Source organism: Camelus ferus, chromosome 5, assembly GCF_009834535.1.
Source record: "Camelus ferus isolate YT-003-E chromosome 5, BCGSAC_Cfer_1.0, whole genome shotgun sequence".
Classification (NCBI taxonomy): Eukaryota; Metazoa; Chordata; class Mammalia; order Artiodactyla; family Camelidae; genus Camelus; species Camelus ferus.
In genome coordinates, this window is record NC_045700.1 from 2169806 (window position 1) to 3151288 (window position 981483).

The 981483-nt window shown below is 41.1% G+C and overlaps 1 protein-coding gene and 1 long non-coding RNA gene across 2 annotated transcripts; both read left to right on the forward strand.

Annotated features, from left to right (window-relative positions):
• Positions 1-237052: 237052 nt before the first annotated feature.
• CNTNAP5 (contactin associated protein family member 5) lies at positions 237053-972212 on the forward strand. The gene is given in 25 exon segments (XM_032479187.1): positions 237053-237411; positions 400857-400961; positions 418647-418840; positions 552059-552206; positions 574410-574613; positions 584940-585124; positions 607077-607220; positions 632469-632733; positions 650841-650990; positions 653933-654104; positions 687442-687548; positions 728995-729114; positions 751516-751716; positions 824368-824456; positions 824458-824525; positions 838059-838186; positions 838357-838527; positions 847590-847808; positions 865751-865990; positions 875253-875477; positions 922183-922313; positions 930479-930566; positions 966014-966232; positions 968006-968077; positions 970656-972212. Coding segments are annotated over 25 exon segments (3924 nt in total). The 5' UTR covers positions 237053-237329; the 3' UTR covers positions 970853-972212.
• LOC116663540 lies at positions 448245-466427 on the forward strand. Its single transcript, XR_004319708.1, has 3 exons — positions 448245-448713; positions 463024-463029; positions 466417-466427. It is a non-coding gene; the product is annotated as an uncharacterized LOC116663540 (long non-coding RNA).
• Positions 972213-981483: the final 9271 nt, after the last annotated feature.

The window sequence follows — 981483 nt, forward strand, 5'->3', positions numbered from 1 at the left end:
AGCTAGGTAATCAATCTCTTCTAGTATCTGCATGAGGTACGACATGGGGGCAAACCTACACACATGACTGCTTTCCTCTTCAAATGTCCTGTTGAAAGACCCAGTCCACATGAAGAAGAAACCTTTCAACCACTACTGGAAACAAAGGGGATCCTCAAAGGTATTTATGGGGATGGGATAGAGATGAGGCTAAGAAAGTGGGGTAGAGGCTGACAATCTAACAGCCTCCATTCACCAAACCCAGTGAGGACTGCCTGGGGTTTCTTCCCAGCTCTGTCTCCATCCACACAATCGTCCCTTTCTCCCTTCACACAATCATCCCTTTCTCCCTTCCAGTTAACATTTTCTGAGTGAGATTTGTGTGTCAGAAGAGAGAAATTCCAAAATTTTTGACTCCATGATTTTTTTTTTCTTGTTGCATGTGACTTTATTACAAAATTTTAGATTGGAATACATAATTTAACCATTGGTGGAATAAACTGTAAGGTTCATACCTTTCAGATAAATTAAGGGGTGAGGGGAGATACGATTAACATCTGGGAGGGAAAAATTGCAAGAAAGCATAATAAACATAGAACATAGAAGAAGACAGCAAAGTAACACTAACATGTGAATTTTTCTTTTCATATATATATGATTGTGTAAAAAAATCTAGCTCAATCTCTTTTATGAATGTGGATATAAAATTATGAAATAAAATATGACCTAATCTAGTCCAGGATGTCATAATCAACTACAGTATCATTTTGCAATGCAATTTCCTTCTGAAAAACATGACATTTACTCATTTAACCCATAACGTTAGGACGTTAAAGAAGAAAAAAAGGCTGTATGAGTGTTTCTCAGCAGAGACACATTGAAAATGAGAAAAACATGGTTATGCCAGACAGAACCTTTGGTATTTGTGGTCTCATAGCATCCTCTAGTTACTGGAGCTACCAAAAATTATAACTCTCCCCTTTTACACTTTTATACCATGTTCAAGTGCTCCCCGTGGGAGGCTGTCTCAGATTGAACATCATGTTTAGGTAGAAGCTAAGAAATTTTCTTAAGATTTGAGACCCATTCATTCCATTTTTTCCCCCTCAAGTCTTCATAAAAAAGGAATAGTTAAGACTGTCTTTAGAAATAACAGCAAATATCCTTCTTAAATGCTGAAATGGTGGAATCCGTTGCATTAAAGTCAGAAACGAGAGAAAGAAGCTGGTCTCACTGCTGTTAGTTGTCATTATTGGAGGGTCACGTCGATGTCAGCATCGACAATGAGGAAGAAAAGAGAAATGAGTCTTAATGCTCGTGGGTGGAGTTGTCTCCCTGTCAAATCAAAAAGATGCGTAAGTATTCAAAATAAATGAATAACTGTCTAAGTATGCACGTCTGTGTGTGTGTGTGACAGAGACAGAGATTTAAGGAGACAGGGTAGCCGCATATAACTCTATAAATATATAATGGTTGTGTATATACCAGCAGTGAATAATTTAAAATGAAAGAAAAAGGAAAGTCCCAATTGCAGTAACAAGATGAATTTAATATGGCAAAGCAAACAATGATTTTGAAGGCTTATATGAAGAAAGTATTAAACTCTATACAGGGACATAGAGAAAATCGGAATAACTAGAGAAATCTTCTAGGTTCTTGGATTCTCTCCCAAATAAATCAAACATTTTTAAGCAGAAATCCTGTAATGAGAATTCAGTCTGTGATTTAAATACATGTTATTTCATTTTAATGATGATAGGATATATTATTAAATAAAATTATTTAAGTCAGATTCTCAGTGGAATTTTGATACTTGATTGATATTTTGACAAAATAATTCTAACATTCACCCAGAAGAACAAATGCTGTAAAGCAGATAAGATAATTTTAAAAGAATAATTAGGCAGGATTTACCCTAGAAAATTCTAATTTCTGGAATAAAGCTATATCAATTACAGCAGTGTGGTATTAACACAGAAGAAAGAACAGATTATAAAGTTCAAAAACAGATTCAACTGTGAAAAAGAATTTAGAATAAGAGAAAGATGTCATTTTAAGTTAGCAGGAAAATAATATATTATTTAAAAATATTTAGGTCACTATTTTGGAGAAAACGTTCTATAGTTACTTTATAATTTTCACCCAAACAAGTTGTAGATGAACAATATTAAACAATGTTCCAAATCTACTGGGGTAAAATTTCAGAGCTGAAATAAAACCCCACAAGTTTGTGGTATTAGAGAAGCTTCTTTTCAGTTTGGCAGTCAAGTAAAAGCACAAAAGAGAAAAAAAAAAAGATAGGTAGGTATAGCTACTTATAAAAGTGATAGTTTTAAGATGATAAACGTAGACAACAAACTAAGGACCAAAAAGTAAACTAACAAAAGTAATAGATAACTAATTCACAGTTGAAAGCAAAGGATTAACATCTCTAATTAGAGCATTTCATAAATCAGTAAGAGAAGAAACAGTAGTAAAATGGGCTGAGAGTATTAAAGGACTAATCACGAAGTGAAATATTTTTTAAAGACATATGTATAAAGACATTTATTTTCAACAAGCAAAGAAATGCAAGTAAATGTCACAATGCCATGTTTTGTCTTTCGGAGTAGAAAGATAGACAGGAGACAGATAGAGAGTTGAGAGAGAAATATTTGCAATAAACAATATATATATAAATAATGACAACAAACTTTCATGTGTTTCTGTTTTATGAAAGTTTATACTGCATGCCCTTGTCCAGAAACTTTATCTCTAGTAGAATACTCTAAAGAGATACTAGGAGAAACAGAGAAGTTATCTACATAAAATTGCTTATTGAAATACTTAAAAAAAAAAAAAAGCAAATTCTGCCTCTCTGTTTCTCTCTGTACAAACACGCACACATAAAAACACAATTATTTAATCAATATCTATACCAAAATGTTGTGCTGCCATTAAAATGAAAACTGGATATCTTTCTTTACTGATACTATAAAATACCCATTATATATTGTTACGAGCAAAAAGGGCTTACTAAACACTTTGAATATGATTACATCCAATTTTTATAAAAATGTATGTATAGAAACAATTTTAAAAATAAAACTCATGCCCCGTATGAATAGTTAGTATCTTTGGGTTTTAATGTTATGAGTGTTTTAAGTTTTCCTTTTAATACTATTCTATACTTTGAGATGAAAATATGTTACTTTATAAATATTAATAGTTCTCTATTATTATAATTATTTTTCTAATTAGGGAAAACAATGAAGCTATTTCTGGGTCTACAAGTATATAATATGCTCACCTCCAAGGTTTTTTTTTTCATGCTTTTCTCATTTATATTAAGAGTCATGTTTTCCCTCTTTTGTTCAGGCTGACAAGCATCTCGGAAACAATTGTCATTTTTAATTGAAAAGCTTATTTCAGGGTCATGTTTTGGTTTCTTTTCTTTTTTAAATTTGATATCATTAAATTTTTTTAGTATATCTTTTTGATGCTTAACATTAATCCAATCACCTTGTTTTATATATCTTTTATTATAAGTTACTTCAAATTCTGTTGAAAAAGGGTCAATGTTAGGACATGGATAAGTCATGTAATAGGAAATGGTATACACTTCATATTATTCCACATAAATCGTTTCATGATTGAGTTTCACCTTCTTTGTATCCTTCCCCAACAAAAAAGGGAGAGGGTTATGTTAGCCAGAAAGCTAAGAGAAAAAGTCATTGTTTTGTAGTAAGGAAGAACAAATCTGACTCCATATTGGATATGGTTTTTTTTCTACTTTAACCTTTGTGTTCTTTTGCTTTTGCTAAAAGTTGATTGCTAAAAGAATATTGCTTATAAGCTTAAATTAGACATAATGGCCCATCTCTGGAAATCTTGCCTCCCACGTAATGAGTGTTAAGCTAAAATGCCTTTGTTCAGCTCACAGGAAATATCCTGGCCAGGCCCACCTGTGAATGATGGCGAGAGAGAAGAAATTCACACATCCTCTCTGTGGCTGACCAGAAACAGGAAATGCTTGACTTTACTCCCTCTCCTTTTAGTATAAAAGGAGCCTGAATTCTAATTCAGGGAACATGGCTCTTTGGGACACCAGTCCACCATCTTCTTAGTCTGCTGTCTTTCCAAATATCATTAGTCCTTGCCTCAACAATTTTTCGCTTGATTTATTGGCCTGTTGTGTGGTAAGTAGTATGAGATTGGACTCAGTAACAGTTTGACCACAGGCATGTCTGAGTTTACTAGCAATGCTTTAGTGCTTCAGAGAAGTTCCCCAAAAGTGAAGCAATTGGAGAAAAATAAAGAATAAGATATTTCATGAGAGAAGGTCAATTTTTAGGGTTCTAAACAAGTGGTATTCACTATCTCCAAGATTTCCTCCTAGCCCTTTCTGATAATGAGTATTGCTTTCATCAAAATCATTCTGTATGTCCTTATGACATTTTATAATGTTTAAAGTGTTTTCACTTAGGTTTTCTGTTTTTAATGAATATACTCAAAATCTCTATGAGGTAGTCATTGTTATATCCAGCTTTTCATGTTAATCGGGAGAAACTCAGCCAGGTCAAGTGACTTGCTCAAGATCAAACAGCTAGTAAAATTGGCAGAACTTGGTTTTGATGACAGTTTCCTTAAAATTTTAAACTACAGTCTGGGCACTCTGTATCATGACTCATCAGCATCACTGTCAATGAGCAAGCTTTCAGCATTCTAAAGAGCTCCTAACATGGCATGCTTCTTACTGTATGTTCAGTTCATAAAGGAATTAGGATGCTCACACTCATCTTCGGAGACTCAGCTGACTTAAAATTTTAAAAAACTTGATATGGGCTACTCTCAGAAGAAAAGAAAAATGTGTCTTTCAGTCTGCCTCCTGATTTTTGCCCTTCTGTTGGAACTTTATTTTATCTTTATCCTTTGGGATCTCTTAAGACCATTTAATTCCCCACCAAGCATCTCAATGACATTTGCAATATATTAAGGATCATTTAAGAGATCTACTTATTTTAAATTAAGTACACTGGATGAAGAAATTCTCTCCAAAACTATATTTAAATGGAGGATGGACTTTGAGGTTATAGATATCTGGGTTAATATTCTGTTTCCAACAATAACAAGCTTTGTTACTGTGGACAAAGCTCATGTTCTCTTTAAGCCTCAGTTTCCTCATCTATGAAATGGAGAAAGTTTCCACTCACAGGGCTGTAATGAGACGTAATGAGATAACACATATACAACACTTAATCTAGTATCTGGCACGTAGTTGGTACAAGACAAATTGTAGTTTAAGAAGTCCTCATGAATTTGATGAGCATGGTGGAGATATTTATATGTGCATTAAGCCAAACCTATTCCACTTAATTTTGATAGAGTTTGACCCTGCTATGGAATAATAAGGTGAGAAAGATGAAGATCTTGTAAGTCACAGTCTCAGGGAGAAACAGATGGTTCATGAAAAAGGGACATTCAAAGAGGGGTTAGTGAAGGGAGTATTTACAGAGATGTACATAGAAGTAAGAAAAGGTGAAGTATCTCTTGACTGCAGAAAGTCACTGCTGCCTTTGTCTGAAGGGACAAGAGAGTGCAGGGTTACCAGGAGGAACTGCAGCTGGAAGAGAGGGCTACCCGACAAGAGCTGCGATCTTGGTGGACCACTGAAAAACTGGGTCAAAGAGGAGGAAGATGAGGGTGACCACTTCCTTTTGGTCCTGTGATCTGGGTGAAATCCATTGCGAGTATGATGACAAGACAGCTAGGTGGTATGATCCATAGAGGACCACTTCCTGGACACCTAACAGGGGTGAGAAATGAACCTTGGGAGTCAAATGGAGAATATATAGCACAAAGATCTAATAAATCCTTGCATAAATATAAGGCATAGATGAGAGTTTGCAAGAAGGAAAAAAAGTTGTTCACATGTCCTCTGCACAGTATCCCATGGAAGTTTTGGGTAGAAGTTGTAAGGGGTCATAAGGGAAATATAAAAAATAAGACCATGCATTATGGAACAAGTCTTGAAGATGAGTCGTAAAAGTAAGGAGAATGAAGAAAAATAAAGAGAAAGTAAATGGGTAATTAGAAATGGTCAGAGAAGGGACAACAGAAGGGAGAGACAAGAAAGAAACACGATGGCCGTGGCCTCCAGAACTGAAAACAGAACAGATGTAGGGTGAATTTTTGTAGTGGAAAAAAAAAAAAAAGAGATTACACTAACCCTCAACTTAATTTTCAGTCCGTCTTCCTCTGCTGTTTTCCCTCTCAACCCCTCAGATCTAATTCACCTTGTTCTATTTTTGAACCATGATTTTCCTCTCAGTAGACCCCATCCTGACCATCCTGTTTTATGTTGCACTCCTGATCTTTATTGCCTGTTCATTTTGCCCCATCATCTGCTGACATATATGTAATTTACTTCTTTGTGTATGCATTGTTCACAATCCGTTGAGCCATACAAAAACAAGCTTTAAAGAACCAAAGGTTTTGTTTATTTCATTCATAAATGTATCTTAAAGGCCTCTTACAGTGCCTGGTGAATAGTAGGTGCTTAGTGAATGTTTTAAAGTGAATGAATAAATCAATGAAGGACTCAGAGACTACACAGTGGAAAAACTTAAATTCTGTTTCACCATCTCTTCTAATTTTGCAAATTGTTTGGTTTTGTTTCCCTCTGACAGTCTCCACAAGAAAGAATGATCTCCACTTCCTTGTACAAGCTCTTCTCCTTGTGAACCATGTGGTCAGATAGAACTGGACTCTTATGCAGAATAGACACTTAACAGCTTTGGAGAAGTCATGTAGCATCTGGAAAGTTAAAGTGATAATTCTTTATTTTGGGGGTTGAGAAAGACGCCAGGTACAAAATATGTACCAAATGATTCATTATTATTATTATTTTTGCCTTTTCACTTACCTCCACATTCTTGCTTCAAAAATGAATCACAGCTTGAAAAAAACTGTGAAATAAATCCATTTTGCCTTAAATGGAGAAAGCATTGGAAATATCCCTGAAGGCAACACGTACCTGGGAAATTTTCCCCTCCGTTTTGCAATTCAGATACATGAAAATATTGGCAAAGGATCAGGCATGCAGCCACAGGCTTAGATACTTATCCAAAATTGCCTTCTGAACATTCTGAAATTTCTAATTGCTGATTGCCAATCAAGGGCTGTTTCGTAAGACTTGATTCTTGCCCAACTCGCTCAAATGTTAGTAGTCTTATAATTTAAACACAGAAATGCAAAACAGTCTCATTTTGGGTCTCAGATCCATGTTGAAGAGTTGCCATTTTGTTGCTTTTTTTTCAAAATATGTTTTAAAGGCAAGAAAATGTGGCCAAGGTCAAAGCATCTTATTAATACTCATTCCCTAGCATATGCCAACCATTGACATTCATGTTGGTTTTCTAATCTTCTTCATGTCAAATAAATGCAGTTACTTTATTTTATTTATTAAAGTTTTGAAGTTTTAGGTCAAAAGAAATTGAGTTCTGGGTTCAAAGGAAAAGACTAATAACTGTCTTATATATTACCCAGTGAAACAAGGCAGCATTGACTTGAAAACAAGAGATGAAGAACGTGATCAAATGGCAAGAAACAGTTTCTGGTTTCTACCGGACATGTAATTCAAAAGGTTCCTGGTTTGTGAATGTATTTTATCTTATTTTTGTGAAGGGGAAAACAAAGACATAAAAGCCGAGGTAAGGACTAAGTAGGTTGCATAAATATTAAATCAGTAAGTGCCAGAGACAATCTCTGAAATCAGGCTGTCTAATTCAAGACATCTCACTTTGTGTCTTTATCTATGTTGTTAAATTGCCCTAAAGAAAGTGAAAACCTTATGAATATGGTAAGATATCAGTCTCTTGGTTATTACTATATTATAGAGGTGGAAAGATTTGCCAATGCGTTTAAGATCTCAAATCAGTTAACTCTGAAGTCATCAAAGGAAGAATGCCCTGGGTAGGCTTGACTTCATCATGTAAGTCCTAAACCAAAGGATCTAAAAGCCTAAGAGGGTCTCCAGCTGTCCTGGAAGAAGATAGCCACAATGATTTGCACAGTTATGAGGAAATGAGTCTGCCAATAACCACGGGAACTTGGAAGAAGACTCTAAACTTCAGACGACACCGCAGTCCAGGCTGCTACCTTGATCGTAGCCTTTGTGAGACCCTGAGTGAAGGACTCAGCTGAACTGTACCCAGACTCCCAACCAAAGGAACTAGGAGACAATAAACGAATGTGATTTTTAAGCCACCCATTTTGAGGTTATGTGTTATGCACAAGATGAACCAAATACAGGTAACGTTTCAAGGATCAGAAACACAGATGCAAAGATCTGTAGTTGTTTTTACTACAGCTCTTTGTCCATATACCCTTTCCGTTCTCTGAGCTTCACTCTTCTCATCTGCTAAAATGAGACTTGCACTTAATTTTTACTTTCTCTTCCAAGCAATTTGCTTGCAACTTGATAGAGCTAATCATAGAGGCTGCCAATCTTGAATATGAGAAAGGGATAAAATAGTAAAGAACAACATTATCTTCTCATAGCCTAAGAGTGCAGCTACAGGCCTTTTCTCCACTGCAGCGCTGCCCCGTTGCTACTTTGCTTTGCTTCCGCTGCTTCCATGCCCCTCCCCGACCTGTGACGCAAGCCTGCACAAACTTGGAGTGCGAATGAAGAATGCTGATTTAGGAGGCCCAATCCCGAAGCTTTTCAACTGGGCCACAAATGCAGAACTTCCCTATGGGCAAGGTAACTGTTTCTATTAATAACTTAAAAAAAAAAAACATTTCAGGAGTCAAACTAGAATCAATTAAAATGAATAAAATACTCAAAGCACCTAGGGAGAATGACCCTAATTCCATGCACTGTAAATCTGAGAATAAAACATTATTTGAACACATTTTCAATTAAATTATCTTGAGTGAGTGTTCAAATGCCCAGAAAGTTTTTTTTTTTTAATACTTCCTAATTAAATTACTATTTGTCCTGGATTGGGATTAAGTGTTTTCCCTTCTCCCTCAATGTCCTTCTTTTCCTAGATTCTGGAATATAATAAAGCCCAAAACAGCTAAAGAGGGCATTTGGTAATAAGTCTATGTCACAAGGAGAGAAGTTACTCTCTTGGCACAATTATGTTCTGACAATACAGATACCAGCAGTGCAAAAACACTGATTTACTGGAGACTAGACCAAAAAATAGCACATCTCACCACATTTTAGTGATACTGTCCCCTTTTTACTATCATTACTGAAATATAGTTGACACACAATATTACGTTAGTCCCAGGTGTACTCCCTAGGGACTGGACATTGTCGTACTTTGTGAAGTGATCACCAGGATAAGTTTGATAAGATTGCTTTGGCTATTTGGAATCTTTTGTGTTTCCATACACATTTCAGGATTACTTGTTCCAGTTCTATGAAAAAGAAGTCATTGTATTTTAATAGGAATTGCATGGGATCATAAGATTGCCTTGGGTAGTAAGGTTATTTTAATAATAGTAATTCTTTCAATCTGTGAGAATGGTATATCTGTCCATTTGTTTGTGTTGCCTTCAATTTCTTTCATCAATGCTTTATACTTTTCAGAGTGTATTTTCTTTTACCTCTTTGGTTAGATTTATTCTTTTTGCTGCATTTGTAATTGAGATTACTTTCTCAATTTCCCTTTCTGATAGTTAGTTATTATTATATGAATACAAAACAGATTTCTGTATATTAATTTTTTATTCTACAATGTTACTGAATTTATTTCCTACTTCTAATAGTTGTTTTTTTTTTTTTTTTTTTTTTTTTTTAGGTGGTGGTGTTGGGAACTTGTATATATAGTATCATGTCATCTGCCCACACTGCAAGTTTTACTTCTTATTTTCCAATTTGAATTCCTTTTGTTTGTTTTTCTTGTCTGATTGCTGTGGGTAGGACTTCCAACACTATGTCTAATAAAAATAGTGAGAGTGGGCATCTTTGTCTTGTTTCTGATCTTAGAGGAAGTGCTTTCGGCTTTTCACCAGTGAGCATGGTGTTCGTTGTGGTTTTGTCACATATGGCCTTTATTATGTTAATATATGGTCCCTCAACACCTACTTTTTGAGGGTTTTTATTATACATGGACATTAAATTTTGTCAAAAGCTTTTTCTGCACCCATTGAAATGATCGATTATGTGAATTTTATTCTTTAATTTGTTAATGTATATCAAGCTGGTTGATTTGCACTTGTCAAATCATCCTTGCATCCCGGGAATAAATCATATTTGATCATGGTGTATGATCCTTTTAACACATTGTTGAATTTGGTTTGCTAATTTTTTTTAGGATTTATATACATATAATATATATATTATATAATATGTTAATAGTTCTGAGGATTTATATATATATATTCATTAGTGACCTTGGTTATATATATATTGATAGACAGATAGATGGATAGATCTGTTTATTAGTGATCTTGGCTCATAATTTTCTTTTTTTTGTGATGTCTTTGTTGGGTTTTTGTATCAGGATGATGCTGGCCTCATAGATTGAGTTCAGAGGCATTCCTTCCTCTTCAATTTTTTGGAATAATTTGAGAAGGACAGGTGTTAAATCTCCTTTGAATGTTTGGTAGAATTCTCCTGTGAAGCCATCTGGTCCTGGACTTTTTGTTTGTTGGGATTTTTTTAAAATTTTGGATTCAGTTTCATTATTGGAATCAGTCTGTTTGTATCTCAGATGATCGGGGTCTTCCTAATTCCACCATCTTAGCCACAATCCTTTTAGTGATATTATTCTGACTGTGACACAAAAATTAAAAATAAGAGGTGGATAGTCCAGGGGGAAGGGCAATTAATATCATTGTTCTATAGTCCTTAATAAAGATGATGTTGAATTAAACAGAATTAAACCAACAGCATTAGGAATGGGAAAATGCCTACAACTCAAAGGACTCTAGAGAGGTTAGACTGACAGGGTTGGAGTTTGATTACGTAAGACACGTGACACACAAGAAGGGTAAAGATGGCACTCATTTTTCCATTGTGAGAAAAAAAAAAAAAAGAAGACAAACCATCTCAGAAAAGGAGTCCAGTTAGTGGTGTGGAAAGGAAATAATCTTTATTTCTTCATTTAAAAAAACTGATTGTGGAACGGTTTTGTGTACCAGAGAATTGAAGATACATATCTAAAACTCAGAAACTGTATCTGAGTTGAAAACAATATATTTGAATATTATCAGGAGTATAGGCAAGAACTGAAATTGAAAGAGTTGACTGGGTTGCCAGAGGAGAATGGGTCATATGAAAAACAAATACTGAGGCCAGAATCCAACATCTGATGGATGGGCAAAGGGAGAAGTCTGCCAAGGACCTGATAAGAAGGAAAATGAGGACAGTGTCCTGCCACAGAAGTCGAGAGAAAAGAGTGTTTCAAGGAAAAAAAAAAAGTTGACAGTTTCACACGCTGCTGCAGAAGTGATAAGTTCATAAATATTGTTGCATTTGGCTTATTTGAAGATTTTGCTGTTATGAATATTGCAGTATTAAATAAACATTCTCTTTTAACAACGCCTCTGTATTTTATGTGGCAGGGCTGATTAGCTTCTGACAAGTTGCTTTTCTCTACTTTGTGGACATAAACAACACACTGAAATCTCCCTTCCAGTTGGGTGAGGTCATATGGCTGAGTTTTGACAAAAATAAAGCCAAGTCACCAACCAAATGAGCAAAAGCCAATTATTCATGAGTTTGTGCCACAAGAGAACCCATCTGCCATCACTTTAGTTTTAACAGAGCTTCAAAGATGTTGGAAAGAGTGAGGTTTATGGACGTCTTAGCGCAGGCTATGACAATAAAATATCTTAGATGAGGAGGCTTAAATGACAGATGTCTGTTTTTCATGGTTCTAGAGGATGGAGAGTCCAAAAGCAAGATGCAGGCAGATGTGGTTACCAGTGAGTGCTCACTTCCTGGCTGGTAGACAGGCACCTCCTTGCTTTGTGTTCACATGGCCTCTCCCAGGTGTGTGTTCATGGAGACAGGAAGGGCAAGCAAGCTCTCTGGTGTCTTCTCTTCTAAGGGCACTAATCTCATCATGAAGACGCCACCTTCATGACCTTGTCTAACCCTAATTACTTCCCAAGGGACCCACCTCCTAATACCATCACATTAGGGGTTAGGGCTTCAACCTATGAATTTTGTTGGGGGCTCAAAAACATTCAGTCCATAATATAGATAAAGAGAGGACACACGGAGATGGTTTCTGCTTAGCAAGTATCCTATCAGTGGAATTTGGAAGATTTATTGGTGGCAGTCTCTCTTCTATTTTTCTTTCCATCTCCTTCAATGGCAAGTTTCCTTAAATACATGAGTCCTTTAATATATTTTGTCCAATATATTAAATTGATACATATCTATAATCAGGACCAGTTTTCAATTGTTAATAAATCTGCTTAAATCACCTCATAACCAAATTATCAATTATCCTCCAGTTCAAAGACCAAATTCAGAAATCCCATTTATCTTTTCAAACATTTCAACTGGCATTATCCTGGTCACTAGAATCTAGCGTAATGAATTGTGCAGGTCTATGTAGTGTTAGTGACCATAAAGGAAGTATCTGCTACTTAATCGTTAAAGTTTGCAGAACACCTACCCCATCAAAAACATTGTTATGGAAACTAGGGATATAGCCATGAACAAAAATGACTAAAGTCTTGTTCCACGAGCCACTTAATTGAAATTTACATGGGAGCAATATGTGCCCCTCCCGTGATGATAGAGGTACATCACCGGGACACCTCCCTGTTCTGTGGAGAGACAGCCCCCCAGATAGGACACGTGATGCACCGAGGCTTAGCGAAGTGACAGAGTGTGCTCTGTGCCCCTCTCTCAGTGACAGAGCTGCCATTCCATCTCAGGCACAGCCTAGTTCCAGAGCCAGCTCTCCTTGCATCAGGAGTTTATTGATGGTTAGAAAGAAGACTTGAATCACAACATTATGCGTTAGGCTCCAGACTAGTTGGTGATATTCGCTACTGCTGAATGCTCTCACTACCCTGAAACTATTGCTTCCTTGCACTCCCGGCTACACGTAACTGTCTCCATCACAGTTGTCAGTGTTCTTCTCAATACAGCTTCTTCCACATGGAGTTCATCTACCTGGATGCTGTTAGTTACCTTGTGTGTTAGGATGCGCTCCAACTCTGTTAACCAAAATTTCAGAAACGAAGAACTGATTGAAATTAAAAGGTGTGTATTTGATGTTTCTTTTTTTTTTAGGATGGTATCCCAGGAGACATAGATTCCAGAGGCACCTGAGTTGTGTTCTGCTGGACCACAAAACGGAGGAAGTGTATAAAGGCAAAAACCTCAAGTCCACAGTTTATCGCATGAGTTGTTTATCAAAATTATCATTGGAGCTAGCAGGAAGTCAGGGCACTTGTCAAGAGAGGATTGGTTGGGGTCCGAAATGGTTGCAGAGTTACAAGAGAAACAATCCTGAGGCCATGCGGTTGCTGCTGGCAGATGTTGTTTTAAAAACTGCTGGCATCCTTGGGTTTGGTATGATTCACAGAGAAGTTCAAGTTCTCAGCGGTGCAGGGACACGTCTGAGACCAGATCCTCGATGACCATGCAGCTCCATTTTGCGTGCCTGAACTCTGATTACTCCCTTGTCCAAGCTCAAACCACACTCCTGATTATCGATCAGACACTTGTATTGGAATAACTGCTAGATGTCACTATTTAGATCTTCCCGAGATGTATCAGACACATCTCATAAAAACAGACTTGTCACATACACACATTACTGTATACAAAAGAGATAAACAAAAGGGTCCTACTGTAGAGCACAGGGAACTGTATTCAATTTCTTATAATAACATATAATGGAAAAGAATCTAAGAAGAAAATATACATATGTATGCATACATATAACTGAATCACTTTGTTGCACCCCTGAAACTAACATTGTAAGTCAACTTCACATCAGTAAAAAATTAAAACAAAACAAAACAAAACAAAACAACAGACTTGTCACAACTCCTCCCTGCTCTCACAGCCCCCACCCCTACCCCCACCACACACAAGAGCTACTGTTCCTCCTGTATTCTCTAAGGAAATGCCATCACTCTCCACCCAGTTACTGAAGTCAAGCAAAACTTACAACTTGAGAGTAACTTCTATGCCCTAGAGCCATTCCATAGTCATATCAACATTGTGACTTAAATGTTTCCAAGCACATGCACTGTCTCTTTTCCCAATGCTGCCTCAGACTTACTGTTCTGTGGACCACCGAGCTACGGGCAGAGACCTGAATCCAGGCCACCAGGGGACCTAATTTTTATTTGGAGGATGCTGATTTCATTGTGATTCCTCTGAATGTCTGTGGTGGCTTCTCAGAGCCCGATCTGCAGCTTTGATTGCAGTCAGATTTGATGAGCCTCTCACATGTAAGTGGACTGAGAGACTGAGGCCAACTGGAACGGATAAATGGCCCAAAGACTCTGGTGCCAGAAGGTTCTTAATGAGGTGTGTGGGTCTGGGTGATGCTTGGTTACCAAAAACATCTTAATTAATGATCTGAAAGTGGAAGAAAACAATGCATTTAGCAATTTGCTGATGGTAACAAATGGAGGAATATTGGACATGCTATGATGAGTCTCACATTTAAAAGGGATTTACATGATTAGACAAAATTTTAGGAACTGATTCCACTCTTACATTTGCACTGGAATACAGTTCTGAGGGGCAGTCTCAAGAATCACAATATGTAAAGCAGATCCCCAAGGTGAGACGTTTAAAAGAACAAGTATGAATTCTTTAATTCTGTCTGATTTTCCAACTACTCATCACACTATTTACATTTTTTTTTCCGGATCAAATAGGGATGAAAATAGCCGAGGCTCAGGAAATTGAATTAAAGTCACAGCTATTCGGTGGCAGAGGTGGCATTATAACATTGATTGCATAATTAATAGTCTTGCATTATTTCACATAATAACAAATCTGGAGGAAACAACTTAGAAAGCCGAAGGCTCAATATTTACAATCACTTTTGTCCTGAATTTTTATTGTCTTTTACACAGAACACTGCACTGAGGACTGCACATTTTGTGTTTCAGATGAAGTCCCTTGTCCTGAACTGCTTAAATACAACACGTTTCCTGGTGGTCACAAGAGAACCCTCTGAACCCAGCAGGCAGCTTAATGCCACCCAGGACGGATGCCGACACCCTGGTCCCCAGAACGAGTGAACGTGTTAATTTTCGTGGCAAAAGGGACTTTGAGGATGTGAGGAAAACTACAGACCTTGAGATGGAAGAGTATCCAAGATTATTCAGGAGGGTCCAATCAAATCACATGGGCCCAGAAAAGCTGAGAGGTTTCTCAGGCTGCAGTCAGACAGATGGAGAGGAAGGGGCATGTGAGGGGTGCCCCACCTACCAGGGCTTAGGGCTTAGGGCCAGGGAGATCCCGTAGTGTCTGCAAGATGATTACGATGCCCAGGTGACAGCCAGCTGGGGAAAGGAGACCGACTTCTGTCAACCACCTAAATGAACCAGCAGGTAGATTCTCTCCCAGAGTCTCCAGGCAGGAAAACAACCCAGCCTCCACCTTGATTTTGGTCCATGGGACTCTGTGGGGAAGGCAACACAAGTAGGTTGTACGTGGACTTCTGATCAGTGGGTGCTGTTTTCAGTCACTAAGTGTGTGGTGAAATGTTACAGCAGCGACAGGCAGCTAAGACACTGAGCCAAAGAAATAAGACAGTAAATAGAAATTCATACAAAGAAGAATTACCACCCAGTCACTCAAACATGGGCTAGAGTCCTACATAGCCTCAGAAGAATATTGCCCACTGAGTGTTTCTTTTGGAGTTAGATATTACTCAAAGTTGTTCATGTTCTATTTTTAAGTCTGGTCAGTTTAAGTGTTGAATGGATACATTTTAAAAAGTAGCCATTTTAATGGCAAAAGTACTATGTGCTTTGACAAAGATCCGACTATAAAGAAGTGGGCAAATTTAAAGTCAGTTTTCTAGCATTATATTCCCAGCAGACAGAGTGAGCAAAGCTAATTCATCTCAGATGCTTTTATACGTATTTATATTCTCCTCTTATGTATTCATTTGGATAGTTAATATATTATCATAGTTGAAGATTCAGAAAAAAGTTATGAAAAGAATCTCTCCCACATATATTTTTATGCGAATAGATCTTCCCCACCCCAAATGGGTAATCACACTTTTTAGGTTCATATGTGTCCATCTAGACATTTTATGCATATACAAGTAAGTACTAATATATATTTAGCTTCTTTTTATTCACATTTTCATGTTATGCACATCATTTTGTACTTTTTTTTCATGTAATATATATACCGAGGAGAATTTCCACATCATTACGAAAAGCTTCTAATTCAAGCAATGTGACTGAATAATCACTCTATTCAGAACAAATTTTGAGCACAGAGAAAGTTGCAAATGTACAAAAAAAATGAAACATAGTCTCTTTAATCAATAATCACCTCATCTAGTAAGGAGGTACAGTAACCATGAAGTGATCTGCTGAATAACACAGTTTTTAAGAAGCCCCACAAGATGACCATAGACACAGCACAGGAGACCTTAAGAGCAGAAGGTCACTTCCAAGTAGGAAGTCTTCTTATGAGTTCACAGTTGAAACAAGTAATTTGTGACTTTGAAGAAAACAGAAGTCTTGTAGAGAGGCAGTGAGGGCAGGGGCAATGTCATGGTCAGAAAACCTGGGTTGGTGGGAAAAAATAAAGAACAAAAATGGCCACTAAGAAGATGAGGTGTTGACTGGGTAGTGATTGCCATGTGGAGGAGTCTGAGGTTATAGACCCACTGACAGTTCTGGCTCTACCACCTACTAGCTTATTACTAGAGAGTCTAGGAGAAGAAGGGACTTTATGTTCCAAGGGGACCAGGAAAGCCTCTCTGAGAAGATGGCTTTGGGCAGAGACCCTGTGGACTGTGATGATGTAAGTTATACGAAGTCCTGTGGAGAAGCGTTCCAGGCACAGTGTGGGGAATGTGGTAAGATGGGATTGAAATGCCCGTGGCTGAAACACAGCAGGAAGAATGAAAAGAGGTGAAGCTGGAGAGAAAAAGAGGGACCACCATCTGTGAACTGTGTGCATCAGGAAAAAGAGGGTGTATTTAATAATACATGACATGGAATCCACCGGAATGTTCAAGAGTCAGTGCGATGTATGTAAAGGGATAAGCACTGTCTTGCTCACAGTCAGTGTAAACAATAATGACTATTATTCTTATTTATCCCAGATGATAGTATTGGCCTGAAAGCTTTCTTTGTGGGTTAGTTTCATAGGATCTTGGTAAATAAGCATAGATTATACAAATTATTTTGTGGAGTATGGGACTCAAACCAAGTTTGGAATCTGGTTAGTTCAGCAGCTTGCAGCCCTTTTATATTGCCTCTAACCTCAGCCAATGAGCTGTGAAGTGCATATCAGGTACAAGGAGTGATGGTCTCAGAGTGTAATATCTCACTGGGATTCCTGCCGCTCCCTTGGGAAATGACAGGAAGAGATGCCCATTAACAGTGAGCCTCTACACAGGCAGATGAGACAAGAAGGAGGTGGGTCGTGAGTATCAATGGCTTGGAGATTAGGTCTGAGAAGTGGTGAGGGCTAGATCACACGGGTCCCTGAAGGCCATCGTAAAGAGTTTAGGACCGTGACTTTGGGTGAAATGGGATTTCACTGGAGGGTTTTAATTGAGGAGCGAAATAACATACTTAAAAAAAAAAAAACTCTGGCTTATCTGTGGGGGGAGAAGTGAAAGAAGGGAGAGCAATTAAGAAGCTTCTAAAATCACCCAAGAGGAAAAGGATGATAACATGGACCAGAGTGGTAGCTGTGGAAGGTTATGGCTTGATTAAATTCTGGTGATATGCCCGCGGATAAGCCAATGGGATTTGCTAATGGGTTGGCTGTGCTCTTTGAGACTAAAAAAAAAAAAAAAAAAAAAAAAAAAAAAAAAGATTCAAAGATATAATGGGATGAAAATAGCCCATTACCCTTATGTTTTTTTTCCCCAAAATCCATACACCCAGTCTCATTAGAAGAGAAGCATCAGACAAAATCTAATGATGGGTTGTCCTGCAGAATACCCCACCATGACTCCTCAAACCTGCTCAAGTCATCAAAAACAAGGCACGTCTGAGAACCAGGTGCCCCCAACAAGAAGAAGGCACTGCTACCCTGGACGGCATCCTGGAATAGAAAAAAGGGGGCATTCGGTAAAAGCTAAAGAAAACTGAATGAAGTATGGACTTCAGTTAATTAAAAATTATCAGTATTGATTCATGAATTGCGACCGACCTGCCAGACTACTGTAGGATTTAATAACAGGGAAAACTGAGTGCAGGGTGTACAGGTGCTCTCTGCACTATGTTCACATTTTTTTTGGTCAATGTAAAACACTCTAAAAAGTAAAGCCTATTGAAAAGGAAAGCCAAGGATGACTTCAATTTTTATGTCCTGAACACTCGGAAAAATGCAGTTGCCATGTATGAGGAGGAGATGTGGAGTCCTGTGAACCATTAAATATGAACCACTTCCCCCTCTTCCCTGACCCCCTCTACTGTACCCTTAAGACACCCAGACCCAGGATGTATTGCCAGATGAGTGGAGCTAAGTTAAAGTGAGTTTGAATTTCCTAGGAAGGCTTCCTGGAAGTAGCAGGGCTTGAGAAACTCTTTGAAGATGGGACAAGATCTGCAAATGTAGAGAGGATGATATCCTTATTGCAAGGGACTTAATTCTTTCTTTTGCAATACCCACATTTTAATTCCTTGCCTCTTTAGTTGATGCCTTTTACCATTTGGCAAAGTTGTTTTGATTAACTTTTGCCCTTATTCGCAGTCATTTGCTTTCATTTTTCTCAAATCATGTTTATTATTAAGTAGCAGATAGCCCTTTGGGGACACATCAATTTTCCCAGGAATCCTTCCCCATGCTGCGCTGGGGTCCTTTATCTGCTCGTTCCATTTGGCTGCACTCCGCACTTTTTCCTGTCTCATGAAACATCTCTGATGAATGGCACTGCTCTCGCTGCTATTATTACAAATAGGAGATTCAATTCTCTACTGTCTGCAATCACCGTGCCTCCAAAGACACATTAGCTGCATTTAAAATGATAACTCCTTCATAATATTCTGAACAATTCCTTTGACTCCTAGGAGTGGAAATGAACTCCAAGGTCCTTCATTTCCATTCATTTTTTCCTTCAGGCAGCACCAAAGTAAATATACTGCAGACACAGAGTCATGCACACATGTGCTGTATATCCTGCTCAATTCTTACCCAGTATTAGGGGTTAGCCGGTTTCTCTCTTAGCATCCATTATGGAATGTCTGGAAAAGTAAACAACTGGCAATTAACAGTCAGCAATGAGTCCTTTTATGAGTTCTAATTCTCTCTTCTTTAAATTTCCATATTTTTCTATCAATTGTCAATAAGAATGGAAAAATCCACTCTCTTTCCCGATTGCGTATGCCATTAACAAATCTCTTATCTTCCTTCTGCCAGCTAATTTCACCCAACAGGCGGGGCGAGGCAGTTGGCTAACACACAGGACCGAGAATGGAGCCAGTGACTCAGTGAGTGAGAGTGATCGTTATAAAGTCCAGTTGCTGTTCACTTTTCCCTGTTTTTTCTCTTGTCTAGAGGATTTGACTGTTCATCTAAATACCGACTCTGGCGTTATTTACAACTGATGGCCAGAAGCTGCCCTCAGGTTACAAATCAACTTTGGATTTTACCGTTTGGCTATGTCTAACAATAGAGAACTAGGACTTTTTAAGGAAGCTTTTTTTTTTTTTTTCAATTTCAGCTTTACTTGAAGTATAACTAACATATACAACTCTAAGATATTTAAAGTGTACATTGTGGTGTTTTGATATACATATACGTTGAGCAAGGGTTTCCCATCATTTATATTCTACTCACAGCAAATTTCCATTCTACAATACAGGGTTACCAACTACAGTCACCACGTATACGTAAACAATGTATATGATCAATGTGTAAGATCTACAGACCTTATTCGTCTGACAAAAGTTTGTACCCTTTTACAAATGTCTCCCTATTCCAACCCCTACCACAGCCCCTGGGAACCACTTTTTTACTCTCTATTTTTATGATTTTGACTTTTTTTTTTTTTTTAAGATTCCACTCATCAGTGATACTGTGCAGCATTTGTCTTTCTGCCTGGCTCATTTCACTGAGCATAATGTCCCAGCTTTTATGACTGCCTTCTGACATACCTTGGCTTAAACAGAGAGGAAGAGCCTGGTGTCCAGTTGGAAGGTTTTCCCACAATCTCTTCCAACCTGTTGCTGCGGATGTGTGCTTATGGAAGGAGATAAGATGGAAATACTGCAGCAGCCTGTGGGTACAGGGCACTGGTGGTTCTTGTTCAATCACAGTCAGAGATGACATTTCTGGCTACCGGTCATAAGTGCAGGCAAAGTGGCAAGGCTGCAGAGCTTGGCCTGGTTGCATCTGTCTGCATAAAATAGAAGCTGGAGGGTCACGCAATTATAGAGCTGAATGGGTGTATTTGTAGAGCCCACCAGCTCCAAGCATTATTGCAATACCCAGTTCAATGAAGATATTCAGTTGCAACCTCAAAACTGCATCATCATAACACAATTATCATATTTATATAAAAGGAGCCACGTTGCATAGTGAATTGCTCTAGGAGAGATAGACCCAAGAGGTCTGCAGTGATTTTTTTCCAACTCTAGTCTCTATCAACTTTTCAATAAAAAATAAATGTAACAGGTGACCCTAGAGCCCAGGATCAACTCTTGAGTGAATCACATTAGAAGAGCTCACAGGGAGCAGAGAGTCTGTGTTCTTTAAGAAATCTGAAAGAAGAGATTCTCCCTAAGCAGAAGAGGTGGAGACACATGCCTGTGACACAGATTCAACTTCTAGCTATCTTAGGGAGGGGAATGGTGAAGCGGTCATAACTAGACCCTGCTATAAGCCTTTCAGTGTGTTTTCAAAACCAATCTCCAGGGCTAACATCCAAGTACCTGTAAGATGAGGCTGCAAACCAACTGTCACTAACACGCCAACATGAGAAACCCAGAGCCTTTGTGAATCCATAACCCAAAGGGGCGGAGCGAACATTCCCTTCTTCACTAGAGTGACAGAGCACATCCGAATATGAAAGCATTTCAGAGTCCGTGCCGGGAGCCCAAATTAACCACAGGAAGTTGATACTGAAACATATGCCTAACTTGTGAGAAACTTCAGGGCGGACACCTAAGAGCTATGTCTAAAGGCAGCAGATGAAAATCTTTTGCGGTACTTATGAATACTTGAGACCCAAATGTGGCGTTTCAAGAAATTGGACTCTGAGGACATCTTGTAACTGAGAACTGACCCAGAGTGCTCACAGCTTGTCACCACTCCAGCAGTTTTATTTGATACCACAGGTCGGTAAGATTGGAGGAAACATAGATTATTTAAACAAATGGAGAATCACTCAGTGGTCATTCCTGAGCTGGTGGTTGTTAAGGGGTATGAATGAGGCTGGAGTCTCAGTCCCTTAATTTTTCTTTATACTCTTATTTTAGACAGTTGAATCTTGGCGTGTCTGCTGGTAGTAAATGAACCTGGCTTTGAATTCACTTCATTTATTTATTAGCTCTGTGCCTTTGCTGAGCTTACTTCTCCTTTAAATTTCAGCTTTCTGATCTGTAAAATAAACACAAATGCAATATATATACAGAGGTACAGGTATATCTAGACACATATATAGGTATAATTATCCATTGTTCTGCTTATCTGCATACAGAGAGAAAGCATACACATAGTATATTTACATACAGATATCTATATCTATAAATATGTATATCAGAAAAACTTTAAATTTAAGTGCAATGATTTGTTTATTCAGTCCTTTATGGAATCTGAAGTTCAAGGTTACTGTTTTCCTTAGTGAGGGGAGTATAAGGTAGCAGTGACCTCCAGACACACCTTTAGATAATGACCCCTGACATGCTATACATATATTCAATATGTCATAGACTGAAGAGGAAGAGATTGACAACTCTTTATTCTCATGTGATTCTCCTTTTTTATTCATTTCAGATGTCATTATGTCAGGGTCACTGATAATGATGGACGCTGGTAAAATTGTGGAGGAGGAAAAAAGATCCTGGACATAGAATGAGTGATGCCCCATGTAATTGGAAGAAATTGACATGCCTGACCACCCTGATTAAGATTATTTTGAGGGAGGAGGGTGAGGGAGATCGGCGCTTAATTTAAATGTAGATGAGCAGCAAGGAATCTACAGAGAAGCTAAACCCTCCAACAGTGAATCTGAAAAATTAGAAAATCAAAAAGATCTAAGCTTCCCATCTGAGTACTCATTTCTTCTATGTTTTGTGGAGAAAAACAGGAAACAGAAAGTAGGGAAAGGGGCATTTTATTTAGCTATTTTGTTTCACCTAATAGTCTTCTCTTGTTAAGTTATAGCTTAATTATTTGGTAGCCTGAAGCACCTGTATTTTCTTCTCTCTAAAGGCTACAAAGGTGTGTTAATTTTTTAAGAAGTGCATGTAATTTTATCTCCCTTATTTGACATCATGGATTACTTAATGCCATAAGTATTTTGATGTATACTTCTCCTGGCAAAAGTACACTTACTATCAGATATTTGGGACACATTTGAACAAATACGTTAGGGAGGACATTTGGCTCAGGCTAAGTGTCAGGAAGCTAGTGTGAGTGACAGGTTAGAAGAGGATACCAGTCCATTGGCTCTGACAACATCTGGACACATGGTTCTGGATCTGAAAGGCAGCCTTACCTAAGGCCCTGTTTCTGCTGCTCCTGAGAGCCTTTTTGTAAAATCCATTAACGTCCATCAAATTAAGGTTGTGAAAGAGGAAGGGATATCCAGCTCACTTGTCTAAGTTGTCAGAAGAGTCAGAAGGAGGAAACAAGCCAGAGAAAAACTGGGTGATTCAGGTTAACTCAGACGAAGTTCTGCACAAGCAAACCCAGGACCCAAAACTGTTCTTTCTACAGAAGAAGTTAAGCCCACTCCATAAGCAACTGCTGGGTGCTAATATGCAATTCCTAGTATATATATTTGAGTATTAAAAAGAATATTGCCCTCAAGTGGCTTTCATATGATGTCTAAGTTAAGTGCTCCCTATTAGGCTGAACGAGTTTATAAACACCTCAAATAAAGTGATGAATTATTTAGGGTGAATGATCCACTGTAAAATTTTTTAAAAAGTTGGGGGGGGGTGGAAAAAAGAACAAGTAAGACCTCAGTAAAGCAGTTTAAAAAGGTGTTTGCTTCTCTGATGTGGCAGCCTAGTTCTCCAAAGACAGCTGAGAAGTTTCACCCCACAAGGTTATTCAGGGTCCCAAGTTCCTTCCACATTGTTGCCGCAAAAACCTGTAGATTGTTGTACTAATCTGTGTGGTGGGATGTGGACAATTGTGACATCAGGGCTTCAGACCTTGGGAAGGGAAAATGTCAAAGTCCAAGGATAGAGGCCTTTTTAAATTGTGACGTGGCTTCATTGCTCATGTCTTGTCCACACATGTTTCATCGTCCCAAACCTAATAGCTTCCACCTATCTTAGAGCTGCAAGATAAATAGGGAAAAGACAGCCATGTAACTTAGAAGAAGGGCCGGGCCTTTAGGAGGAACATTAGCCTGCCTCCACGGCACTATATCTGTGTATGACTTCCCTAGCACCAACCTCTTCCTTCCCCCCTCCTCCATTTAAATGTCTATCACCATTCGAGACTCAAACTCAGCACTAATGATTTTGCTTGAATGAACTAATTGACAAGCTATCTGTGGGGTCAAAGATTTCCTGTCTGCCTCTGTGTGTCCCAGTACCCAGAGTCAGAGCTCTGGCTTATCTTCTCTCATCAAAGCCAATGGATCTACAAAATAGCTCACAACATTGTAGCACAGGCTGGGTACAGTCTTACAGAAGAGTGCGTGTTCTACTATTCAAGGGCCTGGGCCATACGGTCAGGACCATGGAGAGCAGTGGGCTTGAAGGCTGATAGATTTTCAGACTTTAGACACTGAGCTGTGTTTCAAAATTCATCGTATAATTGATTTAAAAACAGAATTCTTGAGTAAAATAATAAGCCAAGTGTTTAAAAAGATTAATGGCAAATAAAATCTCTAAAACTACTCAAGCAGCAAGCCAAATAGCTCAATCTGTATTAAATTCTTGTCAGAGACTGTGATGTGATCATTTTTACCAAAAATGTCCCTGTAAATCGCCATGTGATTAGACCAGAATCATTTATTTACAAATTCTAATTTGGAAGACATCTAACATATGTTTTCCAGTCTATTTAATTTCCCTAAGTACTCTCTTGGACGTTTTAGTATTAACAAGACTTTCTTTTCATTATATCTTACAGCCTTGAATAATTGGTTCCTAATAAAAATGATGAATGAGTCCAAGTGGAAATTGTATGCTTATGTCTTATATGAGTATCACCTATACAGGAGCTGTTTTTCACCCGAGATAGAGGCTTCCCCAAAGAATGGAGAGATTTCCTACAGAGGTTACTTGATAAGCCAAAGCAGCATTAGTGACCCTCTCAAGCTCTGTGCAAGGATATACAGTATATTAAACAGCCTGTGAAGACTGTCTGGACCAGTGTCTCTGTCCTCACATATGTCTTCTCAGCTGTCAGAAAAATCTCTTGATTGCTTGCCAGTCTTTTTCTTATGGTCCCTGGGCAACTCAAACAAATAATGATAAAATATCTGTGTCAGACACCTAAGCCAGCTTTATCTTAAAGCCCCTGCAGCCAAGTCAAGCCTGTAAATCCTGCCTCTGTAAACATCCCTGTTGGCACCTCCACCTCCTCAGGACCCGCTGTCTCATCCAGCTGATGAGTCGGTCTACTCTTCCAGGGAAATGATAACCTTAGAAAGGACAGGTGGGTGGCGAAACATTGCAGTTTATCTGCTGGGGAGTCTCCTTTGTCCGTGTGCTTTGGGGTTGCTTCTTTGGTCTGGAGGAAGCAAGGTGGATGTAACTGACCATCACGTGGGATGGAAGAGGTAAGCAGGGTGGAAAAAGAAGCCGGGAACTGCGGACATGACACCCTGGACTTTATTTGATGTCTTTATGTGTGTGAAGGAAAGTCTTGGTTTGTGTTGGGTTAATAATATAACTGCAGAAATTAAGTTGGGAAAGTTAGGTAACTTGACAATAAAAAATTTTCTGTATGAGTCATATTCTGTTATTTATTCTGGTCAATGTTGAAATGCGCACAAGCTGATCTTTAGTGCTGCTACACCAAGGGTTTACACATCTTCCCCTTTAAGGCATGTGATAAGATTGCACGTCTTTACATCCCTTAAAGTTAGGAGGCCGAACGACCTCCTTTGGTCCATGTGATAGGCCAAGGTAGAGAATTTTCTGATACCAAATGCTTAAGAGAGAATCTCTGTTCATGCACACCAAGAGTTTTTTTTTTTTTTTTATCTTTCCCCATTCCATTTCCATAGACACAGGGGCCAGGACCCTAGCTCCCTGTCCCTCATAAATTTCTAGTACACACATGTACCAGCCTGAAAGGTTTCCTTATTGATGCCAGGTTTCAACCCTTCTCGCTGCCCCATCTTTGGGGTATAAGAGAGTCAGTGATTCAGAGAAGAGTTCAGTGGGGTTTTACGTCAAGCTCTGCTGATAGACGTAAAAGGCATTAACCTCAGTCGAAGTTTAAATGGTGCATGTCCCTTGATGCTGATGTCCTGCGACTTCATATGGGATTAACTACAAAGAAGTAGCCATGATTTCAATTTGAGTCTTTATAGCCATTTTGAAAGGGAAGGAATAATAAAGCAGTCAAATGAGATACAGAGAAAAAATGTAGGCACCTGATCCATGAGAGAATCAATTGGAATTCCAAACTTGTCAGAACACAAAATAATTATAAATAGTAGGTGGTGAATGGCTCAGGTAGGATATATAATATGAAGCAAGAAATGAAAGGAATTTAATTGCCCATGGAGGTAGCATGTGAAAAAATAGAGTGTGACTATTTGAACGTGACAGTTACTATGGAGAATTGCAAAGTGGCTTTTGGCATGTCTATAACATGGGAGACACGTTATTTTTTATTTTTTCTGAGAAGGGGATGATAAAATGTTTACTCAGCTTTCTAACTGTGAGATGAAGTGGTGCTGATTGGGCCAGAAAGTTCAGGAATGTCTTCACAAAGCTGAGGAATCAGCTTTCTCCTTGAAGGATGGGAAGGCTGATATAGGCAAAGAATCAAGAAGTGGAATGAGCAAACTTGTAAAAGCACAAAATGTATTTGTGGTAAAATGATAACAGCTAACATCGATTGAGTGCTTCCTGTGTGTGAAACAGCGCCGTGAACATTTTACATGGATTAAACCACGTAAGTTTCTCAACTCAGTGAGGCAGGTGCTTTACCCCCATTTTATGGACGTGAAAACTAAGACAAAATGAAGTTAAGGAACTTATACAAAGGTGGAGTTGTAACTAGAATTCCCAGCTTACCTACTGTGTTATATTTCATTTGACAAATTTAACTGAAAGGGAGTTTCCTATAAAGACAACTTGAAAATAACAACGGCAAATTAGAATGAAGTCGTTGATGGGATAGAGAGTTTGGGTAAATTCAAAAGATGCAAAGTCTGCTTTCAAGATACTTGTATTCTTATTGAGAGAGGTAAGCATTGACAAACATTTTAAAAAGATAGTTTGTAGCAAAAAGAAATTTTTGCATAAAAGTGTAGGTATGTAGATCCAGCACTGACAATACATGTGGAGGTTATTCAACTTGAAGTTGAAATAAAGACATCCTACTCAATCTTTAGAAGTCCTTAAATTTTGAAATAAATTATTCTGTTCTCTGAATCAGTTACAAATACCTGGAGGAATCTTATTTCTGAATGCAAAGAGATTACTTCAAGTTCACTCTAGCAGCATTTTAGACATTACTTTTCCAATATTCAATTTTATCCAATATCCAATTTTAAACCCTGGCTGGTTTAGACAAGCTGTATTAAAATTTGGTTCCCCTCCTCATAACTAGAGTATCCTCTTTCTGATCTTAATTGTTTTCTTCTATTTGTTTGAAGAATCTAGACTTTATCTATGGAAAATAGATAATTGTACGCTGTGACAAAAATGCAATCTATTTTCTGGCTGTTCAATATTTCTGGTCTTAAAATGCAAACAAGCTCTCTGGATTATGGTATAGAATATGGTCCTCAGTGTTTGGGGCTTTTCATGCAAACATACTAAATATACCTTTTATTGCAATTCTCACAAAGAGATTAGAGAGAATGGCACCGTATTGTCTTATCTTGTCTGTCTTTCCACTCTATAATTACACATTGCATCCCTGTGAGATGGAAGAAGGGAGATTCTCCAACCTTGGTTTCCTTTTGGTCATTTTCTTTTAGGGCAATTCCTCTCACATGTGCATGTACCTAACCATGTTTGGTGCTTCTTCCTTGGAAGTTTGTTATGGTAGTTCTTAAAGTGGGCTGAGAGGGGCAAATGATTCATTCCTCTGTGCAGATTGCGCTCAGGTAGCCTTTTTATAGTAAGGAGTGTGTTAGTTTGTGCCTCTGGGATTTTTTTGTTGCTGTTGGCTTTTTTTGCCTCCTGTGGCATTTGGAAAAAAAAAAAAAAGAAACACTCAGCCTCTAACTTGTTGAATTTTAGAAACTCAAAATAGTATGGTGAGAAGATTCGTAATTATACCTATCTCTTAGGGCATAATGACTTAATTAATGTACCCTTCATGAGACTTTGCACGGTGGGAAGCACACAGCTGCACTGGCTGATGGAAATTAAGGTGTCGTGAAGTGCAGAAACATGAGTGCCTTGATTGTGTGTGTGTTTTAAATGTTTGATACGGGTTTTTTTTTTTTTTCCTTCCTTTTGGTATAATTTCTGCACAGAGATTGGCTCCTCCCTTTTATCAGCCTGCAGATGACAAATGACAAAATATATAAAGTTGAAGCTACTCAAATTGCTGAATACAAAAATCAATCATAGCTGGATATTTCTGGCTCAAGGCTCTTTCAAACATGCATTTTATTAGTCTTTTTTTTTTTTCCTATTTTGCTCAATTATCAAACTAAGTGTATTTCAAAATGGTTTAGCGGTAAGGGTTTTATTTTCAGTCTCACCACCTGCATGGATCCTTAGGGGCCATATATTTCACTAGAACCCACGTGCATTTATCCTCTCCCATCTTTAAAAAAAGAAGTTACTATATTACAGGGCACTTCTAAGGCTATTTTGCATATTAGAAGTGAGGACTGCTTCTGTTTGAGCCCTTTGAGTTTCCCACAAGGAAAACTCAAGTGTCACTGAATCTCAGCCAAACTCTTGGAGCATCTCTGATGGAGGAGGTGGAGTTGAGCTGCTCTCCTGAGGATAAGACAGCCTTTGATCATGACCCTGAAGTTCTGGGTCTCTCCCTCCCCACACACCCAGCCACCTTGTGCTCACACCTTCTTTCTCTCTCAGTTTCACGGAAACCTTTGGAAAGAGGAGATCATGTATGTGTGCAAATGATTTTCACTATTCAACTAAATTTATGTGCTGAGAACCTGGGTGACAAGAAACCAAGATAAGCCCAATCTTGAAATTTGGTAAAACTCAAAGAACAGTGATCAAATAAAAGATCAGTTGAAACCAAGTGTTGAGTCAAGAGAAATTGAAAAAAAAAAAAACAAAAAACAGCGAGGAGTAAGTTCAATATAGAACGTTTCTGCCTTGTGGTTAATGGTGGTGGTGGATTTTTATTTGGTTTTGTTTTAAAGTAAAAAAGTTCAGACATCTGTTACTTCACATTCACTTTCTTCCATGACAATCGTTAAGAAAGTATAGAACAAAACAGGGAAGAGCCACTTCCAACCCAGATTCATGACAACAACTGAGGCAACATCTTTAGTGGTTTAAATAATTTCATGTCAAAAATCTGCAGGAATTACATTCAAAAGTCCAAAATAACAGTGTGGATACATCTAACATTTTCTGAAACATGTTGCACCACAAGAGAGGTTTCAAACATCTGAATATGCATAAACTGGGCCATAAATGCTATGAAGAAATAGATGTAAAGTGTTGGAATTAGCAAGTGGTAAGTTTCACATCAGGGTTCGGCATGCACTCAGCAGCCAGGAGGCTGGTGTGGAATCCTGATTTTGTCAATGACTAGTTGTGTGAATGTTGTTCAGTGAACTGTGGATGCCCCCACGGCACAAAGAACTTGCTTGACCACTATGCTAAGATACTTGACCAAATATTACCCTGGTTTCCACCTGCCATTGGTGGTGTCCTTAAAGGCGCCTTCAGCCCCTTGCTGAGTCTTTGCTTAAGAAAATACAATGCCACCAAACTGCACAATGGACTTTGTCCTGCTCCACATCGCCATTCCATTGTCCATTCATCTCCTTTCTATAATTCCCATTTTCTCAATAACCCTTTTTCCGTTCGCCGTTCATTTTAGTTAGAATTGAGCTCAGTTTATACTGGAGTCTCTTCCTCACTGCGGTAGTCTAAATAAAATCTGTCTTGCTGCCCTTAACCAGCATCTGCTGCTCTTTCTCTTTGACAGAATTCTTTATGCTTCAGTTTCCTGCCTCTAAAATTGTAATATTGACAATACCTTCCTCTCAGTGTTATCATGAGGACTAGTGAATAAATATGTGTAAACTGCCATATAAATGTTCATTAAAATAGTAAAAAAAAATCTAGCTAATGTTTAGTAATCCTTTTAATGCAGGGATTTAAACTTTAATATAACTTGTCCATCATCATTCCACATGGATTGTCCTAATCTTCTGGCCCCAGTCTGCTATTCCAGTGTCACAGCTCAGTGTCGGTGTACCAGAGCTTCCGCTCAATTACTCACCTTGTCTTCCACCTGTGGTGCTCACGCCTACATTCTGTCTGATGTGGGCACACCATGACATCTTTGTTGCCTTGCTTAATGTACATTTCTTTACAAAATCTGACACACATCTCTTCTCTCTGTGGTACCAAGCATCGCCATCATGTCTTAATACTTAGCGCAGTATGTGTGTAGATTTCTTTTTGATGTCCTGGTATTTCAAGAACACTTAAAATTTTGCTTTTTTATTTACAATGTGTTTTTAGGTTCATTGTCTTGTTTAATGCTTATAACAATATTCTGAAACATATTTTTTATCCTTTCACAATAAAAGTACATAAAAACCCAAAATCTTAAATAGTAAACAATTGAACAAATTCACTTAGCTTGCCAAGGGTGAAGCCAGGACTTTGTCAGATATCCATCTCTGGGTAGAAATCTGGCCCCACTACTTCTTAGGTGAGCGTTCTTAAGCCAATTAATTATTTAGAACCTTTGTAAAATGGGATCATAATATTCACTTCAGAGACTGTCATGATACCTCAAAACTATAATATATATGAAATACCCTGAAAGTGTCTGGTTTAGAGAAAAGCTTTAACAAATTGCTATAGGCTGAACATTTGTATCTCCAGTGCGACAGTATTGGAGGTGAGGCTTTTGAAAGTTGATTAGTTTCATGATGGCGGCGTCCTCAGGAATGGGACTAGTGCCCTTAAAGAGAGGCTGGAGAAGGTTGCTTTGCCCTGTCCACCTTACACCACGTCAGGACACAGCAAAAAGACAGCTGTCTAACTCTAATCTTTTCTAAAACTTGGGAATCCCAACGCTCAGAGAACTTTTTACCAGATAAGTAAACAAAACAGCTTGATAATTCACATAGTTTGCAAAAAGACTATTGCTTTCCTCCCCTTTCTAACAGCAGTTCTCTGTATTTTTCAGATATCATCTATCTCTGTGGAACTTTTGTTCAAAGATATCTCAAACAATATGAAAACCTAAACAAATAGACTTTTGTTCATTCTAGTACAATAATGATGAGTGTTTGTGCATAATGGAAGGTAAATAATTATTCATAATATTGACCTTATATACACGGGTGAACTCAGTATCTTTATAGCCAACAGGTATAGGAAGAAAGTGAGAATTATGGAAGGAACCCTATGTTGATTTACTAAATTAAAGAGGCTTTAAGCTTAGAATTTAATTTGAAAATTCCTCCACATGCTCTTAGAGTGGATCTCAACTTAGCACTACCATAACCTCAGCATCTTCATCCAAATATTCAAAGTGCTCATGGACACATCATAGGACCTTTTCCAAAAATTAAATTAGATGACACAGTTATTATCTTTAATAATCACTGCATGGTATTAAATTATCATATTCTGGCCATATGCCCATGTGCATAAAGTATAAAATATTCAAATCATAAACACTAATTGATAACTATTAACAGTCCAGCTTATAGTACAAGGAATAGTCTTTCCTAAAGAAGCTCATAATGTATTTGAAAATGTAAGACTATATACCTAAAATACCACTTTTTGTTTTAAGATTCATATAAGCAAAGAAGGTCAATTCACCATGTTTCCATGACTATTGGTCTTGTTATGGTAGAGCATGGGTATGTTGGGGAAGCTGTGATATGTAGGTTTACAAACTTCAGTAATACACTTATTTGCCATCAAAACGGCCTAGTGTGTTTGGAGTCCAAGAAACTCTCAGTGGAGAATTGAGTTAGCTCTACAGATTAAATGAGAGACCAGGATTCTGTTTTCCAGCAGGAGACATGCCCTTGGAATTGGTTTTTGGTAGACAGTGATTGAGTGTCCATATGGTTGGAAGAGAGAAAATGTACAAATTGGAATATGTTCTTTTGGCACGTGGCCTTTCAGAGACATATTGTCCAAAAGAGACTGACTGGTTGGGTACTAAGTTATGCTATGAAGTGGCAGTTGCCATGGTAAAATCTACCATTTGTTGGCTCACAGCCCTGGAATTCAGACTTGTCAGCACTCCTGTTTGATGAGATTTGAAGATACCAGTTCATGCTAACAAAGCTCGTTCAACCAATGTTTAAGACTAGAGTGCCAACTAAATAATTCATAATGAACAGAAATGGAACTGCAGAATATTCTGGAATCTTGCATAGGAAAGACTAAAACATTCTCTTCCTGGTGGCAGATTGTACTGATGGGAAGACAAGAGGTATTTAGTATTTCCATACTCATTTCCTCTACTTCTGTGTATGTTCAGAACCCAAAGTTCCAACTGGACATAAGACCATCCAACTAAAGACTTCCATGCAGCTTGGGTTAGCATTTGAGTCCTTATCAAAGCTCCCATGGATGGACTTGTTGAGAAACTCTCACAGAAGGAGTTATACTATGTAATGCTGGCTGGAATGAACATGTGGCTTCAGGAGCCAGAACAGCACTGTACTCCTGAGGGTGTCAAAGGAATAAACTTGAAGAATCCTGGAATCTTAACATTGCACTCTTTATGTTTGGGCTGCTTTGATGGAGAGAGAAATTTGTGACTGATATTTTGCCCTTGTTACCAACAGTCAAATTGCCAACTAATAATCACATTGACATTCTTTCATATTCTTGAGATGATAACCTCTTGTTCATTCTATGCAGCATTTACACCAATTTTTAGTGTGTTGGAACTTGAGAGAAGTTTGCAGTCGATGAATCTTAGAGGGATCAGAGAGTCATATGAAAGGATTTGGCAAGAGAGGGCCATGCTGAGCAAAGGTCAGAGAAGAAATGAGCCTGATCTATCTGTAGAGAGCAGTGTGAATTCTATAATGCCTGAAGCAACATGGTTAATTCAGAAAATGAAGTCAGATAAATGAAGGAGGAACACACTAATTAGTAGCTCGATGATTTGATTAATTATTGTTTTTCCACAATTCTGAGACATTTCCAGGAAGCATATGTAATGAGGAAATTGAGAAATCCATTACAGATTCTCCATATTTTTATGACCTATTTCATTTACCTGCTGTCCTGTTTAACTGTGTTGATGCTTCTAAGAAAGAAGCTCTGGGACTGCACCTAGAAGCACAAAGAGGAATGACAGAAGTGTACAGTATATCTGCTCAGTTCCTTTTAGCTCCTAGGAGAAACCTATACAAACCCCACAAGAACAAAACAAAAACTTCAAAAAAAAATTTTTTGCGTGTGTGAGTTTTTGTTCAAGTTTGGGTAAGATTCATAATTTCAGATAGCTTCAGCATGCCAATTGTCTAAAATAAAATTCTGTTGCCCTACTCACCATTAATCATAGTCAAAAAATAGCAGAGCTTAAAGTGATGGATAAAAATAGGAAAAGGAAATGAAGAATTAAAAGATACAGATGAAAATGTAATTTCTGTAGAATTAATTACCTTCGCTGTTTTTTTTTTTTTTTTAAGCTATCCTCTAAAGCAAAGCCATCTGGGTTGGAATGCTTCAGTATTTCTCTTTCTCTGCCACTTTGAAGCCAGTACTTTGTGATGTAGTTAGTTTATGCCCACATAAGTCTCTACTTAATCTGCTCGCACCAGACAGAAAACAGTAAACTCAGTCAGAGGGAGTCTGTTCTGTCTCTTCTCTTTCTTTACCTTATCACTTTCAAATTGCTTTAAGACTATTTCCTAATGTAAATAATTTCTCTGTTTTATAAGTGCAGGGTTTTATGCATTTGATAGTTATTAGGAAGTGCTTGATGGGAACCAAGTCTTTATTGGACTATGTGCTAGACTTGTACAATGTACTTGAAATTGTACAGGCAATCTCTTCTAGTCTCATTTAATAATTTGAGATGTTATCTCCATGTTGAGCGGTTGCCTGGTTCTCTCAGCTGGAACGTAAAACTGCGGGACAGCCTGCCCAGTATGTCTGATCTCAGAGCCCATGTTTGCCAAGTCTAAGATGTCTATAACTTAGTAGCCACATATTCCGACTTCCCTCCACCTTGAAGGGGATCACTGAGTACAAGAATCTACAGCCATCTGATTAAGAGTATTTCTAAATGACTCTTCTCCATTCCCTACCTACGAAAATATACACATTCTCTTTGTAGGGGTTAGAGGCTAACAGCTGTGGGTGAAATGGGCAGCTTTGAAGTTGAATGATATTATCTAATTTTTGTTTAAACAGGATCACTCTAGCTGCTGGTTGGAGAAGAGACTCGAGGGAGACTAGGATAGAAACAGAAAGATGTGTGAAAAGCCTACTTCAATGTCTCGTATACAGCAATAGAGACAACGAGCAGAACTAAGACTATGGATATATTTTGTTAATACAAACTGAGTTGACCAAAGAGAGAAATGGAAAATTTTATTTGAGTCAACTTTGAGGAGTATAACCTGAGAAGAGCATCTCAGAAAACTCTGAGAACTGCTCCTCTGGTTAGAAATCAAGGCACAGTTTTATAAGTTTATACATCAAATCACTTATTATTTACAGTTTACATACTCCAGATCTAAGTGTCATTGTGGTGGGTTATGTGACCCCTTACAAGATCAAGGAGAAATGTTATTTTTTAAGGAGTTTTCTTGTTGATACTGGGAAAATGTTACCCTTAATGTTTGAGCAGGTAGTTCTACCAATGGGAGAGGTTTAGTCAATATAGAATTCAGATACACAATGCACAGTGTGGGGAGAGAGGAGGCCAAAGGGCAGAGAATAATTGTTTATGTTTAAATTTTTCTTGTCTTGCCATAAAATATGAATTTTATTTTACAAATTTGAAAATACAATTAATAGGATTTCCCTTAAAAATTAGAAACTTTGATATGAGAGAAAAAGAGGGGTAAAGAATGAATTCAGCTTTTAGTCGGGGTAAGTGGAGGACTGCCATTAATTGAGATGCAAAATGTCCAAGGTGGAACGTGTTGCTGGGTGCATGGGGGCCAGTGTGAATCAAGGAGCCAATTTTGAACACCCTAGATTTGAGAGATGATTTGCACATGCAAATGGAGCTATTGAGTAGAGATAAGACAGGAGGAAAGGGGGCAGGGTACAACCACTGAAAGAATGAAACTGCCATTGAGGATACGACATAAACTGGTCAGAACCAGCTCAGCCCAAGATGGCAGGAGATTGGACTCCAGGAGACCTTGAGCCTCATTACACGCTCATTGTAATACATCAGCTGCTGAATGGAACTCCCACAGACACCATAACACTTCCCAGGGTGACTACAAGAGGCCCAAAAGGGGGCAGTGGCCCAATTCCTGGAAGTCCCTGCCCCCTCCCCCAAACAGTTGGAATAATCCTCCCATGTGTTAGCCCATGAAATTACCCAGCCCATAAAAATGAACAACCTTATGCCCTGGAGCCATCTCTCTTGCCTTTTGAGACGGCCCACACTCTGTCTATGGAATGTGTATCTCCCTGAACAAATCTACTGTCACTTTACTATGAAATGTGTATCTCCTAGGGTCACTCTCACTTTCCTAGATGATCCCATGCCTTGGGGCCACTCTCTTTTCTGAGATGGCCTACATTCTGTCTATGGAGTGTGTCTCTTTCTAAATAAACTCGCTTTCACTGTTCTATGGCTTGTTCTTGAATTTGTCCCTTGTGAGACAAGAACCTACACTCTCTGGTAACAGAATCAACATACACAAACACACTGAGCCATATGGAGTTCCATAGTTAGTCATCAAGACATTTTTATTAGGAAAAAAGAGACAGAGAGAGAGAAGAGACGAGTTTATTACCTGAAAGAGATGAAGAACATATGGCAACTGCCCCCTATAATATCACCATAGCAGAATTCATCAGAAACTTATCTGAACACAGGAGAATTCAAGCTGCATACCTCACCCACCTATACCCCAAGTTCTTCCCTAAAATGTTCTTCCGATGATTGCTGTTGTGAAAATATGATTCCTTCAAAGATGAGTAAGAATCATAAAAATAAATCTGTAAAGCTTATGGCTACAAATTATATGAAAAAAAGTAAGAATCATAACAAGTCATAAAATGGATGTAGATCAAAAGAAGAATCATAACACAAAGTAGATGTCCACCAAACATTTCTATAGGATACCAAATAAATAAATTATGCTCTATAAAACAACTCAATAATGCAACAGAAGAAGATAAATAGCAATCCAAGAATGAATTAAAAAGAAAAATGAATCCATTTGCTATGAATATCCACCTTACAAACAAAAAAATTTAAAGAGCCATTGCTGAAAACAGAATTAGGGATATGGAAAAAAAAAATCTTGTTACTATCAAGCAGAATAAATTAGAAAAAAATTAGAGTGTTAAAAACAGTAAGAGAAAAAAAGATACACATTAAAAACAGAAGCTGTTACTCCAGCATATGTTATACTTGAAATAAAGTATAGAACTATTAAAACATAGTAGAAGAAAACTTCTTGGAAAAAGAACACTACTTGAGTCTGTACACTGAAAACAGATACCTTATCTGGGAAAAACTGGTAAAGAACAATTAACCTAAGATATATTCATCTGAAGCTACAAATATTATGATAAAATAGAATATATTTCATCAATCCAAGCCAAAACTGTATACAGCAAATAACTAAAAAGAGGAAACTGGATTGTTTCCTGAATTGGTTAGTATCGACTTTCCCAGCAACAACAGAAAACAATGGAAGAAAGTCCACGAAATAGCCATGGAAAGAAAGCACCAGCCAAGAATTTGATACTTAGAACTTTGTTGTTCAAACATAAAGGCAAAAATAACATTGTCCATATGTTCAAGAATTGCTCAAAAATGCAAGAATTCAAGAAACACAGCCACGACTTTTTTTTAATTGGCTGCTATTGAAATCTAGACATTCATGGTTTATCTAGAGAAGTGTGTTGTAACCAAATGAATTAAAATATATAATTAAAGCACAATAAAAAGTTGTGAGAATTGTGTTGAAAAAATACAATGCATTTTTTAAATGCTAGTAAAAGCGAGAAGTAGAAGCTACAGAAGATGGACCTAGTGTATGTTTGTTTATTTCCTCATTTTTCATTCCAAAGTCAATAAGCACTACTTAAAAATGAATGAAGAAAAATATGTTTAAGCATATACTTTAGTTATAAAACGCTCAACCAAAACATGAAAAAAGTCTGTAAATCTTTCAAAGTATAAAAATGTGGTAAAGTTTGAAAAGCAAAAGTTAGATAAGCTATAAATAAAAATATTTAAAATGCAGTAGAAAATAAGGCCATATAAGTATGCCAATGACAAACAATTATGCCGTTTTATTCAAGCACAGTGTTGGGAAATGGTTACTGATATCACATGGCCCAAGGAGCTTAAAATATTTCCTGTCTGGCCCTTTACAGAAAATGTCATTGTTCTAATTCTAGTAAAATGTATTCTAGCTATTGAAGATCTAAATGCCACAAATCTTTATTCCCCTATATCATTACATCAAATATATATAAATTAAAAATACTAATAAGCTAAAGGGAAAATGGTCCAAAATACAGCTCTGCGATGAGTAATTAGCCTGCCTATCTAACTCCATGATCAATCAAGTAGGGAAGCACAGATAAGCATATGGCCGACCTGGATAACATAACTAGCAAAGTAACGCAACAGCCCGAACTCTAACAGGTGTGACTGCACGTGTCTCATACGTTGTTTCTGAACATCAACAGCTGCTGTTGCATTTCTATGACTTTGTCCTGAATGTATACATCTGTGTGATGTGAACATTTGCATACAAGAATGTCTTTTGAAGCATTGCTCCTTAATGGTAAATACAACAAACAAAATTCAAACAATCAAACAAACAAAACTAGAAATCATCTAAGGGTTAACCAAGAAAAGAGCAGTTCATGTACAAATTTGATGATAGGTACAATGTGGTCATCAAAAAGAACGGGAGTTTACACACTTCCAAGAAATACTAAGTGAAAAACATACTCAAGTAGAAACATAAAATTATTAGCAAACGCTCATATATATGGAAGCACAGATGTGGATATTTTCTGAGAAATTACATTAAACTATTAAATGAGGTTATCTTTCAGAATTAAACTTATGGATACAGGTTGGTAGAGAGATAGGTTCTTTTAGGTTTTCTGATTATATGTTGACAATATTTTAATAAGAATGAAAGGTTTATTCAGCTTTTAAAAAATACAGGTATCCCAGTTAAGTGGTAGTGGTCCTGGGGTAAGTTTCTCTTATTGGATTAACACGGAATTTGTTAGAACCAAGATAATGGCTGAGGTTTATTTGAGTTTTTCACACTCTGTACCCTGGATGTGGTCTCGCATCCTCCATTTCCTAGGATCCTGGTGAGACTATCTGTTTGCCATCATGAATATTAGCACAAGGGAAATTAATCATCTGCTGCTTCGAGAGAAGCTATGTGGACACAGCTGAGAGCTTCCATTTTCTGCTCTGCTCCTGGGATATTATGATCAAGAACCAGAACAACTTGCTTGTATTATTTTGTCATATCAGAGCCATTCACGTCTGGAGACAGTGGGCTGCAGGCCCTCCTGGCACCTCTGTTCCCTCTAATGAGACACCCAGTTTGGACATCTCATTTCACACTTGTTTTGTCTCCCTGCAGGAGATGGGGTTCTCATCACATGCTCATATCCCTAAATGTAAACACCTCGGCACCTGCTGATGATTTGTCCACAATATTTTCTGGGTACTGATTCAATAAAAGTATTATACATATTGTGAAATTTTTTTCTCCTTTAGTTATTTCCAACTCTGCGATTCAGTCTTTCTTCCCCCCTCTCTTTTCTTTAATCTTAAGGGAACCGATAATTAGGGAAGCAAAACCTATACTTAAAAACCAAGCAAAGAAAGTATTTATTTAGTTCTTAAAAAGCAAAAGCAGTTTGAGTGTTCTGTCTTTCGACATTTACAAAAACCCAACCTTCGGAAACTATGATTTGGATTGGTCTCCTGCATCTCTGCACAACAGACTCCCAGGACTAAAAGACAAGTGGGTGACAGGTGGAGTGACTCCTACTGCATGGAAACAATGAGGACCCCTTGCAGATGAGAGCTGAAGAGACCTTGTGGTGTGACCTCCCTTCCCACCTGACCGATGCAGAGCTGGCGATCAGCCAATGGCCTTTCACAAGTTCCGGGTTTTCCTTCCCACCTACGCTCAAGTTTTGATTGTTGAGATCCTCCAGGTGAATGACCTTTTAAGTCTCCATAACTCCCAAGACCAGGGTGGACTTCTGAGTTTAAGAATACTAATGAGATTTCATATTTAGGACGCCTGGAATCAGAACACTGAGGTTTGGATCAGTTGGTTATTGGTTACAGAACAGCAAGGTTGGTAGCTCTGAACTGGGGTGTCTGTTCCCACATGTACATGAGAGGGTCGATTAGCTGGTCTGCAGAGGGAAAGGGAAGGATGAACTTGTGTATCCCAGCAGGGGCAGAGAAGAGTTCCCGATAATTTTCTAATCTAATCTTGTCTAACTCTGAATTCTTTGTTTGTGACAGAACTAACCTAAATGTCCTCAAAACGGGAAATACTTTTTCAAGAGATGACAGTATCAGGGGGAGCTACAGTTAAAGTGTGATCCAGAGCCCAAATATTTTGCAGCACCAAATGTTTTTCTTTTTCCACTGCTCGATTCCCCACCTTATAATAGACCCTTCTATTCCGAGACAGTCTCATCCCATATGGTGTCAGAATGGCTGCCAGTGTTTCCCGTTGATAAATTCAGGTCAAATTGCAGAAGAGATAAAATCTCTTTTTCCAGAAATCCATTGAAATTCTCATTGTGTTTTACCAGCTCAGATGGAGTCCTTGACCCCGAGTTCTACATCCAGCGTTGTTATGAATTGCATTTTTGTCTCCTTAAATTCATACCTAAAGCCAAGTTTGACTCTATTGGGATATATGGCCTTTAGGGAGGTAATTAAGGTTAAATGAGTTTGTAAGGGTGGGGCCTTAATCTGAGAGAACTGACATCTTTCTAAAAAGAGGAAGAGACAGCAGATTCCTCTGTCTCTCCCTCTATTCTCCTCCCCTCTCCCTCCCTCCTGCCACCCCGCCCCTGGCACAGAGGTAAGGCTGTGCGAGGACACAGAAAGCTGCTGTTCAACAGCAGTCCAAGAGAAGAAGCTTGAAACTAACCCTGAGGACACTTTGATCGTGTGCTTCCAGCCTCTGGAACTGTGAGGAAATGAATTTCTGTTGTGTAAGTCCCCAGCCTGTGATTTTGTTATGGTGGCCAGAGCAGAGCAGAGCAGACGAGGGCACAGTGATTGTGCTGATAGAACTGGGTGTGGTTGGTGTGTTTCCTTAAGTGTCACTGGATGAGTTTCATGAACTGATTACCGAATGTAAAATGTCTATTTCCTGAAGCAGCCTGACCCTGTCCACAGGAAAGTGTATAGTTTCCAGCAAATACTCAGAATATCTATGACCCACAAAAAATTTTTTCTATCAGTAGTCCTCACACTTTAGTGTGTATCCGATCACTTGGAGGACTTACTAAAGCCCAGAACTCTGGACTCTATTCAGAATCTCTGATGCAATTGTTCTGAGCCAGGGCCAATAATTTGCATGTCTAACAAGCTCTCAGGTGTCCAGGCTGCTGGTGGTCCAGGCACCATGGTCTGGGAAGCACAGGTTTATATGTAAATTTCACTCCCCCTGAATGAATAGATCTTTCCTCATAATCTGATTTACCAATGACTCCTGAATACAGCTCTCCCATAAGGACTTTCTCCTTGGTATCAAATCTGACTTCTGAGTAGCTCTGCTTCGAGATCCCAAAGGAACCACAAACACAGTGTATCCACAACTGAAATAATCATTTCCTCTAAATTCTCTTTTCTTACATGCATTCCTCTATGCCCTTTCCACCCATCTCCTGAATCAGGAATCTGGAAAACATCCTTGAGACCCCTCTGAGGTCACATCATTCTATCTCCTTAACATGTCTGGATTCTAATGACACCTGGGTGATCCTCTCTGACACCACGTCATTTCTCTCACCTGTGAGACTGTAGGACTGTGGGGCTGCTCTCAAAGGCAGTCAGCATTAGGATGCACAGACACTTGACAGTGTGACTTCCCTGCTGAGTATTCTGAGGTGGATGATGCATGGCTTACCCAAAGCAGGTCTGTACACCTGCAAGCAAGTCCCTTAATGATATGAGTCCCCAGGCTTTTAGTTTTCTTCTTCTATTGGTTTCCTCTCCTCTCCTCTACCAAACTCAGCCTGCCTTTGGACTCAGGACCTTTCTACAGAACGGATCTCAAGCATGACCTCCTTCTGGAGGCTTCTGTGGCTGTCCTCCCCAATGAGTCCGAAGGAGTCAGGTCTCCTCTGTCCATGAAGCTGTCAGTCACATCACATGCCCATTGCATCACCGTTGTCTTCTGTCTTGCCTCCCTCCCTGATTTTAGAGGACTAGAGCCCGTGGATAGTTGGTTGTTGCTTTTTGTATCCCTGGTACCCAAGCACAGTAATTGGCACACAGTGGAGGCTCTATAAGAAAAGCCTCTTCCCCCGACATCCTCTGTCTGTGGTAGGGAAGTCATAGCCCCGTCTGGGGGAAGCTCTGCTGCCTATTGATGGGTATCCCACAGCATCAGATTGAGGAGGATTACATCCTAGGATGCACATCTACACAGCCTATCAGTCAAGCTCCCAATAGCTTATCTTCGCAGCTCTTAAGGTGAACCATGAGATATTAGATGTCTCAGTCAAGAGACACATTTTGAAGAGAATCCACTTGAATGCTCCTTTTAAGATCTTGTTACTGTAATAATATAGGATGCTTTGCAACATGCAAATTAATGACTTCCAATGTATAAAAAAATAACCTGAATTTATGCATACTTAGTTCAATTATAGCAGCTTATTCTTGAGGCTAGTTTAGGAGGAAAGATAATCATCTGTAGACAAATGCAATTTTGCAGTGAATAAGCCTCTCAAGATTAGAGAATTAAGACTGACATTAATTATACATGAGTCATTATTGTATTTAACTCCTTGGTTAGGGAGAAAAAGACATATATAATGATGATGAAAATTACCCATATTTATTCAGGTTACAGTTAGAAATCTCCTTTCACACATCCTTAAGGAATGCCATCTGGCTTGAAATATTGGAGCACGCTAAATGTTCTCTAATAACAAGAGTACAGTGAATTGATTTGGGGAATTTTTTTTTTTTTCCTGAGAGCAGGAATGAAAGAAATCTCTGTAATCCTAATTATTATATTACATTTTTGTAAAGGGACAGTTTTAATTCTCCAGATTCTCTGAGATTGCATATTCCAGCCAAAATGGGCATCTGAAATTGACTGCCTGAATCATATTTTTACCTGCCAATTTTTGTTTAATATTCCTGACACTTTGACATATTTGATGTTGGCTCCTTGGTATACTGCATTCATTCTAAAACGTCCACGTGATTATACGGGTAAAAGTTCTGTTTCTCTTTCTCTGGAATTGGTTGTGATGATGTGGCAGAGTGGAAAGGGACTGAATTAAGACAGAGAAAGGTTTGACTTCACTTCTGTGGTACCATTGACAAGCCCTGAATCTCCATGGAGCTGAACTTCCCCATTATCCAAAAAGGAGTGAAAATACTTTCTGTTGTTTCCCAAGGCAAATTACAAACTTTGAGAAATATAATACATCACACCAAATATAATCTGTGTTCTCTCCTGAGAAGTTACAATAGTTTTCAGATTTTATATTCATTTTGTGATTGTTTTATAAAGATCAGCCTTACTTTTTGGCTGAGATCTCCATCACCGTAGACACAGATCTTCTTTGTTTGTGTTGTGACCCCTGCATTTAGTGGATAATGGTAGCTTGACAAATATTTGTTGAATAGGTAAAGGAAATTTATAGATTTAACCAACAGACATGGCCCTTTGTTTGGCTTCATCAGTGGACAGAGACAGTATCCTTAAAGTTTTGAGTACAGATAGTGAAGAAAGTATGGTCAAGGGTGTGTTCCACAGTTCAAAATCCATGATGCACAAACATATTAAGAATATTTTATGTATAACATAAATAAGCTACAAAGATATACTGCTCAGCATGGGAAATATAGCCAATATGTCATAATAACTTTAAATGGAGTATAATGTATAAAAAATATTGAATCGCCTTGTTGTACACCTGAAACTAATATAATCTTGTAAATCAACTATACCTCAATAAAAAATGAATATTTAAAAATGAAAAAATAGCCATTATTTACTTGGAGCTCACTGCAGTAGCATTCACATTCTGAGAACTCCTTGAGCTGAAAGCTTTGGGAAATGGTGGAACCATAACTCACATTCAGACACCTGGGTAGGAATATCTCGCTGTGGCTACAGTTTGAAGTGCCCTGGTGGTTACTGATGTCAACCACCTTTTCACTTGTGTATTTGCCATTCTTATATTCTCTTGGTGAGAAGTCTGTTCAAGTATTTTTTTCAAGTTTTTTACTTTGTTTTTTGGTTTGTTTGTTTTCTTATATTTGAGTTTTGAGCATTCTTTATATAATTTAGGTACAAGTTCTTTAGCAGATGTGTGATTTGCAAATAGTTTCTATGGATGACTGTTTCATCCTCTGAACAGTATATTTTATAGACCAAACATTTGTAATTTAATGAAATGTTGATTTTTTTTCTTTCTATATTATGCTTCGGTATTGTGTCCAAAAATTGTTTACTTAAACCCAGATCACAGAGGATTTCTCCTGTTCTCTTTTATGCTTTACTAAATCTATGGTCAATTTTTGAGTTGATATGAACATGAGGTGTGACATGTACCACGGTATTTATTTTTGTATTTGGTTGTCTAATTATCCTAAAACCATTTGTTATAAGATCTCATAGCTTCATTGACTTGTCTCTGCACCTTCATCAAAGCCAAATGAACCGACTTGTGCAGAGCTTTCCTTCAGTTCTTTGCTCAGGTTGATCAGTCTGTCTCCGTGAATACCATGACGTCTTGTTTGCTGTACTTTTACAGTGTCTTCAGATCATGCAGTATGATTGCTCCAGTTAAGTCTGTCTTTCCCAAAATTCTTTGAGCTATTCTATTCTTTTTGCCTTTCTGTATAGGCTTTAGAACCATCTTATCTATATCTGCAATAAACCCTTCAGGGATTTTGATTGGAATTGCATTAAATGTATTGTTAAGCTTGGGCAAAATTGAAATATTTAAAATGTTGGGTCCTCCAAAACACCAATATGCTATGTCCTCTGATTCTTTAGGTCTCCTTTGATTTCTCTTTTTATAGTTTTCAGTATAAAGAATCTAAACATGTTTTCTTGGGTTTATAGCCAAGTATAAATTTAGCTTACATTTGAAAAATTAATATCTCAGAATCTATTAAAAATGAGATTATGCCTTCTTATTTAGTTGTAATTGCTTACTGCTAGTAAACATGAACACAATATATTTTTGTCTATTGGCTTTGAATCCTGTAAGTTTTTTGAAGTTCCATGGGATAGCCTACGTATACAGTCTTATTGTCTGTTTATAGGGACAGTGACTTAACTGTTTCCCAGTCCCTGTGCCACTTACCTCAGCTTCCTGCCTCATTGCTCTGAACAGGACACCTCCAGTACGATGCTGCATGGACGTAGTAAGCGTGAACATCTGTGCCTTGTTCTGTCATGATGTAGACCAGCAGCACTCTTATTCATGTGTGAGTGCCAGACTCAAAATCTTTACATGATTTTCTATTGTGGCAAACTTGACCGAAGAGCTTAGAATCTTCAGTGACCTCCTCTCCCTCCCCACCCTCCTGGAACCAAGCCCTGCCCTGACAACCCTGCAAAGTCAACCTCTTCCCCTTTGGGGTAATTACTATGTCTTCTCTGAGTCACTCTTGGTTGACGGAATAAAGCACCCTGACTCTGCATTAATACAGCAACCAGAAAAGGCAGAAAGATTCATTTCGAGGACGTGCTTTCATCCTTGGCACTTCTAGGAGCTCCTTCTTTAGGGGGTGATGTGAGGAGTGCAGGTGGGGAGGGCAACAATCCAGTGCCTTTGAGATGAGAGACAGGAAAGCAGGTAGCGATGAGAAAATGCAGTGAACTACCATCAACCCTTGTTCGTGCCTCTATTTTCCTCATTTGAACTGTTTCACCCCCTTTTCTTTCTTCAGTTTATTTTAACCTCCTCAGTAGTCACTAAGAGAATTGATTCCTCTCTCCACCCCAGCCCAACGCAACAGAGTTTCCTATAAATCATTCGCCTAATGAATAAATCAATAGGTAATTACTGAAAAGCCACTCAGCCCTGGCTGCACGCTGGAATCACCTAGGGAACCCTGGACCCCGCTGTACAGATGCTGATATTACTGGCCTGGATGGAGCCCAAACATTGGTCTATACTAGGAGCTTTCCAGACAATTTATTCTGTAGACGGGATTGTTCAACACTCATCTGCTTCATGCCTGGATGGCGTAGGCCTGAAGGCATGAGCGTGGGCCCCTCTGCACTGACTCTAACAATCTGACTAGAAGAGACAAGGACAACACACGCCCACTTCAGAGACCCAAATCTTCAGAGACCACAGGAAATGCTTACTAGATGTAAAGCTTCCAGATCACAAATAAAAACCCCTTCAGCTGGTGGACAAGGTTGTATCACTGTAAGGCCATGTTGATTTGATTGCATTCTCTTTTTTTCTAACAAGAACTTGGTCTGTATTTTTTTTTTTTAATAATGAATGGATTTTCTCATATAAAAATAACTCCAGAGCCTGAGTAACCCTCTCAACGAAAACAGCATTTTCCTAGACGAGATACGGAGAGCATCACCTTACACATCAAAGGGCTCATACGTTGGTCACCAGCACTCAGGCCAAAGTTGAGGGAAAATCTGAGTCCAGAGAGACAAGGGGGCTCAGCCTCTTTGCCTCGGGGGCAGTGGCTCACAGACAGGGACTCAGGGGCTTGTGATCCAGGTGGGGGTCTTCCTGGAGTCCCTCCTGTAGGCTGATGTTCCAGAGAGCCCCACGTCTGCCAAGGAGAGTTTAAACCAGAAATAACCTGTCCCTTCCCCAGGATCCTAGAGGGCCTCAGGGGAGGTTGGCTGCTGACCACTGCTGGAAGATGGAGGAAGAAAAGCTGTCCTGGAGGGGCCTTGGCTGCAGCCCCACCCCCGTGACCTTGAGCAGACTTGCGGGCCAAGCTCCCCTCTGGAATCTCAAGCCAGGCATTAGGTTTGAGGTGCCCTTGAATGTAGAGCCCTGGGTACCAGACAGAAGGAAGTGAAAATTGTCTATGGAAGAAACAAACCCCTCTCTCCGGGGACTCTGGGAAGCCTCAGATTCCATTTTTCCCAAGCAATGGCCTCTGCACAAAGGTTAATTCAAGTCAGGACACAAGGCTCCGTGAAAAAGCCAGTAGAAACAAGACACAGAAGTAGACTTACACAAACTCTGGGAAATTGTTGTGAGACACCATGGTGGCAGGACGGTGAGCCAGTGACACACGGGTTGGTAAAAGAACTTACCAGAGATGAAGGAGAAGACTAGAAAAGGAGTTTATTGGGTTCGCTGCCACAGACAGCAGCAGGCAACACAGATGAGAGGTGCCTGAGTCAGCCTCGTCTGTATTTTTATTAAGAGCCAGGAGATTCTTTTGATCTGATCAGTGTCTGGGAACCCCTGCTGACCGGCATGGTAACACATTAGGAAGCATACCCTATAACGGTCAGGATGAGCGAAAGCACCGGGGCCAAGGGTGGTGGAAGAAGACTTGATAGAAGAGAAAAGACTGAAATAAGACTGGGCAGGAGGGACTGGAGTCTGCAAAGTGCTAACCATCCTCCAGAAACAATGAGAAGAAACAACCATCTAGCCTTGGGGTCTGGGAAGCGCCCTCGACACACAGGACAGAAAGGCGCTCTCCTCTGTGTAACGTCATGCTTAACAGAGCAGAGGATCTGCTTTTAATGTTTGGCATTCTCTCTGAAAAGTGGACACAAATCTCAGCTATTCATCATTTTTTCCCCCTAAGGAATATTTTCAAGTATCTCTTTTATGCCATGGTACTAAGTTTGAGGCATGAAAATTTGAGGTGATTTTATTTTTAGCTCAGGTCTATAAAATTGATAGTCTTTTGCTGTTGTTAGTGGAGGTGCTGGGGATTGAACCCAGGACCTCATGCATACTAAGCACGCGCTCTACCACTGAGCTATCCCCTCCCCCTTGAAATGGATAGTCTTATTTCCATTTTACAGGAAAGAAAAGTAAAACCCCAAGATAATGTATAATTTGCCCAATATGACACTGCAAGTAATAAGCTAAGTGAAGATCTGAACCCCGATGTAACTGATTCTGAAGTCAGAGGAACACCAAATATTTCTTTCAGGTGGGGAACAACCAGCAAATCACTTCCTCAGAATGCAAATGGAGTTCTGAGAGCACAGGATCCACTTAGCATTGGAAGAATAGCTTAGATTAATTCAGCAAAATGCAATTATGCTGAACGGTAGCAAAGTACATAAAAGTATAAATGGAGAGATGTGTTAAACCATGAAACGGGGAAGGGCAAGAAATAGATTTCAGTCCATTCTCATTTCACTCCCTTCACAGCCAAACCTTGAGGCTTCACTGACCAAATGTTAGTATGAAGACAATAAAATAAAATGAAAGCAAACCATCACCAACAACGACTAAAGAAAAGATACGCTTGTACATCTGAGGGGAACATCACGAACGGGAGAGAGACTGCACGTGATGGGGCTGCCATGCAAGGTGATTATCCTTAAAGGAAGCGTGTACGACACAGCAGGTGCCCTTTTTGATATCAGTGCGTGAAAATGAGCAGCACACTTTCCACATTTTGTTTAGATTATTTTGCTCCAACTCTGTGTCTTTAAGCTGTCTGGCATGTCCACTGAAGGGTTATGCCCACCACTTATGGGACTGCATTGGTCCTATGGACATAAATGACTAACTGAGGTTTTCCTGGTTTGACCAGCCTCAAAGTCTGCAGGAGGACCTTAGCTCTCAGCCTCCATCTTTCCCCCACTCCAGGTTTCATCAGGAAAGAAACCCCATTTCAAATACAGTACCCAGGACTCAAGCTCCAAAACAGACCCAGCTGAGGAACAGTTACCATAAGAAGAAGAATAATAAAATTATTACATAGGGATCTCATTCTCAATTCACCCCTATGGGTAGGAAGAACCAGTGGATTGGCTCCATATTCTGTGTGAGAAGCTTTGGTATAAAGTAGGACTGATGTGGATGACTCGTAGGTCACTCCTAACACCCAGATCACTGCCATTTCCATGACTCAACACTGCCATTGGGTTAAATTAGGAGTTTGGGATTATCAGATACAAACTCCTATATACAGAATAGATAAACTACCAGGTCCTGCTGGAGAGCACAGGGAACTATGTTCAACAGCTTCTAATAGCCTATAAGAGAAAAATATGAAAAAGAGTGTGTATGTATAACTGAATCACCATGCTGCACACCAGAAAACTAACACAACAGTGTACATCAACTATACTTCAATTAAAAATTAATTAATAAAGGCAAATAGGACACTATGAACTCTTACACAAAACAGAAACAGACTCACAGACATAGAAAACAATCTTATGGTTACCAGGGAAAGGGGGTGAGAAGGGATAAATTTGGGAGTTTGAGATTTACAAATGTTAACCACTATATATAAAAATAGATTTTAAAAAAGTTTCTTCTGCATAGCACAAGGAACTATATTCACTATCTTGTAATAACCTTTAATGAAAAAGAATATGAAAACGAATACATGTGTGTATATGCGTGACTGGGACATTGTGCTGTACACCAGAAACTGACACATTGTAACTGACTGTATTTCAATTAAACAACGAATGAATTAATAAATAAATGAAGGAAGGAAGGAAAGAGTAAAAGGACTGGGGTGTATTTAAGAAAAAGGCTGCCAAATAAGATTAGAACTGCCACTGCCTCCTTCTGGTGGAGTCTGACGCTTCAGTGGGGGAGAAAAAGAAAAATGCCACATGTCATCTGCAACTCATACTCATGAGGAGAGTCAGGCTTGGTGGTGCTGGTGGAGGCTTTGCACAGTGACAATTAGTCGAACATTCAGAGGGAGCTCTTTTCCTCTCCCACAGAACTTGCCATTCAATTACAGTAACACTTTTAAAAAGAATGCAATACTTTATCATGAGATTACTTTGCCAGCATTAATTAATGCACTATCTCAAGGACAAGAATTCTTTTTTTAAGGACATGTATCTTTTTTTTTTTTTCTTATTGACGTATAGTCAGTTTACAATGTTGTGTCAATTTCTGGTGTACGGCACAATGCTTCAGTCATACATGAATATACATATTTTTGTTTTCATTTTTTCTTTCACCGTAAGCTACTACAAGATATCGGATACAGTTCCCTGTGCTATACAGTATAAACTTGTTTATCTATTTTATATTTACCAGGCAGTATCTGCAAATCTCAGACTCCCAATTTATCCCTTCCCACCCGCATCCCCCCTGGTAACCATAAGTTTGTTTTCTATGTCTGTGAGTCTGTCTCTGTTTTATATATAAGTAGAACATGCATCTTTATGCCTCAGATTCCTTCAGTCTAACTGTCTCTTGTGCTTTAAAGAAAATTACTCAGCAGAGCTGCCCTTTTTTGGTCCAAACAGCCTGACTCAAAGCATGGGGTCAGATTAACGTATTTTTGTTAGTGTTTCCCTCAAACTTCACAGTCATTGTCGAACACATGGCTTAAGTTGACACTTATTTTTGGAAACCTAGTTTCCATAGCTTATTTTTAATTGGAGATTAAAAGTCAGTGGGCAGATTAAGTTTAATTCCATTCAGATGTAAAAGTTGCTGGTTCAGTTAGCTCCGTCTGCTGAATTTCTCCATCCCAGGCTAGGTACACATTAGCCAAATCTACTTTATTTTTAGTTCTTGTCTCATGTTCTAAGATATTGTAATGCAGAATCCAGCGGAAAAAAAAAATGCCTGAAAATATGAAAAGCCTCCAAGGTAGTGACTCACCAGGGGTCCACGCTACCCAGCCCTGTGGTGGCTATCACAAATGGAACCACTTCCCAAACCCACTGAGCATTAATATCACACATACCTTTATCTTTTTGTTTGTTTGTTTGTTTGAAAAAAAAGATATTCCAGCTCCTTCCAGCCCTGAAAGATCAGAATCTGAGTTGGAGGGTGGTGGCAGAGATGGAATTTATCACAATAATAATATTCCCAGGTGATTCTAATACAACCCATTCGGTCCTTGGAAACTCCTCCTGTAGGGGACAAAAGAAGTGAGACTTCACAGCTTTCCTCTGTATTCTGATAATGGTAATTGATCATTTGATGTGTTGGGCACCAGAATCCATCCTACAGGAGAGCAAAGTAAGACTTGGGGGCCAAACCTGGTCCTGTTCTGTTTCTTTATATCTTGAGAATTAAGTTGTTGTCTTTTTTTTAACATGGTTGAACAAAATCAAAAGAGCAATATTTCATGACACATACATTATATATGAAGTTCAAATCTTGGGATCTGTAAGTCAAATTTTGTCGGAGCACAGACACACCCACTTCCTTACACATTGTCAGTGGCTGTTTTCACACCACAATGACTATTTGCGAGAGAGACTGTACGTGAACTATGATCTAAAATAATTAATATCTGATCCTTCACGGAAAAAAGTTTACCAGCCCTTTATTTATCCCTCACTCTGAACAAAAGTTGAAAACATGTGCTTTACCAAAGCATTTTAGTAAGAAATAGGAAGTGCAATTACATCCAAAATCCAGTATGGAATGTTATCTGTCAGGAAAGGAAACATGACATTTTATCCTATGTCTCCAGAAACCCACAGCGAGAAAGAAATCCTCTAGGCAGCCACTCTCACAGCATCTCCCTGGAAAGACAGCATCACTTAGGAATGTGCTAGAAGTGCAAATTCTCAGGCCCCAGCCCAGACCTACAAAATCAGATCTTCTGGGGCTGAGGTCCCACAATCTGTGTTTCCACAAGCCTTCCAGAAGATTCTCAAACACATTTCCAGTGTCTGAAGACCACTGCTAAGAAACCTTTAGAAACCAGATTGGAAAGAGTTATCACCAGGTGGACAAAATCCTGTGCAACCAAATGGGAAAGTCCATTGTTCTAATCACTGCTTGATGCTGGCGGAATAAAGGCGTTTCTAAGCACACACACATGAAAATTCTATTCCGCCTGGTGGGACACAAACTTACAAAGGTGCCCAGCTGAGATTTCAGGGTAACAATGGCCCTAAACTTGATGTTGACATAAGGCTCCAACTAGATCAAACACTGAGTGAAACTGAACAGTGTTTCTGACATCTGACAAAAACAGACAATTTATGGGAGGTGAATTACACTCATCCTACATGCCAAAGGCAGGATGTCATCAACCCAACCGTTCCCCTGCCACTATTCTCTCACTTAATCTCACACTCTCAGGAAATGTAAACACAGACCATCTCCAACTTGTCATATCATCATCTTATGATGATTTGACTTTATAATGGGGAAAAATCCATATGCATTCAGAGGAGAGTGCACTTCAGATTTTGAGTTTTGATCTTTTCCTGGGCTCATGATATGTGGTATGACACTCCATCCTGTCTTGTGATGCTGGGCAGTGAGCCCAGCTCCCAGTCAGCCACATGATCGCAAGGATAAACAACCAGTGCATTTAGAACCACTCTGTACCCAGACAACCAGCATGTTCTTCACTGCCAGTACAATATTTAATAAAGCACATGAGTCATTCACCACTTCACTATAAAATAATCTTTGTGTTAGATGATTTTGCCCAACTATATGCTAATAGAAGTTTTCCAAGCACACTGAAGGCAGGCTAAGCTAAACTATGATGTTTGGTAGGTTAGGTGTATTAAATGCATTTTCGACTTATGATATTTTCATTTTATGATGGATTTATTGGGATGTAACCCCATCATAAGTCCAAGAAGATCTGTAATTCACTGAAGATTCTCACTTCTTCAAAGCACATTCTTAACAACTCATGTTACTTGCCTTTCAGAAATGTAATCCTGAAAAGGACTTAAAAGGGAAAACAAAATCTTGAAAGATAAGATCATAAGACTGGAGAGTCTCTCCAGATGCCTTAGGAACATTCCTGGGCAGTGACATACCAACATTTTTCTTCAGGATTCTTGACTATGTTACATTTATCTTTCATTAAAACAAAAACCAAAAAGCAAACAAAAAACCACAAATACGTTTCTTAGTGCCAACAATAATGGTAGTAATGGTGATGTGAACTTACCTCCTATTAATTGAGCCCTCTCTGCATGCCATGCACTGTTACAGAAATTCCTCACGGAGTGCCACATTTTATCCTATCAGAAATCCAGTGAGGTTAGTATGAACCTTTACCTCTCTGAGTTAAGAAGTTGGAATTGGCTTGAACTCTTGGTGAAAGGGGATTGGAGGAGATATTTGAGAGAAGTAGGAAAAACTCTAGGTACAGGGACATTCTTCTGGGAACGAGAGACAAAACGTGCCCAAGTTGCCCCACACCCAACCGCTCCAGTAGGGAAAGCAGCATGACTTGTCCTGAGCCCCATTGCCATCTCTATGTCCCACCGAGACACGGAAGCTTTGAGGGGGTGTAGCTACTCATTCCTGGCACAGACATTGATGGGTCTGTCCTTCAATGGCATTGCCAGCACCCCATGGGGACAAGCAGAAGTTAAGAGCAGGAGCTGAAGAGCAGAGGAGACTCAGCATGGTGAGAGTTTGCTGGTGGGAACACGTGAGCCAACACCGTGGAGCCCCCCTGAGTTCCCTGGGAGCTTGGGCATGGTGGTTCCCCTCCTACAGTTGAGGTCCCTGGTGCCTGTGGATGTGAGGGGTCTGGGATGTCTTTCAGGAGTATATTGATATTCATGAAAATTGAAGGTGGTCCCACCACGTCCTTTTGTGCTAGATCTTCGTAGTTTAAAGTACACTAGGATTGAAACTCATGACAGAAACCATTCTGCAGTCACAAGAACCAAAAGTCTCAAAATCCTTTCTGGGAGTTGAAAGGAAACTTCCAGCCCTGCCCCCTGGGTCAACTCAGCAGGCTGAAGAGTGGAATGAGTATAGAACCGCTGATCGGTGCCATCCCCATCACAGGGCTGGACCTGGAGGGAGCTGACGACGGGTCAGAGGGAGAAACCCAGCTCACATCTCTCTCCTGCTTCACACAGACTGGACTAGACAGCTCGTCCTTCTCCCTCCCAGGAAGTTTCTTGCTCTCACACCCTCCTATTCTCTTTTCGGCTCTCTCTATCACACTTACACTTATACTCAGAGGTAAACGCGCATTTGCTCATACTCAGATCTCCAAAGAGAATGTCCTCCTGAAGTCAGTTCAGATATTTCGTGAACTGCTTTGCACGTACATGCGTGATCAGTGAGGAACCTACTCTGCGCTCTGTATATAAATCATCACATTTCATCAGCAACCTCGCCCTGTAAATATTTGCATCGTGACTTTTCAGAGGAAGAAACCAAGTTCACAAAGTCAACAACTTACTCAAATTCATAACCTTTATTTGACTTTGGGTTTTTGAGTGATGGCTTGCAACACTTACATTCTCACGATGAAAAGTCTCCCGGCTCTAGACGTGCCTCTTAAAATTGCTACTGAAATAAACTTTGCCCTCACGTCTACTTTCCCCTTTGCTGAAGGCACAGGACTAGTCTCGATTTGCCCAAAGGATTCTCACCCTAGTCCTGTCATCTGAAATTCTAAAATAAATTCTTCCTTTGAGGAAACCACAGATCCAAGCTGCAGTGAACAAGCAAACAATTCTGCATTTGAGGCTGTATTGTCACTGGGTTTTTTTGTTTTTTTTTTTTACCGTATTATTGATTCTGATGTTTCAGTGAAAGAAAACACACCAAAATTTGAACTCTGAATGTCTAAAGACCTTCTCCTGCTCTGCGTTCTTTGTAATTATGGAAGATGAGATCACCTTGTCTTAAGCCTCACCATTTTTGCCCCAGGGCACCTTTTGGAAATAGCTACTTCATCAAAGAAACAATTGTCAAGCGCATTATTTAAATAAATACAATAAAATTCTGTCGACCTGTGTCCTGAGGAAGATATTGTAGCAGAGCATCCTTGGACAGGGTTGTGCCTTCGGTGGCAGGTTGCCAGTCTCAGAACAAGGTCTTCCCCATGATTCTAACTTCAAAGTGAAGCTACCATTTTTTGTTATTGTGCATCAATCTCTTAAGTTAATTTTAATGTCCTCAAGACGTAAATCTTTTACCGCTTTGAGATGAACTAATATAAAATATTCATTGGTTCTGAATAGAACTGGACAACTTCAGTTCTGTCCTACAAGGTTTTACAAAGGAAAGATAATCTCCGCGAAGAATTTAGATGCCAGTCTGAGTTATGACTCTTGAAACAAAATGACCTCATGCATATTTAGATCCTGTTTACCCATGACTATTTTTTCGTAGGAACATCCATTATTGGTTACAGTAATTTTCACCTAACAAATCAGCCCTAAATTGTGACTTAGCAGACTCCTTGCTGTCAGTTAAAATGTTAATCTTGCTGAAGATTCTCACTTTGTCAGAGGTTTGAAATAGGCAGGCCCTCTATTTGAATTGTACTGTATACACCGACTCACTGCTGTTTTTGCCAAGAAATAAATCAGAAATCATATTGTTGTTTTTCTTTTTTTCCTAACAGAAGCAAACATATACACTGTTTATGTAACTTTATAGAAAATAAATAATTCAGCTTATTTTCAAAACTTAGGGCCAGGAATATCTCCAGTAGTGAAACTCTTGAGTCATCTTAAGCTTCACTTAAATGGATATTTTGCATATATTATCATAATTATTTCTCCAAATACCTCTGTGGATTGAGTTTTACTGTGCCTGTTTCAAAAAGGGTAATCTATGGCTCCAATCTCCATCAGCCTCGTCCAGCACAGCTATAGTCTGTCTCCCTATCTAAGCAACCCCTAAGTTGATCTTTTTAATCACATCTTATAAAAGAGAATCTGTCTCTCAGGTGTGTATGTCCCAGTACCACAATTCTCCAACAAAATACGTTGACCACAGCCAATTTTCTTTTCTAAAATAAGCCTACTCATTTGCTGGAGATGCTCCTTCATCAAGCATCTCCAAGAAAAGTTATTTTCCCAAATATTTTTAGTTGCAGACTCTTCTTCCTGGTACAACTCATATTAAACTCTTTAATACACAACCTTGTTCTCCGTGGAGCTATGCAGAATTTCTAGTCAGAATTTAAAAAACAAACAAACAAACAAAAAGATTTCCAAAAATTTGTGTTCATTCTAAAACTTTCATATTTCTTTTTTAAAAAAAGCATGATCTTGAAAAATGTTAAGTGAGGACATGGTCTTGATATCCAGCAGGGAAATAATTGTCTAAATTAGTTTTAAGATTTTGTGAGGATTATGCAACCAGTACCAGTGTTTTCCAATAATCATGACCACTCATCCGAATGAGTGATCTGGATGTCTTTAAAAATAGTGTTGGCCCATTTACTTTGTTTATTTATATTTTGTCTTTCTGTGTAACACCAAATAATTTATCAGACTAGACTTGATCACTCATAACCTGTTTTTCTCTTTCTTGTTCATTATGCAGAAATATCTCACCCGACATTAAACGGAGTCTGTGTTTCTTTATATCTCATCAAAATCTGTCTTGGTGCAAGTGACAGACTCCAGCTATTGTTTTTAGACAATAATCTCACCTGTTTTAATGGTCAATATGTTTAAAGAAAGACAATAGGAAAAGAAGGCAGTGATAAAAATAATGAGAGAAGGGCAGACTTCACAGAACACAGAGATAGGACCTCCCATGAGTGCTTCTCCATCCCGTCCCCTGACCGAGCCTTGTAAATCATGCTTTCTGTCTGGTGTTGACACTCTTCCAATGCCATATGTTGCTCTCATTATCCCAACTTGCCTGAAGCTGTTGTGACAAGTACCAGACATGTGCAGAAATGGAATGGAATAAAAATGCTTAAGGAGAGTGCCCCCCCACCAGCTATTCCTGGATCATAATAAATGTGCTAATTCTTTCTGATTTACTTCAAAAACTCAATCCTTCTAGCTTCCGCTCGATCTTTTTTTTTTTTTTTTTTTTTTTTTTTTTGGTAGGAGAGATCATCAATGTCATTATCCTCCAGAAGCACTTACTGGATGTACTCATGTGAATGCCGTTTGTTATTCAAAGCAAATTATTCAGCCTGGATCCGTTCTCCTTGTACTCTAACTCGAAGAGAGAAGCCAAGGGCAGGAATGAACATCTTCCTTCCACCCACTCTGATCTGCAAGAAAGCAGGGCTGTGAGGTGATGGTACCAGTCAAGGTGATGGCTGCGCACCTCATCGTCTGGCCTTCAGAGTCATAGCCGAAATGGGATAAAGTTGCACAGAAAGACCTTCGTAATATTACACAGGAATTGGAGTAGTTCAGTCAATTATCCAGATATCTATTGAGCATTTATTTTTTAACTTAGAACTGCAGTTATGGGGTAAATGACCAAGAAAAAAAAAAAAAGCCTTTTCGTTTCCTCAAAAATGACACATAAGAGAAATGTAAAGCAAACTCATAAACACACAGATGAACGCGATCCTCTCACTCGACATCACCCACACCTAATGCATATCATTTCGCATCGTGCAGATGAAACAATTAAACATGGAGCCACAATGTAGCAGATAGCTCATGGTTTTGAATTGTGTTTGCTCTCCACTGTCTCTCTGCCGATGACAACTGAAGATGGCACAGAAGTCATGAAAGGCATAGAACAGACTCTAAGAGTGATGTCGGAGATTAAAGGAGAAAAAAAAAATCACAGAATAACAGAAGTGATAAAAAAAAAAAAGAGACAGAACCTAGAAAAGAACTGAAGAGAAAAAAAAAAAAAGATGAGAAATCTGGAGAGAGACACACCCCAAAACTCCAGATCGAGGAAACAGCTCACACAGATACATGTGTAGGAAGGAATGGGCCCTACATGACAAAGCGTGTGTGTGTTCTGGTCTATTCCGTTTGAAGAAAAAAGATAATGACAAGGAAACATGATTTTTGGCCAAGTAACAACAAACCCTTGAACATCAGCCCTCTTTACAGGTTGAAACCATACACTGCTGCTGCCAGCAAAGCTTCCTGCACAGAAAGAGGATGCTGGAATTTCACATATCTTCAGTCGCTTTAGGATTGACGCTCGTGGCTTCTGCTCTACTTTTAAGCATCTCCAACACCGGAAAGTTTAATTCAGAGCAACACTCTTCTTACCCCCAGATGTTAGCTCACTTTGTGTGGAGGCAAGTATCTCTCCGTTTACCTAACAGGGAGCAAGTGTGCTGTGTGTTTCTGAGCCTGACTAGAAGCAGAATTGGAAACCCATTGAGATTACTTCAGGGATGAGGATGAGAAAATAAGAATGACGCAGTTTTCAGCCACTGAGACTAAATCCTGGCCTTCCCCTTCCGGCTGCCCATCCTCTGCCTTTCAGCATCACACAACACTTTAAATTGTCACCTGTTCTATTAAATACTAAAGAGATGGCTTGATTGAAATTTGGATGGACTTCATAGTATCTTGGGGAAAAAAAAAGTAAATCTTGGGGCGCTGTTGATAAAATCATACAATTGACATCATTCTCAGTTTGTCTAGTAAATCACTCATGGGCCCAGGACTTAGGACTCATGGTGATGTGGAACCACAGAGAGGCAGTCTCCCTTCTGAAGTCAGGGTCACTGCAGTGTCACCTGGTGACTGGGCATCACCTGGCGCTGCTCACATAGACTCAAGACTCTTTAGATTTTATCTAACAAGTCCTCCTTACTCACCTGCTCCTTTTTATTCTGGTTCACTTCACTGACTTCCAGACGACATAGCCTAATCTCAGGGCATCAGGTAAGATAAGTGGTCTACAGTCTGCCACTGACTAGCTGGGCATCACTCTTATTTCCTTGACCTCACAAGTTCTTGTGGGACAAGAAAGAATTTACCAGAAAAAAAGAAAAGTTTATTCAGTACGCTGCTCCATGCAACAGCAGGCAGACAGATGAGCGGTGTCTATGTGTGAATGACCTGACCATCAATGTGCTTTAAGGAAGAGGGCTGTGGTAAAAGTTTCCAGATGTTAGTTGGTTCATTACCTGAGGGCCTAAGTTCGTTAAGCCTGGGGCAAGGTGTAGTTTATCTTTAAGGAGAGGCAGGTGGTCTGGTGCACTTGAGGAATTTTTGTGGGAAGGGGATTCATTAGGTCATAACTCAGGGGTGTTAGCTGGGCTAAAACAAGTATAAATGTCCTTTGTGTTTTCTGCTCTATGTTCATCATGATATGAGGGACTAGGGCGCAGGCAGACATCTTGCGACTGGACCCCCTTTGGTTCTCTGTGGGGCCTCGTACTTGTCCTGGAACCCCGCTTCTCAGCTTCCTCCCCTGAAGGATTCTGTAGGATCCATTCAGGTTAGAGATCCTATGAAATGAAACTTCAGATCCCAGTCGACTGGATGAAAACTAAACATCTAGAGATAAGACAGCTAATGTTGCAGACGTAAGACATTTGGACATTTTCCATCCAAGATTATGTTAAAATCAGACACTAGTTTCTCCCAAATCAATCGTTTTCTCTATCAAAATGTTAATTAGCAGAAACATTAAATCTAAGTAATGTCTTTTCTCTTCCCAGGTCTAAACTATTTTGAAAGACCACGAGGACACCAAATAGCTGGTTGGAAAGAGAGAGAGAGGGTGACAGACAGAAAGAGAAGAGAAAACAGCTACCCACTCTCAAACTCCTCCCATGGGCCATGTGTTTTACCATATTATCAGCAAATCCCCCGAGGTAGCTAGGATTATCCATAATGTTCTAATAATAAACTATTACAAAACAGAAACCATAACTTTTTAAAATTATTTATTTAGTTATGTATGTTTAGATGGGAGGTTATTGGGTTTACTTATTTATTTATTTTTAGAGGAGGTACTGAGGATTGGACCCAGGACCTTGTGTATGCTGAGCATGTGCTCTACCACTGAGCTATAGCCTCCCCTCACCAGAAACCATATCTTATTTGAATTTGAAATCCTAGTGTCCCAATTCTGGTGTACGTTGGTGCTCAAAAATTCTCTTTGTATAAGAGAAGAGAGGGAGGCAGAGAAGGAGAGAGGGACGGAGGGAAGGAAGGAAGGAAAAAATGAGCCACTAAATAGTTTTCTCAGAGCAGAATAGGGGAACCCAAATACTCACCCTTTAATAATTGCCTTCTAACCACAGGTTGTGTTATAAAATCTTTAGGCAGAGGTAGCCAAGAAGAGTTAAGCATTGATTCTAACCAACAGAAAAATAAACAAAACTATAGTGTTTTTAACCTTGAACACTTGAATATACTCCATAACCAAACATGCCACTCACTAAAAAAAAAAAAAAAAAAAAAGCTCTGGCCACACTCTTTCTGCTGACAGCAGACCAAGTGAAAACATGACAGATGAAGCGTTTACAACCAGTTCCTGTTGTCTGAGCTTGGTGGCGTCATATTGATCTATTTTGCAGAGGACTCCCCTGAAATTAAAGCTCACTTATTTAAAATGCACTGCATTTAAATGATGAGAGTTGTTCTACAGTGTATTTAGGGAGACAAATGATCCCCCGGATGGTGCTGATGGTTTCAGGTAGCAGAATCCGATTAGCACCAGCTGATCATTTATCCGGAAGAAACAGCATTTGTGAGACAGTTACCACCAACATAAGCTACTTTTAAAAACATAACATGCAGACGATTCAGGAACTTGCTGGTGCATAGGTTGGGCACTTGGAGCAGGCAGCATATTGATAACCCATTCCAAAGTTCGGCAATTAACGCTGTCCAAATAACTCAAGGATCCCGAGGCGTGGCAACCATTGATGACACTAGCAAAGCCACTGCTTTCCTCCATTCCACCTCACAACCAAAGGGAGACTCACAGGTTTCCCCACCACGAGAAACCCACTCACTCACTCATGTATTCATTCTTACACGTTGTTGTTTACCCTCAACAATGCACATCTTTCAAGCATCATCACCTATTTTTAAAAACTTTAGGATCCAAAGATGAGACAAGAAGAGTCTTTTTCCCTAAAGACTCAATCTGGATGGAGAAAAATGGATATAAACAAATGCAAGATACAATGTGATGAATGCACTGGTAGAGATTATCAATACGATCACCAAGGATGATAAAATAGGGGCAGGAACACTGAACTCAGAGGGCTCCTGTGTGTACAGAGTGTGAGTGGGGGTGGGGAGGGGGCGGCAGGGGGCAGTGGAGTGAATGGTTGAGCTGATAGGATGTTCTGTCAGGGCAGCCTCACTGGAGGGATTGATTCTGGATGTGCCTTAAAACATGTGCTGGAGTTACACAGGCAAAGGGAAAATAAGAGGTAAGATTGGCCATCCAGATAAAGAAAAGAAGTGACGAAAGTGTAATATTTCTTTGGAAATATAAGACATAAACCCATATAACAGACTATTATGGGTTTCTTATTGCTAGAACATAAACTTCAAGGCAAGAATCGGTCAAGGATAATTCTGGCTCAGTAAGATGGAATCAGAGCATGGAGAATCTTGTATACTATTTCAGGGGTTTTGATATTTATCATGTAGTAATTGGGCATCCACTGAAGTATTAGAAGTGGTGATGTAATAGGACAGAACCAATCTGACTCCATATGAGATCTGTTCCTTTAGCTCTGACCCTGTGCTCTGTCTCCTGCGCTCAGACATGCTGGTTCTGCACTTTTTGTTAAAGAATGTTGCTGATAGCCTGAAATACACAGGAAAGCCCATTCTCAAGGCTCTGACTTTTAAGGGTAGACAATTACCCATTCATACAGAGATAAAAAGTTACAGAATAGAGAAGAACATTTGTCTTGCTGGAGGTTTACAGGAACATCATGACCTGACGTACACGGACGGCTGCAAGAACAAAGGATCCTGGCACCAAGACATTTGCAACAACCAACTGCACCCCTCCCCTTTTTAGTATAAAAGAAGACTGAATTCTGACTTGGGAAAGGTGGTTCTCCAGGACATTAGTGCCCTGTGTTCTCAGTCTGCTGGCTTTCCTAATAAAGTCGCTATTCCTTGCCCCAACAACTGGTCTCTTGTTTCACTGGACTCTTTTATGGTAAGCAGTATGAGCTTAGAATCTGGTAACAGTGGCGTGGCACCATTACATTTATAGAAAAACAGATTTATAACACTTTTCCTATTAATGTTTATAAAATCATAAGCCAATATGTCTTAAAAACCTGAAAAACATTTGCCACAAACTCATTTTATGAGAACACCTGACATGAAATGATGCAACCTATTTTTAGTCCTTATTTGTCTCACATCAAATGCATGCTAATTTGTTTTGCTGGAGAAATATTAACAAGCTCTAATACAAAATGCTGCTCCAGACCTTACTGGCTTGTCAGAAAAATAAATGATCTGATGGCTCCTTTTTAAACCTGAAAATTCTGAATTTGTAAATTATGATGATAACGGAAATATAAGTGGGCCACCCCACTGTGTAGTTAGAGAGTAGCAAAATAATTGGCAGTTAATAATACAGAAGAGGATCTTTCTGTCTCTCTCTCTGTCTCAAAAATATTCAGAAAATTATGAAACAAACCTTATGAAATAGTAAATAAATCCAAAAAGAAGAGAGCTGATCCAAAGAAAACTGGAATATTTTTGCACTGGGCATCTGTCATTAAAAGCCCTTACCATGTGGTCAGGGCATTTGGGGAAGGATGGGACATGGAGATTTTTTTATAATTCTTTTCGTCCCAAGTGAGATAATTGTATCAGAAAATTGCCATTACTTATAAAGACCCTAAGTTCTCTTTGGTTCACAGTTTTAAACCTCTTAGTAATGATTAATTTCTGTCCAGGCAAAGGGTTGAGCTTTCTTTGTTCTGGCCGTACCCTACTGAGAACTGAGCTTGAGCATATGGTAGATGTGAACTCAAGTCATCTACCCACCGATAACTGAACAACAAAGGCAGACAACGGTGATCTGTACCATTGCATCTACTTTTACTGTTGGCATCCTAATTTAGGATGGATCAAGATTATTTAAACTCTCTCCTAACTCGGTTCTTTGTTGTCTTCAGGATGGGGTCTCTCTTAAAACAACTTTTTTTGCTACAGGCAGATTTGGTGAAGCAATGTGTGCATATTGTGCTTTGATTTGATTGAATAATTGATCTTGTTTCTTTCTTGTGGTCCTTTGGCTCAATCTCCTGTTTTTGCAATATCTTTAGGTGGATATCATGCTGATATATGTCTGTGTATTATACATTTTGGGTACCTTTTAAGCCTCACTCATTTGATGACAGAGGGTGAAGGAGAGAAATCAAAGGACTGAGTCAGGCCCAGAGGCCATTGGATTCTGTCTCTATTGTCTCTGAACCCTTGTCAACCAGATTCAACCCCATGAGCTTGGCTCTTTTCCAGGCCAGCTGGAAATTAATTAAGGACAAATAATACCTTATATGTCACAGGTCCTTTATGAGACCATTTGAAATTTATTTCTCTTTAACAAAATTTGATACTCAACTGAAAAAGAAAATGTTTTCTATCCTCCGTCTTGACAACCTTCTTCTTGCTAAAACATAGTGCCCGCCTGCTTCTTTATTCAGTTGCATCTTCCCTGCTACTCTGCAATGTCAGTAGAGAAGTGTGTAACACTCTGGAAATTTTTCCACTCACCCAAAACCTATTGATCTCAGCAGTGGATTCCTAATTAGCGTGTAACTTTTGGAAACATGCATTGTTAATGAACTCTGGGGTATTAATTTGTTTTGTCACTACAGCTGGCAGAATCTTACAGGTTATGGTTTGTAGTTGGTTAGTTTTCCATAGTTCTTATAGATGGCACTTCCTGTTTCCCATTCTTTTTGTTTTCATTTGATTTCAAAGAGAAGAGTACTTACTTAGTCATCTTTTACTTGAAGCCCAGGGTGACCCTTCTGAAACAAAATTCTGACTCCTCTGTTTAAAACCCCTCAGTGACTCTACTCTCTTTGGGGTATATCTGAACTTCTTAAGTTGGCCTTCAGTGCCAACTTTCCAGTATCATTGCTTAAATTCTCCTCTCATATTCTCTGCTCAAGACATCCTGAGTCATAACCATTCACAATTCCCTGCACATACCCAAATCCCGTTCCCTTCTAGGCTTCCTCCTGTCTGTCTGGAATTTCCTTTAAAGTGAGTCAAGACAATTTTAAGTTACCCATGGGTAGAATGCTGACATAATTATTCTAAATAGTAATCTCTATTTAATATGGGATGCATGGTCCAATGCAAGTGATATTTTTGTTCTCCAGGGACTTAGTTTTAGAGATTGACTTTATTTCCATTTCAAAAGAAAAAATATTATAAGAAGAGATAAGGTCCATCTCCTTGTTCATTCTCTCAGGATTGTGTTAATAATAGAATGAACAGTAATGTTTAGAAATCGCTGGTATAGGAATTAGTCCATCTTTATTTGATTTTATATTAATCAGAGTACCAGCAGCTCCTCAATAGTTAAAGCCCCAATTTTCAGAAGTTTATTTCTCCCTTATGTAATAGCCCATTGTAGATGTTTGTGGTGGGGGTGGCTTACCGCCGTACGGTGATTCAGGGACCTAGGTTGCTTCCATTTCATTGCATCTTTTAGTGCCTGAGTTTTCCACATCGAGATGGCAGACTAAGAAAGAGAGAACAACTCTTCCTGAAACCCCTAAGACTCTGTAGTATATGGAACCTGTGCTGTAGGCCACAGGTGAGAACTGGTCACAGGGCGAACCCTACATGCAAGGGACAGTGGGTCTTGTGACCCAGGATCTTCTTTGCAGGGACAACTGAGTACTACAAGAGGATGCAGAAAGGTAAATCATTTTGGCAGAGTTGCAGGCTAAGTCCTGTATTTCCTATGACTTCATCTTTCAACAGAATTCTCTTTGAAAGTCTGTGTCATCAGATTCATATTTTGTTTTATCCATCAATGTCAAAAAAGCCAGCCAAAAAGGAGAAGAAAAATATCTGATTAGAGAGAGCATTTGTTACTTCTTCAACAATTCCTTCTCTCAAGTCAGATTTGGGGTGGGCAACCCTTCTCCAGTCTGCAGGTGGAGGTCCTGCTTGGCCTGAGCCAATTAGCATATCCTTTCTTCCAGGCCATTGCAGTTGACCAAGAATGGTCATATTCCCCATTTTAGTCTAATGGGAGTCAGGCATGGCCACTTTATTTGACTTTTGTGATAAGCTTGCATTTTTGTTGCTGCTATTGATCTTGAAGATGAGAAGCTATAGGTGTGGAATTGTGTTTATTTTTCTGTTAGAAAGGAAGATGTTATCCAAAAGTAAAGGAAACACACAGAAGGTGGGGCTAAGGGAGAGAGAAAGGGACTGAGAAAGGGAGAGAGAGAGAGGGAGAGGGAGAGATTGAATTTTATTGACATATTTCGGGCATCTGAATTAATTGCTCCTGAAGACCACCACCTAGGGCTTTTTTTTTCATTTTGCTTATGTCTATATTTTATTTTTTTAAGTCAAGTGGAATAGAATTCTGAGTGATACACATATGAAGTAAGTATTGTAAAGTTTAAAAGATCTGGCTGAAATCTAATTGGGAAACATAAGTTACTTACAAAAGCCAAGATGAACATCAACAAACTACTAACACCCCTGAAACGATTGCTAATGGACTTTATTCACTGATAAAGATGCTTCCTGGGCACTGAAAACACACTATTGTTACCAAAGGAGAAATGGTGGGGAGGGATAGATTAGGAGTTTGGGATTAACAGATACACATTACTGTGCATAAAATAGATAAACAACAAGGACCTACTGTACAGCACAGGGAACTATATTCAATATCTTGCAGTAACATATAATGGAAAAGAATCTGAACAAAATATATGTGTATGTACATGTACAACCGAATCCCTTTGCTGTACATCTGAAACTAACATCATAATTCAACTGCACTTCAATAAAAAATAAAAATTAAAAAATGCAAACATGGTTCCATCTAAGTACAGTACTGATTAAGTCGTCCAACATCTGATTGAAACAAAAAGGTAGAAAGAAAATAATGAATGGATCCTAAGATATTTGAATTTGAAAGGAGTGAAAAGAGGGTTTTATCATTGTTTTCTGATGACTGAAAAACTGAGTTAGATAATCCCTAGAAATTTCTTTCTTAATCCAAGTTTGGCTGAGACAAAGACTTGAAGGTACAGAATTAATTGGAACAAGATCAAGCAAGGAATTGCCCCATCATTACATAAGATATCAAGATACGAATTCTGTGAGTGTATGTGTGTGTATGAATGTATTTATACACTTATATATATTATATATCATATATGAATAGAAATATTACATACATGTAAATATATATACGTATATATATATAGAAAGAAGGAACAAGTGAGAACCTCCTATATCAGTCAATGATAAACATGCCAACATGCCACAATCTCTGTTGACTCACATCTGGTGTGGATAAAAGAAGTTGGTAAGCAATAGGAAAACATTTTTATATACTACAAAGTGTTAAATATATGCCAAGTATTATTACTGTGGCGATAATCATAAAAGAAAAAAAATGAATGTCTACCAAAATTCAAGTATGGGAATAATCACACGTTAAATAGAAACACTTTAACTAGAAAAAAAGGAGTCATTTATTTAAAAAAAGCATTGAAAACTAATTCTTTAAAAATGGAATTGTTCGCATTACACTCAAATACAAAGCTTTTAAAATGCACTTCAGACCATAAAAGAAATTTGCCCAAAAGCATTATCTTGTAGACATGGAGAATTGTAAATGTGAATAATTACATCCTTAACATTATAATGTTTTTACTTTTTTTTTAAAATCACCAAGCATTTATGTAAAACACTCAAAAGATGACATAAAATCATGCAGACGATATGGCACTGCCTAACCACAGCAGGAATTAGAATCAAAAATTGAAAAAGGAACACTGATTAAGAGAAGTGTAAATTTATTTAAACATACTGTAATGCAGCAGAAAACAGTGTGAAAAATTCCCCTCAGATTGCCACCATCTGATTCACATCATGTGTGAGACATTTCAGTTTTGTGTAGCTCAGGCTTCTGAGTTTCTTTTTTTTCAAACCTTTATGATGTGGGTAAGGCAATCTGGCAACCAGTTTTAGAATTGGTTGCAACATATCCTGCTAAATTGTCTTGTTTTCCCCCACAAAACACTTAAATAGCACAAATACACTGTCAGATCAATAGTAAAATATTCTCTAAATGAAAGATCGAAGATCATTAATCAAACTTAAATCAGAGTAAATGGTTTAACTTTGTTCCATTTGGAGATTAAATCTAACCATTTAAATACACACACATCATAAAAATATATGGTTTATAATATTTTCCACCCATTCACTTTCTATATGACCATAATATTGCCAAATTTGAAGCTTTATTTTATTCAAGAGCTGTCGTACAAATTACTTTACAAGTATCTTATATGCTTTAATAGTAGAGAACCAATGTTAAAAATAATTCTGGATTTATTTCACTTTGGTTTGTCTTCCTTCATCCTGCTCTTCAGCTCCTGAAGGACTGATTGCCCTTCCACTGCCTAGACTTTTCCTTGAGCTCTGACTTTTTGGTTATATTCTCCTCCATATGAACCCATTTAATTGGATTTGATTTCCCAGCCTCATCTGCCAGGGCTTGTTATAGGATTCCGTCCCACATTCCTTTTATTCAAAATCGACAGCCTAGGAAGAGCTTCCCAGAGTAAACCATCCCCGAGAGCATACAGAAACCTTCACCTTCTACTAATGATTAAAGCACATCTGTTATTTCTCGTTTCTTCAAATTGAAAGTCAAACAACAAACCGATCTCTTACTTAAAGATAAAACGAAATGTTAATATGTACTAGCATATAATTCAAATAAGGACCTCTTATCACCAAAAAAAAAACCCAAAAAAAAGCCTCATAGATTTTCCAAGTAGTGCTGCTAATCATGATATAAAGGTGATCAGCCTGAAACTGAGACCTTGTTTTAAATAAAATATATGTCCGTAGACTACATTGGAGGGAAAAATAGTATGTAAGAGCTATAAGCAGTTCTCATCTAGTAAACAATAAAACTAAATTTATACTGACAATTTGCCTTTATCCAGTGTTGAGGCAAACTTGAAATTGATTTTTAAGGGACACAAATGTCAACCAGGCTAAGATTTGCAAATATTAGCCACTATGTATAAAAGTAGATTAAAAATTTTCTTCTGTATAGCCCAGGGAACGATATCTTGTATATTCAATAACTTTAATGAAAACAAATACATGTATGTATATGCATGACTGGGACACAGTGCTGTACACCAGAAATTGACACATTGTAACTGACTGTACTTCAATTATATAAAAAAAAGTGTCAACCAGGTACTTACCTACTCATTGTTACTGAAGACAAACATGAAGGGGAGGCTCACCGTGTGCTGACTGTGGCGTCAGATGTGGATTGACAGAGGACACAATCTGATGTATAGCTCAGTTGTCACAGCCGGGTCTAAGGGCTACTTCGTAGGCTCTTTTTCTCGTCTGACGGAGAGACGTAGTGCACGGTGTGACCTGTACACTATTGCGGGATCATCACACATCTGTGTGCTCTTCTTTGAGCAGTTACTCCCAGGAAACCAGAAGCTAAGTTTAAAATTGCTGGAGAAGGTCCTGAAGGCTGCTGCTTCCTTCCTACGAGAGAAGAGGTTGTGACAAGGAGCTCTAAAGAGTTTGCCACCATTCAACCCGGATTGGTAATTTGAATGTCTGACACGTGGCGTCATTTAGGAAGGTAAAGATGTTGGACTATGTATTTCTGTATTACTGCTGTACTGGGTCAGTGTCAGAAGACATGACTTACAGATGAGGTTTTCCCTCAAGGAAAATTATATTTCCAATATAAATTTTCTGATTTAAGTTGATATAAATCAACTTAACTTTCGATGGCAGATGAGAAACAGGGATGCAAGCTGTAGATTAAATGGAGGGAGAAAATCTACCTCTTTTAGGAACTGGGTGATAGTTGAACTCCTATAGTGCAATCTTAAAAAGATTCACATTGGTGGGCATTAGCTAATTTTCCAAAAATGAAAATAAGTTGTCAAGAACAATTCCAGATATTCCCTGTTCCAAACATCCCCTGGGATCAATGGCCATTAATTATCCACCTGTTTGGACCCAAAATCTTAGCACCATTCTGAATCTCTTTCTTTTGATCACATCACACATTCAGTCTTCAGGAAGACATTTTGGCTTTAATATACCCCAAGCACATCACAGCATTTTTACAGGTACCACTTGGGTTCGATTGCTTGGATCGTTACAATGGATTCCTGGCTGTCCACCTTGCTTGCCTCCAGTCCGTTATACTCACACATCAGTCACTGTATTACTTCTAATCTTCAGTCACTTCTCCTGACTATGCTGCCCCTATACCCATAATGGCTCCTTATTTCTCTCAAAGTAAAAATCCCATCTCTTATAATGGTCTAAAAAGCTCTGTATTACCTGAATCCCCATTACCTGTCTCAACTCAAATCCTGTTTTTCTCTTTTTTTCATTTGGCTTGTCCCACTTTTGCCTACATGCTTTTGTTGAGAAAAATGCCAGGCCAGGAGTGATGCCCACAGGAAGATAGACTGACCAGCGACAGATGACTGGATAAAGAGGTTGTGGTAGATCTATACAATGGAGTACTACTTGGCCATAAAAAAGAATAAAACAATGCCATTTGCAGCAACATGGATGGACCTAGAGATCATCATTCTAAGTGAAGTAAGCCAGAAAGAGAAATAAAAATACCACATGATATCAATCATATGTGGAATCTAAACAAAAAGAAAAAAAGAAGACACTAATGAACTCATTTACAAAACAGAAACAGACTCACAGACATAGTAAACAATCTTATGGTTACTGGGGAAAGGGGGTGGGAAGGGATAAATTTAGGAGTCTGAGATTTGTAAATGTTAGCCTCTATATATAAAAATAGATTCAAAAATACAAGTTTCTTCTGTATAGGACAGGAAACTACATTCAAAATCTTGTAACAACCTTTAATGAAGAAGAATATGAAAACAAACAAAAAAAGATGGACTAAGAAACTCCAGACCCTTCTTCTCCCATGGAAACCTTAAATAAGCAGCTAGACAATGACTAAAATAATGTTATAGGAGTTGTGGAAATCAGCCAAAGAACTACAACAACCATAACAATGCCCAGCCAAAAAAAAAAAAAAAAAAAAAAATCCAAATGGTAGAAAATTTTGTTGTTTTCACTCATCCTCGGTTGACATCTTCCCTGGCATTGCACGGCCCAGTTTATGGGAGGGGTGGATCAGTCCTGAGAGCCAGACAGACAGTCAAGGTGTCAACAATAACTCGCTTTCACTTATGACTATCTCCAGGATGCACCCAGAAATATCTGGTGATGAGGAACCTAGGAGAAAACTGGTTTCCAGCTGTCAAGTACAATGCTATTCCAAAGTCACTGGGTTTTGCACTATTACCAGAAATATGACTTCACAATCTGGTGAAGGATAGAATAGTCCACTTAATCTTATGATGATGCCTTTAAGATAGGTGTTAATACATTTTAACATTATAAATGGGAAACCTTAAGCCTCAAAATGTCCTATAAGCTTATGTTATGTTGAACACCTATCTAGCTGATTTGAACATAAAACTTTCTAAGAAGCCAAGAAACAGTTGTTTTCTTTTTTCACTTGTAAAGAAAGCATTAAATTTAGTTCTAGAATTTGATTTTACTTTCAAGGTAGTTAAGAATTAAAGAGAAAATTATGCCACTAATCAAAACTTTCCTGATGAATCAGTTTATACAATCTTCTGTGTTATAAATGGAAATGTTGTAACAAAATATTCAAGAAAAGAAATATATATGTATACATAAATACATAAAAGATATTAAAAAGGACATAAAAAACAGGCAACATAGTTCATAAGCTATATCTTTCAAGAATTTATTTTAGTGAACATATTTTGAATACAGTCAAGTAATTTTTCTAAAGCATTTTCCTTTTGAGATTTTAATCAACTGTTGGCAATAACATCTCCAAATACCTATTTCATCTGGGTCTAACTTAATGGTTTACATATTAATTTTCTCATCTCACTCTGATGAGCAGAAAATTGCTTTAATATAAATTCAGTTAAGTTTGTCATTTTATATCTACTCAGCAGAACTCCCCAAATTTATTATTGATATCGTCAAATTATTCTTAGCAATTTCTAAGCATTTGGGGAAGAAAAATAGATCAAGTTGAAGAGGAAGTAAAACTTTCCTCAACACAATTAATGTTCATTTTTACTTTTATTGGCTGATCAATTATTTTAAAAGGTTACAAGATAATGCAATAAAATGCTGATTGATACATATAGTCAATATCATAGCACGTCAGGAGGTAAAACACATTTCAATAAAAACAATTATAATAAATTCTAAAAGAAAAGAGAAAAGAACTGGTTCAAATGAGATTTCTCACTGGGCTTAAAAATGTATGAAATTAAGGGCAGTGAAAAAAGCTATTGACAATCCATATTTATAGGATGCCCCTGAACTGACTGCTTTACTGCCATTTCAGGACAGATTTTCAAGCTGACTACTTCACCTTGTGTTACACAAAGCAATTACTTTTATCTGAAGGTTTCTGGAGATTGTCTAAATGGTTATTCATAAACGTGTCTCTTATGGCAAAAGACTGGCTGGGGACTCATGTATAGAAACCAGAGCTAGATATTAGCTGGGTCTTAATTCAAATGTTTGTTTGCTTGCTTGTAGTTCTGCTCTTGTGAACAAGGCTGTCTTGTCTTAACCTGAGGTCTTGAGTATTCCTACCTATAGCCATTTATACAATTCTGAGTTATGTTTTGAACAGTAAGATGAGTGGAATTCATGTATAACTCTTTATATATATATACATACATAAATACCCTAAGTAAATACTTGTTATTGTCCACCAAATAATAGAAAGCTTTTTGTTTTAATTTTTTTTAAACTATGTAACATTAATTACAAACCATAATAAATATTTCTAGGATATTTAGACCCTTTGCTGGGCACTTAAGCACTAGCTCTGGTCTCAAGTTAAAATAATGCAATGTTTTTTTTTATAGAAGACAGTCTTGCATATTAAAGACACATTGGGAGTTAACTAACTGGGGCAGAGGACAGGACTGGAGGGCACTGGATGTGACTCCCAGCAGAGCCATCACACAGAGAAATTGCACAACATACATACATACACAGGGAATGGATAAGATTGTTTTGAGTGGCTGACCAGTAAAATGCAAGGAAGGAGAAAGATATTGCAGGAGAGGTAGGAAGGAACCAGAAAGGCAGAGGCAGGATGAGTTATATCCTGTGGCTGAGACAGAACCTTTGAAACCAGAGCCCTGGTTTTAACCAGGGAAGTTACATCACTGAACATAAAGAATTAATTCTCTTAGGTGAAGCAAAAACAACTCACAACCAAAGCTTCCTAAAATAACCACTAGGAAATATTAGGATGTATTTTACACTGTCCTTTTATAACTCTTAGCATTTTTCCCCTCTTTCATGTGTCTGTTGCTCTGATCATGTGACTACAATTAATAGCTGTCAACCAAAACACCACGGAATTAGGAAAAGTATGAGGGACTGGGTACAATCTGAGCCGTTCCTTAAAAGCTGCATGGGATACACAGGCTCAAAGAAGGGCTGCAGTGCAGTTTAACTGAGAATATTCTCATTCATCTGTTCATGCATCCACACTCCCATCCATCCATTCATCCATCCATCCATCCACGCGTCCATCATTTGTCTTTTGCAGAATTCATTTAGAATGCCAAGACTCTCCTCATCTCCACATCTAGGCATCTAGTAATTCTGCTCCAGGACTGGAACTGGCTATCTATCTGAGAGGTCTTGGTTCCTTTAGATGTTCTATTGCATTATTTGGGCACAGGGGATGTTAATTGTTACTGCCTTGGTCATTAGTGGACAGAGATAATCAATATATATATATTTTGAAAAGAAAATACAGCATTAAGTCCATAGTGCTATTTTAACATGATACATATTATTACATGTTATTTTTACATATTAAAGTATGTAAACACGCATGTAGCGTGATTCCATTTATATAAAACTCAAGACTATGCAAAACTAGGTAGTTGCATTTACAGGTGCACCATAGAGTGGTAATCCTAGAAGACAAAGCAAATATGTGATTTCCATCCCAAGCAGGACATGGTTAGCTCCAGAGAAAGAGAGCTTGTAATTCAGAAGGAGTGTTCAGAGGCCTGGGGAATGCTGACAGTGTCAGTAATTGGGGGTACTTACATAAAGTATCTCTTCAGTTTAGAGTAGTTTGCTGGGTTATACACATGCCCATACAATTTTGTGTATATGTCAGAGTTCACAGCAGAAAATTAATTTTAAAAAGTTGCTGTGGCCTGCTTTTCCCAACTTTTCTGAAGCATCACTGAGTTTTACTCTTTCCAACTCTTTTCCCCAACTATTTCACTGCTATTTTTGAATACTCCGTGCTTTAAAAATTTTATGCACAGCATCTGGAACTGGTTGGAGGAATGGCGCCAAAGACTTCTAATAAATAAATGTGTTTTGGCTTGTTAGGGTAGCTTTAATAGGACTTTTTTTTTTTTTCCTGTCTGGCAATATTGAGCCACACATGAGCAATCACTCCATTTTCTCTCATTAAGAGATTTATCAAAGACCACCATCCTGGCTTCTATATCTTTAATTTGTGTTCTATTTATTTTAAACAAAAAGTATTTGCTGCATGCTTCGTAGATGCCCAGAACCACGCCACACATCTAGTAAGCAGCACTCCCTCTCCCCTGCCTTGAGGGCGTTTTGATTGTGTTTATGAAACGCATTGGTGGGAAATTGGATTACTGCGAATTTCTTTGCACTCAAGCTCCATAGCCAGCTAAAAGGCAAATGCTATCATTATGTATTCAGATTTGAAATGAATCTAGTTTCTGGCATACACCTAACTTACAGTAATTGCAGGTCAGCATAAAGGTAAATATTCATTTTTATTCACATCAAATAGACCCAGGGGAGTAGTTCACTTTTATATTTTTATTTTTTGTTTTGCTTTTGTTGTCTAGAAATAACTGGTAAATGGTGGAGCTGGGATTTGAACTCTGGACATCGTTCTCTTACTTTATTTCTTTTTTGCTTCTTTTTTTTTTTTTTTAATTGAAGTATAGTTGGGTTACAATGTTAAGTTAATTTCTAGTGCACAGCACTCTGATTCAGTTATACATATACATATGGTATTACAAAGTATTGAATATAGTTTCCCGTGCTATACAGTAGGTCCTTATTGTTTATCTATTTTATATAATGTAGTGCATATCTGCTATTTCCAAGATTTCATTCTAAGTTTTTCTGATGCATCAGTCCTCGTAATTACCAAAAATATGACCCAGCCTGTTTGAATGCCAAGCTTTTTCCTGCGTCGATCTGGTATTTCAGAACTTTCTGAATCCCAGAATGCTGGGCAAATTGGGCTCTCAAAAAAAGTGGATAAAACACGGACTAAACCTGAAAATATCACTTTATTTTAAAAAACGGGCAGCTTTGATAGGTGATTCTGTTGCCATTAAACTGGGATAAAAGCTAAATTCAATCATTTTTGATGTGGTGCAGAGCAGTATAAACAATTTTGGTTTGAAAGCTGGGACGTGGATGTGCATGCAGTCTGTGCTTATGTGAGGCCATAAGTAGGCTCACAAACTCTATTTCAATTGATGAATTTTAGTGACAATGATGTGCAATGTGGATTCATTAGTTGCAACCAGGTCACCACACTGGGTGGGGATATTGACCGTAAGGGAGGCTGTGCCTTGTAAGGGCAAGGGGTTTATTGGAACTCTGTATTTTCTGGTCAGTTTTGCTGTGAACCTAAAACTGCCCTAAAATAGTCCACATAAAAGGGAAAATAAAATAGGGAAGAGCAACCATTGGCTTCCTTACTTTAAGGGAGATGTCAGGCCAGGCTGAAGTTCTGACTAGAATCTGGTCTGATCTGACCTAATCAGAGAGCTGTAATCAATTTTGACACTTTAATACTATTTAGTTGTTCCTTTTAGTAGCAGGAATAATAAGAGTAAAGATTAGACTTTTAGGATAAGGGAAAGTGCCCTCAAGGATGATGTCTTGGGCTGGTCTGACTCAGGGACTATCCTGATGGGCAGATTCATCAGAGCACATGACCATTCATTCACCTATTCATTCATTCAAGTGGATTTATTTGGTACCTACGTACCAGACACTGCTTTGGGGGAAAATGAGACACATGGGTTACTACCATCCTCTAGGGCTAAGCTGTTTGATATTAGACAAACTCCTTTAAAAGCTCTTTCTGTCTCTAGGTACTCACACCTGACCTACATGACTTAGATTCAAATTCTGGCTTTGCCTCTTTCTGTTATGTGACTGCATGTGTGTTAATTTGATCTCCCGGAACCTCAGTTTCCTCACCTGCAAAATGAGGATATTATAGCCTGTATCCTTGGGTTGTGTTGAGGATGAAATTAAGTTAGCCAACTCCTGGCACACAGCCCTCAACCAGGGTGGTTGCTACTGACTGGCTGATCTTGTTAACTCTCAGGTCTGGAAGGGGGCGGGCCAGCCCAGGGACCAGTGACAGGTGTTCGTCAGGGCATGGTCCACAGCTCCTTTGCAGAAGTGGAAGTACTTTATGGTTAGGGTTTACCAGGACAGGGTCTGGTGCTGAGGCTTTCCTAGGTCTTGTATGGCACAGTGGAGTGTCATTTCAAGCTTTGGTTCCTCATACCCAGGACCAGAAGCAAGACTTCCCAGCATGGCCAGACAGTGGTCTCCAGTTCCTGACATGCATACCCGAGTCCCAGGTGCAAAGACCATATGGGGTCAAGCAGACCTCAGTCTGCACTGAGGACTATGAGAGCTGGGTTCCAGTGAGGAAGCACTCCCAGTGATGGTGCTGACAGCAGGCTAGATGTTCCAACTTGTGGACACACTGTAGGCATGCCTGGCTGTGAACCCAACCTTAAAAAGATACAGAAATATTTGAATAAATCCTCCACCTTACCTATCACAGTAGCCATTCTTGAAGAGACCGGAGTCATGATGACATGAATACCTTGTGAAAACACAAGCACATTGGAAGATTTGCTAGAGAATTAGTGGTGGCCCAGTGGAAAAAGGTGATTCCTGTTGAAGAAAACACTGAGATTGATGAATGAGACTTGAAAAAAATGCCGATTTCCAGGAAGTGTCCCAGGGATGCCCTTCAGAAGGAGGAGGTCATGGAGGAGGACTACCAAGAGCATAGGGAAGCCTGGAGTAGCCACTCCACGTCCCTGACCATAGACAGAAAAATAAAATACAATAAAATAAAAAACGCCAGAGAAAATACTCAAGAGTTGGAAAGAACTCACAATGTGTCTCACAGTCATGAGAGGAGACATGAGAAAGGATGCCATAGAGTCTTACTAATTTATTCTGATTCTTGTTCCTCAAATTAGGAGTCTTCTGATTACAGCCATGTTCCAACATCACCTTTGTCTACCAGTCCTCATCAGATGCCCGTTGACCATGATGGATTCCCCCGTGGAGGACCACTGGCTCATTGTTCCATGCCAGAAATCCAGCCACACGGATGCCTCTCAGGACAGTCTGGGGATTGGTCAAGAATGACACTGGGTGATCCCCAGAGGAAGAGGTTGTGAGTCAAAGCAAGAACAAATCTTCCCACAAGGAAAAAACTCCTGGTGGATGCCAAGTGTGAAGAGAATTCTTCTGCTTCAGTCGTCAAGCAGTCACACAAGGCAGAATCCAAAGAGGAAAACCAAAGGCAGATCTCAGGAGATAGAAGAAAGGAGAAACAAAGGAGAAAGTTCTGAAAGCACTAGTAAAACAAACAAACAAACAAACAAACAAACAAACACGGGCTCCATTCAGAAATCACTTAACACAAAGAAGAACAAGTCAGGGGAGATACAGCCAACTGGAGCTGGTTCTGCCAAGCTGGAGAAGGTCATCACCAGTGCATTACCAGTGTCGCCAGACCTTGCATCACACGAGGAAGTCAATGACCATCCACTTCCTGCCCTTGAATTGATGTCTTCCTTCCAACACATGTGAAAAACACTCTCCCCATGCCAGGAAGATAAAGAAGGTGGACTTACTGGGCTCAGAATGAACTCTAAGATGCAGGTGTGTTCTGATTCCACATGTGCCTCTTCCCCCACCCCACCCCCCAAAAAAATAAGAGCTGAAAATAGAATAAAGTTGGATTAAATGGATAAATTTTAAAAAGCTATACTCCTTGTATACCTGAGTTTGTGGAACGAGAGTCACACCAGTTACAAATAGTTGCTGGTGACTTGTGTCTTCCCTTGACAGCCAGATAATCAACATTCATGGCGTCCCTGCTTCCAGTGGGCATAGTATTAGCGACGACCAAATGAAATGCCATTTCCTTTAAACCTGGAAATCTATTCAGGAAGACAGTTTACATGCTAATGAAAAAACACAGAAGTGTGAATCTCCAGTCATAACTTTTTCAGGATATTTTAGAAAAAGTGCTTCTTAGGTCCAAATTTACTTTAATTAACAATTTTCGTTGACACTGTAGCTTTAAATGTCATTTCCCACACATCCCTTGTAGGTTCAAGTGCACATACATACACAAAACAACCTGTAAATGTTCTCAAATTATTTTAAGGTCATGTCCCTTGTGTGTTTTCTATTTAGGAATCATAAGTATATTTTAGCTTACTTGTAAAAAAAACAGAGGTTTTGAAATTTCTTAAGTTTCAAAACATTTATTTAAGCAAAAAGTCAAAGTACTTTGATCAAACTGGGCTGGAATAAAAATGTTAAGAATGTCCATATTTATAGCAGATAACCCACCTGTGCTTGGGAGTAGTCTGAAAGTAATATATATTTTAATAAGCCTCAAAAATAGTAGGCATGAAAAATGGCCACTGAATGAGAAAAATGAATACATATTAATAAAAATGAGTTAATATTAGGAAACATGTTTGAGAATTGAAGTGTTGTAGGAGGTTTAAAAAATGGACTTTCCACAGAATCATAGTTAGGCAAATGCAAATAATTTTTCATTTGAAAGAGGTGACACGGAGATCGTCCTCTGCAGCCTGATACACGAATATGTATTGGAATAAAAACTGCAGAGAATTTAACTATGGAAGAAATTACATGAAAAAGTAATAAATGAAGAGTGTTTAGAATAGTTCCTGGCACATAATAAGTGTTATGTGGCCTAACTATTATTATTACTGCTACAGTGCAGGAGTGGTGAGAAAGAATGAATCTGACAAACAGGACCTCAGCCAGGTGTCAGAGTTAACATCAGTCCTAATGAGTCATGCTGATAGTTGGCAACTTTACCACCATGATTTTCCCTCCCCAAACCCAAAACTCTAGTGCAATCATGAAAAACATCGGGCAACTTGTAATAGAGGGGTGTTTTACAAAACACCTATGATTCCTGTAAACTTTCAGTGTCATCAGAGCAAGCTGTGTCTGAGAAACTGAAGAGCGGAGAGGAGTCTCAGGAGACAGGATGGCTAAATGTCACGTGGTCCCTGGATGGGACCCTGACAGAAAAAGGACACTAGGTAAAAGCTAAGTGAATCTAAAAGCAGTATAGACTTTAGTTAATAATAGTGAATCAATGTTAGTTTACTAATTTTGTCAAGTGTACTCTCTGAATGTAGAGGTTAGTAACAGGGGAAACTGGATGTGGGTTATACGGACACTCCATAGTTTTTTTTAAAAATCTAAAGCTATTCTAAACAACAAAAAGAGTTTAATTTTTAAAAATTGAAGTTTGACAGAGTTGCTTTGTAAAAACAAATTAACCAATGGATGCAAATGATAAAAGTGGGAAAGTAAGTGAAGAAAAGAAAGGAATAGGTGTGTGGGGGACACTCAGTATTGTCCAAGATGCTCTGCTAGACACCTGGCATATGCAATGTAATTTATTTTAGGTCTCATGATAGCATATAAGAGAACATTGTTATTTCCAATTTTTAAGTGAATAAACTAAGTAGAAGAGGTTAAGTGACTCATCTAGTATCAAAAATGCAACAAAGAGTAGCAAGAGTTTAAACCTAGGTTGTTTGTTTAAAATGTTTAATGTGTCTATAAGTGTAACATACACATTTTCCATTTTAACCAGTTCTCAGCGACAAATTCAGGGACATTAATTATAATCACAATGCTGTGTAACCATCACTATTAACTCCACAATTTTTCAGCATTCCAAACATAAACTCCGTATCCATTCCTCCCTTCCACCAGCTCTAGGTAACTGTAATCTACTTTCCATTTCTCTGAAATGGAAGAGAAATTTCACTCACATAAAATTTTACTCATATATAGAACAGATATATGTGTACATATCATATCGCTCATCTATAGAGTAGACAAGTGTCTATGCCATGTATTTTATATGAGTGAAATTGTATAATATTTAGTCATTTGTGTAAAGCTTATTTCATTTAGCATAATTTTTTTAAAGTTTTATCTATGTTGTAACATGTATCAAAATGTCATTAATTTGTATAGCTGAATAATATTCCACTGAATGTGTATTTGATCAGTTGATGTACACTTGGTTTCTAATTCCATATGAATTCAAGGAACAGATTTTCCATTTCCGAAAAAAAAATGAAGACAGAACTTTGATAAAGATTGTGTTGAATCTGTAAGCTGACACTTCAGATAGTTTTGACAAATTTACAGAATTAAGTCTCTTTACCCATGAATTGGAGACTGTCTTTCAATTAATTTTAGGTCTTCCTTAACTTCTTTCAGAAATACTTTATAGTTTACAGTGAACAAATATTTCACCTTGTAGTTAAATGTATCCCTAGAGATTTTATTCTATTGTGCATGATTTTCAATGGAATTTCTTTTTAATTTCCTTTTCAGATTGTCTGCTGTGAGAGTACACAGCTGATTTGGGGTTTTGATCTTGTACCATTCCACTTTGCTGAATTCATTCTATAGCTCTAGCAGGTTTTTTTTTTGTTTTGGTTTTTGTTTTTTTGTTTTTTTGGTGGACCTTTTAGGGTTTTCTATATACAGGATAATGCCATCTGTGATTAGAGATCATCTTACTTCTTTCTTCTGAATTTGCATGCTTTTATTTTATCTGTTTTCTAACTACCCTGGCTAGAACCCTCAGTACAATGCTGAATAGCAATAATGAAAGCAAGCTCCTTCCTGACCTTAGTGGGGAAGACTGCAGTCTTTAACCGATAAGCATAATCTTATTTGTAGGTTTTTCATTAATGCCCCTTATCATATTGTGTAAGTTCACTTATATTCTTCTTTTTCTCAGTATTTTAACCATAAAAGAGTATTTTATTTTGTCAAACCCATTTTCTGTGTCAATTAATGATCATGTGTGTGTGTTTCATTAATTCCATTTAATGTGGTGTCTTCCATGGATTGATTTTCTTATTATGAAACACCTTGCTTCCTGGGGTAAATTCCACCTGGTCGTAATATGTAATTCTGTTAATATGTAGTTGTATTCAGTTTGCTGGCATTTGATTAAGATTTGTGTGTCTGCATTCATAAGGGATGCTGGTCTGTTTTACTCTATCTTGCAGTGTCTTTTTCTGGCTTCTGAGTGATGCCGGGCTTACAGAATGAGTTCAGAAGTCTTGCCTCCTAAATGGGGGAAGCATTTGAGAAGTATTGGTGCTAATTCTTCTTTAAATGTGTTTTAAGATATGGTGTATTAATAAAAATTTGATGGTCAGTGAGACCAACAGATCAAGAGACATTTGGCATTGGAAAGATAATTGTTACTCATAGTTCCCAAGAGAAGAGGGCAGGTCACACCACAGAGGAGGAACAAGTGAAACACCAGGTCTGTCTGGAGGCAAAGGGACCGGCAGGACCATGGGCAAGGTAATTTACTGTGGCTTCTTGGAGAAAGAAAGGGAAAGGCAGGATGGGGAGATTTAGGATTGGCTAGTTTGAATCATTCCAGTGGGTTCTGCTGAGCTGGGGCTCCTCCTATGCTTTGGTCCCTGCCTAGGGTGGTGAGGGCAGGTGGCAATGCCCCAGAGTGGGAGAACCTGATGGAGATGATGGTGAGAGTTTGGACTCCGGATTGGTTGGTTTATATGTGAAGAGTATGCTTGCAAGGCAATTGTCTGTTACCCATGGGAATCTGCTAGCTGGTTGGTTGTTTTCTTATTGTTGAATTTTAACAGTTCTCTGTACATTTTTTATAACAGTGCTTTATCAAATGCGTGTTTTGCAAATATTTCCCCACAGCCTGTGGCTTGTCTTCTCATCCTGACAGTGTCTTTCACAAAGCAGATTTTAAAAAAATGTAACCAAGTCCAGTTTATCAGTACTTCTGTCATAGATTATGCCTTTGGTATTGTATCTAAAAATTGTCATAGAGAAGGTCATCTAGATTTTATCCTAGACTATCTTCTAGGAATTTTATAGTTTTGTGTTTTATATTTAGGTCATAATTCAAGTCAATTTTTGTGAGAAGTGAAAGGTGTGTGTATAGATTTTTTTGGATGTCATTGTCTCATTGTTCTAGTATTATGTGTTGACAGACAATTTTTACCCCATCGTATTGCCTTTGATCTTTTACTAAAGGTCAGCTGGCTACATTTATTTGGGCTTGTGTTTGGTCTCTCTATTCTGTTTATCTTTTTGTCTGTTCTTTCATCAGTATCACACTGTCTTGATTTCTGTACCTTTATAACAAGCCTTGAAGTCAGGTGGTGTCAGTGCTCTGACTTCGTTCTTTCAATACTCTGTTGTCTATCATGGGTCTTTTGCGTCTCCAAATCAACTTTAGAATCAGTTCATTGATGCCCACAAAAATAACTTGCTGACATTGTAATTAAAATTGTATTGAATCAATAGATCAATTTGGGATGAACTGACATCTTGACAATAATGTCTTCCTACCTATGAACATGGGATATCACACCATTTATTTAGTTCTTATTTATTTCAGCGGTTTTCCTTGTATAGATTTTGTACATATTTTGTTAGATTTATACCATAGTTCCTTTCAGTGGTTACTCAGTGTAAATAGCATTGTGTTTTCAATTTCAAATTCCACTTGTTAATTGCTAATATACAGGCAAACCTCATTTTAATGTGCCTCACTGTATTGTATTTGTTTACAAATTGAAGGTTTGTGGCAACCTTGCATAAAGCAAGTCTAACAGTGCCACTTTTCAACAGCCCTTGCTCACTTTGTGTCTGTGAGTTACATTTTGATAATCCTTGAAATCTTTCTAAAATATCCCAAACCATCCTCCTTACTCCCTAGCCTGGCCTCTCTCTCTCAGTGGCCAGCGGGATTTCTACTTCTCACCTCTGGCTACCTGGTGTTTCTGGGCTGATGAAGACCAACTGACTTTATTCTGATCCACCCACTGTGCCACCAGCAGGTTCTCCCAGGGAACGTGTGTCTTCAGGTCTTGTTTTACTTCAGAGGATCTGTTTCTGTCTGCACCACCCCACTTGTCTCCAGCTCTGTAGGCATGAGACAGTGTGATTCGCATGTTTAATATATGTGTGTGTGTGTGTGTGTGTACTGATAAGGAGTGAGCATCAACCAACCAGGTTGAATGGGCTATAATGAATGGCTGGTCAGTGGGAGCAGCTGGTACTTTGAGCCTAGTGCACACCCCCCAAGTATCAGCCATTGCGTATATTCAGTGTCTAACCATGTGATCACTCAGATATTTCTCCGATTGTTATAATGCATTTATGACTTAATTATTGATAGAGACTTTGAAAAAATGATTGTGGTAAAAAAACACATAACATAAAATTTACCATCTGAACAATTTCTAAGTGTACAGTTCAATGGTGCTCAGTATATTCATATTGTTGTGCCATCAATCTTGAGAACTTCTCTATCTTACAAAACTGAAACTCTGTGCTCATTAACAACCCCCAACTCCCCTACCTCTCAGCCCCTGACAACTACCAAACACCTTTCTCATTCTATGGGTTTGACTACTCTAGACACCTCATATAAATGGAATCATAATGTTTGTCTTTTTGTGATTGGCTAATTCCAATTAGCATAATGGCCCCAAGTTTCATCCACACTATAGCAAGTATCAGAATTACCTTCTTATTTAATATTGAATAATATTCCATTTTTTGTATATACCATGTTTTGTTTATCCATTCTTTTCCATATAGACTGTTGAATTGCTTCTGCCTGGTGGCTATTGTGAATAATGCAGTTATGAACATAACTGTACAAATCAAGACCCTGCCTGTTCTTTTGGATACATGCTCAGAAATGGAATTGCTGGATTCTATGTTAACTATTTTTAATTTTCTGAGTAACATGCATACTGTTTTCCATAGCAGTTGCACCAATCCACATTCTTACCAACGGTGCATATGGGACCAATTTCTCCACATCCTCACCAACACTAGTTATTTTAAGTTTTGTCTTGTTTTTTGATACCAGCCATCCTAGTGGCTGACATACAAGCTGTAAGTTTCTCAAGGTTTGAGGAGTGTGTGTTTGTATGTTTGTTTTTGCTTAACACAGTCAAGCACAGTATTCTACTTACAACAGTAAGTCATTGATAGAAAGTTATACTGGAGGAAAAAATTTCTCTTTGCTGACAATTTCAACAAAATATTGAAATATATAGCATAAAATTTTAAAGGACAGTCTCTTGCTATTATAAATGTATCAGAAGTTTCCTACAAGACCACAGGTTCACATTATCTACACACGACCAAGTAACTACAGAGCAATTTTCTGATGCATTATTCATCCCTTCTGGATGTATTCCTGCATTTCTATGCTCTTCCATAAATGCATGAGTGCTTAATTTAATCTGATGTCACTCCTCAAAGCTGGTGCAAAGCTCTGCCACTCCTGCTGTCACCGTCAAGGGAGGTCAAATGGCATCAACAAGAAAGGCTTGAACAACAGGATGTATTTACGATGCAGACATAATTACCATGGTTCAGTCCAATTAATATTAAATTTATAAAAGCTCTGTTCTCTAAATAATCTATGTATTATTTAAGGACGTCCCTGGGTTCTCTCAAGCCAGGACTGCTGCTCTGGCAGGGCTGAGGCAAACCAGGAACAGAGAGCAGACAAATTATTCAGGGAGGTTTAATATTTTATGCATGTTTTATACATAAGTAAATTGGAACATGGAGATTAGATCGCACTCCAGCTGTTTCCTTTTAAACAGTGTTGTCCCTATTATGCTAGTCTAAGATAGTAATAAGCACTTCTCTCCTCCCTGGGGTTACAGATGAACACGACACCAAAGGGATGTTAATGGAATCTTATGCAGAACACCTCACGTTCCCTCGTCAGGCAATGGTCACCGCCGATCCTTCCCTTTCCTGGCACCATCAAGTTGTTCTTTATGCTTGCACTGAGTTAGTGTGTCTAGAAATGTGAGAGTCAGCAAGGATAAACAAATCACCAAAGGTCAACTCGTATGTTAGTGACGTGTTACTGGATTACCTGGCAAAGTGGTGTATTCTCCCCTGCTTTTAAGTAAGCCGTACTGAGTGTAGTCAAAACGCTAGTCTCCTGGATAAAACTTTATTTCACTTCACTAACACATAGTCTGTATTTTCCGTGTACTTTCTGTAGATGGAATACTTTCTGAAAGAGAAGGACATAGAAGCATAGCGGTCTCACTGTAATAACTTTTTGGAATTGTGTATGGAGAGTAATTTACATGGGCTGAACAAACTAAATTATGTAACAGGTGCTCATTGATTATTTAGGCAATCTCAGAGATTAAGAAAATATTAAACAAATGTATGGTCTCTATGCAGAAGGAGCATATTTACTGGTTGCTGGGAAGAAGATACAAAACAATTCAAATCCCCCCACAAAACACAAACATCCTGTATGAAGCATTCATCCTTGAAGAAGCTGCTCATTCAGGGCCCCCTGTGTCTGGCTGATTCTAGTACCTAATAGCTTTCCCTTCCTGAATTCACCCTTGAACGCTCTTCCTTCTCAAAAGATCCTTTTCTGATGAGGGGGAGCAGTGCAGGGGAGACAGATTGATAACTGAGTATAGAGGGGCTTAAAAATGAGGCAAAAACTTCGGTCTTTGTCAACTTTAGGGGGCCAGTGAGCTGGGCGGAAACTGAAAAGGAGTGGTGTGAACTGAGCTTCTTGAACGAATGAGGTTCAAGACATGTTGACATGTTATCAAAATCCATTGTCATGACTGTATTCTATCAATAATGCAGAATATTTTCATAATTTTCGAGCCCTTGTTAGGGGAAGGCGAATGATCACACTCCGTAAGTGAGGGAGATAGCAACTTAAATGTGTTTCTTCAATTTCCTTGGCAGTGGAAGTAGTAAGCTGGCATTTATATGACATTTTTTCTCTTGAAATGTTAACATATTTATCTCTCTTACTTATGACTGGTAAGGCACTTGCCACACCTTCAATAAAAATATGCTCTATAAATACAAAAGTCATACTTTTCTCTATTTTTAAATGCTGTTTTTTTCCTCTGTAATCATAACTGGTGTTTTCACTCTGTAATGCCCTTAATTTGTTTTGTGATTCCCTCTTTGAGCATCAGATAATATTTCAAATATCTGTCCTTAGGAATTACCATTATCTTACTGGAATGCACTAGACTAGACATTTATCAAATACATTGGTTCAGAGGTATAAGGAATTCTCTGAAAAATATTAATTTTAACCTTTAAATTGGACTTGAATAGGATGAAAATGCCTTTGAATGATTCCTACCCTCTTTCAGAAATCTTTAAAGAAAGTTGTTTAATTCTTTTATGACTACTGATGTGGGAGAATTTAAGAAAAGTAAAATATTTGCCATTATCTTCAAAATTTTGTTTCTTTAGCTGGAGAATTAAAATATTTGAGGCAATTAAAAAAACAAGATTTGGTACTGCCATTATGGAAAACAGGAGATTCCTTTAAAAAATGAGAATAGACTTATCCTGTGAACCAGCAATCCCACTTCTGGGCATATATCTGGAGGAAACTCTACTTCAAAAAATATACATGCACCCCAAAGTTCATAGAAGCATTACTTACAAGTAGCTAAGTCATGGAAGCAACCTAAACGTCCGTCAGCAGATATCTGGATGAAGAAGATATAGGTATATTTATACAATGGAATACTACTCAGCCATAAAAGATATTAAAATTATGCCATTTGCAGCAACATGACGGATCTGGGGATCATAGATATAAGTGAAGTAAGCCAGAAAGAAAAAGAAAAATATATGATATCACTTATATGTGGAATCCAAAAAAGGACATAAATGAACTTATTTACAAAAGCAGAGACAGTCTCATAAACATAGAAGACAAACTTCCAGTTACCAGGGGGAAAGGAGTTTGGGATTTGCAGATTCTATGATGTACAATATAGATAAGCAATAAGGTCCTACTGTATAGTACATGGAACTATATTCAATAACTTGCAATAGACTATAATGAAAACGAACATAAAAAGGAATATATATGTATAAATAAATCACTATGCTGTACACTAGAAATTAACACTTTGTAAATTGACTATACTTCAATAAAAATAAATTAAAAAGAAAAAGACAAAACTACAAATTACACTAAGCACCACAATAGAAACTGCTGTGAGAAGTTCAGATTGAAGAAAGATTATCATAGGGATAAGAATAAAATAAGTTATATTTATAAATAACAAAATCATGTAAGCAGATGATTTTATACCAAAGATCTAACTATTGTCAGACTTAAACAACGAGGTAGTTAATTTTACCAAAGTTAATTACCAGGAAACTTCCCATGTTCTAGGCACTGCTATGTGATGACAATTAAATGGTGCCAAAGGGAAGCTCCAGCATCACAGGGTTCATTAAAGGTGACTGACAAGAAAAAAATACTGTCAAATTCAGACAGAAAAGAAGTTAAAATAACAAAGACATGACCCAAACATGAGGTGCTCAAAAGGAAGGATTAATTTAAGATTTGCTTGTAATTGGGACATAGAAATGGATGCTAACGGATACATTTGCTAGACCACGTTGGATAGGACGGGGGTATAATTGGGTGTGCATAAACTGCCAAGAATGAGGGTGCATTAGTTTCCTATTTCCAAAAGCCCTTTGGCCACGTAAGGTGACACAGTCACAGATTTCTGAGGTTAGATGTGGACATTTTGGGGGGAATCATTATTATGCCTACTGTAGAGAGTTTTTCACATGCAGAATTTTTGTTATCTTTCTATTTTGCTTTATCAGCTGAAGTTTTCCTAGTGACCATTCTGTGAAAAGGTTTTTGTGATCTACTAATAACCAATAAATCTGTATTTTAAAGGAACATAGACAGAAAGATAGAAAGATATAGAAATAGGTAATTGGTGAAAAAGAATATGAAAACTAATATATGTATGCTCATGGTTGACTGAAGCATTGTGTTGTACACCAGAAATTAATGCAACATTGTAAACTGACTATACTTCAATAAAAATATATACATTAAAAAAAGGAAAAAATTAAAATACAGAAAATCATGAATAAAAAAAGAAATAGATACAGTTGTAGATATAGCTGTGGTACCAGTGTGTGCAGGAAATTATACTGTATATTATATATATGTATATAACATATGTATAATATATATTTTTTTATGTCATATCTCCTTCTTTCACATTTCCTACAGTGTCTAAAACAGGGCTGTGTGCGGAGAAGATATTTGGCAAACACCTACTGATGAGTAAAATGAGTTTCCTCTCTTTTTTGCTGCATGTTTTTGAACTCCTGAAACTTTAGATAGTTGCCCCCATGGGTGTTCAAGCCTGTCAGGAAGTACTGAGAAGGTCCCATTTTGTCGATAAAATCATAAACAAAGCACAAAGCCAACTACTTACTCCATTATATTCATTATTCTCTCTTATCTGAAGCACAGATAGAAAGTACAGGCGCCAGCCTGCTGACCCTAATTCCTCATAGACTTGAACTTGAACAAAGACTACTGTCCCCACTGTGCTCTTCCCTGCAGTGCCAGACACCGTGCAGTGATGCTGTCTCCAGAAATTCCAATCACTGTGTGTGCCGGTAGGGAATTCACGCGGGTCACGTTTATCACAGCCTTGACATCGGAGCCTCAAGAGGTGACAGAGAAGGAGACAGCTCTGCCTGAGATACAGGGCTGAGCCAGAGCTACACGAAAAGCAGCAGACCCTGCAGCTACCGTCATTACCCCAAATAAATACGTGTTGAATAGACGGCCTTTTTAAATATGGTTTGGAGATTCTCAAACATTTTGTTATGTGTAAAGGATTGATAAAGCTTGTATCCCCCAAACCTAATAAAAAGTAAAGTGCTTTGCCTTTAAAAAAAAAAGTAAACCACTGATTTTGGTGCCACTAGCAAAGAGACAGTTCCCCCTTCCAGTCTCTATGCCTGGTCTTATACATGCCCACCTCATGAAAATGAAGATGATGGCTAGGGGATGATGGCATCTGGTGAAGACAGCTCGAGGCGTTCCATTTGTTGGGGGACAGAATTCTAAGACAGTGTCCAAGAGTCTCATGCTGTGGCGATACCCACCCTGCATCCACATGGTTGGCCAGTCATTCCCCAGGGGGAGGTTATGTTATTTGGCACATCTGACTTCAAGAAAGGGAGATTATCCTGGGTTGATGTGACCGGATTAGGTAAGAATTAGATAAGCCCTCAAAAAGGACGGAGCTCTTCCTGAAGAAACAGATTCTCTATTGTGGGCTTTGCAGATGGAAAGACCATCTTTGCTGAGGCTGCTCGTGTTTAAGCAAACCTCTGTAGGCAGCTAATTCAATCCTCATTAATTCCTCTTGGAGCTCATCCTCCTTGGACTCTGACTCCAGTGATTCATAGTAGTTAGTATTTATTTGGAGACCCTACTGTGTGCCAGTGTGGTCTTCAAGTAGCCATGATGGGAGGCCAAGCTCTTAGTGAAAACAGTTCTGCTTTGCTTGAAAGTGTCCTCAAACTCCCTGAATAACTTCAGTCAGCTAAACCCAGGTATACATGGTCTTTTTCTATTTTAGTCAAAACCTCATTTTTGACCCTAAATGATTTGAGTCAGCTGATGAGTGACCACATCTCTCAACCTTGTCCCCCGGAGACAGAGGCTGGGATGAAGAAATTTGCCAGAGGAAAGAATCTATCTGATCTGATGAAAGATAAGGTATCCAGAATAGCTTCGAGCATCTGGATATTTTAAAAACTGGCCACTCTCCTTCATTCGGTGGCTTTCAAATATATGCTTCCTTGGATTAGTGAGAAATATAGATTTCATGTCTTGAGATTGGTTAAAAAGGTATGTGGTTTATTTAGCAGAGTTCCCCTCGAAACTGCTGAAAAGACAAGGGGCCACCTGCCAGAAGACATAACTATAAGTGCTAGCTAACATTTTATCATTTTAAAGCATTTTTAGCTGTCTCTCTGATTCTGAAAAGAGAGTTCATTTAACTTTACTCCTTTCTGCTTTGTTAGTGTCCTAGCAATTTCCACCCACTAAAGCTTGTGTCCTTCTCCTCCAGCCCAAACCCTTCTCTTGGCATGAAGGTCAGTGTCTCTGAAGCCATCATGGAAAGAGAATTTAACCAAAACTGATTATGGATCTACTGTCAGCCAAATGCTGTGACTTTGGCCCTCAAGGCCACATGTCAATACTCTCCAAAATATTTTAAGGAAGACTTGAATGTTGCCATGTCACAGGGGGAGTAAAGGAAGATTAAAGAAGTAAATTCCTTGCTCTAAATTGACTGTCCCCTTCTTCCCTCAATGACAATTATAAGTCACTATATTGCTCTGATTTCAGTAAGTACAAGGACCCCTGGATTCTTACCAGACAGAAGAAATCACCTTGAAGACCCCAAGTTTTCCTCACGTGGACCGAGCATCTGAATTGGGGTCATCACAACAAAACCCTCCAAGGGAAAGGACACCATCATGATCATACCAGTCCACTCCCTTTTTAAATGAATTCATGTCTAAAGCAGCGAAATGTATAAGAAGAAAGCCATGAGTTAATGTAAAGGACTGGGTAACATGGTTAAGAAAGAAAAATCACCAACAATACACACATGAAACTTGAACCTAAGGCTGTCAAGCTGCTCACGAAGGCAGACAAGGTCACTACTCTTTCCTTAATGTGGTAGAAACAGGGCAAGACTTGAGCAATATTTACATGATTTAAGCATTTTTATTTGTGAACCATGAATGGTCCAATATAACACCTTAAAATAACTGAGAGGAATAGAATTTTTCTTTCTCCTCCAAACTTTGCAGGAGTCACCAAGTCTCATTTAAGAATATATTAAGGCAATCATACGTGAATCACTAATTTGGGATTTTTTTTTTTAATTGCAATGATTAGAAAAATGGAATTTTGCATTTGTAAAAAGGTGTCTTCTGACCTTTGGAAACCTTGATTCTTTAGTTAACTAATTGTATGCAAATGAAAAAATCAGTGAGCATATTTAAATGTAAATTTTACATCTCTTTTTCTCATTTTTTAAAGTCGTTTTGGTTCTTTCGTTGGTTTTGTGCCAAGAGCCCAAGAAGGTGATTTACTTCTGTTTCCAATTCTGCTGTGTACCTAAGATGTGAAAACAGTCAGTGTTATCATTTAAAAGCCATTTTAACAAATGCCCACAGAATCCTTGCTGCTACCCTCCTGTCTCCCTCCACAGGAGCCAGAAGCAAGCACTTGGGTTCATACCGCCGCAGAAGCCAAGGTGCCCTGCATCCAAATCTGAGATTCCAACAGCACAGTCTCCACCACGCCATCACCACCAACCAAGATTCATGAGGCCCCCACCCACTGACACCACTGAGCTTGCTTAGCTTCTAGGTCAGTTGAATGGTTCCCAGCAGAGTCGGTCATCTGGCCCATAGCGATGCGATGGACACCAGAAGGCACCAGAAGAGAATGGGGACAAATTCTCACCGAACATGCAGTCTGTGCCCCATGCTCTGCAAGACATTTTACATATTCCACATCATTAAATACCAATAAGCCTGCAAAATGACATCACTGTTCTTATTTCCAAAGGACCAATATTAGTATTGAATTGGAAAAAAAAAAAAAAAGCCCAAATTCAAACAATTACAAAGCAAGAGAATTAGAATTATTTTTTTGGAGTTTTTATTTTGGAGGGAGGTAATTAGGTTTATTTATTTATTTTTAATGGAGGAACTAGGGATTGAACCCAGGACCTCGTGCATGCTAAGCATGTGCTCCACCACTGAGCTATACCCTCCCTTGAAAATTAGAATTTAAATCTACATTCTTCTGAGTCCAAATTCCATAAGGTTATATGATTTACTTTGTTTCGTTTGCTTGTTTGTTTATTTCAACTTCCTTCCAAAACCCTCCTCCCCCTCAAACAAATGCACACAAATAAACCCAGAGGTTGTGCTTGTTCTTGCCTTATATGTAAATTAAACAAATATCATTCATAGGTTAAGAAAGAGGGCTTTTATCCAATGAAAATTCCTCATTGTGTTCCTTTTTCAGTTTCTGAAATTCCCACCATCTGAGATTCTTGAGTGTTAAGGAATTTACCACTCTGCCCACGTGTTAATTTATTCCATAAAAGCTTTTGCCTTACTTCAGTTGTGTCTGTGTCTTGTCTTAACGATAATCCTGAGTTAGACAGATAAAGGATGTTCCATGAGAACCACCCGAACCAAATGCATAATCTTGATTTCCACTTCCGACCTCAGGGCGGTAAGTAGGACCATGAGACAGCACACAGGAACCTGTCTCACCTCTGCTCTGAACAAGAGCTACAAAGCCGGCTGTCAGCAGGCACGTGCCCTTTGTCCACGAGTTCCGCCTTGGTCCTGCCTCTCCCTGCAGAGACCTGAGCCGCCCTGTAATCAGATCACCTGCCCCAGGTCTTACCATTCTGATGGGGAAACAGAGGGACAAAGTCACAAGGAAGACTTGACCTTTTCCCTTCTTCCAGCCAAGATTCCACAAATCCACAAAAGATACCTCGGAGCCTTGTGAAAATTACTTAGAAAACATTTCTGTTAGTTCTCTTTGAGTTTAGGCATTTTATCATTGTTCAAGTGCAAATTCCATGTTAGTATTAAACATTGGTTGTAATCATCTCATAGGATTAGTCAATATTTACCTAGTCCCTCAGATAAGAAAAGACAATTATAAACTAACAGACATACTTATATTCATTTAACTGCTGAGTGTTTAAATAGTGCTTTGCACATGGCAACCATTATATATATACATACTCTAAATAAACTGTCTACTATCTAAATATATAATTATTATCTATAACCTATGCCATAGTCTATCTTCTCTCTATACATGTATTTGTGTAGAGAGATTAAAAAAATAAATCTATTCTATTCATGTAGGTGTGAGTGGCCTATCAAAAAATGAGCATACAGGAATTTACAAACATAAATACAGTAAGCTCTTTGGGAATTTATAGTTAAGAACTATATATGCAAAATTTTCAACAAATATTCAAATATATACATATATGTGTGTGTGTGTGTGCGTATATCTGTAATGCAGTTGGAATATATGCTGCGTGTTCAGAAAAGGGAGAATTTGTAGGCTGGGAAATCCAAGAAGCATCAGGCATAACGAGGTTTATAAGCTGCGTAAGGGCGATCACTGCTGTTTACCGGGCACTGAAGGTGGGTATAGGCACTTTTCGTGACTTAGTTAATTGTCACAGCACTGTAAGGTGGATGTTATTTGCCGTCGTCGTGAGAAATCTAAGACAAAGGTCACACAGCTAGTATAAAGCAGATCAGGTTTTTGGGCTCATAATCCTTTAATCTTCATGAAAGCCTGCCTCTTCAAAGAAGAAAAGAATCCTAGGTTAGCTCAGAGGGGCGGAATGGGAATGGCAGACCCAAAGGTGGGGCACAGGGAGAGAGGGGGAGACAAGACATTTTATTGAAGTAAAAGGATGTGAAGTAATGGTTAGATCTTTTTAGATGTATTTCAAAATAGAGGCAGAAAAAAGAATAAAATCATTCCAGACTGTAACACAATTCAGCATGCTTTGGAAGTGTTTTGTGCAAAAATTATTTGCCAAAATACAAACCTGATCGTTACGAGTTAAACCATCGTGATGTTCATCCTGGTTAAACCATTTCTGTGGCTCACCATCATGAAAAGGTGCGGTCGCAGCTCTTAGGTGGCGTTGCAAGTGGGCCATTCTCCACCACCTCTCTCCACGAAACACACGCGCACCTGTCCATTCCACCCCCCCGCCCCGCTACCGCATCAGTTTCAACTGCAGCTGTGTACCTGACTCTCCAACAACTCTATGAAGCTTGGAGTTGTTTTCAAGTTGGACTTCTCTGTACACACCTTGGTGTTTTCACACCTGTGACTTTGCCCTTTTCCCTGTTTTTCCTCAATAAGTATATATATGTAATATAAATATATAATATATACATATCTATATACATAACAGATATGCATATATTACATATGCAGCATGTTATATTACATATACGTAATTATATATTTCTTAGAGTTGGCAGCTTCTAATATAAATCTGGATGACGCCTGCCTCCTGGTCTTCACCCCCTGTTGATTCATTTCTGTAGCCAATAAATACAAAAAGTGACAGGATGTCACTTTTAAGATTGGTTTATAGAATTTTGTCTAAACTTTCTCTCTGGCCTTCTGAGCTGCCAGATCTAATGAAACTGCCTGCTGTGTGGAGAGGCCCATGTGGCAAGGACTTGAGGGTGGCCCAGCCTTTGGTCTACAGCCAAAGAAACAAGACCCTCAGTCCAACAGCTCACGAGAGTCAATTCCACGTGAGTAAGCATGAAAGTAGATCCTCTTCCCCACCCAGGCTTGAGGTGAGACCACAGTCCCTACTGAGTCTTGACTGCAGCCTTTGAGAGCCCCCGAGGCAGAGTGTCACAGCCACTCTGGACTCTGATCTCTGGAAACTGTGAAATAACAAATGCTGTTGTTTCAAACCACTAAAATGTGGGCAATTATATATATATACACACACACAGCAATGGATGAGTAATACATCATGCTATGAAAGTTCAAGCTTTACTGAGTATGTCTTGCAATATAAACACACACACACATCCCTTAGCAAGTCATTACTTTTTATGATTTGGACAGACCTAGTTCAATCTGGATATATGTTGCTGAAATAATACATATCCTCACTTGTCAAAATGAGTTGACTACTCCTAGGAATTTAAATGAAGCCTAGATATTAAATAACCCTCATGTCTCATGAACAGTAGAAGGTAGATGCTTGTGAAATTCTAATTTTCATTAGAAAGAGAACTTCTGAAAATCAGACAAATAATAATTTTTGTAAAAACATCAATTATTTAACCAGGTACTTATAACTCCATTTAATATCTAGTCTCAAACCTAGACTAGAATTTTTTTCAGGGTTTGGCTGGTCTCAGGCATTGAAAATGAATTATATTCTGAAGATTGTACAATACACAATCATAATACCTTTTAATAACAGCATTGCAGGGCTGATTCAATTTATTCCAGAACAATCTAATGGCATTTATACTTATTGTCATCACCTACCAGTAGAGATAATATATTTTTTTTTCCTCTCAAAATGCCTAGGGACAACAGTCAGTATCTTCAACTAAGGAGATTCAAGAGCCATCAACTTGGCATCTCTGAAAACACATAAAAGTAAAAAGAGAAACAATAGAAAGTAGTCAAATAATACAAAGAGAGGGTAGTGCCAGGAAAAGCTTCTCAACACAATATGTTTTAGACATGTTTGTTTTAACAATCCCATCTGATTTGTATCTCTAATTCAAAATTCTGAGTTGAAGTAGCTGAGAAACGGAACTTGAAGCCACATAAACTATGCTTTTCACGTCAAATATTTCAAAATGGTCAAACCCACTGATTTCTTCTCAGAGCATGAAACAGAGACTGTGACAGGGTATGAAGTGAGATATTTCCAACTGCACAGTAATAGAAGCACAACAAAAGGATTTTTCTTACCAAAAAGCAGAGGAAATGTAATTGCTAAAGTCAGGACAAGAAGCACATTAGAGAAATGAATCAAAAAATAATGCATCTTATTTGCACTCGTTGCACTGCTTAGCTCCGTGGACCAAAGTTCATACTTCATGTAACTCTCACAAAACATGAGAAAAGGCAGTAGTCTTACATATGCAGCAGCATAAATACCACAAAAGAAAATGCCGTAGGGATATAAAATAATGACACTATTGAGGTGTACGCGGGTGTTTGTTTTAATTTTGCAGAACTTACTACCTCAAATGTGTGCTATTGTTTTCCTTTGGAACAAACCATGAACAGTCTAGTGATGCCAAAGTGCTTCAGTAATTCTGAGACTTCCTTCTTGAAATCCCTCCAGAGATAGCTGGTGAGGAATGCACCAAACGCAATTGCTCACAGAGAGGCCGGTCACCCAACTAATTTGAATAAATTTACTGAAGTAAGGTAAATGCAGTGGGGTCAGATGATGGGGAGCTTATGTGTTCCATGTATAAGGGGCAAACTCCACTCAGCTCTGACTGATATTGTCATAAGGGCCCTCCATTACCAGATTCTCTCATTTTTAGAGGGAGCTATAAGTCTGTTATCTAATGTGAATTTCTCTGATTTTTTGTTGGTAATTAATTCAAATGCAAAATTAATTTGCAGACTAAGATGCTCATGCAAAATAAAACTTGACTATTAGCCAGATTCAGCCTAGGATGACTGGTTTGTGTTCAGCCATTTATTCCAATGGCAACTCAACAGGCTTGGTTAGAAAGAGTTGGACAAAGATGGAGTTGGGGAAAGATGCAATGTTGATAACCCTTCAGCAAAAAGCATGTGGAAAATACATGTAGGGACAAGTGAAATAATTCTGAGGGAAATTTCCCAGGCCAACCATCTAATGTTACAGACATATTAAAACAGGTATTTGCATTTAAAGGAAGAGTTACATAATAGAGAAGAAATTAAGGCTAAGGCTAAGGCTAAGATAACAGACTTTGAAATAACCCTTTAATAAGGTAGGGTCACCTTGTAATAGCCTCCTTGGAAAGTGTATTAGACTCAGTAACCTATGTATTTAGTTCTAATTGCACAGAAGTCTCTTGTGAAATTACATTAGGGCTGTTTTGTGAATGACAGCTTCCAATAAAGGATGCATACTTCATGAAATGAAAAAATATTAAAATGATTTTCTTGTTTCTCTTTTACATAAATGCTGTCTATTGGCAGAATAGTAATGAAGCAGAACAAAGAGAAAGATTTTAATCCTCCCAAAACCATCTGCTGCAAATGTCATTGGAATTTTGACAGGGATTGCATGGAATCAATACACACACCCATGAGTAGTACTGTCATCTTAACAGTGTTACATAGTCCAATCCATGAACATGGGATGTCTGACCATTTATTTACATCTTCTTTAATTTCTGTCAGCAAGATTTTGTAGTTTCCAGTGTACAAGTCCTTCACCGGCTTGCTTAAGTTTAAGTCTAAGTGCTTTATGTTTTATTATTCTATCGTAAATTGATTATTTTCTTGATTTCCTTTTTGGTTTGTTCACTGTTAGTGTACAGAAACCCAAATGATTTTTGTGTGTGGATGCTACATTTTCGCAAATTTGCTGAATTCATTTGTTAGTTATAATAGGGTTTTTCGGTTGTTTATTTAGGTGTGAAATCTTATAGGCCTTTCTACATATGAGATTATGTCATCTGTGAACAGGAATGATTTTAACTTCTGCTTTCCCATGTGGGTGACTTCTGTTTCTTTTTATTATCTAATTTCTCCAGCTAGTGCTTCCAGTGCTAGGTAGAAGAGAAGTGAGAAAAGCAAGCATCCTTTTCCTATTCCAGATCATAGGAAAAGCTTTCATGTTAGCTCTAGGGTATTCATATATGAACTTTATCATGTTAAGTTTTCATGAATGAGGGTAGTTTTATGGTCTAAAATTGATAATATGGAACAAATAGTTAATAACTAATTGTAACTAAGGGGGAGGGTATAGCTCAGTGGTAGAGTGCATGCCTAGCATGCACAAGGTCCTGGGTTCAATTCTCAGTATCTCTGTTAAAATAAATAAATAAACCTAATCACCTCCTCCATTAAAAAAATTAAAAAATTTAAAATTAAAAATAACTAATTATAAATTAAGAGAAATTTGTTATCCTGAGAGTCTCTATTTTTAGGCAAAACTTTCAGACTATAATATATAAATTTCAAGTTTTCTTTTTTCCTTCTAGAGACTATTAAAGTTTGCTTTTGTCTCTCTGTTCCTATTTTCTCCATTCTTACACTGAAGAAGTATACAAATCTATTTGTAAAGAATGGGAGCACATTTGCATGTTTATTGTTTTTTTCCCTCTCTATTCATTGCAAATGGATATGGATTGTTTTGTATGAGCAGCAGCGTAGGCTTTTGCCAAGGCTGATAACTTGCCTTGCTCAGTAGAACAGTTCTGGGCAAGATTTGCTGCCTAGCATACTGACCTCCTGATCAGACCCCTCTTTCTGACATCTTGACCTATTGAGTTAGGGTATTATGAAACTGCAACCCCAAACATTTTATTCATTGAGATAATGCCCACATGATCATAAGGTAACATTTCATAGAGCCAATCTCTAGTTGCTATTTGGATAAACAAAGGCAACATTTTGAAGGTCTTAAGAATTTGAAATTATTTTCAATTTCAAAATCTTGAATCAGAGGGTCTTGGAACAAAGGAGGAACACATAATCAGAATGCTTTTGTCAGGTTAGTGTGGGCCAGACCTACTGCCTTTTACACACCAAAGGTTTTGGAGAGTGGGGGGCAAGATAAAATGGAGTAGGGGGAGGATATTGACAATGTGCCTGATCAGGAATAAATGTTCTCAAAGTATTATTCTTATCATTATCTTAATCATATACTCATTTGTTAACTTAATGGCCTAAGATTATTCTGATAATTATACCCACATTTTTAAATAATTTGCAGTTTAACACATTTTGATATACATCATGTTATTTTCATCTTCACGATGCTCTGTGGAATGGATGATGCTACTAATGGTTTCATTATCATTCTCATTTATATGATTAAGATTAATGAATTCAGGTATTTGATCAAGGTTTAGCAGGGAATGCTTTCCAGAGGCAGGTCTCAAACCGTACCTTCTCACTCTACACAGCATAGATGCCTGGCTTTATATGGACAATCTGAGAAAGAAAGTTTGCTCTTGAAATACTGGAAGTCCACTGTGGCTACAACAATCAAAGATGTCCTATAAAAATTCTTATTCTATGTCCCTGCCATTATTTGATGTTTTGAGTTACAAAGTTTTTTGGGGTGGATAAGACAAAGAAAAATAAAGCTCTAATATTTGGATCAAAATTTAAACCTTTCATAACCATGATGTGTGTCGTTTCTGACAAATATGAAAATGAATTTTGGAATGAGATAAATAGCAATGGATAAATGGCATTGGATAAAACTGTAGTGCCCAAGTGGAAGTGGAAGTAGCTTTTGTAACCCAGTTTGGAAAGTCACATATTTCTTCTAATAGCATTTTTTCATGATGAAACTATATAAGCACAGAGTGTTTAAAAGACCGGAGTGAAATATTTGCAGACATAGTCCACTGCAATCAATGAAATATTTATATGCAGAATCTGTCTTTCTCTTTGACCCTTAAATGCATATTTGTAGAGTATACTATTATTAAGCCTCTTATTTCCTTTATTACAAATTAGAACTTGCGATGCAGGTCAAAATGGCAATGTTGTGTTCTTGAATTTTTCTCTTCATTACTATTTCCAAGTAAAATAAAATATGAAGTTTCTGATATGAAATCCCTCAGCCCTTCACTTAGAAATTTCCCCTACAGAGAGAAAAGAGAAAAGCAAAATTTTGCAGATGTGTGTACATATTTTCCCCTGAAAACTAATGGAAAAATACTTGCAATTATGCATCTGATCTCCTAAGATGCAATTATTTACATATTTGCTTACCTTTTAAAATAGATCTGTTATTCTGATTTCTAGTTCCTAAAACTTGCAGACCCTTCAGTTACCTTTAGTACCTTCCAATTTAGATGCTGCTATGTGTTAAGAATATTTATTCATTCTGGATTAAATAAAAACCTGATAAAATGTGATAAATCATGTCAAACCTTCTGCTACCTATCTCCTCAAAATCACATAACCTCATTAGACATGTTTAAAGGTTAATCATTGATATTCCCTCTGCGTTAAAATAAGAATCAACAGTTAAAGATAAAAAGTGATTTTTATCAAAATAAGTATTTCATATGCATAGTTTTATATGCTTTTGAATGCTTTTGTATCTAATTCAACTCTACAAAACACTAGATAGAAACCAGGGAAAAAATGGCCTCAGTTCCCGTTTGGCAAACACAGAAATTGAGGCTGGGAAAGGGAGTTAATTTCATGGCAAAGCTGACAACACACATGCCGATATTAAGCTCATTGCACAGTAATTAGCTTACATGTCACTTATTAGAATGCCAAAGAAGGAGGAGGAGGCGGAGGAAAATATTAATATTACCAGATGCTTGGATGGATGAAACAATAATAAAAGTTAATTGGAACCCTCATAAATGACTGGTGAAGAAGCAAAATGTTACAGCCACTCTATAAAACTGGTGGTAGTTTCTTATAATGTTCGACATACCATGTGACCCAGCAAACCCAGCCCTGGGTATTTACCCAAGAGAAAGGACCACTTACATTTGCACTAAATCTCATACCGAAATGCTTGTAGGAGCTCTATTTTTAATCACACTAATGTGGAAATTACCTAAATGGCATTTGATTGTTGAAAGGATATACACCAAGGAATAACCTAAGAACAAACTAGCGTTATATGCAACTTGGTTGAATCTCAAAGACGTTATACTGAGGAAGAGAAGTCAGTTTCAAAAAGTCATATATCACATGCTTTCATTTTTGTGATCGTCTCAAAAAGACAGTACTCGTGTGATGGAAAACAGAACAGCCGTTTTCAGCGGTTTTGAGTGGGAGGGACAGGGCAACCATTAAGGGATAACATGGGGGTGTTTTATGGGGTTGGAGAAAATGTTTTGTTTCCTGATTATGGTGGTAGCTATAAGGATCTAGAGGTATGCTGATATTTATCAAAGTATATAAAAATTCAGTTTGTCTGTAAGATAATTTTAAAATAAAATTAAAAAACTAAATTTTAGAAGATTTTTAAGTTAAAAAAATACAGCTATGTATAGGGGATGTAGGTCAAGGTGAATTTAATTGATTTTCTAGTATCCTTTGCCAGAGTAAATAACATCTACAGTATAAATAATGAAACATTTACAAACTTTTTAAAAAATCAGATTTGGAATTTAAGAAAAAATAGGAAAAGGAAGATTACCTGAATAACATACTCAGAGAAGTATTGTTTCCGATCGCAGTCAGTGTTTTCCTGTGACATTCAATGTATCTTTTAAAATTTATTTTGTTTTCTGTGGGGGGAGGCAATTAGGTTTACTTATTTACTTTTAGAGGAGGTGCTGGGGATTGAGCCCAGGACCTCGTGCAAGCAAAGCATGTGCTCCACCACTTGAGCTACACCCACCAACCTTCTCTTTTTCATTTAGATGACTGTCCCAGTAGGTGTTATACATTCAAAATGACACGTATTTGGAGGGAATATGTCCTTCACTTTTTGAAAAATCCATAGCTGATGAGTTTTAAGAGAATTTTATATTATCATTGATGCCAGGGGACAAGCTAGAAGTAATATTCTCGAAATTGGCTCAAAATAATGTTAGAAATCCTTTGAAAGATTGTAGGTTGATTAAAGAGGAATAACCTTCATGTTCTCCATTCTAGGATTTGGAAATTCACAGCAGGTGCCTATAAATATTGAAAACAGATTCATGAATTCCTAAGAGGTTTCCATTCACAGTTTTATTTTATCTCTGATTAACATGCTGATGAAGAGTGATCTAATTCGATAGTAATATTTTAACAGTCAGAAAGCAAGCCGACTGTATTTTGTGGAAAAATTTATATGTCATGTAAACTGTTTCTTTTCTATCAGATTAACTTGAGTTAACAAGTTCAGACAGAGGCTGTTTCATTCATGGTTTCTAAGTTCTGGTTTCTAAACACACAATTAATTGGGGTGAGGTAAATCTGCATAATAATATCAGGGATTCAACAAGATTGATTTTGAATGAGTAGATTTACTAATAAATGATAGAAAGTAGTTCCCCCACCAAAAAGAAAACCCTTGTGGATAAAACAGCTTAATTAAGATATAATTTCTATACCGTGCAATTTACCCGTTGCAATTGTACCGTGGGTTTTAGCATATTTGCAGTCTTGTGCCAACATCACTGTCATCTAACTTTAGAACATTTTCAATATCCTGAGATGTGACAACACACCCATTTTCAGTTAGTCCTGTCCCTACTCCAACCCACCCCCACCCTGGGGCAATAGTTAACTTGCTTTCTATCTTTATAAATTTGCCTATTCTGGACACTTCATGAAAATGCAACAATACAATGTGTGGTATTTTACAACTGACTTCTTTCACTTACCCTAATGTTTTTGAAATCCATCTGTGTTGTAGAATATATCAGTACGTCACTCTTGTTTGTGGCTTGGTAACATTCCAAGTACAAATGTACCACGATGTATTTATCCATTTATCAGTTAATGGGCATTTGGCTGGTTTCCAGTTTGGGGCTATTCTGAATACATCTTGTTTTCAATTTGTTTAGCCATACAGCTTTTTCTCATGTGAAGGTCTACCTGGTTTGTGCCACAAATTAAAGTACATTATAGCCTGTCCTAAAAAACCCTTATTTTTAGAGTGTTAGTTATTCAACACATTTCACTTATAAGATTTAGCTAATATCTTAGGTGCCAAAATTTGTGATTTGAATTACGCTTTATTTTCATAGGGTGACCATATATTCTATGGTCACAAACATGACAATCTGATAGTGAAAGCTGATAAGACAGATATTAAGTCAATTAAATGCCTGGACAATAATTGTAAAATGGAATTTTCCTGAACTAAGTAAGATTGGTAGTTCCTCTGTTTATAGAACAGAAACAAGATTGAGGTGGAATCTTAAAAAGAAAAAACAAAACAGTAAATTACCACAACTTTAAATAAGTTTAATTATACCTAACATGAATGAAATATGTAAGAAAAAGAGAGAACATGAATGAGTCACTACCTAGGAGCTAAAGTTATGATTCTGAGATTTGTGAAATTTCCTAGCCAAAATAATTGAAAACATGGACAATTATCACAGAACAATGTTTATGTCAATTACTTAGTAATAAATAGGCAAGCTCTTCCTTCAAAATGTACAAATTAATCCTATATCATGAACTTTTGCAGGTGAATTCTCTGACATCAATATCTGGGGAGCATGCATACATGGTTTGGTGATATCTACTTGTGTTTAACAGATTAACAGAAAACTCATCATAGTCCTTAATTCCTGTCAATTTTCCAATATGCTTATAAAGTGACCAAATTTCTCATTGCATTGGTCAAGTGTTTATAGACATCAATAGCAATGAGAATTTCATATTTTATCAAGTTAAGCTCTTTAGAATGACCCATTCATTTTCACCGTTATTGCACTGAAATTAATGCCAAATAATCATTTTAATCAGATTTTTTTTTGTTTAAATCTGTATACTATTCAATAGAATAATTTCCTGAAAGATTTGCTGCACTAAAAAAAAAGATGAAGAGAGCAATAAAAAGAGAAAGAAAGAGAGAGAGAAAGAGAGAGAGGATGAAAAGAAATAAAAGAAAGAAATAAAGGAAAGAAAGGAAAGAAGAAAGAAAGAAAGAAAGACAGAAAGAAAGAAAGTAAAGAAAGAAGAAAGAAGGAAGAAGAAAAGAAAGGACAGACAGAAAGAAGGAAGACAGGAACGGAAGGAAGGAAGGAAAAAAGGAAGGAAGGAAAGAAAGAGAAAGTTTCTACTGTGATGTTCCCTGGTTCCCTCCAGAACCTGGAAATATTTCTTTTCAGCATCTTATGCTCTTATGTTTTCTGCAAAGATATATATTCTTTATTTGTTAAATGTCTGAGAACATTTGCTTATGCAAAGGGAGCTTTAAAGTATTAGATATTAAATGTTTGCCTGGTTTAGAGAAACATAGATCTTTTGGAATAAGAAGACAGGCCACTAGCAAAAAGCATATTGAATAATAAAATGTTCATGGTGCCTAGTATTTTTTGGTGACTCAATTTATTTATAGATTTTGATTTTCTATTAGTAGTCAGTGTGTCTCTGTTTTACGGTGTACAAGGGCACCCAGAGGGAGAATTTATTCTAATCATATTTAGCATCTCAGAAATAACCTCACAAACAAATCAGCCAGCCTCTCACATTGTAAACATTGGGTAGAGAGATGATTACATCGCTAAGCTATTTACCTTGAAACTAATTCTCCCTGGTTGAAATGTTGATTTCTTTCCTACAAACTACTTTTTTTCAACATAGAATAAATGATACGAATCTACTAAGTTTGTGTCAAAGTTTGAATACCATTTTTACTTTTACATCATTGTTGATTGATTTATAAAGTTTGCTCCAAAAAGGATCATAAATTTACAATAAAATTCTAAGGAAGGCCAAAAATTATTAATGCAAGTAGAAATAAAACAAAGAATAAGAGAGTAAGGAGAAGAAAATTAGATATATTTGTTTATTTATTTATTATTTATTTTTATTTGCATGTATAGATCTTTATTTGTCATGTCAAAAAAGAAACTCAGTGGGTTATATTGCTCTTTATTAAGAAGTACATAGCAGGGAGGGCACAGCCCAGGGGTAAAGTGTGCGCCTAGCATACACAAGGTCCTAGGTTCAATCCCCAGTACCTCCATTAAAGTAAATGAATAAATAAAAACCTAATTACCTACCCCCAGAATAAAATTAAAAAAAAAAAAAAACAGGAAATTAAAAAAAAAAAGAAACACATAAGTTGATCAGGAGCCTGTAAATGAAATCTCCTCACAATCTTCTCTCCCTCAACCTCATTTTTTATTAGTTTGTAACCAATGTTATAACCAAACACTTATGTTATAACCTTATTTATAATTCACAATATTTATTACCCTTTTTTTTTTTAACCTTTGTGCTTATATAGATACCATTTCCTCATCTTCCTGCTTGTACGGAACCTTCCCACCACCTATTTAAAGATAATCAGTGTTCCTCTGGGGTCTTCTGTTCCAGCTACGGTAAGAAACACATGCGTGTATAAACAATTTGTGACAAGTGTAGAATTGAGGAGCACAAAAACAGACAACAAAAAGACAAAATTTACAATAACTGATATTAGGACTACTAGATATAATATGAAAAAAAAATTTGGTTCCTACCTCATACTATTTCCCAAAATCAATTTGACATGGATTGTAGATCTAAATATTAAGGCAAACCAATAATTCTTCTTAACTGAGAATACAAAATGTATGAGTCATAAAGAAAAAAGGTGTATATTAATTAATTCACATACTTATGTCTGCTATGAAATATAAGGTTAAGGTTGTGACTTTTCTTATTTGCTATGGTTGTTGTTATATCTCCAATAAAGTTTCTTGAAAGGGAAAAAGAGAGGAAAATGTTACTGAACCAACCCTAAATAAAGTAGTTATATGACAGAGTTCATTAGAAGCTGAGGCCATTGATAGGGTGAGGTAGCCAAGTCATGAAACCCTAGGAAAAGGAAAACCAAAAGTGGAAGAAAAAGAAAGCTTATTTCACTCATTGCTTAGCCTCTAATTGACTCTGCTTCCCAGTGGTTAAATCTAATTAGAAGTTGTGTGACATGGAGGCTTCTGCTACAGTCGGTGGAAATCAGCCCTCCAGGATACAGAACAGCATGATAAAGGAGTATGGATTAAGTAGAATCTGAAAATGAAAAGTTACAGGCATAGCCAAAACATTCATGAAGAGTATCTTGGTGGAAGAGTTTGTTCTATTGAGTAAAATTACTTCTTACAAAGCTAGAGTGATCAAGAAAGAATGGCATTGGCCTAAGATAGACAATTAGACTAATGTAACAGAATGAAGAGAAAAGAAGCAGATCCATGCATATGTAGACAAATTAAAATAAAGATAGATGGTCAGAGCAATAAAAATTAGGCAATCTTCTCAATAAATGTTTTTGGGACCACTAGACAAAATATGGAAAAGAAACTTAATTCCAACCTCATGCCATTTTCCCATATTGATTTGAAGGGGATTGTGGATCTACCTATAAAAGGAAAAACAATAGAAATTTCTAAAACAAACTACCAAAAGCGTAAAACATAAAGGAGAAGACATAATTTTTATATCAAATTTAAGAATGTCTGTTTATCCAAAGACATCATTTAGTGAAAATCAACACATAGTGCAGGAAGACTGGAAAGGTTGAAAATATATTCATATCCATAATTTATAAAGAACATCTATACATCTATGAAAAGTAGACAAACTAATTTAAAAATGGCAAATGCACTAAAAATATATGTTATGAAACTGAATGTCCAATTTGCCAAGTGATATATGAAAAAAAGCACTTAGTTAAGAATAAAGATGACTCGTCCACAGGAACAGGAGAAAATATAGATTCATGTTGGTGGTTATATGTGTGGGAGAGTCTCAGAGTTATTTTTTGATTACTTCTATTTTATCATTGAAATGAGGCTAAGAATGGCTAAGAATGAGCTTAGTGAGAGGAAGTGTTGGAGGACAGAGGAGAAAGAAAAAAAAAATGACATAGTCATCTACAAGAAAGCAACGTAGCATGGACCAGGATAACATAGTCAGAAGTAAGAAAACATGTGATGTTAGACCATGAGCTTAAGGCAAAGTCAGTTAGAATCACTGTGTGTTTCTCTTTAGCTAGATTCAGACGATCATGTTAGACAATAGAATTTGAACTGTATTTAACCAGTTTTAAAATTTTGCCAGTGGATGAAGACTGGACTTTCATAGGCAAAACACACACACACACACACGCACACACACACACACACACACACCAGCAAAAGACAAACAAAAAACCCACCAAACTTCAACCTAAGTCTCATGCACTGTACAAAATTTAACTCAAAATGGGCCATGAACTTAAATATAAAATGCAAACCTGTAAAAATTTTAGCTTATAACAGAAGAAAATCTTCAGGATCTAGGACTAAGCAAAACATTCTTAGACTTATACCAAATATAAGATTCATAAAAGGAAAATATGATAAGTAAGACTTCATCAAAGTTTAAAATTTTCCTCCATAGAAGAATTTGTTAAGAACATGAAAAGAAAAGCCAGAACGAGAAAATACTTGAAAACTACATAACTAACAAAGGACTAATCTAAAATATAATCTAATTAACTAGTCTAAATAACCCTCAAAACCTAATGGTTTAGAAAAAAATTTAAATTAAAAAGTACAAAAGACATAAACAGAATATTTGACCAAAGAGAATATGCTAATGGCAAGTAAGTATATGAAAAGGGGTTCAATAGCATGACAGAATAAGGACATGCAAATTGAACTACAATCAGATAACACTACACATCTATTAGAATGGCTAAAATAAAATAGTGACAACACTAAATATCAGAAGAGTTATGGAAAAAAAAACTGGATAACTCATACATTGCTGGTTGGAGTGTAAAATGTTGCAGCCACTCTGCAAAACAATCTGCTAGTTTCTTATATGACTACATAATTGGCATTCTTCCCAGAGAAAATAATACAACAGCCTATACATGAATACCTATAAGAGCTTTATTTATAATAACCCCAAACAGGAAACAACCCATTTCTTCAATTTATGAATGCTTAACCAAAATGTAGCACATCTATACCATGCAATATTACTCAGAAATAAAAAGGAATGAATTACTGGTACACACAATAACCTGAATGAATGCACAAATAGTTATGCTGAGTGAAAAAATAAGTCAATACCAAAACGTCATATAATATATTTTATTTGTGTAACATCCTTGAAATAACAAAATTATAGGAAGGGAGAGTAAATTGGTGGTTGCCAAGGCTTAGGGAAGGGTGGTAGCAGATGGAAGTCAGCATGGCTAAATAAGGAAACCTTTTGGGAATGGGAATTTTCTGTATCTTGACTGTATTGAGAGGAATATCCTGATTATAACACAGAACTACAATTTCACAAGATGTTAGCATTGAGTAGAACTAGGTAGAGTATATGTGGGGTTTGTGTTATTTCTTACTGCAGATGAAACTACATTTATCTCTAAACAAAAAGTTTAGTTAAAAAATAAGTGTAGGAAAGCAGAAGGAAGGAATTGAGAAAGAGATATTTTAAAACAGCAGGAAGAATTAGAAACAGTTAATACACTCAAAGCCATTTTTATAAAAAGACAACATACAAGAGAAAAACAGAGACAAAACTGCCACAACAAGAATGTTACAGAGAGGAAAAGGATGATAATTATTTTCAAAATTTTTGGACCTATTTTACATACTTGAAAACAGGGCAACATATAAGTGTTGGTAAGGAAATAGCTATGATATTTTATTCAAAAAGATATGGCAACCCATACAATAAGAATAGAAAAATGGAAAACTTTTCAGGGCTAACAGTTTAGAAAAGAATTCTATAAATAAAGGTGTGGTGGGTAACGTATCATCAACTCAACTGATACAGAAAGCGCATTTGATGTATCCAACAATCTGTCATGCTAAAAGCATTTAGAAAATGATGCACCAAAGGAAACTTCCTCAACATGATAAAGGGCATTATAAAAAACCCACAGCAGACACCATATTCAGTCATGAAATACTGAAACTCTATCGATAAGAGCAAGTATTAGATGAGGATGCCTCCTTTTACCACTGCTACTCAGCATCATATTAGAGTCATAGTCAGAGCAACTAGGCAAGAAAAATAAATGTATAACAATCCAAATTTGGAGAGAAGACTTTATAAACTATCTCTATTCTAAGATGACATAATTCTATACAGAAAATCCCCCCAAAATTCATAAAATAACAACTAGAGTTAATAAATTCAGTGAAGTTACAGGGTACAAGATCAACATGCAAACAATAGCAGTTGTGCTTCTACATAACGACAATGGACAAACCAAAAAGGAAAATAAGAATTCTATTTAAAAGAGCATCCAAAAGAATAAAATATTCAGGACTGAACTATATACAAAGAGATGAAAGACTTGTACAATGAAAATGATAAACATTGCTGATAGAAATTTGAAAGATACAAATAAATCAAAAGATCTCTTGGATTTGAAGGAAATATTGTCAAGGCGCCAATAGTACTGAAAACAATCTATAGATTCAATGTAATATCTATCCAAATTACAATGGCTGTTTTTGGCAGAAATTGAAAAGTTGCTCCTCAAATTTATATGAATTGCAAGGGGCTCTAGGTGGCCAAAATAATTTTGAAAATGAACAAAGTTGAATAACTCACACTTCCCAATTTCAAAAATCACTACAAGAATTTAGAAGTCACAATCATGGGGTGCTAACATAAGGATGGACATGTAGAACAATGGAATATAATTGAGTGCTCAGAAATAAACCCATACATCTATGACCAACTGATTTTTCACAAGGATACCAAGACCATTCAATAAGGAAAGGACGGTCTATTCAACAAATAGTGTTGGGACAACTGAAAAGCCACATGCAAAAGAATGAAGTTGGATCCTTACCTCACACCATATACAAAAAAAAAAAAAAAACTCAAAATGGATCAACAGTGCGAAGATAAGAGCTAAACTAGAAAACTGTGAAAAGAAAACATATGGTAAACCATCATGACTTCAGATTTGGCAATGGAATCTTCAATTTGACACCAAAAGCACGAGCAATACAATTTTAAGAAAAGATAAATTAGACGTCCTAAAAATTAAAAGTTTGTGTGCATCAAAGGACATTATCAAGACAATGAAATGACAACCTGCAAAATGGAAGAAGATATTTGCAAATCATACATTTGATAAGGGTCTTGCTGTGGACTGAATGTTGTGTTCTTAAAAAACTTGTATGTTAGAGCCCTAATCCCCCAATGTTGATAATATCTGCAGGTGAGCATCTTCTGAAGCTAATTAGGTTTAGATGAGGCCATGAGGATGGACACCGCCATGGTGGGATTGGCGCCTTTATCAGAAGAGGGAAAGACCAGAGCCCTTTCTCCTTCATGTGAGGTGACAGAAAGAAAGCAGCCAACTGTCAGTCAGAAAGAGGGACCTCACCTGACACCATATCTGCTGGTGTCTGGATTTTGGACATGTTCACCTTCAGAATTATGAGAAATAAATTTGTTCTCTATCCTTATGTCACCTAATCTATGGTATTTTCCTGTAACAGCCCAAACCAACTAAGATAAGTCTGTTATCTAGAACATACAAAGAACTCATAAAACCCAACAAGAATATTTTTTTAATTGAAAAATGGGCTCAGGAATTAAATAGTCATTTCTCCAAAGAAGATATAAAAATAGCCAACAAGCATCTGAAAAGACGTTCCACATTATTAGTTAGCACAAAAATGCAAATCAAAACTACTCTTTGGTACCAATTTGTGCCCACTAAAGTGATTTTAAAATTAAAGTGTAAAATAACAAATTTTGGTTAGAACCTGGGTAAATTGGGACACTGCATTGCTGGTGATTCAACTGCTATGGAAAACCACTTGGCAGTTCCTCAGAAAGTTAAACATAGACTTGCCATATGGCCTGGAAATTCCATTCCTAGGAAGAGAGTCCAAAACATTTATTCAAACAAAGACACGTACACATATGTTCATAGCAGCACTATTCACAATATCCAGAAAGAGGAAACAGCCCAAATGTCCATAAAATTTATGAATGGGTAAACAAATTATGGTGTCTACATGCCATGTGGTATCATTCAGCCATGAAAGGAAATAAAATTACTGATGCATGCAGCAACATGGAGGAGTCTTGAAAACATGCTAAGGGAATGAAGCCAGACAGAGAACGTCACATATTGTATAATTCCATTGCTATGAAATGTCCAGCGCAGGCAAAGCCAGAGATACAGTGCACATCGGTGGTTGCCAGAGGCTGAGGGTAGGGCAGAAGTAAGAGCAACTGATGAACAGGTGTGGGGGTTCCTTTTCACGAGATGAAGAGTGTTTGGAACCAAATAGAAGCTACGGTCACACAACATTGTAAGTGTGCTAAATGCCACTGAATTGTTCACTCTAAATGGTTCATTTTACATTATGTGTATTTCAACTCACATATTTTTGAAAGATTTATATTGAGTGTACAAGAAAAAAAGGTATTTCTCATGTAATTTAATTTGTTTTTGAGGAGAGGGAGACTCCCTGAACAAATTGTTTTTTAAAAAAGCACAATAGGAAAACTGGGCTAACTTATGAATATGGATTAATACAACAAAACTAAATCCAGCATTAGCTTACAGAGTCCAGCTGTCTATTAAAAACGTATTAGCCCCTGACCCAATGAGATTACCTTGAGAAATCCAGATCTCAGAAAATATTGGAAAAGTCATAGAAATAATTAACCAGTTTAAAAGGCACCAAAATACAACACTAAACTTAATCGGGGGAAGTGAAAAGAATTGCATTAACAATTCAAATTAGTAATGTATTATCTCCATCCATATAATAATAAAATAAAATGGGAGTTTATATACAGAGAAAGAAGCCATATACTAACATATTAGAAAAGTCCAACCAAGTAAAGCAACTAAAAAATAAAGTTTTTGAGAATTTCCCATATTTATTAAACTACAAGTTCTCAGGCACAGAACGACTGAGACAGAAAAGCGATTGTGGTCTCCTTGAGTTATACAATGATCTAAATTCAAAAGCGCTTACCAAATTGAGCAGATGAAGCCAGTACCTGCATATTAGAGTAAGGAAACATACTGTTAATGGAAGCCACAGCTTCTGTCAAAAATAAATACTTTATATCAAGTAGCAAAATAAAAGGAGGATTCTACCCCAAGACCACCACCTCAATAAGGACCCATTACAAGAAATAAGATATATTGCTAGAAGGCCTATTCATAAGGACAGCCAAGTTTTATGTAAGTTTTTTCTTCAAACTAAATATTGAAAGAAGGAAAAAAATTATTGGAGTCCAAGAAAATCTATCTGTCAGCAAGATTTAACCTTCAGTCTGGTGGTTGTTAATTTTTGACAATGTGATAATGAATGTTTTCCCTACACTATAACATACAAAACTGAGATTTTAAAATATTATGCAATACTTACAAATCTGTACTGTATCAAAATCAGTGTTTATATCTTCATCTTTCTGAAACCAAATGATACAATTATTAATCTATGCTCTAGCAAGAAGTGATTAAAGAAGACTGCTTAATGTGGATTTACTCCTGTGAAGTTATGTAATTTTAGGAGGAAATAAGACTTTGGAACCCTACAGAAGAAAAATGTGAAAAGAGGAAAGTTTTAGCTATAATTCATTATATAATATATGTAATTATATAATTTCATTATGTCAGCTGAGTTCATCTAAATGAAATCAATCAAAATAAGAATTTGTGTCATGCCATTTATCTAAACTGAATCCTAAAAGAAGATAACTCAACATTTCTCCAAAGTCTGCCAAACATGTACCCAAAGTATTTATTTTTTTTTTTCAGAATGAAAATAGATATGCTTTTTTGAGGAGGTGGTTTTAAATTTGTGTTTCTACATTTATCAGTTTCGGAAGTACAGCGGTAGTGGTTGCTCTCCCTCATGAAAGATGAAGAAATCTGCATATTTACAGTTCCTTCCACCCCTTCCACCCCCACACCTGCTGGCTTTGTGGGCATCAAGTGATAATTTAAAAATTATCTTTGTGTCATATTGCCATTATTTTGAGAATTATAATATTTATACTACATGTTGTAATGTATCATAATTACATAAACTTGATTCCATTTTTAAATGGACAAAATGTTCTCTGCTAATTATCTTGCAAGCACATTCCTAAGTTTTCACTGAATAGATTTTTTTTATTTTTAATCATAGCTTGAAATGCTTTTTTGGTTGTTGGGTTGGTTTTATTTTTTTTTTCCTCCATGAAAAATCAATGGTGGGGGGAGGGTACAGCTCAGTGGTAGAGCACATGCTTAGCATGCACGAGGTCCTGGGTTCAATCCCCAGTGCATCCATTAAGTAAATAAAAAAACAAACCTAATTAACTCCCCCTTCAAAAAAATTGTAGTGAAATTATTGAATCTTTTCATATTTGGGAATGTCTTTGTGTTGCAGTCACATATGTAAAAAATGACTTAACTTGATGTGAAACGCTCACTGCAACCAAGATATCTCTTCAAAGATGTGGATTATCTTCTATTTTACTCTGAAATAGGAAGATGATATTATCGAGTAGAAATCAGAGAAATCTTTTTTTCCTCTGATATTTTAGTCCATTCTCCATCTTTGTAGAATTTTTTTTTTCATTATGCTCAAAAACACAACGGACACTCTTTACCCCCACTTATCCTGGGGAACGACTAGGCAATGTTTAGAACAAATTCCTGGAGCACAAGAATGTTTCTTCCAGTTTTATGTTGGAAAGTTGCCCTTTTCATTATTATATTCTCTGTTTGAAAAATTCAAACTTTATAAATTTAATCTGTTATTGTCTGTTTTCCTTGAGCTATTTCACTCTTCTGACCCCATGTTAATTCTGTAACTGTATTATATGTACATGTGATTTCCTATTTGCTCATATAGGTAACAATTTTAGTCTACATTCATAACATCTAACTTTTATGGATGGTTTCATTTTTATTATTTTTGTTATTATTGTTTTACTTTTATTATTTTCCTTTTCATATTATTGTTTTCCTCTAGAGTAAACCATTTCTGCCTAAAAATAAATTCTTTTCTAGAGTTGAATTGTCCCAAACTATGTATGTTCTTCTCTGGAAAAAACACATGATTTTTTTTTTCTTTTCTTTTTTAAAACGATTTTTCCAAGTTCTTTGGGACCAAAGGTCATGGGCCAGTGCCATAGACTCCTAAATTAGATGGGGTAACTGTGTCGGCTGTGACAATAAAACACCACATCTCCGTAGTGTAACATAACAGAAGTTTGTTTCCTATGTAACAATCTAGTGTTGGTGTTATGGGTCTGAGATAGTTAAGGGGTCCCTTCCAGCTTGAAATCACACTATCCACTAGGGTCCTGCTTTTTTTTTTTTTTTCCCAGTTAGCAGAAGGAAAAAAAGAAAATATGGAGAAAATGCATCTGCTATTTAAAATGCCCTGGCCCAGAGCAATAATTGTTGCATTTGTTAGCATTGCATTGACAAAATTACTCCCAGGGTTACACCTAGAAATAGGGTGGGGGGCTGGTAAATGTGGTGTCTGCCTGGGAAGCTAGTCTGCAACTCCATACATCTATATAATGTAAGGGAGGGGTCACAGGTTGGTGCTTAGTTACCATATCTGCCGTATTCTGTCCCTCAGATCACTAATTATCACTAAGCATCCTTGTCACATACAGTATATATTCACCCTCTCATGGAAGACGACCCAAAGTCCCATTAGTCACAGCAGCCGGCTCAGAGTCCAGGCTGTCTGGGTGATACACAGTCCTCTCCTTCAGTTCTGGCTGTGGAGATTGGCAGGCTTGTCAACTCAACTTACCCTCCCTTAGCATGGTAGGAAAAAACAAGATAACTGCAATAAACTGTCCCATTCAGGAAAGATAAAAATAAGAGTCATACATATGATGTTTCCATAGGGAAGATAAATGCCTGCTAGACAGATGTTATGAAGACCCCCTACCTTGGCAAGGGGGCACATTCCTTGTGTGGATGCTGGTTTCTGCTCCCGAGGAATAATCACCTTGTCCGAGTTTCCCCAGATGCCCTTGGCCTTTCCTTCTGGGTTATGGTCCCTTGTCTCTCCTCTAGTCTTCTTCGAGGTGGTCAGGAGGGTGTAAGGCTCCTTCCTTGTGCCAGTTACTATGCAATTGCTTCTCTGCTCCCAAACCACCTTCGGTCTTCTGCTTTGTGATACAGACGTGGGAACTCTGCGAACCAGAGTTTTACCAGCTGCCCCCCTGTTAGTCTCTGCCAGGAGGGGCACTAAAGGAAGGTGTTAGGCACAAGTAGGGTGACGAGATCTGCTCTTTCCCATTTGCACTCCCTATTGCTTCTTCACCACAGCCGCAGTGGTTCCTTCCTACACACCAGCTAAATCCAGTGCTTGTTCAACACTTGCAGGTCTAGCTGGGTTGCACATCCCTCGGAGACACAAACACCATCCCAGCAGTTCCTCAGCCTCACAGTTTGAAACTTGCAATACTTTGGAAGTGTATGTGACTTCCTATGAGATCAGACTTTGTAGACCCTTGGGAATTTACAATAGTGTTTTAAGGAAAAAGACGTCTTCTTCGACTTGGTAGGGAAATGTGTTTCTAAGTGCAATGGGAGCTCAGAGTGACTTGGAGTTTCAAAATTCTGAGCTTCATCTAAATTCTGCCAGAAGTCCCTATTCCAAGTTTCAGGAGTCTGGTGTAAATTTTCAGATTGCATTGTAATTAAATTTTGGCTTTGATTTTCGAAAATATAATCTCTGAGGCTACAAGAAAAAAAGAAAGTATTTAAAGTTTCCTTAGAAGAACTTTGATTCTCTCTGACTTGAGTTGAATGATCTGAGAGAGTTAATTTTTCTCTCTGTATTTGCTTCAGAATAATTATAAAAGTCTGGCCCAGGATGCATCTTGTAGTCATCACGACTGCCATGACTTGACAACAGGAGCTCATTTGATCACCCAAGGCTCATTCCTTAATTGTACTTTATCACAAAAAGTCAACCCTGGGTAAAACCTAGTTAATCATGGAGACATGGTCTGTCATGGATTAGAGCGCATCCCATTACCCGGTGGTTAGGAGCCAAGGCTGTGTCCAGACCCAAGGATACAACCCAGTTAATCCCCCAGACCCCCTCATAGTGTTTCTACTTCTCAGCACCCCTTCTGGTACCACTGTCTGTAACAGCTGAAGCCTAGCAGGTGGTGGAAATCGTGGCACTTATTTTAACAGAGAAGCAAAATATGAATAATTACTAATCAGACGTAAAGTTGTTAACTAGATAACTAAAGAATCTAAAAAGAGAACAAGACGAAGATATGTTAGAGATAATCACTTAGGGAAAGAGCTATTAGCCTTAAAGCTGGAGAAACAAAAGGAAGAGGCTGAAATTACTAAATCCTAGAGTTCAGTTTTGGAAGTTCAAGTCACTCTGAGCATCCATTACACATAGAAACACATTTCTCTACTTAGTCTGAGAAGACTAATTTTTCATTTCTGCAAAGTACTACAGTAAATTTATAGTAAGACAACTGCTATGTATAGGATAGAAATTATCTTTGCTTTGGTGACTGTAGCTCTGTAGTATTGTCTGAAGTCTGGGAGGGTTCGTCCTCCAGCTTCGTTCTTTTTCTTCTGTAATGCTTTGGCAATTCTTGGTCTTTTATGATTCCATGTAAATTTTAGGATTGTTTGTTTCAGTTCTGTGAAAAATGTCCTGAAATACTACTCAGCCATAAAAAATAATAAAATAATGCCATTGACAGCAACATGGATGGACCTGGAGATCGTCATTCTAAGTGAAGTAAGCCAGGCAGAGAAAGACGAATACTATATGATATCACTTATATGTAGAACCTAAAAAAAGACTGATGAACTTATTTGCAAAAACAGAAACAGACTCACAGACATAGAAACCAAACTTATGGTTACCAGGAGGGGAAGGGGGTGGGAAGGGAGTGGGAGTTCAAGATTTGCAGATACTGACTACTGTATATAAAATAGATAAATAACAAGTTCATACTGTACAGCACAGGAAACTATATTCAATATCTTGTAGTAACCTATAAGGAAAACAGAATGTGAAAAGGAATACATGTGTGTATAAATATGACTGAATTATTATGCTGTACACCAGAAATTGACACCACATTGTAAACTGACCATACTTCAAAAAAAAAAAAAGAAAACAAAGACAGAAAAAGAAAAATACTTAAAAAAAACCAAAAAAAAAAAAAGAGAAATGGAAAATTTTATTCGAGCCAAATTGAGGATTATAACCTGGGAATACTCAGAAAGCTGGGAGAACTGTTTTGCCAATTAAAAGTCAAAGCACAATTATGTAAGATTTTTGAGACAGAAGGCTGTACATTAAATGATGTATTATCGACAATTTGCAAAATTTATATCTGTAGGTACAAAGTGGTGGATCGTGTGACCCCCTACAAGATCAGAAAGGAAGATCATCTTTAAGGAGCTGTCTTGGTGCTCGGAGAGTGTTGCTCTTTATGGCTGAGCAGGTGTTCCTGCCGGTGGGGGAGGTTTGGTTGACACATAAATGCCGGTGCACAGTGCACAGCGGGGGAGAAGAGGAGGCCAAAGGGTAGAGACAACTTTCAATGTTTAGATGTCTCTTGTCTTGTGAGAAAATGTGCATTTTAGTTCACAGCATCCAGGATTCTCTTCTCTGTACCTGAGGAGAGGGTATGAGGAACTGTGACTTTGGGCCATGGGCTTCGGTTACCTAGGGCTCCTGGCTCTGCTGTCACTACCTGGGTCAAGAGCTGGAAAAAAATGTACAATATCTGAAGTCAGAGAAAGCCATGGCCTGCGGGAAACCAGAGCTGAAGGTGTTATAGAACATGGGCCGAGTGCTTCCTGCTCTTAACATTCATAAGTGAGTGAGGTGATGCTGATAAAAAGAGAAGTTGCTTTTAATCAGAATGCTGGCAATCTGGAGAGACAGTGGACTCAGTGTCCCCTAAAGAGTGCCTCCGAAGATTCTGCTCAGCTGTGAAAGCTTTTAAAGGGAAAGTAGGGAAGTGATCTCAGTTGACCTCTGAGACCGGGGGCCAGAGTCCACACCATCCCTCCCTGCGTGCAGGCTTGTCAGTTCCTTGTGAATTTCCCTTAGGTGCTGTCTCCTTCACACACTTCGCTCCTGAGATCACCGACGGGGAAGCTCAGGAGGCGATCTGCTCATCAGTTTCTTGTTCTTCATTGGATCTGTTCAATTACTTGCTCTTCATTTCTATGCCTTTGATCTACAGAAAAAGACCAACAGCTTAGGCAAGGTACCCTGTGATAAGAGATCTGAAAGCTGTGCGTAGGCCAGAGGTGGGGAGATGGGTGGGGCATGGGGGTTCCTGGTTTAAGGGCAGTCACAGTATAGTTTTGCTAAAGTGACAAGAACAGGGGTTTCCTGCTGGGGCATTTTTCTGCAAAGAGCTGCTTAAAAGGGAGTCTTGCAGTGCAGAACAAATGTGCCCTGCAGCAGTGCGGTGTACAGACTACTCTAGAATCTGTAGTGGAGCAAAGCCTGCCACCGCAAAACGTCTCTTTGGCAAATGCGATTATTTCAAAATCCAAGGCCTGAAAGACTCAGGAAGAACCTCTGACCTTCCCCCAACTGCCTAAAATATTTAGATAGAATCACTGATCCCAGAATAGTAGCGTCATCAGAGGCGTCCACAAAGAACATGGGCTGGGTGTGGTGGGGGCTGGTGGGTCTAGACCCCAGAGTCCACTCTGTGTCCTAGGTCTCTGCCTGGCCCAGCAAACATTCATCCACATTTGCTTTTCCATCTTCCTGTGACTTGCCTTCCCCCACTCTGCAGTCCCAAAACGCGATTCCTCACATCCTCTTTTATCTTTAGCTGAAAATGTTATTCAGAGGGAGGGTTTCAGTCATTTTGGTGAGTTACTCAGTTTTTGGCGGTCTTTCCCATGTATACATGTTATTAAAATTTTGTTCAATTTCCTCTTGTTGACCTGTCTCATGTCAATTTAATTATTAGACCATCCAGAAGAACCTGGAAGGGTAGAGGGAAATTTCTTCCACTCTGACAAACCACAAGAGGAAAATCCTTCCCTCTCCCAGTATTCCTTTTGTGCTTTTTTTTTTGCCTTTTTTTTTTTTTTTTTTTTTTTTTTTTTACAAGGCTTGGCATTAGACTACTGGCAAGGAAAAATATTTGCAGGACCTGGCTATATTATGATAAAGCAGGCAAAGTTACGAATTTATCGTTGAGAGGCAATAAACTGATAATTGGCAGAGTGGGTGGCAGTGCATCAACTCTGTGCAAATCACACTTGGTAAAACTGGTCACGTGGCCATATTCAGACAGGAAGGACCAGGAAAACATAGTTCCTGGATTGCAAGTCTTTTCTCAGTGCTATGCCCTGGGTCTGAGAGATGGAATTTTGCTGGAAGCAATCATTTCTGCTGCAATTCAAGTTATCCATATATTCATCAGCTGGTTTGAGAATGGAGAGGAATCGCTGTGAGCCCATCATGTTGCTGAGGAGCTGAGCAAGGAAAAAATCAGAATCGCTAAGACTTTCTGATTGAGGGTGGCATATATCATCTGGCAGGCAGAAATATTCGCTGCTCTTCATCGACAGTTGTGAAAATAATTATTTCTGGATCTACAAGATTTCTCCATTGACAGTGGATTTCTTCATGTACCACCCTTGACTCCAATGCTGTACTTCCATGCTGTGATATTAATGATTTTTCTTAAATCCTTATACTTATTTCCTGCATAATATATAAGTTGTATTTCTAGTCAAATTTTGGTTTTAGTCTTCCTTATGTTTTGGTATGTATCCAGATTCTCGGGGGTGTGCTGTTCTGAAAGTCACTGTTATCATGGTCATCACTACTAGGAATTATTCACTTATTTTCAATTAAGTTAATTCAATGAAATGCTGATTATGGAAGAGATGTACAGTAACTCTTGTCAAATTTGTGTAAAGATGTAAAGCAACCTTCAATGATCTTGTAAGTCAGAAGATCTATTATTAATTTGGGGGGGTATGTCTTTATAGTTCCTATTTTGTCCAAGTTTAATACTTTTAAATTTATGCTAAAATAAATTTTATCCTTCTTTAAGGTAGGATATAATATTAAGTCCTTGTGAACGTAGTTTTTAGTGTTTGCATAGCATTTATTAATAATGGTATAGCATGTTTGAAGTAGTTATTATAGTATTTTTGGAATTTGTGTTGGATCTGACCTTTTCCTTGTTGTGCCTAACATTATGACAGGCATGTTTACAGATAAGCACAAAATAAAAAGGTTCCCTCAAATTCAATCATCTAATAACAAATTTAGAGGAACACTCTATGAACAAAGTGATAAAAGGCTTAAAAGACCCTTTGTGGGAGAATCTCTGTAACTTGGTGTCTGATTAGATGGCACTGGTTGCAAGGGAAAACAAAACGTTGATGTTTTGAATGTATAAAAGAAGATTTTTGTGTACAACCATGTTTTAGAGGCACAGCCGCTGCATAAAATGAGGTATTCGTGTACATTCATGGATATGAAGGAGTTTTCCAAAAGGTAATACAGGCTTACAACCATTTATACATAATCCTGAAATCCATAAAGCTTGGAAAACAAAAACTTTTTGTTTTTTTTGCAAAAGAAGAAGCTCACTCTATTTGGACTCATCTGTGGCAGAACTGACTGGAATGGATATGAAATATTTTAAGTTTTCCCACTTAGGTCATCTTTTTACTTTTTGGAATTTCTTTTTTAAATATAGGATGGGTAGATTACAAAATATGTCACATACATCCTGTATTACCAATCCAAAACATACGTGTATTTAGAATTCATATATATATGAATTCTAAGATGCTTCTGGTCCCAGGAGTGTCAGATAAAAAGATTATGTCTCAGTGCTACATAATTATAAGAAATGAATTGCATCATTATCCAAATCAGAGCAAAGGAAGTAGTCAAAATATCTAATTAAATGCATTTCAAATGGAGAAAAGGAAATATTTGGACACACTTTACATCACCTAGCACCATCATCTATTGTTAACGTCCATTCTGGGTGATAACACCAAATTCTGCCTAACCTTGTTACACTCAGTAATGACTCTGACGAAGCAGCTTGGATAAACAAGTCTGTTATGACTGTCATATCTTGTTAAAACAAGATAAAAACAGAGAGCTGGGGGAGACCCCTCCATGTGGCCAGGAGATTTTAGAAAAGAGAAGACCAGCTCACAGCGTTGTGCTCGAACCGTCTGCTTAGGAACCGGCACCCCACGGCTGGCAAACTCATTATTTCATTAATCTAGAAAGAGCCCTGTGCATTCCATATCACTTAAAATAGTTAAAATGTAATTCATGTAGGAAAGCATTCGCAGTGACTCCTCCAAAATGTAAAAGGTCTCAGGAGAATAGACTTGAATTCCCTTCAACCTCTTTTATGTTTTCCACAGCACCCAGCACAGTGCTATGTGCAAGGCTGGCATCGGCAAAAACTTATTGGGGGCATTCATCTTAAGGCCCTTTTTAGAGGCCTTCTAGGGATGGTTAAAGTCCCACAGAAGCTGTTAACCATTAAAATATACGATGCTCACTGTATTCATTTCTTATCAGCCGTGACCAGGTGAGTGCACTGTTGTCCAGTTTTTTGAAGTCCACATGAAACACAGACCCCTTTTTTTATAAACCCAGACACTCCCAATGCCCTATCACTGGAGTCCCAGAAAGTACTGTGATTTTATTCAATCACATGAAGTCATTCTTTGTTTGTCTCAAACGGGGTGCATGTATCTTTCACAGAAAGGCAAAAATAGGCGTGGTGGTTGGGTGTTGTATTAACAGAGACCATTCAAATCTGAGAATCTTCTTATGTAACTTTCTCATATGAGTGACAACTTGGCTAGGTAAAGCATTTTTGAGACATGTTTTCATTTCAAAATTTATAAATGGATTTATTCCTTTCCTGGAAGTGATGCTGTAGGAAAATCTAATGTCACTGTGATTTTTTCCCTCTCTAAGCAATTTTTTTTTTTTGCCTGATGCTTAAATAACTCATTATTTAGCCTTGAAGTTCATGGTTTTCACTAGGATATATTCCATTTCCCAGATTATTGGACCCTAAAAACTGTTTCACCATTTGCCAATGTGTATGGTGAAACAATATACCCAAGAGAAGCACTTGAAAAAACAGTTTTAAGGGTCCAATAATTTGGGGAATGGAATATACTGTATCATCCTTCCTGAAGAACCCCTGTGCACACGAGCATGTCAGGGTTCTGAGAAGTCCACCAGTCAAGGAACCTGGTGAATTCTGCTCCATCCAACACTCTCCAAACTCATTTAAATATTTTCAAACACTTGTTTTCTATGACTTCTAGCCACATCCATGGACACACTATTCTTTAAGGAAATATTTTATAAATATCGATACTTTCTAAGTAATCTTTTTCTGATAACTTATGAGTTTTTTCAATATATAAATGTTCATATTATGTTTCAGTAGGAAAGCTTTGTTATGTTGCATTACTGATGATTCTTGATTCTGCGTTGATTTTCTTATGTCTGCTGAAACATTGGATAACCATTTCCTTGCCTTTATTCCCAGCATCATTTCTTCTTTGTACATTTCTCTAGTTTACTGAAGTTTCTTCACCAAATAGTATGCATCAGTCAATTTCTTGGTTTCCAATAACACACATAAATTTTCACAGTATTCAGTCAAAAAGGCATTTGTAGAAAGTATATCCAAATACTCTGATCAATCTCTGAAGGAGTGAGTCTGCAGAACTAGACTCAAAGAGGCGGGAGGGATGGAAGGTGGCCAGGCGCAGAGGAGAGCATCACCGGGAACCAGCTACCTCGGACACAGTGTGGGCACTGTTGCTCCTGGACGTTCAGCAGTGCCCTCTACTTGGCCAGGCTTCGGCCCCATGACCCTATTAATATGGACCCTTCTTCAAGGGAGAGGGGAATAGGGCTTTGCCTCCCTCTCCTTTTGGCGTACCCCAAAATTTAAAGAGTGCTTTTTGACTAGGCAATCAAATACACACACACATCCATTAAATCACTAATTTACTTTTTGAATTATCTTTTTTGCTAACATTTAATGTGTATTCTTTGTAATTATGTTGAAGCGTATTTGACTTTATAGCATTCTTTGTATTATCTAGCTTCTTTGTGTGAAATTTCTGCTTAATTAACTTCTCACCCCACACCGTTCTCCTGTCTTCTCTCTCATTTTATAGAATCCACGCTCCATCAATTTGACTAAGATAACAGCAGATGCTGTTTAAAGTTTACTCCTCTTCCCTATGGTGAATTTGTTGAAAAATATGCATTTCTGCCTTTTATTGTTATGTTTTGCTTCTCTGACATAATAGAAGATGTTCTTGGGTTTGGTATTATTTTTTTCCTCCATCTTTATTCATCCCTTTTAAGGGAGATAACTCTAAGATTTAGTGTCTATTCCTAAAACAACATAAGGGTAATTGTCTTTGATGCTTTTTGTTTACATGTAGGTATCTCTCCTCCTGAATCAATAACTAGAGAGCCGATTCAGGAGCCCCAGATACAGGCAAACGGCCGGGGTCACAGGAAATTGAGCAGGAGGGAATTAATGACCCCTGATGGGCAGTAAGTCTTATGACATCTATATGCTTTTTTGCTATTTTCATCTTCAATGTCAGGGAATAACATGTACCCCTCCTGAAGAAACTCTTGTCATTTCTACATCCCTTCCATCAAATCTGTTTGGTGGCTTCCTCCCTGTGCAAACACATGTCTCAACAGGAAAGGACACTGTCAAGCCTCCAAAGATGCCACAAGGGCACTCCATGGTGTGACTTACTGAATTCTAGGTCTACTGGATTTTGCACATAGTTTTAAGCTCCATTCCTGATACTACCCCTGACATGTAAAGGACAAGGACATCTCACTATTTTTCCCTTAAGAGCCATGGCTGATACCTTGCTTTTAGGTGATCCCCCCCCCCCCGCATTCTTTGGACCTCCAGGGTACAATCCCCCTCAAATCTAACTGACATTGTCCCAAATGCCGTTGCCTGCTCCCCAGGGCAGCCCATTTCTACTGTGGGGAAAACACCCACTTGGTTCCATCGTTCACCACTCCTATGACTCTGTCATTCTCTAAATCTAAGTGGCACATTCTTCAGACATCTCAGTCTCCTCTATATCCTTTCCCATCTCTGGAGAACTCATGGAATCCAAGATGTCTTTTAGTTACTTCACACAAGACACAGCTGTGTGAGGAAAGACATTGATGTTGGTCTTCTTCGGGAGCAGTCGATCTGAGTATCACCCTTCCCGAGTTTTCAGTAGTGAGCAGGGTTATCCATTGTCACTGTTTTGTTGTTGTTTCTGCAGAGATGGGAGGAAGGGGAACCATCTACTTCTACTCAAGTGTTTTCCAACAATAGCTCTATATGAACTTTTCAGCATTCTCATGGGGTCTCATAGAAATGTATTTCCTTACTTGCAAATAAATTGCAATTGTCAGGCCTTTGTTCCCTGATTGACCAGTTTTATATATTGTTTAAAATTTCTATCTGTTTATTTCTACTCGAATTTGTACACCAAGGCAGAGAATTACTTTGTTATTGTTGGTTTTGATTGTAATTCAAAGCAGTTCATACAGTTGACTCAGCTCAGTCTTATAGCTCATTGTGGTGGATTTTTACCCTTGATTTTGACTGTTCTGATAATTGATAGACCACCTTTACCCTAATGTTTTGCTTTTCAGGCTTTCTGTACATCCTCCTAGCTTCTTAGTAAAAGCACTTAATATACAAGTGACAAAGACAAGGTGCAGACCGTGTCGTAAGAGCGCTTCACTCACACACTGCATATCCACTCATCACTATCACCACAACCCTTGATCTTATTTCTGAGCCATTTGTGAGTTTGGGTCAAACAACTTTGGCTAAAGTTTGATAGAATTTTTGCTAAATCTCCTTAACTTAAATCAATGTACCTTATCATAAGGAAAAATATGTAATGACTCTATGATTTTCTGTAGTGGGTATAACTTTTTTTTATTAGTGTGAGTAAAATCTAGTGTTGATATATGTGTCTAGAACTCTTTTGTTTCTAGATTCTAATTTGTGGTATGTTTTCCCATACGTCTCACTTTTATCAGGATTTCTTAAAAGGTCAAGCCAGTAATACATCAGTGCCTTGTGCTGTAACCTTCTTTAAAGTAGCTTGGTTTTTGGGGAAGGATATGGCTCAAGTAGTAGAGTACATATTTAGCACGTACAAGGTCCCAGATTCAATTCCCAGTAACTCCTACATAAATAAACCTAATTACCTCCCCCTCCAAAAAAAGTAAAATTAAAATAAGATAAAATATGTGTAGTTTACTATACAGGAACCATACCTCAATAAAGGTATAAAAAATAAAAATAAAAATCATTAAAAGAATAAAATAAAAGTAGCCTGGTGCCAAAAACAAGTTCATATGTCAACACTGTTGCAATATGATGCCTAAATCATAAATTCTGGGCGTTGGTTGATTTTTGATTGAACAAAATCTTGTCTGAACAAAAATTACTTTACCTAGAAATAAAACATGACAACTGGAGTAAATTCCAATGATTCCGTATTTTGGCCTGATCACTCTGATCACAACTGTACAATGAAAGATCGGCTCAGAATCTTCTGACATTTTGGAAAAGGCACAAGATGTTCTTTTTCTTGTCCCCGAGATCCAAAGCACCATTTCTACTTTGGCAGAAAGTTTCTCCCATGAATATAGGCATTCCTAAGAGTTAAACCTTTGAAAAAAATTCTTAATTTTAAGTCACCTTGGGAAGAAGGTAGAGGTGAATGATGACTGGAGAAGACTGTTTAAGAAAGGTGTCATCTTCTAGGGTGTTAAGGAGAAATCAGTTTATATATTACTACTCATTTGGTTGATTATAAATGTTCATCTTAAGTTGACAAGGTAAATTAATATTAGGTTTATTATAAACTACAAGCAAACTTCACTAAATTCTATGGTGTGTGCTTTTTGGAAGGTTATTTTCCCTTGTACTTTAGTGAAAGAAAGTCTGGAAATAGAACCATCAGCAGCTGCGACAGGCAGGCTATCCACCTCCTGTGCAGTTGAAAGTCCCCCCCCAACACTCATTCTCCTCTCTGCAATGTCCCCAAACTAAGATTGTGGTGTCCTACAGTCCACAAAGGGGTGACCCTCATCATACTTCCTAATACTTGTAGAAAATTGAACATTTTAACATAATTGGGAAAATGTACGTGTTCTCCTAAGTTACTAGAGTCTCCCTTCAGATACTGGATAAATAGGAGTATATGTTCTTAACCTTATAAAGTAAGGAAATTTAGTATATAAGTCATAAACACTTAAGAATCTAAATAAAATACTTAACTATCCAAGGTTAAAAATAATTGTTAAGTTGGGTTGTTTGGTTGTTTCTTATTAAGTCATATGAGCTACTTATATATTTTGGAGATCAATCCAAAGATGGGCAAAAGACCTGAACAAGCAATTCTCTAAGGAAGACATACAAATGATCAATAAGCACATGAAAAAATGCTCAATATCACTAATTATCAGAGAAATGCAAATCAAAACTACAATGAGGTATCACCTCACACCAGTCAGAATGGCCATCATTCAAAAATCCACAAATGACAAATGCTGGAGAGGCTGTGGAGAAAGGGGAACCCTCCTGCACTGCTGGTGGGAATGCAGTTTGGTGCAGCCACTGTGGAAAACAGGATGGAGATTCCTCAAAAGACTAGGAATAGACTTACCATATGACCCAGGAATCCCACTCCAGGGCTTATATTCAGAAGGAACCCTACTTCAAAATGACACCTGCACCCCAAAGTTCATAGCAGCACTATTTACAATAGCCAAGGCATGGAGACAGCCTATGATGACTGGATAAAAAAGAGGTGGTATATTTATACAATGGAATACTACTCAGCCATAAAAACCGACAACATAACGCCATTTGCAGCAACATGGATGCTCCTGGAGAATGTTATTCTAAGTGAAGTAAGCTAGAAAGAGAAAAAAAATACCATATGAGATCGCTCATATGTGGAATCTAAAATACAAAAACAAAAACAAAAACAAAAACTAAGCATAGATACAAAACAGAAATAGACTCACAGTCACAGAATACAAACTTGTGGTTGCCAAAGGGGCGGAGGGTGGGAAGGGGTAGGCGGGATTTCAAAATTGTAGAATAGATAAACAAGATTATACTTTAAAGCACAGGGAAATATGCACAAGATCTTATGGTAGCTCACAGAGAAAAAAATGTGACAATGAATATATATATGTTCATGTATAACTGAAAAATTGTGCTGAACACTGGAATTTGACACAACATTGTAAAATGATTATAAATCAATAAAAAAAGTTAAAAAAATTGTTAAATACTGAAAAACCATCACAACCATTGTTCAAACATTGACCACTGAAAAATTACAGTTGAAAATGCCTCTGGGCCAAGCATAGTCATTAAGATAAATATATCACTGGAAAAATAGCATTAGACATGAAGAAGGGGTGGAAACCCAGGAATTTGTGCATAATCTTCTTGTGTAGCGATGGAGAAGGTAAGGAGAGACTAGCCTGGGCAGCAAGGATGCAGCGGTGAAGGGGACGGAGACGTCTTCAGCATCTTCACTAGTACCAGTCGGAGTCTGTAACCTAACCTAACACATCCCCAGAAAAGTGGGGTTGAATTATATGGTTATTCTCCACAAATACTTATTTAATTTAAAAACTCCCAAGTATTGGCCATATCACTGGTAATAGTACGAAACTAGAAATAGAAGCATCCAACAATAAAAATATATAACAGCCTGTGTACTCAATGAGCTGTTGATTCCAGTGATTGCTCACATCCGGCAGTAATGACATAGGAAAATATTTATGGCATAACTATAAAGTTAAAGCAGTTGTATCTGTATATCAAACTGTGATCCTTTTAAAAATTGGTTGGAGGGTGCGTATCCAATTATTTTAACAAATTTTGAAGAAAATAACAGATTTTGATAAAAAATAATTTGTTGATTTACTCTAACAAGTTTTTAAACAAATTTTATTGCTACTGAGTAGCAATAAAACAGTACGCTGCATGCATATTACTAAGTGAGAAAAGCTAATTGGAAAAGGTTACGTATGTATGATTCCAACTATACAGCTGTTCTGGAAAAAGCAAACCTGTATAGACAGTAGGAAAAAAATCAGTGGTTGCTAGCAGTTGTGGGAGTGAAAAGAGAAGGATAAGTAGGTAAAACATCAGGAATTTTTAAGGCAGTGAAAATCCTCTGGGTGATACCACAATGATGGATACATGTCATTAGACATTTGTCCAAACCCGTGGAACGTACAACAGCAAGACTGAACTGCTGTGTAAATGATGGACTTTGGGTGATCATGATGTACTGATGTAGATTCATCAGTTGTGAACAATGTGGGGAATGTTGATAATCAGGGAGGCTATGTGTGTGTGGAGGCAAAGGGAGTGTGGAAAATCTCTGTCTTGCCTTCAGTTTTTCTGTGAACTTAAAACAGCTCTAAAAAAGAAGTATTAATTAAAAAAACAAAACAAATGTTAACATGGGTTTCATTAAAGCAAATTAGGTAAAATTGTAGCTCCAGGTGGTATTCTAAATAAGCCCCCAAACCCTAAGCTTTTAATATAATAGAATCTTGTCGCAATTTTAGACTCTTTTTAATCAAAAAACATTTAATTTATAAAACTGGTAGCAATCAACACCATGAGTATTTAGAGCCGAATATATTATAAGTGCCTTATATATTCTATCTCCAATTTCAGAAATACATGCCCATATACATTGTCATACATTCTAGGCAAATACGGAAACTAAGCCTTGGAAACCTCAAGTAACTTACCTGAGATCACTCTCCAACTGACGAGCAAAACCTGGATTCAAATCTATAACTGCGTGACTCCAAGTTCACTTCCCTCTCCACCTGGGATCACTGACCCATTGTTCATCCACTTAGAAGCCAGTCTCTTCATGGTGACATCAAGGAAGCTCAAGGCGACATTTTTTAAGGCTTCATTCATGATGCTTTCAGAAAGAACAGTCTCTCTTTACTTTGGCCAGGGTATGGAATTGTTTTCACAGAACTCTAACTCACTGCCGTGGGAAGACCCCCATCTGATTAGCAATCACCATCCCTTGATTTACAGTAGCCATTAGTTGAGGTTGCCCACTTTTACAGGCGTCCGTGTGCCAGTGAAATGATTTGTCCAGGGCCGTATATAATTATAGTCCAATTGGTTCAGGCAGGAACCGTCCAACTGCTCTGACATTCATTTTATTATCAGCCTTGATTTGAGCTTTAATTAAATAATAATTTATTCAGTACCCCCTTCAAAGAAGCCTGCTGCGATTAATACCCATATATCTCTCCAAGTGTCTATACACACTGTGGAAACGCAATAAATGGTGCTGACTAACTTCATGCCTGGCAGAGAAAGAACTACTGTTGAGGCAGATGAGGTGGAAAGAAACCCAGTAGAAGGATATGTAAAACTGAATCCGCTGATCTTCCGTTGGTGAAAACAGGGACCCAGCCAGGCATCGGATGAGGAACAGCAGTTCGGAGCCGTGTAATGTCAGCAACAGCTCATAACCTCAACTTCTGCGCCTGCTGGCTTATCTCCCTTGTCATTAGAAAGATCAGCTCTGACATTTCCACAAACACACCGGCATTCGACATGGCAGGCTTCCCTGGGGGTGAGCTGCATGGTGACCCCGGCTTAAGCCCCACCGGTCACTGCGAGATAGCACCCTCCTTCCTCAGCCCCAGAATTCAGCCAGGAAAAGTGGCAAGTGCATGCTATTGCTGTCAGTAACACCAGGCTGTTTAGTTCTCGGAAGAGAAGTCAAGGTGCATCTGCAGTGGAAGGGGTTCGCTAGCTCTGTGCACACCATCTGCATTCTGCAGATAAGAATATAAATACCCAATTATAAATAAAACAAATGAAGGTAGTCAGATCACATGCACACCATACAGACCCAGGCACGAAGCATTAACCATTATAATTGAGAAGTCTAAATGGCAGTGAATATTTAACAAGGGACTTACCTATATCAATGGGTCAAAGAGATAAACAGCCTGTGACTTATCACCAGAATTATTCTTAGATAAATATAGAACATATAACAGTGGATTCATACACAGGGCCATCTCTTATTTGCACCTTTCGATGCTGTGCTTCCGAGGGATGCAGAGATTACGCTGCTCCTTCCTTTTCCGTTCCAAGACCTCCCTTACGCTCTCTTTCAGCCAAAGATAACTCTGATTCCTCTTCCCATGGAGACACATCTCGTGTTGTTTTTCCTCTCAGTACAGCTGTCAGCTTCATTTAATGATAGAGTCTCAGGAACTCCTGAGAAACGGGGCTAAAGAAAGGGCTAGCGAACGGGGAGCAACAGTGAATTATTTTCTTATGTGAAGGCAGAGATCCTTGGAAAGTCAAGGACTCCAAAGCCTTGTCCTTGTCCTGGGCTGTCTGTTTTCATACCCTTCCTTGTAACAATGCCACACGCCATTCAGAACCTGCCCCAGTTTTGAGTTCTCACCCTAAACCTCTACTTGTTGACTGAGTTCGGGTTACCTGCCGTCAGAATTCCCTGGGTCCTGAAACTGACAGCCCGCCTTGGGCTTCTGTGCCTGACCTGCATACATAGCAACACTGCCATGTTTCAGTTGCATACAGAGCATCTTCAGGACTTAAATTAGCATCCCGTGTGCTATAGAAAGCTTACCTGTCCTGCTCGCTGTTGTCAGTTGCCAGAACTTCCAAGTCATGTGCTCTGCCTTTTGCATGAGACATATCTACATCTATGGCCTTAGCTATATTTATGTTTCCAGAAAAAGAGCCAGGCTTCTGCCTACCTAGACAGCTCGTATAAGCCTCTGAGAAGTTTATCCAGAACTACAAAGCCGTGGAGGTCCCTGTGAACTACAGAGAAGCCAGCCAGGAAGTGTCATATGGCCGAATCCTCCATGTCCTACTCAAGCTTCTCAGCAGAAGGACCTGTGACTAAGACAATTGTTTGGAATCCATCAGTATCAGTAGATAATATTTTATGAGTTATGAAATTCTTGAAAAGTTCTCCTTGACCAGTATTCCCCGTTTTGGTAAAGGACAATTCTATGTCACCAGCTGTTCAAAGCCAAAAACCCTAGAATCATCAATTTCTTTTCCTCTCTCCTATGATTTAGGCATCATATTGCAACATATGAACTTGTTTATGGCACCAAGCTACTTTATTTTATTTTTTTAATGATTTTTATTTTTATTTTTTACACCTTTATTGTGGTATGATTCCTATATAGTAAACTACACATATTTTATTTATTTACTCTTTTTAATTTTACTTTTTTGGAGGGGGGGGTAATTAGGTTTATTTATTTTTAAGAGGAGTTACTGGGAATCGAATCTGGGACCAGCAAATTCTGTCAGCTTTACCTTCAAAGTGTGTCTTCCATCTACTCACTCCTCCCTACTCATCCTGTCACCAGCCCAGTTCAAGCCTCGGCCACCCCTTGGCCGGACCAGTGACAATACATACAGACTTACCTCTCTGGTTCCAACGTGGCCCCCCAACACTATTTTCAACATACGATCAAGCATTATTGTTTTAAAACATGAATTATATTACGTGATCCATTTGCTCAAAACCCTTTAAGAAGCTTGATCTCATTTAAAGTAAACACAAAGACTTCATCATACTCTAAAAGACCCGCAAAGATCTGGTCCCTGCTTACGTTTCTGACCTCACCTCCGTGCCCTCATCCTCTTTGTCATCCTACTCAGACTGACCTCCTGCTCCAGGCACTCCCCTATCTCTGGGTATTTTTGTATTTTATTTTCTATATCTGAAACTCTTCTCCAACTGGTACCTACACATTCAAAAGGTTGTATATTCATCTCTACTATTTCCAGAACATCACACCAAACAGAAACTTCGTACCAAGCAAACATTGTCTCCCCACTCCCTTCCTTCCCACAAGGGACTCACAGTCTCCATTCTACTTCCTGCCTCTATGTTTTGACCTCTTCTAGCCCATACAATTAGAGAAAAAGGAAAGGAGGTTAAATGTTGGTAAGAGAAGGCTACCATTATTAATAACTATCTAAAAATACTCAAGACAATAAACTGTAAGCTATTAGAATTAATGATTATTATAGTAAATTGCCAGGATATAAAATGAATTCTAGGAGAGTAAAAGCTCTTTTATTGAAATAATCAATTAGAACTGTTAACTTTAAAAAGATGCATTTTTTAAACAGTAAATTTAAAATGAGTTTGTCTATGAATAAAGTCAAAAAGAAGATCTAAAGAACTACTAAATATTGGAAAGACAAAAAGTAACTTAATAAAGAGAAAGATAATCATGTTTTTATATGAAAAAATTTCAATGTTAAAATATGTTTAATTTTTCAAAATCTATAAATGTATGGACTTCACATTAGAATCTTTCTAATATTCATTTTTGGAATTTGTGTGATTATTTATATAAGAATATCTAAGTTTTCTTAATAGAAGAATAGTAAAGGTAATTGCTCTTTCAAATATTAACACACAATATGAAGGTATGTTAATTAAAATTGTGGGATATGGTTCAGAAACTGTCAAATGTGTCATTAGACCAGATCAGAGAATTTAAAATGTGTAGAATGAGTTACAATATGATGGTGACATTTCTGATTAGTGGCAAATAGGCTGATTTTTCAATATATGTCATTGGGATATTTGGCTAAATATTTAGAAAAAAATTTAATCCCTACCTTACCTATAGTCAAAATAAATGGTGAATGGATTTAACAATCTAATGTAAAAACCAGAATCATATCATCATCATGAAAATTTAGCAAACTGTATTGAACTTGAGGATATTTAATCAATAAGAAAGACAAAAATTTAGAAACCCAAAAGATTAAGAGATTTGACTATAAAAAACTAAAAGAGCTGAACAGCAAAAGGTACCACAAACAAAACAAGAAGCCATATGAGGGAATAAAATACTTTCTTTTGGTACAGCTAACAGATACGTAAGTTAATATCTAAACTTTGAAAAGAATTCTGTAACTATAAAAGAAGAAATACGAATGACCCAAAAAAGAGATCAACAAAGGATAAAAGCTGACAGTTCACAAAATAAGACATTCATATGGTCCATGAATAGGTAAAAGATGTCTAACTTTACTGGCAACTAAAGAAAAGTAGGTTAAAGCAGCAAACTCTATACAGACTGGTAAAATTGTTCAGAGTTTGCTGATACTGGGGTTGCCATGGGGACGTGGAGATGGATTGGCTGTTTTCATAAACTGTAGACACGGAGCAAAAAATTAGTGCAGCCCTATTGGATTCTAAATATGCATAGCCTTTGAATGAAACTGTCTTTTTCAGGGTTCATCTAGGGAAACGCGTATGCAGGGGAGCATGAATACACGTCTATGTCACAGCTTTGTTTGTAACAGTGACACTGGAAATAATCTAAGTGAGAACAAACTGGGCATAGTAAACTAAATTATAATACGGCCATTGCTAGGAATAATACGGACTCATTGAAAAGAATGCATTAAGTTCACTGATCAATGTTTACTCCTAATTCTGCTTGGCTTTTCAGCATGACTTGAAAAAGCTGAGGGGTTTTTTTTCATTCATATTTAGTGACTTTAAAATTTTTTTTTTAAATGTCTAGCTTTATTGAGATAAAATGCACTTATAACATTGGGGAAATTTAAGGTGTACAACGTGTTTCTTCTTGTTTTTTAAGTTTATTTATCTATTTTTTGGTGGGGAGGTAATTAGGGTTATTTAGTATTTATTTATTCTTAGAGGAGGTAGTGAGGATCAAACCCAGGACCTCATGCATGCTAGGCATGCACTCTGCCACTTGTGCTATACCCTCTCCCCTTACAATGTGTTGATTGAATACACATATATTGCAGAATGATCATCACTATCACATTAACTAACACCTGCATCATGTCACGTAATCACCATTTCTTTTTTGTGGCGAGAACATTTAAGATCTACTCTCTTAGCACCCTTTAAGTATATAGCACAGTATTATTAACTAGGATCACTAAACTGTACATTAGATCCCCAGAATTTATTCATCTTACACCTGGATGTTGCACACCTTGATCAGCATCTCCAGTCCTCACGCCCCACCCCTGGTAACAACCAGGCTAGTTTCTTGAAACAAATGTTTTCTACTAAGAGATTTGCAAATAAGTAAAACAGTGTTACTCTTCTCACTATTTTTTTTTTTCTGTTTTGGGAAATATAAATTGTTTTTATTCAACTATTTATGTTAACATATTAAAAAAAAAACAAAGAATGCATTAAGTCTGTACATATTGACGCAGAAAGTCAGGTAAGCTTTAGTGTTACAGTGAAAAGTAAAGTGTTATGCAAATACTAAGATCCCATGCGTGTCCAGAACAAAAAAGTTTGGGAAAATGTAGTCCTATTAAGAATAAATACCTCTACAACAAGTATTTGAACAGAAAGGGCTTGTGAGAATATTAAAGGAGCCGGAGGGAAATTATTTCTTCATCTCTACATTTTTCTAAATCAGGGTTATCATAAGCATGCATCGCTCCTGTAATTAAAACGAGAGAGCACAATAATTAAACAACAGCTTTAGCGAGTGATAGGCGTGCACTGAGTGTTAGGACCGGGCAGAGGAGATCTCAGAGAAGCAGCAAAGAAGTTCCCAGGAAGGTTGGTTTAAAAGTAAAGAGCAGAGGGGAAAGGCGTTCAGGACGGCTTGTGCCTGGAGTCTGTCAGTCACTTTGGATTACTCTGACTGTTAAACACTCATAAATGTGTATGTCCTAAGTTCCTACCTGCCTGGATCCCTGCATTTGAGAGAAATTCCTACGTGACAGTACAGAATGTGTCTGTGAGTGTGTTTATGTGTGCGTGTGTTCACGAATTTAAGAATTAGAGACTTTAAATGATACATTGCTTACGTAGAGCTTACTGTTTTAAGGCATTGATTAGACAGAACCTCAAAGCATTACCTCTTTAACCTGAGTCTCTCCAACTTACTATTGCTTGAGGCCCGGTGATATTTATTTACAACATAAATTGTGTCTGTAAAACAGCAAAGAAGTGATGTTTGTCCTAGACGTACAGCAGTGGCAAAAGCAGTTTTCCATCATTTTGGAAAACCTGAAATTCCTCTGTCTCCACTAGATGTGTATATTTTTTCCCTCAAAGGCCTTTTACTATGTAGTTGTAAGATTGACTCCCCACTGCTCTCCCTAGGTATATTTATTGAATTTAGTGGTTTCATTTTGTTGCCAGAAATGTCGTGATTGTGAAGAATGGCAAAAGATAATAAAAGACAGACAGAACCAGCCTGATCCTGTCATCCTGGAAATGTTTTTTCATGGGCCTTAAATTTGGACACTGGGTCCATTTCAGTCTCTTTGGTGTTGATGGAACAGCACAATGCAACAATGCAGACCTTACTAGCCAAGGAAAATATTACCTTTAGCACCAGGTAGGCGTGTGCTGGGCGGCCAGACAGAAATTCAAACCCAATAAATCTGAAAAGTCATGCGAACAGCGGGGCAGGAAGACTCGGGGCACTACTGCCTTAGACAGCATCTGTTCATTTTGCCCATCACCATGACAAGATCAAAGCTCTACAGCTCTCAAGATAGCTGAAGGCACGGGGTTTCAGTTTTCTCAAATAGCTCCAGCCTAGAAGTGCTGTCTGTCTCTTACCCAGTTTCTGACCCCAGGCTGCTTCTCAGTGGCTTGAAAAAGTAGTTGGCCACAGTGACTCCATTTTACTGAAATATTTCTCAAAGTGCCAGCACCTCAAATCTACGCAGGATCTGGAAAGATTAATCACTGATCGCCCACATTTTACAGATGGGACACGCCCACAAGTTAGAGGTTGCATGCTTGCCTAGAGTCAAAACAAAAAGTCCTGTCTCACGATTCTGGGGCTTTCTTGGGAACCACACTAGTTTATCATAATAGAATATAAAGCCCCCAAACCATTGACAAACAGGGGAAAAAAGAAGGTGGTTTCATATGAAACAAAGAAATGAACTGGGAGAAAAGGAGTCAGAGGAGGAAGGAAAAGGGAAAATGAGACCAAAAAGAAGAGGGAATTAGAGGGTAAAATTGAAACCAAAATGGAGTAAATCCATCATCAGTGCTGTTACAACAATGGATAGAATATAAAATCTCAGGCACCATTCCTTAATCCTAAGTAACTCCTGAAAACTGTATGGATGACATACTGTACTGAGAAAGCTGGATAAAAGAGGTACCAAAGAACACAAGTGACAAGCCAGAAATAGGCTCGTGGACATAGAAATCAAACTGTGGTTACAGAGGGGAAAGCGGGGAAGGCATAGATTAGGAGTTGGGGATTAACAGATACACATTACTGTATATAAAGCAGATGAACAACAAGGACCTACGGTAGAGCACAGGGAACTATATTCCATTTCTTGTAACAAGCAGTAATGGAAAATAAACTGAAAGTATATGTATATATATTTGTATGTATATGTTTAACTGAATTTGCTGCACATCTGAAACTAACATTGAAAACTGACTACACTTCAATAAAAATAAGAATTTTTGAAAAAAACAAAAAAAGAACACAAAAGTGTAAAAAGGAAAACAGATAGAAATTTTGTTCTCAATGTTATCCAGCCTTTCCAAATCATTCAACTTAGTTTTTGTAACATAAAAAAAGTAAAAAGAAGGGGAGAGAGAGATGTGAAAAGAAAGCCGTCTGTTCTTTACTGCACTCTTTTGAAATCTAGTCATGTAGTATTTAATCAAATTATGTAAGGCACAAAAACATTCTGGAACAAAACGCATCCAGTGTGAGGAGGATGGCTCAGCCATATTGGACAAGAATGTGCTGGCCGGGAGGATTCAGGATTCCATTAGCATCGGTCTCTGAGGTTTATGGAGTGTAGATTAACTCAGTGCGTTATTAAGCTGAAGGCAGTTCACAGAGCTGCTCCTTTAAATGACCAGTCGCAATATGTCGCCCTTTTAGCACTAGCTTTCTGAAATTGTTCAAGAAATGAGCTCAGTTGGGAGGCATTCCTCTAAGTGATTTAAAATAATGGATTTCAAAACCTCAGATATATGCCCACTGTGAATAAACCCTGTTGTAAATCCAGAAAGGATAATTTTCTCCTGTAGGTAAGATTCCTCAGCAAGGGAAATGCCATTTTCCAGCAGCTGGTCGAGATAGCTCAGGAGAGTCAGCACATAACTAGGACTGCCAGCTCCACATGGGGCGTTCTTTCCTACAGAAGCCACGAGATGAGGGTCAAGTGTTTTCATGTTCTTCCCCAACTTTAAGGCAGTGTAGCCTAGTTAGATGCAAGAAAAGTTGTTCAAAATTATTCTTTTGGCTCACAGGGCAATAGAAAACATAGATTTAGTAGAAATTAGCTCAAAATTTCCAAAGCAGCAGGTGAAAATCAATGTTTTTCAGAATCTGATTTCCATGGCCAAGTATGTGTGCATTTGTGTCCACACATATGCATATGTCTCTGTGTGTGTGTGTCTTTCTTTATAAAACCGAGCTGTGTAACATCCAAAGAAGTTAATCAGTAATTGATTAAAATACTTATTTTACAAAAATATTCATTAAATATCCATTGACATTTGATTGAAACATAGCTATCTAGGACCACATCAGTTTAAATAATTTGGGCTTGATGCCTACCATTAATCTCGCCCAGCCATCTACAGGGAATATAATTGAAAGGCTGTAATTTTTAAAGCATTTTTGAGACACATCTCATTTTCTATTTGAGAAAAAAAAAAAAAAGCAACTTGTCTGATGTCACACACAACCATGACTGGAACCAACATCCTCTTAACTCCAAAGTCCATGGATTCTAGATCCATCCTTAGCTCCTCTGCAGATGTGGGGTGTCACTCGCTATTTACTTCCCTTATTTAGATGCATATGAGTAATTCATCTGAAGGCCAGCCTTCTGGAAGAGACAAACCTGGCTCTGTCTCTATATTTCTTGTCTAAAATGTTCCATCTCTGTAGAATTAGGGTAGTAAAATACAGAACACATCTGCAATTTAAAAACATGACGGGGGAGGGTGCAGCTCAGTGGTAGAGCACATGCTTACCATGCACGAGGCCCTGGGTTCAATCTTCAGCACCGCCATTAAATAAAATAAAATAAAATATTTTAAAAAATAAAAAGATGAAATAAAGCACTCTGCATTCTGAAATATTCCTGTGTTTGCTGTATAATAAACATAGCTAAATTACCTGCTGTCAGTGACCCTGAGGTGCATAGGGATGTGGCAGAAAAAGGTCATATCATGATGTTTTTATACAAATATAACATTCCAAAATATTATACTTAGGTTAATGTCCCTAATTCAGTTTTGCCCTATGGAGCTCAAATATGAGAGTTTTGTCTACAACGTCTGCAAAATAATTCATCAGGGATAAAGGGATTAATGGTACGATTTGCTGCTCATTCACTCCTATACTTGACATTCAACAAATATGCATGACTGTCTCCTAATTTCGGGCTAGCACCATGTCCAGGGGCTCAGCATGGCCACATTGCTTACAACGAGGGTCACCCTAAGCCTAAAGCTGTGCTGGCCAAAAGTTAATTTAAAAGATAAGCTTCATGAAAGTACAAGTATCTTTTTCCGTTAGTTCTGGTAGGAGAGCCGCCTTGCCTTGCTTGTGGCCCCCGTATTAGTGCTTAATAGCACATTTTGTGGGTGACTGGCTATTATCCCATCTGCAAGCCAGTTATTTCAGAACTTGGACTTTTCTCTTAATAATAAGTGGAAGGATTTTAAATCTTCAAGCAAGCTTAGGTATACAAATTCTGTAAAATTACAAGACACAAAATCAACTCACAAAATTCAGTTTCCTTTCTATATAACTAATGATAAAAAATCCAAAAGACAAAATTAAGAAAGCATTCCACTTATGACAATATCAACAGAAACAAAATACTTAGGGGTAAACTGAACCGAGGAGGCAGACTTTTATGCTGAAAACTACAGAATATTGTTGAAAGAAATTTTGAAGGACACCAATAAATGGAAAGACAGTCTGCGTTCATGGGTTGGAAGACATAACTTTGTTAAAATGCCAATAGTACAAAAATGATCTACAGATTCAATGCTAAACCCATTGAAATTATGATTTTTTGCAGAAATAGACACATCCATCCCAAAATTCATATAGAACCTCAAGGAACCATGAAGAGCCAAAATGATTTTGAAAAATAACAAAGTTGGAGGCCTCACACCTCCTGGTTTCTAATCTTCTACAGAGCTGTGGTACTCAAAACAGCGTGATGCTGTCATCAAAAGACCTGTAGACCAAAGGAACAGAATAGAGAGCTCAGAGATAATGCCTCACAGTTAAGGACAAATGGTTCTCATCAAGAGTTTCAAGATCATTCAAAAGGGAAAGAACATATTTTTAATAAGTGGTGCTGAAAAAAAGGATATTCACATACAAAATAATTAATTTGGGCCCTTACCTTATGCTATACACAAAAAGTGAAGTGAAATGGATTATGTTTAGATGTGAGAGCTAAAAATAATAAACTTTTAGATCAAAATGAGAGAAAGTCTTCATGACACTGGATTTGATAATGATTTCTTGGTTATGACACCACAGGCACAGAGAAAAAAAGGAAAAAAATAGACAAATTGGTGTTTATTAAAATTTAAAACTCTTTAAAATTTAAAACTTTAATCTGGCTATAACCAGATTAAAAAGGCAATCCCAAGAGTTTGAGGTTACATATCTTTTAGGGATCAATATCCAGAATATATAGAAAACTCCTAAAACTTAACAACAAAATACTTATATAACCCAACTCTAAAGTGTGTGAAGGACTTGAATAACCATTTCTCCAAAGAATGCACACAAATGACTGGTAAACGCATTAACATATGTTCAACATTTCTAATCATTAGGAAAACAGTAAATTGAAACCATAATGGGACATGACTCCGTGCCCCCTGGGATGGGTGGCTATTATAGAAATAAAAAAGCAACAGAAGATGGGTTCGGGTGAGGCTGTGGAGGATTTGGAACCCTGGCACACTGCTAATGGGATTGTAAAATTGGTGTGGCTGCTCTGGAAAACTGTATGGAAGCTCCTCATAAAATTAATCATGGAATTACTATAATATCCAGTCATTTCATTTCCAGTTATAAACCCAAAATAATGAAATGCAGGGAATAGCCAAAAATGTCGAGGCAGCTCCCAAGTGCCATCAACAGATAAATGGATAAGCAAAATGTGGTATATGAAACAATGGAGTTCTATTCAGCCTTAAAAGGTAATAAGATTCTCATGCATCCTACACAATCAGTGAACCTTCAGGATATTACAGTAAGTGAAATATGCCAGTCACCATGGCACAAATATGATACGAGTCGACATATTTGAGGTATCTAGAGCAGTGAAAAATCATGTAGACAGAAAGCAGAACGGTGGTTTCCCAGGTCTGGAGAAAGGAGGAATGAGTTGCTATGTTTAATGGGTGCACAGTATCGGTTTGAGAAGATGCAGAAGTTCTGGGAGTGGACAGTGGTGATGGTTGCACAGCAGTGTAAATGTAGTTAAGGCTCCGGAACAATCCGCTGAAGAACAGTCAAAATGATGAGCTTAAAATCCATCAGAGTAACTCTGCAGGAGTTGGTAAGCTACTGGGAGTTGCAAACTCACACTCCTTCTTCAGGGACCGGGTGATGGAAGACAGTGGAACAACAAGCATGGTGTCATTAATGAAGAAACGGTTTCCCGCGTAACAGCATTCAAACTGAAACAACCAAAACCTGTGTCAGCCAAACAAAATAAGTCGGTGGGCTATATTTAACACAAAATGTAAGCCTCAGAGTCTAGATTTACATGATAAAAATAAGAGGTAAAAATGGGATGTAAAAAATGTGTGTGTGATTATTTGCAGGGAAAAAAGAAATGTAGAGATACAACACTGAATGCATTCAGAAGGGGAAAAAGAGCTCACTCCAGGCTGGGTAGCAAGGTTTTTCTGGCCAGGCTGGGCTCTGCCACTGTATCTAATGGATTGTCCAATCCTCTTCTCCTCCGTATCTGATGCCGTGCCAAGCAGGCTTTTCCTAGATGGTCAGGTGATAGGTATTGGACTGTGTATATTGGATTCCATCTGTACAATCACTGCTTGGCATCCATGCCTGATTCAATTCCTTGACAGCTCATCCTGTTTCTCTGCAGCTAAATACCTAAGCTCTAAATTGACAATTCCCGAAATCATTTTGAAATCCTTTAATGTGAAAAAAAGCTCAATATAAACCCTGCTCTCTCTTGCTTTCTCCTGGGCTCACTCTGCGGAGTTAATAATGTGACATAAAGAGACATTTTTTTCAGTGTTTATCGTTTGAAGGGTCTTTGTGTAAAAGCAATAAAATTAAACTCACAGGGGTAAAATTCAGGCATTAGCGGAGCTGTACCATAACTCATTCAGCTCTACCATCCTTTAAGCAGAGATTTTAGACTTCCTCTGCCTATTTCTTTGTCTATTAATAAAGAAAATTATAGAACTCCCTTCAGAGTTGAAAACTTAACTATAATGACACTTGAAATGTACTGATTAGGCCATTGTGGGAAGGACCTTAGTAATCCTGCTTCTTGTCAGCTTCAGAGAAAAAGTCAAGGTTGTAAATATGGCTGTTTGAATTGATGTCTAAGAGGCGGATATCATAGCTTTCTGCCCATTGCTCTTACTTATTTTTATTTTAGAAAAACCTTTAGAGAAACAGAGTGCCCATTAATCCTTCCAGCCCAACCTTGCCCACCGGTATTAGTATAAATGGATTTCTTGATTAGATCCACATCTCTCTAGGGTCTTTCCATGACTCATTCCTAGCGAAAGTCTCTCTTCCCTCAACACTGTACTTGCCTACCTTGCAAATAAGATGCGGTTTGAGCTCATAGACACTGCTTTGCTCCGCACTGAGTTCCTGGACAGGGTTTACATTATTATCTGCCATCCTTCCTGTGCTCTTGAGGTCGAATTTACTCATTCATTAGAAGCATAGTTCATACCAATATATAGTTCTTGAAAATATATTCAAATTTTAAGAAGAAGGAAAAATACAGGAATTTAATCACTCAGTTTTGGGGATTAGGGTCCACATAAATTTGGGGAGATTTAGGGGCAGAAAAGCCTTCACAGAGCAACATGTGAAAGCCAGCCTCTTTCCCAGAGAAGTCCATGTTGCTTGACTATTAGTCGGGGATTCAGTCTATTTGGGATTAACTCCCTAAGCTCACGTTTCTAGCTGTGTGACCTTGGAAACTTTGCTTGCCTTCTCTGCACATCATTTTCTTCACCTATAAATTAGATTCAGAACGCTAGTGATTAGATCAAATGATTTTTTTACAAGGGACCAAGGAGTAATTCACATAAAATATTTAGAAGAGTATTTGACAGAAAGGAAGTTCTCAGTAAATTTCTGGCTGCAGTAATTACACTTACTTTGGAATCAGGCAGATTTGGTTCAAATCCCAAATTTACTTCCTACTAATTAAACTACATAGATCCTTAGTTGTCTCATCTGAAAAACAGAGACAGAAGGTTATACAAGGACTCAATGACATAAGATTTTTTGAAAAATGATAGACATCCAATATTGAATCACTTTTGATAAACATGATGACAATGTATCTAAAACAAGAGGTCGTTATGAAGTCAGTACTCAATAAATACTAGTTTTCTGTCTCTGATATTCTAACCTCCCACTCAGTCAACGCCTTCAGCCTGTGTAAACAATGTGACAGATAGTAGGAAAAACAAAGTAATTGACCCAGATTCGCTAAGATATTTTGTACTTCAAAATCAACCCATATTTGAAATTAATGACTGTGGTTAGTCACCACTTACTGATCATCCTTTTACTGTCTCACACATCATCCTGGTGCTTTGTAGAGTCTTAGAAACCAAGTGCTAGATAATAATTATTGCTCCTGCTTTTCTTATGGATAAACCAAGACGCAGGCAATGAACTGACTCATTCACAGACTTCACAGCAAATGCACGTCATACGCTGGCTTTGAAAGCAGAGGCGTCCATATTCTTTTTGTGACACCTGCCTCAGATCTGAAGTTAATGGCCTCTTTAAACAACCCCCTTTAAAATAGCACCCAAAATAATAAAATACCTAGGAATAAATCTAACCAAGGAGGTGAAAGAATTATACACAGAAAACTATAAACCATCGATGAAGGAAATTAAAGAAGACTTTAAAAAAAGGAAAGATATCCCATGCTCTTGGAGTGGAAGAATCAATACTGTTAAAATGGTCACACTGCCCAAGGCAATCTACAGGTTTGATGCAATCCCTATCTAATTACCCAGGACATATTTCACAGAACTAGAACAAATCATAATAAAATTTATATGGAACCATCAAAGACCTAGAATTGCCAAAGCATTACTGAGGAGAAAGAAAGAGGCTGGAGGAATAACTCTCCCAGACTTCAGACAATACTATAGAGCTACAGTCATCAAGACAGCATGGTATTGGTACCAAAACAGACATATAGACCAATGGAACAGAATAGAGAGCCTAGAAATGAACCCACAAACTTTTGGTCAACTCATCTTTGACAAAGGAGGCAAGAATATACATTGGAATAAAGACAGTCTCTTCAGCAAATGGTGTTGGGAAAACTGGACAGCAGCATGTAAAACAATGAAGCTAGAACACTCCCTTACACCATATACAAAAATCAACTCAAAATGGATCAAAGACTTAAACATAAGACAAGATACAATAAACCTCCTAGAAGAAAATAAAGGCAAAACATTATCTGACGTACATCTCAAAAATGTTCTCCTAGAAGAAATAAAAGCAAGAATAAACAAATGGGACCTAATGAAACTTACAAGCTTCTACACAGCAAAGGAAACCATAAGTAAAACAAGAAGAGAACCTACGGAATGGGAGAAAATTTTTGCAAATGAAACCAACAAAGGCTTGATCTCCAGAATATATAAGCAGCTCATATGACTTAATATGAAAAAAAAAAACAACCCATTCCAGACTTAGTTTTTAATAAGTTAAATGTTTGCTTTCAGGCCCCACAGCCCTTTTTATACATTTTCCCCAAATATTATAAAAACAGAGATGAATTCCATTCTGAAATACTGGAGGAATATTTAGGAAGCAAATGAGCTATTTAATAAGATGATGAGAGAGAAAGGACCACCTTGGACTGGTAACTAGCCCTGGACTAGCCATCTTTCTTTAAGCAAATGGACTGGCTGGAGTTATAAAATGATGGCCAATCGGGAGAAAATCTCACCTGTTGAACAGTTAAAAGGGACTGGGCCTCTCCACTGTTCAAAATGTCTGTAAGATTGGAGAAAAGAGCAGCATTCATTAGATGTCTTTTTCTTCCTAATACTGAGACCGACTGATGAAGTGGACCGTATGTAAATTACCAGCAGTCCCCTCCGTACACGAAGAAGGGCTAGCTCGTGAAATCTGAAAATTACACTCAGAAACATAATCTTTACACTAACTTAAAAGTTAAACTAAAACACAACATTGTAAACTGACTATATTTCTTCAATAAAACAAATAAATAAAAAATAAATAAAATTTAAAAATTAAAACAAAATTTAAAGTTAAACTAAATTAAATTTAAAACAACAACAGTACCGGCTTTGAGGAATGGAGATTCTGACCTGTCTGAAAAAAGTCAGAATGATCCTTTGACTCAAAGTGCCAGAGAAGAAGATGAAGTTTTGTGTGTTCACACTTAGCTGGACCAGATGGAATTCAGTTCCACATTTGACCACCATCCCCTCCCCACCTTTACATTCAGTCACTTGGTCAAATCTACCCAACCCTGACATAACACACCTAACCCAGTTCAACCACCATTCAGTGCTGGCTTTCCAGCCATTCTGCTCGGGAGTGAGGACTCAGCGATGACTAAGACCGTGCCCTCGTCCTCAGGAGACAGGCAGCCTAGTCTGGAAGAGCCTTCAGCCTGCTAGAAATAAGGGTGAAAATGTTCCTTCCGTCTGCTATGTGCTTGAATGAATGAGGCTGGAAATAGTCACAGACCGTTCTGGGTGGGCTACTGAAGACCTGAAATTCCAGATTGTACTACTGACATTCACCTTCATCTAGTGCTTTGGTCTTGGACAAATTAGGCAAGGGAGAGGGCAACTGAGAACTTAATTCATCTGATAAGCATTTATGGAACATACCGTCAAGGCCATAGTGAAATAGTGAAATTAACGCTGATGTTAATGGCCCCATAGCTGCCGTCTACTGAGCGGTGTTCACACTCATTCCATCTCCTATAGACATGTTCCTGGTTTCTATACATTCCCAGCAACATTCTGTTTCCACATTCTTCCTGGGTCTGAATTCTTGTTTCTGCTGGATCCATAACTTATGGGTCAGCTCAAGCTTAGGTTCCCAGCGGCCCCTTTCCAATCAGCCCTCCTTTTCAGCTTATTCTCCTGACTGCCACCAAACTCTACCGTAGATTTGGGGACGTGGAGAGATTATATTGCAGCAATGCCAACGGCTTCAAATTCTTTTCTATGCCTAAAAATTCCCTCCCGCTTCCCAAATTCAGACTATAGATGTTTGCCTGCTCTCTCTCCTTCCACATTGTAGTCTTCTATCTTAAACCCCCGTGTTCCACAACCTGTTCATTTCCCATGCATATGATTTATTTATATATTAGTCTTTGTTGGTTCCTTGGTCCAGACTAGAGATAATTAGGTGCCTAAGTGGCACCTCCTCCTCCAAACGTGACTTAGTGATATTTCGAAAAGAAAGAGAAATTCTGGGCACTAATTCAAGATGACATATGGCTTTACTCTTCTACAATGTGTGGATAAACAGACGACGTAGCAAGAAAACTCACATATATACCTCGTCTCCCAGATGGACTCTGCATCCTTTGTGAATGGAATTCATATTTTAAACTCCTTCAAATCCTCTGTTTCATCAAATGAAGCACTCTAAACATGCTGTATATGTTGTCTTTCGGTTGCAGCAGCAGAATGTAGGAGGTAGAATGCTCTGGAAAATCGGGCTTTCTTGAGAGATGCAGTAAGCAGCTTACTGTGTGAATTTGGGGTAAATCCTTTAACTCTGCTGAGCTTCCGTGTCTTCATTTGCCAGATCGATTTTATATGTCTTAGTCATGTCATGCGAATTAAATAAGGTAAGACATCAAAATACAATTATGTTTCTTTCTTCTCTTCACAGCATCTAGTTTGGGGAATTTTTTTTTTTTAAAGTATAAAATGAAAAGTTTTAAGTGGTCTTTGTGCCCACCATGCACATGGAAAGGGGAACTTTCAGTTGCTTGAGAGTCTAGGTGTTACACCTCAGTTGTCCTTCTACCAGCTTGGCTTCATTTCTGTTTCTAGTCTGTGGACCTGATGCTTTTACATCTGCCCTAAAGACGTGTGCCAGACACTCTTGTTCTGGGACAACCTGTCCTTATGCCTAAGTCACCTGGCTTGGCCTCCTGCCTCCGTTTCTCCTTAGGAGGAGACTTTCCCTGGAAGGCATGGTTTTCAAATACAAAGCAATCAATCTGGAGTCTATGCCAACTACTTCTTTTATTAGATTCTCAAACTCCAGCCACTGTACACCTGTATGAGTCATGCCAGGGTCAGGTACTAGATGGGGTACAGGCAACTGGAATGCCCCGATGCCCTAGAGTTGGTGGTATTTTTTAAATGAGCAGATCCTGAGCCAGCTGACCCTGCCTGGCATATTTTCTCTCATGAAAAATCACAATAAAGGCTCTGACCCATAATTCTTCCCCTCCCTCTGACTCATGACTGACCCGCGTGATTCTCCAGTTGTCCCTCCCACCCACCACGTCCCCCAACCACGGCAGGATGTTCACTGCCTTTTCTGGGATCTGTAAGCACAGCAAACTGTCTTTTTAATCACAGGCATCTCCTGATCTGTTGTCTTGACTATACCTCAGAATTTCTAGTAATTTACTTTATTTTAAAACAGTGTAATTCAGTGTGATGTCGGTGGGAAAATCTGATTCTTGTGTTATGAAGACAATGGGTCCCAGTTGACTTTTCTCTTAGTGAGGATTCTAGAAATGAATGAAATAGGCTTATAGTGACACAATTTCTTTATAAAGAGCTGTCAGTATTCAGTTTTTCATTGGACTGTAATATCATTATTTTAATTATTTTGAATATATAATGAACACACAGACTCTGATGGAACTCAAAAACCAATAGGGAAAACAGAAAAATTAAATAACCAGATAAATATATGCAAACTGACATTTGTGAAATTTGCTCCAAAGGAGAGTCATGAGATGTATGAGGATTTTTGACCAGTTTGGAACGTCAAGGAAAGGTTCCCTGGAGAAGTGACGCCTGAGCTGAGCTCTGAAGGATGAGTAGGAGTTAACTGAAAAAAAAGGAGGTCTCCCTCCTTTGGGTGGATGACAGACTGGAGAGTGGCCACAGGAGAGCTTGACTGCATCTCCCTTTTCATCCATTGAGTCTTCTGCAAAACAAACAACAGTAAAACTTGGAAAGCAATAAGACATATAATTTTTTTAATCCACAGAACTTTGCTCAGTTGATATAGTTTTGATGTAAAATTTAATAATAAAGACTTTTTTATGCTGATTAAAGTGACCAATGGCCCACGTTAAGTATAGCCTGAAACAAAAAACATAACTGTCTAAACTAACAATAATGCAATATTATGACCCTAAAGTTGAAAAGGGAACTAACTAGAAATGTAACAAAATAGTTCTTATATTGTGCTGGAGAGATATTACAGTATATGTAACATATGTTCAATGTGCACATACCACCATATTCATTCGTTTGTTCACATATAAAATATTTACTGAGCAGCTACTAAGATACAGACATACAGGATGTGATGAAGAGTCAGATTTCCAGTGCTAAGAATTTACAGCAGAGCTGAGGGTGCAAAGAGACACATGCTTTTAACACAAGGACAGCTGTACACAGGTTGTTGAGAGACAGCAAGGAGAGAAATTATATCAGACAGAGAGTCCCAATGGGCTTTCTAAAAGAAAAAAAGTCACTACAGAGGAGCCTTGAAGAATTAAATGGTGTAAAGGATATGAAAACGAATGTATGTATGTGCATGTATGACTGGGACAGTGTGCTGTACACTGGAAATTGACACATTGTAACTGACTATATTTCAGTTAAAAAAAAAGAAAAGAAAAAAGGAAAAGAAAAAAGAATCAGTGTCCCCTTTTTTCTAATGAACTCATCTACAAATGAAACAGATACACAGACATAGTAAATAATCTCATGGTTACTGGCGAAAGGGAATGAGAAGGGATAAACTTGGAAGTCTGAGATTTGTAAAGGTTGACCACTATATATAAAAACAAATAAAAAATAAATTTATTTTGTATAGCACATGGAGCTATGTTCAATATCTTGTTATAACCTTTAATGAAAATGAATATGAAAACGAACATATGTATGCATATGCATGACTGGGACACTGTGCTGTGCACCAGAAACTGACACATTGCAACTGACTGCACTTCAATTTAAAAAGAAAAAGGAAAAAGAAATAATGATGCTATTCACCTAACACCCAAGAAAGGGAGATAGGCTGAGAACACAAGGAAATGAGGAGATTAGGAATATCTTTTAGAGAAATGTTCATTTGATTTCATTATCAGAACCTCAGCACCCACTCTTCATCTTATGGACGAGCACTGGCTGAGACCTGGAGAGGTCAGCTGTCTTGCTAGGAGCTACACATCTCATTAGCTCTTTAGCCAGTACCAGACTGCCTGCCTGTTGACTCCATACCGTGTGGCAGGGCCCGAAGCCGCCCCAGGCAAAGTGAAAGGACTGTCACGTGACGGTGGGATACTTTAGGGGCCCGTTCTCAGCGTGGAGTCTTTGTCAAAGCTTTGTGCTGCCGAGTGTGTCTGGGAATAGATTTGTTTCCTTGTCCCCATGTATCCTCAGAAGTTCACGCTGCAACTGACCCTGCTGGGAAAAACCCACAGGTGATAGCAGAGTGTCACTGCAGAAAAGTCAGCTCACTCATGGGGTTACTAAATAGAGGAAAGAAAGCTTTAAATCAAGGTTAGAAGAATTTGTGAAACAATCAGAAACTTAGAAAACTAATGTTATATTGACTTCTTAGTTTCTTCTGTCGTATGTTAGTTACACAACAGAGGAACGGAAAACACAAGTTCTTGTTATCTGTTTGCTTGTTTCCATTTTTGCCTACAATTCCCATGTGAAGACTGGAAGTACATCTTAATTTGTTAGCTGTATCTTCAGAAGAGCTAAGGTAAGTGTCTTGAATAGGGCATAACCGTACTTACCTAAATAGCATTTTATTAACCAGTCAATAGAGTCACTTAGAAAATAGTAATTGAGTACTTACCATGGAGACTAGTCTTGTGCTATCATTTAAGACAGACCCATGGTTCTTGATCACTGAGAGCTTAATTAAGGTTGGAAAGAAAACCAACAAAGAACTATCTTTCAGCCTTCAAAACCGTCCCATCTTGGCCAACCCTGGTTGAGCTTCCTCTTACTTACTATTCCTCTAAGGTTCAGCTCAGATACCACCTCCTGTTTCTCTCCCTGGCTGCATCTTTCCCCAGTGGACCATGTGCTTTTTCTCTGTGCTCTGACATCACACTGCATTTCAGTAACAGTACTGACCAGATCATATTGTGATCATAAGTCTATGTGCTTTTCTCCTTCATTAGAGTGTGTTCCCTTGAAGGACAAAGACTATTTTTATTTACCTTTACACTCTAAATAAAAGAATATAGAACACTGCAGATGTTCGAGAAATGTTTAAGTGAAGAAAATAAAACACATGTCAAATAGCTGTACTTTTCTTATGAGTGGGCATATGTCACAGTTAAGGTCGCATCCAAGAATTCTGAGCTTGACGTAGGCTAGGAATGCATAAGTTTAATGAATAACTGTGGATGAAGAGAAGGTAGACTGAAGGGGAGAGCATAATATGTAACTGACAGTAAAGAAGGAAGATAGCAGTGTTAACAACAACAACAACAAAAAAAAAAACAACAAAAAAGAAGCTTTATAGATAATATGACGGTGTCACCTACACCTTGCTTAAATTTTGATGGAGATAGAAGAAGGGGCAGGAACTTCAAGGGGGAGATAACTTGTATGAAGACGTCTTACCGAGAATTAACCTAGTATCTTTGAACACATGTCAATTACAATATTGCCATGTGTGTGGGCAAGGCTACTCAGTCAAACCTACAAAAGATTTGCAAGTCATAATTTATAGGCCCTTGATGGTATCTTTTAAGAAATATTAAGTAAATCCATATTAAAACTCCAAATTTAGTCAGTCAAGAACAGCTATCACAAGCGAAGCAGCTACAAGTTTCCACGACAATCTTCGGATGACACTAATGCTTTACTCTCCCAATTAATGCTAAGTGGAGATACAGATTTGTTAATGATAGAGTTTTCACATTCCACAAAATGTGAGAATGTACAAAATTAGCCATTAACAAAATGTCTTTGGTGATACTATCTAAACATGCATAAGGTCTCATGAACATGAATTAACTAGACACTGACAGTTTAGCCCAAACATATACCTTCTGTTGAAGTCAATTAAAGAAATTGATCAAACTGGAAGATTTAGATCTTATCTACCAATGACTATACTATCTAACTATATCCAATATCCCTAAGAATATTAGAGAGAACTTCCTCCAGAAAAGCAAGTAGGAATGAAGGAAGGAGTGAACGAGCAATAGAAAGAAAGAAGAAAGAAAGAAAGAAAGAAAGAAAGAAAGAAAGAAAGAAAGAAAGAAAGAAAGAAAGAAAGAAAGAAAGAAAGAAAGAAAGAAAAGAAGGAAGGAAGGAAGGAAGGAAGGAAGGAAGGAAGGAAGGAAGGAAGATAGGAAGGAAGGAAAAAGAAAGGAAGGAAGAGAAAAGAAGGAACGAGGGAAGGAAGGAAGGAAAGAAGGAAGGAAGGAGGAAAGAAAGAAAGGAAGGACGGAAGAAAACGGCAGATCTTTGACTTTAAACCACCAGAAGAATAAGGCTGGAGTGAAAGGTGTGTGGAAGAGGGTGGAAGGAGAAATCACACCCTTCTGCAGCCCCAGGCTTTCCCAAGACAACAATAGATTCTGCAAAGGCCATGCCAAGTGCATCTTCCTTCATTTGCATTGCTAACAAGCCCAGAAATAAATGTTGGTCTCATGTAGCCAGTGGTCAACAAATACTTGAACGAAAAAGGAGCTCACTTTGTGTTATGGCCCTCTCTATGTTAAAGACTTCACGTACATTATTTCATTTAATATTCGAAGGGTTTTCTGACATTGTTTCATTTATTGAGTAAAACTTGAGACTTGAGCGATCTGTCCACACTGTACAATGAAATTGCCTGTGATCTCTGGCATCTGAAGCTTATGAGGTTATTATTAACTGCACCCCAGATCTATAGAGTCAGAATTCTTTATTTTGAGCCCTAGGAATCTGAATGTTTATCAAGGACATGTACACTTTAATACACACCAAATTTTAGAATCACTGTTCCAAAGTATGATTGGCTGACTGATTGATAATGAAAAGGAATGAGATGGCAGAGTCAATGCAACTTTCATAGTAACTAAAATTACACTCTGTTACTGCTATGGTTCTAGCCCTTTTATTTGTATTTCAAATATTTAAACATCGAATGTCTATAGAACATATCTGCACACAGTTCCTTACTTCACCACTGAAAATTTTTTTCAGTATAGGTAAGTCATAATCTCCCCAGATAAGGAAGAATCATATGCCCTAGATTTTTAAAGAGGGTTATACACCAAGTGTCCAAACCACATCTCTTTTTACAGGTGAGAAAAAATACTTGGCTTACCAGATAGTATATTCTTCTTGTGAAAGAAAAACACTTAAACACACAAGTGACATCTGTTTTTGACATTTTTCTATAATAATTAGTGTTTCATAAAGTAACATTAATGTTTAAAAAAAAAGTTCTGACTAATTTCCATGCAATATTTTCTTTTTTAAAATATCAGAATTAAGCATTAACTTTTGAGAAACAAAAATTCCTCATAAAGAAACAGAAGGTAATTATTACTTAAATAAAATAAAAATAGAGAAACTACATTTAGTTTTGTTATCCAGGCTGCTTTGTTAATCACTCCCACCTACCACCCACGATGCACACTCACTGTTTGAATTGGAAATCCATAGCCCTAATATATCTGAAGGGAACTCTAATTCAAAAAGATACATCACCCCCATGTTCACAGCAGCACTATTTACAATAGTCAAGACATGGAAGCCACCTAAATGTCCATTGACAGATGATTGGATAAAGAAGTCATGGTGTATTTACACAATGAAATATTTCTCAGCCATAAACATAAACAAGAATGGAATCATGCCATGTGCAGCAACACGAATGGACCTGGAGGTCGTCATTCTAAGTGAAGTCAGTCAGACAGAGAAAGACAAATATCATATGACATCACTCATATGTGGAATCTAAAAACATGACATAAATGAACTTATTTACAAAACAGGAACAGACTCGTGGATATAGAAAACAAACTTATAGTTACCAGAGGGTAAAGAAGGTGAGGAGGGATAAATTGGGAGTTCAAAATTTACAGATCTTAACTACTATATGTAAAATAGATAAACAAGTTTCTTCTGTGTAACACAGGGAACTATATTCAATATCTTGTAGTAAATGATAATGAAAAAGAATATAAAAAGGAATATATGTATGTACATGTATGACTGAAACATGATGCTGTACGCCAGAAACTGACATAACATTGTGAACTGACTATACTTCAGTTAAAAAAAAACACTAAAAAAAACCCCATAGCCCTATCCTGGCTGCAGATCCAACTCTGCAAACAACCCAGATAGTTTTGATAAAGTTAGTTCAATGACTGTCCCTCTCCTGTGCTCACCGGTGCAGCCTAGTGCTGGGAGATTGAGCACAGTTCGTGCCTGTAACCTTTTCTAGAGCCAGATCAAGCTTCAAGCAATCTAAACTCTTCCCTGCATGTTATAGTTTCCCCTCAGCTCTACTTTCATTTATTTACTAAAGCAGACTTTTCTAATTTGTGTTCTTAGGGACACTAGTTCCAGATACTGCCCTGAGATCAAGAGAATACAGAAAATAGGTTTTCTCCTAGAGTGTATCATACACGTTAGCAAAATAAAGGATCTGAGATATCTTGTAGCATAAAATAAGTTTGATTTTGTTTACCCCGATGTTACCAAACTCATTGTACCAGGGAACCATTTTCTTGCAATACTGCAGTGAACCTACCACCAGCATTAGAAAAATGAGGCCCCCAGTCAAAGAAATTAGTAAGTGAAAAAAGAAATAATCTTGTAAAAAATGTGGCAATGTTCTATGGGTTTAGGAACCAGGAAAGGTAATCTTCCATTTACCGAAGAGAGAGAAATGATCCGTGTGTGATCCACACAGGCTGACCTGATACAGAGATGCTGGGGACCGAGTCACCACTCCCTAGACGTCTCTTCCTCAGGGGTCAGATCAGCCTCATGTTTGGGACAGACGTAGGGGACCCAAGGGTGCCCAGAAGACTCTAGGTCAATTCCTCCAAGGCCAGTGTGCTGATATTGACTTCCCAGGTGCGTCAGCCATCTCCAGGATCACGCCTGCCCGCCTGTCCACCTGTCAGGGGAAAAGGGACGTCAAACTGAGTCTGGAACGATGGGCTCTAACCTTTTAGACTCTAAGCCTTATGGAGTGTGGGTGGAGAAGGTCATGAAGGGGCAGGGATAAAAGCAGAAGGGTGTAACCCCCTGGGACAGCCTCCTGGGGCTGGTCTCTGCTTTCTTCCTGGGGCTCCTGGGCACACAGGCTCACACATAGACATGCACAAGCAAACACACCCGCCCAGAAACCAAACTGGGAGCCTGCTGCTGCTCCCTTGGCTAGACTCCCGTGGTATCCTGTGAGCAAGCCGCCCCAGTCTGCTCCATAAACGAGCTGCACGGTGACGTAGTCGTGTGAAGAATTCTTTCTAACCAACAGAGTTTTGGCAAATTGTCTTGTTACCACCAAAGTGGGGGACAAGACAGATCTTTCCATGCACCTCCCAATTTTCTTTTCTTCAGGGTATGTAACTGTATCAACCCAAAGCAGCCAACAGAGAACTCCATTTGTCAGGCTGGCAAAAATAAATGTGTTTTGACATATGATCCATTTCTATTATTCTCTCTTCCGGTTGCTGTAGCCCCAGCTCAGGTGGAGGAAGGCGGTGTCTAGCTACCCCCATTTCCTTAATCCCACAGCTTTGGGCGTCTGCTTAGTCATCTTAACTTTACTAGTGTATCTGTTTTTTTTTTTTTCTATTTTTTATATATTTTATTGAAGTATGGTCAGTTTACAGTGTTGTGTCCATTTCTGGTGTACAGCACAATGCTTCAGTCATACATGAACATACATATGTTCATTTTCATATTTTTTCACCATAAATTACTACAAAATATTGAATATACTTCCCTGTGCTATACAGAATAAACTTGTTCTTTATCTATTTTATACATAGTAGTTAGTATCTGCAAATTTCGAGCTGTCAGTTTATCCCTTCCCACCCCCTCCCTCTCTGGTAACCATAAGTTTGTTTTCTGTGTCTGAGAGTCTGTTTCTGTTTTGTAAATAAGTTTATTTGTCCCCTTTTTTCAAATTCCACATATCATTTGGTATTTATCTTTCTCTCTGACTTACTTCGCTTAGAATTACAATCTCCATGTCCATCCATGTTGCTGTAAATGGCATTATTTTATTCTTTTTTATGGATGAGTACTATTCCATTGTATAAATACACCACATCTTCTTTATCTAGTCATCTGTTGATGGACATTTAGGTTGTTTCCATGTCTTGGCTATTGTACATAGTGCTGCTATGAACATTGAGGTGCATGAGTCTTTTTGAAGTAGAGTTCCCTCTGGATATATGCCCAAGAGTGGGATTGCTGAATTATATGGTAAGTCTTTTTTTAGTTTTTTAGGAATCTCCATACTCTTCTCCATAATGGCTGCACCAAACTGCATTCCCACCAGCAGTGTAGGAGGGTTCCCTTTTCTCCACACCCTCTCCAGCGTTTATCATTTGTGGACTTTTTCACAAGAGCCATTCTGACTGGTGTGAGATGATAACCTCATTGTAGTTTTGATTTGCATTTCTCTGATAATTAGCGATATTGAGCATTTTTCATCTAAACTTATAAGCTTTTGCACAGCAATAGTATATCTGTTTTTAAAAGTCTCTTCTTTTTCTGTCTCAAGTGTTCATTTCTTTGATAAGGTGTTACAAAGAAATAGAGTTGATTCGACTAGTTTGTGTTAAGGTGTGAGTGACTCACAACTCATTCAATGCATCACTGAGTAGCACATCTTAATGAACCCTTTTCTTGCAAGGATAATGGAAGTAAGGAAGTTCACATGAGAAGGAGCAGTAAGTACCTGCTGGGAATTTTCTCAAGTGTATTAGTGCTCTACATCATTTGAAGAAGTGTTTGTCTTTAGTCTAGTTGTTCATAGCAAACAGGAAATCTGAGGTAACTTTAAGTGTAAGAAAAGAAAGAGGGGGAGAGAGAGAAAGGAAAGAGGGAAGAAAGGGAGAAAAAAAAAAAGACCCTGGAGGAATTTGGGTCCAGAATGATTTATACAATTTCTTCGATTCTGTTTTATTTGGGATCCTCATAACTGGCTTTACCAAGAAAAACTTCTACAAGAAGCAAGATGAACAATTCCAATAGAGCAGCAAAACTCTAAGAACTATAGCTAATGGAGAAGCCATACAAAAATAATGAGTTCTGAGTTTCCATTGCCGTCAAGCCAAAGTCACATCCTTATGACAGAAGCAGTAGTCACGTTTAGAACATCTGGTTCATTTCCAATTTTTTTCTTAAGTAACCAAATTAGTCACCCATACAATATTAAATCTCCTGTTCATTATCCGTAAAATGTTTTCCTTTATTTGGGGATGGAAGTTGCTGAAGTTAAACAGAAAGTGACACATAAAGTTATAACTAGTTTTCCTGTAAATGAATGTCTTACTACAGCATATATTTTTCCCTTTCTTAAATGTAGTTGGCCTCACACACATAATTCCTGCAGCAGATTCAATTTTGATACTCAAATCAGAAACATTTCTGCAAATTTGATTGCCCCATATTGTCTAGTGCAATTTTTTTTTTCTTTCTGAAGGGTCAGTTGCTTTGCTAAAAAAGGGACCAACTGAATTGGTGATTCTCTTGCTGATTTCAGCGTGAGTGTGCATGTGTGTGTTGCATATTTAATAGAGGATCAGAAGAAGAGCTGGACCAGACTGTGCCTTCACATCACTGAGCGAAGTCAGGATCTAATTCTTCAGGGTATCGCTGAGAGAACTGGAGATTAAGGGAAAGGAGATGAAGTGGATTGCCGTGTAGAAAACTATGTTTTTGTAGTGCAGGATTGAGATAGAGAAGGAAGCTTACAAGTCAACCTGTGCTGCTGGTAGAGGGCAAGAGGCCAACCGGGTTCGTGCAAGGGATGTAGTCAAGAGAGGCTGTCCTTTTGACACTGTTGTTTGCTGGTAAGGTCACCCTGGAAGGAGGAGAGGCTGGGCGGCACTGCATGCCTGATGGTGGGAGAAGATTGCTGCTCTGAATCTATGGCTAGTGCATCTTTGAAGATAACACAAGCGAAAGAAAGATTTAGATTTACATCACATACCATGATGAGTTTCCAAGGTGCTCTATCTCTGAGGCCGAACATCCTGAGAGAGGAAGGAGTGGTTAGTCACAAGGACAACTGCACACAAGCTGTCATCCCAGGGAGCATATTAATTACATAGAGAACACTTACCTGTTAACTAGGTGCATGTATCTGCTGTATTTTGCTTCTTTCTTGCACAGTCTAGACCATTGTGGTGCTCTCGGTCTCTGTTTATTGGCTCTTGATGTCTATGCCCCTTCCCTGATACTCTCTCTTTATTTATGTTAAGATCACTCTTTAAGCTACAGCCAAGTAGCTATTTCTGCTCATCCAGGAAGTGCTTTGACTTCTCCTAGGCATTGGGAATTTACTTTGGAGAACTGGCAACAGTATTTGCTTTATCTCCAAGAGTTTGGAAAGCACCTCCTTTTATCCCCAGATGTCACTTTTGGTGGCCAAAATCCTTTGGTTTCTAAACAACATTATTGATACTTAGATTCCCAGGGCAGTCAGAGCTGCCAAGTCCTTTGACAGACTAGAGGGCCGTTCCAAGGTAGACACAGAGGTTTAATGAACAACATCTGACACTGCCCACTGACCTTATAAAAGTGTCCAGTATCGTTCGGCTTTCATCTGGCAATCCCTAGCCAAGGCTGTTTGCCATGAAAGGTTTATGGAAAACCTCAGGCTATTGGATGACACTGGGAAATGTCACCCATGACTGGTGACACTACGAAATTGCAGTAATGGCAGCTGCCGCCACCCCGTGAGCCTCAGCGTCCCTTTCATCCATCCCCAGTTGGCTTCTCAACGTACCTCACTATACCGGACGCTGAGAACCCCTCCCTCCAGGGAGATGACAGTGTACAAGTGCTTCCCTAATGCTACTACTTAAGCCTTTCTACATAACTTCCTACTTCAAAATAATTTTCTTAACTATTTTATCTTTCCTTCAATCCTTTTCTCTCCCTTCCTCTGTTTTTCTTTTATGCTTCTTTCCATTTTTAATTTAAACTTAATAAGCATCTATTATAACCAGGGAATTTATAATCTGATGCAAATTTCCTTCTTTATCCCCCTCATCTTCCTAAAATGAGACTTAAAGACTCAAATCAGGTGTCATTTCTTCTGAGAACCCTCCAGACTAACTTGGTTCTCCTTTCTGTGCAGTCGGAGACCACAGGCTGACTTGTTCCCTGAGGCGACTCCACTGTAACTGGCATTTACTGTTCTGCCTCTGGTCCCACTCACCTCTGAACTCATGGAAGGAAATGACTGCCTTCAGTCATTCCTATGCTTCTGGTGGCATTAGGCACAAAGCAAGTTCTCAGTAATATTTATTGAATCACTAAAATACACACAAAAACAAAGCATGGAGGGGAGGGTATAGCTCAGTGGTAGAGTGCATGCTTAACATGTGCAAGGTCCTGGGTTCAATCTTTGGTACTTCCATTAAAAAGATGTCAAAAAATCCCACAAAAATTTGGATCCCTCACTATGTTTGTCTATGCTTCACCTTGCTGAGCAGAGTATTCCTTGTCTTTACGTGGATCACACATCATCCTACAGTTACCGAGTCCAAACTCATTCTGCTCATTGCATGACAGGACAATAAATCAAGAAACTAGATGTTGGGGCAAGGAATAGCAACTTTATTTGGAAAATCATCAGACTGAGAAGATGGTAGACTAGTGTCCCAAAGAACCATCCTCCCTGGGTTAGAATTCAGGCTTCTTTTTTTACCAAAAGAGTTGGGTGTGTGACTGGTTGTTACAAGCTTTTTGGTGTCAAAATCTTTTGTCCTTGCAGCTGTTCACATAGGTCAGGTCGTGGTGTCCCTATAAACTTACAACAAGACAAACGTTTTTCTCTGTTCTGCAACTTTTTATCTCTATATGAATGGAAAAGTGTTCTATCCTTAAAGGCCAGAGCCTTGAGAATGGGCTTCCTTGTGTATTTCAGGCTCTAAGCAACATTCTTCTACAAAAGGTGCAGAACCAGCATGACTCAGCACAGGACACAGAGCACAGGGTCAGAGTTAAAGGAACAGATCTCATATGGAGTCAGATTTGTTCTTCTCTGTTACAGACCTTCATCTCTTTTTTAGCTTACACACGTGCTTAAGTTTCCTCTATTAAAAAGTCATTTTCTCCTTGCTCCTAATAACTCAAATTGTCCCTCATTTTGGGGGAGAATAATCTATTTGTTGCCTCTAATTTATAACTTTTAATTCATAGCTCTACTCCCATCATTTCTCAAATTGTGGTTCTAGATGGGCATCACTGACATCCCTGTGAACTTGTTACACATGCAAATGTTTGGTCTTTATCCAAGACCTAGTGGATCAGAAACTCTTGGCTAGGGCCCAACTCCCTATGTTTTGATAAGTCTTTCCAGTGATATCAATGCATGCTAATGCTTGAAGACCATTTCTCTTGCGTTGTTTTTCCCGTGAGATTAAAGACTTTGATTTCGGTTGTCAAATTAAATACTACTCTTTGGTTCCCCTCCTAATGGATATTTAGAAAGCATTCATGTGGCTCAGTAATAAAGCACACAGTACAAACAATGCTTATGACACATAGCTAAAAGGGTACTTAGAAGAACATTTACAGCATTAATTGAAATTATTAAAGTTCTGAAGACTAAGTTTTCTAAGTATTTGAGGGAAGTTTTTGTTGGTTTCTAATTAAGTTTTAGCTTAATGATAGGGTTTCTCAAACCTTCTATGGCCTTACTAGATTGCTGTTATACTGAAATTAATATTATTACCAGTATTAATTGTGGGTTTTAATTTCTACTTCAGATTCTGTGACTTTTTGCTTGGCATATTTTGATGATATATTATTATGCATATAAAGTTCAGAATTTTCATATTTTACTGACACATTTCTTTTTCATTATTTAGCCTTTCTTATATATTTTGCTTTACTATTATTAATATAGCTATACTAATATTACCTTGGTTGTCATTATCTTGCTAAACCTTTTTCATCCTTTATTTTTATATATGTGCTTTAGAAGGAATTGGTAATTGAATTCAGGAAACAAGTGCTTAACATAAAAAAATGCATACTCGGTTTAAAATGTGTAGAGTTTCCTTTTTGGAGGAGATAATAGAAAAACAAACATTCTTATTATAAGAGGAATACAAGCTAAAAACACTAAGGGGAGAAATGGGTGTGTTAAAAATGGAAATGCTGGCATAGAAAAGGGGCTTGAAAGGATGAAGGTTGATGCAGAGAAAAAAGATGAAGAGAGGGATGGAAGCCGGCAGAATACAAGACACGTGGCAGAGGAGAAAGAACAGATGGTCGACTTCATCCCCAGCTCCTGGCGCTCCGCATAAAAATGAGCACCAAGAAGCCAGCCTTGGATGTGATCAGGGCTGGGCCTTTGGAGGGGTGGGAAGGATGCAAGACTGAGCAGCAGTCATGGGAGAATGAGAAACGTGGAGGCAGCAAAGACAGGTGACTTTTACGAGCGGTTGAACTTCCAATGTAATTTCTTAAATGTTTAAATTATTTAGTCATTTAAATCAACTCACCTACAAGGGAAAAATGCAAGTGTAGTCTGCCAGAGGAAAGTGGATTGATGCAGAAGGAAGGAAAATATTTGTGGGCAAATAATACTCCCAAGTCCATCTTTTATTGATGGAAAGAGGACATGAAAGATATAATCTAGTGTGTAAGAACTTGGAAATACAGGCTGTATGTATGCCTCTTTCTTTAATAATAATAATAAAAAAAGGCAAAATCCAAACAACCTACATGGCTGCTGTAAAAGTTCTAACTTAACTACAGAAGTTGTGAAGCCACATCTGTAAGTATCTATGCAATTATAAATGGTCCAAGAAACTTTAATTATTTAGCCAACTTTTCCTTTTATATAAAAACAACATACAGATCATCTAAAATCAAAATACCCCAAATATGACACCTTTTTATAATAGCTATTTTGTGATTAAACTAGGAAACATATAAGCCAAAATAAACGACCGGGGAATGAAAAATCTACAGCAAACAAACCAGCAAAGAATATTTAATCTTCTGAGATGCTGACATAAAATTAAAGCCACCTGGTGATTGCACCTATAGAAAAGGAAGCAAATGTACTGAACTCTAACAGGGTTAATTTTTCTCTTTAACTAACTGAAAAAATACGGAAGTCAGAGGATGGAAGAGGTGAGAAGTCTTGTGAGAGCTATTCCACTTCTGAAGTAGGGAGAAAATTGCTACATGTAAAACTGAAACGCAGTTAATGTGAAATCACTGTGAATGTAAAATATGAATGTTTTCCATAACAGTTATCTTTAATTGAAGGAATATTTTAGAAATCAATATTTTTGCTTTAATTAAATGGCTATCTCACATTTATCAATTTTTTGAATTTCACCTTTGTTTTATTTTCAAGTTAAAGCAGATGTGACAATGTATACAAACTAATGTAAATAAAATTGTATTACCTCTCAAAGTGTTTACTACAAATGCTCTTAAGTCTCATTCAGTCCATACCCATTAAAAAGACTTCTGGAGTGTTAATAATGATCATTCTGTCATTTTTACCTTCCTCTTTTTTCTTTGTACTTTTTAATTCTTTGAGGTTTTTATTGTTGCTGTTGTTAAGAAGAAGCAGAGGTCAAATTTATAAAATGATGGTATCTTAATTTTTATTAAAAATAATTTTTGTTGTAAAATACATTTTGGAAACCTAAAGAGGGGACGAGCCTTCTGGATTCATTTCATCTGGCACCAGATTTACCTTCTCAGCAAACTCTAGCTTCGTTCTGCCACCCTCCGTAGCAAGCTAGGGTGACCCTCCCAGTCAAAGGCAAGATGTCAGGCCCACTTCATCACCCTGGCACTGAAATGCATCAATCTACATTGAGCTGGTAAAATTAGAATGGATTTATTCAAGGGAGTGCATAGCCACAAACCCTCTTCCACTCACTTTCTTAAAACGAAATGGGGAAGCCACTGACATAAGTCAGCCATTCAGGAGATGAGCTCCCACTGGCAGAGAAGAGAGAAGGAAAATGTGAGTTCCTGGTCTGGTGAACTCGAGGCAGTGATTGAAACGTAAATGGGTGTCATGTAGACAATGGAAGAAGCAGGGTAGGGTGGGAAGTCAGGGCTGGCCTCTAGTAAGAGACTGTGAGAGCAGTGAGTTCTCCAAAGGTGCCCAAGTGGTGTGCAGTGTCAGGTCGAGCGGGGAGAGTCCCTAAAGGCCACCAGCATGAAGGGGAGGGGTGGCCGGGATGGACTGACATCCTGGTTCCGATCAGTAAATCTTTCTGACAGAGAGCGGTCCTGCATTCTAGAGGCGATCTCACCAAGACTGTGATCTCAAGTCGTTCGGACAGCGTGGAGTAGTGCATATAATTACCACATCTAAGTAAACACCAGTGGGAAACAATTGTGTTTTTATCAGAAAGTTTAAATATTAGATAGTCTACTTTTTCCTGTGGTGGGGTGTACAGTAGTTTTAACTTTGATATACTTCTTTCAAGCTCTGTAGCTCTGTGTCAGGACAATTAAAGAAAAAGGCATGCATGTATTTTTGATTCCATTAAATGTCATGTATATAGGAGTTTGAGGCATCCCTGGGTGTTGACTGAAAGTCTATATTCATTAGGAAATCAGAATGATAGAATCAGGATTGGTGAAGCAAAAAGCTTCCCAGACGATGCTCTCATGGATAGTAATGTTATTAAATCAATTATTAAAATAGTGGTTTCATTTTTATTTCTTCTTTTATCTCTACCATTTAACATTTTTCTATACTTCCTGGTGTTTACTGGTTTGGGCCCCCCAAATAATGACACCCAATGACAGCACCACTGGGTACAGCCAACATGGACTGCGTCAGGGAAAAAACTGAACTAGATTCAGATACCAGCTCCATCAGTTAATGGCTTTGGGATCTTGGGCACGAAAGTCACTTTTTGTGTGACAGTCTCCTGTATAGCAATGCGGGGGACATGCCTGTAACATGGTCAGCTGTGAGGATGATATGGGACAGTGCGTGCAAAGACCTTGAAGTGCAGCAAAGGAGCTGGGAGTGGCAGGTATGGAGTGTTGCAATCAAGTGCAGGAAAATATATACTTTGAAAGTTTTGCATCTTTAAAGATGCAGCATTTGACATTCCAAAATCCTTCTAGACGTTAACTTTTTTATATTAGCATCCTCATTTCTTTGGCAGATGCCCTGTGACTGGCACATGCTGCTACGTCTTAGGTAGGAACATGTGCTGTCAGCCTATGTGGCTGACATTCTCAGCCATATCCTAACCAACTATGACCTCACATTCTGTCCCCGAAGTGCCGAGCACTCAAAAGCACACAGCTTTTTTCTTTTTTTTTGCATAAAACAGACATGAATATGATTGCACAGTTGCTGATGACATAAAACAGTCATCAGTATGGTTTACTCACCTGATCCAAATAAGTTATGTGTCCTGGGTCAGATCCAACTAGACGCGTCTCCATTTTAAGCCCGAAGCTTTAAAATAATTTGGATAAAGAGTGAAGTGTGGGTTGGACCACGTGTTCTCCTTGCTTGTAATTTCTCCCACTTTAACCCTGCTTATCCCTTGAACGTTTCCATGCAGTATCTTAAAAATCTTTAAAAATACCCATGTGTGAAATAATGTGTAAATGATTTGCATGCATTAATGTATTCCATCCTTACAATAACCTTGAAAGTTTAGTATACGTATGTCTATTTTAAAATGAGAAAACTAAGGCGCAAAGTGTGATATGATTTGTTAGTAACTGCGCAGCCAGAAACTGGCTGAGGTAGACTTGATGTTCAAGTCTTCCTGGCTCCCAGATTGGATGTTCTATAGTACATACAACTGCAAAATGATGGTTACTAAAACACTGTTGTTGTTGTTGTTTATCCCCATATAATTTCCCAGTCAAATACTTTGCAGTGACACCCCATTGCCCTACTGGGTAAAGGTCACATGTTTAGATCATTCATAATCTTAACTCAGACTTGACCTCTGCTCAATTGCCTACTGTATCACAGAGCACAACCTGTGTCTCAGCAAGACTGCCACTCATCCTAGTGAGCACTGATCTCAGGGTCAGAGGAAAAGTGTGTAATTCAAATCCATCGTATACCATAATGACTCAGTTAATGTCAAAAACAGAAGAGAAGAAATACAGAACACGTTACAAAAAAATTACTCAGAAGAACATCTTTAGAACATTCTGTGACTGTATTTTATTCCCTTTTTTCTTCTTTTTTTTAACATTTTTTATCGATTTATCATCATTTTACAATGTTGTGTCAAATTCCAGCGTTCAGCACAATTTTTCAGTCATACATGAACATATACACACTCATTGTCACATTTTTTTCTCTGTGAGCTACCATAACGTTTTGTGTATATTTCCCTGTGCTATACAGTATAATCTTGTTTATCTATTCTACAATTTTGAAATCCCAGTCTATCCCTTTCCACCCTCCGCCCCCGTGGCAACCACAAGTCTGTATTCTCTGTCTATGAGTCTATTTCTGTCCTGTATTTACGCTTTGTTTTTGTCTGTTTGTTTGTTTGTTTTTTAGATTCCCCATATGAGTGATCTCATAATGGCATTTTTCTTTCTCTTTCTGGCTTACTTCACTTAGAATGACATCTCCAGGAGCATCCATGTTGCTGCAAATGGTGTTATGTTGTCGGTTTTTATGGCTGAGTAGTATTCCATTGTATAAATATACCACATCTTCTTTATCCAGTCACCTGTTGATGGACATTTAGGCTGTTTCCATGTCTTGGCTATTGTAAATAGTGCTGCTGTGAACATTGGGGTGCAGGTGTCATCCTGAAGTAGGGTTCCTTCTGGATACAAGCCCAAGAGTGGGATTTCTGGGTCATACAGTAAGTCTATTACTAGTCTTTTGAGGAATCTCCACACTGTTTTCCATAGTAGCTGCACCAAACTGCATTCCCACCAGCAGTGTAGGAGAGTTCCCCTTTCTCCACAGCCTCTCAAAGACCTAGAATTGCCAAAGCATTACTGAAGAGAAAGAAAGAGGCTGGAGGAATAACTCTCCCAGACTTCAGACAATACTATAGAGCTACAGTCATCAAGACAGCATGGTATTGGACATATAGACCAATGGAACAGAATAGAGAGCCCAGAAATGAACCCACAAACTTTTGGTTAACTAATCTTTGACAAAGGAGGCAAGAATATACAATGGAATAAAGATAGTCTCTTCAGCAAATGGTGTTGGGAAAACTGGACAGCAGCATGTAAAACAATGAAGCTAGAACACTCCCTTACACCTTATACAAAAATCAACTCAAAATGGATCAAAGACTTAAACATAGACAAGATACAATGAATCTCCTAGAGGAAAACATAGGCAAAACATTATCTGACATACATTTCAAAATTTTCTCCTAGTAGAAATCCTTTTTTTCTTCTTAAATGGAATACTTTCAATTCTTTTTTCATCTACAATAGGCAGAGAATTTTCTTGATACAGAATACGTTACAACGTAAAAAGCACAATCTCTGTGCCCTGTTTGTTTTGGTTCACTTCAAATTGTATTAAATGTACAGTATAGGTGTATGCAAGTTTCCATAGAGCAATTGGTTAAATTAAATCATTCCTTTGACTTAAAGAATGGAAAGGAAAGGGGATGTTATTACTCATACATATGAGCTATTTTCAACTATGTGCATAAGTTGTCATGCTTAGTGCTGGACACTCCACTGAGGTACAGCGAAAGGAATGAGAAGAGAGAGATGGTATCCAGGGTGACCGTGCAGACACGGACATCTGGTTGGGTACCACATTCCAGGCATGGGCCCCAATTCTACAATTTCAAATTGACTTTATCAGAGCCACTAACAATTGGATTCAAGGGTACACATGTCAACGAAATTGACTGGACTCTGTTGTACAAACTAAACACCTTGGAACCTTTTATCATTGTCTCTTTTCCTTCCTCCATATTTAGGGCTCTTCCATTTTGAAGTCAGGAACTCTGAGAATTGAATTTCCAATCAAAAGTTTGAAGCAAAGGAGAACAGATAGTCTTCAGGTATTATTTATTGACTCAACTTTTAGCTTCGGTTAAAAAAAAGTTTTCCCCATAGGATATACCCAACAGAGATTAGCATCTCCAGGCCAGAAGAACCCCCTTTATTTATTGATTGATTTTTATGGACGTACAGTTGGTTTACAATGTTGTGTTAATTTCTGGTGTACAGTACACTGATTCAGATATATGGATAGATAGATAGATAGATAGATAGATAGATAGATATAGATATATTCCTTTCCTTCATATTTCTTTTCATTATACACTATTACAAGGTTCTGAATACAGTTCCCTGTGCTGTACAGTTGTTTATCTGTCTTATATATGGTAGTTTGTACCCTTTCTTTTCATAAATAACTTCCTCTATAGTGATAGCACTATGTTAGAACCATTTTACTGTTTTGGTTTGTTTTGTTTTGTTTAACATCGTCTCAAACCTTGATTGTGAGAACCAGATCTTGCTGGTTTGGGCCTGTCTTTTCAGTTTGCTTCTGCAAAGGACTGGAACTCACTCCGTGGAGGAATTTGCGGGAGGCCACGGAGCTGTCCTGAGGAGGTGGTGCTGATAGGAGTGTCTACTGTGAGTCTCCCCCTGGCTCTCTCCTCCCAAGGATAAGAAGAAGGAGGATCCAGGCTTGTTCTGTAGCAGGTTCTCTTTTTCCATCCTCCTGCACTTTCGCAACGGAGGGTAGAGATGGAATGTGGAAGGAAGCAGCAGTGCAGTGGTGTGATGGCCAGACTGTAAAGGGGTATCATAGGACAATGAATAAAGCATCCTGCATGAAATCGTATGTTCCCTGTAAGGACCCCTTACATAGCACTTAATATGTATCAACTTTAAAGAGAAAGCAATTGGGTTTTTAAAAGCTTACAAAGGAAGGGTTTTTTTGGTTGTTGTGAAATTTTACATCTTTTGTATGAAGAAATACAAGTAGAACAGGTAATTGTGAAATTGCATCTGATTGCACAGACTGTAACACAATTAAAAGTTAATCCTTTAGTATCTTTTAGACCAACACTAACATTAGAATAGCACTGGCCCACTAAAAGCTACTTTTTCAACGTGCTTACTATGTATTTTTGTTATTCTACATTGTTGCAAAATGTACATGCTCTTTACGCACTTTCAAAATTTGTGTAAATAGCATATTGCTAAATAACATATCTTTCTTTGATATTTGTATTGATCACTTAGGTTTTAGATTCATGCACGTTCCTATGTGTATGTCTAATGTACTGCTTTCATAATGTAATTCTAGTGTAAGGTTGCACGAAACTCCAAAAGTTTACCTGTCCACTGTCCCGACGCTGCCACACAGATTGCCCGCAGTTCTCAGCCACCATACCTAATACTGCAAAAAACATGTTTTGTGTGTCTCTCTCTTTAGACCTGTGCCCCAGCGCCAGTCCCTGCAGCACTAAGAGAAGGTTTCTATAACCTCCATCACAAACCCTGGGCTCTATCCATTTTTCTAATCTTTGTCAGGTTAATAGTGGTAACCTGCTGTTTTAATAGGTGTTTTAATTCTAGACCATATTATTTTAACTGTCTTGATACTTTTAAACTGAATTATGTGGGTTACAGCTAAGTACTACAAACCTATCTTTCCACTTAGCATAAAGCAGATAAAGACCACAGCAGTCAAGAGGAAGGCAGAAATCTGCATTTAACCTGTTTTGTTTTGGAAGAAAAAAGGATAAATGTCAGAGAGCTCGTGTAGGCTAATTGAGAACGCAGCACAATGGCTCTCATCCCCATAATGACCAATACAGCATTTTGTAATAAATGTTTCACAGTGCCCTTTAATATTTTGAAATGGAATTTATAGATAATGTAACTTACCAACACAATTTTTTTTTAAATATTGCTCTAAGACTACTATAAAGGAGAAATAAAAAGAAATGAACTTATACTGAATTAATGTGCTTTTGAATATGCAAATGACCAGGAAATTCCAGTAAAGAAGACATAAAGAAATAAATACTTGCATCTATGCGTAGACTCACAGTGAGAGCAACAGCTACAGAAGCTGCCTGAATCAGGTATTTTATTAGCAATTCAAATATTACAGCACTGTTGCTCATGATGTGTTTTTCCAAAAGAGTGAACAATTCTTGGCAGCATTCAAAAGACTAAAACCTTGCCTCAAGTTACAGGTTAGTTGCACTCCTAGAAAATTCAGTAACAGTAAAACTATGCAATAAACCAAGTTTTTAAATATGTAAAATGAACAAGTTTTTCCTCCTTCACGAAGGTCCATTGAGGCATTTGAAAATGAAGTGGGATGAATACAGGGCGATTCATTTTTGGTGACCCTCCTGTTCTCTGCCATGTGTCTCTGCCCACACAAAACACCAACAGCACCCTTGGCACAACCAAAACATCCCCTGGACATGGAAAATTACTGGCTTAGCTAAATGATCCTTGAAACTAAATCTAAACATACTATTACTGATTCAATGCCGGTTAAACCTAACAAGTCACTAACCAGTTACTGTTCAAGCTGAGCAGATACCAATGTCTAATTGCTCAGTTTAATTAAATTCCATATATAAAGCCATGATAAATATATAGGGAAAAAAAAAAAAAAAACTAAATGTGATGAAGCCAGGGCCGACATTTCTCTCATCATCTAGGGTAGAAGCAATCTTTCCCAAGAGTAGAGAATATAGGTTTTTGATCTAGCCAGGTTTGAATTCTAACCCTGATTCTCTTGCTAGGATATAAATTCAATCAAGTTACATGTCATCCCTAAGCCTTGAGAAGCTGGGTGCTTGATATTTGCTACACAGCATGGTTGTTTAGTACAAATAAAATAATAAATGCACCACCATGCCCCGGAGCAGACAGTCAGTGGATGTCAGTGAATGTACTTTCCATGATGGATAACTGTTTCTGCAAACGAGGCTTGTGCCACTGACGGTACGAGTCATCTGCGTCCCTTCCTCTCTGTAAGTGCACCATAAGTTGTGTGGATTGATCAGCCTCTAACCAGTTACAGACAGAATCATTTAAAGAAAACTCTGTTTTAGGAACTTTAGATCGTATTAACACAAAAGAGAAAAAGAAAGATTAGTCAGAGGAAATACTGAGCAATAAGGAGGGCTAATGAAACTTCTTGGGCTGGGGTTTGGTCCCTGCTCCCAGACTGACGCTGCAACATTTCTCTAATCTCCAGAAGGCAGAGCGACTTAAGATGCACACTGGATGTCTCACACTCCTTGAAATGCTGCACAGGATGGATGACACTTCTAAAGATGTTCTCCAGCCTCCAAAATGTCCAGTGTTGAAGGGGAAGGCGGGTGAGGGGCACAGCCGAAGTGCTGCTCTCTGTTTAACTTTATGATGAGCTTTAGATTATTATGCATTTAGGTCTACTGACTCCCTAATGTGAATTCTGTTATGGTGTGCTATTTTAAAATTGATTTTTTTTTAAACCAATCACTCCATCTGTCATATATCATTTGTCACATATAGTTGGTCCCAAAGTTAATTTTCCAGAATTCATTCCGAGAGACCGCTCTTGCACAGAGTGGTCTCTTCATATTTACCTACAATGCCCTTTAAGCAGTCAGTACATTTTAGAGAAACAAGAGCGGCTCCGGAAAGCACGTGGACTTCTTAAATTAGTCGACAAGCCATTGGAGTGGATGAGATGCAGCCTCGTAAAGAGAGAGGCTTATATTCAATTTCCCCTTGGGGAACTGAGGACAATAGCAAGTTTTGTAAAGCATTTACGTAGTGGTGAAGATCCTTAGATGAAAGGTGTGGTGGAGGAGGAAGGCATTATAAATGGAGTGCGCTGGCTTTTATCTCTGAAAAGTACAGTCTGATCTTTGCCTTCTGTATCCCGTAAGCTGGGCACAAGGGATGAGGAGGGACGTGGGAGGGCAGAGAGCACAAGTGCGGGGAAGGGAGGTGGGCACAGCAGATGAAAAGAACAGTAGAGCTCAGAAGCTTTTCCCAGAGTAAGAAACAAGAGGCTTATTGCCGGCGGACACATTTCCAAATAGATTTGATGCTCTTTTATCTTCCTGTTGCTTTTCAAAAGTTGAAAGTGTTGGGGGGCAGACACAGCTGTCTGCATGGAGACAGTCTGTTTGTTTTAACAGAACGCTGCATTCAAAGACTCTCCAACAGCGAGAGTTCAAATGATCTTCTGCCTTCCCCTGGAGCAGAAAACAATCTGTCTCACGCCTTCACTGCTGCCAAAGTGCGTGACTAATTACGGGAGAGATTCTGAGGAGACGCCACAGGGAGCTGAAAAGGTAGAGAAACGGAGAAGGCATTAAGAGCCTGAAGTCCGGAGAAGGATGCCGTATTAACAAAGAAACGGACTGGGACAGGACCAGATTGGGCGTGAGGGTTAAGAATAAAAATGGAATGGACTTGTGAACCGGTGGATGAGAATGTCAAATTTCGAGAAATCGGGTTGGGCTGACCTTGGAACAAGGACATTTCTGTGCATCTATTCAAATAAGAAAGGCCATGAGGACCAACCAAAATAGAAAGGGAGAGAAGGAAATACATTTTGACTCCCTAGAGATGGCTAGACCCTGTGCTAACCCCTTTGTTTTTAACAGTTAGTGGTTTTTAAAATATGCTCTCCGGACCAGTCACAGCCTCATCTGGGTACCTAGTGTACGTGCAAATGCTCAGGTGCCACCCCACACCTAGACTCGGAACCTCTGGGGATGAGCCTGGAAATCTGTGCCTTCACACATCCTCAGGCGAGTCTGATGTGTCCCTAAGTTGGAGAACCTCCTGTTGCAACAAGCAGACTTCCCAACAGCTCTGCAAGCTGGGTGTGGTTTAGGCTGACTTTGAAGATAATGAAGCAAAGCCAGTGAGATTAGGAAACATGTGGAACAGAAGCGTGAGGGCTGGAATTCCGATTCAGAGCTGCCTGACTTCAGACCTGCGTCTTGCCTGACTTTCCTCACTGTTCCCAACAGGCTCCACAGACACTCGGTGTGAAAGAGGAAGCAGGTATTGTGTAGGTAACCAGCCAAGGTGGGGATGCTCTGTGAATAGGTCACAGGGGTTAGTCAAGGAGTTCTAAAGGTCAAGCCTGAAGGGTTTTAGATTCTGAGAACAGACTCCATCGTAATTGGTTATCTAGAGAAAAGAGCTAGACACTGAGCAGAAAGATTCGAATAGATTACCCACAGTGAGCAGCTGGATACTGAGTCAAAAGCCCTTCTGGGCCGGTATCTCTCTGGAAGGAGCAGTGATTTTCAAAGTACGCCCCCGGCCAGCAGCATCATTTAGAAACTTGTTATAAATGCAAACCATGGGCCTCAAAGCAGAAAATCTAGTGGGGCTGAGCCATCTTTACTTCAGCAAAGTCTCCAGGTGATGACGATGAACACTAAAGTTAAACCACTGGACTGGAGACAACATAGGTCTCAGAAGGAGGACAGAAGTGAGGTCCTAAACGGGGTAACTAGTAATTAGCTGGCTTCAGTGAGTCGGGGAGGCACAGGGCTCAGGGCAGCTAAAGCTCGGAGAGAAAAACGAGGACCATCCGGAAAAGCCAGAGAGACTGAGGGAAGACGTCAGGGGCAAATCAGTCCACAGTGTTCTTTTTGCGTGACCCATGCAAACTATGTGTCAAAGGGTAATTTATTTGCTGTTAGGAAAGCAGTTAATGGAGTTGTAATTTTGTTCTGAATAAGATATTGCACAATTACAGTTTCATGTATTTAACAGAGCTTGAAATTAACAGCATCACCAGACCGGGACTCACGGTTGTTACCTCCAGCCCCGCAGACGTGTCCTGTGGCAGAGCAGGTAGCCCTGTGCTCCTCTCTCCGGGGTGCTGCTGCCGAATCTGCTGTGTGATGGCTCCAGGAACACTTAGGGTCCTCAGTGCACCGTCATTTTTGTTAGAAGTGTCAGTTGTCAAGGTCTGTAATAATCATTTGTCAGTTTATGAATGTATTTGATGGTTATCAGGGTGGGTGAGGTTTAGGAAAGAGAGCAGGGCTGAAGGGCCAAGTCCATTATGGAGCAAAATAAATGTTTAGCTCCACCCTGGAACCCTTTCTGCATATTTACATGGGGCCACTTCCCCGCAGCGCAACCCTGGTCACACTTCCACTGAACGAGTGATGGGAAATGAACAGGCATGGAATTTGGCATCAGTCCACTTATAAACGAGACTATGCTCATTTATATGATTTAAATGATTCTTGATGATATAAATGATACATGATAAATTATATAACATAAAAAAATGAATGATATAGAAATGATATGAAAGATTCCTGATTCGTTGAGCCTCTCTACTCTCCTATGTATATTGGGAATGATAAACCCTAACATAAATTTTATTTTGGGGAGTTAAACATGATAACAAAATATAGGGACCTGAAACATAATAATTGTCCTGATAATAGCTGGCTTTTACTGAGCACCTATTTCACACCGATACGTACTTCCTCAAGTTGTTGGGTGTTTTTTCCCCTACAGCTTCTTACACATTATCCCCATAATAATTTAATGGCAAAGGAGAATGAATGATACCACAACAATCCAGGCACAGAGTCCGATGTGGCCTGCAAATAGCATTGTTTGTATGAATACGTGCATTTTATATTAGTTTCTATGTGAATTATAAACGTAACTCTGGAATGTAACTATATCAGTTTTATACACAATATATTTTTAAATCACTCATTTCAAGTAAATGAGTCATCAGGGTTTCACCCCATGGCATCAGTGATAATAGCCTGGATGATAGCAAAAGCAAACAGGAGAGCAGAGCATGTCTTTCCCACCAGGGGCTAGATTAAGTGTTTCGCTTGCATTATCTTGTGCAACATTCCAAATTACGTCAGGCGGTAGATTCTACTATAGTCTTGCCGTGTAGTTACAGACTGTTCTTTGAGAGGTTAAGTGGACTCAAGATTACAGAGCTTGAAAGGAGTCAGAAATTAAGCTCAGGTTGTCTGGGGGTACGGATAGCTTCATGGTAGAGCACATGCTTAGCATGTGTGAGATCCTGGCTTCAATCCCTGGTACCTCCATTAGAAACAAACAAAAAAACACAGCTAGCCGGGCTGACCTCATGCCCCAGGCTCTATTTTACATCTCAGTGGAGGTTTTATCCTCTCTTGATTTCTTTCTTCACCTACATATGTGTATTCCTAACATGACCTCTAAATAATTTGTCAGTTGGTGTCTAGCTTCCATTTCATTTATTTTTGTTCTATCTTTGCTGTTTTCTTCCTTGTGTTACCTTTAAACTTAGACTGTTCTTTTTCTAGTTTCTTGAGATGTAAAGTTAGGTCGTTTTTAAAGATCTTTCTTTTTTCCTGATACATACGTTTACAGCTATAAATGTTCCCTCTCAGAACTACTTTTCTGCATCTCGTAAATTTTGGTATGTTGCGTTTCCATTTTCAGTTGTCTCAAGATAATTTTTAGGTTTCAAAAAGAATGTGTTGTTTAATTTCCATGTATTTGTGAATTTTCCAATTTTTATAACAGAGTCAACAAACTTTTAGCTAGACTTACTAAGAAAAAAAAAGAGAGAAGAATCAAATAAATAAAATTGTAACTGAAAGAGGAGACATCACAACTAATACCACAGAAATATGGAGTCTAAGAGGCTACCTTAAATAATTATATGCCAACAAATTGGACAATCTAGAAGAAATGGATAAATTCCTATAATCATACAAACTACCAAGATAAAGCATAAAGAAATAGAATATCAAAGCAGACTGATTACTAGTAAGAAAATTTAATCTGTAATCAAAAACCTTCCAAGAAACAAAAGAAACCAGATGGCTCATTGGTGAATTCTATCAAACATTTAAAAAGAATTAGGACCAACCCTTCTCAAATTTTTCCAGAAAACGAAAAACGGGAAATAGTCTCAAACTCATTTTATGAGGTCAGAATTGTCCTCATAACAAGAACACATTAACAAAACTACATGTCAATATCCCTGATAAATATAGGTACAAAAATCCTCAACAAAATACGAGCAAATTTTTATTAACAATCCGTTTAAAAGACTATATACTATGATCAAGTGGGATTTATTCTTGGGATGCGAACATAGTTCAACATGCACAAATCAGTAAGTATTATACACTACATTAATAGAATGAAGAATAAAAATCTCATGATCATCCCAATAGACAGAGAAAAAACATTTGGCAAAACTCAACAACCTTTCATGATAAAAAAATTCTTGACAAGTTAGCTATAGAAGGAATGTATATCAGCATAATAAAGGCCGTATGTGACAAGTCCATAGCTAGCACCTTAGTCAAAAGTGAAAAGCTCAAAGTTTTTCTTCTAAGATCGAGATACAAAATCAACATGCAAAAATCAGTTGCATTGCAACAACAAGGACCTACTGTACAGCACAGGGAACTGTATTCAATTTCTTATAATGACATATAATGGAAAATAATCTAAAAAGAAAAAATATATATACACGCATATGTATAACTGAATTGCTTTGCTGTATACCTGAAACTAACATTGTAAATCAAGTACACTTCAATAAAAAATAAATTTTTTTAAAAAATCAGTTGCATTTTTATACAGTAACAACAAAGTTGCTAGACTAGTAGCAAAGTTTTATCTGAAATAGAAATTTAGAAAATAATTCCATTCACAAAAGCATCGGAAACAATAAAATACTTAGACAGAAATTTAACCAAAGTCATGTTTAAAATTTAACCAAAAATCTGTACGTTTAAAACTATTAAACCTTGAGGAAACAAACTGAAGAAGACACACATAAATGGAAAGATATCTTGTATTCCTAGTTTGGAAGAATTAGTAACGTTTTAATGTCTCTCCTACCCAAAGAAATCTACAGAGTTAATGCAATCCCTATCAAATTTCCAAGGGCATTTTTCATACAAATAAAAAAAAATCAACTCTATAATTTACATTTTTCAGAAGACTGAAAATCCAAAGCAACATTGAGCAAAAAGAACAAAACTGGAGACATCAAGCTACCTGATTTCAAAATATACAAACAGCGTGGTACTGACGTAGAAACAGACATACAGACCAAAGAACAGAACAGGGAACCCAGAAATAAATTTAGGGTCCACTGATCTTCAGTAAAGGTGCCAAGAACACACAAGAAAGAGGAAAGAATCGTCTCTTCAGTAAGTGGTGCTGGGGAAACTGGATATCCACATGCAGAAGAATGAAATGGGGCCCTGATCTCGCGACATACCAATGTCAACTCACAATGGATTAAAGACTGAAATATAAGAGCTGAAACTGTGAAACTAGTAGAAGAAAACTTAAGGAAAATGCTTCTTGACATTGGTCTGTATAATAACTTTATGGCTATAATTCTCAAAGCAGAGAAACCAAAAGCAAAGATAGAAAAAAAAAAAAATGGGATTGCATCAAACTAAAAAGCTTCTGCACAGCGAAGGAACATGGAACAAAGTGAAGAGACACCCTATGGAATGGGAGGGCATACAGCCGAGAAGAGGCTAACGTCCAAAATACTGAAGGAAGCCCTACTGCTCAATAGCGATAAAATAAACAACCTGATTTAAAAATGGGCAAAGGATCTGAATAGGCACTTTGCCAAAGGGCTGACAGGTATGTAAAAAAATCCTCAGCATCACTAATCACTAGGGAAATGCAAATCAAAATGCAAATTAAAACCACAATAAGACAGCACCTCACACCTATTAGACTGTCTATTACCTAAAAGATAAAACGTAAGTATTGGCCAGCACATAGAGCAAAGGTAGATCCTGGTCCCGTATTGGACATGTAATAATATGGGCATGGACCATAATGGATGTGGTCCATCGGGAATGTAAACTGGTGCAGCCATTATGGAAAACCACATGGAGGGTCCTCAAAAACACAAAAAATAGAACCCTTATGATCCAGCAACCCCATCTGGGTATGATGTATTTAAAGGAGATGAAATCAGTATCTTGAAGAGATGTCTGCACCGCCATGTTCATTGTGGCCTTGTTCACAGTAACCAAGACATCAAATCAACCTGTGTCCATCAGTAGGGATGAACCTTGAGGAAATTATGCTAAATAAAATAAGCCAGCAGAGGGGAAAAAAAAACTTGCATAATTTCACTCATATGTGAAACCAAAAACATTTCAGCTCCTAGAAGACAGTGGAAGGTTGTTACCAAGGGCTGTAGGTGAGGGAAAAGGGAGATGTTCTTCAAAGATACAAAGTTTCAGTTATGCAGAAAGAATCAATTCTGGAGATGTAAAGTACAGCATGACTACAGTTTAGTAACACTAGACATTGTTACTTTGTTTCTAATATTCTCAATCTGCAATGAATTACAAGTAAAAATTACTATGATGTGATTATTTCTATAATGGAAGAAGGTAGAATTTGCCCCAGAATTAATAACAAATAACCTGATAAGTAATATGTAGTACACTCCAGCACTAAGATCAACAATTTGCACGTATAAAGCCTTCAACAAATGTTTGCTGAATTTAATAAATGCTTGTAAAAAAAAGTTAATAAATTTAGTCACCTTAGAAGTGCCTACCACGTAGAATTATTATGGTAACAGACTATAACCCAAACCTATCTTTTGAATGAGTTCCCAAAACTCCTTAAATTCCTTTAGTTTAATTCAAGTTGCTCATTCACTTTGCCATTTATCCACTCACTTGTTCAACAAACATTGATCTGGTGCTTACAGTGTTACAAACACCATGCCAAATTCAGAAAATGCAAAGAAGAATCAAACGTCGCATTTGACTTTGAGGAATCACAACTTCGGGAAACCATTGACATAATTTGTTTAACGTTTACATTATCTGAGAGCGATGACATTGCCTGTCTTTCCAATCATTGCACGTAAGGGTGCCACCAATTCAGACTCAAATAATCAACTTAGTTAAATGAGTAGGATTTGAGACAGAGGGGCCAGGTTTAGCAAATCAAAAAAAAAAAAAAAAAAAAAGAGCATGCAATTAAATTTGAATTTCATGTAAATCACGAATTTTTAGTTTAAGTATGTCCCATGTAATACTTGAGATGTACTTATGTAATATGTTAGTTTGTGTTTATCTGGAATGTGAATGTATCCGTGTGTCCTGTATTTTTTCTGGCAACCCTAGTTCGGGGACCCTTGTAACCTCATCCCCCCTCCTAATTTCACTAGAGCTGTGCAAGTGTAGAGAAAAGACCCTTTATCCTTGGTCCTTACACCACAGTATACCTCACCCTAAGCAAAATAAATGAAGCTTTGAGACCCCTGTACAAAAGACATTTTTCTCAAGCAAAATTATGGACCTCATCAGACCAATTTTTCCACGCGGAGAGCAATCATTTTCTCATTCAAGTCTCCTGCCAGGGAGTATTTGGAGTGCGGTGATATTTTTAATATCATTTTTCACTTAAGGATTTCGAGTGCTTTAGAAATAATTACATTATTAATGCCTTTGTGGCCCCCATCAAGGAGCTCAGGGGCACGGATTGTTTATCATCACATTATGGATGGAGAAACTGAGACAGAGAAAGGCTTAGGGTGCGGGCAAGGTCACAGAAGGAATCCCCAGTGCAGCTGGGTACAGTCGGTGAGCAGGAAGGTTCCGGGCACTTAGCATGGAAGGGATTTCATGGGGGATAAAATTGGGCAGAGGCTTTTAAGTAGAGGGAAGCCATAATTATGTACAATGAACTGGAATGATCTTTATGTCCTCCTTTCCCTGCCCCTGCGTGACTCTCCTGCCCCTTTCTGGGCAGTCTCCTGTGGGCGGGACGCTCTCAGGGCCACTGGTGCAGAAGCACTTCACGATCAGGTGTGACAGTCTGTGTTCCGGCCCTCCTTCTGCACAGGTGAGCAGAAATTAGAACCAAGCCAAGTCAGTCTCACAGCCGATCTTGTCAGTGAACCAGGTGTGTAACCCTGAGAAAACCACCGAAGCCTCCCAGCGTGGGGTTTTATCTCTATTATGAAGACAGTAATACCATCGTCGTGCTGTGCTCTTACAAATGCTGTTCATAAAAGACATAGCAAATTGTTAGTATGTATTTCGATCAAATAGGCTACAATCTAATACGCTATATAATTCCTTCTTTTCTCTGATTCTTGGTTTCACCACCAGGAAAAAAAAAATGATGGGATAAAGAATAGGTGACCTTAGAGGTCTTCTCTGGCATCTTAAAACTGGGTATTTCTGTGATTTAACAGATGGGGAACTTTGAAAAAAAATCACTGAAGTTCACCTTAAAACGGTACCCGGGTTTGTAGGCTGTCTCTTAGACTTCGATGCTACACAATTTTCGTGCAATGATGCCATCACTGATAATCCGTGTGCAGAGTATGGGTAATGCTCTTGTACACAGACGTAAGCACCTCTCATAGCTGGAGATTTATTTCTGGCATTAAACTGAACTGTTTCTCTGTCTCAAAAGGCTCTCGTGTTAGCGTATTTGCATTCAAGCTAAGACTGTGAAAAGCAAGATTTCTCTGCCTTTATCCAATTTTTCTGCATACTGAGTAACACGGGAAGGACCTTGGACGTTGGAGTTAGACATCCCTGTGACCTGGGGTAGGACAGTGAACTTCCCTGGGCCTCCCTTAGTTACTTTCTATTTGAAGTAGGAGTAGAAAGATACAGCGTACAAGTTTGTTAGAAGAATGAAATGACATAGTAAAAAGTGTCCTCCCATCTAACTTTCCAGTTTACCTACTTTTCCAACAAGTTGAGACAGGAAAGCATCATTCAGTGGACTTTCTTCTTGTACATGGTGTCTTCTCAAGACACTGCACAATAAAACAAATAGAGAAGTGTCATTTTTAAAGATTTATTCATTTATTCCATCATTCATTCATCCATAATGATCATGATTATTCTGTTTTTCACTCTGAATAACAGAACTACATAGAGTTCTATGAAGATGCCCTAGCTCTGCGCCTGGACTTCGATGCTCCTCTATGACAGACCCACCGTATCCCCAGTTAGTGATTTACTGGTCTGTTCTTTTAAAACTCCACTTGCCACATACATATTGGATGCCCATGACATCCCAAGCACCCTTCCTGGTGTTTGTTGACCCCCTATGTACTAAGATTTTCCTGACCAAATCAACAGAGAATATTCACTATGATTAACAGCCTTTTTTCCCCATCACGTGTACAGGTATTTTAGCTAAACAAAGCTCGAGTCTCTTACAAAGATTCTCTAAGTCTCCCAACAGGCTCCCATTTTCCCAAAGGTGCTAACAGGCCACTGTGATTTTCTGACATCTCCAGGGATTTTATCAAAGAGGAAATCCAGGCTTTGCCTAGGCATGAAATCAAAGATTTAGTCAAAGATTTGTGTGGCATTTCTTGAATATTAATTCACAAACCTGTATTAGTGTCTATGATGTGTCCGGCCATTTCTTAGACACAAGGGATAAAAAGAAAAACAAGAAAGACTCTCAGGCTTTCAGGAGATTAATTATAGAAATCAATCATGAGAAAACATTTTTGAAAATGTCTATCACCCAGAGAAGCATAAGCTAGAAGATCACAGACAAGGTGCACCTGCCAGTAGGGGAAGGAGGAGGTTGGGACACCTTCCTAGAGGAGATGATGGCTAGAATGAAATTTGAAAGCAGAGTCAGTGTTAACGAGACACTAAAGGAGGAGTTTTCAAGGAGAGAGAATAGCTCTTTGAAGGCAAAAGAGATAAAACAGAAAAATGCACTCAGGAGATTATACATACGTTTTCAGACATGTTTAATGTAACAGACAACATTGTGATATACATCTGTCTGTCTGATACAATTAAATTTACAAGAGGCAAAACTTCCAAAGAATATGTGTTGATGTGTAAATTTATTTATTACGAGTCCAAATCTCTTGATGAATCAATTCTATCTTTCATAACTTGTCTCGACTTATTTCTCTAGCTCCCTACTTCTCTTTCTTAACAATCGTCTTTACTTTAGGTGTTGACATACATTTTTTCCATAAAGAGCCAGATAGTAAATATTTGACTGTGTTCCAATAAACTTTTTTTCCAGTAGACACTGATACTTGAGTTACGTGCAGTTTCCATGTGTTATGAAATTTTATTTTGTAAACAATTTAAAAATTATTTAAAATGTAGATAACTTTGTTAGCTTGTGAGCCATACAAAAAGAAAGGGTGGGATGGATTTGGACCTTGGAAGGGAGCTTAAAAACTCATTGCAACTTAGTGGTTGAAAGCTGGAGGTTTACTTCCAACTCAATGTGTTTGTTAACTTTGTAATCTTGAATTAGTTATAATTTAAATAGCTTACTCAAGATCATTTCTCTGCTGGTGATGGGGAGTCATTTAAAGATTTTAAATAGGACAGCAGAGTAATCTGATTTGCATTTTAGAAAAGACTTTATTTTTTTAAATTGAGGTACAGTCAGTTACAATGTGTCAATTTCTGGTGTGCAGCACAATGTCCCACTCACGCATATACATACATATATTTGTTTTCCTATTCTTTAGAAAAGCCTTTCTAACTAAAGTTTTGAACTTGGACCAGAGCAGGCCAGTTGGGTAAAAGGAGGGCAGTTAGGAGGAATTAGAGAAATAATTTCATTCAGTTAGCTTTTTCTCATTGTTAGATCTGAACTCAGAGTACATCATATTTAATTTATCATATAAAATATTTTTCCCTACTGTCATTTACAAATACACTATATTTCCCATTGCAAAGTAATTAAAGGTGGACTGTATAGTATGATCTGTTGAGTATCACATATGTTAGGAATGGATTCAGAAAGAGTAAAACTCAGGTAGGAAAGCTTCTGCAAAGCAATTTTACCAGGGACATGGACCATCTGTTTCCTTTGGTGATACAGTATCTCAGTCCACAAAGTGGTTTCAAATGAATAATGGAGATTGGTTTTTACAAGTCAGCTTTATCTGCTGCGGCAATGATTAATAGCCCCACGGTCAACCTTGCTTACAAAAATAAGGAAAACATGTGAAAACAATTTTCTATCAGAGTGAGATGAATCCAGATTTTTCACAGAAGATTAAAGTCAACAGAGGCAGATGCCACTGAGTTTAGAACTTTTCCTTATTGTGTTGTGTGCGAGTAAGAATATGGGCATTGCATCCCACGCCTCTTGGATTAGGCTCCAAAATACACCTTTTACATGTCCTCCATTGAATGACTTAACATCCTTGAGCCTGAGTTTCATTTCTGTGAAATGAGGATAATAACACACGCCTCATGGTATTTGGGTAAATATCTATCATTTTGCATGCATAAGGTCTAAAACTTTGTAAGCTGCATAGCAGTCAATAGGCGTTTAGAAGAATTACATCTCAGAATGCTGTGGGGGGGGGCACACACCAAAAAGTTCTCATCTTTACAAATTAGCTCATGATTGGAACACAATGATTTTCATGTCCCTGAAACAGACTTAAAAAAAATTTCCCTTCTCAGCACTATCCACTGTTTAAAAACATCATCCTCCCTTAGTTTGAATACCACCTTCTTTTGTTTTTTATTCCTACTTCTCTGATCTCTTTCGTTCTCTCTCTCTCTCTCCTCTTGCTCTCTCTCTCTCTCTCTCTCTCTCTTTTTCTTCCTTCAGTAAGAGACTATTAAATATTTGATCTGTTTAAAGCTTGGTCCAAAGCCATTGTTTAATTTCATTCTATGTTCTAACCCTAGGAGATAACATTTGTGCTCATGATGTTAAATGTCATCTAGACCCCAATGACACAACATGTCTCAAAAGCAGAATTTTCCTTTGTGCTGAGCACCATCCCTACTCAGTAGGTGCCAGCTGCACCTTCCTCCCAAGTTCTAACAGCCCAAATGTACTCCAGACATTGCCAATTGTCTGGAGTGAGAACACAGGGCAAAATAGCTCCTCACTGGGAACCATAATCCATGTGTTCACTTCTGTCCACCTCACTTTGATCACATGGACCACGTTTTCTTCTCCCCTCCTCTGGATGGCTGAATTGGCCTTCTAACTGGGCACCCACACCTACTCTGGAACTCCCTCTTCTTACACTGCGGGGGCAGTTTAGTTTGGGGGTTAAGAGTGTGGGTGCTGGAGTCAGCCGGCTGGGGATGGCTCTGCTACAGATTCACTTTGTGAACTTGGTCGAGATCAATGCTCTGTTCCTTAAGATCCTCACACATTCAGCGTGGATGACAGTACAGACCTCACAGAGCTGTTATGAACATCCGATTGTAATAGGAAAGGACAAACCTGACTCCATATGAGATCCGTTCCTTGAGCTCTGACCCTGTGCTCTGTCTCTGGGAGTTAGTCCTGCTGGTTCTGCACCTTTTGTAAAAGAATGCTGCCTAGAGCCTGAAATATAAAGGAGAGCCCATTCTCAAGGCTCTGACCTTTAAGGGTGGAACACTTTTCCTTTCATACAGAGATAAAATGTTGCAGAACAGAGAATAACATGTGTCTTGTTGGAGGTTTACAGGGTCACCATGACCTGAACCACGTGGACAGCTGCAAGGACAAAGGATTCCGACACCAAGAAGTTTGCAACAACCAACCACACCCCTTCCCCTTTTTGATATAAAAAGAGCTTGAATCCTAGCTTGGGGAAGATGGTTCTCTAGGACATCGGTGCACCATCTTCTCAGTCTGCTGGCTTTTTGAATAAAGTCGCTATTCCTTGCCCTAACACCTGGTCTCCCAATTTATTGGCCTGTTGTGTGGTGAGCAGAATGAGTTTGGACTCAGTAACACAATGTGTGATACAGACATGGTGCTCAGAACAGTTCCTGGCAAGAGTCATCTCTCAGTGAGTATCAGCTGTGGTGGTCAGAACAGTCTCTTGAAAACTCCGATAATACCAATGCTATGCTAAAAGAAATTTGCTTCAATGCATTTCATGGTTCTTAAGATAAAGAAGAAAATACATATTAACATGGCCCACAATGATTGCCTGTCACTGCCTCTATTCATCTTGCTAGTCTTGTGTTGCAGAAAGCTCCCTCCTGATACTTGCTCCAGGGGCTTTGTGTTTTGCTTCCTGTTTGTTCAAGATATGTGTCTCAGAACTCTCTCGGCCCGCAAGTCTTCGCCCCTGTTGTTCTGTCTGGAACGCCCATCCTTGTTCTAATCCAATACTCCTTGTCTAGAAACCTCTACTCTGCTTCAAGTTTCTGTCCAATTACCACTTCTTTGGAGAAACCTTCCCTGGTCTCTACCATGACATCTATTAACCTTATTTTTCCAGCTGTTAGTCCCTTATATTTACCTTTCACATTTAATTCATTTGTTTTGTCTGATTCTCTGTTAAATGGGTGTTTTCTCCACTGGACTGTACATTCTTTGCAAGCAAAGTTTCATTGTTGTTTTTCAGTTTTGATCATCATTAGATCAGTGCCTGGCATAACGCTTGACTTGTCATAGACATTCAATGAATATTTCATGTGGAATGAAGGTATAGAGTTTTGATAGCTGGTTAAATGACTTTGTAGATTTAAAAACATTGTCTGTTTCTTCTTGATAGTATTTCTCTCTTGACCCAACTTACTTTCCCTTCTACTCTCAGAGTTCCTTCTAGCCCTTATAATAAAACTTCTCTAAACAATATTCTGTGTTTATGATATTCAAATGCTTTTCTTCCTGTTTTCCATTGCACCTACATAACCAGGCTTTTGGCCCAAACACTGTACAAATGTTGTTTTTCTCTCTGTCTCTTTCTTTTGTAGGAGCCTTCAATGGTTCCAATAGCACTTCTTAACAAGTCTATGTTCCACCCATTGAATTTCTTTATTATCTTTGTCAAAATCAGTTGAGCATATTTATATGGGTCTATTTCCGGGTTCTCTGCTGTTTCATTGACCTATATATCTCTCCTTCTACCAATACTGGCAGATTTTTAATAGTTATCATATTAAATTTATAGATAGTGTTGGGAGAATTAACATCTTTACTATGTTGAATCTCTCACTCCCCTCTTTGGGTTTCTTGTATATCTCTTGGCATCACCGTGTAATTTTAAGCATATGTAGCCTCTACATGTTTTGTTTAGTGTATACATAGCTACTCCATTTCCCGCATAATGATTGTAAATGATACTGTTTGGTTTCTTTTTCTTTTTTTTTTTTGATTTTGATTTCCACATGTTTCTTTCTCTTATATAGAAATGTGACTGGTTGAATGTGTGCTGGTCTTGGATCCTGTGACCTAGTCAACTTCACTTGTTAATTCCAAGTTTTTTTGTTTTTCTGTTTTATATATTCTTTTGGATTTTCCATGTAGACATTTATGTCATCTGTAAATAGAGAGAATTTCATCTCTTTCTCTCCAATCCACATAGTTTAATTTTTTATTACCTTACTGCAGTGGCTAAAAATTTCAGTACTAATATATATATATAATATATACACACATATATACACACACCCACACACATATATATATTTATATATATTCTTATATATAAATAATTGAATTACTATGCTGTGCACCAGAAACTAACACAACATTAACCAATTATACTTAATTATTTTTTAATTTCAAAAATTCTTCATCAGACTTCCTTAGCTGCGTTACACTAAGTGATGGTCTCAGATGCCTTGGGAGAAGCTCTGCCCATTTTATTTGCTTATCCCTGAGTCTTTCTTGCACTTCTCCCCACAGCAAACAGGCCCAAGAAAAAGAAAGAGCTGATAGATGCTGACTCACTCCATGACTGGGACTCTCATCCTTCAGACCGACTTCACGTGATCATGAAGTTTTCTCTGAAGTTTGGCTTTTTCTCACATATTCTCTTTTATGAGTGATCCTTCTAGCTCTGGATCCAGAGATAAAAGCACCCAGGAATCTTTTGGTTCCTAGGAATGGCCAGTTCCTTTCAGGAATGTAGCTCACTTGTGTTTCTCTGTGTTTTCTGCTCTCTGATTGGGAATCTTTCTGTTGGTACGGAATCAGTGCGCCAGCCTCTTGTAACATCCTACAACCTATTACAAGAAGAAAGGTTCAGCGTGATCTTTTTTTTTTTTTTTTTTTTCCAGTCTTTTTTAAATTGGAGTGCAGTCAGTTACAAAGTGTCAATTTCTGGTGTACAGCACAGTGTCCCAGTCATGCGTATACATATATACATACACATATTTGTTTTCATATAGTATGATCTTTTTAAATAAGGATCTTACCCCATTACTCTTTTCAAAGTCGTCTACTACCTTACTGTCTCTAAACCAAAGCCAGAATCCGTAGAACAATCTTCTGCAGGAGCTGGCCTTTTATTAACCACCTGACCTCCTTTGTTCCTGGTCTCCCCATGACTTAACTCCTTCCATCCCTGCTGGTCTGATCACCTTGCTGCTGGTCTTGTGCGGACGCACATCAGCACGTTCCCACCTTTGCACCAGCGCGGATCCCTCCCTCTCCCCATTCAATCTTAAAACACAAAAAACAAACAAAAAACAACAGCAACAAAAAATAAAGGAAAGGAAGAAGATGGAAAAAAAAAAAAAAAGCAAGAGCCTTCTCACAGTGACTTTTTCTGGCCACATTATTTATAATTGCACCTCCCCCTCTTCAAGATACGTTTGCTTTCCTTCACCCTTGCTTTCATTTTCTCCGTAGCACTTATTACCTTCCTACGTGAGATGGCTGTGGCATGCGTAAGGTACACTGGTGCATGCATGTGCGTGCTTGTAATTTACTATTTTATTATCTTCTCTTCCTCGTTGAAGGCAAGGTGCATAAGGGCGGAGATTTTTGCCCCTTTTGTGCAGGGTTGTATCTGCAAGCCTTCAAACAATGCTGGCACATACTGTGTCTGATAAATATTGTAAAATGAGTAACTAAGTAACACAAAGTTGAAAACATGATAGTCTCTCTCGTGTCCACACCTTATTCATTATCATCTGTTTAGTGATTTGTAACCACTGAGGAGGGCCTACGTTTTAGGTTAGGCATCAGGAACAAAGAAACACTCTTGTCAACTTGACAAATTGAGCCTTTTCCTAATATCATTCCTATTGAATCCATTCTACCTGATTTATATGTATAGCCAGATACTTCCTTAGAAATTCTAGGAGTGCTAAGGAGATTAATGAGGTAAAGTATGAAGTATTTTATTTTCCCTTAAGAAAATGTGCAATGTGTCTGAATGGGCAGCCTCACTTACATAACAAGTAATGTTAGCAAGTAGCAAGCTCTGTATAGTCAGATCCAGACATTCAGTTATTTATGTGGAACACTTAAACAGATTTTTTTCAAAAACCTAATGCATAAAAAATGTAAAAGCTGGAAAATAATCCTTAGTAATTTTCCCCCAAACTTACAGGCAAATGTGAACAATTTGATCCATTAGGATAAATCCCTGTCCCCGTGTGTTGCTGCCTTTAATTTGTTTGTCTCTGCTTCAGCTGCCTCGCCAGCCAGCCTCTCCATCTGAGACGGATCTGATTTCAGAGCCCTCGTGGCTGCAGGGGGAGTACACAGAGAAGGGCTTTGATAGTAGTAAGTCCTGGCTTGTGACCTCAGTTCCGCGTGTTACTTCCGTGGAACGTCCACAAGCCTCAACTTCCCTATCTGAAGTGAGATTACTGGCATCATATGACTATTATGAGAATTAGAAATAGCAGGTGTAAAAACTGTTCACATAAGAAGGACTCAACTGCTGGTCCTGAATGTTGTGCCAAGTGCTTCCTAAGGGCACCTGTGTTTGAAATTAGTCTCAGAGCAGTCCACAGAGTCTGAATACCCCAAGAATCAGGCTGCAAGACTTCTCCAGGTTTCTAATTAATTAGCTTTTTTGGAAGGAGAGATAATTAGATTTATTTATTTAATGGAGGCACTGGGGATTGAACCCAGGACCTTGCGCACGCTAGGCATGCACTCTACCACTGAGCTACACCCTCCCCCTAAGACTTCTCCAGTTTTCGAAAGACCTCTGAGTATGTGGGGCATGCTAGAGAGATTTTACAGGACTGAAGATACTTAATGCATAGTTGTTACAACAATGATAATATGAACTAGTAATTTAGACACATTTTTGAAAAGAACAATTTCAAATAAACTAATCTATTCATGATTGTAGAACTATCTATGTGTGATACATGAGAAAGTATGAAATACCATATGGAAGAAAAGGAAGTTATGAAATTGTGTGCACATTACCTAACGTTTGCTGAGTTAGTTCAGGCTCTTCTGTGTATCCAAATGAATACCAACATCAAAACACAGCTGGCACACTTAAAGAGACCACGGGAATCAGCGGAGGGAGGGAAGCGGCTCTATGCCAGGCTGATGTGCACGCTGGACAAACGTCCACATGAGAAGAGGAAAAATGAATTGGAATGTGAAAAAAATACCCAGCTCTGGCTTCCAAAAACCTTTACCATGGCAAGTTGTCTTTGTACCAAGGCCATGGTAACTTCTGTTATTATCTTTATTTCACATATGAGGAAACCAAAGAACAGAAAAGTTAAAGTTCTCGTCCCAGTTCATGGAGCTAGTGTGTGGCGGGGTCAGTTACAAACCAAACAGCGTGACTCTACAACCTTGTGGACAAAAATATGCACTTAAGACAGTCTACAGACATATTTTTATCCTTGAGACCATGAATGAGTAAAATGGTGTATCTGCTTTCATGTGTCGTCGTATTTCACAATCAGTGATGCGTGGGGCACTATTTCCAGTAAGTTTCACCTTTGGCTGTAGAAGCTGGAGGAAGACTGGCCATCACATCACTCTCTTTGAGATGGATAGCGTTGATTAACATTTCACGATTCTGAGAAATGTTTAGTGAAAAATAAACCAGTGAACTTTAACAGTTAAAGGAACAGATTTATCAACGAATGAAAAAAAAAAAAGTACCTTTTCCTTTGAGCATCTCAGAGCCCTCGATATGAAATCCCTTAATACTGTCTTCTTGGGAAATGTGACTTGAGGTCATTCTCAAATTGGACCCAGGAGTGGTGACAGCAAATTGCCTCTTACAGGGAGATTCTGCACACTAATTAGCTTTGTGACCCCTGGCCATGTCTTGATTAACTTCAGATTTTCCTTGACACATTTTCTGACATATTCCTGGTACAGATGTCAATTTTGGAATTTCTTGACATTAGCCAAAACTGGGGACCCTAACTTGTAGGCTTATGGTATCACAGTAAAATATTTCTCATTAAGTAAACCCAAACTCATGCCCTGATTATTTCTTATCAATAAGAAGTCTTAAGAAAAGCTTTCAAATGAAAGATTTAATATTTGGCAGGTTTTGAGATTCCCCGTTGAAATTTTGAAAAAGAAAAGATGCATTCAAAAATAAGCTTGTTTTATAACTGAGAACAGACTGAGAGTTTGGGGGAACAATCTAAGCTAAGCCAATGGTCTTCTTTACCAACCAGTCTTCGTCACCCTTGGCAGTTTCTTTCCCAGGACTGATGCCCATCCACTGGTGCGTGAGGCCAGGTCTGAGGGGCTAATGCTGGCTCACTGGTAGATGGAGCCATGTCCCAGCTTCTCTTGCTGCAGGGCCTTAGGGCCCCAGAGTTAATGCGTCAACGTGTTGATTGGCAAGTCTAGGGCCCAAGACATCCTGGGGCTGGTGCCTGCCCAGCAGTGGGTGAGGTTGGTCCAGGGGCTACTGTCCACACAATGATCTATGGGAGTCATAACTAAAGGCCATAAGATTTCTTTCTGAGGTGATAAAAATGTTTTAAAATTGACTATGATAATAGTTGAACATCACTGAGTATACTCAAAACCACTGAATTGTCCAGTACAAATGAGTGAGTCATTTGGCATGTAAATTACACCTTGATGAAGCTGTTAATAAAACTGAGCTGTGATGGAATCTAGGCAGACACCTAAGCATATGGAGTTAAGTCACCGCACGCATGGTTAGCTGATGTGGATAGTGTAGCCTTTGAATTCAGATGACTTTTGCAGTTCAGAAGAATCAAAGGGGGACAGGGTTCAGGGTACCTAGGAGTTGTCATTTTGATTCACTTGTGGGGTATCTGATCTTCTCGGTGACTGATGGGAGCAGAGGTTGGGGGCAGGAGTACCTGCTTTTAACCTGTGGCACTTTAAACAGTTCATAGCTTGGACTTCTTGAGTTCCGTCGTGTGATATGAGGAACCTGTGGTCCATTTGCAGGGGCTTCGGAGATCTGCAGGGTCAGATGCTCTCTGCAGAGGACTGATCAGAGGCTCGTTGAACTGCCACAGGGCACGCTGGCTGTTGCCCCTCACCTTTTCCTTTTATTCAGAAAACTACCCCTGCCTTTCTCTGTGGTTACTTGTGAGTTGAGTTCATTTCTCCCTGAGAGTTAGATAAACAAAAAACTGTCCACTTTGTTTTTCTATCCTATTTGTGTCTCCACTCTGCCGGACATTTCCATTAACTTTGACTTATAAGACATCAACTGCTTTGCTCCAGGCTTAAATTTTCCTCCAATTTAATAATATTTGGGCAGTGGCTCCATTCTGGAGACCTAAGCAGTGCATAAAATGCACTCTGCATTGCGTTAACCAAGCTCTGAGTTATAAAACAGTCCACGGGTAGGAGCCAACAGTCCCAAAGGATGGAAATTTTGCCTTAGTGATTGCATCTGCAGTGCTCAGGAGAATTACAGGTTCAGGGCAGATTCTTGATGAATGTGTGATGAACAGAGCCGAGAAAGTACCAAACGCTTGGCACCAAGAGTGAGACAGTTACTTGGGACAAGGGGGACAAGGGTCCACGAGATTCTCCAGAGTCACATGACAGGCTGCATCGTCACATCATAGGCAAACCTGACTGTGGTAGCCAGGACGTGGTAACAAAACAAATCCCAGAATCAACCCCGGCTGTGCCTACTTTTTCTGAAGCGTTGGACTTACCTGCAATAGCAGGAATCATAATATAAGGCGTTTCACTCTGTGTGATTTCTGAACGTTCGTTTCTTTCCCTATTGTGCAGTCTTGGGTTGCACAGCTAAAGGCATTCTGAAAATCAATCCATCAATGAATAAAGATGCTGACGTTTTTTAACCAAAATTGCTTTTATAATTAAAGAGCGTGTGCTTTGTCTCAAATGTTTCTGAACTAAGGAAATCGCTTGCAGGGTAAACTGGGACATGGGTTGCTTGTATCCCACTAAATAAATCAGTGTAAATGAGAAACTGATAAAGTAATTCATTGAGAGTCAACAGTAAGATTCCAAATGTTCCCTGTGACTCTGACTCCAAATACTTACAGCCTGTTTTCTCAGTTCTCATATAGGAAGGGTGACTAAAGTCACCTGTAAGCTCTGGCCTACCAGGTTTCTATGACTGTGGATGGGCAGGCAGTGCTGTTTAATGGTAAAGGGTGCCGTCTCTGGAGTGAGGCACATTTTGAAAAGTGTCCTGGTTCCATCACTTACTTTTGAGTGAACTTCAGAAGTTGTCTAACTTTGGGGATCGCAGTTACTTAATCAACAGTATAGAAGGATGAACGGGACCCTCTGCATAAAGGACTTGTGTGAACTAAAGGGAGAACAAATACACAGCATTCAGCACAATCCCTAGCACATAAAGCATTTGTTAATATCCGCTGTCATTACCGTCATTCCTTGGAAAGTGTCAGAATGGTCTTCTACTTAGTGCATAAAATATTGCTAACACAACCCTCATCAGCTGTGAGAGGTGGTGTCTTGAAAGAGTCCTTCACTTTGAAATATTAATTCAATTATGAAGCATATTCATTTTTCATTCAATAAATTGCTTTATACACAAATGCAGAGCAAATATAATTTTTTTTTAAAAAAGCAGTGTCCAACATCTTGAAGAGTATCGCTGTTAATATTTTGGTGTATAAATCCTTTCAGCCTGTTTCTGTGTGTGTTACAGTTTTACCTTTTTTTTTTTTTTTTAATGTAAGACTATTTTTTAGAGCAGTTTTAGTCTCACAGCAAATTTGAAAGGAAAGTACAGAGATTTCCATGTACCTTCTGCCCCAACACATGCATAGTCGCCCCCATTATCAACAGAACTCACCAGGCAGGTACGTTGGTTATGAACTCACGTCGACACATGATAATCACCCAAGGTCCATAGCTCACAGTGACGTTCACTCCGGTGTTACACAATCGCGGACTTGGACAAATATATGATGGTATATATCCATCATGTCGGTAGCATATAGAGTATTTTCACTGTTTTAAATATCCTCTGTGCTCTGCTGACCCACTTCTCCTCACCCCCAAACCCCTGTAACCACTGGTTCCTTCACTCTCTCCATAGTTTTACTTTTCTTACAATGTCATGCAGTTGGAATTATACAGTGTGTAGCCTTTTCCAACTGTCTTCTTTCAGTTCATAATAGGCATCTCCCTGATGACATGTTTTACATGATGTGCATATTTTACAGTTTTGATCACATTTACCATAAAATTTTTTAACCTGTGGCTTTCACTTAATATCCTGGGTTTTCACAAACCCTTCACAAAAATTCCGCTTTTATTAAGAACTCCTTGTGAATAAAATGAGTGGGAGACCACAAAGTGCGATGATTAAGGATGTTAACTTTACAATCAGGCATTTCTACCTTGAGAATCAAGCATTGGACCTGAGGTCAAATCCTGACCATACAACTTTTCTCTCTCTGAAGTCAGGTCTTCTCAGGCTAAATTGGGATAATGTAGAATTCGACATTTGTAGGATTGATGGGAGATTTAAATAAAATAGCACTTTTAGAGCATTTAGCACTATGCCTAATTCATAGGACTCTTCCAATCAATAGCAACCATTATGATTATTAGTATGATTTAAATAATCATGTCCTATCTCGCTCACTCATCGCCTACACCTCGTCTCCTGGGAATTTTGCATTATTTAATTAGCAGCATAATGGCTATCTTTACACGTGAGGTCTTTTTATAGTTCAGAATTTTTTTTAAAGACACAAGAATTTTGAATTTTTCAAAACTCTTCCCAGTCCCCATCGTGCATGTGCCCAGTTGGTGTTTTACAGTCCAGGAAGCAAAGCCCACAAGTAGGTGGTTTTATTTTCAGTGTCCCGGAGCCACTGCGACACACAGAAGTGGTACGGTGTGGTCTGGAACCCAGGCCTCTTGGCTTCCATTCCTTGGCTTATTCCGCTAAACTCATTTTGTATAACCCTGTGCAGAAAGGCGGTTTTGCAGAAAAGCAGAAAACGGTTTTGCACTCCTTCCTGCATGACTCATAGCAACCAAAGAAAGTCAGTATGGGGGAAATGCATTCACACAGGTACAGAAATTGCTCACACTCGCATCAGTGAATGAATCATGTAAACAGTTGCCAACTTCATTCAGAGTAAAAATACCCCGAGTGTTGAGATTCTAAGGAAAATACACTTACTACTCATGGTGGGCTGCCAGTCCCAGTCCTAGTCAGTAGGATGTGACTTTCCTTGCTTTGTTTCATTATAAGGTCTAGTAAAAGCAGAGGACAAAGCGGGGAGCATGTAGCTCAGTGGTAGAGGGCATGCCTAACGCGCTCAAGGTCCTGGGTTCAATCCCCAGTACTCCAAGTAAAAAATAAATAAAAAACCTTATCACCCACCCCCAAAATAATAAATAAATAATTTGTAGCAGAGGACAGATGTCTCGATCGAGTCATGAGGCAAAGAGAGGATTCGTGGTGAAAGAGGGGCGAGGAGGCAAAGAGAATTAAGTCTAAGAGCCCAGTGCATTCACTTAGTGTCTACATTTTCAGTCAAACCACTGCTCAGCTCAGCAGAAGAGCAAGTCAGTTAATCTGGATTGACAACTAAGATGGTTAATTTGTGTTCGCTTCACAGTCAGAATGGTAGAGTATGTCTAGGATGGTATTTAGAGGAGCTGGTAAGTTTCCCAGGACCAGGGATGTGGACTCAAGAAGGGACTCATTGTAAAGAAGTCAGGTCCTGGACCAGACTCAGCCTCCCCTGCTGGACTGGGCAGTGTTAGGCTTTTATCTAACAATTCTCACCAGTGAAGATCCCCATAAAGCCCCCATGTTGATTGATTGGTTATTTTCCTCTGGAAAACAAGCCACTTTGGAAGACCAAAGGGAAATTCAATGGCTACCGAAGGAAGGTGTCTGAGTGGGAGACGCTGTATATCCACTGATGTCCATTGATCTCAAACTTGATTTTTCCCAACAAGTCGTAATTTTCTACTTACTGTCGTTTGATTGAATTAAGCAATGAATCCAGCTTAAAGTACAATACTTCTTAGAATGGCCATAAAAATCATGTTAACCTCACAGCGTCAGCATTTCTGTTTCTGGACACAGGCATGGACTGGGATGGCCAAGAAAACTGGCCGTGTGCTCTCGTGCTCAATGAATACAACTTTTGTCAGCCAGTAAAAGAAAAAAACACAGTTATCCCCTCAGAGATGGCCACGAAAATTAAATAAAATGTAATATATAAGCATTCCTGATGTATTATAATTATTAAAACATATTGAAGTGCCAAGTCAATTCCTTTGGGAAAAATTCTGTTAAATGTTTTTCCAAAACTTAATAAGAAATCGTTTTTATGCCTTGAAGCCAAATTGATTTTATTTGAAATTCTATTAGTAATAATAATAATAATAAATTATTCAAATACATACTAAGAGGCAGATACAACGCTTACCCTCATTTTCTCATTTTTCAGATGACACAGTATTAGCATGTGGAGGGTAAGTAACTCTCCCAGCATCACACCGTTCTTGCAGGCAGTGACAGAACTAGAACTCAGGCAGTCAGACTTCAGAGCATACCCTCTAACCCACCTGGCCATGTGTCAGTAAGGACAGATTTAATAACAATTAGTCTCCAACCCTTAGTGGGTTAAAGCAAAAAGTATCATTGCTCATGCACACGTGTCCATTTCAGGGCACACCGGGGATCTGCGTCACAATGGCCTCACTCCAGGCCTCCACCAACCTGAACTGGTTGCCATAAAAATGAGGAGGGTATGTAATAAATATTTGAATGTCAACCAGAAGAGACAAATATCATTTCAGCTCACATGTCACTGGCCGCATCAAGCCAGATGGCCATGCCCAGCTTTAAGGCAGTGACAAGCACAGATTCACCATGTCTTAGGAATGAGAGAATCTGGAGGACTGGAGAAGAACCCCATAGATTTCAAAACTAGGCATCAAACACACACATGCATACACATACATTCACGAGCTCACATGTGCGCACACACAAACCCAGTGCAAAGGCTTGTGCATCAAGCCAATATACAGATGCAGGCTGAAATTTCAGTCAGCCATACTTTCTTCTTCCTTCCTTCCTTCCTTCCTTTCCTTTAAGTCAGGAATCGGGGATTCCGGAGGAAGGAGAGTAGGCCGGTGCAGGAGGGAGGGCTAGGCGGGAGTGGAGGAAGAGGCCTGCCAAGGGGAGTAAGTCTGAAGAATCCTTCCTTCCTTCCTTCCTTCTTCTTTCTTTCTTTCTTTCTTTCTTTCTTTCTTTCTTTCTTTCTTTCTTTCTTTCTTCTTTCTTTCTTTCTTTCTTTCTTTCTTTCTTTTTCTTTCCTTCCTTCCTTCCTTTTTCTTTCTTCCTTCCTTCTTTCTTCCCTCCCTCCCTTCCTTCCTTTATCCCTTCCTTCCTATCAATCTCGCTCTCTCTCTTGCTCTCCTTTCAAGAAATTGAACTTAATTGAGAATCATTTTGAGCTACTTCCTCTGAGAATCATATGGTAAACCACTGATGCATAATGTCTTTTGTTTTTAATATAAGAATTTAGATATGCACCAGGTCAAGTCCTTACTGTATGAAGTAAAAGAACTCTGATATTCACATTAGTCTGTGTTCTGTTCAGAAGCATGATAAATTGATTTGCCAATAGTTCGCCTACATACATTCAAAGATATTTGGATCCGTTTGTCCACTTTTCATCCACATAGGAATATTAGTCTCATTTTCTTCTTGGTCATTTACCAAACATGTGTGTTTATACGTAAGTTTCATTATACTTCATCCTTATGTAAACCAGGTGTCAATTGCTTGGTAGCTCTGAGCTTCCAGTCTGTCTCTTAACAACACAAAGGAGTGTCTCATATTAGGCTCTGTGATGAGGTAAAGCCAACATGTCACTTAACATTTATGGGAATTTGGGGAAGGGGTATTTGTAATCTACCAGGAACCATCTGACTTCAATTTTCTACCTTAGTTTTTTTTTCTTTTTTTTAGTCTTTTTAAGTTTCTATTTCACTTCTTGCAGAGAATGCTTGTGATACAAGCACAGTAACCAGTGCCGTTTCTACAACGATACAATGTATTAGCCGGTTTTGGTTGCCATAGCAAAAATATCACAGACTGAATGGCTTAAACACAAAATGCATTTTTCACTGTTCTGAAGCCTGGAAGTCCATGATCAAGGTGTTGGCAGGTTTGGTTTCCCTGAGGCCTCCCCTTCCTTGACAGCTACCTTCTTGCTGTGTGTCCTCGAATGGCCTTTCCTCTGCAAGTATGTTCCTGGTATCTCTTCCTCTTCTTGAAAGAACATGAGACCTGTCAGGTTAGGGCCCCAACCTCATGACCTCACTTAACTTTACTTACCTTTTTAAAGGTTCTATCTCCAAATTTGGTCACACTAGGAGTTAGAGCTTCAAGGTGAAGTTCAAAAGGTACACAATTCCATTTATAATATATCACTGCAAAGGATTGAGGAGTATTTTGTGCTTCTCCTGAAAACATACGGTAAAAATAAAGAGTCAGTCCACTAGGGCAAATCAGAAAACTGTATTGTTTTATTTTCATTAGGTTTTTTTTTTGCTTTTATTAATTTTTGGTTTTAGCACTGAGAACTTATAAACAAACAAACAATACGTAAAACTTAATCTTAAACATCAGTGTTGGAAATCTTTCAGCCATTCTTACTATGGGAATTCCTCACTGCTGAGCTCTGCAGGCAGGGCTCTGACGGGCACTGTGCCACTGGGCTTCAACTTCCGTTCTGCCCTCCCTGTCCAGCTGTCTGTCTTCAGCCTACCTCTGTCCCTTCTCAAACTATTTTTGCAGTGGAAAAATTGAGACTTGTCTTGGCTTCAGTGTCTCTCTGAAGACCACAGGCTAATAAATCTTCACCTTCCATTCAATACCCAGCTTTTAGAGTAGTTTCCTAAACAAAGAGCCAAATACTTGGGAAAGCCATTAGCTCTGCCCTAGTGGAGAGGAGGAGATATAGTCAACTTTGATTTTATACAGATTTTAAATAGTTAAATCATAATTGGAGATAACGCAACTGATGCTTATGGCACCGTTTAAAAAAAAATGAGAAACTCAGAAACACGAAGGAATATATCACGTTATGCAAGATAAAACAAAAGTTTAATCCTGAAAACATATGACCAACTGTGATATTTTCTATTCTGGTTCACATATTTTTGTGAACATGGAATTGATTTTACAACCACCAACAGGTCGTGATCTGCATTTTGAGAAACACTGGCTTGAGAAAGCTAATTAACCAAAATTCAAGAGCTACTCAGCGTTGGAGGCAGAATCCCAGTGCTAGTTTGCCCAAATTGAGAAGTTTTACAGCGCTATTAAAAGCATGAAAAGTTTAAGTCTTCTTCAGGGAATGAACAAGGTATTCATGAGTCTGCAGGAGGGCTCAGTGGAAGCAGTTCACAGAAAATTTAAAAAGACCTTCCACCTTCTACCCAGAGCTGCCCACACCTGCCTGGGAGGATGACTGGCGTCTCCTTGTAATGGGACAGCAGACTCAGTTAGGCAGTTTGCTTTGAAGCTGTTTGGCACAACTGCTGTTTTAAAGCATTTTTATAAAACTCGGCACTGTCATTAGAACTGTGAGTCTTGCACACTGGTGATACTGTAGCTCATTAGACCCGTGTGAGTTATAATAAAAAGGATAACTGCATGGTGTACTTATGCAGCAAGTTTAATGCCACAATCAGTACATGGGGCGGACTGCATTTTTCTCCATTGGAACTGCACCAATCTTGGGTTAAGTACACACACACACACACACACACACAGTTACCTCACAACCACTGTAATATAAAGATATTTTATCCTCAATCTCCAAAAGCCAATTGGGAAAGATGTAACAAAGACACAATGCTAGGAAGAAGGAATTGAGCAGAATGAGAGCAGGGGCAAAGCATTTAGGTGGGAAGTAGGAGACAGAAATGGCTCTGCTAAACTTCCACACTAAGAGCCAGTTGGAGGTCCTGGCTCCCACACCCACAGAGGAAGCACTCATCTATAGTGACAAACAGGGAGCAACACCCCAGCTGCACCCACATGTCTCTGACACATCACCACTGAGATATAAACGGCCACCTTTAGTTAGACATGGAACTTGATATAAGATGGTGCTGGACCCACAATGAGCAGTGGACTCAGGGTAACATGAGCAGCATTTGGCAAGAAGTGGGTAACAATTGAAATAGGTGAGAGGGCATGAAGAAAACCACACACATTCCCTAATATTTCACATATTAAGTGCATATGTTTCTATTCCCTTTTTTTTGTCTCCACAATAAAACAACAACTACCCTGCAGGTCCTGTCATGTGATTCCTCAAGTGATATTTGAATTTATTCTACCACATTATTCCAAGCCAAATATCAAAATATTCATGCTAAAAATTTTTTCAGTTCTTTGTGGGTTGATTTTGTCAAATACAAAACAACCTGGATGGTGTGTTAATTTCAGGTTTTATAAAACTTTCTCAATGCTTCTTAGTTAATCAACTTAGCTCACCTTAGACCAGCAATAAAAAATTTTAGTACTGGTCTAACCTGTTTGAATACCTCCAGCGTTCCTACCATGCTCATTCTAGTTTGAGAAAATTTGATTGCCATTTTTACACACAGAGAGAGTGAAAGCAGTGAGTCAGGTGTTCCACTGGGTGACAGGAATATAGAGATGACTAAGCCAGGAGCTGTGTGTGGAGAGGCTCCCAGCCCAGGAAGTTGGGGGGTGGCGGTTAGCGAAGGCTTCCAGAAGAGAGGGTCTTGCGGAAAGAATAGGAATTAATCAGATCGGAAAAGAAAGACTGCATTGAGTGGGTCAAGCAGCATAATTAAATAAATGAAAGTATGAACGAGTATTCAGAAAAAGCATTTTGGTTACAGGAGGTTAAAGAGTACTCTCTCTCTCTGTCTCTCTCTTCCTCCCCTCTGATTTAGAGCCATATCAGTCCCACTGTAGCTTGTAGTCTTTGGTTTTATTTATATCTGTGGACACCAATATCAGCTAGGGACTTTACCATCACTAATGGCCAAAAGAAATGGGGAGAGAGAGAATGAAGGAGAAGAGGGAGAGAAAGAAGAGGAAGAGGAAGAGGGAGAAGAAGAAGGAGGAGGAGGAGGAGGAGGAAGGAGGAGGAGGAGATGGTGAAAGGAAGAAAGAAAAGAAGGAAGAGAGGAATCTCAAATCAAGTTAACTCTAAATAAAAAAGTAAAGAGAATTGTTTCAAACCTCGCAAGAAGGGCTGTATTTTCCATTCGTAGAACCCCCCGCCTATTTCTCCTTGGTGGACTTGGCTGCATTTTCCTAATCTAAACCCTATGACAGGGCACTGGGATACACACCCTACGGAACTTGTCACGTTTCAGCCCTAGAGCTGTGTCTCCAGTGAAGCCCACTGAAGTCACATGGCTGCTAATCGGGAAAGAGTGGATTCTCTGTCCCTTGACCTCGTCTCCACCTGGCTCATCTGGGAGGTCGGCATTCTTGTCCTTGAAGACAGTGCCTCTCTCTCCTTGGTCTGGGTTAAGTCCTTCTAGTATATGTTCCCATGAATTCTGCTTGTTTGTTTGCTTGCTTCTTTCTTGCACAAAGAAATTGAGGAGAATTGTAGTCATATCACAATTGTGAAATCTCACCTCCCCACTAGAATGAAAGCTCTATGAAAATAGAGAACTTACGTGTCTTGTCTTTCTAGGCATAGTATAGTGCTTCTGCATATTGGGCATTTAGCAAATATTTGCAGATGAGTGTGTAAATTTTTCAAGTAATATTAATAATAGATAAAACTTCCTGAGTACTTACTGTGTGATAGTTTAGAGATAACCATTATGAAAAAGGAATGAGAGAAGAGGTTAAGTGACTTGTTCAAGGTGACACAACTTAACAGGCAGCAGAGCTGAGATCTGAATGTTGACAGCTCGACCGCAGGGGACAAGGTACCCACCAAGCTCCTCTAACTCTCAGTAATTGACTGTAGTATGAACCTCATATCATGTGAAAATGTAAATTGATGCAGCCACTATGGAGGACAGTATGGAGCTTCCTTAATGAACCTAAAAATAGACTTACTGTATGATCTAGCAATCCCAATCCTGGACATATAACTGGAGAAATTGCCAATTCAAAAATATGCATGCACATCAATGTTCATGCCAGCACTATTTACAATAGCCAAGACATGGAAGCAACCTAAATGCCCATCAACAGATGACTGGATAAAGAAGATGTGGTATATTTATACAAAGGAATACTACTCAGACATAAATAAGAATAAAATAATGCTATTTGCAGCAATGTGGATGGACCTAGAGATGATTATAATAAGTGAACTAAGTCAGATAGAGAAAGACCAATATCATATGAGATCACTTATATGTGGAATCCAAAAAGAGATACAAAATTTATTTGCAAACCAGAAACAGAGTCAGGGACATAGAAAACAAACTATGGTTACCAAAGGGGAAATGCAGGGAGGAATAAATTTGGAATTTGGGATTACCAGGTAAACATTACTATATATAAAACAGACAAACCACAAGGGCTTAATGTATATCACAGAGAACTATATTCATTTTCTTATAATAAACTATAATGGAAAAGAATCTGAAAATAAATGTTATATATGCATGTATATGTATAACTGAATCTTTTTGGCTATACATCTGAAACTAACATTGCAAATCAACTACACTTAAATGAAAAATAACATTAAAACAATACCATGAGCAAACTAGAGTCCTGGCTCTCTTTTTCCCAGTCTGGACTTAAGTCTCTGACTCCCCACGCTGCTCCAATTTGCTTAACTCTTTCAGAGTCTTTAATGGGAGGGAAAGGAGGAGTTTGGGGTCACAAAAATTGGAAGCATATGTCCTGGAAAGTCCTGACAATGAATTTGCCTGTAGAAACAGTAGGGTATAGCTACCTGGGAGCCCAGAGCCTTGAATCTGGGGACAAAGTCCATGAGAAAGGGAGCTCTGTAGCACTTCATGAAGGCAAGGGGAGAGCAAGGGAGGTAAGCTTCTGCAGCCTCCGGTTTTGATGGTATAGGACACGAAAGATGTTAAGAGACTTTAGTCCCTCGATATAGCTCACATCATTGTAAGTCTCCACAATGACGATTTTATATCACCTCTTGGGTTACAGGGTAAGAGTGAAGAGACATTCCATGTGATGCCCACTTCACCCTAGTGGGAGAAATGGTCCTTATCCAGCTCTGCTAGTCCCCTGATGCCACGGATCAGACACTAAAGCCAGGCTTGCTTCTTCTTTAAAATTTTTAATTTTTTTTTTAATCAGTGGATTATCATGGAAGTTGGTGACCCATGGTTCTGATGGAGACAGGACAGTGTAAGTATGTGGAGAGGAAAATTTGAAAAGTTCTTGTATCTGGAGGAAATATAACTTATCTTAGGCAAAGAAGTGGTTTTGTTTGGGAAAATACCTTGATACTCTATTTGGGGAGTCAGAGAGAATCCTACAGGGGTGAGGGTTGGCAAGAAGCGAGAAAATGCTCAAGTTCTCTGCTCTGCAGAGTTGGTCTGTGCTCCGTGCGGGAGGGAGGAGGGCCGGAGTTGGGCAACACCTTTTCCCGGGTGCTTCTCCTTCTGGAGTCCCCGGGCTCCAGGTTCCCATCTTTCTCACCACCCCGACAAATGCTAAGAGCATCTGTGAATTCTGGCCCCTCTCCACTCCACCCTACCTCAATTCAAACAAAATCTACAAACACATATGTCGTATTAAAAATTCATTTTTGTTTTTTTAAAAATCTGTTACGAAATGAAGAAAGGGGCAGTTCCCTGCCTGGGAGGAAGAGCAGCACTTACAGGAAACTAGACAGAACGAGCTGCAACGAGGAGGAAGCAGGGCCCGGAGAGCAAGAATTGTGCCAACTGGAACTGTGGGAAATTCCGGACGGGAACTTAGCCTTCTTCAGACCTGAGATCGGTTCGTCTGGTTTTACTCAAAGACTCAAAGCGCTAGGACTCGCAGGATGATTTCCATTTGGCCAGAGAGTGAAAATGATGGTTTGCTGCCTATTCCATTTTTCAGTTCCATCTTGCCCGGTCGTGCTAGAGATCTGATACACGCCGAAAAGGGCTTTCAGGGCTCGGGAGAGACACACTGCATTTATGCATCTTGGCGTTTGTGGGAAACGCTGATGGCATGAAAGCCGGGTGAAAATAAAAGTGCCTGCCTTAGCATTCTCCATCAATAGGCTGATGATCAGTGGACATTTTTAGTCCCATGCACGGAATATTTATCTCTACGCGTTTGCTCTGCTCACCATTTATTAGCTAAAATAAGCCTTAAGTAGAACGCTTTTGTATAAATGAGCCTCAAAATGTGCTGCTTCTTAACAATACCAAGCTAGTGTTTGCAGGGCACCTACTATCTTCCCGACACGATGCTGGCTCCTTCACACCTTATCTGATTTAAGTCTCAGAGAGTGGACGCCTGTGTGCGTTCAGAGCTGGGTACTAGGGGGTCCGTACAGGGAAGCGATGATCAGGGTGGCCCAGCTCTTAGGTGATGCACAAACACTCTGAACTCAAGTGTGTTTGTCCCAAACTCCGTTCACTCTTTACTGACTATATCTTAAGATGCACTGTACTAACCACATCCAAAAATACATTTTAATAAGTATAATCTGTAACAGCACAACTTGAATTGCTTGCCTTGGCTTGCATCATGGGGCTTGGGTACCTTCACCAGCCTAAGAGGACCAGTTTCCAAGGTGTCTCCAGGTATCCAAGGAGGCCAAGGGTTTGTCACCAACATAAAATGTAATGAGAAAGAAAAGCAACATGGACATCTCTTATTTATTCTTTTTAGGAACTAGGAGAATATGTCCAGTTTACCTTTTTTTTTTTTTAACTCACTGCTGCCTTCCATCCTTGTGGACAAAGTTTATCTCTGGCTGTTGGTGTTCCTGAAGATAATGTGTCATATTCTAGTAACATGAGGTTTCAATTACCGTATTTTGGTAGCATGAGAAGGAAGGTAGGAAAGAAAGAAAGAGGGAAGGAAGAGAAGGAGGGAAGGAAGGAAGGAAGGACGGGGGGAGGGAGGGAGGGAGGGAGACAATACCAGAGACAAAAAGATCTTTTAATGTTAGATAGTGGAATTAAGGAAGACTGTGTTGTTCTGTCACCTCTACTCGTTCTAAAACATACAGATTTCTGAAAACATTCAAATCACTGGTAATTATTTTTATCTGATAGAGTTTGAATGTTTTTCTTTATTTCACCAGTGTAAATGTGGAGTACATCTGCTTATACGTGAGTGTGTGCCTATACACACGTAACATATAAAGTAAACTAACAACATATAACATCATCAGAATCGAGCAAGACATTGTTTTAGGATTGCTGTTGGCCCCTGAACAACACGGAGTTAGGGACACTGACCCTCAGCAGAGTGGAAACCCCACATACAATGTTATATCTGGGACTCCATGTCTGGGGTTCTACACCCTCAAATTCAACCAAGCTTGGAGCCTGAAGTGCTGTAATGCATTTTTTTTTTTCAGTTTTTTAAAAAAAAAATTGGGGGGGGGTAGTAGTTAGGACCGCTCATAAGTGGACCTACACAGCTCAAACTTTGTTGTTCAAAGCACAACCACATGTAGTTAACACACCTTTTATGAAGATGATTCAAGGAACTGAAATGGGTTTGCTAGACCAGCGCCACCTAACTTAACAGTCCCAAATCCTCCCTCTGGAATTGGTGAGGAGGGACGTCAGAAAGGCTCGCATAGCCTCCCTCTGGAGGCAGCTCGGGTTGTTCTCAGCCATCTGACCAGGGCCCATCTTCCCTCAGCCTGGAGAATCTGGGGAAGGATGTGCTTTATGTTTCCAGGCAGACCAAGGCATTTTTAGATAGCTCCAACTATTACACAGAATACAGTTGCTCCACACTGTATGTTTCCCTAAAATTTCCATCCACGGGTCTTGGCCCTGGAGAAACAGGGGAGGTCTGTCCTCCTTAAGCTTTTTCTTTTTTGTTTAAAACTATATTAACTCTGTTCCGTATTTATTTCCTGGGGTAATTTTCAGGTACCTTAAGTATTTTTAGTCTTCTAGGTAAATAAACATTCTGGTTTTAATCAGATTCTTTTAAAGCCGCTGAGATGTGAGGCATCAGAGGAACAGCCTGTGTCTGCAACAAAGACTCAGGGGTGGAGGATTATGCCCTCTGTGCACATCTCAGATTTCCTTGTAGACAGTTAATAATAAAGTATTGACCTTTAATTTAACGCACCATCTTCATACTCTTATTTTAAAACATCCTGTTCTCTTAATCTATGAGTAAAACATATTTCCTATAGAAGAATTTGAGAATGTTAATAAGAAACAGAGGGAAAAATAGGACTGCATTAATAAAGAAAGAGTATATAGATATTCCGGGAGCTTTTGAGTTATATCTCTATTTTATGTTTTGTTTTACAAAACTGGATGGCCTGAAACATGTTTCCAAACTTCCTTTGAAAAAATGCATATTTTTCACCCGTGACATGTATTCTGTACCACCAAGCAGGGTCTCTTTATTGGAATTGCTTGTTGGGTTTTCAAGATTCAAGTGGGACAATGTGTAGGCTGGGGTGGGGAAGGACAATATGGAACAGTTTAGTAAATAAATGGATTTTGATGATCTTAACCTCCTGACCCAAAACATGTTTTTATAATCTTTCAATGTAATCTGTTTTGCTCTCCTCTCTCTATGTCTTCCTCTGCCTCTGTCTCTCTTTCTGGCTTTCTCTCTCATTTCATTTACATATCAAACAGCCCAATCATTGAAGTCATCTTCTTCCATGGATTGCTGTATTCATTTGATTTTAAAAAAAAGGTTCTTTTCAGGGAACTTTAAGAGCTCTTACAACTTGAGTGAAAGTTCAGGTGAGAAGTTGTTCAGAACTCTAGATTGTTTTCATTGTGTTCAATCTGGCTCAAATCCATTCCTCTCGAAATAGGTTGTGATTCTGATTGCTTTCTAGTTGTAGGAAAATGATCTATACAGTAAAATTCTCATAATTTTGATGATGGTTTATTCTCACTTTCGCGGGCTTTCCCCCCAGGATCCATCATTCTGAGATGAAGAGGACAGTGGCTGACTGAGGAGGGAGAGCATAAGCCAAATAAATGAATAAAACATACAACATAGCAGAAGGCATGGTGCTAAGGAGAGAAATGGCAAAACAGCCAGAAGACAGGGACTCCCCAAGGTGAGGTAGTTTGCCAGTTTATAAAGGGAGATCAGGAAAAGTATTATTAAGAAGGTGATGTTTGGGCACAGCCTTGAAAATTGAGGAGGTAGTTTTGTGAACACTGGGGGAAGAACATTCCAGACAGAGGAAAGCAGTTACAAGTGCCCTGATACACTAGCAAGTTTGCCCCCACCCCGGCCCTAGGAACAGCAGAGAGGTAAGCAGGGCTGAAGTCAAATAAGCCAGAGGGAGAGTAGCAGGAGGGGTGTCCAGAGGAATTCCAGGACACCAGAGAGTGCAGGACCTCAGAGGCCATTCTCATGGAATTTGGTTTTACTCTGAGTGACATGGGGACCTATTTCAGCATTTTGAGCAGAAGAGTGACACTATCTAACCTCTGTTTTCAAAGGCTCTGGCTGCCGTGGTAAAGGGAAATTAAGATAGAAGAACTGATTCCAAGGAAGAGGATTTTTTTCAGATGAGAGCTGACAGAGGCTTGAAGCTGGGGCATAGAGGGGTACGGCACAAAGCGGTGGGAACCCAGGGTCAACAGGCCATCCCATGGACTGGATGTGGAGTTGAAGGAAGAGGAGAAACACGGACTGAGCCTCTTTGAGCTCAGCCACTCTCTTCCGACACACGTGTAAATCGTGATCCTTTTGTTAGCTGTGGAGCCGAGGTTTAAAATCGAACACAAAGCACAGTCATCGCAGAATATCACAATGTGAGCAGAATGTAGAGGTTACTTGTGCTCCTTTATTTACAGACATGGAAACTGCAGCTCAGAGAGGCAAACCCCATTGCCCTGAATCCCTGATGCTCCATTTGCTCCATTTATATAAACGTAAACTTGGACCGAGTAGAACAAACGCAGTGACACACACAACTCAGTGCACGGCCAGGTGCGTGCTCACGTAGTCAGCAGCCAGACCAAGCGTTTCAGCAACACCTGAGATGCCCCTCATCCTGCCTCCTGGTGACTCTACTCCCTCTGAAGTAATAACCACTCTTCATAGTCCTTGAAAACCACTGATTTTTGCCTGTTTTTGAGCTTAAAAATTAAATCATATGATATAACTTTCCTTCAGCATTATTTTCATGAGATTCATGTGTGCTGTAAAGCGGGATTGTAGTTCACTTATTTTTATTGTACTAGGCTGTTCCTTAAATATAAAATGTGTTAATTCAGTTTACTGTTAACAGACATTTGAGCTGTTCTCCCTCTTTTTTTTTTTTCTTAGCTATTATGAATAGTGCTACTATAAATATTTTTGCATATGTTTGGTGAACTATTTTCTTCCTTACCTGGCATTATATGACATTATCAATTATAGCTTCATATCTCTTCCAAGAGCATAGAGGCTTTGCAAATGCATTATTATTTGATGATTGGCTTTAGCCTGTGATCTCCTACCCCCAAAATTTGTCATCAGCTCCATTTTATGAAGACAAAAATTTGTATCCCTCTGAAAGATGGGATTCTGCCAACTCTCTTGTTCTGAAAGATTCTCTAAAAGGAGGCAAGACTGCTATTCTTATATGAGGATAATTGGCAGCTGCAGAGCACTAAACAAGATACGGGTCCCATGATGAGTGATTTAGCTTCTCAGGCTTGGCTATAAATTAAAGAACACGGAAGAGTGAATTTTGTTATTCCAAAGGGAGAAGTTGATTATAAATAACAGGAATGATACAATAAGAAGAATCTTATAATAATAACAATAATGCAAGTATAATTTACTGAGGTAGGTAGGATACCACGATGGTTCATAGAATGGAATCTGGACCCAGACTCCTTGGTTAGAATCTTCACTCTGTCACCTTGTAACCGTATGAACTTGTTCTGTCCCAGTTTTGTCATCATTCCAATATTTCAGAAGGTGTCGACTGGATGAGGGAATGTGTAAAGTACTGAGAACTATGAATCTAACAAGGAACTGGAATTGTCCCCGGAGCCTCCAGCAGGAGCGCAGCCCTGTTGACACCTTGATTTGAGGCCAGTTATAGCCATTCCAGACTTCCGAATGTCCGAGCTTGTAAAATGATACATGTGTGTTGCTTTTAAGCCACTGTTTGTGGTTGTTTGGGGCAATATCAATAGGAAACCCATAAAAAATATTTAAAGCAATTATTCAAGTTTTTTCTAGTTTTCTTTCAGTTTATAAAACTGCTAGGTCATCGTGTTCTAAATACCCTTTCAAATCGTCTATCATCTTTCTTAGAGACAATAGGCATTGAGAGACCATCCCTCAGTGCATTCTGGGTGGTGATGGAAACTCAGACTTGGAGCTGGCCAGTTCTGGGTTCATGTCCTGACTCCGACACTGACCAGCCCCATGGCTTGGGCTTGTTCCCTAACTCTGTGCACCTGTTTCCTCATGGGAAGGCTTAAATGGTTGCCTACTACAGGGTCCTTGTGAAAAGCAGTGGATATTGTCACCAATCATTTAGCACAGAATCTAGTGCTTCATTGGTGGTCATGAATGAGGATTATTAATCATGCAACACCCTCACTTTCTAGTTGAGAAAACTGAAGACCAAAGAGGGCAAAGGCAGGACCAAATCACACAGCCCAATCCTAGCATGTGCAGGACGGGAACCCACAGCATTTCCTTTAAGACAAGCACAGGCTTCTCACAGAGGGACTGTTTCTGAACATCTTTAGTTTGTTTTATTTCTCCTTTAGGAAACTTTGAGCAGATGAGCAGATGTTTAGACCAGAAGGCTATGTATCCTACGTGTCTACTAGTAGAAACCACTGTTCTGGGTTCTCACTGGAAATTCACGTTTCCCTTTTCCAGTCCCCTTTACTCCACGATGAAGCATTCTTTCCAAAGTATTCTTTCCAAATCTCAGTTAAAACTTAGCTCCAAGTAAAGCTAGCGCCTTCATACTTGCAAAAATCAAGGCCTCCTCTTCACTCCCCCTTCAGGGGTCCTCTTCTGAAGCAAAGAGAGTCAAATGTCAGATGACAACACGGTAGCCCCCCAGGTGTGGCTCTGTGCTTCCCTGGCCCTTTCTCACTGAGGAGGCAGTGGGATGAACAGGGAGCAGGTCCCTTTGGACCAGGATCCACGGCTGTTTGCCACCTGGTGGACATTCACACTCACTGCAGAATAATTTCAAATCCCTGCTTCTGAAAGCATCTCTAATCAATCACCTTAGCGGCTTGGTTGTGTTTTCTGCCAATGAGTAGAGCTCAGCTGGTCGGAGGGCAGCTGTACGTGTCCAGAGCATCCTTACTCTGAAAGAAAAAGTGCTCTGTACTCAGTGAGCAATTCGTTGCCTAGCAGTACAAATGGGTTAGGTGTCTTCAAGGAGAGACCCAAAATACTACCCAAGGGACCGCAATCACTGAAACCTGCACTTCTTATGATTTTAAATAAAAATGATTCCTGTGGATTTTTTTTTTTTTTTGAAAAATGGGCATAGCCTCCAGTAATGCTGTCTTCAGGGACTGTATTTCAGTTCCCTTAAACAGACACAAACCGCCCCCACTCCTCGACCTCGCGCCCCTTTGTGCCTCCGCCCTCACCTCGATCACTCTCCCCGCCTGCCCCGTGCACCCTTCGCCCCGGACGCCGCTCACCGCGCCTCCCGTGGTTCACGCCGCCCGGTCTGCAGCGTCTTGCGGTGGCGGCCCCGGCGACGAAGACGGCGTCCGCTCTCACGCCCCGTCCCCTCTGGGTGTGCGGTTCCGTCTCCCGGGGATGCTCCTCTCCTGTTCGCCTAATGTCCTCTTTTCTTTAGTCCAGTATAACCTTCGACAGATAATCAATAGATAAAAATCAATGAGTTTTTTACATTTGCTTTTTCAAATTAAACTTTCAATCTGTGATCTGTCCTTTACGCTTACTGGACATTTCAGTTCCACGAGAAACGTAGTTTCTCAGTTGTCTCGGCCACGCTTCAAGGGCTGCCTCGCCACACGTGGGCAGAGGCTGCCATGTCGGCCGCCACAGCCCTATGGGATCCTGGACGGATTCACCTTGTCGCAGTCGTCCCTTACACAAAGAGGACAGCCTCGCCACAGAGAAATTGGCGATACTGGTTTCAGTGTGAGAAGAATGACCTTGCTCAACTTAAGCACTCGCTGGGCACCTCCGCAGACTAACAGCCTCCCACACACATACCCTCGAGGCAGCAGCTTTTTCCTTCTTAAATCCCTTACTTTTATTTCTGGCTATTTTCCATGAGTTTTCCCACTAAGCTCCCATCTTGTTCTTTGGGGTGAGGCAGAGAGCAAGACCTGATCTCATCATCTGGTCTAGAAGGCCTCTGATGCCCCCACACCGTGGATTCAGTGGCCCTGTGCTCTAATTGCCTGTGGTTGACGCTCTTTCCCATGGGAGGATGTCATCCTTCGGGCACAGACTAGACTTTTCTTTCTTTGTATCCCCAGTGCCATGACCATTTCTGGCACAGAATTGTGCCAATTACCATTTGTTGAATAAAGGCTGTAAATTAGATGCCAGTCATGAAAAAGCATCCAAATTAAATGTGGTTTAAATTCAAATCACTGGGGCAAAATTTTATTTATGCCTTGCTCCCTCTGAAACTCTGTCTTACACCACGTATCTATCATATCTCTTGAGAGCATTCTTTTGACACCTTATATATTTGAAGCATTTTTGCCAAACCCCATTAAAATCCCAACCTCTTTGCAATGGGAGACTTTTGAGGACACTGTTATTAACAGTGGCATCCAGCTGAAGGTAAGGTTTTTTGGGAGCGAGATAACGTGGAGAGGAGGGACTGCATCATACTGGAGGAAATGGGGTATGCAAAAGACAGCAAAAGTAGAAAAGCAGTAAAAACAGGGATTTCTAATCAATAGATCTCTCTCCTGCTCCAAGGCCTAAAATGGATATTTTGTTAAAATACAAGATCGATTCACTTAGATCTGAATTCAAATTCAACTTCTTTCATTTCTCAGCTCTGTGACTGAGGGAATGCTATTTACACTCTCTGAGTTTCATCTTTCACAACAAAAAAAAAAAAAACGGGTGTACAATGTGTATCTTGGAAGCGTGTTTAGGGATATGGTACCCAAAGCTTGCATCACTCACCCGATGCTGGAGTCACAGTAGGAACTCACTAAGTGGTACCACACATCCTTTCTGCTCTGTGCTCAAGGATGTCCGTGGTGTGTCAGCAGTTTAGCCAGTATTTCGCTCAGCTCCTCGACAAAGGTGGATGCCAGCATCCATTCCCTGTGAACGCTTCATGCATCTGACCACTGTAACTTTCCACACGCCATTTTTATATCAAAAGCATTAAGCAGCTCTCTCTCAAGCCTCCCAGGTAACTCAGGATTGCAGGGAGGTTTCAGAGAAGGCTTGGGGTTTGGGGCCAGGAAACAGGGACATTTTCTATTATTTGGATTTTGGGAACCAATTACTTTACCAATGAAAATGTCTGCCCAAACAGATGCACCGGAAGGTTAGTGTGTTTCACTCCTATTGAGTGTCTTCTATGCACAAGGCTCAGAGATGCTTTATCTTTGTCTCTCATTTCTATTGTTACAAGAAAGGAATGCTAACGTGTTAAAATGATACTTTTTTTTCTACAGAACCTCTCAATCTCACCTGATTTAAGCTCTGATACACTTCAACAGTAATGTGCAGCCTCAACTCAGGGACGTACCTCTTGCCGCAAGGAGGTAGACTATGTTCCAAGAAACTCTGACATCAATTTGCAGATAGAAAATGTCTCAGAGGTTGAATTACAACAGCCGGATGTAAGGCTGAAGCATAGAGATCGTGCAGGGTCTGGCATTTTTATTAAGAAATCTACTGATGAAGTTTGGCTTGGCCTGAGCTTTAAAGCCGAGTTCATAACATCCTGTTCCACCTCAAAATCAAATACAAGTCGATGAAAAATTATTCTAGGGTCTTCACTCTGTGCAGTTTCCTGGAGAGGAATGATGGGTTTGCAGTCAGGTCTAGTATTGTGTCCGCCAAGCTGCCTCCGTTTTCACAACACAATTAAGAAGGCAGCTCCATGCATAACATCAGTTGAGCCCCATGTGGGGTGTCCACCTCCTCGGGTTGTCTGTTACAATCATTGTTCTAAGAGGATAGCCATGGAGTAATGCAGACATGTTCTTTTCCATCATCAGTCATACAAATTAAATCAACAGTCTACTAGCCAACATGGTTCCCAACTTCTGTAGGATTTGGCTGTCAGTGCCATTGGGAAAAATAACATTCTGGGGGTTTACTAAAAGAATCTTTTAGCTTCTGGGTCAATCTTTCGATGAGTTTAGGAATACTTTACAAATAGACAAGACAGCTGAGGAAATCATCAGTTGAAGCTATGTCATCTCTCCCTCCCAGAACTTACTGAGTTCATATGAAAATATAAAGAAATCTATTCCCCAGACTCTACCTTATCAGACACATGCACACTCACATAGACCTTTATTTGACAATTCTGTAAGTGGAGGGACTTGTGGCAATATTGGATTAATCTCCAGAAACCACCCTGACTCCCCCAGGTGAGCTAAGTGTTTCTATTCTGATGCTTCTGTGTTTCCTTCTATGAAAAACAAGACACTATATTTAGATTAATTTTTTATTTCAGTGTAAGTGTGTATAGATTCTTACCTTTGGAAAAGATGGTTGTGTTTTATTCATCTGAAGTTTCCCTCTTCAAATCGCACAGGATTTAGCATAAACATAAGTAAATACATAAGTGAAAAATACACTCAAGGTTGAATAAATGTTAGAGACATTAACTGCTCATGAAATTTTGAGGACAGGGTTATCAGTTTGGGAGGGTGTTAGGAAGGTGATATGAAGGAGGTAAGAACGGGTTGGCTATTAAGGATTTGTGAGAGAAATTTATATTTACCCATTTTAAGCTTAAATGGCACTTTGAGTTCCATTTCCCATTCTGAAAGCATTCATTCACTCAAACATACCTATTAAGTTTATTTTTTGTACCACATTTCAGAGTGAATCCTGGGGCTACAGAAATGAATAGGGAGGCACTTGAGAACAGAACTATGGCTTCAAGGAACATACAATCTGATGATTGTATCTGCCAGACAATGACATGTCAATTTAAACGAATTCCTATTAAAAGTGAAGGCGCAAAAGGATTATCTTCAGTTGATGATGAAGTAATCAGGTGGTTTAAGTCATAAGTCATACATCTTAAAGGGGTCCATCTGGCCCAAGAGTGTCCCACTCTGCAGCTGTTTATTTTTCCTACTGCATCACTGCATTCGATAAGTAGGGAGCTGAGGGGAGCTGTAGGGGGCTGAACCGTGGGGTGGTGAGAAATGCACCTCTCTGTAGCAAGGTACACCCCAGTGAGCACTGCTTTGGCTTCAGGTGTGATGCATTAGGCATCTGCTTATTGAACATTCTGAGCAGCTCCCCCTCTGAGCAGCTGATTTAGGCGCCAAGGCGGTTAAAAATAGGTTCCCTAGACATCTCCTCTGCTCTAGCTGACCACATCACCTCGCCTCACCCCCAATTAGTTCTCGGTACAAAAGCACTTTGGCGACCAGCCACTTCTAGAGTGAGGGAAGCAGACTTCAGACCTAGCTTGAGCATCATTCCAAAAGCACCACCGTACGGGGGATGATGTGGAGGGAAGAGCCCGAGCCGGATGGAGAGAGGTTATCTGATGGCATCGCCGACACTTCATTTGCCATTAACAACGAGGCAGCCTGCTTTCCTGGGTCTGCTCCAGCCTGCTGATGGGTGCTCTCCGGGGAGGCCCTCCTCCTCCTCCCGCCTGGCAGAGCCACCAGAGACGTCTGTGGACTTGAACTACCATTTCTAACAACAGGAGCCTGCAGCGTTGTGAGCCCTGGACCACTCCTTCATGCAAATGGGAGCATTCTGGCCTCCTGGCCCTTCTTGTCTTCTGGGTCCCTCATAAACGAGGGCATCCCATGTCATTGTGGTTCTGTCCCATTTCCCATGTAAACACTCCCTTTTGTTAGAGACATACGCGACTGATCTAATTAAAAGGTTGGCATCAGAGGGAACTAATCTTTACTCCCCACCCTTCTCGTCTGATTTACGGGGGTTGTAGCATACATTAGAAGTCACAGAGACAAAAAGCGGGACCAGGCATTAGGCTAGTATTGCAAATACATAAATCAAAGGACTGCTGAGGAGGACTGCGTGTAGTAAATGAAACACTGCGTTTTGAATTGAGACTCAGATTTGTAACCCAGCAAGACTCTCATCACTAGATTTGGGGTTTGGAGGCAAGTCTCCCTTCCTGTTTCTAGGGCTCATTTTTTTTTTTCAATCTATTAAATGACTGGGGTTTTCAAAACTTACCTAATTATGAGAATCACATGAGATATTATTTGTCAAGTTTACAGATTCCCCAGGACCCACCTCAAATGAACTAAATCTGAATCTTCAGAGGGGAGGAGGTCACCCCAGGTGTTGCTTCCAGCCAGAGAAGTTCACTCTGGGTGGGCACTGTGGGCTCGCCAGCTCTGACATCTTATCTACCTCTGACTGTGACTCTTAAGACACCATTACCTTTGGGTTATAGACAGAGATAAAATCAAGGGTTCAGGATTTTTCCCAAAACTGCTTTGAAGATGCTAAAATAAGATAGTCAGAGTGCTTACCCAGGTCATGGTCAGCCCTAGAAAAATTCAGAAGCAAAACAATTTATTTTATATCTTTCTCAAATTCCCTTTATATGTCCCTGCTCGGTCTCTCTTGCTCTTGTCCGTTCTCCAGATACTATTTGTCGTAACGCTGGTCTCTGCCTTGTGTAGACGGCCCATGATGTCCGCCCAAAGACACCATTCTCCCATCCATGTCTCTTTTCTGTCCCTTACAACACTATTCTCAACTTTGTCTCACTAGGCCGTACCTGAGAACCAATTAATATTAATGTGTTAATCATTAATTTGTATATAAATGTATTTCCTTAGGCACAATATTTGCATTTTAACTAGAGATACCACCTAAACTTGAAAAAAAAAAATGATTCGCTGTTAAAATTTTGACCATCATGCAGTCTGGTGTGGCAATACTTGGGGCCAATGGGTAGTTTGTCAACGACACACATCCCAACATACTATTGTGGAAGGAAGTGCATTAATGGGGCTTTGTTTTTTTTAACACTTTGATATGTATAAAAGATTTACCTACTAGACTAAAAATCTCTCTACCTCATCCACATGCAAAGGAATTTTGAAAATTTAATCAAAAATCCATTCAGCCCTTTCTGATGTCACCAACCAAGTTATTATTTGCCCCCAGTTACAAGTATTCCTACACCTTAGCTTTTACTGACAGTGAAGCCTGATTTTTCCCAATGCAAACCTAAGAATAAATTAAAATTTTATGAAATGTATGCACCTTTGACATGTTTAGAGAGGAAATATGATTGTAAGTGTCAAAACCTCAGGTAACGGCATTTGAAAATAATGTAGTGCATTTTTTTCCTATGAAGCTGAATGGACACACTTGATTTTTTAAGTAATGTTTGCAACATTAAAACCAAATGCCTGAGGATTCTCCTGTGTGCAGGCTAGAAACGAATTGGAGGGTAATGTTTCCAGAGGAGACAAAATGTAAAAAAAAAATTTTTCGCCAGGGTTCCTCTTACTAAGTTCACGTAAAATCTGAATAGGAAGCAAAGCAGGTTTTTTTTCTTTTTTTTTTTTTCTCCTGGTTCTAAAGAATTGCAGAAAAGCTCAGGGCTGAGCTTCTGCACATGCAGTCTTCCTGGACTGGAACGGTGGTCCCATCACCTTTAAACTCTGAGTTCCTAGGCAAGTGGATTAATGCCCTGCTCCTTGGTTTCCTCACTTATAAAGTATTGAAATATTACCTACCCAATAGGATTTCTGTGAAAAAGAGATGAGATCACACATACCACAGGCTTAGAAGAGCGCCCTGGGATCCAGTTATCACATAACATTAATGAAGTGTTTTTATTGTTACCCAATAAACTCCTTACTCAGAGGGGTTATTAACTGGGGATGAACTTTGCAAATCCACTCTTAATTCCTATCTATTGCTTTGGTCCCAATTGTGACCAACTTTCTTACAACATGCTGACTCCAACAGGAAGCCTCAGCAATCTTTTTCCTCCCGGAGAACCAGACCAGATTGAGAATTGTCCTGAGATCCTACTTCAGGCTTTCCCTTCCTTCAGCATCCATCTAGGCTGGCAGGATCCTTCCTTATCTTCCCTCAGAAGCCCCCTTCAAAGACAGAAGACAAGCCCCAAGACAACTCTGTCTCCGTGAGCACCATGGATCCCACCGATGCAAAGAACAGGCAGGTATATTCATTGGTGGCACAATTGTGTGTTTCCTTTCCCATGTGTCCATTCAAATGTATCCCCTATGGATTTTGATGTGAGTGAACCAGTGTGTCTCTCGATAAATCAATAAGTATATATTGAGAGACAACTTGGAGGCAAGCATCATTCTAGGGGCCAAAAATACATTGGTGAAAAGGACAAACTGAGCTCTCCCTTACATGGCTCTTTTAGTCAAGAGATAAAATATATTTTTTCCTAAAAGAAATTCCACAAGTTATTAAATAATTACAAGCATGATAAGTGTGATGAAAGGAAATTAGAGGTGGTTTTTGTAAGCAGCTTTTGGCAGAAAAGTGCACTCTGCAGGAGGCCCCTTTTTGTCTTGTCACTAAGCTTAAACCATGTGTCCCCATGCTCTACACATCTCTGGGCCTAACTCACCTGTCAAACTTTTTGATCACACAGTACCTTGCCTAATATATTGGTATTTTCCTAGATCAAAGAAGTAGAAATGGAGAATAGGGTAAGTAGCAGATGACCAGATCTCTTCCCTAGCTTCCCCTCCAGTGATCTCATGAACAAACTGTGTGAACAAGATGGCACATAAGGGATATTCACAAGAAACTGATAAGCCTGCACACTGTGGGGGATGATGACAAGTCTGATCCCCTACCTCAATGATGAACTGAGATTACTCCCCCTTTCCCCTTTAAAAACTTACAAGGCTGAGCAGAATCTTGGGAGACGGTCTTTGAGGGACATGAGTCTGCCATGTCCCCTGATTGCTGGCATTCTTATTCAAAGCAACTTTTCTTTCTACTAACATTTGTCTCTCTGTATTGATTTTTGATCAGTGAGCAACCAGACCTGAGTTCGGTAACATACTATTGAAGGAGGTTGGTAGGATAAATACATTGGACAAGTAAGAGATAAGTTGCAGATAGACAGATTATAGTAAAGAGACAAGGTATTCTATTCAGAAGAGAAGAGTATAGAAGAAGGATATGAGAAGGAAAGCAACAAGCAAAACCATGGTGCATAAAAGGAATCAAACATGGAGCCAAAATAAAAGAGGAAGAAGCAGGGCCTGGGAGACTATGTTAAAGATTTGAATATTTTATGACAGCAATGGAAAAGCATTGAAAAGTAGAGTAATTAAAAGATCAGAATTGTTTCTAAAAGATCACCCTGGCTGTAGGAGAGAGAAGTGTCTGGCGAGGGGACCGTAGATGCAAGGGAGTCAGTCCATTTAGAAGGCTACTTAAGGAGAACATGTAAGGTGCTATGGTGGGTCAGGCTAAGGGATATATGAGGAGATGGCAAAAAGTTCATAGTTTCTGGAAATATGTGTGGATTAGAATTGATGGGGGCGTGTGTGAGAGGGAGGGGATAAAGGAGATCCTGGATTGAATAACCCAGAAAAGGGTATTGATGTTTGCTGCAGTGGGCAATGCAGGAAGTCAGGTAGTTGGGACCTGCCAAGTTTGAAGGTCTCTTGGACATCAAGTGGAGATGGTGTGAAGGAAGTTGTATTTGTGGATCTGGAGCTCAGAGGAGTGGTCTTGGCTTCGGATAAAATTGTTAGCTTTGAAATCACGGGAATGTAAGAATCTACTTGGGGCAAGTGTATATCATGAAAGAACAATCTAAAATTGAACCTTCAGGAACTTCAAACTTTAGAGACTCAATGGAAGGAAATAAAAGCAGTAAAGGAGCTATCAGAAAAGCAAGAGGCAGTGAATAATCTGTAGAACCCAAGAGGTAAGAATGCTTCAAAACAAGAGAATGGTAGGGTTTGGAATGCTTACTAGAGGCCAAGTGTGCTGGGGAATGGCAGTGTTCATTGAGTCCACCATGGAGCCACTGGTGAGCATGCCTAGAGACATTCTGATGGCTTGACATTGTTGTCATGTGACTTGGAAGTAAAGAAATCTGCGTAGTAAATCTTGGGAATTTTTCCTATTCTTCTGTGAAGGAGAAGAGAAAGAGTGTGATTGATGAAAAATTGAAGTCAAGGCAATGCATGTATGAGACTGTAAATTTTAAAAAGATCTGGTAGAAAGAGGGGGAAAAGAGGTTCATTTATATCTCAGAATTCCTGAGAAAGGGAAATGGAATGAAGGAGTGGTGTTTTAAATCAGGGAGAAACATGTTCCCAAATCCTTCAGTTTCCCAGAAGAGGCTATATGAATACATGAAAATCCTAGTAAATGTTCTTGGATCATTCCTTCCAGATTTTCTATTCCTGCTCTGCTGTTGTAGTTTGAGCACACATGGAACGTATAACTTTTCTGAGTTGCTTCAATTAATGCAAATTAGACTGTACCCCCTTCTGGGAAGGTGCAGCCAGAGAGTTTCTGAAAATAACACGCTCTGTGTCTTAAACTTTGTACCGCATAATGTCTATTCTAATCAGGATAAGCTAGGTGCATGTTACAAAACAAACAATCCCCAAGGTTTATTTCTTGCTTTGTTGTATGTCTCTTTCAGGTCTCAAGGGGAAAAGGCATTCCAGGCTAATGGATAATCCCCTGTGTTGTAGCTACTCCATCTAAAACCACAGCCTCCCGGTCTATGGAAAAAGAAAGTGAAAAGTTGTATGTAGATGTTGGAGTGCTCCAGTCCAGAAGGAAAACCTATCATTGCCACCCAAAGTTCTAGTGGTTAGAACAAGTCACTGGGGCCCTGCCTAACTGGAGAATGACTGGAAAGTAGGAGGTCTTATATAGAATTTGGGGTAAGCACCACTGTCTTTGCCACAATCCACTCTTCTGATCACTGAACATTTCTTTGTTGTTTTTTTTTTTTTCCACCCACGTAACACACTCTATACCCAGCCAGTGAAACAACCCAGCCTCATTCATCCAGGACATTAAGCTCAAAGTCTGGGATCTTGGGTTGATGTTCTACAGTTTTTTCACTAGTTCCAAAAATAACTTGTCTTAGATTAAAGACTTATGAACCCAAAAGACAAATCATCCATACCACCTAGACTCAGACCATAAAAATGGAATGGAGACAAAAAAAAAAACCACAATAGGCATCCTTATCTCATTCAGAAAAAGGAAAAGGAAGAGACTAGCTGGCAGGTGTAGATCCCCATAGGAACCTGAATTCTCATGGGATGGATATTGGGAAGTCCTCCTGCTCTGGGTCAGAAAACCTTCTTTGACTACACCTGAATCTATGTCCAAACACTCAAGGTTCCTCTGGAACCGAACACGCTCTGGAGAATTATTGCTGTTCCTTTATCCTTCTTGGACACATCCTAAATGGGTATTGAGAAATAATATCTCCTCTTTCACAGGAGTTATCTATACAGCTCTGTGAGAGAGTGGAAAGGCTTAAGAGTTGTTTGAATCTCAAAAAAATTAACAATTTAACTCAAGCTCATAGTGTTTTCAGCAATACAATTTTCTCAAAAAGTTTGTAGGTTTCTTGTCTATTTAATATCAAATAGTTTAAAGTCAACATCTGTATTTTCTTCCTTATCTCTCACTCCCTTTCCCATTTGAAAGGGCTATTTTGAGAGTCAAGACAGTGTATGGAAAAGCTATAGCTTTAATGATCCTTGCCTGTGCCGGTTAATTCAATGGAAAGATTTTTTACCACATGTCATGTCCTTAACCTCATTTTTGTCCTGCAGAATGTTTTGCATTTGAGAAGTTTTAGCCAAAGGTGTGAATGCCATATGTAGCTCCTATTTGTCGAGAAGCTATATTTAAATTACCCTCTGTCTCTCAAAGATTCCTCAATTTTGTTTCCTAGTCTTTAGGATTTCAAATGCATCTTCTCTTCCATTATTGTGAGGCTGACTACCAGGAATCAATCTCATCTCTTTCATTTCTGTTGGACACCTGACCAATTTCTTCCCTAGCTTATATCTTTCTTATAATACCTTCCCAAAGGCACTCCATAAATGCTAAGTCACCTCTGGTATTTATTAGCTCATCCATGCATCATGAAAAATGCCCTTTAATTTGTCTCCCAGCAACTGATCCCTCCTATTGTAACACAACTTCTATTTTCCTACCAGATTAAGATTGTGAAGGCACCTTTCTGATCCCATTTAATTTTTTTACATATCTGTACGTGTATAAAAAGAAGTGCATTTATATGTTGGGTACCCATCCAGTGCTAAACATGGTTTCATATGTTATCGCCTGTAATCGTTCCAGAAATGTGATCATCACCCCCATTCAACTCATTAGCAACTTCTTCCAAGTTAGTATTAACGGGCAAAGCCAGTCTTTTGAGTATGGACTATCTTGATTCCAAACCGTTGTATCTCATTTGCTCATATTCTTACCCATGAAGGACTTGAAGTGATAGACGAAATCTGTAAACTCTGAACAGTTAAACCAGCTCGAGTCCTGTGAAGGGTTTTGATTTTGCACACTGTGGCTAAGATTTGTCTGAATTAAAATGTCTAAGTTCCAGGCACCTAGGTGTCCTTAAGAAGTCAGTGCAATTGAACACATCTTCTAGATATATTTAGAATGTCAAATTGTAAGCTTTTTTTTTTCATTTTCTCCTTAGTATAAATCTAGCAAGGATGAGTGTGGGTGCAATGAAGGAAACCACCTTCAAGAGCAAAAATGACAAGGACATCACACCTCAAACGACAATTTGGTGACCACATTATCAAAAGACTTAATTTAAGGATCTGGTAGAAATAGTACTTGTAAATCTTTCTTTAATGCAGCAATTTTGTCTCACTCCTTTTCCCATTTCTTAATTCACACTGTGATACTTTGAGTTTTTTTTTTTTTTAACAGGCAGTGCTGTTGTTCAGAAGATTCCTTTCACACTCTCTCTTTTCCAGTTTGTTCGCACTTCCAGAAAAACATTGATTAAAACTGCCTTTATATGTCTTAGATCTTATGTACTACATCTTATCTTCTGAATTTTAAACTCTCACTAACTACTTTTCTTAAAACAAACCCCGAAATAAAATTTTAAAATAATCAGTCAATCTGTGTTCACCAGTGTCTTAAATATAGTAGGCACATGTGGTGTTTATAAATGGAATAGATAAAATAATATGAGATATAACTTGCTTAATAATCATACCATTCACCATGCATTTTTTTTTTTGCAACTAGTGACACTTGGTCACTTGAGATTTACTGAAAAATATTTTCCAGTTGTAAAATAATGTATAATTATAGATATCACTTGGAAAATTCAATAAATTAGAAAACTCCTATCAGCAAAAGAGAAATGTTGCCAGAGTTAATGTTCATATGTTTTACAGAGCTGTTCACATATACTGCACATATGATGTATCTTGATGTTCTTTTCAACAATACAAAGAGGCAGTCCTAGTATTTTGCCAATATTTTCATGATGATTATATTCTAATCGACCATGCCTTCATTCACGTAACCATTCTGCTATGGTTAAGCATTTATCTGCCTTTTATATTCTTTTGGTGTAAATATCATTCTTCGAATGGATATCCTTCCAGTGTTACTTCCTTAGAATGGATTCCCCAAAACTGGGATTGCTGAGTCAAAGTTTAGTGTCGTTTTCAATGGTTCAAATACACATCATGAGATTGTTTTCCGAAACCATCATACCATTTAAGGATTTCAGCAGTGAGTGAACAGTAGTCATCTCACTCTAGCAAAAATTGAGAGTGATTAGAGCAAATAACATCTTTCATCGATGACTATTTATATTAGGCATCTCTTGTGTATTTAGCATTTAGTTAGCTGCTGGTGTTTTTAAAGTGCTTATGGGGACAATATTTGATTCAGGAAGGCTTGCAAAAAAAAAAAAAAGGTGAAGAACCTATTATTAGACTTGTATCCAGGTGAAGCATTTGAGACCAATGAGAGTCAAGTAAATTGCCTAAGGTCACTCAGTGGGATTGCTGCGACTATCGGCCACATCCTGCAATCCTCAGGCTGGTTCTTTCCCTCTGTCCCATCTGGCTTTGTCTGAGTGATGAGCCCCTCTACAAACTTGTGCAGACAGATTCCCACTCCAAGTGCAGAACTAGGATAGGTCTATGGCGTTTCATTTAGCTGCCATCTTTTATTTTTCTGTCAAATACATCCATTATGGTGGGTCCCAACCACTAAGTCTTCCCAGAATACATCGAAGGCCACACTGCTATAAGATACTGCTCAGAGCTGAGAGAACCCTAATTCCTTCATTTCACAGGAGGAAACTTAGGAAGGGGTCTGTGACAGATGCCTGATCCTCCCATAAAGTGGTTCACGTGCATCACTGCTGGTAAACCCAGGTGTATAGGAAAGACAGCAGCACAAACCCATGCGTGTGCCCAGCCCACAGCAAACAACCAACCGCGTTCACTTTCTCAGCTTTTTCTCTCCAACTCTGTCTTCCTTGACCGCATACTGCCATGGTGAGATTCTTCATCAGAAGCATGCAATAAACTCTCACTGCTACTTTCTACTTCTCACAAGAGGTTATCTAATTTGTAGACTGATCTTATATCATTAAGCAGTGATAATTAGAATGCTAACATTTTAATTAATTTAGCCACCATCAGTGTTTTCTTTGGCTCCATGGCATCCATTGCTACATTTTGAAATTCTCTTGTTGGACCATTAATGGATGTAACAACACTAAAAAGAATTTTCTGAAAGAAAAATCCCACAATGATTTTATTATAGCATAACTATTTAAATGTTTGCTTATTGTATTATATTATTTATGTATATATAGATGTATATATACACACAGAAACACCTATTTTTATTAAATTTTGAATCTGCATTTATACTATTTTTTCTTTAGTATGTCATATAATTTTTAGGTCTACATTTTCTCCATTAAGTCTCCTCTTTTGTATTTATTTAAGTCATTTCTCTTAGTTTTCTCCAGTCTAGCTAAAGATTTGCTAATTTTGTTTATCTTTTCAAAAAGCCAGCTCAATTTTATTGATTTTTCTAATCCCTATTTTGTTTATTTCTGCTCTAATCTGTATTATTTCTTTTATTCTACAATTTTAAAATTCGTATGGAATCCAAAGTATCCCAAATAGCCAAATCACCTTGAGAAAGAACAAAACAGATGGCATCACACTTCCTGACTTCAAAATATATTACAAAGCTACAGTAATTAAAAGAGCATAGTCCTGAAATAATGACAAATATATGGGCCAGTGGGACAGAATGGGGAGCCCAGAGACAAATCCACTCAGATACAGTTGGCTGATATGTGACATGAGCACCAAAACCCCACAATGGGAGAAAGACACTCTCTTCAAAAAATGGTGCTGGGAAAACTGGATATTCACATGCAGAAGAATGAGATGGGACTTCGTTTCACACCATACACAAAAAACAACTCAAAATAGATCAAAACCACAAACATTAAACTGCTAGAAGAAACTGTAAAACTCCTGGAAAAAAACGTAGGCAAAAAGATTCATGACATTGGCCTTGGCAATAATTTCGGAGATATGACACCAAAGGCACAGTCAACAAAAGCAAAAATAGACAAGTGGAATTAAATCAAGCTGAAAAGTTAAAAGGCTACCTATAAAATGGAAGAAAATACTTGTAAACTATATATCTGATAAGGGGTTGGTTTCCAAAATATATAAGATACGCCTACAATTTCAACAGCAAAAAAAAAAAAAATCTAATAACTCAATTTTTTTTAAATGTTCTAAAACTTGAATAGACATTTCTCTGAAGGGACATACAGACATATAAAAAGATGCTCAATGTCACTAATCATCAAAGAAATTCAAATCAAAGCCAAAATGCATATCACTTCATACCTGTTAGGATGACTATTATAAAAAAACAAAACCAAACAAAGACATTAAGCGCTGGTGAGGATGCAAAGAAATTGGAACCCTTATACAACGTTAGTGAAGATATAAAAATGTACAGCTTCTATGGAAAACAATATAAAGATTCTTCACAAAACTAAAAATAGAACCACCCTATGATATAGGAATCCCACTTCTGGGTATTTATACAAAAGACCTGAAATTAGGATCTAGAAAGAATATTAGCATTCCCATATTTATTGTAATTTTTAAGAATAGCCAAGATAGGGAAATGATCTAAATGTTCATCAATGAATAAAGAAAATGAGATATATACATACATACAATAGAATATCATTCAGTCTTTAAAAATGAAGGAAATTTTGCAGTATGTGACAACGTGGACAGACCTTGAAGACATAATGCTAAGTAAAATAAGCCAGTCACAGAAGGACACATCTTGCATGGTTCCACTACTATGAGGTGTCTAAGAGTCAAACTTGTAGACTCCAATGGTGGAGTGGTGGTTACCAAGGGCAAGGGACAGAGGGAATATTTATGTAAAATAAAGAAGCTTTAGAGAGACAGTGTACATTGCATGTACTGTTAACAATTCTGTGTGGTACACTTAAAATTTCATTAAGACAGTGAGTCTCATCTTGAGTGTTCTTACCACAATAAAATAAAAATAAAATTTAATACTTTTTAAAAATATTGTCATATCTTATATTTCTATGGTCCATTAGTAATATCTATAATCTTTTCTACACCTAAACATGAAAATGCCCTTACTTTAGGGGGAGGGCAATAGCTCAGTGGTAGGGCATGTGCTTAGCATGCACAAGGTCCTGGGTTCAATTCCTAGTATCTCCACTTAAAAAACAAAAACAAAAACAAAAACAAGACAAGAACAATAACAAAAAACAGTGAAAATGCCCTTACTTTGGATTAAGGTTTTGCCTTCTGCTCTCAAACCTCCTTCCTGACCAACCTGAAATACAGATGCTATCGATAACTTACTATTTATCCTTCTCGTTGTATCTGTATGCATCCTAGGCATGCAGTGTCCATTCTAGTCCTCTGGAGAGGTTCATTTTTTTTCCCCCAGCACAGACTCACAACTCTGGGCCTTTGCCTTTCCCTGAAATTTCCTCCTTTGCTTCCAGAACAGATAAAATTTTACTTATCAGTTCTGGATTCAAAAAATCATAGCCCTGCTGAGTTCCAGGAAGATAGATTCCATTTCTCCCTGCCCTGACGTCCCTTTGTTCATTCATCACTTAGCATATACTTGGCTAGATTTGGTGTTCTTCTTATCACCCACACGTAGAAACATTTTGAGGAGAGGGGAGCTGTCTTATTCATTGTATAGTTAGGGCGACCACCATGGGACCTGGCATCCGGTATGTGTTCAGAATGTTTGTTGAATGTATTAACTCCAAGTTGTTTGACTCCTCCACAGACTACGCCCCACAGCAAAAGGCTTAATACTACATCCGTAATAGGGCTCTCAGGGCCCTGATACACCAAGAGCATCAAACATGTCTATGGAAATCACCCCGAAAGAAAATATATGTTAATTCCGTTACCAACGCCCCATGATTTGCTGTGCAGAATCAACCCATGTGGGCAGACAAGGGTGTAATTGAGTGCCAAGGGAGGATATAATTAAGGAAAGAGCAGAAATCAGTGAAGATTCCAGGTCTTTGTAATAGTAGCCAAATGACCCACATTGCTAAATTAGTCCAAACAGGAAAACGTGGCATTTTGTCAGTTAAACAAAGTGATGCAATTCTTTAATTTTCTTCTTAGTTACAACACATTTATTAAGTGATGTTCTCATCTTCCCATTTCCCTCTAACACATTTGGTCTGGGCTTGCTTTATTTTCTGTTTAATAGCAGAACAAATATCATTACGTGATAATGCAAATGGTTCAAACATGGTGAGCTGAAACAATTAAAATCCCTCATTTGAAAAGTTGGAGCAATGTTAAATGGTATGCATACTTTATTCATACATACCCTTTCCCCCAAGTCTAATTGAATTCCGTCCAATCCTATAAATCTTTACTTGCACACTGGTAATTCATAGACTCATGCTGAGTCCAGTGTTCACTTCCATCTGATGAAAAATTGCTACAAAACCAAGAAATGGATTTTGAAATCCATTAATCAGGTTTTCTGAATTTTTTTAAAAAATGGAAATACTATTTTATATAGAATTCCAAGGACATTGGGAAGAAACCAGCTGAAGTTTCTCCAATCTCAGTACTAATATAGATGATGTTTCCTGGAGTTACAAGGGTGGAATGATTCTTTCCTAAACTATCGTATCAAAGAAAGAGAGTTCCGTGATGGGCAGTGGGGATCCAGTCAGTAAATTTCCAGCAAAGGAATTTCTACAAGATGTGTTTTTCTAGTAAATTTATCACTCAGTAAATTTCCAGCAATGAAATTTCCACAAGACGTGTTTGTCTCGTAAATTTATCACCAAACTTCTGATTTTCAACATCTACACATCTGCCCTTCCCAATTGGCTAATCATTTTGACAAAAATCACTGACCTACAACTTTTTGCCTTTACTCTAAAATCCTCTCTAAATTAGTTGCTTTCCATCTGTCTTTTTCTCACTATCCAATTTTAAGACAGTCTTTATCGTACCAACTCCTTTTGGCTGTATTTGAAAACACGTTTTCTTTGAGGGTGAAATATCGTCATTTAGATTTTGAAATTTGATGCTAATTCTTCAGAAGATAAGTCATTGTCCATCAGGAACCAATTGCCAGACGGATGTCTGACATTTAGAAAACTTTCGTTGGCCACGTTCTAAAGCCTTGTTTCCCCAAGGCAATGGAGATATGTTTGATGAAGACAATAACTCTGGTCTTGCCACCCCCATAAAGCTGTGCATGTGAGAGACATGAAGTGGTCCCAAACAGGACCTGCTGAAAATTAAAGTGTCATGTCTAATGACACCAAACAATCTGCAATAATAACCATTTAATGAGCGTTTCAGGCACCAAGCATCTCATTTCATTTACCTCACCTCTGATTTTCACAATTATTTTGTTCTTTGGTGCCTTGTCGTTTGACACATAGAAAGAATTTAAACATATTGCCCTCTGTATCATACGCCAAAAGGAAGATGAAAACGTAATACTTGCCCAATACTCTGAACACCAAATCTCAACTCCATAAGCTGTTATTTGAGTAAAGTGTTAGAGATACATAAAGCTGAAACCCGCTGAATGGAAGAGGAACACCTTCTCTCATCATAACTATTAACGCATCTACGAGAAGTGAGCGGAACGGTATTTGGAGCCAAAGAACTATAAAATATGAAACCAGTCGTCTCTCCCCTCCTTAAATTTTTTTTTTAAAAATCCCTACAATAAATACTAATTCTTCACAATTTTTCAAAAAACAGTTTTGACTGTCAGCAAATCTCCTCTCCATGTGGAGGTCACTAATAATTCTGTTTGTCTTCCTTTTGGTCAACCTCTGATCTTTCTCAGCTCACCACAGAAGTTACTTCATCAAGGAACTTTTTCTGCCCTTCAGATAAAGACAAGTTCTCTTCCAGGCTTTAGTTCCCATTGCCTTGGATTTGCCCTCCCTGGTATGGAAGGCAATTGTAGGTAGTCATTGGAAATATATGAGCCTTCACCACCTGACCACTTCTTGGACCTGGACCTGCTCTTGTGTTGATCCAGTTGTTGGGTGAGTCAGAGAACTAGCGGAGCTGTAAGGGGTTAAGGCCATTTTTGCATTCTCTATTCACTTTGAAAGTAAGCCACAATAAAATTTAAACTGCAAGCATGCATGGAAATCTGCACTCAATACTGAGCCACAGGAGGTTATGAAAAGGTAACCAAAATCTCCAAAGATCAGAGAAATGGGAACCACAAAATATTTTATATTTTTAGAGAAAGTGTAGTGGATAAGAATGTGAATATTTAAACTCAATTCATTCAGTAGAAAAGTTTTTTTTTTTTAACTCTTTTATTGTGGTGTGGTTCCTATACACTAAACTACACACATTTCAGATGTACAATTTGATGAATTTTGATAGATGTGTACACCCATGAAGCCACCACCACGGTCAAGATAGCTGACATTTCCATCACTCCCCAAGAGGTGCAAATTTCTAACTCCCAATTTATCCCTTTCCCCTGCTCCTTTACCCACTGGTAACCATAAAGCAGAAATGATTTTAACCCCCTCCAATTAGCACCAATAAACCTACATATCTAGTCTATATTTTCCGAGAGTTGAGAGATTATTTTAATGATTGACTTGACCCATGGTATCTGATACATCACAATGTCTTGATGAAAGAATTCTGAATAGATGAGTGAACCATATTTTGTCCTGTATTTTGTAGTACTTCTGTTCCTTGGGCTCTGTTCTAATGCTGCGCTTAGGAGACCATGTCAGGGCTCAGTAAGGAGTCATCTAGGAAATAATTTCAGCTTTGCAGGCCACCAGTTCACCTGGGAACACCTCAGTTCTGCAATTCTAATGCAAATGCAGCCGTGGATAACATGTAAGCAAGTTAGTGTGGTCTTATTTATTTATCTTCTTTAACTGAAATAGTTTTTTTTTTTTACAATATTACATTATTTTCAGGTGTCCAGCATCGTGATTCGTTATTTTTTCAGATTTATACTCCATTAAAATTTATTACAGGATAGTGGCTATAATTCCCTGTGCTATGCAATATATCCTTTTGCTTATCTATTTCACACATAGTATTTTTATCCCTTAATATCCCTAATTTGGAACTCCCCCTTTCCTTCTCCCTTTTGGTAATCACTAGTTTATTTTCTTATCTGTGAGTGGTTTTTTTTGGGGGGGGGGTTTGCAAATACATTCGCTTGTATTATTTTTTAGATTCCACATGTAAGTGGAATAATCACATAGTATCTGTCTGACTTATTTCCCTAAGCATAATATTCTCTAGGTCACTGCTGCTGCACATGGCATGGTTTCGTTGTTTTTTACAGCTGGTTCTGTCCCCTTTGGATGTGAGTTCTTCCCTCTCCTGGCACTGGGGACTTTGCCCCTGGGAGGTGGGGGCTGAAGTAAGCGGGACCCATGCTCAGAGGTCTGATGCGCTGTCTGTGAAGATGTCCGGGGCTCCAATCAGGCACAGCATCCAGTGCAAGTCCCCTTTGTCTCTCGTAGCCAGTCACTGCCCTCTGCCTCCACCGCACCTGCTATTGGTGTCCACCAGGAGGTCAGCGGTGGTGGACCAGTCACCATCAGAGGTCCCTGAGTAAGCATCAGTGAAGCCTGCTGCTGCCCCAGCCAGGCTCTGCCCCGGGACCAGTTCTCCTCTGTGCTCCATGGCTGAGTTGCTTCCCCAGTTGTGGGTGCCCCAGACCCAGCGCTGCACAGTGGCCTGGATTAGGCAAGACTAGAGTGTCCACTGGGTTCTGCCTGGGGTTCACAGGGAGGTGGGGGCAGAAAACCCAGCTGCCACTAGCACAGAACCCAATCTGTGCCCTGCCTAGGGGCAAATGCCCTTTGTCTCTCACAGCTGATCACTGTCCCTAGTTGTTGCTGCTCTGGCCATGTTGTGGAAACTCTCTGCAGGACAGGAGGGTGCTTGTGGTCTCTGCACGGGAGGAGCTGCGGTGGAGCAGCCAGCATCAGAGATCTGGGTGACTTCTTGGGTGCTGCTTGAGGAAATATCAGCAGTGGCCACCGCTGCCCTCTTGAGCTCCACCCCAGGACCAGATCACCTCTGCCTCCCACAGGTGACTATGTTTCCTGGTCATGGCCACCCCAGGTCCAGTGCCACACTGTGGCATGGAGTGAGTGGAGTCAGAGCATCTGCAAAGCTCAAGCTATGGCATATGGCAAGATAGCTACAGGAAACCCAGCAGCCGCTAGAGCAGACCTCTCTCTGCCCTGCCTCGGGGCTGGCGAGTGAGTGCCTGCTCCACACGGCGGGAGTCCAGGCCTCCCCAAGCCTTCCATTTGTCCTAGCTGCCCCCCTAAACAGCCAAGGAGATTTGTCTCCTCTACATCGAACCCCAGGACTGGGATGCCCACGCTGCAGCTTCATCCATCAATCTCCAGGTTGGGTGCCCACCCACGCCATCAGCCTTTTCCTCTGAGTCCCCTCCCAGGGGACAGGGCCCAATCTGATTGCTTTTCTTCCCATCCCACTCAAGTACAGGTGTGTCCTTCTTACAGCCTTGGCTGTACAGGAGTCTTTCTGCCAGTTTCTGGTGAAAACTTTTCCGCGTGTACGTGTGGTTTTGATGTATTCATGGGGGGAGCTGTGCTCCGTGTACTCTTTGCCATCTTCACTTCTATTTTTCTTTTCTCTTTCTTTATTTTTCAATTTGACTTTTCAAATTTTTTTTCGATTTTTTTTTTATTGAAGTGTAGTCAATTTATAATAGATTAGTTTCAGGTGTACAATATAGTGATTCAATATTTTTATAGATCATACTCCACTTAACATGATTATAAAACAACGGCTGTATGCCCCGTGCTGCACAATATAGCCATGTTGCTTATTCATTTTAGACACAGTAGTTTGTATCTGTTAATCCCCACCCCGTCTTGCCCCACCCCGTTCCCTCTTCCCGCTAGAAGTCACTACTTTGTCCTCTGCATCTGTGAGTCTGCTTCTGTTTTGTCACATACATTCATCTGTTTTACTTGTTAGATTCCACATACAAGTAAGTCATCACACAGAGGATTTGTTTTTCTCAGTCTGACTTATTTAGTGTGACTGTATTTAAAACAAAACAAAGCTTTATTTGTATTTCCCAAAATCTGAGTTTCATGGAATTTGCATGTGTCACGATATAGTATTCTTATGTGGTCCTTTAGTTGTTAAATATTGTAAAGCCATTCATAGCTTGTGTACTGTTCAAAAACAAGCAGAAGGCCAGATTTGACCTATGGGCCAAGGGTTCCCAATCCATTGTCTATATAGGGAGATACATAAATTTATAGATATACTGATTGTTTTTTGCTTGTGTGCCAATCCTTTTTCTGAAACTGAATGAAGCTTCAGAGCAGGCACTGTGTATGTACCCAAGCATCTGTGGATGGATTGGAAGGCTTATAATCGGATCCCAAATCGACCCCTTGTGTGAATGGAATCAGGACACGTTCCATTTAAATACATTCAGGCAACTAACTCTTATTGCAAACTTCCTTCTTCTAATAATTTGGCATGGGCAATTTCTTTAATCGTATGTACCGATTCTTTTGACCAATAGAGTGTCTTTCTTGCTGAAACAAAGGTACAGTGGATTTACCATGTAGCAAGTTTCTCTGCAATTTGAATGTATTTTGTCCTCAGCGCAATGCCACTACCTCCTCAAAACCACAGATTATCCCCAATTAAGCCAGTATCTGCAGTGCCTTGCAACAAAGCTAGCACAGAGAAGGTCCTTAGTAGACAGTGAATGAATTGGCTTACAAAGAAAATGGAAATAAAATTGGTGCTATATAGAAAAAAAGTGGACCTCTATGTATACCTGTATATCTCCATGTTTATATCTGTGTATATATCCCTTTTAAAATTTTCCCTAAATTTTACATCTTTAAGTGATTGAAAAGCCCTAAGTTTTCCGTTGAAAGAGGAGCAGCGTATTTTATTTTTAATAAAAATAACTAAGATAATGTTTTTATTCAGTATGTTGGGTGACAAACACGTATTATTCTTGGGTTTGCATGATTTCTTAATAGACACAGTGTCAGAGTTACAAGGAACATTTAAAAATAAATCATCAACAAATTGGGTTTTCTGTTCTGTTGCCTCCTCTTGCAGGCCCTCTCCACCTTCCCCCAGTAATTGAACAACCTACAAAGTTTCTCATTCTGCTGCTTCAAATCTGCTTCAATTTTTTTTTTCTTCTTCCTACTAGTCAACACACCCCCTGCTGGCTCTAGGCTAACATTCATTCCACCTTATTAAAAGTGCCAATAAAAAACAAATTATGGATGTTTTTCACTGTGTTCTTTATGCTGATTTAAATGCAAAGGGGATAAAAGGACATAAATGCTATGCATTAGGGTTACATCATGAAATAATCCTTTGAAATAAGCTTGTTCTTCCTCCAGATAACTTATTTCCTGAAAAATACACCTTTGGAAATGTTCACATTTTATAGATGAGTTTCCACAGTAGTGATGATTCTAGATCTTATGTTCAGATGTGTGATGAGAAAAAAGCACTTTGTTTTTAGGAGTTTCTGCCTAGACATTTCACAGTATGATAGTCCTACCCACACCCAGAGTCTAGACATTTAGAGAAGGACTTGAGTTTAAATCCCCAATTTGCTTTCCCTGGGGTAACTTTAAAAATAACTACTTAGATTTAAGGCCTTAAACAGTTAATGACCTCTGCCCCAACCATCTCATAAGCACTGGTAGTTGCGTTACTATCCTGTTTTCTATCTCCTGCTCACTCCTGACCTGCGACTGAGGACTGCCCTTGCCCAGGCTAATGGGGGCAGGGGGGGTAGGGAGCATCTATAATAAATCTTGTGACTGTACCTCCTTTGTGTGGTGGGGTTTATGGAAATTGCACCTTCAGTCAAAACAGCCCTATGGGTTTCACTTTCCCAAAGTGGGTGCTTGCATGCTGAGGGAGCTCCCTGCCAACCCCATGTGGGTGTCTTGGACCATCTCATTGAGGATGTCATAGTCCCCATATTCTTAATTCTATACACCAGCTCCAGGTTCTCAGCACAAAATGTCAGCCTGACTTCTTTAAAGACCAGGTGTATGCCTGGAACTGAACAGATTTCTGCTCCTCTTGGTTAATTTTCTTTAACAAACTTAGTAATATCAGGTTAGCTGTGGAGACAGCTATTCCCCGAGAGACAGAAGTAAGACAACAGTAACCCTCCAGAGAAATTTTTAGAGTAGAAATAAAATTGTTAGTTATATCTGAGCTCAAATGAGCAGGTTAAACACACACAGACACAGACACACACACAGAGACAAGATTTAGATTTTATTTCACTTCTGAGCACTGATGGCACTGAGCAAAGGCACAATAGGCTAAGATTCTGGAATCAGAAACTCTGTGCTTCTGCATAACAGCTCTGTGCTTTGGGCAATGTTACTTAAATTTCATGAGTCTCAGTATCCTTATCTGCCAAATGTAGCCGCTAATACACCCCCTTTAGAATTTTGCCATGAATTCTAAAAAAGGAAACAAAGTCAAGATGTCTACCTCATGTTGTTTTTAATAAATGTTCTACATTCTTCTAGAGAACTTAGCTAGCAGTGTGTTAAGTGATACAGACACTTATTATTCCAAAGTGGAAATAGCTCAACATTGTAATGAAGACCTATGAAATGTTTCTCTGCTTTTTGCCATTCAATGTCTTGGCCATCTTCCCACGCTTCCAGGTTGGCTACCATAGTGACAAATCTCACACCTTCATGTCTACTGACCTTGCTGTGGGGAAATCTGCAGGGACAGCAGGATTTGCATTCATACCCCTCTCCCTTCTCCCAAGGAAGAAAATCTCTCCTGACACTTGGGTCTTATTGGTCGGAGCTGGGCCACCAGGCAAGAACCAGTTAATCACTCTCAAAGGGGAATGTAATTGCTGTGGCAGACTTGGTGGCATCAGTTTCTTCAACAGCCTGCTTTACAATCAAGGAAGTTGAAATGGCCAGTGATCAAGAAACCAACAATCTCTGCCATTTTGATGGATTTCAAAGTCAGAAATTTAGTTGTTTCTGTCCTATAAGCATTTGTTACTTATTTTTGTATATGGTATTCATCCCACCTAGAAATTGTGGGTGTATAAGAACCTTGGAACATATAATACATAAATAAATCTCATATATTTAACCAAAGTAAATGCTGTAAATCTAGGCACATGAGTATTGCTCCATAAATTAATGTTCGTTGATTGAATTTTTTGTGATGCCCCATATATATTATATTTATATATAATTTATATTATATATATCTTAATATAGATTATGTCTTAATATATTAGCTTAATGTATAATATGATAGGATAATATCTTTATTATTCCAAAGTGCATTCCCATGATTCTCCATCTAATTGATATCTTGACTTCCAAGGTAAATAAGGCCTCAAAAGAGCCTCTGAATTCTGGTGCAACAGGCAGATGGGGGTGAGGGTGAGACGGTGGATGTAACCTCTAAAAAGCTGACAAGCCTTTTTGCATCAAACTTTATTCATTCATCAAACATCTCTTGAAAGCCAACATGTGTGATAAAGACTCAAAGTTGGTGACTAATTGACAGATTATTCTTGAGAAAACACCGAGTTAGAAAAACATATGCGAACAGTAATATCACATAGTAACTAATAAAGACTCAAAAGAGATATTAGCTGAATTTGGACTTGAATGGCAAGTGAAAACCAACCAGCTGGGAGGAAGTCCACAGAAGAGAGAGAGGTGGGTATGAGAAAACATTGCTGCGTATCACTGAGACAGGAGGGAAGGGGAGCATGACACAGCCATTCAAGGAGTGACACAGTGATTAACACCAACGTGGTGGAAGATTCAACTCCCAGGAGGCCTTGAGTCTTAAGATGGCAGGAGATTTGACTTCTAGTGACCTTGAGCTTCATTATACACTCATTGTAATATTAACATGGTAATTGACACTCCCACAGGCATCATGACAGTTCCAAGGCTGACCATAAAGGGTCAAAGAGTGAGCAAGTGACCCACTTCCTGGGACTCCCAGCCCCTTCCCCAAGGTAGTTGGAATAACCCTCCCACTTGTTAGCATATGAAGCTACCGAGCCCGTGAAAACTGACAGCATGGTGCCTCGCGGCCACCTCTCCCACTCCCTCGTGTTTGGAGTTGGCCCGCCCTCTGTCTATGGAGTGTGTACCTACTTTTACTCTAATCTGACCACCCAACCCCCACACCTCGTGGCCTTTCTCTCGCCTTCTGAAACAGCCTACAGTCTATGCAGTATTTATCTCTCTAAATAAATTTACCTTTACTCAACTGTGGCTCACTCTTGAATTCTTTCCTACCTGAAGCCAAGGACCCTCATTTGGTGGGGCACATCCCAGGGGCTCCACCAAAACCTGGGACAAGGCCCTCCTCACGCCCCACATCCATTTTTCCCACATCATTACCAGCTGAGAAACTTGCAGCTCAGGTAAAGGCATTTAAAGGGTTGTTCTATTTGTAGGAAACAGATGACATAAGATGACTAGCTTTGGTGTCAAAGAGGAGCATTGTGGTCGCAAGACAGAGTCTGAGGTAGAATGATGAGAGAGAAGTAGTAGGGAGAGGCTCAAATGAATTTTTCTCAACATTTGGCTGAAGTCCATTTTCTTCAGTAGAACAGTCCACTCTCCTGCAAAAGTAGAATTTTGCCCTCATTACCTTAGATTTGACTTTCCTGTTAAGGCAAACGCACCTGACCTAATCCGACTTGAATAACAATCTTCATGGCCCAAGATGACTCAAATCCCTTCCCCCCACAAAGAGACAAAGAACCACTTCATTATGCCAACTGTAAGTTTCCCTTCCCAGGGGAAGGAATCTTTGTCAACTTAGAAACTCCGATAGCACATATTATCTGGCACTTAATCACGTGCTAATTTGTATTTTTCTCATTTTTAATGTATTTACATCATATTTTCCCAAGTTGTTTTTCGCTCCATGAGAACAGGCTTTATTTCCTCATTTCCTACACCCTACAGGTACAGCATATTACTGGTTACATACTATAAAGAAGAAAGACCAAAAAAGGGGGGAAATTAAAACATTTAAATGAAAAAAGAATGAAATAAAGCAATTAATTTAACTTTCTGCCTTATCAATTTTTTTTAAGTTTATTTTGAAGGCATGGGGGGGCAACAAAAGTTGTCTTTCAACTTAAGACAAACGGTTTCAGACCTCAAATTTCTGTACCTAACACACAGTGAAGCCAAAGAAACCAAAATATTGGGTTTGGAGAAGAGAGAGATTTATCGCAGGGCAAAGTAAGGAGAGCTCAAAACCCTGAACTCCCTGGGAGTTTCTGGGGACAAGTTTTTAAAGGCAAAACTTGGGGTGAGGGCCGCAGGGCATGTAACTTCCTTCTGATTGGTTGGTGGTGAGCTCCAGGAATCCTGTGCTCTGCCAGAAGTGGCCATCCTCCACTTGGGTGGGTGTCTTATTTCCTGCAAAAGAACTCAAAGACGTAGTTCTGCATGTCCCTTGAAGAGGAACCAGGACCTGCCCCAAGGCTGCACTATTGTTTCCTGACTATTCCTCATTTTTCTCTGCATCCCCTCCCTTCCCTGATTAGCAACTGTTTGAATCTGCCCTTTGGAACTCAGGGAAGATCAAGGAGGCTGAATGAAGCCTATTTTCTAGAAACAAGAAACAGGGACATGGAAAGTATTTGTACCAGGGAGGACCCCACCCACAGGGTCCTGCTCAGTTACAATCCTACCCTTACCTTTGATACTCCTCAATCTTGAGAACAGATGCTGGGCAAGAAAGGGAAAAATATTTTGGTCAGGGTAGGTAATCATAAACTTGGAGGAACTTGGATTTAGGGGGACTCAGCTTCAAAATCATAATATGTGATGGTGAAATAATCCCAAAATACTGATATTCAAAACAGAATAACCTGTTGTGACCAACACAGACTCTTCTCCCACCTGTTGCAGGAGGAGTGGGACACAAGAGGGTGGTCATGTCCCAGGTCTTGGGCAAGTTCCCGGGACGGGCAGCCAAGTGAGGGTCCTTGGCTTCATGAAGGAAAGAATTCAAGAGTGAACCACAGTAGTAAAGTGAAAGTAGATTTACTTACAGAGATATACATTCCACAGGCAGAATGCAGTCATCTCAGAAGGGAGAGAGGCCCCGGGGTGCAGGGGTGGTTAGTTTTTACTGGCTGGGTGATTTCATAGGATAATAAAGGGGAAGATTATTCTAACTATTTGGGGAAGGGGCAGGGATTTCCAGGAATTGGGCCACTGCCCTCTTTTTGGCCTTTAATGGTCAGCCTCAGAACTGTCATGGTGCCTGTGGGTGTGTCATTTAGCAGTTAATGTATTACAATGCGTGCGTAATGAGGCTCAAGGTCTCCTGGAGGTCAAATCTCCCGCCACCTTGGGCCTAGTAGGCTCTAACCAGTTTTTGTCATATCCTGTTTTGTTTTTTTTTCCCCCAGTGGCTGTGTCATTCTCTTAACAATTGTGCCCTGCCCCATTCTCTCCTGTCTCACATCCATACCAGGTAACAATATGTCATAGCGACTTTTACCTATCAACTTTGTAAAGATAAGGGAACTAGAAGGGGAGGTTTAAATTTCCAAGTGTCACATGGGTTGGGGGCATTAATTTTGTGTGTTATTTAACATGTTAATATCTGTCACCTCTTAGGAGCCCATTTATAACATAGAGATGGCCAAACATGTCTTCCATATGTTTCACAGGAAGATTACAAAATCAACGATTAAAAACTTGTTGAATATTTGAAAGCTAAGGTTCCAGTTTGTAAACGATTATTTCTCTTCTGCTCCATTAAGGGGAAAGGAGTGGAAATGCACAAGGAAGAACTGAAGGGACAGGAAAGCCCAGAACTATTCACTTCAGTCCTCTTGAAAGAGCTCAGATATGTTAGGGATCTTGAGAAGATGTTCAGATTTGTCATTTTAAAAATGTAGATTTTGAGGATCTTGATTGTCCATTTTTCCCCATCTCCTGTTAGCAATCGATCTGCTTGCTTTACCTCTGCAGGGCTTTTAACCCTCTTCAAAACAAGGTGTTCTGCCAACATGCCTTATTCTCCTATATCAGGCAACGAGGGAAAAGGGAGATTACCCAGGTGCTGTTTCACTGTTCAAAAGGTGGATTTATCCAACTAAAAGGTTTACAAAAAGCATTTCAATAAATAAGTATCAGTCTGGCAGCAAACAGTTTTAATAGTGATTAATATTCTACAGCTAATAAAAACTTGCTGGCAAAATGCCCCCAGAAGATGGCATTGTTTACACTATCGTGGGAGAGGAACAGCTGTTTACCCCCACTACATTCAGAGCTTCAGTATTCTTACTGAAATGTTCACAAATCTTAAACAAATGTCTGCTGTTTAAGGCTCAAAGTTGCTCTGAGAACAGGTGTGTTTGAGAGAGAGAGGGGAAAAAAGCTACAACTGTAAATAGGATTTTAAATTAGGTGCAATTTATATACTCTATATCAACTCTGCATATGGAGATCTAAATGCAGAGTTCCAATATTTACTAATAACTTAGAGATCATTCACAGTCTGGGGGCCTCATGTAAAAAAGTGCCCCTGATTGCTTTTGAATGTATATTTCAAGCACATTTTACTGACACAGATAGGTTCAAATCATTCTGTCAGAAAATGAAGCCAACATTTTTCATAATATTTGAAACATTTACCTAAACATTTTTTGGAGAGCTGGAGAAAGTAGGATGATGGCATGGAGCATTAAACTCAGTGAACAAAGACCTGTGTTCCCTGGGTATCATTTCCCCATGTGTAAAAAGAGAGGTCTTGAAGTGCTGGGAAGGGTGTGAAGCTGGAGGAAATCACACACTGCTGGGGGTGAGGGATGAATTGCTAACATTATTTTATAGAGCCACTGGCATACCTACTAAAGCTGAAGACACGCATTTCCTACAATACAAAAATTCTACTCCTAATTACATAGTTGAGAAAAACTAAGAGACAGGCACAAGATTATATGGTTTCTATTGAGGAAAAAAAAAAAACAGGAAATAATCTGTAGCTTCATTAGCAGATGAATTACTGAATACATTGTGGTATCTTCATAAAATAAAATATAATACAACAGTTAAAATGAAATAATTATGATCCAAATACATAATTTACGTGTGTGTGTGTGTGTGTGTGTGTGTGTGTGTGTGTACTGAGTAAATTGCAAAGGTACAAAATGAAAAAGTATGATGCTATTTATATGTTGGTTAAAGACAATCAAAGCAATACTACATATTGTTTAGGGATGTAAATCTGCTTAATAAAAGTATAAAAACAGAATGTATAGAAATGAAAAAGAAGAGGTTACTTTTTGATATGGTGGTAGATGAATGGGGTTGGGCAAGAATGCAAAATGGACTTAAATTATATTTTTTAACTTTTTTTATTTTAAAAAATGTTTAAATGTTAAAGAACATACAAATCTGGGTAATTGCTCAGTTTCCCTAGATGTCCTAGTGTGATTAAACTGGCCATATGGGTGCTTTTAACCTGGAATCCTCAAAAGTTGGGGCTGGGATGCAGGCCCTTGGGGCCCTCAGGAGGAGGAGAAGTCAAACCCAGCAGCTGGACGTCGAACCCTAACCCCTTCCTCACTCAGGCAGCTTCTTGGATCACTTCAGTTTTGATCTTTTGTGATTTGCCATCTTCCAGGCATGGCCTTTCTCCCACAGCTAAAGCCTGGGCTGGGGGAGTATTGCAGTTGTCCAAGAATCTGTTAACCAAAGTGATTATTTATTTTTAGTTAGAAGCTTAGAGACAGAAGGATCATTTACTTATAAGGAAGAGAATCTCAGAATTCTTTCATCTCTAATAAAATCAGGGTGTCACTAATCAGCTTCATTCCACTATCTGTTAGTATTCTAACGATGTGGGTCCAGCTCTAACCAAAACCACAAAGTTAACCTCCAGATTCACTGCTTCAATCCCAGCTCAACCTGCTGTAGCTGTGCAGCTGGTACCTGAAGTCCAAGGTTTGTCAGGAACCTACAGTGTGAAATAAATCTGCATGTTTGTTACTGCTGAGGGAAGAGGGGGGCGGGGGGAAAGGAGTCATAAGATTCTTCTGAAGTGACTCTACCCCAACTTGGTTGCAAGCTTCACATAGAAATCATTATGGGCCCCTCATTTTATTAAGTTTTGACAGCTTTCTGACAGCTTCCAATAAAAGCAAAATAGGCTGATTTATGGTTAAGCAGGAGAGTCCCCAGTTGTAAACTAAACACCAAAGACAGAACCAGGGTTTCTAATAGGGACCCTCTAGGAAGAAACCAAAACTACTCTTCTCCTTCTTTTTAAATTGAAATCCTTCCAGAGGTGCTTTCAGATCTTGATTCTTCTGAGCCAACCGGGACCCCCACCCTGACTCTCATCATTACCACACCCGATTTGTCTCTCCCTCTCTCTCTGACGCCGGGAACCTCCCCCAAAGCACCCACACCTTGCAGTACTTGTCCAAAGCTACGTGCCAGCGGCGGGGAGGGAGACGCAGAGGCAGTCCGCGGTGAAAGGATGAACCACTGGAGATGGGAGCTGGGTGCGGGGTCGGGACAACGTTAAACCGCTAGATCAGAAACCCCAATATTACCAATACCTGGCAGTCTTCCATTCTAGAGAACAAGTAGAGGGGAAATTAAATCGTGTTATTTGAAAATTCGTCTTCCCTCTCCTTTTGGGAAAACAAAAAAGCATCTCGTTGCAAAGCTTTCCATTCCCTCTTGCTAATGCGTTCTGTCTTCCAACTCCTTTGAAAAAGCATCCTTTGAGCAGCGTTCTTCGAAAACCTGGTTTCAGTTTCGGTGCCTTGCTGCACCCACCACGTCGGGAGGGTCGGGGAGGGAGGGGAAGCGGAGAGACGGAGGCAGAGATGGAGATGGGCGCTCGCTCACCGGTCGCCTCCAGGTAGCCGGAGTGCTCCGCAGCGCCGGGCGGCCGGGGCGGAAGGCGCCCGCGCGGGGCGGAGACCCGCCCAGGCCGCTCTTATAGGCGAGCGCGGGGCGCGCCTGGCCGGGGGCGGCGCCGCGCGCCCGGCTCGCCTATAAGGAGCTGTCCGCTTCCCGGGTGCTGATTCCAGCTCCAGCGGTCGACCGGGTGGATCGGGCGGTCTTCCTAGCTCGGCGCCTGCGGTCGCCTTGGGTTTGGATTTGCACCTTGAAGGAGGGGGACTCGGAGGAGGAGGAGGCGAGCGAGGAAGGCTTGTGCAGCTGGCGGCAGTGGCGGGGACTGTAGCCACATCTGCAGCTCCGGAGAAGCCCCCGCTACGCTTTCCGTAGAGCGTTTGGGCACGGGATGGAGTGAAGCGGCGAGTGCCTCTCCAGGGGGGGTGGGGGGGTCAGGCGGTGCAGTGGAGAGAGAGGCAGAGAGAGAGCAAGAGAAAGAAGACGCCGCGGCTGGCGCCTGCGAATTTGGGATTCCACTGGGAGGGACCTCTCACTCGGGGGAAATGGATTCTGGACCACGGCTGACCAGCGTTTTCACTTTGCTCTTCTCCGGCCTGTGGCATTTAGGATTAACAGCGGCGAATTGTGAGTACTGGGAGCTGGGGGCGGGTAGACGAGGTGGGAACGCTAGCGTTCGGAAAGACACCCAACTGCCCAAGCGTGTTCAATTGTGTCTGCTCCGAGCAGAGGACAAGGGGGAAATGCCGAGTGGTGTGTTTTATCACTCTAACCATCCCAAAAGTTAGCAGAGCTCGAAGGAGCCAGCCCCGCTGGATTGTCTGCCCTTCTCCTCGGATCGCAAAGTTCGAGGGACAAGGGAAGGTTCTCTTCCCCAGCCTCCCGTCAGCTCCGCGTTCTCTGCCTGCCTGGTCTCAGCCGGGGCTTTTCCCGAGAAGGGCCCCCGGTTCGGATTGCGTGCACTGGGGGCTGAGCTTCCAGAGACAGAGAGGCTCCCAGCCACTGCACTCGGTGACAGCGGCTGCTTTCTGCCTGCAGCTGCCTGACTCGGATTTGAAGTCTGCCCAGTGCCTCACAATCCAGGGCTTCCAGCTCTCCCCTAGGCAGAGGCTCCAGTCGGGGTACCTTGCAACCAATGGGCATCGGTTTAATGGCATTGGGAGTTTTGGCCTAAGAGTCATGGCCCGATGTATTCAAACCACAAGATCAATGGCTGCCCCTGTTACAGGAGGAAGAGCTTTGATGCACACTCCACCCCCGAAATCTGTGTGCCAAAGAACACACATAATGAGTATGCACTAAGTGTACGCTCTGTCGTCCAGCTCTAACCTCGGCAAGTGCAGGGCATTTAATTTAATAGGCAGGGAGGCTGGACACCTGGGGATCTGCCACCTGCACCGTGTATTTAAAGATCCCAGTTCATCAAACTTGAATAAATCGCTAAAGCCATCAGAGGTTCAAGCTCAATTGCTCAGCTGCCTCTGTAGGCAGAGAAAGGGAAGTTTTTCCGGCCCTGGAAACTCCTAAATGAGAAAGAATGCAATTAAGCCATCTGTGTTGTTTCCAAAGATGGTTTGTCAAGATCCCTCAAGTTCCTGGGCTTATTCCCTTAACTTCTAACCTCACTGTGAACCTTGGAAATATGTAACAGTATTGGGACAGTTCTATTACTTTTACTTGTTTGTTTTAGTACTCTAAACCATCACTGTTAGAAAAGTAGGAAGACCACTTTCAACTTTTGAGTTTCTCTACCTCACTCCCCACTCTGAGGGCCAAGAGGACCTTAAGAAAGAGATGCTCAACCCAGTATTACACCTCAAAGGAAGACACCTGGAGAAATGTTGTTTCCTGAAAATGGTCCAGATTGGAGCCTGTGCTTCTACCTGTGATTGGAAGTTTTGGAGATCCAGAATCTGTAGTTAGTGGTAATGTGCCTTAAAGGTTTTATTAAAGTTTGTACTCTAAAGGAGCTCTGAAGAGGTCAGCCTCTCTAAAAGGGAGGAGCCAAAGAGCTATAGCTTAGAAATGATTTCAGAGACTAGGTAGGGACAGGGTAGAATCTGACATTTATCTTCCCCTCCTTCTCCTCCTCTACCCCCATCCTCCTGCTCCTCCTCTTCCTTTTTTCTCTTTTTGAGTAAAATTGTTCCCATGGTGCTTTAGGAAAACATCTAAGTGGCTTAGTAAGAGGGGGTTAGGCATGGGCTGAGTTAGCTTCTCTACGTCTTGCAACACTAGAGGTCAGTATTGTCCTAATGATGCAAAGGTGTGGCAGGGAACTAGCTGCGTTTTTCCTTTAGCACATATACCTATCTGAACATAGTGACTGTTTTGAGGGATGAGGAATAAGGGTGAAATAAATAGAACATACTCCAAAGGAATACAGCTTGGGGTTCCTTATGCAGCGCCTTTTCTCAAGAGCAAGGACAAAAGTGATAGTATGGCAATTTCTGTAAATTAATTGAATTATGGTTAATGTTATAATAATGCTCATAAAACCTAAATGGCACGAGTTTAAGGCTCATGCTTATCATGACTGATGCCGCAGTAAAGCTAATTCTGAACATTTAAAATAAAACTTGGTGATAATGAGCTTTAGTATTTCATCAGTGACAGTTTAATTTTCCTATTTCCAATCAGCATTTCAATTGCATGCGCACTGCTTGCTAAATATTTTGAGGTCAATGTTCTTAAAGAACAATGTTAAATGTTTTTATTTGCTGAATGAAATGTATTAATTCAGTGAACAATAGAATAGCAGCAGAAAATTACTTCTGAACTCAGGCTTGGTCTTTCAAACCTATGATGCAGAACCTCTAAGGGGGGAAAAAAAAAGAGCATTCCACAGTTCTTCCAGACTTCTATTGTCCATGCACTTTATCCATTAGACATAGGGCTTTGATTTACTGTTTAACTCCAATCCATTCATATTTATATGCATATTTTGAGGAAGAGAAATCTTCTTTCAAGTAGTCAATTTCTATAAATTTATAGATCATGTGGAGAATTTTCCCCAGGATTATTATTTCTTTATTTTGAAATAATATTTCAAGTCATTTGCGACAGTCATCTTGGAAATAGATTATTTACCCAAGATGCTCCATGGTACCTAGGTATACTTGTGAACTTCAAGTAAAAACAACTTTTAATTGGTTCCCTTCTTCTAATAATAGTTTGTTGTTGTTATTGCTGTGTATAGGATGTGTGTGTGCATGTGTAATGTGTTTGATTTTCTCATAATCTGACCAAAATTTGGGCAATTATCTGCAAGGGAAAAATGAATGCTTACCCAATTATAGATTTTATAAATTTCTAATTAAACAACATTAAAATAAATTCAGGTTAAGAGGCCAGCTACAGTATAGATAATACGAATCTGTGGGAGAACGTAATTACCAACCAGCAATAAGTCTCTGGAAATTCTCCCATTTCAGATTTTCAGGATGGGAAATAACTACAACACTTCCTTTGGGTTTACCCTGAGGGAATTAGTTAATTTCAGATGTAGCCGTGATAGGCTAGTGTTAAATGAAAAACCATTTTGCATACAATATAGGCTCCTTGGACACAAGGAGAAATAATGTGACTTGATAGTCGGTTCAAGTGAAGCCAGGAGTTTGAAACGCTGGGAGGTCTAGCCTAACAATGCCAAAGCTAAGATACCAAACACCCCTCAGGTTATGCGTCTTTTCTGTGCTCCCAGTTCAGGGGTAAAACAGGATTGAGCTATGTACCTGCTCCCAAATAGATCCTCAAAGTTTGCAGAGGTGATTCTTCAAATAGTAGGTGTGCGGATGGCCGATGGTAATGGGAGAATTTGCCGTCAGAAGGTGAGAGGAATGCCGGGGACCCTGAGAGGGTCACTTCCACTCTACTGTACAATAATTGGATCTTACGTGATTATAAAGAGCTTTAATTCCGATGTCACTTTGAATGATCTCTCAGAGTCTCATCTCTTTGTTGATCTGTACTCAGTTCACGAAGATAACAGTCTTGGGAGAGAAATCAAAAACTCTTAGCCTCTTTCTTCACAGGCAGAACTTTATCTAAAATATACAAAAATGTCAACCATATTGCTAAAGGTCTTCAAACAAAGAGATGCACTATACCTTGAGTTATCTGAAGCTCATGCACAAACCCAATCAAGAGGTACTATCACAAATAAACAAAGATCAGATTTTTTTTCAGCAGGACAGAGTTTGTGGTCAACTTCTCATGGCATTTAGAGTCATCAGAAGTGAAGGAAGCCCTATAATGCTTGTTCACAAGAGTCCTAAAATGTTTCCCGTGGTTGAATAGGTTTATCTTTGACAATCTAAATGAACTTTCTTACTTTTCTCTCCACATAGTCCTCATCTCCAAACCAGATTCATATTTTCACAACTGGAAAATGTGAAAAACAAGAGTAGCAATTTCCACCCTAGGGTATAGAATTATGAGAAAATCCTTTTCTCTAAAAATAACCTTACTACCCTCCTACTCGGCTCTTATTCTCATTCTAAACTCTGAACTACAGTTTTGTTTTTTCCTTGCTCCTCTCGCCTGTTCTTTCTTCAGTGGAACCCAGGTTTCCTCCTCGACATTGCTTTACTTTTCAGTGCCCATTTATTACAAAACGAAGTAATGTGGTAACATTGGAAACATTTCTACAACCTTTCATTGGTGAACCAAATTCCTTTATCTTCTCTACCAGAACGCTGCTGAAACATGACCTCTATAGACAAGGCTAATTATCCTTGTCATATAGGACAGTGGGGAGAGGGTCTAGTTACCTGAAAGGCCAGAATAGAAAAGTCACTCACTCAATTAGACTTCATTTTGAAGCTTCAGGGTACTCATTTGGAGCCATTAATGACATTTTTTTGAATTCGTAAGGGAAGTTGTCTTCATTCATCAAAATTCTGACACTTTCTGGCTGGTGTCCTTGCAAAGGTTATTGACGTATCCTAATGATTTTGGTGTTTTAAGTAAAGACATTGGAGCAAATGATGATTAAGTTCTTATCTAGCCTTAATGCACTTTTATCTTTAACTGCTGATGTTGTGTACTGGCCATTCCATTTGGATACTTCTGGGATGATGGTACTCAAAATTGTCAAGCAATTATATTTAGAATAACAACATAATAGGGTTTTAATTCCCACTAACTGCTGTGCACTTTATAACTCTCGCTTCATGTGCTGTGTCCACATGATTTGGGAAAGCAGCACTGCTATGTAGACGTTATTAAATCCAGTTTACAGATGAGTAAATTTAAGGTTAATAGAAGTTAATCATTTTCCTAGGATCATCAAGCTAAGCAATGAAAAAATCAGGATCTGCACCTATGTCTATCCCTCTCCAAAGATCAGACTCTGCAGGAAATGAAATCAATTCCTGTGCATTCGGATGGGGTCCACGTGTAAGCATCTGCGGAATGTTGCCTTGGGGTCTCTGGGCTTAGTCTCTGTAGCTTTGTCCACAGCAAAGGCCACAGAGGCAGCAAGTTCCACCAGGGCCAGCGCCTGAGTTACACCGTAAAAACGATGCCAAACATCACATGGTCAAAGATACAAAGGCTCATATCTGGATGAGCACCAGATGTTTCATTTCGCTTTTACAAGTTTCAGTTTAAAACTTGATAAGGAAAGGGCAGAGGCTTGATGAAGACTTGTGACCACCCACACACGAACACCCAACCATCCCATGAAAGTTACTTCTGTTGGCATCATGACTTGTAAGTCTATAGGTGTCAGATCAAACATATTAATTAAATAGCAGGTATGACCTTTTCCCAGCACAGGGCTGGTCCTCAATACTCCTCCCATGTTCCCTAATTTCTCTGTTATGGAACCCCACATTCCACAAACAGGCCACATTTTCTCATACCTCCTTGTATTTATTTGCATATGTTGTCTACTTAGTCTAGAATACCCTTTCCCGTCTTTTATGTTCTGTCACTTTCTTCCAATCCCACACACACACACACACTTTCCCCGACTGAGTCCCTGTATGTTATTGCTGTATTTCCATCACACTTATTATAGTCCTTGACTCCCAACTAGATGCAAATTTCCCTGATGATCACACTTCATTTGAATGTGTATGTTCAATACTGAAAATCTTGGATGAATGAATGGATGAGAGACTAAACGAATGGCTTCCAACTAAGATTTTTCATTTCTCAGCTAAAATCCTTCTACGGTCCAATTGCTGGAGTCTTTTAAAATATATCTGCCTTATGGTTTTTTTTTTTTTAATTTTTAACTAGTAAGTACTACTTAGTCTAGTTTTGGAAATGTGAAGATGTTAGCATGCTCAGCTGTTAGGTGAGAGAGCCAAAGCTTAGATCATTTGATTGGATATGAGAACCGGAGGAAGGGCCCCTACCCTTATACAGAGCTGCTCATTTCTGTAACTTTCCTTGCTGAGATGACCTTATTTATGTGTCAAATGGCCATTTGTTCCTAAAAGAGAAAGCCCTTCCACCTGTTTGGCCTCAGTCCTAGGTTTGAGCTAATTTTATTAACTTGTTTTTGCAATTTTAATGAGGGTTTTGTATATAGTCTATTGCTATAAAAATTCTTCCTCGTAGTCCAGTGTTCAGTATAAAGAGGAAAAGTTTCGATTCTATTTAATAGGGCTTTAGTAGTAAATTACTGGAAAGATCCAATTTCATTGCAAACCTATAACACTTCCCTGATAATATTATGTTGAGTCTCTAGTGTCATCTCAAGCTGCGGTTGGGAGATTTAAGTGTTAATAGTTTGTGTGTGTTACTCATTTGAAAAGTTTGTTGAAGAAATGAGTCTCAGTGAAAGGTTCTCTCTCCTAAACTCAAGTTTTTCTATGAGGCTGGAGACATAAAGATGCATAAGAAGATAGAGTCTGTGAGCTCTGGGAACTTTGAACACGAGCAGCCAGAAAAACACATCTTGGATCACGTTGAAGTGATAAATATCATAACAAGGGAAGCACAGGACAGAAGGCACAGGGGAGCATCTCAGACTGGCTGGGGCATCAAGGAAGGTTCTCTGAGGGAAACAAAATGCAAGCCAAGACCTACAGTCAGACTTCACCAGATGGGGCCAGGAGGAGGGGTGATTACAGGCTTCTGGGTGACGGCATGACAGGGAGGCTTGTCGTAGTGACAAATTGTAGGAGTGGCTCATAGGCACAGGGATGGAAGAAGAAACCAGATCAGGTAAGCATAGGAGTCTTTGAGTTCTACTGTTGAGCTATGGATTGTCACTGAAGGATTTTGGACACAAAATTAGATAATACATAATCATATTTTTGTTTTTTAGAAAAGTCACCCTGTGAAGGATGGATTCGAAAGAGCGAAGACTAGTAGCAAGAAAACCCGTGAGGAGATTATTACAAGTAACTCGGGTGGTAATTAATAAGGGCCCGAGGAAGAAACTTTCAGAACCTGCAAAGGTTATAAAGAATCAGAAAGAAAATCCTGGCCAAGTAAATTCAAAACATAGGAATACATGAGCTAGTAAACCCACAGAAGGCACAGATTCGCGGTTAAAACATATTCTATAGCTGTTCCCATTGTTTTTGACAAATGAGAGCAATAGATGCTAGAAAAGGTGCTCTGTTCTCCGAAATGAAGTTCTTCTCTGGGAATACCAAACGCCCATATTCTCAGCGCAGTATATTTCATATTTGCATGACACCACATTGCACGTGCTGTCTGCATCGATCACCCTGATGCGTCTTCTAGTCTGTAAATTACGCTGGTTTTTGTCAGCAGAGTGAGAACTAGTCATGAAGGGATGTGCAATTAAACCTCTGCGTCCCCGTTCTCACCCCCACTCTGGCAGGGGGGTGAACTAGGGATCATTGCTCCTCTCAGGGGTGGCTCCGTGGAAAGAGAAACCGGCGACACAGTGCCATGTTGATTTGTCATCATTGGTAATTGATTTGCTGGCATAAATTCCATGTCTCTACATGTCTAATTGCTTTTGTGCATATTCCTGGGGGTTGATTAATGCCATCTGTTCACTGGATCAGCTGAATTGATTGAGTTTTAAAGGATGACAACAGTAATGTTGAAGATAGAAAGAAAGTGAAGGAAAATGTCAAAACATCACTCATGATGTATATTATTTTTAACTACCCACCTTTGGAAGCAGATATATCCTTCTGAAGACAGTCCAAGGCAAATGACAGTCTAAAGAAATCTGCCTAAGAGACAGATGCTTGTAGATGTTAGTCTAGGCTACTGTTTGCTGAATATATATGTTCAGTTCCCTCCCCCTCCCCTTGCTTTCCCTTCCTCTCTGTCCCATTCCTTCTCTCTATCATGCGGCCATATATTGGGTATTGTCATTGCCTTTTATACTTTGGGTGTTACTGTTGTCTTTTATACGCTGGGTATTACCATTGGCTTTTATACGTTGGGTATCACCATTACCTTTTATACTGTGGGTATCACCATTACCTTTATATGTTGGGTGTTACCATTGCCTTTTATACTTTGGGTATTCCCATTGGCTTTTATGTTTTGAGTATTACCATTGGCTTTTATACCTTGGGTATTGCCATCGACTTTCCCCTGATTGTGTAGAGATGTGAGAGGAGGCAGAGGAACGTCTGTTGGATTCCAGGGCTGCCTGGCTGAACTACATGGGCACAGTCACCAACTGTGAAAATCTCCCATCAAGGCCAATTCTAAGGGCCCTCCTGACAGGGACCTGTCACCCACTGCACTCGGGAAAGCCCACCGCATGCCAACACCCCCCACCCATCTGTCCCCAAACAACTCTTCTGCTAACTCCCCTAGCCCCCAGATCTGTACACTTGAGAAAGGGCCTCTCAATTCACAGAGATAAGCCTTAAGGCACAGAGCCTCCCTGGGAAAGAAAACATAGGAACTTAAATCTAGACTGAACTCTGCTTGTCAGAGAGAAAGAGATCTTTTCTAGAAGAAACGTTTATAGAGGAGACAGGTATCCGAGTGTGCTGGGTGGGGGAAGCGCAAATTAGAGGAATGGTCATGATGTCTGAGTCAAGGGTTATTACCTTGATTTCGTCCAGGCTGATTCTCTGTATTACAAGCCTGAAAGTGGAGTGTGTGGGCAACGGTGGTGGGTGGGGCGGGGAGACAAAAGACAGTGGAAAGGGCACAAGTCGCACAATTCTGGGTTGATTTATTTCTCACTCAGTGAGTATTTCCTATGGATATTAACTTGGACCTTATAAAGTCAGTGTTACTCTGGATACAACACACATAATGGGGGAACTTAATAATTATACTTCTTATTATGGTTACTGATGAACCCCAGCGTGGATTCTCTCAGCATCAGATACAATACCAGTTAGGGCAGAGACGACTGCATTTCGTTCCCAAGCAGAGATGGAAGGGCCTCCGCTCCCATCAGAGAGCTGAGTGATCGCCCAGGCAAATCGAAACTTGTTCTCATTTTAATCTGTGTCAAAGGGACTGTGGGCAGGATCGGTCTCCACCTGACAGAGACATGTGACCAGCTGCGTTCCCCACTCGACTCCTGGGCTCTGTCACAGGATGATCCCTGCTCTCCAGGCAAGTGAGACCATTTGCTGGAAAGCTCACAAAGGGAGTGGAGAAAAGGGCTTCATCTAGAAAAGGAAGGAGGACTCCCCCCCACCCCCCAGAAAGCCCTTGCTGAGGATGTCAGCATTAAGGGGGAAGTATCCTTGAACAGACCATGAGAAAAAGTCAGTAAACCTGAGCCGGAGCATGTGCCTAGTGTCTCCAGGATCCTAAGCTTCCGTTTGCGGGAGACCCAGGGAGATGGAAGTTAAATCCTCAGGTGGAGAGCCGTGCTTTCCTCCTGGGTACCGCCGAAGACTGCTTTTGGTGAATAAATAGTAGGCGTGTCCTTTTATTCTTGTTAATGCCAGGTTTAATATCAGGTGCTGATCCTGCTCGATGAATGATAAATTCTAGTGCATCGTTTCTTCATTCAAACACTGCTTAGGCAAAGCCTGCTGTGCGTGCATTTCTCTGAACATCCATGAAAGCCTACTTTTGAGGAGAGGAAGATCGGGATGGCCCTCAACGTAGCGCAGACGGAACAACAACAAAAGATAACAGTGTCCCTTCAGAGCAAAGCCAAGGCACTGTGGCCCTCCACTCTGGCCTTGCCCAGCTTCCTAAGCACCTCTTTACTTTCCCTGGGTCTTTTCTCTCTGCTTCCTCCCCCTCATCATTTCCTCCACTTCACCCCCATTTGCCTTCTTTCTGATGCTCCTTCTTTTCCTTCCTTCTTCCTTCCCCCCGCCCCTCCCAGGATCCCCCTTTCTCTGTTCTCCACCTCTCTCTCTCCCTTCTATCTTCCTGCCCTCACTCTGGCTGATTCAATTAACATTTACTAAATGACTTTGGCTTTTTTTTTGTTTTATGGCCAAAGCCAACATTGCCGTTGGAGCGTGGCTGACTGGAAAAAAAGAAAAAAAAAAAAAAGGAGAAAGAGAGAGTGGATGTGAACCCAGGGGAATCTGAGAGCTCAACTTCCCGTGGCTGCTGGAGCATGTAATGTCTTGAATTTTGTCTTAAGCACTCAGAGAAATTTGCATCCAGCTCCATATTAAATCCACGTTTATATTACAAGGAAAATAATTTTCCACAATCTCCAATTAAAGATGAATGAGTGAAATAGATCCACTCAACCCCTGGAAAATGACCACGCACGCCCAGGAGCACAAGCTTGAGTTCTGTGGCTCCTCCTCCCTATTTACGCCTTCTGGAATTCCTATGGGACGGGGAACAATTTCCAGCTTCCTTGTCTCTCCTCTCGACCTCGAACCACAGGCAGCTTCCTTTCCCATCGCCAGTGCCTGGTCTGTGAGCTGCAGATGATGCTACACCAAGCATGGGGGATGAGAAGGGCTTATCAGTTCACAGGAGGGATGGAAACCCACACACCTCCTTGGTGAACAGAAGTGGAGCCTTTTGGAGGGAACGTGGGTCAGCGGTCTGCCCAGCCCCGCTCCGGGTCTGTGCTGCCCCCACCGCGTCACCTGACAATGGGCTGCCTCCTCCACAGACTTTACCTTTGAGTAAATGGGCTCTGCCCAGTTACTGGATTGGGGTCAAGGAGGGCAGGACCGTTCTGCTCGGAGGCAGGCTGAGCCACCAGGTTATTAAAAGAGAGATTAATGCTTCTCTTTCTATGACAATCAGGAAACTTTGGTCAGGGTCAAAAGAAATGAAACCAGCAGATAGGAACACTGAATGTTGGAGATTAGAGATAAAGCCACGTGTTTCTTTGTTGGCAGGGTTCCCAAATATACACCTCCCGCCAGAGGTGGCAGCTGTGAGACTCACTCTGCTCCTCGCCACAGTCTTCCTTGATAGTTGTCCTTCTCTCTGTTCCGAAGTGAGGATGTGCTGGCTTGCAGGGTTAGGTAACTTCCCGAGATCAAATAGCTCACCCTGGGATTAGAACCCACGTTTCCCTGACTCCAGGGTCCATGTTCTTTTTCACTCTATCTGCCCTTTCCTTGAACCCAAAGCTAAGGCCGCGCCAGTCTTGAACGTGAGGTGTTCAATCTTGCAGACCCAGTGCATCTCTCTGATCTAGGGTTAAGAAAAGGCTTGTCAGTCTAGACTCCAGTTTCCTCCCCAGTGTTGGGGGTGGGGGTCATCTTATTCAAACCTTGCAGTGCTTCTCCCACCCCTAGAAGTCCCTCTGGCAAACAGTTCTGGTCAGTCTAGCTGTTTGTAAAAGTGGGTTGTCTTGCTCGTTGAAGCCATTAAGGCTCTGTCCCTATCATTGGTGGCCTTGCGGGTTCCATGATCGGTGTCCACTGTTAGTGTGCCTGTTTCTATTTTGTGCTCCCTAGGGACCGTACTCACCAAACTACGCCAGTCCTAGACTTCGCTGGAGGGATGCTCTGTCTTTGTTTAAGTTGGCGCTAATAAGAGAACCCTTATTCGTGATACTTAGATCACAGGTTCTAACAAGGATCAGGTGACATTCAGATCTGTTCTCCATCTTTGGCTGCAAAGTTGGCCCTGTACCCAGCTCCTCACCTATTTTCACCCAGTGGGGACAGATGGAGGGAGCGTTTTGAACCAGCACATGCCCGTACCATTACTCTGCACCCCAGACTAGGCGCCGGGATGAGCATCTGCTCTGCTGGCCTCGCAGCGTCTGCTTAACCGAGGAGGCACCCCCAGTGTCCAGTTTCCTCTCATCGCCAGCCACCTGGAAAGCCAGGCCAGGGAATTCTGGGCCTTCTCCTCCAGCACCCTGCTTTTGTCCCTTCAACAAGGTGGGCTATTGTTTGACTCAGCTGGGAGGTCTTTGCTTCTCCTCCGTCCTCTTTTTTGGCTCTTTTCTCATCTCAGTGGACCTACCTGCTTAGGTTTAGAGAGGCTAAGTGATTGGTTGGATGATCAGCATCCTCTGAATTTTGCCTCTCTTTCCTGCATCCCTGGCTGCTGCTCAGAAAGGACTTGGAGGATCCTGAAGTAGTTTCCACCGAGGCAATTAATAAGCACCATGTTCTAGCTCTCAGAAAGAACTAGTTAGTGTTCTAAGTAATAAGATCTTAAATATTTAAACTTATTTTAGGAGAAGAACATTTTGGTCTCCAAAATGAAATCTTACGTAGAATTGCAGTATGTAAAATAAGTTACACGGACTGGTGCTTTGGGGAAAATGGGGAGAGGTGGGGCGGAACCCGATCCCTCAGCCTTCTTCTCTGTCTGATTCTCCCTGGAGGTACCACGTGAAGACTCCTGCCTTACCCTTAATGGTAGGAATGTCTAAGTCTATCATTGTATGCAACAGTGATTAGGCACATGAGGGTTTTAAGGAGAAGTGGGGGTGATGCCTTCAATGGTGGTCAACATGTTGCTTGTGTACAACAGTGATGCCACCTGGATGCTTTCCACCTGCCTCTGTTTGCATCAGTTCATGACCTGCTGTTGACGTTATTAAATACTACCTCTGCCCCACTGCCTATGTTTAACTCTTTGAAATCTGTTCTATCTTGTTGCTCTTTTACATAAGTCTCAGGGCAAGAGAATCTTATTGGCATTGACTGATTCGAAAATGATACAGGAAAAATTTGGGGTGAGAAGATGGCCGTGCCCCAGGTCTTGGCTGAGTCTCTGGGGCGTGTGCCGCCAAGTGTGGGTCCTTGGCTTCACCCAGGAAAGAATTCAAGAGCGAGCCACAGTTGAGTAAAGGTAGATACATTCAGAGAGATACACACTCCATAGACAAAGTGCGGACCGTCTCACTCAGAAGGGAGAGAGGCCATGAGGCGCAGGGGTTGTTAGTTTTTATGGACTTGGTAATGTCATATGCTGACATGTGGGAGGATTGTTCCAACTGCTTTGGGGAAGGAGCAGGGATTCCCCGGAATTGGGCCATCACTCACTCTTTGACCTTTTAAGGTCAGCCTTGAAACTGCCCTGGAACCTGTAGGAGGACCATTTAGTAGCTCTTGTATATTAATGACCATGTGCTGAAGCTCAAGGTCCACTGGGAGTTGAATCTTTCCCCATCTTGGTGCTAACTGCTGAGTCATTCTTTTAATGATTGTGCCCTGCCCCCTTCCTTCCTGTCTCAAAAAGATAGCAGCTTGTCAAACAAATGTCTCCTCATTTTGATCTTCACGTCCACAGCCATTCTTGTGGTAAACAGAAATTATCTTGTAAAGGTCCTTGAATTGCCCACCTCCACCTCAGATATTCCCTTCGACCTTTTCAGAAGAAGGGATTTCACGTTAGCCATATAGTGAATGGCGAAGTAACCACGTAATAAGCTGAATCAAAGTTAGGCAGGTTAAGTGAAACCCAAACACAGACCTCATGGCTGGGTAAGAGGGTCCAGCTCAGGGCTCCCCCCTCATCTCATGCCTCTAACTCCTAACTTGCGTGAGAAACGGACGTCTGGCTGCCATCTGAAGCCCTCTCAGTGTGCTCTGATGTTAATCAACGTGACCAGAAGTGGTGAAAGGACACGAATGGAATAAAGTTGTAGCACATCCAGGCTCAGTCTTGGTGCCTGACTCTGGTAGGGGTGTTAATTGAAATCACACGCCTGCATGTTTGCTTAGCGTACCATTCATTAGAAAGTCACATTGCTTTCAGATCTACGCTGCACTCTCATATGAGCAAACCCCTAAAGCTCTTGCCCTGAATTCCTAACAGAATTTAATACAATGAATAAAATCATTTATATATACACATACATACCTATACATGTACATGTATATTAAAATTTGAGATATTATTTATTTTCTTTCGTGTTTAATAAACCCGGTAGAATTTTACATGTATATGCACATGTGTATCCACTTATTCTGGAGAATGTCAAAATTCATCATCCCCCAAGGTCAATATTGACTTGGGTGTCACCTTTCTGAATATTTACCTCTCTAGCTAATGAATTGAAATGGGCATTTGGATGGAAATTAATATCAATTTATTTTCTGAAATTGAATGTGTTTTGCCAGGAGGATGGATAAAGGCTCTTGGGAGATGTGCAAACGCGTCCCTCCAAGCGTGCTCTGATTCAGGGCGGCGATCAGTAAGCGTCCTTTGCATTCTGATTTACTGTGGCTTTTTTTTTTTTAATAGTTCACATGATTCTTTTACCTAATGGACAGAATGTAAAACTTCAAATACATTCAGCTTGACATCGGAGTAACATAATCAGGAGATAATGATACTTGAGCATATGGACAATAAGCATACATGGGATTAATGAGCACCTCGGCCTTGGAATTTATTTAGGACAAGATACCATTACCTGAGAAACACAGAGCTCCTTCAACAATGATCTAATTAAATCAAGAATACAGGAAGAGACATAAAATTACAGAGTGGTTCCTCTGGTTTTGAGGTATCGATTTGTTGTTTTGAGAAAACCTTATGATGTGTTATGTGTTTTGGAGACACGATATATATGTCTGTGCGTGTGTGGTGTGTGTGTATTTATTTGTAAATTGCTCACTTCGTAGTAACAGTAGTCAGTACCGCACCCATGTTTAGGTATCTTTTAATATATCAAACCAGTTTGAAATTCTTTCTAAAATTGTGAATCTACAGCAGAAATAGTTCCTATTGTTTCTGATGTCACTGTTTTATCAATTTTGGGTACTAAGTAGCTATATTTTTGTATATACACACATATATGTATACATTATATATATTCGTGTATATATATATATATATACACACACACACACATATATATATAGTAATGTTCTGGCTTAAAAAGAACTGGTAAGACATTTAAATAAAACTATCACTGTAACAGGCTGTGTTCTGTTACATATGCAAAATATATACATTTTTTTTTCTATAGCAAAATCCACACACATTGCGTTCTTGGTTTTGTCCTTTCGGTGTGATGTCAGCAAATCTTTTCTAGCCGTTAATGGTCTGAGAAAAGACTTGGATTTAAGAAAGAACGTCATCATTAAGCACAGGCTGTGGCTTTGTAGTCGAGGGAAGAAACCACTGTGAAAATTCATTAGTAAGGTTAATCCAAGAAACACCTGAGCGAGTGAAACAAAATCAATTCAAGGGGAGAATGTATGACTCTATTGATGTTCTCCCCCTTGTTAACACATTGTGCGGGGTAAAGATTTCTATGTTTTCTGCATAAATATCAATTTTTGTTGGAAAATTCACTTCGACTTACTGGGTTCCTATTGCGAAGTGTTGTGTGGCTTTGTTGAAGAAATGATGTCGTTTCGTGCATGGGGAAATAAAAACACCTCACTTGTCAGCCAATGAAAGTCTCATTTTCACACCACCCTAATCTCATCCAACATTAGAAGCCAAAGCCAAGATGGCACCTCTGCTTTGTTGTGCTGGGACAATACGATTCCCAGAAGAAGCCAAAGACATTGGGAGGTTTTTCTGTCCATTCTCTACGTGTGCATGTGCAAACATGCCTACACACAGCACACGTAAGGGCTCACTGCAATTCATTTTGTTTCTGCTTCTTTTTTAAAACAAATTCACTCCAGTGTTAGGTCCACAGTGTTTAGCTGGAAGTGATTTTTCCCAGGAGACTTTTGACAATGCCTGGAGATGTTTTTGGTTGTCACTCTTGCCACAGAATAAGTTCTTGTCTCTAGCAGGAAAGAATTCAAGAGCAAGCCAGACTGAAAGTAGGTTTATTCAGGGAGATGCACACTCCATAAACAGAGTGTGGGCCGTCTCAGAAGGCAAGGGAGGGGGCCTCAGGGCATGGGGTGGTTAGTTTTCAATGGGCGGGGTAATTTCATATGCTAACAAGTGGGAGGATTATTCCAACTATCTGGGGCAAGGGGATGGGGATTTCCAGGAATTGGGCCCCCATCCACTTTTTGGAGTTTTATGGTCAGCCTGGGAACTGTCCTGGCACCTGTGGAGTGTCATTTAGCAGCTAATGTATCACAGAGATGGAATACTGAAGCTCAAGATCTACTGGGAGTCAAATCTTTTGCCATCTTGGGCTGAGTTGGTTCTAACCAGTTTATGTCCTGTCCTCAATTGCTGTATCATTCTTTTAATGGTTGTGCTCTGCCCCAACCCTTCTGTCTCATTGCAACTGGGGTTTGCTACTGGTGTCTAGTGGGTAGAAGCCAGAGATGTTAGTAAGCACCCGACATTGCACAGGGAATGCATCCCACAGCAGATAATTATGTAGCCCCAAATATCAAGATTGCTGAAGTTTGAGGAACCCGGTTTAGACCTGTCAGTCATTAATGAATCATTCATGTGTTAATTGAATAAAACAAATGTCCAAAACACACACACACATCTAGTCTTTTTTTTTTTTTGAAGTATCGTTAATTTACAACATTGTGTTAGTTTCTGGTGTACAGCATAGTGATTCAGTTATATAGATATATATATTATTTTTCATATTCTTTTTCATGATAGGTTATTACAACATATTGAATCTATTTCTCTGTGCTATACAGTAGGACCCAAACTTCCAATTTATCCCTCTCCCACCTTTTCCCCTTTGGTAACTTTAAGTTTGTTTTCTATGTCTGTAGGATTGTTTCTATTTTGAAAATAAGCATGTTTGTCTTATTTTTTTGGATTCCGCATAGTAAGTGATATCATCAAACATCTAGTCTTGTAGAAGGAGGATTAGAATAGAAGAAGAAATAAATCCTGGTCCTGATTTTGCCACCTGCTGGCTGTGACTTTGTGCTCATCATTCACTCCACATTTTTCCCAGATAAGGGTGATAATATCTTCTCTGACGATCTGCTATCATGAATAACAAACAAGATAAGAGTGTCCTTGGAGAAACTGTACATGTATATTTTTGATGTGTTGCTATTGATTATAATCTTTATGAGGAGCAGGAGTAACGACCTGGCTGTACTGTTCCCAAGACTTTAGACAAACCAAGGATGACAGAGGTGAGGTGGACACAGTGTGAAGAGGGACCAAGGGGATGTGACCTGGACTGGGAAAAGCTGAAGTCGACTTCACATCAGTTTTCAGTTTGTCTAGTGACCTTAGGGTTCCTCTTTCAGGCTTGTCTTGAAAATCATCTGGTCAGGCCACCTTTGGTAGAGTCACATGCTGTCACGCAACAGCTACAGTGACATGGCTGCACAGCTCCGGGAAGGCCATGAACCCAGATGACATTTTCTACCTCACTGAGCATCTCAAGATCTGTTAGGAAGCAGTTCTGGCTTTGATTCCTTACCTGCTCCAACCTAGTCTTCAATTTCTAAAATGAATTAAACAGAATTACAATCTGTAATTTTGTCATTGTAGTGGAAATAAGATGGTTGTGTTTGGCCTCTGCTGGATTTTTGCTTTTGGGAAAAAGGCAGGTTATAACAGGGATCTTGGTAGTTCTACAGTGAACCAGAACCCACATAACCTGTATAGATTTTCACATTCACTAAAAGCATTCTGGATAGTTGGCTGCTTCATTGCTACTTCTTATAAGCCTAGAAATATGACTTCACAGGACAGTTCAGTTTCCTCTGCAAAAATCATATTTAAATCGGTCATCTTTCCTTCCATTGTCTGCCTCCAAGTACCACCAAATCACTCCCTGTAGCTCTGCTCACATCTAGAACATCCCAAACCAAGTCTCCCCACTCTCCATCATGATTTTTCTACAAATATCTAAAGGCAGCAACTCCACGTCTCCTGGTCTTCCTGTCTCTTCTTTTCCTTCAGTTTGTCTGCAACATGGTTTCCCCTCCTTGGACTTCTCACCCATCATCTTTCCCTTGTTTTGTGCGCATTCTACTTGGTCAATGATGTATTTAAAATACAATGTTCAGAATAGAACAACCATTTCTGCAGATTTTTTTCTTGCTGACTGTGGTGGCCACGGTGTGATGACCATCAGGAAAGCTGGGTGGCAAAGGAGATTCAGGAAGGTTTTACAACATAAACCTTCAAGTCTGAAATGAATCAAGCTTGCAGGCATCAAAGAGCTATTTTGTTTAAAGGCCATTATGTCTTCTTTTACCCACTCTCTGTTTTCACTTAATTAGCTCTCAGCTGATACAAATGGTTCTCCTCGCTTTGCTCAAGGATATCTTGCAAAATTTTATCTTGATGGCTTCTCCTCCATTGAGTCAACTATGAACTTTCACCTGACCTCTGTCTACACAGATCGTCCCCTTGGTTCAGTTCCAACCTTCTTGTCTCTCATCTTAATTACTATTGCTTTCCTCGAAACCCTTAACGTCTATACCATACAAGTTACATCTTTAAGCTCTTAATTGCATGCTTCTTTTTATGGGCCTCTATTTTTCTTTTCATGCAGAATTTGTCCAGTTACAATTCAATATGAGGAACTGCAGCTTATGCAGCCTCAGTTTATAGTAACATAATAGTAATAGCATCTACCACAATTGACCGCCTACTGCATCAGACCTTGGCATGCACCTACATTACCTCTCATCTGCTCCACAACTCCACATGGTTAACATTTCTTAGGAAACTGAGGTTTAGAGAGACTAAGTCCTTTGCCCAGGTCCATACATCTCCTAAGCAGTTGACCTGTGATCCGACCCTGGTTTCTAACTCCAAAGCACTATGCTCTTTCTACTGAGGAGAAGACTTTAGACCCTGCCAAGTCTCGGCTTCTCTCAGGTTCTCATTGATTGGAGGAAATCACATCATTTCACAAGGTTTTCTGAGTACCGGTTCTAGACCAGGAAATGATTTTAGCTCTTAGTGAAGAAACACATTCAAGTTCTGAATATAAACTGTGGCTACTTTCATAGTGGAAGACAGAGTCCCTCTAGCCTGAGGTTCCTTGTCCCCAAGGCCTCCTTGGGGAGACGATGGTTTCTGTTAGCCCCTAGTCAGCAGTTACACTCTGTGCTTTTACTCCTGCTTAAATTGTGTTAGAAAGCCCTTGATGCTCATATCTCCTCAACTGTCATGATGACGGATGCTGAGAAGTAATCACTGCATGTTTGAGGACATTTGTCATTCAGGGTGACCCCAACTCAGAACCCAAGCTATTCAAATGCAGCTTTAGAAGAAAACAGTGATGATGGAGAAACACACACACACACACACGTCAATTTTAATAAAGCCCATTTCCCTTGAGCACCAACTGCATTCAAAGGTTAAGAAATGCAAATTATTTCAATATTGAAATACAGATGTATTCTGGAGTAACATATCAAGTCTCATGGAATGTTCAAATGAAACATGAAATTTCAGACACATCTCTGACTTCAGAATGTGTTAATGATCTCACTCTTCTCTGACTTAGGGACTCCTCAGGAGAAAAACAAAACAAACAAACAACAACAAAAAAAAAACTACTTTGTAAAGAGTATCTCTGAATGAAAGTCTAAAGGCCTCTATAAACCTTTCAGCTTGGCAACCAGTTGAAAATGGCTTTCTCCAAGCATTGCGTTTCTTCCTTTCCTTTCCTTTCCTTTCCTTTCCTTTCCTTTCCTTTCCTTTCCTTTCGTTTCCTTTCCTTTTCTTTTCTTTTCTTTTTTCTTTTCTTTTTGCCTTAAGACTAGATCGTGTTACAGCACAGAACGATGTTGAACTTGTGTATGCCTTATCTCTCAGTATCCTCTGATAAAAAAGCACCATATTGACGTTGATAATATTAATACTCACTTTCTTTTTATTCTAGTATCCATTTTTAAGACTTATCTCCACTGCTAATTTTCTGTGTCAGAAAAGAAAGTGGTATTGACAGAGGATCCAACACTCTGCCCACTCTCCCCACCCATCCCAGCCTTTCACAGAAGGTCCTACAGGGACCCTGCACTAGGATGCTTAGGGATTTCCATTTTGTGTTTGAGAAGTGCTGAGAACCCCCCAAAATGCTGCACAACTTGCTGTGTATGTATGTGCATCTCTGCATTTCTCTTGGCAAAAGATTTTATATTTCACCTGATTTCCAAAACACCCAGCAAAGATTTCCAAATGACCCAGAAAAGATGAAGAGGGAAAGACACTGCGAGCCTCATTACCTGCAGACCCTCAGGGAGGGGAGGAGGGGAAGGTCTTATTCTAGACGCCAGTGGTAGTGGCTCTTACCTAAGTGTGCATGCACTGCACCTTCCTCGTCAGCTCCTGACAGGAGGGCTGTGAGCTCTGGGGGCCTGAGGGGAGAGAAAAGGAGCCCCTCAAAGGGGAAAGGCCACCAGAGAGAATATAAAAGGCAAAAATAGGGAAGGGAAACTGGAGATTTCACAGTTTTGCTGGTGGTCAAACATGCACATCGCCAACAATCTGGAATTAATATGGATGAACATTCTTAGTACAAGGAGTAGAGGCTTTTTAAAAGTATTCAGAACCTGTCCCTTTAGCTTTCCTGACCCCTCCCCTTCCATCCCCTCACAAAAGAATAAAAGACAAAGAGAAACAGCTTAAAGTCTAGAATTCGCACGTCTCTGGAAATCCGCCTGAAAACAGCTGCCCCCCACTGAGAAACCACTGAAACTTAACCATTTTCCATCGCATCAGAAGAAGGATGGTGTAGGTGTTCATTTTTCCTTCAAAATGTCAGGTGCCCACAGCAATTAACTAATCACACCCCTACCAGTTCAGGTTACAGGATGAGGCACATTTCATGCAAGAAAAGAAGACAATCGGGTTGTCAGTGCTAAGGGGACTTTCTGTCTACAGAGAGAGATGGGAAAGGGTCTCACAGTAGCCAAAGGCTTCCCTAGGGTGCCTGGATGGCCCCTGAGTTGTCCTGTGCCTTGTGCAGAGGAAGCCGGGAGAGGACGGTGAGGATGGACTGAGGAGCGGATGTAGCCACGGGCAGACATTTTTTTATTGGGTTAATACTGGAACGGCCTTTAAGATCTCCAATATAAGAGATTGCTTTGATACCGAAAATTCAAAAATCCCTAAGATTGAGCTTGAGAGGGCAGCTGGTTCAAATCATCCTTCCTCAGCATCAACTATAGCATAAGAATTGAGTCCTCACTGCATGGGAGCGATCATAAGAACAAGGAGAATGATGGAGAAGACCTAACATTTATGGACAAATCACAGACTGGAAACAATTCTGTAATTTACAGCTGCTAGCACAATTAATCTTCATCATGGTCACACCTGCTGTTATTAACAGCTATTAGCCTACTTAACCTTCATCATAACCCTGCGTGGTCAGTATATGTTGAACCCTGGGTTGTACATAAGGAAACAGAGGCACAGAGAGGTAAAGTCACCTGCCTAGGGTCACAAAGCTAGAAAGTGGACGTGTCCCCTATGGCTGCAGGACCCACGATTGTCATGAGAGGGGTTGACCTTATGTTCCTCATTTGACAAAGGAGAAAATGTGGCTGGGCCAGTGAAGGAACTCAGCTATAGTTTACCAGTGGTGCACAGAGCTCGCCTCTGACCTAGGTCTGTCTGATAACACTTTTCCCATTCGATGTCCCTTTCATATAACCGCATGCTCCGTATCACTTTATTGCAACTCAGCTCTCGTAGAGATACTGGTTCCCAGTGCTGGTGTTTCAAACAAATCCGGTAGGAAGGCTGTAGCTCACCTGGAAGTCAGCCCATCACGCTGGAGCATTCCATGCCTCATGGCACTGCCCTCAGTCTCACTGCTATGCCGTTTTCTCCTGGGTCCCAGGTGTGTTCAAGTACAGTCAATAACTCAAGTACAAAAGGTACAAGATTGTTTCAAACAATGCAGCTGAGTAAATTTTATAGCTCTTATTGGCTTTCTGTAATGATTCATGAATGGGGCAGCACCCCACCCAGCAGAGAGAAAGGCTCTCTGAAGAGCTGTGAAGCACGGAAGACGTTTATAGGCAGAAGGAGGCAGAACAAAGAAGTTACCGGCAAAAAGTGAACTGTTTCAGGCAAGGTCACCTTCCTTTGAAGGGCACGAGGGGTCTATCAGTGAACTACTTTAGTGGGGTTGACCAGAGACCGCTGACCACAGACTGCTGACCAGTGACTGCTTAGCTACATTCCTGGGAGAGACGGAAAATTCAGTTAAGCTAGGAATTAAATTTTGATTTGTTGACGTGGGCTGAGCACAGGTGACTCTATCTTGGGCCTGTGGTCTCTTTTTTAATAAGATCTAGATTCCTACTCAGGAAAGTGCAGTCTCCCACAAGCCAGCCTCTCTCTCCCGTTACACCATCCGCTCCCATGCACTTAAGGGTGCATTTATTGAGTGCTTGTTGTGTACAATTGGTATGCAATAATGGCACTGAGTCAGCCCTCGCCTTATGACACTGTAAGGGAAGGAAAATTTTTCCTCTACTATTTTAGGTTCTTGGCTGAGATCTCCCTGTAATAAAGGACAGGTTAACAGGAGAAAAGCAAACAGAAGCTGAATAACATGTAAGCCCCCTGTATAGGTGGAGGGGACCCAGACAAACTGAGAAACTTCATCAAATGGCCCAAGACTTTATCCAAGTACTTTGTTCAGCTAAAGACAAAGGAAAGATGTTGAGATGGAGACAATCATGGGAGGTTACCAGGAAAGCCACAGTAACCAAGGGTAAGGTTGTTACACAGATTTAAATCGGAATCTTCTCCATTGATAAGAGTTCCAGCCTCCTCTTCCTGATACAGCAAGGAAGACACCCTAATAAGTGGAGATTTCCCTAATAAATGTAGTGTCTCTTACCCGGAGGGTAAGTCTGCTAGGTTCTCAGAGCTTCCCCTGTGTCTGCTGTTCCTTAAAATTAACCAGTTGAAGATAATCCTTCTACTAAAGAGGCAGGTTTTGGGGTGGCGTACTCTGCTCTCCTTATTACAGGTTGGGATCAGAAAGGTCTGGGGAGCCTTGTCCCCGGCGCCCTCGTTGTTTTCATGCTGTTCTCTGTCCATGCCTCCCACACCTGCATGCATGCATGTGCGCGCACACACACACACACACACTGAGGACTTCTCCTTTACTCTGTCCAATCACAGCCATTCCTAAGCCTATGCTGAAACCATCATTGCTCGCTTTCACACAGTGCCGTTTCTCTGTGTCCCTGATGGCTCCTTGCGTCTGTGTGACTGTTTTCTCATGCACAGCTCTAATCTCCCCCCAGCAGATTGCTGCTTGAAGCTACAGCTGCTCCTCACCCACCTTTGTAGCGGCAGTCATTTGTTCCCATTCAATTGGCAGCATGGTGCCGCGAAGGCATTCTTTCAAGAATGGGACAAAACCAGGATTAAATCCTAACTCCACCCCAGAAATGTGACCTTAGGAAGCCTCTCAACTACCCATTCGCCTATCAGCAAAATGAGAATTCTTTCTCTGAATTCACGTTTATTGAGCAAATCCTGTGCACAATGCTCACCTGTCTTTCAATGGTTGCCCTTTCTTCTTTTCTGTTTCAGGCAAGTGCTCAGTAAAGCATTGTATGGGTTCTTCCTAATGTACTATCTGAGAACTGGAGTCATCATACGCCTGTTTGCCTCTAATTTTTATTTAGGATTTGTTAACTGGGTGGGGATAAGAGGGTCCATGGACACCCGGAGGTAAATGTAAATTTCCTTAAGTTATTTGCAGAACTCTTTGTACATTTGGTTGCATTCATCATACTTTCTATTGGGCACAAGTTAAAAAATGGCAAAGGTTAATAAACCTTTATCATTTTGTTTATACATTTTTTTTTCTTTTAGGCAACCTTGTATTTCTCCATTAACCTGATTCACTTAGACTGTAGTGTTGGCCATCTACGCATCCACACAGGCAGACAATGATGAATTGCAAAGCCATTGTTATTTGGGTCTCACGAGAATGTGAACCATTTCTGATGCCCTAATTCGCCCACAGCAGAGATTTATCATAGTGTTCTTAGAGCCGGACGCTAAGGGAAATATTTATGCATTTGATTGTTAGGAACATTATGCAAGATGTTGGGTTATATCGAATAAAAATGTCTTGTATTTTTTTAATGGCAGGATTTCTCCAAGCTTTTGATATGCTAATGTGCCAGGGAGAACTTCTAAAATAGAGATGGTGTCCCCTCAACCTCGTCCCCCACCATCCTGGTTGCTTAGCCAAACATCTCATTTACCAGGACCACTGCTCTGCGGAGGTCACTTTGGGAAACACCGATCTGAGGGCTTTCTAATGTGTCACTGTCCCTGTCCTGTGATGCCACCATCAGCCTCTAGGGTCAGGTCATCTCACTCTCTGTGAAGGTCCTGCAGGGACTCAGGAGGGAAGGTACTAGGAGGAGCCCTTGCCTTGCTCCTTGGTCCGTGGAGGCAAACAATACCGAAGGTCCCAGGGGTCTGGTGCTTTAACTGCAGCTCAGGAGACAAGCAGATGTGGTGGCAGCTCACACAGGCGTCTTCAACCCAACGCTCTCCCCAAGAATGACGCCGGTGTTTATTTGCAACCTGAACCATCACACATTTGGCACATAAATGTCACCTTTCAATGTCCTCACCTGTATTTTTCAAACCAGAATAAAGTCATCAGGCCTGCTGTCCTTCCTGTTAGAGGAAAACACAATACTACAAAATAGGAGGACGGTATGTAGAGCTCAGTGGTAGGGTGCATGCTTAGCACGCAGAAGGTCCTGGGTTCAGTCCCCAGCACCTCCATAAAAACAAACAAACAAACAAACAAACAAATAAACAAGCAAACAAACAAACCTAATTACCCCTCTCCCCCACAAAAACCCCAAAAAATACAAAATAGCAGCATCTGGTTGAGTTTCACATGAGTTTAAATTCAGGTTCTGCCCTGTTCACTAGCCTGGGTCCTTCCTGAGCGTCCGTCTCCTCTTCAGTAAGCTGATGATAACAGCATCTCCCCTTCAGGGTCAGGGAGAGGATTAAAGGAGCTACTACCTTTTCCGTTATCCGTTAAGCAGAGTGCTTTACATCCAGTAGACACTCACTCAAGGAGAGATATTCTCGCTCTGGTTACACTGCCTTGCCTTGAAGATATTTCTCATATAATTGTGATTATTAAGAACAAATAAATAACTAGATTTTTTAAAAAGATCTTGGCAGAGAAAATGTGTTGAGGGTCACAGTGGATTTTCTGGGAGCATCTGGACGTCAGATTCCCTAGTACAGGTGTTCACTTTGCATCTGTCCTGTCTCCACGAGCTGCCCTTTCCCCCGAAGTGGGGAGAACCTTGAGCAGTTTCGGGCACCCGGTTCCCCTTGGATTTCAGGACGTAGCTCTGCACTTTGAGGCTGGATACTTCCGACCGCATTTCAATTTCTCTGAAACATCAGTCTTCCACTCGGTCTGCAGCTTACCCTCGGCACAGCCTGCTCAGGGCCCGGGCAGCTGCTGAGAGAAAAACTGTAATAGGGACCAGCTCAGATACTCCAGCTGTCTTCAATCAACCTTATTTTTCTGAATGAAATCGGCACTAGGAGATCATCCACTTGGGCATGAGGAGCGTCCTCCCAGGCTGCAACGTGTTCAGTGTTCATGGTGAAAACCTAGAGAGAAGTGCACACAATTGTCCAGTTAACCGAACATCGCAGAGAGCGGAGGCGGGGCGGGGACTGGCCGCGGCGCGGGACAATGTTTCCGGGTGATGTTACAGCCTGCGTGTGCACCCGCGAGCATTTGGGGCCTTCACAAGGACTAAACTTGGTTTTCCTTCCAAGTCTTCCCTCTTGCCCTCAAAAGAGACACACAAACCCACACACACACAGGCACACAAGCGCAGTTCTCACAAAATGACGCAATAGACACAAAGAGGTGATCTGATGCCTCATTGTTTCTGCATAAAGATCTGATGCAAAGATGCCCCAAACAGAAGCCCTGGCTGGCTTGTGGGGGGCCTTCACTTGGTCATCCAGAGAACTCGGGTCTGCCTGGCACCTCTGAGGCAACATGTTGATGGCACGGGCCCCTCAGGGGTGGCACCAATGCCCGACTGTCCAGAGCACACTGAAAATCACTGCCCCGTCTAGGGCTGTGCTCTGGATTAAGGATGTTCAAAGTGGTGTGTGAGCTGGACCCTGATCTTAAGGAACTTTCCATCTCTTCAAGAAGCTAAGCGTTTAAGTTTAGCAATAAATTGCATGCTTTGTAGCCGGGCAAAGGGGGTGCTAAATTTAATATCGATTTAAGGATTGCATAGACTTGAGGCTGAATCCCAACCCATATAATCCACATAGTGCATCCAGATCCAGTTTTTCATCTGCAAAAATGACTATTAAAATATTCATGTCACAGAGCTTTGGTAAAGGTCAGGTGAGACATCCAATGTACCTGCCTGACAGGCAGTAGTCACTCAAAAATGCTAATAAGACTGTTTTTCTTTATTTGATTTCCTTAAGGCAATCATTTTGCAATGTAAAGCAGAACAAGTATCTCAAACCACCTGTGATGAGGGGCCAGGGCCTCCCACACCCTTCTCCCTGGCTCCGTCCATCACAGACGTATACTTTTATAAAAGACAACACAGTGAACTACTAGAAAAGTAGAATGAAGAAAACACCAAAAGTACCAAAATAAAAAAAAAAAAATACAAGCCAAATTTTTCCTTTTAGATTCCACATAGATAAAGTCATGCAGCCAGTTGTCTGCAGCTTTCTGAATGATCGCTCTGAAATTCTGCACCTACCTTATTTATCTTGGACTGGTGACAAAGGGTCCCTGGGCCTGAGCTGGTCTGCAGATTTCACTCTGAGGAACAAAAGCTGAAAAACGGATACGGTCCTAACATTTGATTGGATGAAGAGCAGAAATCACTGAGTTACTGGGTTTGAAGACTTCACTTCATGCCTGTATCTACAGAAAGACCAAACTTCATTTGCAAGTAATTAAAAAAAAAAAAAAAAACCTGACCCCAGGAAGTAATTGCGCATGCACAGACATCAAAGACCAGCAGGGGTGTGCTCGGAGGAGACTTAACAAGGCAGAGAATGGGAGAAGAAGGGATTCCAGGCAGCCTGGGCATTTCTCTGAGTCCCTTTCAACCAAGGTCCCCAGTGTTCACAGCAGAGAGAAAGCGGGAGCCAACGTGTGCCTTCTGCAGTGTAGACATGTAGTGCTTTGTAGATTTCCATTCTGAAGTCTCCCTTCAGTAATTCTTAATACTCCCTTTGCTTTCTTTAGAGAACGAGGTCATTGGGCCTGTGGTGTGGCCTTCCACCTGCGACCTCTTTCATCACATCTTCTGCTCTGATTCAGATGACCCACATAAAATGCACTTCCGTCTGGGCAACCCTCACCCCCTCCTGCAGCTACAAGACCCTGGTTGGCCTGGTTCTGTCTGACTTGTCTCAACTCAGCTCTCCCTCCTAGCTGGGCAGTTAGCCTTGCATTGTATGTTCTAATTATCCTGAACTCTTGGCAGAATTCACACCTCGCTATTTCAATTCCTTGGTACCTTCTTCTGTCCGTGCGTTTTCCTCTGCTTAGCCCACCTTCAGCGCCTCCATGCCTGGCTGGTGTCTAGTCATCCTTTAAGGACAACTTCAGGTTGGGAAGAGGGTATAGCTTGGTGGTAGCATGTGCTTAGTTTAGCATGCACGAGGTCCTGGGTTCAATCCCCAGCACCTCCGTTATAAATAAATTAATAAACAAACAAATCTAATTACCTCCTCCTAAAAAAATAAAATTTAAAAAGTCTTTAAAAAGAGAAAAAGAACGACTTCAGGTATCCTCTGAATGTCTCTGACTCTCTCCCCAAGTCTGGGCTAGATTCCCCTGCTCTGGGGACCCACACTTCCTTCTGTATACCTTGACCACTGAACCCACCACATTAGTCTGAAACCATCTGTTCGTCCTCATTTCTTATTCATCAGCAAATGCCCAATAAATGTTTGAGAACTGACCATGACTGAGGTAGCTGTCAGGGCCCTGCTGACAGGCAGTCAAGAAGAGACCTGCATACAAATAAGCAAAAACCCAAAATTTATGGTCCACCTACGGCTGAGGCAAAGCAGAACCCAAGATCATCAGACTGAACCACCATTGGAGCAAGAACTATATAATTAAAGCAATCTCTGCACGCAGCCCATCTTGAGCCTGCTTTATCTTTGATGTAAACTAAATTATTGGACAAACATTTTAAGTACAAACAATGGAGCGCCATCAGCCATGAGGTCAACGGTCTCTATGTTAGGATAGCAAAGAGCATGAGAGGTGTGGGATCTGGTCTAGAATGGTGGCAGAGACCAGTTTTGATTAGAATCTGGCCTTGTTACTGAACAGCTCAACAAGCTGTCAACACTCCTGTGTCTCTGTTTTCCTCAACTATAAAAATCAAGATAATAACCTATGTCATAGAATCTGTTTGAGAGTTCAAGGGCATGACTTGCATAAACACCTAGGGCCGTGTCAGACCCCATAAACGGTAGCTACTATGATTAGAGGCAGTTATTTATATTCTGTTTAAAAGCTTGCTTGATGTTACTTTGCTGGGTAATTTGTCACAAGTTGCATTACCAGGAAATAAAGTTTGTGGTGGTGGAGTACTGAAGGCCCACCCCAATATGCCTCTACTCCTCTTAAAATCTTTCCTACAAACTAAAAATAGACTTACTATATGACCCAGCAATCTCACTCTTGGTCATATATCTGGAGGGAACTCTAATTTGAAAAGATACATGCACCCCAATGTTCATAGCAGCACTATTTACAATAGCCAAGACATGGAAGCAACCTAAATGTCCATCAACAAATGACTGGATAGAGAAGTTGTGGTATATTTATACAATGGAATACTACTCAGCCATAAAAAAGAATAAAATAATGCCATTTGTAGTGACATGGATGGGCCTGGAGATTGTCATTCTAAATGAAGTGAGCCAGAAAGAGAAAGATACCATATGATATCACTTATATGTGGAATCTAAAAAAAAAAAGAAGACAGTAATGAACGCATCTGCAAAACAGAAATAGACTCACAGACATAGTAAACAATCTTATAGTTACCGGGAAAAGGGGGTGGGAAGGGATAAATTTGGGAGTTTGAGATTTGCAGATGTTAGCCACTATATATAAAAATAGATTATAAAAAACAAATTTCTTCTGTACAGCACAGGGAACTATATTCAGTGTCTTGTAATAACCTTTAATGAAAAAGAATATGAAAGTGAATATATGTATGTACATGCATGACAGGGACATTGTGCTGGACACCAGAAATTGACACATTGTAACTGAGTATACTTCAATCAAAAAAAAAAAAGAAGAATTTGGAATGAGTATAAGCAAAAAGCCTGCTAATTCTGAGCTCATCTCTGCCCCCCAGTCAGGCCCACACATTCCCTCACTGCATTACAGCACCAGTTTTCAGGAGTCAGCCCTTGATTCTGTCATTTTCATTGTCCCCAACATCTAATAAATTAAGTCCAGCCTCAATTTTCGTGCATGTATGTCTCACCTGGACTATGAGAATAACTGACTAAGGACTCACTCTGACTCCAGTTTCTGACCTTCCAATCCCATATATAACATACTTTACTGTGGTCAACCTTCAAATGGACAAACACGGCCAACTCTCCTAGTAAAAACCTTCCAGTAGCTTCTGCTAAGTAGTTGTCTTTTAGGATCGTGACCCTAGACGTACCAGAAGTTTCAGAAGCACCTGAAGTAAAACAGCCTGGATAGATTATTTGAAATGCTGATTCTTAGTGGGGAGGATACATGCTTCGCAGTGTACAAGCAGTGGTAAAACACATGCTTAGCATGTGCAAGGTCCTGGATTCAATCCCCGGTACCGCCTCCAAAAATAAATAAACGTAATTACCTTCCTCCCCGCCAAAATAAAAATAAATAAATAAAATGAAATGCTGAATCTTTGACTTGAATTAGACTCCTTGAATGGTCTCCTGGCTGGGTAAAGCTTACGTGTACAAAAATTTGGGAACATCTGACTCCAGAATAAAGATCAAATTCCATAGAATGCTAAATAAAGTTTTGCAAAATCTAGCTTCTGACTGCCCCTCCATCCTTATCCTGCTGTAGGACTTATGCACCTGTCCCATGGTCTGATCCTTCATGCCACTATGTCTTTGCAGAAAGTCAAGGTCTTTCCATTCCTGGCTCACCTACCAGATGTGTTCATCTTTCTAAGACTAGCTTACATCAATCATCTCACTCTTAGAATTCCAGGAGATGCCTTACTCACCAACTCATTTATTCTGAGATAAATGTCCATCTTCTGTGCTTCCATAAATCCCAAGGCATTGGCAGGTCCCAATCCCTTTCCCCCTCAAGCACATTGTACATGGACATTAATCGTTCATGTATTTGCCTGTCTTCCTCACCAACCTAGGAGCTTCCTGGTACTTGGAAACAGTACATGACATGTATGAGGTGCTAACAATTATTTAATTGAAGAAGCATCTGTCTGTAAATTGCTACGTCTGCTGGCTGTCTCCTGCCAGTCCTATGGGTTTAACCTTGTCTATCATTGACCTTCTGAAATTCAAGTGGAAGTTTTCCCTCCGACTACTGACTCCAGTTTGTACTTCTAAGTGAGTGCCTTTGCAAGTTGCTTCCTGCCGATCCAACCTGCCAGAAATATTAAACTGGCCTTGTTCATCTTCCCTTGGCATTCCGTAAGGTAAATTATCATCCCACCTACTCTGGTGATGGAATTATTTCTTACCTTGCAGGTATTTTTAAGTTATGAAAGCAAAATTACCATCAGCAATACTATTGCCAGCAATGTTATTGAAATTTTAGTGACTAAGTATTTATTGTTCCTTATGTTATAAGTCACGGAAATAAAAAGATATTTTCAATAATGCTAGTGCATTTTTAATGTATTATATTTATTCTTTACCTTAAGCTGTTGAAGTTGCCCTTAGCAGTGTTATTAAAATGTTCAACCGTGAACGGACTGATTAGATGTGTTTGTGTTTGAAAACTGTAACTGTAGAATGGATCCATGTATACAAATGATGTATGTACATCACGTTCCTGTGAGCAATAACTAAAACACCTGAAAGCCTCTAAGCATGTGAACGTCTTGAGAAAACTGAGCTTTTGCTTCCCAAAGGGAAACTGCATTCTGCACTGAGATGGTGCAGCCTTTCAGGTCGGACCGAACACCCATGGGTCCTGGGCTGTCAGCTGTTGGCATCATCCCTAACCCTGTGGTTTCCCATCTGTAACATACCAATAGTGATATCCGTTTTACAGGGTGGCGGTGGGAGATTTAAAAAATAACCTGGGGTGCCTGTTGTCACACCCGGCACATATGAGGTCCTCAGTGAATACATTTCCTGTCCTCTCTCATGGTGGGAGGCAGACTTGTTTTTTTCACGGCCATTAAGACATTGTTGAGAAACCACTATTGTGATTCTTTTTTTTTTTTTGATAAGGCCTGAATAGCTTCTGTATGATCTCACTGTAAAATTATTCCATGTATGTGGGACTTTAGACTTCTCAAGAAGATGGCAAGTTCCTCAAGGACAAAAGCCTGTAAATGCCAACTGAGAGTACATGCTCAGTGAATGAAAACTATCTGATGCATACAACACCAAACCACAGGCAGAGCATCACGTAAGGGAAGCGACATAACCCTTACAGAAATAGTTCTCTTTCTCACAAACATGGTGTCCTTAAAAGGATGAAGTTGAAAATGAAAATCCTTCCAGTCTTTTCTGATTCTTTTTTTTAATTCTTATTTTTGATTGAAGTGTAGTCGATTTACAATGTTAGTTTCAGGTGTACAGCAAAGAATTTCGGTTATACATATACATACGTATGTATATTTTCAGTTTCTTTTCCATTATGTCTCATTATAAGAAATTGAATATTTTCCGATTCTAATAGTGAATGACTTATAAGACTTTTTCTGTAGTTGACTGATGTCCATAACCTCAAAGTCTCAGCACGCACAATTTAGCTTAAGGAGAAATTGTCACGTTGTGTAGGGCGGCCCTTTTCCCTCCTCAGACTCAAGTACAAAATGGAATGGAATTAAAGGCTGAGAGATGCCTGTATCCACTTGCTGTATGAGAAATCCGTCCACAAGAAGACATCTGCCATGACTCATCATAGTAAGCAGTTCTCAATGAGGAAAGCATGAGTGAATTTGTTTTGCTGCAAAGACCTGCCCTGATGGCATTCATTTGGGAGACAGCTGGAGGTGGCAACTTACCAGGGGAAAACAGATTGGGGAACCTATGAAATTATTCAGCTGCTTGTGGGAAACTCCTCCTGTGACCCACAGGAAAGCGTACGCTTAACATTTGAGAAGCAGAGTTGCACAAACGTCCTGCCAAAAAACTGCAACCTCAGGTAGCCAAAAGCACGAACCCCAAGCAGCCTATTTACAGCACACCTGTGTGCCTGCCTGCTTTATGGGCCTCCACAGGTGCAGAAGGACTGGTCAGTGGGTCAAAAATGAGTGAGGAATTGTGAAATTTGGCACTGGGCAGGCTTTAGTTTGAATCCTGGCTCCACCGCTTCCTGGCTGTGTGAGCCCCTGCGGGTCACTTGTTTCCAGGATCTACATCTGTCAAATACTAAAGGAGAAGTCATGTGTCACAGTAATTGCTAGGGGTAAATGAGACCAGGTTCTAAACTCATACCCCCTCATCACGTCCTCTTTTTGCTGGTATCTAGATCATACCAACTTAATAAACATTTTTAAATTTTTTGGGGGGAGGAGGTAATTAGGTTTATTTACTTATTTATTTATTAGTTTTTAATGGAGGTACTGGGGATGGAACCCAAAACTTCATGCATGCTAAGCACACACTCTACCACAGAGCTGTATACCATCAACTGCCCCGATTTAATAAACATTTTTAAAAAATGTAGGGGGAGGAGGTAATTAGGTTTATTTAGTTATTTATTATGTAATAAACATTAAAAATATTTTGGTGAGGAAAGTAATTAGATTTATTTATGCATTTATTTATTTATTATTATCTTTTATGATTATTTTAATGGGCATACTGGGGATTGGTCACAGGACCTCATGCATGTTAAGCACATGCTTTACCACTGAGCTATACACCCTCCCCCGCCGCAATTTAAAAAACACTGTATCATTTATAAACAATACGAATGAACTTACTTACAAACCGGAAATCAACTCACAGACATAGACAACAAACTATGTTCACCAAAGGGGAAAGGATGGGTAGGATAAATTAAAAGTTAGGGATTTGCAGATGCACACTACTATATATAAAATAGATAAACAATAAGGACTTACTGTATAGGGCAGGGAACTATATTCAATAGCTTATAATAACTTATGAAATGAAAAAAAATATGTATATGTACAATTGAATCGCTATGCTATACACCTGAAACTAACACAGCATTCTAAACCAACTATACTTCAATTAAAAAAGAAAGTTCTTTAACTTTAAAATGATCTCCTCTGTAATCTTACAAAGGGTCAGAAACGTTCACTGTGGTCATTCTGCTCCTGTGGTTAAGAAGGAAGCTCCTTTAAAACGCAGGAACCCCCTGGGGAAGAGAAGACCTGTTACAGCATCATAAGCACCAAGACATTCAGGTAAACATTTGGGGGTCACCTACTATGTATCAGGTTCTGTGTTCCGTTTCTATGAACAGTCATCCGGGCACCTGGTGAGCCCCTCAAAGGCTTGAGCTCAGAGAAAGGAAAGTGTGAAGGTGGGAGCCCCAAACTGAGGCTCCAGCATCCTTAGATATTACTCCCGAGGTCAGTGGGGGTAAGGAGGTTTCTCTGTACCTCACTGGAAGTCTCGCTGGCGTGTACATTGTGTGTCACTCCTCACACTTTCAGATTGTGAGTTCATCAAGAAAAGGGAAGAATTCCTCTTCATCTCTGAATTGTCAGTGCCTAGAAGGGGGACGGAGTAAGTTCTCCATCACCAATCGTTCAATTGGATCAAAGTGAGATTGTCTAGAAGAAGGTTCCAGCGGAGATCCAAGACCCTTTATTCCCTTGGGAAAGAGAAGATCAGAGCTGAGCATAATATTCCCACGGAGGGCAGAAGCAGGATCACAACTGGAAACTCGCAGCCGTGTTTTTCCAGTCCTTACATAGTCTGGCTTTCTCTGATGCTCCCCAGTGCCGGTGGCTTAAGTCCAACTTGTTTTCCCTTGGAACTCAAGGCCACTGAAATCTTGACTCTCCCCCTGAGCCAACTCTACCCGCCAGGTGTTCTTGCATCCATCCCATGCCCTTCTCGGCTTGCTCTCCTGTTCCCATAGTTCAAGTCTTTGTCCACGTTCTCCTTTTGCCCAGAACCACCCCCTTCACATAGCTCCGTCTTCTCTGTTCTCTCGCCTCAACCAGCCCAGTACCCTTTCCCATTTCCTTCACTGATTGCCTCCTAATTGATTTGTGCCTAGCACTGTACTTCTCCAAAGAGACCTAGTTCCATCTGGGGAACCTTGTTGACGATTAAGTGAAGTAGCAGATGAGACAAAATGAACTCAACACATGTGGATTCTGACCCCCCTCTTTCTTTCCCTTCCTTAACTCTTCACATAGACTCTTAAAAGAATCTGGACTTTGGAGGTCATTTGTTTCCAGGTACATCATGAATTATGCGCTGTACCAATGTTCCACATCCTAGAACACATGGAAAATGAAAGAATAAGCCTGCCCCCCTTGGTAAAGGGTTAGCCGATCTTGGTTTCAAGTGACTGGCAGGAGGCTTGGTTTACCCAGGCCCTGGGTACTCAACAACCAAGAGAATCAGTGTCTTGGTCCCTCTGTAACCCATGGTGGGTCCCTGATTGCTAAAAGCAGGACCTCCCTGATGGAGAACTCTGCTATTTTTTTTTTTCAGTTTTCTGAACTAGTTTTATTGGAACACAGCCATGCTTCTTCATTTAAGTATGGTCAATGTCTGACTTTAAGTTATAACCCCAAAACTGAGTAGATGCAACAGATACTGTATGCCTCTCAGAGCCTAAAAAATTGACTATCTGGTCTTTTACAGAACAAGTTTGTCAACTCCTGTTGGAGAATTCTGCTATTGATAAGACTAGCTTTCACCTTCCATCAAATTAGGGTTTTCCTCTATGATCAATGAATGCTAGCTTTTATAAAACAACTGTGGAAAGTAAGTCTAAACTCTCACTCTTAGGAAGAGGAATTGTTGGGACCCCAAGATTCTTCCAGAATCCCACAGCTACCCCAGCTGCACCTTACGGGATTCAGTTTTCAGACCTCTCACCTCCCTGACTCATTCTCCTCTCAGTGTTTACTCTTCTTCTCCTGCTTCCTCATCTTCTCAACCAGAGAGCAGATTTCTTAAGATAAACAATTAGATTGTCCAAGAGCCTATTTGGCATGACAGTAGCTCCAGATTAGTCACGATTAATGCACACAACACGTATGTTGGCTTTCTTTTGCTGTTGTAACGATGATCACAAACTTGATGCCTTAAAACAATGCAAATTTATTTCCTTTCAGTTCTGTTGTTCAGAATCCTGAAATGAGTCTCCTAGGGCTGAAGTCGAGGTGTCAGCAGGACTGCATCTCTTTTAGAATGCCCTGGGACAGAATCGGTCTCCTTGCCTTTTCTGCCGTCTAGAGGCCACCCACTTTCCTTTGCTCTTGGCTGCTTCCCCCAACTTAAAGGACATTAACACCTGCCTGAGCCCTCCCTACACTGCCATCCCTCTGGTTCTTTCCACGGCCTCCCTCTGCCACTCACGAGGACACTTGTGAATGTACTGGACCCACCCAGATAACCTGGGGTTACCACCCCACCTCAAGTTCACCTGATTAACAACCTTAATTCCATCAGCAACTTAATTCCCTTCCCCTTTGCCATGATTCTGAGGAGCAGGGCATGGGAAATTTGTGAGGTCATCATTCTGACTACCATAGGAACTGCATAATATATTGGATCAATTGATTAAGTGATATAATATATATAAAAGGCTAAATGCAGTGCATTGTAAGTAATAACTACTTAATAAATAAAGTTTTAATATTCTCAGTTTGATTTCATTTCCTTAATGATAGTCAGATTTTGCATTGCAAGCAAAAATGCAGCATGGTCTCTCCTTCAATGTCCAGGGCGTAAGAGGGTAATTGAGAATAAATGGGATGTGATGTGACCAGACTTGCGATGTTAGCAGTAGTCACTGAGATCTGCCAAATGGTGTTCATTTTCCACGCATTGTTTGAAGCACTGTGTATTTATTAATTCCTGTCTTCCTCACAACAATCCCACAATATAGGCAACATCTTTCCTCCCATTTAGAAGAGGGAAAAGAGGAGACACAGTGAGATTAAGTAATTCACCCAAAGTCTCACACCTGATTTCCAACCAATGGCAGGTTGTCTGTTCAATACAACAGGATGGATGGTCCACATACGTAAACGAGCATTTGGACAAAGGAGTGAATGAATGCAGAGAAGGAACTGTGTTTGCTATGTGGCCTACCCCCAAAGAAATATTGTTGTCTTTCCGGGATAAATGATGATCAAGACCAGCCTTGAACACGCCTAAGCGTATTTCCATCACAGACATTTCTTGGAGAAGAAGAACTCCACACTCGGAGATTCCAGAATACACTTGTGATAAAATGGGGTTTTCCAATCAAACGCCCTCAAATGACCCTAAATCTGTCAGTGCCTCAGAGCTCTGATTTGTCACCTAAAGATTCTAATTTCAGTCCAAGTTAACTGAGTTAAACTGCTTATGCTTTTTGCTTTTGCTTTTTGGGTTTGGGTTTGGGTTTGGTTTTTTTTTTTTTTTTTTTTTTGACTGAGAACCCAATGTCAGGAAAAAGATGCAGGTGGAGTTGACTCAGCAGTGGATGGACTCAGCCTCTGTTCACGCCTCATCTGAGGGCCCCTGGGAGAGGTCTAGGGTGGCCAGTGCCATTCTGTTTTGCTGCTTTGACTGGAATCTGGCCACATTTCCTTTTCAATTTTTTTTTAACCAAACATGCACTGTCTCCAGGAGGAATGAGTGCTCTAGAAAGGCTAGGGACATTCGAGGTAGGACAGTCCCCACTGTGACTCACCCTGAAACCCTTCCTGACTGGGCTCCACTGAACAAAACTTCAGCATTTGTTTCATGACTGCATTTTCCCTCCAAAGATGGAAAAATGTTTTCTAACACGGAGAAGCTTCACTGTTGTCTTTAATTCAGCACTTAATATAGCTTTTGCCTACACAAATCATTTGTAACTTGACTTTGTCTTTGACCAAAAGGTTGGTGATCTGTTTAGCTTGTATTTGGTCTCTATCTAGTGATGGTCATTATTTCACCTTTTATGATAAAAGCTACTCTGACCCTAAAGCTACGAGAAAAGGAAAATGAGAAAGATATGGGCTTTGGGGGTGCTTGTTAATCACGGTGTCTGGCAGACACATCGCTAGCCACTCTATAGAAAGAAGGCCCCAGAGGAGGGCATTCTAATGTTCCTCTTCCAGGTTAGGATACCAAACTACAATAAGAAAAGAAAATGTTAAGACATTCCATGGCTATGAGTTTGTAATTAAGTTGTAAATCTAAGACAAGCACACCATTTGACAAGTAAGAACAAAAATCTGGGACAGGTTAATAATTAGCTCAAGGCCACCCAAGTGAATCACATCAGATTTGGGCTTAAAAACTAATCCCTGAATTCCAGTCTCCCTGATGCATCCAGACTTGATACATCCTCTTCAGAACGTACCGTGTCTCTTCCGGAGTTTCTGTCTTAATGGATGGAACTATTATCCTCGATCAAGCAAGCAGAAAAGCGCAGAGCCACCTCCCCCTCCCCCCCACACCACCCTTAGACCTGGTTGACTTGGGTCTTGTTGATTCTACCTCCTTAATGTTTCTCAAATCCACCCCCTGCTCTGCATGCATCTAACTAGTCCAGGGCTTTTTCATCTCTTGGTTGGGTTGTTATCATAGCTTCTTAGGGAGTGTACTGCCTTCAGGATTACCCTCACCCCATCACCTAAATCCAGGCACCAGGTTGCCCAATACTTTTGATTGCAGATTTGACAGTGTCATTTGCTGGCTTAGCAGCTGTAACTCTGTTCAGTTGCTAGAGGTTATAATCTCAAAATTCACTTTCTGGCACACACGATTCCTCATGATTTGCCTCATACCTACCTTTCCTTCTCTTATTATTACCAGCCTTCCCACACGTTCCTACCCTCTACCCCTCCGGTACACTCCTTCCAATAAACTCCCTCCCACCACCCTTATGAGGCCACTTCTTTTGGCCTGTGATTCCATTCTCCATCTTTGCCTGACTAACCCTTGTTCATCTACTTCCTAAAATTAGGCTCAGGAGTTTTGTCCTCCAGAAAGCTGTCTCTGCTCCCGGGATGTGCCATGTCTTCTCCTTGGAGTTTAGCTAGAGCTGTGTACACAGTATATGAAAATGACCTGCCTTGCATGTGACACCCTATTAAACCATCACCTCACTGAAGGCTGGGACCCCATTTTAATCATTTTTTCCCCACTGGAGTACCAATTACAGTCTCCAACACATAATAGATACTCAAAAATGCTTTCCAGAAACAACTGAGAGGCTTCGCATGACACAAGACATGGCTAAGGACAGGGCAGTGACCACAGATTTAGAGCAAGAGGTGGGGAAAATTCTAGATTGCTTATGTGGGGAAATCCTATTGCTTCCTCAGGGCCAAGTCAACTAGAACTCAAAAAGATGGAACCCCATTCTTCTGTGGAAGCTTTTGTTTTTCCTTCCTTCCTCCCTTCCTTCCTTCCTTCCATCTTTTCTTTCTCTCTTTCTCTTTCTTTCTTTTAAGAAAGAAAAATTCGCAGAGGGTTCTTTGTGGAATTTTTCCATGGGGGAGCCAGCCTGCACTTCTATATCTCTGCATTTACCTCAAGGTCTCTGGGGTGGGGGTGGGGGTGGGTAACTATCACATTTATTCATTTATGAGTTAGTCTCATTAATGACTAGAAAGTATTTGCTGGGTTTTTTTAGTTGTTGTTATGTTTTTTATTTGTTTGTTTGTTTTTTTCCTGGATTCCACCGAATTTTTTCTTGATGCTTGTCTTCTTGCAGCAAAAAGATCAGGGAAACTGGGGGTCAGCAATACGCTGTCTTTTTTTCATTTTAATTTCCCATAAGGCTTATGAAACTGATACAGCCAAATTATGAGCTCAGAAGCACTAATTTAGGAACTAGTAAAAATCACAACACGTTGCAAAAGGTCATTTAACACTAGACTTGGAGTTAGAAGATCGCATTTTATTTTCCAGCTCTGTCTCATCTAGTTATGTCATCTTAGGCTAATTAGTACACATCTGCAAGGGTAACTTCCCTCTTTCATAAAATGAGAATATTGGTTTAGACAATTTCTAAGATTCCTTATGACTTTGGTATTCTATGTTTCCAAATTCTACAATTCCAATTTTTTAAAATTTTTTTTTATTGAAGAGCAATTGATTTACAATGTTAGTTTCAGGTGTACAGCAAAGTGATTCAGTTACATATATTTTCAGACTCTTTTCTATTATAGGTTATTACAAGAAGTTACATATAGTTCCCTGTGCTATACAAGAGGCCCTTGTTGTTTATATATCTTATATATAGTAGTGTGTATCTGTTCATCTCAAACTCCTAATTTATCCCTCCCCTCTTCTCTGCAATTCCAATTTAAGTGATTCCAAAGGTGTTTACAAATCCTATGTGTAGCAAAACCAACCAAAATACATGAAGATCTCTGGTCCTCGTTCTTACTGACTTATGATCTGGAAAGAGAAGTTTAATGCAGAAGAAAGATTAAATGAGAATTATGGAAGCGCCTGGACTCTGTTTGACACACAGTACTCAACACACACCTCTTACTTTCAGCAAGCACATTTTGAGTCTCTCTGTATGCCAAGGGCTACAATAAGCGCCAGGAATACAAGAAAAAAGAAAAAAGAGAAAAAAAAGTCAAAGTCTTTGCCTGGACTCCAGAAAGGCTGGTGGTCATTTATTCAAGCACTTGCTAATTTTAATTTAAGCTACTTAAATATGTAACTCTCATAATACGTATAAGACATAACAGGATTACAACGGAGTAAGCTTTTAAGGTTCGCCTGGCTGTATCCTTTGAGATAGGATGGTTTCTCTTCAAGAACATGAACTAAAAATTGCCCCTCCCCAAATCAATTTATGCTTCTACCCCATTGGTTGGAACTTGTGCTCACTTATAGCTGCAAGGAAGCATAGGAGAGGTAGACTTTGGTGATGTAAGCCACGTGTGCTGATGAAACTTAGCAGAAATCTATTAGAAAGAGGAAAGAGGATTTGGGGCTCAGTTATCTGACTCTGACACAGAAAGGTCTTATCAGGGGACCCCATGATTAAAAGTGCAGGTAAATCTGGCAGTTGTGTGCAGGACTCCTTGGCTGAGCATGGTAGGGGGTTGAGGTCAGAGGTGTGCAGAGAAGTGCGTTTGAGGACATCATGCCAGTTAGGGAGCTACAGAAATCATCTGGCCCAGAGATGAAGACCTTTGTTAACACAAAGCATGGACTAGAGAGCAGGGTCAAGACTCAGATTCTACTCCAGGAAAGAATCGTACATACACAGACCCAGAGGGGTCCAGGCTGAGAAGATGTGGAGAATCCATCATCAGGTCTGATAATGGATGTGGATCAGGAGAAAGGTTCAGATCCCAAGACACAGGGGATGCCATCAAAGTAGCAGGATTAATCCAGATTCAGATGAGACACAGGACAGTCCACTTGGGGTGATCGGTTTAAGGCAGCATAATATCTCCAGATGAAATCCTAGAGACTTGTTCAGGCAGGGGCGGCCTTATGCCCCATCTGGGCCAATGAGATGCAAAGTGAAATCCACCATATTTTCTGAGGAAAAGAAGCCAGGCTCTTTCTCGTGCTGGAAATGATACAAACTGTATTGTCGTGGGAAACTATCCCATGAAAACCTACAAAACCTGGACTTAGGATGCAGCTGATGTGTCTAGAAGGAAGAGATGTGTGGAAAGAACCCAATGATGCAATGGAGGGGCTAAATCGAGTGACACTAAGACTGTGCTTAGTATTGGACTTCTGGATATCGAAGATAAAATTCTTCTGCATTGTTTAAGTACATTTGAATTGGGGTTTCTACTACTCACGGCAGAAGGAATATAAATGATACTATGAATGGGCTCCAAGTCAGTATTTAGGCCAAGAATGAAGGGCACTGTGGGATGGGGGTCTAGAGTTGCAGGGTTGCTATAATTTGTATTTCAGGTTTGGTGGGAGGCGTCCAGGCAAGGATCCATTGGCCTCCCCTTCCCTCATCCGGCATGACATCAGTCACAAGTCCTGTCAGACCTGTGAGCTTCATCAGTCTATGGACTTCGCTGCGTTTCTGATGACACCAGCCCAGTCCTGGCTGCCATCTTTGCACTGCTGTGCGTCTTCTGGTCGATGTCCACAACTTTTCACTCCTCTGTTCGATTTTCCACCAGACAATTCTGATAGGACCATTTCTTGGCTTAAAGAATATTTTCAGTGGTGGCTCATTGCTCTTGGATAAAGTCAGAACTCCTTACAATAGCTTATGAAGACATGAGGGATCAGGTTTCTGTTCAACCGTCCCTCCACATTACTCACCTTTTCTCCACCCTTCCTTGACCAGACCCCAAGCTTCAGCCATTCCGAATGTCTTTGAAATCCTACCAATGCAGGCGTGTCCTCACAGGCCATCAGCCCTTCAGACACACTTGTCACACTGCCAGGAACGCCCTCACCTCACTGTGGTCTGGCCCCGATCGCCCTTCAGGCTTTGTCTACAGTGTCACCTCTTGTGAAAGTTCTCCTCTGACCCTAATTTGGATTGCTCCCCTCTGCTAGGTGCTCGCATAATTCTGTGCTCACTTTACCCCATTCTGGAATAATCGTTTGTTTAATTATTTCTCTTCATCCTAGTGCCCACCCATAGTGAGCTGCCACACTTATCAAAGAGATGAATCGCTTGAAGCCGTAAATAATCAGACAGGCAGCCCCTAACAAGGCAGCCAGGTTAGGGCAGGCACAGACCCTGATGGTAAGGAAAAGTGGTGAGAATTCCAGCAAAAGAATAGCAATTAATTACTCAACATTCTGCCCTAAGATTGAACCAGTGGCTAGCATTCAAAAGAAAACACACACAACACTGGTGGGGCCCCTGATTCAGACCTTGAGCTGTGTCACACCTCCTGGACAATTCCACTGCATCCGTCCAGCCTAGTGCCTGGGTGCTACCGAGGTCATTATTCAACCTAATTATGTGGGTACAAACAGCAAGAGATCTGCCCACAGTCAGAGGTGAGCCAGAGTGTCAGTGTGGAAATGAACGAGCCACAAAGAGTTGGGGTCAGCAGCCAGCTTGATTAATTTCAAGCATGGTTACTCTGGTCAGGTTTCTCAATCCCCCTGAGTGTCTGTTTCTACATCTTGAAAGTGGAACTAATATCAATGCTTTTAAGAGTCAGGTAAATGCCAACTTTGTATGCGTAACAGCAACTATAATGCCCAGAAAAACAGCACAGTAACACAAAGGATCCAAATGCAGAACCTGGGCAGGACGGCAGGAGAAACAGGGATGCCGGCACTGAGCAACAGCGACGTCCTCTCATGGCTGGTGTTCTCAGCTCACTGTGGCTGAGCTACGATCCACAAACTAGGTGACTCAGAATCAAAAGTAAAAGATCCGATTTAGTTCACAGGACTGATACTCACGTTAGTCTCCGTCTGGAGGTTTATCAGCTTAAAGTCCATCTGGCTCATAAAGCGAAAACAGCACGATGTGTTCACAGTCTGATTTTGGTTTTAAATTGAGAAATAGTTTCTGGGGCTATTAACAGTAAGTGGATACGCTCTTGGCGAGAAGCATCAAGGGAACAATCAGAGGACTGTCTCCTCACTGCCTCAGTGCTTAAATTAGGACATCTCTACTCCGCTCCCCCGGGTATCATTGTGGCAGTACCTGTGATGGGGTCGGGGGACGCAGGGAGACAGGTGGCTTGCAGAATGACAGACAGCAGCTCCTTTCTCCCCATACATTGAAAAGCGTGATGGACAGCGGACACTCACATGAAACTTCTGAAGTGCTTCCATTTAATCCAAATGATTTCACTTTAGCCTTGGGCAGAGTGTGAGCCTGGGTTACTTTCTGAAAGTCATCACATTTGCTGAAAACTAAGATAGATTTAATTTTATTTCATTGTAATATTTGGGGGTTAGAATATGCGTATTCAGTTTAGTGATGAATCTTTTTCTCTCTGAAACGGTTATGAAATGATGCCCCACTGGACTGATGCCATCTGAGCACTAAATAAAGATGATCTGTATTTTCCAAGGTGGCTGCGCACCTATCGTTAGAATAAGATGTAATTCTGTTACTGTGCTTGGGACTTTTGATGAGGAGATATGCCGTCTGGCAAATGTTCTTAGCTCCCTCTTCTGTGTTCCTTTTCCATCCTAAAAGTTCTCCTAAGTGGCACTAAACTCAAGACAATTTTTAGTAAAAAATACTTATATTGGCTCATTATTAAAAATCAAGACACTGGAAAGCACACACACATACACAAAAAGAAGATGAAAATGAACATTACAAACCTACCACCCAGAGAAAACAATGAATCATGTCTTGGACCATATGCTTCCAGAACAGTTTTTATGCACCATCAAAATTCTTTAATGGTCCAGTCTTTTTAATAGATCAAAGTCTAGGAACATGTTTATATATCAACACATTTGTTTACAACCTCATTTTAAATGGCCAAACAGTATTGCACCGTGCAACTGGGCTACAGTTTGTACCAAATTCCAGAATTGGTGTTAATTTTACTCTATTGGAACTGTTCTGTTCGCTTACTTGTTTAGTCTATGAGCACCAACAATACAGGAGCCCAGGCTTCATTAAACCCGTAGTCTTATCTGCCTTGTACTTGGCAGGTACTGGATAAAGATTTGTGCATTTGAATTAAACCAAAAGACAAAGATATTTGGGATAATATTCAAAATCTAGGAAGAAAACATTTTAATCTCCTGTGGGTGCTGTAACGAATTACCATGAACTTGGTTTCTTAAAATAACAGAAATGTGTTCTCTCAGTTATGGAGTCCAGGAGACTAAAATCGGTATTTCTGGGCCAAAAATGAGGAGTTGGCAGAGAAAGCTCCTGCTGGAGGCCCGGGGGGAGAATCTGTTCCCTGCCTCTTCCAGCATCCTTGGCTGTGGCTGCGTCCCGCCAGGCTTGGCCACTGAAGCCTCCTCCTCTGTGTGTCAAATCTCCCTCTGCCTCCCTTTTGTAAGGATAAATGTGGTTGCTTTCAGGTCTCATCCAGATAACCCAAGATAATCTTCCCATCTCAATATCATCAACGTAATCCCATCTGCCAAAAGTATTTTTTTTTAATTTGTTGCCATATAAAGAAAATGTGCATGTTCCAGAAATTAGAACGTGGCTCTCTCTTCCCTGTGGGAGAGGGGGATGTTCCCAGCTCACACTAATAGGACATAAATTCAGCTAAAGATTTAACATAGATTGTGCTTTTTAGAAACACTTATTAAGGGTGAGAAGAGTGTGTGGGAGGGTTAGACACTGTTGTTCAAACTGTCTTTTCCTTGGAAAGTTTCGGTGTTTGTTGAAATGAGGGCTGTGAGTTTCCTCTAATCAGACTGATTTTAAAAAGCCTCAGGGACTCAATGTTATTCAACTGCATGATTTGAAATAAATACTTTACATTTCCTTTCACTTATGAGTAAACTTCATGGGTATAGCTTGGACCTAGAGCGACAGTCGTACGGTGGTTAAATGGAAAAAGTGAGAGGAAGAAACAACAGAAACAAACAAAAGGATCACCTGAGAGCAGAGAACAGAGCTGCACAGAGAACAGGGCAGACACACAAGGCGGGGCAGGAGGAAGCTCCTGTCCCCTAGCCCCGTCCTTTCAGCCACGCTCCGGGGAAGAGACCCCTGGGATTTACTAGCCTGGGACCTCTATTTCTGAGCAGAGAATGAAGAGGTAGGGGGAAGGGTAAAACAGGTTCTATAAGCCCCAAGATCTTCTGTCTAGTGTCTCCGACAATGACCTCGACATCACAGATAACAATAATAGTCATTCATCACCACCATTATGATGCTTTTACGCAATTCTTAGTATCACTGTCATTTTGATTATTCCTAATCTTCATTCACTACAGGCAAAGCATGGTCTACCCACTTTCTACAGTTCGTCTCATTTAAAGGTGATAAACTTCACAGCAACGCAAGCCGTTCTCCCCTTGTTTGGATAAACTGAAACTGTGCGAAGCTGACTCAAAACTCAGCGGGGCACAAGTGTAATTGTTCTGTGACTTTTAAAAATCGCTTTCAAATGAAAAACACGGTTGGTTTTAAACGCATAGCGTTATGGAAAAATAGCAAAATGACTATATATTTAGAACACTTTGATTGGAAATAGTAGGATCACAGAACTGAATTTTTTTTTTTTTTTTTTTGCAAAAAACTTATCAAAAATGGTGTGAGCAGTGCTTGCTTTGTTCTCATTGTCTGGCTTACGATACGAGGCAAGCATCGTTTCTGAGCCTTGGTGAGTTGACCTGACCCACCGTTTTTTCACTTTGAATCAGATGCTAATATTTTATATTACGCACTTTCAATGTCATGAAATATCTCGGAGGTCTCCACAGTACGGAGATTGTTGGCGTGGTCGCTTTCTCTGGGACATCATCTCATTTGTCACAACCACTTTTCTCCTTTATGTTGATAAGTTTGGCTTCCTAAGTTCACCTGGCTTCATATTTAGTCTCTTGAAGGGCAGCAAGGTCAACATTCCCGGGGTCACCTGTTTGTCCTAAAACTCCATTCACATTCAATTTGAATTTCACTACCAGTGTGATCACTTTTCATTTCTTTACTGCAGTTTCATCCGTGTTGCCCAAATCCCGTATCAACGACCCACTTTTGTAAAATGCCACGTGTGTAGCATTGGGAACAAGGAAACCACACAGCCCCGTACTTTGCTGTCTGTGCAGAACTGAATAACAGATGCGCAGTATCCAATCCCCGGGCGACTCTGAGAGAAGTGACGTGATGGCTGCTAGTCATGCTGTCCACCTCTTAACTTACGCGATGAATTGTGGGCTGAGAGCTAGCAGCCAGATGTGCACTTCCTGCAACTGCTCACACTTAACGTACCACGGTACTGCTTGGAAATTTGAACCGCTGGAGGGCTTTGTCACTGAACTAAACTGTGGTGAGTAGAATGAGTGCACGGCAGGAACGTGCAAGGTGAGGATGCCCATACTATGAGGTAGGGACTATTATTTTGCCCATTTTATGGAAGAGGACATTAAGCCACATTAAATGATTTATTTAAAGTACTAGCTGGTGAGCCTCACCCCAGACACCATCTTCACACACTTTGGCTTCAGATTGGGTCCCCTACCCACAACCCTCTCACCATCAGATAAACTCTGACTGGCGACCTCAGTCAACTCTACTTCTTGGGGAGGATGGTTCATTCTGCAGGAGCTCTAGTCCGGCGAGGATCCTACCTTCTGCTAATTGCACAGCCTCCAGTTTCTCCATTTTCTTGAGACTTTGGAGGAGATTTTGGGTTAACTTTAGAGCAAGTACAAAAAGGCTCACATCTGATGCTTTTTCTTGTATCTTCCATCCCCTAATTATGCCCTTCTGCTTGAGAACTTCAGGCTTACTCCTTGTTTTTCTTCCTTCAATGGGCCATATAGAGCCTCTTTCAATCACCTTTCTGTTCTTGGTTTATTTCACAAACACCTTCTTGGTGAATTTGAAGTTTTCCCTCACTAATTTCTGCTGGGAGAGGAGAACTGTATGCAACCCTCTTTTTTCCCAGATGGCTCCTTTGCATTTTTGCATTTTCAAGAGAATGTGCCAACCCTCTATCTCTAACTAAGCGATGGAATAATCTCAGTACTTGGGGCTGGAAGTCAAGCCTTATTTTTAGGACTTGGAAGAATGAGGCACAGTAGCATGGGTTTTTATATGCAAAGCTTTATTTTTTTCATTCATGTATTTATTAATTCAGAAATCTTTTGCTGTTTTCCCTGATATCTGTACTCCATTTATTATTGTGAGCAGGGTAATTCATTAACTACATGCTGGCTAGCATGCTTCCAAATGAGTCTTAGTACAGTCCCTTACATCTGACAGGTGTAGCCAGAGAACTGTAATCAGAGTTGTAAACTTTGTCCTGGAAGAGGTCCTTGGCAGCAGATTGTCCCCCAAAGCTGAAATGTGTGACGAATCCAGAGATGATGTCTCAAATTCACACCCCAGCTCTAGTTTCCTGACATTATCTTTGTCATAAAGTATTAGGTCTTGCTTGAGAATTCCCTATGTACCTGTGGCCTCATAACAGTGATGAACTTAGTGCAGAGGCAAAGGTACATTGACTTAGGCACTGGTTCTTAGAAACATTCACTACAGGAACCCTGATCTTCTGTCACCCAGCATCACACCTCAGAGCCTTTATTCTTTGAGTTTTGTCTCTATGTTCAGTGGTCTGTCAGTGTCATCTTGCCTTGAGTTTGGACTGGCCCTCCTGTCATTTTGTCTCTGATTATTAATAGGTGAGTAAATGAGATATAAGTCTCAGGTGTCAGCGTTAGCGCAACTAGGTAGAGCCGACCCAGATTCTCGCTGGCTTGTAACACAACTTGACTTGAATCAACTTTTGGGAGTTAGGGGTTTAACATTACCCTAATAGGATTCAAAATGGGAGCTATTCCTTCAGGCTACACTGCTGTAAACATCACAGAACACGGTGAAGGCATTTCTTTACTTCCTTACAAAACCGACTGAAAGATCACGTGGTGAGGTTGAAGGAGCAGGGGCAGTTGGGCCAAATGTACTGTTTGAGTCAGCTCAAATGATATATATTGACTCTAAAAATAAAATATTATAGAGGGGGCGGGTATAGCTCAGTGGTAGAGCACATGCTTAGCATGCACGAGGTCCTGGGTTCAATCCCCAGTGCCTCCATTAAAAAAAAAAAGAAAGCATTTGAAAAAGCTCTTTAAAAAATATTATAAAATACAGAGAAAAATAAATGAAATGTCAAACAAAGCCCAGAGCTCTACCTTTGAAAGGGCAGCTGCTTTTCAAATTGCAGTATATAGTCATTAAATCTTATTTTCTTATCCTTATAAGTGCATGTGTCCCTGTGGATGACATATTTACAAACAGGATTATGATCCATACGCAGAACTGTTGTTCCTATTCCACAATATGTTGTGAACATCTTTCTACATCTGTAAACTTATTTTTTATGGGTTCATAACAGTTGATTGTACATAGGCATGATGGTTTTATTTGTGCGCATCCTTAATTACACCCTTCAGATGAACTCCAAGGAAAAATTCTCTGGGTTAAATTCTACAAAAATATGTTAAGCTGCAGAAAACAATGGATTCATCTGGGTTCAAATGTCTGTCCTCATCACTTACTGGCGTTATTTTACTTCTTAATTGTAAATTATATTTTAGTCTAAGTACATTGGCTTTACCCTCCAAAAGATAGGTTTCACAGTGTGATAGAATTTTCAAGTAGGGACAATTGACAATTTTTGATCATCATTTATGCCCTAGGCATTCCACTATGGGTAGAATGTACTTCTGTCACATAATCCTCAAAAACCACTTTTTTTTTTAAATTGAAGTACAGTCAGTTATAATGTGTCAGTTTCTGGTGTACAGCACAATATCCCAGTCATGCATATATATACATATATTTGTTTTCATATTGTTTTTCATTAAAGATTATTACAAGATATTGAATATACTTCCCTGTGCTCTACAGAAGAAAAGATTTTAGTCTGTTTTTATGTATAGTGGCTAATATTTGCAAATTTCAAGCTCCAAAATTTATCCCTTCCCATCCCCTTTCCCCAGGTAACCATAAGATTGTTTACTATGCCTGTGAGTCTGTTTCTGTTTTGTAGGTGAGTTCATTAGTGTTTGGTTCTTTTCTTTTTTTTGGATTCCACTATATCATATATTAATTTTCTTTCCATTTCTGACTTACTTCACTTAGAATAGTAATTTCTAGGTCCATCCATGTTGCTGCAAATGGCATTATTTTATTATTTTTTTATGGCTGAGTAGTATTACATTGTATAAATATACCACATATTCTTTATCCAGCCATCTGTTGATGGACATTTAGGTTGCTTCCATGTCTCAGCTATTGCAAATAGTATTGCTGTAAACATTGGGGTGCATGTATCTTTTCGAATTATATTTTCCTCCAGATATATATTCAGGAGTGGGATTGCTGGATCATATGATGTCTATCTTTTAGTTTTTTGAGGAATCTCCATACTGTTTTCCATAAAGTCTGCACCAAACTGCATTCCCACCAGCAGTGTAGGAGGGCTCACTTTTCCCCACACCCTCTCTAGAATTTATCATTCATGGACTTTTGAATGATGACCATTCTGACTGGTGTGAGGTAATAGCTTGTTGTAGTTTTGATTTGCATTTCTCTGATAATTAGCAGTGTTGAGTTTCATGTGCCTACTGGCCATTTGTTTGTCTTCATTGCTTGTTTAGGTCTTCTGCCCATTTTTGGATTGGGTTGTCTGTTTCTTTGTTACTAAGTCGTATGAGCTAAAACCACTTATAAATCAGTTTTCTTTCTCTGCCATCATGTGGCTGTGATGATAGAGCCTGAGACAAGGAGCTGGGTGCAGAGTGTTTATTTGTGAGGTGACTGGAGGGAGCAGGAATATGGGAGTGGGGACGGTCATACGGAGAAATGGGGACAGTCTGCAAGAAGGGTCATAGCCTGCAGCTTGCACAGGGGACAGGATTCCCGTGGGATCTCTGGGAAGGGCAGACAACAGTTTCTAATCTATTTCTTCAAGGACAGGAAGTTGAGGATTTACTCACTAGCTGAAGATTGTCTTGCTTGTCACTAATTCTTCTTAATACCCATGGTTAGATCTAGAAGGTCCAAAAGCTATTTGACTTAGAAATGGAACTTCATCCATGTGAGTCTGAGTTAGATGGAAATGTCCACTGCAATCATGGCTGAACTCATGAGGAGCACAAGGGTATGTTGTTCCTGGCAACAAAAATGCCTATGACCTTATTCCAGTGTAATAGGCAAGAAGTTGGACCTCAGAGAGATTAATTATTATTACTGCCTGGGAACGCTCAGTAATCGGCAGATCTAGGATCTGAAGCCTGGTTTCTTGGCTCCAAAACACACATCCTTTTGGAGGCCCCATGCAGCCTCCAAAAGCACACTTCTTTTATGCTTTTCTGGAAGCTCTAGACACTCTACTCCCCTCCCGAGGTGTGCGGGCATTCACCGTGGTGACTTGCCTTTTGTGCACCACTCATCTACTGTGTGTCCTACAACCATGGTACTCAGACACAGGGTCTGCGTCCTTTTTTCTTGTGCCATCCCTAATTTCTAATTACTATTTACTAACACCTAACAAGTGCCCATGTACATTTTGTTTCAAACATTTAATTGTGATATATTGATGGGTTGTGAAACCAGTTTAGTGGGTCTTGAGTAGAATTTCAAAGATTGAATGATGAGAAAAATATATAAAAAAATGCATGGCTTCCATCATTTCCAAAAGCATTCGTTTTCATCATGCATATGTATGTGCATGTGTGTATGTGTGTGTATTTTGAGTTTCTACAGACAGCATATTTCATATGATTGGTCCTGGATGAGAAATTTTGCAAGTGTCTTTCTTGTAGGTGCTAAATCATGTTCAAAACCCCTGGGGTCTAGTCCCAGCTCCATGGCATGTTACTTGGATAGTCTTAGCCTTCTTATCAGTAAATGTTCCTAACCTCAAGTGTTGTTGAGAAGAATAGATGGATTACTGCCGTAGAATGTTGAGAACAATGCCTGACACATTAAGATCACAAGGTAAAAGTTACTTTTTAGAATTGCAAATGTACCATCCATCCAGGAAGGATAAAGTTTATGCACAATATTTGTTCAATATGGAGCGTCAACATTTTCAAGTATTTGGAAAGATTTATTATTGGGGTTGGATTAAACGAAAAATTTCCTGCAATTTTCTCTCTCTTCCTTCCCAACTGCTTCTCATTTGTGAACGTTCTAGCTCTATATATGCAGTATTTATTAATTTAGACCATTAGGACAATTAATATAAATATTTTACATTAGTAAGCTAAAATCCATTCAAAAATAGGTATTTTGTCCAGTATCCTGGAGGATAAATCATCTGTACAGTATGGTCAATGCCGTAAATAATCTTGCCATCTAAACAAGTGAACCTCAAATTGCCATAAACTGAAAGACAGTTGTCACACTTCCTAGTTCAGAAAGAATACTGTGACGTGGCGTCCTGACTGTGGCAGTGACCTGGAAACACTGAATGAGTGTGGATGTGCCCTGCTTTTTTAATCTAGAGCAGTCATTCCTGATTAGAGCACACACCAGACTCATCTGGGAGAATACTGAAAGCAGTTTTCCAATCGCATTGGCCCAGTTCTATAGAAACTTTGAGAAGGCCCCCAAACCCATTCTGCAAAGTTTCTGGAAAGTGACGTGGATCCAGAGACAAGCAACTTTGAGAATACCTGATCTGGAATTTTCTGACTGTTCTGCCTTAGTTTGAAATAATGTCATTATAATTCTTTTCAGTAAGTCTGCACCAATTATGCAATACATTGATTTCCACCACTCCTCCAAAACCAGTGACAGAAAATCATGGACCCTAAGAATGTGAAATGTCTGGAAGGATCTCAGAGATCACTTTTTCCCCAAACATCAACTGTGGTAAGACCTTTCCTTCCAGCATCTTTGATGCATTTTGCTAGGTCTGGCTGAAGACTTCCAGTGCTAAATAAACATTTGCTGAATGAAAACCCACACTGCATTCATAAACAGCCCTCCAAATCATCACAGTGTGACCTATCTATAGTCTTATTTACTCACAGTTTTATTTTAAAGACTGTCTTTAAAAATTAGGTATATTTTTAATAGAGAATGTGTATAGTCCATTTAAGTGAAAATTTTGTATTACTAGAGGTGCTGGTTTTATTTTTCCCCATATACTGTTCCACAAGAACATAACAATTAATATGAAATATGCTAGTTCTTACACCACCCTTTAGAGATCATTTATATGAACCAACCTTTAGAGAACACTCTTTATGAGTCACAGGAAATAAGTCTCATTTGTCTCATCTAACAGCCCTTCAAATCCATGTACCTGCTAACATTTTTTATGACTTGTCTTCGGAAAATGTAAGCATTCCACTATGGCTTCCTCTCCTGAGCTGTGCATGCAAAGGGGCTTTCTTCTGAAAAGTCTAAATGAATCAGGTCTACAAAGGAGAATTTCTTAGGTGCAGTAAAGTTCTCTGTGACAAGGGGTTGTGCAGTGAGAGTTTGCCTTTATAAGAGGCATTGGGCAAAAATAGCAAACATACTTTTTTCCAAAGAGGACTGGCATAGGGCAAATGTCCTGATCATCCCTCATTTTAATGAAACTTTATATTTTTAGATCATTGGAGATTCACATGCAGTTGTAAGAAATAAATAATTCAGGGAGATCCTGTGTACCTTTACCAGGTTCCTTCAGTGGTAACATCTTGCAAAATGATAGTGCAACATCACAACCAGGATAATGACAAGAACACAGTCAAAATATAGAAATTTTCTATCACCGCTGGATCCTCCATGCGACCTTTTTAAGTCAGTTTCCTCCAAACTCAATTCCTCCTTAACTCTAGAAACCACTAAAATGTTCTTCATTCCCATAATTTTTGTCATATCAGCAATGTTACGTAAGTGGAATCATATCGTATGTAACAGTCTGGGATTGATTTTCATCCCTGAGTGTAACTTCTGGAGACTCATCCAGGTTGTTGCATGTGTTGATAATTCTTCCCTTGTTATGACTGAGTAGTTTTCCATTGCATGGATGGGCCGCAGTTTATTTAACCATTTATTCACCAGTTAAAGGAGAATTAGGTTAATTCCAATTTTTGGCCATTATGAATAAAGACAATATAAAGTTCATGCATATCTTCTTCTGTGAACATCATTTTTCATTTCTCTGAGATAATTACCCAGAAGAACAATTGCTGGGCCAATGGTAGTGGCGCGTTTACTTTTTAAAAACTTTGCCAAACTGTATTCCAGGTGTCTGTACCATTTTGCATTCCCACAATATGAGTGGTCCAGTTTCTCCATGTCCTCAGCAGCATGGGTTTATTATTTTTGATATTCTGATGGCTACGAAGTGATGCATCACTGTGGTTTTAATCTGCCCTCCCCTACTCTCTAACGATGTCAAACATCTTTCATTTGCTTGTTTGCTGTCTGAGTATCTTGTTTGGTGAAATTTTTCTTTATGTCTTTTGCTCAATTTTAACTGATTTTTTCACTTACTGTTGAGTTTTGAAAGTTAGTTATATATTCTAAACAGTACTCTTCTTGGTTGGATAGGAGGCTAGAAAATATTTTCTACCACTCAGTAACTTGATTTCCAATCCTATGAGCAGGGTATTTTGTAGTGCAGAGGTTTTTAATTTAAATGATGTCCAAATTATCTTCATGAATTACGCTTCTGATGTCAAGCCTGTGAATTCTTACTCTTAGATCCTAATAGTTTTCTGCTTTTATTTTCTTTTTACAGTTTCATGTCTACTTTAAAATTTATTTATGATCCACTTTGAGGTAAGTTTTGTATAAGGTGTGAAAATTTGGTAAAAACTTCTTTAGATACTCATTAAGTTGAGGAAGACCCCTCCCCTCTGTTTTTATTTTCTGAGAGTTTTTATCATGAATGAGTGTTGAATTTGATCAAATGCTTTTACTTCACTGATTGATATTATCCTCTGTGTGTTTTTAAGCCTGTTTTATGGTAGTTTATTTTGATTTTCAAATACTTAACCAGCTTAACATCCCTGTGTAGGGGAGGGGAGGAGAAACTCCGACCGGTAATGGGAACAATTGTTGTTATAGATTGCTGAATTCTAATTGCAGACATTTTCTTAAAGAGTTTTGCTTCTGCATTCATGAGGAAATTTATGTTTATTTATATTTTTATATTCGGATATGTTATATTACAATTTATATGAAAGGATTGTGAAGAGTTTCTTCCATTTTCCAGAAGAGATTGTTTAGAATTGATAGTGATTCATCTTTAAATCTTTGGCAGAATTCTATCTTGATTTGGAGATTTCGTCTTTGGGGGAAATTTAAAAATTATGAATTGAGGTTCTTTAATAGTTATAGGACCATTCAAAAGACATATTTCATGTTTGTTGGGTTCCGGGAGTTTATGTTCTTAAGAAATTGACCATTTCATAAAAGTTTCAAATTTATGAGATACAGGTTTTTTATTTTTTTTGATTCTCTTGTGACCCTTTTGACGTCCATACAGCTAGCTCCTGTTTCATTCCTGGCATTGTTCTTTTCTCTTTGTCAGTTTTGCTAGAGTTTTGTCAATTTTATTGATCTTTATAGAAAAAACAACTCTTTGCTTCATTGATTTTTCTCTATTTTTTTTCAGTTTCTTTGATTCCTGCTCTTTATTGTCTTTCCTATTTTTTCCCCCTTCATCTGCTCTCTTTGCTCTTCCTTTTCCAAGTGCTTGAGATTGGAGCTCATGTTGCTGGCTTGAATGCTTTTCTGACACATTCTGCTAGTCCTGTAAACTTCCTTCCCAGCACTCGCTACTCTGGCCCTATGCCACAAATTCTGATACGTTGTATTTTCATTTGCATTCAGTTTAATGCATTTTTTATTGCCTTTGAAACTTCTCTTTGACCCAGTGGATTATTTAGGAGTGTGCTGTTTAGTTTCCAAGTGTTTGGTGATTTTCTTATTTCTGTTATTGATGGCTAGTTTTATTCCATTGTGATCAGAGAACACATACTATCTGATTTCAATTATGTTAAATTTGTTGAGCTTTGTTTTATGGCCCAGTATATGATCTATCTTAAAAAGAATGTATAATCAACTATTTTTGTTGGTTGATGGTGTTGTTGAGTTCTAGAACATTGGGGATATTTTGTCTAGCTGTTTTATCAATTATTTAAAGAATGGTATTAAAGTGTCTGCTATAATTATAGATTTGCCTTTTCTCCTCTCACTTCTAATACATTTTCTTCGCATATATTGCAATTCTCTTGTTTGGTGCATGAACTTTTATGATGCTATATCTTCTTGGTGTGCGGACCTTTTTATCATTATATAATACCCCTCTCTGTTTGTGGTGATTTTCTTTGTTCTGAAGTGTACTCTATTTGATACGAACCTGGCCACTCCTGTTTTCCTTTGATTAATGTTTCCATGGTATATCTTTTTATCTCTCTTTACTTTCAACCTATTGTAATAATTCTTTTGTAAACAGCGTACAGTTTGGCTATGTTTACAATCCACTCTGATACTTTGTCTTTTAACTGGTGTCTTTATACCATTTGTATTTGATTTAAATATCAAAATATTAGGGCTTCACATTTAAGATTTTGCTTTCTGGGTGTTATCTCTGTCTTTCATTTCTGCATTTTATTTTTCTTGTCTTCCTGTGGACTACTTGAAACTTTTTAGAATGTTTTGAATTATCTGTAGTGCTTTTGAGTGTGTTTATTTATATAGCTTTATTCGTGGTTCCTCCAGGTATTACTGTATAAATATATATGCAATTTATCAGAATCTACTGGTGCCATTTAAATAAATTATAGAAAGCTTATTTCCTTTTAAGACCTTTTACTCTCCCCCATTTATAATAGAATTGTTTTAAATGTTTTCTCTCCACACATTCAGAACTGCATTAGATAGTGTTAGGTTTTTTGTATCAGCTGTCAATCATAATTTAGAAAACTCAAGAGGAGAAGGAAAGCCAATTGATTTGAGCCATATTTTTGCTTACTGTGTTATTTTTGCTTTCCTGATGTTGCAAGTTTCCTTTGATCATTTTCTTTTTGTTGAGGTAGCATATAGCTTAGCCGTTCTTTCAGAGTAGGTCTGCCGCTGATGAATTTTCTTGATTTCTTGTATTCCTTATCTCCTCTTCATTCTTTAAGGATATTTTTGCTGGGTAAGGATTGTGATTGACAGTTTCCTTCTTCATCAGATGAGAAATATGCCTCTGACGTTCTGGCCTCCATGATGTCTGATGCAAAAACTGCTGCCATTCAAATTGTTTTTTCCTTTATGAGTGAAATGTCATTTTTCTCTGGATGTTTTCAAGAATTTTCTCTGTCTTTAGTTTTCAGAAGTTTAATTATAATACCTCTTGGTATGGATTTCCCTGGGTCTGTTCTATCTAGAATTTAATCAGCTTTTGAATCTATAGATTTTTGCCTCATGTCAAATTTGGGATGCATTTATCCATTATTTCTTTGAGTTCTTTTTCATTCAGCCTCATCAACTTTCTCCTCTTCTTCTGGGACTCTGATGACACTTTTTTTTTTCAATAGAATCTAGGTGACTGAAATTTTATTCTTTTTTTTTTCAGTTTATTTTCTATATTTTTTTTAATTAGGTAATTTGTACTGTTCTATATTTCAGTTTTCTGGTTATTTTTTCTGTCTCTTTCTGTGGTCTTTACCTAGAGCAATGAGGTTATTGGCTGCATGCTTTCTGACTTACTGGTCGCTCTTTTCCAGATCTTTGTCTCTAGATAACAGGCTTCTGTTGGGGTGTGATTTTGTCTACCCGCATTGGCATTTCCAGGTTCTCAGCTTCTCCAGTTCCACCCTCTGAGACATGAGGCAAGAAGAAAAGTTAGGGCACTGACCACTGTGTCGTTCCTCAGGTCCCGAGTTCTTCAGCCAGCCTGCATGTCCTCTCCAATGTTGAGTCTTCTTAAGCTTGTTTTAGTTATAATGTTCAGAATTTTCAGTTGTACCTAGTGGCAGAAATAGGGAAATGTGTGTCTACTCCATTTTCTGGAAAGCTGAAGACCTCAGGATTTTTTTTAAATACAAGAAGAGAGCACTGACATTCTGTTGGATAACTATGCACCAGGCATTGACTTTCATTGTCTCATTCATCTTTTCCCTACTCTCCTAATCTTTTCCCAATGATACATATGAAATATCCAGGTTTCAGAAAGCTTGAGAAACCTGCTCTAGATCACACAAGTGGAACACAAAATAGCTGGAATTTTGGACCCTCCTGGGGCTAACTGACCTGCCCACACTGTTCCCACCAGACCTGTGCCCTCCTTCAGATTTTCAGAGTTGCAAAGGTTTTGCAAATCAGTTTAATGAATATCATTCTCAAGTCTTATAACATGCATAAAGTCAGAGGGAGAAGTATTCACTAACATGAGAGATTTTGAGAATAAATTACCCCAAGGAGTAACAGTTTGGGTTCAAAGTATATTTCCTAGTTCAGCTCTCCTTCCTCCATATTGCCCCCTCTGCTACAATAAAGGGGCAACGAGTTAACCCATTTATTGTTGGATTGAATACAGCTTAGATGAACACAGCTCTAAAGACAGCTCTAAAGACACCCCCGTCATGTTGTCCACATTGAAGAAATAATGAGAAAACAGCACATGACTGTGGAGCTTGGGTGCTGAAGGGTATATTATATAAACACAGTAGCAGCTTGAAAAAAAAGGAAATAAGTGAATAGGCATTGATTGCCTGCTGTGTATTATCTATTACACAAGGCGCGTTCCTGTGCTGTCCCTCAGAAAAACCTTTCCAAATAGATATTATTTACCTACTTTTTAAATATGAGAAATCTGAGACTTTGAGAGGCTGAATAACTTGCATAATGCTACGCATTAACTGAAGTTTGAAACAAAAATCCGTGCTCCATAAAATACAGCAAGCCCGTTTTGCTGAATAAGCAGGAGGAGCTGAATAAATGGTTTGTGTCTCAGGAATTAAGAAGAGAAGAAAGAGTGTGAGAGGAGAGTGAGGAGGTAGAGACGTGTGGGTTTGGATGTGGCAGAGAAAGAGACATGGGGCCAGGCTGGAGGCACAGAGTTTCCTCAAACAGGGTAGAACAGACCCCTCTGATCAGGAGAGAGACTCACAAGGGAAATGAATGAAGCTTCAAATGTAGGGCCAAGTGATGGGGACAGAAGTGTAAGTCGGATGTGATGGGAGCGGAATTAAAAGAACACCGGAGACTTTTGAACAGAACAGTATAGTGTCAGGATGGTTCAGAGATTAACCGTTCAATTGGTGCAAAATGAATCAGAACGCAGGCATGGTTTCAGTGAAGGGGTGAGGGGGTGGGCTGTTTGCACAGGCCTGGATTTAGCCAGGCTTGATGCCAGGAGGGGTGGCTCTCGGATCTGGGTGATGGAGTGACTGTGAGGGAAGGAGAGAAGTGAACTGCATGGCCCACTCCCCCACGGCTGTTAGAGACAGGACACGAGGTGGTGGACAAGCCTGCAACGGTGACCTCGCCATAACTAGGTTGTGATCCGGGAATGTTATTTTACCACTCTGAACCTCAGTCTCTTTATCAGTTCTTCGTCTTTAAAGTGGATATACAAGAGCTATCCACAGAGTTGTTCAGAAAATTAAATAAGATAAAATACTGAATGCACCTGGCCCATGACAGGCTTCCAAGGACTGTGAGTTTATATCCTTGGATGAGTGGCAGTGATTTTCAAAGGGAGAAGAAAGCACAGAGAGGTGGAAAGAAGGTGCGTGTGGCTTGGGAGCCCTGACACGTCTTTGTGTTAAATCCCATGTAACTGGAGGCAAGTCCATAACTGGAGGCAAGTCCACACCGAGTGGCCAAACTGAAATGTCAGAGTTTGGAGCAGAGAAAGGTTTACTGCAGGGCCGAGCAAAGAGGAAGGGGTGACTCATGCCCAAGAGAACCCCGGACTCCCTGAAGGGTTTCAGCAAAGCTATTTAAAGGCAGGTGAGAGAGGGGGTTGCAGCTACCTGATCAGCTTGTGCACGATTCTCTGATAGGTAGATGGTGAGGGAACAGGGTGGTCAACACTATCAACCCCCAGGCGCCAGAAGGTCTGGGGCCACGTGCTCTCCATCATCAAGCAGTTAATTTCTTCCTTTTGGTGGTAGTTTTTAGCATCTGAAAAACTCAGGACATCTGCATGAGATACAATTGTCTGAGTCCTTCAGAGAGGAGTTATAACAGAGGATACAGGGACGGGTCTTTCCCTGGAAGACCCCACAAGGCCCTGCTTGGTTACATCCACACACATTTGGAGGAAGATCTGGACCATAAGGTAGATCAGGAGTCCTCAGTTCATGAAGTCGGATAACAGCCTCTGTGACCTGAGATTCTCAGGCGAGCACAGCACAGAGTGTGCGTGTAATACTGCCGGCGGCTTCTATGGAAAAACCCGAAGGAGGTCAAGTGCACGCTGCCTGAAGTTCCCGTGGACTTTAGCACCTTCTGCTTTGTGTGTGCACCACGCTCGGCTTCTGGCCGCCTTTGAGTTGTGCTGGGGTGGTGTTTTTTTCAACTGAGATGGGCTTAGATGAATAATGTTCCCTATATCACTTCTTCTTCTTTTTTGTTTTTTGTTGTTGTTGTTGTTTCGGATAGATTATTTTAAATTTTTTCTCGTCTTTTTTTAAAACATATATTTATCTTTATTTATTATTATTTAAAAAAAAGTCCCTTTAACAAAGATACTGGGGATTGAACCCAGGACCTGGTGCATGCCAAGAACACACTACCCCTGAGCTCTGCCCACCCCCATCACTTCTGATGCCCTTGTATTTTTATTAAATTTTGCTTTCTGAACACCTGTTCCTTAAAACAAAAACAAAAACACCCAAGATCTCTTTCTGGGCTCCACAACTCTCCTATCACAATGTTAGGTTATCTCATATCCATTGAACGGCGGTGGGGGGTAACTAATTTGCAGAAGGTTTAAGGGATTTATTTGGGTCAACAGCTTACTAGAGTAAAGCTTGTTATAGAACCGGGGAGAAAGCTGGTTGACAGCCATCACCTAGTCCAGGAGTGGGGACCTTGCAAGGGAGCAGAGAGTGCACATCTGAGCTTTTGTAGGCTGCTTGCTGTCTCTGCTGCCTTTTTCTCTCCTCTGCCACCTCATTCCTCCTCTTTAATAATTCTATGAAAACTTAAAAGTCATCGTTAGCTTGAAGGCTATAGAAACCAGCCAGGAGCCAAATTTGTCAACGTCAAACTAGTTCGGTTTTTTTATTTTATAGGTGAGGAGAGAAAGCAGCAGACAGGTTTCGTGAGGTGCCCAGGGATCACCCAGCCAGAGGGTGATGGAGCTGGTTCAGACCTCAGATTTCTTCTCCAGCATTTCCCTCCTGACCGCGGCTCAATGTCTCGGGCACTTGCCAATTGTGGAAACAGTCACGAACCTACTTAAAGCCCAAATAGGACCATGTGAAGGGCCGTGGAGATTGGGGCACTGGGCTCTGTCTGCCCACCCATGTCTGCCCACCCATGTCTGCCCTCATCACTCACATTTTTAAGCGATCTGGCATTGCCTTAGTCCAACAGTGTTTGAGGTCGTGTATAAAATTACACATAACTTACAATAATCGAATAAAGGAGGCAATCATAATCATGCCCAAAATCAAACAGGGAAATAACAATGTTAAGGAAAACATTAGCAGGAGGAGGTAAATGTGGCCTTGGACTCCCACCTGCCAAGTGCAGGGAGAGATTCATGGTCAGTCACAAAAGCCAGTGTTCAAAAGACTAAAAAGAATCAGTTGTTTGCTGCAACACACATGGTCCTAGTTTGAGACCAGAGAAGTATTTCCCCAGGAGCTGCATGTGAACAGGACCCCGCGTGACAAAATAACCCAAGGTGCACAGCTAAGCTGGAGACAATAGCACAAACCTGGGGGCTGCTCGGATTCTGGGGAACCCCAGTCCCTTTGTCTCCAGATCTGGGGGTTCTCTTACAAGCTTGATTTTCTCTGCTCTTATCAAGGTCAGACCTAACTTCTAGCCCTGAGGCTGTCCCCTGACCTCTGGCTTCACTGTGACTCTGATGTTTGAGATGAGGAGGGAGGACCAGGAGCCCACACCCAGCGCTCTGGCAGGGCGACCTCCACCTGCCCCACTCTGTCTGCTCTGACGGCTCAGAGAGCCAGACCCGTCAGGCCAGGTGCCTGAAAGGAGGAGGAAGGAAGGTAAAGCCTGGGCCAAAGCAAGTCTTTCCACACCGAAAATGATTCTTTCTATGGTAGGGGTGTTGTCGGAGAATAGGTTCTTGCCTCGCGCAGGAAAGAATTCAAGAGCGAGGCATGGTAAGGTGAAGGCAAATTTATTTAGAGAGATCCACACTCCATGGACAGCATGGGGTCCGTCTCACTCAGAAAGGAGAGCAGCTTAGGAGATGCACACTCCATAGTCAGCATGCGGGCCATCTCAACAGGTGAGAGGGGGAGGGACCACGAGGTGCAGAGTTGTTAGGTTTTACGGGCTAGGTAATTTCATATGCTAATGAGTAGGAAGATTATTCCAACTATTTTGGAGAAGAGGCAGGGATTTCCAGGAAACACCCCCCTACCCTGCCTATTTTTTGACCTTTTATAATCAGCCTAGGCTCTGTCATGGCGCCTGTAGGTGTGCCATGAGGCTCAAGGTCTACTGGAAGTCGAATCTTCTGCCATCTTGGTTCTAACCAGTGGGTCCTTCCTTCAGTGGTTGTGCCCTAGCTCTCAGGGGAATGGATTTTCATTCAAATTCCCAAAGGCTTTGAACACAGTAAGTACTTAATATGACTGGATTCCTTGTCCACTCTGCCCTGACACCTGCCTCTTCCCAGTGTGGCTAAGTGTTTCCAAAGTTTGAGGATGAAGACTATTGCAGTTAGCATTTGTATTCAATTTGCTGTTCATCACTTTGCAGACAGAAGAGATGATGGTGTCTAAATTCAGTAGGTCCAAGAGCAAACCGGGGAGTGTCCGCTCTCTTCCTCCTCTGGGTCTCCTCCCCGATGCAGGTTTCTCCTCTTCACCTGGCCTGCTTCCTCCTCTGGACACTTGAGCCTGTTCCTTCTTTGTTTTGCTTTCTCAAGCCAGGAGCACGCACAGCCATTTGTTCTAACCCTGGCGCTCAGCACACAGAGCCTTCTGCCTGTTGCCCATGACTAGGTCCTTGCTCCATCACAGAAAGAATTCACAGACGAGACACAGAGGTTAAGAAAGTAAAGCGGCGTGGAGGGTTTGGAGTTGCTATAGCTCAGTGGTACAGTATGTGCTTAGTGTGCACGAGGTCCTGGGTTCAATCCCCCGTGCCTCCACTGGGAAAAAAAAAAGAAAAGGGAAAGTGAAGATTTATTAAGGGATGGATAGTTCACTCTCAAGGGGAGAGCGGGCAGGCTCAGGTGAGCAGCTGCCCTGAGTGTCTTTGACAAGTTGGTTACATAGGGTGTAAAAATGAATGGGCAGAATAGTCAGTGGGGAGGGAAGGGTTTGGGGTCATATTCCCTGATTTTTCACCCCAGCTCCACCTTTCTGAGGGGAGGAGGGATTTTTGTCTTTATTTGGTCTGGATCAGAAGTGTCCTGGCATCAGTGCATGATGGGTACTTCTAACCTGCAAGGCTAATTTTACTGAAATGAGAGCATAATGAGCAAAAGGTTACATTTCAACACTGGAGATTCCTGCCCTTTCCCACCTTTCTTTTGCAGCCTTCAGGCCACTTGTTGCCCCAAAATGTGTGACTGCTTATCAGTCCCGATGTTGCTGCTTTTCCTTCTCTGCCCAGGGACCCCTGGTGTTTACAGATGCAGGGTTTCCTACACTTGGCCCCTGCCCCTCTCCTTTCTGCCCAGTTCCTGCCATTTGGCCCACAGCCCCCTTTCTCTGCTCAGATCCAGCTGTCTGCCTGCTGTAACGTGCCCCCCAAGCCCTCATTCTCCAGCGATTGCTTTTTCATCCCACCTGCTCCTTCTCAGAACCATAGTCCGTTTTTGCCTTCCCCTTCTGGATAGCTTGCAGCTCTCGCCAAGAGCCACACCTCAGGTTATGTGGTGCCAGTCGGCTGGGGATGGTAACGGGGACCGTCATCCTTTGAGTGGATATTTAGTGAGCATATTTGGGGTTCTGGAAACAAAGTGGCCAATGAGAGAAGAACTACTGATACCCGTACATGGCAGAGAGCACAACCCACTGACGTGTTTTTAAGCCTGTGCGTTTAAGTACCCGCTCTGTCATCACAGCGAGGTAATGGGGATTAGCCTTCCGCTTCCCATCTCAGCAGCCTGCGCACACTTCTTTGAGTGGTTGGACCCTTCTGTTCCCAGTAAACAACTGGTCTTCCAACCGTCTTCCGTTATGTTCCAGGGATAATTGCAGTGCACCTTTATTCCCCTTCCCAGAGGGAAAGGCATCCTTTCTCACAGACATAACCTCGATCAGCGAGTGAGAATGGCGTTAGAGAAAGGGCCCTTTCAGCATAGCACAAACCCAGCTTATGTGAAGTGGCTGGATTGTACAAGGCCTTCTTGGTTTCGTTCACATTCTTTATTTCGTAAGTATTATCCCTGAATTGCAATGGGCCAGACCATGGCCCATGGAATTAAGCAAACCCACATTAGGATGCTATTGTGGTGTATTCTCACCGTGTGGTTTTGGCAAGTTCCTTGGCTTTTCTCATCCTCCAGGACCTTATCTGTGAAGTGGCGAATAAGAAAAGCTACCTGAGGGTGTGTGGTGAGGAACAGTAAATATGTGAAGCCTCCAGTCCAGGCTCCCAAGTGAGAAATGTTCAGTCAATGGTAACTGTTACGATTACTCACTGTAGATGTTTGACTTAACATTTTGAAGGAGGGGTGATTGCTTAGGCATCAGGGACTTAGTACTGATCTGGTGCCAGATGAGGGCTTGCTGAGTCTCTGTAAGTGCCTCAGTGTGATCGACTAGACACTAGGTGTTTCAGGGTAGTGTAGGAGATGGCAGAATCTTTTTTTTAAAAAGAGGAGTATGTACCCATAGTCACATTAAAAATTAACGCCCATTTGACATTGAAAAGGCAAAGCACAACAAAACCACAGTTGATAATTCATCTTGCCAATCTCCAGTTTGAACTTCTTGTTTTCATCCTTTCTCTAATCTTCAAACTCTGTTATAAGACAGGGAAAATGGCTCACGGAATATGGGCCACAGCGATAATAGTGTTGCATTCGCATAGCAGCCTGATGGGGGTGGAAATGAAGAAGCTTATTTCAACTTCACGTGATCTTGCATGATTTATATTACTTAGATCACAGCCCCAGAGTTCAAAACCAAGCCTGGAAATTTGCAGGTGCTGCTAAATCACAGGGGCACAGCAAATAGTTGGGCGCAATGCATTCTGATGCAAGAGAAATTTGCACATTCGGGCACCTCAGGCTGATGGAGACCTAATGGATGGCAGGTACAGTTTGGTGTAGATAAATGTTGAATAATGAGTTTCAAAACACAGACTTAAAGGGAAGGAATGCCTAATGGGTTGGAAGTGCTTCCGTACAATGACTCAGAGCAAGGTGGCGAGTTATGAGAGGGGGTGATCGAAACATTAAAAGTCAAACTCTCCTCTTTGCAGGGAGGGGCAGAAGCGTTCACCAGAAGGAACTGCCACTTTTGACTCAGCAGCGTTTCAGAGAGCAGACCAAGCAGGGATTTTAGACTCAGGCTCCCATGAGTTTAATTTCTGCTCTGTCATTTTCCAAAGTCATACAACTATGTTTGTTATCAAAAATTGGCCTCTGCACCCCAAAAGACGAATTCAAACTCAGAGGCAGAGTTTCTTGGGAGCAAAAGAGCAACTTTATTACTTTTCCAGGCTAATGTCTCAAAGACTGTGAACCCCTCTAGGGACTGGGGCTTAGTGATTATGTAGACAAATAGGTGATAACGATCGATAATTGTCCCTGGTGAAACTTACTCCTGTATCTTGACAAGTCTGTCTGGCATCATGGGACCTTCTGATGCTCTGGAAGGTCATCAGCCCCTGACCTTCTCTATCTGGTCAGACTCCTCTGGAGCCATGGAGAAACCCTGGAGGGTCTGGTCATTCTCCTGAGGTTATGGTTCCATGACTCTTTCCCTGAAACATAGCTCCTGAGTTAAGGTACAAGTTATTTAGGGCAAGGTGCAGTCATGGGGTTGGGGTTGCTAAGCACGTAGGCAGTGAAGGAGGTAAAACAGTGATGGGGCCATAGGAGAGCAAGAGGAAAGATAAGTCAGTCAGAGTGAATCATGCAGAGAGAACTATTAAGCATTCTTAGCATTAGGGAAGCCATTTTGTCAGTTGGGTTTTTCACGCTTTCTTGTGCTGGAAGATGGGCCTAAAGTCTTGTGTGCATGTGTGTGTTTAACCAGTATATTACAAAACACTTCCACTCTATGGAGGCAAAGTACTTGAGAAGGGGCACATCTTTCTGAAATTGCCAAGGGTACCATAGGAACTGTTGAGGGCCCTGAAGACCGCATGCTTTGAGGCAAGCAGAGTTCCTGGAATATGGCAGGTGCCCAGGAGGGACCAGCGAGAGGGTGGATGTGGGCGCCATCTCTGATGGCGACTTCCTCAGGAGTGACGCTGCCCATTGATAAGATGGCGGCCTGACCAAGGGTCAGGGGGATGCCACGGAAAAGTATAGGGAAAATTGACCCTTTGAGGGTGAGGGCCATGGGAAGAACCAACCAGGGTGGACCCAGCCCTCCTCCTACAGAATCCTTCCTTGAAAATGCTGCAGTGAAGTCATCAGTTTACTCATCAGGCTCTTTCCTTGAAACTTGAGTGCCTTGCAAGACTGGCAGCAAATTTTAGTGCTCCTACTTCCACAGAAAAGCGCCTGAGCATCTGAGATACCTGACGCATTATTTCCAGCATGAGCCATGAACCAATCTCTCTCTCTTCTGCTGTCTTCCACTGAGGACAATGTCACATTTCTGGAGTTATTTCTTTTAACTTGTCTCTTTTTTCCAAAAAATTTTTCATTAGACACCTTTTTTTTCTTCTCTTCTTTATTTTTAGTTTTTTTTTTTTTTGTCAACCAACAGGTATTGAATGCACACTGAGTGACAGTCATTGTGGTAAATGCTTTTCAGACTTTATTTTACTTAATCTTTAAAACAACCGTGTTGAGATCAGCACCATCCGCTCCATTCTCTGGATAAAGAAACTGAGGTGTCAATAGGGAAAGAGTAACTGCCCAGGGTTGCAGAGTGAGCAGATATCAGAGCATAGATTCAAAGCTGAATCTACCTGTCTCTCAACATCTCTTAAACCTCTTCTTCCAAGAGGAAGTACTGTGAATCCTCCCCAGTTCCGCCCTGAGCATTCTCTCCCATCCAACTCCCAAAGTTATTTTTGATATTTTCCTGTTTTCACTGACATGCCCATATTTGAAGCATTTATAAATCACACTTTCTTCTATTCCATTACATGACTGCCCCCCAAACAAATCCAGTATCCTTGTCCCATGAGTAATTCAACTTTCACTCATTTCCTTTAGTTCCCACTTGCGTTTAGAGGGCCTTAGTTTTGTCTCATTATCTATCTACCCATCAAAACACATTCCTGAGGGCCACAGGGGAGCTTTGCTAAAAGAACTACATGGAAATCTCTTTGGGCAAGAGGGATGCAGGAAACCACTGAATTTGGTTCCGTCATTCTCATTTAAAAATTCCAGTGGCTTCCCCCATTTTGCTGATTTAGTGAATTTCATTCCTTGCACGTTAGCACACATTCCTCTGGGGGTTTGGACACCTATTTCTAAGCATATTTCTTTCATTCTCCCTGACAGAAACTGTCTTGCATAATCCTCACATGTCTGTCTCCCCGATCAGCCCAGCTTCAAGGACAGGAAGCATGTCTTACTCATTCCAATGAAGGAGTTGGAGAACGGTATCCACCGGTCCGGGCAACTTGTTTTTCTCTCTGTGCCCCCAAAGGAGCCATATCTTCTCACGTATCTGTATTATTGCTCTGACTAAACTGTCATTACACTTCTCTGACCTCCGAGCCTGACCCATTTCCAATAAGAACTAGAATTTAGGTGTTCTCTGAGAGCGTATTAAGCATGTTCATATAGGCTAGCTCATCAAATTCTCACGATATCCCTGGGAGAAAGGTACTTGAAGTATTCTTATTTTTCAGAGGAGACCCTGCACTGGCTGAGCGACCTGCCCAGGGAGTGCCAAACAAATGAAGGGTCTTGTTGTTGGGATTCTGACACAGGTCTCCTGATGCTAAAGTCTACTTCTTAAAATTCTGTCATCTCCCCCCGACACTGTAAGTTTTGATAATATCCATGGGTTTACTGCTCCCTGTACACTCTTGAATTTGAGATCTTTACTTACATTCTTCTGCCTGGAATTCCCTTCAGCCTCAATTCAACCATTCTCCACCGCAGGAAGGCTCCTCTCAGTCTAGAGTGTAGATGAGATATCTTTCCTCTGGGGCATCAAGTATTCACCTACTTCTGGATAGTTACTCAGTAGAATGACCACCTCGGTTTTAGTAGATCCATCATTCACCAAATTGAAAGACCCTTGCGGGTAAAGTCTGTCAAACTTGCTTTTGTGTTCTAGGGTCTAGCATAGCTGCTGACACATGCTAAACATCAAAAAGTTAGTTGAATTATGTAGCAAACCTTGGTATGGCACTCTGAATCCAGCTCTAACTTCAATATACCCTCGAGTTGGACACTACCAAGTCTAGATTACAGAAGAAACGTACAGAAAACTTAAGCTCAGAGCAATAAAATACCTTATTCAAAACTGCATCTGGTAAGCAGTAAGTGTAATAAGTAAGCGGCAGATTCAGGAAAGATTCCAGCCTAGCACCCTTTAAAGTCTGACACTGTACCACACCGACTATCTCCCGGAAAAGGAGATGACAGTTGAAGTTTGGGAAATTGAGCGGAAGAGTCAAGAATCATGAGAATCAATGGAGCAGCTTTTGGAATGCCTTAGCATTTCCTTCTTCTCACATATGGTTTAGCTAGAAAGGGGCTGGACCCACAGAACTTGACCAAGCCTACGTCACAGGTGCTCGGGAGGTAACAGAGCCCCGGGATGACTCATAGCAATGATATTGATCAGGATAATGAAACTAAGCATAGTTAACATTTTCCATCACTTACTACAAGACACTGATGGTTTTAACTGCTTTACACATATGATATTACTTTCTCCTTTTAAAAGCACATATCATTTTCATTCATTAAATAATAAAACTAAGAAAAATGAAGGGATTTTCTACAATCGCCACATATTAAGTGAAAGAAAATAGGCACCAAACTCTAACTCAGGCTGATCCTACACTCAAAACAAGAATTCCATACCGCCCCATGAGTGCTGTCCTCCAGTGTGGTGTCATCCTGGAGGAACAGAACTGGAAAAGAGCACAAGAACCCCCCACCAGGCAGGCGAGGGGGGATGTATTTGCGGTGAGCTGAGACTGTGCACTGGGAATCCCAAGCACTTCTTGTAGCCCCTTCTGCAAGAAAGCAAGTCCAGATAAAGCATCATTGATACAGAATAGATCCCGAAGTTGAGCCTGAAAGTTGATTTGGTTCAGGGAGTCACTCAGTCCAGTTTGAATGCCGCCATGGAGCAGCACGCTGGAGATGCTGCCAATATGTGCCTGATGTTCACACTAAGGCGGAAACAGCAAGTCTGCGGTATCAACGTGCGGTGCTTAAATGGCCAATCCACATCGATCCCTTGTTTCGGCCCTTTTCCCAAATAGAATTAGGTTGGTTTTATTAGACATATGCTCGTTTGAACATGGGGCATTCGTTTCTGTCTCAAACCAACCATAGCTTCCTCATCCTTTGTCTCAGGAACTGACGGGGTCCCTGACAGGGTATCACGGGCAAGCCACTGCCTCGTGCAGAAAAGCGTGCTTACAAGTCTCCCAGGACTACTGCAGATATGAAAGACCACCACGACCTCCCCACAGATGAGCTCCTAAACCCTGAAGCTTCCAGATCGCCTCCACCACTCCCTGAAACAATTCAATCTCAAGGAAGCAAAATGCATTGTATTAAAATAAGTGACCTCTGAGTTCTCTTTTGCGAATATTAAAAGCAATGCCACAGGCACTCATCCAAGTCCCTTGGGCCACTTTTCAAAGAAATTTAAAAAAAAAAAATAAGTAAACCTCTGCATGAAACAAATGAAGACACTACTAGGGGAAATTGCAGAGTAATCAAATAGAGAGATTTAGTCCTCCCCAGGGGGTGCTGATACCCTGGGTTTCATCTGATTTTGCTGATGAAGGGGGGCAGGGCAGGAAGTTACTTGAACAGGGTCTTCATCCTAATGCTGGCCGTTCATTGGCCTTGTGGCCACACCTCGGGCAAGCCACCCAGTCCCGTGGGGGTCCAGCTGCTCTTCTGCTGCAGAGGATGGTAACACCGAGAGAATGCACAGAGCTGGACTGGAAAGCAGTGAGGAAGCTCCCCGGACTCTCTGTCTGTCTGTCTCTACTCTCATTACATTAACTCAAATAGGAACCACGCCCCAATCTCCAGGCCTGAGAAAGGCATCTTCTTCTGATGAAATCTGATCTCTCCATCTGTGCTCTAGAACCCAGCCTCCCGTTCCCTTGGGGGAAATGCAGCCTGGTAAAAATAGCTGAGTTTCTCTGAACTTTGGACTAATCATCTCTGAGTCTGGATTAAAAACACTACCTACCTCCCAAGGCTGCTTGTAATGTAACATTTTATAATGTAATATAAAGGAGATAATCTGGCAAAGCACTGAAGACAGTGCCTGGTACATTCAAAGTGCCCAATAAACGTTAGCTTATTACTTGGGGCACTTACATTTTTGCATATAAAATTTTTCCAAAACTCGATTAAAGCATCATTATGGTCAACAAAAAAAAAAAGAAAGAAAAAAATTTTCCAAGAGTATGTTATCTGTAAATATTTATATATGCATATAAATACTTACATAATTAATATCTAATTTATTATACATATTGTATTACTCAAATATAGCTAACCTATGAGTTTAAGGGTTTTTTTTTTTTTTAAAGATTCTTCGTAGAAGTGAAATCATACAGTATTTGTCTTTTCTCTGGGTGACTTAATTCACTTAGCTTAACTTATGGTGGTAATCGTTTTGCAATATATGTATGTCAAGTCATTATGCTGGACATGTTAATTTTGTACAGCAATGTATGTCAGTTATATCTGAACAAAATGAAGGAGAATACAGTTAATTGTAATATAAACAGACAGTATGCGTGTCTTAATCACCTTAGACCCTTATTCGCCTCTGGCTACCAACCACCTTCTTAACTTTCCCGTTTAGCCAAACTTCTTGACCACGTGGTCAACATAAACAATTTTCACTTTTTTGGGGCTATTTTTAAGGAAAAATTTAAAACCTATGCTGAATCCTATATAATTATCACTTAGTTTTATAAACGATCGACTCATCCTTCATTGACCTTATCAACTTTCTGTCTTCTACATTCCTTCGTAACAAATGACTGACATCATACAGTCTTTTTTGTAAACATCAGTGCATGTCGTTGGGATCCTCTTTGTCTCTGTTTTTTGAGTCTCCATTCGCTTCTTCACAAGGAACACTGGTCGGTTCCAGATACAGATGTGATGGACAGATGGGTGGCTCCCTCTCAATACTCTGGGAAGCATCACAAAATACTGGAGAGTCTGCCTGTCCCAGACGAGTGATTTACTCACTTACTCGTTCTGTCTCACTAAACCCAGCTCATTAAAGTTTGTTGTTGTTTTCTTCTTTTTTTGGTTTTTGTTTGTTTTGGTTTTTTGGTCAGGCTGTCAATGACTCCATATTGTCAAATCCAATGGGCATTTTTTGGTCTTGATCATATTTGACTTTCTGAGCCCTTTTGGTACTTTACAGTGTGTAGAAATGAACTAATACTGTGAGATGAGTTATACATTCGCTAATTTTTTCTCTTTTCATTCTTTAACCCTTTGCCCTCCCAACCTTTCTCTCTTACATCATCTCTAGATTATCAGTGTTTGTAACATAATTTGAGCTTCTGATACCTGTTCCTTATGCTTCTGTGTCATTTCTCAGAAAAGAAGGAGAAATGTTACTCTATTGTCCGTACATTAGAATTACTATACAGATAATTTTAATATGTTCAAAATAAAGGATTCCTGAATTTAATCCTTTAGACGACATTAAAAAAGGTGTATTTGTCCCTAGACTGCTGCTGTTAGTCACGCACCAGTTTGTAGAAACGCTGCCTTGGTGAATCACCTTTTCAGCCCAGATATAATAGCAATTTCCTTCATACCTTTCAGAAACTGAAAAGTAATCAGAAAATGCTTTTTCCAAGCAGAGGTCATAAAGCACATGTATGTTTCTTAGAGGAGATACCCTTAGATGCACCCTTAAGCCTGTTTCCTCTTTACATTCCAACAAACCAGATTATTACCCGGCCCCCATCGTGTGAGAAGTACTAAATCAGAAATTCTGAGAGAATTATTGAGTAATAGCTTACGTCCTGGTAGCTAGCCAAGCGATCCCAGAAAACGTAGTCATATAAGGGAATCAGACAAGCAGCCAGTGCGTTCACACAGGGCCCCAGGCCCAGAGGGTCCCTACTTGAGCATCCTGGAAATTATGACTAATGTGGCCTTTGAATTCGTGTCTAGAGGAGACGTCCAGTGGGACAAAGAACCACGTGCAGAGGGGTAGAGCTCAGCTCACAATGGACTTGGGGCCGTCACCTTCCTCCCTGATGCCCCCATCCTGGTACCCACACAAGGATGGCTGTCAGCCTCCCCTCGTGGCAGGGATGTGGCTGGGCGCACCCTCAGGGATGGCTGGGGGAGGACTTCAGGGTTCGTGGCAGAGCGGTCCCTGCTCCAGGTGGGCAGCCCCGTGCCCACAAGGCAGGAGACTTGGTGGAGACAAGCCTCTTGCCCACCCCCAAGTGCGAGTACCAAGCCTGTCCCGGGACAGACGTCACAGTCCCTTAGGACTGCCCATCAGCCGTGGGCTGGGATACAGGGTGACGAGAAAAGGACCCTGACTTTCCCAGGAGCTCTGACCGTGGAGCATCCGAGGGGCGGCCAGAGGCAGGGAACTACCACGCCTGAGCTGCTCTGCCCACTTGTCGGGTCACAGGGAGGACCTGCAGGCACCTGCCGGGGGCCGCACTCACCCGGCGAGCATCACCTTGCCTGACAGAACGTGCCATTGAATAAAAGATCACTCTAACAGATAAAAAATAAAAAGGAAGAAAGAAAAATATATGTATCTGTATTTTAGTAATTACAGCACCCTTTTTTCTGATGTTTTTAAAGAAGGGACCCAGATCTTTATTTTTCTGGGCTTCTCAAATCACACAGTTAGCCCTCCAAGTCACTGAGGTACAAGACAGACAACGTGATTACCCGCTCTGACTTTTAGTGTGTGATGGCATGGTGTACACACTCCCTGAGGAACCACTGCAGGCGATGCTCAGTGAACTGCACACGTGGACGGTGTAGGAACTCACCTTTTGCTGTTTACTTGCTTGGGGAGGGCCAGTCATTTGCAGAACGCCTCTCCGGGTTGTGATGGCTTTGCCATCGGCTCAGTGAAGCATCTGTATTACTATCCATGGCATCCTCACATTAGACGGTCTGTAGGTATGTGTGGACTGACTCCTTTGCACTAAGCATGAGGCTTCCCGTTTACAAGTTGGGGGGACATGGGCTGAATGGGGATTTCACATGTAAAGCCATCTGTGGGCTGCTCTTCCAGTCAATGAAATCACGTACATATCCTGGGCATCATGTCTGGCCCTGGGAGGGCCAGAGGTTAGGACAATAAAAAAACACTGTCATCTTTCAGGAACTTGGAATTGAACTGTCAGCCAAGTACATACACATATTAAAGAAACACAAACAAAAATGAATCATGATATTTGTGGTGCTTCCAAATGAACCACGACATCAAAGAGCCATAGGGAAGAGAAGACTGGTTACCGAGGACCCACCATGGGCGAGGGGGTCCAGCATTCCGTGTGTGTGAGGTCACTGCTTCCTTCCGCCCTCCTGAGAGATGGCGGTCCATCTCCTCATTTGTCAGACAATAAAGCAGAGTCTCAGAGAGTGTGAGCTGGTCCTCAGGGTCACAAAACTGATTGGCTTTCAAAGGCAAGATCTAGGGGACCCAGAGCATCCCCTTAAAGAGCAGAGCTCCCAAGGGCAACCGTGTCTGTTTATTCAGTACATTTACCACTGACAGAACTTTCCCATCCATTGCCTCATCTGACCTCACCACCCGGGCAGCATGCTGGGGACACCCGGGGTCATTACCCATTCCCAGACCTGGCTCCTCTGATCTCCCACGATCTCTGCTCATCTGGGAGATGAATGGACAGAAAGATGCCTGTGTAATCAAAGTGCGATCTGTCCAGGGTGGTAATGTATGAATAATTTATGAGGCAGAAGCATGGCTGGATGGAGCACTTAACTTAACCCTCGAATCAGATGCCTGTGATGATCTGGCTGGCAGACAATTAAAAAAATGAAACGGAGTGAGGGCAAATTCCACTACCCATGGGAGAGGCCATGGAGGGCGAAGGAAAAACCCAGAAAAAGATGGGGGTGCTACTGAGAGTGCAGCCTGAGTGTGGATTTCTGGAGAAGCCGGAAGCCCATTGTGAGAACAGACCAGAGCGAGGCTGCCGGTCTCAAAGTGACGTTGTAGGTGGGGCCATGGTTACAGATGAGCTGGGGTCTCCTTTCGGGCAGTGATGGGGGCCGGGGGCTCCACTCATTTTCAGCCTGTAGTGCCTGAATCTGACATTGTTAAGGAGCTCAATATTGCTTGCAGTCTGATAAGTATGAGTCTGCCGGAGTGTGTACATTATTTGATAATTCACGGAACATAAAATTATTGATCTCTCCCGGGAGTTCAAATCACTGTCCCCTCACCTCGGGGCCCTGTGAGTGATGCAGACAAAGTAACACAGCCCTCCCAAAGAAATGACAAGGTTCCTGAAACAAAACCATTTGGGCAGCCTCAAGAAGAAACGCCAAGCGTCTGAGACATCTGAGGCCCTGCGCAGATGATAAAAATTTCTGCGACACCGTGTTGTTTTCTATCCAGGCTTTCCCCACATTAATTTTGGTGTGGTTCTCCCTGCCAAGTATGGCTTTCATTTCTGACTTCAGAATTTCTCCAGTGTCAGAGCTGAGTCACTAGACCACATCTGTTTAGGGTTTCACATCACCCCTTAGGTCAACATGGCCACTGCTGTGGTGCTGGCAGGTCCTTCCCACCTCTGTCTGGTCCCCCGAGACATGCCACTACACCCACAGTCACGTGTCCCTCACTGGACCTCAGAGTCCCAGCCATGGGAGTTTGTTGGAATCTTCTGCTGTTCCAAATATAATGACGATATTTGATGTGTCTTCCCAAGAAGCATTAAATTTTTTTTTAATTGAAGTATAGTCGATTTACAGTATTGTGTCCATTTCTGGTGTACAGCATTGTGTTTCAGTCATACATAGACATATACATATAATCATTTTCATATTCTTTTTCATTATAAGTTACTACAGAATATTGAATATAGTTCCCTGTTCTATACAGAATAAACTTGTTGTTTATTTTATATGTAGTAGTTAGTGTTTGCAAATTTCATACTTCCAGTTTATCCCTTCCCACCCCCCCTTCCCCGCCCTGGTAACCATAAGTTTGTTTTCTATGTCTGTGAGTCTGTCTCTGTTTTGTAAATAAGTTCATTTGTGTCTTTTTTTTTTTTTGATTCCAGATATGAGTGATATCATATGGTATTTTTCTTTCTCTGTCTGTCTTATTTCACTTAGAATGACGATCTCCAGGTCCATCCATGTTGTTGCAAATGGCATCATTTCCTTCTTTTTTATGGCTGAGTAGTATTCCATTGTATAAATATACCACAGCTTCTTTATCCAGTCATCTGTCAATGGACATTTAGGCTGTTTCCATGTCTTGGCTGTTGTAAACAGTGCCACCATGAACATGGCATTGGGGTGCATCTGTAAATAAACTTCCTCAAGGTTTTAAGGTTTTGTTCACAAACTTGTCTTGGCCAGTTGTCAAACTAAGGGAATGAACCAAAGCCCATCACTGGCTGGCTTCTTTGATATTATAAGGACTACCTTTCAATGCTACGTATTTGGGTTTGTCATTCCTTGATAGAATTTCCTCTAGTTCTCAAAGACATAGCTCTCCTGCTTTAGCCCTCCTCCCTGCCTTAGGGTTTTTTTTTTTTTTTTGGTTTTTTTTTGAGTTGCCTTAGGTTTCCTGCCTTTTTGGTCATGGGTGCCAGCTCAGCCCCAGGACTCCGTCAAAAACATAAAACATTGTTTTTCCTCTTATCAGAAACCTCAAGTTTTATTGAGGGGGTGTTCTGACCACCTGCCTTTCTCGGAGGACCATGTCTCCTGGCCATCTGGTCACAGCCCCTGAGAAGAGGGCTATTAGCTGGTGTGTTCCTGTTGATCATGCAGTGCAGCCAGGGCAGTTAGACATCACCCTCCTTTCATGTCTCAACTGAGCTCACTTGTTGAGGATATTTTTTTTTTCTTTTAAATGTTGATTAAGTTGCATGCTCCTAAATTCACAATACAAAAATTCTTATCTTAATGATATATTACAAAGTGATGACCTGTGTAGGCACCATTCATGTTAAAAAACAAAACAAAAAAGCATTGTCAGAACCCAGAAGCCCTGGACGAGGTCCTCATAACCACCTTCTCCTTCTCTTGAAAATGTGACCATCTCCATACTGTTGTGGATATCATTTGCATACTTCTTTTTATAGTTTTACCTCTGCAGCAAGTATCCTTTTAAACACTGTGTATTTTGACCTCTGTAAATGTATTATTTTGTGTTTGGCTTCTTTTGCTTAATATTATGTTCTTTTGAGATTCTTTCAAGTTCTTATCTGCAATGAGAGTTCTGTTATTGAAGGCAAGTTTGTGTGCCCACTGCATTGTGAGGCCAAAGAAATCAAAACATCAGAGTTTGGAGCAGAGAAAGGTTTACTGCAGTGCACAGCAAGGAGGACCAGGTTGTTCATGCCCCAAAACCCCCAGCTGCCTCAAAGGGTTTCAGCAAAGTGTATTTAAAGGCCAGGTGATGGAGGGGGTTGCAGATATGTGATCAGTTTGTGCACGATTCTCTGATTGGTAGATGTTGAAGTAACGGGCGGTCAACGCTATCAACCCCCAGGCACCAGAAGGTCTGGGGCCACGTGCTCTGAAAAACTTGGGAAATATATATGAGACACGATTATCTGGGTCCTTCAGAGAGGAGCCACAGCAGAGGATACGGGGAGGGGTCTTTCCTGGGAGTGCCCCACGTGGTCCTGCTCAGTTACAGTTCATTAATTTCCATCAATAATTGGAGAAATACTCATTCAAGGACAATATAATTCCATGCACAAGTGACAGAAGGCCTGTAATTTAAAAACTCTTGATAATAGCAAGACTAATAATATCAGGTGTTAGCCAGGAGCTGACGTACATGCTGGTGGGAGTATATATATACGCAGATATTTTGGGGACCACTCTCTTTTATCCACCAACTTTAATGGAGTGCATACTTATGTTCTAAGACTCGGCAACTCTGTTCCTGGATGTATATCCTTCAGAAACTCATGCACAAGCTATATGCCAAGGGACACGTGCAGGAATGATCATAGCAGCCTTGTTCACAGGATTTAAAAACTAGAAACATTCCAAATGAATAACAACGGTAAAAAGATACATTATTAAGTTCATACAATAACTTATAAAGTGTGAGAAATCTTTGGGTTTTAAAGTTTTTATACAGTTTTCTGCGCATGTGTTATATTTCTTGCTCAAAAAAAAGGGGGGGGGGTAAAAAATTGCTTAACAAATTTAAATAGAAGAAATATCTTGTACCTCCATTCTGGGCAAATTAACTACTTGGTCAGTTGAAATGTATTGCCCATTTTTCCTACTGGATTATACACATAAATTTTATTTTGCAGGAATTCTTTTTATATCTAGAATGGCCCCCCCAGGTCTATTATGTGCTGCAAATATCTCCTCCCATCCTATTGTTTGTTTACTCTCCTAATGAAGCTCAAACATGTTCTTCATTTTAAGAATCTAATTGGGCATTATGTTTCTTTATGGCATCTTGTAACTTGTCTAAGGAATCATAAGACATTCTATCAGCCTGAAGCATCAGGGTTCTACCTTCCACATTTATACCTGTAATCCCTCTGAACTTGATTTTTATGGACAATGTGGAGTCAGCCTACATGTTATTTTATTGTTTCCAATCGTCCAAAAAGCATTGCAAAGCTCATCATCTTCCACCTGCTCTCGAGAGTCACCTTTGCTATAAAACATGTGTCCATATCTACGGTTCTATTTCTAGGTTTCTGATTCTATCCCATTTGTCATTTGTCTAACCTTGAGCCCAAAATCGCATGATCCTGATGACTATAGTTACACTAATTCTTAGGTAGATGAGAGAACAAGCCCCTCCACCTTATTCAAGTGCACCACTGGCTCTTGTCGCTTGCTCTAAACTTCCATATGCATGTCAGGATCAGCTTGTCCAGTTCCGAAGCAAAACGTGTTGGGATATTGACCAGGGTTGCATCGAATCAACAGATCAGTTTGGGAATAACTGACATCTTTATGATACTAAGTCATGAGTCAGTGAAACTGGTTTCTCTCTCTCTGTCTCTCTCTCTCTCTCTCTTCATTTATTTAAATCTAATCATATATTTCTGCTAATAATATTTTAGCATTTTCTGCACAGAAGACTGTCCTTCTTTTGTTAGGTTTATTCCTAGGTATTTGATATTTTTGAGGCTACTATGAATTATACTTACTTTTCAAACATAATCTCCTAATTATTTGTTGCCAGTATACAAAAGTAAATTTACTTTAGTAAGTTGACCTTGCATCCACTGGCCTTGCTATTCTCATTAATCATAATAATTTACCTCTGGATTTTTTTTTTCATATTTTCTATGTTTATCATCATTACATCCATGGTGATTAATGGCAATTATACATATTATTTCTTTCTGAGCTTACCATTTAAATCATTATTTTTGCCTTGCTGCACTGGATAGTCCTTTAGTCAAATGTTCAGTAGACATAAGAATAATAGACACATTTGTTCATTCTTGATCACAAAATGTTATCTTTCAAAATTTTATCAATAATATGATTTATTTTAAATACGTAGATTCCTTTTATTCGATAAATAATTCACTTTAGTATATGCAATATTCTCTATAGATAGAAGATAGGCAGATTGATTGATGATTGATTGATTGATTGATTGATTGATTGATAGAGGTATATAATTGTCAAATACTTTTTCTGCATCCATGATGATATCATTTTATATTGTTAATATAACTCATTACATTGATTAATTTTCAAATGTTAAGGCAATCTTGCATTTTAAAATTAACCCAAATCATTCATGTCCATAAGCTATTATATATGTGTATATATATGGAAGAGCATATTAGGATAATAGTATATGATTATCATGTCATGATATATAAAATCAAGGGTTCTAAATATCCTTTTAGTAAAGTTTTAGATTCAGTATTTAATAGATTTCAATGTTTTACTGAATCATGACAAACATGCAAAAAGTGAAAAGTCATGAGTGTACAGCTCGGTTCATCGTAACAGAATGGGCAGCTCCCATGAGACTAAGTTTGCTACTTACTCTGTTTCAGATTTTACCGATGAACATATACCAACCTCTTGAACCACGGACACGCTGAGTTAAATAATTTTCAAAAATCACCCCATTTAAGAATTTGGGACTTAAAGACAGAGAGTTGGGAGTAAGGATCTTTGGCGTAAGGATTATTGACATTCTAACCAAGGAAAAGCCCTCAGCTTTTGAATACGATTGAAAAGGGTGATACGTTTTGAAAACAAAATAGAGTGAGATGCCGGCAGAGCCAGAAGAAACCCTTAAGTGGGAAAAAAGCAAGCACTCTATGAAGTTTGACAGACCTGGGATTAACATAACGCTCCTGTTACTTACTGTACCACCTTGGAGATTTTATTCACCTCCTCTAACACTCTGATTCCACATCTGTAAAACCAAAAAAAGCGTTGCCTTTCTTACAAGAGCCGTAAGCAACTGAACTCTGCTAGTTTGCAAAGCACACACCTTGCACACAGTAGATGCTCAATGAATGTTAATTTCCTTCTCTCTGCATCCGCCCTCCGTTAACACAAACATGGAACAATGAAGGAAAAACATTAAACGCCTGAAGGGTCCAGTTTTTCAGGTGTAAACAAAAAACTACCAGGTAGGAACATGTGACCGTGGTAACCTTCAAAGGGAAGTCCGGATCAGATTGCAGTTCAGTTTGCGGTGTCCCCCTTGTGTTTGGTACAGGGATAAAGTGGGCAGCAGGGGTTCAAGCTAGAAAATGTGAAACAGAGGCATGGCTTGCAGGGGTATGACCTCAGTTCCCGCAGCGTGAGGAGATGACCTGGGACTTTCCTTAGGGTGTGAAGAGGGTTAGTGGGTGAAGCTCTTCTACCCAGTCGTTGACTCAAAGGAATCAGAGAGAAGGGGAGGGGTGACAGGAACAATGCTACTGGCTGGACATCACGGTCTATTTAACTGCATCCGTGCATCCAGCCTCTGCTGTTTTACTCCACTTTAGTCCTTCAGGGCTGACTCCCTGTCTGTGCACAGAGAGTTAGTGAAGGTAAATTCATGTTCCCAATGCACCATGAGGCCAAAGAAAAACTGAAACATCAGAGCTTGGAGCAGAGAAAGGTTTTCTGCAGAGCAAAGCAAGGAGAACAGGGTGGCTCATGCCCAAGAAAACTCAGAACTCCCCACAGGGTTTCAGCAAAGCGTATTTAAATGCCAGGTGAGGGAGGGGTTCACAGGGTATGTGGTCAGCTCGTGCATGGTTCTCTGATGGGTTGATGGTGAGGGAACAGGGTGGTCAACACTACTAACCCCGAGGCGACAGAAGGTCTGGGGGCCACGTGCTCTCCATCATTAAGTAGTTAATTTCTTCTTTTTGGTGGAGGTTTTTAGCATCTGAAACACTCAGGAAATAGACATGAGATGCTATTATCTGGGTACTTCAGAGAGGGGCTGCAGCAGAGGATACGGGGTAGGGGGTTGGGTCTGACCCTGGAGGGCCCTCCGGGGTCCTGCTGGGGTACAGGAGCACTGCAGATACTTTTAAGTTATCTACTAAAAATGAACTTTTGTTTTTACATGAATTTAAATTTGTAGCCCAGGACTCCCAGATATTTGAGGACGTTGCTACTGAGAATTTTGTATTTGTCTATTAATAACTTTCAACTATCAGAGTTTCTATTAAAACCACCTTAAAGAAACGGATATCCCCCACCTCTCATCAATGTCCTTGGTGCCATTTTTCCTCCATCATCTTGCTTAGTCATGGGTGTTTGAAGCTTCGTGCTTTTCACAGTTCAACTTGGTCCTTGATTCCAACAAAGCTACTGCATTGGACTGTGTTCTAGATTGAAGTAAGGCAAGCCAGGACTTTTAGAAAATAAAACAATTACAACTTTAAGCACAGGTCTTTGACATGTTTTGTCAATGTTTCTGTTCTATCACCCTTAAAACGTTAAGAGAGTCCTTGCGTTAACTTTCTCTCCTACCTCCTTCCTCAAAGAGTGCTACAAACTAACAGGTCAACATAATTCTCAAAGTGTTACTTCAGCTCAAGTTTTCCTCATTTTCATTTAATTTTCTGGTTTGGCTTTCAGAGGATGTGATCCAAATCAACGATTTCCATCTTCCTGTGGCAGCTTCACTCCTTCTCAAAACTTCCCCATTCCACTTTCTCACTTGATGCTTTCTACCACGATTTAACACACTATATATTTTATTTAATTAAATTGTCTCTTACTCATCCCCTTTACCAGAATATAAACTCCACAGAAACAGATACTTGACTACACATATCCCCAATGTCTAGAACAGTGCATGGCATATAGCACGTGCCCAGCAAATTTTTGTCAAAATAATTATCCAATTTACAACAAAATGCATTGAATTATGAATTATCCAGTTGATTTTGGGGTAAGGAGCTAGGATGAAGGTTGAAGGAAAGGAATATTCAGTGTATAATGGAGTGTACAATAATCCAATGAGTACTTAACAGTGCATTTTCTAATCAAATGGCACTGCCATACCAAAAAGGACCTGTTCCACAGAGGTGAACTTCCTCCTGCAACACCCATTTCTTCACAAACCCTTACCGACCTACTGTTCTGTTCTACATTCAAGCACAAAACATACTAAATCACTGAGCGGTGGTTCTCAAATGCCAATTCCAAGGCTCCACCCCAGGATGACTTGATCAGAAACTCTGGAAGTGAGATTTAGCAACATGAGTTTTAACAAGGTCTCCAAGTCATGGTCAAATGTGAGACCCATTGGTATATGTCTTCAAAAAAAAAAAAAAAAAAAAAAGAAAGAAAAGAAAAAGAAAAGAAGAGAGAGAGAGAGAGACCACTATTTTATCTTTAAATCATTATTTTTTAGTTCTAAAATAAAATTTAAAAAATAACATGACTATGCAATAAATACTTCAAAATCTCTCTCTCTGCATAAATATATATGTATATATGTAATGTATACATATATATGCACACATATACCTGCACAAGCTTTTAAAAGCTAAATGTGCATCCTTCAGCGTTTTGATAAAGAGCCTTAAAAGCCACAATACTGGCCTCTGACTGTCACGAGTGTAAGCTACACGTCTTGCATTCAACTTAGAAGAGTTGACAAGTCATTCTCAGACCTGTCCTTTGCAGAGGATGCTCAGTCACAGGGCTGATTGAAGGGATAGGAGAAGGTGCACAAATAGTGCGACTTATTTTCCAGGACGGAAGTGGCAGGACGGTAAGCCAGCTCACTTCGTAACCATCGTGACCCAGCCTGCTTGTGGAAACTCAGTGCTTTACAGAGAACGTGGAAAGAGCGTTATAGAGGGGAGTGAGGGTAGCGGAAGGTCAAAGAAAAGCAGCTCTCTGATAGCAGCTCGTGCTCCTCAATCCAAGCTGCCTACTTCCTGACCTGTCGGAACCTGGGGTTGGATACTTAGGGGAGGTGACAAGCAGGGGGCACCAACATTTGCTAAGTGCCCAATACGGACTGGGTTTTTGCACGCATGTCTCACTTAATCCTCGTAACAGCCCACATTCTAAAATTACATTTCAATGTTACAGAAGGGAATTGAAGTTTAGAGAGGCCATGCAATTTGTCCAGGATCACATACCTAGCAAATGGGATGATTCATTAACAAACAGTTATAGGACACTTTAAGTTGGACATTCTAAGGCCACCTGAGGGCTCCAAAAAATACTCATTGTCAGGGTGCACCCCATAGTTCAAGACTTAACTATTCTGTGGGGCGACCTGGGTATCAGGATGTTGAAAGGCTCCCCAGGTCCCTCGACTACGAGCCTGGTTTGAGAAACACCGCTCGGGGATAGCGTGTCATCCTTAGTGGATGTCAGAGTCTGATGAGATTGGCAGATACTGCAGTGATGACGTACAGCAAGACGTGATGTCCAACAACAGGGACTTGAGCCTGATATGGGAGCACATAGTAGGCGTCCCTCAGATGGCCTCCATCACTTCCCAGAACCTACGCAGAGTTACAGGGGATGGAGAAGCAAAGAGGGAGAAAGAACATTTAAGGGAGAAGCAGAGGAAATACCAAATGGAAAGGAATACAGGTGAGCCACGGAGAGCTGGCTTGGCATCTCTGGAGCATGAAGAAGTAACACGTGATGGAGAGGCCAAAAAAAACCAAAAGAAGACCAGGTCTAGACAAGCATCCTTGAAGGACTTGAGATGTAAGCGGTGCCTTGAAAGATAGATAGAATACGAAAAGACTTAGAGACGAAGAAGTCAATCTTGGGGAAAAACTAAAGTTGCAACAAGTTTAGGAATTGTCTGATCAACCAGCTGATTTTCTAGGTGAGGACACTGAGGTGCAGAAGAGTGACTCAACCAGCCCCAAACCAGCAACACATCATGTTGGGGCAAAGCCGAGGCTGCGTTAGAGTCCTGGAGACTTCCAGGCAGGTTCCCACCACTGCAGTGCAGTCAGGAGAAATTACATCAGTAAACACAGAAGAGTCTTGCGTGTTTGAAAGAGTCAGTATACTGGTTTGACGTGAGAGAAAAGCGGACACCGACTGAATAGAGACACATGGGATATTTATCTTGTTCACGACCTCAAAGAAGTCAGTTACCCGTAGTCTTGCCTTGTTTCCAAAGATGCTCCTCATTTTAAGATAGGCATTATGTGGGAGGTCTGTGTGTTGACTTTACTCACTGTGTCTTTGGTGTGTATCAGATTTTGGAATAAGAAATGTATGAGAATTAATCACAATGTTGCAGTGGGTGCGGGTGATCCCCGCAATCCAAAGTGTTCTGAGTCTTGGCTGCCTCCATTGATTGGCTGCTTTTCTTTACTTTGAAAGGATGGAAGCCTCTGGTGTTAATGCCCCCTCCCTCGTACCACAGAGGTGTACACACACATGGGTGCCTTTGCTGCCAATGAAAGGAGCGGAGAACTTTCCCGACCCTGTGATTGTCCCAGCGCAGACTGGCCACATAAAGCACGCTTCATCCCTGCCAACCACGGACGGAGAAGCACCACACTTCCTGCCCCACGCGTTCTCTCTGGCACGTGGTGTTACATCTTCCTTCCCTGCTTTCTGCACTTATTTTCATCTCTGAAGTATTTCAGAGGCTTTCTCCTTCCTCTGTCGTTTGGTTCACTGAGGTCTGCCCTGTCAACACAACTATTGCTTATGCCTGACTTCAGGATTTTTATTCTCGTCAGGGAGAGACGCAAAACTCAACATACATGCTTTTGTGGTCAAGGGCTGCATTGGGCTCTAAAAGAGTCTACAGTTGGAAAACATTGGGTGTGTTATGAATTGTGAGATGTACCCTAGGAAACTGGCTTAAAGAACTCGCTGCCTGTGTCCCTCAAGGTGCCTGAAATCATCCAATGTCCCCAACTTTTAGAACCACAGCAAGACCTAAAGCTTTCCCTGCCACTCACTGCAACCCACACGGAGCTTTCCCTTATAGGAACATCAGCCGAGTTTTATGGTGTGTACCAAACAATTTCGCACTTAGTGCTAATTAAATGAGGTTAAATAAAATCACGGCTGTAGAAGAGCCTGGTGTGAATGGCCCGAGACAGATGCGTGGCACTTTTCCCACCATTAATTAGATTAACTGGCTTTTGTGTTCATTATTTCTCCTTGGCTCCTTTGTGCATCTTGTACTGGAGGTTCCATATCAGCTAGTCCATGGTGGAAGGAGCGGAGATGCTGAATAGCTGTGGATTTATTCAAGGTGGAGTCAGTCGGTGGGCTGGAGTCTCTTGGCTTGTAATATACAGCCGTCTCATTTCTTCCTGCCACCATTTTCTCCTTGAAAATTCTCCCTTATCCTTGGGAAGGGAGCGATGCCAGAGCTCCATCCAGCTGTATTTAGATAGCCAGACGTGAAATAACTGTAACATGATTGATAACCTTAAGTCCAGGGAAATGATATTACTAATTAAATCGTGGCGCATTAGGCAGGCTGTCAAGCACAGATATATTTAAAGCCGTAACAGCTCTTGCTTATTTTTAAAGCGCTTGCATATGGAATGATTCTGGTAAAATTGTTTCTATTTATCAGATCAAGTTTAAAGCGTTCATCTCCTTGATCTCGGCAGCACAACAGGCCATCAAAGATAAACTCAAGCCCAAGAGGGTAATTTCTCCTTCATCTTACTTTCTCCTTCACTCTGTGGTCCTTCTATGGATAATCTGAGCTCCATGCAATTTCAGAATTAGCAAATTTGAAACTTTATAACCTCCAGAAGCAAACATGCCCAGCCACGTAACGTAGAAGGAAGAGGTAGACATAACAAAGAAGTAACAGATACCTGTTTTGTGCCAGTTTCATCCTTGAAACAGTAACCTGGTCTCTCCCACTCCACAGATGGGAAAACCAAAACACAGAGATGCGAAAAGAAAAAGAAAATAAAAATAACCTTCTCAAGTATGGCCCAGCTAATGTGGGGCAGACCACGTCTCAAACCTGAGGCCAATTTCACATCCTGGAAGGTGCCTTTTCCTCCCACCCCCTCCATCTTTACGTCTATTGAAATCTATTGAATTTGATGATAAGAAAGTTTAAGAAAAAAATCTCTCACATTAAGGAGGAGACAAAGGGGTTGGTGTTCTCCAGAGGTGGACACATTCATGAGTTAAATTCTTTGAAGCGATAAATCTCTAAAGTCAATGAGAAGAACTCAGTGGGTTTTGGGGTCAAGCAGATCTTTTATCCCATTAGCAGGTCAGCTGGAGAAATATGTGACCACAAACACAGGACTCCTCACCTGCTTCTTTAAAATGGGACCCTACTTCAATCGTGTTTAAGAAGATTCAGTGGAGATAAGATATCTACAAGAAGATAGCTACAAGGAGACAAAGGGAACGGGAGGGAGGGTGGATGGTAGACGTGTCAACATTTTCAGTTATATTCATGTGAGAGTTTGCTTGTTGTCTGCTTGAAGATGGCCTTAAGTATTGTATATTGTACAAATTTTGGCAAACGTGATAGGTACGTCCTGTTCCAGCACAAGGTATTAAACTGTGGTTTATGGTGAAAGTCATGAAAACTGTGTTAAATAGAATAAGGAAGGCGCCATTGCAGCTCCAAAATGACTGCTCTATGATCTCTTTGTCTTGGATTGTTATTTTACTATCTGGTTTTGGAGGGGAGGATGCCCCCAACTGACCTACCTTATAGTCTAATAGCCTCCTGTCACCTGGGAAATGAGTCGACAGATACTTTCCCTAATTCTGAGAGTGCTACAGAATCCCAGTGAATTACATGCACTGTAGATGAAGAAATGTCTTTGGCATTAAATCCCAGTCTGGGACCTTGTCTTTATCCTTTCTGGATTGTCAACTCGCCAAATTCAAGACTCTAAACTGCTGTCATGATTAGACTTTGAAAACCTATTCTCGATGTCCCTTTATCTGTAAGAAGGATTTGCTTCTTAAAATTGCAAATTGCGGATACACTGCCAAGGTCTGTATCTGACCATCTTTCATTTCTTCTCTAAGCTCCCAAAAAATTGCCTTTTGTTTTCAGTGATGAATTTGGGTGGCTTTTTTTTTTAATTGACGTCTAGTCAGTTTACAATGTTGTGTCAATTTCTGATGTACAGAATAATGTTTCATACATGGACATACATATATTCATTTTCAAATTATTTTTCATTATAGGTGGCTATAAGATATTGACTATAGTTCTCTGTGCCATAGAGTAGGTTTATCTCTTATTTGTAGTAATTGGGGTGGCTTTACAGCACTAACTCTGCTGTGCGTGGACAGGCGAGGGAGCGAGAAGTCCTGGCTCTTCTGTCCTTTGGTGGCCACGGTCCACCCAAGCTCAGCTCTGCATGGCCAGTCGCTGGGCTCCTGATTTAGTCTCAACCCCCACAGCTCTGCGGCTCAGACTCTGCTCAGCCACCTGTCCCCTCTCTTCAGCCAAGCTGATCCTTTCATTTGAGATGACTGCCCTTTGGCCTATTCATGGGATGACCGTAGAACTTTTGAGAGTGAAAGGAACACATTTATTGTTCCTAAAGAAAATGCATAAACTGAGACCCAGCTGGGCCACCCGGGACTTCTGGTCACCCCACCTAAGCCAACCTTCCCCTCTGGTTCCCTCTAAGCTCCTCCAACACTAATTGTGAGTTCCAGAGTCTTTTTGATATTTAATCCTGTTTCTTTTTTGGGGGTGCAATTTTGTTGTTACTTCGAAGATATGCCTTATCTCACCAGTGACGTTTCTCACCTCTGAATAGAGGCCCTCCTCCTTTAGCGCCTACGGATGCCGTGGGATGGTCAGAGCAGACATTGAAACACCGAATGAATAAATATAGAGTATGCATCAATTAAGATTATTTAGGTGGCTTCCTCCATTTTGTAAGTGGGAAAGAAGAAATGTTCTGTCATGATAGGAAGAGAATCCCCAGAAGTGTAAAAATTCCCAGAATGATACTCCCATAAACAGTAGCAGAGCTGTTTTTGAAGTTTGATTTCTTTCGAAAAATCTGAAAAGTAGTGTGCCATAACCTACCTGTTTTCTCTTAATACGAGTGTTTTTGTTTTGGCCTAAGATTATTAGTTGACTGGAGTTATGGTCCTGACCCTGGTGGAATAGGTTCATGATCTTAAATCTGTTTTTTCATGTTGACTGGGCCTCACTTTTCCAATCTGTAAACTGGGCTAATAAAGTAGTTTTTTTTTTTTTTTTTTAACCTAACTCACAGCCATACTGTGAAGATGCATTTGCTGCCACGACCTTCTTAAGATCACACTCTTTCTGAGAGGTGTTTTATTGTTCATCCGAACAGGGATGTCACGAAATGCTTCTCACACAAGATTGCTAAATCCTCTCAACAGTCTTACGTAGGAGGCATTACAAACTCCTCCTGCAGCTGAAGAAGGGCGAAATAAGCTGACCGAGTCAGTAACAGCCACAGCTGGGATTCAACCTCAGGTTCACTCGACTCCATAATCAGGAATTGAATTGTGTTATTGCTCTGGCAAATCTAACGATTTCCTGATGGCCAAGTGATTGGGAGGCAATGGATTGGGATTGATCTTAGGATTCATTTAGCTTCAGTGGCTCCAGGCAGATTCAATACAAACGTGTTTTGGTAGTGCAGCTGCAAGGCATTGATTTTATTTCTCCATTGAGGGAAGCGGGTGGTTTCTATGCATGAACTAAATGAAAGACTTGCACAGGGAAAAAAAAAAAAAAAGCCCCACAGGTAAGTTATAAGCTCTCCTTTGTTTACATATTTTTCCTTCTACTCACACAAGTTTCAGGAAGAAATAGGCTCCTTCTGTTACAAAGCCACCTTTTTGGATTAGCCAGGATGAGGTCAGTGTTTCATCCAGCTTTCTGTCTTGCAAGCCTTCCATGTTTGTGCATAAAGAATGAATGAAAACCAGGGGCCTGGGCTTCTCCAGATAAGACCATCCAAGAGGCACGGGCACGAGTGTATTAGGAAGTATCTACTTGGTCTATTGAGGAAAACGATTACACAGGGATGCTCTACCTCGGCCGGATACAGAAGGATATTTAAATGAGCTATAGAGGCAGGGCCATTGGGTTTAAAAGGAGCCCGTGTTCATATTGCACCTGAGCAGAAAAGATATCCACACACCAAAGGGATATTCAAACCTCTCCCATAGATTGTACTCAGCAGAAATGACGGCACAGGGCTGGGGGCTCAGAGAACACACAACCAGGAAGGTGAAGCCAGAGACACAGAGCATCCACGGCCTCGCCGGGATCAGCCCAACTCTGGAACAATCCGTAACCAGCTAGCAGGACCTGAAGAAAGAGGCAGGTGTCCCAACTTGGAAGAGGCCACAGGCTGAAGCTCAGACTGCAGGACCATTGTCTTGTCCCTTGGTGGGAAGGGCTGGGGATCTGAGCACAGCCCAGTAACCACTGGAACCCAGGACATTGTAGGCGAGATTCACTACAGTGAATGCACATTCTCTGTCTCCAAATCCTTCTGCCGGCTTCAGGAAGTGCAGAGATAATGGTATCAATGCAGTTAGATAATTGAGTGTGATGAACAAGACTCAACCAGTAGGATTCAGATTTTCTTGCACAGATAACCAAATATTCCCTACGGAATATGGTCTTACACCGACCTGCATTTATCTGGCCATATTATGTAATATACTTCCAAACCGGTCACCTGGCTTTACTGTTAGAATAATTCTGTGAGGTAAACAGAATCAGCCTTATTAACCTCATTTTGTAGATCAGAAGCTTGGTTAATTATTTTTGCTCCTGGAGCTGTCAGTCAGAGGCATCTTGAGACCAAACAAGGAGGCAGGCGGCTCCCAGTGATCAATGGGTCAGTTCATTACAGGGTGTATCAGGGTCAGTGGAGAATGTTCTGGAAGCTTTGGCAGCTGTACCCTGCACTGCCCAGGGGCCACTAGGACAATTTTACAGTTAACCTAGGGTGTGGGGGCAGGTGCCTGGAAACAAGACATGCATTCTTAAGTCAAGATTTATGAAAGGGTAACTAGTCTCATGGGAACCAGGAATATGTCAGCAAAGGTCTTCATCATTGTCTGGGGACTCACAGAGGACGGAGGCTACGTGGTCCTAATGATTATCAAACAATGTCTATTTTTTTTAATTTAAGCATAGTTGATTTACAATGTTGTATTATTTCAGGTGTACAGCATAGTGATTCAATTATACATATACATTCATTTTCATATTCTTCTTCAATATAAATTATAATAAGACATTGAATATAGTTCCCTGTGCTGTACAGGAGGGCCTCGTAGTTTATCTATTCTGTATTTAGTAGTTTGTATCTGCTAATCCCAAGCTACTAATTTATCCCTCCCCCTGCCCTCCCCTTCGGTAACTGTAAGTTTCTGTTTTCTATGTCTGTGAGCCTGTTTCTATTTTGTAAATAAGTCCATTTGTGTCATTTTTTTTTAGATCCCACGTATAAGTGATATCATATGGCATTTGTCTTTTTCTGTCTGACTTACTTCACTTAGTATGACGATCTCCATGTCCATCCATGTTGCTGCAAATGACATTACTGTACTCTTTTCATGGCTAAGTAGTATTCCATCATATATGTATATGTATGTGTTTGTGTGTGTATGTATATATATATATACCCCCCACATCTTTATCCAGTCATCTGTCAATGGACATTTAGATTGTTTCCATGTCTTGGCTATTGTATATAGTGCTGCTATGAACATTGGGGTGCATGAAACTTTTTGAATTAGAGTTCTCTCCAGATATATGCCCAGGAGTGGGATTGCTGGATCATATGGGAGTTCTATTTGTAAGGAATCTATTTTTAAGGAATCATCATACTGTTTTCCATAGTGGCTGCACCAATTTACATTCCTACCAACCATGTAGAAGGGTTTCCTTTTCTCCACACCTTCTCCAGTGTTTATTTTTAATGACAGCCATTCTGACAGGGGTGAGGTGATACCTCACTGTAGTTTTGATTTGCATTTCCCTGATAATCAGTGATTTTGAGCATTTTTTCCTGTGCCTATTGGCCATTTTTATGTCCAAAGCATTGTATATATTTGATCTATAATCCCTGTGAAAAAGAGAGAGCAGAAATCATAATTCTTATTTCTCAGGAGCCGTAATTAAGATTCAGACAACTGACTTTTCTAACTCACCCCAGTAGCAAAGTGAGACTCACACCCCAGGTTTTTTTCTTTTGATTCCATAGCTGCTTCTGTTTCAAGTGGAAGTCCTTCTCCTTCCCAAGCCCTTTTTGTCCCTATGCTTTCTCCAAACCTCTCCCATCAACAGCTTCTTCTGTGGTCCTGGCAGCCCCGGGGTTGTCCAAGCTCCCGGATAGTCAGAAGGAGATCCTCCTGCAGTGATCATGTCTCGTCTGTTTCTCCCTGGAGGACCTGGTCCCACAGAGGAGGGCTAAGGACTCACACTGCCGGGCCGCTCTCTGCACAGGAGGGGCTCTTCCTCTGTCTGTCTTGCTGGATTACAAGATTCAGCACAAGGGTCTCCTGGAAAAGTTTTTGCCAAACCCCTTTCACCGAGCACTGGTCCCTTTGGGGTCTGTCCTCAGCACCGACTTTCAGTGCAGCATGAACGGTTCTTTCTTTCCATCACATAGTCACTAATCCATCCCACCCGGAAGACTGTGGGGGCCTTAAGAGCTTGAAGCAGACCTTGGTCATGTCTGTGTGACCGACTGTAGCACAGAGGATGGAAAACCTACAGTCAATGTTTGAATGAATGAATAGAAAAATACACAGGGGAGACGTGTTGCCCATGTTAAAGGGCAGAGTGTCTATTGCTGCTTCTGGAAGGCAGCTGAGCTCTGATGGGGGCTGACGTGGCTGCAGCAGCCTTCTCTTTTTCGTGGGTCCTTAACTGCTGTTCTTTCCCATGACATCACCAGCATAATGTGCTAATTCTTCCAACGTGTCACTCAGACACATTTTTAAATGTACGTGGGGCTGAATTGTCGCTTCACTCATTTGTAAAGGCCAAAGTTGAGATGCTGTGAAAGTCTCAGCTCTGTGCACCAGTGAGTCCCTTTGGAGTTCAATCCATGGGGCCATTAGTTACTGAATCTCACTCTCACTCTCTTCCTGGAGTAAAAGAAAAGCAAGCATTGTGAGGACAATGTGACTGTCTCCATTAAGGTGAGATAATGAAGAAATACTTCCAAACTAATTAGCCCTTGGGAAAAAAAAAAAGAATGGTAAGCTTTGCTTGACATTTACATTAATGAACTTGAGTTCCAGGCAGAAACTATGGGGTCTATTAATAAAAATTAGTTTGGAAACAACATTAGAGAGGGCTGTTTAATACGGCAATCTCTTCTTCAGATAGCTGGCTGTTAGTGAAGTCCCCCCAGCAAGGGGTGTGGAGCAATGCTATTTCTATCTCATAAAATCCATATTGTCTACTTCTAGTCAATAAAACACACTAGCTAATAAAACTCAATTGTGCGTGGTTCTGAGGCCCGGAAATCATGTGGATAATTGAAATGAAAGACACAGAAATACAAATCATTGGCTGTGGTCAATAGCCCTCGTGACCTCTCACTCCCAGCTTTTGAGATATATCTGCATTTATCAGCACCTGTTTTCTCATCCCAGCAGCCACCAGTCCTCAGTCCCCCCCAAGGCCTGGCCCCACCCTAAAACCCCACCCTCCATGAAGAAGGGTCGTTTTGCAGGAACAGCACTGAGCTTTGTGATCAGTTCCACGAGGCTTCAAATTGTGGCTCTCTCTTTTTATGGTTGTCTGACCTGAGCTTTTATGCTAGAATTTCAGTTTCCTCATTTGTATAATTGGGATAAAAATATGTACTATTCAGATTATTGGGAGAAGTAAAATAAATTGAAAGGAACAGTGTCGGTCAACACAATTAGTACAGCTCCATATTAATCCCTTTTTTTCTCCCTAAGAAGCTGTGCAGTCCTTGATAGAAAGCAAAGACGGGTGGGGGGAGATAAATGAGGAGTCTGGGATTTGCAGATACCCACTACTATGTATAAAATAGATAAACAACAAGGCCCTACTGTACAGCACAGGGAACTATATTCAATATCTTGTAATAACTCATATGAAAAAGGATATGAGAAATATATATATATATGTATAACTGAATCACTATGCTGTACACCTGAAACTAACACGATTGTAAATCAACTATATTTCAATTAAAAAATGAGTATCACTTGGCCATCAAAATGATCATGCTGGAAAAAATGTAATAACACTCAAAAAGTAACATTAAATAAAATAAGATATAAAAAATTGAAAAAGAAAAGCAGGGAGAGACAAGAAGTAAGACACTAAGAGAAAAAAAGTATAATTGTTCACTGAATAAGTAACAAATGGCTAGGTTTTGAAGTCTTCTGGAGCCTTATAATTGCAACGTTTCTGAGAATCCGTACTGTTGGTGAGCAGGGCATTTCCCACGTCAGCTCTAACTGAGGGCCGGGTGTGTTTCCTGAGAGCAACAGGAGCATTGGCAGCTGGTAACCCAGCTTCCCCCCAAAGCTCAGCCACAGGGAAGAGGAGGCACCCTGGATGATCTTACACCTCTCTGGGCCTCAGCCTCTCCACAAACATGTGGAGAATGTGAGCTTGGCTGCGTCGTTTCCCCCATGTTTCTATGATACACGTCTACACTGAGTTAGTAAGGATGGGCTTGAAGAGAGGCAAGAGAGGAATGGGCCATCTGCAGAGCTGATATTTACCAAAGTCATGTCCGTTTCCCGCTGCAGCTACACAGACAGTTTCCCCTTGGGGACACTCTGTGTGTCACCACCTGGCTATTCCCACTCCTAATCCTGTCTCTTCACCTCCTGTCACCACCATTTTCACCTAGCTCTACACCTCCACCCACATCTACATCCACGTCGCCATCATCCTCTCCACAAAAGCGAGGTGTGGAGACCTAGGAAGGCTTGTTCCTTTGTTTTGTTTTGTTTCTAGCATGTTCACAGAGGCTGTGATTCTTGTCTGTGCCTCACATACAAGTTGCTCTTTGCCATGAAAACTTCATTTATTCCTAGTCTGTCCTCTAACGCGAGGACATGCGCAACCTCCTCTTCGAAGACTTCTTAATGGTCTTCATTTTTATTCATCATGCGATTCTCCGAACTCCTGCATAATGTATCACTGTGGCAGTAATGGGACCTTAATCTGCAGACGCTGTCTAATTTTAGATGGGGAGCATTGAAGTTGTGTTGTCTGAATAATCGAGGATGTGTGGTCCTCATACTTAAAGACAGTGATGCCCAATTGCCAATTTAATGCAGTTCCCCCTTTTGTTCTAAAGGTATAATCTCCTCTTGCAGTTATCTGAGGCTCTCAAGGACAGGGGCCAGAGCCGTTCTGTTCCATACAGCCCCAGAGCTGTAGCGGAATCCAAGAGCCTGAAAAATGGCCCCTAGCCTTGGTGTTTTAACCTTTTCCACTGCTGCCATCATCGCGGGACTGGAACGGGAGGGGGAAGTAGCAGCAGTGGAAGAGACAGCTAGTGCTGCCCATCGGACTAACGTGCGTGTGCCTCTGTGTGTGTGTGTGTGTGTGTGTGTGTGTGTGTGTGTGTGTGTGTATGAAACATACAAAGCCAAGCTCACACTGGAACTGGCCGGCTGGGAGCCCTGGACCTCTTCCACACACATTGGCTGGATTAATTGTCCCATCTCCGTGGCATTGCCCCTTCAGGAGGGCTCTGGCAATTGTAAACACCATGCTTTTGTTTCAACATGCTCTGTGCACTTTGGGCATCGCATGTGCTGTTTTGTCTTTGGGATGGCCTGTTCCCAACTTCTTTGGGTTCTTAGACATAACATCCTCTAAGCCAGGTGCCCCCTCCCAGTCCAGGCTGGATGAGATGTCCCTCCCCTGAGTTACGCTCTCGTATTTCCCTTGAGCATGACTCATGTTATGGTGTGTTGGGTATGCACCAGTCTTTTCGCCAGGCCATGAATTCCTCAAGAGCTAGGTGGCTCTTCCCAGCCCCACCTTTCACTGCCTAGAGCAGGCTTGGTCGCAGCACTGAGTTCCATCAGTGTTTTCTGAACGTATGAATGTATGTATAAATATATGAATAAAGCCACATATTACAGTTTCACGCCATCTCTTTTTCTTTATTTTATTTCAAATTTGCTCTCCATATTAATTTTAATCAGATTTTATTTGCATATAAATGAGAAAGGAGAGGAAAGAAAGAAAAAGCTCAATTCTGGCTGGATCCACACAGGACTTGGTGCAGAGAAAAGCTCATTGAAGTCTTCTGACCTTGAATGGTGATCTAACAAAAATTCGAAGCCCATTCACTGATAATGTGGATTTAATAGGTTGGAACCAAATTACATAAGTAGAGTCCAATTCTAGAGAATTTTTCATTATCAGTACTCATGTGTTGAATACAAATAAAACATTGCTCTTTCAGATGCTCTAAAAGAAAAACAAAATATTATTAAAACCACATTTGAGGTGCTCACATTCTGGTAAGGAGGGGGGACAGGTATATAAGCGCCGTTGCCAGGTGCAGAAGCAGTGTCATCAGCAGCGGAGATAACGATGGATCGGTACATGCTGTTGAACAGGTGCTAAGACTTGCACGCATGGAGAAGCCGGGGGCCATTCTGGGTGAAGGAAATTATAGGATCATGGTAACATGAGGGTTCTGAACCTGGAGACCAATGTTGTTTTGCTGGAGTAAACAGCCTACAGAGAAGGGCACTGGGTTATAAACCAGGAAGCAAGCTAAGGGGGTGCCCTGCCAAGCTCTCCTCTACTGCATTTAATATTTGGGGGCAATTCAGTCTCCCTGGACTCTTGGAGAACTTCCGCTGTGAGCACAGATAATGAAAAACAAAGAGTTGAAAAATGTTAGATCACAGAGGAAAGTTAGAAATTATTTATTACAGATGAGGAAGCTAAGGGCAGAACTCTTTTTTTTTTTTTTTTTTTTTAAACACTGTATTGCTTTATTGAAGAGGTGGCATTAGGAGGAGAGACACCATGGTGAGGAATGACTCAAATAAAGGAATAGAGGTGTAGGAAGGAATGATCTTAAAGCAGTAATACACAAAATGGGTCATTGCAACCATTTCCTTAAAGAGGACTCGGCTTGTAGAAGGAACTTACATTTCCTATTTCAAAAACATTTGTCAGAAGTAGAAATTGGATCCAAGAACATTGGTGGAGAACATGCTCTGGAAAGTGGAGGTGACTGGGTGTAAAACCCCGGCAGCAACTTAATCTAGAACAGCCCCAGATGGTGAGGCTGAGGCCAAAGGCTCCCCCCTCCCCATGTCAGCACCTCACTGAACTTGTGGTCCAAGTCAGGCAAAACCCAGATCCCGACCAGAGACTCAAGGTCTGCCCTCCTCTCCCTCTGCCTACATGACAGGCCAGAGCAGAGGAGCCAGCACAGGACAGGTCTGTGGTTCTTAAAAATACTCACATCACAATGCATCCAGAGCAGTTACTGATACCTCGTTTTCACGCAGGGAACTAAGACTGACTCAACATCACTGTGCTGGAGGGGCTGGTGTGCTTAGCGGAGCTGAACTGAAAGGAGCTTTACTATGAAGCCTAATTCACGAAGGTTACGGGGCTGTGACTTTTAGGGCTAAGGACACATGCCTTTTCAACTTCGCTTTTCAACCTAAGGGTCTCTTTGAGATTCACCATTTCATCCCTCAGCAGCCCCACATTGAAGTTTCAACTCCCCCGGCATTGTCAGAGCTTCCGAAGCTTCGGGGGAAGCCATGTTCTGCTCTCAAAACCGAATTGAATAATTTGTCCCTGAGATTGAAAGAAAGCTTATTTGATTTGATTATTGACAGAAGAATAAGTGGCTTTGTTATTTCTATCTCATCTCCTTAATGCCGCACATCAGAATCCACATGATCTGAGTCTCTCCAGATGCTACCTCTCCAGTCTCTCTCTCTCTCCATCTCTCTCTCCTGCTCTCACTGTTTCCCCCTCTGTCCCTCTTTCTTTCTCTCTCACACACACACGCACAGAGCTCTGTATCAGCCCTCCAGAATTACTCACAATTCTAGAAGAAGCCGTGATCTGCCCGCCACCATCAGCCTTCGCATGGAGAACGTTCCCTCTGTGGAACCCTGTTTATCTAACTCTTATTAGCCTGTCAGGACTCCCGCTGATTCTGTCTATTGTGCGCTGAGACGGGGCAAGTAGTCTTACACCTTATCCCAAGGGCCATTCAGAATTTCTTTCATCCAAGAAATAAACCTGTGTAGTAGTTATCCACTTAACTTGTTTTATTTTGTTTTTCTCCTATAAGACTGTGAGTGACTCCTAGGCAAAGGCTATGATTTTTATCTTTAGTCAAAAAATTCTGACATATTTATAGCATAATAAATGGTATAAAATACGGTATTGAATATAAAGCTTCCTGTTTCCAAACACCGAGACACGCAACCATGTGTGGGCACATGTGCGTGCGCGCACACACACACACTTCCAAGAGCTGAAAAAAATCCTCTGAACTGCCATCTGGTCACCTTCATGTCACTGAAAAAAGAATTCTTTCCATTTGAAAGACGTTAAAGATAAGAGAAGGATCTCCTTGACACGTGCAGCCCTATGATGTCCCCTTTCTTGGCACAGCCCCCTTCAGACGAAGCTTCCCCTCCTCACCAGAGGGAGGATGGAGTCAGCGCTGACGCTCAGAGATCCTGTCCTTGTCACACGAGAAAAGGTCCCCCAGGGAGTGGCAGAGGAGACGCTGGTCTATCATTAGCTATTCCCTTTGGTTTCCCATTAGTACATACGGTCGCTAAATACAAATAAGTCTATTTTTGAGAATTCCATGCCCAATCATGGTTATTAATTATAGGGAGGACTTGACGTCTTAAAGTCCACTTAATGGGATTTTTGAACTTCGGGTTTCATAGGAAGAATTAAAATTTGATACAAGTTGATAGTGATGGTGAACAGTGTGCAGTGGACAGGAGTGTTCACTGCTGGTGTGTTGAGTTAATAACATGGGGCAGCTGTGCTGTTACTTAAATTCAGGTTCAGCTGCTCGCCACTCAAAAGCCAGTGATTCGAGAGGAGGCAGTGGAAAGAAGAGGTGCTTTCATCAGAAAAGCCAGCAATCTGGGGAGATGCGGGACTCAGTGTCCCCCCAAAACCATTTCCGAAGACTCTGCTCTGCCATGAAAGTTTGGAAGGGAAAAGGGACCGCGATCTCAGTTCATCATTGAGATGGAGGTCCGCTTGTCACCACCCCCCACTGCGTGCAGACCTGTCAGTTTCTCATGAATTTCCCTCCGATGCCATCTTGTTCACACGGTTTGTTCGTGAGATCACTGAAGGGGAAGCTGGGGAGAGAGCTGGTCATCTGTTATTTACTTATTCTCCATTTCTACTTCTTTGATCTTCTGCAGGACACAACAGGTTAGGCAAGGGACTTGTGTGATCAAAAGATCTGAAAGGTGTGCTGGGGCCAGAGACGAGTAGGGCATAGGGCATCTGGTTTAAGGTGCATGATAACGTGGTTTTGCTAAAGTGACAAGAAAAGGAGTTTCCAGCTGGGGCAGTCTCCTGCAAAGAGCCCTTTCCTGCCCAAAGCTGCTTACAGGACAGCAAGTCTTATTATAAAAGGCCTTTCATGAGCAATATTTTGTTTTATCTTCAGAACAGCCCACTTAAAGCAGGTGGGGCCGAGGCCACCATACCCAATAAAAAAAAAGGGAAAATGGAGGCACAGAGAAGAGAAGCCGGTATGTGAAGCCAGGGAGCTGGTTCCAGCTGTCTTGATACCTGGGCATGTGGACTTTCCACTGGAAGCTGCCACTTCAGTTCGATCCTAGTGCTAAATGTCCAAATGCCTAATGTGCCAAAGGTATTCATGTTGCTAAGTGTTGTTCCAAAACAGACACACACACACACACACACACACACACCCCTTCTCTCCTGATATTTTCTGGATGAGAGGCAGGGCACAGGAATATCAGAAATTTCTCAAGTTTTCTTTCAATGCTAAGGACCTTAACACCCTGGCCGTTTCACCTAGGAGTCCCCCTTCTGGAAATTTACTCTAAATAGATAAAGAAACAATGTACAGATTTTAAGCTTCACCTCAGAATTATGGACGCAAATATTTGAAAATAAACTTAAAGGAGTTATGCTGTATCCATAGACTAGAAATCTTGTGAAGCTGTTAAAATTCACACTTAACAACAAATATTTCACAAGATGGGGAATGCTTATAACTTGACCTTGAATAGACAAACTGAGAATAAATAATAAGAAAAAGGCATATCCCAGTTTTATTAGTAAGCATCTTGACTCATATACTTTATGGATGATTTTTGTTTTCTTTGTTTGAGTTATAACATTTTAAAATCAACTTATTTGAATAAAAAGAAAAGAATATTTTAAGGTTCATTTACAAAAATGATAAACTCAACTAATGTAGTTTTTTTTTTTTTTTTTTTTTTTGTCATTCAGTGTGCTTTGTTGAGCATCTCTGGTGACCAGAAGACACCAGCCCCACCCCGTGGAGCTCACATTTGGGTGGGAGGCTGGGGGTGCACAAGACAGATAATCAGCTGTAAATATACCAAATAAATGACATCACATTTCTTCATTTAACAAATACTTTATAATGCTTTCTCTGTGCCAGCTGATATTCTAAGTAATTAGATGGTGACATGGAAAAGAGGAAAAAAATGTACAGGATACAGAGCTTGGAGGAAGAGGGAGATTTGGAATTTTATTTTATTTTATTTTATTTTATTTTATTTTATTTTATTTTATTTTATTTTATTTGTTTGAAAGGAGAATAGAAAAGAACAGCTTTATTGCTTCGCCAGGCAAAGGGAGACACAGCAGACTCATGTCTTAAAGTCTGTGAGCCCTGAAATTTTAAATACAATGAGCAGAGGAGGGCTCACTGTCAACAAGGTAGACCCTGAACAAAATCCCTCAAGAGATGGGAACCTTAGCCAAAACATAACCTTATTTGAAACTTTGGGGCCAGGTTTGTTTTCAGAAGTTTTCAAAATTTAGAGAAAACATTCAGTGGATGTGCTGTATATTAACTAGTACCCACGGGGTCTGAGTCAGCACTCTTACATTTATTTATTTTTAGAGGAAGTACGGGGTATTGAACCCGGGACCCTCAGGCATGTTGAGCATGTGCTCTACCACTGAGCTCTACCATGCCACTGAGTCAGCACTCTTAATCAAACACATTAATATTTTTGCAAGGAAACATATGACTACACACACAAAGTGGAATCAATAAAAAGAACGTTAGTGCATGAGATTTCTCCACCAAACGTGTTGTAAGGAACAGATGTTCAATTTCACCCCTTTCTGGATTTCAGAAAGACAGATCAGGGGCTGTAAAGCTGTAATGCCCAGAGTTTTTTGGTGAAACTGCAAACTGAATAACCATTTGCATTTATTGCCGTAACAGTGTATTCATTCAGACAACACTGCCCCCAGGGGCAGACCTGCAACACTTCAGGTGTTGGCAGAGGGAGTGGGCTACCTCCTGCCTGTGCTAGCGAGCTCCCTGTCACCAAATGGCTGGGTCCAAATGGTCGAGGCTTCAGGAAAGTCCTGCTCTGCAAAGAGGCTTGGGCTAGTTCACCCCTGAGCGTCCCTCCAGTCTATGAAAACACCAGTCCATAAGGCATAAATATGTTGCATCATCGTGCAACGGCCATTGTAAACAGTGACTATTCCAAAGGCGATGTTCTGACACAGGTATGCTTGAGGGATGAATAAAACTAGCCACGTGCAGCATCAACATGATGCTGGTCTATGGGAGGGAGTCAAGAAACAGGAGCTGAGGGAGCATCTGAATAAATGAGACGCCTGGTGTGTGCACGTCCACCCCTGCTGCTCACGCCCGGCCCCACCCGGAGGTCTCCCAGGTCACCTGCCCCGTGTTTCCAAAGATTAGAAGCTACACTGAATGGTTTTAAATGTTCTCATTTAGTTTCGGTTTACATGTCCCAAAAGCTAATTCAAAAAATACTTTACCCTGAAAGTATTGTTTGCTTTTTAACTGAAGTACAGTTGATTTAAAATGTTGGTGGGGGGAGGGTAGAGCTCAGTGGTAGAGTGTGCGCTTAGCATGCACGAGGTCCTGGGTTCAATGCCCAGTACTGCCATTAAAAAATTAATAAATAAATAAAATAAACTTAATTACTATTCCCCCCCAACAATTTTAAAAATAAATAAAATAAAATAAAATAAAATAAAATAAAATAAAATAAAATAAAATACAATGTTGTATTAGTTTCTGGTATACAGCATGGATAGACTTGTGGAATCTAAAAAAATACAACAAACTAGTGAATATAACAGAAAAGAAACAAGCTCACAGATGTAGAGAAGGACCTAGTGGCTACCAGTGGGGAGAGGGAAGGGGTAGGGGCAAGATGGAGGTGGAGGATTAAGGGGTACAAACCATCAGGTACAAAATAAGCTACAAGGACGTATTGTACAGCAGGGGGAATACAGCAAATATATCATAACTATAAACGGAGTATAACCTTTAAAAATTGGCAATCACTATATTGTATACCTGTAGCATATAATATTGTACATCAACTATACTTCAATTTTAAAAAGTTTATTGTAAAATAAATACACAAACACATTTTAAAAAATAAAATAAAATGAAAGTACTTTACCGTGGAAATGCCGGCTGCCACAAGGAAAAGACTGCGTTGTTCTGTTCCCTGCCACAGCCTCAGGTCCTTGATCTGTGTCTATGAGACAGAAGGCATCATATGTGTGTTTGTGTGTACATCGTATATACACATACACATAACATACATGCAACACACAACACTCACATACACACACATATATGGAACTAATGAATATTACCCCAGTTTTCCTTGAACATATTGAATTCCTGTAAAATTTAAGGCAAAGATGCCTTTTTAGTTGCTTTATATTCCAGAGTAATTGTGTCTGTTTCCTGTTTCCCTGAAACCCGTCAGGTTCGTGAGTGTTCCATTAAATCCTTTTTTATTTCTGACCAGACCATCCAGCACCCCTCCAGTCAATCTACCCACATCTCCCACTCCATTCCACCCTTCTTCCAGCCACTGCATTATTTGGAGTCCTTTATATCATATTTAATCTTGATAAATGAGTCAGGAGAGAAGAGGTCTGTTCAGACATTAAATCTTGATGCTTGTCCTTACAAAGAAGAACTGGATGCAGGAAGGGGAGGAAGTAGGAGTTTGTGACCCTGGGATCCAAGGAAGTGCCTGTCACAGAGCAAAGGAGCCTAGAAAAAAATCAACTTTATTCCATGGCAGTGGAAATGGAGGTTAATATCACAAACAAGCTGGCTTCATGGCTGCATTAAATGGATTGAGACCACTTTAAGATGTGTAACTAGGGCAAATAGCATGATTTTCTGCATTATTTCTCTTTAGCTAAAAAAAAATTTTCTTCAAGCAGAAGGGATAAAGACAAAATAAAACAAAAAACCCCAAACTAAACCCTTTTTAAGGGTGGTGGTGAACCCTGAGAGCAGGCATGAAATGATCAGTGAGAGGACAAGGGGCAAATGGTGACGTCCAGACTGCCAGTCCCTCTTCCCCTCCTAGAGCCCTGGCTGTTAAATACGTCCTACCACTTCTATGGAACTGACAAGCCCTGCACAGCTCACAACTGGAAGGCCACCTGTGTGTCTCTTGTTGCTGCTAGAACGGTCCCCTAGACGCTCCTGAGCATCATGGAAGCAGCTTCCTGACCTGCTGGACCAGTCCTGCTGGTGAGGAGGTGCCTGACTCTGACCTCTGAGCAGGTGCCACTGCTGCACAGTTACCTCTGTCCTGGCAGGTTGAAATTCTCAGCTTCTGTTTCTCTCGACATTTCTGCATCACTCCAAGACATCCTGTGACTGGTAGAGCGGGGAAGAAAGTCCTGAAGCCCGTCTATTTGTAAAAGATACCATGGAAATTAAGGACTTGAATCCCAATCAGAATATCTTTTTTTTCCCCTAAGGGCCTGTGAAATGTATTCCTGATTCCTGAAAAGATCAAAACTAGAAAGAACATTGCTATTATATCGAAACATTGAAATGCTTTGACACCTACTATATTTAATTCAGTGGGTTAAACAAATGAGACTTGAAATGCAGTGACATGTTCTCTTAAACGTGCCTGAGATTCACGTCTCAGCCTTCGTTTATGAATTCTATGCCTTCCTTTACTCACGTACCCAATGCAAGTTGCAGCCGTGAGCCAGGTCTCTGCTGGTAGCGCACACAATGGCAACTACAGGATCTAGAGATACTGGGTCACAGATCCAGCTCAGCGTCCCCTCCTCTGGTACGAAGAGTGCTCTGTCCTTCTTTTTGATACATTTGAGTCTATTCAGTCATTTAGAAATAGATACTCATTTCACACCTACTTTGCTGGAAATGCATGTGCAAGTACATGAGAAAGTGGGGTGTCTCCCGAGGACAGCTCATGGGACGTTCTAAGTAGAGGACCCACAGGGTCTAGGATGTGACGCCCCACCTCTGGTCCCATAGCTGGAGCAGAGAAAAGAAGGTTCTATCAAGTAGAAAGAGTGCATGTCCAGGCCCACAGGAGGGGGAACCCGCCATCAAAAGAAACCCAAGGTACCCAGATCGTGGAGGGTAGCGGGAACACAGCCCACAATTGGGAAGCCTTGGGTTGGTGTCAGGAATCTGGGCTGTCTCCTAAAAGCAATGCCAAGCCATGGAAGGCTTCCAAACAGAGAAGTGACAGAAACACAGCCAACCCCCCAACCCCGCATCCTTCAGGCCCGTCCTACTCTGCCTGCCCACCACAGTGTCGGTTCCTTCTCTGACCCTCTTCCTGAGCCTTCTTTCAGGACTTGGTCAGGGCCCAACTTTGCCAGGAGGACTTGGCAGTGTGACGAACCACGTTTAAAATTCTGCTTTGTCACTTACTGGCCGTGTGATTTTAGATGTTGCCTTGCAACGATGTTCTTCCTTAATTGGACCTCCTAATGGGCTACTAATTAAGTCTATGTTTCAACACTTTAAAAATGTCCTCCTCGGTTGTCCTTGTCATAGGAACTTCAATTAAATGTCTTCGCTCACTGGCCTTAGGCCCTTAAGTGGGTTGCCAAGATGAATTCATTTAAGCATACATTTCTAGACTGTTGTGTCTAAAAGATAACACAGGAGTTAGTTATTATGAAGTTGCTTTTGAAGAAGATGCTGCCACCTTGTCTCTTCAGCCTGAATAATCCCTATTTGTCCTTCTACCAAGATGGCCAAAGGACCTCAGGCCCAGGAATCAATGGCAGCTCCATGAATGTAGCTGGACACACACGGCACATGTTTGTATCAAATGCACATGTGTGCTCAGTCATCTAATGGTGCACTGATGATCCAGTGAACATCAGACACTCCTGTGTGATTAAGAAAATGACAACATGTTGACAACCTACAGAATGGGAGAAAATATTTGCGAATGACACAACTGACAAGGGACTAATTTCCAAAATATTCAAACGGCTCATACAGCTTAATATCTAAAACAACAAGCAACCCAAAGAATGAGCAGAAGACCTAAACAGACATTTCTCCGAAGACATCCAGATGGCCAACAGGCACGTGAAAAGACGCTCAGCATCACTAGTTGTTAAAGAAGCGCAAATCAGAAGCACGAGTTACCACCTCACACCGGTCAGAATGGCCATCATTAAGAAGCTCACAAACAGTAAATGCTGGAGAGGGTGTGGAGGAAAGGGGCCCTCCTGCACTGCTGGTGGGAATGCAGGTTGGTGCAGCCCATATATAGGACAGTATGGAGGGTCCTTAAAAAACTAAATAGACTTACCATATGACCCAACAATCCTACTCCTGGGCATGTATCCAGAGGGGAGTCTAATTCAAAAAGATACATGCACCCCTGTGTTCATAGCAGCACTATTTACAATAGCCGAGACATGGAAGCAAACTAAATGTCCATCAAAAGATGACTGGATAATGATGTGTGTGTGTGTGTGTGTGTGTGTGTGTGTGTGTGTGTGTGTGTGTAGGAATACTACTCAGCCATAAAAAATGAAATGCCATTTCCAGCGGCATTGATGGACCTGGAGATTATCATGTTAAATGAAGTCAGACAAAGTCAAATATCATATGAATCACTTATATGTGGAATCTAAAAAAAAGATACAAATTTCATTTACAAACCAAAAATAGACTCATGAACATAGAAAACAAATTTATGGTTACAAGGGGGGAATGGGGAGGGTGGAGGGATAAATGAGGAGTTCAGGATTAGCAGATACACACTACTCTATATAAAATAGATAAACAAGGAACTACTGTATAGCACAGGGAACTGTATTCAGTTTCTTGTAGCAACATGTAATGGAAAAGAATCTGAAAAAAATATATGTATATGTATAACTGAATTGCTTTGCTGTGCACCTGAAACTGAATGTGTAAAGTCAACTACACTTCAATAAAAAATAAAATTAAAAAAAAATTACAACGTCTTACAGGGTGGGTGAGAGGATAAGTGGGACCAAAGAAATGAATGTATTGGGCTCCACTAAAAGCATCGTGGCAAGTGTTTTCCCTGCCGTAATGCATTCACTTGAACTTGACCAAAACCATGAAGCAGATGGTGGCAAATGCATTTTGTAGACAAGGACTTGGAGCCTCAGAGAGGTGCGGTGACTCGCTGAATGAGCCCTAACTTTCATGTACTGATGCACAGGCAGGAAAGTTGTGAAACCAGGGACCCTCTGACTGTCCCTTCCATGCTCCCGATGTGAGCGCCCCCCACGAAGTGTCACAGCGATAGAAGTTGACACTGATCTGGCTGATTTTTCCCAAATACATACTGCATGGTGGGCACTGTGCTAAGCATATTAGATCTATTATTCCACTGAAGCCCTTGCACAAATCTATGGGGTACATTCTATTATTACCCAGATTGTGCAGAGGACCAAAATGAGACGCTAGCAGGTGAAGCCAAGGGACCCAAGTCCTGAGAGTTAACAAGAAGCAGAGCTGGGGTCACAGATCTGCCTTTGGCCAACATCTTTGTTCTTAGCCATCCCGCCTGTGAACAATGAAGTAACTATCCTACAGCAGATGAAACTAAAATTGGTATGGATTCAGGGTCGTTATTGATCAATGAGGATTGGAGGAGGCTTTGTGGAGGCAGAGAGCAGCAGACATGGGACTGGGACCTGGAGAGAATCCAGAAAGAGAGAGAGGAAAACGGAGGGCGATCCAAGCAAGGCAGCACCATGAACAGGCCAGGGTGTTGGAGAGACACGACAGCTCTGAGGGACCTTCAAGAGGACAGACAAGCCAGAATCTAAAATCCAGTTCTAAGGAAAACAGCTGGAAATCCTGTCCTATTCTAGCATATGCTCCTCTGCGTAGGAATCACATTTCTCCTCTAGTTTCCTATTAAAAGGAAGGTTGTAACTCAGAGACAGGCAAATGAAAATCATCTTCATTCATTCCCTTCGGTTGCTATGGAAACTGTCGGTGAGGCTCTGTACAGGATTCTGGAATCAAGGTCATCGGGACTGTCCCTGGGGTTCGTTCTGCTTAGAATATTTTAGGAGTGATTAGTCAACTTAAAACTACCCTTCGGCTAGGGTTGGAAGTTGAGGTTAGGATTACTGACAGTAGAGTTGTAGAAACTTAACCCTTCTATAACATAATGGCATGATTTAAATCGTTCAACTCACTCACTGGATTTTTGGAAAAGGGGAGGAAGGATAATGACATTAGTCAGAAAATAGAAAAAAATAGAAGACTAGAAAAATATCTAGCTGTGATATATGGGATGGCCACACACAAAAAATTCTACTTGATGAATATTTCACAATGGTAGTCATTTTACAATGAGAGCACTTAGAGGGGACATAGAACACTGGTGTAGAGTGTGACCCCGGGCACCAGACCACACTGAATTCAGATTCTGACGGGGATGTGAACTGAATGCAATGGGGCGGATAGGAAAATTCTCTGGTCTTAATCTCATTGGAACTACTGGGGATATGGCTCCACTTAGTTTCAAGTTTTGCTCACTTGTTGGCTTTCCTTTTATGATGTGGTCACCCTGAGCCTGGACGAGCCTAGTTGCCCTCTGGCTGCTTGGTGTGGATTCCCCTGGGACAGAACCTAAGGCAAATATTCAACTGCAAAGAGATCTGTCTGGGGAATAAAGGGAGAAGCACTGAGGCCAGGGAGTGAGTCAGGGAGGAGAGAGAGGGCATCACACAGTGGGTGTTATCAGCTTTATCAGTTAACAGAGGTCGGGAGAGGCGGGATGGGAGTGAAATCCCACTGAAGGAACTCTGAGGGCCAGTAGAGAACACAGTCCAGATTCATGCCTTTGTGCGGTGAGTAGGTTCCCATCAGTGCTGGGCTGGGGGTACCTGAAGGAGAAATAATTCTCTGGCACTTCTGTCCTGCCCCATCATGGGCAAAGAGGGCTCATATTGGAAGAGAGAGTCTTCAGATGAAGCAGGGGCCACAGTGGGAAGTTCAATGTGTGCAAGTGTTAAGGGTGAGGCATACAAGTGATGGGTGGGTACCACTCGCACCTGCTATGCTCCCCCCAGCTCAGAGCAGACAGTGCTTTCTCCATGAACATCTGCCAAACAAATGAGCAACAGGATGAACGAATGCATCCTCTGCCCCGTGGTTCTTTATCTGGTTGCACATTAGCATCAGCTGGGGACCTTGTAAATACTTTGATGTTCAGGCGCTACCGCAGACGAATCAAATCAGAATCTCCTTGGTGAGATTCCAGTACCAGAACATTTAATGGCCAAGATGGAGAGCTTCTGCTCTTGTTCAACTAATGCGTGAGTTCTTTCTACAGAATCTTGACCAATGGCCACACCAGTCTATTTTTGAAACCCTTCTTGGGGAGAGACTTCGCTATTCCCAGAAGCAAAGCTTTCCCTTTTGTGACAGCACTCGCTGTTCCAATTTTTCATCCTTACATTGAGCCAAAACTTGCCTCTGTACTTCTCCCATCAGTCATGCTCGCTCTGCACTTTTGGAACAATGCAAAACGAGTCTATTCCATTTTCTACATGACTGCCCTTTAGATATTCAAAGGCGGGGATAATGCCCCAACCTGACCTTCACTTTTTACACTCTAAACACGCTTAGTTCTTTCAACAACTGCTATTCAAACTCCTCTAATCATGTCTGAGTTTGCCAATTCAGTTGCATCCTGTGGAACTCTCAGTCGAGCCCATGGTCCATGCCTGTATATGGAAATATAAAGAGGACCATGTGTTAAGTGAAGCGTGTTTGTATGTGTGTGGGTGTAAAAGTTATTAGTGATGTGTCCACTTAAAATATATCCGTTTTAATTGGCTTATTAGGAAAAACAGGATTTTCACATTTTTTTCCCATCTCCAGGAGTTTGACTTTCCTAATCATGTTTATTTTTTCTGTCTTGGTTAATTTATTTGAACATCTCAGCCCTTGAATTGCTTTAAAGACAATGCAAATATATTTTTAATTTGCATAACATGAAGGGTTTATATTGAGGTCTGTCACCAGTCCTTTTCCTAGGTACTGAGCCACAGGATTCATGAACTCAAAAGCAAAATAGAATAAAATCAATATATTTGCTTTTGAAAGAAAGGGATTAAAGAGCTGTGGTACTCCAAGGAGAGCAAGTTTTAGCTCGATGGCCGAATCTACTGCACATTTGAGGGGAGAGCAGCTGGACCTCTTCTGGACAAGCTTGATGGGGCAAATCTTTGCTACTCTAGAGACAGTGAGCATGTCTGGCTACCCACCCCAACCCCAACACAAAACAGGACTCCGGCCAGCTTGTAGAGTGCCTCTCAAAGAAGGGCGGTGGGGGAAGGTAGATTTGCACCAATAAACATAACATAATCTCTGAAAACACAAATAGAATTGGCAGATGGCTGCAATCAGTAATCTTGATCTGGAGCTAGGATTAAGACTTTAAGACTGAAGTCTGAAAAAAAAATTGTAAGGAGGTAGTGGGGTCGGGGGTTGCTGAGGGTGGGGTGGTCAGAGAGATAGTAAAGATGACTTGAGGCCCAGAGGAGGGACCTGAACCAGAGAGACAACACTGGAAGCCCAGGTCTACAGCTGATCATCAGAATGACCTCCCGAGAGTGATCCTTGCTTTCCAACCCTTGGTGTACGCAGCTGTGAGATGAAGGGAAGTAATCATCATTGGGTCAATGTCCAACCACAGCCCAACATCTCCTGCAGGAATGGCAGGAACTAGTGTCTGTTCCAGGGCATTTTGCCTCATTCTTAAGAATTCATAGACCTAGAAGTTCTGGGTCAAACCCGAGCTCCCTCACATATCCAGTAACATGATCCTGGAACATTCCTCATTACCTCTGTGCCTTGGCTACCTCTTCTGTAAAATGGACCACAGGAATACCTCCCCTGTGGGCTGATGGTGAGGACGGAATGATCTGATGTATGTGCAAAGCTCACGGGGCAGAGCCTGGTACACCATAAGCAAAAGAGTCAGCTAGTACTTAAGGGTCTGTCCCCAACTGTCTCCTGTTAGTTCCAAAACCTTTGGGGCTCAGTGTTGTCAAGTGTCAAACAAAGTGGGGCATGGGAATCATGGAGGATGCTCGCCCTTGGTTTGGGGGGTTCTCCGTCCACTGCAGCATTTAACAAATTGCACTGGTCATTTGATTGTGTGTCTGCCTCCCACTGATGCCCTCTGCCTGAGAACAGAGCTAGGAGTTTAACTTCCCAGTGACTGGCTCTTAGATCGTATTCAAGACAGGTTTTGGACTGAATGAATGGATAGATGAAGTCCTGCATATAAAAATGTATTAACACCTGTCCCTGTGCCTCTGGGGCTTGGCTTCTCTGCTGCTCTGGATGAGGCTGCTAAGCCAGGTTCTGGGAGTCAGGAGAGCAAGAAGTAAATGCTGACTCCTCTGATTTCTGATGTTCCTAATTTATTTTTCCTTCCCAGTTATGCCATCACTGTGGTCCCTTTACTGAAGTTTCCCTACTGCTGTCTTTTTTTATCTTGTTATACTGCAGGTATAATTCTAATCTTTTACAATTCCTTTTAGAAGAAAGAAGGGTATAAATACCAAAAAAAAAAAAAAAAAAAAAAGAAAGCAAAGAAAAAAAATACCCGTTCTAGGATTTGGAGTAAGTTACGTAACTTCTCTGAGCCTCATTATCCATATGCTAAATGGGACCCATGGCAGGTGCTGTGAGTGGCCTGTCCCCAAATCCCTTTCTGTCCCTTCTTCCTGTCCCTGGTTCAATTTTATTCACTCTGTTCCACCCAGCTGTGTGCCAATGGGGAGACAGACCCCACCCCAACCTCAAACCCCAAAGTCTAAGACAAGACGGAGGTCTGATATCTCAACCAGGAACTGCCTCTGGCAGGGGTATGTGATGAAATTCCATCAAAGCGAAGGATTTCTCTGACCAGAGAGGCAACAGTTCTTGGGAAGAAATAGTTTGTTTTCCTTCACTGTATCTGGTCATAACTGTGTCTGCTTTGGCAACTTTGAAAATGAAAATGACATGCTAAAGTTGGTCAAAGGAAAATACAGCCAAAAAAAAAAAAAAAAGGATTCTTGACAATATTGCTGGACCATGGAATTAATTCTGGAAACACTGTGCCTTTTCTTGGTGCCTGAGATGACACATTTCCCCGTTGGTGTAAACCAGTTAGTTTGGCTTTTTCTGTTACTGACAATCCAAGCGCTTTGTGTAGAGCATTACTCACACTACAGAGTGATTGCCGGACGTGGTAACAGACAATGCTGAGTGTTCGTGTGTCGATGCCAGGCTTGCTAACGTGCTCACAAATGTCGATGCCTCTGTCATGCCTGTTTCCCTGCTCTGAGGGGATATTTCATTTATATCCAGCATACTTCATGTATTTCCTTCAAAGCACTTCCTAGTTTTTTGCCTGTTCTGGACATAGGTTGCTATTTTTGTTAGCCAAATGTAATTCATCTGAACACAGCATCCCACCAAGGGAGATATTTGGTGTTTCTTTCTATTGACAGTGTGAACTTGAATAGCCTTTGCAGGTGTGGAGCAGGTGGAATGGGGGCTCACTGCTTATGGCCAGTTGATTACTTGGTTGACAAACAAAACAGTGAGTGCCTTAAGTGCCCATAGGAATCTTGCAATTAAAACATAACAAGTCTCCTTTGAGTAAGAACTTCCTAATTGTCAGTGCAAACCTGGGTTGTGGGGGGTTATGTGAAGTGGTTTTGAGAGGCACTCATATTTCATGAGTATCACCACTTGCTCTCCACAGTCACACCCCGGACAGGAACAATTCCCCGTAATGTTGATGTTGCATATGTGACATTGTGTGTCTCCTGGGATATAAAAGCCACTTAAGTATAAAAACAACGAACATTGCTCGTTGGTTGTTTTTGTTCACTAGAGTGAAAAAAAAGACTTGGGTGCAAATGACATTATTTCATCCCTTTTTATGGTTAAATAATATTCCATTGTATGGATATACCACATTTTCTTTATCCAATCATCTGTCAATGGATATTTAGGTTGTTTCCATGTCTTGGCTATTGAAAATATTGCTGCTATGAAAGTGGGGATGCATGTATCTTACATATATACAATAAATAACCAACAAGGCCCTACTGTACAGCACAGGAAACTATATTCAATATCTTGCAATAACCTATAATAGAAAAGAATCTGATAAAGAGCATATATAACTGAATCACTTTGTTGTACACCTGATACATTGTAAATACACTTCAATTAAAAAAAGACTTGAGTGATAATTCACTTATGAGTTGGAGTTTGAGAACGTTCTTCTGAGTCAGGGTTCCAGAAACTTCCAACATGCCAACTGGTACCCATATCGAGTGTTTCAGGCCATATGATCTCTTCGGCAGCTTTTCAACTCAGTGGCTGCAGACAGGAGCCATAGACAATATGTCAATGAACAAGAATGAGACTGTCTTCCAATAAAATCCTATTTACAAAAATAGGTGGCAGGCCAGATCTGGCTTGTGGGTCATGGTCTGCAAACCCCTCTGCTTAGTGAAAAGATCAGTTTGAAAAATTTACCCCAGTTTTGTCACTTACCAACCACGAGGCCACAGTGAAGTCATTTAACCTGTCTGGGTCCTGATTTTTCTCATCTGGAAAATGAAGATGCTGGACAAGGTGACCTCTAGGTTTCCATCTACACCTGATGTATGACGTTCTGTGGTTCTAGTGGGACACTTCCAAAGTACAGCTGAAAACTAAGCAAACAGACATAAGAAGGTTATGGTCTTCTTCTGAAAGCAAACCTCCACTTTTGAGCTCACTATCAAATATCAACAAACAGCATGTCCACCTGTATGAAAGAATCAAGGATTCTAGGAATGCACAAGAAAAAAAAAAGAATTTCATCCAGGTTTTGAAGGACCTGAGGGATATCCAGGGACTTGAATGATCAATACATTTGAAGAGGAGGACAAGAGAGTCTGCTCCTTATTTCAAACTTCCCAAATACTGAACAGTATTCCTATTCTTCACAGATATTGTTTATCCTCACAAGTAGCCTAAGAAGTAGATATCAATATTCCCATTTTTTCTCTATTTTAGGTATTTATTTTTTTATTGAATTATAGTCAATTTACAATGTTGTGTCTATTTCTGGTGTACAGCATAATGCTTCAGTCATACATACATATATTCATTTTTATATACTTTTTCATGATAGGTTACTACAAGATATTGAATATAATTCCCTGTACAGAAGAAACTTGTTGTTTATCTATTTTATATATAGTAGTTAATATCTGCAAATCCCAAACTCCCAGTTTATCCCTTCCCACTCCCTTCCCCTTGCCAGTAACCATAAGTTTGTTTTCTATGTCTGTGAGTTCATTTCTGTTTTGTAAATAAGTTCATTTGTGTCATTTTTTTTTGCATTCCACCTATAAATGACGTCATATGGTATTTGTCTTTCTCTGCCTGACATGCTTCACTTAGTATGATGATCTCCAGGTCCATCCATGTTTCTGCAGATAGCATTATTTTATTCTTTTTCATGGCTGAGTAGTATTCCATTGTTTAGATATATACCACATCTTTATCCAGTCTACAATGGAATACTACTTCTATTCATATTTGAAGAAGTGGAGATTGTGAGCAGTTAAGAATTTGTCTCAAGATCACACACCAAATAGATGGCAGCACTTTGGATCCACATCTACTAATTCCCAAAGCCGTTCTGTTTTTACCATGTTAGACTCTCTTAAGCTAATAAAGAAAAAGATGGGTATTCCCACCATGGGAATGAAGAAACACAAAATTACAGTGGGAAGGAGCAGATCAACAGCAGGGTCCTCAAATTAATAGTCCGAGTCCCTTTCTTCCCCCAACAATAAAGTCTTCAAAGTTTGACGCCACGTATCTTACTCCCCGGTGTTTGCTGTCTTGCCTTGGGTTTTTTTTTTTGGTGGGGGGCGGCATTGAGAGCAATTGACCCTAGTACATACGCAACAAACTAGAAAAACTGAGCATGCAGGTGTAGAGAATCGTAGCATAATCAAATCCAACTTACAACAGAGTTAATTTGACACACACCTAATGATATACATAATGCAATTTTGAGGCATGGTAATTAGGTCTAAATGGTAAGCTGTTGACATAAATGACTGCAATTAGGATTGCTTCTGCACAGGCAGGCCCTGTGCTAAATTTTACGTTTCTCACTTTGTTGGTTCTTTGGGATTTATAAATTATCATCATTGTTGACAGATTTTATAACTAGAGAATGCAAGGCCTTGGGAATTTGCGGCCAAAAGGCTATATTTATTTATTTGATTTTATTTGTTTGCTTACACTGTGTGTTTATACCATATCCTGCCAATTTCACAAAGGCTTTAGGAATCTTCTGCAATAACCAGATACCGTGCAACAGGAAAATATACAGATACAGCGATAAACCAAACAGCACGATCAATGAGAAAAGGAGGTTCAGACCAGAAAAGAGGCTCAAAGTTGACAGTGTTTCTCGGAGCAATGTTGAGATTATAATAACTTCTGTGAACCGACTGCTTAGTATATCCATTTATTTCTAATTATCTTCATAACAATCCTGCAAAGCAGAGATTCTAACACCCATTGTACACATAAGGTCAGAGAGACAAAAATATGTTTACAAAGTTCATTCAGCTAGCCAATTAATAAATTAAAGTTCATTCTAACTTCAAACTCATCGTCCACTACGGGGAAGGGGAGAACTGGAGGTGAGACAGAGATGAGGGGTGATGAGGGGCTGGGATTTGGAGAAAACAGACTTTGGTTCCCAGCCTCTAGAAGAGTGATGTAGACAGAGGGGACCAGAGTTAGCAGTCTGTGGTCTTGCATGATCCACGCAAACACAGGCACTCACAGGGCTGGCAGGAAGACAGCTCTGAAGACCATGAGCACTTAGCAAGCACTCAGCACTTACTTAATGATTTATTGACAGGAGTAGACGTCAATAAATTTTAAAAAGGTATTAAGTATGTGAGAGTCCATACACTGGCATTATTAAATCTTCATCTCTGGACGCCTTCCTTACTTTAAAATAGACTTTCATACTTTAAAGGAAAAAAAAATGTGAAAGATTTCTGCACTCAATGCAAATACAGGGAGAAACTAACACAAAAACAGATGCCAACTCCCCTAGGTCACAAACGGCTAATGATGCAATGGCCCATGACACCCTCAGATCAAAATATGGAAAATGTCAGCCACTGATACTTAAGCTTTGGAAATCTTTTCAAAATTCACCCACAGACTCCACAGAGGATGGTGGGTGATGAGAAAATGTCTCGTGGTGAAATGATATTTGAAATATATCTTTAATTATGTCTTAAGATTCAGACTGTAGTCCTGCGCCCTTGACCCGAATGACCTTGAGCAAGTGTTTTATTCTTCTCCCCGTGCATATTCCACTCCGTAAAAATCCCACAAAGTAAAGCTTGAATAATGCAGTGCACTTAGAGTTCATGGCACTGAGCCTGGCACTTAATAAGTGCTCAATAAATGGTGGGTATTTTTATTGAAATTATTGAATGAAGTGACGGATACATTTAAAGGAGTAGTGGAGACTGGAGTTGGGGCATGTGAATATGTCATCAAAACAGTGTTTTTGTAGATAAAATTCTGTTTTTGATCCCCCTCCTCATAAAAGGATTATTTTTGAACAACAATAAAAAAAATTGACTCCTATTGAGAGTTCGCCCATATTGCATATTTAGCTGGTGCCTGGCATTGTCCTAAGAACTTTATCAGCATTAATTCATATACTCTTCATAATCAAATTATGAGGTAGGTCCTTTTATCATCTGCATCTTAAAGACAATAAATCAAGGCACTGGGAGATTAAGTGACTCACCAGACGCATGCCCAGGTAAAGATGGCAAGGCTGGGCTTTCCAACCACACCATCCAATGTACCTAGTTTGACTGCTGGTAAGTTTAACTCAAGTTGTCCACACTGGGCAGATAAAACCCTCATCACTGATTTGGAAATGTCTGCCCTGCTGTTAAAATTAAAGCAACGTGATTCTCTGCCTTTATTAAAAACAATCCTACCTTCACCCATAATTTGAAATAAAGAGAGAAAAGTAGAAATCAAAATAAGGGTAAGATCTTTGGGGGTGGGCGGGGAAAAGATTTCTTCTAAAATTAACAAAGGGGAAAAACACTAACGGTTCCCATTTTGCAGCTAAGCTTGGAATTATTTAGTGACTATATGACCACATGGATTAGAGACAGTGAGAATTACATTAACACCAAATATATCATACAGCGTATTTCAGGGCCAGCCTCTTGGGTATGTCGCCATGACTCTGGGCCTCTCTGCACCTCCTCGCACCCCTAAAGTAACCAGGTACAATCCCCCAAGGTAGGCAGAGCAGCACGTTGAAACCGACGTTTCTCTAAAGTAAACGTTACGCTTCAAAGTTGAAAACAGAAAGTGGGCGGGGCCAAGGTGCGAGTGACAGCGTACCCCCAAATATTCCTTAACCATCCTGTTCCTGAACTACCCCAGCACCATTTCACATTTAGAATGATGGGACTGTAGATGTGGGAACAGTCCATAGAGCGTATTTAGTACCATCCATCCTTTCATTTCACAAGTGGGGAAAAATGAGGGCTCGAGATGGAGCAAGAGGAACTCGTGTTGGAACCAGATGCGAGCATCCCCTGACCCGCACGCCAGCGACCTTGACAACACCACACTGCCCCCCGCAGGTCACAAGGAGAACAGCGACCTGCTCCCTCCAAGCCCGAGAGGCGAGACCACCACGCTGTTACTTTGTTTATACCCTTATCATCACAGGAAACTCTCGGAAGGGAAACTTCTTATCAATCTACCCACAGAGCTTTCAGTTACTACAAATGTCAAGACTGGGATTAGCATGCCTCGAGGAGTCAGGCATGGGGGTCTAAATCTGATCCCCGTGGCGTTGCTCCAAGAAGACCGGACAGAAATGCTAGCTGCTGGGGTCCATCATTCCCCAAGAACTTAAACAAGCAAACTCTGTCCACCTCCCTCCCATAAAGGTCAATGAAAGCAACACTGGATTTGCTTGAAGCTCCCGTTTTGAAAGTAATGTGTTTTTCCTCCCTCATATCTACAACTGAATTAAAACGACTCCATCATAAACAGCCTTCAACATTATGTGTAACCTCCTGGTTTGCCCCGTGATATATCCCCTTTGTCTTTTGCTTCATTTTTCCAACTTAAGGAAAAGAGGGGGGAAAAAAAGAATATTCATTCTTCTACGACGAAGAATAAGTCTCCTCTTTTTTTTTTTTTTTTTTAAAGTTCAAGTTATTGTCTCTGTGTACAGTTTTAGAAGAATGGAGCTCTCCTCTTACAAACAGTCACAGCTTAATCATTTTCCTTCTCTGTTCCAAGGTCTGGGACTCTGTTCTTCGCTTCACTTACGTAGCTGGAATCTAACCAAATATTCCTTTTTTTAAGTCTGTGTTTATGCATCATATTTGTTTTCAGTGGATTTCAAAACATGACTGTTCTCCTTGTGTTTGGGCTCTGAAGACATCAAGAGGCATGCCAAATGGGAGAGCGTGTGCCTGCATTCTGGGAGTCAGTCAGCCATTCATGCAAAGAGACTTTTTCAGTTCAGATATATTCAGACACTTCTCTGTGCTTAGATACAGCTGTGAATGTGGCAAAAACCCTGCCCTCGTGGAACTTACATTCCAGTGAGGGATACAGGCAGCAATCAAATACAGAGGTAATAATATAATTACAGATAGCTTTAAGTGGGAAAAAAAAGAGAAAGAGAGAGAAATAAACTCCACTTAGGGCAGGTACTTTATTTGAGATAATATTTTTCTAATAATGTCTCTTTGATGAATTGATATTAGAACAAATGCTGAAATAAAGTGAGGGAGCAACATTTGGAAGAACATTCTCGGAGGAAGGAGCAGTCCATGAGACTAAGACATCCTTGATTAACAGGAGGCTCTCCAGGAGGGCCAAGGTGGCTGTTCCAGAAGGGACGCATCAGGAGGGGAAAGATGAGTGAGCAAGGACAGGGTATAGGGGGCCGCGTAGATCACATGAAGAGAACTGAATTTGATTCCAAGTGTGATGAGGAGCCATGGGAAGCTTTTGTGCAAGGTTTACATGACACAGTTTCAGTATTCTTAAACCCACCTGGCTGACACTGTGGAAGGAAGACTTTAATGGGAAAGAGAGAGGCTGCAGGATTTGTCCTAAGGTACCTGATGGTGGGGGGAGAGGGGGTGTGGTATGAAAGCATAGAGTAGTGAGATTTTGTGAGGAGAGGCTTGACCTCAACTGTGGGATCTAGATCCTGTTGTATATCCTGCAGGGGATGGTTATAAGCCATCATGAGAAGACATCCAGTATGTCTAGCAGAGCAGCTATTGTAATAAATGTAAAAGTCATATTTTTTGAAGCAACAGACCAGGATTTAATCTCAGTTTAACTAGTCACTGGCATGGTGTATGATCGTGTGCATCAGGTAAGCCCTCTGAGGTTGTGTCCCTCCTCTGTAAAAAGTGTATAATAATGACCATCTCCCGTGGTGGTTTTGAGAATTAAGAGCACATGTGGAAGCACCTGTGTAGAGTGAATGCAGCTTAGCAGCTGCGTGATTTGGGACTAGATCTCTTCATCTCTGTTTGCCACTGTTTTTTCTCTGAAATGGAAATGGCTGATATGTTTGTGATGATCAAATAAGGAAACACATCTGTAGTTTTTGCCAGAATGTCTGGCATGTAGTCCATGCTTCAAAATGCAAGGTGATATAAGGATTGTCACCTTCCCCTCCCCTCCCCTGCCCCAGGCACATGAGACACACATTTTCAGATTAAAGATTGAGAATGGCTTTATATGCTCAGCCTGATAAATGTCTGCAAGCCTCTTTCTCTGCCTTTGCATCACTAAAAGCTGGAGCAGAGGCTGAGCATAAGGCCAAGGACATTAGAAAGAACGTGAAATAGTCTTTATCTGCTCCTGCCACTCGTTACCTGACTGTGGGCAAGTCCCTCCCCGTCTCGTACCATTGCATCCATTTGTGTCTTATTCATTCCACACACATTCAGTGGTCCATTCCATTCCAGGGCACGAGACACTGAAAAACATGCCCCCTTGCCAACTAAATACATAAAAAGCAAAGATAGGTGCTAGCTACCCTGGAAATCCACACAGTTCAGAGCGGAAGTCCCAAACTGATGGCGCAAGGGTGGCTCATGTGTGGTCCATGTGTTTAAAAAAATATATATATATATTATTTCCCATATTTAAAATCAGGAGTGTTTTACATTTAAAGCCCCAGCTTGTTGACTTTTCGTTGTACAAATATGAATATTTTACCACAATTATATGGAGCGGTGTAGCAGTTGGCTCTCTCCATGAGGCATGTGCCCTCAACCCCCAAAACTCCTGGTCCCTTTCACACCCAGCCCACTCATTCATCCACGTTACCTGGTGGGTACACAGAGGATTACGAGGGTGAAACCTTGGCTGATTCCAAGAAAGAGTATGGTTTAGACATGGAGACTCTCCAAATATCCAGATCACAGAATTCATTTTTCTGATTGAAACGTGAATGCTAATGACCCAAACAGCGAGTCTCCAAACAGCGGGTTGTTTGCGCTGTGCTTTGCCTGCTCCATTTCATCACATCTCTCTCCTGTGGCTTAACAGCTGTGAGCTTGTGAGCAGCACATGGATCGGGTTCCACGGACTGCCATTCTGTTTAAAACTGATGCGCTGTAATCCTAATGAAAGCAACATGTGGAAGATTTTAGAAAAATAATGGTACGTCGTTCTCATTAGAGCTGATAAAACAGAACTCCCAGTTAATCATTAAAAGCTTGGAATTAGCTGCACTTACTTGGATTTAAGAACAGGGAGCCCAAGGATGGGGAAGTGGGCGTGGCTGCCCTCCAGATCTGCTCAGATCTCAGAGAGGCAGGTCAGCTCGGATCCGCTGATACGGAAGCATCATTAGCTAACGTTAAGGCTGGGTAACGCCAGGCTCCTGCTTACCTTGCTGTCTTACTGCCTTCCACTTTTGCTTGTTCTAAATTGTGGTGGTAATTCTACTGCTGGGCCAGCAACACAAGCTGGTTAGCAGAAGTCAAAAAGAAAGCAACCATTTCCAATCCCTGAGGTCTCTTTCTGTGCAATCTTGGCCACCACGAGGAAGAAATGGGACAAAGGGGTGCACAATTAGAATATTCACACAGATGAAGACTAAGTTACTGGAGCGATGAGGGGTCTGTAGCATCCAAGGGGTTCCCAAGAGAGACACAGCTCTCCCTCTGTCCTTTGACAAAACTACCTTCATCCCCTCTCTAAACTTTCCCCCGGGATGGCATGGGCAGGACTAGCCCTGCTCCGTTCCCACTTTTCCTCCTTTTCTTGCTTTTCTTACATACTGTCATTTGTATCCGGAGGCAGCGTGTAACACAAGGAAGCACGGTCATGGCCCCGGGAAGTTCAGTTCTCTCCAAGGTCTCTGCTCCACGTGGTGGAAGGCCACCTTGTGTCTCAGGTTTATGAAGACAGATGACTCTTTGCTCTTCTTAATTGATTGTCCTTTTGTCCCATCATCTCCCCTAAATTCTCCAGATTAACATATTCTATTTTGCAAACTATGCCTCACAGTTCTTTTTCAAAATAAAAGATTCCTAATCAATGCTCAGGAAAACCCTCATAATTTCTCCTCCCACCCAAAGAAGAGCTTATGGAAACCACACGCAATTCAGAAAGCAAAACAAAACAAAACAAAACAAAAAAATTCCTTCTGCTTTTCAAAAAAAAGGGAAAAAGTTTGAGAGCTGGTCTTTGTTTAATCTATGTCCAAACGTGATTGCAGAGTTAAGGTCATAAGAGATGGAAGAGGTTCCTGATACATTCCAGGGTCCATTTTTATTTGGCCATTTAAACTGCTCAGCACACATGGAGTCGCCGTTAAAAATAAAATACTTTTTTTTTTTTTTTTTTAAGATTCTTCACTTTTCCCAACATTGTATCAAAATTATTGGGGGAAAAAATATTTTCTTGCTTTTTTTTTTTTTTTAAGTGTAAACACAAGGCAGCACATTTTATGTGGAGAAACCGATTTCCTCCGCGTGTGGTGTCCCTAGGATTCCAGAAACCTTCGTGGGACTCAGAGGACAGACTGTCTCCACCTCTTGTCAGGCAGCAGGCAGAGGCCTGTGTAGACGGGACCTCAGGGACCGATGGGCTGCCTCGGGGAGGGGGAAGGTCAGAGCTGCTCTTCTGGGCAGGAGGGGCCAACCCGCATGATTGCAAGAGTCCAGAGAGGTCACGTTCACGAAGAACCACCTTCCCCTTCTTAGAGCTGATGGTCCACCCCTGAGGTTTGTTGAAGATGGTCCCCAGTGATGCGAGGCCGAAGGAGGCTGTCAAACACATTTACGGCAAAAAAGGAGGAAAGGGAGGCGCAGGGAGGGGGCAGGAAACGAAGGTGGAAGAGAGGGCAGAGCGCCAGGGCGGACGGAAGTACCAGATCCAGCCTTAACCAGGGGCGCACCTGCCGTGGGAGGCAGGGCAGCAACCAGCCCGCGAACGGCCGCGCGGGGGCCCGGCCGGGGAGCGCGTCTCTGCGCTCCGTTCTGCCTGCAGCGTCTGCTCTCCGCGCCCCGCTCAGCCGCCACCCCGGGGCTGGCGGACGGGCCTGGCCTTCACCCGCCGCAGGGCAGCGGCCGCGGGGCGCTGGGCCTTTCCTAAAAGTTTGCACAGATCCCACGTGTAAGTGATTCCGTAGGGTATTTTTCTTCCTCTTTCTGACTTACTTCACTACACTAAAAATTGAAAACATATATATTTATCTTTAAAATTATATCTTTGTGTAATGTATATAATCTTTTAAATATGTTTTTATATAATATATTTAGCTTTAAAGTATACCTTTATATAATATATTTATCTTTAAAAATGTACCTTTATATTTATCTTTAAAAATATACCTTTATATAATATATATTTATCATTGAAAATACATATTTACATAATATATACATGCATATAAAAAAGTTTATTTAGAGGGTGAGAAGGCAAAAGTGTTCACAGGCCTTGGGCTCTTAGAGAGCAGAGGGCTCTCGACTGTTAAAACATAATTCTCCACTGGCAGGATTCCTTTTCTTTTTTTTTTTTTTTTTTACATTTTAATGAGCTTTCTGTCCTTCATTCAAGAGAAGACAGCCCATGGACTGAGGGAGTACAGAGCCTCGCAGGCAGGGACCCCATCCCTGAGGGACCTGGGGCAGGAGCGAGATTTCCCGAGCATCAGAAACAGTGCAGGGCTGGCGAGCCGGCTGGAGATTCCCTGGTGAGGCCCAGGGGACCCCGCGGGATCCTCCGTCCTCTGGGTCCTGTTGTTTGCTGGCAGCTGTGACAACCATAACGCTAGCTCCCAGCGCGCCATGGACTGGGAGAAAGTTTTTTTCCTACTAAACTTTCAGCTGAATGTTGAGAGATCCTGGACTCACCCTGTCCTGCTCTGGTCGGAAGGAAAGGATCCTTTAGGAAACGTTCTTGATTTTTTTCAAGTATGGGCCAGCGTGTCCGGCAGAGGGTTTGGCTGGGCCAGAGGAGAGGGAAGACCCGGGAAGGAAGAGGCGACTCAAATTGTCGAGCATCTTCTGTGAGATGGAAACATCAACACAGACCCCGGGGGGCCTCCAATCCTCCGTAGGGAAAGGTGGGGTGAAAATAAACAGAAAGAGCAAAAGTTATTACCGTTACTATTAGCAATTTTTATTCCACGCCCAAACCAGGCTGAGCATGCGTAGAAATTAACACAGATTGTCAACTGGGGATCCATCGACGGCTTTGAGGCTGACTCAGGTTTAGAAAGATGCCTGCATCAGACCTCCCCGGCCACCCAGGTAGCACACCCCACACCCACCACCTCCCAGGTAGAAGCAAAGGCCAGGGTGATGCGCCAAGCAGGTGTCCACTCCCACAAACGGCCTTTCCTTAGGTACTGTTTTCCTTCCAGTTGAACCTGTTCTATGTGTAAAACTTTGCACCTTCAATCAATCCACGTCGTGGGGTCCAGCAGGCCACTGCCTGGACAGTAAAAGAATTTACCAAAGAGAAAGAATGAAAATAGGAAAAGGAGTGTATTAGGTCACACTGCCTTAGATAGCTGCAGGTCACTCAGAGGAGAGGTGCCTGTGTGAGCACTGAGGGCTGGCTGCTGAGGTTTTTCATCAGGGAGGGTCACGTCAGGTACCGAGGGGTCACAAGGTCTGTGCACAATGTTTTGTTTTAATCAACTTATTTATTTTTAATTGAAGTATAGTCTTTTATGATGTGTCAATTTCTGGTGTACAGCACAATGGGCACACATCTCTGGTTGGCTGCAGGTGAGGTTAGGAAGTTCAGCATCTAAGAAGGGCAGGGAGGTTTGACTGGTGTGGTGAAGACTTGGGCAGAAAGGAACCAGCCTGAGCTATCATGAGATCACGCATGACCTGGGGCTGACAAGTTTGCCAGGGGAAACACGCCCAGTCAAGAATGTACTTTATCTGCTGAGCCATCGCAGGCAGACATCTGAGAGCCCAGGAATGGGGGTCCTTGGACTTTGAAGGACGCCAGTTGGCCCCACAGTCCAGATGATTGCTGGGCTATGGAATTAATTCCTTTACTATTTCTTAGTGTCTAATGTCTTCACCTTTTAAGTAGGCGTGTTGCTTTCCACTAGACCTTATCTGAGTTCTTGATATTATCATTCAGTTGCTAGCTGTCTATAGGCTGACCAGCCTGAACAAAATACAGGGATTAATTGGTGTTTCCTATGTACCGCGATATCCGTTAGTTATTCTGACATCTCAGTTAATGTTGTAGTTTTCACGGGCCCTGGTAGACTGCCATTAAGCTTGGGTTCTACTAAGATGACAGAGTCCACTTCGGCCTCAGTCCTTCAAAGGCGGTACTTCTTGACCATCTGGGGCTTGAAATGTTTTTGTTTCTGTGATGCTGGTGGTGATGGTTCTATTTTGTTTGTTTCAACTCCAGAGATTAAGGCAGACTTTTAAGCTGCCTACATTTTCCCTTAGACCCTTGGTGGTTTGCTTATTGTCATAGGATTGGCATAGTTTATAAACAGATGTTGGAGGCAGTCATTTGAATAAGAAGAGAGTGTATGTGTGTGTGTGTATATATATATATATCTATCTCAGAATTTCAGAGCTCTTCCAAGAAAGACTGTCAAAATTAGTCCCTCACCCACCCACCCACAATCCGCTCTCACCCCGTTCCTGTCTCTGGCTGTGTATACACATGCATGGATGCTCAGTCTGCAACTTTAATCAGATACGGGGAATGTACACATGGAAAGATCAATTTCGCTTAGGAAATGAATGCGTGCTTTTCTTTCTTTCTCTCCTTTTTGAATCACAAAACAATGACATGAAAGTGTCCCTTAGGGTGATCACATGATCATCAGGCACTGCATTCTGCAAAACCGGGAGCGATCAACATTCAGGATGAAGATGCTGCCTTTAATTACATGAAACATCGGTCTGCAAGTCGCATGGGGTGGGAAGGGGAGTTTTATGCTAATTCACCCAAAAGACAAATGCACTTCCAACTTTCAACTATTAAAATCCAAACCCTGTGGCTCTAGCAGAATTAATAGGATTCCGATTCGTTCCTGATAGGTTTGACTTTTAGATTTCAATAGTTGGCCCCACACCTGTGCTTGGGGCTGCTGTCTGCTCACTTCTGCTCCCAAAGGAGAAGTCTATTTCAGAAAACACTTTTTTTGTATTTCCATCAAAACCTGGAGGGCATCTCTGAAAAATAAACCTGCAGTACTTTATTTTTTTTCTTTCCCTACCAATGTGATTTGGATGATTCCACACTAAAGGAAAGAGATGAAAAGCCATGAGTTGAAAAACATTAAGACTGTAAATAAGGGGGAGCAAGGAGCTTGGCTTGAACCACAATTAATTTCATGAAAGTGTATTCTGAGAGTTTACAAACAATGCATGAAAATGCACAATGGTCTTTGACAGGACTTCAAAGAGTCTACAGGGCTGAGATGATTTCCATCACAGAAAATCAATTTCCTGTAAATGGTGAAGAAGCAAAGATTTTAGGCTCACATCAGATATGATTCTCAAGAGTCTATTTTCTGCTTGTTTTCTGGAAGCGCTCAATGGAAATTTGAAATAGATATTTTGTACCATCGTTTAATTTCCCTTCGTTCTTTCCATTGTCATTGGCGATAGCAAAGTTAATGTTTTATGTATATTTTTAGACCCAGTTTTCGTCCACAAAATATTCAGTACAGTTGAGTACATATTGGATGCTCCTTGTTTTCAGCCTGCACATAAATGCTAGTGAAAGATGGAGAAAAGATAAATGTGCCCAGTGGTAAGTCCCAATTGCCATCCCCCATCCTCTGGTGGTCAGGAACCCAAAGTCTGGACCTATATAAATTGAAAAGAAAATGGGAAGTTTAGAAATATTAGATGAGGCCAAAATAGCATATAAATTCAAGATGAGTTTTACTATACTGATGATAGCTAATCCCAACAATTGATAGAAATCATTTAAAGAATTATGATACTCTTTGGTAATTTCTTACCTGAAAACTTAACAGTTAAGAAATGTTTCCATTTTCTGAGCTCTGGATTTCAGGAAGGAAAAATCACCCCCCTGCCAACTCCAGCTCTGCTGTGTAAGTAACAGGAAATGCCTTCCTCTGCTGGTTCATTTCCTCTTATTGTTCACATTCAATGGGCCCCTCAGCTACAGCGTGGTACCTCCTTCTCCCTTCAGATCTATTGAGCCTGGTAAAAGCCGACAGCTTCTACGAAAAAAATAAAATAAAATAAAGCTGGCTCAGAGACACCCAGGAGCACGATGAATTGTCCTTTTGCTAGAGAAGTGCAGGGAGGTTTGAGAAGCCAGAAATGTTCATCCAGCAGAGTCCACTCATTTATACCTGTCAACTGAAATAAAGGCACAACCTGAAAGTTGAGAGTTCTATTTCACTTGGGGGATGTTTCTGAGGATGTGATTCCCTCGAGCCCGGGATGACAGCCTCTCAGATCGTTCTGAGGGACTGCTCCGAAGAGGTAGGGGAGGAGCCAGGATGTACAGGAGTTTTTACAATAAAGACCAGGTCGTCAGAGCATTAAAAATTACTGTTAATTAAAGAAAACCAGGTAGTCTAGTGAAGGAATTTAGCACTTTTCCATGCATGGTGTGAATGAAAAATACTGCAAACCACATCAGTAAACAAAGAATGCTGAAGCCATCAAGTCATCAGTGGCTGCCGCTGCCCCCCAGGGAAGACAAGCCTGCAGCCCAGCTCTGCAGCCACTCACAATGGTGCACCCTGAGGGGACTCAGAACAAGAAAGGACAGGATGCTGGCCCTAGATAGCTAGGTGCTTGTCAAAGGAATGAATTCAGTGAGCCCAAATGTTTGCTCCCTCCCATACAGAGAAAAGCACTAAATTCTTTAACTTGAGATGCCTGGTTTTCTTTAGTTAACAAGTAAGCTTTTAATGTTCCAACTACCTGGCCTTTGTTGTAAAGCTCCTGTATATCCTGGCTCCTCCCCTACCTCTTGGGAGCAGTCCCTCAGAGCCATCTGAGAGGCTGTCATCGTGGCTCGAGTCCTCTAGCCAAATAAAACATAACTCTCAACGTTTAGGCTGCGCATTTATTTCAGTCGACAATGGGGAAGTGCAAAGGTCTGGGCTCATTGAATTCATTCCTTTGACAAGCACCTAGCTGTCTAGGGCCAGTGTCCTGTCCTTTCACGTCCTGAGTCCCCTCAGGGGGCACAGTTAGGGTGGCAGCAGAGGCTGGGCTGCCTGCTTGTCTGATTCTTGAGTTCCCTCCGCTCACTCTCAGGGGTGGCAGTAGACTGATGACCTGATGGCCACAGCATGGTTTGCAATATTTTTCTTTCACACACTGAGACATTAAAAGACAATAAAAACTGATCTCCTTTAAAAGACTTTTAATACCATTTTACATTTAATTTCACTTGAATATGAATTTCCTATTTATATTTATTTTTACATAATACTATGTCTTTTATAAAACCCTTGATGTTTCTTTGAATAGCCTTACTAATTAGTACGGTATCTAGCTTTGGGAGTTCAATGAATAATTGTAGAATGAATTAAAGTGTATAGGAATTTCTGTGCTCCTAAGAGTGATTTTATTGTGTTTCTGAGCCAAAATGCTATCATGTAGAATTCCCTTCCTTGTATGTCATCAAGCTGTGGCCACGTGGGATTTAATTTAGAATATCAGACGTCATGAAGATATTCTAGGAATGCATTACCAATATGCAAATACATAGGTCAGGTGGGGAAGGGATCCCGTGAACCACAGGAAAATTGTGACAAGGTAGGAGTCCTGGTTCCAGTCCCAGCTCTGGGCTCCACTGTCTGTGTGTGGCTGGGCAAGTTACTTCTTTTTGTGTGTTTTATTCCTCCTTTACCTAAGGAAAGCTGCGTTGTTGCCGGTGACTAGGTTCTTGTCTCATAATAGAAAGAATTCAGAGACAAGACATGGAGGTTAAGAAAGTAAAGTGAGGATTTATTAAGGGATGGATGGTACACTCTCAAGGGGAGAGCAGCAGACTCAGGTGAGCAGCTGCCCTGAGTTTTTTTTTTTGGCAAGTTGGTTACATAGAGTATAAAAATGAATGGGTGGAATATTCATTGAGGAGGGAAGGGTTTGGGGTCATATCCCCTGATTTTCATCCCAGCTCCACCTTCACGAGGGGAGGAGGGATTTTTGTCCTTATTTAGTCTGGATCAGAAGTTTCACGGCGTCGGTGCATGATGGGTGCTTCTCATCTGCAAGGCTAGTTTTATTAAAATGAAGGCATAGTGCGCAAAAGGTTACATTTGGGCACTGGAGATTCCTCCCTTTTCCCACCTTTCTTTGTCAGCCTCCAGGCCACTTGTCACCCCAAAATGTGTGACTGCTTATCAGTCCAGAGGTTTCTGCTTTTCTGGGATCCCTGGTGCTTACATGATGTAGGGTTTCCTGCATTTGGCCTCTGCCCCTCCTTTCTGCCCAATTCCTGCCATTTAGCCTGCATCCCCCTTTCTCTGTTCATATCTAGGTGTCCGGCTGCCTGTCCTAACAGTGTGTCTCCTGCCTGCATTACAGGTTTGTGGAGGGAGGCAAACACTATGACCAATGCATGGTATACATGTGGAAGATGGTATTATTTATACAATGATGATAGCAGCGTTAGTTGTACAGTAGACCTTACACACAGCAAGTAGACTAGGGTTTAAAGTTGGCTATAAGACTGAAGGGCATGTCATGATTTTGAATGTGTTAGAAAAAAAAAAGTCATTCCAACAGCTAAGTACAGTTTTGACTTGGCTCATAGACCTTTAATTATCTACAATTTGGGGGGAATAGACTGAAGATTAAGCCTTTCTAAATATGATTCCTTCCCCCAAAGAATCAGACTTGGGAGCACACTCGTAGTCATTATACGAATCTCATTATTCTATAGTGGCAGAAAAACAGTTACGTGTTTGTTCCTTATCTGCCAACTTAGTACCCATCCCTTCCAGGAATATTGTCAATCAGCACTGGAAATCACCCTCACATTCCCTTCGAAGGAAATGTGAAAAGGTAATTATTCTAAACACAGTTATGTATTCCTCGTTAAACGTCGTGGCAAGTGAAATTATAGACAATATCTCATTTAATTCTCAAAGTATTTCTAACAGGGGAATTGATCACCCCAGTCTTACAGATGAAGAAACTGGGATTGAGCAATGGGCGGCAACTTGCTGCAACTCACACAGCTGTTAGGAGACTCAGATCTGACCCCAGGTGTCTGACTGCAGAAGCCTACATCTTTGCTTCCACTACCTCCAGACAACCTGAGGCTCGTATCAGTCAAGTCAAGCATGCTGACCTTGGCACAGCAAAGCTGTGGAACCCACTTCATCAGTGACAAATCCAGGAACACATCCTCTAGCCTCATCTCTCCTGTTCCTTAACCATACATTTCTACTTACGTATTTTTCAGTTACTTGAAAACTTCTCCAATGTTTTTACAAACACCAAGCACCTGCCATGTAATGTCACCTTCTCTTTCTTGCCTTTAAGTCATTCTTCATCTCTAAGATACTACGTTTTCTCTCCACTTACCTTCTGCCTGTGTGTTTAGTACCAAGAAAGCGACCCTGGCTGGGTTGTTTTCTCTTCTTCCAGTCAGAAGCTTTCTTCCATTTTGTTCCTCACTTTTTTCACTTTTATTCTCCCCAGCATTTCACGCTTAAATTTTGCCTTCCTTACCGTGAAACCTCTGCATACTGGATGGAGAATCTCTGTGATTCATTCTCGCAAGTAGCAAAGAAGTGGCAAATCAATCTCTCAATATGGAAGACCCTTCACATGCTGCTTGTTCATTTTTGTGATTTGCACAATCCTTCAGTCTCCAGTTTAGAGGTTATTTCTGCCAGGAAGTAGATCTGATACCTCAGGATGATTAGATTCTTCTTTTCTATGGCCATTTATTTTTGTACCCCGACCACTGAACATAGTGAATTGGCATTTAATAAACATTCACTCATGAAAGAATAGACGAACATTTTAACAAGTGAATGAAATATCTGCCTGTAAGTGATGAGTGGCTTTAAAATTCTTCATTTCTCTGATTCCGTTTATAATAGCTTTCTAAAAGATAGAGTCTCTGCTAATTATTTTATGGCAACCTTGAAACCCTGGTAACTATTTTCAATAAATTGTAAAAATGTCTATTTTCCTTTGAAATACATTCACGTCTTCTGAAAAGTTGAAAATGAAATGTATGTTCAGTGTGTTGCAATCCAGGGAAATCAATTGATATTGAATTTATGTCACTGTGCTTCTGCTGGGTTGAATAGCTTCCTTTCAGAAACCATCATCCATTGCATTAATCAATCTAATCAAATAGTAAATCACAGTCAATCCTTTCTCACTCCACAAATGTATAAAACACAGTTAATGCATTTTATTGCAACCCCCCATGTGGCTGCTTTCTATTCTTTTTTTCTTTTTGATGGAAGGTTATAATGAGATAGACTTAATTTATTCACACATTCATTCAAAACCCATTCTTAGTGTGATGCACAAGGAACATCTCAAAGGCCGAGGAGGGTCGAGAGGTGAAAGATAGCATCCTCCCCTCAGATGTTCATGCTCAAGGCAGGGAGGTGGATAAGGCGATCATGGTAACAGATCATGTTCGTAGGTCGAAGATAGACAGATACCCAGGATTTTAACAAAGAGCAGAAGAGAAAACCGCACAGGTCAGGAAATGCCGGGGGATTCCAGAGGAAGTGATGCACCTGCTAACAGAGGGGAGATTCTGGAGGGGTGGTGCATGGGCTTGGGGCAGGAAGGAGGCGCTCAAGACAGGGTTGGAGGGAGAGAGAGATCTGTGTGCAAAGACAAGTCAACAGAAATGATGGGGACACATTTGGGACTGAAAATATATTGGCTGGATTATAGGAACTTTGGATTTGCATTTCTAAGAGGTTGGAAGGAGATAAAGCTAGAAATAACTGCAGGAAACACTTCTTTTTAATGTTTTTTTCATTTGCATTCTTTTCATTGAAGGATAGTTTACAATGTTGCATCAATTTCTGGTGTACAGGGTAATGTTTCAGTCATACATACACGTACACATATTCTTTGTCATATTTTTTCTTATTACAGGTTAGTACAAGATATTGAATATAGGTCCCCATGCCATACAGTAGGACCTTGTTGTTTATCTATTTTATATATAGTAGTTAATATCTGCAAATCGCAAACTCCCAATTTATTCCTTCCCACCCCCTTTCCCCCCATAACCATAAGTTTGTTTACTATGTCTGTGATTTCATTTGTTTTGTAAATAAGTTCATTTGTGTCATTTTTTAGAGTCCACGTATAAGTAATATATGATATTTGTCTTCCTCCGTATGATTTACTTCACTTAGTATGATGATTTCTAGGTCTATCAATGTTGCTGCAAATGGCATTATTTTATTATTTTTTATGGCTGAATAGTATTCCATTGTATAAATATACCACATCTTCTTTATCCAGTCATCTATCAATGGACATTTAGGCTGTTCCCGTGTCTTGGCTATTTTATATAGTGCTGCTGTGAACTTTGAGGTGCATGTAGGATATATGCCCAGGAGTGGGATTGCTGGATCATAGAGTAAGTCTATTTTTAGTTTTTTAAGGAGACTCCATACTGTTTTCCATAGTGAATGCACTAATTTACATTTGCAAGAACCACTTCTAAAAGGACCACATATTCCCTTCCAGCATTTTACGGGGAGGTGGAGTTAAAATAAAAGAGCTGTATGATCAGATTAATACTTGGAAGCAACACTCTGGTGTAGAGCTGTTGTATAAAATATAGTTAAATTTCAGACAAGTAAGTTTTAGTACAAGCACATTCCAAGTATTGTGTTGGACATACACTAAAAACATTATTCATTTCTGCCCTAAAAATTCAGCTTCCACTGGGTACCCTGTACTTTTATCTGTTAAATCCAATGACCTTATTCTGGTGGCAGTGTGGAGAGTGAGTTGGTGAAGAGAAAGACAAGGCAAAGAGACCAAGCTGGGGAACAAGTTATGAAAATCTAGATTCCCCTTTGAACCGCAGTGCCAGTAGGGAGGCTTTGTGCTAGATTCCAGGATGTGGACCAGCTTATTGTGGGCACTGAGAGTCAAAGAGGCAAAACTTAGAGGGCGGGGGTAGCTCAGTGGTAGAGTGTGTGCTTGGTATGTGTGAGGTCCTGGGTTCAATCCCCAGTACCTCTGTTTAAAAAGGTAAATAAATAAAAATAAATCTAATTACTCCCTACTCCCCCTCTACCTCAAAAGAGAGCCGAAGCTTGAAAAGAAAGACTGTCTTTAGATCTTTAGATCTCACTCAGAAGTCATTGGATATTTTGGAATGGTAGGCAGTTTTACTGACAAAGAGATGCATGGGTTGAACTGAGGAGAGAGAAGCATGTATGCAAGTCTGTCCTGAAGGCTGCGGGCGCTGTAGATGCTGCGGTAATGAAGCCAGGGATGTAGAGACCCCTTGTGTTTGTCTTGGTCTCAGAGCGATGTTCTGAAACACGTAGCATATTCGTGTTTGTGTTATGCTTGGAACGTTTCAAATTCCTCTCAAAGTCATTATCTCGCATTGATACCCAGTGGTCTCACAGCCAGGGGTCACTTATATTCACCCAAATTGACCAATAAAGAAATCTACATGTCTAGAAACATTCGACCTTAGCTCTCCTAGTAAAGCACCCTAATCTGCCAGTCCCAGTTGAAATGCCTTATTTCTCGGCCCATTTTTCAGTCCCACACAAGGCTGCTCTTTGAGACCTTATTCAGTTTCATCTTGTGCATTCATATTACCAGCCACTAGACTGTTTCCAAAAAGCAAAGGTGAATCATCGCATTTTTCTAGAAACTTCCATCGTATGTACAAGGCTCTTCATAGGTGTTTGATGATCAGACTAGCATGGGCAGAGCTAGAAGTGGATACAAGTTTCTTGATATGCAGCCTTCTGCTGTTTTGGGTTTCCCCTCATACCCTTTCTTAATTCCATCCCCTGTGGAACCAGGCAGAAGTATGTTAGCAAACACAGAAAACTGTAGGCTGAAGTTCTGTGCAGAGGATACTTCATTTATCTCCAAACTCAGTGTAGGATTGGTCCCAAACTCCACTAAAGGGACAGTGCCTGTGTAAGCCGCACCAGGGTAAAGTTTAACTGTGAGATGGGGTGAGGCGTGCACACCGGACACACACGTATCCTCCTAAGACACCTCATTCTAAGTCTTGGCTCCTTTCCACCCATACTGGGGGTGTGAGTTTAGACCTCTGGAGTCACTGCCCATGTTCTGGGAGTGCTGTGCGGGGAAGGGAGTGTGAGCGGGGCCCCCTCTGCACACCAAAGGTTTACCCACCAACTGCGGATCAGCCCCTGACTAAGGGGCAGTGGTTCTCCATCGATGCATCAAATCAAGTATTTGTTTTATTTATGGTTTAACATAAGGACACATGTGTATCCTCTTGTAAATAAAATATGTGCAAAGTACATTCACTGTATATTGTATAGAAAAGCCATTCTTCGTCTAAAGTGTAAATTGAAATCCCCTGGAGAACTCGTTAGCACACAGGCTGCTGGGGTCTCAGGGTTTTGGATGCAGTTGGTCTGGGTAAGGGGCTGAGAATTGGAGGTTTTAACAAGCTCCCTGGTGATGCTGATCGTACTAATCCAGGACTACATTCTGAGAGCCATTAATACGAAATAGTGTTATAATTGTTGGTGTACACCTGCACGCATCTGTTCCACAGCTGTGTATGGTGTTTTGAGATATGTTAGTATACATATGCTTATGTGTATATTTAAATACACAAGCTCACATATATAAAACATATGCAAATAATATGCATATTTATGGAAGCTGATTATATAAATGCATATGAAAAGTTATACACTCAAACTTATAATTGTATATATACACGTGTGCATGTTTGTATACAGAAATTTAGCTATAAATGTGTTTGTAGGTGATGCCTATACAGTGTATGTACATGTGTTAATCAGCAGTGTCTTTCACTTTTCCGGCAACACCCTTAGTAAGTCAAACATCAAGCTCTATATTTTCTGTTAAAATCACCCTGAGAAGCAGTGGTTAAGTGTTCCACCCCGAGGGCAGAGCTGTCTTCATGCTGGTCCTGTTAAACTTTATTCACGGGGTGATCTTCTCAGTTCCTCTGGCGTCTCACACGCACCTGCCTGATTTCATGTGTGGAAGTGTCAGATTCAACAAGCAATGTGTTCCTTCAGAATCACCAGTGTCCTCCTATAAGGTCAGATTTCAATCATTTCATTTTTTCTGCCTCCTCTCAAGAGATAGTGCCACCTCGCTGGCATTTAACTGGCAAAATGAACGAAAATGCGGTACAAACTTAGTGCGTTGTGTTTTCCTGTGTCCTCTCCTCCTGTAGCTAGAAGCATCTGTTTTCATCAAAGGCAAACACTGTCTTTGGAGAAGGAGGAAATAAGAACCGTGGGTTTGGGGTCTGATGCTTGGGGGAGTGAGGGAGGCAGAGGGAGAAGAAAAAGAAGTGAAAGGACCACGTTTACCAGATTTCATCGGACGCTCAATATAAAAATAGCACCTCTTTTCCCACCTCCAGTCTCCTCGCTGCTCCAAAGTCCTTCGCACACAGTGGAAGAGAGGGAGGTGTGCCCTGGAAGACGCCAAGGCAAAGTGCAGGGAAGAGACCGCTGCGTGCCACCAGCCGCTGTGCCTCACAGACAAGACCATCCTCTCTTCGCATGTTACGACACCACCTTCCAATAAACATTATTCTTCCTGCATTAACTACATTGGCCGAGGTTCAGAGCCTTTTAATAGAAGTTCAAGGGCTCCCAGCTGAAAATAAAAGCACCAGAATCTGAACAAAGATCAGTCTGATTCCAGAGCTTAGGTTCAGAAATTTAGATCAGTGCTTTCCTTAAGTGATCTGTAAGAGAGGGTTAGAGAATGAATCGAAATCCCTGGGAATTTATCAAAGTACACGTGTGAGAGGGGCAGCAGGAGAGACCTGAGGGGGACTGTGCATTTTGAAGCAGTAAAATAAATCTGGGATATGAGGGATGAGAGGGGAGGTAGATGTATATGTGGTGGGCTGTCCGCTTCAGCATTCACCAAACGCAGAGCGGTGAGTCGCCCAACCAGGCATCTCCCTGGTGTCAAGTCTGAGCTTCCCCCACTTTTACATCAGCAGCTTTTATCAGGGTGTTTGACCTGTAGTACGTTCACAACGAGCAATCACTGAGCTAATTGCCCAGTTCGAGTTGGCAGTGCTTAAAGTTAGTCTTCCCCAACGAGTTCTCTCAATTTCCCGAACTCCATTTTTTAAGGGGTAAGATTTGATTTCATAAAATGAGATCAGGTTAAAGGCAAATAATGCAGAGAGAGAGAGAGAAGACATTGACTCAGCACCTGGAAGTATAAATAATCAAGGGCAGATCATCGTCTGAGATTATGGGCTGTTAGAGGTGACGGAGGTCGCTGGATGTCTGAGCAGGGCGTGGGGCTGGCTGCAGGAGTCAGGACATGGAGTGGTGGGGAGGAAAATGTTCTCATCTCACTAGTTCCCTGGGTTCTGACCTTCTGAGCTGACTTCAACAGAGGCGGGGGAGGGGTGAGCATTTGGATCTGGGGGGACAGACTGTAGACACAGAAGCCTTTCTGGTGCCCTCTTTTTCTAGGAGTATTGCTCTCAGACCCCTCACCTGAGCAGCGAGGATTCCCACTGACCAGTGTGGAGAACAGGAGATACCAAACATCAAAAAACAGTGATAAAGAGGCTGATGAGTCAGCAAAATCAGTTTCCAATGATCCTTGGAAAAGTTCTAATAAAACCCAGAGTGACACTTACAATTAAACACATTCATTGAAAAAAAAATCTGTTCATAAAAGAAAGGAAAGACAGAGAGAGAGAGAGGAAGACAGAGAATTATTTCAACATCAGCCAGCATTAAAGAGTGGCTTCTGTCATGCTTTAGACTGTCTGCTGTCGTGAAGAGGGAGATTCATCATGGCCTGAGGGATTTTACATCTGGATGCCTGGAGTCTGGCCTTGATGATTGAACCCAAGACCATGTCTAAACGGATTTCCATATTTGGAAGATAAAGCCTTTTGTCAGTTCTTCAGTGATTCCTTCCATCCAGCAGTCAAATCGAAATTAACCAAAATGTGTAGGAAACACATATTCTAACCAGGTGCATTGTCCAGAAAATTAGGGATTGTCATTTTAAATTTTAATTCCTGTTGTTTATGCAAAAAATATATATATATATTTATTTGTTGAGCACCTGTGTCAGGCATTTTTTTAGGTGCTGGACTGACTGCAATAAATAAAACAGAAATTTCTGACCAGTGGAGGGGGTTACAATAAACCAATAAAGTGTGCAGTATTCTGAATACTTTATGTTGTTTAAAACCTGCATAAAGTCTTCTCCTGGGCCTTGCTAGTCCGAGTGACTCCAGGAGCCACTGCTGGCCCTGTGAGGGATACAGCTTTGAGAGATGCTCACACATCCGCTCTGAAATTTCCTGGTCCTCTGACCCTGGACAGGTCACTGTACTATCCTGAGCTTCTATTACGATAACTCCAGTATTATAAATACTGGTCACCGTATTTATCGTGAAAGTTATTAAAGATTTTATATAAATTATAATATATATAAATTATATATTAATATATATAATTTTATATTAATATAATCTTATGTGTATTAATATATATGTGTGTGTGTGTATATGTGTGTGTGTATTAGTGTGAATGGAACTGAAAACAAGAATCTTCACTAACTTCCTGGGCCATCTTCACTCACATACTCTCGTCAACATGTTAGCTCAGGTTAATCAAGGGAAAAGAATCCTCTTCCTACAGAGAGACAGTTTTTGTTTCTCTTTGTCTTCTTTTGTTTATATCTTGTTTGTGTTTTTTAAATTTCTTTTTTATTTTATTATTATTTTTTAAATTTATGTATATGTACTGTCCATTGTTTCTAAGAACAGATTAGATCTTTAGCTTTTTAAACTTACATAGTTATCAAAGGAATAAAGCCAACCACAAAGTAACAATCAACAGAATGTGGTAATCCAGTCATAAAGGACAGTGGCGTGTGTTTACACATATTCAAGAAATCATCACCTAAGTTATAAATAATAAGTAGTTCATTTGTGTCCTCTTTTCTTAGATTCCACATATCAGTGAGGTCATATGGCAGTTTTCTTTCTCTGTCTGACTTCACTTAGAATGACAATCTCTAAATCCATCCATGTTGCTGCAAATCCATCCATGTTGTTGCAAATGGCTCTATTTTATTCTTTTTAATGGCCGAGTAGTATTCCAGTGTGTGTGTGTGTGTGTGTGTGTGTGTGTGTGTGTGTGTGTGTATCACATCTCCTTTATCCAATCATCTTGTTCGTATTTTTGTATCTTATTTTGTCTGCATCTTTTGTATCTTGTTCTGTTTGTATCTTCTGTTTTGTCTCATTTTGTTTGTATTCAGTAGACCAGACAGAGGTCTGCATCTTAAGAATCGGCATGACCTTTGTCATTAGATTACTAGTGAATTCCAAAACATCTTGTAGGGTCACAGGATTGCTATTCTAAATCTATAAGTGGTACTGAGTTCCTCTCCAGGACATGGGGATTAAGGTTTGTGAGACAGAACTGCCCTCCGCAACCCCCTATAAAAGTCAGCGACACAGAGCAGAGCAGGTACCAAGCTCACACCAAGCCTTCCATCTGCTTCCTGGGCCATGGTCACGTCTCTTAACCTCACTGAGTTTTTTTTGCATCTGGAAAATTAGAAGATATGCCCTCCTTGCCTGCCTGTTTGTAGAGCCTTAGAACTGAGGCTTCTCTCCAAAGAGAAAACACAAAACGTTCATGCCTGAATTAAGAAATATCAGCTTCCTATGTTTTGCTAGAGGACTTTTCTAAATACCACTTAGGGTGAGCTCTCTCCCTCTCTCTTTGTTCCATAATGTGCATGTTATTTAAAGAATTTCTTGCTGTGGTGCTCTGTGCAGGGATAGAATCTGAGCCAAAAATTGGTAGCAGTGATGTTTTTGAGAGAACATCCAGGGTAGTTGGAGAAGTCGAATGTTAAGCATTTTTATAAGTTAGAAACAATAGTGGGTGGTGACCGACATTAAAGGCTCTATTAAGGAGGAAGGGGTGAGTGTAGTTTTAAATAATGCACGTTCCTCATGTGGATGCTGAGGGCTCCACTGACAGATTTATCCATGCTGGTCCCAAAGGATGCTTACTGGGTCAAGCATCCTGATCTTAAAATCAGACATCCCAGCCTTGCAGGTAACCACCTCCTTATATATCAATTAATCAGAAATGTATGTGAGAAGAGAAAAACTCAATCAAAGTACTTGTGCCCTAGAAAAGGAGGCAAAAATGGAAACTCCCCACACAATATCCACATCTCTGAAGCTGCCTCTTCCTCATTAAAACGGTGTAACAACAGACACCCATTCCACTAATAAGTTCAAATTATACCTAATAATTAATACAGGTGTTAATAACACATATAAATATCTATGTACATGTCTGTGTGTAAATGGATAGAGAAGGAGATGGGTAGATGGATGGATGGACAGAAAGATAGATGGGTGGATAGAAGGACAGATAGATGGATAGACAGATAAATAGAGAGATGGGTAGATGGATAGATTGATGGATGGATAGATGGATAAATAGAGAAGGATGGATGGATGGATGATGGATGAATAGACGGATGGATAGATGGATGGATGGATGGATGGATAAATAGCCAGACAGATAAGTAGTAGGAGAGATAGATGGATAGCCTATTCTACCATTATTTGCACCCTTACAAAGGCAGTAAATCCAACTATTAAGTGGTTATTCTTTCACTGGCAAAAGTTGAGCTCACACCAAATTGATCTTTTAAGTACAAGACCAGAGGGTCCTAGCCCACACGTTCTGTTTAACTAAGAGAAATGCAGTAAAAGAGGCATAAATCCAGCTGCCACCAACAGCTAGTTACAGGCAAAGCCAGGGGACAGTTCAAGTCTCCTTCCTTCTGGCCTTATTACCATTACACAATTTTGGTCATCAAATTTTTTTTCAACTGCATCACTAATAATTTATTCTTTCTTTCCCTTTTCTTAAAAAGAGGCAGAATCCTCTAAAGGAAATTTGTATTAGTGTTACTGTTTATGACAGCCATATTTTTTGGCAAATGTTGATGTTGACAGAAATAGATGTCTTGGGGGAAATCGGGACTTAAGAAGTTAATAATGGGCAAGTGTAATTATTAACGTGAGTGATAATTGTATTCAGCCTGAAGAACAGATGCTCTCCCTTTGGTATAGTGTCTTGATGTTATTAGAATCTGGAGGTTCGTCGTTTTTGAGAAACTAGAATTTCTGGTCTCATTGACCTCTTAAGATTAACCACTGCTCTGAAAGTGGTTGTTTTGCCTGGATTACTTTTCCAAGTTAAAAGTGATAGCGAACATAGATTACACAGCTTATTTAAAGGGGATTAACCAGATTCATAAAGCAAAAAATAGCTTGTATTTTTTTTTAATTTCATCTGATAACACTAACCTCTCTGATTTTTTTTCCTGAAGCAAAATATAAAGGGAAGAGGTGTTAATTTGATTTATAAGTTAATTGCATTACCTCAATCTTTAATTCAGAATAAAAATTCTTTACATATCCAGGTGCATAATATAAGGTCATGTTTACTGTTAAATCAATAAATTTTTATAGAGTTAAAACTAGACAAAGAACTTCTTCTGGCATATTAACCCTCTAACATCTGAATATTCCCAAGAATTAATTTTAGCCATCTGTAAATAAAATTAGCCAATCCATATCTCACATTGAAATGGTGTTAATGTTCCACAAAAGAGACTTTATTTTAGCCAAGAGATGTCTCTCTTGCTTTACCATATTGGGAGAAAAATGACTGTTTTATAATTGACATGAATTATTTAGAAATAAGCAGAAGAAATGAGACATTTTTTGTTAGACAGTGAAATCTCCCAACTGGAGTCAAACCCAATTTATATGGGGAAGTAAAAAAAAAAAAAAAAAAAAAAAAAAGGAAGGAAGGAAAGAAGAAGGAGGGAAGGAGGGAGGGAGGAAGGAAAGAAGGAGGAAGGAAGGAGAGAAAAGAAAGAAAAAGAAGAAAGAGAAAAACTTTTGACACATTGCATAATTTCTTCAGATGTCTCACTATTCAAGGCAATATTATTTGAAAGCACTGCAGATGATGTTACCTGGCAAGGAGAAGCTTGAGACCATCACTGGTTATTTCAAGGAACAGAATACACAAAACAATGGGAAGATGTTCTTTGAAGGGAACTAATGAAAGAACTAGACACAGAGCAAAGGGAAGCCAACTCAACATCTACACATTCATGTGTCAGAGAGGCCCTGGGTGCCTATGACAGAGAACTCCACAGGGAGAGCAAGGTGAGGAAGAGGCGGGAGCTGCCCACAGGAGTGAGCAGGCAAGGTCAAAAGATGGACAAATCCATGTCCCAGTAGGACAGTAGTTGGTTCGATGACACAGACAGTCAGGGAGTAGTAAAGTGTCGCAGAAGAACGACATCCAGAACTGACTAACAGACTGTCCGCCCACAGAGGATGTGAACCTTGAAGCTCTTTAAATTTTTGTATTGAAGTAGAGCTGATTTGCAATGTTGTGTTAGTTTCAGGTGTATAGCATAGTGATTCCGTTATACATATATGTATACATATATATATTCTTTTTTGTATTCTTTTCCACTGTAGGCTATTACAAGCTATTGAATGTAGTTCCCTGTGCTCTACAGTAGGGCCTTGTTATTTATCTGTTCTATATAGTAATGTGCATCTGTTAGTCCCAAACTCCTAAATTGTCCCTACCCGCCTTTCCCCTTTGATAACCACAGTTTGTTTTCTATGTCTGTGAGTTTATTTCTGGCTTGTAAATAAAATTTATGCATTTTTTTAGGTTCCACATATAAGTGATATTATATGATGTTTGTCTTTCTCTGCCTGACTTACTTCCCTTAGTATGATCATCTCTAGGTCCGTCCATGTTGCTGCAAATGGCGTCATTTCATTCTTTTTCAAGGCTGAGTAATATTCCATCACACACACGTATCACTTCTTTATCCAGTCATCTCCTAATGACTTTATCTTGATTAAATTAAGTTAGATCTGCAAAGACCCTATTTCTCAATGTCATGCTCACAGATTTTGAGGGTTAGGACTTCAAAATATCTTTTTCCTTTTGGGGTAAGATTGGGGAGACAAAATTCAACCCATGACATGTGGTTTACTGTACTTATTTATTATGTCCATTATTAGTTGTCTGTCTCTATTGCCCAAGAGTTAAGATTTTCCAGGCTGGGAATCTGTCTCTTTTGTTCACTGCAATATACCAAGCATCCAAGGATGTGTAGGCAACCTAACAGGTGCTCAACTGAAATTTGTTACATGAAGGAAAAGTCTGAATAGCAGGATATTTTGTTTCTGTTTTTAACTTTTTCTTTTTTAAGATTTTTCTTTCTTTTTTTTTTTCCCCCTTAAGGAAGGTACTGGGGATTGAACCCAGGACCTCATGCATGCCAATCATGTGCTCTACCATTGAGCTGTACCCTGTACCCTTAGAAGGGTATTTTTTAAGGATGAATTTGAATGAGATTTCCCTCCTCCAGCCTGGAAAAGGAGACATCTTTGAAGCTCTGGTTTGACATCCTTGGTTTGGTAAAGCAAATACTTTGTTAAGATTTTAAAAGCCACCGAACCACTGATCTTCCCTTGGAAAACAATTCCTGGCTGGCCATGTGGGATCCACATTTGACCCTAATGCTTTCTTTTCCCTGTTCCATAGCCTGTTCCTGAAATCTGAAATACCCATTTTTATTTAATGCAATCCCCAGTCAGTATTTTGAGTTTCAGGCCTGGGATCTGGCTCCCCTGCAGCTGGTTGCTGTGCACCTGGGAAAGGAGAGTAAGGGAGCTGGGAGATGGGGAGGGAAGGGCAGTGGTGGGGGCGGCCACCGTGGCCCTGAGCAGACTTTGGCCATCAAAAGAAGTGAGGCCCAGCAGGCCCGTGTGTGGAGCTGGCCTCACTGCTGCCCACCAACTCCGGGTCATAAATGGCCTCATCAGTCTTGGCACCGTGTCTCTCTGGCTGTGGCTTTGTGCCTGTTCCCTGCATACGGCCCCATCTTTCACTCACCCCCAGCCTGTGGGTGAGTCCAGGCCCCGTTATGGTCTCCAGGACACAGCTGTTGCAACTTCTCCTCACTTCCAATTGCCTCCAGTCCTCCCCCATCCCACGTTTGTTCTCTCTGGGTTGCTGAGTCTTTCCAGCACTTGGCATATCAGGGCACTCTCCTCACGCTGTCCCTGAGCAACCCAGCTGGCTATCATCTATGTTAATGAAACCCACCCCGCACACATTACAGAGATGAGCCAGGCCCGCTGATACAGGGTACCACCCCTTCACATACCTCGATGCAGCCCGGTGTCTCTCCTTCAGAACGTGACGTCACTGGACAAGGATGCATGTGCTGGCCCGGTTCCAAAGACACATCCTTTAGAGGGTGGCGAGTCATTCCAAATATGTGAAAGCAACTTACATCCAATTATTAAATCAGTGACAAATCTATATTATTTGAAAATAAAACCATATTTTAAAAAATTACTTAGAATTATTTAGCTATAATTTTATAATATAATAAAATAGCATATAATATATAAATATATGATGTGCAACATATATCAGTATATATTATATATGACATTATACATAACAAAAGAACATATAAAAGTCATTCTCTATAACTATATATGATGCATATAATATTACAATAATAATGATACAATAATATTATGACAATAATAGCAATCCTTATTTTAAAATAAAAATAATAACATAACTAATATTACACATAACAAAAGAACATATATAAAGCCATTGCATATAGTTATATAATCTATAATATAGTAATATTATAACAGTAATGATAATTATTATTATAACAATGTTATATATAACAAAATAACATAGCAAAGCCATTCTAGATAGTTATACATAACCTATAATTCAAAAATATTATAACACTAATAATGATAATAAAAGAGAAGAGAAGGGAGGAAAATATAGAAGGTGAGCCTGAAATTAGGCATCTCATTAATTCAACACACTGTACCTGAGTCCCACTTTTCTTTTGTCTAAACAAGGGCAAACAAGCTCTGGTTTTGGATACGCAACTTTGATTTACCCTCAGCTTCTCAAGGACAGGTGTGCTGTGTCAAGGACGGCCAACTTGCCCACTGTGAATGAGCAGACAGCGTGGGCTCCTGGTTCCACGATGTCCCTAATTGCAGCAGGAATCTCAGTATTTTGGGCCAAGCCATTGTTAGTGCCCTTTTGAAACATAAATGGCACTCACTAAGAATAGCAGCCTTTTTTTTTTTTTTTCCCTTGAACAGGCAAGTGATTTGAAAAATACTCAAAGGAAGAAGAAAATTGTCAAGTTCCATGTACAATGGCTTCAGTTGTTCAAGACACTGCCTCTGATAAGGAAGAATGGGGCTCTGTCTGTAAGAAAACTGTTCCTCTGTGAGGTGTGGTAAGGGATAAGCAGGCTACAGCGGTTAAAAGCGAGGGATGGGAGTCAATTGGAGATTCATATCTTGAGTCTCCCACTTCACAGCTAAATCACGTACCCTTAACAGCTTCAGTTTCCTCCTGTTAACGAGAAAGATACCTTGAAGGATCTTTTTGAGGGTGAGGAGCTTAGTTTAAAAAATAACATATAAATAAACAACAAGGTCCTACTGTACAGCACAGGGAACTGTATTCAATATCTCGTAATAAACTATAACGAAAAAGAATAAGGAAAGGAATATGTATACATATAACTGAATCACCATGCTGTACACCAGAAATTCACACAACATTGTAAATTAACTCTACTTCAATTAAAAAAAATTGGGTGCATACCCAGGCGTAACACAGTAGCACTCCTATCGTGGACGACTTGGTGAGAGTTTGTATGAGTAGCAACTTCTCATTTCTATTGTTTTCCATATTTCCATGCAAAGATGCTATACAAGTTCACCCATGCTCATTAACAAAAAGATGACTCTTGCCACAAAAGTATAGCACATTTTATGGGCATAATACCAATGGATTGTCTTGAACCCCAAAGCATCTAGAAATTCCAATTTCCACTGTAAAATACTCAGATTAAAAAAAAATTAAAGAGATTAACTACAAGAAAAGGTAATGCTAGTAATCATTAATTACGAAATTAGTAAAATGCAAAGAAAACACACCACGGTGGTCAGAGGTCACCCACGATACCACATGGTGTCTCAGCCTCAAAAATCAGCAACGAGTGTCAGGATCTGTCATCTGCTCTCGTCCTTCCCAAGTCCCAAACCTGGGAGACAGCGTTGGCTCTTCTCAAAGTTTGAGCCTCAGCCCTTTCCCCAAGTTCTTTTCTCAGCGAGAGAGGCAGCCAGCACACACTTTCTCAAAAGCCTGCAGGTTGGAACGGCAGGCGGTCTGGATAAACGGTATTTATACAGTGTCTCAGATTCTGAAATCAGTGCTTAATATTTTATATACTTTCTTATGCCCAGGAAATATTTAGTGTGTCTAAAGTCATTTTTATTAAATTGAGACTCTATAAAACAATATCGATAAATTATGCGAAGGATATGAATAATGGCAATGAATCCGTATCGCCGTGCCCCCATCTCAATTTAGGGAAGACCATGATGTCATCATCGTCTTGTGACAATGTGTGGCCTCCAACCTGTCCCCCTCCACCTTTGCAGATGCCCCAAATCCTGACAAATGTTGTGCTTCCTCTAAGAAGATTCTGTCACCTACAGTTCTCTATTTAGCTTTATGTCATTTTAAACTTCATATAAATAAATTAATTTGCTGTGTTATCTTCTAGGACTTGACTTTTTTACTCTCTCTCCATATATAGTCTTTTGCACTTCACAGATGTCTTTCATGTCGCTTTGGTGTATTTTCAGTGTGGAATGATTTTCCTTTGTAATCGTATACGTCTGTTTATCCATTCAATTGTTACTTGCTCTCTGTGTGGCTTTCAGTTTTCTGCCAAGCCATCATGAATAATTTTGCACTTACCCTAGCGCACTTGGGAAAACATTTGTTTAGAGTAAGCACTGAGCGGTGGGATTCCGTGGTCATAAATTGGGCATTATCTTCAACTTTGTTAATAACATCAAAGTGTTGTCCAAAACGTTTGTACCAATTTACAAGCGATTTGTAGGCATTCCAGTTGCTATTTATTCTCATCAGGACTTCTTATTGTCAGAAATTTTGTTTTGTCTTAAAATGGAGGGTGCCAAATGGTTTTTCATTTCCATTTGAATTTTGATTTGCTTAAATACTAATGAATTTTTTTATTATTAAATTTGTGAGACATTTGAATTTCTCTTTCAAAAAATGAATTCTCAGATATTTAAAATATTTTCTTATTCGGCCATCTGCTTTTTAAAATTTATTTTTAGAATTATTTATGTATTTTGAATTGTAATATTTTTGTCAGTTGTATGGTTACCAAAATGATCTCTCAACCTGTGGCTTGTATTTTTACTCTCTTTTATGTACTTTTTTTTAATGAGCAGAATTTTTTTCATTTTTATGTAGGTCAATATATTTTCTTGGTAATTTGAATTCCCTGTATTTTTTTTTTAATTTCGCTTAATGGAAGCACTGGAGATTGAATCCAGGACCTTGTACACACCAAGCACATAGTCTAACACTGAGCTATACCCTCCACACTTGAATTTTCTCTGTTTTGTTTAAGAACTAGTTTTCGACCTCAAAGTCATAAAGACACTCTCTTATGTTGTTTCCTATTTTTTTGTTTAGCTTTGCCTTTAACACTTAAATCTTATCTCCCTGGTATAAGGCCATATGTATATTTTTGTGTATGGAGTAGATAGACATTTGTCTAATTTCATGTATTTCCAAACGGATATTTTTTCCAACACCATTAGTTATAAAGTTGATTCTTTCCTTACTGATGCACGGCACCAATTCTATAATAAATCAAGTTTCTGTATGTTTCTGGGGCTGTGTCAGGTTGATTGATTAATTGTTGATTGATTGATTTTTGCAGTGGTAATATTTTATCTCAGGCCAATGCTCATACTGTCTTAATTACTACAGATATTTAATAATTCTTTACAAATACCAAGACACTCTTTATTTTTTTCTTCATTGGGGATATTTTACATATTCTTGGGTGTCTATTCTTCTAAATATTAGTATTTAGTATTTAATATTAGTATCAAATATTGGTACATAGGTATTAACTTGTCCTGAATTTAAGAAGTAAGGAAGGAGGAGAGGGACAAAAAGAAAAGGGATTCAGACATGGGGTTTGGATTCAAGTTTCTATAAATGTATAGATGCAAAAAAATAAAAAATAAAATAAAATAAAAAGTATAGATCTATTTAGGGGGAGTTATTATTGCCAATTATACAACCAGACTATATTAAGTCTTCCTATTCAGACGTAATGAGTTTCTCTCCATCTATTTGAGCCTTTGAAAAGGTCTTTTAAGCATATTTTATAATTTTCTCACATACTTTATTTTTTTTCAAGATTCTTGATATTACTATAAAGTTTCTGGTTTTGAAATCATATTTTCAGTAATTTGCAGCTGGTGTGTATAAACATCATCAATTTTTGTACATTGATTCTTGTATGTCTAGCAACCTGACGAATGCTCTTATTAATTCTAATAATTTCTATGTAGATTGTTGAGGGTTTTTGAGGTGTACAGTCGCATCACAGCAGATAATGAGAATTCTGCTCCCTCCTTTCCAATGATGAGAAATTTTCTTTCTTTTTCTTGCCACGCTAGGCTGGCTCCGATCTGCGTGGAATAAGAATTACTCCTGACAGGCATATTTGTCTTACATTTGCTCTGGGTTTGTCATGAATAACCTTCTATTCTGACTTGCTGAAAGTTTTTCTCATGAATAGATGCTGAGATATTTTTATCGGATAAAGAGTTTGGACATTTTGTATCTATTGAGCCAATCACATTCTCTCTCTCCTTTTGTGTCTTAATTTGGTAAATAGTGTTAAACAATTTTCTAACGTGAAACTGTCTGGACATGTTGACAATTGCTGAATTCTCTTTGTGATTTACCAGTCTTGGTCATGCTGATTATCTTAATCCATTGCTAGACCTGGTCAAGATTCTCACCTTCTTGGTGATGACAGTGGTCTGGAAATTTTTTTCACTGTCCTTACTGAGTTTCAGTCATTTCTTTTAGTCTCAGAGCATTAGTTGTAGGGTAACTTCCTCATTTATGCTCTGGGAGGATTTCTGGAAGGCTGGGATGATTGTTCCTTGATATTTTGGTAGAATTCCTCTGTTAGACTCTGGTGTACACACACACACATACACACACACACACATACACACAGGTTTCTTCTAGACAGATCACTGGTTGGTTAAATTTTTTTCCCAAATATTTCTCTTTTATTAAGGTTTTCAAATTTATTGGCATAAAGTTGTTCATAATATCCTCTTAAGAACTTTAAAACCCCTTCTGCATCCTAAATTGCACCCCAGTTTCAATCCCTGATTTTATTCTGAGGCTGTCCCATCTCACTCCCTACCTGGATCCCTAATCCTTTATCCAGGGGCCCCAATTACCCACATTCTGGCTGTTTTCCCATGTGCTTGTCTAATACCTAAATGCTGATGGAAACCCAGATTCCCTGCAGCTTGGCCACCCCCTCACGGGGCTCCCTCCCATCCGTTCCCCACAGCACAGCCATCTTCAGGCTGAATCATCTCCGAGGACCATGAGCGCTCGGGAGCCAGCCCACAAGGTATCAGCACTTTTCCCAGCACCTACCTCATCCACGGGAATAAGCAGTACCCCGCTGTTTTATTTTCTTTCTTCCCCGGGCTTCTGCCATCACAAGTGCTGACAGTAAGCAAACATGGCTTGGAAATAAAAGTCAATCCAGCCACTATTCCTTTCCTGTGATTCTCTCAAACGGCTCATACCAGGGTGTCAGGTACGGAAGCCTCCCCTGCGGGTCACCTCAGCTCCCACTTCCCTCGCAGCCTGGACACCTCTGCTTCCTGATGGTGCCCGCAGTGCTGTCCTGTCTGAAAGTGCCACTGGGCCAATGCCCAGCCTCCCTGCCCATCCCGGCCTGGGAGTCTTGAGGACCCACGCACCCCTGTGGATGCCCGGTGCCTCCTCCCTTCATCCCATGGAATGAGCTTCCTCCCACACAGTTCAGAGCAGTGGCACCATCTTCCAAGGCTGCAGCTGCCTAAGCCCGACCCCTCCCGTTTCTTGCTTACCAGGTAAGTCAGTCCTCCTTGAAAGCTGTATTTCTACCCTCTCTTTGGAGAATCTCTTTTCCACGAATGGCTGAAACCACTCCCTTCCAGGACTCTGCTTCTTCAATGGAGTCCTGCCCCCTTATCTAGGGTCCTTATAACTGCACCAAGATGCCATGCAATTGGGACCTTCTGTCCCCAGTATCCCCCGATTTCTTGTAGTCCTCTATCAGCGTCCTGTCTTCCAGCCAAGCCAGACCTCCCGAGACCCTGGGAGGAGCCAGGGTCACTTTCTTTCTTCTCTAATGTTTATGTTGCGATTGCTCAGGTTCACACTTACTCCAGTCACAGTGTGCCCACCGCTGGTAAGCACTGGAGGTACACGGATAACAAGGAGACCAGAACTTCGGGGAGTTCAGCATGTGGTTGTGGAGCGAACGAGCACTGTCATCTCCCATCCTGGTGGTAGCAGTGTGTGCAAATGGAGGAGAGGACGGGCAGCCTGGGAAGGAGAAGGGTCCACAGGGAGGTTTCCGTGTCAAACGAGGGCAGGGTGAGGCCTGAAATAGAGAAGAGCTGAACGGACAGAAAACAGGATTTTCAGACAGAATCACCACCATGTTTATGGCAAGGAACTTGGGTTAGAGTCAGAGTCAGCCTGAAAGACTGGAAAAAGATGTCTGAACTATACAACATGCAAACAAATCGAGATCCAGAATATATGATTACGCTTCTGAAAACTGATAAGGTAAAACCAGGAGCACAATAAAAATAAAAATTTAAATAAAAAAAATTAAAAATTAAAAAAACCAAAAAAAGTTGGCAAAGAGTAGAAACAATCATTTTGTTCAAGAGGAAATTTAAATGGTCAATAGGATATTAAAAAGACAACCTGTCCACCCCAGTAATCTGAGAAACATTGTTTTATCTGACATATTGGCAAAAATAAAACGTTTACAATAATCAAATGTTGAGAAATGTGTGGAAGAAAGTACAGTTATCTTATATTGTTGGGGGGGATGGGTACAAGTTGATGCAACCACTTTGAAGAATAATATGACAATTTCTGATAAAAATTAAAATGCATATTATTTTATATATGTATTTATAATCCAGAACCTTACTTCTGGATATACTCACACATAAACACAGGGGTGTTTATTGAAATATTATTTGTAGCATACAAAAAGTTAAAAATAACCTAAATTCAACAGAAAAGTGCATAATTTAAATGTAGAATACTCACATGATCAAAAACTAAACAAAGCTTTAAAAAAATTGGGTGAGATTTAGATGTGTAAGTGTGGGCAGATCTGAAGTCAATTTTGAATGGAAAAAAAATCAAGTTGCAAAATTGATTTAATGCCCATTTTCACTTTTATAGAGTTAAGCATCATTTTATTTTATTAAAGTCCAAATGATCCTGGAATTTAGAAATTTCTGAGAAAATTTCAATTTGGGAAACTAGTTTTCTTTTCCTTTATTTGTCCCCTTCTTCCCCCCTTATTTCTTTTCTTCCTTCCTCCTCATAACCTTCCTTCTTTCCTCTCTTTTTTTCTAATATTGTTCCTTCTTTCTTTTGAAGGCAGGAGTGGGGCACAGAAGTGGAGGCTGGTGCGTGATTTGTCATCAAGGAGATGATCAACAAAGAATTAACTTAAATATAGATTCATTTACATTTTAAATGATTCACTCCTTCCCAGAGCAATCATCTCAAAATGAGTCGAAAATGTTGTTGGAATTATTATTTGTTACCTTCTTTTAAAAACCAGCAACCAGCTCAAGAACATAACATTATTTAATGTTCATTGCAGTGCTAGGCAAATCAAGAAACAGCTTTCTGCTACATTTGGGATAACTGATGGAAATAAAAACAAAGATAGGACATCAAATTTTGATAAAAGTCCAATGATATTTTCCCTACTCCATGTGAAATGACTTAACTTGGTCAATTTCTAAGTTTCCTTATCTTCCAATGGGCATCATAGGTCCACATATTTCTTGAGACATCTTTCAGCCATTCCTCATCCAGAAATACCACATTGGATCTTTTCCATCAGTCACGGAGGGAAGAGTCTGGGAATTTGCCTTCCTGGGGAGATGAAGTCTCATGTCTCAGCCTTGTACATGACATCAGAGTGCAAAATAGTGTCTGGCATCAGTATAATTGCCTGTAAAGCTCACTCAGTTGAGGTGACAGATCAAAATCTTCAGGGAGAACCTGCCCAAGACCTCTCTTAAGTCTGTGCACCACTTATACACTCAGCCAAGAAAGGCACAAACAAGATTAAAGTGTAGCAACTTATAATAATTATGGAAATCATATTAATCATTCAGCTAATCAGGAGACATTGGACCATCACTGCTTTTTTGAAAAAGAAAAGGAATGAGCCATTATTAAATCCTTACACTAAGCTAAGTCCCTTCTATGTGATCACATTTAATTTTCTCCAACATAATTATACTCCAAAAGGATAACTGTCTCATTTTATGTCCAAGAAAGGAAAGTTCAGAGAGGTTAGACAGGCAATTCCAGGGTGGGCAGCTGAAATCCTGCTCTTTTTACACAATAGTAATCTCCCCGTGGGGCTCACCATTCTGGAGAACAGAGGACAGTGCCGGGCTCTTCTTGAGATACACCATCTCCTTGGAGAAACAGACTAACTGTCACGTGAAGCAGTAAATGACAGGAGCCACCCACAGCCTGGTTCTAAAGCTGAGTGTTCAGGAATATGTGCAGGAGGGCAGCTACATCCGACATTGACCTTGGTTAGGGCTTTGCATACTTGGATTTGTTCCCAAATGTCTACGACATAGGCTATTTTAAGGGGCATTCCATATTCATAGTATTCCTTCATCTAAGGTGGCAAAATTGGTGAAGAATTATAGATTCTGTCTGTTAGTTTTCTTCGGTATTATTGTTTTGCTTTTTCTTTCTCTTGGCCCCCAAAACAGTGTTTGCATAATTGAGATCCGATCCGTCTATGCAGAGAAGCTTCTGGAAGCATACTTTAAAGGATGTATGTCGTAATGTAAAACAGCCTGATGCTAATTCAAATATTAGCATAAGTCTCTCCCTGTCCTAAGTTTCTGGAGAAGGTTAACGTGAAAAATATTAATATAATCCTTTTAAACTGTTTCTATAAATCAAGAGAGAAAAATGCATTCTATCATTTAGTCGTGGACCCTCTAGTTCTGGACTGAGGCTTCTCCCAATGCTTTATTCTCAGTAGGATGGTTTCAGTGATAATGCAACATTGCCATCAGAGCTGGACTGAAAACGAACGGTGGGAGAGTCACCACGGCCTCACCAAAGTGATTGGACGGTCACTCAGACAGCTGTCAGAAGAAGGCTCTTGATTTTTAAATGCTGATTTCATGTCGGTATCTCTTCAGTCATATAAAGTGAAAGAATAAAAACCATCCTGCTGGTTTGTGAGTGGGGACCAGCTGGTCAGGTGAGGGCTGGACTCGTGAGGACCACAGAAATGTCAGCTTCAGGAGCAGAGTTTACCTACCAGCAATTCTAGATCGTCCAGAAACAGATTCCGAGGGTCCATGGACAAGGGGTCTGGGAGATCCTCAAAAAGACAAAGGAAACTCCTCAGGACATCAGGAAGTTCAATAAGGCACAGGGGACTTGTATCTCCAGTGTTGCAGAAGACAGAATCCCAAATTTCAAGAAGGTAGGACCAAGTAGTTGGAGCCCCAGGATCAGAGGAGGCTGTAGAGTGGAACCAACCTGAAGGCAGAGATCCTTCTCGCTTTCCCTTGTCTGTGTATCGTGTCGGCTCTGGAGACCGTGGGAATGTTGCCATGCACATACTCAGGGTAATTCCAAATTCCAAGCAGTAAAAGCCTCTGAAAGGGGGCTGGATGGGGTCTCCCTTTGGAAGTTTTTATTGTGGACCCTTAGTCTCTACTCGGTGATTTAGTTCAAGTTCGGCTTGGATGTACTCTGATGTTGTAACAGTGTTGAGCAGAGGGTCTGTAGAAATCACTTGTATGTTTTCTAAACAGTCCAAGATTGCAAGCGTGGTCAAGAGATTGTGAGCAAATGAAAGCAATGGACTGAAGTATCCTGGGTTAGTTCGGCCAGATGGTCGTAAGGAGTTCATTAGATGTCAGAGGTCTGAGTTGGGCCAGTGAGTGAGGCAGTTCCATGAAACAGTAAAATAAGAGAAATCCAGAAGAGAGAGGCCACCAGTGTTTGAAGGCTTTGCACACATATGACTCGCGTACCAGCGTCATGGGCTGTTTGGGAACCTGATCCCGAATCTGAATCTATGTTTTACCAGGATCCTCTTGTAGTTCATGCTGTCAATAAGGCTTGAGAAACACTCTTCCGGGAAGTTCCCCAGGAAATCAAAATCCTGGTGCCTGGACCATAATAGGTGGTAAAACTCCTGAGGATGCTGGAACCGAGGTTAAATATGACACAGGAGATGACCAAAGTAGAATTTCCCCAGCATCCACCTTTTCCAAAAGCACAGGCAGCCTCAGCCAGAATGAAAAAAAAATACTATCCAATCCAAGCATCAATTAATATCAAATATGAGCAAATAATCATTTTTTTCAATTTGTCAGTATTCATATAAGTTCAGTTCAAGATTGCATGAAAATACAGTATTTAGTATCAAATGGCCTGCGTTCACATCTTCCTAGTCCACTAAATTTACTTCCCGATTAAAATTTCATTCAAACAGACCGGAATACCTTCCAAACATATTATGCTGACTCCAGGCGACTAGGCTTTGCGACCCAGTTCATCAAAATGCACTTGAAACATTCTGTCTGGACCTCTCGGACCAATGTGAGGCATTAAAGGTTTATTTCCTACATTCTGTCTTCTTTCTTCCAAGGCTTGACTCATCACCACTTGAGATAGAGCTAAAGCTGACAGAGAGAGTGAAAATCCTCTCCTTCTTACCCGGAGGAAATGCTTGGCAGGAGATTTTCAAGCTGTGCTGTCATCAAAGCTAAACTTAACCTTGTTCCGGGAAAGAACCCTTAACTTTCAAACCGGCTCCTTGTCAGGCCCATTCAGCTTGTGAAGTACAATGTTGGGGTGGGGGGAGGGAAGAAAAAAGGAAGAAAAAGTAGCAATGAGTGCATCTCACTTTGAGGTTATTGAGACTTGAAAGAATGACTTCTCGTGTTTGGTAATGACGTTAAAGTTAATTGTCTTGGTTCACGAGCATGGACCACTCCCTCCATCCCTGTTAATCTTGGCTCAGGGATTTGAAACACACCACTTTCTGTCTTCAGCAATGAAATGAAATTTTACCAGGGTTATAATTGCTTTCCAGTGTGTCTTTTCTCATGTTATTTGATTGTTAAAGATTTCCTCCCAAATGGGAGATATTTAGTGAACACAATACAACGTGCTTCCCTGTTCCTTTTCATCTCTTCCTGCATCCTTTGAAGGGTTGGGTGATGGGGGAAAAATGGAACTTGAACTCATCTGATCGTGACAAATTTGCAAACTTGGAACACAACTCAAACTTTATTGATGTTTTTAAATGACAGTGCCTGCTACCTGGACACGTCCATATAACATTTATAGCGTTTTATGTCTTCATAGCTACAGCCAACGTTTGCTTAAGAATCACAATTGTAATTCAGGAGGAGGAGGAGGAGGGCATTTTACAAGGGAAAGTAGAACATTCTGAAGCGTTTTGCCTGGAACAAGCTTTTATTTTTAGCCTGTCCCCAAAAAGTCATTATCTAGAGGCCTGAAATGTCTTCAAAAAATCATTATAGTTGAGTGCCTGGAAGGTCATCTCATAGAGTCCTGCAGGATCATATTTGATACCAGATGAGTAGGCTCTCTGGACAGAAGCAATTGGTGGAATAGATTGTTGGAACCTACCCCTTCCCCTGTCTTCTGAAGAGCAAACATTCTCTAGAGTGCAGAGTTTTAGCAAACAGCACACCGCAATCTGATCCAGTAAATTATATTCAGGATTCGTATTGAATTACATAAAAGGTAGTAATTCCAAAATTGTACTCTGATTATCGGAGGATCTCAGAATAATTAATATTTATCAGCACGTATTAAATTGTCTTCTCTCTAGTGCTTTGGTGTGGATAAATTTTGTTTGAAAAATAGCATACTCGAACAGAAGGACCAGATTTGGAACTTAGCTCTGAACTCCGCTTGGTTCCCTCCCTTCAGTGAGAAAAGTCTTTTGAGAACATTGAGAACAGGTAGGGGGTGAAATTTGGGAGTTTGAAGTTTACAAATGTTAACCACTATATATAAAAATAGATAAAACTATGTTCAGTACCTTGTAATAACCTTTAATGAAAAATAATATGAAAAAAAAAAAAAAACCAGCCCGTCACTGTGACGGTGCCTCCCAGTGGAGTGGCAGAAAAAACATCAAAGACCCCCCAAGGGGGAGGTGGTGCTCTCTGCTTGGAGAGATCAAGGCAGGCTTCTGGGGACATCTGCACCCAGTGCAGTGGATGGGGTTGGACGAGGGGAAGAGAGGAAGGAGGCACTCGGGACAGAGTCAGAGGTGGAGGGGTACAGACAGGTGACACAGCGTGCCCTGGGGGCTGCCAGGAATTTGACAGTTCTGAGCATAGACAGAGAAGCAAGGAATGTCAGCAGAAAAGCACCCAAGAGTCTGACCTTGAAGAGACATATAGGAGCAAGGAACTAGAGTTTTGTTCTGAGGAACTACCTGCCTCGGGCCAATGCCATCCTTCTTTCCCCTTGAGCATGCTCATTGCTCACCTCTCAAGAAAGAATGCATCTCTTGATAACATCCTATGACTTGCCATCTGATGTATAAATATATTTTTTTTGCTCCCCTGATACTACTTCTATTTATCTGACAGAAAGATGAGGAGTTTTATGTATCGTTTGGACATCATTTTACTGTGTGATTCATTCATCATCTCTCTTTTGCTTGATTTAAATTTGCTAATTTTACAAACCGATTTGTGAGCTTTCCAGGTCTCTAGGATAACAAAACCTAGAATCTCTGAAGCCAGAAATCTTGAAGTGGTCCTTCATTCTCACCTCCCTCTCAAATCAGCAGGCAATGACGATTCTTACATAAGTAAATTTCCTTAGCTTCTCCCGGTTCCAATTACCACTGTCTTAGTCCAGGTCTTCGTTACTTCTTCATTACTATTCCTAAAGGCTTTGACTGGGTTCTCCTGTCACCCACCTTTGACCCTCATCCCCCTACCCCATCCTTACCCCGGACACACACACACCTACGCACGCTCCATTTTCTACACCGAAATCGGAACAGACTTTCTAAAATACAGTGGGTGTGACTATCTTGCCCAAAGCAGTGCTTCTCAGCTTTCTAAACTTATAGTCTAAAAACACAAACATGGAAGGCCCTATTTCAATATGGTAAAAGTTTTTAAGTAAATAAAATGTAAGGGCTAGAAAGAAATGCAAACATTGTCCACAGCCTCGTTCTAGTAATGTTAGGGAGGGGCTCTACTTCCTGTTCTTTTTGGTCTCACCAGTCTGTGGACCAGAGAGCATGATGCCTGGCACATGGCGTCTCAGAACTATTAAACGCATGCAAGGAAAAAATGTGGTCAAACTGAGAAAGTGTACTGTGTTCGGCCTTGGAGCACAAGTAATGCATAAACAGAAAAGCTCTTGGTACAGAATGTACCCTGAAGAGCTGATAGAGAAACCATGTTAAAATCACCTGGATGGACAAAGTCTAAAAGACACAGTAGAGGGTACAAGAAATGTCATTTTTCAGGGTGGGGAGAGCATAGCTCAGTGGTAGAGGACATGCATGAGCTCCTGGGTTTAATCCTCAGTACCTCCATCACAATAAATAAATAAATAAACCTAATTACCACCCCTCCCTTAACCCCTCCCCCCCCAAAAAAAAACAAAAATAGAAATGACATTTTTCAAAAACAATGGCTGGAACTAGAGATGACAAGCCTGACTAAGGAGAGAAGGATAAAAAGTAAAGGGAAATAACTTACTTCTCTTTTTGCCTTTTTTAGGTTTATTGACATGCTTTAGATCTCAAACTGTCATAGATCTAAGCAAATCTTTCATAATCACTTAAACAAATTATGTCTTTTGGAGTTGCTTGATAACTCTCCAGTTGACTGACATTTTTGTTCAGGATAACTGTGTTGCTCCTGATTTTATGTTTACTTACTCTGTCAAGTGGAGGGCTGAAATTTCCAGATACAAAAGAGAATTATTCATTTCTCCTTTAAGATTTACTTTTGCCTTATGTGTTTCGAAGTTCTGTTATTAGGCACATGCATGTTAAGAAATTTTATATCATATCTATTGAATTGACATTTTTATTATTATGAGATGACCCTCTTTATTCCTGATAATATTCCTTGACCTGAAATAAACTTTTTATGATTAAAAAAAGAAAAGAAAGGAAACTAATGTTTATCCGGTTTTGTGCCAATCACTGGGTTAAATATTTAACAAGAATTGTCTCTTTTTATTCTTATAACAAGCCTGGATATAGTAATTATCCCCATTATATATACAGAAAACTGATACTAAGTAACTTTCCAAAGGCCATATAATTAGTAAGCTGTAGAGTCAGGATCTGAATTTAGACTGGGCAGGAATCCAATGTCTGCCTCTTTCCAAATACACTGCAGTCTCCATCTGGTCCAGAAATCACACACACTGACACACACACACACACACACACACACACACAGCCAGACTATGATCTTGAAGTACTGCTGCTTCCACCTCTGGGCTGGCATTATTTTCTCATCTACAAAGACCAATAAAAGTCAATATTTGTTCAGATTATCAGTGCATGTTTACCCCATCTACTTGTAAATGGTTGGCATTGACACTCATCTGGCTGTGCTATCAGCCAGCTGGCCAGTCCCCAACTCAAGCCTATCTTTTCAATCAGGCATTTTTCCTAAATTCTGGAGAATAGATTGATGACACACAGAGATGTTAGTGTTTCCTTTAGGAACTCTACGCCTAGACCCATTAAAGATGAAGAGGATTTTTATCCTTGTGTGTGGATTGATCGATCTGCATGTTAAGATCATAGTTTCCTGAGTAACCAGGATTTTCTGTGTAATGTAGAATCACTCAATACAAGATCGTGATTATCTATTGGAAGTTTAGCTCCAGTGTATTCAAAAAAGAATAGATATCTACTGAGAAAGACACAGCTCTAGGAGAGAAACTCTCAACTCTTATGATCTCTGACTTGACGGAAGCACCATCTTCACAATTCTTCAGCTGCCCTTTTTCTTCATTTCAATATCCCATGAATGATCATTTGAACAATGCACTTTCCTAAGTCAAAAGACATTATTTCTACATTCTTTAAAGCTTTTATCTTATTTCCCCCATTTCCTCCCTTTATCATTATATAGATCATTTGTTCATGTATTTAGCTTTGCTTAAAACCCAATAACTTCTGAAGCTGGTCTGACACTATTTTATGATGGTGTGTGGGTGTCTGTGGATATGTGGAGTGTTGAGAGGTAGGACTGGGAAGAGGGAATGAGAATATATAGAAACAAAGTTGGATTTAGGAAGCTTTTAAATTGGTAACATTTTGTTTTCAAAGATTTGCTTTTTTTTTCCCCCTTATCAGTCTCTTCTAAAATCCTCCAAAGCAATCTAGCCACCACTCTCAGCTTCTCTTATTCCAGAAACTTCTAATCCTTTTCATCGATAAATTTTACATTTTCTACCCATCAGAGGTATCATGTATTCTAGCTAATCCAGTTAAACTATGACCATTCAGAGTCCCAAAGATTTAATAGCTTTAGCACATTTGAATTTGGACAATGTCAGAAGGATTCTTCTGGGGGGCATGATCCTCAGCCTCTGAACAAATGTCATCACAATCCCAGCCCCATACTCCTGACCTCGGTCTATTGAATGTCATTTTCTGACTCTCTGATCAGCCTGGGAGCCTCCATTAATGACACTCTGCTCAATTTGGACCTGTTATCTGTTAATAATTTCCTCTTCGTTCTTTCATCTTCATGATGCTACTTGTAGTAACCAGATTAAAGGCTGGCGTGACTCGTATGTCTTGGTGAAGAAAATTCGTTGAAAGCAGGATTTTAGAAAGGATGGTCCAATGAGGGTAGAGCCCAGGGGAGCCTCAGCAGACTTGTAAAATCATAACATGATATATGAAAGCATGAATTAACATCCAGGAGTGGGCAAGGGAGGAAAAAAAGTGAGTATGAATCTGAGAGATCTTTCTAAACAACAACAAAGCATGGTAGGACTTGTACCTTTCATCCTTTCTCTCAACAAAGATTTATTGAACATACACATAGTCCTAGATGTGAAGTATTATGATTAAAAAAGTCCTTGCTTGGGCAGGGAGGGTGTAGCTCAGTGGTAGAGCACATGCTTAGCATGCACAAGGTCCTGGGTTCAATCCCCAGGACCTCCATTAAAAATAAGCAAGTAAGTACCTAATTATCTGTGCCACTCCAAATTAATAATGTCCTTTAAAAAGTTTTTTTTAAGTCCTTGCTCAACATGATGTTTGTATGCCCCAGATGGTCAGTACATCATATGCCTCACACATGAGAGGCTTCAGAGACATTTGTTACATTAGATTGAGTCACTGATAAATTAGACTTAAGGCTAAAAAGGAGAAAATACATGAAACTAAGCAACAGTTGTGAACACGACATTCCTAACCTGCGAATCAAAAAAAAAAAAAAAAATCCATCAGCGGCAGTTTTGGAGAAAGGGAGTCATCTGGGAGGAAAGAAGTTAATCTGGGGAAGTGTATTTTGGGGCCATCATGTTTGGGCTGATGATGGGACAGCCAGTATACGAGTGTTCTTGAAAATCTAAGAAGGAAAGAGCTAAAGTCACACAAGGTGATCAAAGAGGAGGCTGCCCTGGCCAGTGTATGATGCACCCCTGCCATCATTTGAGGGGTGGGAAGCAGGTTTTTTCAGACAGGCGATGTGCCAAGAGCCACACAGACCTTGGTTCAAAGTCCCAGTCTCGACACTGACTAGAGTGTGAAATGAACAGAGACTCGTAGGTTGCTCACCCAGCCCACGTGAATGGTAGCGTCCCCTCGCTGCAGTGAAGTGACGGCTGACCACCGGGCTGGGGAGCTGACCAGAGGCTCGGGAGGAATGAAGGCTGCCGCTGCTGTCTGGCTATTAGCTAGTGAGTGAGTGAGTGAGTTATTACCAGTGGGTTTGATTACCAGTGAGTCCTAGCAAGCACCTATAAGTGAAGCTCAGTATCTGCAAACCTAATCTCTCCTAACATCTTGAATAGAATTATTTTAAAAGCCTCCAAAGAGTCCCAGAGCCCTCTTACTAATCCCTGGACAGGATTACCCCACTCCCCGCCTGACGCCCGCCCACCTGCTGCTCCCCAGTCTGTCCATCGCCAGCCTCTACTGCAGGGCAGTGACGGTGTGGACATCCCTACCATGTTGGAGGAACCTGTTGCAATTGCGTTTACTCTCTTTAAAGCCTGATGGAAACTCTGCTATCTAAAATGTGCCCCCTTAAAGTCTGCTGATTGAACAAACCAACAAGAACCTCCACATTGTGGTTGAGGAATCTGAAACCCAGAAAAGTAAAACCCGGGGAACATTCACCGAGAAGGCAGAAGAGGGCCCAGGGCCAAAGGGTTCCTGCATGTAATTGCTCATAAACATAAGGAGGTTTTGTTTGTTTGTTTGTTTGTTTGTTTTTTAATGGATTATCTTTCAACCCAAAGTAGATGTTTGGCTTTTTTTGACTCAGGGTCTATGTTCTTGACTTTAATTCTGTCTTTCCACAGCGAAGTGCACAACTTTGTGTATCCAGCAGGCAATCAAAAGGCAAGCAGATGTCAGCGTAGAGAAGGTTGAACCTTCTTTTCATGACTCATTTTAGAGAGCCATGTTTCTCGGTCGGCTCAATAGGTAGTAAATTTATCTTTTAGGATTTCATGGTGGAAAACCAGAACAGGGTCAGATTCCAGGGTAATATTAGGGTATTTATTTTTGTTGTTTGCTAAGTGAAATTATAGGTAACAAGGGGAAAAATAAATGAAGCTAAAAGCATGAGTTGTCACCTCTGAGTACCACTGCAGGCACTACACAAAATGCATGCTTTATGCTGTTTAAACAAAGTAGGCCATTAAGTGGGTAACGCTAAGAGGAATTTTATCTCACCTATAAATACAAGCTCCAAATCCCCGTATACAGACAATTTACTCTGGTAATCAAGGCAGTGCTCACAATTTAACTTCAGGACCATCTGTGAATCTAGTCGTATTTTAATAATGATGAATAAAAATATATGTTGACAACAAAGAATGTTTCTTAAAGTAGAGTTCATGACAATTTCTAAGAAGCTGTGTAAATATCATATGTATTCAGAATTCTCTTTTGTGTCTTTAGCTTTTAATTAATGTGACAGAATACCTTTAGTGTTTAACAGTACGTATGCATTGAGGAAAAAATTATCCCCACTTCTTCAGATAGAAAATATCAAATAAAATGCTGGATTTGAGGATCCACACAAATATTAATAAGGAAACAAAGACATTTTTCTTTATTCTTTTGTCCTCCCTTTATTCCTTTTTCTTTTTTCTTTTTTGTGGGTAGGACACAAGAAACATAGAAAAGAAAAATTCAAATTCTTTTGAAAATTATGAACTACCCTTCAGTGATTTTCTGTTATCCAGGAAATGAAACTGTGCCCTTCCTTTTGCAGAAAAAAAGTCATTTGTTACAACTAACGTTCTGAAGAATGATATAACTAATGGTTACCAGACTTACGCACAGGTGGCAGGTAATTTTGACCTAGTGGTCACCATCTGGGAGTGAGGAACTCTGAGTTTTGGTCCAGGCTAGTCCATTAATTAACTAATTCTGAGCAGTTAAACCCTGAGGTCCTCATTTGTAACTTTCACAAGTTCAGGAGTTCCTTCTGGTTTTGACATCGTCTTAGTCCATAAATATAGGGCTAAGTCATGTGCAGATCGGACTAGGGTGATTCAACACCTAGTGAATGGAAAGAGGTCATACCCGCAGGTGTGGATTTTTATCTGCCCCGGTGTGGGGTGAGGTTGGAGGTGGCCTTTACGTCGTAAGGGAAAGCAGTAAAGATGGCAGCAAATTACTCATTGAAGGAAAATAGACAATAACTAATCACATGTGAATAAGGGTCTGCATTTTTTAAACAGCCTTTTCATCTCACCTGATTTTTGCAACACGTCTTTTAGAGAATGAACCTTTTAAGGGAATATTTTGAAAATATTCTACTTCACCAATGCAACGTTCATTTCTGGGAAAATCGTTACAGTCTGTCTCAGGTTGTGAGTTCCACAGGAAACTGGACTTGTAGTCTCGCCTTACTCTTTTCCTCAACTGCAAACATCTCTCCTCCTCCCCGGATTCCTTCACCCTATCCTCTTCCCTCATGTAAATACAGATAAACATCCCCACACTTTGGGAAGAACCGAAGGATGAATTTAGTGTTGTGCAAACATGCTGTCAGAAGGCTGAGCTGTGAGTGGTGCCTAAAATCTGACAACCACACTGGTTTGCTTATTTAAAGCCTGCAGGGATGGAGGAGCAGATGGTGCTATGTGTCTTCCCGCCCCAGCCATGTGTCTGGTGTGATGTCGGCCCAGCTTTAGCCAGGCTACCAATCAGGAGGGAAGGACTGCCCCACACAATGTGGTCCTCACTCCCTCGGTGGCGTCACCCCTCGTCTCCCCTCCACTTCCTATCCTCCTTCTCCCAGGTCGATGGCAGACCTCTAGTACAGAAGAGCTTTTGGTGATGTCCATTCCTGTGCAGCTTTCGTGACACAGAAACGAGATCCCAGGAATAAAAGTGTTGAAATGGCTGCTCTGGAGCGCAGGAGACATTACAGACAAATCATATACTGCAGTTTATCCTTTAAAGGGGGACTTTCTGCCTCTCTTCTCATTTCATCTATAAAAATGATCTTCTGGTTAGATATGGCAGAGATGACCCGGTTTTGCCGATGGAGAAACAGCTGAGTGCATCGAATGTATTATCTGGAGTCACCAAGTGGAAAGAGGAGACCTGATCTAGAGTGAGGATCCTCTGGTTCTGACAATCCTGACACTTTCCACTATCCTAGACTGTCCCAAATCAGAAATAAAAAAAAAAAAAATAATGATAATAATAATAATTACGGTTCACCCTTGAACAACGTGAGTTGAGGGGTGCCCCCCTCTGACACAGTGGAAAATCCGCTCTCGGATCCGGATTCTGCATCCGCGGATCCCACCCACCGTGATTCCCGAGGCGCTGTCCTAGGTATTTATTGAAGCAAAAATCCGGTATAAGTGGACCTGTCCAGTTCAAACCCTCATTGTTTGACGGTATTATTCTCATTTATGCTGGATCATTTCTCTTCTGCTTTAAGAATAGGATGCATGTAAAAATAATACATACTTTTGTATTCAGAATGGTTTTATGGACACACTCTTAGTTCCTGATGACGAGGGGTAGTTTGGCCACCAGTCTGAGTCCTGGTCTAGTCTCCGTTTAGGTGACTTGTCAGGTTTGTTTAGGTGGCGCTGAGAAGACAGAAGGAACTTTCTGTGGGCTGGGGAGGGGAAGGTTTTTCTTCCTTTCTCATTTGAAAACTTTTAGAGACAGGAGAACAAATGTTCAGACACTTCCTCTAAAAGCCACTGCCATGTACACAGTCCATGAAAAAAGGGGTCCTGAGAAACTCCCTTTCTGTGAGCACAGATCGTTTTCAATGGGTTCATCAGTTTCCAAAGTGGAAACGTCGACACCACCGAGGGAGACAGGAGGGAAGGACTTCTCAGAAGAGGAAACGGGCAGAGGGGAAAGCGACCACTGGTATCAGGAGGCCAGCAGGGCTGGAAGCTTACTTCTCCTTGAGGCCAGCGCCTGGGGGAAAGGCACCTGCACAGGGCTGGGGAGACCAGAAAGATCGCTTGCCTGGATGGCTGCACCATTAGACACCCATTTAATTGGCTTGGACATAATGTCGGTGAAACTTTCTTCCATCTTTACTTATTTGTTGACATCTTCATGTTTCTCAATGGTCTCTGAGCTCCTGAGGTCCGAGGCTCAATTTTACTCAACTTTATCCTCATGCCTATTCAAGGGCAAGCATAAAGTAAGACCCTATAATAAATAAATATTTATTGGACTGAATTAAATGGAAATGATTAGGTCATTTCTGTTTCTGCCCAAGGAGGAAAATAAAGTTAGGAACACGATACTCAAAAATGTCATTAGTGATATATTAAAAACAAAAAAAAAGGACCTCATGAAAATGGAAGCATAGTTTTATACATGTTATTTGTTTAATGCATACCATAATGAATATTACTTGACCTTCAAAAGGTCTTTAGTTTGCTTATAGAAGTGGGTCTTAGAAAAGTTTTGAGTTATTGGGAGATTGTGGAAGGGGTTTTATCTGAAATTGGAGGAGCATTGTAAGCATAGATGAGGATAAGTGAGGTTCGTAATTCAGCTGCAAAGAGAAATCCTTTGTGGTGCTGAGTGTGTGTGTACATGTGCATGGTGTATTCATCTGGGGCTCAGTTCGGCTGAGTTCAATCTTCTGCAGTCAAATGTTTCCTGATGATGAAATCAGCAGAAGCAAATGGAAGATTTGCGTTACATTCGAATTGTTTCCTACCATATAAACAGAGTAACAAATTTGTATTTCCAAACAACTGTGTGGGAAGCGTGCAGGGACCCCCACCCCCTTCACCAGCATCTTCTGCCTGTTGTAAAGTGGCCCTGAGTTCTGCTTTCTGTTTGCAGAATGACCAGCACTCCCGAGGTGCCCTTGCTGTGATTTTCATGTTATTCCTCCCCAGGGAGGCTCTGGCTCTATTGTGTGTTCGTCAAATACCTCAAAATATTTTTCAAACATTTGTGTTTGGGAAAAACTCAAAATACACTTTGCCAGTTGATATTTTTTTTTACACATTCAACAAACAAAATTTTAATCCTTATGTTTCTCATTAATTTTCTTGCAAATAGATGAAATACTGCTCTCCAGGAATTTGCTGGGTAAACAAGCCACGTCCTAATCCCATGTACATTTTCCCCTTAAAAATATCAAATCAGCTCTTCCTCAGAGCCTTTGATGTCATGAAGTTTCCTTCGAAACTGAGTAATGCGTTTCAAATTTGTTTTGAACGAGGTGTGTCTAGATTACATGAGCTCATTTTGCCATGTTCTGCAAGATCAATGGTACATAAAATGGGAGAAAAGTAAGAGCATTGTCACTGTTATGTGGATTCCTCCCTTCCTTCCTTCTTCCCTTTCCTCCCTCCTTCCCTCACCATTTCATTCTTTCAATGAACCTTTACTGAAACCTTATTATATGCCAGATTATTTGCTAAGGTCCCACAAAGAGCGTGTCACCTATTGGAGAACACAAACCAACAAATGATTGATCACAAACTGTTCACATGGCCACGATGCTCTGTGAAGAACAGGGTCCAGGACATGAGATGGGATGATCAGGGCAATCTGGGGAACACACCCATGTTGTCAAGACCACACCTCTTCCATGGCTCCACCCTGTTCCACATCTGGGCGGCATCAGGGGAGCCTTACTACATTTAGGGAAGGCTGGAAGGGTAGCTACTGATGGAAATGTCAGATTCAAGGTTGTATGAGATTGGAGACTATTCTCTGTCACTTCATAGAATAGAAATGAATAATTAAACTTAGTAAGTCATTTTCCAAAGACTTTCTCACAACTGCGAGTGAGACATTCTGAATCATTCTGTTTCTCTAGACAGAACTATTCCAAGGGTCCTTAGGGAGGGTCCTTACCCTCCCTGAAGGTGAGAGGGTAGTTAAACAACATTCCCCATTTTTAAACAGTCTTCTCTCTTATAGGCTAAGCTCAGTAGCCCTAACTTGAGGCTTTGCCCAAGTGGTTGATGAAAGGAACGCATCGATGGTTGGACTTCTGAGTTAAACAAATCTGGGCAGGAATTCTGGTCATATTAGGTCCCAGTGTTGTGACCCTGGACAAACTACTTAGGATCTCTGAACTTGAGTTTCCCCAACTGTGAAAGAAAAGTACCACCTGTCTCTCAGGCTGTTGTGAGGAGTATTTGAACTGGCACATGGAAACAGGAGCACTGGCCTCGGACAGAGCAGGTAGTTCATAAGCGGCTGTGGTTAAGGCTTTGATTACACTCCTTATGGAATATTTCTTGCTAACATGACTTTCTCTCTCTCTCTGTCTCCTATTGTTTTAGACAACTGTGATGACCCATTGGCTTCCCTGCTCTCGCCAATGGCTTTTTCCAGTTCCTCAGACTTCGCTGGTACTACCAGCCCAGCTCAACTCCACCGAAGAGTTGGTGAGTAGGTGATTGAAGCCCTAAAGGCGAGTGCTGAGTAAAGCGAGCATCTCCACGCGCTGGGGCCATGCCCAAGGGCAGCGTTCAGGAGAGGAACGGGGAGGGGGTTAAAATGGAATGAAACCAGATTTCCCAGCACGTAACGGACATCCAAAGCATGCTGATCACTGTTCCCCTAAACCCACCTTACTCTTCTTTGATTTATCATGAGGAATTTTTTACAAATTGTTTTTAAAAATTTAATTTCCTTCATTTTTGTATTTCGTGTACTTACCATAAAAACCTACCAAAATATATTCTTATTATAACATGTTATAAGAAGGAAGAATGAATTCTACCAAGATATTTCCTTCAATAACTCATTTTTACAATATAATAAATGTTTCTCATTTTACACATATAAAATACTAATACGAAAAATGAGAAAATACAAAAAAAAAATGTGTAATCCTACCAGCTAGAGATAACTGTGATTAAATATTGGACGTGTGTCTTTACATAATAGAATTAAGAACGGGGCACTTAACGTCTTATGTGAAATGCCTTTAACAAATATGATGTTTGATATCTAGACAGATACATTTTAAATCACATTTAAAGTGTGTATATAGATATATTTGTATTGTTGAATTTCTTAATTTTGAAAGACTATTTTAAATACCTGATGATGTTTACATATCAAATTAACATGCGAAACTTTTTTTCAAGTTGAGAAAAAAATTGTATGCAGTTTCAAGAGGTACACAGATCCAGCAGAGTTCACGTGAATTAGTCTTGACTATATTTCCCCATTGAGATGTGAGGTCAATCACATTAGTAAATTTCCAGTTTTGATTCATCTTTACCTTCTAGAATAAGTCCTAATTAGTAGCTGTGTTATTGATATTGTTTCTAGGAATGTACAGCATGATTTAATTTGTTAATATTCTAATTTATAACTTTGAATCTCCATTAACAGGAAAATTGATTTATAATGTTTATTTATGTATTTATGGTTTGCTTCATACTGCATGTCACAAGTATTCTGGTATAATGGGATCAATGACTTACAACTTAGTAATTTCTACATTTTGTTGAGAAAGGAGTTTAAGAATGCTATTCTAAAGGAAAAAGAAGGGCCAATCAAAGACCCAGCAGGAAAATATTAATAACAATTTTTTATGAATACTGCCTTTTCATGAATTCTCTGTGCCAAAAATTTTATAAAGCATTTCACCCATACTGTGGTATTTAGTCTCTGTAAAGATACTGTAAAGTAGGCATTATGACCTTTTATTTTAGACAGGCTTCTTGAGGCTCAGGGAACTCATAGAACATGCCTAAAATCACATGGTTAAGAAGGAGAAATGCTTGGATTCACATCTAAATCATCTGAATCCAAAGTTTTTCTCCTAATCATGTCAGCAAATTGATTCACTAACATGGGTTAAAGAGGGGTGTATTAGAAAGAAAAGAGACTTGGAAACTAACCAGAGTTCAAATGCTGCCTATAGCGTTTACTTACAAGTTCTGTGAGCATCTGTAAGTTACTTACCTGCTCTCAACCTCGGTTCTTTATCTGTAAAGTGGACCAGTGATGCTGGCTTTGAAGCATTGTGTGCATGCTAAGAGCAGACTTGCATATTCAAAAGCTCCTTCTCACTGCAGGGTAGAGTGTTAGACTGGAGCAAGGAGGACCACTTATCATTCCAGGAGAAGACATGGGTGGGCAGATTTGACTGCAGGGTTTCCCACAGGGCATCCAGAGCCAGGGCTCATCTCAATCCCACCCAGTCGAGTGGTGGCAGAAGGTCATTACTGCCTCTAGCTTCTTCGTGGTTTCTGGGCAAGCAATGAGTCTGATCACAGGCCAGCTCCTCTCCTAAAGGACAGATACTGACAGGACACAGATGTCTCTGCTTCAGTTTATTATAATTACCTGCTCATGGGGAAATCTGGGCACCTGAGCACAAGGCTAGCATGAGTGTATACAGAGAGGAGGCTGACCTCTCCTCCTTCTCCCAGCTGGGGTCTAAATCAGGAAGATCATTCAGGAGATATGGTCAGAGTGTTACCAAGTCCAAACTCATTCTGCTCACCACACAAAAGGCCAATAAATCAGGAGACAAAGTATTGGGACAAGGAATAATGACTTTATTCAGAAAGCCATTAGACCAAGAAGATGGGCGACTCATGTCCTAGAGAACCATCTTCCCCAAGTCAGAATTCAGGCTCCTTTTACACTAAAAAGAGGAAGGGGTGTGGTTAGTTGTTGCAAACTTCTTGTGGTGGAATCCTTTGTTCTTGCAGCTGTCCACATGGGTCAGGTCACAGTGTCCCTGTAAACCTCCAACAAGACAAATGTTATTCTCTGTTCTGCAAGTTTTTAATCTCTATATGAATGAGCAAGTGTTATACCCTTAAAGGTCAGAGCCTTGCGAATGGGTTTCCATATATTTCAGGCTCCAGGCAACATTCTTTTACAAGAGGTGCAGAGCCAGCAAGACTGAGCCCAGGAGACAGAGCGCAGGGTCAGAGCCAAAGGACAGATCTCATATGGAGTCAGATTTGTTTTTCCCTGTAACAAGAGGGTCGGAATGGAGTGGCCCAGAACCCAACATGCAGCACAGCTCCCACGGCTGACAACTTCCCCTCCATTCACCTGGCTGATCCTTGCCCTTAGGGGAACTAAACACAGGCTCAGGAAGATAGTAGGTCACTGGTTCTCTTCCAAGCACTGTACATTCGAATAACCTGGAGAGCTTTGTAAACTGCAATGCCTGAGCCCATCCCCAATGTGTTCTGAACTAATCGTCTGGAATGGGACTCACCACAGTTATCGGGAAAGTAAATAATTACAAGCTTCCCTGGTGATTCTAAAATCCAACAAAGGCTGCAAATGACTAGTTTGGATGAATTCCTGAATAACAATTCTTCTATTAATATTAAATGAGCACTTATTATGTGCCAGGCACTGTGCTGAAACTCTGGCATGTGGTTGGAAAAATAGGTACAAAACTTATTCATATAGAATTTACATGGAGAATACAAATTACCATAAAATCAATAACTAACATTTGTTGTTAGTGATAATTTTGACGTCATATATATACACAATATAAATGATGTGCATATGTGTATATAAATATATACAGTATGATATACAAAGAGTTAAATTTATTCGTATGGTTGGATTTATACAGAGTCAGAGACATATGTAGAGAAAGGTGCATATGCACATGGTCGGATACACATATCCACATGTAATAGAATATGTTTACATATGCATATACTTGTCTATGGATGCATATATGGATGTACATAGTAATATATGATACACACATATAATACATATATAGAAAATAAGCAAATATAGAATATTTATAATAAAACAAATGTTGTTATGTTAATATTATTAAGAACAGATTTTTATCACATTTTCCAAATGTAAAATTTAGAAAGCCGAGAAACCTGTAATTTTTTATTAACATTGAACATATCAGCCTAAAGCAATAATTTATTTGTCACCTTTTAAAAACAGAGTAATGTGCTATCTGTCCACTGAAACGGCTAGTAGTTTTCGCTCTGTCTAATGAACAACTTTTTTTTTCTACATGTCCTCCTTTTAAACTTCCTTTTTATTTTAAAAAGGGTAGACTTCAAACATACCCCAAAGAGCAAACTGTTCCACATGGTTTGAAATCTAGAATAATGTCAGATACGCGTGAAAATTTCAAAAAGCATCTTGGTTTCGATTTGAATTCTGCATATAGTGTTTTATTAAACAGCAAGTTCACAGCCAGATGCCAGATAATTGCTACTAGTTCTATCGTTATCAGGTGAGGCTCCTCCCTGTGAGGTAAGATAAGGTGCCTAGTTTATAATCCTTCTGCAAGCAGCTTATGCCCGCCAGCACAAAGCTAAAATCACGATATACTTAGCACTTCCATGAGCCATCCCGGTCTCAGCCCTTAAGGCACATCAACTCAGTCCTCACAATTGCCCTCCCTGTAGGTATGATTAATATTATCTCACTTTCATAGATAAAAATGCCACAGAACAGAAAGCAAAGAAAAGAATATCAGAATAATACTTCTAGGCAGACACAGAACTAGTTAATGTCTTACAGGATAATAAACATTGAAGGGTTATAGCTTCTCTGTTGGGCAAGCATTTATGAGTTAACATGCCGATTCTTAACATCTAAGGTTGAATCAACCTGTGAATAGCAAAATCAAATGACAGGTACATTCTCCTTGAGAGTTAAACAATCATTGGGTAGACTTGTTAAAAATTGCCTGAGGATGATGTTGAAAGAACAAACTGTATTCTCTTTTGATTTCCAAGTTCTGGATTTTTTTTTTTTATATAGTCCATCCATTCATTTAGTCACGTATCTCGTATTTTACAAATTCCTTCTCTCAATCCCATTCAGCCTTCTATGCACTTGTCAGGGAACTTCCTCGTATCCACCCCAGATGAAATCTACATTGTCAAACTCCTGACATCCATAAGGCTACGTCTTCCTCAGTGAGCTGAATGTGTTCTTGCAGCCCCTCACTGCTGAACTATTTTACAAAGACCAACTCCCTGCAAATCTTCATGTTACCGGATTCAAGTTTGGCTGCTCACTGCTCATAGGCCAATAATCAAGAGTCAAGTGTCAGTAGAAAGGAAAGTTGCTTTAATCAGAAGAGTTGGCAATCTGGAGAGACGGTGGACTCATGTCCTGAGACCAACTCCCAATATTCTGCTCAGCCATGACAGTTTTTAAAGGAAAGAGGAAAGGAAGAATCAGGAGGTTGGGTTCTGCATCATCTCCATTGCATGCCGATGGGCTGACTCTCTCTTCAGCTGTTATCTTGCCCGCATGATCTGCCTACAGAATTGCTAAGGGGGCTGTTGAGGGTGAAGAGCTAGTCATTCTTTAACTGCTCAGTTCTTCATTCTTACTTCTTTTAATCTAGGAAAAGAATCAACAGGTTAGTCAAAGCATGGTGTGCACTCAGGAGTCATAATTCAGGAGTTGCTTTCAATTGCTTGGTGATCTCATTCTTATAAGTAGTTTATTTTAAGGTTAGAGGGGGGACAGAAATGTACAAACAAGAAAGAGGAAAAAGAGCTGCTTTCACTCAGACAACTTTTAATACTGCCACACCCCCTGGGAATCACATACACCTTTGTCATGCATTGAACATATGGCACTAAGGACCACTTTGCTTCCAGTGTGCTCCGGGAACTCAAGCATACCCATTTCTGGCTCATCTTACACCCAGAAAGGAAGGGGGCAGAGAGGGTCCATTTGTCCTGGCAAAAGTTGAGAAGAAAAGTGTAGAAAAGGAGTGCTAATAAGTTCCCTCAAGACTCCAAGGAAAGCAAGTTCTGTCAGAGACAATCCCATCTTTCTGAGAGAAAACACACCCTTAGAAACAGGCTTTGACCTTAGGTCCTGCTGCGGCAGCCAAGGACCAGGCAACCCGCTGACAAGGAGTGGGGTTGGATGCTTAAAGTCCACGGTAATTGTCTTCACAATGCTATCGCCTCTGAGGAAGGGATTTGCCCAATGGAATTCCTCACCTTTCATCCCCACACAAAGAAATAACAAGCAAAGAAGAGAACTAATTACTTTTGAAAAGACTGGCCACACACATTAAACTGGGGTCAGAGTGCCATTAACTGGGCTGTCAAGTCGGTCTACGTAACTGTGGCTTAGCAGGGACCTGATGCTATCGAATGTGATTTGTTTTGTGGCAGGAAAGCCTTTGATCTGGGCTTAAAGTCGGCTGGGCTGTGGGAAGCACTTACCGTCGGTGGGAAGAGGGAGAGGAGGAGCAGGTTGCACAGTAGGAACCCACTGAGCCCTGGTTAGACCGGCTTGAAAGTCAGGGGAAGGTTTTCAGTGACTCGATGTGATTAGACGGCAAATGGGAAGAGGCATCTTTGGCCCCATGAAAGAAGAAGGATCTGGAGTTTTCTTTCCCATCCTTCCCTCCCCCCACCACCAATCAAGTTTTGCAAGCAATCACATTTCCCATCTCTTCCCTGAAACTTTTGTTCTTCTTCCTCACTCAATATATTTCTGAGATGCTTGCCTGTGTGAGCTGAGACTGTGTTTCTAGCATGATGATTATGTTGCCATGGAGAATTTGATTTTGTGTGTGTGTGTCAAGGCATTTTCAGCTTCCTGGGCTCATGGACGAATGAAGAGGCTTAGAGACCTTGCTTCCCTTTGGCACCAAATCAATGCAGCCTTTTTCTTTGCCCCTGGGGCAGCACTGGTTGCAAAATCTAAGGACCCATGAAAGTCTTTGGATGTTGGTTTTTTTCTTGGTCTCACCAGTCCCTCCCGAGGAGATGCACATTGAGAACAGTTCAGGAATCAGGGTTCTCACAATCTGCACGATATCAACTGTCCAGGGATTTGTTCCAGATAGCAAGTGACAATCCTGAGGATCCAATGTCACCGGCAGCATGAAAATGCCTGCATGCAAAAGATAGCACCAGTCTCCCATCTGGATTGGCTGAGCCAGATGCGCTAGGAATATGATCTCACTGGTTCAAAAAGACAGTGGGATATCCACAAGTCTGTCACTGGATTACCCCTCTCCCTGTAAAGGGCTCTTTCCTTCTTTTCAGCAACTGTCCTTTCTTTGGTCCTGTCCTAGCAGCTCCAGGCAAGGCAGATGTGGCGTTCTAAGCTTTCTTTCACTGTCTTATCCTTTCCCTGTTTCCCCAAAGTGTGTACTCTGGATAGTAACATAGACCTCACCTGACAGCTTATTGGAAATGCAGAATCTTATTCTTTGCATCAAACCTTCTGGTGCACCTGTGCGTTCACAGCTGTTGCATTCACATTCAAATCTGAGATGTACAAGTCTAGCACATTCCTGAAAATTCTGTTCCTTCAGTTTCTACCTCTGTGCCTTTTTTTCACTCTGGCTGTCAGGGCTAGGGGAGGATGGAAGGAAATCAAAGTCAGCTAAGTTATTATGAAGAGGAAGTCATGCTAGAAAATAGAAACTTAGAAACATAATCTTTATTTTTTATCAACATGTCAGTGCTCTAAGATAGTTGGTATTGTATTTTTAAAGATTAGGAAATAGACTCAGAAAGGACAAGCCATGCACCTAAGGATATACAGCTAATTTTTGGTAGGACTTGGATTTGAAATGAATTCTGTCTATCCCCTGTTTGCTAATATATTCTTCCGTGTTGATCTGAGGTCTTAATCTGAGTAAAGGTGTTATTGACTAAATAATCACCCTGTTCGGCAATTTTGGCCTTTCAGCTAAGTTTGTCAATATTTTAACCACAAAGATTGGACATTCAGGCATCAAAGAAGAAAGAGAGACCTGGTCTCTATGTTCCCTCCACAGCCCGGATAACGGAACTGGGGTCTAATAAGCCTGTGGGGAAAGCTAACCTGACCTAGATATTTAAACAATGCCCTGGGACATTCTTCTTTTACTGGGACAGCTACAGATCATTTAGAGATTCAGGAAAGGAATCTTCCGCTATTTAATGGGAGCCTTGGGACCATTTCTCAAATGCAGGCAAATCCAGTGTGATGACCCTCTTTCTATTCAGCCAGAATAATTGCAAATCAAAACGATGTTAAGAGGGGAAGGAGGTGTCTTATGAATACGTTTGCTCACTAATAATATAATGTTTCAACAATTCTGAACATCAGTATTTGGCATCACGAAGGCATTAGATAAGCCCATGCAACTCACCCTTTATTTAAAGGCCAAGTTGATCTTATGTCTAAGTAGCACTCTTTAAAATGTTAGCTAAGTGAATCACCAATCTGATGTCACTAATACTTTGTGAAGAGACAAGGTCTTCTTCAATTATCAGTTCACTGCTTTTAACTTAAAACATTATAACTGAAACATACAGTCATGAATTAAGAGCAACATAATCAGTGATACAGATTTCTCCAGTGATTGGCAGTTGGCTACTGTATCTGCCATGAGCATCACACACAGGAAGAAATAAGTTGTATTTGAATAGCGTGTTGTATGGTGGATGCTTTTGCTTTGTCTAACCTGGAATAGTTGGGATCTACTCAATCCACTCAATCTCTCTAGAAGATATCTTTCACTTCAGACATTGTGGAATTGGCATTAAAAAGATAAGCTAAGGGTTATTGAATCTACCATGTGGAGTGAAAATAGTAAGCTGTAACCAACTCTAAAAAAAAAAAAAAGCAGAAAACAGAAGTTGATATGAACAGGAAATTCATCTTTCTTCAGGATACCAGTTTAAATGTCCCTTATTCTATGGTGGTCCCTTCCCTGGGGCCACTTTGAGTGTTTGAAACCACACTTACCTGACTTAGAGTATTTGTTTATGCAATCAGCTGATTATGTCTGGACTTTGTTTTTCTAATCAATGTGTATGCTTGATTAAAATCCTGATTTTATAAAATAATTATTATCATTTGTTCTGCTAAGGACTTCCTTCTAATAAATCTCTTCCACCCAAACATCCAGAGCAGACAGATATCCCTGAGACAGCTTTGTCAGGGTAATTTTGTGGGCAAGTGACAGAAAACTCACCAGCATAAGAAAATTCACTAGCTTGAAAAAATATTAAATTATTGACACTAGACACATGGAAATTGAGAGGACGTATGGTGGTTGCAGGGTTGTTTACCTTGTAATAACTTAAGTTAAATGTGTTTGGTGAGATTTTTCCATATCTGTGTTCTATTTAACATTTTAATAGAATTAAACATAAAATTTATTGCTCTACGTGAAAGGCTTCAGAGCTGGGGAATTCAGTTCAACAACGCCAGCCTCAGTGTCAGCATCCTTCTGGAGCTAAGAAAGCTGCCCAGCCTCTCAGCCAGACACAACAATGTGAGAAACGAAGAGACCATGGCCTCTTATGGCTTGCTTTTAAGCCATTGACTTGTAATTCCTCAGAACGGCAGTATGGTGGGCATCACCTAGGAATTTGTTAGAAAACACAGATTGTCTGGATTCAGTTCCACACCACCTGAACCAGAAACTCTGCCAGTAGGACCTAGACATCCCTCTTTTTCCAAGCTCCCTATGTGATTGTGATGTGCTGAAGGCCAGGAACCACTGTCTGGGACAGTGAAACTCTCCCAGGACCCAAGCCCACTCACCCACTCTTCTGCTGCATCACCAGCAGGTGTTCCTTCATGTCCAATTACCTGTATCTGGTCGTGTGTTCGGTTCTGAATCCAATCACAGTCAAGGGTGATGGAATTATCTTGACTGGCTTTAGACTAATAATGATATGGAGCAAGAGAAGAAATGATTGCATCCCTTCCTTTCCTCTCTCTCTTAGGCTGTACATCTTGCTACCTTGTAGGGTCATATTACACATCTTCCAATCAAAAGGGTAATTTCCTGATGGAAGTTTGAACTAAGGCCAGAGTTCCTTTTTATGATCCCAAGATGACAGGCTTGTGGTAACGATTAAAAACTCTACATTAAAAAAAAAACTCTACATTATGCTGTACATCAGAAATGGACCCAGTGTAACTGACTATACTCCAATAAATAAATGAATAAATAAATAATAAGATTAAATAAAATTAAATTAAAAAAGAAAAAAAAAAAACTCTAGTATTTACCCATTTTGTGCCCAAGGCCTGACATCTGTGAGCTGATGTATATAATCTTGATCTTTGATTCTTCATAAAATAGACACTAACTGTGTTATTTTCATAGAAATCACTTCTCAAAGTCACAGAGTAGAAGGTGACCCTTTCCACTCAGACTCCAGACATAGTCTGGACTACTGTCCTTCAAACAACATGGCCTCAGGAAACCAGAGTAAATGGGCAAAACTTGCCGCTCATGAAAGAGAAGTGCCAAGTGGCAAGGCCAGCACTATGAGAGCTGCAGTTAAACGACTTTCAACTCTGTTACTCCGTTTTCCCTTCAAAGATTTTTGGGAGAGCTGTCTTTTTCTCTATGCGCCTAAGAGCAAGAGGAGTGTCTTATCTGCCTGCTCCGTCTTCTAGACTGCATTATGCATGGGTAGAGCTCAAAAATCTTATATTCATTAAATGAAGAATAAATAATCCACTAAAAATTCTCCAGGCCTCTAGGATGGAGAGAGTTAAATTGTATTGATTTGCCGAATTAAGAGAGAACTCAGCTTCCACCATTTTACAAGAGAAATTCTAGAGCAGTTCTCACCAATAGAAATTTCTCCAAGGATGGAATATTCCATAGCTGTGCTGGGACACCATAGCTGCCAGCTACACATGGCTATTGAAATACGGCTAATGCTACCAAGGAGCTGAAGTTTTCATTTAAGTTAAAGAAAATTAAATTTAAACCACCACATGTGGCTACCATATTGAACAGTGTAGTTCTAGTCTTTTCAAGTTTTATACTCATGACCCTCTCCCCTAAGTTTCTAAAAATGCCTGGGTGTTTTTATGGGTCTGTGCACTGGTCCTTGACCTGCCAAGGGGCACATTTGAAATGTCCTCCTTGGGACTGAACTTCAAATTTTCTACATTCCAAAATGCCCTCTTGCTGACCTTCCTCACTTCTTGTGTAACTTCGGAACTGTGAAATGTGCAGCCAGGTAGATTTTTCTGATCCATGAGGCCCTTAAAGGCTCCAGTCTTCCCGAGGGAAGAGAGTTATAGGAAGACATCACAGAGACACTGTCCGAGGAGTAAGTGTCAGAACCCTTCAGAGTAACAGTCCAGCTCTCTTCCATAAACACGGCAGGCAGACAAGTGTGTGGCCAAGTACACACACTGTCTCAGAGCCCGTGGTACCCCTGATCCTTGGTTTTCCTCACTTCAACACAAGAACAAAATCTTAAAAGTTGAGTTGAGATGGGACGTTCTGTTCAAATTATTGGTGGGGCGTGCATGATCTCCGGAGACAGGTTGTGCCGGTAGGTGGTGGAGTTGAGGGATGGGAAGCTAGCAGGATGTGTGGTCTCCACTGAAGTCTAGCTTCGTTTGGATGCCAAGAGGGCGTTCTGGACCACTGATCGCACCATAAATGTCAGCCCGCCTTGAGGCATGGGGAACCATCATTTGAACCTTGTATCCGTCAGTCACTGGCTGGGATGGAGATGGGAAGTGGTAGCTTCCCAGGCCAAAAGGCTTCTGTGTGGTCAAGGGCAAATCCCTGGAGGAGGAAACAGTTCTGGCTGTCAGCACAGCACTGGGAAATGACTCCACCTGCTCAAGAGGATCAGAGTTGAGCCCTACTGGTCTCCCCAGCAGAACCACTTCCAACCCCAGTAACGAACCACACCTTCCCTTCTCTGTCCCAGGGTTTTCTCTGTGCTTTAAACACTGCCGAGCCCTCCAGCAACCTTCAATCAATGTTTGACCCCATTTTCCTCCTGCTCTAACCCTAAAGTACATCCTACATCAGTGGGACTGACTCACCCGCAGGAATGGAGGGCTTGCCAATGCGCCATGGACTGGTTCCCCTTCCTTCTCTGTCTCATCTCCACGGCCCTCACTGGCTTCCTGGGGGCAGATCCCAGATGAACTACTTACACTCAAGTCCATGTCTCATAATTGGGAAGTGGGAACCCAGACTAAGTCATACACAGCGCGTGCCCTGTCCCCAGCCCCCACCAGACACTGCCTGCCCTTGAAGCTGCCTTAACTACGATTCTTGGGTCTCATTCGGATCCAAACTCCCCTCCTTTACATGAGTCTTTTCTTATGATCTCCTTTATTTTCTCCTGCAGATTGGCCTCAATAGGGCCACTCCAGGTTTTCCTACAGGTTTTTACCCATTTTGAAGCTCACAGGGTAGTTGGTCAAATCCCCACTTACTTTTCTCCTAAGAGGCTCCCTAGTCCCTAAATAATTGTGCAGATACAGGTGTAGGAGCCCTGCCCAGGGCCATCCAACAGCACCTCGGTCCTGCCCCACGTGCCCAGATGCAAAAGCGGGATGCCCAGTGTTCCAGCCAGCAGCCTCCCAGCCTCAGAAGTCCCTGCCCAGATGCGGGTCCTGTTACAAACCGTTCATAACTGATGCTCAGAGTGGAGACACAAGAAGCCCTCCCGGGCACTACGGGCCTGTTTGTGAATGTTGTTTCTGTTCTCACCCTTGCTGTATAAAGTTAAATATTTACAGGTGAGTCCACCTTACTCATCACCATCACTAGGTAGCTTTGTCCCCTCCAAAATCTCAGATCTGTGCTCACAGAAGTCCTGCCTGTTTAATAATTAACAACGCAGCTAATAATTCAATCTAAACTCCCAGTCATTTGTGCGAAGGCGCTTGTGGTTTTTTTAGGGCTGTGTGCAAATCTGGGGAGAAACACGTGCCCAGGAAACCCGCTCTCTTCGGGGTTTATTTTAGGGTTTTTAAAAATGGCCCGGCTGAGTGCTTAAAACAGATGAGGCTTGAAAATGCTATGTATATGTGATTATTTTAGCTCCTGTTGGTCCTGTACTAAATTCGCTCTTTTTTTTTTTTTTTTTGAATGACAGTTGTAAAATATGGCTTAGAAAAGACATGCCTATCTGTTTCGTGCCATTTCCAGTGTATGACATTAATCAATTCTCATTTCTCTTACTGAGTTAGACATGGAAGTAAGGGTAGCAACTGAGGAATTTCTGCGTTACCTTCCAATTTTCCTGTTTTACCAGGAGAGCCTACCCTAGCATGTGAAGTTAGGTGTAAGCACCAGGGTATAGAGGGCTGAGCGGGGAAGTGGACCTCTTGCCTACATTAAACTTTGCTTAGAATTCTCCATAAGCGTGACTTCCTGTTTTCTCTAGTCACTGGTTCAGGTTAAAATCTCAGGCAGGGAGGAGAGATTTGCAGAACTGGGTTGGAGAGCAGTCTCCCCAAGTAACCTGGGTATGCTAAGTGACACTTTAAGCCTGGTTTAGTCTCTAGTAAATAGAAGTTAGAAATACTATCACTGGGGGTTGGGGGCGGAGCTCAGTGGAAGAGCTCACGTCTAGCATGCAGGAGGTCCTGGATTTAATCCCCAGTACCTCCCCGCAAAAATGCTATTGCTGATGGCCATGAGAATCTAGTGAGATTCTGAAAGAGATGTGAAGTGTGAATCATGTTTCTAGGGAGAGTTGCTGTTATGAAGAGGGAGGAGGAGGGTGGGGTGCTCTGTCCCTGCTGCTGCGAGGCTGTGGAGCTGAGCAGTGAAGAAGGTTGGGCTCTGAGCGTCAGTTTTCTGGGTTTGAGTCCTGTATTCTACTACTTACCTATTGCGTGATCTTGGAAACGCTGCCCCATCATTCTGGCCTTGGTCTTCCCTCCTGTCAAATGGGGATAATGACAATAATCCTTATCAGGTAGATCTCCTGTGATGCTGATGAGTGGATGTCTGCCAAGTGTCTGGGGCATTGCCGAACACTAAGCAAGGACAATCCAACTGTCCCTGCTATTGTGAATGAACCAACACCCCGAGGGCGTGTGGAAGCGGGGTGATGGTGAGAAGCAAGAGGGCTAACTGAGCATGAAAATGTCCAAGTAAGAGCAAAGATGGGCACTTCTGAACTCACAAATGTTTAGATGTCCTTGGCAATTCTAAGTCTGACCTTAAGTATCCATCTGTGTTTGGATATGTGGGGAGGCGGGGATCAACTTGGAGACAAGTGTCCATCTTTCGATCCAGAGGTGATTTCTGGCTACTATTTTTTGTTCATAATAATCAAGACTAGCTCGTCGGATGTAAGCTAACTTGGATCACTAAATAAGTACGTAACACAGCGACTATTCATAGAGTAGTGGAGCCAAAACTTTAGAGGTTATCTCATACACTGCTTCCCAGACCACTCAGCATGCTGCGAGCACCTTTCTAAAAATACAGATTCCCAGGTCAGGCGCCTGGGTCAGTTACCCAGGTGTGGGCCAAGGGGCTCGTCACCTTTGCAAGCCTGCCAGGTGTTTCTGATGGTTTGAGGACATTTGAGAATCTCATCTCATCCAACCTCAGGAGTAGAGCTGGGTCTTGGACCAGGTCTCTGGGCTTTAAGCTGCATCTTCTCCCTCAAGTGAAGTCATGTTGGATGTAAGGTGTGATGCTTGGGGTGTGGAAAGTATGAACTAAGTTCCCATCTGCAAGTCATCCAGGGTCCCATGTCTCAGATGCTACAGAAATCTGAGAGGGGATGATTTTTCCCTTAAATTTATTATTTTCCTCTAAAATTCTATTAAATTTCATTCTGCTCAGACTACAGATTTATGGGAATTGCGGTTAATGGTCACTGGTACCGCAGCCACAGTTCCAGAGAGGGCTGCCTGCGTTCACACCAGCAACTTGCCAAACGCAAGTGTCTGCGTGTATGTGACACCCCGATTTAGAGAATAATCCGGAGACAGAAAGCTCGTGTGGGCACAGCGTGTCTTTAGAGCAACTGCAAATAGTGTCTTCAGGCTACTCTCATCATCTGTGAAAACACATTCATTGTTTGGGGGAAGCGATAAAAAAATGTTTGCCGTAGCAACCAAGGCAACCCAGGGCGTCTTGCCTATTAGCTGTAATGTGGGAGCATCTCCCACAGCAGAGGAAGAGTCCTCAGCAATTATCACCCAGAGAGTGTGCCTCCGCTTTACCAGCTTAGGCTGAAGCCCCTGGGTTTGGAAAATTCTTGACTTGATGTGTTAATGAACATCAAAAGCAGCCAGTCCATTCGGGTTTATTTCAGGGGATTCATAAGCTAAGGTCCTTACTGTGGGCAAATGGAAGATGTGATTTTCTTTAGACAGATTTGAAGAAATAGTTTTAGTATTAACGCCGCCTTTTGGTTTTGTTTCCATTTGGTTTCACTTTGGTTTGGGTCAGTCTTTTGTGATTTTATCCTTTGCAAGGCAGCAGCGAGGGTTCCTTGTTGTCTTTTCTTTCTTCCATCATTAGCATACAGTTTTATCATACTGCAAATGTGATCAGAATAATTAGAATAAATGAAGGAAAAGCTCTAAAGCCTGACTGGGAAGTCTAGTTGTGGACAATAAGGGATAAAGAGAAATAGTTAAGGTTTGAGTTTAATAATTTAAACTAATTAAATTAATTTAAGTTTAATAATTTAAAAAAATATTGATGCTCAAAGAATTCCATGTTATATCGCCCAGCTCTCAAACTGCGACATACATTCTTAACGCAATAAACATGTAAAAAATGAGTCTCAGTTTATAAAAGAAACACAACTGATACTAGAAAACACGTTACATGTGAAAGGATCAAAGGATTAAACCACTCCGATTTCCACCCCCCAGAAGAAGTCACCATACACATTTCTCTTTGTGTCAGAGTTTCACGATGTTGAGATCGTATCATTTACACAACTTGGCTTTTTTCCCTTGAGAAGAAAGAGGCCTCATGAAACGGGCAGCAGGAGAGATGAAGGGGAAATAAAGAGTAGGTTCTGAATAATCTTCGATTTCCTGGAAATGTGGTATCTCCTCCTCCTTAAGCCTCCCTGTCGGCTTTGAGAAATTGGGAGAGAGCAGAATGGACTGGGAACTGTGGGCACACAAGTGAAGACAGAATCAGTTGATAAAATTGTACTTGGGAACTCGCATCTCGAAATCCCTGTCCAGATGTCTCCTCCCAGTGCCTCCCCTCCTTATTGGTTTTTAGGCTTTTTAGAAGCTTTTTTCCCCCTTATATAATAGTTTCAAATGGCCGTACCTGACACCTGAGTGCCAGGTGTTCTAAACTTGCAGGGTCTCGGTTTCCCCCACTGTACCATGTGATGGTTCTGTTTACTCCACCAGATCTTGTATTTGCATTAAGCTAGGGTAACTGCAGTATCAGAAAGGTTCCAGGGCACAATAGCTTCACTGGAACAAGAATGAATTCTCCTTCAGAGTGCAGTTGACTCAGGATGATGTAGGCACCCAGCATCCTTCCATGACCGGGTTCAGCATTCAGCTACGTCCTTGTCGGCTGCACCCATCAGTAGTGGACAGGGAAAGCAAGAGGGGAAAAGACTCAACAGCTTGCAGGTGACAGATCACCCTCTACTCACATGTTTACTGGGGAGAAGTGTCCATCTGGCCATAGCTCTAATTGTATTGAATGCTGAAAAGCACAGCCCAGCCATTCTCCCACTACAGGTGTATTACAGCAGAAGGGAGAGAGAATGGGTATTAACCACAACTGGCAGTGTCTGTGACTGTATTTCTGTCTTGCAAAACACTTAATAAAGACGTTCCATGGTTGGTGCTGAGCGTACTGCTTCTCTGCCTTTTCCTGCATCTGAATCTTCTTAGATTTGTTGAACATTTGTCAAACAGAAGCATAATAGCACAGCTGTTGATGAGGGTGAAATTGACCCATAACATGTAGGCTGTGTCCTTTGGCCAGAGTGGGGCCCCACTCATGTCCTCTGTCACCCGTGTCCACGTGTCCACTCCCAGATGATGACAAGCTGTCTCTGCAGTGGGGAGCCAGTCGGGGTTCAGAAATTCCTCAGGACCAAGAAGAGGTCCAACTGACTCCTCCCGAGATAGCAAGAAAGTAGACTGGGACATCACTAGATGTTTTTCAATGGCCTGTGCTGAAACAAAGAGGAATTTATTGATTAATGCCTTTCAGTTGAAAATTCAATGAACCACCCAGCCTGACACCCTGAGCAAAGTTCTCAATCAAGGGATGGGTTTCATGGTCTCACCCCAACCATGGCTGGCAGAGACATCCTGCCATATGTTCCACTCTGGATTCAGGCATTTTGAGAACTCTTGGGTCAGTAAGAATGAATAATGACCTCTTTATTCAAATATGAAATAAAAGCAGAAAACTTAGACCCCAAGTCTTCCAAAGAAGCAGGAGCTGAGATTGATCTATGAAGTTCCATGGTGTCACATAATATAACTCTGGGGCCCCAAAGGCTTCCTTTGCATATTGGAGTGTTCCTGGGTGTCAGATACGTGGACCAACAGGGAGATCCAGGGGTGCTCATGCTCCCTCACATCTCTCTGAGATGCTTCGCCCAGGTTCATCTCACCAACTTTTTCTCCATCGCACCTTGTTGGCTCAGGAAATGGCCATATTCACTTCAACTCCACTGTGACCTTCTTTAGTCCATTCTGGTCACCTACCGAGCCTTTCTGTCCTCTTGTCCCTTCTGTTTACCTCTCTGAAAGCTTTCCTTCAGCATCACATCACACATTTTTGTCTGCCGCTCTCGCTCTCTCTTCAGTCCTCACCCACTCCTGGTACTCAGTGAACATACGCTCAATAAATGAACACCAGCCTCTCAAAGGCATAGTCCATGACTACTCTTCTTTGTGTCCACAGCAAAATGTCAGGTCCCCGGTGTGTGTGCTGCATGTATCTGGAGAGCGATAAGGATCAGTGAAGGGAGAGCAAGGGATGAAAAAGAAAAAAGAAAAGAAGGAAGGAAGGTGAGATCAGTCAGGCAGAAGGTATAGGACATGTTAAAAGAGAAGGTTGTAAAAGAAACAAAGACAAATGAAGCAAATTCTATTAGGAATCCAGAAAATGAAAACTCTGATAGCTGAGACAAGAGAAGAATCACAGAGGAGACAGCATTAGAGATGAATCTTAAACTCTGAAAGGGAATTAGATGGAGGAGAATGGAAATTGGGTCAAGAAGTACCAGGGGTCTAAGAAGAGGGGTGGAGCATGTCTGAGGGGATAAAGACATCTTAGTTGAACAGGGTTTTGTTTCTCTGCGAGGTGAGGCTGTCGCTGTGTGAGATGTTGCTCCAGCTCTCTCTGGTTGATTGTCTTCCAGGAACGGGCGGCTGGTCCCCAGCGGACTCCAACGCTCAGCAGTGGCTCCAGATGGACCTTGGAAGCAGGGTGGAGGTCACGGCCGTGGCCACGCAGGGAAGATATGGCAGCTCTGACTGGGTGACGAGCTACAGCCTGATGTTCAGCGACACGGGGCGCAACTGGAAACAGTACAAACAGGAAGACGGCATCTGGGTAGGACATCTTTTCTCATCAGATGCATGCAACTGAGATGCGCTAATGGTACCCAGTGAACGTCTATGTCGTTTTCCTGTATCCAGATTGTTGGTGGCTTCATAACTGTTGAGTGCCCATTCAGAAATAATTAGACCATGTATGAGCTCCATCTCCAGCGTGACTCCAGTATCGAGGGAAATTAGGGTGTCTGTTGCAAAAACTTTAGCATTTTCCTCCTTTTCTGGTAATGTGGGTAATGCACCGAGTGAGTCTCAGTTCTGTCATCTATAAAAACAGAAACACACCACCGAAGCCTGATTTTTGCTGAGAACGTGTTGATTTACTGAGTATGTATTAATTTACTCACTTCTTTGTTTATTACCTACCGGGCACCTTCCAGACCTTGTCATGGTGGAACCAGCTCAGATATATAACTGGTCCAAAGTTGCCCAGCTTGTGAATCTTGGCCTGAGAATCTGGTCTGACTTTCAAGCCACTTGGCTTGACTGCCTCCATGCAAGTTTTGAAGATAATCAAAAGGGTAAAAAAATGCAAAAAACTAGAAAATTGAGAATTATTCTGCCTTTATAAACAATCTTCAGCTTGGAAGCAAAGGACAGTGTGTGCCAAGTTGTAAAAAAAAAAAACGAAACACAAATCCTTTCCACCTGACAAGGTCCAAGCTCTTGACCCCACAGCGTAAGTGAAAGGCTGTCCCCAAAAGGGGACGGGACAGAGAGAAAAAGGCACCCAGAGTGGACCAGAAACTCATGCACCAAATGACTTGTTAGCTCATGTCTCTTTTGGTATAGGGAAAGATCATTACCAGATTTTTTTTTTCAAAACCTGGTACGATGTGAAGATTTGGCAATTGATAGCATTATCTTTCCCTCTCATGATCTCCTTAGCATTTTCCTGCCTTAATTCAATCCCAGCTATGATTTCAAGTGGCTGTTGTTTGCACAAGCATTTTTCTGTGTTGGTCACACTTTGTTGGAAAAAAAAATTCTATTTTCTATCCCTTGTTATTTGTTAATTGCCTGCACATCACTCTTTCTAATTGGAAGTAACGGCAACCCTAAGTAGGGCTAAGATTCACTGTGGCAGATTGAATGTGGAGAATATTATAATTGTCATCTTTATTCTGAGTTGCCTGTAGCGGTGGCTTGTGACTTATAGAGAGTATGGATTTTCTTCATCTTACGAATAGTCTTTTGGGGCCTCTTCTATGTTTTTCCCAATTTCGAAGCCCCCGGACATTTTCCAGTTGTTTAGTTTGAAAAGAGAAATGAGCACGCCTTCCTTTTTGGGAAACAGTGTTCAGGGTTTCTGTTGACTTGAGAGAGACAAATGGTCGTGGGGTCATTTCTTTTCTTTGGAGTTTCCAATCAGAACTGGTCTTTGTTTTCCAGATTGAATGGCAGTGTTGAGTTATTTCGTCTAAATATTTTTTAAAAACTTGAGTTTTATTTTCTTTAGAACCAAATGACCCGCTTTTAGCCTGGATCAGGGTGTGTTCCAAGGACGGACAGTTTCTCTGGGCTTGTGACCAGCTGGCTTCAGGCCTGTTTCAGTTTCTTGTCCCTCCTGGATTACCTGCGTTTCTGCAAAATTCCAAGCCCCTTAGAGACAGGGGGCCAGTCTTATAGGTCCTGGCAGCCTCCATTCCTGTTATGACTGGACACAGGGCATGAACTACTGTTTGAATGGTTATTACGAGACCTGCAGAAAGAGTAAGACTTCCAGGATTGGAGGGGAGGTGACTGTTCCTGTCCTTGTCCCTCACCTCACCCTCAAAACAGCTTTGATCTTTTAGGGGGGAGGCAAAAGATACTGGGTGGGCCAAGAAGAGGTGGGGAACTGTTGTGCACAAAGATGTCAAATTCCAGCTGAGGCTTCCCTGGAGATACGTTGCCTGCTGGGCACTTGGGAGAAGAGGTTTAGGATCAACCTGTCAAATGCAAACACTGGAAGCAACCTCAGGACTCGGGTGACAGGGGCAGGCACACAGTGATGAGTCACGCACAGGAATAAGGCTCAGATCTGGAAAAGCGCACATCCATTCGAATCCCTACTGAGGAAACGCACACCTACTGGCCACCAATCACATGCTGCATTTGTGAGCAGACGTCATTCTGTAAACGTAGTAAGTGTTCTTCTACAAGCACTGGGGATTCAGCAATCAGTGTCTCCCTAAAGGAGAAGCGGGGGGCTCACAGAGAGCAACCCAAGCTCACGTAACCAGACACCAATGGTGCCTGAATACGAAACCAAGATTTATTCCTAAATTTATACTTGACTACAAAACTGTACTTTCTATTTCTTCCTTACTACACTTGATTTTTTTTTAATTTCCACAAAACTGATTTACTTTTCTCACCTTAATGGTAAACTCTGTCAGACTTACTCCAGAAGAATAGCATTAAACCCTATTGCTTAATTCACCTGTGTTGCTAAAATATAAAAATGAAGAAGCACCAATAAACTCTAACTGTATTTCTGCATGTTATAAGTCACGCTCAACGTCTCTGAAACTGTGTCAGCCTTACAGAACAGCCATCAAACAGAGACTCAGGGTATTTTAGCAAACACTTCATGAACGAATGTAAAATCTGACTTGCGGCTAATATTCATCATTTTTTTTTTCCACCGTAGTATCTAGTTGAATAAACAGATTACCTTGAGAGTTTTCTTTTTAAATTTAACACTTTAAGTAAGACTATAGCTTCACCAGAGTAAATCCTGCTAAACAAGATGAAAGCAATTGTCAAACAAGAGGGTTTTATAAAACTCTAAATGGTTCCGTTTAATTTTTCAGAAAAAAGTCAATACCTCAAACCATCAGTACCAAGTATTGACTTAACTAACGGTGGTGTAGCATGGAAGTAGGGCATCTCTTTTTGTTTGTTTGCTTTTTTTTATATATATATATATTTTTTTTAATTGAAGTATAGTCAGTTTACAGTGTTGTGTCAATTTCTGGTGTACAGCATGCTTCAGTCATACATGAAAATACATGTTCTTGTTTTCATAATATTTTTCACCATAAGTTACTATAAGATATTGAATATAGTTCCCTGTGCTGTACCGTATGAACTTGTTGTTCATCTATTTTATATATAGTGGTTAGAATTTGCAAATTTCGAACTCCCAATTTATCCCTTTCCACCCCCTTTCCCATAGGTAACCATAAATTTGTTTTCTGTCTGTGAGTCTGTTTCTGTTTTGAAAATAAGTTCTTGAATTAGGGTTTCATGTGGTCTTTGGAAAATCTTCCATTTTCAGATGATACAGAGTTTGTAATGTTTTTTAAGTTGATTTACCAAGCAGTACAATTATTGTACATTCCTTGGATGGGATATCAGTTTACCAGTACTCAAGAGATTTATTTTGTTTTTCAAAGTTTATTATGAAACAAGAATCCTGGAAATGTAACTGTCCAACATACAGTCACAAATATTCAAGCTGTAAAAATCCAATTTTTAGAGTTTCAGCTCTGGCACTGGATGGAATGTTCATGAATGAGGCCACCAAGCAGCGGCTGAGTGATGCTTCATGATTTATATATAAGCCAGGGTTCCCCATGTCACTAAATAATCAAATGTGAAGGTGTCTCAGGGACAAACTTAGCAACACTTTTAGAATCTTAGCACATCCAAAAATCTCTTTCTGTCTGGCTTGTCGACATGCCAAATCAATACAAATATCAAGACTCTAACTCTGAGCAGCAGTGCTAGCCAGGGTTCAGTAAAGTGGATAAACTTCTTTGGAACAAAGGAACCTCTAACTCTCCAAATCCAAAGAGATCAAAGTCCTGTTACCAATCATTTTGAAAGATGTTTCAGGGGAATCACTTCCTGTCCCTGTTATACCCACGAATTACCTTTTCAGTCATGGGTCCTTCGTGTGAGAGTTCACATCCTTCCTGAATACACCTGTTTCCTACACACAACTCCTAAGTGTCCCCAAAATGCATTGCCCTCTATGCACATTGCAGTCTCCCTTATGTTCTGCTGTTTATCACTATGAAATTTCAAAGACAGCCACTTGTGCTTGTGCTTTAACATAAGGGGTCTTATTTTTAAATCACTTATCCACGTTGCCCATGACTGATCTTGTACAAGTCAGTCAGGAGCCCTTTCCTCTTCTCCTAACCCTGAAGACCATTATCTGCATACATGGACTCTTATTCATATTCAGTTGACAATTTTCTCTTATAAAAATCATGTTGCCTCTTCTCAGATACATCAGCCACCTAGTCTTTTATCATAGAGTCCTTTGGTCTGTATGATGTGATGGTCTGTGACTTTCTGTAGCTTTCTGGAGTCTGTCTTACATGAAAGGCTTGCATATGCTACCCAGCATTTTCTCTCACAAAGGTCAATTGAAACAATGGATTATACATTTAGGTCATCAGTTCCCTGATTTCACCCTCCAGTGACTTCTAAACGCTCTGGGAGCTGCTCTGATCTTCATGATTTATACATATTTATTCTGCCAATTTGGCCTAAAATACCCTGAGTATTGATCACTGTTTGATGCAGTATTTTAAGCCAACTCATTTCAGAAAACAATTTAAGAGTGAGAATCTCATTACCATCAACATATATCTTTTAAATTCTCATTAAACACCGAACACCATGCTGGGTGTCGTGCATAACAAAGGGCTTGAAGTTATGTTTGTCCCTCCTGTGAACGTGCAGGACCATTAAGAGGCACCACAACACAGCACATCTGTGTAAGGAGCCCTGATGGCAGGGAGCGCATGGCTGGGGCAGACTTTGATGGGTCCAAAGAGCAGGGACCATGTTTAGTTACTTTGGCTTCCTGGAAACTACAAAATGCTGTATGCATAATAAAAATTCAATAATGTAGGAAGGTAGAAGGAGGAAATGGTAGGAAAGGAGGAGAATTCATAGCAGGAGTGTTACTGAAACAAACTTGGGTCCACTCGCCCAACTCACAGGAAAGCCAATCTACTGACACCAGGTTGTAGTGAAGGAAAGTACAGCATTTATCACAGGGTGCCAAGCAAGGAGAATGGGCAGCTCATGCTCAAAGGACTCAAACTCCCCACTGGCTTTTAGGGGAGGGTGTTTAAAGACAGCATGAGGGGGAGGGTCTCAGGGTGTGTGATCAGCTCATGCACAATTCTCTGATTGGTTGATGGTGAGGTAACAGAGTAATGTTTGGGAATCTCAATCATCAACCTTCTGGCTCCAACCCATCCTACGCTGGCAGTCAGCATGCAGTTAACTTCTTCCACCTGGTGGAGGTTTTAATATCTACAAAACAGCTCAAAGATATGGCTCAGGATGTTACTATAGCCCTTCTGGAGGAACATAAGTCCTTGACTTTGTTTTATAGCTAAACTATTATTATTTTGCCTTGCTTGACTACTTTCCATTGTTTCTGCATTTTCTCACTTCTCTGATTAAAGTTGCCCTTTGGAACTGGGGGAAGGCCTAGGACACTAAGGCTTTTCTACAAACAAGAGGTGGTTCTGTCCCCCAGCAGGCCCCACAGGGTGCTGCTCTGTTTTAGGGGAAATGCTATAAGCAAATGCTTAAAGGAAGATATATAATAAGTATTGAAGACACCCAAATGAATACATTTAGATTCAAGTTTTCCCTGGTAACTGTGGAGAGCAAGGCTGGCTGCAGATTGTAAACTTCTAGTACCAGCACATCTTCAGCCACAGACCAAAGCAAGTAAGTCATTGTGTGTTAGTCACTTTGTTTTGACATTTTTTTGTTAAACAACATAGACTATGTATAAGAAAATGCTATTAAATATATTTTTCAAGTTTTTTTTTATTGACACATGGTTAATTTACAATGTATTAGTTTCTGGTGTACAGCATAGTGATTCAGTTACATATATGTGTGTGTGTGTGTGTGTGTGTGTATTCTTTTTCATTATAATACAAGATTCTGAATATAGTTCCCTGTGCTGTACATTAGGACCTTGTTGTTTATCTATTTTATATATTTGGCTGCTAGTTTTCTCATATATATATATGTGTGTGTATATATATATACATACACACACACACACACACACATGCACACACATATACACACACACCTAAGCTTTAGTATAGCTTTTCATTTCCTAGTTGGCCATTGTTAAAAACTCATTTACGGGCTTGGTATGTTCAAGATCTTGCCCTCAATTTAATGGAGACCACCAGCAGGGCAAGTTTTCACCATGTACCAGACCAACAGAAACAGGGATGAAGAGAAATGCAAAGACTTTCAAAGATGGTCAGATTCCAGCTGCACCTTTGGTTGCTTACATGACCTTGAAAATGCTACTAAACCTTGTTGGAGTGACCGTTCTCCCTGTCCATGGCAGGCATTTATCTAGAACCTTCCAGGCCTTTTACCATCATTTATCTAGAACCTCCCCGCTCAGACCCTTCTGTTTATGGGCTGCCTGATGGCTTGAATTGGGAAAGACATGGTAACAAACCCTGAGCTTCCCTGTGGATCCAGTTTAGAACAATTAAAGGCCTTCAAAACTTCAAACCCTCAAACCCTCAAGCCCTCATGGTTCTGTGCTGAGCACTGTTGCCGACCTGAGATCCTCTTATCACTGGGTGAATCTCTGCAGAAAAGGGCCAGGGAACAACTGGCCAATTAGCATCGTGGAAGCAACAGCTGGTCCTCACCCCAGCATCAGCAGTCTTCCCTCCAGCCCTCTGGTTCCACACTTAGCCCTTGAAAGTTCCTCATTGACACCCATCTGTTTGCCCTTCTTAATGGTAGACTTTGCTGACATGTTTCAGAGAACTTCCCCACATGGGGTCTAGCCTCTTGAAGGAGTAGAAATCTTGCCCACAGTTACAGGTGTGGCATTTAAACACATCCCAGGGACAGGGAGTCCACATGGAGCCTTCAGGATTAATAATCACATGGACACTTTCTAGGGGAGAGCAGATGTTTGCAGTCTCCTACAAACCAGCTGCATTTGTAATGGGAAAGGATCCAGCAGCTGACATCAGAGTAAGGAGGGTGATCTGCTTAAAATTAATTCTTCCAAATCCACTGCTATTAAATCAATCTTAGTGTTAAGGTACTTAATGGTTCATGGGAAACTTGACTTACACTTGTATTTCCAATAGGCATAAACCAGTTAGGTTTTGGAGATACTAATTTCAGGAGAAATTAGAGTTGATATCTCAGCTTTCACATGTAGCAAACCATCAAACTTTTTTGTGTAAATATATTGAATTATGTATAACAACCAGAAGGAAGAAATCTTATTCACTAGCCTTTATTCATGTAGCTTTCGACTACCATGATCTTTTTTCTTTTTCTTTTTTTTTTTTTTAGCAGAGATTATCTCTGGCTTTAAAGTCTTAACAGCTAGAGATTCTGTGACTTTGATAAATAACTAAAACCCTAGGAGGCTCAGTTTCTTCCTCTGTTAAGTAAGTATAATAAGTGAACCTACCTCTTGTGGTCTGTAAATGAGAGTCTCAAAAATGAATGGATGTCAGCATGTCCCCTGGGGCTCATTAAGATGCAGATCTCTGGTCCAGAGCTTCTGCACCGGAGCAGAGCTTCTGATCCGGTCGGTCTGGAGTGGGTCTGAGAATTTGCATTTATCACAATAGCTTAGGTGATTCCGGTGCTACTGGCAAGGAGCCTCATTGCAAGAAACACTGTGTAAATTATAACTGGGTGAATTCCTGGGCGCCTTACCCAGTGCTAGAGAAACAAATGGATATCGTCACCACCACTGTGACATGCAGGGGACACACCTGGTGAGGATGCCCAGCGAGAACCCTAGCTCTCGGTTTTCTCTCTTTTGAGTTTTGTGTGCAAAATGGGACACAAGCTTAATAAGTCAGGTGTTCTTTTGTTTTTGTTTTTTTGTTTTTGTTTTTGTTTTTGTTTTTTAAATAAACTGAATACTCAGTGGAAAAGGTAAGATCTCTGTGTGGTTCCAGGCAAAGGCAGCTCCCCACCCAAGCTCATTAAAGACTATTATTGAGGAGTCCTGTTAGCAGACAGAAGCACCTGGGGGAGTTACTGACCTAAAGAAAAGGTCTCTAAGCCAAAGTCTAGAGCCCTGGGTGTCTACTTGGCTCTAGCCAGATGGAAAGACTCCAGGCTGGCAGGGACCTCAAGGAGGCTAACAGTCTCTCAAGTGTGTTGAAGAAAAAAGGTGCAAAGGAAAGTAGGCTTCATCACGCTTATTATTTTAATGATCGTGGTTGATATTAAGGACAAAAATATAATATAGCAACCGCAAATTTCTATTCCTGTGAAGTATGGTTTCCAGGTGTTTTTTTGTTTGTTTGTTTGGTCAGGTTTTTTTTTTTTTTTTTTTTTTTTGCCTCAATGCTAATGAAAGGAGAGAACTCAAGCAAAATAAGAGTGTGGGCAGAAGTTGTTCTTGTGTTTCAAACCTGACCCTGACCAATCACCATCGTTGGTGCGGGAGGGCATCCTCACCTCTGCTTTGTCACCCATGGTACCCCTGCGGCTGTGCACGCTCTCTGAGTTAGAGAGATGAGTTGAAGGATAGTCCTAAATTTGTTTAGACTCTAGCCTGGAAAATAATTCTCTTAATTTAGGGACTCAAGACGTATTTGGAAATTAAATCATGAGTCCATGGAAAGAAGAAACAGTGCTTTATTGTTTTGCATCTTTTTAAGTATTGGAGGTCGGGAGAGCGAGTCATAAAAATCGGGCTGAAATTATTCTGACCTGAACGTCATGGGTGCTTTGTGGTGTAGGAAGGGAGATGTACTTGCAGAGCAAAAACAACAACAACAACAAAAAATCTGTCTCAGAGAATCATGGACCTCTAACATTCTGTCTTATCTGACTGTAATTTAGGGAATCAAGCATCTGTTAGGCACATTCTGCCTGCAATAAATTAAGGACACTTCAAGAGTAGAATGTAGAAATCCTTAGTCAGAGGTAAGATAAAAACATGGAAAGATACACACTGAAAAGATATGCACAGATGGGCGCATAGGTGAGAGCGTGAAGTTTCTGACTTCTCAGTGTAATATGTGCAATGAAGTTTTTTTCCATTAGCTATTTTGATCGTGCAATGGTGCATGCACAATTTTCATTTATTTGTCCCTATTTCCGATGTACTGCAATAATTGAGGGCCAGAGTCCCATTAATGGACTGTGAAAGCAAGTAGAAGGAACTGGTAAGGACCAAGTAGATAAGCCTGATCAAGTTGGTGCCTTGCTCCAAACAACTCAGATGTTACCTGTGTGGGACCGTCTGCGAGTGTGGGCAAGAGGGAAGGGGAGAGGTCCCTGATATACATCCAGTTTTACTCTCATGGGGCAGGACTTTCTGCCCTAAATTTCTACGCCCAGGGATTCTGCCAGCCTTCCCTAGGTCACGCATACTTTTGTGGGTGTCATGTTGTGTCTCAGACACTGTATTTATGTGAGTGCTGTAAGCATGTGAGAACTTAAGAATGATTGGGCAGGTACAGAGGCAGCACTGAGCCCCAGCTTGGGAGGGGCACCCTGAGCCTCCCGAATAAACGGAACCCTTGAGGGCGGGTCCTGTGCTTGCCAGCCACGCTCTGCCTGGAGGTCTGCCCCTCAACTCCACCATCAAGTTGCCTGCCCCATGCCGCTCGGTCCAGAGATGCCACGGCTGCCACAGGTAGCATCTGCAGGTGCATCTCCAGGTGGTTCATGGTGAGGAGCACCGCTCTGCTCGGCTGAGCCCGGGTCACTTAATCTCGGGGACCTCCCTGGGAGAGGCGGCTGCCCAGCATGCCCGGGAGTCCCGTTTCTCCTTCTTCGGTCAGGATTCTCATCTCTGGCTAGTGATGCCTCGATACATCCATCCCTCACCCTTCTCACGTTACGAGTTGAATTCTCTTTTTGCCATGGACTGTCATTTAATGAGTAAGTTCTAAAACAATTAAATGACAGCAGAATAAATGGCTTTGTCAGTTTGGTCAAAGGAAAAGCCAGATGATCGTGTAAGAAAATGAAAGTCTTTCTTCCTGCAACATGGCAGAGAGGTTTTAAAAATGACTGCCCAGTTACAAAAACTTGTGAGGTAATTGCAAAGTCAGTAAAAATACTTTGTAAACGTTCAAATTTTTTTCCGGAAACTTGAAACCTTACAGATGACCTTATTTAAATGTAAGAGATATGAATGAAAAATCTGCTGTTTTTAGAATGTGATCCTGTTATTTAAGCTAGAGTTGCAAATTACATTGATATATACATATGCACATATGTATGTGTATGTCTATATATACACAAATATGTACCCATGCATATGTATACATATTACTAGAGATATATATGTACATATATTTATAGATTTAAATTATATGAATATATATTTATAGATTTAAATATATGTTTGTACATTTACCTTTAAATAAATTGAAATATATATATATATATATTTATTTATTTATAAAAAAGGGGGAGGGTAAGCTTAGTGGTAGAGTGTGTGCTTAGCATGCATGAGGTCCTGGGTTCAATCCCCAGTATCTCCATTAAAAAATAAACTTAATTTACTTCCCTCAACAACAACAACAACAATTTAATTTCAAATAAATAAATAAATAAATAAATAAATAAATAAATAAATAAATAGGGTATATATATGTGTATATACTCATGCACGTATCTTTAAATCTTAGCACACTTCATCTTTTTTCTTAATTATAAATTCTGATCTTTCAAACTATCTTTACCTTTCTGACAGTTACTAGGGGATTCAGAAGATTTTTGCCCCAATTATTTTGTAATATTGTATGACTGAAGCATTGTGCTGTACACCAGAAATTGACACAGCATTGTAAACTGACTATATGCCTCAATAAAAAATTTAAAGAATAGAATTGTAATATTGAGATTAGCTGTCACAACAACAATGATGCATACATTGTGCCAAGTTATTCTCAGGTTCTGTTTCTAGTTGCCAAAGCCGTATTCAAGTGCAGAGAACAGAGACAGCATAGGACTTTCATGACATAATGACCAAGCTGGACGCTAACATTTCACAGCAGAGATTACCTCTGAATGAGAAGGACTAGTTGATGGGATTGCAACTGCATGTATTTTTTTCCCCTGAATCCACCTTTTAGGCATATTAGAAACAACGGTATTTGCAACATATATTGAGTGTTTACTGTGGGTCACGTTTGTGCTGACTGCTTTTATAAACTCTGCAGAGGAGAGATTATTTCCACTTAAAGATGAAACAGGCTCCTGGAGTGAATCATGAACCCAGATCCAGGTGAGAAGCAAGACTGAGTTCTGAAAAGGGGCCATTGGAGTCCAAACTCTCATCTTCCCACTACACGACTCGTCCGCAATCAATCAAGAGCTACCTGCTTGCTAATACAGATGTATCAGCTGCCTTACTTTAAAAACCAGCCATCACAGTTCTTTGAGACAGTCACATTTCTTTGCTCTTCTCCAATCAGGATAATCCCAGATGAAGGAACATATTAAAGATTTGTTAGGTGTGTTGCTCTGTTGTTCCATAACTTGGGTGATTTCCTCATTTAAAACAAGAAAAAGAAGTCAAAGAAAATAAATGCATGCATTTGGGGAATAATTGGGCACCACTTCTCAGAGTCCTGGCAGACCGCATACTAATAAGGGAGCTTGGACCCTGAACTAATCGTTTTCCACTTACAACCACCTTTGTTTATCTAACACTAGTCGGACAGCACTCCATGGATTTAGATAAGAAGATGAGGAAGAAGGAGGATTTTTTATTCAAACTGGATCAGGATTATATCATTTCATTCGAGTCTCTTTTAATTCAACAGTCCTTAATACAATACTCCTTTATGAGCAGATTTCGAGCACGAACTTTGGATTTAGTCAAATCTGAGTTTGATTTTCTGCTGCTTCCTAGCAGGGTCACCCTGAGCAGCACTTTATCTCTCTGAACCTCAAAGCTCACCTCTATAAAAGTTTATAAAACCTACTCAGAGTGATGCAAGAATTCATTGAAGTATTAACCTTACAGACCCCAACGCCCCCGACATATAAGAGGTGGTCAAATTAGCAATCTTTGAATCCTTATATGGAGCAGCTGTGAATGCTGCCAAGACTTTGCCAGAATCCTAAAAGGCACCTTTCTTCCCTCAAGTGCAAGATTATAATTACCTCAAAATAACTATGTTCGATATCTTGGAGTAACCGGTAATGAAAAAGAATATGAAAAGGAATATATGTATGAACATGTATGACTGTGCACCAGGAATCGACACATTGTAACTGACACATTGTAACTGACACATTGTAACTGACTATACTTCAATTAAAAAAAAATACTCTTACCATAAAAAAAATAGCCCTTCTCGTACTCCCAGTGTATTTTCTAGGTCAGTGGCATCTGTGAATTCCAGAGGCCGTGACATGTGAGGTGCCGGCTGGTAAGAGGCAGAGAGCAGGGCCTGAGTGGCTCTGAAGAGTTAAATATCTCCCCTTTTGGGGTAAGGATGGCTCCCAGGAGAGATGAAGTGTCTGCCACTCTTGGGGGCAGAGATGGGTTACTAACTAACACGACATAAAATGTAAATGGGTCTAGAAACGAGACAGACCCCCTGGAGGTCCTGGAATTGAACACTGAGCAGATTTTCAGCCATGGACACTTTGTTTAAATCAGTCCCAGGGAAAATCATTCGAGCATAGCTTCAAAATGAAAACCCGGGGCCTTGGTTTAGGATGGAACCTCATGAGGGACATCTGGCTGGAGGCTCAGAATCTCAAGAATCATGTATCAGCCTCTATTCTTGGCACTGCTGGGTAACAGCAGAGTCTGGCTTATTCATTTCAGAATGGGCTGGCTAGCAGGTCAAAATGAAGCAGTCGAAATGCTGACTTTTGACTGATTTCCAGAAGCACAAACTTGTTTTGTAATTTGTTTTACTACTGACACATTTTCCTTAGCCTCCTTCCACTGTGGAAAAAAAAAAAAAAAACAAATCCCACGTGAGCGAATATTTTGTTACCCAAAGTCTCAATTACCAGCAGGTTTCAGACAAAGAGGTAGGCGATAAGACCTCAAGGAGGGGGTGGTGGGCAAGAAGAATGTAACAGATTCTGGACCTGGAAGAGAACAGGAATCAGGGTTCAAGATTTGTTTAAGGATAGGGAGGGTGAGATTAGGAGCTTGGAATTAACAGATACACACCACTATATGTATAACAAACAACAGGAATTTACTGTATAGCACAGGGAGCTACATTCAATATCTTGCAATAGCATGTAATGGAGAAGAATCTGAAAAAAATTCTATATGTAACTGAATTACTTTGACAAACACATGAAATTAACATTGTAAATGGACTATACTTCCAATAAAAAATAAGAACAAAAAAAATTAATAAAATACTAGAATAAAAAAAAAAAGAGAATTTTTTTTAAAGATCAGAAGGTGCTTAAGTCACCAAATTCAGAATCGTCTCTATCTGGTGTGACTTAACCTTTTGAGAGAGGTACCAGAGTAGAACAAACACAGGATTTGTAATTAGGAAACCTCTGTCCCAGTCCTGGCCCTTGGCCTAATTGACGTGTGCATCTTCAGGGCCGCCTAACCTCTCTGAGCCTCTAAGGATGTCTTATTCAAAGGCAGGATACCCAGTGTGGGCACAAAGGAGGTTTTTAATAAATACTCTCTGTGAAGTAAGTCCATACTGCATCATTTTCAATACATATATTAGCTGAGTATGTATCATGACAGGCCACCAACTTGAGTTTTGGAAAAAATACTTATATGGTCCTTTACTTGCTCAGAAAATAACAGAAATGGCATCCGTTTGGTTGAAACTTGGGACCGATGTTGGGGACATAGGAGATAAGGCTGGACAGGTATAGTGGTGGCTGCAACTTCTGGGCTGTTCAGGTAAATCCCTTGTTTGTACCTGTTTTTCTAGTGTAATTTTTAGTTGGGCCACCTTTCACTCTCAGAAATATTTTGGTTTGGATGGTAAATTATGTGGTCAATTAACTTCCAGGGCCCATTAATTCACAGTGAGCAACGTCCAATTAACTCAGAAGATAACAAAGTGTAGTACCTTTTGAACGTGTTTGACTAGAGGACAAGCCATGCTATTAAGATATTAAGTGATGTTGGATGACCCTCCCCCGAATGTCAATTCAAGGTCGCCTGTGATACTTTATTAAGAGTTTAAAGTTTAAACACAATAGAAGGGCCACCAACGGGTAAAACTGAGGTTGTAAGACTCCAGTGATTTTACAAGGTCAAAGTCTTTAGGAATCTGTATGATCTCGTGCAGTCAGTATAGAAACCCTAGGCTTCGCCATTAAAAATAAATAAATAAATGTAATTCCTCCTCCTCCAAAAATTTAAAATTAAAAAATGGGGGGGAGGGTATAGCTCAGTGGTATAACATGTGCTTAGCATGCACGAGGTCCTGGGTTCAATCCCCAGCTCCGCCACTAAAAGTAAATAAATAAATAAAAGTAAGTAAATAAATAAATAAATAAAAGTAAACAAATAAATAAGTAAAATAATAAATAAATAAAACCTCCCCCCAAAAAACCACGCACAAAAGAACGTCAGAGGAAGCCAAATCACTCCTCCACTGAGTGAAAGTGTGTATAGGGGCTCCAAGTTTAAACTGTCTTTTTGGTCACTTTTTAACTTGCACACAGACTTGTAGAGGGTTGAATAATGACCCCCATAAATTCATGTCCACCTGGGAACCTCAGAATGTGGACTTCTTTTCGAAATTAGGTCTTTGTGAGTGTAAGTAGTTAAGAATCTTGAGATGAGATCATCCTAGAATTAGGGAGAGCTCTAAATGCATTGACTTGCCTCCTTATAAACTGAAGAGAAGACAGCAATTAACACTGGCAAGAATGTAAAAAGATGGAGGCACGGACCAAGTGATGCAGTTACAAGTCAGGGAGCACCAAGGATTGCTAAGGGGTACCAGAAGCCTCTGCTGACACTTTGATTTTGGGCTTCTGGCTTCCAGAACTATGAAAGAATAATTTTGTTTAAGCCTTTACTCATGGTAGCACCGTCACCTGGAATTCTCCTTCAGTCTCTCCAAGTCCTTTCACCATATACATCTCCACATCTGGAAATTTCCTCTTGTCTTTTAATATCCAGTTCAGACATCATCCCAAGCCCACAATGATGCTTCTGAATCAATGACTTCAAGTAGAAGTGATCTCTTGCACATCTGTTGAGTCATCTCTTAGGACTTGTAGCAATTCTTCTCTGTGTTTTGTTGTGATCCCTCCAAACATTGTTCTGTGTGAGCCAGTCTTGTCCAAGAAACTGGACAATGCAGTTTTGGAAGACGGAGCCCAGTCTGACATGCATCTCCATCTCTCTACTTTTGCCTTGCAGACAGTAAATTTTTGATAGTAATACATTGACTATTTGCCCTGGTTGCTTCATTCCACAGTGATAAAACTGAAGTGTTCTCTAAAATTACTTCTCCATCATTATAAATTTGACTTGAAAGCCATGCAATTTATGCATTTGCTAGGGATTACCTTCTGCCCATAGCTCATTAAGGCTGTTCTTATATAGCACACATATTCATAGGAACATCAGCTCGCAAGCAAAAAGGGGCCCGTGCAAATGGCTTGGCATGAGAAAAACACCCACCACCAGCAATGCCGATAATGCATTGACTCTGGATGGCTAGAGACCTGAAGTGTGGGCAATGGATGAACTTGGAGGAAGCAGCTGGAGTTGTCAGGGGAAAGAAGAGGGTGCAATGCCTCATTAATTTGTTCCCAGCAAACTGTTTTCAAGAATTAGCCACATAGTGATGCTCCAAGAATATGATCTTTGCACATGACCAAAGATGATATGACAGGCATTTCAAGACAGTAATTGTTGGATTAATGACATCGCTGAGGAAAGAGGGTTCATTATACCTAATTTGGAAGATGGTGAATATGTTGTTATACATGGGTTCCAAGGTGGCAGTTGGGCAAATGCAAGATGACACTAAAATGCCTCTTTGGATGTCTGAGACATGCAGAACCTTCTCTCACCCTTCATTATTTGAAAAATATGAACAGTACTGTACGTTTAAGGCTACAAGTTCTAATTGAGTCTTGCTGTGTGCTGTGCTTCAGGAAGACATTGGCCCTCTGGTTGTTACACAATAATCCAGGAAAATATGAGGCCACGCTCTCACAGGGTTCACTTAATGGAATTCCACTAAACAAGTAACACAGTGGCAAAGAGAATGGCATGGTAACTGTCTTCTAAGACTCACCTCTAAGACTCCAAAGACTGTCTTCTGACTGACACCTGTGATAATGCAGATCTTCACCTGTGGTCATTTGAAATTAAACAATGTGGAATAATTTTAAATGCATATATCAATAACCAGGAATGCCTCCAGCCATCATAGCTTTATAGGTTTCATAATACAAAATGCTTTAGATGAGACAGATTAATTCTTAGAGTTTGAAAAGAAAGGTTAATTCACCCATTAATAAAGAGCTACATCCTGAAATTAAAACACCAGGCAATGTAAAACAGAATCCCTTGCCTACAGATCTGACTCGTGGTAAATACAATAATATTATAGCTGCACACACACAATACACGCACAGAAATGGAGTACAATTTTCACCTCTTAATTTTGACAAATTATTGTATTTACTAAAGAATTTTTCCCTTTCCTAATCTCATTTGTAAGTATCTTAAGAGATGGAGTTCTATCTTGTATTTACTTTTTCAGTGGGGATGTATCCCTAATTCCATTTCTATTTTATTTTATGCAATTTATATTAAATTATAATTTTATAAAAGCATTAGAGAGGGTTATGGGTTCATTGTATCATGAATTTTTTATGACAATTTAAAAAATAAAATAGTCATTCTGAATAGTGATGTACATTGATCCTAAAATTCTTGGGGTCCACATTTATCGGACAATACAGTTCATCTAGCAACTGAAGAGGTAGTGAGCTCCCTGAGTTGTGTTACTGAGTCCAAACTCATTCTGCTCACTGCACAAAAGGACAGTAAATCAGGAGACAAAGTGCTGAGGACAAGCAATAATGACTTTATTTGGAAAGTAAACAGATTGAGAAGATGGGGGACTCATGTCCCTGAGAACCATGTCTCATCCAACTCAAAATTCAAACTCCTTTTATACTAAAAGGGGAGGAAGTGTGGATGGTTGTTGCAAACTTCTTGGTGTCAGAATCCTTCGTTCTTGCAGCTGTCCTCATAAGTCAAGTCATGATGTTCTTGTAAACCTCCAATAAGTCACATGTTCTTCTCCATCTTGCAACTTTTTATCTCTACATGAATGGAGAAGTGTTATACTTTTAAAGGTCAGAGCCTTGAGAATGGGCTCCACTGTCTATTTCAGGCTGTAGGCAACATTCTTTTACAAAAGGTGCAGAACCCGCACAGAGTTAGAACTAAAGGAATAGATCCAATATGGAGTCAGATTTGTTCTTCCTTTTTACAGTTGGAGCTCATTTAAATATAGACATCTTTAAAACACAAATATCTTCCCAGCAGAATTAATCACCACCACATTTTCCTACAACTGCCTTTTTAAGAGGACATATCACATTTTATTCTATTTTTTTTATTTGCCTCTGTCCTCCAAAAGAGTCAGTTTTGAGAGGAGGCAGGTGCCACCACTTACGTAAGAATGTCAGTAATGACTGATGACAGTGATAGTAGTAATAAGTAGCAGCAGCAAAAGTATTCTCCCCACCCGGGTGGGTGGGGTCACAGATTTTGCCTCTTTCTGAGTTCCCATGTCCAGATCAGTGAGGACAAGCACTCTCTTCCTCAGGAGATGCTCCACCCACCGATGGTCTGCCTGCCGGAGTGTCTGCCTTGTCACCAGACCGCTGTGTACATGGGAGCGTCAGGCAAGATGCTAGCTCTCTTTTTTCTTGATCAAAGTACAGTTGATTTACAATGTTGTGTTAGTTTCAAGTGTACAACATAGTGATTCAGTTATACACAGAGACACACACATATATATATATATTCTTTTTCAATATACATTATTGCAGGATATTTCATATAGTTCCCTGTGCTCTACAGTAGGACTTTGCTGTTTATTTATTTTATACATAGTAGTTAGTATCTCAAATGCCAAACTCCTAATTTCTCCCTCCCTTCCCTGCTTTCCCTTTTGGTAACCATAAGTTTGTTTCCTATGTCTCTGAGTCTGTTTCTGTTTAGTAAATAAGTTCATTTGTATCATTTTTTTTTTTAGATTCCACATATAAGTGATATCACGTGATTTTCATCTTTCTCTGTCTGACTTACTTCACTTTGATGATCTCCAGGTCCATCCATGTTGCTGCAAATGGCATTATTTTATTCTTTTATATGGCTGAGTAGTATTCCATTGTATGTATATGTGTGTGTATGTATGCGCATGTAAATAGTGCTTCTATGAACATTGGGGAGCATGTATCTTTTTGAATTAGAGTTTTCTCTAGATATACGCCCAGGATAGGATTGCTGGATCATATGGTAACTCTATTCTTAGTTTTATAAAGAAGATCAGGTGCTATTTCTGAAGCGACACTTCCTTCCTTCTTGGCTGTCAAAAGCATAGGCTGTTCAGGTACCAGTTCTCGCACTCTTGAATAAGAGAAAAGATGCTATATCTGTAGTTGGAGGGCTGCAGGTTTGACCTCAGCAGGATTTTCTAACTGAAAGGGCCGAGGAGTCCTGGGAAGATTGGACCATGCAGCTCTCAGTGTTCCTGTGATGATTATAGCGGCTTATTGGTTATTTATAGTCCAGCCATTCTGGGCAGGAGATGGCTTTTGAAAAGCATGTAATAGGAGTGTGTGGAATCAATCGATACATTCATCACGGGAAGGAGAAAATAATTGTGCAGACACAAATCAAATCCAGTGTAAGGTGAATACAACACTAACCCTAACCCTAACCCTAATGCTGACCCTGACCCTGACCCTGGCCTTGACCCTAACCCTAATGCTAACCCTGACCCTAACCCTAATGCTAACCCTGATCCTAACCCTAATGCTAACCCTGACCCTAACCCTAAGTGATGGTGGCTTGACTGACCACATGGCAGGTTTCCCTATGAGTAGTATCATCTTTGCCAACATGGCTATTGCATGTGAATACCACATCCCTCTACAAGTTAAAGACATTAAGGTATTAATATTAACAATGTGTTCCCTGGTCCCCTTTTACTTCTAGTAAAGTAGCTAGACATTTTGCTGGTCAGCAAAATGAGGCTAGGGTTATTTTTGTTTGTTTGTTTGTTTGTTGGGTTTTTTGATGGAGGATCGCACAGGATTTTCCCCAAAGTTTTCTAGGCAGCAGCAGGAAGCAGGGAGGTTCCATTCATCAGCATGTGGCCTGGAATGCCCATCCAGGAAGGGGCAGGCAATGGAGGGAACAGGTGCACAGCAGTAAGTCCTGAGAGACGGTGCCGTCGTTCAGGAGAGGTCACGTGGACAGAAGCTGTTGTTTCTAAAACATACAGAACATGAACCAGTGTACTTGTCTTACTATGTGCTCCAGGGTCCCTGTGGTAAAATCCAAAGACCAGCCCTCCCCAACTCCCTGCCAAAAACTAATTCGCTTCCTGACCGACCTGTCTTGGTGATCCTGACCAGTTTTTCAAAGGTCATTCATGATTTGGAGGCTTGCTGCTCTCCGTTGACTCTCCTTTGTGCATGAAGACTGTTCCCAAAGTCCCCCTGCAGGAGATGAAGTGATGCCAGAAAGAGCAAGGGGCACACAGACAGCAAGCCCTGCCTTTGGACTCCGCTCCAGCCAACCGACCTCCCCGTGCCCTTGGAGAAGTCACTGTACTTCCTCCAACTTCATTTTCTGTGAAATGCAAATGACATTGTCTCTCATATCAGATTACTGGGGGATTAGAGCTCATAAATGTGTCCACCGCCCAGTAGGTGCTCAACAGAGGGGTGATGTATTAGGCCATTTTGCCTTATTCTAACTCACTGTGCCATACACAGGAAGACTGTATTCAACCCTCGGTGTCAGAGTAACGGAACCCAGCCCGCCCTTGGGAAATACCCAGATACTCAAACCATGGGCACTGATGAGAGACTTCTGAGCTGATTAACAAAATGGGTTCACTTCACCCACATAAATATTTGAACCTGTTCTTGTAAGTAACTGCATAAATTGGACTGTTGCTAAAAGACGCAGAAACCATCCTTCAGTGGGCTGTCTTTGAGTTAACCAAGTAATGCCCAAACCTTCACGCACACACACACACCAGGCATCATGGCCAGTGATCGACGTCAGGCTTAGAGTCCAAGACACCACAACTAGAACAGCTGACCCTTCCTGAGGCGGCACGGCTGTGGACGGCCAGAGGGTCAGCCCACCGGAGCTCTGCGTGGAAACCCTAGCATCAGACAGCTGAGGGATACAGTACCAGCCATGCCCAAGAGGCCAGACATAGGACTGAATTTCAAATATCAAGCAGAGACACTGGGCTCATGGAGGGTGGGATGGAATGAAACCAGATTTGGTCAACGGCGAGGTCCCAAATGATCACCTCCAACCAGCTCCTGTGGCTTCATGAACTCAAAGGCTGGGGTGGATCCGACAACTGTCACCCCCAAGGCTGCCCTAGACAGTCCTGTATTATTTGCATCCTTCATGATACTGGGATCTGTCTGTAATACGATCGTGTGTGTGTGTGTGTGTGTGTGTGTGAGTGTGTGTGTGTGAGTGTGTTTGTGAATGTGTGTCTGTGTGTTTGAGTCTGTGTGTCTGACAGTGTGTTTGCAACAATTCCTTTCCATGAGGGATTTGACTTTATGATGCAGGCCACGTGGAGTGTTTGTAGCACAGACCTCGTAAGAGACCCAGACTCTTGGTTCCCACTCATAAATGGTGTTACAAAGATGGGGAGGGTGTAGCTCAGTGGGAGAGCATGTGCTCAGCATGCATGAGGTCCTGGGTTCCATCCGCAGTGCCTCCATTAAATAAATAAATAAAAATAAACCTAATTGCCTCCCCCTCCAAATTTTTTTTTTTAAAGATAATAAATGGTGTTGCTAGTGAATCCAGGGGCCTTCTCACTGAAGGTGCTTCAGTTGGAAACACATCCATTCTCTGTTTTGGGAATGTAGGTTTTCAGACAAGGATGAGGATGAACATTTCCAGCCACTCCCACAGTTGCGGGATTGCTCAGCGGTCCTGTCCTCACCTTGGTGTGGAAGGACCACGAATAGAGCTCCCCTGTACACGCTTTGTCACCTGGAATCCAGAACGTGACAACTGTGTCACTCCACTGCTGCTCCCCAGCGCTGGTCTGCCTCATCCCAGTGTCATTTTCAGCATCCAGGATGGTCCAAATGGACTGCGGGGCATCTCTGCACAGTCTGACTCTGGCTGTGCCAGGGGAATCATAATCCTCTTCACGTTCACTGGGGACACATGGCCACTCTAACATCCACTTCTGTCCTGATGCATCACGATGCTTCACTCCAGTTGCTCTTAGAGCCCAAGAAAGGACGCTCTGGGCCTGTGCTTCCTGGAAGCATTCGGAGATGAGAGACTGAGGGGACGGAGGGCAACGTGCCTGGGAGAGATTACAGCATGTGAGGGCAGCGAGAAGGCACTCTGGCAGGGCTTCACGGTGCAGCGAATGGAACTGATGTTCGGGTCAAGGATCCTGATGTGAAATCGGGGCTGGTGCAGGGCGTGTGTCCCGTCTGGCTTACTTCCATGACAGACGGCTGGTTTGGGAGCTGGGGGTCTGTTTCTTGCTCCAGCAGCTCTGGCTGGACTACACAAAGTTAATGAGCCTTCACATTTCTGTTGGCAGCCTGAGAATGGTAAAAAGAATGGGGTCAGTCAGGATTTGGGTCAACGCAAAGTCCAACATCCAAGCGGAGGACGCAATAGCCACCGGGAGACGAACCACGGAGTCTCAGATGTGTCCCATGTTGTCCCCGCTGCCTCTGCTCCTGGCACACTGCCTGTGGTTACAAGTTCAGCCCCTGGGGTCCCACAGCCAGGCTCCAGTCCGTACCAGCTGTATGAGCGAGCAAGTTGCTTTATCTCACCAAACTTTAATTTCCTTCGTCTATAAAAGAAGCGAAGAATGTTACTGACCCCCAAGACTGATGTAATTACCAGGTCTTATCTCTTGAATCTTGTATATGTTAAAGGCTCCACAAATGGCTATTTTTATCTGCAGATACAATGGCTACTTTTTTTTTTTTAGTGGTTTTTAAACTTTTTTTTTTTTTTTAATTTTTGGGAGGAGGTAATTAGGTTTGTATTTTTATGTCTTCAATGGAGGTACTGGGGATTGAACCCAGGACCTCATGCATGCTAGGCATTCACTCTGCCAATGAGCTCTACCCTCTGTCCTACAATATCTGCTTTTATTTATAGATTTGGAAGAAAGTTTGTGGCATCTTACGCTATGCTAGGCCAGCGTCACCATGCCTGCAAACCAGTTAGAATTTTTTAGTCTATGTGACTAGAAATAACCATTTAGAAGAACTGAGTCAACATGTTATTAAACTGGATTCAATCAACCACTGGGCATTTATGAATAAAATTTTATTTTTTCTGCAGACTTCAGACACTGATTTGGTTCCATGTGGCTCCGGGAGAGAGTGAAATTTCACCTTGCAAAAAAAAAAAAAAAAAAAAAAAGTTGGGAAGCCCTCAGAATGATTTATATGTCGGTCTCTGCTGCATAAAATCTCATTTACTTCAGTGCATTTGTCCAAAGGTGGTTCCGATGTGTCTCTTGTGTAGGATTTGGTTGATGTCGTCCCTGCGACCTCCCACGCAGCAGGTGTATTTTTGCTGAAACTTGCTCTTGACAGGTCTTGCGATGATCACACTTGACGGATGGGTTGGGGTTCTTCCTTTAACTCCTGCTCTGTGAACGTTATATCATGTTTTACTTCCCTGCATATTAATGCTCCTGGTCTTCATGTGCAGATGAAGTGAAGCCATAAAACTCAGCCCCGTCAGCCAATTAGGATTCATCCGACAAGAGACACTTTGTCTTTTGTGTGCTAACCCAGGACCGGTGAAAAGACAGCATCTTGTTTGCCTTGCCCAAAATACACCTCCATAGAATAGAAATTACACACAGTTTTTTTGCTGGCTCAAGCATAATGTGGATTTATTATACGGGGAAGATAGATGAGAAATTTTTTTTTACAAACAGGCTGCCAAGGCTTTAAAATTATTTCCTGTCTTCATTATCATTAGGAAGCAGGCGTTATCTGATCTATCGCCCCCATTTTTTTATGGTGAAACTCTATTTTAAGATTCAGAATTTTTAAACCTCACCTGCTCCTGCACAGAATATGTGCACGGCGTGGAGGAGAGCGGTGTCTGACAGGGGACACAATTGCCGTAGCAAAAACACATTTGAAAAGTTTAGAAAGTGTTTTCTAACAGGTTGTGAAAATCATATCCTAAACAAAGTGGGTACTGCTCAGAGGAATATTTGGAAAGAAAGGGCTGTTGAATTTATGTAGCGTGAACATTTCAAGTAAAAATTCAAATCCTCACCTTTGGGGTCATGGTGATTAATTTCCATTCCACATGTAACTTTTCTTATAGGCAAGAGATTCAGTAAATATTCCCCAGGTGGCCAACAACCCCGTGAGCTGTTGGCAAAATTAATAAAGCTGTCAGGATTTCTTTGGGATATTGCACATTTCCATGTATGTCATTTAATTGTGGAGAGTGAGCAGGCATACGGTACATCAGGAAGACTAAATATATTAGTCTTCAGGCCTCAGCTTCTGTTTCTGTACTCATTTATCAACTTTGATGAAATTGGGGGGGAGCATTTTGGTACAAAAATATACAAAGTGTATGTAGTTTTCCAAGAGACTGACTTGCATTGTTTATACAGCCTAATATCTAGGGAGAAATATATATGTTCCTAATACGCAGCTTTGGATAATATAAAATGCTCAGTATATAAGATTATGTTCACAGCTTGGGAGGATCTGGGGAAAGTGCTCCTGGCAAGCGGACTGTTTTTAAGAAGGTAACATAGAAAACCCAGGAGCAGAGCGAAACACAAAGCAACTTAGTTTCTCACAGCTGAAAATATGCTGCTCCTAATGCAGATGCCAACATTATCCAAGGGAGGCCCCGCTCAGGAAGATGATGGCATACGGTGGGGTGGGGTAAACAGACCGAGTGAGACAGCTTCCGGTTACATCCAGACCCAGCTCAGTTCTTCAAAGAGTGCTTTCAGCACAAATGAATCTTCATTTAAAAGGGAGTTGGTTTGTCCTTTTCTGAGTGAACTTGGGGCCCAGCCTCCTCCGTGGTACTCCCCCCGCCTCCCTCCCAGAACTTGCTGAGTCCCTGTCTTTGGGTAGATTAGATATTGGCAAAGCCAAGAATAAATCGGTGCTTTGTGACTGTCAAGACTTTTCTTGGTTTGAGGCAGTCAAGAAGGTGGACTGCCTTTTTTTTAAAGAGTAACAATACATTTGTGAGTCGTTATAATTGAATATTATTAAAATATAAGTATTGTCTAGGGTAAAAGATTAATAAATTTTATTTGATGATTAGTTAATCTATATTCTGTGTTGTTATAAATACTATAAAAGTAACTTCAAGCCAAAGATAATTTTTCTTATCCTGTTTATAGGTGAAAAAAATTGTGGTTCATAGAGGTTATTCAATTTACTGCAGTCCATACAAAGAGACAGTACTTTATCTGACCACGGTGGGGCTTGGGGCAAATCATACTGAATATCATATTGTAACATATGCTTCCAGGGATGGAAGCTATAAATCACGCCGACAAACTTAAATAGCTTGCATGCTAAATAATTTGTGCTTTCTCCTCCATTATTATTAACCAATGTATTTTCACAACAATGTGGAAGCTGTTCAGATCAGAACACGTGACTCCTGACGGCACATCGCAGGGGTCAGAGCTCACGTTTCCAGCCTCTGCCCATATTCCCGCCTCCCCGCCCATTGTTCAGCTGGCCTTTGTCCATGCCTCGGCCCCCTGGGTACCCACGCTAGTCTTGTGGCCTGGCCCACCTCCCCTGAGGAAGCTGTACCTGCGATGCAGGAGGAGGAGCGGTTTCCAGCCAAGTTCATTACCTGCCAGAGTCCTCACTGAGAGGGAGTAACTCCAGAAAAAGAGGATCAGAGCAGGGCGCCTTTAACGTAGGGAGCCCAGGGACAGGGCCCTCCTACCTGGCCTAAGGGAGATACCCCAGCCTAGGAAGTTGTGATTGAAATGAATCGGTACGAAATGGGATCACGGGACTCGAAAGCTGGAATTTTAAACAGGCTACCTTGCTGACTTCCTAGTCCTTTTTTTCCTTTTTTTTTTTTTTTTTTTTGTTTCCTTTCCCCTTCCTTAATTTTTTTAATGGAGGTACTGGGGATTGAACCCAGGACCTCATGCAGGCTAAGCATGCGCTCTACCACTGAGCTGTACCCACCCTCTTCCTAGTGCTTTCAATGCAAAAGTAAGAAATTAAAATGTGAACCTGGCTAACAATTCCAGGCATCCTTCTTGCATAAACCAGAGATTCCAAGAGTCAGGCTTCAGTGCAGAACCCTCCGGTCCCTGTGTGCCCTTGAGAAGTGGCCACCGGCCCCGAATCAGAACCTCCGTTAAACTCGATAGGTCTCCTTCTAGGTCTGCCCGGGACCATGTATCTGCTGGCAGCGCCTGAGGTGAGATGGTCAGGGCTCTGCAGATTTCCCAGGGGGCTTCCAGGGAGCGACTGGGGCTCTGGGGTGCTCTGTGCCTGTGGTCGCTGGGGAAGGGCGGCCACGAAACATGCCAGCCAGAGGGGGATTTTTCTCACCGTAACTGAACACTGACAGTGATGAGAGGGAGGCCTGCACAGACAGACCCCAAAGCCCAATCAGGCTGATCAGAAGAGCCCTGAACGTAAGAGGATGAGGCAGCCCTTCAGCTGGTAACCGGCTGGAGCACATCCATCTATTCAAGCCACAGCCTTACCCTACAGCATACGCTGGAGCCAAAAATATATACATCGTACAAGGACGTCTGAAGGTCTCCACTATTAATATAGGTCAAAACGTCCAATCAGATTGAAAGCAAGCAAGGCAAAGCCTGGCTCAGTTGGAAAACCGGAGGCATCGTTTGGTCAGACGGATAGCCTGCTTGCTTAAACCACATCCGGGGGTGTGTATAAGGGCAGAACTGCGCTGGGGGAGGGAACCATCACAGTTCCTACATTACAGAGTTTACAGATAGAAATAAGGCATCTCTGAGTAATTTTTGAAAGCCAGATGTTAGATCCCGCAGGAGGGAGCACAGTGTTTGCAAGTGCCCAAGGACCACGGGTTGCAGGTCAAGGGCACACCCCCAAATTTGCAAAACTGTGGTGAGGCTGGAACAAACATACAGCTCCAAGGTCAGGGACGGGCAGCAGTGAGTGTGTAGGACGCACCAGTCTTACTCCGTAAACGTTTGATGACAGCTCAGGGTCACCTCTGTCCATGCAGAATACTTGAGTCCTGTAAGTTTGTGAAGAGCTGCATGAGAAAGTCTGTTGAGCGAGTGATGTGGCAATTTTTAACTTTATACATTAAACGACTTTGTGTCTTTTTAGATCAAGGCAAAATTTGTTGCAACAACATTTCTTATCAAAAGAAAGATGCCAAAATATGTATGTTCCAAAAGGTAATTACGAGGCCATATTGAAATGACTGAATGAAAAAACTCAGACCCTGTTTTCCTATGCCCCAGTTTCCCCACCGTTAGACTAAGAACACTGGTCACACTATATACACCCAGTTTAGGGTTTCAAAGTTACAGTCATCAATCCCATGAAGTAGAGCTTCTTAACTGGCAGGCTGTGGCAAGGAATGGGTTACTTTGGCTTAGAGTCATTGATTTGCTCAGTCCTTGGAGCTGCTGGGCAGAGATCCTGTCCCCAAGACTGGACCACCTCCTCCTGCAGCAGACAAATATAATTATTATTGTTTTTCTTGAATGGATTTTTTCTTAATTGACATATAGTCAGTTTACAATGTCCATTTCTGGTGTACAGCATAATGTTTCAGAAATTTTTTTAAGTGGAAGAGGTAATTAGGTTAATTTAGCCATTTATTTGTTTTTTAATGGAGATAGTTGGGGATGGAACCCGGGACCTCATGTATACTAAGCACGTGCTCTACCACTGAGCTATACCCTCCCCTATCAACATAATTATTGAGTATGATTTTTAAAAAGTTGGAAAACATTGCCAGGTGAGTCCAGAAAAAAGGTTAGAGGAATTTGGGTTGAATAAATCAGAGAACATTTATGGAGGAAATTGGATTTGCCTGTATCTACTTGGACAGATCATTGAGTTTAAAATTAAAAAGGAAAGAGCTTAAATTCTAGGAGGCACAATAGCAAGAGACATGATTAGAAGGTGTGAAGGAAATAGTCTGGATGGGGGCTGACTTTCTGAGGGGGCACATTCAGGCCATAAGACAACAGCTGAGGCCAGCACTGTGGTCCAAAAGGACGGTGGGATGTGACTACATGGAGAGAAAGGCAGTCTGGGGCAAAGACATCACATGATGAAAATGGGGTTCGGAAAACTACATCACTTAACTGCACACACGCAGGACTAACTAATGGGAAGAGACAGACATGGAGTCCAGGAAATCTGAGGAGGGTCTCCGAATCTATAAATCAGCTTTCATCTGAAAATTTGGCAGCAAAAATATCCAGCTTTCATCTCCTTCTTCTTCTCAAATGGACTTCATGTATTTTTTAAAAAGTAGTTTTCTGCTTGAGAAATTCATCTCAGTTTTGTTTTTAGGTTTTAATTGCATATGCCCCGGGACATCAACCTATTTTTTTTTTCTTGGCCCTTCACATTTGAGACTTTGCTATAGATAGCTATCATCAAAAATTAAGCAGAGAAGGAACTTATTTCAAAGGTATTTTTAGTTTTCCCAATCCCTGATCTGGACATCCAGTTTTCATGTCTTTTCTTTAGTTCAGTTGAGATGGATCGCTTTGGCTTATGAAGTAGGTACGTTCTCCAGCAATAAACTTTACTTTTAAATATGTTATGAAAGTGGATTGAGATGGTCTTTAATAGGAACTGGCAGGAGTGTATCTCCAGCAGGCGTTTTTATACCGAATGTGCTTACAGAAAGCAAATCTGAAGGCTGAGAACTTTTCGGAAATCATCCTCTCTGCCCTTCACCACTTTAGTGGAGGGTGGAAAAGTAAAGAGAAGCAGTATGTTAAATCATCAAATTTTAGCATCTCAGCCATGCAGAGACGCTAAAATAATTATCATTGTGCAGAAAAGGAAGAAGTTAGTAAATTAAATACATTTTAGTGCCTTTTCCTTGCCCTTCAGTAGCTGTGTGTCAATGATCAAATTGCTTAAGTTCTCTGAGCCTATTTCCTGTGAAATTTGATAAGGGTGTTCACCTTACACAGCAGCTGGAAAGATGAAATGGCATGACCATGTGTAAAACACCAGTTGTGAAGTAAGCCTTGAATAAATCATCTCTATGTGCTATTATTTTATTAATATTATTTTTAGAAAAAATGAATTTGGAACAAGACAGCAAAGAGTCTTTGGTTTTGTTTGGGAAAGTAAAGAATGTAATGCAGGGCTTTGCTGAACGCTACCTTGAAGCATCCGATGAGGAAACAAACGCGTGACCCTGAATGTCATTTCCTGGGGAACCTTAGGTATTGACCTTGTTCTCCGAAGGAAGTGCTAAGACACAAAGAGGGGTGAGACTCTTGATTGTGACACGTATAGCCCTGCAGCCTTAGGAAAGTCATTTAAATGTTCACGCTAAGAGATCGTTGAGCATTAAATACAATACAGTGTGCAACGCACCCAGGATAACGCCTCTCACCTATTAAGTGTTCAGTGAATATTAGTTCCCTCTCCTCAGTGTCTCACCTCTAACATTAGAATGCCACCAGGCTTTTCTGCTTCTCAGGCCTATTTGGGGCTCAGAAAACCTAGCAGATGACATAGCGATGCGTTGTGGGTGACCACCTACGGGAACAAAAAGTAGACACAGTCATCGGTATAACTGAGTCGCCATGCTGTACACCATAAACGAACATGACACTGCAAATCAACTATCCTTCAGTAAAAACAGACAGACAAGCACAGATCAGTTGTGAGAATGGTGTCCGGATATGGAACAGTGGATGAGCAGCAGACGCCCCGATCACTTGAAGAGGAAGACAGACTTCCAGAGTCCCCCACAGTGAGCACACCCTCTGCTTCCTTGTTTAATCCATCCGCGTCCATGCCAGAGACTTAAAGAGCTTGTCTTAACCCTGACCATTAAAACCACTGATCGGAATAACCCACATTTCTATTTCCCACTCAGAGCAGGAATGAAATGTGCTTCCATCTTGGATGCCCTGTTTGTTTACCTGCCCTGGAAAGGAACAAAAAGCAATGGCCCCCCAACTCCTTCCTGCTGGGCTGTGAACCCTGGTTCACCCTCCTGGGACCACAACTGGGTGCTGTAGTCTCAGCAAGGAGCCCCATGGGGAGACAGGTGGGGGTGCCCCTGTAACACCTGTGCCCTCTGTAACTGACCTCTTATCTTCACCTGAGCTCTGAAACAGGCAGACTTCACACCAATAATCCAGATGTTGTCCCTGAAGTAACTTGGATACCAGATAGAAGAGCTGGTGGTGTCAGGTCACGGATCTGTGTGATGCCAAAGACGACAGACCAGGGCTGCTCCGATAAAGCAGAAAGCAAGCTAAATACACAAATTTACATTTTCTGGTAGTTTCATTAAGAAAGCAGAAAGAGGACGTGAGGGCGATCTGGCTGCGACATCTGTCACCCCAGTTGATCTCCAGGGTTGATTCGGCTGATCTGGCTGGCTGGGCGGGGGTCCCCTTCCTCCCTCACTGCTCCACGTGTGTCCCTCCCGAAGCTGCAGGCTTGGTCGACGAGGAAGACCATCCCCAGGTAGAGGAGGACCATTCTTCTCGGTCAAGGGTATATGAGCAGCTGCACTCCCCTGCTAGAACCTCCAGACAAGCTCTCAAGGAAGAGAAAAGAAGCAGTGGACTGTTTGATAATATATTTTATCTAAACCAATACACCCCAAATATTATTATTTCAATATATAATAATGTAACATTATGTATCAGATCTTTTTCTCTTTGGTATTAAGTCTTTAAAAGAGAGCATCTTTTGTAACCCCTTTTTTGAGGTTTGATGGACATACAAAAAGCTGTACATATTTCACATATACAACTTGATGAACTTGGAGATGAACAGACATTGTGAAACCATTACCACAATCTTTACCATAAATACATCCATCACCAGAAGTGTCCTCCCACCCTCTTTATTTGTGATTATTCTGGACTGGTTTATAGGAACACACTTTTCGGAGGGGGAGATAATTAGGTTTATTTATTTACTTTATTTGATGGAAATGCTGGGGATTGAACCCCGGACCTCGTACATGCTGCACACACGCTGTACCACTGAGCCACACCCTCCCTCCTGAGAAGTACATCTTTACCATGATTTTTCTAACCCGGGATCAGAAAGCTTGCACGGCCCTCGGCACTATTTTGCAGCCTCGCCCATCATTTCTAGTGTCCACTGTCGCTGCTGCTTGCTCACTGAGCATGCAGAACTCCACAGCCTGAAGGGCGTGACTCTCACTGAATGCCTGCCCCAACGGCCCCATCAGGGACTCCAGCCTTGCGTGCAGTCACCAAGCTTCCTCCTCACTCGCATTCCTCATGCCACTCTTGGTTGCTTTGCCAAGCTTCTTTGTTGCCAATGAAACTGCCCCATGTTTGCCCAGGGGAAATGTCGTTTTTTGGTTTTTTTTTTTTTCCCCTTAATTTCAAGGGCTATGAGTTTTCTCAGAAATAAGCGTAGCATCCTTATTCAGCAAACTTCACATTGAAATAGTCTGTACTCCTGGGAAACATGTTCAGAGCCACAAAGCCAAAGGTATACGAGGACAACTTCTTAGACAAGAGTTTCCCCATGAATTTCGATTCACCACGTGTGATCGGATGCAGTTCTGAAGCTGATGAGGACAGGGAACTAGGAAATAAAGAAGGAGAGAAAATGAGTACTGCATGCCTCAGGGCGGGTTAGACATGCTTCTGATAGAAAATGAATGAAAAACGAAAGACCTCAAGAGGCAAGATTCTGTCTCTGCTTTTAACTTAGCGAAAGGTTTGATCCAATTAAAAACCCAATTAAGAAAAAAATGTACAGCTATCCCTCAGTTGCCATGTATGCAAATATGACCCCCAATTTATTTAAATTATATCTATGTATAGTAAATACCAAAATAAAAACCCCTCAAAATCTATACATGTTCAGATTATGGGCCCCATCCAGGGAGAGGACATTTCGACCCGAACTTCCAAAGGTTTAAGTTCAATCTGTCAAAAATACCTCTTCCGTTTGGGAAACTTAGGTATTTGAACCAAGTCTAGAGTTGAATCAGTTAAGCATGACTTTCTCTTTCCCCAAAAATGCATTGATGAGAAGGAGCTTAGTACTGGTCTTCTCCAGGCTGGTAAAAAAAAAAAAAAGAAAAGAAAAAAAAAATTACTTGGGGGATTACCTTGGGGTGTTCCGCATTAAAAGAATAATACAGACAAGTTAACATGCAACAAAGGAAAGGCGTTCGGACAGTAAGCAGGTGAAAACCACATCCAGTGGAAACGGGTGAAAAATATTAGAGCGATCTAATCTGAAGGCTGTTACTTAGGCAGGGTTGGAAGTAGGTGATGTGATTCCCATGACTAGGACCCAAAGCCATGAAGAAAAGGGGTCGGGAGGCATCAGCCAGCCGGACCACCTCCAGGGGCAATGATGCCGGCACAAGATGGCAGAGTCGGGCTTCATGACCTTGAGCTGCCCCGGGGGCCTTGAGAGTTCTGTCTCAAAATATCTCTCTCCCATCACCACACGTAAAATATAAATGTCGCTTCCTGGACCACAACCGAGAACAGAGTGCTTATAACCACGGCAGGCATGGGGCTGCCTGCAGGGAGAGACGTCTGTACCGTGACCTGGGGCTTGTTTTCTCCTAAATCATCAGCCGCGCGCACCGTCACGCAAGGCAGGACTGGCCCCGTGCATTTTCCTGGCCTCCCTCCATTAGACGAGAGGTGGAAAAGCCGGGCCCTCTTTGGCCTTGGGTAAGGAGGCTTTTATTGATGGTGCTTGTCGTGAATAATCTGCAGCTCAAGAAGAAAAACTGAGAGGTCTCGAGGGGGAGAGGGCATAGCTCAAGTCATAGAGCAGGTGCTTAGCATGCAAGAGGTCCCGGGGTTCAATCCCCGGTACCTCCTCTAAAAACAAATAAAGTCATTAATTAAATACATCACCCTCCCCCACAAAAAGTCCTATGAATCTCAAGCCTTGGTCTTGAATTTGTCATGTTCTCAAACTGGATGCAAGATACAACAGCTATGCAGAAACCTAAACAGTCTGTCTGCTTATCTGTGTGTCCAGGAAACTTCAATATTTATTTCTTATCTAAGTGATTGGTCAAAACCAATGCTCATTAACTTTCAGCTCCAAAGGATTTACTGTGTACCACTGTGTTACGTTAAAATCCATATTGAGCCAATCACCCTCGTAATTAGCATTATTATTGTTATCATTGCTGTTGCTGCAATAATGACCTTAGCACATCAGTTAGAACTAGGTTTATCTGCTAGCAAAGACAGTTTTAATGGGGGGGGGGTGTGATTATTTGCCCTTTGCAGTTAGAAATCTACCAGGCAACTCAGGGCTGCTAGAGCAAATGTCAGGTGCCTAGTGAGCGCAGGACCTAACGTGTGAATCTGGGTCCCTCTGAGGTCAGGGCTCTGCGCTTGGAATCACTGTGTAGACACGCAGAAGGGACTAGCCCCGGGGAACAGGCTATCCTGTAACCGGCCTCACAACCTTCCTGCCAAGTTCCTACGTCTCAGTGGCTGGGACAGTGATGTCCTCGGTGTGCTAAGCCGTCAGGGCCAGTTCATCCCCCAGTGGGTACTAACAGCATCTTCCCTGAAGGTGATTAACACTAAGAAGGCTGAAGGAAATTTTAGGGCAGACATGGCATGTTTTGTAAACAAAGATGAAGCCCATGACTGAGTTAGACTGAGCAGTAAGATCATCGATTTGCTCAAAATAGCCAAGATCATCAGACCTAACAGGCCCAAGACCATACTGAAGGGGAGATACTGAAACTAACAAGTTCAGTAATCACGTACAGGCAGATTCTACTCATTACATTAATTCCTGCCAAGGAAACACAAATTATCTTCAAAAGAAAGAATACCGAAAGAATGTGGTAATTCAACTTAAAAAAAAAAAAAAAGTGAGGCATTTACTCCTGCAGAGAAGTAATCCAAACAGACTTTAGAAAATATTTACCTTTGCCTAATTATTCATCATAGTCAACTTTATATGGAAATTACCACATCTTAATCCCCCGTGTGGCCAATCATGTGTTTGCTTGTCTGTCCACAATCAAAACAAAGCCCTGCACAGGCAGCGACTTCAACATTTTCTGCAAATTAGAAGAAATTTTGAAGAAACCAGCCTCGAGAGGATGATACAGTGTCTTTCCTGAGTGATCGAAAGTTTAAGATGATGTCTAGTGGTTTCATTAGACCCAATCATGTCACTCCAACAGGTGATTTCTAGCTGAAGGTCAGTGACTTTGACAAAGAGCCCAAACTAAATTAGAGGGAGATACCCCCAAATTGAATGACAGCTGGTTTCCATGCCTTGATTTCACCTGTGCAATAAATGAATCTCTTTCCTCTCTCCTTCCAACCCTTTTATTCTTTTCAAACTCTCCCCCTTTTAATTATGGCCAAAGTTCTGTATTTGGAAGCTTTATACTTCCTTAAAAAGAGCTATAACATAATTTACCATGGGTCTTGTTCATGCCTCAGGTTATAATACACCTACATTTGTTTCTGTTCGTTCCTTCTCTTTTATATTCAATATTTACCGAAGGATCAGTAGGTGTCAAAGTTTGGCATCAAATCTTTCTGGAGAACTGAAAAAGGCAGACTCTGAAAGGGCCCTTTTAGCTGTCCCAAAGCCCAGAGAAAGCAAAGCTAGAATGACCACACGCTGGTCATTTCTGGGACAGTCCTGGTTTACGCTTATGGTCTGACCATAGATATTTATAGTGAGATTTTTCATCTTCAAGTCTTCCAGTTTGGAGAGTTTTATATGTTCATTTTAGTTAGAATCATAGGACATGCGGTTTCTTAAGTTGGCGACCTCATCAGCCTGCAGAGTGTCTAATAGTTAAGAAACCTCAGATCACATGATTTGACAAGGTCAGTGTGACAGTTCTGTACAGAATGAGCCCCCTATGCCTACCAGAAAACAGTCACCACCCAGAGCACGCTCTGTGTGCTAGTCGCTTGTAGGATAAAAGCCATGAAAGTTAACTTTAGTTGACTGTATATTAAGTACCTTAACTGGCCCTCCGCCACCATTCAGCCCTCAGCAACAATCCTATAGGGCAGGCATGTCTATTTCCATTTTCTTATTGAGGACACTGAGGCTCTGACAAGTGAAGCGAGATGCCCTGGGGGACCCAACTGTACCCGCACCAGAATTGAATTTATGGATCTGCTATATTGAAACAATTCTGGGGGAGGGGCAGGGAGAGGTCAGTGGTAGGGCACGTGCTTAGCAGGCACGAGGTTCCGGGTTCCATCCCCGGTACCTCTATTAAAATAAATAAATAAATAACCTAATTATCTCCCTCCCTCAAAAAAAATTTTTTTTAATTAAAAAAAATCATTAAAAATAAATAAATAAAAATAAATAAATAAAACAGTTCTGCCCACAAATTGCACGGAACCTGTTCTCACATGGTTGAGGACGTGGTGAGGACAATGTGGGACAGAAGGAAGAGGCAGGAGTCACGGCCATCATGTGTAATGAGTGTGTGCGGTTGCCCACTCTCTTGTGACACTTGCTAGATTCAGGGACTCAGCCTTATTCTGTCCTCTGTCTTGCCAGCCCCACTGCAACCCCCCTTACCTCCACCCTTCCCAATCCTTCTAAAAACACATTGCTTATTTACCTACAGTTATTAAACAATTCCTCTACATCACAGCAACCGCCTTACTCGAAGAAAATTCCTTTTGCTGTCGTGACACTCTGCCATTTAACTGCCTTTGTCTCCACTTTGCCGTAACCAGTATATTCACGGAGCTGTTTTCCTAAACAGAGGAGTGACCTCTGTTTTATCTCCTAGAACGAGGAAATTCCGACATCGCTTTTCCATTAGTAATTTTCTTCTAGCAATAGAATCAAATATATTAATTAATCACTAAAGTGTGTTTACTGAGCACCTGCACTGCTCCAGGAATGTAGCAAAGACCACGGGGCTATAAGGCAGCATAGCATATGAATCTTCAAGGAGCTTTCCAGTCTGTTGAAGATCGCAGGTTCTCAAAAACCAGACAAAAAGAGAAAGATCACAAAAAGGCTAGGTGTTTCTCCCACACTTGCTTTCTTACCCGGTTAGGTAAAACTGGCTTGAAGATGAAAAGGAAAACACCTGCAGTAAGAAATATGTTTTTTACACTTTAAGTAAATTAACTGAATTTAATTTGATGCTTATTTCTTTTCCAAGCCCCCATCCCTGCAGTAAGTGATGGCACCCAAAGTAAAACACACGTTGCCAAAAAAGTATTTTGAAGCTATTTTGTGAATATGAAAAGGAATATGTATGTATGTATAACTGAATCACTTTACTGTACCCCAGAAGTTAACACAACATTGTAAATCAGCTATACTTCAATTAAAAAAAAAGCTATTTTGTGAAATATTTGGCCGTGCTCAAAGTAGAAAACACAGACTAATGGAAAACACTTTACCATAGAAAATTTAAGGTGAATAATTTTGTCTCGGGAAACGGCAATGTTGTTTTGTTTTTACACATGGAGGAGTTTAAAAGGCTGCCATCTCCATAAAGCTAGTATCATTCTGCAGGTCAGCCCCAAGGAGAAGCCAGCTAATTGAGGAAACTTGGCAAAAGTGGACTCTCCCGGGACCAATTAGAGAAAAAATGGGAGAAATGAGCTTTTGCTGGCGTTCTTCTGTGGTGGTTGCGCAAAGTCGCTGCAGGGGTGTCGCTGACCAAGGATGGAAGCCAAAAGCAGCTTTTAAAACTCTGCTTCCCCAGGCTCAGGCCGAACAGCCAGGTTTCTTTAGTAGCTAACCAAGCCGTCCCGCACACTGACTGCCGTTCCTCCCAGGAGCCCCACTGGCCTTCACCTGCAGGCTTCAATCTCATTCAAAAACCACGTCCTTGTCCTCCCTCTCTTCCGTAGGTCCGAGCAGCCCTGCCGTGTCTGAGACGCAAAGATTCAAGGCAGCGTGGTTTTCAGGCTTTCCAGGCAGAAGTGTTTTAAAGCTTAAACAAGTGACCCAAGTAGAGATTCCAACAAGGATAGACGTTCAATCAGGGCAAGAAGGACGATGGTTGCCTAGACAGTGGGCTTTGAAATCAGGTCAACTTGTGTTTGAATCCAGGCATTTCAAAAGCAAGCCAGCTGAGCAATTTGGGTCCAACGTTCAGCCACTACGAGCCTCAGTCTACTTACTTCTAAAATGGGAATGAGAGTTGGTTCTGAGATTTTGAAGGTGTTGGTTATCAAGAGTCAGGCACTCAATAAGCTAGAGCCATGTGCTTGAAGTGAAAGTCACGTGGCATCTCGGAATGATTCCTCCTTCATTCCTCACTGGAATTGTCTGCGATGGATGGGATATGTGACGCATGCAAGGGAACATTCACAGCCAGCCTTTCCGACTGGTCCAAACCTTTCCAGTATATATATTCTTAGCATCAAGTGCCTCTCCTCAATTTATCACAGCTGAAGTTTTCTATTTATTCCTGTATATAGTTGAAATGTGTCTCCTATCAGATTGTTAGCTTCTTCGGGGCCAGCACCTGTTTTTTGTTTTGTTTTGTTTTGTTGTTTGCATCCGTCAATAGACGCATCCCCAGGGCACGCAAAGATGCCCAGCCCATGACTGGCGCGCACAGATATTGATCAGATGAAATTTTACAACCCAGCAAAATAATGTTTTCCAATTTCACAGGTGAGAAGGCTGAAGCTCGGAAAGAATAAGCTTCCGAGGGGGACGTAGGTAGTAAACCGAGGGCCTGAGATGAGTCCTAAAAGTGATCCCCTAGAGGGAATACAGTTTCTATTAAGATAGACAGTGTCTCATTACCATGATATTTTTTCGCAGATGAATAAACAGAAGCTTAGAGGGTGTTAAATAATTTTCCCAGACAGAGGTTTGCAGAGCCGGAGCTCCGATGAGATGTCCAGAGGTCTTTGCCTCCAACCTGTTTTCTGGTCACCGTGAAAACCATTGCCTGGATGTTCCCAGAGCCTTGACGGTCCTCTCTGCCTCCTGCCTGGGATTTGCTTGGCTCAGGCAGGAACAAATCTTTTTTTTTTTTGCCCTCAGTGACCTGGAGGATTCAGTCCCACCAGCATCTTAGACTGGCCTAGCATCCTTTGGGAGACAGGCTTCAGCTGCTTCCTGTGTGCTTGTTCTGGTGTCCGCTGGACAGCAGTTTTCCTGGAGCATTTCTGACCGGAAGCTGGGTGCTTTTTAATCATGTGAAAGCCTGCCTCAGAATCTCCTGTGTGGGGAGTTTGAGGCTGTCGGGAAGCTAAGCACAAAGAGGCTGCAAGTTTCACCAGCTTAGGACTGCTGGGTGAGCCATCCACCTGGAGAGTCGGCTGGAGCACCCACAGGAGTGCCACGGCTGGAAGGATCTGGACAGAGATGCCTTTGGAAGCCTAGGGGTGGGCTCTGGGAGTTGCTAGCTCTGGTAATCCAGGAAGGATGCAGGCTTCAGTCAAGCACGCAGAGGTGAATTTCCAGCCTGCCGAATGAAGTAAATAAAGACGACAACCGGAAACCCACTCTGTCTTGGCAATACTGATTTTTGCTAGGAAGCTTTGCCTTCGCCCCCTGAGAACAGAAGGGGGGCTTTTCCTGCAAAGCTAGCCCCAGTATCTGTACTTAACCTTTCATGCAAGACAAGGATGCTCTCGGGTAGCTGAACTGGGGGAAGGAGCCAAATACTTCCTCGCCAACTGGTAAAATACTCAAGCTATCCAAATACCACTCTTGTCCCCATAACTTTATGGCCGTCTTGTTCCCTCCATTGGAACACCCTGGATCCACCATCTCAAAGGTACAGCTGGGCGCCTCTGTGCTCCATCAGGAATTGGTTCCCATACGGTGATGCCAAAACCCTGATGGGCAAGAACTCATTAAATATTTTAAACACTACTTTGCTTTTGGTATTGCTTCCCCTTGTCTGGTTTCTCTGATAGACCAGGAACTTTCTGAGAGCGAGAGCCAGGCTTACCTCACCCTTTTAGTCCTAAGCCTTAGCACTGAAGTGGGAACAGCCCCTCTTCTCGAGGAATTGGAAGGCACAGAGCGGCTTTGCAGTATGGTTTGCTACTTTAAAACAAGCTAGTGGTTGAAGCGTGAAGATACATTCATTGGTGTATATGTGTATTTTTTTTCCTCCAGGGACCATGTCTAGCTTTAGTTTATAGGATGCCAGGTAGCATTCTCTACCGGAGTCAGTGCAGTTCCATGGGCATCCCCCAGATCATTAATATCGTGAACTGTGGCCACTGGAGAAGCTCCTCCCTCTCCTGGGACCCCTGGGAATACCTGGGACATAGGACTAGCACTCTTCTCACAGAGTTATCATCAGTGAAATTCACTATGCCCTGCATAATACACATTAAGCAGGGGGGGACTACATTATACTGAGTCTTTTTAAATTGCTGGCCCATTTTTATATGTTGGCTTTCCCCTCGCCCACCGTTTTTGATTTTCCCTCCTTCCGCAGCCTCATAAATGTAATTCTGGGTGCTTGTTAAAGCTGCTTGAAACACTCACACTTTCCTCAGAAAATCATCAAATGCAGGGAGTTTGATCATTTGGATAACTTTTTTTATTTAAATCAGGGGAAGGGGCAGGGGAAGGAGCAGGGCAGAGCAGGATCTGCCTGCTCGCCAGCCTTGAATAACTTTTCATCCAGAATAAGTTTTTAAAATGTTATTAACAATATTTTTAATTTTTTAAATAGTCAATATTTTTAATTTTTTTGATCTGCCACAATTTGGGGCAGGTGCTTTAAACAGGTTGCCTTTTATTTTGATCACATCCTCCAGATTCGATATTCTTATCTTCAGCCTACCTGTGAGAAAAGCAGAAGCCAGAGGGATTAATTAATTTCCCTGAGGCCATCCGGCTACTAATTAGTGGTTCTGGGATTCATCTCAAATCTACCTGGCTCCAGCTCGAAAATCTCCTCTGGGATTTGTTAAAGGAGATACTGATTCTGTAGAACTGGGGTTGAGCCTGGGTTTCTGTGTTTGCAGAACACCCCCAGGGACACCAGTGCAGCTCATCCATAGACCGGTGTCTTTCAAGGAGCACCCCAGAATGTCCAGTGTCTCTCATCCAGTGGAAGCTCCTCCTGGGACATGTCCCCCCATTCTCTTCCAGCAAACCCAGTAAGACAAGGAAGCTTCCAGTAAGTCACCTGGAAGCTCGTTTCCCACTCAAACAAACCCTGAGAACCAAGTGGACTAGAGGGTGCTGCGTGATGAAGTCCAGGGCACAGGCTCACTGCCCGGGTGCACTGCCTGCAGTGGTCAGTTAGCATTCCCCACTCCCGGCCACCACACGGACGGCTGTGATTGGCTGTGATTGTCCCCGAGGGATGCAGGCTCCATCCATCATGCAGGATGCACTTGCCAGAGAAGCAGCCAGTGTCTCGTGCCCACTCACAGAGGTCAACCACATCCTCCTGATGGGAAATAAACAGTCAGCAGTATTAGCTATGACTGGATGCTCACGTGTTCTAGGACCGGGCTAAACACTTCAGACTCTTCAAGGTGTTCTGTGAGGGGTGTAGCCTCCTGATCCCCATTGTGCAGGTGAGGAAACGAGCGCATGGCTCTAATCTGACAGCTTACAGCCTGTAAGCAACCTGGAAGGCAAGAACTTGGGCTCCTATGCTACACACTAGAGCATAAGTTAAGGATAACAGATGACTTGCATCCTGTTAAGGCTGGAACCTTCAAAGTATATTCTTCTAAGCCCTATCTTACCTGCTAATTCGCTGTATGATTCCTTCAATTTACAGTGATGATGACCGCCTCATGATTCATTGTGTTTTTAGAGAAGCATGAATCGGACCATGACTGTATTTTAAAAACTGATAAACTATAATATTGGGAGCACTACAACTACATCTATGATGAGCAGCAAGTGTGTCCACAGATTTAACCATCGTGATGAGAGCCCAGGTCCTGTTGCTTTGACATCAGTTTACAAGGAACCAGCCCTGTGCTAGGAGCCCAGGGACGTCTTCATTCAACTTTAAGTTTGATTCCGATGCATCTGACGAGGGGGGTCTGCTTTGTTTCCGCAGGGAAGGTAACACAAGTTTGAATGCAGATTCTTTCTTTTTAAGCAAGAAGTTCAAGGGGAAGCTACATCTGTTGAAGCACTGGTGTTCAGTAATACACACTTTTGAAATTTATAGTGAATATTGAATACTACAAAAATGGAAAAAAATTGTGATTCCAGTAAGGTCTAAAGACTAGATAATGTAGTACTAAAGCCAAATTGCTAGAAATTAAGCACCAGGTAAGCACAACTTTCTGAAGGCATTCCCTGTGAGCTTTTTGGTTCAGTTCATCACTTATAGTTTCACTCCAAACCAAGCCAGTCACTTAGGCAACAAGCCTCTACTGACAACTCTATACCGGGAAACCGTCCTCAGCCTTGAAAATTGAACCAGTCAGACTTGAGCCCTTCCCACATAGAGATTTCATCCTTCCTCATGAATGGGAATATTTCTTTTTTTTTTAATTGATTTTTTTTTGCTATCCCTGTAGTCTTTTTTCTTGTTTTAATGGAAAACCCATACATTCTGATACATTCTTTGTTTCTGAGTCAGTGATCATCATGGCGTCTCAGATGATGGTAAAAAAAATAAAACTCATGGACCCCTGCTGTCTTAACGAAACACCTCCCCAAACAGCCCTCTCCCAAGTGACTCTCCAACCTCTCCTCCAGCTGCTGTATTTCCTTCCTGGCATATTATCACTCTCTGAAATTACTTATTTATTCCTTTGCACATCCTGATCATCTTTCCTTCACTGGATGTACATATAAGAGGGCTTAAACCTCTATTATTCACTCTATAAAAGTAATTCTTTGATCAAACATATTTCTTATGTTTGTGGAGGGACACTTGCTGTTATGATTGGCAATGCTATGTGTCACAGACATTCCATGGCCACAGAAATGTTTGTTTAGTTTGGTGGTATGTCAGCAAAACCAGAAACAGAGTCTAGAAAATAAGAGGCACTCAAACAATACTCCTTGGATGGATGGATGCATGCATGGATGGATGGATGCACGAATGAATCAATGAATACAGGCCACAGGCTGCAAAGAAGAAAATTCTACACTGGTTGAGAGGTTAAATAAAGATGACTTCGGTTTCTCCATCTAAACATAAGACTTTAGGATTTTACAGTTCAGTTTCCTGATAACCATTAATAATTATCACTGATTGATCCTTCAGGATCCTGCAGTATATGATCAGGGTGATTGAGTGGTTAGTGATCTGAGGACACTGTAGTCACATCAAAACAGCAATCACTGCTGACATTTATCTGTTGTGTCGTGCTGCTTCAGTCTTCAAAGAGTTCTTGCCGTGAAACAATTTTCTTTTTCTTTTGCATCTTTTAAAGACCATTTCGCTAGCTACAGATACCTTCCATTTTTGCTCGGGACCCTTGAATTGCTTTCCTAAAAATTGTTTTCAATGAAGTTGGTGACTAGACTATTGCTGCCAACAAACTAGAAGAATTAATATATTTCGAGTTTTCAACTGTCTTAAGAGTAAGGAATAATAAGTATAAGATTGATCTCACATGGCTTAAATGTATGGCCATTTACAGGCATATGTTTAAAAGGAATAAATAAGTGTGAGTTTGAATAAACGAAGTTGTCCATCGGTCCCCATGATGTTAGAACAAGGGCTTACTGCTTGAGACATAAGCAAATTGGTTTGATTTTAGAAGAAATAAAAGGAAGCAAAACCCATGCTTTTTTTTTTTTTAAAGCAATTTTCATTCTGAATGTCTACTGTTAGCCTCAATAGTGCACCAAATGGACCAGGTACTCAATGCATGTTATTTCCTTTAAACTTTACTAGAGTCCTGTGTGGTAGATATATTGTCACCATTTGACAGATGCAGAAACTGAGGGCCAGAGAGATAAAAGAGCTAATGAGCAACTGAATCTGGAATTTGATCCAGAAATTCTCGCTGTAACCATGTTCTTTGCATGTTTTAACACTGTCTCCTGTGGCCTAGGCTGATATTACACTCAGTATAAAAGCATTAAATACATGTGTATACACTATGGAATACTACTCAACCATAAAAAGAAAAAATAAATAAAATAATGTCATTTGCAGCAACAGAGATAGTTCTAAGTGAACTACACCATAAAGAGAAAGAAAAATATCACATGATATCACTCATATGTGGAATTTAAAAAAAGACAAAAATGAACGTATTTACAAAACAGAAACAGACTCACAGACATAGAAAACAAACTTATAGTTACCAGTAGGGTAAAAGAGGTGGGAAGGGAAAAATTGGGAGTTCGAGATTTGCAGATACTGACTACTATATATAAAATAGATAAACAACAAGCTTCTTCTGTAAAGTATAGGGAACTACATTCAACATCTTGTAGTAACCTACAATGAAAAAGAATATGAAAACAAATGTATGTATGTATATGTACGACTGAAACATTATGCTGTACACCAGAAATTGACACATTGTAAATTCGATAAACTTCAATTTAAAAAAAAGATGTTAGGTATGTATAGCCTTTTACCTAGTGGTGTGATTTTGGGGAAGCTCTACCAAATTGTCTATACATACATATCTTACAGTTAATATTACACATGACATTATATGTAAAAGACTATACATACATATATAGTCTGTGGTATGATTATGAATGCTTAATTATTTTCTAATTTAGTGAGGTCCAATGGATACTTTGAAATACAAATTTAAATTACACATTTTTAAATACAACATTAAATGTAATTAATGGTAATTGTAAAATTCCATGCAATTTTTTACATTGTAAAGTTACCTTTATGACAACTGTAGAATTAGATTTAATTTCACATTTTACATTATAAAATTAAATGTAACTTAATTTTAAATACAAAATTAAATTACACATAAATGAAATAATATGTGTAAAGCACATATCTGATCATAAGCTGTTCATCAAGTCAGCTCCAACGTGTCTGCCACTTTTGTAGCATTTTCTGTAACTAACAGAATGCCGTATTCAAATGGTTTTGAGCTATTTAATGCATTTTTCCTAGTGTGTTGAGTTTGAAAATCACTATATGAGTTATTGCTGCAATTATTTTCCACCTTCATCTGCCAGAGGAAGGGGAAATCAATTCAGGCCACATCTGGACTACAAGGCTGTTATGAAAGATTCACTGTCTGCACCTCCTCTGTTCATGGATCTTTGAAATTGGACCTCATGATGAAACATCAATTTTAGACCCGTGATCTCTAAGTGTCAGGCAGACCGTGGGACTATTTGAAACATGATTTGGGGACCTCCAACTCAATGTCCATTACTCACAGGTATTCACCTTTGTTTAGTCAGATTCTAGACCCAATGGTCTCACTGAATGGCTCGGTCATCTTCAGTAGGTTACGTGGTCTTTCTCTAGCTCAGTGTCTCATTGTGTCACATAGGAACAGTCACACCTGCAATTCGCTCAGCAAGCATTTCATGACCTTCTTTGGTCATGGAGCTGCTAAAGGGACCTGTGGTTATTGCCTGATCCTGGCAGCAAGGTTATCTAAGTTCACAGAACAGCTCCACCTTCTTACTTGCTACAGGCATTGGTCGGTCCCTGGACCTCCCTAAGCCTCAGTTTCTCTAGTCTTCAGGTAGAGACGATCGTAAACGCCCTTCATATTTGTTGTGGATAGGAAACGAAGTCACATGTGTAGAGAACTTGACACAATGGCCTGTCACCATGCGAGTTCTCCACGGACAGGTCCACACATCCATCTGAAGATGGAGATGGAAGTGATTTTCCATGTTGGTTCCTGTGTTTCTGTATTTTTTGGTTTTTGTTGACTGACAGTATAAAAGTTATACATATATATGTGTGTGCGTGTGTGTGTGTGTATTCATTAATGAAAAATAGGCAAAGAGAAAGTAGGACTGGAATCCATAATTCTGTCACTGGTTTCTGCCATCATTTTACACTAATGTTAACATTCTGGTGTTTTCCTGTTTCATTTTTATTAATTCTATAGGTATTTTCATACATGTACATTTTTATACAAGTTTCATTATACCTTCTTTACTCAGTAACAAGACATAAGTACTTATTCTTGCTACTGCAAATACTGGAAATTTTAATTAATAGTTTCATTATATAAATAATTATACATATATATTTTAGTTAGAAACTATAGATAATAAATTAAAGCAATTATAATCATTTGCAATTTCATAGGCCAGGGATAGCCACTACTAACATTTTAAAATATTATGTTCTTGTCTTTTTCTTTAATGTATATTTTTATTTGAAGTATAGTCAATTTACAATGTTGTGTCAGTTTCTGGTGTACAGCACAATACTTCAGTCATATAGGAACATACATATATTTTTTCATGTTCTTTTTAATCATAAATTACTATAAGATATTGAATATAGTTTCCTGTACTATACAGTATAAACTTATCTATTTTATATATAGTTGTTAGTATCTGCCAATTTCGAACTCCTAATTTACTCCTAGTCTTTTTTTATATGCATACATCTATGATTTAATCTAACATACTAGCAATTTTAAGACCTACCATTATTTCCTAGGAAAGAAAAAAATGCTACCAAATCAAAATTCACCATGTCTTTCTAATCACTTAGAATTTTTTTTTTGTATGTCTTGACCCTCTTAAATTATATAGGCAGAGGTTTTTTTTTTTTTTTTATCATGTTATCATTCTTGTGCACAAGAAAATAGATGTCAAACAAAATTAAGATATTTCTAAAACTCTTCTACGTTCATCATTTGTCTGTCCAGACTCACCTTTGACACAGCCATGTGTATGTGTCCAATATAATGTTCCCTGTGCTTTTACTTGTCCACATACACAATGTGTTTGCAACGCTGAATCATTGTACAGTACTTAATACCATTTAAAATGCCCATTAAACTCGACACTTGTAGTCCCAACAATGCACATAGCTAATACAGTGACAATGATATGTCCCAGCTCTGTCCAAGTCCACATAATTTTTATGTGACCAGCACAATTACACAATGGCTAGCTGTGAGCCTTTGATGGGGAGAGGCACCCTGATTTCAGACTTGCTACAAGGTGAAAAACATATACAGCTTAGAACTACCAAAAAAGAACTATTTTACACAGTTTTTCTCTTAGGATGCTTTATTTAGCTTTGTCATTTTGAAAATTTCCATTCAACATTAATTTGGGAACATTTCCCAGTATCTTTAAAATTCATCCAAAAAAAGTATTTCTTTCAAAGTGTTCAACAAATGTAGAGCCAGAAAACCTTAGCTTTTGAGGTCTTTCAAAAATTATCATAACTGGAAACAAAACTTGCAAACAAGAATATATCACAAATTATTCCTACAAAAGCAAGGGAGGAACTGAACAAATTAAATGATGAACGTTCAGATGTGTACGAAATTGAACTTTAAAAATCTGTAATTGCATGTTGGACTGTCTTGACTTCCGGGAAGAATGTTTTGATGGCACTTCTATTTTTAATTAGACATTTTGTATCAGAAGGGGATGAAATTAAGAAAGCCTATGATATCACATAAATCTAAATCTGTAAAACATTCAAGAGAATCATAGAAGCAATTTTTTGAGAATTTTTTAATTTAAAAAGATCTATCAGAAGAAGATACTGTGAAAGGAGGCAAAGACACTACATATAGAAAATATTTTTGGGGGAAGCATATAGCTCAGTGGTAGAGCATGTGCTTAGCATGCATGGGGTCCTGGGTATGATCCCCAGGATCTCCATTAAAATTTTAAAAAAAGCTAATTACCTCCCCCCCTCAAAAAAGAAAATATTTGAGCTGAAATATATAAACACTTCTATAAAAAAAAATACTGGGATTGAGAATACCCTGCATTTAGCAAGAAATCTCAGTATTTATAATGTTCACAATAACAAATATTATGATCTATTGAAGAGTCAAGTGAATGTACCAACAATTTCCAATATACAAACTATAAAGAAAACTGGAAGCAATTGTATTTTCAAAAATAATGTCATATGATCATATTGAAAAAAATGAATTTTTCAGAAAAATGTAATATTGAGGTGTTATAGACAGATTGGGTCAAGGCACTGACTGAAGTATATGAATAAGTAACAGGAATAATTCTCTTGCTTACTTGGTGTTTAATATTGAAATTAAATCATCCGTATCAAGCTTTTAAAAATTATTTAAATGTACCATATCATATTTTTATTTCTTAGAAATACTTTTATTAGCAAAATAGTTTATTTTCTTAATTTTAAAAAGATAATCAATTATTACATATCATGGCTGTAGATTATATTTATATGCTATATTATGTATCATATTTTACTATAAATTATTACCCAGTACATGTTATATTGTAATAATTTATTTTTGATAAATAATAAATTTAAATAGCATTTAAAAATATTTAAAAAATCTTCCTTATGCCTGAAAATAATGTCTTATGATACGTAATAAGATATTCAATCCTTCCCCTACAGAAGGGCATTTAGTTTATTGTAAATTTCCCCTACTGTACTTAATAGCACACATATTAAACGGATGTCTCTCCACCTGCAATGCAAACATTTTGTTTGGATAGATTCCAAGTAGTGGAATTTCTGAATCTTATGACATTTTTAAACTAAATGGCATCAAAGTCTTTTGAATGACTTCATATGTTTTCTGAGTATCAGGAACTAATAGTAATAAAAAATCTAATGCACAATTTAAAGCATAATAAATTATTTAAAATAGGTTTTAAATAACTAAAAGATTATTAACAGTACTTTGTAGAAAGCTAATGTTAAGCAAATAATGGGAAGGGTACTTGTGAAAATTATTTTAAAATAATTACATTTTTGTTCAATCGATTATATTTTTAAAGCCCAGGGAGTTGTTGGGTATTTGCCACCTTCTGGACATTATGCATAACGCCTAAAATAAACGAGGCACAGAGCATGTCCTTAGGGAATTCTGCTGGTGGTGGCCGAGATGCAAACAACAGAGACGATTATCACAGACACGTGTGATTGCTAGCGTAGAGCATCGGAAGGCAGTGGCCACAGAGAGCAGCCGCCCCTTCCGCGGAGGAGTCCGGGTTGCACTGGACAGATTTCTTAAGAAACATGATGGAAGATCCGAGATTGGGAGGCTGAGTAGCTGGTCAGCAGAGAAGAGAGTGTAAATATAGACACTGGTGTGAACAGCGTCCTCAGATTAGGACAAGCATGGCGTGTTGAGGGACAGCGGGACGACCTAACAGGCAGGAGGCTGGAAGAGAGGCTGGGGGCGCGCAGGGGAAGCGCGTTCGGAATTAGACTCGTGTAAGACTCGCTGGTCTCGTTGCGGATGCTCTCGCCCTGTATTAACTCACAGTTGCAGCTACGACGGCCACGGTGCTCCACGCTCCGTGTCCATCCAAGATGTGTTCATGGGCACCTTATTTTCTGCGGGATGGGCCCAATGCTAATTCCCAGAAACACGCATCAGGCACAACAGAGGAGCATGCTATTAATAAACAAGCGAAATAAGATGACAATTTAAAATCGGGGCAAGTGTTATGAAAACAGGGTAGAATTTTAAAGAATGGTTAGGCTGGAGTTAGATACGGAGATATTCTCAATCAAGAGGTCAGGGAAGGCCTCTCTGAAAAGATGATACGTGGACCTGAGCAACATCTCGCTAAGCCGGCTTTAGCCATCTTTGGTCCTGAAGGGAAATGCCTGCAGGCAGTCGGGATGAAAACTTGGAAAGTGGAAATGCCATTTGGGCAGGATCAGGCCTGGCATGCTGTGTGAAGGACTGGAAGAAAGCCAGGCACTGAAGGTCAGGGACAAAATGAGAATGAGGGGCACATGCTTCTCTGGGGATGGAGAGTTAGAGGATAAAATGCCTCTAGAGCGTCTAGACTTTGGTTAGACGTTTGAATTTTATGCTAGGGGTTATGGGCAGCTGCTGGAATTTTCTAGAGTGAGATAATGTGATCTTTAAAGCCTATTTATTTTCCTTTTTTTTTTTTTAAAGCTTGCTCAGCTCACACATACTGGTACTCTTCCATGGAAGAGCGTATGTACCACACGGATGTGTTTCAGAATAATGCGTCCCTTGGTCGTACTTAATGTTTGAAGACAGAGCTTCCCATGAAACTAGAGACCTGAACATGGTTCTCAATTTTGTTTTTCTTTTGAGTAGCTGTGCAGATCATTCTGGATTGCTTTTTATTGAGAAGAAGGCTGTTCTGTCTCAGGTTTCCACCTCAGGGGCTCAACCCTGGGCAGAGGTGGGAGGAGTCTCGGTGGGGTGGATGGTACAGGGGGGCAGAGACAACACAGGTCTCCCTGTGAGGCCTCGGCTTCCGTCTTGTACATTCCAGTGTATAATGGAGACTTTTTGACAATTTCTTCAAGTACGTCATTATTTCAGAAATGAGTTAATTTTCCTTCTGACTCTCCTTATGTCTGTGATCGCTACCATTTTGACTTTGATTTTGCCTCAGCCTCTGGCAGGAGGTAATCACTGGCAAGAAATGAGCAATTAAAGGAATCCTATCGGTGAGCAAAATGTAAGTAAAATTTGTGGATAATCCTCGCCCAAGTAGCACACTGTGTGTGTCTATTCAAATAAGAAAGTCTTAAAAAAGTGTATCCATTTATATCACATCTTTCCATCCTATGAATGTTTTGGACTATTCTCTTTCTGGTTTTGCTCTTTGTATGTTTTATACAGTTTTGTTCACACTGCATAAGCTGCAGCTCACTTGACCGTAACTGCGAGTGCACATTCTTTCCATGCCATTTGTCAAAGTAATTAATGCTAGCTGTCCAGAATAGAAAAACACCCTTGAAATCTCAGTGGTTTAATGCCACAAAGATTTATGTCGAGTCACCTCAGAAGTGATTGGGTGACCATCCACCATCCTGTACGAAGCCATTTAGAACAAGTACCCCGTAAAGTTTCCATGGCAGAGAAAACAAAATGGAGTGTGTGTGAACATTTCTTAATTGGCTGGAAATGGCACAGAACGTGTGTTCTGACGGTCCACTGGGCAGATCTGATTTCATGGCTAAGTACCGTGGAGGACTGAGCACCGTCTCTGTCACCTCCAGTCTTTCTGTCCCCATGTACCTGCCGCCCTCTCCCACAGATTATCCTCTCCTCCCGACTCCCCACACATCGGACCCGCCACACCCCTCCTGAAGGATGGCGCTCCAAGATCGTACCTCATCATTGCACGTACTTCCAAATCCAGGTGTGTGGCAGGGTCTCCATAAAGTCTGGATGTGGCTTTTCTTGGTATAAAGATATTGAATAAAAACAAAAAAGAAAGAAAGAAACAAACAAACAAACAAAAAGGAGGAGGGCTAGATTAAGGGTTTGGGATTAACATACACGCACTACTATACACAAAATAGATAAGGAACAAAGACCTACCACATAGCACAGGGAAGTGTATTCAATTTCTTGTAATGAACTGTAATGGAAAACATCTGAAAAAAATAAGTGTGTGTAAATGTATAACTAAGTCACTGTCCTGTACGCATGAAATTAACATTATAAATTGACTACACTTCAATAAAAAAAGAATTAGAAGAAAAGACAACACAAACAGAAACTAATATCATCTCCTGTCCTCAGCATTCACCCAGCTCCTTACCTCCACACACACGCACACATACACATCCAGTATGCAGAGGTGGGGCAGGAATAAAATCACCACCATAGACACAGAAGCAAGTTGGGGAGGTGACAAATGCCACACAGGGTCACTGGCTTGCTGCCACTCTGCAATCCTGTTCAGCAAATGCTACAGTGTCCTCTTACCCTGAAGGATGGGGCTCATATTTGCTCTCTGGGGGAGGTTCCTTTATAGGTCGTCATCTGGGAGGTTCTTGCTTTCCTATGATTGTTCCTGTTACCAACAAAAATGGACTGCAGAGGAAATGTCTGTTTTGAGGTGGAAAGGGTCATTACAGCTTCCTCATCTTGCTTTCTGCTCCCAGAAGCTCTCCACTTGAAAGTACCCAGTTTGACATTAGTCTAAGTAATTACCATATTAACTGGTCACAAGAGACAAACTTCTGAGACTCGGCGGGAGATGCTGCCTCTTGTTCCTCACACTTAGCTGGATGTGGACAGGCAGACTCCATCTCACAGCCCCGCCATCTGGAACAGTGGCCCCCTCTTGCTCCCTGAGCGGTACCCACTGCTTTCAGAGGCGTCTATTGGTGGGAACCACTGATGGCTCCAATGTATGTTCGAGGGTGGCAGGGAAACTTAGAGGAACAGGTATAATTTATGGTGAGGGTTAACTCCTTGTGCCACCATTGATGCAAACCAGTTTATCCTTTTAAAACTCCTTTCACATCCATGACTGAATATGAATTTCAACTTCCTCTGAGCAGCAAGGCAGCAAGTTCATGACTCATTCTGGTATTAAGGATGAGAACTGTTGAACAATCATTAGTATCAAGGCTACAGAGAACAAAGAGCCTTACTGGGGTCTCAGGAATTGAATTAGGGAGACACAGATTCAGGTAAAATAGAAAGGGTGTTCCAGGAAAGAGAAAGACTCAAGGGTTTATAAAGGCAGAAGCCACAAGTTTGTTAAAGTTGTCTTGCACGACATATAATTGACCCTGATACAAAGAGGAAGTATTTTCTTAAGGGACTGGCTGTCACAGGTTATGTAGACTGAGGGTCTCATAAGTATCTGGAGTTTCTGGAACATTGTGCAGGTGTTTTGGATGCCTGCATTAAGACAATAAGTGGTCAATATGATATTTCACTTATATGTGGAATCTAAAAAAAAGAAGACCCAAATGAGCTTAATTGCAAAACAGAAACAAACTCACAAACATAGAAGACAAACTTACGGTTACCAGAGGGGAAAGAGGGGGAGGTTGGAAGGGATAAATTGTGAGTTCGAGATCTGCGGATACTAACTACTATAAAATAGGTAAACATGTTTCTACTGTACAGCCCAGGGAACTATATTCAGTCTCTTGCAGTAACCTATAATGGAAAATAATATGAAAACGAACATATGTATGTATATGCATGACTGGGACATTGTGCTGTACACCAGAAACTGACACATTGTAACTGACTATACTTCAATTTAAAAAAAAGGCAATAAGTGGTCAAAAGTTCCGATTCCATCCAGGCTGAGATGAGTTAAGTCCCACTTCCCAGTGGCCTCGGGGCTCCATTGTAAAGGTTCCCTTAGCAATACCACCTCCATTTTGATTTTCTTTGTGTAGAGAAGCCTCCTCGGTTTACACCTGCTTCTGATTGCGCTAGCTCTTGTAGGGTTTTATCTTACCTGAGGTTTAGTACCCACAGAGATCTGTCTTCTTATTGTCCAAATCGTATCACTGGGCCCAAATTTTCCTGCAGTGACAAAGGCTCAGAATTACAAGAAAGGTGAATAATTCCAATAAACTGTGGCAAGTGCTAAGAGGACCCTCCCCACCTCCAGCAGGGTCCCTCACCTCGTCTGTGCACTAGGAAGGACCTCCTGGAACAAGAGATGTTTAAGCTGCTCTGTTGGGGGAATGAGCCAGGTGAAGCCAGGAGAGGCAGGTGGTCCTGCCCTAGAGCAGAGAGAGGAGGAGGCGTGCATCCTTGGGCAGCAGGGCTGCAAGCTGAATGCAGAGGAGGGGAGAGAGGGAAGGGAAGTTAGCAGGCAACAGAGAGGAAAGGGCTGGCCGGCCACAGTAAGGACTTTCAAATTGATCCTGAGGACGGGCGATTTAAGTAGTTACTGCCAGGAATTCCTCTGTCTCCCTTCCATGCACTGCGGGCTGCCAGGACTTACAGACACGTTTGCTGTACAGACAGCAGCTTTTCTGGCAGCTGAGTTCTCCAGCTGGTTCTACAGAGGTCATCAGAGGGCCAAAGGGCGTGACTCTCCTAAAGTTTTAACCTCGAAAAACAACAGGAAAATATACTTATTTATCAGATTGAATGAAGGAACCATAGAACGTGGGCATTCTCCCCAGAATGGATTTCTGCTTTCAAGACAGATGTACCTTCCAATACGTTGGTAGAGGGCATAAAGATGAAAAATCAAAACTGTTGCATTCTTTTAAACAAAACGACGCGCCCTGAAGAAGCTGCAGTACCTGAGGACACATTTGTTTCTTCTCCAGTGTGCGATTTTGCAGTTACTGGATTAGGCATTGTGTGTTTTGCAAGGACGTGAGTCAGCAGTTGCTACAACCACAAGCTCTTTGCCCTGATGTTGGACAACGTAACACTTGCTACTGACAGTCTCTGAATCTCTATTTTCTTTGCAGAGTCGGTAGGTAATCTCTCCAAACTGGACAGCTGCACTTGCTACGTACAGTATTGATCATTCTCTAAAACCATCACGCCTTTCACAATTTTTAAACTAACATTACACTATTCACTTTGCCCCTGGAACTGTCACACTTGATTTTAAACTTTATCTTCTCTTCCTTCCCCCAGCCCAAGTTATATGATGGGAAATCACAAGGGAAAGGTTTATGCATAGTGTGGAAGTATTGGCTCTCCTACTATAATTAAATTTTTTTCATATTATTTTGAAAAAAAGACCTTTTTACTCTGGCCCTTTTGTCTCTGATCTCTCTGGGGACTCATTCCTGGGTCTACGTTAAGCACTCCATTTCAGATTATTTGGGAGACGATACCCACCAGAGGTGACTCCTTAAGGGAAAACTTCAGTGAAGTAGACTCTTTTTGCTCTTAAGGAAAATAATAAAAATAAAAACAGTAGTAGTAATGATAATGGTGAAGCACGATTTCTCGAGACCTTTGCTCAGTTCTGCATTTCAGTGTCCATGTCCTCAATCTGTCAATTTAGTCTTTCCCTCCACCAAAGCAGTTCTAGGTAAGCTACACATGGTGTTAAGAAATATTTAGCTTAGAAAGTAGTTGACTCATTGGGGAAGGTATAGCTCAGTGGTAGAGCACGTGCTTAGCATGCACGAGGTCCCGGGTTCAATCCCCAGTACCTCTGCTAAATAAGTAAGTAAATTAACCTAATTACCCCCCCCCAAAAAAAAACCCTCAAAAACAGGAAAGAAAGGTTACTAGAAAGTAGGTGATCCCATGTCAAATTTGTTCTTTGTCCTGGAAACATGCTTCATCTCCAGATCTCTGGCCTGGATCATGTCCTCCAGTTCTGAGAGCTTCTGCTAAGCAAATGAATCTTTCGTTGCTCTTTGTTTTTTTTGTTTTTGTTTTTGTTCCTTTGAGGATTTTTTGTTTATTTATTTATTTATTGCAGACTCTGTATATTTGATCTTTGCCTACATAAAGGTACACATATCCACCTCCATGGTTCCTTCCTCAGCAAATATACCTTCTTGTATTTGACTGCAGTTTGCCATGCATTATGTTTTCCATCAACTTCCGTGCATTACTGAAACACCCTCACTTCCTCTCGTGAAAGTTTGGGAGGTAGATTCTGTCATTCTGTTGGAGGCCTCCAGTATCATTCCCCAACATGAGGGAAACAGAAACCTAATATTCCTTCCCAGAATTGACTCAAACAGGGCAGTGCTTGTGTGGACCCACAGCCAGATGGTCTGGACAATATACACGTAAATCTCTGTACCCAATCATGGCACACATTTTTCTAAATGGGGATTTGCAAAGCTGGGTGGTTCCACATTGCAAACCCTTGTGCAGATGTTTCAGGAAGACAGACGGAGCAGCCGCTCGCCCACAACACAGTCACAGAAATCGCTGGCCCTGCCTTTAGAGGCGAAAAGCAGCTGTTGATGTAGGTCACAACAAGAAAGACAGGTGTTCGATTCAGAAACAAACAACTGCCCAAAATACTGCTTCTGCCAGCTTCTAGAAAACATCAACATATTAAAGTGAATTGTAATTTTTACCAATTCATTGTACTAATATATGGATTATCTGTAAGAAATCAAAAATGCTTACAAGATCATCTTCTTTGGGCTCAGCTGTTTTGACACGATGAGGCATTACCTATCTTACCTCTCCAGGTCACCATCAGTCACCACCATCATCACCACCATCATCAACACCATCACCACCATCACAAATTTTCCTTGTGCCAGAACACTGCTAAGTGCTGAAGATAATGGTCAACAAGACAGACAAAAGCCTAGTTTTATTAAGTCTGTGTTCTTCCGACAGAGATAATTAAGCAAATCATTAGAAACATAAATATTTTGCATTACTGTGCTATGAAAAAGTAGTACTTCGTGTAGAGAGAATTCATAACTAGAATGCTTGACCTCAGCTGATGGGCCAAGAAAGGCCTTATGGAAGCAGTGGCATTTAGGTCAAAATCTGACACTGAAGAAGGAATACCCATGGAAAGAGAAATGGAAGAGTAGACCCAGAGAGGGAAGAGACAATGCATAACCTGAATTAGGAGGAGCACATTAAATCTGCATTAATTAGAGGAGTCAGGTAAGAAAGGACCAGATTGTTCAGGTTCTTGATGGCAGTGATAAGTTCTGAGAGAATCAGACGGCTGTCAAAAGATCTTAAGTGGAGACCTCTCATTTAAAAATAAAACTCTGGCTACAGTATGGAGAAGAAATTAGAGGAAGGCAAGAACAATTATCAGACAATAGGGAGGAAATTATTATCAGTGGAAAAGGGACAGTGGCATTTCTCAGTCCATGTCTCTATATGAGAATGGCCAGAGACTTCTTCATTTGGTTTCTGTGTTTGCAAAAGTATTGATGGGTGCCAGGTGTTTCTTTAAAGATGACCTCAGTCATATATTCACTCATTCAATCTCCCTTGGTTATGCACTGACCCTGTGCAAGGCACTGGGGTTCACGGATGGAAATCACAACCTGGTCCCCAAGGAGCACTCTGGGAGAAGCAGGCACATGAATGAAAGTGTGACAGAAGCAATCACAAGGGTAGGCAGGAGCGAGAGTCACATTGGAAAGGACATTCCCCACGTACAGATCCAGAGACGTACTTCTGCAGATGCACAGAATTAAAGAAGGATTCAAAACTAGCCAGGGTCTCTGATGAGCACTGACTTTTTTTCCATAAGTTGCTAGTTTGGGATTTAGGAGAATTGAGGACAAAACTCCCAAACACTATTAAATATGTGTATATATACATACATATATATATATAATCTTTTGGGGTTTAAAGCATGTAAAATCACGTTTTTGTCTCTGTTCCTTATTGTTCATCATACACATGCCTATATATGTCCTGCTGAGATTCCTAAGTCTTGTTTTAATCTGGTCTCTTTTTTCCTACCCAGACTCTTTTTTCACTCCTTTGAAGCCCCTCCTCCTCTTTCTTATATTTAGCTCTGTCTCCTGAATACTTTTCATTAGTCAGAGAACATGAGATTGCATTTGACAGAACCTCAACTCAAATGGCTTCATAAAAGATGGGGCATGATTGATTGATCTACCTGATCATTTAAAACTACACCAGTTGCAGGCAACCCTGAATCCGGGAATCAAAATCTGTCCCAGAAGCTCTGTCTCCCTCCCCATTCCCAGTCATTCTCCATTTCTCCCACTTTCTCTAGCTTCCATGGCTGCTCCACTCCCAGGCAGACATTATATGAAGGCAAGCTAGCCAAAATTGGTCCCAAGTTCATAACCTGATGGTGGGTCAAACACAAGAGAGAGTCATCTTTTCTTTCCCAGTAGTTGGACCAAAGTCGAGACCCGAGCTCCATATGGTCACATCCTAGTCTGGGAATGAATGATAGCCAGGAGTAGGACCTACCTTGGCCGGCCAATTTACAGGCCTACGTGCGTCTCTGGATGGCCTTGTTCCACACAGATTATGTAGGCTGACGGTGGATCCAGGGAAGGTTCTACAAGACAGTGAAGCAAGGTCAACACCAGGATGGGCAAAGATACAGGACAGCATCTGCTGCACTCCTCCCAGAGCATACCTGCTCACTCGGACCTCCCCTCAGTCCCAGCAGTGGCTGGGATGAAGAGGCATCACCACATCTGTTATGTCTGGAACCCATCTTGCTGGGGCACTGAGTCCACACTTGATGTTTTGCACCAGGGTTTTATCTTGGACCTGATGTCTGTAGACTTAAGGGCTTTTGGTTGGAACCCCAGCCATTATTTTTCTATTGTGTTCTGAACATATTATAGGATGTTCTGGTCATCCCTGGAGAGAACAGCCATTGACCTTTAAGATCATTCTGGAAAAAATAATGCCATGTCCCCAAAGGCAGGGACTCAGAAGGTAAGAAGACAGGGACTTATATTCTTGAGCTGAAATAATAAAAACTGAACAATAGTTAGGGGTCTTCTAGGGGACCATGGATGCTCCACTGGTGTTTTTAGGTCTTGAGCAAGAAAGGAGAGACACTGGAAGGGAAGTAAATGGTGCTTTAGCGACCAGATCACATGGTTTCTTGGGATGTGCTGCTTTATTTCCCCACTGGTCCTCTGTAACTTTAGCAGAGCTTTCTCTAAAGCCATTGCGAAATGATTAGAAATGCAGAATTTCAAACCTCATCCCAGGCTTACTGAATCAGAACTTGCCATCTCTAACAAGGCTGCCAGGTGATTTGTACACACTTTATAGTTAGATAAACACTGCTTTGAAATTTTTAGTCTCAAGTATGCTGCACTCCTGGGTATCAGGAGAGATTTGCGTCTACATTTGGCCATCGTGTTAAGGGAGAATGTGAATTTGGCAAGCTCTCCCCTCAGCAAGGTAAAATTTCAAGGGAGAATCGTGGAGCCTACATGAATGTCCTTTCCCTACGTGAAAACTCTCCCTTCATTGCCAACATTGGAAGACTTAAAAAAAAGGAAGAAAGTCCTATGTTCTGGCATAAAGATGAATGACCTCACAAGCCTGTCAGTCTTGGCCACTTACCCACAGTTCTGACTCTGCCTCCAACCCTTTCGCCAGCCTCTGCCCTGTTTTCTAAAATGATTTTTTATGACCAGTTCAGTTAGTGGGCTGACATATTCTGTTTCCATGTCCTTTGGCAGGGACAGCCAATCCCAATGCCACTAAGGAAAATCAAACCAGATGTGCTAAGCACCGTATTGACTAATGCTTTATGTAACAACTTGAATTACCAGAAGATTCAAATCAAATTCATGAAAAATTAAAGCAGAGGAGATTTAAGGCAGAAACTATTTAAACAGACTTAAAAGGTTACCACGGGAAAAGAACAGGGTTAGTTTGTTTGAGTGTAAAAATAAGAAGTTAAGCTGAATCAGGGAGAGAAAAGCCTGCCTCTTGACTTATAGATTTATCTCTTAAATGAAGTTTCAGCTGTTTTACTCTTTGGGGAATTAAAGATGAACTAATATATAAATATAAAAGCACTGCATTGGCAAACTTCCCACAGAATGTGCTGAAAAGACATTTTTGTGAAATTGTAGAATTTGAAAACAGACTGTGAGATAGAGAAAAAGCCTCTGTCTCTGGATGAGACTGAGTTGGCCTCCAATCCCTGTGAACCATGGACACTGGCCAGTTGCTTCAAGTCTCAGAGCTGGACTCCTTATCCATAAAGTGGACATAGTAATAAAACCCATACAGAGATGAAATGAGATTATTGATTCCTAGAGCTCAGCGTTTTTACAGATATTCATCAGGAAAAAGGAGCTAGTAAATTAAAAAAATTATAAATTGATGAAGTAATGACAGCGGGGAGGGTAGAGAGCTATACCTTCTATGTGCTAGAGCACGTGCTTAGCATGCACGAGGTCTTGGGTTCAATCCCTACTACCTCCACTAAAAATAAATAAATAAAACCTAATTTCCCTCTCCTTCAAAAAAGAAGTCATGGCAAAAATGAAGCACTGTGTAATACTAAGGAACATTTCTCAATCCACTTAAAAATAAAAGTAAAATGAAGTTGTTGTTGTTTTTGTTTTTGTTTTTTAGATTCCACATATGAGCGATCTCATATGGTATTTTTCTTTCTCTTTCTGGCTTACTTCACTTAGAATGACATTCTCCAGGAGCATCCATGTTGCTGCAAATGGCGTTATGTTGTCGGTTTTTATGGCTGAGTAGTATTCCATTGTATAAATATACTACCTCTTCTTTATCCAGTCACCTGTTGATGGACATTTAGGCTGTTTCCATGTCTTGGCTATTGTAAATAGTGCTGCTATGAACATTGGGGTGCAGGTATCATCCTGAAGTAGGGTTCCTTCTGGATACAAGCCCAGGAGTGGGATTCCTGGGTCATATGGTAAGTCTATTCCTAGTCTTTTGAGGACTCTCCACACTGTTTTCCATAGTGGCTGCACCAAACTGCATTCCCACTAGCAGTGAAGGAGGGTTCCCCTTTCTCCACAGCCTCTCCAGCATTTGTCATTTGTGGATTTTTGAATGATGGCCATTCTGACTGGTGTGAGGTGATACCTCATTGTAGTTTTGACAACAACAATAACAAAAAAAAAAAGCGTAAATACAAAACAGAAATAGACTCATAGACATAGAATACAAACTTGTGGTTGCCAAGGGGGTGGAGGGTGGGAAGGGATAGATGGGATTTCAAAATTGTAGAATAGATAAACAAGATTATATGGTATAGCACAGGGAAATATACACAAAATCTTATGGTAGCTCACAAAAAAATGTGACAATGAATATATATATGTTCATGTATAACTGAAAAATTGTGCTGAACAATGGAATTTGACACAACATTGTAGAATGATTATAAATCAATAAAAAATGTTTAAAAAAAGAATTAAGGTAGTATCGCAACAATAAACCTATTAGGTAAAGGTTAAAATAAAAAAATAAATTAATTAATAAAAGTAAAATGAAGAAAATCACTTCTAGTTTTGTGCTTGAGACTCACAGACAAACTTTGGAGTAGGGGAGACAGACATTGTTTCAGGTTAATAGATGCAAGTGGCACACAAGGAGAGAGGAGTTAAGACACAGACTTAAGGCCCCTGGCCGCTCCTGGGCAGAGTCAGGGCTGGATTCCAGCTTCCAGACGTTGACAGCCTGGGGACTTTACCCAGAGCTCTTCCTCCCCCAGCTTGAGCTACTCTGCATCTGTGTCCGTGAGGGCTGTGTCCCATGGCCCCTGCTCCTTGCCAGCCAAGTTTGCCAGGGAGATCCTTGAGAGATGGAAGGGAGAAAGGAGCTCTGTGTGAAATTGACAGAATGCTGACATCACAAGGCAGGTGTTCCTTTCCATTCCACAGATTCCTCCCAAGTTCCGACATGGTGTCTCCCACAGAGCAGGCATCGGAAATATTTTTTTGGATAGTCCTTAGGCACATGTCACAAGATAAAGGTAGGTAACTTACACATTTCAACCTGCTGTAGGTAATTTAGGTCTGCAAAGGACAGGCACCTGCTACTTTTCATGAATAGTTAGTGGAGGTAGACAAGTAGTTTCAAATACTAGTTTAAGCAGGAGAACCCTCAGAGGTGCCTGTCAACAATGTAGACTTGTATTTCTCCATCGCTCTAAGTCAGCTGAGCCAGGTGTGTCCCAGGATTGTGTTGGTATTAATGCAGGCATATGTGGGCTGTATGTGGAGATCCCGGTTAGATTCCAGGTGAAGGTGTGTGTGCGTGTACACACACTTGTCATTGTGTATCTCTGGGTTCTGGTGGGCGGGAAACGAGGGAAGCAGAAGATGCTAAGTGATAAAGAAAACATGCACGCATGTGGGACTTCCTAGTTAGTAGGCTGGTAAACTTTGTCCCTTCTATTAACAATAAACTTTATCTTTACACCCCTTCAGAAGAAAAGGTCAAGATTGGCTGAAATCATAACTTCTTATTATAATTTATTTCCCTTCCTTCCTCCACTGCCCCCTTTCCTGTACCCAACCCCTCCCTTAACGAGCCCTGAGAGAGAGAAAGAAAAGAAAACAGGTCTCATCAATTTCCCTAATGAGTCTTTCAAAAAGCCTTTTTTTAACCTTTTACTTTTAGATCTTTTCCAACAATGTTCTTATTAGAGGCGTGTCAAAGGCCCCATGGGATTTATGGAAACTTTCATTAAGAAAAATAGGCAATGATTTCAAGGACAGTGTCACATGTGATTAAAAGGGCTATTTTTAAACGTATGGATAAGGAGATGAAGTTTCGCTAAGTCATTAACCAGATTCATGGTGGGAGCTTGGGGTTGGCAGGACCACGGCCAACAGAGACAGGTCTGTGTTGGAATCCTGAGAAGTACTCGCCCTCACTCCTTATGTGGGTCCTCTGTTCACTGAGGACGAATCACTTCCCTGACACTTTCTTTACTGTTTTTTTTTTTTTTAAATTTTGGATTAAAATGAGACAGTATTATGGATAAAGAAAACAAGGATCTACTGTAGAGCACAGCAAACTATATTCAATATCTTCTAATAACCTATAATGGAAAAGAATCTGAAAAAGAATATTTATACATGTATATGCATGACTGAACCACTTTGCTATACGCCTGAAACTAACACAACATTGTAAACCAAGTACATGTCATTTTTTTTCTAAAAAATGAGACAGTATCTGCAAATAAAACTCAGTCCCTAGTAGTTAGAACCAATGAGTTCCTTCACTTTGATAATATTTGAAAACTTCAAGTCTTTTTATTTTACTTCTCCTTAGAGCCTCTTTGGATGGTCTTCTTTTCTCTCTCTGTCTCTTTTTTTTTTTTTCTTAGATTATACTTAGAAACCGTCATTCTTATTTTCTACCTGCTCGGTCTGCCATAACAAAATTCCACAGACAGGGTGGTTTAAACAACAGAAATTTATTCCCACACTTCTTCAGGCTGGAAGTCAAAGATCAGGGTGTCAGCCCATTCAGTTCTTGGCAAGGACTCTCTTCCTGGCTTGTAGACAGCTTCCTCTGGATGTGTGGCTTCCTTGGTGGTGCCAGAGAATACGATCTGTCTTTTCCTCTTCTTAGAAGACCCTCAATCCTATCACATCAGGGTTATGTGATGACCCTTACGACCTCAAGTAACCTGAATTACCACCTAAAAGCCCTATCTCTAAACACAGTCACGCTGGGGGCCTGACCATATGAATATGGGGTGGGGGGGAGCACAAGCCAAACCACAGCACTTCTCAGCTCTTACACTCCAGTCCTCAGCTTTTCCAGTTTTTGAATGTGCCCACAGGAAGAAGTCAATCATCTGTACAAGTCGCCTGATGGTCATATGTGTATTAATTCAATAAAACTATATTAATATCCTACTATATGTTGGGCTCTATACTGGGATCTGGTATTAATAAGACCTGATTTCTATCCTTATTAAATTGAATATGGAGTGACAGACACTTAAAAATTAGGGGCAATGTTAGCAAATTGGTCAGGTGCTAGCTGAGGCTGAGACCCCCGGTCCTAGCCTGGGAGAGGTACTTTTTCTGATCAGATTCATGCAACCAATAACAAAACTGATGCTGACATTGAAATAACACAGGCTTTATCCAGTGGCCAAAGAACGGAGAAGTGGCAACCTACTTTGCAAATCAACTTCTTAACCCAATTTGGGTGGAGACACCATATATAGTAGGGTCGAGGTAAACGAGAGGAAACTGGGAAGAGTGGGAGGGATATTCATAAATTATGCAAAACAGGGGTGTGGTGTGGGCTGGAACTGATGCCACTCCCCTTTTCAGTCCTTCTATGGGCTTTTCTGTTTGCTGTCATGGTGAACGCTAACTGTCATGGCGACCGCTAACTGTCATGGCGCTGGTGGGTGTGTCATTTAGCAGCTAATGCATTACAATAAGTGTATGATGAGACTCAGGGTCAGCTGGAAGTCAAATCCTCCCCCATCTTGGGTTGAGTTGGTTCTAACCAGCTCTTGTTTTTTGGGGTTTTTTTTTTATTTGTTTTTTTGCAGCTGCCTCTTGAAACTTAGATAAGAGTAATTGATTTCTATTCAAGGGAGGGGAAAGAGTGTGATTCTAGGACAACAGCCTTGGTAACAGCAAGGGAATATTAGTGATGTGTTCACAGAAGTGGGTTCATGGTTCTGAGTGTACAAAGAAGAGAGCCCTCACTCAGGGCTGTAAATGTGGATTCCAGGGAGTCTTGAGATAGTTAGCAGAAGGAGATGTGGAGAGTAAATGGAAGGCAATAAACAAGCTGCAGGCAATTTGGAGGATCTAGAAGTGGGATTAGAAGTGAGTGGTGGGGGACTCAGGAGCCACAAAGCCAGTGTCTCTGACAGGCACTTTTTTATGCAAGACCTTCCATGTCTTGCTGAAGAGCAACTTCTTTGCCCTTGAAGATATTAAGTGCATTTTAACAAAAAGGTGCAGTGCTTGAAATATGAACGGGGTTGGAGAAATGTGGGACTGGGGCAAGAGTGGGTTTTGCAATTGAGTAAGAATTTAGCATTATAATTGCAAGTGATCAGTCCTTTCATTGGGGAATATTGAACGAGTAGGACTCAGAGCTCTGAATGGTCTGGAAATGACCAGTATCCATATGTAGAACATTCTTCATTGTTACTCAGTTAACCTTGTGCCATCATCAACATTTAAGAGTTGCTCAGGCTCACAAATTCAACTCATACCAAAAACAGTCAATGACGTAACTACTCTCAATTATTATACGATTAATCACCACCAGTCAGGTGTGGTAGGGAATATTCTTTTAACTTACTTTTAGAAAACAAATCATCAAATACATTTGTGACAGAAGCAGCAAAAGTTCTAGAGCCTCCCCTACCAGGATAGGAACTTGTTCACAATGTGGTCCCTAATTTTAATGTCATTGGAACTCCTTAGACATAGTCAACCTCTAGCCCTGACACTGAGCTGGTGCGGCAGGTCCAAAGCACACCCAAGAAAGATGTGAACAGCTGCCAACAGAAAGCCAAGCTTCAAGGACTCTTTCTGTTGATAGAATGGCCTAGAAATCCAATATTCGGCTTCTGCTGTCCACGTCTCTTTCTTTCCCTGTCTTAATATGCTTCTATTTGTCTCTTGGCAGTAAACATGAAGAAAACAACAAACAAGAAATTCTTCCTCTGTTTTCATATCCCTTCAACCTTTCGCATTCATCGAGCACTTGGATTTATGCTAACACCATCTGGCTCATCCTTTCATGACCATGTGACTAATGGGATTCTACATACACCCAGCCAGCCAAACCCAAGAGAATTATCTGGAATCCAGCAAAATTTGGGGGCAGGAGGTGGTGGTGGTTTATGGGGTAGGGGATACCAGAAATCTTAACCCAGATCATTCCTCTTTGTCATTCAATTGTTGATGGTTTTCCTGGGACACCAAAATTATGCTTGCAGATGAATTTAGTAGCTTCCTTTATTTTGCCATCTTTAGTGACAGAGCTAAATCAGACTTCCATTGTGATTCTTAATAACCAAAAATATACCATAAAATATTCCCCATTCTTCAAAGTAGCCTTTGACTGGTTGTCCCAGTGGATCTCTTCAGAAACGAGGTCAATGAGTGACTTGTAGAAAGAAACCAAGATGCTGTATATTTTCTGAGTCCTGGATTCTCAAAGAATAATGCGATGATGATGCCTTGTTTTGTAAAGCTTTCAGTTGTGCATTTCTGGAGCTGCTAACAGGCAATCGCTTGCTACTTCATCTGAATGACTTAAATGGAGAATTTTGTCCGCATTCTATTACTGATTTTCCTGTTTCACAAACGTGGTTTCCTGGTCTTCAGGGGTAAAGGAAGCACAGCTTGACTTAGAAAGTGACTTGATTGGCTGTAACTTGTTAGAATCTCCTTGGTGGCCCCTGAGAGACCCATATTTTGTCTTTGGAAGCAGACACAACCCAGAGTTGATTCACGACCTTAGCTGAGGGGACACTTTGAGGCACCAGCTGACTGAATTATTTTTGTGTGGATAATGTTGGGAGCCTCTGTGTGATCATATCCAACTTTTCTCAATCTGAGCTCAGTATTCCCATTTTGATCTTTTAAATGAATAAATATGAATGGATTTCCATTTCCATTTATACAAGTAATACATGCTCATTTTATATAATACAGTATATATATTTATATTAATACAATTTATATAATACAATATATATATAATACAATTATATTTTATATAATACAATATATATATATATATAAAGAAAACACGAATCTCTCATTATCTCACCATAATTTCGGTAGTTTAAAGACCACCTACATATGTACTTATCTAGCCATCTATTTACCCATCCATCCATCCATCTGTCCACTGGAGTAAATCCTAATTTAAGAGTGTATTTAAGGGGCTGGGTATAGCTCAGTGGTAGAGCACATGCTTAGCATGCACAAGGTCCTGGGTTCAATCCTTAGTACCTGCATCAAAATAAATAAAAACCTAATTATACCTAGTTAGCTTCCTCCAAACAAAAAATGACAGAACAAAAAACAACAAAACAAGAATGTATTTAAGGATGGCTTATTTTATATTATAAAAATTTCCCCATCACATTATTAAAACACACATCAAAAGTGGTTTTTTCATGTCAGTGACAATTTTTACTTTGGAAATATAAAAAGGAAATTAAGGGACACATATTGGAATGTGCTGTTAGTATACACATCTGTGTTAATAGCACGTAGAATGCATGCAACTGGTGTGTCCTCCTTTTGCTGTTTGCTGGAGTCTGTATTCTGCTTTGCCTGCACTCTCCTTCCTCCCACTGGAGAAAAACCTGATTGTGTGGAGTGTCTACTTTTGAGGTTGAAAGTGAGCTCAAGGACCATCTGGCCCTGTGGATTTCCAATCTCAAGGGCTCCAGGGCGCTGCCTCCCAGGTTGCCTTGGGCAACGGGGCTTCACAACTATTGCCAGAGCTCTTCCCCTCCTGTGTTCTATAAATAGTGTTGTTTCACAAGATGATTTATTTAAGTGTGTGTGCGTGTGTGTATCTGTGAGTGTGTGTAAAGGTTTCTACCTCTAAAAAAAATTTGGTTAATGTGTTTTTCTCTTTTTTGTGGGGGGGGAAGGGAGAGTAATTAAGTTTACTTATTTCTTTTTTTAGAGGAGGTACTGGGGATCAAACCCAGGGCCTCATGCATGCTAAGCATGAGCTCTACCACTGAGCTACACCCACCAAAACCTTGGTAACTGTCGATCTTGTTCTCTCTCAAGGTGTTGTCCCTCCAGTAGTGGGCCTGTCAGGTGGCTATGGAGATGCTACGCATTCTCCCAGGTGATTTTCAGCTAAGCAGGCAAGCAAGTATAAAAGCCCCCCTCTCCAAGGGGTGGGCCTGAATGATTCAAGAAAAATCCACCACCTCATGCTGGTGAATACGACTTTGTAAGAATCCAGGTGTCCATTGCTTTTTCGGTCAAAGGTAGAAAGAGCCAGAGAAGAATTTTGCGAGGAGCTTCTTTCTGAGAAAGCAAGCTCCTGATTCTGGAAATAACGCATTTTGTAGCGACATGGATGAACCTAGAGATTGTCATGCTGAGTGAAGTGAGTCAGACAGAGAAAGATGAATATCATAAGATATCACTTATATGTGGAATCTAAAAAAAATGATACAAATTCTATTTACAAACCAAAAACATACTGTGGACATAGAAGAAACTATGATTACCAAAAGGGAAAGGATGGGGAGGGATAAATTAGGGGTTGGGGGTTAACAGATACAAATTACTATATATGAAATAGATGACAAGGACCTACTGTACAGCACAGGGAACTAAATTCAATCTCTTGTAATTACCTATAATGAAAAAAAAAGCTGAAAAAAATATATATGTGTGTGCATGTGTGTAACTGAATCACTTTGCTGTTCACCTGAAACTAACATTGTAAATCAATTACATTTCAATAAAGAATTTTTTGAAAAGAAAGTTCCTCAATCTTGACAAAAAATAGAAAAGACAGACCTTCTTCTTACCTGCTATTGTGAGGTCTGAAACAACCGCCCTGTGTCCCAGTGGGCCAGTTACAGAAGAGGACCAGGCTCAGAGAGCCAGACACAGAGACATGGGAACAGACCCCCAACGGAAGCTCGCCTGCTCCCTGTCCTTCCTCATACCTGCCCGCAGCTCCCAACTGTTTGGTTTGATCGCCATAGTGGGTGAGGCCAGAGAGAACTAACTGGATGTTCTCCTGCACATCCTGCTGATGTGAAATGTGACTCTTACCATGACTGCAGACAGAACATCCCTGGACAAGTGTGGTCACCTGCTGGGGGTTGCAAAAAAGAACTAGGCTGGGGTCGGCGGACTCAAATATGATTCCAAGTGAAATCACCTACCTACTTTTTCTTTGTCTGAATGTTGTCTAATCCTTTGGTATCTCAATTATCACCTTGGTGAATTGGCAGTAAATATCTGTACAATATCTAAGTCACAGAACTGCTACAAGGCTCCCGTTAAAAGATGTAATGTATCAAGCAAAATGCAAGGGTGGCCTTCTCATGTCCAGCAGAGCTAGAGTGCACTGACAAAAGCTATCTAGAGAGCCATACATTCCAGGGTCTACACTCAATAATTCACTTATGACGTAGGCATAGGTCCTCAATTTTCTATCTGAAACTCTTAGGACCAGAGGGGTTTTAGAATCCAAAATGTTCTGGGTTTTAGAAAGGTCACATGAAGCATGTGTTGGGTATAACGCCATCCCCACCAGGACCTGGGCAAGCCACCATAGTCAACTACATTCAGAGGGGAGGGTATATCTCAAGTGGTGGAGCACATGCTTAGCGTGCACAAGGTTCCAGGTTTAATCCCAGTACCTCCTCTGAAAATAAATAAATAAACCTAATTACCTCCCCCACCAACAACGTTTTTTTAAACATTGAAAAAAAACCCCCAAAGAAATAAAAAATAAAGTACACACACAAAGGCATATCATTCAAAATCGTACACAAGTATACATATCTGAATCTTTGTATTTATAGGACATACGTGTGTGGTCCGGATTATGTTCCGGAACCTGTGCTGGAGAGATGAGACCGGCAGTGTGACGGCCGGACGAGCAGAGACATCATTCACACATTTCTTTAAAGTTGCAAAATATGATATAAAGTTCCTGAGTAGAATATGAGCAAAGCTTCGCAGGAGAAACGAAAAGGTGCTTCCCCGAAGTATCAGAGGAAGACTCGGAAGAAGGGCTGAGGTATCTCTGGCGAAAGCAAAGCCGGGGAAAGCAAAGCCGAGGAAAGCAGCAGACAGACTTTTCCTAATCAGTGTCCCTGGACCACAGAGCTGCAGGGCGTGGCCATTGGCAGGGATGTGACGCCAGGGAAGAAAACAGGGGCCAAATTCTAAAGGCTTCCTTTCCTAGGAAGAAAAGCCAGTATTTTTATGTTATAGTGAATACCAAAACCTTAAATGACGTTAGCGAGAAATCATGTTAAAGTCAGTCTTCAGTGTAAACAGAACATGTATTTCCACCACCCATCGTTACAGAGACGTGTGCTAAAGTATGACTTAGAAGATCAGTAATCCCTGTGAGTCTGGATGAACCTTCTTTACATCCCAGGTACAGTGCATAGACTTGTGATGGGGAAATAATGAGATCATTATGTTACTTTCTGCGCCACAGCAAGGCTTCCTCGTTTTCAAAGATTGTCTCAAATTCTATTAATTGTTGCAGCTATTAAAAACCAAGGGAAGGGTTTGGAAGACAGCATGTACAGTTTTATCTTAGTGATTCAGATCACGAGACTAGAATAGAGAAAGAAAAGAGAACAGAATAGAACAAGGATCTTTGAAAATCCTGCAGCAGAATATTTTTTGTCATATTTCAGCTTATCCTGATGTTAATAGCTGACCTCACACCACTCTGTTCCCTAAGCCAGAAAGCTGGACGCTTCCTTCGTCACCCTCCCTCAACCCCGCTTCCAGTCCATTTGTTGTTTCTGTCTCTTACATCTGTCTCCCTCCATTTCTCTCAAACCCGTTGGGACAGTGACAATTACAGAGTCTACTTGGCCTGGCTGTCCATCAAGACGCAGCTCCCTATATAACTTTTCTACACCTTCCCTCCGCCCAGGGGAACTGAGCACTCATTCCTGAACCTCCCAGAACTGTTTTCTGGCTGGTTTTCATTCGATGTGGATCTTCCTTCCTGGACTACGTGATCACTTGCCTTTGGAAAACAAAGATGGCGCTGCGCTCACGTGGGCACCCCTGCTGTTGGCACTGGGCACCCTCCCGACACGATAGATAACCAGCCAGAACTTCTTGAGAGAGCGACCAGACATCTACAAACGTTTTCCTGCCCAGGAGTTCTGTTCCTTCATTTCCATTAGTGGCTTTTCACATGAATTAACATCCCCATTAATACCTAAGGCCAAACAGGTGGCAAGTCTTTGCTCTTGGGATGTGGGGGCTATTGATATGGTAAATGGCAAAAACGTGGACAGACAACTGACTTTCAACATGGCACCAAGAGAACGAAGAGGTCTCATAGGTTGTCTATGAAATGAATCCAACACTAGCTCCTTGTAAGATTCTACCTCCCGGCTACATGAAGGAAAGGTAAACTTTCAAGTGGGACAGTTCGAGATGGGGGCGCAGTCTCCTATGTCAGCTGAGATTTGCGTGTACCTGACAGTCGTCTGCAATTTGGTTATGCGGCATTTGCTTGTTTGTTTGATGTGCGTGTGTATACGTGTGTGTGTTGGCACAGACTTCTTTAACAAACGTAAAGTCACTTTTCTTTGTTCACATTATCCATCCCTCTCTCATGGTTCCCACCCCCTCTTGCTTCTTCATTCTCTGCATCAGCATTTCCTGCCGTCCCCACTGCTGACTTTTGGATCTGGGTCATTCTTTGTGATGGGGGGCTGTCCTGTGCGTTATAGCAGCATCTCTCCCCACTAGAGGCTGGTGACACCCCTCTCCCCAGCTGTCACAACCAAAATAGTCCCCAGATGTGATCAGCTGTCCCCTGAGGGACGGGAGGGGGGCGGTGGAAAGAGGAGGAATTACTCTCAAGTGAAAGCCACTAGTCTAGAGAGCCAATGCTAAGTGTCTTGTGGAGATCCCTTTATAACTAACTGCATAATCATAGATTCATATGTTAAAATCACACACAGGAGTTTTAGTTATTCTGTGTTTCATAAATCAAGACCCTATTATACCCCCCTTCTCGGCTTCCTCCCAGTCCAACGGGTAAGGCACACACTTGCCCCTTGTTAATGTCCACGCGATCTTCCACAGCACAGATACGGTGCAGTGTTTTGAGTCCTCATTGCTTTGTGAACATCCACTCTGATTCTGTTTGGGGCCACACATACGATGCTGCAGTAAACGCCTTTGCATTTATTTCATACACACCGGCGCTATTATTTCTATGGCTTACCTTCCCTGGAGTGAGCTTTCTACACTCAGGATGTTTATGTTTAACGGAAATGGATGTGGATAGATTGATTTCCTAAGAGGCTGAAACGATACACGTTTTCTCCAGTGGTGTTTAAGGACCCCCACATCTGCCTGCCCGCACACCAGTCAGCACTGCTTGGCAAGGCTCTGTTGCTTTTTTTTTCTTTTTCCAATATAATAGGTCTGAAGTGCTGCCCCTTGTCATCATACCTTGCATTTATTTCCTTTACTAGCAGTGATGTTGAGAAGCTGGTTTAATCGAGTCTCTAACTGGAATAGCCTGGTGTCAGGCACTTGCGGGGCCCTGCATCACTTCTGCACGGCTCACCTGTAATCCCCGGAGTGGCTGCCTTGGTCACTTCGAGGCAAGCCCAGAGTCACCTCCCCTCATGTACTGAGAGGTCGTTCCAGGCTGGGAGGTTTCAACCTCTTCATCGAATAAGCTTTCCCTGTACAAACAAAACAAAACAAAACCATAAGGATTTGGGTATTGTGTTCAGCATCATTTCGAGAAAAAAAAAGACTAGACTCACAGTTGGATTTTTTTCCGAGCGTTTCTCGCATTTCACATTTGTGGGCATTTGTGTATTGAGTGTGTGTCCTGGAAATGGAAGAGTGGAGACGAGTCCACTTTGGACAACGCATTTCTGATGCCGCATTAAGTACTGTCAGTTCTGAGGAATGTGCCACAGTGGCAAATGAGATCAATTGTGAAATGAATGCCTGCTGGCTTTAGTTTAAAGGAAAATGGAGTGCCTGGGTTGGGGGGAGACTGAAGTCACTGTATTGTCGGGACCTTGCTGAGCTGTCATTCGGGAACTCGCGTCAAGTCTTTAAAGCGGCTGCTGCAACACAGCTTCCACAGAGGACGGGCTGGAGAAAACAGGTTTGCAGAGCAATGAGAGGATGTAGGAGAAATTGGGTGTTGGGCTAAAAATAAAAAAAGGATTATAACTTTTTCTTTAACCTTGTACTTTGATTATCAAATAAAAGAGAAAAATATTCATTCTAGTTTGAATTTTTTGGAAGAGATTTTTTTCCATTATAAATGAATACATGCTCATTAGAGGTAATTTGAAAAATAAGTTTAATGGCCACCTAGCAGTGATTGTCTGGAGACTGTGTTTTTCAAGCACATTTGATTGGGAGTTAGTGGCAATGTCTCCCGAGATCTGGATTGACTGTCAGTCCCAATTTTCAGCATGAGTTTTGAGATATTCTGGACTTTTTTCAGTATTAAAAAAAAAAAAATTGGGCAGATTCTGTTGGAGTCTCCTGAATTTGAGGCTGTAAATATAAACCTAAAATTATTATGTAGCTTTTATAAGCTATTTTCCTGTTGATTTATTTTTCAAAATGAATCTGGATAGACAACAAATCATTCTTATTTGATAGATGACAACCTTAGAATTTTCCAGAGCCAGCCACACATACACACACAGGTTAATGGTTGCCTTCATTTCTAGCTCTGTCAGAAGTCATTTACTAGCTAGTATTATTCTGTTACAAACTTGAGAACTTACCATGTGTAGCTCCTCAGGTTAACCTGACAAATTTCAGGACAGCCAAATATCAGGTAAGGCAATCAGGCGATGTAAAGGAATAAAGAAGGGGCAGGAGTAATAAAAGGTTTTGACAGTTTGTATTAAAACAAAGTTACTAATAGTAATAATAATAAAAATCAGGATGATCATTATGTGTGTAAATGGTTACCTAGTAGAGCTGGTTAGATCTCGGTTGAGGAATCTCAACTGAGAAACTGACAGATGAAGATGGCAATTTAACCTTTTTTTTTTGTTGAAGTCTAGTCAGTTTACAATGCTGTGTCAGTTTCTGGTGTACAGCATAATGTCTCAGTTATACATATACGTACATATATTCATTTTCATATTCTTTTTCATTATCGGTTACTGCAAGATATTGAATACAGTTCCCTGTGCTGTACAGTATGAACTTGTTGTTTATTTATTCTATATATAGTACTGTGTATCTGCAAATCTTGAACTCCTAATTTATCCCTTCCCACCCCATTTCCCCTGGTAACCATAAGTTTGTTTTCTATGCCTGTGTGTCTGTTTCTGTTTTGCAATTAAGTTCGTTTGTGTCATTATTTCAGATTCCACATACAAGTGCTTATCACATGGTGTTTTTCTTTCTCTTTCTGGCTCACTTCACTTAGAATGAAGATCTCCAGTTCCATCCCTGTTGCTGCAAACGGCATTATTTTATTATTTTTTATAGCTGAGTAGTATTTCATTGTGTGTGTGTGTGTGTGTGTTTACATATCACAATTTCTTTATCCTTTCTAGGTGGCATTTTATCAGCTGCTTTGTGACAACCTCCCTGTGTGGTGGGAATTCTCCATGTAACATGTGTCCATGGAGCAGGTGCTCAGATGATAAGAGTGTTGCTTCCTCTTGGATCACCAAACCTTGCCTTGTAGACTGTGGTCCACCTCGTGCTGCCTGTCTGGCATTCCAGGCACTCAAAATTACTCTTGAGTAAACATTAACTCAGCACCAAATTCGTGACTGGCACTGTGTAGGGGCTACAATATATAGAAACAAAGGTGGTGGGAACATACTTTTTCTGTGGGAGATTATGATCTTTTTTTTTATTATCATTGAAGTACATTCAGTTACAATGTGTCAATTTCTGATGTACAGCACAATGTCCCAGTGATGCATGTACATACATATATTTGCTTTCATATTCTTTTTCATTAAAGAACCATGATGTTGTTAACAAATTATCCCATAAATTTGTGTGATTTTAGAAGTTAGCGCACCAGGCACAAAGAGAGAGAGTTACCATATATGCCTAGAGGGGTCATAAAGCACCTCCCTCGAAGAGACCATTGACCTGGGCACTGAGGTTCTCATGACAGTCAGGGATTTACAAACCAGACATCTCAGGTCCATAATTCTTCGCACTTCTAGCTGCAGAACTTGAACCTAAGGCTACAGAGAAGCCTCCCAGCAGAACCCTACAGACTCAAGTCGACACCCAACATTATAAACAAATGTGAATAAGGTCGTGACACAAGTGTGAGAATCCTTAGGGTCCCATAAGTCACACCGCTCAGCAGCATATCTCTTGCATTAACCAAGTGACCCAAGGGAATCAGGAAAGCAAAGGAGCCAGTGGTGGGAGCATCAGCTACAGAATAACATGGTGCCTGTTGGCCTTGACCCTAGGGAACAGATGCCCCAGCCCTTGGTGGAGACCACAGCATCCTCTGCGTGCAGATGTAACACAGCACCCACAGCACGCTCAGATCACAAGCAGAGGACAAGCTACATCAGGTCTGCCAGCCTGCCTCCTCCTAGGGACGCTTTGAGGATTAACTTGAGGATGATGCCCATCAAGACAATGGTGATCGCTCCCAGCAGGAAAGCGTTACCTCATTCTTGCATTGGCTCATGTGATATTCCACCTTCAATTACTCAAACTGAAAGTTGATATGAAGGGAAAAAATTACGACCTCTATGTGTGTCTCTAGATGCATATGCATGTCCACGTGTCTATGAAAGAGAGAAAACAATGCAAGAGAGATTAGAGGGAGGTTGCAGAAGTAGAGTGAGAGAGGAGGAGAAAATACTCATGCTCAGATCTGGAAGTTCAATTTGGGAGAAATAATGTCTGAAAAAAAAAAAAAAAAAGGACAGAGCCATAAAAGGACACATTCACTGACATTTCTTACCTTGATTGCTTTTTTTTAAAAAAAAATTGATTGTCTGATATTTATCAAGCACTATGATGGAAAGTGAGGATAAAGGGTGTGCAAAACTGATAGGGCTCAGTTCCGTGGAGCTCTTAGTCTCCACCAGTCCACATGGTCCATAACAAGCCCCTGCATTCTGGGTCTACTGGGACAGGAGTTCTATTTCACCCTGAAGAACTGAGCTACCTTCCCGGGCAGTCTGCGAGCCCAGGCCTGTGACAGTGGGAGTTCCCAGAACCGGAGTGGATGTCAGGCTGCATTGGTTATGGGAGGCAGGGCCCTAGACATTGGATTTCTAGGCTTCTCGGTGTATATGTCAGACCCAAATGGTTCTGTGGGAAGTTGATACAAAGTCAGAGAAAATGGGACTGGAACAAAGATAGCAGAAGGGAGTGAGCAGATCTGTGGCAACTGGAAGGCAGGACCCAGAGGGATTCCTGAAGTGCTCAGTCATAACAGAACAGTTCAGCGCATCCCTGAAGGTTGGGGGTCTGGGTGATAGGTAAGCCAGTTGAGATACGTTTTAAGTACTGGGTGTTTGAGACTGAATGTGTTACTTCTTTCAACGTGTTTGTGGTCCAGTGAGTGAGACAGTCTTGTGAACTGGCAACCTTAAAACAATGTACTGCTTGTAATGGAAGAGAGAGACTGTAAGTCACTGAGCTGATGGGAGTGGGCAGCAAAGAGGGCTTCCTGGAGGAGACCTCAACGGGGAGAAGTGGGAAAGGAGCTCTTCACAATGCAAAGGGGCCACTGCATAAAATGAGATTCCGTTTACATTTAAGGTAATTATCAAAATGTAGGTTCTTAATGCCATATTGTTCATTGTTTGGGATTTTTTTTTCTAGGTCTTTAAAAAAATGAGTTTCCATTAACCTCAAGGGTTTTGTTAATTATGACTTTGAAGGCATCTAAGAGATCTTATAGAAATCCTTTGAGTGGGAACAACACAAGCACACAGTTTAAGAAAACTTGTTTTATTACAGCTCTAAGTAAGATAGTTTGAAAATGACTGAAAATAGAAACAAAGCCATCCAATCGGTAACAGAGTTTCCAGGGGCTGGTGGTGAGCAACTGAGTCAGTGTCATGACTGCTAGAAGGGGAGGGAGGAAAGGATTCACAGTCACAAGGTGGAATCCTATAAAATCTTCATCCCATCAATGATGGGCCTGTGATACAGTGTGTCTCTATGAAGTGATTTTTTTTCCTTTTCTCTTTCTTTTCTCTTTCTTTTCTTTTCCTTCTCTCTTTCTCTCTCTCTCCCTTTCTTTCTTTCTTTCCTTCTTTCTTTCCTTCCTTCCTTCCTACCTTTCTTTCTTTCTTTCTTTCTTTCTTCTCTCTTTCTTTCTTTCTTCCTTCCTTCCTTCCTTCCTTCCTTCCTTCCTTCTTTCCTTCCTTCCTTCCTTCTTTCCTTCCTTTCTCTTTCTCTCTCTCTCTCTTTTTTTTTTTTCTTGCCTATAATGCAAATGAGACAGGCTGAGACCTGAAATCTGGGACCTCTTACTGGAGTGCTTGCACCTGGACAAATAGCTCCGGCAACAGAACACAAAGAAACTATAAGGATCTAAATATAACTGCACAGATGTGCAGTTGGGGCCAATTATGAACAAGATACAAACAAGCCAAAACCGAAGTGCCACTTTGGGGCTGTCAGAAGCAAAAGCAGGGTACCCCGCTTGATCCCTGCACACAGCACCACCCAGGGGGCAGGCAGGCCACCCGAGCCACCCCTCAGTAACACAACTGGGTAGAAAGTAATTAATCTTGGGGTCAAAATTTTTTGTGACCTCCACTCTGGTGTTCATTAATATAATAAAGACATTGATCAAGTCACTTCTCCCGCTAGCCTGGGCCTCTGTTTCTCCATCTCTAAAGAGACAAAATGAGTTGAGGTATTTCCAAGCTTCCTGCCCAATTGGGGATTTTATATTCTAACTCTTCACGTATTGAAAACAAAGATACGAACTCATAACTAGGAATCTGGCTGCCATACATTTATTCAGAGAAATGGAAAATATTGTGACTGCAAACCTCCCCAGGGAGGGTGAGCAGCCCTGGCTGGGCCCCGTCATCCTCACACCCTTCCTGGTGGGTGGGACAGTTCAGGGCGTTGCGCAGGGACAAAGAATGTTAGCCACACCAGTTGGAGCCTAGAGATTGAAGCACAGCCATGCTGGCTCCCACAGTGAAAACATGAAGTGAGTAGAAGGAAGATAAATGCAGGTAACAAACAAATAATAAATAGGATTAAGTGTCTGCCGAATGTTCCAGAGTGGAGTCCCATCCTAGGAGAGAGCCAAGAGAACTTGCATTTTGGTCACAAGAGGGTCAGTAAGAGTGATGTTTCTTTGTAGAAGACTCATCATGAATAACTCATCCCCTGGGGGCCTGTTCCTGGAGCTTAAAATTCCTGATAAGTTATGTTCATGATCTGCACAAAATACACTTCCTCTTGGAAGTGATGCTATAATTACGAAGTTTTCAGAATGATTTTTAAAGCATTAAATTTGCTTTTTGGCCAAGGACTAGTCGTGTGCACCAGTGTGTCTGTGTGTGTGTGTGTGTGTGTGTGTGCGCGCACGCATGAGCGCACGCACGGGTGATGGTTGTGGACAGAAACTCCTAAAGTAAAGCACTACGTTTTTCCATTCACGGTCCGAACTATGAGCGTTAAGCTTTTGCTTGACAGGGCAGAAGAAACTGTCAATCAGGAAGAAGAATACTATATTTGAGAGAAAGTGTATTAAAGCAGTGGAAAACACAAGCTAAGTTGGCGGATTCCTCAGGTTAAAATCCCTGCTTTGAAATTTATTGTCAGCTGGGTGATCTAGCACAGTCCTTATTTTTTCTCTGCCTCACTTTTCTCATCCTTAAGACGAACAGTATAAAAACACTACTCTCATAAGACCGTTGTGAGAATTCAGATAGTGTTCCATGTGTAAAAACAACAATATCTTAGAGTAGGGCCTAAGGTTGTGCTTCAAACTGATGAAAGCTAGAATGGAAAAAAACAAGTTCTTAAGACATATAAAAAGCAGAGTTATAGGAAGAACAAGGTAGTGTTTTTTCTTAATTATGCTTAATTTCGGGTCCTACTGTTAGCGAGTCCCAACTCGTTCTGCTCACTGCACAACAGGCCGATAGATTGGGAGACAAGGTGTTGGGGCAAGGGATACTGACATTATTGGGAAAGCCAGCAGGCCAAGAAAGTGGGGGACGAATGTCCTAGAGAACCATCTTACCCAAGTCAGAATTCAAGCTCCTTTTATACTAAAAGGGGAAGGGGTGTGGTTGGTTGTTGCAAACTTCTTGGTGTCAGAATCCTTTGTTCTTGCAGCTGTCCATGTGGGTCAGGTCACAGTGTTCCTGTGAACCTCCCACAAGATAAGTGTTATTTTTCATTCTGCAACTTTTTATCTCTATATGAATGGGAAAGAGTTATACCCTAAAGGGTCAGAGCCTTGAGAATGATCTATCCTGTCTATTTCAGGCTGTAGGCAACATTCTTTTACAAAAGGTGCAGAACCAGCAGGTCTGAGCCCAGGAGACAGAGCACAGGGTTAGAGCCAATGGAAAAGATTCAATATGGAGTCAGATTGGTTTTTTTTCCTACTACACCGCGATGCACACGTTATATTTTGAAGGACAGATAGTTCTCTTGGTTTTCTTATGTCATATAGAAGATTGATGAGATCAAGGGGTTTCTCTCTTTAGCGGAGAAATTTTGTAGGGAAATTCTAGTTTCTAATGCAGATTTTACATTATTCTTTTCTGTTCTTCAAACCAGTACGGTCAGCCCTCCCTACCTGCTGATGTGGAATTAATGGATGCAAAGAGCCAACTACATTATGCATTATTCCATTTTATATAAAATACATTATGCCACTTTATGAAAGGGACTGGAGCAGTCTGCAGATGCAGGCATCTTTTAGTATCCGATCCCCTGCAGATGCCCAGGGATGACTGTCTTACTGTTTTTATTCCCTCTCTCCAGCTAGTTGCTCAGCTTGCTTCACATCATCGATAGTACTTACAGTATCTTGCCTCTTAATCAGAATTCTAGTGACTTTGTTCAGTTCTTGGTCTTATCTCAGAGATCCATCCAACATCTCCCCTTTTCTTCGCTAAATTAGTGCCTTCTCCCTCCTCACACTCTAGAAGGGCGATTAGAGCTCTCTTCTTATCACTCCCTTTAAATGTTTATAAGCCTTATTTTTTGCAAGATTTCTCCTCTAAGAAATGCAAATGGGAAAGAGGCTCTTCCCTCCCTGCAGAGGTAAAAAGAAGAAGAAACGATGCAATATCACTGGGAGAATAAGGTTTCTGTTGAAATGCTCTAATAGGACCAGGCTAAAGCAAGCACCCCTGTAGCAGGAAGTATAATAGAAATGCTGAGAAGAGTCAAAGGAGACAAGTTTAAATCTAGATCAGGTGAGAATCAACATTTTCATAGAGAAGGTACCGTTGGAACTGTGTGTCTTGGTCCTCTGGATGTGGGGAGGACCCTCCTAGTGGGTACAGCATCTGGGGTAAGGTCAGAAAAGGGTGGATGGTTGTAGGTTTCTGTTCACAGAAGAGCCGATGGTCCTGTATGTAGGGGACTTGAGATGCATGTGGAGGGACAGAAGTAGGTGGGACTAGAAGAAAACAAAGAGGACTATCACCTTGTTGAAAGCTTTGTATTTATTAACATTCAAACATGCCATGGCTTTGAGAAGTAAAATTAGCATCCATTTCACATGAAGGAAATCCTCGGTGTGTTGAAAATCATGCCCAAGATGGTCAGCTGGTATGTTGGTCCCTTCCCATCATAACCTGAACAGCCAGACGTGTTCCTGCACCTTATTCCACAACAAGTCATGATAGATGTTTGACAGTGTTTAATCCGGAGCATACTGTGATTAAAGTTGTAGATGAAGATACATCCTGAGAAGTCCATTGACCAGATTGGAGAAGAGAAACGGAAGAGATGGGAAATCAGTGGGAAGAGTGTTACAATTGTACAAGGAAGAGGCAATCTTCCTACCTGTGGGGGGAAGAAAAAAAGAGTAGAGATCTCACAGAATTACAAAAAGCTTTGGCTCCCAGGCAATGAAGTTCTTTGATTTTAAGCCATGAAAGATTTTGTTACGACTGAAACAGATTGAATGCACGCATCTTCCAAAATATTTTAACTATGTCAGAATATGCATTTAGTCCCAATTGCTAGATAGTCAGGCAGGCTTCTAAGAAACAATTTCCTCTTGCTCATATTTCCCTCTGTTACTGTGACCTAAATAAAAACTCGGTGGCAATCAGGACAATGTGATAGCAAGCTCATTATCAGTTGTGTGGATGTGGAGACCTGTTGCCATTGGCATGGGGGAGGACAGATGCCAAAATTCTGACTTTCCCAAGGAGAAACTGTACAGCAAAATTGAACAAGGGTTTCAAATGGAACAGAAATGGAAATAAGTGCTTATGAAAATGTCAGCTTTCATAGTGAAATAATGGAGCGGATGCCTTCACAATACAATTCCTTCCATATGTCCTCACATTTACATGATAGTTGTTATTTTTCAAAGTGGTTTTCATATCCACGGTCTTATTGATTCATCACAACTGTTTGCAGTCGAGCAGAGGAGAGAATGAGGAACACAGAGTTGGAGTGGCTTGGCCAACACACAGCTAATTTTCTTCATATTCTGGTGTGGCCACTTTTTCTTACTCTATTCAGTAAAATCATCCTTCCCTCTTCTGTTTCTAGCCTCTCCCTGGCTCCCACTCAATTACATTTACCCAAAGTTCCAATTCGCTTGAAGTAATTGTTAGAATTGAGAAAAAAACAGCAAAATACCAAACTGTTTGACCTTGTTGTCCCATGAAAACTACTGAACATAAGTTCCAAACATGAGAATCTAAGGGTCGGCTTCAAATGAACAGTTTGCCACACCAGTGGGTTTAAGTCAATTCAAAAGTGTACAGCAAATATTTTTCTCTCATGATCATGTGTTAAAGTGGTGAATGATTTAAGTTTTAAAATTTAACTAAGGTGTGTTCAAGGTGATCCCAGTATTATCCCTAGAATAAATACTACCGTCTCTCATTTGCTCACCCGAATCCCAATGTGTTCTGAGTGGCAGGAAGAAGCATGATATTGCGGTGAGCAGAGCACGTGCTTAAAATTCTGACACTGGATAAGGAACTAAGGAACTGTCACCGATGTCATTGTTTGAGTCTTTTTTTTTTTTTTTCATTGTTTGAGTCTTAAAGTTCAAAATCGTTAGCAGGATTGTGAGCTGTGATTGTTACGGTTTACTTTGGTTTCTTTTTCATTTTGACCATAAATGTTGAATCAGAGAGGAAGTAAGTTGGATGATGAAAGTAAAATAATGCATCCGTATTACCTCTGTGCATGGACACTATGAACACAGTCTGCAGCAACAGAGCACCCATGGCTTCTAAACGAAATGCAGGGTGTGTTGTGGATTTAAAAATTTTTAAGTGCTGATGAATAACACGTTAAAATGTGTGAATTCTACTGATTAGCATTTAAAAAATAAACTACAAGTGATTATTCTTCAATACTTTCCTAACTACTCTTAGACAAAGCGGAAAGGTAGGGGAAGATATCAAGACTTGTTTTAATAACTGAAATTTTATTAATATACTAAGTGACAAAATGTGAAGTTATTTTATCGCTGATTTCACTATTGGGATGATTGGAAATAACTTTGCACATGGCATTACTAAAATCCGGTACTGTTCAATAAAACGTGTGTTGCTTTAAGCCACTAAATTTGCGGTAATTTATTACAGCGGCAGTGGGGAACTACTGTGGTTTTGATTTGCATTTCCTTAATGACAAACGGTCTTGAGCATCTTTACATTTGCTTATTGGACACTTGCATATCTAATTTGGAAAAGTATCTATTCAAATCTTTTGCTGATTTTAAAATGGGGCTGTAAGATTTCTTTATATATTCTGGATACCTGGACCCACATGAAATACATGACTTGCAAGTATTTTCTCCTATTATGTGTGCTGTCTTTTCATTTTCTAATTAGTGCCTTTTAATTTATATTTTAAAAATTTTTAATGAAGCCCGGTCTATTTCTTTTTTTTTTTTTCTTTTGTCACTTGTGCTTTGGTGTCATGTGTGGAAAAAATATTGTCTAAGCCAAGTCATCATGATTTGCACCATGTTTTCTTCTGAGAGCTTTATATTTTTAGCTCTTACATTTAGATCTATGACCCATTGGGAATAAATTTTTGTAAATGGTATAAAATAGGTCTAAAATAGGAGTTCAAACACTTTCTTTTGCACGTGGATAGTCAGTCGTCCCAGCACCATTTGTTGCAAAGACTGCTTTTTTTTCCTCCATTTAATTGTCTTGGCATTTTTGTCAAAGTACGTGTAAGGGTTTATTACGGGACTCTTCATTTGATTTAATTTTGTGGATTTTTATCTTTATTCCAGGATCACCCTATCATGTTTATTATCGCTTGGTAGATGTTTTGAAATTGAGAAATATGAGTTCTCTGCCTTTGTTTTTCTTTTTCATTATTGTTTTGACTATTCTGGGTTCTGCGTCTCTTGCCTTTTCATATGTATTTTAGGATCAGGTTATAAATTTCTGTGAAAAACAAGCAGTTCAGACTTTGATAATGATGAGTCTGTTCATCAGTGTAGGGAGTATCACTATTCTAACAATAGTAAGGCTCGATCCTTAAAAACAGTATGTTTTTCCCTTTACTTAGATTTTTAATTTTTTTCAACCACGTTTTGAAGTTTTCAGTGGATGAATCTTGCACTTCTTTTAACATTTTCCCTAATTATTTTGATTAGTTTTGACTATTTTCTAAATTGTTTTCTTGATTTCATTTTTAGATTATTCATTGCTAATACATGAAAATAAAATTAAATTTTTATACATTGATCTTAGATGCAACAGCTTTGCTGAACTCATCTCTCTCATCCATCTACCCATCCATCTTTCCATCTAGCCATCTATCTATCCATCCATCTTTCTCTCCCTGTCAACTGTCTACCTATTATCAACCTTTATCTATCCATTTCTCTAGCATCTGTCATCTACATAGCTATGCATCTAACTATCTGCATACATGATTCTCTCTCTATGTGTGTAAATACACATAAAAAGTTAAAATTTATTTTCAGGAATTCTCCTTTCAGTCTGTAGTCATTGCAGAAGTACATGTTTTCATTGTTTGTTATCTTGCAAACATTTAGCAGTTTGGTATCATTATGTTTTATTATTACTCAGTATTTGCTAACTTAATGAGTAGAGATTGTACAGACTTGATGTTTCTAGTTTAAGATCTTGCTGTATTTTTTCTTTTTTCTGTTTTTGTTTTGTTTTGTTTTGTTTTACTTTTTTTGTTTTGTTTGGGGGGGTAATTAGGTTTACTTTTACTTTTTTTTTTTAATGGAGGCACTGGGTATTGAACCCAGGACCTTGTGCATGCTAAGCATGCACTCTACCACTGAGCTCTACCCTCCCCCCTAGATCTTACTTTAAACTCTATATTTTCTTCTTTGTGTGAGCCATTTGATTTTTCCCCCTTGTGAATCACTGTTCAAGTCCTACGAGGTTGTTAGTACTTTATCTTAAAGTGTTTAAACCCTCTGTCTAGTATGAAGCCTTTGTCTACCACACCCATGAGAAGTCTGATTCTGTTTAACATATTATAAACTATACTTCCAATTAAGCAGCATTTCCATCAAACTAGTCACATCGGGAAGTCATACTTATTTCAATGATGTTTCCATTTGTTATAACACTGCTGGACACTTTTATTCTGGGATGGTCTCAAGACTTCTAATGCAAACCGTAGAATTACCCACCACCCCCATCATTGTGAACCCAGTTCACTGCAGCCAGGTTGCTCACTCACCTGTTTCCCAGACTTAAAATGACTTCCAGATATCTCTAAACTTAAATTCACTTGGAAAGGCTCGATATTTGCTGCTACTGATAGTACCAAAAGGATGAAAACTTACTTCTAAAATCAGTTTGTTAGAAAGACTTATGAACTCTTTTAAGCAAACTTAGCGTGATCAGGAAAACATAATCTCCTCCCAACTCTGACCACTTAGAATGCTGAAATATCCATTATACTTTTGCTACATTCAAATACATACATAAACATATGTTTATATATATTTAGAAATATAAGTAATGTTTGTTCCTTTTTTTAATCCTTCATTTTTTCAAGGTCACTTCTTACACCTCCACACTCAAAAAATTTGATTATATTTTTTACATTTCTTCAACAAGTGTACACAAAGCTATCAATCTTTTTCACAACTCTTAAAAAGTAAACCTTAATATCTAGAGTTTGTGAGGAGACATGAGTAATATTTTTTAAGTAACAAAATAAGAAGGTTAGACTTTTTTTTGCTACTTTACCATATCAACAATTTCTGAATCAAATGTATAGGACTTTTTTGAGTGTATATTACATGTAGAGTCTGTATAATCCTGCCCAGATACAGATGATTAAGAATACAATTCCTGGGGCCCCTAAACACATGTGGCGAAGCCTTTGTGCATTCTAAGTTAGCAGCTAGGGCTGCTTACCTCATGACCTTCTCTTTCAGTGCTTTGCCTGATACTTTATGGATACAGACAACCCTGGTTTCGGTGTGTCTCCCTGAAAGAAGTTACTGCCCTGAACATCATTCGAAATATTTCCCTTTAAGCTCTCCATTTTTCCAAAGACTTCAACTTACACTAGGTTACAGTCTTCCATCCCATCGCCAGACATCACCTTATCTGTACACGGCAGATGGCATCTTTGATAGTTACATTTCTCTAGAGAAGAAAACAAGTTTTGAACATCAAACCAAGAAGCTCATTCTTTTAGGGGGTTGGGGGAAGTATTTGCAGACATGTCCTAGGAAAGATGCTTCCTGAAACCAAAGATACTCTCTACATTCTTTCCCCAATGCCTTGCTTATCCCCAAAAGTTTCCTGGTATTGAATGTGATCCCTTTCAGGTCAACTTCTTTCTTCCACCTCAATTCCAGGGATAAATTCAAGACAGAGGCCAAGTGCTGGGACAGCTCCTTCCACTCTGTGTTGTATATCTTACTGCTACTGGCCATCCTCTGCCACTTCCCAAGTTCACTCTCTCCAGCAGGCAGCCCAGCCACCGTGGCAGTGCTTTTGCCGGTGTGACAGCATAGTTACAGTCTCATCTCTCACATGAAACACGGACAGAGAGACAATGGAAGGTGCCAACGGGGGGCTAGTGTCGGTATATGGAAGAAGCTCAGCTGAATGGGTTTTCAAAGCAAGAATTTCATGTTGAGAGTAAGCGGTTGGGAGATAATAGAACAAAAAGTTTGAGGAACAGAGAAGATAAGAAAAAGAGCAGAATAGAAAAGACAGAGAGTCATGGAGAATGAAAAAGTGTTTCCCTACATCTGCTGAGTAATCTGGACAGGTCGGAGTTCAAGGATCTGGGGTGAATTATATAATAATCAGTAGTGCCAACGAATATTTCCCTTTGGAATTAAAGGAGATTGACAGTCACTCATTCACCCACTGTCCATGATATTACTTATACTTTAATTTCTGCAATTGTATTACTCAAGTAAAATTATAAATACACAGCTCTGAGGGCTGACATTTATGCAGAGGAGTAAACAGGCAAAGAATTTAACTTAGTAACTGCAATGATAGCGTGAGGGAGGGAAAGACCCTGAGCATAATCTTGGGAGTAGAGGAAGGAGTCCAAGAGGCAACAACTGAGCTGTCGTCGTGGGGGAGGCTATCCTTCCAGAGGAGGTGCCTGAAGAATTTCAGCACACTTCTGCCTTTCGGTGTGTAAGTAGGAGAGTCACACGAGTCACACATTGTCTGCTGCAATGACTTTGCCCCATTTCACCAAATCCATCTGAAATAAGCATCGTTAGGAAGATCTGTTTCTTTATGACACGTGGAGTTGTTGTACCAGCCATCATGTTGCGAAGAGCCTTCTCAAGGGAGAGAGAAAGGAATTAGTATGCAGTGTTTATTACGGGTCCAGCACTGCTTTACCCATTGGGGGCCCCATCATGTGACTGTTCTCTACGTAAACACACGTAACCGTCTCACACATGAGGACCTGAGCCTCACTTTACTTCAGTAGCTCACCAGGGGTCCCTGCAGAAGGCAAGGGCTGGAGATCTATGCTCCCAGTGCCTCGGAAACAGAGACAGGCCTTCTCTGGAGGAAGAGCTCCGGTCCTCTAACCGCTAGTCGGGGCATCTGCCACCAAACCATTGTGCACGTTCAGGAAGTCACTTGATTTCTCTGAGCTTCTGCAGCTGCTTTGGAAAGCAAGGAGATCCACCCAAAGGTGCCATAAACATAGACGTACAGAGAACGTGTTTTTTACTTTTTGTACATCTGTAGTGAAAACTGCGATTGAACAAGCACGTTTCTGGATGGAAGTTTAGATTCCAGGGCCCAAAGATAAGTAAAATTGCTCCGCTTGTGAGACAAGAAAAAATCACTTGGTGTGGCTTCAGAGTCTCAGTGGAGCCGGCAGGGTAATTGAAAGCTGGACATTCATGAATGACCCCTCCTTCCAATTCCAAAACTTTTTGGTAAATTTATTAAACTCATAAAATACTTGGATAATGTGTTCTTCCATTTTAATAAGTAAGAAGAGCAATAAAGTGATCAGGTTTCAGGCCTGGTCCAAGGGGGAGTGGAACTGAAGCAGGATGTCCAGACATGGAACTGAAAGTAGAAAATATGAGAGAGACACAAGATGGACCCTCAGTAGGGCCACAGAGATGGGGACGGGCCACATTGAGACAGGTCTTTAAGCAAAGGGGAGATGAAGCTGACATCTTACAAAATGCTACTGAGACAGGAGGGAAAGGGGCAGGGCACAACCACTGAAGGAAGGACATAGCCATTGAGGACAGGACCAACTGCCTAGAACCAAGACGGTGGGAGATTCAACTTCCAGTAGACCTCAAGCCTCATGGCGCACCCACAGACGCCATGACAGTTCCCAGGCTGACTATAAAAGGTCAACAAGTGGATGGGGGTCCCAATTCCTAGAAATCCTCACTCTTTCCCCAAAACAGTTAGAATAATCCTCCTACTGGTTACCATATGAAATTACTAAGCCAGTTGAAACTAACCACCCCGCACACCTTCTGGTCACTCTCTCTTGCCTTCTCAGACAGCTCACACTCTGTCCATTTATTTATATTTTTATTGAAGTATAGTCAGTTTACAATGTTGTATTAGTTTCTGGTGCACAGCGTAGTGATTCAATTATACATACATATATTCCTTTTCATATTCTTTTTCATTAAAGGTTACTGCAAGACATTGAATATAGTCCCCTGTGCTGTACAGGAGGACCTCGTTGTTTATCTATTTTGTATACAGTAGTGTGTATCTGCTAATCCCAGACTTCCAATTTATTCCTCCGGTAACCATAGCTTGTTTTCTATGTCTGTGAGTCTCTTTCTGTTCTGTAAATAAGTTCATTTGTGTCATTTAGTTTTTAGACTCCACATATAAATGATTAGCTCTTTACTAGTATTTACTGACAACTCCTTCAAAGAGCCGTGAAAACACATTGCTCGAGGAGGGCTAATGTCTCAGACCTACTGCTGATGAGGAAGGAACCACTTGTCAGAGTCTTAGTCGTGTTCAGAAGGGGAAAGGCAGATGATATTTTTAGAAGTCAAGGACCTGGGCTGGAGTGTTTTAAGGACAATCTTGCAAAATCAGGAATTGGTTGGGACAGGGGCAGAGTTTATACCTGATAGATAGAAACATTGGTGACCCAGAGGATCATGAACCCTGAAGTGAGGCCTGATGGACAAGGTGTTATATTGATCAGATAGCCTTTTTTTTTTTAATTGAAATATAGTCAATTTACAACATTGTGGTAGCTTCTGGTGTACAGCATAGTGATTGAGTTATGTATATATTCAACTATATGTTGAATGTAGTTCCCTGTGCTGTGCAGTAGGACCTTGTTGTTTATCTATTTTATATATAGTAGTTTGTATCTGCAAATCCCAAACTCCTAATTTATTCCTCCCCAAATCCTTTCCCCGCCTAGTTACCGTAAGTTTGTTGTCTACATCTGTGAGTCTGTCTCTGGTTTATAAATAAGTTCATTTGTGTCCTTTTTTTTTTTTTTTTTTGATTCCTTATATAAGTGATATTATGTGATATTTTTCTTTCTTTCTGGCTTACTTAGTGTGACAATAGCTGTTTTTGTTGGTTCACAGCTTTATCTCAGGGAACAAATATTTCCAAGGGTCAGAGGTGGGTCGTTTTTGCTTATTCTCCACATTGTTTTATATACAGAAAATTCAGTTGATTCTCATTCTCAGTTAAGCAATCTAGTTTTTGCTTCTGAATAGAGGTTATTTTCCTTTTATTATTCTATTTTACAAACGTGACTGGATTTTGCCATATGTAGAGTTTTTCTCATTAATTCTGCTTGACTGTAGCCCTGCCTTTCATAATCACAATCAGATTGCTCATCAGGTTAAGAAGGTTCAGTTCATTGTGTCTCAGCGATACCTCCAGCCCCACGCAGGACTTCTTTCTTGTTTAGCATCCATTCTTCCTAAATTAGGCCTATGTTCTTCACACTCCATATTTATCATTGTCTTCTTATCACTTTTTTTCTTTTCTGTATAATTTGTCTCCCAAAAGAAGTGAGTGATACTTTAAAAAATTAAAATAGACATTTAATATATGGATTTAAAAATCGATCAGAGGATACATGCTCTAAAGTTTATATGAAGTCTGTTTTTCTGGAAAATCAGTTAAATAGGTGAATTAAAAAAATCTACTCTCATTTTCCATCTCTCTTTAAAGAATAGATACACTTTTTGAATTTACAAAAACATAATACAAAATCTGTGCAAGTTTCCAGACCATCTTTTTGTGCTCCTAAATTTGCCATGTCCAGTTTGGGGGACGTGCTGCTGGAATTGACCAGAGCTGGTCAGTGTGACCGCAAACAGCCCCACAGGGTCCAACACCAGATCCATCTCCCGAATCGACTTTTCCACACCCACACTTTGTGCTGCCTCAGCCATGAGCCACGGTTGGTAGAAAACTTAGGTACACTGAATAAGATTCCTGTAGTTCATTTTCCACAGGTGAACCCAGAAGTTCAGACACTTCCAGAAGCAAGTTCAATGTTGCATCTGGCAAAATGACTGCATTTAATTTATGGCTTTTACAGACAGGGTCTATTTTTATGTTTCCCACTTAAGAAACCTAAAAAAAGAAGTGAAGCTTGGATATTTCTAATCTGAATTTACTGGACGTGATATTGAAGAGGAAGAGGGGCATGTCCATGATTGGAAAGGCTGACTTTGTGAGCTTCCTTTAGCATTTGTCACCTCCATTGTCAACAAGGACAGGTGTAATGCCAGAACAAAGCGTCTGCAAAGGAAACAGAAGTGACCTCATCTTTCCCTCCTGAGCTTGATAATTCCGTGGGTGTTGAGTGGGTGATAAAAATACTCATAGATGAGATATAAACAAAATTCCTTCTAAGCCTTGGCAGTGAGAATAAATATATTTTGACCAAACGAGAGAGTCAAGATTGTCACATGCCTTGAAAATGATCTTTAGTAAATTAGGAAAGTATGATGAAATTGTCACAATTTATTTAGAAGAAGTAAAAGTTAAATATACTGTCTAGTTTTTGTTGAAGTATCTACACACTCAATGATTGTAGCACTTCTCTTTAGAAAGATACTTTGACAGATGTTGCTCTGTAGGATCTCAACACCTTAAATATCATTGACAAGACACAGCTAAATACTGCCTAAAACATTGAGCGTGTCTCACTGTAAATTCAACAAACAGCTGGGCTTATTTTTGTATCGCTCGCCATGATTCCAAAATCTGGGCTCCGTTCTGATTCTTGAATCATTGTTTACCTCAGTAACTTTGGGCACCTCTTTTAGCTTCTCTACCACGGATGATTTTGGTGCCTAAGTCAGACAAAGGAAACTCTTGTCCGCTGGCCTGCAAGGAAGCAGACGTGATAGCAGTTGGCAGCATGACTCTGCCTTTACCTGGCTGTCAACTTCCGTTGCCTTCAGTCTTCCAGGTCCAGCCTTAGATTTGACCTTTCTGGGGGTCCTTTCTGCATCTCTTCATTGTGCTCACTTAGCTCATTCTACACCCTACTGCTTAGCAATGGATTGTATGCCAAATAAGCACATGCCACACTGTCAATGAGTCATTGTCTGTATTTTATTTTTCTGTATATATTCAATCAGTGCTCAATAATTACTGTGACCACAGCTACTGTGGGGCAATCAGTTCCTTCGAGGAGCTCAAGATACAGCAGAAGACACTCAGAGAAGGTGACTATGATATGGTGGAGAAGACAGATACTGAACAAGTAATACACAAATATGCTGTACTTATCACAGCTTTGGTGAGTGGTACAAAGGCACTATGATTGTTCCCAACGTCTCCTTCTAATTGCTCTGTCGGTGGCTATTAATCAGGACCTGTAATTCCACCATGCATCATATTGTATCCCTTCTTTCTTCAATGGCTACCTGGATACTTTGCTCTTTGGGTTTTCATCTTATATCAGTGATAGACCCTTATCAGATCCCATCGTAGGATAGCTCTCTTTCCTCTGACTTAATCTCATCTGTTCTCAAATGTGTATCTGCAAGTACATCCTCATCCTGACCTCTGGACTTGCAGACCCACCTGCCTTCTCAGCAGCTTCCTTGCACCAACTCAACGTGCCTGAAACAAAATGACTTTCTCTCCAATCTTGCTTCACCTTCAGCCTTCGAAATCTTTGTGGACGGCAACTCAGTCTTTCCAACAGCTCCCAAACCTTAGATACATCCCTGTAACTTTTCATTAACAATCCATCAGCTCTACCTTCAAAAAGGTCTACAGAATACCAGCAATTTTCACCGCCCCAGTGCTACCCACTGCTCCAAGCCAGACCAGCATCCCTGAAATCTATGGTCATCACAGAAGTCAGAGGCATCTTTTCAAATCTTAAATCACATTACGTCTCTCCTGTACTCAATCCCAGGCAACGACTCCCTCCTGAACTCAGGATAGTAAATGGAGATGTCTGTAGAGCGCTCTGCAAAGTTGTACCTGGTACTCGCAGCTTCCTGGGACCTCTCTGGCCCCCACTGTTCTTTTACTCTCTCTGGCCACGTTGGCTGCCTTGCTCTGGCTGGCCCACGCCAGGACCTGTGCTCCAGCTGTTCTTTATTTCTGGATCACTCCTCTGATAACATACGGCTCGCTCTCTACTCCTTTCTCTCAGATCTCACCCTTTCAGTAAATACTTCTCTGAAGAACCTCCTTAATGCTACAAATCACCCACCACATTCCTTACCCCACTCATCTTTTTCTTTTGTCTGTAGCATCTACCTTCTTGTCTCATCGCAGAAAGAATTCAGAGATGAGACATGGAGGTAAGAAAATAAAGTGAGGAATTATTAAGGGACAGGACGCTCTCAAGGGGAGAGCAGGCAGGCTCAGGTGAGCAGCTACCCTAAGTGTCTTTGGCAAGTTGGTTACCCAGGGTATAAAATAAATGGGTGGAATATTCACTGGGGTCCTATTCCCTCATCTCCACCCCAGGTCCACCTTCCCAAGGGGAGGAGGGACTTTTGGACTTATTTAGTCTGGGGTGTCATGGCGTTGGTGCATGATGGGTACTTCTAATCTGCAAGGCTAATTTTATTGTAATGAGGGCATAATGAGCAGAAGGTTACATTCAGACACTGGAGATTCCTTCCTTCTCCTACCTTTTTCTGTCAGCCTCCAGGCCACTTGTCACCCCAAATGTGTGATTCCTTCTCAGTCCCGAGGTTCCTGCTTTTCTCTGTCTACCTAAGGACCCCCATTGTTCACATGATGTATAATTTCCTGCCATTTGGCCTGTGTCCCCCTTTCTCTGCTCATATCTAGCTCTCTGTCTGATCTAACACTGCCAGCCCTTTCCTCTTCCAGGGTAGCTAGAACATAATCCAACTATAAGCTCAGAGGGAAATGTATTTACTGTCACCAAAAAAATATTTTAGCCAAAATTACTGATTTAAATAATTACATTTCCAAGTACTCTTAAGACCTCTCTAATCCTCTGTTATAATCTTTTTTTTTAATGAAGATACTGGGGATTAAACCCAACCCCATGCACAATAATGTGCTCTACCACTGAGCTATACTCACCCCTCTGTTTTCAGAAACTTTATGAGGTAGATAACATTGCCCCATTTTCAAAATGCAGAAATTGAGGCTTAAAGAGGACCAGTGAATTTCTCTTTGGTCCCCCAGGTGGTAAGTGGCTGGGCCAGGATTCAGTCCTTCATCAATCTGCCTCTAAAATTTATATTCTGTGAACCCTTAATCAGAGTCCATGACAAACCTGACATGATGTATCTTAAACTTTGTTAGACCCCACGGTGACCCACCAGAACACCAGAACCCGGCTGAAGAGCAGTTCGGATAAAACAAAATATGAGGCTGAACCCTCTGTGCTTGCAGAGACCGGAGGATCCCTGGTGATGTCTCTGGACCAGAAGTCATACGCGGGGCCTTGAAGATGTCTCCCGCATCGCCAAGGCTCCACACAGCTCATCTCGCTGTAGCAATAAGGGAATACGATGTTTCTGGTGTTTGAGTCTCACCACGATCCATTCTGAAACCATAGAAATGCTGGCAGAGGAGAGCAGTGTGATATGCAATGTGATCATTGCTAAACCAGGAAAACATAAGACAGAAAACAGCTCAGGGATTTTTCTGGGATTGCAGAAAATCAGGCGCCGTAACATATTTAAAGGCAGCAACCATGTGCTCGTTAAATTTCCTCTTTACCAGATGAAATTTTTCTAATCTCGAGGCACAAGAGCCTTCACTCTACTGCTTGGGCTTTTGTTAATCCCTTTACTCTCAGCACCTGGTCGGCACGCGGCACGCGACATGTTTTCAACACATGCTTGATGCTGAATGGGTCCATTCATGCAATCAGCCCGTGTCTGCACATTCTAGGGGACTAGTGCCTCTGGCTAGACAGGTATGCTGGGCATGGCTGCTGTTGCCTGGGAAACAGGCTCTGGAACAGAGATTAAGGTGTATGAGGATCATTTGGAGGTGTTCTGGAAGTAATAACAGTGGAAAGGAGGAGAAGGCAGGGTGGCGAGGCTGAGGGAGAAGTCGGGGCAGGGATGAGGTCATAACCAGGACCTCAGCCAATCTCACAGGCAGCTCTGGAGCAAGGAGAGCCCTTCAAAGGTGCTCCTATTGAACATGATTCCAGTCTCCCACAGACACAGATCAGTCTTGGGTTGTAGGTTCTAGGGGAGACACATGGCATTGGGCATAGAATAGCTTCTATTCTATGGAGGGCAATTCCCAGAAAGGGACTCACTTGAGGCCATCAGGTACCATTGTCCCCATCAGCAGAGAGGATGCGAGCCTCGGGCCTGAGACTGGTACCCACCAAGGTGGACATCCATGTAAGTAAGTCAATATCCTGTTAAGGCACATGTGATACAGAGTCAGAAGGAAGAAAAAGGTAATTAGAAGTTCAGGGTGACCCTTCGGGATAACGATTAGTTTAAGTTTGGGGCTGTTGCTTCAAGAACAGAGACGCGCTTTGAGCTGGTGAGTGAAGAGCAGGATAAGGAGAAATCTTGGTGCTGGGGCAGCAGGGCTGGTTTCTGAGTCCAGCCGGCCACACGCAGCGTGATCCTACGCATTCTGCTGACCTCTCCGGGTCTCTGTTTCACATCTGAAAGCTGTACTCTCGCATAAATTGATTTCTGAGGGCCTTGGGTTGTAAACTGTGCTCCATCTGAACCGCAGAAAGGGTTTGGCTCCCTAAGGTGATGGAAAATTATAAATTTCACAAAAACTTTCTAAAATGCTAAGTCTTTCATGACTGCCATTTAATTACCTTCATTCAAAGAGCAAGTTACTCAGGGGGGAAAAATCAATTCTTGGAAGGGGACTAACAGAAAATTTCCGAATGCACTTGCATTTGGCACTGTTCACATTCCTGAGTGTGTTCACTGAACACATTCCTGTTCAGCACGGTGAGTCTAAACACATATTTACTTCCCATCAAAGACGCAGCACAAACAAACTGTGAAGCCAGGGCGTTCCCGTGCTCTACACTGCCCGCTTTTTAATATGTGTTTATCATTCAGAGACATGGAATGCTAATTGATTTTTTTCATATAAAAATGCTGAACTCTTTGGTTAGCCCATGTATTAGCCTTTTAAGTTTATATTGAAAGAAACAGTTCCAGTAATAAAATAGCATGTTTGATGAGAGCAATGCTGAGAATTAATATAAGAAAAAACACAAAAATACAGCTTTAAAAATTGATCATCATAAGAGACACGCCAAATAAAAAATGTGCTGGAAAAGTCATTTTACCTGTCTGATTGACATGCAGGTCATAGTGTTCTATAGCACACTGTGCTGGTGAGGATATGAAGAAAGCCACATTTTCAGGTAGCTGGTCAGAGTGACAACTGGTGCAACCTCTGAAGAAATCAATTTGGCAACATCCTTCAAAGTTACAAATGTGTATACTCTGACCCAGCAATTTCATCTCTAGAAATGTATCATAGAAATACACACCACATGGGCAAACTAATGGAGTAAATTCATTTAGAAACTTTCTTGTAATAACAAAAGGTGAGAAATAAAGCAAGTGTCCATCAGTACAAGAGTGAGATGTAATTGAAATACACAGGGATGTAAAAAAGGCTGAGGGAGCATCTTACGTACTGATACAGGTAAATATCACAAACATAGTACTCAGTGGGGGAAAAAAAGGTAAAATGCAAAGCAGTATAAATAGGGTACTGTATTGGAAACAATTTTTTAAATGCACATATAAAAACTGTGTAATTATAAGATATCTCTAGAAAGATGTGAAAGAAACTAAGATTGTCATTCTGGAGAGAGAGCCTGAATGGCTAGGGTAGAGGATTGGAAGGGAAATCTTTATTGAAAACCCATTCAATGTTTAGCCATGTAGAGTTGTTGTCTGTCTAAGACAAACAAACAAAATTGAGTAGATTGATAGTTGGTAGTTTGAAGATAAGCTGATTTAATCAGAAAAAGGAAAAGAGAGAAAGAAGAAATGTGGTTGTAGACGACCTGGTGGCACCTGCCGGGGTGAGCCCCCAGGTTCCCTCAGGTCTCAGGGAGAGAAGAGGATTCCAGGAGAAAGGAAACAAGAGACCTATGTTCTCCATCTAATCATTTCAGAGGAGTCAGGGACTCAATCTCAGTGTCTCTAAATGGCTTTGTATGTTTGCATAGAAAAAACTCTTGCAGACCACTGAGCCTACAGGAAAAATAACATGAGTAGGAATCTGGAGATTCTAGATCTAATGGAAAACAGTCAAATATGTGGTTTTTGTTGTACCATTTAATCTCAAGGCTCTGTACTTTTCCTACAGATTGGCTGTAACTGTGGAGCTTTAAAAATATGTATACTCATCTTAGGAGCCTCATCTCAGACCAACTGGAACAGAATCTCTAAAGAAGGGATGCAAGGTTGAGGGAGGGTATAGCTCAGTGGTAGAATGTGTGTGCCTGAGGTCCTGGGTTCAATTCCCAGTACCTTCATTAAAAATAAATAAATAAACCTAATTACCTCCCTGTCGCCTGGCCCCCCCCAAAAAACTCCTGAACTAACTAACTAACTACTAACTAACTAACTAACTAACTATCTAAGGGATGCCGGCTTTGGCATTTTAAAAAATTACCCTGGTTGTTAAAATTGTAGATTGGGGCCAGGGTGAAAAAACTTTTCAAATTTTTGCTTCATTTTTATAACTTGTCAAACTGTGGTTCATAAGCATCCAAGGACATAATAAATGGGCAATGACATATTTTTGCCCCAGAAAGTGCTCTAAGAATAAACAGAAGCTTTTAAAGTGCTTCTGGTAGTTTTCAGCACATAGAATTTGTGTAAGAAATGGTATGTGTACATATGTCACATGTACGTTTAAAAAAATCTCCAGTGGGACCAGCGTAAGGAGGTTCGTAATTGCACCGCTAGTGATTTTACTATATGCACATCAACATGGAGGAAAGGCAGTCCCCCTGAGCTTCTCAGGAAGAGCATCAGATTAAGATCAGAGCCATCTGGGTTCAGGCGCACTAGTTACCCACCACGTGGTCACGGGACTGTTCTGTTCAGCCTTTGTTTCCTTTAACACAAAGTGACCAAAACAATACTTACGTTGCAAAGTTGCTGGAAAGAGAGAAAAGGCAGCTACTTTTAGAAGATTTAAAAACAATCAGTACTCACTATAATTAAAGCCAGGCAATGGGTGATGTGTATGTAAATAACTTAAAAAGCTAAAATAATTACCCCGAGGGGGGAAATGTACATAAAGAATGGAGGTGGGAGAAAAAGGATTCAAGCAATTACCAAGTGAGAAAATACTCCACAAGGGGAAAGAGACAGCGAAATTAAAGCCTCCTGTGTGAATGGCATGCCAAATCTAGACCCTCTGTGGCGGGCTTTGTGTTCTGCGGAAAATTAGGGTGATGTAACATTAACAAGGAAATGAGTTGTAGTGGTTAAAAGAAAAAGGAGTGGATCATGGCAGGTTGTGTGACCCCTGAGAAACAGTCATACAGCGTGGGGATTCCAGGTCCTGTCCACTGGGGAGCTTGCCTTTAGGGCTTTTCAGACACCCTGACTGCCAGCCTCTTCTCAGAGTCACAGAAAAAAACAAAAAGAACGAACAGAGGGAATCTGGACCACTCTAGAGAATACAAAAGTCCTTAAGAACAGACTGCATTCTTGGAGATTTGGGACATTTTCATTTTCTACTTCCCACTCCAAATGAAGGGAGAGAGAATTAGGGGAATAAAGCCAGATATGAAGTGCAAATTGCTGGTTATGGCTTTGATATTTGACATCACAATTTGATTTTTCAGGATCATGGTTTCAATGCCCTTGGCTGGAGACTGAGTGTACTTCATGGGGTGCAGGAAAAAGATACTCGCTCTGACATCTGAAATCTTACCAGAATCGTCTTTGTCTACCAAAGTATGAAATGAGAGATAAAATGTCTAATTAAAATAACAATTATGTATGATAGAGGAGCTTGTCCCAAAGTGTCCTCTTTAGAAACATAATTACCATAAGATCAAAGAAACAATGTGCAATGTGAAAGTTCCATGACGGAGTAAGTTTGGAAAATGCTGTGATAAATATATCAGAAGGGACTTTTATTTTTAATCACAGGGCTTCTCATAGACCTTTGGGTGCTCGTACGCGTTATGAACACTCTGACAAATACAAATACGTGGATTTTGTACATGTGTGAGACTCATGTAACTGAAAGACAATTTGAGAAATGTTGCCATAGTTGGTAGGGGTAAAGTTGAACCACAGTGAAGGTGGAATGGTACAGGAAATCATATATCTGATCTTAACTTATAAAAAAAATCCTCAGATGACGATAATAAAGGAATAGACTGAATGGGGTCTACACCATCCCATTTCCAGAGTGGATTCAAAAGTACAGGGTTTCTACTCCATTGGGGAGGATCATATGCCCTAAGGTTTCAAATCAGACAACAAGGGATGATTTATACATTATTGCTGGAAAGGTATAACTTTTTTTCCAGTTGAAGGGATGTAGGAAACAAGTTAGTTGCCTGGTATCCATTGGCAGCCAACTATTGACAAGGAAGTGAAGTAACCCTAGGATGAAGGTAAACCTATGGATGGTTGAAAGACAACTGTGAAGAACTTATGTTTCTGAAGATATCATAGAACTCAGTCAATCAAACCTTAAGCTTTCCCTGCTTTGGGACTTACTAGTGTGTAAAATATTCGGTTCTCTTTCACTTAAACCAGATGGGCTCAGGGTTTCTGTTATTGCAGATAAAACTAATTGTCACCCCTATAAAAAATTAATAATATAACATTAGCACAGAATAGAAGTGTAACTATGTCCAAAGGGAATTAAAAAAAAAAAAAAAGGAAAATGGAGTCGAATATGCTACAATGTAGAATTCCTTAAACCTGATTGTTTAAGCACATTTGAGGAAATTTGCATAAATGCAAAAGACAAAGGCAACAGAAATTATGTCCTTGAGGGAATAGACTACCATCCAAACTAGATGCAAGGATAGGGCAGCCCAAAGGTAGAGAATGGAGCAGTCACATGTGGGAGGCACCACTGTGTTAGAAGAGCATCTTGTTCTTGACATTAGCTTGGAGTCTCAGAGTAGAGGAGCATTTGATAAAATTTTGACTTGCTTTGTAGGCAACCTGTAACTCTTGGAAGGCATAAGGAAGGATAAAGAGAACTACTGCTTATCCACAAGGAGATGTTGCTTTGTAAATCAGAAACAATAGAAGACTCATGAAAGCATTTAGTCTCATCCATATAAAGGAGGCTAGCACATGCATTCAGTGATGACCGTGATAGTCCTTCCCAGAAAGGACAATTAGAAAAGGAATATGTCAAGAAAGTTGGGAGATAGTCCAAAATTAAAATGTGATTTAAAAAAAAAAATCAGCAATAACCATAACAATTGAATTAAAAGGAGGAACTAAAATATTTGAAATGGTTGCATGAAAAACTCATTGATAAACTCAGATGTTAGCAAGATATCTACAAGTTATGTAAAGAAAGCTGTATCATTAAAGATAAATACAAAAGCATGGAACAGGATTATAAAATACTCTCTACAAGCCTAAGGCCCAGAGTAATCGAGGCATTCAAAAAAAGTGTAAAGAAAAAAAATAGTAAACCAGTACTTTCAATTATACTAAGTATATTTCCAGTTACATTGGAAGCAATGTGATTTTACTTCTAAAGATCTTAAAGAGATGATTATAAATACAGATAAAGGCTTATCTACAAAGATGACTTGTTACAGTGTTACTGATAATGATATAATATTAAAAAACTAAAGATATAATAATATAGATTTAGTTAAATTAATTCCAATTAATACCTAAAGTGACCTATCATGCTATTTAGTTATAAATTATAGTTATAAATTACAGTTATAAATAATATAGTTATAGTTATAAATAATATAGTTATCAAGAATTATAATTATAAGTAATTTTCCATGTGAAATTACTACCATGATACCACATTAGATAATAAAATGATATAGTAATATATATTTAGTATAATCTCACTTTTTGCATAATTTTATATGTGTGTGTGTGTGTGTTTGTGTGTGCATGATGGGTACACTATATCTCTCCAATCATGACGTTATGGGATTTTTTTATTCCACAGTGATCTTAAATTATAGGGGCATGGAATTAATTTTAAGTAAAGATAAATTAAACTTTATAAAATGAGATTAAAGTTAGGTATATTAGGAAATAATTATATTAGTGAAAATAAGATTATAGAAGGAGAAATATGTTCTGATAACAATCAAACAGAAAGTAAAAGTTATGTAGTGTTTTATCAACTATAGTTTTATTCAGATGGAAAAGAACTGAACACTCAAGGTCAGCAGGGAATTGAACTTCAACCAGTAGAGAGATCACAAAAGAGATTCGAGTTGCCCTAAATGAGTTCACGTCTCCTGGGTCCTGTTCTCTGACATGTCACATCTCTGGTGACTGAGTGCACTTACAGAGGTCAGTACAATTCCTTTCGGGAATTACGGAGAACAGATGTGATCAAACACTGGGAATGGTCCCAAGTAGTCCTCATTTCCAGGAAAGTAAAAATACAAGTAGAAGCAACAAGAGTCCATAAAATATGTGCTTGGTAAGTGAAAGATTTATCCTAGGCAAAATTATAGAATGCCTTCATTAAAGCATGACATGTGAGTGCCTAGCAAGTAAAATGCTGGCCACTACAAGCTGGCCAGATGTCACCAGGGGTAAGTCAGACCTAGTCTGGTAGGAGTGAGCACACTGTGTGCCAAGACCTTGGTTTCTAAACACTGTTCTTCGGTAAAAAGTGCCAGAGATTCTTGGAGAAGTGCTTGGTATCAGAGCTGGGGCAGAAAGAATAAAAGATGGAGCTGGACCAGTTTGAGAAATAAAATACATCATGGCCATATTAGATCATAACCCTTAGATTTGGCTAAGGACTTTGGAGTCCATCCTGATACAAATTATTGGATACACAAATAAAAAGTGAGAGCGGGGATGGCTCTTCCTTACAGATGAATGATAATTAACAAAGGTAGAGTAAACGGGCAAAACAGAAACTCAGCATGGGAGCGTCACAGTACCAAGCAGACCAGAATCACCCGGGGATGCCGACATCAGTGGGTCAAAGTTGGAGGAGAGACAAGGTATCTGCAAAACCTCGAAGTCTCTCTCCAAAGACATGGATTCATTGCAAAGGGAAAAAGAGTAAGTCCAGAACAAAGGGACCCACGAACTCCAGCACAACTGTGTGATCAAGATTGAGGTCACAGGTAATAAAGCATATGTGTATCACCACCGGCCAGCATGATGCACTGGCCAGAGCACGAGGGGGCACTCTGGCCAGTAATGCAAAACTTCAGTATCATGTGAAACCATCCGTCAAACCCTGAGGGCCATCCTAGAAGATAACTGACCGGTAAATACTCCTTAAGTCAAAGGGCCTTGAAAAGCAAGAGAAGACTTCTCACAGATGACAAGAGACGGAGGAGACGTGACAACTAAATGCCACGTGGGGTCCTGCACTGGATCCTGGAGCAGAAAAGGGGCAACAGTCAAGGAACTGGTAAAATGCAGGCAAGGACTACAGTAGAGGTGACAGAACACCCCAGTATGATTTCCTGGTGTTGATAATTGTACTGTGCTTAACCAAGTTGTTCTCCTTAAGGGGTTCAGGCCGAGCAGTATACAGGGGTTCTGTGAATTGTTTCTGCAATTTTTTATAAGTCTAAAGTTATTTCAAAATAAAAAATTTAGAAAAACATAGAGCCATCCATATTAACATGCTCTTAAACATTCACATAGATTAAATGAAAGCATGTATTAAATAGCGACATTGATGAATTCAAAACTGTTGAACATAAAATATTCCAAATGTTTCGTGAGAGCATCACCTTGAAAAGTGGTGTCCTCAGGAAGGCACCGCAGGCCTTTACAGACCCTGGCTGGCCGCTCTGTATAGTCATCAAGTTGGGACCAGAATCAAGCCTGTAAATTTTTTATCAGATGTGAAACTGAAAAGAAGGAAGAATATAGCAGAAAATAGAAAATCGGTCTCAAATTAATTAACTGGAAACGTGGGGTTGAAAAAAAATTATCTATTTTAAGAAAAATAAGGGGAAATACGGCCCTTAGTTTTGCAATAACCATCCACCCCCATATGGAAATGCAGAGATGCTGCCTGTCACAAATTCAGGTGAAGTGCGAGTGAGTGACGGCTGACATTCGCGGAACAAAGTTGAGCTCTCTTTATTGAAAATCTATAATAAGGCACATAAAGTTGTCTTTTTAATATTGTGCCCGAAGGCAGAAGTAGGAACAGTAATAAAAGTTACTGGGAAGTAAATGCTGACTCAGACTTAAAGAAAAAAAAGAAAAGAAAAGAAACGCTTGCCATTGGTTATTTACAAGGCGTTGTGTCCCAGGTGAGAGGAGGCGATCGGGAACAGAGATGCTCACTTTGGAGCTAAGCGGCTAAGGTGCTCCGGGCAGGGATAAGAGTTGTTCACCCCCGAGAGCCTGTGTTACCTAAATCATCAGGATGCTGTGATGTTGTGGCTTTAGTGCATGTGCTTGGTGCTCCGTGCCACACCAAGCTGAACGGGCACGTGAGAATTTTATTCTAAACTCTGGCGTTTGGGGAGGGGTGGCAGTTTGTGGTTGCACAAATTCCTTTTTGTGTACATGCCATTCCACATTAATACCCGATTTCTCCTATTTTAAAGAAGATGTTGATCTTGGTGTGAGCTTCCACAAGGGGTCCAGATGGCCAACCTCTCTTCTCTTACGCTGAACAAAGTAATGAGAAATGAATTAAAGTTCCTCCCTGAGTCAGGCTTCAGGCCTCCGGAGAGGTGCTGGGGAAGGCACCATGGATTTATTTTCTTTAACTCATTTCCTGTATTTGTTGGGGGCGAGAGGTTCTTGTCTTGTCACAGAAAGAATTCAGAGACAAGACACTGAGGTTAAGAAAGCAAAGCAAGGATTTATTAAGGGGCAGATAGTTCGCTCTCAAGGAAGGAGCGGGCAGACCCAGGTGGGTGGCTGCCCTGAGTTTCCCCGGCAAGCTCTTTATATGGGTGTAAAAATGAACGGGCAGAATATTCATTGGCGGGGAGGGGTTTGGGGTCGTCTTTCTTGATCTTCATCCCAGATCCACCCTCCCAGGTGGGGAAGAGGCATTTTTCATCCTTACTTAGTCTTTTATCGGGAAGTTGGGTGAGGTCATAATGAACAAAAGGTTACACCCAGATGGGGGTATCATAAGCAAAAGGTTACATTTGGATGGAGGTCATAATGATTGAAAGGTTACATTCGGGTGGTGGGGATTCCTGTTCTGCCCACCCTTCTGCCTCCAGGACACTTATCAACAGAAAAGGTATGGTTTTTAATCAGTCCAGAGGATCCTGTTTTTCTTGGTCTTTCCGAGGATCCCTGTTATTCTCAAGATGTACGGTTTTCTGCCATTTGCCCATGTCGCCCTTTCTCTGCTCATATCTAGCTCCCTGCCTGCTCCAACATATTAAAATGGAAATATTGATACCTGTAAACAGGTTTCTCCCAAGGGTTTGGGGGTGTGAGGCTGTGTCCTGTGTTTGAATCTGAGTGAGATTTAGATTTCATGCCTTTCAAGAAAGAAATGTGAGGGACTAAAATAAAAGTCCCTGGGGAGAAAGAAGCTGGGAAAAAATCTTTGCTAACAGTCTTAAAGCCACAGCCTCAGAGGCAGTTATTACCAGCTTTCTATGATCCTGTGCTAGGCAAAACTCAAGCCCACCACTAGGTAACCGAGGAGGTGCTTATTTATATTATAAACCCCCTTTTCCGCTAGAAATAATTTGCTCTAGTAGAAGGATTTATTCTTCAAAAAATTCTCTTCCCATGTATTTTAAAGTCAGTGTGTAATGGAGCAGGACCCTGTGGGGTCTTCCAGGGTCAGACCCTCCCCCGTGTCCTCTGCTGCAGCTCCTCTTGGAAGCATCCGGATCTTAGTATCTCATGTAAATTTCTTGGGTTTTTCAGATGCTAAAAACTACCACCAAAGGGAAGAAATTAACTACTTGATGGTGCACAGCACGTGCCCCCCCCCCCCCCCCCGACCTGGCACCTCGGGGTTGATAGTGTTGACCGCCCTGTCACCTCCACAGCAACCAGTCAAAGGACTGCGCACCAGCTGATTATGCACCTGCCACCCTCCCCCCCCCCGACCACTTGCCTTTAAATATGCTTTGCCGAAACCCTTCGAGGAGTTTGGGGGCATTTTTTGGGTCTTGAGCCACCCTGTCTTCCTTGCTCTGCCCAGCAGGAAGCCTTTCTCTGCCCCACACTCCCATGTTTTGGTTTCTTTGGCCTCACACTGCGGCGGGCACGCACACTTGCCTTAGGTGACAGTTTTGGTGAAGCCAGTCCGCGCCCCTGCCAGTTGGAGCCCGGCAGCTGCCCCAGGTCACTTGGCTCTGAGGATCCTGGACTGGATGCCCTCAGCATGTGCAGCTTCCCTGTCGAGAGGCCCTTTGGAGCCAAGCAACGTCCAAGCTGGGACATTCGGTGTCACCTGGGGGTGAGTCCTGCCAGCCCACACAGGCTGGGGCTTCTCTTCATCTGTCTGGGCTCAGTCCCACCGGGAAGGGAGCCCCTCTGAGCTCATCGTGAGCCACTCTGGGTCCCTTGTCTTTTGGGAGCTGGGCCTGTCTGTTCGGAGTCCCCCGTCTGGGAATGGAAGTGGAATTTGGGGGCTACACCTTGTCTAATGTTTTTGTTTGTGAGATCACGTTTGTGGTTTGCGTGTGTGTGCGTATCAGTGCTTACACTGACGTTGCGGGTCTTGGGTAGCGGGGCTCACGTGTGAGGACACCAGGGCATCTTCCGTATTGTACTCGCCTCACTTGTGGAGCGTTGGTTGGGCTCTTTTCCCTTTCCAGCCTTGGTCTTTCAGCTTCGCCTCTGAGGGGTGCTGTTCAGGGTTCTCCCCTTTTGGACTGATGGGGGGCTGGTTAGGAAGCCCCCTTTTGGGGCTGGGAAACTGTGACCCTGAGAGATCATTTTGAATTATTGTTTGCTAGGCATTTGATAACAATGGCCCTGAATAATTAAGTGTGGATGACCAGAGCTCTGTTCCATCTTATGTACAGTCCTCCCAGAGTGTATTTTGCAAAACTGGGAGATCTTCAACTATGCTCCCATAAATGAAAAAATAAAGTGATATTCTTACTGTAACACTGTGTGACTTCAGTGCTCCCTGAGATCTGGAGAACAGTAGCCCTGATGGCTGTGGTGTTACATGGAAGTGGTCCTTTTGCAATTTGGCTTTTATCTTGAGGGTGTGTGTGTGTGTCTTGGTACCTAGAGTCCAAACCCTGTTCTGTCTTCCTAGTTTTGCTGAAAGTGAGTCATGCGAATGTGAGCGAAATCGATCTGTCTGTCTGTCTGTCTGTCTATGAATCAAATTTTCTATTATTGCTATTTCTTTAAACTGAAGTGGATATTTGGGAACTGGAAAAAAATCCCTGAAAATAGCCAAGGTGGTTAAATTTTGTATAAGCAAGCAGTGGAGAAATTTGCATTTCTCTTCCTGTGCCTTCGAGACATAAATGATCCACCTGGGCTCTCTAGGAAAAACTTTTTTTTTTTTTTAACTCAAGCAGAAAAACCATGAGATCTCTAGTTCTGTCTGTCTTTAAGTAAACATTAACCTGTAAAAGGGCTCTATTTAATTGACTTAAATGTAAGCACTTAGTAAACACTTATAAATTAAATGCTTCTAAGTATAAAAGAAGCTAGAGCACAAATTTCAGTCTCATGTGGTGTAGGGAACATTCCCTGTTAAGTTAATATCTGATTGAATATTGAAGCTAGCTGAAGCTTGTTGGTATAGTCAACACAGACATGCTTTTTATTGTTCCAGGTTTACTGAAGGGCAATGGTTCACATTTCTCTTGGCAGAGTTCCTCAGCAGAAAGAAAAAAAAATTCAGTTAACTTGGTATGATGAAATTCTTATAAATGAATTAAATGCAAATAATGTAAGAGCTTTTAGATGAACTCTTTAGAAATAATTCTGTTTTGAGAACGTCTGCTTAGAAATGATCTCTCCAGATATTTTGGAATTTGAAATTTTAGAGTCGTGCTAATTTAAGTTGAATAATGGAAGTTTGTTGAATAGCTAAGTCATTGCCAAACAAAATAAGATATTGGAACATTATTTACTAAACATTTGCTTCCCTTTAGAGAGGAACTAAAGGTGTTTAGGACTATTATTAAATATATTTCATGCCACACTGAGATAGTTTCAATAAAAATCGTGTTTTTAGAAAATTTTACTGGTATTTTTGTTTGCCAATCTACAGAATGCTCATGTAAAAGGTCATGTTTGCTTTCTTCTTGGTTTTCACTAGAAATTAGGTTTCTAAGAGACAAGGATTCTGATTTAAATATGTTATCAAAGCTACTAAAAATAATAAAGGAAATATTTCAGTATACAGTGGGAAAGTAGGATATATGTTTTGAGTTAAAAAAAAATGTTTTAGTCCTAAAGAAGGTTGTTTCTAGATGAAGGAAAAAAAAAAGCCAAACTAATTATGGACATGGAAAGTTTGTAGAAAGGGAGAGTTGTGCTTGGTCAGGCTGAGATTAGATTACACATAAGTCGGTAAATGGATTTTGTTATTAAAAGTAGACTGGTACATGACTGGATTTGTTCCTTTCTGTTAAGAGAACAAGTGTATTTGCTTGTGATAACAAATGTTTCTGATAACAGACTATGTGAAACTTTGATGTTGTTGATAAATTTCTTATCAAAATTAATCAAAGTTCTTTTGACCTCAGCTAACTTTGGGAGGTTTCAGAGGACCCCTGAGACATTTCAGAGAAAAAATATTAAACTAAGATTGGTTGCTATGTTAAGCTACACGATATTGTCAAATGAGTGATAAGCTTCCTCAGATTATATGGTGCCGATGAAAGTTATTAATATAGATGTTCTGGAAATTATATAAGGTTTCTGAATTTTCAATGTGTCCTGGTACAATGCTGTCAGTCTAGTTGTTATCTTTAAATGTTGTATGCCACAGCACTTTGGTTAAACATCTTGGTCAAAACCATTGTAACCAGATCTTTAACCTTGCCTTTTTAAGTCTTTTGTCGTCCATAGACAGTGAAGCTGATGCTTCACAAAACTGCCTTATCTTCAGTGAGAGTCTTAAAGGGGACTTTTGGACAGGTTTCTTTTAAATCATAACTGCAGAGCTGGATAAGATAGTTAAGAAGCCTGGTGAAAACCCTGATTTCATAAAACTGTTAGTAAAAAAGGATTGATTATACGGGATTGAGTAAATTGATGAAGATGGTTATCATTTTTTGGTTTTGTCTGAAATTTTGCTGGCTTTTAATCTACATTTTCTAACTGAATTGTTTATCAGATGTTTGTCTCCTTATTAATATTAAAAGTTACTATTTTACTTCCAACCACACTGTTGCCCCCAGTGTTTAGGATAGAAAGAGAATTCTCTGACGGAGTTGTCACAGTGTGGCTACTCATGACGTACAGCAATGCTTGCTCTGTGTCCATTGCTAAAAGCACATGTACAACGCTTGTGTAACGTTTGGGTATAAGTGATAAAATGTATGGCCGATAATGTGTCTCCCATTAACATACCTCTGAGCAGGTTCGCAATATCTGATTAGATTTCCCCCCACATGGATAACTGGGCAAATATAAAGGAGGCCCAGCACTGAGGGACGTGATCTGAACCTCGGGCAGGAACCATCATCGCAGAATCAAGGGATGGTCATTTTGATCATTAATGCATTTTATTGAAAACATTTGCAATCAAAAGGGGAAATGAAAAAATCTGCACATGTTGAGGTATGGGGAAGTTATTCTGGCTTATACATAGTTAAACTTTACTGACGGAAACAGCCTGTTTTACAGCCTTTTGGACATGTATTGTACATCTGCTTTGGTCTTGAGGAGGGGAATGCATCTGAAAGTCGAAATGGAGTAGCCGTGGTTCAGACATCCAAGGTAAAACTAAGCGGCCATGGGGTTGTGATTTCAGACACGTCCTTGTGTTGCTGAGAACTTGAATTTTCTGAGCCGTGTCAGACCCGGGAGACTGCAAATCGTTCTCAGAGTAGTGTCTGCTGGCACCTGCATCCTTATGACCTCAAAGTCTCCTCTTGTAACTGAAATTTTTAGACAATAAAATTGTTTTAGATCAGAGGTTGGCAGAAAAAAGGAGATGTGTAGTGACCAACAGCTCCCACTATGTATATGTTAATGCCACATCAGAAGTTAAAACCCACCTAGATAAAGGTAGACAAAAGTGCATTTATACATGTAGTGTTGTTGGAAGTTGTTTGGTGCTGAGGTGTTGCTGCCTTCAGTGATTACTGACATGTGTGGACCTGGCTAGTCTTTGTTTACCTCTTGATGGAGGGAGATGCTGTTCCAGCTGCAGGAGGACCAGGGAACAAGCTCACTTGGCATATGAATTATCTTGCATTTGAGGCTTGCTTTCTCCAATTCCTGGTGGAAAATGGCTACTGCCCATTCGTGAGGTCACTGACTTCCTGGAGAATTCAACACCGGAGACAGTGTCCTGCGTCCAGTCCTGGGATTCAATTCCTGTGGGTGGTGGTAGATCAGTTTCCTAGGTGGAGGCTATCCCCAAAATGAATCTAGGGTTGGGCAGAAATGTAGGTGACACAGTCTGTCAATGGAAGAGCATGGTGATACTCAAGGACAGCAGATGGTCAGGGTGTTCCCATCTGAATACGTTGTTCCTCTTATGTTGCTTGTGGGAATTCCTTTCCTGAAGACTGAACACAAATCAGACTTGGAGTTAAGACCTGGGTTAACATATTTGCTTGCCTTGTGCTTGTTTGATGGTTTTTCTTAAAACGGGTTTTCTGGCATTCTAGGTAGAGTTCGTTTGCTTTGTGTATCCAGAACCCTCATCCTGTTTACTGATTTATCATTGGCTTTAATGTACATTTGGTATACATTTTAGTATTTGGAGATAGTATTCCAGATATTGATAATTGTAGTTTGTTGAGACTAATTATACGGCGAGAACTGCATTTTGTGCATCTTCTCATTTAATCTTAAAACCAATCTTGGAGGCTAAGACAACTGAGGATGCAAAAAATAAGGAAACCTGCCAGGCCTGGTTCGTGGCTGAGTTAAGGTTCAAAGTCGAGTTCTTTTTTTTTCCCTGCAACGCTCACATTTTTTCACTTTGGTGACCAGTTTGTAATGAGTTTGTTCCTGAGGATACAGGGGACTATAATATATGCCCCACAGCATGGCAGACGTAGATAATTGCTGTATTTCTCTGAAAGCACAGGAACCTAGACATCCGTTCATTTCCATTCCATCAAACAAGCATATTCCTTACAGGATCTGAAGCGCATGTGTATTTTACCACTCAGTTATGTATTCTGTCTGCTCAGTGTTTTCCTTTCCATGGGTTTATATCATCTCTTTTCAAATTTATAATAAAGACTGGACCAAATAAATCTTTTTCCCCCTTTCGCCTTTCAATGAACTGACAGCCAGTCAGTAACACAAATATTCTTTGGAAACTGACCAAGTGCAAGGCACTGTTGTAGATCTGGGCGTAGAGCAGCAATGGAAATAGAGTCCGTGACTTCACAAAATTCCTATTCCACTGGAAAGAAAAAAAAATACACCAACAAGAAATGCTCTTTGATAATGATGCACACCAGACAGAAAAGTAAAATATTAATCAGTGTGATGGAAAATGATTTAGAAAATGGAGCGGGTGATGCTTCTCTGGGGAAGGGCGGGCAGGAGTCTCAGAGCTGGTGACCCTTGGGCTGATACTTCCCTGTCTGAAACAGGCAAGAGGTAGACACAAAACACGCGGGGGTTCCTGTAGAACTTGGTAAACAGTCTGGGGTTTGAACTTCATTCACACTGGCAGAGGCTGCCTACACGATGTTTTACAAGGGGGAGTAGCGCGATTTGTTTTAGCTGTTGGAACAATTACGCCGACTTTGGGTAACTGGACAGCAGGCAGAACAAGAGCAGGGACCGTTTAAGAAGTTACTGCTGTAACTCAAGAGAGATGTGATTATGGCTCGGACAAGAATGTAACAGTGATCATGTTTGATAGGGCCAATGGGGAAGGCTTGATAGAGCTTCTCGGATGCGTGAGGGAAAGCTGGGAATAGGGTGGCCCCCAAGACTGAGCATCTTGAGGGCAATCTTCACACGGTGGTGTCATTACTGAGATGAGAAAGTATTGAACAAGAGATGACTTGTCAGGAAGTAGGTGTAGGGGAGGCAGGAAGGTTTTATTTCAGCTCTAAAGTTTAAACCACCTATTAGACAGCCCAGGAGGGTGCAGCAGGACCCAAAAGTAGTTTTGCTAGAGGATCAGGCACCTGGACGTGAGAGTCACCAAGTATATCAGTGGTGGTTATAGCCAAGGGCTCGCATGAGCTCATCTAGGAAAAGATGTTTCTGGGTGATGAAGATAATGGTACACAGCACAGCAGAGCCCTGGAGCCTCCAACAATTAGAAACAAGAATGGCAGAGCCAGGGAGCAAGCTGCTAAGAGAGAGTGAAAGATTAAAGCAAGGAGGGAGTGGTATCAAGGGAGCAGAGAAGGAGAGAAGCAGAGCAACATGGCGGTAGCAGCAACGGGAAGTGGGACCTAGTCAGTTTCGTTCCTTGTTTTGTTATTTGTTTTGTAAGATGAAGGTTCCCATTCTCAAGTGAACAATGCATGAGAAAGAAAACTGAGGAAAAAGGAGTAACTGCAGAAGGGAAGACTGGTCAGGGGGTGAAGATAAGGCATAAAAGTGCAGAAGTGCTTAGGTTGGCTGCGTGACATAAAATGATCTTGGAGACCAGGAGAGTGAATTTATCTAGGGGAGCGTAACAGGGTGGTTTTCAAAATCTGAACATCAGATTTCAGTTTCCACTTATTTCCCTCTCCAGTTTCAAAAGCTTGTAAAAACCACTTAAATCCTTTAACCTAGGTCCACCATCAAGACAACGAAAATGATAATTATAGAGAACTTTTGCATAAAAGCCCCAGGGTGTCAGGCACCTCCAATTTCATCAGTGCAGTGAGGATAATGACACCTACAAGATGAGATTACCTGGAGGACAATTGTATTTATATGAGAAAGAGCATTCCAAGGTGTAAAATCTAAGCACTTAAAACACTTCCCTGCCATTTTTTCTTACCCACTAAGTCAAACTATTCAGTGCTTGACTGAGTCTCAGGATTCCTTCTGGTTTAATTTCTACATCTGATGTTTGAAAATTGAGCCTGCATTTTTTTTTTTAAAGCAAAACAAGATGTTTAACACAGGAAAGACTGTCATCCTCCTCCCCTCTGCCCCCTTTAAAGCGTTCTTAACATTCTTCAGATTCTGGCATTTTCTTGAAATAAAATCAAGTGTGTATTTTGAAATGCCAAGTTTTCAAATATACTCAAATTATAGCAGCTCTAAGTAGTTTTTGCTTTTTGATCCTTTCTGCACACACGCCTTCATTTAAGTCACAGGCATCCCAGAGTCAGTTCCACATCCCTAAACCAGGGGTGACAAGGGTCCTGGGTTTTCCCATGTCACTGTCAGGGGGTTGAAAGCACTTGGCAACAGTCGTCTCTGGGGCAATAGTAACAGTTCTTTAGATTTTCTGAGCTCCAGCCTTCCCTCGCCCCTGCTATTTGAATTCACATTGAAATGGAGTAGGACCTTCACCCCCTGGGGCCTTCCCAGGACGGACACCCCCATCCCCCATGTCCTCCACCTGCCTCTTGTCTGTAGGAAAACTTCAGTCAAAGAATCAGTTTACTCAGAGAAATGAGAAACTACAGAAACAAAGGGAAGTTGTCAAGAGAAACAGAATTAGAACAGTTAAGTCATTAAACAAAGTCAGGGACTTTTAGCCCCTCCCAAGGGCTCCAGATCATATCCTGAGCCATGTCCTTTGAGCTGTCCTGTAGAGACTGAGACCCCCACCTGGTGGAAGAAGTTAGCTACTTGGTGACCAGACTGTAGCCATGACAGAAGCTGCCACAGTTCCTGGAACTGGCCTCCAGGAAATGGGAACAAACAGCCCCTGGAACTGAAGATGGAAGACTGTACTTGAAGTAGTCAAGATGATGCTGATCACACCCTGCACGACTAACTGTCAGAGCTGACTGCTGTTCTGCATGGATCCGCCTCCCTCAGCCTGTGCCCCCGAGACTCCTCTTTAAAAGCTCTTGCCCCTTGATTGGTTTGGGGAGTTGTCCTTAGGACAGGAGTCTGCCCACCTCCCAGTTGCCTGCCTCCAGAATAAAGCAGCCTTTCCGTTCTACCAACATGTGTCTCTCTTTGTGTTGGCTTTTGAGCGGCGAGCAGACAGACCCGCGTTTTGGTAACACCCTGACATCACCGTCTGGACAGCCCATAGGTTTGGGACTGTAGTCCAGTGGGAGGCAGTGTGGGGTGGTAGAATAAAAAAAAAAAAAAAAAGCAGAGCAAAACCTTAACTTCATAAGACCCCCACCATTTGCTAGCTGCTTCTGAAAAATCTCTGAGCCTCCGTTTCCTGATCTGTAAGAATCGCAATACTGTGCTGAAGGTCAAGACTAATTCATGCGAAGTGCTTCATTAGCATATATTCAGCCATGTTTGAACTCACTGAATTCTAACTCATGAGTTTTAATCAACATATATCTTATTCTCTAATTGCTTCATGTAGATACATTTTTTTATTTTCTCTTTGACAATAGCAAGGTCCTGCAGGATATGACTGATAACACATTTGTCGGTTCGACTTAGCTCACTTACCTTCACAATTTCACATTTTCTAATCCGTGCAGCCAAGCTACACATTTCCCTCTGGATAATGCTTTAGCTTTCATGTTTAGCCACTTACTTGTTCGGTTCTAAATCTGTGTCATTTCTCTTATCATTGCCCATTTTATGCCATGATTTATTATATTATTAGTGGATTATTGAGTTTCCAGACTCATAATTTTTAAACTTTACTATGTTATTAGGTCTTGAAAATATTTGTGAACAACACAGTTGTCTCTCTGTGGCTAATTCTTTGGAATTTGTGGTGATCTCTTTTTTTGGCATTGTGTAGGGTAGATTTTTACAGATTTTCCAAGGGTGCCTGAGAAGAATGAGTATTCTTGGACATATGGAGTTTACGCGGTCACAATGTATAAAAGTTTACCAATGTATGCAACGGGATTTCATCTCTCTTCTCTTCGTTATATGGGAATGTATACTTATGAGTTGCTGTAGTGGGGGATTTGGAAGTTTACTTGGGTGGTTTTGGAGAAGCCTGTTTTAACGTCTGGTGCAGGATCAAGAGAGGAGGTTAACTTTGGGTGCTCAGGAAGGGAGATGACATTTATTGGGTAATTATTATTTTTAAGGACCTTTACGTCTGTCACATCTTCATCCCCACGTGGGAAAGGTGCATGATCTTCATGTTAAAAATGAGGGAACTGTGACTTAGAAAAGGTAAATTTCAATCCAAGTTCATCTAAATCCAAAACCTCTATCCTTCCTGTGATTGAGGAGAAAAACACATCGACATGTTCCATAAGCTGTGAATTTGTTTCGTTCTTCCTGTTATTTCATGTCCCCAGTCTTAGAAGCTACAGAAAAGGAACCGGATGCTCTCAGGGGCAAAGGCGCCCCCACTATGCTTTTCTGTTCACCCTGCTTTGCCTGTCTTTCCCAACTGTAGCTCCCATCCTGAGAGGTGAGATTGCAGACAGGCTGAAGGATCCAGGCAGAGATGCCATATGGACTCAAATATGGGGCATGTCTCCCTCACTGGCTTGAGACTTTCCACCAAAGCAGCTGATGCTTAGCAAATGACTAGTGGTCACTTTGCAAATAACAGGAACCCAGCCACTGAACAAAAGTTTCCCACTACACCTCCCTTTAATATATATATATATATTTTACTTCATTATATTTTTGACGGGGAGGTAATTAAGTTTATCTATTTATTTATTTTTAAACAGAAGTGCTGGGGATTGAACCTAGGACCTCGTGCATGCTAGGCATGCCCTCTACCACTGAGCCAGACCCGTACCCCACATCTCCCTTTTTGATGTGAGAGACTTTTCATTTGAACAGGACTTGAAAATATAAATTAGTTTTGTACATGTACAAGGGAACGCCGGCCTGACAATCAGGGTGAAACAAACAAACAAAAAAGAGCTGTTGGTAGGTGAGATGTGTGTGTTTTCTCTGCGGAGACATCGGTGGAGAGAAATAAGCATGATCATCAGTATTGACGTCGTGTAAACAGGGCCAGGATTCCATCACGCGCGCTGCCCGCCGTCAGGCTCAGCGCTTCGCACGCGTCATTTCACCTGACACCAGCACTGGCCCCGAGAGAGAGGCTCTTATTAGCACCGGAACCCGTGGCCAAACTAAGCCCCGTGCCTCCCGCCCAGCGCAGCTGTGCTGCACGACAGTGGAAGCAAATCGGCGTGCAATTAACGATGACCTCCGTCATCACGGGGTCTCCTCCGTGGGGCCGGAGTCCGTGTCTTTCTCTTTCTCTCTCCGTAATTCAATCTTCCGCACATTTTACAATGCTTGCCACGTGAACAGGCACTCAAAGATATTTTCCGGATAAATGAACCTGCTTTTACAGATGCTTCAGTAGTAAGGGGCAGAGGCAGGCTCCAATCCCAGGCTCACCTGAGCATCCTCAGTGTGTCAGGATCTGTGCTTCCTTCTTGAGCAAGAACCGGCAGAGGTATCCCTCGAGGCAAGTCAAGCAGCCCTTTCCCAAGAAGTGAGAAGTGTCCTGCTAGTACTGTAGCCCTGGATGCAGGCACGACAGCCTCCCCAACTGTATTTCGTTCTTGATCATGCTCAGTGGCAATGTTTCCGTCCCTTCCTGTGTTTCCTTCCTTTGGGCTGTGGATTCCCAAGGTGTCCCTTCCCACTAGATCTCCACGGTATCCAGCCTTCATGTTGAGTGAATGAATGAGTGCGTGACCAAGTGAACCACCCACGGGGAAAGGCACCAGGGGATGGGATGTGGTCAGTTGCCCTGGAGTACTGCACTGTCTTCCTTGTGGCTGTGATGAACGCTGCTACACTGCCCTCTCTCACCTGGTCTGCGACCACCAAATGCCTGCACTGGTGTGATAGCTGCTCAGAATCCCTAAGGCTGAAGACTGCTGTTTAAATTTCTTTTTTATGGTGTGAAGGTCATTGGCCAGTAAGGGGTGGAAATCCTGGACCATAAGAGCCTTCCAATACAGACTCCCTCTAAATGAAGCACTAATCGTGTTGAAACCCAGGGTTGGACTCTCCACGTTGTACGTGACCTTGGCAACGGGCCAGCCGGGCCCTCACCCTCTGCAGGAACGGCCTCGCCAGTGACGTCCCTGCAGAGACGGGACAGATGTCAGGGAAGGCGATGTTGCTACCTCATGATGCAGCCTCCTTTGTTCTCCAACAGCATCGCTCCTAATGACGTCTTCCAATTTGTTCCACTTCTGCAGTTTAAAAGTACACAAAAGAAGTTGCCCCTTCCTTCAGTAACTATCTGATGGTGATTTTAATCTCCTTTCCACCACCTGCTTCCCACCCGTTGTGTGTTTATCTCAATATGATGTGCCTCAGTGGCTTCAGCATTCCTCACGTGGTCAAGTCCAAATGTCTTCTGAGTCACCTAACTCTCTGATCACATCCTGTAGAGGCTCCCCTAAAAACATACCAGCCCCTCCTCCACACACTCCAGCCGTGTCCTGATGTGTGCAGAGCCCAGTAGGATGTCATCCTTCCACTGGGGACAGCAGATCCAGCCACTGGCCATTGGGCTACTATGTCCAAATGCTAGTTTTCTTAGAATCCACTCTTTACAGTGAAGGGATTTTTTTTTCTGTTGTTTAAATCTCTGAGTTGTTGGTACTCTGATATTCCAGCAGAATGGAGGACAATTTTGGATTTAGTCCACAGATCTCCTACCTTAACCAGTCTTTCCTAGAAAACAGAGGCTGAGGCCAAAGCTACTTTGAGGAATGCACTTCCAGGGAAGCAGGGGTGAAGGAAAGGGAGGGAGGAGGGGGTGCCACGAAAGGAATGGGATTCCAACTGGCCAGACCTGTTCATAGCAGCCCCAGGAAGCTCCTGCACATTCTAAGGGGATAAATTCATCTATAAACTCTAACCATCGTTGGTCATAAGTCCCTTCCAAGGGTTAACTCCTCACACTTTTTTTTTGTATTTGTAAATGTGATTTTTTTAATAAAGGAAAATTATTTCACAGATTATTTTTGTCTAGTGAAACTAACCTCTAAAGGATTTACTTTTTTTTTTTTTAGTTGAAGTACAGTTGGCTTACAGTGTTGTGTTAGCTTCTGGCTTACAGCATGGTGTTTAAGTTATATATACATATATTCTTTTTACATTCTTTTTCATTATATTTTACTACAAGGCATTGAATATAGTTCCCTGTGCTGTACAGTACAACCTTGTCTATCTATTTTATATATAGTTTTTAGTATCTTCAAATCTCGAACTCCCAATTTATCCCTTCCCACCCCTTTCCCCTGGTAACCATAAGTTTGTTTTCCATGTCTGTATCTGTTTCTGTTTTGTAAATAATTTCATTTATGTCATTTTTTTAGATTCCATATATAAGTGATATATGTTTCTTTTTTCTCTTTCTGAATTACTTCACTTAGTATGAGAATCTCCAGGTCCATCATGTTGCTGCAAATGGCTTTATTTCTTTCTTTTTTGTGGCTGAGTAGTATTCCACCATATATTTATATACACCACAACTTCTTTATCCAGTCATCTGTTGATGGACATTTAGGTTGCTTCCATATCTTGGCTATTGCATATAGTACTGTTCTGAACATTGAGGTGCATGTTGAATTAGTGTTGAATTAGTGTTTTCTCTGGATATATGCCCAGGAGTGGAATTTCTGGGTCATATGGTAACTCTATTTTTAGTTTTTTAAGGAATCTCCATACTGTTTTCCATTGTGGCTGCACCGACGTACATTTCCACCAACAGTGTAGGAGGCTTCCCTTTTATCCACATCCTCTCCAGCATTTATCCTTTGTGGATTTTTTTCTTTTTTTACAGTTTAATAGTTTTATTTTATTTTATTTTTTATTGAAGTATAGTCAGTTTACAATGATATGTCAGTTTCTGGTGTACGACATAATTGTTCAGTCATACACATTCATATATATATTCGTTCTCATATTCTTTTTCATTATAGTTTACTACAAGGTATTGAATATAGTCCCCTGTGCAATATACAATGGAATACTACTCAGCCATAAAAATAACAAAATAATGCCCTTTGCAGCAACATGGAGATTGTCATTCTTAGTGAAGTAAGCCAGAAAGAGAAAGAAAAATACCATATGATATCACTCATATGTGGAATCTTAAAAAAAAAAAAAAAAAGACAAACAAACTTATCTACAAAACAGAAACAGACTCACAAACATAGAAAACAAACTTATGGTTATGGGGGTGGGAGGAGGTAAGGAGGTGGGAAGGGATATATTGGGAATCTGAGATCTGCAGATTCTAACTACTTTATACAAAATAGACAAACAACAAGTTTATACTTCATGGACTTTTTAATGATGGCCATACTGACTGGTGTCACACTTTCAGCTGAGCCTTCGTAAGCAAGGACTGTCTCCCAAAAAAACATGCCTCTAGGGTGGGGCAGTGGTGGGGAGGGCTGGGGGCCCAAGAGAGCACCTGCTGTAGAGGGAATCCTTTCCCACAGGGCAGCAGCACCCCAAAATGCTGCCCATCACCCCTCAGGTTATGTCCTTTTCATGTTTAGCAAAAGCCTTGGTTTTTAAGCAGCCTGGGGAGCCATTGGCAGCCCAGCATCACGCCCTGGGAAGACATTCCCTGAGGTGGGTGCACGATTGTCCACTCCCAGAGCACGTGTCCCCCCACTTCTCACCCTGCACAAGGAGGCACTCATTTGTTTGAGAATTAGACTAATGTGTGTCCTCGCCCTGACTTCCAGCGCCTGGCACAGGGCTCATTTTTGGGCCCATCATTATCCCCAGTGCCTCACGGAACACCCGGCACACAGAAGGGCTCAAGGTTCATTCATTCATTCACAAAGAGGCTGAACTATGTCTGTGACACCTAAGAGACCAAAGGAACCCCGATTTCACACACACACGCACACCCACCCATGCACACTGCACATGTGCCTTTTCCAAAACTTCAGTTCAGTAGAACCAAACTCAACACACTCAGTAGGGATGGGTGAAAGGTAACAGCTAAAAACTAAACAAGCCAACCAAAAAGCCCTTTTCTGTGCTGTAACGTTGAGGTAGAGGTAAGGAATACAAACAGGAAGTTTGAAAAGCTAATAAAATGCTTTGCTTTAAAAAAATACATGTTGCTACAATCTGGGAGACACAACTGTCTGCTGGAAATAGTGAAAGTTCACTGTCCTCCATTCCAAGTCACACTCAAAAATACAATTCTGCAGGTTTTTTCTTTTTCTTTTTTAATGTTGATTGTTTCCCAGTAATAAGGACATGACAGCTAGTGCCTTTTAAATTCATTTGACACTTTTTACATAGACCCTTATATGGTTAAGTAGCCCATAGGTTGTGTCTTTTGCCTTCTAAAATATGTTTTTCACACCAGGATGAGCTTTGCTTTTGACAGACGAAAGGAATGCACATATTTAACAAGTAAATTAATTATTCACCTAATGGAGATTCTTGGAAAAGTTACTCTGGGACAAGAAACAAGGTATTCCTCACTTTCCCAGAGAACAGAGATGAAGACAGGTGCAGAGAAGGACCTGTGTATCCTTGTTTATAATCGAGTCTGAATAACAATCACAACAACAAAACCATGAGTTGGTCGCTGAAGCAGAGATCAGCCCCCAGTCTCTTCCAGCTAAAGAATCAGATAGAAGGGCTTTAAAAACATCACTAAGCATATCAAAGGGAGGCGAGTTTTGTTCAGTCTTCCTATTGACAACCATATGCTAATCCGTCTCCTTGGCTCCCGATGATCCAAGTGCTGACCCAGTCAACTCCCAAATCCTTGCCTGTCTTGTCTGTCTGTCTATCTATCTATCTATCTATCTATCTATCTATCTATCTATCTATCTATCCATCTATCCATCCATCCATCCATCCGTCTTTCCATCCATCCATCCATCATTTTTGCTTCCATCTGCATTCTCTGATTTACCTCTCACCTGCTTACCTAACAGCCTGGTAGCTAACCCCAGTGAGGGAATTTCCACTTCCTAAATTGGCTCACATTTGCTCCCATGATGCAGAAGAGTTTACCTTTCAGCGTTGGGTTCTCTCCTGAAAAGCCAGGGTGGCCCGCTAGTCCCCTTCACTTCCTGGACCACACATGCTGGCCCCAGTCAGCTCATGAGAAAGAAGGCCTCATGAGAGAGAGGACCGGAGCTGAGCATAGGGATAGATGCAAATGCAGAATATAGTTGAAGGCGCTGAACTGAAACACCTGGGAAAGGCTTGTTTTTCTAGCATGTAAGGCAGCTACAGTAACGTGGGATTGTGTACTCATCCCCTCTCTGACTAGAAAATACACATTCAGCTTTGTAGTAAGTGAATGATTTTTCTTATGATCACAGGACTATTGGGTCAAATTCATATATAAGGACACTGAATATCTTCATGGACAATATATTAAATACGTAAACATGAGATGCATTAATGATATGACAGAAATCAGCTTATCATCTTTTTTGCACAAGACAGAAACGCATAAAGGCAGAAGACTAAAACTGAGACAGTTCTATAAAGGTATTTCTGCAAGGAGATACAAGTATTTACGCCAGACATCAGTTCAGAGAACGGTGAACTCTCAGGTGGTTTTGCATTGCCCAGCAGAAACGTTAAATTTTGAAGCCAAACCGGCATGATTTTGAATTCTGAGCCTACAGATTATCAGAGGGGTGCCTCAGTCAGGTTATTTATTTGAGATCTATCTGTGAATCTACGTCTTCTTCTAGAGATGGGTACCAAAAAATCTAGCTCACAGAGACTATTTAATGCATTAACTAAAAACGACAAATTCCTCATGTGTGAAAAAAAACTACGTAATAGATGCATAATATTTGTTAAGAGGAATGGATAAGGAATGAGATAGTTCATCCTTAAGGTATTATAAATTTAAGCTTTGAACAATTTAGGTATGTTAACAGGAATAGAACATACAGGAAAGTTGAAATTGCAAGAAGGCACAATTTGATCATTAAAATGGATGGAATTGATAAAGTCATCTTGTTGAGTTCAACTTATTGACCTGCTCGCATCACTGTATGCCTGGTGTAATTCAGGCAATAAAAACCAAAGAAAGTGGCCTTCTTCACTCATTGCCCTCAGTAAATTGCCACCTGCACTGGGCAGAGGGCATTTTTTGGGAGGAGTCCACTGCAGTGTTTTTGTTTGTAATCTCTGAGTCTTCTGTTTTAGCTCTTGAGTGGAAAATCCACAAAGGAGCAGTGACAGTCTGGTCTGGTTAATCCAGGGCACTGCTGTCCTCATCGAAAAAAAAAAAAAAGGCGTGGTGGGACCAGGCACCAGGAAGGGCAGGTGAGAAAGTCAAAAAAGCAAGCCATCAGAGGTTGTTTAGAGGTGGAAGGATGAGGGGGACATGAATTTGGATAAGGACACGAGGCAAAGTGACTTCTTTCATCTCTGCTTTGTGCCCAGAAACTCTAAAGGAGGCATTAAGATATTTATCATGGGAACCTTTGAAAGGGCTAATTAGCATTTACTATATACACCAGGACTGCTTACTGTGAAGAAATGTTAGCAGGAATGAAGAGCTATAAAAGCTGACAAGGAAAAGGTCAAATAATCTAAACAGATTAAAATGGGGTATCTTCAACAGTGACCCCCAATGATGAAAAAAAAAATGGCTTTGATTGCTTTTAAAAGGAAAACGGTTTTAAAAAATGCTAATCCTTTAAGCCAGTTTGCCTTTACAAGTCTCTAGGAATGGGTAAGTTACATGAGATCTCCGAATAGCTCGGTTAAGGAACTTCATCAAAACCCAAAATCTCTTTGATGGAGGTAAGAGCTCTAATGCATTTTGACAGCTGCCCTGGAAATTAAGTGTGAGATTATGTCATAAAGAAGTAAAGCCATGTTGAAATGGATTCATCCAATATAATATAATATAAATATATGACAGACATTTGAGACTATTCTAGACTGATCCTCAGAGCACGCCTGGAATTTGTTTGGCTCTTTGGTTTCCTTGGTAACCAAGTTCCAAAGATGGGCTCATGTTCTGTTTTGTACTTTCCTTCCTAATCATTTCTTCTGGGTCTAGGATTGAGGGAACTTAGTGAGCGGAGTTTTTCTTAGATTTGAATCCTTGCCTATTTCCCATTGCATACTGTGAAGTGAGGGGTACAGACCGTGTAAGGGGACCACTGGTCTTCATGCATCTTACTTCCTTTAATGCCCAAGTGGCTTTAGCTAAGCCACCACTTCCCACGACTGCTCTGCCCTCTGAGTTTTTCTGAGATGCTAAGGAGGGCTTATTCATTCTTCAAATTCATCTCAGGGTGTTACTCCCTATCTCAGCCAGGAGGACCCCTGGCCTTTTACTGTCTCAGGATCTGCTCCTCCAGATCCTCCAAGTAAGGACACAGGTCCCTCTTGTCATAGAGTCCCGGTAAGACTTAACTGTAGGGTTTGGAGATAAGAAGAAAGATTGAGAATAAGAGGAAAATCACAACATAGACAAGCTTCAAGTGGATGATCACTTGTTGAAGATGCGAGACTTACACAGAGTCCAGCACCTCCTCGCAGGCTGCCCTGCCCGGCATCTCTCTCCTTGACCTCTGGTATGTCACTTTGCAACAGAGACTCACATAGCTGCCCCACAGGATGCCTTGGACCAGATCTCCTGCGCTCATAGCCAGGGGCACATCCTTCCCCAGCTTTCTCTAGGGTCTATGGAAAGAAGGCGGGGGATGTAGGTGCCCCTACGCCAGGCTCGGGCTCGCTCTGGACACAGTCCACATGCCTTCGTTCCAGATTTCGTCTCACTGAACAGGATTGTGGCTTTACTTTGGCAAAATGAATGGCCCCATTGAAATCCCGTGCTTTATTTCTTACAAAATAATCGTGCAGTTTCTCCCCATGTATGAATGAGCAAACGTGATCGGCTTTAACCTAGCAGTCTGTCCTGGCGGCTAGCCTCCAAGGTTTTAAAATGTTGAGAGTAAAATAGAGAACCCTCTAGAAGAGATGTCAGCCGTATTTCATACGTTGCTAATACTCAGTTGTCACAGCCATCATGTGCTTTTCTCCTAGTCATTAATAGAAAGAGAAAAAAGGGCATGGAAACAGGAGAGACAGAAATCGTGCATTCCTGGACCAGCATCACACACACAGCCCCAGATCGCGTGTGGCTTAGACTCCCACGGAGAGTTTGAGCCCACCCTGACCCTGTCCTGACAAGTGACATATTAACAGCAAGAAGGAGAATATTGGGAGTGGGGTGAGGGTATGGCTCAGCGGGAAAGCACATGCTTAGCATGCACAAGGTCTTGAGTTCAATCCTCAGTACCTCCATTAAAAATTAAAATAAATTTATTCTAAAAAGGAGAATATGAATAGTGAGTGTGTGATGAGCATTTGCTGCCTGCAGGGACCGCTCAGTAGTGTGCAGGTACCATCGCCTTTCAGCCTATCAGAGCCCTCTGATATACACCAACTGGTTCTCCCCATTTCACAGAGGAGGAAACCAGGGCACAAGAAGTGAAAAGACTTACCCAGGTCCCAGTGTGATGGAGACAAGATCACAGCCCTTTTGGCTGAATTTTCCTCTTCCTTTTTATGATCCCCCTCCTCTGAGACCCCCGCAGTCTGCCTGCGGGCCACAGGAACCTCGTCACACTCAAATCTATAATCTAGGCTCAGTGGTCTAGGAAAGTGTCAAGGTCTCATGTCATGGCAGTGTTTCATTTATCCATTTTTTTAAAAATCAGTAAAATAGTACTTAAAATACTTTGGGTCTTGTGGGAAGGGCATAGCTCAGTGGTAGAGCACGTGCCTCACATGCATGAGGTCCTGGGTTCAATCCCCAAGTACCTCCGTTAAGTACATAAACCTAATTATCCCCCCAAACAACAAACAAAAGCAAAACAAACAAACAAACAAAAATACTTCAGTTCTTACCCTGTAGTAAATGTGGGGCTAAAGATTCTTCCAAAATTTAAATTCATTCCAAAAATGAAGAATTGTATAGATGAGAAGCAGGCACATTGCTAAAACAAAGGGATGAATAAAGATGTAGATGAGGTGCTGGGTGTGGGATCGGTACGGTTCAGCTTTAAGTCCGTGTTTAATACATAATATTAGACAAGTCTGGAATTTGCAAACTGAAAAGAAAAATATATATATATATATATACATACATATATCCATATGTATAACTGAATCACTTTGCTGTACACCAGAAACTAACATTGTAAATTAACTACAGTTCAATAATTTTTTTTAAAAAAAATAGCCCCTCTCCAGACCCAACAGCTTCACGCAACATTGTGCATCCCAGGGTCCAGTAATGCTTCTCAAGGGGGATCAAGGTTAATGAGTAAAGAGAAGAATTGGTACTTTCCATCTTCTGTGTGCTCTGGCCTGTGCCAGGTGCTAGAGACACAGAATGAATGAGGACTGAGGTCCTCAGGTGACTGTGATCTAGAGGAGGAAATCACCATCATGCAGAAATTCTAGCCTTTTTGCTGATGTGTCGTTATGACAGGAGAGATTATGCCGATAAAGAAGGAGAGTGCCCCCAGTTTAAAGAAAGAGGCTGAAGAGAACACAGTGGAGAAGATGCTTAGAGATGGCATTAGCTTAGTGGTTTGACGTGGAGAAGCAGGGCACGTTGGGGAGAGAAGGGGCAGATGGTTTAGAAAACAGATGGTTTTGCAGGGAGTCTAGGAAATCAGCCCTGGACCTTTAAGGCACTGAACTCTCTTGTCAGATGGGAATAACACTGGAGGAAGAAAAATTGTCTGGAGGTTGTTGCAGTGGTCCAGGGAAGAGAGGGTGAAGGGGGCGGTGGAGATGGAGGAAGGGAACCAGAAGCCAGATAGTGACTTCAGTTTTCATTTGCTTGCAGCAAGAATTCAGGTATTTTGTCTAGTTAATTAGCCAAATTAGTATCCTATTTTTTTATTTGTTTGTTTTTGTGTATACACACACACACACACACACACACACACACACACAATATATATATAAAATTGAAAGTGTAGGCAGTTTACAGTGTTGTGTCAATTTCTGGTGTGCAGCACAATGCTTCAGTCATACATGAACATACATATATTCATTTTCATGTTCTTTTTCATCATAAGTTACTACAAGATACTGAATATGATTTCCCATGCTATACAGTATGAACTTGTTATTTAACTATTTTATATATAGTAGTGTGCATCTGCAAATATCGAACTCCAATTTATCCCTCCCCACCCATGTCCCCCCCTGGTAATTATAAGTTTGTTTTCTATGTCTGTGAGTCTGTTTCTATTTTGTAAATAAGTTTGTTTGGCTTTTTTTGTTTCTTTTTTTCCCCTTCGATTCCACTTATAAGTAATATCATATGGTGTTTTTCTTTCTCTTTCTAGCTTACTTCACTTAGAATGACAGTCTCCAGGTCCATCCATGTGGCTTCAAGTGGCATTATTTTATTAATTTTTATGGCTGAGTAGTATTCCATTATATACATGTACTACAACTTTTTTAACCAGTCATCTGTCTATGGACATTTAGGCTGTTTCCATATCTTGGCTATTGTAAACAGTGCTGCTGTGAACATTGGGGTGCACATATCTTTTTGAATTGAGGTTCTTTCTGGATGTATGCCCAAGAGTGGGATTGCTGGATGATATGGTAAGTCTATTTTTAGTCTTTTGAAGAATCGCTATACTAGTTTCCATAATGGCTGCACCAAACTACATTCCCTCGAACAGTGTAGAAGGGCTCCCTTTTCTCCACAGCCTTTCCAGCATTTATTGTTTGTGAACTTTTGAATGATGGCCATTCTGACTGGTGTGAGGTGATGCCTCATTCTAGTTTTGATTAGTATTTCTCTGATAATCAGTGATACTGAGCATTTTTTCATGTGCCTATTGGCCATTTGTATGTCTTCACTGGTGAATTGCTTATTTAGGTCTTCTGCCCATTTTTGGATTGGGTTGCTTGATTTTTTTCTTACTAAGTTGAATGAGCTGTTTATATATTCTACAAATTAACCCCTTGTCAGTCTCATCTTTGGCAAATATTTTCTTCCATTCCATAGGTTGCCTTTGTTTTGAGTTTATTTTTGTGTATGGTGTGAGGGAGTGTTCTAACTTCATATATTTCCATGCAGCTGTCCAGTTTTCCCAACACAATTTGCTAAAGAGACTTTGTTTACTCCATTTGTATGTTTTTGCCTCCTTTGTCAAAGATTAATTGACCAAAAATGTGTGGGTTTATTTATGGGCTCTCTATTCTGTTTCATTGACTCATATGTCTGTTTCTGTACCAATAGCATGCTGTTTTGATTACTGTAGCTCTGTAGTATCGTCTCAAGTCTGGGAGTGTTATTCCTCCAGCTTCATTCTTTTTCTTCAGTATTACTTTGGTAATTCTGGGTCTTTTGTGATTCCATATAAATTTTAGGATGATTGTTCTAGCTCTGTGAAAAATGTCCTAGGTAATTTGATATTGCATTAAATATGTAGATTGCTTTGGGTAGTATGGCCATTTTAACAATATTAATTCTTCCAATTCAAGAACATGGGCTATCTTTCCATTTCTTTAAGTCACCTTTCATTTTTTAGTCAGTGTTTTATAGTTCTCTTTATAAATCTTTCACTTCCTTGGACAGATATATTCCTAAGTATTTTATTTTTTTGGATGCAATTTTAAAAGGGATTGTTTCTTTACTTTCCTTTTCTGATATTTCATTGTTCGTGTAAAGAAATGCCACTGATTTCTGTAAGTTAATCTTGTATCCTGCTACCTTGCTGAATTCTTTTATCAGCTCTGGTAGTTTTAGAGTGGAACCTTTAGGGTTTTCTGTATATAGTATCATGTCATCTGTATATAATGACAGTTTTACATCTTCTCTTCCAATTTGGATCCCTTTTATTTAGTATCATAATTTAATTCTTTTAACATGTAAAAGCTTCTTTCCTTCCTTCCTCTTTCCCTGCCTCCTTCCTTCCTTCACTTCTTCCTTCCTTTCTCCCTCCTTTCCTTCTTCTTTTGTGCTTCAATTGTCCCTTTATAACTGGAAATGCTTATTTTTCCTGAGGACAGGTCATTGCTTGTGTTACTAACAGTTGACTAGAAAAAAGTTGAAAGTCAGCTAAGAGCACAAATGAGACAAAGAGGTGAGAGAGAAGAGAAACTTGGCCTATTACATGCTTTTGCCAAAGGCTGACACTGAGGTGACATCTCTACAGAGGGTTATCTGGAGATCCAAATCTCAGGAAAATGAATAACAATAATGATGATGATGATGATGATGATGATGATGATGATGATACACAGAATGTCTGCTTTCATGTTTCTGTTGCCAGTGAGCATCTGTTACCTCCTTAAAGATTCCTATTCAAGGAAGTTCAATTATCTTAGGAGAAAATCAACTACATGACTGGTAAATTGTGTCTTATCTGCTGCTGAGGACATTGATTTCAGAAGTGAGCCCAAAAAGCTCTGAGGAAGAAGTAAGGGTGAGAGCATCCTAGGACATTCTTGTCATCACTTGGTCCTTTTAGAAGCTGCCCACTATCTCCCTTTGATGTCTCTGCCTTGGATAGCTCCTGAGAGACTGAGTAGCACAAGATTCCTTAACTACATCCATTGAACCTTGGCTGTCTATTTGCCTGTCTGAAGTTGTCTAGCCCAGGAATTCAGAGCGTGAGAGAGCTATTGCAGCCGAAGGAGTTCTAATACGTAATTGGTTCAGTTCTCCTTTCAACTAGTCATGCATTTCGTTGAGAAGATGTCTTAACACTTCTCGGTTTGGCCACCGAAAGCTGTGAACGTGCAGTTCCCTTATTATGTTATCAGCTTCACATTTCTACGGAGCATGATTCCTTTAAGAGCCCCCATGAAAAAGTAATAGGCTCGGCTCTATAATGAAACAAATTAGGGGCGCAGCCCTTTCCTGAGTCACCCTTTATGGATCTTACTTGTGATTCTCAGAGAAGTCCTCACTCACTCCGAGTACAATTGTAGTACCATGGACAGAGACAGAAACGGAAGTAAATATACAGAGTAGCTTTTTCAGGTGGTGATGCATTTAGGAAAGATAATAAAGCACACTAGGAGGGCAGGTTATGCTGGACAGGGGAAGGGGTCGGCAGGATCACGTGTAAGCCATGGCCATGCACACAGTGGGTGAAGATCTCTGCCGTCTTTCTCTCTTGATTTTCACTCTGCCCGCGGCTCTTCCTTGGACACGGTGGTTAATCTCTTTCTTGCCCTGGGTCCAGCCTTTGCTGCTGTGTCTCCTTAATGCTGGGTCCTGTGATGGGAGGCCAGGCCCCCTGTCAGCTTCTAGGCTCAGTTCCCATTTCAGCCGGGAGGCAGTTGAGAAAGCTTTCTATTCCTTTTTCTGAAATTGAAGAAGGGCAGAGGCATTGTGTTTTTCTTTTTCTCCCCTGCTTTTTGCTTTTTGCTTTAGCGGAGTGTGAAAAGTCTGATGTCGCTAAGCGGGTGTTTCAGTCTTTTCCAGGTGTGCACCATATGGTCGAGCTGCCATACATGTTGGTGTTACAGCTCTCAGCACAGAGCTGGAAACATAAATACGTGACAGTCCCATCAACGGTCGCTTCACCGCCCCTTTGACTTAACACGGTAGAAGTCACACAAAAGTCAGAACTCTGAACAAACACAGTCATGGCAATAAGGAAGCTTGGTGTCGTACGTGGATACTGATTTTTAAACAAATATTCATATACATGCACAGCATTCTCAAGAATGACTGGAGGTCTGGATCCTCCAAGCCAGGGGAAAATAAAAGCCACTTTCTATTCAGCTGTGGGTTCTAATACCCATTACGTCTACAATATTAGTTGATGATATTTTATGTTCTAGTAAAACATGGTCTAGGCACAACAATTATCATAAAGAAGATGACAGCCAATTGTGTACATAACATTTCTATTGGTCTAAGAAGAGTTCTGAGCAACTTAATTCAGAAACTTCCTTCAAATCAATAACGCTGACTTGTGAAAGCTCTTAGTGGGCAGAGGCCAATGGTGATTTGAAAGCCCTTCAACTTCAATTTTTAAAATAGCTTTACCAATGCCCTTTCCTGGTGCTTATGCCTTTTAACACTCAATGAGGTCTATTTGTGCTTGAGTTATTGATGGGATAGTTTTAATACAAATAGATGACGGAGGACCGCACTGATTCATCAAACCAGGAGAATGTTGAGGAAATGGGATGCAGAATTAAGCACTTTGGATGGAGGAAATGGTGGTATGGATCCAAGTGCCACAGCCACGGTGCTCTGCACCTAGAAGAAGCCAGCCTTTTCTGCGTGAGGTTGAGTGCTGGGCGCTGAAGGCGCTGCTGGGAGAGACAGTTAATTGAAGACATTACCTGCCATCTTGGTAGGTCAGGCAGTGACTTCTGCTGCAAGTGTTACCACATCCCGTCAGTGGGAAAAAGCAAGGATGTGATGCATTCGGAGGGGGTTTCAGCAATGTGTTTGGAGACTTTATATCTTAGGAAATTTGCATCACAAATAACTTTACTATGGGTAAAGTAATAATAAAGTGGCCCATATTCGGACTTCACTTAAAATTCCATTGACCAGTTACCGTGTTTCAGGAGGATGACTGACAAGGAGGCTAGGAGAAAAATGACAACTTGGGCATTGATTGCACAAGAGCACGTGCGTGATAAAGGTTGTGTCTGGGCGGAGATGGGTACAAGGAGGCACTCACATCCACTGGAGGATCATCCTACTGCCAGAAACAGAGGAAGAATACATCTCTCTTCAGTGATACAGTCACACAACCTGGAGGGAGTGAGAGGATATAGTTCCTAAGAGAGCAGGACGTGAGTATATGACTGTAGGTAGCACAGCTCACATGGTGGTCACGATCAAGTGGGAGGGTCCGTTTCTCTCCACCATTGCCTTGACTCCTTGAGTTGTTCCTCTACTCTGGAGACCTTGACCCTGCAAAGGAGGCAGGGAGGAAAGTGGCCTGGATCAGTCATCCTCTTTGTTAAAATTTTTAAGAGCCAACTAGACAGGTGGAACCACTCTTTGACATCATTCAAGGGCCAGGAGGCACTAAACTGCTGGAATAACTGCTCCTATGAAATTACACATAAACGTACCACACGTGCACTTGTGGGGATGCAATGGGTACTGCCTTACAAACATGTTAGAAAACAAGGGAACTCAGTACTTCAATTATCCTTTTTATCTCCTTAAAGGCTATCATTTTAGAAGTCTTGTCAGCCAGTAGTGGCCAGTGTCTAACCTCTACCTCTCAGTGCCTGTCTGAAATGCATTGTACACACACCCCTGAACAGCAGCTTGGAACACTGATTGGATAGACTGAGTGAGTCTATCCATTTTTAGTCTTAACTCTGCAGTTGGCCTGTTCATTACCCCCTGACTTATTAAATATGTTTTATTAAATAGCAAAAAAGTATATTTCTAATTGGCTCTGGGCTGCTAGTCCTTTCTTAGTTTTAGTTTTCTCTCTTTTTTAAGGGGAGATCCCTCAATGGCATTCTGAAAATTTCAGTCTGATTGACAAGTGCCTTGCGTGGGGCTGGAGGGTATACATAAATCATTGCTTCCAAAGACATTCTTACACCAGGCATTTGTATGCAAGAATTAGCTTTCGGAATCTCTGTGTCTCTCTTTATAAGAGTATCACTTGTTTTGGTGAAAATCTACTACACACAATGTCATTTGCGTGTAGTAGTTAATGTAAGATTCACAACCACCCTGGAGATTTTATTTTCACGCTTTTCCTGGTGAGAAAACCAAGATTCATAACCATTACGTCCTCTGCGTTCATTCACCCATTCGTTCAGCAACTCACTACTAACAACGCGTCAGGCTGATTGGAATTCACTGACTTTGAAACAACCAGGCAGATTTGGTTTGGGTGACTGAATGCTGTTTCAATGTGCCTTTAAGGAATACTGTGTTCCAGACACTTATGGTTACCTGGAGTTGACTTCAAATTGACATTATACCTTTTTCTATATATAACGGTGGTGGATGGGGAGGGATAAATTAGGAGTTTGGGATTAGCAGATAGGTACTACTGTATATAAAATAAACAACACGTTACTACTGTAGGGCACAGGGAGCTATATCCAAAAGCTTGTAATAGCCTATAATGAAAAAGAATATGAAAAGGAATATATATATATATAACTGAATCACTATGCTGAACACCAGAAACTAACACATTGTAAACTGACTATACTTTGATTTAAATAAAAAAAGTTTAAAAATAAAAACAAAAACAAAAACAAAAACTTCTAAGAAAGTCATGCATGTAATATTCAGAATTAGCCTGTCTGATTCTTGGGGCCTCCTCGTGATATGGGGATGCTGAATTGTCCAGCTGCACAATTGTAAGATGTCTTCCAAATTTAGAAAGGTTAAATATGTGTGTGTGGGGGGGTATGCATGAGGGTGTGTGTGTGTGTGTGTGTGTGTTGTGTGTGTGTGTGTGTCGTGGGGTGTGCCCCTTCAGTGAGGAAGTTGGCTAAAACCTTTCTGATGATAATGGAGGGAAATGAACTAAACATGCAGAAGGCTGAGCAAGACCTTGATGTGGGGGAGACCCATCCCTGGTAGCTATTACTGTGCCCCAGGAATTATTTGGTTTCAGTAACCTGACATGAGGGAGTGAAAATGACAATGAAATTAAAGGGTCGCTTGGCTTTAATCAAAATCTCTATAGTCCAGTTCCAATTTGATCATTTATTGATTTATGACTTACGACCCCACTCAAACTCTCCAAAACAAAGCTTCTTGTTTTAAAAAGAAGCGAATACAGATTTCCTCCCTCACAAAGGTGTTATGATCAAATTAAAGGGATGAACATTCTCTTGCTGTCATTTTCCGCCTCCCACCATCGAGCAAAATTCTGCTTGGATTTCTACCTCCTCCAGAACTTCGCACAGAGAGAGTCACACCGTGTGTGCTGTCTATGGCTGACTGCTTGTGCTCATGTAATGTTTTCTTGCAGACGTCAGTCGTTTGCACTTTTTATTGCTGAGTAGTATTCCAATATACCATTATTCTGAGTGCAGCTTGCCCTTTTTTCCCAAAAATTTTCAAAAATTTTGGAGTGGGAGCTTAGAGTTTTAATTTTATATATTTCTTCTTCTGTTTAAAAAAAAAAAAAGCACTTAAAGCCATGAATTTTCTTCTAAGGACTCCTTAGATTGAGTTCCACAAATCTTGATGTAAGTGTTTTTCTCATTGTTCAAACTAGTTTCTAGTTTCCATTACAGTTTTGTTTTTGAAGGCAGGATTACTTGGAAGGGTGTTTCTTATTAACTTCCTAAACATTGGTGAGTTTTCTAGATAATTTATTATTATCAACCCCTAATTTAATTTGATTGTGGTCAGAAAACAAAATATGGTTTCACTGGGACTTACATTAATTATGTAGAATATAGTGTCTTGATAAATGTTCCATGCGCCCTTGAAAAAAGTGTGCAGTCTGCGGAGTTCAGCGAAGTATTCTACGACCATTAATCAGCCAGTTTCAGCGGTAATGTTGTTTGAATCGTCAATATTCTTGCTGATTATTTTTGAATTTACTGTAGGTGTGTGTGCATGTAGGTGCTTCTGTCTTCATGATGAATCGACCCTTTATGACGCTGAAACTCTCTTGTGCCTTGTAACACAGCCCACTTTGTCTGTTATCAGTAGAGAAGTTCCAGGCTCATTATGTCTGTTATTTGCATGTAATGTCTTTCCCCGTCATTTTACTTTCAACCTGTCAATCTTTATTATTGAAAAAGACTATCGCATGAAAAGTATATAAACAGGCCTTGCTTTTTATTCTGCCCATCAGTTTACGCCTTTTACTTGGAGTTTGACTCGTCTTCTTTTAATGCAATCGTCAGTTGGGAAAGTTTACGTCTACTAGCTTCAAATTCCTTTCTTAATTTTCTCCTCTGTATTTACTCGTTTCTCATTTCCCATTTTATTTTGTATTAAATGAGGATTGGTGCCCCTGTGAATTGTTTTCAGGTAATCTATCCTCTTTTATGGCTCTCCTTCTTTCTTTTATTTTTATTCATTCTTGACTTACTTAAGTTGACTTCAAATTGACAACATACCGTTTTTGTATAATCTTATATAGAAACTCTTAAATAGGAAATCTCATACAAAAATCCTATAATCTTAGGGCCTTACAACAGTATGATTCCACTTCGCCTACATTCCACCCTTTGTGGTTTTACTGACATGTGTTTACATCCACATTTGCTAAAAATATCACAGTATATGATTATATTTCCTTTAGATGTGCATCGGCTTTTAAAATATTTAAGGAAAAAAAAAAGAAAACTAGTCTTGTATTTAGCCACCTGTTTACCACTTTGCTCTCCATCCCTTCTTGGACACTGAACATTCCATCTGGCACCAATTTCTGGAGACGGTAGAATTTATTTAGCAATTCTTCACCGCGGAAGTCTATAGGTCATACATGATCCCAGCTTTTGCTTAAATGATATTGCGTTTATTTTTCCTTCGGATTTGCAAGCTACTTTGGCTGGTTTCAGAATGCAAGGTTGAGCGGTTCCTACTTACAGCGTTGGTTGATCTCCATTGTTTCTTGGGAGAAGTCACCTGCCACTCATCCTGCTGTTCAGCTGTTATCCTCAGCATTTGAGCTGGCTTTGAGTGGGTGGTAGCTTTCCTGCATCTAGCAGGGCTTTGAGATTCAGCACCTGGAGAGGAAATTCTTTCTGGGCTTTTCTGTCCTCTCCTACAGCTGCTTGCATTGCTAAGCGGGGATTGCCTTTGATCTTGTAGGGAGAGGAACTGATGAACTTGGTGAGAGCAGGGCTGCAGCTTCCTTTAGATTCAGTCTGCCTCTGGCTTTCAAGGTTTATGAGTTGATTGGAGTCTACTGGCTCCAGGATGGCCCAGGGATCATGCATTGCACGCTTTGAAATCTCAGAACTTTGAGTCCACTTGGGCAGGCGCCTACGAGACTATGGGACTGCAAATAACATGACTCTGAAATAGTAAGACTTTAAGACTGCAAGATGCTGAGATCACAAGATTGCACGATAGTGAGACAGAACGAGTAAGGTGTCTGTACCATGCATGCAGTTATGCCAGGATACTGGCCCCTTTGAAGAGACCCCAGGATTCCCTCTTCATCGCACACAGCACATAAGAGATCTACAAGGGGTTCCAAGCTCCCAATATAAGCCTTTTATCTGGAATTATACAGCCAGGATTTCAATACCAGCTTAAGATATAGCCAGTCTACAAATCACATAGAACCCAGGCCAGGGCACCTTGTTACTCTTAGTGTGAATCAAGTACTGTTTAAACACAGGGGCCTACATGCTTGCAGAGTGGCTTATAGCGTACAGGATTAGCAGGGAGTCCAGAGAACTAATGGAAATCTCCCCAGTTAGGCTGTAGAAAAATGTGCGATGCCTTCATTCCATCCAAAACAGGGAGAAACTCCTCAAATCTCTCTCCCTCCCCACCCCCACCCAAAAGAAGTAGCAACAAGAGTCAATTTTAAAAGGAATTACACTCTATAGGGGAGAGTCTTTCCCAGGTGAGCAAGCGAGGGAGGCGGTTTTCTACCTGGACCAGTTGCTGAAGTGGGAATCATGACATGGAGAAGATAAGCCTGCTAAATAAAGCCATTCTTTTTTGTTTATTTTTAGAGGGGGAGGTAATTAGGTTTATTTCTTTATTTGCTTAATAGGGGTGATGGGAATTGAACCTAGGACCTCTTGCATGCTAAGCTGGTGCTTTACCACTGAGCCCATGTCCTCCCCTCAAGTCATTCTTTTTTGAATTGAGATAATGGCCAAACCTTTGACAAATCTGTGGACCGGGACACTGGCTTCAAATCTCAAGGAATTTCTCTCCACCAAGTCATTCTCATGCAGCAAGGTTTTGCTGCAAAATGAATGGTGAGCTTCTCCCTTGCTCAAAAGCCCCCATGGGGGATCCAATAGTGATTATATCAATTGCCCAGTGTCAGAGTGATTAGCTGGAGTGATTGGTGTCCAGCAGAAATGTCAGATTGTTCAAGGTACCCTAGATTCACATATATTATGAGGATTCAGTCAAGGTTGAGGTTTGAATAATTGAAATGAATTCCAGTAAATCGATAAAAGCCTTTACCTGCTGTTCACTTGGGCCATTTGAGAAACCAGTGGATCTTCTTTCTATTGGTTGATGCTAAGAGGCTTTATCTATGATACTCCAGTGGGAGAGGAAGGCAGGTAATGACTCATAATGAAGCAGGCAAATCCGTGCTCTAGCTGACATCCTGTCTTAAAGTTTAGGTACCACTGGGATGATGAGAACGTCCTGGGGGTGGCTGGAGAGCAGTGATGGCAGCACAATAACGAGATGCCCTCACTGCCACTGAACTACCTATTTCAAAATGGTTTAAATGGTAAATTTTCTGATGCAGATTTGACTCCAATGGGGGGAAAAAAGATTAGACATGAGACTTTGGATTCCATCTACAGAAAAATTTCTACTCCAGAAATCATTCACCCAAATGAAGGCCAGGAGGCATAATTTTAGTGCACCAGGTACCTCCCATGCTGTGCGTTCCTTTGCTTAAACTTCACAAGGAAATGTGAATATAAATTACATAAAAACCAGAGCCTCCTGTTCTTCCTCGTGCAGTGATTAACAGTGGAATATTTGAAGAGTGTGGGACTGTGGAAAAACCATAAAGTTTGGGATAAGACAACTTCGGAAGCGAATCCCAGACCAATTACTAACCAATCAGATGATTTGCAGGGTTTTTTTTTTCTGCTGCTTTTCTCTCTCTAGATGTCAGTTTTTTGTTTTTCTTTTTTTAACCTGTAAAAAGGTAATAATGATAATGGAAAATGCTTAGCATAGTAACCGGCTTCCATTAATGGTAACAATTACTGCTATAAAAGCCTTTCCTTCTGAGAGGAGATTTTCAGTTGCCCCCCCCACACCACAGTGATTGTGAATGTTTGGAGTATCAGAAATTCATTCTGTTATTTCCTCAGTAAAGCTTTTAGGTGTCAAGTCTTATGACTTGCTAGGCTTGTCTTATTCATAAAATTGTGGGGAGGGAACTTCTTAAAGAATAAGGTATAGTATTTCTGAAAAAAATGTATATAATATGTAATGCTGAATTTTTACCAGAGTCAGATTTCACTGGAAAGATCTGAGAAGTTGAGGATTTTCTCTGAGAGACTTTATGGAGCAATGTAGATGGATTTTAATTGATGTTCCTTGGCAAGGTAGGGTATAGCTCAGTGGTAGAGCGTGTGCTTAGCATGTGTGAGGTCCTGGGTTCAATTCCCAGGACTTCCATTAAAAAAAAAATAATGTTTTTTTTTTTTTCCCTTGGACCTCATTGGGCCTCCTTTTCTCCCTGCAGACCTTTGCAGGAAACATGAATGCTGACAGTGTGGTACACCACAAGTTACTCCACTCAGTGAGAGCCCGCTTCGTCCGCTTCGTGCCCCTGGAGTGGAATCCTACTGGCAAGATTGGCATGAGGGTTGAGGTCTACGGATGCTCCTACAGTAAGTACCCAGCGCTGCGGTGCGTTTGTGTGTGGCCCCGTCCACACTGCACTGGGTTATCTGCCTGGAGAATGAGATTGCCATTGTTTGAAAGTTATCGCTACCCTTTCATTACTTACGTGCATTTGAAAATGTGAAAATCAACCCAGAGGTAGAAAAACTCTTCTTTTATTTAGAGGTGAAGTAGCCTGGAGGTGATCACATGATAAGAGCTTTTAACAGCAACAACAGCAACAACAAAGTTTAAAATTAAGAGCTCTGGGAGTTTGAGCCACCATTTGTCTTTGCAGTAAAAGAATAATTTATGTTCAGGTTTTTCGCAGAAGGAAGGTGAGCTGTTATAAGGCACTCCCCTTCCTTGCTCTAGGATGGGAAGGGAAGAAACATTTCCACCCACTGTGATGGAATACATCTCTCCTGGAATTACGCAAGCCTTCCGCTCTTCTGTGAGTTGCTGGGGCTGAATTTAAACCTAGCATTCCATCTCCCAGATGAGGAAGGTTGTAAACATAGGTAGTGGTGGCGATCACTCTAGAATAAGGTTAAGATTATGCAGGAGAGGTTCCCAACCTTATAATTCTTCCCTGCAGGGTTTATACTGACATCTAAAATTGCATCTTAATATTTTTTTTCTACCTTAGCAGTGACATCTCCTGCTTATAGACTGAAACCCAGTGACCCCTAATGAATGAACAAATGCGATCACTATCACTTTAATATGGACCCGTTCAATAGATTCCCGTGTACGGTTACCGGAGTGCCTTGTGAGTTACATGCTTGAACTGCTTTGCAGAGCGTGATCTGCAGAACGCTCACATCAGGATCATCTGAGTGTTTCTGAAACATGCATTTCCTTAATCTTGTCCCCTACATCCTGGAATATGATTTCAGGGGAGAAGGACTCAGAAAGCTGGGTGTTAGCCAGCTCCCCAGGGAGACTACGGAAGTTGAGTCTCTACTGAAAATAAAGTCCAGCACAGAGGGAAGTTACCTGTGAAATGGTGGTCTTGATTTTGAAAAGGCACTGTCAGAAAGAAATGTGTTTTAGGACAGATGCACCAGCAAACCATTAGACCAGGGGAGAGAATGCCTCGCACGCTAGCCCTTCCATCAAAAACCAGAGATGTCTGCAAAGCAAGGGCTTACATGCTTCCTAACCCAGGATCTCTGGGGTCACCACATTCCCACGCTATCTCTTCTCTTGAGCACAGTTGTCACTAAGAAGTTCCTTTTTAAGGACAACGTGGCTCTTTCATATTGGAAATAAATAGTGCATCTGTATTATTATCTATGTTATTACTTCAGCCATCTATTTTGGTGTCATAATCCTATTAGTCTTGAACAAGCCCTCCTACTTTTGTTTCTTTCTTCTTGGCGGCGTCTTTGTTTCCCCTGTCCCTGGTTCTGCAGGCTGCACAGAAAGACGCACAGCATCATGTTAACTAATTGACCGCGGGGTAGAAAGGGACCTTTGGGCAGCGTGTCTATTTTTTTTTTTTTTTTTCCTGGTGATGGATTCCTTGGGGAATCTGATGACAGCAAGGGACTCTCTCTTAAGAAAAGTGCCCACAGTAACAGAGCAGTTTTTCTCCAATATTAAAAGGTTCGCAGATCTGCAAGAGCCCAGATCTTGACAAGGCAAAGAGTTCCTGACTTTGGGTCCAGCCCTACCTGGACTCCTCTCCGGGAAAGCTCTGCATCTAATATGTGCATCCTCTGAGGAGATAAATGACCTTCAGGTGAAAGTGCGAGTGATGGGAAGTTAACCCCTCTCTGGACACAGAACACCCTCCTCCGTCACAACCCTCAAACTGGTACAAAGTCGTCTTCCATCACTGGTCCTCGTGCTTCGGTGCTTATTCCTTTGAGGAAAAAAGAACACATCTCTTTCTCTCTCTCTGTTTCTAGATAAAACCAACACCTCCGCATATCCTCTGGATCAAAAATTCCCTTTCAACATCATCGTATCTGCTTTTTTACTGGTTCATTCCTATAAACATAAAACTTTGCTGCATAAGCTGTAAAACAAAACAACAACTACAAAAACCCTATGGCTCTATTCATCTGCCTGCCCTTCTCTCCCCCGCCCTCTTCAGAGAATGGCTTCTCGCCAGAACACGTCTTGTTTCTGTCTCCACCTGCTCCCCTCCCTTCCCACTGCAACTCTTCCCAATGGGTCTTCAGACACGTGGTGGTCAGTTTCACGTGTCAATATCAGTGCGGTTGGCGCTGGTCTCCCGCTATTTCATTATCATTCAACCAGACACCAATCCAGGTGTCACTGTGATGTGGCTAACGTCTACAGTCATGGGGATTATGCTTGATAATCTGTGGGCCTGATCCAGTCAGTTGAAAGGTTTCCCAATCGGAACTGAATTTTTCCCTCCCCTGAGGAAGAAGGCATTCTACCTGTGGACTGCAGCGCCTCTCCTGCCAGTTTCCAGCCTGGCCCTCCCGACAGCCTGCCCTTCCGGATGAATTTCAGACTTGCCGAGCCAGCCCCCACAGTCACACAAGCCCATTCCTTGCCATCGGTCTTTCTGTCCGCAGAGCTCATTGGTTCTGTTTCTCTGGGGAACTGACCCCTGTGGGCTGCTCTGTAGAAACCAGCCCCGTTGGGACCACCAGTGACCTCCATGGAGCCAAGTCCAGTGGGCCCTGCACTTCTCTGGCTGCATTCACCTCTCAGAGGGATTAGGGCTCAGTTAGATATTTCCGGTTTTAAAAACCCAGCCTTCCTTTTTATCACACTTGCTGCCTCTGCTCATTCTCAGGGCTCGGGCTCAGGATCTGTACCTTTCATAGCCCCTTCAATGCCCAGTGAGACTTACAGGGTTCCATGAGTGTCAACACCAGCTACACGCTGATCACCCCCTGGCCTGGCCTCTGGAACGGCACGTGCAGTAAGCTTCATGCCTCCACTTGGTAATCTGATAAGTGTGTAAAGTCTGATACAGCAGAAATAGAACCCTTGGGTACCAGTCTCTCAACAGCCAGCTCTTTCGCATCTCCCGTCTCCATAGACGACACTGCTATTCAGTCATTGGCTAGAGCAGAAACCCAGGAGGCAGCTTGGTGTCTCCTCTCCCAGAACCTCTGCTCCTTGCTGCTCATCTGCAGTTTACAGTCGCTCTCCCGCTTCCTTCCGCCAAAACACAGTCTAAATGCACATGCTCGTCCTCCGCCAGGCCTCCCAGAGTATTTAAATAGATTTCCACCTGGAGTTCCTGCTCATACCACTGTCTCCCCAAATTCCTTTTTCATGCACTAGCCAAAGTGGTCTTCATCAATAAGAAATACAGCCATATCATTCCCCTGCCTACTTAAGATACATTTGGATTGCCTTCCTGGCAAGTCAGATTCCTTACAGAGTGTCCCTGGCCTACATCTTCAACATCTTTCTACTTTTTTACTTCTTTCTGTCCACTTAGGCTTTCTTCCTGTTCTTGAAATATGCCAGCCCCCCACCCCCCGACCTCAGGGCCTTTGCACTTTCTGTTCCCTGGGCCCAGATCTATTTTCCCCAGAATTCTCATGGTCATCTCCTTCAGGTAATGTGATTCTCAATTCCAACATCACCTCTTAAAGAAGCTCACTCTGATCACCCCTGCACTACTTCCTGTGCACTAGTCATAAACATATAAACCCATGGTTCTATGACATGTTTTGCTTTGCTTTGCTTTCTAATTTGTCTGCCACAGACCAGAGTCATGTTTGTCTTGGCTTCCTTGTTGGTTGTTTGTCTCTCTGAGTCCGTGCATCTGAAGGTAAGTGTCGGTTAGAGCAGGCCCTGTACCTTACAAGTGTCAGTATGCATTAGACACACATCTGAATTCAGTAAATATTGGTGGAATGGATGAACACATATATCAGTCCAGTCTCATGATCTCAGCATGAAATTACTTGCTATTTACGTGCCCATTGTAGTTTGTAACGAAGCATTTTTTTGTCTTTTGATTTATGAATTTTTTTCTCAAAATTTCCCTTGAATATGTTGCTAAAGACTGGCAGAAATTTCATAGTTCTGTAATTTCCTAAGATTTAAATTTTACCATTTGGGAAAGAAAGAACTCATTAATTCAATCATTTATTCATTCAGTTGACATTTATTTATCACTTAACATATACTAAGAATCATACAAAACTTCAGGGATGTAAAGAAAAAAAAAGACTTTTTCCTGGACCTTTTACAGTTTGTATTTTTTCTTTGGAGAACTTTTTATGATTGCAATTATAAATTAATTGTGTACTTTTTTGTTTCTTTTTGACATCTGCCTCCTCCTACTTGACTCTAAACTTGGAAAAGGCAATAGATGTGCTTGTCAGGCAACCTTCCCTGTTCATCATCCCCCAGATTCTTTCCTTTTCTCTTATTTATTGAGGTGTAATTGACATATGGCATTATATGAACACAGATTCCTTTTCATAAGTAACTTCAGTCCATATGGTTTGCCACCTATTGTAAGTGTCGTGAGAATACTGGGTACTCAGTCAGTATTTGTTAAATGACTGGCATCAGCCAATTGTAAGAGATGGGGGCCACAAAGATGTAAATACAAACATACAATGAGAGATTGCGTGTGCCTGCCAGAAATCTGCAAAGGAGGCCATGGGGACCTGGAGGAGAAAATAAGTGTTACTGTTGGCAACAGAAAGAGTCAGGTGACATTGTCACACCTCGGCTGAGTCTCAAAAGTTGGTAGGCACTTCCCTGGCAGAAATGAGCCCCAGGCAGCAAGAGGGGCTGTCAGCAAAGGAAGCAGGGAACAGCTAGACTTCTGTGTCTTCTTTTTTTTTTAACGGTTAGTGCGTAAGAGGCGAGGAAAGGCACAGTGCGAAACTTTAGACATTCGCCTCTTTCTGCTCTTGCGTTTCCCATGCCGTCTGTGCCGTCTTCCAGAGCCGAAAATAGAATCCATCGGCCTGGCGGAGGAGAGGCACTTAAGTAGGAAGCAGCCCTTCCTCTGTGCTAACCTCCCCGGGGCTGCAAGTCCTTCCTCCTCAAGTCTACCCTTTCCAGTTTGCAAAGCATCCTCCTCACTGGAGGCAGCAAAGCAGACTGAGTTGAATTGCCAACCAACCTCTCTCATCATTATAGGGTCTGCCCCAAACAGAGACTTTTTTGGGGGTTTTGTTTGGCTTTGTTTGTCCTTTCTCTTGCTTCCTCCAAACCTGGCTTACACATCCCAGGATGTCGGTTCCTTGGGCAGATCCCAGGCACGCGATCCCGTGGGATCTTCTTTCCAGGTACCCCCGCCCCCCATCACTAGCCAAGTTGTCCCCCATCTTTCTTCACCCAGCACGTCAGGAGTCACTCTGGTGGTCTCCATCTCCAAGACCGCTCTGAAATGCGCATTGACTGGCCCCCTTCAAGGGCTCCCTGTAGCCTTTGGAAAAGCCCATGCTTCTCAAGCATGTTGAACCCCACCCCGCCTTATTTTGCTGCCTCCTCATTCAATTTCCACTACGTGCGCACATGCGGGTCCCTGTGCGGACTGGGAGCCTCTCTCCTGACTCTACGTTTTTATATTTGCTGATGCTCTTTCCTTAGTTATCCCAAGTCTCCTCCACCAGGATGACTCCTGGTGGTCCTTCACCACCCAGAACAAACACCACTTGCTTTCTGACGCCCAGGCCTTGTCCTGGGACCCCCGTTTATGGTTTGTGCTCCAACGCGGGGTCTTATCTTGGGAAATTGAACTCAGCTGGTGCCTCCCTGTCTCACTGCTCATTAGTCTGTTTATGGACCAGGTGGGGACCATGCCCTAGTGCTGCCTGCGGGGACCTAGATCTGTCTGACAGCTGCTCGTACGCTCCATGGAGTCTTACTGTGTATTTGATGTTTCAGACCAAGAGCCTGGCCATCCTTACTCATTTTGTGTTTTAATTGAAGTGTGGTCAGTTTACAACGTTGTGTCAATTTCTGGTGTACAGCATCGTGTTTCAGTCATATATACACATACATTTATTCATTTTCATGTTCTTTTCATTATAGGTTACTACAAGATATTGAACTGATTTTGGAAAGTTTTTATTGTATTTATTTTTAATGATAGTCCTTTTTAACAGCAGCCTCCTCTCATGTATGAGTATTTGGGGGGGGGTGTAATTAGGTTTATTTCTTTATTTTAATGGAGGTACTGAGGATTGAACTCAGGACCTCATGCATGCTAGGCACATGCTCTACCCCTGAGCTGTACCCTCCCCACTGTATGTGTATGTTTCATGTATGTACTGAAAATTATGAGCTTTTCAGATGCTTCCTTCTACATAAGTTTCTTTACTATCTCACACTTTTTCTCATTGAATAATTGACAATAGCATGGTTGCAATTCCTAAACTGAAAGTGTTTAAAGCCTATTCTGGCTCATTCTGTTTTCAGATCTCTAGAAGTAAGGATGTGTCTCCATTTTCCCTCAGTATTTATCTTTTTAAAATCTTTTCTCTCTGGTTGCTTCCATTCCCTTTTATAAATGCCAGGGTGACTGCTCCACTGACTGGGTTTTCCTGTTACTTTCGTGTCCTCAGGGCCATCTTTTTGCCGTGGTCACAGGGACGTTCAGAGTGACAGATTCCTTTTGTGTATTCAGATATGAGCAGTTGAACAAACAGTCTGCTCTTAAAAAGATAAAACCTTTCAGCAAATACTCTTGACTTCTTTGAGCCTCTGTTTCTCATCTGTAAATGACAGTGGTAATTACTGTAAAGACTACGATGTCATTTTTGAGTTTTGCTGAGTAAAGCACAGAGCAGAGCATCTAGCAAACAGCCTGTGCTTGGGAGGTGATGGCCAGTACTAGTATAGGTGTGTATCCACAGAGAGACATCCCTGTGTTGTCACTACATGTTGCCTTTTGGGGAAAAATGAACCATATTCTCCACCAGGCAAGGACCCCCTCCAATTCAGACCTCTGTCTGCTGTTGCTCTCTCTTCTGTTGTCGCAGGCTCCGGGATCTCAACTTCCTGCCACCTGCACTCTCTCTCTGCTCAGAAGTAGGATCGTTGTGGTCTCCCTCTGCATTCTACAAAGACCAAAACACAAGGTCTTCGCCTATTATGATGACCACTGCTCAGTAATTCCATGGAGTGAATAATTCCATGATAAGTCAAGGAGATAAGATTAACATCCTGATGGGTACTATTTGAAACAAGTTATACCCTCTCCTTGCTGTCTGTCAGATTCATTCTGGCTTCTTCACGCCTTCCGTGCATGGGTATCTGGAAGCCGAGCATGCTACATTGTATCCTCATGAGGATTACTGAATACCTCCCCCATTACAGGTGTCCCCGCTCTGTCACCTCTCTTGTCAAAGAGGGTATGTGGCTTCTAACTTTCGCATGAGTGTTTTCTCTCTCTGATCAATTTTCAGACTGATTCGTCTTTGGCCAAACATGTTCAGGCTGGTCAGCCAAGTAAATAAAGGATGCGGGTCCTGCTACCTTGTTTAGTTGATAATATGAAGAAGCACATTTGAAAAAAGGATGTCCATATAGACTTGTCTAAAATAAATCACCTCTTAGGGAGACTGCAAGGGAAGAAGAGGTGGGAAAATGAGCAGCATTCTTAGTTGTGGTTAATGGTGCCTCTTCCTAGGGGAGAGAGAGAGAAAGCCAGTATCTTCCCTACTGGTGTCCATTTTTGCATCATGAAATTAGCAGTTTCCATTAGAAATGCCACCACCATCTTCCTCAACACTCCTCCCCCCATTCAATATGCACAGTATGGTGCAACTCACACTCCCAACGTCACAACAATCGTTTAAGATAAGAATGACTATCCCAGGGTATACAGAAAAGAAAACTGAATTCTATAAAGGTGGTTTGCAGTTTGCATCCTGAGTCAAATGTTTCTTCTGAGCTCTAAAAAGACTATATTCATTTGCCTGATTGATACCTCAGTTTGGTTATGTCATAAGTAGCTCAAATTTAACACATCCCAAAGGGAATTCTTAATCAATGTGTATCCTGCCCATATTCAGTGTCTTCTCCTCGTGACCTTTCTCACCTCGATAAATACACCTGTTGTCCAAACCAGAGCTGAGATTCTTCCTCGAAATCTCCATACCCCTTGCTTCCTTCAGTAAATTGAACACTGAGCTCCATCAGTCACCACCAACACGTCCACTTCTTTTCCTCTTCACTTCTTCTGTCACCTGAACTTTTAACTCAGCAATCGACTTTCACTCCTCTTTTCTCTTGGTCCATTTTCTCTGCAACAACCAGCAGGATCATCATAAAATACAGAGTTGAGCCACTTCCTGCTGAAAACCTTTCAATGGCTTCTGCCCGCACTGGGAACAAACCACAGTCCTGTGCATAAGGACAAGCCTGCAGAGCCGGGCCTCTGCCTGCTTCACTGGCCTCATCGTCCAGCAAGCTCCCCTCCCTCTCTGGGCTCAGACCCCATCAGTCTTCCATCTTGCCCTCGGCCATGCTCTCTCCCACATTCTCTACCCGGAATGTTCCCCTCCCTCCAACTCCTGCAGCTCATCTCAGCCAGTCTCAGCTTTATCATCATTGTCTCAGGCAGGTTCCAATTGATCCCCAGTTTAAATGAGGTGACTCTTATTTTCCTGTCCTGAAACATAGCAAGCTGTTCTTTCAAAGCATTGATCACTGTCTTGGGTGGTTGGAACACCCACCATAGACTGAGTGTCTTATAAACAACAGAAATCTGTTTCTCATGGTTTGGGAGGTTGGAAAGTCCAAGACCAAGGCACAGCAAATTTCGTGTCTGGTGAGGGCTCACATCTCAGTTCATAGATGGCCATCTTCTCACCAAGTCCTCACCTGGTAGAAGGGCAGGGGAGCTCTCCAGGGTCTTTTTCACAAGGGCACTGACCCCATTCATGAGGGCTCTGCCCTCATGACCTAATTACTCCCCGAAGATTCCTTCTCCAGAGACCATCTCATTGGGGATTAGGTTTCAACATATAGAACTTATGAATTTTTGGGGGGGATACAAACATCCAGTGTACAGAAATCACTGCTGATCAATCCATCCACAGATAGATACATTTATATACATACATGCATAGATATCTAATAGTTATTTCCATGTGTATTTCCTTGTGAATTACCTGTCTCACCTCCCAGTTTATGGACTCCATAACGTTACAGCGCATACCTACTGAGATACTCAGTTCTCAGCACAGAATGAGGCCCATTTCAATTAAAGCAGTTACATTCTTGACTGAACAGCTTCCCCCAGGTGACACAGTCCGTACTGCTTTTACCTCCTTGAGCCCTCCAAGGCGGGTCTGAAAGCATTTAGTCATGTGATACAGGGAACGCTTATGAGAGGGAAAACATCATTTTCAATTTCCCAATACCTGTATTAGGAAGACAAAAGTGAGTGTCCTACGATTTCCGAGCATGTGCAGTCAAGATGTCTAGAGACCGAGGTAACTAGTGCCCAGTCCAGGAGCTCCTTGACCGTTCACCTGTGCTCTCAAACCTAACTCTGGGAGAATCACCCGGGGACATGTATTTGTCAGTACCTGCTCTGGCCACACTATTCCTAAATCATCATCACCGTAGGGACCCCAGCATAAACATTTTTTCCCTCTTCCCAGGTAAGTGTTACGTGGAGCCAGAATTTAAAACTATTCTCTCAAAATCCTCTTCTAACTGTGAGAGTCAGCTCGTTCATAACTGACATTGTCATTTTCACGTCTGTGATTGTTAATCTTAAGGATTTTCAGTAACATGGAAACACGTTTGAAAGTAGTATACTATGGTATAATTAATAGTGTGGCATTATTATTATATAAAATATCAGTTCAATATTATATAATTAAACTGATTATTTAATATTATATACAAAAGATGAGCTCTGCACTCAAATCCACAGAGGTGTAAACCTAGCTCTGTTACCTACTGATTGTGTAATCTTGGACACTCAGGTCCTCTGTGGACACAGTCTCTTTTTCTATGAAGAGAATACTAATAATAGTGCTCATTTCTTATATGCAATTTACTTGAAATAGTGCTTGGCATATGATAAGCATCCGAAAAGTATTAGCATCATTATCTTCGTCTGATATTTAAGTTGGTGGCCAAACTTCTCCCCATCTTACCTTTTCCTCCTTATTCGGGACCACATCCCACCTGGACCTCAAAAGAAGGAAGTCAACTTTTTTATACACCTTTAGGCAGATCCCTAAAGATTCTTTCATGAGGCCTTCTGGAGACTTCAGGCTGTGTAGACTTCCATTTGGGGGCTTCTATTTGAGTTTCTTAAAAAAGGGGGAATACTAATTAATTTTAAAAAGCATTATACATTCTGATAAGGTGCAAGGATCTGTCAGGCTTCCCTCATTAACAATTACAACCGTCACTTGATAGCTGAGCTCACCTTCCATCCACACAAAACAGACTCTCTGCTATTTGGTTAATGATTGCCAAATGGTGTCATCGAAAATTCCTCAGCCTCAGAGCTGAAGTCATGTTCCCTTTCCCCAAATAAATCTCTTTGTCATCCAGCCTCAGCTGCCCTCTCTCTCTCGTTTTTCTCATCATCTGGGCCATCGATCATACGCAGTGGAGGCCACAGGGTTGTAAATTTCATCCTTGGCATGCTAATCCATATGGCCTGATTACAGGAACCTAAAAGGCCAAGTTTATAGCCCCCAAATCCTGGAGAAGAGGGGGAAAGGCAGTAACTGTCAGACCTAGGGGTTCGGAGGCCTCAGTGGAAGCCTTGAATCCCACTTTGGAAATCAGAGCACTTTATCGCTGGAAACACCCCCAAGATCTTTCATTGCAATTCTTTGGTTCTACAGATGAGGAAACTGAGGCCCAGAAATTTCTTAAAAAATAGTTAAAAAGAATGAGATCTGCCTACTCTTTCTCTTAGTTCATAGAAGAGTCTCTTCTATGAAGAGACAGATACATGTATGTACGTGCAATAAAGACACATTCAGTAAAAAACATTGATATGCTACAAAAGTTAAACTTTCTTTTTTTTTAAATCACTGTATTATTTAATTATTTTTATTTTGGCAGGAAGGGAGGTAGTTAGGTTTATTTATTTTTAGAGGAAGTACTGGGGATTGAATCCAGGACCTTGTGCATGCTAAGCATGCGCTCTACCACTGAGCTGTACCCTCCCACCGCAGTCAAACTTTCTGATCTAAAATAACTTTACTGATTGAATTGAGTCTTAAGACTTCCTCAGCAGATAATGCACACACCTCAGTGACCCCTCCTCCACTAAGCTTTGGAGACAGAGAAATTAGGGACACAACCCCTGCCCTTTGGGAACTCAAGAATTCTTTGCAGCTACTAAAAGCAAACCAGTAAATGCTTGCAGTGGAGGTTGAGGAATCAAGCCTGCGGTAAGGCCAGCAAAGGGAGGGAACGCCCACAGCAGACAGTTCCCTGATGGGCTAATGTCTTGCTGCCCCGTGTGTGACTTGACTGACTCCATCTCTCTGATTCCCATGACCTGTGTCCTCATAGTGGCGATTGTACAGGACAACTTGAAAGGGAAAATGACCTAAGACTTAGATCAACCGCTTAATGCAGCAGTGGCTTCCCACACAAATGCCAAGGCCTTGCCTCCTGCAATTTGTTTTCTGTTTACTCCTTGTTGAAATGGTCACTGGACTGATTTACTGTTACTCCCCCCCGCACCCGGTCTCCTGGCACTGAGTTCTGTGGATGGTGCCAGGATAGAATCATTACCAGAGAGTGTTCAGTTTCCCCCAAACAGAAAACCATGAACAGCTTTTTTTTTTTTTTTTTTTTTCCTTTAGGAAAAAAATACCAACCAGTTTGGCGGGGGCTAGCAGCTCTCTTCTCCAATTCTGATGCCATTATGTAACTGCCTCTCATTAGGTGAACACTTTCAGGGAGCAATTTTGTGCTGCGGTTGAGGACTTCTGACGGCTCAGGTCACGGTGGAATGCTGGTTCTTTCTCCATATCCCTGCTCAGTAGCCACCTTCGCCCTGATCCCTCTTTCTGTGAGCTTGTGAGTGACGTTTATGAAACCATACCCCACTTTACTGAAACCCTCTGTTAACCTGTCTGCACCTTGTGGTGACGGCATGTCCCAGCCTGCTCCCTGGGGTCCTCGTTCCTGCCGGTCATCTCTGTTTTATCACCTGCTCCCCTTTTCACTCTCTCCAGTCCCTGTGTGGCTCACAGGTGGTAAAGACTAGGATCACCCTTTCCTTCTTTGCATCCTTTGCCAGGAGAGTGATTCATCTGCCTGCTCAGTTCTGTGTGTCTTGAGTCCCTGAATGGGAGGGCCAGTGTGTGAATCACTTTGCATCTCACCTTTCAGTACAGAGACCAGAAAGAGTACAGAATGTACCCAATATCTACCTATGCATTTAAGTTTAAACTACTGGAAGGATTTCTCCCATGTTGGAAGTCACCTAAAATGAACACATCCTTTGGGTGTAGTCTTTGTAGTCAGAGAAGACTCAAATCGGACGGCAAAACTGGGTGGGCTCAGGAGGTGTCCACAAGTCTAAGATACCCAAATAATCTAGACGTTTTCAGAAGGCAAGGGTGACCAGTGTTCACAGCAGCACTATTTACAACAGCCAAGACATGGAAACAGCCTAAATGTCCATTGACAGATGACTGGATAAAGAAGATGGGGTATATTTATACAATGAAATACTATTCAGCCATGAAAACCGACAACATAACGCCATTTGCAGCAACATGGGTGTCCCTGGAGAATGTCATTCTAAGTGAAGTAAGCCAGAAAGAGAAAGAAAAATACCATATAAGATCGCTCATATGTGGAATCAAAAGAAAAAAAAAAGACAGATGAACTTATTTACAAATCAGAAACAGGCTCACAGACATAGAAAACAAACTTATGGTTACCAGAGGGGAAAGGGAGAAGGAAGGGATAAACTGGGAATTTGAGATTTGCAGATACTGACTACTATATATAAAATAGATAAACAACATGTTTATACTGTGTAGCACAGGGAACTATATTCAATATCTTGTAGTAACCTATAATGAAAACGAATAAGAAAACATATATATGCATGTATATGGATGATTGAACTATTAGGCTGTACACCAGAAATTGACACAACATTGTAAACTGACTAGACTTCAGTGAAAAAATAAAAATAAAGAAGGCAAGCGAGACTGTCAGAGCTAAAAAGTCTATCTGCTAAAGCTAGGATTGGAATTTAGAGCATTGGTTCTGTTTTGTGTTTTTTGTTTGTTTGTTTTTTGGTTTTTTTTTTCGTACCATGACTGTTTTCAATGTTGTCTTCTCAAGACCTCTCCTGTTTTTCCAACTGCTCTCATGCACAGACATGTCAGAAATTCTGCAAGAAAAGCTATTCTGAGGAGTTGGCACAGATAGTTCTGGAAACTTCTGTTGTTATTCACGGTTCATCTGAGGTTATCCTAAGCTTCTGATAAGAGCTGGAAAAGTCACAGAAGTGGTGGAGTTGCTGTGTAAATTTGAGCTGACTGTGGAAACCTCTGTGGTCTGGGGATTGCTAACCAAAACCCTTGAGTCTTCAGTGCAAAAGCATATGGTCTGAATAAGAATTGCTTTTCTTAGATGATGTATCATGAGATAAGCTGCAAACGGTAATTGTACTGAAAATCACGTTGCAGTGGCACTGGTTTTCTCAGGGGAAATCGATGGTTTCTCTTGTCAACTCTGAGCCTCAGCTTCTCCGGCCAGTGAGAAAACAGACTCCCTGTTCCTTCTTAGCTCACTTGGGGATTCGAGCTTGGAATCTTTTATTCAGTGGGGCTCTTTTTTCAGCTGGTTTGTTGACAAGCGACCAACATCTATCAAATAGGCCTGAATATGCCTCCGGAACGCTGTCTTTCTCAGACAACAAGAGATGACAGCTGGGTCACCGATTAAGGGCCCAGTGGGAAGTTGGCCAGCCCTGGTCTTTCTTAGTGCAGCCGGGAAGGAGGCGAGTGTGTGCTGGATTCATCCTGACCTTAAAGAAGGCATTTGTGAGCTGGAGGACCCGTCCATCCTGAAGACTCCTTGGGCCCACAATAGACCTGACCTTAATATTCTCGAGAAATCTGCCAGTGTATCACCGTCTTCACCAACCACACATTGAACTGAAGTGAATTCATAATGAGGAGATTCTAAAAATTGATTTTGAGAAAGAGGGAGAAACTGTTCACTCCAGGAAGCAAATACCTAACAGCTGTGTCCTGGCCAGCCTTGCAGGTAAAATACGGAACTCTGATGAGTTGATCATCATGTAATCGTGGCAGGAAAAAGAAAGAAAAAGAAGGCCAAAAAGGCTACATTGAGGCTTTGCCACCTTGGCAAGGAAATTGGGTAATTCCACCAAGAAGAAAAGACTTTTGGGTGGCCAGGATTGGAATTTGCACTGGCCAATAAGAAACAGGGATGAATTTTCTAAAATTCGAAGAGTTCTATTTAAAAACCCCAACTGGCCCTGCACGTTCCCTACTTTAAATACTTTCACAGTTATTTCTCCATTAATCTCAGGGCCCCATTAAAACTTGTATTGCTGTATTTTTACTAGGATGCTCTGTGGTAAAACCTCTGGCTGTCTCCCCCAGCCTCTGGGCTCCTCACTTCTAAGCTTCTGCACAGAGCTTCTCAAACCTCAGTGAGGACAAGACTACAGGCAGGCGGCTGCGTTCCAAGCCCTGAGTCTCTGATTCCCTGGGTCTGCAGAGAGGTCCTAAATCCTGAGCCTCTACTAAGCTCCCTGGGGAGCCCAAGGCCACTGGTGCAGAGAGCACACTTTTAGATCCACTGGTCCAGCAAGTCTGGATCCCTCTGGTTCTGAGGTCTGACCCTCGGGAGCAGGTGGCCCCTTCCCTGTGCTGGTGAGGCCCCTCATCTGCCTAACTTCCGGCACCCCTCCGAGAAGTGCCATCTCCCCCTGAAGAGCCTGGAGAGGGTTAGACTTCCCTCCTCTGGGATCCTCTCCTTACTGGGGATGTGTGATTGTGAGGTCCTGTCTCCAGCTTAGCCTTTGAGACTCGGGACCTCTGTGGAGTTTATTGCCAGTGACCTGCGCTGAGCACGGACCCTGACACACTGTGGGTTGGGGTGGTGCTCAATAAAGGCTCAGATAGGAGAATGTCTGGGTGAAGCGGGATCCCCCAAGTCAACGAGGATAGGGGGTTCAAGCTTAGTGCAGACGATGAGGGTGAGGAGGGCATTTCCTGTCTAGTCTAAGCAAGCCTCTCAGGTATGCATGTGGCTCCCAGGAGGGGCAGCTGCTCTGATCCAACTTGGTCTGTGAGTAAAGGAGCAAGTTCAGGGGGGCAGGGGCCACGAGGAAATTAGCATCAACCTTGAAGAGAAAGAAAACCTCCTTTCAACCTTCCTGACACGCACACCCATGTTCACGCCCCCTAGAGTGCACCTGATGTCTGCTGGACAATCACACGCAGTCTCACGGGGTACGAGGGGTTCCTCCGTCACCCGCACCCCAACACCCCACTTTCTAATCAGGAAACATCCACGGCTTCGGAGTCAAACACACACCATGTGTGTGCCTTGGGGCAGGGTGCGTAATCTTGCTTTGGCATCTCCTTTTCACAAATGGGGAGAAACGTGGTCCTCACAAGGTTGTTAAGAACATTAAATTAGGCAAAAATGCTAATTACTTTCTCTTTCCTCTAGAGGATGGAGTACTTCCTCCAAAAGAAGATGTGTGCATGTGGCTTAGAGGAGCGGTGAGAGAGAATGTGGGCGGCAGAGTTAGTTTTGTCCATTATCTTTTTGGTGCCCTGAAAACCACACCTTGAGGGGCTCACACAGGTCTTCCTCTTGCCAATACGATCCTGTCTCTATCTGTCCTGCACTTTCCGACACACCATCTTCATTTTTCTCTGGTTTTATTTTTGTATCATTAGAGAGAATCTTGCTTCAGGAGGCTTGTGCAACATGAATGAAGGTGAGAATCACCAGAGCCAGACCCCAGGCTGCAAATTAAGTACCACAGGAGAGAATCAGGACCAAGTGGTTCAAAGTGTCTGATGAGGAAAACCCGGCAGAGAATAGACTTGCTTCCCTTCCGAGCAACACTATAAAAATACAGGCTTTATCGTTAACATTTTAAATCTGCTGTATCCAAAGCGGTTGTGGTATAGCTATACAATGGAATACTACTCAGCCATAAAAAAGAGTGAAATAATGCCATTTGCAGCATCATGGATGGACCTAGAGATCATCATACTAAGTGAAGTAAGTCAGATAGAGAAAGACAAATATCACATGATATCACTTATATGTGGAATCTAAACAAATGACACAAATGACCTTATTTACAAAACAGAGACAGACTCACAGACATAGAAAACAAACTTGTCATCACCAGTGGGGAGGGGATGGGAAGGGATAAATTGGGAGTTTGAGATTTTCAAATACTAACTACTATGGATAAAGTAGATAACAATAAATTTCTTCTGTATAGTAGAAGGGACTATATTCAATACCTTGTAGTAACTTATAACACAAAAGAACATGAAAAAGAATATATATATATATATATATATAACTGAATCATTATGCTGTATACCAGAAATTAACTCAACATTGTAAACCATCTATACCTCAATAAAAAAAAACGGGCTGTATCCAAGTTAGGGATTGGAATACTTCACATAGTTCCTGTGTCTGGAGGAATTATTAAGTATTCAGTGGAGGGAAAACTTTAATCCTCCTTAAACAATTTTTACTGTGTTTCTCCATTTGTGAAACGGCTGATGCATTTTGCGTGTGACTTAATGAATGTTGCCGAGGTCCAGGGTGCTCACCTGAGTTCTCTCCGATGGCCCAGGTGCTTCTCTCATTGGCCTCAGTGGTGTTCAGAGGAAGTTTTACTTTCCAGGCTCCTTAAAGGGGCCTCTCATCCCTGCTTTCATGGGCATCTGTGAGTCATGCAGTAATCAGGTCCCAGGCGGCGGAGTGTGTGCCTCTGGAGAAATGAACCCTGTGAGTGTGGACGGGCAGCCCAGCTCTTGGGGGCAGGGGCCAGTCAGGGGCCAGGAAGTGGGGGGAGAGTTGGCAGCACCGCCCTCAGGCTTCACTGGGTCACTAAACCGTTTCACAGGTAGTCGGGACAGCTGGTGCCGAGCTCGGAGTTAATGAGGCGATGAGTACACATCTGGCTCCTGTCCTCCTGGGACACACTGTCCTGCTGGAGAGCTGGGGTGTAAACACTGGCAAAGAGCCACGTGTCAAAGTCCAGTTGGGAGGTGAACTATCAAGGGGATGGCAGGGTGCTTAGGGGCGGGCTGATGGGACAAAGCTGTTAGGGAAACAGCAGGGCACCAGGCTGATGGGGTGGGTGTCGAGCATTGACCAGAGAGGGACAGCACTTGGGAAGATGCTCAGCACTCAGAGAGGGGCTAAGTCCCATAAGGGAGGTTGGATCCCCAGCTCTGCCCCTTGCTAAATGTGAACTTCTTGTGCTGTGGGGTCATTTGTAAAACAACAACAACAACAACAACAACAACAACAACAACAACAATAATAATAGTGTGTTCTTCATAGGGTGATCGATTGGATTAAATAAGTTCATGCACAGAAAAGTATTTAGAGCATCACGAGGCTCATGGCGTGTGCTCTGTACTTGGTGTCCTACTCCGCCCCCACATGCAGACACACATGCACACGACACATGTGTGCACATGCTGAAAATGCATCCTGCTTGGAGCGGGGTGAGGGTAGGGGGAGAAGCAGAGGAAGGAGGAGGCGGGCAAGGAGGACAGAGGCAGACTGCATGGCATGTGGGGTCTCAGAGACTAAAATTTAATTCCTAGCGTGGAGGGAGTTTACTGAAGGGCTTCGGCAAAGGTGCTGTGGAGAGGAGAGAGGCTGCAAACGTCGAATCGGGTGGTTATGAAGCTATTTTAAGAGCCAGAAGGCGATGATGAAGGCTTGGGTGAACATCTGCTCAGTGTGATGTGAGGGGGGCTGAACCCCAAACTCAAAACAGAGTTTCCTTGTTCTTTATACCATCTTTTTTTCGTCTTTTTTTTTTTTTAATTTAGTTTTATTTTATTTGGGGAGGGAGGTAATTAGGTTGACTTATTTATTTATTTAGAAGAGGTGCTGGGGGTTGAACCCAGGACCTCGTGCATGCTAGGCAGGCACTCTACCACTGAGCTACACCCTCTTCCCCCCTCATATGACGCTTCAGAGCTTTACCAGTGCAGTCATTCCTTTGGATTCATGAGGGAAGGGAGTGTTACTGGGTGACTGTTCGTTTCCAGGTACGATTTATGTAATTCCCTTAATGACTCTTCTGGTAGAGCTGTCTTAGCCCAACTACACAGACAGGACCACTGAAGCTCAGAGAGGTTCTTGTCTCCAATCCCCCAGCCAGTAAGTAGCAAAACCAGAGTGGAAGCCCAGGTCTGTTAAATTTCCACCTCATTTTCTTTTTTTCCTGTCCTACTGGTTGGCTCATTTCCCTTAAGGTCTCATGGCGACCTGGAAGTGCATTTTCTTAAAGGTAACCCATGTTATGGGCACTTACAGTCTCATTTAAGTCACTAGATTAGCTGCACATTTGAGGGAGTGAAATGCAGATCGTGAGGGCTGTGATGGGTTGGGGACAGGGGCGACAGCACTGGAGGGGTGGGCAGAGGTAGCATCTGGGCCCTGCCGACTGAGACAAAGGGAGTGAGGTGGACCCTGTAAGCAGTATCTCCAATCCCACACTTATTTGTGTCATCACTTGACCCAATTCCATTGGCATGTACGGTGTTTGAACTTTTATACTGTTCCTATGGGACCGGGCGTACCCTTCCATTTTAGCTCACAACATGTCGTATTAGTGTCCCGGTCCACAAATTGTCCCACGTCCACTTACTCAGCATTAAACTCCTAGGGACCCAGTTCCTAACCCAGAGACTGGAGCAGAGGCAGAGGGGGAGGGCTCAGAAGACAGCGTGAAGACACAAGGTGCACCTTCTGTGCACAAAGACTTTTACGTAGTTTGAGAAGCTGAAATACGGCAGGACAGGAAGCTTGGGGCCAACTTGCATCCCCTGGGCATAAGCCACTGGACCTAAGAGGGAAATAGCGTCCCTCTGGGCAAGAAGGTGGTCCGATGAGGAAGGCAGCGTTCCCCAGGTGACCTGAACACCCGTCACTTGACGTGGACTGGAGCATTGAATTCTCACAGCAGTCTTCTCTGCAGGATACAATGGCCCCGTTTTATGGGTGAGGAAATCAAGTCTTAGAAAGGTAGAGCTGCCAGTGTGACCCAGTTTACAAGCTGTGGCTGTCACCATTTAAGAGCCACGATATCTTGCTGCATCATGGTCCTCATCATTCCGTGATGGATCACAGCTTGCAGTCTGTAGCCTCCACGAGGCTTGGGCAGAGTCTGCTTGAGAGGACGGAGGCAGGGCGCTGACGAGCAGTATGGGGAAAGTCTGAGAACGGGTAGGGGGAGGGATCTGTGAAAATTCCTTTATGTCTAGACTCTTTCCTTTTAGGCTCTAGGAAGTCATCAGCAATCTCTGGGCTAGGACCACTTTATTCCATAGGACTAAATTATGAAATTGTATTTTAAAATTAATTACCATAAATGCATGATTTCACTTTTATTTTCATTTCAACATTTCAGCTTTCCAAAGGATGTTTCTAGCTCCTTGGTGAAAAAAAACAAAAACAAAACAGAAAAAACACTTAATTTATCACTGCGTATGCTCAAGCTGAGGATTTTAATTGCTTGGTGAATAATACAGATTTGAGTTCTCTCGAGTCCTTGATTTCAAATAAGAATAACCTCACCCCCTCCCTCACACCCATTCACCAACATCCCACCCACATAAGATGGTATATAATGAATCTGTTTCAAGCTATAATTAAATAGCCTTAAATTTTTCTTATTATAAGTAACCAAAGTTTTCTGTAAAAGTTTTTATGATTAAAAAAGTGGGGGAAATAATGTAAAAATAACCTATAATAACACCTTCTAAATAGAGTTGCTATTTGTTACAACTTATTGTTACAGGCTATTTTTTTTTCCGAGCAGTTTAGATTCACAGCAAAATTAAGAGGAAAGTACAGACATTTCCCATAGAACCCCACAAATGTGTATCTCTCTCCCCCGTTATCACATCCCCCACCAGAGTGGTACTTTGTTACAACTGATGACCCTACACTGACACATCGTTTACACTGTGGTTCACTCTTGGTGGTGTCCATTCTGCGAGTTTAGGCAAACGTGTAATTATGTGTATCCATCACTATCATACCATAGAGTGTTTTCACTGCCCTAGAAATCCTCTGTGCCCTGCTAATTCATCTTCCCCACAAACCCCTGGCCATCACTGATATTTTTACTGTCCCTCAGTTTTGTTTTTATAGAATATCATATGGTTGGAATCATATAGTAGTCTTTTCAGACTGGCTTTTTTTCATTAAGTAATATACATGTAAATTGTTTTCCATGTCTTTTCACGGCTTGATTGCCCATTTCTTTTTAGTGCTGTATGACAGTCCCTTGCCTTAACGTGCCACAGTTTATTTATCCATTCACCTACTGAAGGACATCTTGGTTGCTTCTAAGATTTGGCAGTTACGAAAGATGCCATAAACATCCGTGTGCCAGTTTTTGTGTGGACCTAAGTTTTCAAGTCCTTTGAGTAAATAGGAAGGAGCTAGGTTGCTGGACAGTACAGCAAGAGGACGTTTAGTTTTGCAAGGAAACTGTCAAGCTGTCTTCCACAGTGGCTGCACCATTTTGCATTCCCACCAGCAGTGAGTGAGGGTTCCTGTTGCTTCACATCCTCGCCAGCATTTGGTGGTGTCTGTGTGCCAGAGTTAGGCCATTCTAATAGGTGTGCAGTTAATGGTATCTCATTGCTGCTTTAATTCACATTTCCCTGATGACACGTGATATAGAGAATCTTTTCAGATACTTGTTTGTTTGATGAGGTGAGACTTTTCTTATTTGACAGTTGCCAAGAGAAGTAGATCTTAAAAGTTCCCATCACCAGAAAAAAAAAAATCTGTAACTGTGTATGGCGGCCAAGGATACATTTTTGTAGTGATCATTTAATAGTACATACAAATATCTAATCATTATGTTGTACACCTGAAACTAATGAAATGTTTTATCTCAATTTGTATCAAAAAAAAAAAAACCAAAAGAAAGTCCTTCTTAGCTTTCTGGCGTACAATTTTCAGACATGTTTATACACATCTACTCCATACGTTTATCCAAATCATGATTACTGTGAGATAGGCTGGGACCTGGGACCTGGGACCACTTCTGAGATGTTGGGGACAAATCAGGGTACCCTGCATGATCCCTGCACCCGGCATCACCAAGGGGGTGGGCAGACCGCCTGAGCCACCCCTCAGGCCCGACCCACTGGTCTACCCCCCCTTCACCCCATTTAAGGTACCAGCCTACCCCCCTCAGGAAGCAGAAAGGGCATCTGTTACTTCTTTTCCATCCCAGTCCCAACAAAGCCTTACTTGAATTTCTCATCTGGACCCTTACTAATTTCTATTAATTAAAGTGTTCAAGAACCCTAGTGGGAATGAACTGGACCTGCTCTTTTTTTTTCCTTTAACAATAATGAGCAAACACTTTTGTGCATGCAAACTAAAATGATACACATCCCCACACAAGATAAGGCAGAGACAATAAGGATGCAATGCCTTTGCCCTCTCTGTTCAAATAGTAAGTCATCCTTTACAGTATATCCTTTAACATTGAACTTAAAGGGACCCTCAGAACCCTTCTCAGCACAGGTCTAGGAAGACAGTACTGTTCAGAGTTGAAACAATAAACTGTAGTTTTCATCCCCAACCTTGATCCTGGATGGAGGATCACATTACTTCACCTATCAGAAGCAGACTAATGGGGAAGGTAAATCATGAGAAATTATTACAACCGGGCATCTGACATAGCAGAGCCTGACAAGGGTCCTTGCGCTGTTCGCACCCTGTCCCCTCAAGCAAAAGCTGACATATCACTAATGAGAGGTTTTCCTTCCAGGCTGACGATCAGTTCACTTTGACTGTGTGTGTGATGGCTGCTTGTAAATGAATGCTCCCCTAGTCTAATTAGATTGGGTCTAGTCTATATGTTTCCTGTTGAGTCGGGACCCTATAGATGCCAGGAACGTTTCTATTAATTGGACAACAACTCAGATCCCAGAGAGGAAGGGCAGTGACGAGGATGGGCACTGATGGTTTTCTCCCTCTCTCTTTGTGCCCAGAATCAGATGTTGCTGACTTCGATGGCCGGAGCTCCCTCCTGTACAGGTTCAATCAGAAACTGATGAGCACGCTCAAGGATGTGATCTCTCTGAAGTTCAAGAGCATGCAAGGAGATGGAGTCCTGTTCCACGGAGAAGGGCAACGTGGGGACCACATCACCCTGGAGCTCCAGAAGGGGAGGCTGGCCCTGCACCTCAACTTGGGTAAGCCAGGCTCTGCCCCTTCCCTGCCCTGGCCGGGCCCTGGGGAGCTCCCTTCTGTAGCAGAGCCCAGCTCCTTATTCTCCTAGTGCATCAGCTGCAGGTTCCTGGATCACAACCTAAGAGACACAATTTCCTTATCCAGGTTGGAGAAGAAAAGTACCATTTTTTAAAAACTCTTTTTGTATTTTGGGGGAAGGTAATTAGATATTATTTATTTATTAATTATTATTTATTTATTTTTAAATTTTATTTAATGAAGGTACTGGGGATGGAACCCAGGACCTTGTGCATGCTAAGCACGCACCCTACCACTGAGCTGTGCCCTCCCCTCTAAAGAGCACCATACTTTTAAATGTTTAAACCATTAATAACCTTCTCTGAAACAAGGAAATTTTGGTAGAAGGATAGTGCCACTAGCTAGTTGCTATTCATGTATTTATTTATTTGTCTCCATAATTAACTTTTTTTTAGTACCAAACTTTACCTTAAGCATGTTTAAACACACATTATTATAATGCACACATATTATAAGGAGGCTTGCCCACAATCTTATAATTGTTACCTTTATGAAAGTTAAGTTTCAGGGGGAAAAATAAACATTTCAATTTCTTTTTTTTTTTTTTAAATTTATTTTGTTCTTTTAGGTGGGGGGACAATGGGTCTTTAGTATGTTGGGAAAAATCTAAGCTCCTGGGCATCCTCATGTTATGTTAAGGGAAACACCGTTTTCTCTGAATGTCCAGCTTATCCCAGGGGTAACCCTAGATTTGCCAAATGACAGCTAATTGGGTGCAGGATGCCCTCTACCTTCTCTGTGCTTCGGACTCAGGCCTCCCTCTATGAGTTGGCATCCATCACGCCTGCCTCTCCACATGCAGGTCTGCATCTCACCGTAATCAACTTCCCTTCCCAGGGAAAGAAAGACAGGCTCATCCTCCTTGACGTGAAAGGCACCTATGAAGGAAGGATGTGCCTAGTGCACAAGGCAGGGAGCAAAATTCCCAAAGATGCAAAGGCAAGCTCTGCTGTAGAAAAAGAGCCAGGCTGATGGCAAAGGAACTGACCACTTTCTCAGAGTTACTCCCTGCCTCCCATTTGACATTTATCAGTATGAGGGGGAGGGCTGGATATTACACTTGTGGGAGAGAATTATCACCTAAGTATCAAATAGTAAAGAAGGAAAGTCAGAGCAGAAGACTAGCAAAGAAAGCAGAGTCAGAGTTTGTGAGCTCGAGTTGCAGGAAAGACTGGAAAAATCACAGATGCATTTTGTATTTAAGTAATTAGTATTTAGTAAGAAATTCTTTTAGTAATTAGCAGGAGAAACAGAAGAATGAAGATTACCATGAACTCATCCCCAGAGCCAAACAATATAAGCCTCTGTTCTGAGGCATTTCTGGGCATCTTCTTAGCCTTCAAGGGTTAGCAGGGAGAACTTCAGGATCCCAAGTTTAACTCATAAAATTTAAATCTAATGGAGTCAATTAAATTACAGCAAAGGCATCTTTAGAAGGCGAGTCACACCCAGAGGATAGCGGGAAGATGATTTTTCAGTAACCTAATTGGTTGTGTTAGCATAGCTAAAGAAGAAATTTATCAGTGAATTGAAGGAAAGGTGAGCATAAAAGTACTCAGCAGAAATATATCATTTAGTTACCTGGCCTTCAATTTTCATGAAAGGAGAATGGAGTAAACCCTCACCCCCACTACACCCAGTTACAAGTGGTTCACAGAACATTGTGGGTTATGCATAAAGTTATCAATAGTAAAGCAGGTAATGCTGAATCTGCCACTTAGATTCCCGATTCGGATATGCCGTCGCCCTTCCAAAGCTCTGCCCCAACAGGCATAACCCAGCGATGTACACCAGCCTCAGTCACAGTATAGCATGATTGAGAGGAGTGGGCATGGTCAGGCAGCAGATCTTATTTTAATTGCAGACATGTGCTAGCTATTTCTTATGGGGAAAGTTCATAACCTCAAAGCCTCAGTTTACTCGTTTCCAACCTGGGGTTAATAATAACTATCTTGCAAAGCATGAACATGACAACTAAAAGCATTATAAAGTGAATTTTTTTTATGTCAGTAAATAAACATAGTGAGGTACCAAACACAGAAGCTCTTAATTCTACTCATTATTCTACTCAGTATCTGAATGTTCCACCCCCTGTGCTATGCTGGTCTTCCTAGAAATAAATGGCTATATTAAGATCAAGAAGATCTGCTTGCTGTGATACAAAGAAAGTAGAATAATTCTCTCTTCCCGGATTCCATCTGCCCTCTATTTCTAACTGGTGGTGATAAGGGGAAATCTCATCTAGTGAGTGATTCAGTAGTAAAAATATGTTTATTTCTTCATCTTTTCCTCATCTCGTGGATTTTACCCATCTCTAGCCATTTACCACAACTGTTTCTTGTACTCACCTCTTTTAGGCAGTCACCTAGGATACCTGTAAAATAGCATACATTTCTATGTTCCTTCTCTAGAGAGGCACTGACATATATTAGAACCTCCGCTCTGCAGAACTCAGTTAGAGCCAGCAGATCCCTGGAAGCACTGAGTTAGAGGGAAAGAAGGGCATGATAATTAAATCAAAGCTGATAATCAAGGGAGCTTTGATACGCCCGTAATGGAAAATCTGTAACGTAGGTTCCACGAGGGCAAGACAGCCCTTTGTTTATTGCTGTATCTTCAGAAACCGGAACACCTGCCTGAAGTAGGTACTCAAGGTAAATTGAGTATATTGGAAAAAGGGCTTTTCATCTCACATAGCAGAGCCTGACACAAATACACATTATTCTGTTTTGGCTTGCTTACCTTAAAGCCTGAGCTACTCTCTCTCCTATGATGGGGCCCTGATATTTGCAGAACATATTGAGTATGTTGGTATCCTATCATAGCATCCTTGTTGGGTATGTGAATATTACCCCCAATTCACCCATGTGGAATATAAAGCTGAAGAAGAATAAATCACCTGTTCAAATTACATGGTTACTGATTAGCATAAGCATTATTAAAATCTAGTTATATGTAACTTTCTTTTACTATTATTTTCAGATTATAAACTATATTTCACTTTTAGAAAACTTGAAAAAAATTAGAAAGAAGGGTAAAAGTCACTCAAAATCCTATAATGCAGTCACCCTTCTATTAACATTTTGGTATGTTTTTCAAGTGTATTCCCTAGTTACTCATATAAAATATTTACATATTGTGTAAAATCCATGTTCTTTCCTATGTTGCCCCACAGCCTTCAAAGTGGAAAGAGTTCATATCATCCATGATCAGGTTCTTAAGAGAAATGAATCAAGAAAGAAAGACAAAAGAGAGAAGGAGGGAGGGAGGGAGAATCCAAAAACCCAAGTTAATGGGCTAAATAATGGCATAGGCCAATGAAGGAAGGAAGTTTCTCTTTTCCCAGCTGAGGCAGACACTCCAGCAGCGGTCCCTTCAGTGACAGTCCTCTGGTGTGTGTTCCTTGTCTAACCTGTGACTTCACAATGCAGAAATTCAGGCTGAGTGGAGGGGTTCAGCACTACGGCCAAGGGCAGAAGGCATTAAGGTTGAGTGGAGGGGTTCAGCACCATGGCCAGCGGCAGAGGGTGGCCCTGGGAGATGTATGTAGTGATCTGTGGTTCTTTACAAGTGATGCTCTTTGCTGATGTGGTGATTCCTATTACCTAGCTACCCATATGAGGCTGACTTGAAATTATCCTTTCAATGCTGACCTTGAACTAGGTGCTCCCCTTTGACCACTTCCTTAGGGTAAAGTAATGATTTTTCTAAGGCTACTAATGGGAAAGAGATTCCTTCTCTCAGTCCTTGAGGGGGTTAATAGAGATCCGTCTTTCCAAGTTTGACACATCTCATTCAGATCACCTGTGGCAGCTTGCCCTCTGTAGAATCACAACAGCACAAACCCATCCATACAGGTGGGAGAATCAAAGAGCAGAGGTATTATGTGACTGGGGAATTGTTGTAAGAACTAAACAAAACATCAATACTACATGCAGGTCACTCATCCTTACAAGAGCCCAGTGCCTTTGAACTGAAGCAGAATATCTGTGCAGTAAGGGAAGCTGTAGGAAAGTGAGGATCCTGGAATAGCACAAACAGGTGTGGAGCAGATGTCCTTGGGGCCACGTGTCTGGTTCAGAGGCAAAGCATTTGATTTCATAACCACCCCACTGAGCTATCCTGGGATATCAGCAAAGGTTCTGCACATTCTCCAGAGAGTCAAATGAACATTTTCTTTAGCTTTTTGAAATTCAGGCATTTTGATAAGCCAACTCGTGTTTATTTATAAAATGTTTATTGTGCTTCTGTACTTGTACTAAATACTATGAAAGATTTTTTGTTTGTTTTTTAAACATTGCCTGCTTTTGAGAGCCCTCACTTAGGCATGTACTAGACATTTTACACATGTGTTTCATTTAAATTATATGGCAATCCTACAAACTATATCCAAACCCATTTTCCAGATGAAGAAACTGATGGTCAGTGATGCCCAGTTGCTTGCCCTGGGTCACATAGTTCACATGATTGTATAGCTGAAGACCCCGAATTAGAACCCTCTCAATCTGACCCCAAGGTCCTGGCATTAATCATAAAAATGTTATAAACCTTCATGAAACATTTATATATTAAATATCAGGAAGTTGATATTCATGTGTCATATTTTGAGATGGAGAGACCAGAGTGGGATAAAGGAGTCCAGAAAACCTTCATGGATTAACCTTGAGTTATCTTGAGATTTTATTGCAAAGAGGAGAGAAAGACAGGCATTTCAGACAAAGTGTCAGTGGGACAAGTTGCACCAGGCTTTCTATTAATTGCATCGCTCATGTAATAAGAATTCATTGAGCAAGTACATTAAGCCAGGCACTGAGCTTTGCACTGGAGGTTAAAAGTTGAATTCACCAGTTCTGATTTTCAAGAAGGTCCCAGCTTCGTAGATTAATTATTTCTATTTACTTTCTAATTTTATAATATTAACTAAAAGTAGATGAGTATGTATCATCAAAACCATATCTCATAGTGGTAATAAAACAGCATTTTCTGAGAGAGCAAAGGCACAGAAGAGGATACAATTTAGGGGCCAGATTTGAGCAACAGCCCCTAAATCTGGAGAATGTTTTATTGTATAAAATTTAGAATTCTTTAACAACTAAAAAGATATATTTCATTACTTTCGTGATAAGTAAGGATTGCTCTGGTTTGAGGGTCAAGTCCACTGAAATCACATGGCTTTCTGCTCATTGCTATTCTCTTCAAAAGGCTTCTGAGTACTTAGAACATTCATTAGCCTTGAATTTTACCAAAAAGGGGTCTTCACGATCCTGGATTACCTATGGAGGTGAAATTTGTCTTTTCATTCTACATCGTATCCCCCTCTAGTGTTGTCCCATTTTCCTATTCCACGACTCTCCTCTTCCCAGTTCATCAAATTATTTTCTGAGACCCTCCATCCTTGCTAAGCTACATGAGCTTACAGGTGCATATGGTGGGATGCAGACGCCAGAACATAAGAAATGAGGGTGAGTGGGAGTACCAGTGTTTCCAATGGGGTAGGGGTGAGAATATTAGCTTTTTTTATTTAGTCAGACAGAGCTGGGTGGTAACCCTAATTCTTTGTGTCTTTGGGTAAGCCATGTGTCTTCTTTGAGAGGGAGCTTTTTGTAGGGCTACATACAGAGAAATAACCAAAGCAACATATGTAACATCAAGTGCTTACCTCACTTGATGGAAGAGAAGCTTAAAAAATAGAGGTGAACACTAATTCTGGTAACCTGAAAAATTAAAAACTGGGAAGTTAATTTTGAAGATCAGATGGAGGCAGGCACTGGGGACCTCCATGTGAGTGGCACCTATTTCATCAGCAATAAATCAAGCCCTTTGCAAGAGTGGCTTTTTGTTGAAATGCCATCTTAAAAAAGGAAGTTTCCATTCCCTTTTGCTCAGGCCAAGTGCAATTCACAGATTTCAAAAGTGGCATCCATGTTTAAACTGTTAAGTTAAGCCCAAGGAAGAAAAAGAGTCAATCAAAGAAGAATTTTGGGTGAAGACATTGCAATATGCATACCCTTAGCCAGAAAAATGTTAGTTCTAAGGGTGAAGAATTTGACACGTTTATCGTCAGTATGTTGGCAGTGGGGGTGGGGGAGGAGGATGAGAAAAGCAAGTTAGAAATATTTGGCAAACATTTCAAGCTTCCTTTAAGAATTGTCATATGCTTAAGGACCTTGAGTAGTATTTACTTTGCTTCATTTTAATTATATCTCAAACCACATAAAAACAAGTGTTTTCTTTAATTAGTAATAAAAGGTTTCTTTTTTTCCCACTCTAATATGATGCTGGCCTAGAATGTAGCTTCTGCATATTTTTATTGTCTTTGTTCTCCACAATTGCCCACAGGCAATTTTATCATGCCATAATAAATTGGAAACTAGTTAAAACTAGTCAATGAACCATTATGGCCACTGAGATAAAATTTGAGATATATATTACAGGATAAAGAGTTGGATAAGCTTTTGAGAATGAAGCTTTTATTGTAACTTCTAATAATGAACATGTCTAGGTAAAGTGGAACATTTCCTAGGGCTAACGTTCTTCTTTCTTCACAGTAACACCTCGTGTAGGTAAAATTCAAAATATCCTGCTTGATGAAGAGCAGAATTTCCTCTTTATCAAACTGCATAAACTAACTTTGCTCAATTTGTTTTAATACGCTATTTCTGAATATCAGCATAGAAAGAGTCATGGAGAAAGTGCATGAAATACATCACACCTGCCATTTTTTTGTTAATTAAAAAGTAACCTGCAATGCAGGAGCTATTCAATAATTCACACATCACCTGTATAGTTTTCAGTGGACCAGCTATGCAGGTTAAGGATTATGTATTTAATGAAGTTTATTTTTCCCATTATGAAAGATTTATGCGCATTCTGAAACAAAGAAAAAAAAATCAGAACTTTTGTTAATATTTGAGAAAATGCATTCTTGGTTTTTGTTTGCACACAGGGCTTCTCTCCTTTTCCATAGTTGTCATTTTTTCTATGTTGATACTTTTCTATCCTGCTTTTATATATTTTAAACCAGTAAGGTGTAATTATTGAATATCACCTTTACTAAAAGTTACTTTTTATTTCATAAAAATGGCAGTCACTACTGAGTACACTTTTGAAATAAGTACTTCATAGACATCTCATCAAATCCATTTGGATGATTACATAATATTCCATCTGGTGATTCTATCCAAGCTTATTCCAAGTTTTTTTTTTTCTCTTTCTTTCCAAATGATTGGACATTATCTCCAATTTTTTAATTATTAGATATTTAGGGAAAAAAATCACTATGTGTCAGTTTTTTTTTCCCCGCCTTAGGATAGATTTCCAGAAAGTAGGTTACTAGGTAAAAAGTTATGAACATTTTTTTAAGTCCTTCCATACTTAGTGACTTACGTATTTTAAAAAATTTGGTGAGATGGGGTTTTATTTTTCATTACTGTTTGGACAGTAAAAAAAAAAATTGGTGAAACAAATGAAAATGTAAAGGAGCGATATTAATTCACTTTGGAGTAAAGGTCAACAAATTGCTTTAAGTACTCATGAAAATTTCATGAGCTATTCGGCATGAAAAGTTAAATGCATTAATTAAGGTTTATGGTTTCATTAGCTGCAGTAAGAGAAAAGTAGCTACATTTTATTTAAGGAGTTGTGCCTTTTATTCCTTTTGAAGTCCTAAAATTAAGAGTGTAATTATTAGATGGAATGATAATAGCAAACTTTGTGAGCCAAGGTTAGGACATGGTGACTTAAGCTGACTTTATCCTTAAAGAGAGTAAGGATGGAGTTACTGATGTTTTTCACTCTGCAGATTTTCTGGCCCATTAAGATGGTGGTGACAATGGTGGTGGTGGGTGCTGTACAGAAAAATTATTTTTTATCTATTTTTTATATAGTAGTTAGCATTTGCAAATCTTCAACTCCCAATTTATCCCTTCCCACCCTCTTTCACCCCGGTAACCAAAAGTTTATTCACTATGTCTGTGAGTCTGTTTCTGTTCTGTGGATAAGTTCATTAATGTCTTCTTTTTTATTTTTCCTTTTTTTTTTTTTGTAAGATTCCACATATGAGTCATATCATATTGTATTTTTCTTTCTCTTTCTGGCTTACTTCGCTTAGAATGAAGATCTCCAGTTCCATTCATGTTGCTGCAAATGGCATTATTTTATTCTTTTTTATGGCTGAGTAGTATTCCGTTATATAAATATACCGCAACTTTTTTATCCAGTCATCTGTCAATGGGCATTTAGGTTGTTTCCATGTCTTGGCTATTGTATATAGTGCTGCTGTGAACAGTGGGGTGCCTATATCTTTTCGAATTTGACTTCCCTCTGGATATACACCCAGGAGTGGGATAATAAAACCTCTTTTAAATGTTCACCTGAGTTAGTCATCTCAGACTTACTGATTCACCAGTGGCTCCCATTTCTTAAAAGTAAAACACAAGCTGTAACCTAGCTCACACTAACACACTTGTCCTGGAGGCTGTAAGCCAGCCCTGCATGGTCACGGCACTCTGCTGCCTGGAATCCCTTTACAGAGTTCCCCTACGCCCCCCAGCCCTGGCATGCACTTCTCCTGGCTGTGTAACCATGCTCCTTGTCTGGCCAAATTTATGCCTGGCACTGCTCTATCAAATGGTCCCCACAGCTCCCTCCCCTCTATTTCCTGGGCACCCTGATGTTCATACCAGCAGCATGCATGTTATCAGGTCCCTATTAGCAGTCACCACATTGAAAACTTCAGAGAGGGAGGTGTGCCTTTCAACTCTGTGTCTCCTCTATCTCCTCTGTACATCATCTGTCACTGTGAGCAAGACAGGTGGATATCCATACCTTCTTATGGATGAAAGGAAGGAAGGAAGAGAGGGAGGAAGGAAGGAAGGAAGGTGGAAAGGAAAGGAAAGAGAAAGGAGGGAAAAAGAAAAGGGAAAATATCTATTAATTTATTAGCATCATTTGATGCAATGTAAGAACTCAAACGATGTGGAACAAATACATATTGCAGTGAATAAATCAGTTGAGTAAAGTCAGCTTTTACTTTTCAAAGACAGTGAGTTTGATGCCCCCACCTGCTCCCCCACAGGAAGCAACAGTGTTGCTCGGTGAAGGAGGGAGCGCCTTAGGACCATACTGGAGGTGGGAGGGAGCAGCCTACAGGGGAAGTGGCAGCTCCTGCCCCCTTAATGCCACACTGTGGAGTGGGCTGTGGCAGCTGTTCTGGTGAAAAAAACACATCTTAGGGGAGAAGAGGGAGACATTTCGCTTTCAGTTACTAAGGGTACCGCATACATCAGATCTTCAAAAATCAGAAGGTTTATGCACAAGACTTAGTTGCATTTAACTGTTCATTTTGCTAAGTCTGAGCCATTCTGCAGGGGGAAAATAAAAAGAAAAAAAAAGCTATAATCTTTTTGACAGAAGGGTACAGGCAGGGACTTCCATAAAGTTGGAGGAGGGACAGAGAGGCGAGGGGACCAGGCAGACATGATTGAGAAATGCGTCTCTCTCTGAATCTCTCACATCCTCCTCCCAAGGCAGGGAGCCTTCCATGCTCAACTTAGGCTGAATCAGCACATCTGAGCTGTGCCAAGGTCAGAGTCAAAGGGTCCAGTGGACCTGGATTTGAACCTTGGCTGTACCTCTGCCCGGGCTTAACCTCACTGGGCCTCAGTTTCCTTATTTGTCAAACATATGTAATAATTTTGCCTTAGAGCGTTAAAGATGGAGGTTATAAAATCCCTACTTCAGTGCCGTCCATAGAGTAGGCATGTGAAAATGGAGGCTAAAATGGCTATTTCCTCATCGTGGCCTTGGCCCAGGGGTTTCCCTAACTCAGTGTACCCTCTGTCTTCCCTGTACTCATCCAGAGGTCAATCTTCCTTCAAAACACAACTCAAGATTCCCTTTCTCCATTCAAGTCACTCAAATGCAAAGAATGGACATTATTTCTAAATGTGGTCACCCCTATTTTCAATATCAGTATATAGTTCCTTTTATTATTTAACTGTGCAGGCCCTGAAAACATGGCGTTTCATGTCTACAGGGGTGTGTGTATATCAGTTGACCTAGAATTTGGCCCTGGGATCTGTGGGAAAAGGCGGGTTTTCCTCCCCAATCCCAGCACCGTTCCGGGCGTGTAGACTAAGAGTCATCCTTTAGCTTTGGCTGGAGAGAGGTGGTCTTGCCTGTAGAACGGTCTAGCGCTAGAGGCTGCCCTGGGGCACCGATGCCATCCCGTCTCCCTGTCCCCTTCACAGATGACAGCAAACCCCGGCTGAGCAGCAGCCCACCCGCGGCCACCCTGGGCAGCCTCCTGGACGACCAGCACTGGCACTCCGTCCTCCTCGAGCGGGTGGGCAAGCAGGTGAACTTCACCGTGGACAAGCATACCCAGCACTTCCGGACCAAGGGCGAGGCGGATGCCTTAGACATCGATTATGAGGTGAGTTGACTTCCCCTGAAGATCCCCAGATCCCTTGCTCAGAATCAGTAAGAGAATCAGCAAACCAAAGAGCAACTGAGAAGATGAGGGGCCCTGACAAATCTTATCGAGGTTTATCTTTATCTCCATCTAAGCCCAGGGACCCACAGGGGAGGAGTCCATGGAGAGTCTGAGCCGTGAGCCTGGGGAAAACGCCTTGCCCAATACGGTGATAACTAACAAGGTGTTTTAAAATAGCAAGTCTCCGTTGTACTTTTTAAAACTTTTTTGTTTTTTGCTTGTAGTCTTCACCGTCTGTCTAGTCTCTGGCTTACATTCAGGCATTCTTCTTTTGAAAGTCAGTGTCAGCTAGCTAGGGTAATAGGAAATAGAGAAATTGTACTAATAGAAAGTTAGAAGAGCAATTATGCCACAATAAACTAAAAAAGAAATGATAAACGCAATCCAAAGAAACAGAAAATGTACAAGATAAGCCCTTGATTTTAATCTTCATTCCCAAGCAAACTTTTGACCAATACACATGGATGGTTAGTTCTTTCGTGCTCTCACCTAAAAGAAGCACAAGGAGGTGCACCTGTCTGTAACACAAAGAAGGCTGCATGGCATTTTGCAAACTGGCAGCCACAAGTTATCCATCTTGGCTAGTAGTTTAGTTGAAGTTGTATATGTTGTACTTTGATTATATGCCAGGCTCTGTTGTAGGCACAAAAAATAAAACAGAGAGAGAGAGATACCAAGGTAGAGCCTCTGAGTTGGAGAGACTCACATTCTAAAAGCAGAGTTAGGCCTGAAACACCTGTGCAGAACAAGGAGGTGAGAGCCACCAGGCAGAGTTGTGCGGGGGGGGGTGGGGGTGGGGGGAGGGAATCGGGGCAGAGGGCACCTGCTCAACCTTGAAAGATGGTGGAAGGCTTCCAGCAGGAGGTGCTGCTCCATTTTGAGAGGAGAGCAGGGTTAGCCTGATGAGGCAGGGGAAAAAGGCAGGCCAAGCCAGAGAGCACACTGCGCGTGAAGAGTCACGGTCCAGTGTCTATGGGGTTTGAAACAATAGGCTGGCAGTGGTGCGTTGGAGCCAGCTGGTACTGACTCAAGAAGGCCAACTGGTAGGTTTTCAGGAATTGTGTAAGCTGGCTGGTAAATAGGGCCATTATGAGAAATTAAGTTATATAAGCTTATAATTCATCAAAATATTTTTCAAAGGTAATCAATTCATTATTATCTCTACCTACCTATCCCTGTATCTCTCTGTGTATCTATCTATGTGTCTCTGACTTTTACTTCTGCTCTATCTGCATGGGGGGAAATACATTCTACGGGGCTGCTACAGTGCAGGTCTTCCCAATTCCAGATTTAGTGACATCTGCTCAATAGTGTGAAATCCATCAAGGTGGGGATATTTACACCATGGATATTGGCAAATGCTATCGATCAGGCTTTGACTGATTGCTTTGTGGACTGTCTAGACCAGGGATGGGCAAATTGCAGCCTGTAGGCCAAGTCTGGCTTGAAGCCTGAAGTTTCCTCCAACCTGTGTGTTAAGAATAATTTTTATATCTATACAGGGTTGTTTAAAAAAAATAAGGCAAAAAAAAAAAAGACTATATGACAGAGTCTGTGTGTGATTACGGATGAAAATTCAGTGAAGAATCAACAAAAGCATTTTATGAGAATCAATAAGTTTATGGAATTTATAGTAAAAGTTTGCATATTTTTCATTAGCAGTAAATTGTGTCTACACAATGCTTATGTCATGAAATAATCTGACACTTGAATGCAAGTGTGTGCCCACACACACACATACATATAGAGGTGTGTGTGTGTGCATTTCACCCTGAACAGCCAGATTTTTTTTTTTATTGAAGTATAGTTGGTTTACAGTGTGGTGTTAATTTCTGGTGTATAGCATAGTGATTCAGCTATATATAGATATATAACTGGATGATATATATGTTCCTTTTCATATTCTTTTTTATTAAAGGCTATTGTAAGGATCCTGAACAGCCAGATTTTAAGCCTTTATCAACACACCACTTAAGGCAGGGGATTAGTGAGAGAGAAAATGTAAGAATTATGGCAGACCCAGGTACTGATGGGAAAAGGAGCCCATGAACAATTTTTTGCAGAGCAGTGACATGGCTGGTCTTATGTTACAGAGTAGCCATTCTGAACATATGTTTCAGGAGCCAGCTAAAGTAGCCTCTGCTGAAAATGTATCAGAAATGAAAATGCACAGGTCCCATCCAAACCTACAGAGTTGGAAACTCTGGGAGAGGGGCTCAATAATTTTATTTTTTAATAATTGTTTTTAAAAACCCTCCAGGTGTCTCTGATGTACCTAACATTTGAGAACCACTGTTTCAGGGCAGTGACTCTGAAGGTTATTGAAAGTAACTCTTTTGCTTAGGTTTGTCTGGAGGTGGATGGAGAGGGTTGCTGGACAGATGGTTGGAAATCCTGTCAGCAGACAATTTCAGTCACCAGTGGGATATGTGACAGAACAGTAGAGGTGCATAATTGAAAACTTAGGGTCTGACTTTGTTTTTTTCCCCAATCACTATCATGAGCAGTAAGAAAGATCTCCTCTTTTGGTCCTAATTTTCATTTAGCTCACTATTGATAAGAGAGGCCATTCATTAACTTTGAAAGAGTATTTGTCATTCTTTGACTCAGAAGGCAAGATACGGGGCAGGATTTTTTTTAGTTGCTGATAACTGAAAATCTATGAATATCAATCACTCTCCTTTGTCAGCTTTAAGTGACTGAAAAAACAAAGAATACAAACAATATTGGAATTATCTTGAAGCAAGGATATATTTTATGAACTTGAGGACAATAGCCAACATAAAATCATCATTAAGTTTCACTAGTTCCCCAAAGACTTTGCCTCTAATGGCCCGAGAGATGGTTCTAAAGCTCACGCAGTTGCCTGATTTAACACTGATTTTCAGACTAATGTCGACCTACCTTTAGTATCCAGTGTGGAGAATCCATATGGAGTCACAGACAAGTGGCATTAAAGTGAATGTCAGCATCTAGGGGAAGAAATCCAAGGATGTCACTCAATTTGTCAAGTGGGAATGAATTTCTTCTAGAAGAGCCTGAATTTCTTGGTGCCTTAAAAAAAGTGTTTCCTAGGAGAAAAAATAACCAACAACCAAAAAAAAAAAATCTTGAAATGTTCTTCTAATGCAACCTCCACTTCAGAGAACTGAGCCCCTTTCGGGGTGTGCCGCCACATGAACCTAAAAGAAGACACACTGACTTCAGCAGAGACAGTAGAAATCGGCTCCATTGGGTGAGGAGAGTTTTGTGCTGGGACAAGTCTCTGGAACAACGAGAGCTCTCCAGCCTTTGAAGACTCCCCTCCTTTAAGTCCACGGGGAGAGAAGAGCACTGGGGACAGTGGTCCTGTGTTGTAGCTACCGCGTGACACTAACTAGTTTTATAGACCTGGGAAGTGAAAACTCTTAAGTTAGTTACCCAGAGATGTCACCAAGCAAAATTTTGTGTGCCCGATGCATAGAGGGGTCAAAAAAACTGAGAGGTAGGAGTTGGGAGCAGAGAAAGGTTTATTGTAGGGATGAGCAAGGAGAATGGGAGGCTCATGCTCAAACATCCCAAACTCCCCAAAGGTTTTCAAGGAGAAGAAGTTTTTATAGGCAAAGTTTGGGATGAGGGGTACAAGGGTGTGGAGATTGTCTTCAGATTGGCTGGTGGGGAGGTAACAGGGCAGGCCTCCAGGAATCCTGTGCTCAGTCTGAAATTGGCATTCTCCACCTGGGTGGGGGTCTGAGTTTTTGCAGAAGAACCCAAAGACACAGTGTTCTGTGTGTTCCTCGAGGAGGAGCCAGGACCCTGCCCCAAGGCTGCACTGTTGTTTCCAGATTGTTCCTCCCTAGTCTCTGCATTCCCTCCCTTCCCTGATTAGCAACTCTTTGAATCTGCCCTTTGGAGCTCAGGGAGGGTCAAGGGAGCTGAATGAAGCCTGTTTCCTACCAACAAGAAATGGGGGACACAGAAAGGGTTTGTATCCAGGAGGACCCCACTGAGTCCTGCTGTGTTTCAGAAGCAGTATTAGCACTCTTAGTGGAAGGAACAGAGCTAAGAATCTAAGGAACAGAAACTAAGGTCTTTGTCATAACAATGTTGCCTCTTAATCAGAATCCACATTTTCAATTTGATATCGACCATAAGTCAAATGTGGAACATGAGCCCTGCTACCACCAAGTAGAAGAATGACTGAATTCAGGCCCCTGAGCTCCAGAGACCCATTGTCAGAGCACGTTTGCTGGTCTCGAGCTGTACTCTGCCAAACTCTACACCAGGGACATGTACATTCCACAAATCTAAGCTCCTCTTCAAATTTCAGCATGATGTGGAGATACTTGGCTGGAAAATATGGTAGCTTCCAGTCCTCGGTCTTAGACTACATCAAGGATATCAATCAAGTGCCTTTCCATGAGGCATCTGGAAAGGAATTTGGCACACACAGGTGTGCAGTCATCAGCTTCTCCTCCTGCCTGGAAGACAAACAGACAAAGGCTCATAGGATCTTCCACCAACAAAACAAGAAGCAGGAAGGGTGTAGATCCTTTACTTCCCACTGGAATGTTGTCCCAGTTCACATCACTCAGCTCATGTGATTTTTTTTCCAAATGCTTGTGAGAAAGATTGTTGCTGAAAAAAACCACCCTCTGTACCCCAATAGCCGAATTGAGAGGCAGAGGCAGAGTTTTGGAAGAATCAGGAAAGAACAGCTTTGTTGCTTTGCCAGACAAAGGAGGTCAGAGCAGGGCCATGCCTTAGAGACTGTGAGCCTGCCTTGGGGTAAGGGTCCTGGGGTTTTATAGAAAAATGGGAACAGGAGGGTGATGACAATCAGGGTGTGAGAAGGGGCTACTTTCCTTTCATCTTGGCAAGATGTTCTTCTGGAAGAATTTAGGAGGGTCTGCTCATTTTCTTGAGGTTTAGTGCATGACATTTCAAGACCTCTAGGGTGAAAGGCTAAGTTATTCTAAGAAAAGAGCGCACAGGGAGGGGAGCCTGTTAGTCATAACATCAGATTAGCTAAAAAGTACGAGCCTGAACAACTCAGAAGCATCTTGTTAGTTTTCTACTCTTTTAAGATTATTGTAATTCATTTACTTCTAGCTTGGAGTGGAAGGGTTTTAGAAAAGAGATTTTTATGGTCTTAGTGAGATTCTATTTCTTTGAGAGTGTGCAATCCAAGAAATCTTTTATTATCTAGAATGCTCAGTAATCCTTTTTTACATAACCACTTTAAAAGTATTAAACATATTTTTAACATATTAAAAGTATTAAAACATATTTTTAAAATATAAGATTTATGTGTTACCATGTCATAAATATTAAAAAGACCTTTTTAAATAAAATATCTTAATAAAAATTCCTAGTTAAAATAAAACACTAGATTCAACTAAACCCTCTAAGCATTAAAAAATAGGTGTCTATATATATATCTTCAAAAATGAATTTTATTAAAGTTTTAAAGAAAATATGAGCCAGTACTTTTATAATCAAGATTATGGAAGGTCCAAGTATGACATAAGTTTCAGAAACCTGGAAATAAAATATATGAAAAATTTTGTCCATACAATATTTTTGAAAATCCACATGAACTTCCACAAAAAGATACACATATAAAGATATCACCCACCCTAATAACTTGGAAAAGTACATCAAAAATTAGTTAATGAATAAAAAGACCCTACAAATATTTTTTTAAAGTAACTCAGTGGAAAAATAAGTAAAGAATATTCATGTATAAAAAATACTACAGTGCTTTTTTTAAGTTTAGACTGCAAAGAATAAAATCTTTTTAATGTTGGTGTGGGTATGAAGGAACAGGAATCACTTAATCTATTGTGAGTGGGACTGTACTTAATACAATAGCAAAAAGAGGGCAACATCTTCGAAATGCGAAACAAGTCCTCATCAATCCAATGATTCTGTTTCTAGCAATTTATCCTACAATTATAAGCACATGTGTGTACTGGGGTACATATTAAGGGTAATAAAGATTGGAAACTCCTCAAAAGCCCATCACAGGCGGGTTAATTAATAATTATGGTAAGCCCTGAAGGGAAACAGCTACTCCAGGTGCCCCAGTGACCTTGCACTGTCCACATGGGCCACCCAGTCAGGTCCACCACACTCCTCAGCTGATCTGAGTCTTGACAGATGCCTTGTATTCTTCCTGAGACTCAAGAGGATGGAGACCTTCAATTGGTGACTCCAAGGCCATCTCCCATTCACCTCCCTGCCCCCTAGGAGGCTGTCATGACACAGTTTGTTGGTACTTCCTAGGTTCTGATGAGGCAAGAGGTGGTCTGCCCTGCCCTCTCATAATAGACTTGCATCACATAGAGTTGATTAGCTGAAATCTAGTCCCAGATCTGTAGCAATGAGGAATCCCACAGCTCACCCCGCAGAGTCATCTGGCCCTTTTTGTTTTAGTATTACCTTTTTTCGTTTGTGAGACAGGAAACATAGGGAGCTGGGATATTTGGCTACACTTCTCTGCTGTCTGTGTAAGTCACAAATCATCCAAATCTGAAGTGGCTCTTTTATCTTTACCAGTGGTCTCTCAGGCCTTGACCTTGGGCTCACCTTGTAGTGTGTGTGCACCTGACAAACTCCTACAGCAGGATTATACATCTGTTATAGAGAATGTTCGGGTGTGGAATCATCTCCAGTATAAATCGTTAAATGAAAAAAAAAAAAAAAACAATGTACAGTGCGGTGTAAACAGTATTGATGTAGGAAAATGGGATGTGAGAAGATGGCTGTGTCCCAGGTCTCAGTCGAGTCCCCAGGATTCACCCCGCCAAGTGAGGGTCCTTGGTTTCACACAGGAAAAAATTCAAGAGTGAGCCACAGTCGAGTGAAAGTAGATTAATTCAGAGAGATACACACTCCATAGACAGAGTGTGGGCCGTCTCAGAAGAAGAGAAAGGCCATGAGGTGCAGGGTTGTTAGTTTTTATGGGCTGGGTAATTTCATATGCTAACATGAAGGCAGGATTATTCCAATTACTTTGGGGAAAGGGGTGAGGATTCTCAGGAAGTGGGCCACTGCCCACTTTTTGACCTTTTATAGGCAGCCTTGAAACTGTTCTGGCACCTATGGGTGTGTCATTTAGCAGCTGTTGCATTACAATGAGTGTATAATAAAGCTCAAGGTCACTGGCAGTCAAATCCCACTGTCTTGAGCCTCAAGGTCTACTGGGAGTTGACTCTTCCGCCATCTTGGTGCTAATTGCTGTCATTCTTTTAATGGTCGTGCCCTGCCTTCTTCCCTCCTGTCTCAGTGTCTGTGTTTAAAACAATAGACAAGTGTTGACCTTGAAAGTACAGAAATTTCTGGAAGGATAAGGATGAGCACATAAGAGCAGGATCAATGAAGAAAAAAGCTCCATTCTTCACGATACACTCTAAACTTTTTACGTTTGGTACCACATGCAAAAAAGTATTTTTAATAGGAAACTGAATCAACAGAAGAAACACATGGGTTAAAAGATATTTCTTATTTGCTTCTAAAATTGCATCCTCCCAATAATGTTTATTCAATTTTCCTTCAAAGACACTTACCACTTTACAATATATTATTGTTAATTTATTTTTAATTATCTATCTGTTCATCCCCACCCCAGCCATGGAACTTAAGCTCATCATAAGGGTTAAGACTTTCTTTTTTTAATTTCAGTTTATTTCTATAGATTTGTGTCTGGTATGTAATACACACTCAAATAGTTAAGAAAAAATTTTTTTAAAGTTTATTTCTGTGAATTTTAAAGCTATCAGCTTACACCCATCAACTTACACCCTGCTTTTCTTTCCATAAGAAGTTCATAGCAGGTCCCCGTGCTCAGAGCCACTCCTAGCTGCCCTTGCTTGAGCTTGGCACTGCCCAGTGGGCACTTCTGCTAGAGCTCAGACACGATGAAAGGATTGGCCTCACATAATACAACTGTTTGTTTGGTGATCAAAACCACTACAGATCACCAGGGAAACTGTTCGCAGCTGCTGTAGCAGTATAAAATAAATGGAAGAAAATAAGATAAGGAAAAGGCAAGTAAGTAGAAGCAAAATGGAAATAAGGGGAGAAAAATGGAAGGAAAAAAAAATGACCACCTCTTTTGTGTGGCATTTGGTGATTTTGTTCAATCCTTCAAACATCCTAGTGAGGGAGATGTCTCGGATATAAAACCCAGACAAAAGCGACTGATCAGTCTCCCACCCCGACTCCTCACGAGCCAGGGAGTAACGGAAACAGGATTTGAGCCTAGATCTGTGTGGCCAGTCTCCAGAAAGCGTCCTCGTGACCAGGTTTCACTCGGAAGGAGGGGTGGTCCTTATCCTGGCCTCTGCATGCTTACAAGACTCAAAACCCGTTTTTACTGCGGCCACTTTTCTTCCTAGTTTTAAAGTTAAGATTTGTGATTTGCGGAGTTGCTAATTTCATGTTTCCCCACGTTTTAGGACGGTGGGAAGGAACATAAAGACCTCTCAAGTGTGTACTGAAAATAAACTACTTGTGTTGAACAGGATGGAAAGAATTTATCAGTACCCTTATTATGTCCAAAATATCATTGTTTTTATTAACATGAACCAAAAGAACACGTGATAAAATTCCTTACTGTATTTTGCCAGCTATCAGGGATGTGGTGTTGGTAGTTTTCAATTACTTAATAACACATTCTGAGGCTGGCTGAACTTGGGCTAAATTATGGTAATCATCAACAAAATATTGTAAAATTACCCAGGCTTCACGTGAGCACTTGTAGGGCCTGAGGCAAAAGTACAGATGGGGGCCCACATAACATAGTTCTAAATATTTAAGGAGTTACAAATACATCAACAAACTGGTGTATAAGATATGGGGGGAGGGCATAGCTCAGCAGTAGAGCGCGTGCTTAACATGCATAAGGTCCTGGGTTCAATCCCCAGCACCTCCAAATAAATAAATAAATAAAACTTAATTACTCCCCCCCCAAATTTTTTTAAAAAAGTAAAGTTTTTTTTTTAATTAAAAAAAAATGTGTTCTACTTCCTACTTTGACAAATGGACGCTCACAATCACATCCCATATGTCCACAGTGTAAACAGCTGCCCCATGGCCACTCCTCAGACCCGTGGGTCTGTGGTCCACTCTCAGGAGGATGGACAAGGGAATTCAGGCCCTCGAAGCAATTTCAGAGCTGTTCCAGAACTCCGGGGTGCTGTGTACGAAGATGATGGTTTAGAAGGGAGGTGGCAGCCACCTATAGTCATTTGCCCTTGCTTGCACATACCTCCCCCGTGGGGCAGGAGGTGACCAGAGGATGGGCAGAGTGGGGCCCCCGAGGGTACTAGTTCCACAGCAGGTGGCGCTCTTGCCTGGATGCACTGGGGACACTGAAGTTAGAATTTTCAATGAGTTCTTGCTTAAATGCTGAAACCTGCACAGTTTAACTCATTCTCCAAATAACCTAACATTAAAATACTGTTAAGTTCATTCAGACAAATAAATATATGTTGAACCCATTGGGCTGTGTCAGACGCTGATGTCTGTGAATCTGTATAAAGGTGCCTAATTAGAAGAAGGAACCCTAGACTAGTCATTGACCAGATTGGGCCAGCAGCAACACTAACAATAAAAGTGGTCTGAATCAGCCCCTGGTGCAGACTTTGCTATTAGACTGAAATCAGAGGGTTGCTCCAGCAGAGAAAGTAAGAGGGGCTGATATGTGCTCCTGAGAAGATATTGGTGGTCTCTGCTAATACAATTATGTAGCATCTCTCCTTTCCTTCTCCTGCAGAAGCCTCACCACATGTGTGCCAGTGTGCCAGGGACTTCCAGTTTTAAAAATGGTCCAGTTTCAGTGGGGAAGGTGTAGCTCAAGTGGTAGAGCACGTGCTTAGCATGCACGAGGTCCTGGGTTCAATCCCCAGCGCCTCCATTAAATAAACAAATAAGCCTAATTACCTACCCCTTCCCCCCGAAAAATATAATGGCAGGGTATACAGCGGTTAAGAGATGCGGCTCTGAATTGAAGGGCTTTGAGGAGCCACTTACTTGACTGTGAGGCCTCAGTAAACCCGCTAAACCTCCGTACCTCATCTTTAGCTTTAAAGTGGAGCAAATAATAATACGTAACTTAAACATCAGAGAAAATAAATGATGAAAGTGAGCTCTGAGCATGGGGTCCAGTGTTTAAAACTGATGGTAAATGCCACTGTCGTTATTGCTGAGACACAGCCTTCTCCAAGGTTGAGGGCTGAGGTCAAACCCAAGCGCAAGGAGTGACATCGGGGCTTGGGTCAGAAGCCCCGCTGGAGGCGGGGTGGGCCGCCGTGGGCCTGGAGCACGGGCAGGAAGCAGGGCCACCGGTGAGGGGCTTTATGCAGGCGAGAAGGGCTGTTGAGATCAGGGCTCCGTCCTATTCAATGCAGGGCTGCGTCTGGGGCAGATATCGCTCGCTCTTTTCTCTACCAAAACGGAAAGGGAAAATTATCACGCAGAAATAAGGGGACGCCGGGAATTTGTGAAAGAGTAGGCTCTTTACAGAAGCAATAAAGAAGAAGTGAAAGTGTAACCAACTACCTTCCCTTGAGATAAGACGTCAGAGGCACTATACCCATTAAAAAGTTACAGAGATCAGGCGTCACAAACTGAGTCACTGATCAAGTCCAAGAGCAGAGCAGAATCCATAAAATGATGATGCCGGGAAAGTTTTGGGATGCCACCATCTCAGATGGCCCATTTGGTATTTTTTTTTAACTATTTGAATTCATGCCAGTATTTAAAAATCAAGAGATATGACAAAAAAATTGAGGAGCCTGGTCTCACTTGAAGTGCCAGAAATCCATCTACCTTTGACAGCATTCCTCCAGAGGGGCCACAAACTCTATATGTAATTCAACAAACACTCAGCCAGTGCAAGTTTTAAAGGGCAGAAGAAAAGACAGACGTTTCGATCCTTGGTTTTTTTTTTTTTTTTTGTATACATTTCATTACAAAACAGACTATCAGCGCCAAAGTGAGACAAATGTTCACTAATGAGAAACTTCAAATGTGTTTGGAATCCAAGCCTGACAGAAAAAGGAATCTTTAGAACAGGAAGAGTCTCAAACTTAAACAAGGCCAGAGGAACAAACCAAGAAGGAGAAATGAATGCATTGTTGTGGAAGTAACATCAAAGACTGAGGAAAAGACAAGCGAATGTCAGGCGGAAGAGGAATGAGATCAAAGGAGGACAGAGTGGCAGCTGCTGGGGCCTCATACATTTAACATCAAAGCAGGCTTTCTCCTGGGATTCATCCCACCTGTGACACCAGCAAACTCATCAGGTTTCAGGTTGCCAGATGGACTCTGGTGCCCAAGACACCGAAGCTGAGAGTGAAACTTGACCATCTAACACCTGGTTCCGCTGACCAGACCACCATGCTCAATAAAAGACTCACTCTGCAGGTTTCCAAGAGCAAATCGGTCAGCAAAGTAGGAAACGAAAGAAGCTGGACTGACTAAAAGAAGGACGGTAAGGGGAAGCATTTTCAGAAGTAAATTACTAGTGTTCTTTTTGATCTAATTCAACAAATATTTGTTGACTCTATGCTATTTGAATCATACCTCTTGCGGTGAATATTCAAGAATGAACAAGATGTGGCTGGTATCCTTGAGAAACTTTTTTTTTTAGAGAGATATTCCAAAACATTCAACAAATATTTATTCAGCATCTGTTATGTACCAAGAATTATTTTAAGTGCTTGGGATACGTCGGTGAAAATAACCAAGACGCCTGCCCTTGTGATGTTAGCATTTTAGCAGGAGAGACAAACTGTAAGCAATGCACATAACAAGTAAGTGGACTGCATAATGAAAGAAAAGATGACAAATGCTGTGGAAAGGGGAACAAAAACAGATGTAGGTCGTGGGATTGGGAGGTCAAAGATTGAGGGAAACAGGTTGCAACTGTTTAGATATTCTGATCAGGGTGGAGATTATTGAGATGGTATCATTTAAGCCAAGATGCTAAAAAAAAAAAAAAAATGTGAATTGGTCCTGTTGCTATCTGGGGAGAACTGGCTTAGGGCACCTGGCTCCCTGACATGATCACAACCATTCTGTGCTGTAACGGAAGCTGGATTCACAGCTCTGAGATCCGTGTACTGAAGGCCTTTGGGCCACTCCACACAGATGATGAGCCCTAAAATGTAATCTGTTCAGCACCATGGACACCTGCCCCATGGTGAAATGTGCCCAAGTCTGCAGGGAAGGGAAGAATTGTGTCATCAGCATCCTGGACAATCAAATCGGGGAGTGAAGAGGTTCATAGAATGAATATAGTCAAGGTAGGCTTAAAAACAGATTCATTCAAGGAGACTCAAAATTTAAAGGAAGTTCCTGGGCAGTTATAGACACAAGAGTGATATACATATGAGGCAATAAAAAGAGGAGTTTATACAGCACAGCAATTGAAATAACTGAAAAAAGTTACCATAATTTTAGGATAAAATTTAGGAAATCAAATAAATGAATAAAAATAAGTGATGCTGTTTTGAATGCTGACTGAATAAAAATGCAGAAGGACATGGGCCTGAGATGTGCCTCCTACCTGAAAATGAGTGACATGGAATTTTACACTCAACTGTTCAATTACTAGTTTTCCCAAATGTGAGGAAAAATCATTGAAAGTAGACAGTGATCATATAGTTTCACATATATTTCTAGCAAGGCCTCTCTCTCTCTATTTTTTTTTTTGTCCCTCTCAAATAAACAGAAAGCTAAAAATGATCAATGGACCTTTTCAAAGGAGGACACAGCATATTAATTCCAGCTTTCTGAAAATCTGAAAATCAGAAGAAAACTTCTACAGGATCTTGAAGAAAATTTGTCTGTTTATTAAATCAAAAAAGAAAAGTTACTTAGTTTAATTTCTACTGATATAAAACATCAACATAAAATAGTGCAACCTTCAGACTGCAAAATCTTAGAAAAGTTAGTATCCATATAGGTTTTACTCAGAAACTGGGGCAAATAAAGCCACAAAACATCATTTTGGAAGAACCTCTTACCTGAGAAGTTCCCCTGGCGAGAGCAGTTCTACGAACAGTGAAGGCTTTGAGCTGGGAGCCCTTCTAAATGCCTCAGGTATAGTTAGTCTTTCAATTCTCACATTAATCCAATCAATCTAAACTGTTTATATGAGATAGACATTCTCCTCATTTATATATGAGGAAAATGAATCACACAACAGTTAAGTATTTTGATCAAGGTCCCATTGAATGTTCTAGGCAAATCTGGGTCTCAAGCCAGCCAGAGAAGCTCCTGAGACATAGATGCTGATACAGCTCACAAATTTCTTCAATTTTGTAACAAATGGCCACAAAAAAGAGTTTCTTCAAAGTGGAAAAAATAGATGGACAATTAGTAAATAATAAAATAGTTTAAGTAATTAACGTTCAGAACAAGTTGGGGTTAAAGAAAAAAATGTAGACTTACTTCATAGACAGCCATCCAAAACTAGTACTCAAAAGGATTATCTTCCAAGTCAACTTGAAAAAAAGAAACTAAACATTATCCAATCTATATAGCAAAAAGCAGAAAAGCGACAATAGTCAAAAATGAAGAAACATAATAGAATAAATCAATATTGATCATCCTTTTAATCTTGGCAATAAACTTAATATTTGTCTAAATTCCCTCAGGTGGCAAGTAGTCTTATGCTGCATTAATAAACAGACACCAGATATATGTGGCTTGCAATTAACATGTTTATGGCAGAGAACACAGAAAATTATATGTGAAGTTGGACTTTAAGACAAAGGTACACCAATTAATTGTATGTAAGATGGAAGCAAGATTAAAAATTACTACCATTGAAAGTAAAAATTAAGATCAAAAGAGAAACCCTGTTGTAAAATAATAATTGTGTGATCTCTAATTAAAAATACATATACTACATTCAATTTCTTGTAATAAGCTATATTGAAAAGAGTCTGAATATGTATATATATTTATATGAATAACTGAATTGCTTTGCTGTATACCTGAAACTAACATTGTAAATCAACTACACTTCCATGAAAAATAAGATTAAAAATAGACATATACTAAACAGGTGTATATATAAAATCAAACATCAGCCAAATACAAAAATCAAAAACTGTTGGTGAGATGTTGGCTAACCTGTCCTGATGTGAACTGCCTGTGTGACAGCTCCAGGATTCAGAGACCTAGGAGCCAGGCTGAAGGAGGTGGGCACTGGGTTTCCAGCTGTGTTGCTGGATGAATCAACAAATGGGCAGAGTTCAAGGACAAAAGCCAATGTTGGGAACTGAGACTCTGTCAGCTGCCAGCTGAACTAAGCAGCAGACTAGCTTGAAAATGATTAATATTTTGTAACAAAATTAACGTTCAAAAATCAGTTGCATTTCTTTACACTAATGATAAATCAACAGAAAAAGAAAGTAAAGAAACAATTCCCTTTAAAATAGCACCCCAAGTAATAAAATATCTGGGAATAAATCTAACCAAGGAGGTGAAAGAATTATACACAGAAAACTATAAACCATTGATGAAGGAAATTAAAGAAGACTTTAAAAAATGGAAAGATATTCCATGCTCTTGGATTGGAAGAATCAATATTGTTAAAATGGTCACACTGCCCAAGGCAATCTACAGATTTAATGCAATCTCTATCAAATTACCCAGGACATATTTCACAGAACTAGAACAAATCATAATAAAATTTATAATGGAACCATCAAAGACCTAGAATTGCCAAAGCATTACTGAAGAGAAAGAAAGAGGCTGGAGGAATAACTCTCCCAGACTTCAGACAATACTATAGAGCTACAGTCATCAAGACAACATGGTATTGGTACCAAAATAGACATATAGACCAATGAAACAGAATAGAGAGCCCAGAAATGAACCCACAAACTTTTGGTCAACTCATCTTCGACAAAGGAGGCAAGAATATACAATGGAATAAAGACAGTCTCTTCAGCAAATGGTGTTGGGAAAACTGAACAGCAGCATGTAAAGCAATGAAGCTAGAACACTCCCTTACACCATATACAAAAATCAACTCAAAATGGATCAAAGACTTAAACATAAGACAAGATACAATAAACCTCCTAGAGAAAAACATAGGCAAAACATTATCTGACATATATTTCAAAAATTTTCTCCTAGAAGAAATAAAAGCAAGAATAAACAAATGGGACCTAATGAAACTTACAAGCTTCTGCACAGCAAAGGAAACCAGAAGTAAAACAAGAAAAAAACCTGCGGAATGGGAGAAAATTTTTGCAAGTGAAACCGACAAAGGCTTGATCTCCAGAATATATAAGCAGCTCATACGACTCAATAAGGAAAAAATAAACAACCCAATCCAAAAATGGGCAGAAGACCTAAACAAGCAATTCTCCAAGGAAGACATACAAGTGATCAAAAAGCACATGAAAAAATGCTCAATATCACTAATTATCAGAGAAATGCAAATCAAAACTACAATGAGGTATCACCTCACACCAGTCAGAATGGCCGTCATTCAAAAATCCACAAATGACAAATGCTGGAGAGGCTGTGGAGAAAGGGGAACCCTCCTACACTGCTGGTGGGAATGCAGTTTGGTGCAGCCACTATGGAAAACAGTGTGGAGAGTCCTCAAAAAGCTAGGAATAGACTTACCATATGACCCAGGAATCCCACTCCTGGGCTTGTATCCAGAAGGAAATCTACTTCAGGATGACACCTGCACCCCAGTGTTCATAGCAGCACTATTTACAATAGCCAAAACATGGAAACAGCCTAAATGTCCATCAACAGGTGACTGGATAAAGAAGAGGTAGTATATTTATTCAATGGAATACTACTCAGCCATAAAAACCGACAACATAATGCCATTTGCAGCAACATGGATGCTCCTGGAGAATGTCATTCTAAGTGAAGTAAGCCAGAAAGAGAAAGAAAAATACCATATGAGATCACTCATATGTGGAATCTAAAAAACAAAAACAAAAACAAACAAACAAACAAACAAAAACAAAGCATAAATACAGGACAGAAATAGACTCACAGACAGAGAATACAGACTTGTGGTTGCCAGGGGTGTGGAGGGTGGGAAGGGATAGACTGGGATTTCAAAATTGTAGACTAGATAAACAAGATTACACTGTATAGCACAGGGAAATATACACAAAATGTTATGATAAACCAAAGAGAAAAAAATGTGACAATGAGTGTGTATATGTCCATGAATGACTGAAAAATTGTGCTGAACACTGGAATTTGACACAACATTGTAAAATGATTATAAATCAATAAAAAATGTTAAAAAAAGAAAATGATTAATATTCAATTTTTGCCAATAACAGTTATACTAATATGACCATCCCCAGTCATGCACAGCAGTGATCCTAATGTGGACAGCTTGATGGACAGAAACCTAGTTTAGAGCAAAATTTCAATTTCTACTCTCACAGTTTTGTTAAATCAGATAAAAATAAGAAGGGAAATGATCGGGGGAAAGAATTATTAATGTAAAATTAATAGGTAAATACTAAGTATTACCTACAAGTGTTTATGAAGTATTTAGAAAAATCAATACCTATAATACATGGGAAAGAAAAAAAAATCAATATACGAAGCAACTTTTTCCATTCTAACTTAACTGATAGTGAACTAAATATATAATTCAATAGTACAATTATTACTTTAAATTCTCAGCTACTTGAATAATTTAAAATATAAAACAAGTTAAAAATTTATACTCACACTCCAATGTGCAGAAATGCAGTGTTGCTTCTCCCCATCTGAATTCAATGTGGTCGTCACCTCCCGCTTTTCCTGATGGCAGAAAAATCTAACCTTGACAGTGAACGATGGCTAGTTAGCACTTATTTAAAACCTACTGTACTATTGTGTACATATTGGTTTGTAATGGGATTTCTCCTTTCCCTTTCTCTTTCCTTTTCCCCAGGCAGATCACTGGCTGAGGGGGGGGGGGGGGGCTGGTGGATAGCTCTTCATTGGAAGAAAGCTTCAGCTTCCGCAGCTGCTGTCCATGGTACCCACAATGGCCCTGGTCTGTGAGGTCTGGTCACCTGGACACTCTCAGATCTCCAAGTCCAGCTACCAGCTCTTTACATATTTACTACTTCACATTGTGCTCCAGGAATCAGACCACTGGTAGGCAGTCGTCAGACCCTTTTCACAGCCATTGCTAACCTGTCTGCGTTCCAGCTAAGTTTTGCCCTGAGGCCATGCTGAACTCGGGACATCTTTAGTAGGCTTACAGCCATCACAGTTATAGTAATCAGGGAAGAAATAACTCCCTGTGTTTTCCAAAATCTTTCCAAACTTCATCAGGTTTCAGTCTCCCGGAGAGAATCAAAGAGCAGGTACCAAACTGTGTAACTCTTTTATCTCCACTAGTTTCTCCAAATATCCTCTACCCAGACTGAAAAGAGTTGTGTTCCCCTTAATGTAATTGGAAATTATAATTTTTGTTATATATAATATCCTCCATACTCTTTGGCTTAAAAAAACCCTCTACCCCAAGTCATTCAAATACTACATTTTGCTATTTAACGCAGTGATTTTTTTTTCCTTTCTCTCTTTTTCAAACATGCCCTATGACTAATATTTTTCTGAAATCACAGCTGAGTGAAATAGAACATTGTTTTATTTTTCACAAATTGAGGAAGAAGAACAAAAAAATGGAAAGAAAATTGCCAGTATATATGAAAATTATAGAAAAGAATAAGAACTTTTGTCCACACAAAAACCTGCACACAGATGTTTAAAGCAGCTTTATTCATAGTTGTCAAGACTTGGAAGCAACCAAGATGTCCCTCAGTAGGTGAATGGGTAAATAAGCTGTGGTCCGTCCAAACAATGGAATATTACTCAGTGCTGAAAAGAAGTGAGCTATTGAGCCCTGAAAAGACCAGGTGAAACCTTGACTTCTTATTACTAAGTGGAAAAAAAGCCAGTCTGAAATGGTAACATATTATATGATTCCAACAGTGTGAACATTCTGGAAAAGGCAAAACTATTGAAACAGTAGAAAGGTCAATGTTTGCTAAGAGTTGGAATCAGGGGCCAATGTGAGGGGTGATGAAATGGTGGAGCACAGAAGGTTTTTAGGATGGTGAAACGATTCTGTATGATACAGTAATGGTGGATTCATGCTATTATACGTTTGTGCAAACCCACACAATGGACAACACCAAGTGTAAACCGTAGTGTAGACGATGGACTTTGGGTGACTATGACATATCAGCATAGGTCCACCAGTTGTAACAAACAAGCCAGCATGGTAGCAGGGTGTTGAGAACAGGGGGAGAAGCTGTGCCTACGTGAGGGCAGAGGGTAAATGAGAAATCTCTGTACCTTCCTATCAGTTTTCCTATGCAACTAAAACTGCTCTAAAAAATTATGTTTTGAAAAAATAATAAACAAAAGTGGCAAGTATTCAACTATATCTTTACATTACAAATTTGACTTATACAATTTATAAAAGAGAAATTGATTTTTTTATATACAAATGACTCAAATTAAAGAAAAAATTGAATACTGCTATAAATCAACATGGAAGTTCAATTATCCAAGCAATATTTTTACAGAAATATTTGTGGAATTAACAAATTCATTTTTTAACATTTTCTGAAATATTTCCCAAGATTTACAAGTTATTCATAAATAAAGTCAGAGATAAGACTCCCATAATTTTACTCAGAGACAAATTTAGACTTGATCTAAATTACTTGGCCAAAGAAAAAAAGTAGAGCTCAAACTCATTTACAATTTAAAATATGAACACATACATTTCAAGGCAAATAGAACACAAGTGTAGTTTAATCAAAGAGAATCTATTAATTTATGATCTATTAATATAATTCAACCCATCAGTAGATTAAACATAAAATACCCTGTGTTATCACATGAATTTTTGAAAAAAAATGGATAAAATTGAGCATTCATTTCTCATTTCAAACAAGCAATAACTAAAATAAGCAAATGAATGATTTACGTGTAAAATGAGAGTAAGAGGGTATCTTTCATGTGATGTGAAGTCAGAATCAGTATTAGATGTACTGGGAAATATATCAAAAGGACTGTTCTTTTTCGTTTGTTTGTTTGTTTCCCAAAGTTTTATACCACGATTATTATTTAATGTTTAAAAAGTTTTGGCTCTATTTTAGAAAGTTTTGATCAGGACAAGGAAACCAAGTAAATGTATTAAAAATTGACTTGAAAAAGAGTAAAGTGTTTTAAATATGTCACATGATTATTTCTTTCAAAAGCTTAATGAAATTAGCTAAAAAGTATATTGTTTGATATACAAGTATGTGGATAAAGGAAACAATAAGGTATATAATTTGCTTGATAAAATATTTAATTAATGAAAGCAACTCATTTACAATGGAATTTAATGAGACGAATGACATATAACATTATATTTGTTTCAAGTGTACAACATAATGATTTGACATTTGCACATACTATAAAATGATCATCACAAGTAAGTCTACTTAACATCCATTATTACCACACACAGCTGCAAGTTCTTTTTCCCTTGTGAGGAGAACTTTTAAGATACACTCTCTTAGCAACTGTCAAATATAAAATACGATATTTTGAACTATAGTCACTATGTGGTACATTACATCCCATGATTTATTTGTTTTATAATGGAATCTGTACCTTCTTTTGACCCCCTTCACCCATTTTGCACCCCTCCAAGCCCCCACCACTGGCAACCACCAGTCTGTTCTCTTTATCTGTGAGTTATTTGCCTTTTTGTTTTGTGTTGTTTTTTAGATTCCATATGATGGAAAATTTTAAAAGCTTGAAATTTATAGTAATTAATGATGAATATGCGAATATGGAGATAAAAATATTTTGAGAACAGAAAAGAACAGAAAAGGTTCTTGTGCAGGAAGACGAAATATTTCAAAAATATCCTATTCTTCGCAACTAAATATGTTAATGAAAATAATGAATTCTCAATCAAAAGTTCAACAGACTATTTTAAATAAAATTATTCTGAATTTAAACTTTCAATTAAAATAGGCAAAAAATATCAAATAATTCTCATGACGGAGTAAAACAATGGTAAGTAAAAGTAGGTAGCAGGATTAATAATCCTTATCATATATTACAATGTACAAAGAAACAATATTTAAAATAGTTGGAGCTTACAGTTACTGGGGGAAAGGTGGGGAGTGGAGAGATAAATTAGGAATTCAGGATTTGCAGATATTAACTATTATATATATAAAAAATATATATTTTGTATAGATAATAACTATATAAAATAAACAAGGTCTTGTATAACATAGTGAACTATATTCAGTACCTTGTAATGGCCTATAGAGAAAAAGAATATGAAAAAGAATATACTTACATGTATAAGTGAAACACAATGCTGTACACCAGAAATTAATACTGTAACACTGTAAACTGACTGCTTTAAAAAAATAAAAAAATAAATAGAAAATAAAAATAATGTATTTTGAAAATTATTAGAAGAATTCACCAAAATTTATTATGTATTTCTTAACTTTTTTCTTAAGCTTGGTGGTAGATGAATACTTGTTAATTAGCCTTTATTTTTACTTACACACCACACCCACCCACACATGTATATGACTTTTGTATACATGGAAAAATTGTAATAAACTTTCAAAATTAAATGAAAAAATTTTAATGAAGAAACTTTTAAAAGTACTGTTCTGGTTTGCCTTGGAAAGAGATAAACATTTAGTATTTCAGCCATATATACCGGAAATAATAAACGATGAATATGTTTTAAAAAAAATGAAAAATAAATGGAACTAACAGGGAATGATAGACATCTGGAAATAGCCTTTGCTAATATCTGTGGCTATTCATAGAAGACACTTGGATTAGGAGAACAAACCCCACTGAGACACACTCAAGCTTCCTGTAGGGTTTAAGCGCAAGCTGAAGGTAACATTTCAAAGCTGCAAAGAAAAACTGGGTGACTCATTAAATGGTGTTGGGACAAACACGACTATAGGAACTATGGTTCTGCTTCTCTTTCATATACAGGGGAAAGCATATTCATAACAAATTAGGTTTGTTTTTAAACGAGTATTTCCATGGCAAAGGTAATTTGTAGTAATTTTTACAGGAAGAAGAAAGATGATAAAGCAAAGTAGTTCCCCATATCCTTCTCAGAGACAACTGCCCCTCCCAGTAGTTCAGCGTACGTCCTCGAGTCTAAACTGTAAACACGTTTTTTATTGTTGACATCACACTTTGCACCCAATGAAACTGCCCTTTTTCAATCAGCATTTACTCTTTTCCCATTTTACAACAAATGTTTAATTAGTACCATTATTGACAGCTACGTAAAATACTACTCTGTTGAGTCTCAGTGAGTTCCTTTAAATAAATATCTGAATCGTTTCCTATGTTTCATCTTTATGAAAAATAATCTGGGGAAAACTGTGTACTTCAGGGTTTTTTTTATTTGTTTGTTTGTTTTTGGCACAGTACAGAATAAACTAGGTCTACATGAGGTATATTTTGTTCATCCCTTGACTTTCGTTTGACCATACTCTCTCAGATGTTTGCATAAGAGGTAAACGTGAAGCTGTAGATTTTCTTTTCTTTTTATTTCTCCTTCTGTAAATTATTGTTTTATTTAGTGTTAAAAGGGTTTGGAAAGGAAGTAAAATAGTTTAGCAAAATAAGCTCTTAAAAAGCAAGCAATTCCAGTTATTTTTATGTGGGCCAATCAGTATCCTTTTAAATGTGTAATCAAGTGGGATCTATAATTATTTGAACCACTTGGCTCATGCATACAATTGAATCTACTGAAGTTCACTTGCTCACGTTCATTTTCCTGTTCCTTCAGAGCTTATAACTAGGAGCCTTTTTGTTTGTTTGTTTTTTCCCTCTCATAAAGCTTAGTTTTGGAGGAATTCCAGTACCAGGCAAACCTGGGACCTTTCTGAAGAAAAACTTCCACGGCTGTATTGAGAACCTTTACTACAATGGAGTAAACATAATCGACCTGGCTAAAAGAAGAAAGCATCAGATCTACACTGTGGTGAGTCCAAATCTTTTTCAGCCTGATAGTTTCTAACACTTAGGGGCAAGTCTGGCTTTCTCCATCCTGCCCCTGGGACCTCCTGTCAGGGTTCAGAGTCCCAGGTGAGATTGGAGAGATGGAGGTCAAGTAGGGAGTGATCAGTGTGCATCGTGTTAATGGGAGAAACAAACGCATTAGAGGCACCTACAGAATTTTATTTTCCTGACTGTGAGTTTGTGCCAGCAGTGGGCAGAGTTGGCAGTCTTCCCTGGGCTAATGTGAATCTCCTTGTTATCCTTGAGGGATGCGACAATAGAGCCACAGATTCTATTAAATTCTACTGCTTGGAAATTTTATATTTGTCTACTTAATGCTGTTAAAAAAGAGGGCATTTTTGAAGAAGAGAGGTCCCATTTTTGGTGTCTTTGAGATCCCCTTTATACCATTTATCATGTTAACAAGTTAAATAATTTTTATAAATAATTATTATTTGTAGGATGCTTGGCACGTAGCAGATGATCGATAACGGTGTGGATGTTTCCAGCTCTAATTGTGGATTTGTCATTTTATCTTCCCAGTTCTATCAGTTTTTGCTTCATATATTTTACAGCTTCGTCATTTGGTACATACCTAGTTAGGATTGCTGAAAATTACTGTGTCTTTCTGGTGGATGCTCCCTTTTAACCACTGCAGCATGCTCTTCTCTGACTATGATAACTTTCTTTGCTCTAAAGTCTACTAAATCTGATATTAACGTAGCCTCTCTTGTTTTCTTCTTATATATGTATATATTTTTCCCCATTCTTTTACTTTTAACCTGCCTGTATCATATTTGAAGTGAGTTTATTGTAGACAGTAAATAGGACAGTCATGTTTTTTAATTCTCTGTTTCTCAATCAGTGTTTTTGAACCATTTATATTTAATGTTAAAGTCATTGATGTATTAGGGCTCCAATGTGTCTTTTTGTTTGTTTTCTGTTTGTTCCCTTTGTTTCTCATTTCTCTCTTTTCTCCACCTTCCTGTGTATTTCTTGAATGATTTTCAGAATTCCCTTTTGATTTATCTAGTGTTTGAATGTGCCTCAATGTATAACTCTTGTTAAATGGTTCCTTTAGGGATTCTATACACATAACTTATTATGGTTTACTGATATTGCACCATATTTAGTGAAATATAGAAACCTGTGTCCCTTTTCTTTACCTTCCCTTGTTTATTACGTATTTGTCTTAATTATGTTTATTATATAATGGCCTTAATTTTTATTTCCTCCTTATATATTTAGAATCATATCAATATTATTTTTCAACTGTTCAATTTATTGACGTGTTAGGGCTCAAATATGTGACAGCTTCACCTCTCAATCATAATTTTAAAAAGCTCAAGAGGAAAAGTAAAGTATATTGCATTTTCTCATATTTTTGCTCACTGTTGTTCCTTCTTCCTTCCTGATTTTCCTAGATTCCTTCTTTTGTCATTTCTTTTCTTTATTTACTCTTTTAAGGTGTGTGTGCTGGTCACAAATTCTCCAACGTTTTCTTCATATTATAATGTCTTGATATCTCTCCCAGTCTTAAAGGATATGTTCTCTTGACATAAGATTCTGGGGTCACAGTTGTTTTCTTTCAGCACTTGAAAAAGCTTGAGCCACTTTCTTCCAGCCTCAATGGTTTCTGGTAAAAAAAAAAAATCACTGTCATTTGATTTTTTTCCCCCTATAGATAGCATGTAATTTCTTTTGCACTGCGTTCAATGTATTTTCTCTGTTTTTAGCTTTCAAAAGGTTGACTATGATATGGCATGGTGTGGATTTCATTGGGTTATCCTGTTTGGGTTTCACTCAGTTCCTTGAATCTGTAGGCTTATGTTTTTCACCAAATTTGAGAAATATTCTGTCATGTATTTGAATATTTTTTCAGCCCTTTTCTCTTTCTCATTTCCTCCCTGAATTCCAGAGATATGAATGCTTGATCTTTCATTATAATCTCACAGGTCCCTAATCTTCTGTTCATTTTATGTCTGATATTATATTTTTCAGTTCTAAAATTTCCAATTGGTTCTTCTTTACATCTTCTATTTCCTTTCTAAGACTTTTCTATTTTTAACTAAGGCTTTGTATCACCTTCTTTGTCTCCAATATGTAATTGTTTCCTGAAGGACTTTTATGACAATGACCACTTAAATGTATTTGTCAGAGGATTCTAACAGCTTTGCCATCTCAGTGTGGGTATCTATTAATTGCTTTGTTTCATTTAATTTGAGATTTCCTGTTTCTTAGTATAAGAAGAACATTTTTTATTGTAACCTGAACTTTTTATGTATTATGATGAATCTCGTTTAATTCTGTTTTAGCTGCCTTCCTCTGACTTTGGTCCAGTAGGGGAAAGGGATATTGAATCCAAACTTCCTACGCAACCTCCATTGACACCCAAATGTAGGGGAGATCCCTGTTACTACTAGGTGTAGAGGAGTAGGAGTTCTGGTTCCCTGCTAACTCTTCACTGACACCTCCCTGGCTGGGAAGGGTGGGAAAACCTCATTACTTCTCTCCATGTGACCTCTGGTGATTTCACAGCATGTCTGTGTGTGTGTGTGTGTGTGGGTGTGTGGGGGTGTGTGTGTGGGAGCAGTGCCTTTGCTATCACTGGACTCTGGCAAAAATTCTGTCTTCCCACCAAGCCATCTCTGACAGCATGCATGCAGGGAGTGGGTGGGTTTCCTCATTACTGTCTAGGGAGCGATGAAAGTCCAGACTCTGCTAGGCATGTGGCCTCCATTGATAGGACGGGAAGAGACTTGCTACTATGTGACAAGGATTAAAGTCCAGGCTCCCTATGTGGTCTTCTCTGACACCACGCTTGGCTGAAGGTTTGGGGCACCCTAGTAGAAGATGGCTGGATGAGACTGTGGCCATAGTTTTTTCAAGGTTGTTGGCAGGTTTGGAGTCGATATTGTCTAAAGGTGTTCTGCCTCCCTATGCTGCTCCTTTCCTGGTCCTTTAAATAGAAGGAGGAAGCTTCCGAAGGGAACTATTTTTTGTCTTCACCAGTTGGTCTCTCTGAGTTGCTGGCTTCTTCAGCAACATGTCTAGGAGCTATAAAGCAAAAGAAGATCTAGGGAACTCTTCAGTGTTGCTCCATGGGTCTCAAGATCCTAATACCTGCTTGCTTTCTTCTTTCCACTGAGTTTCCTTTATATATAATGTTCAAGGCTTTTTAGTTGTACTTGGTTGGAGAAATAGAGAAAATCACACGACTCCATCTTCCCAGAAGCAGACATCCCTTAAACTGTTTTAAAACTTTGGGGAGTGGGGTTATGGCTCAGTTGGTAGAGGGCATGCTAAGCATGCACGAGGTACTTGTTTCAATTCCCAGTACCTCCATTTGAAAAAGAAAAAAAAAGGTAACCCGAAGAAAGCTTTTGACAAGAGTAGACCACCCGATCATTGACATGCAAACTCAGATTCTCCTTGCGATCTGGTCATTGGATTTTCTGGACAAACTATAAAATTTAAATGATTTTGATGTTTTATTTTTTTTAAACAACCTGTAAATAAATATTTTGTTTGGGGGGGTTCCATATATTAACACATTTTATTTAAAGTGGCTGTTGGATTCCAGGGTGTGAAACAAGATTGCTTGAGGAAGATCACGCTTGGGTTAAAGGTTGCCATGCTTTAAAAGGCTTGCCCCTGCCTTATGCTCAAGCACGTGCGCTAAGGTTGTTTATTACCAAATTAACCTAAGCATGAGCTCACTGATAACACGTTTTTTGAGTCTAGGTCAGGAGATGCGAACCATGTAGAGCGTACTCATGCCCATCCTTTCCCCAATATTATTTTCCCCGAGTAGTTCATAGCACACCAGTTTCAATGAGTTTAATCTGCTAAAGCAGTGAGATCATACACTATTAGGAGTTTAGCTTAGACTGATGTCTTGAATATCAACACACCTGGAAGGTGGGGCGGTGTTATCTGCTGATGTCCTGAGAGTTGGCAGAACCAACTGAAATGCATGGAACTTATGAAAACATCGCTCATTGACATTGTTCATAAACTGGGCTCCAAAGTGTGGAGGGGGGACCTGGGCTTCAGATATAACTAAGAGTCCTATGACAGCATTCATTAAAAAAAAAACTCCATACATATTATGCATTAGAAAACATATATGTATTTTTTTTTTACAAATTCATATTTTGGTTGAGTGATAAGATTTTTTTTGAAGTATAGTCAATAATGTGTCAATTTCTAATGTACAGCATAATGTTTCTGTCGTACATATACATGTATATATTCCTTTTCAGATTCTTTTTCATTATGGGTGTTGAATATACTTGCTTATGCTATACAATATAAACTTATTTATTTTACAAGAATATATATTTAGTGATGAGATATAATAAGAGATAAACCATTGAGTATACAGAGCAAAAAAAGGAAAAATACAGAAAACATGGAGGAAAAACATGACATTTTGGAATATGGGCGGTCTTCATCTCCTTTTTGGAGAGAATCATTAACCAACATTTTAATAAATGTCTTGTTGATTGGAAACTACTGTAGCACTTACCAAGCTGCCTGAAACTTTGCTAAATCATTTTATTCCTATGAGTTTAATTGGCACTATTGTTAATATGAAGCACAAAGAATCCATTTATCACTAACGGACTGGGGAAAAGAACATCTCAGGAAAAGTATTTTACTTTGCAGGAAGGCACCCTTTAGTTTTAACCTTCACAGTTTAAATAGAAAAAAAAAAAAAAACCACATTATTTTTCCCCCAAATTACTTCCATCACCTTACTTAGGTGAGAGTTCCTGGCACCACACACACACACACATTTATATGGCTGGTCTTTTTTCCTTTAGGAATTCCTTGTGAGAAGGGATGGTTTGCTCTGTTAATTACAAGTACAAACTCTTTTATTCCCCTCCAAAGGCTTAAAGTTTCCCCCAAAGACACAGTATCATCTACGAAATCAGCTTTGTTCCAAGTCACTAAGCCACAGCTGTGCTACGTAAGGACTTTTGAGAGGGATAGTGTTTTTGTCCTTTCCCGGTGTTCACAGACTCCCTCACGGTGACTGAGTTTGGGGAAGTTCAGAGTTTAGCAGGAGATTCAAGGAAGCAACAAATCAGGCAGCAAGTGTAAGGTAATAGCCGTAAATTACAAAATGTGATTCAAGACTCCAGCTGGCACCAGCCTTGGCTTCATCCAGCGCAGACCGCATTTATGCACCAGCCCGGTTGTAATTTGTCATTCCTTTCTTGTGGGACCTGCCCACTCCCCGGAGATTTAACAGCTGTTCTGTGGGAATAATTCAATTTAGTCTTTATAGCTCGATTTGACTACCAGACGATCCTCCACATCCCAAATGCAGTAAAACTAACAGCTTCAAGTAGACATGAAAAATACCTCACTATTCTACCTCAAATCTTCCACCTTATGCTAATACAGCTCCATATAACAAACAATCAGGGAGTAAATGGCCCATTGAAGTGTGTGTACAGTACCTGTAATGTGGATTATTATATACGTAATAGAAGAAATATATTGTCTTGCAAGTTTCCTGAAAATGATTAATTTCATACCTCCCACCTCATCAGAAATGATGCTTGCTTTGAGCTCTTTTTTTCTGAGCCCTACCTCCCTTCTCCCAGAGGCAAGCGGAGTAACACAGTTGTCTGGGAGTTGGCTGAGGTCTCACCCACTTCACTGTAGGTCTTAAAATGATTTTTGTTCATTTAAAAGAAAAACATCATAGAAATTCTCACACTACTTTACTTTGCCTTCAGTGGGAGGGGAGAAAAAAAGCCCATGTGAGTAGTAGGACCAGGGTCCTAGAATTGGCTTTGGAGTTCGTTGATGACATCAACCATCTCCAAATAATTGGATGGTGATAGCCAATACCAAGCATGTATAATGATGCTCCCAAGTTCACAGCTGAAACTGCTAAACAATCACAAAATGCATTTCCTCTCAGTCTCATGGGAAGCCTCAAGGTCTTCCCAACCCAGTGTTTCTGGCAGCACCAATTGGTACATAATCATGGATAACTTCCTATTTTATGATCCCAACAAATAATAAAAGTAGATTGGAGACAGCTCATGTTCTGCCTCCTGGATCTAAAGTTTAGTTTATTCTCAAACTGCATACATCATGAAGTGGGTTTGAGGTGAATATATAAGAAACTTAGCAATCTCATTCACTGGAGGAAATTTAATGACTGGCTTTGGTTCAGATTTGGTCAAATGATGGGCTGCTTTAAAACAAAGTATTTAAAAAGATGCTGTCCAGTGGACATGGAGCTGACAGTTGTATGGATAAGTAGCAATAGTGGATGTTTGTGAAGTTTATGGTCTTTTGTTTGCACCTCTGCTGCCACGCAACTCATTGGAGTCTGGTTGTCTATTTTGTACAGCTCTGAAGTGAAGAGATGAGTAAAAGTGTACCCATGAGATCACTTACACACTCACATTCACATACACGCATGTGCATGTGCACACGTGACCACATGTGGTGATGGCAACCTTTGTCTTCTCTTCCTGTGACCCACAAGCTCATGAAAATTGCTCAGAGAAATATCCCTGGTGTCTAGCAAAGCTTATAATCTCTTCATCTTGTCCCCGGGATCGCGTTTCATCATGCTCTGATAAATGGTACTTTCTCGGGATGGGAGAAATCATTTGAAAAGCGACTCACACATCACACCTTCTCTCTGCACTCCTGCCATCTGCCACTGTCATTCAACCCATCTGACCTTCTCATCACCTACTTCTGTGTTGCAGGCTCCTCTTACCCCCCAAAATTATTTTTAAATTATTAGCTTACGAAGATGTTTCTCCCTTTCTGTCTTTGGGCCAAGTGAAATTAAATAGCTTCAAGGTCATAGGAGGAATAATATGACAAAGTTAAAAAAAAAAAAACTAATAATGAAATGGTCATCCTTTCTGAAAATGGTTCCACTTTAAATCAGTGCTATGACTTTCTTTTCTAAGGTGACCAGTTTCATTAGCTCATGTGATGAAATCATTACTTGAAGTGATTAAAGAAAACATCTTTGGAATGTTAAAAATATGCATTTCTAGGGAGGTGATAATAGCTCACCGGTCGGTCGAGTGCATGCTTAGCATGTACAAGGTCCTGGGTTCAATCCCTAGTATCTCCACTAAGAAAAGAAAAATATTTACATTTCTGTGTATTACTGATGCCATTTGGAATACACAGAATAGAACACCCCACCAGCCAGGGAGGAAAACACTATTCTCATCTACACGTATTTCATATTTCTGTTTTCAGTACCTATTTGATATAATATAGACTTCATTTTACTGACAATGTTCTATCTTGCTTTGGATGCTTAACATTTTCTCTAAGTATTTCCTGTGACTTTAACATTTTGATTAAACATTTAAAATCTCTTTACAAACATACTTTCTATGTTAAATCAATTCTCTATAGTTCATCTAAGATTCCCCTGTGTTAAAATTTGAGCTGTTTGAATTTTTACTGCCAAAACTAACACTGAGGTTACAAATATAATGCAAAAATATTTTCCAAAATTTAGAATAGGTAACTGGAAATGAAGTTTATTGAGTCAATAATTATGGATTTTTGACTCCATTTGTATTGTTTAAGTCTATACCAACTTCCATACCCACCCGTGGTGTAGGAGGGACCCTCCCATCCTGCCAGTTTCTCCTCTTGATCCCCTGCAATTTGAATATGCAAATGCCTTTCCAAAGAATGGCGCTAAATGAAAGTCGAAATCCTCTCAGGTGCTTTTCTTCTAGGAAAGACTCCCAACTAATGAGCTGAGCATGTTCTTTTTATGCTCTTTCTCTCAAAATAACAACAATGATATCCCTTCATTTGAAGGCATCTTCTTTTGAGAGCTGTCTTACAGACAGTGCCACAAATCACCGTGCTAGTGCCAGAAGGGCAGTAAATGGAAGGATGACAGATGGACCTGTGGTCATATTAGTTCCTCTGTCCCTGAAACATCTGTGAGAGGCAGACAGGGGCAGGCGTCAGTCTCCACATTTTCTACTAAAAGATACTTTATGCTCAGGACCAGGGAAAGTCGATGATATACAGTCAGTGAGTATGTCATTCACAGCCTTCCTCCTTCCTTTCTGGAAAGCACCACACCATCAGCTTTTATTCATTTTTATTATACATCTATTTTTTTTCCTAGGGTCCTGAATGACTTTCATGTCAAAGTGAAAAAAAAAAAAGAAAAAGGAAAAGCAAGTTTGGGCAGATCTGTGAATAGCACCACTTACCTGGGAATTGAAGAGGATGAGGCATTTCAGAAATGGCCCCTGTGTGGTTTGCTTATTGCCCAATAAATCTCTCTTGGGTATCTCTTGCAATGTCAGGATTTGGGGCAGAATCCTTGCCTTGGGCAGAAGGAAGAGAGGTGGCCACAGAGGTTGGAGTATCTGAGAAGAGCCTAATCTCCTTAAACCTAGGTGCCTATGGTCTTGGCAGAAGCGCCTACTGGTCCTGGTCCCAGGGCTCTCAGCCTGTCCAGTTTCTGGCCTCTGCCTGTAGGTTCTTCCTCTGGGATTAAGCAGATGGCTGAGGTCAGTCCTGCACAGGGATTCAGTGCCTCCCCGGAAACTCTGAGACCAGTTGCTCTTGTATTTCTGCAAGACAGATGGCAACTTTTCTGCTTGAGTTTCAAATTCTTTTGAATCATGTCCTCCAATATATAGGTTTACTGCCTAGTTTCTCACCAGTGCTTCTTCTTCCCTCGTCAAGCCCAGACCTTTTTCTGTTTCTGGGATGCACTCAGTGTATCGCCTCCTCCATGCCGTTTCTCCCAAACTAGCTGAGCTGCCTTTCTCCTTCACTCCTTGCTGGTTCAGACACTACTCAGCCATTCTCCACCAAGCTCATAAGGAGGGCTAACATCTTATACCAGGATGAGACACAATATTATTAACTGATGCTCAGAGGTGGAGCATGGTCCTGGAGTTCCCCCAGGCTGTGTGAACCACAGACCCTTGAGCTGCAAGCCAGGCACGCAATCCTAAGTTTCAAGGAGCAACTTAGGGGCTTTGGGGCTATAGAGCAAAAAATTAGGAAGTTTCAAAACTATAAAGATGGAAGCACCAGTAGGGTGTACCAGTGGGAACCTGCTGTGTTCCTGCCTTGCCTGTGTTGACTTCAGTGGGTTGTCTACAGCCTCCTGGAGCACAGCACTAAGAAGAATCATGGGCCGGGTCCCAACCGGGAGTTGGTGCTATGATCTCTGAGCAGAAACCATCATGAGGTTGGGAACGGAGTCATTTTGAAGGTTCTGTGTGTGCTGGCCCTGACTAGGCAAATTCTAGAGCCCATCTTCTCTTCCAGCATCTTTCAAACTCTCAGGATTCTGATGCTTCCATGGCTGTGAACCTCACACTTACCCAATAGGACACAAATTTGCACTTCATTCCTCAGCGTCCTCAAGATGTAGTTACCAAGCATCTACTGTCTTCAAAGAAAACGACCCTGCCTTCAAGGGATGGGAAACTTGAAACCTCTCTCTGCCCCCAGTGTTTTCCTTGTGGGCACCAGGCCACCATTTGGGAACGCAGAATGCAAAACCCAGGCACTGACCTTGACCGTGTCCTGCTTTCTGCTCTCCTGGCTGCCATTTCGATTGTCAATCCTTCTTTCTTCTCTTCTCATTCCTTTTGCCTTTATGGTTTGACTCTTTTTGTTTGTTTTACCTCCTTGGTTCCTCTCAGTGATTCTGCTTTTTCATTGGGTTTACAGCATTGAGTTTACAGTCTTCTGCTTTCTTTCTTTGACTATATCCCCTGCCCTCCATCCTGCAAGGCCAACAGTTCTTCTGACTGTCGTATTCCCAGCCACGCACATGATTGGCAAGACTTGAACAGAGTTTACAAGAGATAAGGAGGGGAAATGATGGAGTCAGGAAAAACTTCATGAAAGTTGTGAAAGTGCAAGAACTTGACATGAGATTTGAAGAAAGATGCCTCTTGGACAATTCCAAGGTAATAGGAAGGAGGGAAAAGGAGGGGCCTGAGAAATACACAAGTTCAGCATGCTATTCAGGACATTAGGTAGATGAAAGCACTATGTATTGAAGAGACTATGGTCTATGAAGGCCGTCAGGTTAAGTCTTAGCATTGCCACCGAATAGCTATAGCATCTGGGCAGTTACTGAACCTCTCCATGCTTCCATGTCTCCATCTACAAGGAAGAAATCATCACACCTACTTTACTCCTACAGCGACTCCTGGGATATTATAGGCATTGGCTCACTAATATCTAATAATATCATCGTAATTATTTTTATTGTCCAACATTGCCCGCCATCTTTCATTGTATGTTTCCCACGAAGCCCGTAGTCCTATGATTATGTCTATCCCGTTATACAAATGGCCTTCTACAAGTACAGCACTAAAGATTTTAGATCAGTGATAATTAACATTTTAGGGGGCCTGCACCCTTTAAGAATATAATGAAACCTATGGACTCATTTTATTTTGCATAACATTTTGGGGGCACAAAAATGTCCTTGCATTGTACCACGGACAGCAGGTCAAGCACTCCAGATCCAGTTTTGGATTAGAAGAATAGTCAATAAAAGGAACCCTTTTCTGTCTTTAAAATTCTCAGAAATCTTACATAAAGATTCCGTGTTGAATCACCAGGACCCCAAAGAAGTAGAGGACTGACCCTGGATCTGTTCTTTGTGGGACAGCTGGGCTGGCTTCTTAGAAATTCTTCACCTTTTGTCACAGGATTTAGACGACATCTCTGCCGGGGTCCCGGGTTGTGAGAAAGGAAAAATTCTATATAAAAAATTGTTAGCCAGTAGAAGGTGGTTAACTACTAAAATGGATGAAAGAGGACGGTGAGGGGTCCAGAAATAGCAAGTGCAAAAAATCAGGTACTTCTTCTAGGCCGAGAAGGTGGGCAGTGAAGGAACTGAGAACTGGGAGAGCTCCCCTGACTGCATCCTGGGCTGAGATTCAGACCTTTCCAAAGAGGGTGTGCTTCCCAGGGGAACCTGCAACTGCAGATGGCAAAGAAGATTGCCAGAAAGCCATCTATGGAGGCTGCCAGCCATGGGGAGAGTGTGGGCTGAGTTTGCAGCTGGACCTCAACTGCAGAGCACCTGGGCTCCCACTGACAGACAGTCATGTAGGACAGGAACCCAGAAAGGATGTCTTCCAAGAGCTGCGGTCCTGCAGTGTCTCTCTAGCGCCCTCTATCCACTAAGCCTACCATTTGGACAGCGGACAAAAGAGAAATGCTCCAGCATCACCCGTAGGGTGGCTTTGGAGCTGCAACTCAGAAGTGGGTAACTGGCACAGCCTCTAATCTTTCCTCTTCCTTTGAAGATCTAGATTGAAAATTAGAAGCCCTGGGCATCTGGAAGAGGGGGTTGGGCAGGCGAAGCCAGGCACACATACATTCAGGATTTAATTATCACCTGAGCAGAGCTACAGAATCTCAAAGACAGGTCCAGGCTCTTGTGAATAGCAAAGTATTAATTTATCAACTCTGTCTTTATGCATTTGCTAATGGAAAATAGTGAAACCACAGATATTCTCTTTAATAGGTCCACACAACTTATTACATTAAAAAAAAAAAAACCTCTCATAGTCAAAAAGTTTAGGACGCTGTGTAGACAGCCTTCCATTTGAAGCCCCCAAACAATTTACCCCTCCACATGAGGATTTTGTATGATCCAGTTCTCAAATTTCACCTCAAGTTTTTCTTACATCATTGACCCTTCTCCTTTGAAACTTTTATTTACTTGCCTTTTCTGTCTACATTTTCTCTAAGATCTTAGTTCAGCTCATCACTCCATTCCTACGTCAGCCCATAGGGTTATCCATTGTCCCCCATGGTGACCAGTTACTGCTTGAGTTTCTTCCCTGATGCTGTTCCAAGGTCGATAAATTCCTTGCTTCGCTCAAGGAAGCAAACCCTTTAAAGAATATTCATATTTGTCCTCCTTGGAAATCAATACAATATAGTAGCTAAGTAAACATCTTATCTTTAAAAAATAATAATGATCATGTTAAAACACAACAAACAAGATTGACTAAGTCTTTATGAAAGTAACTCTGAGATCAAGAACAAGTCTAGAGAGAGACATACGTAGCCTCTGTAGGTGTCTGATAGAAATCTCATGTCTCATGAGATGTGAGGGTGAGGATACACCCTGAAACCCATCATTGACCTCAGCTGAACATGCCACATGGTGGAAGCTTATAAGCACACCATGTTAGTGTGGGACACTCAAGAACCCCAGCTGAGAGTCGGATCCTGAGATGAAACATCAGTGCCAGCTTCTCAAGGTGAACAGAAGACCAGGCAGCCCCAGAAGATGCCCTTGGTTGTCTAGGCAGGCTCTGGTGAATGTTCCTCTTTCTGTGTGCATGGGCAAATGAAATACTCCATCCAGGAACGGCAGCAAAAACCTTTCCTGTATTCTTCCAGGAAACTAGAAAGCATGTGCATTTTATCAGACTCTGAACTCAATGTGATGACTGGCAAAAATCATCCAGACCATGGAAGCATCTTTTCTGTTGGTTTGTTTTTACCTATACAATTACGTGTTTAGAACCTGGGTTTGGCCGTTTATAGCATGTGTATTAAACCCAGTGGTTTGTGACCTAGATATCCCGGCAGTCTATAGGAAGTAGTGGGTCCCTGAGTTCCATAAGAGTAGTAAGATAATTGAGGTGACAGTGCTCTGGGAAAGCACAGCCCTCACAGCAATGTAACTGAATAACCAACACAGGAACCAATATTTAATTTTCATTTTCTTTTAAAACTTAGTGTTTCCAGATTATAGGAAATTTGAAAGACAGAAAAGAAGAAAAAAAAATCATGTCTTCCCATCAACAAAGGCAACCATCAATATTATACAAATGATGTGTTCCCAGTCTTTTTTTAAAAATTTTTTTCTTATTATCTATATACTCTATAATAAGAACAATAACTTATTGAGCATTTACTATATGCCAGATAACCTGTCAACTGACTTTCATAGCTATGTATTTTAATTCTTGAAATAACCCTATACAGTGGATTTTTTGTGGTCTCATAAATGTGAAAAAGGAGACTCGACAATATTAAAGCTATTTGCCTAAGAAACATGACTAGTAAGTGATAGAACCTGGTCTCCCTCCCTGGTCTTTCCGATGCCAAATCTAGGCTCAGCTTCTGTGATATGCACATTTTATATCCTACTCTGATTGCTGAGTTTCTAAATTTTAACTGAAGTAAAATTACATTATGAAAATAGTGATCAACACATGTCGGATAAGTCAATAGATTTTTTTACAAGAAGAGAAAGGAATAATTTGAATTTCCCTTAAGGAAGTCAGGAAACTCACAGATGGCAGGTGCTTAACAAATGTTTATTTGAGTTTATGTCATGATGATAATGACCAAGGTAAACTTTCAGGGTCTGGTTATCAGTAAGGAAGAACATCTTCGTATTCAAAACTGTAGCAACTTCTGAAAGAAAGATTGATCCTCTCCACACCTGTACGTATAGTTAAAAGATCCTTCACACCATCCAACTTTTAGCTGCCTAGAGATGGAAAATTAGAAGATGATCTTCGGGGTGCTCTGCTAATGATTTCGGCTTCTCTGATCCAGCAGAAGTGGTACTGCCTGATTAGAAAGAGCACTGCATGAGTCAGACGTGACTTCTCCATCCAGTTAGGTCACTAGTTAGCTGGGTAAACGTCACAATTAACCTGTTCCTTCTGGTGCTGCCCACAACTGAGAAGTGTCCTCTAGAGAAGCTCTACCATTCCTTTCAACTCAAATATTTGATTAAGGAGAATTATTAAAAATCTCCCCACCACTGTGTTAGCTTACAAGGGCTGCCGTGACAAAATATCACAGACTGGGTGGCTTGGCTTAAACTACGGAAATTTATTTTCTTACAGTTCTGGAGGCTAGAAATCTGAGATCAAGGTGTTGGCAAGTTTTGTTTCTCCTGAGGGCTTTCTCCTTGGCTTGCAGATGGTCATCTTCTAACTGTGTCATCAGGTGGCCTTTTCTGTAGGTGCAGGTGTAACTGAGCTCTCTCTGTGTATCCAGTTTGTTTCTCCTTATACAGACACCTGTTAACTTGGCTTGGGGCCCTTTCTAATGACATGGCTTTAACTTAATCACCCTTTAAATGTTGCATCTTCAAATACAGTCCCATTCTGGGGTACAAGGGTTGGGGCTTCAACGTATCAATTCTGGAGAAACACAGTTCAGCCCGTAACAATCACTTAAGATGTTGTTACCTGGAGACCACGTAAAGTGCTGGTGGCAGCTACCTGTGAACTCTCCCTCCTCCAAACAAAACAAAAACAGAGGTCCCAGCAGCCCTGTGGAGTTGTTGGGACCCTGACTGTTCTTAACCCGACTTAGTCTCATGGTCACACATATCTCAGGGGCAGTGGGGAAATGTAATCACCCAGCTGAGAACGCTATTGCCTCATTACATTGGCATCCTACCTCCCAGAAAGGCAGAGAGAATGGGGAGGTTTTGAGCAGCTATCTAGAAACCTCTGCCAAAATCTCTGTGAACAGTAAGTCAGTCTATAGGAGTTCTCATGTAAGAAGTGGTACAATTTCTATTTCAGTATCCGGATTGGAAAGCACAATTCTACCACCACCATTGTAATGATGCTTTAGACTTGTGCTGTGCAATATGGTACCCACCAGCCCCATGTGGCTATGTGCCTATGAAATGTGGCTATATCAAACTGGGATGTGATGTAAAGGCAATGATTTTAATATTAGTTGCATGTTTAAATGATATTTGTATGTATTGAGTTAAATTACCCAACATTCAAATTCAGATTATATCCATTTCTTTCATTTTACCTTTTTTTTATGGCTACCAAATTTTTTTAATTGATGTGGCTCCCATTGTATTTCTTTTTTCTTTTTTTACATTATATTGCTCATTTCTCTATTTTATATTAAGAGTTTTATTTAATTTTACATTTTTTTACCGAAGTATATTCAGTTTACAATGTTTTGTCAATTTTTGGTGTACAGCACAATGCTTCAGTCATACATATACATACATATATTCCTTTTCATATCCTTTTTCACCATAAGTTACTGCAAGATATTGAATATAGTTCCCTGTGCTGTACAGTAGAAACTTGTTGCTTATCTATTTTATATATAGTAGTGTGTATCTGCAAATCTCGAACTCCCAGTTTATCCCTTCCTACCCCCTTCCTCCCACCCTGGTAATCATAAGTTTGTTTTCTATGTGTGAGTCTGTTTCTGTTTTGTAAATAAGTTCATTTATCTTTTTTTTAGACTCCACATACAAGTGATATATGGTATTTTTCTTTCTCTTTCTGGCTTACATTATATTTCTATTAGACTGTATTGATTTAGTGTACCTATCACCCCAAATATAAGTATTCCAAATGCTGCTTCTTTTTAAAAAATATTTTTATCAGGAAGATTTGTAAATTTTTTTATTGAGTTGTAGCCAGTTTACAATGTTGTGTCAATTTCTGGTGTGCAGCACAATGTTTTAGTCATACATGAATACACATATATTCGTTTTCATATTCTTTTTCATTGTGAGCGTTAAATGTTTATTTAGAGATACCAGAATTAGAAATGTTTTCTTCCAATCTCGTAAGTCATTACTGATGAAATGGAAATGCTGACATTTTTATCGTATGCTCATTCTGGAGCTGTACGTTTGTTTGGTCTTACTGGCCAGCTGGTGACAACTGGCCCTTCACACGCACTTGAACTTTTCCAGTCTCTACCCAAGAATCAAGAATCCTGTATTATGTTTTCAGAGCTAAGAACACTAGTTCCTCCCTAAAGTGAATTTAGTATGAAAAACCACCATATGCGTGCACATAGCGTAGAAGGTTGCTCTGTGTGTCTGGGCCAAGAGAAGTCATTTGGAGAAGTGAGTTTACTCAAAGGGAAAAAATAGACACACACACACACACACACACACGCACGCACACATCACCCTACTTCGGCCTTACTCTCAGAATGACTTGTTACCTTTGCCTTCCTGAGCGGAATAGGCACCTGATTAAAAACTGCAGTAGACGGGACAGGCGGTTCTGAAATCTTTCAGAAATGGAAGCCATTTGAAAAGTCATCGTCCTTGGCTTTCTTAGCCAGCTGTTTCCAGCCCTATCTGGATTAACTGCTGTTACTTCTTTTTCTCAATAATCCACACCAATGCCTTTGAGAGCAATTACTAACCCTGAGTGGAGTGGTTTTGAAAGCTTTCAAGTAAAACAATGCTTGGAAACTATTTCACTAAAACATTCACTCTAAAATTATACTTCTTTATTTTAACTAAACTGGAAATAGCGAAAAATTTTATTAGGTAAATAAAGTTTTTTTTGGTTTTTGTTTTGGGGAGGGTGAGGAGGTAATCTAGGTTTATTTATTATTATTATTATTATTACTACTACTACTACTACTACTAATTTTTAATGGAGGTATTAGGACTGAACCCAGGACCTCATGCATGCTAAGCATGTACTCTAACACTGAGCAATACCCTCACCCCTGTATTAGATAAAAATCAATATAATTCCTTGAGAGAGCCACTGTTCAGCCAATGAGTCTCTGTTCTATGTCTGCATATTTATATAAATGCATTTTATCTGATTTTGTATGTGCAAACTTATATTCTGTTCATCATTCAGTATTATGTTGTAAATGATTTTTATGTTTACTGTAACCATTGTTATTGGCAGGAACAGAATAGTATGTCAAATGGATATACCATGATTTACTTAACATTGCTTTAATTTTAGACCCAGGTTTGTATTGTTATAAATAATGGTGCCTAGTGTGTAATCTTAGTCTAATTTCAGATTATTTTCTAAACATAGATTTGTAGACGTGAACATAAAGTATTAAAAAAAGCCTTGTTAATATTCTTAAGCTTCTTGATTCATATTTCTAAATAGCCTTGCACAATATTTGGAAACAGGAATTCAAGAGTTCCCAAAATAGAGTTACAGCTTTGTCTTGTGCCTGAAAACTAAGAGGTTATCAGGTTAATCATGGGTCTGTTTTTCATTCCCTTCCATTCTCCAACTTCCAGGGACTTCCTCTGGGTTTTGCCTCAAGTTGAAAGGCACAACTACTTGGAAAAGCCAAAATCTTGGCGGGACCATTCATCTTTGATGCACAAGGAATAGGCATAAAATACACGGCCAGAAACAGAGAAACACGCAGGCAGGGTGTCAAAACTGAATCCACAGCCCGGGACCTGAAACAGAGCTTTCAGGTTGTGGGGAGTTGGGGGTGGGGCAAAATAGAGGCCAAGTCAAGAGTCTCTGAGACCCAAGGTGGTACAAGGCTCTCAGTGGGTCCCTGTTACTGGTGCCTGCATGCAGCCAGCTCGGGGGAGACCAAGGGAGAGGGCCATGTGGGGGACCCCCTGCCGGCCTGCCCATGCTTTTTGGCTGTAAGTGGGGCTTTTCCTCCAATATTAAAAATGCTTCTCTCTTGAGTGTCCTTCAAATGAAGTCCTATGGAGGACAGTCTTCATCCTGGAAGGCCTCCCTTGGCAGAAACAAAACCTGGCCTGTGAATACTATTGCCAAGAGTCTGGTCTCCCTTAAATTCCCCAAATGCACCATGCCTTTCTTCCCAGTATCCATCCTCCTCTGTTTCCTTCCCCCACCTCAACCCCGCTGCCAACTCCACTTCTTTCTATGTGTCCTCCCAAGTTCAAATCAAAAGGTACTTCACGAACCCCTGTTACATGCTGACCCAGAAACACAGACTTCTCTCTCAGAGCGCGTCATCATAGCTGGGATGACATGTCCCATGTCCTTCATCCTAATGTAGCAGAAGCCGAGATGGGCGAAGTCTGAGCCTGCCTGTCTCCTGGGCTGTGTTCTTGTGACTAGGACCAACCCGGTCTCAGGTGAACAACTCAATTAATGTCTGTTGACCAGATAACAAACAAAAGAAGGGAGGAGCCCATCTTCCCCCAAACATGCAAAAGAGCCTTCATTTGCCTCGCCCCCCACCCCAAGTTTGTGAACCACCAAGACAGCTTTAGCTCCCAGGCCAGCCTTCCCTGACATTTGCTGAGAGCATGCAGGCAGTCCTGGTAGTTTTCAGACAAATCAAATTAGAAATGGTTGTACTCATTTGGATAATCAACAACTGGCTTGGAAATCTTTCCCCACAAATTAGATTGGATCAAGATCATTTTCCCCCAGCTCATAAATGCTTGATTGGCTTTGTTTGCTGCCTCATGATTGAAACGCAGCCTTGCATCGCGAGCTCTATTTTTTTACTCAGCAGGGTGTTGTGATGTGTGGATGAAGATTAAAAACAAAACAAACACCCACAATGAAAATGCTTTGTAAATAACAGCTCAGCACAGTAACCCTTGGACATGGTCCTTTAGGAAACTCTAAAAGCTGTATAGATTAGCAGAACTTTGAGCTGCGTCTGCTGTATTCCTCTGAGGTCTGAAAAATTGGTTTTCTGGTGCAGCAGGACAGCCATACTTGACTTACCATCTCTTCTTAGGATCCAAAGAAGGATGTGCCCAGACGTGCTGTGACTATGAGGCGCCCCAGTGGGACAGACTGGCCACTTGCCCGGCACCTCCCTTGTCTGTCCATGTTGACCTTGCTCTGCCTTCTGCCTTGGTCCCCGGACACACCTGGTTCAGACTCATCCTTCCTTTGGTCAAGGTCTGTTCCTAGCCTACCTCCATCGATGACCCCAGGTCTTTTTTTTCAATACACAAAAAATGATCCATTCTTTAAATCCCCCACTTTTTTTTCCCCTTTCCCTTTTTCTGAGAGGGCAGATGAGGGTTCTCAGATGAGAGACAGCTGGGTGCCCTGGGTGGCAGAGGACCTGGGTCCCAGACCTGGCAGATCGATTTCTGGTTCATGCTACCCTCCCAGCTAACGCCACTCCCCACCCATCAGAGGCGCAGTGAGGGGATGGGCTCTTCCCTTTGCGGGGAGTGAACCGCAACTGTGCTTGCATGTGCTTGAGGCTGGGGGCTGCCGGGAGGCCCAGTGCCCTGGGCCGTTTCCCCTTCACCCACCTAGGGAGCCAAATCAGGTCACCCAGAACCGATCAGAAAACAGAAAAACAACTAGTCAAGAACAATGCCAGACACGGTCCCCGTGTTCCCACAGTGCCCTCTCCCAGTGTTCTCCCAGCTATAGCAACAAAAACTAGGGACCTGAGGGAACAGATGATTCTCCAGGTAAACATTCATGATAAGAATCCAGTTCTGGCTACATCAAACAATTTCCCTTTCTTCTCAGTTCAAAGCAAGATGCTCTAGACCCAATTCCAAATGCATTTTTATGTAAAGCCTAGATACATATTAAAGAGTAGCTAATTATTAGAAGGCACTAAGAGAGGCATGATAAGTGTGTGGTAACCCACGTATGGATGTACGGATAAAGGGTTCAGTAACACAAACCACTGAGAACCCATGGAGAAGGCAGCGCCCTCCAGGATGGAGAGGGTCTGGAAAGGCATCCAGAAAGTGTCAGGAGGAAGTTCTACTCAGCCTTGGAGGGAGGGGGTGTGGAGGTGAGTGGAGAGCCTGAAGGAGCCCCTCCTGGGGGAGGGGGAAAGGCAGGGAGTGTGTTTAGGAAGCAGGGGTGCAAATTGATTGGCCAAATGGGCTTAAGGACTTCTGTTTGCAGTCAGTGTCTTTACACTGGAGTGGGAGGGGATGTCAACTGGTGGTCCAGGGCCAGCTCTGCTCTTTGCTATTTGAAGTCCCTGTGCAAGCGGAGAGTGTGGAAGCCACACACCCATCTCCCCAGCCCTTTCCTCTGCACACGACTTACTATCAGTGTTACCTGCAAAATGCCCATTTGCAGTCCTCTCTCTCCCCCTTCGCCGTTCCAGACAGAGCCCTCCACAAGCCCTTAACTGCTCTGGTCTACATCACTGCCATTGCTGCCTGGAGTGTGGTTCTTTCTTGCACACAACGCACACTCTACTCTCTCCAACGGCCCCCGAGGGATGCATCCGAAGTACAACATGATTGCATGTAGTCTCTGCATCCATTCTCCCTTCACCCACCCCATCCTCTTTTGCCCATAGAATCAAGTTGGAGCCCCTCAACATGGACTAAAGGCTTAGTGATGGTGGCCCTTCCTGCCCTCCCCTCTGCACCTCACGGCTGTCACGCTGGCCTTGGACCTGAAGTCAGCTGACCTTCTGCCAAGTCATTGAAAGTGCCGACCCCTTCCTGCCTCTGGCATTAGAAACTCCTTTCATTCTCTGCTCAGATAACACATCTCACTCTCCAAGTAGTTACATCTGCTCTTCTGTAAAGTCTCAGTTCCAATGTCTCTTCCCTCAGGAAGCAGTTTGTAACCCTCCAGATGAGTACAGGTTTCTTCTGTGTAAGCCCTCGTGGACTGTGTCTTCAGAGCAATGAGTGACGTGGAGCTTTTTCTCTGCCCTCCAAAGGGAGGGCTTCCTGGAGGAGGAAGACTCAATGAAAAGAGCTTGTATCTTCCACTGACACAAATGTGGTTCTTGTCTTTCAAGACACTTACCAATCTTTGGAGCCCATCCCACTTCACAAGTCAGGGGACAGTAGAACCCCTGTTTATGGTACAAAGCAAAGTGGTTTTCCGTAGATATGGGCAGTCTCTCTAAGATGGTCTGCGAATGGATCTTTCGGGTTTCAAAGTTCTATGCTTCATCCGTAGAAATCAAATACTTTGATTTCTGAGGAAAGAGGTGGGGTGGGAACTTCTGTGTTTTGAGGGCAGCAAAGACAAGGCCATGGTGGATCCCAGAGTAGGAAAGTAGACATTGTCTGGAATCCCCAAAGGACAAATGGCTTCTTAATCTTTGGCCCAGCACGTCTGGATACCTTGTCTGTTAGAGAAGAATAAATGTGTATAAACGCAAAAGCCCAGGGTGCGAAGAACTGCCATTTTGGGGACAAAGAGAGGCCCCCACTTGGAGGTACCAGCGACCTGTGCTCAGTGGAATCACCATCCAACCAAAACATGGCGGTGTTACCAGGAGAGGCACATCAGACACCATGGATTTAACCTCGTGAATGTAGAGGGAGCTTCTTCTTGCACAAGGAAAGGCCTTGGAGGCCTTGTCATATACACAGGGGAAAGGACCATCGTGGTGATAGTGACCTCCTTTCAGTTTCATCTGTAGGGCCAGGGCGGGTTGATTTACCTTGAAGATTTGACCCCCATGGTACATTCCTGTATTGTGGCACACTCTGTACCAATTACAGTCAAAATGTACTTTGAGTGAGTAGAGAATGCAGAGGACCAGAATCGTATTTATGTGTATAACTTATAAACCCTTGTGCTTAGCACATTGTTTCACCACGTCTGAGACACCTTGAATGCATGTTGAAATTCCTAACAAATTAAATGTACAATAGAACAGAGAGTCTGCGGAACGGACCATCCTTCTTGGCGGGGATGGGATGGAAGTTGAATTAAAGAGATTAAGTTGGTATACAGAATAGAACAGAGACTGTCGACTTTTTGTCACTGTTTTGATGCTATTCTAGAGTATGTTGTCTCGCATGCTTTTTCAAAATCATTTCTGGGGACACCCTCAGATGCTGTCCAGAGAAGGAATCTGAAGTCACAAACGGCGTCATTGACAGTGATTAAACAGTCCATGCTGATTTCAAAAGTCATCCTTTTTTTGTTTAGCTGATTTTTTTCTTTATCCCCATGAGGGTGGACTGGGGTGAGTATCGAAGCTTCTTGACATGGTGGTGTTTCTGCCAGCAGTGGTGAACGTTAGCAGGGAAGTGCTCTGAAAACAGAGAAGTTTGGGACAGTTCCAGCAGCTGTGTGAGGGCAAGAACGAGAGAGAACAGTGTGCAGGGAATGTGGTGGTGGTGGGGGCATGGCTTGCAGTGACCCAGAGAAACTGCCTACAGACAGAGTCTGTGTCCCAGTTCATTCTGAGTTCTCCTGCTCCCAGTAGAGCAGTGTTGATCTCCACCCATGGCTTTACCTTAACCAGTGAGAATCCCTGAGGCATTGATTTGAAGTTCTTGCCTGCCACCAGAATCTTGCCAGGAACACTTCAGTGTCCTGGGAGTGCCCCTCAAGGGATTCTGAGTTCCCTTGCCTGTTTCACAAATACAGGGACCCATTAGACATTAGCCAGTCTGAGGAAGGGAGCCCCCGGACCTCTCATCAGATGTGAGTGAACTGATCAAACAAAGGGAGAATCTCAGTTACTCTAAACCCACTGTCCCGAGGACCACCTTCCATAACCATCAAGCTGTAGGACACTTGGGAAATGGCATGATGGATAAAACTGGGCTTTTGAATCTCTTGGGGAGGGCACTTTATAAGCTCCTTTGTTTCTGCCTTTGGCCCCATCACTGCTTCCCAACCGTTCGTTCCCTCTTCTACAGAGCCTCAAACATTGGGTGCTGCTTTGCTCTGGCAAATTGCGACCAGAGGAGGTGATACTGACTTCAGGAAAAGAAAAGAAGAAGCTAAGTTACGCTATTTCCCACCTTCCCCTGGGAAGCATTTGTGATTTAGCTTTGTTTAAAAGATTAAGCCCTCGGGCAGGGTACAGCTCAGCGGTAGAGCGCGTGCTTAGCATGCACAAGGTCCTGGGTTCAATCCCCAGTGCCTCCATTAAACATAAAAAGTAAGTAAATAAACGTAACTATCTCCCCTCACCCAAAACAAACAAAAAACAAATACCACAGCCCTGCCTCCATTAACCTGTCATCAGTGGGGATAGTTCATCTTGGAAAAAAAAAACAACCAGAAATCAAAATAATAAAAATTAAAAGAGCAATGGGATAGCAAAAGCAAGTTGATGGATTTTTTTTTATATGCATAATAGTGTACTCACTCAGAGGCGGAAGGTCTCAGAGACCACATCTTCCATGTCTGATGAGCATAGGTTTGCCCCCCATCATCATGGCTAAGGAGGGTTATGACTTTGATTGAACTGCTTAACTTCTCCAGACCCAGTCTGTGCATTCTCTAAATGGCTGCAGTTCCATTGTGCGGAATACATGAGACATGTATGTAAGCACTTAGCCTCACGCTGGGCCCCCTGGGGCATATAAACTGTGGGCAGTTACTTGACGGATATTGAGGGTCTTGCCCTTTGACACATTAATTAACTTCTGGGGATCTAGCCTAAAGCGAAGAAAACATCTAAACCAGGACAACGCGTGATTAATGCAAGCAGATGCTTGTAGCAGTGTACTTGCTGAGTGAATCATTAAAAATGTACCATCGGTGGATGTTTGTTTGGAGACTAATATTTGTTTTCAGAAATGTACAACTAGCCCAAATAAACATCACTGTGATTTAGGGATGTGTATCTGGACTATGAGGTTCTCTGAGCTGAATGGTTAACCTGCTCTAGCGTGAGTGGCTGTACTAGGTTATCGAACCCCACTACCTGGCCACCTTAGTGGAATGTCGAATTCATACAGCCAGGCAAGCCTGGGAGGTGCCCTTTGCAGACTCTCTGTCTTTTTTGCACAAGTAGTGCTGGCTATGGGAGTGTCTCTACAAGGCGGAGCATAGCATCATTCGGTGGCTGTGGACAGATTTAAAGGAAACATGATGTGCCTCTTGTTGCTACATTCAAACTTCGTTCTGCTTGCCACACAACAGGCAAATCAATCGGGAGATGAGGTGTTGGGCAAGGAATAACAACTTTATTGAGAAAGCCAGCAGATCGAGAAGATGGGGACTCATGTCCTGGATGACCACCTTCCCCAAGTCAAATTCAGGCTCCTTTTATACTAAAAAGGGGGAGGGGTGTGGTTGGTTGTTGCAAACTTCTTGGTGCCAGAATCTTTTGTTCCTGCAGCTCCACATAGGTCAGGTCATGATATTCCCGTAAATCTTCAACAAGACAAACGTTACTCTCTGTTCTACAACTTTTTATCTCTGTATGAATGGAAAAGTGTTACACCCTTTAGAGGTCAGAGCCTTGAGAATGGGCTCTCCTGTCTATTTCAGGCTCTAGGCAACTTTCTTTTATAAAAGGTGCAGAACCAGCATGACTGAGCCCAGGAAACAGAGCACAGGTTAGCACCAAAGGAACAGATCTCATATGGAGTTGGGGTTTTTTCTTCCCTACTACACTATGACTATTTAGAGGAGAATATTGTGTTAAAGCTCGCTGCATTGTTGTGAAGATTCAGTTCAGCACCTAAAAGAAACAAATGGTAGGGGTGAAAAACAAGATGTCATTGGCTATAAAAATTCCCAATGGCTTTCATAATGTAACACCAATTTTAATCTGTAAGGTCTTCCAGGACTTCTCCTTTTCATCTGGTAAGAGGGACTCCAGCACTCAGCTGAGATGGGCACATAGATACAGTTCTTTATTTTCCTGTAACTTCCTGGATGCAGACTCTTACTCTAATTCATCCTGGATTCGTTTCCTCTCACTTATCAAAAAACAGTCTTCTTAATTCTAGTCTATGCCCACTTACTACTCCCTGTCTAATCCTCTCATGCAAACCCCTTCTCCCTGTGCTACTGAAAATATTCTCTTTTTTCTTATTGACGTATTGTAGTCAGTTACAATGTGTCAATTCTGGTGTGCAGTGTAATGTTTCAGTCATCCATATACATACATATCATTGTCTTCATACTCTTTTTCATTATAGGCTAAAAACACTCTTAATAAATTAAAAATCTAGCCAATGTCACTTTATTGCTTCTAACGTTGAACGATAACTTTAGCAAAAGCTTAAAGGGCTTTTAATCTCTGCCTCCCTTCATTTTCTCTGCCGCACCTCCTTCATGGTCTCTGGTCCTCTCTGCCCCACTTTATGTTCAGAAATGACTAATTCCCCAGAGAAGTCATTTTGCTAATTTCGCCACCAAGCTTTTGTGTGTGCATCTCTCTCTGTCAGAGGTATCCTCGTGCTTGGCACCTAGTTGACTTGCAGTCCATACTGATTCACTGAATGAATGTCATGATTTTCATCTCTGGTTCTCTAGAAACGTCTGCCGCTTCCCATCCCCCCACCCCTCCCGAGGTCTTTGGTGACCTCTTTGCAGACAGCCCTGCAATCTGTAAAACTGGAATGGAAAACAATCTTGTGGGTGTTTCCGAACCAAGCAGGCATACCTTTCCCTTTAAGATCTTGCAGCTGAATGGAGAATGATCCTGAAATTAAGGTCAGCTCCAGGTGGCTGTTTCTATCAACTGTCAGATTGCAGAATAAAAAATGGCTTTCATGTACTTGATGTTTATTGTTTTCCAGGGCAACGTCACTTTCTCCTGCGCCGAGCCACAAATTGTTCCTGTCACGTTCCTCAGCTCCACCAGCAGTTATTTGCTGCTGCCCGGCACCCCCCAGATCGACGGGCTCTCAGTGAGTTTCCAGTTTCGAACGTGGAACCACGATGGTCTCCTTCTGTCCACGGAGCTGTCTGAGGGCTCAGGGACCCTGCTCCTGAGCCTGGAGGGTGGGACCCTGAGACTCGTGATTCAGAAAGTGACAGAGCGCGCGGCCGAGATCCTCACAGGTATCGTCTGCTGAAAACCTCTAGGTCGGGGTCTTGCTCTGAGATTCCGACCAAAACATACAGACCCTGGGGATGCGGGATTGGCACAAATTCACCCTAAGTGTGGAGAAGCAACATTTTTCTTTTCTTATGCGGAAAACCCCGAATTCAGATTTAGCTTGGTAACCTTTGACACGTCCCCTAATTTCCTTGCCCCTCAACAGTCTCATCTGAGAAATGGGGATAAGAATTCCTGTCTAACACCATTTAGCATAATGTAGACCACTTACAGAGCTCTTTTTTAGGTCTCCACCGACACAGCATGTGTTATGTGGCATCCCTGCCATGCTCATTCAAGAAAAATACTATTTTCCACTCTCTAGATGAAGAGTCATGGAGTCTGAATAACTTCCAAAATCACATGGTGATAGATAATTTCATCCTGAACCTGTCTGACTTCAAAGTGTCTAGTTTCTTTGCACCCCACACTCCCATAGGACTTTGTTTTTTTACAGCCACTGAATTCCATTTCAAGTAAACATTAGTGAGTCTTTTAAAATATTTTAAAAATATATTTTAAGATATTAAGTAAATACTATTACCTCTGGCATCAGGGTGTGGCAAAACTTTAAAAACAGGTCCTCGGAAAGCTGAAGTCTGGAAAACGCTCACTTTTATAACAATATGGTATAAGTGCTATTGTAGCAATAAGAGACAAATCTGGGCACTTTCTCTGGTCCTTCTAACTGCTGCCCCTTCAACACACAGCAGTGGAATCGTCTCCCTCCTTTTTCACGTGTTACCCGACTGCGGTCTCCTGTCCCTCCAGAAGCAGCAAGCTCTCTTAGTCCACAAGCACTTACTGAGGTCAGAGCACGTGCCAGACATTGGATCTGGGGCAAAGTCACGCTGCTCGGTCAAGAAATCTGAGAAGCCGTCCTCATTCTATAGTCTGAGTCAGATCCCCCTCCGTGGTGCACACTGGGCCGATGCCCATCCTGGATTACACGACACTGCGTCTTTCTTTAATTCAATTGTCTTTTTCTCCCACTGGGCTGGGAGTTTTGTTATTCAGATAAATTAGAGAAAAGTAAGTTAAATAGTAAATGATGTGACTTAATAGTCAAGATCAGGTCAGACATTGGGAGAGCCTCAAATGTCAATGAGTGGGGAAAAAAACCCCATTGGACGCCTGGAAATAACAGAAGGGCCTGGGTCTGGGGGTCCAGACAGACAGGTTCAAAAGGCACCTCTTCCCCTTACTGCTCTGTAGCCATAGGTCTCGTATGTAAATGGGAGTGTATTAGTTTTCTATAGCTACATAACAAATTATACCAAAATGTAGATGTTGAAAACAACATTTATGATGTCTCAGTTTCTAAGATTCATAAATCCAGGGGCCCCTTGACTAGGTGAATCTGGCTCAATCAACTTGTTGGCCGGGGCTCCGGGCATCTCAAGGTTTAACTGGGGCTAAATCTGCTGCTGGGCTCACGCACATGGCTGTTGGCCCACCTCAGAGATCCATGTCCAAGCTTATCCCCATGGCCTCTCCAAAAGGCTGCCTCTGACTTACCCCAGAGTGAGTGACCCCAGAGGGAGTGAGAGAGAATGCCCAGGACAAAAGCCACAGTCTTGTGTAATCTCATACCGGAAGTGGCTTGCCATCTCTTTGACCATATTCTGTTCGCTAGAAGCAAGTGACTCAGTCTAGCCCTTGCTCAAGCCCCTGGGATCATCCAAGGTCTTGGGTGCTAGGACTCAGGGATCATTGTGGGCATCTACCTACAATGCAAAATGAGAAAGCATTCTTCCATCATAAGACTGTGGTGGCTATTAAATGAGAGAGTGTCTCTAAACTCTTGAGCACAGCGTTGAGATGTTATTTAGCAAGTCTCTTTTTCTTTCATACTGACTCCAGACCAATGGCTAAAAAGGGCCTTGCTTTACAGAGTCATAAAAGCTGAGTGAATGTGTGTAGTCCTGGGACTTCTATAAAATGTATAAGATTTCTGGTCATGGAGGGGAGTTAATCACTTGGAAACATAACATTTTTCGTGTGCAGAGTTATGAAAATTAAACCTCGAGCCTTCCTTATTTGAACAAGAAAAATGTGAGCTGGCACTGGGCTGTTTCTCTCTAATCGATGAGATGTTTGAGCACAGAGACATGTAGGCCTCAGGTCAGAGATGCAGTTTTAATACAGGACAGGCCCCAGTGGCACTTTGCTCTAAAAACATCCAGGTGCTACCTGTGTTATTAAGCATATGTCAGTCCATTAAAATGTGTTTATGGCTGAGAGAAGAGGCTGCTAAGAGCTGCTGCATTACCCAGCTGTGGAAGGAGAGGAAATTATCAATTATTTCAGACATGTTTCTCAAAAATTCAAACAGGTAAATAAAGTTTTTTAAAATGTTCTGATGTCTGTCTCAGAAAACCCTTTCTGGAGTGTCTCCCTGAGAAGGATTTCCTGAATTTTGGAAAATCTGAACTTTTTTTTTTTGAACTTTTTAAATTGTTCTTTAAAATGGATCAAGGCTTTGTGTCTACTGAGATTTTTCTACCTCAGGGGAAAAAGGGCAGGAGAACAAACAAACAAACAACAAATCAAACAAGAACAGTTTTCCCTTACATTATTAATATTTTTTAAAGTATTTATTTTTAAATTTTTTCCTGGTGTACAGCATGTTTTAATCATACATACATATATATATATATATATATATATATATATATATATATATATATATGCATTCCTTTTCATATTTTTTTATTATAGACTATTACAAGGCATTGAATAGAGTTCCCTGTGCTTTATAGTAGGACCTTGTTGTTTATCTCTTTTATATATAGTAGTTTGTATCTGCCAATTGCAAACTCCCAATTTATCCTTTCCTCTGCCCTTACATTCTGACATTCCTGGGGAAACTTGTTTTCTAAGACTTGAGATCATATTGGCTTTATAAGATATGAAAATCCCATATGAGAATAGAAATTAATTACTACTGTGCAACAATTTTTGAGGGTCATTGGGGCTCCTCTTGACAGATGGAACCTCATGGAGAATAACAAATAGCACTACATTTTGTTAATTGAAGACAGAATCCAGATATTTAAATATTTACTTGTGTTTCTAATGTCCAGGGTCTAAAAGAGAAGGTGGCCCCCCCCAGAAAGTGTATCACATAGATACCTTGCACATTCACTCATGTTCCCAGAGTTCTGTACAGTGTAGCTTTTAGGGGGGATCATTTTGTGTATGTTGCATTGGAGATCAGGAAGAGAAGTACAAAGTAAATCATCTTCAAAATAGAAGGCCTTTGAATTTAGTTGTTCCAAGGGATGACATTTCCAGAAGGTGAAGAACAACAGTGCAATCCCAACCTTGCATATTTCTTTATTTTCTATGTTTGTCATCTCTGCGAAAAGCCTCGCACGGGTGGAAACAAGGAAGACTCAGGGTGTCATTTCACTGTCAGTGGCATGACAGTTGGATCAACAGTCACCATGCAACTCTTGTAGGCCAGGCATGATGTGAGGGCCTTGTCATATAATACTACAAACACAAAAATTAAACAAAAACCCCTGACACTTATGAAGTGGTTATTATTTCACCAGCATGCAAAAGAGGTCATTGAGAGTCAGAAATTAAGTTAAGGGGATGGAGATGGTGTTCAACGTCAGGCCTTTGCATTCCCAAGTCCACAGTCTCTACGCTGTCTCTCACTGCCATTCATATCCATCTGTTACATTGTCTCTTGTTTTAAACAACCAAAATGTAAAGAAACTGCTTGAGATGAAAGAACAAACGTACAATAGGCTACTAAGGAAAATAGGTATATTAGAGTCTAAAGTTGGGTTTTCCCAAAACATTTAACCTTATGGCCCTATCAATAGATGGATCGGGGGGCTAGGAGGGGTTGACATGATGGTGACTCCATTGTCTTCATAGATTTTTCTGTACTTTACCTAATGCCATCTTTTTAATATTATAGAGTAAATTATGCAGATCCATATATTAACACACAAATATCCATTGGCTATAAGTGACATACTGTTCTCAGACCTTTTTAAATGCTCAGTGTCAATTCCTCAGTCAGATTATCACTAAGTACCAAGGTTGGAAGTGACTTGATGTACTGGCAGAAGTTGGTCTACTTCCTAAGACTTTGCTGTGCTTTGCACAGCTTTCCCATTCTGGTCACTCCTGTGCCCTGAACCCCACCTGGAAAACAGAGGTCTACATAGGAACAAAGAGAACACCTTCCAGGGGCCCTGCTGCCCAGTGAGCCTGGCCATTTCTCTTTTCAGGAATCAGAACAGCTGTATATGCAAATCTTAAATAAATGAACAGACATCTGGCTTTCCTCCTTGGTAAATCTCAGACCCTAGCTCTTCATCTCTTGTCCTGAGGAAACATGTGTCTTGGGACCACTCTGTCCCTTATTGCTGAACAGTCAATGCTATGTTCTATTTTTTTGTTAATTTCTTTAAATTGACATATAGGTGATTTACAATGTTGTGTGAGTTTCAAGTGTACAGCAAAGTGACTTAGTTATATGTATCTTTTTTAGAAATCTATTCTTTTCTTTTTCAGGTTCTTTTCCATTATAGGTTATTATAAGATATTGAATGTAGTTCCCTGTGCTATATAGTAGGTCCTTGTTCATCCATTTTATTTATAGTAGTGTATATCTGTTAGTCCCAAACTCCTAATTTCTCTCTCCCCCTCTCCCTCTTTGGTAACCATGAGTTTGTTTTCTATGTCTGAATCTATTTCTGTTTTGTAAATAAGTTCATATATATATATTTTTTAGATTCTTTATATAAGTGATTACATGATATTAAGATATTATAAGATTATAGATTCCACATATAAGATATTATATGATATTTGTCTTTCTCTGTCTGACTTACTTCAATTAATATGACAATCTCCAGGTCCAATCATGTTGCTGCAAATAGCATTACTTCATTCCTTTTTTATGGCTGAGTAGTACTCCACTGTATCCACGTTCTACTTTTTAATGGGGGAAGTGGCTGCTATTTTAAAAGGCCCTTAAACAAGTGCTTGGAATGGAGATAGTTATTGTCTAAACCAGTCTGGATTACTAAGGAAACAGGAAATTTCATAAAAGTAAAGGAGCCCACCCGGCTCATTCCTGTGGCCATCAACACAGAGGGTTTTGACTTTCATGTGAAACATGAAGCAATCTGAAGAAAGAGTAGGCACCACTATAATTATTGTGAAATGAATGTGACATTTCAATGTTATTTTTATTTTTCTGATGGGTAGATGCTGGGAATGAGGATAGGAAGAAAGATCTGGGGGCTTCAGTCACGAAAATTTGAAGTCTGTTTTTCCCTGCTCTAGTGCCTCCCAAAATGTCAAGTGTCCACTCAAAAACCAGTCTGGGCAAAGAGCTTGAACTCAGGCTATAGCCCAGGGCTCCTGCCTAGCCCTGTTCTGCACAGATGCGGAGTGTGAGTGAGTTGTGTTCTGTTAGACCTTTGTCTTTCGTAGCTAAAAGAGAACATCAGTCTAGAATGACTAACGTCCCTTCTGAACTTCTATATGGGTTCTTGAAGAAAAACTGTAGGCCAACCCTGTCCCTTATTATCTTCAACCCCAGAGCCTTCTTTTGAAAACAGGGTAGGTGACCTTAGTTAGATGTACTCAGGGCCAACTCCCTTCCATAGGTCATTTCTCAGTTCCCAAAATTGCGGTGCATTTTGTGGAGTAAGAATGGCAAACTTAGCTTCTTTCATACAATGGTTTTTGTGAATGAGATGCTTGGATGTTCCAGAAAGATCCTTCATGTTACCTTCAGGGATCCGTATAGAGTTAGGTACCAAGGATCCTAATCTCAGAAGCTGTGTGCTTGGTTTTTATTTGTAGCCTTCTGTAAATCATACTAGAGTACTGTGTTTGTGTGTGTGTGTGTGTGTGTGTGTGTGTGTTTGTTGGTAAGGGAATTAATCAGAATATTTAGGACCTTGTTATTGTATAGCACAGGGAACTATGTTCAATATCTTGTAATTACCTGTACTAAAAAAGAATATGAAAATGATATGTACGTATAACTGAATCACCATGCTCTACACCAGAAATTAACACAACATTTTAAAAAAAAAAAAAAGTGTATATAGGACCTTGAAGCGTTGTTAAGAAGAGCAGGTGTAATTATTGGAGCTATTTCACATGGAGAGAACAAAACAGAACCATGATAAGGGTCACTGTACTGTGGGACAGGTTTTGTCACAGATGAGAGTTTCTGAGTGTTTATGTCACTGCAGAAAATAGAACCAGCACCAGTAAAGCCACATGGCAAAGAGGCCACTTTTGGTTTTTCATTAGAGAATATTCTGTCCAGAGCATTCTAGCCTCACAGTATGCTGCTTTGATATCACTAGAGGCATCAAATCCAGAGTAGAATTTTCCACATCGAGGAAGGAGTCTCAGCACAACCGAGCAGAGTTCAGAAGATAAAAGAGGAAGTCTTCAGCTGGCGAAATCTCAGCCTGGCAGCCAGGACCTGCTAAATGATGCTGAGCTAGGAAGACAGAAAGTTAAAGCCAGTCACCAGGCACAGAACAGAATTCCTGGGTTAAAGGAAACATGACCAACAAACACCCAGAGGTCAACCACATGCCCTGGAAGGGCTTTTAGTCATGGCAAATGGCTTACTGAAGGGGTCACTCCAACTCATTCCATTTCATTCCTAGGTATAAGCAGCAGTGTTCATCAGAGGTCCTTACCACCTTGCATGTTCCCAATATTTCTATAGTTTCTTGAGTACTAAGAATTAGAGGGCAATCTAGAATTACTAATTCCACAATCCGTTCTAACCAGTCATTAATTTTCTAGATGTCATAGACTGCTGTGACCGACTTGTTCTTTTTCTAGCTGAAGATAGGTTGAAATTCTAGTGACATACCCTTAAATAAGCAGCCATAATGGATGTTAGTTGATGATTTCACATTGGCTCGCTCTGCATTAAATAAATCCCCCTAGAGCTAAGGGCGACCCTATCTCACTTGTTTTTCCAGAATTCATCTCAATTGATATTTTCTCAAGAAACCTTCCCAAAGCAGACCAGCGGCCCCATGATCTAGTCTTGTGGCTCTTTTCCTTTGTTGCGTTGGCCATAAGCATGTGTATAAATGCACTTATTCATTTGTTAGAGCTGCCACAACAAAATGCCACAGCTGAGGCGACCGAACGGAAACTTCCTTTCTCAGAGTTCTTGAGGTTAGAAGTTGAAGATATCAGATGGCAGGGCTGTCTCCTGAGGGCCTCTCTCTTGGCTTGTAGATGGCCACCTTCTCCCTGTGTTTCCACACGGCCTTCACTGTGTGCTGGTCTGTGTTCTCATGTCCTGTTCTTGAAAGGACACCCACCATATTGGATATGGGTCTCCTCACGTAACCTTAGTTACATCCTTAAGGGTTCTATTTCTAAATACAGACTCAGTTCTCAGGCACTGGGCAGTTAGGACTTCAACATACGGATTCAAGGGCACAATTCAGCCCATAAGAATGTGTATTAATTGCATGTCTACATAATGGGTTGTTCACTGCTACTCTCACCCTGAGGACATGAGGACTCTTGGGAATGAGAATACTGTCAGCCTTTCTCACCACTATTTTCCGAAGGCTGGTCTAACCCTTGCTCATAACAAGCCCTCAGTAATTATTATAACCCCTCACTGTATGTATAAACAGGTGTCCAAATAAATGAACTTGTAGAATCGACCCCACCCAACATCTCTGAAGGGTAGCATTTTCACATGTGAAAGAGGAGTTAATAGTGATTTTTAAACAAACATTCATGTTACAACAATTCTATGCTGCAGAATGCATCAAACCCAGGAATGAGCTCTACTCAGGGGAAGAACTAATTAGATAAAGGCCAGTGGAGCTCCTAGAGGTAGGGAGATGGTTGGGGGAGCGGTGTCCTGAAGGATAAAAGTGCTCACCCTATTAATACTGTGGCCAGATGGTTTTAGTCTGCAGCCCTGCAATTAACAGTGCTGCTCCCCTAACACAGCCATTTTTCATAACATCCATTTGTAACTCACCGCCATCTGCACATCAGGTAGACATGATGACTCTGTGAACCCCATCCTCTGCTTCAATTAAGTTGTCATGAATGCCTCTGTGCTTTAACTAAGATAACGTTGATGAGAAAATCCCACTAGCAAGGGCAAACGAGTAGACACCCACAGGGCTATCACTGTCACCACAGACTCTCTGGCTGAGCACAGAGTTCAAGTTTCAGAAGAGAGTAATGTGATGAGATGTCCCATGTCACAGGAAACCTGAGAATGGTAATTGCCTGAGCGTCAAGGTACCAAGCAAAGGTTGGGAATGTCTACCCAAAGAATGATCTCATAGGCATCTGTAGATTTTTCAGGCCTGTGTAATGATAATGGAAACATTTTATTTCTTGGCTTACTTATTCTCCAAATCACTCCAAAGAGAAACAGAGGGAGCCAGATTTGTTTTCCAGGAAAATAGTCTGATCGTCAAAACCGCTATCATCCCCTTTGAGCTTTCAGATTTTCTACTTTAATAAGTCTTTCCTAGAATTCACTTTGCTCCCTCTCCCCATCTAATTCAGGAAGCTTTTGAAGTGTCTCCTCTGTGCTGGTGCTGTACTCAAGCCTGAGGATGGAGGCATTGCCCTCCAAAAGCTCACAGGCACTGCTGGAAGGGATGGTACTGATGCTGATAATACAGTAGGCAGATGTTCAGGATACTGGGGGAGCACAGAGGAGAAACACCAGGAGGGGTGAGAAAGGGAGGTTTCCTACAGATGAGAACAACACAGCTTGGTTTTGAAAAATGAATAGAATTCAGTCAAACGAAGAAGGAGGGGAAGGATACTCCAATCTAGGAGAGAAATGAAAGGAGACTTGAGAAGTGGAAGACTCCATAGGTGACTTCGGGTGCCTGGGTCACAGGGAGCAAAGGTGGACAGATACAAGACGAAGCAGAATCTTGGTCAGGGACACCAAGGTTTGGGCTGTCTCCTAAAGGTGACGGCGGAATGTCTGTCTCTGAAACTGACTTTAAATTTTATCATGTAGATATTGGAGCCAAGCATGCAAGTCTTTACTAGGGAAACACCTTAAGCATCAATTGTGGACTCGTCACGTTTTATATCTGACCCTAGGGTACGGTAAACGCAGCCGTGTCCCTTTCATATGCTGACCGAGGGTTCTGAGGATCCAGGTTATCTTGACATATGAGCCAGGCTTTACCAACTAGGAAAAGTTTAACCTGTGATTTATGGTCCACGTGCCAGAGAGGACCCTGCTGCTGGCACTTGGCAGTGGAGATCCAGCCTGTCTGATGCTCAGTCAATCAAGGAGCATTTGGGAGAGGGCAGAGTGGTGCCCTGTTGAGGCTGAGAGGGACACCGAAACATGACACGGGCTCTGACCCTTGGGAACTTTGAATCTCACTGGGGCATAATGCTTACACGGAGGAACTGTTAAGTTAACTCATAGTACAAGGTGGTAAATATCATGATCTCAGTGAATAGATTAGACTGTGGATATTATAAGAATTTGAAAGGAGAAATTTCTATGTGCTGATTTCTTCAAGGAAAGCCTGCTTTATTTATTTCCAGGTTTATTAATTTATTTCTTCAGTCATTCAGTTCTTTCGGTGTGTCTTGTACTGTGCTAGGTGACTGTGGTAGAAAGTCCAAAAATTGGGTGCTTCCTGTCCCTGCAGTTAAGGAGAGGAAGTCTTTCGACAGACAAAAACTGGGCATTGGAGGATGTGGAGGTGAATTTGGACAGAAAGATAACTGGGAGGGCAACACGCAGGTGGAGTGGAGTCTGAATGTGAGGGCACCAATTAGCTAAGTGCTTTACTGGGAGCATAATGAATACACTAGCCTTGCCAGAGGAGGGGATTTGTGTAGGAATATTGGGAAATCAGATTGCAGGACAGATGGAGAGTTGATTACAGAGGCAGAGATTTTCAAGATAAGCAGTCTGAGTTTCATTCTCTGGGCTCCATGACCCATAGGAGGGGTACTTGCTGTTCAGTGGGTCATAACCTTGCTCTTTAGATCGTTAACTAGCAATGTGTCCTTTACCAGAAAGAGGTCGGAGGCTGGGAAAAGGGAGACCATCACACAAAGTGTACTCCCAGGTAGGGGGTGCAGTCAAAGTAGGAGAGGAGTTTTTAAGACATACATGAATTCAAACCACCCAGTGTAGGGAAGGGTTCATAGAATTTGACCATTGATGGGTAAATGGAATCTAGGAAAAACTCAGGACCTGAATTGTGGCAAGATGGTACTAATAATTGCAAGATGTTCTTCTGTGATGTGACTGACATTTTAAGACAGCCTTATTCAATTATTTATCTATTCCCCACTTTGTTCTCTCAAAAATTGAAACTACCTTTGAACTATTAAGTAAAGGTTAGTATGAAAGGATATGGAAAAACAGCTGAATTGGTTTTTCTAGGGAAGACAGAGCCTAGAAACTTCCAAGTCCAACCAGGCAATTGTGTCTCTATTTTACAGATGAGGAAGCAGGTGGAGGGAGATTAAGAAATCTGTCTAAATTGCTAGACATTGTAAGTGGCAGGGCCTTGAGCAAGGGTAACGGGCAAATAAAGGCATTGAGGACACATGTAACAAGTTATTTCTGGGGTTGGAAATAGGGTCTTGGGGACCCTGCTCTGGCCTGGGCTGTAGCTCTGTGTGTCCCTGTGTCACTGTGTGACTGATGCTTAAAGATTTGAGGACAGCCACTCAGTTTCAAAGTTTCTGTCTTCAGACCCTAAAGGAAGACGCTGAAATAAGATAAAGGCTGAAATGCAAAGGTCTGTTAGGAATTTGAGAATGAGAGAAAAAGAGAAAGTGAGAGAGAGAGAGAAAGAGAGGGAGAGACAGAGAGAGGGAGGGCGAGAGAGAGACAGTGCTTGCTTTCTGAGGCTCTGCAACCTCCAAATTATTCCTTTAATCCCGTGGTTCTCAAGCAAAAGAAATTCTACGTTCCCACCAACCTCAGCTTCCCATTCCCCCAGTCCCATGCAGGGGACTTCTGGCAATGGCAGGTGATGTTTTTTGCTGGGGGTGGGGGCATCTGGTAAGTCAGGGATGCCACTCAATGTCCTACACAAGAAGTATTTCCAAGTCCAGATTCTTTCTGCTCTCTGCATGACAGTCCAATAAGTTAGGAGACCAGGTGTTGGGCAAGGAATGACAACTTTATTCAGGAAGCCAGCAGGCCAAGAAAATGGGGGACTCATGTCCTGGAGAACCATCTTCCCCAGGTCAGAATTTAGGTTCCTTTTATACTAAACAGGGAGGGCATATGGTTGGTTGTTGCAAACTTCTTGGTGTATGAATTCTTTGTTTTTGGAATCATTTGTTCTTGCAGCTGTCCACGTGGATCAGGTCATGGTGTCCCTGTAAAACTCCAACAAGACAAGTGTTATTCTCTGTTCTGCAACTTTTTATCTCAATATGAATGGGAAAGTGTTACACCCTTAAAGGTCAGAGCCTTGAGAATGGGCTCTCCTGTCTATTTCAGGCTCTAGGCGACAACCTTTTACAAAAGGCGCAGAACCAGCATGACTGAGCACAGGAGACAGAGCACAGGGTTAGAGCCAAAGGAACAGATCTAATATGGAGTCAGGTTTGTTCTTCCCTAGCACAGAAGGAAAGCACAGGACACCACACTCCCGACAAAGGATTATCCAGACCAAAAGATCCAGTGCTGGTGTTGAGAAAATCTCCTTTAAGGGGAAACCTCACCCCTATTAAAATTTTTTAGGTCTTCAGAATACTGCTTACCTGCTTTGAGTTTCAGTGTCATCAAATGTGAACTGTAAATAGTTGGGAAGTTTCCACTACAAAACAGTATTTAAAAAAAAAAAGACATTGCTGTTTATCTGTTTTATATATAGTAGTTTGTATCTGCTAAGTCCAAACTCCTAATTTATCCCTGCCCCCTCCTTTCCCCACAAGGTCCTACTGTAGCCCAGGGAACTACATTCAATATCTTGTAATAACCTATAGTGAAAAAGAATATGAAAAATAATATATAACTTAATCACTGTGCTATTCACCAGAAACTAACGTAACATTGTAAATCAACTATAGTTCAATTAAAAAAAATTTAAAAACACATTAGATGCTTGGTTAATGATATTTACTAGAAAAATAAGATCAAAGCCATAAAAGTCAGCTAGAATTCCAGGGTCAGACCAAACTAGACGTTCTGATGAAACAAAAGTTGAATTGCACTTCAATTCTTCTCAGAAGCTAAAAGTTCCCTAAAAGACAGGGTCAAAGCTTGGACTCAGGATTGTCGAAGGGGAAGGTGCCTTGGGAGAAGAGAGCCTGATGCAGCCACTTTGAAGACACTTTAGCAGCTCCTTAAAAGGTGAAATCTGGAGTTACCATACGACCCTGAAGTTCTGCCCCTGGGTGCATGGCTAAGAGACTGGGAAACATAGATCCACGCAGACATTCATACATAAATGTTCAGAGTTGTGTTGTTCTTAGCGGCCCCAGTGCAGAAGCAGCCCAGATGCCCATCAGCTGGCAAGAGTGTAAACAAGATGTGCATCCACGCAAAGGAGCACCGCCCAGCCGCACAGATGTACTGATGCAAGCCGTCACCTGGGATGAGCCTTGAGAACATTGTGCTAAGCGGAAGAATTTGGGCACAAAAGGCAACATAACGTATGATTTCGTTGATACGAAATCTCCAGAACAGGCAGATCCGTGCAGACAGAAAATAGATTAGTGGTTGGCTCTGGATGGAGGTGGGATTTGAGGAGACTGGGGACCGATGGCTACATGTCACAGCACTTCTGTTGGAGGCTACAAAATGTTTTAAAATGAACTGTGATGGCTGCCCAAGTCTGTGACTATACTCAAAAGCATTGAATTGTGTGTTTTTACATAGATGGATTGGACGGTATGTGAAGTTTCTCTCTGTAAAGCTGTTTAAAAAATAGAAATGAATAAAAGTAAAGTTGAAGTCAACAGTAAAAGAGAGCACTTAGCAGAGGTGATTGGCTATCAGAGCAGCTCCTCGAGCAGCGCATGGCTAGTTTGGAAGCATGGAGAGCAGGAGGAACTTGGTCTGGGTGCCGGACATCGCACTTTGAATTCTGGCTCTGCCTCTGAGTGGCCATTTGACCCCGGCAGCGGCTCCAACGTTCTGGTTTAGCATCAATACCACAAGGACCCAAAAACGTGGCCACCAGGACTATTGGGAGAATTAGGAATTAAAAAAGTGCCTGGCACCTGGCAGATATTCCATCCTGGTCGCATGCATTCTGAGCTATTTTTACAGTTGGGCTGGGTTTCAAATTTCATGTCCAAGTTCAGTTGCAGGGTTGAAAAGTGTCTTTTTTTTTTCCCCATGAGAAAACATTTTAAGCTTTAGTTTGGTTCCTGAGCGAGTGCAGAGCAGTTTACTTAACCCTGTCTGTAAAAGACCTTTCATACTGATGCATAGGCTGAATTCTGGGACCAGGGAGCAGCCACTTTAAACAATGGGGCCTAAGAAGTAGAAAAGAATGAAAAGTTTTCCTATCCTTTATCTCAGCCTAAACATTATGCTAGTTTAAAAAAAATATAAAAGTTAAACGTTTACTTTTTAAAGACTTTGAGAATTCTAGTACTTTGTATAAGAAAAAAAAATCTATGTTTCTGTCCTTCGACATCATGCCAGTATTTTCTCTTTGTTGTCATTTTTAACCAAATGGGAATCATACTACGTGCAGTATTTTTCGCTGAACAGGATATGACTAACATTCTTGGCATTATGCTTTTTAATGATTGCATTATATTCCATATTACTGAATACATAGTATCTGATGTAGCCAAACTATTCTTACTGGAAATATTTGGGAGCTGTGGATTTTTATATTATAAATTATATTACATTATATATATTATATTATATGTATTATATATATATATTATAAATTTAAATTATAAATCATGATATCACAAACTCCCTTTACCATAAACCTTGACTGCAGCTCTGTTACTGTTTTAGGATTCATTCTTCAGAATAAAAATTATGGAGGTAGTTTTAGGGGTTTAGATGTTTATTGGTATATTCTCTTCCAGCAAGAACGTACAAAACTTTGAAATTGCCTGGTTCCCTCTAGATCCACAAACATGGAGTATAATTGAGTTTTATTCTTTGCTGGTCTGGGGAAGCCAAATATTATTTCACATCACATTAAAGTTCAGGAGTTTTATGTGTGTCCTCACCCAACAAACTTCCCAGAACCCAAGTCTCACCTTTTAAGCCTCAGCTTTTAAATCACATGAGGGCTGAGCACCCCAACGTGGGCCTAAATATCTTGCTCTTTGACCCCAAAAGGCTTTTCCCCATCAAAGTAACGCTTTCCTGTTCTCTCTCCTTGAAAACTTCTATTTTTTCAAGAGCTAATTATCTCGGAGAGATTTTTGGAGGAAAGCAACCTCATAAAATTGATTTTGCCTAGTTTGTGAATAATGAATAGCACTTAAACCTGTACCTTTAAAAGAGCCACCTTAAAAACTAAACCTTGAAGAATCTCCAGGGGTGTTATTTTGGGTCCATTAACCAAATGAAGGGAAAAGAGAGGCCAGGTAGAAGCCGGGTTTTAGAGGGCAACCTGCGGCCCCTTGGCTTGCCTGGAATCTATGTCTGGGTTGGTCAGCTCCTCTGAGCTGTCCTGTTTTCCCTAACTGCTTTCCCTCCTCCCCCGAAACCTCCCGTGGAGTAGTTCCCGCCCCAGGCCACACAGCTGAGTCTCTGGGGATCTTTGATGCCCCAAGACCTGGGGCCGCCTGCAGAAGTCTGCTTTAATTAACCGGGCATGGGGCCCAGGGACCTGCCTTTTCCGAAGCTCCCCAGGTGATCTCTGTGTGGTCAGCGTCCAGAACTCCTGTTCTAATGATTCTTTTCTACAAGCTGAGACTTCACACAGGCTCCCCGTGCAGGGACCAGGGACCTTGTGGAAGAAATCAAAAGCCATCAGATCCAAAGGAAAGAAAGCAGACTGAAAAGGAAAAAAGAAGGGAAAAAGAAAACAAACAACCCAGCAAGCAAATCCTTACTAGGGGATGATTTTCAAGACAGAAACGTGGATTCTGACGTGGGAAGGGATTGGGACCCCCAAGTCAGGACACACCAGCTCGTGCTCCAGCTCCCATCCCCACTCCCACCCCCTATAACCAAGCAGACCTCTTCCCCAGGCCGGTGTAGCTTGCCCGATGCCTCGATGGTGTATCTAACCAGACTTCATGCTCCCTGTGGCCTCCATGTGTTCCTTCTTCCCTGTGGATACCTAGCTGGGCTCTTAGGGGCTAGTTTTTCACCCTCTGTGTTGAACTAGTTCCTGACTCCCTTCCAGCTTCTTCTATAGTTTATCTGCAAAGGCAGTCTCATTTATTATGCAGAAGTATTTAAATTTGTATGCAAATGAAAGCAAAAGGACCGGAGACCTACAGCTGGCTGTGCCCCCCAGTGCCCCTGGCAGAAGTCAAATGTTTATCATCAGGAAACACCTGACAAGAGTTTCTACCTCATTAGCAGAATCCCTATCGTTGGGCCCCAAACCCTGGCCTTTGGGAGGAAGTGGGGCCTCCAGGCTGAGCGGCCCCTGGTCTCCCTCTCCAGCCCAAGCAGATGTTCAGGGTTGCTGCAAACACTGGCCGCGAGGAGCTGGCTGCAAAGGCGGGAGGGGCCCTTGCATCTGGGCTGTTCTGAACAGATGGGGCAGGCTGCCCCACTGCAAGGCAGGTTTGCACCTTCCCGGGGCAGCCTCTCCAGCACTTGAGGGCTCAATTCTGAGAAGCCTGCAGATGCTGCTCTGATTTTGCAAGCTTCCCTCCCTCCCGGGAGGGGTTTCTGGGCACTGCCGCAGGCGGCGCTCCCAAATCTGAGCTCCTTACCTCCGGAAATAGCTCTTAATCCAGCCCTCAGTCTTCATTCTCACTGCACCTCATCACCCTGTCCCCTGGGGTCTGTGCAAGTAAGATGCACCCGGGTTCTGCTGGGAGCCTTGACTCCCCCCCCCCCCCCCCGGTCCCTTATGCGACACCAGCACCTTGGCATGTGCACCTCCCGCCTGCTGCTCCCACACCAAGATCCCTCGTGGACTTTAGACCCTAAAGCAGCGATTTACATTCCTCACTGCCTGTTACATCATCCAGGGGGCTTTTAAAATAGGCAGATGCTAGGAACCCATCCCCAGAGATTCTAATCCAATGGGCTCATGCTGTCCAAAGTCCTGTGTCCAAGGACATTGTGGAAACGCCGTGCTTAGCCTCATATGCGAGGCCCCTGGGTGACCAGACCCCCTTCCCACATGCCTCCGGCTTCTCACCCCAGACCTTTGCTTCTCTGTACAGGCTCCCTGTTCCCTGGAATTCTTGATAATCAGGGCACGCCTACTCAGTCTTAAGCTTCCCTAAATTGTCACCGCCTCGCCTGTGGAAGACTTTTCCAGATCCTTATGTGGAATCAGGCCCCTTCTCTTCTCTGTACTCACATCACTGCTTCGCCCAGATTTGCAAGTGGGATTGTTGTTTGCTGGCTTCTCTGTCTAAGCCTGAAATTCTCAGAAGATAGTGTTTTGATCTGCTTTGCGTATGTCTCTTGCGTGTAATAGGGAAGACCCCGGGATAGAGCACATACGGTGTTCACACCCACGCTCCCAAACACTGGGGGCCCTTTGTCATTGCTGTTCTGGCCGTTTGTTCTGGGTAACACTGCTGTCTCCTTGAGATGCGCCGTGTACTGTGCTGCAGGCGCCGCTCTGTTAACTGGTGTAATTCTCACCGTAGCCTGTGAGAGTGATCATTCTCCCCATTTTGCAGGGGAGGAAGCTGAGGCAAGGAGCAAAGGAAGGTACCTCGACACATAGCAGAGCAGAGTGAACGTCTGCTGGGTGAAGAAATGCATGGCTCTCTGTGCTCTTGGTACAAACCAGTCTTTGTGACCGGACTGGTTGATACAACCACATTTCCTTCCGTAAGCGCTTTGCACAGACCGAGCCTTGATCAATGATAAACGTTTTGTAGGAAATAGTTGAAACCCTCATGACTTATTCCCAATGCACTTCCCTTAACAAGGTAGGTCAGCGGGGTAGTGGGCACCGAAGACATCTGGGGCCAAAGAACAAGAGAGAAATTAGCTTTTAATAAACACCCACTACGGCCCGAACTGCCCCGAGGAACTTCCTGTTTGATCTCCGTTGATCCCTTTAGCAATGACACAGTGAGAACGATGGTATTTACAGATGATGCAATCAGAACTCAGCGCAGGTGGGTAACTCAGCTAAGGGAAAAGGTTGGAACCGAACCAGTCTGTCACCTCCCTCCAACAGGAGACGCCTCTGCCTAGCATGTCCTTGGAATCTAGCTTTCCTCATCTACGTTCGCTTTTACAAATAGCTTATTTTTTTTGCTAAAAAAGAAATAGAAGCCACGTGGAGACAAATGGGAGAACACTAAAATTGCTGACAACCTCACCACTCAGAGATTAAAAACCCTTGGAAACAAAGATCTTGCAATAACCTGTAATGGGAAAGAATCTGAAAAATAATAACTATGTATGTATAACTGAACCGCTTTGCTGTACACCAGAAACCAACAAAACCTTGTAAATCAACTAGACTTCAATAAAATAAAACTCTACAAAAAAGTACATTTTTAAAAGATGTATCAAAATTTAAAGCAATAATACAATTTAGCAGAATATTAAAGAAACCACTGGGAACATTTTGAATTTTCTTTTAGCTTTTTACTCTGCATGCATCTATCAACCAATCAATTAATGTTTTATATACCTTTGTTTGTAGTGTGCAGACCAATTTGCGTTTTGCCCTTTGGTTTTTAAACCAAACACGCCTGAAGTTGTTCAGCCACTTTTTAGAAAGAAAATAATAGAATTAAGTGGTAAGAAGGAAAAGAGAGGTGACTGCTGGGAAGTGGCTGGGGGGCTGGTTTAAGCACAGAGAAGGGAGGGGCCCGTCTGATGATGCACATGGACCACGCAGGCAAGGAGGCAGCCCACTCCCCCCACACCTGCCCGAATCAGTCACCCCTACGCTTGTCCTTCCTGGTTCTGTTGCAGGCAGCAACCTGAATGATGGCCTGTGGCACTCAGTTAGCATCATTGCCAGGAGGAACCGCATCACTCTCACTCTGGATAACGATGCCACCTCACCGGCTCAGGACACCACCCGGATGCAGATTTATTCTGGAAACCACTACTACTTTGGAGGTAAACTTCTCCAGCTTTTGAGGTTGACAATAAGGGAGGGAGGGAGGGAGGATGCGTGGACAATGATTTCACTGGGACGATTCTTTCTTTGTCAAATAGACTCTCCTCCCAGCGCACACACACCACACACACCACACACACCGCACACACACACACACAGACCTACCCTCACAGCCCCAAAATAATGAGAAGCAAACTTTCTCACAGCTGCACAAATATAAATTATCTAGGTCAGTGCTGAGGGAAAAAAATAACTCTAGCTATAAGAGCCGGTGTTACATAACACGCCCAAAGGAGATTTCTGTAGCCGTGCCAAACTCTGCGATCACATTCCAAAGAGGAAACTCAGCTGAAAACTTGGAGAATGGGTGCCAACAGTCAGCAGTACCTGCGAGAGAAAAAAAAAAAAAATCCAGGTAGGAAGACCCAACCAGCATCCTCCACTTTCTCGGTCGTAGCTCTGCAGGTTTGCTTTCTTAATCCCCTGTGCTGGCGTTCCCCACGTCCCTGGAGGCCGTGCCCGTGCAGTGGGGCAGCTAAGACTGGGGAGGACCCAGAAGGCCCATGAACTTGTCAGTCCACAGAGAGCAGGCAGTACAGATCCTACCCCTACAAAGACCCAAGGGCAAGCTGGTACGGATGGAAATATAGGATTAGGGCGTTTGCTTCATTTTTTACAATTGTGTGTCTATTTTTATTTAGTTTTTTAAAGGCTGTTTTTCACTAAAAATATTAATATCTGATGACTTAGTTGTTTGCATTATAGAAGCAATCTCTAAAGGGTAATTACTCTCAGTAGCTGTCTGACCTTGAACAAGACACTCAAGGTCCCTGAAGGTCCTTATCAGGGATGTGGGGAAACAAAGCAAAGTTGCTGGGAGAGGTCAGTGTGATCAGGGTTTCAATGTATAGTGTGGTGCTTTCTATCTGAGAATGCACAGACTGGCTTCAACTGTTGTAAATATGGAGCATCAGCTGGGCCCGTTCCACCGTGGCCCATCCTTTTTCCATTAGGAAACAGAAGAGAGGTGTCCTGTAAAATTACAAAGTGCAGTCTCTTAAATAGAATTTGCAAATCACTTCTCTCCTACCCACACCATGCAGTTAAGCTTTGAAATACAAAAGGGACTTTGCACCAATGCGGGAGGAAAGCCACGTGGAGCTATACCTTTGTGGTTTGATTTTATGGCCTCAGGATGAGCCTCTGTCCTTCACTTCAAATCTTCTCAGTGGGTGCCTGGATATCCAGTTCCTTGCCAAAGGGAACACTTCCATTCTCTGTAAATGTTTTCTGTGTCTTACATCATTTAAGTCACACAGTAACTTTACGAGGTGGGGGCCATCGGTCCTATCTTACAGATAGTAAGACTGGTGTTTGCAGAGATGAAATAATTGGTGTGAGTAGTAGAACCAGGATTCGCCCCCCAAATCTGTGTCCTCCATGTTGGCAAAAGGGATATAACCACTGTAGAAGAAAGGTCCTGGAGACCCCAAAATATAGAGCTCGCAGACTGCTTAATTTAGCATCACACGCAATGTTTCATCCGCAGAGAGAGAGAAGCAATCTTCTGTTTATTTCTGGGGAAAATGACGTTGAATTAATAATGTTACTTAATCATCTGAAGTGCCTCAAAGCCAGAGTGGCTCCCCTGCCCCCGTTTGAAGAAGGGTTTTTGGAGGTGGGTTTTCAGGGGCTCCAGGCAGAGGAGGGAAGATTTATCTGTGGCTTGAAGAGTGTTTAAACCAATGCCCCACACGTAGACTGTAAACTTAAGGAAGGTGAAAAATGAGTTTGAGTAATAATAGTCAACTTACATAAATTTCCTCTCCAGCCTCAATTAGAAGATGCAGCATCTCTTCATTTTATAGTGTTACTGTGAGCTGTTAGCCAGCTGCTGGGCTCCATCCCGGCACTCACTGTCTATTAGAGATGGTGGAAATAATTTCCAGTTATTTACGGGTTATTGCCATGTTTTCAAGCTTGCATTCCCATATGCTCTGAACCTATTAAAACCACCGGGATGGAGTTTATAAAGATCACAAGCACCTAGACACGCCTTGCTCTCCACCTGCCTTAATGAGAGGTAGGTGTGCCCTGGTTGCAAGGGATGCTAAATCGGCCTAATGTATATTTTTAAAAGAACACCCTTTAAAAGGGTATGGTGTTAACCTTTCATGTATGTGATTACAGCCCTGTAACTCTGTACGTTTAAACCCTGAGTTCCTCTGTCATCTGGATTTGCTTTGCCATTGCTTCAAAATTCCAGTTATGTTCCTAGGTGTCCCTTTCTCGGGAACGAAGCCTGTTCATGCTGACAATTAACCAGACAATCACTCCGCCACCATTCTTACTCAAAGCATAATTTTCTTTGAAAGTGTAATTCAGAATCAAGTTGTGCATTCAGAAATGTGTTTCCAGGGGGAGGGGATAGCTCAAAGAGCTAGAGCGCGTGCTTAGCATGCGTGAGGTCCTAGGTTCAATCCCCGGTGCCTCCTCTAAAAATAAATAAGTAAACCTAATTACTGCCTCCCCCACCAAAAAAAAAAATCGCTTAAAAAGAATTTTAAAAAGGTATTTCCAGACAGAACGGAAATTCCCAAGTTATAACATGTTGCCTCCTTGGAACGAGTGAAGTACACCACGCAGAAAATTGGCAAATTGCTTACAAATAGGGAAAAAGAAATAAGTTGGAGACAAATGGAATATTCTTGATATTTCCTTGAATACATTGTGTTTTCTGTTCTATAGAGTGATGGAGTATGCCCCACTGTGTACCGGTGTTGTCCCCTCTCTGAGAAGGCTAGGATTTACAAAATGTGTGCACTGCTGTGAATGCAAAAAACACCCAAATAATTAGACCTCAAGGTCTTCCATCAGTAGGTCGCTGAAGCAATGACTGATCATTTCAGGATTCTTCTTCGTGTTTTTCTCTGTCCCGCAGGGTGCCCTGACAATCTCACCGATTCCCAATGTTTAAACCCCATTAAGGCTTTCCAAGGCTGCATGAGGCTCATCTTTATCGATAACCAACCCAAGGACCTCATTCCAGTTCAGCAAGGTTCCCTGGGGAATTTTAGTGATTTACACATTGATCTGTGTAGCATCAAAGACAGGTAATTATTGTCTCTTCTCCTCTGTTCTCCCTGCCCCCCACCCCCATTCTCACTGTTTTCAATATGAGTTTCTTTAACCAGAATTCGAATCCACTGACATCAGCCACAGGAGACATAATTGAGTCGCCTAATGGAAAAATCTCTCTAAAAGGATTTCAGGCCCAGAGAAAAATGGTTTAAATTAGTTGAGTCTCTCTTCATGTTGACTCGCGGTAAATGGGATATGCAAATTAAATCAAAATACAAATTTGTGGAAGGATTAAACTTTTATGCGTAAACAACATTTGATTACTTTGAAGTTAAGAGGAAGGCAGCAAGGGGGGAGGAGTTAGTTCTCTCCGCTTCATTCCTTACTGCAGTGAGGGGCTTCCTTAATGGATGGATGGATGGATGCCGGGCCCCCTGGGAGGGACTCCTTTAACAGAGGTTTTGGCTGAGCTCATAGCACACGGTGACCCCGGGGGGATCATCTTTGCTGTCACCACCCCTAAGTCACTGTGTCTCTGGGTGGGGGAGACCAGGCCCTGGACAGCCAGCCAACACTTTCATTCTGCATCCTACAAATCTAGCCCGAGGTCACTTTCTCTATTCGCTTCTCCTGGGCGCTGGCTCCTCTTAATATTTGCAATTTCTAGATTCAAAGCAATTTAAAGAGGATGGATTCTGAATTTTCAGCAAGGTTTATCTCGTCCCCTGTGTTTGTTCTCTAGCACCTGACTTCTTTCACTCTTCAAATTCCACTTACCTTGGTCAAAACACCATGTGTTGAGTGGGTGAAGACAACGTGTTAAGTGCTTGTCTGTGTGTTGGTGATGTCAAGTCTCTGCTCCTGTTTCGTCAGGGAACAAATTAGCCATCACCATCACATGCTGCAAATGACCAGGAAGTGCACCCCTGTTTGTGGGACCTGTGACAGCTGCAACTTAGTGTGGCCTTGGGGACGTGAAGTCAGGAAGGTTTTCAGGAAGTGATGTTGAGCTGAATCTTAAAGGACAGGCAGACTTGGCTGAGGAGTGGGGGTGTCGGTGGAGAAACAGGTGGCTGGGTGTGGATGGGATATAGCTTGCATTTCATCAACTCAAGAAACTTCCTTTTCATTTAAAAATCTCTAATATTGGGGTTCATTTTACCATGGATGGTGTAGAATAGTTTAATTGGCCGTATTTCTTTTTCTTAGGAGCCTATAAAATAATGGCATGTGTTACTATGAGCGGTGTCTTCGATTCGGTAAAATGTACCTCAGTGGGGATGGTAGGGTCATGGTGGTTGAGCGCATGATGAGAGTATGGCTAGGCAGGTGGGTTGGTACCAATTATGAGGACTTCCGTCTGCTGCAGAATTTAGCATCACGCTCTAGGAGGCATCAGGAAGGAAGGTAGTCAGGTTTGTGTAGGGAAACGAGTGCTCAGGAAAAGTGACAAGCACGGATTTGGCAAAGAAACCAGCCTGGAGGTAGAGAGGTGACTGCCCCAGTCCAGGAGGGCCATGATGAGAAGTGACAGGTGCTTCTGAGCATCCCAGGAATCACCTGTGCAGACCACCATCTCTCCTGTGTGGAATGCTGGGTACCATTTGGTGGAACATTATATCCATGTTTCTCTATTAATACCACCACACCTGGGATCTTCAGCAAATCACACAGACTTCCAGACTCTTCTGCTCCATTTCTGTTTCTGTTTGACCAGCTGGAAAAGTGGGTAATAAACTGTACGCTTCATTAGAATGTGCTAGTTTAGAGACCTCGGAATAAAAGATACTGCATGGAATGGCTGTCATCCTCTAGGCTTTATTAATGACGTGGGGGAAGCATCTGACTTCACCAGCCTGGACGGCCTTTTGCAAAGTGTACATCAATTCAGGGAACATGTATCAATAGGGATCTCTTATGCGAACTTAATTTCTAATCGAGGAAGTGCTCATTATTTCTGATTACTTGGAAGCCACTGCCATCGACACTGCATCATTACTTTTGTGTAATTGTAGTCTGTATAATTGCATTACATACAACTGTGTTTTGGTTAATTATATAATCGGGGATTGTGTTTAGTTTAGTGGGGAAATGGGACATTTTTCTTGATTTACCAGACAGTGTCTCTAACATAAGGAAACTGGTAAAAAAAAAAAAAAAAAAAAAGCTGTGCTTAATTATTTCTTGAACTTATATGTAACATTTGGTGGAGAGGGAGGCAGGGGTTAGAAAAGCAGGTGGCTTCTGAGTTTTGTATGTTATTTTGAATGTGTTCATCAATGCGAATGTGATTTAAGGGCATGTGCAAAGTTTTGCCTTCAAGGAGCTGACCATTTGGAGTGGGGATGGGGTGCGGTGGGCCACGGTGGGGTAGGAACAGTCTGACTGTGATTTCATCTACATTTGCTCCTGTCTGGAAAGTTCAGATTCTGATCTGGCCTGACTGCCTCTCCTCCCCTAGACCGCACCCTCCTCTTGGGTTATAGAGAGCCAGGCATCATTCCCTGACCATCCCACCACGCCCTCTCCTCCCTCAGAGGGAGTGGACCTGTCTGCGCAGAGGAAACCAGTCCTTTCAGGATATTGCATTTTTTTTTAAACTTTTTTGGTGTGGAAGAAAGTAATTAGGTTCATTTATGTATTTATTTTTAGAGGAGGTACTGGGGATTGAACTCAGGACCTTGTGCATGCTAAGCATGCGCTCTACCGCTTGAGCTACACCCTCCCCTCCAGTCCTTTCAGTGTCCTTTCTTTGCTGGCCCCAATGGGCCTCTTCCGCTGTGGGAAGACCTCATTGAAAACTGAGGTGGTATTCACAGAAGAGGCACACAGCTGTCAAAAATCTCGAGTTCCCTCCAGGGGCGTCCTTCAAGCAGGTTCCCTTTGAGATGACACAAGTTCACTCATCAACCTGGAGACAAGTCTTGTGTCACAGCTGGGAGGGTTCCTTCTCAGGGACTAAAGGATTTAAACTAACAGTATGCATCTCAAGGATGAGCAAATTGCTGAATCTTCTGGCCTCAGGAAGGAAAGGAGGTGGAATAGCTGGGCTGGTCCACAGCTCTGGCAGCAGAGACAGTTCTGGCTTTAGGAGGCTTTGTCAAGGGACCTGCCCAGTGACTGACGATCCAAGGACAGGCTGGGAGAAGGAGGTAGTGCGCTCTTGTGGGAGTCACAGCTGGGACCCAACAGACCCCAGGCACTTTCAGTAGTCTTTCGAAACCTCTAGTATATGATGTGCAGCCGTGATCCCTCCTTTGCCGGCTCATCTCCAGTCCCTTGTTCTCAAGCCCAAAGCACTGTTCTTCATGAGCTGCAACCCCTTAGGCTTGAAATATGGGAGACATGATGTTCTAAACTACCATGGAGCAAAATCACACCTAGGTTATTCAACCTCAGAGACAGACATTGAGTGAATGACCGAGGCAGTCTTACGCACATACTTGAGTAGAAGAAGATGTGGAGAGAGAGGGCTGTCGAAGGCATGGGAGAATGAGATGATTCATAGCCCTGTTTTTGGAAGAGGGGATAAACTAAGATCAAGGGATTATGTCCACTTTTCCATGGTCACAGGGTTGAAGTTGCTGTCCAGGGTTAGACACTGCCAGGGTTCTCTCCCTTGTGTTGCAGGAAATGGAGGGAGCGAGAGATGGTCACATCCCAGGTCTTGGGTGAGGTCCTGGGACAGGCCTCCAAGTGAGGGTCCTTGGGTTCTCACAGAAAAGAGTTCCAAGAACGAGCCATGGTAGTGTACAAGTAGGTTTATTTAGAGAGATACACACTCCACAGGCAGAATGCATCCATCTCAGAAGACAAGAGCAGCCCCAGGGGTGTGGGGGTGGTTGGGGTTTATGGGCGGGGCAATTTCATATGGTAACAAGTGAGAGGATTATTCCAACCATTTGGGGGAAGGGGTTGGGATTTCCAGGAACTGGGCCACGATCCACTTTTTGGCCTTTTATGGTCAGCCTCAGAACTGTCATGGTGCCTGTGGGTGTGTCATTTAGCAGCTGATATATATTACAGGGAGCGTGTAATTAGTCTTAAGGTCCACTGGAAGTCAAACCCTGCACCATCTTGGGCCTAGTTGGTTTTATCCGGTTTTTGTCCTAGCCTTGAGGGCTGTATCATTCTGTTAGCAGTGTGCCAGGCCCCCTTCCCTCCTGTCTCCCTTCCACTATCTACTCGAAAGGATCTGAGCTGGATATGTCAGTCATTGTGTATCTGTGGCTCTAAATGTGTAACCACATCTTCTGCCCAACAATAAAGGAGTGTCTCAGGATGTGTCATATATTAAATTCTTTGTAAACCTTAAGTGCCTAATGAGATTCCATTTAAAGGGGAGGCATTCAAAATGGTACGTGATGTCAGGCTAGGTCTGAGTGAAGTAAGGATGTCCTGGTCCTTGTGGTCCAGGTCAAGAAGTGTCTCATCCAAGGACTTTTGCTGAAGAATCTCACCTGTAGGTTTTGGGAGCCATATGCAGTCTTGCAGGGATCCAAGTCCAGGGCAGAAGAAAGACATCATCAAATGCTGTCTAAGAGTTCAAGTAGGAGACAGGATCCAAGGTGTGAAGCCAAATTTAGAGGAGCAAACAGCGATGCTGATGGGTCACTTAAGGGGAGGTAGAAGTCACCACTGGAGAAATTCAGGGAGCCCAGTGCAGGTGGCAGCGGGTTTGAGAGATGTTAGAACATGATTCATTCCCAATCTTCTGTTTATCAGCTTGAGTATTATTTAACCTTTCTGTCTGTGTTTTCTCTTTTGCAAAACCATGATAATAAAACCTATCTTTTCATTGAGAGTTGAATGACAGACTGTAAGGAGTCAGGTGCTCAGCTGCACGCCCAGTAAACAGTAGATGCTCAGTAAGTGTTTGCCATGTGCGTTTCTAGAGCCAAAGGTTTGCGACTCTCTAGGTTCCTTGGGGAGGGGAGGGTCCCAGATTTCCCTCTGATGATTCCGCAGCTGCTGCCACGACTCAGTGACCCCTGCTAGTTTCTGGTGTGGATCCCCATAAATGTCCCTCACTTGTACCCTCAAATCAGTCTGCTCGATGACTTTCCTTGGGCTTCGATTCCCTCTGGGGCACCAACCACCACCTATTACGAACATGCTTACCAGTTTGGGTGCCAAGGTTGTGGTCTTTGGATTCTCCTAAAGCACTGATTCTCTAGGCCTGGATGTGGTAAAGGAACCATGTGATGTTCCTGGGGCACAGAATTTAAGGTGGTCCTTACTTCCAGGTTCATTCATGTGCAGACCTTGAATTTACATGAATCTAGGAATGAATGTCCCTTTACATTTTGCAGGCAAACCCCAGTATGTTTGCCTCAAAAGTCACCAGGAAGGCTGGTCAAAACCCAAATCAGCTAGAATTTTTGATTTTACCGTGGTGGGCCGGATCATTTGCATGTCTCACAAATCCCAGGGTGCTGCTGGGTGCTGCTGGGACCGGACTTTGAGAACCACTGCCCTAAAACTTCTAGCCCTGGAGGCAGTGGGATTGAAGGGTTCTGGACCAAAGTGGCACAGGTGTCGGGGAGGAATGGCCCCCAGGCAGCTGTCCTCCTGATCAGGATTCTCAGAGGGTCTCTAAAAAGTTCCAGCAACTCTGTCTCAGTGTCTCTCTCCAAAGGGCTGTTGAAGTCAGCCCAAGGGGATACTGTTGGGGGCAGCTGAATTCCACCTCCCTCCAGTTTCCTTGGTCTTTCTCACTTACCTCTTCTCTTTCTTCCCCGTACAAACGATGCCTCTGTGAATGGAAACGAAAACAGTCAGAAGCGCTCAGAGGTGCCTGAGCGAAGGGCTATGTTGGTTGGAAGGGAGTGTGGGTCTTAGAGTCGCTGGGGCTGCCAAAAAAACTAACTTTTCTTTTTTTTTTGGTCACTTTGAGGACGGTCATTTTACCTGCTGGTCCTTCAGAAAGTCAGAGCTTAGTTTGCCCTTCTAGGTAAGGCTCGCACCTTGTGGGTGGTGTTGGTACCATTATCGTTAGAGTGACTCCACTCGCCAAAAAATGTGGCCACAAACCTTCACAAAGATTGAGAGAGATGGATTTCCCTTGGCCTCCTGGGGCCTGGCAAAGCTTTGCCTGGTTGCGTGTCCCGCTTCCTGCATCCCTTCCTCATAGAGGGAGGGCAGCGGGGAAGGTCCTTGGAGCTCTTTTAGCTCCGAGAGCTTTGTGCAGTGTGCGCAGCAAAGACAGGTACAGAAGTGGGCCTTCTCCCCCTGGGGTCTTTGTTGTTGCATCCTATTAACACTTCCTAAATTAAGCAGATTTGCTTGTTCCAATGAGTGAATCACATGTGGGAAACTGCTCTACATTTCTTGGGGCAAAAATCAGTTATGAAATACAGCTTCTCACTCCATAAGTGACTTCCCTTTTCCCCCAACACACATTCTTTTAAGAAAAGTATCTGCTAAACTCTCTGGTCAAGTTCCTTACCTTCTTGCTGCAGAGTTGGGAGTGTTGTAAACACGGAGCATGGGGAGGCATAATGTGGGAGGACCTCCCACCAACAGACTTGGGCTAAAAACCCACCCTGTTGTGTGGGAGTTTGTTCAAAACAGTAGGCGATATAAAAAGATGGCATTGCAGGGTAATGCCTATGTTTTAGTTTCTCTCTAAAAATGAAAGCTTTTCCAGTGGGTGTCAGAAAAGCCACGGGAAGGGCACAGCCCACACAATCTGAGTTTCCAACTCTGAAGTGTGAAATGTTACAATATGGCATTCTCCCTTCACTCGTGGGAGGGGCCGGAATCGGAACAAGAGCACTTCTGCTGTTTTTATTTACCATTTCTGGTCTCTTTCATAGCAGAAAGGGAAAGTTCTGTTTTATATAACAGTTACTGTGCAAACATTCTATAAATATGATTGAATTTCATTATCTTCGGAGTTCTGCAGGATCTCCTCCAAAGTTCTTGTCCAAGAGTGGATGCTAGACCCACAATGAGAGCATCACCTGGCAACGTGTTACGACTGTGTATTCCCAGGTCCCAGCTTGTGCTTTCTGGGCCAGTGCAATCTGAGTTTTCACGAGTCCTCCCGGTGATTCTGAGGCACAGTCAGATTTAAGAGTCTTTAAGAAATAGACCTCCAGTGCTTGTGGAGATCCAGTAAGCTGCCCAAGATCATATTCTTAAGTAGTTGGTGGAGCCAGGAATTAAATCGAGAAATGCTGAATCCTCAGTCTATTACCAAGTCCAAATTCATTTTACTCACCTCATGATAGGCCAATAAATTGGGAGACCAGGTGTTGGGGCAAGGAACAACAACTTTATTTCAAAAGCAAGCAGACGGAGAAGATGGGGGACTCATGTCCTGGAGAACCACCTTCCCCAAGACAAATTCAGGCTCCTTTTACACTAAAAAGGGGAGGGGGTGTGGTTGGTTGTTGTAAACTTCTTGATGTCTGAATCCTTTGTTCTTGGCAGCTGTCCACATGTGTCACATTATGATGTCCCTGTAAACCTCCAACAAAACAAACGTTACTCTCTGTTCTGCAACTTTTTATCTGTATGTGAATGCAAAAGTGTTACACCCTTAAAAGTCAGAGCCTTGAAAATGGGCTGTCCTGTCTATTTCAGGCTCTAGGCAACATTGTTTGACAAAAGGTGTAGAACCAGCAAGACTGAGCACAGGAGACAGAGCACAGGGTTAGAGCTACAGGAACAGATCCAATATGGAGTCAGATTGGTTCTTCCCTAGCACAAATCCAGATAGATAGGAAGGGTCTAGTGCCTACAGGCCAGAGAAAGAGAAAAGATGGGCTTTGGGAACCAGAGCTGGTCAGTCAAGGGAGTGTCGCTGAGGAAATGAGATTTCAAGAGGGACTGGAAGTGTGGGCTGGGTTTAGGGCGGTGGAGCAGGGGTGTTCCAGGCAGAAGGGTGCACTTAAGGCTGGGACTGTGAGTGAATGAGGTGCTGGACGTCTGTCCCCCTGGATGGGAAAGGCTACTTTGGCACTGGTGCGTGCAAGAGAACTTAAAGTCAAAGCCATCAGGGACGTGGCAGCACACAAAACAGTTGAAAATCTGAGTAGCAGATCACATTAACAGTTAATTCTTAAATAATGCCTACTGTATGCCAGGACACCTTGTAAATGTGTGTGTGCATGTGTGTGTATGTGTTTGTGTGTGTGTGTGTGGTGTATGTATGACAGTCACACTGTGAAGTCGGTAAGATTATTAACTCCATTCTACAGAATGAGATTGAGGCACAGTGGCACTCAGTAACTTGTCCAAAGTCACACAGCAAATATGTGGCAGAGCCTGGCTACCAACCAAGGAGTCTGGTTGAAGAGATGAGGCCTGTCCTCGCCTTGTGCCACGCCTACCTTCACAGCGAGGCGGCATCTACATTCTTCAGCAAGCTTGCAAAGTTGAAAACGATGTGTTTTCGTCTCTTGTTTACATCACAAGGCAGGTTACATTAGCCCAGGAAGAGGAGGGAGATTGGCTGCGATGGGTGGACCACCGCGAGGGCCTGGTTTATCAGCCACACAGCTCCTTGCCACAGGCTTGAGACAAACACGCTGGGAAAGAGGGCTCCACCCTTCTCTTCTTTCTTTCTTTGGGCTGTTGGAGGAATAGAGGGGCTGACACGGAGGGACTGTTTTAAGGAGTTAGATTTTGAGATTTTGAGATTTTGGTAAGGCCCCTGCACCCGGAGCCACACAGGAAAAGTACCGATTTATTTGTCTGCTTCGTAAACTGGGCTTCTCCCCACCTCACACCTCCCACCTCCCACCTCACCCCTCTCTGAATGTCAGCGGGGAGGAGGGGCTTTGGAGGAATACGAAGCTTGGATTCGATTTGAATAGGTGACCCTGAAGGAGTGCACCTGTGTTCTGTTACCGAACTCCTGTCTCTCATCACTTGTTCTCACAAGAAAAGAGGATCCTTGTCTTGATGAAACGGAATGTCCCCACCTGTGCCTGAGGAAAGAGGCTGGGGTGCCTTTGATGCGTGGACAACCGTGCTGACAAAGAACAGGGCAGTGCTTCATGCTGTCCCGTCAGAAGATGGTCAGAATCTTTCCCTGCCAACGGGTGATCTGAAATATCAAGGCTGAAATGCAAAGCCAGAGCGAGGACCTGGGAGGATTCCCATGGGTGCTTTGGAAGATGCGGGCTTCATCCTGCGAGTCTATCTCTGAGGCTGAGGGGAGACGTGTGCTCAGAGAGCAGTAAGACAGTGTCTCTCAGAACCAGTCGGTGTTGGGAGCATCACTCCCAAGAAACACTGCCCACAAATTTCAGATTCAGATCTCAGAAAGCTAAGGAGGACATTCGGTCTGGATCGGAATGTGAAAAAAAAAGGTGATTTTTAGGTTCTCCAATTACTTCTGTGAGGCGGTGCTGAAATCACTTCTAAATTAATACAAAGAAGAAAGAGATTCTTCCTTACTGCTCCCTTCCCACAATCATGACCTTAATAAGCTTCATCCAACACCCAGATAAAGACCTTCTTCCATCCATTTTCCCCATTCTCCAAAGTGCGCCCTTCCACACGGCTAATGTCACACCCAGGCCTTCCTCGTCCACACTGATGTCCACTCACTGGGCTCCTGGGGAGAAGCCTTTAACACTGTTTTTCTCTAGTCCCAAAGCATCCATCGGTGGCTCATTGTAAGTACCATTTATAGACACAGTTGGAAGTGGAAAAGGAGCTTCACATGTTTTCAGTTGGGGAAAAAAGCAGGTCTGACCTGTGATGGAATGTCCTCACCCATGTCTGCAGTGAAACCTAAATTTAAAATTAGCCCTATGTTATTTTTATCTTGAATTAAGATAGCTCGTAGGAAGTTCATAGAGCAAGAATCTGGCCTCCTGGGTTTCCCCGGGACACAGACTTCTGAGTGCTGAACTAGAGCCTCCTGCTACTCTTCCAACGCACGGGCAGAGTGATAATACACCATTCACTGTACCTCTCCCAGTGCCCCAAGGGAACGTTGCCCTCTCTGCTTGGCAGGTGAGGAAACCGACTTGAACATATATTTAATAATTTACGTTCAAACAAAATCAGATTCAGGTTTTCAAGGTGGTGAACCCCCTTCTGTTTACATTTTAGCCACCTTTTTTTCCTATATACATTTTTTTTTAAATTGAAGTACAGTCAGTTACAATGTGTCAATTTCTGGTGCACAGCAAATGTCCCAGTCATGCATACACATACATGTATTTGTTTTCACATTCTTTTTCATTATTGGTTAGTACATATTATTAATTACAGTTCCCTGGGCTATACAGTATACACTTGGTTTTTTTAATCTATTTTATGTATTGTAGTTAATATTTGCAAATCTCGAACTCCCAATTTATCACTTCCCACCTCTTTTCCCCTGGTAACCTTGAGTTTGTTTTCTATGTCTGTGAGTCTCTTTCTGTTTTGTAGTTTAGTTCATAGCGTCTTTTTCTTTTTTTTTTTTTTTTAAGATTCCATATATGAGTGATATCATATGGTATTTTTATTCCTCTTTCTGTTAGCCTCATTTTGGTCTTAACCACCTCATTTCTTTGTTCCCTCAGTTGTCAGATGGGGACAGTGTGTCCATTCCATCACTGTAGGTTGTTATACAAGAGTGAGGTGATGTTTTTCCTGCCTCTCTCTTGAAGTTAGGCAAGGATTGACCAAGAGCAAGAAGATGAAAGTTCTTAAATTTAAAAGAGAGACAGGAATGAATGGGGCTTTGTGTATCATGGGAAGGCAGACTTGCAGAAAGCCTGTATCTAGGCAGAAAAGGATGACACCTTTCTGAATAATTTACCTACATACACAACCTATATTTTTGTTGGGCAAGTGATTAATGTTTTCACTTGGTTCAAGTTACAGATTTGAAATCTTCCCTGTAGGTTTTGCTTCATCTTAAAAAGATTGCTTCAACAAGATTTACCGGGCCAGCTGCAGGGCCTGCCTCTCTCAACACTGGGATAGTCTGTGGACCAAACGAGAGAGGTCTCAACACTTGGAAAACACCAAAGGAAACAAACAGACCCAAAGTTAATAGTTACACAAGAGAACTTTAATGCGTCAAACCTTATAGGCTGAGCTCTTGAGATGCCTCAAGAATACCATTAATTTTATTATGACAAGATGTTACCCACACCTTATACCTGCTCACTACATGCTGAAAAACATAGTTTTCATCGTCATATTTAGGCAGGGAGCTATCCCAAACCTCTGGCTGGCGATTCTGATCTCAGCATCCGGCCTGTTTGTGTTGTCTGCCTAAATCGCTGTTTGCTGGGAAGGGATTCGGAGGTTGAGAAGTGCAAAATTCTGGTGTCTTTAATGGGAAGGGACTTTCTAACTGGGATTTTAGTTTATGTATTAAAATTGTGTTTATTTATTTATTCATTTACTTATTTTTAATTGAAGTACAGTCAGTTACAGTTTGTCAATTTCTGGTGCACAGCACAGTGTCCCAGTCATACCTGTGCATACATATATTTGTTTTCATATTTTTTCATTAGAGGTTATTACAAGATATTGAACATAGTTCCCTGTGCTCTAGAGTAGAAACTTTTTTAAAATCTATATTTATATATAGTGGCTAATATCTGTAAATCTCAAACTCCCAGATTTATCCCTTCCCACCCCTTTTCCCCAGTAACCATAAGATTGCCTAATTGGGGTTTTAGCTGAACACAAATTCCCTACATTTTATCAAAACATGTGGATATGCTAGGAGTTCCTCTGTCTGCTGTTAATAACATCCCTTGACTGCCCCCACCCCGCACACAGACCTGACTGCCCCGGCTAAAGGCTGACCTGCTAACTCATCCCTAGTATCGTACCAAGTACACCGACACTTAGCACAATCAGGAAAAAAGGCCACGTCTGCCCCCCTAGATAAACACCGGTGTAAAGGAGGGGATGAGATTTCAGCAGGCAATTCTGGAAAGCCTGAGAATCTGAAAGTGACAGGGGGAATGTGCATTTCAAAGGCCATTCCAGTTACCTCGCTTACTCACATTAATGTGCAGCTCTGGAGTTTACGTGCCGAGTCGCACACACTGGCGGGGGCGGAGAACATGGGGTCAGCAGGGACCTGGGCAAATAGTGAGGAGAGTAATACAAATTACTGTTGTTTTCCGTGATATGAAATAATCCTTCAATGTCCCAGACGTCTGAGAGGTAGAGGCAAGCCAAGCACTGATGAAGAGCAAGGCAAATCCTCGTAGTTCTAGAAGCTGGTTATCCCACGGTGGACATCCGTCTAGTCCATGCACTGTCCAGTCAGATGGGGACCCATACAAAGGGGCCCCCCTAAATGACTGCATTACAATTTCTGTTTACGACTGCTTCATTCTCCACATCACGGTGAAATCGTAACACAACTTCTCTTGGTAGAATTCTCTAAAGTGTAGAGCCACATTTTAGATAGGGTGATTAAATTGCTGATCCCTTAGTACAATTTGCCACAGAACTCTCTCCCACTTCCCAACACACATGTATTGTTCCAGCTCTAGTTACTGAGAAATTCAGATTCTGTGCATGCATTTCGCGTGCCCTCCAGTGTATGATGGGACTGGAGGCACTAAACACAAGGGTCCAAATCTCCCAGCCTGTCTTTTGAGATGTCCCATTGTTACCAAAACGCACGACCAGCTGCTCAACATTCAAAAGCCAATAGAGGCAAGCGTTGGCGAAAGGAGAGGTTGCTTTATTCCAAAGGCCAGCAACTGCGGTGGGTGGGGGGAGGGTAGACTCCTGTTCAAAGGCCAGCTGCCCCCGTACGCCCCCATTGATAATCATTGAGCAAGAGCTTTTAAAGGGGAGTCTCGGGGGGCACAGGCGGAGGGAGGGGGCTCATGCAGAACAGCACAGTCATGCTGAAGTTAGCAGGGGTCCAATCAGTGTCATCTTGACTACTTCAAGTACACTTCATCTTCAATTCCAGGGTCGGTTTGTTCCCATTTCCTGGAGGCCAGTGCTGGGAACTGTGGCAGCTTCTGTCACAGCTGCAGTCTGGTCACCACGTGGCTAACTTCCTCCACCTGGTGGGGGTCTCAGTCTCTACAGGACAGCTCAGAGGACATGGCTCAGGGTACGATCTGGAGCCCCTGGGAGGAGCTAAACGTCCTTGACTTACTTAATGATTAAACTACATTATTTTGTTTTGCATGACTGTTTCCCTTTCTTTCTGTATTTTCTTATTTTTCTGGACTAAATTTTTCCTACAGACAAGAGGCAGGCAGAGGACACGGGAGGCGTGGGTCTGTCCTGGGAAGGTCTGTCCGGCCCCGTTTCACCATGACCTCACCTCTCCCTTCCTATGCGTCTTTATTGGCTATGACATTAATTCATCCTTCCCACTGTATGCATTTGCTGAGCATCTGCTATGCTCCAGAGTATACACATACGTGACCTCTGCCTCCACGGAAGAAGGTCACGGACAAGAGAGCTCCACACGAAGGCACAGGGGTTTACATGGGGGACCATGGCACCGAGGAGCATGACATTACATGCGAGATGCCTTTTGACAGACAGGCAGAAAGGAAACCAGCAGTGGGAAGGGGGCATTCCCAGAGTGGACCTCGGCAGCCAGGCTCGCTCCAGCCTCTAGGTGCTTTTCTGCTGTTTTTCTTGTCTGGTGTGCAGCTCCCTTCTCAGCGCTTTGTGTTAAAATTCTGCCCGTCTTCAAAAGGCTAGTTCACATCTTACCTCCTCTTTGAAGTCTCCCTGGCGGCTCCTGAGTTCACAACGACCCTCCCCTATGTTCAGGTCCCCAGCATTTTTCCTATTTTATTGAGCCCCTGTGCATGACTGTTCCCTGCTAGATGTCTGTATTCTGCCTTCTCAGAGGCCGTTCTTGAAGGTTACTGTACAGTCAGCCGAGGGTTCATGGCTGTGTTACTGAAGGCAAGTTTGTGTGCTCACCGCACCATGTGCCCAAACAAATCGAAACATGGGAATTTGGAGCAGAGAAAGGTTTACCGCAGGGCCGAGCAATGAGGACGGGATGGCTCATGCCCAAGAAAACCCAGAATTCCTTGAAGGGTTTCAGCAAAGCATATTTAAAAGCCACGTGAAGGGTAGGGGTTCTCAGGGACATGATCAGCTTGTGCACAATTCTCTGATGGGTTGATGGTGAGGGAACAGGGCTGTCAACACTATCAACCCCCAGGTGCCAGAAGGTCTGGGGGCCACGTACATGTTCATGATCAGCTAGTTAATTTCTTCCATTTGGTGGTGGGTTTTAGCATCTGAGAAACTCAGGAAATATACATGGGATACTATTATCTGAGACCTTCAGAGAGGAGCCACAGCAGAGGATGTAAGGAAGGGATCTGCCCCAGGAAGGGGTCTGCCCCTGCTTGGTTACAGTTGCATTTATTGAATTATTTGAACCTTAACAGCATTTGCTCACAATAGCTATGTTGCCACAAAACTGGCCTCTGCACCCTGAAAGCCAGATTGAGACTTGGCGGCAGAATTTTGGGAGAATCAGAAAAGAACGGCTTTCTTGCTTGGCCAGGCAAAGGGGAGTCATAGCCAGCTCATGCCTTAGGGACTGTGAATCCCTCTTAGGGTTGGGGTCTTGCGGTTTTCTAGAAAAACTGGATGGAATAGAAAAAGCGGCGACAATTAGGGCATTTTAAAGGGCGCTTCATTCGTTTTAACCTTGAGGGATCTTCCTGGTGTCATAGAGGAACTCTGGAGAGTCTGTCCATTCTTCTGAGATTATCAGCCTGTTACCTCCTTCCTGGAGCATAGCCTGTGGGTTAAAGCTATTCTCGGTAAAGAATGTATAGGCAGGGGAGGGTGGAAGGGAAACGTCTGGGGGGTGTTTAGCACAGAAGCAGTTGGGGGGGGAAGCAAGTTGCAGGATGTCTTAGTCAGAATCAGCGAACAGTTTTAGCATCAGGGAAGCCAGTTTGTCAGTTTCTTCCTCCATCAGCTACTAATGATCTGCATGTGAAGTCTGTGAAACTCAGCACGCCTCTTGGAGCCAGATATAATGCTGCCTTAAGATATGGAATGACCTTGATCATCTTTAATGTCTTTGCTCATCCCAATCTCTGGAGACTGCCATCCATGATTTAGGAGTAAGAGCCCTTCGTGGCTTTCTCATCTTAAAAATTTCCCAACGTGGTTCACACCAAACATCGCCCTGTTTGAAGAGCAACGGTGCCTAATGAAGGCAGCTGGAGCCAGCTGTCCTCGCTCACGTGGTGTGACGTGCTCCTTCTGCAAGCCCTAGCGAGAACAGTATTTCTGTTTAGCAAGGCCATCATAAAATTAGACAAGCAAACCCTAGCGATGTATTTGAGCATGTCGTCTATAAATATTACAGTGGAAGGAAGCATGCCAGCACATTATTCTTATGGCAATCTTGTGCTTTAAGGGGGGAAAAAAATGGGGTATCTCTACAAGAGTAGGCGAGTCTGAATAGAAGACAGCCGTGGAGAAACAAGCAAAGTGTTTTCAGTGATTGTTAAAGAATGTCACTTGTCTCTGGTAATAGGATCTGGGAGGTACACCCTCTGGATGCCATGAGCTGAAGGCAGCTCCCGGAGGTTGAGTTGGGAAAGCTTGTGAAATTGGCATTGTTTACCTATTAGGAAGGCATGGGGTACAAAAACAAAAAACGCTTCTGAAAGGTGCCAGTGTGTCTGGGACTGTCAGCTGTTTATCTGCAAGTGAGGTTATTGAAGCAGATTCAAGGTTTCCTTTGAACCCAGAGAGCAGGACTGGAATCATGTACCACCTGTACACTGTCTTTATTTTCCCCTCTTCCTTCCTCCCTTCCTCCCTCCCTCCCTCCGTCCCTCTTTCTTTCTTTCTTTTCTTTTCTTTCTTCTTTCTTTCTTTCTTTTTCTTTCTTTCTTTCCTTCACACCTGACAAAGACTTAAACAAACAGTGTTATTATTCATTTGGCTATGTCAAATTCTGCAGTGGCTTATTCCAACTTTTGCCAAATGTCATCTAAAGCTTCTTTGTTCAAAAAAAACAAGTATATGGAAGACTTATTTTTCATCTCCTCTGAGGTTTTTCCCTTTCCTTGTTTCTACATTCTACTCTCACTAGTCACTTGAGTTTAGCCGAATTCAACGATGGGCCAGGTGCCATGTTAATTTTTTTCCCCTCTACTAATTATCTTGTTCAAAATGGCAAGCTATACTAAAATGTTTAAAATAAACTGTCCTCATTTCCAAAAGGAAGGAATGGATGTTTGTGGGTGTTAAATGCTTTTTTCCAGGATTATATAGTTAGCCAGTATTTTCATTAGAAAATGAGCCTCCAAACATCTTGGAAATAAAAGAAATAACGTTGGCCTTGGAAAGTCAAGCTCAGTGCCTAATAGATCTTAATGGCTTACCCTGGAAATGCACACAGGATCAGTGTCAGGCTGGACTATGCCTGGATTGATGCTAATATTTCTAAAGAAAGAATGTGTCAAGTAAAAGTAGGTTGGTAGGAAACTGAATTTTAAAAAGGAGATCAAATAATTAAACTTACTGTAGCTAAAGAACTGAATTAAGACCTCTTTAATCTCGGACACTCAAAGAAAGAAGTCCATTTCTCCAGAGCAACGTCAAGTAGAAGAGAGAGGAATGGCCAGGCAGCGCCCCCTGCACTCCCACATTCCTGACCGCATCCAACTTCCCGATTAGGACTAAATGACAAAAATTCCCTCCCTCCCCACCTGGGAAGGCGGAGCTGGGACAGAGATCAGGAAAGACGTCCTCATCTTAGACTGAATGTCAACATGTCATGGCTTCTAATTTCTTTAAAGAAGAGAATCTTCTTTACTATTTTCATCTCAAATTTTGTAATACATGCTAGAGTTGTTGATAGAACTCTAAACACTGCCTGCCCACATTCAAGCATTTTTGGGGTAAGGGGGTCTCCTGTGAAGCCAACAAAACCTATGTGAGCTCACTCACTAGCAGGGGTTTGGATCAGTCAGTCTGTTGGGGAGTGGATTCCTAAATCCAGAAATCCAAAAGCTTATCTTTGTTTGATTTCAAGTTTAACTAACAGCTTTTTAATCTTGTGTGACTCCATGGAATGTACCTAGAGGAAGAGAACACGTAGGTGAATCTGGTGGAAATATTGGGCCCTTTGTGAATTGTAGCTTTCAATGTAAATTCAAGAATTGGAATTGTAGGATTACATAACCAATTTTTTGAGAGGCTTGCTTGCATGGGTCACCATCATGGTGATTAAATGTCCCATCAATCTGTCAAGACTGGATTTCAGTGTTTTTTCCAGATTGAGAACCCCACCTTTGGATAGGATGCTTTCCAAAGTAAAGGCCACCTAATGGGGTCTCTGTAATCAGACAGCTGACTTCACCTGAGTCTTTGCACTCACACAAAACAGCCTCGAATACACACAGCAGGCTGCAGATTTTAACCTAGCACACCTTTCAATGTTGCCAATGGTTTAAAGGATTCTTAAGATTCGACCCCACCCCTGTTGGATAGTAACTTCAAATTTACAATGCATACCAGTCACTTGGAAAGCTGTCTTAAAATGCGTATTTCTGGACCCAATAACACTGGTGATTTAAAGTCCACCTGAGATGACGTCATGGAATCTGCATTTTCTGAAACACCCCGGGATGTCCATGGATCGGTCTTTTTCAGAATTATTGTGTCAGCAGATTAAACAGAAATGTCCTTATTGAACACATCGTAATATAGAGTCATCCACATTTTCTCTACACAGTGGGGAATTGGGCTCCTAGTTAGTGGTATTCTGTGGAAAATGATTTCTTTGTTCAAGTGAGTTTGAGAAATGCAGGAGTAAGTAAAGTCAAAGGGGTTTCATGACGGCAGGATTTCTTAGCGCGCGCGCGAGTGTGTGTGTGTGTGTATGTGTGTGTGCACGTGCTCTCATGCACTTATAAACTAAGCAGAAGGGGGACTGATTAGAAGCAGGTCCCAATTTCACAAATGTATTTGACCGTGACACCCTTCTTTCTGCAGGCTACGCATCCAGTATAACATCCTTTTGGAAATGCTGCCCTTGTTGGGGGCAAGAGGCTCTTGCCTTGTTGCAGAAAGAATTCAGAAACAAGACACTGAGGTTAAGAAAGCAAAGCAAGGATTTATTAAGGGGCAGATAGTTCGCTCTCAAGGAAGAGCGGGCAGACCCAGGTGGGTGGCTGCCCCGAGTTTCCTTGGCAAGCTGGTTTTATGGGTGTAAAAATGAACGGGCAGAATATTCATTGTCGGGGAGGGGTTTGGGGTCGTCTTTCCTGAACTTCTTCCCAGCTCCACCATCCCAGGTGGGGAGGAGGCATTTTTGCCCTTATTTAGTCTTGATCGGGAAGTTGGATGAGGTCACAATGAACAAAAGGTTACATTCGGGTGGTGGGGATTCCTGTCCTGTCCCACCCTTCTGCCTCCAGGACACTTATCAACCCAGAAGGTATGGTTTCTTATCAGTTCAGAGGATCCTGTTTTTCTTGGTCTGTCCAAGGACCCCTGTTATTCACAAGGTGTATGATTTTCTGCCATTTGGTCAGCGTCCCCCTATCTCTGCTCATGTCTAGCTACCTGTCTGCTCTAACACCCTGGAGTATAATAAAATCCCAGGAGGTGGTCAGGAGTGTGGACAAAGTGGCTTCAAAAGCTGCCATGACAGGGAGAAGGGTATAGCTTAGCACATGCTTCTCATGCAGGAGGTCCTGGGTTCCATCCCCAATACCTCTGATAATATATAAATACATTCATAACTCTAATATCCCCCTCCCCCAAAACAAGACCTGATAAAATTTAAAAAGAAAACAAAAAGCTAGCTTTGCAGAGTGTCATAGCGGACTCTAGCCTTCCTTGGCTCCTCCCCTCAATAAAACACATTTACCCACGAAGGTAATCCTGGTGCCTCTTTTTTTCTTCCTAATTCTGAAGCCTGGGACTCCTGCTTTTGTTTCGTAAATTTACAGCCTGCCTGTCAGACTTCCGTGATCTTACATGAGCTGCTGGAATGTGTGGGCGTCACTTTCCCAGGGACAGTGATAATGGTCTTACAGGGTTGTTTTAGTCATTATTGTGACAGCCTCGCACTATGTCTGGCACACCAAAGGTAGCGTTTCATAAGTGGTGAGCAGATTCACATTGTTTCCCATATATAACTATTTTGGGGGAAATTCAGGAAGGAAAGAGACGGAGCACAATGTATGATTTATTTCCTGAAACCCTTGAGATGGCGCTGCAGTTTTGGTACCCAGGGTGATGCTAGCAGAGGTGGCTTCAGACGGCATTCCGCGGATTCCAGGGCAGGGTTCCGACTTGATGGAGAAAGACATTTGGGTGACTTGAGATCTCCCCTAGGAGTAGGAGGGAGTGAGAGCAGGGTGCCTTCCAGCTTTGTTCTTTGTCATGCGGGAACAAATTAAACACAAGAATGAGAGGTGGCCTCAGTCATCTTTGACTGAGTGTCAACAGGTCATTCAATTCAACTGAACCAAAGTCCGAATGAGGCACAGTTAAGGACTGAACTTTGTGGAGTAGATTTTTAATTTTGGGTTCTGAACGCTTCCAACTCAGGTTCTCATTAATATAAGACTTTGTAGGCCCTGTTTTTCATAATTTTAAGTAGACAATATAGAAACTCAGCAACTCGGAAAGAAACAAAATGCATTCTCGGAAGGAAGGATTTAGTGTTTTCTCCCTGGGTTGTTTTTCTGCCATTTCCAGGGTCAAGGGTCATAGGATTTTAGCTCAGATTGAATGCAGAGCCCCTTCCTAAAGTGGACACGAAGTCCAGGGCCATGAAGTTGTTGCCTGGCTGTGGTCGAAATTGTTAGCTGCAAACTGCAGCCGTCAGCGGTTTTGTTACCAGGCAGTGCATGGCCTCTGAGTTTGGTTCAGGTCTCTGCTGCCTTACCCCTCAAGCCCGGGATGCAGCTCTGAACGAAAACAAAGTGGTAGCTGCCCAGTTCCCTCCAGGAAGCCGGGTTTGCTGCGCAAGTGGACGGAGCACTGATGAAACTTAAGTGAGCAGAGATGAAGTGTGACCTTTCTTTGCAGCTCTTGATGTTAGCAAGAGAATGGAAATGCCAGCTCTGCAGAGACAGGCTGAGTAGCCAGCTGAGGTTAGCCAAGTGCAGACCAAAGCTGTCTCTCTCCACGAACTGGGAAAAACATAACTGCTCCACAAAGAAAGCAAAGGAAAAAGCAGTCTGTGTCCATGTCACAAACCACTTTCAAGTGTGGATGGAAACAATAATGTTTCATCCTTATTCATATTCTACAAGACCTTATTTAATTCCCCCAAATGATTTGGAGATTGTTTTTAGTCTTCATTTTACTAAAGAGGAAGTTAAATCTCGGAAAAGCATAAATGCAGAACCTTGGGCTCCACCCCAGACCTACTGAATCAGAGCCTGCATTTTAAACAAAATTTGAGAAGCCCTGAACCAGACAGTAGAATCATTCCCATTCATCTGAAGATGCCCTAAAATTTAAGAATAAGACCATTCTCGTAACCTCAAAGGGCTCTACTGTTTGTGTCTCGTGCACAGCCTGAACCTGACAAGGGAGACGCCATCTATATGATGGTAAACAGAATCATTCTACTGCAGGGCACATGCAACCTTTTACCTGACTGATAACGAGGAAGAAAAACCAGAGGAGATTTCTCTGCCATGAGATGCAGAGTCCGTCTGTAAATCGTGTGCTGTGTCTCCCTAACGATGAAGCACTTCTGTGTTATTGAGACAAATGGATTGATTAGGGAAATTCGACCTCATGTTATTTAGTCCAAATGACCCCCATCAGGCTGAGAGGGCGTTTTCTTCCCTTGTGGTTTTTTATAAAACATATTATTTTATTACCGGCAGAATGGGGATATTTATCTTTGCTTCCAAAGTAACCAGGTAGCCATGATTCGCTGTTAGAGTCCTGGCCTCCAGTTGCTTCTCTTATTAACGGTATTGGAATGAATCACCCAGATGAATTCTTCCTGATTTAGAACGTCCTCTGCTCTGAAGAAATGGCTTCGAGGAGCTCTGAGCATCTCTCGGTCCTAAACTTTAGGTTTGCAGAAGAGTGGGGAGAGGACCTCCTCATTTTACAATATCCGCCATCCAAGGTGGATGTAGGGAAGAGGGGTGTGTGTACTGTGGGTGCCTGGCTCTGCTCGGACCCCAGCAGTACTTCTGGGATCACTGGTGTGTGTGATCATGACTGCTCTGTCCCTTATCTGGGAATCCTCTCCACAGTAATTGACAATCCACTCCCTGCTGTGCACTAGACCCTGGGAAAAATTTAGGAAGCTGACTTCTGACACTTTTCCTTTTTATCTGCTTAATTCCTTCATGTCTGCCTCTGCTGTAATTACAACAAAATTCAATTATAATGAAAATTCGACAGTGGGGGTAAAATGGGATTATGGTAATTGTTAGAATGGAGAAGCACAGAAATAGGTTTCAAAAGCTTTCAGAAAAAGCTATCTGACCAAAACAAGATCAATGCAATCAGCGGCTAATGAGAGCAAACAGACAAAGGAATGCACACAACCTCGCTGATTTTTCACGTATGAGTTTCATTAAAGGGCTTACATTCGTCAGCTTGCATTTTGAGGACTATTGAAATGTTTTGTTCTTTTGTCTCTGAGAAAAGTATACAGAAATTGAAACTGACCTTCAATTGTATGAAGAAAGGATGAGAATTCGCAAAAAGAGAAGTAACTCTGTGGAGCATAAATACATTCAGACTCATTTAGATATAACAGATTATCTGCACGTTTGGGAATTTCAAAGGCCTGCCAATAGATGTTCTATTCATTTTGATCTGTTATGGGAAATGGAGAAGAAGGAAATTTAATAGTGAGGGAAAATGTTTCTATAGGTGTTTATGAAAATATATGGAATATTTTTGAGACTGATTTATCTTTTAACAAATGACTTTCTCTAGATGCATTCAAGTTGGGAATTTTGGGGGAACGTGCATGTTTCTAAACGTGCATTTGTCTAAATAACTGTAGTGGAATGATAGATACTCAGGTATGCACAGTTAACCATTGGGCTTATTTCCTTAGACAAAGACCGTTTTCTTGGGGTGGGGGGTGTATAACCCAGTGGTAGAACATATGCTTAGCATGCGTGATGTCTTGGGTTCAGTCCCCAGTACCTCCATATCAATCAATCAATCAAAACCTAATTACCTCCCCCTCCCCACCAAAAGACTTTTTTAATGCTTTAAAAAAAATTAAACTATAGTTCCCTGTGCTATACTGTAGGACTTTGCTGTTTATCTATTTTACATATAGTTGTTAGTATCTGCACATTTATCCCTCCTCTGCTCCTTTCCCCCCTGGTAACCATAAGTTTGTTTTCTGTGTGAATCTGTTTCTGTTTTGTAATAAGTTCATTTGTGTCACATTTTAGATTCTGCATATAAGTGGTAACACATGATATTTGTCTTTCTCTGTCTGCCTTACTTCCCTTAGTATGATCGTCTCTAGGTCCATCCATGTTGCTGCAAATGGCATTATCTCATTTTTTATGACTGAGTAATAGTCCATATATATATATATATATATATATATATATATATCTATATATATATATATCTCACAACTTCTTTATTTAATCTTCTGAACAAAGACAATTACCTTTAAATTTTTACAAGTGACTTAAATTTACACGGATTGAGAGAGGGTCATAATGAGTAGTGGTCACTAGGCATGTATTACCAGATAGGCTTTGTTCCAGGGTGGCAGGGGCTTTTTCCATTGAATTTTATTTCCAGAATTTCGTGACAGAGATGTAGGGTGATCTGTTAGACCTGGCTTTGAATGTCTCCTCTGCTGTGGCTGGTGAGCTGAGAGCTAACCCAACCTCCATGATTTTATGCATTAAATGGAACTCATTCACCTGGACTTCCTCTCTGGTCCAGCTGGTCGCATCCCTGGGCTGAGAGTGTAGTGTGTCTTGGGACAGCTTGACTGTGTCTGCATAGTGACTGTTTTCTAAGTGGATGAGTTCCTCTTCGCTGTTGGCTCATAGTGAAATCAAATATGAATATAATCTCCTGTATGTATTTCCTCCCAGTTTCATTGCAAAAACCATGACCACCCAGAAATGTACAAAGAGTCATGTGGTACTTTTATTCCCACTGTTAGCCACTATTAACAGGTTACCAATTTGGTTTACTTCCTTCTAGAAGTTTTTCTCTCTACAACACAATAGGACAGTAGCTCATATTACAATATATAAAATAGATAAACAACAGGGACCTACTGTAGAGCACAGGGAACTATATTTAATTCTTATAATGAGCTGTAATGGAAAATAATCTGAAAAACATATATATATATGTATATGTATAACTGAATCACTTTGCTGTACACCTGAAACTAACATTGTAAATGGACTTCACTTCAGCAAAACATAAGAATTGAAAAATAAGTAAATAAACAAGGAGAACATCAGAAGAAACTACATGCTACCCCACAGTATGCTTTCTGTCCTTAATAGTATATTATGCATGAAAAACTTTCCAAAATCCTTACACAGAGATGTACGTATTCATTTTTACTGCCTCATAGCATTCCATAGGGTGGATGTACCATCATTGATTTAAACATTCCCAAAATGGTAGAGTACGTTTCCTTTTTTTTTGACTGTTAATAATGATGATAATTATGCATATGTCTTTGTGCACGTACAAGTGCGTTTCTGGGGCATTATTTCAATAAGTGGAATTGCTAGGTCAAAGCAGAAACGGAACTTAAGGTCCGGAAAGGCCACTGCGCTGAAGGCAGCGGTTCTCACCCACTGCATGAACAGCAGGGAGCATCGCAGGGGACACTGGCCAAGGCTAGAGAGGAGCAATGTGTAAAACAGGAAGACACAGTCAGAAAACATGAAGAGAATAGAAGAACGGCCCTCCAATTTTAAAAAATAATAATCATGCAAGTGAAAGGCAGTAACACTTTTCCCCTAACACTTGCATATTAATGACAATAAAATAAAACCCAAGGTTGGCTAGCTTTAAAGAAACAGATTTACCTAAATACTGTTTAGAGACGTTTAGGGCATTTTGGAAGAAAATTTGGCTGGCAGAGTAAACTGAGAAAGTCTGTTATTTTCATCAAAAAGTACCCACTAAGGTGACAAAGGGACACGCAGAAGCACAGGGACTAGAGACGGAATTCAGTGCTTCAGGGTCAGTAGATAGAAATTGCTCCCAGGGAGGATCCCAGGCCTGAGCAGAGCCTGATGGGAGGTCCGGGGGCAAAGGCGGGAACTGAGATCTGAACCCACACAGGTGCCGGGGAGAGTGTTGTGCTTCCCCCAGAGGAGGATTCTTGTATGCAGGGAAGACAGTTCGCAAGGTTTATTTTTGCTTTCAAAGAGTGATATTAAATTTCTTTGAAGTACAAATTAAAAATCCTGTGTTTTAAAGTTTCCTTCTAAATTCAGCTTATAAAACTTTTATTTATAAGTCTAGTGAATATTAGCAATCAAGTCTAAAGGACTTTGAGTAACGCATGCTCTCATGTATGGATTTAGCTATTTAAATACCTTCAAATATTTCAAAGTACATTTAGAGTATGTTTTATTTACTTTCCAAGCACTTTAATTTACTGCATTAAAAAATGGAATGCCAAATAGGTATGAAACTTAAATATCCAGAAAATGAACACTTAACTTTGGTGAACTTAATTTATCTACCTGTGCTAATAAGGAAGCTTTTTAAGGTCTAAATCAGTTACCTTACACTTTTTTAATTATTTATTTATTTATTTATTTAAATTTTTTTTTTTTTTTATTGAAGCATAGTTGATTTACAATGTTAGTTTCAGGTGTACAACAGAGTGATTCAGTTATACACATATGTATATTTTCTCATCAGATTATTTTCCATTATGCTAGGACAAGAAATTGAGTATAGTTCCCTGTGCTCTACAGTAGGTCCGTGTTGTTTATTCTATATATAGTAATGAGATCTTACATTTTTTAAATTGGCGTTTGCAAGGTTCATACTTGAAGAAACCAAATTCCCTTGAAGACTACAAATATCACACAATTATTTAAAAAAATCTTTTCAAAGTTTTATTGAAATCTTGGTACAAAGGAAAAGACCCATCAGTTCAAAGATCCAACTGTTGACAGGGTCCTATTTTAGAATTAAGCATTCCTCATCAGGCTGAATTTTAAAAATAGTTAATTAATGGTTATTAGACTCTTTGGTTTAATGCAAGACTATTTAAGGCCCTAAGTGAGATTCCTCCTAAGGTTGACAATCAAGTGACATTTGTCTTAATCTCATTAACATCCATTATAAATATGCTTATTAGAATCCACTATAAAGATGCCTTACAAAGTCAAGAATGCTAGTTCCTTCCCAGAAAGATGCAAATTACATCACATAGAAGTTTCCGGCTGAGATCTTTGGGACCATTATTTTTCTTTCAGTACCATATTTCTTCTTCACCCCAAATTATGAACACTAAGCTTTTGATTATCTTAGACATTTGATACTGAATTTATGAATTTCTGGGATTAAACATTTTATGCCTAAAATAGGCACTTATGTACGATGCTAAGAGATGAAGATGTGGACACGATCCTAGTTGGTGATGCTCGTGGACCACAGAGGGCCGGCTGAGAAGCTCATCTCCCTGCATTCAAAGACTGAAAGGTGGATCCTGAATGCATTTTCCATTTTGCTTAATAGACCTTGATGGGTTTCTGCATTTTTCTGTGTTTGTAGGACTAGACAGTTATTAAGTTTATGTCAAATAATATGCCATCAGTTTTTGGATGGGTTAAATGGCTTTGTCTGGCTTGCATTAATAACTTATGAGGCCTTTCTACCAAAAGCAGCCAGAGTCTAGAAGCAATCACATTAACGCGGATAGACTTAGGAAATGCAGAAAAAATCTTTGCCGTCTGAAACAAATAAAAAGAAAAAAAAAGAACGGAGCAGAGGTGGGGGCTATCTTCTTAGCTACCTACTTTTATTTTTCATTTTCATTCTTTTTTATTGAAGTATAGTTGGTTTTCAATGTTGTGTCAGTTTCTGGTGCACAGCATAATAGTTCAGACACACATACACAGACATGTATTCGTTTTCATGTTCTTGTTTCTTAGCTATTATTTCAAAGATTTCACAAGTTAGTAGTAAAAAACAGTTGAAAATAGAATCAAAACCTTCATTCCCACACTTCAGCACTGTAGAAGACTTTTAGAATAACTTCTAGATTGTTATGCTAATTATATGATAAATATACACTTAATTCTTTAGTGTGGGTTTATTTATTCCCAATAAACCCATTTGTCATTGCCATTAAGACCTCTTTTCCCAGCAAAAGTATCTTTTAAGAACTCTAAACTGACAGCATCTTTTGTCTTTGAATGCAAGGAGACATTAGCTTCATGGCTAGACCTCTATGCATCACCAAGTTTGTTAACTAATTTCTGGGATCAGTGGGTACCTATGAGAAGCCCCTCTCCCTCCCTCCCATCGTTTGCAGAAGTGATGCTGTAAGATGCATGCCTGCAGTCACTTTAGGGATGTGGATCCTGTAGCATTTGGTGGAGGGAGGGCTGCATGGCTTCAGAGCACAGGCTTCAGTGACAGGCGGCGTGACTCACGTGCCTGCTTCCATCACTTCACACGTGGACGCGCCGTTTACACTCATCTGGTCTTACTTTCTTCATCTATAAAACAGAGAACATAATACATTAAAACAACGTCTCAGATGTGATTGTGAGCACATGTCAAAGTTTCCTTGCAAGCTTGTTGCCAAGGGGAAAGTCTTCCAGAAAGCCAAATTTCCATTGCTCCTTCGTGGAGATATTTTGTAGGAGACCAACCGTGAATGTCTGGGTAAACGTTATTGCATAAGTCACAAGGCAGGTGAAAGGTCATTGCTTTTTTTTTAATATCTGGTGAAAGGTAACAAGACTCAGCATGAGTTAGCTAGGTAAATTGCCTTTCCCCAACAGGTTTTTGATCTCATTAGAATCTGTCAAAAACTGTACCCAGACTTACCAGGAATGATAGTTATGATCTCAGAGGAACTCTAAGTTGCATCATCCAAGAGCATCTGCTTCCAAGCAATTTGGAGAAGATTATCTCCATACGTACTTCAGAGATAAAGATGTGAGGGCCCCAAAATACAAATGAATCGCATCTTTTACTTGCATCCTTAAAGGCCACCAAAGAGGGTCTTGTTCATGGTCTCCATCTTACTTCTTTCTCTCCCGCACCTGGATTTCTCTCCCCCTTCTCCAAGTCCCTTCCCGCCCACGGCTGCACAGAAGGCTCCCTTTACTTGCCTCACATTTCTACATTGCTTAGAAAAAGTGAGTCTCCTTTCTCCCCTGTACCTCACTCAGCTCCTACTGTGCTGCTCCCTGGCAAGTGGGTAATATTAAGTGGGGAGAGGCTGTGGTTAACTCAAGAGGCTTAGCTAAAGGAGGCCAGCTTTGCAGGCTGTTGCATCCCACATATACAATGGTTATTTGGTTATTCAATCAACAACCACTTACTGAGTGCCTACCCTAATGACTGCAGGGGGGACTCAGTGAACAAATAGACCACAACCTACACCCTTACGTTCCTTTGTGGGAAGACAGGTAACGCAGCTGGATGCCTAAGCAGGGTGTATATTGTATTAGAATGGGAGTCAAGTGTTAAGGACTGAAAAAGGGGGCTGAGGAGAGGGGATTGGAGACACAGAGTGAAGGAGGGTTGTAACTTTAAATAGCGTGATGGTGGAGGGCCTCCTTGAGAAGGTGCCGTTTGAGCAGAGACGAGAAGGAGGTGAGCAGTGGGGCGTGTGGACATAGGGAGAGCATTCTGGGCTAAGGGGACCTGGTGCAAAGAACTTGCCAAAGCAGCCCCTCTTGCGTGCTTTCAGGGCGAGGAGGTCAGCCTCCCTGGAGCAGATGCTGAGAAGGGAGAAGGGCAGAGAGGAGTTCAGAGAACTGGGAGGTCATTTGAAGGATGTTGCTTTTGCCTGAATGAAAACTGGGAGCCCTTCCTGTATAGCACAGGGGACTATAGCCAGTATCTTATAATGAGCTATAATGGAAAAGAATCTGAGAAAGAATAGATTTACATACACGTATAAAACGGATCACTTTGCTATACACCAGAAACATTGTAAATCAGCTATATGTCAATTAAAAAATTAAAAAAAAGAACAGAGTCCTTGAAGGGTTTCAAGACGATCTGCCTTAGATGTGAGAAGGGTCTCTCTTGCTCCTGCGATGGGAATATACTGAGGGATCAGACATGGATGCTGGGAGATCAGTTAGCTGAGAATCACAGTAGTTTGGGTTAGAGATGCTGCTGGCTTGGATCAGAGTAGGGGCAGTGGAGGTGAGGAGAAGTGACCCGATGCAGGGCAGGTTCTGAAGGCAGAGCCAAGGAGATGTGCTCACACCTCAGATGTGGACTGCGGGGGAGGAGAGGACTTGCAAGTCTGGGGGTCTGGACAGTGGCGGGTACGGAGTTGCCCTCCTGATAGGGAAGCTATGGGTGGAGAAGGTGGGGTCAGGGGTGAGGAAGGAGGTCAGAAATTCAGGTAGGGGCATGCAGTTTGTAACATCTGTTGGACTGGGAAGCGGGCAGCCAGATTGATGGGTCTGGATTTCAGGAGAGGAAACTGAACTCGAAACATAAAGTCATGAGATTTGACTGCTGCTTGGCAATCTGACTTGTTTAAGAGCAGCCCCAAAGTCATATTTATTCTGTGAAATTTTCCTAATGATAAACAAATTGAGAGACCGCATTTTCCAAAAGTTTACTGGGTCCCACTGCTCTGTTCAGGGTTTGCCCAGGCCTCGTCCACTCCAGAGGGAAAAGTGCTCTACCTCACTTAAAAGTGGTTAGGGAAGGAACCAGTCAGATCTTTCTCAAGGTAAACCACAGGGGTCCCTCTATTCTTTCTAATGCAAATAGGGAAGAAGCATGTTTTGCAGAAAATGTGCTTACCAGGAAACTGGACTCCAGTCTTCCGAGTAAGTCAATCTCTCAACAGCCTGTAAAATACTCTCTTCTCTGAAGCCACTTCTTTAACGGCCTCCCCTGCTGTTCATCTTTCAGGAGAAGCATTTTTTTTCTCCTCCATATCTCACACCACAAAATCACAACAGCGAAGCCAGCACATACACTCTTGAAGATGAACATGACCATTAATGAGGTCGGTGGTCCACTCTGGACAACTCTTGCTCCCATGTCATCTCTCACCTGGATGGTCTACCATCCCAACTAGCAAAGATCCTTCTCTTTTGGAAGTTTTTTCTTTTTTTTAATATTTGATTTTAATAAGGGGGAGGTAATTTTAGGTTTTATTTTTACTTTTTTAAACAGTGGTACTGGGAATTGAACCCAGGACCTTGTGCATGCTAGGCGTGAGCTCTACCCCTGAGCTACACCCTCCCTCTGGAGGAATTTTGGATTTTGTGGGAAATTACACAGTCCTGTATAAAACTTGTGTATATGACGTTTGTCCTTATTGTATTGTTTTGTTTTCCCTCCTTCCATTCCTCACTCTTCTCCACCTTCCCTTCATTCAAATCTCTCTCTCATCTCCCTGCTGATCACACACACCCTGCTTTTACCAAGAGGGAATGGCTTCTGATGTGTGCGTTCTGCTCCCCGAGTCCTGGATGGCACGTGTCACGATGCTAGCTCATTTGGGCTCCGGAAGAATATGACAAAAACAGTAGTGTTTACGTGGAAAGCTTTGTTTGTTCAACCACAGATGATGCCTCAAGCGGGCCTACCCAGCAGATTCAGTGATATATGAATTATGATGAGGATTTTGGAAGAGAGCAGTTCAGAATGATCATCTCCTAGTGATCTGAATTAAGCGCCTTCTACCTGAGATCGTGGCTGTCCCTGCACGTAACAGTCTCTGTGCTCCACAGTCGCTATGCCCCTGTCCTCTTCCCGGGTTCATGTCTTAAGTGCTCGGTGCACACCAAGTAGAAAAAGACACAAAACACCAGTGGAAATGACCTGATTAAAGAATACGGAAATGATCCTTGTAAAACTGCCCCTTTTAAACAAGCAAATTGGGGTTGTGCGTCTTATTTTGAACATCTACTTTACAGATGAGTTTTTCTAATCATGGTGGGCATTGAACCCAAACGAATCCAGCTCAAAAGCAGCCCTATATGTATTCATTTATTTTTTTCTCATTCTGTGAATGTTAGATTTCTCCCTAGCCAAGTACTCTTTTTCCCTCTCAGAAATACAGCATTTTTTTTAAGTGACCATAAGCAAATGAATTTCTTGCCTACTTGTTTGTTGGTAAATTGAGTTTATTAACAGGGCAGCACAAGGTCTGTGTGAGGCTTTTTAAAACATGTTCAGAGGACCCAGATAGTGTTGATAGTTTTCCACAAGATCCCTCCTGCTAAGTGCCCATCTTAGCTTGGTGATCTTGAGTTTTAAAAATATTTTAAAGCATGAACTTTTAAGGGAACTGGTGTTTCCGTTTCTGCCTGTATTTAAAGAACGCTGTTTTACAAAAAGTTAAGATTGTTCACAGAAAAGAATCCCAGCTCAGGCTACCCTGAATCAAATGGGGGTTTTCCTAGAAAGATCTTAGTTTATCTCACAGAATCTAAGATAGATTAAAACAATGCATGCACCCTAATCTTGGGAACACCAGGAATCAGCCCCACGAATCTTGTCAGGACCCCCTCATCTCTCTTTTCTGCTGTATCCTGGACCTCAGCATTTTTTTCTCTCTCTGTCTCTCACACTGCAGACAAGCTTTCTTCTCATGGCCAATGAGAACTTCTGAGCTTTTATTTTATAGCTTCAGCCATCAAAAAAGGGGCTGTGGGAGGCTATAGCTCAGTGGTAGAGCCCATGCTTAGCATACACAAGGTTCTGGGTTCAATCCTCAGTTCCTCCTCTAAAAATAAAATAAACAAGTAAACCTAATTACCACCCCCCAATTTTTTTTTAAATTTTTAAAGAAGAGGTGGCTGATCTGAGCTTTCTTGGTGCCAAAACCAAAAGAACTATAGGATAAGTACCTACTGACCTGACTTTGCTCAACTTTGAGTCTTTAAAGCAGCTATCATTGCAGGGGGGAGGGTACAGCTCAGTGGTAGGGCACGTGCTTAGCATGCACGAGGGCCTGGGTTCAATTCCCGGTACCTCCATTAAGACAGAAAGAAAGAAAACTAATTACTCCCAAGAAATAAATGTCAAAATTAAAAACAAAAAGCAATTAACTTTTTGTTGGGGGAGGGAAGAGAGAAATAATACCATTATTTGTCAATCCTGGGATCAGAGTGTGTGTGTGTGTGTGTGGCATCGGGGGAGGGGGTGGGATGGGCTAGAAGGGAGCTCTAGGGATGTCGTGTAAGGATTTGATGGTTTCAGAGGGGAAACACGGGGGAAGGCACACGGCAGGAGAAGCAGTCTCCGGAAACAAGGGATGCGGAGGAAGAACAAGTATGGAGGCAGGCGGTCCTTCCCCGGCTCTTCATCAGGGCACACGCGGAGGCAGAGATTCATGCTTGGATTTTGTACCTGATGCCACTGATGCTTCAAGTGTATTTAACTTCCCTTCAGCACAAGGTTCATGTGGGGCGGAAAGCGTGGCTCCTCCAAGTGACAATTCTATTACTCCTTTTCTCTCCCATCCAGACCAGGAGCTGGGGATAGAAGTCAAGAAGAAGGGTAGAATTTGGAGTGAGGAAGGGCCCATATTTTGTTTATTTATTTATTGGGTGGATTTTTGTCAACAAGTCCTCTCGTAAAATTACTGGGTCCTCTTTTCCCCTATTTTTTTTTTCTGCATTTTTAAGCCTTAGCTGGATACCACGGAGTTACCAATAAGCTTTTCCCAAACACAAGCCCTGTCAGCATAATTGTGTGTTCGCTGTGCTGAGCAGAAAATTTCTCATAATAAGTCTGAGTGTATGCAGGGATATTGGTTTCTGGGCTTTGAGACAACCCTTGCTGGAGGGTTTCCTACCTCTACAGGACATTTAGGGTAAATCATCCCGCAGCTCCTTGCCTCACGTGCTCGGAGGCTCCACAGTAAACCTTTTTATCTGTTACACCACTTCTGTAATCTCACACTTTAGACCCTGTGCCTGTTGAAATTCGTGGGATTTTACTTATCCTGTAAAGATGGTTTTCCACAATTTCATCATTTATCATTGCTTTTATCCTTTTTACATTTTTTTTTCATTAATGGAGGTACTGGGGATTGAACCCAGGACCTCGTGCATGCTAAGCACGTGCCCTACCACTGAGCTAGTCCCTCCCCGTTGCTTTTACTGTTAATTTTATTAATTTATAAATTGAACAGTTGCCCGGTTATTTCTTTGTAGCAACAATTCTTGCAGTGTAGAGATTTACCCAAAGACACCATGCAGTAAATGGCTGTACTGGGATTTGAACTCAGATATACGTGACCCTGAAGTCTGTGATCTTTGTCCAGAGGAAATGCACATTGCCACCACCACCATTAGTCCAAGTGACACTTAACATTTTTTTTTTTGCAGCATGAAGTGTTTGCTTTATTTCGTCGTGAGCATGCTTCCTGTCTTGAATATTCACTTCATCCAGTTCCAGTCTGTTACAGTGCTTTCTGCTAACATCGTTTGCTAGTTCTCTGACAGCCCGCTAATTTTACGTACTATAGCTTTCCTAAGACATTTTCTTGTGTTGCACACAAACTAATTCATTCTGACACTATTGTGAATAATGATAATTTAGCCACGTAGCTTTTGTATTTTGAAATATATGCTGACAACAGCCATCTAAGTGTGATTGCTGGGTCAAATTATATAATTGTCTCAGAGAGTTTTTAAAGTGTACGGTGAAAATATTTTTCAGAATAGCCATGCTGCTTTCATTGTAAGTAGTAAAGGCCTCATTTTCAGGGTGGCCTTGGCACTTTTAAAATTACAGAATTCCCTTACATCTCCAGTGACCAGGTATCCTCTTTTCAAAATTTCATGGGCTGTTTAAAATAGATTCCTGGCCATCACCCAAAAGACAAGCTGGAGGATTATGACCTCAATTATCTGCCCCTTTCCCCTTTCCTTTAAAAACGCAAAACCTTTCCAAAATGCAAAATTACAATCTTTGTCCATTTTGTTCTCTGGTAAATGAAAAACCATCCACATTCTGAGCACTTCAAATGAACGGGCGGTCAATGAGAATGGGCACTGGAGTTTTAACGCTTCACGGAATTGCCTGAATCAGCTTTGTGCTTTTCGCTGCCCGGATGGACCCACCCCTCGCCGTGAACGTGTGGTGTTATGTTGATGTGTTCAGGTCTCACTTAGGTACAGGAGGACGGCAGACCGATCTCCACTGTCAATCCGTGGAGCTGGCTAGAAGACATTTTTGCCGTCTGGTCTGGATTATTTCATCTGCTTTTGCTCCGTCTCTCTTCAGGTGTTTGCCAAACTACTGCGAACACGGAGGGAGCTGCTCCCAGTCCTGGGCCACCTTCTACTGCAACTGCAGCGACACAGGCTACGCTGGCGCCACCTGTCACAACTGTGAGTCGATCCATGATTCGCTCTGAGTAATGTGGGAACAGCCCAGAAACACCAGGGTTCACTTCAGGGTCTAGTCAACACGGGTGGGCGCGTGTGGTGAGTGCGTGCAGTGAGGGTGGAAGACACAAGCCCTGAAATCACAGAGTCGTGGCCGCCTGGGGGGGCAGCCTGGAGACGGGCAAGTGTTGAGGCAGAGGCAAGACAGGGTGCCAAAGAGGAGGGCCATGAGGTCAGCTGCGGCGTCTGGATGGGCCCCGTGCTGCTGCTGTGATAGACAACCCCCATCTCAGTAAGTGACCAGCAGTCGCATCCTGTCTGTGTTACCAGGTTATCGCAGGGGACTCTCTTCCACGGTGCTCTCACTCTGGGAGGCCAACAGAGACCCCATCACCCGGAATGTTGCTGTGGCCGGGAGACGGAAGCCCAAGGAAACTTGGGCTAGCTTTTAAAATCTCCTTGAAAGTGGCAAACACGACATGCCCTATCCCACTGGCCAGATCAAGTCATGCGGCCACCCCTAAATTCAAGAGGGGCGGGGGTGGAACCCTACCGGGGGCGCTGAGACAGCAGAACCAGCATATCGTTGCTAAGTACCCACGATTGCATGTCAGGTTTAGGGGGGCTGCAGACAGAAAGTCTGAGCTGATCTTGTGGTCAGAATGTGGATCGGAGCCTGCGTTTAGATTTCCATGGCAGGACGGTGTGGACCGTGAGAACTGGTCAGAAAGGAAGCCAGGAGTGAGGCCAATGGGAGCACACAAAGAATAAGAGTGAGCAGCGAAAAGGGAATTAATACCGTGAGCCCTGACCTCTGTGACTTTATAGTGTTGCTGGAATCACCACACAAAAAGCACATGACAAAATAGAGAAGGTTTGCTGTTTAGAGAATTGCATGTCAAACTGGGCGACATGAGCCGCAAGTCTGGCCGACAAAGACCTAATCAGAAGGAGGAGGTGCCGGCTACCGTTGCAGGAGATTTCGCAGAAAATGTGAGCTTTGACATTGACTCAGGAGGCAGAGGGTGGGAGACGGACCTTCTAGAAAAATGTAAGCGTCAAGCCAAGGCTGGAGCTATTCTGAGGGTTGCAGGGAGGCTGTCCTCGGGGGCGGATCTCACCTGCTTTTCTTGAGTCCCTGCTGTTGCTGGGATGGCAGTCGGGACAGAGAAAGGGGATGGTGGAGGCCGGCCAGGCTAGAGTCAGACTCCGGTCCAGGATGAATCATGTCGACATTTGTTCTAATCCCTGGAGACCTCTCAGTCACTCTGGAACCTCCTCTGTGCCTCAGAATGTAACATAGGCCAGTGATGACCATAGAGGGTTTTGATCAAATCAGAGAGGTTCTAGCCCAGTGGTCATCACAGGATGCTGTTACTGCTGTCAGCTGCCTGCAGAAATGTAAAAGGCCGCCTGGCTTTCTCATGCTGCATTTTATTTACAAATTTCTGTTTAGATACTTGGAGCAGTAAACACTGGACTGAGAGAGATTGGATCTAAGTGTTACCAAGCTCTTGTCCTAGAACAAGTACATCACTTTAACCCTCCAGAGCTCAGGTTTTTGGTCACAGATCCTATAAGGGAAAACCAGTAAAATCTTGTGGGCCATCTGAAGGCTAAAATTACATGTTCGAATTGCAGATGCTCCATAAATACAAATCTATAAAGGTTGAGCCTGGTTCCAGAAATATTATCCCTAAATAGTCAAGAACAATATTCACTTGTACAGATACATTGTAGGGTGTACACAGGACCAGCCAGACTGAATGTCAGTGCTCCCGTGAGAAACTCAGGGGCAACCAGAGTGGCCACCAATTTCATGGTGAGACAAGAGAAACTTAAGGAAGATTTAGTGCAAAATGACCCAAATTTTGGCCCAATCACATGACGACATTCGTATGATTTTTAAAGCATATTTGGCTCACTTTCTCCTAAAAGACATTCCCAATCTCTTGAGAAGTTCATCTCTATGGATGTTCCCCTCTGAATTTCTCCACTCACTAGGCTGAAAGTAAGAGATTTTCTAGCTTTTAAAAGAAGTATGAAGTTGAAATTGTTGGAGGTGAGGTGTTAATATTTAGTTGGTGAGCAGGAAACTCAATGTTGAATTCAAGCCTTAAAAATACCGTTTCTTAAAACACGTTTCCATTCTCCATTCTGTGAAATTGCTCAGTGCCTGTACCACGGGCTGCAATGCTTTTTAAACACCTTCTTCCCTTCTGGGCACCCCGACAGGACAAACCAGAGGTGCTTGGGCAGCTGTGAGGTTTGCCACACACACCTTAGATGCTTGTGCAGTTCCAGAATTTTTCTCCCTCTAACAAATCCCTCTCTGTCCCCCACTGGGTGAGGAGCACTGCTTTGAGTCAGAATTGTAAACCGAGTCAACCCAGCCAGGCTTTCCTGCCTTCAAGAAGCCTGTCTCTGGAATGCGGGGGATCAGAGATGAGCGCTGTTAAAACACAGAAGACGGCGCACCAGATCCCCTCAGGCTAAAGCAAAATGTGCACGGTCACAGCCCTGCTGGTCTGGGAACGGCAGGGTCCTGGTGTGTTGGGGTCTGTCTTCTTGAAACAGTCACCCACGGTCAGAGCAGTAAGGGCATGAGCCCCAGATTTCTGGCATTTGTAATAATAGTTAAAACTCATACTGTCTCGAGGAACCATCCTTTGTCTTTTGAAGCTCTTCAGGGTTGGTTTTGTTTTCTGCATCGTTGGTGCTTCCTGATAACTGGGAACCAACAGTGCATACTCAGGACAGAGAGGATTCTCTTCCTTCTGCCTGGTTTTGCGGGTCAGAGAGGGCGTCTGGCCGAGGAGGAGAATGTGATGGACTCTAAGTAACTGCCCGATGGGAGTTTCTGAAGTCTCTAAATGTGGCAGGTTGCTGTTAAAATTAGATATATCACCACTGTATTTCAGTTTTCTTTCCTCTTCACCTGACGACACGTGGAGAAATTGGTACACGAGTTATGTTACTTTTCAAACACTCTTTGTTCAAAACCTCCTGCTTAGGGAGAGGTGATGGGTGAATCTTTGTTGGTAATTCCTCTCCAACCCGTGGCTGCTTCCCTGTCTGAGGGCAAAATGGGAGACAATCCCACATCCCATAAATTGAAGTTGAACACTAGCGTGTCCATAAGATCTTTGGGTTAGCAAGTTTCTCCTCTAAGTTGGATCCTATTCGCCAGAAGTAGAACTGAAGGTAAAGCAATGTTTTCGGTCTAGATCTTGTCCTGGCACTCTGCCTGATGATGGGAGATCTCAGACCACCAGAGATGGTTACTGTGATTATTGGCTTCATACAACGTGCAAGTTTAGGAGGGGGTGTCATTGAAACCAAACCACTGAGTCCTCAAAGTATAGCTTGGTCATGGTATATTTATGAATCCAAGTTAAGATGTAAAGGAAGAGGTTTTGATCATGGGAGCTTGATACATAGACTGGTCCACAACACACTGATAAAGTGAAGTGATTATTGTTATCATCATCTCCATTTCATAGCTGAGCACCCTGAGGCGCAGAGAGGGCCACATCTTCCTCAGGGCAACACAGCAAAGGACAGAGCTGGGACTGGAATGGAGGGAATTGGGCCTCAGATGCGCAATAAACCCTCTATTTGATTTCCTTTCTCATGCAAGGGAGATGTGTTGGAAGCCTCTGGACGTGAACTTAGTGACGGAGCATTCTTGACATCTTTCGTATGGCTTGAGACCCAGAGAGCCAGCGTGATACCATAACTGTAAATGCAGATCTAGAAGGCTGAGCGATGATATCAACTTTCTGTGTCCTAGAATCATCATGAAATCCTGGAAAGAAGTAGGATGAGTTTGCAGCAAGGACAGCTAAAATTAAAACAGAGATGAGGACCGGGGTCCCCTGTTGAAAACGGATTGACTGGCCAGAGCCAGGACGTGAAGGGGGAATAGACATGCTGTGTTTTGGGACAATGTGGGTGTTTGCCTCGCTCAAGAAAGGACACAGAAGTAGCTCTTTTCACTCATTCCTGAAGCCCCAATGGTTTTCCTATAAGGCACTTTCCCATAGGGGAAGTCTGAGATCTCTCTCCTTTATTCCCAAAGCTTTTCATGTGTTATTACAATATCTATAAATACCACTTTAATGACTGCACGATAAATAGCCTAATTAATGTCCTTTTGCTTTTATTCAACCATTTTATTTATTTTCTATTATTTTAAAAAAATTATTCTTTTCTTCTTATAATCAGTTTTTTTTTTTTTTAAATTAAAGTACAACCAGTAACAGTGTGTCAATTTCTGGCATACAGCACAATGTCCCAGTCATGCATATATATACATATATTCATTTTCATATCCTTTTTCATTAAAGGTTATTACAAGATATTGAATGTAGTTCCCTGTGCTATACAGAAGAAATTTGTTTTTTTAAAATCTGTTTTTATATATAGTGGCTACGTTTTGCAAGTCTCTAACTCCCAAGTTTATCCCTTCTCACCCCCTTTCCCCCAGTAACTGTAAAATTGTTTACTATGTCTGCAAGTCTGTTTCTGTGAGAGTAACCAAAATGCCCGTTGACAGATGACTGGATAAAAAGTTGTGGTGTATTTATACAATGGAATACTACTCAGAGATAAAAAAGAATAAAATAATGCCATTTGTAGCAACATGGATGGACCAGAGATCATCATTCCAAGTGAAATCAACCAGAAAGAGAAAGAAAAATACCGTATGATATCACTCGTATGTGGAATCTATTCAATCATTTTAATCTTTAAAAAAAATTTTTGAGGTGACATTTTTATTATAAATATCACTTCAAATATTACAAACATTTATTATTATATCCATCACAATCGTGAGCAGCCTTGTGCCTCAGTAATTTTTTAACCCATGCGTTCTATTGTTTTCTCTAACTAGGCTTAGGGATGGGATCACTGGGTCAAAGATGATGAATAGTTTTAAGTATCTTGATTCATATTTGAACTAGCTTTCCTAAAGTCTTGCTATGGTTTATACTCTGATCATGATTTTTTGATATCTTGTTTCCATCTTCTAAGCCAGAATTGTTTACTATATTTTATAAAATGTTTTCACACATATTTTTATGAAAACATTTGCATATTGAGATGGAAATTGTTATTGATCCTCATGGTGAGTTCCAGATAAAAGAAAGTATTTGTTTTTAGGTGAATTATATGATAGGCATTTAGATTGTCTCCACACAATTTTACTTACTCATTCAACAAGTAAGTCACTTTTGCAAACATGTCTGATGTCAGTTACCATGCAATTGACAATCACTCTCACATTTCCCAAGACTGGCAGACTTTGTAAGTGACCCAGGTACTTACCGATGGTCTCCCGTAAGTCCCCTAACATGAGTGGGACCCCGTCCTTGCTCTGCTCAATACCGATGTCTGATCACAACCAAGAGTCTTTTTCAGGGTCTCCTCCCTATTTCTCAGCCTCTCCGACATCCTGACAATGCCTTTCAGCTCACTTTTCAGCTGGGCAAGAGGATGTCAGTCAGCCATCTTCTCTCCCAAGACTGATACAGCACTTCTCCCCCTGGGCAGTCAATAGCCAGGCATTGATTGGAGGATACCAAGCCGTCGGGCTCCAGACTCTAAGGTAGCCATCACAGAGGGGTAACACTTCAGCTATTTTAACTGTACCTAGGTGGTCCACTAACTGCATGATGTTCCGTGGTTGGAACAAAAGGTTAGGGAGGGCAATGGATTTTGCTCCCAAGAGGTTTATTTAAAAGCAGCAATGTGGATGGACGTGGAGGACATTATGCTAAGTGAAATATGTCAGACAGAGAAACACAAATACTGTTTGACATCACTTACGTGCGGAACCTAAAGAGTACAACAAACTAGTGAATAGAACAAAAAAGAAGCAGGCTCACAGGTACAGAAAACAAATTAGTAGTTACGAGTGGGGAGGAGGGGCAAGCAGGAAGAGGGGAATAAAATGTATAAACTACTCAGTATAAAATAAGCTACAAGGGTATTTTCTACAACCCGGAGACTCTAGCCAATATTTTATGATAACTATAAATGGAGAGCAGTCTTTAAAAACTGTGAATCACTATGCTGCACACCTGTAACTTATATAATAATGTACCTCAAGTATACATCAATAAAAAATGTTTAAAGGAAATTTACAAGCTTAAATATAAGTAAAAGATAACTTTCTAAAAATGATACAAAAAGAAATAAAAAGGTATTCCTCAGGAAGGGAAAATAAAATAAAATAAATTCAGGCTGCCGTTAAATGGGGTCTCAGTAAGGACAGGATGGTGTCTGAATCTTCTTCGTGTCTCCAACCCTTTGTCAGATCCCTGACACATGGTCGTTATCTGCTGTTTGCTGTATACTCAGACTGATCGGATAGGGGCATCCTGGTACCCGGGGTGAGGGCACTGTCTCTTTTCTGGGGGACGTGAGAAAGTTTTTACAGTAATTGACATCTGAGCAGAGACTTGAAGGGTGAGAACGAACAATACCTACAAGTGCAAAGACAAAGATACGTGAGGGTTCACGCAGCAGAGGACTCTGAGATGCCTAACAGAGCTGGAATCTAGGGTGAAGAGGAGGAAGCCAGGGAGGCAGGCTTTGCGGCCAGAAGATGAGTGCTACATTGAGAAGGAGCCTGCTTCTCTGTTGAGCACTTGTGAGCCAGTCACCATGCTTTGGTTTTGTTTTCATGCTGGGAATTGACATGCTAATATGGATGTTTTTGTTTATCAATTTCTTTTTGGAAATGTAACTGCGATGGTGCCGCGGAACATGTCCTGAGGTGGGGTGCAAAGGAGAGCTACTAGGTGCTATTTGCAATTGTGGAAACAGCAAATAGTGAGGGTCAGAGCCAGCTAGAAAGACGAGACCTGCCTTGAAAGGCATATCTAAAATTGGATCAAACAGACTTGAAGACAAATCGAACAGAGCAGAGAGAAGGATGCCTTTTAGCTTTGTCGTCTGGAATACTTCATGAATGAGGAAAAGTACTTACTAAATCCCCAGGTCTGTCTGCGCCGGACAGCCTCGTGTCAAATCCAGGTCCTACAAATTCCCAGATATATAACCAGGGACAAGTTATGTGAGTGCTTTGTGCTTTCAACTTCCTCATCTGTAATATGGGAGTAATAATATCACCTCCTAATAGAGATATTATGAAGATTAAATACAAGAATCCCCATCAAGGATTTAGGCTGATGCCTGGCAGGTGCAAAGTCCCTGATAGCTATCAGCTACCATTTGATCAGATAGAGGACACCCAGACAGAGGAGATCTCACAGACTCCGTCTTCAGCTCAGTTTGGGGTGCAGTGTTTGTCTGTAGAGGTGCTCACGGTGCTGAAGTATCTGGAAATCCCAGAGTCAGGCCTGGGGGGGAGATCAGAATCACTGGGTGTATAGTTGCTGAAGCCTTTTGAGCGGATGAAGTCAGATAGGGTAGACCAGCAGTCCAACCTGCAGAGTAAAGCATTTCCAAGGAATCACGAGGAAATACAACTGAGACACAACTAAGAAGGAACAATGAGGCAAAGAAAAATAAGAACAAAGGAAAAGTGGTCACCAGCAAAGCAGGAGAGAAGTGCTCTAAGAATAGATCATAAACACATCCAAGCCTGGCCTCCGCAGGTTACCTCTCCATCATGGCAGTTGGTAATTGAATGACTGGACAGATGTTTAAATAAGAGGTTGGAGAAAAGCACAGTAAAAAGAAGAAAGACACCGTTTTTCTCTAGGGGAGCTGTGACTTCGGCGGTGTGGGAATGTATAGGGATTCACTGTGCCAAGAGGATGCGTTAATTGATAACTTTCACAGCGGTTGTAGGGTCCAGGTGATTCCAAACCATCCCCTGCCATTGGGATGATTTTACTCTCCTTCAGGAGAAAAGATTAACGTCATTGCATCTGTTAACAAACAAGTAATGCAAGGCAGTGTGAGGTCATGTGCACAAAGCCAACTGCAGAGTGGGTGCTACTTTGTGGAGATGGACGGGAAAGGGTTCTCAGAGGGGTGGCCTCACCTGAACCCAGGGCTGGACTTGGGTAGGCGGAGAAGTCTCAGGAGAGTGTCTTTTAAGGGTGAGAATCAAAGGAAGATTGGAAATACAGATGCGCAAGAGGCTGTTTCTGTTTCGCTCCAGGCACGGTCTAAGGGGAAGGGAACACACATTTGCTGAGTGTCTTTCAAGTGTCATGCACTGTGCTGGGTGGTTTATACATGTCCTCTCACTTTCTGAGGCCCCCTCACCTCCTTAGCTCTGACCTCGTTAGACTGTGGCACTGCTCCAAACAACGGGGTCTTCCCATCTGCAAATCTTTTGACCAGAAAGACATCTTGCTACATTCCTGGCTTGAGTAACCTGGTCAACTCCTGCAAGAAGCTTCCCCAGACCTTTCCTCCACATTACTCCTCTTGTTTCCTTCAGGAGCCACTAACATAGAATTTATTCCACAATGTTGTTTTTCTTCCTAACGGCCAACGCCCTGTGAATTCCCCTTTGTATACCTGGCCCTGACTGATACCCAGTAGAAGATCAATGAATGCAAACATCATTTTATAGCCCAAGTGTCTCAAGCCACAGAGCTGGTGGACGTGAGATTTGAACTCAGTTCTAGATGGCTTGAAAACCCTTCGTCTCCACATGACCACATCTCTAAGTGGAAGAAAGGGCACTCTTAAATATTTTCTGGAGCATGGTAAGATTTAAAAACAAAACAGATGCAAAGATTTCTAATTAGAGAGGAAGATGAAGGAAGGTTGCCTATTCACCTCGGATTGATCTTCTGCCTTTTGGACACATCTCAATGATGTAAGAGTTTCCCACAATTATTTCCTCCATGGTGAATTGTTTCATCTGTTCTTTCCTTCCTTTTTCGTGTTATCTCCCCCTCCTCCCCTTCCTCTCATTAATTGAGGCTACAGTAAAGCTAGCTTCAAACACTTGGATTGGACTGACAATGTGCAAAAAATGTAATCACAAGTTTTGGCTTTATTCCAAATCTTTAGAAGCAGCCAAAGAGCCCAAAATATGAAAGATGATAATTAGCTGGAAATGATTTAACTGTTGATGTTGACTTCCCTTGGAGAACCATTGAAATTCACTTTGACCACTGAACGGGGACAGTGAACATTTATTCCTAATGTATTTCAACCAACAGAAGACAAATTGCTGTAGAAACACAAACCTCTGGTGTGCCCCGTGAGTTAGAAACAACTACCTTGGACACATACGTATTAAACGCAGTATCTGAAGACACATTTTCCATCTGTGTCTCAGCTTTGGGTCCAGACAGATCTAGGTTATATTTATAGCTTTCCTGTCTTAGACAAGTTACTTACCTTTTTTCAGCCTCAGTTGCTTGATCTCTAAAACAATAATAACTCATTGAAACGTTTGCTGTGTGGACTAGAGGTGAGGGGACGGAAAACACTTAGCACCATCTTTGGGGTTTGGTATTTCCATGTGAGATGGAATCTGTTATGTATTTGGTGTATTCTTCGTGTAAGAGACATTCAACAAGTTATCTTCCTATGCTACCAAATCGTACGGCCATGAGAACATTTTTGACACTGTAGATTACTAAACAAGTATTACGTTCTGGTACAGGTGTTGTCATTAGTGATAGGACAGAGAGGCACAGTGCCACTGAAAGAAGCCCAGACTAGGCACAAGAGGCCTGAGTCAGATCTAGCTCTGTCGTAAATGACCTTGGGCAAGTCGCATACTGTTTGTAACCCGTATTCCTTAGGGGTACGACGTCCGTTATACATGGATTATGCATGGTCACTAAGAAGGATTATTTTGATTTGCTCCAGTTGTATAACTCAGAACAAGTGTGTTGCAGTACAATAGAGTGTTATAATCACACTGTACAGATGCTGTGTCTCGTCTTTGCTGTTTTCTGATGTTCCAGCTCAGAATAACATTTGCACAGATCACATAGCCCATCTCTTGATTGCAGTTCAGAAAACACTGAGCACCCTTTCACATTGTTACCTCAAAGAAGAACCTTTAAAAGAAAAACAAGCTGACACTGAGGTGGCTTCCAGGTCTTGGCTATTGCAAACAGTGCTGCTATGAACCCTGGGGTGCATGCGTCTTTGTGAATTGGCGTTTTCTCCAGATACATGCCCAGGAGTTGTCAGACAAAAACAAGTATCATATGATATAATTTATATGTGGAATCTAGAAAAAAATGACACCAATGAACTTATTTATAAAATAGGGACTCGCAGACATAGAAAACAAACTTATGGCTAACAAAGATGAAGGGGACGGGATAAATTGGGAGTTTGGGATTAGCAAATACACACTACTCTATATAAAATAGATAGACAACAAGGTCCTACTGTTTAACACAGGGAACTATGTTCAGTGACTTGTAGAAACCTGTAATGAAAAAGAGTATATATATGTATAACTGAATCACTGTGCTGTACACCAGAAACTAAGACAACATTGTAAATCATCTATACTTCGATTAAAAATGATCAAAAATTTAAAAAAGAGGAACAAGTTGTAACAGGAAGGGTGTGAGGGTCCCACATGTTTAAAGCCTTGTATCTTGCCTTTGAAGCATTGGGTTGAGTTGAACCCATATGGCTTTTATTTGGAGTGGGTCAACTAGGAAAAATAATGAGAGTAACAAGCAATAAGAAAATGAGAGAAACAGTGTGATTGCTTAATATAGTTTATCAATTCTATTTTAAATAGTTGAGTGAGACTTTATCTAAATTGCCATGAAATAAAGGATTTCCCAACGTGCTCAGTCTGAATCTTGCAAACATACTTTGCCTGTGTGATTCAGAGATCAAATTCAGAAAAGATTTTTTTCTCCATTAAAATGCTACAACACAATAACACTGTGACCTATGGCAAGTAATTTCACTGATTTGAGCCTTGCTTGTTTCATATACCAAGGAAAAATAATAGAATCTGTCCCTGATTGCGATTGGGATAAATTCATGGGTCAATGGGTGTGACATCCCTGTGACAAGTGTGATGTTAACCCTCCCTTACAAATTCTTTTTTTTTCTGTCATGTTTACATCATTTTGTTCTCACTGCAACCTTGGTGAGGGACAAGGCAAGTGATCAGAGGAAGGACCTAAGATTCAGAGCCCCTCAGAATGGAGAGCCCGAGGATGTTCAGTTATAGGACCTGAGTAGGATTAAAAATCCATATATTCTTGACTCTGACTTGTCAGTGTGAGTACCCTGCAAAAGACTCTCCTGCTGTATCACATTCTAGACAACAGACGGTTTTATCAGTGAAATTCTAAGTTTAATTTAAAATTTAGCTTTTGTTACTCATTGTCTAAAAGAAGGGCTGAGTCTATTACTTCTCAACATCAAATCATTCAGAGGCTCCTCGCTACTTCAATGATCAGATTCCTGCCTCTCAGCCCAGGCAGTGTGGCCCTGCATCCTGTGGGGCCCTTGTCAGTCACACAGTGTTCAGTCATGTCCCCATATGCATGGAGTTACAGTAGCTCTCATTGACTTATTTTCCCAAATAAAATTAAAAAAATTATTGATGTATAGTTGATTTATAATGATGTGTTAATTTCAGGCATACAGCAAAATGGTCCAGTTATACGTGTATATTCCTTTTTGTACCCTTTTCCATTATGTTACTATAAGATATTGAATGTAGTTGCCTGTGCTCTACACAAGTCCTTGTTGTTTATCTATTTTATATGTAGTAGTGTGTGTCTGTTAATCCCAAACTCCCAATTTATCCCTCCCCTGCCTCCTTCCCCTTTTGGAAACATAGCTTGTTTTTCTATATCTGTGAGTCTGTTTCTTGTTTGTAAATAAGTTCATTTGTATCATATGAATTTGTCTTTGTCTGATTTACTTTACTTAATATGATAATCTCTAGTTCCATCCATGTGGCTACAAATGGCATTACTTCATTCTTTTTATGGCTAAGTAATTTTCCATTGTATAAATATACCACATCTTCTTTATCCAGTCATCTGTCGATGGACATTTAGGTTGCTTCATTGACATTCCTTAAAGGCATCAGATTCTTTTCATCACCCCATTCTTTTATTTTGTCAAATGTGTTATGTTGATTTTTGTCGAAGTGTAGTTTCTATATGATACTACAGCCATTCTTTCAGCCCTGAATGTTCTTTCTAAATTTTCTTCCGGATCATTCTTTCCCATAGCACTCTGCTTGAGTGTCACTGTGAGGTGCCTAAGTGGTTGCAGTCATTGACCTTTCGCTCTCTCTTTGGCATGAGTTTGAGCTCCTTTGGCTTTTCGTGGCCCCGGTACCTTGTAGCAGGTCTGGAATACCACACACACAAAATAAATGTTGAGAGAACACAGTTCCAATTTTCAACTTGTTGGCCCTTTTTTGAGATGTATTTGTATTCCTTCTCCATTGAGAGAAAGTAGAAAACCACAAATCACATGATACCCCACGGCATCTTTTAGGCTTCCTCTTTGGTCCCCAAGAAGAAAAGCAAACTTCCTGTTTTCAGTTTGATGAAAGAACTGAGGCTCCTACTTTGAATTCAAAACTTATTTTTAAAAAATTCTCACCTCCAGTCCCCCGTTCACTCTCAAACTGTCTTATAATAAATCATCTTTCATTTGGCGTACGTGGTGCCTGATTTTAAGATACAAGCATAAATGGGACTTTTGGATAAGGAAATATACGTAGAAGACGTACAAAGAAAATAAAGCTGTCCATCGTCATAGCAGGACGTGTAACTGAGTTTATTAGTCTGTCAACGGCGGAGCTGTCAAAGTCAGTTTTTGGCAGCATAGATTTCCTGCTGGCAGCTAATGGGATGATGAAGACCTTGGCAATCGTTGCCTCGCTCCTGCCTCTGATCCTGCCGTCGTGATGCCTGGAAGAGAATGCAAGTGAATCCGTCTGCTAACATCTGATTTTATTGCTGCATGATGTCCAAGTGAGCATTCAGTAGAATTACTATAATATAACTTGCAAACCGGGGATGCCTGGAGCTCATGGGCTGTCAGAGGATGGACTTAACGCTCTCTGGCTTCTCCTTAAGAAAAGTCTTCAGCCCAATAACATCATGAAGGGATTTTCAAAACAAGTAGAAAATAAATGTGCTTAGTTTTTTGAGATGGAGATGAAGGATGAATAGAGAATTGTTTTTAACAATTAGGCTGCCTTGGGTTCAAATCCAGGCTCTAGCAAATATTAATTGAATCACCTGGGAAAAATTACTCAGCTTCTTAAAACCCTGGTTTCTCCTTTCAACTACAGAAATAGTAACATCTACATCTTAGGAGTTTTTTTGATGATTGAATAAGAGATTACACTTAGGGCATCAGCTGTGGTGTCTATATAGGAGGCACCCAGTTTACTTAGTCTTGTTCATCAATCCTCTACATGTTTACTTTTTCTGGCCCTTTGTAGATACATTTTAGATTGGTAGCAAATGCTGATTTCTGTGTTTGGAACAGACCTTTCAGTACAAGTTATTTACATGAGTTATTTACATCCTTCCTCAAGCGGATACGCTAGGAACAGGTGGATTAATGCCTCCTGCTGTTTTTGAGCGTCTCTGGTGGCTAGAAGGTTTGTTTCTCTTTGAAGCTGAACTCAACCTTCTTCTCACTTTCTCTGGTTAGTCTTTGCTGTGTCCTCAGTGAACCTACCATGGACATCTGCGCATTAAGCCCTCCTTGAAGAGTTTGATGAGTCCCCCAAAGTATAGGACCCACCATCATTTTCTCCGACTCCTATCACCCCTCCGTCACCTGGAATAAAGGAAGACGTTGATGAGTTCCACAGTTCTTGAAGTCACTGGACTCAGAAAGTACTTAGGTAACAATCAGGGGAAGAAATTGCTTTTCTATACACAAAATGACATAGATATACTTTTATCATCTTCATAGTATAACAGTTATAAGTGGCCCCCAAATTAGTAAACATAGATGATTCCACAACACTATTTTGGCTGCTGTTGAGATTTAGTTGAGATGTTTATTTTTCATTTGGCACCAAGTCTTGTAAATCTCTCCTCTTTTCAGATCACCCTTCCAGAAATCATACATTTTCATCAGGTGTGTATAAATAAGGATCCTCTGGGTCCAACAGGGAGCACCATGCGTGATGCCTGGGTGGTTGAAGATCCCATTCCTGTTCTCAAAAACATTCAAACTAGCAACAGTGGCAGACTGGGGGGGGTGGATGGGGTACCTATATTATCTACTTAAAACATAACACGAGGTTGTACTTTGTCAGAGAATACACTGAATATGGGTAAAGATAAAAATATAGGCACCGAGCATGGAGGAAGAGATGAGACATGAAGGCAGGGAGCTCAGGAGTTCTGGGCTTGAGCTAAAAACCTGGCACGTCAGTGCCCCTGCTCAGCAGAGAACGTGGCTGGGGTGGTCAAGACTCCATGGCCAAAGGAGAGTGACCTGCATGGATTGGGGTTCTTATTAACAGAGAGGAATAGAGATAAGACACAAAGTTGGTATCCATCAAGCAAAGTTCAAGCAGACACAGAACCAGGAGGAGACAGATATTAAAAGATTTAATGTATAGCATGGCCTCTGTGATTGTGGGAACTGGCCAGACAAGTCTGAAGTCCACGGGGCAGGCAGGCAGGCAGGCAGGGCAAGGGATTTAGGGCATGAGCGGACACTGGAGTGCACAGTCCACTGAATGTAGGAGGTCCTCCCAGATCTCTCAGGATAATCTCTGTTACTTAAAGTCAGCTGATTGTCGACTTCTGTCGCATCTACAAAATACCTTCACAACAATACCTAGATTCATGTTTGAATAACTGGGGACTTTCGTCTAGCTGGGCTGACACGTAAAATCAACCATTCCATTCTGCCCACTTTTCAGCTGGGCCCGTGTTCATCTCCTTGAGCCATATTTAGTTATGCTTGATGTATCATCTTATATACACTTGACAGATTGTTCTTTTGCTTCACCTGGTGCAATTCTCCTGGGCACGGCTGGTATCGTATGGGTTTGTGTAGCACCGTGCCATAATAGTAACACTCATTGCAGTATTATCCATATTGGCCCTGGTATAACTAGACACTGAGCACGTGATCTTTTATGCAGTCTGAACATGACTCTGTATTTGTCTCTTACCCTTGCTTTAAATTTTACTTAATGAAGATAATCTCTTGCCTTTGGGTCCAATCTTGGGCAAGACTTCTTGAAATTCTTGTCTCACTCTTAGGTGATAGGCATCCTTATGGTTCCTTTAAATCACAAAACATAAATCCAGTGCAAGAATCAAAAAGGTGCAGGTTAAGATAAGTATTAGTACCTCAATCTTCATTCAAAGATGAGATTCTAAAAGGCTAGTGTCAGTGTGAAAGAGGAAAGGATGTGTGGGTGGAATAAATTTTTTTTATTTTCTATTATGGTTTATCATAGGACACTGAATATAGTTCCCTGTGCTAAATAGTAGGTCCTTGTTGTTTATCTCTTTTATATGTAGTAGTTTGTATAGTTTATCTTAAATTTCTAATTTATCCCTTTCCCCCTTCCCCCTTTGGTAACCATGAGTTTGTTTTCTATGTGGGTCTGATTCTGTTTTGTGAATAAGTTTATTTGTGTCATATTTTAGATTCCACATAGAAGTGGTATCATGTGGTATTTGTCTTTCTCTGTCTGATTTACTTCACTTCATATGATACTCTCTAGGTCCATCCATGTTGCTGCAAATGGCATTGTTTCATTCTTTTTTATGGCTGAGTAATATTCCATTATATATAGGTAGGTAGGTAGGTAGATAGATAGATACCACGTCTTCTTTATCCAGTCATCTATTGATGTACATTTAGGTTTTTTCCATGTCTTGGCTATTGTAAATAGTGCTGCTATGAATATTGGGGTGCATGTGTCTTTTCGAACTAGAATGTTCTCAAGCTATAAGCCCAGGAGTGGGATTGCTGTATCATATGGTAACTTTCATTTTTAGTTTTTTAAGAAGTATCCATACTATTTTCCATAGTGACTGCATCAGTTTACATGGAATAAACTTTTTTTTTTTTTTACTCAGTGAAGTTCTCTGAATATTCATTCATGTTGCTGCCTTTTTCTTTTCTCAGTAGTATTCCACACTGTGTACCAGAGTTTGTGTTTCTGGAGAGTGGCTGATCCTTAGCTTCCTGTCAGGTTGCTTGCTTTTGTGTCAGGATCTGTCCTGGAGGTGCTGCCTGGCATCCTCGGGGTCTCTTGGTGTGAGAGATGAGTGTCAGCCCCAGTGGTGAAAGAGACCCCTTCCACTGGCCACTTTGTGGTGTTGGAGCCCCTGATGTACCCCCTTGCTAGTACTTCCAGGTTTACCTCATGCTGACAGAGTTAATCCCTTGCGATTCAGTGGGGTAGGGGGCTGGGGAGGATGGTCTGGTCCTACATCAGCTGCCTTCTGTGTTCCATTAAGGTCAGGAAATGCTGGACTTGGGTTACCTTCTTGGGCCAAGATGTGGGTAAGGAATCACTGCTCTGCTGTCTCTTCAGTCCTGAGCTCCCAAATCATTTTTCTCTCCTCTTTTCCCATTTCAGAGTTCACCTTGGCTACTTCTTGTGTTATTTTCCACAGTGAGCATTTAGTTACTAAGGAAGATCAGGGAGAAACATGTTGGAGCATCTTGTCTAAAATAGAAGTCTATCCATAGACTTTAAGAATGTGCTTTTAAATCTATACAGACAGTGTTTGAATCTTTAAAGTTTTAATAGGTAATATGTTGACAGGGATCACAAGTCAAACTGTATAAAAAGATAGGCTGTGAAATCCTGATTCCCATTCCTGTCTTCTGTCTACCTAGACCTGACCCCAGGATATACTAGGTAGCTTGTGTCTCCTGCCTGAGTTTCTTTGTGGGAATACAAACAAATAAATGCAAATGCATGTTATATATGCTGCTTTACACTTGGCTTTTTTCAAATAGCAGTCTATCTCAGATCACGTATGCTGATTTCCCTATCAGCATATTGAGAGTATCACTGTCCTGTTTTCAGTTGCATGGAAGTCGATTGTAGAGTAGTGCCATCAGTCATCTCATAAGGCCCGAATTCACAGGCTTTTTAAGATGTTTTTTCTAATCCCACACAAATAAAACCACAATGAGTTAAACTTGAACATATGCCATTTCAGAGACTTGCGAATCTATCTGTAGGTTAAACTCCCAGAAGAAGGATGGCTGAATCAGAGGATATATGTGATTTTGCTACACATTGATTGCCAAATTGACTTCCCTCGGCATTGGGACAACTTTCTCTCCCACCAGCAATGCATAAGAGAGTTCCCCATGCACTAACGAACAAAGAGTGTTCTCAAAAGTCTGGAGTTTTGCCAGCCTGATAATTATTTCTTGAGAAAATAGAAATCATATTTTTAAAGGCTTGGTGCTGTTTAGCAAATGATAGGAGAGCTCTGAATGTTTGGCCCTCCTCCTGACAGCCTTCAATATGTCTAATAGCATCACTGGTTCATGATGCTAGAAAGGATATAATCTATATCTGCATCCATATCAGTATCTGTACAATGTGCCTGTATCTCTTCCTGTATACCTGGGTATTCAGATGTATGTGTATTATACATATGCACATATATGTTTTATACGTATATATCAAAGTTTTTAAAACTTTTAAAAATTTGGTGAATAGAATCTAGGGATGTGGACTGATTGACCAGGCAGCATTTGATTCTTTGTTAAAGAAGTAGATAGATGAGATTCTGTTACCATGTCGAAATTTGTTCTGCTTGCCCCACAACAGGCCAATAAATCAGGAGATGAAGTGTTGGGGCAAGGGATAGAGACTTCATTCAGAAAGCCAGCAGACTGAATAGATGGGGGACTTGTGTCCTGGAAAACCACCTTCTCCAAGTCAGAATTTAGGCACCTTTTATACTAAAAAGGGGAGAGGGTGTGGTTGGTTGTTGCAAATTTCTTGGTGTTGGAATCCTTTGTTCTTGCAGCTGTCCCCATCCATCAGGTCACGGTGTGCCGGTAAGCCTCCAACAAGATACATTTATTCTCTGTTCTGCAACTTTTTATCTCTATGTGAATGGGAAAGTGTTACACCCTTAAAGATCAGAGCCTTGAGAATGGGCTGTCCTGTATATTTCAGGCCAAAGGCAACATTCTTTTACAAAGGGTGTAGAACCAGCATGACTGAGCCCCAGGAACAAAGCACAGGGTTAAGGCCAAAGGAACAGACCTCACATGGAGTCAGATATGTTCTTCCCTAGTGTAATTTTGGAGTTCAGAGCAATATGGGGTGCCCTTTGTTTGGGAGCATCTTTAACATCAGGAGTGAGGAGGATCACTTCCTTATGAGATGCAGGTGTTTGCACAAGTGGGGAAGATGTGGGGATGGGAGTCACTGGCGGCGGGAGGAATGTTGGCACCGTAAAGACTCTCATTGAAGGACTGTGGAGTGTTGATGGAGACAGTGTGGGTCAGAAGCAGCTGCCTTGAGAACCAATACGGAGATCAGGTTGACTGGATGAGCTGCTTAAGGGAGAGAATGAGCTGAAAGCCACTAGCAATTTGGAGCGAGATACCTTCTTTTACACTTTCCGAGCCTTCAAAACTCTTCTCTGAACAACACAGATCTTTTGATTTCTCCAGCAGTAGAAACCATTTCAGGTCTCTTAATAGTAAATTAAAGTCGCGTGAAGGTGGGAATAAAAGCGAAAGAGAAGAAAAAGTGAAGGTTGAAATAATATGGTTGTGAAAGTGTTCTTTCGTCTCCTCCTTTCCTTACAAAACTCCTGTCTTCTAATTAGAAGACAGAGAATTAAAGGAGCACGCAGACTCCTTTATGTGATTCCTCTAAGAAATCAAAGCTCTTCCGTTTTCAATTTTCAAGCCTGACAACATAAAACAGTCTCATTAAGGACCTGGTGGAACGTCTGTAAGGGTTCGGCAGAGTTCAGGCAGCAGGGATGGAGAAGTGTTGTGAGAGTTTCTGCAGAAACTGGGTAACTTCGGATTTCAGTTTTCAGGAAACTGAAACTGAACAAAAAGACAAGGTTCCCGGGTAATGATCAGCAGAGAGACATCCTCTCAGACCTGAAGACTTAGCGGGCACAGGGAGGGAAACAGATGTCCGGAAATGCAAGTTTAATAGGGAGAAAAGTACAAGATGGGTCTCCGGGAAGAGGAAGAGGATCTCCCTTGTGGCAGAGGCCACCTTCCCCCCAGGGGACAGTTGCGCTGTTGTATTAAGAGTCCTGCAGGGAAGCTATTTATGAGACCAAGAGAGAGGAGTGATCTTAAGCTGGGGCTCTCTTTCGGACAGGAGGGCAGGGATTTAAAGCAGTTTTAAATTCCTTATTAAAATAGATGGTGAAATGTCTCTCTCTGCTTTCTCTCTGTCTTTAAATGAAACTTGAAGGCTGACATGCAAGCGATCAGGAAATACTATAAGCTGAAGTTGCTATGAGAATTGAGTTCCCTTTCAGTGTCAAGGAGCCATGTGCCATCCAGAATGAGTTTGTTTTCTTGGGTCAGAGGGTCAGCGGCCGTCTCTTGTCTGTTGGTTGGTGGACATGTGCAGACCAGGGGCAAACTCACGGAGACTGCATTCTAGGTGGGTGATTGCTGTTTACCTGGATTCGCCCACTCTGGGAACCAGCGTTAGATCCTATGAGGTAGGCAGACTTCTCTAGTCAAGTCACCATTTGTTAAGTTTCCCACCAGGGTCTTTAACTCAAGATTTCTAAGAATAGGGGGAGGGTATAGCTCAATTGGTAGAGTGCATGCTTAGCATGCACAAGGTCCTGGGATCAATTCCCAGTACCTCCATCAAGTAAACAAATAAATAAACCTAATTACTTCCCTCAAAAAAAATTTAAAAAAAAAGATATCTAAGGACAGAAGGATAACTTGAAGACTCAATCCAGATTAAATTTGGTTTAATAGGTATATTTGTAAAAGATGAAAATAGATCCAGTGCTGAGACTGGGTGCTGGAGTCCCTTTGCTGGGAAGCGGAAGACATCATGTAACCAATAAAGTCAAGATTTCTCCCTGGCCCCTCTTCCGTTAGGTCCCAAGGCCAGCCCTCTGCCCTGAACCCTGTGTGTCCCTCCCTGTCTGACCAGGGGTGGCATCTTCTTTGTCTAGAAATCTTTGTCCCGAGTTCCCATTTGGGTTTATACAAGTGCTCAAAATGTATACTGTATTCAGCAAGGCTGTCCGGCTTGTCTTGGTGGAAGACCACGGTTATTATCCTTGTTGGTTCACTGCTCTGAATGCCTCCGTCCTCTCTCCTAGGCAGTCAAGTCCATACCTCTTTCTAAAAGCCATCTCAAGGCCACGTTTGGGCATCTTGAAGAATTCTCCCAGGGTCCTTCCAATATTCGACTTTACAACTTCTGTATTTCAGTTTTTATTTTCTTCCTCTTGGTTTCTCCCTCCTCTGGATAAAGCTACCATCGATCAGAGACCAAGGATGCATCAGAAGATATACAGGCACTTCCTAGCATCCCATTGAACTTCAAAACCAGTCCACGAGATAAACATCACTGTCACATTTTACAGGAGAGGAAATGGCAGTCTAGAGATGGTCGGTGGCTTCTCCTTCTTGGTCTGGCTCTGGGGATCTGTCTGTTTTCCAGGATCTAAGACCCAGCAGCACACATCGCCCTACTTGGAAGTGAAGGCCAAGGCAGGATGAGTTTCCTTGGACACCAAGCAGGGTCTGAGCCAGGAGCCCGGGGCTCCTGCTTGCTTGAGAGAGGAGCTCAGGCATATCCTTGCAAAAGGCAGCCCAGCCTGCTGGCATTGCTAGGTGACCTTGGAACGAATTGACTTCTTCTTTTTTCTTTCTTTCTTTTTTTTCTTATTATCGAATCGACTTCTGATGCTGGGCTCAGTCTCTTTTTGCTCTGAACCAGGACAGGTTGAGGGTTCAAAAGGTTCATAACTTAGATAATTCCTGGGATCCCATTTTAGAATTTTTTTTCTAAATTGTTTTTAGAATGAGAAACCAAATTTTTGTTAACTTCCTGACACAGTTTTACTGCACTTCTATTTTGTTATAACTTTTGCCTACTTTCTTTTTGGTTCCCTCCTTACTTGATGCTTTTATACTTTTTTTCAGATAAAATAGTAATTCAACTTTTCCTCTACTATGGTGGATCAAAATAATCTTTTTTAAAATTGCATTTAGAAAACAATTTTTTTTAGCTTCATATTTAATTATTTGTAACGTCACATAAAGTTTCAAAATATCCGGTGTTTATTTACTTTAATGTGAAACAATCTGACAACAGAATAGAAAATTTTTAAATATCCCATTTCCTTATCTGGTTACCTCATAAACAAAACTTAATATAATGGATGCTAAATATTAACATTTTTTAGACACTAAATTAATCTATCATCAGATGTTTGTAGGCAAACATTTAAACTTGCTTTTCACTCAATTTTTTATCATGGTAAAATAACACAATTTAAAATTGACCATCTTAGCCGTTTTTACATGGGCAGCTCAGTGGTATTAAATGTATTCATAAAGCAATGCTCTTACTACTGTATCTCCAGAACTATTTGCATCCTATAAAACTGAAACTCCATACACATCAAACAAGAACTTCCATCCCCCACACACATTCCTTAGGCCATATAAACTTATAAATGTGGTTGAAATTGGGAAAGTTTCTGTTCAGTTTCATAAATTAGATGTTAAGATTTGGAAGAATTTCCCCCGGATGAGCTTTTGGGCATGTCTGCTTCACACTCGGCTTGTCCTCCCCGACATATGCACTCCAGGTGCTGGAGGCTACAGGCAGCGTCTCTGTGGAGATGTGACCCCTGCCCTGCATCCCCTGCTTACGATGCTGCCTGGTCTTGCATGGGAGGCAGCAGGTGGATTCACGGAAGTGACTCCTAAATCACAAAGGCTGGTGGTAACTAGACGGGTGAGGGGCTGCAGCCCTGGTGATGACCCCTCTAAATTAAGTGTGTATCCACTCATACTTCCACTTAACCAGATCTGAAAAGTCCCTGGCTTCCCTAAGGCTCACGGGAAGTATTAGAATGGGCTGGACAAGCCGATTAACCAGTCTCACTTAATATTTTAGCCATTTGCAATTCAAATGCCTCACTTTTGCAAAGTGTGGTGGTTTTACAATGTGACAGCTTAGGCTGATTGAATCATGTTCCCCAGAAATTTCTTGCTAATGCGTTTCCACTTGGGAGAGAGCACAAGAGAGACACTACAGGAGGTTTGAAAGGGGGTTGGGATGCACTATCCTTGGGTTGTTCAAACTCGGCGCGCCTGCGAGGGGCAAGGCTCAGCATGGGTGACTGCTGGGCTAAGTGTGTGTGTATGTGTACGCGCGTGTGCGTGTGCGTGTGCGTTTAGCTCCAGATGAATGGCACGACTTTGGCAGGATAGTCACACCACTAAAGTCAGAGGTAACAAGAAATCTCACGGGTTTCAGTCCATCCTCCTGGGGTTCCTGCTAGTCCTTGCTGCCTCGTTTCACGTGCATCTTCCCTTCTCAGCTGTGAGCTTCAAGCTCCAGCATCCAACTCAAAGGCAGCAGCCTTGCAGAGAACATTTTACTGCCAGAAATTCATAGCAGAACCCTCTTCACAGATCCGAGTGTAACTCCCAATGGTCGACTTTTCTGATTGAAATCAGCAGACACACAGTGTTTACAAAAATTCAGAACCGTGTGAACACGTTGCTAGGTTACCATGGAGGGCTTTGCTCGGGGGTCCTGAAACGTCACTCCGCTGGCTTTATAGTAAATTCACCTCTAGCCCAGAGATCTGTGTCTTCCTCGGTAGTCTTCTGATTTTGTGACCATTAGTATACCCTGAACTTTGTGATGAGAAAGAATTTGAAAGCATGATGAGGTAGGAAGAATTACAATGTGTTTTAAGTGTAATCTGGATAGAAATGGCATCCCAAGTTGTAACAACATGAGCTACACTGAGGAGCAAAATTAATTATCCTCTCCGTGAGAGTAGCGTAAGTCTTTTTTGTTAACTCTTCATTGTACATCTTGTGTATGTACATATTAAAAACACATTTGTATTCATTGTATCTTTCTCACAGCTTAAATAAATAGGCGTTCACCAATTCATACAGGAAGACCCATCCTTGATGGTGTGCAAATGTAAAATATTAATTTATCAGTGTAGCCTCGGTGTAGAGGATCCTGAACTCATTAACAGTGATCATTAGGTGTAATTATTTCTGAAGACGCCTTCAAGAAACTTTCTCTAGGATTGCCCTATGATTCTGTTGACTTGAGACCAGTTTTACAAACTTATGATCACAATATAACTATTTGATGAGTTTTTGTTTATTTTCAGCATTGAGAGGCAAGAACAAAGGGTTTAGAATCAGGGAACCAAAGTCAGATTCCCAGATCCACCCCTTACCAGCTGGGATGGCTTTGGGCAAAGCTCTCAGATTGGATGAGCTCATTTGCATTATCCATGACTAGGAATGCTTGTTACCAAGCTTGGCTCTCAAAAAATTCCCAGTAACTGTTTAAGGACCAAGGCTAAGTAAAGTGATAAATAATTGTAAACCTCAGCGGCTTGGCAGAATAGATGTTTCTTGTTGGCTCAGATCACACTGCAGTGAGACTGACCCATGCATTCCACAGGGACTCAGTCCACGTCTGTCTTATGGGGCCACCTCCTTGTTGGTCATTGGGGACCTCTGCTCAGCTGGTTCAGGGAAAAAAAAATGAGAGTCATGCATGGGAAGTTTCTAAAGTTCACGCCTGGTAGTGGGACACATCTCCCTACCTCATTTCTGCTGGAGCAGCGCTAAACTACTCTTAGTAGCTCACACATACCATGTCATCCTACCTCTGACTCTTAAAACATGATGTCACCTCTGCCAGGAAGGCTACAGGATTGCATGTCAGCACGGGATACTTGTACATAGCTTTTCACATTCAGCTCAAGAATATCCAACTAATGCCTTTAGTTGGGCCTGGCTCTCCTTTTGTCAAATGTAAACTAGACTTTGTACAGTTCCTCATCATAAACCTAATATATTGTGAACGATGTGGCATGTTCATTTCTTCATTATGCCGCTGGAGAACAGAAATTGTTTTTCCTTCTTAACATCCCTAAAATTCAGTGTTGTGGTGATATAGTTGTCAATACAGTCATCGCCGAGCAGAAGTGATGCGTAGAACACACCAATGGTGCAGAAAGGATATTTACTAACCAGATTAGAGAGACACACATCCAATTAGGGTGCTGCTCAATGCAAGCGTTCTGATGTTTCTAGAACCTGAATCCCGGGCAGGTGTGTTTACTGTGGGCTGGAATGTTTTCAATAATCCTTGCTGAACGCATGTGGAGGAAACTTTTCAGTCGAGCAGGGGCAAGAAAAGGAGCGGAAACGGATTGGAGTACTCTTGAGCATTAGCTATGCATTTGCTTGGGGTTCATTACACACCTTCTGAAGTAGATCTGTTAGCATCCTTGTGTGTTGAAGGAAAGTGAAACTTAGAGCCGTCATAAGGTTTAGGGAACTCCTCAGCCACAAAGCTAGGATTTTAATGCCAAACTTCTTGGCTTAAAAATGCTCCTTTTCCTCTGCACCCCACAAACTCTCTCCTCAAGGAAATGACCATTTGGTTGTGAAATCAAGGCTTGTTTGCCTGAAACAGTGAGCCACTCTGAACATGACATGAATCCCTTTCCCAGTGTCTGACCCCGACCAGGAGCAGGCAGATCAGAGACTGTGGGTGGGCCTGGACCCGGGCCTTGGAGAGCTGGATGCACCATAGCTGTTGTACTGTTTCATGCCTGGGGTAGAAAGGTTGGCGTTCCTCATGTGGACACCCCACTCAGCAGATGGCACTTTCAATACCAAAGCCATGGTCACTGAGTGAGATAGGGCATCTTGTCTTTGAGAGTATTTTCCCGGTGTGTCAATCAACCAGCAATTTATCCTTATTATCAGATCTGTTCACAACATCCCAGCCTTCTGCATTAGTGAATTTTGTTCCATGGCAGATGAAAGGAGTCCCGTGAGTTACAGACCCCTGATCCCCGTGAGCACAGGGAGAGGCCAGCTGAGTCCCAGGGAGGTGAACCTGGAGCAGATACTGGCTCATGATCGCACCTCTCTGGGTCTCAGCTTTGCTTGGGTTTTTATGAATCAAATGGATAGTAAAATATTCCTTTTAATTGTCTATCTTCTTAGAAGCTTCACTTTTTTTAGCTTAGGGAGAGGTAAAGAGACAGGGTCAGATCAGAAGCCCCTGTCGAATACAAGACAGGTATTATCTTTTTCAGAGTTAAGTGTGACAGCAGTCTGAGACCCTCTTTGCTATAAGGAAAGCCAGAAAGTCACGATTAGGAGTTTGGGCCCTTCCAGGGACCTAGGAGAACTTCTGGAAGTAAGGGTGGTCGTGTTTGCCAAGCTAGCTACGGGGAAGACTGTTATTTACATAAGTCTCTGAGCATCATATTTGATTTTCCACATGAAATGTGTCTGAATAAGATACAAGACCCTCTCCCTGTGAAGGAGAGTATGCAGAGCACAGCCGGGGCTGCGGCGGGATGCCGGCTCCCGGTCGGGGTGTGAGCGCAGAGGAGTCAGGAGCTGCTCTGAGCTCCTGTTTACTCCTCCTTAGGGCTGAGGCTCAACATTGCTGTGTGAGGTTAGCGATTCTGTGTGTAATGTGTCCCAGGCTGTGCCCAGCGCACAGGAGTAGACTTTGTGGTGCCACAGGGTGACTATTATCCTTGAGGAACCTAGTTATATGCTTCACTCTCATCTCCCTGTGCCAGATACAATTCTCCCTCACATTTCTGTGCTTCTGTATGATGCGGTGGCCAGGACTAATACTGAATCTTTGTGCCAGTTGAAGTGGGCATTTGGATGACAATGACAGATGTGATGTGTTTAAGCCTTAAATCCTACCCTTGTGTAATCAACTTGTAAACATTTTTTTTTCCCCAGAAGAAAGTGATGCTTCTTTCTATTTCTCTTTAGTGGATGTCTGATGAATTTTTTCCCCATGAGATGCCCAGATATAGGAAGTCCTAGATAAGTTATAGATTATTGTTGTCAAATTTAAACATATACAAAGTGACCTTGGGTCATGCCTCTTTTTATAAAGATCTCCAATTGCCTCTCTCTGGTTCACAGCTTCATACTTCTTCAGGGGATTAATGCAAGTCTTCTCACCTGTCTTCCTGCCCTCAGTCTATCAGTTCTGGTCCAGCTTCCAGAGAAGTCTCTCATAGGGCAAGTTTGCTAAAGACATGTTGTCCCCGTAGGTCTCCCCATGGGGCTTTCTCTCTGTTCATTCATAGGTTTCTAAATTCACCAACACCGATTCATGGAACACCTACTGTGAACAGGAAAGCCCTGGGAATACAAGGATACTCAAGATCCAATTCCAGAAAAAATCATCATCCAAGGAATACTGAATGCACTGAATGCAATTAAATCTACTCCTTCACCTGACCAAACATTTGAGAGCAGGAGCAATATCTCATTCACCTTTGTGTCCCCAGCACCCAGCTCTATGCCTCACACATAGTCGGGGTATGGTACATATTTTATAACTTCCCTGAAGAACTGTGTAAATGTACTCAGTTCTTTTCTGTTTTACTTGCTTTAGAATATTTATGAATGCTAGTAATTGGGTACCTTGTATTTATTGAATGTCTTATGAGTGAAACTCAATTTCCATACTTTACCTCTTCTCATCCTTATAAAAATCTTGCAAAGAAAACAAAACTCAAGAGACTAAGAAACTTTCCAAGGTCTTTATAAATCATCAGTGGTATTTGAACTCAGAGCTATCAGCTTACAAAAGTTTTCTAGAATGACATCAAATGGTAAAATGATAAAATTATTAACTGACACTCAGGTTATTTAATGAGTGAGTTGGTAATTGCTCTTCATTTATATAATATATGATGAATATTACCCCCCCCCAAATACAACATCACCAGGCAAAACAAAAGGGGGAGAAAAAATATATGGACACTTAGCATTCTGGGCAAAAATTGAAATCATTATTTTGACTACGGGTATGTCCATACTTATTAGAAACTTGAGTTTTTAGCAAATGAGACAAAATTGTAAAAAATTCATGGTATTGGCTATTATTTAATAAGTGTGGCTTTCACTATTTTTTTTTTTTTTTTTTTTTTAAGAACAAGGCTTCTCAAGTTTTTGCTTGCGGAGAATCACCTGGAGATCTTGTTAGAACACAGTTTCCACAACCTTATGCTCAGAGATTCTGATTCAGGATGGAATCCATGAATTTGCATGACCAGTAAGCCCAGGGCGATGCCAATTGCTGCTGGCCTGAGGCTCACACTGCTTTAGAGGCTGTTAGTTTCCTCTGAGGCTCCCGCCAGCTCATCACTCAAGATCCCCACTGCTTTGCTTCCATGAACCTGATGAGCTAGACTTAATTCAGATGGGGGTTACTGGAAAGGTGTATATCAAGCATGTTTACATGTTTATATTTTCACTTGATATATTTATATTTTATCTATCACAACATAACACATTATTAAGGATAATTACTGTATGTTTTATGGATGAATTAAATGGACTGTAGAGGGTCAGGTTGACAAGGTATGTAACAGGCACAGAGACGCCAGGTTTTCTATCTGAATTTAGCAACTGGTGCTTAGCCTTTATTTTCATAAAATATGTTGTGGTTTCTAAGGAGGAAATGGAATGTCCTCTAATCTTGGGTGTAGTCCTGGGTGGAGGTGGAGTGGATGTGGGCATCCTTCTTGTCTTGGGAATTCATCAGGGTCATCTTACTCTACGCAGACACTGGGGGGTCGAAGATAATAACAGACACCCAATGTGCCCTGGAGAACTCAAAACACCTTCTGGGACCTGTCCTGTGACCTCACACCCTGCCCCTTGACTTTTGGGGGGTTTATTCAGGCATATTTTTGCATCATAAATTTCACCAATTTGAAGCATTCAGTTCAGTGGATTTTAGTATATTCACACAGTGGTACAACCATCATCACCACCTAGTGATAGAACCTTTCAACATCCCAAAAAGAAATCCCACACTCATTAGTAGTTGCTCCTCATTCCAGTGCCCACCCCCAACCCCTGCCTTCAGCCCCTGCCAGCCACGAATGCACTTTCTGTCTGTATAGTTGCCTCAATTGGCCATTTCATATACATAGAATCATACAGTATGTGTGCTTTTGTGGCTGGCTTCCCTTACTTAGTATAACGTTTTTCAGAGTTCAAATTTCACCAGTGTTGCAGTATGTCTCAGTGTTTCATTCCTTCCTACTACCTTATACATTTTCACTGTATGGATATAACACAATTTTTGTTATGAATAATACTCCTAACTAAGATCATTCATGTACAGGTTTTTAGGTGGACATACTTTTCCGTTTCTACAGCATATGGACCTAGGAATGGAAATGTTCGATCATTTCTTGTTTTGAAGAGTTTTCATTTTGATATAATTCACAGAAAATTGGAAAAAAAAAAGTTACCAAGAGGTCCTGTGTGCCCTTAACCAGTTTCCCACAATGGGAACATCTCGTGTAATTGGGGTACAGTATCAAAACCAGGAAACTGACATTGATAGAGTACACATTGCTTACTGGGATTGCTCCATTTTGACAAACACTTGTGTGTGTGTGTCGGTGCAATTTTATCACATGTGCAGGTTTGTGTAGTCACCACCATAATCGTGATGCAGACTGGTTTCATCACAGGAACACCACGTGCTGTCCCTTCACAACCACACTCACCTCTCTCATCCCCCATCCGTATCCTCCCCCAACCACTCATCTCTTCCCATCCCCACTCTCCTTTTTTTAAGGGACAAAAACGTTACAGAATTTGGGTCTATTTTCAGCCTTTACCAGCTATGTGCAGACTGGGACAGCAAATGATCTATTTTCTAATTTAATCCCTTGAGAATTTTTTTTTAACTAATTTCACCCATCCAATCATTTTTAACATAGTCTTTTTCCTTTTCTTCACTGAACACCGGCCAAGGCAGAGTCCCGCAAACCTATGGCACGAGGGGGTACATAACTTAATTAAATAAATGGTTGTTAAATGCAAAATGCTTTCACAAGCATTTACTTAATTACTAGAATTAATTTGATCTTATTTGTATCTGTCAGCTGTGTATGTAGATCTGTAACTAAAGATGCAATCATGTGGTGAATAGATTGCCGGGGACAGAGGGAAGGAGGAAGGAGATAGGACTGAAACATTTTTAGGGCCTGAAAAATACATCCTGAGTAAGTTTCTTGTCTATTTCTATAGTTCTGCCATTGGAATATAAATGGTGGGGCAGGAAAAAGACAGCTCTGACCTTGGTACTTGAAAAGGTGAGGTCTAAATAAAACTATTTTGCTGTCGGAATACTATCATTATCTCTAATGAGAGTGGGCATTACAAGGCCATTTCGAACTGTACCTCAGGCAATAAATTAGCTGCCAGAACTAGATTCAGACAATTTTCTTTACATATGAAAACACTGACCCATCTGCGGTGTCCAGCTACATTACACATCTGCTTTTATTAATATGAAAGTCTATTCTAAAGAGTCTGAATATGTCAATCACAGTCCTTTTCATGGAAGAGCACATATCTTAGTGTGTGCCAGTCACATGAGACCTTCGGATATAGCACCCACATTTACAAGTTAGTTGCTGTTTTTAGTGGAGACATATCTCGACCCTGATAGAACTTGTTTTGTTTTTCCTTCATGCTCCCGTAGATGACTTCCGATTGCAATTTACATTTCGTGTAAGACATACCAAGGCGTTCTGCACACGCTTGATGGAAGTCTCTGGCTTGAGCTCTCCTGGGTATTGTGGAGAGCAAGGAAGTTGCCATAGACTCTCAGTCTGGCGCAATTCAACCTTTAGGAACAATGGGAATGCTCACCTAATATTCATTAAATGTTTACCTTTTCAGTTTGGAGGAAAATCTCTGCATTCTAGGAATTTAAGGTCTATCAGGGGAGACAGACTGAAAGGAGATAGACAGTGAAAAATAGGATAGAAAAGAGTGATACATGCGGAGTCTCCACAGGTCAGAGAGGAAGACCATCTAACTTAGGCTGAGGATGCAGGAAGGTTTTCTACAAGAAAGGACCCTGCCTGGGATTCAGTCCCAAAGTACCCACACGTCGCATCACACATACACCTATGACTCTGCTGCCTCTTTGTGCTCAAGCTGCTCTCTGCCCAGGAGGACCTACCTGTTTCTACACAGTAAACATTGACTCAGGTTTTAAAGCACCACTTAAAGGCGGTGACCTTTATGATGTCTCTCCTACCACTGCAGAAAAAATGATAACCATATAACTATGTAAAATATCTACATAATTCCACACTACATCCAACGAAACACATATATTCAAACATGTCTTGTTTCTATTCCTATCACTCCATCAACTTTCATTAATGTGGTTATTTTTTGGAAAAAAAATACGAATAAATTCATTTCCCAGATAAATATTAGCATTTTATACACACTTTATTCCACTTGGCTTTTGTCTCATAATCATATATTCTAGGGGTGTAGGGTAATAGCTCAGTGGTAGAGCATGTGGTTAGTGTGCACGAGGTCCTGGGTTCAATCCCCAGTACCTCCATTAATATATGAATAAATAAATACATTTTATATATATACATACATATATATATATTTTACATATATATATATATATATATATATATATTCTGGAGCTCACACTACAGTATTATGTGCAAACTTCATTCACTGTCAAAGTTTAACTATTCTCTATTGTGTGGGTACCATCATTTATCTCCCAGTTGATGGGCATTTGGAACGGTTCCCTCATTTTGCTGGTGTCAATGGTGTGAGACATCTTACTGAATGCATTTTGTCTCAGTCAGCTCTGGCAAAATACCATAGGATGTGTGGTCTAATAGCAGACATTTGTCTCTCATGGTTCTGGAGGGTGGAAAGTCCAAGGTCAAGGTGCCAGCTGATCTGGTTTCTAAAGAGAGCTCGCTTCTGGTTTGTACTTGGCCCCCTACTCACTGCATCCTTGCATGGCAGAGAAGGAAAACTCTCCTGTCTCTCTTGCTGATCCCATAAGGGCACTAATCACACGGTGGTGGCCCCGCCTTTATAATATGGTTTAGATGTTGCTACCTCCCCTCAAAGGCCCCAGTTCATAGTATCATCACTTTGGGAGGTTAGGGATTCAACATACGGATTTTGGAGGGCCACATTTGGTCCATAATATATTTTTATAAAGTTCTTTTTGCCAGCATTTCTTGAACTAGATCACTAGAAGTGATATTTCTGGGTCAGAGTGTAAATACCTATGTAATTTTGCCAGAGAATGCTAAATCTCACAGCTAACATCTGCACGATTTTTATCCCCTTTGTCATATATTAGAGTGATTTTTTCCACCCCACAGATTTTCCAGTAGAGCATGTTCTCAATCTTTTGGATTATTGCTAATTTGATATGTGAGAAAAGGCAACCCAGTTTTTATTAACATTTATTTTATTACGAGCAAGGTCAGACCTCTCTTCCGCTGTTTTTGTTTATTTTTTTTGTGAACTGTCTGTTCATATCTTTAACATATATTTCACCAGATTGTTGTCTTTGTCATTTTTACTTTAGTTTCAAAAATTTTTAAGAAATGTTAATGCTCTGTGATGTAAGTTGTAATGCTTCCCTGTTTGTCAATTTGTCTTTCTAATTTGTTCTGGGAATCTTTTGCCATCCAGAAGTTGTTTTCTTTTTAGAAACACGTTTCTTCTTTTCTTTTTATTTATTTTTAATATAAGTAAGTTCACCTACATTTTATTTTATTGCTTCTGGATTTTGAATCATTGTTAATAAAGTTTTTGCTACTTCCTGTTTACAAAGAATTTATTTCTTGTTCTTCTCTAACAAATGTATATATTTTACTTTCTGGCATTTAAGTCTCTTATTCACTTGGAATTTTGATCCTGATGTGCAGTATGAGGAGTGGATTCAAGTGGATTCAGTTTCTTTACTATGTGGCTTCTCAATTTTCCCAGCACTGCTCATTAAAAAATCACTTTTATCCCTACTGATTTGAGCTGCTTCCTTTATCATGTACTAAATTTCTGTATGCATTCGAATATCTTTTGGATCTTCTGCTTGGGTCAACGTTCTCTTGAGCCATGCATGCATGCATGCATCCATCCGTGGGTTGATATAGATCGGGTAGACCTGGCCCCACCATCTTGTTCTTGTTTTCCAGTGTTTCCCTTGCTCTTTTGGCTTATTTGTTCCTCCAAATGAACTTTGTAATCAAATAAGACAAGCAGACAAACTAGAAACTTAATAGTCTCTTGATTAAAATTGTGTTAAATATATATGTTGATTATGAGACAAAGGCTGTCTTATGAGGCTATTCAAATATATTTGTGACTTTAGGCATGTGTTAATTTTCTTATTTCGGTTTTGGATGTTTTCAGAAAGCTTATCCTTGGAGATCTTCCTTTCTCCCTCCCTTCCTTTTTCCCTTCCCTTCCCTTTTCTTCCCTTTTCCTTCCTTCCTTCCTTTCTCCCTTCCTCATTCCATTTCTTCCTTCCTTCTGTCATTCCCTTCAATACTGTAAGCAGGGGTCCTTTATCAACATTTTCTATAATTTTGTCTGAATACATGAAAACTATTGATTTCCATATGTGATTTTTTAACTTACTACTTTTGTTTACAGTAGATTTATAACAATTATTTTTGTATTTCCAGATACGTAATCTGAGTATCTATAAAAAGACTGTCACTTCTCCTTTTTAGGCTGTGTGCCTCTAGTTACTTTCTCTTACCTAATTTCTGGGGCTCAAACTCTAGGACTATGTGAATTATTAGTAGAGATAGTGAAGATTCTTGCTTTTGTTCATTTTGTGACCTGACTGAAGTTCTAGTCAGTGTATTCACATTAATTACCTTTTTCTAAAAAAATAAATAGAGTTTATTTTGGATTTTTTTTCACATTGTCTTTTAAATGAGTAGAGAGATTATATCATGTTTATTTTTTTAGCCCTATCATGATGATTTTACACAGACACACACACACACACAAATAAGTTTCCTACATTGAACCACTCCTGCATTTTTGGATTAAGCCACTTGGTCATTATGTACTTTCTAAGTATGCTATTGGGTTTTCTCTGCTTATGTTTTTTTAATTTTAAAATTGATATTCATAAGTGAGTTTGTAATTTTTTTTCTTTGGATGTGATCTTTGTCAGGTTTGGGAATCACTTTTATACTCACTTCATATAACAAATTTGGGAGATTTCTAGAGAAATATAAGTAGCATTAGGATTGTCTGCTTTTTAAAGGATTCTTTTGAGAAAACATTGGATCCTGCTGTATTTTTTTCTTGGGTGACTTTTAAATACTTTTTTCTCTTTATTTTGTAAAAATTGGTATTTTAGAATTTTCTGATAAAATTTTCCATTTGCATTGGGATTAATTTTGATGAATTTAAAATTCTGAATTACTCAAGATCAGAACCATGTCTCTTTTGTTTCGTTTTCTCAGAGGCCAGAGTTACTGAAAAAATTAGTCTCTCAAAAATGTGTATAGAGTGCATATTATACAGTGTGTTAGGCAAAATGTCCACAAAGAACAATTCAGTTAACAAGTAGCATGTATGTACTGCCTGGAAGAGTTGGTGGATGGAACATATGTGTTTATTTTCACTTCCTTCTAACACTTCACATAAATAATAGTGAGTTATTTTTTTAATGGTCCTGTCAGTCGGCAGTTGATCATAGAAACACCTCGACTCTTACCTCCTTCAAACCTCAACTTTAATAATGAGGTGATCATGAGAGATCTAAATGTGCATCCGGCCAGGAGTTAGGGAAGCTAAAGGAGTTGGTAACCCAGCTGGCTTGGCTGCCCCGCATTCACATCTAAAGTCAGAAGAGTGACAATGCGTGTCATCTACAGAAGCACTGTGTACTCTGCATTGGCCTGACAAGCAGAAAACAACAAGTGTGTGCCATGTCATTTACACCTTCCAAATCTTGTATCAAATATCTTTCTAAATCATAGATGCTAACAAGACCAGGAGAAAAGACCTAAAGACATTGACATGAGGATTTCCCGCTAAGTTGTCCAGCCAGATGACCCTGCAGTAAAAAGTCTAAGAGGGGTGAACCACAAAGTTTTGCTAAGCTCTAACCACCAGTATTTTAAAGACTCCTGTTACATATGAGAGGACTTAAAAGGTCACCTGACATCTCAGAAAAGAATCTAACATGACAGATAAAGCAGAGACCAAAATAAAACACAAAACAAATAAACCAATTTAGTGCTTGTGAGCAGGTGCATGCATGCACCCCTACCATGGAGGAAACATTATATACAGAGAGAAAAAAAATATGTAATAATAAATAATTTCAGAGGTTTTAGAGCTATATTCCATTAATGAATCAAAAATTACATTCTATTAGGGGGAGGGTATAGCACAAGTGGTAGAGCACATGCTTAGCATGCACAAGGCCCTGAGTTCAATCCCCAGTACCTCCTCTAAAAATAATTAAAGAAACAAATAAATCTAGTTACCTCCGCTGGCAAAAAAAAAAAAAAAAAAAAAAAAAGAAAGAAAGAAAATGCGTTCTATTAAAGAAAAAAAATATTCAGAGGCAGGGGGAAGCCCTCTAGGGAATTTAAGAATAATACAGATGAAATAGCCAAAACCTGGAAGTAACCCACATGTCCTTCAGAGTTTTAATTATTAAACAAATGATGGTATATCCATACCATGGAATACTGCTTAACAATTAAACAGAAATAAATGATTACTGCATGAAACAACTTGAATGGATTTCAAGGGAATTATGTTGAGGGAAAAAGCTAGTTTCAAAAGGGACTGCCCAGCCTGATGGTGGAGGGGTGACCTGGGGAGACATCTATGCACCAGACGGGATGGACGCAGTTCCCAGGTCAGATTGGTACAGAAGACAGTTCTTCAACGAAGTTGAAATCCATAGAATACCTGAAGTGCCTAAATGTTAAAACAAAATAATTACTATTAGTGACATTTTCAAACATACACAAAAAAGATAGAATAGTATAATCGTGCCCCTAAACCCTCCCCTCGGTTTCAACATTTATCAATATGCTGCCAATTTTTTTCCAGCTACCCTGCCCTCTTTTCATTTTCTTTGATGGAATATTTTAGAAACAAATTGTCGACATAATCTTTTTACTACAAATCCCTCAGAAGTATCTCTAACAAAGATGAACATTTTACCTTTAAATAATAACCACATTACCATCATACTCAACCCAAATCAAAAATATCTAAATTAAAGATGCCAAATCTGATTTTAAGTGTTCTGGGTCTCTAAATTTTTTCTTTGGTTTGATGGAATCAGGATCCTGACAAGATCCAAACACAGTGTTTGATTGATTTTTCTCCTGCATCCCTGTTCTGTTGTCGCCATTTATTTCTTGAAGAAATTGAGTCAGATGCTCCCAGAATCTGGATTTAACTGATTGTATCCTTGAAATGTAGTTGAGCATGTTTTTTGTTTTGTTTTTTAACTTTTTACTGCAAATTATTGTTTAAAGCTCAGGACTTGATTCGACTGAGCTTCAAATTTTTGGCAAGAGTATGTCTTAGGTGGTGCTGTGTATTTTTTATTGCCTCCCATTATAAGCACCTTAATCACTTTTGGAGACTGATCGGTGAGTTTGGGTATTGTTAATTTAATTCATCCACTAAAAAGCCCCCAGCAATTTCCCATCTAATGATTTAGCAATCCTTGATGATCATTGTCTAATTGTTTACTTCGCTGGGGATTATAAAAGGATGATTTTCGAATTCTATTATTCCTTTTGTACTTTCTGGCTTCAGTCATTCTCTAATGACATCTTTCATGAACTATTAAATTACCATCAAATACAGTCCACACAAGAAAGGCAAGTTGTGATCTGGGTTCTTTCCAGTTCTCAGAATACAATTTTATTCTCTAGCAACCTCCACAGGTGAACAATGGATTTAAGTAGAACGATAGATGGGAAACAGATATATAGACAGATAAATAATGAGCCAGTAGGTTTTATATATTTAAATATATAAAACAAAAATTATTCTTTCTGAGTCTCAAATTATTCCATCAGATTGGCTCCTCTGCCAGTTTTGACATGACTCCAACTTTTGGAAGCTTTCTTGGTTTCAGGCAAAACAAGCATTCTGATCTCATCCTGCCAAATTGGGACTCAGTAAAACCCTTCTTCCTTTTGGTGAGAAATTGTATTTAGAGACTGTAGTCTAGAGGTTGCTTCTAGTGCTTTCAGTGGTCCAGAGTGAAAATATATATCATCAAAAATTAAATTATGGTTGGCTACAATGGCTTGTAGTAACCTGTAATGAAACAGAATATGTATATATATATAATATACATAGTATATATATATAATACATATCTGAATCATTATGCTGTAGACTAGAAACTAATACAACATTGTAAATCAACTATACTTCAATTAAAAAAATGCAGAAAAATTTATGAGCTCATAATGATATTACCAACTCAAATTACGACTGCAGAATTTTATATATTTTTGCATTTTGCATTTTATCTTTTATGGTAAAATTTTAGTTTTCTGTTGTCAATAGTATAAGTAGTTACTAGCTTTTGCCTGCAATCTGTGTGTAATAGCTTAATGAATCAATAGCAATATTATTTAACAATAAGGCTATTTAATGTATTTTAAGATTTTTGCTGTGTTTGATTTTTTTCTGATAGGTATAGCCTACTGCTTACTACCAGTCAAATTATTCTTTTAACTTCAAATATGTTTAAATCTATGTGTTCATAATAAAACTAAAAATATTCTTAGTGGTCATTTTGGAGGATACTAGGAACCACTTCAGTATTTTGAAAGTAATGAATTAAAGACAAAACATTAAGCATTTATCTTACTTTTCCTATACAATCTTGTAGCTTAGGGAAACCAAATAATTGATGAGTGATACTTTATTTGTATTAAGTATTCCCACTAATATATCAAGAAGGAATGATAGAATTAAATCAACCACTTACCAGCTGGTGTGTCTTTGGGCAAAGACCTTGTTTTATGAGCTCATTTACAATATCCATAAATAAAACCATTTGTTACCGGGCCTGACCCTCAGAGCTCTCCCAGTAACTGAACTTTGGTTTAAGGAGAAAGCACATCAGGACAGCAGGCTAACTGAGGCAGCGAATGACTCCATCGTCTCAACCCCTTAGTAAGATAAAAAATTCTTTGCACTGCAGTGTGGCCCTGCTCCTTGAAATTGGTGACAGAGTCCACTTCTGTCCTGTCGCTCTGTTTTCTTTTAGGTCCCTGGGACCTTTTGCTTTGAGTTTGGTTTGCTAAGTGACTTGCTTCGGTCAAAGGAGCATCCGCAAATCAGAGGCCTGACAAGTATTTGCCCAATTGCTGCTCTTAGAAACTTTACGGTGGACACGTGCCTGCTAGAGTTTGAGCCACTACATGAGGGAGACACCCCAGCCTGGGTCAGCAAGTCCCATTGACCCGACACTGACTTCAGATGAACGAGCAGCCCTCACAGGACCCTCGAGCCTGGCTAAGAACCATCCAGCCTAAATCGCTGAATCCTAAAATGATTGTTGTCTTAAGACAACCCCGGGGTGGTTCGTTACCTGGCAATGGGTAACTGATAATACTAGTATTATAGATGAAACAAGATTACCAAGTATTGGTTGATGTTGAAACCAGGTTTATTTTATTACTCTCTGTATACTTTGCATGTATTTGAATTTTTTGATGAAAAGAAAAAGCTAAAAGAAAATACTGAATTTCAAAATCACTTGAAATAATTTGCAGTTGAATTCATTGATTTTAATTCCCTTTCAATATTTAGGAATTGTACTTCTTCTTCTAGTGGACTTAATTTTGTATTTTAGCTATTTAGATATGTATAGCGTATCTAAGTTAAAAATATGCCCTTTTCAGAAAGGTCTGGCTTGCTTCGTCTCTGTCCCCTCTCCCCCACTCCCTCTCTCTCCATGGGTATCCCCTTAAAGTAGTTTTCCCTTGAGTATTTTAGAAGGCTTTTTAGAGAGTTGTCAATGAATTTGGAGTTAAATTTGTGATATATGCTTAGAAAAAAAGGCAAACGAGAGAGAGAGAGAGAGAAAATGAGACTATTATTAATTTCAAGAAAAAACAGCTACTCTTCAAGGAAGGAAATAACCACGTTATATATTAAATATTATTATATGTGTGAATGGCCTGCATATTGTCACATTACTGTAAGCAGTGATGATTGATCTGCTAAAATTAGCATACAGCTATAACGGCAGTATGGGGGATGGAAAGTTCTTTGTGTCTGGAGAGAGTGATAAAAAAGCTAAATCCTCACCTTTCCTATTGGTAAGCGAATAGATAACCTGTAAACATGGAAAGCCAAGAAGCAGCAACATAGACGTGCAATTTGGAGACACGATAATCAATATTAAAAGAGCGAACTAAGAACTAAATGTCATTATCTCTGCATAGAAGGGGGGGGGGCGTATTGGTTTCTCATAACAAGTCTTGTGATTCATGATAAAAACTGAGAAAGAAATCAAGTAAGCAAATACTTGACCAAAAAAGAGGAGGCAACATAGCATGAAACGATGCAATAACACCTCCACCAATAATAATAATGGTTTGTATTTATCAAGCACTTCCCATGTGCCAAGCACTATGTGTGCTGTACGTGGATTAACTCTTTGACTCCTTACTACATGGTATAGACTGTTTTCACGCCCAGAGTCACAAGAGAAAGTTAATGCTTTGAGAGTTAGCAATTCATTGCTGCACAATGAGTTATAACAAAACTTAGCATCTGGAAACCCCAGACATTATTACCTCATAGCTCTTCTGGGTCCTTGAGCAGCTTAGCAGGGTAGTTCTGGCTCAGTCTCTTACGGGGCTGCAGTTAAGATGCTGGCCAGGGCGGTAGTCATTTCAGTGTTTAACTAGGAGGCCTGCTTCAGAGCTCACTCACAGGCAAGCATCAGAAGCGCCCAAACTCACTCACATGGACCTCTTCGAGGGGCTGCCTGAGGACCTCGCAGTTGGCTTCCCTGAATGCAAGTCCTCCGGGAGCACCCAAGATGGAAGCCACTGTCTTTTTATAATCTGGTCTTGACAATGATGTCTATCACTTCTATCATATTCTGTTAAAAGCAAGTCCCTGAGTCCAGCCCACCTTCAAGGGGAGGACACAAATTCATGAGCAAGACATGAACACGCCCAGGTGCTGATGAGTTACCTTAGAGGTTGTCTACCACAGGGGAAGTGGCTTATCCAAGCTCTTCCAGGCTGGAGATGGTAGACCTATGACACAAAACTACCCAGTTTGGTTCCAGGGCTCATGTTCGTAACCAGTGTGACCCCTACCTGTAAATACCTGGGCAATAATTACTCTGCACAGGGCAACAGCCTTTCGGATGGCTGTCATGTTGGGAGCGTGGGGCTGGTGGGTCAGGTACAACACATGTAAGAACTGACTTTCATAGGTGTGACACACACCCAGGTGTGTTACCCTGTCAGTGACACACACCCAGGTGTGTTGTCAGGTTTGGCCAAGCAGAAATAATCTGCATGTTATGCTCAGTACATAAGGAACAAACCAGGACCCTCCCTCTGACCTTCCCACAGCTTCAGAAAGTACATATGACTGCCAGGGAACATTACATGGGAACAAAGATAACCTTGAATTCTCTCTAATTTGGGAAAAGTCAAACCCGCTCAAGCTTTCGAACTTTTGGTAATGAATTATGTGAAGCACCCCTCACACTTGATTGTGACAAACTGTGGCTTCATATTCCTGAGATGCAGCATTCATCTCAGGGGCACGTTGGCTTGAGTGAGGAGTTGGCGCTATGTCTTGAAAGCTGTTAGGAGCCACTGAAGTGTTTTAAGTATGAGACGATGACATAATTGGATGTGTACCAGCTGCTCAGAGCTACATGACTTTGTCTAAAGCATCAGACGACATCCTACTTGCTCATGCACAAGACAGCAGATGCCTCCTTTACACCCCACCAAATTCATTCATGTTGGTATAATGAGATTTATATATTTCTTCTACCTGCAGATTGTTCAGAGTCCCTGTCTCAGGATAGCTGTGTCTACCCCTCTCTGAGCACATAAAGATCTTTGTGGCTGCAGCCATGGCTGCAATCTTTCTAAAGCACAGACTCATCGCCTCATCCTGGGTCTGTTGTCTGGTGGCAATCACACTGTTGACACCTAATAAGGGCTCATGTTCTTACCCACAATGTGACCCCCACATGGAAATAACCTGGGTAATTACTCTGCACAGAACAACAGCCTTTCAGACGGCTGTCATGTTGGGAGCGTTAGGTCAAAGAACACTATTAAGTCAAAGCGAGCTAAATTTGCTTGGACACCTATTACCTGGTACCAACTGTGCTGAGCTCTGGGTAGACAGAAATAAGATAAAGTAATTGATTTTATTACTAAAAAGTCATGACTGTATCTATTCAGTCAGTTTTTCATTCACTAATCAAACATTTTTGAATTCCTGCTGTGAACATGGCATTCTGCTGGATGCTGGAATACAACATCCAACAAGACAAGGCCACTGTTAGCGAGTCCAAACTCATTCTGCTCACTGAAGGACAGGCCAATAAATCTGGAATGAGGTGTTGGGGCAAGGAATAATGACTTTATTTGGAAAGCCAGCAGACCAACAAGATCGGGGACTCATGTCGTAAAGAGCCGTCTTCCCCAGGTCAGAAATCAGGCTCCTTTTATACTAAAAAGGAGAGGGGGTGTTGTTGGTTGCTGCAAACTTCTTGGTGTCAGAATTCTTTGTTTTTGCAACTGTTCACATAGGTCAGGTCACGATGTTCCTGTCACCTCAAATAAACTAATGTTATTCTCTGTTCTGCAACTTTTTATCTCTGTATGAATGGGAAAGTGTTACACCCTTAAAGGTCAGAGCCTTGAGAATGGGCTGTCCTGTAGATTTCAGGTTCTAGGCAACATTCTTTTACAAAAAGTGCAGAACCAGCAAGACTGAGCATGGGAAACAGAGCACAGGGTTAGAACTAAAGGAACAAATTCAGAATGGAAGCAGATTGGTTCTTTGCTGTTGCACCATCACTCTTAGAGATTCTGTAAACACTAGGGGAGACAGAACAGCATATGATGGTTCTAGCTTAGACAGGGAGGCATAAACATCAGCAAAGGGAAAGACCATGTAAGCGGTCAAGGGAGACATCTTGGAGGATTGAACTTCTGAGCTGTTTGGAAGAATGAACGTGAGGATGAAGGGAGATGTAGCTCCATCAAACATTGGGGCGCTGGTTTGTTAAGAGCTGGGGAGAGAGTTGAGGCTGCAGGAGAGGGAAAGAATATAAGTAGGGGATTCTGCTCCCTCCAAAGGGAAATGCAGAGCCAAGCATCATTTCCTCTCTGCTGCCTTTGTGTCTTTCCAGCTGTCTATGAGCAATCCTGCGAGGCGTACAGGCACCAAGGCAACACAGCTGGTTTCTTCTACATCGACTCAGATGGCAGTGGTCCCCTGGCACCTTTCCGAGTGTACTGCAATGTCACAGGTAAGTGTACAAAGTCCCCCCTCACGCTTCATGTCGTGATGTGATGGTGCAGAGCAAAGGGAAATCCACCGGAAGGGGACACTTGTGTAAATACAAATTTTAAGGACCAACTTTGGGGAGGGGTCTGGCAAATGGCATTCAGGTAAATAATCAGAATTAGCAGTTAGGTTGTTTTTCATGATTGAATTGAAGACACCTTGTTGATGATGGTTTTGATAATGTTCCACTGAACCAAGAGTTAATTGTCCAGCATTTTTCTCCTGCGCTTGCCAAGGACACTTCTCTCCTAAAGGTCAAAAGCAGGAAAAAGAGGAAAATAGCCAAACAAACAAAAACCAATTGTCAAAATCAATAGGAAACTCTGACTCAGGAAGTGAGAAAGCTCAATGTGGGTCTGGCCCCGAGGGCTGTGCGATTCCCACCTGCCCTCTGAGCTGCAGTCCCACATCTGTGAAACGGGAATGGTACCTCCAACCTCCTGGAGCGGTGAGATTAGACAGTTACATGTCTTGGAGCAACCAGCCAGGGGAATTATCCAGTAAGTGCCTAACAACAAAAGTGGACTATTTCTGTCTTCCCTGCCAACCTCATAATATCTTGCCACTTCTTTCTAAATTATGTAAGGACATAGTAAGAGTCAATTATTATGTAGGGTTAGAAATAGCATGTGATCATTAATTTATTCTACAAAAAAATTCCACACCCCAAACCTGATGTAACAGTTATTTAAAAATACAGTATGCAAGCACTCTCTCCACTGCGAGTATTATTAATCGGCACATACAGGTTTTTTGCCTGTTTGTTTTAAGCACTGGCCTTTGAAGATGCCGGCAGAATTGTGCAATGAAGCAGGAAAGTAGGGGCCTCTTAAGGGTCTTTGAGTCCTCAGGACCCAGGCTTCTCTGCAACACGGTGACCACACCCGTGTAGCTCTTTCTGTAGCCAGAAAGGGACCTGGGATATGCAGGGAAATAAGACAAAGTCATTGTCATTCACGAGGTGGTAATATTGGGGGGAAAAAAGTGCAATATCACAGGTAGAAATGCGGGCAAATCATTGCCAAAATGGTGCTTGAGGACACTTGACCATTTGCTCATCTGAACAAAGGGCCACATTTTTCCTGCAGAGAATGCTGGTGACATGGAATTGGATGCCATTTCATTTCTGTGATACTTTCTCTCTCCAAAATGTATGCTCACTGCTTCTCAATAGCCCTATAATGTAATTAGAAATTGTATGATTGTTTTCTTTGCAGGGTCGTGCTGGGCACTAATGTCCTATACACCTGGTCAGGAAGTGGGCTCCTAGGTAGATGTCCGTTACTTTCAAAATGTAATTAACATAGGGATCTTGGGGAAATCATGCTAAAAAGAGACCTCCCAGACCCTGAAATTCTAATTCAATCAATGCACCTTTACTGAGCTTTACAAGTGATTCTGATGCAAATTTTCCCTGGTCCACACTTTACAAAGAAATGGAGGGAGTGATCTGGTTGCAGAATAAGGCAGAGGAGACCAGTGCCCGCTGAGTGGTGGGTGTGAAGATAACAGCAGGACTAGCGGTGATGCGTAGCAATTACTCAGCCTGTTCCGTCTTTGGGAACTGGACTGAGAATTGACAAATACCATCCCTTTTAATCCTTGCAACAAAAATCTGAGGCAGATATTTTTTCACTCTTATCTTACATTGAAGGAAAGGGAATGTGAGAATTTCATGACTTGCTTGAGGTAATAAATACTGGGTCTAACAGTCAAGGCTCAGGAAGCCAACAAAACCTGGTGCAGTAATCACCTATATCACTAAAACATTGATTGGATAATTTGAATTGCACATGTTTTGCTTTAAATGGTGATTTTTAATGAAAAATAATCCATGATAATTATAGAAAATGTAAGGAAAAAAGGAAAATATGAAGAAATGTTAAATTCATCTTATAAACCATGATCCAAGGATTGCTATTGTTATTTTATTGTTAGAATTTCCTTGGGATTTTTTTTTCTATGCACGTATATGTGTGCTTTTCTCTGAATGTGTCCTTTTCTAAATACATATTTTGACGTTATGCATTTAATAGACAAACATAGACATGGCCTTACATCATGAAAATATATTATGAAATTAAAATATATACATTAAATATAGCTTCAAATTTAACTCTCCAACGTAATGTAAGTATATTGACACAGAAGGTCTGGCTGAGTCATGGAACTCTCTGCCTCCCTTTGGAAAGACTTCTCTCAGGGTTTCTGTTTGCTATTTTGTCCAGGGATGGCTACAGATGAATATTTACTTTTTCAGTAGGGGGGAAGGAATTAGGTTTATTTATTTATTTTTTAGAGGAGGCCCTGGAGATTGAACCTATGACCTTATGCATGCTAAGCATGAACTCTATCACTTGAACTATATCCTGCCCCCCGAATATTTACTTAAGTTGCTGTTTTGCTGAAGTGATCTCAAGGAAATCAGGACCTCTACATTGTGTCCCGGAGTTGATAGGCTGTATTGTGCATAACTGGAGATTTCTTTTAAAGATGCTCTTCTGGTCATATGCAATTGCGAAGTATGTAGGTTTTTCGGTTTTGGTTTTGGTTTTCTAAAATACTTTAGCAATAAAAGCAAACCTCTGTGTAGGCTGAAGTATATCATTCCCTGTATTTAACTGACAAACATTTTTAGTACATAAATATGATGCTGATTAAATACATATTTTTATTAGTAAATGTTAAGCGTTCTTAAATAGGAGTGACTTACGGCACTAGGAAAAGTGTGGCAAAGTGGTCCAGGGAAGAGAGTGATGGAGGAGGGAGGAGGAAAGAAGGGAGAAGAGAGGAGGGAGGAGGTGGGAGGGAGAAGATGGCCCAGGAAGACTTGCTCTGTGTTTAACTCCAGTTTATAAAAGCATGACACTGTTGTTCTCCGCACTTTTCAAGGGCATCACTGGTGTAATAACACGGGCAGCGTAAGCAGCGCTGGGAGGCAGGGCGCCTGGGTTCTCTTTCTCTCTGCACTTCGTGCCGCTTGGCTGAATGCTCCCTACCGGGCTGTGCATCTCTAAAATAGGGGTCTGGGGCCAAGGGGTCCCACACACCTTCCTCATTTAGAATTCCTCGAGATCATCTGAGTATAAAAGGAAAAGAGGATATTTCTCCTCAGTCTGCAGACACTTGCAGGTGAATGTCGTGAGGGTGAAGGCCAGGTTTTAGTCGTGGAAAACTGCACTTGAATCCCAGCTGCAACTCTCTTTATGTTGTGCCCCAGGGGAACATTAGCTCCCCATTCCTAGAGGTGAGGCTGTACCTCACCCATCCTGGGAGATCTCAGTCTGTGCGTCTCGCCTGCACAGGGTGATCCTGGGGGGATGAGGTCCCCAAAGCCCAAGGAGCAACTACCCGCTTTGATGTAAGGCAGTATGATCTCTGCATGGGGACAGCAGGGCGAATTCTGGGAGTAACTAAGGGGGTGGTTAGGCTCATTGAGGAAGTGGACGGAATGTTGGCCTCCACGCCCAAGGCTGGGTTCTAGGTCACTTCACCATGGGACTAGGGGTGGCAGAGAGGGAAAGCCCAGCCTCTGGAGGGAGGACTGAGTGAAATGGATGAAAAAAAGAAAGAGTAAATTTCCTCGGGGATACACATCGGCCTGCTTTCACCTGCCTATCAGTGACTCACAGTTGATTTCAGCTCAAGATAATTTGGTACGTTGCAAGCACCAGGCAAACTGCAAAGGATACAAAGTTGTGTCTGCATTAGGAGCTTTGGGCTTCTGTAACAATGTTCTGCAAATTGAGTGGTTTGAAAAAACCCAGAAGTGTATCGTTTTACAGTCCTGGAAGGTAGACGACCGAAGTGAAGGTGCCGGCATGGCCACACCCACTCTGAAACCTGCAGGGAAGACTCCTTCCTTGCCTCTTCCAGCCTCTGGTTGTTTGCTGACTCCTTGCGTGTTCTTAGGTTGCAGCACCAGCACTTCGATCTCTGCCTCCAAGAGGTTGCCTCCCTGCTTCCATGTCACTGCACTGTAGGTGACCTTTTCCTGTCATCTCTCTATGTGTCTTCTTCTTATAAGGACGTCTGCCATGTTGGATTAGGGTCCAACCTAATGGAGCATGACATTGTCTCAGTGATTGCATTTGCAAAGAATCTATTTCCCATTAAGGTCACATTCCTAAATACCGAGGGTTAGGGCTTTGGGATATCATTTTAGGGGGCACAGTTCAGCCCATAACAGTATCATTTCAGCCTCCTTCATGGGCTAATCATGGGGAAGACACAGCAACAGGGGAAATATAATGTGCAGAGTGTGTTGGGAGCCCACAGGAGGGTCACCTAACCCAGCTTCCCATGAAAGAGACATTGGGAAGGCAGGTAATGTCTCTGAGACCTGGATGGAGCATAGGAGTTGGCCAGAAGAAGGGGCAAAGGAAGACATTTCTAGGAAGAGCAAATGAATGTCAGGACCCAGGTTCTGGGTCCCTTGAGCCTGCATTTCTATGGGGGCCACCAAACTCCACGATGACTTGCTAGTTTAGGATGTTGCAGCAAAGCGTGTTACAGCTCAGTGGTATAGCTCGGTGTTACAGCTCAGTTGTGACAGCAACCTGGATCCAGGCGAGAGACCAAGCAGCACTTGTAGAGTTGGAGAATTCAGGTTTATTACGCCAGCGGGCCCAGAGGAGTTAACACTCCAAGCTCTGGACCATGTCTGCAGGTTTACACAGGCTTTTATAGGCTGCCAGTCTAGACTTTGCAACATTTTGTAACATCATATGCAAATAAGGTAAAACAAAGATGACTAATTAGGGACAAACTTTGTAGAAATGGACCAATCAGGAGTGAGGAAAATGGACCAATCAGGAGTGAGCTCCATGCAAATGAAGCACTACAAATGGACCAATCAGGAGTTAGCTCAGGGAACCAATAGAATCTTAGGGGTAGGTTCTGCTTTCCTAGAAGTAAGCCGTTTCAGAGTTTAAAAAGCAAGATAATGGCGCTGGGACAGGGAACCAGATGGTGCTGGCAGAAGAGTAGTGGCCCTACCTGGGGGTCTTGTCAGTCTTTTTCATGGGGCTTCCCATCTCAAGGACACTGCCAAACTCATGACACTGAATGACTAGAAAAGAAAGAATAAAATTGACTCGAGTAGGGATAATAAGCAAAAGCTGTGGAATGTCTATAATCTGAACTCTGGTTTCCCAGCAAGGAAATCTGCTGGCTTAATTCCAGGGAAAAGAAGGAATGGTTTCATCATAGGTGATTTTCCAGCCTGGCCAATGGTGCAGCTGTCCTTGAATGAAAGATGAACAATTTTCTGAGCATCAGCAGCAAGACCCTTGCTCAGATCGTGCTGGGACTTAAGCACTGTCCCCCTCTTTTGGGGACTGGAGCTGGTTGATGGATTGCTCAAGTTAGGGACTGAACATGCAGGAAGAAATTATGTAAGGGGATGGTACTAGGGACCTACTCACCAAGGGACTGTGCCCAACATCAGGACTGAAGAGGTGAGAGGAGAGACTGTTGTTAGAGTGGGAAGGATGACAGCACTTGGAGAAGATATGCCTGAGACAGTTGTGACCTCCTGTGTTGGAACAGCCAGCAGGGAGCTGGGGGAGTAAACTCAGTCTCTCCTTAATCTATGGGTGGAAACCTATGTCTTCATCAAGGAAATTCAGCTAGAATCAGAAGACAAGTGCGCCTATTCGTGTAATGCCTTTAATCAGCCCTCATGAGCACAGAGAAGGTGGCAGGAGGGTAGCAAGTACATCTGGTGGGACAAATGGACGATATCTTGTTTAAAAAAATTATCCCAAGAAGCCTGGGGAAAAAATGATTCCAGTTCATCAAGGATCAAGGAGGGTAACGAGGTGGGAGCTGGGAATGAAATCCACAAAGCATGCAAATAGACGCGGCAGGAATCGTTAAACCGGTTCCAGCCAGAAGCAGGGAGGGCCTCCCTTTGTAGGTTCAGTGGAAGTGAGGTTAGGGTGGATGCAGTGAATGAGAGACTCAGAGAGCTAACTGATTGTACAAGTTGTTGTCACTCAAGTGATGAGTGATCAAGGGACAAGTAGGCAACTCAGAGAAACTGTGACATACCGAAATGGAATGTTCTGTTTTTTAACACACATCTGGGGACCTCTGGGCCCCATGCTACTACCTGGTGTTAGAAGTCCTTGGGTCTGAATGTGGACACTTTCAGCAGTGATGTGAAGTCTGTGACCGTCCTCGGCTATGTCAGTCTGGTTGGGCAAGTGGGGAGAGATGCCTTTGAGACCACAAGGAAGCTGGTGGGGGGGTGCTCAGAATTGTGTTGCTGGGTGAAAATGCATGTAAAGTAGCCTTGCAGGATGAGTGAGATGCCTTCAGGGAGTGAGAGAGTTCTGGGTACTGGGATCGATACAAAGGAAACAACAAGAGTAGAGAAAGAGCAGGACGTATTAAGTGGTTGGAATTAGTGAACATCTGAAGTGCCTGCACAGGAAGTGTGGGTTGACGAGACAGGAGACTGGTTTCTCAGCTGTTTCCTGCTCTCCCTGGTGCAATGGTTAATTTTATGTTTCCACTCGGCCAAGTCATGATGCCTGGATGCTTGGTCAGGTGTTATCATTAATGTTTCTGGGATTTTTGTTTGTTTGTGTTCTGTTTTGCTTCCTTTTTAGATGAGATTAACATGTAAATCAGTGGACTTTGAATAAAGCAGACTACCTTCCACAGTGTGGTGGGCCTCATTCAATCAGTTGAAGGCCTTAAGAGAACAAAGACTAAGCTCCCCCAAGGCAGAAGGAAATCTGCCAGCAGACTGTCTCTGCACTTAAACTCCAGCTGTTAGCTAGGTCTCCAGCCTGTTGCCCTACCCTGCAGATTTCGGACATGCCAAGCCTACACAGTCCTGTGAGCTAGTTACGTGCTGGCAGAAAATACAGATTTTTTTTTTTTTTTACATCCTGTTGGTTCTGTTTCTCTGCAGAACCCTTTCTAATACACCTTGCATCTACTGTTTGTGTGCCCCTACTCTGTGCTCTCCTGTCATTTTCTGAATATTTCCACCATGACACTGAGCACACTGCATTATAATCGCCCATGTTTCCTTGTGTGTTCCCATGGGGCTGTGAGGTCCCTGTTGGAAAATGAGAAACAGAGCACCAGGAATTCCTGAATCTACTTTTACACACTCTCTAATGAGCCCAGTGTCAATGCAATGCGAGAAATCACAGCCAATTTAAAGATTAATTTGTACCTTTCTCCTTTCCCCCACCACCTTTCTTTCTACCTTTCTCCTTTTTATTACTAAACGAATAACGATTTTCATTAAGCATTGTAAGTTGTGTTCAATAGCCTTCAATAATTTCCCTTAGACAAATGGCCTGTCCCATTAAATCAGCGACAGTTGGGAACTACTGGATATCCTTTTAATGTGCACTCTTAACTAGGCTTCGGTCATTCCTATCATTTGCAACTTATTCTGCAAGTCCAAGAGTGAACAGTGTCCTACTGCTCTTCATTGCTTCCAGAACCTTCTACCGTCATCCAGCCTCCCAAATCCTTTCTTTTCTTCAAATGTAAGGATGATGTGCAGGAGACATGCATGTTTGAAGTCACCTTGGCATTCACATTTTAGTGCTGGTTCCTTCTAGATGGGTCACCTTGGACAAGTCATTTGACATTTCTGGGTCTTGGTTTCCTTATCAGGAAAATGGAGATGATAAAAATGTCTGCCTTTCAAGATTAATCTGAGGAATAGGATATAGATGCAAAGTTCCTACATGGTCATGAAATAGGGTAGCCAGGTCTCATGGTTTAGTATTAACCATGTTCTCTTTTCCTCTCACTGCTGCCTAGTAGCATTAATACCATTTAAAGAGCCATCCTGGTCTTAGAAGAATGCTATTTCCTCTTGCCAGAAGTCAGCTTTACTCCTTCTGCCTTGCTGTGAGATTTCAGAGGCTTTAGGAACCTGGAGGGAGTATTTCTGACGGGAAGCTTCTAGTGTCAATAAAGCAGAATTAAAAGGGTGAGGCCCCCTGACAAGATTTCCCTTAGAAGGTGACACTGAAACTCATTCTACTTAGTTTGCATTTTGCCATTTTTAATGTCAACAGGACACCTTGTCAAGACGTGAGGCGATCTTTCCCAGCCACGCACTGTTTTTCCTCTGCGCAGTACCACTGCGTATTGATATGGTTTGTCTAGAACCACTAACAAAGACACATTTATTTCTTCTCTGGATGGATACAATGTCTGTTTCATCTTTCTAGACCTGTGCAGGGGTCATTAGGGATTGCAAGAAGTTTTCAAGGAACGTTTCATCAAATCTCGAAAGCAAACCTTGTCTTCCCTTCTCCGACAGCTCATAACCCGTCTGCAACCCCCCTAAAAGTCCCCGCATCTCCCACTCTTGCCACGATGATTCTCTGTTTCTCACCCCTTTGGCAGCTGACTCTGTTTTCATTAAGACTCATCAAAGCATGCATAATGGAGTAGGCTGGGAAGCTGCTGTTGGAGTCTCGCCAATATTCCTGCACATAATTGTGCTGTGTGATTGCAGGTAATAGATTCTCATCCAAGTCATTGACAGAAAGAAATGTGTCCAGTTAGGTCTCAAAGTCTTCCATCTTGCTTACCAAAGTTGGAGTAACGTCAGTGAGGGCACAGTTAAGGTGTGGGAAGCACCAGGGTCTATCCCTGTTTTGGAAACAAGAATTCCCCAGGACATAACAGGGCCACTCACTTATGGCCACATTTATTTCTCCCTAAGCATCTTAGTACATTGTTAATTTTCGGCAACAGTATTTTACACCAAAGAGAAGTCAAATTCAGCTGTTGATGCAATGTGCATTTGTAATAAAGTTTTGCCCTCGTATCTCCTATTGGCTGATTTCTACCCCTAACACTCCACTTCTAACACAAACACCACACACACACACACACACACACACTCCAAAAGGAAGTACTGGCTTCCATTGCCCTGCCAACTTCTACGTGGACAAGCTGGGTTCGAGTTCTCAAGTGTGTTTGTTTCTATCATCAGTTGGGTCGCCATCACTGCAAAAGGGCTGTTGTCAGAAGGTTGTCACTTGCTTACAGACTACATAACATTGCGCTGAATATCTGCTGGGCACAGGGCTAGCTCGAGAGACATCAGTGGGGAGTAGCTGTAATATTGTTCTTTTGATGCAGATGTGCTAATGGGGCTGGTAAGTTATGGGAAGAGGATTCCAGCCATGGCCGTGAGAGCTGAGGCACTCACTCTGCCTGGGCTTCTTGTCAAAGGGTCTAAAGCATGGGAGGCCACTCTCCTCCATTTGAATCAATTCACGCTGGTTGTCTGTTCTAGCCAGGCACTGACAAGACACTGAGAATCTAGAAGTGAGTATGATAGGTTCCTCCAAGTCCCCAGAATTCATATTCTCACGTCCTTGTGGTAAAAAAACACCCAAGTCTTCAGCCTTCCCCGGTCTGATTCATAATTCACCCAACAGCAAGAGTGGTGTTTTCAAAATAGCCCTGGCCATGCCTCCCCACCGCCTTCTTCTTTCTACCTGTGCAAATTCCAAGCTCCTCATTCACACCTTACAATTTCTGAAGGACACGGTTCATGAGGATTTATGCCTTCAAACGCGTTAGTTTGAAGCCTCAGAATAAAGCCTGGGACTAGTCACATCCTCCAAGTGATTATGCTTATTACCTATTATAATTATTTTCTGTGGGGCCACAAACAAGGCCCTGGAGCTGCTGTGTTCAGTTTCTCTCACTCTCAGTGGAGGGTGATGAATCCAGCTTTTTGTGATTGGCAGGTAGTCAATTAAATGAGTGTCATCGGAGACTGTGTCACCGGAGACCAACTGATGCAGAGCAGGTGGTGAAGGCAGCGAGGCTCTCTCTCCTCCTTCTCTCCCCTCTTCCCTTGGAAGCAGTCCGCTGACCACCGGCAGCAGGCTCAGCTCAGTCCGGGGAGGAGCCCCCAAGCTGTGTCTCCCGGTAGCGTGAGTGTCCTTTCCTGCTTGAGTCTCGCTCATGGGTGGCTTACCTGCTGTGGCTCACTAGCAGCTTAACCAGTTGGACGAATACTGGGATTGTTGCTTCGATTTCAGAGGGACAATTTGCTTTCTGTAAGTGAAGTGTTTTCCAGAGGACTGTTTTGGGCTGAAGAAGATGGCAATTCAACAGTTTAGAGAAGGGAAGCTTTTTTTTTTTTTTTTTTTTTTTTTAATGTCCCTCTTCCTGTTTCCTGCATCGCGCTGTAAGCTGAGGTGTGGTGACCACTCAGGGCTTCCTTCTGGCTGGTCTTGGGAAGAGGATCTGCTTGTGTGGAAAGTCTAGGCTCTCAAGTGGTCTCTCTGGACGAGCAGCAGACGGCATAATCTCCTGCTAAATTGGGTCATTAAATAAAACTGCTAAGTCATAAAGCTGTAGCACTACCCTGAAATTAAAGCATTGTCACCTTTGAATTGCCAAGAATTTTAACAGGCACTTAGAGAAATTGCCTTCACACACCCGTTAGCACATCCAGTTGGTTCCAACCACAGTGGATGGGAACAGAAGGCTCAGGACAAAGGTGGGGAGTCGTGATCGCAGTGTGACTTTCGTTCATTTATTCACTCATTCACAAATTCACCAACTCACTCCTTGAATTCCTTTATTAAACTCCCATCCATTCACTCATTCATAAATTCGCACACTTATTTACTTCCATGTTGACTTTTTCATGTGTTCAGCTTCTTTCATGTTTATTCAGTCAGTCAGCTATGCAGTCGTCCTTGTCTCTGCGTGTGTGTGTGTGTGTGTGTGTGTGTGTGTTTCTTTTGTAGGAACACATGCACGGATTTGCTGGAGCAGAGTAGGAAGGTTTTGAGTATTTATTACATGCGAAGCATTCTGTCAAGCACTCTTATTTTCCTCCAAATTTTTATTCCGAAAGGTCCACACCTACGGAAAAGTTGCAAGAATATGAAAATGAGCATCCAATCAACTTTCACTTAAATTCTCCGAATGTTAACATTTTGCTCTGTTGGCATACATTTGTGCCACATCCGTCTCTCTTTCTCTCTCTCTCTCTCTCTCCTCTTGTCTTCCTCATATAAAATGGTTTTTCTCTGTCTGAACTCTTTGAAAGCAAATTGTAGACATAGTGATCATTTAAACCTTCGGACTTCACTTGTATCTCCTAATAAAGACACTGTGCTAGACAACCAAACACTAAAACTGCAACAAGAAAACAAACATCACTTCAGTTAATGTTATCCAATATATAATTCATCTTGTCCCCGCGGTGTCTTTTCTAGCTGTGTCTGTTTGTATATTTTTATTCATATTTCAAGCAGTGTCCCCACGTGGGATTCACTTGTCATTTCCCTTTGAGTCTCTTTTAATGAGAAGATCTCTTCCTCTAACCCACTTATTTAATTTGCTTTTCATGACATTAAGTTTTTGAAGCGTACAAGTCGGTTGTTAAGTAAGTTGTTCCATATTTTGTTTTGCTTTTTTCTGGATTATTTCTTCATTGTTAGAATATGTTGGCAAAAAAGTCTCATGGGTGATGTCACCCCTCAAGAGGGACAGGCTGTCAGTCTGTGCCATGCCCGGGAGTTCCCCATCACTTGGCTAAAGCAGTTCTCTGCATCATGAAGGTGATTTATGCTCAGTAAATTATCTGTGGTGTTCTCTTTAGACACTGAATGCATATCCTGTTCCCCAACATTTCTTTCCAGTCGGTTAATGATCTTGACCTAAGTTATTACCCTGGAATTTGTACAATGTCCTTTTTTCTGATTCTATCATTCCTTCTCCATTTATAACTCTTCTCCACATTCTTGTCTACAGAGGCCTTTGTTTCTCACCTGGCCTCTGTTTTCCCTTGTATCAGTGGAAGCTCATAAATTATTTCACTTTAAAACATTGTTACGATGATCATGATAACATATTGATGTTCAAATTGTCCCACGTGTAGCTAGGAATGGTCCCTTTAATTCTGCTCCTATGTCTTTTTCCATGACCCCATTCATCTTGGAGCCCTTCCATGCTTCCTAGCACGAGATGTTCCAAGATGTTACTTTGAACTTTCTCCGCTTAGACTCAGACTCAGGTATTTTCCCAAAGAAGCCTGGTTCCTTTGTGTAGCTAAAAATTAAGATCTAGGTGTTTGCTTTGTTTATAGCTTCTTGGCCTTTGGCCAGAACTAGAAAATGTGTGTGTATGTGTGTTTAAATTATGAGTTCGTATGTTTATCCTTAATGTAAATCCAGCACCATTAGATGTTTTTCACATCATTCTATCTTCCATATATATTTCTCCCCTCTCACAGTGAGAAAATATCCCAACAACATCAATATAGTCATGAATTTATTCTCTCCTATAATATGCACCAATAGTCTCAGAATTGTATCAGCCATACCACTACTGATAATTAGGTAAAGTTTAAGATTCACTTGAATTTTAACTTTTGTTCTTAGAACACATCTTAAGGATGCATAACTAGACGTAATATTCAGAATACTGTATTTTAAAAAGTGACTTGAATTATTTTTTTCTCCCTTGTGGTTATTTTATCTATTTAATATATAGTTAGGCTTTTGGTTTCTGTTTAATATTCAATGTTGAGATTTGCTTTTTTCATCCTTTTGATATAATTTTATGTTTTAACTGTGTAAAACATTTTCGTGTTACAGAAGTGGTTGACAAGGGACATCTTCCTCTTACTCCTAATCTCTTCACTCTGTTCTTACTCATCTCCTCTAGAGAACCATTTAGTTTATCCTTCCTTTGTATGTGCCTATTTTTCCTTTATTCCTGCACAAAATGTAGCAAAGTCTTTTGCACCTTGATTCCTGGAAATCATTCTAGATGGGTTTAAAGAAATCAATAGTATGTGGTCTTTATTACAGCTGCATAGTATTTCACTCTATTCCATTAGACAGTTGATAGATAATTACATTGTTTCAGTATTCTGCTATTTACAATAGTCCGAGCTGCACAGCAGAATTTCCAGTAGATACTGAAATATGGTTTATTACAATGTATCACTTTCCTGCTGAACTCAAGAGCTGTCACTGAAGCAAGTAAAAATCTTGGGAGTCTGCTGGGTGTTGACTTCACTGGTAAGTGGATACCTCCTGCGGGCCAGATGTTTGACATCCAAAGATTTATGAATACAGTCCTTCCCCTTGTAGAGCTTCCAGTTTCGCAGGGGGTCTGAGTAAACAAGTGATTGCAATAGCGCCTGAGGGAGACAAGCACAGGATGGCGGTGGAGTTTGAGAAGGCTTCCCACCGCAGGTGATGCTGGCAGTTTCACTGATACTGTAATGAACTCCAAGGCAGAGATGTCAGCTGGAAGAAAGGTGAATAACTCCACTCTCCTCGTTGCACTTTGCTTTCATCTGTCACCTCCAGAACCAGAATGTAAGACCCATGAAACTAGAGTCAGTAGACTCACGTTTACAGAAGGCTTGTCTTCTTTTGTGACCTGGCGAGGAGACATGAATGCTGGGTTTCCCTTCTTAGGACTAAGGCAATCCCTCGGCAGTCAGCTCACTCCCTTATGAGTTCAGTCTCGGCTAACTCAGCTCTTCTAAACAAAGGATGGCAGCTACGATTGATTGTGTCCTTGTGGCCCAGGTACGAGGTTACATATATTGTCTTAGAGTCTACCTCATCTAATCCATATGATCAAGTATCGAGTAGAGATTTGTGCTTTGAGAAAACAGAGGTTCAGAGAGGTTAGAGAGTGTGCCAGCATCCCTCCGCTGGTGACTGACAGATGGACTGTTTGGATTCCGGGCTGTGTGAGCACCCAGGTTTTCCCTCAGAATGCGCCAAAGCAGTGCCTGCCCCAGAGATGCTCCTGAAGACCTCACAAACTGTCTCACAGCCACAGAAACCTCCTCCACCCGCCTCACAGCCCTTTTCCCTTCAGGTGCCTTGGATTGGCACTCCAACTTTCCCCTCTTGCCCTGCCTGGGAAGCAGGCACACTGCCCCTGTCCACAGGCTCCCCTCTGCCCTCACGTGCTGCTGCCAAGATGTCAGCTTCTTTCCCAGGACCCTCTGTGAACATCCTGAGCTTAAAGTCCAGCGTGGCACCAGCCTTGTGCCCCCACCATCTCCTCCATGTCTGACTTCATGTTCTGCACCCACTAGACTTCCAGCACTGTTTCCTTGAATAAGCCTGTAACTCAGAAACCAACCAGCACCATGTGGGAAAGTGAAATCCATTCAACCCCAACCCAACCTCCAGCACCACCAAAATCATAAAATAGATTTCCCCAGTCATTCTTTCCCCAGTGATTTTAAAGCAAGGAAAAAGAAAAATAACCCCTCAAAAAGGTACATAAAAAGTAAAAGCTCGAGCGAAGTAGCAGAATAAATCACGGTCAAGTAGGTTGTCTGGAAGTCATAAAGTGTGCGGTCCAGGTGAGCAGGTGGAAGGACGGCAGTGGCTGGAAGGGGCCCCTGCCCCCCCCCCAAGCTGCGGTGTCTGTGTCCAGCTAGTGCACCGTGCAGAGTGGCCAGACCGGGAACCTTAAACTGGTAACACTCCCTCCCCCCAAACAGCAGAAGCCCAGATACTAAAAGCAGTTGTGTCCGCAGTGGTTTTAGCAGGCGCAGGGGAGCCTCACCTAGGCAGCTGAGTTGAGGAACAGGGGAGGGGAAACAGCCCCCGTAGGAACTCTGGAGCCTTTTCAAGAAGGTGAAAACTGTTTCCACCTGTCATCTCCCGACCCTTTAAAGGTTGAAAGGAAGTTGGCACCGAGCCCCTTAGCACACCCCCTCCCCAGACTGGTTCTAATAATGAAGTGATGCCTCCGGCTCCTCCCTGAGTCCCTTCATCAGATGGGCTTGCAGCAGGTCAACTCTGATTTCCAAGCTGGGACCCTGCACCAGCATCTCAGCTCAGCTCAGCCCCCTGCTTTATTCAGTGCTCACGACTCCGCTGCTCCATGGATTGTGTACACTTTCCAGATGAGGAGACTGAGGCTTGAGGAGGGTCCATGTCTCTGCCATGCCCAGGAATCTGGCCAGGAGCAGAGCTGGCAGCGTGTTGATCCCAAAGCCCTTGCTTTCCTCGCTCACATCTGCCTCCACTGACCAGAGAAGCCCCTTCCAAGCTGATACCTACCCGTCAGTCATCACCTCCAATTTAAATGGGGCAATAAGGTACAAACATATGAAAAATTAAACAACTGTCAGTGCAAACAACAGGCAGTGTCATGGGGCTGTCTATGCATAGATGGCCTTTGAGAATTATTTAAGCAGTCTACTCTTGGCATAGAAAATTCACTTTGTCAACATAGATAATTGTACCAGAAGTGACCCCAGGGACCTTAATATGGACTAGCTTTATGACAATAGGAGTGTAAGTGAATTGGCATACTTTTCAAAGGGCTCTGAGCAGCTCCCACAGTGATTTAGGTTCAATTAAGCTGGTTATTGACAGTCTATAGATTTCCCTTCTTTCCAAGCATTGATATAGAAAAATTGCAGGGTTTTTTTCTGGCTCTGCAAAGAAATAGATATGTGTATAGAATGAGGTTTTATTAATCAGAATTATTTCTTGTCTCTCTGTCTGTCCTTTTTCAATCTCCTTCAGTTTGTTCTTTCTTCTGAGTGGTGATCTCTACGGCAACAGAGGAAACAGCTTATAGCATCTGGAATTACCATTATTATTAATCATAATGATCACAATAATAATACCCATCAGATAGAATGAGAGAAAAAATTGGAAAGAAAGTTAAATGTTGGCTCCATGTGTAAATAATTTACAGTTTCTGAAATAAGAGCAAGAGGAACCAGGCTGATCGCCTAGAGCCCCAGGATGAAGGTTCAGAGAGAGCTTTCCTGGGGTGGTGACTGAACAGGAAGGATTTCACAACAGGGATGAGGAGATAGAATGTTCTGGAATATTCACCCATTGCTACTCCAACGACACTTCGTGAAACCCCTTTTACTTTTGTTGATATTGTTGAGTGTGTGTGTGTGCTTTGGTCTTATAACTGGAAACTCCTTTTACACATGGATCCTTAGAGAATACATCCTGGGTATTAGACTGTTTGGCAAAAACCTGAAATCCTATGGGGTTCTCAGCGCTAGCCGAGGTGCTCGTGGTCTAAGGATGCGAGACCCGTGGTGCTGGCCAAGGTGCTCGTGGTCTAAGGGTGCGAGACCCGTGGTGCTGGCCAAGGTGCTCGTGGTCTAAGGATGCGAGACCTGTGGTGCTAGCCAAGTTACTGATGGTCTAAGGGTGTGAGACCCGTGGTGCTGGCCAAGGTGCTCGTGGTCTAAGGATGCGAGACCTGTGGTGCTAGCCAAGTTACTGATGGTCTAAGGATGCCAGACCAAAGTTGGCCTGTCTATTCTCAAGGAAAACAATGCAGGGTCTCTCTATTACCACCCCAACTATGCCCCCAGCAGACCTCTGGGCAGCTCCACTTACTCTTCATCTCAAGAATACTTATAACAGCATGAGACATTTGCTATTCTCACGCACACCACTTTTTTTCCCAAAATGATGGTACAGTTGAAAGAGTTGAGCAGGGCGCTTGCCTCCTGTGTACATACTCTGTGGGTAGCACGGAGCACCCAGAATGAATGATACATTCCACATCCTGGGGGATCTCAGAGCTCTATGGGGAGGTAGACTTGAAGCTAAATTCACGAGGCGATCTGGGAAATACTTTACTCGTCTCCATAACAACCCATTGCTCTGTGTTTGAAATGATGCCTTGGACCTTTATAACACATGCTACTTGATGGTCTACATCTTGTAACTCTTTTATCCTGAAAGTGGGCACAACAGCTCGTGTGGATTTGGGTCACACTGCATGCCGGTGAATTGGCTGGACCACTGCTTTTAAAAGGCGAATATTTTATTTTATCTTAATTTTTAATGAAATACACCTGACATGTAACTTTGTGTACATATGAGGTGTACAATATGTTGGTTTGATTTGTATATCAGGATATGATTTATATTTATGTATCACAACATGATTAACATGATAGCGCTAGCTAATACCTCTTTTATGTCACACAATTATTTTTTTTTTCCTGTGGGAAAAATTAAGATCTAGTCTCTTAGCAACTTTGAAGTTGATAATACAGTATCATTGACTATAATTATTACGCTGTGCATTAGAACTTATTTGTCTACTAACCATAAGTTTGTATCATTAAACAATGTCTCTCCATTTTCCCAAAGCTATCATAGTTAGAACTTATGATATTGGCATAAAAATAGCCACGTATACCAGTAGAATAGAATAGAGAGCCCAGAAATACACCCTCACATATATGGGCAATTGATAGTTGACAAGGGAGCCAAGAACATTCCATGGGGAAAGGACAGTCTCTTCAACAAATGATGTGGGGAGCATTGGATAACCATGTGCAGAGAAATGAAATCAGACCCCTATCTTATACCACCCACAGAAATTAACTTGAAATAGATTAAAGACTTTAACATAAGACCTGAAGACCTAAGAACCTAGAAGAAAATGTAGGGAGGAAGCCCCATGACGTTGGTCTCGGTAATGATTTTTTTTTTTTTGGCTCTCAAACAATAAAACAATAAAAGCAAAAGTCAACAAGCAGGACTCCATTGGACTAAAAAGCTTCTGCACAAAATAAACAGTCAACAAAACAAAAAAGCAATCTAAGGAATGAGACAAAATATTTGCAAGCTGTATATTGGATAGAAAAGCAAATATTTTAAATACATAATAGCTTACTTTAGGCTAACCAAGATGCTTAGTGAATTGAATATGGTTCCTGCTACTTCAAAAATCTTCAAATGCAGTCCTCTTTGGAGCCGAGAATTTGTCTTGGATAACTCATTACCTGCATCCCTTTGAGTAAGTTAGAAAGACAGGGCTCTGTTTCTCGTCATGGGACTGAATGGTGATACACAGTAGAAGAGATACCAGGAAATGAACCAGATAGAAACCATCGTATCAAGGGCAATAATCCAGGTTTCTTGGTCTATGAAGACATTTCAGGAAATGCAAGGAATGAAAATAAATATAGAGACTCATGGAGCTGTTTCAGAGGGAGAAGATAATTGAACAAGATGGTAATAATTTATTATCTACAGCAGCAACTCTGTTACTAGAAATTGCAGTCCATACTGTTCGTTCACCTCTTTTGCCAGGTGAGCTCCCTACCCCCAGCTCTCTAAGGCATGAGGTCCCAGTCCTCACTCCAATGCTATAGAAAAGTTCTAATGAATAGATTCTTTACTCTTTTGCGTGTCAGGCAACCAGTTGTCTATCTACGTAAAATATGATAATGAATCATTATAATATTATTGTGGATGAAAAGATGGGCCAGTATCCCATTTTCCAATGTGGAAGCTTCAGAGACATATCTAACTTGCCCAAAGGCTCACTGCTGAGCTGTAGCAGAACACGGATCCCAATCAGATAGGCTACTTTCTAAAGCCAGGCTGGCTCATGGCACCTGGAAGCCCTAAATGCACCTCTGGGGACTTAGAACCTACAATGGATGTCCCGCGGTGCAGGGTCAGGTGCTGGGGGCAGGCCGGCTGAGGGTGGTGTTTGGAGCCAGGGGAATTTTGTGATGCTTTTCCAATCGTGGCATTTAGATGGTTTATCCCTCTGTCTCTGCATGAACCTGGACCTACTTGAGTTACAGGGAAACCCTTGTTGGTTTCCTCATGTGGGAGTCCAAGTTCACAGAACTGCGGGAGGGGAGCATTTCCTGTACTGGGACATTTGAATCTGATGTGTTTTCCCTGTGGATCTGCTGAGAGAGGGCTGGGCTCAGGTTGTCTCCCTTTAGGTGTTTGGGGGGCTTACTTTGGGTCTGGGAAAGAGCTATTGTGAGAACAAGACCCCACTCACTTCTCCTTCTTTGTGGTGCTGTTGTTAATATCAGCCACTGATATCTGAGTTCCGTAAGACAGAGATGTTGTATACCTTCTTCTCTTTTTTTGAGCTATAACAATTCCATAGAACATTTATTCAGCACTAATCATGCCCCATCCATAAATGCTTAGCACAGGGATATTATACAGCTTTATATGAAAGGTGCACATATTTCTGTTGGATGCTTAGCTATTTAGCTATTTAATGGATAAACTCAATCCATTTAATAGCTTAGTTACCTAATGGACCTTCTCATACAAATCCGCTTACTTAATCTTTGCAGCCACCCTGCACAGGTGGCCTTCATGCTGCTTTTTGAATATTACTGATGAGGAAACTGAACCTTAGATAAGTACCAACTTCACCAAGGCTGTTTGACCAGTAAGTCTAGAACTGGCACACAAACCCAGATCTTCGGACTTACAGAGCCCGACCTGTGTCCACTGAGCTCCACCGTCCATTGACTAAATTTGCCATCTTGAACATTTAGCTTTGTGGGTCCAATTTTATTTCAAGTATGTATGGGTCCCTGAATGAATCGCCCTCCATCCACCTAAAAGACTGTTCAAAATGAATTTTAATTGTCTGGAAGACCGTCACCTAGACCTTCCTCATACTACTCTGAGCATCGGGGACACTGGCCATCAAAGCTGACTCTCCTGAGTGGCATTGCTCCCTGGCCTTTAATGCTTTGTTAGGGTTCAGGGCTTAGTCTGCACTGCTACCCACGGAGTGGAAGAGAAAATAGGAAGTGAGAAAAAATGCTGTCCAGTTGTCTCCTTGTTCTCAGTCTCTGTGTTGTGATCTCCCAGGAGAAAAATAATGAGAGGGCAAAGTGCATCTTTGAAATGGAAGCCAGCTAAGAGGCCCTAGATTCTGGGTAGCTGTCTCCCTCCTGGTCGCCAGACTGTTTGCAAGGAGGGCTTGCGATGTCTGTTAAGTGATTTGTGGGGAGCACTGGGGAGCTCTCCATTGCTCCTTTGTATCTTCTATGTATTGCCTGTGTCAAAACTGCCAATGGTTGAACCAGTCAAACTGTAATTCACTCTCATGGCCCAGAAGGTGGGGTTGGCACTATGTGTGGCTTTAAGATAAAAGATTTGTCTCTCAGACATAGCTTCTTTTTCCATCTTGCCAAAGGTAGACTATGATTTTGGCAAAATGAGCTAGTGAAGGAAAAAGCAGATCAATGAAGAAATGTATGATCCATCAGATGAATGGATCCATGGACGTGAAGATCGGTGTGTGTTGGGAAGGAAACGCGGATTCATATGACTTAACGGTGCTGGGGGAACCACTTTGGGAAGCAGATGGATTGGACACATTGAGACTGGACACGAGGTTACTTTCTCTCCCCTTCGCATTTCTGTATCTATATTTATATCCGCATCTGCATCTGTATCTTCATCCGTATCTACATCTGTCTGCATCTGTCTCTACATCTTTATATCAACATCTGCATCTGTATCTGTATCTAATTGATACCTTTATCTATATCTACATTGATACCTGCCGTGGCTGTTATGAGTAATGGAGATGATATATGAGAAATGTCCTAGCATAGGGGCAGTAGCAGAGCATTGATTATTAGAGATTAGACTGGGTTTTCGTTTACTTCTTCTAAGCACCGGGAACATTTCCACATTGTCCGTCTTTATCTCTGCCTCTGTAGTATTGCATTATTGAACAATTCCCTTTTTTTGGTTATTTGATCCGCATGTGTCTTTATTGGCCTCAGCACTTTGGGGGGTTTCGGGTTAATTTTTGGTGCAACATTATTATTTTTTTACCACTCTGAGTCATGTCTTATTTTTGCTTTCAAGATCAAAATCCAATAACCTCCATTCTGACTTCTTTCAGGCTTTGTAGACAATGTAACTGCCTCCATTAAATGTCGGAGATGTGGGTTATCAGTGGGCTGGTTTGAGGAAACAGTGTTAAGATGAGTCAGAACGTTTGAGCAGAGTTCCATTTGATGCTACAGGAAATATTTCCTTTTTTAGGAGTTGGAAAATGGAGATAATTGAAACCAAGTTTTCTCTTCCTCCTCTTTCTAATCTATTGACACATTGATATATATTTCTAATATATTGACAGCACCAAGTGATAAAGTTATTTACCCCAAGTCATACAGAGTTAAGGTGGAGAACGTATTGAAACTAGGGTCTCAGTTGCCAGTTTTTCCTTCTTCTTTTCTTTTTCATGGCCAACAGTCATGATCCTGCTTCTTAGTCGTACTAATTAGAAATTGTGGTTACCTGCATTGTACATGTTCACCATTCTTGTCTAACAGATGTGTTTCAAATCATGTCTTTACTTTGTGGACCTTGGATTCCTTGTTTGTAAAACCAAGTGGGCGAGAGAGGAGAGGATCCCGTATGTCTGTGCTCCGTTCTTTCTCGGCTCCGAGACTCTATGAAGAGTCATGATGTTGTCACGCAGGGGCAAGATTCTCAGACAACGAAAGCTTTTCCATTTTCCCATTTCCTCCTCCACCTTAATTTGTGAGCATGTTCAGAATTAGATTCTAGGTCCAATTGCAGGAAATGTTTTCGTCTGGCTCATTATTCCAGAATGTCTGATGCCTCCCAGATCCTGCCTTGCAACTTTATAACTTCTTTTTTTTTTTTTTAACTGATGATAAAACTGAGCCCCGGAAAAGTCAAGTGACTTGTCCGAACTTGCTATTGGTAGAATAGGTCTCCAAGTCAGATCTCTCAAGCTCTGAAGCTAAAATTCCTCTCCCTTTTTTACCTTCTGTTCTTACCTGTAGTAAGTAAAACGTGTTCTCCCTCCCTCATCTAAAGGTGCTCATCTCTGCTGGTTATTTCAATGTAAACCTCTTAAAACAGGTCTGGCCAGTAGAGGTAGCATGGGGAATAAATGGTAAGAAAGGCAGTTAAGTGCATTGCCAGTCCGTTGTGGTTCACACAGTCTCATCCTTGTTATGATGTAGACTTTACAGATCCTTTCTGGGTATGGGTCTTATTTTCATCGTGGTACTTGCAGCTTTCAGGGGCAGTTATCCGAGTTCTAGTGTTTCTCTCGTGAGCAAGTGTGTGCGTCAGGAGCCGGAAGAACGGGCTTTGGAGCCGGACACCCTGGGCTCCAGCTCTTGCTTAGTCAATTACTCACGGTGTCATCTTGGGGAACCTGCCTGATTCTCCTTGTTCACTGTCCCCTCGTTTTTGTCACGGCAGTATCGACTTCTTTCTGATTTCGATCGTGCCAATTCTGAATGAGATATTGGACATTAAGTGCTTTAGCATCAAGCCTGTGGAGCAAAGGCTGCCCAGATTTAGGTCTTAGAATAACTAGCCCTTATACTAACTCTAGGTGGAGAGCTATGAGAGGCAAAAAGTCTCTGGTCGAATTCTTTGCCTGAGTAGGTCACCCAGGTGGTACCTGAACCTCCTGCCCATCACTCTGTTTGCCCGATTCTCTTTTATTTATTTATTTTTTCCAGCTTTATGGAGGTATATAAGCATGATCCTCTTCTGACCTTCCTTGGGTTGTGTTTTCTGGGCAGAGGACAAGATCTGGACATCAGTGCAGCACAACAGCACGGAGCTGACCCACGTGCGAGGTGCCGACACCCAGAAGCCCTACTCCATGGCCTTGGACTACGGAGGCAGCCTGGAGCAGCTGGAAGCCGTGATTGATGGCTCGGAGCACTGTGAGCAGGAGGTGTCCTACCACTGCAGGAGGTCCCGTCTGCTCAACACTCCCAGTAAGGCCCTCCCCTGCCTGGGTCCTTGGTGTGGGTCACGCGGGGCCACCGTGGTGTGACAGATGGGCCCTGCAACCATGGAGTATCAAAGAGGGGAGTGGCCAGCAAGGGGGCTGCAGCTACAGTGGTTCACGGTGCAGTGGAGAGAAACGCCGCTCAGAGGGGACTCCTGGTACCCAGGGTGTTACCTAGAGGAGGTCCTGTAGCCTCTCAAGATTTTTTTCTGCATCTTCAAGAGAGGAACGGTGACCACGCCCATCTGGCAACAGTTGTGAGAATGGAAAGTTTCTTGAGAGCCGTGGCACCCAGAGAAAGAGCATTTGAGCTAGACATAGAAAGGGTGGAGGTGGACATGGTGTTCCTGGCAGAGAGGAAGCACCAGGGATTTCGGCACATCCACCAAAGAGCAATGAGTTATCCCTGGGGCAAAGGATGCAAGGGGAGCAGCACTTGGCAGGGAGGTCAGTAGGGCAGGCAGGTGGAGTCCCGTGTGTTTGCAGGGCTCATGTTACCTGAAAAGTGCAGGGTTTAATGAAAATGATGCTTTAAAAACATAGTTTGCTCTCAGATAAAACATATTAACTTTCTGTTTCTTCTATGGTTATTATTATTATTATTTTGGAGTGAATCATTGATTGAGTTATGCAAGGATTGCAAAAAAAAAAAATAATAATAAGATTGCTAACCAAAACCCCAAAGCGTTTGGCAAAATGCTAGGAGGGCTAGGTCAAAGCTTATGCACGCTCTGGGAGCCAGGAATCTTTGTGAGTATCAGCTCATCATTTGTTTTGCAGCAGAAAAATTAAAAGCTGGAGTACCTCAGGGATGTGGAATAGCGAGGAAAAGGCATCAGAATCTTTAGCCTAAAGGAACTTAGGAGCCGATGTTTGAGAGTCAGGAATTTTGGAAGGTTTGAGAATATTAGCCAGTGAAACACCGAAAAAGAACTGCCACCCACTGCCTCCCTGATCTAGAATCTGGAGGGAAGATGTCGTTCCATGTAAGTGAATTTTCCAGATCACTGTCCCGGATCCCTTTAGGCACCAAAAGAGTTTTCAAAGAATTTTTAACTCTTTGAAATGAAAACCTTTCTCCAATGGATTCCACGCTCCCTCGCCTTCTTGAACAGAAAGTTCTGAATATAAAACGTAACCTGTTGCTGACGACTCAGGGTTATCACTGTGGAAATCAATTACTGTGCCTCCTTGTGCTCCGCCGTGCTCACAGGGACGATGAGGGTGGAGGCGGAGGTGCTGTCTGGTGTCCCTTCTCCAGCGTCCGTCTCTGACGGCCCTGCCGTGAGTCAGTGTTCGCATCTGTTCCTCTTCCTCTGTCTCTGGGCTGTCAGGCCTGTGTGTGGCCCTCACGGCACCAGTTTGCAGTGTGACTGTGTCTAGAAAGCCCTCCTACCCTCTGGTTTCCCAAGGATTGGTTTTGGTGGATTTTTAGGAAAATCAGGATTATGTTCATTCTGACTATGGAATTTTTTTGTGTGTATGTATTTTTATTGAAGTATAGTCAGTTTACAGTATTGTGTCAATTTCTGGCATACAAATGCTTCAATTATACATAAATATACATATATTCATTTTCATATTCTTTTTCACCATAGGTTACTACAAGATATTGAATACAGTTCCCTGTGCTACACAGTATGAATTTGTTTATCTTTCATATACAGTAGTTAGTATCTGCAAATCTCGAGCTCTCAGTTTATCCTTTCCCACCCCTCTTTCCTCCTTGTAACTGTAAATTTATTTTCTATGTCTGTTGAGTCTGTTTCTGTTTTGTAAATAAGTTCATTTGTATCATTTTTAGATTCCACGTATAAGTGATATCATATGGTATTTTTCTTTCTCTGTTTGACTTACTTCCTTTAGAATGACAACCTCCAGGTCCACCCACTTGCCAAGCAAATCGGTCATGCAAAGGGGTTTGTTGTGAGGGTTGTTTAAGGTCTTCAACAGAACTCACGATGCAGTGTCCTAGAGCACTCCAGGGCCCCCGTCTCCCTACCAGTCTTGGGCTCCTGCTCATTTATTCATACTGGCACGTGAGTGTTTACACTTAGAGTCAATTGCTAGACCTAGTATGTGCCAATGGATTTGAAAGTCATCGAGATCCTGCTTGTTTTAGAGTATTCTAAAATTCTCTTACATCCCCTTTTCCCTTAATTAATGATGTTTTAGTGAGCATAGAGCTAACTGGCCATATATATGTGATATACTGTTTAGACCACACATATACACATATGTGTGTACACTACAGTATGAATGAAATACACATTCCTTATTTACACACTATTTAGTATATGCTATGCAATATATATTCTGTAATGGTCTATCTCATCATATAATCTTTGTGGGTCCAAACAGATTCGTGAATGCACTTGAGTGGATAAGCCATCACGGCCATCTGTCGTGCTCAACACTCGAGGTGCACAAAACGGATGCTTTGGCTTAGGAATCTGAGTGAAGAACTGTGATGCAGAAAAGCCAAATTACAGATAGAAAAGAAATAACACTCCACAGTACTCTGGGGTCGACGAAACTTAAAGCTCTTTGTCCCCAGTACCTGTACCAACCAAGACCAACTAACAGATGATCACACTTTCTTTCACACGATAAGGGATTACCTCTAGGTGCCACACACTTTGTTTTGGCCAGTGGAAATTAAACAGTGAAAAAACAGCGTTTCTGTTCCTGTAATTGTAATAGGGAGGACAGAAACAAACGAAACACACGTGTGTGCAGACACACACACACACACACAGAATCAGTTCATGGAAAAGGAGAGGCAGAGACATCACGAAGAACGAGGGCCCAAGAGCCACCAGGCGCAGGGAGTCTGATTTCAGGTAGGCTGGTGGGAAGGGCCCTGGGCCCGGTGGGGGCACCCTCCCAGAGACCCAGAGGGAGGATGTGGGACATGTCAGGGCTGGGACAGAAGCTTCCAGGCTGAGCAGCAGCAGGAAGGCCAGTGTGGCCACAGGAAGGCAGCGGAGAGCAACGAGGGGTGATGGGAAGATGAGGTTCGGGGTGTCCCGACCAGGCCACCCAAGCCCTAACACGGCGGATGTGGGTCATCGTGCGCAGGGAGGTCACTGGAGCACACAAGCAAGGGGTCACTTTCTCTTCCTATCTCATATCAAAATGCCAGCCAGTTTATTTAAGTCAGGCTACACCAGGTAGCCCAAATTTGCCAAGCACATAGATGTTGTAGGTCGGTCCCTACGGCTGGTGAGCTAGAAACAGCTGTGAGCCTCCGGAGAGCAGGAACCACATCTTACAGCTCTGGCCCTGCAGTCTAGCTCGGGCCTGTCAGCCAAGGGCCTAGCGATCACCTACAGCCCTTTGTACCTGCTGCCCCAGCTACACGGAGCTGAGGTGATCGTTCTGGCCGCTCCGTCTGCATTTTATTGCTGCCCCTCTACCCCCCTAACTCAGAGATCTGAAAGGCCTCCATCAGAGAGCTGAGATCCTCCATCCACCAGCACATCCCTTCCAGATATCTTTATTTCCTTCTTTCCTCCCTTCCTTCCTCCCATCTTTCTTCCTTCCTTCCTTCCATCCTTCCTTCCTTCCCTGCTTCCTTTCCAACTTCTCTCTCTCCCTCCCCTCTCTCTCCCTCCACATATGCACACACACTCAATATATATATTTATATTTATATTTATATTTATATTTATATTTATATTTATATTTATGCGGATAGAACTTATCCCCAAGTCCATGGTCTTTTCACTACACCGGGTCGTCACCATACTACTAAAAACAATTCTTATCATAGGAGCCCCATAATCAAAACCACAGAACTCTGCCAGGACATCCTAAACACAAAATATCAGGGCGACATTTGAAACATCATTAATAAAAAGCTATTTCTGCTTCATGTGCAGCAAGAATCTATAAAGAAGCTCAGGGTTCCTAGAGCGCGTACTGTTTGATGTCATCCTTGTTGCCGATGAGATTGGCTCTTGGCTTCCGAGCTCCTTCTGTTTGCCTGGTATTTTGAATATTATTTCGTTCAGTCCTCTCCATGGCCTTATGAAGTTTGTGTTATCATCGTCACTTTTATTGAAGGGGAAGCTCGAAGAAGTTAGGTAGCTCATCTGAAGTCCTGTAGCTACGAAGTGCAGAAGATTGTTTCACATCCATGCCTCTCTGTCTTTAACTCCCGTCTGCATTCCACAATAACCTGCAGAAGGAAAAAGAGAATAATGAAAGACCTCAGAGAAGGAAAGAAACTGACTTAAAAAGGATTCAGGTAGCCAAAGAAAAGGTTCATCTTCTGTTCTGGTTGTCAGCCAGGATGTCACCCTAATACTTAGCAGTGTAAGCAGTTTAAAACCATGGTAACATTCATTGTGCCCTCATCTGCAGCTTGGACAGGGTCCAGCAGGCCCTGAGCATCTCTGCTGCACTCTGCATCACCTGGGGCTGGGGCTGGGGTCACCACGCAGTCACTCAGTGGGTGCTGGCTGTGGGCTGGCGTCTTCAGATGGGCAAGTGGCTGGGAGCCCAGTTGGACATGTGGTCCTTCCACGTGGCTGCGTGCCTTTCTCACAGCCTGGAGCCTGGGTCTCAGGGGCAAACATCCCACGAGGCAGAGTGAGACAGGTGAGAGCCAGGTTGGATTTGACTACCTAGCATTGGAAGTCAGTCTCATTTTTGCTGCTTTTTAAGTAATTGAAGATGGTCACGCAGGCTAGTTCACACGCCAAGGGAGGCAGATTTGATTTCATTTTAATGGAGTGTGTGTACCGACATGTTTCAAATGACCATATCTTCAAAATGATGTCTGCGTAGGCAACTGGCTTAAGGAAACACAGCAAATTCTGGGCAGAGTCAGGAATCAAACCCAGATCTTCCCAACTCACTGTACGTCCTTTTACTCTGATGTCCTGCCAGCCATTGATTTAGTCAATTATAATTCAGGCTGGAACCGTGTCTGACTCTCCATGTTTCCCTCTTAGTAACTTTTGTCACCCTTAAAGTGGCATGGCTAAAATGTGTTTTTAAGAGTTTCACGGGTCTTAAAAAAATATAAAAAGACCATCACATGAATCAAGTCAGTGCATTTTACTGTGCTTGAAAGCCACCTTCCCTAATGTTCTAATAACTCACTCGTGGTGTTTCCCTGGGGCCAGAAAGTCAAAATCAGAGGTGGGCAGATTTTGCAAAGAAGACATGCACCTTCATGGGACTAGAGATGTGAGTGTTTCTCAGGAAAAGAAAAACAAAAAACTATTCCACATAAATGCAAGGCATGAAATGTGTCTGGCTGCAAATGAATTTCGGTTCAGACCATTAATTACTTAAACAATCAATGTGGATTGCCCAAGCACCAATTAGATGAAGTCTTTATTTTCCTCCCCACTCATGAAAGACCGTGTTCACCGGTTTTACCTCCAAGGTACCCACAGAAAGAAGAAGAATCCTGTTTTCTAATCTGAGATGCAGTCCAGGGACAGCAATATGAAAAGAGCACACATTTTGGAATCACCAAACCTGGTCTTCAGGTTCACTTTTGCTGCTTACTAGCTGGGCGAACTTGCGCACGTTACACGGACTTGCTGAGCCTCAGTTTCCTCATCTGTCAACTGTAAACAGTAGACGCTGTGTCTTGCGTAGGGTAGACATGCAAGGTACTACTGTGGCTTTAGCTAGTGCTGTATCACATATTCCGAAAGCGAGGGGGTGTGGACTCCCCGGGCTACCAGGAGAGGGTCTCGGAATCCTGAGATATGCCCAGTGAAAGAGTTCGGTCGGGGGATCTGCCTCTTGTAGGCTGTAGGCAAACTCATTTTCTAAGCTGCGTCTCACTTATGGTCAAGGCGGTGTTGCCCTACCAAAGAGCACCAGTGAGAGTCTTAGAGTTTCACATCTGCGTCTCCTCCTCTGCTGGCCCCTCGAATCCACTCATCTGTCTCTTTCTCATTTTAATAAATGGTACCACCATTGGGTTTCTCGAGGCCCAAACTGAGGACTCATTCCCTCCTCACCCTCTCCATTCCCGGTTCTGTGCACCAGCAAATACTCACTCATCAGCTGCAGCTGGCTGGCTTGCAGCCTCTGCTCTCCGATTCCACTGTTCCCACCTCCCTTTAAACCCTTATGCGGAGAGGATATAGCTCTGGTAGAGCGTGTGCCTAGCATGCATGAGGTCCTGGGTTTGATCCCCAGCACCTCCATTAAAAAATAATAAATAAACAAACGCAATTACTCCCCCCCCGAAACTTTTTTAAAAGGAAAATAACCCTCATCATCATCATCTGTTGATGGGACAGGTGTGTCCTATTTCTGCTTCCTCTCCCATCTCGTCTTGTACCCCCCTTCCTACAGCTTGTACATCATGCGACAACCAAGTGATCATCTTGCCAAAGATGAGATCGTGTTACCTGGCTTCAAACCCTTCCCAGCGCCCTTGTAACAGAACCCAGACTCCTGCCTGTGGCAGACAGAGCTCTGCAAGCCGGGGCCCCTCCCCAGCTCCCAGCTCCCAGATCCCTTCCTCCTCCCACCCACTGGACTCATTTCTATTTCCCTTGATTCTGCTTCCTTCCCAACTGGCCCTCACCCCCTCTCAGTACTGATCGAAAGCTTCCTTCCTCTTTCCGTTCTAGCTCACAACTTAAATTTTCCATCCACTTTTCATCCAAAGTACCCATCTTATCCCTTGTTCCATTTCATCTTATTTTAATATTCTGCTGAGAGGTTATTACTATCCAATATTTTCTTCCTATCTGTTTGTTTGTTGTCTTCTTCTGTGCTACACCCGGCTTGTAGAGTGTGAGCTCCGGGAAGGAGGGAAAGCCTTTGTCTCATTTATCTACTTTATCCCAAAATGCTAGAAGTGTACCAGGTGCCCGGCAAATATTAGGAAGTAGCAGATGAAAGAATAGAAGTCCCTTCTCAATGAGTAATAAGTGTCTCTAGTGTTCATGCCATGTCAGAGGGCTCACGGTAGAACAAGAGCCCTTGGCCATCCCACTGCAGGGACCCTCACAGGGCGAAGGCAGCTTTGTGAAGCAGGGAGGGCTGGACTGGGCGGGGGAGCTGCCGTCCTGCTCTCGGCTCCACTGTCAAGCCTGTGACCTTGAGCAAGTTACTTACATTTTATGGGCCTCAAGGTTCCCATCGGTAATCCTACCAGGTTTTATGTGATGCTCTCTCGGTGTCTTTTCTGCCCTGACACTTATGATTCTATACTAACCCACAGAAAGTGAGTTAAAATGCATGTCATAGTTTATTAGTTTCTTTTTTATCACAGCAAGGAAGGAGAGGAGTTGATACAACAAACAGATCAGGGAGAGAGAGAGAGAGGATATTCCTGAGACTCTTAAGGTCATGAAATATGATAATTTATATAGTAGGTGATAGTTTTTGGCACCTTCATGCACCAGATCGTCTCAGAACGTATTTCCATACAGTAATACGGATTGTGCAGAGAAGGTATGAACTTCCCTAAGGTCATAACAAGTGAAGAATAGCAAGAATAATAACTCCTTACTTTAGAGTGTTTATACATCCATTACATTGTGTACTTTATGGCATATTCGCTGGGTTATGAGGTACACACAGAAATACAATTATTCCAGCTGCACAGATGACCTTGGTCAACGTAGACCTCGTGCTGTGATGACATCTCTTGGCTTGTAACCAGGGAGTCAGACCTGGCCCTGGATTTCCCTCCTGCCTGAGTCCTCACTGTACCCATGACGGAGGAAGGGGAACAGAGTCCAGGGAAGAGCCAAGGGGGTGACGTCCCTTGTCTTGGCTCAAGAACTTGTCTTCTCAGCCCTGAGACCTTAGGTAAGGCGCTTCGCATCTCTAAGCCCCAGTTTCCCCATCTCGAAGAATGAGGATGACAAAAATAACATGAATAGTACCCACATCATTGGAAGGATAAAAATGGTTGAAAACTTGTAGTTGCTATAATTTAAGTTCTCAATTTACCTAAGTTCTGTTGAAATGACAGAGATGCCTTTCTAAATGTAGTTTTTACTGTCCTTTCACTTTTGCTGGGAGGCAGGACTGAATGTGGTAAGGGTTTTTTTTCCCCCTCCTGCCTGCCTTTATGGTTGTGTGTGTGTGTGTGTGGAGCATCTGGAGAGAAATTTCAATCAGTGTGCTAGGTATTACAGAGACTGTTAAACTAGAGTCTCAGCCTGGCACAACAAAGACATTGGAGACTCTGAAGCAAGACCATACCTGAGTTCCTCTCCTCTGCCACTTATTTGCTGAGTGGCCGTTGTCAGGTCATATAACCTGAGTGTCTGAGTCACATTTTCTCATCTGCAAAAGGGCTCACATGTGAGCCTAACTTGTAGACTTTTTCAGGAATTACGAGTGCATGTGTTAAGGGGCTGGTCTTGGGGCTTCTACAATTTTAGGAGCCTACGTTCTTGTAGGCAGAATTAGAGACAATCTGTATATGTCGGCAAGAAGTAAAGTGTTCGGGAAAGGAGAATTTACTTCCCCTGAGGTAAAACTCAGAGACCTTCCTATGGAAAGTCATCAGTTTTTAGACAGCATGGAGAGCAGAGTTGTGATGAGAAAAGGCATAGAGGAGGGTGGTGTGATTCAGCCTCAGGGAATGGGGAGAAACTGTAAGAATGAGGCAGCTGAGGTTCTGGCTGCTTAGTGAAGATCAGGAGGCAGAGAGGATGAAAGAAAGAAAGAAAGTGTCTATGTTTCAGACACTTAGCAGCGTGCTTCTGTGGATGCAATTTCCACTAAGTGGAGAAGACCCCTTGAGCTAGAGAGTGATCTGACAGAAAGATTTACCATATGGCTTTAGAAAGAACTGATTGGGTCCAGAGGAAACTACAGACAAAGAGATCAGTCAGGTATTTATCTCAGGAGTCAAGGAAAGAGGTAAGAAGCGTGGGGCCATAGGAATAGAAAGGAAAAAGAAAAGAATGCTTGGCTTTGATCAATAAAGTAGACTCTAAAACAATGATGTCCAATGGAAATACAATGTGAGCTACATGGACAACTTAAAAATTTCCAATAGACACATTATAAACATAAAAGGAAACATATTACACATGATTTTATATTCTTATATCGACCATTGAATACGATGTTTTTATTCCAGTCATATAAATGAGGGGACTTAGAGGTAAGGCACAGATGTCAAGAGAGGATGAAGGAAAAGCAGGATTGGAATCTTGAGTCCAGATTCCTTATTTGGTGTGATAGTTCTACCAAATAAGGAGAGATGTATTTACTGAGGAAAGCATATTTATATGTGATGTAGCTGGTTACAATGTCATATGTATATATACAATGTCGTACGTATATCGTATGTACACAGATATAAAACAAACCCTTCCCTATATATACCTGCCTACAAGGTGTGCATATATACATTATTGTTGTATTATATAATGTTATATAATTATATGTGCATTATATAATTATTATATTATATAATATATATGTGCACTTATGTATGTATTTTTTAATTTTCAGATTCCCAGTAATCCCTATGTAGGAGGCATTTAAAGTAGGAGAAAGACGGAAAGGAAAGATATTAACATTAAGCATAGTTTTTGAATCTAATACTTGCAATGTATCAGGCTTTTTAACAAGTATTTTCAGTTCCTAACACAGATGAACTGTAAAACCACCTTGTTTAATCCTTACAATGGCTTGTGGGATGTAGGTTATTGCTGATGAACAAACTGAGGTTCAAAGAGGTTAAGTAAAGAACCACATGACCCCCTCTACATCTGTAGAAATGCACACAAATCTTAAAACCCGTTATGATTAAATTCAGTTTCTTGGACAAGCAAAACCAATCTTTGCTTGAGTCTGCCAGGTCATCAGCTATCCCCACACCAGTTATACAACATTCCCTTGTCTGAATCAATCCAGGACTGGATTTTGCCTAGTAAACTGTATCATATAGATACAGTCAGCAGTCAGTCCAAAATCTATCTGGGTAATCATTTCATAGGATGCCCCCAAGAATAGAAAACTAATTCTCTCTTGGAACACATCACTGGCAGGGAAAAGAAGTCAGATAAGGAGAAAATCAGAAATGAAGTTGCTGACACTCTAACAATCCATCTGTATATTCAGCAGAATTTTTGGATTGAGTTTACAAGAGATAAGATGTCAGAGTATTGGAGTAGTTGCAGAAACCACCTTGGGAGGATTAAGAAAAGGAAAGAGAGAGAGGAAAGAAGGAAGGGAGGAAGGAAGAAAGGAAGGAAAAAGGAAGGGGAAAAAAAACCTTTTGGGTAATTGTCTATGAATTAAGATCCTGCATTTTGTCTCATTTTGTGTCTTGAGTAAAACTGAAGACACTCTCAACATGGAGACATGATCTTAGGCAAGTAACCCAGTGTGATCTTCCCAAGGGCCTCAAGTTATGATGTTGACATACAAGGGTCCAGTTACACAATGGATGCAACTTTTCAACACAGTGAGTTTCCTAGAGGGAGGTGAGGATTTGTGGCAACTGGAGCCCTGGGTGGTTAACTCATTGGCAGCTAAGAGTCAACAGAGGACACATATTTCTTGAGTGGTAAAATTGAAATAAAAATGTCTTCTCCAAGTGAGACTTTTTCCAATTCTGTGAGTTCTTCAGAGATAACTGCTGAGTCTTATTCATTTCTGTATTCTTCTAGAGCCTTACTTGACACTAGGTACAAAATAGGTACTCAAAGAAATCTTTCTTATATGTAAAAATCATATGAGAGTTTGGTCAAAAATACTTTGAAAAGCAAGAATGTGTATTCCTATATTAGACAGGATAGGGTAAATTATACTATCATAACAATAAGGGAGGGAGGGAGGGAGGAAGGATGGAAGGACAGAAGGAAAGAAAAGCTTAAAGTCTTAAAACAATGAGGTTTCATTTTTCAAGTAGGCCAGATATGCTTCATGGATTGGCTGGGGTCTCTGCTCTATGATTTCTCCCTCTGGGACCCAAAATGACAGAGTAGTTCCTCTCTCAAGTGTCACCTTAAAAAAGGAAGAGAGGACTCTGGGGTGCCTCCAGCCTACTGCAGCCTGGGCGTGACATTTGTTACTTCTGCTTACAACTCATTACACAGCATGAAATGTGTAGGGGAAGCAAAATAATTTTTCCTCTAAACTTCTGAGTTCCTGGCTGAGAGCCTTGCAACAAAAGGACAGATTAGCAAGAGAAAAACAAACAGAAGTGTATTCACATGTACACCTCATGTGTGCATGGGAGATACCCAGGGAAAAATGAGTAACTCAAAGAGGAGGCTTAGAACTCCAGCTTATACAGCATCTTCAACAAAGACTAATAAGTTAATAGGATAAAGGACAGCAGTGTTAGGCTTCCAACAGCAAAGATAAAAGCTACTTAGTGAAGTCTGTTATACAAATGCCTCTGGTGCCCCTTCAAGGCTGACAGGCTCTGAAGTTGTCTCCAGGTGATGAACTTTTTGTCCTCTTGGTAGCGAAGGGAGATGGACACCTTGGAAATGTATGTCCTTGCTTTCAGGCAGGTAGGGGGAGGAAAAGAGCTTTTCTTGTCTCTGAGTCTCCTCGGTTGTCTTCAGCTCAAAGTAGTCCTTATGCCAAATGACGCATTTTGGGGTGGCACATTCTGTTGCCCTTCAAGTACCTACAAACTGAAAGAACCAGGATGTATAATCCTACCATATGCCTGGAAGGTGAAGAAATAGCAATAATTGGTGCATAGCCTCGATGTCAATAACCCTGTGGGAAAAACAGGGAAAAAAAGACCAAAAAAAAAAAAAAAAGTCATAGCCAAATAAGAATTGAAATAAAAGGGCATTTGCAATATTGCTTTTTTTTTCTTCTCATCTGCTATAGTGTGTATCATGTTCTTTTCTTTTCTTCTTCTTTTTTTTTTTAACGCGGACACACCAAAAAAACTATACCAGACCTCCAAGCTACTACAAGCTATTTTTAAACCTCTATTTATAGATTTTCCTGTAAGTATGAATATACATGGCCTGAATTTTAGTTTCAGCTAAAGTGAAATTCTTGATTGATATCAAAATTCGCTTTAGCATTGAGTTAGCGTTGCAGTTTTAGTATTAGGTTTTGCTAATGTCAAACTAAATTGGACAACTCCTATTTGGAAAGTACTGCTTTATTCCTTCTTTTTTCTTTTTCTTTTTCTTTTTTTTTTTTTTTTGAAAATCAAAGCAAATTGGGAAAATTAACTTTGTAATTAGTCACAAAGGCTGAGCATGCCTGGGGATAAAACTGTTTCTATATGCATATGTTTGTGTACAGATAAAAAAACATACCGAATTCTTTGATTCACACAAATGGCTCTTTTAATGCTGCTTCCATGAGTCTGTTGCCGCTGCAGTAGGACCCACAGGTGTGTGTTTGTTTGTCAAGATGAGGTGGCACACCACAGTGAGTGGCTGACATAGTTTCCCTCATACTCTGATTGCTGGCCTACTCAGTCTGACAGCTGAGAGATGGACACCCTTGGTCAACGAGGGCTGGTTCGCTGGACCACAAGCGCCCCCTGGCGGTGAGCATCCCCACAGCCCCTTGGGCCATCTTGCACGGGTCCATTCCACAAGCTTGGATAACGGTGGCTCCTTCTGCTGCTCCATATTTTACCTTTGGGGACGTTGTTGTGCTCTTTCCAGACTTTCAGAGGCAGCCGTTGATGGTGGGCAGACTATAGCATAGGACCAAAGGGAGGTACTTACTCTGGATTATAAAATACACATTCATGGCAGCTAGATGTGCTTTCTGCAAAAGATGGGGTATGGGGGAGGTGAAAATGCCTGGGCAGTTAGAGATTGGTAGAAATCCTTTGATGCTACGAAGGGCTTTCAACATCTGACAGCTGGAGAAATTTTAATCAATGAATGAAGCTGAATGAAAATATGGCCTGGGGCAGTTTATGCTGCAGGTGATTTTTTTTCTTTTTTTAATTTTTATTTTTTATTGAAGTATGGTTGATTTATATATTGTGTTGGTTTCTGGTCTACAGCATAGTGATTCAGTTGTACATACATATATGTATGTTCTTTTTCATATTCTTTTTTATTTCAGATTACTGCAAATTATTGAATGTAGTTCTCTGTGTTGTACAGTAAGACCTTGTTGTTTATCTATTCTGTACATAGCAGTTGGTATCTGCTAATCCCAAACTCCTGATCTAGCCTTCCCTCACTTGGGAGCCATAAGTTGGTTTTCAATGTCTGTGAGTCTCTCTCTGTTTTGTAAATAAGTTCACTTTTTTTAGATGCCACATATAATAAGTGATATCATGTGATGTTTGTCTATCTCTGACTCACTCCACTTAGTATGATCATCTTTCCTTCCATCCATGTTGCAGAAAATGGCATTGTTTCATTCTTTTTTTATGGCAGAGTAGTATTCATATGCTACAAGCAGTTTGAATGCATCTCTATAGGCACAGCTAAGGGTGCTAGAGTTCTGATTGATTGCCACCAAAAATCCAGTCCCTCCTCCTGCTAAATGAAGGATTGGAGGATGGAGTCTGCTGTCTCAGAGGATTCTTTAACCTACACACGTGTGCTCTGGGTGCCACGGAATTCTATGTCCTTGACGTGATAAGTCAGGCTTCTGGTGTCTTAGTGACCTCATGCATTTCACAGTTTAAATGGGAGCACGTCTTCTCCACTGAGCACGCAGGTGCTCAGGCCCTTAAGCATGCACCATCTCATCTGCTTCGCGCTGCTGTTCTGATCAAGGTAAGTATAATGCCTCCCCCAGTTATTCATCTGTGCCCTCGGGTCTTTGGTGGATGTGTGCTTTCCTGCCTCAGGGCAGAGCTAATTTCATTTCTCAGCCTCCATCGTGCCTGAGTACACAGTTTACCTAAAGGTTAAGAATTATGAATCTAATTAAGAGGATGGAGCAATTCCACTACATTAACATTAATAGTGCATGGGAAGCACTCCCCGTGGCTTCATTTTTTAAGCACTAGCCATTTCCATGTCTATTCTCTCTCCCCTCTATTTTTTTTCCCCTTCCTGGACCGCTTAATGAAAATCTAACGGTAGCAGTGGCACCTACTTTGATGGACGAGGAACGGTGATCGTTGCTCCTGTTTGTCTCTTTCTTACTCCTTCACGGCTAAGGGCAGCATCCTTGGGACATGCTTGCCTATTGATCAGAGGTGGGAGAAGAAACCCAAAGGATGAGGAGTTGTCAAGAAAGCTGTGCTTCTGACAAATATGATGCGACTTGTTCGTCAAATGACAAAATGCGAACTTTTCCTTCATCCTAGAATTGAAAGGTCATTACAGTAAGAGAGTGAATTTTATAAAGGTTAAAGTAAGTGATGGATGGCAATGTGTCATGGAATCCCTGGCCTGGCAGCACTGCCTGGTATCAGGCTCTCTTGTCCATCAGTGAAAGCGTGCTTTCGTCCTGTGTTTAGCCAGGAAATCCTCTGGCATCCGGAGCTTCCGTGGAGAAAGCCTAGAAGTTGCTCTGCTTTGTGAATTCCGCTTTAAACCTTCACTCAAGAGCATCCTTGAGGGAGCGCCAAGGGTCCCAGAGATTTCAGCAACTAATTGAAAGGTTTAGGAGCAACTGCTTCACCTGACATGTGTCCCAGAGATACTGAGGGGAAAAGAGCCAATGGAGCGTATATTGAACAGGTCGAAAGAAATGGCCCAGGAAACTGGGTGATATGAAGTGAGCCTTCAAAAGTATTTTATTCACCAAATTTGATAGTCTGCAGTTTATCTTCCCTGCTTGGGTCCTTTATTACCTTTACTTCCTTATTCATTATTATTTATTTTCCTTATATATTAAATAATTTGTCACTATTTAAATGTCTTATTTAGTATCTTATTTGTCCCCAGGGGTCCTTTCTGATACTGTATTCTTGAGCTCAGCGTTTCCCAAGGGCATAAAACACAAGAAGGTTTTATGTGGTACATGGATGGACTTAAAAAAGATTACCTATGTTTTCATTTTTTATTGAAGTACAGTTGATTTACAATGTTGTTAGTTTCAGCTGTACAGCAGAGCGATTCAGTTATACATACAAGTATGTGTGTGTATACGTATATTTATATATACCCTTTGGTAAGCATAGTTTGTTTCCTATGTCTGTGAGTCAATTTTTGGTTTGTAAATAAGTTTGTTCATATCATTGTTTTTATATTCCATATATAAGTGATTTGTCTTTCTCTGTCTGACTTACTTCACTTAAAAAAATTGCAGGGGAGGGATCACTTACAAACTCATTCTGTGAGGCCACCATCACCCTGATACAAAACCAGACAAAAACATCACAAAAACAGAAAATTATAGGCCAATATCTCTGATGAACATAGTTGCAAAAATCCTCAACAAAATACTATCAAACCAACTCCAACAATACTTTAAGATCAAGTGGAATTTATCCCAGAGATGCAAGGATTTTTCAATATCCGCAAGTCAATCAATGTGATGTACCACGTTGACAAGTTGTAGAATAAAAACCAAATGATCATCTCAACAGGTGTATTTTCATTTTGTTACAAAAAATATATGCAATTAGCACATCAAACCCATGGTTTCAAATCTCTTGCTGCTAAAAGAGTATTGTAAGTTAAAAGGAAGTTAGTAAATTTAAGGTCAATTAACTTAATAATAAAAAGTTGTGAAGTAACTATTAGCGCAGGAGGAAACGGTAATAAACTCAAAGCTAGTTCCACTATGACAGAGGGTCAGGCAGCGCTAGGGTGCTTTTCCTTCCCCAAGACACGCAGGCTCTGTTACTCATCCATGTCTCATGCCCGGCCCCACTTCCCGAGGTGCCTTTGTTTTTGTTTTTCCTTCTTTTTTCAGTTGTTGTTTTATATATATATATATATATATATATATATATATATAATTTTTTTTTCTTTTTGAAGTATAGTCAATGTACAATGTTGCATCAGTTTCTGGTGTACAGCACAATACTTCAGTCATAATGAAACATACATATATTCGTTTTCATATTCTTTTTTAACCATAAGTTACAACAAAATATTGAATATAGTTCCCTGTGCTATGTAGTATGAACTTGTTTGTCAATTTTATATATAGTATATTAGTATCTGCAAATCTCACACTCCCAGTTTATCCCTTCCCACCATCTCCCTACCGGTAGCCATAAGTTTGTTTACTATGTCTGTGAGTCTGTTTCTGTTATGTAAATAAGTTCATTTGTCTTTTTTTTTCTTTTCTTTCTTTCTTTCTTTTTTTTTAGAATCCACATATAAGTGATATCGTATGGTATTTTCTTTCTCTCTCTGGCTTACTTCACTTAGAATGACATTCTCCAGGAACATCCATGTTGCTGCAAATGGTGTTATGCTGTCAGTTTTTATGGCTGAATAGTATTCCATTGCATAAATAAACCACATCTTCTTTATCCAGTCATCTGTCAATGGACATTTAGGTTGTTTCCATATCTTGGCTACTGTAAACAATGCTGCTATGAACAGAGGTGCCTTTCTCATGCAACACGTGGGTAATGTCTCTTCTTTCTTTTCCAAGGTTGCCTCCTCCATGAAGCCCACTCTGATTCATGCAGGCTGAGTTAATGTCTGTTCCCTCCATTCCCTTTTTACCTGGCTCATATCTTCATGGCATTATTTATCCCATTTATTATAGCCAGTTGCATACCTATGCAAAGAGGTATCCATTTTAATATTCTCAGCCCCTGGGTCTGCCATTAGAAGATACTAAATGATTCACTTTGAATATACAGTTTCTCCAGACTTCTCTTAGGGAAGTCACCAATGTGCTCCAAATCCCATGGCAATACTGGGAAGTGATCTCTTGACTTGACCCAGTGGATCACTGTCTCCTCTTTGGAATACCCGCTTCATTGAGCGAAGACACAATGCTTTACAGTTCACATCTCCCTCCCTCTCTGTTTTCACCGTCTTCTTTGTTGCTTTTTTTCTTTTCTCCTCACATCTAAAATGAGTTGTCGACCCCAGGGCTTGGTCCTGGCCCAATTCTTCATCCTGGCATCTCCTTCAGGGCTACAATTCAGCCTCAGGCTGGAGATTCACACTTAGACATCCAGCCAAGATGTCTTTTCTCAGTGCAGGTTTCACAGACCCATCTGCCTGATGGTCTCCTGACATGTAGAAATAATTTTCTAATCGTTTCCCTCTGTATCTGCTCCTCTAGGATGTTCCCCCAGCTTCGTCAATGGCAGCTCGCTCTGTCAGATTCTCAGACCAAGATACCTCAGAGTTACCCTTGATTCCTCTTTTTCCCCAGGCCTCCTCCTAACATGCTTCATCCTACTGGCTGTGCTCCAGTAGAGTTAGAATTTATCCATGCCCACCTCAGACTTGGTCTTTCCCAAGTCCCCAGCTGCATCATCTTTGATTTAGACTGAAGTGATTGCCTTCTACCTGGATTTTCTTGCTCTTTTCCATCACACTCCATTTTGTTCTTAACCTAGAAGCCAAAGTATGTTTCTTCTTGACCCCGAAGATCCAACGTCTCTGCATCTCACTTAAAGTAAGACTGGTGGTTTCTCAGGCTCTCCATATTTTGGATCCACTTCACTCCTCCAAATCGTCACCAGCAATGGCTCCCTTTTGATTACAGCACTCCGAGCAGAGGTGAAGGAATACCTCATGATGGTTTTGAGTCTTATTTCTTTAAAAATTAATGATGGCCAACATCTTTTCATGTGCTTGTTGGTCACTTGTATGTCTTCTTTGGCGAAACATCTGCTCTAATCCATGGCCCTTTTTCGATTTGGATTTTTGCCTTCTTGTTGTCAAGTGTTTTACATATTCTGGAAAATGGGCTCATCTCAGATCTATGATTGTGAATATTTCCTCCCATTCTCTGGAGATCAACTTCCTTGGTGTCATGTCCTTTGATGTAAAATTTTTTAATGAAGTTCAATGATCTGGGTTTTTTTGTTTTTTATTTTTTCTTTCGTGATTTGTGTTTTTGGTGTCAAAACTAAAATCCTCCTTAGAGTCTGTGAATTCATTCCCTTGCCTGCAAAGCCCTTTTCCAGTTTACCACATGCCTGGCTCCTTCACCTCTTTTAGAATTTTGCATAAATATAACCCTTTGTTGTTCATCCTGTGTAACACTGTAACCCTTCTTGGCCCCAGCACTCCCTTCCCCCTTTTCTTCTGTTTTACTTTGCTTCACCAGTTATTTCCGTCTGATGTAATTTGTTTACTTGTGTAGGCATGTCTCCAGCCCTAAGCTAGTGGCTGTTTACAGTCTAAGCTATTCCCTGCGTCTGGAACAGAGCCTGTCAGGTGCCTGTGGACTTACAAGGACTCTCATTTACACCTTGCATTTACGCAAGTTCATACTGGACGTGATTTAGAAGCTGACATTCTCTTATCTCCTTTCGGGTATGTCTGAATACTAGAAAAATTAGTAGTTATTGGTGAGAAGCCTGGTTTATAAAAATAGCCAAAAATAATGGAATTTTAGTGTGTTTATCTTAGGAAATGCCTACGACGCTTGTTTTTCTTACAGGTGACTAGCAACTTTCTCTAGAAAAGATTAAATATCTCTTTTTATGCTGTAAATTATTCTAAATCATTTTAAAGTTTCTTAAGTTAAAAAGACATTGAGGGGGAGGAGATGCTGGCAGGGGACTTCTGCTTGTCACCAGGAGGCTGATTCTCGCTGTGTCAAAGCAGTTTTATGTCCCTTACCTCACCTCCCTTGGACTTCAACTGTTACTGCATCATTGGTGTAATTATCTGCATAATCATCAGTATCCAGCAATATTTAGAAAGTTTCCACCTCCCCCTGGGGCCAAGCTAAGTTGAGCTAGAGAATCACACATCTGGGATTTTTCCAGGGCGATCTTGATTTAAAAATAAGTTTATTGAACAATGTAACCCAGTTTTTGCCTGAAGACACATGGGCTGAGGAAACAGCACCAACACTTCACCGCTTGGGAGCTGAGCTGATGACCTACGCCAATGTCACGGCTCTTCTCAACCGCAGCTTCCTCATCTGCAAAATGAGGTTATGGTGAGCGTTACAGGCAGTCATTCCTGAGGGAGGGGCCGCGCACCATGCAAACCATGTGCTCAGCTTCATTTGCTAGTAAGCCAGGCGTGGAATCCTGTGAACGGTAGCAATCATAAGAAGCGTCAAGCTTATTACAAATAATAATTGTATTGTCTTAAGGAACTACAATACTCAGGCCTAAGGCTCTGTGTCATCTTTAAAAAATTAATATGTGCTCAGAGTGTGATTTCCTAGTAGATGTGATTCACTGACGGCAGTTGTGGTGTTGGTACAGAGGGCCATGATGGAAAGGACGAGGAATCCACAATTCCTGAAGGGTTTTAGTAATCAATGTCATAAACAATGTCTATGTATTTGTGAGTACATTTTCTTTTCTGCTTCTTAGCCTGATTTTTTTTTTAATATTTCAGCTAACCTATGTTTCTTTAAGGCCTTGAGAATGAAGATACATTTTAATATTCAGTAGGCTTTGTTCAGTAGGACTACTTCCCATAAAAAATAAACTATCTGCCAGGATCATAAAAGCAGCATCCACTTACTGAACACCTACTCTGTGCTAGAAACCAGGCTAATTACACTGTGCATCGAATGATTCGATCATCACATGCACTGTTTGTCTGATTTTGTAGACCAAAACATGAGTCACAGAGAGAATTAGAAATCACTGCAGTCACACAACTATAAGGGAAAACTGGAGATTCCAACTCAGGTTTTTTCCTGACTTCAAAGTCTTAATATATTTTCATAATAATGAGGCACTGATTTTTTTTCTTACAGCTTTATTAAACTGTATTTTAATGCTATAAAATGTGCCCGTTCAAAGTCTATAGTTTGTGGTTTTAGGTATATTCACAGAGTTGCAAACATCAATACAGTCGAATTTTTCTAGTTTTTTAAATTTAAATTTTTATTGAAGGGTATTTGATTTACGGTGTGTTTCAGGTGTGCACAGCAAAGCGATTCAGTTATACACATACATACATACAGTTTTTAAGAACAATTTTCACATCTAAAAAATAATGCCCTTCACATTTCCAGATTCCCCATTCTGTCTCTCGAACTGCCTTGTCTCCCACAATGCCCCAGCCTCAACCAAATACTAATCTATTTTCTGTATGTATGTGTTTTCCTTTTCTCGATGTTTCCCGTAAATGTAACCATACAGTATGTGGTCTTTTGTAACTGGAAATGTTTCCTTAGCATAGTGCTTAAAAAATGCACTCAATGTTGTAGCAGGTGTCGGCTTTTAATTGTCTTCTATTGCCAATTAATATTCCATTTATTAATTATTAATACGTCACTAATATATAGATACACCACATTTTCTTTATCCATTTATCAGTTTATGTGCATTTTAGGTGTCCCCACATTTTTGCTATCCTGAATAATGTTGCTGTTAACATTAAACTATAATCTTTGAGTAGGAGTAGGTTTTCCTGTCTCTTGGATAAGTACCTGGGAGTAAACTAGCTGGGTCGTATGAAACTCTGTGTTTAGCACTTTGAGGAACTGCCAAACCATTTTCCAAAGCTGCTGCACCATTTTGCACTCTCATCAGCAGTGTATAAGGGTTCCAATTTCAACACACCTTTCCCAACATTTTTTATCTTCTGTCTTTCTTATTTTAGCTTTCTGAGTGCATGTCAAGTGATATCTCATTGTGACCTTGTCCTTTTCCGAATCAGTAATTGCTGACCAACTTTTCATGGGCTTATAGGGAACTTTTATATATTCTTTAGAGAGATGTCTATTCAAATAATTAACCCTTTTTTAAATTGGATTGTCTGTTTATGGTTGACTTGTAAGACTTTTTTTTTTATTCTGAGTACTGTCTTATCAGATACAGGCATACCTCGGAGACAGGGGGTTCAGTTCCAGACCACTGTAATAAAGTGAAAAAACACAATAAAATGAGTCACATGAATTTTTTGAGTTCCCAGTACATATAAAAGTTACATTTACAGTATTTTGTAGTCTGTAAGTGTGCAGTAGAATTATGTCTGAAAAAACAATGTGCAGATCTGAATTAAGAATACTTTTAACAAAAGAATACTTTATTGCTAAAAAAATCTTAACCATTATCTGGCAATGCAGGGCTGCCACAAAGTTTCAATTTGTGAAAAACACAGTATCTGCAAAGCACAGTAAAGCACAGTAAAATGAGGTGTGCTTGTAAATGATTTGAAAATATTTTTCCCACTTTGTGGGATGTTTTTCAATTCTTTACAATGCTCTTTGATGCTTACTTTTTTCAATTTTGATAAAATCCAGTTGACATCCTTTTTCTCTTTTATCACTTTTGTTTTTGGAAACCATGACCTAATCCCAGGTCACCAAGATGTATCCCTATGTTTTCTTCCAGGCTTTTTACAATTATAGCTGTTAAATTTAGATCTATAATTTATTTTAAGTTAATTTTTATTTATGGTGAGGTAGGGGTTCAACTTCATTGTTTTTCACGAAATGTACAATTGAACTGGGACCATTTGTTTAAAGACGAATATCTCCCATTGAATAGTCTTGGTACCCTTGTCAAAAATCATTTCATTGCAAGTGTAGATGCTGATTTCTGGACTCTCAATTATATTCCATTGACCCATTGTCCTTATTCCAGTGTCGTACTGTCCCAACGACTGCAGTGCCATATTAGGCTCTGAAATTGGGAAGTATGTGACCTCTTACTTGATTAATTCTTTTTCAAAATTGTTTTGGCTCTTGCCAGTCCCTTGAATCTCATGTGAATTTTAGGGTTCACTGGCATGTCAATTTCTGCCTAGACAATGCTTTGATTTTGAAGGCTTGTGTCGATTTGTAGATAATTTGGCATTATTACCATCTTAACAATGTTAAGTCTGACCCATAGTAATGGGATGTGTTTCATTTATTTAGATTTTCTTTAATTTATTAAACAATGGTTGATAGTGTATAAATCTTGAAATTCTTTTGCTAAATTTATTCCTAGTTTTTTCTTCTTTTTGATGCTATTCTGTTTTCTTATTTTATTTTTATTTATATATATATATATATATGTATTTTTTTATATATTATTTTCTTAATTTTATTTTTGGATGGTTCATTGAGAGCATATAAAAGTACGATTAACTTTCATATGCAGATCTTGCATCCTGCTGGATTCTTGAGCTCATTTACTAATTCTCTAACTTTTTTATTGAATTCCTTAAGATTTTCTATAAACAAGATTATGTTATTTGCAAATAGCGAGAGTGTTACTTCTTCCTTTCCAATACTGATGACTTTATTTCTTCTCACTGCCTAATGTTCCTGGCTGGAAGCTTCAGTCCAATGTTGACTTGAAGTAGCGAGAGAGGATATCTTGGCTTGTTACTGATCTTAGGAGGAAAGGATTCATTCTTTCTATTTTGCATAATGATCATTGTAGGTGTTCACAGTCCAAAATCTGGGTCCCCTGGGGCAATTTCTGTTGATTACTTTTATTCCTATGTGTATGTCAGACTCTCTTCTTTCTTTGCATGCTTCTTTTTTTTTTTTTGAAAATTAAAAAGTTTAGGTGCTATACTATAACAACTCTGTTACCAGGTTTTTCTTCACTCCAAGGTTTGCTGTTGTTCCTGGGTTTTTGTTATTATTATTGTTTCCCTTGTTGCTACTCATTCATTTAGTGACTTTCCTGGACTGATTCTGTAGATTTTGTATTTTGTGCATTGTGTACCTTCTGAGTTCACTGCTAGGTTTTTTTGTTTGTTTGCTTGTTTATATGTTTAAGTTCTCAATTTTATTTTTAAAACTGATTTCCTAGGTTTTAAACCTGGCACACCTGGGTCAGTATAATTTACTGGTCATTCAATGACTAGTCAGAAAGTTTCCTTAAATGCACCACCTACATATATTCCACTCTTTGCCAAGGGCATCTATGGGATGGGCATGGCTTTGAACTTCCAGCATCTTACAGGACAGCCTTGGCTACCACTTCCTGCTTGTGCAGGGCCCTCAGTCCAGCCAGAAGTAAGTGACTTTTGCCTTCTTTCCCTTCTAAGTCTTTTCTGGGATGTGCATATTCTTACCTTGGAGATGGCCAGCAACATAGGAACTTCTCAGATTCTTGGTGGTGTTGTAGTTCTCCGAGATTTCCTGTTAAATTCCACACCAGGCTCTTGATGCTCCAACAGAAATCACAACATTAAGCTGCAGAGATGCTGCTGCTTTGCTATTGTTTTGATAATGTCCTGGAGTTAACCCTTCTCCTCCCCAGCCAGCCTAGCCTTGAGCTCCAAGTCAAACAGCCATCCCCCTGTGAAAATGGAGATTTCCCAGGGAAATGCCAGTTTGGAGAAAAGGCTGAGTGTGGTCTGATGTTGGTGCTTTTAATGGAGCTCGTGGTCTCTCCATTGTCTGCAAGATTGCAACCCCCGAGCTGGAGGAGCGTGGGAGAGAAAATCACACACACGCTGTCTCCCTGCGGTTCAGTACTTTCACTTGGATAGGCAATTTGGGGTTGGTTTCAATGAGTTAGGTTAATTATTGGAGTTCTGAAATGGTTAATTTTGGTTGTTTTATCTGCACTTTTGTTGTTTTAGAGGCTAAGTTTACCAGCATCCTCACTCTGCCATTTTGGAAGAGGCGCTGATTTTATAGTGTTGAACTTGTAAGGGTATAGGCTGGGTTTGGAACAAATTGTGCCTTGTTACCAGCTAGAGGAAAAGATGTTGCTAATTAGTGATGCAAAAATAAGATACAAGACATTCGGGTACAAAACAGAAGTGTTGCGGTCACTCTGTAAATATTTTCTTATGGGTAAACAACTATAGTGATCATCATAAATTTTCTCATTTATTTAAAGTAATTTTATGTTCTTTATTATTTTTTATTGAAGTGTAGTTGATTTACAATGTCAGTTTCAGGTGTATAGCAACACGATTCAGTTTTAAATACACATACACATTTTTTTTCAGATTCATTTTCATTGTATCTTATTATGAAAAATTGGATATAGTTCCTTGTGCTGTACATAGGTCCTTGTTGTTTATCTATTTTATATATCGTAGTGTGTATCTGCTAATTCCAAGCTCCTAATCTATCCCTCCCCTACTCTTTCCCCTTTGGTAACCATAGTTTGTTTCTTGTGTGCATGAGTCTATTTTTATGGTTTTTGTTGTCACAATCAGTGGCAGTTGTGGCATATGTGTAGGTGTGTGTGTGTATGTTTGGGGTATTGGTTTTAACGCGGGGCCACTTTATTGGGGTAAAAGCTGCTATTTTTAGAACCTGAAACCAATAATCTGAGCATTTCCGCCCATTAATCTAAATTATGGAGTCCCTGTAAGCACAGGGTTGCTGATTTGTGAATATCGGCCACCGGGGGAAGAGTGTGCCCCACCCTTTCCCAAACACTGTGAAGGCAGGTACTTCGGCTGCTTGGTGAGTCCACTGCGGACTCTTTAAACAGAGAAGTGTATGGAGCCTCTCCCGATAACTTCATTAATGTCTTTTTTCTGCTTCTTTCATTAATAGAACTACTGGGAATATTTGTGGCTTTTATCATCTTAAATTCTGCCCCCTAGTGAATTCTGGACACACTAGGTTATGTATGTACTGCATTTATTTTCTACCATTTTCATGATAGAAAAGGAAAAAAAAAAAGTCCTTTAGTCCATCCTTCAAAATCTTAGGCAATTAGCATGTATTGACTGACTGATCACCTAACTTTACTGAGTGATCACTTTATCTCCACAATGCCCCCGGGGAGGTCGTTAGTTGTGAAAGTCCACCTTGGATGATACATCTTCTCTCTCTGCACAAGGCCTGGGGATCCTTCTAGCCAGACTGTGCTGAAGAAAAAAAAAAAGTCATGCTTCCAAAGGATAAAGTTTATCTTCCGTGAAACAGACCATTTGCAAAATTAATAGGTAAATTAGCAAAGTGTAACAGCCCATTAGACCCACTGTCATAGTTTTGAATCTGGGTTGGGGGAAGGAAGCAAGAGCTAAATGTGTAAACAGAAGCTCCCTGAAATGACAGGAACTGTCTATCTGTGGTGGGGAGTTGTGGCCACGCAAATGAAGCCCAGAAACTGCTGGGAACACGTGGTCTCCCGGTGTCTCAACACAGGCTTAACTAGAAGCAGACTCCTGAGCTAACCATCTTCTTCCTGCGTGCTCAGAGTGCTAGATTGCAGCAACAGTGTCAGAGTCTATTTTTACTAACCATTTGTTCATTTATTCAAAAATGATCTTTCGAATACTCCTGGTATTAAAATTTTAATACCCCTTACCCTTTCCAAGGCCTGGAGATGGCCACTGCTTCCACTTGGAGAGCTAAGTCTCTCCTGTAGACTGGAACCCAGCGCCTTCCTAACCAAAGACACTGACTGCACTGCCTAAAAGCACAGAATTTGCCATCAAGTCAGCTGATTGTTGTGTGACCTTGGGAAGATTTTTGCCTCTTTTTATGGGCTTACTTTCTTTTTTTTTTTTAACATTTTTATTGACTTATAATCATTTTACAATGTTGTGTCAAATTCTAGTGTAGAGCACAATTTTTTAGTTATACATGAACATAGATGTAGTCATTGTCACTTTTTTCTCTGTGAGCTACCATAAGATCTTGTGTATATTTCCTTGTGCTATACAGTATAATCTTGTTTATCTATTCCACAATTTTGAAATCCTGTCTATCCTTTCCCACCCTCCGCCCCCTTGGCAACCACAAGTTTGTATTCTATGTCTATGAGTCTATTTCTGTTTTGTATTTATGCTTTGTTTGTTTGTTTGTTTGTTTTAGATTCCACATATGAGCAATCTCATATGGCATTTTTCTTTCTCTTTCTGACTTACTTCACTTAGAAGGACATTCTCCAGGAGCATCCATGTTGCTGCAAATGGCGTTATGTTGTCGGTTTTTATGGCTGAGTTGTATTCCATTGTATAAATATACCACATCTTCTTTATCCAGTCATCTGTTGATGGACATTTAGGCTGTTTCCATGTCTTGGCTATTGTAAATAGTGCTGCTATGAACATTGGGGTGCAGGTGTCATTTTGAAGTAGGGTTCCTTCTGAATATATGCCCAGGAGCGGGATTCCTGGGTCATATGGTAAGTCTATTCCTAGTCTTTTGAGGAATCTCCACACTGTTTTCCATCGTGGCTGCACCAAACTGCATTCCCACCAGCAGTGTAGGAGTGTTCCCTTTTCTCCACAGCCTCTCCAGCATTTGTCATTTGTGGATTTTTGAATGATGGCCATTCTGTGGTCTTACTTTCTTTAGATACAAAGTGCTGATAATATCACTCTGTGGGGTGGTTTTAACTGTAGTGAATAAATAATTTTAAAACTATGCCAATGATAATTATAGTAACTCTTATTGAACCCTTAGTCTATGCCAAGAAGTATGAGAAGAGATTTACATGCATCATGTTGTTGCCCAAGGCAAGCCGTGTGCCTACCACACCATGAGGCCAAACAAGCTGAAACATTGAAGTTTGGAGCAGAGAAAGTTTTACTGAAGGGCTGAGCAAGGAGGACAGTGTGGCTCATGCCCAAGACAACCCCAATCTCCCCAAAGGGTTTCAGGAAAGCATGTTTAAAAGTCATATGAGGGAAGGGGGTCACAGGTACATGATCAGCTTGTGCACAATTCTCTACTGAGGTGATGTGGAGGGAACAGGGTGGTCAACACTATCAACCCCCAGGCGCCAGAAGGTCTGGGGCCACATGCTCTCCATCATCAAGCAGTTAATTCCTTCCCTTTGGTGGTGGTTTTTAGCACCTGAAAAACTCAGGAAATATACATGAGATACTATGATCTGGGTCCTTCAGAGAGGGGCTGCAGCAGAGGATACGGGGAAGGGGTCTGCCCCAGGGAAGACTCCACTGGGTCCTGTTTAGTTACAATGCCATCTAATTCTCACCACTGACCTCATCTTACATTTGGAGAAACTGAGGGCTGGGAGGTCAAACAACTTGTCCCAAGGTCACTCAGCATGTGAATGGTGGGGGCGGACTTCTCGGCCGGCTCTGGCTGTCCATCACCAGGCGTGACAGCACCTGCAAACATCAGCCCTCACCCAAGGCCAAGGTCCTGCCTTTGCTCTTATTCCAAGTCCACCGCTCATTTCTGCCGCAGGGATTAAAACTCTATTTGAGTACATTTCTAGCTCACCTCTGAGATACACAACCTTCAAATCAGTTAATAAAGCCTCTTGATCTTCCAAATGTAAATTACTGGAGAGCCAAGATGCCCCTGAGAGAAAATCCCCTCGGACACTGCTTTTAATTCCGACTGCCAAGGTGCGAGGGGTCCATTTCCCTTTTGCCTCTCGTCTAAATGAGGGTAGACACATTATTTCCATTTTCCTGTCTCAGATCTCATCACCTTCACTACCTTGGAGACTGTGCAGAATAAATACTGTAAAATGGCTCATTTCTGCTTACACTTTATTTCTTAGTACCCACATAAATCATCTCAATTGCCTATAGAAATATCTGTGTCAAAGGCTAAGGGAGCTGATAACATTTTCTCCTTGTAGGTTATGAGTCTGAATATCCCCAGCATCTCTGCATTGAAAGAAAAATAGTTACGTGTGGTGTTTGTGACGACTGGAGGCACTGAAAATATTTTTACTGCTGACAAAAGCAGTTTTATGGTGTTCAATCCTGGATCACTAAAATCCAGGTTTTCAGTAGAGCAAATTGCTATACTTACAGCTGAGATTTTTTTTTTAAATGAGTGCAATGTATTATCTAGGCAGTCTTCGTTGGCAAGTTTGTCTATATGGTTAATGCCTTTAAGGAGTCTGGAGGCACTCGACACTAAAATAAGGGTGTGCATATGTGTGTATCACTGATGGTTCCTGTGAGAAAGAGGGAATGGCGTGGAAGAGGAAAAACTGAGCTCTTCAGTAATACACGGTCCAGACGCTTCCCATTATAATTCCTCTAAGAGTTCTTGTTTTTGCTGATCTCGCCTTGAACTGGTTTTCGCTTCTTACCCTGTAACTTACTTTTCATAGATATGAGTCATCTTCACAATCGCATTATAAAGATCCTATGATTGTTTTGGAAGCAATATGATGTAATGGGGCATTGGGTCTGGGATTTAAACCTGAGTCCATGTAACTCCAAAGTTTATTGTCCTATTAACCTACGTAGAAATTGATGGACACTCTCTTGCTTTTGAACAGAGACAGTGGTGTCTGGAATGGGTGGCTGTGGAGGGTGAATTTAATTCATTTTCTAATGTACTAGAGGCTTTATTTGTGCACAGCACTCAGCTAAGTTCTGCAAGTCTGGGGGAGGCACACAGATAATAGATATTTAGGGCCCAATTCCTTTGCTTAAGGAGCTGAATGCCTATTTAGTGGAGTGGGGTGGAGAAGGAGGCATGGATTCAAGACAGATCTGAAGGACACTGTGACGTTTAAGTGAACATCGGAAGGCTAGCTGCAAAGCAGGCCTGTGGAAATGTGTAGAACTGGGAACTGAAATGGCAGAAGACTTCATGGACGGGTTGTGGGTGTGATTTAGTGGATGTATTAAGTGTTCTCCAAAGAGGGCCCACCTCCAGAGGGAGAGGACCTGGGACTGCTTGGAGGGGAGGGGGAGCAGAGGGAGGCTGAGAGGGAGGCCCAGCCTTCCTGGTGCCCCAGATAAGCCTGGCCTTCCCAGCTCATGGGTGTGCCTCCTTCCATGGAGATAAAGTCAACAATCTTCCAACACAGCAATCATGGGGGTGGAGTCATCTTGGACATTCCAACTGCCGCTACCATGTCATCACAACTCCAAGTAAGGCTAGAAAAAGAATCATCTTGCTGAGACATAGCCAACCCACAGAATTGTAAGAAATAATAAAATAATTATTTAAAGCCACAAAATGTTGGCATGGTTGGTTATGAAGACATGCACAGAACTTTGAAGCTTTCAGTTTGTCTAAATAGATACGAATTATAGGCACTGGAAATTATAAGAAATAATTACGTATTTATTGATTTCCTGTTCTTTACAGAATTATTTAAGATTCCAAATAAATTCTCCAAATTGGTGCTGTTTGATAGAGCTTATTGCTATGGCTGGAATGCTCTTTAACTGTAAGCCCCTTGCCTTGTGTGGCTATGAAGCACTTGAAATGTAGTCATTGTGAGTCAGGAACTGGATTTTTCGTTCTATTTCATCTTAATTAATTTAAGTTTTAACTTAACTAACTACCTGCAGCTACAATATTGGAAAATTTAGCTTTAAAGCTTTGGAAATGGATTCATTCAAGTGGTGGATGTGTAATTCTTGGCTTTTGCATCTAGAATTGAGTTGATAGGATAAGGATTAGCGGACTTTGTGGCTGTGGTCCTTCCAGGTTTGGCATGCAACTGGTTGGATGACTAGGGCCAGGGTGAGAGGTGGGAGAAGTGGTATAGTTACCGAGGAAAGACTGTATGTCAGTGTATCTCAAAAATGGGGTGCATACACTGGGGTGCTGTGTGAAGAGGCCAAGCACAGCATTGTGACAGGGACCTTGGCTGACGTGGGTCCAGCTCTTCTTTCCATGAGCATTCATTCAATTTACCTAGATGTCTATAAGTGGTTTAATAGGCATGCTTTCTTAAACAGTTATTAAGCATTTCATTATACATATTTAACATTCTTCAGAGCACCCTAAGTATTGCCTTTTTCATTGTCATATATTTGGCGTACAATGTCACGTTAATTTCTGGTGTACAGCATCGTGACTAAGTTATACATATATATCTCACCATTTTCACATTCTTCCTCATAGTCTGTTACAAGATAGAGAATATCTGAAATGCACTGTTCTAGAAGTTTCGTGGGCTCATGGGTTTCCTTTTCAAGCAGAATTACATTTTTCTGAAGTTCCTCCCTCGAGTGCTTAGAGAATATTGATGTGAAAGGTGGTTGGTAATCACAGGAAGCAATTTCTATATTCAGAAAGGATGGTACTTCCTGTGCATGGAAACTACAGAGAAACCTGTAAGTGGCAGACAGGAAGATCCGATTGAATTACAAGTCTGCCATAAAAAAATAGCTAAAAATAGCTTAAAAAGAGCATGTATTCTCTTCTCAAAATCTGCTCTGGATGTTGATGAATATAGAGAATTATTTGTAGTTATCAGTAACCATGTTCATATAATTGGAGTATCATAATGTTAGGAAATACTATGTCTCTTTAATAAGTTGATTTTACCCTGTTTCCTTATACTGAATTAGACATTTTCTTATCAAGATATTTATTCAAAAATCGAGGACTATATTCAAGTACATTTTACCAGCACTATTTTCTAACTAATGGGGTTCAAATATATTAAATGGCTATATTTATGAAAATTCTGTGGGAATTCCCAGCATCACATGCCCTCTCGACCTGAGTTTTTTTCTTGTACATATTGGAGGAAACATTGCTTATTGCTGGGATCTGTCTGTGAATCTCCATCCCAAATCCTGTTGTGTAACTACACCTGGTATTGGTTGCCAACAACAAAAAAATTCTGATTGGTCTTTGTTTTGTTGAAATGCGATCATCACCTAGCCTTTTGGTAATGATGTTTTTGGAACTGATGGTTTAATTTTTTTTTTTAAACAAGCAGAAACCTGAGGGCATTTGGGGTGGGGAGGGGGGTCTGGAATGGATTATGCAATCATGTGACAAGATCTGGTTTGTGTTCTAGAATTCTCAGCAGAATGGATTTGAGGGGAGAGGCTGAGGAGGGGAGATGGGTTATAACAGAGCCTGGTTCTGTAGTCAGAGATATTGAGTCCTGACCTGGGGCATTGTCAGAAGCTGAGATAGAAGATGAGACAAATTTCAAGGAAAAAGTTGGTAAGCCTTGATGACTGTTTAAGAAAAAGGAGAGTGCAGGGAAATGAGGAAGATAGAATGGTCTGGAGTTCTAGGACAACTTCTAGAATTCTGGCTTTAAGAAAGAGGAGGTAGATTCCCTGCTGTGATTGGAAATGCACTGAGTTCATTTCAGGACGAGTGGTTAGCAAGCCAGCATTACATCTTGGGGGTAATTAAACAGTGAAGGTGTGAAATATAGTATCAGATGGACCTGTTAAGCAATAATGTGTTGCCAAACTGATGAAAAGCCATTACCCTTAAATAATGGCCCACGTCTGAGAGTTAATTATTACAGGGTGCGATTATGGGTGCCTCATGCAGACAAGGTCAATTACCTTATACCCATTTAAAATGTTTTATGAATAATTCACAGGTAAAAGTTAGCTGTACACGTTAAAAAATGAAAGGTGGGGAAAACATTGAATTCAGTGGTAATGCCTTTTGATAATAGCAGGCAGATAATTATGGGCGAATGATGTTGACACTTAGGATATAAAGAATTGCTCATTAGACTGGTCTTCCTCAATGAAGACATCAGCTGTTGCCACCGTCCTGCTCCTGGGAACTGGGGCACAATTGTTTTCAGTGCCATCATTACTCCCACTTTGCTCTCCACCACATCGAGCTCAGTAACCATTCATCAAGCCTTTACTCTTGGCCCAGCTTTGTGGTAACTCCTGGAGGCATAACGGTAATTAATACAGGAGCTGGGATCCTCAGAAGCCCACAGTCTACTGGAGGAGAAAAGTCAGCAAGCAAACAATTTTAAACCAAATAACCATTGTTAGGATGGAGGTAGCTATAGGGCCCTGGCCCTGGGGATGTATTCTTGAGTGAGATGATGTCTAAGAAAGAGTCAGAGGATGAGTGGGAATTAGCCACCCTAAAATGAGCATAGAGGGTGCGCGTGTGGCTGGGGGGTGAATGGGGCCATTGGCAGAGGCTCTGCAATCGAACAGTGTCCTCTGTACGTGTGTGTGCATGTGTGTGTACATACATGGGTATGTGTGTGTGTGTGTGTGTATGCATATACATGTGCATGCAATTACATGTATACATGTGTATGTGTGGTGTTTGTATGACTGAGATGTGAGGGAAGTGTGACCAGAGGTAGCTGATTAACTCTAGAGTATAAAGCAATGGCATTGCAGTCTCAGTTCACGATCTCCATGGCCATGTTCAGTTGTATTCTTGGCTGTATTCTTAGTTCAATTGATTCTGCTCTGAGCACTAAGTAGAGATGTCTGTAAGACATTAAATTAACATTACTATTTCCTTTTCCTTCCATTTCGCCTACTTGTTCTCATTATAGGATGATGAATCTTAACACTTTTTAGAAGAAGGCAGGGGTGAAGGGGAACATGTAAGAAAGACTAAAGGAGAAAGTTCTGTTCTCCCTTCTTAAACTCTGTTTAATTTCTCATTCATCTACGCTTATTGGAAAATTATTCTACTAATGACTAAATAAGCATTGTTTATATAATTAGGAAAAACAAGAGATGCTTCTAAAACCTGTTTAAACACCTTAACTTCAGCACTAATATGAATTCTTGCTTGGAATAAAACAAAGATAGCAGTTAAGAATGCATTGTGCCACTACAAGGTCCACTATTGAAGTGGACAATGATTTAAATCTTGAAGGTCGTGTTAATTTCTTTGAATTTCTGCAGAACAGTCTTATCCAAGAGACCTTACTGTGAGACAGTGGGCTCTGAATTTATTTCTTTGGACATCCTTCCTGAAGTGTTGCTTTTCCTCTAAGCCAAAGTCTTCTGATGCAGTCTTCACCCCCCACTGAGTAGCATGAACAAACACAACAGATTGTAATGTGGTTTTTTTCTCTCAAGTCGTCATCAATTCCTGCCTACAAAGCTGTCATGGCCTTCAAACAGGTACCCTGTCATTCGTTTCTCCTTTCACCCATCTCTATTCTACACAGTTGCTTTCCAATGCTTACCATTCTGAAATCCTACATCAGGTCACTTTTTCCTCCAGGGAGAATGTGGGACATCTTTGCATGTCACTCAAGGCCTTTGTAACTCTTCCCTGCTGGACTTTTCCAGCCCCAGTCTTACCCGATTGTCTACAGTCCCCTAGAGTAGGAACAGCCAAGCCGTTTTGACCTCCATTTCCACACAGAACACCCCATACCTGGCCCATCATGGCAATGCCTCCTTATTCATTCTAAGATATTTCTTCCACAAAGCCTTCCTTAACATCTTCATGCAGAACCCCCTCCGTGTGCACCCACAGTTCTCTGATTAGTCAAATTTCTAGTCTAGAATGTATTATGCTGTTAACATTATTTCCTTTCCGGCCCTTGTTCCTCATATCACGTGACCTTGGAGAGGGAGAGGTGTCTGTATTTAGAGTGTCCCTGGCATTCTAGCACAGGGACTGGTCCTTATTGGAAACTTCATTGATGATTGAGGAATGGATGAGTTTTTCTGTAGACTCAGTGGCCCCACTTTTCTTCAATTAGACCATGAACTCCTGGGACCTGGTACCTCTGCACACACCATTACCTTATGAAAATTATGTGATGAATGTGATGAGTGCTATGGTAGATTGCTTGTAAAGTTGGCCATGATAACCTCTTCCATACCTGTAGGGACATACAACTCTTCCTGTAAGGAGACAGAATTCATTTCCCTTCCCCATAGGTCTAGGCTGCCTTCTCCATGACTTGCTTTGACCACGTAACTCTGCACCAGTCATCTGTCTAGACTTCAGGAAAATTAACAGTTTTTACGTTGGTGCTCTTGGAATCTCTCTGAGCTCCTTGTAATGATGTGTGAGCTGGATGACTGAAAGGTAGCAGACCACGTGGAGAAATTGGATCAGAAAGTCCTCAGCGGTTCCAGCCACCCCAGTTGAGGTGCCAGACGTGTGAGCAGAGCTTTCTGGCAGGCTCCAGCTGGAGCCAAGCTCCCTGGTTAACGTGTCCCAGCCAATATCACTTGTGGAGCAGAACAGCACAGAGAATTGTGAGAAATAACAAATGGTTGTTTTTAGGGAAGGGTCAGCAATCTATAGCCCACATGGCCCTCTGCTTATTTTTGTAAGTAAGGGTTATTGGAACCAGACACACTTATTTGTTTATATATTGCCTGTTACTGCTGTTACACTACCCGGGCCAAGCTGAGTCATTGTGACTGAGCCAATATGGCTTTCAAAGTCTGAAATATACATTATCTGGTCCTTTACAGAAACCGTGGGGATCCCCTGTTAAGACACTGAGTTTGGCATAGTTTCCTGAGCGGTAATAGATCACCGAAATGCACGCTGTCAGAGATGAGCTGAACCCCAGGGGGGAAAGGGGGAAAGAAAGATGTCACACTTGATGTGAGTTAAAGGTGAGGCCGTGATGTACGAGTGTCAATGAGAGTCCAGAGCATGCGGGTTGGTACGAAGGAAAATCAATACCTTTCTTGTTCCAGATCCCTTTCTTTCTTTCTTTCTTTCTTTCTTTTATGGCCAACATTGAATAAGAAAATATTAACACAGAGTAAGAGAAAATAAGTAAAAAGTATTCCCCAATTATGTTCTGGTGATGGGGTTAAAGGTGCTTAAGATATTATCTTCTGACATTACCGAATGGAAGCCAGAGTGAACGATCCAGAAGCCAGGGGAGTATGTGGCGGTCCCTGGGGAATGTCCCAGATGACAAGTAGGCTCTTTAAGTGTTTAGCTTTTCCACTTGCTCTCAGCCCTCCCAATGGTCCCTCAAAGAGGACGTTCATCTCTTCTTTTGAAATCAGCTAGAGAACATTTTTTTCCCCACGACACATAAGTCTCTTCTCATGAATTCTGAAATTCTTCAGAGACAAATCCTAGAGTATTTAAAGAAGATTCCAGGCCACAGTGGTAAAAGCATGAGTTTTGGACATGTTTCCACAGTCACAAGTTCAAATCCTGGCTTCACCATTTACTCTCTTATTGAACCTGGACAAGGAGTTTTAATCTTTCTGTGCGTCACTGTCTTATAAAGGATGGGGAAAAATGAAAATATATTTGGCACTTGTTAAATTCATCTTTTTATTTTTAATAATGAAAATGTAGTTTCTGGACTATGCCTGGAGATGATCTCTTTCAGTTTTCAAAGTAAAAATCCCAGGAATAGCGCTGTTTCCCCAGAAGAGTTTAACAGTGATAACCATTTATTGAGAACAGTAATGTGTCCAAGACATTGTGCCAAGCTCTGAAATGACCAAGATGAACACCAGAAGGGATAGAATCCTTTTCAATATGAGGCATCAGAGACACTAACTCTCAGACCTACTGGGCTGGAGGGCTAGTCTGGATTTTAATCAGGATTTTCACAAATAAGAATGTAAACAACTGACATCCATCAGTGATGTGAACAACAATTTTGGTGAATCAGATGATAGATTTCAAATAGGAGTAGAATATTTCATCAATGTTTTGTGTTATTTAAATGGAATAGATGCAACATGACACGCTTTTAACTTTAATCTATAGTATTATGTTTTCTCCAACACTTTCTGAAGTCTAGACAATGAAATTTTCTGATTTGTTGTGCCGTTAGTCATCGTGGTGTGAATGCACTCACCAGGGCTGATTTTATGCCACCGACATGGGGCCCCTGAAGGTGGGGCTGATCAGAGACTTGCAGGACCATTGTTTGACCGTGTCCACATCACACACTGACAACAGACAGGAACCACCTCAGGAACCCAGGGGGTTGGGAAAGGCAGTTCAATAATTGAAAAATAGTTTTGAGTATTCTCTTTGTTTTTAATAAAACTTAATCAGTGTAAATTTATGTAATTTAATTTTTAAAAGCAAATTTGTCTTTATAAAGCCATTTTAAAATAACTTTTCATTCATATATGTTGGCAGTGCTTACATATATATTTTTTTTTTCCCTGAAAACTTTCTTGGCAAAAATAGAATGTGCTAGTCATCTGCATGTCTTATCTGAGGGGTAAATATGGGTAAAAGGAAGAGGTGAAATTTTAACCCATGTGTCTCTTTTATCATTTAATTTTTAATAACGTGTATTTCACAGCCAGCTCACACAATTTCTGAATATTTACCAATCTGCTCTCTTGAGCCAGTCCAAGCTGACTGCAGAACACTTCTGAAGAATCTGGATACAAGAAAATACAGTCTCAGTGATGGGTTAGACTTTAATTATGCACCTAAATTGTCAGACATTTTCAAATCATCTCACGGAGAACAAGCTTCTCCCACACCGAGAAGGATATAACAATACACATCTGAAAAAATAATATGTGACTCAGAAGGGAGCTGTCCAGCCCAGGAACCTGAAATCCACGTTAGGTCCAGCTAGAGGGAGTTTGGTCCAACAGACACGAACACTTATGACCCCATCCCAAGGCTGTCCTTGCAAAGCAGGTGACAAGACGCTCACACTCTCAGCTGCTTTCCAGGTGAGTCCTGCAGGGGAGCTGAGGGCACTCGGTACTGTCCTAGCTTCTTTGTAGAGGTTTCTGCTTCGCATCCTTAAATCAAATTTTCTAGGTAAAATTATCACTCCTGTTTTTAAGACAATGAAACTGAGGCTGAAGAAAAGCCAAGTTAATTTGTTCAAAATCATTTATATTTTAAGAAGAAAAGCCAGAATGTGAACCTTGAGGGGAAGCCTCAGACCTCCACGCTTTTATCCTACAGATTTAGAGACCGAAAAAAAAAAACAACCAAAAAACTCAGCTTCACCCCAGGTGGTAAATGTGTGACTCGCTATCACTAGGGCCTGTTCAGATAATTCAGAGAAAGATTGTCAGAATGATTTTTATGAAAAATGAAGAAATGTTATCAGTGAAAATTTGGTATATTGGGGAGCATTTGCTGTTGAGGTTGGGGTTTGAAAAGAAAGCTTTGAAAAGCTTTTTTTTTTTTTTGCCCCCAAACAAGCATTCCTTTGCAGCTAAGTCAAAGATGCAGGGAATTACAGATTAATAACCTTGATCTCGCTTCTCTGTCTTGCACCTTTGTCTCTTAAAATTTCAATTCAAATTAAATAAACAGGCTTGGCATCTTTTCTATCCTAGAGAAATAATTCCTTTACCTTCCAATTTCACCTTAAGTTCATTTACTCTTTTCCTTCTGCCTCTCAGTGAAAAGTGATCTTTAAATAACTAGTATTAAGCTAATTTCTCCCTGGCCGTTGTCAGCTCGGTCTAAGTTCTTTTGAGGTACTCTGTCCCCGTCTAAATCATTGTGTTACATGTTCCTAAAAGGGACAGGCAAGTTGTGTTCATTTAAAAATTCTCTAAAATACTTCCTTCATCCCGAAATCAATGAACTCATGAAGACAACCATGGCCCAGGTAGACTTTCCATCAGTCCATTCGACTTTGGAAGCTTCCTAAATGAGAATCAGGAAGGGACATTCTTTGGTGCTCAGACCTACCCAGGTCTCTCACAACATCACAACATCACTCACACGCACACACACACACGTACAGTTTTCTTTTAATTTCCGGATAAGACCTGGTTCCAAAATGGGTAAGATTTGGTTCTTGATACGGCTAGTTCATCATTGATGAATTGAGTCTTTCCTTTCTCTGTTTAAATTCATGGCACTTTAGGACTTTGTGAGAAAGTAAATTTTGTTCCTTTCAACTACCTCATGGCAGGAAGAAAGAGAATCTTGGAAAAGGTTAATGACTCTAAGCCACAGAAACATGCATCGACTCAGTGGGGCATGAGTTTATACACCTCAGATGCCCTGTTTGTTTTTTTTAAATTTTTTATTGATGTGTAGTTGATTTCCAATGTTTGTTTCAGGTGTACAGCAAAGTGATCCAGTTATACATACACATACATATATATATATATATTTTTTTTTCAGATTCTTTTCCATTATATGTTTTTAAAAGAAATTGATTATAGTTCCCTGTGCTATACAGTAGATTTTTATTATTTGTTTATTTTATATATAGTGCTGTGGATCTGTTAGATCTCAGCCACTATGTTATCCCTCCCTACCCTTCCCTCTTTGGTAACCATAGTCTGTTTTCTATGTCTATGAGTCTGTTTTTGGTTTGTAAACAGAATTTGTATCATTTTCATTTAGATTCCACATATAAGTGCTATCATATGGTATTTGTCTTTCTCTGTCTGACTTACATCACTTAATAAGATTATCACTAGGTCCATCCATGTTGCTGCCAATGGCTGTTTTTTTCTTTTTTTAATTTTAAGACTATTTGTCTTAAAGCAGCTTTATGTTTACAGAAAACTGGAGAGGAAAGTACAGATATTCCCCAGCTACCTCCTGCCCCACACATGCACAGCCTCCTTCGTTACATCTGTTACAGTGTATGAACCTACACTGACACATCATACTCACTTGAAGTCCAAACATGAAATACGAGCTCACTCTTGGTGTTGCGCATTATATGGATTTGGACAGATGTACAGTGACATGTATCCTTCATCATAGTGCCATACAGTGTATTTTCGCTGCTCTAAAAATTTTCTGTGCTCTGCATGTTGAGCCCTCCCCCATCTCCAATCCCTGACAATCACAGGTCTTTTTAATGTCTCTGTAGATTTACTTTTTCCAGAATGTCATGCGGTTGGAATTGTATATATGTAGTCTTTTCTGATTGGCTTCTTTCCTTTAATAACATGCAGTTAAGTTTCCCCCATGTCTTTTCATGACTTCATAGCTCATTCCTTTTTAGTGCTGTATAGTAGTCCAATGTCTTAATGTGCCACGGTTTATTCATCTTCTGAAGGACATCTTGGTTGCTTCCAAGTTTTGTCAATTATGACTACCCGATCTTTAAATAACCTTTATTTTAAGAATAGTTTAAAATTTTCAGAAAAAAATAAAATTAAAACCAAGAATTCCCAATGCCCTGTCCCCAGTTTCCCCTACTACTAATGACTTAGAACAGCGCAATATGTTTGTTATAATTAATAAACTCATACTTATACATTATCATTCACGAAAGTCCATAATTTATTTAGATTTCCTTAATTTCTACCTAGTGACTTACCTGCTCCAGGATCCCACCACCCAATTACTTGTCATGTCTCCTGAGGCTTCTCTTGTTTGTGGTCGTTTCTCAGGCTTTCCCTGCTTTTGAGGACCTTGACAGTTTTGAGAAGTACTGGTCACGTGTTTTGTAGGTCAGTGCCGTGATTTTGAATTCAATGTTATCTCTCCGTTTATTCAATACTGATTTTTTTTTCCTAGCAACTTCAACAAGGCTTATCTTATCTTAAGTGAGCAATGTTAATGAGTAATTTGATGGATAGATCTGAAAAGCCCTCTTTTAATTAAAAGGAGGAGAAGGAGGAGGTGGGGGGAGAAGGAGGAGGTGGAGGGAGAAGGAGAAGGAAAGAAAGAAAAGCTGTGTCTTTCCAGAAGTCTGGTGTAAGGCCTATGCAACCTGAGCAGAGATCCGCTCATCCGGAAGTGGTCTCTGGAGGGCAGATGCTTCTCAAACGGAAGCATCACATTAGCCCTCTGATGACTTGTTAACAACCTAGCACAACCACTTTTTGTCATTTTCCTTTCTACTCCCTAGTATAGACCACGCAGGACTTGGGTTCATCAGTCCCTACAGCCACCCTGTGAAAGAGATTACATTAGGAGACTCCTTTTACATGAGGAAACCAAGGCGCCCATTAGGGCTCAGCAAGTGCCTGGACCCAGAGGGGAGACAGAGGTGGGATCTTCGGAAAGAAGACAGTATCTCAGCACGTGTGAAGCCTCGAGGGCAGTGAGTGGTGAATGGTGGGCCAGCAGGATGATCAGGGCTTCATCCCAGAGACTCTTTCTGGCCACGCTAAGGGATTCAGTTTCTCCCTGATGAAATTAATGATGGAAGAGTTATAAAAAGGGGTGTGGCACACTCAGATCTATGTATGTATATATTTAATTTTTTTGGTGGTTTTATTTTGTTTTAACTTTTTACTGAAGTATAGTCAGTTTACAATGTTCTGTCAATTTCTGGTGTGCAGCACAATGCTTCAGTCATATAGGAACATACATATAGTCATCTTAATATCCTTTTCCACCATAAATTTCTACTAGATATTGAATATAATTCCCTGTGCTATACAGTGAAGATTTTTGTCTGTCTATTTTATATACAGTAGTTAGTATCTGCAAATATCAATTTGTTTTTGCTTTCTTAGGGGGAGAGGAGTAATTAAGCTTATTTAATAATTTTTGGAGGAGGTACTGGGGATTGAACCCAGGACCTCGTGCATGCTAAGCTTGGGCTCTGTCACCAAGCTGTATTCTCCCCCAAGTATCAGCAAATCTCGAACTCCCCAAGGACCTATTTTTAAGGTAACACCTCCATCGTCCAGGCAAGTGTGTCCACTGTGATGTGGTCCACATCTTGGACTTTACCAGAAGTGCTGAGGTCCAGGGTCTGGCCATCCCAGATCCATCAGGAGCCCATCTCTCTGAGGACCTATGGCTCCCAGGGCATCGTTTAGCCTGGGTGAGACTCTCACTCTGTCCTCTTCCCACAGAAGGACGTCTCTCTTCCTCCTCCTGTTTCTGCCTCTGCCCCTCCAAGCAGCTGCGGCCAGTGTGTCCAAGGGGACATCTGGTGATGGTGGAGACGTTCTACTCTGCAGTGCTCCCCCATCCTAGCCATCGGCCACATGTGGCTATTGATTACTTGAAATACGGCTTGTGCCCATGCGGGACTGAATATGTAACTTTAATTAATTTACACTGAAATTTAAACATTCCCCCGTGGCTATTAGCTGCAATATTGGAGTGTGTACAGCAGAGAAAAGCAAGTAAGGAGGTTGTTGCAAGCAGCTTGTGTTTCCTTCCTTTTGATGCAAATCATCCCTCAGACGAGGAGCGTGGAGGCATCGTCATCTGCTTAGAACAGGGAGGGAAAGGTATCCAACTGGTTATTGCAGTGAATCATCCTGACACAGATATGTTCCCTTCCACAATTGCATGGTTATTGTATGATGTGAGTGCAGGACCAGCCTAGAGGTTGGTGGAGGAACTCAGGTCCATATCTGAAGCGGTGTTGGCAGGCTGTTTCCAGGCCAAGGGCTACCTTCCCTTCCCGCCCCACCACCCACCCACCCACCAGAAGCCTGGCTGGGGCGACACACAGCTTCCGAATGAACAAAGGTGGCTCAGACCAGATTTAACATCACTTCACTTGACAGAGGCAGGTCGAAGGCTGTCTGTGAAGTGGGATCACTCAGATTGCAGAGGCTGGGCCTGGCCTGCCAGCCACCCACCCTCTGCTCACTCACCAGACCCTCCCATGGATCTCTCACTGCTGCTCACAGCACTTGTCACAAACCACACACGACATAGTCACATGAATCGGCTGAAGTGGCTAGAGCAAAATGGCGATCTTGATTGATGGTCACACCCATAAAGTCACTTCCAGACCCCATGTACACTTTCCAGTTTCAGATCCTTGTGTTTCACTTGTTATTTTACTCTTTCTTTCTGTTATACAAATGCGGCCCAATGCCATGCAATCCACCACGTTAAAGTGTAGAAGCACAGTATATTCATGGGGTTGCATCGTTATCACCACTCTTTAATCCCCAAACAACCCAAAATGAAACCCCATTCCCACTGGCTGTCTCCCTCCCCCTTCCCTCCTAACCCCTTTCAACCATGAATCTACTTTGTATCCCTGTCGGTAGACCTACTATGCACATTTCATCAGAGTAAACCCATGTGATGTACTGCCTTTTGTGTCTGGTCTCTTTCACACATCATGACATTGCCACGGCTCACTCGGTCGCGTGCATCAGTCCTTCATCCTTTTTTATGGCTGAATAATATTCCATTGTATATACAGATCATATTTTGTTTATCCATTTATTAGTTACTGAACATTTGGATAAATCTGTAGAATCATGCTTCTGTAAATATCAAGTCCAAGTTTTTGAGTGAACATCAGTTTTCAGCCCTCTTGGATGTATACTTAGAAGCGACATGACTTGGTCTTATGTAATTCTATGTTTAACTTTTTGAGGAGCTGCCAAACTGTTTTCCACAGATGCTACACCAATTTACATGCTTATCAGCAGTAATTTGAAGGATCCAATTTCTCCATATTCTTGCCAGCGCTTGTAGTATTTCTCTCTTTTGTTATGGCCATCCTAGTGCGTGTGAAGTAGTACCTCACTGTGATTTTGATTTGCATTTTCCTAATGATCAATGATGTAGAACATCTCTTCACAGCAAAGGAATTTAAAAAAAATTTTATTGGTTATTTTTATTTATATTGTTGACTTGTAAGAGTTATTTTTATGTTCTGGATACTATACCCTTGTCAGATATATTATGTGAAAATATTTTCCCCCCTTCTTAGGTTATCTTCTTATTATTTTTATGATTAATTCAAACAGAGTTTCTGATTATATTTTCCCCACCATCTTATTGTAAACTTTTAAAATATATATGAAAATTTAATAGTTGTGTAGTGAACACTCATATACATATTCCTCCAATTCTACAATTAATATTTTTCTTTGTTTTTTTTTTTTTTTTTTGCTTTATAAGTAACTAATCTGCTGATGTTATTTTTATTTTTCTTGAGCCTTTCTGGACATTTCTGGTGCAAACGTTGTCCTCCTTTCTATTTTGTTTTTAATTTTATTGAATATACTTAATTTATAATATTGTGTTAGTCTCAGGTGCACAGCATAGTGATTCAGTATTTTTGCAGATTACATTCCATTATAGTTATTATAAGTTAATGGGTGTAATTCCCTGTGCTATACAGTAGGTCCTTGTTGCTTATCTATGTTATATGTAGTAGTTTGTATTTGTTAATCCCATACCTTAATTGTTCCTCCTCACTTTCCTTTTCCCTTTGGTAACCACAAGTTTGTTTTTATATCTGTGAGTTTGTTTTATATTTTGTATATACATTGATTTGTGTTATTTTTTTGATTCTATGTTTAAGTGATGTCATATAGTATTTGTCTGACTTATTTCAATGAACATAATATTCTCTAAGTCTATCCATGTTGCTGCAAATGGCCGCATTTCATTCTTTTACCTGGATGAGTAGTGTTCCATTGTATGTATGTGCGCGGCATCTTCTTTATCCAGCCATCTGTTGGTGGGCACTTGTGTTGCTGCCATGGCTTGGCTGTTGTAAGCGATGCTGCTGGGAACATTGGGGTGCATGCCTCTTTTTGAATTAGTGTTCTCATTTTTTCTACATATATACCCAGGAGTGGAATTGCTGGATCACATGGTAAGGTTGCTATTTCAGATGTCACTGAGGCCTGTCTAGTGTGTCAGGACGGCTGAGTGCTTAAGGTTCCAGTCTCAAGAGTCTGCTGTCTCCTTCCTAAGTTTCAGTACTTCTTTATCTGGACACTCACAAAGGAGTTAATCCATTCAAGCCCAGGGGAGAAAGAAGAACAACAGCAAAACCAAATTGTTCTGGTCGAAATGAAGATATTCACATTGAACATCTCAATTTGGCATCCAGTCAGTCATCATAAGAGCTATATTTAGGGAGGTGTATAGCTCAGTGGTAGAGTGTGTGCCTAGCATGCACGAGGTCCTGGGTTCAATCCCCAGTACTTCCACTAACAATAAATGAATAAAAACCTAATTACTCACCCACCCCAAAAAAACACCCAAAAAAACAAAACAAAAAAAGAATAAATACTGTAATTAAAAAACTATTTTTAAAAAAGAACTACATTTAGCCTGAACATTTCTGTGCTTCCAATCATTTCCAATGCAGAATGCTGCTGCCCTTCTCTGAACCTGTTAGCTATTCCTTTACTTTTGCCATTGAGGGACTTCTCAGGTGAAAGGGACTATTAATGCTGCCCTCAAATTTGTTTGTACTCCAGCCGCTCAGGTAATCTCTTAGAGTCGTGAACTTCTTTTTTGAAGGTCTTTGTGCGTGGGAAGTTATCTCTTCTAGTGCCTTATTTTATGTCCCTGAATTTAATAGTTCCAATTCCATGGCCATTGAGTTTACCTGGTTTATTTGCTCTAAAGAGACAGTTCAGCAGAATTTCAGAAGGGGCCAGAGAATTGCATGTCAAGCAGCGTCTGCCCTATATCAATTTTGCACAGCCCTGGGGGATAGAGAGTTGAAACAAAATTTCCCATTATGTAAAAGCAGCTATTAAGATATAACTGAATTTAGGATGACTGGCAGAGGAATGGGATGCAGGATTCAAGAGAGTTGGGGGCACAGTTCAAGGATTTCGTTGCCCCTTTCCCCCATTCTCTCTTCCTGACTTTGTCATTTACTTCAGACGTTATCACAAAGCACTATTTTAAAGACCCCATCTGAATTTTTAAACATTACCATCTGATGTGCTTGTTTCAACATAGGAACATGAACAGATGTTTACATTATAATGTTAAATTCGCCAGCTGTTATGGCAGAATGCACATCTATACATTTTATTTAAAAGTAAAACCGAGCTTTTAAACCTCTGTGCTCCAAATATCCACATGAATGACAGTTTTCTGCCTTCCGTCCCTCCTTCCTTCCTTTCTTTCTCTTGTCTTAGGAAAAAAAAAAAAATCAAGGCTTCTTGGAACAATGTTTGCTGTTTTTGAGTGTATCATAGATCAGTGCCTGATGGTGTCAGCCAAGTCAGTGAATCCCATGTTCTTATTGTTCACAGGACAAAATGAGGTTTAAGGAGTTTGTCCCAGGTTTAGGTTTGAGGTTTTTAAGGCTCCATCCACAGCTGTGGAAAGCTGGTTCCATCCCTACTGGCAGATGCCCATGAATTTTGATAGCTGTCACCATTTGAACAGTGTTGCCTGATGGGATTTTTTTTCCTGGGTGTGGTACACAAATCAGAAGAACAAGGGCTACCTTTATTAAATTGTTTTAGTTCTGTATTCTTTATTAGGATAATAACATGCAGGATTTCAGTTTCCACCCTAAGGCATGAACTAGAGAGAACTCAATTCACAGAGATAGAGCTGGCGGCCCCGAATCCAGCTCAGTGGATGCACATATAATTATCCCCCCCTGGGGGAGTTCTCTGGGGGATCCTCTTGGGGGCTTTCTGCCTGGAAAAGTAAAAGACTCACATTGAAAAGACCATTAATACCCAAGTGAGAGGCCATTTTTTTTTTTTCCTGGTTTTCTCAAAGCATGACAAATATAACAAGGGAGTGTTTGGACATCAACTGTGAAGCTCACTGCATTCCAGGAACAAGCAAGGGGCAAGGTCTGTTTTCTTCCACCTGTCTGTTGGAAGGATAAGTGGACGGTTATACGGTCCTTTAATGTGTTTATACAGGATGTCTTTCATATCATGGGAACTCATTTTAAAGTCTCATTCATTGATAGTGTTGTCGGTGAGAGGTTCTTGCCACAGAAAGAACTCAGAGACAAGATGCAGAGGTCAAGAAAGCAAAGCAAGGATTTATTAAGGGACAGATAGTTCGCTCTCAAGGAAGGAGCGAGCAGACCCAGGTGGTGGCTGCCCTGAGTTTCCCCTGCAAGCTCTTTATATGAGTGTAAAAATTAACAGGCAGAATATTCATTGGCGGGGAGGGGTTTGGGGTCGTCTTTTCTGATCTTCATCCCAGCTCTACCTTCCCAGGTGGGGAGGAGGAATTTTCGTCCTTATTTAGTCTCAGCTGGGAAGTTGGGTGAGGTCACAGTGAACAAAAGGTTACATTGGGATGGCGGTATCATAAGCAAAAGGTTACATTTGGATGGAGGTCATAATGATCAAAAGGTTATATTTCAGATGGTGGGGATTCTTGTCCTGTCCCACCCTTCTGCCTCCAGGACACTTATCAACCCAGAAGGTATGGTTTTTTATCAGTCTAGAGGATCCTGTTTTTCTTGGTCTGTCCAAGGACCCCTGTAGTTCATGAGATGTATTGTTTTCTGCCATTTGACCCTTGTGCCCTTTTCTTTGCTCATATCTAGCTACCTGCCTGCTCTAACAATAAGACAGAGAATCTCTTGTATGTTTCCTGTTTCATCAAACCATTTTCAATATTTGTCGGTGTGTAAACATAGAAAAAAAAGAGTCAGGAGGAAAAACACCAGAACGTGTACAGTTGGTGACAGTGTTCTTTGCAGTGCTCTGCAAATACCTACGGGTCCTGGCTGCCCGATCCCGTCTCCATCCCAACGCACACTCTCCCCTCCTCACTTGCCCGTGCTCCCCACGTAAATAGCACACTTGTTTTTCCTCCAGGTCTCAACATCTCTGTACTGGTAGGTCTTACCTCTTGGACCTTCTCCCTGCGTGTAGATGCTCAGTGGCTCCCTCACCTCCTCCAAGTTTGACCCAAGTGCCACTTTGCTGTGGACTGAATGTTTGTATCTCCCGATATTTACGTGGAAACTTAAATCCCTAAAGTGATGATTTTGGAGGCAGGCTTACTGTGGTAATTGGGCCATGAGGGTGGGGCCCTTATGGCTGCAATCAGTGCCTTTCTGAGAAGAGAGATGATCTCTCTCTTGGCCACGTGAGGACACAGCCAGACACTGGGTCTGTCCGCTCCTTCATCTGGACTTTCCAGCCTCCAGAACTGTGAGAAGTAGAGGTTTGTTGTTCAAGGCATGCAGTCTATGGAATTTTTGTTATAGCAGCCTGAGCTGACTAAAATGAACTTTTTAAAGGAAGTCTATTTTTTAAATGTATTTTTATTGAAGTATAGCCTGTTTATAATGTTGTGTCAATTTCTGGGGTACAGCACAATGTTTCAGTCATGGAGGGTAACCACAAATCAAAAGCATTTTATAGAGTCATGAAAACCAAAAAGAAACCAAGCTAATACAAAAGAAAATGATCAAACCACAAAAAGAAAAACAAAGGAAAAGAAAGGAACAAAGAAGAAATACCAAACCAACTGGAAAACAAAGTTCAAAATAGCAATAAACACACATCTGTCAATAATTACTATAAACGCCAATGGACTAAATGCTCCAATCAAAAGACACGGAGTGGCAGATTGGGTAATAAAACAAAAGGAGGTCTATTTTCATGGAAATCCTATTTAGTGCCGTTCCTGTTTCTTCTTCTCCTCATATCAAATCCCCATTAGAATCTTCTACTTTTGCTTTTTTTTTTTAGTACTTTTCACTTAATTGCACACTTATACAACCACATAATGTAAAGTATATAGTTAACATTACATACACAGACACAAACACGTATATTTTATAGATACATGGGATATGTGTGTGGGTGGGTGGGTGGGTAACTTCCCATTCGAGTACAAATTCCATTAGGGCAAGTAGTGTTTATTCTGTTTAAATCAGGTGATGTATCTCTGGTGCTTAGATCAGTGCCTGGAATATAGTAGACACTCTCACTACTGGATAAATGAACAGGGGTTGGCATGGTAGGTGATTTGTAATGAGAATAGAGGAATTCAACTTGATAGGATAACAGTTCTTTAAAAAATGGAGAATGTGTCCTGTGTAATAAAATGAGTGCTCTCAAAATCAAAGCAAATTCCTAAGATGTTCAAGTGCCTGGAAACAGACTGGCACTGTAATGAGTAAAGCAACTCAGTAAAATGTGCTCAGATCCTGCTGTCTCCTTGCAGGATGCTTTTTGGCTTGAGAATGTAAGGACTTCCATTATGCGTCTTCCCCTGCAGGCCTCTGGTTTTCCCAGGTGAAGGGGAAATCTAACAGATCATTCTTCCCTGGTCCTGTCCCTCCTACCTGCACATGAGGTGCTGGGCCCAGAAGACAGTGAGGCTTTGTGGGTTCGGCCTTGACACACTTGAGAACTGGGGAGCGGTAGCTGGGATTCGAGCTCCATGTCAGTTGAGATTCCATCACTCAGTTTGAAGTGGAGTTGTCAGAACAGCAAGTGCTTCTTTCCTAAATGTTAAAAATGATGGGTCTTGTGTCCCTTGGGGTCAATGTCCTTCAGTGAAGAGAAAAAAAGGAAAAAAATTAGAATTGAAAGTTTTATGTGGTTTCAACCCTTTTGTTCCTCTTAGCCAGCTAAAACCCAGTGCTGATTACTCATTTCAGGGTAATTTTATTTTGAGACAATTTGAACTTGGGTGAAAATCCGATCTGATATATTTTCTCCCCAAGCATTGTTGGTTAGCTCGCTGCTTACTTGTCATGATTTTCATAGCCCTTAAAGTCTCTTAGGGCAGGAGAAGAAACTTCCAAACATTCAGTGACACCAAGGAGAGAGGGTGGTAGTCTCTGGTCAACAATGACCCTGACCCTTCCCCTCCCCTTACGGGTGTCCTGATGATGGACACAGGAGTGCAGAGGTTGGCGAAAGGGCTTGGATCCCTCCTTTAACAAGGCATCAAAATTTAAAATAAAGTTTCACTTGTGGTATGGGCAAATGTCATTTTCTCAAGTAAGCGGGAATCAAAAGTACTTCCAGAAAGAATGGCTCATTTATTGAGTGCGTCACACATTGTACCATATCATCTACATACATCCAGGGTGCAGTAGAGGTAAATAATGTTTGAAGGAAAAAAAATCTTTCCCTTCCTCCACCTACCCCGTCCTTGCTGTCTCTTGACCATTCAGGAGACTGAATGCAAACAAAAGCATCCCATTTAGACCCCGGTCGGGAATCGCTGGCGTAGTCAGGGATGAGGGAAGGTAAACAGAGCTGTGAGCACTGGATTCTAGTCTCAGTTCTGCAGGGACTCAGTTCATGGCAGTAGGATTCCTGACACCTCTGTGCCTCTCTTTCTATTTCTATGAAATGAATATCTCTTCCTTTATCTTCCGGGTACTTAACAAATTTAATTATAAAAGAAAATGTCCTTTCATTAGCCTCAAGTATTAAATTCTCTTTTCATGCAAGCAAGATTACACAAAATACTTACTCCAATTTGGATATTTGAAGTGTAAGTGAGTATGAATCACTTTTCATAGACTACCCAATGCTGGCAGGATACAGTTCAAAACAAAAATTATATCAATAGCGATGTAAACAGAAACTATGCATTTGAATCAAGGTAACTAATATGTCAAGTCACCTGTCGGACCATAGGGTGTTTTGGTTGTTGTGTTTATCACTTTTAAATCATTGAGAGTTGAGCTCATAATGTTATTTGAGTTTATAATTAATATATTTCGTCCAGCGGACTTTTTCTATCACATTTAATACTGTGTGATGTAGACTTTAGCTGAGTCACAATGAAGAGGCTTTACCGTAGGAGCTGCTTACAGTGGTGACAGCAGGAACGGAGATCCCAACACGTAACGTGGAGACCCCCAGACACGAGCAAACGTGGGGGCCATCGCTACCCCTTGAGCTGGGGGCAGGTGGGGCCGGGAGAGGGGATCAGGCTGCCTCCCAGATGAAAGCTGGATGTGGTCAAGAAGCTCCACCGTGGGTAGTTCTACCAAAGCAGAGAGGGGGCCCAGAGGGAAATGTCTTCTCAGCTTCCTGCTGGTGCCTCCATCAGCCGGCAGACGGGGGAACCAGGGATGCCGTCTGCAGAGGCAAGCAAAGGCAGGAGGGCATCCTGGGGGGTCGGAGGTCCAAGGAGAAAACCAGCCCAGGAGGGATGTCAGTGGCATTGCTCTTTGCTATCATGTCAGATCCCGGTGTTTATGTGGCTCTGCGGGAACCGCATGTGTGAAATAGCTTCCCGGGGTCCCAGAGGGCGAGGTCACTACAGTTTCCTTGCTATTACTGCGTTTTTAAGAATGAGTGTGTGTGACTTTGTTTAGGGTAGCGGTGGATTCTCACACCGTCGCTGAGCGGTGATTAGCTCTCTTCCCTCTTTGCCTGAGTTCTCTAAGCCTGCACAGTTGACGACGCTGGTGGGTGAGCAGTTATTCACGTGTGGTTTCTCCTTAATGTGTTACCTGCCTACAGAGAAACTTCAGAAACGGGGTCTTTCTGTACTGTACCAGGGGAGAGACCCCAGCTCGAGGCGTCCTTCTCTGAGCACTGAGTTGCGATGACAACTTGTTCACTGTGTCCTGCGTTCAGTTCGATGGAGTCTCTCCTGGGCGGAAGTGGGCCACATCTAACATCACATTTATTTCATATTTCTTCTGCCCCAGGCCTTTGAAAGATAGCAAGTTTCCTCGGGAAATCCTTATTGTAACATTCATTCCCACTGAGCATTAAGGAGAGATCATTGCTTAAAGAACTGCTGCCAGCTTCACTGCTGTGTATTCATTTTCATAGGAATCACAAATGAGAGTGTCTTGAGAGGCCAGCCAGCTAACATAATTGAAAGCATTATTTCTAGAAAGACCCATTTTCTGTAAACAAGAAATACTTAGGAAAAGTTCTGTCTTTCTCAAAGATATCAAATTACAGTTTTCATCAAATTAAAACCATGACTTGCATCCAAATATAGAACAAACACAGATTAAAGATTTATAAAGTCGTTGGTGAGGGAACCAGCAAGCTGGTGAAGCTGATTCAAAGACCACTTGAAGAACACAGCATACATCAGGAAAGCTTGCTACAGTAACTGTCCTTTGTTAGAGACAAAACTGGTTAATATCTTAGAGGGCAATAAAATTATAACTTTTGGAGTTAGAGATCATTTTTATCTCTACTGGGCAAAAATCTACAAAGCAACGTGTATGTGGTCCTAATCATTAGTAAAGAACGAGTCTGGTATTACTCATATGTGGAATCTTAAGAAAAAAAAAGACACAAATGAACTCATCTACAAAACAGAAATAGACTCACAGACATAGAGAGCAAACTTATGGATGCCAGAGGGGAAGGGGGTGGGAAGGGATAAACTGGGAGTTTGGGATTTGCAGAAGCACACTACTGTGTATAAAGTAGATAAACAACAAATTTCTACTGTAGAGCACAGGGAACTATATTCAATATCTTGTAGTAGCCTATAATGAAAAAATAATATAAAAATGAACACGTGTATGTATATGTGTGACTGAAACATCATGCTGTACACCAGAAATTGGCACAACACTGTAAACTGACTATACTTCAATAAAATATATTTATGTAATTATCATCAGTAATAAAAAGAGCAAGTCAAATAAAGATAAATCCTTTAAAGAAATGATCCCCTAGGTAATTACCTTTTAGAGAATTAAGTGTTGGATGGGCCTGTTAACCAATGCTTTCGTATGACCTTGAAAGTGTACCAGTCACTCCTTGGCCTTATTCCCGAGTTTCAAGTAACTGACTTAACAAGGGAACATGCTGTGTTCTTTTTTTTTTTTTAACCACACAACCACCTGGTTTTCTTAGCTGCCCCAGTTTTGATAGATATAAAAGTAAAATAAATAGTTGCTTTCCTTTTAATTCTACTACAAAATTAGAAAAACACAGAGCATATCCAGGTCCCATGTTTTTGTTTGTTAGTTTTGTCATCCCTGGTGAATGAATAGGGTAGCAGATGCTCGACCTCAGTGCCTGATGGTCATGTGGTGATCTGGAGGTGATGGGAACAGGAACTGGAGGTCCAAGTTCAGCCTTAACAGGGAAACATATTTGTAGGAATGTGAGCCCAGTACTGCCAGGTCTTCTGATTTTCCCAGTGAGCCCAGAAATCCAGACCTTTCTGATAAATCTCTTGAGTTTTACATGTTGGCAAATTCATTTGACAAGTTAAAAACACTGTCTGCAGGCTACTTCTGCTCATGGAGCTGCCATCTTGCAGCATCTCCCTAAAGTTAAATAGAACAGTCTTTCAAGGGAAATTTTAGTTTCTTGGATGGCTTTGTACAAGACCTGGGGTAGAAAATTAGTGGATTCGCTATGTATAAATGTGTGTCCTTCAGCCTAGAATGCTTGAGTCTTCTCAGTTCAACAAGAGGAGACTTGATACCCATTGTGTGTGTCCATCCATCTGTCCATCCATCCACCTAGCAGATGTCTATTACGTATCAATGATTTGCCAAGCACAGTGCAGAAGATATGAAGACGAATGTGATTCCATCAGCTCTTTAAACTTTGGCAGCCAAATTTCCTAATCTCCAACTTTTCATCCCCAGCTTCTTCCTTACTCCACTGAAAAATAAATTTTAGCAATTTTTTAGCACTTTTCTCAAACTATTCTTTTCAGGGAAATTTGGGACCAAGTCATTGTTAAATAGAACAAATGTTTCCTAGTTCTTATCGGAGCTGAATTTTCTGTGGCATTGGAGTCCGTTCTGATTTCTTTGAAAGTCCTGCTCTTGGTCTCCAGAAAGTGTGCTCTACTGGTCTCCTTTCCATTACTGCTCCCCAGTCTCCTACAGGATCCCCCCTCTTCCCTTCCCAAGTCCTTTGAGCTCGTGAACTTTAGCATCACAAGTAACCTTTCTCCTATGAGTCATCTGGGTGGCACCAACAGACACTCTCCCTGTCTCCTTGCCTTCAACAATGATTGCTGGATCCTTTATTATATCCTGCATTCTTAATGTTCTCAAAATCACCTCCTTCCCCCGTCTCTATCTGCTATCATTCCAGATCTTCTTATTTTGTATGAATTCAAACAGTCAAGACGCTGTGGCCACAAGTAACAGAAACCAGTGCAAAATGGTTTACACAATAAAGAGATGAATGATCTTATTTACAAAAAGTTTTATATCTGGACAGTTCTAGGATTGTTTAACTCAGCATCTCACCACAGATAAGTTTCTTTCAGTATTTCAATGTTTTCTACAAGCCTCACCCTCAGGATCCCCAGATGAACATAGAAGTTTCACCATCTTGACAGAGAGAAGGTCTTCCTTGCAACTCATATTTCGTCCCTGATCTGGTATCCTTTCACATCTAATTGGCCAGAATTGTATAACACACCTCTGTTGAAAACAATTACTAAAAAAGAAATTGAATTACATTGATCAGTTTAGATCAGTTACAATAGTACTTTTTCTTCTGGGACCCACCTCCTCTGAGGCTCATGCAGGGGGGATATGTGAGCCAAATAAGAACAGCAACAATAGCAATAAGGACGCTAAACTGAAGCAGTCCCGATGCTGTTCCGAGCATTTGCTTGTAGTTACCTTATTTAACCCTCACAACAACCATATTTGGTAGACACGATCATCTCCAGTTTACAGAAGTGAAAACCAAAGCTTAGGAAGTTAAAGGTTTTGAACAAGACGATATAGCTACCAGGATTCATATCCAAACTGCCTAATCCCGGGTTCTGCTCTTTATTCTTTTACGTTCTACCGAATATAGGTCTTATTAGGGGTCTGTGGGAAGGAGAGTTGCTGGGTTGGCTACCAAGAATATCTGCTCTATTCCTACCTTGATGACATTCAAATAGCATGTTTTATTTCCAATTTTGTTCCTTCTCACCTCCTTCTCAAAGCAGCTTTTGTACTACTGCCTGAGTGTCCTTTCTAAAATACAATCTTGTCGTTTATCTCCCCTGATACACACATCTTTCAATGCCTCTCTATAAGCTTTCGGGGAAATATCAGTCGCTCTGTCAGGGCCATCACTGTCTGGCTCCCTATCTCCCGCTCTCTCCACCTTCATTCAGAAAAACTCCCCTCCTTGTACTCTGTGCTCCAATTGACTAAGTATAATTTCCAGATCTAACCATGTTCTCTCATACACCCTCGACTCTGCAATTATTCTCTCTCTCTCTGACCAGTCCCTGGGCTCTTCTTTTTCAAGATTATGTCACCGTCTCTCGGTTTTCTTCCTGACATCATTTCCATTCTGAGTTTAATGACCCTCAGATACATATATCTCCAAATTCAGAGATGATCTGGAAAAACCTCTGATCTGTAAAGATTCACAAAAGGCATGTTCTTGACTCGTAAAAAATTCCCCATTGACCCTTTAGACATAACTCCAGCACATTTTGGTTATTAACTTTTAAGATAGATTAGAAAATAAAATGTCATCAAAGGGGTAAAGAAACAAGAAGACGATAGGAAATTGTAATCAGGAGGAAAAAAAAAGGTTCTCATTTTTGGCCCTAGAAATGCAGCCTCTGTTCAGTATTTGATCAGATGCACATGGCAGCTGCTCTTAGTGGGTATTTCACTGAGGAGGAGGCCATCTGGCACGTTTCAAATATTTAAGCACCTACTGTGCATCAGGCATTGGGCTGACTCAGAGGAGACAGAAGGAAGGAAGACACGGGGCATGGTTCTCCTCACACTGGGAACCTACTCTTTAGAAACACATGTGAGTCCTGAAACAACAGTGACAAGAACCACGTCTCGCACAGATCCATTTATGTCGCTCACATAATGATCCAAATTTATTTCCATTCAAACTTCCTCTTTCTCACTGCTCTGCCAGCCCCGAGAAGCTGACCTTCTCTGCATGATCCTGGCTCTCAGTACCAAGTTCCCACTGAAGCTGTGATACAGAAGCAGCTAGGGACAGGGTGGTTGTTCCTTTAAAGAACAGCACCATTCCTCCTCAGATACCTCCAACCAGAACGTAGTCACATGGCTTTTCCTTGCTGCCAAGAAGCACTGGAAATACAGTCTTTACTCCAGTGACTCTACTCCCTGAAAAATTCCATTGCTATACAAAGAGGGAGAATGCAGATGGCGGAAAGTCTCTGTTGCCTTCTCTAATAAAGAAAGGTGGATGCTAAGATAACAACAAACCCCTTCTCAAACTGACTTCCCAACATGACCTCCTATTGAAACATACCAGAACCTATAAAAATACAAGTTTATAACTCGTCTTAAAACAACTCTTCTGAGATGTATGTTTATGAAAGCCCTGTGAGCAGTTACAGTTTCAAGCTCAGGTGTACTTTGATTTAGTTCCTCTCTCATTTAATTTTTGAAGATTGCATTGAGAAAAAACTCATCTGCACTCTTCTGTTTACTCTCTCCTTTTCTCTTCCCCATAGACATTTCTTTATTTTTCAATTCTCATATTCCTGCCAAGCCCCCCTACACAACCACTGGCAAAAGGAAAATGATTTAAAAAGTGAAAAAGATTAAAATCGCTCTAAATACTTAAGCGAATCCTGGTACATACAGTTCTTGCTCGCAACAATGACCCGGAATATTTTGAGCCGTCTTCTACTAAAGAAAGTCCAGGACAGTTTAAAATTGCCATGAAAATATTACAGTAGTTTTTGGGTTTTTTTTTTTTTTCCTAATCACATGTAAAAAAAATTCACATCTCTCATTTGGAAAATTCACTTGTGGAATATCTCCCTCTCTGGAATTGCTGGACAAATTAGAGGTAGCAGGAGCAGTGTTAGTGAAAGCTATCACTTATGTGATTCCTGAAAACTCTTAAGTATCTTTCACAGACTGTCATCTTATCAGTTTTTTTTAAATTACATTAGATTGTAAACTTAGGAGAAATGAAAAAATCATATATTTCTCTATACTTCTTCCATCCCTCATTGGCAATCAAACACCTGCTCCGGTGGTGGATATCAGGGTGGCCTTGGTGAACGGTAAATACAAATATATACACAGTTTCTTTGAAATAGGTAACTACTAAATGAAGATTAAACAGCTATTGATTAGCTGATAGATTTTTCTGGCATAGAACTTAGTTAGGATGAGACGAAATAAAATTAGGCTGTTGGTCTCTGTGCAACCTCCAACAACCTGTGGGTAAATATTCATCTCCTGGGAAATCATCCTGCTTGAAAATAGGGCTGGTCTGGCGAAACTTCTGCGGTATTCAGTGTAAGTGTCTCTTCGCCTAATTCTTTCCCGTTACTCATAATCACCCTCTGCCTTCATCCCCTGGGTGCTTCTTCTGTTCAGCACGATGCTAAATCTCTAGATGATCATCCCCCACACTTTATTTTCATTTGGCCAAGCTCCCACTGCATAATTATTTTAATCAGGAGCACTGTCTCCTTTAACCACGATAGCAAATGATGTCATTTCCAGAGGAGGGTGGAAAGTTAAAACGGTGAGAATCCAGTTTGATTTGCAGCGTGATGGTGATTCAGAGGGGATAGAGGAGGGGACCGTGTGCTGTGTTTGCCAGAATGAGGCTGAGAGGCTGCGTGCGGCCGGATTGGCATTATCTCTACTCTACGAAAGGCATCTATTTCAGAATGGAATTCTGAAACTTGTAGCTTTTTAACATTGAGGGGATACTTGTGGTGTTGACTGCCACACATTAGTGGGCAGAACAGTACCACCTGCCCAGAGGCAATCAGTAAACATTGGTTTAAAGAGATAATAAAACAGGTGATGGGAAAATCAAGCACTGGTGTGGGACAGGATCCCCCCCAACACTGATGTGCATCTGGGGAGGTGCTAAATGCTTATTTCTTGGCCTTATCCCCAGAAATTCTGATTCAGTCAGTGGGACTTAAAACCCTAGACTCTGCAATTTAAATAATTGAAAAACAACTATGTATGATTCTGTGGAAGCACCTACCTAGATGCCAGCCTTCGCAGAGTATTGGGAAATACGGCACCAATGATGGAAGCCATGCTGATTTCAATGATCTGAAACTTAAGGGCGACGAGGGTGGTGCTTTCTCAAGGAACTCTCACCTTCAACAGAACTAGTTGATTCGTTCCTGTTTCAATTCATGATTTTTTGACGGATGCATCCAGATATGAATATGCTCATACAAACTTTACCGGAGTAAGTAAGAGGAGGATAGCCCACAGAAAAAGTTAGATTTTTTTTATGTCTTGGGATACCCAAAGTTCCAAATCTCTTGCCCACTTGGGAAAAAAAATGTTACAGCTTGGGTGTGGGTTCAGCTACATGTTCACGACCACACCAATCACATGATGCTATTAAAGCCTGTCATACTTGTTCCACATCTTTGTAACAACTAAATTCGAGGACCAGCTGATCTCACCTGAATGTGCACATTTCCAATCCTGCCGCATTCTGACCAAACAAGATGTGGAACATAAAAACCTTAAAATAGAAAAACTATGAAAATACAAAGATAAATTGTTATTATTCATTAAGCTCCTCCTATGTCCTACCTGAGTCTGGCAATAGAGAAAGATATTCCTTTCCACTTTCACTTAACAAACCCACCTTTATACCCAGAAAAAGTATAAAAAATCCATCCAACACACTCATTTTCAGTGGAAGCTCCCATCGATGAATTTTCTTGACATTGTTTTTTTGTTTGTTTGTTTGTTTTGTTTTTTTCTGTTTCTCTTTTGTGGCATTTCCCAACTGTTTCATCATGTGTTGGGGCAGGGGGAAGAGAAAAGAGCTCAAGCTGCCCATTTATTGGGAAACAAGCAAACAAAAATATTCCAATCATCATCTTTAAATATGTTGCTGTTGCTGGAACAGTGTTGGTGATTACATGGGCTGAACGTAATCCTACTGGATGTGATGTGTGCTCATACTCTGTTTCCTTGGGACCAGACTGTGAATTTTCTAGACCCTGGAAACAAGTGATATGAGATCCGTGATGTAAAGGAGTGACGGGGACTCATGAAAAGTCGCCAGCGACTTTGCTGAGCACAGATTACTGCGTGTCCCCCAAAAGAAGGGGAAACATCCCTGTCCTGGGTAGCAGCATAGATAGATTCTGAGAAGTCCAGGTTTAAATGTGGGTTCTTCTCTTTACATCCTGGGAAGATTGTTTCACTTCCCTGAGTCTCAGTCTCTCCAGCTATAAAACGTGTATAATGAAACTCCTTCCATAGACTATTAAAAGGATTTAAATAGAATGACAGCTCTAAATCACCACCTACAATTTCTAGTGAATAAGGCATATTTAAGAAGTGTCGAATTCCTCATCGTCTCCTGTGACGTGCACGCACCGTGGGAGACGCAAAGATTTGTAATACGGTGCTTGACACAGAGAAGTGTTTGGTGAATGAATGAAATCAAAGTTCCTGTCTATGAACATGCACAATCTGCAAGCACACATAAACAGTGATCCGACCAGGTCGAAAACTTCTCCTGGGACTGGAAATGGTGGGAATATCAATTCTTCTGATATCCGATTATTAAAAAGGGATTTTTAAATGACATTTACTTTCAATTTTCTTTCCTAATTGCAACCCACATTAGAAATTTGGAAAAGTTCTTATATGAGGTGATTTTCCGTGGCTGCATAATAGTTCCTCATGTGATTGTGTGACAATTTATTTAATCATTCTTCTTTTGAGGGAACTTAAATAGTATATCTTTTTTTTTCCACTCTGAATAATACCAGGGTGAGTACTCTTAACCAAGAAATTTTTTTAAAGATCTTTATAAGCAGCTTTTTATGGTAAACCTTTAAAAAAATAGTCAATGTTCCTCTAGAAAGTTTTTCCTTTTTTTTTTTTTTTAATGGAGGTATTGGGGATTGAACCCAGGGCCTCGTGCATGCTAGGCATTTGCTCTGCCACTGAGCTATACCCTCCCCACCTTGAAGGTTTGTCTTAATTGACATTTCTGCCAAGAGTGTAGGAGACCTTATGAGATTTTCACAAGAAAAACAATAAGGTTGGTCTTTGAAGCCAAGGCCCAGTAATCAGAATTCTGGTGGGAGACTAGTTTCTTTGCTGAAACACAGATGATTTCTTTGAGGAAAGAAGGAAAGGAGAAGTCTTAAGACAAGTACGAGTCCCTCCAGGATGAATGAATGAATCATGGGTGGCCACACTGAGAGTGGGGACGAGGTGGGGGTGAGGCTTTGAGCTCAAGAGTGGATGTGGATTATCTGAGTGTTACACCTGTCCCTCCACAATCTCAATGTCACTTCGTTCTCATGTTGACCCCACACCTGGAGACCAGTCCCCAGAACTGGGTGCCATTCCTCCAACTGTGAGAAGGCACTGTGTGCTTCCTGGATATCTCCTGTTGACTGATTTATTAGTTGTCTTTCCAGTATGTGTCTGAAGCTACTTTAACTAAATGCTAAATATTGTCACTCAAGCTGCTGAAAAACCAAGCAGTTTCCTTCTTTGAATATTTTCTGAAAACATGTGTTCCCAACTCTCCAGTGGAAGCTGAGATCACATCTGGCTGTTCTTCCCAATCCCTGTTGTGTTCCGATGAGTCGAGAGGAAACCAGGAATAACTTAGCAGCTGATGGTATTTTGCAGAACAATGTTTTTAGTGTTTTGTTTGTTTGTTTTTGTTTTGCTTTGTTTTTCTCAATCCCCAATTTTAAAATGACTCAGAAGATCCATTTTTCAAATTTGTTGTGCATTTTCAGATGACTCTGCTGCTTTTAGAGCTCCATTTTGTAGAGACAGGACATGGAGAGAGAAAAGATAGAGCAGGGACTTCCTTTTCCCTGAACGAGCCTTGCTGGGAGTTTTAAAAACACAAAACACCACAATATTCAGAAATTAAAAGGTCAACTTTCAATCAGTTTGTTATAGCAAAATATATTCATGGTACTTTTCCCCCAGAATTGACACAATATATCATCTTTGTGGCTATACCCTCTTTAGCTACAAAATAGAATGCTACATTTCTCTGAAGACAAATGAAGACAAATGCTACTCAAAAGATAGAAGAAAAACGTGTATTTCAACACTACTTTGCACTGCTCAACTTTCTCTTCCTCTGGGTGGAGGGCAGATCTCGGTGCTCAGAACTGCCACACGGACCTGTGCCCACTTGGTTTATCTGAAAGGTTTATCAAATGAAAGGCGCTGGAAACAGACAGAGAAACCAAGCAAACGTCAAAGCAAACATCACAGACGACATTGAAGTTAGCAGCTTTTCGGAACAAAACTGACAAACTGAATTTGTTTTGCCCTATGTCCTTTCTTGGATACCATCATCTCCCTTGATAATTAAGAATTACTTAATTCTCAATTGAGAAACTTTAACATTAAGATCATGAAGAGAATTTAAAATTCAAAACTCTCAAAAATCAGGGGGAATCCTAAATAGTACTCATTTTGTTTGCTGGGACTGCTTTGTCCAAACACCACAGATTGGGTGGCTTCAGAACAGAAATTTATTAGATATTCACAACAAGGTCCCACTGTACAGCACAGGGAACTACATTCAATATCTTGTAATACCCTATAATGGAAAAGAATATGAAAAAGAGAATATATATATATATATACACACACACACACATACATACATACATATATATATATATACACACACACATATATATATGAATAACTGAATCATATGCTGTATACCAGAAACTAATACAACATTCTAAATCAACTATATTTCAGTTAAAACAAAACAAAATCAACCAGAAATCTATTATCTCACAGTTCTCAGAGTCCAAGATGGAGGTGCAGGCAAAGTTGGCTTTCCATCCTGAGGCCTCTCCCCTTGGCCTGCAGGTGTCCACCTTCCTGCCATGTCCCCACATGGTCTTTCTTCTGTGGATGCACATCCCCTGTGTCTCTTCACAGAAAGAGACCTCACAAGGACACCAGTCACACTGGATTCATTGGGGTCCAACCCTAACAGCCTCATACTGACTTCATCACCTCTTTAAAGACCTTGTCTCCAACTGTGAAGATGTTCTCAGGTATTTGGAGCTGGCACTTGAATGTCTGACGTTGGGGGTCACAATCCAGCCAATTCCAGTTACAAAGAGCTAACAACAATGACACAGGTCATCATCAGTTAATGATGTTTTTTTGAGAGCCTGCTCTGCTCAGATGACCTGAACAGTCATGTGCGTGGGGATGCAGGGTGTGGGAATTCAGGAGAAGGGTCCACCTTCCTCCCTCCCTCCCTTTCCTGGCTGGATGGATGGTGCTTTCAGTATCTCATCCGTTGTCTAAAGCATCCGGGCCGGATTCAAAGCGACATCATCAGAGAGAGCATTCTCAGAGAGTCTTCTATCAAGTCCTCACACAAAGCCCAGCTCACAAGAGTAGCATCAGGGGATGAGGGGGTCCTCGCAAGGCCATGCAGTCCCACCTGTTCCTTAACTTCACTCTTTAGATCAAGCCAGTAATTTGAAGGCTAGTCCTTAATGGTGATACATTGATGCATCAACAGTAGTTCCTTAGCTTTTCTCCACAGGACCTCCAAGAAATCCCTTTACGCAAAGTCCTTCAAGAAATTCTTCCATGTGAAATTCAGTGCATCCCTCTGTGGTGAGCAGGCTCGTGAGGACACTTCCCAGGGGATTCCTTAGTGTCATCTGTTAAAGGATCTCCTATGAAAGCTTTTTCAAAATTCAGTGTTCAAAAAACTTTTACCTTCCTTGAGGACTGGAGTTCTTCTTTCTGTGATTAAGAAACATATAATGAATGGTAACTTCTTTTTCTCTTTTCCTGCCAAAGTAGAATGAAAAGTAACTCATTTCCATAATTTCATTTCTGTTCTCATTAAGACAATTGTAATCCATATTTTATTATGGATTTATGTATCTGTTTTTTTGAAAACCATCTGAAGTCAAAGAAATGAAGAGATATAAATAATATTGTTCTTTCCCTTGAGGTACTTAAAATTATCTTCAGAATACAGAATAAATAATATATTTATTTTTTATCACAAAAGTTTTAAAAAAAGTAAGTACCTACCTAGAGCTGACTCGATCAAAGAAAAAATGGAATAAGTAACATTTTTAGTAAAATTTGAGGACTAGAAATATCAGATTACAAACGTTAATATGATTCCAAGTCCTTTTGAATCTTCTGAATGATATTTTTGGGAAGCTGATTACTCCCAGAAAGATGGTTGAATGGTTCTTTATAATCTGATTTTTTTCTAAATAATCTAATTCTTGAACTAAACTAAATGATAATCCATAATCCAATTTGTAAGATGAGCTATTTTCTGTTATCCTGGTATTTATCCAAATAAAAATGCACCCTTAGACTCCGGCGTGGGCACCTCATTTCTGCATTCAGACAGGGTGAGTGCATTTCAGGCTCACAGAATGCAATCAGCAAGCGTCTCATGAAATCACTGACCAGCAACTCCTGGACGTGACCTTTCAGGCCCGTGTCTGCCAAGTCACCTGTGTCACTTCTGTCCTGCTTTATTGGCTGAGGCAGTCACAAGCCCACCTAGATGTAAGGGAAGGGGAACGCCAGAGAATTTCCAAGCCCTCTTTTGAAATCACCACGTGTATACCCATCTCTTATTTGAGAACTCTAGCATTGAAATACGTTTATGAAATATTTGCATTAAATGTCTAATTTAAGGTAAACAGTGGTTACTTGTTCAGAAGAAAACTATTAGTTGCCTGATGGATTTTCTGTTATTGTCTCCTTTTGGAGACACCCTTTATCCTCATTATGTGGACAACAAACAAAAACTAAATTTGAGACAACTTTCCTGACTAGAGAAAAAAGGAGATTAGTTTGCAGATGAAATGAGTCATGGGAAGCTTGACCGTATATGTAAACGTAATCAAAGCCACCATTCTTTTTACATTTTTAATATCTCTGAAATTGGAATGAGTCTTACAATTAATGGTGTATTTTAGCTGAACTGCTGGTAGCATTTCTTTCCAAGTGGTACATAAAACAATGGCACATATAGCAACTAATACGATGAAATATGATAGCTGTTATTCACAATTCCAGAATAATCGTATATGCTTAGGATACAATCTTACCCTCTGTTTGGGGCAATATTCCATACAACCAGAAATGAGTCCTAGATCTTAGGTCTTGCTTGGATTCCATTGTCGTGGAAAAACTGTTAGCCCTTAGAAGAGTCCCCCTGCCCACCTTTGGTACTACGCTCGTCTCTAGTTTGATTCCAGACTTCTAAGAGCAACCAGTGATGCACTAGCAGTCTCTGCCAACTGCAGGGCCCCCTAATTGACTTGTAACAATTGACTGAGATCCCAGAAGGCGGCCTTTGTTAATGGTGTCTCCTGACAGGAGACGAGGAAGGTTTGCCAGCGCTGGGTCGAAGCCCTGGATGCAGTGTATCATGTTCTGTTCCAGTCACTTTGCTTGGCCTCACGGTCGCAGCAAAATGACTCTTGGAGGATGAAACTCCTGCGTCATGTTATCTGATACAATGTGCTCCTGGCTGTGAGCAAGATAGCTACAGATTTCTCAATAATGGTCCTGTCTCAGATCTTGGGTACAATAATTCCTTTGGGGGGATTGTACTGGAATTAGCACTGAGTGTTTATGCCACCATACTTTTTAAATAGGAGAGTGCTTTATGTTTTGCACATATGTGTGTGTACAGACATATATGTCTACAAACATGTACAATATATATATGTATATGTATTCAATTTTGTTTAAAGAATTACTGACTGCCTAGTATATGCTGGGTGTTTAATGATTACAAATCATCCGTGCCCTTGGGTAGATTACTGCCAACCTCTTGTAATCTCATTTCTCACTTTCCACTTTTTATGATGTGGAAACAGAGCAACAGGTACCTTGTGGGTCCTGAGTAAACACTAGCCAATATTTTTTCACTTTTGTATTTAGAAAATTACTTCATATGGACCCACATGGTCAATGAGTGTTTTCAGCTGGTCATTTTATCTCGTTTTTTAAAAAATGTGAAGTACTCTTTTAAATGGCATATTCCTGCTCAGAAACCAGAATTATCACTTTCATATATTTTCTGATGGTAGAATATCTTCCAGAATAATTAAATGACCTTTGTGGGCTCTCGTGGAAGAAAAAAAAAAAATCCTTGAAGGCAGGAAACTCATGGCCTTGCTTTGTTTTTTGTTATGTCCCCTGCAAATAACCATAAACAGGAGAGTGGTTCATAAATATTATTCGGATTTAGGGATGTGAAATAGGAGATACAGGCATGAAATCCTGTTTTTATTATTGTCATTATGCTGACGGTCCTCTGGCCACTTCTCTCTGGTCTGTGTAATTGCAGCGTTGTTCATATTTTATTCATCAGACGAGCTGCTTTGGGCCCATTCTTGCACCACTGACTCGCACTGTTTGCAGCATTTCCTAATGCGTGTGATCTGTGGGCTCCATCAGCCCTCTGCCTCTGCCTTGTTCAGGCCTCTAATGCATATGAGACTTGCAGCCATCAATCATGTTTCAAGTACAGAAGTCAATGAGTTGGGGCTTCTGTTTGTTCATTAGCACCATGGAAAGCAAGCTCACTTTGTCTTTCTGGCGCTCTCTTTGATGGATTTGCTCACTGATTATAATTTGAAGGAAAGCTTGACTGGTGGAGATATTTACATAAAGGTTTCCTGCTAGCTCTTTCCTTTTCTTTTTTTTTTTTTTTAATGTGACCAAGTAATGTCTATTAACCATCAGTGATAGAATATTGTAGATAGAATTGTGATCAATTCTTCTTGCATCTGTGAAATGTGTTTATGTGCTTAAAAGAGAGGACATTAAAAGTTATTGTTGGAGGGGCGTCCAAAAAAGGGATGGAGGGAAGAAGAAGGAAGAGAAAAAGGGAAAGAGAGGAGAGAGGGAATGAAAAAGAAGAAGAGAAAGAAAGAAAGAAAAAAGAAAAAAGAGGAGGAAAGAAGAAATTAAACAGAACATTCAGGCTACCAAGAGCATGGAGAAGTGTGTGTGTTTCTAACTTTCTGCAATTTACATGAAATCGGTCCCCATAGATTAAATGATAGGAAATGCTGACGCTTTACATGTTTTTCACACAAAAATCCCACAAAATATGCCATCATCAGAAGGAATTTACAATATGCTTGAAAGACCCACGCTCTAAACCACAGTGGGTTGGTTGTCTTGGTAAATGGTAACAGAGACCTAGAGGCGGTCTTTCAACACGAACGATCGCAAGGGCATTTTGTTTAGCCATTCAGCATTCACTCCTTTCTCACTTTAACACACTGTCATTGATTTATTTAGTAGAAGGTCAGGATGAAGTGGGAGGAGAAGGCGCAGGGCACCACCACGGAAGGAGTGGCACAGCCATTGAGGACACGACCAACTGGCTAGAACCAAGATGGCGGAAGATTGGATTTTCAGTGGACCTTGAGCTTCATGGCGCACCCACAGGCACCATGACAGTTCCCAGGCTGAATTTAAAAGGCCAAAAAGTGGGTGGTGACCCAATTCCTGGAAATCCTCACCCCTTCACCAAAATAGTTGGAATAATTCTCCTACTCATTAGCACATGAAATTACTGAGCCCATAAAACCTAACAACCCCGCACCTCCTGGTCGCTCTCTCTCTTGCCTTCTGAGATGGCCCTCACTCTGTCTATGGAGTCTGTGTCTACTTCTACTTTAAATTAAGTACCACGTACCTCTTGGTCTCTCTCTCTCTCACCTTTCTGAGATGGCCCACATTCTTCCTATGCAGCATGTATCTCTTAAGCTGTTTTCCCTTCTGAGTGAGACAGACCTCGCTCTATCTGTGGAGTGTGTGTCTTTCTTAATAAACTTGCTTTCACTCTACCGTGCCTCACTCTTGAATTCTTTCCTGTGCGAGGCAAGAACCTCTTCTCCCCCGACAAGGAGCTATTGGAGCACATGTATGTGTGAGTACCTCTGTGCATATATTTCATCTATATACACATGGGAGAACAAGTAACACATAAATATTCTTCACGCTTTGTGAGGACATATTGGAAAATACTGATGGAACCCTCATGTGCACCTAGCAACTCAGGAAAGAATGCAGGGCTGGGGAAATCTAGTTTTTGTAGACATTTGTCTGTAAGTAACAGATAGAATATCTAGGAAGAAGGACAAAGGAAACATATCTCGTATCTTTAAGGGCCAGGCCCCACGAAGGGAGGGATTCGGGTAGGCACAGCTAAGTGGAGGGGCGGTGGACAGACTGCTGGGGAGACGGAGAGAGGGAGGGAGCGGGTAGAGGAGCAAATTCATCTTCTTTCCACCCAAACAAATGTAACGTGAGGGCGGGAGGGCCCTTGGACACTGGAAGTGGGAGGTGGCCACTTTTTTTTTTTTTCTTTTGAGTCTGAGTGGAAGAAAATTAAAAGAACTTGACCTGGAACCTCCCTCATCTTTCTAAAGTAAGGAACAGAGTTTGCTGCAAAAAAATGAGCCGAAGTAGGGTGGGGCTGGGAGCTAGAGAAGGAAGAATGACTGGGGAAGCTTCTAGGGAGAATTGCTTACACAGTAATTCGTGAGACAATTAGCGTCATCAAATGCACACTGACTAGGTTTGCAATAGACCAAGACAAAATAGAAGAAATGAGCTCATGTGGACTTCAGGGACCATTTTCTCAGTGACAAGTGAAACTTAATTTCTGTTCTGTATGTTGTTTCTCTCCTCTTATATCTGTCTTTAGCTGGGACTAATAAAACCTAATTCGGGCATTTTAATGATGGAATTAAACCTAAAACGAAGCTTATTAGTACTTAGCAATCTGTAGTGTCATTAAACAAGAATTTTTCCAGAATACAAGGGTGCTGTTTGAACGTTTTGAATAAGGTTCCAACCTTCTAACCAGCGATTCTAGAATTTTAGGGTGTAAAATTCCAGCAGCACTTGATGAGTTCGGTAGAAGTGGAGAATTCGGGGCCCCACTCCCTGAGTGTCTGGGAAAGGACCCCGTGACTCGGTGTTCTTACCAGCACACCAGATCGTTGTGATTAAAGTCAGACAGAAAACTATGCTGCGTATCACTGATCTAAGATTTCTAGACAGAAGTTCCAGTTGCTCAGTCCCTTACGTAGCTGTTAAGCAAAGTTTTAGGAGTTTAGGGAAACTGGTCTTCTTAGAAACAATGGTAATCATTACAACATTTATTTTTGCAGGAATTTTACTGTTTGAATCATTGTGTGATAGATAAATCAATAAATAGACTGACGTAGTTGGGGAGACAAAACAGTTTGAAATATTCCCAAGAGAGTCGGGGATGTACACTCAATAAAGCCCTGCAGCTTTATACCAATAAAATAATTCTGTGATTCATATTTATAATTTTGACCTAAGATCAACTTCAGTGAAGACCTGTGACACCCTTTTATTCCCATCGTAAAATTATGTTTCATATGAGATCACAAAACCGTTGTTGGGGTTTGGACCCATAAGATCTAAACACAAGTTTATTTATCTGTGTCATCTTGAGAAATTTACTCGTCTTTTCCTAGCTTCCATTTGTCTGTGAAATAAAAATGAAAATCTTCACGGAGCTGTTGGGAGGGAGAGTTGAATGACATAAGTTGTGCAAACCTTGTTTTGAATGCTAATGGTATGGAAATCCAGCCTCATTTCCCTGGCTGGAAAACAGAAATGGCAAGTGTATTCAAAATAGAAATGACTTTGGGGTTTTCTCTAGAATTGTGCGCTTCACTAAACATTAGCTTGTTTTTCCCTCTTGACATTCGACGTGTTCTTTAAAATTCTACTTCAAATTTACTTAATTCTAACTTGCATTAAAGATAATGTTTAACGTGTTCTTCTCATTTGCTACACTGTGAGGGTCCTGTCGGCAAGGCTGACATTTGTTTTGTATTTTTATACTCTTGCCAGGCAAGTGTCTAGTCCATTGTACATGCTTTATATCATTGTGTTAAAAACACAAATGAGCTGGTGTGTGGACACCTTCCTGTGTGATGATCTCATTCTATGCCATGTTTATAGTAAGCACTTAGTCAAAGCTTTGATAGGTGTCATTCTCTGGGTCTACCACTACAATGACCAAAAAAAAGATGTTTAATGTCTTCAGTGATGGCCTAAAATACAAAAGGTGAATATACCCATGTAAAGACTAAAGGCAGCACGATCATATACACTCCTGTAATAAGTTTTGTTTTTGCTTTTTAATTGAAATATAGTTGGTTTATGATGTTAATTTCTGGCATACAGCATAGTGATTAAGTTACATACATATTTGTATATATATTTCTTTTTATATTATTTTCATTATAGGTTATTACAAGATACTTGAATATAGTTCTGAGGACTTTGTTGGTCACCTATTTGTGTGTGTGTGTGATTTTAAAATTTTTAATTAATTTACATTATTTTTCACTGACGTATAGTCAGTTTACAGTTTGCATCAATTTCTGGTGTACCCCACAGTGGGTCAGTTATATGTACATACACATATATGTTCTTCATTTTCTTTTCCATTATAGGCTGTTACAAGGTGTTGAATACAGCTCCCTGTGCTCTCCATCAGGACCTTGTTTATCTATTTTATACATAGTAGTGTGTGTGTCTGCAAATCCGGAATGTCATTTTTGGCAAATCTTTCTATGTTGATGTTTTTTTTCTTGGCGTTTAGTCATTTGTTTATTCAACAAGTCAGTATTTAGCTCTTAGCACAGACCAGGATTATTCTACATGCTAGGGGATGCAGTCATGAGTGGGAACTCAGAAGCCCTGGCTCTAATTCTGATGAGGGGTGATGTATGAGGCACATACTAAATGAACAACAAAAAGAGACAAAAGTCAGATTTCAGGTATAGCAAGTATGCCTAAGGAAATAATGGGGTGACTTTGGAGTACTGTAGGTAAGGTCCATGGGGAGGAGGTGAGTTGAATTCCAGGATCCCATGATACAGCACAGTCGGCCCCTGGGAAAACCCAGGAGAGGGTGGATTTGGGCAGAAGCAGCAGACCTGGAAGAGCACGTGTGTGGGCCTGTGGACCATCAGTGCAGGTGGACGGGACTGGATCATGGAAGGAAATACAGCTGAGAAGTCAGGAACCAGATCCATGAGGTCTTCAGAGCCATCATAAGATGTTTTGGTTTATCCTTGTAAGGAGCTAATACCAGATGATGTTAATCAGAGCTAAATCATCTGATATAAACTTAAAAGTCCCTATTTCCTGCTCTAAGAATAACTTTTAGGGGCTGGAACTGCTGACTAAAAATTGGCACTTGTCACCTGCCTCGACGAGGTTTGGATCACGCTGGCACTTGCCATCTAATGCTGCTTGGATTAAGTCATGAGCCGCTGCAGCCGCTGACCTCCAGCACTCCCTGAAAGGAGTTCAGGGTGGAGATCAGGAATGAGGCACTGTGTGCTCTGGGAAAAGCTGCTGAACAGGCCTTCAGATAGTCAGATATTTTCAAGAGAAGATTTTAGGAGCTCAAGTCTCGCATCTCCTCATATGCAGAAAAGCACTAAAATCATTAATGGTGACATCTGCTCCTCGTGACTAGCAGCAGCCTCTATCTAAACGTGTGCTTGACTTCATGCCCCCTTCACTGAAATCATGTGTCATACTGAGCTCCCCCTGCCTCTTTGGAAGAGTTTCTCAGAGCTATCTGGGATGCTGTCTCCCGGGCTATAGTCCTCATTTTGCCCCAAATGAAACTTAATCCCACAACTCTCACGTTGTGTGATTTTTGTTTCAATCGACAGAACAATCGTGGAGGCAAGGATTTTCCTTTTGAGTCTCTTGCTATCACCTACAAGAGATCACTGTGGCTTTGGCCAGGGTCTGCAATTTACCAGCTGAGTCAGTTACCTTGGGCGAGCAATGTGTCTTCTGCCTAAACCCCTTGTTTCCTCATCTGCAAAAGGAGATAAAAGTATTTGCCTCATAAGGTCGTTGTGGAGATTGAGTGAACTAGAATATAAAAAAGTGCAAAGAACTGCCTGGAATATTTTAAATGCTCAATCCACACTGCTGGGTGTTTTTGTTTGTCTGTTTGTTTTTTAATTAGCATTACTAGTATAGACACACGACCTTTTAGTACAGAGATTTACTGTAATTCTCTATTTCCCTGACTGTGTGTAGATTAGGTATTTTAGTTTTCTTAATTTCTTTCTCATTATTTTAAATTTTACTTATTTTCTTTTTGGGGGTGGGGTGGGGAAGGGAGGTAAGTAGGTTACTTATTTATTTATTTAATGGAGGTACCGGGGATTGAACCCAGGACCTCGTGCATGCTAAGCACATGCTCTACCACTGAGCTCTACCCCCCTCTCCTCTCATGCGTTACTGTTTACTGTATTAATCAGTCCAGGTTAAGCTATAAATAGGAATCATCCCATCTCGGGGGCTCAACACAAGGAAGGCTTATTTGATGTGGATACAGGAATTCTCCTCCCTCGTGTCACCCTGACAGCTAAAAACTACCTGCTTTCGAGTTTGTCACGTCAGAGAAGTTCTGCACAAACTAACGATCTTAGTCCCACATCACAGACTTCATTTACTATGATCATTTCCTGCAAATTTATAATAAGTGGTCATTTTTCTCTAGCTGGTCATTTTTACCTTCAAGTTTTCTTACCTTATCTCTGTGTCTTTTCGCACTTTTAAAAGGCAAAAGGTCTGTGAGCCTTTGGGAAGGGGGTGTTCAGGATACGAACCATGTGGTGTGGGGTTCAGGGACCTGGAGCCTTGAGTCCAGGCTGGCCTTCAATTACTGTGTGACTTTGAACAAGCTTCCTAGGACTCTTCCTTACAGCTCGTCCAATAAAATGCCATCAGAATGGAAAATATTATTAAATCAAAAATCCAAAACATTGCAAATAGAATCACTGGGGTTCTCCGTTGTGTCTTTGCCCTGCTGCAGAGGGCCCTGTGGTACCTTCTAGGGAGCTTTGTCCAGGATAGGTTTAAGGACCTCATCAAAGTCACTCATCATGTGCTTTGAGAGGTGACATCATTCATCTTGTCTGCACCACCACCCGCCTTTTGGGGCTCGCTTCAATTAAATAGGCAAGGAGAAGAGAATGTTGAACAACATTATAAAATTAATTCCTAATGTCACTGACTCGCTCTTAATCCCACTATTAGATGATTGTCCTGATTGAATCATCCTGACCAGCAAGCTGTGAGACAGAGCTTGACTGTGATGAATGTCTACCATTATTTTATGATATGGGTAAGGTTGTTTTTCCTTCTGAACCAGACGTTCCTTTAGAAATTATATCCTATTTAGAAAGAACGAGTATATAAAATGCTTTCATTGGTTTCCAGACTCTTTCCTGAACCAGTGTTTGGATGATCTGTGTTTTGATCATGCCATGAAACATTTAGTACAATCACCCGTGACAGTTCGTCCTTACAAATTCAGGTGGCTCCTTTCTCCTCTCTCGTTTTTTAAGCTCAAAATGCTCAACTACAGTCAGTGAAATAAAATACCTGTAGTATGTGCAGAAATCTCATTGTTTCAAACAGTGGCTTCCTAATGATGCCATAGGGAGAAGAGGTCTGGGCAGGACCAGGAGGAGGGAGACGTGGAGAGACGTCTTCCCACTGCTGGGCCCAAAGCCAGCATCAGCAAGCGTACTCAAAGATGCAAAGCTTCACCCTTGTGTCACCTGGACTCACACTCTGGCGTGACTGATCTAAGCTGACCCTAGTCCTGAAAGTGTCTGATGCTCTAAATAAACCCACCAGCCGTCTAGGGACGTGAGGATGGGTTATCGAAGTTGGGAGTTAGAAAGAAAGCAGTTCATTTGAGCTAGAGCCCAGTGCTCTTCAGCTGTTCAAAACAAGGTCAAGTGGATTGACACCATTTAGGATTATTCCTTAAAAGAAGACGCTGGTTAACAAACACCTCTAACTAGACTACAAACTACTATGTAAAGAATAGATAAACAACAAGGTCCTGCTGTACAGCGCAGGGAACTGTATTCAATACCTTGTAATAGCCTATAATGAAAAAGCATATGAAAATGGAATATACACACTTGTGTGTATCACTGAATGACCATGCTGTATACCAGAAGCTAGCAGAACATTGCAAATCAACTATATTTCAATAAAAAAGTAAAAAAAAAAGAAAAGATAATAAAAAGACTTGAAACATTTTAGATCGAGTGAAGGGAGGTATTTGGGGCTGAAACTAGCCCCTGAGGCTGGCTGTCCCCTGACTCACACTCCTAAGATACTTCTGCTTTTCATGGTATCTTTTTACCTTCTTCTCATGACCTACAGGTTCTTGAACTCTTGAGATTGCCATTCTCTTCCTCCTTGCCTCAGTGACTCCCATAAGGACATTAGCAGCAACAGCAATTCAGAGAAAGTTATTGCTATTTGTCTACACAGAGTAAATTGTAAATGATATGTTTGTAAATCATGATATGTTTGATATCATGCGAAATCATGTCTTGACTGATCCAAATTTCCACCTAGGAGCATCCTCAGACAAATGTTACTCTTCCACTTCAAAATGATAAATCATAACAAATGGCTCTCAAGAACGATTTCTTTCATTGTTTTTTAAATAAACACATATTAAGTGCCTGTTGTGTGCCCAACAGAAACAATACAGTGGTTTCCAAAGGAACCTAGACCTAACCCCATTCAGCCTAATGGTGTATAACCCCTCCATCTCTGTCTACACTTGCTGTTTTGGATATAGTATCATCTTCTGGATAATATTTTTATCTACTGAAATCGTCCCAATCATAAAAGAAAAACTTCAACAGGTTTTTACCACACTAAACTTAGCAAAGGAAAAAAAAAAGATGACAAAGAAAAAATTCAAAAATAGTTTTCCAGTTAACTACAAAACCCAGAAATTAGAGGTGGCATCCTGGCTTTGTATGGGTTAAATATGACACTTAGAAGGATGTCTTTGGCTCATGCAACAGTGAGTGACCTTCATAATATATTTTTTGTCCAGATCTTTGAACTTGAAACGTATGACTTCTCTTTAAAACAATTCAAACGCTATGGTAACCTTGGGGCTAATCTTTGTCATGACTGAAATCAAGGGGACAGGGCTGCCCCTCTTCTGAGCCATCTCTCTCCCCTTCACCTTAGTGTCCACCTCTCTGCACCTTTCCCCTGCTAGAAACTGAGGACTAAGGTCAGGCTCATCTTGGCCATCATGGTGTTGTTATTCCTTTGGTGGTTTTAAAAGAAAATTAATTTTGTATCTATGTATTCAGTTTTGTTGGTCTAAAATCTAGTCCTGTGTTCCCAATTGTGATGCCTGCTTGATTTGGTTAGCATTTGACCGTGTGACCCTGAGTCTGAACATTGTGATTAACCAATATTCTACTATAGAAATATTTTTTGCTGGTAGTGTTGCTCGTAAGAGCATACGTATATTTTAATTTTTTAAAAAAAATTTAAATTGAAGTATAGTCTATTTACAATGTTGTATTCGTTTCTGGCATTTTTTGAAAAACAGAAACTGACTCACAGACATAGAGATTCTTCAAAACATTTTCACGTCGGTTCCTGGGACACCCTCGGTGCCCTCTCCAGGCTGCTCCACTCTGACTCGTGAAGTATCTTGCCTTTCAGATGGAACCCCACTGACCTGGTGGATCGGGCGATCCGGTGAGAGGCACCCCTACTGGGGCGGCGTCCCCCCTGGGGTCCAGCAGTGTGCTGTGCGGCCTGGACGAGACCTGCCTGGACGTTAGACACTTCTGCAATTGTGACGCCGACAAGGATGAATGGTAAGGGGGCGCCGTGGTCTCTCTGTACTAAGTGGGGCATCAGATGTCCCAATGCAGTATGAACTTGGGCCCCTGAACAATTGTGATTGTGCTCAACCTTGAAAATCGCCATTTCTAGTACTTTCAGGGCCAGGACTGACCCTCCTAACACAAACCCTGTTGCCACGTCGTCACCTCCTTATATTCTGAAACTTTCACTTTAAACAAAAGAATATGGCAACATTAGCTTTGGGATTTAGTCGGGATTTTATACTGGGTAGGCTGTGGGTTTGGGGACAGAGTGTGGGAGGCAGGGAGGTGTCACTATACAGTTTCCTCATTCCCACATTGACCCACTGAGGATCCAGTCACCAGCCTGCCCTCGTGTTGCCAATAAAAATAGAGCAAAGAAAATGTATGCTTACTGAGCATCTATTTAGTCCTCATAACAGCTTATTGATTCTTCATAATCTTCTCACTTTCGCATCTTAAGGGTGAGGAATGAAGATTACAGAGAAGTTAAGTATTTTCTCCAGGTCACACACGTCGACTGAGTGGCAGATCCAAAATGTGAAGTCAGGTATAGCTGAGACCAGTCTCTCTGACTGCCCCACACTGAGTTACTCTGGTCGATAAAGTTTAGCGTTTCGTTCACATGTCCGTAACAGCCGCTTTCCTCTGCCCTGCAGGTCAGCGGCTTGCTTTTCGCTGTGTCGATCGTGAGCATATGCGCAGGACGTTTCCCAGCCAGCTTTTGTCTTGGCTGAATTTAAGACGTTCTCTGGTTCTGGCTTTGTACCTGGGCTCGCTCCATCACACTCAAGCACGGTTAACAATTCCCATGTCACGCTTCTCTCAACCCAGCTGAAATTTCTGTCACGTGCTTTTCCTCTGCTGTTTAAATTGATGACGGGGGGATGGTTTCAAATGAAATTTTAGTTCAAGTCCAAATCGCAGTTCAGTGAGGAAGAGACCAAACGTGTGGCTCCATCAAGGTCATGCTGGATGGACCACCGTTCCAGGGTGCCGTAGGGATGCTGGGCCCCAGACACCTGTCCTGGGTACCGCCTCCCCACCTCGCACTCTTCACGTGGGTAAAATCAGATGAAGTTGAATGGACTTCTCCGTTCTCTTGGCCCCTTCTCTACCCTGCAGTGACTTCTATCACAGCATCCTAGGAGGTCTGCAGATCGAAAATAACTCGTGTTCTGTTTGTAAACTGTGTCTCTCTTAATATTCTACCCCTCAAGCCCAACTCTGTGTACAGTAGACATTGATGGCAGCTAGCTGAATAGATGAACTTAGACCATCTTTGAGGAGGAGGGGTGATCTCCAAGCTTGAGAGAGGTGGGCAAGGTTAAAAGGTTGTGTTGCCATGACAACATATTCACAACCCTCTGCAACCAACAGCTTAGACTCACTCATTTTGTTTTGATTCTTCAATTTTTCTTCACTCCGCATGACATTAGACATTTATAGATTTATAGACTTCAATGGAAACATCTTCATTTCGTTGTGTTTAATCAGAGAGGTTGATATGGGAGGTAACATACAAAGAGTGACTGAGGACGGGGCGTGTTTCTCCCAAGTACTTTCAACTCTCACTTGCTTTTGGGCTGAATTTTGGATCTTCGCTCACTCTTTCATTTTCTTGGGCAGAACCCTTTCCACACTGAACACTGCCTTCCCTTCTGAGGGAACAAAGGTCCAGGGCTGGGCTTAATTTACTGAACACTGAGGGCCGGTGCTGCGTAATGATGTCACATCACTTAGAAGTGGAAATAGACCAACTTCGCGTTGATGTGAGTCTGCACTTTCTTCTCCAGAACTTTCCACTGATCGTCTCTCCAACTCAGATTCCAGTCTTTCCCTCCTCGGACCTACTCAGTCCCTCACTAACCTTTGAGCCCTTCATGTTGACTTGACACATCATCATCTCGGCCGGGCTCAGAGAAACTTTGCCTCAACTCTGATGCCATCATGCCTTTGTCAACACCGGTTGTTGCATATTTCATAATCTTTTCCATTTCCTTTAAAGCCAGAGGGGAAAAAAAACCCTTATCATGTCCAACCCTCTGTGGCAAGCAACCTTGATCAGGACATCACCATTTAATTTTAGATTCAGGTTTTGTTCAACAACCATTCTACTAAGGATCAGGACAAATGGTTTGAACTTCCCTGGGTAAAGATGCCCGTTTCACCCATAAGAGTCCTGGAGTAACATGGTGAGCATCTCATATATCTATCATATGAGATGTAGTATATGAAATACTGAGAGCATTTCAGTGTATGACAGGTAACCTCAAGTGACAATGTTATCTAGGAGTTGGAATATATTAAATTGCTGTCTACTAAATGCCATGCTGGCCCAGATCACTTTTCTGAGGGACTTTACCAATCCAGGTGAGATCAGCAAGTTCCTTCTATCATTCTCAAGAGGGAGCAGGGGCTGAAATTCAGACTGAACTCTGCTAGGTGTCATTGTCTTAGGACAAGTCATAAATGAATCTGAAAAATAATTTGTTATGGAGCAACTGTATGTACTGTTCCATCTGACATTTACTCGTATACCTCATGTCTGATGAGTGCCTGCTCTGGGCAGTCTGCTGTGCAGAGAAAGTCAAGAGCGTTACCATCCCTGCCCTCAAGGAACTCACAGAACAGTAGACAAGAAAAGGCTGGCTATTTAGCAATAAGTGCATCATTGTGATGATTTTGGTTATAGATATCAGCACAAATGGATCAGACCTGGGGTGCACATGGGCCGGGATAGATTTGAAGGAAAAGTGGAGTTAAGTTTTGAAAAACTGGAAGAAGTTAACTAAAATTAGTGTAGCATAGGGAGGTGGAATCATTCTATGTGTTCACACAGGGAAATGTGAGAGAATATAAAAATCATGACTTCCCCAAAAGATGAGCATCTTGGTGTGGTTTTTGTACAGTCTTCACATGGGGTATTTATAGGAGATGGAGGTAGGGGAGAAGGTCAAATCCTATAACCATGAGATGGCTTGGTCTGTCACAGGGATTATGGATGTAGAATATACATTCAGAATGAAACCGGGCAGAGCCTTGTGGAAATGCATCCATTATTTATCTATCCAATTCTATTACCTTCTACAGAAGGGATAAGTGCAAAATCAGGCACTGCTGTGAATTAATTATGTTCTTTAAGATTCTTCCAGCCTGATGCTTAGATAATGTGGTCAGACTGGCTTTCCATACATTTCAAGTGTTCATTTCAGACAAGGATCCCCGTTTTAGTGCTATTGGTGTCTGGATGCTTCTAAGAGAGCTCTGACATCCTTACCTTAGAAACTTCCACAACTTTCTGCTCTTGGTAAACATAATCAGAATACTGATCTGAGCTGGTATAGCATTTAGTAGACAGCAGTTTAATATATTATGACTCCTAGACAATATTAGCTCTTAGAAATGTTAAGTATCATACACTTAGGTGTTCTTAGTATTTTACAGACGCTATCTCACATTATTCCAACAACCCTTGAGGTTGGTTTTATTCTCTCCTTTTGCCAGAGAAGAAAATGGAGGTTCTGAGAAGATCAGTGGCTTGGATAAGGTCACATGATGAAGGGGGCAGAGTTGGAATCCCAGCTAGGTGCTAGGGTGGCCTCGCTGACCCCATCACAGGAGCTGCTAAGTTGGCGTTGTGAGTTATGGTAGCCAGTGAGGATGCCAGAGAGACGGCTCCCAGGGCCTCTCAAATCACCTCACTTCACTGTTTCTTTGCAAACTGGGGCTGCTTGGAGATCCTCAGCTATCTCCTGAGATTCTGGTAATTGTTGATATTTTATTCTGTTTTAATAAACCTCTGGAACTGAATAGCTTGCTGTCATATATTTCAATGAGGCCCAAGTACATGGCAAAAGTGAGTATGCTGTGGGTGGGGGAGAAAGGAAGGCAGCTCAGAAGAGGGAGGTGGGTGGCGGGAGGCAAAAGAAGGAACTCAATGACCACAGAGCACGGGTCCTTCTCAGAGTGAAGGGAAGGCCCAGGGAGACGTCTGAATGGGGTGTATCATGGAGCTGACTTCTCCTGGGCTTTCCATCCCAGCCAGAGAACTAAACAGGAAGGAAAACAAAGAAATGAGAAAACTTGTAATGAATAGCAATCTCATGGTTGATGATGGTTTACCAAGGCCCTTTCCCTCAATACAATGACTCAACGTCGAGAAACCCACCCATTCAGGTGCTTTCTGATCCACCTACTTCAGACCAATGGGCTGGTGAGACCAGGAGAGAAAACCATCTACAACCTGGAGACAGCACAGGAGGGTGTCGGGCTGTGCGGGTGGTGGCTGGTAGAGGGGTGCATGTCAGGGTACAGAGGATGGTGGTAGAATGATAAAAAGACTGGCAGGGGGGTAAGTTGGACGGGACAGGGACCTGATCCAGAGTGTTCCCCTTCCCATGGCCCATAGCCCAGATGAAGAGTTTTCTCCTCCAAACAACCAAGTAGAACTAAGATGAAGCTCTCTTTCTTCACGGCAGAACATTCTTTTATTTATTCATAAGTAGGTGCAGGCATTTTTATGTGATTTTTAATAACCCTGTTCTTTGCTTCTTGCCCCTACTTCACCCTGGTATCAAGTGATATGGCATAACATAGGAAGAGAGAATGCTGTAAGGTTCAAATCCTGGCCATCTGATCATTCAAAAATGGAAACCTATTGTTCTTTTTTTTTTTTTTTTTTTAAAGCAGGATATTTAGGGAATGTTTTTTCTTAGTATGTGGAATCCTGGAGCTTCAGACCACTCTTTAACCCTTGATTTCCCTTCTCTGGCACAGAGAAATTATTTAATAAATGGTGCTGAAGCCATGAGTGAGTGGTGGGTGAATGACTTCTGTTGGAGACATTTTTACCTCTTTGTCTTTTGGTAGGTTTGTTACTGAGTCCAAATTCAATCTGCTCAATGCACAACAGGCCAGTATTTCAAGGGATGAGTTGTGGGCCAAGGGATAGTGACTTTATTTGGAAAGCCAGCAGACCGAGAAGATGGGGGGCTAATGTCCTGGAGAACCATCTTCCCCAAGTCAGAATTCAGGCAGCTTTTATACTAAAAAGGGGAGAGGGTGTGGCTGGTTGTTGCAAACCTCTTGGTGTTGGAATCCTTTGTTCTTGCCACTGTCCACGTAGATCAGGTCATGGTGTCCCTGTAAACCTCGAACAGGACAAATGTTATTCTCTGTTCTGCAACTTTTTATCTCTCTATGAATGGAAAAGTGTTACACCCTTAAAGGTCAGAGCCTTGAGAATGGGCTGTCCTGTCTATTTCAGGCTCCAGGCAACATCCTTTTACAAAAGGCGCAGAACCAGCAGGACTGAGCCCAGGAAGCAGAGCACAGGGTTGGAGCTACAGGAACAGATCTCGTATGGAGTCAGATTTGGTTTTCTCTGTTTCAGGTTAGGCCATGGTCATTCTAGGATTAACTGACATTTATTTTATTGCTGGTTGTTACCCATATTTTATTATCTCACTGGAAATATTTACCCAAAGTTCAACCTAAACTTTTTGCTGCAGATTGATTTTCTCCTGGTTTCAAAGAGTAGTCAGAAGTGATCACATTGCTCTAAAAGCAATATTTTTATACATTTGCCTTGTTGGTAAATGCGTGTCTAATCCAGTCCCGGGATCTTGACTTTCAGAAAGGCCCTTCACTCCTTTCCCATGAGATTTAATGAGATAATTGCCTTTGGGGAAGTGATGCTGAGAGTTAAGGATTGTTGTTTCCTCACATAGGCTGTTCTTTGATCTCTCAAGCCTCCTTTGATTTCCTCAAAACTTTCCCCTGAGATTCCCAGACTTGGTGCTTGGTGCAATGAGGCTGCCTTATACTTGGCAGTGTCCTAAGATGGGGAATTCTGAATCCTGAAGAAAAGAAAGGATCACTTCAGGGCACATTAAGGCTTTATCTCTTATTGAAAAAAAATAATATTGTACAATCTCTACTAGTTAATCTTTCTTATGCATGGATCTGTTTATGAGCTATTCCATGCAGACATGCTGAAGGATTTATCAGGATTTTTACTCAAGTCTCTGAATTCCACAGCCATCTATGATATAATCAGGGCCAGCAGCTCGTGTTTGAAAGAGTGTGCTTTGGGACATGGTAGGTTCTTCATACATGAACTTCTGAATGCCTTTCTCCTCCCACTCCCTTTCTGGACAAATATGGCCTCCACTTGCTAATTATGTTCTGCTGTTTCACTCATTACATTTCCACCTAAACCATGCATTCTAAGGCAACTTGGTACTGCCTTGTTCACATTAACAATCCCATGACTGGATTTCAGGGTATTTTTTTTTTGATAGAATGTTTTGCAGTATATCTGATAGCAGATAATTGAAGGGTGTCAGACACTCCAGAAAACAAGAAACAATACAAAAAATGGGAAAGCACAACTTATAGCCAAGGGTTGATAATTTAAAACTAACATATCATGTCATGATCTTATAGAATTCTAGATGAAGTGAAATAGTTAATACTTCACCAAGGGTAGCCTTAAGGAGTGTTTTGTTTTGTGCTTTTTATTCAATGATGCCACCATCCTGACCTCCATTTGGAAAATATCTAATAAGCAATTTAAGACCTGGTGAGTTCTAGAAAACAAAACATAGCTATGAAATAGTCCTTCTTATGATTACAGAAAACAAAGATGTAAACTGAATCTTCTATTGCCTCAACTATCTGTCCAGCTGTACAAATGTACCAACTCTAAATTGTCTATAGAGTCTCATTATTTGGGTAACTGCCAAATTGTGGGTAACAAAAATTGACGGAACTCAGGGCGATGGAGAAGGTATAGCTCAGAGGTAGAGCACGTGCTTAGCATGCCTGGGGTCCTGGGTTCAATTCCTGGCACCTCCATCAAATAAGTAAATAAATAAACCTAATTACCTTCCCCCTCAAACAAACAAACAAACAAACGAAACAAACCACTTTGGTAGTAAAACTAGAACTCAAAGTTAATATCAAGATTAAAAGTTCATATTTATATAATACATTTTCTACAACTATTTTAATTTGGGCAATCACTGCATACCAAAATTATTATAATTCTACTTAGAAATGCAATGAGACTTTGGCTTCTATGTGAATGTACCTACTTACCTCGAAGTATACGGTGTTACTCACCTAATGGTAGCTCTGACTCAGATCCAAATTAGATGAGCTGCCTCCGTTTTTGTCTTTTCTTCAAATTCACTTACAGCTGTCAGTTCTGACTCACCCAGTGTAGGTATCTATATTTAACAATGCATAGTGAAAATAATTTGTCCTGAATTTTTAAAATTTAGGAAGTTTTTTTTATTACAAAATCAATATATTCTATTATATTCTTATTGTAAAAAAATGAAATATTTCAGAAATATTAAATAAAGAAGCTCTTCCCTCACTATCACTTGGAATCCTCTTCTACCCAATATGTAATTTATACCTAAAGATAATAGTGCAGCATGTAGGGGACTTCTACATATAAACATCTTCCTATGCATGTGCCGTATTTATTAATATGGAAGCTTATTCATTTTTCACTAAATGTGAGATCATATTAAACCTGTTATTCTGCAACTTGCTTTCCTACATGAAATATATCTTGGAGAGATTTTACTTGGCATCATTAAACAAACATGAGAACAAATGCATCCTGTCCGTGTTAATGGCTGCAAAGTATTGTTGTATCATAACTCATAGCTGATCTGAAAATGGTAACACAGTTTATTGGTAAATGATGTTTTACTATTAGACACAAATGTGGCAATGAATATTTTGAGTCTTGACTTACACTTTTTCCCCACTTTTAAAATTATTATTTCTATCACATAGATTCCTGGCTTAGAATTGTTAAAACATCCGCCTTTCTATTTGGGTAGATGTGGCCAAGGTGCTGAAGGGACTTAGGACTTTGTGCAGACCCCAGGGGAGTCAGTTCAGAAGTAGCTGCCTTGACTCTGGGGTGAAGTGATGGTCTCCCTGAGCAGGTGGCTTCACCACAGAACTCACTAGATATGCAGGACTTGCTCGCCTCAAACAGAGCATCCACGGAGATGTGAGTTACAGCTTCTTTTTGCTCAGAACTTGCTGGAACCCTGCACCAGCTGTGGATGCTGTGACAGGACCCTACGATGCTGTATTCCTCTCCAGTTCCGCCTCTCTGTTTGTCATTTCTACCACGCCTGGTGCTGCTCTGAGGTCCGTGGCAACTACAAATACATCTCAGGGTCCTGTATTGTTTTCAAAGAGTCATCATTAGGAAAAAAGCCAGGAAGGAAGAAGAGAAGGAGGAGAAATAGTTCTGTCTGCTTTGCAAATCTACCTTTAAGGTTTTTAGCAAAGATATCATGAAATAATACATGTAACACACTCAGGACACACACAATTATGGCTGCTTCTGCTGACAGGACCCTCATTGTCTGCATGTAAAATGTAATTTATCTCTAAGTGATATTGCATTATGTGGTGGGATGATCCAAATCCTGGATTTGTCACTTATTAACTATCATTTAGCCTCTCTGAGCTTCAGATTCTTACGTTATTAAAAAAAAAAAGAAAAAGAAAAGAGAGTACCTGTCTCTGAGGAGTGCTGGTTCATTCGCATTAATTTGCACATGGAGCAGATGTGCTGGATATTCTGTTCTCAAAAACGTGTTTGTTGTAAGTTTTAAAAATTATGTTCTTAATTTTTACAGTATCTTAAATAAACTATAAGAGGAAACATTGATTTAGAGACATTAAACTAATTTCTATGAAAACCAAATACACACATATGCAACAAAATGCATAGGATAATTACATAGCATACCAGAGAAATCAGATCTGCCATCCAGCCATCAAACTCTGGGAGGAAAAAGGAAAGAGAACTGGAGACCCATCTCCCCCAAACTGGGCTGCTCTCGAAAGTTCACAAGTGAAACTCACCATGTAAAGGCTGGGTCTCCCTCAATAGAAATAAACCAAGAGATCACTCCTAATGGTGTCACCGAAGAGTGTGCGGACTCCCAGAATTCCCGTCAAGGTGACCCATGTGTAATCTCAGTGAACGCAGGGCTGGAAGATGACTGCAAATTAGAAAACTGAACCGAATCAATTGAAGTGTATCTTGTGTGAGAAAGCCTGTGTGAACGGAATGGGGATGGTCAGCCCGGGACCCGGGAGGGCAGCTCAAGGGCTCAGGGCCCCGCGGTGCTGTTCCAGCACCGCCCGTAGGAGACGTGGACTAGACATGGGGAACACCAGCTTCCACTCATGAGAGAGCCCCTCCCTCCCTGGAGGACAGGAGAGCCTGCGGCTTGCAGCAAAAGCTTTGATTCCAACCCTGGCCTCTCCCCTCCTGAACGATGCCCGTAGAGAAGTTACATCACCTCTGTCAACCGCAGTTTCCCCTCCTGTGCAAGGCAGGTACTGATTCCAATGCCGTCATAGGATTGTTCTGGAGGTGACATGAGATTGTGTGCCCAACTCTCATCTGATGCTTACGTAGCCAGGGAAAGGCAAGAGGGGCAGCTTCCATCCTTGGCCCCAGGGACATGAGCTGCTCAGCTGGACCCCAGAGCCATCCCTTAGTAGATCCTAAGAATGGCAGCCCTACACTCCAGCAGTGCCTCTAACTCATGGATCCTTTTCTTGAGGAAGAACTCCTCCTGTAAAATGCAACTGTGGTGTTATTTTATGTTTTTAAATAGTTTTCTTTTTTTAAGTTTTTTTTACTTTTTTTTTTTTTTTAATGGAGGTACTAGGAATTAAACCCAGGACATCGTGCGTGCTAATAAGCACGTGCTCTACCACTGAGCTATACCCTCCCCATTGTTATTTATTTATTTTTTCCTCAAGGGAGGCACCAAGGATTGAACCTGGGATCTCGTGCATGCTAAGCATGCACTCTACCACTGAGCTATACCTTCCCCCCGGCAAGTGTGGTTTTAAATAGCATCATATTGTCCACTTTAATATGTTAAATATTTGGGAATTTGGACCCTACCTATAAGAGACAGAGACTTCTTGAAAGGTTTTAAGCAATAAAGTCTGACTGTCGGTCTGTGTTTCTGTGTATGTCTCTGGGGTGTGGGCACAAGTAAGAAGGAGGAGGGTGGGGTGAGGATGAGTAGCAGAGGGCCAGGTTAGATCCTGTTGCTGAGGCTCTGGGCCTCAAAATAAAACTGAGGCCGAGAGGATGAGGCTAAAGCTGTTGAACAGAGACATCAAGAAAGGGAGGTTGGTGGACGTTGTTGGTCATGAATGATGGAGGAAGTGAGGAGAAGAGGAGAAATGGAGCATTGCAGGTGTGCAGCCTCAGCAGCCAGGAGCCCGGGGCCAGGGCATCCTCATAAAGGAGGAACACAGACAGGTGAGGGCATCCATCCACCTCCCAGAACGTGGAAAGTGGAGGGGATTTGTGCATGTTAGTTACAGATGACTACTGACGCCCAAAGGGGATGATTCATAGTGTTACCGAAGGCAAGTTCCTGTGCATGAGGCCAAGCAAACACTTCTGTACTTATAAAGTCCTTGCAGAGCGTTCCAAAGGAAGACAGAGTCTGGGGAGTGTTTGCTCTTGAGAAGGCAAGTTCAAACAAAAGCCAAAGGAAAAACGAGCATGTAGACCATCAACTCCGTAGCTGTAGGCTCCCCACGTATCCGTAGCTACTACCCTAATGTGTGTCACTTTTTGATGCCACCACCACCCACCCCCCAAATATTCTACCCGTTAATGCTTTGAAATGTTTGAATCAACCTTATCACTCACACACTGAATTAAATCCAATCTATCATAAGTGCATAGGTCAATTTGCAAATTCCCTTGATGCCTGCAGGCTGAACACAGCCATTACCTGTGGTTTACCGGCCAGAGCAGTGATGATGCCCACCCTAGTTTTTTGAGGGTTTTTTTTTTTTTTTAATAATTTTAAATCCATCTCCAAGATTTAAAAATCAAGAAGTTTTGTGTTAATATTCCAGTCTGGCCCGCTGGTCTGACATTCGTGAATATTGAAGTTACCTGATATGAATGGATGCCTGCCTCCTTTAGATGGAACACCTACTTTCTACCAGTCTTCCTCTGGTTCTTTCTCTTTTTCCCTCTTTCCCCTCCCCGACCCTGAAGCTGTGTGTCAGGTTCCATTTTTCATCTAACACAAAAGTGGCTTCACTCATTTGTATTACTCTCCCGGCCCCTGTAGGCATTCGAGTTTGTATCTGTTTCTATCATGCTAAGCAACTTTGGAGAGCAGCCTCCTTTGTGTAGTTTTTATATAAAAAGTATACTTGGTAATGTGCTTTGCATCATCAAATTGAAGATGGAGTTCCTTTCCTCTGTTACTTGGAACAGATTTTTATTCTTAGAGTGCTTCGTATATATTTCCACCACTTTGACACAAAGACATCAAATAGATGGACGCAAGGTGTCACCGTGTGTGAGGGAAACAGTTGTCAGCATTGATGGACAGACTTCCGAATCTACCATTTTCAACCTGAAAATGAAAACAAAAAACCTGGTGAGAAATAAAATCCTATAGTAATATGAACTTTCTTCAGGAGAGGATATGGGTTTGGTCTTTATTCCACTTTGGTTACATGAAATTGGCTTTGCAATTTTGCTTGTAAAGATAACAGAAGACTCACATTTTATTCCGTGTCCATGTAACAGTCATAGATGTGCTTTCAGACAGAATCAGAAGTCTTACTCCAGATCCTTTGACTGGCCTCCAAATACAGGTCCTCAAACTATAGACAACGGATAATGTGTTTCTTCACATTTTTGGTTAATGTTTCTATCTGTAAGGATATGTGTACGGGTGAATGTTTGATTTTTCCATAACCAAGATGAATTATTATGTTTTGTTTTGTTTTCACAAGTCTCATGAGTTGGGTTACCTACATCTTAACATTTAATTTTCCACTATGTTCTATGCAGTATGAAGTTTCTGAGACACAATCATAGCTGGATGTATAAAAGGATGACTTGCCTGAGGCTGCAGAGTGGTTCAGGGACAAAGATGAGAACTAAAATGTGTGTTAACACTACCATTTTTGAGCATTTAGCATAAACCAGGCACCATGCTGACTATATAGTCTCATTTAATCACCTCTATAACTCTGTGATCTAGACATTGCCTGCATTTTAAAACTAAAGAGACTGGAGTCTCAGAAATGAAATGATTTGCCCAAACTAGCCCAAGTAGAAACTGGGGATCTGGGATTTCAGAACCAATCGTGTGCTTCGAAAGCTATGTCCCTAAAGCACTTCAACACACGACTTGGTCCTTGCCGTATCTCCCTAATTAATCATCTGGGATATTGTTTTCTTTGTCTCTAAACTCAGAGCCCTAAATAATATGTAAATGACAATGAAATAGAACGTTGATTTTGAGTGTTTTTTTGAGCGTGGTGTTGACATCTTTGTGACTATGGAGAGTGACCCAATATGAATTTGCTCCTTTGGGCTTTTGTTATGGCTGCTGCATCATATATTTCTTCCTGATTGTTGGTGCCCGGTGCTGTGTGTCCCAATTCCCAGGTACAGACAAGACGACCCCTCCTGTGCTTCCCGGGGGCTGTGTGGGTGGGGAGTCCAGTCCACTTGTGTGCGACTGTCAGGCTGCCTCATACCATCCAGCCCAGCTCAGATTACCGTGTATTTATGGCATTCTTGTTAAATTTAGGATGGTATGTGACCTTCCCCTCTGCCACATGACCACAGGTAATTTATCTCTGAGCCTCAGTTTCCTCATTTGTGAGTGGAAATTACAGGTACCCACGGCACAGGGGTGTTACTTATCCACTAGGATATTTCTGTCTCAAAATAGTTACACATTCATTCTATGTCAGTTTCTTACCTACATTCTTTCACTCAGTTATATGGTATGTCCTTACCACGAGTTCAAAAAAAAGGAAAAAACTTAAAAAAAGGAAAAAAAAACCCAACAAATCGCTCAACTCCATTCATTTTTAATTTTCTTGTCAAAGGGTGACTAGTCAGTTTCCTATTTGTATAATTAAGAAAGACAAGGCTGGAGTCATTAACTACAAACATCTTGAAAACATCAAACAGAATAAAAAGGAATAAGGCACCTAGAGTTAAAAGGAGATGAGAACTGTCCTAGGCTGTTGAGAATCTGTTGGCGGGTAGCTGTGACAAGCCCCGGGAGGGATCTCCAGCGGGATTTGTGATGCCTGTTTCAGGTTAGTTACTGAGGTAGCCGATCAGTTCCTGGAAAAAGAGGCATGTTTAATGTTACATCAGCACTGCGATGGGCAGGAGGGGTGCTCCTAGCTACAAAAAGCAGCAGCCAGCTCTGTAAACTATCTGCGTTTCTGGAAAGACTTAGGGAAGATGTAACATCCACTTGTTTTTGGAAGCAGCCATGGGTTTTGTAATTGGCATCCAGACTTTTACACGTACTTCTGAGATGAAACGCCTCCTGTTTCTCCCCTCCCGGCCCCCACCCACATCACTTTTGAAAAGGGGAATCTTGGTAAAGAGTCCCTGGATTTTCTACATTTTCTCCTCTTTGTTCTTTCATTTATGTTTTGCAGGACAAATGATACTGGCTTTCTTTCCTTCAAAGACCACTTGCCTGTCACTCAGATAGTTATCACGGATACCAACAGATCAAACTCAGAAGCTGCCTGGAGAATTGGTCCCTTGCGTTGCTATGGTGACCGTGAGTGTTAAATTGAAAGAAGCTTTCTCTCTGCATTGCATAAGCACAAGGTGTTTCATTCCCTTTTCCCTGCAGTGTCCCCCAGTCTTGAAAATTATCCGCATGCCCGATGCTTTCCTATACCCTATTCTGAAGCAATGAACCACGCTTAAGGTTTTTTTCATTTGCAGGACACTTCTGGAATGCGGTATCGTTTTATACAGAAGCCTCTTACCTCCACTTCCCAACCTTCCACGCGGAATACAGTGCTGACATTTCCTTCTTTTTTAAGACCACGGCTTTATCTGGAGTTTTCCTAGAAAACCTTGGCATTAAAGACTTTATCCGACTCGAAATAAGCTGTAAGTGCTCTCACTTATGAATTGGACGTAACTGGTCAACAGAAGTTTTAGTCTTATCTTTGCCACCAACAACTTGGACTATTAACTTGGTCCCCCTGGGCTTCTGTAAAATTAGCAATGATTATTTCTAGTTCCTTCCCATACTTTTTGTTTCCCTATTACCTGACAGTGTTTAATCAGCCATTCTCTCTTCAAAATAGTACATTCCCAAAATTCCCACAGATAATTCTTTATGGTGTCCTTTATCTGACCCATGGGTGTTTCTCACCTATTCCTCTAAACTTCCACACCATGAAACTTTTTCACTGCAAAGCTGAAAATGTTAGTATTCTGCATTCTACTCACATTTGGGGTCAGTGTTTTTGTTAGACATTTGCTCTGAAATGATTTCTTGATTTATATGCCATCACTAGGAGTATGTGACTTACCCAATCAGGATTTCCATTGTTTCCCAACCACTTCACCACGGGCATTGGTGTATATAGCGAATTTGATGCCAGGACATGGATCATTTTTCACAACCCATCTCCTCTATACAAGTTACATTCAGTAATAATCATAAAGACAAATGTAAAATAATAGACATACGGATGAGGAAGTGTTCTGTTAATAAACCTTCATATATAATCATGCCAATAAAAATATTCCAGTACAAAAATAAAAGACAGTATAATATATAAATAATTTTCATTACATTAATTTTTTTATAAAAAAAATCGCATATTGATTTGTTTCAGTAATAGTAGTAACATTAAGATTTCTGCTTCTTACACAGGAAGGTGTAACTTAGGGGTAGAGTGTGCACTTAGCATGCATGAGGTCCTGGGTTCAATCCCCAGACATCCATTAAAATAAATAAACCTAATTATCTCCCCCCTACCAAAAAAAAAAAAAAGATTTCTGCCCCTTAGACTTTATTACTACAGATTTGTGAATGACTTCATCAGAATGGATTTTCTCTGCATGTTCATGTTTGAAGGAGAGTAGGATCAGATTTACCCATTTATCTTCTCTCATGTGGATCAAAGGATACTTTTTAATTAACTTTAAATTTAAAATATTTTTCACATTAAGCAACAGATATATACATTTTAGGAGATTTTTAAACTTAAGGTTGAGTTTGGTAAAGATTCATAAAAATCCCATTTTATAATAAATTCCAGGAATTAACAGTACTTCCTACTTGTTTTTTTTTTTTTTTTCAGGATAAATCCTACCAACTTTCAAATATCTCTAAAATTAAAAAAAAAAAAATCCACTGAACTATTTTTACCAGAAAATGCATCATGAGTTAGTATTCAATTTGGTAAAACTTTACCGAGTTCCTAAGGGTTTGGAGTTGCTTAAGTTCTCTTTGGGAGAAATTTTTGTCCACAACCCCTATCATACCATATACTCATGTGTTTCAACAATAGCTTTGAGTTAAACAATGATAGTATAGTAGTTGTAAAAATGAAAAACCAGAACTTGAATTCTTATTCTTAAAAACAAACACATATATTTGTGTCTGCACGTTTAGAAGCCAAGCCAATGGGGTATCAGAAGTTTTCTCTACTAACTTCCCCCTTAAATAGAACATTTATCAGTGGTAGGTAATAAAATGTATTATTTGACACTTACATATACATTATTAAAAATACTAGCATCAGCATTTGTTAGAACTTAGACCAACAGCATTATTTTGTTTTTGTTTTGTTTTATTTTTTGGTGGAGGGATGTTTTATTGCTGACATCATTTAGAATAACTGCTATGTGGCAATGATGATAATAATTTTAAAAATACAGGTCTACTTTTAGCTGCTTTTGTAAGTTTTCTGACTCCCTGCCCTCAGTGTGCCCCCTGATTTCTTACACACAGGGTGGACTGCCCCCATCACCTTGTCCTTGTTAAGCCCATGACCATGAAAACCTGTGCTTGCCATTAGGCGTCTCCTTTATCTGGCTCTAAACGGATGTTTTCTGTGGTTTCATGGAGGCAGTTGACCGTTTTACAAGACTAAGGTGATGGCACGAAATACCCTTGAAAGCATAAGTAATGTCTTAGCAACAGAAGCTTGGAAATTTGAGAACTCCAGGAAGGGAGACAGAAGTGCTGTCTGGAGGAGCTGGCTGAGGTGTTGGTACAAGTCTCCTGCAAAACACAAAGGAGCTAAGTGTCTCCTCTTCAGTTACAACACAAGACACACAGCGGAAGAGATCTCTTTAACTGGTAGTTTTAACTTCCTTTTTCTCCAAGGATTTAGACTATTAATGGGAGGAAACGCTTCTGGCTTTAGTGTGAAATGAGACCCCTCATACCTAACTTGGCCAGGATGAAAAGGTGGAGTTGAATGCCAACCATTTCCTACTATGGACATCATAACCTCAATGCAAATATAATAAAAACTGGGCCCTAAAGCCTTTTCTTTCATTAAAGCAGCAGCAAATGTCATGGCGTGTTATCATAAGCAATGAGCGATGATTTAGTGTTAATTACATTTCAGTGTCTGATTGGTTTGTACTTCTGGGTGCTAGATTTTCTCCTTTGGCTTGTACAATATTTGAAATGCAAGTGCTTTGAAATCTGATAAAAAATTAAAAGCCAGTGATATAATTGTTTGGTGTACCCCTTTTCATCAGATCTGAGAATATATACTATTTGAAAACAAGAAGATTTTATATACATTTTTTTAAAGTACAAGGCCTCATGTTTTCTAAAATGTTTTGATTTATTATTATAATTTAAAAAGAAAAACAAACAAATGGGGAGATCCTGCATTTTTTATTAATAGCCACAGGATGTAGGATGGAATTTTCACCCTAAAGGGGTCACAGCAAGATTTCTTTACAGATCCACTTCTTAGAAAGAAAATTAACTTCACGCAGATGTGGTAGCTCAGAGTAGACTTCTCTCTCACCCCCGAGGAGTGTTGCCTTGTAACTGTTTGAACGGAAGTTTTCAAAATTGATATATCCAAGTTGTTGGACAGAGAACTAGAAATTTCCATAAAATTCTAAATCTATTTCCTTCTGGGTCATTTCCCACTAAGATATTTGAATTCTGCAACCTTGAGATTAGCCCATATTCTCGAAAGGCAAGATGTTTCACTATGTCCTTAAATCTTAGTGGATGTGTTTCAAATGAGATTGAGAAAAATTAGTTATTTGGCAACTATCTCACGACGGCTGTGCAAATAGAAATAGGTATTTTAGAGTGGTTGAGAAGAACAGAAGGAAAGGCTGTTGAGCTCAGTATGGCATAATGGGAAGGAACTGTTTTCTTGAACCCAATATGATGCAAATTTCTGTTTCTCTAATTGTGAGCAAGTTGTTCACCCATTCGGTGCTTAGTTATGCAAAATGGAATTGGTCACACCCATATGCCAATCAGATGTACTTGGCTGCAATTGAAGGAAAACTCAACCTGAACTGATAGACACAAGGATGGAAATTCAGTGGTACTGGGACATGTGACTAAGTCCATAATTGGTGAGGCACTTTATTTCTGGTTGGATTCAGCAGTTGAACAATGTTGTCAGTGGTCTGCTTTACTTCTTTACCAGCTCTGCCTTCTGAATATCTACTTCAGTCAAAGCTAGCTCTCCCTCCAGAGAGAGCTACATTTCAGCTGGTGGGAAAACACTTCTTTGCCTCCTGGCCACACAGTCCTCCTGATGTGCAACTCATCTGGCCACCTGTGAACTCATGCCTCTAGCCAGGGAAGTTAAGACTGCCGATTGGTTTTGCCAGAGTTCACTTTTATCCTGGGCAGGGGGGCTGGCTGTCCCTAAAGCCTGTAGTGAAGAAAACTAATCTTCCCTCTAAATTTCTGAATTCTTAGCTGAGAGCTTGTACTAAAAGACACATTGATAAGAGAAAAACAAGCATAAGTTTGTTAACAATATATACCTCATGTCTGTATGGAAGATACACAGGGGAAAATGAGTAACTCAAAGAGGTGGCATCAAACTCCAGCTTATGTAGCATCTTAAATTCAGAACAGTCAGTTTATGGAGAAATGATAAGTTAAAGTTCCGCAGTAACAGCTCCCAGTGGCAAAGATAAAGGCTACTGCTTGTTATACAGTTTCCTCTGGTACCACCTCCAGGCTGACAGGGTCTAAAGTTGTCCCAGGTGATTAATTGTCGATAACGGTAAAGAGGGGAAGAAGAATGGAGGAGCATCTATATTTATATCTAGATCTATATCTATATGAGTGAGAGAGAGAGAGAAATTTGAGTTCTGGTTTTCAGAGGTATCATATCAACAGTATTATCAAATGTGCTGGCAACTCGAAGATACAATCCTCAGATCCTCAAAGAACAGTAAAAATTAATGCTAATGATAATTATATTTGTAATAAATCGTTGAGTATTTACTCTGAATAAAGACAGTCCTAAATGCTTTATCTTCATCATTTAACTTTGCTTTTCAAATAGTCCTGTCTATAAACATCAGGTTATTATAGTATGATTTTCATTGTTCAACTCACAGTCCAATACAAGATGAGGCAGGTGAGCCCAGAGGGTAATAACACACCCAGAGTCACGCAGCGAGATTTGGAATGCAGGATTTAATTCTCTGTTCAATAGAAGAATTCCCTACTCTGCAAAACTGCCTCAAGAACCAAGGATTTTAGAACTCAAGAAAGTAGAATTATTTTCCTCCATATAATAAAGTGTTGGACATTCAGGATGTCCTGACAATTTTATGCAAAACTGTGTGTGTGTGTGTGTGTGTGTGTTTTCTGGAGATAGGAGCCCCAGTTGTCACCAGATCCTCAAAAAGTCCTTGTCTCAAAAAATATATCATTTAGTTTGCATTTTTCATTTTACAGATGAATACATGGGAGGTCAGAGAGGTTAAGAGATTATATTAAAGACTTGCATCTTCTTCCTTGTTCCGTAGTGGTCCCTGAGATCTCTCCCCTGCCTGACCTGCTGGGGGCTGAGGACACAGAGATGGTGTCACTGTTTAAGGAAGCCTCTTTTTAGAAGGTGTCTTCTCACCTCCCAGGAGTTCTTGGGGTTCATACTCTCTTATGCATATGAGACTTTCCTCCACTAGTCACTCCCGTTCTTGGTCAGTCTTCTCAAAAGTATGCTGAGATTCCATTTTTTTTCTCACTCATCTCTGCATCCTCAGTGCCTATCACAGGACATGGCTTGATATAAAAACAAACAAACAAACAAACAAGCAAAAAAAACAAAAGTCTGAGGTAACTTCTTAGCTTTGTCCTGAACCATACAGTGTAAATGATGTCAGACAGTTGGGGGAAGGAGAGAGGCAGGCGGGTACATTCACGATGGAGCTGATGCAGCCCCAGAGCTTCCAGCTCTCCCAGTAGGGCCATTGGGCTACCTCCACATCTTCCCCTCCACAACTGAGAGCTAGTTTGCCTATGCCTCAGGCCACGAAGTCACTAGCCAAGGTTGGAGGTATCACCATTTACTAATTTTTTTCATTCAATCGTTTCTAGCCACCTACATTACACATTCTAGCTTTGATTGCCAGTGGGGACTGCACACAGGTTTTGGGAATAGACATAGGTTTTGTTATAGGAAGAATCAGTTCAACAGTGAGCTCCAGACACACATCACCTGGATTTAAGTCTTGACTGTGCCCCCTCTGGGTTGGAGCAACGTGTCAGCTCCCTGTGTCTCAGTTCTCTCACTGGTAAAACATTGCCTTTCTCTTAGGATGGTCATGAGATTTAAGTGAGCTGATTGATGAAAAATGCTTAGCAGAGTGCCTGGCTCTGGTAAGCACTCAATAAATGTTAGCTATTAGTATTGCATTTCACTGATTCTGCTTCAGTTTTAAGAGGAATAGTTTGAACATAGTAGTTCAAACTTAATAGTAAATGTTAAATAATAATCATTTAAAAAGATTTTTAAGGAAACTAATACCTTGGTATAAAACTAAAAAAAAATCCAAAATTGCATTTAGTATGTGCAATGTAACATTTTAATGAATGAACCTTTAGATTCCTTCATGCATAGTTCATTCCTGGGTTCCAGGTCTCCAATAAACGAGGTGTTCATCTAGAGTTTGCAGATTTATTGAGGAGACAGACCATAAACAGGTCATTATACAACAGAGATGAGTGTTAAAGCAGAGACAAGCACAGATGGGAAACCAACATGGAGGCGGAGGTGACAAAGGGTGGCGGGTCCAGCAAGCCCTTCCCAAAGATGTGCTGTCTGCATGGAACTTAATATCCACAGGACCAGCTTTCAGAACGGCTTTTAGCAAAATCCTTTAGCATTCCTTCCTCCAGCTCTCACCCGTCTTCACCTGTTGTTTAGAAGTAAATTTAGGTTTAATCTCTCAGTAGCTGTTTATTTGGTCTCAAGATGTGCCGGCTGCAAGGCAGCACCAGGGGCCTGATAAGAAACAGGAAATGGCTCATAGGGCCAATTTCACACTTATTTACTCTCTTCATTGCTGTATCCAATTTGTTCCCTTCAATTCTGGTTCTTTTAATGCATGTGTTTATGAGCCAAAGACAATTTACCTGGGTGGGTGAACCGTGTTGCTATGCTAATAATAGTAATAGCGCTCATTGTTGAGAACGTCCTGTGTACCAGGCATAGTTCTAAGAACTTGATCAGGATTAATTTGTAAACAATCTCACAGTTAGGTATAGTTTTTATTCCCATTTTACAAATGAGAAAACCAAGAGGTGACAAGATAAAAAAAATTGCCTTAGGTCACAGTGGGTCCACAGTCGATGTCCCAAATCCCAAGTGCAAGACCTCAGCTTCTTATACCCAGATCGGCTTCCTGTTAGATTTTAAAGGCTGAGCGGGCAGTGATCCAGGGTGATGTTTGACCTTTAGTATTGCTGACAATTCAGATCTGTCCATTGATGACTTTGTCAAATAAATACCCATGTCCTGGTTGGAAAGTAACAGAGAGGGGGCATCACAAGGTCCTGAGAAGGAAGGGAAGGCCTCAAACAGGAAAGCTCCAGTCTTTGAAAGGGAACTGTCTTCTCTTCAGCTTCAATTTGTAATTTACCTCTCCACAATCTTCAGATTTAGAATTCTTACATAATAATGGAAACTACATCAAGATGAACTAAAGCAGAGAAAAATGATGAAGATTCTACTTACTACCTGGGAAAGTTAGAGCAAATATTTACACTTCTCTGAACTTTCATTTTTTCACCCATCAAATAGCAATAAAAATAATGCCTTTCTCTTAGAGTTGTTTTGAGGATAAAAATGAGAATATCTGTGGTCAGTGCTTAGTACAGTGCTTAGCAGAGTTCATTGTACCCACTGTGTGGCTGTTACTTCTCTCTCTCTTGGTGGTCATAGTATCCCTGCCACCACCACCACTGCCACCAAAATAACCACCACCACAACTGTCATTGCCATCATCACTATGATCATCACCACCACTGCCTCCATCACCACTACTATCATCAACATCACCACTACTGTCATCATTATCATCATCACCAATATCACCATCACCACCATCCCAACCATCACCACCACTGCCACCACCACTACCATCATCACCACCACCACTACTGTCATCATTACCGTCATCACTATGGTCATCATCACCATCACCACCATCATCACCACCACTATCACCATCACTGCCATCATCATCATCACCACCACTGCCACCATCACCATCACCAGTATCACCATCATCAGTATCGCCACCACCACCATCATGACCACCACTGTTATCTTCCTATCACTGTCATCATTATTGTCATAGGTGTCATTACCACTGACGCTGCTCCCTGTTATGATATGCAGATTGTTCTAGAAGGGCAGAGAGAGTCATGGAAGAAAAAGCCCAGCGTGAAGAGGGGGGGAGTCATGTTTGATCCCAGACACTGCCATTTGCAGCGATGTGGACAAGGCACTTAAAATTTCTGAGCATCTTTTTAAAAAAAATCTTTAAAAAACTCTTTGAAAAAAAAAAGAGGGCACTAATGAACTCATCTACAGAAGAAACAGACTCACAGACATAGTAAATAATCTTGTGGTTACTGGGGAAAAGAGAGTGGGAAGGGATAAATTTGGGAGTCTGAGATTTGCAAATGTTAGCCACTATATATAAAAATAGATAAAAACCAAATTTCTTCCATATAGTACAGAGAACCAGATTCAATATCTTGTAATAACCTTTAACGAAAAAGAATGTGAAAGTGAATATATGTATATATTCACATATATGAATATATGTATATACTGGGACATTACGCTGTACACCAGAAATTGACATATTGGAACTGAGTATACTTCAATTAAAAAAAAAGTCATAGGAATAGCATGAATGCTTGTATCATATGTACTGATGAAATAACATTATAGAATAATATATGTATAATATTTAATATATAAATACATATAATGTTACATAATTATATATATGAAATATTATAATATACATAATGAATAATACAGAGCACTAGGACTTTCCAGGGTGTGGGTCTTCTCCCTGTAGGAATATAGCTACTTTGCTAACCCACTATTATTTTATTTTATTTTATTTTATTTTATTTTATTTTATTTTATTTTATATTATTTTATTTTATTATTTTGTTTTTTTTTTTTTTTTGGAGGAGGAGGTAATTAGGTTTTTATTTATTCATAATAGAAGTACTGGGAATTGAACCTAGGACCCCATGCATGCTAAGCATGTGCCCTACCACTGAGCTATACCTGCCTCCCTTTTTTAAAAAATTTTATTTTAACTCACTATTTATAGCTATCTGTGAGGACAATGTTGAAGCTAGAATAGACCCAGAAAGCCCAGAACCTTGGCACTGGTGCATGTTTGTCAGTTCAGCATCAGTGCTCCTGGCCTCTGTCCTGTTTCCTGAATTATCACAGTGAGAACCAACTGGACCCAAAATAGACTTTGGGACTTAGCAGTTGGTAATTCTTACTAGTGATGGTAATTTCAGTGCTGTGGGGATTTCAGCCGAAGACCTCCCTACCTAGCTGTTGACTTATGATCACGTATACCATTCATTCAGGATATGCTTGTGCCCTAAATGCACTGATGATGCCCTTCATCTTTCCACCTGTTTCCTTCTTTGGTTTCAGCTCCGTCTGAGATCATTTTCGCCATTGATGTTGGGAATGGCCCCATAGAGCTCGTAGTTCAGTCTCCTTCCGTTCTGAACGACAACCAGTGGCATTACATCCGAGCCGAGAGGAACCTCAAGGAGACCTCGCTCCAGGTGGACAGCCTCCCGAGGGTGACCAGGGAGACGTCAGAGGAGGGCCACTTCCGGCTACAGCTCAACAGCCAGCTGTTTGTAGGTAAGGGACATCCTAGGGCGTCCTTTGTGCCGAACGCCCTACAGGACCACTGTGTGACCAGGAACAAGGACGATTACTATTTTACTGTAGACCTAGGACATTATTAGACTATTTCATAAAGAATTTATAATCATAAATTTAATTGTACAGGTTCCTCCTTTCTAGATTAATTATCTACAGCAAAGGGAAGATGATACCATCCCTTAGCAAATTTTGAGGGGGTCTCAGATTCTTTCGGTATCTTTTCTCCTTGTTCATGTTATGTCTTCAGAGATCCAAGGATCTCTGTTATTTTTCATCCTTATAATCAAAGTCTACTCTTACAAAAAGGAACGTTTCAGCTATTTACACCTTAAGAAGTGACCACTCCAATTCACTGGGACATCCTTCACCCTTTCTAGTGATACCTAACTCCTGGTAATTACTGATAACCATGTAGTGAACTATGTTACAGCATCGCAAAGGGATTTTGGTCATCAGTAGTGTGGTGGGGAAAGGGACTGCTGGTTTCCAGACCAGGAGCTTTGACTCTCCCTGAGATCACATCACTGAGGCAGCTGCCTTACACTTGCACAGACAAGTAACCCTGGAATGTCCCCAAGCAGACGTCTTTCCATTGGTTGATCTCCATGAGACTCAGAATCAGCCTTTAGACAAGTCGTTCAACTGAACTGGTCGCCACCAGCTGGCGGTGGGGACTGGAAAGGCTGAAACATCATTCTCTGAGTCAGTCCTTCCTTCCTTCCTTCCTTCCTTCCTTCCTTCCTTCCTTCCTTCCTTCATTTCAGAAATAGTGAGCACCTAAAACAAGTCAGGCACCTTGTTGGATGGTAGGGATTTCAAGAGAAATTGGACAATGGCATTAATTTTCAAAGGGCTCATGGTTCTGTGTGTGTGTGTGTGTGTGTGTGTGTGTAGTGGGAGAAACAAAGAGACAGAAGGACATAGAGACAGAGAGAGAGAACTTAGCCATATTAGCCCAGGTAGGAACAGTCAGCCTTATAGGTATAATATAAAAAAGGATTTTTTGAAATTCCCTTGAGCAGGGCTGGTACAACTTTAAAGGAAAAAGCAGAGCAGCGCATGTTAGGGGTAATGTAATTTTATCAAAGCCAAGAGGCTGCTCTTCTATAAAACTTAGAGTTCAGATACTTAGAACAGTGGTATAAATAAATTCCAAAATTTGCCAATATACCCAGATTTAATTTTCTTTCCTTATTTATTTATTTTACCAACTCTAATACAGCATAGCTTTACTGCTAGTAATGAAACTCCATCAGCAATCAATGGGTGTTTCTTACTTGCTTCTTTTAAATTTGGATCTGTGCAACTTGTAAGTCTGAGAAAAATCGTCATTAAAAACACACCAGCTAAAAGGAAGGAAGTAACAGAATATATCATATCGCTCTTCCCAACAAGAATCAGATTTCTTTCTTCATCTGTCATGTTTTACATAGCCAGCAGAAGCAAAGATGTAAGTGATTAAAAACATTTTTATGATTAAAAGACATTCACTTCATTAACCTACATAAGTGACATGATTTACTATTAAAATATTTTTTTAAAATTTATGTTGATGTTTTAATTCTATTTAAGCATCCCATTTTATTTCTCTGAATAAGTTTGCTAGTCATCAAGATTTAATGTCTTTTTTGGTGTAATCAATTCAAGTAGTTCGCAATTTTCATAAATTTTATTCCATGCTGGAGTTTAATTTATCTTTGGGCTACGTTTATGACTCTTTCTGGCTGAAAGGTGTATATTGAGATGGATTATTTTTTTTAATCGCTTCATGCAAACTTCATGTGGCTCTGAAATTATCATATGGCCTGAATATGTGATAAACTTTGTGCAAGTCAAAAGGGAAAAGAGGCAGCTGTGTTTCCTTGCAGGTTTTCCTCTCCAGACGTTTCAATTAAATTGATCACAGATGCAGTGTGTCCTGAGAGCACGTCGATGGGTCTGTGGGAGATATCTGGCTCGGGCTGGAGCCAAGGTCGGCTGCAGCAAGAGCCCCGGCTTTTTTTGTATTTGTTTCCAATAAGTTCCATCTCAGATGTTACTCCACTTTATTGAGTTTGTCTTAATGTACTTGAAGAAGACAAAAAATGCTGTTGGAGGTCATTTTAGTCTGTTGGCTTGAATTTCGTTGTTTTGTGTTCAGCAATATGTCCATTTAGAAATGTCACGTGGCCAAAAAAACCTACAGAAGTCCCAGTAATTCCAATGTGTTTGATTCAGTGTTTTATTTTTCTTTTCAAGCCCCCTACTCAGGTATAGTAGCCAAATGATGAATCCTATTTCCTTTCATTCAGAGATTTAGAGACACTGGATTTTTGTATTTGCTAGGCAGAAAAAGATATGATTGTTGTGCACTCTGTTACTGAGATAGATTGAATGTGGCAGTATGTAAATATTAATTTGGATATGTTTGTCTCGATGCCTTTAAACACGGAAGGATCTTTCCATCCAAACAGCATCCTTCTGCCAGGAAACCACGGGCGTCGCCGTTGTGCTGGCGAGTGCTTCCTGAGTACCCGAAACGGGTTGAATTGGATACAATTGATGTACCTCTTCTCACTGCCCCTGTCACTGGATTCCTGCAATCAACATTTTAACTTCAGGCTTTTGCCACTGTGATGGTTAGGGACATTTGCAACCATGCCACTTCACTGGGCCCATTTCTTTAATAGGGTCGGAGAAACTGCAGAACACGGAACTTCCGAAATGTCTCATGTTTGTCTCATCTTTAAAACTCCTGGGGATATCGCCCCTCTGCTTTGCTGTTCCCTGCTGGCTCTGCCGGCCCATCCGAGGGTGCAGCAGGAGGAACCGAGAACTGGCCCCTACAGGGGAAAGTGTATGGCGAGATCTGGGTGTGGACCCCAGGTCGACTGTCAGCAGGCAATGGGACCCTGGCGGAACAAGTGTCGTCACTGTCTTTCTCTGAAGGATGAACATAGTCAGGCAGCTGGTTTCTTACAATCTGAGGATCTGCTCCCTCCATGTGTGTTCAGAGTGACCATCGTCCTTGTCCTCATGCCCAGGGGTATGGAAAAGCAAGGAAAATAGCTCATTTTCCCCAATTGGGACAGCCCATCTTTCCAAGTAGGCTGCAGTTACAGGATGGACGGTTTGTCAAGACATGGACCAGTGAGTCTCATTTTTGGGTGACTTTACTTCTGACCCTTTTTGGCTTTCATGGATTCTTTTTGTCCTTCTTTCTTCCCTTCTTCCTTCCTTCCTCCTTCTTCCTCCAAGGATTCCTCCTGCCTAAGGCGGAGCAGGAATCGACGTTTCTTTTCAGGAGTCTCTTCTTTCGTTGCTCGAGATCTCTTTAGAGGTCCTTTCTAGCTCTATCCTCTTTTTTTTCTTTGGTGGAGGGTGAGGGATCATCAGTTGACGTTCGGGTCCTTTCCTTTCTTCTTTTCTTTCTTTGATGTCTCCTTTCCTCTCTTTCTCTCCTTTCCTCTCCTTTCTATCCTTTCCTCCCTTCCTTTCTTTCCTTTCCTTTCCTTTCCTTTCCTTCTGCCTTTCCCTGGTTACACCAGCTCAGTGGCACCTTTTTCTTCCCTTCCTTTTTTGGTCCAAATGCCAAAGTAAACTGAAATCACTCTCAACTTACAACTCCTTGGGGAAAATACTGCACTGATCTGATAAATCATAAAGTTGGAAAGACTCCCCCAGCCCACCCAGTGCTGCTCCAGCTTCTGCACTGATTGGCAGTCATGACTCCTATTTTCAGGTGAAGCACATCAGACTGGGCACGGTCAGCCGTGAAGCCGGCCAGACAAGCACACCTTCACGTCGTCAGCTGGTGCTTGGTGGCAACATGTGTCCCCAAGGATAAGCGGTCAAGAGTCTCTCTGTGGAGTAGTCACTTCTATTTGTCCTCATAAGTGCCCTCCATGGGGGGCTTTCCTAACACAGGCCAGCAGGGTTTTCTGTCTGAGAAGATGTGATATGTCTCATAGCGCAGGAGAAGGGGTACTTCCTCACATTAAGGAATAACTGGGAAATCACCTTTTAGTCCATCTTTTATATAAAACCATTATGAGTGGAGGAGGGTACGAATTGTTGTGTCAGTGGTGAGACAAAACAGGGAAGAACTAATTGTCTTCTCAGCATCCTAAAAATTTCTGATTAGCAGGTCTGATTCACCCAAAGTTTATATTTTCAAAATTAAATATATCAAGTACACTTGAATCATTTCCCTTAGTTTAAAAAAATGCATGATTTCTGATGTCCTCCATAATAGCTAAATAAGAGAAAATGTTCTGATTAGCCTAAGAAGTTGACAAGAGACCTCAGAAGCTTCGTGGACAAGTCCCACAAAGGCTTTAATTCCTTGTTACTCAGTGACCAGCAGTCACTCAATGAATGCTTCTCCAATGGGAGGGGGGGATAACGATGAAAATGTACCTGATTTCCCACACGCTTTTCTTCACCAACACCCCTGCTCCACAAAATCAGGCTCCTCTGCTTGAAAGTGCTTTGAAAGAACGTTGGTTCTTTTTAGTTTCAGAGAAGTGACCGATTAAATGACCCCTTCCACGAAATGTTGTCTCGCCTTTGAGACGTTGACAGTTGAGCACAATGAACCCATCCCGATAGCCCAGGTTAGTGTCTGACGCCCCCTAATATTCCACAAACTTTTTGAAATGTTTATCCAATAATCTCTTATGCTTTAATTGAAGCACATTTCATCACATACGGCTGCATGGAACTGATAATGGGAGGCTGAAGGAGAATGCTGAGGTGCCTTGTTTGGTTTGACTTTCTTCTTTTTTTTTTTTAAGCCTTAATTTTGCCTTTGGCAAAACATATCTCAAGTCACACTTTTTTTTTAAAGGAAGGTGCAATACAGCATCATTTTCTCATACAGCCCAGGGAGAGAAGCCCAGAGATACGGGTCACACAAAAACCCAAGGGTAGACGCCGTCATTCTGATCACTTTAAAATTCAGTAATCGAAGAAAAAATCAGGACGGCACCGTTTATGTGGGGCTAGGGTGGTAATATAAAAGGAATTCCAAGCCAGATCTTTCTGGAAAATTAAACAGTACTCCCTGGACACTGAAGGACCCAAATTGAGGGACAGTGGAGTCTTTTCCAAAGCCAAGGTGCCACTGAGCTGGTGTAACCAGGACAGCTAGGGAAACCCTAGTGTAGGAAGATCAGACCCAGGGAGGCGTGCTGATGGAGCGAGCTGCCTGTAACCTGCTTCCGTTTCTCCAAGGCTCTGGGTACAAAGCGGATGACTCAGCGGAGGAGGTGAGAGGGCCTAGTGACAGAGAGATAGAAGGGAAGTTGTCCTCAGAAACCCTCTGAAAATTGGCAGATTGACACTCTGTTCTCATTCTGTGACCAAGTTTCTCCTGATCCAGCAAGAAACGGATGTGGCTTCAAAGCCACTTGAGGAAGGGAAGGCAGTTCTGCAGAGGAGGTGAGGCGTGCCTAGTTTTAATTCAGCTTTGGCATCATCATGCATGTCTCAGGCCTCGTCTACTATGTGTGGAGGGGCTTAGGAGCCGGTGTGGACACTGGGAGGGGCTGCATGGGTCCCCACTCAAGAAGGCCCTGCCTCTGGGAGTGTTGTTGGCAGACAGATGGACAGTATCCATCTGTCCTTCCCTGTGGGTACTGCCCCTGCTGGTAAAACACCAGCACCATATCACATCCCTCTCAGGGCTGTCCAAGGCAGTAATCGACCGAGTCCAGGGGATAAAGGCTCAACCACCTCTCCAAGGTTTTCTAGCTCCAGACTGTCCTCAGGCCTGCCCCACAGCTCACTTCTCCTCTGCCCACCCCTGCTTCCTGCCCCTTTTAACTTCATCTCACAGCCTGTGTACTGGAGAGCCCTACCTGAGACGGAATCAGGTCGATTTCTTGTGCATCGCATACATGTGCACACAGACATACACACCTTTTGAAATCAAAGTAATTTTCTTAAGAGACATTTGTTTTTCATTCCTCCACAGGATTTTTTTAAACATTTTTTATTGAGTTATAGTCATTTTACAACGTTGTGTCAATTTCCAGTGTAGAGCATAGTTTTTCAGTTATACATGAACATACATATATTAATTGTCACATTTTTTTCTCTGTGAGCTACCACAAGACCTTGTATGTATTTCCCTGTGCTATACAGTATAATCTTGTTTATCTATTCTACATATGTCTGTCAGTATCTTCCAATTTTGAACTCCCAGTCTGTACCTTCCCACTCCCCTCCCCCTTGGCAACCACAAGTAGTTTGTATTCTATGTCTATGAGTCTGTTTCTGTTTTGTATTTATGCTCTTTTTTTTTTTTTGGATTCTACATGTGAGCTATCTCATGGTATTTTTCTTTCTCTTTCTGGCTTACTTTACTTAGAATGACATTCTCCAGGGACATCCATGTTGCTGCAAATGGCATGATGTTGTCATTTTTATGGCTGAATAGTATTCCATTGTATAAATATACGACTTCTTCTTTATCCAGTCATCTGTTGATGGACATTTCGGCTGTTTCCATGTCTTGGCTATTGTAAATAGTGCTTCTATGAACATTGGGGAGCAGGTGTCTTTTTGAAGTAGGGTTCCTTCTGGATATATGCCCAGGAGTGGGATTCCTGGGTCACATGGTGAGTCTATTACTAGTCCTTTGAGGAATCTCCACACTGTTTTCCACAGTGGCTGCACCAAACTGCGTTCCAACCAGCAGTGTAGGAGGGTTCCCCTTTCTCCACAGCCTCTCCAGCATTTGTCATTTGTGGACTTTTGAATGATGACCATTCTGACTGGTATGAGGTGATACCTCATTGTAGTTTTGATTTACATTTCTTTGATAATTAGTGATATTGAGCATTTTTTCATGTGCCTATTGATCATTTGTATTTCTTCCTTGGAAAATTGCTTGTTTAGGTCTTCCCATTTTTGGATTGGGTTGTTTTTTTTTTTCTCATTAAGTCACATGAGCTGCTTATATATTCCAGAGATCAAGCCTTTGTCAGTTTCATCTTTTGCAAAAACTTTATCCCATTCTGTAGGTTGTCGTTTTGTTTTACTTATGGTTTCCTTTGCTGTGCATAAGCTTGTAAGTTTCATTAGGTCCCATTTGTTTATTCTTGCTTTTATTTGTATTGCTTGGGTAGACTGCCCTAGGAGAACATTTTTGAGATGTGTATCAGATAATGTTTTGCCTATGTTTTCTTCTAAGAGGTTTATTGTATCTTGTCTTATGTTTAAGTCTTTGATCCATTGTGAGTTGATTTTTGTATATGGTGTAAGGGAGTGTTCTAGCTTCATTGTTTTACATGCTGCTGTCCAGTTTTCCCAACACCATTTGCTCAAGAGACTGTCTTTATTCCATTGTATATTCTTGCCTCCTTTGTTGAAGATTAGTTGACCAAAAGTTTGTGGGTTCATTTCTAGGCTCTCTATTCTGTTCCATTGGTCCATATGTCTGTTTTTGTACCAATACCATGCTGTTTTGATGACTGTAGCTCTGTAGTATTGTCTGAAGTCTGAGAGAGTCCAGTCTCTTTCTTTTTCTTCAGTAATGCTTTGCTTTGAATTCAGCAAGGTAGCAGGTTGCAAGATTAATGTACAAAAATCAGTTGCATTTTTTTACACTAATGATGAATCAACAGGAAAAGCAAGTAAAGAAACAGTCCCCTTTAAAATAGCACCCAAAGTAATAAAATACCTAGGAATAAATCTAACCAAGGAGGTGAAAGACTATAAGACAGAGAACTTATAGAACTATAAGAGAACTATAAGACACTGATTAAGGAAATTAAAGAAAACTTAACAAAAATGGAAAGATATCCCATGCTCCTGGATTGGAAGAACCAATATTGTTAAAATGGTCACACTGCCCAAGGCAATCTACAGATTTAATGCAATCCCTATCAAATTACACAGGACATATTTCACAGAACTAGAACAAATCATAATAAAATTTGTATGGAAACACAAAAGAACTAGAATTGCCAAAGCATTCCTCCCCAGGATTAACCATAAAATCATACCTCCTCTTTTCCCACTTTTTTCTCCAAAACATTCTAAAATCCAATGGATTTCTTAGGGTTGAGTTTGCATTGTTTTGATTCATACCCTTTTGGTGGTCCTGTCCTTCAAACTAGAATGAGGAATCCCACCCTGGAGCTGCCTGGCAGACTCCTGTATATTGATGACACAGACTTTAAATTTTTTTTTTAATTGAAGTATAGTCAGCTACAATGTGTCAATTTCTGGTGTACAGCACAGTGTCCCAGTCATGCATATATATATTCATTTTCATATTCTTTTCCATTAAAGGTTATCACAAAATATTGAATATAGTTCCTTGTGCTGTACAGAAGAAATTTGTTTTTAATCTATTTGTATATACAGTAGTTAACCTTTGCAAATCTCAAACTCCCAAATTTATCCCTTCCCAACCCCTTTCCCCCAGTAACCATGAGATTGTTTACTATGTCTGTGAGTCTGTTTCTTTTGTAGATGAGTTCATTAGTGTCCTCTTTTTTCTTTTCTTTTTTTAGATTCCACATATGAGTGATATCACATGGTATTTTTCTTTCTCTTTCTGTCATACTTCACTTAGAATGATGGTCTTGAGGTCCATCCATGTTGCTGCAAATGGCATTATTTTAGTATTTTTTACGGCTGAGTAGTATTCCATTGCATAAATATACCACAACTTCTTTATCTAGTCATTTGTCAATGAGCAGTAAGGTTGTTTCCATGTCTTGGTGATGGTACAGACCTGTGATGATTCAGATGAACTGTCTTCTCCCAGGGGAGTGTATTCTCCAACCACCCTCCACCTCCACCTATCAAGCTGGGTTATAGTGACTTGATCTTGTCTCCCTCTCCTCTACTGGTTTCCTTGTGGACAGATACAGTGGTTAATTTATCTTTACATCCTTGGGCATAGTGCAAGTTCATTAATAGATTTATCAAACAGGGAAGAGAGATTTTAAGACAGGTCCTTTAGGATGTAGTGTGTAGGTTATCCATCCAAGGGGCCCAGGGGACACAGCTTGCAGACAAGATCCCTTACACAGTGTGCACTGATATCCTGCTGCTTTTCTTCCTTCTGTTGGGGGAATAGATTGATATGAGACCTAGGCTTTCAGGGAATCAGCCCTTGGAAGGCAGCCTGGGATGTGTGCACACTCAGGGTGTAAGGAGAGTATCTCTCACCTGAGTTTCACCAGTCACTCACTTACTTAGAATTCTGGGAGTACCACTGAAGCCCAAGTGTCCAGAACCTCAGGGAGATCAGTACTGTGCTGTCCTGTTGCTTATTTGGGTATCACAAGTGGCCATTGCCTACAGAAACCTCAGGACATTGTATTCCCTGCAGCTCGGAGCTTGGGTCTATATTAATACGATGAGATGGTGCTCCTCTCAGCAACGGGGTCAGGTGCTCTTCTGCTGTCTGTTCCCATCCTATCCCCCTACACCTTTGTTCCTGGGAACCTTCCCTTCCAAACTTTCATACCGGTGCACCTTCCCAAGGAAACTAATTCATCAAAAGCACAGGGATCGGAAGTACCATTAGGGTGAGATTGTCACCTTGAAACCAGATTGTGGTGTAGACTTACTAGGAGCTCACCTGCACCACCTGGAATAAGAAGTAGTTCTCGCTCCATTCTAGAAGCTGTACAAGGCAGAGGATCAATTATATATATGTGTGTATGTGGTTTTTCATTTCTTTTTACAACAGCAGCAGCGTTCTGGGGTCCCTGATGTCTACAGCCTCCCCTTTCCTCCAGATCCTGCTGCATTCCATGTTTGCTCCAGTCCCATCAGAGGACATCATACTGTCCCGTTGTCTGTTCACCCTCATTTTTTTCTTCTCCCTTCCCTTCTGCAAAGCTGCCTTGCTTCCTTCCTTATTTCTGAAGGTCTCTGTGGGTGCCCACATTCTCAGCAAGAAAATGTAGATTGATAATATGTCCAACTTGCTTCATGATTACAAAAGACTATAAGCTCTTTAGATAGCTTAGTATTTTTTTTATTGAAGTATAGTCAGTTACAATGTGTCAATTTCTGATGTACAGTACAACGTCCCAGTCATGCATACATACAGATACTCATTTTCAGATTTTTTTCATTGAAGATTATTACAAAATATTGAATATTGTTCCCTGTGTTGTACAGAAGAAACTTATTTGTATCTATTTTTATACATAGTGGTTAACATTTGCAAATCTCAAGCTCTCAGATTTATCCCTTTCCAACCTCTGTTAGCTTTGTATTTTTATTATTATTATTATTATTATTATATTATTATTATTATTATTTCCCAGCTATTGTGCATTGTGGGATTAAGACCTTTTCATACCAGTTTCCTACTTTCCAATAATGAGCAACACCATTTTAACTAATACTGGCAGTATGTGTTAAAATATAATCCTCAAAAAGCTAAAATCATGAGTCTTGGGCAAATGGAAACAGTACACGTGTCAAAGACTTTATTTAACTCATTAATTAGTGAGGAAACCATTAGGATGTCAACGACCAGTTCAGGGAGTGTCTGAAAAGCTTGGATATGTGTGGGCAATTTAACAGCAACAAAAACGTTAGAATCAAGTTGTTGGGTTAAATATGAAACGGTTGTTCACCAGAGCATCTTTGGAGTCACCTGCTGCACTGAGAAGAAATTAGCTGCATCTCCACTGGGCAGATATCTTCCATGTTTTTTGCTTTCTATCCAAGTTTCAGCTAATTTTCCTGATAAGAGAGTTGCCTCCCACGTTCGATGGTGTGTCCCTAGTCGGACTACAGCCATCACGTCCACAAAGGAAGCTGGGCCAGCAAAGAGCCCTGAAGCGGTGCCTACCCAAATGCATCTGAGTGTCACGGTGATGTTAATACATTGGCTGTGAGCTGCCATTGCTGTGGTCCTTCTAGTGAGTTTGAGGCTCCCTCGATATCTCAGAGTGTCCTGGGCTCACCCGTAAAATCACTCCAGGTCAGGTGAGACTATTAGGGAGCATCCTTAAAGTTTATAGTTCTAGGCTTTTATTTATCTGCTTGTTTCTTTGAATGAGTCTGTGGTTCAGCTCCTGGGACTCTCTCCCCTCAGGAGCGCCTCCCTGGAGAAAGTAACCAGAGTGATTCCCAGGGGCCTCAACATCCAAGAAATCCTGAAACTGCTGCCTACTGGGCACTGCCTGGCCTGGCAGCCGGCCTGGGAGAAGGGGGGAGCCCCTCCAGCTGAGTCTGGAACAAGCCTGGGGCTTTATGAGATGTCCTGTCCCGCTGCTCTTGGAAGGAGGGCGGTACCCACTGCGCTTTCGCAAGGGCCCTTGGTGACGGTCCTCCTTGGAGGCTGCTTCTGATAGCGAGAGCACCTGTGATTTTCCGTCTTCATTCACTGTGGCAGCGGAAGCACGGTGAGCTGTGACTTGGCTCTTGTCTCTGGGACGCAGGAGATGGTCCTTTCAGCCAAAATGGCTCCGGTTACCCTTCCAGACTCTGTGATGAGGATTGTGGTGGGCTTTCTGGCCCCATCATCTTGGTGTTTTCTTGGGGGGTCTCTCCAAATGAGGGGCAAGGCAGGCATTCAGAGGAAGCTTTGGCAGGACGGTTGGACCACTGAGTCAGCCGCCGTGAGCTGCGGTGGGGCTGGTTTCCCATCGCTCCACAATTCTGCTGGCAACAGAGACACACAATTCAAGTCTTCGCTTGTTTCCTCCTCGAGTCCCCCTAGATCGTACATAATGACCAAATGGGGGTTTCCATACAGCACACATACAGCACTCTGTCTGGGCAAAGTCTTGTGCCTTGCTACCATTCTGCTAAAAAGAAGGCAAATTTTATTTTGAGCCTGTGGTCTTAAAAAAAAAAAAAAAAGATGGCCATTCCATGCACAGTCCAACCCGCACAACGGGCACCAACATGCTGCTTCTGGGAAAGGGGTTTGCTAATATCCAAATACCACATAGACTAGTAAAGGGTTTTTTGAGATAGGCATAATTCTATAGCAAGGGGTTTCTTTTGAAACTTGAAATAATAAATAGTTTCTTAAATGACTCAAAAAAGGAGATCAACAGCATTATGTAGAACATACATAATAGATGAAAAGGTTTATTTTAAATTGTACAATCAATACACAAACACATTCAGTGATAATCCTAGTACTCTTCTGACAGACAACAGATATTAACACAATGTAACACTTGCCAGACATTATTCAAGGTGGTTACATGCGTTTAAATACCCTCAGGAAACATCATATGATATTATTGTTTGTGGATATATTTACATAAACAGTATACTTCTATGTATTATAATACAGCGTGCTTGCTGTTTTCTGTTTTTGTTTGCTTTTTTACTTAACATATGCCATGGGAAACACAGCATGTCAGTATAAATAGTGTATTATTTTAAATTGCTCTACGGTATTTTCCCTAATATTTTTCGTTTTTGTGTGTGTTGTTGTTTTGTTTGCTGTTATTTTTATGTCTTTATTGCGTCTGGAATTTGCTTCTGGTTTTGAGGTAGGATTGTAATTGTATTTGTTTTCCAAAACGTTTTATTCTCATCTCCATTTATTTCACGGTTCCCCCTTTACCTAGTTGCTTGGAACTCCAATATATATTATTAGGTATACAGTCTCTTTCTATAAGGAGTGTGTTTCTGAATTTCCTACTCTGCTTTATTTGCATAGCTCCCCCCCACTCCCCAGGTACCACGTGGACATCCCACGTACAGAGTATATTTTGATACATATTAAATAGGAGAAGCCCTCCGCCCGACACACACAGACCTGACTCCTTTTCTTAACAGTCAGTCATCTTCTTTATGGATTTTAGAATTATCTTTTTATGTTCTATGAAAATATTTTTTCTTGGGTTATCAACTGGAATTTTATTGCATTAAAGAGAATAACCATATGTTCTAAATTATGCAGAAACAAATTATCATTTCTTTATATACTCTTTATGAGCCAAGAAAAAATTTTATTATTTTATTTTTATAGTCATAGACCTGAAGTCAATTTCTAGGTGTTTTGCTGCTTTGATTGTTAAACGGGATTTTTTTCTTGCTATCATATGGTCTAGTTGGTTACTGTTGCTGTATAGGACCATTATTGATTTTCTATATTGGTATTTATATCCATCCACATTCTTATATTTTCATTTTAATTGTAATAATTTGCCATTATTATTTAGGGGGAGAATTGGAAGTATACAACCCTACTATATGTGCAAATAATGAAACATTAGTAATGACTGTGTTTAAAGCTAAATTAAGTAAATCTGGGTATAATCATCCTTCCAGCTCCAACTAGGATGTTTCTTTTAAAATATGGACTAAGGCCAATGATAATAACACTTTAATGGATCTTGATAAGTGTCGTTGAATTATTTTTCAAAAGCTTTTCACAGCGTTCAAGTCTTCCAAACAAACAAGGAAGTAATTTCAATCTGTTTTTTAACTGATTTTACATCGTCAGCGAACCCTTTTCCAGTTTTCTAAGGAGCTTGGCATTCTGTTGGGGTGCCGCAGTTTGTAGGGAGGGTTAAATAGAAAGGGCCCGTGAAGCCCAGCAGGTTGAAGGTGCTTCAGAACTAAGCTTTTAGTTCAAATTGACTAATGCAATCCTTATTTTACTTTGTAGGCAACCAATTAGTACAAACTGTATTATTGCACAGTGTGTGTTTACTGATTCATGAGTGAGCCATCACTGCATCTGGAAAAACTTAACCAGAGACATGCCGTGTCCTTAAAGAAATTACATTTTAGAATGGAAGCCTCCACTGGGATTTCCTTCTGGTACCAACACTCTGCCAGTGGAAGGGGCAGGATAAACACAGAAGATAACTGATGGGTGGTGCGTCTGCTTTTGTTCATCATGTGTATGCTAGCCTTGCCCCCACTTTAGTATGAAATCTAGGTGATCATGCACCTGCACTTCAGCCAGCTCTTGACTTTATGCAAAGTGTTTCATATAGAAAACAGCGGCTCCAAGTTCAAGAAGAGAGAGAGATAACTACACTGCTTATTTTTGTGAAGTACAACCTCAACCTAGTACATTCAATATTGTTCCAGGAAAAAAAGGTCCTCCACACAGGAGTTGTGTTTGCACTTGTGAAATAAAGGCAATGGACACACACCCAAGAGAAATGGGGGCCTTGCACTTGTGTTCCAGGAGGGCAGTAGGCATTGAGATGTTTCTCCGGGAATGATGAGCATTTGTCGAGCTGACACATGGAGGTTTCCTAAGACAAGCTTAGAATGATGATGCTAGCGTTTTTAAGAGTTGATTCATACTCGGTCCCAGGAAGCATCACCATAATGAACACACTTGATACCAAGGGCCAACAGAAGAGATTCATACAAAATTGCTTCTAGCTAGGCTGGCGAACGGATTGTGCACATGATCAAGAAGATTGATACAGAAGCCAAGAGGATAAATGCATACGTGTATATTACTTGGTGGGAGAAACCGGGTGAGAAATGAGAAGAGGAATGTAGAAGAAGCAGTGAGCTGTGGAACTGACCCAAGGTGTCTCATCAAAATAGTTCATTTTAGGATTTTAGGGCTTTGAAGGTATTCAGGCTTTGAAGGTCAAGAGATTCCGGTCTGATTCCTGGCTCTGCCACAAAAAATCGGTTTGATTCTTGACTCTGGCCAAAGCAACCTCTCCAACACTAATAAGTTTCCTCAACTGTGTAATGTGAATAATACGAAGAGTATTTTCTTTCCTATTAAATATTGAATGAGTTCATTGTAAAGTTTCTAGCATACAGGTATATTTGATTTTTTTTTAAATTAGAGGTATTGTTCTGATTTTTAAACAGCTTGCAGATTAAGTAGCAGCCTCAAAAACATGACTTTCAGCTGCTTTAAGGATAATGCTACATTTTTGTCATTGTTATTCTTCCAAGTTTACAGTGAACTCCAGACAAGAGGCCAACAAGTAAAGAGAAAAATATATTAGAGCAGCAGTTGAAAAATCGAATACCTGCAAGGTCCAGGAAGGCAGGGAGAATGAATGAAGTGGTCCTGGTGGGAAATGCGGCCACGCAGAGAGGGCGTGGCCTGTCTTAAAGGAACTGACCCCAGTGCTGCTGAGCTCGATCCTGCAGGAAAACAGGGTTCCTGTTAACAGAGCTTCTGATTTTTTTCAATGGAAGACTTATTAGAAGTTTTAAAACAGTTTATGTTTTAAAAACATTGGCAACTAATTAAATACAGGGTAGGTGGAAAATATGTGACTAAAGATTGCATGTATGTGAGTGCAGGTGTGAGGTTTGAGGGATGGGGTAGGGTGAGCCGTGGGGAGATGTGCATTGTGCAACATCCCACCTAAATGCAAAGTCCAAGGGGAGGTCCAAAGTCAAGAGAGACCATGGGGCGCTGGGGGGCCATTAATAGTTTTGAAAGCCCAATGCACCGACGTCAGGACAGAAGGCGCACAAGGAGGAGAACGAAGAGCTAAGTGGAGGCTTGATCCCTCCTGCTGTAACAGCTGCGCTAACAATTGCGCTTGATCTTCAGGACAACGACCAGTCTCTGAAGGGCAACAAACAGGAATAGCAGAATCCAGTTTTTGCATTTGGTTGATCTCTCTGATTGCAAAGTGGCCCACGGATGGAAGGAGTCAGGGTTGAGGCGGGGGAAGATCTGCTGGAAGGGGGTTCCATGGATTCAGATGGGGATGAGAGGAGTTCAAGACGGCAGCCCTTGGTGTGGAAAGAAGCAGATGGATCCAGAGATAACGGGGAGACCATATCCACAGGACAGGCTTGGGGAGGAGGGCTGGGAGTGAGGGCGGGGAGGGGAGATTGTGGCCGCATCTCTGTACAGAATTCAAGTTTCACAGAACATTCACACTTCCACCAACACTCCATACGCAGTTGGTAACGTTGTCAGAAAACGGAGACCAGCAATGCCCTGATGGGATGAGTGTGGGTGGGAGGGGAGCATCTTTATAGAACTATTCTGTTCTTAGTCTACAGTATTACCTCTCTGTGAAGAAAAAGGGAGCCTGACTTCTAGTTTTTCTCCCTCTTCAAGAATAAACAGCAATCAGGTGAAAACTTAAATTTAGTTCATTGGGCAATTGAATTCATGTTTCCCGTGTTGTTGTGTTTTATCAGCATCTAAGAGTGAAACTATCCCCTTGTCTGGGGTCACTCTCACCATACTCTGCACGTCTCAAACCTCAAGGAGTGCGTTTCTGCCGGAGAAACAGCCCAGCCACCTTCTTCTCCATTTATAACCGTGTTGACTAAGTCACACTCAAGAAAATGTGCAATAAATCTCGAATTCTCTGCTTAGAAGAGAAATGCCACGAACAAGATGCATAAAGAATTATTCAAATCCACCACAGGGGGCGACTGCAAAATAAGGGGAAATAAAACAAAGCATTTGACTACATAAATCCTCCTCTCTTTGTTCTATACAGTCTCTAGGAAAGAAATCATGAACCTCTCTCTGTGATCTGTGGTATTTATAATTGATTTATCTTGTGGTTAAAAGGAGATTTACTCACTAAAATTGAGACAGACAGGAGAAAGCAATTTGGGTTTGACCTTCTGGCCTGCTTGGGTATCACTTATCAGAACTGAAAATAGAGTGGAGTTTTATCACTACTCCAGAATAAGAGACTAGATTAATCCTTTAGGAACATCCTGTCTCAGTCTCTTAGACGCAGCCAGTGATGGCTGTACATATATTTATGGTTCTGATGGCCTGGTGTGATTCAAGGAAGTCAGAGTTCTCCCTTCTTCCAACACTATTTTTAATGATTATCTTGTCCGCCCGTCCAGGCAGACAAATGCCAGAATTTTTTTAGGTTACATATTCATTTATTTAATGTACAGCTTTGTTTCTTGTTTAAGGTGATGCTCCAGGTCAGAATAACACATTTGGAATTCACATCTGTAGCCACCCTGATGGAAATATACTTTTATCTGGTCTTTTACTAGATCAAGATTTAATGAAATTGCAGCACAAGGGACTACAACTGACTGGCTCAGAAAGGAGAAGTGATACACACAGTAACAAATGGCACATGAGCCCCGCCCTTTCTGTTTCCCGACACACCTTCCCTGGTCCATGAGGACACTTTGTAGACTTTGAAGACCTGAGAGTGTCTTCCATTTATCCACTTGTATGGACTTGAGCCCAAAACATCACATTTGTGTCTTTTTAAGAGCAAGCTGGCCCTGTGTTTTCTCTAGGATCTCCCAGAATTCTCGACACCAAAAAATATCTGTGGATGGGATTTAGCTTAATTATTGGCTGCTGTCTCTCAGTACACATGGTTTTAATATCCTCTGATGCAGGCTGCTAGAATCCTAGATTTCCAGTGATGACTAAACACTCTGTCCCTGAATCTCCTCTGCTCTTGAAAAATTTGCACTGATCATTATGAATTCCTCTAAAACCTTCAAAATGTACCCTCAGCAGAAAGTTGGGTGGCCATTCTATTCTATATTCCAAATGGAGAGTTTTATTTTCCAGCTAATAATTTGAGGGTATTAACCAGGATTTTTTTATATATATATAAAAAATGCATATATATGCATGCATATATATACATACACACACATACAGCCTAGTGGTTCTAGTCATCTTGAGGGCTCAAGGGAAAGGACAGTGAGGAACAATGATTAAGGATGTACCACAATCCACCCCCCAATCCTTTTCCCCTTTGGTAGCCATAGTTTCAGACATAGAAACTTCATCTTTTTTTTTTTTTTTTTTTTTTGGTGGAGGGTTGCATTTTCCATCCCAGAAATACATGCCTTTTCCCCAGGTTCTTTGAATTCCGAATTCTCCCTGGAAACTTTAGCGAAAAAGTTCAACACCACGTGCCAACAGAACAATGGTTAACTCTTACTACTGCTGATATGAAACCACAAATTCTGAACTCTGTACCTTATATTTATACATGTATTTTTTCCTTTTATTTTTCACGGCTTAGGGGGGACATCATCAAGACAGAAAGGCTTCCTAGGGTGCATACGCTCTCTCCACTTGAACGGGCAGAAACTGGACCTGGAGGAGAGGGCGAAGGCCGCGCCCGGAGCCCGGCCGGGCTGCCCAGGCCACTGCAGCAGTTACGGCGGCATCTGCCACAACGGGGGCAAGTGCGTGGAGAAGCGCAGTGGCTACTTCTGTGACTGCACCCGCTCACCGTACGAAGGGCCCTTTTGCAAAAAAGGTACCGTTGGCGCTTCTGCTTTTCCCATGTGTTGCCTTGCAACGCCCACAGGCTGTGGTCAAGCCATAGGCTACCTGCACCCTTTCACAGTCCTCAGTCATTTACTCTTCCTCAATTTCCCTCTCTTTAGAGACTGTATAGTCTTCAACATCATTCCATGTCCTGATCATCATTATGTGTGGATACTGGCTGTACCGTTAAACTGGATGGAAGTGCAGGGAAACACTGTACGTGGCCCAGAGCCCGCTGAGCACGGGGAGAAGTGGACTGTGATTTCTGTTGCACTAACTTTTTCAGTTCCAATTTTTCAGTCCTTGGATGTGCTCAAAGAATCATAGAATCTAGCCCTGGAAAACCCTTAGAGGCCTTTAAGCCATTGTAAATCATTTTTACAGTAGGGAGAGCGTGAGTAAGTCAGTAAAATCAATATCATGTATTTAGTAAAATCTCCCTACTCTGCAGGTGACACGAGTGGGGGTTGAGGCTTTAAAAGCCTTACCCAACGATTCACATTTAGTCCATCAGGAGGCTAAGTATGGAGCCCAGAAGTCAAAATTCCTGCCCCTGTGCCTTTCCACATCACCTCCTAAACTTATGAATTCATTGCATTGACAAAAGCTAACCAAGAAAAAATATATACCTTGGAAAAGGAATGATGGTTTTGGTGTAAATTCTCTACAGAAAGTCAAGGTAACTCTACAAACTATAAAAACTTGTTATTTTGTATAAATACTTCACATTTTTCAAACAGAAGGACGGAAGATCCGGTCTATCCATCTTCACAGATTTTTTTTTTTTAAGTTTAGTTTATTGACGGGAAAAAAAAAGTTTTATTGAGCAAATAATGTAAACAATATTTCAAGAGATCATTTAACCTATTAAAATGAAACACTATTTACATATGAACAATGATGAAAATTATAAATACTTATTTCCAGTTCATTAAAACACATTTTTTCAAACACCGTTAACAAACCATGTTCTATTTAGTTCCAATTATCATTGGAAATTAGGGGGAAAGCACCCAGTGTTCTCTTTGAAGGACTCTGTAGTTTAAGCTCTTCATTCATTTACACTGAGCTTCTCCCCAGTTAGTCTGAATTACTTGCTTATTATTACTGGGAAGTATCATGCTCCTGGGAGAAAATTTATGGTAGAAATTTTGGAGCCAAGGGAGTGTTGGGTCTGGATGTAGCTTGAGATAAATGGGTCTCATCCCAGCAGGCTCTTTACATGAGCAAAGACAGACAAAGTGCTCCTGGCTTTTCCCACTGATGGAAGTCTCTGAATAACTTCCCCTAAAATTTTGAATACCATCCTTAGACAGGCTGCGTTCGAGGCCCCTGCAGAACAAACACGATCAAGCCCAGTCACCAAAGTATACAGGCATCATTTGACAAGATCTATACCCAAGTGTCCGCTTGTGAAAAAATAAAATAAAATAAAATTGAATTAAATTAAATTAAATTAAAGGAAAGGAAAACTGCATTTCTTCAGGGTCATTGTCCAAACATATCCTAGATCACCTTGTTCCAAATTCAGCCGAGTTTTCCATTGGCTCCTTTCTCAGAAACAACTGGCATTAATTGTCGTTTGTCCATGCCACACATCTTTTGACTGCATTTGTTGAAATATCTGCAGGGCTGTCCCCCCACTTTTTATTTTGATCTCTAAGAGAAATAGACAAATATGTGCTTAGCCTTTTCAGCTGGCTTCATATTTCACTGCTTCCAAACTTTGCCCCTTATCTAATAAATCTAAGGAAACAAGTTCGTTTGTATTAGCAGGAAAGTAGGTAAGATGAACCTTTTAACTGCGTTATTTAGCCATGCAAATTGCCTCTGGGAAATGTGGCTTGGCACCAAGATGGGAGCCATTAGCTACAAGATGGTCCTGGACCAGGGTGCTCCCTCCTGGCTAATGCTCTGGGCCAACACTCTATAGCATGTGTGTTTTAGGGTATGCAAACACTGAAGCTATCTGGGGTGGAGTTAGGGACATTTGTCTGTTATCAATGCCTGGGTTAGAACCACAGTCTACTGACCCGCTTTCTGTTTCTGACTGTGATAGAACAGAATGATAACATGTATTAGTTAGTAATTATTGACTACAACATTTGTTCCCCAACTTAGAAGGAAAGAAGTAATATTTGCATTTAACACATGAGAATATTGAAGGCTACATTGATTTAGTGACTTGCTAATAAATGTCAGAGCTGGAGGTCCATCCAGCATCTTCGGGTTCCTTTTTCCCTTTTTTGACCCTAATTTCATTCTGTATAGGAATATGGTCATAGGATTCCAATATATAGTTTTGTTGTTGTTGTTTGTGTGTGTATTTTTCTCCTTTTCTAATTATGGAGATGTAATTTACATACTGAAATTCACCCTTTTAAAATGCACAATTCAAGGGTTTTTACCATATTTACAAAGTTGCAGGACCATCACCACTATATAAGAGAACGTTTTCATCATTCCCCAAAATAAATCTCACATCCATTAGAGCTGCTCCCCATTCAACTTTCCCCCCACTCTACTCCCTGGAAACCATTCATCCAACTTTCTGTTGCTAGGAATTGCCTATTCTGGATATTTTTTAAAAAAAAAGAATCATACAGTCAGTAGCCTTTTTGTGTCTGGTTTCTTAGCATAATGTTTTCAACATTCCTTTAACAAAATGATTTTAGTTTAAAGCTCAATAACATCCCATTGTCTGTGTATACCACATTTCATTTATCCATTCATCAGTTGATGGACATTGGGATGTTTCCCCTTTCTTTGGCTACTATGAATAATGCTGCTATTAACATTCATGTACATTTTTGTATGGATTTATGTTTTCTGTTCCTTTGGGTATAAACCTAGAGGTGGAATTGCTGAGTCACATAGTAATCACATGTACATTTAACATTTTGAGGAACTGCCAAACTCTATTCAAAGTAACTGTTCCATTTCACATTCTCACCAACTATGTATGAGAATTTCAGTTTCTCTACATCCTCACCAACACTTGTCACTGTCTTTTCTGTAAGAGATGTTCTGCTGTGACTGTGCAAAATGGCACCTCAATTTATCAAAATTGTAATTTTTGACTTGCATTTTCTTAAATGACTAATAATGTGGAACATTGTTTCATGTACTTGTTGGCCAAGTGTGTATCTTCTTTGGTGAAATGTCTTTTCAAATTTTTAGACTATTTCTAAACTGGGTTATTTTTCTTCATATTGTTCAGTTGTGGGAATTTTTTTTTATATTCTGAATATCACTCATAATAGATCTAAGATTTGCAAAAAACTTCTCCCCTTTTCACTTGCTTGACAGTGTCTTTGGAAGCACGAAAGTTTCAAATTTTGATGAAGTCACATTTATCTATTTTTTCTTTTGTGTTTGTACTTTTGGTATTATATCTAGGAAGTTATTGTCTAATCCAAAGTCCTGAAGATGTATGCCTGTGTTTTTTTCTAAGTGCTGTATAGTTTTAGCTCTTATATTTAGTCTTTGATACATTTTGAGTTAACTTTTGTATATGGTGTGAGGTAGGAGCCCTACTGTGTTCTTTTGTTTGTGGCTTTCCAGTTGTTCCAACATCATTTTTTGATTTGTGTTTGTCTTTAACCCGCCTTCATCCCATGACTACCTGAGGATTCTGGAAATGACTGTCATTTAATTTTTTTGAATTAAAATTATAACCTATAATGAAAAAAATATGAAAAGGAATATATATATATATATATAACATATGTATATATGTATATCTGAAACGTAAGCTATACACCAGAAATTAACACAACATTGCAAATCAACTATATTTCAATTTAAAAATTAAAAAAAAATAATTTAACAAGTTAGAGAATACATTTGACATTCTATTTGGAGATTCATTTGGAAATCTAGGAAAAAAAAAGTCAGTTGAATCATTCAAAGACAATGAATAAAAAGAAAATATGATTTTCTTCTAGCTCTTTCCTTTGCATTTATTGTAGCTGAGATAATTCTATCCATTCCATGTGATATCCTGAATTTTCTTTATTTTGTTTCATAGGCATTCCCATATAATTTATCAGTTTTTACTGATACATTTACAAATTTACATGTCATTGGTTTTGATTGCAAAATATTCCATCTGGTAGAATTGCCTCTGTGTATTTAACCCACCCTATCACCGGAGCATTTCAGCTTAGCAATAGATCTCCAACACCAGATCTGCTTATTGTCAGACGCTGGCTCATCTACAGTCTACACTATGTGACACTGGTTGTGTCATTCAACATCTTGATCCCTTAGTTTTCTTGTCTACAGAATTTGGAAAGTTCATGAAATTCTTTATGAAAGACTGTGATGAAAATTTAAGGAGCATGTCATAAAGCCATTGAGAGAATGCCAGACATCTAAAGTCCCACTAAATAATTACTTTTATGAATGCTTTGGAATTTTAATTCCTCAAAATTTTGCACTTAAATCATGCTGTGATAAAAAATATATATTGATTATTTCCTTAATAATGGAGTTTCAGTGAAAAAAAATAGTATGTATATTCAGGTAATTTAGCAATTGCCAAAACCTGTTGAAAAAAATCTTAAATAAATACTTTCCTGCCAACTTATATTATTTTTTTAACTTTTTATTACAGAAACATTCAATTATACTCTGTAGTAGAGAGAAGAGTTTCAGAACTGGCATGTACCCATTATTTAACTTCCACATTTCTTTTTTAATTGAAGTACAGTCAGTTACAGTGTGTCAGTCTCTGGTGCATAGCACAATGTCTCAGTCATGCATACACATACATACATTTGTTTTCAAAATTTTTTTCCATTAAAGGACATTGAACATAGTTCCCTGTGCTATATAAAAGAAAATTTTTTTTTAAAAATCTGTGTTTATACATAGTGACTTACATTTGTAAATCTTTGACTCCCAAATTTATCCCCTCTCATCTCCTTCTCTTGGTAACCATAGATTGTTTTCTAAGTCTGCAAGTCTGTTTCTGTTTTGTGTATCAGTTTGTAGTGCCTTTTTTTAGTTTCCACATTTGGGTGGTATCATATGGCATTTGTCTTTCTCTTTCTGGCTTACTTAGAATAATGTTCTCTAGGTCCATTTATGTTGCTGCAAATGGCATTATTTTATTTTTATGGCTGAGTAGTAGTCCACTGTATAAATATACCACAACTTCTTTATCCAGTCATCTATCGATGGACATTTAGGTTGTTTCCATGTCTTGGATATTATATATAGTGCTTCTATGAGCATTGGGGTGCATGTGTCTTTTTGCGTTAGAGTTCCCTCTGGATATATACACAGAAGTGGAATTGCTGGATCATATGCCAAGTCTATCTTTAGTTTTTTGAGGAATCTCCATACTCTTTTCCATAATCACTGTACCAAACTACATTCCCATCAGCAGTGTAGGAGGGTTCCCTTTTCTCCACAGCCTCTCCAGCATTTATCATTCATGGACTTTTGAATGATGGCCATTCTGACTGCTGTGAGGTGATACCTCATTATAGTTTTGATTTGCATTTCTCTGACAATTAGTGATACTGAGCATTTTTTTCATATGCCTTTTGGCCATTTGTATTTCTTCCTTGGAGAACTGCTTGTTTAGGTCCTCTGCCCATTTCTGGATTGTGTTGTTTGTCTTTTTGTTACTAAGTTGTATGAGCTGTTTATATATTCTGGAAATTAAGCCTCTGTCAGTCACACCATTTGGAAATATTTTCTCCCATTCCTTAGGTGGTGGTGGTTGGTTTTTTTTTTGTTTTCTTTTTTTATTTATTTTTTCTTTTTTTTTTTTTTGCTTATGGTTTCCTTTGCTGTGCAAAAGCTTTGAGTTTAATTAGGTCCCATTTGTTTATTTTTGCTCTTATTTCCATTGCGTGGGTAGACTGTCGTAGGAGAACACTGATAAAATTTATGTCAGAGAATGTTTTGCTTATATTTTCTTCTAGGAGATTTATCATGTCTTATATTTAAGTCTTTAAGCCATTATGAGTTTATTCGGGTATATGGAGTGAGGGAGTCTTTTAACTTCATTGATTTACATGCTGCTGTCCAGTTTTCCCAACATCGCTTGCTGAAGAGACTGTCTTTTCTCCATTATATGTTCTTGCTTCCTTTGTCAAAGATTAATTGACCATGGGTCTGCAGATATCTTCCACAGTTATTAACTCATGATCAGTTTTATTTTGTCTATATGCTAACATCCATTTCTCTTCTTTTTTATGTTGAAGCAAATCCCAGGTACCGCATCACTTCATCTATAAATATTGCAATAGGTTTTGTTAAAAAATGAGGACCCATGAAAACATATACCCACAGGACTATTATAAGAAAGTTTTAAGAATAGTTTTTTTAATATGATGAAATATCCCTTCAGCATTCGGATTTCCAAGTGTTTCATTTATTTTCAGTTTGTATGAAGTTTTTTCTAAATCAACTACAGCCTGACTGATTTCTGTGTAACTGGTAGCCCATTCATTACCCAGGCCTGATCTTTATACTTATTCTAATTCTAAATCTAATTCATTTACTGTTATATAGACCAGCTGCTGTCGATCGCATCCCTACTGTGTGCTGTTCCTTTATAAACGTTCTTCCAATCCTTACAGCCACGGCAAGACTGAATTCATCCCTGTGTGCACTTGAATAACCCGAGGTGGAATGGGATCTTGTGAGAGATGTTGCTGATGTTGGTTATTGCGGCCTTGGCATGGCCTGAAGGTCATTGACAATCACTTTCAAGTGAAGATTTTTCTTCTATTTACCCCAGCGATTTTGGATGTTCAGATAAATCAATCACAGAACATAAACAGGATCAGAGAGTCTAAACTCTTAGATTATAAAAGAAAAGAAACAGAGTATAATCAAATCCAGGTTTTTGGCTGAATTTAGTTTAAAGTTGAAATTCACAATATCTAAACGATAAAAAATACTTCAAAGTGGGGCTAGGGGAGGAGGGGACACAGAAACTTAGTAGGACGTTTGTAGTTTAGAATATGCTTTTCATTTTAATTTCCCGTCCTGAGTATAAAGAAAAAAATGTAATACGAATGCCTGTATTTAATATGCTATTCATTACAAAATGCTCTGAATTATCCTTACATTTGAACACATACACCAACATCAAATGAAAGCCATTATTCTGTTAACCAGGGGATAAGAGCACAAAATGCAGGCCAAATGTCCCCGAGGTAATTCACATTAAGAAAAGTGCTTTAATCAAACTGATGATTAACTGGGCTCCTGTCACAAGTTTCTGCTGCAGATCTTTGCAATCAGGAGTACCGAGGTTGTAACCTGCATGAGAAATGCAAAACACTTTCCCTGAACCTTCAGTAAAAATGAGCCAGTATTCTCAATCTGCTAAGCCGTCTGCAAAAATATGCAGCTTTAATTTCTTTGGCACTGTTACAGGTTGTTACAGTTTTCACCAAGGTAGAACAAATTTGCAATAGAATTAGAGAGCAAAAACCAGTTTGGATTATGTTCTAGGTGCCACCAACTTAATCAGAGAATTTCATGGGGAATTGGGGATATTCTACAGACCATTCAGGAGAAGGATAAATTAATCATGCCCATATAGATTCATGTTTATTGTACTCTTTTTATGACAGAGGTTTACTGCCACATTTCAGCTGTGTTATACCAAGGAAACTTTGCCCCCGACCCTGGTACCGTGTAGAGATAAAATCTGGAGTGAACTTAAGAACAGCCTTGATTGAAAGAAGAAAATATCTCAGCCTTTGAATACATGCACAATCATTAAACAGCTATATTACATAGAGGAAACTGGGATGGGTTTAGGTTAAATTCTCTTTGAATCTGGAGAGTCTATGGGTTTAATCAGTGTTGGCTAACTCTCTTAAGCTCTTTGACACATCCATCTAATTTATCCACATAGACATCCTGTTGAGGGAGTTGTGTTGCCTCCCATTGGCCAGACAAGAAAACAGTCCATAGAGCTGACTACCTTGCCTGGGACCACACAGCTAGCATGAAATCGAGTGAGTCTGAAGATCAGTGTTGAAGCCAAATCCTTGCTGGTCCCACGCAACAAAAATGGTAGCATTTGGAGTGAGGACATCAGACAGGGAGGATGGCGTGACTTGCCTGTTCCTGCTAATTGAATGTCATTGGCCTCTAGAAGCTTCCTTTCTCCACAGTGGTGGCAGAGTTCTACCCAACATGTTGGGCTATAGAAGTTGTTTCCCAGGGGAGAACCTACTTACCCAAGCCTTTGCTCTTTTTTTGGAACTCAACACCAATTCCTAGGAGCTGGTGGGCACCTGCCTGCAGGATCTTTTCTGGAGGGCTGCTGAAATCCCTGGTATCTGTGCAGGCTGTATTTATGGAAGGTGATGGTCGAGGTCTTAGAGTGAAGTAGTCTCTGTGAGTTGTAATTTGGTGGAACATTGGGCATGGTTCTGAAAATCAGATTTTGGGAAGAAGATGGACAAAATGTGAAGATAAGAATGATCATAAACAACACGTTTATACTGTACAGCATAGGGAATCATATTCAATATCCTGTAGTAACTTACAGTGAAAAAGAATATGAAAACGAATATATGTATGTGACTGAACTGTTGTGCTGTACACCAGAAATTGACAAAACATGGTAAACTGACCATACTTCAATTAAAAATATTAAAATAAAAAAGACTGAACAAGTGGTTAAAACCAAATTCATCCTGTTTCCCCAGCCTTCCTCTCCTCTGTTTCCATGGGTCCCTGCACTTTATCTGACACCACAGAGAATGACTGCCTTCTGTCCCAGTGTCTTACTCCCAGTAGCTAAGAGCCCACTTAACATCTTCCAGACACACAAGAAAAACATCAGCCAGAATGGTTAGGATTTCTGTTCTGAAAGTAAGGTAATCCTGGTGAAATTTCTCTCTACTCTACTGGAGGCCGGGACATTTCATCTTTGCTTCTTGAGAAACCAGCCTGGCACATGATGGTTTTTCTGCAAATCTATGTTAGGCTGGACTGACATTTCACAGCACAAATCTGAGTTCTCTCTTTTAGCTGTGCAACCTTGTTCAAGGTGCTCGAACTTGGCAAGCCTCATGTTTCTCATTTGTAAATAGAAGTGATGATTTCTGCCACTTCAAAGTGATGGTGGGAAGCATATTCTAGAACTCTTGCAAAAACCCTCACACGGTAACTGGTTCATAGGACACCATCAACATGCTAGCATTGCTGTTCTGAAAACGCGACTAAATGTTTTCATATGTCTTTTCCTCTCTTCTATTTTGCAGAGGTTTCTGCTGTTTTTGAGGCTGGCACTTCAGTGACTTACAGGTTTCAAGAACCCTACCCGGTGACCAAGAACGTAAGCTTCTCATCCTCCGCAATTTACGCGGACGCTGCTCCATCCAAAGAAAATATCGCATTTAGCTTTGTGACAGCCCGGGCCCCCAGCCTCCTGCTCTTCATCAATTCGTCTTCTCAGGACTTCCTGGCTGTCCTGCTCTGTAAGAATGGTGAGTCCTGAGGGCACGAAGCCTGATGAGTGTCATTCTGGGCTGGAGAGACAGGAGATGCCCTCCAAATTCTGCGTAATTGCAACCTCAGTGTGGTCCCATCTGGGCAGCTTATTTCCAGATCTCCAGCCAAGCCTTTGACTGTACTTTGCCTTTATGATTTAAAGTTGGTATTCAGGACCCGTGTTGACGCATTCCTGAACTCTCGAATGCATTGACTTTAATTTGCCTCAACGGTGTAGCAGTAATTCTTTATTATTTATTCTGTGCTGGGATCCATTAAGTGGAAGGAGAAGATCGTAGGCGTAGCTGAGTTGCCGAAGGACACTCGTCACATATATCCTTTCTGGAGGGTTGTCAAAACACCTAGCATCTGTGCAGGCTGTATTAATGGAAGGGGATGGCTGAGGTCTTGCAGAGAAGTAGTCTCTGTGAGTCTTAACCTAGTGGAACATGGGGCTCGGTTGTGAGAATCAGATTTTGGAAAGAAAGTGGACAAAATGAAATATGTAAAGGTTAGAATAATCAAGGGACAGAACCCAATTCATAGAAGGGATGTTGAAGGGCATAGGTTTTGATGGCTGTTGGAGACTCTAGAAATTTCCCCTGCTCTGCTTTTTCTTGGGTTTATTCTTCTTTGTGCCATCTTGCTTTTCAACTATTTACGACATGGAAAATTGAGAATGATGTGTGAGCCCCAAGCAAGGATCCAAACTGGTGGACCTGTGGGTTGAATCGGCCCTGATTTACAATAATAATAATAGCTAACTCCATGTCACAGGACTCCTTCCCTCTAAAAGCAACATGAACTTTACAAAACAGAAACAGACTCTCAGACATGGAAAACAAACTTATGGTTACCAGGAGGGGAAGGGAGTGGGAAGGGATAAATTGGGAGTTCAGGATTTGTAGATACTGACTACTATATGTAAAATGAATAAACAAAAAGGTCTTACTGTACAGCACAGAGAACTATATTCAATACCTTGGAATAGCCTATAATGAAAAAGAATATGAAAAGAAACATGTATATGTTTATATATATCTGTATCTATATATACATGTGTGTATAACTCAATCTCTGTGTTGTACACCAGAAATTAACACAACATTGTAAATCGACTATACATCCAACAAAAAAATTAAATAAAATAAAAAATAAAAGCAACATGGAAGGGAAGGGGAAAAAAAGGATCTAGAGAGATTAGGATTATGAATGGTCATTCCAAGACTGGTCTTGAAAGACTATAAGAGAAAAGGAAAACATTATGGGTTATTAGTTAGATCTCTTATTTATTAGCAGACCTTTGTCTGATTAGAACCAGTATATCAACATGTCAGTTCTTAAACCTGGCGCCTGTAATGTCTCTGAAAGGTCAGTAAGGATGGCTGAGGACACTGAGGCATGGACTCACTGATTCACATAGGCCAGCCAGCTAATTCATGACACAGCTGGGAGCGGAAGCCAGGTATCTTGGTAATCAGCCCAGCGATCTTTCCTCTAAAGGAGTTCATCCTGCTCTCATGTGCTTGGACTGTGTTAAGATGGTTACAGAGCACTGAGAGGCAAGATTTCCCCCAAAGCATCTTTTGGGTGTGGTTCTGCAGACATACTGGCACCTGTAGGTTCGTGTTCATGGATACAGACAGTGCATCATAAAAATATATCAGATTACATGTATATTACTTCATATACTTTGTTATATTATAACATATGTATTTTAAACTCTACCCTGGACACCATTCTAATTAATGTACAGAGCTGTGTCATTAGTGGTGTTAATATAATCAGTATCTTACAGTTGCAGAAACCAAGACATACAGGCATTAAACATCTTGTTTACAATCCCACAGCCAGTAAGAGAAGTTTGGGAATTCAATCCGCCCTTCCTAAGTCTAGTAGGTATGTTTAACCACAAGAGATAAACTAAGAGTGTTATTTATTTTTCAAAAGATTGCATATTTTTTATATATTTTTATTGAAGTACAGTCAGTTTACAATGTTGTGTCAATTTCTGGTGTCCAGCACAATGCTTCAGTCACATAGGAACATACATACATTTGCTTTCATATTCTTTTTCACCATAAGTTACTGCTAGATATTGAATACAGTTCCCTGTGCTGTACAGTATAAATTGCTGTTTGTCTATTTTATATATAGTAGTTAGTATCTGCAAATCTCCAACTCCCAACTTATCCCTTCCCACCCGCTTCTGCACTGGTAACCACAAGTTTGTTTTCTATGTCTGTGAGTCTGTTTCTGTTTGTAAATAAGTTTGTTTGTCTTTTGTTGTTCTTATCTTAGATTCCACATATAAGTGATAGCATGTGGTATTTTTCTTTCCCTTTCTGGCTTACTTCACTTAGAATGACATTCTCCAGTTAAATAACTTTCCTTTCCTTATTTTGGGAAGGCCTTCTTGAATTTTGCCTTATCCTCTATTTTCTTATACTTTAAAGTCTCAGTTCACTGAAAGCTCTACCTGACCCCATAGGCATTTACATGTTTTGAATCCTGACTAGGAGCAAGAAGCAAGGAGATATGTGTGGCTTGCAAATTTGTTTAAGCTTAGATCTCAGGGGTAGTGTAGAAGTACCAGCCTTTCAGCTCCGTCTAAGATACAAGAAATGGGCTCCAAGGCGCTGGTAGTAACAGAGTGCCCCCCACTCCCCTCACTCAGCTCAAGAGACTGACTGTTCCCGCCCACCTCGCCCCGCCCCAGTTGCTCTAGGGAACACTTGTTGTAGGAGTGATAGAGGAAAAATGTGGGGCGAGAGGATGGTCACGTCCCAGGTCTCAGTCAAGTCCCTGGGATGTGCCCTCCCACATGAGGGTCCTTGGCTTTGCACAGGAAATAATTCAAGAGTGAGTGACAGTTGAGTTAAAGTAGACTTATTCAGAGAGATACACACTCTGTAGACAGAATGCAGGCCATCTTAGTCAGAAATGAGAAAGGCCATGAGGTGCGGGGGGTTGTCAGTTTTTATGAACTCGGCAACTTCATATGCTAACAAGTGGGAGGACTGTTCCAACTACTTTGGGGAAGGGGCTGGGATTCCCAAGGACTGGGCCATCACCCACTTTTTGACCTTTTTATGGGTAGTCTTGAAACTGTCCTGGCACCTGTAGGAGCGCCATGTAGCTGCTATTGAATTCCAGTGAGTGTATATTGAAGCTCACAGTCCACTGGGAGTCGAATCATCCGCCATCTTGGTGCTAATGGCTGTGTCGTTCCTTTAATGGCTATGCCCTGCCCCCTTCCCTCCTGGCTCATAGTGGTGCTGGCTGGCTCAGTGATTTAGGATCCTGGGGCTTTTCCTGACATCTCTTTCTACCACAGAAACATGGCTAAGATGTGCGCTCAGTCATTCCTCCTTTCCTTAATGCCGGAGTGATGACTAGTCTTGCTGCACATTATCAGGAACTGCGGAGACCAACAAAGACACACGGGACGCAGGATACAGTGCTGTCTTAACACAATAAGGAAAAAGAGACTCAAAAGCCACCTTACAGTTTTTGGAAGATGATTTAGATACACCAGCTGCCCAGATTTCTCAAGCAATCTCGCTGGAAGTTAGATTTTGCCTAACATTAAGGATGCATCTGCTAAGAATTAAGGAATTATAGCAGTAGCATAAATACCTTGTATGACACTGAATTCCTTGTCATGAGAGGGGTCTTTGAATAATAGTTAAATGATGATTTGTTGGAGAAACTATAGTGAGAATTCCAGCAGCGGTTGGCAGAGAAAAATCATCTTTGAGTTTCTTGCCAAATCTTATTTTTTGTGAGTCTCCATTTCCTTCCTGTGTAGTCTTACATTCATATTTCTTTCCGCAAGGGCTCCATTTGCAGACTTGGAAATGCTTCTATGAGGGATTAAGAATTGGTCTCCTTACAACTTGTTGCAGAAGTTTCACAGTATTAGGCCACCTGCCTAGCTGCCAGTGACGAATATGGGGGCACTGCATTGTAACAAGCTAGAAATATTTTGAATACAACTAACTTTGGTACGTTTTAGTGGAAAACGTACCTCTAAAAACATTCATGGAAGTGAAGAGTATTTACAGATTGAAAAAAAAAAAAGATCAGGAGAACAAAGGCAGTAAAAGGTTAACTTGGGAAAGTCTCTGGAAGTGGTTTTAGGATGAGATTGATGCCCATCTCTCCGAGGTGGTGTAAGAGTTTTCTGTTGGTACAAGTTTTTTACCTTACTTTGATTTAAGACACTTTTGGGAGTCTGGTGGAAATTATGAGGACAGGGTCACTCTTAAAAGGAGTCTATTTTGTTCTTCCCAAGAGGAAGAAAATGCCTATGGCCCCATTATACAAGATGGCTCCAATTTCAGTTCTCAGGGTGAAGAAGCCAGGGCGTGGGGGCAAGTGGATGAACTGTGTAAATCTTGAGCAGAATTCTTGGCAAATGTCTTTAGTAAGGATGTGCAGGCCAGAGAAGCAAGAGCAGTGTGATTCAAAGCCATGCGGATGGGTCTCTCCCTGGCTGGGTTGGATGCAACAGCCTTGGAATTCTTCTTCATCCTTTATCATTGTTCTCGACTTTTCTCCAACTAGAGACATTCAGGGTGAGGGGCTGCTGTCTTTGCAAATGAAAGCAGGTTCTTCCTAAAGGAAAACAATGGTTTTAATTTCTCAGATAGAAAAAGAGTGGCAGAAAGGAAGGCATTTTGGGGTCAGAGAGTCAGAAGACGTGAGACAGAAAAATGGGGCCAGAGGATGAATGGTTATGTCCCAAGTCTTGGTTGAATCCCTGGGATGTGCCCCGCCGAGTGAGGGTCCTTGGCTTCACTCAGGAAGGAATTCAAGCCATAGAAGAGTGAAGATAGATTTATTCAGAGAGATGCACACTCCATAGACAGAGTGAGTGCAGGCCATCTCAGAAGGCCAGGGAGGCTACGAGGCGTTGGGATGTTTAGTTTTTAAGGGCTGGGTAGCTTCATGTGCTAGCAAGTGGGAGGATTATTCCAGCTGCTTTGGGGAAGGGGGTGGGATTTCCAGGAACTGGGCCATTACCCACTTTTTGACCTTTTACGTTCAGCCTCAGAACTGTCCTGGCACCTGTGGGAGGACCATTTAGCACCTATTATATTTCAGTGAGCGTATACTGAAGCTCAGGGTCTACTGGGAGTTGAATCTTCCGCCATCTTGGTGATAGTTTCTGTGTCATTCTTTCAATGGTTGTGCCCTGCCCCCTTCCATCCTCTCTCAAAAGGAAACTTCTCAGAGGCATGGCAGTTGGGGGACAATGGGCATTTGAAGAAGGAAAAGGGTCTAGAGAAGGAGATGTTCTAAAGACACACTTAACTTTCTCAGCATCTTATTGAGTGATGGCTCTGCCTTCTGTATGGTACCAGGGAGATCGCCTTCAAGCTCATCTGTAACCAATATTCACAGAGCATCTACTGTGTAGCAGGCACTATTTCATGGACCAGAGAGACAGAGATAGACAGGCTCCTATCCTGCCTTTAAGATCAGTCTGGGAACAGAGATCCAAAACAAATAAGGACCACAATGTGTCAGAGATGCTTGCCTAGACGTCTGTTCTAGCTGCAGTGAACAGTTCTTCCTGGAAAGTCTTCAGAAAAGTCTTCATGGAGATAGTGACCCTTGAGTTGGTCCATGAAAGATAAATCAGTGTTCTCTATGCAGATACTATATTTTTTAATAAAATAAGTTGTTCCTTTGATTGGTCCTCATTTTCCCTTTTTTATTCCCATTGTTGAGATGTATATATTTTATTCCAATCAATTCCCTTTTCTACTCTCTCATCATCTGTCCTTCTTGGCTTCTTCATGGTAGAAATTTTAAAAAATTGAATTTAGAATATGTGATAATTCTAAGACCATCGATCTGTGATGAAATCACTTGTGTACGAAATCCAAGCAGAGTTCCCAGGTCACCTCCCCTTGGTGGCTGCTCAGGTGCCCTCCAGCACCAAATGGCATGTCTGACTTTGCTTCAGCGTTTTCTTTTTATCAGTCTTTTCTCAATATATACATTCATGAGATGCGCTGTCTGCCTGTGTGATTGCACACACCTTGGAAGGAATAATGATGAACCCAGACACTTCACATTTGGAACAGACTGGCTCCAGGGAGATGGGGATAAAGAGGAAGCCAGAGAGGGAGTGTCTTCCAAGTGCAATCCTCAACAGTGTCTAGCTTGGGCTAGGGTGACCCTAGAACCTCCCTGCCTTGGCTGATTCTCCCAGGAGAGCTTCAAAGCTCCCTGCTGTCCCCACCACCCACCTTCTGACCCTGGCAGGTGCTGGGGTTCCTCAGAGCAACAGGAATGTTGATAAATAGCCCAAGAGAAGCATGCCACAGAAGGCTTGTCTTCTTGGCCCTAATCAGCCCTGATCACCTCCATCTCTGGGCTTGTGTCAAGCATCACTTGGATGCTTTGAATTTAAAGTCCCCAAGTCTTTTGATATCTCCCAGACTGTGTTTTAATCGGTTCACTTCTTACACTTCTGAGCTTTCCAGCCCTCTCTGGCTTGGGGACGCCAGGTGTCTCCTCCAGCCCACAACAACGTGGCTGTGACACACTGTGACCTTGAGAGATCTCTTCTCCCTCTGGAGGAGGGACAGTGACAGTGGGCAGGAGCAGATGGCATCTCCAGTTCCACGTAGTTGGTCCACGTGCCGAAGGGGTGGGTCTGAGAGGAGAGATGGAGCCATGATGGGTACGCCTGAGTTCAGGGCATCGTTCTCGACTCTTTGCTGTAGTGGGTCTGTTCATTCGTGGGGTGCTCACTGGTCCTTGAAGGTTACTGTGGACTGAATCATGACCCCCTAAAATTCATAGGTTAACCCCCTGATTCAAGTGTGCTGGATTTAGAGTAAGAAGGTAACGAGGTTAAATGAGATCATAAGGGAGCCCTGATCTGATAGGGCTAGTGTCCTTGCAGACACCACTGCTGTCTCTCTCTCTCTCTCTCTCTCTGTCTCTCTCATCTCTGTTACGTGGAAACACGGTGAGCAGGTGGTCAACTTCAAGCCAGGAGAAGAGCCCTCACCAGATACTGAACTGGCCAGCACCTTGGCTCTGCTGGCCTCCAGAACTGTGAGAAAGTAAAACTCCGTTGTTTGGGTCACTCAGTCAACAGCATTTTGAAATCGCAGCTCAGTCAGGCTAAGAGTAAGCTCAGATGAGATCGTGCAAGTGGACGTGCCCCGTAGGCTGTAAAGCACAAAACACATTGTGTTGCCTTATTGATGATAATAAACTAGTATGAATGATCTGCACGCTTGGGTTATCACGAATATAAAACGCCAGGTTTGGGATAACTGGGATTAAATGTGAATACACAGCCGACATGCCAGTCACCCCTTTCCTAGAGGCAGGGCACCAATGAGCAGGGCGTTCGCCTGAGGACGGCGGAAGATGAGACACAGGGTGTCCGCCTGGCACTGCAGCTGCGGTCACTAGGCGTGGACAGCAGCTTGTAATATAGAAAAATGTGAAATGGAAAAAAATAACTTAAAGAATGGCTTTCCCTAATACCCTCTGAACCAGACCTTTGGGAAACTTGTCTGATGTTTCTAAAGGAAAGACAGAGAGAGAGTGAATGCAAGAATAGGGCTGATGGAGAGTTGGGGAGATCTGCTCGCCACAAGGCCAGGCCCAGCAGGACACAGCTGCGGAGACAGTTAAGCACTTGGCAAACTCTTTCTCCAACCCCAACCTCTCGGCTGTGGAGCGAGTGAGGCGGCATCGAGGAAACCAAAATAGGGAAAGAATGGCTCCCGAATCACCATTGGTAGTTTCCAGGTGAAGAGCAGACATCAAAGACTGCCATGGAAATAAGGCTAATGACAAAAGAAACAGATTTCAATGCACTCTACAAGCATCTATTTGATACCTACTGCCTTCCTTGGCCAGGGCTGCCATAACAAAATGTCACAAACTGGACGCCTAGATCTACGGAAGTGTGTTTTCTCACAGTTCTGGGGACGGAAAGTCTGAGATCCAGGTGCCAGCAGGGGCGGAGTCTCGGGGGAGTTCCCCTCCTTGGGTTGCAGGTGCACTTTCTCCCTGTGGCCTTTGCTCAGTGGGTGTTTGAAGAGGGAGGTGGGGAGTTAGAGAGGGAGAGAGAGCTCTCCAGTGTCTCTTCTGAAAAAAAAATAAAATCTTCCTGTTAGATCAATGCTCCACCCATATAACTTCATGTGATTATAAGTACTTCTTTAGAGGCTCTATCTCCAAATATAGCCACATGGGGGGTTAGGGCTTCAGCACAGGAATTTGAGGGGGATGAAGCACTCAGTCCCTGATGCCTGTCATGAGCTAGATCTTGTCCTGTGTGCTCAGAATCATGACTAGGGTGTAGCTGGCTTCAGAAAGTTTCCTGAGGTCAGCTTCCATGTATAAGTGATCTTTGTAATGTTGGCATCTTGCAGAGTACCCTACACATAGTTGGCTTTGGTGTTCTTGGACTGAATGATGTATTTTGAATCCAGTAGGAGAAGATACAGACCCAGCAAGCGTGGGAACACCTCACACACTCCATGAAGAGTCTTTACAGGATGACAGCAGGGCCAAATTGGGGAGAGAGAGCAGCTCCTCCCAGTGGATCACCAAAGATACCTTAGTGAAGATTGTCATGAGTATACATTCTATTCATTGAGTATTAATGTCCTCAAAAATGTTTTCCCTGAGATTCTATTCTGTCACCTGTAATACACAGGGAGAGGCAGTGCCATCTGGGCAGCGGGGCTCTGTGGAGCTGGCTTACTTCGGTTGTATTTTCTGAAGGCTTTTGGGTCGTCTCAGCTTGGACTTTCCCAGTTTAGACAACTCTTCAGAAATTTCCCAGGAACTGAGCGACCCTGTGCCATCTCGTCAAGGCCAGTTGCTGACAACCGCAGAGTGAGAAGCAGGAGAATTTTGCTCTGTTCTTAGGCTTCGTTGTTTTTGAGACGAGGGATGGCGTGTGCTGCCAACCTGGGCTCCGTCATGTGTGAATCGGGGATAATTGCAGGGGTCAAGGGTCTCGCTGTGCTGGTGTTGAGGATAATGAGATCCCGTGTGCAGAGGGGCTGAGGGAGCTCAGACGAAAGATGTGGGATAAATACAAAGAAGGGTTATCGCCAAACAGGCCAAAGAGCTGGCAGGTAACTGAGCCACCTTGATGTTCCTGTTTCAAGCTTGTGGAGAGAACAGGGGGCGGCATATTTACCTTACGGATTAGAATTCTAATTAGAGGCTTCAGGATGAAGGAAGTAGCTGAAGTCTGTGTGAAAAAAGCTTTTCTCAGAAAAAAAAAAAAAAAAAGACATTTCTCTTCTCCTTTGCCCACTTGACCTGTAAACACTCACGTCTTGGGATGCGGGACAAACTCAGCAGGAAGCCCACACTCAGGGCTCGTTCAGTTCTCTGTGCAGTTAATTGCCTTCTGTGCAGCAAGTGGGCCCTGGATTGTCATTGTTTCTCTTCATTTAAAGATATTGATAATGAGCTTCCACTATAATGAGAAGCTTGACCTCTTGATGCTTAGAAGTGAAGGCTCTGGAAACAGGATGCCGTATTCTTGTGCAGTCGTGAGGACAAGGAGGACCCGGTCTCCACCTTGCAGTGCAGTGGAAGTTTCTGCCCTTGACCTCCCAGCCGGAAAACAGCTGACAGCAGCCAGCACTTTCAAAGTGCCCCTTGTGTGCCGAGCTGCGCTTCCAGCACCTGCTTACACCCGTTCGCTCAGTTCTGACACAATGGCTGTGGAGTTGTGTGCACCCACTTTTCCCCATTTTACAGATGAGGGTACTGAGGCACAGAAAGGTTAGTGACTTGTTCAAGAAGACACAGCTGAAGCGGTGAGGCTGAACAGCCCCGCTCATCTCACTTGTCATGCTGTGAACTCTTCTGCTCGCTGCTCTGAACCCTCCTTCTACTGTGTGAACAGCTCTGTGGAACCTGTCGGCTTCTCTGGTATTTGTGCTGGCTTCCAGGTACTTTGTGCGCCTGTCAGGAATGCCATGCTCACTTCACAGTGCCTGCCTTGCTGATGGAACTCTACTTAAAATATGGACGAGGAGGTGGGGATAGAGCTCAGTGGTAGAGTGCATGCTTGGTGCACATGAGGTCTTAAGTTCAATCCCCAGCATCTCCATCAAGGGGTCGGGGGGGGAATTGCACCAGACAAAAATGATGGGGCAAAATACCAGGAGCTCTAAAACCCCATTGGAATATTTAGAAAGGCATGGCCAACAAAAGAGGTTGCCAGATAGCTCTTATATTTGGTAAAGTGTACTTTGCTGTGTACTGAGGCACATAGGACCAGCAGGTGGAAAGAAAATACCATTCGATGCCAATTCCTATGATGCAAGTTGTAGGGTGCAGCTCGAGCCCCCCACTCTGAGACCAGCCAACTAAACATGGCGACCACTCTTCAGTGGAAATTTTGAAATGAAACAGCACATGGGAGGGGTGCTACTTTCTCAAAACAAGTGATTTTATAATTATTAATAGAATTCCGCAAAATTTGGGGGGGTTCAGAAAAATTACACATAAGCAAGGCATGTTCTTATTTATTTAAACATGGAGGATGAGTGCGCCAATATATTGTCAGTCTCTTCTTAAACTCCTCCACGATGACATAAAGAAGTGAAAAACTACAAGAGAAAAGGTAGGAACTCACGAAGACAAAGAACAAAAGAGAGAACTCAGGATGGGTTAGAGGTTCAAAACAGTTTTGAAAATCGGGCAGCAGATGGAGGCAGAAGCTGCCTCAGGTCTCTGCGAAGGCGTGGGAGAGGTTCAGACTTGGGCTGTTTGTACATCAGAGAGGCTCTGCTGAGACATGGAGCTGGGGGAAGTGGGCTGAAGCTTTTACATGGAGCTCTTGTCCCTAGACCCACTTTTCCATGTCCAGCCAGGTAAGCAAGTCCTTCCTCTTCCATCTCAGGAGACCAGAGGTTTATTCTGTAGCATACAAGAACTGGACCCAGTGGGGTCAAGAGTTGAGAGAGAAGAAAGACTAAAGGTAGCAAAAAAGTGACACTCTGTGCCCTGGGCTGGGGACCCCTCGCATTATTTTTTGCCCTCTTTCGAGAGCCCTTGAGTGAGAGTTTTCCATCTCCATGCAAGAGATGAAGAATTTTTTTCGTAGAAGAACCGAACAGCCCCATTAGGAATATGTGTAATAACTAAATGTTAGAGATGCTCCCTAAAAAAAAAGTTTACCCATATCATGACCTGAGAGTGAAGCCCAGCTATTGAAAAAACTCAGCCCCTGCGCAGTGGAATCTTCAGTCCAGTTTGTAACACCTCAGTCATAAGTGCGAACAGATAACAAGGACCATCAGATGCTCCCATAAAACCTCCGACAGGAAAGATGAAGCTCAAAGTGAACAAACACAGATAATTGAAGGAAACAGGGACAAGGCAGGAGGCAGACAAAACATTGAAACCATCTTCAGAGAAGGAGGAGACATTGTCAGTCAACTATATTTCAGTAAAAAGAAGAAGTAGGGGAATCTATAAAACCACGAAGCAGGAACATGGTGCTTTAAAATAAAACTAGCAAAGAGAAAGAAAGGACTCTGAAAATGCAACAGAGGAATCGTTTAAGGACCTGGAAAATTGGAAAATACAATTTGAGAAATCTCCCAGGAAGCTGAGCAAATCACAGAAAAAAAGTAGACAGTATGAGAGCAGAAGAGAAAATCAGAGGGTCGAACAGCACGTTTTGATGTCTAATAAGATTTACAGAAAGAGAGAATAGATGGAGTGGAGACATGAGCAAAGATGTGATTTAAAACACTTTCTAGAGTGAAATAAATCTGATCTAAAAGTGTGCTATCCTCCACAGCACAGTGAGCAGAAGATGCACAAAGGCAAAATCCTTTATCTGCTAAACATGGGATCAGGACTCGGGCTAGTATTCAATTTCTTAACAGAAACACTGGCACTTTGAAGATCATGGAAGAACATCCTCACAATTCTAAGGGAAAATGGGTTTCAAACTAGGACTCTACGCTGCATCAAGTGATTAGTTGTGTGTCATGGAGAAATAAAAAGAATTTGTACATAAAAGGGCAGAGATATCTCAGGTCATCCTTTCAACCTTCCTAAGCACCTTTACTAAGATGCCACATGATTCAAATGTATTTGTTAACTAATGTTATGTAAGAATCACCCCTGAATTGAGCACCTTCAGACTACAAACATCTAAAGCCTCACGTGGTTCTGTGAGAGGTCAGGAGTCCGGCACGGGCTTGGCTGCATGATTCTGGCTCATGGTCTCATGGTCGCTCATGGAATCAGACTCTTGGCCTGGCCTTCAGGGAAGAGAAGGGACTGGACCACCTTCCTCCAAACTCCGTTGTGTGACTGTGGACAAGAGTTTTCCGCTCTTTGCTCTTAGACTTTGCAAAACTGCAGAGTCAAGTCAGTTGCAAAGACAAGTCAAAGACAGGGCTGCAGCAGACAAGTCAGTTGGCTTCACCCCAACCGAGAAAGGAGTGATGGAGGGAGGAAGGCGGAGGGGAGAGCAAGTGAGCAAGAGAGAGATACACAAAAGGAGAGTGCTTCAGGCAGAAATCAAAATCTTTTAGAGCCTAAACTCAGCCCGGAAACATAGTGTAGCATGTGGGGGGAGCTTCCATATGAATACTAGGAGGCAGGAGTCATCCGGGGGCCATCATAGGACCCGCCTGCCACCCTGTGCTTCACCCAAAGGAAGCAGAATTTTCAAAAGAAAGATATGGGGTCCAATAAATAGGTCACACTCTGCAGAGCAGGAAGGTAATTTCAGGATAACGGCTATGGTCAGGGCCAGTGGTTCTCAACTATAGGCGGGATTTGCCCCCCCCCCCAGGGAGTGCATGACACTGTTAGGAGACGTCTGTAGTTGTCAGGATGAGAAGGGCTACTGGTGTATAGTGGACCGGAGGTGGAGATGCTGAGATGCTGTTAAACATCTTAAAGACTCAACGCAGTCACCGCCCTGCCCCCACCCCACACAAGTACACAGAATTATCTGGCCCAAAAAGTCAATAGCTTTGAGACTGAGAAAACTGGGCCTAGAATGAGGCATACCGACAGAGGGTTTTAACATGAGGACTCTTACAGAAAACCTGCAAGTAATAGATACCAGCAAAGGATATTTATGTCAGAAAACCAACCTGTCTAAAACCATGGTATACCTGTATTAGAGGCATAGGGGACAGGGTCCGAGGAAGGTAATTCCTCCATGTCAGAAGGCAAAATATAATATCTGAAATTTGTAAGTCAAGAAATAGTGATATTTTTAATAAAATACATTTGAAGGAAAATAGCAAGAAAACTAATAGAACTAAAAGAGGAGGCAGGTTAAGGACAGGAAGTGTTGGGGAAGGGGTGACTTCCTCATCTTAAGCCTTTTTACACTATTTGACTTTTAAGATGTATAATGTTCATAAGAAATCATTAAAAGCATGAAAAAATCCATTGTTTGAATATAAAGAAAGAGGTGTACAGTTTAGCTGATGAAAAACGGGTCCTTCCCCTCACCGATAGATGCACTTAAAGGCTATCGGCTGAAGACATCTCAGATGCTTATCTGCACAGTTGCACACGATACCCCGTTTCCATGGCTTCCATTAGTGAACTGAGTCCTTCAGTGAATAAATGGAAGAATAAATGAAATAAATTTAATCAGAAACAAGTGATTCTATTTCTTTGATGGTTAAGTTCACTTTATTAAGTGGTCCATGTCCAGACTACTACGAAGTGGCCCCATTGCCTGATCTGTTTCAGACCTTAACTTCCATGCACTTCATGGAGTGAGTAATGCTTCTGGGTGCTTCCTCTGACTTTGACTTTATGCTCTAAGGGGCACGTCCGCTTGCATCATCTCCTCTGGGCTTTGCCTTCGTCTGACTGAGCCGCGATAACAAAATACTGTGGGTACTGTGTCCCTAGCCTGCCCTTTCAATGTTGGCTTTCTTGTGGCGGTTCTGGCTTTTTTGGGGAGGAAAGACAAACCCTCACTGAGATGGATTATTCATTCTCATGACTTCAGTTAGCTCTCATGGAGATTCTTTGTGACTTTAAGAGAATTGTCTTAAGTGTTTGAGCCAACTTCGCCTGGCTGTCCCATAGACTCCCCCAACTCCGTGTGTCCCCAGTTGACCCCAAGCTTAACCCTGCCTCCCAACACACACACACATGTGCGCGCACACACACACACAGAGCCAGATATTCTCTTGCTTGAGTTTCCCCTTTCTCAAGAAGTGCTCTACAGTTTACCCAAGTCAGAACGATGCCTCACCCATGTCTTCCTCTTCCTCGCCTCCCCAGAGTCCATCAGTCACCAAGGTGTGTTCCGTCTCCTTGCATTGCACCATAGTTACTTCCTCAGGCTCTTTTATACCTGTCCTGATTCTTTTCATTCCCACTATGATCATTAGCCTCGTTCTGACCTCCCTAATCTCAGAATCAGATTATTGCAAAGGTGTTCCAACACTTCTCACAACCCTTAGGCCTGTGCATTTTGACTCATTCTCTATTCTGACCAGGATGATCTTTTTAAAGTTCAGATATATGGGTATGCCACTCATTTTTGATAGCTCCTCACTGCCCTTGGGCTTATTTCCAAACTCCGCAATTCCAGGTTCTTGCTTTCCTATGAAGTTTCAATTTTTATTATCCTCACACCTCACTGGACCCTCTACCCGTATTGAGTTACACTCTGATTATTGAATAAATCATGTTCTGTTTCACGTCTGGGTCTTTGTATATTTTTACCTTCCCTTGAAACATGCTTTCCTTTCCCACCTTCATTCCTTCTTTGCTGGCCAACTCTTGTTTCTTCAAGTCTAAGTTTAATGTCACTTCTGGGAAGCACCCCTGGTTCCCTTCCAAAGACTATGTTAAGTGCTCTCTTAATGGACTTCTGCAACAGCCTGATACACACCTTTTCACAACCTCTGTTGACTTCTCGGATCCCCCACAATGACACTAACTCAGGGACCAGGGCTGCTCCAGCACCATTCGGGGGCCCCATGTCTGCACGTGATAAATGCGCCACCATTACAGACAACATTCTCCAGTGACATTGCTTGAGAGCTTTTAATGACAATAGAACACATTTTCTTCTCAAGCAAAGGGCCTTTTTAGAAGTATATTCTAATGGTTCATCTTTAAAAGAGTTCACTGTCTCATCTTTGCGGTTCACTAAAGCACAGTCAAGAATCAAGGGAAATAAATGAAATTGGATAACAAATTTACTTAAAAGCATGAATGAAGCTAAAATGGGAGAAATACTTTAAAAAGCAGCAGATAGTAAAAACAGATTACTCTTATCCTCTTATTTCTAATTTGGTTAGGTATTTTTCCTCTCCAAGTATATTAGAGGTTCTGAGGAAAAACATCTTAAAAGGGAGGCAATTTGAAATAGATAAAATACTGCCTTAAAAAAAAAAAAAGAAAATTGTGCTCTACATCTGAAATTGACATAACATTGTAAACTGATTGTAACTCAATTTAAAAAAAAAAAAGATAGAGAAAAAAATATGATGGAGTCATTGGCTCTCTGATGGTCATGCTCTTGGGTTTTTAGTTGTCTGAGTTGCCATCTGTAGGTGGGACGTCTAGAAAGACAAACGAGATTAAAGATGAAGCACCTGATGGTGGAAATAAAAGCACAACAATAAAAGTCAAAGAAACAGCACACGTAACCCCCTGTGAGGGCCCTAATTTCCAGCTCTCTGTAGCAATAACTAAGTAAGCTTGAGTGTCCTAAAACACAGGCTGCCGACATTTGTCAGGCTTTTCAACAAATTGGCAATGAAAGACCAAATCTGTGCGAGGTGGGAGATACAGCAGCACACAGCCAAAGGAACTTGAGAAATAAACACTAGTTTCGTGGCTGAATTTTTTTTTTTTTTTGATAAAGTAATAATCCTCTCTAATCTTTCTCCAGCTGAAAATAACCACCGATCTTGGTGCCGGCAGTTTAATTTTGTTGGCTGCCTTTGTCCTTAACAAACATATTTAGTAGAGTCTGGAATATCATTTTGTGCTGGAAGCTGAAGCCTGGGTCATGCCGAAGCCGGGCAAAGGCAATAAATCAAAGACAAAGAGAAAAGGAATAGAAATGGGCCATCAGAAGTGTATTTCCCCAGAGCCGGGGAGCTTTCTTCTCCTGCGGGCAAGTGTATTGCATCAGGCACGTCTTCCTGTGAGGCACCTGTGTTGTGATGATAATGACTTATGTCCACATCACACACTGGTTGGCATTGCTCCAAAGGGCTCAAGAAGCATCGATAGGAAATACATGCTGAAAATAGCACCATGGAATTATACGAGCCCAGTTTTCTCTCCTCCTTTTCTTTTCCTCCTCTAAGATCTTTCTTCCCAGAAGTTTTCCCGAGATGCCCAAACTTAGTCTCTACTGCTTGTTTCCCCATTTGTGTCTCACCAATTAATAATTGACTTTTTAAAGGGTAAGAGACCTTTAAAACGTTATATATATTTTAAATTATGAAACCAGGATTAAGGTACTTCATGATCTATGGTTGCCAAATTGGTTCTTGTTGAAAACGGGTTACAGAGAAAGAATGTTGAGGTGTTTATGGGATGTTTGCTCTACTTTTAGCAGCACAAAGGGATAAAAATCACTGTGCTAAAAAGCCAGGAAACTGGGTTCCTGAATGAGTTTTCCACTGCTAACTAATACCTTTCCACTAACTCAGTGGCTTACAAGAACACCTGCTTTGTATCTCAGCCTCTTGGGTCTAGATTCCAAGCGCTGTTTCTCTGGATCTTCTGTTCAGTGTCGGGTGGGCTGTGTTCTCATCAGTCTCCACTGGGGAAAGATCTGCTTCTAAGCTTCCATGAGTTGTTGATAGAATTCAGTTCCTTGGGGTTTTAGGATTGAGTTCCTGGTGTTTTGCTGGTTGTCGAGTAGGCATTGCTGTCAGTTCCTAAAGGTGGCCCAGGGTTCCTGGCCACATGGTACCCTCCATAGGCCATCAAAGCTGCTCCTTCAAGCCAGCAAGGGTGTACCAGCATATATATAAATGGATGAATCCCAAAATGTAATCACAGAAGTGACAGCCCATCACCTCTGCTATAGTCCATGTGTTGAAAGCAAGTCTCAGATCTCACCGACACTTAAGGGTCGGGGCTATATAGGGGGCTTGAATGTGGGGTCCACCTTAGAGTCTTCCTACCACATTTATAGTGTTCTTGGTCATTAAAAATTTGGTACTCTTCTATATTTTCTCAAAGCAATAAGAATGAGCGGTTTATATAAGCATAAAACAAAATTGATAAACCTCACAGACTTAATGTTGAAAGAAACCGGACATAAAAATGTACATTCTTTTTGATTCCACTTTTATAAATTTCCATATCAGGAAACATTACACTATGCAATTAGAAAGCATAAGACAGGTTAACCTTGGGGCACAGTGATGATAAGGGTATCTGAGGGGTCCTCTGGGGCGCTGGAATGTTTTTCCTGTACCTGGACGCCAGTCCATCTGTGAAAGTACATGGAGCATCACCCTCATGATATGTGCACTTTTCTTAACATAAGTAGAATTACATATCATGGTTCAATAGAAATTAAAGCAAAGTCCCTGGGTAACCTTAGATCAGTCACTTATTTTCCATGGACCTTAGTTTTCTGATCCTTACCATGAGGTTGGCCTTGGTGACTTTTAAGGACCCTTTGACGTGATGTGTGCAGTTGCATGAAATACCAAAGGGCTGTTAAACTCCCTGGATGACTGTTCGGTGCCCAGAATCAGTACTGTCCCAAATACAGCTCCGAATGATGGTTTCATTCTATACATACTTTCAAAATACTTCCAAATACCACTTCCAAACACAAATACAAAGTATTGGCCATAGAAAATCAAATTTGTCTCATTGGACTTCTGTTTCCTTAGTGCCTTTCAGCTCAGGAACTGTCTATGGCTTGCTGAAATCAGACCAGGCACCAGTGGTATTGTAAGGGTAGAAAGCAGTCAGTGGGAGGGTTTAATATAGGGGCAAAAAGGGGGTTCATTGTAGAGAATTTGAAAACAATGATCAAAGTGAGTAAAATTGGTCCACTTGTATAATCACCGTGCACCTGCCATCCTAGGTGACACCAGTGATCCCACACTGTGCCCACCTCTGTGGGGCCATCACTGTGTCAGACTCGTGCTAAGCCCTGGGCTACAGAAATAGCTAAGATGTGAGTCTCTATGTTGGAAAATGTGACAGAGAAGCTAAGGAGATGGCTGTGTCTCCAGCTGAAACTAATATCTACTCCAAAGAAGATTCTGGATTTTCAAATAAGGTGAGACACTTAATGTGTTCTAGCCTCCTTAGGTCCCTCATCCAGACCCCACTGACCAACAGTGACTTCTGGAATGACTAAGTGTTGGGATCCCAGAGACACCTGCCTAGGTTAAAACTGGCAGTGAGCTCATGCTAGGAATCTTCAGTATAGGAATTCCCAGACAATCCTGTCATCTGCAGCTTCAGGAGGGACTGTGAAGCCAAGCACTGCTGACCTCCTGCACTGCTCCAGGCCCCTGGGCTCCCATCATCACTCTCCCTACTTGGCTGCCCTCACCCCCTAGCAGGCCTCCTCCCTCTGCTCTTGTCCTGTGGGTGGCCAGTCTTGTCACTCCTCTACTCAAATCCATGCAGTGACTTCTTTCTTGTCACTCAGAAGGAAACTGAGGTTTCTTCCTGGGTCCCACAGGCCCTCGACAGTCTGGCCTCTGACTTCACCCCCAGGCTTTCCCACCTTCTCTCCTGGGCTTGGCTCACCTAGCCTCCTCCCTGTTCTAGAATGTGGAGCAGGCCGATGCACTGAGATTTCACTAACTTTCTCTCTGCCTGCAACCCTCCTTCACCAGACACCAAGTGGTTCAGTTTCACTTAGGCCCCTGTGAATGTCATCGCATCTGAGCATCCTTACCCGACCACACACTACAAGGTGATGGCCCCAGGGAGTAGGGCTTATAAGGACCACACTGTGTCCGAGTCTGGCCCTGCTGTTCTCTTTGCCTGACGTTTTTTCACCAACTTATTACCTAACATTATAGTCTACTATAGCATTTGTTTGTTGCTGGTGATGAAAACTAGAATGTATGCTCTGGAGTTTTTATATCTTCAGGACCTAGGACAGAGCTCAGCACAGCTTCACTCAATCAGCTTCAATCCATTTCAATCAGCTGATTGAATAACTGGAAGTTCCCTCTAGCTTTTCCATGTGTCATTCTAGATTCCCCACCATCACGGCAGGGGGTTTCTGTTTCCTACAGGTACATTTTTTTCTAACTAATAAAATGGCAACATGGGTCTGCTGGACCCCATTACTTGAGGTGTGCTGGAAATTTGAATCATCTATTCCATTACAGTTTCATCATCATTTTATTTTTTAAAAATCAGTAAACAATTGGTGATGCTGTGGATGAGGCACTTACATGAAATTGGTAGCTAGCCCATCATAGAATTAAATTTATTTGTTTATTTATTTTTAAACATTTTTATTGGGTTATAATCATTTTACAATGTTGTGTCAAATTCCAGCGTAGAGCACAATTTTTCAGTTATACATGAACGTATGTATATTCATTGTCACATTTTTTTCTCTGTGAGCTACCATAAGACATTGTATATAATTCCCTGTGCTATACAGTATAATCTTGTTTATCTATTCTACATTTTGAAATCCCAGTCTGTCCCTTCTCACCCTCTGCCCCCTTGGCAACCACAAGTTTGTATTCTATGTCTATGAGTTCTGCTTAAATTTATATTTAAAGTAGCAGTTGGTCTGAGGACCTGATGAACTGAGATTTGTTTGCATGACTTACTCCTCTAGCTCCAGGGAGAACCAGGTTAGATAATATAAAATTAAGGGAAAGAAACATAAACAGACATGAAAGGAATGAGAAGAAGGAAGAGCAGCAAAACTGTGAAAAAAAAAAGTCAATTGAGAAACAGAGAGTCAGGAGGAGAAAAGACAGCAAGAGAAAACATTCTCACCACCATGCTCCATGACACAAAGGTGTCCCATCAGTGCTGCCTCACCTGACACAGCTGCACATTTACCAGGAGTTCTTTTCTTGACATTTATTTTCCTGGTCCTCATGCTTTTCCACACAGGCTCTACCTCACTTATTAGCCCTCTCTCTTTGTGGGGATTTTAGCCTGTGAGTGCAATAGCTTAATCTTCCTAATGTTGCCAAACTCAGGTTCTGCTGCTCACCAGTCAAAAGCCAATAATCAAGAGGCAAGTGTCAGTAGAAAGGAAAGGTGCTTTAATTAGAAAATCCAGCAATCTGGGCAGAAGGTGGACTCATGTCCAAAGACCAACTCCCAAGATTCGCTTAACCATGACAGTTTTTAAAGGGAAGTGGGAGGAGAATCTCAGTGAATCCTTGAGGCAGGAGGTTGGGTTCTGTATCTTCTCCATTGCATGCAGGTGGGCTGACTCTCTCTTCAGATGTTATCCTGCCCATGAGATCTGCCTGCAGGACCGCTAAAGGGGCTATCAGGGGTAGAGAGCTAGTCATTCTTTAACTGCTTAATTCTTCATTCTTACTTCTTTTAATCTAGGAAAAGAATCAACAGGTTAGGTAAGGCATGGTGTGCATTCAGGAGAGGGCAAATCAGGATCTAGTGATCTCATTTCTATAATTGGGTTCTTTTAAGGTCAGAAGGGGACAGAAATGGGCAAACAGGAAAAGGGGAAAACCAGCTGCTTTCATTAATTCCTCAGAGAAACATACCTGTCTGATTTGTAAACTAATGGAATGCCCTGGAAGAGAGAAGGTTCCCTCTTCTGGAACTGGGCAGATCTAGATAGTCCTAGAACCTCCATGAGTGTGCACTGACCGTACTGTGTTCCCTTTCCTCTGTTGTGTGTTACACACCCAGAGTCAAGCTATCATCTGCTGGAACTTGTATGGAGCCGTTAGTCCATTTGTTTGCTTGCCCAGAAGGTGGATGTGATGTCAAATGTTGAGACATTTTTAATTAGGAGGCTTCGTCATTATAATAATTGGGATTGTATCCATTTAGAATAGAGATTTCAGTGCTTTGGGCCCATTTTATCATACCTGGGGAGAATGATGGCTTGGTACTCTGGAATGAGGTCTAAACCAATGTCTGATTAGTAACCAAGACAGGAGCATCTCTCCTCCTTCTCCTGGTTGTATCCCCAACCCTGCTCCTCATATCAGGTGGGGAAGGTGGTGGGGAATGACAATACAAAGACAGTAGGAGAAATAGAAGGAGGAAAGGGGAACAAACAAGGGAGAAAGGAAAGGGGCGCCACCCAAGGAGAATCAAGCTTATTGACAAAGTCCAGTTAGGAACGTCCTATTGGGCAAGCCCTTAAATTGACTGGTTTCCAGCTTTCAGCCTTTGTAATCCTCCTGGAAATATGGCCACGCCTTATACTGAATCAGCAAGCTTTTACATCGTGCATTGTGTCTTTTGATCTGGTTGCTCTGCTCACATGAGTCTGATTTACTGTCACATCTAACGGAGCCCGAATCTCCAGTGGCTCCCAACAGCAAGTCCTCATCCTCTGGTGGTGGGTCAGCGTGTGTGATTCGCTGCCTGTGTGTCATCTCAGTCAGTCCCAGGTTGAGGCAGTGGTTCCCTCTGGGACTTTCTAGTCTTGGAGGAGCGGCGAAGGGCAAACACCCTGGTGGAAGCAGGCAGTGCTTCTTAAAACTTCTGCTCATCAGCCCTTGGCAAGTCAGAGAGTCAGCTCAATGTCAGCTAGGGCACTGCCAGCTCGTAGCCTCGGGCAGGGGTGTAGAATCCTTTTACAGGATGTGTACATATGTTATTTGAGGAAAATGGGACAGCCTGCCTCATTACCCGAGTAAGGAAGTAAGGCTCGTGGGTCTGCTCCACTCATAGATAGGAAAACTGAGACAAAAAGTCCAAGCGGTTCCCCAGACTCATAAAACCAAAGGGAAGCAGCACATGGCCTGGATCTCAGGTCATCTAATTTCTAGCGCATTGATTTTGCCATGATATCCACCTACGTCTCTCTCTCCCACCTGTGTTTTCTTTCACCCTAAGGTACTTCTTCCCAGACTTTAGTGGGTGTCAGAATCACCTCTGGGGCTCCTTGAATCCCAGGTCGATGGGCCCCAGTCTTGATACGTCTAGAGTGGGGCCTCGTCCTCATTCTGTTCAGATTCCCAGGGGAGGCTGAGTCTGCTGGTCCAGGGACCACACTTCCAAAAATCACTGCCTTAAGGCCCCATTTCCAGAGCGTGGTGTAATAAACAACTCCTAAATTGGCTTTTCGTTTTTGTGCTTTACTCAGAAAAGTGGGCAGGGAATGAGATGAGTTGGGCCCAGGACTTTATCGGGTACCACTGGAATTTAGGAGCGGCTGGAACGCCCTCCCAGCAGGAGCTCCCTAGGTGTGGTCCCCGCACCAGGCAGTGTTGGCACTTGGAAGTGCAACATCTTGGTTCTGCCCCAAGCCAACCGAATCCCAGGTTTGGGGGACGTCGAATTTTAACCAGGGACCCACGTGATTCTGATGGAGACCCTGCGCTGAGAATCGGGTTTGGTCCTACAGACCGCCCTGCACTTGCACCGCCACACCCAGCCGAGGTTCCGGACTCTGTCCCTGAGATTCAAAGTCTGGTCCACAGACCAGCAGTATCTAGTATCTCCATCACCAGGAACCCTGTGAGCAGCGCAGGCTCTCAGTTTCCACCCTAGACCTACTGACTCCTCCTCCCACCCTGGACGTTCCTCTCACTGCCGAGTATCTGGATCAAGTCTTATTATCCATCCATTTAGCCTAACTTACACCAGGCTCTCTGCTTGACTTTTGATGTGATCTTACCCCTCTGTGACCCTTGGTTCTATGATCTCCAGCCTCAGAGCTCAACACGAAGTATTTTCCTGGCCAATGTGAGCTCTCAGAACCTTAGCCCGGGTGCACCTTCCCAACCCTCTTCTCAGCTAGGTTGGCGTGGGGAAGTTTACATAGGGGTGACCTCTCTAGGTTTAGAAAGAAGTGCGTGCCTCTGAGTCTCTCAATTTGATTCTTCACTTTTCTTCATTACAAGATCTTCCTATTTAACTCCCCTCATCGTTTGAGACTAGAATTATGGGCAATTTTAAGCAATCTATTAAACAAATAATTACAGTCATACTACTGTGTATTTATGGAACACGAACCATCTAAAGAATCAACGTGATTGCCTTTGCATGATTGTTTGTGGAAAACATTATGTGGTTAGTGGCCCCTTTCCAACCAGATGTGGTAATGTCATTTTTGTAAAGTATTTCTGTATCTGAAAATTATTTAGCCCTTTCTTTAAAAAGAGAGAGAGAGAAGGAAGGGAGGGAGGGAGGAAAGGAAGGAAAGAAGGAAGGATGGAAGGAAGGAAGGAGGGAGAGGAGGAAGGAAGGAAGAGAGAAAGGGAGAGAGAAAGGAAAAATAAGGCTGCAGACAATAAAGTCCAAGCAACACATCAACATCTCAAATGATTTCTGGGAAAATCCTGGGTCATTTTATTCCAAATCTGTGATTTTATATAGCAAATACAGATGTTATGTTTACTCATCTCTAGAGCATTTGCTAAAAGAGAATTTAAAAGAATGGGAAACTGTACTGGGGGATTCTGTAAGACAGTGTGTGGTTTGCCTGCTGAGAGAAATTTTCAATAATAAAAAAAAATAGATCTTTAGCAGAAACTGAGGTAGGTGCATCTTAGGTGAAAATTTCAGGAAGACTCTAATTAGTAACAAGTCAATATTTACTGAGCCCCCACTGTACCTCTGTGCTCCCCGCATCATCCTGAAATGTGGGGATGTAGATGTGCCCAAAGCTCTCTTCCTGTTCGCAAGGAGCTCATGGTCTTGCAGAATAAAAACAACATTAAAAAAAAATCAAGTATGTTGTCATAAATGCTATGTGTAGTACAACCAATAATTTACCCCCAAAGCAGGAAACCTTCCAACAGTAAAAGGGAATGCTAATGATAATGTCATGCTCATAACAGGTGCGACTGGGCACTGCTCCTGGCACCCTGGTTAAATGGTTGCCCTCGCCGCAATCAATACCCACAGGTAGGGAGTAGGCTGGGAACCAACCTCTTCTTGAGGGGTATTTCTGGGAAAGCTCCCTGAGACACCAGATTAAGAGCTAAAGGAGCGAGTATGCATCACTGTCACCCAGATATCTGGATGTCCCTTGTTATTTATTTATGAGCTCTTGTGTTCGGTGTAGGCATCACCTTCTAAAGCGGGCCCAGTCTCAAATGCTTGGCTCCCTGATGCACCCGCGGTCCCCGGAACTCCCATTACCACCTTCACACCCTCCCCCACGACGAGGACCTTCCCCGCTCTAACCCCGTGCCCTGTAGACTGAATGCAGAAAGAGTAGTAACGTGTATAATAAGCACTTGGGTTTTAGCCCTGACTTTCCTGCAGACTAGCCACGCAACGTGGGCAGGTCAGCGGACGCCACTCACGAAGGCGCCCAGCGCTGTCCCCACTCACGTTGTTCTCTGGCGCCCCCATCAGACTGAAGAAGGTAGGGTAGCGAAGCGGGTAGACTTCAGGACGCATCCCATCTGTGACCTGGACCAGCTGGCTGACCAGAGTCCACGGACATGTCTGCACCGCAGGGTCGCCATTGGTAATAACCGAGAGCGCCACAGAGGGCAGCTGTGTGGGCTGACAGCAGTGGTGGGTCCAGAATTGGACGTCCCGCCAGAGGGTCTCCCGCAAAGTAGGGAACCGGTACAGGGAGATGCGTTTCTGTCGTTACCATTGCTGATGTAACAGCAGGCCGCACCCCCAGGGCTGGCAGTCAGCAGGCCGTCCTGATGTCCTTTTCCTCAAGTGACCCTGCCCTTCCCCAGAAGCATCTGGGAGCCGTCGTTCCTTTCCTTCCTAGCTCTGTGTGTTATTTTCCACGTTCCTGCTAAAATGCCACAAACAGTTGGCGGCTCGTGGCCTGCTGCATTTGCAAACAGGAAGAAGCGTGTTGCCCGCAGGTGCTTGGTGTTTGACTGAAAGGAATAGACACAGAGCTGGGAGGATGCAGGTTGCTAGTGTGTTTTATCCGCGGAAGGGGGCTCCTGGGTGAGATGTTCACTCTGAAGGGTGCCTGAGGCAGAGAGTCGGCAGGCGCATCACTCAGTCTCGGCACCCGGTGAATGTTGGCACAAGGAAAGCAGTGTCATGGCGATCATTTAAAATACTATCTTGTCCAGAGGTGGAGACTCCCGCCGATGAATAGTGGCAGCCCTGGGAACAACTGGGAAGCTGTTTGGCCCTGGGTGGAAGGAGGACGTGAGAGGTGCCTGCCTGGGGCGGGGGCGGGTGGTGGCTGTGCTCCTGTGTCCCTTTATGGTCATGCTGGTCCTAGTCCCTGAATTAACTGCCTGCCTGCAGGACCGGCAAGCCAGCAAAAGACCTTATGCCTCATTTATTCACCTACCCATCTTCCAATAGCTCTTCTATTCCTAGGTGTGACACTTCCGCAACATCTCAGGGAGAAAACCAAATTCAGTTCGAATTCCCATTGTTCTTTCTCACCTATGCCTTTTTTTTTTTCTTGAAAACAATAGACTTCTAGTCATACAAATATTACAGCTGCTCATAATTCTTAATCATGGGAGAGTAGCCAATAAAAAAAGTGGCAAAAGCTAAGAATTTGATGGATGATGACAACAATTATCTAATTATTATTTATAATTTTATATTATAAACACAATGCACATTTTGTATACACTATTTATGTATGTATATCTATAATAATACATATATATGAATACATAATACATATATCATATATGAATATATAATACATATCTGTGAATATGCATACATATATACATGTTTGTTCATATAATATACATATATACATACATGTGTATGCATATTCATAGATGTGTATTATATTTATATTATATACTATAAATTATATTTATATTATAAATATACTATAAATTATATAAATATACATGTATATTTTGACTTCTGGTTTTAAAAAGTACCACATTCTGCTATCCATCATCTATTTTTCTCGCCCAGGGCCAAAGATCTGTACCATCTCTTCACCTTACTCATAGTCACAATAACAAGTTTTTATTCTTAAAATAATTGGAAAACAGTCATTGATTGCCTCCAATAGGAGTGATTTCTTATATTGTCCCCATCTCCCCAAAAATCCTGGTCTATATCTGGAGTTAGGTGTGTCAGTGCCGGGAACGTTTCCATGTCGTTGCTGATCTAAAGCTCCATGTGAGCTGACTCTCTCCCGGAAGCGCTGTCACAGGTAACGGGACAGATCTACGAAAAGCCTCGTGGATTATTTCAGGTTGGCTGTGGGACAGTCCTTTGCTCTGTGGAAGAGCAGAGGGAGTAAGGACATTATAAGACGGGAAACAGAACCTTCGAGCTGAAGATATGAATGCTTGGTCTAACACAAACGGTTCCCAATCAGAACAGCTTTTGAGATGGGGGGGATTATAGTTCAGGGCATGGAGGTGTGTGCTAATCAGAGGTCTGATTAATTGTGGAATCTGGGGAGGAGGGGGGAGATACGCTTTCTGCAGAAGACATGCTGTAGCATCTGCACCAGGCAGTCTTGGAAGGGAGCTGTGAGGTGACCCCTCCAGCCCATCCCGGAGCCTCTGGAATTAGATCCACCTGCGTGTGTGTGAGAATTTTCTGGGGACAGGATGCATAGCTTTTATTTGAACCTCAAAAATGTCTTTAACTATAGAAAAGTAAGAGGGCTCAAGAGTCTTTCTAAATCATTTAATTTTTTTTAAATTAAATAAGCAATTTTAGGGATTTAAACTTCTATTTTGGATAGCCTTGCATTTTAGTCCACTTTGCTATTTTTATATGACCAAAATACTTTCATATTATATACATTTAGTTAACACGTTCTTTTCAAATGATATTTTTAAAAATTTGAATCATTTGGATTTTGAGACCTTACTCAGATTTGTCACCACATTAAATGTTAAACACTGAAAGAGGTACCTTAGTTTAAGAAACTTTAGGACCATACTTGTACCGGTTGAAAATCTTTCTGAACTATTCTGTCTTGTTGAATCTCATTCCCTGAACTGCTAGTGAAGCAAAATATCTTAAGTTAGTTGCCTGGCCTTTTCTCAGAGGCAGTTTGGGCCCCAGGAGGTGTTCAGGGTTGTTGATGGAGAAGGCTTAGAACTGGGAGCAGGGATGCAAAGGAAACTAAGAAATTTTTAAGGTGGGAGGTGGAGAGAGAAGGAGAGAGAGGAGGTGAGTGGGGCTTCCACACACTTTCCAGCCCCTCCCCCAACCCCAATCTCCGTGCTCCAGAACACAGCTCCGGGAGGGTGTCCTCTTGTCCCCTGCCCCATTTTACTGCAGGACCAGATGTGCTGTGTTAACCCAGAGGTTATCAAGGTGTGGTCTCTGGACAAGCCACATCATCATCACTTGGGATGTGTTAGAAATGCCGATTCTGCTGCCTCACCCTAGACCTACTGAACTGGACAATTTGGGTGGGGTGGGGGGACCAGCGATCTGCTTTAAGAAGTCCCCTGGTGACTCTGACGCAGGCAGGCTCCAGTTTGAGAATGACCACCTTCCCCGGACAGTATTTCCAGGACGTCCCTGAGCTGGGACTCCTTGGTGGACATCCTGGACTGGTCACCTCTGAAGAGCCAGGTGGGGGGACTGCAGCTTCTCTAACAGGTGGTACGCTGAGAGCATCGTGAAGCCTTCCAGACCTGACCCCTCATACCCCATCACTTTCCCGGGAGAGACTCAAGCCATCCAGATAGCAGTGCTTCAGTCCCGAACCCTGGACCTCTCAGAGACAGAGCAGCATCTCACGACAGAGGGAGGGAGTCAGGGAGACCATAGCCCACTTACACCCTTATTTTCTTTTTAAATAAAACAGGACCATTTCAGGGTTTGTTTTGTGTAGTACATTTTGCTTCTGTCTTGTAATTATCAGCTAGACATCACGTGTCCTTTTGAAGTAGCTCTGTGTCAGGCCAATACACACGAGTGCTTGCCGTGTGCCTTAAGGCAGCTGCGTCCTCTTGTCTGTGTTCTGTGGTTTTTCCCCATCCTCCTTGCGTCAGCCACCTCAGATCCAGGGGCTTGCTGGACAGGGAGCCCTTTAACTTGCTGTCTCCGGTCGTCCCTGGTCTGGGTCACCTGTCCGCTGTGTAAAGTTGGAGGAAACTAGTGTCCCAAGTCAGCCCCTAGTTGCGCCCCCTCCGCATGGTGCTAACAGGGGACCATGGGCCGGGAGGACAGACCTTGGAGTCAGGAGCAGTGTCCTGGTTTGACCGGTCACACATGGGGCCCTGATGTCGTCACAGCCCTGACCTTGCAAGGGCTGCTGGATCTCTTGGACAGAGTTCGAGAATGATGTCTACTTCTCTTAAAAAAATGTGCTATAAAAAAAGGAAGAATATGTAAAATACCTGAAACCATACCTGTACTGATAGGTTTTCAAAGATGCAAGTTTCCGCCTCCTTGCAGCCAGTTCTCAGACGTCTGTATGGTTGGTTTGCCTGAGGAGTGGCGTCTATATAAGTAAAGTATAAGGATTGGCTTAACAGATGTTTCCTGAAGACCCACTATGTGCCTTGCACATAAACCCAAAGGATAAAAGATGAAAAGGGAACAAACGTGTGTGATGCCTGCACACTGCATCCTGGGCATTGAACTGAGGATGGTCCCACGCATGTGGGGGCCGGCAGCACCATCCCAAATCACAGAGAGTGAAACTGAGGTAGCGCGGGGGAAACCAAGCGCTAATAAAGGGACGGAGCCAAGATTTACACCAGTGACTCAACACTAAAATCTCCGTTCTTGACCCCGATGGGCCAGAGGTTAGGTCGGAGGAGTGGCTCTCAGTCTGGAGACAGAGGTCTAGTGTCCTCATATACCATCTCCACACATGGTCACAGATAACGGTTCCCTTCAAAACAAATTTTTCGACCATCGGCTCTGTTGTTTCATCTCACCATCTGTACTTGCTCTGAAGAGTGAATTTACTGAGCACAGATCCCTGGGGAGAAATGGCTAATTAAGGCGCAGGCTTCCCAGCCAGCTGTTTCCCGCAGAGAGAGGCAGTTCCTGTTTAAACATCCAGGCCCTGAAGGGGAGGAGTGGCAGCGAGGGCGGGTGCTCTGCAAGCTGCCTGGAGATAGTTCGTGTTGAATGGCACTGGGAGCAGGGACGGGCACGGTGCAATCTGTAAGTAACAGGACAGCAGGTTCCCCTAAATCACATCAAGGGAAGTCTGGACGAAACCATCCCCATGGATGCGAACGCGCCCTGGCATTAAAGGTACCACTTACACATCCAGCAGGTGCCTCTTCAAAGCCTTTAATCTGTTGTATTTGCCTTAAGGACATCTTTAAAATGACTCACAGCTAATACCTACTTGGAAGGGTTATTGCTAGCATTAAATAAGATGACATAAGGGAAGCACTTAGACACAGTGCCTCCCTTGGAAAGTGTAATTAACAGTGACTTGACTCTCTCTGGCGACTGCTATTTAAATCAGATGTAATCAGACTATGCATACTGTCTTAGAATTATTTTCATTTAATGCCACGTTCTAAAATCCTTCTATATTGTTATATACCAGCAGATAAATTGTGTTAGATTATATGGTGTGTTCATATTTTGCCTGCTGTTGGATACTTAGATTGATTTTTCATGTTACGCTTTTCTTAAATGTTACAATGAATTACTTCCTGCTGAGTCTTTGGGGCTTCCATTACTGCCCTGGGTAAATTCCTAGATGTAGAATTTCTGGATCGATGTAGACGCACATCTTTTCAGGCATTAGGTCTACACTGCCAAATCACCAGGGTTGTTTGAAGAACTTGGTAAAGCTCTCCTGTGACATCTCTGGCCCAGCACCTAGAAGGAAGAGGGCTTACCTAGGGAGTGAGCATCTTCCAGGATGCCCACATCCAGAGCCGCTCCAGAAAGCTAGTTTGGTAATGAGGAGGTCGGAGTCATAAAACCAAACCCTGACACAGCATTTAGCACTACCCTGTCCCCAGGGTAGTTCTGGGTGTCTGGCTTCTGAGCAGTGAGTGACTGTTGAATGTCTGATTTTGCATCGTGCATGGTTGGAACATAGTTTAGTTTTCTTTTCTTTTTTTTTTTTTTCAGATCTAACACAGCATCTCTGTAGTAGATGTTAATATTCTTCTTTTGATCTAAGGTGCAGAGAGGTTAGGTGGCTTGGCAAAGCTCTCACAAAAAGGGGGGGAGGGTATAGCTCAAGGGTAGAGTACGTGCTTAACATGCACAAGGTCCTGGGTATAATCCCCAGTACCTCCATTAAAAATTTAAAAAAAAATCTAATTACCTACCTCTTGCAAAAAAAGTTATTTAAAAAAAAAAATTACACAGAGAACGTCTGCCTACCTCCTTCTGTCCTGACTCAGCAGCTCCGTGTCTTGCCCCAGATCACACACACCATCATCACTAAGGGAGACACTAATGTCACGACAATTACACTGCCCTATCCAGTCTCCCAGTTAGAACAGCGACACTTCCTTCTAGGAACTGTCGTTCATCATGCATGGTAAGAACCTTCAACTTTATTATGTAATGAGGCAGAGAAAGGTCTAAAGACGGGGAGGGTAGAAACAAGAATGAAGGGACATTGGGGAAAATATAGCATTTCCCAAGGGAACGACCATAGGGAAGCCGTGCCGAGAAGCAGATGGAGGAAACTTATTCACTGCAGAGATCTTCTGTGTGATTCTGGAGTCAGTGGGTAGTTAATCAAATGTTCTGCAAAGCCCAGAATCTCCTTACAAATACGCTTGTATATTATTAGTGGGATTGGTCCAAAGATGCTATGTTAGGGATGATATTTGAATCATCATCGAAAAACAGAAGGAAGCTCTGAAATGAAACGATTTCTGCCACAGACAGCTCACTCCTTGCTGGCTTTCATGGCATCCGTACCTTCAGGTCAGTCACGCATGTCCACTTGGTGGACTGCTAATCAAAGGAAGAACTGAAAACCAGAGGTTGGTTTTGTTTTGCTTTATGATTCTCACGGAGAGGATTCTGTGCACATTTAGTCTTACTGACATCTCTGCTCCATCCTGCAAGTCCTCAAGTAAGGCCGGCGAGTCATTTCCCATGGGAATGTCTCCCGGGATGAAATTGAAATGCACCTTGTCTGTGATAGCTGCCACCCATGCTCCTGAGAGTCCGGCACATGAATTCTCCCTATATCCAGGGGGGATATGCCTTGAGCTGTTTTGAAATTGTTTAACTATCTTTGGTGAGTGTCAACCTATAAATACACTTACTCGGGAAGACCATAATCCCTACTGAAGGGTTATTAATTACACACATACCTAGTGTTTGTGTTCTAGCGTTCCCCAGAGAGCTCAGAGCACTTTCGCAAATATACATCACTCACAATAAATAATGCCTTTAGGTTTCTGATACACTTATCCCTAGGGTTTAGTTTTACACTGGTCTCAGCATCCTAACAGGAGTGAATCCCTCGCAACCCAAGGGCAAGAAGAGCCATCTTTCATCTTCCCCTGTAAGAAAAGTTGTGGATTATTACCAGGCTCCATTTTACCAAAGCAGAATTTGAATAGAGAGAGAATGATGTTGTAACTGGGTTTTGGAAACCAGACAGATGACAGTAAGTGGCTTTTAGATGGAACACCAAGGCTTGACACTAAGTTGGGGCCATCAGAAATGGTCATTAATTAACCACACACATGAGAAGAGAAGGAGTGAACGAAACATGGGCTACAATTTTACGATCCTGAGTTAATTGCTGGCTTGGAAGTACCTTGGTGACTAACTCATCTTTGGCTAAAATAACTCATTTCTTTTCCTACGGGAGGGAATTATCTAGATGAAATATATACAGATAGGTTAGACCTATTTGTTTAACAATTTCCTCTATTTTTAGTCCCTCCTCCAGGAGAAGCAGTAGAAGAATTATTTGAGCCATTTTGGAGTTGAGCACAGAATTCATCTGCAATTGAATTAGGATCTAGCAAATGTGATATTTTCAGCACAGTTTTGTTTACAAAACAGTAAATAAATAAGAACCGCTGGTTACTTTCTATATAAGCCCACTTCACCCAGGAAACTGTTCCAAAATCTCCCTTTCAGTAGGCAGAAATTTGAACTTGAGATGAGGATTCGGCCTTTCAAAATTCTTCTAGGCTGCTGCTACCGAGCAAATTGCACACATTCAATTGCTTATCAATTGGTAATGAGACCAGCTCTCCGGGCAGCTGTGTCTGTGTTCAACAGCACACTCGCGTCTTCCGAATTTCCCTCTGTGTAAACGGAGCTCTAAATATGGTGTTGCATTAATGATGCTCCTTTCAGAATCATTTTAACTGTCCAAATGATGACCCAAAGGATAGAGCCCGAGACAACTTGTGATGAGGATGGTGCATTCTTTTCACTGCTTCCTGAAGGAATCACTACAAATGTAACTTTAGGGAGATTAAATAATAATCAAAATAATAATCATGGTACTAGTTAATATTTATAAATGTTATATGTCATATACTCTTCTTGACTGAAGTATATTTGACTTACAGTGTTGTGTTCATTTCTGATATACAGCATAGTGATTCAGTTACACATATATATATATATATATATTTCTTTTCATATTCTTTTTCACTATAGGCCATTACAAGGTATTGAATGTAGTTCCCTGTACAATACAGTAGGTCCTTGTTATTTGTCTATTTCATATTTGGTAGTTAGTATCTGCAACTTTCAAACTCTCAATTTATCCCTCCACCCCTTCCCCCTTGGTAACCATAAATTTGTTTTCCATGTCTGTGAGTCTGTTTCTGTTTTATAAATAAGTTCATTTGTGTCTTTTTTTGATTCCACAAGAAAGTGATATCATACGATATTTTTCTTTCTCTGACTTACTTTACTTAGTATGACAATCTCCAGGTCCATCCATGTTGCTGCAAATGGTGTTATGTTATTCTTTTTTATGGCTGAGTAGTATTCTCCTGTATAGATATACCAACAGCTTCTTTATCCAGTCATCTGTCAATGGACATTTGGGTTGCTTCCATGTCTTGGCTATTGTAAATAGCGCTGCTATGAATATTGGGGTGCATATATATTTTCAAATTAGTTTCTTCCAGATACACGCCCAGGAATGGTATTCCTGGATCGTAGGGTAAGTCTACTTTCAGTTTTTTTAAGGAATCTTCAAACTGTTTAAGAGAGATTAAATAATGATCATGATAGGAGTTAACATTCATGAATGTTATTTGTCGTGTACACTTAAACTACTTAATAAAACTTCGATCAGTTTCATGAAGCCCCTGCGATGATTATAGCCATTTTGCACACAGGATTGAAGTACCAGGACTCCATTTGATTTGCCTGGGGCCTCACTGGTGACATGTAAGAGGTACTGGGATCTGACCCAGGAAGATTAGCTAATCAGAGCTCTTATTCTGTCCTACCTCTCTGAAAACATGTTGACAAGCACACAGGCTCAAGATTTGAACTGGGTCACCATATTGTTACTGAATGCAAGACCAGCTCACTTACCCCTGGAAAATCAATACTCAAGAGGCAATTGTTGGTAGAAAGGAAATTGCTTTTAATCAGAATGCTGGCAATCTGGGGAGAAGGTGGACTCGTGTCCTCCAAAGCCAACTCCAAAGATTCTGCTTAGCCATGAGAATTTTTACAGGGAAAAGGAGAAGTAAGCTCAACTAATCATTGAGTTATGGGGTCAGAGTCGTTGCCATCCCATACTGTGTGCAGACTTGTTGACTTCTTGTGATCTTTCTTTAGATGCCATCTTGCTCACATAGTGTTTTCATGAGACGTCTGAAGGGGAAGCTGAGAAATAGGTCTGGCCATCTGTTACTTTTCTCCATTGTACTTCTTTGATCTGTAGGGAAAAAAACAACATGTTAGCAAGGGTTTGTCTGATCAAAAGACTTGAAAGGCATGCTTGTGGCCAGAGATGAGTAGAGAATGGGGGTGACTGAATTAAAGTTAGTGACAATGTAGCTAAAGTGACAAGGATAGGGTTTCCTGCTGAGGGCAGTTTCTACAAAGAGCTGCTTCCAATGTCATGGAACTCTAATGATTCTGTCATTGGAAGGGGCATGGGGTATCTCATGAAAGAACATGGCTTTCTTCTCACATATTATAATACGTCTTTGAGCTGGGGAGCCGGGAAGAACTGAGCTAAAGGCAACATTCCTCCCTTCCTGTAAAGCCGTGTCTGACTGACTGTGACTGTAGGAGGGTGGCAGGCTTCCAACCTCCCTGTCGATGGCGCTTAGAGCTCCATGTCCAGCCTCCACTTCTCTCCAAATTTCCAGTCCCCACTTTTCTTGCTGTTTCTCTGCCATCTTCAGTTTTATATTTCTATCATAACCTTAATACCCCAGATAAAATTAAGTCATCAAAACCTATTTTGTCCCCATTTTAAAACTTGTCTTTTTTCTTCCTACTTTCTCTAGTTAAAGCTATGAATTAAGTCCTTCATGTATTCACCAGATGACTATTTATTGACCACTGACTGCCAGATGTCTTTGATAAGCACTGAAGAGACAGAGAGGAGTGAAACCAATAGGACCTCTGTCACCCTAGAGTTTGGCTTCTGTGTGAAGAGGCACATGTTGATAAAGTAACTACACTTAAAGGAATACAGTTGCAACCCATGAAAAGTTTCACATGATAAAATTCATGATACCTTGAGAGCTCATATCAAAACTAGGGGGAGGGGACACAGAGAAGACTTCCCCTTGGGAGAAACATCTCTAATGAAAGATGAAACGGGGGCAGGGCTGGCTGGTTGGGTGCGGTCGGTTCCAGTAGAGGAGATGAACTGTGTGCAAAAGCCCTCTTGGAAGGAAGGGTGTACATGGAGACACTGAGGGGTGGTCCAGCTGGCCACAGAGAGGGGTTAGTGAGCCAGCTGGGCTCTGATCACCTCCAGACCTGGAATCTTTGGGTCATAGCTCTCCTCTTGCCTTAATACACCCAGCCTACCACCAAATCCCCTTGGTCTTGCTGTCTTGCTATTTCCCTCTCAAAATCATCTTTGATCTCCTCAATCTTGCCTGATCTCTTTCTAGAGGACTTTAGGTCGTCTGTCCACCTTCCAGCCCTCATCGCCCCAGGACACTCCCTTCACTGAGGCCTGGGGGGGGGGGTTCTTTGTGATTTTTCTAAAATATGTAACTTACAATACTCTTTCCATGTGAACCCTCTCTGACTTTTCAACTTTTGCAGTATGAACCCAAACCCCATGGCATGGTATACAAAGCCTTTTAGCTAATGTCCTAGCCCAGTTTTACATGGGGAATGGCACCTCCTGTCAGCAAGTGTCCCACTCTGACCTCTGCTCTCTGAGCTAGAACAGTTTGGTCCATCAGAAGGGGTGGCTGGGGAGCTCTGGAGATCTGTGAGGGATGGTGGGGAAAACTCAAGTGCAATTATATATTGCTTTTCTTTCAAGAAACGCTTACCTGTCTCTGCTTCAACTTTTCCACCAGTGAACAAATACATTTGACAATGTGGAAAAGTCACATGAGTTTTTTTCTTTCTCCTAGCCATGGGTTTTTCTTAAGGGCATTCTTTCTTTCATCTGGTGAGCAGCACTCACTGTATATGAGGAACACTTGGAAGAAACACAATAAAGGTTGCAAGGGTATGAACCCCTCTGGGCCACAGCACAGGATACTGGGAGGGGATTTGTGAGGATGTGGCTAATAGAAAGGTGGAGATCAGATTGGAGAATACAGGCAGGGCATTGGACTTTACGATGTTGATAGGTAGGGTTGTTCAGAGATGTATCGCTGTCACAGGAGTGGTTAAGGAAGGTGCATTTGTTGTTGTTTTGTAGAAGGATGCTACAGAAAGGATGGTCAGTGTGAAGACCTCACACTGGCTCAGGAATTGGAGAATATTGGGGTGGGGGGACTGTTGCTGGTGAATAGGTTCTTGTCTCATTGCCAAAAGAATTCAGAAATGAGACATGGAGGTCAAGAAAGTAAACTGGGGATTTATTAAGTGATAGGATGCTCTCAAAGGGAGAGTGGGCAGACTCAGGTGAGCAGCTGCACTGAGTTTCTTTGGCAAGTTGGTTACATAGGGTGCAAAAATGAATGGGTGGAATATTCATTGGAGAGGGAGGAGTTTGGGGGTCATATTCCCTGTTCTCTATCCTAGACCCACCTTCTCAAGGGGAGGAGGGATTTTTGTCCTTTTTCAGTTTGGATGGGAAGTGTCATGGCATCAGTGCATGATGGGTGCTTCTAATCTGCAAGGCTAAATTTACTGTAATGAGGGCATAATGAGCAAAAGGTTACATTTGGGCACCAGAGAGGCCTGCCTTTTCCCACCTTTCTTTGTCAGCCTCCAGGATACTTGTCACCCTAAAATGTATGTGTTCCTGTCAGTCCAGAGGTTCCTGCTTTTCTTTCTTTGCCCAGGGGCCCCTGTTTTTTTATATTGTATGGTTTCCTATATTTGACCCACACCCTTCCTTTTTGCCTAATTCCTGCCATTTGGCCTGTTTCCCCCTTTCTCTGCTCATATCTAGCTGTCTGCCTGCTCTAACAGGACCTCTTTGAGTATGCTGGATCCCTGTCTACCTTTTACATGCTCCCACAGAGTCTGGGACACTTCGTCTGGGTCATGACATTAGTTTTGTTAGTAGATGTGGGTTTACTTTCCATCCTGAACTGGAGGCTTGAGCTCCATGGGAGCAGAAGTCTTGGCTGTGGTCCCAGCACCAACAAAAGGAAGGCACACAGTAGATGCTCAATAAACACTTGTGAACTGACTGCCGAGTGGATGACATCACTGCATCATGGCTCATTCTCGTGACCTCACTCATGCTTTCTGAACCCAACTTTTCCTCACCTGTAAAATATGGAGGAATCATTAGAAGGCCCTTGGTTTCCCCACTTCAAAGGACCATTATTCGTGTTGCTCTTGTTTTTCCCAGAGGCCTGCTACAGGGCATTCACTGTCTCGGGAGGCAACAAGGTTGCTTGTCATCCCTCTTTGGTGCATAAGTGATGTTTAAATCTTTTTTGAGGTCAACTGAATAGTTAGGAAGGAGGTACTGTGTGTGTAAGTGTGCGTGTGGACAAATGCATGAGTGTGAGAGAGTCAGTATATTAGTATGTTGTTGGGGGCAATGTTGTTCTTTATTGTTATTTCAGTTCCATTTTATCCAATCTTCAGGAAGGAAGGAAAGACTGGGGAGAAAAACAGAAAGTATTCTGGGCTGCTGCTGTAGTCTTTCTCTCTGTTCTATCTCACATTCGTAGGCAGAGACCCTCCCCTGAGCTTCTCAACCTACCCCAAATCCACAGCATTGATTAGAGGATTAAGTCTGGAGTTCAAAACCTCATGTTCCCACTGAGACTTTCAGTAGATGTTTAATATCCTTGAGCTTCTTTTTTTTCACATTTATAGCAGAATATAATCACTATTGTACATTGTTGTTGCCATGAACTCTGACTCAGGGGAGTGGCTGGTTCCTCTTAGAGATGGGTGCAGGAATCTTAGAGCAGGATCTTGGGGAGGGGCCAGAAACAGACTCAAGGGGCCTGCATCCTGGACATTCCCTAAGTACCACCTTGTTCTCCTTCATCAAGTGAAATGTCCTGAATAAGCACACAAGGGCTTGCCCAAGCCTAGGCACAGAATAGGCCCTCCACATACATGTCCATCCTCTTCTCCAAGTGCATCTTTCAGAAGCAAATCAACATTTCCGTCACTCAGGCTAGTGTTGGAATAAGAATAAGGAATTAGGGAGGGACCGCCTCCCGGACGGGACCCTCACTTCACTTCTGAACAGGTGGGACTCCACCAGCAGAAACCGGAGGAGCCCTGCCTCCCAGGAAAGAATGCCATCTGTTTGTCTTTGGGTCATGAAACAGGATTCTGTGGTTCTGTCTTGATGACTTTGCATTGTGAAAAGTGCCTGAAGTTATTCATGAGCTAGTCACGCTCTTTGTGAACGATTTTAGAAAATGCTTTAGGAAATCATCTCTAATTGACCATCATTTATATTTTCATTTATGAAAGTGCCTGAAGCCAGCACGAGCTGCTTTGCCATCCTTGAACTTGGCAGCCTGCTTGGAACTGATAGACGTTAGGAAAACCCAGAGACCCAGGAGTCTGGGTACCATTCTGACAAAGCTGCACTTCTCATTTCTTTAAACTTAAAAAGTATGTATAAGTTCTATGCTCAACATTTTTTGAGTGGTACTTCCTTACCCCTTCTGTTACGTGGTGCGCATGATGGTGGATGCTGAGGGTACCTTTCAGATCTGATCATCGAATGCCGTGTGGCTCAGCTCCTGGTTGTAGGGATATGTCTGTGCGGTGGGTCAAACCACCACCCACCCCACTGCCTGAAATGACAGCCTTAGAAAATGTATTTGAGCAGTCATCCAGAGCAGTGCCTTTGAAATTAACTTTATAAATAACAGTTGGAAAAAGCAAAAGGATGAGTTAAAAAAAAATCATGGCTCAATAAGGTTTATGGCTTCCTTAGAAACACAATTTTGTTTCACATCTCAAATTTGTATTAAGTGTGGTTTTCTGCTTATTCTCCACGTGCAGACCTGCCTTCCACCCAACCACAGACTCGCAATCCATCCTCTATTCCATCCTCCTTCCCTTTGACATACTGTTTCCTCTAGAAACACCTTCTTTTCCTCCACGTGGCTAACTTGGATGTGTTCTTTGCTACTCCGCTTCAGGTGTAACATCCCTGAAGACTTCCTGTGATTTTTCTTCCCTTTGCATATTTTTTCTAAGCATTTCCCTTTCCCTTCTCATAATGGTCTTATTATTCTGGGCTGCACACCAGGCTGTGTGTGTCTGGGGAGAAAGGCTGCATCTTTCTTCTCTCAGTCAGTGTCAGTAACACCTTTCCTGGCACATCCAGGGGCGTGGATCTCAGTCTACTCTGTGTTGATGGAGGTGCTGCCCTGGGACCCCTGCACTGGGCACCAGGAAGATGTAAAGAAATGAGCAGGAAAGAGCTCCTTGTTACAGGGAAGCAGCAGCATTGTCCCCAACCAGGGAGTAAATCACAAATCGTGACCCAGGATTCCAGTGAATTTGCGTTGCCTTGTATCGTTAGAATTGGTGGTCATCAAAGCTTAAAAAAAAAAAAAAAGTTCAAACACACGCACAACTAGCATTAGTTCCAAATATTGTAAAACTGTAAGTGCCGTGATCAAAAGCATCTATACTCAAAAGCAACTGGATCGTAAAAAGTGAACATAAAATTTACAAAGCTGCCTCACCATGAATACTTTCAAGACTAATTATGATCTCGAGTTCTAACTACTATTGCCTTCAAACCCCCTAAATCATACACAAATAAGAGGAGAGAGTTTTTAAATGTAAGTGAACACTAATTAGGTCTCAGAAGAAAGGCAGATAAATCTTTAGTAGCGCAATGAAACCTCTGAGCGCATGAAGCATCAGCTGGTCCTTCCCCTGGAGTTTCGTGGTCTGTGCCTCCTACACGACTACATTCAGAGGGCAAGACTGAACCAGAGGAACCTGTTTGGTTTCATTCACACAGAGCAACGGAAAAAAAGAAATAAACTCCCAATTTTACAATTTAATGCATCTTCCTTTTGTTGAAAAAAGGTTGCCACCATGTGATGCAGGCAGTAGAGAAACAGTGGGTCTAGACAGAGTCCCACGGAAGGGAGATGATGGGTCTGCATTTACCCCCCAGGAATGGGTCTCCTTTTCAATGCAAATGACTTTTCCCTTAAAGGTAAGGGAGGTCGTAGAATATTCTGTACAAATGTAAACAGAAATAGAAGATAATTGTTGCTTATGAAGGTGCTTAGAATAGGGCTGAACGAAGTAAACCAGAACCCATCACCGAATAGGCTGGAAGACGTGGTACCTGTTTATTACTTCCTCTGAGAGCTTTCAAGGTTGTTTTTGAATAAGAAATGAATTGAGCCCTGGAAAACCATCATAGCTGAGTGGATCTGGGAAGGCCCAGTGCCTCGCAGTTACTGACTCATGAGAAATTCTCAAGTAGCTGAGAATATTTTCTTTAGGGTAGCTGATTCTTTTCAGTTCTAATCTGTCCTCACCTTGCCGAAGATAGAAAGTAAGGCGAATAACCATCATGTTTCATTTTGCCATGAAAATTGACTTTATCTTCCACGAACTTTGCAATTCCTTTCAGTATAAGCTGTCTCTTTTTCAAAGAAGCTTAAAAATGCAAGGTTTTTTTTTTTTTTTTAATTGGGAGGCATCTCATGAAGTTTAGCATGCATTTGTGCATGCAGTGATTTGAGAACAAGCTCAGGACATATGGGTTTGGCTTCAGAATAGCCACAAACTGTGTTTTCATGTTTTCTCGGTGAGTTCTAAGTAGGATTATTATACAGAGATATGCCTTCATCTAAATAGGTTTTATTACATGTTGTATCTTTACATGATGAGTGCTAAGGAAGGGAGGCCAAGCGTGGACGCCACCCTTCCATGTTTGTGAGGTTCTGGGAAATGCAGATCACAGTCAGGTAAGAGGGCAAGTCTTTGTGAAATGGCTGACATTTAAATGTTCGACCAGGCTAGACAAATTAAATCTCCCCCATATGTACAGTTAGTGTAAAGTACTAACGTGTATGAAATATTTTTGAGGTCTAAAGATGAAATATGAGAAAAGCATTTAAGACAATTCCTAGAACAAAATGGGCAATAAATGATATTTTAATGATACTGATTATGACAATAGCTAACATTTATAGCTATAGCAATGATAATTCTTATAATTATTATTACCAACCTTTGACCAATTGCTTACATTTTATATGTTTAAGCATGGATGAGATTAAAGGAGATATATTTCATATATCACTGAAACTCCCTATTCATTCATTTATTCTATTAAAAAACATATAATAAATATTTACTGAGCTCCCTCACCCCACCCTGACTATGTGCTAGGAAATTTTCCTGACACTGAGAATACCCCAGGGAAAATACAGGTAAATTTCTCTTATCAGGGATATTTCAATTAAACATAGGATGAAAATCACTAAACAAATTGAAAAACGTAAAAATTAACACATGAGTAGGTTGGTGATAATACTGTAAAAAAAAAAGAAAGTTATTTGAAAGATCAGGCCTTTCCAACAATGTCTGGCCAAAATCTACAGTAAGAAATGTTTTCACATAATGACCCAGCAAGGGTTTGTATGTCTGAAACAATATTTTCCCTATGTATGGTGGACCATATTCAAATTTTCTGTTCTAGATGCTTCTACCTTATTAAAATCTCCGCTCTTATCCATTCTAATGGATGGAGATAGGCAATAAATAGTAATTGTAAGAGGAAGCAAAATATTACAAGAAGATAAGCTCTGTTGGGAAAAATGCAAGGTAAAGGAATCGGAGGCGTGTATGAGGAGGGTGGGGATCTTGCAGGTTGTAGTATGATCGTAAGAGAAGAACTCTTGAAACTAGCGATATTTGAGCAAAGACATGGCGGAGTTGGGGATGGGGTGGAGTCGCCTTGTGCATATCCAGAGAAGATCATTCCAAACAGAGAAAACAGGGAATGCAAAGTACTGAAACAGAAGTGTGCTTGTTCTTTAGGAACTGGTGAGGAGAGCAGGGTGGCTGGGCCCCAGGGGCAAAGGGGGGGAAGTAGATAATGAAGAGAGAGGTAAGGAAGACCTGAGGACCTTGTAATCACAGCAAAGATATTGACTTCTGCTCTGGGAAAGATGATGGGCACCCCCTGCAGGGCTTTGAGCAGAGGCCTGATGAGCATATTTGTGCATTAACAGGATTGCTCTAGATGCTCTGGTGAGAACAGCCTATGAAAGATTACACTAGAAAGAGACTAGTTAGGAGGATGTTGAAATAGTCTGGATGAGAAACATTGGTCGATTGGGTGAGGATGGTAATGATGGAATCGGTGGGGAGTGAAAGAAGGGGTTAGACTCAAGAGACATTCTAAAGAGTGGAGCATAAAACTATGTCAAAAGCCCATGGGACATAAGGTATGAAAAAAGACATCAAGGAGGAAGCCACGGTGTTCTGGCAGAGCACCTGGAAGTATAGGATGGCTGATGCTCAAGTTGGGAAGAGTCATAGAAATAGTAGATCAAGAAGAGATTGTAAGTTCACTGTTGGAGGTACAGATCATAGAATGGAGGAGTCTGGAATGGCGGGCAGAAGACCAGGCTGGGGATGTAAATTTAGAACCTGGTCTGCATTGACATAGTATACTAGATTCAGCAGTGTCTCCCCTAAATTTGTATCCACCTGGAACCTCTGAATATAAACTTATTTGGAAAAAGGGTCATAAGAGACATAATTAGTTAAGATGAGGTCACGCTGGACTAGAGTGGGCCTTGAATCTAATCACTGGTGTCCTTTTAAGAAAGGAAAGATATGGACACAGAGACTTAGAGATACAGAGACACACAAAGGGAAGAAGGCCGCCTAGCATGACAGTAGAGGCAGAGACGGGAATGATTTAGTGACAAGCCAAGGAACACCAAGCATTGCCAGGAGCTACCAGAAACTAGGAAGAGACAAAGAAATACTTCCCCTAGAGCATTTAATAGAGACACGGACCAGCTGACACTTGGATTTCAAACCTCTAGCAACCAGAACTGTGTGGTGCAGCAACCCTATGACACCAAAAAAGATGGTGTTTGGAGCCATAACGCTGGATGAGATCGTCAAGTCAATGAGTGTTGACAGTGAAAAGAAGTCCACAGACTAAGCCACTTCTCTGTTCACATCAGCTCCTCCATCTTCTTGACCAGACACGCCTTTGGGGCCAACGTGTTGTCATGGAAGAACACCTGTTAAAGTTCTGTGCTCCTGGGTCTGCATTCCTCATTTCATTATGGATATCATTATTATTAGTTATGATGATTATGTTTTGCTTGTAGAGCATTTTATTTCCCTGAAATGATATTTTCTAATCTGAGAATTTGATTTAAAAAACGTCTTTAGGAATAGGTTGAAAGCCTAATTACATGGTCGCCATATAAGTAGGCGAGTATGACCTTGTTTTCGCCTACTTCAACTAGATTCTGAACTCCTTCAATATAGAATTGTAACATTATAACTGTATGTTAATTAGCGTCTGACTCACAGTAGGCATCAAACAACGGTTCATTTATAATTTTGGTGAATGGTAATAGCATTCTTCAGACCAGCTATTTTATTTAACAGATGTCTTCTGGAGACTTCAGATAAGAGGTTCGTGTTATTTGCTGTAGACACAAAGATGAGTAAGCAGCTGTTTTCTCCTAGAGAAGCTTAAATTCAAGGAGAGAGACAAATGAAGCATGATAAATTGAGCACGGTGAGCACAGTGACAATACAGTTGAAGGAAAGATAATATTGGCCTTACCTGACCTGGGCCACATCAGTTGGGTCTTAATGAATGAAGAGGGTCTTGCTATACAGATAAGGAGGCAGGGGAATTTCCAGGGGAAGAAATAAAAGACACACAGACAAGGAGGAGCATTATTTAAAGGGATGCTGATGGTTCAGGTGTGTTAAGTTATGAATAATATGTATATGATAAAGTTGGAAAGGTCACAAAAGGCCCTTGCATGTCGGGCTAAGAAGTGGAAATGTATCATGCAAAATTAGGGAGACTTGGTCTTTTTTAAAGCACTGAAATCATATGGCCGAGTAAGCATATAATTCTCACCCTAATGACAGTGTTGAGACAGATTAGTGTCGGAAAACTGGAAAAGTGGGAACAAGGAAAACAAAACAAAATAAAATGATGTTTTGAAAAAACTGAAGTGGGAGAATCTTTATCCTCAGGCTCACCTCAAGACCTCACGTAGATAGCTTTTGGACTTTCCAGTTGTGAGTTTCCAGTCCATAAATTTCACAATATCATGAGTAGGTGATGGTCAAGAATTACATAAAGAGTAAAATGGCTGAAAGGAACATAGCTGTCCTTTGTTGAGTAATGGAGCCGTCTTGCCTATAGGCTTATCAGAGACACCCAGGGAGAAGGTCATGTGAAGAAGATGGGGATTGGAGCTAAGCACCTACAAGCCAGGGAATGACAAGGAACAGCAGGCATCCACTAGAGGACAAGAAGAAACATGGAAGAATCCTAGCCTAGAGCCTTTGAGAGACTATTTCAGACTTCTAGCCTCTGGAATTGGAAACAATAAATTAATGTTTAAAAAAGAAAGAAAGGCAGTACTACTTACAGTAGCCAAGACACAGAAACAACCTAAATGTCCATCGACAGATGACTGGATAAAGAAGTTGTGGTATATTGATACAATGGAATACTACTCAGCCATAAAAAGAATAAAATAATGCCATTTGCCACAACACGGGTGGACCTGGAGATCATCATTCTAAGTGAAAAGTAAGTTAGACAGAGAAAGAAAATACCATATGATATTACTTATATGTGGAATCCATCCCACCCCCCCCAAAAAAACACAAATGAACTGATTTACAAAACAGAAACAGACTCATAGACATAGAAAACAAACTTATAGTTACCAGGGAGGAAAGGGGGTGGGGAGAGATAAATTGAGAGTTCGAGATTTGCAGATACAAACAACTATATATAAAACAGATAAAAAAAACAAGGTCCTACTGTACAGCACAGGGGACTATATTCAATATCTTGTAGTAACCTATAGTGAAAAAGAATATGACAAGGAATATATGTATGTATATTTATGACTGAAACATTATATGCTGTACACCAGAAATTGATACAACATTGTAAACTTAGTTCAATTTTTTATAAAAGGAAGGGAGGAGGAAGGGACGGAGGGAAGGAAAAAAGGAGAGAAGAAATAGACGAGTAAATAAACAACACAACCCAGTACGTGTTAGGATCAAAGTGAGCACAGGACTTGTAGGAGCCAAAGAGGGCGCCTTGGAGAAGCCAGATAAGGCTTCCTGGAAGAGGTAATCATGCTTAGTTTTGGAGTCTGTGTAGGAACAAGCTTAATGGGCAAGTTTGGAGTGGAAGACCATTCTGGATGAGATGAACACATGGGACCATTGTGTTCCATGGAAAACCATGCGCTTCAGACCTAACAAGACTTAGTTTCTAAATCTGCGTCCATCGTTTGCTACAAATGATGAAAAGTTACTCACCTCCCCACACCTCTGTTTCTTCACTTGTAAAACAGAGGAAGGGAAAAAAATATTGTAGATGAAAGAGGAGTCATAAGCAGGAACTCAAGCTGGATATAAGCCAAGGGGTCATAACTTTGTCCAGCAAGTAGCAAGGAAGTTTAATAGAATATGACGACATCTTCTTTGACTTAAAGTAGATTCCTTATCATTGTGTTTAAACACATTCTTTTGTAATTGAGATCTCCCCAATATTTTTAAGTGACATGAATATATTTGTTCAATTCTAAAAATAATGACATGGATTTTGCCAGAAGACCTTTAAAAAAAAAAGACAAGATAGATCTGGAGCGCCCCAACATTAATAGGATGCATTAAAACTTTTACAGCATACTTCTGTTCACCAAAAGTCATCTGATTATATATATATATATATGTCTATTCCAGAAGCACATTTGGCAAAGCCGTGACTGGGGCTGAAGGCATTTTCACATATAATTTCCACACAACGAACATCTTATTTCAGTCCATATTCACACACACAGAAATGCACGCTCTTTATAATGTAGAAATGTAACATATATTAATAGAACAAAAACATTGAGACCATAGAGGAGAATACATTATAGTACCTTAGATAAATCATAGTGAGAACCTAGCTGGGACAATTCATCTTTTTGGTTATTAGATTCATAGATAGCGTCTTCCCTCAGTCAGTTTCCCATCTGTGACGGTCAGGACCAAAAGGAGAGGGCGAATCAGGAGAACCAGGCGCAGCTGTACAGAGCTTCCTCCATTTGCTGACTCTTGGGTGATGGCCCCATCGCCCCAGATTATTTTCCCCTGTCCTGCCTTGCGTGACTTTTTGTATTTTCCGTTGTGTTCTGAACTTCCCTGAAGGCAGTTAGGGAGAAAGTGAGTTCTAGGAAGTCATGGGAATTGAAGAGCGTGGAAGAGAACTTCGTCTCATTAAAGTTCTCATAATCTAATTACAAAATAAACTTGTGGTTGTTTTCTTTTCCAAACTGGTATTGTGGTTTCTGATCACACACACATACACACACACACACACACAGTTTTCATCAGATCTACTTAACCAGAAGCTGTTTTGGGGGCGAGGGGACAGCAGGTGACCCTGATGCCTGTTCAATTTTGATAACCCATAACTGTGGTATAACTGTGATTTCCTAGATGGACCTAGATGCTGTAGTAACAGCATATTTGCAATACCATTTAAAAATGTGAATGATGAAGGGGGAGGGTATAGCTCAAGTGACAGAGCCCGTGCTTAGCATACACGAGGTCCTGGGTTCAATCCCCGGTACCTCCATTATAAATAATAATAACTAAATAAACAAACCTAATACCTGCCCCTTCAAAAAAAATACAACAGGGTTCAGCAAATGGTAAAAAAAAATAATAAATAAATTTTTTTTAATGTGAATGATGAAAGAATTGAGACGTGTGTCCCTAGAGAATAGTCATAATCAATGAAAAGACAATCTGATCCTATGTTTGCATTTTACAAGTCCCGCTTTTAATTCTAATTTCTCATGTTTTTCTTCCAAGGAAGCTTACAAGTTCGTTATCAGCTAAGCAAGGAAAAACCTCACGTATTCACCATCGATACGGAGAACTTTGCCGACAGGAGACTGCACCACTTGAAGATCAGCCGAGAAGGCAGAGGGCTTACCATTCAGGTAACTCACTTCCCTTCTTCTCATTCAACCAAACGCGTCTTGGCTGCTGAAGAAAACTTTTCTGAGCTTCGATGCCCAGCCAAGTGTGGAGCCAAGTTCTGGGGGTGGATGTGAGCTGCGCTCAACCCCGGCCTTTGGAGAACTGGACTAGTGGTCCTCAGAGCGCCTTCCCCTTCCCACCAGCATCATCATCACCTGGGATCTTGTAAGAAATGCAAATTCTCTTGCCCCACATCAGATCTACTTAACCAGAAGCTGTTTTGGGGGCGAGGGGACAGCAGGTGACCCTGATGCCTGTTCAATTTTGATAACCCATAACTGTGGTATAATGAGGGAGATAAGGAGTGGGAGGAATCACAAGGGACCGACAAGGTCTAAGGTCGGAGTGTGCGCAGGTGATGTGGGAGCACGGAGGAGGGCACTCTTCTCATCTAGGCATCAGTGCACTTGCCCCTTGAACAACCAGGAGAGGAGGTTAGGGGTGCCAGCCCTCTGCACAGTCAAAAGTCTGAGTCGCTATGGATGGTCCTCCCTGAACTCAGTTCTTCTGTATCCATGGTTCCACATCTGTGAATTCAAGCAATGGAAGATCTTGTACTATTGCAGTATTTACTGGTGAAAAACTTCTCATATAAGTGGACCTGCATGGTTCAAACCCATATTGTTTAAGGGTCAACTGGATTTACTTTCTGGAGGAAGTTAGCAGTAAACTGAGTCTGGAAGGTGAGTAGGAGTTGGTTAGGTGGAGAAGAAAGAGGGCAGTGTTCAGGCAGAGGGTCCGAGTCAAGATCTGCAAAACTGTCTGAAAGAGTGTAGTGCATAGAGGGCGCGCCACAAAGGTCCAGTGATCTTGGTTTGAGGAGCAGCAGCAGGTGACAGTGGATCACGGTAGAAAATGGGCAGAGTCCCCATCATCCTCTTTAGAATCAGGACCTCAAGTGAGCTCTTCAATCTACCCAGAAATCACCCCATTTTTTAAAAAATTCACCCATCCTCCTGATCTCCTAGATGCCAATTTTAACCCTTCTCTTTCTCCTTCTACCACCAACAATTCCAATTCTACCTCCACTCTTGACAGATGACTTTGCTTCCTTCTTTCTTATAAAAAAAAAAAATGCAGCATTCAGAAAAGGAAATCCACACACTCTCAGCACACGTGTCCACCTGCCTGCTTCTCTGTCTGTTCCCCCTCTTTCCCTTCTGTTGCTGAATATGGCCAGTTCGTGGCTCTAGTTAAGACCTGACCCACCACTTGTGGACCAGATCTCAGACATCACTACAGCATTACCACCCCCCTTCCCTTTTTTCCAGCTCTACTACATGGCTTCCCAAAGCATAATGCATGCAAGTATTACAAGCATTAAAGAAAACCAAAAACCCTGTGTCAGGAGGGAAGGGAAGCTTTCTTACTGTCCTATCGACTTCATACATGGCCCCATTTTCTCTTTCAGTTTATTGCTCAAATCCTTGGAAATGTTGCTTATATACTTGGTATCCAAATGTCCTCTTCCTTTTTTCTTAAACCCACCCGATGAAGATCTTGTCACTGGGCTACCTCAAAATGACACTTCAGGTGACCTGATCTTGCAAGATCCATGACCTTTTCCTCACGTGTCCTCTCGCTGGCATCTGACTCAGTGGTGCTCTCTGCTTTTGAAGCTGACTGGTGTTTGGCTACAAGGACACCACGCTCACCTTTTCTTCCTCCTGCTTCTGACAGATGCTCATTCTCATCTCTTCTGCTGGTCCTGCCCTCATCATCCACACTCTCATCTCTGGAGAATCCCAGGACTCTAAGTTCCTTCTCTTTTGCATGCACACTCATTCCATGGCGAATCCCGTTCAAACTCACATTCTCAGATATCATGTCTATACTTATGGACCAATCCCAAATGTATATCTAACTGCAGCCCTTTGGCCGAATTCCAGAGCTATTTGGATGTCTGCTAGGCATCTTGAAGGTAGCATATTTACAGCTGAGTTACTGAGATTCTTCCCCCACACAATCCCCTTTCCCCATCTCCTTCCACATCTCAGGTCCTGACAGCTCCATGCTTGCATTTTCTTGGTCTTCAAATTGTGGTGTCATCTTGGAAACCTCTCTTTCTCTCACAGGCAACATCCTGATGGTAACAGCTTCCACTCTGCCTCAAGCCATCCTCATCCTTTCCTTGAATTGTTGCAGTTTGAAGTTTGTCTCTTCATTGACATGTCCCTGCTCATCTTTTTGTTCCACTTCAGCCTCTTGTCAACACAGCAGCCAGGGGGATCCTATTAAGACATCAGTCATATTGCAGCATTTTTCTCTCCAAAACCCTTCAGTTGTTGCCACAAGACTGGCCTCTGCATGCGTTGAGACTCGGAGGCAGTTTTGGAAGAATCAGAAAAGAATGGTTTTCTTGCTTTGCCAGGCAAAGGGAAGTCGCAGCAGGGTCATGCCTTAGGGACTGTGAATCCATCTTGGGTTTGGGGTCTTGAGGTTTTATAGAAAAACTGGATGGAACAGAAAATGTGATAGCAATCAGGGCATTTCACAGCCTGCTACATTCCTCTTAACTTCGATGAATCCTCTTGGCATCATAGGGGACCTCCAGAGGGTCTGTCCATTCTTCTGAGGTTATCAGCCTGTTACCTCCTTCCTGGAGCGTAGCCTGTGGGTTAGAGCTATTCCCAGTAAAGAATGTGTACGGAGAGGAGAGCTTAATGGAAAAGTCTGGGAGTTAGAACAAACGCAGTGAGGGAGGAAAAGGCAAGTTGCAGGATGTCTTAGTCAGAACGAATCAGCAGTTTTAGCATCAGGGAAGCCAGTTTGTAAGTTTGTTTCCTATTCCTTCACAACAGTTTCCTTTCTCAGATAGAGGAAAAGCCAAAGACCTAGCAGTGGCTTCAGAGGATTTCCACGACCCCACACCAGTTGTTCCCTTCCTGATGTGACTTCTCTGAGCTCACCCATCACTGTCCCGTCACCTACGCATGTCACCCTGGCCTCCTGGCTGTTCCCAGAGCTCTCAAACTCGGTTGAGCTTGCTTTGCCTGGAATGCTACTGCCCATACACCTGCATTGCCAGCTGTCCTTGCCCATCAGCCAGGACTTCACTGGAAACGTCATCTTCAATGACACCATCTCTGATCACCGTATTTAATACAGCAGCCTCGCTCCTTGACCTCAACTCTAAGGCACTTAAACACTATCTAGCATTCAGTGTAACTTACCTACTTACTGTCTTGTCCCCTCTCCCTCCTCTAGAATGTAAGCTTCACGAGGACAGGGATTTTGGTCTCTTTTCATTCTCACGGAACTCCCACTTTGTCGAGCAGTGCCTAACCTACGGCAGATTCTTAATAAATACATGTGAACTAAATGGATGAATTCCACAAGGCTTACTGTTCTGTGTAGAGATCATTAAATTGGCCCTGTGGAGGGGGAGGAGGAAGTATCATGGGGTCAATTTTCATTTCCAGAGGCGCTATGATCTGTCTGTGGAAATATGTATTTGAGAGTGATGAGACATGAGGCAGAGACCAGGCAGGAAGAGAAGAGGAGGGTCCTCATCAGTGCAGTGGGCAGCCAGTGACAGGGGAACTGAGAGAGGTCTGGAAGTAACATCAGTAGCACTGGGTGACCCTTTGGGTATGGACTATGGGAGAAGTCAAGATTGACCGTTCATTTTCTTGATTGGGTGGAAGTTCCGGAATAATTGGCAAATACCCAGCACAAATCGCAGTTCCTGAGTGATAATAACTGAATGGACTTACCTCTAGAATTAACTCTGGAATTTAGGGGTCAAAAAGTCTTCAGAGCAAATTCGGGCTGAAGCCAGATTGGAGGATAAAAGCGATGGAAACGAAGACTTCTTGTTTGAATATGTTTTGCCTGAGGTCTTGCTGGGACATTGGGGACACATTCTGGTGGGCATTAGTATAAAAGGCTCCTTTTCTTTTTCTTTATATTTCCTGTCCTCTTTTCCAACAATGAAAGACACAAATAGGGCAGCAAGGGAACAGTAAGGCGTATTCCCTCCTCTTCTGCAGCTAAAGGATTTCTACCAAAGAACGAATAGTCCATGATGAACATACATTGGGGGAAGACATATGATTTCCAAAGCACTGAAGGAGCAGAAAGATCCAGAGGCTGAGAGTCTAATTGTTTTTTTTTTTTTTTTCAACTTGAAATCAGTTTATTGATTTATTAACACAACACACTTGTCTCTGTGACACTCCTACCCTCATCCTACTGTTCCTTTTTCCTCCTCACTTAGAACAGGCTGTACAGTAAGAACAGAAAAGGTAAAGCTACTGCTATATGCCCAGTCTCACCCCTCAGCTGGCGCAGGGTCCCCGACCTTCCTCACAACCTGTTAGAAGGAGAGGGCAGATGCTTATCACTAAACTCAGCCAGAGGCATCCAAGTGCTCAGAACGGTCTTCACAAGGCCTCCAGGCCCTGAATGGTCATACCTTCTCCTCTCTGCTCTGTGTGCTGTAGGAAGCAGTCCTTAGGGACCGGGCTGCAGCCCAGAGGACAAACTCCTGGTGACAATCTGAGAATTGTCATTTGCCTAGTGGTTCTGAAGGCTCAAGTCTTCAGGCAACCTAAGGTTTGAAGGAAAATAGTGCTTCACCCCCTTACCCCCTCACCAAGAGTAATTAAAAATAAAAACAATACTAAAACATAACATAAACATAACAAAATGTAACAAAATAATGAATTTCCCATTGAATACTTCAGAGATTGCCTATGCCCTATCATAAATGTCAACATATTAGAAATAAATATTTGTGGTACATCCCCTGTTTTGTTGTTGGAGTTTGCCCTGTGCGTTTGCTAAGCTTTTCAAATCGGTGACCCAGCCCCTGGGCCAGTCTTAGTGAAGCTCTTGCTCTATGTCAGAGCTGGAACCTGTCCCCCAGCTATCCAGAGTCACCAGTCACCAGAAGCCTCAAGCCTTCTCTGAGTCACCCTGTCCTCCTTTCCAAACCTTTACAAATACTGATTTTCTTAAAACTCCCTTTAACTAAGTGTTATTGACCTTCTCTCTCTTTCCTTTGTCCTCCGGGTAAAGTGTCAGGACAGGTAAGTCCCCACAGAGTAGAGAGGTAGGGCAGGAATGACTCGTGTACCAGAACGATTAGAGCTTCCTCACGGGGCATGTGAGCGGGGCCCGTCCAGGCTCAGGGAATCACTTGCAGAGGGATCCGAGCATGCGGATCCTGGGGAGGAGGTGAGAGGCAGAAGCCAGGGGAGGCTCAGCTCAACCTTCTGTCCTGAGAATCTTCTGCTGCTCTCCACTCAGCAGGAGATTCTCAGTCTCTTTAGCCTCCTGTCCAAGCTGGGCAGCAAATCACGAGGGGCGGCACCCTGGCCCCTGCTGGGAGGGGCAATTCCAGAGAGTAGGCGGGGCCAGTAAGGATAAGGCAGGGAGAAAACTCCTTCAGGTCCAGGACAGCATCTGAGCACTAAATAGACTGTGGATGGAGACTACGGGTGTGAAAACCGTATGTTGTATCTGTAGGTGTGGAGGCCACCTGGCGGCCAGAGGCATCCTGAGATACGATGGACTCTGTCTCCATAGCCCGGGAGACAGAGAGGGAATCAATACAGACCGTTTACTTACATGTATTCACTCAGCAAACCTGTGTTGGGAGTTCCTTTACCAGTTTCTCTAGTAGGCCCTAGAGAAAATGTGCATCAGTAAATGCCCATATCCTCGTAGGAGAAAATGAGAGCATGAGAGAGAGAAAGAGCGAGAACAGATCATTACAATACAGCATCTTAAATGCAAGGTTAGAGGTGGAAAAAAAAAAACAAACACTGTGAGAACAGGGGAGAGGCTCAGTTAATCTAACCATGTTATCCATCAAGGAAAGCTTCCTGGAAGGGGTGGATTCTGGGAGCACTTGGGACGATGTCTGGCACATAGTAGGTGCGCAAATGTTTGTGGAATGAATTTTGCAGGAATTCAGCAATAAAAACACAGTGATGGTCTACAGCTGCTCAGTATCTAGAGAGGCAAGGGCAGGTAAGGCAAACACCATGCCATGTGGTTGGTGGGCCGCGTGACCAGGGGACACGACTGTGTGGCACTGTGTGTTCTGGGCCAAGCAGTGCATTTTGTTTTAATTGAAGTTCAGTCAGTTTACAATGTTGTGCTAATTTCTGGGGCACAGCATAGTGATTCATTTATACATATACATATTCTTCTTCAGATTCTTTTTCATTATAGGTTATTACAAGATATTGAATATAGTTCCCTGTGCTAGACAGTAGGACCTTGTTGTTTCTCTATTTTATATATAGTAGTTAGTATCTGCTAATCCCAGACTCCCAATTTATCCCTCCTCACCTTCTTTCCCCTCTGGTAACCATAGGTATATTTTCTATGTCTGTGAATTTGTTTTTGTTTTGTAAATAAGTTTATTTGTGCCTTTTTTTTTTTTAGAGTCCACGTATAAGTGATAATCATATGGTATTTTTCTTTTTTTTTTCTGGCTTACTTCACTTAGTATGACAATTTCCAAGTCCATCTATGTTGCTACAAATGGAATTATTTTATTCTTTTTTATGGTTGAGTAGTATTCCATTGGATATATACACCATACCTTCTTTATCCAGTCATCTGTTGATGGACATTTAGGCTGTTTCCATGTCTTAGCTGTTGTAAATGGTGTTCCTGTGAACATTGGGGTGCATGTGTCTTTTCAAATTAGAATCTCTTCCAGATATATGCCCAGGAGAGGGGATTGTTGGATCAAATGATGAGTCTGTTTTTAGTGTTTTGAGGAATTTCTGTACTGTTTTCCATAATGGCTTCACCAAACTACATTCCTAACAACAGTATAGGAGGATTCCCCTTTCTCCACAGCCTCTCCAGCATTTGTCGTTTGTGGATTTTTGAATGATGGTCATTCTGACTGGTGTGAGGTGATACCTCATTGTTGTTTTGATTTGCATTTCTCTGATAATTAGCAGAAGAATGCATTTGGAAGGATACTTTGGTATCTTCATACATACCAATAGTTTGGTGGTTCATACATACCAAGTCTTCAATAAACACCAAATATTATTACAGTCTAATTTTGTAAATGAAAAAGCCATAATGCACATAATCATATAGCACAAGTCACAGCCACAGACGTGTCTCATAGCAGACGCCACCACAGGACGCAGAGGTTGCTGCTGGTGGGGTTCACTGAGCAGCAGGGGGTGCGGGAGAGTCCTGGCAGTGGCAGCCAGGAGTACTGGGTATCAGTCTCCCAGCAGCTGCCCCCCAAGGGGGCTGCTCCCCTTGGGAGCCTGGAGGTGGGCACACTGCCGAAGGGCTCCTAGTCTCCTCTTCTTACAAAGGAACGCAAATACCTTACGAAGATCTTTCCCAGGGATGACATCATGTGAATATTCAGAGTAGAGCCTGGAAGAATCTGGTAGGGTTTGACTAGATGGGCATGGATGGTGGATGATGCCCTGAAATGGGGAGGGGAGAACAAGGAGATGGAACTGGAGAAAACTGCCCAAGGAAATGAAGGCTTCCTAAAGGACGATCCCAGAAATAAAGTCCTGGAGAATCTCCCTGGCGGCTTTTGCTTACCTGCAGGCTGCGGTTATCAGCTGTTCTTGTTGGTGGCAACCGTTCAGCAAGGCCTCACCTCCCCAGGGTCCAGTCTTTTGTAAAACTGAAATATTTGCTTGGGAAAAATCCCTCTGTGCACACCTGAATGGGACCAGGTCAGAATTATCGGAGGAGAGGGAGCAGTGAAGGCTCTAAGGACCAAATGGCAAGAAGGAGGGAAAAACAGGCGAGCGCCCGACTTCCACTTAATGTTAATCCAGCACCGCACGCTCCCGAGAAGGCTTCGCTTGTTTGCTTGTTTGCAGCAAAGAGTTTGGTAAGAAAATCTCAGTGGGGAGATAAATACCTGTCAGAAGCTGCACAGAATTTCCCAGGGAGCAGACTTGTGTGAAAGCCTTTATTTCACCAAGAGGAAAGAAAGGCATATTTTATGTGCATTATTGGAGAATTAGCAAGGCAGTTCTCATCTCTCTGGAGAGATCATCCCAGAGAGGAGTCTGCCCTGTGTGTGTTTTCAAGCTATTTCCGGACGGGAGTGTTTTATGCCCTGTCCACGGGGACCTCTGCTGATGCGCCTGTGTTTTCTGTTTTCCCGCAGATGGACCAGCAACTCCGACTCAGTTACAACTTCTCCCCAGAAGTCGAGTTCAGGGCTATCAGGTCACTCACCTTGGGCAAAGTCACAGGTTTGTTGTTCTAGTTTGTTCCTTCCCAGCAGTCTCTATTAAAACAAATAAGTAAGCAAATACTTTTCATCACAGTAAGCACGAGGTCTCGATAATATCCAAGATCTAGAACCAAGATGTCTGCTGTATGAAACACTGCGATACATACATGTCAAGTTTGGAAACTGACATCCCCTTCATATCGACTTCATAGAAGCTTGAGTAAAGTAAATTAGCATCGCAATTAAGTAAGATTATTTTAATTTAAAATGTTGACTCGATTTTTTTGTTAAATTTACATGAAATTTACCTAAAGAAATTAAGGATTTGCACAACCCAACTACTGGATTTTGCAAATCCTTAATCTCTTTGCGAACTCACCAAAACTTCAAAGAGGATTGAAATCTCCCACGATAATGAGTGTTCTTTTTTTCTACAGGAAGTTCTGTGAATTTTCATTATATATACTGTGAGGGCTTTTATTAGGTGTGGGCAAGATTGAAATTTTTATATCTTCTTGGCAAATTAAACTTTTTTTCATACTTGAAGTGATGGTGTTTAACTTGAACTTCTCTTTGCTTAAACCTGTTTTTTCTGTTATTAATACAGCTAATTCAGTTTTGCTTTAGTTAGCGTTAGCCTGATATATCATTTGCATATGTTTCCTTTTAGTCTTTTTTTTTTTTAAGCCTTATATATAATCTTATGAAGAGCTTACAGCTGAATGCACATCATTTGATCCAACCTGGTCACCTCAGTTTTATCAATTGGCAAATTTAAGCCCCTTGACAATTTCCAGTTACTGGTATGGTTGGATTGGTGTCTGCCTCCTTCTTTTCTACTTGTTCACCTTTTCCTGGGATTCTATCCTGTTCTTTCTTATTCTCTGAGTCACAGTACAGAGTAGAAAACATTAACAACCGGAGACATTTTAAGCAGGAAATCAATTGCTTGCAAAATGGTGGCAACCCTGAAGTGTGCATTCCTGTTGGAATCTTCTGGAATGGCTCCCCAAGCAGTTCCGAGCTGACTAACAGAGAGCTGTGAACTCTGAGGTCATCACTAATGCTGAGCGAGAGTCCAGATGCCACCGTGGCCACAGGGTTGCATCTCAACTCCCAAGAGGCAGAAGGTCTCGTTAAAACAGTGGCAAAGACCATTTCGCGTTACCATGACTTTGCTGTCCGGGAGAAAGAGCTAAAAAGCCTGAAAAATGACTTCTGTCCCATTCCAGCTTTCCAGATTCCTAAACAGTATCTAATTTTCATAGCTAAATCTGTGTCCAAAACCCTAGGGCTGTCAAGTCTGGAAAATGTCCATTTTCCTTTCCAAAATTGCAGTTGAATGAGCCAGTCAACAGTGACTGACTTCTAGACTAAATTTTATCTTTCCTTCTCATCTCATTCCCCTCTCCCTTGAATGAAAACTGTTATTTTATGTAGACACTGCTTTTTTGATTTACCAGTGCAGTCACTAATTGCCTTGTCCCAGAACCTCGCCTTTTACCAGATTTGGTTTCCTTCTTTCCAAAGTAAATTATTTTGAAGTTTTTCTCTGTAAGAGAGACTTTATCTGAAAAATAGAAAGTCTTCACCTTCATTCTTGGAAGATAATTTTGCTAGACCTGGAATTCAATGCTGAAGGACATTTTCCCTCATATCTTGAGAATTATTCATGGTTATGTTGAAGCCAGCTCGGCTGGCTCATAAGAACCTGTTATACACACATCTCTGCCCAATTCTGCATTCAGTGATGTCACAATGGTAGTCTGAAATAGACCATACCAGGAGTGTTAATGCCATGGAGCTCAGGAACGCTGCAAGTCAGGGCTACCCCGCTGCTGGACAGTCAGGTTAAACCCTCACCAGCACATCCCTGGATGACTGGTCTCTTCTGTCTCCTAATGTGGCTGCTGCAAAGACAGGCTGGTGGCTTTCAGTCTGTCCTACCTTGAAAAGCACTCTCATCACTCCCACTCCCAACACCCACAACCTACTTTTAGGACCGTTTCTTTCAATTTGGTGTTCAGCAGTTTTATTACCAGACATCTGATGGTAGATTTCTTTTTAATTGTCTTATTTGCTATGTTTACATTTCCTGTATTTATTCATTAGTTCCTGTGTATCTGGTTCCTATGTATTATTCATATGTTTCTATTCATTAGTTCTCAGAAATTCTCAGCGTCTCAGTAATGCTTCTCTCTTATTCTCTCTACTTGGTTATTTTAGACATGCACCAGAAAAATCTTAGACTTTTTAACTCTATCCTCCTGTCTCTTACCATCTTTTTTTTTTTTAATTGAAGTACAGTCAGTTACAATGTGTCAATTTCTGGTGTACAGCACAGTGTCCCAGTCATGCATATACATACATATATTCATTTTCATAATTTTTCCATACAAGATATTGAAGACGGTTCCCTGTGCTATACAAAATAAACTTTTTTTTAAAATCTATTTTTATATATAGTGGCTAATATGTGTAAATCTCAAACTTCCAGATTTATCCCCTCCTACCCCCTCTCCCCCGTAACCATAAGATTGTTTACGAAGTCTGCAAGTCTGTTTCTGTTTTGTAGATGAGTTCATAGTGTCCTTTTTTGTTTGTTTGAGATTCCACATATGAGTGATACCATATAGTATTTTTCTTTCTATTTCTGGCTTACTTCACTTAGTATGATAATCTCTAGGTGCATCCATGTTGCTGCAAATGACATTATTTTATTCTTTTTTTATGGCAGAGTAGTATTCCATTGTAGAAATATACCATCTTCTTATAATAAGTGTTATTCTCCCTAACTTGCATTCTGGCCAATTTATTGGGTTATTTTTTCACTTTTTTACTGAAGTATAGTTAGTTACAATGTGTCAATATCTGGTGTGCAGCATACATATATATAACCCTTTTCATGTTCTTTTTCATTACAGGTTACTATGAGATATTGAATACAGTCCCCTGTGCTGTGCAGTATATTGGGTTTTATCTTCAAATTCACAAATTCTCTTTTCATCTATGCCTAATAGCCCATAAAACCCATTCAGTTAGTCATTTTCTCATCAGTCATATTTTTTATTTCTAGAAGGACTACTTTAATTCTTTTCCACACACATCTGTTAATTGAGATAGTCTGTTGTCCCCCCTTAGTTTTAAAATATTTGATGTCTTTAAGTATTCCACTAATACTTATTGAACATTCTGTCTCTGATATTTCCAATCTTGGAAGTCTGTTGGATCTAAATCTATTCTTCTCTGTTTTTTAACTCTTTCCTATGGTGGTTTGTTCTCTTATTACTGTGCGTTTATGTGTGTGTGAGCTCATACTTGGGTGAAATTAATCTGCAGGAACCTTGATCATCAGACATTGGAAAGATTTCTTCCAGGCAAGATTTGAGTTTACTTCTGCCAGGGGCTAGGTGGTGCTGCCAATTTCAGATTATTTCAGTTTCTCACTTTGGGTTTTTTTTTTTTTTTTTTTTTTTTTTTTTTTGGTACGAGAGTGAGTATACACTTGTCCTCCAGGCCCAAATGAGAGCAAGCCTCTGGTAGAAATGTTGTTCCTGTCAATATCATAATACGTCATTTGATTATTTTTATCACAGTTTTTTTTCAATCCACAGCCACAATCTGAGGTGAAGAGGTTTTGTGTTTATTCCCTCTTCTGTTAGGTGATTTTATTTTCTAGTCCACTTTTCACTGTTTTAAATGTGAGTCTTGCTCTGAACATCTTTACTTGGCAATAGCTGGAGGCTAGGGTTCTTATTCTTCAACATGATTCAGGTTATTTCTCCCTTGATGCAAACTTAATGTAGGTTTATAACTCATTGCCTTGGTTTCCTCTTCCTTTCCTCCAAATCCCGTCTGAAACTTAGGCTTCTTCCTGTTAGTGGAAACTTAGCAAAACATTACAAATGTGTTTGTCTGGTTTTAATGAAGCAGAATTACTTTTGAGGGCATCTGGTTTATTGTATGCCCTCTGCTACCTAAATATATCTTGAGTCGTTTAATCCTCGCTTCAACCAAACCTGAGGAATTTTGGGAGGAGAGATAAGAAGGGCTGCATGGTCAGAAAACCCAGGCTCCTTTCACAGCAGCTGGTTTATGTGGCGCAGCCCTGGAAACCTCCTGTATTTAAAAACTTCTCTCCATTCATCTATACAAAAGACTGAAAGGATGAAAATTTAAAGCAAGGTACTATATTATTGAGGGACACCTTGTCATTGTGCTTGAGATTCTTCGTGAGGAAGGATAGCAAAGAAGTTGGTTGTGATCGAGTAAGTATCCAATAAAGTGTCTTCACTGTGCTAAGTGTCAGCATATCTTGCCTACGTCCCTGCCTTCCCATCCAAACCGCTGTTCAGCAGACAAGAGCATTTGGATCCACAATTAACCTCGATGCTTTTAGTCTATGAAAGGTCTATAGCTGGAGGTGAGGGAAGATGATACAGAGATCGGGTTTATTATTAAGTGGGGACACCTGTCCTGCAGACCCTTTGGAAGTAAGCCTCATGCGTCAGAAAGAGTTTGCAGGAGGGACAGATGCTAGGGGAAGAGATGGTGCAGACATGGAAGGGTGCTATTTATGACAAATGTAACCCTACTCCACAACTTTAGAGGCGTCTAGTACCTGTTGGACATGTTTGACTCTAAAGCAAGGTTTTGCAAGCATTTTTCACAGTCGATTTGAAGCACTCACGAGAGTAGTGAATCTATTGTCCCCACTCTCTTCAGTACCACGAATAGCTTTTCATCATAAAGCAAGAACAGATTTATCCATTTTCGTTCTGTAGGAGGAAGGGCCATTTCACCATTGTAGAGGGTGGTGATCTCGTACCAATGATGGCGCTGAATGGTATGTGCTACACACACACCATGATGAGTAAAACATTCTCTTTCCTGAGAATTCCTAGATTGTGGAGTAGTTTCCACTAGTCCATGATAATAGCACATGGAATCATTGACGTTAAAACTGCATTGTAATAGGATCGAGCCATCCCACTCCTGGGAACATATCTAAAGGGAACTCTGATTTGAAAAGATACATGCACACCAATGTTCATAGCAACACTATTTACTATAGCCAAGACATGGAAACAATCTAAATGTCCATCAACAGATTACTGGATAAAGAAGTTGTGAGATATAGATAGGTAGATAGAGAGATAAACAGATAGATAAACAGATAGAAAGAAAGATAGATAATAGATAGATAGATACATAGATAATAGACAGACAGACAGATAGAAAGATAGATAATAGAAAGATAATAGATAGATAGATAGATAATAGATAGATAGATAGATAGATAGATAGATAGAGAGATAGATCGACCAGACAGACATAGTGGAATACTACTCAGCCATAAAAAAGAATAAAATAATGCCATTTGCAGCAACATGGATGGACCTGGAGATTATCACACTAAGTGATGTAAGCCAGAAAGAGAAAGAAAAATACTGTATGATATCACTCATATGTGGAATCTAAAACAAAAATAAAAGAAGGAAAAGGACATTACGAACTCATCTACAAAACAAACAGACTCGCAGTCATAGTAAGCAATCTTATGGTTACTGGGGAAAAGGGGTGGGAAAGATAAATTTGAGAGTTTGATATTTGCAAATGTTAGCTACTATATATAAAAATAGATTAAAAAAAAACAAGCTTCTGTAGAGCACAGGGAACTATATTCAATAGCTTATAATAACCTTTAATGAAAGAATATGAAAATGAATATATGCATGACTGTATGTATATGCATGACTGGGACACTGCGCTGTACAGCAGAAACTGACACATTGTAACTGACTGTTCTTCAATTAAAAAAAAAATCCAAAAAACTGTATTGTGGGCAATTACCGAAGGTAAGTCATGGAATGTTGTCAGGTTGATTCTTTGGTTTACTGACATTCTTTGACTCTGTCTTTTTTGGTATACCTGTGCTGGAGTAGAAACTTGTTGCTTATCTATTTTTATATATGGTAGTTAGGATTTGCAAATCCAGAACTCCCATTTTGTCCCTTCCTACCCTCTTTCCCCCTTGGTAACCATAAGTTTGTTCTCTATATCTGTGAGTCTGTCTCTTTTTTGCAAATAAGTTCATTTTTGTCTTTTTTTTTTATGCCACATATAAGTGGTATCATATGGTATTTTACTTTCTCTTTTTGACTTTTAAGAATGGTTTCTTGGTTTGGGTCTGTTGCATCAATGGATTTAAGGGAAATTATCCTTAAAAAGGAAAAAAAAGAGAGGATATATATTTAGAGAAGTCACCCTTTTTGGACAAGATCATCTGTTTCTGGAAAATTACTTAATTCTTCAGAAAATTTTGAAGTGCTTTCCTTAGATTCAAGTAGTTTGACTTATCTGTGTGTTTCCAAGTCTCTATCTAACTCAGTCCTGGTATAAGAACATGGACATTCAGATAGATTTAGAACTTAAAAATCTTGGAACTTCTAAAAGAAACTGTGTTTTTTTGTTGTTTTTAAATTTTTTTTTTCTTTTTGGTCCTGGTTTCTCTTAATTTACAGTGCCAGAATATATCATCAAATTTGACTGCAAACTTATGTGTATGTATATAATATATATATATATACACATAATCTATATATTTGTATACATCACATATATTAAATAGATATACATTAATATCTATGTAATATATAGATATTTGGTGGAATGAAAACTTAAGGAATTACTGCTGTTATTTTTTTTTTCTTTCCCAAGAGGAGACTCTTAACTATCCTGCACATTCCTATTTAAAATATGGAAACGTGTTGAAGTGTGGGTGAAAAGGAATTATAGTATTGCTTTTAAACATTTAGCTCCCAGATTCTGAATAGACAGTAAAATGAGGTTTGCACTCAGGATTATTTCTTTATGCAGCCAGCGTGTATTAATTTCCTGCCTACTTGCCAGTATGACAGGTCAAAACTCACACCTGGCAGAGACATTCTTTGTTAGCTTTGATGGCTGTTGGCCCACGGAGCTTCAAAGTTCACTTGGCCCAAACATGCCATCTAGAAATTGGAAGAATTCCTTCTCAACCTGCACACAGCCCAGCTAAGCTAGAAATTGCAGGGCCAGCTATGAGCACTTGCATATGTTTTGGACCTGTTACCTTGAAGTGAGTTCTGATTATGGATTTAGAACAGGATTCTTTGATTCTCCCAGGTCCCTCAGTTTTGAACTTCCAGCCAACTTGTCTTTAGGCACATCAGAGCATCACTGACTAAATACCCTGATGGTTTTCACATTAACTCATTTCCCAAACATTTTGTAGATGTTGAGGGATGCCTGCCATTTTGAAAAAGCACAGGAAGTTTTTCTGCATATAATTGAATGGTGGGTACTTTAAAGTACTCGTTTTGGAAGACCGTTTCCTCTCTCTCTCTCTTTTTAAATTTTATACACAGTACACAGTACTCAGCTTTTTAGAGACAAACTGACTCCTGTTTGGTTCTCTCTCCTGTAATGACTGTTGTGTGGCCATTGTGAACTTGTCCAGTCTGTAGCTGATAACACTGAATTCACTTAACTTACAGAGCTGATTAAGCATCTCATGAGATGCCATTTGCAAAGTGTTTGGTATTTAGCACAGGCTCCGTACATGTCAGAACTTTCTGATGTTTGAAAATTGTGGGAACATATTTTGAGCATTGTGTTTTATTTTGCTTCTGTTTTTGTTTTCATGTGTCTGGAAAAGTGGCCATAGAGGTAACTTCCAAAGAGGGACACAAACTTACAGAGCAGTTCTCAACCAGGACAAGTCTTGAAGATGAGAGGGAGCCCTGCTGTCAAGTAAGGTTGTCTTGAGGGTATATCAAGCCTCAACCAGTTGAAACGGTGACAACTGAGGACGTAATAGTTGGTGAAAATGGAAGGTTCAAAGTGCAGGCTTTGCTTCAGGCACAGCTGGGTTCAGAAGTTCAAACATGACCATGATAAGTCTTTGTCTGTCCATCTGTCTGTTTCTCACTCCATCTTTGACCCTCTTTGCCTCTCTATGGGGCTTTATTCTCAGGCAGACTTCCGATGATGACAAAGGTGGAATCACCAACTCCATGCTTAAATACTACCATGTCAACAACCCTGGTGCAAAGAAAGTTTCTCATTTCTAAAGTTTCCAGAAAAAGTTGTGGATTGAGTCTCAAAGAGCCCATTAGCGTCAAGTGACAATTTCAGATGATTACAATGTCCAAGGGACTGGCAGACACTGAGTGGCCGTGCTTGGGTTATGCACCCAGCCCTGGATGGAGTGAAGGGTTATGCTCAGTATTAACTACACGTTTTGAGAATAGGGAAGTGTTATTTCTCAAAAGGAACACAAGTGTTCTCATTGAAGAATGAGGTTGACACTTAGGAAGACAAAACAATAATGCAATAACAACACTGATTTTTCTCATTCACATTCTGCTATGTCTTTTAACCAGAAGTTAATAGGATACCATTATATTGAGGTAGGTTTGGAATTTTGCATAATCTGGCAACTGCACTGTGCTACGTCCAAGCATGTTGGAGAAAAGATAACGGTTGAGAGTTGCTTTTCTGAAAAACACACATTGTTTTCTTTGGAACGAGTTTATAGCTTCCCAAGAGACTCCTGAAAAATTATTGCATTTTGAATGCATAGGTTCCTTGAGTAATGTTCCCTTTTGTTTATGGTCATTCCTAGATCTTTCGTAAATAGAAAAGGTCTCCAAACCACAGGCCCTTCCTGACTCAAATTCTATTATTGTGTGTAATCATCTCATATTATGTCCAGAAATTTCTTAATGATACTATTTCCCTGAGTAATAAAATATTTCAGACTCATTTGTCTAATCTGACCTCCTCATGAATAATGTGTTTTAAAGCATGCCTAACCCTAACCCTAACCATCTCATTTATGGTTTTATCTTTCTCGCTACCATATTGGCCGGTGCGTATGAAGTGTTCCGTAATGTTTCTTGAAGGAAAAATAAAAGGTAATACATAAACATTAGAGCTGTAGAAACTGAAAAGTCCCAAGACTGGACATTCACATCCTCAATGTCACACAATTAGCTGCAGCTAGATGGTGGGTAAGGACCTCCAGTCTCCCTGCACGCTGACTTTTTTCTCACCATGGTGCTTGGCAGTGAGGCGGAAATTAACTGAGTTTGGAATCAGACAGTCCAAAGCTCAAATCCTACGATGGTCACTTCCTACCTTTGTCAGTCCTTCGTTTACCACTCTGATTTCCAGTTTCCTCATCTGTAAAGTAAGAGAAATCCTTTTTTTTTTTTTTTTAATCGATTTGCTGTGAAGACAACACATCACGTGTGTGAAGTGCCTGGCACGAGGTGGGCTCTGAAAGCAGCAGCTGCCGCCCCTGGGATCACACAGCCATGCGGCTTACAGCTTTCCTTTGGCTGGTACCCCCGTTCCTTGCTGGTGGCACTGCTATTGATTTGTTTACCGTTGCCTGGGGAATCTGGGCCGGTGTTAGAGATGTCAGTGTTGACAAGGGATGGAAGTGAGGAGGATCCTAGCTAAGAATAGCCTACTCTTGCAACCAGCCTGCGAGCTCTCTCCCAGGCTCGGCGGGCATGGAAACACCCAAGTGGTCAGGAGTTGAAAGGAACACGTGGGGCCAGCACAGATCACATTTCTGGCCATTTTTCCACAAAGGAGGAGAAGGAATCAAACACAAAGAGGGTCATGTGGTTACCGGTGACTCATTTCGTCGTCCACTGGGATTTTATTTTTGGAACATGCCACTAGTGATAATACATTGAGTATTAAAACAGGTTAAAATAAGGGGTACTACTCAGTGGTAGAGTGTGCTCAGCATGCACGGGGTCCTGGGTTCAATCCCCAGTACCTCCATTAAAATGAATAAACCCAACTACCTCCCCCACAAAAAGATACATAAAAATAATTTTTAAAAGCCAGGTTAAAATAACATAAAGCCCTTTATGCTTAGATGTGATCATAGGACATCCACTTCTAGGATATATTTGATCTCAGTCCCTGTATTTTTCCATTTTACTTCCACAAAAATTATGGCCAGGGATCAGAGTCAGGACTTGAGACTAGTGGCTAACATACTAATGTTCTCCACCTTCTGCTCTATAAAGAGGCACGTTGCTGGCTTTCCTGTGGGGAGGGGAAAGCAGTAAATCTGGAAACTTTCTACCTGGAAATGTTCTGTTTGAATTTGTCTTAGAATGAATTGCTCTCTATTCTATTCCACCGCAAAACTTGGATATGTGCTTTCTCTTTCCCCTATATTTTCTCACTTTTTTTCAAAATGTATCTCCAGAATACAACCTTTGGGTAGGTCAAGGCTCTCGTGAAATATAATATTATATAAATATTTGGAATTAGGGAAATTACACCTTAGCGTTATTCATAGGTAATTCATTCAGCACGTGCCATTTGTGCCTCTGTTATGTACAAATCAAGACATTAGGTGAAACTGGGAACATTTTTAAGAGGTAGAACCCAAGTATCCTTGTTCCCAAGGCGATAAAACCCTTATCTCTGGGAATAAGACACATTTAATAGTTACAATATGAGGAATTTTGATAACTGTTATGCAGATTGAGTGTTTAGAATTTTTATTGCAGTGTAGTTTAGGTGGTTTACAATGTTGTGTCAGTTTCTCGTGCAGAGCATAATGTTTCAGTCACACATACACATACATATATTCCTTTTCACATCGTTTTTCATTATAGATTACTACAAGTATTGAAGTAACAAGTATTGAATATATTATTGAATATAGTTCCCAGTGCTGTACAATAGAAACTTGTTGTTTATCTATTTTATATATAGTAGTTAGTATCTGCAAATCTTCAACTCCCAATTTATCCCTTCCCACCTCCTTCCCCTCTGATAACCATAAGTTTGTTTACTATGTCTGTGAGTCTGTTTCTGTTTTGTAGGTAAGTTCATTAGTGTCTTATTTTTTTTCTTTTTTTAAGATTCTACATATGAGTGATACCATATGATATTTGTTTTTCTCTTTCTGGCTTACTTCACTTAGAATGATGACCTCCAGGTCCATCCATGTTGCTGTAAATGGCATTATTTTATTCATTTTTTATGGCTGAGTAGTAGTCTGTGTGTGTGTGTGTGTGTGTACACCAAACTTCCTTATCCAGTCATCTGTCAACGAACATTTAGGTTGTTTCCATGTCTTGGCTAACAATACAGTTCTTTTAATTTGCATATTACGAGTCCCTGTTTTCAATTCAGGAGGAAGGTGCCTGGGTTCATCTTCCTAATTTTATCATCTATACTAGGGTGGACGGTCGTTCTGGTCTGCCAGACTGAGGGATTATCAGGGATGTGGGATTATCAGTGCTAAAACTGAAACAATCCTGGGCAAAAATCAGGCAGTCAGTCCCCCTAAACCACACTTAGTTTAGGGATTTTGAATAATTCAATGGAGCTGGACTCTGGGGTTGGCAAATTTGTTCAAGATGAGCAACTTAGTCTCATGTCTTTCCCAGTCACAGCTGAGCCCAGCTGCCACCATCCCAGCAGATGTGCCGTATGTTGACCCAGGTGAGGCGGGAAGAGTGAGAATGAACCAATCAGCCCATCTGCTGACGCCGAGCCCTCCTGGGGTGCAGATCCCAGCAGCCAGGTGTCCTGAGATAACTGGAAAAGAATGTGATGTTTTTTCTGCCCTTAAAACTCCAGTGGATGTGGTAGGGACATAAAATTGCACACAAGCAGTAGTTATAGAATAATGGAAGCCTAGCTCATGGAAATTGGATTCCAGGGGCATTAGGATGTCAGAGAAAGGAAAAATCAGAAGTAAAACTATCAGTAGCCAGGCTGCTGTTCCCCAACAGACCTTGGGTGGAAGGTCGGGTCCTTGTGTATGAGTCAACCATTTCTAGCCATGTGAGCAGTAATGTCTTCCCATCGGAAAGCATGTCAAATGCGTATCATGTTAGCTGCTCCGGATCTTGGAACCAGAAGTCTCATGTGGATCTTCCATTCCAGCAAGAGTTCTTTCTCTTGGGACCTCTCTTGGCCATGTTTGTAGGAGGAGGGGGTCTTGATGACAAATGTAGGTCAAGTGGTTCTCCCAAAGCATGAATGGAAGTTTTTGTCCATGGGAATCAGCTTAGCTCTTGGAGATAAACATGAGGTTTCAAGATTGAATTATCTTTTCTTATCACTCTGAGTGTATTAATGATCTGTGTGTGCGTCTACCTGGGTTTCGCTCATTTCTGCCTTGTTGCTTTTTCCGTTATGTCATTTGATCTTTCTCATTCCTGCTAGAGGATTTCCTCAGATTTCTGAAGTCCCTGAGCAATCTGCTCATTTTTAAGAACAAGGTGACTAGACTGCATCGATCGGGGGCTCCACTGAAAGATAGGGTTGGGCTTTAATTACAGAAACATCAACTTCATCTTTGGGTCATTCTTCTTGGAATAGGCATATTTCCTAGGAAAGACTTTTCCAATCTCCCTCCTGGAGGGTGGGAAGTCCTGAAACATCAGGTTGGCAAAGAGAGCTGGTGGATCTCATTATCTGCTGGGGAAATATCTTTTTATGTCCTTTGTTTTCAACGAGCATCCTTGCCCGCAGCTATGGGCATTTCCTTTGCCTACCTGTCACAATCCCACACCACCACAGCACTTATTTTTCTTATTTTTTAATTGAAGTATAGTCAGTTTGCAGTGCTGCATCAGTTTCTGTGTACATCATAGTGTTTCAGTCATGCATATACATACATATATTCCTTTTCGTATTCTTTTTCATTATCGGTTACTGCAAGATGTTGACTATAGGATAGCAATTATTCATTCATTTCTCCAATAAGTGTGGCTGAGTGAAGTTCTAAAGTACACTGTTTGCAACCATTTTCTTTCTCTAGGATTTCCATCTTGGTGACACAATCATTGCTGAACTGGCTAAGAGAAAACCAAAGGCTTTTAGATGACATGCCTTCCAAATTTGGAATCCACTTGTATCAGTCAGGGTCCAACCAGTGAAGCCTAATTAGTAGGTGATGATCTATTGGCATGTACTGCAAATAATCAGTGTAGGTGATTATAGAGACTGGGTCTGATGTCTGGAATCTCAGGGCAGATTATCAGGAAGTTCAGGCTGGAACTCTCAGGCATAAACTGGCTGCAGGTGGAATTTCTTCTTCAAGGAGCCTGAGAGCCATTCTGCTCTTAAATCTTTGCCACTGATTGAATCAGACCCACGCAGATTATCTGGAATAATCCAACTGCTTATGGATTTGATTCACATCTACAGCACACCTTCCCAGCAACACCTGGATTAGTATTTGATTGACTAACAGAACACTGTAGTCTAGCCAGGTTGAACCATCAGTTGACCATCATCCCACCCTCTCTGTAGTTTTATTTTTTAATTGAAGTAAAGTTCACATAACATGAAATTACCTATTTTACAGTGTAAGGGGCATTTAGGTACATTCACAAGGGTGGGCAACCATCACCCAACAGTGGAGACCCTGAACCAAGAAGCAGGTACTCCCCATTCCCCCTTCCTCCCTGCCCTTGACAACCAATGATCTGCTTTCTGTCCCTATGGATTTATCTATTTAGGATATTTCATATAAACGGAACCATGCAATTTGTGACCTTTTACTTCTGGCTTTTTCTCCCCCGCTTAGTGTAGTTTTTGAGGCTCAGAAACATTGTAGCACATGTTGATACTTCATTTCTCTTTACAATTGAGTAACGTTCCATTAAATGGTTATGTTCCATTAAATGGTTATACCACATTGTGTTTGTCCATTTATCTGCTGAGGGCCATTTTCATTATTTCCACCTTTTGGCTATTTTGAACAGTGCTGCTACGAACACGTGTGTACATGCATTTATTGGAATACCAGGTTTACATCTTCTTAGGTTTATATCTAGGAGGATATTGCTACCTTTGACAAAACCATCACACCCAGAGGTTAGCGAAGGGGGAGCAATTCAGGGAATCCTGCCTTATAAGCTGTGTTTTTCACGCTCTCTGTTAATACAAAGAGGTCTTTAAAGAAGACTCCTGGTTGTGTTGATTCTTTTGAAAACCTCACCTGTGTGTGTCCCTGAGCAGGCAAACACACTGCTGGACTTTACTCTGCTAAGCCCTAGATATAAAATATTTAGAATGAGAACAATCACTGGCTACCATCCCAACAGTTTTTTGATGTTGTTTATTTGTTTTATTTTTGTTTGTTTGTTTGTTTGTTTTTTGTAATACGTAGTTCAAGGAGATTTTGTTAACAACCAATGTAGGAAGGAGTAGTAGGATCCGAGGCCAGAGAGTGCCCATCCTCACAAGAGCTCTGACACTCAGCAGCTGTTCAACATCTCCTGGCTGCAAACCCGTCCTCTTTGAGCTGCCAGGTCTGCCAGACGATCTTTGAAGTTTATTCTCATGTTGAGCATGACAGGATTTTGAGATATATGGAAATTTCATCTACTTGGACTGGAAAATCCTAATGCCAAAGTGATTTTTTTTTAACACTGTTCAAACAAAACAAAACAAAGGCAACTGAAAGCCACTTTTGCTGACCCCAGTGGATGAATCACCACGCTATTGGTAGAAATGCTTTTCAATATCAGAAATAAAAGGAAACTGAGCTTAATGATAGTCTGTGTGTTAAAAGACTGACATGAATACAATAATTATTTTGAGGCAGACATTTGGAAGTTTTATGATATTTTATATGTTTAAAAATGTATTTATCTATTTAGTTGGGGGAGGTAATTAGGTATATTTATTTATTTTAGTAGGCAGTACTAGGGATTGAACCCAGGACCTCATGCATCCTAAGCATGCGCTCTACCACTGAGCTACCACCATTTTACATTTTAAAGATTAAGCTCCCCCTCCCTACCCCACTGGGCAGCACCATTTCTATATACGTACTTTGAACCTGTGTGTGGCCCATGCCTGTATCTGGGGTTTGCTGTGACATCACTCCTTTCATTGGCTCTGCAGACATGTGCCTGGCCATGGGACCATCAGGGACTCTCATTCTCCTTTGAAATATATTGTAACTTCTGCATTTAGCCATCCAAGCTACCCTTACGCCTCTTCCTTTTGCTTGACCTCGTGGAAAGAATGTGGGCATTGGAGTCACACGCCACCCACGTCCACTGTAGTCTGGATTCTGCAGTGTAATTGCTGGGAGAATCCTTTTTAAAAGATAAAACCTTTTTAACAAGAGATTTCTCACCCCTGGTGCTTTTGTGATAAGAGACATAAAGCTGTTAGTTTCACTTCAGGGCTGCTAGACTAAAGGGATTTGGGACTCGTGGTGTTGGCCATGCCAAGGGATTTCAAACGGGGAGGAAGGAGGCTGTCCAAAAGCCATGGTGACAAATAAGACTCAGGACTTCACAGCGCTCTGTGGAAGATTCTGTCTGGAGAGTGCTCAGAATGTCATCCCATCTGATTGCATCGGAGGATGATGGTGGTGTCTTTTCTACGGCTAAAATTTCCCTTATGTGCTGTTTATATACATGGTGTACCCATGTAATCTACTCACTGTGAGGTTTTGATACTTGGTAAAACAACACTTCCCTTGCGTGAGGTGGGGAAAAGAAAATTTCAGTCAAGGGAGGCAAGAAGATGTGTTGATCTATGTATCTATGTATGTGATGGTTAGTCTATGTGTTGGCTTGACCATAGACCATCCAGACATTGAGGTGTTTCTGGGTGAAATCAGCATTTGAATCAATGAAGTAAAGAAAATTACCCTCCCTAATGTGAGTGAGCCTCATCCAATCAATTAAAAGCCTGAATCAAACGAAAAGGCTGGGTCGAAGGAATGACTGAGCATAACATAGATCCTTTCTGGTTTTCAGACTTGGATGGGAACACTGGCTTTCTCAGGTCTGGAGCCTGCTGGCTTTGGACTATAGCCACACCATTGGCTCTCCGGGTCCTCCAGTTTGCTGATGGCGGATCTTGGGATTTGTGAGCCTCTGTAATCACAAAACAACTCCTCATAATAATATGTACATTATATATATCTTATCTATCTATACCTCCCATTGGTCTGTTTCTCTGGAGAACCATGCCTCATACAGTGGGGGTTCCGGTTCTGAAACTGCCCTTAGCCACCTAGGATGCCCCTAGGATGTTGATCAGAAAAAGCATCTCCTTTGTCTGTACATGAGATATGAAACATTTAGCCTTCCTGGGGCTCTGCTCCTGGAAGCTCTAAAATTCTATGAGTAACATCTAAGTTATTAGCAATTGTGGTTTGTATTTCAATATGTCAGTAACATTGAAAAGCACCAAATTTAGATTTGCAACTGCCATCCTTTGGCTCATGGACAAATATCTTCAGGAGTGTTTCTATCCAGGGCTTCCATGGACAATGAAGGGTGGGTTTAGCTTTCTTGAAGATCTTAGCTAGTGGTCCCACCTCCCCAAATGTCTCTAAATATATGACTCTTATTTAGGAGAGAGCTACTTACTTTATTTTATTTTATATTTTATTTTATTTTATTTTATTTTATTTTATTTTATTTTTATTGAAGTGTAGTTGATTTACAAAGTTAGTTTCATATGTACAGCAAAGCAATTCAGTTATGCATATACATGCAAATATATACACATATATTTTCAGATTATTTTCCATTATAGCTTATTACAAGAGGTTGAATGTAGTTTCCTGTGCTATACAGTAGGCTCTTGTTGTTTACCTATTTCATATATAGTATGTGTATATATTAATCCCAAACTCCTAATTTGTCCCTCCCCACTGCCCTTTCCCCTTTGATAACCATAGTTTGTTTTCTATGTCCATGAGTCTATTTTTGGTTTGTAAATTGAATTTTTATCATTTTTTTGATTCCATATATAAATACTATCATATAATGTTGTCTCTCTCTGACTCACTTCACTTAGTATGACAATTTCCAGGTCCATCCATGTTGCTGCAAATGGCATTGTTTCATTCCTTTTTATGGCTGAGTAGATTTCCATTGTATAAATATATCATATCTTCTTTATCCAATCATCTGTTGATGGACATTCAGGTTGCTTCCATGTCTTGGCTGTCGTAAATGACAGCCACTTATTTATTTATCATCAGCTAAGGACTCATCTGCATAGCCGAGTGCAGTGAAACTTGCACAGGTCACAAAGGCAGAAGAGTACACTGTGAGAGCAACAGGTCTGGCATCAGGGAGAAGACTGAACCTGAATTGTGTCTCAACCACTGGTTGGTTGAGACCCTGGCAATTTCCTCATTTTATCTGGGCCTCGGTTTTCTTATCTCTAAAATAGGAATAATCATTGCTATTTATCAGGATTGTCTTGATAACTAAATAATAGTGTCTGTGTGCTTGCGTGTGTATGTGGAAGACTAGGTACGTATTACTTATTTGCAAACACACTGCTTAGGGTACAGTGACTGCCTAATATTGAGATACTATATGGGGACAATTGCAAAAGGGGGAATCTGAAAGTGGAAATGATAAAAAGAATTCCTGTGAAATTCAGGCCACGGATAAAACTCAGCAGGTGAGAAACTCTGTGTCTCCTAACTCTCTCCTGTATAGTTTCTACTCTTTGGCAAGGAGTGTCCCCTTTAAAAGCACAGTTCTGTACAGCCCAGAGCTGAGGCAGTTGGGGTGAGATGAGATAAACAGGTGGTTCTAGGTCCTGCAAAGTCAAGATTGTTGATTTTACTTTATCTGTAATATGATGCAAAGTTATGGATGCTTTTTTGTATGGAGTGGGTAATTAGGTTTATTTATTTATTTTTGGAGGAGGTACTGGGGATTGAACCCAGGACTTTGTGCATGCTAAGCATGTGCTCCACCACTTGAGTTAAACTCTCCCCTCTTAAATAGAAAGAAGATGGAATTCTTAAGTGTACGATTTTCTTTGTCTTTATCTAGAGAGCTCTTTTTCTAAGCTGTGGTATCATATTTTTTATCATAGTGTGGAATATTTTTATAGTCACATACTCAGGCGCTCCTCTACAATGTAACGAGTGCTTATTGATTGAATTACAATGCAAATACTCTTATCTGTTACTGCTAATGCCAGTAATTCCTAGGATGGAAGCCACAGGTGGGTGCTTTTGCTTTGTATTATCATTTCACAGAAGGATTTTCTTCTGGCTTAGTATGTTCTTTTTGTTTTTATTACAGTATTTGAGTTATGTAAACAAAGACAATATTATCTCCATTGCCATTTCTAGGAAGATGGGGAGAAGTATTTGAAGAGAGCTAGATATTGTTATTTTTAATAGAACCACTGAGTTTCAGTCAATCACCATCTATTGGCCCCAGCTATTTCTCCAACTTTATTCTATATCTGCGAGTTCCATGAGTCTTAGAAATAATGTGCATGGAGTTCAGAGTAGTCACTGTGGATTTGTTCTCTTCATCCTAATTGGAGAGATGAGGGGATTAAGGTTCTGTAACTTGCCCAGGGTTCCCCTAGAAGATGCTGTTGGTGGTCCACCCTATTCTCTTGCCTTTATCACTGCAGAGCCGGCTCATTTACAGCATCCAAAACCTGAATTATTTTGCTGAGGGCTTTCTCTGGCTGCTGAAGCATTCTTTGCCTGTTTATGAGACAAGCCAGAAGTGTCAAGGATTTAATGCCTGCTGGGAACACCCTGTGAACCAGTGTATTCATACCCCAATTCCTAACCATCAGGAGGGAGAAGTCTGACGTTTGGGTGTGTATTTCCCGATGGTTCCTGGAGTTTTTCCAGTAAGATTAAATTCTAGTTGCCCTTTATGCTGGTTGGTGTGATTAAAAAAAAACAAAACAACTTTACTAGTTTCCTTTCAAGCCTTATCTTCACCACCACCAGTGTTTTCTTCACTTTGTAAATAAAATATTTGCACTCTAATGCCTGCCTTCAAGACTGCTTGGGGCATGGCAGGGGTAGGGGGCAGGATTCAAGGAACAACATTCGCCCATCCTTCCATTAATCCTGCTGACCTGGTGTGCAGTACCAGATTGGCCTGACTCCAGACACCCTATGTATTCCACTATACCAGATAGCCTTTCATAAAAGGCATAGAAAGCATAAACCCATTATACAGAGCTTGAAATTTTAGAACCACTCATATCAGTACATGAAGTGTGAAGGTGAAATGGGATGACTGAATCCAAGTGAAATATCAGCTCATACACTAATGAGAATACTTAGTTCTGGGGTGGTGAGTGCATGTTAGATGTCTCCTTCCAATGTCTTCTTCCACAGGCAGATGTATGGAATCTTAGAGGATAATATACGTACAAGCCGAACATTATTATTTACCATGTGCCAGGCCACAAGTTAAGACTTTTACCTTCATTATTACATTTAATCATCACAACAAACATACGAGGTAGAATCTTGCATAGCAATTGCTATCACACTACCCTGTAACTTGATAGTTTAACCCAACACCTGTTTTTCAAATATCTGAGTTTGGTGGGTCAGGACCTTGGACAGAGCTTCCCTGGTTGATTTCTTCAGTTCCTTGCTGAGTTGATAAGACTCCCTTAGTGAGACGTGGCCAGTAGCTGGCCAGTCTGGTGGACAAGACAGGTTTACTCCCATGCTTGGTACCTTGGCAGGGACATCTGGAAGGCTGAGGTCCATTTAGTCTCAAGGTCTCTCTGCGTGGTTTCTCAGGATGATAGAGCTTCTTGCATGGTAACTTGGGGCTCCCAGTCCCCAAGGCAGAGGTACTAGCCCTCTGGAAGGTTAGTCCCAGAACAGTCAGAGTACTATTTGCAGTGTGTTCCACTGAGCACAGCAGTCCCAAGTCAACTCATATTACAAGGGAGAGAAAACAGGAGTGTCTCAACAGAAAGTGTGTCAAAGGTGATCTCCTTTAATCTGCCAGTTGCATGCACTGCATGGATTCTGATTTTGTAGATGAGGAAACAGTCCAAAAGATATCATGTGGCTGCCCTAAGGATACAATGTTAATAAACAGAAGTGGTGAATGTTGAACCAGGGACTCTGAATCCTTGGAGATGAGACCTGTTTCTGGAGGAGATGTTGTGTAGCAGCTTAATTGGAGGAAAGTTTAGACAAGCAAGTTTATTTGTCAGAAGGGGATTGAGCCAAAGCCTGTTCACAGGCTACCAGACATTCAATATTCATTATCTTTATCTTAATTGAACACAGTGGTGGGTTTTTTGTTTGTTTGTTTTTTGTTTGTTTTGTTTTCTGTTTTTAATTTTCATTTCTGTTTTGAGAGAGCAAAGATCTCAGTTAAAACCAGAACATTCCCAGCCTCCTTCTTGAGTTAAGAATGGTCATACAACATTGTCTATGGACAATTGGCTCCAAGAAGAAGTCACTAGGGTTTTCAAAAAGCCTGACTTAGCAAGTATGTACCCTTTTACCCTTTGTCCTCCTGACTTTCCTCTGCCTGGACGTAGGGGTAGTGGCTGAAGCCCCTCAAGTCCTATTATGAGGAAGAAGCAAAAAGCTGTGCTCTATGAAGTGGGAAGTATAAATCTAGAAAAAAATCTGGGCCCCTGATGATATCTGGAGCCAAAATATCAACCCTCAACTAATTGACATCAGACTTCTCATTAACTGGGAATAAAAAATAAAATAAGCTCTTACTTGATTCAAGCTACTGTTCCTTTTTTTTCTTTTTGATTTTCTGATACATGCCATCAAATGCAAATGATCACTCACAGGGATAATTTGTGATTTTATACCCTCTAAATCAGATGGAGAAAGACAGAAGAATATGTTCGCATTTTAGCCAAATCCAAAGCTCAAAGATGAAGAACAGTTGTCTAAATGACTGAGAACTGATGAGTGAGGGCTAGGAACATCCTTCATGGGTTTTCTTGCTGTACTGAGAAGTCAGCAGAGGAATAGATTTGCCCACATCTGGGTCATTGACACTAGTTACTATTGGTTCTGCTGGAGGCCACCTCTTGGTTTATCAAAGAAAACAGTTCAAAGGACAATACTAGAGAGCAGAAGATCCAGTGTGAGACAAGAGCCGTAGATGAGGGCTTCTGCAGGCTGTGGAGGAAAGAGCTCTCTCTAAACCAGCATGGTTGGGAGGCTGCCTTAGCGGGAGGCTTCTGGGCTGGGGCTGTTCCAAGCTGGTGGGTATGGCACTGGAATTGTAGCCTGGCTTCTCCAAAAGCTAAGCGGACTCAGTCCTTCTGCAGACCACATAACCAATGATTTGGACACAGTCCATCCTCATTTCATATTTACTGAATTAAATTTGTGATGTCATTTGAAACAGACAGCAAAACACACTAGTTTCAAACCCCCTCTTGGAATAAAAATCCCAGGAAATATGCTTTTCTTTTCCATAAGTCTTTGCAGATTCATTTTAAAACACAGAGATGCTGGCCCAAAGAAAAGCAAGTAAGCAATCATCAACCAGGATGGTGTCATTGGGTGGCCAGCCAGTTAGCTGCTCCTTGTATCAGGGTGGAAGAGAGTTTGGATCCCTGGGAGGAGCACATTTTGCTGAAGTAGGTTAACCAATTCACAGGAGAAATATCTACCAAGTTCTGAAACATGTGAGAAGAGAATTTAAAGGTCCAATCACTGACCACATTTATTCAACACAATATATTATGACCTGACATTTCCCACACCTGGACTCTTTGTCTAGAATCAGGCTTCATCATTAATTGTGAGACCCTGGACACGTTCTTTCATTTCTCTAAACCTTACTTTTACTCATCTGTGAAAGGGACAGTAGCATAACTCCTATTTTGCAAGGTGACTGTGAGGTGATCAACACAACCCAACTGTTCACTTAACTTGAGCAGGGCAAAGCTGGGACATCATTCATGTCCTAGGAGTGCTGGCAATTGCAAGAGGCAGCTGGTGTCGTGTCCTGCAGTCTGGGAATGAGCTTAGATGGGCTGGGTTCAAATCCCTGCTCTACCACTTCCCAGCTGTTACTCTGTATTGTTTAACCTCTTTGGTCTCCATTTTCTTACCTTTAAAATGGGCATAATGTCACAGAAGATGGCAGAGTGTTATAAGGCACTTAAAGCAGCATGTGGCACTTCTTAAGCAATCATTTCGTGATAGATATCATAGAAGCAGGCGTTACTTTACACAACTGCAGAACAGTAAAGGTGACTGCACACACTGAAAGTAGCAAAAGACGTGTTAATAACTCATGAGAAAAATTGCAATTGGTTCTATGATCTTTGAAAAGGTTTTGTCAAAACATTAAAATCACTCTTAGGGAAACAGACAAAAAACTGATAATAATTTAGCAGACTGTCATCTAAAATATTAGAAACCTTGAGAATTAGTCTTTCATTTGTTTGTAAAAAACTTCAAGAGTAGTTTTCATGGTATTTGCCTTCTAGATGTGTGGGAAAAATACGGAGGTGACATCTTTTCTATGCCTTGGTGAACTGCCTTACTGCTTCCCAATTCTGGATCAACCTGTAACATTTTATCTTGTGTGTTTTTAATGTCACGAAATGTCTTGGAGAGGTCCCTTAATGTGAATTTTTTTGCTGGCCTCACTTCCTCTGGGACACTGTCACTTTGTTTGTCATGAACCACATCATTTATATCAATTCATATCACCTTCACTGTTTCCTGTCACTGCAGATCTAGTGCCTCTCAATGTCAGTGTTACTGAGTCCAAATTGTTCTGCTCACACAGCGGGCCAATAAATCGGGAGACAAGGTGTTGGGGACAAGGAATAATGACTTTATTCAGAAAGCTAGGAGACTGACAAGATGGGAGACTAATGTCCTGGAGAATCATCTTCCCCAAGTTGGAATTTAGGCTCCTTTTATACTAAAAAAGAGGGAGAGGGGGCTTGTGGTTGGTTGTTGCAAATCTCTTGGGGTTAGAATCATTTGTTCTTGCTGCTTACCATGTAGATCAGGTCATTATGTTCCTGTAAACCTCCAACAAGACAAGTATTATTCTCCATTCTGCAACTTTTTATCTCTATATGAATGGGAAAGTGTTACACCCTTAGAGGTCAGAGCCTTGAGAAGGGCTTCTCCTGTCTATATCAGGCTCTAGGCAACATTCTTTTACAAAAGGTGCAGAACCAGCAGGACTGAGCCCAGGAGACAGAGCACAGGGTCAGAGCCAAAGGAACAGATTCAATATAGAATCAATTTGTTCTTTCCTTTTATATCAGTGTTGGCTATTTCTTCTATAAATCCATTAGCATTTAACTTTCCCTTCCAGTGTAATCACTTACTGTTTCTTGACTGCATAATCATCTTTGTTGACCAGTTCTCTCTTTTGACTTTTCTATTTTTTTGTAAAACTTTGCATGTGTTTATTAATGAAATACAAAGAAGCTACACAACCATACGCTTTGCTGTCTGAGTGTGAACTGAATTAACAATGGCACAGTGACCAAGCACGCACAGACTCTGAAGGAAATGATGTGATTGGTCACTGCTCCTGATGCATGCCTGTTACTTATATATTAATTTGTGGACCGAAGAGCTAGCAGCAGAGTTTGTACCTTATGCGATTACTTACACTTATATCTTGGATCATGTTGTCGGGGGACTGGTGTTATTTAAATTGCAGTGACTAAAATTCCTGCATGCCTTATCCCAGGAGCCTTGAGAATGGCCTCTTTTTAAAGAGATTTACTGTAGCCACCATGTGTACTAGTTGACTGTCTAAAACTACAAGGTGAGCCATTTTGTAAAGACAGACAAGCTGGGGGCTTGGTTGCTAAACTCTGATCTGTGGTTCAAAGGGTAGTGTACATTATATATATAGTGGAAGAGCAAGGAATTTTATCTACAGAAAGTTTGAATTCCTGTGACTCTTTTCCTCATCTGCAGAGTGGGTATAATGGCACAGTACTCCATCTTTTCCAAGTCTTAAAGCTACTCTGTGCCCTCTGTCTGCATGATACTTCACCCCTCATACAAGATGCTCAGTGATAAGTATCCTCTATTATTATAGAACAGTTCTCCAAAGCCTTCCTGAGTGACACACAGTATTGTCTAGTAGTATGAGATGTGTGATGCAGATACGCACCAGAATAGAAAATAATTGGCACCAAAGAGGGAAAAAAAAGCAGCACTAAATATAATCGTCACCAACAGGGCAATTTTACCGATGGCTGGTCTCCATTCAGTCCCTAAGGAATAGCTCATTTTTATTTTCCCTTATATAGGGCAACCAAATTTAGGTCATTCAACCTAGACATGCGAATTTTTATACAGGTCAATATATGACTCGTCATCTTTCTTCCTTTCTTCCTTTCTTCCTTCCTCCCTCCCTCCCTTTCTTCCTTCTTCCCTCCCTCCCTCCCTCTTTCTTTCTTTCTTTCTTTCTTTCTTTCTTTCTTTCTTTCTTTCTTTCTTTCTTTCTTTCTTTCTTTCTTTCTTTCTTTCTTCTTCCTTCCTTCCTTCCTTTCTTTCTTTCTTTCTTTCTTTCTTTCTTTCTTTCTTCTTTCTTTCTTTCTTTGTTTCTTCTTTCCTCCCTTCCTTCTTCCTGTCTTTCCTCCTCTCTCTTTGGGCTTCCAGAAATTGGCTCCCACATATGTATCTGACAGTTTTGATTGCCTACTCAAAATTTATTGTGACTTCTTTTTCCCTTTCTAACAGAATTCCAATTCTATTTAACCATTCATGCTTCTTTATGGAGTTGTGCCCTCCTAGGAATTTTTTTTTATCTTTAATTCCTGAGGATTCCTCCTGATTGATCTGAGCCAGTGGTTCTCAAAGTTTGGTCAGTCATTGGGAGGGTAGAATTCTGAGATTCTTCCAAGGAATCCTCAAGGTCAAAACTATCTTCATTTTACTAACAGACATTAATGAATGTTGACACTCCTGTTTTCTTACACTACAGAATGGAGCTTTTCAGAAGCTACGGGATGTGTGATGATACCACTCTCAGTTTTAATTTTGAACACAGTTAATATTGATAGATACAAAACAGATACAGATATCCAAAATCTCTTCAGGATTTTTAAGAGTGGAAATGGGAATTGAGATTAAAAACAGGTCTTGAGAACTGCTGATCTAAGCAAATGTCTGTGGTTCCCTCTCCATTGCCAGTGATGGAGTAGCATAAACCTGGGACACAATCTGACCAATAGGAAAATATCTGCAGGGTAGCTGACAGTATGTGTTTCTGAGAAAGGATTCTCCAGGCTTAAAAAGAAATACAGAATGAGGCAGATTTATGCATTCATTTATTAATTATTTGCTTCTCGACGCAGTTGCATCTGCATGTGATGCTTGGAACTGCATTTCCAGGTGAGGATAAGAAAGCCACAGAGGAGACCCCTGAAATTCCATCCTCAGAGACCTCTTTGACTCTAAACACTTTGTTACTTGAGGTAACTTGTCTCTGTAATGTTTAATGCAAACTGGAGTCTCTATTTCCTGCAGCAGAATGCCTCCTACCAAAATTTGCCTTATGCCTGCCTCTGTACACACAAAAAATGAAATAACATCAAATCACTGGAGGTGCTCAATATGGCTTTCACGCTTCTTGGTGCTTTTAACTTCACAACTAGCAATGTTACTGAAGGGAAGTTCATGTGCCCACCACACCATGAGGCCAAACAAACTGAAACATCGGAGTTTGGAGCAGAGAAAGGTTTATTTCAGGGCCCAGTAAGGAGGATGGGGTGGGTCATGCCCAAGAAAACCCCAAACTCCCTGAAAGGTTTCAGCAAAGCATATTTAAAGGCCAGTTAAGGGAAAGGAGTGGCAGGTATGTGATCAGCTTGTGTACAGCTCTGTGATTGGTTGATGTTGAAGGAACAAGGCAGTCAACACCATCAACCCCTGAGGACCAGAAGGTCTGGGGGCCACATGCTCTCCATTATTGAGTAATTAATTCCTTCCCTTTGGTGGTGGTTTTAAGCATCTGAAAAATTCAGGAAACATACATGAGATACTGCATCCTTCAGACAGGAGCTGCAGCAGAGGATATGGGGGAGGGGTCTGTCCTGGGGAGGCCCCCCAGGATCTGCTTGGTTACAGCAGTTCCACATCAGAGTAGAATATATTTATATGGATTATTTTTGGACTTTGATAAAAGACTCTGTTGGGACATGCCAGCCTCTAGTTTTGCGCATTTCCTTTAACAGCATAAACAACATAGGTAAGTGTCTGAGCCCACATCAAATAAATTATCAGCACCCGAGGAGGAATTTTTTTGTGTGTGTATTTTTTTTCAGTCTCAAAGGAGTAAGTTTACACATCAACTTGCAAACTGCAGACTTAAAGTCAGAAAAGTGATTTTTCTGTGGAAAATAAGGAGAATTAACATTGGGAGTATGAAATCTAGAATTTTAAAATTTGGACGTATTGCTCAGGTTTTACTGATTCAGGAGTGATTGTCATGTATCGATGGAGCTGCCTTTATATAATGCACGTAACTAAGCAACCCAATTAAAGAATGAAAACTAGAGCTCAGCCAGTGAGTTGTTCAGTTGAGATAATGAATTCTCAAGTGCTAGAACTTTTGTTGACTGACTAACCTTTGTTATTTGTTTAGGTTTCTTGTCTCACTAGCATCTGTCTAGCTGTCTGTCAATCATTTGTATGTATATATTTTTACTTAAAGAGTAATGGAATACCTACTATGTGCCAGACTCTGTGCAATTCACTCGTTTAATCATACAAAAATATTTATTTAGCAACTTCTATGTCCAAAATACTATGTTAAGAAATAGGTCATTAGTGTAAAGTAAATAGGGACACTTCGATCATAAAACTAGAATCTTAGATGTTAAACCTGGATTGGCCATGAACTGGTTAATTTCCTTTAAACAATTATTCGACCCTGTGTCTTAATTTTCCTAATGGGTAAGTGGCTGTCATTATCTCACACTTTCTTATTTCACCAAGATGAAACTACACAGGATGTACAAATGTGCATTCCAACCGTATTAAGTAAATGCTAAATATTTCTTTAAATGCAATTTGGCATTCCCCTTTCAGGATTAGAAGCTTTATCTGAGAGATGCAGTTCTTAAACTTTGGATGCTCCTGGTACTTAAATTTTCAGACCATTCCTCTCTTACCTGAAAGCCACAAAGTACTCATAAGGGAAAAACTCTTTACTTGTATATAATGCTTATACCTTCCATTAACATCAGTTTCCTCTATTTATATTTTATGATGGTACATTTTTCTCTCATAACCCTGGGTTATGTGGGTCCGCATGACTTGTATTTTGACACTTCATGATTCAAACGTTATAAATGGCTTTTGACATATAGCAAATGTCATGTTACATCCTAGAGCAATGTCTGTTTTTAGCAAATTGCTGATCTTTTCTTCTTTTTTTAATATCCAGGGGGAAAAAAACTGCCTGCATAAAATTAGCCTGGATTGGCTCTATCATTCTCTTAGTGTTGAACAATAGTGACTGTGTGAAGTATTGCATATTCTAGGGCTAAAATTGGTTCTGTGCCATTTCCCTTGGATTTATAAATCTTTGACTTTATAGAGGGGCACATAGCTTTGCTTTGAAGAAATGAGTGTTTGTAAATTAATGTAGAAAATCAAGTCTTAAGATGCTTAAATAAGTTAGTCTATAATAACTTAACCAACTGAGTCGTTCAGACGTTTAGTGCTACATTTATCACCAGGAAGTGGGAATTTCGTCTTCACAGCAAGCGTTTCAACATTTACATCCTAGTTCTCGCATATAAATGCAGTATCACTTGGGCATTTTGAGGGCCATTGAGTCTAGGCAAAGGCATTTGGAACTCTTTGGATGAGTAGTGGGAAGAATAAAGATGATGATGATGATGATGGTGGTACGTGTGTGGTCATAATCCATCAGCTTGGGTCTGTCTAACCTCCAACCTGTGCTATTTCGGCACACCATGCCACCTCTACATCAGCATCTGAGGGGAGGGGGGACCTCTAATGAGAACTGGAAACTATATTTCAATGATATTTAAAATGTGTTGGGAGGTAGAAGCTATGTCAGTTTCAAATAAGAAGCTCTGAAGGTTTTTATTTGTAAGAGACCTGGGACTTCTCAAAACCATTTTATATATATATATATATATATATATATATATATATAGAGAGAGAGAGAGAGAGAGAGAGAGAGAGAGGAGAGAGGAGAGAGAGAGAGAGAGAGAGAGAAAACTTGTAATTCATCTTGATTGAATGGGACCCTTATATGTTAGCTAAAAACCTTGGGGTGAATGAGAAAGAGAACAGTGGTGTTTTCCAGTAGAGGGACCTTTGTTTGCACTCTCACCCTCCCACGTCTCAGGAGCCACATTTACCATTAAGCTTGTCTTCCATATTTATTTTGTAGCTCAGCACATACAAGGGTCCTCTCACCTTTTCCTTATAAATCTAATGCAGGTGTAGCCTAAAAGTTGAATAAAATTAATTAGGAAGTACATTATCTTTAATATAATGAGGAGTTCAGAATGACTTGTGCTTTCCTTAGTTTTTGCAACCTATTTATTTTTGGCTCATTTATGTAAAAAATATCTTTCAAAAATATCTAAGATATTTTGGGGAGGTCTTTTAGGGAGGCAGCATAGCTTACATAAAGAATTTGGCATTTCAAGTCGTAACAATTTTGGTTTAAGTCTCAACTTGACCACATGATCTCCTATATATATTTTAACTTTCATAGTGTCAGTTTCTTAACCTGTAAAATTGGATGATAATAACATATATGTAGAAGAGCCTTTAAGGAAAATACAAGTAACACTTTAAAAACAAGTATTATAGACACAATGCCTAGGTGGAGACAAAAACAAGACCATATATATGCTGCCTACAAGAGACTCACTTCAGATCTAAAGACACACACAGAAAGTGAGGTAATAAAAAAAGATATTTCATGCAAATGAAAATGAAAGAAAGCTGAGGTAGCATATTTACTTCAGACAAAATAGACTTTAAAATAATGACAGTTACAAGAAACAAAGAAGGACATTATATAGTGATAAAGGGATCAATCCAACGACAATGATATAGCAATTGAAAATATGTATGCACCAAACATAGGCATACCTAAATACATAAAGCAAATAGGAAGCAGCATAAAGGAAGAAATTGACAGTAATGTAATAACAGTAGGGACATTAATACCCATTACATAAATGGGTAGATCATTGAGATAGAAAATCAATAAGGAAACACGGCCTTAAATGACACATTAGACCAGATAGATTAATAGATACATATAGAACATTTAATTCAAAAACAGAAGAATACATATTCTTTTCAAATGCACATGCAGCATTCCCCAGGATAGATCACATCTTAGACTCCAAAACAGGTTTCAATAAATTTAAGAATATTTAAATCATATTAAACATCTTTTCAGACCACAGTGTTGTGAGACTAAAACTCAACTACAAGGAAAAAAAATTGCAAAAAACCCCCACAAACACGTGGTGTCTAAATAGCATGATACTAAAGAACCAGTGAGTCACTGAAGAAACCAAAGCAAAAATTTATAATACTTGGAGACAAATGGAAATGGAAATGCAATGACCCTAACTCTGTGAGCTGCAGCAAAAGCAGATCTAAGAGGAAAGTTTATAGCAATACAAGTCTGCCTCAAGAAACAAGAAAAATCTCAATCTAACTTTTTACCTAATAGAACCAGAAAAAAACAATAAACAAAACCCAAAGGTAGTAGAAGGAAAGAACTAATAAATAAAGATCAGAGTAGAAATAAATGAAATTGAACAATAATAAACAATAATATGAAAGAAACTAAGAGCTAGTTCTTTGCAAAAATTAATAAAATCGATAAACCTTTAGCCAGGCTCATCAAGAAGAAAAGAGAGAGGGATGTAATCAATGAAATCAGAAATAAAAGAGGAGACGTTACAACCAACATGACAGAAATACAGAGGATCATAAGAGATAACTATAAAAATGACATGCCAGTAAAAGAAACAATCTAGATGAAATGGGTAAATTCTTAGAAATCTAAACTCTCCAGGACCAGATGAGTTTACAGGTGAATTCTATCAATTATTTAAAGAAGAGTTAATGCCTATACTTCTCAAAATATACTGAAAAATTGAAGAAGAAGGAATATTTCTGGACTCATACTATGAGATCAATATCACTCCGATAACAAAACCAGATTGGCAGAAAAGAAAAGAATAGAGAAAGAAAAGAAAAGGGAAAAAAACACATCAATTACAAAAAATCCTCAATAAAATATTAGAAAATCAAATTCAACAATACATTAAAAGGATAATACACTATGATCAAGTGGACTTTAACTCAGGGATGCAAGGATGGTTCAGTGTCCACAAATCGATCGATGTGATACACCAGACTAACAACATGAAGAATAAAAAATCATTATCATCTCAATTGATACAGAGAAAGCTTTTGACAAAATGTGTCATCTGTTTATGACAAAAACTATCAACAGCATGGGTATAAAGAAAACATATCTCAACATAATGTAGGACATAGACGAAAAACCTATTCATACACAATATCATGCTCAACAGTGAAAAGCTGAACGTATTTCTCCTAAGATCAAGAACAGGACAAAGATGCCCACATCACCACTTTTATTAACATAGTGTTAGAAGTCCTAGCCACAGAAATCAGACAAGAAAGAAGAAACAAACATAATCCAAGTTGGAAAGGGAGAAGTAAAACTGTCACAGTCTGCAGATTATATGATTCTATATGTAGAAAATCCTAAAGATGCCATAAAAACCATTAGAACTAATAATTGAATTTGGTAATGGTTCAGGATACAAAACTAATGCACAGAAATCTGTTGTGTGTCTATATACACTAACAAACTATTGGGAAGAGGAATTGAGCAATCCCATTTATAATTACATCAAAAAGAATAAAATACCTAAGAGTAAATCTAACCAAGGTGATAAAAGAACTGTGCTCAGAAAACTATGACATCGATAAAACAAATTTAATACAAACAAATGAAAAGATATACTGTGTTTATGGATTGGAAGAATTCATGTTGTTAAAGCCATACTACCCACAGCAATCTACAGATTCAGCTCAATCCCCATCAAAATACAAAATCATTTTTCACAAAACTTAGAACAAATAATTCTAAAATTTGTATGGAAACAAGAAGCCATGAATAGTCAAAGCAATCTTGAGAAAGAAGAGAAAAGCTGGTGGTATCACACTCCCAAATTTCAAACTATACTAGAGATAAAATAATCAAAACAGTATGATACTGGCACACACACACACACACACACACAGATCAATAAACATAACAGAAAACTCACAGAGCAGAATAAGGAACCCAGAAATGAACCCACATTTGTATGTCAGTTAATCCACACCAAAGTAGTTCAAGAATATACACTGGGAAAAGGAAATCTCTTCAATAAATAGTGCTGGGAAAACCAGAGAGCTATATGCAAAAACATCAAGCTGGATAAATTTCTTATCCCATATAGAAAAATAAACTAAAAGCAGATTAAAGACTTCAATGTAAGACCTGAAACCATAAAACTCCGAGAAGAAAACAAAGGGGTATACTCTTTGACATCAATCTTACCACCATTTTTTTTTTTTTTTTGGATGAGTCTCTTCAGGCAAGTGAAGCAAAAGCAGAAATAAACAAATGGGACTACATCAAACTAAAAAGCTTTTGCACAACAAAGGAAACTATCAACAAAATGACAATGCCGCCTAGTGATTGAGAGAAGATACTGCAAATGATAGATCCAATATGGGGTTGATATCCAAAATATACAAGGAACTAATACAACTCAATTTCAAAATATTAAATATATGAGTAGAGAATCTTAATAGACTTTTTTTCAAGCAAGATACAGAGATGGGCACCAGAAACATAAAATGATGTCAACAACACTAATCATCAGAGAATTGCAAATCAAAACCACAATCAGATACCAACTTACACCTGTCAGAAGAGCTATAATCAAAAAGACAACATGTAACAACTACTGGTGAGGATGTAGAGAAAATGGGGCCCTCATACACTGTTGGTTGGGAATGTAAATTAGTACAACCACTATGGAAAATTTTATGGAAATTCCTCAAAAAAAGTAAAAATAGAACTATTACATGATCCAGCAATTCTACCTCTGGGAATTTACTCAGAGGAAACAAACACTAATTTGAAAATGTCTACGCACCCCAAGGTCATTGGAGCATTATTTGCAACAACCAAGATAAGGAGACAACGTAAGTGCCCATGGATTGATGAATGGACAAAGCAGTTGTGGTATACATACAATGGAGTAATATGCAGCCATAAAAAATGGAGTTTTGTCATTTGCTACACCATGGGTGGATCTAGAAGATATTATGCAAAGTGAAATAAGGCAGATAGAGAAAAATAAATATAATATAATTTCACGTATATGTGGAATCTAAAAACCAAGACAAACAAAACAATTAAAACAGAGAGAGAACAAACTGGTAGTCTCCAGAGGGGTAGGAGAGTGGTGGGTGGCCAAAATTGGTGAATGGGATTAAGAGGTATAAAACTCCAGTTATAAAATAAATAAGCCATCATTAATATAGTATATAGCTTAAGAGATATGGTCAATGATATTGTAATAACTTCGTAGGAGAACAGATGGCCAATGATATTGCAATAACTCTGTATGGGGACAGATGGTTACTAGACTTAACGTGGGGATCATTCACAATGTATGTACATATCAAATCTCTATAGAGGGCACCTGAAACTAGTATCACATTGAACGCCAACTACATTTCAATAATAAAAAATACTGCATTATTACGGAGGAGGTACTCAAGTAAGTGTTAAATATTAAACAAATGCAAGTAATTGTGTCCTACCATATATTAGTTAACAAAGTTATAAGAAGCAAATATAATTGGGAACCATCTTACCATTTTTTTGTCTCTCTGTATATGTAACAATCTGAGAAATCATTATGTCGGGCCTCACACTGAGAATATTTTCTCCTATCAAAGACACTTGTTCTCTTCATTTATTTTCAGAAACCTCTCAAGGTTTGCTTTTTATACATATAGAATAATTTTTTAACATTTTTTATTGATTTATAATCATTTTACAATGTTGTGTCAAATTCCAGTGTAGAGCACAATTTTTCAGTTATGCATGAACATATATATTCATTGTCACATTTTTTAATAAACGTTCCTAGAGATAGGACTTTATACAAAACATTTCTTCGCTTAAAGAGAGATGGGCATGTTTTGCTGTTTCCCCTGACTTCCCCCATGTGCCTGTTCTTGTACCTGGAACTTGTGTTCATGGCAGTCACAATAGCAATACCCTTCCAAGATCTTGGCACCAATATGGGCTTCTTTTTAACTGAGTTCTAAAAATGAGATCTGGCACTTTTGACTTAGACGCTTGACACAGAGCTACAGTGGCATGTCACTTTCTACTGCTTTGAAATCCTACAAGGCAAAAACTTCCTGCCAGAGAATGCTTCCCTTCTCTGGTCTTCTGCCTCTTTCTGTGAAGACTTCTGATCTCTAACTCTGCCCCGTGATAACTACCAATGGGTAGCTAATGTGTGTTCTGAATTATTACCCCCGGTAAGTTGAGTTCTAGTGCTAACTGGCAAATACCACCTCGTCTTAATTAAAGCTGTGTGGTGTGGAGGACTGTTGCATAACAATGTTTGAAAAGTCTCGTATGCTCACAACCTGTCTTTTTTAAGCTTATAATAAGGAATAAGCTTACTCGTGATGCTTGCATAAGTAAGTAACAGATACGCACCACCACCGTAGGATACTTGTGGGAATTTTTAGAAGCAGTTTCCTCCCTGACCCCAATGGTCTCTGACACTGGAAGAAGGGTGTCACTTCACATCTGTGTTTGATTTTTATTATCAATCACCTGAAAAGTCTTCACAGGATCTCAGCTATGGAGTATCTAGAAGAATGCAATGGTAGGAAGAATATCGACCCACAAAGACAGTGTCTAATCCTCAGAACCTGTGAATATGCTGGGCTCACTGGCAAAGAGGAGGTAAGGCTACTGATCATATTAGTGTTGCTAATCAGCTAGCCTTAAAATGGGGAGATGATGCCTGATTATCTGGCTGAGCCCAGTGCAATCACAAGGGTTCTTACAAGTGAAAGAAGGGGACAGAAGAAGATCATTAGAAGTAGATGTGACTTTGGAAGAAAAGCAAGGAAATGCAGCATTGCTGGCTTTGAAGTTACAGGAAGGGGCTGGACGCCAAGAAATGTCGGTGGCTTGGAGGAGTTAGAAGAGATAACGAAATGGATTATTTCCTCAGACTCTCTGGAAGAAATGCAGATTGTCAGCACCTCGATTTTAGCCCAAGGAGACCCGTGTCAGATTTCTGCAGAGCCATGAGACAACAAATTGTGTTGTTTTATTCTGTTTAAGTGTTTAAGTTTGTGCTAATTTGTTACAATAAAGCCACAAAAAATTAATGCACATGATTTCTTTTTTTTTACTGTAAGAAGAGAGAGGTGATAAATTAGGTTTACATGGGTGTTGAAGTGGGGAAGTATAATGAGGTCAAAAACTAGAAAAAGCTCTGTTAAGGGAGGTTAACTTCTCATTTTGCTCTGTCCGTTACATCTCTTCCTAAATGCAGCCAACAAAACGCTTGCTTCGTGATTGATGGAGGCATTCTTTGCTCATATGTGAATAGAACTCAATTGTACTCCACCTGACAGAAAGGAAAGTCCTTGTCTATTTCCAGAAAATAAACAGATTGTCATAATAAAATAACTATTTGGACCATCTAGCTCTGTTGAAACTATTATGCCTTAAGGAAAAAAAAAAGTTCATTCTGCATTGCAGTTTTATGTAATTGCAGCATAGCCATTTGTTCAAATGATCCTTATTAAAATAAAGAAATGGGCTTCTGAGTAATCTTATCACACAATTTGAAGACAATGAGACATTTGATCTTGCCATGAATCATAAATGATAGCCTCTTTATCTTCCATGAAGACTCAAAGATTCTTCGGGAGGTTGAGTGCTGTCATATAAAACCCATGCTCACCCATCAGAACCATGGACAGAACTAAGCATGTGACCATCTTGCATAGATGGTCAGCATGTGCAGGGCACTTAAAACACCGAATGGGATAAACTTGAAAGGACCACTTTGAATTCTGATCTCTCTGTCTGCCTCTTTTCATTTTTTTTCCTTGCTGTAATTTTGAGTGAAATGTTGTAATGAGCATTATCGTATGCTTGAGTTAATCACCAGTATCCGTAAATAAATGCTGATGGAGATAATGATATAAATTTTATAAAACATCTAGAGTGTAAAAGAGATTTATGAAGTATTTGTTACAGTTCATAAAATACATGAGTGAAAATTTAGAAATTTGAAACGTTATCTTAAAGTAGAGATAGCCCTAGCAATTTTCTGTATGTGGTTGATACACTGATACTTGTAGTGGGGATGGAGTTTGGAAAGAGGAGATGAGGAGAGAGAGGGGATAATTTCTTTTATTCCAAGAATAACAAGATAATTTCTGTAATTTCAGACATTATTTAAAGAAGATATGGAGCATAGTTTGGAAAAAAAAACTGATTCTCTTTCATATTGCAGATAATCTTGGATTGGATTCAGAAGTTGCTAAAGCAAACACCCTGGGTTTTGTTGGATGTCTGGCTTCCGTCCAGTACGACCACATCGCACCACTAAAGGCAGCCCTGCGCCATGTCACCGTTGCACCTGTAACTGTCCAAGGGACCCTGACAGAATCCAGTTGTGCCTCCATGATGGATTCAGATGTGAACGCAGTGACCACGGTGCATTCTTCATCAGGTACACAAAAAAATACTCAAGGGAACTTTGCTCACTAGTGAAAATTTTTTTTCTTTTGTTAATCTGTTTTTTTTTTTTTTTTTTTTAGCGGAGGTACTGGGCATTGAACCCAGGACCTCATGCATGCTAGGCATGTGCTCTACCACTGAGTATAGCCCTACCCACCTCCAACTCATGCTACTTTGATGTCTTGAAGGTGCTTCCAGGCTAAAGCTAAGATTATTCAGTTCTTTGCCTTGTATGATTACAGAATTATGACTGGTTTCTTAGAGTGGTATTAAGTATATGTAAATAATCCTACTTTTAATGTGTTGAGTAGCTAGAAATATATATATTCTCCATATAGAATACATATAGAATTTTATATATATTCTATATATAAAATATATTCTATATGTATATATATATAATTTTATATATATATGTATATTCACTACTGTTTAAGTGGCTACTGGTCTGAGGATGAAGAGTTTAGAGGTCAGGAAGGAAGGCTGGTTGTTGAACTAATAATTCATGTGATTAAAATCAACCTTCCTTAATAATAAGAAAGTGTCACAGCACTGTCATCCATTTATCTTCTCTTATTTTACCATTCCCTGAAATACCTTTCTATCTTTTCTTAGTTACCATCATCCTAGGTGCCTCAGAGTGTTTTAGGATTTGATTTAATCAGTTGTGGCAGTCAGTTGCCAAATAAGTTATGATTTACGGGCAGAGAAAGGGCATGGGGTTTTGCCCTGCTCGTCACTGGTCTTGTTTTGTTGGTGGCATCGGGTAATAGACAAGAGCCTGAGTGGACCCTTGGCTGGCCTTGATTTGAATTCTAAATCTTCAAATACGAAAGCGAATATATGTATGTATATGCATGACTGGGACACTGTGCTGTAGACCAGAAACTGACACATTGTAATTGACTGTACTTCAATTAAAAAAGAAATAGTAAAGATGAATTCTAGATCTTCCGTGAATGAATTCTAGAGCTTTGGGCAGGTTATTAATGGCTTTGATATAACAATCTTATCTGTGAAATGGGAAAAATAATAAGCTTGTTGTAGTCATTCTCTGAGGAGTAAATGGTACAATGACACTAGTGATAGATGCTACGGGTCCTGGCAATTTCATGTGCACTATAAGCATGCCTAAAGGTGTCATTACCCCCTTTTAATATAGTTGCAGATTGTTACTTTAAAATGTATGTAGCTCAACGTTACCAACCCATAAGTGTCAAAGCAAAGATTCAAACTCTGGTCTGTGTGTTTTCAAACTTGATGCTCTTTTCCTTCTACGATGTATGTTAATGAACATACAATAGCATGTGTGAAGGTTTCTTGGCGGGTGTTAATTCTACTTTTGTCCTTTCCTGTTAATGGACTTAGAAATCTCTTGCAGCTACAGAAACCTCTGAAGCAGAGGCAAGTGTCCTTGAGGTAGGAAGCCAAAGTCATGCACAGGAACTGTCCAGCCCAGCAGAGAGGGACTTCAAGGGTAGGCTGAGAGGGAAGCTGTAGGCCAGAGCGGACAAATGAGCAGAGAACCACCATCGTCTATTTTAACCCCTTATCTCATAACTCACATAGAAGCTAACGGGGTCCTGAAACCACCCGGTGTACGCAGTGTCCCTCAAATGCTTTTATCTGTGTGTTTGTTTGGGTTCCTTCCAAAATGCCAGCTCCCACCGATCTGAGAGCACCTGGTCTAATCCACAGGTGTGTCACCTCCACTCCATATCACAGACCTCCTTCTAGGACTTTGAGTGTCTTTTCATCATTTCAGATCTTTTTGGGAAGACGGACGAGCGAGAACCACTCACCAATGCAGTTCGAAGCGACTCGGCAGTCATTGGAGGTAAACCATTCTTTGTTGCTGAGAGCAGGAAAGGCATATGTAAGCGATTCTGTGCTTTGGAGGAAATTATCCTCAACTGCAGCTCCCCAGGGCCCAGAACCCTGCATGATCTACAAGATTGTGAGCTTTTACATGAATCTGTCCATCATACGTGCTGTGATGGTCAAATGCACCTCCCCTCCCCGCCAGGTACCAGCAGCCCCGTGGACACGTCCCTCCCCTGAACCACCAGGCAGCTGAACACCGAGTCAACAGCTGGATAATGTACTTGGAGACAGGCAGTGTGCAGCCTGTTCCTCACATCCAGTTGTCACTTTTCCTAAAGCACAAACAAAGCAAACCAATAAAGCTACATATGGGAAGAAGCCACGTTGGGGCAGACAGATGGGCAAAGCCAGCAGGGTTGTCGGGTTTTCTCCACCAAGTGGGTCTAAAGAGGAGGTGAAGCCCACAGGACTGTGTTTTCACATCCAGCCGTGCGCACGGTTACCGGGCAGAGTCTCAGCTCTGCTGTGAACTCCGCCCCAGTCCCTCCTCCCTCTCTTTTCCCTTTTCTCACTGCCTCTTGGCCTCACCCCCTTTTATTCTGCCTCAGCCTGGCTGCTGCCTCCAGGAGCCTGATTTTTCTGTCTGCCTGTGCCTTGCAACACAGCCTGACTCCCAAGCCTTGTTTAATGTAAGATGCTGAGGAGATGCCCACATCTCTGCCTCACGGGCTAGATGGACGGACCCACGCCAGATGGGGTTCTCCTCTTAACCATCACCAGTAACCATTTATTTAACTTCTCTGTAATGAGTCCACACTGTGGGTCAGAACCAGTGCTAAGCAAAGGAATAGGAAGATGAAAGACGGGGACACTGTCCTTAAAGGACTCACAGCTTGGTAGGGGTGGTGGGGTAGGGATGGGACAGATAAACAGATAACGGTAGAGCCAGTGAGTAGGGTCTTGAGGGAGGAGGGACGGATGGTTAGTGGAACACAGAGGTGCATCCTTACCATAAGATTGTGAGGGAAACACACACACACACACACACACACAAAACCTGTCCTCAAGGACGTTCTTAAATTGTCTGACCTGAATTTCTGCTTCAGGGAAGAGAGTCCACCTTGACTTTTGTTCGGCAACAAGAAATGTAGGAATCATTTTGGTGCCTGCTTCTCTTCCTGTAATTTCTCATTTGACAGGTGGAGAAAAGACTCTTGTAACTGCTGACTTTCCCCCATCCTTGTCCAGGCTCCTGTGAGCCTGTTTAAGAGCAAGATGTTCTTTCCAGGGAAAATTCCTGCAGGTTCAGAGTCTTCAACTCCGAAGACTCCCTGCACTGAAGGAGTAGAAACCAGTTCTGTAGCTCATCGTTTAGCAGTTTAGTCCCTTCATGAGAGTCACTCACCACATCCAGTTTATTTCTAGGTTTGTTAACTTACCTGGTTCTACTCCGCCTTGCTCTAAAATTGCTGGGGAAAAATGTCACATCCTGGCTTAGGAATATTTTAGAAAGTAAGCAATCCTAATCATGGGCTCAGCTCTGATAGAAATTGGTGTCAGATATGCACTCAGTATATTTAACTCTCAAATGCTCGTGCTTATATAAAGTATAATGCAGGGTTTCCAAAAATAACTTTGTAAAATAAACATCTTCTCAATATCCATTATACATAGAAAAAAAAAACCCAGCAGATAATACACTTTATTAGGAATGAGTTTTATATCTGAATGTCATAAATAATTTTCAAATATTTTAATGCTGAAAAACCTCTCTTCACATATAGACTCTTGTTCCCTTTTAAAATTTGACAGTATCCACATTTTCACTGTCCCTTTGCTGACTTGGCTGTGCACATCTCAAGATCTTTCCTAAAAAGATAGGGACAAGACCCTAGGGTCAGTGAGGACAACTTGCCAGCAAAATCCAGTAAAATCACATGCAATCAAAGTAGAGGGGGATCTGACGCAACAGGACAGAAGTGTGCCGTTTCAGTCGACTCTGGGGGACAGAGGGTACCATCTTCGAGCTAGCCTGAGTCTAGGAGAGTGCAGAGCAGGGAGGAATGCTCTAAATGTTTGGTAAACATTCCATTATTAACAAAACATTTTTAGCAAACCATAAACAAATTTATAGCCAAAGTGCATGTGTTGAAATGTGAGATATTTAAATATCATTTTCTATTACTTTCCAGGATGCTAGAGTAGTTCTAAGATGCTTATTTGCAAGGTAGCAAAGGAATGCACTGATTAAAAATGATTTTGATGCATTCTTTAAAGCAGATCTTGAAGAAATTGTCTATGAAATCTTTGCTGGTCTGATTTCCTGTCTCCTTTATGGAGTTCTTAGTCGATGAAATAAAACATTCTCTGATTTAAACTGGCCTGCTCGCTTCCTAGCTAGTCTGAAAGAGGAAGTATTTTGTCATTGAAGACTGGAGGTCCGTGTTTGTTTCCGGACCTGCGGCGGGGTGTGATGTTTGGTTTTGTTTGGTTCTCTCCACTATGTGGCTTTCTCATCAAAACTGACTTTACTCTCTGATGGGCTGCTCTGTGACGGTGCTGTCCACTCTCTCGCCCGCGTCTCCCCACAGGAGTCATAGCCGTGGTGATATTCATCATCTTCTGCGTCATCGGCATCATGACCCGCTTCCTTTACCAGCACAAGCAGTCACATCGTACCAACCAGATGAAGGAGAAGGAATATCCTGAAAATTTGGACAGCTCCTTTAGAAATGACATTGATTTGCAAAACACAGTGAGCGAGTGTAAGCGGGAATATTTCATCTGAAGAACTGTAGGGTCAGTGGATTCTCTTCCTCGGTTGTTCATTTCATTTGTTTGTTTCTCCTCCTCCTTCTCTCTTTTGCTTTTGGTCATTCTCCTTCTCTTACTTGTTTTCTGTTTATTTTGGGGACATACCTGCGTCCACCCCAGCACCTATCCCCTTGAACCAGCCCAGAACACCAGGCAGCTATGGCCACTGCCTTCCTCTTTGACACACTTCTTGTGGTGAACGTGTTGGCTCAAGAGACTGACTTTACCCCTTTAGACAAGGAAGAGACACATGTGTGCACACGTGAATAGTCGGTTCTGTATTTCCAGTTTCTAAGAGGCACCCTGCAGCCCAGGCTTACAGGCTCCTTTGAACCTGAGCTCTGTGACTTCAGCATTTAACAGTCATCCCCCCCCATTGCGAGTCCACTCCTACCAGGGAACTCAGGGTGCAGAAAGAAGATGCCAAGGCCTGGTTTGTGTCGGCGGCACTTTAAAAGGAACAAGAGAGGTTTGCTTTCATATTAATGTTCCTTCCCATAGGAAGCCCTAACACATCATCATTTTTCACTCTGACTCCTGGCCCCTGAGTATTTTCAAATATAGGACACCTGATAGTAGTGAGCTATTTCTTTGTTCCGTTCTTACTGCTCTCTCCTGGGGCTGACACTTAGAACCGCACACAATAGCAGAAACCTAGGGGAAGCGTGGAAACCAGTAGCTTGAAACCAGGAGACAATAAGAAATCTGCTAGGAAGTAGATGTTCCATAACTTCAAACACGCCTCTTCCAATTTTGTAAGAAATGTTAGCTAGGTTATTCCTGGAATTATACTGATACATATATATATATATGTATGTATGTTGATACATATACATATATATATATGCTGAAGCATAAAGCAATTCAAATAAAAGTCTAAAATAGTGCCTGGTTCCATGAAAGAGTTTAAATCATCTTAATGCAGCTTTAGAAAAGCAAAAACAAAAAGCAAAGTAAAACAAACAAACAAAAAACTGCATGAAAGAAAAGAAACACCAAACACAGTTCTTTCCTCCCATCCACTCACTAAAGATCTGGTGAGGAATATAAATACAGGAGGTTTCACGTTTTAGAATAGACATACTACTGTCCACCGAGCCATTTATCTTAGAGGCTTAGGCTGCACTGTCATACGAGGCGTCTGGTTAGCTCCAGTGAACCCCCACTGCTTAATTTCAGAGGAGCCCTTAAGCTCTATAGCACATCACAGTTTCAGATCTGCAGCATCCTGTGTGTATAAAGGCCCACCACACTTCTTTTTGTAGGCATACATTCCCAGACGAGGCAGTGATCAATGTCAGGCCATTTCCCCCTTTTGACAAGGAAACATACAAGAAACACAGTCATTCCTTCAAGAAGGTATCCTGAGCTGCTCCACAATTGTGGCGGTCAGAATCCTGGTGATTTTGCTATAGTGACATCCCTCATTCTTTGCCTTTGGGCCATCTTAAGGGAAAAGAGAACGGGGGAAAAATACAAATGCTCCATATGCTGGGAATGCCGGTATAACAGTCCACAGATGTGGAAAAGTACTTGCTGATTCTTTTCACAACACAGGCTCGATTTGGAAGACAATGACCACATCTCCATTCTCCAGCCTTGACAGTTGGCAGGCATCCCTTCTTGTTCTCAGTGTGTCCCTCGTCTCGAATGTTTCACACTTTCCTGCGTGAAGAGGCTCCCATTGAGGAACTCCTCAGTTTCATCCCATTTCAGGTCCATGTCAGACTTTTCTGTCAGTGTTCGAGCACGTGGGGTAAGGATTTAGCTTGTCACCCGATTCCTCAACTTTAAGGTGTTGTTCTAAATACACATTCTCCTTAAAAAATATTTCTGTGGATTCTTACTCATTCCCATGGTATCTTTCTGCTAGTAAATTTCCTTTAAAGTGATTCTAACAAGGGCACTTTTTTTCCTTCTAGCTTTAATAAGATGAATGATCCATTAATAAGAGGAGAAAGCTTTAAATACTCTTTCCTCCTGCCCTGTTCTCCTCTGTTTCCAATTTTCACTTTTGAATTTTCTATTTCCATAAAAAGGTTGTATAAATCAGCCTTTTGCTTGGCTACGTAGTCCTTTGTCCCCTGACGTAAAAGTCACCATGAAGTGGAGTGGGTTTAGCCTGAAGCATCTCCCAATAATGAAATGGAAAGGCAAAGAAAGGTGTGAGTAATAAAGCTGGAACCGCTCATTATTCAGGTCTCTGAGGAGCGAGGACTATATTTTGCTGACATGGTGCTGAGAGAACTGGAGGACTAGCAAAGGCCAACTTAGAGTACTTGCTTTTCTCATCTACTTATACACTCTTGTAGGTAGTTCTGGAGGGTGGAGAATTTGTCAGGCTCCATCTCTGTTGCATCTGCATTGCAGAGTCCCCCAGCATACCTCCCTGCATACGTAGACCACAGAGACACACCTACTACGTTTCATAGACTTAAAGACGAATACCAAGACAGGGCAATCTGCATGCCACTCTTATAAGCAGAGTCTCAGGGCTAAACCAGAATTATTTTTACAGGGTTGGAATATTTCATAACCCCAGAGATCACTAACTTTCACCAGACGTATTTGAGGAGCAAGCAAGCTGCTCCCTGCAAAAAAGAGAACACAGCTTTCAATTACAGATAAGTGCTAACTCTGCCTGTCTTTCCCTCAATGGCACCAAAATCCACATAGTTTTGTGCAATTGTTTAGTTGTGTGAGTGGTCCGATTCTTGAACAATCATCATCTGAAACACCCAGTCCTTGAAAGCGTCCTAATCCCCACGTTAATCGGCCTTTCCTGCTTCAGTAATCGGGTTTCCCCGACCCCACGCTCTGGGCAACTGGACCCCATGATCTGACACTGTAACTCTCAGTCTTTGGTAATTGCTGTTTACAACATTATTTGATGGAATGTGGTCACTTTACTATTAAACCAAAAATACCCGTGCAATTTCACATTCTAAGGGGGCTACTACATCAAAGTCATTCCCATCAGAGTCTGTGTATGTAAGCAACAGTACATTTGCTTCCGCTACATAAATACTTGCCACTGCATCACTCATTGTGCATGTAGGTTAGATTGCCATGGTTTCCACCAGAGTTTGTCTGGAGAATTAAACATGTGCCACTCCTCTAGATATATTTTTTAAGAAAAGCTTAGCCTTTTCTCTACACTCAACCACAAATGTGATATTTCTTTTAAGGATCCTAGGGCTGATTTTTTTAAAAAACAGTTTTGATTCCCTTTAGTAATAACAGAGATGGTACTAACCTGACTTCCATATTTTGTCCAACCAACCCCCATCACAGGGCGAGGGGAGGAGGATCAGGACAAAAGACACAATCTGATCTCTACTTTGTTCTTTCTTTTCTTGACTACCCAGTATTCCTAGGGTTGCGCTAAGCATTAGGTGAACAAATATACATCACACCTTATTCTTGCCCTTGGGAAGCTCAGAGTCTAGCAGGGGAGGTAGGTATCGTTGCACTAGGGGTTTGCATGAGATGCTATAAAATGGAGAATAAAGGTTCGACACTGTCGTTCTTGTAAAGCCCTTGCTAGAGACTGAGAGAAATAGATACTTTCTGCAAAGTATGTATTGTTTTTCTTGTTTATTACTTCCACCCTCAATGAGCTGCTTCGTTTCTCTTCTTCAAAGCAAATCTCTATCTATGCAGGTATATTTCTGTGGAGAGAGATGGATTGGCTCCTTTGTGACAGCAAGAATGAACAGTCTCTGTGTCCACAGTCCTTCTGGGGAGGCTGGATTCTCTCCATTCTTGTTTTAATTCTGGTTGGGGAATTCTGCAAGTCCTTCTTCCATGGGTCAGACCTAAAGATGACCTGGGCATTCTTTTTGAGGCAGGAAACAAAAATCTCCACTCCTGCACCCCTCTTTCTCTTTTCTCAGTTCTTTTTTGCCATCTCTTGGTGACCGATTGCACGCATTGCTTTTCCAGACATTCCTTAAGGTATCTTTGTTGTCCCCCAGCTCCTCCTAAAACCCACCTTCATCCTGATCAACCGTTTTTGACTTAACTTTGGAAGATCTCTGAGAATGAAATGAAATGTATCTTTGAGTAAGTAATCGACTAAAAGGCGTTGTCCCTCTAAGAGTGATCTCCACTCTGTGCTCTGGGTGAATTGTTCCAGTCCTGAAAAATTGCACATTTCTCTTCCTCCGCAGGAAGCTCAGTCAGTTAGAGAAGCTATACTGAGAGGAGACAGGCAGAGCGTCTTCTCCAAGGTGTTCAGGGAGATAGGAATCAGGCTGTGAGTTCTTTCTTATAAAAAGTCTTGACAGCTTGTCCACCAACTCCTGGGTTTCCTTTGAATTCCCCCAGAGCTACGATCCATCAAAACCACATTGTGAGATCAGCCCGCCAAAGGGAACTGGAGACACAGCGTATAAGCCGCTACTCATTTTTCCTTAACCTCAAGGCTTGGGCAGACTTAGTCCTTGGTTGTCCTGCAGGTCACAAGTCGACCAAATACATCAGGAGCTTTCTTTGTTCCTGCAGATGCAAAAGTGGTTAATGGAACAACATGCAGGCAACTCCAAACCTTCAGAATACTTGGAGGCTCCTGAGTGCTATTTTATGCCTCTTGTGCAGTTTGAAGATGTTTTCTTTAAAACACACACACAGAGACATAGTGTAATTGAATTACTTCCATACAGCATTCTTAGGTCTTTCCTACCCTCCTCTCTCATGTCCTCAACCCACACTCTTACTTGTCAAGACATCTAGTTGGCAGATGTTGCTGGTCCCTAGTTTTCATCTCTGCTCTCACAAATTCCAAATAGCTGAACTTCCTAACGGGGAAAAAAAAATCACACACACACACACACAAACACATTGTAAAAATAGGGTTGTTACTCAAGCTTCCTTCCCTATGACATCCTCCATACATGTCTGTTTGATAGGGAGAGACACATTTCCACTTGAGTTGACAGTTATTTGAAACCTTCATAGAAGATTTTCTTATTTAACTCTTTTTCTGCTTTTGAGTAACGGTGGTCTTATTTTTGCACTAAGGTACTCTGAGGGGGAACAGAAAAGCACATTTTTTAGTGAAATATCATACTTTGTAAACTAGTCGTCTGTCTTTTATAACGTTTATAGTCTACAAAGTGGCTGAACAGACGTGAGCAAGGACTGAGGCAAAAGTGGGTGTCAGTGTTTTGAGCGCACCTGCTGGGAAGAGGTTGAGGAGGAAGAGGGACGCTTGGCAACAAGTGACGGCCTGTCCACAGGAGGAGGGGCTTGGCTTCCACGTGAATCATCCACCTGCAGCCGCCCTTCCCCCTTTCCTGGCTCCTAACTCGGGAGTCTCTTTAGTGCACTTGGGTCATCATCTTACACATTAAGGAAAGAGGCAATACAATGGGCTTTGCATGAAATGTTCCTTAGTTACCTTTGCATGATATTTTTGACCCTTCCCAGCTCTACTTCAGTGACATCTTTTTTTCCCCCAAGATTTTTATTCCATCAGGATTGATTGTCCCAGGATGCTTTAGAGCTATCACCACAGTGACCTAACCTGCCCGGAGTGAGTGAACACCCAGATACAACTTTAAGGAGAAGGGGCTGTCAGATAGCTCCCTGGGTCCACTCTCCTGAATCAGGATCCCCATGGGTAGAAGCCCTGAGGTCCTGAAATCAGTCTAGTGGTCTCTGTCTCCCCTCCATTGGTCCTACCACGCATAGATCTGCCATGAAGAGGAGGAAGATGGTACATCCCATCCCTGACAGTGAATACTGCCAAGGACCCATCATCTGACGCTCTCTGGGAACACTGTTGTCCTCAATCCTCCCCAGTCATCCAAGGGAACTTTGGCAAGATAGCAGGACAAACTTAGGAGAGTAGTCTAAGGCCATAGCCAAAGGTGAAGCTCATTGTCTCAGTGATTAAATCCCAGTCTTCACTGTCATTAGCCGTGTATTCTCCCCTGCCTCAGAAGCCAGCAGTAGCCTTGAGGACATGGAAGATGTGCTGGGTAGGCAACAGGATCGCTGTATCACTCTGCAGACTCTTTGGAAGGCCTCCCCACAAGTAGAACTTTCAGTGAGACCTGAGGGATAGTATTAATGAGCTTCTGCCTAGTCGGACTTTCCCATATTAGTCAACCCCATCCTCAAGTCTTCACATCAAATATTAACGTAGTCTCTTCTCTTTAAATGGCAGTGTCCACCTGTGTAAACTTGTCCGGCCTTAAAGATTCATGCAAAAAAATACCAAATCTTGCTTACAACAGCAGAGTTCTATCATGAGAGGGACTTTGTATCCAGTGAGGTCCAACACCAAGAATTTTCTCCTGAATCTGATAGTTGACAGACTTCCTGACAGACTGTGCTGTCTTTGGCTATCACTTCCCCCAGTCAACCAGAAGAGGCCAAAAAGGTACAGAGACATCGCTGGAATGAGGGCTGAGGGCAAACCAAGGGTCTGTCCCTAGGGTGTGCTGGAGAAGGAGTCGGCCAACTTCCTGTAAAGGGTCAGAGACTCAATATTTAAGGCTTTGCAGAACAGACAGTCTCTGTTGCAACTACTCCCCTCAGCTGTTGTCACAGGAAGTGGTCCAGACATGACTGTGTTCCAATAAAACTTTATTTACAAAAATAGGCAACAGGTCAGAGATTCGAACCAAGGACTATAGTTTGCTGACCCCTATTATAGAATATTACCCTGTCCACTTCAGTTGGGCAATCGGTCCCACTTTGGAATATTGAGGTCCTCCTTTTTGAAGAATGAGAAAGAGTAGGGAGATACTTTTGAACAAGTAAACAATAAAGTACAAAATAACTTCCTCCCTCAAAATCTATGTCAGACTCTTTATTATGGCAAAAGCACAAAACAGGTCACCTCTCTTTGTAGATCCTCCTGAGTCTAGCCTCTCCTTTGGACCTGCTCATTTTCGTTCCCAAAACAGAATCCCAAGTGATGTTGCCTCGTTCCAAGTCAGTTTTGTAGACCACGTAACAAGTCTTAATACACTGTATGGGGAAAAAAAATAAATAAAAGTTAGCCTTAGATTTCTTTGTTTTCTATGGTTCCTGTTGTACAGAAGAAAGACTTAAACTGTAAATAATGTATATTTAATAAAGAGAGAATTTTGTATGATTTTGTGTGGAAGACAAATGTGTCTTGCTGTGTTTTCTTGGGTTAATGAAGAGTCAAACAATTAATCCCTCGGCTCCAGTTCTCATTCCTCAGACCATTAACTCCCAGACAACATGAGCTGTGCGGCTGCTGGAGAAACATGAAACTCCCACTCTCAGGGTTTATTGATTTCAACAGACCAAAAAGTGCTGCCGTGGGCTCTCTCAGGGCCCAGTGGTTCATATTGACTTGTACGCCCGGTTCACATCTACAAGAGCAAGTTCATTGACTTGGTCAGAAGTCACGTTCAGGGCTCTGAGGCTGTTCTGGTTTCCTGAAACCTGGTGCCTCTCCTAAACCTTCATCAACACCCACTCACAGCGGCCAGATTTCTTATCTCTCCCTGCTTTCCTCTTCTTACAGAAAGTCTTAACTCCAACTGCTTGAGATACTCAAAAGACATCGTCATGAAACAGAACTCACTTCATAGAGTGTTTATTCAGATTTCTGTGTGTGGGGTAGTCAGTTAACAGAGAAATTAAACACTGACGTGGGTTTAAACAGGACAAGATCATGACACTATCAGACTGAACTTGCAAAAACTCTTCTGATGGCACAGTGGAGAGTGGACCACAGGGAAACAAAAGCAGAGGAAGAGAGAGGAGTCGGGACCCATTTCAGAAGCCTGGGGGAGCATGATGGTGGCTTGGACTACGGGTGTCCCAGCAATGATTGTGATGACAGCTAGGGCCACACAGACCCAGATGGACTAGAAGGAAAGTAGGAGGGGAAAAAAGAATCAGAAGAGATTAGAATTTGAGGCTTAAACAACTGAATGGATGAGAGCAAATCGTTTTGTTTTGGGGAAAGGTGGCTGTGAAGTGGGAATGGGGGAAGATGAGTTCAGTCTGGGGTTTTGTTAAGTTTGAGATTCCAACCAGGGAACGAGTGTGGGTGTAGATCAGGGTCTATGTCTACGGTTCAGGAGTGAGGTCGGGCCCAGAGAGACACCTGGGAGAGCTCTGTATATGTATATGTACACTTAGGTCTACACATATAGATGAGTGTATGTGTGCGTGAGAGAGACAGACTCATCGAGCTCACCTAGAGCATGAGTGTAACTAGAAAACAGAGCCTGGAGCAGTGGTCTATTACAGGAGAAGGGACCAGACATTGAGGAAGGAGGAAACTAGGTAAGTTGGAGTCCAGAAAACAAAATGCTTAATCAGTGGGGAGTGCACTGTCCTTAAATGCTACTGAAAATCTATGAAAAACTAAGTCAGATGAGAATAGATAAACACCATTGGCTTTGGCAAGATGAAGGGACCAATGACCATTTTTAAAGGCACTTGAAGAAGAAGTGGGGAGAAAACTCCATTTGGGGGCCAGCTGAAGTGATGGAGAAGGTTGGGGACAGCATGGACTAAGGCTTAGAGTCTAATGTGGTAGAGATTCGTGGACTTGGGAGCCAGGCAAGCTGGGGCTCAAGTCCCATCAAAGCCCATCCTCCAGTTTTGGTGAAATAAAGAAACCCCTGTAACTGTTACTTTTTGCAGATGTAAATTGGCAAATAAAAATAAAAGCAAAAATGCCACTTGCAGCAACATGGATGGACCTGGAGATTGTCATTCTAAGTGAAGTAAGTCAGACAGAGAAAGAAAAATGCCATATGACGTTACTTATTGGTGGAATCCAAAAAAAAAAAAAAAAAAAGAGAGAGGAGAGAGAAACTTATTTACAAAACAGAAACAGACTCACAGACATAGAAAACAAACTTATGGTTACCAGTGGGGGAAAGGGATGGGAAGGGATAAACTGGGAGTTTGAGATTTGCAGATACAAACTAATATATATATAAAATAGATAAACAGCAAGTTCATACTGTACAGCACAGGGAACTATATTCAATATCTTACAGTAACTTATAGTGAAAAAGAATATGAAAATGAATGTGTGTATCTTCATGTATGACTGAAGCATTGTGCTGTACACCAGAAACTGATACAACATTGTAAACTGACTATACATACAAAAAAATTTAAATAAAAAGCTTTGCAGAGCCTGAAGAGTTAACCACTTAGCTGGGTACCTGGGCAGTAGATCCATCCATAAAAGCTACCTAACATGATTTCCTTACCATTTATTAATGCACAGATGACAAATGACCCATATCACAGAGTTGAATAAAGTAAGGTATAGAAAAGGCTTTGTTCGGCAAGGGGGTTCAGGAGATTTTATCTGTGGACGGAACTGGGAAGATGTCTTGAGGTCTAGCTCTGGTTCTGCCATCAGTGAGCTTTTGAGATGCCCTCACCTGTCCCTCCAAAAGAGAGTACAGGATTCTAAGTAATGGAATGAATCCAATATCTTAAAAGAAATTTCTGCAATACATCTTCGTATCAGAAGAACTGATCAGAGAATTTGGCCAGACACTCATGACTTCAAATTCCAACCCTTCTAATTAGCAGCTGAGGGACAGCTCTAAACGAACCTTTCATTTCTGATGTTCAGTGCTTCATCGCTTAATAGATTGTGAAACAATACTCACGTACTAAAAAAAAATTCTGTTCCCTACCTTCTTTTTTGCGATCTGTTTTCTAGTTACATCATGTAACCAGAGAGTGAAAGAAGTTAGTGATGGACTGTGTTAATCTCATCATTCTTTTCATATCTGTCTGTATTTGGTTTAAGCCTGTGACATAAAGAGGAGAAAAAGATGACCGTCAGTCCAAACAGACGTAACACGCGGGGAGAAAAACCCTCTTTGTACTTTCAATAATAAAGGCTGAAACTATATAGGAATTACTTTTATTTTTCGGGAAGCTTTAAAAGTAACAGATTGGCAAGGGCCTGAATTGGATCAGGTAATGATCTCACCGACCTGCACATCCACATCCGAGCCAGGCTTGGAAGCACTTGGCGCAGCCCAGTCCTGACGTCAACACCCCCGGGGGCCGAGAGCAGAGGTTGGAATGAGCAGCCCATCTGTGGGGAGGAAACAGGGGCGCTCTTGACAGCGCTGACCAGCTGAAATGGCAAATCCAGCTCGGCCTCGGCCTCTCAGGAGCCCCAGCTGCCCCAAGGGGCCTGAGAGAATGAAAGCCTGTCACAGCATCTCCTTCCCTGGCCGGAGAAGAAGCGACGTCACCCGCGAGCCAGCGCAGGCAGACGCTCCCGTGAAAGGGCCGGGCGCTTCCCCCGCACTCCGGTTTGGAAAATGTGACAGCGTGTTCTTGTCCCCCAGCGCCCTTTGTTGTGTGCAGTGCTTTCCTTTAAGGGCTGCCGGCTTGATGAAGAGCGTGGGCGTGAGCCAGAAATTCTCGGGCAATAATAATGCAGTAATCAAATAATTACCGATTGTTTGGGTCTATGGTAGGTCGACTCGGCACATCACTTCTTATGGTCACACGGAAACTGTACGAGAGGAATTTCTTTCATTCTTCCTTTCTTCCTTTCCTTCTTTCCTCCTTTCCTCCTGCCTTTCTTCCTTTTTCTTCTTCTTCTTCTTTCTTTTCTTC